Raw genomic sequence first — 1,153,433 nt, forward strand, 5'->3', positions numbered from 1 at the left:
TGGCTCATTTGTAGCACTTTTGCCTATAAATCAGAAGATTGTGCGTTCAAGACTCTTTCTTTTGGGCCTCCTTATCTCGAGAGACAATGGATACGCGCCTGGAGGTGGTCAGTGGTTTGTGAAGCAGCGCCTGGAGTGGCTATAAAGGCCAATTCTGGAGTGACAGGCTCTTCCACAGGTGCTGCAGAGAAATTTGTTTGTTGGGGCTGTTGCACAGTTGGCTCTCCCCTTGCGCCTCTGTCTTTTTTCCTGCCAACTACTAAGTCTCTTCGACTCGCCACAATTAAGCCCTGTCTTTATGGCTGCCCGCCAGCTCTGGCGAATGCTGGCAACTGACTCCCACGACTTGTGATCAATGTCACACGATTTCATGTCGCGTTTGCAGACGTCTTTATAACGGAGACATGGACGGCCGGTGGGTCTGATACCAGTGGCGAGCTCGCTGTACAATGTGTCTTTGGGGATCCTGCCATCTTCCATGCGGCTCACATGGCCAAGCCATCTCAAGCGCCGCTGACTCAGTAGTGTGTATAAGCTGGGGATGTTGGCCGCTTCAAGGACTTCTGTGTTGGAGATATAGTCCTGCCACCTGATGCCAAGTATTCTCCGAAGGCAGCGAAGATGGAATGAATTGAGACGTCGCTCTTGGCTGGCATACGTTGTCCAGGCCTCGCTGCCGTAGAGCAAGGTACTGAGGACACAGGCCTGATACACTCGGACTTTTGTGTTCCGTGTCAGTGCGCCATTTTCCCACACTCTCTTGGCCAGTCTGAACATAGCAGTGGAAGCCTTACCCATGCGCTTGTTGATTTCTGCATCTAGAGACAGGTTACTGGTGATAGTTGAGCCTAGGTAGGTGAACTCTTGAACCACTTCCAGAGCGTGGTCGCCAATATTGATGGATGGAGCATTTCTGACATCCTGCCCCATGATGTTCGTTTTCTTGAGGCTGATGGTTAGGCCAAATTCATTGCAGGCAGACGCAAACCTGTCGATGAGACTCTGCAGGCATTCTTCAGTGTGAGATGTTAAAGCAGCATCGTCAGCAAAGAGGAGTTCTCTGATGAGGACTTTCCGTACTTTGGACTTCGCTCTTAGACGGGCAAGGTTGAACAACCTGCCCCCTGATCTTGTGTGGAGGAAAATTCCTTCTTCAGAGGATTTGAACGCATGTGAAAGCAGCAGGGAGAAGAAAATCCCAAAAAGTGTGGGTGCGAGAACACAGCCCTGTTTCACACCACTCAGGATAGGAAAGGGCTCTGATGAGGAGCCACCATGTTGAATTGTGCCTTTCATATTGTCATGGAATGAGGTGATGATACTTAGTAGCTTTGGTGGACATCCGATCTTTTCTAGTAGTCTGAAGAGACCACGTCTGCTGACGAGGTCAAAGGCTTTGGTGAGATCAATGAAAGCAATGTAGAGGGGCATCTGTTGTTCACGGCATTTCTCCTGTATCTGACGAAGGGAGAACAGCATGTCAATAGTCGATCTCTCTGCACGAAAGCCACACTGTGCCTCAGGGTAGACGCGCTCGGCCAGCTTCTGGAGCCTGTTCAGAGCGACTCGAGCAAAGACTTTCCCCACTATGCTGAGCAGGGAGATTCCACGGTAGTTGTTGCAGTCACCGCGGTCACCTTTGTTTTTATAGAGGGTGATGATGTTGGCATCGCGCATGTCCTGGGGTACTGCTCCCTCGTCCCAGCACAGGCATAGCAGTTCATGTAGTGCTGAGAGTATAGCAGGCTTGGCACTCTTGATTATTTCAGGGGTAATGCTGTCCTTCCCAGGGGCTTTTCCGCTGGCTAGGGAATCAATGGCATCACTGAGTTCCGATTTGGTTGGCTGTATGTCCAGCTCATCCATGACTGGTAGAGGCTGGGCTGCATTGAGGGCAGTCTCAGTGACAGCATTCTCCCTGGAGTACAGTTCTAGGTAGTGCTCAACCCAGCGGTCCATCTGTTTGCGTTGGTCAGTGATTATGTCCCCCGATTTAGATTTGAGGGGGGTGATCTTCTTGATGGTTGGCCCAAGAGCTCTCTTCATGCCATCATACATTCCTCTGATGTTTCCGGTGTCTGAGGCCAGCTGAATATGACTGCATAGGTGTTGCCAGTAGTCGTTTGCGCAACGCCTAGCTGTTCTTTGTGCAGTACTTCTGGCTGCTTTAAGTGCTGCGGATGTTAAATCGCTGGGGGCTTTCTTGTAGTTCAAAAGTGCAATGCGCTTAGCGGCTATGACAGGTTCCAGCTCTTCATTATGAGATTGAAACCAGTCTGCATTTCTCTTCGCACTTTTGCCGTAGGTGGTCAAAGCTAACTCATAGATGGCGTCTCTGATGTGGGCCCACTTGGTCTCAGCATCCCCTGTGGGAGTGTTTTGAAGGGCTGTTACAAGTGAATTTAGAAATTTTTGTAACAGCTGTGGGTGAGAAGTTTTGTTTGTGTTGATGCGCGGGTGGCCCTTCTGCTTGGAATGATGCAACTTCAAGACTCACTCCAGGACTTAAATACTAAAATTTTGGCCTACACTCCAGTGCAGTACTGAGGGAATGTTACACTGTTAGGAGTGTTGTTCTTTGGATGAGACATTAAACCAAGGCCCCACCTGCTCTCTCAGATGTGTGTAGAAGATCCTGTGGCACTATTTCAAAGACGAGCAGGGAAGTTATTCCTGATGTCCTGGCCAATATTTATCCTTCAATCCACAACACAGAAACAGATTGGCTGTTCAGTATCACATTTCTGAGTGTGGGAGCTTGCTGTGCACAAACTGGCTGCCATGTTTCCTACATACAACAGTGACAACACTTCAAGAGTACGTCATTGGTTGTAAAGCGCTTTGGAACGTTGTGAAAGGCACTATATAAATGCACATCTTTTTTTTATTTCCAGTTGTACTGGACCAGAGAATAATTTAACATTCTTCAAATATAGTATACTTAACAAAGAGCTTGTTTTATTTTTGCATAAAGCAAACAGATCAGTGGCTCTCTGTAAGTAGTCTGATTGATATCCTTGTTAAATCTTACATATTGAATTAACTTTGGAATTCTTCTATACAGTACTCATGCTGCCTCCTAATTTGTAATTTTACACAGAGTGAACTTCTGATTTGTGTCCTGCTCCATTAAAAAGCGTGGGATTTATCTGTATTACCACCACACTCTTCCCTAAGGGTATCTCAGCTGTGTTTGCTGTTGTTGGCAGTGAGTCTGTTGTTTTTATTCTTCAATGCATTTTACTCTTTACTGTGATATCAAAACCCTAGAGAGTTAAGAGCATCTTTGCCCAGCTGATTATATTTTATGCCTGTATATTTTTATCCTCCTTCCAACTTTTTACTCTGTACTTCAAAGTTCTCTGGTTCTGCCATTTGTTTAGACAAAAGCAGTGCTATATAGAATATCGCACTAATTCACAAAGACAAATAATCTCAATTGCTAGTAAATATGAGGAGGAGGATTTTAACTCCCCCAAAACAGGTGGGCTTGGCAGATAAAGGGAGGCGAGGCCAACTGTGTGGAAGTGGTAAGTGCCTTTCCAGCACTGCTTGTGGGCCAGAAGGAGCAGAACTGTTTCCTCCCAGCCCCCAAGCTAACCTGTTTCCTTTCCCACATTGGACACCCCACCCTCCTCGAGATCACCGACACTCCCCAGAATTGCCAACCTTTCCTCATGTTACCGAGTCCCCCCATGATCACCAATCTCCTGATCTCCCATCTCTGCCCCGATCTGTCTCTGACTTCCTGTGATCACCACTCCCCTGACCCTAAAAGCCCCAGGATAAACAGCCACTCCTCCCCCCCTCACGATCTCTACCACTGTAGCAGGATATGCACCTGCAGCTTGGTTGCAGCCTCTTCTGCCATGTTCCCCGCTCAACAGGGGGCCAAGCCTGTGGGGGAGATAGCCTAAAGATTAAAGCAAACCTTTCAAGAGTGAAATTAAGAAACACTTCTACATGCAAAGGGTGGTAGAGGTTTGGAACTCTCTTCCACAAACAGCAGTTAATGCTAGATCAAGTATTAACTTAAAATCTGATATTTTTGCTAACCAAAGATATTAGGGGATATGTAGCAAAGACGGGCTTATGGGGTAAAGTCACAGAACAGCCATGATCTCATTGAATGGCAGAATAGGCTCACGGGGTTAAATGGCCTCCTCCTGTTCCTACGTTGCCATATCAGGCTGGCTTCCGAGCAAGAATCCTGCTGAAAAAATATCATGGTTTCCTAAGCAGAACTGCCCCGTTTGCTTGGAAATCCTGCCCCAGTAAAGACTGAGGCCAAGGTCACAGCACAAACTAACAATTCCACTTAGAGAGGCAGAAAGATCGGTTGGGGTGAAAGATGCAAAAATGCAAACTTCATCCTTTGAGGTTGAATTTATGACATAATGCTGGGCAGATTAGAGAGAGCTTTACATGATAGAATCATCGAATGCTTACAGCACAGAAGGAGGCCATTCAGCCTGTCATGTCCGTGCTGTCTCTTTGCAAGAGCAACTCAGCTAGTCTCACTCCCCCTGCCTTTTCCCCATAGCCCTGAAAATGTTTTCTCTTCAGATAATTGTCCAATTCTCTTTTGCAAGCCAGAATTGAATCTACCTCCATTAAACTCTCAGACAGAGCATTACAGATCCTTAACACTAGCTGTGTAAAAAAAAGTTTTTCTTCCTGTCGCCGTTTCTGCTTTCGCCAGTGAATTTAAATCGGTGTCCTGTGGTTCTCGATCCTTCTGCCAATGAGAACAGTTTCTCCCTAACAACTCTGTCCAGTCCCCTCATGATTTTGAACACTCCTATGAAATCTCCCCTCAATCTTCCCTAAGGAAACAACCCCAGCTTCTCCAATCTATCCACGTAACTGAAGTCCCTCATCCCCGAAGCAGTTTCTGCAACGTCTGTAATGCCTTCAGATCCTTCCTAAAGTGTAACACCCAGAATTGGACATAATACTCTGAACCAGTGATTTATAAAGGTTCACCATAACATCCTTGCTTTTGTACTCTATGCCCCTCTTTATAAAGCCCAGAATTCCCTGTGCTTTATTAACCCCTTTCTCAACCTGTGCTCCACCTTCAATGATTTGTGCACATAGACCCCCAGGTCCCTCTGCTCCTGCACCCCCTTTAAAATTGTACCCTTTATTTTATATTGCCTCTCCTCCTTCTTCCTACTAAAATGTATCACTTCACACTTCTCTGCATTAAATTTCATCTGCCCTGTGTCTGTTCATTCCACCAGCCTGTCTATCAAGTTTTGTGTCATTCACAAATTTTGAAATCGTGCTTGCACACCCACGTCTAGGTCATTAATATAGATCAAGAAATGCAGTGGTCCTAATACCGACCCCTGGAGAACCCCACTAGATACCTTCCTGCAGTCCAAAAAAACAACCGTTCTCCAGTACTCTTTGAGCCTATGGCGGGACTTCCGGCATCATGCCAAAATGGCAGGGGAATCCCACCTCGGCCAGCTGAAGCCTCTGTCCCTGGCGGCAGGAAGAGGCCCTTAACTGGCTGTTAATAGGCCACTTAAATGCCTCAATTTGCCTCTGGGCACAAAGGCCGTTGTCAGCCTAACCCGCCCCTGACAAAATTGCATTGACAGGGAGGTGACAGCCTCCCATCACAATACTATGGGCCCCCCTGCCTTCAAACCCATCTCAGGGGGGCCCATAAAATTCAGCCCTTCGTTTCTGTCCATGCTGCCAATGTCCCTTTTATTCCATGGGCTTCAACTTTGCTGACAAGCCTGTTATGTGGCCCTTTATCAAACCCATTTGGAAGTCCTGGTACACTACATCAACCGCATTATCCTCATCAACACTTTGTTACTTCAGAGCAAAACTCAATCAAATTAGTGAAACATGATTTGCCCTTAACAATTCTGTGCTGGCTTTTCTTAATTAATCCACATTTGTCCAAGCGACTGTTAGTTTTGTTCCAGATTAAAAGCTTTCCCACCACGAAGGATAAATTGACTGGTTTGTAGTTGCTGTGCTTGTCCTTACACCTTTTTTGAACAAGGGTGTAACATTTGCAATTCTCCAGTCCTCTGTCATCACCCCTGTATCTAAGAAGGATTGGAAGATTATGGCCAGTGCCTGCACAATTTCCATCCTTACTTCTCTCAATATCCTCGGATGCATCTCATCTGGTCCTGGTGACTTATCAACTTTAAATACAGCAAGCCTATCTAACACCTCCTCTTTATCAACTTTTAGCCCATTCAGTATCTCAACTACCTCCTCTTCCACTGTGACTTGGGCAGCATCTTCTTCCTTGGTAAAGACAGATGCAAAGTACCTCAGCCATGTCCTCTGCTCCCATGTGCAAATCCCCTTTTAGATCCCTAAGCAGCCCTCCCCCCCTTTAACTTCACTTTTACTATTTATATGAAAATTTAAATATGCCATTTTACCAGTGGCAGGGCAGGTGGCAAATGGTTTGCCCACCCCAGGCCAATTGAGGCGCTTAAGTGGCCAATTAATTGCTCCTGATCAGGCACCTTCTGCCCCAAAGAGGGCTCCTGAGCAGTAGAAGCTGCCCCCACAGGAGCACCTCCCCTGACCCTATCGATCAATTCCCCCCCCTCCCCCGCCTTGCTGGGGCCCAGCCAATTGACAGCGGTGAGGCCCGAAACCCCACTTAGCTTTCTCGCGACCGGCGTCCCTCTTGCTTCTGGTGGCACTGCTGGGACTACAGAGCTGCAGGCCTGCTGTTTGTCCAGCAGCTCTAGGAGGCAAGAATTCCTGCCTCAGGAGGGCGGAAGTCCCGCCCGAGGCCAAGTAAGGGCATGGGCCACATAAAACCGCAGCGTGGTTTCCAGACCCAACAGAGGTGGGTTCACCTCTGACTTTTAAGCCGGTGGGCGGGGTCTCTGCCACGACTTGAAATACCGGCCACTGAGTCACTATATTCCAGCACACCGTCTACAGGCACAGATGCATTCACTATGGTGGGCTTTGTTGCACATGTAGAACGGGTAGCACAGTTGGTGAGTACTGCACTTGAGCACAGGAGGAGGTAACGGAGGCAGTGAGAGGTGCAGCTATTTCCTCTCGGGGGGATTAAGGTGAGGCCCAGCGATGCTTGGCTCTATTCGGATCACGAGCCTCGGGTGCCTTTAGCAAAGCAGCAAATCCTTCAGCAGCTGTGTCAAATGTGTGAACATGTGTCGGAGTTTCCAGAGGCAGTGCAGTCCCATGTGCAAATGATAGAGAGGTCCATCTATGCCATGAGTGGCTCCATATCTCTGGCATGTGAACGCACGGTGTCCTCCATTGAGAAACATGGAGCATAGCATCGAGTGGATGCAGGGTGTGCATAGCATTGCCTCAACCATGTGGTCTATGGAGCGTTGAGTGGGTGAGATGGGCCAGTCATGTATCTCACCATTGCCAAGAGGTGACACAATGCAAGCAACCACGGGAGGCATGTGTGGCCTGAAAAGGCAGAGGAAGGGCAGGCTGAAGGCAAAGGGGGCTCCCCTCAAGGCGTTGACTACCTTCGTGTGTGGCTGCATCAAGCTGTGTGTAGACCTCCAGTATACAAACTCCAAGTGTCACTACGTGCTGAGGTTCTATCTGTCCCTGGTGTTGCGAAGGATGGGCCTGGTCACATTGCCGTGGAACGCTCCATCCAGTTGGACTGTGCCGTACCACCTATCCTTCGTGGAGCAGTTTCTGTGGAAAAACACCTTTGACCACCGATCCATCAGGCAGTGGTCTGCACAGAATGTCCTCAAGGCCCTACGGGAAAAGGAGACAGTGGATTATGTCGGATGGTTCCCCGAGCAGACCACCAAAGTCATTTGGCGGAATGCCTCATCACCAGAACTTTCAAACAAGCACCAAGATGTAGCTTGGCTGGTGGTGAGACAAGCCCTCCCCGTCAGATCCTTCCTGCACGCCCGAAGTCTCACCCCCTCCGCACAATGCCCTCGAGGTGGCTGTGGTGGGGAAGAGACAGTTGCCCACCTCCTTCTGGAATGTGTCTTTGCAAAGCAGGTCTGGAAAGAGATGCAGTGGTTTTTGTCGAGGTTCATCCCAAGCAGCTCTGTAACGCAGGAGTCTGAGCTCTATAGGCTGTTCCCAGGGACGCACACTGAGATAAACATCAACTGCTGCTAGAGTACTATCAATTTGATGAAAGATGTCCTTTGGTTTGCACGAAACTTGCTGGTCTTCCAGCGCAAAGAGTTGTCCACGACCAAATGTTGCAGACTGGCACATTCCAAGGTCCAGGACTACGTGCTGAGGAACGCAGTGAAACTTGGGGCAGCCGCAGCAAAGGCTCAATGGGGAAAGACCACTGTGTAAGGTCCCCCCACCAAGCTGAACTGAGGGGCTGGATCCATGGAAAACCTCTCAAACTGTATCCGCAAAATATTTGTTTGCTGTAAAATGTATATGGCATGAAAAATGAAATGGAAGGGGTGTGAGGCAACTCACTCCTGTGTTGAAGTAAACTGACCTCCTTTGCACTGTTTGTAATTTTTGACTTGCTGCTGTTTAGAACTGTTTTGTCATGTACTTTTTTTACAGATTTTTATGAATAAAGTATATTTTGGAAATAAAAAAATGGCGTTTCAATAGCTGAAGGCAGATCCGCGGCCTCATTGACACCAATGCTGCATGCTGGTCTGATGACTGAGGCGGCCCCTGTACAGATACAAGTGGCCCCCAATATGCCAGGCTCCAGTAGGCCTCAGGGCCTGACGACACAGGCCTTGACCATGTAAAGCAAGAAAAGCGCAGGGGGAACACTGTGTATAAGTGACTGTAAGCGAGTGTTTAAATGCATGGACTGCTAACTGGGGTTTCACTGGATGATATTTTATTAACTGCAGAAGCCTTTAGTGTTTAGGAGAGTTAAAGGTCTTGACATTCAATGTATAATGACTTGTTTTTATTTTTATGCAACAGTTGACAGTGACCAGATATGGAATCAAGTAGATGGATGGTCTGTAAAAGTGAGCACCTCCTGAGCAGCTGTGTTGACAGAAGGCCTTGGCATATAGTGCTAATGGGCACAGAGAGCTGCTAAGAGCGTCTTATGAAAGGTCAGCAAGGCCGCCTCTTGGAGGGAACTTCTTGGTTCAGTAGCCCCTGGCACTTGTCCTCATGTGAAGCATCTGCTGATGACAGAGTCGCGAATCTCCCTGCCACACATGTCACTGTCCTGAGAGCTGGGCCCCGCAGCGCCATCTTCATCGGCTGAAACCTGTTGAGGTGCCTCCTCCTCCTCTCCTGAGGGTGCCACTCGCTCAGTGTTTTCCTCTGGCTCCAGCACTACTCCACTCTGGAGTGCCAGGTTGTGCAATGTGCAGCAGATGACAATGATGCAGGATACCCTTGAGGGTGTGCACTGCAGGGCACCACAGATCTATGCTTCAGAAGGCCAATGGCCTACTCATTGATGGCCCTTGTAGTCATATGGCAGCGGTTGTATGTGTCCTCTGCCTGTGTGTTGGGATTACTTGAAGGGGTCAGAGCCATGACTTCAGTGGATACCCCTTGTCCCCCAGTATCCAGTCACAAAGGTGCTCAGGTGGCCTGAAGAGCTGAGGCAATTGAGACTGTCTAAGGATGTAGGAGTCGTGGCAGCTCCCCTGAAACCTTGTGCACACCTGCATGGTCAGCTTCAGGTGGTCTCAGACAGCTTGAGCATTGAGGGAGTGGAACCCTTAGCTGTTCACCGAGGTGCCTGGCTGCTCTGAGGGAGCCATGACACCCACATGAATACAGTCAATGACCCTCTGCATGTGGGGAAATCCAGCCATGACCCTGAAGCCGACTGCCCTCTCGCCCTGACCGGTCTGATCAGTTGTAAACTTGATATACTGGACAGCCCGATGGTACATGGCATCCGTGACCTCCTTTATGCAGCGATGGGCCACTGACTGAGAGATGCCACATAGATCTCCAGATGATCCCTGGAATGAGCCACAGGTGAAAAAGTTGAGTGCCAACATCATCTTTAGCGCTACAGATAGTGGGTGTCCGACACTTCCCATTGACATCAGCTCTTGCTCCAGCAAAGCAAACAGTTCCGCCACCACCTCCCTGAAGAGACGCAGTCTTTGTAGACATTGGTGCTCAGACATCTTGATGAAGCTGATCCTTTGAGCTGGGTGGCGCCTTTGGCGACCATGAGGTTGCCCTCTTGCCCCCATGTGCATTCCTTGTCCACATACAATGGCTTCCTCAACCCATTGGAGCTCCCAAGCTGCTGCCTAGCTGCTCTATCTGGCACTCACAATCCAATGTTGTCCCCATTTCTTTAAAGATTTGAGAATTAAAGGATTGGATTTTCTGCCTGCGTGCCAGTTCCCTGGCTCCATCCCACCTCCGGGCCATTTTTGCAGAGGTGGGATTGGGACCAGCAGGGCTTACCCGCATGTGCCGGGTAACTGATTAGACTTGTTAAGGGCCTAATTAAGTCCAATAAAGGAGGCCAACTGGAATTTTATGGTCAGCCTTCAGTTTCCCGCACCAACAGGGGCCAGTTTAGGCACCTGGAGGCGGGCACCAGCAGCAGGCCGGTGGGCCAGCTCTCCAGGAAGGCCTAGAGGCCCTCCCTGCCTGCTTGGGATCCCTCTCTCCTCCACAGTGGCAGCCTGACTGCTGAATCTCTTTTTTAATTGAAGATTTTAAAAAGTTGGAGAGAAGGCGCCTCCTTGTTGAGCTGCTGCTCCTCTCAAGCTGGAAGTCTTTGGCTCTCCAGCTTCGAAAGCCCACCCATCGCCCTCGATTGGACGAGAAGACCCGTCGCCATGCCATTTAAGGGGAATGAATGTTTCCCCTCCCCGGGGATGGGTTCGGTACCTGGAAACAGTCCTGACTTCTGCTTCCCATCCCTGGAGTGAAAATCTTGCCCAAAGACACCACCTATTGACTGAGAATTCCTAGTTTATATGGAGACCATTAGCACATGACCTATGACCAGGTTTATGGGAGGAAACAGATGCATCGGCCAGGTTGGCGTCACTTCTATCAGATCTGTAGAAGGGCTCTTCCTCCCCATTTTTTCCTTCAATGTAGTGGTGCAGACATGGGTGCAAATGTGACATTTGATGGGTAAAACTGGCAATAGCATCTGTCATACAGTTTGAGAATGTCTTTGGTCAGACAGCATAAAAATACTTTGCATCAACGCCTTGCCTCATGAAATAACTAGATGCAGGCTCACCCTCATAATTCACTGCATGTCAAGTTCATGATCTTAGTCATACTGCCAAGGACAGGCTTGGGGTCAAGGCTTCCCAATAGGAGGGGAAAATCAACCAGAGGTGTAATTTATTCTGGCTGTTCCTGTGTAACTGCTCGAAAGCTGGCGCGAGCAATGATAGAGACTGGAAAATGGCACATAGTGTGGGAGCATTTAATGAGGGAAGAGAAGAAATAAAATGGCATCTGCTGTTTGGAACGTGTTATTTCTACATTCTGTGCTGTGTACGTCTGCACACAGAGTACAATAAAATTGCGGTACGGTCACATTACAACAGGATGTGCTTGTCAACCAAATGCTCTTTTTCTCAGCAACACATCATTATCCAACCACTGCTTCCTTTGAAAATCTTTGTAAACAAACAGAACTGAGTGGTATTATTTTAATAGATTTTTTTTTTAATTGAAAGGATTGAGAGATGTGTGATCTGCTGGACGGGTAGGCAAGAAAGGAAGGCGTTTTGAAACCCACGGCGACTAAAATCGTGACATATTGAACTGTGTGATACTTCATCAGTCACTGGCAAGATAATGTGCAGCTCATTAACGGTTCATGCAAGCTATTGGCACGGCTACGCAGTGTTAATTCATTAAATCATTTTGTTTTTTTAAGTTCTCTGAAGCATTTATTTATTTATCAGATGTGGATAACATTTATTTGTGATTAAAATTATGATATGAAATATGTGATCATGTATAGATTTGATGGAATCACTGTTTTGAGCTGGGATTTTTTTTTGCACGTGTTTTACTTTGCATTGGTCAGGGGTACACGTTTGTGCCCTTCATATTTTCCACGTGCATGTCATGCTGTAACTTGTATCGGGGATGAAGAGTTTCAGTCATCTGGAGAAACTAGAGAAGTTGGAATTGTTCTCCTTAGAGCAGAGAGGGTTAAGGAAAGTTTTTCGCGGAGGTGTTCAAAATTCTGAGGGGTTTTGATCGAGTAAATAGGGAGAAACTGTTTCCACTGGCAGTAACCAAAGGACACAGGCTTAAAATAATTTCCAAAAACGGCAGAAGGTTGATGAGGAGAAATAGTTTTGTTTTGGTCTGGAATTCACAGCCTGACAGGGTGGTGGAAGAAAATTCAGTAGTAACTTTCAAAACGGAATTGAATCTCTACTTAAAAGGAAAGATTTGCAGGGCTCAGGGGAAAGAGCAGGGGAGTGGGACTAATTGCTCGCTCTTTCAGGGAGCCAGCATGGGACGATGGGCCAAATGGCCTCCTTCCGTGCTATGTGGTTTTATGATAGGCTTGTATGTCTCCCAGTCTTGCAGGATTTCACCCTGATGGGGGTGACGGGGGTCCTGACGATGGGCAAGAATGCCAAGGGGAGGGGTGGGGTCCTTGTCTCGGCCCTGTTTTGGACAACTGGCCAAATTTCACGGTGGTAAGCATCGGGGTCCCTGTCCCTTTAAGGTCAGGGATCCCACCCCCAAGAGCTGCTGGCCAATCACAGGGCTGGCAGCTCTGCAGTACCCGGAAGCGCCACCGGGAGCCACTGCTGGACTAAAGGAGGCCCAGGAACAGCGCTGGAGCCCTGGACCCCAGATAAGTGGAGCGGGCTCACCAGGTCCAGTACGGCAGGGCAGTGGGGAGGAGGTAATTGTTTGCGGAGAAGTGCCCATTGCTGCTAGGGTGCCCTCCGTGGGCTACAGGTTGCCCATGGAGGAGGGGTTCCCCCTCAGCCCACAGGGAGGCCATATAATTTTACTCGGCGACCACTCCATGTGGCGCAAGGTTCCCCCACCACCAGCCCCCCCCCCACACCCCCGCCACTGGTAAATTGGCCACTTAAAGGCCTCCCAACAAAATCGAAAGGCATCGGGAAGGCGACTGGCACTCCACCCCCTGCCTTCCCTTGCTATTTTAGAGCTCCGTCCACCTCCCAGTCTGCCTCCCAAGAGCTGAGAAAATTCAGCCCAGGTAACTGATGACATGCACAGCCGCTTACACTGAGATTTATGTACCGCTATTTAATGTTTAGCAAAGGAGGCATGCTTTTCTTGATTTCAAAAGTGCAGCGTATGCAACATTGTTACATTAAGCAGATGGCTGTGTATAAATTATTGAGGTGTGTGTGGTCCCTAGGCTCTGCGACTATTTGTATGTGCGTTTGCAGAAATACATCTTAAAACTATACCAGCTCACAAAATAATCTAGGTAAGTACATGACCAAGAAAGGAATGGGAGGATATGCAGACAGGGATTAGATGAAGCAGGATGGGAGGAGGCTTGTGTGGAGCATAAACACCAGCATTGATCAGTTGGGCCGAATGGCCTATTTTGATGCTGTAAATTCTATGTAATTCTATCTAATTGAGGAATAACTGTTATTGAAATTTATCCATTAGTTCAATACAGACTGAATAGTTTATTTACTGATAATCCATTGTCCCTTCATAATACCTGTTAAATAACATCAAATAATAGCAGGTTCTACATCAATTACTAGCTTGATTACCCGACACATGTCCCTTGACAGACGTGTAAATGCAGACAGACATTATTTAAACTGTTATATATATATAAGTAGCTGGCAGGGAGATGAAGGTCGTAATTCAATCTCAGGCACCTAGTATTCTTCATTAAACAATCTTCACTATCAATATTCATAATGGTATCAGAACAGCTCAATTGAATTACAGCCCTGTTGTTCACTGTCAGTCAGCCATTATCCTATATAAAGCTAATGGCTAGACTAGGTCTATAGAATCAGTCACAAAAAGGTATACGTTTCATATTAGTGCTTTGGAGGTATACCCACAGGAAGACCTGTTGTAAATAAATGTGGGTGTTGTGCAGTAATGATAAGGTATCAGCCCAGTTGTGTTATGTTATTCACACTAACCATGATATTGAGGATCTGCGAGTAGACATACACATAGTATTGTATTCAGTCTAAGTTGAAATCCACTCAATCAATTCAATTCGGATTGTTTATGAAAACGATTTTGCACTAAAATGAGGGTTTGGGAGCATTTAACATCCTGCAATTATAAACAGCCAAAGTCCCAAACAAATCCATGAACCTATTCAGCATAACTTCAAAGGAAATAGCATTTTCCCTGTGACATCCACAAATGTCTCCCACAAAGACACCCCAGTTGTTGATGAAACCCCGAATGACCAGGGCAAATGGTGCATCATTGGAGCTGAGGCTTCCAGAAGGAAGCCCACCCTTCCTCGCAAGCGGCCTAGATTTACCAGCCACATTCCGTTTTCAAATAGTTGCTGCCTTACTTGTAGATTACAAAGTTTCACTCTATGCAGTACATAAATATCACGTATGGTCCATTACATAAAGAAAATCTACAGACTTACCCCCAATATAAGGAATACTAAGAGTTATCTCTACACGATATGCTATTTTAATACCTGGATGTTCATGTTCCCTCTGCTCGCGCGTCTGAAACGGTTTCCAGGGCAGTGGAATGGAACATATTGGCCAGTTGTTGAAGGTCATCTGCCAACGTGCTTGAAGAAATACTGGCCTGACTCCAGCTATGTAGCAAGCGACTGTCTACAATATACGCCTGTTGCTACAATTCCCAGAGTGTTTTTATGATTGACAGAAAGAGTGGCCGTTCACAGATCATACCAGGACTTGCAGCTTGCAAGTTCTCCTTCTGTTTCCATGTGTAGAAAAAAACACTGTTTATTGAGCATTGAAAATAATTACAATAAGAATTTTTCCCCCATAAAACATGGTAAACACAAACTCAACCTTTTTTGACAGTAAAACTATTTTAATTTACTATGTTCAAGGGTTTGTTTATTTGGAAAACACATTACATGTGATAAATGAAACTTTTTATTTGAAATCTGGCATTGTTTAATCTCTATATCTATAAATATTCTAAATGATTAAACCAGCTGCATGCTTTTATTTGTCTTAATCTCAGAACCCAAAATAGCAAAGAAATTATACAATGAAAGCTCTGTATTTAAATATGTTTAGTTAACCAGAATCCTTTAACAATAAATCCCATTGCAAGGATTTTGGTAAAGGAGGAAGGATGTGAATTAATTTCAATTTGAATTATGTTTTATATGCGCTTTGGCCCTCTCTATAAAGATCTACATCTTTAATAGATATACTGTAAATGTGAAGAGATGCTCCTCCATTTTATATACAGAGATTTATTTATTGAATAGTCATAAATGATGTTTCTATTACAGTGCTATCCAATAAATAATTTAAATGCAAAGATCTTAGATAAAGGTTTATGGGGTAATTACAGTTTGGTAGATGCTGGCCAGGTATTGCTACAAAGATGATTCTGCTCTACCACTGGAAGCCCAGTGGAAGGGCCATTTACAGTGAAGATATGACAGCAGAGTGAGAGCAGTTCCAAGGAAATTCCTGGCCATTGGACTTCACCGCTCTTTCTGTGACCAAACTAGTTTTAAATAATGTGGTAAATGTTATTTTCTTTTTGTCACATAAGATCAAAAGAACTTTCACTGTTTCGTAGAGGTATTTGTTTTCATATTCATTCTCAAGATGTTGGCATTGCTAGCAAGGCCAGCATTCATTGCCCATCCCTAGTTGCCCTTGAGAAGGTGGTGATGAGCCAGCACCTTGAACCGCTGACATTCATATGGTGAAGGTGCATCCACAGTGCTGTTAGGTGAGGAGTTCCATGATTTTAACCCATCAACGATGAAGGAATGGTGATATATTTCCAAGTCAGGATGGTGTGCGACTTGGAGGGGAACCTGGAGATGATGTCGTTCCCATGCACCATGTTTCCCTTGTTCTTCTAGGTGGTGGTGGTTGTGGGTTTGAGAAGTGCTCACCAAATTGCCTTGGTAAGTCGCTGCAGTGAATCCTGTTGATATGACACACATGGGGCTGCATTTTGTGCTGGAGGTGGGACACCCTGCCTCTGCCTTTTCATGTGCCCCCCCCCCCCCCCAAGCGATCCTCTGGTCTATTAAAATCAAAGTTTCAGGAGCCGGGATCCCCATCCCTTTAAAGACAGGGATCCCGCCTCCAAGAGCTGCTGGCCAATCAGAGGGCCGGCAGGTACTGCAGAAGCCTCGGACCCATGCCCAGCGCTGAAACCCCGTAACAGAGGTAGGTGAGGGTGGGTGGGGGTTGCTTGTACAGTCCAGGGAGAAGGGGGTCCTGGGAGGTAAAGTTGTTCCTGGTGGGGGTCCTCCATTGACCACAAATTGCCCACAAAGGAGAGACCACCCCCAAGCCTGCAGAGAGGGAACCTCATGATGCAAAGTGTCCTCCCCACGTGGCAGAATTCCCACCCAGCAATGCCACCCTCCCACCCCACCCCCACCGCTGGTAAGATCCCTGCGGCGTTGGGAAAGGATCTTAGCTGGTTGTAAATTGGTCACTTAAGGGCCTCAATTGGCCTGTGGGCGGGAAGGCTGTCATCAGCCTATCCTGCCTCCAGGAAGATTGCCTGGCGACAGGGGGGCGACGGGACCTCGGCAACCACCCCCCAACCCCCGCCAGCCGTCATGATACTCCGTGCCCCCACCAACCTGCCTCCGACCCCGCCTCAGGGAGCTACACAAAATCCTAGCCTGTCTTCATGCTGCGCCAATGGTAGAAGGAATAGATGTTTAAGCTGGTGGTTGAGTGCAGGTCAAGTGGACTGCTTTGTTCTGGATGATGTCGAGCTTCTTAAATGTTTTTGCAGTTGCTCCTATCCGGGCAAGTGGAGAACATGGTTCAAGCAGATTGCAGAAAGCATGATGTTGAGATACCCCATACGGCATTATTACTTGTCACAAAGATAGTGACACTCATTGATTTTCATCACAGGTTTCAAGTACAACGTACGAACATACGAATTAGGAACAGGAGTAGGACACTCGACCCCTCGAGCCTGCCCCGCCATTCAATTAGTTCCCGGCTGAACTGATTACTCCACATTTCCACCTACCCCCGATAACCTTTCACCCTCTTGCTTATCAAGAATCTATCTACCTCTGCCTTAAAAATATTCAAAGACTCTGCTTCCACTACCTTTTGAGGAAGAGAATTCCAAAGACTCACAACCCTCAGAGAGAAAAAATTTCTCCTCATCTCTGTCTTAAATGGGTGACCCCTTATTTTTAAACAGTGACCCCTAGTTTGAAATTCTCCCACAAGGGGAAACATCCTTTCCACATCCACCCTGTCAAGACTCCTCAGGATCTTATATGTTTCAATCAAGTCACATCTCACTCTTCTAAATTCCAGTGGATACAAGCCTAGCCTGTCCAATCTTTCCTCATAAGACAGCCGACCCGTTCCAGGTATTAGTCTAGCAAACCTGCTCTGTACTGCCTCCAACGCATTTACATCCTTCCTTAAATAAGGAGACCAGAACTGTACACAGTACTCCAGATGTGGTCTCACCAATGCCCTGTATAACAGAAGCATAATTCCCCTACTTTTGTATTCAATTCTCCTCGCGATAAACGATAACATTCTATTAGCTTTCCTAATTACTTGCTGTACCTGCATACTAACCTTTTGCGATTCATGCACTAGGACACCCAGAACCCTCTGCATCTCAGAGCTCCGCAATCTCTCACCATTGAGATAATATGCTTCTTTTTTATTCTTCCTGCCAAAGTGGCCAATTTCACACTTTCCTACATTATACTCCATTTGCCAGGTCTTTGTCCACTCACTTAACCTATCTATGTCCCTTTGTAGCCTCCTTATGTCCTCTTCACAACTTACTTTCCTACCTATCTTTGTATTATCAGCAAATTTAGCAACCTTCCCTTCGGTCCCTTCATCTAAGTCATTTATATAAATTGTAAAACGTTGAAGTCCCAGCACAGGTCCCTGTGGCACACCACTCGTTACATCTTGCCAAACAGAAAATGACCCATTTATACCTACTTTCTGTTTCCTGTTAGCTAACCAATCTTTCATCCATGCCAATATGTTACCCCCTACACCATGAGCTTTTATTTTCTGCAATAACCTTTGATGTGGCACTTTATCAAATGCCTTCTGAAAATCTAAGTACAATACATCTACTGGTTCCCCTTTATCCACAGCACATGTAACTCCCTCAAAGAACTCCAATAAATTGGTTAAACATAATTTCCCTTTCACAAAACCATGTTGACTCTGCCTGATTCACTTGAATTTTTCTAAATGCCCTGCTATAACATCTTTAATAATAGCTTCTAACATTGTCCCTGAGACAGGTGTTAAGACAACTGGCCTGTAGTTTCCTGCTTTCTGTCTCCCTCCCTTTTTGAATAAAGGGGTTACATTTGCTATTTTCCAATTTAAAGGAACCTTCACCGAATCTAGGGAATTTTGGAAAATTTAAACTAACGCATCAACTATCTCACTAGACACTTCTTTTAACATTTTAGGATGAAATCCACCAGGACCCGGGGACTTGTCAGCCCACAGCTCCAACAATTTGTTCAGTGCCACTTCCCTGGTGATTGTAATTTTCTTCAGTTCCTCCCTCCCTTCCATTTCCTGATTTACAGCTAATTCTGGGATGTTACTTGTATCTTCAATAGTGAAGACCGATGCAAAATATCTGTTCAATTCATCTGCCATCTCCTTATTATCCATTATTAATTTCTCAGACTCACTTTTTATAGGACCAACGCGCACTTTGTTAACTCTTTTCTTTTTAAGTATCTATAGAAACTCTTACTATCTGTCTTTATATTTCTAGCTAGCTTTCTCTCGTACTCTAATTTTACCATGCAACATAATATAAATACTGCAGCACTTAATAAGAGGTTTTAAATTTCATTTGTACTATAAACTGTAAGATGTTGCATGCCCTCATATTTTTACAACACTGTATAAAAATAGAATGTTCTTCTCCGATAACAGTCTAAGAATTCAGGCGTGCCAAATCTTCTCTCTCCCACGTATTGCTTACCTTTACCAATTCACAAACTCCCTCTTGGCTTTAAAACCTGACATCTGATTAATGGTGAATCAGGATTTCTAATATGCCCCGTGCACACCAGTCTGAGCGATTCTGATTGTGGTAGATGCAATCCATTTGAAATATTGGAAAGGTGGAAAGAAAACATGAAGCCTCTTTATTGCATTGTTGACTTGAATGGCGATGTCTTCAAGCACATTAGACACAAATGAGAAACGTATCTATAACAATCCATAGAGATATCCATATCTATTAGTAAAAACATATGTTAGCACATGTTTCATGTCTATCATGTCACAATTTCTGGTTTGGCGGCATTTTTTTTTTGAAGAAATCACAACTATCAGGGCTGAGGAAAATCTACTATTTCTGCAACGCCAGGACTTCTGAGTTCCTTTGTTTTTCCAAATGATTTGGAAACAAGCTAAAGAATCAATTTGAAAAATTTTTTCAGATAAATTTGATGATTAAACTATTAAAACATTGTCTAGTATCTCATGAGCTGCTTAATTTTACTTCAGAGAGACAGCCTCACTCCAAGACAGCCAGATAGAGATGAGCATACTTGGTTTCCTTCATTTACACTTGGAATTGATTATTTCTAGAAAACCACAGAATCATACAGCACAGAAGGAGTCCATTCAGTCCATTGTGCCTGTGCTGGCTCTTTGAAACAGCGATCCAATTAGTCCCGCTTCTCTGCTCATTCCCTCTTCCTTTCAGTGGAAAAGTATTTTGTCTGATTTTAACATGTTCGCCTGAGGTCTTCTTCCTGCTGGGATTCCCTGGTGAGCTGGAGACTCCACGCCCAGCCAGTTCTGTCCTTATATGGTAAAATGCTTCTGGTTAAATTTTTGAGTCTTTTCAGCTCTTCATACACTAGATATTTAAGCTTCTGCAGTTAAACTACCCAGATAAGTGAATTTTAACAGTGTACATCTTTGAAAGTCTCTTCACCGGCCCTGATTTCCAAGCAAGTTTAGATGGTGTGCTCAGGATAATGACAAGGAAATTGCTTAGCTTCAGGATCTACTCCATGATTCCATTGGATTTTCCTGATGTCTTTGAGAAGTCGAATGTGACAAAATCCACATCCTGTTTTGTACTTTAACTTGCACATGTATTTATTGACAGTAGATGAACAAGCAAATAAATAACAATTATATATATATATATAGAAAGAGAGAGAGATTGAGAATCTTACAGTAAACAATAACTTCTCAAAACAAGAAAGATAAATGGTTTCCGTTTTCCATACCAAACTATATACCCTATATTTTTTTCTAAATTTACACAGTGATTCTAGCCAACTAAGGAAGTTAACTGGCCTAAAAACAAGAAATGCTGGAACCACTCAGCAGGTCTGGCAGCATCTGTGGAAAGAGAAGCAGAGTTAACGTTTCGGGTCAGTGACCCCTCTTCGGTCACTGACCCGAAACGTTAACTCTGCTTCTCTTTCCACAGATGCTGCCAGACCTGCTGAGTGGTTCCAGCATTTCTTGTTTTTATCTCAGATTTCCAGCATCCGCAGTATTTTGCTTTTCAGTTAACTGGCCTGACATACACACTGTGAAAATTCCAGACCCACTAACTGAGTACTGAATCGGCCATGCTGACAAATACTGGCCAAACAGTTACTAAGGTCAAGTGGTGCAGTGATCAATTTTCCAGGGTTAGGATTGAAGCACACAAGAGAATGCTACACTGATGTAGCCTGTTCCACATTCAATGCAGGAGGCTGATTAATATTTCGTTCACCCACCATCCTTCATTGGGCCAAGTTTAACCCAGTTTTCACAATCAAGGTGTTTTCAGCTGTCCCAATAGTGCCCACTCCCGACAAATCATGGAAGGAGATTCCTTTTGTTCGTTACTTTTAACCTGATAATAATGTGAATTTCTGGTACAATGTTTGAGAAGTGAAATTGCCAAGTTGACAAAGATAGAGAAATAGAACAGATCTGGAATTGAGTTGCTGGGAGGGTTTCAGAATCAATTTTACTAAAAGTGGAACTGTTGAATTTTAATGCCGTTGATGATGCAAGAACAAAGAACAAAGAACAGTACAGCACAGGAACAGGCCATTCGGCCCTCCAAGCCTGCGCCGATCTTGATGCCTGCCTAAATTAAAACCTTCTGCACTTCCGGGGACCGTATCCCTCTATTCCCATCCTATTCATGTATTTGTCAAGATGCCTCTTAAACGTCTCTATGGTACCTGCTTCCACTACCTCCCCCGGCAACAAGTTCCAGGCACTCACCACCCTCTGTGTAAAGAACTTGCCTCGCACATCCCCTCTAAACTTTGCCCCTCTCACCTTAAACCTATGTCCCCTAGTAACTGACTCTTCCACCCTGGGAGAAAGCTTCTGACTATCCACTCTGTCCATGCCACTTATAACTTTGTAAACCTCTATCATGTCGCCCCTCCACCTCCGTCGTTCCAGTGCATTAATGCATTAAAGAGATTGTGTGCCATTATGTATGCTGTTCTATTATCAGACACGTGAAGAATAGATCCCTAAAATATGAAATGAAGTTTTATTGACTTGGAGTTCCCCAAAGGCCTCTCCTTGGCCACCTCCCATTTCTCATCTACATGCTGCCCCTTTGCAACATCATCCAAAAACACAATGCCAGGTTCCATGTATATGCTGATGACTCCCAGCTCTACCTCATCACCGCCATATACCAGAATGGTTCCATTGGATGAAGGAATTTACCAGAATGGTTCCAGCTATGGAGGATTTTAGTTACAAGGTTAGGTTGGAAAAGCTGGGTTTGTTCTCCTTAGAACAAAGGAGATTGAGAGGAGATTTAATAGAAGTGTACAAGATTAGGCAGGGAAAAACTGTTCCCATTAACAAATAGTACAAGGACTAGGGGACACAGATTGAAAGTTTTGGGCAAATGATGCAGGGGGAATATGAGGAAGCACTTTTTTTACGCAGCAGGTGGTAATGACCTGGAACTCGCTGCCCACAAGGGTGGTGGAAGCGGAGACGATCAATGACATCAAGACGAAGTTGGATGACCACCTGAGAGAAATAGACTTGCAGGGCTATGGGGTTCAAGCTGGGGTGTGGGACTGATTTTATAGCTCAGTGGAGAGCCGGCATGGACTCGATGGGGTGAATAGCCTCCTTCAGTGCCATAAATGACTCTTTGACCACCTCTTTTGACCCACTGAATTAGTTGGGAATAAAAATGAGGAGAGATATGAAATGGGCCGCCCACTCGCTACAACCCGTGTTATAATACCTCCCAAAATCAAGATCGATCACAGTGTGTGAAACTTGACAAGCATGTGTAGTGGTGATCGGGAGCAGTGGGATTAGATCACGAGGATGCACCCGAGTGCAGAAAGCAGTGGAGACCAGCAACTGGCAGTGAATAGCGAGCGTGTAAAGAAATGAAGAAAGAAAATAAGCAAATTGACACGTAAACTTCCTTCAACTTTCTGCCCCAGCATTGCTGTAACTTGCCCAGTAACTTACCCTGTTTAAGCACCGACAAGCAGTTTCCGTTGCATTTCCAGCAAAGTTATGGCTGCAGTGGCAGAAAGACCAAGAAAATTCAGGGTAAAGGCCTGCTACCCGACCCAAACCAGATGGGACCCAACAGCATGTGTCGGGCTCGGGTCAGGTCGGGTCGCTCTTCTGGGTCTGGCTTTCGGGCTCAGGCCGGGTCCGGGTCAGTCACACAAATTAAGTATTGCATTTTGCTCTGCTGGTAAATGTTAAAAGTTGAAAATCCTACCTGAGCTGGGAGTCCGGGATGTCAAGGAGGGAAACTCTGCATCTGTGCAGTGAGCGAGTGAGTGTCTATGACGTCATCACGCTCATGCTGCAGCTTCCTGCAAATTCGGAGTCGCATTTTAGGTGAAGGGAACATTCCGGTGATCGGATCGGGCTCAGGGCGGGTCGGTCGCGGGAAAAAATGGAGGGACTCGGGTCAGCTCGGGCTCGGGTCCGACGTGGTTCTGTCGGGCTCGGGTCGGATTTTTTTTTCCCTGACCTGAGCTGGCCTTTAATTCAGGGTCAACAGTGTAAGTGAAAGAGGGAGGAAAATACTGAGAGGTTAAGGTAGGAATGAATAGAGTGCTCAAAAAGTTATGAAAGGATTTGAGATGGGAAATATGAAAGATTATTTCTGCTGATTGGTGTATTGGTAACTAAGGGTATAAATAGGATTATTACTTGAAAGATAAAGAGAAGGTTTGAAGGAATTTGATCATGGCAAAAGTTTATTGTTGTCAGCAGAAGCAGCAATCGAAATTGGATCAATCACAATTTTTAAGAGGGAGTTAGACATATGACGGTCACAGATATTAAAGAGTTTGTGGGGAAAGAGCGAGGAAATGGGTTTGCATAGATAGTGCCAGTGATTCATCTAGCACTAGTTCGATGAACCAAATGGAGTCCTTCTATATTGACATTTCTATGATTCTTTATACAAGGCAAAATGCTGTCAGCCCTTCAGATAATGTTTATGAATGGGGAATTTATTTAGCAAACGATGCAATTGTACAATGCAAGCACCTCGCGTTCTTCAAGCTGCATGGGAACGCACTGCCCTACGTGAAGGGTTTCAGTGGGTGGTGATGAATCAGGTTGTAAGACTGAAGATAGAACAATCACAATTAAAACTGAAATTCCAAACTGGAAACAGAACATTGCATGTGTCATGTAACATAATGATACTGAACGAAACACAGGAATACAAGAACACAAGAAATAGGAGCAGAAGTAGACCATCTGGCCCATCGAGCCTGCTCCGCCATTCAATACGATCATGGCTGATCTTGGGCTTCAATTCCACTTTCCTGCCTTCTCCCCATATCCCTTGATTCCCTGCGAGACCAAAACTTGATCTATCCCAGCCTTAAATGTATTCAATGATGGAGCATCCACAACCCTCTGGGGTAGAGAATTCCAAAGATTCACAACCCTTTCAGTGAAGTAATTTCTCCTCATCTCAGTCCTGAATGATTGGCCCCTTATCCTGAGACTGTGTCCCCACGTTTTAGATTCCCTGACCAGTGGGAACAATCTCTCAGCTTCTACCCTATCAAGCCCTTTCAGAATCTTGTATGTCTCAATTAGATTTGCCTCTCATTCTTCTAAACTCCAGAGAATATTGGCCCAGAACGATACAGAGCACTCCGCCACCTCATCAGGACATATTTCTATTTTCTCTTTTTGTATCCCATTTTGTGTCTATTGCTTCCCCTCTACAAAGTATCTATCCCCACCCCCTCCAAAAAAAAGGACATGCGCCATTTATTGGTTTAGAAGTCAGCAAGCAGGGATGAAGCCAGTGGTGGATGGTCCAGCCAATCACTTTGAGGTTAGCTCCATTTCACTGTCAGGAACTGCTGTCACATGTCTTTGGTCTCCAGGTTCAGCCAACACGTCTCTGCGATTCCTGGCTTGACCTTCTAGCAACGTATGTCGGCATTCCTCCGGTTTCCAGCCCTTTCTTGACACATGGCCCAAATCTTTCATTTAACTCCTCCCAGTCACTTAAACCTAGCTTCACTATTGTAAGCAAGCAGCAAGTCCCAGACTACTGCCATTTGTCTTTTGTAAGCAGTCACTAGCAATGCTTGAGGTAGTCCTGGTCTGACTCACTTTCTCTCTCTCAGGAAGCACTTCACCTCTACTCAATGTCCATCCTGAAGTAGCCAAATGAGACCACAGACTAAACTTATGGAAAATTGCGCCTGGATTTTATGACATTGGAAATAGTAACTGTTACATATTGTTATATTAGTTGTAAACAGCTAGAGCTAATTAGCTGGGAACTAATTATAATTTGTAAGTGTGTTCCGGGGGCCACATTCACTGCTGCACGGCAATCATGTGTAATACTACACCGGTCTAGGGAGTCCTTATCAAGCAGCATGGAGAGCTGTATTTTTAAACCTGAAGTGTGATTATTTCTAACTTATGGGAACCAAAAAACATAACAGTAATGATAGAAAATGGAGGAAAACCTAGCGGTGAGGCTTACAAAGGCAAGATTCTCCCCTTGCCCCCTTCTCCCTGCCTCGACTGAGACAGTTGCCACCTGTCCCTCCTCCACCCAACACATGTAACTGGAGGCAGGGAAGGTCGTCACAGTAACTTGCCAGATTTCCCTTGCTTACTGTTGATGTCCCTGCCAACCCCTGCAGGGACTGCCTGGAGCAGAGTGGCAGTAGTCCTTGGGGTAGCGACCGTAAATCTCTAAGTAGAGTAGAGGGAGAACCTCTTCCTTCATACAGGATTTAGACCTCCAACTACTAATCGAGGCCTCTTCTTGGCCATCTCACCGCCAATGAGCGACAGAAAAACACAGTCCTCAAGGACAAACTATAAACAAACCTACTCTTGCATTTTTGAATATAAATTGATCTGGTTTCTTCTTTAGCCACTAGATGTCACCCTAGATGCATTAAGGAATAACAATATTAACCACATTGTGTTACTTCCAGTATTTGCTCGTTTGTGACTGATTGTCAGGCACAACATGTAAAAGAACTAAAAAAAAGCAGAAACACTAAATGTTCATATAAAAGTATAAACATCAACTAGAATGTTGTAATTTGACACAGCTAACGTACTAGGAGTCCCAGTGAGTGGGCTTGAGAATTTCAAATTTGCATTTAATTCCTTTTTCAAATTAAGTACCTAACAGGGAAAAGTAACACGTTGTATTTGTTTTTAATTATATTTATGCCATTTGTGGAAATTGTGCTGTCAGACTGTGGCTCGTGTAGACCTCATTAGTTAACATTGACGAAGGATGAGCTTATATGCTCAGGAAAAGCCAGTCCCCTGTCGGGACATAATGCTGGAATACACAGGATATATTTTCACCAGGACTGCGGATGTTGTCAAGCGAGAGTAATAACAGGTCTAGTTTGTAAATCCATGTTTGTCTTTACTGAGCACCATCTATTCGATATGGCTTCTCCTACCTCCAGGTATCCTTAAGGTGTTGAAATGTTTTTTATTCATTCATGGGATGTGGGCGACGCTGGCCAGGCCAGCATTTATTGCCCATCCCTAAATGCCTTGAGAAGGTGGTGGTGGCAACCTTCTTGAACAGCTGCAGTCCATGTGGTGTAGGTACACCCACAGTGCTGTTAGGGAGAGAGTTCTACGATTTTGACCCAGCGAAGAAGACGGAACAGCAATATAGTTCCAAGTCAGGATGGTGTGTGACTTGATGGGGAACTTGTAGGTGGTGGTGTTCCCATGTGCCAGCTACTCTTGTTCTTCTAGGTAGTAGAGGTCATGGATTTGGAAGGTGCTGTTGAAGAAACCTTGGCAAGTTGCTGCAGTACATTGTCTAGATTGGACACACTGCAGCCACAATATGTCGGTGGTAGAGGGAATGAATGAAGGCTTCTTGCTCCGGTCTGGGTCATTCTTTCCCAGGGCCTCATTATTGTGTAAAAGCTGACCTTTCTCAATTCTCTGTCCTTCCCCGCAAAGTACAGGTGGTTAAAACTCCAGCTTCATGGCTTCTCTGCTGGCTGTTTGCTAAAGAAATCCGAAAGTAATTCCATCACCTTGTTTACTCTCTAGGTGGAACACAAAACCTCCTCACTTGGATGGTGCCTTGCAATTCACGTTGGTGTTTCTTTCTTTAACACAAACATACCAACCACATGAGGAGGATTGGTAATTAAAATAAGTGGGTCCTTCATTTGAAGATATGAAACTACGTACAACAATAACTGGGAGGTTCACGAACATGTCTGGTCGCTCTGACTGCCCCTAACCTCTGCTTGATGATTACATGAGTATATGCATTGTATCCTGTCTGGTGATAGACATTAGTTTTAGCCATGCCCCTTAAAGGTATATCACAACAATTCACTGGGAGCTTTCATGGCCATTTTCTTCGGACTGCATCTTAAATGAACAGTTATCTGCATAACCTGCACTTCTGCCATTTCAAGTTAGGCTTCCAGCCTGTCCTTCAGCTTATGTTTTTATCATCATAGATTGACATTCACCGCAATGCAAACTGGCATAACTCAGGTATTAACATGTTATAACATGTGGAGTGACACCAGTTGAAAGAAAAGCCACATAACCCCTCTATGACAATATTGTGTTTTTAACGATTAAGGGTGTAACGTCATGACAGGGTCATTAGTCCTTGTAAATATGGTCTCCTTCCTTCACTTTTTCTCAGTTGTTTCTGATCTGTACATTTTAAACTATTCCCCTACTCTTTAAAGACTTTTTTCACCTTTTTCTATAAAATATTTTACAGATTTATTTACATTGTGACAGCCTGTGTTTATAAATTATAAATTGTCGCTTTGGTGCTAGAAGATTGTTTCTTAATATTTCTTGAAATGCGTATTTGATTTATAAATATTTAATTGTTTGTGAATTTGGAGACACTAATCTCTCAATTGATTACCAAATATACACAGGTCATTAGTTGAATACCTTTCCCAGGCAAATACCAAACATCTTTACCCTATTTTACAAATTTTACTACTTACTACTCTCTACTAGTGAATTTTCAGTTTTGGACATGATTTTGCTTTTTGGGAGCAGGTGGAATGGGAAAGGAAATTCGAGGAAGATGAGAACATAAGGACAGGAGGAGACCATTCAGCTGCTCGAGCCTGTTCCGCCACACAATGAGATCATGGCTAATCTGTCATCTAATTCCGTATAGCTGCCTTTGCCTCCCTATCCCTTCATATCTTTGTCTGACAAAAATCTATCAATCTCAGTTTTAAAATTTACAATTGATTTCGCAGCAATTTCAGTTTGCGGAGGGAGTTCCAAACTTGGCGTGAAAAAGTGTTTCTGAGTTTCACTCCTGAAAGATCTGGCTCTAATTTTTAGACTATTTCCTTAGTCCTAGACTTCCTAGCTAGCAGAAATAGTTTCTCTCTATCTCCTCTATCCGTTTCCCTTAATATCGTGAAAATTTTGATCAAATCACCCCTTAACCTTCTAAATTCCAGGGAACACAACTGTAGTTTTTATAATCTCTCCTCGTAGTCTAACCCTTGGAGCCCAGTTATCATTCTAATAAATCTACGTTGCACTCTCTCCAAGGACAATATATCTTCCTTAAGGTGTGGTGCCCATTTCCATTATAAACACTCAGAGTCTACAATCTTAGTCCTGAGATTGTGGCACCTCATTTCAGCCTAAGCACAACCTGCTGTCTAGTTCACCAGGTCTCAAGGCATGAGTGGGACTCAAACATGGTTTAAAAAGACAACCTGTCTTAAAAGGACGACTTTAAACAAGGGGATAAGAGTACATAATTGACAGGCCTCAAGTGAGACCATGGATTAGAAAAATTAGTTTTTGTCCATTAGGTTTGCACCTTAAATACAAGGTAATGTAATTTTCTATTAACTTCTTTAAAAAGGAACAGACTACCCGAAGGGGGGATGACTTGTATTAAAATTGTAAATGAAAGTATAAAGAACCTATTTATGATTTTGCTACAAAAGGCAAAACAGAAGAAGCGTACCACACTGCCTGCAGCCATAAATGAGCTTGATGCTTAGAAAGACAAGCATAGACATCAAATACAGCATTGTGCACGATTGTTCAAGTGCTGTTAAGGCAATGTCATTCATGAATACAATCAGTTCGGGGTGAATGATGCAGATTGTAATGTTCGGTTAACCTCAGATTTTACTCAATTACCTTCAGGTTCCAGGAGAAATTGTAGAGTTCTTTTTCATTCCCGGAATCTTAGCATCGCTGGCAAGGCCAGCATTTATTGCCCATCCATAGCTGTCCTTGAGAAAGTGATGGTCAATAACAGAGGGAAGGCAAGCTGCGACTGCTGGTGAATGGGGAATTGGAGTTGCGTTTACTGGTATCTCAGCCAGTTGAATTGTTCATGGACAGGCCGGCCATAGAGGGGCTGTCTCGGTTGCCTCCTCCCTTTCTCTCCCTCTCCTCCTCCACCTGCTCCTTCTCCTGTTCCTCAGCTGCCTGTCATAAGGCTGGTGACAAGGAATGTGCCTTCATGATGGTAGGATGCAATAGAACACCGTCAATCTTGGCACCAGCTCTGATGAGTGCTTCAGAGCTCCTCCAGAGCTGTCCAGGCAGCTGAAGCGTTGTTTCTGCACACCAATTGTCTGCTCTATCACATTTTGTGCCCATTCATGAGTACGCGCGATACATAGCCAGCAATGATCTGATCGGAGTGGCCATTATTCAGCAATATAGCTTTGATGCGCCCTATTTCAGCGTCAAGCCTGCACGGCAAGAAACTGGCTCGGGCCCAATTTATGAGATTACTGATAAGGCCAATGTTATAGCATGTGGAGCTGTAGGAATCCCAACACTTATATTGACCGGTGAAGGTAGGCTTGCGCATGCTCCCGAATGGGCCTAAGACCACCACTTTCGAACCTGAAGAGTGCCCAACCTACCTCAAATTACCCTGGAAGGGTAAGGTATCTCAGAAATTTGAGCAACAGGTGAAGGTAGCCATTTCATGCTGTTACTATGCAGAAGCAACACGAGTGGTATTTTCCACTAACAGGATGCTACCGTCAAGCCAAAAACATGTTCTGCCTATCATACAAAAGAGTAATGTGGAATATGAATTTCAGCACCGGTGTGATGCCAGGTAGGTAAGCCATATGACCCAATGACTGGCGAATCGTATCAAACAGCACATCCCTTCAGCTGTTCGCAATAGGCAGAGTAATGACCGTACTCAACTAGTCCGTGCTTGCAAAACTCAGAACAACTTCTCCTTCAACTCCACTCACCTCCTTCAAGTAAAAGGTGTTGCTGTCAGTACCCGCATGGGTCCTTGTTATGCCTTGTCAGCAGGTCTGGCAGCATCTGTGAAAAGAGAAGCAGAGTTAACGTTTCGGGTCAGTGACCCGAAACGTTAACTCTGCTTCTCTTTTCACAGATGCTGCCAGACCTGCTGAGTGGTTCCAGCATTTCTTGTTTTTATTTCAGATTTCCAGCATCCGCAGTATTTTGCTTTTATCCTAGTTATGCCTGTCTTTTTGTGGGATATGTCAAACATTCCTTGTTCCAGTCCTACTCAGGCCCCCTCCCCCAACTCTTTTTCCGGTACATTGATGCCCATATTGGTGCCATTTCCTGCTCCTGCCCCGAACTGGAAAACTTTATCAACTTTGCTTCTACTTTCCACCCTACTCTCACCTTTACATGGTCCATCTCCGACCACTGTGCCGGGGGCGGCACAGTGGCGCAGTGGTTAGCACTGCAGCCTCACAGCTCCAGGGACCCGTGTTCGATTCTGGGTACTGCCTGTGCGGAATTTGCAAGTTCTCCCTGTGTCTGCGTGGGTTTCCTCCGGGTGCTCCGGTTTCCTCCCACATGCCAAAGACTTGCAGGTTGATAGGTTAATTGGCCATTATAAATTGCCCCTCGTATAGGTAGGTGGTAAAGAAATATATAGGGACAGGTGGGGATGTGATAGGAATACGGGATTAGTGTAGGATTGGTATAAATGGGTTGTTGATGGTCGGCACAGACTCGATGGGCCGAAGGGCCTGTTTCAGTGCTGTATCTCTAAACCTAAACCTAAACTTCCCTCCCCTTCCTCGACTTCTCTGTCTCCATCTCTGGGGATAGGCTGTCTACTAATATTCATTATAAGCCCCCCGAGTCCTGCAACTACCTCGACTACACTTCTTCACACCCTGCCTCCTATAATGACTCCATTCTATTCTCCCAGTTTTTCCATCTCTGACACATCTGCTCTGATGATGCTACCTTCCATGACAGCACTTCTGATATGTCTTCCTTTTCTTCAATCAAGAATTACCCCCACTGTGGTTGACAGGGCCCTCAAAGATGTCCGGCCCATTTCCCGCACCTCTGCCATCACCCCTTCCCCTCCCTCCCAGAACCGCGACAGGGTACCCCTTGTCCTCATTTTCCAGCCCACCAGCTTCCACATCCAAAGAATCATCCTCTGCCATTTCTGCCACCTCCATGTGATACCACTACCAAACGCATCTTCCCCTCCCTTCCCCTGTCAGCATTCCGAAGGGATCGTTCCCTCCGCGACACCTTGGTCCACTCCTCCATTACCCCCACCACCTCATCCCCTTCCCACAGCACCTTCCCATGCAATTGCAGGAGGTGTAATACCTGCCCATTTACCTCCTCTCCTCACTATCTAAGGCCCCAAACACTCCTTTCAGGTGAAGCAGTGATTTACTCTTATTTCTTTCAATGCAGTATACTGTATTCGCTGCTCATAATATGGTCTCCTCTACATTGGTGAGACCAAACAGAGACTGGGTGACCACTTTGCAGAACACCTCCGCTTCATCTGAAAGCATGATCCTGAGCTTCCAGTTGCTTGCCATTTCAACACCCCCCCCTGCTCTCATACTCACATCTCTGTCCTGGGATTGCTGCAGTGTTCCAACGAACATCAACGCAAGCTCAAGGAACAGCATCTCATTTACCGATTAGGCACACTACAGCCTGTCGGACTGAACATTGAGTTCAATAATTTCAGAGCATGACGGGCCCCCCTTTTTATTTTTATTTTTAGTTATTTTTTCTTTTTTCTTTATTATGCGTTTGTTTTATTTTAGTTTGTTTCTACTGTGCTTACCCACTGTTTTTTTCATGTTTGTGCTTGGGGCCAGGCTGCTCAATTTTCTTTCCATTAACACCCTCTCTGTGCTAATGCTTTGTCTTTCAGCACACCATTAACATACCGTTTGCCTTTGCTGCATTAATTTCTGGTCAGTTATTCTCTGTGACCTTATCCTATCAACACCTTCTCTCATGTCATCTCTTGCCTCACCCCCACTTTACTTGCTTAAAACCTTTTACATTTCTAATATCTACCACAGATGCTGCCAGACCTGCTGAGTATTTACAGCATTTCTTGTTTGTGTTACATAATGTCTAACTTAGATGTGATTCCACGATTGGACAGCACCTGCTGAACAATCTCGAGTGTGCTAAGAATTACACTAACAACCAATTTAAGATTATCAGTCAGGCTCGCAATGTGGCTCACCTAAGCTTGCGAGAAGCTACATATATTCATATACAGGGACCTGTCCTCTGCAGGCCAAAGGAACATGCCCAGACTTTGCACCTTTTTTGAAGTAAACAAAAGCATGAGGGACAATAATTCCCTGGTGCATTCTCCATGGCAACACGTCAAACAATCAGGTTGACTTGCCAACCAATCAGCATCCTTTTCTCATGCAGTATAAACTGTTGCTCCCTTTGAAAATAGGCATTCTTGCATCTGTCCTGATTTTTTCAATACTCAAATTCTGTGCTACCAAACAACTATTTAAAATTAATGCAATTAGGGTCAATTCTTATCATTTAAAAAGCAACCAGAGTTACAAGCAACACCAGTTTCATCATTCACCTGTAAAAGCATCAAAAGAATATAAGAGAAACTTTCTCTCTTCTCTTCTTTCTCTTCTCTCTCTCTCTTTGGCCTCCTTGTCTCGGGAGACAATGGGTAAGCGCCTGGAGGTGGTCAGTGGTTTGTGGAGCAGCGCCTGGAGTGGCTATAAAGGCCAATATTAGAGTGACAGACTCTTCCACAGGTGCTGCAATAGAAATTGGTTGTCGGGGCTGTTACACAGTTGGCTCTCCCCTTGCGCTTCTGTCTTTTTTTCCTGCCAACCGCTAAGTCTCTTCAACTTGCCACACTTTAGCCCCGCCTTTAAACTCGATATGAGTGAAATGTAGATGTTCAGGCACAGCAGGAAAGAAGCTAATTATTCGGGTCTTTTAATTGCAATTTTCTGTGAGTTTTTTAAACAATTTATCCTCATGGAAACCCTGCTATGTTATTTTCTGTTTCTTTGAATGGATTTTTATGGCGTAGGTAAAAAAACACATTAAAAATGTAAAAGCTTTCCATATAACAGGTTCTTAAATGTATTGTGCCTGCCATGCATGAATCATGGTGCAATAAGTTGAAGCTTAAATTTTCATACTTAAAGAGATATATGATGTGAGTCCTGCATGTTCCTGGGGCCCCCAAAATAGTTTGGGTTGATTTGCTTCCGTTTTAAGTTTGGGAATATTCTGATGAGATTGGGAGGATAGTCGAGCCTAACTTGACGTCGGCAAAATGAGCGTGACATTGGGCACATATTTGGCTCCAACTTCTGAGTTTTGTCCAAGGAGGAAACTCCAAACCATAATTTAGAAATCACAGGACATCATAATGTGCTGAAGATTCTGACACTCAGGAGTTATCTTGTCTTGTTGCTTTATAGCATACAGGCTGCATCCTAGTTGAAAGCAACTTCTGTTTAAAAGGTCAAATATTTACACTTGGCACCAGTTTTAAACTATTTGCCAAGTTTAAAGATGCAACATTTCCCAAACTGCAAAAGCTTTTTAATTTGGTGCAGTAACGTAATGTAGAAATAAATCAAATGTATCCTTTAAGTAAATCAGGATCCATACCAACTCTTCTAGTTTTTTTTTAAAACTTTAGCTTTAAGAAAGGTTTTACATTTAAAATGGTGGAAATCATCTGAGAGAAAGGAGGAATATTTCTTATTGTTAATTTAAAAACATTTGGAAAATCTGAATGCAGTAGTTGAAGCACTCCCTTGAAATACAATGCACCATCAGATAGTGCTTAAAATGTATTTTCCCATTACGGCTTTCTTCCCCTCATCTCTTAAAGGACACTGTCTGATGCTGGAAGATAGATTCTTAGCTTAGTTTCAGCATTAATAATTTGGAAAAGGAAATATGATCGCTTTTCGCAACACCTTCCCCTTCTGACCTTGCAAGGTTCATTTCATTTTATAGGAAGGGGGCATTTTGTTTTGTTGAAAAGTGAAGGCAGAAATATAGTGCAGCACTAAAACCAGACAGAAATTCACTGCAGACTACGCAGCCTCATCCGACACCTGCAATCGCTAGTGCTCTTACCATGACGATCGTACTTTCTAATTGAACAGCCTCCACTAGCCAGATGTTGTCTAAAACCAAACAGCTGCAGCAGTCTTTTACTTGCTGCACAGAAAACACAGACCTAGTGCTTGGTTGAATGTGTGCATGGTTTTGAAAATTAATTCTTGGGATATGGGTGTCGCTGGCAAGGCCAGCATTTATTGCCTATCCCCAAATCCCCTTGAGAAGGTGATGATGGGCAGTCTTCTTGAACTGCTGCAGTCTGTGAAGGTGCTCCTACCCCGATGTTAAGTAGGGAGTTTCAGGATTTTGACCCAGCAACGATGAAGGAATGACAGTATGTGGCCAAGACTTGGAGGGAATTAGGAGGTGATGGTGTTCTCTTGGGTCTCCTATTCTTATCCTTCTAGGTGGTTGAGGTCACAGGTTTGGTAGGTGCTGTCAAAGGGAAAACCTCCTAAACTGTCTGTACAACAGAGCATTTGTTACAAGCAAATGCTCTTACTTTTTTTTTTAGAGATACAGCACTAAAACAGGCCCTTTGGCCCACCGAGTCTGTGCCGACCATTAACCACCCATTTATACTTCTTTCTTTTCTTTTGGGCCTCCTTATCTCGAGAGACAATGGATACGCGCCTGGAGGTGGTCAGTGGTTTGTGAAGCAGCGCCTGGAGTGGCTATAAAGGCCAATTCTGGAGTGACAGGCTCTTCCACAGGTGCTGCAGAGAAATTTGTTTGTTGGGGCTGTTGCACAGTTGGCTCTCCCCTTGCGCCTCTGTCTTTTTTCCTGCCAACTACTAAGTCTCTTCGACTCGCCACAATTTAGCCCTGTCTTTATGGCTGCCCGCCAGCTCTGGCGAATGCTGGCAACTGACTCCCACGACTTGTGATCAATGTCACACGATTTCATGTCGCGTTTGCAGACGTCTTTATAACGGAGACATGGACGGCCGGTGGGTCTGATACCAGTGGCGAGCTCGCTGTACAATGTGTCTTTGGGGATCCTGCCACCCATTTATACTAATCCTACACTAATCCCATGTTCCTACCACATCCTCACCTGTCCCTATATTCCCCTACCACCTACCTATACTAGTGGCAATTTATAATGGCCAATTCACCTATCAAACTGCAAGTCTTTTGGCTGCGGGAGGAAACCGGAGCACCCGGAGGAAACCCACGCAGACACAGGGAGAAGTTGCAAACTCCACACAGGCAGTACCCAGAATTGAACCCGGGTCGCTGGAGCTGTGAGGCTGCGGTGCTAACCACTGCGCCACTGTGCCGCCCCTTACACACACTTACACACACTTAATAGATTAATAGCTGCAATTTGCACATCTGTTTGATCTGATACACTACAATATTGAGCTGACACCTCAAAATGATCTTTCATCTTTCAGTCATTGGTTATATGAGCTACTGTATCCTATAGCACTCCATGTAACCTGCTCTTGTAAGTTTTAGTTATGTTTTATTCATATAAGACAATATTCCCAGGCAACAAAAAAAAACTGTGACTGCTGCCACACCTATCCCATTAACAGAAATATTGGGCAGACTTTTATTTCACTGACAGGGGTCTTGGTGATGGGACAGAAGGTGGAGCGACCCTGTGTCAGCCCTCAATTGGACCCCTGGCCAAATTCAATGGAGAGCAGGTCATTAACTGCCTGCTGTCTGGGATGCTGTCCCCTTTAAGGGACAAGATCCTGCCCCAAGAGCTGCTGGCCAATCAGAGGGCTGGCAGCTCAGCCAACAGGAGATTTGACCACTGCTGGTTACTGCAGGAGACCCAGAGCAACAAAGATGTAGGAGGCCCGGGGACCAACTTAAGTGGGGCCAGTGTTGCCAGGGCCAATTAGGCAGGCCCCGGTGAGTGGTTGGGGTGTGGTTGGTGAGGGCAGGGTGTCTGGCCACAGGCACGGCCATCACCTCCAGTGGGGGCCCTCCATGGGCCATGGATTGCCCCCCGATGAGGGACGCCCCCCCCCTCCCCCAAGCCCACTAGGAGGCCACCAGGTCTTACCTGGTGGTGTCTCCATATGGCAGTGGGCCCCTCCAGCATTGGCTAAATACCAGTGGAGGTGGTTTAGTTGGCCTACCACTTTAGTGGCTTATTTGGCCTCCCAGCGGACTTCCCGTCCGCCACGGTGACCGCCGTGGACAAAGTGGCTTGGGGGTCAGGCCAATATTGGGCATGCCGCCCACACCACACCACATTTTGTCTGCCCCCTACACCTCCCAGCCCATCGCCAAGGTTGATAAAATCCTGCCCATTATATATATATAATCTAATGATTAGAGGAAGGGTGCAATGATGAAGGTTACTAAACTGTAGTAAAAGAACAGTTGATTTGTTTTGCTAATCGTCTTTTAAGAACACAGTTCTCTCTCTCCACTAAAGAATGATAATTCTGTTTAATATATTCAAAGATAATTTCAAAATAATAATATGATCATTTGTTTCATGAATGAGAAGCCTTTCTCAAAGGGAGGGGGAAATCACAGTGCAGTGGACAGCACAGTAGTGCAGTGGTTAGCACTGCAGCCTCACAGCTCCAGCAACCCGGGTTCAGTTCTGGGTACTGCCTGTGCAGAGTTTGCAAGTTCTTCCTGTGATTGCGTGGGTTTCTGCCGGGTGCTCCAGTTTCCTCCCACAGCCAAAGGCCATTGTAAATTGCCCCTAGTGTAGGTAAGAGAATGGTGGGGATTTGGTAGGGCATATGGGGTTAATGTAGGATTAGTGTAAATGGGTGGTTGTTGGTTAGCACAGACTCAGTGGGCCAAAGGGCCTGTTTCAGTGCTGTATCTCCAAAGTAAATGAATATCATCCCAGGGCAAACACACAGATCTTGTATTTTTCCCACTCAAGCTGTCATTCCCCCCCACCACCCCCCCACCCCAGTGGCCCCACTGCTCCCAACTTGTAATACCAACATCGTCTGCTCTTTTCAAAATCTTTTGATCAGGTAAAGAATGACTGTCTTGGTTTAAATCAGCTAGCATCCATTCCAATGTCTGGTTATTTTAGTGTCCCTAGCACCAATACCTGAAGTAGGAGAGACATTTCTTTAGCATTGCAATTGTCTAAATTCAGCAGAACTGGTCTGGAATTGGGGGAATAAAGTGTATAAAACATCTGGTAACTCTATGTAAAACTGTACAGCCTCAGGCACATCAATGGAAAACCCATACTGTATTTTTAATGCAGTTCTGCAGTGTTAAATTCAGCAGCTGTCTTAAGGAAGGCAAACACGGCTGATGTGTAGCAGACTGCGGTACTTCTCTATAAATGGTATTAATTTATTGGCAGTATTTACTTCGCTATGGTTTCCTCTTCTACCTCCATGCTTTACACTATGTTAAATATATTTCCCTTTCTGACTCTACGTTATTATGACGTGAGAGAGGTAATGTGTTCTCTTTAGCAGGTTTCAGCTAAACTGTTACCATAGTGACAGACTGTGCATAGCATTATCTTAACAAGAAATAAAATATACCTTATCCATAGTGCTGCTATATGCACCTTGCCACATACTTAAGAAAATGTTGCTCCTCGGGCTGCAGTGCACACACATGAGGGGAAAAGGATTCTCTGTTCTTGGTGAGTTTTTTCCAGTATAAAGGCAGCCCTCTAAATCACCAAAATGGCACCTCAGTGGATCTTGAAGGGTGCTAAATGATTCCTGAACCATTTGAAGCAACACTTCCAAAAATGTTGGTTGGTTTTGTTTGCACTTTGACCAATAACTTGCACTTATACAGTGCCTTTAACTTAGAACAAATACCCGAGGGAATTCCACAGAAGCATAATCAGTTACTGATTGAGGGAAAAATGTTGGCCAAGATGCCAGTTCTTCAAATAGTGCCACTGTCAACATCGTCACCACTTTGCATCCATCCAAAGAGGACCTCGGTTTAACTTCTTTTTGGAAAGATGACACCTCTAGTTTAGTTACAGGTTTGAATGTACGATATTATAATCCAGAAAGCTAAAGAGTCAAACTAACCATGAAAACATGGCGTTAAAAGCCTGCGCAGATTGCTTTCTTTAAAATCCGATATTCTGACCAGATGTCATTCTGCTGTCTCCTGTGAATCAGTGGACAGAAGACATCAGCCTGCAAACAGTTACAACATCAATTGATCTTTAAAAAGTGAGTCTCATTAAGGAAGAGCAATAGCTCATCAGTGTCAGGGTGTCTTAGAAACACTTCTTTGCCCCACTTTGACGTTGGTTCCACTTTGCTCACCAACTTGCATTTATACTGAGACTTTAATTTAGAGCAGACGTCCCAAGGAAGTTCAGAGAAGCATAGTCAGAAGTTTAATAAAAAGGAATTGAGGAACACATGAGGAAATATTGCTCTGGCCTGAGCAGGATTAAGTATTCTTCTCCGGTTTCTGGAGAATTCCCAAAGAGCTTTCTTTTTTACATCTTCTTTCCACCTGTTATGTAGTCTCTTTGCAAGATTCCCTTCACAGCAATTAGAATGCAGCAGCAACGCGACACCTCCAGGAAGCAACAGAAAATAATATACCCTCATCAAAGATCCAGAACGTTTTTATATTCTGAATTAATTTTAGATACACAGACATTCATCAATGCAACAGTTCTCCACAACCCATATAAACATAACGCATCCATAATGTGTCTTTACATCACAACTATTCCTAAGCTTGGTTGGAAGCACTCTCGCCTCTGATTCAGAAGATTCAGAGTCATGAAGCACAAAATTTCAGCTGATGCTCCTAGCGCAGTATTGAGGGAGTGCTGCACTGTTGAATGACATTTCCCGTTTGCCTTCTCAGGTGGATGTAAAAGAGTGCATGACACTATTTCAAAGGAGATCTGGGGAGCTCTCTCTGGTGCCCTGCCCAATATTTATTCCTCAACCAACATCACTTAAAAAACTGCCCATTATTACATAGCTTAATGTTGGATCTTACTGTACACAAATCGACTGCCATGATTCCTACATTACAACAGTTGATTAGATTCTAAATTTCTTGAAAAATCCCCTCAAATCAAATCACCATCAACTTCTCTTTAATAATAGGAAAAATGTTGGAAAACACTCAGCAGGTTGGAAAGCATTTGTGGAGAGATAAACAAAGTTAAGGTTTCAGGTCAATGATGTTCCATTACCTTCCCTTTACCATTTACCAGCAATCTGTCACTTCCAAATGAGCCCGGGGCAGAAGGGTGGATAATTGCCAAGAGTCATCCACTTTTACTAAGGAAGGAAATGCAGCTGATGAATTAATGTATATCCATCAGTAATATTCTGCAAATTGCCTGAACGTATCGTTTATCACCCAATGCTTGTTTTCGGTGGACAACCATCTTGTCAACTAACATCAGTTTGGCATATGTTCCTTTTCATTAACCCAAGCAATTGTTACTGAATTTCTTGGATATGTATTTCTTGGATATGTATTTTAAACTCTACACAAAGCCTTTGACCTAATCCAAGACGGATCAGTTGAAGTGTGTTTGTTTGTATGTGACTGCATTGAGCACATTGGGTGGTATACTTCTCCACTTGAATGCATGAAGAAATACTGTTGGATGTTTAATTAATGGTGTCATGCATCCTATGTGTTCTGCAATGGAAAAGTAAATATTTTCCTCTTTTCATTTTTTACCTCGTTGATTACCTGATTTCAGCCAGCTCAGCTGAGGAGCTGGTGTTGAGAGCAGAAATGAGCCTTCATCAGATGAATGGAGGGATATCATAGAATCGTAAAAGGTTTAAGGCACAGAAAGAGGCCACTTGGCCCATCGTTTCCGTGCCAACTGAAAAACGATCCACCTATTCTAATCCCACCTTCCAGCATTTGGTCCATAGCCCTGCAGATTACGGCACTTGAGCTCCAGACGCCTTTTGAATGAGTTGAGGGTTTCTGCCTCAACTACCCTTTCAGGCAGTGAGTTCCAGACCCCCACCACCCTCTGAGTGAAAAAGTTTTTCCTCATCTCCCCTCTAATTTTTCTACTAATCACTTTAAATCTATGCCCACTAGTCACTGACCTCTCTGCTAAGGTGAATAGACCCTTCACCTCCACTCTATCCAGGCCCCTCAACATTTTGTACATTTCAATCAGATCTCCCCTCAGCCTTCTTTGTTCCAAGAAGAACAACCCCAGCCTATCCAATCTTTCCTCAAAGCTGCATTTTTCCAGTCCTGGCATCATCCTCGTAAATCTCCTCTGTACCCTCTCTAGTGCAATTACATCATTTCTGTAATGAGGTGACCAGAACTGCACACAGTACTCAAGTTGTGGTCTAACCAATAAGTTATACAGTTCCAGCATAATCTTCCTGCTCTTATATTCAATACCTGGCTAATAAAGGAAAGATTCCATATGCCTTCTTAGCCACCTTATCGACCTGTCCTGCTACCTTCAGGGATCTATGGACATTCATTCCAAGGTCCCTCACTTCCTTGACACTTCTCAGTATTTTCCCATTTATCGTGAATTCCTTTGCCTTGCTTGACCTCCATAAATGAATCACCTCACACTTCTCCAGGTTGAATTTCATTTGCCACTTTTCTGCCCATCTGACCAGACCATCAATATCTTCCTGCAGCCTACAGCTATCCTCCTCGCTATCTACCACACAGCCAATCTTCGTGTCGTCTGCAAACTTCTTGATCATGCCCCCTACATTTATGACCAAATCATTAATATATACCACAAAAAGCAGGGGACCCAGCACTGAGCCCTGTGGAACGCTACTGGAAACAGCCCTCCAGTTGCTAAAATACCCACCAGCAATTACCCTTTGTTTCCTGCCACTGAGCCAATTTTGAATCCACCTTGTGCATTTCCCTGGATCCCACGGGATTTTATTTTTTTAACTAGTCTGTCATGTGAGACCTTATCAAAAGCCTTGCTAAAATCCATGTAGACCACATCAACTGCGCTACCCTCATCTATCCTCCTTGTTACTTCTTCAAAAAATTTGATCAAGTTGGTCAAATCAAGATCTTCCCTTAACAAATCCATGCTGACTATCCCTGATTAATCCTATCTGTTCCCCTTAATATCTTGAAAACAGTTCCAACAAGTCCAATGAAAACTCTACGTAGACGAAGCTGTGCTGTTCTTAGTACCTCAGTTTGGATGACACAAAACTGGGTGGGAGGGTGAGTTGTGAGGAGGATGCAGAGAAGCTTCAGGGTGAATTGGCAAGTTGAGTGAGTGGGCTAATGCATGGCAGATGCAGTATAATGTGGATAAATGTGAAATTATCCACTTTGGTAGCAAAAACAGGAAGGCAGATTATTATCCTCTCGCTATAAACTGAGAGAGGGGAATACGCAACGAGACCTGGGTGTTCTCGTACACCAGTCGCTGAAGGTAAGCATGCAGGTCCAACAGGCGGTAAAAAAGGCAAATGGTATGTTGGACTTCATAGTGAAAGGATTTGAATACAGGAGCAGGGATGTCTTGCTCCAATTATACAGGGCCTTGGTGAAGCCACATCTGTAATATTGTGTGCAGTTTTGGTCTCCTTATCTGAGGAAGGATGTTCTTGCTATAGAGGGAGTGCAGCAAAGGTTTACCAGATTGATTCCTGGGATGGCGGGACTGATGTATGAGGAGAGATTGAGTTGGTTCGGATTATATTGGCGGGAGTTCAGAAGAGTGAGGGGGGATCTCATAGAAACCTATAAAATTCTAACAGGACTTGACAGGGTAGATGCAGGAAGGATGTTTCCGATGGTGGGGGAGTCCAGAACCAGATGTCATAGTCTAAGGATATGGGGTAAACCTTTCAGGACTGAGATGAGGAGAAATTTCTTCACCCAGAGAGTGGTGAACCTGTGGAATTCGCTACCACAGAAAGCAGTTGAGGCCAAAACATTGTATGTTTTCAAGAAAGAGTTATATATAGCTCTTGGGTCTAAAGGGATCAAAGGGTCTGGGGCGAAAGCGGGAACAGGTTACTGAGTTGGATGATCAGCCATGATCATAATGAATGGCAGAGCAGGCTCGTAGGGCCGAATGGCCTACTCCTGCTCCTATTTTCTATGTTTCTATGGATGCAGTGTCTTCAGTCATCTTTGAAGAACTATGGCACTTCAGTATCAGAACCCCTCCCCACTGACACGCCATCAGAATGCAGTCATGGCTTAACTTAATTTGCAAAAGTAAACTTAACCTCAGAGGAATTAAATGATAAGGTGTAAACTGGAAAAATCAACTGAGACAAATTTTCACAAACATCAATTATATGCTGTTCATTGAAATAATATGGATCGCTGCGCAAAACTGATTCATCACAGGGAAAAGTTCATGGAGTGATAGAAGCCCTAATAGAAGGGGATTATTTGAATGTTTTTTTTCTCTTTTCTATAGATTTTATTTTTCTTTTCTTTGTAATTTATTTTCTTTTCCAAGTCGTGAACATGAAGATCACTTAATTAGGTTGGTACTGCAGTATTGTAGTGAAGAGGTGCTGCCCTTCAAATGAAACATTAAAGCAAGGGCCCATCTCCCTGTCCCTGTGGGTTAGGTAATGTAATAATGGCATAATTGGAAGAAGAGCAGGGAGGTTTCCCAGTGTCCTGACCGATGTTGCACCTGCCAAAGAACAGATCAATTGTGTTTTTGATTTGATTGCTCTCTGTAGAGTCTTGCTGTGTTTAAAAAAATGGCTTGTTGTATTCGTGTTCATAACAACAGTCATTCCACTTCAAGAGTAGCTAATTCCCTGCAAAGAACTCTGAGACCTCTCTGAGCGATGTACTCATATTGTACAATGCTTTAAAGTTTTCCTTTGATCTATTTTCATGTACTGAATGGATGAATCTTCTCTGTTGGGTTGGTGGGAATTCACTGCATTCAGCCTTCTGTAATCACTAGGGAACATGGATGTATTGCATTCCGCTGCATAGCCTGGGAAAATGGCCAAATTGTAGGCTACCAGAGATGATTTATTCTTCATCATTCTCTTTGTCTCTCTTTTCTTCTCCTTTCCCCAACATTTCAGCTTGAATGACATCATTGCATTTGAGATCCTGGGACGACAATTTATTAAATAATATTTCAATTTGATTTGTAACACTTTTAGTTTGTGTAACAGCTGAATATTTGAACGCAGCCCACAGTCTACATGGCCATTGTAGATGTAAAATAGAATACCTTTGTCCTGTCATTCCTCATTTCTATGTGGGGCAGGATCTGATGTGTTTACAAAATTATTAATTTTTCTGATCAGTTCAGCAAGTGACCTTTGAAGGCCAGCATGTTACTAGCTGGATACCTTTGGCATAGCTTGGGATTAGCGCTCTCAATGTTAATGTTATTTATGTTCATGATTAAGAGGCCTTCTTTGACAAGATGCTGAGATGAGAAAAATAAATAAAAAAATCCGGCTATAATTATATTTGTTGTAAGGTAGTTGTTATCTTCTTCTTTGGGCCTCCTTATCTCGAGAGACAATGGATACGTGCCTGGAGGTGGTCAGTGGTTTGTGAAGCAGCGCCTGGAGTGGCTATAAAGGCCAATTCTAGAGTGACAGGCTCTTCCACAGGTGCTGCAGAGAAATTTGTTTGTCGGGGCTGTTGCACAGTTGGCTCTCCCCTTCCTGCCAACTACTAAGTCTCTTCGACTCGCCACATTTTAGCCCCGTCTTTATGGCTGCCCGCCAGCTCTGGCGAACGCTGGCAACTGACTCCCACGACTTGTGATCAATGTCACAGGATTTCATGTCGCGTTTGCAGACGTCTTTATAGCGGAGACATGGACGGCCGGTGGGTCTGATACCAGTGGCGAGCTCGCTGTACAATGTGTCTTTGGGGATCCTGCCATCTTCCATGCGGCTCACATGGCCAAGCCATCTCAAGCGCCGCTGACTCAGTAGTGTGTACAAGCTGGGGATGTTGGCCGCCTCGAGGACTTCTGTGTTGGAGATACGGTCCTGCCACCTGATGCCAAGTATTCTCTAAGTGTTATCTAACCCCCCAAGAAACTATCATGTATACTGTTTATGCTTTAGCAGAGTTGTAAGGATACAGAAGGGTTTTATATCAAGTGGTTGCTATTTCGAGGTCTAACATTATCTGAATTGACTTAAGTGGCAACAAAACCACAGCATAAAGCAAAGGAAATGCTTGTTTTTATATTTTAAGAAATCACATAGCATCTTTCTTTCAGATGAGACTTTAAACCAAGGTCCAGTCTGCCCTCTCAGGTGGACATAAAAGATCCTACAGCACTATTTGTTGATGAGCAGGGGAGTTATCCCTGGCGTCCTGGCCAATATTTACCCCTCAACCAACATCACTAAAAATAAAACTATCTGGTCATTATCACATTGGTGATTGTGGGAGTTTCCACCACTGGGGATAGATGGGCACAAATCATTGAAAAAGCCAGGATGGGTTGAGAAAGTGGTTAAAAAGTATATGGGATCCTGGGCTTTATAAATAGAGCCATAGAGTACAAAAGTAAGGATATTATGATGAACCTTTATAAAACACTGGTTTGGCTTCAACTGGAGTATTGGGCTGAATTTTATCAGCCCTTTGGGGATGGGATGGGAAGCAGGAAAGCTGGCGAAATGCGCAGGAAGGCGCGGGTAGAATGTCCGACATCTTCCCACCACCATGCCATTTTGTCAGCAGCGGGAAAGCCTGCCTGCCTGGATACCAATTGAACCACTTAAATGGTCAATTAAAGGCCTCTTCCTGCCTCCGTTAGCATTTTACCAGCAGCTGGGTGTCCTGCCGCCGCGTGGGGAGACCGCCAGCTCAACCCTGGGCTCCGGGGTGGGGGTGGGGCCTCCTTTTTTCTGCGCTCTTTTGTCCATGGAGGGGCCTGCAGGCAGCAATGGCCTTCCCCATGGCAACTCTACAGTCTGCCCTCAGTGACCCAACCACCACCCTCTCTAGGGCCTGCCTGAGTGGCCCCAGCACCCCCAGAGGCCACTTACCTGACTTTAAGAGCGCACAACCACTGATGTGCCCACATCCTCCAGGTGAATCTGCAACAGAGGCCAATGCTGCTGCTGGCAAAATGCAGTCCCAGGTCCTGCAGTCACTGCTTTCGATCCCGATGACAGGACCTCTGCCACCTCCATTACGTCCAGCCCCCTGTGCCCAATTCTGGGCACCACACTTTGGGAAGGATGTGAAGGCTGTAGAGAGGATGCAGAAAAGATTTGCGAAAATGGTTCCAGGGATGAGGGACTTCAGTTATGCGGATAGACTGGAGAAACTGGGGTTGTTCTCCTTAGAGAAGAGAAAGTTGAGAGGAGATTTGATAGAGGTGTTCAAAATCACGAGGGGTCTGGACAGAGTAGATAGAGAGAAACTGTTCACATTGGTGGAAGGGTCGAGAACCAGAGGACACTGATCTAAGATGAATGGCAAAAGAACAAGGAACCAATGAGGAAAAGCTTTTTTTACTGAGCGAGTAGTTAGGATCTGGAATGCACTGCCTGAGAGTGTGGTGGCAGCAGATTCAATCGTGGTTTTCAAAAGGGAATTGGATAAGCACCTGAAGAAGAAAAAAATTGCAGGGCTATGGGGAAAGGGTGGGGGAGTGGAAGTAGCTAAGTTGCTCTTGCAGAGAACAGGCATGGACATGATAGGCCAAATGGCCTCATTCTGTGCTGTAGCCATTCTACAATTCTAAATTGGCTGCTGTGTTTCCTACATTACAACAGTGACTACACTTCAAAAGCACTTTGTCAGCTGTGAAATGCCTTGGGGAAGCCTGAGGTTGTGAAATGCTATAAAAAAGTTCTTTCTTTCCTTTTCTTCAGAGCATCTTAACACACCATTGAAAAGCCTCAAAACTCTATATATAGCGAATTGCTTTTGGAGCAACACAGTGAACTCTTAATGCCAAGTCATTTAATTTACATTATTCAATAATTCAATTTTTAATCACTAGATTCCCACTTGGCTGTGTTATTCCAACTACTTAATTCAAATTATTGAAAATTCAATTTTTTTAGTGCCAAAAAAATGCCTTTGAATTATCAGGAGTAGACTGTTTAAGGAATTGTTGCAGTCTTTCTGTGCCAGCGACACCTTGCAAGCAGCAATGATACGGGAAGCTAATTTTCTGGTGATACTGGTTGAGGGAGAAACATTAGTCACAACACCAGTCCTTCAAGTAGGACCCTTCACAGCCAGCTGAACAACACCTCAGGAAGGATGACACCTCAAACAATGGACAATCAGCCTAGTTTAGTCCCAGGCTTGAACCCACAATATTCTAATCTACAACCGAGCCAAACTAACCATGAGAACATGGCAATAGAAGCCTGTGCCGATCTATTTGATTAAACATAGAAACATAGAAAATAGGAACAGGAGTAGGCCAATCGACCTTTTGGGTTTGCTCCGCCATTCAAAAAAGATCATGGCTGATCATCTAATTCAGTACCCTGTTCCTGCTTTCTCCCCATATCCCTTGATCCCTTTGGCATTAAAATTTGATATTCTGGCCAGTTGTCATGCTCCTGTGGTTCAGTAGACACAAGCTTGCAAACAGTGACACCATCAATTGAACTTTAACAAAATGAATCTCATTAGGAAGAACAAAAGCTCATCAACATTGGGGTGTATTAGACACACATTATTGTCCTACTTTTTAACCTTAGTGGAGTCACTGAAGGACCTTGTCTGTGGTCAACGTTCTCACATGGCTATACTCATTCACAAACCTTGATCACTGCGCAAACTTGCAAACAATGATAGACAGAAAAGGCCCCCAGGTCTTAGGGGAGGTGGTGGCATAGTGGTCATGTCACTGGGCTTATAATCCACCAGCCCCAGCCAATAATTGTGGAGGCATGAGTTCAAGTCCCCTCACAGCTGCTGGTGGGATTTTAGTTGAAATAATTAATTCTTTTGGGCCTCCTTATCTCGAGAGACAATGGATACGCGCCTGGAGGTGGTCAGTGGAGTGACCTCTCCATGGCGCATGCCTGGGCAAATTTATGGAGGTTGAGAGTTGCCCAGTCGTCAAAACCCCCCTCTCGGCCTTTCTGGTGGGGTCCAAAGGAGTGCAGGACACGACGTTTGGCACCAGTATGGCTGCAGGAACTGCCGGAAACATGCCAAAGGTGACACATGACCGCCTACGGGGTTCCGCTCCGGATTTTCTGTTAGGGTTTACTCCCTTAGCCTTGGTCTCTCCCGAGACGCCCACAAGGCAGTGGGGTTGTTGGGGCCCCTACACAGGTGTAGGATGGTGCCGGTGGGAGGAGGGGATGCAAGGGGGAGGGGTAGAGGGAGGGGGTGGGGGGGGGTGCAGGGGAAGGGGGTGCGGGGTGAAGATGGTGCGAGGGGGGGGCGGGCAGGGACGGGGTTGTGAGGGGGTGAGCTGAGAGGGTGGAGCAGGGAAGGGGACGGGGGTGGGGGGGGGGGTAAAGGGGGGGGGGAAGGGGGGTGGAATCTGGTGCAGGTAATAAGCCATTTCCTCAGTGTCCACCATCGACGTCCGGAAAGCTCATCCACGTCCTTCGGGAGGTGAAGCATCATTTGGCAGACTTAGAGGTGATTACATTTGCTAAGGGTTTTTTTTTTTGCAGTGGTTTAAATAAAGGCATGCAGCATTGCCGACAGTGCGCTGCAGATGCTCTCCGAGCCATCTCCCGCGGGCGCTTTGAAGTTGCGGCCGGGGGGGCCGTTCGTGGATGTTTTGGGTGTTCGGGGCACCTTTTCCCAGGACTTCTCTCGGGTCCCGCAGCTCCTTCTTCACCTCAATGGACTTACCGCATGCCGTGGCTGCAGACACTCTGGACTGTGAAGACAGCAGGATCCCATTGATGAGTTAGGATTTGCCTATCCTTGCATGCAAAGTCTTATTTGGTGGAGTGAGTAAAAAAGTTCAATACGACTTCGCAACAGTGGTAAGAGCAACTAAGCAAAGCGTTGTGGAGCACTGAGAATGCGTTGAGACATTCCAGGTGCCAACGTCATCCACCGCATCCAGAATTAACTCCAGCCATCTCAACTTTGTCTTGCCACTGGGTTCAGATGTGCCTGGATGAGAGAGTGAGATTGATGCAGTGCAACACCTTCTCACTGTAATCTATTTCATGTGCAAGTCATGAAATCACGACCACCACCACCCCCCATTGAGGGACAAAGAGCTCCTAAGGTTCCATCAAAATAGCAATGGTCACATCTGCTCACATGACAAACATGTATTTAAGCATGCATTTTTTTTAAAGCACTGATGGATAAGTTTGTTTACTGTAAGATTGCATTTGAACAGTTAAAAATGAAATTGAGTTAAATGCGTTTACAATGGGTTGATCCTAGAATAAATGATGTCTCACTATTAAACCCTGCTTTCTAAAGCTAATCAGAATCACTACGAAGACCGAAGATGATTGCCATCTTTAACAGGACAGAAACAAAGCTGAATTTAAAAACTCCATATTTAAAATTATATATATATATGTCCATAAATAAACATACATAAATTAAAATGAGATTTAAAATAAAAAGCCCAAGAGAACAGGTTAATCTATATTATTAAAAATTGTATACATCAATGCACTTCTGTCATGATTTTTGGTCACTCTTATGTCAACATTGTAACTGCCTATATAAACATTTAGAATGGATATTCAGTATGAAACAATTGCCTACGTAGACGCATGCTCTGACCCTATGGAGCTTGTTTCTGAAAACTGCCCGAACTCTTTCACCATTCTATGGACAATTTACTCATCAAATAAAGATCGAACACGTATTTTTGAATCGAATACAGAAATGTGAGGAACATTTCAACCTTTTCAACACAAGCATCCTGCTGCAAAAAGGTCAACAGTTGTAATGGTTGTCAATCTTCTGGAAGTATTGGAAACATTGTAACTAGGAGAGTGGGGCATATAGTTTTCAGAGAGCAGGCTGCTGAATCAGTAATGGCGGCATGAGCATGTGCTTCCAAAGGACCAATAGAAAAATGGATCATGTGGTTCCCACAAGACTAGATTACCAGAAGCCAACATTGCTTCAAAACTCAATGGGATAACCTTCTAAATTTATCTGGGCCACAATCTGGAAGAATGGATCGGCTGCCCTTTATAGAACCCACCCGATTTTCATTCCTTAAAATCGGGATGACAACTGGGCTGGTTCTATAACAGATGGATGATCTGCTCCACTCTGCTAGATTAGTGCCCAGGTGTTGAAACCAAAAATCTACCTCCCTGATTCAGAAAAAGCTCAAGATCACTAAAGTTTATGCTTCCTACAACTAACTGTCAAAAGGCTTAAGACAAGATAAGGTACACTATTACACTGCTGAAAAACACATTAAATAGATATTGAGGACTGCCATCTCAATGTGGAACATAACCTCCATATAAACAATCAGTCTGCACAGAAAATAGTTAGTTCCCAAAGCACTTGTTCAACAAAACAAAAACGACAAAACTTCAGCATGAGTCACGTGATAGGAATCACTCAATTTATTGTTTGTAAGTCATCAGTCCCCAGCATGTGCTCTCTGTGTGTAGAATCATAGAAATGGAATCACAGCAAGTTTATGGCACAGGAAGAGGCCACTTGACCCATCATGTCTGCGCCTGCCAAAAAGAGCCACCAGTCTAATCCCACCTTCCAGCATTTGGTCCGTAGCCTTGCAGGTTATGGCACTTCAGGTGCACATCCAGGCACCTTTTAAATGAGATGAGGCTTTCTACCTCTACCATTCTATCAGGCAGTGAGTTCCAAGCCCCCACCACCCCTGGGTGAAAAATATTTCCTCATCTCCCATCAAATCCTTCTACCAATCACTTTTAATCTTTGCCCCCTAGTCATTTACCCCTCTGCTAAGGTAAATAGGCCCTTCCCATCCACTCAATCCAGGGCCTCACAATTTTGTACATTACAATCAAATCTCCCCTCAGCCTCCTCTGTTCCAAGGAGAACAACCCCAACCTATCCAATCTTTCCTGAGCTGCAATATTCCAGTCCTGGTGACATCCTCATAAATCTCCTTCTACCCTCTCTAATGCAATTACATCCTTTCTGTAATGAGGTGATCAGAACGGCACACAGTACTCAAGTTGCGGCCTAACTAATGTTTTCATACTCTTCTATTCTCTGCCTCGGCTAATAAAGGAAAGTAAAGGATTCCATATGCCTTCTTAACCACCTTGTCAATCTGTCCAGCTCCCTTCAGGAATCTGTGCACATACACTACAAGGTCCCTCGCTTCCTCTACACCTCTCAATATCCTCCAATTTATTGTGTATTCTTTTGCCTTGTTTGACCTCCCCAAATGCATCACCTCACACGTCTCTGGGTTAAACTCTATTTGCCACTTTTCTGCCCACTTGACCAATTCATTGATATCTTCCTGCAGTATATCGCTATCCTCCTCACTATCAACCACGCAGACAATTGTTGTGTCGTCTACAAACTTCTTGATCAGTCCCGCTACATTTACGTCCTAATTGTTAATGTATACCACAAAAAGCAAGGGACCAAGTACTGAGCCCTACGGAATCCCACTGGAAACCGCCTTCCAGTCGCGAAAACACCTATCAACAATTACCCTTTGTTTCCTGCCACTGAGCCAATTTTGTATCCAGCTGGCTACATTCCCCTGGATCCCATGTGGGACCTTGTTAAAAGTCTTGCGAAAGTCCATGTAGACCACATCAACTGCATTACCCTCATCAATCCGCCTTGTTACTGCCTCAAAAAATTCAATCAAGCTAGTCAGACATGACCTTCCTTAAAAATCCCTGCTGACTATCCTTGATTAATCTGTGCCTAAGTGACAGTTTATCCTGTCTCTCAGAATTGATTCTCATAATTTGTCTACTACCGAGGTTAGACTGACTGGCCTGTAATTATTCAGTCTATTCCTCACTCCCTTTTTCAACAAAAGTACAATGTTAGCAGACCTCCAATCCTCCAACACCACACCTATATCCAGTGAGGATTGGAAAATGGTCAGCTCTTTCACTATTTCCTTCCTGGCTTCTTTTAACAGCCTGGGGTACATTTCATCTGGCCCTGCTGATTTATCCACTTTCAAGGATGCTAATCCCCTTAATACCTCCTCTCTCCCTTTGGTTTATCACATCCAATATTTCACACTTCTCCTCCTTAACTACAATGTCTGTATCGACCCCCCTCTTGTGTGAAGACAGAAGTAAAGTATTCATTAAGAACCACACCCACATTTTCCACTTTCCCACATACGTTATCTTTTTGGTCCTTTATGGCCCCTACTTTCCTTAGTTATCCTCTTACTCTTAATGTATTGATAAAACATCTTTGGGTTCTCCTTGACTTTACTTACCAATATTCTTTCATGCCCTCTTTTCGCTTTCCTAATTTCCTTCTTGATTTCACTCCTCCACTTTCTATACTTTTCTCGGCTTTCTGTAATATTGCATTCTCAGTGTCTGACATAAGCTTTCCTTTTCTGCCTCATCATACCCTGTAAGCTTCTGGACATACAGGGGGCTCTAGATTTGGCTGTCCCACCCTTTTTCTTTGTGGGAACATGTTTATTCTGAACCCCCTGAAACTCCCGTTTGAATGTCTCCCACTGCTCTGACCTTAAAGTTGCAGTTTGCTAAATCACTTCTCAACTTAGCAAAATTGGCCTTACCCCAATTTAGAACTTTAACTCCGACTCTATCTCTGTCCTTTTCCATAATTATGTTAAAACTAACTGAAATATGATCACTATCATCAAAATGCTCTCCTACTGTTACACCCTTCACTTGCCCAGCTTCATTACTGAAAATGAAGTCCAGAACGTGCCCTCTCTTGTTGGACTTGCTACATACTGGCCAAAAAAAGTTCTCCTGAATGCACCTTAAGAATTCTGTTCCCTCAAATCCTTTCACACTAAAACTGTCCCAGTTAATATTGGGTTAGTTAAAATCCCTTATTACTGCCCTATTGCTTTTGTATTCCTCAGATTTGCCTACATATTTGCTCTTTGATCTCCCTCTGACTGTTCGGGGCATCTATGGCACACTCCCAGTAATGTGACTGCCCCTTATTTGATCCCAAGTTCAATCCATATGGCCTTAATATGCATTAAGTAGACAAAAAGATTATACAGCATTCAAGTACAACAAAAATTGTTAGAATAGGCAAAATTCAAGCCTAGATCAGCTTTAAAATGCCAATCACAGATTAATCACATATTATAGTAAATATTCCACTGCAAATGTAGTAGCGAGCAGTCTATATCCTTACAGTAGAACACTTCTGGTCACCCATGGATGTTCTGAATGAAATTCTACACAATCTTCCATAGGTTTTATTTCCTTACCAGAATATATCTCCAAAAAAAAAAAATTGTATTTGCCACAGGTGTAACAAGCAATAAAGATTAATGGATTAGTCATCACTTCAGTTTTTATTATGCATCATCCGACTCTGTATTCAAGAAACCCCTATCGTGGTTCGCACTGAAGCCTTAGAGAAAGAAGTGGGGTGCAATTTATAAATGAAACATTTGACAGGACCAAGAAAAATCCATGAAACTCAATACATGTGCATTTAAATTAAACAGGAATTAATTTGTTTCCTATTGTAAAAGCAAAGCTACAGAGAAAAAAATACTGCCACTTAATTAAAAACAAACTTTCTGGTCTGTATAGCTTACTAACATGTCAGTACTGCCTTTAACACTAGGTTACTGGGGTATGGGGATCTTTGATTATGATCATGAACAATTTATAGCCTGACGTTCTGGTTGTTGTCTATGCTCACTGGTCTAGCAATGATTAATTCAAACAAAAAGCCTCAAGACCTCATTTCTGGTGTGTACTAGTTAATCATTTCCAGGATAGTTTTTTTTTACAAATACCTTGAACTATGCAGAAGCGGGCATCAGCCAGGGTTCTCTTCTGCTACATAATGTGCATGGGTAGAGATTAGTGAGAACAATACTGGGCTCAGCTGCAATGATATCACACTCAAATGTCTACACTCACACATTTAGTATTGCTACGCAAGCAGGATACAAGAGAACCACATCGAGAGAACCATACTCCAGACACAGTTAATGGTTTCTGGAGAGGAACGGAGATAAGTATATTTTTAAAAATTGATCCTCTATGGGGATAAACAATTCTATAATATAAATTATTATGATGTGCAACTGGTAAAGAGCTTTGCAAATGTAGTCAGATTTAAGAAAAGCCCCTCACCATGAACAGTTGCTTAGAAATATAATTACTCCTAAACATGGAGCAGTTATTCAAATCCGCAAATTATACAATCCACCATCTCGTTTGTTTAAATGGTTGCCCCCAAGAATAGGTCCTTTTGCTGAGGACTTAAGGACTGCAAAAACATATTACAAAAAGTCTGCATTATGCATTCCCGTTCGCAGTAAGATGTCTACAGCACATATTCAAGATTAAAAGTTAAACAGATGCCAGAGCGTGAGGTTCGAGAGGGCTAACCATTTGATTGTACCACAGTAGCCTTTTTCGCCAACGTGATCAGAACAGTATTCATTTAATTAGACGCACCAGGTTAAAAAATACATTGACCAAAACCACCGTTGCTACTTCTGGGGAGCTGATTGTACATTGATGTCATAACAGCACAGGAGGCGGCAATTCGGTCCATCGAGTCCATGCCAGCTCTCTAAAACAATCCAGTTAGTCCCATTTCCCCATTCTATCCCTGTAACCCTGCATGTTTATTTCCCTTAAGTGTCTATTCAATTTCCTTTTAAAATCATTAATCATCTCGGTTTACACCACCCTTGTAGGCAGCAAGTTCAAGGTCATTACCACTCAGTGTTAAAAAAAAGTCTTTCCTCACATACCTGCTTGCCCAAACCTTAATTCTGTCTCTTCTAGTCCTTGTACCATTAGTTAATGAGAATAGCTTTTCTTTGTCTACCTTATCTAAACCTGTCAGACTCTTGTACACTTCTATCAAATCCCCCCTCAATCTCCTTTACTCCAAGGAGAACCATCCTAACTTCTCCATCCTAACCTTGTAGCTAAATTCCCTAATCTCAGAACCATTCTGGTAAACCTTGTAGCCAAATTCCCTAATCCTGGAACCATTCTGGTAAATCTCCTCTGCACCCTCTCAAGGAGCCTCACATCATTGCTAAATCATGACGAGAACTCGACACAATACTCTAGTTGTGGCCTACCCGGTGCTTTCAAAAAGTTCAACATAACTTCCTTGCTTTTGTACTCAATACCTCTATTAATGGAGCCCATGATCCCATATGCATTGCTAACTATTCTCTCAATATGTCACCACACCTTCAAAAGATCTGTGCAGATGAACCTCCAGGTCCCCCTATCCCTGCAGACGCTACAGAACTGTACCATTACGTCTAAAAATCAGTGTATTAACTTTTAAAATGCTGTGGGCCTCATGAAGTATTCGCGCGTTGAGAGTTGATTCCATATGCCTGAAAATACAAGTGTAAAATTTAAAAATGCAATTAATTTGGAATTAGCCCAAACTCACACTAGTTCCTTATTTTGCGTTTGAGGTAGCGAACCCTCGGGAGTGGCATCAGTTGGCCGACCGCAAATTTCAGCACATACACAGGGCCTCTCAGATGCACAACGTGTCGCTGCTACTGGCACTGCAAAATCTCGCCCAGAGTTAATGTTTCAGGTCGATGACCTTTCACCAGTTCAGATGAAAGGTCATTGACATGAAACATGAACTCGGTTTCTCTCTCTATGGATGCCGCCAGACCTGGTGAGTATTTCCAACATTTTCTCTCAGATCAGATTTCCAGCATTCACAGTATTTTGCTTTTGCACCAATGCCTTGAATGCTGCCACGACTGAGAACACCCAACTGAGCACAGTTCAGGAAGCAAAACAGGTCCTTTCTGGTCTGTGCAGCTCAGTGATAAACTTGCTGCATCAACCTAAGGCATATAACCTAAGGACTCTGGCCCAGATTTTGCATCAGCAGCAAAGCAAGGGTGCTTGCCGCTGGTCTTGAAAAAGCCTTACACAGAGATCTAGCATCTCTTTTGCAAAAACTTCACCTCTCTCGATATGAAAGTATTTGCAGCATTCTTTAATAGGGATTCCCTATTATGCCCATGCAGTCAATCACATTAAAAGTATTTCCACAGCCAGTGGTAATCAATTCACTTTTTAAAATCTTTTACAGATAGCAAAATAAAGATTGGGACATAAACATGGGTAGAAGCTGAAATATCTTGAACAAACTTGAAAATTATTTAAAAATCTAGTTTTTAAAAAATCTAGTAATTGATCATAATTGAGACATTTAACCAAGTTCCACAAATATAAAATTGTTTAAGGGCCAGATGGTCGTTTATCTACAGTTATTACTCCGATCACTGTTAAAAACCGGTTACAACTCACTGAACAAGGCTTAACTTTTTATGGTGTTTCTAACAGCAATGACAGTGGAAAAGGGAGAGTTCTCGCCTGATAAACTGATTTTGCAGACTGACTTTCCCGGTTCAGGGTCTGGGGTTGAGTCCACAGCGCAGACTGTGACAGCAGTGACAGACCACAACTTCAGGGCTTTTATGTTAACCTGCACTTGCGTTAAATCATGAATTTGCGGTCAGACTCAAGAAGGTACAGAGAGATTCACAGATGTTGAAGGTTCACCGCCAAAAACCCTGCAAATTCCAGGGCAATAAATGAGGTATTATCAGGACCAGAGAACAGGTGATCTGACATACTGGTCATGACTGGTGAACAAAAAGGTCAAGATTAGTGAGTTGTAAGGAATGTGAGCTATTAATGGGCTAGCAAAAGGTGTGTTGAACTTCTTTAAGGTTGACTTGGGACTGCAAAGATTTAAGTATTTAAGTACATATTGAAATAATTAATACATTCAGTTAATTAATAGAAATCTGGAATTAAAAGCTCGTCTCAGTAATAGTGCTGTGAAACTCTCATTGATTGTCATAAAAACCCATCTGGTTCATAGATGTTCTTTCGTGAAGGAAATCTGCCATCCTTATCTGGTCTGCCCTCATGTGACTCCAGACTCACCGCAATGTGGTTGACTCTTAACTGCCCTCTGAAATGGCCTAGCAAGCCACTCATTTCAAGGGCAATTAGGGCGGGGAACAAATGCTGGCTTTGCCAGTGACACCTACGTTCCATAAAAGAAAATTCAGTCTGTCCCACACAATTGTGATACCTAGTGCATCACGATATATATGTTCCCATCCCACTCAGGAACCATGTGATCGCCTGGAAGAGCCAAAAAAAATGGATAAAAACCCAAGTCGATTTGGATTTTAAAAATCCAGGAAATTCTTTGGAGCAGCCCCACCCCAATGGAAATTGGAATTAATCCAGGAGATCACTCGAGGCCTGATACTTTTATGCTTCTTCTTTTTCCACCACAGAAAGAAATAGGTTCTGCTCTCACTTACAGTATTCTTTCATCTAATTAGCATTTGATTGCTGCTATTGTGAATTATTCCCGTCAATGCTCTCAGTTGAAAGTAAAAGCTGTGAATTTCTTAAGGGGATCATCAAACCTCTTGCCATCAATTGAAAAAAACCAGAGCTGGTAAATCTCATTAGTAAACACTGATCATAGTTCTCCAGATTTAGTAACCACTCTTTAGTAAGTACTATTTTAAAACTCTCACACAGTTGGCTTTCACTCAGCATGACCCCCAATTGCTCCCCACCTGCCTGCAGCTCCTGTACTCTCCTGGGAACGACAAAAAATTGTTTTTAAGAAACGCTTTAATTCAAGGGGAAAAAAATTATGGAAAATTCCTCTTCTGCCACCACCCACTCCCCCCATCCACCCACAAAAGGGCAATCAAACAAGTGACATCATAACATCGCCTGACTCCTTCCCTGCCTCAGCTCACCTCCTGCTGAAACCCTCATCCTAAAGGCCTGCTCGGGTATGCATTTGAAACCCGACCCGAGCCCGACAGAACCACATCCAACCCGAACCTGACCTGGCCCAAGTCCTTTGATTTTTTTCCCACACCCGACCCAACCCAGCCTGACCCGACTACCGGAATGAAGTTGATTATATCTACCCGGGATGGAATCACTCACTGCAGACTAGTGCGGAGTCTAGATGCACATTTCCCGCCTTGACGTCCTGGCTGTTCAAATTTTGAAGCTTTTCCCTCCCTGACCAAAAGACAGCACAGTGTCTGATCCGGCCCGACCCGACCTGCGCCCAAATGCTAGACCCAGAAGAGAGACCAGACCCGACCCGAACCCGACACATGTTGTTGGGTCTGGTCGGGTTCGGGTCGGGTAGCCAGGCTGTACCTCATTGATGCCTTTGTTACCTCTAGATTTGACTATTCCAATGCATTCCTGGTTGCCTCCCATTTTCTGTAAACTTGAGGTCATCCAAAATTCTGCTGCCCATGCCCTAACTCATACTTTAATCCCATTCACCCATCACCCCTGTGCTCGCTGACCTACATTAGCTTCAGGTTAAGCAAAGCCTTGATTTTAAAATTCTCATCATTGTTTTCATGGCCTCACCTCTTCCTACCTCTGTAATCTTCTCCAGCCCCACAACACTTTGAGATAACTGCATTCCTCTAATTCTGACCCCTTGAGCATCCCCGACTTTAATCACTTCACTGGTGGCTGTGCCTTCAGCTGCCAAGGCAACACACTCTGAAATTCCTTCCCTAAACCTCTCCACCTCTCTAGCTCTCTTTCCTCCTTTATAACACCGGGAATGAGTGGGTTGCAGCCAGGGCAAGGGATAAGGGTAGTGCAGTTGCCAGCTCACTGAAGGGCAAGGTGACACATAAGTTCTTTATAGAGGATTCAGATGAGGACTTCGATGGGGCAGCAGATGGAAGAAGGCTCAGTGAAATGAGTGTATTGGCAAGGCAGAAAACCTATGGTTAATGTCAACGAGCATGGAGGAGTCCGGCACCAACTTGGCACAGGGCTTTGCACAGAACTTGGAGCCCAACTTCTCCAGTGTGGAAGTATTGGCCAACTCCACGGGAACACTTGCGGACCCAGCCGGGATATGGTGTCCGATTGTCAATGTCTCAGCTTTCATTGCAGCACAAGCAGAAGCCACCCAACGTCTGGGTGCTGCAGAGGGAGCTCAGACTGAAGTCATGCAAGCTCAGCTTGCTGTATCGTAGTTGTGGATACCGATGTTCAAAGGGGCTTCCAGGGTGTCACAGCCGACCAGCAATATGTCCTCCGACAGACTGCTAGGATTGCTGAGGCAGGAGGTGTGGTAGTGGCTCCGTGAAGCATGAATCTGCTCTCCTCTCTCATGACGACAGCATTTGTCCTCCTACCACTGCCACTCCGGCAGTCCCCTTGCTGCCTGTCAGCTAGCCAGCCGAGATGCTGCAGTCCAAAACCCAGCTGCTTGGGATGATCCTGCAAAGCCATCAGCATTCTCCCCCACTACAAGCCAGCAGTCTTCCATCAGCCATGCAGTAGCAACTGGAGCAGCACAGTGAACCAGCACTAGGCCAGGCAAAGGCACCTGTAAGTCAGGCACTAAGGGAATACACAAGGGTGATTAATTGACATTTGCATGCAATATGGCATAAATTTGCTTTACAAATTTTGTTTGGAATGTTTATTTTGTGTTGGCTTTTATTTTTGCTTTGTGGCCAAGTGGGCACTGTGATAGTCAGTGACAGAGGGAAAGTAAGGTTTGGGACTTTTGGTGAATGGGGATTTGGGGTTGCATTTACTGGTATCACAGTTGGATGAGCCGATCATGCACAGCCCAGCCAGAAAGGGGTTGAGTTGGTTGCCTCCTCCCTTCTTCCACCTCCTCCTCCTCTTCCTCAACTGATTGCCATATAGCTGGTGGCAAAGGCTGTGCCCCCATGATAGCGAGGTTGTGCAGCCTGTAGCAGACCACCACGAATCTTCATACCTGCTCTGCTGAGTATTGCAGGGCTCCTCCAGGAAGCTAAGTGTTGTTTAATCACCCCAATGGTCTACTCTGCCACATTTCTTGTGGCAGCGTGGCTTTTGTTATATGCATGTTGCCCATCTGTGCATGGGTTACAGACCGGAGTCATGAACCATATCATCAAATGATAGCCCTTGTTGCCAAGTAAGCCACTCTTTGGTTTGTTGTTGTGGCTCAAACACAGATGCACAGCAGACTGCCGCAGAATCTTCGCAAAACTATGTGCTCGCTGTGCCTGCTTCTCTTTGGCATGGAGAAATGAAATGTATTCAACTTTCATGGAATACACAGCCTCAGTGAGCTCCCTTATGAAATGGTGGACAGCAAACTGGGAGATGTTGCAGATATCTACTGCTGCAGCCTGGAAGGCAGCAGGTGCATAAAAATTCATCACCACGATCACCTTCACTGGCAATGCTGTCCTTGCCCTGCTCTGATGTTGCAGTTGTGGTGGCAGATTTCATTGGGGACATCCTTACTGAAGCAGAGATGTCTCACACACTGTTCCTGGCTGAGGTTCAGGTAGGAGAATTGCTCTCTGAACACTCTGGAGGAATATGGCCTCCTGCTTAGAACCCTTCTCCCCCTCTTCCTCCTCCTCCCTCTTCCAGCAGCTTATCCAGCTCTGTGTCACCTCTGCTCATTCACCCAGTCATGCTGTATTCCAGGGGGAATACCTAATACTGCAGCCATGTTTGGGAGCAACTGGTTTGTGTGGAATCCTTGAAGTCAGGAGAAAGTATTTCAGCCACACCACTCCCTGTAGACTTCAGCAACTTTAAACAACCCTGGAAACCACCTAACACTTCTATAATCACAGCAAGAGTTAGTGGAAATCCATCAGCAACTAAACTGCAAGTGGTTGATGGTCCCTTCAAATAACTTTGGTTGGGGTTAGGGGCATCTTTCCAGCTGCTGAACGTGTGTTCAGCTGTGTGAGATTAAGAGAGGATGTTAGCTGGAGTCTTGAGGTCAAAAATGGCACCGCTAGAGTCTATTCAGTGTTACACACTGACTGGCGTCATGACCTGCCTACTCTGCATACTTGCTCTCAGCACCCATGCTAACGCCCAGATCAAAATACCATCCATCAGAAGTGTCGCGTGCATCTTGGACACCATTTTGGATCCAAAATGTCACAATTAGCACCGAAAATATGGGCACTACACAGCCGGATTTTGCAGCTGTTGAATCTTGAGATTCAGTCTCCTAATGTTAAGTTGGCAATTTCATTGATGTTACATGTGTTTGATTCAGGAATGGATTACTTAACTACACATGTAATGAGGTACAGACAACACGCTTTGAGTCTATCAGTCACTCCCAGAAAAAAACATTCCATGTTAATTGCCATTCTGGTCGCATTGCAAGTACAAATCCCAATGACCCAAAGTCACTGGACATCATTAGCATTGCTTCCAGGTTAAAAATAACCCTTGGAAAAGAAGACACTGCATTTCAGACAGGTGTGGAGTTAACTTCAAAATAACCAGCTTGATCCCAGACCACAGATGTGATGTACAATTATGGATTGGCCAATGCTTGATTCGGCCAGAAGCTGTCGAGACCACTCAATAACTGGCGAAAAAAAAAGTCAAGCCATGTGTGTTAAATGAAATTGAGATGTAATCGTGTGTTCAGTATAACTGAAGAGGCGGAATGAATTGGGAGCGGGCTGTGGTGGCGGGAGGGTTGATTGATGGAGTCAAGTTTGCTTCTTGTCCACAATTATCAAACCTCCAGAGACGCCTGACTCGTGTTATTTTCAACGTAACTTGCGCCCGGCGCAAGTTCCCAGCGCAAAATGTGACTTTGCTTTCTGGTCCAGTAAGTTCCTCCCTGAATGATAAGCAGTGCCATTGAAATATAGCGCCAGGTACCAACACTGCCTCATCTTATAATGCTTATCCCATTTGGGATCCTTTCCAACTTAATTTAACCCTTATAAACAGCATCAGCATTCTGACCAATTACCGCAAGTTGTTGTATTAAAATGTTGCAATGATCCTATCCGAATTTACATTTTCACCTGTTTAATTCTTGTCTATGGACCAAAATTAATACAATATATCATTTGATATAAATATTGCAATGAGCTGGAGAATTGGGGAAATAGTGGAAAATAAAACAATTTCATACTTTTAACAATGATGACGAACCATGGACTTTTAAAGGGGGTTCCTCTCTCTCTCTCTCTCGCAGGTTTCCTTTAAGAGCGCTTCCAGAAATAAACATGCCTTGTCCCAGGCTCTGTCCTATTTTGTATGAGAGGGATGTGATGGTTTGGATCATGTACAGTCGCCCTCCACCATGCGGCAGAGTGAGAGCACTGGCAGCTCTGGCTGAGAGAGTGAGGCAGCGGCTGCAAAAAAGCGATGGGGCTGGAGACAGACTAAAAGCAAGAATCATGTTTACCTAGTGCTGTCAGGCTCCCCCTGGAAGAGAGAAAGGAGGCTGTGTTGTCTTTATTTTTTGGGGGGTGGGGGGTGGTGGGGGGGGGTGGGGGGGTGGGTGGGGGTTTGGTTTGTTAAACAAGAGGCGAGGTGTTTTTTCTTTGGTGCTATGTCATTGACCCATCGGGTGCAGCTTCTCCTCCCGTGGTTCTGCCTCGCACTGCCGTGCAGAATATCTCCCTCTGTCTCTCTTCACCTCGCAAACCGTAGGATGCATCGGATATAAACATACACACAGCACACAAGCCATGGGGAAAGATCAGGAATTACTGCAAGCTGTCAAAACCGAAGATGTACCTGCAGTGCAGAAGCTCTTGCAGAGGCCGAAGCAAGGCAAAGCGAGTGAGTAACATTTAAATCGATCAGTTGGTTTAAATAGTAAATATATATATATATGTGTGTGTGTGTGTGTGTTAAATGTTCTGTTGCTGGTGACTATGAGGGGGAGGGAGTGTTGTCTCTTGCTCACTGTGGGTTCCCCTGCCTACAGATGCTGTTACCGGCTCCTGATGTGGAGCAATCGGTGATAATGTAACATTTATCTCGATACTGGCTTCTCTCTACATCACTCAGTTTCACAATACAATCCGATGCTTTCTGTTATTCTCCCATTCCCCCCTCCCCTTCCGTACGTAGTAAGCAGCAGCTGTAATAGCGCATGTTGGACCCTGCAGTTGCTCTGGCCAACACTAGGATATGTATGTAACTCCCATCACACGCGTTTGAACGCCTTACTGTAAATTCTCAATGGGGGGGCAGAGAGTGCAGATGGATTGTGGCGGAAGCTCAGCTGAGATGCAACCGTGAAATTGAGCCATTTGGAAAGGGGAGGGGGTAAACTGTGCGTTATTCTGCTACAGTAAGAACTGGTTGTCGAGAGAATCAAAGTCAGTGACCAAAATGTCTCGTTTTCCAATCGAAGGGGTTGGGGGGGGGGGGGGGGTGGTGGGGGGAAGGGAGAAATGTTAGAGGGGAAATAGGTCACACCCTCACTCTCCAGTAGCCGGCTGGATCATCTGGAGATAACGGCTATTGACCTGGTTGTACAGCTTGTAGCTGCTGTGTTGAAATGGGAGGCTGGAGACTTGGGGGAATTGAATATGACAAGAGAACTTACTCCACACCCGAGCACTGTGTCTGACAGCTGAATCAACCCCGTTAGCCTGTTCACTCACTGTTACAGGTGCCTGATACTCGCTAGCTAGTGTGCCCCAAATGGTCGTGGCTATTGCTATTTTAGATTTAACCCTTGATTGATGGGCTGACAAGTGAACGTTGATTACAAAGCAATGGATGCTGCAGATCTGGTAATTAAAAGCATCTTGGCTGGGAGACACTGTAAATGATAGATTACAATTCTAAAATTACCCAGGATTAAAAGAGGAAGAGGTTGTCCTGCAAATTCTGTTAGGTAGTAATAACAGGAATTTCAGAAGGGTTGTCTGGGATGAAGGAATGATGTCTCTCCCATTCTACCCTAGTTGCAAGTCCAGATGAAAGTGCACACCCCCCCCCCCCCACCCCAAGCAAGGCACAGTGGGGATTACTTAAGCATTTAAGTATTACTTAACTGTGAACTTGAGAGGTGTGTGGTAATGTGTGGGGGAATCTTGTTCAGCTTTGCATCCTCCTGAAGCTTCACTTGGTCCATCTTTTCTCCATGTTGCGTAGAATAATGATTCGAAGATTATATAGAAGGCCGAGAGCATATCAAGAGAGTGTGTAGGAGTGTTTTGATATTAATTTAGTTTCATGTGAATAAAGCATATTCTAATTAAGAATGATGGAATCAATTAGAAGCATAATTTGCCGGAATGAGATGCTATCAAAGTGTAGAAATGTGCTGCTCTGCTCTCCATTTATAAAGACCTGCTGCAATCATCTTCTAGAAGAATCCAATTGTTGGATGCATGGGAAGCCTTTCAAGAGAGGACAACATGTCCCTTTGATAAGGCCCTTTAAAAAAAAAGTTAATCACTGATTTATCATTTTACAGGAAGTTCACACACAGTACTTTAATTTAATATTTTCTGGTGTATTCTCTGAACCCTTTCGATGTTGCGGTCCTCTGTGAATTAATTCTCCCTTTGGCCACTGTGTGACCCCTGTCAGACACAGGTTGTCAAGGTGGGACCTGAGGGGATCCCGGGGTTTCCCACAGTTGCCAGATTTCTATCTGTCAGCTTGCTGTATTAGTTGACGGAATAGAACACTCTATTGCTGTATACTAATAATAATGATTTCTGCAATGATGGTTCCGCTCTCTTTGAGATAGCTGACGAAACCCTCCGAGAGCTCTGTGCTGCATAATTTCTGGCCTCTTGCATAGCCACAATTTTAATCACTCCACAATTGGTGGCTGTGTCTTCAGCTGTCTTGGCTCTAACCTCTGGAATTCCTTCCCTAAACCTTTCTGCCTCTCTATCCCTCTCTCCTCCTTTAAGATGCTCCTTAAAACCTACCTCTTAGGTGCTAATATCTCCTTACGTGGCTCAGTGTCAAATTTGGTTTGATAATCCCTCCTGTGAAACGCCTTGGGACATTTTACTATGTTCAAGCTGCACGTCGTTGTTGCTAGGTCAATGGATCCCAGCAATTTGCAGGGTTACAATTGAATAGTACTGCTTTAGGCTGCATTTGCCTGCTGCTCTGTTGCTTGCTGTTCCCTTATAGTAACTCAGGTAAGGCAGCATGACTAGACAAGTGAGACTAGAAGATGTGAGTTCAAGTTCCACTGTGGTAGATGAAGCATTTAGTTTAAAAAATGTGGAAATTAAAAGCTGGTACCAGCAAAAGTGACTCTGGAGCTGGTGGGTTGATGTAAAAATCCAACTGGTTCAGTTTTAAGGAAGGAAACCTGCAGCCCTTACCCACCCTGGCCTCCATTATATGTGACTCCATTCCTACACCAACGTGGTTGACTTTTAATTGCCCTATGAAGTGGTGTAGCAAGCAATTGCGTGGTAGAAAAACCTTTGGGGCAACTAAGGATGGGCGATAAATTGATGGCTTTGCCTGCGCCATTCACATCCTGAGAACTTTGTAAAATTAGGTTGGGAGCTCTGTGGGGTGTGTGCAATTCTATGGGAGCACAAACACTGGCTAAGTCTGACCCTCTTCCCATGATTATATAAGCTACTGATTGGTTGCTTGGCTGAGAGGGTGGCCATGCAGCCACAAACATGAAGCAGCATTTCCAGGAAAGAAGGGGAGAAAATATTTAGAACAGCGAGGGCTGGGCCCTACATAAATTATCATAAAGGCTTGAGCTTAACAGTTGAAACCAAAGTTAAAAATAGTTACGGTTTTGCTGGAAGAGTCTTAGGTCTTTAATGCTAATAACCAGGGGGCATAGACTAAAAGTAATTGGTAGAAGGAATGGAAGGGAAGTTGAAAATTGTTTTTCACCCAGAGGACGGTGAGGGTCTGGAAGGCTAGTAGAGGCAGAACCCCTCAATGCATTTAAAAATTACTTGGATATGCACTTGAAGTTCTGCAATCTACAGAGCCAAGGAACAGGAGCTGGAAAGCAGGAGTCGGCAGGACAGCTTCCTTTTGGCTGGCACAGACATGATGGACCGAATGGCCTCCTTCCGTGACTGAAATTTCTATGATTCTGTGATGCTACCAAACCATGTCAAAGTATGATAGAGCGCCACTGTATTCCACTATCATCTTACTATCATTTATATGCGTAGATAAACAATTTTCTTTGCAACTTGGTATGATGAATTAAAATCATCTGGCTTTTTTTTTTCTCCAAATGACAAAATATAAAATGCAAACTGCAGCCCCCACATTTTCTCCTGTGATACGGCAATCATTTACACATTAAAAGTCACAGTTTATTTTAACTGTAATGATCTTTGGATGTCTGCCACATTTTAGCACTTTGGGGTTGCTGTGGTGATTCTTATGTTCTTATTCAGTGCCTTTCAATACAAGATACAGAAAAATTTCCCAGGAATACGAGAGAACCAAGGGACTAGTGATAACGAGGAACTGAAAGAAATTAGTATTGGTGTAAAAGTAGTACTGGAGAAATAAATGGGACGGAAAGTTGGTGAATCCCCTGGACCTGAAGATCTACATCCCAGAGTGTTGAAAGAGGTGGCGGTAGAGTTAGTGGATGCGTTGGTGGCCATCTTCCAAAATTCTATAGATTCTGGAACGGTTCCTGCAGATTGGAAGGTAGCAAATGTAACCCCACTATTTTAAAAAAGGAAGGAGAGAAAACAGGAACGACAGACCTGTTAGCGTGACATCAGTAGTAGGGAAAATGGAATATAATGTGGAAAAATGTGAAGTTATCCACTTTGGTAGGAAAAACAGAAATGTAGAGTATTGCTTAAATGGTGAGAGATTGGGAAGTGCTGACGTCCAAAGGGATTTGGGTGTCCTTGTTCATAAGTCACTGAAAGCTAACATAATGGTGCAGCAAACAATTAGGAAGGCAAATGGTATGTTGGCCTATATTGCAAGAGAATTTGAGTACAGGAATAAAAAAGTCTTGCTGCAGTTGTATAGAGCCTTGGTGAGACCACACCTGGAGTACTGTATACAGTTCTGGTCTCCGTAACTAAGGAAGGATATACTTACCATGGAGGGAGTGCAACGAAGGTTCACCAGACTGACCCCTGGGATGGTGGGATTGTCCTATGAGGAGAGATTGAGGAGACTGGGCCTATATTCTCTAGAGTTTAGAAGAATGAGAGATGATCTCATTGAAGCATACAAAATTCTTACAGGCTCGACAGGCTAGATGCAGAAAACATGTTGCCCCTAGCTGGGGGTCTAGAACCAAGGGACAGAATGAGAGGTAGGCCATTTAGGAATGAGATGAGGAGGAATTTCTTCACTCAGAGGGTGGTGAATCTTTGGAATCCTCTACCCCAGAGAGCTGTGGAGGCTCAGTCATTGATAATGTTCAAGACAAAAATCAATAGATTTCTAGATATTAAAGATATCAATGGATATGGAGATGGTGCAGGAAAATGGCGTTGATGTAGAAGATTAGCCATGGTCTAGCTGAATGGCAGAGCAGGCTTGAGGGGCAAAATAGCCTCCCTTTGTTCCTATTTCCCATGTTCCTATGATCTTCAACACTCTGCACACTGGAATTACTGGGAGATTACAATATAGAAACAGTGATTCATTCCAACTCATTTGCTCCACCATTGGCAGCTGTGCCTTCAGCCATCTAGCTGCTAAGCTCTGGTATTCTCTCTTTGCATCCTAGGGCCTTAAAAGAAGTGGCTGCAGAGATACTAGATGCATTGCTTGTGATCTTCCAAAATACCCTTGATTCTGGAAAGGTTCCAATGGATTGGAAAATTGCAAATGTAACAACTCCATTCAAAAAAGGAGGGAGACAGAAAGTAGGAAACTATAGGCCAGTTAGCCTAACATCTGTCATAGGGAAAATGCTAGAGTCCATTATTAACAAGGTAATAGCAGGACATTTAGAAAATTACAGTGCAATCAGGCAGAACCAACATGGTTTTGTGAAGGGGAAATCGTGCTTGACTAATTTATTAGAGTTCTTTGAGGAAGTAACAAGCAAAGTGGATAAAGGGGAACCTGTAGATGTGGTATTCTTGGATTTCCAAAAGCCATTCAATAAGGTGCCACGTCAAAGGTTACTACAAAATAAGAGCTCATGGTGTAGAGGATAACGTATTAGCATGGATAGAGGATTGGTTAGCTAACAGGAGGCAGAGAGTAGGGATAAATTGGTTATTTTCAGGTTGGCAAGTCGTTACTTGTGGAGTGCCATAGGGATCAGTGCTGGTGCCTCAACTATTTACAATCTATATCAATGACTTGGATGAAGGGACTGAATGTATGGTAGCTAAATTTGCTGATGACACAAAGCTAGGTAGGAAAGTAAGATGTAAAAAGAACATAAAGAGTCTACAAAGGGATTTAGATAGATTGAGATGAGTGGGCAAAAATTTGGCAGATGGAGTATAATGTGGGAAAATGTGAACTTGTCCGCTTTGGCAGGAAGAATAGGAAAGCAGTATATTATTTGAATGGAGAGAGACTGCAGAACTCTACAGTATAAAGGCCCTCCAAGCCTGCGCCGATCTTGATGCCTGCCTAAACTAAAACCTTCTGCACTTCTGGGGACCGTATCCCTCTATTCCCATCCTATTCATGTATTTGTCAAGATGCCTCTTAAACGTCATTATCGTACCTGATTCCACCATCTCCCCTGGCAGCAAGTTCCAGGCACTGACCACCCTCTGTGTAAAGAACTTGCCTCGCACATCCCCTCTAAACTTTGCCCCTCTCACCTTAAACCTATGTCCCCTAGTAACTGACTCTTCCACCCTGGGAGAAAGCTTCTGACTATCTACTCTGTCCATGCCGCTTATAACTTTGTAAACCTCTATCGTGTCGCCCCTCCACCTCCGTCGTTCCAGTGAAAACAATCCGAGTTTATCCAACCTCTCCTCATAGCTAATGCCCTCCAAACCAGGCAACATCCTGGTAAACCTCTTCTGTACCCTCTCCAAAGCCTCCACGTCCTTCTGGTAGTGTGGCGACCAGAATTGCACGCAATATTCTAAGTGTGGCCTAACTAAAGTTCTGTACAGCTGCAGCATGACTTGCCAATTTTTATACTCTATGCCCCGACCGATGAAGGCAAGCATGCCGTATGCCTTCTTGACTACCTTATCCACCTGCGTTGCCACTTTCAGTGACCTGTGGACCTGTACGCCCAGATCTCTCTGCCTGTCAATACTCCTAAGGGTTCTGCCATTTACTGTATACTTCCCACCTGCATTAGATCTTCCAAAGTGCATTACCTCACATTTATCCGGTTTAAACTCCATCTGCCATTTCTCCACCCAAGTCTCCAACCGATCTATATCCTGCTGTATCCTCTGACAATCCTCATCACTATCCGCAACTCCACCAACCTTTGTGTCGTCTGCAAACTTACGAATCAGACCAGCTACATTTTCCTCCAAATCATTTATATATACTACAAACAGCAAAGGTCCCAGCACTGATCCCTGCGGAACACCACTAGTCACATCCCTCCATTCAGAAAAGCACCCTTCCACTGCTACCCTCTGTCTTCAATGACACAGCCAGTGCTGTATCCATCTTGCCAGCTCACCTCTGATCCCGTGTGACTTCACCTTTTGTACCAGTCTGCCATGAGAGATTCATAAAAAGTTAGTATGCAGGTAGAGCAAGTGATTAGGAAGGCAAATGGAATGTTGGCATTTGTTACAAGGGGAATTGAGTATAAAAGTAGGGATGTGTTGCTCCAGCTGTACAGGGCATTGGTAAGACCACATCTGGAGTACTGGGCACAGTTTTATCTCCTTATTTAAGAAAGGATATAATTGCATTAGAAACAGTTCAGAGAAGGTTCTCTTGACTGATTCCTGGGATGAAGGGAATATCTTATGAGGAAAGGTTGGACAGGTTGGGCCTATACCCATTGGAGTTTAGGAGAATGAGAGATAATTTTATTGAAACATATAAGCTTTTGAGGGGGCTTGACAGGATGGATGCTGAAAGGATGTTTCCCCTTGTGGGAGAGTCTAGAACTAGGGGACACAGTTTAAAAATTAGGGATCTCCCATTTAAGACTGAGATGAGGAGAACTTTTTTCTCTGAGGGTCGTTAGTCTGTGGAATTCTCTTCCCCAGAGAACAGTGGAGGCTGGGTCATTGAATATATTCAAGGCTGAGCTAGACAGATTTTTGATCGAGGAAGGAGTCAAGGGTCATGGGGGTAGAGACGGGAAAGTGGAGTTGAGGCCACAATCAGATCAACCATGATCTTGTCGAATGGCAGAGCAGGCTCGAGGGGCTGAATGGCCTACTTCTGCTCCTAATTCTTGTGTTCTTGTGTGTTCTCCTTCCACCTCTCTGTCTCTCTGTCTCTTTTTAAGACTCTCAAAACATACCTTCTTGAACAAACCTTTGGTCACCTGTCCTTCTTACATATTGCCTAACACGGCCCATATTCTACCTGATATTACTCGTGTGAACTGCTCTGGGACATTTTACTACGTTAAAGGTGCTATATAGATGCAAGTTGTTCTTGGTGTATGTAATAGCATGGATGTAAACAGTGGACTGGCTTTGCAGAGGTTTGGGTCTTCCTTTCAAGTGTTAATGTAGAATGTGCATGTAGAAAAACTCTTCCAGATGTTGGTTAATTACGTGAAATATCAGTCTGTTAAAAACCTACCACTTCCCCCTCCTAATATCTACTTTTTAGCTTGGTGTCAATTCTTGTCTCATTTCATTCTTGTGAAGTGCCTTGAAATGCTTTCCTACATTTAAGGCAATAAATAAATGCAAGTTGTTCATCTCCGCACTCCACTGCAGTTGTGCAACATTTTTAGCCTTTGCATGGACATGAGTCTTAATCCCATGTGCTCACCCTGTTCCTATGATCCCTTTATTCACCCTTTCGTTGACCACCGACCTAACATGTTCTTAAATATTGACCTGTCTCCTTTCGGCTTGTGCATTTCACAGCCTTTTAACTCTTGTTGTAAAAAAGCTGCAGTCGGAAGCAAGGGCTTGTGATGTCTCAGTTATATCATCATAGGAGTTATTGAATAGTCAATAAAGAAAAGAAAGAAGAACTTGTTTTAAATACATTGTTTGGTCATTATCACATGCTGTTTTTGAGAACTTGCTGTGTATAAATTAGCTGCTTCGTTTTCTGGTCATTATCACGTTACTGTTTGTGGGAGCTTGCTGTGCACAAATTGCCTGCCGCGTTTCCTACATTACAACAGCGACTACACTTCCAAAGTACTTAATTGGCTGTAAAATGCTTTGGGATGTCCTGAGGTCATGAAAGGCGCTATATAAATGTTATAAAGGTAAGTCTTTCTTTCTTGATATTGTGCCTTTCACAACCTCTGATAAATTGTAGCGCTTCCTCTTACTAAACTAGGAGAGGGGAAAAGGGCTGAAAATCTTTTATAAAATTCTCTGGAACTGCAAGAGAGACATCCCCAGATTTGGGGAATAAAAGATTAAAAGATCACCTGCATTGTTTTTTTATTGGTGCTTTAGAATCTTCTGTACTATGGTGAGGAAAAAAGATGTATTCATGTTGAGAAAATGAATGCTGGCCCGAAAGGAATTCGTTGCTTTGTATGGTGTCTTATTGATTTTTCATACCTATAGTACATTGCTGCATTTATCATAAAACTACGAGTAACTTCAGGGAAGCAGAATAGCAGTACATCTTGGGAAGTACATACAGATTTTTTTTAAACAGGGCTATCAAACCAATGAAATGGAATATTACAGCATTGTAGAATAAATTGGAAAGCAATGGGACAGCCTGGCTGCTTGTTGAGGCATTTAGTCCTTGGATAGATCGTTTTGTGCCTTGGCACCTATTTTCTCTTCAGGCTGGTTAACATCATAGAATCTTACAACACAGAAGGAGGCCATTCAGCCCATTGTGCCTATGCTGGCCTGTTGAAAGAGCTTTCCAATCAGTCCAATGTCCCACTCTTTCCCCATAGCCCTGTAAATTTTTCCCATTTTAACCTACCTCTCTCCTCCCTGTCCCAGAACATCCTGCTTCCTAAGTGTTGCTCATGTTGCGCTATAAATACTATTGGGAAAGTGGTTGACTCGTTCTGCATTCCTTTTTTTTATTTATTCATTCATGAAATATGGGCGTCGCTGGAAAGGCCCAGCATTTATTGCTTATGAGAATGTGGTGGTGAGCGGCCCTCTTGAACTGCTTCAGTCCGTGTGGTGAAGGTATTCCCACAGTGCTGTTAGTAAGGAAGTTCCAGGATTTTCACCCAGTGATAATGAAGGAACAATGGTATATTTCCACATCAAGATGGTGTGTGGCTTGGAGGAGAACTTGCAGGTGATGGTGTTCCCATGCACCTGCTGCTCTCATCCTTCTGGGTGGTCAGGGTCATGGGTTTGGGAGGTGCTGTTGATGAAGCCTTGACGAGTTGCTGCAGTGCATCTTGTAGTTGATGGGAGAAGCATCCATGGGGAAGCGTCCATCTGCCTCCTCCCTTGAGATTCAGTGTTCTGAATGTAGGGTGCACCAGTCATGAACCTAAATGCAAGTATTCTGTGGTGCAGCCTGTTTATACACTGGCGATCAATATAACCAGTTATGGTGAAGAAAATTGTATTTGCAATTCACAGCGCAAAGTTGCATGACAGCCATGGTTGTTACTATGTGCAGTATTGGCCCAGTGGGTAGCACGCTCACCTTTCAGTCAGACGGTTGTGGGTTCAAGCCCCACTCCAGCGACATGCACATATAATCAATGCTAATACTCCTGTACAGTGCTGAGTGAATGCTGCACTGTCTGAGGTGGTATCTTTCAAATAACTGAGGCCCAGAAGGGGCAAAATAAAGTACTACATTCATGGTAAAAGTGCTTTGGGATGTTATGAAAGGTGCTGTATAAATGCAAGCTGTTCCTTGTTTTCTTTTAGAAGGGCAGGTACACTTGTATTTTCTCAACATAAGCTCATTCTTGCTGTGTCATTTGAAGCTAATATTCACAGGCTTTCAAAATTTACAGTCCATTACTGAAATGCTTGATACAGCTATAGTACACTATATGTTTGGTTGACAACATATTGATCATCTTTTAGAAAACACGCCAAGACAAATTATATTTCCTTAGGACACCCCAGTCGCTCCCAGGATATTGGACATAGTATAATTTCCTTTAGAAAATATGATCAGATTTCAAACATATTTAATAACTAAACACCAGGCCTCGCCTCGCAAAGTGTATGATAATATAAGTGACATGCTTTTTTTTTTAATAATGTGGGGTACATCAAGCAATTAAGTGTAATTTAGGTGAATGGATTCAGTTTTGAACAGTCTGATCCTATTAACTAGAATGCAGGGTTGTTCATTGTGTTTGGAGCAGAGATTGGAGGGAGGAGAAAGCTGTGATTATTTTATCAGAGTTTATTATTGTTTCAAGTTAGCTGGAGTTTATCAAACCGGAATATTGTTCAATATGTCAATGTGCTTATTTGTCTGCTGCTGAAACAATGCCTGAAATTGTACCGAGCACCATGATAAAATAAATGAATTACCACTCAGTTTCCACCACGCTCCCTCCCAATCCCTATAGTTAACATGGGTCGTAGTTCAGTGAAGCTTTTAAAGAAAAAAGTCCTTTATTGCATTGAACCGTCAGACTAACATCATATCAGTTTGTATCATTGAGTGACATGCTTTATTGGTGTTTTAAGAGTGAATGATCCTTCCTGACAGAAACAAGAGACTCCCGCCCACTGATGCTTCATGACTGACTATAGCCAATTGCTTGTGAGTGAATTTGAATGACTGTCACAGTCAATAGCAGGGCTGCAGGATGTTTTATAAATGCAGTAATTGTATTTCATAACCATACTGAGACGTTTGTACTCAGGCACATGACCAACCTTCTTCCCCAACTTCTCCTCTTCTGCTGAAAACACTGACATTTGCTGGGGCTATGGATCATCATGAAGCAATCACCACCAAACGACAGAGAACTAATAACATTTCAGAGCCAAGTTCACCCAACTTCGTGCGGTGCTGAGAATTCTGTCTTGCATAATTTTAAAAAAATTATATGATCGGAAACATGAAGTTGTTGAAACATAAGTCTTTTGAAATTAAACTACAGACGCGCTAAAAATGGGGCAATGCTGTTGAGGCAAAGTATGAATAATATATTTTCCAGGAGCAAAGCAGAGTCTTCACACCGAAATACTAATATTAAAGTCACAGTATTTGAATATAGTGGAGCACACACCAGACCAGCTAACAGTGCAGGGCTCATTCATCAATAGTACATATTATAAACCTTTAATTTGAGAAAGAATAATGGACAGCTAGCTTTTGATTCTCCAGCTGGGCACCCACTGTTCATAAGTGTGACATTAGACCATGAATTAGAATTAGAATTAGAATTAGAACATTACAGTGCAGTACAGGCCCTTCGGCCCTCGATGTTGCGCTGACCTGTGAAACCATCTGACCTACACTATTCCATTTTCATCCATATGTCTATCCAATGACCACTTAAATGCCCTTAAAGTTGGCGAGTCTACTACTGCTGCAGGCAGGGCGTTCCACGCCCCTACTACTGTCTGAGTAAAGAAACTACCTCTGACATCTGTCCTATATCTATCACCCCTCAACTTAAAGCTATGTCCCCTCGTGTTTGCCATCACCATCCGAGGAAAAAGACTCTCACTATCCACCCTATCTAACCCTCTGATTATCCTATATGTCTCTATTAAGTCACCTCTCCTCCTCCTTCTCTCCAACGAAAACAACCTCAAGTCCCTCAGCCTTTCCTCGTAAGACCTTCCCTCCATACCAGGCAACATCCTAGTAAATCTCCTCTGCACCCTTTCCGTAGCTTCCACATCCTTCCTATAATGGGGTGACCAGAACTGCACACAATACTCCAGGTGCGGTCTCACCAGAGTTTTGTACAGCTGCAGCATGACCTCGTGGCTCCAAAACTCGATCCCCCTACTAATAAAAGCTAACACACCATATGCCTTCTTAACAGCCCTATTAACCTGGGTAGCAACTTTCAGGGATTTATGCACCTGGACACCAAGATCTCTCTGTTCATCTACACTACCAAGAATCTTCCCATTGGCCCAGTACTCTGCATTCCTGTTACTCCTTCCAAAGTGAGTTCCGTGAGTTGGCTATTTGACTGTGGGGGCACCACAGGGCAGCGAATACTGACCATATATATGCCCTTCCAAAAAAGGATATGAATTAGGAACAGGGGTAGGGGGAAAACTCTGTTTTCCATCCCTCCCTTTAACCTAGCCTGCTGAGGTTAATAGTAATGTCTCGACCACCACTAAGATCAGATAATCTGACGCAGACCAAGACTGAAATGTGGTCCTTGTTGGTCCGTGTGACTCAGTGCCACACCAGACAGTTCTTGTACTAACTGAGCCATTGGATGATATGAATCAAAGGATGGCACATGGGAGCTGTTGTGATTTCAATTTAAAAAAAGCTGTCAATAGGCAGTTCAGCATCTCAATTGACGTTTTATCTGCAAAGTCTCTTCAAAGGTTAGGAGGCACAGTAAGATGTGTGGTTGGGAGGAGGATGTTACAAAGAGACAGAGACAGACTGTGTGGGCCAAACTATGGCAGATGGAGTTCAATGTGAGGAAGTGTGAGGCCATCCACTTATCTCCTTAATAGTGAGAGGCTGGGAGCTGTGAAGGAACGTAGGAACTGGGGTTTCCATGTTAACAGATCACTACGAGCTAGTGCACAGTACTAAAAGGTTAATTTGAATGTTGGCCTTTATCTCAAGGGTATTGGAATTTATAAGTGAGGAAGCGATAAACCTTGGTCAGACCACATTTATGTTCAGTTTTGGGCATCGCACCTCAGGAAAGATATATTGGCCTTGGAGAGGGTACAAGCAGATTGACCAGGATGATAGCAGGGCTTAAAGGGTTAAATTATGAGGACAGGTTGCTTAAATGTGGCTTGTCCCTTTAGTTTAGAAGGTTGAGGAGTGATTTAAACAAAGTATTTAAAACAATCAATCAATTAAGTAGGATAGATACAGAGAAATTATTTCCTCCGGTGGGAGAATCCAAAACAAAGGGGAATAATCTTAAAATGAGAGCTGGGTCATTTAAGAGTGAAACCAGGAAGCACTTTTTCACATGGAAGGGAGTCGAAATCTGGAATTCTCTCCCAAAAGGCTGTGGATCAATTTAAATTTTCAAGTCTATGATAGTTTTTTTTTGTTAGATAAGGGTATCAAGGGATATAGAGCAAAGATGGGTAAATAGAGTTGAGCTACAGATCAGCCATAATCTACTTGAATGGCGGAGCAGTCTCGAGGGGTTGCATGGCCGACTCCTGTTTGGATGTTGCTATAAATATTATTTGGGAAGAGTTTATGGCAGGTTCACTTCATGTGGAAGCTTCTAGATGAAAACGACATGGTTTAACCTCTTCAAACCTAGAAAGACAAAACGTTAAAGTAAAAGAATGCAAGCCGATAAACCGAGTGTGTGCTCAGGCTCTGATACAATGATAGCTTCAATTAGCAACATCAGTACAGTATAATCTCACTGGAACGGGTAATGGAAAATTGACTGACTACTTTGGCCTTTTATAGTGTTGGTCAACAAAACTTTGATTCACATTGCCAAGTGCTTTTGTTTCTGATTTACGCTAAACCAAAGAACATCTGCAGCTGCAAATATTTGCAAATAAATCATGGGTGAGGAAAGAAAAAACTGACTCTATACGCAACTTAAATGCAGGAGTCCCATTTATAATGCCTCAAATTACATGAAGAATGAAGTATTTGTTTTGCTCAAATGAAAGGCTTATAAAATGCACTAAACAATATTTGTACGCTGTGCTGCTTATTGGTCCAACGTGTGCTAAACTGCATTCAAATAATGTAGACCTTAATCTTTATCTTGACCAGCTCATATGAAGAGATAATACTGTGGTGTCCATTAGTATTTCAGTGTGAGAACTCTGCTCCTGGAAAATATATTATTCAAATATTGTCTCAGAGTATTGCCACATTTTTTCCGTGGCTGTAGGTTAATTTCAAAGACTATGTTTTGACGACTTAATGTGATGCTTCGCATCATATTAACTTTTCATAAATTATGCAGGGAAGAATTCTTAGTGTAGCACTAAATTGGGCCAACCTGGCTTTTGGATGTTATTTCCTCTCCCTTTGATTGCTTTCTAATTTTGATGGAGTTTCTCTGTGCTCTGTGTCTGTTTCATATGGACTTCAGGTCCCAAATGCCTCAAATATTGTATTTTATTAATAGGGATAGTACAATCAGACAGTTGTTTAGGGTGAAATTTATTTGAATTGAAGGGATTACTCATGGATAATGATTAATTACTGTTCCCCCCTCGTTTGTATTGAGTGTTGGGTTCAATCTCTTTGTTACTATGTATCGGTTTTAATTCTCCTACTACTTTAGTCTCCACTCATTTAAATTCTGTTGGATCATGATCATCAGTTGGGAAAGTCAGGTTGGGAAGCAAACTGCTTCCACATATGTGCGGGTGCGTCTGTATCATAGGAACATGAGGTGGCCATTCAGCCCCTCGAGCCTGTTCCACCTTTCACCTAGATCATGGATGAACCGTATCTTAATCCTATTTAGCAGCCTTGATTCCGTAACCCTTAAGACCTTTGCACAACAAATATCAATCAAACTCTCAGTTTTGAAATTTTCAATTGACACCCAGCCTGAAATCCTTTTTGGGTGAGAGAGTTCCAGATTTCCACTTCTCTTTGTGTAAAGAAGTGATTCCTGACATCACCCTGAATGACCTCGCTCTAATTTTGAGCTTCTGCCACCTTGTTCTGAACTCTCCGACCAGAAACAATAATAGGAACATAGGAAGAGGAATGGACCATTTACACTCTCGAGCCTGTTTTCCCATTCAATGAGATCATGGCTGATCTGCGACCTAACTCCAATATCCGCTATTGCCCCTTAGCCTTTGACATCGTTGGTAAGCAAAAATTGAGCAATCTCAGTTTTAAAATTAACGATTGATCCAGTATCAATTGCCATTTGTGGAAGAGAGTTTCAAACTTCTGCCACCCTTTGTGTGTAGAGTTGTTTCCTAATTTCACTCCTGAAAGGTCTGGCTCTAACTTTTAGACTATGCCACCTAGTCCTAGACTCCCTAACCAGCGAAAATAATTTCTATCTAATTAAAATATCTGTTCCCCTTAATATCTTGAAACCTTTGATTAAATCACCCCTTAACCTTCTCAATTCCAGGGAACCCTAGTTTGTGAAATCTCTCCTCATAATTTAGCCCTTGAAGTCCAGGTATCATTCTGGTAAATCTACGCTGCGCTCCCTCCAAGGCCAATATATTCTTCCTAAGGTGTGGTGCCCAGAACTGCTCACAGATTCCAGGTGTAGTCTAATCAGGGCTTTGTACAGCTGTTGCATGACTTCTACCCCCTTGTATTCTAGTCCTCTGAATATAAAGGCCAGCGTTCCATTAGCCTGTTTGATTATTTTCCCTCTCTTTCTCCCCCTGTCACTTCCTTTAATCATCTTACACTCTAGGCAGCAATGGGAGATCTGTTACCTATTATCTGGTGCCAGATTTCGCCCCCGGGAAAATATTTTGCCTTAAGTTGGTGCCCTCCTCAACTGGGTAGCAAATACTTGAAGCTCACCCAGGTAAAGAGTGTGTCCACCATTGCGTGGCTCTGTCAATGGGAATCAGTTGCCTCCAGTGTTGAAATTAAGATTCAATGTGCATTCTCTCACTCACACGCAATACAGTGGAATTCCTTAGCTCCTTCAGTCTTCCTTTTCTTCTTACAAGCTTTGAAAACCCAAGTTTGCTGTCAGATTCCCACTGCTCAAGTTATCTCTTCTTTTCTTATCAACATTGGCTGTATCCTGCACTACAGGCCCAGCCTTTCCATTAGGGTTCTTGTTGAAAATACAGCAAGTTGATTTTTGTACTGGGCCCATGTGAACCTGTAAATCACAGATTGAGGTACTGAACAAACAGCAATGCCTCATATTTAAAATTCTCATCCCTACGTTCAAATCCCTCCATGGCCTCAATGCTCCCTATGTCTGTAACCTCCTCTAGCCCTAATACTTTCCACGATCTCTGCATTCCTCCAATTCTGGCCTCTTCTGCATTCCTAATTTCCTCTGTTCACACAATTGGTGGCAGTGTCTTCAGCTGTCTAGGCCCTAAGCATTGGAATTCCCTCCCTCAACCCCTCCACCTCCTCTACCTCTCTCTCCTCACTTAAGTTGGTCACCTATCCTAATATCCGCTTAATGCAGCTTAGTGTTGAAATTTGTCTGATAATGCTGCTGTGAAGCACCTTGGGATGTTTTAGTATGTCAAAGGTGCTATAGAAATACAAATTGTTCTTGTGTGTGGCATGGTTTATGTAGAGCATGGACTGGCTTTGTAGAGGCTTTGGTCTCCCTTTCAAATATTAAGATAGAATGCACATATAGAAAAACTCTTCCAGATGTTGGAACCACTGCATTAATTATATAGAACACCAGTATGAGAAGGAGTGACGGATTTTGATCAGGTTAGCATTCTAAGAGCTGGACAGCATATGCCCAGTGCACTGCAGTGTGTATGATCCCATAACCCTCTCACACATTCAATTGGTTGTGCGTTATTTTGGGTGGTTGACCTAATAGCTTAATGACTTCATTATTCATTTAATTAGTGTGTCAAGGTGCCTTTTGACATTCAGAACCAATCTCTTTCTTGACTTTTTTTCTTGGCTTTACCCTTGCACAGGTGAAAAAGCCAAAATATAGAATAGAAAAGAAAGAAATTTCTTGTGTTTATATAGTGTCTTTCGAACTCAGAGCGTCTCAAAGCACTTGGCAGCCTAAGAGGAGCTTTTGATTTGTAGTCACTGCTTTAATGTAGGAAACATGGCAGCCAGTCTGTGCACAGCAAGCTCCCACAAACAGTAATGTGAATGACAAGGTAATCTGTTTTTTTTGGGGTGTTAGTGAAGGGATAAATATTGGCCAGGACACCGGGAAGAACTCCTCTTCTCCTCATCAAAATAGTAGCCACAGAATCTTTTATGTCCACCTGAGAGAGCAGGAGGCGCCTCGGTTTAATGTGTCATCCGAAAGACTGCACCTCCAAATGCAGCACTCCCTCAGTACTGCACTGGAGTGTCAGCCTAGATTTTGTGTTCATGTCTGAAGAGTGGGCATATGTTCAGATGCTCAGGAGTACATTTATCAGGTGGATTGATGTTAATGCGATTTGCCTGCTACAGGGGCAGTAGAGCTGTTGCAGGATCTATGCATCAAGACAAACTGTGGATTGCCTCTGGGTTTTCACCTCTGAATTATTATAATTCTCCCTATTCCTCCAGAGTCCCCAGTAGGACTCGATTTGCTCTTCCAGCACTTTGGAGTAATTCAATAAGGGTTATGTATCTTTGTTGTAGAGCTAAACACATTAAAAAGGGGCTGGTGGCAGCTTTTGAAGGTTAAGGTGACAAAATTTCCACCTCCCATCCTGCCCAAAATAACTGGCGCAGTCAATGTCTTGGAAGTGCCACCTTTGTAATTAACTTCAATGGTAATGTCGAATGGTCAGTGGCATTTGCCCGATATGGTGGGGGTGGGGGTGGGGGGCGGGGGCGGGGGCATGCATGGTCAGTGAATGTGGTGGGGACTGAATCAGGATAGATTAAGAACTGCATTACAGTTGCAGTATTGGGTTACTGCCACTAGTTGTCATCAGTGAGCAACAGGAAATAGACACATTCCAATATCCTTAACAGATCCCATCGCCTTAGAGAAAAAGACTTGCATAGATCTCAGATGGCTTTCAAAGCATTGCATGCATTGAATTACCTCACAATATAATGGCTCTATCATGCTGAGCATGACCTCAGTACCTTGCTCTATGGCAGCGAGGCCTGGACAACGTATGTCAGCCAAGAGCGACGTCTCAATTCATTCCATCTTCGCTGCCTCCGGAGAATACTTGGCATCAGGTGGCAGGACCATATCTCCAACGCAGAAGTCCTCGTGGTGGCCAACATCCCCAGCTTATACACACTACTGAGTCAACGGCGCTTGAGATGGCTTGGCCATGTGAGCCGCATGGAAGATGGCAGGATCCCCAAAGACACATTGTACACCAGCCATCCATGTCTCCGCTTTAAAGACGTCTGCAAACGCGACATGAAGTCCTGTGACATTGATCACAAGTCGTGGGAGTCAGTTGCCAGCGTTCGCCAGAGCTGGCGGGCAGCCATAAAGGCGGGGCTAAAGTGTGGCGAGTTGTAGAGACTTAGCAGTTGGCAGGAAAAAAGTCAAAAGCGCAAGGGGAGAGCCAACTGTGTAACAGCCCAGACAAACACATTTTTCTGCAGCACCTGTGGAAGAGCCTGGCACTCTAGAATTGGCCTTTATAGCCACTCCAGGCGCAACTCCACACACCACTAACCACCTCCAGGTGCTTACCCATTGTCTCTCGAGATCAGGAGGCCAAAGAAGAAGATCATGCTGAGCAAAGAGGTGTCAAGTTCACGTCCCTGGCCAGCACCTTCCAGGCGCTTACCCATTGTCTCTCAAGACAAGGAGGCCAAAGAAGAAAAAGAAATAAGAAAATAATGTGTAGGCAAAGCTGACAGCTGCTGGTGCACAGTAAGATCCCACAAACTTGCAATGAGTTGATTGAACAGCTCCACAGAATTTTACAGCACAGAAACAGGCCATTCAGCCCAACTGGTCTATGCCGGTGCTTGAGTTGATTTATTTTGGTGGGGGGGGTGGAGTTTGTGGTTGGGCGTGGGATGCTGGTTGAAGAAGGACTGTGAAACAGAACATTAAATAAATGGGAAAAGATGAATTATCAATCCGTATAAAATAAAACTTTCACTTCTCAGCTTGGGTAAAATATGATTTATCTCATTGTTCTCTGAGCTCCTGAGACCTGAGTTAATCCAGTCCAGACCAATGGGCTAAAGTGTTCTCTTGCTGATCATTGTAAAGTCGCTGAAATTAAATGAATTCCACGTTGTGGGATGATTTTCTATGTGAAAGGCACTATATAATTTACTTGTTGTTACAAGCAAGCAGTTACAACCCAGTTCCTTGTGGGTGTTTGCTGCTGCATTAAGCTGCAATAATTTGGCATTAATTGGCACTACATTGGCAATCTTTGAATCCCCAAAGCGATGGTTAATATGATATATAATGGGATACATTTCAGTATGGGACTAGTACTCTACTAACAACCTATATTTTACCTGACCTGGGAGTACTTGATGCTGATACAAGATGCAAGAGCTTGAAAATTTTACCTTTTTCAGCATTGACATCCCTCACCCTTATAAAAACAGCAATTTCTGGGGAATTTAGAAAGATACACGGGCAGTTTGAAGTTCCCCTCTTAGGACTCACGTTCTTGTCTAATATTCGTACAGAGTTGCTAATTATTTTAAGTATATTTTTTAGAAATCTCCTGCTTCCTGCTTGCAGAAAGCGTGGATCTTTTTAGAGGGGGACTTCTGCCCTGGACCTGTTGCCTGGCAACAACCTCATTGGCGATGCCATCAGATCAACCACTAACTTGATTTTTGTTGGGATTTCACTTTAAATAAAAACAGAATTGTATTTTTAAACAAAAGTGTTGCAAAGATATATGCTGCACCTTCTGCGGGGTTTTGAGTGATATTTTCAGACAGAGCTACTCCAGGAACTAAAATTGCCCAGATGATTCCGTCTGCTCATATTATGGTACTGTCCCTTTAAAATATAATTCTACCCCATCCTTTATTACATCCCATTGTTTCTGTATTTTTTGTGAAGTCTTTTTGTCATTCTTTCTCTCTGACACTTGGCCAGAGAAGAACTCTGGACAGCTAATCGGCTTTTTAAGTTACTGCTAAGAATGGACAGTTCCGTGATTGGTGCCAGTAAATCTAATTACAAAATGAAGCTTTACATTTAATGAAATATGAAGTGCGCAGCTCTCCTTCCTCCCCAACCCCCACTACCACCCTCATTTCCCCCACCTCCTCCAAACTCTGTTCTGTTCTTTTGCCTTGTACATGTCAAGAATAATTATAGTTTTGTGGATGAGGGAGGACAGACTTGGAAAGAAATACAACATTAAATATACCCTGATCTTGGATGCTGATGTTTTTCATCGAGGCTCACTGATGACCTTAAATAGATGTACAAGTGTACGCTGCTCTCCTACCACCTCAATAATGCTTTTCAAGTGCTGCAGAGCTGCCTTTTTGTAATAATGGGGATAATTTTAACAGCCAGGTTTGACTGATGGTCTGCAAACAAATTCTTGCACTTGAAAGGACATCATCTGATGGAAATTAAATGTTTTGCAATGGTGCTCGTAATGCATTAATAGCACATTAAAGACTTTGTGGAATACTGGAGTCTAACAATGCTTTTGAATAATGGCTCGACCTTCACTGCACTGCTAAAATCACAGCCGCTAAAGAACCTCATAAAATGGCCACCTCTCTGAGTGATTGCCTTCCCCTCGTCCAGAATACAAACAGGAGAAGGCCATTCGACGTCGAGCCTGTTTCACCAATCAATTCGGTTATGGCTGACGGGTATCTTAACTCCATTCACCTACCTTGTTACCATAATACTTAATACCCTTGCCTAACAAAACTCTTATCAATCGCAGTTTTGAAATTTTCAACCGAGCCCCAGCTTTTTGAGGGAGAGAGTTCCAGATTTCCACTACTCTTTGTCTGAAGTGGTGCTCCCTGAATAGCCTAGCTAATTTTAAGGTTATATCCCCTTATTCTGGACTCCGCCACCCAGAAAAAATAGTTTCTCCCCTATCTACTCTATCAAATCCTTTAATCATCTTAAGCAGATCAATTAGTTCACCCCTTAATCTATTATACTCAAGGGAACACAAACCTGATATATGCAACCTGTCCTCATAATTTAACCCTTTTAGCCCCAGCATCATTCTGCGGACAGAAAGGTTCCTGTTCATTACAAATGGCTGAGGATGGAGTCATAGAGTCATTTGCAGCACAGAAGGAGGCCATTCGGCCCATCGAGCCCATGCCAGCTCTCTGTAGAGCAATCCAATCAGTTCCACCCACTTGATAATCCAGAAATTTTAAGCAAGGCTATGAGAAAAATGTTTATTTATGTTTGGGAAGTGTCTACTGAATTTTCTAAATAAAACTATCAAATATTCGATCTATTATTGAGGTAGAAATTGAATATCCAGATCCAAAAAAAGCATCACAATAGGGGTGTCTCACTGTACAGTGCCTGTATGGGCTGGATTAATGTTTAAATGTACAGGATACATTGCCTGACTCCTGTATAGAATTACGTTAAATTTACAGCACAGAAATAGACCATTCAGCCCAATTGATCTGTGCTGATGTTTATGCTCCACATGAGCTTCCTCCCACCTTACCTCATCTAACCCTATCAGCACATTCTTCTATTCCTTTTTCCTTCATGTACTTGTCCAGCTTCCTCTCAAATGCATCAATGCTATTCATCATGTGATAGCACGTTCCATATTTTAGCCATTCTCTGGGTAAAGTAGTTTCTTCTGAATTCCTGGCTGGATTTATTAGTGACTATCCTAAGAACATAAGAAATAGGAGCAGGATTAGGCCATTCGGCCCCTCGAGCCTGCTCTTCAATTTAATAAGATCATGGCTGATCTGATTGTGGCCTTAACTCCACTTTCCTGCCTGTTGTCCATAACCCTTGACTCGCTTGTCAATCAAAAATCTGTCTAACTCAGCCTTGAATATATTCAATGACCCAACCTCCACTGCTCTCTGGGGAAGAGAATTCCAGAGAGTACCAGCCCTCTGAGAGAAGAAATTCATCTCCGTCTTAAAAGAGAAACCCCTTATTTTGAAATTATGTCCCCTAGTTCTAGATTCCCCCATGAGGGGAAACATTCTCTCAGTGTCTACCCTGTCAAGCCCCCTCTGAATCTTATACCTTTCAATAAGATCACCTCACATTCTTCGAAACTCCAATGAGTAAAGGCCCAACCTGCTCAACCTTTTCCTATAAGATAACCCTTTCATCCCAGGAATCAGTCGCGTGAACCTTCTCTGATCTGCTTTTAATGAAATGATATCCTTTCTTGCAACAAATGCTAACATTCCAGTTGCCTTCCTAATTACTTGCTGGACCTACATGCTGACTTTTTGTGATTCATGTACAAGGACACCCAGATCCCTCTGTACCGTAGCATTCTGCATCCTCTCTCCATGTAAGTAATAATCTGCTTTTCTAATCTTCCTGCCAAAGTGGGCAACCTCACATTTTCCCACATTATACTCATCTGCCAAATTTTTGCCCGCTCACTTAACCTATCCATATCTCTCTGCAGACACCTTGTGTCCTCCGCACAACTTGCTTTCCTACCTATCTTTTTATCATCTGCAAATATGGCTACAATACACCTGGTCCCTTCATCCAAGTCATTAAAATAGATTGTGAATAGTTGAGGGCCCAGCACTGATCCCTTTGGTACCCCACTAGGTGCAACTTGCCAACCTGAAACTGCCTGAAAATATTTTATGTTTGTTGACTGCGAGATTTATTTTCTTTAAAATAGCGTTGCCACTCAGGGTCCAGAGCTCTAGTTCTTTTTATGCATTCTCGGGATGTCGCTCCAAGGCAATTCCTGACCATTGGTTGTATGGGATTAGTCCTGCTCTGTAACCAGAATAGTTTTGAGTATGATTGCCGGTTTCCAGGATTTCTCTGGAATTCCAAAGGAATTGAAGACTATTCTCCTGGACACTGTTGCGAACAACCTGGTGGAAGAATTGTAAGGGCATTGAAAATAAGCTTTAAAAAATGTTTTCTTTGAACACTTTGAATTATACAGGGCTGTTGAAAGTGGGAGGTCACGTGATGAAACCTCCAGGAATATGTTCAACCTGAGTCTGCAAAATTAGAGTAATGTGTTAAATTTGATTTTTTTGTCCTGTTAAGTTTTCTTTTTTAATATTCATTCACAGGAATTCGGTGGCAAAGCCAGCATTTATTCGCCATCCCTAGTTGCCCTTGAGAAGATGGTGGTGAGCATCTTCTTGAACCGTGCAGTGAGGGTGCTCCCGCAATGCTGTGAGGTGGGGCGATTGACCTACACCTTTGGGAAATGTGCAGTTATGCTACGGGTTGTACAGGTAGAGGTCTGAAACTAGTGTGTACTCACTGACATGAGGTCCATCAAGCCCAGGACCCTCTGTGTTAACTTCATCGTATTCCAGGACAAGGAGGGTGTAATCTGGAAATTCGAGCTGGGCTGTTCCGGAATCACTTTGTCACAAAAAAGTTGGTGAAAAATCTGGAATTCTCCCCCAATAACCTGTTGAGGCTGGGAATCAGTTGAACATTTCATAACTGAGATTGGTAAGCAGGGGTATTAAGGGTTACAGAACCAAGGTGAGTAGATGGAGTTAAGCTCCATCTAATCCAGCTGAATGGTGGAAGATTTCCAAGGGGCTGAATGGTCACATCCTGTTCCTATTACCTGGCCAGGTGAAACAGAGCACACACAACTCTGCCCGCTTGTGTTCAAATGGCCTCCATTCTCATTTAAAAAGATGAAAACTGAACCATAAAAAAACTGGCATTGTATTTCCCACAAAAGCAAAAATATCAGATTGCAATTCTAAATGCCAACACTCCCTTACTGTTTGGGTACAATTATTCTTTCTCCTCACTGTCGAACATTGTTTGCAAGTTCTGTGTTTTTTAATGTTCTGTGTATCTACTCATTCTTCAATTAAATGAAAATAGTTTCGCCAGGTAAGGCACTAGTTTTTTATATTCGTTCTTGGGATGTGAATGTCACAGGCTAGGTCAGCATTTATCACCCATCCCTAGCTGCCCTTGAGAAGGTGATGGTGAGCTGCCTTCTTGAACCGTTGCAGCCTTTGAGGTGTAGGTACATTCACAGTGCTGTTAGGAAGGGAGTTCCAGGATTTTGACCCAGTGACAGTGAAGGAACGGCGATATAGTTCTAAGTCAGTGACTTGGAGGGGAACTTGCAGATGGTGGTGTTCCCATGCATCTGCTGCCCTTGTCCTTGTAGATGGTAGAGGTTGTGGGTTTGGAAGGTGCTATTAAAGGAGCCTTGGCAAGTTGATGCAGTGCATCTTGTAGCTGGTAAACACTGTTGCCACCGTGTGCCAGTGGTGGAGGGAGTAAATGTTGAAGTTGGTGGATGAGGTGCCGATTGTCCTGGATGATGTTGAGCTTCTTGAGTGTTGTTGGAGCTTCACTCTCGAGGCAAGTGGAGAGTATTCCATCACAGTCCTGACTTGTGCCTTGTAGATGGTGGACAGGCTTTGGGGAATCAGGAGGTGAGTTACTCGCCGCAGAATTCCCAGCCTCTGACCTGCTCTTGTAGCTACAGTATTTATATGACTGGTCCAGTTAAGTCTCTGGCCTATGGTAAAACTCAGGATGTTGGTGGTGGGGGATTCAGTGATGGTAATGCCGTTGAAGGTCAAAGGGAGGTGGTTAGATTCTCTTTTGTTGGAGGTGATCATTGCCTGTCACTTCTGTGGCGCAAATGTTACTTGCCACTTATCAGCCCAAGCCTGGTTATTGTCCATGTCTTGCTGCTTCTGGACACGGGCTTCTTCAGTATCTGAGGCGTCGCGAATGGTGCTGAACATTGTGCAATCATCAGCGAACATCCCCACTTCTGACCTTATGATTGAAGGAAGGTCATTGATGAAACAGCTGAAGATGGTTGGGCCTAGGACACTACCCTGAGAAACTCCTGCAGTGATGTCCTGGAGCTGAGATGATTGACTTCCAACAACCACAACCATCTTCCTTTGTGCTAGGTTTGTCTCCAACCAGTTTTCTCCTGATTCCCATTGACTCCAGTTTTGCTAGGGCTCCTTGATGCCATAATCTGTCAAATGCTGCCTTGATGTCAAGAGCAGTCACTCTCACCTCACCTCTGGAATTCAGCTCTGTTCGAGCAGGTGTCGGCAATGTGTCCGTACACGGATACCAGTGTCCGTGGTAAAAATTTTGGGTTCCATGACTGGTAATTTCAGGGATGAGAAATTTCCCATTGACGTCTTCTTCAAGACAGAGAGGGAGACGCAGAGAGGGAGAGGGTAGAGAGAGAGACAGGGAGAGTGAGAGGAAGACAGAGAGACAGAGGAAGAGAGAGAAGAGAGAGAGAGGGGAGAGAGAGAGAAACAGAGCGAGCAGGATAGAGAGACAGAGGGGGAGAGAGGGGGCAGAGAGAGGGGGAGAGAGAGAGACAGGGAGAGAGAGAGGAAGACAGACAGAGGGAGAGAGAGAGGAGAGAGAGAGGGGAGAGAGAGAGAGAGAGAGAGAGAGCGACCAGCATAGAGAGACAGAGGGGGAGAGAGGGGGTGGAGAGTGGGGGAGAGAGAGAGACAGGGAGAGACAGAGAGGAAGACAGAGAGGCAGAGGGAGAGAGAGAGGAGAGAGAGAGAGAGAGAGAGAGCGACCAGCATAGAGAGACAGAGGGGGAGAGAGGGGGCAGAGAGAGGGGGAGAGAGAGAGACAGGGAGAGAGCGAGGAAGACAGACAGAGGGAGAGAGAGAGGAGAGAGAGAGGGGAGAGAGAGAGAGGGAAACAGAGCGAGCAGGACAGAGAGACAGAGGGGGAGAGTGGGAGAGAGAGACAAGGGAGAGAGAGGGGAGAGGGGGGGAGAGAGAGAGCGGGAGAGGGGAGAGAAAGAGAGAGACCCGACCCGGACTTGACACATGTCGTCGGGTCTAGTCGGGTTCGGGCAGGTAGCACGCTAGGTGCAACAGCAGAGGGACCTGGGCATATATATGTGCGTAAGTCGTTAAAGGTGGCAGGACAGGTTGAGGGAGCAGTTAATAAAGCATACAATATCCTGAGCTTTATTAATAAGGGCATAGAGTACAAGAGCAAGGACGTTATGTTGAACTTGTATAAGACACTAGTTCAGCCTCAGCTGGAGTATTGCATCCAATTCTGGGCGCCGCACTTGAGGAAAAACGTGAGGGCATTGGAGAGAGTACAGAAAAGATTCACAAGAATGGTTCCAGGGATGAGTAATTTCAGTTATGAAGATAGATTGGAGAAGTTAGGACTGTTTTCCTTGGAGAAGAGAAGGCTGAGAGGTGATTTGACAGAGGTATTCAAAATCATGAGGGGTCTGGACAGAGTAGATAGAGAGAAACTGTTCCCACTCGTGAAATGATTGAGAATGAGAGGGCACAGATTTAAAGTATTTGGTAAGAAAACCAAAAGTGACACGAGGAAAAACTTTTTCACGCAGCGAGTGTTTAAGGTCTGGAATGCTCTGCCTGAGAACGTGGTGGAGGCAGGTTCAATTGAAGCACTCAAAAGGGAATTAGACAGTTATATGAAAAAGGAGGAGGCAGGGGAGAGAGAGGGAGTGGGAGAGAGAGCGTGAGGCGAGAGAGAGAGGGGAGAGAGAGGGGGAGAGAGAGATGGGGAGAGAGAGAGGGGGAGAGGGATGGACAGAGAGAGAGGGGAAAGAGAAAGAGGGAGAGAGAGGGTAGAGAGAGAGGAGAGAGAGAGTGGGGGATAGAGAGAGAGAAGGAGAGAGAAAGATTGGGGAGAGAGGGGCAGAGAGAGAGAGGGGGGAGAGAGGAGAGAGAGAGAAGAGAGAGAGAGAGGGGAGGAGAGAGGGGAGGAGAGAGAGTGGGGGATAGAGAGAGAGAAGGAGAGAGAAAGATTGGGGAGAGAGGGGCAGAGAGAGAGAGGGGGGAGAGAGGAGAGAGAGAGAAGGGAGAGAGAGGGGAGGAGAGAGGGGAGGAGAGAGAGATTGGGAAGAGAGAGAGAGGGGCAGAGTGCGAGGGGAGGAGAGAGGGGAAGATGGATGGACACAGAGGGAGGAGGGGGGGAGAGAGGGGAGAGAGATGGACACAGAAAGGGAATAGCGATTGACACAGAGAGGGAGAGAGAGAGCGAGAGGGGAGAGAAAGAGATCAAGATCACTCCTGACAGATGGACATCTATCCAAATTCGCCGCATCGCTACATCAAGTGTGTGGCAGACATTGACTACTTGTGCAACCAAAATCAATGCCAGGTACTCACTAAATAGGGAGAAATGTGTTTTAAATTGGACTGTGTTTTGATGGCATTAGATTGGCTACACACTTTATATACAAATTAATTGCCCACATGTCTGTGGCTGAGTCAATAATTTTGTCAATGTCTGTGGTGCAACAGGCCTATCCCTGGTCTGGAGCTAAGTGGCTCTAGTGGAACCCAAACTGAGCATCAGTGAGCAGGTTATTGCTGTTTAAATGGCACTTGATAGCACTGTCGACGACACCTTCCATCACCTTGCTGCTGACTGAGAGTAGACTGATGGGGCGGTAATTGGCCGAGTTGGATTTGTCCTGCTTTTTGTGGATAGGACATAGCTGGGCAATTTTTCACATTGCCAGGTAGATGCCAGTGTTGTAGCTGTACTGGAACAGTTCACCCCAAGTCCCATAAAGCACCACATATAGCTTCAGATGCGACCTATTTTTCAATTAGCTATTGTTTCGAGTCTTTCCCACTGTTCCAGTCTGTCAGAAGTCTAATGACCTTGATAGCATTTTATTCATGAAAGCTGCTGCTGTTTCTAAGACACAAGGAGCCTAAAGGTTTACTGTGACTTCAATAGACCTGGCAACAGCAACACAGTAATGTAACATGCTGACTATCAGTTGCCACTCTTCTACTGACAATGCAAATGTTTTTTTATTTTGCATTGTAATTAGTTCTATTGACTGCAATGTCTTTTCCCAGCTGGCTGAATGGGTAGGTGAAGATGCCTGCCCTTGGAGTTCTGGATGGATGTCAGACTGATAAATATTCTGACCTCTCTTTTTGAGATTTTTTTTATAACTTTCTTAACCTTTTTTCTATTTTGTTCAATCATCATCAAACTTTCTGCTTAGCAGTCAAAGTCTTTTTTGTGACTGTGCTGATTATTGATAAGTTGATAAAATGAAAGCTTTTTGGGACAGAAGATAATGCAGCAATGTGGCTGCATCTTCACTCAGGGCCAGTCTATGGAAGACCATCTATAGAACAGCTTTCTAACACCAATAGTAGAACTAGCAAGAACCAGCAGACCCTGCTCAGACCAGGTTCGCCTGTCATCTACACCAAAAACTTGCATTTATGTCGCGCCTTTACTGGAGTTAAAACGTCCCAAGGAGCCTCACAGGAGCGTAATCAGACTAAAATTGCCACTGAGTCAAGAAGGAAACGCGAGGACAGGGAACCAAATGCTTGGTCAAAGAGGTGGGGTTTAGGCAGCATCTTAAAGGAGGAGAGAGAGAGGTGGAGAGGTTTGGGGAAGGGATTTGAGAACTCAGAGCCTTGACGGCTGAAGGCACAGCTGCCAATGGGCAAAGGAAGTGAGGGCTGCGCAAGAGGCCTGAGTTGAGGGAGCTCAAAGGTCCTGGAGGGCTGTAGGACTGGAGGAGGTTACAGAGATGGGGACATTATCACTGACCAAATGCAACTTTGCTGAATGCCATTCCCCTCTCAAGGAAAATCTGGCTGATGTGCTTTTCCTACCGACCTAAAACCATCAATTGACAGCAAAGTTTTTTTTTAACCTTAGCTGCTCTTGTATAATAGCTGCTGATTACTGATACATACTCACATATCAGAGTGAGGCTAGATAACATTCTGGGTGATCTCAGGCAGTGTTTTAAGGCTAAGTCTTCCTCACTGATATTTCAATTCTTGTTTCGATCTCAGTTTTCTGGCTTGTATCTGAAGCTGGTTTTCCTCTCCTCCATTCCATTGCTTCTTAGTTTTAGAGATACAGCACTGAAACAGGCCCTTCGGCCCACCGAGTCTGTGCCGACCATCAACCACCCATTTTATACTAATCCTGCACTAATCCCATATTCCTACCACATCCCCACCTGTCCCTATATTTCCCCTACCACCTACCTATACTAGGGGCAATTTATAATGGCCAATTTTCCTATCAACCTGCAAGTCTTTGGCATGTGGGAGGAAACCGGAGCACCCGGAGGAAACCCACGCAGACACAGGGAGAACTTGCAAACTCCACACAGGCAGTACCCAGAATTGAACCTGGGTCGCTGGAGCTGTGAGGCTGCGGTGCTAACCACTGCGCCACTGTGCCGCCCACTGTGCCGTCAGTGCAGCTCAAGAACCCATCCCATTTCCCTTGGCATGCATTGCCAGATGCTCTGGTCTATTATTTTCCACAAGTTACTCCCTGACAAATGGACTCTGCTGTTCACGTGCAACAGCAGATGGAACTGTTTTTGAAAGCTTTGTTTCAGGTGAGGGAAGGTTAGGGGAGAGGAAAATGAATTGGTGTGAATCCAACTCTTGCATCGTCTCCGAGCCCATGTTTCACCTCTGAAGCACAGGATGCAATCTGAAGCTCCTCAGATCTGCACATATTCTGATCATACAGAACCAATTTTGACTACAGAAAACAGTTTTGTTTACTTCCAAATGTTTCTAAGCTATTCTGTGGTTGAGGGTTGTGACATTAGTAGTAAACAAAATATCTGTATTGGAAAGTATTGGGTTTCCACCTCAACCTAGCCTCTCACAATTGCTGTTTGAGTTACAGCGAGCCTCCTGCATTGACATCTTAAATACAGAGGAAGGCACAGATCCAGAAACATTGTCTTAATACAGCTTTCATCAAATGAAGTTTAGAACAGTATTTTTACCTTCTCTTCTCTTATCTATCTATATTACAGTGCAATTTCATTTCTAGTGTTTGTACTGTAAAAATAGATTTGTATTCATACTTTGACAATTTAATTTTCCATTATCACTTAATGAATGTACGTCAGGGCTCCTGAAAGCATACAATCACACGATTGCTTTTATTATTTTGGCCAATGTAAGGAGTCAGATATTGTGCTTAAATTCTCATCTCCCTTTTATTGTAATTCTATTGTATATTGTAAGTAGTTGTCTTTGGTCTCCACCAGTGTTCTCTAGCCAGTGACTCCATCCCTCTACCTGGCAACCGTCACAGGCCCAACTAGATTGTTTGCAACCTTGGTGTCATATTTGACCCCGAGATGAGCTTCCAACCGAATATCTGCGCCATCACTAAGTCTACCTCTGTAACATTGCCCGACTTCACCCCTGCCTCAGCTCATCTACTGCTGAAACCCTCACTCATGCCATTGTTACCTCTGCACTTAACCATTCCTACGCACGAAATTGGTTCTGTACCATCAGAATAGCACATTGCTGACTGGCCTCCCACATTCTACCCTCCATACACTAGAGGTCGTCAAAAACTCTTCTCTTAAATGCCCTCCTCACCAACCTCCAATGTTCCCACACTTGTTACAAAAGGTCACACACACTCCTCATCGAATACTTGCCCAGCTCCAGTTGTCCCTGTCCTCCAGCAAATTGACTTCAATGTCCTCATTCTCATTCCAAATCCCTTTGAGATCTTGCCTGCACCCCCACATTCCTGTGACTGGAATACAGCTTGCTTCTTGGCCCATTTGCTCTACCATATGAAGATATTCTTTCATTTTCCACGTCCTTTTTTCCTCTTGTCTTGCTATTTCTCTCTATGCCTTCCAAATTTTCCTAAAAACCTATCTCTTTCATACCTTCAGTGTTCCTGTCAGTTCCTTTACATCCTCCTCATTTTCCCCTTGTAAACCTCTCCAAGGCATTCTTTCACATGAGGAATGCTACATCAGTAAATGAATAAATCAATCTGCTCCACATTGGAGAGACCAAACACAGAGTGGGTGATCGCATTGCAGAACATCTCCTTTCAGTCCACAAGGTGACCCCAAGCTTCCAGTCCCGTCATTTTAATTCTCCACCCCACTCACGCGCTGACCTCTCTGTCCTCAGCCTCCTACAGTGTTCCAATGAAGCTCAACGTAATCTCAAGGAACACCAGCTCATCTTTTGATAAGGCGCTCTATAGTCTTCCGTACTCCACATTGAGTTCAACAGTTTCAGATCACAACCCTTTATTTTGGATGGTTGTTGTTGATGATGATTCTGCTTTTTTCATTCACACCTCCTCGAGATCCATCTTTTGATTCTTTTCTTGTTCCATTACCATATCTTTTTGTCTTGCACCATCATCCCTTTTGTCATTTAATCTCTCCTGCCTTCCCTTTTTAATCTTCCCCCCTCCCTCCCCTTTCCATGCCTCTGTACTTGCTTAAAACCTGTTACATCTCTAACTTTTTCCAGTTCTGATGAAAGGTCACAAGGTTAACTCTGTTTTTCTCTCCACAGATGCTGCCAGACCTGCTGAGTATTTCCAGTATTTTCTGTTTTTATTTCAGATTTCCAGCAATTGTAGTGTTTTACTCCTACATAAGATTTTGTTTTTTTGTCCATGATGGGTCTTTGTGCCCAGAATTTACAAACTACAGTCTGCTCACGAATGTATTCATATGTTTAAAAACTCACCGTTTTATGTAATGACTCCTGCATCAAATTCCCAGTATTAATTCATTCACAAATAGCATGCACTACTTCAGAACAAAAAAAAATGGTTTTACTCCATTCAGTCAGGTTGTGTTAATACTGGTTGGGGGCGTGGAGACAGGAGACTGGATTCTGAAACACATCTGAAATCAATTTCTCATAATAATGCTTTCTTGTTATTATTTTAATCACCATGTATCCAGCGACCTCATTCAGAAAACTATTTTTGAGTTCTTGGTTCTACAATATGGCTTGATCACTGTTGATAAGAATGTGTGTCCAAATTACCCAGGAAATATTTACTACAAGTCTTTCACAGTTTGGATATGATGGTAGTCCAAAAACAGCCTCATTAATGAAAGGTTGCCATAATTTTGTAGGCATTTTGCGGTCAGAACATTTTCACATAAAGGGTGGTAGAAATAGAGTGATACAGCACTGAAACAGGCCCTTCAGCCCACCGAGTCTGTGTTCACCATCAACCACCCATTTATACTAATCCTACATTAATCCCATGTCCCCTACCACATCCCCACCTTCCCTCAATTTTCCTACCACCTACCTACACTAGGGGCAATTTACAATGGCCTATTTATCTATCATCCTGTAAGTCTTTGGCTGTGGGAGGAAACCAGAGCACCTGGTGGAAACCCACACAGTCACAGGGAGAACTTGCAAACTCTGCACAGGCAGTACTCAGAACCAAACCCAGGCTACTGGAGCTGTAAGGCTGCAGTGCTAACCACTGTGCCACTGTGCCGCCCATCTGGAACTCTCTCCCCCATAAGGCTGTGGATGCTGGGAGACAATGGGCTGGATTTTCCCACAGGCTTCAGGACCTCAATGTCGAAACTAAATCGGGGTCCCCAGTCTGCAATTGTCGCAGCATGCCCAATACTGCAATCATCCCAGAGGTGACCTCCTAATTGGCTGCCTCCATGTTCGTGGGCGGGCTCCTGCTGCTGCAGGCCCAATCAGAGCACCAGCAGCTCTGGAGCCTCGGCAGCCCCATGGGGAGAGGAGGGCACTGCTGAGGCAGGTCAGGGACTGCGAGGGTACCTCAACATGGAGGCACCCTTTGGAGCAGTGGATCTAAATCAAAGATTATAAGAGCCTAAGCTGTTAGGCCCCTCGGAGCAGAGGGGAATATCCTCTCGGGAGTTCATTTGGGCCGCGGATGTGGCCTTTCGTGCCCACTGCCCATCAATGGGGCATGGAGCCTCTGGTTCCGATGGCCCCACAGCCTGCCACAGTGAGCTGGCTCCATTGAGATTGTGGTCTCCATGTGTGGCAGGACGGTCACTCCTCTGGTGGCAAAATGTCAGTGAGTCCACAAAATCAGCCCTAATTGGGGCTTTAACAATGATAATTGGCTGCCCGCTTCCATGGAGCGGGCAGCCAATCCTCATCCCAGCCCGTCCCTGGGAAAGTTCCTCAGTGGCGGGAATGCACGGGGGAGACTTCCTGACACAGCTCTCCACTATTTTCCCGGTCCCCTTGCCTCCAAACCTCTATCCACAGGGCCAGGAAAATCCAGCTGAATTGAAGCTTTCAGGACTAAGATCCATAGACTTTTGTCAGTTCAGGCTAACAAGGAATATGGAGCAAAGCCGGGAAGATCGGGCTGAGGTATTGGGTCCAGTTCTGGGGGTCAGCACACTTTAGGAAGGATGCGATGGTACTTGAGAGGGTGCAGAGGAAATTTACCAGAATAGTTCCAGGGATGAGGGAATTTAGTTACAAGGTTAGGTTGGAAAGGCTGGGATCATTCTCCCTGGAGCAAAGGGGATTGAGGGGAGATTTGATAGAGGTGTACAAAATTATGACATGTTTAGATAAGGTAGACGAGGTAGAACTGTTCCCATTAGCTGATGGCACAAGGATTAGGAGACACAAATTTAAGGTTTTGGGCAAGAGATGCAGGGGAGAATGTGAGGAAGAACTTTCAGAGAACGGTAATGAACTGGAACTCACTGTCCACGAGGATGGTGGAAGCAGGGACGATGAATGATTTTGAAAGGAAATTGGATGGGCACTTGAGGGAAGTAAACTTGCAGGGCTACGGGGATAGAGCGGGGAATGGGACTGACTGACTGGATTGCTCTAGGGAGAGCCGGCATAGACTCGATGGACCGAATAGCCTCTTTCTGTGCCGTAAGTGCCTCTGTGACTCTATGTACAGAATAGACATGATCGAACAGACCTAAGGGGTTGAATGGCCTTTTTCTGTTCCTGTGTTCACCGTTGCCCCTGAATCAACGATGGGCCACAAGAATCGAGTTTAAGGTTCAGGTTCATTTACTATGAAGGTTCATTGTAAAATTGTAAGTGTTTTTGGTAGAGTTGGGGGTAACTTTGCTCAGAGATTGGCTGCTTGGCACCTTCAAAAATACCACTGGGTTTGCTATTCCTTCCACCTCTCTGTCCTCCTTAAAATCCACCTCCTTGACAAAGCTTTTGGTCAACGATCCTCATAGCACCTTCTTTGGTTCGGTGTTCATTTTTTTTTGCCTTATTAAGTCTCTGTGAAGCACCTTGGAACATTTCTCCATGTTAGAGAGGCTACAGAATCGTAAGTTGTAGCTGTAGCAAATGGTAGGAAGTGGAGATGGGATTCTGCAGTTTTGAGCTCACAGAATAGATTGAGATACAGTTGGAAATGGTGCCATGAGTCTTAATGTTAAATTAAATGTACTTCTTCCCCTTATTACTATTCGAAGTGAAAACATTTCTTCTAGCCTCTGTCCAATCACTTCCAGGCATTCCTTAAATCGACAATCCTGAGGACGTGGAGTGAAAAGCAGAAAAGCCGTTTGTAGATAAAAGGTAATCAGACTTCATTTCCAATATTAGTCTGATTCAATCTGAAGAGACTGCTGGCTGTAAAACATAGAGCCAGAATCAAATTGCTAAAAGTTGTCATTTCCGTGTAGAAGAGAATACAGATTCACAAAGTAGAAAATTTATAGAAGTACTTCACCTCAGTAAAGTACTGTTGACTATTCAATGGTACAGTATGTTATCTCAGTAAGGGCCTACTGTCTGCTACATGATTTGATGTACACAAGCATTTTTGCTGCCTGCATAATCTTGCCTTCTCCCAATGATATCAATTTACGTAGGAACATTTGGAACAGGAGGAGGCCATTCAGCCCCTTGAGCCTGCTGCACCATTCAATTAGGTCATGGCTGATCTGTATCTCAATTTCGTTTATGCACCTTTGGTCCATATCGACCGAACTCAGTCTTGAAAGCTCTTGATTATCCTTTTTTGGGGATGTGGGAGTGGGAGGGGGGGTGGGTGGGGCGTAGGTGGTGTGGTGTTGGGTGGCGAGTTCCAGATTTCTACTACCCTTTGTGTGTAAAAGAGTGATTCCTGATTTCACTCCGGATTAAAATTGTGAGGCAGTTTCCCCCTGTTTTCAACTCAGCCCTTTCATTTTCCCTTGGATAACAGAGAAGTAAGGATCCATTGCAAAAGATTGACAGTGGAAAGCTAAAGCAAACCCCCAACTCACCTACCTGCCGGAATTACTGCGCAGTGTCATGCTATTGTAGGAAGCTATTGGAGGTAATGCTTGCCTCCAAGTCTGACCTCCATGTCCTACATTGGAGAACGCAGCAACTGAGAGTCAGTCGAGTAGCTCCAATTAGCATGTTAGACTAGAGTTCAAATCCTGCACTGGTAAACATATCCTTTGGAGGAATGACTACTTTCCTTTGCTCTCTGATGCTGTGAGGCATCACACAATTACCTGTTCTGATAATGCTACTTCACTGTTACCTGAGTTGAGTTCTTTCCACATTTGAGCTAAGGGAGAAAATACGAAATAAAAACAGAAAGTGCTGGAAATACTCAGCACGTCTGGCAGCATCTGTGCTTCTCTCACCTGCTGAGCATTTCCAGTACTTGCTGTTTTTATTTCAGATTTCCAGCATCCGCAGTATTTTCCTTTCATTTTAGTGAGAAAATACGATCAATTTTTGTGGCTTTCTTTAGATTCCCTCAGGTAAGAGATTACTGTTTCTTAGCTACGATGGTTTCTGGATGCAGCCTGGTGTGACTGAACCAACCGAATTTACATTAGCTCACATTTCTGGATTTGTATTCACTCTTTGTCAACTGGAGCATATTCTAATCAGTGTATAACAGCTTCAATTAACAAGGAACATCCCAGCTTAAAGCGACAACAGTAGTAAATAAGAATACACACAGTTTACACAGAAAAAAATTGATGCAGTGAAGGAAACCAATCCCCAAAACACCAGTAACAAAATCCCATGAATAAAATCAGGCTTTAATTTATTCCAGCACCACTATCTAATGACACTGAAAATGTTTCTTTCTAACATTTGCTGGTTATTGATATCAAATTTAGGTGTACAGAAATGTAACAAGCTACATTATCATCCATTATTACTCGTTTCATCCAAAAGAAATTCCTCTATCAGTTTTTTCCCCTTCTTTCCCAAAAGTACAGATTCACATGGGATTACAGGTTCACGTGGGGGGTACAGATTCATTTGGGGGTGGTACAGGCTCACATGTGGGTATGGGTTCACACAGTAGGGTACAGGTTCACACAGGGGTCAGGCTCACATGGGGCGGGTACAGGTAACATGACGGGATATTGAAACAGCTCTTATCAAACTCACAAATGACATCCTATGTGACTGTGACAAAGGTAAATCTTCCTCCGTTGTCCTTCTCAACCTATCTGCATCCTCCTCCAAAACCTCTCTACTGTCGTCCAGCTGAGCGCTGGACTGCTCTCACCTGGTTCCGAGCTTATCTATCTAATCGTAGGCAGAGAATCACTTGCAATTCTCTTCCTGCTCCCGCACCGTTACCTCTGGTGTCCTCCAAGGATCTATCCTCGGCCCCTTCCTATTCCTCATCTATATGCTGCCCCTTGGCAACAACATCTGAAAGCACAGCATTAGTTTTCACATGCAGGCTGATAACACACAGCTCTACCTCACCATCACCTCCCTCGACTCCTCCACTGTTGATAAATTATCCGACATCCAGCACTGGCTGAGCAGATATTTCCTCCAATTAATTCTTGGGAAGACTGAAGCCATTGTTTTTGGTCCCCGCTCCAAACTCCGTTCCCCAGCTGCTGACTCCATCTCTCTCCCTGGCAACTGTCTTGAGATTAAACCAGTCTGTTCACAATCTTGGTGTCACATTTGACCCTGAGATGAGCTTCCAACCTCATATTGGCAACACCATCACGAAGACCGTCTAGTTCCACCCCCGTAACATCACCCGACTTTGCACCTGTCTCAGCTCATCTGCTGCTGAAACCCTCATTCATGCCCTCATTACCTCTAGACTTGACTTTTCCAATGCAATCCTGGCTTATTTCCCACATTCTACTCTTTGTAAACTTGAAGTCATCCAAATTTCTGCTGCTCATGTCTTACCTGCACCCAAGTCCCGTTCCGAAGAAGGGTCACTGACCCGAAACGTTAACTCTGCTTCTCTTTCCACAGATGCTGCCAGACCTGCTGAGTGGTTCCAGCATTTCTTGTTTTTATCCCGTTCCCCTATCACCCCTCTACTCGCTGACCTACACTGATTACGCAACATCTTGATTTTAAAATCCTCAAACAAAAACAAGAAATGCTGGATTCACTCAGCAGGTCTGGCAGCATCTGTGGAAAGAGAAGCAGAGTTAACGTTTCGGGTCAGTGACCCTTCTTCGGAATTCTCATCCTTGTTTTCATATCCCTCCATGGCCTTGCCTCTCCCCATCTCTGTAATCTCCTCCAGCTCTACAACTGGCTAAAAAAGGGCGGTGCAGTGGTTAGCACCACAGCCTCACAAGCTCCAGTGACCCGGGTTCGGTTCTAGGTACTGCTCTGTGCGGAGTTTGCAAGCTCTCCCTGTGACTGTGTGGGTTTCCGCCGGGTGCTCTGGTTTCCTCCCACAGCCAAAGACTTGCAGGTTGATAGGTAAATTGGCCATTATAAATTGCCCCTTGTGTATGTGGGTGGTAGGAAAATAGTGGGGATGTGGTAGGGAATATGGGATTAATGTAGGATTAGTATAAATGGGTGGTTGTTGGTCAGCACAGACTCAGTGGGCCGAAGGGCCTGTTTCAGTGCTGTATCACTCTATGACTCTAACCCTCTGTGATATCTGCACTCCTCTAAATCTGGCCTCTTGTGTATCCCTGGTTTTAATTGCTCCACCATTGGTGGCCACACCTGCAGCTGCCTAGGCCCCAAACTCTGGAATACCCTCCCGACACTTCTCTGCCTCTCCACCTCGCTTTCCTCCTTAAGGACACTCTTAAAACCTACCTATTTCATCAAGCTTTTGGTCATCTGACCTAATATCTCCTTTTGTGGCTCGGTGTCATACTTAGTTTTATAATGCTGCTGTGAAGTGCTTGGGACGTTTTATTACGTTAAAGGCACTATATAAATATAAGTTGTTGCTGTGGTAGTATAATTTCACACAGGTATGGATTCACGTAACAATGTAGATTCACACAGGGGTTCAGATCTAGAGATGCCAGTAGCCTTTTCACTCAGGGATGTCTGTCTCTGTGTGTGAGCCTAGAGAGTGTCAGCTGAGCTATTTAAACTCTCAGGTGGGGGGCATTACAATGGATTGCAATCCTACCCTTATCTAATGTTCATACATGTGTTTTGGATAAAAATTGGGAGCAGGAACCTTAATTATTTTTCTCTTGCCTACCTACAATTTCAGTGACATTGAGAGCAATTGTACAATTCTTTCTGCTACTCTGGTGCAGATCAGTTAAGTCGGGACATGCCGCAGAACAAATCTTTGGACCTTACTGTTCAATTTTGCTCAGGACCACACAAGGCAGTGACTGATCACAATTCTAAAAAAAGAAGCAATAATTCTGTGTCTTTGCTAAACATTCGTGTCAGTTATACTCTGGGAGGGATTAGGGTCTTTAAAATGAAACTTATTTCACTCTAGTCAGCATGTCCCCTCCCCCACCCTGCTGGTGAACTTTTTAGCTTGTTGTCCTGACGTGTATTTTTCTGCTTGGCAAGGTGATTATTGACCTCTATCAGGACTGTTTCTGAGTTGGAGGGGGGCAGTAAGATCTGCTGTGATTGGCACTACCATTCTCCCTGTGCAAGACACCTGCTTTATATCATCCTGGCAGCACATCTGAGATTGGGATCTTGCTATGTGGCAATCACATGCAGCCTACGTCCTACTGTTGATGCTACACTCCAGCACAGCTCCATCATTCCTCCGTTAGGTATTGCTACTCTTACAGTCTCATTTAACGAGGTCGCCTTCTCAAAAAAAATTGATTTCTATAGGCACTCCCTGTTTTAGTTGACAGCGGTTAAGGCTCGTTAGAGTCATGTTTCTTCAACGCTAGCAACACCGACATGATGATACGTCCTAGGTGAAATTGAAGAATTTGGTAATGAGGTTCACATTTCTAAATAATTTCAGCAAATGGATTTTCCGCTTAACTTCAATGGCTCCGATAGTGCTTGTTCTCAATGAAGAACATCTGCCTTCTGCATTTGAATAGAATAAGGAGAATCCCAAATCTCCACCTCTTTATTGATAACATTGACTTTCGGTGTTTCATGTTTACTAGGACCAAGCAGCCCTTTCCTCCAAGATGACTTTGAAATGATTTCCCTCTGGTCTGCACTCACCATGAGATATTGCCTCTCCCTCATGTAACTGCCTTAAGTGGCTTAATAACCCAGATGAGATATTTTGTGCTGTACATCCTGAAGCACGCAATGGAATTTCAAAAGTCCCCCTTGAAACAATATCCATGACATGCTGCTGCTCTTAACAAAGAGCTTTATTTGTGCATGGATTTTACTCCATTCATTTTTCAGGCACTGAGCTCTCAAAAGGTGCAATCTGTTTTACAGTGTGTGTTGTCCAGTACCTTGTACTCTTATCCAATCGCTCCACCCATCATTGATCCATACTCAGATAATAGATGTCTTCTAATGTGTTAATCGTCTGCAGTGGATAGTCAGAGACTAAGAAGGACCTTTTTTTTCAAGCCTGGAAAATTTACACTGCTCTGTAACCGATGAGGGATGCATCTAATTCTGATCCTAAAATACAGGATTGGTCCTAATTCCTATATGCCTGGAGGAGTTTGGTACACACGTTTGGTTTACTATAAGAACTGTTTGTCACTAATGGTTGGGATTGTACTGTCTCCATTACTAAAACACAGCTGCATTGCAGCAGCCAAAGTGTTCAAATATTTGTCTGAACAACCTGTTCAATTCAATAAGGCTGAGAGGAAGGGAATGTTCCAACTAACCTTGGTAGCTTGTATGATTATTATTTCATAGTGAACTTAAACTCTATGAAATAATATTTGCTTTTACAAATCTAGTTGAAGACTTGGTAGGTCTAATTTTGGACGAAACTATTTAAAAACAAATACATCTTTTTGTCAACTCAGCACCACTACAGGTATAGTGTTGTTTCAGTATTGCCTCGCTCAGTAACTTCTACTAAGTGAATGTGCCCCTTTGATTTTAGTTTTTGTTACCATGCAATTCCTTCCTTTTAAACACTTCCATCTCCCTCTCTCCTTTTGTAAAACTGTCCTTGAAATCTAGCTCTTTGACCAAGCTTTTGGTTACCCTTCCTAACATCTCCATCTTTGGCTCAGAGGCCATTTTTGTCCCGTTACACCTCTGGACAGGGCTTGGGGTGTTTTCCTATGTTAAAGCCACCATATCATTACAAGTTACTGAAGCTATGCCCTGTGTACTGTATCCCATAGCATGCCTTCAATTACAAGAATCTATGGATAAGGTTATTTAAAAGTAGGTGAGTAAAGAATTTAAGAAGAGAGCAGCAGGGACATCAACAAGGATCAACAGCAGATACAAGGTTCAGGACCAAGTTAAATTGTTGGCATAGAGAGGTAGCAACATGATTAACTCCACTTTTTTTTTGGTTGCGACAAATCACTTGGTCAAGTTGTTAATTAATCTCTAGCACTTTCAGTACACTAATTTGATCAGGGCACCATAAACCTATGGTTGGATAGGAGATTTTCATAAGGGTTTTTTTGAGGGGGAGATTTAAACACATGTCTCCTGATCACAAGCCCAGGCCTCTGGATTGTTAAACCCTTTGTTTAATATATTGATATTTCTTTCTTTCAGTAAGTGGTGGAAAGGCTGCACTGTGTGACCTCAGTCAAAGTCTTTCCAACAACCACTGAATTCCGAATCTTTGCTTAGAGACCAATGAGTAAATTATTTTGTGGATTTTATTTTTACTCTTTAAAGTGTTAGCTAGGATACTGGGTGAATACAAATATCCTGAAGTCCTTATCAAAACTCCTTGGGATACACGATTTAGTTGTCCTCCCATTCTTCCATCATCTATCTATGCAAGGTGTAGAAAGAGCTTTCATCTATTACATTTCTAGCACATAAAGTAAGAAATTGCGGTCACTAAGTTCTTGAAAATATGAAGACCTCATACACAAGGCTTCTGTTTCCTCTGTTTTTTTTAAATTAATTCACAGGATGTGGGCATTGCTGGGTACACCAGCGTTTATTGCCCATCCTGAATTGCCCTTGAGAAGGTGGTGGTGAGCTGCCTTCTTGAATTCAACTGAAAGGCTGGTTAGGGCATTTAAGAGTCAACCAAATTGCTGTGGGTCTGGAACCACAAGTAGGTTAGACCAGGTGAGGACAGCAGATTACCTTCCCTAAAGGACACTAGTGAACCAGATGGGTTTTTAAGGCAATCCAGTGCTTTTATGGTCACTATTAGCGATACTAGCTTTTTATTGCACATTTAATTGAATTTTAATTCCCCAGCTGCTATGGTGGGATTTAAACACATGTCTCCTGACCACAAGCCCAGGCCTCTGGATTGTTAGTCCAGTAACAGTTCACTATGCTTTCATCTCTCTCCCCACAGTGCCCTCTCGATCTCTCTCCTCCTGGATTCCTCGTATTCTCTCACTCTGCCCTTGCATTTTCTGGCTGTCGTTGGAACAAAGTGGCAGAAGCACTTGAAACAATTGGAAAGTGGGAGATTGAGAACAGTGCATGACTGCGCAGGCCAGGCAGAGAGAGAAGCCATGAGAAAACCAAAGAATGAAAGAAGAGCAGGAGCTAGAGAAAGAGGAAACAAGCAGAAGAGAGAGAGCGAGAGATGGAGAGGAAGCAAGTGGAGCTGGGGAGCTGAGAAAGAGAAGGAAGAGCCAGATGAGGGTGTCAAAGAGAAGATAAAATAGTGTTCTAATGGGTCTGAGCAGGAAGTCAAACCTGTTGCTATTTGAAGGAAGTGCTGTTGCGATTTGAATACTTTGTTTTGGCTAGAAAGCAGTGGGGTCGTCTTATACATGGGTTATCCTTTATAGGTGAGTATATGTGGTATGTCAAGAAGCATAGGCTCTATTCCTGTGATACAGCGAAAATAGCAGGGATGACTGAAGATAGAATAGAGAAGGTGGAAGATTAAATGCTAAAATAAATCGACTGCCAGCTGAGATAATTTTCTCTAGTTTTTTTTTTGTAGAAGAACACTAATGTGACTAAAATTCGTACAACTTTACATCAGACAGTTTCTGAAGTTAAATGGGCCAGTCTGGCGAATGTCCACCTCTGTCTGTATCTGTCTGGGTGATTCAATCATCCCTCCTTGTTTTTTGGAGGGAGGAGTAAAGGGCCTTGTAGAGTTCTTGGCAAATGAATCCAGTACACTGTGACTGGCTGCTTTGATCAGTTTGGTGATTCCTTGACTGTCAATGCCCAGCTTTCTCTAGTTAAATGTATTATTACATTCTAACCCATCAGTTAATTTTTTGAAAACTAACCTGGCCGTAAAGCTCCATTGCATCACTTCCTATGGTGGTCCGGAAGTGTTTTAACGACCATTTCATAGAATGAATGGAAGCACAGCTGCTAGCTCTTCAGTTAGAGCTGTGTGATCTACTCTTTTTTTTTTAAACAAAAAAGAAACAGAAGGAAAACACAAAGGGAGCAAGATGAATATTGCCATTTCGTTCTGCAAATGTAATACATGGAATTTGCAGAATTGGGGAGCTCAATATTCAGGGATGTCCTAAAACATTGTGCTTTATGGGGAAACACATCATTCAACTGAAGCACTTCACTTCAAGCAGCTTCCAGTCTTCCATGTTCTGAGATCTACTGAATTATAGTTAAAGCAGGAACCCTAGGAGCAAAGGGTTTAGTTAGTGTAGTGAAAATAAATTTATAGCCCTGCTGTTTGTGGACCTATGTCCTTTAAAAGTGGCAGTAACCCAGCTCTAAAATGGCTTCCGAGCACTGTGTTGAGAACTGAAATGCTACTTGGAGTGGATTTGTCTGTGTTATAACCATAGAAACCATAGAAAAGTAACAGTACAGAAACAGGCCATTCAGCCCATCGTGTCTGTGCCAGCTGAAAAAAACTAGCCGCCCAATCTAATCCGACCTTCCAGTACCTGGTGCGTAGCCTCGTAGGTTGCAGCACCTCAGGTGCATGTCCTGGTACCTTTTAAATGAGTTGAGGGTTTTGCCTCCACCACTGATCCGGGCAGTAAATTCCAGACACCCACAACCCTCAGGGTGAAAAAGTTTTCCCTCATGTCCCCTACCAATCACCTTAAATCTGTGCCCCTGGTAATTGACTTTTCCGCTAGGGGAAACAGGTCCTTCCTGTCTACTCTAGCTAGGCCCCTCAAAACTTTGTACGCCTCAATTAAGTCACCCCTCAGCCTCCTCTGTTCGAAGGAAAACAACCCTAGCCAATCCAATCTTTCCTCATAGCTGCAACTTTCAAGCCCTGGCAACATTCTTTTAAATCTCCTCTGTACTCTCTCCAGAGCAATTATGTCCTTCCTGTAATGTGGTGACCAGAACTGTATGCAATACTCCAGGTGTGGCCTAACCAGAGTTTGAGACAATTCCAGCATTACATCACTGCTTTTGTATTCTTTACCTTGGTCAATAAAGGAAAGCATTCCATATGCCTTCTTCACCACTCTATCTATCTGTCCTGCCACCTTCAGGGACCTGTGGACATGCACTCCAAGGTCTCTCACTTCCTCTACCCCTCTCAATGTCCTCCCATTTATTGTATATTCCCTTGCTTTATTTGCCCTCCCCAAATGCATTACCTCACACTTCTCTGGATTGAATTCCATTTGCCACTTTTCCGCCCACTCAACCAAACCATTGATATAATCTTGGAGTCTACAGCTATCCTGTTCGCTATCAACTACGTGGCCAATTTTTGTGTCATCAGCAAATTTCCCAATCATGCCTCCAACACCTACGTCCTTCCTTTCCTTTTTTGGCCTCTTTGTCTCGAGAGACAATGGGGAAGCGCATAGAGGTGGTCAGTGCTTTGTGGAGCAGCGCCTGGAGTGGCTATAAAGGCCAATTCTAGAGTGACAGACTCTTCCACAGGTGCTGCAGGTCAAGTTGGTTGCCAGGGCTGTTACACAGTTGGCTCTCTCTTTACACTTCTGTCTCTTTTCCTGCCAACTGCTGAGTCTCTTTGACTTGCCTCTCCTCAGCCCCGCCTTTATAGCTGTCCGCCAGCTCTGGTGATCGCTGGCAACTGGCTCCCATGACTTGTGGTCAATGCCTCAGGACTTCATGTCGCATTTGCAAACGTCTTTAAAGACATTTAAGTCCAAATCATTAATATATACCACAAACATCAAGGGACCCAACAATGAGCCCTGTGGAATGCCACTGGAAACTGCTTTTCATTTGCAAAAATATCCGTTGACCATTACCATTTGTTTCCTGTCACTGAGCCAATTTTGGATCCAACTCGTCACATTCCCCTGTATCCCATGGGCTTTTAGTTTTCTGACCAGTCTACCATGCAGGACCTTGTCAAATGCCTTACTAAAATCCATGTAGACAACATCCACTGCACTACCCTCATCAATCCTCCTTGTCATTTCCTCAAAAAATTCAATCAAGTTAATAAAGTTAGAAAAAGGAAGCATTCGTAAGGGCTGGAAGGCGAGGAACAGACGAATCCCTTGAGGAATATAAAGACAGTAGAAAGGAACTTAAGCAAAGAGTCAGGAGGGCTAAAAGGGGTAATGAAAAGTCATTGGCAAACAGGATTAAGGATAATCCCAAGGCTTTTTATACATATATAAAGAGCAAAAGGGTAACGAGGGGAAGGGTTGGCCCGCTCAAAGACAGAGAAGGGAATCTATGTGTGGAGCCAGAGGAAATGGGCGAGGTACTAAATGAGTACTTTGCACCAGTATTCACCAAGGAGAAGGACTTGGTGGATGATGAGCCTAGGGAAGGGAGTGTAGATAGTCTCAGTCATCTCATTATCAAAAAGGAGGTGTTGGGTGTCTTGCAAATTAAGGTAGATAAGTCCCCAGGGCCTGATGGGATCTACCCCAGAATACTAAGGGAGGCAAGGGAAGAAATTGCTGGGGCCTGGACAGAAATCTTTGCATCCTCATTGGCTATAGGTGAGGTCCCAGAGGACTGGAGAATAGCCAATGTTGTTCCTTTGTTTAAGAAGGGTAGCAAGGATAATCCAGGAAATTATAGGCCGGTGAGCCTTACATCAGTGGTGGGGAAATTATTCGAACAGATTATTCGGGACAGGATTTACTCCCATTTGGAAACAAACAAACTTATTAGCGAGAGGCAGCATGGTTTTGTGAAGGGGAGGTCGTGTCTCACTAATTTGATTGAGTTTTTGGAGGAAGTGACAAAGATGATTGATGAAGGAAGGGCAGTGGATGTTATCTATATGGACTTCAGTAAAGCCTTTGACAAGGGTCCTCATGGCCGACTGGTACAAAAGGTGAAGTCACACGGGTTCAGAGGTGAGCTGGCAAGATGGATACAGAACTGGCTCTGTCATAGAAGACAGAGGGTAGCAGTGGAAGGGTGCTTTTCTGAATGGAGGGATGTGACTAGTGGTGTTCCGCAGGGATCAGTGCTGGGACCTTTGCTCTTTGTAGTATATATAAATGATTTGGAGGAAAATGTAGCTGGTCTGATTAGTAAGTTTGTGGATGACACAAAGGTTGGTGGATTTGCGGATAGTGATGAGGATTGTCAGAGGATACAGCAGGATATAGATTGGTTGGAGACTTGGGCGGAGAAATGGCAGATGGAGTTTAATCCGGACAAATGTGAGGTAATGCATTTTGGAAGGTCTAATGCAGGTGGGAAGTATACTGAAAATGGCAGAACAATTCGGAGTATTGACAGGCAGAGAGATCTGGGCGTACAGGTCCACAGGTCACTGAAAGTGGCAACGCAGGTGGATAAGGTAGTCAAGAAGGCATACGGCATGCTTGCCTTCATCGGTCAGGGCATAGAGTATAAAAATTGGCAAGTCATGCTGCAGTTGTACAGAACTTTAGTTAGGCCACACTTAGAATATTACGTACAATTCTGGTCGCCACAATACCAGAAGGACGTGGAGGCTTTGGAGAGGGTACAGAAGAGGTTTACCAGGATGTTGCCTGGTGTGGAGGGCATTAGCTATGAGGAGAGGTTGGATAAACTCGGATTGTTTTCACTGGAACGACGGAGGTGGAGGGGTGACATGATAGAGGTTTACAAAGTTATGAGTGGCATGGACAGAGTGGATAGTCAGAAGCTTTTTCTAGGGGACATAGGTTTAAGGTGCGAGGGGCAAAGTTTAGAGGGGATGTGTGAGGCAAGTTCTTTACACAGAGGTGGTCAGTGCCTGGAACTTGCTGCCGGGGGAGGTGGTGGAAGCAGGTGCGATAATGACGTTTAAGAGGCATCTTGACAAATACATGAATAGGATGAGAATAGAGGGATACGGTCCCCGGAAGTGCAGAAGGTTTTAGTTTAGGCAGGCATCAAGATCGGCGCAGGCTTGGAGGGCCGAATGGCCTGTTCCTGTGCTGTACTGTTCTTTGTTCTTTGCTCTTTGTTAAGACACGACCTTCCCTTAACAAATGCATGCTGACTATCCCTGATTAATCTGTGCCTTTCTAAGTGACAGTTTATCCTTTCTCTCAGAATTGATTCTAATAATTTGCCCATCACCGAGTTCATACTGACCGGCCTATAATTATTTGGCCTATCTCTCACACCTTTTTAGACAATGGTATAACATTCACAGACCTCCAGTCCTCTGGTACCTCGCCTGTATCTAGTGAGGATTTGAAAATGATCTTCAGAGCATCCACTATTTCCTCCCTTGTTTCCTTTAACAGCCTGGGATACAATCCATCCGGCCTTGGTGATATATCCACCTTCAAGGATATCAGACCCTCTAGTACTTCCTCTCTCATTATGCTTATTGTATCTAATATTCACACTCCCCTTTTACTGCAATGTCTGTATCGTCCCTCTCCTTTGTGATGACAGAGACAAAGTACTCAATAAGAACCCAAACATCTTCTGCAATCACCATAACTTACCTTGTACATCTCTGATAAGCCCTACCCATTCCTTAGTTATCCGCTTGCTCTTAATGTACTGATTTGGGTTTTCCTTGATTTTACTGGCCAATATTATTTCATGTCCTCTCTTTGCTTTCCTAATTTCCTTTTTTACTTCACCCCTGCACTTTCTATACTCCTCTAGGTTTTCTAAAGTATTAAGTTTTTTGTGACTGTCATAACTTTTCTTTTTCTGCTTTATCTGACCCTGTATGCTTCTAGATAACCAGGGGCTCTAGATTTAGCTCTACCACCCTTCTTCTTTGTGAGGACCTGTCTACACTGTGCCAGTAGTATCTCGCTTTTGAATGCCTCTCACTGGTTTGCCACTGATTTTCCTTCAAGTAGCTGTATCTAGTCCACTTTCACCAGATCACCTCTCAACTTCATTAAGATTTTCCTTCCCCCAATTTAGAACTCTTACTCAAACAAAAACAAGAAATGCTGGATTCACTCAGCAGGTCTGGCAGCATCTGTGGAAAGAGAAGCAGAATTAACGTTTCGGGTCAATGACCCTTCTTCGGAACTCTTACTCCTCTTCTGACTTTGTCCTTTCCCACAATATTGCTAAATCTAACTGTATTATGGTCACTATTTCCAAAATGGCCACCCACTACTAATTCATCCACTTGCCCGGCTTCATTACCTAAGACTAAATCTAGAATTGCGCTCCCTCTCATTGGGCTTGTTACATGCTGGCTAAAAAAGTTCTGTTGAGCTGGATTTTACCAGCCCCCCGATGTCGGAGGTCGTTGTGGGGGGGCCTGGGAGAGGCTCACCAGGCGCTTCAATGCCGGGAAGGCCCAGCCCCATATTGCCGGCAGTGGCGAGGCCTCGTGGCTGCCACCCCCGCTCCCAGCAGCAGCATCGCAATTTGAATATGTTAATGTGTTTAAACTAATGAATTAAATACTTACCCGCTCCCGCCATCAGTCCCGGTTCCCTATTAGTGGCGGCAGCCAGCACTCCTGCGTCTTCGGATCTCTGTTCCGATATCTGAGGCGGACCACTGGTTGGGTGGGGGAGCAGGTGAGTTTTCAGGGTTGGGGAGGGGAGCGGGGTTAAATGTTTTTGATTGGCCTAGGGGAGATGGAACGCCCGCCCCCTCCACATCATCGGGGGTGGGGGGGGGGGGTTGGTGATCCGCCCTGGCCATGTAAATGAGCCGCCGCATTTAATATCTATGGAGTAAAGCCTGTGCGTGTGGGCCGCCATCTTCGAAGCTCGCCGCCGAGAATGCAGTTCAAGAATTTTGTGCCCTCTGTGTCCTTCACACTGTTTGTATCCCAGTTGAAATTAGGATAGTTGAAATCCCCAACTATTATTGCCCTTTTGTTTTTGCACTCAGAAATTTGCCTACATATGTGTTCTTCTATCTCCCGCTCACTATTTGGGGGTCTATAGTACACTCCTAGTACTGTGGCTGCCCCTTTTTTATTTATGAGCTTAACCCATATGGCCTCATTTTGTGATTCATTTAGCATATCATCCCTCCTCACAGCTGTAATTGATTCTTTAACCAATAATGCTACACTCCCTCCTTTTTTATTCCTCTCTCTATCCTGTCTGAAAACTCTATATCCAGGGATGTTGAGCTGCCGTTTTTGCCCCTCTTTTAGCCAGGTTTCCATTAAGGTAATGATATCATGCTGCCGTGTGTCTAACTGTGCCCTCAGATCATTGGCTTTATTTGCTATACTTCTTGCATTTAGATAAATACCTTTTAACACTGCCAAATTCCTGTGCCGTACACTTTTTAGCCTTTGCTTCTTCTGTTTTCCAGAGTCACTCGCTAATTTTCTGCCTCCCATTCCCTGCTCTGAATTTGTTCGATCTGAAATTGCCCTCAGGTTCCCATCCCCTGCCAATCTAGTTTAAACCATTCCCAACAGCACTAGCAGGCCTTCCTTAAATAAGTATAAATGTAAGAAATATTTGATCAATTATCAGTCAAGTTAAAGGCTATTTCTGATGGGGAATCTGTTTTTTAAATGCTAATTCAGTGGTCAGTGCCTTATATAGGAATGTTGCTTCAAACTGAGAGTCTATTCTGGTGTCTATGAAATAACTGTGTAAATGCATATTTATTTGTTCTCAAGCTTTCTGAGGGGAAAAAAGCCATTACAAAGTGTATTTTAGGATTGTTGGTATTCTCATGGGACTTGACACTATTGCTGATTTGATGTTCGACGTAATCAGGCGTCAAGTTTCATGATCTTCAAAGAAGTTGTTTGGATTTCAGTTGGTAAAATATCTTTCTATTGCAGGGATTGCCTAGTGCTCTTTGGTTTCTATCCATTGTATCATTACTGACGGAAATGGATGGAGCTCTGTTATATATAGGCATCATCTGAGACTATTTCTTTCCAAGAACTTTCCAAAATAGTTTGTACGCAACTGAAAACTTTAATATTATTATATACTTTAGTATTATTATATACAGTATACGACTAATTCTGTTGTACACTTCCTGCCTATATTTTTGCTTTTTTTAAATTTGTGAATAAATCCAGGATGGGATTTAACCTGTACAAGGAGGTCTAATTGTGTGATATTTTCGGTCATCGTAATTGATAGAAGATATATTTGGCATCTTCCATATTCTCCAGTTATCGGGGTTAATTGCTAAATGTTAGCTATGCTAGCTCAGTATGACCGAGAATAAAGGAAGCTAGTTTCAGGTCACAATAGACATGTCAGATTACAGAAATGATTTTTGAGCTGCACATTTAAGAAAAGGTATTGGAGCAGGTCCAAACCCTGCACAATTACTTACTTTGCGAGGTAGTTTGTCTCATAAGTACTTCCTGGACTTCATTGTAGAATTATTGGAATGGTTAATTCCCCTAAAACCTCCAGCCACTGAAACTGCTCCAAACTACTCCAGTGGAAATTCTTGAAATTCTTGGAGAAAGAAGGAGTAAATGAGAAAGGTGCATTGACGTCTAATTTAAGAACAGTTTGACAGGCCTGTGTGGTAAACAGTGGATCATTTTGCTCAGCTAAATCGCTGCAATTGTGCTATGGGTTTCGGCGGCCTTGGCACCAGAATTTCTTGAAGTTTGCAGCCAAACTACAGACTTGGCCATAGGGACATATTGGGCAGGATTTTGCCTTTTGAGTCGGGGCCCTGACATTGGGGTCAAGTGGGGGTCACAGTACCACACTGGCAGTGATTTTCCACAAATTAGTCAATTAGTGACCAGAGGGCGGGTTTGCCCTCCAATTAAGGACGACAGGTGGGTGCTCGAAGTTGGAGGGCCAATAGGAGGTCTTCCAGCTTGGAAGAAGCAGCACGCTTGTCTTTTCAGGTGAGAGAGAGAGGATGCCTCAAGATGGAAGCCAAGCAGGCGGGGGAGGGCCTCAAAGGCAGCTGGCCTACTCCCTGACGTCTTGGAGGGCCGGGAGGCTGTCTGGAAAATTTCCAGTCGGCCTCAGACAAGGTGCCTTAATAGGTCTTTAATGACCTTTAATTGACTACCTGCCACTTGTGGGCGGATAGCCCTGCCACACCCCCTCCATCCTGCCTCTGGGAACATGGCTCGGGGTGGGATGTTGCTGGCAACCTGGCACGCCAGCTGGTTGCATGAATTTCCGCACCCGCCCGCCTCTGTGCTTGCCCACCTCGCCCAATTGGGAATAAAAATTTAGCCCATTGTTTTTTTTCCTAACAGCAGCAAGAATGGGAGACCGAGGAAAATGAGATGCAGAGGTCTTCTACAAAGTCCTTCTGAGAGCAGGATGTCTAACATTCAGATGCAACCAGGAGAGTAACCTGGGAGAGATGGGTGTATACTGCCACTGCTGAAGGACAGATATATGTAATATATTGGCAGCCTTTAATAGTTGATAGGTGAATGCAGTGTCTTATCTGTCCTTACTTGTTATCAGGCAATGGTAAAATGTGTGTAATTTGCAACTACACACTTGGTCAGTAAACTGCTAAAGAGTCATAGAGTCAATTATGGTGCAGAAGGAGGCAGTCACCCCATTGAGTACATACCAGCTCTCCTTGGAGCGATCCAGTCAGTCTCACTTACCCGCTCGATCCCCATAGCAAGTCTATTTCCTTCGTGTGACCATGCAACTTCCTCTTGAAGTCATTGATTGTCTCTGCTTCCACCACCCTGTGGGCAGCGAGTTCCAAGTCATTACCATCCACTGCATAAAAATGTTCTGCCTCATATTTCCCCTGCATCTCTTGTCCAAAACTTGCAATCTGTAGCCCCTAGTCCTTGTACCATCAGTTATTGAGAACAGTTTTATCTTGTCTGACTTATCTAAGCCTGCCATGATCTTGTAAACTTCTATTAAATTTCCCCTCAATCTCCTTTCTTCTAAGAGAACAAACCCAGCTTTTCCAACCTAACCTTGTAACTAAAATCCCCCATCCCTGGAACCATTCTGGTAAATCTCCTCTGTACCTTCTCAAGGACCCTCACATCCTTCCTGAAGTGTGGTGACCAGAAGTGGACACAATGCTCTAGTTGGGGCCCAACCAGAGCTTATATATATTTATACAGAGGATTGTCTGTCTGTTATAGAGCCCACCCAGTTTTCATTTCCATTGATCTGCTATGTCAGTGTACACCCCGGTTGATGAAGGTCAGAATGAACTTCAATGTGTCCTCATGGCCGAGACTTCTGTGATGAAAAGAATTCTACCCTAAGTCCAAAAGATTGTTGGGGTTGTTCAGTGGTAGCCTGGGCACTTTGCAGCAGACTGCCATCACACTGTGCCCTGTGCAAAACTGAAGTGGTGTGAATTATACTGCACCTGGTACTTAGCCTCTACTTCATGGCATCCAGGAGTCACATCAGGACCTGACTCTTGCTTTACTTTGCCAATCTTGCATCAAGACAAAGCTTTACTAAAACATAAAAGTGGCAGTGAAACAAACTGGACGGTTTTTACGTCCCACTTAATGAAGAAGCAGTGAAAATTACAAACAAAATCAAAACTCCTGAAACCGTATTGATTTTCAAGAGATTGGTTGAGCACCCTTGAAGTGAAATGAGCAAAAGATGACTATCCATACATCAGGGAGCCAGATGCTTGATTGATTGGATGGTTATAGATGAGAGAGGCTTAATTATTTGGAGTCAGGGGAATAGATGAATTATTGTTTGAAGAGGAATAATGAGGACCTTTAAATTGTGACAAAATGCCCATTATTAGTATGAAATATAAGTACGTAATCATCAGCAAAACTGTTAGGATTAGCAGGTTCCATATTTTGGTCCTGTTTTCTCCTCTTACCTTTCCTCTCCTGAAGGCAGCAACAGGCTGGAGTACATCGGCACAGGATCCTTGACCCAATTATTATTACGCATGTAGCCTAAACAGTGAGTGTTTCAGGCCAGTTGGTTGTGGAGTGCATTATCGCCAAGTCATGCCCTCATCTGATATGCGCACTCACTTCATTTCCTGCAGCGCCCACTGGATTGTGACCAAGAGTAGAATTCGCTGCCATTTTCCCCTCTTTTTATATCAGCGATGCCAACAGGTGCCTCCCCACCTGACCTGAATGTCATTGGTGAACTCCACTCAAGCTTGGACCTATTGTTCTTGATACAGTACCTCACCACATGATTTGCTTTCCCACTGAGGCATGAGGGGATCTTTGATTGGATCTCTAACGAAGTAAATATGCAAATATTATTTTCTACTCAAATATAATCATATAATCATTATAATCATATAACAAGGTATTGGAATATGGAAAGCAATGGTGTAAGTGGATGTTGAAGCCAACTAATTTGTCACATTTGAGAATGAATTAGATAAATGTATTAAAGGAATCTCGGGAAATGTCAGAGGATCGATGAGAATGGATAGTTCCAGCAAGTAAGCTCGCACAGGCTCAGTGAGCCAAAAAGTGATCTCCTATGTTGCAATTTCTAAATACAATGACTGGTTGTTTTGTAGGAGTATCATGTGTTGAGAAAGCAGTAGTTGGATTTTTGCATAGAGAGAAAGTCCTTGCATTTATGTTCAGGATGTCCCAATGTGCTTCACATGCAATGAATTACTTTCGAAGTGTAGTCACTGCTTTAATATAGGAAACACAGCAGCCAATTTATGCACAGCAAGTTCCCACAAACAGCAATGCGATAATGGCCAGATAATCTGTTTTACAGTGATGTTGATTAAGGGCTATAGATTGGCCAGGACCCCTTCTTTGCAAAATAATACTGTGATTTTGTTTTTACGTACACCTGAAAAGGCTCTGGTTTAACGACGCAACTAATGTTGCAAAAGGAGTACAAATTACTCTTTGCATTTGCCTTTAGCCCCGGTTAATTGAGTCCTTGATACTGAAATGCCAATACATTATTTTCTGTATGCAATGGATGACATCACCTTTGCAGTATGTATTGCACAAAAGGGGCCAGTTCTTCAAAGCCTTGCTTTGAATCTGGTCTTTCAAAAAAAAAATGAATGCAGAATGGGCAGGTTTACAGGGGGCAATTTTAACATAATCTGTCCATTGTGAAACTGGTAGGACTGGATGCAACACTGGTTGAAGTCAATGACGAGTGATATTTGGTGGGATATAAAACTGGCATTCTACCTGATCGCGTGAGTTTCCTGCTCGGGAAGTTAGGTTAAAATGGCAGTCATTTTGTTGAGAGGTAGATGCAGTTTTATATCAGAGCTACAAGGGTGGGTAGGTTGGACTGAGTGATCAGGTGGAGTGCTGAGTGGAAATTTAAACAAAATGTTAAGAAATTGCCTTTTAGACACTGGACTGGCTACTGAACTTTACAACTGCAGCAAACCCAGGGTAACTGATACCAACATTCCTCACTTCCATCCCATCTGCTACTACCATAGACCCCGCCTTATGGTGAATTACAGTCCACGAGCAGCATTGCAAATCCGCCCAGTGATGAGGCTGAATGTTCTTACTCTCTAAGAATCCCAAGTTTTTTGAAAACTGGGCCCGGCCTTTCCTTTCAGTACGGCTCGGGTTGCCAACTCTGGTTGAACATATTCCTGGAGGATTTGTCACATGGTCTCTGGCCTCTAACCGCCTCACCTGGTCCATCAGCCTCCCCCGCATCCCCTCACCCCAACCAAGTCCAATATTTCTATAAACAATGAACAAAAGTGCTGAAAGAAAATGAAAAATAAACGCACGCACTTCTTTTTAATGATCCCTCCTCCCGCCACCTATGACTTTTCTCCCATGTTGTGTCCGGAAGATTAATATTTTAATTCCTGGAGACGCCAGGACAATCCTTGAGGTTTAGCGACCCTAAGTAAGGCTTCTTACTGTTTCTGAAGCAAGTGAGCATTGTTCTATTTGTCTGTAATCCACCTTGAGAAGCCATCGTCATAAAAATAACATACTACTGACTGTTAACAGGGCAATTTCTTTGAAGCATCACAGATGAAAGATTTATTGCAGATAGTGAGCTTAAACCCACACGGGACTCCCTTGTTAGATGCTGCAGCTGCTCACAGGATGACCTGACTCTGAGAGGCAGAAATAGAGATTGTTACAGTAATATACTTTTAATAAATGATTGTGTATCAGCTTACACAGAAAAGCAATATTACTGTTCATCATTGATGGAGGCAGGGATGTTAACAGCACGTGTCCCAGAGTTTAGTCAGATGATGTTTCAATTTTTTCTAACTGTCACAGCGATCCAATTTAGTTGAAGGGCTCACATTTGGGAAAGAGGTTTGGCAGGTCAAGGTTAAAACCTGTCTTGCTTACTGAGAGGGAGATATGGCGTAGACATACGGCAGAGTAGACAGTCATTTAACCATTGTTACATGCTTGTCTTACAATAATAACATTGTTACATGCTTGCTTTACAATTAGAAGCTTCCTAATTAATTGCCACACATTCAAACAAGGAAAGCAAAATGACAAGTGTGTCAGAAGACGAGACAGAACAACGTAGAGCAGGAGTACTTACTCAAACAAAAAGTGCGACTAAATATGCCTCTGATTTTTCTCTGTGGATTTGCTGACTAGAATGTTGCGGAGATGGTCTCCATGAGAATTGCTGTGCAGTATATACAAGACATTGAATACTCCCATCCATCACTTTTTTTTGAACAAGACTGCATTTACGTGGTGTTTCATCGTGCGTCTCAAACTGCTTCGCATGCAAGAATTGCTGTTAAAGAGCAGTGACTTGTGTATCAGAACGTGACAGACACTTTAGACAGAGCAAGATCCCATGGACAACAGCAAGAGGAATGACTGGCTAATCGTTTGGGCGGAAATGACAGGAGACTTCACTTCTCTTCTGTGAGCAATGCCACAGGATCTTTAACTTACACACAAATGGGCAGATGGGCCTCGATTTAACTTTTTCATTCAAAGGACAGCATGTCTGACCATGCAGCACTCCTTTCACACTGCACTGGGTTACATGCTAAAGAACGCTTGAACACACAGCCTTCAGAATCTTTGGTGGAGCAGGCTTGAGGGGTTGAATGGCCTACACCTGCTCCTATGTAGATTTTAAAGTGAGAGCGTTACCAATTGAATTAAGTTCATCCATTAGCTTGAAAAATGAAAGTTTTATTTCTGTGATCCATTATGCCCCAGTTTAACACCTGCCATTGTATCGGTCCCTTTGCTCGTGCCTCGTAACTTCTTGAGTTCCTCTTTTTGGATTGTGCTGACAACACACTGGTGGATGGCCTGATTTCAATGTTAATTATCGAATAGTGATGGTTATTAGTCATACTGACAGCAATGGCACATGACAATGTCATCTCCTATCATGTGGTGAATTCTATGTACCACAACTGGGAGAGGTTCAAAAATAAGGGAAACCCGAAGATTATTCAGCACACTGTCCAAGAGTCGTAATGACTTGGGGGACATGGTGCAGGCAAATGCAGTGAGTCCATTACTTGAGAAAACATCCATGTTCAAACTCTTCCATACCTCTGTAACCTCCTCTAACTTCAGGGAATTCTATGTTTCTCCAACTCTGGCCTCTTCTGCTTCCCCCAATTCCTTTGGCCCACCATTGGCAGCCGTGCCTTCAACCATCTAAGCCCTAAGCTCTGGAATTTCCTCCTGAAACTGTTCCTCCTTTAAGTGGCTCCTTAAAATCTACCTCACTAAGTTTTGGTCACCTGACTTAATATCTCCTTTTGCTCGGTGTCAAATTCTGTCTGATAATCACTCCTGGGAAGTGCCTCAGGACCTTATCTACCTTAAAGCTGCTGTAGAAATGCAAGTTGTTGCTAAAATAATGAAGCTTCTAGGAGATATGTAAATAAGCGGAACAAAACTATGGAAAAGCGCATTTGGAAAAAGTTTCATACAGGGATCTTTCCTCCTATTTCCTCCTGAAATAAGCCTTCACTCCTACACCAATTTTAGAGTTTGGGAAGATACATCAGGGTGGAAGATTTCTTTGGTTCAATGGCTGTACTAAAATCCTAAACCTGTTTGTTACTTTCAAATTGACATTTTTGCGACAAAAGACAAATCAAGGCGATCTTCCTCCTGTGACAGACCATAATATAATTCAGATGTGGTTTATGCTGCAGCTACTAGTTTGAGACTAGAAGCTGCTTAGGGTGCCATTTAGCTGGCAGGCCAGAGTTATACTGCCAGCTCCACCAAGGGAAAAGAAAGCTTTCCCCATGCCCCTGTTGTTGGAAATAGTTTTTCGGGGGAGGCTGAGGTCCTGTCATCGGGGCCGAAAGTAAGAATCGACCCCGCTCCGCCCAGGGCCCTGAGACAACATTTTGCCAGAAGTAGCCAATTAACAGGCCCCTGCCAGGGCTGCTGTCCAATTGAGGACGATGGTCAGTCCCCAGAGTTGTCAGCCCAATCAGAGGGCTGGCAGCTCAACAGCCTCGGGTGTGCCACCGCTAGTGGTGACCACTGCTGAGGCTGCAGCTTGAGGATGAGGGTGTCTCAATGCCTAAGTGCCCTCGAAGAGTGATGTGTTTGTTTGGGGCTAGGCTGGCAGGCATCGGTGATGGAGAGGGTGGAGGGTGTGTGGGGTGGGGGGGGGGCGGGCGGTGTTGGGGGAATGGTGCGCCAGCATTGAGTTAGGCATGGGGGTGGCTATTGCCACAGGGGTGACCCTCTGTGTGGCATGGAGCACTCATCAGGGAGTGCCCTCCCCACCAGAAGCCAGCTTGTAGGCCACCAGGGTTTACCTGCCGGTCTCCCCACGTGGTGGCAGGCCCGCCCAACATGGGTAAAATGCGCATGGGGATAGGAAGTGGCCCTTTATTGGGCTCTTAAGTGGCTCAACAGGCTGCCTGGTGGGCAGCTGACCCACTGACGTGCCCACCGCTGACAATACGCCATGGCAGTGGGAAGACATCAGTTTCCCCTGCCAACGTCTTCCGCTGCCATATTGCCAGCCCTCCCATCTCTGACCCTGTCTCCAAAGAGCTGGCAGAATTCAGTCCAATGATCCTACTATCACAGTTGCCTCTTTGCTAACATTAAAATTGATTTTCCAGTTGCAGTTGCAATACGTTCCTAGGCAAGCTCACTGGGCTTCATCAGGACTTCTTAAAGTTTCATTTCTACGTAGTTGCAAAGCCACGATTGCCTGAGGCTCCTCCTTGTAGTCACTTGGCCTGATTTGATTCTGTGTTGGTGCGGTGGGGCTGACACTACACAGATCACATTGATGTGAAACGGCAACTGCTTCCTATCAACAGAAAAATGGTGCCGATCTATTAGAGTCCAGTCTGTTACATTAGTAACTCAAGCTGAGTTAACCTGTGTAAACACACACACACCATCCAACAAAAACATTTGACATTTTTCCAAACTCTAAACATTCTCTGATATTCACTGACTCTCTGGCCCAGGATAAACAGACCACCATCCTGTTTGCAAAGGCCCATGTTAGTGGTATTATTTGCTTTGATTTCTGCCCTGCAGACTAGTGCTTTACTGCAGGGGATGATGGGACCTCCTGAAATTATTAGCACGTATCCAGGGATCTCAAGGTAAAATAGTGTTACATTGTGGACAGTCCTTGCGTATCTAGCAACAAAAATAACGTGCTGGTAAATGAACTGATACAGAGATTTCACCATCTCTGAGACCACCCCCTCCTTCGGACCCCTCACAGGCCCTCAGGCTTCCAGTTGATAAGGCTGGGCCTTATAGTGTGCCAGGAAACGGGATACTGATTCTACAGCAATTTCATTTTTCTTTATGGCACGGGAGCGGACAGCAACAATAAAAATCAATAACTTGACATTTACGTGGTGCCTCGAACGTAGAAAAATGTCCCAAGGTGTTTCACAGATGTATAAAGCAAAACAAAGAAATGGATGCTGAGTCAAAGAAGGAGATATTAGGAGGGATGACTTAAAGCATGGTCAAAGATGTGGTTCTTCAGGGTCTTAAAGAGAGGTGGAAGGATTTATAGAGGTGGCTAAAGGCGCAACCACCCGTGGTGGGGTGAAGTGAAGGGGGGATACGCAAGAGGTTGGAGGCAAAGCAATGGAGAGTTCAGTGGGGGTGCTAGCATTGGAGGAGGGGCGAGGCTATGAAGCAATTTAAACACAAGGATGACTGTTTTCAATTTGAGGTGTTGGGGGACAGGGAGCCAAAATGGGCCAGTGCAGTCAAGGATAATGGGTAAGTGGGACTTGGTGGGGGATTGTTGCTGGTGGGATCAATCTTTACTAACCACCATTCGAGTTGATGTAAATTTCAATGTCAGCACAAGTTTTGAGCCTTTGCCCAGCTCTTTTATTTTAGTTGTGAATGTTCTAAAATGCTGTGTAAAATATTTATCCTAAGTTGTAAATAAACCAACCTACACTCTGTTTCTCCTCTCTGTGTTCCCGGCACTTGTCAAAGTGCCTCCTGTTCTAACTCATTATTTCCTGTGAAATGAAGCTTGTGGGATTCCTTTACACTCGCTCATCCTTTCCTTCCTCCTAACATTGACCAAACTTCAATATACATAGTGGCACCAGCTAAATACAGTTTCTTCATCTGCTGCAAGCTTCTCTCTTTTCCTTTGAATCTTAGCGTTGTCTTACAGGACAAGCCTTGGCCCTTTAGTAGCATTTGTGGGTGAATAACACATTGTACTGAACCCGTGCTCATCCATTGTGGGCAACAAGAAAATTCAATGAATAAAATTACACTGGATTGGGAAGAAAATCCCTCTGTTCATTTCACACTTCTTGCTGATAACAGCAGTGCTAGAAATGTCTATGGCTTATTTATAACCAGTGCCTTTATTTTTCATGCATATAATTTGACGTACTGTCAATATTTTTTGGGCGTGATACTTAAGAGAGAACAGGATCTTTTGCTGAGATTGTTTTAAATTCAATTTGAGGGTCATTTTTAAATCAACGGCTGAACTCATAACATAGCTGTAGGTGTTAGCTTTGGTTCAGTGGGTAGCAGTCTTGCTCCTACGTCAGGACTTAAGCACAAAATCCAGTATAGTACTAAGGGAGGAGCATCATTTGGGTGCGAACTAAACTGAGGCCCAGTCTGACTTTCCAGTGGGCACAGAAGATCCCATGGCTCTGTCTCTAAGAAGAACAGGGGAGTTCTCCACAGTCTCCAGGCCAATATTTATCCCACTAGTAACATCCCTAAAAAACAGATTACCTGGTTGTTATCTCATTGCTGTTTGTGGGAGCTTGCTGTGTGCAAATTGGTTGCTGTGTTTTTGGCTTTAACATTACAACAGTGACTGCACTTCAAAAATGGCTGTAAACGCTTTACAGCATCTTGAGCTTATGAAAAGTTGTTATATACAAGTCTTTCTTTCTAATGACCAGAATGTGCCTCAACTTTCTGCAAATTCTGTCCTTCACTTCTGATAACCAGTCCCTTATATTAAACCCTGATAACCATTGCTCCTTAAATATTGCCACCAACATGTGCTAACCTCCTGCCTCATCCCCTGCCCCCACCCACCATTAAAGAACTATTTAGCTGAGATGTGATGCAATTAATTTGATTGGCATGACTGTTTCAATTATTGATTGCCTCATCAATGAAATGTTTGAACACAAGGAGCATAATTAGGTTTTAACAATGCAACCGAGATATATTTTGAACGTTTACAACTCTTGGACATTTATAGAGCTCATTACTTACCAAAATGAAGCATTTTTATTTTCTCGTTGGGTTACTCACACCAAGGATTCCCTTTTGAAAAGAAATTGTGCCTCAGGTGCCCGAGCGGCCTGGGTCAGTTGCTGGTGATTGCTTCCGTCTGAAGGTGCCTGAAATGGTCCTTGGTCAATAAATTCTTCAGCTACTGTTTGCAGTAATGAACCTCCAACAACAAAAGAATTAAATAATGTTGCAGCCACTCGTCTATCAGCTGAGTTGGTAACCCCTTTTGAGAGCTCCTCTAATGTAACATCAAGCCAAATACCAGGCTTCAAACCTTGCCCCAGTCACTTGCTCAACCTATGACATTTCTGAGGAGTTGAGGAAGCGGACACCAGAGATGTGATTAATACAGTGCAGCTTTGGCATGTGGAAGTGTTCAGAATCTCAGCTTTGATGTTTAATAGTCTGAATTTATTGATATCTTTGATGTTTAATAAAAGAGAGTATTTTTTTTTTGTAACCATCTGCAAAACCTGACGTAGAAAAGTGATTCCAGCCAAATCCCAGTGAGCACTTGTAGGAATTTACAGTGAACCTGTAGCATAGAAATTGAGTTTCTGTGTTGCAACCCTTGTTGATAGTGACTGAGAACCTATAAAGTATTCCAAGACTTAGAGTCACGATGTATATGAGAAAATATATGGTATAATGGCATCGTGTTATCAGATTGCATTACAATAGGCTGTTAGTTTCATATTTGGAAAATTGATCAACTTGTGATAATTTGGCAGTTTACTGGTGTTATTATTAGAAGCAAATTGATATTCCAGCTTCATTTTATTTACTTAAAGCGTGTTAAAGTCCATCATAATCTTACCTGCACATGACAAAAAGACACACATGTGCTAATGTTCTGTCTTCCTGTTTAAACACTATTTGAAAAAAATCATGATGGTGTCACTTTAATGGATGGAATAATTGGACAAAAGCTAAGTGAAGAATATCTTAGATTTGCCTGGAGTAGCTATGTTGTCTTTGCCTTAAAGCCACTGCCTAACAAATAATGTTAATATATTCCTGCTTTAACTCACCGACAAAAGGGAGTCCCTGAGAGAAGTAACAGTCCACATGTGATGCTGGCAATACATTGTCGTGTTTGGATGCGTAACAGAAGTAGTAAAACTGCTATTTCACTTTGACAAGATGCATCCAAATCTTATTGGGCAACATTGCCTGGAATGTTTCGATAAAGTATTTATGTGGATTGTTCAATGAATGATTTACATGGATTCTTTACACAATAAGATGAATAATTTTCTTTTTTTTAAGGATATTTAATAGCCGCAAAGTAGTGGACTGCAAAGTCTCTTGGTTCACTTACACTGATGAAATGGAAGTACGTGCTCCTTCGGTGCAAGTGAAATGATTCATTTACAGCTTTGTGAAGGACTCTGATAGTTAGCTATCCCGTAAAATAAACACAATGGGCCAGATCATGCCAGCAGAATAATGGGGAGTTTAATGGCACTCACCGTTATTTGTGTGCTCGTCCAGAAGTTGTAGCGATCAAGGGTTACACTGGGCGAGATTTTAACTCACTCAAAATCCATTCGCTTACGGAGTTATAATTGGGCCCACACTGTGCGTTTCGAATCATCACAAATTACTGGACGATTTGCACTGCTCTTCCATTAGCCTCACAAAAACCTCATCTCGTCATCCACCTCCTCATGAGTTTCAGGAAATTGTTGCAGTTGTGCATTAATTGCCAAGTAAACCCGCTGCAGAACGTTAGAGCTGGTATGTAATGATGTAAGGACCCATCTAATGACAGGATTTATGTTCCTGCAATGTCACGCAATTTCTCCAGCCCACATAAGGAACATTTGAAGGTGTGGAGTCTCATTCCTGCAGCTAGTAAATTGTTTTCAGAGATTTTTAAAATTTTAAATGTTCTTCTTTTTGTTACTTTTCCCTTCTGTCCCCCTTTTTCTCTTCCTCTTAATCTGTTCCTTCTTTCCCTCTCTTTATTTCTCTTTCTGTAACTGATTCGACTCTAATTCACTCTATTTCCTTCTCCATCATTCCTCTGTTTCTTTCTCAATCTGTAAATCTCACTGGTTAAGGAGATAGACTGTTGGTCCCTTTGTTCACCAAGATCCCAGATGCTCCATTATCAGCTTGCACATCATGTAACTTGCAGTGCAAAAATTTTTTGAGCTGAAAAGTGAGGTAGTAAATCTCACTAAGGGGCAGCAAAATCTGGGCCTATGTTTTACAGCAAATATCCTGCAGTGTTTCCAAGGGAATAATTCAATCAATGAGATTAGGCTGACAGCTTTATATAACGCGTGATGTCCTTCCATGGAACATGACATGTTTGAACCCTGTGGTTGTGATGTGAATTGTCTCTGTTTGATCTGCTGTGTGAAACACCCCATTTCAATTGGCAGTAGGTTTGTTGCTCATCTCAACAGAGCAGCTTAACTGTGTCAGCTGTGGCTTAGTTGGTAGCACTGTTTTCTCTGTGTTTGAAGTTTGTGGGTTCAAGTCCCATTCTGGGACTTGAGCTCATAAATCAAGACTGCCACTCTAGTGCTGTACTGAGGCAGTGCTGCACCTTGGAGGTGTTGCCTTTTGGATGAGAGACGTTAAACCGAGGCCCTGTCTGCCTTCTCAGGTGGCTGTAAAAGATCCCATAGCACCATTTTGAAGAAAAAGCAAGAGAGTTCTCTCCGGTGTCTTGGCCAATATTTATCCCTCAATGGACATAACAAAAATCGATTATTTGTCATTACATCATTGCTGTTTGTGGGAGCTTGCAACCGTGACTACACTTCAAAAGTACTTTATTGGCTGTAAAGCGCTTTGAGACGTCAGTGGTTGTGAAAGGTGCTATATCAATGCAAGTTCTTTCTTTCTTTTCCTAGATTGCCCAGGATTCACTTCTGTATTATGCTAAGTATGTGACAGATTGTCCATAAATTAGGGTACCTTTAATCAAGGAATACACTTAGATTGAAACCATGCAAATGTATAATGTGTATTCTTTTGAGGTGGGGGTGGGGGGCAGGGATGGAAATCGACCATTGTATTTACAATGCTAGGAGAGTTTAGGAAAGCTCAGTTTTATAACACTTCTACCAGCTAGAGATGGAGACAGTTAGTGACTAATGAGGTGTTAAACTGATCTGTTGAGATGAACAATAAGCAGACTACCGATGGCGATGGGGCATATTAATCAGCTCCTTAAGTATGTGTTGTGTATAAGGAATAGCAAGCTGTAAGTTTAGATAACCCTCCGTCAGTATGTTTGCAAGTAATGGGGAGAGGAATTCTCCTAACATGGAGATTAATGGATCCCAGGGAATGACCACATCACACCCATGGTGTTCAAACATGTTCTAAACCATGGCGGTGAACCCTGAGCAGATTGGAACTGCCTGAATCTTTGATTAAATTACTGCGTGGAAATCAGAGTTGGAGACTAAGCCTCTTTTCCGATCAGTTTTTTTTCCTTCCCTTCCTTGTTGTTCAAGTTTTTTTTTAATTTTTGAAATCATGAATGGTTTTGATAGAAGGGTCAATAACCAGAGGATACAGATTTAAGATAATTAAAGACAGAAAGTGCTGGAAATACTCAGCAGGTCTGGCAGCATCTGTGGAGAGAGAAACAAAGTTAACGTTTCAGGTCTGTGACAGCACTTTCTGCTTTTATTTCAGATTTTCAACATCTGCAGTACTTTACTTTTATTTCAGATTTAAAGTATTGGCAAAAGAACCAGAGGGGCGATGAGGAGATTTTTTTTTTTAATGCAGCTAGTGCTTATGATCTGGAACACACTGTCTGATGGTGAGGGAAGCAGATTCAGTAGGGACATTCAAAAGTGAATTGGATAAATACTTGAAGGAGAAAAATTTGCAGGGATATGGAGAAAGGGCAGAGAAGTGGGACTAATTAGATAGCTCTTTCAAAGAGCTGTCACAGGCACGATGGGCTGAATGGCCTCCTTTTGCGCTGTATCACTTTATGATTCTTGTAAATACTTACAGCAGTTCTCTTGCAGAGATGTGTACAACAAGACATCTCTTAGCATGTCCTCAGTACAGAATAAAGTCTGGCCGAATAACATATAGGACAATTAATATTACATCAGTGTGTAATGATCGTAAAGAAATGAAATGGAATTCCTTTTACAGCTGAGAGAAGAACACCATATGCACACTAATGATATTATAGACTCACTCTACACCTCCCTAATTTATAGTTCATTTACATTGCAGAGTTCCCCAATAAAATAACAGTGGCCACACATGAAAAGCAATTCATTGACCGCGAAGTCCCTTGGACAACCTGAGGCCATGAGAGGAGCTTTACAAGTTTGTTCTTTCTTAATCAAGCCTTCAGTGCTGCCCTCCCCCATTGAAGAAAAAAACTACTTATGGACATATTTTACTAATCCTGCTCCTGGCTAGTATTCATTTCGAGGATGTTGGGATGATGAGCAACTTCAAGATAAAGGCCAAAGCTGTAGTCGCTGGAGCAGAGAAGACTAAGGGAGGTTTATTTGATGTGTTGAAAATGCTGAAAGACTTTAAGACCTTAAGTCATAAAACATATCCGATGAAAGCTCATTTACCTGTTTCTCTCTCCATAGATGCTGTGTGAGCTGCTGAGTATGAGCACCATATTCTGTTTCTCTATTCTATAAGTAGTGAAAGACGATAAGCCTAGATGGTAAGCTGATGTATTTAATCAGCAGATGCAACAATGCTCTTCACATATCGAGTAATGGATTAGGACTGTGGGGTTCAGAAAATCTTATAAGTCATGGAGGTGCATTGGTTATAACTGGGCTAACATTCAGGATTAATACTGAAAGCATTAAAGGGAGGTCAAAGTAACTTCTCCCACACTTAACAGTTATTAGGCGATGGATTATCACAAGTGACTACTGAAAGTGAATTGATTTGAGAGAGAATTAGGTGAACATTTAATGAAAAAAATATAAAAGGGGAAAAAGGCAGGAAAATTGGACCTGATTAGAGAGGTTTGTCAGATAGACCACAGCTGGAGCATTGTGTACAGTTCTGGTTTTTGCATTACAAGAAGGATGTCATCGCACTAGAGGGTAGAGAGGAGATTTAAGAGAATATTTCCAGGAATTGACAAATTTAACTATGTGGAAAGGATGGATAGGATGTTTTCTTTGGAACAGAGAGGGCTGAGGGGAGATTTAATTGAGATGTATAAAATTATCAGGGGTCTAGATAGAGTGGATAGGAAGGACCTGTTTCTTTTTGCAGAGAGGTCAATAACCAGGAATCATAGAGTTAAAGGAATTGGTAGAAGGATTAGAGGGGAGTTGAGGTGAATTCTTTTCACCCAGAGGGTGGTGGGGATCTGGAACCTACTCCCTGAATTGATGTTAGAGGCAGAAATCCTCATCGTATTAAAAAAATACTTGGATATGCACTTGAAGTGCCGTAACCTACAGGGCTACAGACCAAGAACTGGAAAGTGGAATTAGATGGGATAGCTCCTTTTCCATCAGTACAAACATGATGGGCTGAATAGCCTCCTTCTGTGCTGTAAACTTTTCTATGTTTCTATGTTAGTAGTAGCACACTATCAGGCCTGTGTCCTCAGTACCTTGCTCTACGGCAGCGAGGCCTGGACAACGTATGCCAGCCAAGAGCGACGTCTCAATTCATTCCATCTTCGCTGCCTTCGGAGAATACTTGGCATCAGGTGGCAGGACTATATCTCCAACACAGAAGTCCTTGAAGCGGCCAACATCCCCAGCTTATACACACTACTGAGTCAGCGGCGCTTGAGATGGCTTGGCCATGTGAGCCGCATGGAAGATGGCAGGATCCCCAAAGACACATTGTACAGCGAGCTCGCCACTGGTATCAGACCCACCGGCCGTCCATGTCTCCGTTATAAAGACGTCTGCAAACGCGACATGAAATCGTGTGACATTGATCACAAGTCGTGGGAGTCAGTTGCCAGCATTCGCCAGAGCTGGCGGGCAGCCATAAAGACAGGGCTAAATTGTGGCGAGTCGAAGAGACTTAGTAGTTGGCAGGAAAAAAGACAGAGGCGGAAGGGGAGAGCCAACTGTGCAACAGCCCCAACAAACAAATTTCTCTGCAGCACCTGTGGAAGAGCCTGTCACTCCAGAATTGGCCTTTATAGCCACTCCAGGCGCTGCTTCACAAACCACTGACCACCTCCAGGCGCGTATTCATTGTCTCTCGAGATAAGGAGGCCCAAAAGGAGTAGCACACTCAAAATGAGTTTAATGACCTCCATTTATAATTCTATAAAAGACACAGTCGAAATGAATCTTCATGCTGTGAGTAGTACAATGGTACATAAAGGAGTTGTTATGAATTACTTGTCATTCCCTGTCATCAGACCCCATTATAACCTGAGTGTTGTAGTGTAAAACATGTCACAACTTGGCAGTTGTAATGTTAATAGTTAGTGTTGGTAATGGAAGGTATTGTCTCCAGTGAAATCCAACAGGAGAGCAGTGAAAGGGTAAATAAAGATACTCTTTTTTTTCCCTCAATCTATACAATGCTTGTGACTGCATACTGGTTGGCTCTCTGTTTTGGTCAGTAACGTAAATTCCTTCATCTTCCTCCTCCTAGGGTTACCAACCCTCCAGGATTGCCCTGGCGTCTCCAGCAATGAATCTCCAAGACACTGTCTCACTTTTAAGTTATAAAAATGTTGGAGATAGGAACAAGTGCTGTTTGACTGGGAGAGGCAATTACAGGTGGGAAGTCATGTGATGGAAACCTCCAGGAATGCATCTAAGTAGAGTTGGCAACCTTAGCTTCCTCACAGTCGTGGCTTACCGACATCATCCAAACTCCTCAGGTCTGTTAAAATTGACCATAGTTATAGGGAAAAAGCAAAGTCCTGCGGATGCTGGTGATCTGCAATAAAAACAGAACGTGCTGGAAATGCTCAGCTGGTCAGGCAGCACCTACAGAGAGAGAAACAGAGTTAATGTTTTAGGGCAAAGACCTTTCATCAGCCCTCTGCAACATGTAGTAAAATTAAACTCAATATAATTGTTGTTCAAAACATATGCTGTGATATCACTTCAATTCAAAGTGTGTTGTTAAATTAAGGCAGTCTGCTGACTACCCTAACATCTGGTACCATCAATAAAAGAAGTAAGGAAAATTGAATAAATTCACCTTTAACATGAAACAATGGGCTGGATTTTAAGAGCCCACCGCCACTCTCAAAAAATGGCAGCCTGTTCCCGGGGGCTGCACGCCAAAGAGCCGCCGCAATCTCCCGCACTGCGGCTCATTTAAATAGCTGGGGCGGCCCGCTCCCCCCGCCAATCACGTGGAAGGGGCGGGTTGTCCATCACCAGCAATGGCGTCAGCTGCCAGTGCGCAGGCCCTGGTGCCATTTTCAAAGGACGGCCAATCCTGCCGGCATATTTAAATTTTTAAAGAAGGAACCCCCCATAAATTAAATAAATAAATTTTAACGCCCTTTCCCAACATCCCCCCAATAACAATTACAGTAACTATTTGCTCTTTCCCCCCAAAACACTCACCTTTTACATCTGACCTTCACCCTCCCACAAACTGCACAAATCGTTTAAAGTTCCAACCCTTTCCACCATCCCCTACACCCACTACGTTTATTTGACCCCAGCACCCACCCCCGCACTGAAAATCTTACTTCCTCCCGGCTCCCTACCAGTGTGGCACCGCGTTTCCCCAGACGAGGATTTGAAGGCGCAGGAGTGCTGTGCCGAAGAACGCAGTGGGCTCTCAAGATCGCAGGTAAGTCTATTTAAATGTATTCATTTTATTGATTCGAATATTTTAATTCAGGTCCCGTTACCACTGAGCCTCGCCGCCACTGGGAGGATAGGGCAGGGCCCTTCCGGTGTCAACATCCGTGGCGTGCCTCATCCGGAGCCATCTTCAGGCCCTCCCCCCGCCACAGAACCCGATGCCTGGGGGTGAACAAAATTCAGCCCAATGTTTCAACTCTTCACCAGCTCTCCACCCACATCCTGCTACCCCCTCCTAACCCTACTTCCTAAACCTCCTGCAGCCCTACAACCCTTTAATATCTCTGCATTCTTCCAATTCTGGCCTCTTGTTGCATCCCCAATACCCTACCGCTTTGATCAAGCTTTTGGTCACCTGTTCTACTATCTCCTTATGCAACTTGGTGTCAAATTCTATTTGATTATCATTCCCTTGAAGCACCTTGGGATGTTTTACTGCATGAAAGTGCTGCACAAATCCAAGTTATCATTGGTGTCATCAATTCTGTGTCTCACTACTAACCATGGTCAGTGATTCCCTACGTCTTGCCTTCCAGACCCAATCTCAATGAAGCATATTGTCCATTGTCTGTGTGACACAGGCCACAGCCAATCCTCTATGTAAGTCACTCTTGGCCCTGATCATCTCTGTGTGAAAACACACTCCCACCCATCACCATTAATTCTCTGAGTATAGATTTTAATTCTCTTGTAGAACACACTCCCAGCCAGCATTGTCAGCACTCCATGCCTTCATGGAGCCATCTGTTACATGACTTTTTTTGAACATGGATGAATTTTATTTGATAAATGCACAATACAGGCATAAAAATTGATCGATAATGAGTAGGGTTTATAAGATTGAAACAACTTGTTCATTTGTTAAGCTTGTTTTTCATTTATCAGTACTGCTATGGTCCTTTAAGTCGACCTCCCTCTCAACACTTCCGCAAAAGGCTCAATAGACTAAATTTGGTAATTAGGCCTTTTTTTGCAACCAATTGTAAACATTCTTGTTGCGATTTGACTGGACTTGCAAAGAGAAATTATAGATTAAATAACACAATGAGATTTCCCTCCCTTTTATTCTGGTAAAACCTTTCAATGAGTTGTCCTTTTGATGGCCCCAATCTTTGTGGAATAGGATGACTCATCCACCCTGGTTAATGAGCCTCTGTCTATAAAGCCAGCACGATGATACTTTATTTTTTATTCCCTGGATATGGGCGTCACTGGCATTTTATTGCCCATCCATAGTTGCCCCGTGAAAGTGGTAGTAGACCTATCTCTTGAAGCACTGGTACTGATTTCATAGAAGCAAGTGGCTTGCTAGACCACTTCAGTTAAAAGCCAACCACACTGGTGTGTGTCTGGAGTCACATATAGGCCAGAACTGGTCAGGACGTTGGGTTTCTACAACAATCCGACAGCTTCATGGTCACTGAAGCATAGCTCAAGATACATGCAAGTACTCCAAATACAGCTTGGGGGTCATTTGCAGCCTGTATCACCAGGAACTTTGGGTTCCCAACTCTGATTGGACGTATTTTAAAGTACCTACAGGAAGTGGATGCCACTGGCAAGGGCAGCATTTAGTGCCCATCCCGAATTGCCCTTGAGAAGGTGGTGGTCAGTCCCCTCTTGACAACAGAATGGCTTGTTAGGCTATCTCAGAGGACAGATTTGAGTCAACCACATTGCTGTGGGTCTGGAGTCACATGTGGGCCAGACCAGGCAAGGATGGCAGATAAAAACAGAAAGTGCTGGAAATACTCAGCAGGTCTGGCAGCATCTGTGGAGAGAGGAACAGAGTTAACGTTTCAGGTCAGTGACCTTTCATCAGATCTCGATCAGAATGGCAGATTTCCTTCCCTAAAGGACATCAGTGAACCAGAAGGGTTTTTTATGACAATCCAGTAATTTTATGGTCACTATTACCGATACTAGATTTTAATTCCAGATTTATTTAATTAACTGAACTTACATTAGAGGCCTGCTATCCGATCCGAACCCGACGGGACCCGACGACGTGTGTCGGTTTCGGGTCGGGTCGGGTCGGGCCCATCTTCAGGGTCCAGCTTTCGGGCTCGGGTCGGGTCGGGCCGGGTCCAGGTCGAGTCAGGTCGGGTCGGGCTGGACACACACATGGTAAATGCTCACCAGTAAGTATTGAAATTAAAAAACTTACCTGAGCTGGGAATCCGGGACGAAATTGAGTCTGCTCAGTGAGCGAGAGTGATGTCACACGTCATCACACATGCACTTGAGCTTCGTGGACCTTCCCAGTCGGAAGGTAAGTAAAGGGATGGTTGGGTTGGGCTTGGGTCAGGTCGACTCGGGCCGGGCTCGGGTAGGCTCGGGCTCAGGTCTGCTGTGGTTCAGTCGGATTCTTTTTTCCCGCCCTGAGCAGGCCTCTAACTTACGTTCCCCAGCTGCCATGGTGGGATTGGAAGCCAATCCTCAGGCCAGTAGTCCAGGCCTCTGGATTACTAGTCCAGCAACATAACTACCATGCCACACTTCCCCTGTATTCCAGGAGGTTTCATCACATGATCTCTCTTGTTATGATCAGGAATGCAGTACCTGGTGGCAGAACCAGATACAATAATTACCTTAAAAAGGAATTGGAACATATTCTTGTAAAGGACACATTTTCAGGGCCATGAGGAAAGAGGAAGGATAAAAAAGTTATGCACTAAGAAGGGAGCGTTTAACCAGTTTCAGACAGCAGATGACATGGAACCATTTAATATGTCCTATAGTTCCTTTGTTTTCCAGGCCTCCTTCTGACAAATGCCTAGAGTGCCATGATTGAAATCAGGGGCTTTAATTGGGAATCAGGATGCAGAGCCATATCACATTCCCTCCCTGTGCCACACATTTGAAAATATTAGCAAGTAACCCTACCATCTGTGAATTATTGTGTTGTCAATCTGGCCTTAGTATCACAAGACTGCAGTAATATTCTGAAATTTGCACTGTAGTTATTCACCAGCTCTTTAAGTTCCTCAGTCATAGCCAGTTGTATCATAACTGTTAAGGGAATTTTGAGAGTTTTGTTGCTATTCATTATCCCTGATCAAAGCATCAGAAATACAGGAGGGAATTGCTGCATTAGGATTACAAAATGAACAAACCGCTTCCAGATACAGTTCCGGTCCAAAATGACCCTTATTAATCACTAGAATGAGAAGTGAATAATTGTAAGGACAAAATAATTGCAAATGCTTTACAGAATTTCTTTGAAAGTTTCTCCCAAAATGCCCTGTTATTAATAATACTCCGAGTCTCTTCTCACAAGTTTTGAATTATGTTTTGTGAAGCAGGCAGGGAGTGATGAGATAACGCCCCCTTGTAATATTTTTGAAGAGTAGCTTATTAAATTCTTCAAAAGCACAATTGTACCTAGATGGCATTGTGATAAAGTCAGAAGTGTTTTCCCTCTGCCTTATTCTGGAGGTTGGTGTGGTCAGTACCTCAGCTGTTAAACAATGTGCTGAAAAAACACAGGACAGCCTTAGCAACTCAAATCAACTCAAAATTTAACCATACGTGCCTACAAATTTTCTACCAATAGAGCTCATTCTGATTGAGTTTTCAAAATCATACAGCACCGAAGGAGGCCATTCGGTCCATCATGCAAGTGCCATCTCTTTGAAAGAGCTATCCAATTAGTCCCAAACCCTTGCTCTTTCCCCACAGCCCTGCAAATATTTCCTTTCCAAGTATTTAACCAATTCCCTTTTAAAAGTTATCAATGAATCTGCTTCCATCGCCTTTTCAGGCAGCACATTCCAGATCATAATAACTTGCTGTGTAAAGAAAGCCTTCAAAAATACCAAATAAAATAAAATACTGAGTTTAGTGAGTTAAATTAATCACTTCCACATCAATACCACAAGTTACAGGAAGGATCAGCATGGAGAATAGCATGGCTCTCCTAGACTAATTTCGATCACCTAAGAGGGTCAGAGAGGAATGTTCAAGATTTTTTTCCCCAAATTAGCCTGGGGATTTTTAATCCGTCTTTTTTCGTCTCACCTTGGAGATTACATGGTTTTGAGTGAGGTGGGAGGCATCACAATTGTGTAGGACTGGCTGGATGGATTGTTCGGATGTTCATATGGTTAGCCTCTCTACTTTCTCGGGGATGTGTCTGCTCTTCATCCCTGCAGCAAAGGGCCTAATGCGAGCTGCTCTTCAACAGTTAAAAAGGGTCCCCTATAACGCTGCTGTCTGTAAATTTTGTGACCGGAACTGTGGTTGGCCCTGTGATGTTATTCTCCTGTTTTTCATCGAGCAGTGGGCCCCACGTGATTTTGCTGTGTTGCTCCTCAAGGCTGGGGTAATGAGCCCTGTCGGACATTGCTATCCTTTCCCTTTTATGATGAGAGGAATGGTCCCTATGTGGCATTATTCCATTCTCCATGGACGGAACAGTGGGCCCTCTATAGCTGTAGCTCACTGATAAGTGGCCATATTTTTCTCAGAGTAAAAGAGTGAATTGTGCGACTCCAACATCACAACAGATCATTCTGTTTTGTTTGCAATGACATCAAAATTTGTATGTGCCTCAAACAACTCTTGGCAGCCATGTTACATACTGCTCAGTGAATAACCGCGCAATCTACAGCTGAACAAAGCCTTATAACGGGCATCTATCAATTACATAATGCTGCTGTGAGTCAGAAGGCTGTGGGTTCAAATCCCACTCCAGAAACTTGGGCATAAAATCTAGGCTGACACTCCAGTGCAAGACGGAGGCAATATTGCACTTTCAGAAGTGCCGTCTTTTGGATGAAATGTTAAACCAAGGCCCCATCTGCTGTCTTGGTCAGATGTAAAAGATCCCATGGCACTATTTGAAGAAGAGTCGGTATGCTGGCCAGTATTTATCCCTCAACCAATATCACTAAAATAAGATGATCGTTATCACATTGCTGTTTGTGGGAGCTTGCTGTGCACAAATTGGCTGCCATGTTTCCTACATTACAACAGTGACTATACCTCAAAAGTACCTCATTGGCTGTAAAGCACTTTGGGAGGTCCTGAGGTTGTGAAAGGTGCTATATAAATGCAAGTCATTCTTTGTTTGTAATTCTTCATTGATTACATCACTGATTCTTATACTGCACGCCTACGAATCATGTGATTTCACCACTGGTGTACTGCAGTCTAATGACCCACTTCTAGTCATAGGTGTCCAATCTGTGGAAACCGTGCAGCTATTGTAATAAGATCCTACCCCTGCTGGCAAATCATCCACTCTATACAGAGAACAGCCCCTTCAATGATCAAGTAAAATCTACTATCATGTTTCTGGTAGAGGGACGAGATCACCCTCACCTTCACTGATAAGTGATGATCATCTGGGCATACAATTACTTACTTAAAATAATAACGGATATTGATAAGGTTCTTTGTAATGAACCAGGACAAAAAACTAGACACCTATTTGTTGAACACTGTAGACTGCTATGTGGAGGGAACTAGACTACTTATTTTGGTTCAGGGTCAGAGGCAGATCAATCTTGTCTGAGTTTAATATTTTTGTTGGAACAGTTGCATGTGTTAAAGTACAGTTATTTGAAGGTTTGCATGAATTGAATGGCTGCTAATTTGTGGTCACTTAGCTAAAATTACTACGGGCAGTAAATCATGGGACCATGGGAACAGGAAAAGGCCATTCAGCCCCTCACGGCTACTCCACTTAACGTGCTTAAATATGCTTTAAAATTTTAAAATTTGGGATTTAAAAATTCTCATCCTTGTTTTCAAATCGCTCCACGGTCTCGCCCCTCCCTATCCCTGTAATCTCCTTCAGCCCCACAACCCTCCAAGATATCTACGCTCAACCAAATCTGCCCTCATGAGCATCCCTGATTTTAATTGCACTACCATTGGTAGCCGTACCTTCAGCTGCCTGGGCCCTAAGCTTTGGACTTCCCTCCCTTAGATGGCTCAGTGTCTAATTTTGCTTTATGACGCTCCTGTCAAGTACCTTGGGACATTTTATTACATTAAAGGTGCTATATAAATATATGTTGCTCATATTGTTTTTCTCACTTATTAAATGCTTGTTGAACAACACTTAATAAGGAACATGCAGATTTACACAGAACTCACTTCAATAATGGCTCCCATTCCTCCATTTGTAGCTGTCAATAAAGTACCAGCAGCAGCTTAATGGATAAAGAAGAATCTTTTGTTGAAATTTGCAGCCTGGCTGTAGCATCAGGTGAAACACTGCTGCCATTTTTGGGAGAAAGAGGAGTAGAAATATCAGGAGACTACGGCTCTTGAGGTTTGAGATCATAGGAGTTTCAAGATTTTCTACCTTCTGGTGCAGACATTGCTTAACAGCCAGTAGGTAAAGACCAATACCTTTTGGGCAATGATTAAATACTTCAGTGTCCATCACGAGATCCAGCTGTAGAAAGTAAAACAACAATTTGCATTAATATAGATACTTTGATGTGGTAAAACATCTCAGAGCGCTTTCACGGGGGGCATTTCAGACAAAATATTGGTACAGATGACCAAAATGCTTAGCTAAAGAAATAATTTTTAAAGAGCGACTTATAGGAGCAGAGAGAGGCAGAGAAGTTTAATGAGGGAATTCCAGTGCATAGGGCCGAGGCAGCTGAAGGAACGGCCACCAAAGGTGGAGCGATTAAAATCGGGGATGTTCAAGATGCCAGAATTGGAGGAATGCAGAAATCCCAGGGGGTTTAGGGCTGGAGGAGATCACAGAAATAGCAAGAATGAGGCCATGGAGGGATTAGAACACAAGGGTGAGAATTTAAAATTAAGGTGTTGTCGGATCAGGAGCCAATGTTGGTCAGCGAACATAAAGGTGATGGGTGAATGGGGCTTGGTGTGATTTAGGATACAGGTTAGAGTGTTGAACGAGCTTAAACTTATGGAGAATGCAACTACTGTAACCATCCAGAGGGGTGTCCCTGAATATAACGGTAAAAAATTATCTGCTTTTATTCGGCAAACGTCATCTGAAATGTTTGTATTAAAAAATGGTCATTCAACTTACACTTTCCATTCATTTCCCACCCCATTCTGCAGCAGCATCTTTAATATATGTTGGACCGTTGTCATACAGGCATTTAGATGAAACTAAAAAAAGTTTCTTTTTGACCTTAATTAAAATTGTTTTATTTCACTTTTTTTTTATGCTGATCACAAATGTTTTATTTTGTTAGCACCCGTTAACTGGTTATCTCCTTTGAAAACTCCCTGACACTCTGAAAAAAGCAGTCTGTAATATAGTGCTGTCATTTCTATAGATGTATATGATAGTACATCCCCCTCCGTAGAGAGTAAAGAGGTAGATATTTCCAGTTGGTTAATAGAGTCCTGGTGCTGAGTTATTGGCAATGATTCAGTCAGTGGCTCTTCATTGAGATGTCCTTAATGACATCATGATGAACCGCAAGAGAAGAAACACAAGGTTTAGGAATGTCAGGAGAACTCTGATTGAATTACTGCCTGTAACCCACAGCCTCTTACTGGTTGTTCTTTACACGCTATGGGGGGAATTTATGCTCTCCCCCGTCGTGGGTTTGGAGGCAGGGAGAGCATATAAATTGGGTGGGATGATGGCGTGGGGGGTTGGGGGGACCCCGCCACCTTCCCGCCTCCACCGTAATTAAGTCCAGGGCACACTAGGCCTGTGAACAGCCTACCTGCCCTGCTGCCAATTAACTGAGGCCCTTAACTGGGCATTAATTGGCAGTTAAGGGCCTCATCCCACTGCCGCCGCCATTAGCCAAGTGGCAGGTGGCCCTGTTGCTGCACGGGAAGCACGGCAGCAAAGCCCGTGTGGGCCACTTGCCGGCTCTGGAAGTGGAGTGGGGTGGGTCCCTCAATAAAAGGTACTTAGTGCCTGAATGAGGGAGTCAGCATTGGGAAGAGGGGGCCCGCTGAGAGCTACCCCCATGCCCGGGCTAACAAACCCCGTACGCTCCCGTCCCCCATGACCCTCACCCTGCGAGACCCCTCCCTCCGATATACCTATGGCCTGAGTCCAGTGCTGCTCCTAGGCCTCGGGTGAGTGCTTCACCGGCAGCAGCCACCACCTCGAGGGTGGCGCGCTGCTCAGTTAAAGAGCTGCCAGCCTCTGATTGGCCGGCATATCACAGAGGGCAGGACTTCTGCCATTGAGGTCCTTGATCCCATGGAAGGCCTGCTGCTGTCCAGTTAAGTGCCTAATTGGCATTTGATTTGATGGGCCTCCCACAGACGCAGGGTTCTCGCCGTCACTTTTGCCGGACATGGAGACCGCCATCGCCCGGATAAAATCCCAGCCAATATTTACATAGACTTACATAGAATCAACAGGACAGAAACAGGCCATTCAGCCCAACAGGTCTCAAGTCTATGCCACTGTTTATGCTTCACACAAGCCTCCTCCCACTGTTTACTTCATCCCACCCTAACGACATATTGAATATGATGTGTTATGTGGGGAAGTGATGTTCCTTTTAAATTTTTTTTGTGCACAGCCAGTTTTTTCAATGCGTGGTACCTTTAAATTTTTTTTGTGCAGCTGAGCATGGGCGGTGTTTAACACGGTACCTTCAGGCTCCTGTGTGGCTGTGCACAAACACAACTTAGTGGAAATATTGCTGGGGGATAAATAACCTTAAATGAAATATACAGACCATTATATTTGAATTTAGAATTCATTGTAGAAGCGGGTACAGAGAATTGTGTAAAGGTGCAACACATTATAGGGTTGAATCTTATACGCCCACCACCGATTTCGGCAGCAGGCGAAAAAGTGGCAGCCCGCCAGTGAGCCGCCGCGCTTCCAAGCGCAGCGGCTCATTTAAATAGTCGGGGCTGGGCCGCCCTCGATCATGTGGAGGGGGCGGGCTCTCTGTCCCCGGTAATGGCATCAGCTGCCTGTGTGCCATTTATAAAGGGCCGTTAGCCTTACCAGCATATTTAAATATTTAAAGAAACATGAAATCAAAATAAATAAATACATCTCCTTTCCCCTCTCCCACCCCCAATAGCAATTAAATTAATTATTTTCCCTTCCCCCCCCCGCAAAACACTTACCTTTACCATCTGACCCCCCCCCAATCCCCCACCCCCCACCCGGCACTGAGAAACGTATCTCCTCCCCCTCCCCATCAATGCTGTGTCTCGTTTCCCTGGACAGGGATCCGAAGGTGTGGGAGTGTCGGCTGTCGGGGTGAAGACCTCAGCGGGAAATCAAGATTAATGGTAAGTATATGCAAATCTATTAATTTCCTTTATTTGCAGTTAGTGATTGTGCTCCTGTCACCAAGTGGCGGGTGGGGGAGGGGCTGCCATGATGCCCTGTCGCCACCGGGAGGATCGACCGGGCCCTGCTGGCTTTGAGGTCTGTGGCGGGCCTCATCCGGGCCATCTTCAGGCCCCTCCCACCACGGGTCCCAACGTCGAGGGCTCCTTAAAATCCAGACCTTTATGGGGGAATAGAGGACATTATGTGAGACAAGCACATAATACAGCACATAATATAGTGGTGGATTATGGGGAATACAGATATTAAAAGTGAGTGCATAATTGCAGTGTTTATTTTAATTTCTTTTTTAAAATATTTTTTTTCCACTTTATATTTATTTTTTATTTAGAGATGCAGCACTGAAACAGGCCCTTCGGCCCACCGTGTCTGTGCCGACCAACAACCACCCATTTATACTAACCCTACAGTAATCCCATATTCCCTATCACCTCCCTACACTAGGGGCAATTTACAACGGCCAATTTACCTATCACCTGCAAGTCTTTTGGATGTGGGAGGAAACCGGAGCACCCGGCGAAAACCCACGCAGACACAGGGAGAAGTTGCAAACTCCGCACAGGCAGTACCCAGAATCGAACCCGAGTCGCTGGAGCTGTGAGGCTGCGGTGCTCACCACTGTGCCGCCCATTGGTTGGACATTGGTTGACTAATACTGTGGGTCAGTCTGTCCCTGGCAACCGATTTGTCAGGAAATAAATTATACACTATATTTATACCCAGCTGTGAAACCTTTTTGCCTGCAAGTGTTTGCATGGGTTAATCAAACTACAATGTGAAATGTGTGGACGAGTAAAGCCATCCAACCATCAGTTCAGACCTGAGTGTGCACTATACTAGGTTGAGAAGTACATCTGACAACTTTGGCGGTTCACACTCACCGACTGCGGTTAAACTTTGATATTAAAGTTAAATTCCAAAGTTTATAAAAAGTGGCTGTAATGGCAGGGAACCAGTTTTACTGGTGACGGACCATTTGTGCTGTCAACCTTTTAACATTAAAAATTCTGTCAGCATTCAGAAGCAGGTGAGAGATGGTGAATCTCTTGAAGTAACATGTGCAGGGCTCTGCTTTCCCCTTGATTCAATAGCAGTCTAGGGTTGATAGTATAACTGTCAGTTCACGCCGCTGTTAAGTATTTGTACCATGTCAACGGATGAATTCTGGAATTCGAAAAGCTGTTGAGGCTGGGAGTCAGTTGAAAATGTCAAAACTGAGATTGACAGATTTTTGTTTTGGCAAGGTTTTTCAGAGTTCCATAACCAAGACGGATAGATGGAGTTAAAATACAGATCAGCCAGGATCTAAATGAATGGCAGAACAGGCTCAAAGGGCTGAATGGACTCCTCCTGGTCCTATGAAGCAATAAAGTCCCATTTAAAGGTTATATCTGTTTTAAAAATGTCAAATGTCTTATATAATTACAAGTAACTCAGTATCAGAGTCCCTTTTATAATGTGGCTTTGCTTTTATATGGTTCACAATTGTATTGGGAGTACATATTAAACTTACATGAACGTTGGTTAGACCACACTTGGAGTACTGTAGAGTTCTGGTCTCCATCTTACAAAGAGGATGTAGAGGCACTGGAGAAGATGCAAAAAAAGATTTACTAAGAGGATTCCAGAACAGAGAGATTGTCCTTAAAGATTGAACAGGCTAGGACTCTTTTAGTGTCAGCCATGACTCAATGGGTATCACTTTCATCTCTCAGTTAAGAGATTGTGGGTTCAGGTTCCTCTCCAGGGCTCCACCACAACAACATAAATGCTGACACTCCAGTATAGTACTGAAGGAGTGCTACACTGTCTTTTGGTTGAGTTGTTTAAACTAGGGACTTGTCTACCCTCTCAGGTAGATATAAATGATCCCATGGCAGTATCTTGAAGAAGAGCAGTGGTGCTCTCCCTGGTGTCCTGGCCAGTTTTTATCCCTCAAGCAACATCACAAAAACAGATTGTCGAGTTATTATCATCTTGCTGTTTGTGGGAGCTTGCAGTGCACAAACTGGCTGCTGCATTTCCTACATCACAACAGTGACCACACATCAAAAGTTCTTCATTGACTGTAAAGCACTTTGAAACATTGTGTGGTTGTGAAAGGTGCTATATAAATGAAACTCTTTATTTTCTTTCCTGTAGAAAAGAGAAGGCTCAGAGGTGACCTGATAGAGTTCTTTAAAATAATGAAGCTGTTCAATAGGGTAGACTTGGAGAAAATTGCAATTTGTAGGGATTCAAAAACTAGGGGCCATAAATATAAAATATATAGCACCAATAAATCCAGTAGGGAATGCAGGAGAAACTCCTTTCCCCAGAGAGTAGAATGTGGACTGCGCTGTCATGCAGAATAGTTGAGGCGAATAGCATAGATCCATTTAAGGGAAGCTAGATAAGCATAAAAGAGAGATAGGAATATAAGATTATTTTGATGGGGTTAAACGAAGAGGGGTGGGAGGAAGCTCGTGTGAAGCATAACTGCCAACATAGACCAGTTGGGCCAAATGGCCTGTTTCTGTGTTGTAGTCTCGATGTGCCTTGTTCTTAATGATGCATTTCAAGCTGTATTATTAAAGTACTAAAGATGGATATTGTTCAGTGATCTCAGACTGTTTCTGCTTTTATTTATCCCTCAACCAACATCATTAAAACCGATTATCTGGTGATTATCACATTGTTCTCTGTGAGTCCTTGCTGTGTGTAAATTGGCTGCTGCGTTTCTTACATTACCACAGTGACTACACATCAAAAATACTTCATTGGCTGTGGAGCATTTTGGGATGTCCTAAGGTCATGAAAGGCGCTATAAAAATCCAAATTATTTCTTTCACATATAAAGGAGTATAATTTAACAAACAATTGTGTGGGGTATGGAGATTGGGGTGGGGGTGATGAGGGTTTGGGGGGAGATCAGGGAGGTTGGGGGGGGGGGTGCGTTGCGAGAGGCCAGTGTTAGCTTGTTGGGCCTGGAGGAAACATACCTGTTCCTCTTGACCCACAAGCAGTGCTATAAAAGCAATTACCTGATGAATCCAGGCCTTCTTGTCTCCTTTTACCTGCCTGATTTCCTGAGACCAGGGAAACACAGCTGCCAGCAGTTAAAATAGAAACCTTGCTAAAATGTATGTACGTAACCTTCTTAAAAGGTTTCAATGATTGGCCTATGTCCTGAGAGCTGATTAGTCGCCCATCTCAGTTAAAACCAGAAGTGGGCAGGTTCAAGGTGTGTTGGGGTCATGTTTGAATCTTTTAGCATTTTTACCTCCTACCTGACTCAAACCCAGACGATTTTTAGGGATCAAAATTATCCCCAAGGTGTTTTCATCATTTTCTTTGCACACTTTTGTATATTAATTCTAAAACATTGGAGATGGTAAATAATTGCTGTTTGACAGGGTGGGATTGTTGGAGGTGGAAGGCCATCTCCAGGAAAATCCCCAACCAGAATTGGCAACCCAAAGTGTGGCACAAGATGCCGAATGAGGCAATTGGGAAAGTGCCTGAAATTTGCCCAGGATTGGTTGCTGGGAGCCTTGGGAAATTGTGCTGGGATGTCAGTGTTTACCTGTGAACAAAAGGTCTCTGAAAGCTGTGCTGTAAAATTCTTCATGGGGGAATAATTGCTACAGACGAAGGGGATGAGTAATATATTCCAAACGAAAGCTCAGAAGGTGTCACTCTAGAGTAAAATTCCCGAAGGGAGGAGGAGGGACAATCCCTCTGCAGCTCCAAAGTTGATGTGTTGCTCCTTGCTGATTGAAAGCATTTTAAATATGAAGGATTAGAAATTTGTTGATTGGTATACACGGAATTCAATAATATACAATAAAATATAAATTAAAAAGACATTTATAAATTTTAGGTGCTTATCAAGGGACCTAGTGTCAGTATCAAGTATGCAGGTTGCAGATAGCAAGAGTTAAATACAAGATAATATAACTCTTGTACTGAGCCAAAGCCCAGCCTGAGAAGGAGAACCCCCTTACACCAGGAGCTTAACATTTTCCTTTCTCCACATTATTGACATTGACATACCTTTAGTCAGATCACCACATTTCATGTTGTCTTGAAGACTGCTCTGTCTGGGAAGCTATTTCTCAATCCCTTTCCTTTTGGATTCAAAATGTTCAGAGTTTAAGCTGAATGTTGAACCAGAAAAGACCATTCACCCTATCAAGCCTTTTATCTCCGCAGACCTTTTTCATATTTGTTCATGGGATGTGAGCATCGCTGGCAAGACCAACATTTATTGCCCATTCCTAATTGCCTTTGAGAAGGTGGCGGTGAGCCATTTTCTTGAACCGTTGCAGTCCGGATGGTGTAGGTATACCCACAGTGCTATTAGTTAGGGTAAATACCATTTACCCCATTTAGTTATTTTACCTTTGAGGGAAGTGGCAGACCACATCCAGGATGATAAACCTCTGGAAGCTTTCTTCTAGATTTCACAAGAGAACCTAGTATAACTCTCGGATATTAATCTAACTTTACAATATCCAGTATTCAACCTAGGCCAGTTGGCAACCTGTAACAGCATATTCTGGACAATATTCAAGAATCTGCATTTATGCGATACCCTTCAATCCTGTTCTTAAGGAGATATTTCTTAATTAAAAAAATAAAATTAATGAATTTAGCATTGAGCAGAGAGACTTCATTGGCTTATTACCAGAAATACAAGGACAATGCTCTTTGCTACTGTGCCAGCCAGTTTTAATTTACATTTTTAACTATAATCAACATTGTCAATCTGTGCAGCCAAGATTTAATTTGACCTGGGTATTATTGAAAAATCTCTTGGTGAATAATAAAGAAGTATTATTGGTGCTGAACAGCATTGTATGAAAGTGAGAATGGATCTGGAATGTTGAGGTAAGAATGTTGGAGGCACTTGAGCAGTGATGCTACAGGTGGACTTCAGTACATTACTGAGGGAGTGCTGCGCTGTTGGAGGTACTGTCTTTTGGGTGAGGCATTAAACAGAGGCTCCATCAGTTCTCTCAGGTGGACATAAAATATCCCATGGCACTATTGAAAGAAATGCAGGGAATTTTCCCCTGGCGTCCAAGCCAATATTTATCCCTCAACCAACATTCATTGAAAAAAGATTACCTGGTCATTATCACACTGCTGTTTATGGAATCTTGCTGTGCACAAATTAGCCGCTGTGGGATTTTTTTGTGTCCCTGTGAGAGGACAGACGCACTTTAACATCTCATCTGAAAGATGGCATCGCTGACAGTACTGCATGGGAGTAATAGCTGTATCTCCTCTCCACAAATTGCTTTCTTGTTATGATGGTGATTGATCCCAGATGGATCAATAGGCTTACTTTTTTAGGCTTAGTGACTTGAATCTGCTGGATTACAACACCAAAACACCTGTGTTTCTGCTACCCTCTATCAATCTCATCTTCAGACTTCATAATGTTAGTTTTGTCAGCTCAAGACTGCAGTAAGGGCACACTGATATGAGAAGTGAGTGATTGATCACTGACTGGATATGTCAAGCTATTTTAATAAATCATTTGCATTTAAAACTCAGGGTGAACATAGGAACAGGTAGAGGCCATTTGGCCCCTCAAGTCTGTTCCCCCATTTAATTAGATCATGAGTGATCTGCACCTTCACTCCATCAACCCACCTTGGGTCCAACAAAAAATCTGTCAGAGTCTGGTTTGAAATATTCAACTGAGCCCCAGCCTCAACTGCTTTTTGGGAGAGTTCCAGATTTCTACTACCCTTTGTGTGAAGACGTGCTTCCTGACATCATCCTTGAACAGTCTAGCTCTAATTTTAAGGTTATGCCCCGTTGATCCGGACTCCCCCTCACCAGAAGAAACTGTTTCTCTCTATCTACCCTAGCAAATCCTTTCGAGGTTGTCATGTTAGGCCCCCACCTGCCAAACATTAATTTTGTCATGAACATTGATTTTAAACTGTTACTGGAGTGAAGAAAGGACTTGTTAAACAGATCAGCCATGGCTGGAAAAAACATTTGCATATTTACAGACGGTGATTGGAAGGACAAAGGACCATCCCCTGATAAATTCAACACACAATGGACCTTGATCACCAGATATTGTGTGTACGAGGAGCATTCCAGAGACTGCTAAGGTGATACAATCCAAGACATGGTCAGACCAGTTAGTCACAGGACTAACCTGCTTGGCAACCTGGGATTTTCTGAATTGTACAAACAGTTTGAACTCAGAGTGTCTGTTTGCTCCTGGACTGAGAAGATCTCTCTTGTCTGCTCCCATCTCTTTCTCACAAGCCTCTGAATCCACTGAAGCCACATGAACCCCAAAAGAGAAACGTCTCCTACAGTGAACAAGGTTTAAGAAGAATACTGGGCCCGAAAAGCAAGATCTACCTACAATCAAGGACTCTACAGTGAGCTTGACGAACCGCAACAAAAACTCTTCAGATATTGCCTCAAGCTTTTCCATTTTATTTTTCTTCTGCTCTTTTCTGTCTCTATTCGCATGTGTATATCGCATATGCATGCTAGCATGGGGGGGACGTCGTGTATCCATAGGCGTTAACCGAATTAGAGTTTAAGTTTAATAAATTTCAACTTTTCTTCTTTAAATATAAGAAAGCCTGTTTGTGCTGGTTTCTTTGCCTTATAATTGGAAAGCGGTGAACAAGGATTCACTAAGGGGGAGCTAAAAACACAGTGTGTTTAAAATTAAACCCTGTTATGGTAAGACCAAGTGAAGGCTGAGAGGGACCCCATAGACACCTTTCTCACCTGGTCGTAACAAGGGGGTTTAGAGAAAACAAAATAGACGGTAGTAAGTAGACTTGCCATTTACATTTAGCTCCTTTCCACTCAAGGTGCTACCCAATGACTGTTCATCTGCCTTGTCAGCTGACGTGGTTCCAGCCATCATGGATTTTGTGTTGCAAATAGCAGTCGAAACATTACTGTGTGGGCCAACTAAGGGAGGCCTGCCCTTGGACAGTAGCAGATCGCTTTGCTAGGAGAACTTACTCCTCCATTTCAGCGTGCCAAGGCTAAGCTGCTTTCAAACAAACAACTTCTAATTTTTCTCCAGCAAGGGAGGTCCAGCCTTCAAAAGAGAAATACACCCTGGCACCACGTTGTGATGTAAATGTTAATTAAAGCCAAACTCTTCCTGTGTATTTGAAACTAAACGCAAACACTAGTCGCACAGTGTTAATGTTTGTCCCCATTGCAGTCACAGTTACTTGTTTGCAAACACTTCGACGTGGGTGGTTTGACAAGGGATTTGTGATGGTTGCATTTCAGACAGATAAATTAAGGCCATCGCCCTTGTACGTGTGGTAACCTTGTGACCCTTTCAGCTTTTAATATCCAAACATGGTCTTGATCAGGTAACACCTTCAAGAATATGTTTCTGCAACAGGAAAGCACAGATCACAGCCCACTTGGCATGATCCTCTCTAGCAGTCATTGTCTCTGATTTTTTTTTTAAATGTATTGTTTTGATTTAGCAACACTGCTCAGAAGCTTTGTAAAAATGTCATAACTCCTGCTCAGTATCTTGCACTCCGAACACCTCTTTGCGTAGCCTTCCTTCACATCTGACTAATGTTCTTTTTAAAAATATCTTTCTCTGGATGTGGGCATTGCTGGCAAAGCATTTATTGCTCATCCCTAGGTGACCTTGAGAAGGTGGTGGTGAGCCATCTTCTTGAACTGCTGCAGTCTGTGTGGGGAAGGTACTCCCACGGTGCTGTTAGGACCATATGAACTTGCCTTCATCTGCATTGCATATCATGGATTGTAACTATCAGATCTTAGAAAGGCATTTCCTATCTGTCTGTGGAGAGAAGACCGTATGCTCAATTACTCTAATGGTATGCAGTGAAATAGATAGAAATTGAGAATTGGAGGGAAAGTACATAGATAAATTATGGACACCTTGTTGCAGATAAATTCAATAAAGCAAAAAAAAACTTGTATTTCTATAGCACCTTTCACGACCTCAAGACTTCTCAAAGCACTTTACAAACATTTAAGGACTTTCTGAAGTGCAGTCACTGTTGTAATGTAGGAAACGTGGCAGCCGATCAATGTGTGCACAGCAAGCTCCCACAAATAGCAATGTGATAATGACCAGATAACCAGTTTTTAGTTATTTTCACTGAGGGATAAACCTTGGCCAGGACACTGGGGGTAACTCTCCTGCTCTTCTTCATCATAATGCCATGGGATCTTTTACGTCCACCTGAGAGGGCAGACGGGGCTTTGGTTTAATGACTCATCTGATAGATGGCACCTTCAACAGTGCAGCACTCCCTCAGTACTGCACTGGGAGTGTCAGCCTATGTTATCTGCCCGAAATTTAGAAACTCCCTGGTTGGACTTTTCAGGCTCTGCTGAGTTTGTTGATCCCGAGCGGCGCTGCAGTTGCAATCAGGTGCACTGGGCTACGGAGGGGGAAAGACCCACCTCGCAGGTCCCCTACACTTGACTTGCTTTCCAATGAGTCCTGCTGGGAAGTACCTGAGTGTGGCGTCAAGTCTGGATAGAGCCGAGCCTGGCTGTGATAGAATTTGACATTGAGCGACAGAAGGAGATATTAGGATCAGTCTCGGTCAAAGGGGTAGGTTTTAAGGAGCGTCTTGGAGAGAGAGGTAGAGAGGTGGAGAGGTTTAATGAGGGAATTCCAGGAATTAGGGCTCAGGTAGCTGAAAGCACGGCTTCTAATGGTGGAGCGATTAAAATAGAGGATGTGCAGGAGGCCAGGATTGAAGGAGTCTTGGAGGGCTGTGGGGCTGGAGGAGGTTTCAGACATGGGGAGACTACTCCAAAAAACAGTCTGTGGCTTCAGGGGAGAAAATTAGGGTGACATATTACTGTGATTGTACGTGATGACGTCACTACATATGCTGTATTGTAGTATTTTTCCCCTACAAGTTGTTATATTAACTGACATGATTATAAAAAGCAACTGCATTGAAGCTGAAAGATCTTTTTCTTTTAAAACACAAGTCAACATTTTATTCTCCTGACAGACTTCACAATATCCCAAATGAATTCTGTGGTTATGGTGGAAAATCCACTACTAACACACTTGGGACCAAAATAGATTTGGTTTAGACTCCCCCAACCCTGCCCCTCCCCCACCCTGCCCCGCTTTCCCTCCCCCGCTCTCCCAATGGCTCAGCTGGTTAAGTGAGTGGAGGAACTATACCGATCGTGGAAGGTCCCACGTTTGATTCCCACTGCACTCAGTTAACTGATCTCAGCCCTCCTGAATCAGGCAACAACAACAACAACAACTTGTATTTACATAGCCACTGTTAATGTGCTAAAAACTCCTCAAGGTGCCTCAACAGAAGCAGTAAAAAACAAAATTAGACACTGAACAACGTAAGACAATATTCGGGCAGATGGGCAAAAGCTTGGTCAAAGAAGTAGATTTTAAGGAGCATCTTAAAGGAGAGAGAGGTGGAGAGGTGGAGAGGTTTAGGGAGGGAATTCCAGAGCTTAGGGTTTTGGCACTAAAGGCACAGACGCCAATGGTGGAGCGATTAAAATTGGGGATGCTCAAGAGGCCAGAATTAGGGATGGGAGGAGACTTGTGTGGAGCATAAACACCAGCATGGAGCTATTGGGCCGAATGGCCTGTCTCTGTATAAGATATGTAAGATTAAACTACTTTGTAGGTGTCAGTTATGGCTCAATGGGTAGCACTGTCATCTCTGAGTCAGAACGTTGTGGGTTTAATTCCCACTCCAGAGACTTGAGCACAAAAATCTAGGCTGACACTCCAGTACTGAGGGAGTGCTGCACTGTCAGAGGTTCTGTCTTTCAAATGAGATGTTAAACTGAGGCCCTGCCTCTCTGTAAGGTGGACGTAAAAGATCCCATGGCACTATTTCAAAGAAGAGCAGGGGAGTTCTCCTTGGTGTCCCGGCCAACATCACAAAAACAGACTATCTGGTCATTATCATATTGCTGTTGGGGTGAGTACAATGTGCACAAACTGGCTGCTACATTACAAAGGTGATTACACTTCAAAAACACTTCATTGTCTGCAAAGACCTTCGGCACATCCTGACCTTGTGAAAGGTGCTATATAAATGCAAGTCTTTCTTTAAGTTCTGTTCTATTTTAACTGTCCATCAAGTTTGTTGAATGGCAAGAAGATGTTGAAAACCGATTCAAAGTCGTGAAACTGTAAGGTGGAGAATGTGACAGAATGGAAACATAACTGATTAGCTTTCTAATGCTGCCGATTTGCAGTTTACAAGGAGACACAAAGCAAGATTTTTTTTTCCACATATGCATAACGTTTCAACTTGATCAGATCTGAGCAAGCTGCCAGATCTCTTGTCCTAAATAAAATCGCTGTGGCATGAAGGGTTTGCACTTATGTAGGCCAATAGATGCTAAGTCAGCAGAGGGTTAGCACAGAGCTATCAACACTGCATTAATGCGAAGAGTGGCGTTTATGATCAGCAACAGTGGCACCCATTATAAACCCACTTAAACATAAAGAGCTGAGTTCATATTTTTGAGCGGTGTAAATCCAAATGGGTCTCGAGTTCAAGTCACAACTCATAAAGCATCATTCTTAATTCTAATGTGTTGGATCGGTTGATGATTTTAATCCTTGGTATCTGGACCAGACTGTTTAGCAGCAAAGCTTGTTATGACAGCAATTTAGTCAATTAAAGCTAAATTAATGCAAAACTGTTTATGCATTCTGAATTGATGTTTAAAATCATTAATGGATTAGAGAGGAACTGTACTCACCAGAGCACACTCTGAACTTCTAATAATAACTGAAAACATTCATTGTGCAGAGAGACATGCCGAATATGACTGGCAGGTAGAGTATATATTAAAAGCTTTATGGTTGAGGAATGTCCTTCGCTTCACCTCCTGGTATATTTTAGACATGGCTGGCAGAACTTTCCATGGTCTCACACCACTGGGATGGCCTTGAACATAACAAGTGGCTTAATGGAAAATCGTGGTTTCCTTGACTGTATTTCCTCTCCATGGATGGAAAATGGTGAGCGAGATGTCTGTGATTTTCCAATGCTTTCTGGAAACTTAGTGAACTGGCAATAGGAAAAAACCATGAAAGCTTTCAGATTGTAGCAACCACCCAACTGGCTCACTGAAGTCCTTCAGGGAAGGTGCAACTCCAATTCCCATCTGATTTTCTCCATACATACCAACAATCCCACACAATGTGGTTGAGATAGGAACAGGAATAGGCCATTCAGCCTTCCCAGACTTACTCTAACTCTTAATTTGCCTGAAGTGGCCGAGCGAGCCACTCCGTGAAGGGCAACTAGAGGTGGGCAATAAATCTGGGCCCAACCATCATCACCTAAATCCCACAAACAAATAATGAAAGATAAACGAAAGGCCCTGTACAAATCTATCATGTCTGCACAGCAGTGAGGTATAAGACGCAGGAAATCCAATGTCAATTGTTCCTTTTAACGAACGTCACTTCCATAACTTCAGCATTCAGATTTACTGTAGCACTTGCCTCAGTGTTCAAATTTAATTCAGAAATTCAGTGCATTTCTCACTGAACCATCTTCTCACAGCATTTTCTCAGCCTGTGGAACTCTCTGTTTAACAGGGTCCCAGTTGTTGGTTGTCCCGAATACACAGGAACTTGAATGCAGTGTTCGCCAAATCTATGACTATGTGGAAATCCAGTGATGTCTCAGGATGATTTCTTCAAGGTGCTCTTAGAAGTCAATTAGGTCAAATTGATGAGACATCTGACCTTGAAGGTCATGGGTTCAAGTCCCACTCCAGGGGAAATCTGCAGTGCAGTACTGATGGAGTGCTGCACTGCCTGAGGTACCATCTTTTGGATGAGACATTAAACCCTCTCAGATGGATGCAAAAGACCCCATGGCCCTATTTCGTAGAGGAGCAGGGGCAATCTTCCCGGTGCTCGGGCCAATATTTATCCCTCAACAAACATCACTTTAAAAAAACCCAGATTATCTGTCTTTGTCACATTGTCTTGTGGGGCTTTTCTGTGTGCAAATTGTCTGCTGGGTTTCCTATATTATAACAGAGGCTACACCACAAAAAGAACAGTACTTCATTGGCTGCGAACCACTGTAGGACATCCTGAGGTTATGAAAGGTGCCGTTTAAATGCAGGTTTTTGCTACAGTTGTCTCAGCTGTGTCCTTATGTCATATACAGAAATAAGATCAGTGGGTGTTCAGTAAGAGAACCTCCTTCCTCTGTGACAATCAAGTGTAAATTGGCTGTTACCACATTCACTCATATTTTTACCTGCTGGGCATTCAGCTTGATAGATCTTGTTGGTGGAGGGGGGGTGGTGGAAGTCTGAAAGGTTGAATATAAAAGGCACAGTAAAGCAAATTATTTCAGACTTCAAGCAGTCTTGGATTTCCTTTCATCTGCAAAAGACTAAAATTCCCTTTTTGGTCTGGCTATATTCCAAAACTCTTTAAAATGTAATTTCCAATTCACTTCATCCAACTTGATGTTTTCCACACTGCCTTGTTCTTAATTAAATTCCCCACTCAATGTCTCAAAGTAACATATTATAAGAGCCAGCAGGTGACCATCTCCAACATCCATGCCCTTGTAAAACTTATCTAGATTGCTGGAAATTTGCCCTCTGCTCTCTCCTGACTGTTGGAATGGGCTGCAGTAGATACATGCGTGTTTGTATCAGTCATAGACTGGAAGGTTGAGATCACGGCCATAAAATAATCTCCGGGAAATGGATATGCGCAGGTTTGGAGCTGAAGCTGACTGTTTGTGAATTCAAACTGCAGTGGATTTTTTTTCCCGCAAGTTGTGGGAATACATGCTAGGATCAAGGATGTCTCAGAGTGGTTACTGGACATTCTGAAGGAGGAGGAAACTACGAAGGTATGAGGCATGAGTTGTCTATGATGGATTGGGAAATGTTACTTAAAGGGATGACGGTGGAAAGGCAATGGCAAACATTCAAAGAGTGCCTGGATGAACTGCAACAATTGTTTATTCCTGCCTGGCACAAAAGTAAAACGGGAAAGGTAGCCAAACCATGGCTTACAAGGGAAATTAGAGATAGCATTAGATTCAAGGAAGAGGCATATAAATTCGCCAGAAAAAACAACAGACCTGAGGATTGGGAGTAGTTTAGAATTCAGCAAAGGAGGACCAAGGGATTGATTAAGAAGGGGAAAATAGAGTACAAGAGCAAGCTTGCGGGGAGCATAAAAACTATAGGTATGCAAAGAGAAAAAGATTAGTGAAGACAAATGTAGGTCCCTTACAGTCAGAAACAGGGGAATTTATTATGGGGAACAAAGAACTGAATGACCAACTAAATGCATACTTTGGTTCTGCCTTCACAAAGGAGGACACAAATATTAGACCAGAAATGTTGGGGAACACAGGGTTTAGTGAGAGAGAGGAACTGAAGGAAATCAGTATTAGTAGAGAAATGGTGTTGGGGAAATTGATGGGATTGAAGGCCGATAAATCCCCAGGGCCTGATGGTATGCATCCCAGAGTACTTAAGGGAGAGGCCCTAGAAATAGTGGATGCATTGGTGGTCATCTTCCAAGATTCTATAGGCTCTGGAACAGTTCCTACAGATTGGAGGGTAGCTAATGTAACCCCACTATTTAAAAAGGGAGGTAGAGAGAAAGCAGGAAATTAAAGACCAGTCAGCCTGACGTCGGTAGTGGGGAAAATTCTAGAGTCCATTATCAAAGATTTTATAGCAGAGCACTTGGAGAACAGTGGTAGAATCAGACAGAGTCAACATGGATTTACAAAAGGGAAATCATGCTTGACAAATCTACTAGAATTCTTCGAGGATGTAACTAGTAGAGTTGATGAGGGGGAGCCAGTGGATGTGGTTTATTTGGACTTTCAGAAGGCTTTCGACAAAGTCCCACATAAGAGATTAGCGTGAAAAATTAAAGTGCATGGGATTGGTGGTAGTGTATTGCGATGGATAGAAAATTGGTTGGCAGACAGGAAACAAAGAGTAGGGATAAATGGGTCTTTTTCTAAATAGCAGGCAGTGACTAGTGGGATACTGCCGGGATCGGTGCTAGGACCCCAGCTATTCACAATATATATTAATGATTTAGATGAGGGAACTAAATGTAATATCTCCAAATTTGCAGATGACACAAAACTGGGTGGGAGGGTGAGTTGTGAGGAGGATGCAGAGAGGCTTCAGGGTGATTTGAACAAGTTGAGTGAGTGGGCTAATGCATGGCAGATGCAGTATAATGTGGATAAATGTGAGGTTATCCACTTTGGTAGCAAAAACAGGAAGGCAGATTATTATCTGAATGGCTATAAACTGAGAGAGGGAAATATGCAGCGAGACCTGCGTGTTCTCGTACACCAGTCGCTGAAGGTAAGCATGCAGGTCCAACAGGCGGTAAAAAAGGCAAGTGGTATGTTGGCCTTCAGAGCGAGAGGATTCGAGTACAGGAGCAGGGATGTCTTGCTGCAATTATACAGGGCCTTGGTGAGGCCACACCTGGAATATTGTGTGCAGTTTTGTTCTCCTTATCTGAGGAAGGATGTTCTTGCTATAGAGGGAGTGCAGCGAAGGTTTACTAGACTGATTCCTGGGATGGCAGGACTGACATATGAGGAGAGATTGAGTCAGTTAGGATTATGTTCGCTGCAGTTCAGAAGAGTGAGGGTGGATCTCATAGAAACCTATAAAATTCTAACAGGACTTGACACGGTAGATGCAGGAAGGATGTTCCCGATGGTGGGGGAGTCCAGAACCAGGGGTCATAGTCGAAGGACTAAGATGAGGAAAAATTTCTTCACCCAGAGAGTGGTGAGCCTGTGGAATTCACTACCACAGAAAGCAGTTGAGGCCAAAACATTGCATGTTTTCAAGAAGGAGTTAAATATAGCTCTTGGGTTTAAAGGGATCAAAGGATATGAGGCGAAAGGTTACTGAGTTGGATGATCAGCCATGATCATAATGAATGGCGGAGCAGGCTCAAAGTGCCGAATGGCCGACTGCTGCTCCAACTTTCTATGTTTCTATATTTCTATAAATTGGTTTCGGGCAGTACCAAATGGGGCTATGGTAGCATAGTGATTATGTTACTAGATTAGTAATCCAGGGGTATGGAAGAAAGTGGTGATGTTACTGGGCTGGTAACCCAGAGGCCTGGACTAATGATCCAGGAGATGTGAGTTCAAATACCACCATGGCAGCTGGAGAATTTAAATTCAGTCATGAAATAAATCTGGAATAACACACTAGTCTCAGTAATGGTGACCGTGAAAGTACTGGATTGTTGTAAAAACTCATCTGGTTCTTTCATGGAACTTTAGGGAAGTAAATCTGCTGTTCTTACACAGTCTGGCCTATGTGTGATTCCAGATCCACAGCAACGTGGCTGACTCTTTATTTCCTCTGAAATGGCCGAGCGCGCCACTCAGTTCCATCAAAAACACTAATAATAAAAACCAGATGTGCCACCCGTATTGACCTAGGTATTGAATTCAAACACAATAAAGGCACACCCAATACAGTCAATTCTGCAAAGTCCTCCTCACTAACATCTGAGGACTTGTGCCAAAATTGGGAGAGCTGTTCATTGACTAGTCAAGCAAAAGCCTGACATCATCATACTCACTGAATTATACCTTACAGCCAATGTCCTGGACTCATCCATTGCTATAGCTGGGTATGTCCTGTTCCACTGGCAGGACAGTAGTGTCATGTAATGCAGTGGTGATGGCACCTTTAAGAAATGGTACCTTTAAGAGATCAGGCCACTGATGCAACTGATGACATCATCAGGCATATATAAGGAGGAGACACCATTTTGAGAGACTTACTCAGCACATGGCTTTACTGCGAATCGACACACACCAGCAGAGGGAAAAGACCTGTACCTGAAATTATGCAATGTAGATAAGTAAGACAATAAAGTGTTTGTGTTGAATCCAAATGTAAATCCTGCAGTTATCTTTAATGAACTCTTAAGAACATAGCAGGACACTACAAATACAACCAGAGGTGGCAGGACACTGGTGTAAATTCGGGAGGCCGCAGCCCACGAGTCCTCAACATTGATTTCCGACCCCATGATGTCTCATGGCATCAGGTCAAACATGGGCAAGGAAAACCTCCTGCTGATTACACCCATTGCCCTCCCTCAGCTGATGAATCAGTGCTCCTCTACCCTGAACATCACTTGGAAGAAGCACTGGGGTTAGGAAGGGCACAGACCATACTGCAGGTGGGGCACTTCAATCTCCATCAGTAGCACCACTACTCACCGAGCTGGCCTAGTCCTGAAAGACTTATCTGCCAACCTGGTAGCGAGAGGGAGAAACCTACTTGTCCTTGTCACAGAATCACAGAATTGTTAGAGTGCAGAAGGAGGCCATTCAGCCTATCGTGTCTGCACTGGCTCTACGAAAGAGTTCCCTCAGTTCCATTCCCCTGCCTTCTCCCCATAATCCTGCACATGCTTCCTTTTCATATAACTGTCTAATTCCCTTTTGAATGCTACAGTTGAACCTGCTTCCACCACGTTTTCAAGTAGCACATTCCTTAACCACTCGCTGTGTGAAAAAGTTTTTTGTCATGTTGCTTTTGCTTCTATTACCAAATACTTTAAATCTGTGCCCTCTCGTTCTCGATTCTTTCATGAGTGGGAACAGCTTTTCTCTATCTACTCTGTCCAGACCCCTCACCAATCTACCTGGCGCAGATACATCTGCCCATGATGGTATTGGTAGGAGTGACCACTGCACAGTCCTTGTGGAGACGAAGTCCCGTCTTCATCGTGTTGTGTACCTCTACCGATGTGCTATTGGGAGAGATTCAGAACAAATCCAGCAGCTCACAACTGGGCACCCATGACACACTGTGGGCCATGAGCAGCAGCAGAATTGTATTCAACCACAATCTGTAACCTCATGGCCCAGCCTATCCCTTATTCTACGATTACCATCAAGCTAGGGGACCATCCCCAGTTCAGTTCCACAACCATGGGAGCTTGTTGTGCACAAATTGTCTGCCGCGTTTCCCACATTATGACAGTGACTGCGTTTCAAAGGTATTTAATTGGCTATAAAGCACTTAAGGACATCTTGAGGTTGGGAAAGGTGCTATATAAATGCAAGTCTTTTTTTTCTGTACTCTGTTGTTAAAATGAGAAACAAGTGCAGTTGTTGCCTGTGATCTTACACATGCAAAGCAACCATAATGTGACTGATGAGGTGAGCTCTGGGTGTAATGGATCGAAAAAGCAATTGAGTTAAATTTGATTCAGCAAACCTTCCACCTTAATGTGTCACAAATAAAGCCGATTTCAATTTATTTTTTTGCATGTGTTGTCAGTTTTTCTTTTCTCAAAAGGACTGGTTGTGTTGAAAGCAGCATTATTGATTTCAGTTAAAAAAAAAAGTTACATGAAATGCAGCTTTAAACTGCTCACTGACAGAATGACAGAACATTCCAGAGCACTCCGAGCAGCTAAATGAAACTGAAAAGCAGATTCATGTTCAATGGGCAAACTGCAGGCAGGCTCTCAGAGGGAAACATCTATCCTGAGGAAAGAAAGAAGACTGCAAGATGGTATTGAGAGATTTTATTCCAAACTACATGTATAAAAGCAGCTACTTCACTGAGTGGACTCTGCAGAGGCAGGAGCATTGCTTTCATTAAGTCTCCATCTCCCGCAACATCAGCCAGGGCTCACGTCAGCACTCTATTTGATGTGTACCAGCCAGTGCACTGTGTTATAAAGCTGACATATTCCAGTCTAAGCTTTGACAGGCATGGGAATAAAAATAGTCACTGATTTTACAATATTCTTTTTGATGCCTTTTTATATGCTGAGGATGTGGGCATCATTGGCAAGGCCAGCATTTATTGTCCATCCCCAACTACCCTTGAGAAGGTGGCAGTGAGCCATCTTCTTGAACAGCTGCAGTCCATGTGAAGTACATAGATCCACTGCGCTAATGGGGAGTGGGGGGGTGGGGGTCCAGGATTTTGACCCAGCGACAGTGAAGGAATGGTGATATAGTTGCAATGAGTTAGGATCCTGGGAACAAATCTTCCCTCTAGCAGTAAAGGAATTTTAAAATTACGACTAAGCTGATTGGAAAGCACATCAGAAGAGTAAAAAACTTCTTCATATAAAGGTGTGCGGACATGTAAAACACTGCCTAGAAATATAGGACCCTGCCCTACAGTCCAAAGGAGGTATTTCCTTGAAACCTAAAGCATTTCCCTATTCCAGGCAATCAATGACTTCCTGCCTTTGGTAAACCAATATGAGAATTCAATTGTGATTTTTTTTTTGTTTATGGGATGTGAGCATCACTGGCAAGGCCAGCATATATTGCCCATCCCTAATTGCCCTTGAGAAGGTGGTGGTGAGCTGCCTTCTTGAACCGCTGCAGGCGATGTGGGTTAGGTACACCCACAGTGCTGTTAGGAAGAGAGTTCCAGGATTTTGGCCCAGTGACATTGAAGGAACGGCGATATAGTCCCAAGTCAGGATGGTGTGTGGCTTGGAGGGGAACTTGCAGGTGGTGGTGTTCCCTTGCATCTGCTGTCCTTGTCCTTCTAGGTGCTCTTCTTTCTTCTTCTTCTTTGGCCTCCTTGTCTCGAGAGACAATGGGAAAGCGCCTAGAGATGGTCAGTGGTTTGTGGAGCAGTGCCTGGAGTGGCTATAAAGGCCAATTCTAGAGTGACAAACTCTTCCACAGGCACTGCAGATAAAATTGGTTGTCGAAGCTGTTACATAGTTGGCTCTCTCCTTGCACTTCTGTCTTTTTTCCTGCCAACTGCTAAGTCTCTTCAACTCGCCATGCTTTAGCCCCGCCTTTATGGCTGTCTGCCAGCTCTGGCGATCACTGGCAACTGACTCCCACGACTTATGGTCAATGTCACAGTCACTTGAATCCAAAAATCAGAATCGTTTACAGACGTCTTTAAAGTGGAGACATGGACGGCTGGTGGGTCTGATACCAGTGACGAGCTCGCTGTACAATGCATCCTTGGGGATCCTGCCATCTTCCATGCAGCTCACATGGCCAAGCCATCTTAAGCGCCACTGGCTCAGTAGGGTGTATATGCTGGGGATGTTGGCCGCCTCAAGGACTTCTGCGTTGGAGATACGGTCCTGCCACCTGATGCCAAGGATTCTCTGGAGGCAGCGAAGATGGAATGAGTTGAGACGTCACTCTTGGCTGACATACGTTGTCCAGTTCTAGGTGCTAAGACCGCGGGTTTGGAAGGTGCTGTCAAAGGAGGCTTGGCGAATTGCTGCAGTACATCCCGTGCTGCCACTGGGTGTCGGTGGTGGAGGGAGTGAATATTTAAGGTGGTGGATCAAGCAGGCAGGTTCATTCTGGATGCTGTGGAGCTTCTTAATGTTGTGGAGCTGCACTCATCCAGACAAGTATGAATGGCCTGCTCCAGTTTTTATGATTCTGAGTTTTGGATTCAAGTAACTGTTTTATATTTACTTTGTTCCAGAAGAATTAAAGCTGTCATGACACAAAGCCTCAAATTGATGTGTTGACGCACCCCCGCCCTATAATTATTTTAAGTATCTGTGCACATGTTTTTGAAATAAACACTACACTACAAAGAAATGGCTTGGAATAGATCAGGCGTTTTCTTTGCATAAAGTAAGGAAGTCGGTGGTAAGCCACATGTCTGCCGATTGACCTTAGCAGATCCTTGAGGGTTGTGGATCAGTCTGTGCAGCCAATAAGACTGAACAGTGCACTATTCTGTTCAGGCAGGAAAAGAAGCACTGACATTCTGATTTCTCCATGGGCCAGACAAGTCTTATTGCTGCAGTACATCATTTGCCTGCAGCTATCCTGTGTGCATTTGTAGGGGTCATTTGTTTTCTGCCTTTGATGTCTCTGGTAATAACTGCCCTGCTTGTTTTTATTTGCCAGTTGTCTGCCATTCTCTCTCCCCCACACGCACACACACGCTCTCCTACTCTCTCCTCCCCTCTCTGTTTCCCCTCTCTCCCCTTCTCTCTTCCCTCTCTTTCCCCTTTTCTCTGTTTTCTCCTGTCATTCTCTTTCCTTTTTCTACCCTCACTCTCTCCTTGCTTGCTTTTTCTTTCCTCCTGTCTTTCCCCCTTGCTTTCCCCACTCTCCTTCATTTTTTCCCCCTTGCTGTTTCCTCCTCTCTCTTTCTCTCTTTTCCCCACACTCTTTCCTTTCCCTCCATCTCACTTTCCATCTTTGAGCCTTCACTATTCCTCGACATTCCTGTTCTTTTGCCATCATCCCTATTAGATAAGCCTACAACTTCCCTCTGTGCCTCTCGTGGCACCCTCCGACAAGCTCATTGAGACACTTGATGCTGGCTCATTATAAGCAGCAACCCCCAATTGCCCCATCCCACTCTCTCATCGACCTTGCCCCTCAGTGCATCTGCTGGGGCTAAACTTGCCAATCTTCTTCCTGTCCAACTCACCTCTCCCGCTGCTAACCCAGTGGATCAGCTCTCACCACCCCTCTACACACCTCCCTCCAGAATGTCCGTTCAGTTGTGAACAAGGCCCTTGCCATCCATGAACTTATTGTGGATGATTGCATCGACACCATGACTTTAGTGGAAACCTGGCCGAGCGGTGATGACACCTTGCCCCTTCATGAAGTTCCCCCGCCTGGTTACATCTTCCATCAATTTCCCCATTGTGGTGGCAGTGTGGTGCTTATCACAAAATCACACCTTGGCCTCACCCCCTACTCCTCTGGCTCTTTCTCCTCCTTTGAGAATCTCACCTTGTTCCACCCCTCTCACCTCTCACTGACAATGATTTTTCTCTATCTCTCACCCAAGTACGATAAAAATTTTATCACCGAGATATTTTCACTGCTTTCCTTGCTCAGCCTCTGCACCAACTTCTCATCCTCAGTGATTTCAATCTCCATCTCAGTTCATCATGTTGTCTCTTCTCTGTGTTCACTACCCTCTTACCCTCCATAAATCTCTCCCTCCATGTAAACTCCCCAACCCATATTCATGGCCAACCCCTCGACCTTGCCATCTCACATGGTCTTGCTAGTCCCATTGTATCAATTACAGATAAGGCCATTTCCGATCACTTCCTTGTATCACTCTCCACACACATCCCCCTTCCACTTTCCAACCCTAACTCCTTCTGTATCCGTCCCTGGAAAAATCTATTCCCTAATTCACTTACAACTACACTTTCAAAATCCCAACTGTCTAGCCTTTGGCCCTCCGTTCACCACAACATTTCGGCAGCTATTGATTTGCTCAACCACACCCTCACTTCCACCTTTGATGCCCTCGTCCCCAATAAAAAGATCAGTCTTTCTCACCCCACTTGTCTCTCTGGTACAGTCCTCATCTCCACTCCCTTAAGTCCAAGGGACTCAGACTTGAAAGGATATGGGGGAAACTGGTTTAGCCATCCATCACCAGATCTGGCTGGACCAGTTAGAACACTATTGGGTCCTGCAGTCTTCTACTAAAACTGTTCACTATTCCAGGATCATCCTGGAATGCAAAGACAACCCTCAGCTTCTTTTCTCTACTGCAAGCCATGTTCTTAAACTCCTCTCTCCTGTCCTCTCCACTCTCACCTCCAACAATAAGTGCAAGGAACTCATGGACTTCTTTGTCACTAAGATCGAGACCATCCGATCAGCTGCCTCTGCTGTGTCCCTCCTGTCCACTAGCCCCCGAGGCCAAATTTCCTATCGTGCTCCCCCCTGCCCTTGCCCTGAACTTGCATCTTTCTCTAGTTCCTCTCCTATCTCCCCTCATACCCTCCCTGAGCTCATCTTCTCAGTGAGACCCACCTCCTGTTTCCTCGACCTTATTCCCACTAAACTTCACCCAGCTTCCTCTCCTGCTCCCCATATTAGCCGATATTGTTAATAGTTCTCACTCTCCGGGTGTTGTTCCTCTCTCCTTTAAATCTGCCGTCATCACCCTTCTCCTCAAAAAAAACAACCCTTGACTCCACTCCTTTGCAAACTACCGTTCCATCTCCAACCTTCCTTTCCTCTCCAAAGTCCCTGAACATGTTGTCACCTCCCAAATCTGTTCCCATCTTCCCTGGAACTCCATGTTTGAATTCCTCCAATCAGGTTTCTGCCCCCTGCCACAGTACGGAAATGGCTCTTATCAAAGTCACAAATAACATCCTATGTGACTGTGACAAAGGTAAACTTTCCCTCCTCATCCTTCTAAACTTGTCTGCAGCTTTTGACACAGTTGACCACATCATCCACCTCCAACTCCTCTCCACGGTCGTCCAGCTGGGTGGGACTGCTTTTACCTGGTTCCATTCTTATCTATCTAATTATAGCCAGAGATCAATTCCTGCTCTTCTCTTCCTGCTCTTGCACCGTTACCTCTGGTGTCCCCCAAAGATCTATCCTCGGCTCCTCCTATTTCTTGTCTACATTCTGCTCCTCAGCGGCATCATCGGAAAGCATAGTGTTAGTTTTCACACTCAGCTCTACCTCACCACCACCTCTCTCAACTCCTCCACTCTTGCTGAATTATCAGACTGCTTATCTAGCATCCAGTGCTGGATTAGCAGAAATTTCCTCCAATTAAATATTGGGAAGATTGAAGCCTTTGTTTTCGGTCCCCACTCCAAACTCCATTCCCTAGATACCAGCTCCATCCCTCTCCCTGGCAACAGTCTGAGATTAAACCAGTCTGTTCACAACCTTGGTGTCACATTTGACCCAGAGATGAGCTTCCGGCCTCATATTCGCACCTTCATTAAGACTGCCAATTTTTACCTTTTTAAAAAATTCATTCATGGGATGTGGGCGTCGCTGGCTCGGCCGGCATTTTTTACCCATCCCTAATTGCCCTCGAGAAGATGGAGGTGAGCCTCCGTCACATTACCCGAATTTTCCCCTGTCTCAGCTCATCTGCTGCTGAAACCCTCAACCACTCCCTCGTCACCTCTAGACTTGACTATTCCAATGGACTCCTGGCTGGTCTCCCACATTCTATTCTCCGTGAACCTGAGGTCAACCAAAACTCCCCTGCCCATGTCTAAACTCGCACTAAGTCCCGTTCACCTATCACCCTTGTGCTCACTGTCCTACATTGGCTCCCAGTCAAGCAATGTCTTGATTTTAAAATTCTCATCCTTGTTTTCAAATCCTTCCATGATCTCGCACCTCCCTATCTCTGTAACCTCTTCCAGCCCCACAACCCTTCAAGATATCTGTGCTGCTCTAATTCTGGCCTCTGGGGCATCCCTGATTTTAATCGCTCCACCATTAGTGGCTGTGCCTTCAGTTGCCTAGGCCCCCAAGCTCTGGAATATGTTATTGGCCTAGTAATCTTGAGATCTGCACTAATAATTCTCAGAATGTGAGCTCAAATCCTACCAGGGCTGTTTGAGAATATAAAAGAAAATGCCTATGTCAGTAAATGTGACTGCGAAACTATTGGATTGTGTTAAACGCCCCGCAGGTTGTTCTTGAACAATGAATCCTGCTGTCCTTACCCAGTTTGGTGTTGACGTTTTCCCAGTTTGACACCTACCAAGCCATACAGTTGGCCTACTATACCACCCCCTTCCTAGGAGCATCTAGGGATGGGCAATGAATACCTACATTATATAAACAATTAAAAGGATATGTTATACAAAAATACAGTTTATTGCCAGGTGTCCTTAATTCAGAGGAGATGGTGGCATAGTGGTAATGCCACTGAACTAGTAATTCAGAGGCCCAAGCTAATGCCCGGAGGATATGGGTTCAAATCCCACCGTGGCAGCTGGTGGAATTTAAGTTCAATGAATTAATAAATTCAATTCATAAAAAAAATTCTGGAATTGAAAGCTCGTCTCAGTAATGGTGCCACAAAACTATCATCGATTGTCATAAAAACCCAGCTGGTTCACTAATGTGCTTTAGGGAAGGAAATCTGCCGTCCTTACCTGGTCTGGCCTTCACGCGACGCCAGGTCCACAGCAATGTGATTGACTCTTGACTGCCCCTCTGAAATGGCAAAGCAAGACACTCAGTTGTCAAGGGCAATTAGGAATGGGCAGTAAATGCTGGCCTTGCCAGTGACGCCCACATCCCATGAAAGAATAAAAAATAATTATCTGTAACAAGGGACAACTGAACGAACATTCCCGATTGTAGGGCAGTTTAGTCTGCAGCACTAGAATGTGTGTATTTTAAATGGTCAGGGCTGTTCGCACAGAAAGCTATCAGGCCATGGGCTACACCCAAGGGAAAAGTGACCTTCGGTTGCACAATACACCCGTACACTGTGGCTGACTCACACAGCATGAAAATAGTTAATTTTTTATTTTGGAAGTCTGTGTGTCATTAGTGCAGAAGAATTTTAACCTTGTGTGCAGAAAGTGTTGAGTTACACGCTTGTCTGCCTAATGAATTACCAGCGGAGAATAATGCAATCCTTGTGTGTTCTTACGAACCACTCGGTTATACTTAAATTCCAATTTTCATCTCCTTCCATAAATGGTTTTCATTAATTATGGACTAGAAGTCTTGAATGTGGCAGCATATTAAAAATTTAATTAAAATTGATGAGCAGCTTCAACCCAGTTCTTTTCAGAGTGAATTATATCCCCCCCCCCAACCCCACCCCCTCACACTCACCCCACTCCCCTCCCTTGGATTTCTGTCACGTGTTCAACTATTGCTTCAAGTCTGGTGCTACTGTCAGTTCTTTTTTTTGTTATGTTTTTGAGAGCTGATGATTACATGTGGCAGATCTGCAAGAGGCCCTACGCTTTCATCTGATGCTGCACAGGCTGTACTTTGGAATGTTTTTACTGGACCAAAGGATACTGTTCCCTACCAACTACCTTTCCCCCCCATCCCAGTCCTCACATCCCCATCAAGTGCCCGATGATTGTTAACCTCCCACTGGGTTGCTGTCATGCCTGATTGACTGCATTTTCTTGTCATGAAATACATATCAAGCTTTCCTACCCTCTGGCTGACTGTTTTGATGGCTGGGATTGCTTCCTATGGGACTATCGCCTTGAACTGATTACGTTTCAGTGCAAACGATTTTGGAGATGAATGTGAATTGTAAATCTGCGCAAGGGTTAGAGTTCAAGTTGGAACTTTACAGGCAGGTTCCATCATCTCTCAGAGTTAGAGGGCTCTTGTAATGAGAAGCTTTTTATGTCGTCTGATGCAACATAAATGAGATGCATGGAGTTCAGTTGATTGAAGATCTCAAGCAGGTTTATTAAACAGCTAACTTATTATATACAGCACAGAGCTTACTATTTACAGGACCTGCCTCTTGGTGTCACAGTTATAGAGTGAGACTGGCATGTAGTCACATGACTGCATCCTGGTACTCAGCTCATTAGCATACTAAGATCTTAAAGTGACATCACTCTTAAAGGCGATCACACAACATCCTCCTTCTTTCCAAAGATAAAATCTTGTGTGCTATAAGTAGGAACATATAAAATTAGATAACATCAAAATTATTTACATTAGAGATTGTGACGTTTACAGATATAAAGGCTCAAAAGTCTATATATTGTTTCGGTGGTTTGACAACTCTTGCTCGGGGAGTTTGCGTCTCATCTGTTGCTGTTCTTTCTGAAGTTTCTCCCTCTCTGTATTCAGTTTCTGTTGCTCTGCCTTCAGCATGCTAACATACTCTGTTGCTTTTCTCAAGATGACCACCTTTGGGGCCTTGTCATTCTTTGAAAGTTCTGGCACCTCATCTTGAAGAGCCAATAGACAATGCTTCAACTCATTCCTCCTCTGCCTCTTCAGGACATTACATGTCCTTTACCTCTCCTCATCCTCCGTGTTTGAAGGCCTGGGGCTCAAGGTCGAGGACTTGTTGGGGGAAGAGTACTTGGTCTCATGGAGATACCTGTCTGTTCTGGCTCGTTGTGATGCTGGTGGTTCTCCAGAGAGCAGAAGTAAAGGCGCAGCATAGCTGTGCTGTTGCTGGGTTTCCAGACTGCACCGTTTGATGCTGGTCAGAGTCTGCGAGCAGGTTCCAGTTCTTGGAGATTTCCCCTTGGCAATGCTCTCGTGGATAATTATGATGTTGAGATCCTTACACACTGGTAGTCCTGCCACTGCTGGTCCGTTCGTGTCTACTAGGTAGAATGTTTGTGGTTTCCAAGCTGACTTGCCGTATCTGCATCGCATTGTTAATGTGCCACTGCATGGGATGGGAAACCCATTATAAGCAGATAGTTTGGCAGCTGTCGGTTGTATCATAGATTTCCAATGACTCCGATACACATCTTTGAGGATTCGGACTGGTAGGATATTTGCACTAGTGCCTTTGTCAATATTGACCTTGAGTGCATGTTTGCCAGCTTTCTTTAGGCACATGATGTTAATAGTGGTGAAAGCTTCCAATTGTTTGACTCCATCAACGTGGTGTGTCAGGTTCACGATGTGTGATGCCTGTTCGTCTTCTGGCTGCAGATTACTTCTCTCTGGGTCTTGTCGTGGGTCTGTTTCGCTGTGGATTTCATGTATCAGCTTGCGTTTATACCAGTCTCTGGCGCTTTCCTTGCTGCTGTTGCCCTGTCGTCTGTTTGCCTGCGTCCCGCTGTGACTTCTAGCTGCGTTTTTGGAGCCAGCATTCCTGCATAGGCCGGCCCAGTATCCTTTTACACTGCACGCCTTGTATAGGCCTGCAGGGCAATTTCATCGTGAGTGGAACAGATCGCACTTACCCCACAGCTTGCTTGCTCTTTTCGACCTGGTTTATGGTGCCAAGACTGGGGCTGCATCTAGTGCTTGCAGGTGCTGTTGTCCAGCTACAATGGCTTTGTACATCCTGCCATCTTTCAGCAGTGCATTAATGCTGTGACCTTTCTTTATCCCCAAGAGGTCTTTCTGAAACGCTTCATTGGGTGTTGATACAATCACCAGCTCCATATTTCGGTCTGACAGCTCAGCTTCTGAGAAATTGCATTCGTTGCCCTTACTACGTCATCTACTGATGAACTGGCCTATTGATTCCCATGGCTGTCGCGGGTAGGACATCAAGTGCAGGCGGTGAATTCGAAAATTCATTCTCAATCAGAGCTGATCTTCCAGCACTTTCCATATTTTTGTGTGGTCTTTTTGATTCTCTTCAGATATGCCTGAGGTATTGATTCTGTGTAATCCGTCATTTCCAATTGCTATCATTATTTTTACAGTTGCTCTCCTGGTTCTGTAATTACTTGGTCTGTGAAACTTAACTGCATTCTGTGTTTGAACAATTGGAACTCAGGTAGGGTATCAATGGACTTCCAGCTCATGCTGGGAAGTTTGGTATCTTCCTGCTGTTCTTTTGCTTAAAACTTGCTTTAAGAACTTGCGTTATGACTCTGAATTGTTTCCTCTTTAAGAAAAACTGTCTGTTCACTAGATGAGCTACTTTGATTGACAGAAGCAAGTGTTTAGCAGTGCTTTTCTGTTTATCTAGCTTCCAACCTCTACTTTGACAGCTATGCAATAGGCATTTCAAGTGCTCTTTTTAAGAGTTTGCTTATGCAGCCATTCGAGAGGCAATTCTTCACCCTTGAGTGTTTTTATGTTTTTAAAAACTCAAACTGAGTGAATGAAAATTCTTCAGCATTCAGGTGATTTAATGGGTTTCTTTTTATAGCTTTAGCTGTGAACTGCGTGAGTGGAAAGTCCCTGTGCTTTTTGCTGTCAGGTGCCTCCTGTAATGGCGCAGACCTGATCAGCGTGGGGGAGCCTTTGAAAACAATCCATCAGCCTGAGATAGGGATTGGGTTTCCCTAATTTTTCTTTTACCAAGCCTTTAAAAAAAATCAACTTTGCAAGCACCTCAAAGCTTTCTTTAAAACTGGGGTTCCTGTACTGATAGCACACTGACTCACTCACTCACAGTGATTGATTTGCAGCCTGTCGTTCAGCTCTGTCTTCTACAGATGTGGGAGTTTTTTTTCTACTTTACACTGTTTGGGCCAGTGTTTCCTTTATCTTTCTCTCTTTTAGCCATAGGTAGTATTTAAAGCTGTTTCCCTGGGGTTTTCAATCTTAGATTCTGTCTTATCACCACAGCTGTCACCATGTAATGAGAAGCTTTTTATATTTTCTGATACAACATAAAATGAGATGCATGGAGTTCAGTTGAATGAAGATCTCAAACAGGTTTATTAACAGCTAACAAGTATATACAGTGCAGAGCTAATTAGTTACAGAAGCTGCCTCTTGGTGTTACAGTATCAGAGTGAGACTGGTGTGTAGTCACATGACTGCATCCTGGTACTCAGCTCATTAGCATACTAAGATCTTAAAGGGGCATCGCTTTTAAAGGCAATCACACAACAGCTCTTATTCTTACAAAGGAGATTCTTCCCTCCACCCACCCCAGCCCCCAATTTTCTTCCTATTTATTGTTCTCTGTTGTCTGACTTTTATTGGGGTTGCAGTGGCAGTCCTCCATCTCATTTCAGTGAGCCTGGAGAGTGAGTGTTGATGCCTTATTCACCCAGCAACAAAGCCAATGTGAAAGGATCAGTGGGTAGCACTCTTGCTTCTGAGTCAGAAGGTCATGGGTTCAAATCCCACTCCTGAGACTTGAGCATAAGTTCCAGGCTGATGCTCCAGTGCTGTAGTGTCAGAGGTGCCGTCCTTTAGAGGAGACCTTAAACTGATGCCCCACTTGCCCTCACTGGTGGACAGAAAAGGTCCCATGGCACAATTTTGAAGTAAGGGAAAGGAAGTCCTGGCCAATATTTCTATCCCTCACTAAAAACAGATTATCTGATCATTTTCACATTGCTGTTTAGAGGGAGCTTGCTATGTTCAAATTGGCTGTTGTGTTCCCTACATTACAACAGTGGCTACACTTCACTGGTTGCAAAGCAGTTTGGAAGTCCTGAGGTGCCGAAAGGTGCTATGCAAGTTCTTTTTACCAGTAAATACAAATGAATCCTCCTTTGTAACCGTGAGGATAGATGAGACAATCGAGTAGAACAATCCTCCCTCACACCTTAGGTTGCTGTGGTTCCTTGTAGGATGTTTACAAGGCACCAGTTGGTCACTGACCTTCTCTATAAATGCAGTAGTGAAAACACAAAGGAAGGAAAACAGCACTGACATGAGGGATACATGTATTATTGGTTAGAATGTGTGGAACTCGCTACCACAGGGAGTTGAGATGAATAGCATTCAAGGAGAAGCTAGATAAGCACATGAGGGAGAAAGAAATAGAAAGATATGTGAATGGGGTGAGATGAAGAGAGGTGCGAGGAGGCTCGTGTGGAGCAGAAACAACAGCATAGACCAGTTGGGCTGAATGGCCTGTTCATGTGCTCTAAATTCAATGTAAGATCCTCTACTTCATTTGAATATTGGCAGGTTTTCAGTTGTTTGTTTAGGGATCTTCAGTGTTGAGTGGACAACTGGACTAATTAAAATGACAATTATGCCATAACGGGATTGTGATAAAAAACTGGAGTCAATCACAAATGGAAGGGGCCAGAGGTGGGGTTGGGTGGGGGTGAGGGTGGGGGGTGCGGTGCGGAGGGGGTGCTCTAAATAAATAGCACAGTAAGTACTCTCCTGCTGGGTCAGTTGCTATGTCCAATATGCCATCGAGACCAGCTTGGTTAGCATTGGAGTTGAGTCCAGGGAGCAAAATTACTTGTGGCATATCATAGCTGAGTTGATCTTATTATCTCCTTACAGCCACACACTAGTACAATCGGGACACAGGGTAACAATGAGCAACATGAAGTCTCACTGATTTTTTTTCCTTCTCCTCTCATGGGGTTGCCAACTCGAATTGGACGCATTCCTGGAGATTTCATTGCATGATTTCCTGGCTCCAAATACCTCGCCCAGTCAAACAATGCTTATTTCCCATTTTAATATTTCCACAAGTAACAAAGGCATTCAAAGAAAATGAAAAAAAAAATTCATTAATGCCGCTATTCTGGATTTCTCGCAGCAGTGTCCAGGAAATGGATCTTTTAATCCTGGAGCCTCCAGGACAACTCTGGAGGAGTTGGCAACCCTACCCTTCCCCATCTGCACGCCCACCAACCTGCCCCTGTCTCTATCAAAGGGGCACTGAGGCCAATTGTAACACCCCCTAATGGGACAGAGGAACAGGAGAAGGCTATTCAGCCCCTCTAGTTTGTTCTGCCATTCTGCTAGATCATGGTAGATCTGTACCTCAACTCCATTTTTCCGCAGTACCGCTACCCTGACTGAGGTCAGCTAATTGAACACAGACTGGGGGAATTAAACCTGAGATGGTCCTGATTTGTAAAAACTCACAATGGCTGAATTTTCGGCACAGAGGCGGGAAACAGGAGCTGGGTTTGTTTTCGGATCAGAAACCCATCTTCAGTGGGAAACTGATTAAAGATAAGATTGTTACAGGGGGTGAGCCCTTAATTAATATGGAGACTGATTCCCTGTCCAATTAGAGCCAATGGGGGCAGAAACGGAGGTGGGTCAGATGAAGCATGAGACTGATTTAGACTCCCGAAGGTAGCCATCAATGGGGCTGCTGGTTGTCCTAAAGGAGAAATCTGCTGATTGTGCCAAAGCCTTCCACAACAACAGCGGGGAAGCGAGATGTCACAGGAGAGATGGAGGCTGGACAACCAGGGCAGGGCTGCCCCCTTCCTTCATCGATGTTATCTGGATCTAATGTGGGAGGCCATGAGGGAGAGGAGGGAGGTTCTCTTCCCAGATTTGGCAGGAGGAGGTCAACGTGTTGTGCAGGGCACTGAGTGGCTCACTGGGATGTGTTCTTTCTGTCTGTTTACTGCTTTCCTCTATTTACATTGTATATATGATGACACATTAACCCACACATCTGGGATTCCTTTTATTGCTGCTGTGATAGGAAAAGTGGTATGAGATGGTGAAAGAGATAACGAGATCGCAGATATGCTTCCTTCATTGGCGGTAAGAGTTAGATGTTCCAGGATGCATCTTCCATGCATGTGTTAGCACAGGTATCTCAGACTCCCTTCTATGCCGTACCCCTCAGTCTGGGTCAGAGGGCTTCGGTTGAAATATGCCTGGATCAGGAGATCCCTGACATTCATAGGCATCTTCAGGAGCCCTTCATGTCCCAAGCCATGCCCGGCCACCTCATTGTGCAGCTGGGACATCTCTGTTCAGCATCATCTCCCTCCAACTCCACTTCCCCCCTCCTCTCTCATCTCCTGCTCCTGTTCTTTACCAGATGAGCTGTCTCCTTCCAGGCCTCACTGTCCTCCAGGTCCACCTCTCTGGAGGTCCATCTTATGGAAAACACAACAGACACAACAAGAAACTCGACCCCACCCAGGACAAAGCAGCCCACTTGATTGGCAGCCCATCCACCACCTTCAACATTCACTCCCTCTACCACCACCGATCCACAGTGGCAGCAGTGTGTACCATTTAATACCCCCCCCACCACCCACTCCCCACACCACATTCTCAAGAGCAATTAAGGATGGTCAATAAATGCTGGCCTAGCCAGTGATGCCCACATCCAAAGAATGAATTAAAAAAAACAAAAAAAAAACACAATGACCAAGACCCTGGCAGAAGGGTATTGAAGGGTGCCACCTGACTGGCCTAGGCACCGGGAATGCATCTTCAGAAGCCCAGTGGCCTGCTCAATGCTTGTCCCACTGAGCAGGTGGCATTGGTTGTATCACCTCTGTGTCTCTGTCTAGGGCTGTGGAGGGGTCAGTAGCCATTTCTTCCAGGGATATCCCTTGTCCCCTTGGATCCATCCATGCAATTTGGTAGATGGAGTGAAGATCTGAGGCAGCCTACACTGGCGGAGGATGAAGGAGTCACAGCAACTGCCAGGAAAGCACACATGGTGGGAGCTCTTGTTGTGGTCACTGACCAGTTGAACGTAGGTGGGGTGGAAGCCCATCCTGTTGATGGATCACACTGGCCAGTCACTCAGTGCCTTGATGGTCACATGGATGCAATCTGCACGCCCTGCACCTGGGGGAAATCTAGAGATGGTGGCGAAGCCTACTGCCCTCTTTCCTTATGAGGAAGCATCTATTGTGAACTGAATGTACTGTCCAGCTCTGGCAAAGAGGGCATTAGTGACCAGCAAGATGGAGTGGTGTGCAGTCATGTTTGAGATGCCACCAAGGTCAGTAGCTGATACTTGGAACGAGCCAGAAGTGAAGAAGTTCAAGGCCACAGTAACTTTGACGGTTTCAGGGCATGGCGACTAGTGCTGCAAGGTACGAGGTCTTCGGTGACGAGGGCACAGATGTCTATGACCATCTTCCTGGAGAGTTGCAGTCCCCTGCGGCACTGGTTCTCAGTTATCTCGAAGTAGCTCTGTCTTCGGCGGTAGATCCTGTGTTGAAGGTATGACCTCTTATTGCCTTCCTGCCCCGCTTTCCTCTCCCGTGCCCTCCCAATGCCTGCGGTTCAGCCCTTCCTGCGGATTGTGTTGTCCCTCATTGTCATTGGGCGCAAAACTGACAGTGGTGCCTCCATTGCCAGCTGCAGCCTTCCTTTTGGACAGGTGGCCACACTATTGTGATTGGCAGCCTTGCCCCTTCTGTCCCCCATGATGCCGGGGGTGTGGGGTGATGACCCCATTTAATGCCCGAGCACTGAGTGCCCACTGTCCTGCACAGTGCCAAAGGCACCTCTTTTGTAAATGCCGATTCCCTCTTTGCATCGCTGACCCTCTTATGGGGGCTGGTATGATGCCCTGGAGCAACCATGACTGTCTCTCCACTCTGCATCCGCTTACCATCAGCTGGTCTGCATCAGACACCTCCTGAAACCCATGCGCCTTGTTCAAATTTCCACCCTCCCCCTCCTACAAGCCGCCTCAATGGGGAGGTGAGTGGTATCACTGCCCTGACCTCACCTCCCCTGTGCAGATGAACATCGCTGGCTCCCAGAATGGTGTCCTGAAACTGACACGCTGGCCGGTGCCAGCATTTTCGAGCCACCCCCCCACCCACCACCACCCCACCCCCCCCACCCACCCAACCCTGCCTCCGTTCCCGAACTCGGTGGGGGCCTGAAAATTCAGCCTTCTGTGTCAGCAGAAAAACTAGCCGTCAAAATGTTAGTCGCTGCTCAGAATTACATAAACATGCCCAGGAAAATGAATGCTGACCTCTAGCTTACATTTCTACTCCCACAGGGAGAGCAGGGCCCAGGTGACGTTATATGAGGTCTGTAACTGAGAAGGGAGAAGATCAGCTTTCTCAAAGCCATAATTTCAGTGCTTTCCTGCCGTGTTCCAAAGCCCACCAACTGCCAGTCATTCCGATTGACAAATCCTCCTGTTTGGTTGAAAAACATGGCCCTCTTTTCATATGTGTCACTAAATGTTAAACGCAGCTCTGCAATACTTCAATTAGTTTTTGCAATCCACGTCATTCTTTGAAAATCGTAAATGGTCAGCATCCTTCCATCTACAAAAGATGATGGACACGCAGCAAACAATCCATTTAGCTGGGGTGTCTTCTCTTGGTGCAGCTGATGGCTGTGAAGGCCAATCCTTGAGAGGCCGATTCTGCCACAAGTGCCACACGTGAAGTTGCCAAGTGACGCTGTGAATTGTTGTTTTTGACGTTGGTACCTGTTGCCAGTCTGCTGTAACCACTGGTCATGGTGGTAGTGCACACCAGTCCACAGGATGTGTCGCCATTTCCCTCTTTCACCAGCTAGTGATTCCCAGGTGCAATAGTCAACATTTAGGACCTTCATGTCACGCTTGCAAGCATCCTTGAAGTGGAGTTTTGGACACCCCACTGGTCATCTAGCCCCAGCTACCTCACTATACAAAAGGTCCTTGGATTTGCAACCGTCTTCCATCCTGCGGACGTGTCCCATCCACCAAAGCCGCCTCTGTTGGATTAGCGCCAACACACTTGGGAACTCACCTTTGAGAGGACTGTCACATTTGTGATTTTGTCCTGCCAGGATATATTCATAATGCACCGCAGACAGCCATACAGCAAGGTGCTGAGAACACCGGCCTTATAAACCAACAGCTTGGTCCTAAGGGTCAGCTTGGTGTTATTCCATATGCGTTTCACAAGTCGGTGAAAGGTGGTAGCTGCTTTCCTTATGTGTGTATCGAGCTCTGCATCAAGGGACAGATTGCATTTTTTAAATTTGGTAATGCTGATGACTCGGCTTTGAAACATTCCACATTCTGGTGGTTTCCTGTATCAATCCCTGTAACTGTGCCCTTCACATTCAACCCACAAAACATGCGCACACACACCAACACACACATACAGATGCGCACACACACACACACATGCACACACACATGTACATGCGCATACACACACATGCACACGCGCACATGCGCACACGCACACACAAAAAACACATCCAAAATTTCTCATCTATCCCTGCACCTTCTGAACTTTTGACTGTCACTTGAGGGACTCGGAGAGGAATTTTCTGCAGCGTTCTTCCCCTTTTTTTATTCGTTCAGGGATGTGGGCGTCACTGGCCAGGCCAGCCTTTATTGCCCATCCTTAATTGCCCTTGAGAAGGTGGTGGTGAGCTGCCTTCTTGAACCACCGCAATCCATGTGGCATAGGTACACCCACAGTGCTGTTAGGAAGGGAGTTCTAGGTTTTTGACCCAGTAACAGTGAAGGAACAGTGATATAGTTCCAAGTCAGGATGGTGTGTGGCTTGGAGGGGAACTTGCAGATGGTGATGTTCCCATGCATCTGCTGCCCTTGTCCTTCTAGGTGGTAGAGGTCACGGGTTTGGAAGGTGCTGTTGAGGGAGTCTTAGTGGGTTGCTGCACAGTGCGTCTTGTAGATGGTACACACTGCTGCCACTGTGCGTCGGTGGTGAAGGGAGTGAATATTGAAGATGGTAGATGGGCTGCCAATCAAGCGAGTTGCTTTGTCTTGGATAGTGTCGAGCTTCTCGAGTGTTGTTGCAGCTGCACCCATCCAGGCAAGTGGAGAGTATTCCATCACACTCCTGACTTGTGCTTTTTAGATGGTGGACAGGCACTGGGGAGACCGGAGGTGAGTTACTTGCTGCAGAATTCCCAGCCTCTGATCTTTGACCATGTTCTTTTTGTCCAGGAGATTATATGGCGACAAGGAGGTAGGAAGTGTATAATTATCTCCTGACATCATGAGTTTAGGATACGCTTAATGGATCAGCTATCTTTTCCTGCCCGACATTTGCATTTGCAAGCTTGTGTCATAGATTTGTGTGATTTGGGGTGTGGGGGGGGAGGTGAAGAGAAGAAAGATGGTAGGTGACATTTTGTAGGATGGATTCAAAATGTTAAAGGAGCTGGTTGAGTGGGGTATAGGTTAGCAGACTACCCTTAACTCTTTGGGACCTGGGTTCAAATCCATCTCTGATCAGTGGGGTGTTATGTCTGTGTGTGATATGTACGTCATGTGCACTTTGTTAATGGAGAACTAGATAGCCCCTGATGGGCGTAAGTACATTATAGCAATTACACTTCTTATGTATACTTTGTTATTCATTGACAGGATGTTCTAGAGGGACTGGAAATGAAAGCATTTAGATTAAAGCCTGCCTTGGGTATAAAATTAAAACCTGACCCAGGCCTGAGTCCTTTAAATTTTTTTAAATGCCCAACCCGACCCGAAAATAATAAATATATCAATGAAACAGAAAAAAATCATAGATTAAAACAAAAACAATACAAAACAAAACAGTACAGTCCAGCCTGAACCAACCTGAGCCCAAATGCTGGACGCAGAATACAGAACCGACCCAACTTGACTCGGACCCGGGTCGGGTTTTAATTTTATATCCGAGCCAGGCTTCAATTCTGTGTTGCAGTGCTGGTCCCAGCAGAACGGTAAAGAGTGACTTGCATTTATCCAGTGCCATTCATGACTTCGGGACATCCCAAAGCATTTCAAAGCCAGTGTAGTCATTGTTGTAATGTAGGAACCACAGCAGGTAATTTGTGCACAGCAAGCTCCCACAAACAACAATGAGATAACGATCAGATAATATGCTCTTGTGATATTGGATGAGGGATAAATATTGGCCAGAACTTCCATCTTCTCCAAATAGTGCCATGGAATCTTTTATATCCAGGGCCTGAGGACAGTCAGGGACTCTGCCTATCATCTTCTCCATAAAACAGCACCTCTGACAGTGCAGCACTCCCTCAGTACTGCACTAGTGTATCAGTCATCAGACTCAGAGGCAGGAGTGCTACCCACTGCGCCACAGCTGACAGCACAGCCTCCTGTTTTACTGCATTTTCGACGCTCAGCCATCAAGGCAGGGGCTTCGCAGTGGTTCACAAGGCACAAAAAACACTTAGATCTCTGTCGTCACCAAAACGGATAGGTTTGGTAGTTTGTATCTGTAGCTGCAGCCAACAGCAAGAGAATAATGTGCTGCCAAACTCTGCTGTATGTATCCTAACTGGCACCAAGTCCTATTCAATCAACACCCCTGTGCTCAATCAACTAACCTGTATTGGCTCCCTGTCCAGCAACACCTCAGATTCCTCTATGGCCTCGCCCTGCACTACCTCTAACCTTCTCCAGCCCTATAAACCTCTGAAATCTCTGTGTTCCTCCAGTCCTGGTCTCTTGTGCATCCCTGATTTTCATTACTCCACCAATGGTAGCCATGTCCTTAGTTGCCTAGACCTTAAACTCTGGAATTCCCTCCCTAAATCTCCCTGTCTCTCTCTCTCTCTCTCCCCTCCTTTAAATGCTCCTTCAAACTTATCTCTTTGGCCAAGCTTTTGATCACCTCTGCTCATATCACTTTATATGACTCAAGTGTCAAAGTTTGGCTGATTAGACTCCTGTGAATCACCTTGGGATGTTATACTACATTGAAGGCATTTTTAAACACAAGTTGTTGTTATTGCTGACAGCTGCAAGTGGTTGTAACACACCAGAACCTTACAGCAACCACGGCAGATGCACAATGTCTGAAAACTGCATCGGAATCTAAAAGAGCTCCTCGCGCATTATTGCAAATTTGCAGCTGAAATGAAGTGAAGTGCTAATCACTCTAGATGTTGTGTAAACAAGGCACATTCCACCACAACTTCCTCCTTTATTTTTGTTCTTTCTGTTTGTACCTGTGTGCAGCGTGGCACCATATCAAACTTTTACTTAAAATTATCTGCAGCATTTACATATCGGGATGATGTCACGGGGACGGGCATCGTTGGCGAGGCCAGCATTCTTTGGAACCACTGCTGTCCCGTGTGGTGAAAGTGCTCATACAATACTGTTTGTGGAAATTTCCAGGATTGTAAACCAGTGACAATGAAGGAATGGCAGTGTATGTGGAAGGTCACACACCAGTCCACCGGTCTATAGAGAACCCTGTACAGAATCGGTCTGCTCAAAACACTGAGCAACTCAGTCAGCATCTCTGGAGACAACAGACGAGTTAAAGCTTCAAGTATAGGCCCTAACCTTTGAAGAGTTACCGCTGTTACAATGTAGGAAACATGGTAGCCAATTTGTGCACAGCTAGATCCCACAAACAGCAATGAGATAATGACCACATAATCTCCTTTAGTTTTGAGTGTTGTTGATTGACAGTTAGGTATTGGCCATGACACCAGCCAGAACTCCCCTGCTGTTCTTCAAAATAGTGCCACGGGATCTTTTAGATCCACCTGAGACAGCCTTGGTTTAGCTGAGAGATAGCAGGGCCGCCAGTGCAGCACTCCCACAGTACTGTACTGGGAGTATTGGGGCTTGCTGGGGCTTGACCAATGACCTATTATTTCAGAGGGTAGCAGCCACTGAGCCACAGGCAGCAGCTCACCTTGCTGAGCCCATCAACCAGATCTCAGTGCTCCACACACACTGTGGGGGTGGGGGGGAACATTATAACATTTTGGCCTATTGGGGCAGGGGAGGGGCCTGGTAGTGCGTGGAAAACCCGAAAGTCGGGGTTTTAACTCCACAGCATGCATGTGACAGCACTGACAGGTTCCCTGCCTGAAAGTCAGTGGGGAACACTGGAGCTGCAGGACAAGGTTGGTCTGAATCTCGACCCCCAAAGAATGGGAGGTGGGGGGGGGCGCTTCTGATGCCGGGGTGGGGAGGGGTACAGATCCCCTCAGGGAGATTGGAGGCCTTGTTGGAAGGAGGATGGAGTGCAATCAGAGGGTCAGGGAGGGTGGAGGGTGTGATGCCTGATAAGGGAGGATTGGTGAAGCAGACCCCTGGATCCAGCTGGTAAGCGGAAAGACAGTTGCCTTCTGGATACCCCAATCCTCGCCTTCCATAAGCTGCCAGGTTAAATTGGAAACGGTGGATAAGTTTGAGGCATGCAGTCTCATTTTAATATTTAAATTGCCAATCCGTCTCCTGGGAGCGGATTGGTCGCCCACCCTCTGTCCCATCTCCGTTAAAACTGGAAGTCGGCGAATCAAGATCAGTCTCGTGATTCCGATTTTTAACACTTTAACTTCCCACCAGACTCAAACTCCTTCCGTTTTTGGGGATTAAAACTGCCCCCTCACTATTGCATTTGATCTGCTATTGCTCTGCACTGAGAGACAGCTGTGTAGTCTGGACGTATGATCAGTGTTCTGAAAGGTAGATCAATTCAGTACGCTTCAGATTGCATTTCAGAACAAATAGTGATTAAATTCAGGGATGCTCAAGAGGCCGGAATTAGAGGAGCACAGATATCTCAGAGGGTTGTGGGGCTGCAGGAGATTACAGAGATAGGGAGGGGCGAGGCCATGGAGGGATTTGAAAACAAGGATGAGAATTTTAAAATCGAGGCATTGCTTAACCAGGTGCCAATGCAGGTTAGAGAGCACAGGGGAGATAGCTGAATGGGACTTAGTGTGAGTGAGGACACGAGCAGCAGAGTTTTGGATGACCTCAAGTTTACGCAGGATAGAATGTGGGAAGCCGACCAGGAGTGCATTACAATTGTCAAGTCTAGAGGTAAAAAAAGGGTACGGATGAGGGTTTCAGCAGCAGATGAGCTTAGGCAGGGGTAGAATCGGGCAATGTTAAGGAGGTGGATATAGATGGTCTTAGTGATGGCGCAGCTATGTGGTTGGAAGCGCATCTTGGGTCAAATATGGCCCCAAGGTTGCAAGCAGTCTGGTTCAACATCGAGCAGTTGCTAGGGAGATGGGTGCAGTTTGTGGCTAGGGAACGGAGTTTGTGGTGAAGACAATGATTTCACTCTTCCCAATTAACACTCAAGAAGCAGAACACCATCCAGGACAAAGAAACCCACTTGCTTTGCACGCCATCCACCACCTTCAACATACACTCCCTCCACCACTGCTGCACAGTGACAGCAGTGCGCACCATCTAGATGATGCACCGCAGCAACTCACCAAGGCTCCTTTGACAGCACCTTCCAAACCTGTGACCTCTGCCATCTGGAAGGACAAGGGCAGAAGATGCATGGGAATACCACCACCTGCAGGTTCCTCTCCAGATCACACACCATCCTGACTTGGAAACATCTCACCGTTCATTCATTGTCGCTAGGTCAAAATCCTGGAACTACCTCCCTAACAGCACTGTGGGTGTACCTACACCAGATGGACCTCAGCGGTTGAAGAAGGCGGCTCAACAAGGGCAATTAGGGATGGGCAACAAATTCTGGCTTTGCCAGCGATGCCCACATCCCAAGAACGAATAAGAAAAAAGTTCAAGAGTGTACTTCACTACAACTGATAATAAGGAATTTCTGTTTTTGGACAGCTTACCTGGGAATCTCCCTCTTTTTTGCGGGGGTATGGTGTTAAATGACTTTACTACAACTTATGTATAAAACCAATGCTTCTATTCCCAATAATGAGCCAACTCAAAACAATACCAGTCCAACTGAATGTCAAATAAATTGGTAAGTAGCAGAATATTACAACTGATGAATTCAACATAGTGAACTGCAGGGTTACCATTTTCAATTTGCAAACCATCCTTAAAGATAATCAGGTGTGGAGTAATACCATCTTCAAAAAAGGTTTTGCAATTCAACTGTGCCCTTAAGGTTTATACTCTTTAAATTTGAGAGATTAATGGGTTAGAACGTTATTTCCTGAATGGATGTTAATGTTCCTCTCTCCGCCACCTCCCCACCCCAGCTATGTCATGCTTCCCATTCCCTCATCCAAAGATAGCAAGATAACACACATTCTGCGTCCCACTTCCACTGAGAGACATATTAGTTGGAAAACATTTGGAGGTTTGAAGCTTTGGATCTGCCTCATTGCCTTTTGACAGGAAAAGGAGAGTGGAAAATGTATACGAGAAACATGCAGAGTATTAGACATAGAGAAAGAGAGAAAGAAGGCATACAGAGAGAGAGAGAGAGAGAGAGAGAATCACATACAGAGAGAAGGACAAAGTGATCAAAAGCCATACAGAGAGATTATGAGACATAGGAAATAAGACGCGGAGATATTTACACAGAGAAAGAGAGAAAGATAAATGGAAATTACCGAATGAGAGAAAAAGTGGAGAGACATTAATGTAGTTGTTGGCCATGAGCAACATCACAGGGAGTTCAGCTAGTAACCTTTATAATTAAAATCACCTCATCATAAAACACAGAAGTGGAAAAAGAATCTCAGTGTTAAAAATGAGATTTGTGGTGTAGAGTTTATGTTTATTCAGTAGAGTAACTCTATCTGTCCTCACTGTGTTACAAACAATATTGTTTTAATATACACAAGACAGAAGCTGAAATTTGATGCAGGTTAAGTGTTTTGTCGAATGGATAGAACCTTGTAGCAAACAACAAAAGGGATTTTCCAGTGTGTTGAATTCTAATTGTTATCACAGTGACAGTCTGACTATTAAGTTTTATTAGAGTGGGAATCAGAATGGCATACTGGTGCAGTAGGGCTGTTCACCTAGCTGGGCTTGAGGTATGTTGCCAAGGTGACAGAGGTGCAGCCGGCACTGAATGAAGCAGCGTGGTTTACTTCACAGTATTTCACACTGTCTCTAATTCTGAAGCGGAGAAACATGCCTTTCCCTGAACAAAAATACATAAAATCCTCATCCTTGATTTAAAATCCCTCCATGGCCTTGCCCCCGCCCTTTCTCTGTAACCTCCTCCAGCCCTACTGGATTGCTGAGCTCCTCCAACTCTGGCCTCTTGAGCATCCCTGTTTTCCATCACTCCACCATTGGTGGCTGTGCCTTCAGTTGCCTGGGCCCCAAGCTCTGGAATTCCCTCCCCAAACTTCTCTGCCTTTAAATCACACATAAAAACCTACCTCTTTAACTAAGCATTAACTAACCTGTCCTAAAATCTCCTTGGCTCAGCATCAAGGTTTGACTGATTATGCTCCTGTGAAGCACCTTGGGGTGTTTTCCGACATTAAAGGCGCTATATAAATGCAAGCCGCTGTTGTTGGCATATGTCAAAATAAATAGGTCTCTGTGCACATTTTGAGTTGACTGAAAGGCTCAACATTGTGGTGGTGTTATGAACAAAGAAAACCAAAAATCAGATGTGGAAACTGGTATTGCAGCAGATGTGAGGAGAATGGCCACAAAACGATTATCAATCATCTCACACTTTCCACTCCCAGGGACATTGCTCGTAACCTCTGAAAAAGGGCAACCCTTCCAGTTGTGAAGGGTCACTGACCTGAAATGTTAACTCTGCTTCTCTCATCACAGTGGTTCAGTGGTTAGCACCGCAGTCTCGCAGCTCCAGCGATATGGGTTTGGTTCTGGGTACTGCCTAAGCAGAGTTTGCAAGTTCTCCCTGTGACCGCATGGATTTCTTCCGGGTCCTCTGGTTTCCTCCCACAGCCAAAGACTTGCAGGTTGATAGGTAAATTGGCCATTGTAAATTGCCCCTAGTGTAGGGATGTGGTAGGGAATATGGGATTAATGTAGGATTAGTATAAATGGGTGGTTGTTGGTCAGCACACACTCAGTGCCCCAAAGGGCCTGTTTCAGTGCTGTATCTCTCTATGCTGCCAGACCTGCTGAATATTTCCAGCATTTCTTGATTTTATAACCCTTCCAGTTGTTTGTGTGCAATATGATCAAAAGGTCTGAAAGTCTTGCTGGGACGTTCGAGTGGTTTGCGTTTGTCTAGCACCGGATACTAAATCCATCGCCTCTGATCCGGATGAGCCTACTGTAACAATTTGTAGCCCTAGCTCAGGGCATTAGTGTATTAATACACTTCTCCAACACAGCTGCGCTTATCCTCCATAAAACATGGGACTCTGTTAAAAGTGGGATGTAGGGAGTTGGGTAGTAACCCTGTGGTTTCCAAGAGGACATATGCTTGGACCGTTCGCCCTGGAGATACAGCTAAATACATAGCAGATGATATTGGGTTGACAGATGAATCTGACCCTGAGTGAAGTGCAACAGTGTCTGTTGCGCTCTGGTGGAATCTAGTCATCCATCTTCTTTATTGAGCCGTGGTCCATTGTGGGCTCATCCTAAACCAGGTGAAACGGTGACTTCAATGGCAAGTGTATGGAAAACTGCCATTAATTATACATTAGATCCTGGAACAGTGAACCAGTGTTGCAAACATACAAACAATGATGGATAGGAAAAGAGTCTTCATTCTGCCCAGCCTGTCCCACGCAACTTTTGATGCCATGTGAATTAACCCTTTTTGGTTGTTTTGCGAGGGGAGGAGGGAAAGAATCTTATACTGTTTTTCACCACTAAGTCTAAAGATAAAGGATTCATTGGCCTTGTCTCTGCCCAATCTTACAGTGTACACTTATCACTGACCCTTCTTGCTGTTCATTGATTTTATGTGGCTCTTGTTTCTGTGCCAAGGGATTTATTGATAGGTGTTTCTATTCAAGCTGCAAGGAATCTCTGCAGCACCATGATCCTCCAATCACAATCTTCAATTAATCAATACTTCGTGTACATTCATTTTTGTTTCCACAAGGACACTTAAGCTGAGGTGTAAGATGGGACAGGAGTATCGCTTACAGTCATTAAAACAGCATAAACCCATTGGAATCTTGAGACCTCAACATCAAGAAAGAACATGCATTTAGAACCATAGAACCATAGAAAAATTACAGCACAGAAGGAGGCCATTGTGTCCATGGTGGCCGAAAAAACCAGCCACCCAATCTAATACCACCTTCCAGCACCTGGTCTATAGCCTTGCCAGTTACAGCACTTCAGGTGCATGTCCAGGTACCTTTTAAAAGAATTGAGGGTTTCTGCCTCCACCACCATTCCTAGCAGTGAATTCCAGATACCCACTACCCTCTGGGTGAAAAAGATTTTCCTCATGTCCCCTCTAATCCTTCTACCAATCACCTTAAATCTGTGCCCCCAGTAACTGACCTCTCTGTTACTTTCCTGTCTACTCTGTCTAGACCCCTCATAATTTTGTACACCTCAATTAAATCACCCTTCAGCCTCCTCTGTTCAGGGAAAACAACCCGAGCCGATCCAACCTTTCCTCATAGCTGCAACTTTCAAGCCCTGGCAACATCCTTGTAAATCTTCTCTGTATTCTCTCCAGAGCAATTATGTCCTTCCTGTAATGTGGTGACCAGAACTGTACGCAATACTCCAGATGTGGCCTAACCAGTGTTTTAGACAGTTCCAGCATTACATCCCTGCTTTTGAATGTTATACCTCGGCCAATTTCTATAGCACCTTTCATGACCTCAGGACATCCAAAAGCGCTTTACAGACAATGAAGTACTTTTGAAGTGTAGTCACTGTTGTAATGTCAAAAACATGGCAGTCAGGTGCAGTGGCCCATCTACCAAGAAAAGACATTTTAATCAGAAATAATACTCGGCTTTAGAGTGTTGGGACACTGCGATACAATGTTATACTACTTCCATCCCTCCAACATCACCTGCCTCAGCCCATCTGCTGCTGAAACCCTCATCTTTGTCTTTGTCACCTCCAGATTTGACCATTCTTCCATCCTTCACACTCTGCAATCTGCAGCTCATCCACAACTCTGCTGCCCGTATCCTATCCTACACCTGGTCTCTTTCACCCAGCACTCCTGAGGCTTACCTGCTCCCCCCCTCCCCACCAGTGTTCTGCCTCAGTTCCCCGGATGGGGATCCAAAGGCGCAGGAGTGCTGGCCACCGGTAACCAATATCGCTCCAGGAGTGTGAAGGTAATTTATTTGTTTGTTTAATTTAATTTACATATTTAAATTGGGCTCCTGTCACTGAGCAGCAGGGGGTGCAGCCACGAGGCCTCGCCGCCGCCGGCAATATCGGGCCGGGCCCTCCCGGTGCTGAGGCCCATCGCGTGCCTCTGCCGGAGGCATTTCCTGGCCCCGACCCCGCCATGACCCCCGACGTTGGGGGGGTCTGTAAAATTCACCCCCCTGTCTTTTCTGACTTACTTTGGTTCCCAGTTTCCCAATTTAAAATTCCCATCCCTGTGTTTAAATCCTTTAATGGCCTCGCCCCTCCCTATCTCCCTTTCCTCTTCCAACCCTACAACCCTCTCACAACTCTCCATTCTTCTGATTCTGGCCTCTGGTGCATCCCCTTCACTTTAGCCCCACCATTGCAGTCGTGCCTTTAGTCACCTGGGCCTCAAGCTCTGAAATCCCCTCCCTAAATCCCTCTGCTTATCCATCTTCCCTCTCCTCTTTTCAAGGCCCTCCTTTTTTGACCAAGTTTTTAGGCACCCCTCCTAATAATTGATTTGGCATCCATTTTTCTCCGACTACACCCCGGTGAAGTTTTCTTGTTTAAACTGCACGTTATAATATAAAACATAGGCCTTGAAATGGATAAAGCCTGGGAGAGTCAATTCTTTTGCAGATATATCCTGGAATCTGTCTCTAGCAGCCTTTAAATTGATCTGTTCAATGCCAATGCAAATATATCCAATCCGCTGCCAACAGAAAATGGGAGTTCTGCAATATTATTCAATATTTATTAAAAGGCAAATTTGAACTTCACAGGACATCGCTGCAGTTACTGGCAAATAAATCATGATGCCCTTAAGCTTTCTTTTCATCATTTAGTATTTCTGCCTCCAACACTTTGAGATACCTTAGAGGCTTTGAAGCACTTCTTATTCATTTGTTAGTTAGAATCCAGTATCAGTTGATTATTGAATGAGATGTTCTGAAACGCAGGCTAAATGACTGAGTGCAACAAGAGCAAGCTACAGTCTGCTCGAGGTCGCAAAAAATGACATCTCAATTAATTTTTTCTTTGAATAGCATGTCCAATTTAACATTTAGACTGGCAGTAGTTCTTATATACATATATATATATGACCCTGTCGACTTGACCATTTTGATATGAAATCATAATTTTAATGAATTATGTGTCGTTGAATGATAATTCATCATGCTGTAATAAATCAAACACAACATCAAAATGAAGGTCTTGAACTACACTTGATACACAAATGGACCAAAGTACTCTCATCCTCAAGATAAAGGCTGTCGAGCACCAGGATTTCATGAGGTTCAGGTGCAGTGAAGGCATTTGTGTTTATTTCCATTTTAAAAGAAATCCAATTGCCTTTTAAGACAAGCCAGGGTGACAAAGGCCTGTAAAGCTGCTTGAAGCTCATCCGTCCCGTACATGAACTCAACCAATCATGAGAAGTGATTGCATTTTGAATGATAGGCACTATTTTTGGCTCCATTACATTCCACGATGGATGATTCCCAAACATCCTTCAGTAAAGACGCCTTGTTTTCCTTGGTATCTGTTTGAATTGTAATTATTGCCGATTCGCCTTTGAGGCCCTTGGTGACACTTTTCTCTGGAAAGAGATTGAAATATAGTTACAAACCTGCCCTTGATAACCAGAGATTGGTAGAGAAGAGAGAGAAAGTAATTGGTTTCTGCAGAGGATAGCGGAATTCTAGAAATCTCTCCCCACGCAAAAGGCTGGGTCAAATTAATTTTTTCAAAACTGATGCTGATATTTATTTGTCAGATAAGGGTATCAAAAGATATGGAATAAAGGCGGGTAGATGGAGTTGAGGTACAGATCAGCCAGGATATGAGTGATTGGTGGAGCAGACTCAAGAGACTGAACAGTCTTCTCCCCTTCCTATGGTTCTATGTGTGCCAGAAAGAAAACTATAGAAAAATATATGCATTCAAATAATTTTGCAACATTAGTCTTTGAGCTACATCAACCATAAGAATGTAGGAAGAGGAGGAGGCCATTCAGCCCCTTTCAGTCTGTTCCACCAGTCAATGAGATCATCGCTGATCTGTAGCCTAATTCTATCCACCTACCTTGGCCCCATAGCCTTAATACACTTGGATAGCAAAAATCTAGCAATCTCAGATTTAAAATTAATAATTGAGCTAGCATCTAGCAAGACAGTTTTCAAGGTGTGATTATGACTAAGGTGGGGAGCTAGAGCAAAAATCATTGTCGATCATTTATAATCTATTTGTCAGCTGCAGCTCAGCTGGTAGTGCTATGGGTTCTACTTTTGAAGGTTGCAGGTTCAAGTCCTGCTTGAAAGACATGGCTACAAAGTCCAGGCTGACACTCCAAAGCAGTACTAAGGGAATGCTGCACTGTCAAAGGTGCTGTCTTTCAAGTGAGATGTCAAACTGCTCGATGAGATCCCATGGTGCTGTTTTGAAGAGCAGAAGTTATCCTTGGCCAACATTTATCACTCAATCAACTTCACTGAAAATAAACAGATTATTTGGGTAGGCGGTGGCGTAGTGGTATTATCACTGGACTAGTAACCCAGAGACCCAGGGTATTCCTCTGGGGACATGGGTTCGAATCCCACCACAGCAGAAGGTGGAATTTGAACTTAATAAAAATCTGGAATTAAAACTAGTCTAATGATGGCCATGAAACCATTGTCGATTGTTGTAAAAACCCATCTGGTTCACTAATGTCCTTTAGGGAAGGAAATCTGCTGTCCCTTACCTGGTCTGGCCTACATGTGACTCCAGACCCACAGCAATGTGGTTGGCTCTTAAATGCCCTCTGAAATGGCCTGGCAAGCCACTCAGTTGTAACTAACCGCTACAAAGTCTATAAAAAGGAATGAAACCGGACGGACCACCCGGCATCAACCTAGGCACCGGAAACGACAACAGCAAACCCAGCCCTGTCGACCCTGCAAAGTCCTCCTTACTAACATCTGGGGGCTTGTGCCAAAGTTGGGAGAGCTGTCCCACAGACTAGTCAAGCACAGCCTGACATAGCCGTACTCCCGGAATCATACCTAATAGACAATGTCCCAGACACTGCCATCACCATCCCCGGGTACGTCCTGTCCCACCGGCAGGACAGACCCAGCAGAGGTGGTGGCACAGTGGTATACAGTAGGGAGGGAGTTGCCCTGGGAGTCCTCAACATCGACTCTGGACCCCATGAAGTCTCATGGCATCAGGTCAAATATGGGCAAGGTAACCTCCTACTGATTACCACCTACCGCCCTCCCTCAGCTGATGAATCAGTACTCCTCCATGTTGAACAGCACTTGGAGGAAGCACTGAGGGTGGCAAGGGCACAAAATGTACTCTGGGTGGGGGACTTCAATGTCCATCACCATGAGTGGCTCGGTAGCATCACTACTGACCGAGCTGGCCGAGTCCTAAAGGACATAGCTGCTAGACTGGGTCTACGACAGGTAGTGGGGGATCCAACACGAGGGAACAACATACTCGACTTCGTCCTCACCAATCTGCCTGCCGCAGATGCATCTGTCAATGACAGTAATGGTAGGAGTGACCACCGCACAGTCCTTGTGGAGACGAAGTCCCGCCTTCACATTGAGGATACCATCCATCGTGTTGTGTGGCACTATCACCGTGCTGAATGGGATAGATTTCGAACAGATCTAACAATGCAAAACTGGGCATCCATGAGGCGCTGTGGGCCATCAGCAGCAGCAGAATTGTACTCAACCACAATCTGTAACCTCATGGCCCGGCATATCCCCCACTCTACCATGACCATCAAGCCAGGAGACCAACCCTGGTTCAATGAAGAGTGCAGGAGGGCATGCCAGGAGCAGTACCAGGCATGCCTCAAAATGAGGTGTCAACCCGGTGAAGCTACAACCCAGGACTACTTGCATGCCAAACTGCGTAAGCAGCATGCGATAGACAGAGCTAAGCGATCCCATAACCAACGGATCAGATCTAAGCTCTGCAGTCCTGCCACATCCAGCCGTGAATGGTGGTGGACAATTAAACAACTAACTGGAGGAGGTGGCTCCACAAATATCCCCATCCGCAATGATGGGGGAGCCCAGCACATCAGTGCGAAAGATAAGGCTGAAGCATTTGCAACAATCTTCAGCCAGAAGTGCCGAGTTGATGATCCATCTTGGCCTCCTCCTGAAGTCCCCAGCATCACAGATGCCAAACTTCAGCCAATTCGATTCACTCCACGTGATATCAAGAAACGACTGAAGGCACTGGATACTGCAAAAGCTATGGGGCCTGACAACATTCCGGCAATAGTACTGAAGACCTGTGCTCCAGAACTTGCCGCACCCCTAGCCAAGCTGTTCCAGTACAGCTACAACACTGGCATCTACCCTGCAATGTGGAAAATTGCCCAGGTATGTCCTGTACACAAAAAGCAGGACAAATCCAACCCGGCCAATTACCGCCCCATCAGCCTACTCTCAATCATCAGTAAAGTGATGGAAGGTGTCATCAACAGTGCCATCAAGTGGCACTTGCTTAGCAATAACCTGCTCTGTGATGCTCAGTTTGGGTTCCGCCAGGGCCACTCAGCTCCTGACCTCATTACAGCCTTGGTTCAAACATGGACAAAAGAGCTGAACTCAAGAGGTGAGGTGAGAGTGACTGCCCTTGACATCAAGGCAGCATTTGACCGAGTATGGCATCAAGGAGCTCTAGCAAAACTGAGGTCAATGGGAATCAGGGTGAAAACCCTCCGCTGGCTTGAGTCATACCTAACGCAAAGGAAGATGGTTGTTGTTGTTGGAGGTCAATCATCTGAGCTCCAGGACATCACTGCAGGAGTACCTCAGGGTAGTGTCCTAGGCCCAACCATCTTCAGCAGCTTCATCAATGACCTTCCTTCAATCATAAGGTCAGAAGTCGGGATGTTCGCTGATGATTGTACAATGTTCAGCACCATTCGCGACTCCTCAGGTACTGAAGCAGTCCGTGTAGAGATGCAGCAAGACCTGGACAATATCCAGGCTTGGGTTGATAAATGGCAAGTAACATTCGTGCCACACAAGTGCCAGGCAATGACCATCTCCAACAAGAGAGAATCTAACCATCTCCCCTTGACATTCAACGGCATTACCATCGCTGAATCCCCCACTATGAACATCTTAGGGGCTACCATTGATCGAAAACTGAACTGGAGTAGCCATATAAATACCATGGGTACAAGAACAGGTCAGAGGCTAGGAATCCTGAGGCGAGTAACACACCTCCTGACTCCGCAAAGCCTGTCCACAATCTACAAGGCACAAGTCAGGAGTGTGATGGAATACTCTCCACTTGCCTGAATGGGTGCAGCTCCATCAACACTCAAGAAGCTCGACACCATCCAGGACAAAGCAGCCCGCTTGATTGGCACCCCATCGACAAACATTCACTCCCTCCACCACCGACGCACAGTGGCAGTAGTGTGTACCATCTACAAGATGCACTGCAGCAATGCACCAAGACAGCACCTTCCAAACCCGTGACCTCTACCAACTAGAAGGTCAAGGGCAGAAATGCATGGGAACACCACCACCTGCAAGTTCCCCTCCAAGTCACACACCATCCTGACTTGGAACTATATCGCCGTTCCTTCACTGTCGCTGGATCAAATTCCTGGAACTCCCTTCCTAACAGCACTGTGGGTGTACCTACCCCACATGGACTGCAGCGGTTCAAGAAGGCAGCTCACCACCACCTTCTCAAGGGCAATTAGGGATGGGCAATAAATGCTGGCCTGGCCAGCGACGCCCACATCCCGTGAAAGAATTTTAAAAAAATCTAGTCGTTATCACATTGCTGTTTATGGGATCTTGCTGTGTGTTTCCTACATTACAAGAGCGACTACAGTTCAGAAGTAACTCATTTACTGTGAAGATCTTTGGGATGTTCTGAGGTTGTGAACGGCTCTATATAAATGCATGTCTTTCTTTTCTTTATTGCTCGTCGGTACTGTGTGCAGGGATGTGGTATAAATCACACAGTGCTTGCTTGTTCTGAGCTGTCTTACAGTTCAGGGCCATTTTAATAAGAATGCTACAGAACTCCATTGTGTTCTATATTTGAGACTCCCATTGTTCTATATTACACATTGTTACAATATGGCTATCCTTCAGCTAATTAACTACCAGCCTGACACTGGAATTGGAAATTATCACGTGAAATGTGTTTTCTTTTTAAGCAAAGCCCTTCTCTGCCTGCGTTATTGGTTGAGTGCCAGACTTTAGGCTTGGGATCCCTTGATTGATGCTCAGCACTGGCCTGCTCCCCCACTTTGAGAAGGGAAAGCAAAGGAAGTGACACGTAAACTGTTCTTCCTTCTTGATAAACATGGTGGGTGGGAGGTTATCGGGGGTAGGTGGAAATGTGGAGTAATCAGTTCAGCCATGAACTTATTGAATGGCAGAGCAGGCTCAAAGGGCTGAGTGGCCGACTCCTGCTCCTAACTCGTACGTTCGTATGTTATAGAGTCATAGAGTCGTACAGCATAGAAAGAGGCCCTTCGGCCCACCGCGTTCATGCCGACCATAATGCCTATCTATACTAATCCCACCTGCCTGCATTAATTCCATATCCCTCTATGTCTTGCTTCTTCAAGTACCTGTCCAGATGCCTCTTAAATGTCGCTACTGTTCCTGCCTCCACCACCTCCTCAGGCAGCTCATTCCAGATACCCACTATTCTTTGTGTGAAAAATTTACCCCTTTGATCCCCTTTAAACCTCCTCCCTCTCACCTTAAATCTATGCCCTCGAGTTTTAGTCACCCCTACCATGGGAAACAGACTCTGGCTATCTACCCTATCTATGCCTCTCATAATTTTATATACCTCTATCATGTCCCCTCTCAGCCTCCTTTGCTCCAGGGAAAACAGACCCAGCCTATCTAATCTCTCTTTATAACTCAAGCCCTCCAAACCAGGCAACATCCTTGTGAATCTTTTCTGCACCCTCTCTAGCTTAATCACATCTTTCCTGTAGTGCGGCGACCAGAACGGCACAAAGTACTCCAAATGCGGTCTAACCAACGTTATGTATAATGATGACTATGACATCCCAACTCTTGTACTCAATGCCTCGGCCGATGAAGGCAAGCATTCAATACGCCTTCTTCACCACCCTGTCTACCTGTGTTGCCACTTTCAGGGAACTATGTACTTGCACCCCAAGGTCTCTCTGCTCAAGAACACTCCCCAGGGCCCTGCCATTCACTGTGTATGTCCTGCCCTGGTTTAACTTCCCAAAATGCATCACTTCGCACTTGTCTGCATTAAATTCCATTTGCCAATCCCTTGCCCACTTTCCCAGTTTATCTATATCCTGTTGTAACCTCAGACAACCTTCTTCACTGTCCACTAAACCACCAATGTTGGTGTCATCTGCAAACTTACTAATCATGCCCCCTACATTCACATCCAAGTCATTAATATATATGACAAACAACAGAGGGCCCAGCACCAATCCCTGCAGCACACCACTGGTCACCGGCCTCCAATCTGAAAAACAACCCTCCACTACCACCCTCTGCGTCCTATCACCAAGCCAATTTTAAGAACAAAAGAACAGTACAGCACAGGAACAGGCCATTCAGCCCTCCAAGCCTGCGCCGATTTTGATGCCTGTCTAAACTGAAACCTTCTGCACTTCCGGGGTCCGTATCCCTCTATTCCCATCCTATTCATGTGTTTGTCAAGATGCCTCTTAAACGTCGCTATCGTACCTGCTTCCACCATCTCCCCTGGCAGCAAGTTCCAGGCAGTCACCACCCTCTGTGTAAAGAACTTGCCTCGCACATCCCCTCTAAACTTTGCCCCTCGCATCTTAAACCTATGTGCCCTAGTAACTGACTCTTCCACCCTGGGAAAAAGCTTCTGACTATCCACTCTGTCCATGCCACTCATAACTTTGTAAACCTCTATCATGTCGCCCCTCCACCTCCGTCGTTCCAGTGAAAACAATCCAAGTTTATCCAACCTCTTCTCATAGCTAATGCCCTCCAGACTAGGCAACATCCTGGTAAATCTCTTCTGTACCCTCTCCAAAGCCTCCACGTCCTTCTGGTAGTGTGGCGACCAGAATTGCACGCAGTATTTCAAGTGTGGCCTAACTAAGGTTCTGTACAGCTGCAGCATAACTTGCCATTTTTATACTCTATGCCCCGACCAATGAAGGCAAGCATGCCGTATGCCTTCTTGACTACCTTATCCACCTGCGTTGCCACTTTCAGTGACCTGTGGACCTGTACGCCCAGATCTCTCTGCCTGTCAATACTCCTAAGGGTTCTGCCATTTACTGTATACTTCCCACCTGTATTAGACCTTCCAAAATGCATTACCTCACATTTGTCCAGATTAAACTCTATCTGCCATTTCTCTGCCCAAGTCTCCAACCGATCTATATCCTGCTGTATCCTCTGACAATCCTCATCACTATCCGCAACTCCACCAACCTTTTTGTCGTCCGCAAACTTACTAATCAGACCAGCTACATTTCCCTCCAAATCATTTATATATACTACAAAGAGTAAAGGTCCCAGCACTGATCCCTGTGGAACACCACTAGTCACATCCCTCCATTCAGAAAAGCACCCTTCCACTGATACCCTCTGTCTTCTATGACCGAGCCAGTTCTGTATCCATCTTGCCAGCTCACCTCTGATCCCGTATGACTTCACTTTTTGTACCAGTCTGCCATGAGGGACCTTGTCAAAGGCTTTACTGAAGTCCATGTAGACAACATCCACTGCCCATCCTTCATCAATCATCTTCGTCATTTCCTCAAAAAACTCGATCAAGTTTGTGAGACATGACCTCCCCCTCACAAAACCATGCTGCCTCGCCAATAAGTTCATTTGTTTCCAAATGGGAGTAAATCCTGTCCCGAAGAATCCTCTCCAATAATTTCCCTATCACTCACGTAAGGCTCACCGGCCTATAATTTCCTGAATCATCCTTGCTACCCTTCTTAAACAAAGGAACAACGTTGGCTATTCTCCAGTTCTCTGGGACCTCACCTGTAGCCAATGAGGATACAAAGATTTCTGTCAAGGCCCCACCAATTTCCTCCCTTGCTTCCCTCAGTATTCTGGGGTAGATCCCATCAGGCCCAAGAAGCCCAACACCTCCTTTTTGATAACGACATGACCCAGACTATCTACACTCCCTTCCCTAGACTCATCATCCACCAAGTCCTTCTCTTTGGTGAATACTGATGCAAAGTACACATTTAGTACCTCGCCCATTTCCTCTGGCTCCACGCATAGATTCCCTCCTCTGTCCTTGAGTGGGCCAACCCTTTCCCTGGTTACCCTCTTGCTCTTTATATATGTATAAAAAGCCTTGGGATTCTCCTTAATCCTGTTTGCTAATGACTTTTCATGACCCCTTTTAGCCCTCCTGACTCCTTGCTTTAGTTCCTTCCTACTTTCTCTATCTTCCTCAAGGGCTTCATCTGTTCCCAGTCTTCTCGCCCTTACGAATGCTTCCTTTTTCTTTTTGACAATGTTTACACTATCCCTCATTATCCAAGGTTCCTGAAACTTGCCAAACTTATCCTTCTTCCTCACAGGAACATGCCGATCCTGGATTCTAATCAACTGACGTTTGAAGGACTCCCACATGTCAGATGTTGATTTACCCTCAAACAGCCGCCCCCAATCTAAATTTTTCAGTTCCTGCCTAATATTGTTATAATTAGCCTTTCCCCAATTTAGCACGTTCACCCGAGGACTACTCTTGTCCTTATCCACAAGTACCTTAAAACTTACAGAATTACGGTCACTGTTCCCGAAATGCTCCTCTACTGAGACTTCGACCACCTGGCTGGGCTCATTCCCCAATACCAGGTCCAGTACGGCCCCTTCCCTAGTTGGACTATCGACATTTTGTATCCAATTGGCTAGCTCACCCTGGATCCCATTTGTTCGAACCTTCTGGACCAGCCTACCATGCGGGACCTTGTCAAAGGCCTTGCTAAAGTCCATGTAGACAACGTCCATCGCCCTGCCCTCATCAATCCTCTTGGTCACCTCCTCAAAAAACCCAATCAAATTCTTGAGGCATGATTTCCCATGCACAAAGCCATGCTGACTATCCCTAATCAGACCTTGCCGTTCCAAATGCATATAAATCCTGTCTCTCCGAATCCCTTCCAATAACTTTCCCACCACTGATGTAAGGCTCACCGGCCTGTAGTTCCCTGGCTTATCCCTGCTGCCCTTCTTAAATAAAGGCACAACATTAGCTACCCTCCAGTCTTCCGGTACCTCACCCATGGCTAACGATGATACAAAAATCTCTGCCAGGGCCCCAGCAATCTCCTCCCTTGCTTCCCATAGCATCCTAGGATACATCTGGTCAGGTCCCGGGGATTTATCCACCTTAATGTACTTCAAAACCTCCAACACCTCCTCCTTTGTAGTGTTGATATGCTCCAGGATATCGCTGTTCCCTCCCTTGAACTTACTGGCTTCCATGACCTTCACCACGGTAAATACAGACGAGAAGTATTCATTTAATACCTCACCCATTTCCCGTGGCTGCACACATAGATTACCACACTGATCCTTAAGGGGACCTACTCTCTCCCTAGCTACCCTTTTACTCTTAATATACTTATAGAATCTTTTAGGATTTTCCTTTATCTTATCTGCCAGGGAAATCTCATGGCCCCTTTTCACCCTCCTAATTTCCTTCTTAAGTGTAGTCCTACATCCCCTGTACTCCTCGAGGGAATCGCTTGATCCCAGCTGCCTATACCTGACTCCTTCTTTGTCCTGACCAGACCTTCAATATCCCTCGTCAACCAAGGTTTCCTAAACTTGCCAGCCTTGCCCTTCCATCTAACAGGAACACGCTGGCCCTGAACTCTTCCTATCTCACTTTTAAAAGTCTCCCACTTGCCAGACGTCCCTTTGCCTGTAAACAGCCTCTCCCATTCAACTTTTGAGAGTTCCTGTCTGATGCCATCGAAATTAGCCTTCCTCCAATTTAGGACTCCAACTTGAGGACCAGTCCTATCCTTTTCCATAACTATCTTGAAGTTAATAGAGTTATGGTCACTGGTCCCAACCACCTGCCCAGCCTCATTTCCTAACAGGAGGTCGAGTGTAGCCCCTTCTCTAGTAGGGCCATCCACATACTGCTTCAGTAAACTATCCTGGACACACTTAACAAATTCTTCCCCATCTGATCCCTTAGCACTAAGGCAGTCCCAGTCAATAATAGGGAAGTTAATATCACCTACTATTACAACCCTATAATTCTTACACCTATCTGTGATTTCCCTACATATATGCTCCTCCAATTCCCTCTGACTATTGGGGGGCCTATAATATAATCCCATCAAAGTGATCACCCCTTTCTTATTTCTAAGTTCAACCCATATGGCCTCGCTGCACATTCCCCCCGGGATATCCTCTCTAAGTACTACCGTGATGTCCTCCCTAATCATTAGTGCAACTCCCCCTCCTCTCTTACCTCCACCTCTGTCACGCTGGAAGCATCGGTACATTGAGCTGCCAGTCCTGCCCATCCCTCAACCACATTCCCATAATAGCTACAATATCACAATCCCATGTACCGATCCATGCTCTGAGTTCATCTGCCTTACCTGTAAGGCTTCTTGCATTAAAGTAAGTGCAGTTTAGCCTACCAGACCTTCCACGCTCCCTGTCCTGCCCCTGCCTGGCCTGCCTACTGGACTTGCTTGCTTTAACATCTACATTTGCCTCAACTATCTCATCGGAGAGACTACTACTTTGGGTCCCACTCCCCTGCAAGACTAGTTTAAACCCTCTCGAGTAGTCCTAGCAAACCTCCCTGCAAGGATATTGGTCCCCTTCCAGTTCAGATGTAACCCGGACCTCTTGTATAGTTCACCTCTGCACCAGAAGAGATCCCAATGTTCCAAGTAGCTGAAGCCCTCCCGCCTACACCAACTGTTCAGCCACGCATTCATTTGCCTTATCCTCCTATCCCTGCCCTCACTAGCACGTGGCACAGGGAGTAATCCTGAGATTACAACCCTAGCGGTCCTGTTTTTTAACCTTCTGCCTAACTGCCTATATTTACTTTGCAGGACCTCATCTCTCTTCCTGCCTATGTCATTCGTACCAATATGGACCACAACCTCTGGCTGCTCACCCTCCCCTTTCAGAATGTCCTGCAGCTGCTCTGAGACATCCTTGACCCGAGCACCAAGGAGGCAACATACCATCCTGAAGTCTCGTTTGTGGCCACAGAAATGCCTATCTGTGCCCCTTACGATAGAATCCCCTATCACTATAGCTGTTCCACCCCTTTTCCTCCCCTGCTGTGCAGCAGAGCCCCCCGTGGTGCCACAAACTTGGCTGTTGCTGCTTTCCCCTGGGAGGTCATTCCCCCAACAGTAGGGGGATGGCCACAGGGGACTTCTTCAATACCTGCCTGCGCCTACTACTCCATCTGGTGGCCACCCATCCCTTTTCTGCCTTTGCAGCCATTACCTGCGGTGTGAACACCTCACTAAACGTGCTATCCATGACGTCCTCAGCATCAGTTCTATACATAATCTAATTTGATGCTTCCAGTGTAGTACTGAGGGAGCGTTGCACTGTCGGAGGTGCCGTCTTTCAAACAAAATGCTAAACCAGCGCTCTGCCTGCAATCTCGGGTGGACATAAAGGAATCCACAGCGCTTTTAGTAAAAGAGCAGGGGAGTTTCTCCCCGGTGTCCTGGCTGACATTTATCCCTCAACCAATGCCTAAAACAGATGACTGGTTATGTATTTCATTGCTGCTTCTGAGAGCTTGCTGTGCACTAATTGACTGCCATGTTTCCAATGTTATGACTTCAAAAAATACTTTCTTGGCTTTGGAATGCCTTGAGGTTATGAAAGGTGCAATATAAATGCGAGTCTTTCAAAAAGAATTATTATTACTGGCAATGATGGAAGTATTTTTGAGTATTTTGACTTTTAACAGCCTGGCACTGAACTGAACTATAAGGGAATAGTTGGACCTCGATGAAAGTTTCAGCCATTTGGTATTTGCTACACCCATGCCCCTCATGACGTGCAGCACAGCATTGTGCATCTTTTCCTCAGCTGTCTTGCTCAGACTGTGAGGGAATTTCCACCGCTAATTTAACTGAATAATACAACATTGGATATGATAAACCATCTGGAACAAGCTGAAAGGGAGAAACTGAAAACTAAGCAGATATTGTATGATCCGGGCCAGGGCCAAAAGAAAATTAGCAGGAAGGCACATACCTCAGTTGCTAAAGATATTACTGTAAATATTATCTGTGGAGTGTCAGGCAGGAAATAGGAAAGGAAACTGCAGCTCGCATCATACAGTGAATTTTAAAGAAAATTGGGAAATCAAAGCGAAGGACCATAGTGCTGGCAGCATCAAGATTGATAGTAGTGTAAGAGATTAATTGGTTCTTGGATCAAAACAGTGTCATAAATTGGTACCAGAAACAGACTTAGTTATAGAATAGAACCATGGAATGATACAGCACAAAGGAAAGCCATTCATACCATCATGTCTGTGTGAATTTCTTTGAAAGAGCTGTTTGATTAGTCCCACATGCCCTGTCCTTTCCTCACAGCCCTGCAAATGTTTCCTTTTCAAGTATTTATCCAACTCCCTTTTGAAAGTTATGATTGACTCTGCTTCCACATCCCTTTCAGGCAGTGCATTCCAGATCATAAAATTCCAGATCGTAAAAAAAATTCTCCTCTTCTCTCCCTAGTGCTTTTGTCGATTACCTTAAATTTGTGCCCTCTGGTTTGAAGTTTCTGGCAAGCAAAATTTAAAAGTTGCAAATATATAGCACCCTTGAAATTGACCATTTGGCCCTGAGTAATTACCTTCCACTACCAGGCCTCTGAGACTGTGGTGCACCTGAACAAAGTGTGGACCAATGACTAAAGAGGAAAAACTTGTATTTATATATTGCCGTGCACAATCTCGGCACGTCCAATTAGTTAATTAACATAGCCAATTAATTATTTTTAAAGTCTAGTCACTGTTGTAATGTAGGAAACATGGCAGCCAATTTGTGCACAGCAAGATCCCATGAACAACAATGTGATAATGACCAGATAGTTTGCTTTATGATATTGATTGAGCGATAAGTATTGGCCTGGACACCAGTGTCTAGACTTCAAATTTACTTCATTGGCTGCAGAGCACTTTGAGTTGTCCTGAGGTTGTGAAAGGCATTATATAAGGTCAAAGCCTTTCTTTTACATAAAATATGATTATATACGTAAGCGGCTTGGGATATTTTACTACGTTAAAGGCGCTATATAAATGCAAGATGTTGCTACTCAATACAATGCTCAGTACAAAAAGAGCAACATCTTTTTGTCTTTCCTTTGTATGGTACATAGCGTGATTGAGGTAATGGGAGAAGAGAATTATAACTACTGGTAGATTTGTGTATTTGCTTTAATTATTCTGATGGAATGGCTGTTACCCAGTGTGTTTTGCGATGATAGCATCTGGTGGTCTGCTCGTTTAAAAGCTCGGCTTGTACTTAATATCTTAAAGGAGAATTTGTGGCATTGAACTATTGAATATTTAATTTCATCTATCAAATGTTAACAATTAGTCACAGGGATGTATCTGTTTCCAAAGCACTCTCTGGTTTTATTAAGGAAGATAATAACTTGAGGAGTATCCTGTGCTTGGGATTGGGCCAGTGAATTACAGATGTTTGGTTTAATTCAATCATTGTTTGCACTGGATTATTGCTGGAGCGTATCCAACTGCTCATTTTAATAATCTAATTTGGTGGAGTTGGTTATTCTGCTATTGTGTCAGCGCACTGGCGGGAGGTGAAATCAGGCCTACAATCCTTGGTCAGGAAGGCTCCCATCACAACCAAACCATGAAGAGGAGGCATTGAGGGAGGAGCAGTACTCATCTGAGAGTGAAAATAAGAGGCCAAGTTAATCTTTCACACTGCTGGCACCTGGTTGCAGCAGGTAGAGGTCTGAGAACAATGTTACTTGCACATATTCTCCTGTACAATTTAATTTTTGCCATGTGCTTGCATCTTAAGAAGAGAATAAATTATTTAAATTGGGGAGGGGGGATGGATAATCAAATTGTTAATCAATCATTGCCTCATTATCAATATTTCTGTCAAATTTGAAAATTGCAGTAAAATTAATAAATCCAGCACAGAGATTCAATTAAACTGAACATCTGTAATTCATTGACCTAGTTCCAAGCACAGTCCCAACACAGTATAAACAGGATACAGCTTAAGTTATTACCTTCCTTAATAAAGATGTGCCAGAGTGTTCTACAGCCAGTGAAGTGTAGTCAGAGTTGTAACATAGGAAATTTGGAAGTCAATTTGAGCACAACAAGCTCCCACAAACAGCAATGTAATCATGACCAGATAATCTATTTTAGTGATGTTCGATGAGGGATATATATTGACCAGGGCACCAGGGAGAACTCCCCTGTTGTTCTGCTAAATATGGGATCTTTTACATCGACCTGAGAGGGTTTTAACGACTCATCCAAAAGACAGCACATCTGGCAGTATAGCATTCCCTCAGTGCTGCACTGGAGTGTCAGCCTAGATTTTGTACTGAACTCTGAAGGCAGGGACTTGAACCCACAACCTTCTAACTCAATAAGCAAGAATACTACCCACTGAGACAATAAATGCAGACGTTGGCTGGCATGTCCTTGTAGTAGTTCATGTACTATAATCTTAGATTTCCTGTTGAACCCTCCCCAATATTAAGTCATATAAATGGACATGCCACGGTCTTTGGAAAGAACTCTGAAGCTTTCTCATGGGCAGGGACATAAGATGAAGGTCTTGTCCCTCTATCGGAAACTCTTGTGTTCAGGCGTCAAAAAACCTCGCATAGATTCAGGAATGGACTACAGACCTGAACATATGATCTCCAGTGCTGTCTGAAATGAATACGGTATTCATTGATAATCAGTTCTGTAGATTAGGCAGAGTAGGTGGGGGCTTATGAAACATTTTCGTGACAATGGCATGTGCTCAACTGAAGTGCAAAACTGCCTCCTCTCTTCCAAAGAAAATAACGTTAGCCTATCCAATCTATTCTCATGGCTAAAATTCTCCCATTCCTGGCAAAATCCTCAAAACTCTTCTCTGTACACTCTCCAGTGCAATGACATCCTTCCTGTAATGTGGTGACCAGAACTGTACGCAGTACTCTAGGTGTGGCCTCTCTAGTGTTTTATACAGTTATAGCATAACCTCTCTGCTCTTATAGTCTTTGCTTTGGCTATTAAAATAAAGTATCTATATGTCTTCTTAACCACCTTATCGACCTGCCCTGCTACCTTCAGGGATCGGTGGACATTCACTCCAAGGTACCTCTGTTCCTTTACAGTTCTCAGTGTTCTATCATTTATTGTGTATTCCCTTGCCTTGTTTGCCATCCCCAAATGCATTACCTCACACTTCTCTGGATTGAATTCCATTTGCCACTTTTCTGCCCACCTGACCAGTCCATTGATATCTTCTGGCAGTCTACAGCTTTTTTTCCTCACTATTAGCGACCCGGCCAATTTTTATATAATCTGCAAACTTCTTAATCATGCCCTTTCATTTAAGTCTGCATCATTGATGTATACCATAAAAAGCAAGGGACCTAGTACTGAGCCCTGCAGAGCCCCACTAGAAACAGCCTTCCAGTCACAACAGCACCCGTAGCTGATTACCCTTTGCTACCTGCCTCTTTGCCAATTTTGGATCCAACTTGCTACTTTCCCTTGGATCCCATGAGCTTTTACTTTTCTGACCAGTCTGCCATGTGGGACCTTATCAAAAGCCTTGCTAAAATCCATGTACACCATATCAAATGCACTACTCTCATTGAACCTCCTTGTTACCTCCTCAAAAAATGGAATTAAGTTAGTCAAACACAAATAAAACTAGAAAAGGCTGGAAATACTCAGCAGGTTTGGCAGCATTTGTGGAGAGAGAAACAGAGTTAATGTTTCAGGTCAATGACCTTCAAGAAAAGTCACCGATCTGAAACATTAAATGAATTTGGCATATCCAAACTGACTGTGCTTGATTACACATAAGGAGTTATTGGGACAGATGATCAAAGGGATGGTCAAAGGCGTAGGTTTTAAGAAGCAGCTAAAAGGAGGAGAGGGAGGCAAAGAGATTTAGGGAGGGAATATAGAGCTTAGGGCCTAGGCAGCTGAAGGTCATGCTGTCAATCATGGAATGATAAAAATTGGGGATATGCAACAGGGCATAATTAGAAGAATGCAGAGAACTTGGAGGGTTAGAGGGCTAGAGGGGGTTACAGAGATAGGGAGGGTATAGGATTAAAGACAAAGGGGATTATGCTGTAAGGTAAAAGGAAGTGGTAATGGAACAAGTAAAGGAATCAAAGATGTGCCCAGAGGAGATGTAAATGGTTACAGCAGAACCATTGCCAGCATCTTTCCAGTTTAGCTGAGTACAATTTGTTGCTGTGTTTCCTGTGCAGATTCAGCCGCAAGGAATAGTCTTGGACCACATTACTGGTCCAATGGATCCGGTTATAGCATCCACTGACAAACATCAGCCAAGAGTGTTTCTCAGTGAACCGGCTGTGAAGCTCTCACAGGAACACCACATACGATTAGCGTTACTGCTGTGCAATGCATGCTGAATGTTTAATGGGTATTTTAGTCTGTTGAATCAATGGATATATCATGGACTTGAACTCTCCTAATCTAATACGTTGGGGAAAGGACTCAAGTTTTGTACATTTGTGAATCCTCACACCTCATAATTTCATTGCTGGAGCTTCAGTCTTGAGTCGGGAAAGAAGAATGTTCCATAAATATAAATGTAAGATAGCTACTAATAAATCCAGTAGGGAATTCAGGAGAAACTTCTATACCCAGAGAGTGGTTAGAATGTGGAACTCACTACCACAAGGAGTGGTTGAGGCAAATAGCATAGAAGCATATAAGAGGAAGCTAGAGAAGCACACCAGGGAGAAAGGAATAGAAGGTTATGCTCTTCGGGTTAGATGAAGAAGGGTGGGAGGAGGCTTGTGTGGAGCACAGACCAGATGGACTGAATGGCCTGTTTCTGTGCTTTACATTCCATGTAATAAATACTGACTTTAGAAGTTGATGGGGTCTTGCATGTATTTATGGTGCTCTGCTTCTTTTGTGACAAGTTACAACAGCTGAACCAACTTAAACCTTCAAGGAATGAGGTAGATAATGGTTTTGTCACACCGTACTGCTGACCACCAACCGTGGGCTCATCAGAGATAAAACCCAGTGGACAAGTTTGAGCAGTAGCAGCACATTTAAAGAGATTGCATTCCCATTTCCTGCTCAATGTCACACATTGGTGGCACATCAGCATGTTTACCTGGCTCTGGACTTGCCAGGAAGTTCAAAATCTCTAGGAATCTCAAAATCATTGGGAGCAACAACATCCTCAGATGTTGAACAACTCCACCCAGAAAACATATCCTAATTGGTGGAGTGCCTTTGTAGGTAGAGTTGAATCAATAATTGCTTTATATTAGTCCTTCATGGTGGGAAATGAAAAGTGTTTATCACTCCAAATGTATATTATGAAGTATTGGTTTGCTCATGCCGCTTACAAATTATTATTCCATTGGCTTGAAAGCTGAATATTTCAGCTATTGTACTTTGCTTTGTTTTAACCATTACTCTAGTTAAACCACGTGTTTCTGTTTAAAGTGTCTGCAGTGATATATAATCAATGTTATTTTACATTGTTTATAGGGATTTTACATGCTCCCTTATATGTTCAGTTTCTCCCTGCTAAATGTGATCATTGTTTGCATGGGGAAGCACAATGATGAATTGTATGGACTCATTCAGAAGCTAAACTTAACCAAAAGTGTTAACAAATAGTGGGTGAAATTCCTCTTGTTGATAATTTTACTGAAAAAGTAATGGTAAGGACAAACAGGATTTGCTTTGAATCACTTGATATTGTCATGAAAGTGTTTTTTTTCTCCGTTTAAAAACTAAGGGGGGGTCTGTGTGCTTTTAAGACAGAAAGAAGTTTTAATATTCTCTGGGAACAGTGTGTGTGAGCTACAAGCCTGTTCCTATGCAACAGCAAGAGAGATGCGGTCACATGCCATATTGTATCAGTTTGACTGTGTGCAAAGACTGGCTAGAACCAGTTTGATCTGGCAGACCAGTGAAGCGTACTCTCCTTGAAGGGAGGAAGGATTCGTCTCTCTCAGCAGAAAATCTACATTGGCCTACATGCTGTGTTTTACCTAAAGAGGAAAAGACCCCTGGAAAGGAATCTTTGCATTATTGGAGGCAGCAAATTCCTTTTTACTTCCAGTCTCTAAGAAGTCCCTGCCTCAGGTTTGACATTCTGTTGTCTTTTGTGTTTCTGGGAGTTCTGGAAACTCAGTAAAGTTTCTACTGTTGAAACTGCTAATTCAAAATCCAAATAGACCTGTTGCTATACTCCTTGTTGAAAGATCTCTGTGACACCTGCTATAGCTGAAGTGCTGTGAATGCCTATCCATTACAGACTGTTCATCAACTTGCCTGGAGACTTCAAGTGACATCTGACTATTCGACTCTGGGACACCTCACTGATCCGGGAAAGTACAACCCAGCTCTAACTTAAAACATCATTTTAAAAACCAGCTAACTGTTGGTTTTTGAATGTATGTGTGTGTGCATGAGCGTTAGGAGGAATAAGAAGTTATAATGTCTTTTCAGACATAGGTTTATCTCAATATTGTTTAAGATTTAGTTTGTTAACAAATAGTTAATTTGTTGTTGTTTACAGATACTTGGTTTGGTGCGTTTTATTCTGGGGGTTAATAAAGTATTTAATTTGGCTAATTTCTGGTAGGTGGGAAACTTTAATAATATTCTGTGACCTGTGGAGCAATGGGACTGAATTGACTCCTGCCTCAGTCGTAACAATATTTTCACTGAAGTTATTGACACAAGGAACTCTCCTGCCTCCTCCCTCTACGTTGGGACAGATAGAAATCTGTCTAGTTATTTTATGGAAACTGGAAAAAAAAGAGTTCCTTACCTGGGACATCTTCCATTTTGTGTGTGCAGCTTCATTCATCCCTACACTACAACAGTGACTACACTTCAAAAAAGTACTGCATTGGCTGTAAAGCACTTTGGGACATCCTGAGGTTGCGAAAAGCGCTATATAAATGCACTTTCTTTTATTAATGGCCAAAATGGAGACATGAGTGTTGACAGGATGTGTAAATGAGAGTGTGAACAGTGCAACCCAAAGTTTCAGTTGTAGCATGGTCACAGATTGATCCTACTTAGATGCTTAACACCCTGTCACAACAAGCAGTTCATGCTGTGCTAATTATTCAGAGAGTAGCTAGATAAGAATCTGGTTGGGAATGGTTAATGACCAGTTCATGCTAAAAAAAAAGGGCAATTGCTGGTTGCATGGGGAAGACAATGTCAATCAAAGATTCCAGGGAACCCAATAATTCCTTGTGCACCTGGGAGGGGGAAATGTTGGGCGGGCTGATCACACAGTCCTGACAGAGCTGTGCCGGAAGTATCTCTCTTCAGAGGCTCGTTGAAATTAGCTGTCTTTGAACCATATGATGAGGTTAGCTCATTTAGATATTGTTAGTATACAACAACAACTTGCATTCATACAGCGCCTTTAACATAGTAAAACATCCCAAAGTGCTTCACAGGAACATTATCAAACAAAATTTGACACCGAGCCAGATAAGGAGTTATTAGGGCAGGTGACCAAAAGATTGGTCAATGAAGTACATTTAAGGTGTGCCTTAAAGGAGGGGGGAGTGGTAAAGAGGCAGAGAGGTTTAGGGAGGGAATTCCAGAGCTAAGGGTTTAGGCAGCTGAGGGCAGAGCCACCAGTGGTGGAGTGATTAAAATTGGGAATGCTCAAGAGGCCGGAATTGGAGGAGTGCAGAGATCTCAGAGAGTTGCAAGACTGGCGGAAGTTACAGGGATAGGTGGTGGTGGGGGGGATAGGGGTGGGCCGGTGTGGCCAAGGGAGGGATTTGAACATAATGATGAGAATTCTAAATTCATGACATTGCTGGACCAGGTGTCAATGTAAGACTTGACATATCTGTAATTCCTGAAACAGTTCGATAATTCCTATGGTGTAAAGGCACCATGTCTTGTTTCTATCGCAGATGGAATGGTTTCATGGTAACTGCTTTCATATGATTTAATTGTGAATCAGCTGTTTTGTTTACTTTTCTCCAGTTTATTATGTAATATTTATTTACCATCCCCTTCTCCACACTTCCCCTCCACCCGTTTTTACTCATTCAAAACCTACTCACTTGCACAGAGTTGAAAACAGGTCCATTGGCTTCCTTGTTGGAAGTACAATCACACTTGCTGATATCTCAGCGCAGTGCCATTATTTATTCAACCATTGATGATATCTGCAATCAGCCTGGGGTCTAGACTTTGCAGATATGCTTGCACCAGGGGTTTCTGGAGAATGAGCTAGTGCAAGAATCCTAGCAGTAGTGAGACTTTTTTTAAAAATTCATTCACAGGCATGAGCATCACTGGTAAGGCCAGTATTTATTGCCCATTGCCCTTGCAGTGGTGGGCTGTCTCAATGTCTTACAGCACAGCACAGTTAAGAGTCAACCGCATTCTTCCAGGTCTGGAGGCACATATAGGCCAGACTGAGTAAGGTCGGCAGATTTCCTTCCCTAAAGGGCATTAGTGAACCAGATGGGGTTTTATAACAATTTAGCAGCTTCCTAGTCCCCATTACTGATCGTAGCTTTTTTATTCCATATTTATTTAATTAAACTTCATTTGTTAATTGCCATTGTGGGATTCGAACTCATGTTGTCAGATCAATGGCCCAGACCTCTGGATCACTAGTCCAGTAACATAACCACAATGCTACTGTCTACATATACTACCAAGCTAGGATCAATCAACTCAGATGACCAAAAAATCAAAATGGTTTAGGTGCTCTTCGGAAGTTCAGTGAGCATGTTTTGGTTGCCAAACGGATATGTTTAAAAACCACAGCCATTTGTTTTTCATTCATTCTATGGGTTTATTTTTACTTGGTTGTGGGATGTGGGCATCACTGGCTAGGCTGGCATTTATTGCCCATCCCTAATTGCCCTTGAACTGAGCAGCTTTCTCGGCCATTTCAGAGGGCATTTAACAGTCAATCACATTGCTGTGGGTCTGGAGTCACGTGGAGGCCAGGCCAGGTAAGGACAGCAGATTTCCTTCCCTAAAGGACATTAATGAACCAGATGGGTTTTTACAACAATCGACAGTGGTTTTATAGTCATCATTAGAATAGCGTTTAATTCCAGATTCAAATTTCATCATCTGCCAAGGTAGGATTTGAACCCATGTCCTCAGAGTATTAGCCTCAGCCTCTGGATTACTCATCCAGTGATATTACCACTATGCCACCTCCTCCCCCGTTTGGGGCATCAATAGCAAGGCCAGTGTTTATTGCCCATCTCCAGATGCCCCTTGAGAAGGTGGTGGTGAGTCTTCTTGAACCAGTGTAGTCTACGTGATGGAGGTGGTCCCACGGTGCTGCTCAGTTGGGAGCTCCAGGAATGTGACCCAGTGATGACGAAGGAATGACCGCTATTTGCCCAAGTCAGGATGTTGTGTGACTTGGAAGAGAGCTGAGGAGGTGATGGTGTTCCCACGCAGTGCGGCCCTTTGTCCCACTAGGTGGCGGACGTCCTGGATTTGGGAGGAGCTGCCAAAGAAGTCTCGGCGAGTTACTGGAGTCTATCCTGTGGATAGTTCACACTGCAGCCACTGTGTGCCAGTGGTGGAGGGAGTGAATGTTTAAGGTGGTGGATGGGGTGCTAATTAAGCAGACTACTTTAGTCTGGATGGCCAAGTGTAATTTCATGTACTGCTGAGCACATCATGTGTAAATCAGAGTAGTACACTTTGTCAATTGTCTTGTGAGACAAGTTTACAATGACAGCAGTGGCCTATTAAAATGATTTTACTGCCTAAAACTGCCCACTGTGTCATCAAATATTGTTCAGATGTTGCACTTTACCTTTGTTTGGTTTATGATTACAGAGATTGTAGCTTAGCTGCAATGATGTAGTATTTTGTACTCAATTTAATTCCACTTCATCATTGGTTGTCATTTCCTTTTGCTTGCCTCAGGTGTCATTAGCATATTGTTACCAAAAGCAAATGTAAGCAGATATCTTGACCTTGACTCCAGTCATCAATTAATTGTAGCATTTTACAGACCCAAAAGTTCAATTATTGGCTGTATATCAAACAATTTCCATAATCCCGAGACATCAATCAACAGCTTGTGTCTATGATATTTAGAATTGTAAAATAAGTCCCATCTTCTGCAGAATGAAATGTCCAAATCCTTTGTACATAACTATATGGTTCTCCAATTGATGATGTATCATTTCTGTTTTAAAGGCATTTTTCTGATTGCTTTATGGACTGGACATACAACTTGTGAGTCAGCCAGATATAAGGATCACAGCCTGATTCTAAACTTCCCAAGTCCATTATGGTCTCTGGGAGGTTTGCGAAAAGCAGCAGACCACTAACAGATTTCTTTAATGTTTTAAGTTGTATTAGTTTACAGAATTTTAGAATCGCACAACACAGAAGGAGGCCATGCAGCCTAACAAGTGGCGGCTCTTTCAAAAAGTAATCCAGTTTGTCCCATTCCCTGTTCTTTCCCCATGTCCTTGCAATCTTTTTTCCTTCAAATATTTATCCAATTCCATTTTGAAGGTTACTGTTGAATCTGTTTCCACCACCCGATCAGGCAGTGCATTCCAAATCCCAACTACTCCATGTGTAAAAACGTTTTTCCTCCTGTCGCCTCTGGTTCTTCTGCTAATCATGCTGAATCTCGGTCCTCTGATCCTTCAGCCATTTGAAGCAGTTTCCCTTTATTTACTCTATCCTAACCCTTCATGACTTTTAAACACTTGTATAAATCTCCTCTTAGCCTTCTTGTTGGAGAGCAATCCCAGCTTCTTTTTGGATGAGATGTTAAAACAACAGCCCATCTGCCCACTCAGGTGGATGTAAAAGAGCCTATGGCACTATTTTGAAGAAAAGCAGAAGAGTTATCCCTGGTGTCCTGTTAAATATTTATCTCTCATCAACATCGCTAAAACAGATTGTCTGGACATTATCACATTGATGTTTGTGGGAGCTTGCTGTGCAAAAATTGGCTGCTATATTTTCTACATTACAACAGCGACTACACTTCAGAAAACACTTGCTTGGCTGTAAAATGCCTTGAGAAATCCTGAGGTCGTGAAAGGCATGACAGATATGAAAGCCTTTTAAGTCTGTCTATCCATGTAACTGTAATCCTGCATCCCTGGAACCATTCCATGTAAATCTCTTCTGTACCCTTTCCAATACCTTTACATGCTTCCTAAAGTGTGGTGCCCCAAAGTGATTTATATAGGTTCAACATAATTTCCCAGCTTTTCTACTCTATGCCTCTGTTACGCCGGTGTTTTTTGTTGAATGATGATTTTCTTTGGTTCACTGACTGGAGATTGAGATTTGTATTTTTTTGGAAGAAATTTAAAAAGACATTTTTAAAAAGGGATAATTGCTGGTAGTTTAAGATGATCACATAGTCTGCTACACTGTAACCTACACTGCAAAGGACTGTGTGGAGGGAGATGAAATGGCTGCATTTCCCAGCAAGAACCCAGGAAGTTTAAAGGAACTGTTTGTTCTTTTCTTTATCAGCAAGCAGAGAAATACTGCTAAGTGCTATGTTTTGAATCAATGAATGACTCTCAAGTGACAAGCCCCTCCCCATCTGTGGTTTTAAGCTGGTGTTTTGCTCTGCAGCAGAGAGAGAAGCAACTGGACTCTGACATGAGCAGATCCTAAGTGGGGGGTCCCTCTCTCTCTCTCCATTCCAGCTTGAAAGCTTTCAAATCCTGCTTGTTGTCTGACCACCTTTGCATACTCCGGCTGCAATGAGAAACCCCATTGAAGGAAATCATTCGCATCGCTAACTCAAAGAAACCTACCGAATCAGTCAGCTAAAATAAAAGCAAAATACTGCAGATGCTGGAAATCTGAAATAAAAACAGAAAGTGCTGGAAATACTCAGCAGGTCAGGCAGCATCTGTGGAGAGAGAAGCAGAGTTAACGTTTCAGGTCTGTGACCTTTCATCAGAACTTATATATTCCTTTGAATGGCCTGAAACGTTAACTCTGCTTCTCTCTCCACAGATACTGCCTGACCTGCTGGGTATTTCCAACACTTTCTGTTTTTATTTGAATCAGTCATCTATCTCTTCAAATTAAGAGCCTTAGGACCACTGAATTCGGCTCGAAGCCAGCCAAATCACCAAACTTCACAGACTGTATAAGTTCTTATTTTTATGGACTCTAACTCAACCAATCTACCTTTCCCCACTCTGTAACCTATTTGTGTGTGTATAAACCTCTAATGTGTGAGAGTGAGTGAAAGTTGACTTATTGTTTGTTAGTTCGGTTCAGGTACAATAGAGTTAACATTTTTCTTCATTAACTCAAGAAAACCTGTCCATTGGTTCTTGTTATGATAATAGCAAGTAAATAATCAAAAACCTACTGAATTGGCCAGTACATCCACTTAAGAAAGAATTAAACCTGTTGTGATCAAACAAGGAGAGGGACAGTGACGCAGTGATTAGCACCGCAGCCTCACAGCTCCAGTGACCCGGGTTCAATTCTGGGTACTGCCTGTGTGGAGTTTGCAAGTTCTCCCTCTGTCTGCGTGGGTTTTCGCTGGGTGCTCCGGTTTCCTCCCACAGCCAAAAGACTTGCAGGTTGATAGGTAAATTGGCTATTATAAATTGTCCCTAGTATAGTTAGGTAGTAGGGGAATATAGGGACAGGTGGGAATGTGGTAGAAATATGGGATTAGTGTAGGGTTAGTACAGGTGGGTGGTTGATGGTTGGCACAGACTTGGTGGGCCAATGGGCCTGTTTCGGTGCTGTATCAATAAATAAATTAAATAAAAGAGGGAAGCCCTTCGACCCCCTCCTCTTGACCGTAACACCTCTATTTATAAAGGCCAGGATCCTGTATGCTTTAATAACTGCTCTTTTAACCTGCCCTTCTCCCTTCAAAGATTTGTGTAAAAGCACTCTCAGGTCTCAGAGCTAACAGGCTGAATTTTTCCAAGGAGCTGGAAGTCGAGCTGCTGGGACCGGAAGTGGAGGCTGACCCTGCTCCGGCAGCATTTTGCCGGCAGTGGTCAACTACCAGGCCACTGCCGGGGCCACCGTCCAATTGAGGAAGGCGGTCTGCCCCCAAGAGCTGCCGGCCCAATCACAGGGCTGGCAGCTCCACAGCCTCAGCAGCGTCACTGCTAGTGGTGCCCAGTGCTAAGTCAGCATTACCAGAGAGAGGGTGCCTCAATGCCGAGACGCTTTCGAAGACATGTAAGTTTTTTTGGGGAAGCCAGGCAGGCAGGGGTATTGTTATGGCTGCGGTGTCTTGGGTATGGGGGCAGCCATTGCTGCTGGGGGACCCCTCCATGGGCCATGGAGCACCGTTAAGGAGAACTTCCCCCCACCCCCTAACCCCGGGAACCTGCCCGGAGGATGCTGGGGTTTTCCTGGTAGTCTCCCCATGTGACAGTGGGCCCTCCCAAAAGTGGGAAGTGGCCATTAATTGGACCATTAAGTAGCGCAATTGGCCGCCTGGTGGACAGCTGAGCCTCTAAGGTTCCCACCACTGGCAATATGCCTTGACGGTGGGAAGATGTCGGGCTCCCCTCACGTCAGCCCACCCGTCTCTCAGCCCATCTCCAATCTGCCGGGAAAACTCAGCCCAACATTTCAGGTTGATGACCTTTCATCCAAACCGATGCTATACCAGGTCATCGGCTCATCAAGTCATCGACCTGAAACATTAACTCTGCTTCTCTCTCCACAGATGCTGTCAGACCTGCTGAGTATTTCCAGCACATTCCGTTTTTATTTCAGATTTCCAGCATCTGCAGTATTTTGCTTTTGCACTGTAGGTCTCTCTGCTTTTGCGCTGCCTTTAAAATGGTACCATTTAACTTGTCCTGTCTCTCCCCAATCGTCCTACTGAATTGTATCACCTCAAATTTTCCTGCATTGAATTAGTTACACAATGAACTTGGGTTTTTGAGCATAAGGGACAGGTTGGGGGAAAATGTGAAATGGATTAATTTTCAAGAGTGGGCTTGGATATCCATGGTAATATTACATAATAATCCATCAGTCCTAATAAGCGATAAACAAAAAAGTGTGGGAAAGAGTCAATAAATCCTTAGAAAATGATTCAGAAGTAAGGAGACCATCATTCTAGATGCAGGAACTACATGATGGACAGCGATTCTGAGACACCTTTCTTGTGATAATGGCTTGTGCATGATGGAATTGCAGGCAGGTCTTGAGTAATTTAGCAGTGCAGGCTTCATTGTGTACCACTGCCATGACACTGCTTTTCCACTAAGCAAAGGAATTCCAAAGATTGAAGTTAGTTGTTCAAGAAATCTGCTCAAATGTGCTTGTAATCTTGCACTGTAAAAATATCTGCTGTTATTTCTCTACACCAGTGGTAGAAGGCATGATTTCCTTGTACTCTGGTTTTGGATTGTATGAATATAGTTTTCTCACCATGCTGTTTGTATCTCCTGTTGCCTTTGGATTCACAGCCAAAATTGTTGTCTCGTAATAATGAACATGGAAACAGCCAAGAAGTGTTTTCTCCCCCATGCAGTTAACTGAAGGATTGGTCAAGTTGAGAGCTCAAGTTGAGTCACCTCACTCCATTGTCACCTTACTAAATGTTTATGCCCAAAGTTGGCTGCAGTTATCACCAGTAGGCTTTTTTGTTTTGAAATCTCTGATTCTGGTTTCCTTTTTTTTAATGTTTTCTTGATTCTGAAGTACATGACTTTTACTAACACACACAGACTTATGCAGAACTTAACAGCACAAAAAACAGGCCATTCAGCCCAACAGATCCATGCCCATGTTTACACTCCACAAGAGCCTGCACCTTCCCCACATCATCTCACTCCATCACCATGTTCTTCTATTCCTTTTTCCCTCATGTGCTAATTTAGCTTCCCCTTAAATGCATTTATGTTATTGATCTCAACCACTTCATTTGGTAACGAGTTCCACATTCTAACCACTCTCTGGATAAGCAAGTGTCTCCAATCAGTCCTGACAATTTAACCTCTGTGGTGGGAAAGTTTTTAGAATCAATAATCTGGGACAAAATTAACAGTCATTTGGACAAATGTGGATTAATTAAGGAAAGCCAAAACAGATTAGTTAAATTACACTTACTTGATTGAGTTTCTCAATGGAGTAACAGAGAGGGTTGATTGATAAACTGCCACATAACTAGCTTGTCAGCAAAGTTGAAGCTCATGGAGTAAAAGGGACAGTGGCAGCATGGATCTGAAGTTGCTGAGTGACAGGAAATAGAATAGTGGTGAATGGTTGATTTTTGGATTAGACGAAGGTTTATGGTGGGGCTCCCCAGAGACTGGTAGTAGGACTTTTAAAAATTTTTATTCATTCAGGGATGTGGGCATCGCTGGCCAGGCCAGCATTTATTGCCCATCCCTAATTTCCCTTGAGAAGGTGGTGAGCTGCCTTCTTGAACCGCTGCAATCCATTTGGGGTAGGTATACCCACAGTGCTGTTAGGAAGGGAGTTCCAGGATTTTGACCCAGCGACAGTGAAGGAACAGCGATATAGTTCCAAGTCAGGATGGTGTGTGACTTGGAGGGGAACTTGCAGGTGGTGGTGTTCCCATGCATTTCTGCCCTTGACCTTCTAGTCGGTAGAGGTCGCGGGTTTGGAAGGTGCTGTCTTGGTGCATTGCTGCAGTGCATCTTGTAGATGGTACACACTGCTGCCACTGTGCGTCAGTGGTGGAGGGAGTGAATGTTTGTAGATGAGGTGCCAATCAAGCGGGCTGCTTTGTCCTGGATGGTGTCGAGCTTCTTGAGTGTTGTTGGAGCTGCACCCATCCAGGCAAGTGGAGAGTATTCCATCACACTCCTGACTTGTGCCTTGTAGATGGTGGACAGGCTTTGGGGAGTCAGGAGGTGAGTTACTTGCCGCAGGATTCCTAGCCTCTGACCTGCTCTTGTAGCCACGGTATTTATATGGTTACTCCAGTTCAGTTTCTGGTCAATGGTTGCCCCTAGGATGTTGATAGTGGGGGATTCAGCGATGGTAATGCCGTTGAATGTCAAGGGGAGATGGTTAGGTTCTCTCTTGTTGGAGATGGTCATTGCCTGGCACTTGTGTGGCGCGAATGTTACTTGCCACTTATCAGCCCAAACCTGGATATTGTCCAGGTCTTGTTGCATTTCTCCACGGACTGCTTCAGTATCTAAGGAGTCACAAATGGTGCTGAACATTGTGCAATCATCAGCGAACATCCCCCTTATGATTGAAGGTAGGTCATTGATGAAGCAGCTGAAGATGGTTGGGCCGAGGACACTACCCTGAGGAACTCCTGCAGTGATGTCCTGGAGCTCAGATGATTGACCTCCAACAACCACAACCATCTTCCTTTGTGCTAGGTATGACTCCAGCCAGCGGAGGGTTTTCCCCCTGATTCCCATTGACCTCAGTTTTGCTAGGGCTCCTTGATGACTTACTCAGTCAAATGCTGTCTTGATGTCAAGGGCAGTCACTCTCACCTCACCTATATAGTGACTATATCAATGACCTAGACTTGGGTGTGCAGGGCACAATTACAAAAGTTACAGATGACACAAAACTTGGAAGCATTGTGAACTGTGAGGAGAATAGTGATAGACTTCAAGAGGACATAGACAGGTTGGTCAGACATGTGGCAGATTAAATTTAATGCAGAGAAGTGTGAAGTGATTTTGTTGGAAGAACATGGAAAGGCAATATAAAATAAAGGATACAATTCTAAAATGGAATACAGGAGCAGAGAGACATGCAGGTATATGTGCACAAATTGTTGAAGGTGACAGGACAGATTGAGAAAGTGGGTCATAAGGTTCCTAGGCTTTATAAACAAGAGCAAGGAAGTTATGGTGAACCTTTATAAAACACTGGTTCAGCCTCGACTGGAGTATTGTGTCCAATTCTGGGCATCACGCTTTTGGAAGGATGTGAAGACATTGGAGAGGGTGCAGTAAAGATTTATGAGAATGGTCCTGTGGATGAGAGACTTCAGTTAAGAGGATAGATTGGCAAATCTGGGGTTATTCTATTTAGAGAAGAGAAGGTTGAGAGGAGATTTGATAGAAGTGTTCAAAATCATGAGGGGTCTGGACAGAGTAGATAGAGAGAAACTGTTCCCATGGGCAGAAGAATTGAAAACCAGAATTTAAGGTGATATGCAAAAGAACCAGAGGTGACATGAGGAAAAACCTTTTTATGCAGCAAGTGTTTAGGATCTGGAATGCACTGCCTGAGAGTGCGGTGGAGGCAGATTCAATCATCCCTTTTCAAAAGGGAATTGGATAATTATCTGAAGGGGAAAAAATTTGCAGGGGTACAAGGGAAAGGCAGGGGAGTGGAAGTGGGACTGGGTGAGTAGCTGTTAAGAGAGCCAACATAGACATGATGGACCAAATGGCCTCTTTCTGTGCTGTAATCATTCTATGATTCTATTCTATTATTCTATTAGATTTGTTGGTGACTATTCTATATTGTGGCCTCTCATTTTGGTCTTCCCCCCACAAGTGGGAACATCTTCTCTACATTTACCCTATCAAACCCCTTCATGATTTTAAATTCCTGCATCAGCCCACCCCCTCAGAGGAAAGAAAACACTGCCCTGATCAGGCTGCCTGTTAGCTGTATCCTCCTAGTTCTGATACCGTCTTTGAAAATCTGATTTGCACCTTATCCAGTGCTTTTTTTTATGCTTTCTGCAATATGGAGACCAGAAGAGTAGACAATACCTGGTCTGCATTTTCCAGTGCCAGCTGGCTGTTGTTTCATAACTTGGTGGCCAATAGCAGAAAATGGGCAGGAATTCCATGCTGCTGGAATTTTGACGACATCAACCCTAATGTAGGGGGTGGAATAAGGACCAGTCACGGTGGAAGTGCTCATTTCAAACAGATGGGTGATTAATTTAGGTATTATTTTGGGGGCACATCAATCCAACATGCAGGACTAAGTTTGCTGGGCTATGGGAAGAGAACAGGAACTAACTGGATAGCTCTTTCAAAGAGCTGGCACAATGGGCCAAATGGCCTGCTTCTGTGCTCTAAGATTCTATGATGAATCTTGAAATGGGTGTCCAGGATTGTTAAGCAGTGGTAAATGTGCTGGGGCTCTTGGAAAAGGCATAGTAACATCAAGGTAATAATAATTGAGGACATTGGTAGGGTGTTGAACGAATACTTCACATCTGTCTTCACCCAAGAGAAAGAGGATGTAGATATGGAACTTAGAGAGAGAGACTGTGAGGTTCTTGAGCAAATTGTTATAGGGAGTGACAAGGTATTGGAGGTTTTGGAAGGCTTAAAAGTGGACAAATCTCCAGGTCCGGACGATTTGTGTCCCAGGATGCTGTGGGAGGCGAGGGTGGAGATTGCAGGGGCTCTGACCCTAATTTTTAATTCCTCTCTGGCCACGGGGGAGGTGCCAGAGGACTGGAGAACAGCTAATGTGGTCCCAGTATTTCAGAAAGGTTGCAGAGATAAGCCAGGGAACTACAGACCAGTGAGTCTCACATCAGTGGTAGGGAAACTATTGGAGAAAATTCTGAAGGAGAGAATCTATCACCACTTGGAGAGGCAAAATTTGATTAGGAATAGTCAGCATGGCTTTGTCAGAGGGAGGTCATACCTAACAAATTTGATTGAATTTTATGAGCATGTGACCCGGTGTGTAGATGAGGGTAGTGCAGTTGATGTAGTTTACATGGATTTCAGCAAAGCCTTTGACAAGGTCCCACATGGGAGACTTATCAAGAAAGCAAATGCACATGGGATACATGGTAACTTGATAAGGTGGATTCAAAATTGGCTTAGCTGTAGGAGACAGAGAGTGATAACAGGTGGCTGTTTTAGTGACTGGAAGCCAGTGTCCAGTGGTGTACCACAGGGATCTGTGCTGGGTCCCCTATTGTTTGTCATTTATATAAACGACATAGATGACTATGTGGGGGGTAGGATCAGTAAGTTCGTGGATGACATAAAGATTGGCCGAGTGGTTAACAGTGAGGTGGAGTGTCTTAGGTTACAGGAAGATATAGACGGGATGGTCAAATGGGCAGAAAAGTGGCAGATGGAATTTAACACTGAAAAGTGTGAGGTGATACACTTTGGAAGGAGTAATGTGACACGGAAGTATTCAATGAATGGCCTGACACTGGGCAGTTCCAAGGAACAAAGGGACCTTGGCGTGTTTGTCCATAGATCTCTGAAGGCAGAATGGCAGGTTAATAGGATGATGAAAAAGGCATATGGGACGCTTGCCCTTATCAATAGAGGCATAGATTACAAAAGCAGGGAGGTCATGTTGGAGTTGTACAGAACTTTGGTAAGGCCACAGCTGGAGTGCTGTGTGCAATTCTGGTCGCCACATTATAGGAAGGATGTGATTGCATTGGAGGGGGTGCAGAGGCGATTCACCAGGATGTTGCCTGGGATGGAACATTTAAGCTATGAAGAGAGGTTGGATAGGCTTGGGTTGTTTTCACTGGAGCAGAGAAGACTGAGGGGTGACCTGATCGAGGTGTACAAGATTATGAGGGGCATGGACAGGGTGGATAGGGAGCAACTGTTCCCCTTAGCTGAAGGGTCAGTTATGAGGGGTCACAAGTTTAAGGTGAGGGGCGGGAGGTTTAAGGGGGATTTGAGGAAGAATTTTTTTACCCAGAGGGTGGTGACGGTCTGGAATGCCCTGCCTGGGAGGGTGGTAGAGGCAGGTTGCCTCACATCCTTTAAAAAGTACCTGGATGAGCACTTGGCACGTCATAACATTCAAGGCTATGGGCCAAGTGCTGGCAAATGGGACTAGGTAGACAGGTCAGGCGTTTTAATGCATTGGTGCAGACTCGATGGGCCGAAGGGCCTCTTCTGCACTGTATTATTCTGTGATTCTGAATTTCCTCGTGTTTACAAGGTTGAGGGGTGTTTAAAATGAGAAAGAGATTCAATAGGGTCGATACCAAGAAACTATTTCCTCAGGTGGGGTAATCCAGAGCAAGGAGCATCGTCTTTAAGATTAGAGCTAGGTCATTTAAGAGTGAAATCAGGAAGCAGTAGTAGAAATCAGGAAAACCCTTCTCAAAAAAGTTTGTGAATTCTGGGTCAATAGAAAGTTTCATTATTGAGATTGCTAGATTTTTGTTGGGTAAGGGTATCAAGAGATTGGGAGCAAAAGCGGGTATATGGAGTCAAGGTACAATTCAGCCATGATTTAATTGAATGATAGAACAAGCTCAAGGGGCAGAATGGCAAACTCCTGTTCCTGTGTTGAGTGCATGTAGAGAATTCTTATGCTCAAGGAAAGCTGTGACAGATGACCTGATGGCACCATAATGGTATGTCAGTGTCTAACTAACTACCCTTGGATGCTTCATTACAATCATCCCAGTCGCAGTATGTTACACTTTTAGCAGCACTGCATGTAGGAATCTCTGCCAGGGTAATTGTCTAGTGTATCCTGAGTGCCCTAACCCTCCAAGATGCCACCAGCCATATCTGTAGGCCCTGGCATATCTACTTGGCAATGGCAATGAAGGACTGTCTTTGCAGGGTCAGTTCAGCAGAGAGCATGGCGCAGAGCCATGCCATCTGTTGCAAGGGCACCAACAACTACCATGAAGCTTAGAGCTGGTACATCATACAACAATAGCAGTTAGTTGTGGCCTGAAAGTTGGTTCTACCTCTGAACACACATGCTGTGGTGTGCAGAGAAAAAGAAAGACTTGCATTTCTACAGCCCCTTTCACAACCTCAGGACATCCCAAAGCACTTTACAGCCAATGAAGTACTTTGGAAGTGTAGTCGCTGTTGTAATGTAGGAAGCGGGGCAGTCAATTTGTGCACAGCAAGATCCTGCAAACAACAATGTGATAATGACCAGATAATCTGCCTTTAGTGATGTTGGTTGATTGATAAATGTTGGCCAGAACACTGGGAGAACCCCCCCCCCCTCCCCTGCTCTTCTTCAAATAGGGGCATGGGATTTTTTTGTGCCCACCAGATAGGGCAGACAGTGTCTCGGTTTAATATCTCATCCAAAAGACTTCCAGCAGTGCAGCACAGGGCGTGTCGGCCTGGAATACATGTTCAAGTCTCGGGGACTTGAACCTACAATCCTCCTGACTCAGAGATGATGGTGAGTTACACTGCTCACTAGTCCACTCATAAGGAACAGATAGTATATTCTGTCCTTTCTAGGAGGGCTCTAACCCACACTTGTCATTTATCTAATGACCAACGAGTGATTCGTGCCTTGGCAATGGTGGGGGTGCAAGGGAGACAATACGTTTGAGGAACTGAGGTGACTCCAAGATGACAAGAGAAGTTCAGAACCAAGTCATCTCTGGCAGATTCAGTAACTCAGCACCTCAACCAGGCTGGTTGCAGTGCTCCAGGCCATGGTTGACCAGCTATCAAGTTCACTAATGGAACCTGGGGAGATAAACCTGTCACTAAGAACAGGAATTCTTCCGACTCAGCTCCAGATTGATAAGCAAAGTCTTCCCTTTCACAACCTCAGGGCCACTCAAAGTGCTTTACAATCAATGAAGTACTTTTAAAGTATTGGCACTGTTGTAATTCAGGAAGCCCAGCACCCAATTTGTGCAGAGCAAGCTCCCACAAATAGCAATGTGGTAATGACCAGATTATCTGTTTCTGTGATGTTGATTGAGGAATAAATATTAGCCAGGACACCAGGGATAATTCCCCTGCTCTTCTTCAAAATAGTGCCATGGGATCTTTTACATCCACCTAAGAGGGCATGCAGAGTTATTGCAGCTGAAAGACAGCACCTCTGACAGTGTAGCACTCTCACAGTACTGTCACTGGAGCATTATACTAGATTGTGTTTGGAGTGGGACTTGAACTTACAACTTTTTGCCTTTTGAAGCAAGAGTGCTACCATCTGTACTGTGGCCTTGCAGCCCAATACCACATGAGGTGTCCCTAACTATATGAACAACAGGGAGCTTGACAGTCCTCTTTGATGGCAACCTGTGCAGTTGTAGCTTGTTCAAATCCAACAGTACCCCTCCATGTGTAGGTTTCTCAGAAGCTTGATTCTGAAATGTCCATGAGTTTCCCACATTTATCACATACCTGACTGAGTAAAAATTGCCTGCATTGGACTCTATGAAAGATATGGGTTGTTCACCCCATTGGTCTGGGAAACTTTAGTTGGCTCTCTCCTTCACCCACCTAGTTCCCTTGTTTCATTGGTACATAGCCCATGTAATTATTCAAGAACGGATCCTTAATTAATGTATCCCTTCAATTGCAACGTTTACTTGCCCTCATCTGAACTGAGGCTCTTTATTATGTTCTTCTGCTTGCCTTTCACTTAAGTTATTGCCTTGCTTTGTACCTGGGGACGTCCATCCACACACTCTTGGTGAGGATACGAGAGTAATCTGTCTGATTGATGACCCTTCTCTTGCCCCTCGTCTCCAACAGCTCTTTCATCACATTCCTTGTTGCCTTCCTTTATTTTATTAGACTGCTGTGATGATTTCCTTCTTGTCTTCTGTAACAAAAGTTGGGTATTTTGTCCACGATTTGCATTCTCTCATTTGTATTGCATTTCTTGTCATAGAAATTGGGGCGTGGAATTCCATCAGTGAATTGCACCACTTTTAAGACAATTGAAAATGAGTTGATGGTCTGGAGAGGTACTTGCACCTTAATTACCTGGGCAATTCATTGTTTATTTCCATTGGAGTGATGATTGTTATAAAACAGGTGCAAAAAGAGCACTAATCTGCTAGGGTGTATGCAAGTTAAGGTGCAGCTTGACTGGATGTCTCTTCATGTGGCCTTGCTCTTCTTTGCATCTTCACTGTAGTGAAACTCATTGCAGTGTTTCCTATTCTAACTCAGTATTTTGTATAAAACCTCCCTTCCTCAGTCTGCCCGCCCTCTTTTAATCTATTGGCTTTCAAAACCAAAGCTTAGAGTCAACTAGTATCAATGGCCTTGAAATTCCAGGGCCCAGACAAGGCAAAAGTTTTTTTTTATTTCCAAAATATACTTTATTCATAAAAATCTGTAAAAATTACATTGCCAAACAGTTTCCAAACAGCACCAAAAAATACAAACATTGCAAGGGAGATCAGTTTCCTTCAATACTGTCATGAGTTTCTTCCCAACCCTTCTGTTTCACAATTGTCATGTCAATTACAGTTTTACATTTACAGCAATTGAGAATATTAACGATACAGTTCGAGGGGTTTCCCATTGATCCAGCCCCTCAGTCCAGCTTGGTGGGGGAACCTTACACTGTGGTCTTTCCCCATTGAGCCTTTGCTGCGGCTGCCCCAAGCTTTAGTGCGTCCCTCAGCACGTAGTCCTGGACCTTGGAATGTGCCAGTCTGCAACATTCGGTGGTGGACAACTCTTTGCGCTGGAAGACCAGCAAGTTTCGGGCAGACCAAAGGGCGTCTTTCACCGAATTGATAGTCCTCCAGCAGCAGTTGATGTTTGTCTCGGTGTGCGTCCCTGGGAACAGCCCGTAGAGCACAGACTCCTGTGTTACAGAGCTGCTTGGGATGAACCTTGACAAAAACCACTGCATCTCTTTCCACACCTGCTTTGCAAAGGCACATTCCAGGAGAGATTGTGTGAATGTCCATTCAGTGCTTTTGTCTTATTCTATTGAGAGCTCAAACTGTCAGACCCACCTTTACAAAGACTATAAGTTATAATTGTCCCTTTTCCAGCAGTACAACACTTAGTACATAATGCAAATATGGACAACTTACCTAGCTAGATTTTGCAAGTAACTCGTGAAGTATAAATTCAACCTTTCGGAAACTTGGAGAGCATGACTATTTTGGGTAACATCTTGATTAATTATGCTAATTAGACACTATTAACAGTTGTAAATTATGTAAATAGACTCCTACTCGAACTCTGTATTAATTCCAAAATCAAAAAAATGAACAGTGTAGGTAATATTGCCACTGACCTAAATTAAGGAATTGTGCTGTATTGTAATAAAACATGGTATCAACCCTGAATAAATTTTAGCTGATTAAATTAAATGTAATTTACATTTCATGCTGCCAGCTAGGAGCAATCGTGTTTAAAGGGATTATACTGTTAAAAAAAAACTCCCCACGCTTACTGACACTCAGAGCCCATTGTCAGTGTCATAACAAGCATGTGGTTGAACAATTTGAAAGGTCTGCTCAAAACTACAGCTTAGAAGTGGTTCCAAAACATTCTACGAAAGTTGCAAAGAATCCCATGTTGGATGCAGCTGTGAAGATGTGGTTAAAGTGTTAGTCATGGCTCAGAGGATAGCAATCTGGCCTCTGGGTCAGAGACTCATGGGTTCAGGACCCACTCCAGAGACTTGAGCACAAAATCAAGGCTGACGCTCCAGCTTGGTACTGAGGAAGTACTGCACTGCAGGAGGTTCTGTCTTTCAGATGCGATGTTGAACCAAGGCCCTCTCTGCCTTCTCAATTTGACATTAAAAAAAACCCCATGGCATTATTTCAAAATGAAGGGCAAAGAGCCTGATTTCCCACCTCAGGGCTAATGTGGGCCCTTTATATTCTGGGAGAAGGGGTCAAGGCTATGGGAGTTTAAGGGCTTTCTCAGGAATTCTACCTCATACTGTCTATAGTCCTCAACATTATTCAATACATTTGGTGGGATTCCTGTTGAGGGCCTTGAGACTCCAAACCTTGACTAAGGAAAGGATCGATTACCTTGCTTCCTTCATAGATTCAAGTTGGGACTTCTGGTATGTGCTCAGATTATGGATTCATACTGATAAATCAGTGCCTCATAGTTCCTGTAATGATTGCTTCAATGGGAGCAGATGGGATGAAGAGGAATTTCTGCTGGGCCTCTTCTCCACTGTTGGTGCAGCATGACACGGGCCATAGCACAGCAGAGCAGCCTGACGTTGAGGGCAGTTAGCCCAGGCCAATCAAACAACACCAGCTCTGCAATTTATTTCTTAGTTGCTGGAAATTCTGTATGAACTTTTGGAATCTTTTGGCAAGGGTTGTCCTTATCACTGTCAGCCTATTGATTGCTATGTCCCACATCAGTACGCCCAGATCAGATAGTATCTGCTGCTTGTAATACATGCACATCAACCCAATCTGTGCCCTTCATGGTCCGGTCCTAAGCTTCATGCCATTCAGTACCATCAGTAAATGTTCAATAATATCAAGCACTTTAATCTTCTCCTGTGGATGGAATTGGGAATTGCTCAATTTTTTGACATATATCTATTAACAGATCTATTCAAGTGTGGCTGTAAGTGCAGACAGTATAGGGACACTTAGATTACAGCAGTGTTCCCATAAAACAATGTCAAACGTGTCTTAAGTTATTGTCATCAGGTCTGGCAGCATCTGTGTAGAGAGAAACAGAGTTAACATTTCAGGTCTGTGACCTTTCATCAGAACTGGCAAAAGTTAGAAATGTAACAGTCGTTGAGCAAGTGAAAGGGGGTGATGGCGGGGAAGAACAAAAAGGGAAGGAGTGTGATAGGACGGAGGGGGGAGAGATTAAATGACTGAGATATCATGGAACAGAATACAAATGGAGTGCTAAATAGTTGCAGGAAAAGACAAAGCATGATTCCAGAGAGAATGGATTCATCCTTTCACTTGCACAAAGACTGTTACATTTCTAACTTTTGCCAGTTCTGATGAAAGGTCACAGACTTGAAATGTTAACTCTGTTTCTCTCTGCACGGATGCTGTCAGACCTGCTGAGTATTTCCAGCACTTGCTGCTCTCATTTCAAAGTTCCAGCATCTGCAGTATTTTGCTCTTATCTTAAGTTACTGTGTTTGTCAAGGGTTTAAGAGAGGAATATGGCATAAACACTGTGTTGATGTGGGTGTTCATAGACTTCCAAAGAGCATTTGATAAAGTGCCACACAACAGACTTGTGAGCAAAGTTATAGCTCATGGAATAAAAGGGACAGTAGCAACATGGATTTGAAATTAGCTGAGTGACAGGAAACAGAGTAGTGGTTAATGGATGTTTTTTGGACTGGAGGAATGTTTATAGTGGAGTTCCCCAGGGATCAGTGTTCGGACCCTTGCTTTTCCTGATGTGTATTAATGGCCTAGACCTTGGTGTACAGGGCACAATTTCAAAATTTGCAGATGATACAAAACTTGGAAACATTGTGAACTGTGAGGAGGAGAGTGTAGAACTTCAAAAGGACATAGACAGTCTGGTGGAATGGGTGGACAAAATGAAATTTAATGCAGAGAGGTGTGAAGTGATTCATTTTGGCAGGAAGAAAGTAGAGAGACAATATAAAATATTCTAAATGGGGTGCAGGAGCAGAGGGAGCTGGGTGTATATGTACATAAATCATTGAAGGTGGCAGGACAAGTTGAGAGCACAGTTAATCGAGCATTCAGTATCCTAGGCTTTATTAATAGGGACATAGAGTACTAAAGCAAGAAAGATATGTTAAACTTGAATACAACACTTGTTTGGCCTCAACAGGAGTAGTGTGTCCAGTTCTGGGTGTCACACTTTAGGAAAGATATGAAGGCATTAGAGAGAGTGCAGGAAAGGTTCACTAGAATGGTTCCAGGGATGAGGAACTTCAGTGACATGGATAGATTGGAGAAGTTGGGACTGTTTTCTTTGAAGAAGAGAAGGCTGAGAGGAGATTAGATAGAGGTGTTTAAAATTATGAAGGGTCTGGGCAGGGTAGTTAGATAAAAGCTGTTCTCATTGGTGGAGAGATCGAGAACGAAAGGGTACAGATTTAAGGAAATTGGCAAAAGAAGCAAAAGCGACATGAGAAAAACTTCTTCACGCAGTGAGTGGTTAGGATCTGGAATGCGCTGCTTGAAAGTGTGGTGGAGGCAGATTCAATCGAGGCATTCAAGAGGGAATTGGATTGTTATCTGAAAAGGAAGAATGTGCAAGGCTATGGGGAGAATGATGGGAAGTGGCAGTAGGTAAACTGTTCCTACTGAGAGCTGGCACAGACACGATGGGCCGACAGGCCTCCTTCTGTGCTGTGATTCTGTGATGAGTATGTTATTTTTCGCTTACATGTCATACTCAAATCCAGTGACACATATCCACAAACTAACATTCTTCTCATGGGGTTTTATTTGTTTTGCTTCAATGTATTGCTGTAGTGACATTCTGCAGTTTTTAATGGGTTTGAGTCTTAGTGCATGATGCTGCTTCTGGTGAATTGTGCTGATTAAAATGGAGAGAGATGTAGAACAGGCTGCTGAATTGCCAACACGCGTTTTACACTGTAGTGCAAAGGCAAGCTCTCCCTGGGGCTGTTTGATTCAGCACAAGACTATGTTAGATCGGTGCTGTGAGAGATGTGATAATTACTCGCAGGTCGATAGAGGGTACACTTGGTCCGATGCCTGTGGTAGCCAATTGAAACCCAACTGCATAGATGATCTGGTCGTTTATCTTATCACTGCTTGTGGGAGTTTGTTGTGTGCAAATTGGTTGCTGCGTTTCCTACATAACAACAGTGACTACACTTCAAAAATTACTTCATTAGCTGTAATTGTGCTTTGGAACATCCAGAGGTCATGAAAAGCTCCAACAAGAAAGAGTTTAAGCACCTCCCCTTGGCATTCAATGGGATTACCAGTGCTGAATCCCTCCATCAACATGCTGGCAGTCATCATTGACTAGAAACTTAACTGGAGTAGTTACATAAATACTGCGGCTATGAGTAGGTGAGAGGTATTTTGCAGCAAGTAACTCACCTCCTGACTCGCCCAAATCTTTCCACCATCTACAAGGCACAAGTCAGGAGTGTAATGGAATACTCTCCACTTGCCTAGATGTGTGCAGTTTTAACAACACTCAAGAAGCTCAACACCATCCAGGACAAAGCAGCCTGCTTGATTGGCACCCCATCCAGCATTTAACATTCACTCCCTCCACCACTGGCACACAGTGGCAGCAGTGTGTACCATCTACAAAATGTACTCTAGCAACTTGTCAAGGCTCCTTTAACATCACCTCGCAAACCCGTGACCTCTTTCACCTAGAATTGCAGGCGCATGGGAACACCACCACCCGCAGGTTCCCCTCCAAGTCACACACCATCCTGACTTGGAACTATATCGCCGTTCCTTCACTGTCACGGGGTCAAAATCTGGAACTCCCTCCCGAGCAGCACTGTGAGTGTACCTACACCACATGGACTGCAGTGGTTCAAGAAGGCAGTTCACCACCACCTTCTCAAGGGTAATTAGGGATGGACAATAAAAGCTGGCCTTGCCAGCAATGCCCACATCGCATGAATGAAAAAAAATATATAAATATAAATATACTTAAACACTGGCATGGACCAGTTGGACAGAATGGCCTGTTTCTGTGCTGTATACCCGGTCTATGTATGTAAATGTAAGTCTTTTTTAATTTATATTTCTGATATCTGTAGTCATTAAATACCTTTGAATCTCTCAGCTATAGACATCCATTTACAAAGTCATGGTTCTTTGAAGCTTATCATTTTTGACAATATAAAACAATCTAATTTAATTTTCCAATTAAAAATTTTAATTGAACTCTTCCTCAAAAATCCATCTTTGTTAGCAAGCCCTTGTGGTCAAATATTGGGTAGGCACTCAAAACTTGATATCTAATTAAATGCAATGTTCTGTAGCTTAAGATAATGTGCATATGAAATTTGTCATTACTATTAGTTTGAGGATCTACTACTTTCCTTCTATCATTTTTGATCCACTTTATATACAGGTCATTCCATAACTAGAGTAGGCCAGGCAAACATAGGTATGCTAATAATAACTCAGAGTTTGAAGTAAGGCATATGGAAACGGCAGTACTTATCACACTATGGCCCGATTTAAAATGTTGAGCTTATTAGTACAAAGAATTAGTATTTTATATCTCATGGTGCTTAAGTGCAGAATAGTTAAGGAATTAAGCAATTTAACTTCAAAAGCATGTTTTTGTTGACTGTAACAAACAGCTATTTTGTCAAGTGTACAACTAAAGATGTCTTGAGGGGCCTTCACCTGTTATTTAGTGACATTTGGGCCTAGGGTTTTGAATTGCAAAACTGTCCATTTCTAGGCAATTTCTCATAAGAGAAAATGATAACTGTGAGCGCTCCTTGAAGCACTGGTACTCGATGTTCTATTGGCCAGGGTGCAAAGAGACACAATTAAGTCCTGGAAGCGGCATGTAATTGTTGTATTAAGGCCTAACTCAGAGGTGACAGTGCTACCAACTGAACCACAGCTTTGAAGAACTGGCAGTTGAGTCAAAAGCTATTTAAGAGGCTTTGAAATTCCACATAAAGCTGAAAGTAACTGTGCCCTCCCTTTCCCTGCCTTTACCAAGCCTCAGCTCAGCAGCTTCCCTCTCACCTCTTCATCTCCCACAGCCTTTTTTGTGGTCTTACCATGAGCAGCAATGCCTCCTTCCTTCTGTACGTCCACAATGTTTGAGATGGTTAATTCCTTTCCAGTTGTATCCCTTTCGACAACAACAATAACTTGCAATTATATAGCACCTTTAATGTAGCAAAATGTCCCAAGGTGCTTTACAAGAGCGATTATCAAATAAAATTTGACACCAAGTCACCTAAGGAAATACAAGGCCAGGTGATCAAAAGTCACTGACTCCATTCCTCTCCCTGGCTACTGTCTGAGGCTGAACCAGACTGTTCACAACCTATTTGACCCACAGCTGAGCTTCTGACCCCATATTCTCTGAATCATCAAGACCGCCTACTTCCACCTCTGTAACAATGCCTGTCTTTGCCACTACCTCAGCTCATCTGATGCTGAAATGCTCACTTATGCGCTTATTACCTCTAGACTTGACTATTCCAATGCTCCCCTGGCTGATTTCCCACTTCTCACCCTCTGTAAACATGAGTTCATCCAAAGCTCTAACGCCCATATCTGAGCTCACACTACACCCTGTTCATGCAGGTTACATGCAAGGACAGATCACAATGATGAAGGAACCAGAGTGTCAACTGCAGTCGTTTACACCCAGGTGCCTTCCTCCATCTCATGATGATAATGCTTTGCAGATGCAGACTTCCTTTAAGTATTGCTCCTTCAAGAACAACACAACCCTCTTACATCAGGCAGTGGGATTTTACCCAGAAGTATGGAATTAATAAGGGTTAGTATTGTTTCCAATAGTTTCTTGTGAATGGTGCAGTTTTTCTGAGATTTAAAGAGGTGAGTCATTCCTCTATCATTCTTACAGGATGTGGAGTTGCCTTACATAACCTGGGCTCCAAGGCTCGGTTGCAAGGGGTTTAGGAAGTACATAGAGAGATACAGCACCGAAACAGGCCCTTCAGCCCAACGAGTCCGTGCTGACCAGCAACCGCCCATTTATACTAATTCTACATTAATCCCATTTTTCCTCACATCCCCACCTTCCCTTAATTCTCCTACCACCTACCTACACTAGGGGCAATTTTTACAATGGCCAATTTACCTATCAGCCCGCAAGTCTTTGGCATTTGGGAGGAAACCAGAGCACTCGGAGGAAACCCACGCAGTCACAGGGAGAACTTGCAAACTCTGCACAGGCAGTACCCAGAACCAACCCCGGGTCACTGGAGCTGTGAGGCTGTGGTGCTCACCACTGCACCGCCCATGTGTCTCATGTGTCTCCAGGGCGATGTGTTGGACATCTGTGACCTCGGGAATTCTTGCAGCCATTACTCTTATCAGTCGCATGTGTCACTGTCAGCTGACACTTGGTGTTTATGTTTTGTGTGCTGCATTCCACTCTTAAAAGTAAACTATTTTTGAGCTGTGTCGTCTGTTTTTTTTAGACCAATGTTAGCACAAGCAATGCAGTTTCCTGAAAAAAATTATTAAGTCTTACTGACTCCTCGGAGAAAAGAGCGTTGAAAACCATCTTATGTTGAGTTGCTGATCTAGTTTGTAATCCCAGACATTACACAAAGTTAATACCATCTATTATATGCCATTAAAACATATATCCTACAGCAAGACAAATGACTAGGGCAATTGGAAATCATTTAAGAAAGCACTAAACCATTTGCATGAAACTATATCATGTCCCTTGATTTATTTATTTTAAAATTAAAAGTTAATATGAGCATCAGTTGACAGGAGATGAATTGCAGATCCAATACTCATGAATCCAGAATGAAAACCTGTTCCCATTGAGAAAATTGGCATGCCATTCAGAATGGGCACATAGATGGGTAATGTTGGGTTAGGCTACTAAAAATGAGATTAAGACAGACGGGGAGGGAAGTCCCTCCCTTTGCCAACTTGAGTATAGAAGGTTAACCTGAATATAAAGCCGGAGAGACTACTTTATATTCACATCGGCTTTTACACTGAAATTAGGAATCATGTGACCCTTATTAAAATAGAGAGACCATTACTCTGCATCTACATTACACCTGGCATTACTTGATTTTCTTCTTGTTTAATAAATGGTACGATGATCCATTCTGCAGCCTTTAGTATGAAGGCATAAATTAAAAGTTGTAAAAGTGCAATTGGTGGGAAATGGATAGTCATTTTGTTAAATATTATGAATTTCTCTTCTCTCCTATAATTGATGATTCATACTGGGCTATGGGTCCAATGGCACCATCCATATTCTGATGTTTTACCCTTGTAACCATTCTTTATGTGTGAGACGAGGTGGTGAGTGTCACTAGGCCATTTGATGAAGAGGGCATCATAGTTGAACCCAATGATATTCTTACTCAACATTCACCACACAAGGGGTTGGATTTTATGCTCTTCCCCGTGTCGAGTTTGGGAGCAGGGAGAGCATTTATTCAGCGGGATAGTGGCAGGTGGGGACTGCGCCACCTTCCCGCCTCCAGCCTGATTAGGTCCATGGCAGGAAGGCCCGTGGATGTCCTTCCCATCCCGCCATCGATTGTGGTGCTTATAGGGCAATTAATAACCAATCAAGGCCTCTTCCTGCTGCCGCTAGTATTAACCCAGTGGAGTGGGGGGGGGGGGCGGACCTGTTACCACATGGGGAGCATGACATGCAAACCTGTGCAGGTGGCTTGCATACTCCTTGGGTGGGGGAGTGGGGGGGGGGTGGGGGTCCCTTGTTCAAAGGCACAGCACCTGTTGAGGGACCCGGCATTGGGAAGTGGGGGGGGGCCTGCTGAGAGCCAGTTTCCTGCCCTTGCTGCAGACCACCCCCTACACACCCCCCCGCTGTGATCCCCTTCCAGCGAAACCCCTCCCGCTATCACTCACCTGTGGCCTGGGTCCAATGGCAACCTGAGCCTCGGGTGGGTGTCTTTCTCACAGCAGCCACTGCATCCCAAGTGGCACTGCTGAGCAAAAGGGCTACTAGCCTCTGATTGGCCAGCAGCTCTCGGCAGGAAGGTCTTCCACCCCGAGGTCCTGATCCCCTTAAAGGGTGACCTCTCAACTGCCTGATTGGCATGTAATTCTGGCAGGCCTTCCCAGAGGAGGCTGCGCGGGCCTCTCACCGGCTCTCCAGCTGGCAGCCATGATCCCCCATTGCCTCCATAAAATTCCCCCCATGCACTTTCCAACAGGGGTCACTAGGCTAGTTTTCTGCACCCAGTCTAGTGACTGGGATTAATCATTGCTTGCCTACTGTTATCCAGATGAGATGAGCTGACTCAGAAGAAATGAGGGAATTGAAGCTGGGTAGCTTGTGCATTTGCCAGTGAGCCCCAAAATACAGTGCTGTGGATTGGAAGGATATGGGGGTCCCATGCCTGCATTCAGCCACATTATGAGCTCTTGATCTTTGCCTGTCACACTATGGGAAGTCATCAAGCAGGGGCCAAGAGCTTCCTTTCTGGAGGAAATCAGAAGGAGAGACACTCTGGATTGGTTATGTGTGAGGGCAGTGAGATAATTATAACTTACCTTTGTGGTGGCAGTCTCCAGCTGTTCCTTTAAGGCTGCCAAGAGTACTGACCGCACCACGGCAGCTTGGACCTCAGATGCCAGAGCTATTGCTAATTTGGAGGTGGCGCACTTCCAGTGCGAAATGAGCACATGCACATCGCCTGCCATATTGTCAAACAGGCATGGCACAATTCCATTTCTAGGCCAATGGCCCTGAGATTCTTTGAAGGTTCTAATGGGGTCTCCTGCCAGACATGGAAGGGAAGCGGCATCATTGGTCATTTTCTATTGTTTTCCTGATGGATTCAGCCAACCTCCAGTCAGAGTTAGAGCTTAAGACTGGGAGCATCCCTCGGAGTCTCAGGGCCAATGTCAACTAGGGTTCCTCCATGTTTTAGCTCATCACTGCTGTTCCTGAAGCTGTTTTTATTTGAGGTGCGATGGTGCGTGCTCTCCAGATTTCAATTCTTCATCAAACCTATCACGACAATTGGAAGCGATACATCAGCCAGAAATCTGGACCATTCTATGTAAGGGAAGAGTTATCCAGTTACATTACAGCTGAGAGAAACAGCAACTAAGTCATCAATTAATCGCACAAGATCTCAGTTCAACTGTACCCTCCGCTGCCAGAACCTCCGAAGACGTTTCATAAATCACCCTGACAGTGGATAATAGTATTCATTAAATATGACATTCCCTATATGACCAGCTCGGCACAAAGCACAGTCAGTGAGAAATGCTTTATTGTAGAAGACCCAGGATGCCAAATGAACCTACAGTGCATTATGCTCAAAGTGATTTGACTCACGAAATTCAGCTTCAAACTTCACTCCCCTCACTTTTTTAACTCCTGATGATAAACTCATCTCTGTGTACTTGATCAGGCTTTTTTAACTGTGGGGGCATCACAGTCTGGATCGATCCTGTTCTAACCCAATGTCCCCATGTCTCTTCACAACACCCCACCGCCCCCACCCCTTTTAGCCCAAGCGTACTGAGGATCATTGCAAACACCATTACTACTGCCTTAGTTACAACTAATGGGGAGGTGGTGGCATAGTGGTAATGTTACTGGACTAGGCCTAGGTTAATGCTCCGGGGGCATGGGTTCAAATCCTACCACAGCAGATGGTGAAATTTGAATTCAATTAAAACCTATCTGGTTCTGTAACTCCAAATCCACAGCAATGTAGTTGACTCTTAAATGCCCTCTAAAATGGCCGAGCAAGCCACTCAGTTGTATCAAACCATTGCAAAGCAAAAGGAATGAAATGCGATGGACCACCTGCCATCAATCTAGGCACTGGAGACAACAGCAAACCCAGCCCTGTCAACCCTGCAAAGTCCTCCTGTCTGACATCTGGGGATCTGTGCCAAAATTGGGAGAGTTGTCCCACAGACTAGTCAAGCAACAGCCTGACATAGTCATACTCAGGAAATCATACCTTGCAGATAATGTCCCACACACCACCATCACCATCCCTGGGTATGTCCTGTCACATCAGCTGGACAGACCCAGAGATGGCGGCACAGTGGCATACAGGTAGGAAGGGAGTTGCCTTGGGAGTCCTCAACAGTGCCTCTGGACCCCATGAAGTCTCATGGCATCAGCCCAAACATGCACAAGGAAACCTCCTGCTGATTACCACCTACTGACCCCCTCAGCTGATGAATCAGTGCTTCTCCGTGTTGAACACCAATTGGACGAAGTACTGAGGTAGCAAGGGCACAGAGTGTACTTTGGGTGGGGGACTTCAATGTCCATCACCAAGTGTGGCTCAGTAGCACCACTACTGGCCGAGTCCTAAAGAACATAGCCGCTAGACTGGTCTGCAGCAGGTGGTAAGGGAACCAACAAGAGGGAAAAACCTACTTGACCTCATTCTCACCAATCTACCAATCGCAGATGCATCTGTCCATGACAGTATTGGTAAGAGTGATGAAGTCTCGTCTTCACATTGAAGAAACTCGTTGTGTGTGGCACTACCACCAAACTAAATAGGATAGATTTCAAACAGATCTAGCAACTCAAAAGTGGGCATCCATGAGGCACTGTGGGCCATCAGCAGCAGCAGAATAGTACTCAACCACAATCTGTAACCTCATGGCCCGGCATATCCTCCACTTTACCATTACCAGCAAGCCGGGGAACCAACCCTGGTTCAATGAAGAGTGCAGGAGAGCATGCCAGGAGCAGCACCAGGCATACCTCAAAATGAGGTGTCAGCCTGGTGAAGCTACAACACAGGACTACTTGCATGTCAAACAGCAGGAGCAGCATGCGATAGACAGGGATACGTGATTCCACAACAAACGGATCAGATCTAAGTTCTGCCACATCCAGTCATGAATGGAAGTGGACAATTAAACAACTAACAGGAGGAAGAGGCTCCACAAATATCCCCATCCTCAACAGTGGGGGACCCAGCACATCAGTGCAAAAGGCAAGGCTGAAGCATTTACATCCATCTTCAGCCAGAAGTGCTGAATGGATGATCCATCTCGGCCTCCTCCTGAGCATCACAGATACCAGTCTTCATCCAATCCAATTCACTGCACGTGATATCAAGAAATGACTGAAGGCGCTGGATACTGCAAAGGCTATGGGCCCTGATAACATTTCGGCAATAATACTGAAGATTTGTGCTCCAGAGTGAGCCGTGCTCCTAGCCAAGCTCATCCAGTACAGCTACAACACTGGCATCTGCCTGGCAAGATGGAAATTTGCCCAAGTATGTCCTGTACACAAAAAGGACAAATCCAACCTGGCCTATTTGCTCAGCAATAACCTGCTCAGTGACACTCAGCTCTTGACCTCATTACATCCTTGGTCAAAATATGGACAAAAGAGCTGAACTCCGAAGGTGAGGTGAGAGTGAGTACCTTTGACATAAAGACAGAATTTGACCGAGTATGGCATCAAGGACCCCAAACAAAAAGTCAATGGGAATCAGGGGGAAAACTCTTCGCTGGTTGGAGTCATACCTAGCACAAAGGAAGATGGCTGTGATTGTTGGAGGTCAAACATCTCAGTCCCAGGACATCACTGCAGGTGTACCTCAGGGTAGTGTCCTAGGCCCAACCATCTTCAGCTGCTTCATCAAAGACCTTCCCTCCATCATAAAGTCAGAAGTGGAGATATTCGCTGATGATTGCACAATGTTCAGTACCATTCACGACTTCTCAGATACTGAAGCAATCTGTGTTCATATGCAGCAAGACCTGGACAACATCCAAATTGGGCTGATAAGTGGCATTTGTGCCACACAAGTACCAGGCAATGACCATGTTAAACAAGAGAGAATCCAACCATCTCCCCTTGACGTTCAGTGGCATTACCAAGGCAGAATCTCCCACTATCAATATCCTGGGTGTTACCATTGACCAGAAACTGTACTGGAGCAGCCACATAACTACTGTGGCTACAAGAGCAGGTCAGAGACTGGGTCTTGCGGCAAGTAACTCACGTCCTGACTCCCCAAAGCCTGTCCACCATCTACAAGGCACTAGTCAGTGATGGAATATTCTCCACTTGCCTGGATGAGTGCAGCTCCAACAATACTCAAGAAGCTTGACACCATCCAGGACAAAGCAGCCCACTTGATTGTCACCCCATCCACCACCTTCAATATTCACTACCTTCACCACCGACGCACAGTTGCAGCAGTGTGTACCCTCCACAAGATGCACTGCAGCAACTCACCAAGGCTCCTTCGAGAGCACCTTCCAAACCCGAAACCTCTACCACCTAGAAGGGCAAGGGTAGCAGATGCATGGGAAGACCACCACCTGCAAGTTCCCTTCCAAGCCACATCCTGACTTGGAACAATATCACCGTTCCTTCACTGTTGCTGGGTCAAAATGCTGGAACTCAATTCCTAACAACACTGTTGGTGTACCCACACCCCAAGGACTGCAGCGGTTCAAGAAGGCAGCTCACCACCACCTTCTCAAGGGCAATTAGGGATGGGCAATAAATGCTGGCCTGGCCAACATTGCCCACATCCCATGAATGAATTTTTAAAAAACTTAGCACAGATCAGTGACCAGATCTGGGATCAGCCTGGGCTGCATGACAGAAGTCCACACTTTCCGAACAGCTGGTGTTTCATTCTCAAGGTTTGTGACATTACCTTCAGTCAATGCTGTTAAAGAGTGTTGCAGAACAGAGGCTAAGCATTACCTCAGAGGAAGGGAGAGAAGAGCAGAGGTGGAGTGTCCATGGACCATTCTGCAACTCATTACAGTACGTCCGAAAATGATACCTTCACTGGCATGAAAAAAGTCACACATTTACTTTTTGTTCAAGGAATGATACATGGTACAGAGTAACGTATGGGGCACAGTGAGAACAAGAGAGTAAAACCCATCTGGAGAGCTCGGAGGCTTAGAGGGGTGAGTGCTTTGCCTAATACAGAACTGAACCATCCAAATTGGAAAGGGTTTGTTACATTTAACAAAGTGACTATTGACATCACTGTGTTAGCCAGTGCGTTGATGGCAGAGCAGGACTTACAGCAAACACTCTATTTTATGGCAAACAAAGTCTATTTAAAGAGTCTCTACAAACTACAGTAAACAGAACTCATGACAGAAACTACAGCAAAGTCTCCCGATAAAAGCAAGATTAATTCTCCAGCAAAATGCAGTGAGTGGAGGATATTTACATTGTACAAATGCAGCGTGTAAAATCAATCCAGTCACTTACAGCAGTGTGGTCTCCAGGTATGATTGACGGGGCAATTAGGAATATGAGAACAGGTGAAGGCCATTTAGCTTTTCAGGTCAATGACCTTTTGACAGAACTTCTGAAGAAAGCTCATCAACCTGAAACATTAACTCTGTTTCTCTCTCCACAGATGTTGCCAGACCTTCTGAGCATTTCCAGTATTTTCTTTTTTTTGTTTCTGATTTCCAACGCCTGCATTTTTTTTAGTAGGCCATTTAGCCCCTTAACCTTGTTCTGCCATTCAATGAGATCACAGCTGATCTGTATCCTAATTCCATATCCAAATCCCTTCATACCTTTTAATAACAAAAATCACCCAATCATCTCCATTCTGACTAGGACTAGTAGTGTCACAGTATGCAGGCTACATTTTATTACATTGCAGATATCGGTGGGTATCTGTACCAAATGGCAAATCCGTTCACGATTATATGAGGAATACCAGCAGATCTGCACAAATATTTTTACAATACTCCTGCAAAGTGCGATCAAAGCAAACCTCAAAGCAGCTAACCACCATCTTCTCATGGCCAAATTTGGGATGGGCAATAAATTCTGGCCTTACCAGCAATGCCCACATCCCATGAATGAGTAACAAAAAATTAAGAAATCCTTTGCTAAGTATTTGGATTTTACAAGACTGTTCACAGTACAATACTAGGGACAGAATTTTACTAGCCCCTGGGTAACAGGAATTGAGGCTGGTGGGGTGCTGGAAAAAGCCTGGGAGCCGCGTCAGAACAGTTCCCCAACGCAGTCCCGCTGCCGGGGAGGTTTCCCACCAGCAGGAGCGGCCGAATGGATGCAGGCAGCCTATTTGAACGAGCAATGGCCCAATTATGGATGATTCTTCTGGTGTGTTGGCATTTTGCCAGTGGAGGAGTAGTCCCGACCCCACCCCCCGCCACCAGCCGTATGGAAGCGGTCTCCCAGTGGCTTCCTGAGGGCTCCATGGTGCGGGGCAGGGGTGGGTGCCGCCAACAGCAGACCTATCCCCACGGCTTCAATCCTGCCGCTGGAGGGGTTCCCCTCCATTTTCCGGGACCTGCTTGCTTGGCCCATATAAAGATTTATTTAATGCTCATCCTTCCGAGGGCGCTCTTGAGTTCTTCTTGCTGTCTCAGCAGCAGCCATTTCTCCCATTGCGCTGCCCAGGCTCCAGAGCTGCTGGTCCTCTGATTGGGCTGGCAGTGTGGAAGACCTGCCCACCATTCTTAACTGATCATCTCCCTCACCTGCTGGCTCTTAATTCCCTCCTCCTGGCAATATCGCAGGGAACATCCCATCTGCCACCTGAGTGTGCCAACCACCCACGAATCTCATCCAATGTGTTCATTGTTTGTATATTTAGTTAACCCTGACTGTGATGTGTGGTATGTGTAGTGCACTGGGGAGGAAGCAAGTGACTTGGATCTATTATTCCAAAAGCTCTCCACTTCTTGAGTTTTCCTGTCCTCATGACTAGGTCTGTTGTTGACTGATTGATAGAGATTGATCGCTGTGATTAGTCAATAGCGCAATTATCACAAATCTTAGATACTCCAAAGCAGTACTGAGGGAGTACTACGCTGTCAGAGGTGCCGTCTTTTGCATGAAGCATTAAACTGAGGCCTTTTCTGCCTTCTCAGGTGGATGTAATTATTCCCATAACACAATTATACAGGGGTGAACTCCCTGGTAGCCTGTCCAATATTCATTCCTCAATCAATATCACTAAATAAACAGATGATCTAGTCATTATTGCTGTTTATGGGAACTTGCCGTGTGCAAATTGATTGCCATATTTCCTATATTATAACAGTGACTTCATTTCAAAAGTGCTTCTTTGGCAGTAAAGCAGTTTGGAACATCCTGTGGTCATGAAAGGCACTATATAAATGTAAGTCTTTCTTTTTTATCATTGTATCAGGCAATAACCAGGATGGTAGAAAGCAAACTAGATGGATCTTTGTCTTTTGTTAGTATTACAAGAGTTTTGTTTTTAAGTATTGCAGAAAATAGAGACATGTTGTCAAAACTATTCAACTTGCACTCATCAGGCCAATCCACAAGAATACCAATGTAAGAGAAACAACAACTTTATACTGTATGAGAAGAGAGTGCTGATTGGTTGGCAAGTGAACAGAGTCAAGCTACTTGGTTTAAATATCAAACAAAGCTTGGCAGTTAACTGCCAGTCATCATAAACTGGTGCATTCTCCGTGGCAATGCCTCTACCAATCAGAGTTCACTTGCCAAACAACTCATCAGGGAAATGACGGGTCAAGATTTATGATTGTCATGTGACGTGATGGTTGACCTTCAGTTTCACTTTTGGATTGTGAAAAGACCAGTGCGTTGGACAAGGAGCAGCCATTTGAAATCTGGCTGTGACCTGCCTGGAGACCAGAGAAAAGACCTCTCTCTGTGAAGGAAACCTGTATCTCTTGAAAAGAAATCCTGCGTTTGAAAGGGGGCAGATTTCTATTGTCTTCTGTCTTTTACGAATTCCTGCACCCAGTGGGGTTACTGTTGCCTCCTGTGTTTTGGGAAACCCTGGAACCTGCAGAAAGCTTCTACTGTTGTGTTGTTGCTGTGAGTCCTGAACAAACTGGTTGCTGCACCCCTGCTGAAAGGCCTGTGTGATGCCTGCTGCAGATAAATTGCCTTGAATGCTTACCCATCACAAACTGTTCATCGACCTCACCTGGAGAGACTTCGAGTGGCATCTGACTATTCTCCTCTGGGACACCTCACCGTACCGAAAACATCCTACCAGAACGTGATACACTCAATCGTTTTATTTTTTCCTTTTTATTCCTAAAATATAGCTGTAAATCAAAACATCCTTTTTCCCGAGTTAACCAGTTTTTCTGAATGTATGTGTGCTTGCATGAGGGCTAGGAAGAATAAGGAGTTTTTAAAAATGTTCTCACATATAGATTTATCTCATTATTGTTTAAGAATTGTTTAAGACTTATTATTTCTTTTCTAATAAATAGTTAATGTTGTTTAAAGAAACCTGGTTTGGTGTGCTGGGGGACAAAGAGTGTCTAATTTGGCTATTCTTTGGCAGGTGGAAAACTTTCTTGATATGCTATGACCTGTGGAGTAGTGGGACAGAATTAACAGTGTATTACTCCCGCCTTGGTCGTAACATTAGCCAGAAATTGCTGTGTTCCTGGTGTGCTTCATTCATACCAAACACACTAACAAGCATGACAATCAGTTACCTGATACACATGATGAACATGGTATCAAGGAACCCATTGGAAATGAAATTGCCCTCACAATGCACAATGCTTACAACACAAATTGCATGAGTCCCATGTAGTGCTCTATTGCAAATAGGGTGCCTGTACGTTAGTTTAAGCATTGTAGTGTTGCAACTGAATGTCTTTGTACAAACTGCTCTTTTACGCTTTCATCTATCGGCCATAATAAAAGTATATAAAATGTTCTTCCCAGCTACTCTCTCCATTCTTTTTGTAAGTAATTAACACTGCATCAAAATCTGCTTCACACCACTATTCCCCCAGCTTCAACCCACCCGAGAGATCTTCAAATCAAGAGGCCCAGGAATTGCTCTGTTATAATCCAGTAGACCCAGGAGTTTGGTACAATAAAATTGTGGCACCTTTACAAATGGATTGAATTCATAAGAACATTTCCTGCATTAGCCTTGACGTCTAACCAAACTGGGTGAGCAGGATAAGTCCAAACAAAAAAAATGACACAGCAGTTTTGTTTTCCATCTTCCATCCTTCCTGCAGTTTGAACAATTGGATCGAAATTATACAGTTGATAATGCTTCGGCTGGGAGGTTAAAGATCAATTGATTCTGTGTCCTTCACAATAGAGAACAGAAAGCAGCTCCTTCTGTTGACTGAAGGATGCCCTGCGTGGGTATAGCAAAAGGGGAAGTAAATGGCAAATAACGATGCATGAAATGAGACTCCAGCAGATGAAACTATCACTTGTGAGCAGGCTAGAATAGAATTTGGGAGGGCAATCATTACAGAATGACCTTCTCAGTGTGAAACGACCTGGAGACTGACTGACAGAAACCTATGGGACAAAGCATATTCTCCGGGTATTAAGCTTCAGAAACGACAAGAGACTCAGGCAGGCTTGCTCAAGTAGCAAATCCTGAATTTCCAACCAGACAAACCCCTTAAAGAGAGTAGGGGTAATTTTGACTTTGGGCAACAGGGCAAAGCAGATGATAGTGAGTTGGCAGCCCATTTGGCAGCTCTATCCAATTTTATTTCCATTGGCTTCATTGTGTTGGAAGTTGCAATTGGGCATAAATACCACCCAGTGCAACTGAAGACCAAGACTGGCAGTTCCTGCTCATGGCAGAATTACCATTAAATGGAATATTGCCACATTGAGCTAATGCAGATGGACTCTATGGTGTACCTGACTTGTGAATGCTTGATTAGGACACTTAATGTCAAATTTTTAGAAAAATTTAATATTTCAATTTCTTCCTGAAAATGTACATTTGATCCACAAACTGAAATAACGGTGCTTGAAGTAAACATTGCATGAAGTTTATGAGCTTGTGGAAACAGAACAGGTCAGAGGCAGGGTATTCTGCCCCGAATAACTCATTTCCTGATTCACAATACCCTTTCACCACTTACAAGGTGCAGGCCAGGAGTGTGATTGAATACTCTCCACTTGCCTGAATGGGTGCAGCTCCAACAACTCAATACCATCCAGGACAAAGCAGCCCACTTGATTGGTGCCCTCCTTAAACATTCACTCCCTCCACCACTGGCGTGACATGCACCATCTCGAAGATGCACTGCAGCAATTCACCCAAGGCTTCTTTGACAGGACCTCCCAAACCCGCAGCCTCGACCACCCAGAAGGACAAGGGCAACAGGTGCATGGGAACACCACCACCTCCAAGTTCCCCTCCAAGTCACACACCATTCTGACTTAGAAATATATTGCTATTCATTCATCATTGCTGGGTCAAAATGCTGGAATTCCCTCCCTAACATCATTGTGGGAGCACCTTCATCATGCGAACTGCAACTGTTCAAGAAGGTGGCTCACCACCACCTTCCCAAGTGCAGCTAGGGATGGGTAATAAATGCTGCTCTTGCCCACAATGCCGAATGAATGAAAAGTAAAGGAACATTGCTTGATTCACATGTAGTTTTCACAGAACTACTGGGAGCATGGTTCAGCAACAAAATGGCAAAAGGCCTCAGTTGAAACAGCTGCCTTTTCGGTTGAATTCTACAAGTGTAGGCCAAGATCACATATTCTATACATCAAAACATGAAAATTGGATTCTTGTCACTGCAGAGTGTGATATTAATATGACATTTAATTGTTTTAATAAATTTTTCAGCTGATTAGAATGGAAGTTCAATTTATAAATGGGAGAAGTGCATTTAAACAATGTGTATAAATTCATGTCCACCTACCTCGATATGAGACACTGCAACACCAGCACAGGACTGATAAGCAATGGCAACTCATTCTTTCAAATCAATTGTTACCACATCACAAAATGCTAGAGCGAAGAGACACTAACTAAAATTACCCCCAGAAAGTAGACCCTGTGCGACCAGGGACCGGAATAGTTTAAAGCTCCCAGTATGGCAATTATTCCCTAAAGTTGTGGAAAAAGTGTCATTTCTTTTCCTCTTAAGACTGACAGAAGTTGCTTATTCTGACCATCTGTCCTTCTGATTCAGACCTAAAAGGAGACATTTTTGCATAATAGACAGTTGACAAAAGGTATAAATCTCAGCCCTTCAGGCTTAGAGAGCTACGAATGAAGTACAAAAAGGAGGATAGGCTGTTAATAGTGACATATCAAGGCACTGTCATCAGCCCGAGGAGTTATTTTTTATTGGAGGGGAATCTGGATCTGGCAGAATAGGCTCGGCACCTGTTTAAACACTGAGCTGTTTGCTTTGTGTGGAAATTTGCATCTGTAGGAAAACAGGAGCTGGAGGAGGCCATTCAACCCCTCGAGTCTGTTCCACTATTCAGTTAGATCGTGGATGATCTTTGGCTTAACTCTATCTACCTGCCTTGGCTTACAACCCTTAACACCCTTGTCTATCAAAAATCCTTCAATCGCAGTTTTAATCATTTCAGTTCATCCTCAGCCTCAACAGATTTTTGGGGAAGAGCGTTTGCATATATCCACTTCCTTTTGTGTGAAGACGTGCTTCCTGACATCATCCCTGAAAGGCCTAGCTCTAATTTTACAGTTATTCTCCCTTGTTCTGGGCTCCCCCCGCTTCCCCCCACCAAAGTTAATAGTTTCTCTTCATCTACCCTGTCAAATCCTTTAATCATTTTAAACATTTCAATTAGATCACCCCTTAACCTTCCGTACTCAAGGGAATACAAGCCTAGTCTATGCAACTTGTCCTCACAATTAAACTCTATCATTCTGGTGAGTCTGTGCTGCACCCCCTCCAAGGCCAATACATCCTGACTGAGGTTCCTGATGCCCAGAACTGAATGCTTTATATAACTGTAACCCATAACATAAAAATATTCCAGAAAAACAACAGAATGGCACCCATGCCAAAAGGTTGTTGAATGTAAATCACAAATATCTATTGTTATTTAATTCCTAAACAAAGAATTGTCAGGTGAGACTCCTTCTCGAAACAAACAGTGAATCCTTGTTTCTTACTTACTGCTAAATTTGCACAATGGAGTTACTGAGCTAAATGATCCTACATTGGCAGCGATCGACACAAATAAATACCTTGGCACAGTTTCTCAGCGGACATTAAAGTTACATCCTGCCAAGCTAAGAACAGATTGGCAAACTCCACGGTCCTCAATTAGCCTTCTGTCTGGTCGGCCTCCTGTCAATACAACTTCACCACCCCCCCCCCACTCTCACCCTCAATGAGAGATTCAGGGGAATTGTGCAGTTCGTTTCTCCATTGGTACTGTTGTTATAGAGATCGGCTGAAGTATTGCTAACATTCAGAACGACAGCACTCATCTTTTCCAAATTGAGTTACATTATTTGAAGCGTTTCAATTTGTTGATTTTTTTTTTTTCCTTCTTCTTGGCATAGTGAGGAAATGAGGCTGCTGTGTTGGTCAGATAACTGAGGCCCCACAATCAGTTGCTGCAATAGTTAAGCGGACACTTGAAGATAGTAAATCAATGAAGTCATTAAGGAATGCTGAGAGCCAATTGGGGATCTAAGAAAAGGTCCCTTAAGAGACCTGTGTCATAATCAATATCATTTGCCAACCCATTACTGACTTAAACACAGCTTTTAATGAGAAAGCATCGATCAGACAACTTTTCAGAAAGGGATTTGAGACAATTTGCAGAGAGTTTAAAGCGCTTTGTCACGTGGTAGTGGAAAATAGTTTCACACTCCTGTTAATTAGCATCAAGATATCAAGGTCTTTGGCTTGGAGAGGTAATCGTTCATTAAGACAGTTGTCCAGCTGTACAGGATTTCACACTTGCTGTTGCTGATTTATTTATTATTGCTCTGGTCATGGCAGACCTGCACAAGAGCCCTAATAAAAGCCTAGACTGGTAATAAAAACTGACGATGCTTGACTGCATCGACTTCCTTGTTCAACCATTTTGCTGCAGTACCGTCATTGCAGCAATTTAGCAGAAGCAGCGTTATACATTTACACTGTCAAAAATCCCCTGATAGCATTGGGGAACGTCAAACCAACTATGGAAAGATGGATCGGGTGGCATACATATAAACCATGCAGTTAGCATTGATCAGCTCACGATGTGTTCACCACTGCAAGAGGGACACACGCCGCTCAATTATGTCTACAGTATTCACAAGCTATTCCCCTTTCATGTGCACGAGATAAAGCTTATCAGGAAGAGATTACTCAGTGCATAGGTACACGCTGATCCTGAACTGTGAACTTTAAGAAAACACTGGAAACTCTCAGGTCAGGCAGAATCAGTGCAAAGAAGTGAAAAATCAACATTAAAAAAAAATTGCATTTAATTTTTTAATTCTCACCCTTTTTTCAAACCCCTCCATGGCCTCGCCCTTCCCTATCTCTGTAATCCCTCTTCCAGCCTCCAAACACTTGTTCAATTCTGACATCTTGTGCCTCCCCAATTTTCATTCCTTTACCATTGGTGCCTGTGCCTTCAGCTGTCTGGCCCTAAAGCACTGGAATTCCCTCCCTAAGTGTCTTCGCCTCTGAATCCCTCTCACCTCCTTTAAGGCAATTCTTAAGACCCACCTCTTTGGCCAATCTTTTTGGCATCTGCCCCAAATTACTCCTTATGTGGCTCGGTGTCAAATTCTGTTTGATAATCGCTGCCGTGAAGCGCCTTTGGACATTTTATTACATTAAAGGCACTCTATAAATACAAGTTGTTGTTGTTAGATTAGATTAGAGATACAGCACTGAAACAGGCCCTTCGGCCCACCGAGTCTGTGCCGAACATCAACCACCCATTTATACTAATCCTACACTAATCCCATATTCCTACCAAACATCCCCACCAGTCCCTATATTTCTACCACCTACCTATACTAGTGACAATTTATAATGGCCAATTTACCTACCAACCTGCAAGTCTTTGGCATGTGGGAGGAAACCGGAGCACCCGGAGAAAACCCACGCAGACACAGGAAGAACTTGCAAACTCCACACAGGCAGTACCCAGAATCGAACCCGGGTCGCTGGAGCTGTGAGGCTGCAGTGCTAACCACTGCGCCACTACCCTGTTGTCTGAGATAAGGAGAAATTTCTTCATTCAAAGAGTTGTGAATCTTTGGAATTCTTTACCCCAGAGGGCTGCGGCTGCTAGGTCATTGAGTACATTCAAGACTGAGATTGATAGATTTCTGGACACTAAGGGAGGGAATCAAGGAATAGGGGATAGGGCAGGAAAGTGGAGTTGTAGAAGATCAGCCATGATCTTATTTGCTGTAATATCACTTTAACAGTATAAGTATGCCAGACAGAATCACAGGAAGTGATGTCATTCAACATGCGATCTGTTAAATTGGAGTTGTGTAAGACAGCGAGTCGGATGTGTATGATGGAGCTCTCTTGTAAATGTATTACTCTACAATAAAGAACCCACAGTTTTATAAACATTTTCAGATAGTTTGTTGCATTATTCAGTAAGGTGCCAACTCCAACTAACTGATCACATGTTGAATGACATCACTTCCTGTGATGTTGTGTGGCGCACTCACACTATTAAATTGACGTCACAAGATTATTGAATGGCGGAGCAGGCTTGAGGGATCGGATGACCTACTCCTGCTTCTATTTCTTCTGTTTTTATGAACTGGACTTCACAGACCAGAAATCAACTGATCTCAGCAGGCATGAAAATAGAGGTTAGAGCACTATGAGTGGCCTCAATGCCCCTGAGCTAAAAAAAGTGGTATTATTAGACAGCAATCCCACACCTCAGAGCCATCCAGCGACCCTTGCTGGTAGGTGAACATGGGTAGACATTAGGCAGCAGCTGGATTGGGCTCATCGGCGAGGTTTCCCAGACTAAGCAACCCACCAAAATCCAAGACTCACTCAGGAAGAATGACCGATTTAGCAATCAACTCTCGTGAAACGATACCTGTGCATCAGTCAGTTCCTTCAGAAGTGTGCGTAGAAAACTAAGCCAAAGTGAGCACCCCTGCTGACAGCAATTATTTCAATGCCATCTTTTCTCACAGCTCTGAGTAAAGTTAATATGTGAAACTGCATCAGCTAATCAATAGACTGAATAGGTAATACATTGAAAGAAATGAAGTGTTATGACGAGGTGACTTTTGAACCCTTGTGGTGAAGGTGCTATTATATACCACAATAAAGCACATTTTCACTGCTGATAAAAGCCCAGTGATGATTAATGCTGTACTACCACTGCCACACTCAAATGATAGCATAGCCAATTATATTAAAATCATAATTCCACAGTCTTCGTTAAAGTTTGTCTGTCAATTGATCAGTTCCAAGCAAGTTGAATAGAATTAATGTTTAACCCAGAACCATGCAATGGATTGCCAATAAAAGAAAGGTCACCATCAGTATTTAGGGTAGGGTTAAGGAATTCAAGGGAGTAAATCAGGAACACATAGTGATGATACTGTAGGTTAACTATGGAAGAATTGCCAGTCCTAGCCATTACACAACCTCTGAATTAATCAATATCTGAACTGAGGTGTTGCCACAAACAATAAGCAGACATTTCCGATTGCCGTAATCTGATGGTACATCCACGAATGTGCATCGGCCAGCCTTTGCCACAGGAGCTACAATATTCATCTAGATGTACCATTGGCTGAACCCTATTTTATCATATTTACTCTATCTATCCAAAGTGGTGTTAGCTGTGGCTCAGTGGATAGCACTCTTGTTTCTTAGTTAGAGGGTTGTAGGTTCAACTCTACTCTGGGGCATGAGTGCAAAAGAACAAAGAACAGTACAGCAAAGGAACAGGCTATTCGGCCCTCCAAGCCTGCGCCGATTTTGATGCCTGTCTAAACTAAAACCTTCTGCACTTCCGGGGATCGTATCCCTCTATTCCCATCCTATTCTTGTATTTGTCAAGATGCCTCTGAAACGTCGCTATCGTACCTGCTTCCACCACCTCCCCCGGCAGCAAGTTCCAGGCACTCACCACCCTCTATGTAAAGAACTTGCCTCGCACATCCCCTCTAAACTTTGCCCCTCTCACCTTAAACCTAGGTCCCCTAGTAACTGACTCTTCCACCCTGGGAAAAAGCTTCTGACTATCCACTCTGTCCATGCCGCTCATAACTTTGTAAACCTCTATCATGTCGCCCCTCCACCTCCGTCGTTCCAGTGAAAACAATCCAAGTTTATCCAACCTCTCCTCATAGCTAATGCCCTCCAGACCAGGCAACATCCTGGTAAACCTCTTATGTACCCTTTCCAAAGCCTCCACGTCCTTCTGGTAGTGTGGCGACCAGAATTGCATACAATATTCTAAGTGTGGCCTAACTAAGGTTCTGTACAGCTGCAGCATGACTTGCCAATTTTTATACTCTATGCCCCGACTGATGAAGGCAAGCATGCTGTATGCCTTCTTGACTACCTTATCCACCTGCGTTGCCACTTTCAGTGATCTGTGGACCTGTACGCCCAGATCTCTCTGCCTGTCAATACTCCTAAGGGTTCAGCCATTTACTGTATACTTCCCACCTGCATTAGACCTTCCAAAATGCATTACCTCACATTTGTCCGGATTAAACTCCATCTGCCATTTCTCCGCCCAAGTCTCCAACCAATCTATATCCTGCTGTATCCTCTGACAAGCCTCATCGCAATCCGCAAATCCACCAACCTTTGTGTCGTCCGCAAACTTACTAATAAGACCAGCCACATTTTCCTCCAAATTATTTATATATACTACAAAGAGCAAAGGTCCCAGCACTGATCCCTGTGGAACACCACTAGTCACATCCCTCCATTCAGAAAAGCAGCCTTCCATTGCTACCCTCTGTCTTCTATGACTGAACCAGTTCTGTATCCATCTTGCCAGCTCACCTCTAATCCTGTGTGACTTCACCTTTTGTACCAGTCTGCCATGAGGGACCTTGTCAAAGGCTTTACTGAAGTCCATATAGATAACATCCACTGCCCTTCCTTCATCAATCATCTTTGTCACTTCCTCAAAAAACTCAATCAAATTAGTGAGACACGACCTCCCCTTCACAAAACCATGCTGCCTCTCGCTAATAAATTCGTTTGTTTCCAAATGGGAGTAAATCCTGTCCCGAAGAATCCTCTCCAATAATTTCCCTACCACTGATGTAAGGCTCACCGGCCTATAATTTCCTGGATTATCCTTGCTACCCTTCTTAAACAAAGGAACAACATTAGCTATTCTCCAGTCCTCTGGGACCTCACCTGTAGCCAATGAGGATGTAAAGATTTCTATCAAGGCCCCAGCAATTTCTTCCCTTGCCTCCCTTATTATTCTGGGGTAGATCCCATCAGGCCCTGGGGACTTATCTACTTTAATGCTTTGCAAGACACCCAACACCTCCTCATTTTTGATAATGAGATGACTGAGACTATCTACACTCCCTTCCCTAGGCTCATCATCCACCAAGTCCTTCTCTTTGGTGAATACTGATGCAAAGTACTCATTTAGTACCTCGCCCATTTCCTCTGGCTCCACGCATAGATTCCCTTCTCCGTCCTTGAGTGGGCCAACCCTTTCCCTAGTTACCCTCTTGCTCTTTATATACGTATAAAAAGCCTTGGGATTATCCTTAATCCTGTTTGCCAATGACTTTTCATGACCCCTTTTAGCCCTCCTGACTCCTTGCTTAAGTTCCTTCCTACTGTCTTTATATTCCTCAAGGGATTCGTCTGTTCCTAGCCTTCCAGCCCTTACGAATGCTTCCTTTTTCTTTTTGACGAGGCTCACAATATCCCGCGTTATCCAAGGTGCTAGAAACTTGCCAAACTTATCCTTCTTCCTCACAGGAACATGCCGATCCTGGATTCTATTCAACTGACATTTGAAAGACTCCCACATGTCAGATGTTGATTTACCCTCAAACAGCCGCCCCCAATCTAAATTTTTCAGTTCCTGCCTAATATTGTTATAATTAGCCTTCCCCCAATTTAGCACCTTCACCCGAGGACTACTCTTATCCTTATCCACAAGTACCTTAAAACTTATGGAATTATGGTCGCTGTTCCCGAAAAGTTCCCCTACTGAAACTTCGACCACCTGGCCGGGCTCATTCCCCAATACCAGGTCCAGTATTGCCCCATCCCTAGTTGGACTATCTACATATTGTTTCAAGAAGCCCTCCTGGATGCTCCTTACAAATTCTGCCCCATCCAAGCCCCTAGCACTAAGTGAGTCCCAGTCAATATAGGGGAAGTTAAAATCACCCACCACTACAACCCTGTTACCTTTACATCTTTCCAAAATCTGTCTACATATCTGCTCCTCTACCTCCCGCTGGCTGTTGGGAGGCCTGTAGAAAACCCCCAACATCGTGACTGCACCCTTCCTATTCCTGAGCTCCACCCATATTGCCTCACTGCACAACCCCTCCGAGGTGTCCTCCCGCAGTACAGCTGTGATATTCTCCTTAACAAGTAATACAACTCCCCCACTCCTTTTACATCCCCCTCTATCCTGCCTGAAGCTTCTAAATCCTGGAACATTTAGCTGCCAATCCTGTCCTTCCCTCAACCAAGTCTCTGTAATAGCAACAACATGATAGTTCCAAGTACTAATCCAAGCTCTATGTTCATCTGCCTTACCTGTTATACTTCTCGCATTGAAGCAAATGCACTTTAGACCACCAGTCCTGCTGTGCTCCGCAACATCTCCCTGCCTGCTCTTCCTCTTAGTCTTACTGGCCTTATTTACGAGTTCCCTCTCATTTATTTCACTTGCTGTCGTACTGCTCTGGTTCTCACCCCCCTGCCACACTAGTTTAAACCCTCCTGAGTGACGCTAGCAAACCTCGCAGCCAGGATATTTGTGCCCCTCCAGTTTAGATGCAACCCATCCTTCTTGTACAGGTCCCATCTGTCCCTGAAGAGATCCCAATGGTCCAGATATCTGAAACCCTCCCTTCTACAGCAGCTGTTCAGCCACGTGTTTAGCTGCACTATCTTCCTATTTCTAGCCTCACTGGCACGTGGCACGGGGAGTAATCCCAAGATTACAACCCTGGAGGTCCTGTCTTTTAACTTTCTACCTAACTCCCTAAACTCCCCCTGCAGGACCTCGTCACTCTTCCTACCTATGTCGTTGGTACCGATGTGTACCACAACCTCTGGCTGGTCACCCTCCCCCTTCAGAATGCCCCCTGTCCGTTCAGAGACATCCTTGACCCTGGCACCAGGGAGGCAACATGGAGTCTCTTTCACGTCCACAGAAGCGCCGATCTGTGCCCCTGACTATAGAGTCCCCTATAACTATTGCTCTTCTGTGCTTTGTCCCTCCCTGCTGAACAACAGTGCCAGCCATGGTGCCACTGCTCTGGCTGCTGCTGTTTTCCCCTGATAGGCCATCCCCACCAACAGTATCCAAAATGGTATGCTTGTTAGAGAGGGGGATAGCCACAGGGGATTCCTGTACTGACTGCCTGCCCCTTCTAGCAGTCACCCATCTATCTGCCTGCACCTTGGGTGTAACCACGTCTCTAAAACTCCTGTCTATGACACTTTCTGCCACCTGCATGCTCCTAAGTGCATCCAGTTGCCGCTCCAACCGATCCATGCGGTCTGTGAGGAGCTGCAGCTGGGTACATTTCCTGCAGATGTAGTCGTCCGGAACGCTGGAAGCGTCATGGACCTCCCACATCTCACAAGTGAAGCACTTTACCCCTCCAAAAGTCTCAGCTGATACTCTAGTGTAGTACTGAGGGTGCACTGCACTGTCAGAACTGCTGCCTCTCAGATAAGATGTTGAACCAAGGCATTATTTGCCTTCTCAGATGGATGTAAAAGATCCCACAGCAATATTTGAAACAGAGCAGCAGAGTTCTGCCCAGTTTTTACCCCTCAATTAGCATTAAAGCATCTGGGGATCTCACTGTGTGCAGATTGACTGTTCTATTTTCTAAAATATATCATTGATTGCCTACACTTCAAAAAGTGCTTTGGGATGTCCTGAGGTTGTGAAGGGCGCTATGTAAAGGCAAGTCTATTTTTCATAGAGGCCACAGCTTTGAGTCTACCTACAGCCTGTCCCCGATGGAGGAGGAAGGCCCAAATAGGCCAGTGATGTGCAGTCACATTGCAGCTTGTATCTTGTCTGCAGTCAGAACAAAATATTAGACATAATAGCCAGCATCACAGGTGGTGAACATTTGAACTTGCTGTTGTTGCTTTGCTGTCATAAAGGACTTCCTCACAATGAGATGGTGCCTGCCTCTGATGGTGTTTCACGACACAGCCTCCAGAAGTAGCATTGAGCCTATTCACAAGTTGGAATAAAACATCACAATCGGCAGCTTCATAAGTCGCCTGCTTTCCAATTCGAAAGGCATTGAATTAACACCATTTGAGAACAGACCATTGTGCTGCAGACGGAGCAGCAATATTACACGGGGAAGTGTTGGCTGTGGGCTGCAGCCTCAGAGCTGCTCTAAGCATGAAGACTAACCATAAATCTCCCCAGTCATTCTCCACGTACAATACAGTGACACAACTGGGCTGCAATTCAACCTGATCAAAATCAGAGCACATTCGGCACATTATTTCTTTGTTGTAACATTCCATCTGGATCAAAAGCATGTGATTTGTTATTAAAAGGAACCAGGATGATTTCCCTCGCATCACTGCAGCATTATCTACTTCCAGCAAGTCTTCTTCTTCTTTGGCCTCCTTGTCTTGAGAGACAATGGGTAAGCGCCTGGAGGTGGTCAGTGGTTTGTGCAGCAGCGCCTGGAGTGGCTATAAAGGCCAATTCTAGAGTGACAGACTCTTCCACAGGAGCTGCAGATAAAATTGGTTGTTGGGGCTGTTACACAGTTGGCTCTCTCCTTGCACTTCTGTCTTTTTTCCTGCCAACAGCTAAGTCTCTTCGACTCGCCACACTTTAGCCCTGTCTTTATGTCTGTCTGCCAGCTCTGGCGTTCACTGGCAACTGGCTCCCACGACTTGTGATCAATGTCACAGGACTTCATGTCGTGTTTGCAGACGTCTTTAAAGCGGAGACATGGACAGCCGGTGGGTCTGATACCAGTGACGAGCTCGCTGTACAATCTTCCATGCGGCTCACATGGCCAAGCCATCTCAAGCGCCGCTGGCTCAGTAGGGTGTATAAGCTGGGGATGTTGGCCGCCACGAGGACTTCTGTGTTGGAGATACGGTCCTGCCACCTGATGCCAAGGATTCTCCGGAGGCAGCGAAGATGGAATGAATTGAGACGTCGCTCTTGGCTGACATACGTTGTCCAGGCCTCGCTGCCGTAGAGCAAGGTACTGAGGGCTTCCAGCAAGTAGTTTGGGCAATAAGACATAGTAATCAAACCCATCATTAAATCATATAAAACCAGTGAAATATTTCGTACTTGTTTTACCGCGTTTAAGCTACAGCATTTGGACAATTCTGGAAAATGTAAATGGGAATTGGACTGCTGGTTTTTCCAGCTGGGAGGGGGCGGTTACATATTTGCTGAGCACCTTCCTGTAATAGAGATCAAGAGGTCATGTTTTGGGAATCCCAGGAACAACCCAACATTCCGACATGTAAACTGAAAATGCTGGAAACACTCATTAGGTTTGGCCGCATCCGTGGAGCGAGAAGCAGGAGTAACATTTCAGGTCTGTGACTATTTATCAGAACTGGAAACTGTTCGTGATGTAATGGGTTTTCAGCAAGTAGGGAAATAAAAGCAAAATACTGCCGATGCTGGAAATCTGAAATAAAAACAAAGTGCTGGAAATACTCAGCAGGTCAGGCAGCATCTGTGTGCTTCTCTGTCCACAGATGCTGCCAGACCTGCTGAGTATTTCCAGAGGCAGGGAAAGGTGGGAGGGGAGGAAAGAACAACAGGGAAGGTCTGTGATAGGGTGGAATGCAGGAGTGATAAAATGACAAAGGGAATGATGGTGCAAGGCAAAAGAAGATGTAAGTGGCAACAGTAGAATCATTCCTGGCAAATGCTGTTGGATAATATAGGAGCAGTGGTTATAATCTGAAATTGGCTGCTACATTCTTACACCGTGTCATACAGTCTGTCAATGCACTAATGTTTTCTGGCCCCAAAAGTGCCATTGAACCAATTTGTTCGTCAGTTTTCGCATCATTGATGAGCGACAGCATTAACTATATTTAGCACTGTTTTTGGGAATACGTATTCCACATTTGGGAAGATAACAACATCAGAAGGGGCCACAAATTATTTGATCATGACTACACCATTTGCTATCATGGATAGAGTTTCCGCCATTGGTTTCTGTGTTTGGCAACAGATGAGCAAAAGTTTTGCCGAACTGTTAATTTTGCATGAACATGGTGTCCACTGGAACTTGCTATCAGCATTAGCTCAGTGGGTAGCACTTCTCTCTGAGTCAGAAAGGTATAAATTCAAGTCCTACTCCAGAGGCATAAATGCAAAATCTATGCTAGCACCTCCTATTGCAGCACTGAGGGTGTGCTACACTGCCAGAGATGCTGTCTTTTGGGTGAGATGTTAAACCAAGGGCCTGTCTGCCAGCTCAGATGGAAGTGGCACTTTTTTTTAAAGAAAAGCAGGGAATTCTCCCCAGTGTCCTGGCTAATATTTATCCCTCAGCCAATATAAGTAAAGCAGATGATCTGTTAAATATTACATCGCTGTTTGAGGGAACTTGCTGTGCACAATTTGGCTGCTGCATTTTCTACCTTACATCAGTGACTACACTTAGCTGTAAAGCATTGCTCAACGTCCTGAGGTCGTGGAAGGTGTTATATAAATGTAAGTTCTTCCTTTTCGTTTCTTGCATCTCCTCAAACAGTGCTGAGGCATCAAAGAGAATAAATACTGGAACCATTAATTTCCATTTATTATTGTGTCTGTCTAAATCATCAAGAACTAGGGTGCTTACATCGTAATTGATCCATCATCAGAATTGTGTTAGGATCTTGAAAATACCAAATCGTACAAATGTTCTTTTGCAGTAATTAGGATCTGGTCATAGTAGAGCTTTCTGCCTATCGCATTGAAACGTGGAAGTCTGTGCGTAGAGTTGTAATTAGTATAATCAACACCCCCCCCCCCTCCCTTTGAAGTATTGGGATTGCTTTGCAGGTTACACAATGTCGAGATGTAAGAGTACCTGCTGCAGCTCTTCCCTTCTTCTAGACTGGGAGTCTCGAACCAACGGACACAATTTCAAAATAAGGGGGAAGCCACTTAGGACAGAGATGAGGAAAAATTTGTTTACTCAGAGGGTTGTGGATCTTTGGAATTCTCTACCCCAGAGGACTGTGGAAGTTCAGTCATTCAGTATGTTTAAAGCAGAGATTGACAGATTTCTAAATACCAATGACATAAGGGGATGTGAGCATAGTGTGGGAAAAAGGCATTGAAGTGGATGATCAGCCATGATCGTATTGAATGGTGGGGCAGGCTCAATGGGCTGAATGGCCTACTCTGTTCCTATATTCCCCTGTGCCACCGTGTGTAGTGGTTTAGTTTGCCAAAATGGAGACATGGCCTGAGCGTTGGGACTCTTGCAGCCTGTGACAAGTGCCCTAACAACTGGGTTCGGTTTACTTCCTTTAAAGTTACAACAACATCCAGAATTCTTGGTTGGCAAGATAGAAATTCCTGTTCCCATAGTACTTCATAGAAAATGAGTACACCTGGGTTGTTGCAATGACTTTGCTCTGGGAGCCAGGAAAAGCACATTGAACAATCATTATATGATAATTGGTTAACCATTAACATTTTGCAGAAACTTTGTTGCATTGTGTTGTTTCTCATCCTTGTTTTCAAATATTTCCAAGATCTCTCCGCTCCCTATCTCTGTAATGTCCTCCAGTCCTACAACCCACCAAGATCTCTGCGCTCCTCCAGTTCTGGCCTCTTGCATGTCCTTGATTTTCATCACTCCACCATTGGCAGCTATGCATTCAGTTGCCTAGACTCTAAGTCTTACAGTCCAGAAAGTCAGTTGGTGAAGGATAAAACTGGAGCCAATCTTTACACACTTTCAGAAGCATTTATTTACACAGTTACAGATTACAAACAAGCACCCCCTAACCCCACAACCACAATTTAAGTCAGTGTCTATTTATAGGGGCACAAGTGAATCCCCAGTTGATGCCCACCACCTGACTATAATTAAAAGCAATTAATATACAATTGACACTAAGCTCTGGAATTGTCTCCTTAAACCTCTCTGCCTCGCTTCTTCTCTCTTCTTTTCTAAGATGCTCCTTCAAACCTACCCCTTTGACCAAGCTGTCACCTGTTCTAATATCTTCTAATGTGACTCAGTGTCATATTTTGTTGGGTAACATTTCTTTGAGACATCTTGGGACTTTTGACTATGTTGAAGGCGCTATATAAATGCAAGTTCGTGTTTTTGCTCTTGACAAATATATTTGGGACCTCGTAAAGTTAACAATAAAGCAAATGTATTTTATATATAAATGAATATTCTTTTGAAGCAGTTGCAGAGCCTTTGAAAATGACAGTGGAAGGACAGAGAGATACAGCTGAGCAATGCAGAAAGTGCAATCTGAAACAGCACCGCGTGCTTGTCATAAATCTCCGAGACCAGATTGTATCCAGCCCCTAGGACTCTTAATAGCTTTTAACCAAACTCTGCTGCCATTGTATGCGTAATATTTTTATTATTCGTGTATCTTGCTCGTGTATATAACTCCGGTGAATGTTTTTATGATGATACTTGCTAAGCTGTATTGAAAGTGTTGAACAATTTAGTTATTAAAAGTTTTGCAGTGAGCACTTTATGCATTTATGAAAAGAAGCTCGGCAAAGGAGTTACAAATCCTTGTGATAATGAAACACTTTGATGTTTTGGATACCTAATCTATCCCATGGGCTGGAGTGTACTATTGCTAAAGATCAGTTCTGCTTCATACTTTAATTATTTAAGTTTTATCGTTTAAGCATAACATAATTATTTAAATAAAGTAATGTGTATTTCAGGCCCACGAGATGAGGGCCTTATCCCAAACTCCCCGAGTTCGTTGTGCCATTAACTTAATAACACCTATTTTAATGAAGATGGTAACACATTCGCTGTCAGCGTCTCTGGGTTCCAGCGATAAGAGATAACGGCGGGTAAATTGGAACGAGAGAATTTTCCCAGTTAAAGATCTCAATAGGGAGATGTCATTTCCCTGTATGTGATGTTCCATTACATCTAACACAATGAGAACTGAGGGTGGAAGAGAATCGCAGAGGCATTGAAAATGGATCAATTGGGAGGGTAGGTAGCAGCAGCAGTGCGATATACAAAAAACTCTGCAAGTGTACATTTTTGTGCTCATCGATGTGAGAAATGTCAGTACTGGGAATCGAAACTTTGCATTTTAGTTGTCTACTTTCAACATCAAGGATTTCCCTGGTTAAGTATGGCATGGATAGGTGCAGAGTAATGGTCCCTCTACTCTGTCCTAATCACAGAGCAACCTCTATGAGATTTTTTGTTAAATTTATGACGTCAGCAATCCTGTGGCATCTCTGTGTTTGGCAATTTTCGGCAGTTTGGTGCCCAAGCCCACTGCAACCGAGATTGAAACTCACTTTAACTTAGGTCCCATATAGCCAGCAAACCAAAGAACATTTCATCCCATCAGCCTGGTTTAGATTTGAATCCAGGACCTGAAGCTGAATGGCTAATGTCTACATGCTGCGTCAGTTCTTTGAAAGGCTTTCACTGTAATGCACATCAAATGTTATCAGCTGAAAGACTGAAACATAACAAATAATTTTGGTACCCAGGAAGATCAATGAGGCAACGATCCAGACAATTGTAAAGAAGGGTTTCCTGTTCGTTATCCTGAGAATGTTACCAATATTTATCTAGACGTCAGGTCCAAGGACAATATTCTTGAGGCCATAAGGAACTGGGACCTCATCTGCAGGAGCAATCTAAAATACAATAGCCGAAGCATCTGGGATAAAGAAGGGTCCATTTGGCATTATGAAAACACTAGTATTTCCATCAGTATTTCTCTGACAAAAATGGAGACGAGGTTATGGGCAATATAAATATCTCCACCAAGGAGAAAATGATGAGTATGTTCTGCCAAGTGGAGATAGTTATAATGCCAATACTGGCCATGACACATCCTATTTGTAACACTGGTGGCATCAGGTATCTAACCGAAATGGAATCAATTAAACTAAGTGTTTGTGTGTTCAAGAAGATCAGTCATAGCTGCTTCGTCATATTACTGTATCATAAGACTGGACAGCGACGTAAATTGGATTTTTCTTATCATTGGCCCGAGGCACACGGATGTGGTACAGTGGTCCTGACTGTGGAATTAAGAGGTTTGAATGTAAGTTTAGTCATTCTGTCTTGCATTTCCAGGCCAAGCCGTGTGAAGTTGATAGGTGCCGAGTGGAGGCTCAGTGTTCCCAGTGGTGGGAGAAGCGGTGAGAAAACCAGAGGAAGAATCACACAGAGATGATAACTAGTGTTTCTTGGCAGTTCGTTATGGCTGGTGAGGGATGGGCTCGTATAGAACAGTGTTTTGAGGGTCAATGAGCTGCCAGCGCTCAACAAATAGGAGTGCACAGGGCACATGTAGATTAGGTAAAACAAGAGAGAAAGGACTTGCATTTAAGTAATGCCTTTCACAAGTTCAGGATGCCCCACTGAAGTACTTTTAAAAGTGTAGTCACTGTTGTAATGTAGGTAATGCAGCAGCCAATTTACACACAAAGCCCCACAAACATCAAAGAGATAATCTGTTTAGTTTAGTTTAGTTTAGTTTAGAGATACAGCACTGAAACAGTTTCTTTCCTTAGGTTGGTTGAGGGGTAAATATTAGCCAGGACATGAGGAGAACTCACTTGCTCTCCATCAAATAATGCCGTGGAGATCTTTTACATCCACTGTTACAATCCAGATAGTCAGGCTGTGAAGGATAGAACTAGAGCGCAGTATTAAGACATTTATAAGTTTTTATTTACAGAGACACATGACAAACATGCACCTCCAAACCCAACAACCAGTTTCAGTTTGTTCCTATTTAAAGGAGCACAAGTGAATCTCCAGGTAATTCCTACCATACAATTGAAGACCCAATTGATATAACTAACATCCACCTAACAGGGCAGATGAGGCCTCGATTTATCATCTTGTCTGAAATACGGCACCTCTGACAGTGTAACACTCCCTCAATACCACACTGGCGTGCCTGGATTGTGTCCAGGACGAGGATGCATCCACAACCTTCTGACTCTGAGGCATCAAGAGAACTTAACAAATTGATCTGAAACATCACTGCAGGAGTTCCTCAGGGTAGTGTCCTGGGCCCAACTAGCTTTAGCTGCTTCATCAATGACCTTCTTTCAATCATAAGATCAGAAGTGGGGATGTTTGCTGATGATTGCACAATGTTCAGCACCATATGCAACACCTCAGATACTGAAGTAGTCCGTGGAGAAATGCAGCAAGACCTGAACAATATCCAGGCTTGGGCTGATAAGTGGCAAGTAACATTCGCGCCACACAAGTGCCAGGCAATGACCATCTCCAACAAGAGAGAATCTAACCATCTCCCTTTGATGTTCAATGGCATTACCATCGCTGAATGCCCCACTATCAACATCCTAGGGGCTACCATTGACCAGAAACTGAACTAGAGTAGCCATATAAACACTGTGGCTACAAGAGCAGGTCAGAGGCTAGGAATCCTGCGGCGAGTAACTCACCTCCTGGCTCCCCAAAGCCTGTCCACCATCTACAAGGCACAAGTCAGGCGTGTGATGGAATACTCTCCACTTGCCTGGATGGGTGCAGCTCCAACAACACTCAAGAAGCTCAACACCATCCAGGACAAAGCAGCCCACTTGATTGGCACCCCATCCACAAGCATTCTGGGCTCTAGTTCTATACTTCACCGCCTCCCTTCACCACCTACGCACAGTGGCAGCAGTGTGTACCATCTACAAGATGCACTGCAGCAACGCACCAAGGCTCCTTGGACAGCACCTTCCAAACCCGCGACTTCCACCAACTAGAAGGACAAGGGCAGCAAATGCATGGGAACACCACCACCTGCAAGTTCCCCTCCAAGTCACACATCATCCTGACTTGGAACTATATCGCCGTTCCTTCACAATCGCTGGGCCAAAATCCCGGAATTCCCTTCCTGATAGCACTGCGGGTGTACCTACCTCACATGGACTGCAACGGTTCAAGAAGGCAGCTCACCACCACCTTCCCAAGGGCAATTAGAGATGGGCAATAAATGCTGGCCTGGCCAGCGATGCCCACATCCCATGAATGAATGAAAAAAACTTCACAGAGACATTCAACTGTTCTGGAATAAGCATCTTACAATAGTTTCAGAAATAGATTGAGCAATTAGATTGGAACCTGACTATAATGATGAATCTGCATTTGGACTAATTGTTGTAAAAGATGTGTTTCCGATGTAATAATGAAAGTATTAGCAGTCATTTATAATATAGAAAAGTAGAAAGGTAGTATCTTTAGAACGCCATCCATGTATAGTTGAATTTATTGGTTGAAAATGCATTCTAAATATATAATTTGTTGGTCAGAACTCATGGTTTTGGCTTCCTCAGTTTCAATAAGGCTGAGTTTTATTCAATTTCAGCTGGTTTTAGAATTGAGTTCTCCCCTCTCCAAGGCATTCGAAAACAAGTGGCAAATAAACCTGAATTTTTTTCATGGTTTTGTGGCAGAACATTTGTGATTTTTGTAAAACAAGAGTTAATTTATTGGGTTTGCAAGAAAAACCATCTTATTCGGTGTTATTGGGGTAGTTTAATATCGCTGGCAGTTGTGTTCTGAGTGCAACTCTGCCAGAAATGAAAGATGAATTCTCAGTGAGGCTGTTTTGCTGGAATTTTTCTGGGATATGAGGTGTAATGAGCTAGTCGTGCTTTGAATCCAGAAACATGCTGCTAGCAAGGACTCAACCAGAGATATGGGTTTGATATGTTTAAAAGGTCAGGTGTACTTACATGCAGAAAGATCTATCAGAAATGCACCAAACATCTTCCTTTAGGGAAAAAATGTTGTATGCTTTCAAAGATGTTAACTGCTTGTGGGTTTTATGTATTTTAACCCAAAGTATACTTGACGTTTGGAAGAAGTCTTTTAAGAAGAGACCTATTGAAGGAACTTCCATTGCTGTTAGTCAGAATATATTTAAATAACTTTGTTTTAAAATAGATACTCACGTGCGCACACACACACATTATGCTGGAATGAATGAGCTAGTTGTTTTGATTGTGCAGTGCTGTCATGTTTATACAGAGTTGCATAATCAGAGATTTGTGCCCTCAAGGCTAAATTACTCCCCTGCTTACACTGGAAGTTTTTGGCAGGTTTCCCACACAAATTGGACTTTGTTCTTTCACTTGTCCTGCGTTGGTGAGCGTGAACACATATGCAGCACAATAGTTTATTTACAAGTCAGTGGCCAAAAATTGGATTGCAGTCAAATTAAGGTTACCTACTTTGTTTGACATATTCCTGGAGGTGTCATCACATGACCTCCTGCCTCCAACCACCTCGCTCCCCCACTCCTGCCATTGCCCATCCTCAAAGCACACCGCCTTCCCACACCAATCAGAAGGTGAACTGACTCTTCATTGTCCATTTGGATGACTCTTGACTGTCAGTCAAGCAGTCTTTACTTTCCCCCAATCCAATATTTTTACAACAAGTAATCAAAAGTTTTCAAAGAAAATTTAAATAACCACATAGTTGTTTTCATGCCCCAATGATTTTTTTCCAGGTTGCTGGTAGCAATGTTGTGGAGATTAACCTTTAATGCCTGGAGGCTTCAGGGCAAGTCAAACTAAGTCAAACATTAGGGGCTGAAATTTATACTTCAATCGCCAAAATCAGTGGCAAACGGAAACAATGGATGCCCGCCTGCGCGGGCTGCACGTCACGATAATTAGCGCGGCAGCTCATTTAAATAGCCGGGCGGACCGCCCCCACTGATGACATGGAGAGGGCAGGCTGCCCGTCCCCGGCAATGGCGTCGGCTGCCCGTGTGCAGGCAATTTAAATATTTAAAGCAACAGGTAATAAAAAAATGTAAATACATTTAATTTGCCCCTTTTCCAACCCTCCCCCCCACATAACGATAGAATTAATTAATTAATTAACCTGCTCTCCCCCCACCAAAACACTTACATTTTCCAACTGACCATCCCCCCCCACCCCCCAAAGTGCATAAACTTTACACTATAATCCTTCCCACCATCCCCTGCACCAATAATATGACTTTGACCCCGTTCCTCCCTCCACAATGTCAGGGGGTTTGTAAAATTCAGCCCGAGGTTGCTAAAAACATTGAGTCTATTCCAGCCTTTGACCAGCAGGATGTGAGGATGCAAAGACCTAGTATATCCTCAGTGATACCACCTTGAGATCCATCAACACAAGCTATCAATATAAATTATGTTACCATACATGCCTTATAAACCAATCCACTTTATTCCCACATTGAAATGGTCAATCGTCCCCTCAGATCCTCCAACAGAACAGGGCAGTCATAGAGAAGAGATGCTCAAGCAACTGGTCGTAGACCTCAACTAATGTTGATGTGCAATTGGTCACATATTTCCTTTCTTTGGCAGCGACAGTGAAGGAACGGCGATATAGTTGCAAGTCAGGATAGTGTGTAACTTGGAGGGGTGGTGTTCTCATGTATCTACTGCCCTTATACTTCTGGGTGGTAGAGTTCGCAGGTTTAGAAAGTGCTGTCAAAGGAGTCTTGGCATGGAATGAATGCAGCTTGGAGTATCTGCTGATTTTTAGTCTGTCCCTGTAGGGAACTACCAAGCCAATGCCTCCCTCCGCCTACTCCCATGAGTTGCCTGAGATTGAGATATCACTATGTGACGAATTGCAAACAGGAACCAGCATGCTAGCAATCTTTGGCATTATAAATTAGTACATTGTGTCAACTTAGCCCAACATTTCTTTGATCCAGACACAGAGATCCAGAGATGCAACCATGACTCATTCACATTACTTGCACAGAATCCCTGACATTCCTGATGGATAGAAAATCCTGATTCCATCTTAAACCGCCCCTTCTCCCAAGTCCCATTGCTTGATTTTTCAATATTTCATTGGCTTTAAAGAGCTTTGGAATGTCCTGAGGTCATAAAAGGCAAGTTCTTGCTTTCAAATTTCAGTGCATAAAATACTTTAAATCTTCAACCAAATGAAACTTCACTGGACTTTACAGGACTGATTACATGTGTGTAAATATTCTTGTTAATGTTTTGTCTTATTAAATTGAGGTATGACAGAATCACAAATTATTTTGTCACCTCCTCAGGTAGCTTTTGAGTTGGCTCGATTCCTGGGAGAATTGTCCACAACCTTCCCTGAAAAATCTTTTACCTTTTTTTTTTATTCATGCTTGACATGTGCATGTACCTGGCAAGCCCAGCGTTTATTGCCCGTCTCTAGTTTCCCTTGAGAAAGTAGTGGTGAGTTACCTTCTTGAACCTCTGCAGTCCAAGTGATGAAGATACTCCCATGGTGCTGTTAGGCAGGGAGTTCCAGGATTTTGACCCAGTGATGATGAAGGGTGATATAGTTCCACGTCAGAATGGTGTGTGACTTGGTGGTGAGCCGCCTTCTTGAACTGCTGCAGTCTGTGTGGCGAAGGTACTCCCGCAGCGCATGCCCACGTCAGCTTTGGAAACTATCTGCGCAATAACAGGCTCCATCTACAATGACGTAAGGCTTGTACAATGTGTTCTGTGCATTTGCACTGAGGTATAAGGTAAATAATCAACAGTGGAAAACAATCAGCCATGCAACAATGTCAAAACCTTTGCATGATTTTCCTTTTCTTTCCCACATAGTTGGTGTCAATTCCAAATAGTTCTACTATCTGCTTTGAATTGAATTTTCCTGTCAGATAAATTGGCATCGACACTAGAAGATAAAACTATCTTTTATCCTTCAACATGAATCATAGAACAATACAAGTGTATGGTACAGAAAACGTCCCTTTGGCCTGTCACATCTGCACCAGCTGTTTGCTCGAGCAATCTAAAACTAATCCCATTGTCCTGCTCTCTCTGCATAACCCTGTATGTTTCTCTGCTGTAAGCATTTGTCTATTCTTCCCTTAAGTGATGCAGTGGTCTCTGCCTCAACTAGTCCCTGTGGTCAAGCATTCCATGCTCCAATGACTGGCTGCTTGAAGACATTTCTCTTGATGTCTGTCTTAATGGAAGCTCTTTGCTCCAAGTCAGGTGATGTTTGAAGAAAGGGAAGTTGTATTCTTGGGTTTTCAGACAGACTGTACATTGAGGTTACCATCTCTTGCAACTGGATAGGAACAGAGCAAGGGATGGGACCATGACGAGAGAACTGATGTTTGCTTAAGGAATGTTGAAAATTACATAGAATTAACAGTACATGAACAGTCCATTTATGCACCACGCGAGCCTTCTCGTTTTCTACTTCATTGAACTCTATCATCATATCCTTCTATTCCTTTCTCACTTCTACACTTATCTAGCTTCCCATAAATGCATCTTTCACCCTAATTTACCTCAAATACACCTTGTGGTACCGAGTTCTACATTCTAACCACTCTCTGGATAAGGGAGTTTCTCCTGAATTCCCTATTCGATTTATTAGTGACCAGCTTGCATTTAATGACCTCTAGTTTTGGACTGCCCCACATGTGGAAACATCTTCTCTAAGTCTACCCTGTTGATCCAGTTCATAATTTAAAGATCTCTATTCGGTCACCTCGAAAATAGTTAAGAATTACTTCCTCTGCATCATAATGGAAGTAAGGGGGAAGAATGGACTTGGTTTTAAAAAGTCACTTTATAAATTTCCAGACACCTCACTGATAAAAGTGATTGTTCGGTTCCAGCTAACCGGATGGTAACCCTGCATATAGCTGCGGACATGACCAGGGACAGTGTTCTGTTCGCAGTTGCAGGTATTCTGTTGGCTGGACTGCCAGGTGTTTCTTCTTTTAATAAATTAAGGAGGCCAGATGTGGCAGACATGGCAGTGATACCATTCCGCACCAATTGTGTTGGCAGGTGCGCCTCTATGTCCAGTCATCATCAGTGAAGTGTACTGCTGTTTTACACCATAATGAGATTTTTGTGAGCCCTTCGTGGAGGAGAGTGGGAATAGGCCTGGGGCTCTATCACTTGAATGTTATTGCTTTCCTAGGACTGCACAGGGTTAGCGATAACTTGGAAAAGCCCACAGTCAGCTATAAGGGTGGTGAATGCTCTCTAGCACACAGCTACATGATTTAAGTTATTGCCTCCCAAGTCCACGGTTACTGTGCTGCCCGCTTTTCTCTGCAGCTGAAAATAAATTAGTGCCAGCAACTAAACCTTGTGGTGGGGGGAGGGGGGACTGCTCCGATGCCATCAGCTATTTATTAAAGCTGCTTCTGCAGTGCGTACCAGCTCCACATCAAGGCCTTGCCTCCCAAAGGAGAATAACAGGTACGATGTAGTACAGGAGACAAAATAGATACAGCACAGGCAAACATAGTGTAGTATCTGACACTTCATCCTAGTTAACCCAACGCTGCTATCATCGTGTAATATTGGCTCATCTTTGTTTAAAATTTGTGAGACTAGGCCTGAGAGCACATCAACAGGGATTAGATTGCATCGCACTACATGAAGGAATGGTTTGTTGTTCCTGTAGCGACATACAGATTAGTTCTAATGCTGCCTCTGGTGACTCATTCATTTATTAGTTTTATTAAACACTCCTGCCTCAGGTTCTCATCTCTTGGTTGGCTAAGGTTACTTACCTGCCATGTAAACTGCTTACAGTCGAGAGGATTATAAGACTTTGTTCAATTTACATGTGATAGATGAATTGTAATGATTCTTGTGTGTAGATGTCATTTTCATTCCTAAAGTAAAAACTAAATCTGCCCAGAAATAGATGATAGCCTCCTCTCCAACCTGCAATGGGTCAGATCTAGAAGATTCTGTTGTTAAGTCAACCCCTCACAATGGAGTGCAAAAAAAAAACCATATTGATTTGTTTAATTAATAGGTTGAAAACATAACCCAAATCTTTGTCAGGTTTCTGTCCTCAAAAATTCCTTGGGGTTTTTAATTTGAGGCAAGTAATACTTACCTCAAATAATAAGACTGGAAATGTTTATGATAGACAACAAGGTTGGCCATTGCTGGAAGAGGTTTATTTACACACCTGATACCCACCCACCTTCCAAGGGATGCAGATTGCTGACAGAATTTTATTGGTTGAATGTGAAACTAAGTTTTATTGAAACAATTATGTGCTTAGTTACTGTTGTAAAATAGCCTTTAAGAGTGATGTCCCTTTAAGATCTGAGTATGCTAATGAGTTAAGAACCAGGATGCAGTCATGTGACTCAGAGCCAGAGTCACGCTGCAACTGTAACACCCAGAGTAAGGTTCTGTAAATAGTTAGCTCTGTACTGTACATAATAAACCTGTTTGAGATCTTCAATCAACTGGGCTCCATGCGTCTTATTTATGTTACATCAGACAATATAAAAGAACTCATTACAGTTACTTTCTGAGAGGCGCAGATCCCAGATTACCTTGTAATAAAAATTTTTAATTCAGTTAATTCAGTCACTGTAATGATTCTGTCAATGATTCTGATCATTCATTTTATTATGTGGCATAACCTTACCATTTATACATATATATAATATATACATTCTAGAAAATTCTACAATATAGTTTCTGGAATTAGAAAATCTGTTCCTAATTTTATTTATATATGGATACAATTTATTATATGGCATAACATTGCCAATAGGAACATAGGGCTGAATTTTATTAGCCACCGCGTAGCAGCGCACTGTGAAGTGCCGCCACATAGCCCCCGCGATAATATGCGCGGGGGCTAATTTAAATAGAGGGGGCGGGGTGGCCACCCATGATGACATAGAGGGGGTGGCCACCGGGTCCCCTGCAACAGCGTCCGGCGCCACCACGCAGACATGGCGCCATTTTTAAAGGGCTTCAAGCCCTTAGAAGTAACTTTAATTTTTAAAGGTACTGTATTAATTTATTTTTTATTAACAAATAATAATGATATGGAGGGCCTTCCCCAACCACCTCCCCCCCCCCACCCGCCCCCACAAATGGTCTTTTTATTGTCCGATATTACCAAAACTTGCCTTTTTCCCTACACAAACTTTACCCCCAACCTTTTAACTTTTGCCCTTCAACCCCTTCCCACCATCCCCACATCCAATCAAAATTGTTTTCCCCGCTCACCCACCCCTCCCTCCCCACCAGGCTCTCGCCCCAGAACTCCGTCCACCTGCCGCCAGCAGGTAAGTGAATTTACATATAATTTAGGCTCATTTGAATATGTAGATGAAGGCCCCACCGCCAAGTGGCGAGGGGTCCGCACCGAGGTTCCCCTGCTGCCGGTAGTATACGGCGGGGCCTACTCGACGTCGGGGGTTGATGCGGGCCTCTCCCCGCAAAATTTTACGGGCCCCCCCGGCCGTGACCCATGGCATCGAGGGGCTGGTAAAATTCAGCCCATAGTGATATGAAAACAGGCATAACCCATTCAGCCCTTCAAACCTTTTTTGTCATTCAATTAGATCATGGCTAATCTGTATGTTAATTCCATGCACCCTCTTTGGTTCTGTAACCTTTAATATCCTCACCTTACAAAAGTCTGTCCATATCAGTTTTGGAATTTTCAATTGACTACTGTTATTGCTTTTTATATTATTATATATGGGGTATGGAATATGTATTTTAATTCATTCATAGGATATGGACATCACTAGCACTTATTGTCCAATTCTATTTGCTCTGGAGAAGGTGGTGGTGAGCTGCATTCTTTTACACAACTCGCTAGGCTATTTCAGAGGGGAGTTAAGAGTCAATCACATTGCTGTGGATCTGGTTTCACATGTAGGCCAGACCAGGTAAGGATGGCAGATTTCCTTCCCTAAGAGACAATAACGAATCAGATAAGTTTTTATGACAATCTGCTAGTTTTATGATCACCATCACTGCTGCTAGCTTTATATTCCAGATTTTATTTAATTAATTGAATATAAATTCTCCACTGCTGGGATGGGATTTGAACTCGTGTCTCTAGAGCATTAGCTCAAGTCTTTGGATTACTGGTCCAGTAACATAACCACTATAATACTGTTATTTTATGAGCAGATTGAATATATACTAGAATATTCTCAAATATGTTTTCTAGAATTCGAGAATCTGCCTCTAATTCTATCTATCTATAGTATATTTAATGATTTTGAATATTTAATATTCTGCACTAGAAGACACTCAGGATAGTGATTTCTATAAGCCAATAGATCTTCAACTGTACACAGTCACCAATATTTCTATAGCACCATGTGTACAAGACTGGTTGTTATTGTGGCCAGTTTTCTAATTCAGTACGTTGGCAACTGAAAGCATTATGATTTTTTCCTGAGCACTAATTGTGAAGAGCTAAGCATGGAAGGATTACACTCCTCTACTGATTTAAGGATTTAAGCCATTGAAATGTTCACCATGGTTCCTTAGCCTACAAAGCTATTACAGAAGGAAGCTGGGCCTTGTTTAACTGTTCCTTGACTGTCCACCTTTCATTCAGGTTTCGAGCAGGTTGGAGATTATGGGACTCAACAAGCTTAACACTGCCACTTCAACTCTTGGGCCTTTAGAATCCAGGCTAGACAGAGGGGGGCAAAAGGTCTCTTATCTTTGCAAGTTTTAATGGAACTGAAGTTTGGTTGGAAAGTGTCAACCTACTTTCTAGTGGATGAAGATTCACAACACAAAACTGACCACAATTCAACAGAAATTGATGCTGAATTAGCTGTCCCTGCCTGAAGTGGGATAATGAACCCTCACACGGGTGTGCTGATAAAATTAAACTGAAGCAAAAACTGACTAGCTTTGGTTGGTGAGTTGGCAACCAGACGGCATAGATTTAAGGTCACCAGGAGAATTGAAGTGAGTGATTGGGAGAGGGTTGATCAGACATGTGAATTCCCTACTAGAAACAGTGGTGAAAGCATAGTCCATAACAGTGTTTGAAAGGGAAGAGAATACTTTTAAAAGAAAAAGAATTGAATGGGGATGGAAAATAGAACTCTCTTTCAGAGAGACAACATGAAGCTAAAATGAAAGCAAAATACTGCAGATGCTGGAAATCTGAAATAAAAACAAGAAATGCTGGAAATACTCAGCAGGTCTGACAGCATCTGTGGAGAGAGAAGCAGAGTTAACGTTTCAGGTCATTCTGATGAATGTCAAATGTTATAACTCTCAAGACAGATTCAGTAGGCTGTGATTCTTTTTCGTGGAAAAGAGGAGGCTGAGAGTGACCTGATAAAGGTCTTGAGGATTATGAAAGGGTTTGATATGGAAAACAGAAAGAAGATGTTTCCACCTGTAGGAGAGACCAAAACTAGGGGCCATAAATATAAAATAGCCACCTGCAAATGCAGTAGCAAACTCAGGAGAAAGTTCTTTACCCAGAGAATGGTTAGAATGAAGAACTTGTTACCACATGGAGTAGTTGGGTGAGTTGGGGCAAAGAATGCATTTGTGAGGAAACTAGATAAGCACATGAGGGAGAAAGGCATCGAAGGATATCTCGATGGCATGAGATTAAGTAGGGTATGAGGAGGTTCATGTGGAGCATAAACACTGGCATGCAAAATGGCCTGTTCCTGTGACTATATTCTCTGTAATTCTATATAAGATGCAGAGGAACTATTTCACCTGTTGGGTGGATCAGAAAAAGATGGTGTAATCTTAAAATTAGAGCTAGGCCAATTAGGAATGATCTTGGGAAGCACTTTTTCACACAAAGGAATCTGCAACACACTCCCCAAAAGGCTGTGGATGCTGGGTCAATTGAAATTTTTAAGACTGAGATAGTCATTTTGTTGGGTAAGGATATCAAGAGATATGGAACAATAGAGGTGGGGTACAGATCAGCCATGAGCTACTTGAATGACTCCCGTCCATAAAGTTCACTAAAAAGAGCTAAAATGCATGAAGTATTGGTAGTTTCACACAACTGTGCGTTAGATAAATGAGATGACATTGCTTTTTTTTGATATGTATGGTGCTTCTAGTGAGGTAGCGAGACTGCTTTGAATAACAATGTGTTGAACAACCTTTAACCATAATCTCATCATTTTTATTGAGGTAACCATGGCAACTGTCGGGGTTGAATTTGGCCAACAGGAGTTGGAGAAGCCAGTTATTCCCTTATCCTCAGAGGTGAACATATTGCTGCAGCATAAACACATGCTCCATTCAAAGCTGAGATGTAATAATTACATTACTGCTTGTCAGTCAACCTTGTGAAATGAATGTCATGGAAGCAGGCGATTCTGGGAAAGAAAGCCAACTGTCCTGGGCTTTACTCCTGTTCCAAATCTTGTCATTAGGCAAGCCATAACCTTTCTATCTTGCTCCTGCTAATTTGACTGGCAAGAGGCAACGAGAGATTTATTGTGATGCTTAAGACTTTTGCGATGAATATGAACATGTTGGTAAGGAAAGAGCAGTGACTGTCTATCTGAAACCAAATATATTTAGGAGGACTGTGTTGGCGATGTGGGGATATTTCTGTTGATCCTATGTTGTAGCCAGATAGCCTGGTATTGAGCGAACTGGAAAACTGCCAGTGCGCTGAAGGATTCATAGTTTAATCTGAATTTATCCTTACCTGCTATGGCACAGAAACAGCAGATTCTTTTTGTACATTGGGGCTGCTGCAATGAAAGTGGTGTAGTTTCCTCCTGGAAAGTGATTATGTCTGGTGAGGGTGTAATAGAATGGATTTGGTGCTGGTGCTTGCTGATAGGAGTAGCACTAACAGAATGGCAGGGATACTAATACTACCTGATAGATAGGTGATTCATTTTGGGGTGTGGCCCTTTGCCAAAGCCATTTTTTTCTTTTTCTAATTTAGTGGAGATGTTAGTTAGAACATCTGTGCTCCACCGAGTGTTCACTACAACGTGGAGCACTTCATCGGGTGAGGATCATGGACTTCGACCTGTTCCATGCTGGTAGCCAACCTACTGTCTCAAACAAAACCACGATGAGGAGAAGCAGGCAGGAGAGTTGAACCTGTACAGCCAGGGAAACGCCAGGAGGCATGGGTAGATGCCACGGCAGGACACGTTGGGATTTGATATGGCTGCGCAACTCATGAACAATTTATTTGGAGCCAGGTTCCTCTGCTTGTCCAGCTACGAAAGCCCAGTCTTCCCAGGCAAGCTGGCCCGTTCAGCCTGCCAACCAGGGGAAGCCAGTAAGAGCTCTCATGGATGTCAACGGCCATCTGGTGGGAATTCCTGACTAATTCATGCACAAATATTTCCTTTGTCAGAGTCTGTTTGGTTAATGGGTCAAGTGGTTGAGCATTTGGCTCCAGGAAGAGCATGAGTCGTCAGCTTCAATAAATCACGGTCGGTGAGAATCGTGACAATCCTAATGCATCAAGAAACAGTACAGGGGCCTGTCTTGCAGTCTATTCCCCACAATAACCTAACTTGACAGTTAGATTCGGAGGTAGGTTCAGAGTATCTGAAGGATGGCAAATATCCATTTAATGACTATTGTCAATCAGAAGTGTGCACCTATTTTCAGAAGGAAGCCTCTCATTTTTTTTTTAACTTGTCTTCTTTTTGATTTTAAGCCATAGGCACTGCCCACAATCACCTCTCATCACTGTTTTCTGCTGTCAGTATTTAATGCCAGACACTGGATCATGGGCTGCAGCATGGCAGAACAGGGTAGGATAAAGTTTCAGTCAGGGGAAAAAGCATCTTTGCCAACCTGGGTATAAAATATAAGATGGGGTGCGGTGTGGGGTGTGCGGTGTGGGGGTTTGGGGGTGCGGTGTGGGGGGTGGGGGTTGCGATGTGGGGGGTGGGGGTTGCCATGTGGTCGCTTTCTACAAGGTAAATGAAGGGCATTAAAAATAATTAAGCAAAACCAGTCAGCTTCTCAAATGCTCTTCATGGGTATTTGCAGACTATTAGTTGTGGGGAGTCCTAAACTAAGGGCCATAAAAATAAGATAAATCCAAGAAAGAATTCAGGAGAAACATCTTTAACCAGAGAGTGGTGAGAATATGGAACTCACTACCACAGGGAGCAGTTGAGGCAAATAACATGGATGCATTTAAGGAGAAGCTAAATAAACACTTGAGGAAGAAAGGAACAGAAGGACGTATGGAAGGTCATCGACATGAAATGTTAACTCTGCTTCTCTGTCCAGAGATGCTGCCGGACCTGCTGAGTATCTCCAGCATTTTCTGCTTTTATTTCTGACTTCCAGCAGCTGTAGTATTTTGTTTTTGTAGAGGCTGTGTTGACAGAGTTAGATGAAGTAGGGGTGATAGGTGATGTGGAGCATAAACATGAGCATAGACCAGACCTGAATGTCCTGTTTCAGTGCTGTAAATTCTATGTAATTCTATGATGTGCAATGTGTGGCTAGGGGCACATTCAAATATAATGGCTTCCATGCTTAAATAGACTGCCTGCGTTTCATTCTCTGAATCCCATGGTAAGAAGTACGACAAGTTTAACCTCATCACACTCCAGTAAGAGTCAACACTTTGAAGAGGAGAGGGGCGGAGGAAGGGGCCTAAAAAACAACCAACGGAACAGAAATTTTCTTTCAATCCAAAGGGGCAGTGAGAGTTTTTTTTACGATCTGGAATACACTGCCTGAAAAGCTGGTGGAAGCAGAGTCAGTAGTAATTTTCAAAAGTAAACTTGATGAATACTTTAAAAGAAAAAATTTGCAATGGTTTGGGAAAAAGACCTGGAAAATGGAATTAACTGATGAGCTCTTTCAAAGAGCTGGCACAGGCTAAGCAGGGTCACAAAACTCTGTGCTTTTTCCATTTTCCCAAATTGGAAAATATTTTCTCTATAAAACACAGCAATCCCTGGAGATTGGGAAATACTGAAGATACGCTGTATGTTATTGGGAGTGTCAGCTGTGGCTCAGTGGATAGCATAACCAAGGCTTTGTCTACCCTTTCGGGTGTACGTCAAAGATTACATGCCACTATTTCAAAGAAGATCGGGGCGTTCCCCCTGGTGTCCTGGCCAATATTTATCCCTCAACCAACATCACTAAAACAAATTATCGGGTTATTATCTCATTGCTGCTTGTGGGATCTTGCTGCGTGCAAACTGGCTGCTGTGCTTCCTACATTACAACAGTGACTACACTTCAAAAAGTATTTCATTGGCTGTAAAGTGCCTGGGACGCCCTGAGGTCATGAAAAGTGCTATACAAATAGAATAAAAAGATGACGTGAAATAAAACCAAAAAAGTGCTGGAGATATTCAGCAGGTCCGGCAGCATTTGTGGAGAGAGAAGCAAAGTTAACGTTTCAGGGCAGTGACCCTTCATCAGAACTGGCAAAGGCTAGAAATGTAATAGGTTTTAAGCAAATAAAGTGGGGTTGGGGCAAAAGAGAACAAATGGGAAGGTTTTGATAGGACAGAGGGTCACCGAGAATAACTGACAAGGAGGTCATGGGGCAAAGACAAAGGGTGTAGTGAAATACAAAGCGTTAGTGCAGAGGGGCTGTTAAATGATAGAACCATGTCCGGCCCATTTCCCACACCTCTGCTCTCACCCCTTCCAGAACCGTGACAGGGTTCCCTTGTCCTCGCTTTCCACCCACCAGCTTCCACATCCAAAGGATCATCTTCCGTCATTTCCACCATGTCCAGTGTGATGCCACTACCAAATGCATCCTCCCCTCCCCTCCCCTGTCAGTATTCCAAAGGGATCGTTCCCTCCACGACACCCTGGTCCACTCCTCCATTATCCCCGACACCTTGTCCCCTTCCCAAGGCACCTTCCCTTGCAATCGTAGGAGGTGTAATACCTGCCCTTTTACCTCCTCTCTCCTCACTATCCAAGGCCCCAAACACTACTTTCAGGTGAAGCAGCGATTTACTTGTACTTCGCTGCTCACAATGTGGTCTCCTCTACATTGGGGAGACCAAACGCAGATTGGGTGACCGATTTGCGGAATACCTCTGCTCAGTCCAATTAGGCATGCTACAGCCTGCCGGACTGAACATTGAGTTCAATAATTTCAGAACATGACTGCCCCCTTTTTTTAAATTTTACTTTGTATCTTTTGTTTGTATTTCATTTTATTTTAGTTTGTTTCATCATTACAATTTTGTTTACGTGTGTGCCTGCCCACTGTTTTTTTTTCAATTTTTTTTCACGCTTTTGCTTGTTCTGTTATTTAATACCCTCTCTGCACTAATGCTTTGTATTTCACCACACTATTAACACACTCTTTGCCTTTTCCCCATGACCTCTTTGTCAGTTATTCTCTGTGACCCTCTGTCCTATCAACATTTGTTGACATCCTAAGAACATTTGTTCTCTTTTGCCCCACCCCCACTTTATTTGCTTAAAACCTATTACGTTTCTAACCTTTGCCAGTTCTGACGAAAGATCACTGACTTGAAACGTTAACTTTGCTTCTCTCACCACAGATGCTGCCAGACCTGCGAGTATTTCCAGCACTTTTTTGGTTTTATTTCAGATTTCCAGCATCTACAGTATTTTGCTTTTACGAGAAGATGACATGGCTGTTTTCATGGACCAGTTTCAATACAGCTACCGTTTGAGACCTATTCTTCCATACCGCCCACCCTTCCCCACCTAATAATAACTGACAAACCTGACCTAGTTGGCCATGCAACACATCTGCTTTGTACCTAACTCAAAAATGACAAGGTGCTAAGAAAATTCATTTAACATTATAACAACAGTTGTCCACCCACCCTCAGACAGATCCATGCTGAAGAGATGAATACATAAAACTCTAAGCTTCACAATTGGAATGACTCTTGATATGGTAATCCCGAACTGTCATTGAAAGGTGAATAGATGATATTGTTGCAGGGTTGGACTTGAATAAGTGCAGACTGCAAAGGCAACACTATCTCAACAAGGCAATGCTCGTTATCCAAACAAAGTTTTCGTTAGTGTGCACGAAGCAGACTGCCCTGTTAAATACCATGTTAATTAGTCATCTTAGCATCCTGTCTTAGGTACACTGGGTTTACAAATATTCAGATATTCTGTGACATGCTCCAGTTTTCAAAAGAACATCCTCCCCACAAAATCCTATTAAAAATACCCTTTCCATGTTTCCTTGACTTGAATCTTAAATGCCAGTAGTTCAAGTTGTCATGATGGTTGTGACTTTTGATCTGTTTTCAGTCAATTTGCCTCAAACAAAATCTCCTTGATATGAATTCCCAGTTGGTCCAATATTCTGACACAAAAAAAACTCCAGTGCAAAGGTCTGATCATCAAGCAAACAATCATACCAATTGGTTGTTATATTAATATGCTCCTTTCACTTCACGTTTAGTCTCAGTTGCTACCAAGTTTGTCCAATTTACAGGCATCAGTGTTACTGAAATTGAATATAAGAACAGGACTAGTTGGCTAATGTGCATTAGTCACTGCTCTGTCCTCCTTACATCGTTACCTAACTTACTGACTAGTTTTTAGTCATTATCATTCTGTCTCACATGCCAAATGTCTTGGAGCATCACCTAGTTACATGATGTCCAGATGCCTGGCTGTCTCATTAATTCTACATCTTCCAGACGTCCTGTACATCTCTTACACTGGCCTTTATTCTTCATGATATTCTGTGAAGTCTGTGAGGAACAGCTTCAGTGAATGTGTGAGCAATAACAAGGAACAGATGAGGTTAAATGTGTGAATACTAATTACGGGTACTCTATGTAAATGTGCTTCCTCATGAAGCGGCTCCAGCTAGGTAGGAATCTCCATTTTGTGGGAACTACATAGAATTGCATAGAAACAGACCATTGGCCCAATCTGTGGTATATATGCTCCACATGAGCATTCTCCCATCTCTTTTTATCTAACCCTGTCAGCACGTCTTTCTATTCCTTACTCCCTTATGTATTCATCTATTCCCCTTAAATGCACTGATTTTATTCACCTCAACGATTCCATATGGCACTACGTTCCACAATCTAACCACTCTCTGCGTAAAGAAGTTTCTTCTCAATTCCCTAATGGATTTATTGATTATTGATTTATTGACCGTATTGGCTATTTGATGACATATCACATTGGTTTTTAAATTGAGGAATAATTCAGCCTGTGCTATCATAAAATTGGAAGGAAAATGCGAATAGTACTGGAGAATCTATGCTGTAAGTATAAATTTAGAAGTAATAATTTAGAAATTGTGATCTGCCTGATAGTGCAAGAAATGAAATGATGCACTTGGCACTAGGAGATTACTTGCTCTGTGATGTCTCCAAGTATTACAAATCTGAGAGTTGGACTGTGCTTTACAGCAATAATCAAATCATAAATTAAAATCTGTCATGATCCAGAGACTACTGTAGCAGGAGGCTCAAAACTAAATTAGTCACGTACCATTTCTCATTGATTTTGCAACTGAATCAGTTAAGCATTAATAAACAATTGTAAATCCAGGGAGGCTATATTGACTGTTCGGACCTATGCAGTGTTGCTTCAAGTTGTCATTATTTGCAGTAGGTTTTTAATTTGATTGCAAGGTCCATGTTGTTTGCAGAAGATGCTGGAACTACTCAGCAGGACTAGTAGCATCTGTGGAGAGAGAAACAGAGGCCGAAATTTTTCATTGGGCAAAAGGGTCCCATCCTCCGGCTGAAAAGTCTGTGGCGATCCCACCTCTGCCGGGCCTAGGGAGCTGGACCGGATTTAACGATCCCCAGGCCCTTATTTGGTCCTTGGTGGGATTTTCACCTCATCGAGGCAGGAAGTCCAGCCTAATGGAGCTGCCAGCCAATCAGCAGGCCAGCAGTGCCACTGGGAGTGAGGACTGCACCCAGCCATCCAAAGGAAATGAAGGACAGCCCTGAAAAAAAAGTAAGATTTTAGGGCCTTGCCAGGGACAATCAATTGGGCCCCAACAAGGCAAGGAGGGTCAGTTGAGAGGGTGGGGTGAGTGTTGTGCGGTTGGGGCAGTTCGGGGCTTCGGGGGTGGCCCTCCATGGGCCACAGGATGCCCGATCAGGAGAGCCCCTCCCAGCCCACAAGAAGGCCACTTAGTTCATCAGACAGGCTTTTTGAGGTCTTAGCTGCCCGCCAGCCAAGGGTAAGATACCCGTGGCAGCAGGCGGAGGCCCTTAAGTGCCACTTAATTGGCCACTTAAGGGCCTTGAGTGGCCTGGGGTGGGCAGGCCGTTTCTCACCGCCGCCACCCCGTGTAAATTTGCAATGGGGGAGGGAGGGGATCAGGAAGCATCCCTCTCCCCACCAACCTCTCACTCCATGTTACGCTCCCCTCACCCCATCCCTGCCACCAACCTGCTCGTTTGGGGGGGGAGAGGGGGTGTTAAAATCCGGCCAGAGTTAACGTTTCAGGTTGATGCGGCCTTTCATCAGAGTTCCACACTCATACCACCATTTGTGTGAAAATGTGTTTCCTAACTTCTTTCCTTAATGGAATCTCACTGATTTTGAGGTTATGTCCCTTGGTCCTGGACTCCCACAACAGCCGAAAAGGTTTCTCTTTATCCTATCAATTCCTTTCAAAATCCTAAGATCTTCAACCAAATCACTCCTTAATCTTCCATATTCCAGAGAGTAAAGCCTAGTTTATGTACTCTCATAATCTAACCCCTGGAACCCTAGTAACATTCTGGTGAATCTGCACTGCAGTCCTTCCAAGGCGAATATATCTTTTCTAAAGTGCAGTGGTCAGAACTGTACAGAATTCTCCAGACGTGGTCTAACCAGATCTTTGGTTATACCTTAATAGCAGTCAGCTATTAAGGACTGCAGTGGTTTAAGAACGCAGCTCACCACCACCTTCTCAAGGGCAATTAGGGATGGGCAACAATTGCTGGCCTGACCAGCGACGCCCACCTCCCACGAACGAATAAAAATATCACGTACTTTTGAAGTGTAGTCACTGTTGTAATGTAGGAGATGCAGCAGTCAATTTGCACACAGTAAGCTCCCACAAACACCAATGTGATAATGAGCAGATCATCTGCTTTATTAATGTTGGTTGAGGGATAAATATTGGCCAGGACACTGGGGAGAACTCCCCAGCTCTTCTTCAAAATAGTGGCATGGGAGGGGTAGAGGGAAAGAGAAAATGTGGCTTGTACCAGTTCACTGCTCCCTTTATAAACTAACATGTCAATAGTAACGAGTAATTGGACAAAATACATTGCACTTGTGATGATGGCAATACTGTAAAGGTGACTAAATTAACTGTCATTGTTTGCGACGCCCAAGTCTGTCAGAATAGTCTTTTGTCTCATGTCATACTGTTAGGAAATGAGCAGCAGCAGCTGCTTCCTCACTGAGCTGAACAAAACCAAAGGCTGTTCATTTCCCGATTGGATTTGGTGAGGCACTGAGCATGTTTCTGCTGTATAATGAGATTTTTCTAGCCTTTTATTTTGCCTGCGAATCACTGGAAGGTTTGTGTAACACTCTCCGTCCTCAGCAGCGATATCAAAGTGTCAGGATTCTCATTTTGCAAACCCCCTGAGACATTTGGAAATGACAGTTGTTACTATCTGTTATTACTTGCTGGCAAAATAAACTCCTCAAGGATTTGGGAAGCAGGTATCAGTATTCTGTTTAGTCAGGATTACTTATACTCTGCTGATACATGAGGAACACTTTATCAATGAAAGTTGCTTTCTTTGATTAACCCCGGATTTCACTTTCTGCAATTCTTAAAGCTTTAAAGAAAGAACTTACATTTATATAACGTCTTTCACAACTTCAGGACATCTCAAAGTGCTTTACAGCAAATGAAGTACTCTTGAAGTGTAGGCACTGTTGCAATGCAGGAATCACCTGCCCCTGAGCCAGAAGGACAAAAAGTCTCACTCTAGAGAATTGAGCACGTAATCTCGGCTGACACTCCCAGTGCAGTACTGAAGGAGTGCTGCACTGTCAGAAGTGCTATCTTTTGGATGAGACATCAATCCAAGGACCCAGTTTCAAAAAAGATTCCATGGCACTATTTTGAAGAGCAGGGGAGTTCTCCCCGGTGTCCTGACCAATATTTATCCAACAACATATGATCTGCTCATTATCACATTGCTGTTTGTGGGAGCTTGCTGTGCACAAATTGGCTGCCACATTTCCTACATGACAACAGTGACTACACTTCAAAAGTACTTAATATTTTTTATTCTTTCGTGGGATGTGGGCATTGCTGGCTAGGCCAGCATTTATTACCAATCCCTAATTGCCTTTGGGAAGGTGATGGTGAGATACCTTCTTGAACCGCTGCACCCTTGGGGTGTAGGTACACCAACAGTGCTGTTAGGGAGGGAGTTCCAGGATTTTGGCCCAGTGACAGTGAAGGGACAGCGATATAGTTCCAAGTCAGGATGGTCTGTGGCTTGGAGGGGAACTTGCAGGTGGTGGTGTTACCATGCGTCTGCTGCTCTTGTCCTTCTAGATGGTAGGAGTCGTGGGTTTCGAAGGTGCTGTCGAAGGAGTCTTGGTAAGTTGCTGCAGTGCATCTTGTAGATGGTACACACTGCTGCCACTGTGCACCAGTGGTGGAGGGAGTGAATGTTTGTAGATGGGGTGCCAATCAAGCGGGCTGCTTTGTCCTGAATGGTGTCGAGCTTCTTGAGTATTGTTGGAGCTGCACCCATCCAGGCAAGTGGAGAGTATTCCATCACAGTCCTGACTTGTGCCTTTTCGATGGTGGACAGGCATTGGGGAGTCAGAAGGTGAGTTACTCGTTGCAGAATTCCCAGCCTCTGACCTGCTCTTGTAGCCACTGCATTAATGTGGCTTGTCCAGTTCAGTTTCTAGTCATTGGTAACCCCCAAGGTATTGATAGTGGGGGATTCAGCAATTGTAATGCCATTGAACATCAAGGGGAGATGGTTGGATTGTCTCTTGTTTGAGATGTTCATTGCCTGGAACTTGTGTTACGCAAGTCTTACTTGCCCCTTACCAGCCCGAATCTGGATGTTGTTCAGGTTTTGCTGCATCTGGACATGGACTGTTTCAGTATCAGAGGTGTTGCAAATGGTGAACGTTGTGCAATCATCAGCGAACATCCCCATTTCTGACCTTATGACGGAGGGAAGGTCATTGATGAAACAGCTGAAGATGGTTGGGCCTAGAACACTACCCTGAGGAACTGCTGCAGTGATGTCCTCGGATTAAGCTGATGATTGACCTCCAACAACCACAGCCATCTTCCTTTGCGCTAGGTATGACTCCAACCAGCGGAGAGTTTTCCTCCCGATTCCCATTGACTCCAGTTTTGCTAGGGCTCCTTGATGCCATACTTGGTCAAATGCTACCTTGATATCAAGGGCAGTCACTCTCACCTGACCTCTGGAGTTTAGCTCTTTGGTCCACATTTGGACCAAGGCTGTAATGAGGTCAGGAGCTGAATGGCCCTGGCGGAACCCAAACTGAGCATCAGTGAGCAGGTTATTGCTGAGCAAGTGCCGCTTGATAGCAATGTCGATGACCCCTTCCATCATTTTGCTGATGATCGAGCGTAGACTGATGGGGCGGTAATTGGCTGGGTTGTCCTGCTTTTTGTGCACAGGACATACCTGGGCAATTTTCCACATTGCTGGGTAGATGCTAGTGTTGTAGCTGTACTGGAACAGCTTGGCCAGGGGCACGGCTAGTTCTGAAGCACAAGTCTTCACTACTATTGCCGGTATGTTGTCCGGGCCCATAGCCTTTGCAGTATCCAGTGCCTTCAGCTGTTTCTTGATATCATGTGGAGTGAATAGGATTGGCTGAAGACTAGCATCTGTGATGCTGGGGATCTCAGGAGAAGGCTGAGATGGATCATCAACTTGGCACTTCTGGCTGAAGATGGATACAAATGCTTCACCTTGTCTTTTGCATTGTTGTGCTGGGCTCCCCCATCGTTGAGGATGGGATATTTGTGGAGCCACCTCCTCCTGTTAGTTGTTTAATTGCCCACCACCATTCACGTCCGGATGTGACAGGACTGCAGAGCTTAGATCTGATCTATTGGTTGTGGGATCGCTTAGCCCTGTCTATCGCATGCTGCTTCCACAGTTTGCCATGCAAGTAGTCCTGTGTTGTAGCTTCACCAAGCTGACACTTCATTTTTAAGTATGCCAGGTGCTGCTCCTGGCATGCCCTCCTTCAGTCTTCATTGAACCAGGGTTGGTCCTCCGGCTTAATGGTAATGGTAGACTGGGGGATATGCTGGGTCATGAGGTTACAGATTGCGGTTGAATACAATACACAGCACCTCACGGATGCCCAGTTTTGAGTTGCTGGATCTGTTTGAAATCTATCCCATTTAGCACAGTGGTAGTACCACACAACACAATGGTAGGTATCCTCAATGTTAAGACAGGACTTCGTCTCCAAAGGACTGTGTGGTGGTCACTCCTACCAATACTGTCATGGACAGATGCATCTGCGACAGGTAGATTGAGGAGGATGAAGTCAAGTAGGTTTTTCCCTCATGTTGGTTCCCTCACCACCTGCCGCAGAGCCAGTCATGCAGCTATATCCCTTAGGACTCAGCCAATGGTGGTGCTACCGAGCCACTATTGGTGATGGACATTAAAGTCCCCCACCCAGAATGAATTCTGTGCCTTTGCTACCCTCTCTGCTTCTTCCAATTGGTGTTCAGCCGAAGGGGGGGTGGTAGATGGTAATCAGCAGGAGGTTTCCTTGCCCATATTTGACCTGATGCCCTACGACTTCATGGAGTCTGGAGTCAATCTTGAGGACACCCCAGGGTAACTCCCTCCTACCTGCTTACCACTGCGCCACCACCTGTGGGATGGTGATGGTGGTGTTTGGAAGATGTCCTGTAAGGTGTGATTCCATGAGTACGACCATGTCAGGCTGTTGCTTGAGTAGTCTTTGGGACAGCTCTCCCAACTTTGGCACAAGCACCCAGACATTAGTAAGGAGGACTGCAGGGTCGACAGGGCTGGGTTTTCTATTGTTGTTTCCAGTGCCTCGGTCGATGCCAGGTGGTCTGTCCGGTTTCATCTCCTGTCTTAGGCTCCTGTCTTAGGCGGTTTGATACAACTGAGTGGTTTGCTAGGCCATTTCAGAGTCAACCACATTGCTGTGGATCTGGAGTCACATGTAGGCCAGACCAGGTAAGGACAGCAGATTTCCTTCCCTAAAGGACACTAGGAAATTCCAACAATCAACAATGATTTCATGGTCATCATCAGACTGGATTTAATTCCAGATTTATTAATTGAATTCAAATTTCACCATCTGGTGGGATTCAAACCCATGTCCCCAGAGTATTAGCCTGGGCCTCTAGGTTACTAGTCCAGTGACATTACCACTGCGCCACCACCTCCCTCATTGGCTGTAAAGGGCTTTGGGATGTACTGAGGTTGTGAAAGGTGCTATATAATTGCAAGTCTTTCTTTCTATAGCACAACTGTAGAACCTTTTGTCAAATGATACACATTACAACAGCAATTTGCATTTATGAAGCAATTTTAACAAGAGCATAATCAGAACAAAATTGCCAGCGAGCCAAAGTAGGAGATATTAGGAGGGGTGACTAAAATCTTGCTCAAAGAGTTAGGTTTTAAAGAGGATCTTAAAGAAGGTGGGAGACGTGGAAAGGTTTAGGAAGGGAATTCCAGAGCTTTGCTCTTAGATTGGGTGGCACAGTGGCTAGCACCGCAGCCTCACAGCTCCAGCGACCCAGGTTCAATTCTGGGTACTGCCTGTGCGGAGTTTGCAAGTCCTCCCTGTGACCATGTGGGTTTCTGCCGGGTGCTCCAGTTTCCTCCCACAGCCAAAGGCTTGCAGGTTGATAGGTAAATTGGCCATTGTAAATTGCCCTTAGTGTAGGTAGGTGGTAGGGGAATTGTGGGGATGTGATATGGGATTAATGTAGGATTAGTATAAAATGGGTGGTTGATGGTTGGCACAGACTCAGTGGGCCGAAGGGCCTGTTTCGGTGCTGTATCTCTAAATAAATAAATAAATTGCTAAAGGCATGGCTGCCAATGGAGGGGCGAAGGGAGTGGAGGATGAGTAAGAGGCAAGAGATGGAGGAACACAGAGTTCTCAGCAGTAATGAGAGAGAAACTCTCTCCAGTATTGTGGGCTGCATACCAGCATAGCTGCCAGAAGGGAAAGGAACAATATTGCAGCCTTGGGTGGCACCTGTGCCTTCAGTTCGAGCACTTTTCATTCTGATCCCATATATGGTACTGAACATGTAATGAAAGAATTTTTCTTTTAACTGCAGTAATACATCAAGAACATTGTGACCAAGCCTGTTTAATAGATATGTGGTGCGTGCCCAGGTACATTGATAAGAAGTGTCGGGGGCAGTGCATGCATTAGAAATGCAGGCAAGGCTGTAGCATTGAAAAGGCAAGCCGATCTCTTATGCTCTGCAAAGGAAGGATTGGCTAAAAAAGGAAAACTGGCTGGCCCACGGGCCTCCTCCCGGTGTGATGTGGAGCCTGGCTGGATTGGGTGCACTCACTCACTTTCCAGCTCTGATTTTCGAAGATTTCATCACGTGACTTCCAGCCATCAACCACCCTGCTATTAGTCAGCTGACATGTCCATCCGCCCGGCGCCCCACACCAATTGGACAGTGAGCAGCCTCTTCAGCCCCGTTATTGACAGGGGTGGGCTTTGTAAATGTTGCGGGGGGTGGGGGTGGGGGCGGTGTGTGGGGGTGGGGGGGGGAAGAGTTTGTTCGGAAGTCCTGGTTTCCCCCTATGCTGTTGAGGTTTTAGCTCCACATCGCGTGTCTTTTCTTCCGACAGGATCATTGATTGATCCTGATTGAGACGCTTGGCTCCCGGGGGACTCCAGAGGAGACTGCAGGAGCAGGTAAGGAACCTGCTGTTGTGTTTGGAGGGGTGGGGTCCAATCTCTGACCCCGGCGGTTCCAATCCTCCACCCCGGGGAGGGTCCGATCCCATGTGAAGGGCGTCTGATCCCTGACCCTGGGTAGGAAAGAAGATAAGCTCAGGGTGCTGGGAGCAAGCACTCATCTTTTCCCCAAAGTTGTCTACACCTCCCTTGAGCTGCTGGGTTTCCCAAGGCTCAGGAAACACAGCCGGTCAAGGTTAAACCTGGATGACAGTTTGACTGTGATGCTCCCAGCCTCATTATAATATTTGGATGACCAGCCTGTCTCATGGGAGTGGTTTGGCTGCTTACTCCTACTTCTAGTTAAGCCGGAAGTGGGCGAGTTGGAGGCAGGGGAGAGTCGGGTTTGAGATTTTTAAAAAATGTTTACATCTCACCTGATCCCAGTCCAGCCATTTTTGGGGGGTAAAATTATGCCCTTTGTTGCCAATTGGATGGTTCCTGTCAGTCAAGCAGCCTATTTTGTCCCAGTTTCCAATCTTCTTTAAATCAACACAATTGTTAATCAACAGAGTTTTTTTTTTAATGCCCTTATAATATTTCTCCTGGGAGTTGCTCTGAACACTGTCTGGGCCATTAATCTTTAGTTCCTGGAGACTGCAGGACAATGCTGGAGCATACTTTTCTTTATTAGACGGGGAACAGAATATAAGAGCAGGGAGGTTATGATGGAGCTGTATAAAATGCTAGTTAGGCCACAGCTGGAGTACTGTATACAGTTCTGGGCACCACACTACAGGAACAATGTGATTGCACTGGAGAGGGTGCAGAGGAGATTCAGCAGGATGTTGCCTGGGCTGGAGCATTTCAGCTATGAAGAGAGACTGGATAGACTGGGGTTGTTTTCCTTAGAGCCGAGAAGGCTGAGGGGGCAACTGATTGAGGTATACAAAATTATGAGGGGCATTGATAGGTTAGATAGGAAGAGACTTTTCCCTTAGCAGAGGGGTCAATATCCAGGGGGCATAGATTTAAGGTAAGTGGCAGGAGGTTTAGCAGGGATTTGAGGAAAATTTATTTCACCCTGAGGGTGGTTGGAATCTGGAACACACTGCCTGAAGGGGTGGTAGAGGCAGGAACCCTCACAATATGTAAGTAGCATTTAGATGAGCACTTGAAACTAAAGGGCTGCTCAGGTCGGGAAAAAGAACCCGACCCAAACCACAGCGGACCTGAGCCCGACCAGAGTCCCTCCAATTTTGCCCCTAGCCCGACCCGACCCGAGCCCGGCCCCGACCCGACCCGAGCCCGGCCCCGACTCGACCCAAGCCCAACCCAACCATCCCTTTACTTACCTTCCTGAAACCGAACCTGCAGGAAGCTGCAGCACATGCGTGATGACGTCACCGTGACGTCACTCGCTCACTGCGCAGACTCAGTTTCGTCCCGGACCCCCAGCTCAGGTAAGTTTTTTAATTTCAACACTTACCAGCAGAGCACTTAACATGTGTGTGTCCAGCCCAATCCGACCCAACCCGGACTCGGCCCGACCCGACCCAAGCCCGAAAGCCGGACCCACCCGAACCCGACACATGTCGTCGGATCCTGTCGGGTTCGGGTTGGGTAGCAGGCCTTTACTTGAAATGCCATTGCATACAAGACTACGGACCAAGTGCTGGAAAATGGGATAGAATAGATAGGTGCTTGATTGTCGGCATGGACACGATGGGCCGAAGGGCCTGTTTCTGTGATGTATAACTTTTTGACTTTTTTGGCAGCATCTACTCACTGACCTGAGGTTATGGGCCTCAAAGATTTGAAAAGTTAACACTTCAGCCCAGAGTCTGGAAATCTTCATGTTAACTCTGGGACCAGAAAGTACTTGGATTGTACAACCTTTCTAGTGAGAAACTGACTACAGTGGTGCGATTTTTTCACAGCTGCAGGATCAGACGCAGGCTCTGCCAGATGTCACAGTGGTTAGGCTGATGTGTTTTTGTACCCGATTGGCATTTCCTGCTCAATAGGTTCAACACTGTTGCGCTTTTTCTTTTGGAGTAGTACCCTCATGAAGGGTGTTGATAGAGTAAATAAGGAGAAATTATTTCTTGTGGCAGGAGGGTCAGTAACTAGAGGACACAGATTTAAGGTAATAATGTTTATGCAGCAAGTTGTTATGATCTGGAATGCACTGTCTGAAAGGGTGGTGGAAGCAAATTCAATAGTGACTTTCAAAAAGGAATTAGGAACAGGAGTAAGCTATTCAGCCCCGTGAACCTGTTCTTCCATTCTCTGAGACCATGGCTGATCTGTGACCTAACTCCATTTACCCACCTTTGCCCCATATCCCTTAATACCTTTGGTTAAATAAATAAATAAAAATCTAATAATCTCAGTTTCAAATTTAACAATTGATCGAGCATCAGGTGCCATTCATGTGTAAAATTGTTTTCTAATTCCACTCCTGAAGCACCTGGCTGCAATTTTTAGACTATGTCCCTGGTCCTAGACTCCCCAACCAGCAGAAATAGTTTCTCTCTATCTATACTATCTGTTCCCCTTATCATCTTGAAAACAACAATCAAATCACCCCTTAACCTTCCAAATTCCAGAGAATACAAACCTAGTTTATGTAATCTCTCCTCATATTTTAACCCTTGGAATCCATATATCATTTTGGGAAATCTATGCTGTACACCCTCCAAGACGGATATATCCTTCCTCAGGTGTGGTGCCAGACTGCTCACAGTACTCCAGATGTGGTTTAACCAGGGCTTTGTATAATTGTAGCATGACTCCTACCCCCTGTACTCTAGTCCTCTGGATATAAAGGCCAGCATTCCACTCGCCTTTTTGATTATTTTCTGTACCTGTTCATGACATTTTAATGATCTGTGTACCTAGATCCCCAAGACTCTTTGGACCTCCACTGTTTATAGCTTTTCATTATTTAGAAAGTACTCTTCTATCTTTTTAGGTCCAAATTGAATGGCCTCACATTTGCCTACATGGAAATCCATTTGCCACAGTGTTGCCCACTTTATCTATCAATTTTTCTTTCTAATTTTATGTTTCCATCTGCACTGCTTACAATACCGCTCTTCTTTGTGTCATCGACAAACTTGGATAAGTGGCTTTCTATCCCATCATCTAAATTGTTAATAAACAGAGTGAATGGTTGAGGCCCTAACACAGATCCTGTGGGACATCACTAGTCACATCCTGTCAATTTGAATATCTGCCCATTATCCCTACTCTCGGTCTCCTGCCACTCAGCCAATTTCCTAACCAGGTCAATAATTTGCCTTCAATTCTATGAGCTTCAACTTCAGTTAACAGTCTCTTATGAGGGTCTTTATCAAATGCTTTCTGAGAGCTTTGATGGTCAGTCATGAAGTTTGAGACAAAATTTGACACCAGGCCACATTAAGAAGATGTTAGAATAGGTGACCAAAAGATTAGTCAAAGTCGTCGATTTTATGTAGCATCTGAATAGAGGAAAGAGAGAGGTAGAGAGGTGGGGGATTAGGAACAGAATTTCAGAGCTTAGAGCCTAGGCAACTGAAAGCATGGTCGCCAATAATGAAAATCAGGTATGTGCAAGAGACCAGAATTGGAAGAGTCATAGAGAGATACAGCACTGAAACAGGCCCTTTGGCCCATTGAGTCTGTGCTGACTAACAACCACCCATTTATACTAATCCTACATTAATCCCATATTCCCTACCACATCCCCACCATTGTCCTACCACCTACCTACACTAGGGGCAATTTACAATGGTCAATTTACCTATTAACCTGCAAGTCTTTGGCTGTGGGAGGAAACCGGAGCACCTGGTGGAAACCCATGCAGTCACAGGGAGAACTTGCAAACTCTGCACAGGCAGTACCCAGAACTGAATCTGGGTTGCTGGAGCTGTGAGGCTGCAGTGCTACCCACTGCGCCACTGTGCTGCCCCTACCACCCCCCCCCCCCCCCCCCACCCCCACCTCCCCCATGCTGCACTGTGCCACACAGAAATCTCGGATGGTTGTAGGGCTGGAGGCCGTTACAGAGATAGGGAGAGGGCAAAGCCAATGGAGGGATTTGTAAACCAGGATGAGAATTTTAAATTTGAGTTATTGGTGGACTGGGAGCCAATGTAGGTCAGTGAGTACAGGGGCATTGGGAAAAAGACTTGGTGTGAGTTAGAACATGGACAGCAGGGTTTTGAAATTTTCTATTCTAATATTAAATCATAATAATATTAATGTAGGTGTCTATTAGACACACTATTCCCTGCAGTACCTTTCGGTCATGCAAGATCTTGAGCATTCCGGTGGACATTGTATGCTCCATCATGACCTGGGCACGGACAAGATGGCAGAAAAGAGAGACAGGTGGTCAATGCGATTCCCCCCAACAGCAACACTCATCCTGCACCTGGGATAGCCAAAGGCCCAGGAGCAGGCATCTGCTGTCTTACAAAAAAAATGTAATTTGGAAATATATTAATAGAAATAAAACAGTAATGTGAGGAGCAGATTGTGAATGTCACTGCTGCTGCACATTTACCATCTGCTGCTTAGCAAGCTGTAAGTTGCAGCCACCACCATAGCCCAGTTTGAGGACATCATCAGGAAGCAAAATCTTCCTGAACACTCCCCAGTGAGATGGACTGACTTGAAGCTGGCCAGCCCTGCCCATGTGCTTACTGATGCCACTGCAATTAACTGGTGAAATGAGTTGGATTTAAAGGTGTTGTGCTTTTTGTGCCTGCTACTCACACTCCAGACTTCCTAGGCACTGTCCATAGGGATTGGACCCATCTCCATGAATACTTTTTAAACACGACTCAGCCACACACACGTTCTATTTGTGGGTGTGTTAGCTGAATGACACACTGTCTGCTGCATTTATTTCATTTGAGTGGCATCCTCCTGTCCCAGGTTAGTCTGCCACATGCACAATCCTATGCCAATGTTGCCAGTCATATCCTGTTGCCAGAGTGACTGGCATTACTCATTTGACATGAATGATGCCCACATTCCACCCACCTCATCTATGCCAGTCTGATGATGTGCATGGGGTAGCTCCTCGTTTTGTTTTGCTCTGTGGGTCAGTGGGTAGCACTCTTGCCTCTGGGTCAGAAAGGTCCCGGACCTGAGCACCAAACTCAAGGCTGAAACTCCAGTGCAGTACTGAGGGAGTACTGCACTGTCAGAGATGCCCGTCTTTTGGATGAGATGTTAAACCAAGGCTCCATCTGCCTGCTTGGGTGGATGTAAAAGATCCCATAACACTATTATGAAGAAGAGCAGAGGAGATTTTCCCAGTGTCTTGGCCATATTTATCCCTCAATCAACATCACTAAAACAGATTATCTGGTCATTATCACATTGCGGTTTGTGGGATTTTGCTGTGTGCAAATTGGCTGCCATGACTCCCTTCATTACAACAGCTGATACACTTCGAAAAGTACTTCATAGGATGTTGCGAAACATTTTACAGCCAAAGGGTGTGAAAGGCATCATATAAATGCTAGTCCTTTCCCTCTCTTTGGAATGTTGTCCTTTTGTTCCAGCATCCTACTTTGACGGTATTCCTAAAATTTAGATTCTAGCTGGCAATCTCCCTGGTTAATTTCACTAGGTCAGCATGAAGTGCCCCCTGAGGAGGGTCTCCAAACACCCTCAATTCACTTGTCTACACACAGTCTGAGGTCCTTCCCACACCAGGGGGGTGGGGGGGGGTGGAAATCCTGATTGCATGCTGACTGTCTGTTACTTGCCCCCTCAGGTTTGATATTACAGCTCATTGTAGAGCAGAGGTGGGTTTCTTTCACCTTCTGCCCTTGGTGGATGTCGCTGAGCACACTTGGCAGTGGCACTGTGACAGTAATAGTACAAGGTGAACTGAAGGACTGCTTTTGGTTAGCAACACTTAATAATCCCATTTAACTAGAGGAACTGACCTGAAGTAAGTGCTGGGTCTAATCAACTCTGACTGTGGATCAGTGGAACATCCAGTGAATGCACAGGAAGCCCCACTTCCCAGTGCACGTTGTCCTAATATATGTTTCAACTGGTTCAGTCTGTCTGCTGCCTGTCAATGCTATCACTGCTTTGAGTAACAGCAGTGTGCAGTATTCAGGAGCAATGTTGACCCCATATACAGGTTCACTTTGGGGGATCTACATTTTACTAGACAATGATGCTAGGTACTGCTGTCTGAACATGGTGTCTGGTGTCCGGTCCTGATGAGCTGAGTTTGCAATATAAAATAGATTGATTTAATGCAAGAAAAGATAGACTTGCATTTATATAACGCCTTACACCATCTCAGGACGTCCCAAAGGGTTTTAAAGCCAATGAAGTAATTTATTGAACTGTAGTCACTGTTGTAATGTAAGAAGCGTGGCAGCCAATTTAGGCACAGAAAGCTCCCGCAAACTGTAATGCGATAATGTCCAGTTCATCAGTTTTAGTAATGTTGGCTAATGGTGAATATTGGTTAGGACATCGTGGAAAACTCCCCTGCTCTTCTTCAAAATAGTACCATGGGATTTTTGATTTTTTTTTAAACACTCATTCTTGGGATGTGAGCGTCACTGACAAGGCCAGCATTTATTACCCCCCCCCCCCCCCCCCCCCGACAGTCCAGTACAACTGAGTGGTTTGCTAGGCCATTTCAGCAGGCAATCAAGACTCAACCACACAGCTGCAGAAGACCATGAGTGAAACAGATGGGTTCTTCTTTTAAAAGCAACAATATGGTAGCTTCATGATTATCATTATTTAGATTTAGATTTTAGATTTAGATATACAGCACTGAAACAGGCCCTTCAGCCCACCGAGTCCGTGCCGACCATTAACCACCCATTTATACTAATCCTACATTAATCCCATATTCCTACCACATCCTCACCTGTCCCTATATTCCCCTACCACCTACCTATACTAGGGGCAATTTATAATGGCCAATTTACCTATCAACCTGCAAGTCTTTTTGGCATGTGGGAGGAAACCGGAGCACCCGGAGGAAACCCACGCAGACACAGGGAGAACTTGCAAACCCCACACAGGCATTACCCAGAATTGAACCCGGGTCACTGGAGCTGAGAGGCTGCGGTGCTAACCACTGCGCCACTGTGCCACTAGCTTTTTAATTTCAGATGTATTAATTGAATTTAAATTTCCGCAGTTGCCATAGTGGGATATGAACTCATATCTTCGGCACATTAGTCCAGGCCCATGGATTACTAGCCCAGTAACATTTCAACTATACCCTGAGAGAGCAGAGGGAGGCTCAGTTTAACATCTCACCCAATGCACAGTACCTCCGACAGTGCAGCATTCCCTTAGCACTGCAGTGGAAGTGTCACCCTGGATTTTGTGCTCCAGTCTCATGGAGAGAGACTTGATCCCACAACCTTCTCATCGAGAGTCAAGTTGTGCTACCAACTGAGCCACAGCTAACATCATAACCTTGTCACTCGATCCACTCCGGGCCCATACATTTGCATGGGTTGCACATGCCTAATGCTGTCCCCTGTTCATGTCCAGCGTCCTCAGTTGAGTTTCTTACCCTTCAGTTAGACTTTGTTTCCATTGTCAGAATCCTTTCTGGGTTCAATTCTGGCTGCTTTAAGGAGATGGATGAGATAGCTTGTGTGCTGCAAACAAGATTAACTAATATTGAGTTTGTGCCACAAAATAAAAAGCCCCGCCTCCCCGTTGTGAAAAACAAATTGACTGCTCCAAGTAGCCTTGCAGCAACCACCAGTTATATTTGGACTGACTTCGCAAGTTCCGGCCCAGCTGCATCCTGACTCTTTTTTTCCAAGGAATCCCTGTGACGAACAAGGGACTTTAGTCACACTACTAACAACAAGAACATAACTGTGTAAACTTATCTATTTTCATGATATAGTATCCTCAAAAGACCCTCAGTGATACTTCTGAATTATCACTAAACCTTGACTCTCCAGATAACTCATTTGCTTAGTGCACTTTTTGATCAACATGAAACTATGTACAATTTTGGTGTCCTTACCTAAGGAAGTATATACTTGTCTTCGAGAGAGTACAATGAAGAAAAACAGAAAGTGCTAGAAATACGCAGCAGGTCTGGCGGCATCTAGGGAGAGAGAAAAACAGAGTTGACATTTCGAGTCAGATGTGACTCTTTAGAATGCACTAGATTGATTCCTGGGATGAGAGGATGGTCCTATGTGAAGAGATTGAGTAAAATACTCACTAGAGTTTAGAAGAATGTGAGGTGATCTCATTGAAATGTATAAAATTCTTAGAGGGCCTGACAGGGTAGACAGTGAGAGGTTGTTTCCCCTGGCTGGAGAGTCTAGAATGAGAGGGTATAGTCTCAGGATAAGGGATCGATCATTTAAGACTGAGATGAGGAGAAATTTCTTCACTCAGAGGTTTGTGAATCTTTGCGATTCTCTAAGAGAGCTGTGGCTGCTCAGCCAATGAGTTTATTCAAGACAGAGGTCGATAGATTTTGGGGCACTGAGGGAATCAAGGGATAGGGGAATAGTGCGGGAAGGTGGAGTTGAGATAAAGGATCAGCCATGATCTTATCAAATGGCAGAGCAGGCTCGAGAGGTCGTATGACCTACAGCTGCTCCTATTTCTTATGTTCAAGCTGCTAAAGGCTCTGAGGAAGATCCATCTGCCCCATTAAAGTCCTGCCACTAACGGAGGAAGTGTGGTTCAGGGTAGGGGTGCGGGGGGGGGAACGATGTCACCTGTTGGATTTCCCTCCCCCTCAGTTACCGGTGAATTGGATGACAGCACGGTGGTATTCTCGATCAGGGTCATAGTCATTACCTGCCTTTGGTCTCACCTCAGTCTGTGTGTTGCTGAAACCCCCCGCCATGCCTTAGCACCTCGAAAACCCACTTTCTCCAATGTTCTTCTGCTCAGCTTCCAATCCTTCATAAACCTCGGCAGATCCAAAACCCCGCTGCCCGTGTCCCATCCCACACTGACTTTTGTACATCTATCACACCTGAGCTCATCTCCATTGGCTCCCGGCCTCAAATTTATCATTCCATCCTTGTGTTTAAATGGCGCCATATCCTCACTCCTCTTTATCTCTGTAACCTCCTCCAGCCCACGGCTCTCTGCAAACGCTTCATTCCTCTGACTCAGGCCTGTTGTGCATTCTGCTCTCCCTTTGCCCTACTATTGAACATCATACCTTACACTGCCTAGGCCCCGTGCTCTGGAATTCCCTCCTTAAAACTCTCCCCTTCTCTCTTCCCCTTTAAGACCCTCGTTAACACCCACCCCAGTGACCAAGCTTTTGGTCACCCCTGCTAATCTTTCTTTCTTCAGCTCAGGGTCCATTTTACCTTTTGTTTCGGTGAAGCACCTTGTTGCATTTTTTTACGTTAAAGGCAACATATAAATGCAAGTTGTAGTTCTTGCAAGTTTACGGTCTTTTAAATAGATTGAAACAGCTGGTTTGATTTGTGATACTTGAGATATATTTAACATGGCTCTCAGTGGCTGTTCTAACTCCCCGTTGTTAAACAAATGAATCATATTAGCAAGTAAGTCTTTCAGCTAAGCCACTGTTGCTCTTTTTGATGTGTCCTGATTATATTTTAATGGAGAAGTGTTATTACATTATAGTCTCAGCCTCTTCGTGTTCGTCAACACCTGCACAAGAATGGCTCAATTGCAATTTACGTCATGAATGTTTAAATGTCAGCCATAGCTCAATGAGGAGCACTCTTGTTCACTCTAGAGACTTGAGTGTGTAATATACTAGGCTGGCAGTACTGAGGGAGTGCTACAGTGTCTGAGGTGCTGTCTTCCAGGTGAGGCGAGAAACCGAGGCCCCGTCTGCCCTCTCATGTGGATGTAAAAGATCCCTTTCCATGATTGGAGGAAGAGCAGGGGAGTTCTCCTCGGTATCCTGGCCAACCTTTGTCCCTCAAGAGTAGGCTAGTAGACAAGATAAGCCAGGCAGTAACGATTTAAGTGTGACAGAACTTGGGTTTCAAAAGTCTGACCAGTGTAGGAGAAGAAGGAGAGTGTTAACCGTTCTATAATTGAGAGTCCTGGGAAAGAATGAGGTTGTGTAAAAGACAAGATTAAGAATGTTGACGTCGACACTTTGAGGCTGTAGGAAGAGGAAGAACAGATAGGACAACGTATTAAATCACTGATTGAAATGGAGTTCCCAAACACAGTTGAGAGCAACAACATCCAGCAGCTTGGTAATATTACTTTGCATTTGAGTAAATTGGTTAAGTAAATGGAACTGCCATGATTTAATAACATATCAAACTCCAGTCACTACTATCAATCAAACTGAAAGTTCAATAGTATTACAGCATGTGATCCTAAATGAGCTGCCATTACTTTGATAGAAACCATTCTTTTGTGAACAAACGAGGTTCCTGAATGAATGTCACCAGTGTAATATTTCTGAAAACTTTGTAATTCCTTAGCAATAAAACGTTGAAACAAATAAGAGTACGGCATAAAGAATGAGGTCAATCAGATGCTTGATCTCAGCTGATGCTGACAGCTTTGGGCAGTCGGAAATTAATGGGCCACTTCGAGTAGGGGAATCAGAAGCATTTGTCTTTCTGTAGCCCTGCACACTTAACAAGACTGATCCCTTCTTGTAGGCTGTGAGGCAAGTTTCATAATACACCGAGCCTTAAATGGGCACATTTTGATTCAACAAAGACGCCCTGTTGCTTTAAACCTGGGTGCTCTGTCCCAGTGTTCCACAGTTGATGCATACTTTGGGTATGAGCAGAGTTTAAATTTTGATTCATATGTTAAAACAGGCTGCATCCATTTTCTGTAAATCTTTAAATATCAAACTTTCAGATTGACATGGGCAATATTTTCTCACCAAGGGGATGCAATTGCTTCTTTTCTGTGCAGTGAATTTTGGGAAGTGCAATCAGAGAAGGCCACGATCTGTAACTATGTTATCAAATGTGCTCCAGAATTTCACTAAATCAGTCAGCAGTGGACTGTCAGAAGGGACATCTTTTGATAAAAGCTTAAATCGAGGCCCTGTCTGCCTGCTCGTAAAAAATCCCATGATGCAATTTAAAGATCGGGCAATTATCCCCTGACGTCCAACCAAACTCTATCCCGTCAGTGAACAGAACCAACAAGGTAATAACTGGATATTCATCTAATTGCTGAGGTGCACAAATTGTCCGCTGTGTTGACCTACAAAAGTAATGGTGCCTACACTTCAAAAGGAATTCGGTGCTTGCAAAGCACTTTCGAGCATTTTTAGCTGTTATATAAATGCAAGTTCTTTCAATAAAGTGCGTCAATTCTATTTGAGATGTGGTGTAGCACACCTACAGAGCACAGCAGTGTTGCCTGCTCCACAGTGAGTTCACTCACAATGGTAGGCAGTTACATACTACATTTTTTTCACAACAGCAGGCATGAGAATTTTGCATGAAAGGATTTACTATTTCTCTTACAACAATGCTTTGCTTAAATGGACAATATCGGAATGAGAAGATTAAAAAGCTAACAAGCACATCAAACCTTTCATATTTGAATCCACAAAGTGACTACAATTTCCTAATTACAATGGGGCCTGGTGAATCAACCGTGAAATGGCATTAAGTGAATTACACAAAAGAATCATTTATTCAGGTTAATTTCGTTATACTGATGCCCGAATGATCAATTACTGATCGTGTTTTATAGCATCTTGTCATCCAGCATGCCTTAATGGAATATACCTACTCTAGGTTTGTTTGTATATTATAGAATTGGAAAGGAAGAAAACAAGAAAGAGCCTGCATTTATATAGTGCCTTTCATAATCTCAGGATGTCCCAAAGCGTTTTACAACCAATGAAGTACTTTTGAGGTGTGGTCACTTATTTTTTTTAGAACATTACAGCGCAGTACAGGCCCTTCGGCCCTCGATGTTGCGCCGATCATCTGACCTACACTATTCCATTTTCATCCATATGTCTATCCAATGACCACTTAAATGCCCTTAAAGTTGGCGAGTCTACTACTGTTGCAGGCAGGGCGTTCCACGCCCCTACTACTCTCTGCGTAAAGAAACTACCTCTGACATCTGTCCTATATCTTTCACCCCTCAACTTAAAGCTATGTCCCCTCGTGTTTGCCATCATCATCCGAGGAAAAAGACTCTCCCTATCCACCCTATCTAACCCTCTGATTATCTTGTATGTCTCTATTAAGTCACCTCTCCTCCTTCTCTCTAACGAAAACAACCCCAAGTCCCTCAGCCTTTCCTCGTAAGACCTTCCTTCCATACCAGGCAACATCCTAGTAAATCTCCTCTGCACCCTTTCCAAAGCTTCCACATCCTTCCTATAATGCGGTGACCAGAACTGCACGCAATACTCAAGGTGCGGCCTCACCAGAGTTTTGTACAGCTGCATCATGACCTCGTGGCTCCGAAACTCGATCCCCCTTATAATTTAGGAAACACAGCAGCCAATTTGCACACAGCAAGCTCTCACAAAAAGCAACATGATAATGACCAGATCATTTGTTTTATTTTAATGATGTTGGATGAGGGATAAATATTGGGCAGGAGACTGGGTCTTGGTTTAACACTTCATCTGAATGATAACACCCCCTCTGCACTGAAGTGTCAGCTTAGATTATATACTCAAGTCTCTGGAGGGAGGAATTGAACCCATGACCTTTGACTCAGAGGTGAAAGAGTGCTACCGATTGAGCCATGGCTGCTAAATCCTAAGAAATCCCAGGAGAAATTTTTGACTGAACTGGTGAGCTTTTCCAATTCCCACTAACTACACTGGCACATTTAGATACAGTTAACATTGTTTTTCTAATCATGTCCAAGGGATCTATTTGTTATCTCATTAATAGCAAACAGTGCACATCCCTAACACTCACTGGTCAATATGTGTGTGCAGAATGGGATACACCTACAAGTAGAATAGTGTTGCTCTGTACCATTGACATGAATACCTGCTGGTTTGAAGCATTCTATTACTCTACCAAATAGGCACAGTACAAGGATCTGGAAGCCTTTCTCACGAGCCATTGAATCATTGTGATTTTTGAGTGCCCAGTATTGACTGCTCGTGCAAGAGCTTCTGCTAGGAACCAGGTTCTGAAGGAGGTGTGCAGGTAGCTACTTATTTAGCAGCAGCTCTCTGCTCTATTTAGATTTGCACCTGTGATTCTCATTGGTCTCACCTCCTCACCTGACTTTTATTAAGTGCTGTTGCCTCGCAAGATTTGTGGCAGTGCTTTGGAAAACCCCAATTGCTCTGAAAGCAGTTTTGTCTTTCCCTCATTTTGTGTGAACTTTAAAATTGAACCGTCTTTGAGAAATGTCCCTTCTTTTCCGAATGAGCTAATGGAACAATCAGCCAGACTGCCCACTTCTGAGCCCTATTAACGGATCGCTGTAATGGAATTGAGGTACAGATCAGCAGTGATCTAACTGGATGGTGGAACAGGCTCGAGAAGGGCTGAATGGCCTCCTCCTGTTCTGATGCCTGTCAAGGTCAAAAGACTGGCATCCAACACCCTCTCGCCAATTGTCCAAAGTAAAATGAAAAGGCCATGCATTTATATAGCGCCTTTCACGACCTCAGGATGTCCCAAAGTGCTTTACAGCCAATGAAGTGCATTTGAAGTGTTGTCACTCTAGGAAATGCAGCTGCCAATCTGCACACAGCAAGCTCCCACAAACAGCAATGTGATAATGACCAGATCTTCATTTTGTGGTATTGGTTGAGGGATAAATATTAGGCAGCTCACAGTATGACTGTCCCCGTTTTTCGTCAGAATAGTGCGGTGGGACCTTTTACATCCAGCTAAGAAGGCACATGGGTCTTAACAGCTCACCTGCAAGACAGCATCTCTGACAGTGCAGCACTCCCTCAGTCCTGCATTGGGAGCATCAGCCTCGATTTTGCGCTCAAGTCTATGGAGAAGGACTCTGGTCCACAACCATTGGACTCCGAGGTGATCATAGTCCTATCTGAGCCATGGATGCTACCTATCTGTATGGCTGTTATGCTGAGGTAACAAAGAGCCTAAGGAACTCACACTAACAAGATACAGTCCCTTGAGGAGAGAGGAGAAAAAAAATTGGGAGGGAAAATAAATTGCCCTCCTCTTTCATTACTTTAATTCATGTAAAAATATACAAAATAGTTCACATTTCTCCAATTCAACCCATCAGCCCCCTGTGCAGATTAATTCTTACACATGGACAGTTTGTGAAGACTTTTCCTGATTCGGTTAGAGGGCTGATGTGCATTTTCAATTATCATATTTCAATCCATTTAATCATTAGCTCTGCAGCAACATCTAAATAAAAAAAATGACACAAATCATCGAGATAATGAGAAAATCTAGAAGCTCTCAGCGGCCAATGTGTTTATGGTTAATGAAATGTGGCAAGGGAGTGTTTGGGGAATGTGGATGCTGTGTCTGAATGTTGGACTTTGTACAGAGGACTAAATGAGAAGTGATGGGAATTCTGTGCTTGGCATGGATTTGCTTTTCGGATCAGGTGGGTGTTGAACTGGAATTAACCACATTGACAAAATAACATTAGGAGGAGAACAGATGAAGGGGAAGACAAAATAAATGTTAGTCAGAAGCCTATCCCCATCAATGGGACTGAATAAGTCAATGGTTGATTAAACTGTCACTCAGCTCTGGCCTATAACCTCTAGTGTCCAATCTCCAGTATATGCCTGGAAATTTATTATTTTAACGTCTGGAAACTTCTTTAATAGCAAGTTATACATCAATTTATTCCCTATTAAAGGAATAAGATGGATAAAAATCAATTATATTAAGTCTACCTTCAAAGCTGCATTAGCCCCTCCCCTCGGCCTTCCTCAGGCTTTTACCACTTCAAGATTGCAATTTGAGTTTAGCCTTTTCCAGAGCATTTTCCTTTTTATTGTTGACTGGATTTGACTGCAATGCTGTAACTACCTACACTCTTGCTTGTTGATCACTTCAAAGTAATGCTTAACTATGCATGTAATGTCAGCGTGATGGATTTTTCTTTATCAAAAGAAACGTACCGCCTCATTATTTGCCCCTCACTTTTCTCATCGTCTCTTCTGAAGACACCGATGCTTGTTGAATGAGATGGGTAAAGCTGCCAATTTCAGTGCCCGTAGTGACAGGGCAAGTAGGGTTTCCAACTCTCCAGGATTGCCCAGGAGGCACCAAGAATTCAAGAATAATCTCCAGACCACTGCTTTAAGCAACTCCGGGAGAAAAATCTTAGAGGGCATTAAAAATTGAGAATTTTTTTTTTTAATCTTTGCACACTTTTGTTTATTTGTTATTGAAAATATTAGACATGGGTAAAAAAGGTTGTTTGACTGACAGCCCAGAATCATCCAATCGGTTATAATCTGTTCGTTTTCCGATTGGTTGAGGGAAGGCAGGGCGTTGTGAGGATGGATATGTCAGACGACCAATAGCTGGAGTGTGGGGGTGGGGCAGTTGAAGGCAGGAGGTCATGCGTTGACACCTCCAGGAAAATGCCCAATTAAGAGTTGTCACCCCTAGGCAGCAGAGCAACTCAGGAGATTGTGCATGTGCTGCCATCAGTGGATGCAAGATGATGTGTCCTTCAAAAGGGTCACACTCCATGCCAGGAATGTACAATTGGGGAAAAGTTTCCAGGAGCCCTTCACTGTTTTGCCAGTACTTCATGTGTTAACTTCAACGTTCTTGGGCTGCCTGATCGTAACCATTATTAGGCTGTATAATTATAGAATCACAGAATGGTTACAGGACATTTGGCCCGTCAAGTCCATGCTGGCACTCTGTAAAAGCAATCCTGCTAGTCCCACTCCCCCACCCTTTCCCGTAGTCCTGTGATTTTTTTTTCTCCTTTCAGGTTCTTATCCAATTTCCTTTTGAAAGCCATGATTGAATCTCCCTCCACTGCTCTCTCAGGCAGTACATTCCAGATCTTAAACACTGTAAAAAAGCTTTTCCTCATGCCATCTTTGGTTCTTTTGCCATTCCACTTTAAATCAGTGTCCTCTGGTTCTCCACCCTTCTGCCAAAGAGAACAGTTTGTCTCCATCCAATCTGTCTAGACCCCTCATGGTTTTGAGCATGTCTAATAAATTTTTCAACGTTTTCTTCTGTAAAACTGAATAACCCCAGCTTGTCCAATCTATCCAGACAAGTGAAGTTCCTCATCTCTGGAACCCTTCTTGTAAATCTACCACAATATTCATAAATGCACTGTAGTAGAGGTGATGAGATCAAGAGTGGAAACCATGGAGGATTGTTCCAATTTCCATCCCAGAGACACTGAGGCCAATTTCAGTGACCTCTTAATACTTCCCACCCCCACTTACTGAGATCAAGGAATTCAACACAAAGCAAGAATCAAATCCAGGACCTTCTGAGTTAAGCATTTTTCAAAACCTTTAATGAGATTGCTGTCATTTGAATTAAAATTTGATAAAACAGTGACCCCTAGTTCTAGATTCTCCCACAAAAGGAAACATCCTTTCCACATCCACCCTGTCAAGACCCCTCAGAATCTTATGTTTCGGTCAAGTTGCCTCTTACTCTTCTGAACTCCAGCAGATGCAAGCCTAGCATGTCCAATCTTTCCTCATTAGACAATCTGCCAATTCCAGGTATTAGTTTAGTAAACCTTCTCTGAACTGCTTCTAATGCATTTACATCCTTCCTTAAATAAAGGAGACCAGTACTGTACACAGTACTCCAGATGTGGTCTCACCAATGCCCTGTATAGCTGAAGCATAACTTCCCTACTTTTGTATTCAATTCCCCTCACAATAAATGATAACATTCTATGAGCTTTCCTAATTACTTTCTGTTGTACCTGCATACTAATCTTTTGCGATTCATACACGAGGACACCCAGATCCCTCTGCATCGCAAAGCTCTGCAATCTCTCACCATTTAGATAATATGCTTCTTTCCTACATTAAAGCAGTGTTTATGCTTCAAAAGCACTTTATTGGCTATGGGCCTGCGGTCATGATTGCGAAAGTTCCCTTTCATTCTTTCTTTCTGTCTATCTGTCTGTCCTTCTGGAAAAATTACTAGAAAAAAAATCAAGATCAAGGCAGATAGAGGAGAAATATCCAGGTCATTGTGTGTGACACCCAAAAGCAGTCTTGCAGAAGTTGTTCCGCAATTAAATACAATATAGATTCCAAATCATCGCAAGACGTGTTTTGAAAAAAATGTGAAATACATTTGTCTCCTAAGCTCAGAGCAATTACCAAGGAAGCGTGAGGTGGAGTGCAATGTGTGCAAAAGGCAATGACCCATTAGCGATTGTTTACAGGCCTTTTCCCCCTCTAAATTAATTTGGAAATACGTTTCAGTTTGCATACAATGTATTAACATATGATGTTTGTGCAGTTAGATGCCAGTGGAGAAAGCAAGCCTGAACACATTAGAATCCATTTGACTGTAATAATGGGGACACTTGTAACATGCCACTCTCCTGCGCTTAAGAAGATTTTGCATCATAAATGCCAGCTGATAAATCCTATAAGTTTATGGAAATGAGGTATTAATGCAGGCTATATTACAGAAATATGGGATGTTCAAAATATCTCAAGTAACTGGATACTTCATCATGGAAGAAGGCCTGAGTGGATAATGGTTCCTTCATGAGTGGAACGATATACCACCGCTGGCAACAGTATGATTTTACTCACCGTGCCTTTGTGATCAACTTAAAAATGTATTTTTGTTAAAATCATATAAATATATACAAGTCAAACTAAATTGTACGATACACATTGTAATGCAAAAGCAAACTGTTGGAAATCTGAAATAAAAACAGAAAATGCTGGAAATACTCAGCAGGTCAGGCAGACCATTAAAGTTAGTTCTCTTAACTTATTCCAGTTCTGAAGAAAGGTCATTGACCTGAAACGTTAACTTTGTTTCTCTCTCCACAGATGCTGCCAGACATGCTGACTATTACTAGCATTTTCTGCTTTTATTACACATTACAGTGCATTTGGTTACTCAAGCAGTTTGCACCAATGTTATTTATTTAGCAGTAACATATCATCCAGGTCCATCAATCTAAATGGCTTGTATCTGGATACCTGTGATAGCTTGGATGTCAGTCAATGAGGTTGCAGAGGCCCAATGGAAGTGAGTGGCCTGACTATGAGAATGAATTTCAGGTGCCATCACCATTTCCACTTCCTATGGCTAGAATCTACCAGGTGCAAACAATTGTCAGGGACATACTTGATAAACTTGATCTTCTACATTCAAATGCCACCCATTCATGCAGGGGAGATTTTAACCTTAAATATCTGATGGACTGGGAATCATCAGCAGTCCAACGTACAGACCTGGGCCTACAGAAGCTGGGAATTAGATTTATCAACATCAAGAGATATAGGAATTGCTAGATGAAAGACGATTAAAATCCACCTAGTTAGCCTTCTGCCAGACTGGTAGTCATGTGCTACAACAATAATGGAGTTGTTGACTAATTATAGCAATTGTCTCTATCAATTAGTCTGCACACACTTGAGGAAAGCCCAGAGGTGGAGAGCTTTGGGAACCTTAGGTCCAAAGTCACCTGTTGCTCCCAAGCGTATTACACTCACCATATATCATGTCTCAAATTACTCATTCGTATCCCAAAATGTTATTTTCTGAAATAAATCAATCTAATTTGCATCTGAATAACTCAATACTATTTCCACAATCTCCCTAGGGAGCCTGTTCCATAGATTGACCATTCATTCACTGCAGTATTATTTCTATAGATTGGTTCTGAATTTACTCCTTTTCGAGCACAGGCCATGCGCTGGAGTAGCTTAGGGTGAGAGATTTATGTGGTTAATTAGATCTTTTTTAACTCATACCTCACCCTCATCCAACTAAGCCACGCAGACAGCTCAGCCTGTACCCATGCCAGGGGCAATACCAGGGAGATAGGCTAGCACTGGGCAATTACACAGTGCCTGAATACTGACAATGAAAACCTGCCTCTTACCTGAGCTTCAACAATGTACTAAAATGTCACCGCAACCTCTCAAACGCACAACAGCACGAGAAAGTTAGAATATATAATGTAGACACTGCTAGGTGCCTCCAAATCAGCTCCCATACTGGTTCACTTCACCAGCTCCAATTTAAACCAATGGAGTCACTGAGATGCACATGGGATGCTCCATAAAATGCACTAGGGGAGCTAAGGAGCCGTTTTCCATGCAGCTGGTGACTACTCCAATAGGTAATGTACCCCCTCCCCCATGCAGATATTTCCTACCTACCCATGGTGGCTGCTGTATGGGGCTAGTTGAAAAATCTAGCATTCAAAAAAAAAATGGGAAAACTAGTATAAGCGTGCAGCCATTCTTTGACCCGGACTTCAATCTGGATACACTTCAAAGTCTAAGACCAGGTATTCAGCTGTGGTTCAGTTGGTAGCACTCTTGCCTTCTGAATTGGAAGGCTGTGGATAAAGTCCCATTCCTGAGACCGGAGCAGAGTACTGAGGGGGGTGTTGCACTGTTGGAGGTGCTGTCTTTTGAATAAGACTTTAAACTGAGGCTCTCTGCCCTTTCACGTGGATGTCAAGTCCAAGCTAATATTTAAAGATGTTCTAGTCAATATTTATCACTCAACTAAAATAAATTATCTCGTTGTTTATTTTATTGCTGTTTGTGGGAGCTTCTTGTACACAAATTGACAGCCACGATTCCTACATTGGGCCAAGTGGCCTCTTTCTGTGCCGTAAACTTTCCGTGATTCTATGATTACAACTTCACTTCAAAAGTCATTCATTGGCAGGAAAGTGCTTTTTGGGACACCCTGAGGTCATGAAAAACACGAAGATTGGATGTTACTTGGAAGAGCAGAGTTCAAAATGGATATTGGAATTGACGATTTAGCACAGAAATCCAGAATCAGTTCACCATACTGAAAAGGTGGGCAGGACTGGCTGGGACCCAGCTAATGACTTCAGTTTTTAGATGAAATTCAATAATGCTTTAGATATGAGGGGTGGAGGAGGCCTCACCTGATGGTTCTCATTCACTGTCAGCAAAGAGCAGCCAAACCAAACAAGGAACCTGTCATGTGTTTGTGGAACAATTTCTTTCCACATGCATCACACTGAAAGATAGAGCAATCTTTGACTCATGACAGATTCATATTTATGCCAAAAATATGAAATATTTTTTTTTTATTTAGAGATACAGCACTGAAACAGGCCCTTTGGCCCACTGAGTCTGTGCCGCCCAACAACCACCCATTTATACTAACCCTACAGTAATCTCATATTCCCTACCATCTACCTACACTAGGGGCAATTTACAATGACCAATTTACCTATCACCTGCAAGTCTTTGGCTGTGGGAGGAAACCAGAGCACCCGGCGAAAACCCACACAGACACAGGGAGAACTTGCAAACTCCGCACAGGCAGTACCCAGAATTGAACCCGGGTCCCTGGAGCTGTGAGGCTGCAGTGCTAACCACTGCACCACTGTGCCGCCCTCAATATCTTTCAGCAAATAGTTTAAAAGAGTGGTAAATCCAGTTTAGTCTAATTTACCAGAGTAATTTTAGCACCCTAAGAAAACCAAAAGAGAAAAAGACTTGCATTTATACAGCACTTTTCAGAATTTCAAGCCATCCCAAAGCATATTACAACCAACAAAGTACTTTTGAAGTGTAGTCACTGTTGTAATGTAGGCAAGGAGGCAGCCAATTTGCACATAGCAAAGGTCCCACAAACAGCAATGTGTTAATGACCAGAAAATCTGTTTTTGTGATGTTGATTGAGGGATAAATATTGGCTAAGACACCTGGGAGAACTCCCCTGCTCTTCTTCAAATAGTGCCATCTGACATTTTGCGTCCACCTAGGAGGGCAGACGCAGCCTCAGTTTAACATCTCATCCAAAGGACGGCACCTCTGATAGTGCAGCACTCCCTCAGTACTGCACTGGGAGCATCAGCCTAGGTTGTGTGCTCAAGTCTCTGGAGTGAGCTGAACCCACAGCTTTCCCACTCCATCATGCTACTGTAAACACAAGAAAAAGCATGAAATTCCAGCCCAGTGACTCTTTATTCCACTGGCACAAAACATGAAGTCACACTATGAAGAAAAAAACTTAAAAGAAACAAACTCATTACAGAGGACGACCATTGCTCATCACCCCAAACAGGAGAACCATTGAGAGTTTAACCCTTTGTTTCAAATCAGCAGTGTTGCAGACTTGTTTGTTAAACAATGGGACACAGGAATGCCTCACTTCAGCATGAGTGCAGGTTTGTGATCCTGAACCTTTCCCTCTCGACCACTTATCCCCATTCTTCACAAGAGGGTTTTTGACTTAAATACTGTACTTGAAGCACCGCAAGAACAAAGTTGAGAACAGGCATGCTCGAGTCCCTCCTGTTGCTAGTTCCACCTAAACCCATTATCCACAGATTACCCTGATATCCAGATCACCAGAGGCCTCTTCAGCATCTCTGGGGCTTCTGTGCTTCCTAGCTAGTCCTCCATGGCCCTTGATAGCTGGATGCACACCCCAATTCCCCCTTGCTGGCACCGTTACCCAATCACCAACCTTGGGCTGCTCCCTCCAACTCTTTCTTCTCCTACCTGCTGGCCATTGCTCTCTGGCTCTGCCCAAGACACTGCTCCAGTCCCCAAAGGGACCTCTGGGTGCTGAAAACTGCCCAACCCAGCAGTCTCCATTGCCATCGCCGCCTACAGGCCTGGAGGTGCACACCCTGAGGAAAATATCCGATGAAGCAGAAGCTGCTCCGAACTCCAAGGAAATGCTTTCTCATTGGTTCACAGCAGCTGACACGGAGGCAGCGCAACCCTCCCTCTACACTAAAGGCCTGCAACCCGACCCAAACCTGACGGGACCCGACAACATGTGTCAGGTTCGGGTCGGGTCATACTGTATGTGTGTAGACTAGAGTCCTGACAGTGATTATTTTATATTTTTATATAAATACTGTATATTTTATAATAATTAATCACTTAGGACCTTCCTGGTCTCTGCATCTCAGCTGCTCACTGGATAAACTTGCAGCAAGTATTTCAAGCTGTAAAGCAGGAGTCTAGGTAATGTATAATGATTTTTTCTGAGCCTTCGGGCAATTGCTGTGTTTATTTTAAGCAATACAGATACTGGTACAGTGTGGCACAACCTGTCTGGGCACAACTCCATGGGTTTCTGTTTAACTCATGGCCAAAGAATCACTGACTTTGTGGCTCCAATCTTCATATTTTTAAACAACCTTTCAAGTCCAATTACAATTTTTGTTGCTTATCTGCACAAACTGAAAAAGTGAAAAACAGATTTGGAATCAGAAGGTAGGTAAAGTGAACATTCCGGCGTTCAAGTCGGACTCGGGTTGGGTCGGGCGTGGGAAAAAACGGAAGGACTCGGGCCAGGTCAGGCTTGGGTCCGATTTGGTTCTGTTGGGTTGGGTTCGGGTTTTTTTTCCAGACCCGAGCAGGCCTTTACTCTACACTACCCGTTAAACTACAGTTGACTATTGTGGTCATTAGTTTAGTTTAGTTTAGAGATACAGCACTGAAACAGGCCCTTTGGCCCACCGAATCTGTGCCGACCATCAACCACCCATTTATACTAATCCTACACTAATCCCATATTCCTACCACATCCCCACCTGTCCCTATATTTCCCTACCACCTACCTATACTAGGGGCAATTTATAATGACCAATTTACCTACCAACCTGCAAGTCTTTCGGCTTGTGGGAGGAAACCGGAGCACCCGGAAGCAACCCACGCAGACACAGGGAGAACTTGCAAACTCCACACAGGCAGTGCCCAGAATTGAACCCGGGTCGCTGGAGCTGTGAGGCGACGGTGCTAACCACTGCGCCACTGTGCCGCATTGTTCAAACCAGATCCACTCACTATTGATGCTTTCATTAATGCTCCCGATTCCAGTGGAGCTATGCTCAATATTTTAAGTACATGCGCGCTGGATTATGTGAAACAAAAGCAACAATGGAAACAAAAGGAACCTGAAGAAAAAGCGATAAAACACAGGGAAGGCAAAGGGCAAAAAATAAAGTATAATATAAAACTAAGACAGGAACTATCATTGAGAGATTTGTTATAATCAATTACTGTTATATGGAGAGTCCTACTTCACTAACAAACCACTTTGAAGTGTCAATTTGTAAGTGATGAGCTGCAATATGTATTAGATTGCAAACTGTAGCCATTTGTAATTTGAGCTGCAGCCAAATGGGCACTGAAACCATTCGAATGATTTGAAGCGGAAATATTAAACATACATATTAAATATATATGAGGTCCCTAAAACTGAGATTCTGCAAGTTCTGAATGCTGAATATTATTACTTAGAACTAGGAAAATATACAGAGCCAAAGGGAAAACCTCCCCCCTCACACAGTGCTAAGTTGATTAAACATGGTATTTAACTGAGGTGAAAATAAAATTCCAACTATTCTCTGTTCCCTTACCTCAGCCTCAAATGATCTCCACATCTATTCTGAAGGTTCTATCTCTTCTCTTCTGTGCCCAGTGGAACACAAAGCAAGCTGTCTCTTCCACTGTTTTATAGCCAGTCTTTCGCTCTCTGGGTTGTTTCGATAAGGAAAATAGGAATTGATGAACAAAGTAAGACTGTGGTCCATCTAAATTGCCATCTACCATTCTAGTAGTTGCAGGTTACAATGGTAATGGAGTGGTTGACTAACCACAGCGATCAATTTCATCAGGTGAGAGAAACCCCAATGGCGGAGAGATTTGGGCACCATGGGGGAAATTGGATGGGTGGGGGATCCAGAGTGGGAGGAAGGAGGAGGGGCTTTAAATTCTTAAAAATGGGAAAACCGATCCCAACCTTCACAAACGTGCCTACCTCCGGTTTAGGTGGAGCCATTTTGGGGTCTGATGAACATCGTGCTCTTGAGAGGCGAGCCGTTAGTTTTAATATTTAAATAAAGCTATGTGCCTCAGGTTTTATCATCAATTTGGTTTTAACGCCTGTGAGATGGCTTCGCGGGGCTTGGGGAAGCCAACAGTGAAGGGGAAATGGGAATTCCCGGCTGCTATGCTCATTCCCCCACGCAATCACCCTCCCTCCCTCGATAGCTCTTCCCCCGCAATATCTCTCCCCACGATTTCTCTTCACCCTACAATCTTCCTCCCCCTGCAATCTCTCTCCCTCCCGTAATCTCTCTTCCCCGAGATCTCTATCCCTATGGTGTCTCTCCCCGTGATTTCTCTACCCCTTGTGATCCCTCTCCCCATGATCTCGCCCTCCTGTGATCTCTTCTCCCCACAATCGCTCTCCTCCTGTGATTCCTGTTCTCCTGATCTCTTCCCCTCCCCGTGAAATCTGAGTCCATCCTGCACTGACCCTCCCCCCACCCCCACCCGTCAATCCACTCAATTCTGCCGAGTGGTGCAGGCATTCCCGCCTGGCAATCTGCCTTCACTCTGACTCCCAGCTCCTGACCAGGAGAACTGGCTAGATATAGCGGGAGATCAGCATGCACATCCATCAAACCGCATATCCCACTCAATGTTAACCCAGTGCTCAAAGCATGAAAGAAAGACGCACTAGATACAGCATCTTTCACAACCTCAGGACATTCCAAAGTACTTTACAGCTAATGAAGTACTTTTGAAGCATAGTCATGTTGCAATATGGGAAATGTGGCAGCCACTTTGTGTACAGCAAGATCCCACAAACAGCAATGTGATAATGACCAGATCAACTTGTTAGAGATGTTGGTCGAGGGATAAATATTAGCCAGACCTTCCCGTCTTTGAAATATTGCTGTGGGGTCTTTCACATCCACCTGAGAGGGCAGACGAAGCCTCAGCTTAACACCTCATTGTAAAGATGGTAGCTCAAACAGTGCAACATTTTTTCAAGATCAGAACTCTAGTCTCTGTTCTCTGGGACAGGATGTACTGTTTCTTACTGGAATACAATTCCACTGCCGCTGTTAATGCTCCTGTACATTGCCCAGCATTGCCGAGTCGAAGAGACTTAGTAGTTGGCAGGAAAAAAGACAGAGGCGCAAGGGGAGAGCCAACTGTGCAACAGCCCCGACAAACAAATTTCTCTGCAGCACCTGTGGAAGAGTCTGTCACTCTAGAATTGGCCTTTATAGCCACTCCAGGCGCTGCTTCACAAACCACTGACCACCTCCAGGCGCATATCCATTGTCTCTCGAGATAAGGAGGCCCAAAAGAAGAAAGAAAAGAAAGAACATTGCCCAGTATTTAATTAGTGAACTGAGAATATCAAACAGATATGACTTTCTAAATACCTTCCAGGGATACTGGCAAGGGAACACATCAGAAGGAAGTTGCTTAGTTTTGCTTATTCTTTATTATTATTAATTAGTTTTTTTTTATTCTTTCATGGGATGTAGGCATTGCTGGCAGCCCAGCATTTGTTGCCCTTCCCTCATTGAACTGAGTGGCTTGTTAGGCCATTTCAGAGGGCAGTTAAGAGTCAACCACATTGCTGTGGATCTGGAGTCACATATATGCCAGACCAGGTAAGGATGGCAGATTTCCTTCCCTGAAGGACATTAGTGAACCAGGTGGGTTTTTATGACAACTGATGATAGTTTCATGGCACCATTACTGATTATTGATTAATTGAATTTAAATTCCACCAGCTGCCATGGTGGGATTTGAACCCATGACCTCAGGGTATTAACCTGGGCTTCTAGATTACCGGGCTAGTGACATTACCACTATGCCACCATCTCCCCCAAACAACTGATGGAAAAACTGACACATCTTTGCCAACCTTCCTGAGGCCCTGATGCTTACGTGTTTAAAACCTTTGTCATTGAATGCCTGGTTAGAGCTATGCCAGCCTGAGCAGACAAAAGAATGGAGGAGCCTGGCAGGTTTAACCGTGTACATAGAAGATTATAGTTATTAGTTATAGCAGTGCTTTCTTACATAAGGAGAAGCTTTTTCTGAGTGTCATCTGTGGCTCAGTTGGCAGCACCTTACCTCTAAGGCAAAAGGTTGTGGATTTAAGTCCATACTGCAGGACATGAGCTAAGAATCAAGGCTAGCACTCCAGTGCACTACTGAGGGAGTACTGCACAGTTGGAGGTGCTGACTTTTGGCTGAGATATTAAACCAAGGCTCCCTCTGCCTTCTCAGGTGCATGTAAAAGATCCCATGACACGGTTTTGAAGGAAAACAGGGGAGTTAACCCCGGTGTTCTGACCAATATTTATCCCTCAATCAACATCACAAAACCAGATTTTCTGGTTGTTTGTGAGAGCTTGCTGTGTGCAAATTGGCTACTGTGTTCTGTACATTCCAAAAGTATTTAATTAGATGTAAAATGCTTTGAAACATCCTGTGGCCATCAAAGATGCTATATAAATATAAGTCTTTTCAATTTTTATTTTTAATCATAAATTTGTAGGGCATTTAAAAAATGAAGTAATACATTTTTCCTGTTATGTAACCTTATACATAATTGGCAGTGAAACTTTTTGAAGAGATTTTAGAGCGATTTAGATTCTGCTTGGCAAGAAATGAGGGTTTGTTTTCCACTAGGACAAATTTATTGGCTTTACTGTAATTTCTAATATCTGAATATTTATTTTTAGGGCTGAGGGCAGGGGTATTTGAGGCTTCCACAGGGTTAATTGTGTTGACAATTTACTGGATGAGCCAAGGATAACTTTCATCCCTCACACCTTAATGACAAGGGAATAAGAGGCTGCGATTGTTGGTGGTGTGTGTGGTATGTGTTATAACAATTCCAGCAGACTTCCAGTCTCCAGTTATGTGCCAGCTCTCTGCTTTTGCAGTGTAGTATTACAGACAGTAATAGCCTCCCATGGAACAGAAGAAACACACTCTTTCAGTTTGCAAATCCACTATAACTCCATTACTGAGGCACAAAGCCTATTGGCTTAGCTTGTGGGACTCACAGCAGCTCTTAGCAACACTATTTTTAACCAGAGTTTTATTAAATTTGCTCTTTAAAGCATATTAATGAGAGCAGGAAGCAAGGGGCTAATAGACTGCTGTTTCCATGCTAAAAATATACTAGTTACTAAAGTGGAAACGGGTAAGTGCCTTGTTTGCAAAGGCTACAGTCACTAAATTAAATTGTCAGTGTTGCCAACTCTCCAGGATTGCCCTGGAGCCTCCAGGAATTAAAGACTCAGATTAAACTGTTGCAAGCAGCGCCCAAGAGAAAAATCATAGGGGCATTAAAAAATTGTGCTTTAAACATGTTTTTCTTTCAACACGTTAGTCTATTAGTTATACAAATGTCAGAAATAGGGAAAAACGGTATCAAAAACAGAAAATGCTGGAAATACTCAGCAGTTCAGGCAGCATCTGTGGAGCGAAAAACGGAGTTAACGTTTCAGATTGATGACCTTTCATCAGAACTGGGAAAAGTTGGAGATGTAATAGGTTTTCAGCAAGTGAAAAGGGGGAGGGGAGAAGAAGATCAAAAGGGAAGGTCTGTGATTGGGCGGAGGGCAGGAGAGACTAAATGACCAACGTTTTCATGATACAAAGCCAAGTAAAGAAACAAAACCTGTGTCCGGATGGGTGTAAGTGATAGCAACCATCCAAACACAAAGTAAAGGGATTAAGAAAGGAACAAGGGGTGGTGGAAAAAACAAACCAGCGAAAGAAAAACACCAAAGAAAAAAATGGGGACAGAGGTTATGATCTAAAATTATTGAACTCAATGTTGAGTCCAGAAGGCTGTAAAGTGCCCAGTCGAAAGATGAGGTGCTGTTCCTTGAGCTTGCGTTGAGCTTCATTGGGACACTGTAGCAGGCCGAGGACAGAAAGGTCAGGGTGGGAGCAAGGTGGAGAATTAAAATGACAAGCGACAGGAAGCTTGGGGTCATGCTTGCGGACTGAACTGAGGTGTTCCGCAAAGCAGTCACCTGGTCTGCGTTTATTCTCCCCAGTGTAGAGGAGACCACATTGTGAGCAGCGAATGCAGTATACTAAATTAAAAGTACAAATAAATCGTTGTTTCACTTGGAAGGGCCCTGGGCAGTGAGAAGGGAGGAGGTAAAAGGGCAGGCGTTGCATCTCCTGCGCTTACGTGGAAAGGTGCTGTAGGAAAGGGGGGAGAGGTTAGGGGTGACTGAGGACTGGACCAGGGTGTCGCGGAGGAAACAGTCCCTTCGGAATGCTGAAAGGCGAGGGGAGGGGAAGATGTGTTTGGTGGTGGCATCACACTGGAGGTGGCGGAAAGTTTTGTTTCAGATTTCCAGTATTTTGCTTTTTTGGGAAAAAAGGTATGCTTGACTTCCAGTCAAGAATCATGCAATCATTTTCCAATTGTTTGTGGGAAGGCAGGGCACCGAGACTATCGACATGTTGGGTGACCGATGACAGGAGTGTTGGGGTGGGGCAGTTGGAGGTGAGAGGTCATGTGGTGACACCTCCAGGCCAATATCCAACCAGAGTTGGCAACTCTATCTAGGAGTGAAAAGTGTTGTAAAGGTTGCAGCATAGATATACAGAAGGGATGCAGTTTGTTATTGAGCTGTTGGAACTGGTGCACTTAGGTGGGTGGTGTATCTATTTAGGGCAAAAAATAATAATAGGTATTTGTGATTGAGTCATAGAGCATGGAGGCTGGAACAAATGCTTGCTGTGCATTAGGTGTGCAGAGGACAGTAATTAAGCCTTCACCTCTGCAGTGGTTAGAGCTTGCAATAACAGCAAAGAGAGGCCAGCTTGGGCTGCCACTAAGAGCATTGTGTTACCTGGGAGCAACAACTCAAAGGTAGACCTGGATAAAGACAGACAATTATCCATGAACGATATCTACATTTAGAAATACATCAAGTGGCATTGCTGGGGTTTTCAGTCTGTTTACTAGTCAAAACTTTCAAAAAGGGAATTGGATATATATTTGAAAGGGAAACATTTGCAGGGCTATGAGGAAAGAGCAGGGGAATGGGGTTCATCAGATAGCTCTTTCAAAGAGCCAGCACAGGCAAGATGGGCCAAATGGCCTCCTTCTCATAGTCATAGAGCGATACAGCACTGAAACAGGCCCTTCGGCCTACCGAGTCTGTGCCGACCAACAACCACCCACTTATACTAATCCTACATTAATCCCATATTCCCTACCACCACTAGGGGCAATTTACAATGGCCAATTTACCTATCAACCTGCAAGTCTTTAGCTGTGGGAGGAAACCAGAGCACCCAGTGGAAACCCACTTGCAAACTCCACGCAGGCAGTACCCAGAACTGAACCCGCATCACTGGAGCTGTGAGGCTGTGGTGCTAACCACTGCACCACTGTGCTGCCCTGTGCTGTGAGATTCAATAAGTAGGAGGAGGTTTGTGTTGAATACAAGCACTCGTATAGACCAGTTTGGCCAAATGCCCTCCGCTGTGCTGTGATTTGCCTGTTTCCATACATCATTCCACCACCTCCCCACTGTTCTTCTCTCCTGAAGGCATTGACACTTTGCTATGGTACGGTTCCAAGGAATTGACTAACATTCACTACCTCACCATTACTCACAGGTGAACTTTGACCATTAGTGGAGATAAGGGAAATTTTATTTATGCAGCGAGTTGTTATAATGGATTTTTAAAAATATATTCTTACATGTGATGTGGGCATCACTGGCAAGAACAGCATTTGTTACCCATCTTTATTTGCTCTTGACAACGGAGTGGCTTGCTAGGTCATTTCGGAGGGCAGTTAAGAGTCAACCACATTGCTGTGGGTCTGGAGTCACATGTAGGCCAGACCAGGTAGGAACAGTAGATTTCCTTCCCTAAAGAACATTGACGAACCACATGGGTTTTTTATGACAATCAATGATAGCTTCATGGTTACCAGTACTAAGACTAGCTTTAAATCCAAATTCTTATTAATTAATTGCATTTAAATTCCAGGAGTCCAGATTTAAACCCATGTCCCCAGGACGTAAACCTGGGCTTCTGGATTACTAGTCCAGTGACATTACCACTGCGCCACAGTCTCTCCATGTGCTGCCTGGAAGCAGATTCAATAGTAACTTTTAAAAAAGAATTTGGTAAATTCTTGAAAAGGAATAGTTTGTAGGGCTATGGGGAAAGAGCAGGGATTTTGGATAATTGGACAGTTCTTTCAAAGAGGTGGCACAGGCATAAAAATGGGCTTAATGGCTCCTACTGTGTTGTATGACTCTGGTTAAACTTGTAATGTCTTATTTCATCTGCAATATTAGGTTTACTGGTGAGATTCTTTGATGCGTAGTATCTGTCTCGATATCGCCAAAACATTCACAGTATGTTGTAGGAAGGGTCAGACAGAACCTGCTCTGTACAAGATCATAATCAGTTCTATAATGATCATTGTAGGCGATATTTCATTCAGTCCTGCCCTCATTAGTTATTAGCACAGCATTAAAATCACTGCTTTATCCTCTTTTTTTTTAAAGATTAGAGTTTAAAAAAGCGAACAGATATTTCGTTCAGTGTCTGCTGCCCATCTTCTATCATTGCATTGCCTCTCCCTGTAAAGTCATGAGCTTAGATATTAATCCTTTTGAGACCTAGAGTGAGACTGAATAAAATGAAAGCAATATACCATATATATCTTCTTTTTTAGTTTGCTTCTAGACTATTGTAGATGTTCAAATTATCTCTCTCTTTCTGCAGAACAGAGAAGTCTGAGGGCTTCAAAATTATGACAGAGCTTGATAGGGTAGATAGAGAGTAGACGTTGACACTTGTGGAGGAGTCTAAAACTAGGGGTCATAAATATAAGACAGTCACTAATAAATCCATAGGGAATTCAGGAGAAACTTCTTTACCCAGAGAGTGGGTAGATTGCAGAACTCGCTACCACGAGGAGTGGTTGAGGTGAATAGCATAAATGCATTTAAGGGGAAGCTAGATAAACACATGGCGGAGAAAGGAATAGAAGGATATATTAATAAGTGGGAGGAGGCTCGTGTGGAGCATAAATACTGGCACCAACCAGTTGGACTGAATGGCCTGTTTCTGGGCTGTAAATTCTATGTAGTTCTATGTAACACCTCTAATTGGACTTCATTTTTGTAGATGCTACAGTGGAGAAGATTGCTATGTATTTGGAAAGCCAAGGGCTCATTCAGTACTCAGGGATGATCCTCAGCTACAAAGGCAAGAAAAACCACACAAAGGCCACTTGGGAGAATACTATGTAAATACTGTACTGCATTATTCTCTAACTGACAAGTTTCTGTAGCGGTTGAATTAATCTTAGGATCTTGAAATTGTACTTCAAGTGCAGATGACAGAGGACAATTCAAATTGCATGGAGTACATATAAGCTGAATAGTCTTGACGACACGAAAGGGTCACTGTCACATAATAATAAAACTTTGTTTGCTTTGTCCCTCCTGACTGAAGAATCGAGGAGTGTTTTACATGTATAGCACCTTCAATATAGGGCAGGAGTCCACTGAACCATAAGTAGAGATCAGCTAGTGAACACAGGCAGAAGGAAATATTAAGTTACAAGGCCAGTCAAAATTCTGCAAGAGATCATTATTATATTTCCATCATGGTGTTCTGAAATTGCTTTATGTCAATTTCCATAGCATTGGAATTGGCAAGCCACTTCACACAATGAAACCACAATGGAACGAGACGTAACAATTTCTGGACATGGAACAGAAATAAAACACTCTATTAGAGGAATAAATAAAACATAGAGTTAAGGTGTATCAGCCAGCAAGGTGAATGATACTGGACATGTGGTGGTTTGTTGTGGATCATCTTATGCACAGATGTGTAAGCGCCTTAAGATGTTTTACTATGTTAAAGGCGCTATATAAATGCAAGTTGTTTAGTGGTGTAGCAAAACTTGTAGCAAATTGATGTTGGAACAAGTTTGTGAAAAATCTGCTCAGGTGATTGGAAATTGACATCTGATCTATTCTATTACATCAAGCAGAAGATAAGGCAAGATGTCTTGTGTTTTTGGCAGCAAGGTACTTCTCAGGAATGTTGGGATTGCCAGAAGGAAAAGGCCAAGATCCATCTAGTTCGCCTGATATTCTGGTAGTCACATTGCACCATGATAATGGAGTTGTTGATCAAGCATCACAATCAATCTCGAACTATTAGTCTATAACAGACCCAGACCTGAGGTGAGGAAAAGCCCAGTGGTGGAGAACTTTCGCAACCAAGGTTCAAGGCCACCTGTTCCTCCCAAACATGTTACATTTACCACATGTTAAATTTGAAATTACACATACACTGCAAAATACAATCTTACAATATACATTTACAACTTGCTCACTGTTAAGTAAGGGATGCACTGTATATGATTTCTAAAATGTAAATTTTCAGATAACTGTTATGTTCTGATTGCTCTAACCTTGAAATTGATAACCTGATGAACCAATCAGGAGTAATGCTTTGCTCATTAATAACTGTAGAAGTAAAAGACTTGTTTTACTTGTTTGCCAAGCAGGCCAATGGGCTTAAAGGTGTAAAAAGATAATTTAATTAAAGTGCCGATCAACTTAAATATGCACATGAATGTGCATTTGTTGCCATTGAGTATCAAGTCTACGAGGAAAGTACCTGTTGTCCAAATTTCTTTACGTACCATTGGATTGATACTGAGAGGCTGTTCTCTCATTGCACATTTTCACCAGTTCAGCTTGTAGACATGACTCGATAAGTGTTTTAGTCCCATCTCTGACCTGTCTCTGACCCGTGCTCGCTCTTAGGGAGGTTCCGTTGCTGGAACTGGAGCTTGTATTATCGGCCCCAGTAATTTATTTTCGCCCAAGTCAAAGCAATGGAAGAGAAGGCAAACGAAAAGGCTCCATGATGTCTGAGTGGACTTGCAGGTGGTTTCAATGGAGTTACAGTTCAGTTAGAGAGTGATTTTATTGAGGTTTTTTTTAGAATTATAGGGAAGAGAGGAAGTTTTTTTTGCTGGTGGGGTAAGTCTAGGACATGGTGACATAACTTTAAAATTAGAGCCAGCTCATTCAGGAGAAAAATTAGGAAACACTCCTTCACACAAAGGGTGGTAGAAGTGTGGAATTCTCTGCTGCAAAAGGCAGTAGATACCAGTTCATCTGAGATTGATAGATTTCTGCTGGCAAAGGGCCTTAAGGGATTTGGAGCCAAGGTGGGTAACTGGAGTTAAGATACAGATCTGCCATGATCTCATTGAACGGCGGAACAGCCTCAAGGGCTGAATAGCCTATTTCTTGTCCCTATGTTGCTATGTTCCCAACAGGAGATTAAAATGCCAAAATATTATTTCGTCGAAGTGCAGGAGATCAATATGAATTTGGAAATAAAATTTGCATTTTTTGAAGAAGTTCATATTGCAAATAATCAGCAGTACCTTATTAATTTACAATTACACAAAATAATAGAGTGCAGCTTATTAGCATGGTTTTCAGCATCTTTTAACTGGGTCACTTCAAGCTCCACCTGATTCTGGTCCATAGTGCAAACGTGGAAACAGATAGAGAACTGAAATTACAGAAAAATCAACAGCACTGTTTTATTCATTCTTATGATGTCGGGGTCACTGCCAAGGTTGGCATTTATTGCCCAATCCTAGTTGCCTTGAGAAGGTGGTGGGCCACCTTCTTGAATAAGCTGTTGGATACTATTAGGTCACATAATTGGTGTGGGGCTGGAGTCACATATAGGCTAGAGCAGGCAGCTTTCCTTCTTTAAAAGACATTAGTGAACAAGTTGGATTTTTACAACAATCTGATAACTTTCTGCAGCATAATGTGAGAAAAATATGAAATCATCCATTTTGGCAGGAATACCTTGGGGTATTTTAATACATCAAATGTGCCATATAAATACAAGTTGTGAAGATAGAGTGATCTATCTGGGCGGCACAGTGGCGCAGTGGTTAGCACTGCAGTCTCACAGCTCCAGGGACCCGGGTTCGATTCTGGGTACTGCCTGTGTGGAGTTTGCAAGTTCTCCCTGTGTCTGCGTGGGTTTCCTCCGGGTGCTCCGGTTTCCTCCCACAAGTCAAAAGACTTGCAGGTTGGTAGGTAAATTGACCATTATAAATTGTCACTAGTATAGGTAGGTGGTAGGGAAATATAGGGACAGGTGGGGATGTTTGGTAGGAATATGGGATTAGTGTAGGATTAGTATAAATGGGTGGTTGATGGTCGGCACAGACCCGGTGGGCCGAAGGGCCTGTTTCAGTGCTGTATCTCTAATCTAAATGGTGAGAGATTGCAGAGCTTTGAGATGCAGATGGATCTGGGTGTCCTAGTACATGAATCGCAATATGTTAGTATGCAGGTACAGCAAGTAATTAGGAAAGCTAATAAAATGTTATAATTTATTATGAGGAGAATTGAATACAAAAGTAGAGAGGTTATGCTACAGAGATACAGGGCATTGGTGAGACCACATCTAGGGTACTGTGTACAGGTTTGGTCTCCTTATTTTAAGGAAGGATGTAAATGCATTGGAAGCAGTTCAGAGAAGGTTTACTAGACTAATACCTGGAATGGGTGGGTTGTCTTATGAGGAAAGATTGGACAGGCTAGGCTTGTAGCCACTGGAGTTTAGAAGAGTAAGAGGCGACTTGATTGAAACATATAAGATCCTGAGGAGTCTTGACAGGATGAATGTAGAAAGGATGTTTTCCCTTGTGGGAGAATCTAGAACGAGGGGTCACTGTTTAAAAATAAGGGGTTGCCCATTTAAGACAGAGATGAGGAGAAATTTTTTCTCTCAGAGGGTTCTGAGTCTTTGGAACTCTTTTCCTCAAAAGGTGGTGGGAGCAGAGTCTTTGAATATTTTTAAGGCAGAGGTAGATAGATTTTTCATAAGTAAGGGGGTGAAAGGGTATTGGGGGTAGGCAGGAATGTGGAGTTGAGGTTACAATCAAATCAGCCATGATCATGTTGAATGGCAGAGCAAGCTCGAGGGACCGAGTGGCGTACTCCTGCTCCTAATTCATATGTTCGTATGTTTCTGGTCACTTTTACTGATACCAGTAACCCTAACAACTTAAACTTTCAAACTGCTATGCTGGGAGTTGACCTTGCAGTAATTGTCTGGCCTCTGGTCCAATAACATAACTGTTTTGCTAGCAGACCCACTAGTATCTACACTGTTCCAAAGGTAGACCAGGATACACTAGAAGAGAGAAGTTCTTTCCCACTAGACAGGAAATCCTATTATTACCTGCCCATTTACCTCCTCTCTCCTCACTATCCCAGGCCCCAAACACTCCTTTCAGGTGAAGCAATGATTTACTTGTACTTCTTTCAATGTAGTATACTGTATTTGCTGCTCACAATGTGGTATCCTCTACATTGGGGAGACCAAGCACAGACTGGGTGACCACTTTGCGGAACATCTCCGCTCAGTCCGCAAGCAGGACCCTGAGCTTCCGGTTGCTTGCCATTTCAACACTCCCCCCTGCTCTCATGCTCACATCTCTGTCCTGGGATTGCTGCAGTGTTCCAGTGAACATCAACGCAAGCTCGAGGAACAGCATCTCATCTACCGATTAGGCACACTACAGCCTGCCGGACTGAACGTTGAGTTCAATAATTTCAGAGCATGACAGCCACCCATTTTACTTTCATTTTTAGTTATTTTTTCTTTTTTACATTTTTTACAATCTTTTTTTTTGCATTTATTTCATTTCATCTTAGTTTGTTCAGTTTGCTTAACCACTGCTTTTTTTCATGTTTGCACTTGCTGCTGTTCAATATTCAGTGTATTTACACCTATCTGTACTAATGCTTTGTCTTTCAACACACCATTAACATATTGTTTGCCTTTGCTCCATGACCTTTTGGTCAGCTATGTGGCCCTGTCCAATCTACGCCTTCTCCTTTGTTATCTCTTGCCCCACCCCCACCTCACTTGCTTATAACCTGTGACATTTCTAATATTTGTCAGTTCCGAAGAAGGGTCACTGACCTGTAACGTTAACTCTGCTTCTCTTTCCACAGATGCTGCCAGACCTGCTGAGTGGTTCCAGCATTTCTTGTTTTTATTTCAGATTTCCAGAATCCGCAGTATTTTGCTTTTAAATCCTATTATTAAATATTTTTACTATTCAATTAGAGATGGGACAAATAGGAGTTTCTTGCTTTTTCAAATACTTCAGATGAAACACCTCCCTAGAGCCTATCAGAATTGTGACTGCAATGACAAGCCATTTGACCAAATGTCTATTGACATATTGTCTATTGAGGCGGGCAGGTCTTATGGCATGACTTACGGAAAATGGTCTCTTTCACAGCAAACAAAGCAAACAAAGTCTATTTACAGAACCTATTTAAAAAGAGTCTGTATGCATGGCAACTGCAGCAAAGTCTCCTGATAAAAGCAGGATTATTTCTCCAGCAAAGTGCAGTGAGTGGAGGATAGTTAATTAACACAAATTACATGCATATAATCAATCACAGTCACTTACAACAGTGCGGCCCCAGGCAGGATTGATAGGGGATTTGCCGAATCATCTCCAGTCTGGCCAGGAATACCAGTGCCACTGTTTGCAGCCCTCCTTTGTTTGGTAAAGCACTCTGAAGTATTTGAAAAAGCAAGAAACTCCTGTTTGCACCATCTCTAAATGAATAGTAAAAGTATTTAATGATAGGATTTCCTGTCTGGTGGGAAAGAACTTCTCTCTTCTAGTGTATCCATGTCTGCCTTTGGAACAGTGTAGATACTAGTGGGTCTGCTAGCAAAACAGTTATATTACTGGACCAGAGGCCAGGACTAGTAATCTAGGCAATTACTGCAAGGTCAGCTCCCAGCCTAGCAGTTTGAAAGTTTAAGTTGTTAGGTTTACTGGTATCAGTAAAAGTGACCAGAAACATACGAATTAGGAGCAGGAGTAGGCCACTCGGCCCCTTGAGCTTGCTCTGCCATTCAACAAGATCATGGCTGATCTGATTGTAACCTGAACTCCCGATAAGCAATCTGGCAATCTGGCATACATTTGCATTTCAAGTTGGGCATGTGATAAAATTGCTGGGCTAGATGATCGTCCAATCCTTCATGGAGTTACAAACATCTCTAGGCCACTTCAATTGTTGTCTTTCATCCCTGGTAAAACAAAGGGCCGGATTTTATTCTGGTGATGGGGGATCTAGGTGTTGGACCAGAAGGCGGAGGGAGAACCCACCTCGGCTCTCCGTCAGACCCCCAAAGCCATTTGATGGCGGGCAGGCAATCAACTGCCTGCCGTTGGAGACACCGTCCCTTTAAGGGATGAGCTCCTGCCTCCAGAGCTGCCGGCCAATTGGAAGGCCAGCAGCTCTGAAGTACTGGCAATGCCACCTGCGGTGACCCTGGGAGAGCTAAATAGGATTGGGGTCGCTGGAGCTGTTGGGGGCAATTTGTGAGGGTGGGTTGGGTTGGGTTTGGTTGGGGGGGGATCTTCCCGGGGGTGGGGGGGGGGGGGTGGTATCGAACACTGCTGGCGGGGGAGGGCCTCCAGGGGCCCTGGATTGCCCCAAAAGGAGGGATTCCCCCCACACTCGAGCCTGCTAGGAGGCCACCAGGTTTTAACCAGCGCTGTCTCCCTGTAACAGGGAGCCCTCCACCTGCTACAAAATTGAGCCTCTTTAAGGGCCCGGGCAATTTCGGGAATGGCGGCCCCTGCCGTTTTGTTTGCCCCCCCCCCCCCCCCCACCCACTGCTGCCTCCGCACCTGCCTCTAAGGACAGCACAAAATCCTGCCCCAAGTTCAGGTCAATGATCTTTCATCAGAACAGGAAGAAGTTAGAAATTTAACGGTTTATAAGCAGATACAGAGCCAGTGGGAGAAAGGGGCAGGAGGGATTGTGAAAAGATATGAATGAAGTTCACCTTCATTGCTATCTTATTATCCTGAGATCTTTGAGGAAGGTATGATGGAGATCTACTTCCATCACTGGAAGGTCTTGAAATTTCTGAGGCCTTTTTAAAAAAAATAAATCAGTGAAACTGGAATAGATTAGTATAGGACAGGAAGAGAGAGGAAACTACAATTCTGAAGGATGCAAATACCTCCAGTTCTTCACCTCAATGACCATTCATCATGTGTAAGCTTCCAATTCTGGCCACTCAAGCATGCCCGATTTTAATTGCTCTCTCACCAGAGGCTGTGCCTTCAGCCGCCTGGGCCCTAAGCTCTGGAATTCCCTCCCTAAACCACTCCGCCTCTCTACCTCTCTCTCCTCACTTAAGATGCTTCTTAAAACGTAATTCTTTGACCAAGTTACCTGTCCTAATATCTCCCTATGTGGCTCGGTGTCAGATTTTGCTTGATAATTTTCCTGTGAAGTGCCTTGGGACATTTTACAACATTTACAGATGCTATATATAAATGCAAGTTGTTGTTGGTGACAGCAGGTTGCCTGGCTTCTCATTCTTGGGGGGGCATCAGAGCTTCATTTGATGTCCACACTCACTCCACTGGCAGTGGCCTGCCTGACATCAGTTCTTTTTCTTTGGGCCTCCTTATCTCGAGAGACAATGGATACGCGCCTGGAGGTGGTCAGTGGTTTGTGAAGCAGCGCCTGGAGTGGCTATAAAGGCCAATTCTGGAGTGACAGGCTCTTCCACAGGTGCTGCAGAGAAATTTGTTTGTTGGGGCTGTTGCACAGTTGGCTCTCCCCTTGCGCCTCTGTCTTTTTTCCTGCCAACTACTAAGTCTCTTCGACTCGCCACAATTTAGCCCTGTCTTTATGGCTGCCCGCCAGCTCTGGCGAATGCTGGCAACTGACTCCCACGACTTGTGATCAATGTCACACGATTTCATGTCGCGTTTGCAGACGTCTTTATAACGGAGACATGGACGGCCGGTGGGTCTGATACCAGTGGCGAGCTCGCTGTACAATGTGTCTTTGGGGATCCTGCCATCTTCCATGCGGCTCACATGGCCAAGCCATCTCAAGCGCCGCTGACTCAGTAGTGTGTATAAGCTGGGGGTGTTGGCCGCTTCAAGGACTTCTGTGTTGGAGATATAGTCCTGCCACCTGATGCCAAGTATTCTCCGAAGGCAGCGAAGATGGAATGAATTGAGACGTCGCTCTTGGCTGGCATACATTGTCCAGGCCTCGCTGCCGTAGAGCAAGGTACTGAGGACACAGGCCTGATACACTCGGACTTTTGTGTTCCGTGTCAGTGCGCCATTTTCCCACACTCTCTTGGCCAGTCTGGACATAGCAGTGGAAGCCTTACCCATGCGCTTGTTGATTTCTGCATCTAGAGACAGGTTACTGGTGATAGTTGAGCCTAGGTAGGTGAACTCTTGAACCACTTCCAGAGCGTGGTCGCCAATATTGATGGATGGAGCATTTCTGACATCCTGCCCCATGATGTTCGTTTTCTTGAGGCTGATGGTTAGGCCAAATTCATTGCAGGCAGACGCAAACCTGTCGATGAGACTCTGCAGGCATTCTTCAGTGTGAGATGTTAAAGCAGCATCGTCAGCAAAGAGGAGTTCTCTGATGAGGACTTTCCGTACTTTGGACTTCGCTCTTAGACGGGCAAGGTTGAACAACCTGCCCCCTGATCTTGTGTGGAGGAAAATTCCTTCTTCAGAGGATTTGAACGCATGTGAAAGCAGCAGGGAGAAGAAAATCCCAAAAAGTGTGGGTGCGAGAACACAGCCCTGTTTCACACCACTCAGGATAGGAAAGGGCTCTGATGAGGAGCCACCATGTTGAATTGTGCCTTTCATATTGTCATGGAATGAGGTGATGATACTTAGTAGCTTTGGTGGACATCCGATCTTTTCTAGTAGTCTGAAGAGACCACGTCTGCTGACGAGGTCAAAGGCTTTGGTGAGATCAATGAAAGCAATGTAGAGGGGCATCTGTTGTTCACGGCATTTCTCCTGTATCTGACGAAGGGAGAACAGCATGTCAATAGTCGATCTCTCTGCACGAAAGCCACACTGTGCCTCAGGGTAGACGCGCTCGGCCAGCTTCTGGAGCCTGTTCAGAGCGACTCGAGCAAAGACTTTCCCCACTATGCTGAGCAGGGAGATTCCACGGTAGTTGTTGCAGTCACCGCGGTCACCTTTGTTTTTATAGAGGGTGATGATGTTGGCATCGCGCATGTCCTGGGGTACTGCTCCCTCGTCCCAGCACAGGCATAGCAGTTGAGTTGAGCCATTGAGGTGAAGAAGGAGCTGCGGGACCCGAGAGAAGTCCTGTGAAAAGGTGCCCCGAACACCCAAAACATCCACGAACGGCCCCGCCGGCCGCAACTTCAAAGCGCCCGCGGGAGATGGCTCGGAGAGCATCTGCAGCGCACTGTCGGCAATGCTGCATGCCTTTATTTAAACCACTGCAAAAAAAAAAAAAACCCTTAGCAAATGTAATCACCTCTAAGTCTGCCAAATGATGCTTCACCTCCCGAAGGACGTGGATGAGCTTTCCGGACGTCGATGGTGGGCACTGAGGAAATGGCTTATTACCTGCACCAGATTCCACCCCCCCTCCCCCCCCCTTTACCCCCCTTCCACCCCCCCCCACCCCCGTCCCCTTCCCTGCTCCACCCTCTCAGCTCACCCCCTCACAACCCCGTCCCAGCCCGCCCCCCCTCGCACCATCTTCACCCCGCACCCCCTTCCCCTGCACCCCCCCCCACCCCCTCCCTCTACCCCTCCCCCTTGCATCCCCTCCTCCCACCGGCATCATCCTACACCTGTGTAGGGGCCCCAACAACCCCACTGCCTTGTGGGCGTCTCGGGAGAGACCAAGGCTAAGGGAGTAAACCCTAACAGAAAATCCGGAGCGGAACCCCGTAGGCGGTCATGTGTCACCTTTGGCATGTTTCCGGCAGTTCCTGCAGCCATACTGGTGCCAAACGTCGTGTCCTGCACTCCTTTGGACCCCACCAGAAAGGCCGAGAGGGGGGTTTTGACGACTGGGCAACTCTCAACCCCCATAAATTTGCCCAGGCATGCGCCATGGAGAGGTCACTCCATAGTTGCCTCACAGCGACTAAAACAACACGGAAGGCAGCAGTTACGGGTTATAAGTCCAGATAAATTGGCGTAGAAACTGGGCGCCACGGGTTGCCTTTGTCGGTGGGAGAGGTCATTGCACCTCACTGGACAGCTACCGCCCGCCTCAAACCGGGCAGCCCCCGGTCAATAAGGTTCTGTCCCGCCACAGTCTGCCTGCTTCAATGGGTGCTTGGAGCTCAGGGTCATTGCCCGAAAGGTGGACTGATACACCGCTGACATCAGTACATCAGTTATAAGACAAGCGATTAAACTTGGGACCTTTTCAGTCTGCTTGGTTCAGCTACTCAGTGGCATTAGTACGGGCTGAGCCAGTCTGGGTGGGGATATCTTTTTCCTTCAAGAGTACAACTGCAAATTTGCACAGGGTTTATGCCTTTTTTCTATTCCTCCTTCACTTCTTTGATTAAAGCAGTGGATTTTTTTTCTTAATTCGTTCTTGGGATGTGGGCGTCACTGGCTAGGCCAGCATTTATTGCCCATCCCTAATTGCCCTTGAGAAGGTGATGGTGAGCTGCCTTCTTGAACCGCTGCAGTCCATGTGAGGTAGGTACACCCACAGTGCTGTTAGGAAGGGAGTTCCAGGATTTTGACCCAGCGACAGTGAAGGAACGGCCATATAGTTCCAAGTCAGGATGGTGTGTGGCTTGGAAGGGAACTTGCAGGTGGATTTGTGATCTTAAGAACGTTTGTGTATATGTAGGTAGATATGCCCAAGTGTCCTGTCCATTTTTGAGAGAAGGTTAATATTAATTGAAGAAATATTGGAATAGGCCATTCAGCCCATCAAGCCATTCTATTATATCATGGCTCATCAGTACCTCAATTCTATTTTCCCACCTGTAATCCATATCTCTTGATACCATTGGAGAATTCTATCAATCTCACTCTTGAAAATATCTTTCCTGAGGTTTGGTGTGCAAAACTGAACGCACTACTCCAGATGGGGTCCGGCCAAGGCTTAGTACGACTGAAGCATCACCTCATCACTTTTGAGTTGCTGTCCCCGTGAGATAAAGGCTGCCATTCCATTAGCCTTTTGGAATGCCGTGGAAAATTAATAGCAGCTGAGTTCCTGTAGAAATAAATAGGATCAATGATTTTTCTTCCCCCACCTCCATGTCAAATTACTGCTGGGAACTGAGCGAGCTACAAATGGAAGATGGGGAGGGGGCAGAGGAGGTGTGGGGGGGTGGCGGGTGGTGGTGGGGAAGGATGAGGATCTATTGGCAGCAAGTAAAAGGCATTGTCATATTCATAAAGCGGAGGGTGAGGACTCTTCAAGTAGGGGTTTCCTCTCAGCTGAGAGCAATTAGATCTTATGCTCCCCATCATTTTACATCCTGAGTGTATCATGTGGAACACTAACAAATCAGTTTACAACACATACTACACCACGCTGCCATGGTAATTGAATTTATTATAGGGAATCAGATTGCAGCATAACTACAGCAAGGTTAGTATTATCAAGGCTTCTGTATCTAATTTAGCATTATGAGGAGAGCAGATTCTGTGTGTATTTCAGTGCAGCTGCTTCATGCATACTCCGTCCTTCCCACGTTAGGAAGCGGTGCTCGTTTAACTTCTAAGACATTTTACGCTACAATCCTCCACAGGATATTAGCTGTATGGCTGTTTTATCCTAAGATGTTCTTTGAGTACACCCTTACTACCTCATAATTGTATTTTCTGGTTCAGATCAATTCTAGCATTCAAATATTTCAAGTAGAGATGTAGGGTGACACGGTGAAGATTTCACATCACATTCTTCTAATGTAGGAAACACAGCAGCCAATTTGTACACAGCAAGATCCCACAAACAGCAATGCTATAATGACCTGCTTTAGTGATAAAAACCTAAGGACATATGAATTAAGAGCCGGAGTAGACCATTTGACCCCTCGAGCCTGCTCTGCCATTCATATATAATGTGGCTGAGGAATAAATATTGGCCAGTACACCACGGAGAACTCCCCTGCTGTGGGATCTTTTACATCCCCTCAGAGGGCAGATGGTTTAACAACTCATCCAAGTGACAGCACCTCCAACTGTGCAGCACTCCCTCTAAACTGTAGTCGAGTGTCAGCCTAGTTTTTGTGTGCAGGTCTCTGGAATGGGGCTTGATCCTGCAACTTGCCTCAGAAGCGAGAGTGCCACCCACTGAGCCATGGTGGGCAAATTGATTGATAAACTCTGATATGAAAATATTGACGCACCAAGGCTCCTTCGACAGCACCTTCCAAGCCCGCGACCTCTACCACCTAGAAGGACAAGGGCAGCAGATGCATGGGAACACCACCACCTACAAGTTCCGCTCCAAGCCACACACCATCCAGATTTGGAACTATATCACTGTTCCTTCACTATCACAGGATCAAGATCCTGGAACTCCCTTCCTAACAGCACTGTTGATGTACCTACACCCCAAGGACTGCAGTGGTTCAAGAAGGCAGCTCACCACCACCTTCTCAAGGGCAATTAGGGGTGGGCAATAAATGCTGGCCTAGCCAGTGACGCCCACATCCCATGAACAAATAAAAAAAAGTGCCTACTGTTAGCTCTATGGCACTGACTGCCCCAGAACTGGCATGATGGAGCCTCTATGAGCCACATGGAGTGTGTTTGAATGTTGGAGAAAATTGGACTTTTTGAAAAGGTCTAGACTGTTTGATCAAATCATGACAAAACTGCAAAAATTTGGTTTTCCCTTTGTTGAGTAGTATTAAATAGTCATGTGTAATTATGCAGAAAAGGGGTTAGTCCCCAGACTAATTAAAATATAGCACATTCATCCTCTTAGAAGTTCACTACTTCACTGATACTTTACAGATTTGGCAATATTAATCAATATTCTGTTTGCATTGTTGAGTGCTGCTGCTTCATGATGGGTCAGGGTCAGGGTTGAGTCCCATAAAAGCTAGACTCCATCCAGGACAAAGCATTCTGCTTGATTGGCGCCTATTAAGGATGTGATTGCACTGGAGAGGGTGCAGAGGAGATTCACCAGGATGTTGCCTGGGCTGGAGCATTTCAGCTATGAAGAGAGACTGGATAGGCTAGGGTTGTTTTCCTTAGAGCAGAGAAGGCTGAGGGAGGACCTGATTGAGGTATACAAAATTATGAGGGGCATAGACAGGGTAGATAGGAAGAAACTTTTTCCCTTAGCGGAGGTGTCAATAACCAGGGGGCATAGATTTAAGGTAAGGGGCAGGAGGTTTAGAGAGGATTTGAGGAAAAATCTTTTCACCCAGAGGGTGGTTGGAATCTGGAACACACTGCCGAAGGGGTGGTAGAGGCAGGAACCCTCACAACATTTAAGAAGTATCTAGATGAGCACTTGAAACGCCATAGCATACAAGGCTATGGGCCAAGTGCAGGAAAATGGGATTAGAATAAATAGGTGGTCGATGGCTGGCACGGACACGATGGGCCAAAGGGCCTGTTTCTGTGCTGTATAACTCGATGACTCTATGACCTTAAACATTCACTCCCTCCACCACTGGCGCACAGTGGCAGCAATGTGTACCATCTACAAGATGCACTACACCCTTTCACCAGGGCGCCTTCGACAGCACCTTCCAAACCTGCGACCTCTACCACCTAGAAGAACAAAGGCATCAGACACCTGCAAGTTTCCCTGCAAGTCACACACTATCCTGACTGGGAAATATATGGCTGTACCTTCATTATTGCTGGAACTCCCTCCCTCCCTCCCTAACAGTATTGTGGGAGCACCTTCATCACACAGACCGCAGTGGTTGAAGAAGGTGGCTCACCATCAGCCTCTCGAGGGCAACTAGGGATGGGCAATAAATGCTGGCCTAGCCAGCAAAGCCCACATCCCATGAATGAATAATTAAAAAAGCACAACTGCACATCTGTAGCTGTTCTAAAGCTGATTCTTGTAAAACAAAAGTATTGTGGCCAATTAATTGTGGTGTAGTCAAACTTGTAATATTTGCAGGAATGTGTGGGCTTGCATCCAGAGCAGGAACTGATAGCTTGACTTTCAAAAAGGTTCTTAACCAGGAGCTCTATTAGGAGAGCAGCCACAGCTAACAGATACCGTGTGCATAATTTACATATTCATAATCAGCTCTTTCCAGGAACATTAATTATTTATAGGCACATCATAATTACATAACAATAGTTCCTTTACTCTCCTGTTGAATTGTATTATACCTTGAGCTGTTTCTGCAATATTGCTGCGAATTTAATTGTAGGACTGTCACATGACCTACTCCTGGAGAAACACAGCAGAGAATCTTCTGTAAACCTTCTGGAACATTAAGCCCTGACAGTTTCTCGGGTTAAGTAACTGCCTTGTCAGTTGAGGCAGTGATGGGCCTTGTCAACTGAGCAGTGTTATGTAAAGAAGATTGTTTCTAACCTATAAGAAAGTTGTTTCCAATACATAGAGGACAATTGTTACAAGCTCTTAGTAACCTCAACAGACTGTATATGTGCCGAACCCTGCACCTCCAATTGTTTTACTTTGCTTGGACTAATAGCTACCAATTTTTCCTTATCTCCACCATTGGCAGTCGTGTTTTCAGCAGACTAGACTAGAATTCCCTTCCCAAATTTCTTTGCCTTTCCCCCTCTCCCTCCTCTTTTAAGAATGTGCCTAAAACCTGCCTCTTTGACCAAACATTTGGACACTTGAACGAATGTCTCCTTCTATGGCTCGGTGTCAAATTTTGTCTGTTTACACTCCTGTGAAGTACCTCAGGGCATTTTACAATATTAAAGGCACCATATAAATGCAAGTTGTTAATGTTGTTGTTGTTAATGTCACAAAGATTGTGATCCAGTCCTCATAAATAACAGAAATCTTGGAAATGGTCGTGTGCTGTCAGCTCAATGATCACTGGTGTAACGAAGATACATTTGAGGCAACATTTTCCCTGCAGTTTCTCTGCAGACATAACTCTTATTCCAGCAAAGGAATCTCTAGCTGATGGCTAACAGTCATAAGCTTTCTGCTGGCGTAAGGTTGTTGTAAAGAATTGCTTATGCTACCCTTCAGTTCCTCGGTCCCTCACCAGGAATACAATTGATCTTCAGGGGAGCAGGGCATCCATCTCTGTCTCAGCATGGCATTTAGCAATATGACAGAATACTGACAGCCGTGCAGCTCTGGACCTTAAGAGACGGTTACATATGCCAAGACATTGTCAGACACAGTGGGCTAGCCTTAGAAATATTAATGAAGTTGCGTCTATTTAAAATGCATTGCTTCTCGAATCAATCAGGAAAAAGAGTCAGCGGAGAATAATAATCCTTTGCGGCTCTCTTGGATTTAACTGTTAGGGGAAGAAGAGTGACAAGACATTGTGCAATTATTCTGCAATTTGCCAAGTCTGATACCAGAACTAACTGTGCCAAACTCCAAGGCCCGTCTTGCAGTAGATTTACTCGCATATCTACGCATCAACTTTAGAAGCGATCCAGGCCTTGACTTCAGCCAAGCTACAGCAGTGCACGCAGCTGGTTTCTCTTCCAGCTTGAACTAGAATTTTCTAGGCACCAAGAGGAGTGACAATATTTAAAGGAACAATGCTTCTTAATTCTTGTTGTACAACATTAAATATTAATATCTTGAAGGGCTATAATCCTGTTAGTATTTTCTATATGAACAATTATGTGCATACTTATTTATGATTATTCCAGCAAAAGGTCCTCATTCTTGCACTCAATTGATGCTTAATTTGGAGAAAGTAACCCTGACAATCGCCACAGGATGTTAAAACTGACAGCCAGGCAATGAGGGATAGGACACTGGAGTCTATTTTTATACACTTAGAAGCTTTTATTTAAAGAGACATGCATTGCATATCGTGCACCTCCAACAAACAACCACAGTTTCAGTCTGCTCCTATATATATGGGCTCAGGTGAATCCCCAATTAATGCTCACCACCTGAATGCAATTAACCCCCAATTGGTATACAATTAACCTGCACCCTTGGACTAGAGAGAAGAGTTTGGGGGCCTATTTCCTATTAATCACCTACCTGAATCTTCCCAGACATTCCTGTACACCCAGGTAAGAACAGTTCACCACCAACACATTAAATTTTGAGGATCCCTTTTTATCGGACCAAAAAGGAGTTATTGCCAGTCAGCAAGATGACAGACCCTGAACCAGTGCACTTTGAGCCAAGTTCAGGTGCTCCTGATCACAAGAGATATGGGGAGAAAGCGGGAACAGGGTACTGAATTAGATGATCAGCCATGATCTTTGTTGAATGGCGGAACGGGCCCGAAGGGCTGAATGGCCTACTCCTGTTCCTATTTTTCTATGTTTTTCTAAGTTACTATGAGTCAAGGACCTGACATCTAGCAGTTGGGTCCTGGTACCTACGATCAGGAACAATTCAGATTACAAGGACAAAGTCATACTCTGGATCTGGTATATTCACCCCGCTTAATGTCTTAAATTTTAAAGCACATCGGTAATGCATTGGGCAATAATCAGAATCACATAAACGTCTCTGAAACAAGATTGAGTACACAATCTACAAGTCATTCTGTTGTAACAGTCCTGGCTTCATTTGTTCTGGATGTCCAGTTCAGGAAGGTTTTGACATTTGTGGCTGAGTTTAATGTGGGTCTACAGTCCCAATGTACAATCATATGTCCTTATGGCCCTTTTTAGCCATGTTCTGAATAGAATGCAGAGCAGACATCTTCAGACATTAGGGACAATATGCAAGGGAGTGCAGGACCAAAAACCCATTGTTGGCTCCTGACATAAAGTTTAAAGGAAGCCAGCATAATAAATCTATTTTAATCCTGCAGCAATAAAGGGTCTGTGAATACTCCAGCAACATTGAAGTCTGGCCTGGCTGGGTCACTGGTAATCATGTGTTCAGCCACCAGGGAGCCAGCCAGCAGCTTGGATTTCCAGCTGTTTATTTTGTTTCCTCTTAAAGTCATTTCTCTCCATGTGCCAGGTTACTGCCTCTCTTTATCCTTGGGTCATCCTGTGTCATGCACCATTCTCCAAACAAACACAGTAATTCAGCCCCTCAAACTAGCCCTGCCGCTCAGGCAAGCAGCCTGATTCAAATCCTGACCCAACATTTTCCTATCACCAGCTAACTTGTCACTGGCCTGGGTTGGCCTGTCCCTCCATACTTCTCTCTGCATTGCCAGTAAGGAAACACTTCCTCCTGAAAATGTCAGCTCCTATTGTGCAGTGGAATGTACTATATGGTGGAACAACACAACAATTGGTGCACAAGTCAGTTGATTGCTTTTTCGTAAAAGAAAAGTAACTTTGCCAAGTTTTTGTTACATGTATTGTCTACAGTGATGAGGAATGTCAAACATGGAGACTGATATGGATTGCACTCGAGGGCCAGCCTGATGGGAGCAAGCAGCAATTACCTTCTGTGGTTGCCTGTTGTACCGAAAGTTGTATCAAGAGGGAATGACTCCGATACATACTGGGAGGGAGTGAGGAAGTACAGTCGTGGGGGTGACCCAGAAATTCTGAGGACACAGAAGCCCTGCCAAATTTAATGGCTAGATCACATTATTGTGTTTTTATTCAATTTGCTGGGAAATTAATCCTAGGTTAAAGAGGCCTTGAAGGCTTATCCCTAATCCCACACAAAACCATTTGGGAAAAGAGGTCAGTGGCTCACGATTGCTTTTTCAGTCACATAGATTGAATCTGTTTCAGGCTCGCTGACACAGTGAAATGATGAGTGTGTCATGGGAAAGCAAATATGAAAGGAAAGACTTGCATATATCACGTTGCTCAGAGATCTGTCAAACCATTTCACCTAAAGTGAGTTACAATCTCTCCCTCCCTTTCTCCTTCTCCCTCTCCCTCCCTTTCTTTCTGTCCCTTCCTTTCTAAGCCTCTCTCCCTTTCTCTCTCCTTCCTACTCTCACTTTCTCTGCCTTTTCTGTCTCATTCTCTCTCTCTCTCTCTTTCCCTCGCATCATTCACTCATGCCAAGGCTGTTACTAGTCACTTCATCATATGGCACCATCTACAACTCGACAGCAGAGAGAGATGTCCCAAGTTACCAGGAATGCAAGATTAATCTCCTGGTCACTGCAGCAAGCAAATCGTGTGAAAAATCACAGGGGTACTAAAGAAACATTATAATTTATTAGTTACATAAATATTGGTGATAGGGCCAAAGGGCTGATTGGCTGGGTTGGGCAGTTGGAAGGTCATATGATGAAACCTCCAGGACTACATCCAACCAGAGTTGGCAGCTCTCCCCAGGAGTGTTGTGGTCAGCTCCTGAGATCAGTTAATTCAGCAGAGATCAGGGTTTGAACCCAGGGTTTATCTGCTCCGTTTGACTGGTTCATCTGCATCTCCGGCAGGAAGCTGGGAAGGCCTTTGTAAACTTTATAAAGATAGAGTACAGCATGATTTACAGGTTGGCTGCAGTTTTGCCATTTTACATGCCTGTGTGGATTGATGTGTGGAAAATGTAACAACGGGCAAACAAAATGAAACCATCTGAGAGTCAGGAAGCTGGTCTCTGAAAGACCCATTTGCGTCTGATTGGATTCAGATTTTTTTTGCCGTCCTTTCTTTTACTGCAGTCTTAGCCTGCAGCAGTAATGTGCTGATTCCTTATGCATCTCAGTCTGTTGATCACCAATATAATTAGAAAAGAATCAATTATTCATCTGAAACAATGACTAATTACTCTAGAATATTGTAGCTATGAAGCATAAATGTCTTGGTTAAAGGCCAAGATACTTCTCAGTCATAGTGTGTCCTCAGCCTGTTAATCCACATGAGCTGGGGGTGGGGAAAGTGTTTAAAGAGGCACTACCTTTTTGGAAATTTGATAGTTGAGCCATTTTACATTGGAAACCCATCATTCAGTCACTTCCATGTGGTATAAGGCTCCCTATTCAACCTTGTCACCCCAAAAGGAAGATTTGGCGGATACTTTTTTTTGATGATGACAATTACTCTTTGACAATAAACTCCAATACAGGCCATATCATCATCAGCCAGAAGGAACCAGGACAGCAATCTAGTGGGGGGGTGGGGGGCGGTGTTCGTTATTATCGTTTGTCGTAAGATGACCCCCAAGTTTGAGCTGATATCGTAATTGAGAACGGACATTATTTTGAGAAAACACAATTAATAATTGGACAAACATATGTGTGATCTTCACATTGATAAAGCTCACATTTTAGATTAATATCTTCATCTAATTCTTATCATTATCGTTGCTTATCCATCTTTCAGTGTCAGTCGAATATGTGATAAATAAATAGTCCAGAAAACTCTCAGTGGAGAATTAAACAATGACCATTTTTGGGTGTTTCTTCAGTCACTTGACTGCTGCCCTCTGGAATTTTTTCTTGAAATCTCTTTACGTTACCATCTGAAGGAAAAACCTTTCCCTTTGTGGCTCAGGTCTTTCTTACAGCTTATGTAGAATTCACAGCATAGAAACAGGCCATTCAGCCCAACTGGTCTATGTTGGTGCTTATGTTGCACATGCACCTCCAATCCTACCTCATCTCACCCTATCTGCATATCCTTCTATTCCTTTCTCCCTCGTGTACTTAACTAACTTTCCCTTAAATGTATCCATGCTATTCACCTCAAATACTCCCTGTGTAGTGAATAGCACATTTCAACAACTTGTTGGGTTAATATGTTTCGCCTGAATTCCTTATTGGATTTATTAGTGACTATCTTACATTTGCGGCCCCTAGTTTCAGACTCCCCACAAGTGGAAACATTGACATCTTATACCCTTTGAAAAATTTCAGGGGTCAGGACCATTTCCAGGTCCTGGCCCCGGTCGTGTCAGAGATGTGCCCTGTGGCTCGATCTTAAGGGAGGTGGCATTTGCCATCCAATAAAGGATGGCAGTCGTGTTCCCGAGGTGTGGGGCCCAATCACAGGGTCCAAAGCAATGGATTGCCTAACCCTAACCCTAACCCCAGCGGGATAGGTGGGCGCTGCTGATGCAGGTAGGGGAGTGCAAGGGCACCTCAAAATGAAAGCGCTCTCTGAACAGTTCAGCAAGGTTAAAAATAAAGAATGGCCATAGCTGTCAGGCCATCATTGTGGCGGGTGAGTCTCTCTACTGGACTGCTTGTGGCTATGGCTGTGGCCCACATCCCCGTGACTGTGAAATTGGGGGAGTCATAGGAGACATGATGGCCCCTTAGCCTGCCGCTGGGAGGCTGCCTCCAGGCGTCTGCCAAGCTTCAGCCTCAGCGGGCGGTGCCCGTCTGATGTCGTGAAGATCCCAGCAACTTAAGTGGGCATTTAATTTTCATAATTGGCTACCCGCACTGTCAGGTGTATAGCCAGTGCTGGTTTGACACTGCCTCTGACAAGAATGCTCAGAGAAGGGAACGCATTGTGGAAGCAACATGACGAGTTACTTTCTCATTAAAATAAAAGAAAAATATTGCTGTTGCTGGAAATCTGAAATAAAAACAGAAAGTGCTGGAAATAGTCAGCACCTGTAGGGAGAGAAGCAGAATTAATGTTTCAGCGAGACCTTTCATCAGAACTGGCAAAGGTTAGAAATGTAATAGGTTTTAAGCAAGTAAAGCTGGGGTGGGGGGGAAGGGAACAAAAGGGAAGGTGTGTGATACTTTCTCATTTTGCTCCGGGTCCCACCTCCAGATCTGTCTCTGCAGGCCTGGGAAGATTCTGCTAAGTCTACCTATCAAACCCCCTCGTTATCTTAAAGACCTCTATTTTAATCAATCAAGCGAAATCACACATATTATAATATACTCTAATTGGCCAATGAAGTCTGAACAGTCTTATTTTAGTTATGAAAGATTTGTTGTAAAATTCTTATACAAAGCCTCTATATTTTGTTCTAATGATGCAGCAGTTCACAATATCATGCAGCACAGTGTTAGATAGTGTTGACAAGATGACACCGAGGACCAATTTAATATGCACCCACAGTGCTGAGAATGTTCTTATCGTAGGCAATGCTTCTTAATTTGTGTTTCCCTTGTGGGACATGTGGTATCAGTGCAGACACTGGAATAATTATTTTGCATCTCTCATCACAGGCAGATGCAAAAGATGGCACTGCTGGCGCGACAAAGTGGCTGGGAACTTGGTTCAGTAAATAAAAGGGGGTAGGGTTGCTGATGCCCATGGCAAAAAAACCAGAGGAGCAATGAGAATTTTTTGATTCAGCAAGTCATTATGATCTGGAACACACTGCATGAAAGGGTGGTGGAAGAAGATTCAGTCATGACTTTGAAAAGGGAATTGGATAAATACTTCAAAATTGGAAATGTTGCTGGGCTGTGGAGAAAGAGCAGGGGAGAAGAACTAATTGGGTAGCTCTTTTGAAGAGCTACCAGAGGCACGATGGACCAAATGGCCTTCTTCTGTGTCTTAACTTGCTAATGCTTGTAGAACTAAGCCACAGAGACCAATAAAGTTAATTCTCCAATCAACATTGAGTTTGCTAATCCCATGAGTTGGCACTACAATTAGCCTCAGTGTCTTTGAGGTAAAAAAGAAAAGGAATTGCCCAACTTTGTCATAGAATCATGGGATGGTTGCAGCACAGCAAGAGGCCATTCAGCCTGTCATGTCGTGCTGGCTCTCTGCAAGAGCAACTCAGCTAGTCACACTCTCCTGCCCTTTTCCCATAACCCTGCAAAATTTTCTCTTCAGCTAATGATTCCAGTTCTCTTTCGAAGGCCTCAATGGAATCTTCCTCCACCACACACTCAGGCAGTGCATTTCAGATCCCAACCACTCGCTGCGTAAAAAAGTTTTTCCCCGTGTCGCCATTGGTTCTTTTGCCATTGACCTTAAATCAGTGTCCTCTGGTTCTCAACTCTTCCTCCAATATTTGTATCAAGCATGATGCCTTCTTGTTCAAAGAGTCTGGTGATATTTGCTGTCTAGACTCAGAGGGCTGCAGATGTCTAAGGAACCCCAACAACTGTTGGTCAGGAGAGGAGGGAAGCCGTAGGAAGTAAAACACACCCATAAATATGTGGTCATTTATCTTTTTTGCAAATTTTGTACAACTGCCTTTTGCTTCGCGATACCCCTGCAGCGTTGGAAAAGGAGGACTCTTGAGTTCTCCAGGCCAGGAGTCAATTTTTGAAATTCTTCGTGTTGCCCTAGCAATGGTTCGGAGTTCAATAATAACAAAATTCCCAACATTGTGCAACAGTCTGCTGTCACATTTTTGTGCTCAGGCAGGAGTGACATTCCTGCTTCCATGAAGGATTGGCAACTCTTCTGTCAAATGAGCAACCTGCTGACAGAATTGGCTACTCAGAAATAGTACATTTCAAAACTGGACCTTTCTGTTAGCTATGGCTCAGTCAATAGCACTCTTACCTTAAACTTAAAAGGCTTTGGGTTCAACTCCCACTCCAGGACTTCAGCACACAAATCAGGGCAGATTCACCAGTGCCATACTGAGGGAGTGCTGCACTGTTGGAGATACCATCTTATGGATGAGACATTAAACCAAGGTCCCATCTGCCTGCTTGCGTGGATGTAAAAGATCCCACGGCACTATTTCGAAGACGAGCAGGAGAGTTATCCCTGGTGTCCTGACCAATATTTATCCCTCAATCAACATCACAAATAGAGATTGTCTGCTCATTATCTCATTGCTGTTTGTGGGAGCTTGCTTTTGTGAAAATTGGCTGCTGCGTTTCCAACATGCAACAGTGGCTATACATCAAAAGAGCGTCATTGGCTGTAAAGCACTTTGAGACGTCTGGTGGTCATGAAAGGTGCTATATAAATGCAAGTCTTTCTTTCTTTCTGTGATTTAATTCACCAGGAGCTTCGTTCCAGAACAAATAGAGGAATATCACTCTTAATCAGTTGACCTGGGCAGAAATCCACTTTGGTAGCAAAAACAGGAAGGCAGATTATTATCTGAATGGCTATAAGCTGAGAGAGGGGGATATGCAACGAGACCTGGGTGTTCTCGTTCACCAGTCGCTGAAGATAAGCATGCAGGTCCAACAGGCAGTAAAAAAGACAAATGGTATGTTGGCCTTCAGAGCGAGAGGATTCAAGTACAGGAGCAGGGATGTCTTGCTGCAATTATACAGGGCCTTGGTGAGGCCACACCTGGAATATTGTGTGCAGTTTTGATCTCTTTATCTGAGGAAGGATGATCTTGCTATAGAGGGAGTGCAGCGAAGGTTTACCAGACTGATTCCTGGGATGGCGGGACTGACGTATGAGGAGCGATTGAGCGGATTATATTCGCTGAAGTTCAGAAGAGGGGGGATCTCATAGAAACCTATAAAATTCTAACAGGACTTGACAGGGTAGATGCAGGAAGGATGTTCCCGATGGTAGGGGAGTCCAGAGCAAGGGGTCATAGTCTAAGGATATGGGGTAAACCATTCAGGACTGAGATGAGGAGAAATTTCTTCACCCGGAGAGTGGTGAACCTGTGGAATTCGCTACCACAGAAAGCAGTTGAGGTCAAAACATTGTATGTTTTCAAGAAGGAGTTAGATATAGCTCTTGGGTTTAAAGGGATCAAAGGATATGGGGTGAAAGTGGGAACAGGTTACTGAGTTGGATGATCAGCCATGATCATAATGAATGGCAGAGCAGGCTCGAAGGGCCGAATGGCCTACTCCTGCTCCTATTTTCTGTGTTTCTATGTTTCTATGTAAAATCAAAAGATATTAAATGCTGGGCTCTTAATTCTGTTATAATTCTACTGCATGACTGCACAGTAATTCTATTGTACCCATCTGTGAATGATAGGAACATAGGAGCAGGAGTAGGCCATTCAGCCTGTTGAGCCTGTTCCGCCATTCAATTAGATCATGGCTGAAAGAACCATAGAACCATAGAAAAGTTGCAGCACAGAAAGAGACCATTCAACCCAACTTGTCTGTGCTGGCTGAAAAAATCAGCTGCCCAATCTAATCCTACGTTCCAGCACCTGGACCATAGCCTTGCAGGTTGCAGCACTTCAGGTGCAGGTCCAGGTACCTTTTAAATGAGTTTAGGGTTTCTGCCTCCACCACAAATTCGGGCGGTGAATTCCAGACACCACCACCCTCTGGGTGAAAATGTTTTTCCTCATGTCCCCTCTAATCCTGCTACCAATCACCTTAAATCTGTGCCCCCTGGTAATTGACCTCTCTGCTAGGGGAACCTGTCTACTCTATCTAGGTTCCTCATACTTTTGCACACCTCAACCTCCTCTGTTCTAAGAAGAATAACCCTAGCCGATCCAATCTTTCCTCATCCCTGCAATTTTTAAGCCCTGGAACCATTTTTCTAAATCTTCTCTGTACTCTCTCCAGAGCAATTATGTCCTTCCTGTACTGTGGTGACCAGAACTGTACGCAATAATCCAGCTGTGGCCTAACTAGCATTTTATACAGTTCCACCATTACATCCCTGTTTTTGTATTCTATACCTCAGCCAATAAAGGAAAGCACTCCATATGCCTTCTTCACCACTTTATCTACCTGTCCTGCCATCTTCAGGGACCTGTGGGCATGCACTTCAAGGACTCTCATTTCCTCTACCCCTCTCAATATCCTCCCGTTTATTGTGTATTCCCCTGCTTTGTTTGCCCTCCCCAAATGCATTACCTCACACCTCCGTATTGAATTCCATTTGCCACTTTTCCGCCCACTCAACCAAACCATTGATATCATTCTGGAGGCTACAGCTATCCTCTTCACTATCAACTACAAGGCCAATTTTTGTGTCATCTGCAAATTTCCCAATCATGCCTCCCACATTTAAGTCCAAATTATTAATATATACCACAAACAGCAAGGAACCCAACAATGAGCCCTGTGGAATGCCACTGGAAACCGCTTTCCATTCGCACAAACATCTGTCGACTACTACCCTTTGTTTCCTCTCACTGAGCCAATTTTAGATCCAACCTGCCACATTCCCCTGTATCCCATGGGCTTTCATTTTACTGACCTGTCTGCCATGTGGGACCTTGTCAAATGCCTTACTAAAATCCATGTAGACAACATCCATTGCACTACCCTCATCAATCCTCCTTGTTACTTCCTCAAAAAATTCAATTAAGTTAGTAAGACATGACCTTCCCTTAACAAATCCATGCTGACTATCCCTGATTAATCTGTGCCTTTCTAAGTGACAGTTTATCCTATCTCCTAGAATTGATTCTAATAATTAACTCACCACCGAGGTCAGACTGACCGGCCTATAATACAATCCATCTGGCCCTGTTGGTTTATCCACTTTCAAGGATGTCAAACCCTCTAGTATTTCCTCTCTCATTATGCTTATCTTATCCAATATTTCACACTCCTCTTTAATTACAATGTCTGCATCAACCCTCTCCTTTGTGAAGACAGAGACAAAAAACTCATTAAGAACCCTGCCTTTTCTGCATCCACGCATAAGTTACTTTGTATATCTCTGATAGGCCCTACCCTTTCCTTAGTTATCCTCTTGCTCTTAATGTACTGATAAAACATCTTTGGGTTTTCCTTGATTTTACCTGCCAATATTTTTTCATGTCCTCTCTTTGCTTTTCTAATTTCTGTTTTTACTTCACCCCTGCACTTTCTATACTTCTGTAGCCTTTCTAAAATATTAATTTTTTTGTGACTGTCATAAGCTTTCTTTTTCTGCTTTATCTTACCCTGGATGCTTCTAGATAACCAGGGGGCTCTAGATTTGGCTGTACCACCCTTTATCTTTGTGGGGATATGCCTACACTGTGCCTGTAGAATCTCGCTTTTGAATGCCTCCCACTGGTTTGCCACTGATTTTCCTTCAAGTAGCTGTACCCAGTCCACTTTTGCCAGATCACCTCTCAGCTTCGTAAAATTTGTCTTCCCCCAATTTAGAACTTTTACTCCTGTTCTATCTTTGTCCGTTTCCATAATAATACTAAATCTAACTGTATTATGGTCACCCACTGCTACTTCATCCACTTGCCGAGTTTCATTACTGAAGACTAAATCTAGAATTGTGCCCCCTCTCATTGGGCTTGTTACATGCTGGCTTAAAAAGTTCTCTTGAATGCAGTTCAAGAATTTTGTGCCCTCTGCCCTTCACACTGTTTCTATCCCAATTGATATTCGGGTAGTTGAAATCCACAACAATTATTGCTATTGTTTTTGCACTCAGAGATTTGCCTACATATTTGTTCTTCTATCTCCCTCGCTATTTGGGGGTCTTTGGTACACTCCTCGCAGTGTGGCTGCCCCTTTCATTTATTTCTGAGCTCAACCCATATGGCCTAATTTGATGATTCATTCAGCATATCATCCCTCCTCACAGCTTTTTTGATTCTTTAACCAATAATGCTGCACCCATGATCGTATTGAATGGCAGCGCGGACTCAATGGTCTATATGGTCTACTTCTGCTCCTATTTCTTGTGTTCTTGTGACCCCCTCTCTGTCCTACCTGTAATCTCTATATCCAGACTGATCATCTACCTCAACATCACTTTCCCTACATAAATTATGTAGCACCTTTTTTCCAATGGCTAGCTATTTATGGCTTATTCTGTAATATCGTTATGGGGCAAGGTGAAGAGATAGGCCCCAAGAGCTATCTCAGGCTATGCATGGCTTGAACCCAGGCTGATTGGTGTTACTCTGCACCACACTCGAGCCAGCTCGTCAATTGGGCTAACGGGCTTCTCAAAACTAGCTATCTTTAAGGAATGCAGCAATATTTACAGAAGGTGCGCTGATATTTGTTTCAGAGATTACTTTTCTACCACCAGGTGAGACTTGAACCCATAGTGACAGTGGTGCAATGCATGTGCTTATAATGCTGTGCCTCATGTGTCTATTCCATGATACGTACACATTGAAAAAATCTGCAAGTGGAGAAAGAATGCATTTGCATTTATTTAGTGCCTTTCACAGCCTCAGGATGTCACTTTACAGCCAATTAAGTATTTTTTCGAAGTTCAGTTGTAGAATTGTGGTGGCCAATTTGCGCACAGCAAGCTCCCACAAACAGTGGTAATGCCACGCAATCCCTTTTTAGTCATGTTGCTTGAGTGATCATTATTGGCCAGGACACTGGGGAGGTGATGTCACAATTGAGTGTGGGAGGGGAGATGGGAGTTTCTCCACCAATTGGCTATGAGAGATTGGCCTTTGCCCATGTGTCAAGGCTGCAGGGTTCAATTTCAGGACTCACCAGAGCCACTATTCATTATTGCCTTAATAGAGCCACGACATGATGTGGTTTCAGGTTAAACCCCACATGTATTTGTGAGTCAACTAAGCAGATGCTTTGATGCACACGAGAAGGTTGCGAGTTCAAGTGGTGCTCCGGGGATTTGAGCACATATTCTAGGCTGACATTCCCATTGCAGTAATGAGGGAATGCTGCACTGCCTGAGGTGATGTCTTTTGGATGAGACGTTGAGCTGAGGCTCCGTATGCCCTCTCAGATGGACATAAAAGATCGCATGGCACTGTTTTGGAGAAGAGCAGAGGAGTTATCCCCAGTGTCCTGACAAATATTTATCCCACAATCAACATCACAAAAACAGATTATCTGGTCATTGCTGTTTGTGGGAGCATGGTGCGTGCAAATTGGCTCCCACATTTCCTACATTACAACAGTGACAAACTTCAAAAGTACTTCATTGGCTGTAAAGCGCTTTGAGACATCCTGAGGTCATGAAAGATACATACACACATAAGAACTAGGAACAGCAGTAGGCTATTCGGCCCCTCGAGCTTGCTCTGCCATTGTATAAGATCATGGCTGATCTGTTTGTGGACTCAACTCCACTTTCCTGCCTACCCCTGCTACCCTTTGACTCCCTTATTTGTCAAGAATCTGTCTACCTCTGCCTTGAAAACATTCAATGACTCTGCCTCCACAGACTTATGACCCTCTCAGAGAAAGAATTTCTCCTCATCTCTGTCTTAAATGTATAAAATTAAATTAAATGTAGAAAAGAAAGTCTTCCTTCTCTTATCATAATAAATAACAGCCCTATTTTCCATTTTAGCGATGGCCTCTAAGAAGTATACAATGCAAGTAAAGTAAGTTAAAGGTCAGCAATTTTATATATAATTTAGATGTTTAGTTACCAGTACATGCAGGATGGTAGTAGCAATAGTCAGTAATAATTAGAGGGCTTCTTTCTTATTCTTATGGGATGTGAGCATCGTTGGCAAGGCCAGCATTTGGTGTCCATCCCGAATTGCCCTAGAGAAGGTGGTGGTGAGCTGCCTTCTTGAATCAGTGCAGTTCATCTGGTGTAGGTATTCCCACAGTGCTGTTAGGAAGGCTTGACAGGGTAAATGCTGTCAGGCTGCTTCCCCTGGCTGAAGAGTTTAGAACACAGGGTCTGGGCTGTATTTTGTGGAGGAGACGGGGTTCTCGGCCCTGGGCCATTAATAGGCCACTTATGCGCCTCAATTGGCCTCTGGGCAGGAAGACCATCGCTGGTCTGTCCCATCCTCGCAAAAATTGGGGCTGTATGGTCTACTTCACTTCTGCTCCTATTTCTTATTTTCTTATGTTTATTTGCAATTTTTGAGTGGAATCATTTCCAGACCATATTTAGCTTTATTACTATTTATTTTATTGGGATTATAGTATGTTGTATAAAAATGATAGATAGATAGATAGATAGATAGATAGATAGATAGATAAATAGATAGATAGATAGATAGTGCTTGCAATCTAATATCAATATTCAAATGAGACCCTTAAATGATTTATCACATCCATGTGCTTTATTGTGTCATCTGGACACTTGGTGTAACTGATAGCTTTATTATTCAGTCCCAAACATTGATAATTCTGTAAAATGAACAGTAGGCAATGAAATATTGCACAAATATTGTTTGCTTCATGCCGAGATAAACATTTATTTGAGCACCGTGTCTTGTTTTACTGTTGCCTTCAGATATCAAATGATGTTTTGGTTTTCTTTCCTGGTGCACAAGACTTCTTGCTGTTGTACATCCATTTAAGTTCATGTTGACCGAACGATCTTGTCAGCCCTAACGATACTTCTGAGAACCAAAGGCTGTTTATGAATGCACAAGGGCTGTTGATCAATATGGACAGGTTCCATGCAATGCATTTCCTTGACCTTTCAGCAATATGCAAAGGCGTTCATTGATTTGCATGGGGACCTCTGAGGACTGCTCTGAAATGGTCAGTAAAGCAATCAGGAAGACTAAAGATGTCGAAAAGCTTTCAAGAGCACATGTCAAAGCTGTGGTGAGCTGTGAGGAATTTGTACTTGCTGTAGTGCCAGTCTAATCTCTTACAGATGCCTTTTTTTTATACATTCATGGGATGTGGGCATTGCTGGCTAGGCTAGCCTTTATTGGCCATCCTTAATTGCCCTTGAACTGTGTGACTTGCTAGGCCATTTAAGAGTCAACCACATTGCTGTGGGTCTGGAGTCACATGTAGGCCAGACCCGGTAAGGATGGCAGATTTCCTTCCCTAAAAGGCGTTAGTGAACCAGATGGGTTTTTACAACAATTGACAATGGTTTCATGGTCACCGTGAGACTAGCTTTCAATTCCAGATTTTTATTAATTGAATTCAGATCTCATTATCTGCCATTGTGGGATTTGAACCCATGCCCCCAGAGCTTTAGTCTGGGCTTTCTGGATTATTTAATCCAGTGTCATTACCACAACACCTTCACCTCCCCAGAGTCAATGTGCATTTAGAGCTTGGTACAGTCATTGGAATGGTAGCAATGAATACAATGCAGCAATGATAGGGGGTATCCATACACTAGCATTCGTGTAAAGCTGCCATAAGTTTGATGCCAACACTAAACCCGTGTACTGTATATCAGCTGCCAAAGCCCAAACTGACTGCAAGATGAAACAGTGAGAGTCCTACACTCCGCGCTTAATTGGACCCTGACACCAAATTAGGACTGCATTGACATCACAGCTGCAGTATTGATTCATACCAACCCTACAGTCACTGGGTTGAGTTCTTCTGATCTGCCATTGTAATTTCAGCAAAAGATGGCCGGCAACCCTAGAGAACCATGTTTAATAGTTATTCCTCCTTTTCTGGCCTTATGTGCATCTTGATTTTCATTGCTGCCTAGGCCCCAAAGTTCTGGAATTCCACCGCTAAACCCTTTCACCTCTCTATCTCTCTCTCCTCCTTTAAGCCACTCCTTAAAACCTTCCTCTTTGACTAAGCTTTTGTTCACTTGCCCTAATATCTTCTTATAGGTTTACTGTCCAATTTTGTTTGATAATCAGTCCTGTGAAGCACCTTGGGATGTTTTACTGCATTAAAGGTGCTATATGAATGTAAGTTGCTACTGTTGTTGTTAATGGAAGTTACAGTTGGAGATCAGAAAAGTTCCCTCTTGCAAACCAGAAATTCCTATATACAAAAGATGGTGACTCAGATGTAATTTTGCTCATTGTGATTTTCACAATGTGATATTTGGCAAAAGAACCAGACGAGATGAGGAGAAATTCCTTTGTGCAGCAGGTTGTTATGATCTGGATTTCACTATCTGAAAGGGTGGTGGAAGCAGATTCAAGAGTAATTTGAAAAGGCAATGAATATGTAGTTGAAAGGGTAAAATTTTCAGAGCTATGGGGAAAGAGCATGGGGAGTGCATCGAATCAGGCAAGCACAGGCACGATGGGCTGAATGGCCTCCTCCTGAGCTGTATGATTCTATTGATGAGCAATTCTTCATTAAAGGGTTTGTCTGTGTTCTGCAATACCACTGTCAGTGATAAATGTTCAGCTGATGCTTCCGGAAAATCGAGCAACATGTAAAGTCAAGGAAAGGCTATGGTTGACTAAAAAGAGTCAGTGAATGCCAATTGGACTCAGATGGAGCTGCATCCTAACCTCCCACTGTTCTATAGCTGGGCTGCTGCGGAGACTGGAAACTGAGACTCCTCAATGGTAAATGAAAATACATTGAAACTGGAGAAGAAAGAACAAAGCTATAAGAATGAATTTTTATTTGTTATTTTTATAGTACCTTTCACAACCTCAGGAGATCCCAAATTACAGCCAATGAAGTACTTTTGATCTGCAATCACTGTTGCAATGTAAGAAATGTGGCACAGCAAGCTCCCAAAAACAGCAATGTTATGTTGGCCAGATAATCTGTTTCTAGGTGTTGGTGAAAGATAAATATTGGCCCGGACTCTGAGGAGAACTCCCCTGCTGTTCTACAAAATAGTACCATGGGATCTTTTACGTCCACCTGAGAGTGCAGACGGGGCCTCGGTTTAACTTCTCATCAAAAAATGGCACCTCCGACAAAGCAGCACTCCCTCAGTACTACACTGGGACTGTCAGCCTAGATTTTATGTTCAAGTCTTTGGAGTGGGACTTGAATGCACAACCATCTGACTTAGACTGAGAGTGCCTCCCACTGAGTCCCTGTTAAAACCTTATGCATATTCTAATGGCTGTGCTCATGATGGCTGTGAACATTTCAGCTGTCACCTGCACCTTATGTTTAGTGTCCTTGAGCAGCAAGGACCCAATGCCAAAGCCACATCTTTGGGCTAATGATTATTTAATGACGAGTAAGTGCAGTTTCCTTGGTTGTCTGATTTTCATCATCTGAGCTGCAGTGTGTGGGGATGGTATGTAGAGGGGGAATCACATTACTGCAATAATATCATCTCTACACTATAAAAATAGAGATGTGTCAGCATTTCAGGGTCTCTTTGTAACATTTCCATTACCTACAAAGGAAGCGGCAGAGACTGCAGCTGTCCACAGACAACAGCAACAAGAAAAATAGCTGCTCTGTGCACAGTGGCCTTGAAATGTCGATGCTATGTGTAGCACACAAAGTTAGGACAGCGCTGTGCCACCTTATTGATTGTTGCTCGGGTCTGCACCAATCTGGTGACTCTGAGCTTCTTACTGTCTAACCTCCAGTCCACTGGTAATCTGATGAACGTACTGAAAGATTCAGTAGCCTTGCAGTCGGCCGATTGACCCTGGGGGGAAATGCAATCTTATCAAAGTAAAGAGCATCACGGAGTTAAGAGCTGCACTGATCTGCTCCGAGCTGATCCCAATTACTTTCTCTCTATAGGCTGGATGATCCTATCAGTGAATGTTGTGTGTGTGCATTTTTTTCCCCCTCTCCCCAGCAATAAACAAGTTGAGGCCAGCTCCACGACCTTGCTGATGGCTTCGGGATGCAAGCTGCATTAAACCAAGTACCCATCAGCCCGCTGAGGTGGGTGTTAAAGATCCCATGGCACCATCTGAAGAAGAGCAGTTGTGCTGGTTTCCTGGCCAATATTTATCCCTCAGCCAGCCTGGTTAGAATATCAGATTATCTGACCATGCATTCTATTGCTGTTTGTGTGATCTGTCTGTGCACAAATTGCCTGCCAGGTTTCCTACATTACAACTGTGACTCCTCTTCAGAAAGTGCTTCATCGGTTTTGAAGTGCTTGGACACATCCTGAGGTCACGAAACATGCTGCATAAATGCAAATCTTTTGTCTCTGTTTTCTTCATTTTATTTATTCATTCATGGGATGTGGACGTCGGTGGCTAGGCCACCGTTATTTGCCCATCCCTAATTGCCCTTGAGAAGGTGGTGGTGAGCTGCCTTCTTGAACCGTTTCAGTCCATGTGAGGTAGGTACACCTACAGTGCTGTTAGGAAGGGAGTTTCAGGATTTTGACCCAGCGACAGTGAAGGAACGGCGATATAGTTCCAAGTCAGGATGGTGTGTGACTTGGAGGGGAACTTGCAGGTGGTGGTGTTCCCATACATTTGCTGCCCTTGTCCTTCTAGTTGGTAGAGGTCGAGGGTTTGGAAGGTGCTGTCTAAGGAACCTTGGTAAGTTGCTGCAGTGCATCTTGTAGATGGTACACACTGCTGCCACTGTGCGTCGGTGGTGGAGGGAGTGAACATCTGTGGATGGGGTGCCAATCAAGCGGGCTGCTTTGTCCTGGATGGTGTCGAGTTTCTTGAGTGTTGTTGGAGCTGCACCCATCCAGGCAAGTGGAGAGTGTTCCATCACACTCCCGACTTGTGCCTTGTAGATGGTGGACAGGCTTTGGGGAGTCAGGAGATGAGTTACTCACCGCAGGATTCCTAGCCTCTGACCTGCTCTTGTAGCCACGGTATTTATATGGCTACTCCAGTTCAGTTTTTGGTCAATAGTAGCCCCTAGGCTGTTGATAGTGGGGGATTATGCCAAGGGGAGATGGTTAGATTCTCTCTTGTTGGAAATGGTCATTGCCTGGCACTTGTGTGGTGCGAATGTTACCTGCCACGTATCAGCCCAAGCCTGGATATTGTCCAGGTCTTGCTGCATTTCTACACAGACTGCTTCAGTATCTGAGGAGTCGCGAATGGTGCTGAACATTGTGTAATCATCAGCGAACATCCCCTTTTCTGACCTAATGATTGAAGAAAGGTCATTGGTGAATGAAGCAGCTGAAGATGCTTGGGCCTAGGACACTACCCTGAGGAACTCCTGCAGTGATGTCCTGGAGCTCAGAAGAGTGACCTCCAACAACCACAACCATCTTCCTTTGTGATAGGTATGACTCCAACCAGCGGAGAGTTTTCCCCCTGATTCCCATTGACTTCAGTTTTGCTAGGGCTCCTTGATGCTATACTCGGTCAAATGCTGCCTTAATGTCAAGTGCAGTCACTCTCATCTCACCTCTTGAGTTCAGCTCTTTTGTCCATGTTCATAATCCGGTCTAGCAGTTAATAGGACACAGGGAAGCCAATTTTTTGTGGGATTATTTTCCAGCTGTGCCTCAGCTGAGGCATGCCCATTGACCTAAGATATCTGTCCATATTACATCTGTTATGGCTAGGTGAGGAGGGGGTCTCAGGCTCCCCTTTCACCCCTCTCTGCTTTGGCCACAACAGGATGTATCCTTTTTTTAACACAGTGGTTGAACTTACCACCTCAGTGAGCACTTGCTCCTGTTCCTCTAATGTAATTGCAAATGAACCAATCAGACAGGTTTTCTTGAGTTTAAACAAGAAGGATGTAAGTTTATTGCTCTTAACACTCTAACCTGGTTATAATTACTGAAAATGCGCTACACATTCACGTACACATTCACGTGAGAGTCACACATACACACACAAATAGATTACAGAGGGAAACCAGATTTGGAAATTGGATTAAAGTTCAGAATAAATGAAATTTAAATACAGTATCTTAGTCCCAAAGTCCTCAGTTGAAATTGTATTCCTGAAGTCCTTGCTGAGCCACGTGCAAGGTGGTGGGCTTGCCTTTCTCAGGGCTCCTGAAGGCAGAAGAGAGATTTGAATCTTGTCCCCTGATTGCTGGCTGTGGTGGTCTGTAGGCTTGAGGGGCTTTCCCAGTTGCAGCCAGGTCTTCTGTTGATCTTTTTTGGGGAGCGAGAGAGAGAGAGAGAGAGACCTGCTTCGTTGATGGCTTTTCAGTTACTCCTCTCTGCTTTCTGTGTGACAAATCTTACAGTCTCTCCAGAGTTGCACAAGTAGTCACATGACATTATCAAGCCCCTTTGTTGTTTAAATGAGATTTCTGGAATCTTCTCTGGGATTCAAGGTGCTACACCTCAAGCTGTCCAGTCACACTTGGAGAGGGGGTTGGCTCTTTCACAGTCAATGGGTGTAGATGGCCCTGATGATCGTACTGATAAGAGCATTCCAAGTAATTTAATCACCATTGTTCTGGCTAGGTTGAATCAGACTTGTCATCTCCTGTCTGATCCTTTGGTGTTTCAAATGTAAATTGCAGTGGCCATCTTGGCTGCCAGTTTACTTTTTAAAATGTTACTTGTAAGACTTTTCCATTAAAAGTCTAATGTAAGGTTCCAACCGATGAAATTAATATTTCCCCTTTGGCATATAGGATTTTCATGACACATCTCCTGTGGAACCTCTTAAGAATACTGTATTTGAATAATGCTTATTCCCTTGTCTAATCTCAGCGATGCTGTAAATATTTCATATCTAACCCATGTTGAATATAAATGCTTAACACGTACTATATGCACAGCACGCCATGAACTTTAGAGATAAGCAAATTAGTTCAGAACTGGCACATTTCTTCAAAGGAGAGCAGTGGATGTTAGATCTTTTATTTTTGATTCTTGCTCATTTTACTTCTCCGAGGTGGCACTGTGTTGGCAGGTTAAACACGAGCATGCTGATTTCTTATTTGTCTAGTTTCACTTCTATCCAAAAATTAGCACATAATGTTATTTGTGCAAAGGTGTAATCCATTTACTAACAGTAAGGATGAGACATCGGGAACACTTAAATAACTTGTCTGGCCATGTCTTCAAAAATTCTGTTTGATTGCATTACTGCTTTAATTTATTCTTAGTTAGAATTTTTGCTTTTTCTATTGAGGCATTTTATTTTTAGCTAAATCCCTTCCATTTTTCTCTTATAATTTTCACCCCCAATTTTCCTCATCTGCCGGGCCTGTCACCTTGCAGCCATGATCGGCTGATTGGTGATTGGTAAAAGAGCCAAAGGTGAGAGGAGGAAAAGCTTTTTCACTCAGTGAGTGATTAGGATCTGGAATGCACTGCCTGAGAGTGTGGTGGAGGCAGGTTCAGTGAGTGTTTAGGATCTGCAATGCACTGCCTGAAAGTGTGCTGGAAGCAGGTTCAGTGAGTGTTTAGGATCTGGAATGCACTGTCTGAGCGTGTGGTGGAGGCAGGTTCAGTGAGTGTTTAGGATCTGGAATGCACTGTCTGAGCGTGTGGTGGAGGCAGGTTCAGTGAGTGTTTAGGATCTGGAATGCACTGTCTGAGAGTGTGGTGGAGGCAGGTTCAGTGAGTGTTTAGGATCTGGAATGCACTGTCTGAGAGTGTGGTGGAGGCAGGTTCAGTGTGTGTTTAGGATCTGGAATGCACTGTCTGAGAGTGTGGTGGAGGCAGGTTCAGTGAGTGTTTAGGATCTGGAATGCACTGCCTGAGAGTGTGGTGGAGGCAGGTTCAGTGAGTGTCTAGGATCTGGAATGCACTGTCTGAGAGTGTGATGGAGGCAGGTTCAGTGAGTGTTTAGGATCTGGAATGCACTGTCTGAGCGTGTGGTGGAGGCAGGTTCAGTGAGTGTTTAGGATCTGGAATGCACTGTCTGAGCGTGTGGTGGAGGCAGGTTCAGTGAGTGTTTAGGATCTGGAATGCACTGTCTGAGAGTGTGGTGGAGGCAGGTTCAGTGAGTGTTTAGGATCTGGAATGCACTGTCTGAGAGTGTGGTGGAGGCAGGTTCAGTGTGTGTTTAGGATCTGGAATGCACTGTCTGAGAGTGTGGTGGAGGCAGGTTCAGTGAGTGTTTAGGATCTGGAATGCACTGCCTGAGAGTGTGGTGGAGGCAGGTTCAGTGAGTGTCTAGGATCTGGAATGCACTGTCTGAGAGTGTGATGGAGGCAGGTTCAGTGAGTGTTTAGGATCTGGAATGCACTGTCTGAGAGTGTGGTGGAGGCAGGTTCAGTGAGTGTTTAGGATCTGGAATGCACTGTCTGAGAGTGTGGTGGAGGCAGGTTCAGTGAGTGTTTAGGATCTGGAATGCACTGTCTGAGAGTGTGGTGGAGGCAGGTTCAGTGAGTGTTTAGGATCTGGAATGCACTGCCTGAGAGTGTTTTGGAGGCAGGTTCAGCAAGTGATTAGGATCTGGAATGCACTGCCTGAGAGTGTGGTGGAGGCAGATTCAACAGTGGCTTTCAAAAGGGAATTGGATAAGCATCTGAAGTGGATAAAACTGTAGGGTTACAGGGAAAGGGTGAGGGAGTGGGACTAACTGAATTGCTCTTGCAGAGAGCTGGCAATGCAGTCAATGGGCCTAATGGCCTCCTTCTGTGCTGTAACCATTCTATGTTTCTATGAGGATGGACACACAGTCTGCTCCTTGTCTCCCGCTAATGCCACATGAAGCCAACTGATAGAAGGCACCAAGTACCAACCATGCCCCCTCCACCTACTTTTCCTCTACTCTACCCTGCATACATATTATATGCATATATTGCATAGTATTTACAGCACAGAAACAGACCATTTGGTCCAATGGGTTTATGCCAGTGTTTATTTTCCACATAAGCCTTCTCCCACCCTTCTTCATTTAACCCCATCAACCTATCCTTCTAATCCTTTCTCCCTCATATGTTTATCTAGCTTCCCCTTAACTGCATTTATGCTAGTCACCTCATCTACTCCTGGTGAGAGCAAGACCCAATCAGTGCCAACCAGCAGTTTTTGAACGCATGGGCTGAATTTTTCCAGCTCATTGGGGTCGGGCTGGGAGGTGGAAGGGCTGGCAATATGGCGAGGGGAGGAGTCAAGAGGGGAGGCCGATGTCTTCCCACCTCCATGGCATATTGCCAGCGGTGGGGGGCTCGGCGGCTCGGCCGCCAACTGGGCAGCCAAAATCAGCTGCTTAAGTGGCTAATTACTGGCCACATCCTGCCCTCGCGAGCACCCGCGTCAGAAGGGCCTGCCACCACGTGGGGAGACTGCCAGCGGATTCCTGGTAGGGGGCCTTATTTCTGGGCACTCCATGGCCAATCGAGGGGGCCCCCAGCGGGAGTGGTACCACCATAGCACTGAAACCCAACACCCTCACCACCCCTCCCCCCACCAATCACCGGGGCCTGCCTTTCTGGCCCCAGCCTCCCCAAAAAAACTTAGTGTCTTTTCAATCCTGCAGCAGCAACCTCAGCACTGACCACTACTAGTGGTGGTGCTGCTGAGGCTGCTGAGCTGCCAGTTCTCTGATTGGGCCAGTAGCTCTGGGGGGTAGGCCGCTGTCCTCAATTGAACAGTAGCCCAGCCACAGCCTGTTAATTGGCCGCTGCCAGCAAAATGCCGCCGCAGGCTCCCGCCGCCCGCCATAGCAGGGTCACCTTCCACTTTTGGCCCCAGCAGCAGGACTTCAATGTCCCCTGTAAAATCCAACCTCATGTTTCAGCTTGTTAGGGTTTCGTAAGAAACCTCTGCTTTCATCAATGGGATTGGATGTTGTCAATCTGAAATAATTAAGTCAGTTGGAATTCACAGCTGGAGTCTGCCAAAGCCAATCAAGTCAGTCAGATGGTGAACTAAAGGCTGATGGAACCGCTTTTACCTCCAGCTGTTGGTTGCACATATTTGAGGGCAGAAGAGTTTTAAGCTGAGCTGATGGTTTCTGGGAACTGGAGTTACAGGTGTTTCTATTTAGTGTTTGCTTCCAAAGCACATGTAAATAACAAATAAACTGCTAAATTGCACCTTTTAAAAACAATAAATTTCCTCAAGGGCTTAGTTGTTGTCTTAATTGAACAAAACTTTCTTCAAAGCTAGTTGCAGGGAAGGTCTTTTTGAGATAAGGGAGTTGCGATTCATCTTGAGCAAGGCATCTCAGGCAGATGTTAAAGATCTCTCATCCCTATACAAAGAAAAGCAGGGGAATTCTCCCTGGTGTCCTGCACCATGTTTAGAATTATAGAAAGTTTTTAGCACCAGAAGGAGGCTCAACAACATCTAAGACAGATGATCTGGCAATTTATTTAATTGCTGTCTGTGGGATCTTGCTGTGCACACATTGGCTGCTGCATTTCCTACATTACAACACTTCAAAATTCCTTAACTGGCTGCAAAGAGCTCTGGGGCATTCCGAAGGTGCTATATAGAAGCAAGTCCATTTTTCTTTTAAGCTATGACACCTCATTAAATCATAGCAGCAGCCCTTTACTTGCTCCTTCTGCTGCTGAAATGCTCCTGCTTAAAAGTTCATCGATTTTGCATTTCTCAAGCACAGTGTGTACATTTTGGCTGCAATAGTCCAGATGGCAAATTGGTGGTTGTGTGGGGTTAAGGATCACAATGTTTAATGATCACATGTCTTATTGTGAAAATTTAAACTGCTTACTCTCCAGCTGTCAGTGTACAGGATCATCAATGACACTATTAAAAAAAATGACATTTCTGTGTAGATTATAAGACGAGATGCAGTAAGCACTACACACAACTGTGCAAACAGGAATTACTCTAATAGGAGTGGAGTGTACAGCGGAGAGGTCATGTCCCATGGGTTTGACATTGCTTCCAACCAGCATTCCGGACGTGTAACTCTTCAAAATAGTTCATATTTGGTGTTTGCTAATACTGTCTGTTACATGAAGTTGAATTTCTGTATTTCCATTTGTAGATTTGTTGTTAAATGAATACTAGTCTTTTCATTTCCCATGTAAATAAAGGAGGCATTTCAGGAATCTTATGTGATTTGTGAAATGAAAGGGCTGCTGATACATTATTAAAGGAGATTCTGCCTGATGTGTATTTATCAAGTTCGATAAATAGATTGCAATTGTGATGTCTTTGCAAAAAAGAAGTAATTTCTGACTAATTTGTTTGACAGAGTATTTCAAAGTGTTTTAAGTGTTGGAATCTACTAATAGTTTTCCCAAAGACACAATTAATAGGTTGAACAGCCTATTCAGAGGTGAGATCTGTTAGTCGGACGCATTGGATCTAAGTCTCGTGCAGTATTCACTACAGCCAAGAGGTCAAGATATGGTTAAGTGCTGTTTCCCCCGGCTGGGGAATCTGGAACTAGGGCTCATTGACTTTGGAGAAGGGATCGGCCATTTAGTATTGAGTTGAGGTGAAATTCCTTCTTGGAGAGGGTTGTGAATCTTTGGAATTCTCTATCCTAGGAGCGCTGTGGATGCTCAGTCATTGAGTATATTTATTAAGACAAAGATCAATAGAATTTGGGACATGAGGGGAATCAAGGGATATGGAGATAGGACAGGAAACGTAGTTGAGGCAGAAGATCAGCCATCTCCTTATTGAGGGTAGAGCAGTCTCAAAGGTCCGTATGGCCTACTCCTGCTCCTATTTCTTATGTTCTTATGTCAAAAGAGACAAGCCAAGTATGGCTGTATGGTAATGAAAATTAAAGTGGGTGGAGGGGAAAGGAAACCAAGATTTTAACAGCTTCTAGAATAGCCACGAGCAACAACTGAGTGTGAGATACAATTTCAAATTCAGTCTCCATTTTACTTTGGGTTTGAACCTCAATCTTCTACCTTTTCCCCATCAAAAGAATGCTCCTCCCTTTCTTTCTGTGTGTTCATCTCTCTCTCTCTGTCATTGTGTATGAATTGTTGTAGTTCTCTCTGTGTCATTGTCACTGATTTTTTTTTAGCTATTGTCAGCCACTTGTTCCATTGCTAGTTTTCAGACATGTGCAACTTTATAACAAGTAGGTTTCCTGCTGGTAACTTGAGATGCTACCACGTACAAAGCAAAGAATGTATTTGGTTGAAGTCCTCTTGCTTGGCTGTCTGTGGAGTGGAAGATGCTGAAACAAGATTAATGATAAACTGTTATCTAATGCTATCCTGGCATGCCATGTGGGCTGACTGCTTACTATCGGAACTTGAAGATCATGGCCATTTTATGTTACCGAACCTGTAACTTGCTGTGAAATCCAGCTGATTTATGTCGTAGCACCAGTTGTTTGAAAGTGGCCATTGTGACTGCCATTTCTGGTCCTACAGGCAAAAAATGCTTTGCCATTCTGTATGTGTGGGTTGAGCAAGCAAGAATAACACTTCTGTTTGTGCACAAATTGGCTGCCACGTTTCCAACATTACAACAGTGATTGCATTTCAAAAAGAACAGCATTGGCTGTAAAGTGCTTTGTGACATCCTAAGGTTGTGAAAAGCCCTGTATAAATGCAGGCTCTTTCTTTCTGTGTGGAATGTGAAGCCATCCAGCATATTATTGAAAGCAGTCAGCTCTCATTTTACATACATAGCTAAATTCCTTATGGTCCCTGACCTCCCTTCTTGCTCCTTCGTTCCAATGAATGAATGAAGTATGGAATTTTAAAGATGGGATTGTACAATGTGCGATTCCGCAGGCCAGCATCCAAGCCACAGGACTGGTTCATCGCTGATCAACATGGGAGATGGAGAGGTGTGCTGTCACTAATTACAGTAATAAGATGCAGCTCACTTGTACCTAAATGCTATCATTGCACCGGCAATGTGCTGCTAATTAAACCCTCAGTTAATTGAGTCATCAGTTAAACCAAAATCAGATTATACATTTTAGGTAAATAAAGAGAGAGTACGTCAAGTCTCCGCTCAGCGTGAGTCTGCCGTGCAAAATGGTGGACAGAATCCGGCACGGAGTTTCAACTTGACAGTTTCACACAGTGAATTCATCAAGATAGCTCTCATGGACAATGGAATAGTCACTGGACTAGCAGGAAATATCAGTCGGCAGGTTTTCTGGCTTTTTGTGTCGGCTGGGTGACATGTAGTTGGTCGTTATTTCAATATTTGTTGACATTCGTCAGCACTTTTATTGACTGCGAACAAATCACCAGAATAATGAATTTTCCCCCTCATTTGTCAAGTAGATTCAACAAGGAAACTGACATTATTGACCATGTAAATGGGATCAGAAAACAGCACAATGCAGGCTGTCTTTGTAGTATGTTAAACCGAGATCATGCCTGAACCGGCATATCTGAATACAAAGTCTGCCCTCACTCGGTAAAGATCACTTGGCAGTATTTTGAAGAACAGGGGAGATCTCCCCCATCGCCAGGCCAACTTTTATTCCTCAAATAACACCCACCTAAACAGATTATCTGGTCATTGTCATCTTTCTGTCTATGGGAGCTTGCTGTGTGCAAATTGGCTGCTATGTTTCCTACGTTACAATAGTAACTCTACTTCTAAAGCATATCATTGACTGTAATGTGCTTTGAGACATCCTGAAGTTGTCACTGAAGTGGTAGCCGAGATAATTTGTGCCAGTCTCAGGAATTAACCTATGACCCACTGACCTAGAGGCAAGGAGCTACCTACTGAGCCACAGCTGGTACCTTGGGGTATATTAGAACTTAGAAACATAGAAAAATAGGAGCAGGAGTAGGCCATTCCGCCATTCAAGTGTGCTCCGCCATTCAATATGATCATGGCTGATCATCCAAACTCAGTAACCTGTTCCCGCTTTCTGCTCGTATCCCTTGATCCCATTAGCCCTAAGAACTATATCCAACTCTTTCTTGAATATATTTAATGATTTGGCCTCAACTGCTTTCCATGGTAGAGAATTCCACAGGTTCACCACTCTCTGGGTGAAGAAATCTCTCCTCATCTCAGTCCTAAATGGCTTACCCCTTATCCTTAGATTGTGACCCCTGGTCCTGGACTCCCCCGCCATTGGGAACATCTTTCCTGCATCTAGTCTGTCCAATCCTGTTAGAATTTTGTAGGTGTCTATGAGATCCCCTCTCATTCTTCTAAATTCTAGCGAATACAAGCCTAATCGACCCAATCTCTCTTCATAAGTCAGTCCTGCCATCCCAGGAATCAGTCTGGTGAATCTTCGCTGCACTCCCTCCATAGCAACATGGAATGACAAGTGCGCTAATATAATTTGTAAGGGATTATTTTACATGTCTGAGCTACTGGTGGAAGCCTCGCCTACTACTAGTGCGTATTTGAAGTCTTGACATGCATCAAATCATTGGAAAACCAGGGTTAGTGGTGGGCATGGGAATCACCGTTAGGTGATGCTCTCTACCAACTGTGCAGACTGCTAAAATTGTCTCCAGCTTCCAATAGTCTGGTCGACTATATCCACAGGTCATTGGAAAGTGATTACTTCAATGTTTGCAACCTGTTGGAGACTTTGAGCATCACTGACTCCAAGTGAAGTTGACATCATGCCATTTCCAGAAGAGCATCTTTAAAACCCATAGAACATATGCCCCTAAAAGGACCTGAATACAATGTTAGAAAATTGTTCTATTTATTTAAAGACATTTTAAGAAACATACTTGCTGTAGTGCAATGTAGATTTAAAGGTGCTCAGGCAAAATACACCAGTAAATTTGAGTGCAAGCAATGGGCAGTAATGTGCATCCTTGCAATTAGGCAATAACATATGAGCATACGAATTAGGAGCAGGAGTAGGCCACTCGGCCCTTCAAGCATGCTCTGCCATTCAATAAGTTCATGGCTGAACTGATCGCTCCACATTTCCACCTACCCCCGAAAACCATCAACCTCCTTTTTTATCAAGAATCTATCTACCTCTTCCATAAAAATATTCAAAGACTCACTTCCACTGCCTTTTGAGGAAGAGAATTCCAAAGACTCACCACCCTCTCAGAGAAAAAATTTCTCCTCATCTCTGTCTTAAATGGGCGACCCCTTATTTTTAAACAGTGACCCCTAGTTCTAGATTCTCCCACATTGGGAAACATCCTTTCCACATCCACCCTGTCAAGACCCCTCAGGATCTTATATGTTTCAATCGAGTCGCCTCTTACTCTTCTAAATTCCAGCGGATACAAGCCAAGCCTGTCCAATCTTTCCTCGTAAGACAGCCCGCCCATTCCAAGTATTAGTCTAGCAAACATTCTCTGTACTGCCTCCAACGCATTTGCATCATTTCTTAAATAAGGAGACCAGTACTGTACACAGTACTCCAGATGTGGTCTCACCACTGCCCTGTATTGCTGAAGCATAACCTCCCTACTTTTGTATTCAATTCCCCTCACAATAAACAATAACATTCTATTAGCTTTCTTAATTACGTGCTGTACCTGCATAATAACCTTTTGCGATTCATGCACTAGGACACCCAAATCCTTCTGTATCTCAGGGCTCTGCAATCTCTCGCCATTTAGATAATATGCTTCTTTTTTATTCTCCCTGCCAAAGTGGACAATTTCACACTTTCCTACATTATACCCCATTTGCCAGGTCTTTGTCCACTCACTTAACCTTTCTATATCCCATTGTAGCCTCCTGATGTCCTCTTCACAAGTTACTTTCCTACCTATCTTTGTGTCATCAGCAAATTTAGCGACCATACCTTTGGTCCCTTCATCTAAGTCATTTATATAAATTGTAAAAAGTTGAGGCCCCAGCTCTGATCCCTGTGGCACACCACTCGTTATATCTTGCCAACCAGAGATGGACCCATTTATGCCTACTTTCTATTTCCTGTTAGCTAACCAACCTTCTATCCATGCCAATATTTTACCCCTACACCATGAGCTTTTATTTTCTGCAATAACCTTTGATGTGGCGCCTTATCAAATGCCTTCTGGAAATCAAGTACAATACATCCACTTTATCCACAGCACATGTAACTCCCTCAAAAAACTCCGATAAATTGGTTAAACATGATTTCCCTTTCACAAAACTATGGTAACTCTGTCTGATTAGCTTGAATTTTTCTAATTGCTCTGCTATAATATATTTAATAATAGCTTCTGACATTTTCCCTAAGGCAGATGTTAAGCTAACTGGTCTGTAGTTTCCTGCTTTCTATCTCCCTCCCTTTTTGAATAAAGGAGTTGCAGTCGCTATTTTCCAATCTAACGGAACCTTCCCCGAATCTAGGGAATTTTTTATAGAGAGAGAAAGAGAGAGAGAGAGAGAGATACAGCACTGAAACAGGCCCTTCGGCCCACCGAGTCTGTGCTGACCAACAACCACCCATTTATACTAATCCTATATTTATCCCATATTCCCTACCACATCCCCACCATTCTCCTACCACCTACCTACACTAGGGGCAATTTACAATGGCCAATTTACCTATCAACCTGCAAGTCTTTGGCTGTGGGAGGAAACCGGAGCACCCGGCGGAAACCCACGCGGTCACAGGAAGAACTTGGAAAATTAAAACTAACGCATCAACTATCTCACTAGCCACTTTTTTTAACACCCTAACACAATAAGGAGAGAGAAAAGAAAGATAAAATCTTTTCTGAGCTGTGAAAATTATTGGTCAAACAGCTTTACTTAAACTCCAAATTTTAAGCAGCATTCAGTTCCCACTTCCCCTCAAATACGTCATGAGATCAGCATTATGCTCTTGGCAACTGCGGGTGAAACCTCAACAACTGGGGTTTCAGCCCGAACGAACCAGATCTTTGTGCAGTATAACTCCAGTCTCCCAGAATTTGGGTGTAACCGAGCTTCAAGATAGCAGATGGAGTAAAAGCTTATCTCTATAGTTGCATCAAACTCTGTCCAAACTCAAGGACGTGTGGTCATGGTTGAGAACACCCTTAACGTAAACACTTTCATTATTAAATTTGCAAAGGACATTCAAGTAAATTGGTTTCCCGGTGGAGAGCAATGAAATTGGTTACACACATACCTATATGGCAAGTGGAAGGCCCTTGTGTATCCATATCAAATGGACGACAGAGTGGTCATATTAGTAGTCTAGCACTGGTGTGAAGCAGCTGAGGCTTTACACTGGCACTAAACTTGTGGAGTGTATCGAAGGTTCTTCAAATCCCAAAATTCTTGGAATCTCACTCCACTCTGCTGTGATGTGCGTTAAGGCCTGCAACTGGATTCAGGATGCATTTGCACAGTAACTGCCTGGCAATGCTGGGGGAAGCCACTTTGCTTTGATTGTGAATACATGCTTAGGAAGCATAAATGCCGAGATAAAACCATTTTTGGAAGGCACGACTGGAAACTGAATCCAATGCTTAAGATATCGTAAATTTGTGGCATACAAACTGGATGGGGAACAGATGGAAAATGATGTGGTGTCCAGGACAAGCAATGAGGTATTACCTTGGCTTTGTGCCTGAGAAAGTGTCTTTCAAAAGATTGTCAGACACAGCTTGAAGAATCTTTTGTTGAAGCAAGTTTGTAATGAAAGAGCAATTTGTATATCCAATAAAGTGGAATTATGAAACATTAAAGTTCCTGTAGACACTGTGACTGCACAGTGTGAACACAGAGGTTGTGCTCTGTAGTAAAAGGCACAGAGTTGCCGTCTTCTGCTTTAATTAGCTCCAGAACATCTGTTGTAGAGTTGAACACAATTATTCTTTTCAGCCTAGCCCTTAATAAATAGATCTGTCCATGATCCTTACAGCCATGGTCAGGTTGAGTTAGCTGCTGTCGCCTGAGACTATTCTACAACTGGGTCTCAGCGATTTTGCATGAGGGAGGGTTCTGATGTTTCACTATCTAGTTCTGCTCCCCTGTTCTGGAACTCCTTCCCTAAACCTCTCCGCCTTTTGACCTCACTGTCTCTCCTCCTTTAAGCCACTTCTTAACACTTACCTCTTGGACCAAGATTTTGGTCACCTATCCTAACATCTCTTTTTGTGGCTCAGTGTCAACTTCTGTCTGATAATTGCTCCTGCAAAGTGCCTTGAGGTGATTTTACTATGTTAAAGGCGCTGTATAAATGCAAGTTGTTGTTGGACGTGACAGCGTGTGGCTATCGGGCGAAGGCAGGGTTGGGCTTGGTTAGAATGTCTCTGTGGTCAAATCTCCTGCTGACATGCACCATTTAGGCTTGTAAATGAATAATGGTCCTTTGGCAAAGTGTCTGATAGTCTGTGGAACCATATTCAACAATGAGTCAAAACCAGCAGGAGAGGAGAAGGGGAGGAGAGAGATTTGGTGGAATTTAAAAGAGACAGAAACAAAAGCATTTCTGAAATTTCCATTAGGCCATTAATCAATAGGGCCCTGGATGCCAACAGACCAGTCCATTATTTAAAAAAAATAATTAATGTAACAGGTTTGAATAGTTGGAATCAGAAACCGTCCAATGTGATCCAGACTCCATTTCTCATTGAGATAGGCTGATGCTAGGGTTCACCAACTCTGATTGAACATATTCCTGGAGGTGTCAACACGTGACCTCTGACCTCCAACTGCCCCGCCCTCACACTCTCACCATTGGTCACCTGACATACCAATCCTTGCAATACCCCACCTTCCCACGGCCAATTGGAAAGCAAAGAGGCTCTTCATTACCCAATTGGATGATTCCTGACAGTCAGTCAAAACAGCCTTTCATTTCCTGTCTCCAATATTTTTATAACCAATATATAAAACCGGAACTATGCAAAGAAAACTCACCATTTTTTTCATGGCTCTATGATGTTTCTCCCAGATTGCCTGCCATAGTGCCTTGGAGATTAATCTTTAGTTCCTGGAAATGCCAGGGCAATCCCGTAGTGTTGGCAACACTATCCATTGGGGCCAACAAGTAACTCAACTTAAACAAAACAGAAGATTAAACGTGAAACTTTGCTCGGGACTAAGGGTAATACCAGAAGAATTTGCAGAAGCTGCCTTCAAGTGAAGTCACTGGTCTGATGCGGTTATAATAGCTGCCGAATGACTGACACTTTTTCCATCAAAGTATGTTTTGTGCAGGGCAGTCAGCGTGAGTCCGATATTGACATGGGCATTAGAGGGATAAAAACAGCATTCTCCCCCTCACTGATTCTCTGATCAAATCCATTAGTCCAGTAGAGTTTGCAGAGCACTCGAGAGGGTTATGTATGGACTATGAATTTCATTTGCAGTTGAACATCTTCAACAGTGTAATGCCTGATACTGAAAGGCATCCTTTTTGGGGAGAACAGGAGTCATTTAAGATGAAGCAGAAGGGAACTAGCCTCTTGCATGAATCTCCTAAAAGACTAGACTGTTTTCATTTATTTACTAAGCTCTGAGTTTGTGCAGCAAGTTTTGAGTTGCATTAAGGAGCTGAAACTCAGGCCACATAATATCAGCTTTACTCAAAGGTCCGGAAAGTGCATCTCACTGAAACCTTTGTAAATTTACTTGACATTGGGACTCTGACACTCGCGGCTCGAGCGTAAGCTCCGAGGAGGCCCATGATGAAATTGGTTGTGAAAGAGCTTGGGGTATGTGGTCACATGCTTTATCATAGCTTTACTCCGGAGGTTTACTCGCTCATTTCCTATTTTTTTAAAGCTTCAATGTAGAAACGTTATAAAGCAAAATTAAACACCGAGCCACATAAGGTGATATTCGGGTAGACAGCCAAAGGTTTAGTCAATGAGGTGGTTTTAGAGAGCCTCTTAAAGGAAGAAAGAGAGGTAGAGAGATGAAGAGGCGTAGGAGGGGAATTCCAGAGATCAGGACCCAGGCAACTGAAGGCACAGCCGTCAACACTGGTGATATGTTTGTACGGTACAGTCTGATATCTATAGATGATATACTTGTATCTGCACTAGTCTACAACGTGGAAATTACACTGTGCGCTAATATGTCATGATATTAAACAGCGTTAACCCACATATTATAAACCGGTGCACATCTCAGTTAAAACAGTAGCTTCTGATATGACCATGTTAAATGTATTGTGCAGAGGATGATGCTGTGCTTGTATTTCCTCTGACTGCAGTAATTACAATGACAGTCGTCTAAGTGATGTGTATATCTGCCCAATTATGGTGAAGGGAATCTCAATAAGCCATGTGTATCTTTGTAACTGTAGTTGCCATGCAAACTCTCTTTCTGGGCGATGTTTTCATTTCCTGTAACTATAATGGTTTTACAGATAGCTGTTTCTACAATTGATATGTATATATATTTCCCATAATTGTAATAGCTGTACTGATCATTGTCTCTCCAAGTGATGTGCGTATAACTCCTTTAAGTGCAGTAGAATAGAGACAGGAGTCTGAGTAATATGTATCTCTGACAGCCATAGTTGTTAAAGTGACAACAGTCCTGTTACGACCAGGTGAGAAGGGGTCTAGGGTTTCCTCTCAGCCTTTGCCTGGTTTAACCGTAACAGGGTTTAATTTTTTCAAAAACACGATGTTTTTAGCTCTTCCTTAGTGAATCCTTGTTCACCGCTTTCCAATTGTAAGGCAAAGAAATCAATTCAAACAGGTTTTCATAGATTTTAAACAAGAAAGGTAGAAGTTTATTCATCTTGAACTCTAATCCGGTTACCGACTACGAATATGCGACGTGACCACACTAGCATGCATACGCGATAAACACACACGCAGATAGACAGAAAAGTAGAAAAGAATAAAGAGAAAACTTTGAGGCAATAGATGGGTTTCTATTTTACTGTCCTTTGAGTTCGCTGTGAAGTGTCTAGTTGCCGGTCTGACTTGCAATTCGTTGGGGCCAAGTGCACACTTCGACTTGTTTCAAGGTTGGAATCTTTTCTCTCTTGAGGTTTACGTGTCTTCCATGGGTCCAGTGGCTTGGGAGAAAGTGAGAGAGAGATAAGAGTTTCCCTTGTTCCAGGTTCCAGTTCAAACTCCTTCTGCCTTTCTCTCTGTGGCACAATTCAAATAAACCCCAGGTTGCCCAGCAGGTTAGTCATGTGACTAGCTGGTTTGACCACTTCTGTTTGTGGATTCTGCCATTTTAACAGTCATCCTGGAATGTGAGCTCCCTCACCTTCAATGTCTGGTGATCAAAGTCCATTTTGGATTAAGTGGACCAGGGAATAGTCCTTTGTCTCTCCAAGCACTATCTGTTAGTATGCAAATGTTTTTCCAGCCAAGTGTCTGGTGATTTTTTTAACGTCCTTTCTTCACTCCAGCAACAGTTTAAAATCAATGTTCATATGACAAAATTAATGTGCCTCATTCTTGGCAGGTGGGGTGTCTTCATGACAGTCCCTATGAATGATGTGTGTGACTCCTGTCACTAAAGTGTTTATACAAACAGCCGCTTTGTAAGAGATGTGTTTCCATGTCCTGTAAATGTAGTTTTACATTTGTAGACTCTAGCACTCATTGCTAGCCCTCTACACATCCTAATGTTGAGGCATCATATTCCTTGAGTGCAAATTACCATTATATTAAACAGAAATGGGGTAATTTAGTCACATTTCTGATGCATGTTGTCATGAAGACCAAACTTGCCATAAATGAGGCATATTAATTTAGTCATATGAAACATTCATTTTAAACTGTTGCTGGACTGGAGAAATGAATTGTTTAAAGAATTCAGCAGTGGCTGGAAAAATTTGCATTCTAAGATACAATTGCCTAGGAAAAGATAATGGAACTGCTCCCTGATCCAATTAACCCAAATGGATTTTGATGACCAGACATTGAAGGTGGAACAAGCCAGCATACCATTCCCCACCACCACCTCCCCCCCCCCCACCACCACACCCCCTGCCCACCCCCACCCCCACCCCCACTGCGGATGTCTGCTAAGATGAAAGGAATCCACAAAAACGCAGGAAAGTTTGTTAAAAAACAACTAGTCACATGACTAATCTGCCCAGGGTTGTTGAATTGTGCTCACAGGCCAGTTTGAAGACAGAGACTGCTTTGAAGACAAAAGAGAAGAAAGGTCTTTCTCCCTGGCTCTCTCTCTCTCTCTCTCTTTCTCTCACAAATTTCCAAATCCACTGAAGTCACTTAAATCTCAAGAGAAAAGACTCCTACACTGAAACAAGTTTGAAAGCGTGCACTGGGCCCCAACAAAACGGCAAGATTTAACTGCAATCAAAGACTCTACATCGACCTCAAAGGACAGTAAATGAGCCCCAGCTATTGCTTCAAACTTTTCCCCTTTATTCTTTCTACTTTTCTGTCTCTATTTACGTGTGCGTTTATCGCATATGCATGCTAGTGTGGTCGCATCGTGTATTTTTAGGAGTTTTAACCGAATTTGAGTTTTAATGCTAATAAACTTACACCTTTCTTGTTTAAATCTAAGAAAACCTGTCTGGTTGGTTTCTTTGCTTTACAACTGGAGAGCAGTGAACAAGGATTCACTGAGGGGGAGCTAAAATAACGATGTTTTAAAAATTAAACCCGGTTACGGCCAAACCAGGCAAAGGCTGAGAGGGAACCCCGAGACCCCTTTCTCACCTGGTTGTAACTATGTACAAATTGGAGCTGCAGAACCTCAACTTTTGCAGATCAATGAGTGATCTTTTGCTATTAGCTGAAGAAATGGCTTTAAAATTATTTTTGACTAAAAAAAGAAAGATTTGCATTTATATAGTGCCTTTCACGACCTCAAGACAGCCAATGAAATACTTCTTGAAGTGTAGTGCACAGCAAGCTCCCTCAAACAGCAGTCAAACAAATAGTCAGGGCATTGTTTTTTTTAAAACGTTGATTCAGGGATAAATGTTCGCCAGGACTCTGGGGAGAACTCCCCTGCTCTTCTATAAATAGTGCTGTGGGATCTATTATGGCATCTGAAAGGTGGCACCTCTGACAGTGCAGCACTTCCTCAGTATTGCACTAGGTGTGTCAGCCTAGATTTTGTGCTCAAGTCTCTGGATTGAGACTCTCCCATAGCACTATGTGAAGAAGAACAGGGAGGGTGACTCAGCCAATATTGATCCCTCAACCATCAGCACCAAAAACAAACTCATTCACTTCATATTTTGTTTGTGGGGCCTTGCTGTGTACAGATTGGCTGTCACGTTTCCCACAAATTATCAAGAACTACACTTCACAAGTAATTCATTGACTGTGATGTGCTTTGGGATGTCATGAAAATGTGAAAATTGAGAAATAAATGGACATCCTTTTATCAAATCTCACAATCTTCCACCTTTTCTCTCTTTTCCATGTTCTCAAAATTTGTGCAAATTTTCAACAAACCATGTAGTAAACAATGAGGAGGATAGTAACAGACTTCAGGAGGGCATAAACAGACTGGTAAGTTAGGCAGACATGTGGCAGATGAAATTTAATGCAGAGAAGTGTGAAGTGTGGCAAGGGAGGAGGGGTAACCTTGATAATAAATGATGACATAAGGGCATTAGTGAGGAAGGATCTGGCCTCAGAAGATCATGAAGTAGAATCAGTATGGGTGGACATTAGCAATAGCAAGAATTAGAAAACACTGCTAGGAGTAGTTTACAGGCCCCCGAACAGTAGTTATACCATTGGACAGAGCAGTAAACAAGAAATTATTTGAGCTTGTAACAAAGGCAATGTAATAATCGTGGTGGACTTTAATCTTAATATAGACTGGGACAATGAAATTGGCAAGTGGTCCAGAAGATGAGATTGTGAAATGTTTTCATGACAGTTTCTTGGAGCAATACATTGTGGAATGGACTAGGTATAAAGCTATCTAGTATTGTGTAATAAAGCAGGGTTAATTAGTAATTAGTAGAAGATCCACTGGGAAATAGTGATCATAATACCATTGATTTCCATGTTAAGTTTGAAAGTGACAATCTCCAATCACAAACAAGAATCTTAAACTTAAACAAAACCAATTACATAGGTATGAGGAGAGAACTGGCTAAAGTAAATTGGGTAAATAGACTAAAAGGTGTGGCGGTAAATGAACAATGGGAAATCTTTAAAGAAACAATTCAAGACATTCAACAAAAATACATTCCATTGAAAAACAAAAACTCAGCAAGAAAGACCCATCCATGGCTTACTCAGGAAGATAATTATAGTATTCGATTAAAAGAAGAGGCTTACAATGTTGCAAAAAAGAGTAGCAAGTCTGAGGATTGGGAGTGTTTTAGAAACCAGCAAAGGGCCACCAAAAGGTTAATAAAAAAGGAAAAAATAGAATGAGAGTAAACTAGCCAGTATTATAAAAACAGACCGCAAGAGCTTTTATAGATATATAAAAAGGAAGAGAGTAGCTAAAGTAAATGTTGCTCCCCTAGATACAAAGACAGGAGAAATTATCATGGGGAATGAGGAAATGGCTGAGGCATTGAACAAATATTTTATGCCCGTCTTCACAGTAGAAGACACAAGTTCCACACCAGAAATAGATGGTAACTTTGGGGCTAAGAAGAGTGAGGAAAGTAAGGAAATTAGTATTAGCAGTGAATATGTATTGGAGAAACTTAAGGGACCAAAATATGACAAATCCCCAGGACCTGATGGCCTACACCCTAGGGTTCTAAAAGAGATAGCTGCAGAGATAGTGGATTCAGGAATGGTCCCATCAGATTGGAAGTTGGCAAATGTTACACCGCTTTTCAAGAAACTACAGGCCAGTTAGCCTAACATCAGTCATTGGGAAAATGCTGGAATTTATTATTAAGGAAGTCTTAACAATGCACTTAGAAACGCTTAGGATGATTAGAACAAATCAACATGGTTTTACTAAAGGGAAATCCTGTTTGACAAATGTATTAGAGTTTTTTGAGGATGTAACTAGTAGGGTAGATAAAGAAGAACTAGTAGATGTATACCTGGATTTCCAAAATGCATTCGATAAGGTGCCACACAAAAGGTTAATAGGCAAGAAAAGGGCTCATGGAGTTGGGGGGTAATATATTAGCATGGATAGAGGATTAGTTTAGTTTTAGTTTCGAGATACAGCACTGAAACAGGCCCTTCGGCCCACCGAGTCTGTGCCAACCATCAACCACCCATTTATACTAATCCTACACTAATCCCATATTCCTACCACATCCCCACCTGTCCCTATATTTCCCTACCACCTACCTATACTAGGGGCAATTTATAATGGCCAATTTACCTACCAACCTGCAAGTCTTTTGGCTTGTGGGAGGAAACCGGAGCACCCGGAGGAAACCCACGCAGACACAGGGAGAACTTGCAAACTCCACACAGGCAGTACCCAGAATTGAACCCAGGTCGCTGGAGCGGTGCTAACCACTGCACCACTGTGATTAGTTAACAGACAGGAAGCAATGGGTAGGCATAAATAGGGAATTTCCAAGTTGGCGGGCAGTGAATAGTGGAGTGCCACAAGGATCAGTGCTGGGGTCTCAGCTATTTGCAATCTATATTAATGACAAATGAAGAGACAGAGAGTAATGTGTCTAAGTTTGCTGATGATACAAAGGCAGGTGGAAAGGTAAGCTGCAGGGAGAACACAGAGAGGCTGCTAAGAGATATAGACAGGTTAAGTGAGTGGGTAATGAGAGATGGAGTATAATGTAGGGAAGTGTGAAGTTATTCATGTTTGTTGTAAGAGTAGAAAAGCAGAATATTATTTAAAAGATGTGAAACTTGTAAGGGTTGATGTTCAAAGAGACTTGGTTGTGCTTATACAAGGAATGCAGATAGTTAGCATGCAGGTACAGCAAGCAATTCGGAAGGTAAATGGCATGTTGGCCTGCATTGCAAGGGGATTGGAGTACAGGAATGAAGAAGTCTTGTTACAATTATACAAGATTTTGGCGAGACCACGTCTGGAGTACTGTGTGCAGTTTGGTCTTCATATTTAAGGAAGAATATACTTGCGTTGGAGGCAGTACAGTGAAGGTTCAGTAAATTTGTCTCTGGGATGAGGGGATAGTCCTATGATGAGAGACTGAGTAGATTGGGTCTATACTGTCTGGAGTTTAGAAGAGTGAATGGGCTTGAAGGGTAGTCACAGAGATTGTTTCTGCTGGTCAGGGAATCTAAAACACAGGGGCACAGTCTCAGGATAAGGGGACAATCATTTAGGACTGAGGTGAGGAAAACTTACTTCACTCAAAGGGTTGTGAATCTTGAATATATTTAAGGTTGGAATCAACAGATTTTTGGTCTCTCAAGGAATCAAGGGGTATGGTGAGTGGGCAGGAAAGTGGAATTGAAGCCCAAGATCAGCCATGATCGCATTGAATGGTAGAGCAGGCTCGATGAGCCATATGGTCTACTCCTGCTGCTATTCCTTGTGTTATAGGCAAGAAAAGGACTCATGGAGTTGGGGGGTAATATATTAGCTTGGATAGAGAATTAGTTAACAGACAGGAAGCAATGGGTGGGTATAAATAGGGAATTTCCAAGTTGGCAGGCAGTGAATAGTGGAGTACCACAAGGATCAGTGCTGGGGCCTCAGCTATTTGCAATCTATATTAATGACAAATGAAGAGACAGAGAGTAATGTGTCTAAGTTTGCTGATGATACACAGGCAGGCGGCACAGTGGCGCAGTGGTTAGCACCACAGCCTCACAGCTCCAGCGACCCGGGTTCGATTCTGGGTACTGCCTGTGCGGAGTTTACAAGTTCTCCTTGTGACCGTGTGGGTTTTCGCCGGGTGCTCCGGTTTCCTCCCACTGCCAAAGACTTGCAGGTTGATAGATAAATTGGCCATTGTAAATTGCCCCTAGTGGTGGTAGGGGAATATAGGGGATGTGGTAGGAATATGGGATTCGTGCAGGATTCGTATAAATGGGTGGTTGATGGTTGGCACAGACTCGGTGGGCCGAAGGGCCTGTTTCAGTGCTGTATCTCTAAATAAATAAATAGAGTCGTAGAGCCACTTATGGCACGGAAAGAGGCCATGCGGTCCATCAAGTCTATGCTGGCTTTCTGCGGAGTAATCCAGTCATTCCCACGTCCCTGCTCGATCCCTGTACCCCTGCAAGTCTATTTCCCTCAAGTGACCATCGAACTTCCTCTTGGAGTTATTGATTATCTCCTGTTCTTGTGATTCATTTTGGTCGGAAGCATTAGGAAAGGCAATATAAACTAAATGATATAATTTTAAAGGGGATGCAAGAACAGAGAGACCTGGGGTTGTATGTTTGTGAAGGTGCAGGACTAGTTGGGAAGACTGAAAAAAGTAATAGAGGAATAGAGTACAAAAGCAAGGAAGCTATGCTAAACATTTATAAAATACTGGTTAGGCCTCAGCTGGAGTATTGTTGGGCACCACACTTTAGGAAGAACATCAAAACCTTGGAGAGGGTACAGGAAATATTTACTAGAATGGTACCAGGGATGAGGGACTGCAGTTATGTGGAGAGACTGGAGAAGCTCGGTTTGTTCTCCTTAGAGCAGCAAAGGTTAAGAGGAGGTTCGATAGAGATGTTTAAAATCATAAATGGTTTTGAGAGAGTATATAAGGAGAAACTGTTTTCAGTGGCAGAATGGTCAGCAAGCAGTGGACACAGATTTTAGGTGAATGGCAAAGAAACTGGAGGGGACATGAGGAAACATGTTTTTACTCAGCGAGATTCTATGATCTGGAATGCGCTGCCTGAAAGGGCGGTGGAAGCAGATTCAATAGTAACTTTCAAAAGAGAATTGGATAAATACTTGAAGGGAAAACATTTGGAGGTCAATGGGGAAAGAGAAAGGGAGTGAAATTAGATAGCTCTACCAAAAATGGTCTGCTTATGTGCGGTGCCATTCTGTGATTTTGTGGAGGAGAAATCTTCAAAACTTCACTCCGATAATGAAAATCAATTGAAAAGGCAGAAGGCAATCTGAGTTAATGGCAAAAGCAAAATACTGCAGATGCTGGAAATCTGAGATAAAAACAGAAACTGTGTGAGGTACTCAGCAGGTCAGGCAGCAGCATTTATTTATTTTATTATTTATTTAGAGATACAGCACTGAAACAGGCCCTTCGGCCCACCGAGTCTGTGCTGACCATTAACCACCCATTTTATACTAATCCTACATTAATCCCATATTCCCTACCACATCCCCACAATTCTCCTACCACCTACCTACACTAAGGGCAATTTACAATGGCCAATTTACCTATCAACCTGCAAGTCTTTGGCTGTGGGAGGAAACCGGAGCACCCGGCGGAAACCCACGTGATCACAGCAAGAACTTACAAACTCCGCACAGGTAGTACCCAGAATCGAACCCGGGTCGCTGGAGCTGTGAGGCTGCGGTGCTAAACACTGCGCCACTGTGGAAAGAGAAACAGAGTTACCATCAACCTGAAATATTCACTCTGTTTCTCTCTCCACAAATGTTGCTGCCTGACCTGCTTAGCATTTCCAGCAATTTTCTGTTTTTATTTCTGAGTTGATGGCAGTGGATTTGTAATGAATAATATAAACCGTGCAGGGGAATGTGTGCAATTTAACCAGAGCTGAGTCATCCATTAGGAGCAGCGCTCAGTTCACTCTGAGACCTGGAGAACGCAGTGAGGAAGCTTCATGTTAATGTTAGTATCACAGGTCTATTGCCTCTGCACACATGTCTCAGCTCAGTCACACAGTAATTGTTTTTGAAATAAATCCAATTGTCCTGCATATGATACAATAATTAAAGTTTGATATTGTCTTACTTAGTTAGTGCTGGTTAGGAATTTAACTGTGTTGATTGATTATTTAATGTTTGCTTCAAGCTGCAGCTTCTTCCTATTCAGAACGTAAATGTTTTCACTCTGTTGGCTTCCTCATTGATATTAAAAAATTAGGTCAGCTACCTTGATGGCTCAGTGGGTAAATGTATACTCCTGCGTGGTACTGAGGACAATAATGTAACTCGGTGTGAAATTTTGTTTGATGACGCTCCTGTGAATTGCTATGGGATAGTTTACTGTGTTCAAGGCACTATATGAATGCAAGCTGTTGTTGCTGTAAATATGTGCTATTCTATGCAATGTTATGCTGTTCACCTCAACTACTGCATGTGGTAGCAAGTTCTAACCACAGCAGTATATGGGACCTACTTCCTTCTGTAAGTGGCAGGCAACTAACTATATTGTGCAGTGAATAAACTTCGACGCAAACTGACCTGTTTCTGTGCTGCCCTTTCTATGGAACTTGATGCCCCCATATGGGCAGGTGTTCGGAAGTGATATTCAAATGATGGAAACACATCATGCTGTGCATTCCTTGTTATTTGTGGCATACAAGAGCAGGTTGCCAGGGACAACTGTTCATTCCAGGGTCTGGCATTGCGATTGGTAATGGAGGAGGAGAGGGGCAGAATTTCAAATGTAAAGAGTGGAAATACTGTGCAATTGATCGAAGCACTAAGGGTGCAAATTTTAAACATTTATTTGATACTTTTTCAGTGCTGCAGCAGAAACCCAGATGGATGGGCCTCCAAGGTCTGCTGTTCCCAATCTCCAACTAACCACTTCAGGCAGCCTGCATGGCTGAGCCCAGGGAGCCACCAACTTAATGTAAAATTGACCCTGAAGCCAGAAAATGGTAACTTCCAAAAGAAAATTAAAGATATATAATTTGGAAAGGAAAAATGTGTTCCATAGAAATGGCAGCACAGAAACAGGCCAGTTCACAATGAAGTTTATTCACTGCCAGGAGTGGGACAGGGACAAGCACAATGGGCCGAATGGCCCCCTTCTGTGCAGTAAGATCCTATGAAAACTCTTTGGGATGGGGCACCTCTTACTGTCAGCCGAGAGGCGACTGATGGAGCGCCAATTCTGCCATTGGGCACCAAATGACTGCTGGGCCCAAGGGTGAATAGCACTCTCATGAAAGCGAATAAAATGGAAGGGAGTGAAGGGGTGAAGGTGACAGTATGAATGCCACACTTATCTTCCTATCAGCAATATGAATGAGTACAGCAGGGAGAACATAGGAACTGGAGTAGGCCATCCAGCCCCTCCAGCTTACTCGACCATTCAATTAAATCATAGGTGAATTTTTAAAATTCATTTATGGGATGTGGGCATCGCTGGCTAGGACAGCATCTTTGCCTTAGCTCCTTAGTTCCATAACCCTTAATACCCCTGCTTAACTAAAATCTATCAATCCCACTTTTGACATTTTCAATTGACCCCCAGCCTCAACAGCTTTTTGGGGGAGAGAGTTCCAGATTTCCACTACCCTCCTTGCGAAGATGTGTTTCCGAACATCATCCCTGAATGGGCCGGCTCTAATTTTAAGGTTATGGCCCATTGTTCTGGACTCCCCCCACCAGTGGACATTGTTTCTCTCTATCTCTCCTATCAACACCTCTGATCATCTTAAATACCAGCATGGACGTAATGGGCCAAATGGTGACCTTCTGTGCTGTTCAGAGTCTATAACCTCAATTAGACAACTCCTTGATCTTCTGTACATCATTCTGGTGAATCTGCGCTGCACTGCTTCACAATTAAACTGTAACGCCTGGTATAAGACACTAAGTTAGTTGCTTTGAAACTGTTCTGATGACCCCTGTTCAATCTCTTCCATTGTAATACTTACAATCTTCAGAGGGATGTAAATAATTACAGGTTTGACCAAAAAAAAATCCAACGAGATGAAATCCTGTGACATTTACCCCAGAGGCTATCAACAGTGACCTCCAGGTTATTAATTCTAACATCGGAATTCACATTATCAAACCCTCACGGGCAGCTTTCCACAGATGACATTCTGGTGATGAAGGTTAATTCTGCAGTATGGTCTTTGCCAATTAATTGTGCTTGGGGTGTAGTAGCATAGTGATTATGTTGCTGGACTAGTAATCCAGAGGTCATGACTAATGATCTGGAGATACAAGTTCAAATCCCATCTTGCAACTGAGCAATTTAAATTCAATGAATTAAATAAACCTGGAATAAAAAGCTAGTATTAGTAATTAATAACACTAGTAATTAGTAAAGGTGACCATGAAACTACCATTTAAAAAATAACATCTGGTTCACTGATGTCCTCTAGGAAAGGAAAACTGCTGTCCTTACCTGGTCTGGCCTATATGTGACTCCAGACCCACAGCAATGTGGTTGACTCTTAACTGCTCTCTGAAATAGCCTAGCAAGCCTTTCAGTTGTATAAAAGAAGGTGATTCACCTCCAGCTTCTTGAGGACAATTAGGGATGGGCAATAAATGTTGGTCTTGCCAACAATGCCCATATCTCTTTTTTTATATTCTTTCATGAGATGGGAGGAGAGGGGGGGTGGTCAGTGGCAAGACCAGCGTTGTTGCCCATCCCCAAACGCCCTTGATAACTGAGTGGCTTGCTAGGCCATTTCAGAGGGCAGTTAAGAGTCAACCACATTGCTGTGGGTCTGGAGTCACATGCAAGCCAGACCAGGTAAGGACAGCAGATTTCCTTCCCTAAAGGACATTAGTGAACTAGATGGGTTTCTACAACAACCGATAATAGTTTCGTGGCACCATTACGGAGACTAGCTTTCAATTCCGTGTTTTTAAATTAATTGACTTTATTAATTGATTGAATTTAAATTCCACCATCTGCCCATAGTGGGATCATACTCCCAAGGTATTAGCATGGGCCTCTGGATTACTAGTCCAGTGACCTGACCACTATGTCACCATCCCCCCCTATAGTAAGCAAATAAAAACAAAATCAGGAGTATTTTCTGTGAATAGGTGGGTTATATGATAATGACATTTTCATTGGAAATGCATTAGTCTGCTGTTCCAACATTGGAATATTTTGCTTTCACTCTTACTTCATAAAGGGAACACCAAACAGCACCAAGACAGAGGACATCTTTGCATATAATTTCTGTCTATTGCTTCGTCTCCTGATGAAATGGATTGCTGTTGGATTGATAGAAAGAGACTTCTGAAGCTTAATTAGCAGCAGAATCATATTTGCAGCAATACTCACCTCACTTGAACAACAGGTTTTAATTTCTTTCTTGTAATATTTCTTGGGTGTTATTCAGTTACAGGAGCTACAAGTTTCCACTACCTCGATTTACTGTTTAAACTGCGATGAATCTGTATTGTCAGTGGCGCAATTTCCATTTTCGGGGCTGGCATGCTGATGGATGTCGATCCAGTTGTGCTACACTTGTTGGGTTGCCAATGCTCCAGGATTGTCCAGGAGTCTCCAGGAATTAAAGACTGACTTCCAGGAGACTGCTGCCAGCAAAAACCCGGAAGAGAAATTATAGGGGCATGAAAATGGTGTTTTAAAAAAAACGTTCTTAGAACACTTTGATTCAATACGTTTTGAAAAAATACCAGACATGGGGAAACAAAGGATGTTTGACTTGCAAGTTTTACCTTCATCTGAGAGGGGGGCTTAGTTTAACTTTTCATTCAATAGACAGCACCTCTGACAGTGCAGCAGTCCCTCAGTATTGCCCTGGGAGTGTCAGCCGAGGTAATGTGCTCAAGTCTCTGGAGTTGACTTGAACCCACAACCTCTTGCCTCAGAGGTGCTGCCACCTGAGCCATAGTGGCAGGTTGCTGCCATTGCAGTTCTTGACCAGGCATTGGGAAATGACATACCAGAAATCCAATGGAAACTGACTATCTGATTTTACTTTCCCTACCCTATCTGCAGGGATATCTGACGTCTGCAAGTTCCCATTCAGCACATCTGAAATCAGGAACAATGAGGAGGTGCTGGAGGATTGAACAATGTAATGCCTTCCTTTACCATTCTGTACAATGCTCCACATTGATTTCCGCACAGAGGTTGAGAGTAAATATACGACCTTGATAAAATGGAAGTAGCTGTCAGTCCACCTTAAGATGAGGCACTACATGGTTTTATCACTTTGCCTGTCTAGAAAAAACACTGAATGTTCCAACTCCACTGTGACCACTACAGACAAAGACTACCTGCAATTCTTCACAAAAGCAGGGAGCAGCAAGTACTGCGCTTGTCCTGCAGAAAACCAAAATGATTTTTCATCCAAATGATTGTCCCTATTTTACACTTAAAAGAGCTTCAAGAGCAAGGCTGCCCACAGCCTGTCAGAAGCAATTTCCATAAGGAAATCAGTAGCTGTATCAAGGCCGCAGGGTTTTGGAGGATCCTGGGAAAATCCTGATGATAAAATTTTCACTGAGCAGAACTCTGCAGTGGAAAACGTGACCTAACTTGAACCCTATTAGCAGACGCACCAGACTCATACGCGACATTGCTGTGGTGGGCTTAACACGGCAGAGATAATTGGCAAACGTGCAATAATGTCCCACGTTTTTTGCCAATTTTTTTTCAAGTGGTCATTTCACTTATTCACAGTTCCTGTCAGGAGAACAAAAGGAATATTCGCTTCATGCTGAGGGAAATTTTGATTTTTGTTGCCATGGTGATGGTTTGGTGATGGTGTGATTTTTTTTTTCTCAGCTTATATTGGCCGCCTGTTGTTAATAGTAGAGTGAAAGCAGTTTTGGAGCAAAAACTACACAAAGGCTCCTCGGATATCAAGGGAGATAACTGTGCGCATAGTTCCTTAATGTTTGGCCTTTGACCTTCACCACCCCCCCCCCCCCCCCCCGCACCCCCCCACCCCCGTCTCCCGTCTCCGCTGTCAGGCCTGTTGGTTTCAGGGCAGGAGTGATGGGCTGCTCTATAGGGTTGCCAACCGTCCAGGATTCCCCTGGAGTCTCCATGAATTAAAGATTAATCTCCAGGATACTGCTGTGAGGAACCCTTGGGAGGAAAAAACATTGGGGCATTAAAAAAAAAGTTGTGGTTTATTTTTAATTTTCTTTGAATACTTTTGTCACAGAACCCAAACGAACTGAGGTAATAACTGGCAGTGAAATGTAGACCAGCTTTATTTACCATTTGTAAAACAGCACAAGATCTGTACTGTTTCTGTATTTATTGTGGGCTGAATTTTGTTTTTGACAGTAATTATAGAGTCATTGGCCTGAATTTTATGTTCCCGTCGCCGTAAAATATGGCGGCCCGCACATGCGGGTTTTACTCCATGGATCCGCCATGATATTGAACACAGCACATGGCCGGGGCACCCCGCTCCCCCCTCCCCCGCACTGATATACTTACATCCTCCCCCTCCCCTCCAGTATTCCGCCTTACAACACTGGTCGTACAACTGATGGCACAGGAGTGGGACAGCCAGCATGACCAGGTAATTAATTCATTCCTTAATTTACATTATTTAACATATTTAAATGGCAGTCCCATCGCCGAGTGGCGGGGGAGCCGCCATGCGGCCTCACTGCCTCTGGCAATATGGGGCTGGGCCTTCCTGGCATTGAGGCCCGTGGCAGGCCTCTCCTGGAGGCATTTTCCTGACCCACCCACCACACCCCCCCCCCACCCCCCACCCCGTCATGACCCCCATCGGGGAGTTGGTAAAATTCAGCCCCTAAAGTCATCGAATCATTATGGCACAGAAGGAGGCCATTCAGCCCATTGACTCCATGATGGCTCCAGTCCCCGGCTCTATCCCCATAGTCCTGCAAGTTTGTTTCCCTCAATGTCCAATTTCCTTCCGAAATCATTCATCGTCTCTGCTTCCACCATCCTCATAGGCAGCGAGTTCCAGGTCATTACCACTGGCTGTTTAAAAATGTTCGTTCTCTACCCCCCGCTGCATCTCTTGACCAAAACCTTAAATCTATGCCCTTGTGCCATAAGCTAATGGGAACAGCTTTTCTTTGTCTACCTTATCTTATCTTTGGCCTCCTTGTCTCGAGAGACAATGGGTAAGCGCCTGCAGGTGGTCAGTGGTTTGTGAAGCAGCACCTGGAGTGGCTATAAAGCCCAATTCTAGAGTGACAGACTCTTCCACAGGTGCTGCAGATAAAATTGGTTGTCGGGGCTGTTACACAGTTGGCTCTCCCCTTGCGCTTCTGTCTTTTTTCCTGCCAACAGCTAAGTCTCTTCAACTCGCCACGCTTTAGCCCCGCCTTTATGGCTGTCCGCCAGCTCTGGCGATCACTGGCAACTGACTCCCACAACTTGTGATCAATGCCACAGGACTTCATGTCATGTTTGCAGACGTCTTTAAAGCGGAGACAAGGATGGCCGGTGGGTCTGATACCAGTGACGAGCTCGCTGTACAATGTGTCCTTGGGGATCCTGCCATCTTCCATGCGGCTTACATGGCCAAGCCATCTCAGGCGCCGCTGGCTTAGTAAGGTGTATATGCTGGGGATGTTGGCAGCCTCGAGGACTTCTGTGTTGGAGATACGGTCCTGCCACCTGATGCCAAGGATTCTCCAGAGGCAGCGAAGATGGAATGAATTGAGACGTCACTCTTGGCTGACGTACGTTGTCCAGGCCTCGCTGCTGTAGAGCAAGGTACTGAGGACACAGGCTTGATACACTTGGACTTTTGTGTTCTGTGTCAGTGCGCCATTTTCCCACACTCTCTTGGCCAGTCTGGACATAGCAGAGAAAGCCTTTCCCATGCGCTTGTTGAATTCTGCATCGAGAGACAGGTTACTGGTGATAGTTGAGCCTAGGTAGGTGAACTCTTGAACCACTTTCAGAGCATGGTCACCGATATTTATGGATGGGGCATTTCTGATGTCCTGTCCCATGATGTTCGTTTTCGTGAGGCTGATGGTTAGGCCAAATTCATTGCAGGCAGCCGAAATCCTGTCGATGAGTCTCTGCAGACACTCTTCAGTGTGAGATGTTAATGTAGCATTGTCAGCAAAGAGGAGTTCCCTGATGAGGACTTTATGTACTTTGGTCTTCGCTTTTAGACGGGCAAGGTTGAACAACCTGCCACCTGATCTTGTGTGGAGGAAAGTTCCTTCTTCTGAAGACTTGAACGCATGTGAGAGCAGCAGGGAGAAGAAGATCCCAAACAGTGTAGGTGCGAGAACACAGCCCTGTTTCACGCCACTCAGGATTGGAAAGGGGTCTGCTGAGGCGCCGCTATGCTGAATTGTGCCTTTCATATTGTCATGGAATGAGGTGATGATACTTAGTAGCTCTGGTGGGCATCCAATCTTTTCTAGTAGTCTGAAGAGACCACGTCTGCTGACGAGGTCAAAGGCTGTGGTGAGATCAATGAAAGCAATGTAGAGGGGCATCTGTTGTTCACGGCATTTCTCCTGTAGCTGGCGAAGGGAGAACAGCATGTCAATGGTGGATCTCTCTGCTCGAAAGCCACACTGTGCCTCAGGGTAGACACGCTCAGCCAGCTTCTGGAGCCTGTTTAACGCGACTTGAGCGAAGACTTTTCCCACTATGCTGAGCAGGGAGATTCCACGGTAGTTGTTGCAGTCACCGCGGTCACCCTTGTTCTTATAGAGGGTGATGATATTGGCATCGCGCATGTCCTGTGGTACTGCTCCCTCGTCCCAGCACAGGCAAAGTAGATCGTACAGTACTGAAAGTATAGCAGGCTTGGCACTCTTGATTATTTCAGGTGTAATGCCGTCCTTCCCAGGGGCTTTTCCGCTGGTTAGAGAATCAATGGCATCACTGAGTTCCGATTTTGTTGGCTGTACGTCCAGCTCATCCATGACTGGTAGAGGCTGGGCTGCATTGAGGGCGGTATCAGTGACAACATTCTCCCTGGAGTACAGTTCTAGGTAGTGTTTCACCCAGCGGTCCATTTGCTTGCATTGGTCAGTGATTGTGTCCCTTGATTTAGATTTGAGGAGGGCAATCTTCTTGATGGTTGGCCCAAAAGCTCTCTTAATGACATCATACATTCCTCTGATATTTCCGGTGTCAGAGGCCAGCTGAATATAACTGCATAGGTGTTGCCAGTAGTCATTTGCGCAGCGCCTGGCTGTTCTTTGTGTAGAGCTTCCGGCTGCTTTAAGTGCTACGGATGTTAACTCGCTGGGGCTTTCTTGTAGTTCAGCAGTGCAATGCGCTTAGCGGCTATGACAGGTTCCAGCTCTTCAAAGTGAGATTGAAACCAGTCTGCATTCCGCTTCACACGCTTGCCTTAGGTGGTCATTGCTGAGTCATAGATGGCGTCTCTGTGGGCCCACTTGGTCTCTGCATCCCCTGTGGGAGTGTTTTGAAGGGCTTTTTCAAGTGAATTTAGAAACTTACGTAACAGCTGTGGATAAGAAATTCTGCTAGTGTTGATGCGCGGGTGGCCCTTCTGCTTGGGGTGATGCAGCTTCTTTGGTTTGAGGCTAACCTTACTGCATACCAGGGAGTGGTCGGTGTCGCAGTCCGCACTGTGAAAGCTGCGTGTGATTTGAACGCTGTTTAAGGCGGCTCGCCTTGTGATGATGAGGTCCAGCTGGTGCCAATGACGTGATCTTGGGTGCCTCCAAGAAACCTGGTGACAGGGTTTAGTGTGAAAGAATGAGTTGGTGATGCAGAGGTTATGATAGTTACACAACTCAAGCAGTCTCTGTCCATTCTCATTCATCCTTCCAATGCCATAGCGCCCAAGGCAGGAAGGCCATGAGTCATGGTCGGCCCCAACCCTGGCACTGAAGTCCCCCAGCAGGAACAGGTGTTCGGTTTTGGGGTTGCTACTAACTCCATAATATCATTAGTAGCATCTACCTTATCTAAAGCTGTCATAATCTTATACACCTTGGGAAACACTAAATGAGAATCAGTTGAACACAACAATTTGATGAAAGATTAATCAGGGCCCGAATCAGGGTTGCCAACTCCTGGTTGGACATATTCCTGGAGGTGTCATCACAAGACCGCCTACCTCCAACATGCCTCGCAATTTTTCCCCATCATTCATTTTTGGAACTGGGAAGCAAGAGTTTACAAATAAAATGAAGAAAACAGACATTTTTAAGGCCCCTATGATTTTATTCTCCCATGTGTTGCTCACTTCAATGTCCCAGAGACTAATCTTTGATCCCTTGAGACCCCAGGACAATCCTGGATTGTTGGCAACCTCAGCCTGAATAGAAACCCTGCCACAAAGAAAGATGAGTTGTCTAAATGTATAATCAAACTCCAGCTGTGAATTACAACTCTGAGATAATGTATAATTTGCTTGATATTTTTATGGTTCCATTATCTTCAGGCTTACTGCTTGGTTTGAGCGATGTTAGATAACTTGTATTCCTTGGGTTTGACAGTGATATGTCAGCCAATAATCCAAGTGTTGTCTCCCCTCAGGATTACAGAAATTACAGCCTTAGGGAACATGTTCTTGTCACAAGAAAATGGGTTCAATTGGAAGCAGAGTGAAAAAATATCACCGCCTCTTCAGCCTGATCTGCTTTACAACCATGGCACTCAACTGCATTCCCGATTTTAATTGCTACATCATTGGCAAGCCATGCCTTCAGCTGCCTAGGCAGCTTAGGAAATAAGGTCTAGAATTTCCTCCCTAAACCTCTCCGCCTCTCTAACTGTCTTTCCTCATTTAACAGGCTCCTTAAAAGCTACCTCTTTGACCAAGCTTTTGGTCACTTGACCGAATATCTCCTTAAGTGGCGAAAGTTTGTTTTATATCACTCCCGTGGAGTGCCCTGGGACATTTTACTGTGCAAAAGGCATTGTATATCATTGCTGATGGAGTATTTTTACCCGCTTGCCACATTGGAACGTGAGGAGGACATTCAGTCCCTCCAGCCTTGTCTGCTAATCAGTTCGATCATGGCCGATCTGTATATTAACTCCATTCACCCACCTTGGTTCCATAATCTTTAATACCCTTCACAAACATCTATCAAACAGCTTTTGGGGAAGAGCTTTCCAGATTTCCACCAGCCTTTCTGTGAAGAAGTGCTTCCTGACATCACTCCTGAATGGTCTGGCTCTAATTTTAAGGTTGTTCCCTCCATTTGCAGCTTGACAAGTTTGGAGGCAGCATCTATATCAGTGACACTAACTATTCATCCAGGACCATAATTCCAACCAATGATCTTGCTTGAATGCTAAGGCCAGGGAAGCTGCAACACACTGCATCATGGAATGATGGGAAAGAAAGATGAATAAAAGAGTTGCAAGAATATAGAACCTTTCATGACTTCAGGACGTCCCAAAGTGCTTTAAAATCAATGCTGTATTTCTGAAGTGTGGTCACGGTTGTTTTGCAACCAATTTGTGCAAAGTTAGATTCCATAAGCAGCAATGAGAAAAATGACCAGTTCATTGTTTTTGGTGGCAGTGGTTGAGGAATGAATGTCACTGAACACAGGGAGAATTCAGCCGCTCTTCTTCAAAATTGTGCCATGGGATCTTTTACAACCACCTGAGAGGGAAGACGGAGCTTTGGTTCAACATCTCATGACACAAAACTAGGTGGGAATGTGTGTTGTGAGGAAGATGAAAAGAGGCTTCAAGGGGAGTTGGACAGACTTAGTGAGTGGTTAAGAACATGGCAGATGGAATATAATGTGGAAAAATGTCAGGTTAGCCACTTTGGTAAGAGGAATAGATGTGCAGAGTATTTCTTAAATGGTAAGAGATTAGTAAGTGTAGATGTACAACGGGACCTGGGTGTGTAAGTCACTGAAAGCTGACACATAGGTGCAGCAAGCAATTGGTATGTTAGCCTTTATCGCAAGAGGATTTGAGTACAGGAGTAGTGAAGTCTTGCTTCAATTGTATAGAACCTTGGTTAGACACACTTGGAGTATTGGTGCAGTTTTGGTCTCCTTACCTTAGGAAGGATATTATTGTCATAGAGGGAGTGCAACAAAGGTTCGCTAGACTGGTTCCCGGGATGGCGGGGCTGTCCTATGAAGAGAGATTGGGGAAACTGGGCCTGTATTCTCTAGAGTTTCGAAGAATGAGAGGTGATCTCATTGAAACCTACAAAATACATAAAGGGATAGACAGGGGTAGATGCAGCTAAGATGTTTCCTCTGGTTTGGCAGTCTAGAACCAGGGGACACAATTTCAAAATAAGGGGGAAGACAGGACAGAGTTGAGGAGAAGTTTCTTTACTCAGAGGGTTGTGAATCTTTGGAATTCTCTACCCAAAAGGGCTGTGGAAGCTCAGTCATTGAGTATGTTTAAAGCAGAGATTGACAGATTTCTAAATACAAATGATATAAGGGGATATGACAATAGTGTGGGAAAAAGGCATTGAAGTGGATGATCAGCCATGATCATATTGAATGGTGGGGCAGGCTCAATGGGCTGAATGGCCTACTCCTGCTCCTATGTTCCTATCTCATCCAAAAGACAGCACCTTCGACAGTGCAGTACTCCCTCGGTACTGCATTGAGGTATCAGCTTTGATTACGTGCTCAAGTCTCTGGATTGGGGTATGAACTCACAACCTTGTGATATAAGTGCTGCCATAGCTCAGTTGATAACACTCTCATCTCTCAGTTAGCATGTTGTGGATTCAAGTCCGAAAGCACAACAATCTAAACTGGCAGTCCAGTGCAGTACTAAGGGAGTGCTGCACTGTCGAAGGTGCTGTCTTGCCCATTGAGCCTGCCCCACCATTCTGCACTGTCAGAGATGCTGTCTTTTAGGTGATTCGTTAAAGTGAGGCCCTCTTAGGTAGACACAAAAACAGCAGGGGAGTAATTCCTGGTGTCCTTTATTCAAAAAGGGAGGGAGACAGAAAGCAGGAAAGTACAAGCTTAACATCTGTCTTAGGGAAAATGTTAAAAGCTATTATTAAAGATTTTATAGCAGGGCATTTAAAAAAATTCAAGGTAATCAGACAGAGTCAACATGGCTTTGTGAAAGGGAAATCATGTTTAACCAATTTATTGGAGTTCTTTGAGGGAGTAGATAAAAGCAGTATACAATAAATAGAAATACCATTGACGTATTTTGAATACAACAACCGTCGGAAACATACGGCTGATTTATACATCGGGTGTGACAGTGTTTTGAGTAAAGCAGCAACTTTATAATCGTGTGTTTTCCCACAACGTTCAATGTTAATGCATCTGCTCAATGGAGCTTGAAGAGCATGGTCCATGTGTCAGTATGTAACTGACACCGAAAGACAGAAAGGCTTGCATTTATATAGCGTCTTTCACAACCTCCAGAGGTCCCCAAGCGCTTTACAGGCAATGAAGTGCTTTTTGAAGTGTCATGACTGTTGTAATGTAGGAAATGCGATCAGGACATCCCAAAGCGCTTCATGGGTGATAGTGGGCACGTGATGCCCCAAATGCCATCCCTCTTCTGGTCCGAGGCTAGACAGTGAATGTCAGCAGACTATTTGACTGCGTGGTGCATCACGCTGAGCCCAATCCACCTGCACTACGTAGTAGGGGTGCTTAGTCCTATTATAATGCCTCTAACATTTGACCTGGATATGATTGTTTAACTCGAACAATATGGTTTTGTTCCATACTGGGCCGTGCTTTGATCAACTGAACCATCAGGGGAGCCAGACAGTGCCTGTTTAACAGCTTCCATTTTTAATGTTCTGGCGCAGACCGCTCACACAGTTACCCAGCATAGAGAGCGGACTGATTAAAGAGTCACTTGAGTCACTTCATTAATTCGACATGTGCCGGAATTTATTGAGGACAACAGGACATGTGCCAGTTTGTGCATCATTGCGGTGTTGCCTCAAGGAATGGCTGAGCCTCTCGTCTCTCCTCTTCCTTAAGTATCTCATGATAGGATCACTGACAATTGCTGCGAAATTCATCAGGTCAAGACAGGACACGCAGTTTTTGCAGCAACGTGTGAGCAGGAGCACAGTAAATGTTTAGTTTGTTGCTGCCTGACGCAGGACATCTGAGACCATATAGCTCGGGAAGAAAGGAAAAGAAAACTACTGCTTTTCAACAGTAGGCTGAATGCCTGTGCTTGACAGGGGTACCTCACCTCCCCACACAATGGTTCTTAGCCCCGCTATCTCTGCACTTGTCCAGTTCATTCGGACTGCGCCTTGACGCTCACTCATGGTGTGCTCTCCTCCTTTGAAAAGGCTGGAGGCAAATTGCACCACCTCACCTCTGACCAAGCTGAAGCCCCGTGAGCGAGGGAATGATTAACGGCTTTCAACGCCACCCCCACCCCACCGGAATTTTCAGTCCCGCTATCTCAGTCCTTTCAGCGGGGTGACTTGGAAAATAAAACTGGCCAGGCTGAAATGGAAGAATTTAAGATGTTTGCAGTCTGGGCTGTGGTTTGAAAGTCTGGAGGAAGGGCAGTGTTCTGTCAGGGATTCCTCGCAGAGGCTCATTGCTCGGCTATGGGTAACATCGCTTCCTGTGGATCAGTAGGTTCGTGTCTCGTTACTTTTCCTCGCACTGCTAGGTATGTGCTGCACACAGCATCCCCCTGCACTGAAACCAGAATCATTTTGGCAGTGTGTGTATGCTCTCCCTAAACCTCCCCACCTCTTTACATCTCTCTCTTCTAAGACGCTCCTTAAAACCTACCTCTTTGACCAAGCTTTTGGTCACCTGTCCTGATATCTCGTTTTGTGTCTCGGTGTCAAATTTTGTTTGATAATCGCTCCTGCGAAGTGCCTTGGGATGTTTTACTACAATAAAGTTGCTATATAGATGCAAGCTGTTGGTGTTGTTGTTGTAAGGACAGTTGACCCAATATATACAGGAGACCATGGCGCTAGTTTACCAAGAAATGTTCTGTTTGTATCTGAACTAATCCCCGCTTTGAGCGAACGGCAATGGGTCACAGACATTTGCTGCTTAAACATTGATGTCGGCATTGGATCTCGCTGCTCCTGTTGTTTTTCAGTGTCGCATCAATTATCCTTTTTATTTCATAATGTGGGAATGATTCTGCTTTCTCCATCTCGAATTCTGTTTCTTTGTATTCTTGCCGTTATTCCTGTGGTGAATCCTTCTTAAGAGCTCTCTTCTCTGTGATGTTCTCGTTTTGATGATCAGGGATTACTTGCTGTACCGTGCAGTTTATTGGGGTCAGAGCTAATATACAGCATGAGCTAATGTAGAGAATTAGCTAATATTGAGAGTTGAGGAACAGACAGAAAGATTTGGTCCACGGGCAATGGCCAATTAATGGCAGCCTTGCCAGCGACATGCAGCTCCCGAGAATTTTTTTTAAAAAGGTACTAAGAATGGTATCGAGTTTTATTGAACAACACACAAAAAAATGGAAGTTCCAATATTATTTGCAACTTACTTGATGGGGAGGATTTTTAGCCCCCAATGTGGGCGGGCACGGAGGCGCTGGTTCCATTCTGCCCCAGGCCATTTTCCCAGAGGCAGGATGGGGGTAGGGGTGGCAGTGCTACCCACCCACAAGCGGTGAGTAGCCGATTCAAGTAGTTAATGGCCTAATAAGGCCTAATTTTGGAGGCCGACTGGAATTTTCCCGTTACAGGCCCTTCCCGCCTGGCTGGCTTCAGCTGCATGCTGCCCTATGGAGGGAAATTCCATCCCTCCCTTTCCAGCTCCCACACACCCAAACACCACACACACAATGGTGGCCAGGCTGCTGAGGTCGTTTTTAAATTTTGGATTTAAGAAATTTGGAGAGAGGGCCCCTCTGTCATGGGGTGCCCTCTCCCTCGCTTACCTTGAGAGGCATCCTGCCGCTGCTTCCAAGCTGGAGGGCCCGCCCTCTGGCCACTAATTGGCCAGTTTTGGGAAAATCACAGAATGGTGACTGTTTCCCATCCAAAGGGTTGGATTTTACAGCCCCCCCCCCCGCCCCCCCACGATGTCGGGGGTCGTGGCGGGGGAGGGTCGGAAAATGCCTCCGGCAGAGGCCCACCACAGGCCTCGACGCCGGGAAGGCCTGGACCGTTTTTTGCCAGCAGCGGTGAGGCCTCGTGGCGGACGGGAGCCAAATCTAAAAATGCAAAAAAAATTTAAATGCCTGCATTAGTGACGGTCACGCTCCCACCGTCTGCCCTGGAGCGATATTGGTGCCGGTGGCCGGCACTCCTGCGCCTTTGGGTCTCTGGAGATCTGATACTGGGCACTGACGGGGATGGGCAAGCAGGTAAGTAATTCAGTGCAGGAAGTGGGGAGCAGTGTCAAACTAATATGATTGGTGGAGGGAATGGTGGTCAGTGTTAAAGATAAAAGTTTGTGAGCTTTGGCGGGGGAGGAGGGGGGCGGCGCAGGGAGGTCAGGTATACAAGGTAAGAATTTTGTGGGGAAGAGGGCAAGGAATGAACTGTCTGGTTATTGGGGAGGTGGGAGAGGGGCTGGAAGCATTTATTTAATTATTGAAATTGAATTTAAAATGCCTATATCTTTAAATATTTGAATGAAATGGAAGGGCTTGAAGCCCTTAAAAAATGGTGTTGGCGCCTATGCAGTGGTGCCAGCTGCTGTTGCCGGGGATGGACCGCTCACCACCACCCCCCCCCCTCCTTCACATCATCCGTTTAAATGGCCCCAGCCATATAAATGAGCCACCGCATTTCATATTGCAGTGGCTCCGCAACGAGCAGTGCGCATGGGCAGACCGCTATAGTTTGGCGGCGGACATGTAAAATTCAGCCCAGTACTGTCTTCTAACCCCCATTTTGAGCCTGATGGCAGGGTCCTGATGCCTATGGGGAAACCCTGCCTGATGCAACAAAGCGTCAACCTGAAGCGATCAAAAACTGCCTAGCGCCTTATTCATCCTCTGCCAACAATGATATTTAGTCAGGTTTTCATTGTGAAACATCTAACCACTGCCCTAATTTGGGACAACTTATTGTTGCTGATTTACAAAGCACCAGGTGACAATGACACGATGTGTTGAAGTGCATTCCTGCACCTTTTCCACCCAACGTTGGTGCAGTACAATGAGCTGAGACTCCACCTCCGCCTGAAACTAAAAACATTTACCGGTAAAATACGGGGCCCCTTCAATAATTTGAGGGAAATTGTGCTGGGGACAACCTGACTATTGTACATATCCCAATACATAATATTCTCATCAGCTTCACTTCTTATTGATCTCAGGATTTATAATTGTGTCTGACTGAAATGAGGTGCTTAAGAAAGTCAGACAGACAGACTAGGGGGAAGTAACGATGAATGAGGCTCACTTGGAGTCTCAAAATCATTAACAAAGATGCATTATACATCTGTGGCTGGGCAAGGGGTGCATTGGGGGGGCGGGGGGTAGCGTTGGGGGCTGCCACGGTGCAGAGTGACTAGAGGTCACATATAAGACCAGTACACACATGGTGTAAGAAGGGAGTAAGCCCTTCTAGGCTGACCCACCCAGAGCAGTACTGAGGCCCCGTCTCCCCTCTCAGGTGGACGTAGAAGATCCCATGGTATTATTTTGAAGAAGAGCAGGGGAGTTCTCCCCAGTGTCCTGCTCAATATTTATCCCTCAATCAACATCACTAAAACAAATGATCTGGCCATTTAACTCATTGCTGTTTGTGGCATCTTGCTGTGCTGAAATTGGCTGCTGCGTCTCCTAAATGACAAGAGTGACTACACTTCTAAAAGCACTTCCTGAGCCGAAGAGCACTTTGGGAGATCCTGAGGTTGTGCAAGGCAGTATATAAAAGCAAATCTTTCTTTCTTTCTTCATATTGCAAAGAGGGCTAATTTTCCTTATTGAGTTCTCACATTACGATATATAAATTGAGTGTGTAAATCAACCCTTTGCTCAGATATTGTTAGAATTCTGATAGCTATTTTGATGGGAGTGTTCCAGTGAATTGGCCCCATTCTTTTTTTTTTCCATCCCTTGTACATTATCTTTTTGCATTGACATCTGGCAATAGAGAACCTAAAACAATAATGAACTCAAAAGACATATAAGGAAGTCGTGATGTCATCCTGCAGTGAATAAACTAGACTTTACTCACATCTGGAGTGCTGAGCATGGTATAATGAGAAAAACTGGGCTCATTAAAACAAAGCACTGGTCCAACAAACAAATGACACGGAGTTTCTCCAGCAAGGAGCATGGCCCAGTCTAATGCACCAATTGTAGTCTTCACCCTATATAATACAAGTGAGCAAATAGCACAGATATAATATAATGTATAGCTCTGCAGCGTTCCACCTTGTGATCGGATACCAGCAGCTCCACCATAACTTCAAAGCATCTGTTCTGTGAGGAGACAGATAAGGAGTGAGAGAAGAAGAGATCAGTGAGGGGAAAGAGCCAGAAATAAAACGTGGGTTGAAATGCAGTTATACCCAATTGCTTCTCAATCAAAATCCACGAGTGCAAGAGATCGCATACTTCCAAGATAGTGCTTCTCATTCTTTGCAAGAAACCATTCATGCCTAAATAGATATTCTCTCCAATTAACAGACCTTGTGAAGGTCTCTGAAGAACCTTTAGAAGCTGCGTTATTTTGGTAAAAGAGGAAACCGAATCAATTAAGTGTTCTGTGCCCACTTGTGTGTGAACCAGTGCAAGGTGGGAGCTGGGGACAAGGTCACTATCGCCATGGGGTGAGCAGTACTTCACAGTGCAAACTGCTGCCCCACACTACTGTCCTCACAACAGCAATGGCCTACCATTGGAGGGCAAACAGTACAATTTGTATGTACCTTTAGCCACAAAGGTTGTTGCTGGAAGAGGAATGCTGCCATATTAGACTTGTTCTTAGAGAGAGAAAGAAAGAACAACAACACCTTTCACAACCTCAGAACGTCCCAGAGTGTTTCACAGCCAGTTAAGTACTTTTGAAGTGTGGGACAGGATTTTGAGTTTTGGGTTGGGACCCCGACATTGGGGTCAAATGGCATTCGCAACCCTTCACAGTGTGGGAAACTGTCACCAAGCAATGAATTAACAATTAATGGCCAGATGGTGGGATCACTGTCCAATTAAGGATGGCAGGTGGGTTCTCGAAGCTGGAGGACCAATAGGAGGCCCTCTGGCTCAGAAGGAGCTGCAGCATGCAGTTCAGGTAAGTGACAGAGAGGGCACCTCCATCTTGAGAGTTGGAAACGGGTTTGGGTCAGGAAGCAGATTTTTCTGAGTTTAACCCTCCCACTCGACACAAATCCGCCCATATTTTCCAGTTAAAATTGCCTCCCCCCCTCTCCCCCACCCCATGAATGTGCTACAAGAGGTTTGGAATTCAGCTTTGGCTAGGGTGCAAAGCAGACAGTAATGAATCAATCAACCATTAGACACTTATCCATCCACTCCCCGAAAGGAAAAATCAGACAGCTGGATAACAAGGCAACTGATTCATCATCGCCTACTTTTGCAAAAGTTGAATTTCAACCCCCAAGAGCTTTTTTGCATTCATTTGTGGGATGTGGGTGTCACTGGCTAGGCCAGCATTTATTGCCCATCCCTAATTGCTCTTGAACTGAGTGGCTTGCTAAGCTATTTCAAAGTGAACTGCATTGCTGTGGGTCTGGAGTCACGTGTAGTCCAGACAAGGACAGCAGATTTCCTTCTCTAAAGGACATTAGTGAACCAGGTGGGTATTTACAACAATCAACAATGGCTTCATAATCACCATTAAACTAGCTTTAAAATCCAGATTTATTAAAAACTTCAAATTTTGCCATCTGCTGTGGTGGCATTTGAACCCATATCCCCAGAACATTAGGAATTACTAATCCAGTAACATTCCCACTATACCACCACCTCCCCAACCTACTGGGTGTCCCAATTTACCAAAGTCACCATGACAAAATCGGTCTTCAGTATTGGACTTTGGTCTTCTTCAGGGTTGAGCATTCTTCAGAGATCTTCCAGCCATTTTCTTCCCATCCGTCTATGCTCCAATTTACAAACTTCACGACTCGATTGAAGCACTGTGTGTTAGTTGTACATTTTAGACGCCTATTACAGACGGTTAACAGGTGATTAAGCATCATTATTGGTGATTTGTTTTTCTGATTGGTTGCTCAGTTGGCCCAAGAATGCACAATGACTGTGATCATGTGTGCGCACCAAATTAAAAGATAAAAATTAACCCTCATTTAATATACCATTAAGTTCAATCTCCTGGTGCCAACTAGTGCTAAATTAGGGGCACTTAGGGTTGCCAACCTCCACGATCGTACCGGTGTCTTCAGAAAACATCTGGACATTACTGCAAGTGACCCAGGAGGAAAAGGTGTCACCGTGGTGATTTTAAAAAACATGCTATTTTTCATTTAATCTTGCTTATTAGCGATAAAAGTAGTGAAGATGGTCATTTGACAGGGCGGAGGGGTTGGAGTTGAGAGGTCAGGTGACAAAACCTCTTGGAATACGTTGAACCAAAGTTAGCAACCGGAATCTAATTTGGGTTGAGATGTGATGAGCTATAAATGCTAGCCTTGCCAGCGATGCCCATATCGCAGGAACACTTAAAAAAATACACACACTCATTTCACAGAAAATCATTAGAAATAGCACACAACAGAAGTTTCCATTCTATTCGTTCAGGATGAATTTGAACTTGGGTCCCAGAATTACAAATCTAACCCACCACAACAGTCAGTCTCTACTTCATTGTATACTTGTGACTTCGATGTTTCTAGCTTTGCAATGAATCATCCAATCCAGGCAGTTCCACGTTGGAAAATTGGGGTGGAAAGTGAATTTAAAGGCACTTCTCAAAGGTATGTGTATCAGAAAAAGGTACTTACAAAATCTCAAACCGATGAGAAGGGAAATAAAAAAAACTGATGGAATGGGTCAGATTTGAGGGAAAACAAATGCTTTCTCTCTCATTTAAATTATTGTCCTTGTTTCCAAATCCCTAAATAGCTTCATGCCACCCCATCACTGTAACCTCTGAGATCTCTGTGCTCATCTAATTCTGGCCTCTTACACATCCCCGATTTTAATCGCTCCACCATTGATGGCCATGCTTTCAACTGTATAGGCTCTAAACTCTGGAATTTCCTCCCTAAACCTCTCCGCTTCTCTACCTCACTCTCCTCCTTTTAAGATGCTCCTTAAAACCTACCTTTTTGACCAAGCTTTTGGGCATCTGTCCTCATATCTGCTTAGTTGGCTCACTGTCAAATTTTCCCATGAAGCTCCTTGGGTTGTTTTGCAACATTAAAGGTGCTATTTAGATACAAGTTGTTGTTGTTACTACAGAACTGGTAGAGAGACACAATAAGAAGCGCATTTGATGCAAGGTAAGAAACAAGGCAGTGACCCCCACCCAGTTTGAGCACATTGAATAACAAATAATCAAAGGGGCTGCAGTTATTAATGGTTCAGAGAAAATGATTGCGGTACCTTCCAATCTCTTGACACCACTGGGAGCATCTACGGAAACAACAGGAACTTTTCACATTTTTAATCAATTTCCGAGCAAGGCAAATTAATTATTGGTTTACGCTCCCTCATGGAGCTAATAAATTGCGGAAGAATCAATAGTTGAGGTTAGTGGTGGCTGTTCTCTGCAGACTGACATTATTGAAGTTTGCCCCTTAGGGCACTTCAGTTTCTGCTACTTCAGCCCTGCTGAGAGCTTACTCCCCTCTGGCCCAACAACACCCCCACCTCCCCCGCACCCCCCCTCCCCCCCACCTCCCCCCATCTTGTTTACATGCTTCTGTGTTCCAGTAACTGCAAGGCCACCTGACGACTGAATAATGGGAAGGACAGGCTCCATGTGAACTGTAATGAGGGCAATGCAAGACCGTGTCATTCTAATCTCTTGCTCTGGCAGCTCCAATATGGATGGGAGCAATATCCTCTGACCCTAGTTGCTGCACGGTTACATCTGGCCAGATCTAGGGCATTGGAAACAGCTGCAGAGCTTACTAACGTGCTAACCTCTCCGCCTCTCTCTACCTCTCTCTCTCCTCCTTTAAGATGCTCCTTAAAACCTACCTCTTGGACCAAATTTTGGGTCACATGCCCTAATATTGCCCTACGTGGCTTGGTGTTAAACTTTTTTTCAACACAATCGGTAAGAGACTGGGGGTGCTTTACTAGTTGAATTGTGGTCAGTTCAATATATCTTTACTGCTCCTCTTCAGTCAGTGTTAGTGTTAGTGCCCCAGTGTTGGTTTGCCTTTCCCTTGCTTAGTTTGTTTCTTCTCCTGCCTCTTGCTCACAAAGGCAGTGACTGGTGCAGAGATACAGTTCTGCAAGCATCAGCTCAATGGGCCATTATTCATAAGTGAGCTTGGCAGCCAGGTTAATCCTCCAGGGGGTCCATCACAGCCACTCAGTGTCACCGGTCGTGCCATTACCCAACACCGAGGCACACGAACATCCAGAAGATGGTGATTAGGAGTAGGGAATCCTGGCTAATTTCCCTTCCATAGCTTGGCTTTGCCAAGGCTAATTCTAGCACCCTTCCCCCATCCTCCTCACTCATTGTTGTAGCTCCACCTGACCGAGCACAGACCAACTCTGGAATTGAGAATCTTCCTGGCCTGGTCTATTGCTTACCTAGGGGGCAAATGGATCAATGTTTTCAAATATTTACCTTATACCATTTACCCCACAATTCTCCCTAACCCATCAATGCTGCACGGGCACCTTGAGTGAAAGGCAGTTTGTAATTATGCCCCTGCCATCACCACCCTTAAAACAGTAATTTGTGTAATTGGCCATCATTCAGTGGGTAGTCCGCTTGCCTATGAGGCGCAAGGTTGTGAGTTCAAAGCCCACTGGAAAGACTTGAGCACAAAATCTGGGCTGATGCTCCCAGTGCTGCACAGAGACAGTGCTGCTCTGTCAAAGGTGCCATCCAATGGATGCGATGTTAAACCAAAGCCCTGTCTGACCTCGAACATGGATGTAAAAGATCCCATGACACTATCTTGAAGATCAACGGAGTTCTTCCTGTGTACTGGCTAATATTTATCACTCAACCAACATCACTAAACACGGATGATCTGGTCATTATTACATTGCTGTTTGTGGGAGCTTGCTGTGTGTAAATTGGCTGCTGCATTTCCTACATTACAATAGTACATTGAAGTGACTACACTTCAAAAGTGACTGGCTATAAAGTGCTTTGAGTTATCATGTGATATAAAAGGTGCCATAGAAATGCAAATCTTTCTTTTGTTTAATTTCTTTGATTGATTCTCTCCCTTGTTTCCCTTTCTTCCTGTGTTTTTCTCTCTCTCAACACACCCCTTGACAAACTGGCTGAGATTTGAACCCCCAAGAGATTTAAGCGATGATATGCATTAATCAGAACCCAAGTGTTCCATGGTTTAACTCAAAGAGACGCTGCAGTTACACACCACACTCCATTATGGCATTTCATTTCACACTCTTTGAGAGCAAACCTAAAAATATAAGTGAACGAGGATACTATTTTTATAATCTATTCACAAAAAGAAAAATCTTTTGCCAAATGTGCTCTTGCGTTCTGAAGGATTCCACTACTTTTTTTTTATCATTTGGGAAGTTGACATTGTTTCTCCATTGTGCAAAAACATTCTTGGAATGATGACAAATTATTGCCAGCTTACACTGCGTGAACTCTCCACAGATTTGTAGCTTATAAAAAAAAGTAACTAGATTTTCTTCTCCCCACCCCTTCACCCTGTAAGCTAAAATTCTCTGAAAATTTACAGCTTAATGACAGAATGCACACCCATGATATTGGCATAATACTCCCATAAGGCTTTGCTTGAGGGAGACAGAACAGTATTCCCCAGGAATGCAATTCCCCTAATCATACAAAAAGAAAATTCCACTCTTGCACATTGCATTTAATGCTCAGAAAGTTGGCATTCAGAGAACTCGGTTGATGATGCGAATGGTGAATAAATTATTTACATCAAAAAAGAAAATAAAAATAGGGAGAGTAGTGATCCATCTATTATGAGGAAAGATTGGAGAGATTCAGTCTGGAAAGTAGATGCCTGGGAGATGATCCGACAGAGATAAACAAGATAGGGGAATGGAAAAGGTAAATCTGCAATAATTTACTTTACTCAGAATTTACAGTGCAGAAACAGCCCATTTGGCCCAACTGGTCTATGCCAATATTATGCTCCACGTAAACCATCTGCCATCCCTCTTCATCTCACCCAATCAGCATATCCTTCTATTCCTTTCTCCATCATCTGCCTATCTAGCTTCCCTTTAAATGTATCTTTTTTTTTAGAACATTACAGCGCAGTGCAGGCCCTTCGGCCCTCGATGTTGTGCCGACCTGTGAAACCATCTGACCTACACTATTCCATTTTCATCCATATGTCTATCCAATGACCACTTAAATGCCCTTAAAGTTGGCGAGTCTACTACTGTTGCAGGCAGGGCGGTCCACGCCCCTACTACTCTCTGAGTAAAGAAACTACCTCTGACATCTGTCCTATATCTATCACCCCTCAACTTAAAGCTATGTCCCCTCGTGTTTGCCATCACCATCCGAGGAAAAAGACTCTCACTATCCACCCTATCTAACCCTCTGATTATCTTATATGTCTCTATTAAGTCACCTCTCCTCCTCCTTCTCTCCAACGAAAACAACCTCAAGTCCCTCAGCCTTTCCTCGTAAGACCTTCCCTCCATACCAGGCAACATCCTAGTAAATCTCCTCTGCACCCTTTCCATAGCTTCCACATCCTTCCTATAATGCGGTGACCAGAACTGCACGCAATACTCCAGGTGCGGTCTCACCAGAGTTTTGTACAGCTGCAGCATGACCTCGTGGCTCCAAAACTCGATCCCTCTACTAATAAAAGCTAACACACCATATGCCTTCTTAACAGCCCTATTAACCTGGGTAGCAACCTTCAGGGATTTATGCACCTGGACACCAAGATCTCTCTGTTCATCTACACTACCAAGAATCTTCCCATTAGCCCAGTACTCTGCATTCCTGTTACTCCTTCCAAAGTGAATCACCTCGCACTTTTCCGCATTAAACTCCATTTGCCATCTCTCAGCCCAGCTCTGCAGCCTATCTATGTCCCTCTGAACCCTACAACATCCTTCGGCACTATCCACAACTCCACTGACCTTAGTGTCATCCGCAAATTTACTAACCCACCCTTCTACACCCTCTTCCAGGTCATTTATAAAAATGACAAACAGCAGTGGCCCCAAAACAGATCCTTGCGGTACACCACTAGTAACTAAACTCCAGGATGAACATTTGCCATTAACCACCACCCTCTGTCTTCTTTCAGCTAGCCAATTTCTGATCCAAAGCTCTAAATCACCTTCAACCCCATACTTCCGTATTTTCTGCAATAGCCTACCATGGGGAACCTTATCAAACGCCTTACTGAAATCCATATACACCACATCCACTGCTTTACCCTCATCCACCTGTTTGGTCACCTTCTTGAAAAACTCAATAAGGTTTGTGAGGCATGACCTACCCGTCACAAAACCGTGCTGACTATCGATAATGAACTTATTCTTTTCAAGATCTACACTATTCGCCTCAACTACTCCATGTGGTAGCAAGCTTCATATTCCAATCACTCTCTGGAGTTTCTTCTAAATTCCCTATTGGATTTATTAGTGACTATCATATATTTATGGCCGTTAGTTTTGGTCCCCCCACAATCGGAACCATCTTTTCTACATCTACCTATCAAACCCTTTCATAATTTTAAAGACCTTTAGTAGGTCACCCCTCAGCCTTATGTTTTCTAGAGCAAAGAGCCCCAACCTCGGGGGTAGATGGGAGTGTGGAATTCAAGACAGAAACAGATCAGCCATGATCTTATTGAATGGCGGAGCAGGCTCGATGGGCTGAATGGCCTACTTCTGCTCCTAATTCATATGGTAACCTTAGCCTTTCCTAATAAGTATAACCTCTCAATTCTGGTATCATTCTTGTAAATCATTTTTTCACCTTCCCCAGTGCCTTTACATACTTCTTATGATATGGAAACCGGAAATATGCACAGTACTCCAAGCATAGTAATAGTTAAAAAATACTTCAAATTAAATAGTGAGAATAGGACGTGGGTGGGTGCTCAGATTCAAGCTAGTAAAAGGCAAGCTTAAGACGGATGTTAGAAAATTCTTCTTCACATGAAAAGTCGTCAATGTGTGGAATGGAAGTCTCTGTAGAGTACGTGAGGTGACAACATTGGATTCGTATAAGAAACAGTTGGATGTCAAAATGCTGGGAGTGTAAGATCTCTCAGGATGGATGAATTAAAATAGGCTGAATGACCTTCCACATCCAGAACTAGCTTGTGATCTTGTAAAAGATCAAGAGTTCAAAAGTAATGGTGTAGCTTTGAAATAAAACAGAAACAAGTCTACAATAACAGGTCGAAGATCCACACACATTAGAGACTGGTGCAAGAACATGGTTCATAGGGCTGAATGTATTTGTTTAGGATGTGAGATTAAGTTAATTGATGAGTAAATGAATCCAGTTAGTGCTAGTGATTGTATTATTTAATTACAATTATCTGTGCTTGAAGTAATTGAACTAGTTATTGAACCAATTATTTTCAACATGGCCACACTGTTAAGCACGATCACATATACAGAATGCAGTGTAAGCAAATCAAATTTACATTGGCTGGGAGCTGTTAATTCTACCTTCTCGTCACGGGGTCTGACACACCCCCAGAGTCCCAGAGTCCGTTTTGTGTCGGCGAAGGCATCATGCCTGCTTGCTGTGCTCACCTCCTCCGTGTTTTCATTGAGCCTGGTGGCAACCAGTTACAATCAACTCTTGATCGCATCCAAAGCTTTTCAAGCATACAACTATTATAGTGTAAAACTCTGCTTACATCAATCATTTTTGATCCTTGGTTGGCAGCTATTGCAATTAAAAAAATAAAAAGCTCAGTGAAACTTGGAAGAATATAGGAAAAAGTAGAACAAGACAAGATTATTAGGCCCATTCGGCCTGCAGTTCCTATACAATCTGCCCAGACAATTTACTGTCTGGGCCTACATCTCCACAATTCAGAAATGGCTTGTTGCTGTCCAAAAATAGTAACAACAACTTGCACCATTAACATAGTAAAACGTCCTCAGGCACTTCACAGGAGAAATTAATAAATATTAAATTTGACGCCGAGCTACCTAAGGAGATATTAGGACGTGTGACCACAAAACTTGGTCAAAACGCTAGGGTTTAAGAAGCATCTTAAAGAAGGAGAGAGGCGGAGTGGTTTAAGGGGATAATTGCAGAGCTTAGGGCCAAGACGACTGAAGGCATACCTGCCAATGGCGGAGTGACGGAAATCACAGATGCTCAAAAGGCCAGAATTGGAGGAGCACAGAGATCTCGTGGGACTGTAGGGTTGGAGGAGGTTACAAAGATCGGGAGGAGCAAGGCCATGGAGGGATTTGAAAAAAAAGGATGAAAATGTTAAAATCAATACATTGTCAGACCAGGAGCCAATGTGCATCAATGATAATAGCAGCCTTCCTAAGCAGTGCAGGAACCATTATGTTCTGTATGGTTGAAAGCTCTAAATTTTTAATCATGTCTGTCTTTATCTCCCCTTATAACCTTCATTCTGCAAGTAGTCATAAGTAGCCTTATCTAACTAATGCCTAAGTGAAAAGCTGACGTTTTACTGTGGTCCTAGGGTACCCTGTCATGCATCACTGAAGGTCATATATAATATGTTGATATCAAGGACTCTATAAAAATTGAAGAATAGCCATTTTAAACACCTTGCTAAAGCAGGACTCACTGTCCCATCTGGAAAGCTGTACCATGTCTTAGAAATTTTAATGAAGAATGTGAAATGCTGCACACATGTCCAAGGACCATGTTGGAGCTCTTAGGGATTGGATAATTGCATTTAGAAGAAGCTGTTAAAGAAATGTCTCGCTTATATTGACTGAGTAAACGTGAATGGAAAACATTCTGCTGTCGTGATAATATACAGTCTTTGAAATGACTCCCCGATGACTGAGTAGATGTCTGGAGTGCCCGAGGTAGATCTCCTGTTTGATCCCAGGTGTATTAACTGATCTCAGCTAGGCTAGAGGTTTTGTTTTCTATTTAATCTCAGCAGAGAGTCACCTGTAGGCCAGAACAGGTACAGACACCAGCTTTTCTTTGCTCCCCTGAAGCAGTAAAGTTCAGATGACAATTCAGCAGCTTTTTTTGTTGATTTGGTCAATATATTGGAAGTTAATTTGTTACGTTGCCATGGTGGGATTTGTTTTCATGAGCTCTGGGTTGCTAGTCCTTTACAACAACCAGTAGGTTAATGTGCTCTCATGGAGTCAATGTATAAAATGCTACCATGCATTTCCAACCATCCACTATCCCATGCAGTCTGCAGTATTGGATGTTTCCATATCAAACTTTCCACGGACTAGTGGATAGTTGGAGATTAATTGCATCATTCTGAGATTGGCTTTGGCCCTACACTTATTGATGATTCATCCTCTGATCTTTCTTTGTTTTTCATTTTCTTTATGGTGCTCTTTTGTGACAATGCAAGTGGGAACAGTAAATAATGGGCACTGGAACATCTCTAAAATAAAAGCAAAATACTACAGATGCTGGAAATTTGAAATAAAAACGGAAAATGCAGGTCTGGCAGTATCTGTGGAGAGAGAAGCAAAGTTAACGTTTCAGGTCTGTGACCTTTCATCAGGTCTGAGTTTGATGTTAGTACCCAGTGTTGAAAGGATAAACTGCTTGCTTTTCCTTTCAAGATATGTGCTTCGTGACACAGTAGTGCTAGTGTTGCCAACTGCGCATATTTCTTGAGATTTCATCACATCACATGACCTCCCACCTCTAACCACTCTGCACCATTGGTCTCATCCTCCAGGCGGGCCAATTGGAATCTGAACCGAGTCTTTGCTACCCATTTGCATTAGTGAAATAACCTTTCCTTCACCATCTCTGATAACTTTATAACTAATAAATGAAAGTGTTCAAAGAAAATGAAAAGAACACAAATTTATTTATTGCTCTTCTAATACTTCTCCCTAGGTTGCTCACAACAGTGTCCTGGAGATTCATGTGTAATTCCTGGGGACTCCAGAGCAATCCTTGGAAGGTTGGCAACCCTCGGTGGGATTGGGGATTATAAAAACACCATTGAGCATTCAAATTATAGCACTTGGACATTAGCACAAATGCATCTATTTATTTCCTGCCATATTACAGTGCCAAAGTGTACCAGGATTATGGTGAAAATAATATAGTTGAAATACTAAGGTCTGATAAATGCAAATTTACAGATTTTTGCTTCGGAATGCAGAGGGATTCAGCATTCTATTTTTTCTCTGAGGTATTTGTAATCTCTTTAGATACTGTAATCCATAGATGTTAGATTCAATGGCCATTTATTATTGCTCTCAGAGGCTGCAGGAAATGCCAGTCTAGAACTGTGGTTCTTAAATTGTTTCATCCACAGACCACTGAGGTGGGCAAAAAGAGCCCGTGGACCAACTACCCCATCCACTTTCACTTAGCACCACATAAAAACTCGTCAGAACTAATGGGAAGAATGGCCCGACCATTGTATATGCTTATGGAAACTATAATTTTGCTGCTTTTTCCCTACTAAATGTAATAAATTTATGTGACTGTTTTTATTAAATATCAAAAGTAAATTATTAATTCATGCCAGAAAGAAAAGTACAGACATTTTCATATTATTAACATTAATTCTACAAGAGAACACATTTATTTGAAACATTCTAATACGTTATAAAGTCATCACAATAATCTTCTTCTGGGAAACTAATACTTCTCTTACATCTATACTAATCAGACAAAATCAACAGTAACATAAATCTTGCTTAAAAAACTGCATTGTTGTTTCTTGCTCTTATGACGATTCGTGCCGTGCAAGCTGGAGCCAGTTTGTTGTGTGACGTCACACGAGTGGTCAGGATGGGGGGTTGCGGGCTCTTCTCTCGTATGGCCTCGGCCATGGTGTTGCATGTAGGGGAGAGAATGGGGAATATGCACGCCGCCAATTCGCAGTCCATTAATTTCCTTCAGGAGCTTGTTAAGGGGACGGGGCGTTCGGGAAAGTCATTTTTAAATCAGGTTTCGGCGATCCCGACTACTCTGGTTCATGTTAGTGCACAGCTGTCGGTGTCACTACAGGGCAAAAGCAAGTTTGCGTCCATGTGTGGTGAGATTAAATTTGAGGGGCCAACTAGCGCAGGGTCGAGAGCTGTCCACTTGGCGTCCACGGCCACATCCCACTGTCTTTATCGTCCTGGGCCTTTCATGAGCTGCCTGTTCTTCTCAGCAAGGCAGCGGCAGCCCCAACATGGCCGCTGCCCCCCTTTGCCACTGGTGCCAGGCAGGCAGCTCCTGCCTCCTGGAGGCACTTGGCGCTTCTAATTGGGCGCTGAGCTTGCCTCCTGTCCAATTAAGACATTAGCATTCAAAGATCGCCTCGCGAGAGCGACACAGCTGACGTGCTGGGTTGCGACCCGGAATTCATCCGGGTGTTGTGTTCCCGACTCCACTTTGAAAATCTGGCCCTGCTGGTCTAGAAGCAGTGAGGCCCTATGGAATGATTTGAGATGCTGCTCTTCCTGTTTTCTGTCATTAGAGGGCGTTTCAGTAGCTTACTACTGGCCTCTAGTGGCAGGAATTAGTGTTGTACCATTCTAAAACACAAAATGGACAACACCTGAGCAGTTGAAATCTCAACCAATGTGCTGTCCATCCTCCCACATCAATATAAATTTTAAATAAATGGAAACAAGTCCTGCCTTTGTAGGTCTACAGTCTGCATTATGGCAACAGAGGCGTTGAATTAGATTCTCAAGATGAATGCATACTAACTTGATAGTCACCATGCTTACCAATTGACCAAACCAACATACAATGTAAGCTCAGCATTTATACTTAATCAAGCTTTGTGTCTGCATGGCTGCAGTTTCAGGTATGTGCAGATCTTTGTAGTGCCCTCAGGCCCAACAACTATCTCTTCCATGTCATCCTGCTCTTGACTAGATTCTGATGGCGGTTCCTTCTCTACAGTACACAGTGGAGTTATTCCTGGACTTCCACTTTTCCCTTCTCCATTGAGCTTCCATTTTGATGCTTGCTGCGGTTTGTTATTTATTCGCTCTTGGAATGTGGGCATCGCTGGCAAGGACAGCTTTCATTGTCCATCCTTAATTGCCCTTAAGAAGGAGGTGATGCGCCTTCTTCTTGAACCGCTCGGTGAAGATGCTTCCACCATGCTGTCAGATAGGGTGCTCCAGGATCTTGACCCGACGACTATGAAGGAACAGGCAATATATTTCCAAGTCGGGATTGGGTGTGACTTTGTGGGGAACTTGGATGTGGTAGAATTCCAATACACCCACTGCCCTTGTCCTTCTAGGTGGTGCAGGATTTGGGAGTTGCTGCCAAAGAGCAAGGTATTCTGGAGTCCTCCATTCAGAAGATAACTGAAAAACGTTCATATATGTCTACCCACCAAACTGACAAAAACTAGTAGCTTAAATAAAAAGCTGATACCATCTCACAAAACGTTGATAACACACAAAATGGCTCTGAATTCACAGTTAAGCAAGTTATAATATAGAAAATGGAGTGAGACTCAGGCTTGTAACTTGACTGTGCATGTACCTATTGTTCCTTCTCTCTAAGCACATGAAAGCCTGAAAGGAGATATAAGTGCTGAAAGCACAAGATTTAATTTCATGGAGATCTGAGAGCACATCCCTCAGGTATTTAGATTTTTGAAATTTTATTTGGTGCATTATCCAAGATTTTGGAATCCACAGTGAAAAGAGGAATTGTGCTTTTTTGCTGCATATTTTTGAAAACTTCTCTCCATTTGCCATTTTAGGAATGATTTATTGGCCTTATATTTTGAAACTTCATTTTCCCAGTTGCAGCAGATAATTTATTTCTGGGAGAAATATATAGTTTTGAAATTTGGCTTAATAGCCCACCTTGCTGACCTCTGACCCATTCAGAGCTGTAGGCAAAAGAATCAGAAATCCAAAAGTCCTCCCAAGTTTTACCCTCCCACTCCTGCTCCCCCTGGTGGCAGCATTCTACCGAGGGTCTGTGGGAGGGTGCTCCTTTGCTTCACATTAACATTAATATACTTTAAAATTGATCTTTAATCTTAAGAAAAAAATGATAACAGAACTTTCATGACTTCAGGGCATCTCAAAGCGCTTTACAGCTATTTAACTACTTTTGAAGTGTAGTCACTGTTGTATTGTAGGAAACACAGCAGCCAATTTGCACACAGCAAGCTCCCACAAACAACAATGTGATAAATGATCAGATAATCTATTTTAGTGATGTTGTTGAGGGATAAAGTATTGGCCAGGACACTGGGGAGAACTGTCTGCTCTCCTACGAACAGTGTAATCGTTTACACCTACCAGAGAGGTCAGACAGGGCCTCAGTTTAATGTCACATCTGAAAGATGGCACCTCTGATGCTGCAGCACTTCTTCAGTATTGCACTGGAGTAGTCGGCATCCGTCCATCTAGGAGAGCGATGGACTGCGCCCAGGGTCTATGTGATTTTTGAGTTGACCATCGTCTGTTGTGGCTGTACAGGCTGATTCGTGAGTGGCAATCCCTTCCGCAGCCGGCACTGATGAATAGCGTTGGCCTGAGGTTTCCTTCCACTGGACTCTTCTTGCTGCCATCTGGTCATTTCTTTGTCCTCTGCTTTTTCCACGTCTTTCATAACAGCCAGTCCCAGGAACTCCGATCACAAGCAAGGATTTCCCATTAAAGGCCTGCTATGCGACCCAAACCCGACTGGACCTGACGACATGTGGCGGGTTCGGGTCGGGTCGGGCCCCTCTACCGGGTCCGGCTTTTGGGCTCGGGTCGGGTTGGGCTGGACACACAAGGTAAGTGCTCTGCTGGTAAGTATTAAAAATAAAAAACTTACCTGAGCTGGAAGTCTGGGACGAAACTGAGTCTGCGCAGTGAGTGAGTGACATCACTATGACGTCATCACGCATGTGCTGCAGCTTTGTGGAGCTTCCCAGTCAGAAGGTAAGTAAAGGGATGGTCGGGTTGGGCTCGCGTCGGGTCGAGTAGGGTCGAGCTCAAGTCGGGTCGGGATCGGGGCGAAATTGGAGGGACGCGGGCCGGGTCGGGCTCAGGTCGGGTTCTTTTTCCTGACCGAAGCAGGCCTTTACTTCCCATGCTTTGATTCTGATCCCGGTCAGCTTGCGGTCTCGCTTGCAGACATCCTTGTATCGCAGATGTGGGTGCCCTGTTAGTCTTGTGCCAATAGCAAGCTCGCCATAGAGCATGTCACCCAATCAGCACACATGACCCAGATAACGGAGTTGCTGCTGACTCAAGGGGGAAAACATGCTGGGGATCCCGGCACGCTGGTGTACTTCCGTATTCGGCACTCTTGTCCTGTCAGGAGATGCCGATATCTGTCTGAGGCAGCGGAAGTTGAAGCTGTTCAGCCACTCTTCTTGGCTTGTATAAGTTGTCCATGCTTCACTGCTATAAAGGAGGGTGCTGAGAACATGAGCCTGGGTAGGAGCGAAGCTTTGTCTTTTCAGTTAGTTTGGTGTTGGTCCACACTCGTCTGGGTATCAGCCCAAATTTTGTGTTCCAATCTCTGGAATGAAGTGGGAGTGGAATGGTGGCAATAAACATAACAGCTCATAAACTGGCAAGTAAAATCAAGCAAAAGCTAAAGATTTTTTATAAACAGACAAAGAGCATATGGATAACTGAAGAAAGAGCAATGTCTATTAGGGACCATAAGAGTAACCTGTATGTGAAGGCGGAGGATGTGGGTATGGTTCTTAATGAAGACTTTGCATCTGTTTTCACAAACGAGAGGGATTTTACAGATATTGCAATCAGGGAGGAAGAGTGTGAAATATTAGATGAAATTGACACAGTGAGAGGGGACGTATTAAGAGGTTTAACATCTTTGAAAGTGGATAAATCCCCAGGCCCAGATGAAATGCATCCTAGGCTGTTAAGGGAAAAAAGAGAAGAAATAGTGCAGGCTCTGACCATCATTTTCCAATCTTCTCTGGCTACGGGTGTGGTGCTAGAGGACTGGAGGACAGCTAACATTGCACCCTTGTTTAAAAAGGGAGAAATTGATAAACTGAGTAATTACAGGGCAGTCAGCCTAACCTCAGTGGTAGGAATATTATTGAGAAAAATTCTGACGTACAAGATAAATCTTTATTTAGAAAGACAAGGATTAATCGAAGATAGTCAACACCAAGATGTTAAGTGAAGGCTCTGTTTGACTAATATGATTTAATTTTTTGAGGCGGTAACAAGGAGGGTCAGTGAGGGTTCTGCATTTGATGTAGTCTGTTGGATTTTAGCAAGGCGTTTGATAAGATCCCACACGGCAGAATGGTCATGAAAGTAAAAGCCCATGGGATCCAAGGCAAAATGGCAAGTTGGAGCCAAAATTGGCTCAGAGGCAGGAAGCAAAGGGTAACGGTCGATGGGTTTTTTTGTGACTGGAAGACTGTTTCCAGTGGGGTTCCGCAGGGCTCCGTACTAGATCCCTTGCTGTTTGTGTTTTAGATCAATGATTTGAACTTGAATGTTGGGAATATGATTAAGAAATTTGCAGATGATACAAAAATTAGCCATTTGATTGATAATGAAGAAGAAAGCTGGAGACTGCAGGAAGATATCAATGGTCTGGTCAGGCGGGCAGAACAGTGGCAAATGGAGATCAATCCAGAGAAGTGTGAGGTAATGCATTTGGGGAAGGCTAACAAGGCACGGGAATACACAATAAATGGTAGGATACTGAGAAGTGTAGAGGAACAGAGGGACCATGGAGTGCATGTCCACAGATCCCTGAAGGTGGCTGGACAGGTAGATATGGTGGTCAAAAAGGTAAATGGGAAACTTGTCTTTATTAGCCAAGGCATAGAATACAAGAGCTGGGAGTTTATGGTGAAACTGTATAAAATATTGGTTAAGCCACAGCTGGAGTACTGCGTGCCGTTCTGGTCACTGCACTATAAGAAAGATGCGATTGCACTGGAGAGGGTACAGAGGAGGTTTACGAGGATGATGCCTCGACTGGAGAATTTTAATTATGAGGAAAGATTGGACAGGCTACGGTTGTTTTGTTTGGAACAGAGGAGGCCGAGCGGAGACCTAATTGAAGTGTGAAAAATTATGAGGGGTCTATATCAAGTGGATAGGAAGGTCCTATTCCCCTTGGTTGAGGGGTCCATAACCAGGGAGCATGGATTTAGGGTAGGAGGTTTAGAGGGGATTCCAGGGGACGTCTTTTCACTCAAATGGGTGGTGGGGGTCTGGAAATCATTGGGTAGGTAGGGTGGGTAGAGGTAGAAACCCTCGTAACATTTAAAAAATTCTTGGATATGCACTTGAAGTGCCGTAACCTACAAGGCTACAGACAAGAGCTGGGAAGTGGGATTAGACTGGATGGCTCCGTGTCAGCTGGCACAGACATAATGGGCCGAATGGCCTCCTTCCTGCTGTAAATTTCTATAATTTGTATGATCTGATTTACAGTTTATGAGGTGCACAGCAATAAAGCATTTTGTTTATCATTCTTTTTATTACTCAGTTTGGTTTACACAAGTGCAATAGAATTCTCTGGTGCAGATGTATTGTCGACGTTGAATTTCTATGTAGGATCCTTGTTGGACAATTAATTGACATTAATTCTTCTTAAATTAACCCCTTTTCGGTTTGGACTTCCTGCCCTTGTAAACTGCAAGATGCAGCTCCACTCTGAGCTGTGGGCTCCCCAGCTCTTTATAAGCTGCATTTCTAATTTACATTTTTATTGATAACCCATTTGGTTTTACTGACAGCAAATAAATATAAAGACTGCAATAAAAGCATCGCACGGCAGTTTTAAATTGAAAGCTAGCTGTTTGTTTGGTACCTTACCTTGGCCAGGAAGATTTATCTAGGTGCTTCCTCCTCATGTTTTTGTGTCCCGTCCCTGACCAATAAGGGGGAAAAGGTCTGCAAGCAGCCTAATGCCAGGTGTCCACCAAGACCACAGCTAACTGTTTGCAAGGGTTGAGCAAGAGTAGTTAAGGTATCAAGGGTAGCACTATCAGTGTTTGTGGTGGCAGTAGGGATGGAGGTTGTGATGGTGGCAGCAGTCATGATAAAAGTAGTGATGATGGCACCAGTGATGGTTGCCATAGTAACAACAATGATGAAAGTGAGGCAAGTGTCAGCTGAGGCTCAGTGGGTAGCACTGTTACCTCTAAGGTAGAAGGTTAGGCTTCAAGTCCCAACCTTGTCTTGAGTACAAAAATCAAGGCTGACACTCCAGTGCAGTACTGAGGGAATGCTGCACTGTTGGAAGTGCGATCTTTCAGGTGAGACCTTGAACTGAGGCCCTGTCTTCCCCCTCAGGTAGATGTCAAAGATGGCTTGGCATTATTTCAAAGAAGAGTAGGGGAGTTCTCCCTTGTGTCTTGACCAATATTTATCCCTCAATCAACATCAGAAAGCCAGATTACCTAGTCATTATCACATTTCTGTTTGTGGGAGCTTGCTGTGTGTAAATTGGTTGGCGTGTTTCCTACAACAGTGACTACACTTCAAAAGTATTTCATTGGTTAGAAAGCACTTTGGAACATCCTGTGGGTGTGAATGCGCTATATAAGTTTTAGTGGAGCATTCCCTCTCCCATTTACCTTCCATCCCTCTCAGACTTAAATTAAGGGGAATGAAGAACTATGTGTATGAGCAGCACAGCTCCTTGGTGCAGTAATTCATGGCAGATCCTTATGTGCCAGTATGCACAATTGAAAATGGTGATTTCCTTGTCCAGATGTCACAATATTTGGTTTTTGCACTAGGTATTCTGTCAGCTTTGGCATCACTGGTCACTCCCATAAGTCGGCCTTGTATATATTATGATCCAGAGTTCCAAGCTAATTAATTTCCTGACTCACTATGCCAATTCACTGACTGATTTCAGTGTCTCAGAGAAAGAGTTTGTTGACCTCCCCATTAAAAAGAAAGGCTTGCATTTATATAGCACCTTTCACGACCTCAGGCCATTCCAAGTACATTACAGTCAATTAAGTACTTTTGAAGTGTAGTCACTGTTGTAATGCAGGAAATGCGGCAGTCAATTTGTGCATGGCAAGGTGCCACAAACAGCAATGTGATAATGATCCAGATTTTTTTTTTTAATGATGTTGATTGAGGGATAAATATTGACCAGGACACTGGGGAGAGCTCCCCTGCAAAATTGTGAGAGAGCGGATGGGACCTTGGTTTAATGTCTCATCTGAAAGATGGTGCCTCCCTCCAACAGTGCAGCACTCTCTCAGTACTGCGTTCAAGTGTCAGCTGAAACATTTGCACTCAAGTCTCTGGAGTGGGCCTTTAACCCACAACCTTTTGACTTAGCGACGGGTGCCACCAAATGGGCCACAGCTGGTTCTCACTTGGCAGGTGAGGCAGGGTGTGGGGGAGTGGGGGGGGGGGGGGGGCAAGGTATTAAATGGCCTGTTTCGCTGCCAATCACCAAGGGGTCCTAATTGGACCTTCGCTTTGAACTGTGGGGAAATCACTTCATTGCTCAGTTATGCCAGAATAGCTCAGTGGCAGACATCATGAGATCATCTCCATGAAATGTAACTTGCAATTCCTATATTCTAAATATGCCCCTCCCCCATGTCATAGATCTAAGTGGTTATTACAATTGATGTAAATGAGGAATAAATTTGCTCTAAATGTCTTGACGGGATGAGTGATTAAGGACATAGCTTGTTTTTTCAGCGGCATTTTCAATCCTGTCAGTGATAAATCATTGGAGAAGTCTTCTTTAGTCTGCTCTTGTTAACTGTGCTGAATAGGTCTAGGTTCCCTGTTAACTGCTTGCTGAGGGCTCCTTTTGTATCTCTCAAAGGATCTTGTACAAGAAGTTTGTGAACTTGCTTTTAGTGGAGGGAAGGAAGGCAAACTCTCCGAATTCAGTATGGAACCAGTTGCTTAGAATTATCCAGAGCTGCTAATGCCACTGACAAATCACAAAAATATCTGCAGTGTCTAGCACTTAAAGGCAGGCTTAATTTTAAGATTTAGAGCTGGATGGGGAAAGAAATAGGCCTTTGCTGAGTTTTCACAGGCAGGCCCGAAGGCAGATTTGCGAAAAATGACCAACCGCTTTTAGCATCATTTTTCAGCCTCAGCTGTCTATAGTCGACTGTAGTTTGTTTTTATTTTGAGGCCTGCAAAGCAAAGATATGAATCATTGCATGGCATTAATGTTGAGGAACCGTCAGCAGCTTGTCAGTAGAACAAGATAGCAACATTCATATCGTGGATTTAGATTTATGTGCTGGCATGATACAATCTCTTGTGCCATCTGCTGGGGCAGTAGCCTTCTTTGGGGCAACGTTTAAAAGAAAAGGAAGCCATGAATCGCCTTAACATCAGTAGAAGAAGCTGATACAGAACATGCTGCTATTGCAAGGGAATCAGTAGTTTTAATACATTCACTTTGCAGATGACTTTTGTTTTGGTAAGCTGACTGAAACACTATTCCTGATCTGGCGATAAGTGGATGCAGGCTACTAATTCTAGAAAGAGGAAAATAATTTTTCTTGGTCAGCAATGGGCAGGAAATTTCCGAGGCCTGGAGGAGCCGGTTGGAGCCACACAAATTTTTGGGAAAGGGCGCTCGCTTTCCCATGACACTCGCTATCCGCTGATGTCCACGGAGAAGTAAATCACGAGCAATACATCCCTGATTGTTCAACCAGCTGGCTGTTACTGGAGATCAAAGGGACGTCAGAAAGTTCCGCCCTTAGTGCTCCTTTTACCTGTGTTCCTGATAGCTTGACCAGAGGTTTTGTTGGACCAATCCTTGAGTGAGACACTTTCTCATCAGCCAAAGCCACAACAATTTCTTTATGTTGCTGTATTTTTGTCCAATGTGTAAAGCTGCACAATACTGCTTGTTGCGGTGCACTAGTGTTCAACCACCTGCCCTTTACTACAAGACCAACATTTGGGGGTCTTGTATGGCTAATTGTCATTATCTAACTGGTTACCCTGCCTATTATTGTGGAGAATGGGGGTTTCACTGTTATCTCAGTAAAGAGATTCTGAGTTTGGTCTGGAGAGTAACAATTCGCATTTATATAGTGCCTTTATCATAGCAGAAATGTCCCAAACACTTCTCAGAAGTGTTATCAGACAGAAATTTGATAACAAGCCTAAAAAGGAGATATTAAGATAGGTGGCCAAAAGTTTGACCAAAGAAGTAGGTTTTAAGAAGTTGCTTGAAGGAGGAGAGAGAGAGACGGAGAGGTATACAGAGGGAATTCCAGAGGTCAGGGCCTAGATGGCTGAAGACACGGCCGCCAATGGTGGAGTGACTGAAGTAGGGGATGCGGAAAAAATGCAGTGTTCTCGGAGGGCTGTGGGGCTGGATGGGAATCACAGAGAAAGAAAGAGAAGGGAAAAATGACTCATTTATACAGTGCCTTTCATGACTTCAGAACGTCCCAAAGCCTTTTACAACTAGTGAAGTACTTTTGAAGTGTAATCATTGTTATAACGCAGGAAACATGGTAGCCAATTTGCACACAGCCATCTCCCACAAACAGCAATATCATGTTTTTAAGTGGAGGTTATTAAACAGAAATATTTGGCCCGAACCTCTGCAAGAGCAAGTCATTTTAATCACATTTATTTACCCTATTACTGTATACCTCCAACACTCCCAATTCGCCTTCACCCACCTATCTAATGTAATCCTGAATGTTGACATACATAGTCTCTGCCTCAACCATTTACCCTAGAAGCAAACCCCACATCCTCACAACTCTCTGTGCGAAGAAGCCCTCCATTCTAATTATCTTCCATTTCAGCTTGCATCTGTGCCGCTCTCTTCCTGGACCCCTGATCTACTGGAAAAAGTCTGCTTCGATCTACCTTAGTAAAGCTTACACACTTTACTGGTTGAGAGAGATGGTAGGGGGCGGGGGGAGGGTGGTGGTGGAATTGCAGACTTTTTGCAGGTTACAGCTGAAATGTCATCCCCTGTCCTTTTGTGTTGAATTCAATAAAGCTTGCGGAGTCTGTGCATGCAGCCAGAGCCCTGAAATGGCTAAAATAAGCAGCTGCGTTAGCAGTAGATGCTCATTCTGCAGCTCGCCGGGTGATCTGTTTATTTAGAGTCATTGTGAGGAAGTGACCAAGAATAAGGGATATATAATAACATATTTGTCCATAGGTGCAAGTGTTCATCATGTGAAAGATAGCGTAGCGTTATCACATTATCAGAGAAAATAAATTGCTTGTTGCAATAAATTAATTCACACAATTAGGAGTTAGGAGACTGAACATTATTGAGTGTCACTTAGAGGAACAAAAGTAGCTCAAAACTCGCAGAATGCTGCAGGTCAGGCAGCATCTGTGAAGAGAGGAAGGGAGTGCTAACATTTCAGGTCGATGACCTCCTGTCAGAACCCTTCACTGACCTGAAAAGTTAAACCTCCCTTCCTCGTTCTGTAGAGGCCGCCAAGAGTTTCCAGCATTTTTGTTATGTTTTTATTTCAGATTTCCAGCTCTTCCTGGCCACTGTCTGAGGCTGAACAGGAATTGTTTGCAACTTATATGATCCTGAGCTGAGCCTCCGAAGCCCAAAAGAACGGGGAGGAGTCAGACTAATTGGAGTCCTCTTTCAAAGAGCCGCACAGACACGATGGGCTGAATGGCCTCTGGCCTTGCTATAACACTCAGTTCCTCACCCGTACTTCCCTATGCAATGAATTCCCAACTTCATCCGAACCCTCAAGGGGAGCAGCATTGAAGTGAGGGCTGGCTGTTTCCCACAGGGAATAACCTTGGCACCAAGAAACCAGTTAGGAACAACGCGGGAGCAGGCCAGAGAAATGATGTGGGGGAGGGGGCGTGAAAGAGGTGAGAAAATGAAATATTAAAATGATAGAATCTTACAGTGCAGAAGGAGGCCATTCAGCCCATTCTGCCCGTGCAGGCTCTTTAAAGGAGCAGTCATGCTTCATCCCGCAGCCTTCCATTTTTGAGTTGTAACGCTGTAACTGCCTCATCGTCAAGTATCTGTCCAACTCCCTTTCAAAATTATTTATGGAATCAGCTTCCGCTATCTTTTCAGGTCGATCGTTCCAGATCCTGACAACTCTCTGAGTGGAAAGAAAATTCTCATCTCTCCTCTGGAAAATATGCCAATGATTTTAAAATCTATGGCCTCTGATTATTGACTGACTGGCCAGTGGGATGCAATGAAGAGAAGCAGAACACACTGCTGCTGTCGTAACATTCCCTGAAAAAATGCTCCCCCTCTCAGTCCCTCTCGACCTAATGCTGAGATGCTTTCTGACCAATTAAATCCTGTCGAACGGTCCTTTCTTCATGAGGGCAGACAGCTGTCTCCACTGCCGGGGTGCCAAGCTCCCCTTTGGGGTAATTTCAAACATGACGACAACTGTGTGCAAATTACTTCTGCAGCTGTTTGCAGCCGTCGGTTACTGGTTTTGTGGATGGGGTGGTGGGTAGGGGAGGGCTGGTGGGTAGGGGGGGGGGTGGTGGTTAGGGGGGGGTGGTGGTGGTGGTGGCGTGGACGGACAGGGGCAGGTATTGGGGGGAAGGGGAGAGCCACAGGAGGTAAATGAGCAGCTGGAAAAACCTGACCTGCAAGGCAGGTTCCATCACAAAATCAGGGAATGCTGGAAACCTGCAGCACGTCCATCAGCACCGGAAAGAGGAATGGTGGGCGTAACCTTCTGTATCCATTGCAACAATGGCTCCATGTTCATTGCAAAGTGAAAACCCTGCTGTTGATTGCTTGCACTGTTTGGTGCCTCAGTTATAAAGCAAAAGAAGAAAAACACCTTTCACAACCTCAGGTCCCACAGACAGCGATGTGATATGATGAGGTAAATAAGATAGGGTAGACGTACAAAAGATGTTTCCACTTATGGAGGAATCCAAAACCAGGGACTATAAATGTAAGAGATTCACAAATAAATCCAATGGGGGAATTCAGGATGATCTTCTTGACTCGGAGAGGGTTTAGAATGTGGAACTCACTACCGCATGGAGTAGTTGAGGTAAATATTCTTGGTGCGTTTGAGGGGAAGCTAAATAAGCACATGAGGGAAATGGACTGGAGTCATATACAGCACAGAAGGAGGCCATTCAGCCCATCAAGCCTATGCCAGCTCTCTACGGAGATATTTAGTAAGTCCCACCACTCCCCAGCAGAAGCACATGCTGATGGGGTGAGATGAAGTAAGGTGGGAGGAGGCTAATGTGGAACATAAACAACAGCAGAGACCAGTAGGGATGAAGAAAATAGAGTACAGAGTCTTGTTTCTCCCTGTTTCTGTAACTCCTCCAGCCTACAATCCTCCAAGATATCTGCAATCCTCTAATCCTGGCCTCTTGTGCAACCCCCATTTCCTTTGCTCCACCATTGGCAGCCATGCCTTCAGCTGTCTGGGCCCGAAGCTCTGGAATTTCCTCCCTAAACCTCTCCACCTCTATCTCTTCCTTAAAACCTACCTCTGTGACCAAGCTTTTGTTCATCTGCCCTAATATCTCCCTATGTGGTTATTTTTGTCAGTTAACAATTCTGTGAAGTGCCTTGGGACTTTCACTACATTAAAGGTGCTTTATAAATGCAAGTTGTTGTTGAGGAGGCATCGTGTGGAGCAGAAACACTGGAATAGACTGGGTTGGACCAAAAGGCCTGTTTCTGTACTATAAGTTCTTTGTAATGTGAAGAAAGTAGTTGCATTTATATTTGCAACTGATAAGAATAGGTACGTTTAATCATGACAGGAAAATGTCATAAAAATGAATTTTACAGCAAAATGGTACAGGAGGTAAGCGTTAATTGGCAGGAAATGCTTCGACACACAAAATATTTCATTTGAATCATCCCCTTGAGATGCTTACAAGAAGGACAGGGACATTATTCTTTGTAAAATAGAATGTAGGTATTGTCCCTTAAAGGTAGACGGTGGGATTTCTGAAATGATAACGAGGTCAGTTGCAGTTCAGACTGCAGATCAGAACCTAGGCTTTGTGTAATTGACAGGTCAATAAGGAGGTTGGGGCTTGTTGTGGAACTGGTACTTTCTGGAGAGGGGGAGCTGAAGCATGGGGCATTTTACGATCAGAAAAGGGTCAAGTGTAAGAGGTAGAAAGTGCCTAATTGTAAGAATTGTTTGAAAAGGGTGAACAGTTACACCTAGATAACATCACATGGCATTGCAATAGTATTACAAAAGCCTGAAACTAGAGTATTCCTGTCCTTATGAAGCACCATATCCTCTTAATTACTGTAAGAGATTGCTGTAAGTGATTTGCTTTTAATATGTTGAATGTCCTCATTTATAGGACTTACAATATATTAAAAGCAAATCTCATACAACATTGCCTGTGGTAATACAGAGGATGTGGTGTTTTATAGGACAGGAATACAATACCCTGGAAAGCCACAATACGTTATTCTTCTGCTAAGGTATAGTTGTCTTTAAGGCTGTGAAGGCTGTTAAGTAAACACTGAGTGAGTGTATTTAGAAGACAGGTAAGAAACTGCAGACATTCTGGCCCCAGATTTTATGGTCCACAACAGATCCTTTGTTTCTTCATACAAATTTGTTTAAGTGAGACAGAAATTTGAGTGTGATACTTGAGGTTTGAGGGACTGACAATGTGAGCTAGGTGTGCCTCTTTTAAATGATATCAATAGATATTTGTGTCTAGATTATCTATCCAGAAGAACAAACTTCCCTTTTATTTGTGCTATATAGAGATATGAAAGCATCTGTGTGCGTGTCACTTGTGACATTATTCTGGCCTAGTTTTACCCTCTAGCTGCTCCAGTTAATGCTTGAGCTCTACCAGAGCATTGACTTCCCTATTGTTCAAGAATCCATCTGTCTCAGCCTTGAATATATTCAAAGACTGAGTTTCCACATCTCTCGGGGGGCAGAAAAGTCCAAAGACTCACGACCCTCTGAAAGAAGAAATTCCTCCTTGAAATTCCTCCTGGCATGAGCACCAGGCCACTTTTTCTTGCCAGCTGCTTGATATGATAATATCATGAGTCGCACAGTTTGGGAGCAGGATTGGAGCGCAGCATAAGCTCCGGCTTTTGTGTGCCCTGAACCGTAATCCCTGTGGTGCGATAACTCTGCTGTGCATTGGTGCTGTGAAAGGGCCGTGTTTTTGTTTTATTATTCATTCATGGGATGTGGGCGATGCTGGCCAGGCCAGCATTTATTGCCCATCCCTAATTGTCCTTGAGAAGGTGGTGGTGAGCTGCCTTCTTGAACCGCTGCAGTCCATGTGGGGTAGGTACGCCCACAGTGCTGTTAGGAAGGGAGTTCCAGGATTTTGACCCAGCGACAGTGAAGGAACGGTGATATAGTTCCAAGTCAGGATGATGTGTGGCTTGGAGGGGAACTTGCAGATGGTGGTGTTCCCATGTATTTGCTGCTCTTGTCCTTCCAGTTGGTAGAGGTCGTGGGTTTGGAAGGTGCTGTCTAAGGAGCCTTGGTGCATTGCTGCAGTGCATCTTGTAGATGGTACACACTGCTGCCACTGTGCGTCGGTGGTGGAGGGAGTGAATGTTTGTAGATGGGGTGCCAATCAAGCGGGCTTCTTTGTCCTGGATGGTGTCGAGCTTCTTGAGTGTTGTTGGAGCTGCACCCATCCAGGCAAGTGGAGAGTATTCGATCACACTCCTGACTTGTGCCTTGTAGATTGTGGACAGGCTTTGGGGAGTCAGGAGGTGAGTTACTCGCCTCAGGATTCCTAGCCTCTGACCTGCTCTTGTAGCCACGGTATTTATATGGCTACTCCAGTTCAGTTTTCGGTCAATGGTCGCCCCTAGGATGTTGATAGTGGGGGTTTCAGCGATGGTAATGCCGTTGAATGTCAAGGGGAGATGGTTAGATTCTGTCTTGTTGGAGATGGTCAGTACCTGGCACTTGTGTGGTGCGAACGTTACTTGCCACTTATCAGTCCAAGACTGGATATTGTCCAGGTCTTGCTGCATTTCTACACAGACTGCTTCAGTATCTGAGGAGTCGCGAATGGTGCTGAACATTGTGCAATCATCAGCGAACATCCCGACTTCTGACCTTATGATTCAAGGAAGGTCATTGATGAAGCAGCTGAAGATGGTTGGGCCTAGGACACTACCCTGAGGTACTCCTGCAGCAATGTCCTGGAGCTCAGATGATTGACCTCCAACAACCAGCTTCCTTTGCGCTAGATATGACTCAAGCCAGCGGAGGGTTTTCCCCCTGATTCCCATTGAACTCAGTTTTGTTAGGGCTCCTTGATGCCAGACTCGGTCAAATGCTGCCTTGATGTCAAGGGCAGTCACTCTCACCTCACCTCTTGAGTTCAGCTCTTTTGTCCATGTTTGAACCAAGGCTGTAATGAGGTCAGGAGCTGAGTGGCCCTGGCGGAACCCAAACTGAGCATCACTGAGCAGGTTGTTACTAAGCAAGTGCCACTTGATGGCACTGTTGATGACACCTTCCATCACTTTACTGATGATTGAGAGTAGACTGATGGGGTGGTAATTGGCCGGGTTGGATTTGTCCTGCTTTTTATGTACAGGACATACCTGGGCAATTTTCCACATTGCAAGGTAGATGCCAGTGTTGTAGCTATACTGGAATAGCTTGGCTAGGGGCGCAGCAAGTTCTGGAGCACAGGTCTTCAGTACTATTGCCGGAATGTTGTCAGTCCCCATAGCTTTTGCAGTATCCAGTGCCTTCAGTCGTTTCTTGATATCACGTGGAGTGAATCGAATTGGCTGAAGTTTGGCATCTGTGATGCTGGGGACTTCAGGAGGAGGCCGAGATGAATCATCAACTCGGCACTTCTGGCTGAAAATTGTTGCAAATGCTTCAGCCTTATCTTTCACGCTGATGTGCTGGGCTCCCCCATCATTGAGGATGGGGATATTTGTGGAGCCACCTCCTCCAGTTAGTTGTTTAATTGTCCACCACCATTCACGGCTGGATGTGGCAGGACTGCAGAGCTTAGATCTGATCCGTTGGTTATGGGATCGCTTAGCTCTGTCTATCGCATGCTGCTTACGCAGTTTGGCATGCAAGTAGTCCTGGGTTGTAGCTTCACCAGGTTGACACCTCATTTTGAGGTATGCCTGGTGCTGCTCTTGGCATGCCCTCCTGCACTCTTCATTGAACCAGGGTTAGTCTGCTGGCTTGATGGTAATGGTAGAGTGGGGGATATGCTGGGCCATGAGGTTACAGATTGTGGTTGAGTACAATTCTGCTGCTGCTGATGGCCCACAGCACCTCATGGATGCCCAGTTTTGCATTGCTAGATCCGTTCAAAATCTATCCCATTCAGCACGGTGATAGTGCCACACAACACGATGGATGGTATCCTCAATGTGAAGGCGGGATTTCGTCTCCACAAGGACTGTGCAGTGGTCACTCCTACCAATACTGTCATGGACAGATGCATCTGCGGCAGGCAGATTGGTGAGGACGAGGTCGGGTATGTTGTTCCCCCGTGTTGGTTCCCCCACCACCTGCCGCATACCCAGTCTAGCAGCTATGTCCTTTAGGACTCGGCCAGCTCGGTCAGTAGTAGTGCTACCGAGCCACTCATGGTGATGGACATTGAAGTCCCCCACCCAGAGTACATTTTGTGCCCTTGCCACCCTCAGTGCTTCCTCCAAGTGCTGCTCAACATGGAGGAGTACTGAGTCATCAGCTGAGGGAGGGCGGTAGGTGGTAATCAGTAGGAGGTTACCTTGCCCATATTTGACCTGATGCCATGAGACTTCATGAGGTCCGGCGTCGATGTTGAGGACTCCCAGGGCAACTCCCTCCCTACCGTATACCACTGTGCCACCACCTCTGGTGGGTCTGTCCTGCCGGTGGGACAGGACGTACCCAGGGATGGTGATTGCAGTGTCTGGGACATTGTCTCTAAGGTATGATTCCATGAGTATGACTATGTCAGGCTGTTGCTTGACTAGTCTGTGGAACAGCTCTCCCAACTTTGGCACAAGCCCCCAGATGTTAGTAAGGAGGACTTTGCAGGGTCGACAGGGCTGGGTTTGCCGTAGTTGTTTCCGGTGCTTAGGTCGATGCCGGGTGGTCCGTCCGGTTTCATTCCTTTTTATAGACTTTGTAGCGGTTAGTTACAACTGAGTGGCTTGCTGGGCCATTTCAGAGGGCATGTAAGAGTTAACCACATTGCTGTGGGTCTGGAGTCACATGTAGGCCAGACCAGGTAAGGACAGCAGATTTCCTTCCCTAAAGGACATTAGTGAACCAAATGGGTTTTTACAACAATCGACAATGGTTTCATGGCCATCATTAGACCAGTTTTAATTCCGGATTTTTTATTAAGTTCAAATTCCACCTTCTGCTGTGGTGGGATTCGAACCCATGTCCCCAGAGGAATACCCTGGGTCTCTGGGTTACTAGACCAGTGATAATACCACTACGCCACCGCCACTATATCACTCCACGTGATATCAAGAAACGACTGAAGGCACTGGATACTGCAAAAGCTATGGGGCCTGAAAACATTCCGGCAATAGTACTGAAGACCTTTGCTCCAGAACCTGCCGCGCCCCTAGCCAAGCTGTTCCAGTAAAGCTACAACACTGGCATCTACCCTGCAATGTGGAAAATTGCCCAGGTATGTCCTGTACACAAAAAGCAGGACAAATCCAACCCGGCCAACTACCACCCCATTAGCCTACTCTCAATCATCAGTAAAGTGATGGAAGGTGTCATCAACAGTGCCATCAAGCGGCACTTGCTTAGCAACAACCTGCTCAGTGATGCTCAGTTTGGGTTCCGCCAGGGCCACTCAGCTCCTGACCTCATTACAGCCTTGGTTCAAACATGGACAAAAGAGCTGAACTCAAGAGGTGAGGTGAGACCTGTCTGGCTCTGGAATTTGAAGTTATCCATTTGGTTCTGGCATCTCATCTCTCTTACCTCTGGGCAAACCATGAAGGATGTACAATGCAACTGATCATTCCTCTGCCAATGGAAGTTGTAAGTAAGGAAAACTCCTGGAGAGAATTCAGCATGGTGCAGAGTAAACCTGGAGCAGATTAACTGTGTTTGCAAATCAAATGCTTGTCGCACAGCATGTCTCATTGACACTTGAAGAATGGAACTATAAAAATTCTGGCCTGCTGATCAAGGGCCTTGCAAGCCTGTTAGTCGCTGGAGTCAAATCATTGCAAGACTAATCCTTTCCCTGTACTGAGGTTCTGAATAAAACAGACCACTTAAAGACTTGTCCAACAGCAGGATTAGAAACGTGATCAAGTCTAAGTTCACATTTGAGTTTCTAAGTGTTGGTTTTTGTTCAGTGGGTAGCACTCTCACGTGTGAGTCAAAAGGTCATGGGTCAAGTTGCGCTCCAGAGACTTGATCACCTCATCTGGGCTGGAACTCCAGTACCAGTACTGAGGGAGTGCTGCATTGGTGGAGCTGCCATCTTTCAGATGACATGCTAAACTTTCTGCCCTCTCAAGCAGATGTAAAAGGTCTGAAGATGAGCAGGAAAGTTCTCTCTGGTGATTGAGCTAACATGGATCCCTCAATCAACATCTAAAACAGGTTATCCTGGTCATTATCACATTGCTGTCTGTGGGAGCTTGCTGTGCGCAAATTAGCTGCCACATTTTCTACATCACAACATTAATTACACTTCAAAAGTACTTTGTTGGCAGTAAATTACTTTGGGACAGTCTGAGACCATGCTATATAGTTGCTATATCAATGCAAGTTCTTTCATTCATTACCACAGCACGCAGGAGACCAGAACCATACTGGCAAGCATCACCTCCAAGTCAAATTCGCACCATATGATTTTTTTACATCCAACTGAGGGAGTAGTTAAGGCCTCAGGTTTAAACATTTATGACAGAAATCACACCTGCCAGATGGAAACATATTAATTTCATCGTATGAAATACAGCTTTAGAACTTCTTTTACTGAACACTACAAATGACTTTTTTTTAATAAAAGCAGAACTGAACAGCTCAAAAAAATGGTCGCACATTTGCATTCTGAGTAGACAAGGGCTGGCTGAGAAACAGAAGGAAATTACCCAGTCTAGCTGGAACAATAGGGGTGCTCCCTAATTCAATTAGCAAGATTGGTCTTGGCAATAGTGGTGATCAACACCTTTGACTTTGAAAGAGCCAAACCCCACCTACTGAGTATGTCTGAGGGAAACTAAAGTTCAGAGACTCCTCTAGAAGTTGCTATTTCAAACAAAGAGATTGTCACATAACATACCTGCTGGTATAACACTGAGGTTTTTGAATTGTGCTTCAGAGAAAGAAAGGAGATTGTAATTTTGAACTCCACGAGGAACAAATCTCTCTCTATCTCTCTCTCCAGCAAAATCCCAGGGAAACTATGGTAGCAGCTTCCACGCCTCAAGACAACAGACATTTACAGGTGACCATTAAAAAGACAGACAAAACCTCTCTTCAGCTTTCTGGTACTAGAGAAGCAAGCCTGAAATTGTACACGTGGCCCCAGCGAGGACTCCAAGACTTTAACTTCAATTAAGGATATTACATTAAGGACATTAAGGACAGCATTTGTATTGCATTTATTACTAACTCTGATTTAACTTCCCAACTCTTTCTTCCCTTCTGTATCTATTTGTGTGTGTGCCTCTCGTATGCATGTGAGCATGGATTCGTTGCATATTTTAGTAATTTTAACCAGTTTAGAGAGATAAGGTTAATAGACTTACATCTTTCTTGTTTAAAGCCAAGAAAATCTGTCTGATTGGTTCATTTGTAATTGTAATTAGAGTGCAATGAGCAAGGGCTCACTGAGCTGGTAAGCTAAAATCACTGTGTTTAAAAAGAGAAACCATGTTATGGCCAAACTAGAGAAGGGGCAAGAGGGGAGACTGAGACCCCTTCCTCAGCTGGTCGTAACACATTTATCTGAAAGACACCACTCCAACCGTGCAGCGATATGTCCGAGCTGGCACTGGCAGTCAGCCTAGATTACATGCTCAAGACTCAGAAGTGGGACTTGAACCTTTTGATTCAGAGGTGAGAGCAATACCCACTGAGCCATGGCTAACACAACTGCTAGAATGCGGATTGTTGCTGGAACTGAAGGTCAGCTGCATTGTACATCCTTCATGCACTATTTAATATGCAATGAGATAGATTCCCAGTGAACTAGGACATACCCACCTGTTATGTAACAACAAATCAGCACCAACACCAGCAGGGCTGAGTAACAGCAGTGCTACAGAGGTGATCACAACCAGTGGCGTGATTTAAAAGGTTTCGATGTGCTAAACCCATAATAATAAATGACTGTAAGCGGAAGCGTGGTTGGTCTTTGATGGTTAGAACATCGACATTGATATTAAGCCGTTCACAGACACAGAAAGTGTTTGTCAAACTCCCTTTCCTTTGGACATGCCAGTAGAGTGGCTGATTGGAGCTAATATGAGTTTCCATTCTATTTTGGATTCATTGGCCTAGTTTATCAGACCGTCTACTGACAGACATGGCCTTTGAGATTGTCACCCAGTGCTAAGTACTACACCAGAGAAAGACAGAACTTGCATTTCTAAAACACCTTTCATAACCGCAGGATTCCCTAAAGCACTTTACAGCTAATGAAGCACTTTTTGAAGTGTAGTCCCTGTTGTAATACAGGAAACACAGCAGCCAATTTGCACATAGCAAGCTCCCACAAACTGCAATGTGATAATGACTAGGTCAGGTGTTTTAGTGATGATGGCTGGGGGATCAATATTGGCCAGAACATTGCTCCTCTTTGAAATAGTGCCCCATTGTTGCTTTTCTGCAGCCAAGGTTTGTCTGAAAACATAACAATAATTGAAACAAATATTCAGTGGTGCACAGGAAAACCGAAAATGTCTTGCATTTCACTGCCTCCTTTTTGCCCCTTCCCTTTCCTCCAGTGTTTACCCCTCACTGCCCTTCCCCCTCATTGCTACACACCTCCTGTTCTCTAAAGGAAGAAAAAAGAAAGACTTGCATTTATCTAGCACCGGTCACAACTTCAGGACAGCCCAAAGCACTTGAACAGCCAAGGAAATACTTTTGAAGTGTAGTCACTGCTATAGGGAAACTGGGCAGCCAATTTGCACATGGCAAGCTCCGACAAACAGGGTAGACGGGCCCTCGGTTTAACATCTTATTCGAAAGACAGCACCCCTGGCAAGAAACAAGCAGTTGAAACTCTCCCCCCAAATCACTCAGTTCCCTCTGTGCTGATTGAAGACTGAGGCATCAGGAATGTCAGAAGCTAAAATTGGAAAGCGATTGGTGGGGTAGGGGAGAAAATTGCCCTGGGTCCTGTATTACTCGCAACTTCCCGGCTTCGATTGCCGTTATTAAACAGCGAAGCTCTTGCCTATCCAGACCAGGCTCCCCCTTCCCCCTCCCACCCAGCATCCATTGTATTGTCATAGTTACTCCTTTAAAGATTGTAGACCTGTAAGTTTGGATGTCTTTTGTACTGTATGCTAATAGGGACAGTATGATTGAAGACCAGGGGTTTTTAGTGCACACTGGAGGCCGTGCTTACAGCTCCAAAATAAATATTTAACAATATTGCCAGAAAATTGCAGGCAATATATCTTGTGCCTTTCTTCACTGCTCCATATGTGTACATCCACTCTGTTCCTGTCACTAATCCAAGGTCCCTGGAGGATGGAACCTCATATGATAGTTTTATCTCATTACTCCCTGATGTCACCCCACTGTTGCTTTTCTGCATCCAAGGTTTTTCTGAAAGTATAACAATAATTAAAACAAATATTCAACGTTGCGTAGGAAAACCGAAAATGTCTCGCATTTCACTTCCTCCTTTTTGCCCCTTCCTTTTCCTCCAGTGTTTACCCCTCGCTGTCCTTCCCCCGCATTGCTACACACCTCCTGTTCTCTAAAGGAAGAAAAAAGAAATGAAAGACTTGCATTTATATAGCACCGGTCACAACCTCAGGACAGCCCAATGCACTTGAACAGCCAAGGAAGTACTTTTGAAGTGTAGTCACTGCTGTAGGGAAAGTAGGCAGCCAATTTGCACATAGCAAGCTCCCAAAAACAGCAATATGATGATGGCTAGATAGTTTGCTTTTTTGTGATGTTGGCTGAGGGATAAATATTGGCCAGGACACCAGGGAGAACTGCCCTGCTATTCTTCAAAGTGGCATCACAGGATCTGTTACATCCGCCCGAGAGGGAAAACTCTAGTGTAATATCCGAAAGACGACACCTCCAACAGTGCAGTGCTCCCGAATTGGGAACGTCAGCCGAGATGTTGTGCTCCAGTCCCTGGAGGGGCTCTTGAACTCACGACTTTCATTCTTAGCAAGAGCAGGGTAGAAAAACCTGCTTAAAAAGGTTTTAGTTAAACACAACTATGACTCTTTCCTGGTAGCTTTTAACAAGTGTGCTGCTATTATGGTTCCTCGGTCACTGTTGCAAATCAAGATATGTGCCACCATTGGTGTGGAATTATGGATCAGAAACTGGACTGAAATGATGGCATTCGAGTTGTTGTACATAGTTTTAAGATGTTCTTTGCACTTTTTAATGTGCACAGGGTAGTTTGAGTTTTTTAATCACCATTCTCACTGATAGACGTGTACAACAATGCGCTAACAATGTAGCAACCTGTGTTGGTGTTACTGCTGCTTCCTTTGTTACCCTGCATTGCTGATATTACATAGAGTCAAGTGCAGGGATGTCTGCATGAGTTGCCTCCCACTCTGATTCTCCCTCCCCCGGCGAAGAGACATACAGCCTCCGTCCAATGCATGAGAAGGGCTCTGGGACCTGGTGACCCACTAGCAAACACAAGATCTACTCCTTGTAGGTTCAGTGCTGCCAGCACATGCTGCCTGAGATGCCGTTTTGCTGGAGGAGATGGGGCTCCTCCTGCTGTGTAGGAACCACAGTCACACCTTCACGCCAACTTACCTGCTTTTGCCCTGGCAACGCTGGAGAGCGCCACACTGCTGGCGAATTCTAGCAAGAGCTCAACACTCTGGTTTTTCAATTATGATCCCTTCCCTCCCCTCCCGGTTGCCAAAGGAATTAGGCCATTTGGCAGGATGAAAGCTTGCAACTCAGCCCATGCAAAAGCTTTACTGCGCAGAGGTGAGTCACTGCCCAGATTGACATGGGGCGGCATGGCAGATGGCTTCAAATGGGCAATGTCAGGTACAGGTTGTAGCTACTGCCAGGGGCAGTGATTAAAGTCCAGATCCTTCCTTTCTGGGCCACACTCACAAGCCACCAAGAAAACAAACTGATTTGGCATGATTCTTGCAGTTTCAGTTCAATATTTTATCTTTTAACCACCCTATTTGCTTCCTGCCTTGTGCTAAATAACAGTCTCCCCTTCCCACAGGTTACAAAATAACTCATTCCTCTGAATAGAACAGAGCTGTTCTCTTTTATGATGAGATTTTTGATCAGCCCCATGTTCAGCATCCTGGTCACACCTCAATGTTAGAATTCTCATCCTTGTTTCCAAATCCCTCCAAAAGCCTCACCCCTCCCCATCCCTGTTCGCTCCTCCAGCCCTCCAGCCCTCCAAGATCTCAATTCCTCCAATTCTGGCCTCTTGCATACCCCCAAAGTTTAATCACTCCACCATTGACAGCAATGACTTTAGTTGCCTGGACTCTAAGCTCTGAATTTCCTCCCTAAACCTCTCTCCTCTCTACCCCTCTCTCCTTCTTTAAGATGCTCTTTTTAAAAATTCTTTCACAGGATGTGTGTGTTGCTGGCAAGGCCAGCATTTCTTCCCATCACTAACTCCTTAAATAAAAACAAGAAATGCTGGAACCACTCAGCAGGTCTGGCAGCATCTGTGGAAAGAGAAGCAGAGTTAACGTTTCGGGTCAGTGACCCTTCTTCGGAACTGACCCGAAACGTTAATTCTGCTTCTCTTTCCACAGATGCTGCCAGACCTGCTGAGTGGTTCCAGCATTTCTTGTTTTTATTTCAGATTTCCAGCATCCGCAGTATTTTGCTTTTACTAACTCCTTAAAACCTACCTCTTTGACCAAGCTTTCAGTTACCTGTCCCAATATCTTTTTATGTAGCTTGGTGTAAAATTTTGTTTGTTAACCCTCCTGTGAGGCGCCTAGGGACATTTTACGATGTTAAAGGCGCTATATAAATTCAAGTCACTGTTGTTTGTTGATCAGATCCTGTGTTTTATTTCTCATCTATCTACTTGTTATTTTATCTACTTGCCTTTCATTGGGTGTCTCCTTGTCTTACCAACTCCAGCTGTGACTGAGGCAGATAGCTAACACTTCCCCCTGCTCTCAGGCCCACATTTCGGTCTTTGGCCTGCTCCAGTGTTCCAGCGGACATCAACACAACTCGAGGAGGAGCACCTGATCTTTCGATTGGGCACTCTACAACCTTGCGGATTCAAACTTGAGTTCAACAATTTAAGAGCATGACTGGCCTTTTTTAAAAATATTTTTCTAAGTTTTTAAAAAATTTTTTAACCATGTGCCTGTTTTTTCATTTGGACAGAGCCGCTCATTATTCTGCCATTAACACTCTCTCTGGACTAATGCTTTTGTCTTTCACCACAAGCATTAACACTGTCTTTGCTTTTGTCCCATGACAGCTTTGTTATTTAATCTCTCCTGCCCTCTGCCCTATCACAGACCTTCCCTTTTGGTCCCTTCCCCACCAAACCACTGCCCCCTTCCCCCACTTCACTTGCTTAAAATCTAATTCTTTTCTAACCTTTGCCAATTCTGAGGGAAGGTCACAGACCAGAAACATTAACTCTGCTTCTCTCTCCACAGATGCTGCCTGACCTGCTGAGTATTTCCAGCACTTTCTGTTTTTATTTCAGATTTCCAGCATCTGCAATATTGTTTTTATTTCAGCCAAGTGTTAGTAGTTGAGTAGCCAAGCTGTAGTGCAATAAATCATTTTTCTGTGTATGCTGGAGGAGTGTTGAGGGGCAAGTTTTGCAGAAGATCAAAGCATTTAAAATTTAGCACCTACGACAGTCCAGACAGTCCCTCAGCACCAACTGCTAGTGTGTTGTCACCTTGGACTGTTCATCAGTTGTGGAACTTGCTGGACTGGTTAAAGAAAATAGCATTGGCTTCTGAAGGAACTCCAGTGAAGCAAGGACCAGGTGTTGGTTCCTTCTTTCAGTGTGAAATATGTTTGCTTTTTCACACCATCACCATTTAAAAAAAAATTATTAATTCACAAGAAGTGGGCATCATTGTCAAATCAGCATTTGTTGCCCATTCCTAATAGCCCTTGAGAAAGTGGCAATGACAACTAAGTGGCTTGCTAGGCCATTTCAGAGGGCAGTTAAGAGTCAACCACATTGCTGTGGGTTTGGACTCACATGTAGGCCAGACCAGGTAAGGATGGCAGATTTCCTTCCCTAAAGCACATTAGTGAACCAGTTGAGTTTTTTTTCTGATAATCTGGTAGTTTCATGGTCACCATTCCTGATACTAATGTTTTATTCCAGATTTATTTAATTCACTGAATTTTATCTCCCCAACTGCTGTGGTGCGAATTGTACTCACATCTCCAGGTTATTAATACAGGCCTCTGGATTACTACAAAAGCAAAATACCGCGGATGCTAGAAATCTGAGATAAAAACTGAAAATGCCGGAAATGCTCAGCAGGTCTGGCAGCAGCTGTGGAGCAAGAAACAGAGTTAACGTTAACTCTGCAGTTACTGAAGAAGGCTCATGTGGGGGTGGGGTTGCTGGTGGCTTTGGTGTGTAAGTAACTTGCACAGCACACTTTACACAGACCACTGCGTCCTGCATACAGCTGAGGGACATAAGAAATAGGAGCAGGAGTAGGCCATACGACCCCTTAAGCCTGCTCCACTATTCAATATGATTAGGCTGATCCTCAGCCTCAACTCCATTTTCTCTCCCGCTCCCATTCCCGTGATTCCCTGAGAGATCAAAAATCTGTCTATCCCGGGCTTGAATGTACTCAACAATGGAACATTCACAACCCTCTGAGGTAGAGAATTTCAAAGATTCACAAGCCTTTGAGTGAGGAAATTTCTCCTCATCTCAGTCCTAAATGTTTGACCCCTTATCCTGAGACTGTGCCCCCGTGTTCTAGATTCCCCAGTCAGGGGAAACAACCTCTCAGTGTCAACCCTGTCAAGCCTCTTCACAAATAAAGCCAATCATAGAATTCATCCTGCCTGAGAATTAAGGTGAAATCACCTCTTTTTCACCATTCTTGAACTGCCAGGCTCAGCAATCCACCAAGCATTGCCATCAACGATTATAGGAGTCATTGACCTGTGCAGTTCCATGGATGAGAGTCAAATGAATAATTTTGTTCTGTATCGTTCTGAGATACAAAAACAATTACAGTGATCCATTCAGCAAAAGTATCCTTCAAATTATACATCGCCTCTTCTCAGGAAAAACATGAATGGGGCAGAACGAATTGAAATGGGTCTCTCCTGACTTTTATTCTAGAAAATATGGTAACACTTTCAATTAATAAAAAAGGACGTGTTAAGCTGTGCTAAAGCAAATGCCTATTTTTAAGAGGCATCTCATGATGTTAGTGGTATTCGGAATGGCTTCAACTGTACTGAAGCTTTCAAATATTTCATTACCAAAGGATTTCATCAAAACCCAGAACACACTCAGTGGCTCTGCAACACTGATGAGTTCACTAACAGTATGAATCAATATGCTTCAGGAACCCTGAGAATTGGCTATAAATATGTCTGGGACTTTTTGAAATGTTTCTTTACAAAAGAGATTTAGATGTCAGAGTGTGTTTTAAGTCAGTGAGGTAGTACTCTCACCTCTGAGTCAGAAGGGTATAGGTTCAAATCCCACTCTAGACTTTAACACAAAATCTAGGCTGACACTCCAGTGCAGTGCTGCACTGTCAGAGGTCTCAACTTTCAGATGAGATGTTAAACTGAGGCCCTGCCTGCCTTGCAGGTGGCTGTAAGATAATTTGATTGTGTTTTTGAAATAGAACAGGGCTGGTGTCCTGGCCAACATTTATCCCTCAACCAAAAACAGTATAATAAAAGCAAAATACTGCAGATGCTGGAAATCTGAAATAAAAACAAGAAGTGCTGGAAATACTCAACAGGTCTGACAGCATCTGTGGAGAGAGAAGCAGAGTTAGTGTTGCAGGTCAGTGACCCTTCACATGTTCTGATGAAAGGTCACAGACCTGAAATGTTAACTCTGCTTCTCTCTCCACAGAGGCTGCCAGACCTGCTGAGTATTTCCAGCATTTCATGTTTTTATTAATGCAAAACAGTGTGACCTAGTCATTTATTTCATTGCTGTTGTGGGAGCTGGGCAAATGGGCTGCCACATTTCTTACATTACTACAATGACTGCACTTCAAATCTACTTCATGGATTGCAAATCTTTTTACGACCTCCTGAAGTCATGAAAGGCCCTATGTGAATGTCATTTCTTTCTTTGTAGATGGAAAAGTCATGTGTGAAGCATTTGATCAATGCAAAGTTAGTTAAACCTTGGGAGAAAACAGTTGGGTTTGGCTAACATACACAAATTCAGTCCTCATTGGGACAGACATATCTTGCTGCATTGTGTATTAATGACACCATGAGCAAGTGACAGGGTTTAGTACATTGTGCTCTCATCTCTGAGACATGCGCAAAGCCAGCCCAGACCGACACCATGGACATTGCATCTTTATGCTGGCTGTACAGACCCATTGCAAAATATATTTGGGACAGTCTGGATCTAGTTTTGAGTAGATGTGGAACCACAACAAAATCCAGTACATGTTGGTGCTAAATTGATCTTCTCACTCGGAATGGAACTCTTGAACAGCTAGCGTCCCAAGTGGAAATGGAAAACCACAACTGAGTAGTCTTCTGAAAGCACACTGCTCGCAGAGAGCAAAAGGTGCTTTTCTCTGCCTCTATCTCCGTTGATCTTCGGGTACAATAAGAGGACAAGTGTGTCATTTCCCAGCATTGCTTTCCTTCACCTTCATGAGCAGAAAGGTTTCGTAAAAGTACTATGAATACTATTAAAAAAATTAGAAACAGATGCTCCGGTCGGATGAGTTTAATGTAATTCCTCTGTTTAAGCACCGATGGATGGCACTGGCCATGTCTGGAATCATTACCATCCCCTAAGATGTTCAAAATAATTGTGTTTGATATTGAGCAGATGTTCTTTGGCAAATGCTTGTTTGGATAAGATTTAATAAAAGACTTCTAATAGGAGGTGGCCAAGTGCCTCAAGCTACTGACTCAAAAGGTTGCCTTTTTAAAGAGTGCATCATTAGGGTTGGCTGTCATTCCAAGCCCCATTCCTCACCTCTAAGCAATTAAAGGTGCACTGCAAAGCAAACTTCTCAAGGGAAGGTAGGAAACTTTTTTCATCTTCCCTGATATGTTTCTCCCATGGGCCTAATGTGGAGCAACATTGATAATCATTGTGGAATACAACAGAACACACTATAGTAAGAGGACTTGAAGATCTTTTGCATATTACCAACTTAGTTGAGGTTTATGTTTTGGAAAAGGGGAGCCTTTTTTTTGTTATTCCTTCTTGGGATGTGGGTGTCGCTGGTAAGACCAGTATTAATTGCCCATCTGTAATTTCCCTTGAGAAGGTGGTGGTGAGCTGCCTTCTTGAACCACTGCAGTCCATGTGATGTAGGTACACCCACAGTGCTGTTTGGAAGGGAGTTCCAGAGTTTTGACCCAGTGATAGCGAAAGAATAGTGATATAGTTCCAAGTCAGGATGGTGTCTTGGAAGGGAATTTGCAGGTGGTGGTGTTCCCATGCGTCTGCTATCCTTGTCTTTCTAGGTGGTAGAGGTCGCATGCTTGGAAGGTGTTGTCAAAGAAGCCTTGGTGAGTTGCCACAATGCATGTTGTACATGATACACACTGCAGCCACTGTGTGCCAATAGTGGAGAGAGAGAATGCTTAAGGTAGTGGATGGTGTGCCAATCAAGCATCCGCTTTGTCCTGAATGGTGTCGAGCTTCCCGAGTGTTGTTGGAGCTGCACTCATCCAAGTGGAGAGTATTCCATGACACTCTTTGTGCCTTGTAGATGGTGGAAAAGCTATGGGGTGTCAGGAGGTGAGTTACTCGTCACAGAATTCCCAGTCTCTGACCTGCTCTTTATATGGCTGTATTTATATGGCTGCTCCCATTCAGTTTCTGGTCAATGGTAACCCCCAAGATGTTGATGGTTGGGGATTCAGCAATGGTAATGCCGTTGAATGTCAAGAGGGGAGATGGTTAGATTCTCTCCTGTTAGAGATAGTCATTGCCTGGTACTTGTGTCGCAAATGTTACTTGCCACTCATCAGCCCAAGCCTGAATTTTGCCCAGCTCTTATTGCAAGCGGGCACAGACTGCTTCATTCTCTGATCGTGTTTAGGGGCTCCAGCATGGTTGTTATGATGCAGTGGGACATGGTTTGACCCCGATGCAGTGAGCTTCTAATTTCAGCCACACCAGTGGGGGAAGCACTGAGCTTGGTCCAGGCAGGAAATGTTGATGTGGGCCACTCCTGCACACTTCATAGCAGCTTAAGCAGGGGCCTGAAGCAAGCCCCCCACTGACTTGTCTGTGGGGCAATGATATACAGTATTTCGGAGACATACAACTGCAAAGAGAAAGCCAGTTCAAAACAGGGATGAAAAGCAAAGGAAAATGGAGTTTGCTAGGATCCCTGAAGCTGATTATACCAACAAGCATAAAAGAGCATTAAAGTGCTTGAACATGCTTCTTCATATATCATTTAAATAATTCCTATTGCGCATCTAATTGGCTGTTAAGTGTTTCTATAAATGAATTCTGATTGCAGTGTTAATAAATTAAAACAGAACATGCTGATAATTAAATTGCACTCAGTCACTTGGTGGCCTCTTCTTCGAAAATACTTTAGTCATGGTCTCCACATGTTGCATTTTGTTAAATTTCCTCTACCTCTCCAAAAAAAGATAAAGAGCCTTTCTGGCACTAAAGGTTAGTGATCTAATTATCATAATGTCAAATACAACCAATTACACTTCAAAGTCTCACACTCCTACTAGTGAGAGAGTTGAGTGAAGACTTTCTGACAGTTGCTGTACAGCTTCTTACATCTTATTGCTTCGCTAAAAGAATTGACCCCGTACCATGGTAATTATTTACAAAACCATTCTGTATGTTGCCAGGAGCAGTCATTGTTTCCCCATCCGTCAAGAATGGAACAAATATCAGAAGTGCAGCGATGAGGAACTTCAGTTATGTGGAAAGACGGGGAGAAACTGGGGTTGTTCTCCTTAGAGCAGAGAAGCGTAAGAGGAGATTTGATAAATATATTCGAAATCCTGAATGGTTTTGATACAGTAAAAGAGAAACTGTTTCCAGTGGCAGAAGGGTCAGTAACCAGAGGACACAGATTTAAGGTGATTGGCAAAAAGAACCAGAGGCGACATGAGAAAGATTTTTTTTTACACAGCAAGCGATGCCTGAAAGAGTGGTGGAAGCAGATTCAATAGCAATTCTCAAAAGAGAATTAGATACATACTTGAAGGAAAAAAAACAAGGCGATGGGGCAAGAGCGGGGGAGTGGGATTAATTGAATGGCTCTTTCAAAGAGCTGGCACAGGTACGATAGGCTGAACAGCCTCCTGTGCTGTATCATTCTAATTTAATTTACTCTCAGCACATTGCTTGTGCTTTTCTTCAAACAGACTGACAGGAACACACAGATTTTCGCTGTGTGCTGTCTTGGAGTTTGGACAAATTTTAACTGACATGCAATTGAGCGGCATAAAATGGAGTTTGCATCGAGGGGAAGAAAATTCCACCAAGTCCGTCCCATATGAACATGGTGCAAATTGTGAACACTGTTTCCCCATCCCCACCCACCCCTGCTCAACCACCCAACCCCTGGAACCAACCAACACAAGATCTCCCATAAGAGCTAAGAGAAAAAGAGAAGAAACCATAGCTTTCTAGGATTAAAAAACTCTGGAAAATTCCTATCCGTAAACCCCTTACACCCCACCAGCAAAAGTGATCAAAAGAGTAAAATTGGCCAGGAGTGAACAAGAAGTTGAGTATGCTGATACTGTCATAGATGATGTGCCATTATAGTATCTTATATAGCCTGCTACAAGCTGTTTGCACCCTTGATGTCATATTTGACCACGAGATCAGCTACCGACCACATATCTATGCCATCACCAAGACCACTTATTTCCACCTCTGTAATATAGCCTGATTCTGCCATTGCCTCAGCACATCGGCTGCTGAAATCGTCATCCGTGCTTTTGTTAACCTGTATACTTGACTATTCCAGTACATCCTGGCTGGTCTCCCACATTCTACCCTCGGTACACTTAAGGTCATCCAAAGCTCTGCTGCCTGTGTCCTTACTCGCACCAAGTCCTGTTTACCAATCATCCCTGTGCTCACTGACCTACATTGGCTCCCAGTCAAGCAACACCTCAATTTTAAAATTCCCATCCTTGTTTTCAAATCCCTCCATGGGCTCAGCCCTCCCTATCTCTGTAATCTCCTCCAGCCCCACAACCCACCGAGATATCTATGCTCATCTAATTCTGGCCTCTTGAGCATCTTCAATTTTAATCACTCCCCCATTGCTGGCCGTGCCTTCTAAAAACTATGGAATTCCCTCCCTAAACCTCTCCGCCTCTGTACCTCTCTTTCTTCCTTTAAAACACTCCCTAAAACCTACCTGTTTAACCAACCTTTGGCCATCTGCCCGAATTGTGTCTTATGTGGTTTGGTACCAAATTTTACTTTATATCGCTCCTGTGAAGCACATTAGGACATTTTATTATGTTAATGGTGCTATATAAATACAAGTTGTTATGTTAAAAAAAAAATTGTTTAAGTGCACTTTTATACCAGAGTGCATTTAAATTTGTAGCAATAGCCACTTGACCATGACTTGAGCTATTGGTGCTGACAGCTCTCTGATGATTTCTTTGTATCATTGCAACAAACATGATTTTCTGATTCAGAAAGCTGAATATATTGAAGTAGAACTACAGAGATGTAAGGAACTCAAATACAAGCAAAGTGATGAATTGTCTTTGCTTCAGGTGCACACACATAACAGTCAATTCCGTTTAACACACTAGTCTAACCAAGAGAAAAGGGACTTGTGTTTATAAAGCCATAATCTCAGGAAGTCACAAAGCACCTCACAGCCAATGAATTCTTTTGAGGTGTAACCACTGTTTTTTGTGTAACGAGCATAGCAGCCAATTTCTGCACAGCAAAATCCCACACAGAAAATGAAGTAAATGATCCATTTAATCAGTACTGGTGATGTTAGCTCAGGAATAAATGTTGAACAAGGGAATTGTATATACATTTAAAAGGGAAAATTTGTAGGGCTGCAGGGAAAGAGCAAAGTGGGCTGTGACTATTTAGTTTTCTCTTTCAGACAACCAACACAGGCATGATGCATTAACTCTATGGTTCTATGAAGACACTGGAAATACTCCCCTGCCCTTCTTTGAATAGATTTTTTATGTCCCTCTATATGGTTTGAACTGCAATACACTAAATCCTTTTTGCTTACGAAACAGAATTGCTGAATTAAGGTTATCAAACATTATTTATCTGAGCAGCAATGTCTCCTGGTGTAGCCCCTGTTTTAATGCTTGGTAAACTCAATTAAATCAACCCAGTCGCACATTTTTCCTGGAGACAGCAACTCAAGACTTAATACTTCACTTTTTTTTTTAAATGTCTTTATGAAGTGCCTTTTTTTTCCTGTTGGTTTTCTTCAGATTGAATTGCTGAATGAATAACAACATGCACTGCAGCAATAAAGATTTGCAAATTGGTTATTGGCAGCAAGGTTGCCAAAATGAAATTTGTGCAAATCCTCATCCAAACACAATTCCGATTAGAGTGTAGTATTTCCTGTCAGACCTGCTTATCAACATTTCGCCGTGTGCAGTTACTTTTCATTGGGCCTGAATCAAAATTTTAGCTTTTGGAGCCCATTTCTCACTCAGCAAAGATAGTCATTCTTGGGGATTCAGTCTCCTTCATTTACATTGCTGTTCTCTTATTTTTATTTTGTGCTCTCTCTCAATCATATCTAATTGAAACATATAAAATTCTTAAAGGGCTTGACAAGGTAGATGTTGAGAATTTTTTCCCCCTGGCTGGGGAGTCCAGAACACAGGGATCACAGTCTGAGAATAAGGGGTCAGACATTTAGAGCTGAGATGAGGAGAAATTTCTTCACTCAAAGGGTTGTGAATCTTTTGAATTCTCTACCCCAAAGAGTTGTGGATGCTCAGTCGCTGAGTATATTCAAGACAGAGGTTGATAGATTTTTGGGTACTAATGGAAGTAGGGATATGGGGATAGTGTGGGAAGATGGAATTGAGGTAGAAGATCAGCCATGATCTTGTTGAATGGTAGAGCGGGCTCTCAGGGCCAAATGGCCTTTTCCAGTTTCTATTTCTTATGTTCTTATGTTTTTTTAAAATTTAATAGCATTGTTCAAAATGAGGGGTTTTCACAGAGTAGATAAGGAGAAACTGTTTCCACCAGCAGGAGGATCGATAACCAGAGGACACATATTTAAGGTATATAATATATTTTTAAGGTATATAATATAGATTCACAACCCTAATATGACACATATTTCAGGTAATTGGCAAAGGAACCAGAAGGGAGAAGAGGAATTTTTTTTCATGCAGCGAGTTGTTGTGATCTGGAACACACTGCCTGAGGGCAGTGGAAGCAGATTCAATAGTAACTTTCAGGAGGGAATTGGATAAATACTTGAGAAGAAAAACTATGCAGGTTATTGGGAATGAAGAGGGGAGTGGAACTAATGGATAACTCTTTCAAAGAGTCAGCACAGGCACAATGGTCTGAATGGCCTCCTTCTGTGCTGTATGATTTGATATGTTGCTTATTATTCCATGGCTGAATGGTTGGGAAATCTACTCGCTGAAAGGCCTCTGTTATCATTCTTCACATTCTTCTCCAGCCTTAAACCCTGAGGTTATGAGTTCCCACCCCACACCAGGACTTGCGGCTGACAATTCAGTGTAGTCCAGGGACAATGCTGCATTGTTGGAGGTACTTTCCTTTGCAGGAGACATTAAACTTAGGCCTTATCTGACTGTTCCTGTGTTCAGGTGGACCTTAAAAATACCCTGGTGCAATTTGAAGAAAGGCATGGAGCAAGAGAGAAAGATTGCAGTACTGGGAAAGAGGAGCATTTATCATATATCTGACTGCCTTCATTTTATCAACAAATCGAATTTACATCCCTTGCCAAAGGCCTTATTGCTTCCTTTCTTTTGGAAGAGACAAGAAAACAAAGCCCTGTTCGCACTCTCAAGTGGGCATAAAAGATGGCGCTAATTTGAAGAAGAGCCGGGGAGTTCTCCCCAGTGTCCTGGCCAACATTTATTCCTCAACCATCACCCGAAACAAAGGATCTGGTCATTATCACATTCTTGTGTGCAACCTTGGGCTGGGTTTTGTTCCCTCCCTATGTCAGGTTCCGCGGTGGAGGGAGACAGAGAATCGGAGCGGCAGCAGCCCGCCACGGAACCTGACGCCAGGGTTGCTGGTCCTGATCTTCCTGGTGGCAGGGAAGCTCCTTGGTGGCCCCACCGCCGCTTTGTGATGGGAGCCGAGTTTGCATATGTAAATTAAAATGTAATTCCCGATCTTCAACGTGACGTGCGGCACTCACGGGCCTTCACTTTCACGTCCGGGGAAAGCTGGCGCCACCAAGGTGGGGAGGGGGTCAACTCTGCATCATGTAGTGTATGGGGTAGAAGGGGTCAACTCTGCACTATGTAGTGTAAGGGGGAGAAGGGGTCAACTCTGCACTATGTAATGTATGTGGGGGAAGGGGTCAACTCTGCATTATGTAGTGTAAGGGGTAGAAGGGGTCAACTCTGCACTATGTAGTGTAAGGGGGAGAAGGGGTCAACTCTGCATCATGTAGTGTAAGGGGGAGAAGGGGGTCAACTCTGCATTATGTAGTGTAAGGGGGAGAAGGGGTCAACTCTGCATCATGTAGTGTAAGGGGGAGAAGGGGTCAATTCTGCACTATGTAGTGTAAGGGGGAGAAAGGGTCAACTCTGCATCATGTAGTGTAAGGGGGAGAAGGGGTCAACTCTGCATTATGTAGTGTAAGGGGTAGAAGGGGTCAACTCTGCACTATGTAGTGTAAGGGGGAGAAGGGGTCAACTCTGCATCATGTAGTGTAAGGGGTAGAAGGGGTCAACTCTGCACTATGTAGTGTAAGGGGGAGAAGGGGTCAACTCTGCATCATGTAGTGTATGGGGTAGAAGGGGTCAACTCTGCACTATGTAGTGTAAGGGGGAGAAGGGGTCAACTCTGCATTATGTACTGTATGGGGTAGAAGGGGTCAACTCTGCACTATGTAGTGTAAGGGGGAGAAGGGGTCAACTCTGCATCATGTAGTGTAAGGGGGAGAAGGGGTCAACTCTGCATTATGTAGTGTAAGGGGTAGAAGGGGTCAACTCTGCACTATGTCGTGTAAAAGGTAGAAGGGGTCAACTCTGCACTATGTAGTGTAAGGGGGAGAAAGGGTCAACTCTGCATCATGTAGTGTAATGGGGAGAAGGGGTCAACTCTGCATCATGTAGTGTATGGGGTAGAAGGGGTCAACTCTGCACTATGTAGTGTAAGGGGGAGAAGGGGTCAATTCTGCACTATGTAGTGTAAGGGGGAGAAAGGGTCAACTCTGCATCATGTAGTGTATGGGGTAGAAGGGGTCAACTCTGCACTATGTAGTGTAAGGGGGAGAAGGGGTCAACTCTGCACTATGTAATGCATGTGGGGGAAGGGGTCAACTCTGCATTATGTAGTGTAAGGGGGAGAAGGGGTCAACTCTGCATCATGTAGTGTAAGGGGTAGAAGGGGTCAACTCTGCACTATGTAGTGTAAGGGGGAGAAGGGGTCAACTCTGCATCATGTAGTGTATGGGGTAGAAGGGGTCAACTCTGCACTATGTAGTGTAAGGGGGAGAAGGGGTCAACTCTGCATTATGTACTGTATGGGGTAGAAGGGGTCAACTCTGCACTATGTAGTGTAAGGGGGAGAAGGGGTCAATTCTGCACTATGTAGTGTAAGGGGGAGAAAGGGTCAACTCTGCATCATGTAGTGTAAGGGGGAGAAGGGGTCAACTCTGCATTATGTAGTGTAAGGGGTAGAAGGGGTCAACTCTGCACTATGTAGTGTAAGGGGGAGAAGGGGTCAACTCTGCATCATGTAGTGTAAGGGGTAGAAGGGGTCAACTCTGCACTATGTAGTGTAAGGGGGAGAAGGGGTCAACTCTGCATCATGTAGTGTATGGGGTAGAAGGGGTCAACTCTGCACTATGTAGTGTAAGGGGGAGAAGGGGTCAACTCTGCATTATGTACTGTATGGGGTAGAAGGGGTCAACTCTGCACTATGTAGTGTAAGGGGGCGAAGGGGTCAACTCTGCATCATGTAGTGTAAGGGGGAGAAGGGGTCAACTCTGCATTATGTAGTGTAAGGGGTAGAAGGGGTCAACTCTGCACTATGTCGTGTAAGGGGTAGAAGGGGTCAACTCTGCACTATGTAGTGTAAGGGGGAGAAAGGGTCAACTCTGCATCATGTAGTGTAAGGGGGAGAAGGGGTCAACTCTGCATCATGTAGTGTATGGGGTAGAAGGGGTCAACTCTGCACTATGTAGTGTAAGGGGGAGAAGGGGTCAATTCTGCACTATGTAGTGTAAGGGGGAGAAAGGGTCAACTCTGCATCATGTAGTGTAAGGGGGAGAAGGGGTCAACTCTGCATCATGTAGTGTATGGGGTAGAAGGGGTCAACTCTGCACTATGTAGTGTAAGGGGGAGAAGGGGTCAACTCTGCACTATGTAATGTATGTGGGGGAAGGGGTCAACTCTGCATTATGTAGTGTAAGGGGGAGAAGGGGTCAACTCTGCATCATGTAGTGTAAGGGGTAGAAGGGGTCAACTCTGCACTATGTAGTGTAAGGGGGAGAAGGGGTCAACTCTGCATCATGTAGTGTATGGGGTAGAAGGGGTCAACTCTGCACTATGTAGTGTAAGGGGGAGAAGGGGTCAACTCTGCATTATGTACTGTATGGGGTAGAAGGGGTCAACTCTGCACTATGTAGTGTAAGGGGGAGAAGGGGTCAACTCTGCATCATGTAGTGTAAGGGGGAGAAGGGGTCAACTCTGCATTATGTAGTGTAAGGGGTAGAAGGGGTCAACTCTGCACTATGTCGTGTAAGGGGTAGAAGGGGTCAACTCTGCACTATGTAATGTAAGGGGGAGAAAGGGTCAACTCTGCATCATGTAGTGTATGGGGTAGAAGGGGTCAACTCTGCACTATGTCGTGTATGGGGGAGAAGGGGTCAACTCTGCATTATGTAATGTATGTGGGGGAAGGGGTCAACTCTGCCTTATGTAGTGTATGGGGTAGAAGGGGTCAACTGTCTGTTATGTTGTGCTGTTTGCAGGGCGGGCGGTCTTTTAAAAATGGTGCCAGCACCTGTTCCTTTATCAGGTGATGCCTTGAATGGTGTCGCCGAGGCCGCCCCCACCACATGATTGGGTGGGTAGGGAGGGTGTGTGGTCGCCGTGTATATACTAAGTAGCCATCGGATGCAAGATTGCAGTGGTGGGAGAACAAGATCCAGCCCCTTGTTTGCAAATTGGCATTTCCTACTTTACAATACTTCATTGGCTGTAAAGCGCTTTCGGATGTCCTGACGCGTGAAAGGTGCAATAGGAATGCAAGTTCTTTCTTTCCGTTGATGTTTTTCAGCTGGCGTCCATGGTTCCTAACCTCACCGTTAGATTTGTCAGGACCATGTCATTCAATTGGGCCTGTCGAAAAGGCACGCCCATAGCACATGGTATCTTGATTGCTCTGGAACATCCTGAGGCAATTTTATCTCAGCTTGCAACTCATAAAAAAATTCCACTATTAGAGGTACTAAATGCAGCTTTATTAAATAGAAGCAGAATTGCTATCTTCCTGCCCTTCAAACAGCTGCTGGTTTTGGCCTTTTGCCAAAGCTGTCTCTTAACTTCAGTGAGTTCTGCTTTCCATCTCTCCTCCATCCAATAGCAGAGCTGCCAGCTCTCTGGGGGAGGTGGCAAATATCATCAGCATACTGAGTATATATTAAATGAGAGTAAATATTAGTCCCTTATTTTGCTGCACTGCGGGTTGCATTAACGATGCTCAGTGTGGTTTCTGTAGAGGCAAGATTTATTGTAAATTGTGCCCAAATTAGAAGTAAATAATCAAGAAAGAACTTGCATTTATATAGTGCCTTTCACAAGCTCAGGATGTCCCAAGTGCTTCACAGCCGATGAAGTACCACGTGTTTTGAATCGTAGTCTCTGTTGTAATGTAGGTATTGCAACAACCAACTGTGCACAGCAAGCTCCCACAAACAGCAAATGATCATTTTTGTAACACAGTTGAAATTCAGAGAGCACTTTATTAACGTTATTAGGAAGTGGTGTGCCCGCCCACTCACCTGTAACAAGAAGAAAATCATCGCTGATGAAGCTGAGCCCTGCCCATTCTTATAAGGATAGATAAGCAGAACTGTCTCTCGGCAGCAGAATGCAATTTGCAGTCCGGCCATTCACAATCTGTTGGTGTACCATAACTGCAGTCTGAACGGAACAGAAGCCTCAGAATCACCAGTTGAGCAGTCCACACTCAGTTTTTACATGTCAACAGCTGAAGCCTTAAGCCGCAGATTTGGAACCTTGTTATACCAGGGATTTATCAAAGCCAGTCCGATCAATAGAGTGAGTGATACAGAAGAAATTGTTCTGGGCAGAAGTTCAAATGGTTTCTGACATTTTCTTTTAAATTATTCATTCTCGGGATGTGGGCATCACGGGCAAGGCCAGCATTTATTGACCATCCCTAGTTGTCCTCGAGAAAGTAGTGGTGAGCCACCTTCTTGATCCATTGGTAGTAGTTTTGATACAACTTTGTGTTTTACTAGTCTGCTTCAGAAAGCAATTAAGAGTCAACCACATTGGTGTTGGACTGGAGTCAAATGTAGGCCAGATCAGATAACGATGGCAGGTTTCATTCTGTGAAGTGAACCCGTTGAGTTTTTACAACAATCCCACAGCTTCATGGCCACTTTTACTTTACCAGATTTCACAAAAAAACTAAATTCATATTCTCAACTGCCACAGTGGGATTTGAACTCACATTCTCTGGATTATTATAGCAGAACTTAAAGGTTTATAGTAGCACCTTCGACTAGGTGCTGGATAATGTTCTGTCATGTTTAATAGATGCCAGGTAATTCATTTGGAAAGGAGGGCAGAGTTCTCATTGCTTTTACTGGAATGTGACTGGTGCACTGAGCAGTAGGTATACAAACTATTGCTGTTTCTGGGAGAGAAAATCCAGAGCGACATCAGTCATGATAACACATGATAATGTGTGCAAGCAGTTGTTATAGTGCTTTGCAAACTATTCCAATGCTCCCCTGTCTGGCCTCTCACTCTCCATAAACTCGAGCTCATTCAAAACACGGCTGTCCAGTATTCTAACTCGCACCGAGCTCCGTTTATCCATCGCCCCTGTGCTCGCTGACCAACATTGGCTTCCCGTCCGGAAGCACCTCAATTTTTAAATTCTCAAACTTGTTTACGAAGCCCTCCATGGCCTCGTTCCCTCCCTACCTCTGTAACCTCCTCCAGCCCTGCAACTCTCCAACATCTCTGCGCTCCTCCAATTCTGGCCTCCTGCACACTCCCAATTTCCTTTCTCCAACATTGGCGGCCCTGCATTCAGCTGTCTAGGCCCTATGCTCTGGAATTCCTTTCCTAAACCTCTCTGCCTGTCTTTCCTCCTTTAAGATGCTCTTCAAAACCTTCCTCTTTGACCAAGCTTTTGATCGTCTATAGACCTTATCTCCATATGTGACTCAGTGTCAAAGGTTGTTTGATAATTGCTCCTGCAAAGCACCTTAGGATGTTTTACTATGTTAAAGGCGCCATATAAATGCAAGTTATTGTTGTGGAATGATGTTCTTGCATTGCTTATTGATCAACAGAGGGCAAAAGATTTCCTGATAATTTACAAGGGCACCCCCTCTAAGTGTTAATCTCTTCAATTATAAATTGGCAAAAACATATGCCTCTCTTTATTCAGGTCATATATCTTGCGATTGATTTAATAGAGGCACAGATCAACAGAAAGGAATGGAGCTCAAAGAAAGCCACCTGTATAATGTGATTAGGTTGAGACCATCTGCCCCTGTTTAATGTTCCAATTGCTTTGAAGTTTAAAACTGACCCTATTCTTTGAATTTTCACTGACAAACTTGTTAATCCTGTTCCCTCGAGGTCACCAGTGCCCAGGTACAAATTTCCTCAACTGGCTCCCTCTTTAAAGAGAACGGTCCTTTCTGACTCACTGTGCTCTTAGCACTTTTTGCTGCAGCAGAACAGTATCTGAACAGACTGCAACCTCAGAACATCTCCAGTATTGTTTAGCTATCAACACCTGCAAACATTCATGGCAGACCCAATGCACCTACATTTACACACACACACAATCACATTTCAGCAAATTCAGGCCGAGACATCTAGTGCAGTATTAAAGAAGAGCTGAACTGTTGGAGGTGTCATCTTTCCGATGAGACATTAAACTAAAGCCTCCTTCTGCCCTCTCAGATGGACATAAAGGATCCCACAGCCACTACTTCAAAGAAGAAGAGGGGGAATTCTCCTTGGTGTCCTGGTCAGCATTAACCCCTCAACCAACACCACAAAAAGCAGACTATATGCTCATTAATCTCCTTGTTGTTTGCAACTAATGAAGTATTTTTGATGTGTAGTCACTGTTATAATTCACTTGCAAGGCTTAAAATTTAAGAGTGTTTTTACAAATATACATAAGAACATACGAATTAGGAGCAGGAGTAGGCCGCTCGGCCCCTCAAGCCTGTTCTGCCATTCAATGAGATCATGGCTGATCTGATTGTAACCTCAACTCCACATTCCCACCTGCCCTCAATACCCTTTCACCCCCTTGCTTATCAAGAATCTATCTACCTTTGCCTTAAAAATATTCAAAGGCTCTGCTTCCACTGCCATTTGAGGAAGAGAGTTCCAAAGACTCATGACTTTCTGAGAGAATAAAATTCTCCTCATCTCTGCCTTAACTGGGTGACCCCTTATTTTTAAACAGCGACCCCTAGTTCTAGATTCTCCCACAAGAGGAAACATCCTTTCCACATCCACCCTGTCAAGACCCTCAGAATCTTATCTGTTTCAATCAAGTCACCTTTTACTCTTGTAAACTCCAGCGGATACAAACCTAGCCGGTCCAACCTTTCCTCATAAGACAACTCACCCATTCCAGGTATCAGTCTAGTAAACCTTCTCTGAACTGCTTTCAATGCATTTACATCCTTCCTTAAATAAGGAGACCAATGCTGTACGTAGTACTCCAGATGTGGTCTCACCAATGCTCTGTGTAACCTACCTACCTTTGTATTCAATTCCCCTTGCCAGTTGGGTTCACTAAGTTTCTTTGAAAAGGAAGCCCTGGAATTGTATGCTGCGGCCCTTTAAATTGCTGCAGCTGCACCATAAAATAAAGCATTAGTGTGCATGTGCCCTTGCAGACTTTCCCTTTCCCTTACAGATTTCTGTAAGTTCCACATTTAAATCTGAATGGCTGTGCACATAAAGCCGTTGGACATTCCCCTCCATCCTTGCAAACTATAGCCCCATCTCCAACCTTCCTTGCCTCTTAAAAGTCCTTCCTCTTTGACCCAGATTTTGATTGCATCCCTTATCTCCATATCGCAGTGTCAAATTTTGTTTGATAATCACCCCTGAAAAGTACCTTAGTATGTTTTACTATGCTAAAGGCACTATATAAATGCAAGTTATTATTATTGTCAAATGATGTTCTTGAATCAGCATGTCATCGCCCCCCAAATCCGTGCCCACCTTTCCCAGAACTATATATTTGAATCCCTCCAATCAGGTCTGTGTCCCTGCCACGGTACCAGAACAGCTCTTATCAAATTCATAAATGACGTCCTATGTGACTGTGACAAAGGTAAACCTATCCTGTTCATCCTCCTTGACCTGCCTGTTGCCTTTGACACAGTTGACCATAACAACCTCCTCCAATGCCTCTCTGCTGTCATCCTGTGGTGTGGTACTGCACGCGCCTGCTTCCATTCTTATCTAATCGTAGCCGGAGAATCACCTGCAATAGCTTCTCTTCCCATTCTTGCACTGTTACCTCTGGTGTTGCCGAAGGATCTATCCTTGGCCCCCTCCTGTATCTCATCTCCAGGCTGCCCCTCAGCGACATCATTCAAAAACACCATGTCAGTTTTCACATGTATGCTGATGACACTCAGCTCGACCTCACCATCACTTCTCTCGACTCCTTTACTGCTGCTAAATTATCAGACTACTTGCCTGACATCCAGTACTGGATAGCAGAAATTTCCTCCAATTGAATTTAAGGAAGACTGAAGCCATTGTCTTCGGTCCTCGCTCCAGGTGCTATTCTCTAGCTATTGACTCTCACTCTCCCTGGCAACAGTCTGAGGCTGAACCAGACTGTTCACATCCTTCCTATCATATTTTACTCTGGGAACAGCTTCCAACCACATATCCACGTCATCACAAACCACCTATTTCCACCACAGTAACATCACCTAACTCTGCCTCTGTCTCAGTTCATCTGCTGTTGAAACCCTCATTCATGCCTTCATTACCTCTAGACTTGAGCATTGCAACGCTTTCCTGACTGGCCTCCCACATTCTATCCTTCGTAAACTTGAAGTCATCCAAAACTCTGCTTTCTGTGTCCTAACTTGCACCAAGTCCTCTTCACCCACCATCCCTGTGCTCGCTGACCAACAATGGCTTCTGGTCAAGCAATGCCTCCATTTTAAAATTCTCATCCTTGTTTTCAAATCCCTCCATAGCTTTGCCCCTCCGTATCTCTGTAATCTCCTCCAGCCTCACAACTCTCCGAGATATCTGCACTCCTCTTTTTCTGGCCTCTCGAGCATCCCTTGCTCCACCATGCCTTCAGCTGCTTCGTCCCGAAGCTCTGCAATTCCCTACTTCTCTTGGATCCTCTAAGACGCTCGTTAAAACCTACCTCTTTGACCAAGCTTTGGGTTAGCTTCCCTACTATCTCCATATGTAGCTTGGTGTTGAATTTTGGTTTATAACGCTCCTGTAAGGTACCTTGGGATGCTCTATTACATGAAAGGTGCAATATAAGTACAAGTTATTTTTGGCAGACTTGAGGGCTGAATTAAAGCTTGGCTACCCAACCTGAACCCGATCATACCCGATTACATGTGTCGGGTTCAGGTCAGGTTGGGTGTATATTCAGTGTCCAGCATTCGGGCTTGGGTCTCATTGGGTTCGGGTTGGCTGTGGTCGGGTCGGGCCCTGGTCGGGTTTTAATTTTATACCCGAGCAGGATTTAGGCTGAATTTTATCAACCGTCTAGGGATGGGCAAGGAGTTGAGGGAGGGGTGGGGGGGGGGGCCGCCATAAAATAGCAAGGGAAGACGGGAGCCTCTTCCCGCTGCTACTGCCTGAAAGGGTGGAGAAAGCAAGTTTAATCATAACTTTCAAAAAGCAACTTTCAAAAAGGCCCCATCTGCTCTCTCAGCTAGATTGTTGTAAAAACTCAACAGGTTCACTTTAAGGAATGAATTCTGCCGTCGTTATCTGATCTAGCCTACATGTGACTCCAGTCCAACACCAATGTGGTTGATCCTTAATTGCTTTCTGAAGCAGGCTAGTAAGACACAAAGTTGTCTCAAAACTAATATCAGTGTATCAAGAAGGTGGCTCACCATTACTTTCTCAAGGACAACGAGGGATGGTCAATAAATGCTGGCCTAGCCCGTGATGCCCACATCCCGAGAATGAATAATTTAAAAGAAAATGTCAGAAACCGTTTGAACTTCTGCCCAGAACAATTTCTTCTGTATCACTCACTCTATTGATTGGACTGCTTTGATAAATCCCTGGTATAACAAGGTTCCAAATCTGCAGCTTAAGGCTTCATGTAAAAACTGAATGCGGGCACTCTTTTGCAGAGAAGGGCAGTTATCCCCAATGTCCTGGCCAATATTTATCCCTCAATCAACATCCCAAAAACAGATTTTCTGGCCATTATCGCATTGTTGTTTGTGGGGTCTTGCTGTGCATTTCCTACATCACAACAGCGACTACGCTTCGATAGTATGTCATCGACTGTAAAGCACTATGGAACATCCTGAGGTCATGAAAGGTGCTATAGAAATGCAAGTCTTTCTCTTTTTCTTGGTATGTACTTGAAAAGAGAAGAAATTGCAGGGTGATAAGGAAAGAGTAGGGTAATGGAACTAATTAGATAGCTCTTTCAAAGGGCCGGCACAGGTACGTTGGGCCTAATGGCATCCTGCTGTGCTGGATGGTTCTTATGATGGTTCTGTGTTTGCTCACTTCCAATTTTTCTGTTGTCTTACATTTACAGAGCTGCTAGGATCTGCCAAGAGAGTGAATGTGAACTTTCAAGACCTGGATGGGTAAGTGGATCCATTAGAAAGCATTTCGAAACACTTCAGTCACAAGGCACTGCCATGAATATAATTCTACTTTGTAGCTCAGCCCAGAACTCGTCACAGAACAATTTAGGACAGAGGAATTAGATTTATAGTGTGGTTTTGAAAAGTGAATGTCATATTTAATCTGACACTCAGCATTTTCAACACTACACTGCAGAAACAAGATTATGTCCTGAATTTGTTTCCACAGCATAACATTCACAGGCATATACATAACATCTGTGCATTATTCTGAATGCTAGAAGATTTGCCACAACGATGTATCTGCTTTCCTTTTTTACTGAATAAATAGAACAATGTTGCCTAGTTTAAGGAGTGCTGCAAATTACTTGGTCATGTGAAATAATGGGCTGAACTTTACACCACCCCAAAGAGCGAGATGGTGGCGGGAGGAGTGGGGTATGGCCTAAAATGGAGCAGGGGGGGGGCTCCGGGAGCCCTTCCCAATGTGCTCCCGCCTCCGCTGCCACTTTACGCAGGGCGGCGGTGGCAACATACGACCCGCCCGCCCCAGGCCAATCAAGGCCCTTAAGTGGTCACTTAAATGAGCGTCCTAGACCCAAGAGAAGCCGCCTGACATAAGCAGGCAGCTCTTGAACGAACTGGGAGGGGGGCCTCATGATCGGGCACCCTGTGCCCGACGGAGGGCCGCCCTCGCAACCCCAACCACCCCCAACACACAACATGCACCCCCCACCCCCAACATGCACCCCCCACCCCCATCCCCCTCCCAACCCACCACCCTTGCCTCGCCGGGACCCGACCAATTACCCCCGGCGAGGCAACCAAAACTTACCTGTCTTCCAGGCTACCCGGCATCTTTACGTCTAGCTGGGCTGCAGTCTCGGCAGTGGCCACTGCTCCCAGTGGCGCTGCTGGGTGTAGGAGCTGCCGGCGCGCTGATTGGCCGTCAGCTCCATTAGGCGGGACTTCCTACCTCAAGTAGGTGGAAATCCCACCTCAGAACAATTGAAGCCCAGAGACGCTCAAAATACGGGTCTGATCCCCAGGTGAGGCGGAAGCGGGTTTGCCATCGACATTTCAGTCGGTGGCCGGCTCCCGTCCGCCAAGGGCGGCACAGTGGCGCAGTGGTTAGCACTGCAGCCTCACAGCTCCAGGGACCCGGGTTCGATTCCGGGTACTGCCTGTGTGGAGTTTGCAAGTTCTCCCTGGGTCTGCGTGGGTTTTCTCCGGGTGCTCTGGTTTCCTCCCACAAGCCAAAAGACTTGCAGGTTGATAGGTAAATTGGCCATTATAAATTGTCACTAGTATAGGTAGGTGGTAGGGAAATATAGGGACAGGTGGTGATGTTTGGTAGGAATATGGAATTAGTGTAGGATTAGTATAAATGGGTGGTTGATGTTCGGCACAGACTCGGTGGGCCGAAGGGCCTGTTTCAGTGCTGTATCTCCAATCTAAAAATATGGTTAAATCCCAGCCAATATTACGTTTAGTGCTTTAGAACTTTTACCTTTCATATACTGTTTTTGTACGGGACATTGTAGGGCGAGGTAATGTAATGAGAACCGGTTGCTCACAAATTTGTGGAACGCAACCTTTAGGCGTCCTGGAGAGCAGCCTGGAACAGATGTTAAGCTCCTTGTGAATGTTAATTCGTGGCCTAACACCTTTTGAATGAGCCCTGTGTAATATTTGTTACCTGTCCCATTCAGGATTCTTCAATGGCCCCAGTGGCCGCCAACTATAGGTAAGGAAGAGGCGTGCCCCTCACCCTCAACTCCACAGCAATCACAATCGCCCTTCCTCCAATCCCACACCCGATTGCATCTCCCCCCCCACTCCCCTCCCCCACAACACCTTCCCCACTTCCCTCCTGAAGCTATCCCAAGGGCTGCTGCTGGTGAGGCCCAAGATGCTATTTTCTCCTGGGGCAAGCTGCCCATAGAGGCTCAACTGGAGCCCTGAGCTCAGTCCAAATTTGCAGATGAAGCCTGAGGACCAATTTCTGGTGCTCCTTGGGCCTGTTGCTTTCGGGGCCCCAGATGAAAGTCTAGCCTTTGGTGGCATGAAATTTTGATGTTAGTGCATAGGTGAAGCTGGGATTATGGGATGCCTTAGGCAAGCAGGGTAAGACATCGATTAATGTGGCTTGTAGCTTTTCTTGATTTATGGGCCTGAAATAGAGTGTTGTCTCTTTGACCTTCCTTTCAATGGTTTAATAGAAAGGGAGGTCAATGATTCAGTGGAGATCATGGGCGGAATCTTCCCAGCCTCAGGGATGCGGCTTTGGAGGGAATCGGCAACCCACTCCACGGAGGTGGGCAGTCAATTAGGCCAATTAAGGTCCCACTTAGGGGCTGCTTTCTGAGCCCACCAGCATCTTCCCGGCGTCAGGCTGGCTCCCCACTGAGATTAGAGCCTGGCAGCTACTTGGAGGAGGCCTCCCAGCGGAAAGCCAGGGGATCTTCGGGGCCTCTTCTCAAAGACACAGTGAAGGAGGTGCAAGGTTGAAAAGGCCACAGCCACAATCAGTCCTGTGGAAGGGTTTCCCCTCCACATTGACAGCCCTAACAGCTGTGGGCTTTCTTCATTTTTAAATCCTCTGCGGTCATCAGAAAGCACCTCGCGCTTCCCTTTCTGCCTTAGCAGTGCCACCTCTCCCGGTGAGGCTGCCAGCCATCCAGTGCTGTGGCCCCTCTAATTGTGCCTCCCGCATCGCTGTTCCGCCCACTGTCCTTATCTGGACAGTGAACACGGAGGCGGCTGTTAATTGGCCAGCTCCTGTAAGAGCGTGCTGGGGGTGGGGGGAGTGGGGTGTGGACTTCAGACACCAGTGGGGTCAGGATGCGGAAATGGTCCTGACATCGGGTTTCCCGATGCCCGCAGGAAAATTCAGCCCCAAGTTCCATATGAGAGGGCAATCGACTTCCTATCTCATTTACAAAGGGCAATTGAGATTACATCTTATGGCAAGGTCAAAGGACCCCACCTCTGACAGAGGGACAATAACGGTCAGATTCCATAACAAAAAGGGCAGTGCGGATTCCGTCTCAGGATAGAAGTCAATCGAGCTCCAATCAAGGCCGACTGTACATAGATGAGGGAATGGATCTAAACTCTAGTGGACTGAGTGTGTGACCTGTTGAAGGTCCACAGATAAGAGAACAGTGCAGCATTTATGAATATATTGCAATCATACCTCATTAAAGCAAATTAGGAGTGATTTTAACTCTGCCCGGCCTGGGCAGTTAAAGTTACTCATGGGAATTACATGCCAAGATCCCGCTGTCTTCCTGCGACCTTGATCTTAACCTGTTCTTGTGAGCAGGTGAGAGGGATCGATGCCAGGGTCCTTCTTTAAATATGCAGATCGTGTTCCTATGATGCTCTCGAGGCCATTTAAAGGGGATAAAAATCAGCCAACCCATTTTGGGAGGAAAAAGAAACAAGTAGTGGGACTGCACACTCAATGAAAAGATGCTTACGGTGCGTGGGTGAGCCCAGATATTTGGTGGTTATAACATACGACTTCCGAAACTGGAAACACAGGAAGAAAAATCGGTTAAAACAAACCCAAATTACCAGCCATCTGGTGAAAACCCGAGTATACCCGTTGCTACAAAACCATCAATTAAATCAGTTACTGATAATGCTAGTTAAATAGCTGCTTCTCAGGGAAGTTCATCTTGGCAAGGCTACATTGCTTCAGCTGCTGTCAACCATTACAGAATGGCAGTGATGAATGAATCTGCTGCCAGGCTTCCTACCAGCTGTAATGTTGAGCACATGTTCTTTGTGTGTGACAGAAATACAATACTGCCTGACACAAAAGGCAAAACGTACCTCCCCGAATCGAAGTAGCATCTAACGTCATTCGTTTGAAGTGAGTTATGTTACTTGGTGTTTCATGCTTATTGCCCTGTTAATATACTGCTGCACAATATCATAATTTAGGAAGCATGAATATTTTAATCGTAATGGAATGATTCTGTCACATTGATCTCAGTGAACAGGCAAAGTTCAATGTGCCTTCATTAGCCTGTTCACTTGGCCTTAAATAAATATTACCAGGCAACAGCCACTGGGCCTTTCGCTTGCGTCTCCATGGAAACACAGGTGTCTGCTTGCTATTATTATCTAAAATAAATTGTGCCCATTAGTTCTCACAAAAAGTCCTATGCAGTTATAAAAGAAGACAATACCTTTGCAGTTAAAATGCTTCCAGTTATGTATTTACATTTAAATTTTCTATTTGACGTCAAGATGTCCCACCATGTGCCTGCATGTAGCAAAGGTATAATTTTAATGGGTGTGTTGTATTAGAATAGATGATTGCCCCTCGGTGAGCTACTCTCGCAGTCAGTAATGACTCCAGTGCCTGGAGGAATAATGTCAGTGTTGTTTTCAGTGATGTTGGTTTGGGCTGTTTCATTACCATGCCTGCATTGTTGAAAAAGAAGAAACCTGTGTTTACATCGCACCTTTTATGACCCCAGGATGTCCCAAAGGGCTTCACAATCAATGAAGTACTTTTGAAGTGTCATCACTGTTGTAACGTAGCAAATGCAGCAGCCAATCCTACGTTACAACAGTAACACTTCAAAAGTATTTCAATAGCTGTAAAGCACTTTGAGATGTCCTGTGGTCATGAAAGGCGCTATATAAATGCAAGTCTCTTGCACACTGCAAGCTCCCCCAAACAGCAATGACACAAGTCTTCCTTGAATAGTGCCATGGGATCTCTTACGTTCACCTGAGAGGGCAGACGGGGCCTTGGTTTAGCATTCCAAAGACAGCATCTCCAACACTGCAGCACCCCCTCAGTACTTGCATTCATTTAATGCCTCCAACAAGCAGGCCAAGGCGCCTACTCAGATAATAATGGACACCAAGCTAAAGAAGGAGATATTGGGAGGAGCGACTTGCTGGGCACAGATGCATCAGTCTAGAGTTTTGTGCTCAGGCCTCTGGAGTGGGACTTGAGCCCACAATCTTCTGACTCAGAGGTCAGAGTGCTACCCACTGAGTCACAGTGGCATGATTGGGTTGTCTGATGGTGCAATTTCTGAAGTAGTTGGTGCTCTCTGTAAAATATTACGGTTTGGGCCTCAAGCTTGCCTGGGCTGATGTTTGGATCTCTGATGGGTTGCTGAGCTCTCTGGTGGGCTGCTGACATTTTGTAATGATTGATTTGCCATTAACTCCTGGACAAATTTCAATTTACCACACGCTGGAGAGCTGTAAAAATATTTGGAAGAGTGAACGGTCAGCAGTAATTAATAGGTGTGTAAACAGTCATAGACTCCTTTGGGGCCAATAGCACCTCTTGTATTTACTGCTCCAGAATTTCATCTTGTGCCCTACTCCATCTGTCATTCACCTTCCTTGTGTATGTTATGCACAGGGAGCAATATTACCTTGCTGATAAAATTTAAAAATTCTCATCCTCGTGTTCAACACTCTCCATGGTTTCGCTACCCTCCAGCCGTACAAGCCTCCGAGATCCCTGTACTCCTCCGATTCTGGCCTCACTGGGGGCACCAAGGCGAAGATCTCGTGCTCCTCCTGACCCACAAGTGTTGCTATAAACGCATTTAGCTTCTCCCCTTCACTGTCCTCACCTCCCTCGCGCTGTCAGATGTCCTAAGGCCTAGGATTCCTCTGGTCAGTGTTAAACCTGTAAGGCAAGTTAAATGTGAGGCTTCCAGCCTCATTATAATATTCAGATAGCCAACCTGCCAGCTGAAAGCTGCCCACCCCACTCTCCTTGCCTTCATTAAACCCGGCGTGGGCCGATTGAAGCTGGGTTCGGGTCAGGTTTGAGATTTTTTTAATTTTTAGTTTCGCCTGACCCCAACCCACTGGTTTTTGGACGTTAAAATTCCCTCCACCATATTAGATATACACACTAAAATGTGGAATTGGAATATCTCTCAGGGTTCAAATGTAATAAATAAACTGTTTATGGCATCACCCATTTATTATCTGTTATCACTCACACCCAACCCTTCTTGATTTAATTTTCAGAAAGGGGATGAGGTCTGATGCACTTCCTACCTTAACCCTATGTGGTTGCTGGGCCCTCGTACCCTGACCTACGGACAACATTAGTAGCGAGGGAAGCTCTTCCTGTTGCTGGGGAGAGTTTGGTCATTAATAAATGCAAGAGGGAATTCAAGAGAAACCTCTTTACCCAGAGAGTGGTGAGAATGAGGAACTCGCTACCCCATGGAGTAGTTGAGATAACGTAGATGCATTTTAGGGGAAGCTAGATGAACATATGAGAGAGAAAGGAATAGAAGGATATGCTGATGGGGTGAGATGAAGAGGGTTGGGAGGAGGCTCGTGTGTAGCATAAACACCAGCATGGCAATGTTGAGCCGAATGTTTCTGTGCTGTAAATATGGGTCACGATGGGATTAAACTCCTGTGCCACAGGCTGCTCCCACACCAGCACCTGCCAGTTAAACTGATCTCTAGTTCATTCCAGCATCAAGCAAGTGATTGAGGTCATGTTTGCCAGAGGAAGCAGCTTTATCTCTTTCCCAGGGGAAAGGAGATATCCATTGAAGATTGCAAAGAACCTTGATTAGAGTCCAGGGCATTCCCAAGAGTTGGTGCTCTTCATGATCATCCCAAAGGCTGCATAAACAGGAAGGGTCTTGAAGGTGTTTTCCAAGTACAGGAGAGTCATCCTGTGTAACTTCCTTGCTCTATAATGTTGTAACAGTATTAATATTGTAAATAAAAGCAAAATACTGCGGATGCTGGAAATCTGAAACAAAAACAAGAAATGCCGGATTCACTCAGCAGGTCTGGCAGCATCTGTGGAAAGAGAAGCAGAGTTAACGTTTCGGGTCAGTGACCCTTCTTCGGAACTGACAAATATTAGAAAAGTCACAGATTATAAACAAGTGAGGTGGGGGTTGGGCAAGAGATAACAAAGGAGAAGGTGCAGATTGGACCAGGCCACATAGCTGACCAAAAGGTCACGGAGCAAAGGCAAACAATATGTTAATGGTGTGTTGAAAGACAAATTAGTACAGATTAGGTGTGAATATACTGAATATTGAACATCAGCAAGTGCAAACCTGAAGATTGAAACCTGTTAATATTGTAAATGTTTGGGGTAGAGTCATAGAAGTAGAGTCATAGAGTTATACAGCACAGAAACAGGCCCTTCGGCCCATCGTGTCCACGCCAGCCATCAAGCACCTATCTATTTTAATCCCATTTTCCAGCACTTGACCCGTAGCCTTGTATGTTATGGCATTTCAAGTGTTCATCTAAATACTTCTTAAATGTTGTGAGGGTTCCTGCTTCTACCACCTCTTCAGGCAGTGTGTTCCAGATTCCAACCACCTTTTGGGTGAAAAAAATTTTCCTCAAATCTCTGCTAAACCTCCTGCCCCGTACCTTAAATTTATGCCCCCTGGTTATTGACACTTCCACTAAGAGAAAAAGTTTCTTCCTATCTACCCTATCTATGCCCCTCATAATTTTGCATACCTCAATCAGGTCTCCCCTCAGCCTTCTCTGCTCTAAGGAAAACAACCCTAGCCTATCCAGTCTCTCTTCATAGCTGAAATGCTCCAGCCCAGGCAACATCCTGGTGAATCTCCTCTGCACCCTCTCCTGTGCAATCACATCCACATGTGGCAGTAGTCCCACCAACTGATGTTCCCAGCAAGGAGTGATGTTTCTCGCAGGCAGTACTGCTACATTTTTGGGTCTTTACTCCTCTTACTCCAGATGAATTTGTCTGTCACATTTTAGATCACTCACATGGGTGAGTGCCAACCTTTCTGTCCATATCTTTGCAATTGTTAATCCAAGTCTTGAGATATTAGTAGGATTTCAGCAATATGTGTAGATGTGGTGGTGTAGTGGTATTGTCACTGTAATAGAACCCAAAGACCCAGAGTATTGCTCGGGGAAAGTGGGTTTGAATCCCACCATGACAGAGCTAAACAATTTCATAACCAACGGATCAGATCTAAGCTCTGCACTTCTGCCACATCCAGTTGGGAATGGTGGTGGACAATTAAACAACTAACTGGAGGAGGTGGCTCCACAATATCCCCATCCTCAATGATGAGGGAGCCCAGCACTTCAGTGCGAAAGATAAGGCTGAAGCAGTTGCAACAATCTTCAGCCAGAAGTACCAAATTGATGATCCATCTCGGCCTCCTCCTGAAGTTTTAGTGTTTTAGTTTTAGTTTTAGAGATACTGCACTGAAACAGGCCCTTCAGCCCACCGAGTCTGTGCCGACCATCAACTACCCATTTATACTAATCCTACACTAATTCCATATTCCTACCACATCCCCACCTGTCCCTATATTTCCCTACCACCTACCTATACTAGGGGCAATTGCTAATGGCCAATTTACCTATCAACCTGCAAGTCTTTGGCATGTGGGAGGAAACCGGAGCACCCGGAGAAAACCCACGCAGACACAGGGAGAACTTGCAAACTCCACACAGGCAGTACCCAGAATTGAACCCGGGTCACTGGAGCTGTGAGGCTGCGGTGCTAACCACTGCACCACTGTGCCGCAGTTCCCAGCATCATCAGTCTTCAGGCTATTCAATTCTCTCCGCGTGATATCAAGATAGATACTGATAGATAGGCACTAGATACTGCAAAGGCTATGGGCCCTGACAACATTCTGGCATTAGTACTGAAGACCTGTGCTCCAGAACTTGCCGCAACCCTAGCCAAGCTGTTCCAGTACAGTGACAACACTGGCATCTACCCGGCAATGTGTAAAATTGCCCAGGTATGTCCTGTACACAAAAAGCAGGACAAGTCCAACCCTGTCAATTACCACCCCATCAGTCTACTCTCAATCATCAGTAAAGTGATGGAAGGTGTCATCGACAGTGCTATCAAGCGGCACTTGCTTAGCAATAACCTGCTCAGTGACGCTCAATTTGGGTTCTGTCAGGGCCACTCAGCTCCAGAGCTCATTACAGCCTCGGTTCAAACATGGACAAAAGAGCTGAACTCAAGAGGTGAGGTGAAAGTGACTTCCCTTGACATCAAGGCAGCATTTGACCGAATATGGCACCAAGGAGCCCGAGCAAAACTGGAGTCAATGGGAATTGGGGGAAAACTCTCCGCTGGTTAGAGCCATACCTAGCACAAAGGAAGATGATTGTAGTTGTTGGAGGTCAATCATCTCAGCTCCAGCACATCACTGCAGGAGTTCCTCAGGGTAGTCTCCTAGGCCCAACCATCTTCAGCTGCTTCATCAATGACCTTCCTTCAATCATAAGGTCAGAAGTGGGGATGTGCGCTGATGATTGCACAATGTTCTGCACCATTCGCGACTCATCGGATACGGAAGCAGTCCATGTAGAAATGCAGCAAGACCTGGACAATATCCAGGCTTGGGCTGATAAGTGGCAAGTAGCATTCACGCCACACAAGTGCCAGGCAATGACCATATCCAACAAACGAGAATCTAACCATCTCCCCTTGACATTCAATGGCATTATGATTGCTGAATCCCCCACTATCCTAGGGGTTACCATTGACCAAACACTGAACTGGAGTAGCCATATATAAATACCATGGCTACAACAGCAGGTCAGAGGCTAGGACTCCAATGGCGATTAACTCACCTCCTGACTTCCCAAAGCCTGCCCACCATCTACAAAGCACAAGTCAGGAGTGTGATGGAATACTCTCCACTTGCCTGGATGGGTGCAGCTCCAACAACACTCAAGAAGCTCGACACCATCCAGGACAAAGCAACCCGTTTGATTGGCACACCATCCACAACTTTCATCATTCACTCCTTACACCACCAACGTGCAGTGGAAGCAGTGTGTTCCATCTACAAGATGCACTGCAGCAAATCACCAAGGCTCCTTTGACAGCACCTTCCAAACCCGTGACCTCTTCCACCTAGGAGGACAAGGGCAGCAAATGCATGGGAACACCACTATCTGCAAGTTCCCCTCCAAGCCACACACCATCCTGACTTGGAACTATATCACCGTTCCTTCATTGTCGCTAGGTCAAAATCCTAGAACTCCCTTCCTAACAGCACTGAGGATGTCCCTCAGCGACATGGACTGCAGTGGTTCAAGAAGGCAGCTCACCACCACCTTCTCAAGGACAATTAGAGATGGGCAATAAATGCTGGCTTAGCCAGAGATGCCCACTTCCCAGGAATGAATAAAAAGAAATACGTCAGGCTAATGAACAGCAAAATCTGTCTTGTAATTATTTTTAAACTACTGGAGTCTATCCTGTGCTGCCTCTCTCCAATCCCCAATGGCATTCAAGCATCATATCCGACTCCTTTTAAAATTGTAAATATTGTTATAGCCTAGTGGATGAGGGCATGGCTGGTTTCCACTGTTCACCTTCCAACTGACCACAGACAGTGGGCTGGATTTTACATGCCCCCCCGACGTTGGGTTCCGTGGCGGGTGGGCTGGGGGCAGAAAATGCCTCCGGGAGAGAGGCGCCATGTACCCCGCGCCGGGAGGGCCGGGCCCCATAGTACCAGCAGCGGCGAGGCCTCGTGGCAGCCCCCGCCCCCTGCCGCTTGGTGACGGGTCACCCATTTACATATTTAAATAAATTGAAGTGAATGCATTAATCATACTTACGTTCCCACCTTCTGTCCCGTTACAATCTGCCTGCCGCTGGTCGACACTCCAGTACCTTCCCATCCCGGTCGGGAAACGAGGCGGAACACTTGTGGGGAGTGGGGTGGAGGTAAGTTTCTGAGTGCGGGAGGTGGGGAACATCATTGGTGTAGGGGATGGTGGGAAGGGTTTTAGGTTAAAGTTTCTGCACTGTGGGGAGTTGGGGAAGGTCAGATGGACAAGGTAAGTGTTTTGGGGGGGGAAAAGCCAAATAATCAATTTAATTATTATTGCGGGTAGGAGAGGGGCAAAATAAATGTATTTAATTTTTTTTTAATTCACTTTAGCTTTAAATATTTAAATTTAACAGTAGGGCTGGAAGCCCTTTAAAAAGGGTGTCAGCACCTGTGCACTCTCCACGTCATCGGAGGGGGAGGTGGCCCGCCCCCGCTATTTAAATGAGCTGCCGTGCTTAGGATCGTGGCGGCTCCACAATTGTTTGTTGCGGCGGAGCAATTGTAAAATTCAGCCCAGTGTTTTTGTATTTCTCGTGTTTCAGTCCCTGTGTTTTGTTTGCCAAATAAACAGACAATGACAGGTTTCCTCGCAGGTTTAAAACAGAAGATTAAATATTTATTGAACAATCTATATCATCCAAAATGTTCACAACACCACCCACGCATGCATTCACTCTCACAGGTGCACACAAGAGAAGATAGATAGCAGGGAAAGGGTAAGAGCTGTTAAGAGCTCAAGTTGTAAAAGTCTGTTGTTTCAGGAAAAACCTGTGGGATCCTTTCGGAAGGTGAGTTTTAAGGTCGCAGGCCTGTTTGCTTGTTGTCTTGTATTTGCTGGGTTGCTGAAGACGTTTGGCGGCTCACTTCAGTTTGAAGATGATGCTGATTTCTTAGTTCAGTTTTCACTGGCATAGGAGTTGTTTCAAAGGCACTTTCTTTTCTCTGCTGCAGTTGGCTTTCAATTTGCCTCAGCAGGGTTCAAATGTTAGCTGGAACTGGTCTCTCTCTCTCTCTCAGTCTTGTGTTGGAATTCAAGGTGGCTTTTGATTTTGATTGTGGTTGGAGAGACCAAACTGATGTTGTTGACTGATATTCTGAACTGGAAAGATCCTCTTTGTTCTTCAAAATGATTACCTTGAAAGGTAAACTCAGTGAGTGATAGTTATTCTCATGTGACTTTAGGTTTCAGTTCCTGATGGGCTGTACAATAGCTTTTGATGGCCCCATTTTGATAAGATGGGTGCTGTTCACACTCTATTGTGGTAAGGGCAGCTAGAGATGCAGGGCTGGATTTCAAGAGCCTGTTGCCCATCTCGGCGGCGAACTCAAAAAATAGGGATGGGCCACATGCCAAAGAGCCGCTACAATCTTAAGCGCGGTGGCTTATTAAATAGACGGGGGGGGGGGGGGGGTGGGTGCCCGCCCCCCCATATCTCATGGAGGCGGCGGGCTGTCTATTTCCAGCAATGGCATCAGCTGCCCATGTGCAGGTGCTGGCACCATTTCTAATGGGCAGTCAGCCCTGCCACCCAATTTAAATTTTTAAAGTCCTACCCCCCAAAATTAAATAAATTTCTAATGTCCCTTTCCCACTCCCCAATAACAATTACAATAATTATTTGCCCTTCCCCCCTCCAAAACACTTAACTTTTACATCTGACCTTCACCCCTCCCCCCAATAAACTGCACAAAGTTTAAAGTTCAACCCTTGCCACCATCCCCTACACCCATTACGTGTATTTGACCCCGTTTCCCGCCCCCCCCACCCCACCGCACTGATAAACCTGCCTCCTCCCCCTCCCCACCAGTGTGGCGCTGCGGACGGGGATCTGAAGGCGCAGGAGTGCCGGCCGCCGTGCCGAAGATTGTGGCGGGTTCTCAAGATTGCAGGTAAGTCTATTTAAATTTAATAATTTTATTGATTTAAATTGTGGTCCCATTGCCCAGTGGCGGGTTGCGGCTGCCTGGAGGATCAGGCCGGGCCCTCCCAACAACGCGGTCCATGACAGGCCACATCCAGAGTCATCTTCAGGCCTCCCCCGCCATGGAACCCGATGCCTGGGGGAGACCAAAATCCAGCCCGTAGAGTCTGGGACTGCCTTTATTTTAGCTTGTTTTGTGTGTAGCTCACATCCATGTGTGACAAGCTGCCTCATTTCCATGCAGTCGGGGTTAATTGGTTTTAGGTCTAGTCGACATGGATGTTTATTTGAGTGCAGTAATGTGTATAGGTCTTGTGACTTGTCCCCCATTTTGTTGACAGCAAGTGCACTCGTCTTTTAAAATTGCTCTAATTTTTATAACTGTTCAGTTTGTTTCTGTATTTTTATCGCTGAACTGCTCGTGAGCTGACAATATATAGAAAATTTGTTAAACTGTGAGCAAGCAAACAGTGACACCATACAGCAACGTATTTAGAGTAGAAAATCTAATATCTAGTTTTTTTATTGCTAAATTTTACATGTGTAGTCCTTCTCTTCCTCATAAAGAGGTCTTGCTGCAATCGCATAGAGCCTTGGTGAGACCGCACCTGGAGTATTGTGTACAGTTTTGGTCTCCTTATCTCAGGACGGATATACTTGCCATCGAGGGAGTGCAACGGAGGTTCACCAGACTAATCCCTGGAATGGTGGGATTGTTTTATGAGGAGAGATTGAGGAAATTGGGCCTGTATTCTCTAGAGTTTTGAAGAATGAGAGGTGATCTCATGGAAACTTACAAAATTCTGACAGGAAGTGACAGGGTGGATGTAGATAGGATGTTTCCCCGGGCTGGTGAGTCTTGAACCAGGGGACATGTTCTCAGAATAAGGGCCATTTAAGACTGAGATGAGAAGGAATTTCTTCACTCAGAAGGTGGTGAATCTTTGGAATTCTCTACCTGAAAGGCCTGTGGACGCTCAATCGTGGAACATGCTCAAAACAGAAATCGATAGATATCTGGATACTAATGACATCAAAGGATATGGGGATAGAGCAGGGAAGTGGCATTGAGGTAGACAATAAGCCATGATCTAATTGAATGGCGGAGCAGGCTCAACTGGTTGAATGGCCTACTCCTGTTCCTATGTTCCCTTCATTTCTGGCAATGGGAGCTGGGTCTATCATGTGAAGATTCCAACCCCTCTTCTGCTAACCTGGCTTAATAAACAGATTGAGCTGCTGGTGTGATTTTTCACTGGTTGCCAAGGTTTGCAAGGGTTTTTTTGACACTGTGATTCAAAAATAATTAACTGTCATACATTTTACTGAATACATCTGTCATGCAGGCCCCCACTGGCCAAGAATGAGGCACATTAATTTCGCCATATGGACATTAAATTTCAAATTGTTGCTGGGAAGAAGAGAAGGCCTGTTACAAGGGGTTGCCAGGCCCCTGGCTGGAAAGACATTTTTGCATATTAACAGACAGTGTTTGTAGACAAACGACCATTCCCTGACCCACACAATGCACAAAGCCAGAAGTGGTTATACCTGTCGGTCATGTGAGTACCCTGCTGGCCAACTTGGGGAGACTGAGTTTGAATTGGCAGAAAGCTTTTGCTCCTAGATTGAAAAGACCTCCTCTCCTGTCTGCTCCCATCTCTTTCTCACGGAACTCCAAAAACCGACTGAAGACTCATGAACCCCAAGAGAGAAAAGTCTCCTACAGTGAAGAAGGTTTAAAAAGAATACTGGGCCCCAATGAAAAGTAAGATCTACCAACAAAAGGATTCTACAGAGTTCGAAGAACCGTAACAACAACTCTTCAGATATTGCCTCAAACCTTTCCATTTTAATTTTTCTTCTGCTCTTTTCTGTCTCTACTTGCATGTGTGTATTGCATATGCATGCTAGCATGGGCGCGTCGTGTATCCGTAGGCTTCAACCGAATTAGAGTTTAAGTTTGTTTAATAAAATTTCACCTTTCTTCTTTAAACCTAAGAAAGCCTGTTTGTGCTTGTTTCTTTGCCTTATAATTGGAAAGTGGTGAACAAGGATTCATAGAAACATAGAAAAAAATAGGAGCAGGAGTAGGCCGTTTGGCCCTTCGAGCCTGCTCCACCATTCAATACAATCATGGCTGATCATCCAAACTCAGTAACCTGTTCCCGCTTTCTCCCCATATCCCTTGATCCCATTAGCCCTAAGAACTATACCTAACTCTTTCTTGACTATATTTAATGATTTAGCCTCAACTGTTTTCTGTGGTAGAGAATTCCACAGGTTCACCACTCTCTGGGTGAAGAAATCTCTGCTCATCTCAGTCCTAAATGACTTACCCCTTATCCTTAGACTGTGACCCCTGGTCCTGGACTCCCCCGCCATTGGGAACATCTTTCCTGCATCTAGTCTGTCCAGTCCCGTTAGAATTTTGTAAGTTTCTATCAGATCCCCTCTCATTCTTCTAAACTCTAGCGAATACAAGCCTAATTGACTCAATCTCTCTTCAAAAGTCTGTCCTGCCATCCCAGGAATCGGTCTGGTGAACCTTTGCTGCACTCCCTCCATAGCAAGAACATCCTTCCTCATATAAGGAGACCAAAACTGCACATAATGCTCCAGATGTGGTCTCACCAAGGCCTTGTATAATTGCAGCAAGACATCCTTGCTCCTGTACTCGAATCCTCTTGCTATGAAGGCCAACATACCATTTGCCTTCTTAACTGCCTGCTGCACCTGCATTCTTACTTTCAGCGACTGGTGCACAAGGACACCCAGGTCTCGCTGCACCTCCCCCTTTCCCAATCTATCGCCGTTCAGATAATAATCTGCCTTTCTGTTTTTGCCATCAAAGTGGATAACCTCACATTTATCCACATTATACTGCATCTGCCATGTATTTTCCCACTCACTCAACCTGTCCAAATCACACTGGAGCTTCTCTGCATCCTCCTCACAGCTCCCACTCCCACTCAGCTTTGTGTCATCTGCAAACTTGGATATATTACATTTAATGCCCTCATCTATATCATTAATATATATTGTGAATAGCTGGGGTCCTAGCACTGATCCCTGCGGTACCCCACTAGTCACTGCCTGCCACTCGGAAAAAGACCCATTTATTCCTACTCTTTGTTTCCTGTCTGCCAACCAGTTCTCTATCCATGTCAGTACCTTACCCCCAATTCCATGTGCTTTAATTTTGCATTCTAATCTCATATGTGGGGCTTTATTAAAAGCCTTCTGAAAGTCCAAATACACCGCATCCACTGTTTCTCCCTTATCTATTCTATTCTATCCTCAAAAAATTCCAGTAGATTTTTCAAGCATGATTTCCCTTTCATAAATTCATGTTGATTTTGTCCGATCCTGTCATTGTTTTCCAAATGCTCTGCTATTACATCTTTTATAATGGACTCTAGCATTTTCCCTACTACTGATGTCAGGCTAACCAGTCCATAATTCCCTGTTTTCTCTCTTCCTCCTTTTTTAAATAGTGAGGTTACATTAGCTCCCCTCCAATCCGTTGGAACTGTTCCAGAGTCTATAGAATTTTGAAAAATGACCAGCAGTGCATCTACTATTTCTAGGGCCACTTCCTTAAGTACTCTGGGATGTAGATTATCAGCCCCTGGGGATTTATCGGCCTTCAATCCCATGAATTTCCCTAACACCATTTCCCTACTAATACTGATTTCATACAGTTCCTCCTTCTCACTAGACCCTATGTTCCCCAACATTTCTGGGAGGTAATTTGTGTCCTCCTTTGTGAAGACAGAACCAAAGTATGTATTCACCAAGGAGGAGCTAAAAACACAGTGTGTTTAAAAATAAAACCCTGTTACAATAAGGCTGAAAGGGAACCCTAGTCCTCTTTCTCACCTGGTCGTAACACATCGTATAGTCTGTACATGTTCACGAGGAGTTTGATTTCCTCCCCTCAACCTTTACAGATCGAGGACCAGTTTGAACTGACCACATAATTAACGCATCAAATTCAGCTGGGTCAAGGTTTATTTGGTTTCATTGCAGCTGGCCTTAAGGGCAATTAGGGATGGGCAATAAATGCTGGCCTTGCCAGCGACACTCACAGTCTAAGAATGAATGAAAAAAAATTGTGTCTCAGTTGGTAGCTCTCTCCCCTCTGAGTTAGAAGGTTGTGGGTTCAAGTGCCCCTCCAGAGACTTCAGCTCAAAATCCAGGCTGACATTTTCAGTCTGCACTTTCAGATGGACACAAAAGATCCCACATAGCACTATTTCAATGAAGAGCAGGGAGTTTTCCCAGGTGCTCTGGCCAATATTTATCCCTCATACAACATCACAGAACAGATGACCTTGTGATTAATGACATTTGTGAGTACTTGCTGTGCGTAAATTGACTGCCGTGTTTCCTACATTATGACAGTAACTGTACTTTAAAAGCATTTCATTAGCTTTAAAGTGCTTTGTGATGGCCTGCAGTCATGAAAGGGGCTGTATAAATATAATTCTTCCTTTTCGTGACTGGACTTAAAGGGACAGCCGCAAAGCCAAACCCAGAGAAACAAGAGTACCAGGGCCAAAGCTGTTTGGTCTTTCTGATAGGCTTTTGCCCTAACTGCGATTGGCGGGGGTGAGGAGGTGGGGGGAGGTTGCGGGGGATGGTGGAAGGGCCTGAATATGCCGGGGTGACCTTTGTAAGGAGCAAAACCTGCCTTACCTTCAGCTGTCATGGCAGAGTGACGGAGAGTAAAGATGACAGCCAAAGACAGACAGAGAGTTGGGACAAATTCTTTCACGATGATCAGTTCTGTTTTGGACAGATGTCAGTGGAAAAGTAGATCAGGCAAGGTTTAAAACAGACTGCGATTCACTTTATCACCTTATATGCACCAATGCCCATGATAAATTTCACCTTCCCCAGATCTGATCTTTAGTCCTATATAAGTTTCCAATAGGTACTTAAATGAACATTCAGATTTACAACAGTAGATCAGCGGGGACCTTGAGAAACAGCAGCATTAAATGAATTGTTCGCAAATTAAGCACATACAAACTCCAGATCTGTTCAAATTGTCACAGGAAACTATAACCTTTGCTAAGACCAATAAGGCGCGATTCATGAGGAAGCTGAGATCATTAAATGTGCCCAGGAACAGGGCCAGATGGTAAAAATGACTGAGGAAGTTGCTGAAACTCTGGTTAACATTTTCAAGAGATCTGTTTGTACAAGAGCTGTCTAAGGACTGGCAATAGCAAACTTAATCCTAATAAATAATCGCTTGGTAGTACAGAACTTGAGTATTGCTGAAAAAAGAGACATGCTGTCGAAGCTTTTTGTCTTGCACCAGGGAACTATTGTCCCCCACACTTTGGTTTAATTCAAAAAAGGTGCAATGGCTGGACATGTTTATTTTGCCTGCAGAGGACAGGTTCCTGCATATGAATATATGTAGCTACTAGCAAGCGTAGATGAGCCACATTGTGAGCCCAACTCATAATCTTAAATTAGTTGTTAGTGTAATTCTTAAAAAACTCAGGATTGTTCAGTAAGTACTGTCCAATCATGGTATCACATTTAATGTTAAACATTGTGTTCTGAGTTTTGCAAGTATGGTCTGGTTGAGTACGGTCAGTCGTCTGCCTATTGTGAACAGCTGAAGGGACATGCTGTTTGATACGATTCGCCAGTCATTGGGACGTATGGCCTGCGTACTTGGTATTCCACCAGCACTGGAATTCATATACCACATTACTCATTTGTGTGGTAGGCAGAACGTCTTTTTGGCTTGGTGCCAGCATCCTGTTAGTGGAAAATACCACTCGTGTTGCTCGTGCATAGTAGCAGTGTGATCAGCAAACTTCACCTGTTGCTCAAATTTTTGAGTTACCTTACCCTTTCAGGGTAATTTGAGATAGACTGGGCACTTTTCAGGTCCAAAAGTGGCAGCCTTAGGCCTATTCGTAAATATGTGCAACACACAACAAGGAATGATCTGTTCAAGGTAACCTTTATCCCGCAGTATTATATCAAACAGCACGCCTTTTTGGAATTAAAAAAAAGCATGGGGGAACAATAGTTCCCTGGTGCATTCTCCCTGGCAACACCTCAACCAATCAGAGTCAGCATGCCAACCAATCAGCATGCTTTTCTCATGCAGTATAAGTTGTTGCTTGCATCTGTCCTGATGAGTGCAAGACGAAAAGCTTTGACAGCACATCTTTGTTTTCAGCAATACTTAATCCTGATATTTTAAGAAGAAGTGGGACCTGAATTGGTGAATTAAAAATATAGCACCAAAAGGCAGGGAAATCATCTGCAGTATTTTATGGGATGCTGTCAATTGATATCTAAAGACTCCAGAGTCCATAAGGGACAATCAGCATGGTTTTAGAACCAATAATCTATACCTCGCAATTCTATTCAAACTATTTATAGAAATATACAGCACAGAATAAAGCCATTCAGCTTATCCTGCCAGTGCTGGTTCTTTGACAGAGATATCCAGTTAACTCCACTCTCACTGCTCTTTCCCCATAGCCGTGCAAAGGTTTCCATTTCAAGCACATGTTCGGTCTTGATCTCATTCAAATAGTTTGGGGAACAAAGGGGTTCTGCTCACTCGTGGCCCTGTAGGTTGGGGTTTTGATCCTTGCCTATGACTGGGTTCCTGTGTTGGTCTGCTGTCTCTCCTAGGAGATGACTAAGCTAGTGGAACGGGGCTGTCCAGTCATTTACTTGGCTTTTTAGAAGGCACCTGATGGAATTGTCCATCACCTTTGCCCATCACCTAGAAAGTTCTGAGATAATCCATGATTTCTGATACAGATTTGGGGCATGGTAGTTCCACTGATATATTCCACTGGAACTCTGCTCTTGAACTCTTTGATGAATAATCTCTGAGAACCTTGGACATCTTCCAAGCCTCAAAGAGAGTCCAACACCATTCAGTTTTGTGTAGTTCATCATCATGTAGTCACTCCCCAAAACGTTGTACATGGTTATCTTGCTTCCTCTCAAATCATGGCTGTTTATTTCCCTCTGCCTAATGGACATGTTGCAGAATCCATGTTAATTAATCTATTGGAAATATTGATCTGTGAGCTAGGTAGCTTTTTGTGGTCCGTGCCTCTTCATGTTCTTATGTTTTATGAGCAAAACAAAAGGACAATGCAATAGACTGCAACAATTTGTGTTTATATAGCATAGTAAAATGTCCCAAGGCACTCACAGGAGTGTTATCAGTCAAAATTTAACAGAGCCACTTGAGGAGATAGTAGGACTGGTGACCAAAAGTTTGGCCAAAGATGTAGGTTTTGAGGAGAATCTTAAAGGAGGAGAGAGAGGTAGAGAGACAGAGAGGTTTAGGGAATTCCAGAACTTAGTGCCTAGATGGCTGAAGGCACAGCTGCCAATAGTGGGCAAAGGAAGTGGGGATGAACATAAGAACATAAAAAATAGGAGCAGGAGTAGGCCATTCGGCCCCTCAAGCTTGCCCTGCCATTCAATAAGATCATGGCTGATCTGCCCCAGACCTCAACTCCACTTTCGTGCCAGCTCCTCATAGCCCTCAACTCCCCGATATTTCAAAAATCTATCTACCTCCTCTTTCAATACTTTCCGTGATCTAGCCTCCACAACTCTCTGGGGTAGAGAATTCCAGACATCCACTACCCTCTGAGAGAAGAAATTCCTTCGCATCTCAGTTTTAAATGAGTGTCCCCTTATTCTGTAACTATGTCCCCTAGTTCAAGATTCCCCACAATTGGAAACATCTTTTCAACATCTACCCTGTCAAGCCCCCTCAGAATCTTGTACATTTCAATAAGATCACCCCTCATTCTTCTAAACTCTAATGAATAAAGGCCTAACCTGTTTAGCCGTTCTTGATAAGTCAACCCATTCATCCCAGGAATCAGCCCAGTGAATCTCTTTTGAACTGCCTCCAATGCCAGTATATCCTTTCTTAAATACGGGACCAAAACTGTACGCAGTACTCCAGGTGCGGCCTCACCAACACCCTGTACAGTTGTAACAAGACTTCCCTATTTTTAAACTCCAACCCCCTAGCAATAAAGGCCAAAATTCTATTTGCCTTCTTAATTACTTACTGCACCTGCACGCTAACTCTTTGTGTTTCATGCACAAGAACACCCAGATTCCTCTGTGCTGCACTTTTTTGGAGTCTCTCTCCATTTATATAATAGTCTGTCTTTTGATTCTTCCTACCAAAGTGCTTGACCTGACACTTTCCTACATTAAACTCCATCTGCCAAGTTTTTGCCCACTCACTCAACCTATCGATATCCCCTTGTATATTCCTTATGTCCTCATCACAACATGCCCTCCCATCTATTTTTGCATCGTCAGAGACCAGAGACAAGAGACCAGAGTTGGAAGAGCACAGAGATCGCAGAGGATTGTCGGGCTGGAGGAGGTTACATAAATAGTGAGGTCACAAAGATGTGAAATTTAAAATTGGCTGCCGGTCCACCAATGGCTCAATGTAGATCAGCGAGCACAGCAGCGATGGGTGAGCGGGACATGAACTAAATCATTGTCCTTTCAATTCTGATACAGATACTTGGTTTGAATCCACATCAGACAAAGAGTGTTCTTCTGTCAGATAGGTATAAAGCTCCCATATGAAATTAGTTTGATCACTTTTAGCCCATTCTCCCAGCACAAAACTGCCCATTGGTCTGTTAAGATCCAAACATCTCATTATGATGAACTACAACAAGAGAAGTTCAAACATCAAAGTGGTACAGAGTAGACAGTCTTACTGTGCCTCTAACCCAGTATATGTTTACCTTGGAAGTTTATCCCAAAGTGTCTTTGAAAGAGCTGGAACAAGCACAATGGGCAGAATGGCCTTCTGTGCTGTATCATGCTTTGATTCTATGAGGACCTAGGAGAACAAATACACAATTTCTTGAATGTGCAAGTGCGAGTAGATAAAACTATAAAAAATAACCAATAATATTTTGGGATTTATTAATAGGGATGCAGAGTATAAGATTAGATATGTCCTTAATTCCTAACACGACAATCCTTCCATTTACTAACCAAATAAAAATTCTGTTCAGTTTCTTTCCTTTGATACATACTGCTCATCACCATGAACAAGATATCATCCAGCTACGACACATATAAACATCGAAAATTTATGGCCACAGAAGGAGGCCATTTGGTCCATCATGTCTGTGGCATTTGATGAAGAGTTAACCACCCTAATCCCATTCCAGCTCTCGGTCCGTAGTCCTGTAGGTTACAGCACTTGAAATGCAGATCCAATTTTCTTTTCTAATTCGTTGAGAGTTTCTGCCTCTATCATCCTTTCAGGCAGTGAGTTCTAGACCCTCACCACCCTCTGGGTGAAAAAAAAAAATCTCTCCTCAGCTCCCCTCTAATCCTTCTGCCAATTACGTTAAATCTACACCCCCATGATTATTGACCCCTCTGCTAATGGAAATATCCACTCTATCCAGGCCAATCATGATTTTGTATATCTCAATTAAATGTCCCTTCAACCGCCTCTGTTCCAAAGAAAACAACCAAAGTCTATCCAATTTTTCCTCATGGCTAAAATTCTCCACTCCTGGCAACAGCCTCGCAAATAGGGATGGCGAGGGTTAATCCCACGAGTTTCCCGATGACAGGAGTTTCACTGGCATTTGCATGAGTTACAGATTCCCAATCCAAGATTTTGCTCATGGTCCTCATTTGTGGAACAGAGCACATACTCAAAGTTCCTTAAATGCACTTAACACATTTCACTTGTTTTTCCATGTTAATTCTATTGCAATAAGTATTTTAGTAAACTAATGTAAATATAATCAGAATGGGAAAGTAACAAATATCTGAAATGCTAGGTTCTTCAGTAAGACTTTAAAGGCATTTAAAATGAACGGGTACAAAGCTAACAGAGTAATTCTGGATAATTGGGGAATAATCGCATGTTGATTTATGACATTTATGACCTAATTCTTTTGCATTTCAAAGGAATTAGCTAGAAGATTAGTTCATTTGAACACTGGATCTGTCAACCTTTGCTGGTAGTGGCTCAAATTGTAATGTCGATTAGGAGAATCAATAAAAATGTGTTTAAAAATGAAAGCTTGAACAATTGGCAAATATTGCAGCATTATAAGATGTACTGTAGAAAAGAACACGGAGGGTCGTGTCATTGACAGAGAGACCTCCTGCTGCATAATAGCACTGATCTGAAACGCAGGCGCAGCACTGGATCTCCTTCCCACTTGGCAGAATGGGATCAGCTGCCTTACTGTCATCTTAACAAGTGAGGAGGGACCTAGTGCTTGCTGACAATTCGCCCAGCAGCTAACTGGAAACCTCCTTCGTACTGGGGAGGAGACAAAGCATTTTACAGCAGTTTGCTGATTAGTGTCAGCCTGGTCTCTGACTTGCTTCCCCCTTCTGTAAATCTCTCCTTCATTCTATCTGCACTGTTAGAACCATACAACTCAGAAGGAGGCCATTTGGCCCAACGTGCCTGTGCTGGCTCTTTGAAAGAGCTATCCAATTAGTCCCATTCCTTGTGCTCTTTCCCCATAGCCCCGCAAATATTTCCTTTTCAAGTATTTATCCAATTGTCTTTTGAATGTCGCTATTGAATCTGCTTGCACCGCCCTTTCAGGCAGCACATTCCAGATCACAACAGCTTAGTGTGTAAAAGAAATTCTCCTCGTCTCCCTAAAATCTTAAGTCTGTGTTCTCTGGTTACCGACCCTTCTGCCAATGACAACAGTTCCTTTGTATTTAATCGATCAAAACCCTTCACAATTTTGGACACCTCTGTTAAATCATAAGGGCTGATTTTAACTTTCAGCTGGGAGATAAAACTGAGCTAGCGAATTGGACTCCCATTGCACACCCTGCCTACCTTCACTTGAGATTGATATAAATTATTCCTGCTGGTATAAATAGTCTAGTGGTAAAACATTAATATAGACACAAGTCAACCAGCTAAGTGTAAGTGATTTTAGTAGCAATCTTGCTTCAAATGTGCCATACCTGTTTAGGCAACAGTAGAATGATGCAGTGTCCTGTGCCCATGCTGTGATTAGATCTGAGGGATTGTTAATGTTTGTATACACTTGTTTCGCATCTGCCTCTTTCTCTGGAGGAATCTTGAGCCACGTCAGCTCAGCTGCTGGTATCAAGGGCTCTCGACATACAAAACAACAGCCATCTATGTATCAAACCTATAAAACAATACTACCCAGTCCTCAGTGATCCCCAGGGGCTCTCCCTGCAGTTGACGTACAAGGAGAATGATTATTATGGGCTGTTTCATTCTGACCTTGAGCTGGAAACCGTCCTCGCTGCTAGCTGTCAGTTATCAGCATCACTAAAATCCAGACAAGGTAAAGTATTTGCACACTTTGGGCTGGATCTTGTTCTCCCCCAGGCGTTGGGTTCCATGGTGGGGGTGGAGGTGGGGGGGGAGCCTGAAGATGGCTCCTGATGAGGCCTACCACAGACCTCGATGCCGGGAGGGCCCGGCCCGATTCTCCTGGTGGCAAAGAGGCTCCGTGGCGGCTCGTCCCTGGGCGATGGGACCTCAATTAAAATATTCAAGTCAATAAAATGAAGACATTTAAATAGACTTACCCGTGATCTAGAGGGCCCACCGCGATCTTCGGCACAGCACTCCCACGCCTTCAAATCCCCATCCAGGGAAACACAGTGCCATGCTGGTGGGGAGGGGGGAGGAGGAGGTAAGATTTTCAGTGCGGTGGGGGAGGGGGGACAGGGTCAACTATACGTAATGGGTGTAGGGGATGGTGGGAAGTGTTGAACTTTAAACTTTGTGCAGTTTGGGGGGGGGGAAGGTCAAATGTAAAAGATTAAGTGTTTTGGGGGGAAAGAGCAAATAGTTACTGTAATTGTTATTGGGGGATGGGAACGGGGCGTTATAAATTTAGTTATTTAATTGTGGGGTGTCACTTCTTTAAAAATTTAAATGTGCCGGCAGTGCTGGCTGTTCTTTAAAAATGGCGCCAGCGCCTGCGCACAGGCAGCTGACGCCATGGCCGGCGACGGACTACCCGCGCTCTCCACGTAATTGAGGAGGGCGGGCCGCCCCGGCTATTTAAATGAGCCGCCGCGCGGGAGATTGCAGCGGCTCTTCGGCGTGCGGCCCACATGGGCAGGCTGCCATTTATTGAGCTTGCTGCCGGGCTCTTAATATTCAGCCCTTTGTCTGCAGTGCAAAAATGAAAAAGAATGAACTAGCACTTATATTGTGCCTTTTCCAAAGCACTTTACAGCCAATTAAGTACTTTTGAAGTCGAGTTACTGTTGCAGTGTAGGAAATGTGGCAGCCAAATGTGTGCACAGCAAGATCCCACAACAAACCGTGAGATAAATGAGCAGTTAACCTCTTAATCGGTTAATTCATTAAATGGGGTTGGCTGAGCCATAGAGTTATACAGCACAGAAACAGGCCCTTCGGCCCATCGTGTCTGTGCTGGCCATCAAGCACCTACCTTTTCTAATCCCACTTTCAAGCACTTGGCCCGTAGCCTTGTATGCTATGGCATTTCAAGTGCACATCTAAATACCTCTTAAATGTTGTGAGGGTTCCTGCCTCTACCACCTCTTCAGGCAGTGCTTTCCAGATTCCAACCACCCTTTGGGTGAAAAATGTTTTCCTCAAATCCCTCCTGCCTTAAATCTATGCCCCCTGGTTATTTATTTATTTTATTTTGAGATACAGCAATGAAACAGGCCCTTCGGCCCACCGGGTCTGTGCCGACCAACAACCACCCATTTATACTAACCCTACAGTAATCCCATATTCCCTATCACCTCTCTACACTAGGAGCAATTTACAACGGCCAATTGACCTATCACCTGCAAGTCTTTGGATGTGGGAGGAAACCGGAGCACCCGGCGAAAACCCACGCAGACACAAGGAGAACTTGCAAACTCCGCACAGGCAGTACCCAGAATCGGACCCGGGTCCCTGGAGCTATGAGGCTGCGGTGCTAACCATTGCGCCACTGTGCCGCCCATTGATCCCGCTGCTAAAGGAAAAAGTTTCTTCCTATCTATCCTATCAATGCCCCTCATAATTTTTTATACCTCAATCAGGTCCACCCTCAGCCTTCTCTGCTGTAAGGAAAACAACTCTAGCCTATCCAGTCTCTCTTCATAGCTGAAATGCTCCAGTCCAGGCAACATCCTGGTGAATCCCCTCTGCATCCTCTCCAGTGCAATCACATCCTTCCTATAGTGTGGTGACCAGAACTGTACACAGTACTCCAGCTGTGGCCTAACTAGCATTTTATACAGCTCCATCATAACCTCCCTGCTCTTATATTCTGTGCCTCGGCTAATAAAGGCAAGTATCCCGTATGCCTTCCTAACCACCTTATCTACCTGTGCTGCTGCTTTCAGTGATCTATGGACAAGTACACCAAGCTCCCTCTGACCCTCTGTACTCCCTAGGGTCCTACCATCCATTGTATATTCCCTTGCCTTGTTAGTCCTCCCAAAATGCATCACCTCACACTTCTCAGGATTAAATTCCATTTGCCACTGCTCCGCCCATCTTACCAGCCCATCTATATCATCCTGTAATCTAAGGCATTCCTCCTCACTATTTACGACACTACCAATTTTCGTGTCATCTACGAACTTACTGATCATAGCTCCTATATTCAGGTCTAAATCATTAATGTACACTGCAAACAGTAAGGGTCACAGCACCGATCCCTGCGGTACACCACTGGTACAGGCGTCCACTCGCAAATACAACCCTCGACCATCACCCTCTGCTTCCTTCCACTAAGCCAATTTCGGATCCAATTTGCCAAATTGCCCTGGATCGCATGGGCTCTTACCTTCTTAACCAATCTCCGATGTGGGACCTTATCAAAAGCCTTACTGAAGTCCATGTAGACTACATCAACTGCCTTACCCTCATCTACATAACTAGTCACCTGCTTGAAAAATTCTATCAAGTTTGTTAGACATGATCTCCCCCGACAAAGCCATGCTGACTATCCCTGATTAATCTCTGCCTCTCCAAGTGGAGATTAATCTTGTCCCTCATAAGTTTTTCCAATAGTTTCCCTACCACTGACATTAGACTCACTGGCCTGTAATTACCTGGTTTTTCCCTGCTACCCTTCTTGAATAATAGTACAACATTCGCTGTCCTCCAGTCCTCTGGTACCTCTCCTGTGGCCAGAGAGTATTTGAAATTTTGTGTCAGAGCCCCTGCTATCTCCTTCCTTGCCTCATATAACAGCCTGGGATACGTCTCATCTAGGCCTGGGGATTTATCCACTTTTAAGCCCGCTAAAACGGCTAATACTTCCTCCCTTTCAATGCTGGTATATCACAATCCCCCTCCCTGATCTCTACATCTACATCATCCTTCTCCATAGTGAACACAGAAGAAAAGTAATAATTTAAAATGTCAACTATGTCGTCCGGCTCCACACACAGACTGTCACTCTGGTCCCTAATGGGCCCTACTCTTTCCTTGGTTATCCTCTTGCCCTTAATATACTTATAAAACGCCTTGGGATTTTCTTTTATCTTGCCCACCAGTGTTTTTTCATGTTCCCTCTTCGCCCTCCTAATTACTTTTTTAAGTATTCCCCTACACTTTCTATACTCCTCTAGGGCTTCCGCTGTTTTCAGCGCTTTGAATCTGCCATAAGCCTCCTTTTTTTTCCTTATCCAATCCTCTATATCCCCTGACATCCAGGGTTCCCTGGATTTGTTGGTCCTACCCTTCACCTTTACGGGAACATGCTGGCCCTGAACTCTCACTATTTTCTTTTTGAATGACTCCCACTGGTCAAGATGTAGACTTTCCGACAAGTAGCTGCTCCCAGTCCATTTTGGCCAGATCCTGTTTTATCATATTGAAATCTGCCTTCCCCCAATTCAGTACGTTTTATTCCGGTCCCTCTTTGTCCTTTTCCATAACTACCTTAAATCTTATGGTCACTATCCCCGAAATGCTCCCCCACTGAGACTTCTACCACTTGTCAGGCTTCATTCACCAGGATTAGGTCCAGTACCGCCCCTTCTCGTGGGACTTTCTACGTGCTGGCTCAAAAAGCTCTCCTGTATACACTTTAAGAATTCCGTCCCTTTTAAGCCTTTTGCACTAAGACTATCCCAGTTGATATTGGGGAAGTTGAAATCCCCTACTATTATTACCCTATTCTTTTTATACCTCTCTGAGATCTGCTCCTCTATCTTTCCCTGACAGTTTGAAGGCCTGTAGTACACTCCCAGCCAAGTAATTGTCCTATTTTTGTTTTTAAGTTCTACCCATATGGCCTCATTTGAGGAACCTTCTAAGATATCATCCCTTCTGACTGCAGTAATTGACTCCTTGATCCACAGTGCAATGCCGCCTCCTCTTTTACACCCTCCCCTGTCACGCTTGAAGATTCTATACCCTGGAATATTGAGCTACCAGTCCTGCCCTTCCCTCAACCATGTCTTTGTGATAGCAATAATATCATATTCCCATGCACTAATCAGCACCCTCAATTCATCTGCCTGACTAGTAAGACTCCTTGCGTTAAAATAGATGCAATCCAGCCTTGCATTATTCATTTGTGTCTTAACAGGTCTACATTTGCTCTGCCTTCCAGACTGACTTAGTTTCTCTTCTATATTTGACTGTGCATCACCTTCTACTGTACCTCCAATCTGTATCCCATCCCCCTGCCAAATTAGTTAAACCCCCCCCCCACCTCCAAAGAGCACTAGCAAACCTCCCAGCAAGGATGTTGGTCTCGTTCTGGTTCAGGTGCAGCCCATCCAACTTGTACAGGTACCACCTTCGCCAGAAACAGACCCAGTGATCCAGGAAACTAAAGCCCTCCCTCCTGCACCATCTCTTCAGCCACGCATTGATCTGCTCTATCCTCCTATTTCTTTACTCACTAGCATGTAGCACCAGGAGTAATCCAGAGATTACAACCTTTGAGGTCCTGCTTTTTAATCTGCTATCTAACTCCCTGAATTCTTGTTGCAGGACTTCATCCCTTTTTCTACCTATGTTGTTGGTACCAATGTGTACCACGACCTCTGACTGTTCACCCTCCCCTTTCAGAATGTCCTGCAGCCGCTCCATGACATCCTTGACCCTAGCACCAGGGAGGCAACATACCATGCTGGAGTCATATTCGCAACCACAGAAATGCCTGTCCGTTCCCCTTACGATTGAATCCCCTATCACTATAGCCCTGCCACTTTTCTTCCTCCCCTCCTGTGCAGCAGAGCCACTCATCGTGCCATGAACTTGGCTCTTGCTGCTTTCCCCTGAGCCATCTCCCCCAACAATATGCAAAGTGGTATATCTGTTTGAGAGGGGGATGGCCACAGGGGACTCCTGCACTACCTGCCTTCCTCTACTCTGCCTGGTGGTCACACATTCCTTTCCTGCCTTTGCAGTATTTGCCTGTGGTGTGACCACCTCGCTAAATATGCTATCCACGACGATCTCAGCTCCGTAATGCGGGTAGCCAGTAAGTGTAGATGGATACACTTCCTGCATACATGGTCGTCAGGGACACTGGAAGCATAGGAGGAGCATATCACAGGTCTGAGCTCTCCTGCCATGACTACCTTTTGATTACTTATTTACTTATTTAAAAAATACTAATTACACTAGGGGCCTTGTTCTACTCCAAACACTACCCACTACAATCTAACATCCTTAATAAATTACACTAATTTAAAAAAAAAACACATTTTAGTAGTACTGACCTTATATGGTGGGTTTTGAGGTTTTTTTTAAAAAAAGAACTTTACCCTTATTTTTTAAGCTATTTACAGGCACTAGCAGCTGTCACTCACCAACCAATCACCTTGCAGCCTTCCTGTGATGTCACTGTTGACTATTTTTTTCTTTTTTTCAAAACTCTGGTGCGCCTGGACTGCTCTCCCAGAAGGTAAGTGTCGAGGCCACGATCCTCAGGCTCTATTTATCAGTTCCTCTTTCGGCGTTCCCCCCTCAGGTCCACTCCTTTCCGCTCCGCTGCCAGAAGGAATTAATGTTGTTTAGGACATTGGGGAAAACTCCCCTACTCTTCTTTGAATAATACATTGAGATCATTTACATCCATCCGGAAAGGGCAGACGGGATCTTATTTTAAGGACTCATTCAAAAGACAGAGTCTCACAGTGCAGCACTCCATCAGTACTAAACTGGAGTTCCAGCCTAGATTTCATGCACAAGTCTCTGGTGTGGGATTGAACCCACGATCTTCCAATGCAAATGTTGAGAAATGCACCAAAAACGTGCTAAATGACCCCTGTTGTTACCCTGGAAGTAAATCTGATAACTTCCATTCTCTGATGGTTTCAGATGAGAACAGGTTCCTACCAGCCATGCATCAAGGAAAGAGGTACTGGGTGCCATAATGGATTACATTTTTGTCCTTCCTTCTCTGGGACCTTTTTTTATTCATTCAGCGTATGTGGGAGTTGCTGGCAAGGCCAGCATTTATTGCCCATCCATAATTTCACTTGAGAAGGTGGTGGTGAGCCGCCTTTTTCAACTGCTGTAGCCCATGTGGTGTAGGTAAACCACAGTTCTGTTCGGGAGGGAATTCCAGGATTTTGACCCAGCGCCAGCGAAGGAACGGAGATATAGTTCCAAGTCAGGATGGTGTTGGACGTGGAGGGGAACTTGCAGGTGATGGGGTTGCCTTGAGTCTGCTGCCTTTGACCTTCTAAGTGGTAGAAGTGGCAGGTTTGAAAGGTGCTGTCAAAGGACTCCTGGAGAGTTGCTGCAGTGCATCTTGTAGATAGTACACACTGAAACCACGGTGAGCCAGTGGTGGAGACAGTGAGTGTTTAAGGCTGTGGATGGGGTATCGATCAAGTGAGTTGCTTTGTCCTGGATGGTGTTGAACTTATTGAGTGTTGTTTGAGCTGCACTCGTCCAGGCAAGTGGAGAATATTCCATCACACTCCTTACTTGTGCCTTGTAGGTGAAGGACAGGGTTTGGGGAGTCAGGAAGTGAGTTACTCGCCGCAGAATTCCCAGCCTCTGAACTGCCCTTGTAGTCACAGAATTTTATGGCTGGTTGAGTTAAATTTCTGATAACTCCCATAATGTTGATGGTAGGGGATTCAGCAATAGTAATGCTGTTGAATGTCAAAGGGAGATGGTTAGATTCTCTTTTGTTGGAGATGGTCATTGCCTGGCACTTGTGTGGCACGAATGTTACCTGGATTAAATCCAAGCAGCTGGGTGTTACGAATTCCAATTGGAATTACAGGTGTCCATATGATCACAGTATCTAGTCTCCCAGCAATGCCTGAACAAGCTCACTAAGGGAGCACAATTCTTTTTAAGTAGTGGTCATTTGAAGGAAAGAGACTTGCAGGGCTACAGGGATCGAGTGGGGGAGTCGGACTGACTGAATAGCTCCGTGGACAGCCAGTATGGACTTGATGGGCCAAATGGCCTCCTTCTGTCCCATATATGACTCTATTTAAGAAAATCATGGTCTCGAGAATTCCTCATTTGAAAGCTAAACATCTCTACGATGTCATTGGCAGGTCGTTAACTTGAAAGAAAATCCTTATTAAAGGAGGATTCATGGCCCCAAAGAAGTTTAAGAATCATGAATCATTGCTTGTGAAAGCACTTCTGAAGTGTTTTGGTTATCTGAAGTACAGTCCGGCTTTACCATATTGCTGGAACTGCCCATCTCATATCTGCTTGAGAATGCAATAAACCTCTTGGAGAAACATTTAAGATTAAGTGTAGATTTTATTTTACAGCCAGCCAAAGTGCATAAGTAAGTGAGACAAGGAGTGAAAGAGTTTCTTATCAAGCACTTAACCTGTAACTGGAACTTTTAAACATACTGATAAAGGGGCACTAATGGAAGATCTGCCCAAGTAAATGAGTTAGTATCTGAAGCAGATGTATGCACTGTTTATGTATCATGCCTTGTACCAGCCACTAGAACTTAAGATTAACAGCTGTTCCATTTATCTCTTACTTGGGTCTTGGTGTGTTGTGAATTTATTTAGTGAGCAAGTCACGAAAATATGGCCTAACTTGACATAACAAAAAATAGATAATGCTAGGAAAGCCGAGCAACAACTTCCATTTCTTTGTAAGAACATAAGAAATAGGAGCTGGAGTAGGCCATTTGGTCTGTCGAGCCTGCTCCGCCATTCAATACGATCATGGCTGATCTTCTACCTCAACACCACCTTCCCACACTAATCCCATATCCCTTAATTCCCTTAGCATCCAAAAATCTATCGACCTCTGTCTTGAATATACTCAATGACTGAGCATCTACATCCCTCTGGGGCAGAGAATTGCAAAGGTTCAAAAGTATTTGAGTGAAGACATTTTTCCTCATCTAATTCCTAAATGGCCGACCACTTATTCTGAGACTGTGGCCTCTGAGTTCTAGATTCCCCAGCCAGGGGAAATATCCCTCCAAGCATCAACCCCATCAAATCCCTTAAGATTTGTTTATATCTCAATTAAAGCGTTCTCATTCTTCTAAACTCTAGGGAATATAGACCTAGTCTACGCAATTTCTCTTCACAGAACAATCCCCTCATTCTAGGAATCAGTCTAATGAACCTTCATTGCACTCCCTCTAAGACAAGTAGGTCAGGAGACCAAAGCTGTACACAGTACTCCATGTATGGTCTCACCAAAGCCCTTATAATTGCCATCAGACTTCTTCACTTTTATACTCCAATCCCTTTGTAATAAAGGCTAACATACCATTTGCTTTCCTAATTGTTTGCTGTACCTGCATGATAACTTTCTGTAATTCGTGTACAAGGACACTGAGGTTCCCCTGAATACCAACATTTCCCAGTCTCTCGCCAATTCAAAAATATTCTACTTTTCTGTTTTTCCTACCAAAGTGGATAACTTCAAACTTCTCCACATTATATTCCAAGTGTCCTTAATGCAATACAAAGTTCCAAAGGGCTTCGCACAGGCAAGAGCTGGACATTGAGCAATTTTAGGAGACAGGTGTTGGGAGATGACCAAAAATGATCAAAGAGGTCGGTGTTGAGGAGATTTTTGAAAGAGCGGTACCAAGGTAGGAAGAATGGGAGACACATAAATTATTCAATTTCTGAACTTTACTGTCATGATGCTGGAGTTTGATTCAGAATACATTGCCCAATCCAAACTTTGAAGCCTGACCCCATTAAGAATATAGAGTCATAGAATGGTTATAGCACAGAAGGAGGCCATTTAGCCCATCATGCAAAAGCAACTCAGCTAGTCCCACTCCCCTACCTTTTCCCCATAACCCTGCAACATTTTTCTCTTCAGATAATTATCCAATTCCCTTTTGAAAGCCATGATTGAATCTGCCTCCACCGCACTCTCAAGCAGTGCATTCCAGATCCTAACCACTTGCTGCATAAAAAAGTTTTTCCTCATGTCACCTCTGGTTCTTTTGCCAATCACTTTAAATCGGTGCCCTCTGGTTCTCGACCTTCCTGCCAATGAGAACAGTCCAGACCCCTCAAGATTTTGAACACTCTATCAAATCTATTCTTAACCTTCTCTTTAAGGAGAACATACCCAGCTTCTCTAATCTATCCACGTAACTGAAGTCTCTCAACCCTAGAACCATTCTTGTAAATCTCTCCTGCACCTTCTCCAATACCCTCATATCCTTCCTAAATTGTGATGCCCAGAATTGGACTCAGTACTCCAGTTGAGGCCAAACCAGTGTTTTACAAAGGTTCACCATAACTTCCTTGCTTTTGTACTCTATTTGTAAAGCCAGCATTCCGTATGCCTTATTAAGCACTTTCTCAACCAGTCCTGCCACCTTCAACAATTTGTGCACACATATCCACAGGTCTCTCTTTTCCTGCAGTCCCTTTAGGATTGTATCCTTTATGATATAAAGTATCACTTCACACTCCTCTGCATTAAATTTCACCTGCTACGTGTCCGCCCATTCCACCAGCCTGTCTATGTCCTCTTGACATTTATCGCTATTCTTCTCACAGTTAGAACGTAAGAGCATAAGAACCAGGAGCAGGAGTAAACCATACGAACCCTCAAGCCTGCTCCACCATTCAATATGATCATGGCTGATCTTCTACCTCAGGCCCACTTTCCCCCCTGTTCCCCATATCCATTGATTCCCTGAGAGACCAAAAATCTATATATCTCAGCCTTGAATTTACTCAACAATGAAGCATCTGCTCTCTGGAGTGGAGAATTTGAAAGATTCACAACCATCTTAGTGAAGACATTTCTCCTCATCTCAGTCCGGTATGATCGACCCCTTATCCTGAGACTGTTCCATGTCCTGTACGCACAGTGAAGCAGTGCTGATTGTGAGATTGTTAACAGTCTAATGTCCATAGATCATTTTCTGCTGCTGAAGGCATTGCTGAGAAATAGGTTCAGTGTGAATTACCTGAAAAAAGTACTCTTTGAAATTGGACTTTCAGATCCGTCTCCTCTGTGTCTGTAAGTGAGTCTAGACCTGAGGGCAAGTACGCTTTTAACTTTTATTATTGCTGCCATGCCTTCATCTATTAAAACTGGGCTCCTGCTGAATAAGGCATCTGTTGTGTAATGTAACAGTCAGTCACTACAACCAGGAAAGCTGGGTGTAATTAGGAATGTTCGTATCTGGAAAAGGAAAATGGCTTCATTTGACTTCAGTTTAAAATAGTCCTTTCCCTAATTTTTTTTCATCGAAATTAAAGACGCTTGCATTGGGTCAGAGTGCTGAATAAAAAGAAAATTTACAATCTGCTTCTAATGCTTCATGACAATCAGGGACAAGTAGCAGAACTATTTACTCCTGTGATACCATTATCAGTCCTAAAATCAGTTCACTGAATTGACATAGGCAGGAATGTAGCCAAACCTGCAATGTTGCAGAGATCAGTATTTATTGCCAGACCACGTTGGAGGGCAGTTGGGGGTTAATCATGTTGGTGTGGGACTGGAGTCACATAGGCCAGGTGAAGACGGCAGATTTCCTTGCCGAAAGGAAATTAGTGAAACAGTTTTGTTTTTACGGCAATCCAATTAATTTATGGTGACTTTTAGCTGATAGCAGGGGCTGAATTTTATGCAGCCAGCGGGGGTCCTGACCTTGAGCCAGAAAGATGAGGGGAACCCTGCCTCCGCCATTTTGAGGACCCCTGGATGCATTTTTTTGGCGCTCAAGCAGTTAACTGCCTGGCGCCAGAGTCGACAGGGATCCTGCCTCCAAGAGCGACCAGCCAATCAGCAGGCTGGCAGCTCAGCAGTGCCAGCAGCGCCACTGGGAGCGGTGGCCACTGCTGGAACTTCAGTAGGCCTTGGACCAGGAGCAGCGCTGGAACTCCAGAGTGCAATTAAGTGGGATGGGCTAGCCGAGGCCACTCGGGCAGGCCCTGGCAAGGGGGATGGTGGGGGGGACGGGTGTTATTGGCACTGGGACAGCCTTTGCCACTGGGGACCCTCTGTGAGCCATAGATTGCTCAGGCAGCCCACATGGAGGCCACTTGCTGTTACTGGGCAGCCTCCCCATGTGGAGGGTCTCAAGCCCCGACTAAAGTGAATGGCATCGGGAAGGCAACGGGCACTCCCACCCCCGCCTTCCTTTGCAATTTTACGGGCTCCCACTCCCCTCTGCTACCCATCCCTAGAATGCTGATAAAATTTAGCCCCAGCATTTTATTTCCAGATTTTTAAAACTGAATTCAATCCCTCAAACTGCCATCGAGGGATTTAAACTTAGACTCTCTTTTATGCTCATTCCAGCCATTTTTAAAATAGCCATTGTGATGAGTGGAACTTCCACCGCGGCCATTGCTGAGGCCGGAGGTTGGAGAATGGTTCCCACAGCCTCTGTGAGTGGCACACACATTTTGAATTGATGCTTCATACTAATCTCTCCTTGTCATACAGCCCAAGCCATGATGGTTGAGTCTTGCTCCATTGGCCTTTGACATATTTTTCTTCTTTGGCCTCCTTGTCTCGAGAGACAATGGGTAAGTGCCTGGAGGTGTTCAGTGGTTTGTGAAGCAGTGCCTGGAGTGGCTATAAAGGCCAATTCTAGAGTGACAGACTCTTCCACAGGCGCTGCAGATAAAATTGGTTGTCGGGGCTGTTACACAGTTGGCTCTTGCCTTGCACTTCTGTCTTTTATCCTGCCAACTGCTAAGTCTCTTCGACTCGCCACATTTTAGCCCCGCCTTTATGGCTGCCCGCCAGCTCTGGCGATCGCTGGCAACTGACTCCCACGGCTTTTGATCAATGTCACAGGACTTCATGTCGCGTTTGCAAACGTCTTTAAAGCGGAGACATGGACGGCCGGTGGGTCTGATACCAGTCACGAGCTCGCTGTACAATGTGTCCTTGGGGATCCTGCCATCTTCCGTGCTGCTCACATGACCAAGCCATCTCAAGCGCCGCTGGCTCAGTAGGGTGTATATGCTGGGGATGTTGGCCGCCTCGAGGACTTCTGTGTTGGAGATACGGTCCTGCCACCTGATGCCAAGGATTCTCCAGAGGCAGCGAAGATGGAATGAATTGAGACGTCACTCTTGGCTGACATACGTTGTCCAGGCCTCGCTGCCATAGAGCAAGGAACTGAGGACAAAGGCTTGATACACTCGGACTTTTGTGTTCCTTGTCAGTGCGCCATTTTTCCACACTCTCCTAGCCAGTCTGGGCATAGCAGTGGAAGCCTTTCCCGTGCACTTGTTGATTTCTGCATCGAGAGACAGGTTACTGGTGATAGTTGAGCCTAGGTAGGTGAACTCTTGAACCACTTCCAGAGTGTGGTTGCCGATATTGATGGATGGAGCATTTCTGACATCCTGTCCCATGATGTTCATTTTCTTGAGGCTGATGGTTAGGCCAAATTCGTTGCAGGCAACCGCAAACGTGTTGATGAGTCTCTGCAGACAATCTTCAGTGTGAGATGTTAATGCAGCATCGTCAGCAAAGAGGAGTTCCCTGATGAGGACTTTCCGTACTTTGGACTTCGATCTTAGACGGGCAAGGTTGAACAACCTGCCACCTGATCTTGTGTGGAGGAAAATTCCTTCTTCTGAAGACTTGAACGCATGTGAGAGCAGCAGGGAGAAAAAGATCCCAAACAGTGTAGGTGCGAGAACACAGCCCTGTTTCACGCCACTCAGGATAGGAAAGGGGTCTGATGAGGCACCACTATGCTGAATTGTGCCTTTCATATTGCGACTTATTATAAGCATAAAGCTAAAGCAGAGTTATGACACCAGTTGTAACCTTCAATGGCCTTAACAACAACTTGCACTGAAATAACACCTTTAATCTAGTAAAAAATCTCCCTAGTTGCATCACAGGAGCTTTATCACACAAAATTTGACATCAAGCCACGTAAGGCGATATTAGAACTGGAGACCAGTAACTCTCTCAAAGAAGTAGATTTGAAGGAGCGTATTAAAGGTGGAGAGAGAGGCAGACGGGTTTAAAGAGGGAATTCCAGAGCTTAGGGCTAGGCAGCTAAAGGCATGGCTGCCAAAAGTGGAGCGATGAAAATTGGGAATGCTCAAGCGGCAGAATTAGAGGATTCTAAGTTCAGTTGGTTAAATCAACTGGGCTTGGCCTGTCTTCAGATTTCTATTATTTCTAGCAGCATGATCCATTTGAACGGCGGAATAGGTTTGAGGAGCTGAATGGCCTACTCCTGCTCCTATGTTCACGTTGCTAGATGTCACGTAGCATTGATCACATGTTTGCAAGGGATGAGTGCACTGGGATGTAGGAACCTCGGAGGCAGGTGCACCTGAAGTGAAAAAATTTGAAAGACCATAGAACCATAGAAAATTTAGGGCACAGAAAGAGGTAATTCAGCCAATCGTGTCTGCACGGCTGAAAAAACTAGCCGCCCAATCTAATCCCACCTTCCAGCACCTGGTCCATAGCCTTGCAGGTTACAGCACTTCAGGTGCAGGTCCAGGTACTTTTTTAAATGAGTTGAAGGTTTCTGCCTCCACCACCAATCCAGGCAGTGAATTCCAGATACCCACCATTTTCCTCATGTCCCCTCTAATCCTTCTACCAATCACCCAAATCTGTGCCCCCTGGTAATTGACTTCTCCGTTAAGGGAAACAGGTCCTTCCTGTCTACTCTATCTGGGCCCCTCATAATTTTATACACCTCAATTAAGTCACCCATCAGCCACCTCTGTTCTAAGGAAAACAGCCCTAGCCTTTCTAATCGTTTCTCATAGCTGCAATTTTCAAGCCCTGGCAACATTCTTGTAAATCTCCTCTTTACTCTCTCCAGATCAATTATGTCCTTCCTGTAATGTGATGACCAGAACTGTACGCAATACTCCAGCTGTGGCCTAACCATCATTTTATGCAGTTCCAGCATTACATCCCTGCTTTTGTATTCTGTACCTCAGCCAATAAAGGAAAGCATTCCATATGCCTTCTTCACCACTTTATCTACCTGTCCTGCCACCTTCAGGGACCTGTGGACATGATCTCTCACTTCCTCTACCCCTCTCAATATCCTCCCGTTTATTGTGTATTCCCTTGCTTTCTTTGCCCTCCCCAGATGCATTACGTCACACTTCTCTGGATTGAATTCCATTTGCCACTTATCCACCCACTCAACCAAACACCATTGATATCATTCTGGAGTCTACAGCCATCGTCATCACTATCAACCGCACAGCCAATTTTTGTGTCATCTGCAAATTTCCCAATCATGCCTCCCACATTTAAGTCCAGATCATTAATATATACCACAAACAGCAAGGGACCCAACACTGAACCCTGTGGAATGCCACTGGAAACCGCTTTCCAGTCACAAAAACATCTGTCGACCATTACCCTTTGTTTCCTGTTTCTGAGCCACTTTTGGATTCAACTCACCACATTCCATTGTATCCCATGAGCTTTTACTTTTCTGACCAGTCTGCCATGTGGGACCTTGTCAAATGCCTTACTAAAATCCATGTAGACCACATCCATTGCACTACCCTCATCAATCCTCCTAGTTACTTCCTCAAAAAATTAAATTAAATTAGTAAGACACGACCTTCCTTTAACAAATCCATGCTGACTATCCCTGATTAATCTGTGCCTTTCTAAGTGACAGTTTATCCTTTCTCTCAGAATTGATTCTAATAATTTGCCCACCACCGAGGTAAGACTGACCAGCCTCTAATTATTTGGCTTATCCCTCGCACCCTTTTTAAACAAAGGTACAATGTTCACAGACCTCCAATCGTCTGGTACCTCGCCTGTATCTAATGAGGATTTGAAGATGATCCTCAGAGGATCCGTTATTTCCTCCCTGGCTTCCTTTAACAGCCTGGCATACAATCCATCTGGCCCTGGTGACTTATCCACTTTCAAGGATGTCAAACCCTCTAGTACTTCCTCTCTCATTATGCTAATCATATCTAATATTTCACACTCCTTCTCTTTAACTATCATGTCTGCATCATCCTTAACCTTTGTGAAGACAGAGACAAAGCACTCATTAAGAACCCTGCCCACATTTTCAGCATCCACGCATAAGTTACCTTGTATATCTCTGATAGACCCTATCCCTTTCTTAGTTATCTTCCTGCTCTTAATGTACTGATGAAACATCTTTGGGTTTTCCCTGATTTTACCTGCCAAAACTTTTTCATGTCCTCTCTTTGCTGTCCTAATTTCATTTTTTACTTCACCCCGCACTTTCTATACTCCTCGAGGCTTCTAAAGTATTACATTTTTTGTGACTGTCATAAGCTTTCTTTTTCTGCTTTATCTTACCCTGTAAGCTTCTAGATAACCAGGGGGCTCTAGATTTGGCAATACCCCCCTTTTTCTTTGTGGGGATATGCCTACACTGTGCCTGTAGAATCTCGCTTTTGAATGCCTCCCACTGGTTTGCCACTGATTTTCCTGCAAGTAGCTGTATCCAGTCCACTTTCGCCAGATCACCTCTCAGCTTCGTAAAATTTGTCTTCCCCCAATTTAGAACTTTTACTCCTGTTCTATCTTTGTCCTTTTCCATAATATGCTAACCCTAACCGTATTATGGTCACCCACTGCTACTTCATCCACTTGCCCAGCTTCATTACTGAAGACTAAATCTAGAATTGCGCCCCCTCTCAGTGGGCTTGTTACGTGCTGGCTAAAAAAGTTCTCTTGAATGCAGTTCAAGAATTTTGTGCCCTCTGTGCCCTTCACACTGCTTGCATCCTGGTTGATACTAGGATAGTTGAAATCCCCAACTATTATTACCCTATAGTTGTCGCACTCAGAACTTTTCCTACATATGTGTTCTTCTATCTTGCTCTCACTATTTGGTGGTCTATAGTACACTCCTAGTAGTGTGGCTGCCCCTTTTTTATTTCTGAGCTGCACCCGTATGGCCTCATTCGATGATTGATTTAGCATATCATCCCTCCTCACAGCTGTAATTGATTCTTTAACCAATAATGCTAGACCCCCTCCTTTTTTATCCCCCTCTCTATCCCGCCTGAAAACTCCATATCCAGGGATGATGAGCTGCCATTTTTGCCCCTCTTTAAGCCAGGTTTCCATTATAGCAATGATATCATGCTGCCATGTGTCTAACTGTGCCCTCAGCTCATCGGCTTTATTTGCTATACTCCTTGCATTTAAATAAATACCTTTTAACACTGCCAAATTCCTGTGCTGCACACTTTTTAACCTTTGCTTCTTCTGTCTTCCAGAGTCACTCGCTAATTTTCTGCCTCCCGTTCCCTGCTCTGAATTTGTCCAACCTGAAACTACCCTCAGGTTCCCATCTCCCTGCCAATCTAATTTAAACCATCCCCAACAGCACTAGCAAACCTTCCTGCAAGGATATTCATCCCAGTTCTGTTCAGATGTAGACCTTCCGGCTTGTACAGGTCCCACCTTCCCCAGAACCGGTCCCAATGCCCCAGAAATCTGAAGCCCTCCCTCCTGCACCATCTCTCCAACCAAAGATGTCTGTAAAGTGATCTGCCCAAAGACACTAAAGCAAATGCTCCAGATTGGTAACTGGAAAATAAATAAATATCGCAGCTGGATAAATAAGTCTGTTTATATGAATAATAGTTTGCAAATTTTCAGCAGATGCATTTATTCCTGAATTGTGTTTATACATTGATCAGGATTGAGATATCCAAGTTGGGCCTGGGAATCAAATATCATTCCATCCATCAGTATCTAGTATTTTCTGTTCAGTTACTGCATGCTCAGAGGCAGAGTAAATCTTCTATTCCTGTTTAAAGAAATGGAGCCCACCTTAGGGAAGGTAGATAACCCTGGAGCAGGTAGTTCATCTAAGGAAAGGTAGTATATCTTCGGGATGGAACAGGCTTGAGGGGCCACCTAACCTTTTCCCATTCTACGCGGTTTTAAAAAAAAACTTAGAGCTGGACTTTACGCGGGGTGGACGGGAGCTGGCCACCAACGTAAAAGTCGGTGGAGAACCCACTTCCACCCAGCCCAGGGATCTGTCCAGCATTTTACAGGTCCCCGGGCTTTTATTGGTCCGAGGCAGGACTTCCTCCCACTTGAGGGAGGACGTCCCGCCTCATTGAGCTGCCGACCAATCATTGGGCCGGCAGCTCTTAGTCCCAGCAGCGCCACTGGGAATGGTGATCACTGCTGGGACGCTAGCCCAGCCGATGATGTGGAGCCAGGACTGCAGGAAAGTTTGGTTTGCCTCGCCGGGGAAATCGGTCGCGCCCCAGCGAGGCAAGGGTGGTCATGTGGGGGGAAGGGGGGGTGCGTCCTGGGTCCTGGGGGTGATTGAGGAAGCGGGGGCGGCCCTCAATCGGGCACCCAAGTTTCGCTGGGCGGCCTTTCACATCTCCAGGATGCCCGCTTGCCATGGGTAAAATCCCCATGGAGGCGGACGAAGGCCCAATACTCATATACTCAGTTGTTAATGCACAAAACACTACATAGAATTGCTATATTTTGTTCATATGCACCAGTACCTGGGAAAATCTAATCTAATTTTTTTTGTAAGTTGCATGTTTTTGTTTGAATTGATTTTACGATGGTAGAATTAAAGTGCAGTGTGGCATGAAACCTTCAAGTGGATTATTTTTAATCCGGAGAAATTCTTATCCAGGCCTAATATTTCTCCGCTGGCTAGCTGTGTAGTTTCACAGGATTCAGAATTATCTGGATTGCATTTACAGTATGCAGATTCCACCAGATTTCTGCCCAGTTATTTTCCCAGAGATCTCCTGTGGCACTCCAGGATTTGAAGATTAATCTCCTGGAATCTATTGTAAGTAAAAACCAGGAGGAAAGTCATAGGGGCATTAAAAAGTAATGTCTTTTTCAGGTTCATTTAATATTTTATTACTTACAGAACTATCGGAAATGGGCAAAAAGCCTGTTTGACTTGATGAGGCAGTTGGAGGCAGGAGGCTATGTGATGAAACCTTCAGGAATATGTTCAACCCTGGCACTTGATGAGGTGCTGGTTCTGATTTTATCACATATCGATCCACAATTGACAAGCTGCTCATTGTACAAGGAAGGTTAATGATTCGTTTTAAACCAAATGAATTATTCAGATGCTTTTGATGAAAATCTGTAGAAATGGAGCAAGGCAGCTGTATCCAGCAATAGGCCAGCCAGATTTGTAAACAGCTCCTCATAGACACCTAAACCAAAATGTGAACAGAGGAAAGTGTAAGAAAGAGTAAGTCAGTTCAAATGAACATTCTAACAATCATAGAGGTGGAATTAGCTGGTGAGGGAGTAGATTAGCTATGGTTTGAGTAGTTATGGGTGATCTGATTGTTCTTCTCACTTGAGTCCTTTTTTTATTTGTTCATGGGATGTGAGCATCGCTGGCCAGGCCAGCATTTATTGCTCAGCCCTAATTGCCCTTGAGAAGATGGTGGTGAGCCACCTTCTTGAACCATTACATTCCATGTGGTGTAGGTACGCCCATAGTTCTGTTAGAGAGGGAGTTCCAGGATTTTGACCCAGCGACATTGAAGGAATGGCGATATAGTTGCAAGTCAGGATGGTGTGGGGCTTGGAGGGGGACTTGCAGGTGGTGGTGTTCCTATGCGTCTGCTGCCCTTGTCCTTCTAGGTGGTAGAGGTTGTAGGTTTGGAAGGTGCTGTCTAAGGAGCCTTGGCGACTTGCTGCAGCGCGTCTTGTATATGGCACACACTGCTGCCTCTGTGCGCCGGTGATGGAGGGAGTGAATTTTAACGTGGTAGATGGGGTACTGATCAAGTGGGCTGCTTTGTCCTGGATGGTGTCAAGCTTCTTGAGTGTTGTTGGAGCTGCACTCATCCAGGCAAGTGGAGAGTATTCCATCACACTCCTGACTTGTGCCTTGCAGATGGTGGACAGGCTTTGAGGAGTCAGGAGGTGAGTTACTCGCCACAGAATTCCCAGCCTCTGACCTGTTCTGTAGCCACAGTATTTATATGGCTAGTCCAGTTCAGTTTCTGGTCAATGGTAACCCCCAGGATGTTGATGGTGGGGGTTTCAGTGATGGTAATGCTGTTGAACATCAAAGGGAGATGGTTAGATTCTCTCTTGTGGAGATGGTCATTGCCTAGCACTTGTGTGGCACAAATTTTACTTACCACTTATCAGCCCAAGCCTGGATGTTGTCCTGGTCTTGCTGTATGCAAGCATGGACTGCTTCAGTATCTGAGGAGTTGCTAATGGTACTGACAACTGCAATCATCAGCAAACATCCCCACTTCTGACCTTTCGATGGAGGGAAGGTCATTAATGAAGCAACTGAAGATGTTGGGCCTAGGACACTACCCTGAGGAACTCCTACAGTGATGTCCTGGGCTGAGATGATTGGCCTCCAACAACCACAACCCTCTTCCTTTGTGCTCGGTATGACTCCAACCAGGGGAGAGTTTTCCCCCTGATTCCCATTGACTTCAATTTTGCTAGGGCTCCTTGAAGCCTCACTTGGTGCCTTGATGTCAAGGGCAGTCATTTTCACCTCACTATTTGAATTCAGCTCTTTTGTCCATGTTTGGACCAAGGTTATAATGAGGTCTGGAGCTGAGTGGCCCTGGCGGAAGCCAAACTGAGCATCGGTGAGCAGTTTATTGTTGTGTAAGTGCCACTTGATAGCATTGTCAATGACGCTTTTCATAACTTTGCCAATAATGGAGAGTAGACTGATGGGGCAGTAATTGGTTGGATTGGGTTTGTCCTGCTTTTTTTGGACAGGACATACCTGGGCAATTTCCCACATTTCTTGATATCACACAGAGTGAATTGAATTGGCTAAAGACTGGCATCTGTGAAGATCGGTTAATTGTGGGATCGCTTTTCTCTATCGCATGATGCTTCTGCTGTTTAGCATGCATGTAGTCCTGTGTTGTAGCTTCCCCAGGGTTGGCAGGAGGTTTCCTTGTCCATGTTTGACCTGATGCCTTGAGTCTTCATGGGGTCCAGAGTCAACATTGAGGACTCCCAGGGTAACTCCCTCCCTCCCGTATACCACTGTACCGCCACCTCTGGTGGGTCTGTCCTACCGGTGGAACAGGACATATCCAGGGATGGTGATGGACGAGTCCGGGGCATTAGCTGTAAGATATGATTTGGTGAGTATGACTATGTCAGGCTGTTGTTTGACTAGTCTGTGGGATAGCTTTCCCAAATTTTGCTCAGATGTTAGTGAGGGGGACTTTGCAGGGTCGACTGGTTAGGGTATGTCTTTTCCATTACTGGTGACTAGGTCAATGCTGAGTGATTGTTCGATTTTATTCTTTAAAGACTTTTCTGTAATGGTTTGATACAACTGGCCATTTCAGAGGGCAATTAAAAGTCAACCATATTGTTGTGAATCTGGAGTTACACGTAGGCCAGACCAGGTAAGGACGGCAGATTTCCTTCCCTAAAAGTCATTAATGAATGAAATGGGTTTTTACAACAATCTGATAGTTTCATGGCCATCATTACTGAGACTAGCTTTGCATTATAGATTTATTACAACAATGTTACCATTCCCTTTAATATTGATCCTAATGCTGATTGATTGTGTTATGAGAGTTTACACATCGACATTATATTTTGTTACATCAAGACAAGTTTAACAGAATTAACTACTATATATATATTTAAGTGAGGGAAGAGGCAATGCAGAGGGAGAAGACAGAGAGAGTACAGAGAGAGGAGAGAGGAGGGAGAAAGAGAGGGAAGACAGGAAAAAGAGAGCAGGAGAAGACAGAGGGAAGCAGAAGAAAGTGAGAGCGAAGACAGGGAAAAGAGAGTGAGAGAAAGGAGAGAGAAAGAAAATGTTTTTGTATTTCTACACTACAGCTGCACAGAATTGGGGGAAGTGTGGAGAGGGGAATGTGTGTGACATTAATCATCAAGAACTACCCAGTATGAGGAAAGCTGACAACTACTGGACCGTTTCTCTTCAGATTTATCTCCTGGAATCCAATCGCCAAGTGACATACCTAATTAAAAAATATTGTTTATTTCTTCTGCGAGAGACTGCTGGCAGGACCATATCCTTCACGAAAGCATTGCGTATCAGTCCACAGCCAAGGAATTGATCTATCCATTCTGCTGGAGCTGGAACATCAGGCACCGGTCTTCCTAAAGCTAGTCAGTCGCACATATTGCCGTGGGAGTGAGGGCTTACAGGCAACAGTATATCCATTTTCACTCATCGACCTGGAAGTTGATGGTGGGAGCTGTTACAGATCAAAATACTGTCACTCTGAGCACCTTATAATTCTCCGTCTAGCTTCTCTAATTTGATTTCTCTTGCTGTGTTCTGTTAATTTCCCTGTGATTTTTCTGAACTACTGCAATGATTCGATCAGGCAGTTCATTAAAAGCACATGTTAGCTGTGGTTTTATGCTTCCACTACTGAAAATTGTTTTGTATTGTATGCTATGATCACAGTTGTGCCAGTCAGTGAAGATGCACATTGGGTAGGTCCTCGTAGTTTAACATGTAGATGTTAAGTTTTTGCAGCCTGAACAAGGCCATTCTTAAGAATCTTTACTGTTGTATTGGACTCTAGACCTTGGCAGGAGGAAATGAATGGCGTGGAAATATCACACCAATACGCTCATTTACATTTAACTGCCAAATTCCCCGGTAATTGAAGAAGCTTATGAATATGACCTAAAAGTGACAATGACAAGATGGAAAAGAGCCAAGCTAAGGAAGGGAATAAGGAATAGATACTTCAGAATCTTGAGAGCAAAGTCAAACCTGTGGAGGACTACATTAGTCAAGGTATCCATAGTGTCACAGGTGCCATGGCAACCTGGTCAAACACTGACGGGGGGAGGGGTGGGGTCAGTGTACAGGAATATGACTTGCTGTGTATAAACAGGCAGGATAAACTGGGATAAAAGAGTGGTGGCTGCATTTATGAAGAAGGCTGTGATAAATGGTATCGGTGTGGATTAACTGGAAGTATTGTGAGTGACTCATGTTTCTGGCTCCGATACTCGAGTACAACATGACCCAAATTGACTAAGAATACTGCACACAAAGTGATGGGATACTGGATTTGTTACTCTGCAATATCGAGATAAGGAGGCCCAAAAGAAAGAAGAAAGAATAACCATGGGAAAGTAGAGGAGGTTATAGTCTGAAGACGCCACAGAACAATATGGTTGTGTTTAAAGTCACATTTACAATAATACAGAGAATGACAGAAAGAACTTGCATTTATATAGCACCTTTTCTGGCCTTAGGATGTCCCAAAGCCTTTTACAGCCAATGAAGGATTTTTGAAGTGCAGTCACTGTTGTATTGTAGGAAACGCAGCAGCCAATTTGCACACAGCAAACTCCTACAAACAATAATGTGATAACAACCAGATAATCTGTTTCTTTGGTAATGATTTAAGATGCTTATTCAAAGAACTTGTCAGCTAGCTAAACAGGAAACGTCCAGAGAGACTGAGTTCAGTGGAAGTGGAGAGAGATGTATAACGGCCGGCTGAAACAACATCACCCTTTTTAGATTCTCGCCCAAAGTCAAAACTACCCACAGATGGAATGTTTTCACTAAGAAAAGTAGGATGATTGATCATCTTATTGAAATATCCAACAGTGTAGATAAATTAAGCCATTAAATATGATTGGATCAGGTGGCAGGTTGTTCAACCTTGCCCGTCTAAGAGAGAAGACCAAAGTACAGAAAGTCCTCATCAGGGAACTTCTCTTTGCTGACGATGCTGCATTAACATCTCACACAGAAGCGCGTCTGCAGAATCTCATTGATAGGTTTGCGGCTGCCTGCACCGAATTTGGCCTAACCATCAGTCTCAAGAAAATGAACATCATGGGACAGGACGTCAGAAATGCTCCATCCATCAATATCGGCGACCACGCTCTGGAAGTGGTTCAAGAGTTCACCGACCTAGGCTCAACTATCACCAGTAACCTGTCTCTCGATACAGAAATCAACAAGCGCATGGGAAAGGCTTCCACTGCTATGTCCAGACTGGCCAAGAGAGTGTGGGAAAATGGCGCACTGACACGGAACACAAAAGTCCGCGTGTATCAAGCCTGTATCCTCAGTACCTTGCTCTATGGCAGCAAGGCCTGGACAACATATGTCAGCCAAGAGCGACGTCTCAATTCATTCCATCTTCGCTGCCTACGGAGAATCCTTGGCATCAGGTGGCAGGACCGTATCTCCAACACAGAAGTCCTCGAGGAGGCCAACATCCCCAGTTTATACACCCTACTGAGCCAGCGGCGCTTGAGATGGCTTGGCCATGTGAGCCGCATGGAAGATGGCAGGATTCGCAAGGACACATTGTACAGCGAGCTCGTCACTGGTATCAGACCCACCGGCCATCCATGTCTCCACTTTAAAGACGTCTGCAAACGCGACATGAAGTCCTGTGATATTGATCACAAGTCGTAGGAGTCAGTTGCCAGCGATCGCCAGAGCTGGTGGGGCAGCCATAAAGGCGGGGCTAAAGTGTGGCGAGTCGAAGAGACTTAGCAGTTGGCAGGAAAAAAGACAGAAGCGCAAGGAGAGAGCCAACTGCGAAACAGCCCCGACAACCAATTTTATCTGCAGCGCCTGTGGAAGAGTCTGTCACTCTAGAATTGGCCTTTATAGCCACTCCAGGCGCTGCTCCACAAACCACTGACCACTTGTCTGCCAAGACAAGGAGGCCAAAGAAGAAGAAGAAATATGATTGACATTAACTCTACAGCAAGGAGGCATAAACTGAACCTTAGAGGAGGGAAATGAACAGATTATTTTGATTTAACTATTGTACCCAGAGATGATAAATATATGGAATTGGAAGGCAGCAGAGGATTGGCAAATTCAAGAGGGAAATGCACAGGGAATGCTTTTTCATAATTAAAGGAACTTTACAATTTTTAAGGCCTATGCTCCACCTAACCCAAGAGTGTTTGGTAATGATGCAAGGGGTAACCAACTCTGAAAGCTGAAAAGATATGGAATACTTTCCTTCAACCACAAGTTTGATTGAAACAAGAACAGTAATCAGTCAGGAATCCACAACTCAAAACAGTCTCACCCCCTTAACTATTAACCCCTATGTGTTGAGAAGTGCTGTAACCAATTAGAATTTGTGGGCTGAGAGATGTGCTTGGAGGGAATTGTATCATCTCTTATTCAAATTCAAATTAAAATAGTCTTAAAATTAGAGCTAGGCTGTTCAGGTGTGATGTCAGGAAGCAATACATCATTGCAAAGGGTAGTGAAAATCTCCCGTTGACAATCAATGGCATTACCACCACTGAATCCCCTACTATCAACATCCTGGGGGCTTACCATTGACCAGAAACTGAACTGGACCAGCCACATAAATACTGTGGCTACAAGAGCAGGTCAGAGGCTAGGAATTCTTGGTGAGTAACCCACTCCTGACTGCTCAAAGCCTGTCCAACATCTCCAAGGTATAAGTCGGTAGTGTGATGGAATACTATCCATTTGCCAGGATCAGTGCAGCTCCAACAACACTCAGGAAGCTCAATACTATCCAGGACAAAGCAGCCAGCTTGACTGGCACCCCATCCACCACCTTCAACATTCACTCTCTCAGAGTGGCAGCAGATGCACTGCAGCAACTCTTCACGCCTCCTTCGACACCACCTTCCAAACCCGCAACCTCTTCCACCTGGAAGGACAAGGGCAGCAGATGCATGGGAATATCACTACCTGCAAGTTCCCCTCCAAGCCACACACCATTCTGACTTGGAACTATATCGCCTTTCCTTCACTGTCGCTGGATCAAAATCCTGGAAGTCCCTTTCTAATAGCACTGTGGGTGTATCTACATCAGATCGACTGCAGTGGTTCAAGAAGGCAGCTCACTACCACTTTCTTAAGGGCAATTCGGGATGGGCAACAAATGCTGACCTTGCCAGCGATGCCCACATCCCATGAATAAAAAAAACTGGAACTCTGTCCCCCCACACAGCTGTTGAGACTCGACGTCAATTGAAAATTTCAAAACTGAGATTAATTGATTGTTGTTAGACAAGGGTATTAAGGGTAATGGAAGCATGGCGAGTAGAGGGAGTTCAGATGTAGATCAACCATGGTCTGAATGGCTGAACAGGCTCAAGGGTCTGAATGGCCTCCTCCTGTTCCTATGTTCCTATAAATACAATGGACTGAGAGTTGCTCCTTCCCATTAAATTCAATGGGCCAGGAGGTACAGGTGGAGATGTGTTAGATCCCATTGAACTATGGGCTGAGCAGCGCCCTATCCTATTAAATCCAACAAAAATGGAGGTGCTCTGTTTTGGTGCTGACTGCCATTATGTTCTATGGGCACAGGCAATGTGGCTGGAGAGAGACTCTGTGTTCCACTAAATTCTTGGCAGAGAGGTGTGGTGTGCCGTTGAAATCACCGGTCCTCCTTCCCGTATCGTTCTCTGGTGCGGAGAGCTGCACTCTTTGTTGGAGTGCTGCTCCCTGTTGATTTTTTTTTAAATCGTCCCTCATTTCAGTTGTGTAAACAGCTGTCTCAGACGATGGTCATGAAAGGATAGCTGTCTGGTCTCCATAGACTTTTACCACCTGCAGCATTTTCTCAACACCAGACTCCCTTTGAACAGCACAGACCAATGCAAGAAACCCATTAAACTCTCAGGTGGACAGTTGCGAAAAAAAAAAACACCAGTCCGAGAAAGTTCCAGAATGTCCTTCCCTCATTTCCAGATGCCCAGCCTCTCTGGGAGCATGTCTTAGGCTGCACTTACACTGCTGCTGTAGAGTCAAGATGCCAATACTATGAATAGGGTTGCCAATTCTGGTTGGACATATTTCTGGAGGTTTCATCGCAAGATGTCTCACCTCCAGCCCAGTTAAACAGCCTTTTCCCCTATCTGCAAAATTTTAAGCCTAACAAATGAAAGTATTCAAAGAAAATTAAATAAACACATCCATTTATTAATGGCTCTGTGATTTTTCTTCCCCTAAATTGCTCACGGAAGTGTCCAGGGCATCAGTCTTCAATTCCTGGACACTCCAGGAGTGTTATAAATCTGAATCAATTCTGAGAATTATGAGGTGAAAACAGAGTGTCTTGGGAACACTCAGCAAGTCAGGCAGAATTTGTGAGGAGAGAAACAATGTTAACTAGAGGCCATGAAAATAAAATAGTCACTAATAAATCCAATAGGGAATTCAGGAGAAATGTCTTTACCCAGAGAATAGTTAGAATGTCAAACTCACTACCACAGGGAGCAGTTGAAGGGAATAGTATAGATGCATTTAAGGGGAAGCTAGATAAACACATGAGGGAGAGAGAAATAGAAGGTTGATAGAGTTAGAATTATCTTGAGAAACAAAAACCATTTCATAAAGACCGAATAGAGGTCTTTAAAATCATGAAGGGGTTTGATAGGGTAGGCGTAGAGAAGATTTTCCACTTGTTGTGGAGTCCAAAACTAGAGGGCATAAGTGTAAGATAGTCACTAATAAATCCAATAATGAATTCAGGAGGAACTTATTTACCCAGAGGGAGGTGAGAATGTGGAAGTTACTACGACAGGGAGCACTTGAGGTAAATAATATAAATGCATTTAAGGGGAAGCTAGATAAACACATGAGGGAAAAAGTGAATAAAAGGAATTGCTGTAATAAAAACAAGAAAGTGCTGGAAATACTCAGCAGGTCAGGCAGCGTCTGTGGAGAGAGAAACAGAGTTAACGTTTCAGATCAGTGACCTTTCATCAAAACTGGCAAAGGTTAGAAATGTAATAGGTTTTAAGCAAATAAATCAGGGGTGGGGCAAGAGATAACAAAAGTGAAAGTGTTGATAGGACAGGGTCACAGAGAATAACTGACAAGAAGGTCATGGAGCAAAGGCAATTAATGGTGTGATGTTAATGCTGTGATGAAAGACAAAGTGTTAGTGCAGAGAGGGTGTTAATGGACAGAAAAATGAACAGCTCTAGCCCAAAGGCGGCACAGTGGCACAGTGGTTAGCACCGCAGCCTCACAGCTCCAGCGACCCGGGTTCAATTCTGGGTACTGCCTGTGCGGAGTTTGCAAGTTCTCCCTGTGTCTGTGTGGGTTTCCTCCGGGTGCTCCGGTTTCCTCCCACAGCCAAAAGACTTGCAGGTTGATAGGTAAATTGGCCATTATAAATTGCCCCTAGTATAGGTAGGTGGTAGGGGAATATAGGGACAGGTGAGGAATTGGTAGGAATGTAGGATTAGTGTAGGATTAGTATAAATGGGTGGTTAATGGTCGGCACAGACTCGGTGGACCGAAGGGCCTGTTTCAGTGCTGTATCTCTAAATCTAAATCAAAGCACAAACATGAAAAAAAAAACTGTGGGCAAGTGCATGGTAAAAAAAAGAAACAAAAGAAAACAGAAAAAATAACTGAAAATAAAAAGGGGGGCCCATCATGCTCCGAAATTATTTATTTAGAGATACAGCACTGAAACAGGCCCTTTGGCCCACCGAGTCTGTGCCAACCAACAATCACCCATTTATACTAACCCTACAGTAATCCCATATTCACTACCACCTACCTACACTAGGGGCGATTTACAATGGCCAATTTACCTATTGCCTGCAAGTCTTTGGTTGTGGGAGGAAACCAGAGCACCCGGCGAAAACCCACGCGGTCACAGGAAGAACTTGCAAACTCCGCACAGGCTGTACCCAGAATTGAACCTGGGTCCCTGGAGCTGTGAGGCTGTGGTACTAACCACTGCGCCACTGTGCCGCCCCGAACTCAGTGTTCAGTCCAGCAAGCTGTAGCATGCCTAATCAGTAAATGAGATGCTGTTCATCGAGCTTGCGTTAATGTTCACTGGAACACCAGGACAGATATGTGGGCATGAGAGCAGGGGTGTGTGTTGAAATGGCAAGCAACTGGAAGCTCGGGGTCATGCTTTCAGACTGAGCGGAAGTGTTCTGCAAAGCAGACACCCAATCTGCGTTTGGTCTCCCTAATGTAGAGGAGACCACATTGTGAGCAGCGAATACAGTCCACTAAATTGAAAGAAGTACAAGTAAGAAGGAATTGCTGGTTGAGATAGATGAAGAGGGATGGGAGGAGGCTGATGTGGAACATAAGCACTGACATGGACAGTTGAGACAAGTGGTTTGTTTCTGTGCTGTAGACTCAATGTAAGATTTCAGGTCGATGACCTTTCATCAGAAGAGTATTAAAGCACACAGAATTATGTGGCCTTTCCCTCCCATTAACTGTAATAGGCTGTTGGTGCCTTGGAATTGGGTACCAGGAGTTGTCCTCGTAACCAGCAATACTCGAGGAGAGCTTGGGAATGACACTAAAGGAATATACTAACATTGATAGCCTCCATATCAAAATTAGCTGATGCAGGGAGCAAAATACAATTAAATTCCCTCCTTCCACCAAAATAAACATAGAATGGAAACTAACTTTAAGAACCTGACTATACAGCTGACCTAACCATGAGCTCACTGACTTTCCTATTTGATATGTGCATGGGAGGAGCATCAAGAGGAAGGGGCTACTCAAGACAACATGCATTTTAGCATCGGACCTCATTAACATAGCTCCTTCTTCACAACGAGGCTGACATCACAGGAACGACTTCACTCTCTGTGGCAGTTTCTTTATTCAATCGTTTTCGGATATGTGCATCGTTGGCATGGCCAGCATTTATTGCCCAACCCTAGTTGCCCTGGATGCAGCAGAATGGCTCATTAGAGCACTTCAGATGGTAGTCAAGAGTCAACCCATGTTGGTGTGGGACTGGAGTCACATATAGGCCCAAACCAAATAAGGACAGGAGGTTTGCTTCTCTAAAGGAGGACAAAGGATAGGCAGTTCCAATGTAACCAAATCTGCATTACATTAATGTTTTAGCTGCTGATTTCTGTCGCCTGACTGAAAAATGTGCAGGTATCTAAGAAACTCAGACGTTGACGAATTCCCTGCTACTTCTAAAGATGTTTATCTTCAGGCTATTTGTGTAGCTTGAAAGCACTTTTATCAATCAGTGAACATAATACAGAAAAAATGGGCAAGAGCAAAGCTGCTATATTGCAACTCTGTCTAAATTGACTTTTTTGCTTGATCAATACCGCAATGTTTTATTAATCGTGTTGTCCCCTTTCCTCCAGTGATTCCCCTGCTGCAGGCAAACATTGAATTTTAAAACATCAGCTTCAAATGTTCATCAAATAATCTGCAAATACGCTCCTTGGAGCACTAAAACTCTTTGCAGAATATTTAGTTTGACAGCTTCAAGAACGAAAAGACCTTTCTGAATATTGCGAGTAAAAACAAATTGTTATAGTCTTAGCTTTAGGTACCAAAGTGATTTTTCAGTTCCTTCATTTATGTGTTTTATTCAGGTTGTTCAGGGGTGATGTCGGGAAGCACTTCTTCCCACAAAGGGTGGTGGAAATCTGGAACTCTCTCCCCAGAAAAACTGTTGAGGCTGGGGGGCAATTGAAAATTTCAGAACTGAGATTGATAGTTTTTTTGTTAGGCAAGGGCATTATGGGTTATTGAACCGAGGCGACTAGATGAAGTGAAGATATAAATCAGCCATGATCTAATTGAATGGTTGAATAGGCTTGAGGAGCCTGAATAGCCTAGTCCTGTTCCTATGTTCCTATTGGTTTAAACCTATATGTCCTGAGTGTCTGTTGTTCTTAAATGGTTAAATGGATAAACTCAGCAGATTCAAAATGTTTCTTATTAGTTTTGACATGTCTGCAGGTAAAGTTCAAATCTTAAGGGGTAGAAACTTATCTACGCTCAGTTTTAGATGCTGATGTGGTTGCAGTACACAAGGAAAAAAGGATTTGTGAAGTGACGTGAGCCTTCTCAGCCTTTACTGTGACACAGATTAAACATACTCCTCTGACAAAATAACTAGAACAGCAATTCATTTTTTCATCTCCAATGCAGTTTTAAAAAAATATATATTTATATCCAAAAGAATTTTTAATGAATGTTTTTGAAATGCCAAATTAATTAATACCCATCTTCATTATGAAGGTTATTTGAAGATTCCAGTATTCTGTATTCATAATTAGATGTCTGTTGTTACGATTAGGTCAACAATGTGTCTAGGGGTCGCTTGCTGTCTTCACCTGGTCTTATTGTAACAGGGCTTAATTTTAAATGCACTGTGTTTTGAGCTCTCCCTTTGTGAATCCTTGATCACAACTTTCCAATTATAAGGCAAATAAATGAGCACAAACAGGCTTTCTTTGGTTTAAAGCAGAAAGATGAAATTTACTAAACCTTAAACTTAACTCAAATACGGTTCACGCCTACAGATATACGACACACTCACGCTAGCATGCACACACGATTTAAACATGCAAAATACGGACAGAAAAGAGCAGAAGAAAAGATAAGTAGAACAGTTTGAGGCAATATCTAGCTACTGTTTCTCGAGCTCGCTGTAGTCCTTGATTGAAGTTATATTCTAGTGTTTCATTGGGGCCCAGTAATCTTTTTAAAACTTTGTTCACATGGCAAACCTTTCTCTCTTTGAGTTTCACATATCTTCAATGGTTTCAGTTCCTTGAGAGATGAGCAGGCAGACAGGCATGTGATATTCTTGCTTCAGTTCCAGGAGCACATGGCATTCTGCTCTCAAATTCCCTTTGTTGGGAGTTCAAATTTTTAAAAAACTCCCAAGTTGCCCAGCAGGCTAGTCATGTGACTAGCTCCCTATATGGAACAATCTCTTCAAAAGCCTTTGTGGGAAGTGCAAATTCTCTGCAACAGCCATAGTCTTGTGACTAAAACTGGTCTGACCATTTCTGTGTATTGGGAAGCAAATGCTGGGGCCCCCATTGTTTCAACATTGTCTGGTATTATGCACATATACTTCCACTCAGTTTCTGTTCATGTGGCGAAATAATGTGTGCCTCAGTCTTGGCAGATGGGGGTTTGCCTGATACTGCTGTACTGAAAATGCCATAATATGCTACTGATTGCAAGATAGAAAAGCCTTATAACTAGGGTTGCCAACTGTGGTTGGGTGTATTTCTGAAGGCTTCAACACATGACCTCCCCCACACTCCTGCCATTGGTCCATCCTCCAGGTGTATTTCCTTCCCACAGCCAATTGGAAAAGGATCAATCTCTTTGTTACCCAATTGGATTAATCGTGACTGTTTTTGAAACAGCTGTTGCCCCCCGACTCCAATATTTTTATAACCAGTAATCAAAAGTGTTCAAAATTTTTTTTTGAAAAAACACAATTTTATTCAATGCTGCTCTGATTTTTCTCCTGGGTTGCTCGCAGCAGTGTCCTGGATATTAATCTTCAATTCCTAGAGACTCTAGGATAATTTCAGAGGGTTGACAACCCCTATATATAACAGAGATAGCAAACCAAAGCGGGACTGAGAAGGTAAGTGAAAGAGTTTTGATGGAGTCTTCCAACTCGATATGTAGGGCTGGGGCCTTCCAGCTGCTGAAGTCCCTCAGGATTGTAACTGGGTTAAGTTTCCTCCCCAGTTATCTGATACTAGGCTCTGCTGGAATATGGGCCTGTGCTGGGGGGGAGACAGGAAATGTAAGCAAACTTGGATCTGGGCAGGTGCTGTACACTTTTGTTGGGCTGTAACTGCCCAGTACTATGGTGGAAGAGGGGAATGCAGGAAACTCAGGCCCTCAAAGTCTAACCTCAGGTTGTTAAAATCTGTCTAAGTTTTAAGTCTACTGGCACAGCACTCCCTCCTGGCAAATGATGCACTATTCACAGCTCAAGGGGTGTTCCTCCTACACTTGGTCACTGCCAAACCCAGACCTGTAAACGCAGTGTAAGTGCCATATAAAACAGTTCTGAAATACAATCTAATAATGCAAATTATCTACACTATTGAAAGCTGCATCTTGATTATATTAGGGGCTTAGGCAAACTGTTAATGCAGTGCGTAACATGTCTTTCGGTAATCGGACAATTACAGCCAGTTTGCATTAGCAGCTAAATTAGACAAGAAGGAATTGGCCAATATTAGAGACATCCATTGCTGGTTTCTGATATATTCCAGCTGATTTAAAGTTCAGGGTAGTGATTCACTAGGATCCCAAAACTGTGGAATGGAAGTCCTCACTGGATCTGAGAGCAGTTCTGAAATCAATGGTTATCCCAGAATAGCTGGCTTTAGCTGGTATGTCAGCTGTGGCTTGGTAAGTAGCACTCTCATCTCTAAGTTAGAAGGCTGTGGGTTCAAGACTCACTCCAGAACGTGAATGCAAAATTTAGGCTGGCCCTCCAGCACTGAGGGAGTTCTGCACTCTTGGTGGTACTGTTTTCCAGCTGAGAAGCTAAACCAAGGCCCATTTGCCTTGTTAGTTGGACATTAAGGGTCCCATGCTCTTTTTTGAAGAAGTGTAGGGGGGTTATCCCTGGTGTCTGACCCAATATTTATCTCAACATCATGAAAGCAGATTATCTGGTTATTATCACATTGCTGTTTGTGGGAGCTTGCCCAATGCAAATTGGCTGCTGCGTTTCCTACATTAAAACAGTGATTACACTTCTATATAGTTCATTGGCTGTAAAGCACTTTGGGATGTCCTGAGGTTGTGAAAGGAGCTATATAAATGTAAGTCATTCTTTTTTTTAACTAGTACAGAGCCAAAAACCACTAAAGCTTTCAGTTTGTGTAGTGTAGTTCTCCTTTGGAGCACACAGAGTTCCAAGAGATTGGAAGTGCTATATTTGCAAAAAGCTCACCCGCAAGTTGATCGAGAGAACCTTCGCTGATTTTACTGGGTTAATAATCACCGTGTACTTCCACCAAAGGTTGAATCTCTGTGGAATGCATAAGGATGTATCAGCCCTGACCACATCAGCCACGGCCTGGTTTCCTGATTGTTACAACATACACTAAGCCCAGTCCATTGACTTTGAAGGGAACGTAACTGAAATTCAACACTACTGTCTGTATCATATGTTACAAGAATTTGGTTTTTGTATTAAAAACTTAGGATTCTGTGTGTTTTAAAAAACTGAAGAAGATTTCAGTGGACATTGAGACACCGGAACTTTACAGATGCTTTGAAAGGAAGTTCAACAGGAGCTGAATTTGTAAAAAAGGACAGGAATACAGGTAATTTCAAGGAAACCAGTAAGGGGTTTGACCTCAGAGCTACTCTTTGAGTGACAAGAGAGAGAAGTTTCAGTTTTGAACTTTAAAAAGCCAGTGAGTTTGGACAAAAAGCAGGCATTCTGAAATTTGATTCTGATCTGCCTGGAGATCAGAAAAAGACCCCAAAAAAGTGTTAATTCTCTGTAAAGAATCCCTGCATCAAGAGTGGTACTGTTGCCTCCTGCATTTTTAAGAAACCCTGAATGCTTGCAGAAATCTTGTCTCTTTAAAAATGACTTTTGATCAAATGTGTAACAGGAAACTGATGCCTGTTGCTACACCCCTGATGGAAGATCTATGTGAAGCCTGCTGCAGTTGAATTTCCTTGAGCACCTACCCATCACAGACTGTTCATCGACCTCGCCTGGAAAGACTTCAAGTGGCATCCAACTATTTGATTTTGGGACACCTCGCTAACAAAAGATCTTCCTTCCAGATCATGACAAAGTTATTTTATTATTCCTTGCATTCCTATGAAACAGCTGTAAACCTTTTTTTTTGGATGTATGTGTGGTGCACGATGGCTAGGGAGAATGAGGAGCTTTAATATCTCAATTCATATATCGAGTTACTTCATCATTGGTTAAGACTTGGTTTTATAATAAATAGTTAATTTTGTTGTTGATTAAAGAAACCGGGTTGGTGTGCTTTATTCTGGAGACAAATAGAACATCTAATTGGCTGTTTTTGGTAAGTTGGAAAATTTTATTGATATGCTGTGACCCGTGGAGAAGTGGGACTGAATTAACAGTGTACTCCTCCTGCCTCAGTTGTAACACATACCAAAGAGTACAGTTTGGTGTTTGGCAAGCAACCCAATCTGAAGTCAATCAATGTCTGGCTCTTGGCCAGCTCAACCTGCCAGGTTTACCAAAGCTCGGTATTTTGGGCTGATATTCCACTTAGCACTTAGTTATCTTGACTGGCAAGTTTTCTGACTTAGAAATTCAAATTTAATTCCTTCAGTTGAATGGTTCAAATTCTAATTAGCAAATAGTAGATTTGCAACTGCGAACAGTGAATGAAATATTCATCCCTTGAGAGAAAACAAACCTGGTATCGATCATTTGATTAACCTATGCAGGAGCCAGTCAGTTTATTCGCATATTTTATTCATGTATTGACCTGCCTTTTTAAGTGAAATCCATATGTATATAAATCTGTTCAAGAAAATTTTGTGTATGCCAGTAAAACAGTTTGCATTTCGTTATATGCAAAGCTGCATTGTATCGGCTCACTGGATGGAGATTGTACATCACACTGTAATTTGCACCACCTGACATTTGGATGGTCTGATAACAAAATGTCTGTCAGGGAATGTCAGAAGATGGTCCTCAGACAATCATGGATTCTCTGGATTGGCCTTTTTTATGGAATGTGGATGTCACCGGTTAGATCAGCAATCATTGCCCATCCCTAATTGCCCTTACCATTGGTGGCCATGCCTCTAGATGCCAAGACCCCAAGCTCTGGAATTCCCTCTCTAAACCACTCCACCTCTCTACCCCACTTTCTTCCTTTAAGCCACTCCTTAAAACCTACCTCTTTGACCAAGCTTTTGGCCATCTGCCCTATTATCACCTCATGAGGCATGGTGTCTAAATTTGGCCCATTTTAAAGTCCTAAAGAAGGAGTTAGACTAGAACGTGGTGCGATGAGTCTCAATTTGAATGCAGTACAGCTGCAGAGAGGATAAAGAATGTGCAGGATGGTGTGTTTAGACGTTTAAAAGAGAGAAGTTCAGAGATAAAATGGCCACAGTATTTTTGGCGCCTGCCTAAACTTGATGCAATTTAATTAGGAAGCAACTGTGAGGTCCCACAGCTTCAGAATAAAATAACAAGCCATCTTTAATGCATAACTGGAGCAAACCTCCCAAATTCTGGTCCCAGTGAGTGGGTAGCATGTGGAACTCACTGCCACATGGAGTAGTTGAGATGAATAGCATAGATGCATTTAAAGGGAAACTAGATACGTACATGAGGGAGGAAGGAATAGAGGTTATGCTGATGGGGTGAGATGTAGTAGGACAGGAGGAGGCTCCTTTGGAGCATAAAAATGGCACACGCCAATTGGGCCAAATGGCGTCTTTCTGTGCTGTACATTCTATGTAATTTACACATACCTCTCCATAACTGCTGGGACAGGGAATGGAGTTGGGAAAGTTACACACAATGGCAAAGGGTGACATTGTCCTGGCCCCCTGCCATTTTGTCTGGGGCAGGGAAGCGAAGGGGCCTGCAGCCACGTGGAGGCACCAGCAAGTGAGACCTGGTAACCTCCTAGTGGGCTCAAGGGGGTCCCTCCACTGGGGCAATCCGTTGCCCCCAGAGTGCACCCCCCACAACTGTGATGACTGCCCCCATGGCAAGACTCCCCCCGACCCCGTTGCCGGGGCCTGCCTGATAGGCCCCAGCGACCCTAATCTCACTTACTTGTGTTCTGGGATCTCCAACATCTTCGGCATTGCAGGCCTCCTGCAATACCAGCAGTGGCCACTGCTCCCGATGGTACTGCCAGTACTGCAGAGCTGCTGGCCCTCCAATTGGCCAGCAGCTCTGGAGGCAGGAGCTCATCCTTAAAGGGACGATGGGCAGATAATTGGCTGCCAGCCATTAAATTGGACCAGCTGTCCAACAGAGGGATCTCCCCATGCCTTCCAGCACACTGCCAGGACCCCCGTTGCCAGGATAAAATCCTGGTTCTGATTTCAGAGAAGGTTGAGCTAAATAGAAGAGTACACAAGATCTCATTATGGCTGTTAAATTGGGCTTTGAAAGTTCCATTAAGAAATAATGCAAGTGCTAATTTAAGAGACACTATCTAACAAATTATTCATGATTTAAAGTTGTCACTGGGTTTATTCAACCCATCAATTCCAATACATAATAGAAAAAAAATCATACTTAAAAGCCAGTCCACTTCACTGTGTGTCAGTGTGCTTCTAGTGCAATGTGCTTAATTCATCACCTTTGCGTTGCTTTTCCAATTACTTTGCCCAAGTGTTATGTAGATCAAATATAGGCATTCAAAATGAGGAAAGGTTTTGATGAAATGAACTGGAAAAGCTATTTCTCTCGTCAGTGAGTCAGTAACTAGAGGGGATAAATTTGAGATTGTCACCAAAAGAACAAAACAAAAGATAGGAGATTTTTCTTTGCACAGAATAGAATCATAGAGTCATACAGCACAAAATTTGGCCATTCAGCCCATCGTGCCTGTGTCAGCCCCACTCCCCTGCTTTTTCTCCATAGCCCTGCAAATTTTTCCTTTTTAGATACACATCCAATTCTTTTTTGAAAGTTACTACTGAATCTCCTTCTACCATCCTTTTGGGTGGCATATTCCAAATCATACTCGCTGCATAAATAAATTTCTCCTCATTTCCCTCTGGATTTTATGCCAATTATCTTAAATCTGCCTCCTCTGGTAACATATTCTCCAGCCAATGGAAACAATTTCTCCCTATCTTCTCGAACAAAATCTCTCCCATTGCTAGTCATGGGAATCCCTGACCAGAAATAGTGGTGGAAGCAAAATCCATAATTATTTGAAATGGATAAATACTGGAAAATACATTGTTTCAATGGTTTGGGGAAAAGGCAGAGGAATTGGGTTAAGAGGCTCATTCTTTCAGAGAGCTGGCAGAGGCATGATGGGCTGAATGGCTTCCTTCTGTGCTGTAAAATTCCACAATACTGTAAAGTACTTTCTGCAGACACAATCCAAGTTTGAAAGGACAAAATCTGTTGCGTTACTGGGCATTTTCATCAGTTGACATGATCATCTATCCATCTATATCTATCATGTATCAAAAATCTTACATCTCCCTGCACTTCCATTATAAAATCCTATGTCCCCATTTATGATGGAATGTGCTTATGTAAATATGTCACGCTGTAATTACCTCCTCCTGCCTGAACTGTAGCCCAACACCTTTTGCGTTTCCCAACTCCTCAGTCTGTACTGCAGGGAAACTCCTGTGCTCCAAACAAGCACAGTGGTTAGCACTGCAGCCTCACAGATCTACTAACCCTGGTTCAGTTCTGGGTACTGTCTGTGCAGAATTTGCAAGTTCTCCCTGTGATCATGTGGGTTTCTGCCAGGTGCTCAGGTTTCCTCCCACAGCCAAAGACTTGCAGGTTGATAGGTAAATTGGCCATTGTAAATTGCCCCTAGTGTAGGTAGGGAATATGGGATTAATATAAATGGGTGGTTGTTGGTTGGCACAGACTGGGTGGGCTGAAGGGCCTGTTTCAATAAATACTTTGCTTCTCAAATTTTCCTAAGTTTTGCAATTGAACTGTAAATAATATTAAGATAAAGTACTATATTAAATTAAGGACAGAGCGTATGGCATTAAAGTGGAGATTGAGTTAAATCTGCTTCACCTGAAGACCACACTTAATCTTCACTCCATATGAGTAATGCAACAGGGCCCCTGATTTAAGAGAATAGCGGTGTGCAGCACTGGTAATGAATCACATTTTTGTTGTTAGCTCCTTACTGCCTATTTCTGAGGCAATGAAATCTTATCTCGGGTACTTGGCACGGTTGCCATTGAAAATTCATTCAAAATCTGGCTTTCAATTCACTTCAAAGAAGGAAATCTAAGCCAATATTTCTTGGACTATCCACAAGGCCTACACTTCAAACCCGAAACGATGGTTTCTTTTCAAACAACGTCATTTTAAAATCGGGTTCCAGAATAGGCCAAAAACACATTTAAGAAGGTTGGTTAACAGCTGGTGGGGGGGGGGGGGGGGGGGGGGGTTGGTGGGATGGGGGAAATGGTTATAGATCTTTTATGTTATTCTTGAAACTATTTGTGAACATCATTATTGCATGTGATCCGATCCAAGTCAACCAGCTGTCAATAGTCAATTCATTTCACTCGGACAGAATCTATTTCCATCCCAGCTTCTTCCAGCTTTACATCAATCTGTCCTTCTTCACATTTGACACTACATTATTCCCATTAAATTTAAGGAGAGGACAGACAAATCCCAATGTTAATAACAACAAACAACATCCACTTGTATTTATATAGAACCTTTAACATAATAAAATATCCCAAGGTGCTTCACAGACGCCTAATTAAGCAAAGTATGACACCAAACCACATAAGGAGATATTAGGGAAGATGACCAAAAGCTTGGTCAAAGTGGTAGGTTTTAAGGAGTATCTTCAAGGAAGAGAGAGAGGTAGAAAGGCAGAGAGGTGTAGGAAGGAAATTCCTGGGTTTGGGGCTCAGGAAGCTGAAGGCACGACTGCCAAAACCCAGTGTTAATGAAGGAAAGAACAGACAATACCCAGTGTTAATGGGGAACTAGATGAGGTTTAATATTAATGCAAATGAGTACAGATGATGCTTGATGTGAATGAAAAGGGAGAATTTACAGCACTGCTTAATAATTTGACCCTTTCTCAATTTATGAATTGACTTAAAAAGACGCAGACTATACACAATCTGTCATTTCTAAATCTAAACAGAAATGACTGCCTGACCTCCTGACCTCACCTGTTCTCGCCTCTTCACCCTCCTCGCTTTGTGCTGGTTTAGCCTCTCCTATAAAGGAGTTTGTCGTACCCAATTGCACGTTCTGGTGATGAGTTGTTAGCTGAAAAATAAACCTATTATTCGCTTTCAGATGCTGACTGACCTGCAGTTGGCACATGCTTTGTTTCCATTTCTAAATCCCAGCTTCTCTGAGGCTACATCTGTTCCAGTACCCGGTTCCAGTTCACGCTCTCTGGTACAGATTTGTGATGCCTCATAGTTCTATGCGTAGTTCTATGCATCTTTACTTAGGAAAAATAGACAAGCAAATTGGAGTCGAACAAGGAAATACTTAGATTAAGTCTAGTTTACCTGAACACCTCCTTCATGCCCAGTTTGTCATTGTGCATCACAGAAACACTTTTCGATCAAAGAATCTATTTCTGAAACTCATTTATATTGTGCTGTTAACACCCAACAGCGTGCAAAGTCAAACAATTTCTAAGCTTTGATCTTGTGTGTCTCCTCAGGGGAGGAAGGAAAGTAACAAAAGAGAATTGAAGAAGCTTACATGGTTCATATTTGTGTGACAGCAGTTGTCTTTCTCTAAGTCTTCCTTTCTTTTCCCTTGAGAGAATGTACAAAGTTTGGCAAGTGCTCATCTGTACTTTCCTCCAAAGTGGTTCATGTACATCTTCAGTGAAAAGGTTTCAGTCTTCCAATCCAAGACATTCTATATTTGATGTATTCACAGTTTCCCAAATGTCCCACACTTTGAAAGAGTGCATTGAGCCGCATCACTTAATGAGAATTTTTTGTTTCTTTGGCTGTTTTCTGTGAGCAACACCTTACATTTGCACAGACAGCCCTAAGCAACTTGGTCTAGGCAATCTTCGATCCACAGATAGCAGATAAGCAATGAGCCAATGGGAGGAAAGATCTTGTAACAGTCTCTATTATGAGGGACAAAGTATTTGACAAACTAATGGGACTAAAGGCAGACAAGTCACCAGGACCTAATTGCCTACATCCAAGGGTTTTAAAGGAAGTGGCTGCAGAGATAGTGGAGACATTGGTCAAAATATTCCAGAACTCACTGGATTCCAGGAGGGTCCCAGTGGATTAGGAAACCGCTAATGTGATGCCCCTGTTCAAGAAGGGAGGGAGACAAAAAGCAGGAAACTATAGGCCAGTCAGCCTAACATCGGTCGTTGGGAAAATGCTAGAGTCCATTATCAAGGAAGAAATAGCAGGACATTTAGAAAAGCTTAATGCAATCAAACAGAGTCAACATGGTTTTGTGAAAGGGAAATCATGTTTGACAAATTTGCTAGAGCTCTTTGAGGATATAACAAGCAGAGTTGATAAAGGGGGAACCAGTAGATGTAGTGTATTTAGATTTCCATAAGGCATTCGATAAGGTGCCACATAAAAGATTATTGCACAAGATAGGAGCTCACGGTATTGGGGGTAATGTATTAGCATGGATTGAAGATTGCTTAACTCACACAAGACAGAGAGTCGGGATTAATGGGTCTTTTTCAGTTTGGAAAGATGTAACTAGTGGAGTGCCACAAGGATCAATCCTAGGGCCTCAATTATTTACTATCTATATTAATGACTTGGAGGAGGGGGCAGAGTGTAATATATTCAGATTTGCTGACAATACAAAAATAGGTGGGAGGGCATGTTGTGATGAGGATATAAGGAATCCACAAGGGGATATAGGTAGGTTGAGTGAGTGGGCAAAAACTTGACAGATGGAGTTTAATGTAGGAAAGTGTGAGGTCATGCACTTTGGTAGGAAGAATCAAAAGGCAGACTATTATTTAAATGGAGAGAGACTCCAAAAAAGTGCAGCACAGAGGGATCTGGGTGTTCTTGTGCATGAAACACAAAAAGTTAGCATGCAGGTGCTGCAAGTAATTAAGAAAGCAAATGAAACTTTGGCCTTTATTGCTAGGGGGTTGGAGTTTAAAAATAGGGAAGTCTTGTTACAGCTGTAGAGGGTGTTGGTGAGGCCGCATCTGGAGTACTGTGTACAGTTTTGGTCCCCATATTTAAGAAAGGATATACGGGCATTGGAGGCAGTTCAAAAGAGATTCACTAGGCTGATTCCTGAGGTGAAGGGGTTGACTTATCAAGAATGGCTAAACAGGTTAGGCCTTTATTCATTAGAGTTTAGAAGAATGAAGGGTGATCTTATTGAAACAGACAAGATTCTGAGGGGACTTGACAGGGTAGATGTTGAGAAAATGTTTCCACTAGTGGGGGAATCTCGAACTAGGGGATATAGTTACAGGATAAGGGGACACTCATTTAAAACTGAGATGCGAAGGAATTTCTTCTCTCAGAGTGTAGGGCATGTCTGAAATTCTCCACCCCAGAGAGTTGTGGAGGTTAGATCACTGAACGGAGGTAGATAGATTTTTGAAATATTTGGGAGTTGAGGGCTATGGGGAGCTGGCACGAAAGAGGAGTTAAGGTCTGGGGCAGATCAGCCATGATTTTATTGAATGGTGGGGCAAGCTTGAGTGGCTGAATGGCCTACTCCTGCTCCTATTTCTTATGTTCTTATGTTCTTCAAAGGCTAGCAGTACAGAGTTGAGTTGAGCAGGCTGGTCGCATTTTCCGTCTCGTTCTGACAACAGACCAGGGCATAAAACTCAGAGGAGAAAAGGAATATTTACTACTATAAAGCAGAGCTGGTAATGCATAATGAGACAGGATTAATTAATGATCTCATAGCAAAGGATCCTCTAGGGAAGAGTGATCATAACATGATAGAATTTCATATACAGTTTGAGGGTCAGAAGCTTGGATATGAAACTAGTGTCGTAAAGGTAAAGGCAATTACAAAGCTTTGAAGACACAGTTGGCTAAAGTGGACTGGGAAACTAGATTAAAAGGTAAGACAGTAGATAAGCAGTGACAGGCATTTAAGAAAATATTTCATAATTTTCTACAAAGATATAGTTAATTGAGAAAGACTGTATGAGAAGGATGAACCATCCGTGGCTAACTAAGGAAGTTAAGGATGATATCAAATTGAAAGAAAAGACATACAATCTTGTGAAGATTAGTGGTAGGCCAGAAGATTGGGAAAATTTTAGAAACTAGCAAACGATGACTAAAAAAAGGAAGAAAATAGATTGAGGGTAAACCAGCAAGAAATATAAAAACAGACAGTAAGAGCTTCAACAAGTATATAAAAAGGAAGAGACTAGCTAGAGTAAACTGTGGAATTAATAATGGGGAACAAGAAAAGTTCAGAGATATTGAACAAATATTCTGTATCTGTCTTCATGGTAGATGACACTAAAAACATCCCAATAATAGTAGAAAACCATGCAGCAAAAGGAACTAAAAACAATCATTATCACTAGTAAAAAAGTACTAGGCAAACGTATGGGACTAAAGGCTGACAAGTCCCCTGGGCCTGATGGCCTGCATCCTAGGGTCTTAAAAGAAATAGCTGCAGAGATAGTAGATGCATTGGTTGTAATCTTCCAAATTTCCCTAGATTCTGGAAAGGTCCTGGTGGATTGGAAAACTGCAAATGTAATGCCTTTATTCAAGAAAGGAGGGAGACAGAAAGCAGGAAACTATAGGCCTTTATCAGGGAGAAGTTTTAATTTTTTCCAATGAAATCAATGACAGAAAAATTGATGTTAGAACTTCGAAATATGGTAATATTTTGGGGATTCTTCAGCTGGCACTGTAGAATACCCTGTGGTGCAGTTTTACGTAGACTTATAGAAGACTTTTGATAAGGTTCCACATGAAAACCTTCTTTAAAATGAAAGTCAAATCTATGGGAATCTGTGTATGGCAAAGGATTGTCAAATTGTGGCTCATGAGTCAGATGTCTCTCCTAAGAGCCCAGATATCTCAGTCTTCAATGCAGTTATAATTCTTATTTACTCATGTTTGGTATTCTACAGGGTTTCAATATCACTAAGCACTCCTGTGAGTGAACCTCACACCCTCTACGATCTGGTGTGTGCCTTTGCTGAGTATCTAGGTAAATTGTAGTGAGACTCAGGGAGTGAAACAGAGAAGACTTCCCACTGTACTCCAGCTTGTTGGGATGTACCATACACCACTATGTCTTCGATGGCACTTTAAATAAGCACTCTTTCAGAAAGAGATTCAGGCTATAAAACAAGCGGATAGGTTACTTACGAATATACAACCATACTAACATACGCATTAGGAGCAGAAGTAGGCCATTCAGCCCCTCGAGCCTGCTCCACCATACAATAAGATCATGGCTGATCTGTTTGTGTTTCGAATTCCACAGTTCCATCTACCCCCGATAACCTTTGATTCCCTTGCCTAACAGGAATCTATCTACCTCCGCCTTAAAAATATTCAATGATCCCGCCTCCACCATCTTCTGAGGCAGAGAGTTCCAAAGTCGCACAACCCTCTGAGAGAAAAAAATTCTCCTCATCTCTGTCCTAAGAGGGTGACCCCTAATTTTAAAACAGTGCCCCTGGTTCTGGACTCACCCACAATAAGAAACATCCTCTCCACATACACCCTGTCAAGACCATTCAGGATCTTATAAACTTCAAGCAAGTCTCCCCTCACTCTTCTAAAGTCCAGTGAAAACAAGCCCAGTCTGACCAACCTTTCCTTCACTTCATGTGGAGCGGGCAAATGAAAAATATTTAGCACAGTTTTTACACTGATTTACAAACTTTGCCCTCCTGCATGCTATCCATAGCAAAACATAGCTGGCTTGTGAAAATAATGGATGATAAATTTTCATACTGACAATGGAAACAGTATTGCACATTGGTTTAAAAAATGTGCATCGTTAGTGCAAAACGAATGGAACAGAATTAGCAGAGGGAGGTTCAGAAGGAGCCTGGGAGAAATAGTGGGCTCATCACTGTCAGTGTCTAGACAATGTGGCGAGGTAATTTAGAAGGTAATAAGTTGTTGGGATATTTATAGCCAGACCAAGTCTATTAAGGTTATTCTGGGGCTGTGTAATCCACAGACGAGACCACTGTCAAGCTTTGTGTACGGTCCTGCCCAATACACTACAAAAAGGAATGTGTAAACGCATAATGATTCCAAGGTTGAGAGGAAGGAACTATAAAGGAAGGTTAAAAGAGACCGGTTTCTGCAACTTATATACTAGATGGTTAAAGAAGGGCCTCACTGAATTATATTAAATGACTAGGATAAGGTGAATCTTGACTATTACTTTAAAATAAAACAGGCCAGCGGGACCGCAGATTATAAATATGAGCTAGTGGAAAATAAATTTAGATCAGGTAGCAGAAGGAAGTTCTTCATGCAAAGACTGATAAATGACAGATTGCCAGGCATTCATAACACAGAGCTAGATGCTAGGCTGGGTGAGCTAGAATATGAGAGTGACAGCTTTGACTGGGTAAAAGAGCTTTTTCTCATCATTGACCATTTTTATGTGTTTTGGTTCAGATCAGTCAATCAATGCACAAAAAGAAAGACTTGCATTTACATAGTGCCTTTCACACACTCAAGATGTCCCAAAATGTTTTGCAGCCCATGAAATCACTGCAGGAAATAGCCAATTTGCATACAGCAAGGTCCCGCAGTAACAACCTGTTTTATGAGTAAATGTTGGCCAGAACACCAGGGAAAATTCCCTCTGCTTTCCTTTAGAATCATGTCATGGGATCTTTAGTTGAATCTTGAATAGAGAGGGCAGATAGGGCCTTGTTTGACATCTTATCTGAGAGACAGCACCTCCAGCATTCCCTCAGTATTGCACTGGCATGCCAGCCTAGATTTTGCTCAAGTCTCTGGCATGGAACTTGATCTCACAACCTTCCTGACTCAGAAGGTAAGAGTGCTACCCCCTGAGCCACAGCTAAGGAACTTGTAACACTACAGAATTTCAACCCTACGTGGCAGCAGCTGACCTGCCCATGGGGATCAGTCAAGCATGGTCTCATCCTCGCTCAGCATTCACACACACTCATTTTCCAGCGGGAGTCCATAAACAGCAATCAGCTGTAGGAATCCTGGCTAGTTTGTATTCTTTTTCAAATTCTGAAGACAATTGCAATGTCCATCACTTCCCAGGCTTTAACCCTAGAGTCTTCCTAGCCTCTACAGAACAGCACCAGGCTGCAGGGTTGCTAACCCTCCAGGATTGCCCTGGAGTCTCCAGGAATTGAAGACAAGTCCCTAGGACACTGCTTGGAGCGACCCCGGAGGGAACATCATAGGGACATTACAAAAACTGTTTCAATAAATTTTCTTTGAGCAGTTTTGTTTACTAGTTACACAAATATTGGACACCGGGAAAAGACTGACAGTCAAGAATCATGGTTTTTTTGAAGAGCATGTGATGGGCACCGTGAAGGGCCAAGAGTATGGTATCTGGTGAGGTTGGGTTTTAAATCATCTTTACTGATTTCCCTTCCCACTTAAATGTTATCCTTATGCATGACTTGTGGAAAATTGCTGCTGCTTTCAGAAGCCAACCATCTGTCTCTGCCCATGTCATTAAATGTTGACTCTTGTCCCTTTTGCCCATTTCAGTTCCAAAAGGGTGGAAAAAAAAGTAGGTACTGAGGACTCGGTCATGAAGAATGCGGGAAGGTGGTGCGCCGCGAAGATTGACATTTCAGGTGACCAATAGTGGGGCAGATGGAGGCAGGAGGCAGTGTGATGACACCTCCAACCAGAATTGACAACCCAACCGGACTGCCCATTGCCTGTAGACAACAAAGAACCAGCCTGCAGAATCTCTTGTAGAATTTCTACACCCTTTATCGACTCCACATCTTTATTTTGTGTGAAATATAACACAACAACTATAACAACTTGCATTTCTATTCAGATTTTAAAGTAGTAAAATGTCCCAAGGCACTTCACGGGAGTGTTATCAAACAAAGTTTGATGCCAAGCCATTGAAGGGAGACATTATGACATGCAGCCAAAAGCTTGATTAAATAGGTAGGTTTTAAGGAGCATCTTAAAGGAGGAGAGAGAGGCGGAGAAGTTGCGGGAGGTAATTCCAGAGCTTGTGGTCAAGGTAACTGGAGTCGTGGCTACTAATGGTGGAGCAATTAAAATCAGGGATGCACAGGAGGCCAGATGTGGAGGAGTACCGAGATTCCAGAGGGTTGTAGGGCTGGAGATTACAGAGCTAGGGAGTAGCGAGACCATGGAGAGATAGAAAAAAAGATGTAACAAAAAGGGTGAGAGTTTTAAAATGGAGATGCTGCCAGACTGGAAACTGAAATAGGTCAGTGAGCACAGGGGAGGGGAGCCAGCGATGGGTGATTGGGACTTGCTGTATATTAACATTTGACCCTGAAGTGAAATTTAAAATATTTGTTACCTGTATCCTTATGTTATTTTATGGGTCATTGTAATTGAACATCAAATAGTGAAAAAATAGTTTTATTTGGGTTTAGATCAAATTTACATTTGTATTAGCATTCAGCAGCTCACTGTCACTGTACAAACTCCCTCTTGCAGACTAACTGTCTGATCTAGCTTGAATCTAACCAGTTGCTATATCAATGCATGCTTACTGATATTACGGGATATTGACGAAGCTCATGTCTGTAAACTGATAGTATTTTCCATTTCCAAAATTTGTTTAAACCAATTACAGATCTACACCTGTACATTTAAAAGACAAGAATAATACCAAGCAATACCACTTTAAGAATTTTGTCTTAACTTCTGACGAATTATTTAAAATCCATTAAGAGTTTTGGTACCTATGAGCTGAAAAGCTGTAAAATGTGCTAGATGCAATCCTTATAGTACGAGAATCCAGCAGGAAAAAGTTGCTATAGCAACCATTTTGCTAAGGTGATACCGTCTATTGACTATCCTGTGTGACTGTTTGGCTAGTTTGCTAAAAACAATGCACTGTAACCAGGGAACGCCACACTTCACCAGAATCATCCTGCATTGGTGGAATCCCATTGGTGCAGGGAGGGCACCACAGGCTGCACATACGTAGCATACATGCTCCCCATCAGGAACCAGCTCTGTTTTGCTAAAGGAAGAGCTTCCATGTGCTCAGTCTTCAACCTGTTTGTGACCACGGGCAGCAACTGGTGCAGATCCATCCCAGTTTCCTGGCAGTAGTTATGGTGCTTTCGTACTGCTATACAAGAGAGAATCTAAGAGAGCAGGTCAGAGGCTAGGAATCCTGAGGCAAGTAACTCACCTCCTGACTCCCCAAAGCCTCTCCACCATCTACAAGGCACAAGTCAGGAGTGTAATGGAATACTCTCCATTTGCCTGGATGGGTGCAGCTCCAACAACACTCAAGAAGCTCGACACCATCCAGGACAAAGCAGCCCGCTTGATTGGCACACCATCTACAAACATTCACTCCCTCCACCACCGACGCACAGTGGTAGCAGTGTGTACCATCTACAAGATGCACTGCAGCAACGCACCAAGGCTCCTTAGACAGCACCTCCCAAACCCGCAACCTCTACCAACTAGAAGGACAAGGGCAGCAAATACATGGGAACACCACCACCTGCAAGTTCCCGTCCAAGTCATACACCATCCTGACTTGGAACTATATTGCCGTTCCTTCACTGTCGCTGGGTCAAAATCCTGAAACTCCCTTCCTAACAGCACTGTGGGTATACCTACCCCAAATGGACTGCAGCGGTTCAAGAAGGCAGCTCACCACCACCTTCTCAAGGGCAATTAGGGATGGGCAATAAATGCTGGCCTGGCCAATGACACCTACATCCCATGAATGAATAAAAAACAGGTCCTCTTTATTCTACCCTTCTGGAGCCGAAATGGGAAAAAAGAACACGAGTCAACATTTAATGACATGGGTAAGCAGAGATAGATGGTTGGCTTCTGAAATCAGCATCAATTTGCCACACGTCATGCATAAGGATAGCATTTAAGTGGGAAGGGAAATAAGTAAAGATGATTTAAAACCCTGCCTCACCAGATGTCTTGCTCCTGACGACTCCACACTGCCCATCACACGCTCCTCAAAGTGGAGGACAGCACATTGTTGAATCATGGCCCTACTCCAGTGGCAGTCATTTTCCTCCTGCCTCTGAGATGGTCTTCCCGACAGGGGTAGGGAACACTTTGGATGCAGGGGGGTGGAATCTGTCAACAATACTTAATTTAGATGGGCTCCAGGAAATTGGCCAGGGTCAGGAGTGCAGCAATGGGTCATGTCAACTATCTACCAGGAATCTAACAGCATAGAAAGTTCTGGTCAACATTGCTTTGACGCAGAATGTATGAATATTTATTAAAACTGGAACCATGTTTTATTTATGCAATGTATGTGAATCAAATAATGAATAAATGATTTGTCAGTGCATGTTTTTTCATTACATACACATGTCAGGGTTATTATTGAGTGGGCAAAGCTCCCAAACTCTCTGTGCCTTTCACGACTTCAGGACATCCCAAAGCATTTCACTGCCAATGACTGTTCTAATGTAGGAAACAGCTTGAATCCTGGTTTGAGAGATGTGCATCCTCAATTCAGATAAATACCAAAAGTGGTGGAAAGGAGCAGCAGATTGATCATCAAAGATAAATGAATATTTTAGCAGTGACCCTTCACCAGACACCAAGATATTAATATTTCTTGATCTGTTTTAATGACCCTTTGCATCTTTTTCCTTTTACCTCTCACCTCAAAGTATAATTAACCTGAGCAAGTGCAGTCGAAACAGAGTGATTCTCAATTGGCTGGTGTCGCACATTACCGAACATCAGAAATTCGGGAAGTCCCATTTCGTAAGAGGAATTAAAGTCACCACTCGTGGCTTTGGAATGGGAGAAGGCCATTCAGCCTCTCACGAGCCTGTTTGCCATTCAATGAGATCATGGTTGATCTGTATCTTACGCCCTTGGTTCCATAACACTGATTCCCCTTGCCTAACAAAAATCTATCAATCTCAGTTTTGAAATTCCCTATTAATCCACAGCCTCAACGACTTGTTGGGGGAGAGAGTTCCAGATTTCCACTACCCTTTGTGTGAAGAAGTGCTTCCTAACATCACTCCCGAATGGCCTGGCTCTAATTTTAAGGTAATGCTCCCTTGTACTGGACTCCCTCCACAAGAGGAAATAAATTCTCTCTATCTACCCTGTCAGCTCACCACCACCTTCTCAAGGGAAATTAGGGAAGGGCAATAAATGCTGGCCTAGTAAGTGACGCCCACATCCCAGGAACAAATAAAAAATAATCAAATCTTTTAATCTTCTATACTCAAGGAAATACAAGCCTTGTCTGATTGTAAAATGCTTTAGCTGGGATAGGATGAAATGCTAAGGTTTGAGCTGGAATTAAAATGTGTGTTTTTACCTTGTGGTTAAAATAACACAACCATTGCTGCCGTCTCTGCACTGCACTGATGTCGGAATTAGCATTTTGAAAACCTGTCAAGCACAATGAGTTGTTCTAGCTGTTTATATGATGAAACGACATCAGACCAGCAAAGTCCATCAAGTGCTCTTAGTTGCCTATCTATAATGTGTGTGTCCGAGCTTCTCATGGTCAACACTTGAGGACAGCCAGTCATTGCTAACAATACTTGTTAGGATGCAAGGCTTGCTGTACAAGGCAGCACATTGAAGATCAAAAAAAAAACATTGGCATCGAGTACACGGGTAAATACCCACCTGTTGCTGAATTGGCTTTGTAGCAGTAGGTTTCAAGATCAGACCTGCCGTTTAATATATATCCCATCTTCAAAGACCCTGTTGTCAGCCATCATATCCCAGCATTTTCAATCTGGGCATGCTCTGTGGAGCCTATCTGTTAGCCACAATAGAATTCTATAATAGATACACTAAAACAGTCTGGGACCTTTAATTTGTCCCTGCTGAGATTCATTGTAAAACTAAAAGTGTTGGATTAAGTACATGATTCCTGGGTTCTGTATCGAAGCCTTTCAACACCAGATGTACCTAAAGTAGAAGATCTAATTGTGAAACCCATCATCATGAGATGCCGACAGGTTTTTACATTTCAGTAAGTGCCCTTTCACCAATGTTCCCTGTTAATCTGTGCTTATGCCCAACTGTGCCAAATTGCTAGTGTTGGAAACTAAAAGTAGCTCGTTTAGACTTCTAAAGAGTTGATTGGGAGATGTTGATGATGATAATGATGTAGTTGCTTGTTTCAGCTCCTCTCCCCCATAGTTAGCATAGCGGGAACTATGATTTCACTGATAAGGATACCCAGTGCTTGCTGCTGTTAGTAATGCTTGTTGGAAAATGCCTAAAGCCAAGGGAAGAGCGCCAAGACATGAAATTCAGTATTCATTATGGGCTGACAGCTTTTAGAGCAGATTACCTGTAGGCCAAATGAAAGTTTCCTCCCCCTCCTCTCCAGAAGGTGCTGGTTCATGCTGGGGTATGATTCCACGGGCACTAATCATGCTCTGTCACCATGACCATTCTTCACGTATGGCCCAAGACAGTGTGTGTTGACAGGGTATCTGGCTGCAGTGGCCCATAACAATTGAGACCCTGAAAACTACACTGGTGCGTTCTCCAGCAAGGGTTCAGAAATAGGCTGCTGCTAGCTGATTTTCCTGCCTTCGAGCCCACAGTTCTCACTCCAGCTAAGAGGGGTGGTTAACTCACAATGGGTGGCGGGGGGCAGTGGTGTGGGGGTACAGGTGGGGAATGAAAGCAACCGAGATCTTTCAGTCTGTGTGTCTCAGTTAGATGTCCTCTAAACCAACTAAGGCACCAGGAGAGCCAAGAAATGTTAAATGCTATTTTGTTCTATGCAAAGTGTTACTGCAATTAGCTTCGCAGTGCTCTGGTAAATTTGACCTCTTTGTGGGGCTAACATCTTCCTCATTCTTTACTTCTGCAGATTTTCCGCTCTGCACCATGCTGCCCTCAATGGGAACACCGAGCTCATCTCTCTGTTGATTGAAGCCCAGGCCACAGTGGATATCAAGGACAACAAAGGTGATGCATAAGACTTTAATTCTATAGCTTCAACCTTCTCCCTAGGCAGACTCCAGTGTAGCTGCTGAATTCTCAGCCCAATAACAAAGAGCTCTGTGTACTGAGCACACTTTGCTTAGAATCACAGCGATACCTTGCGGCGATTGTTTCACTGCACTGCTTAAGTGCCTCGCACACAATGTTTACTCTGTACAAATGAAGTGATTCTGCGTAAGGCACAAGTAATTTAATGTAGTTTTCTGTCACTATAGTGTTCCTTGCTTTTATATTTTGAAAAATGCACTCTTCTGCACTCACTCTTCAATGGTGAGTCAGGCCGAAAGTCAGCGACAAATGATTATTGTTAATGTGTTTAGAACTGATTTGTGCATTGATGGTTTGAATTCCAACTTTCAACTAGTCTCTGAATGGCACAGCCAGCTACGGTGTTGGCTTTAACTACAGTACTTTATGTCAGTCCTAGGAAGGAAAGTGAAGGTGTTCTACAGGGATGAGGGAGCTCGCTCCTGAACTAATGGAGCCAATGAGTACTTACCAGGGCCTACTAGCACCATTGAGCTAAATGATATCTAACCCAAATTGTGCCTCCTAATCTGTGTTAAAGGTGCTTTCATGAGAATATCTTGGGGTTAGTTCTGATTTGGGGCATTAGTGTTAAGTGGGCGAGAGCAGATCATTTGACAAAATCAGTACTATGTTGGGTCTCAATATCTGATTGAACATTGTTCACAAAGACAGATGGGGCAACAGTCGATCAGTGACATAATGGTTATAAGTTAAAATGGGGACAGTGTTACCAAAGTAAGATATTCTACCATAGAGAAGGATGTGATGACACAGCCAGTAAGGTGTTATGGCCATTAGTCTCCCACAACAAGTGTATTATTTTTATCTTAGCTCTAATTAAACCAAGACTTAAAAAAAAAATGAAAATGACATTTGCTAAGTATCGGAGCAGTCTGTTCCAGTGCCTGACTCTGCTGATCTGATGCTCCATTATAACCTACCTTTCTTCAGTGAAGTAATAGGGTTCTGCAGTGTAATATGCCCCATATTCTATAAAAAAAACAATGGCTGAATTTTACCAGCCCTCTGGAGACAGGCTGGGAGGTGAAAGGCCTTGTAAAATGGCAGCGGAAAGCGTAGGGAGGGAGTCCGACTTCTTTCCTCTGTGATGGGATATTACCAGCAGGTGATCAATTAAGTGGCCTGTTATTGGTTACTTCCTGCCCCCACTGGCATTTTATCGGCATCGGTAAGGGGCCGCCAGCGGGTAGGGAGATCACCAGGTAAACGCTGGCAGCCGCCCAGTGGCTTTCCGGGGGGACCCCCCTCTATAGCTGCTCTATGGCCCACGGAGGAGCCCCCAGCGACAATGGCCATCGCCATGGCTGCGCACCACCGCTGGAAGGTGCACCCCCTCCCTGATCGCCGGGACCTGCTAGCATGGTAAATTTAAAAACTAACCTTGCGTTCAAGGGCACTTCCATGCTGAGGCGCCCTCTGCTTCCTCAAGCCTCAGTCGTGGACACCTCTATCTGTGGCGCTGTCGAGACTGCAGAGCTGCAGGCCCTCTCATTGGGGTGGGAGGTGGGCTGCCATCCTCAATTGGACAGCAGTCCCAGCAGTGGCCCCTTAATTGGCTGCCGCCGGTAAAATGTCACCAAGGGTCCGGCCACCCATCCACACGACGTTGGGTCCCGCTTTCGGTCCTGGCAGCGGTGCTATTACATTGTGATAAAGTTCCTGCCAATGAGTAACCTTCTCTCAAGAAAATAGAACTTGCATTTATATAGCACCTTTCACAAACTCAGGATATCCCAAAATGCTTTTCATCTTTTGAAGTGCAGTCACTATGGTAATATAGGAAGTGTGGCAGCCAATTTTCGCACAGCAAGATCCCACATGCAGCAATAAGATAAATAACGAGACAATCTGTTTAATGATGTTGGTTGAGGGATAAATATTGGGCAAACACATGGGAGAACTTGTCTGTTCTTCTTTGAGAGGGCAGGAGGGGCCTTGGTTTAACGGCTCACCTGAAAGGTGGCACCTCTGACAATGCAGCACTCCGAAGTACAGCACTGGGTGTATTGGCTTAGATTATGTGCTCAAGTCTCTGGAATTGGGCTTGAATACACAGGTGCACAAGTGCGCAGCTGCCTGGAAAGTACCGAGCAGGCCTTGTTCCGAGACAAATACTACGAATAGCAGTGGCCACGCAAAAAACGTTAAAGGGACCAGGCACTGAAAAAACTGCCACATACAGCAACTAAATTTTAAAGGGAACATTGCCCACAAGCTGCTGACTCAGAGGTGAAAGTACGACCCACTGAACCACAGCTGACTCTTAGCAAGAGTTCAGTTGTGATGGAAATGAAAAAGTAGCTTGAATAACTTAGTGTAAAAGTATTACTTGAATGGATTCATGCACTGTTTTGCAGTGCTGGAGACCTAAAATGTATGTAACCTCCACCTGGCAGTTGAAGTGTCACCCACCACACATAAATCTTCATCCAATTTGCAGATTTCCACAAAGTTGCTTGAAGATACAGTGAGGTTCATTGCATATTCCGAGGGGGAAATTAATCACTAGTTCAAAAATGTCACCGTAAATTTTTCATTTTGCTGCGTAAAAATGCTGAGGTATAACAGCATTATAACAACAGGTATAACAGTAGGGCGGCACAGTGGCGCAGTGGTTAGCACCGTAGCCTCACAGCTCCAGGGACCCGGGTTCGATTCCGGGTACTGCCTGTGTGGAGTTTGCAAGTTCTCCCTGTGTCTGCGTGGGTTTTCTCCGGGTGCTCCGGTTTCCTCCTACAAGCCAAAAGACTTGCAGGTTGATAGGTAAATTGGCCATTATAAATTGTCACTAGTATAGGTAGGTGGTAGGGAAATATAGGGACAGGTGGGGATGTTTGGTAGGAATATGGGATTAGTATAAATGGGTGGTTGATGTTCGGCACAGACTCGGTGGGCCGAAGGGCCTGTTTCAGTGCTGTATCTCTAATCAAAAAGCATCTTTTTTAAATCTCTGAACTTAGATTTGACTATTTGTAATTTTGGATTCCACGCTATTCACCTTTCAGAATTTTATTTCCATTCTACATCTCGAGAAGGATAATCATTCTGTGCTGCAGCATGACTTAATTAATATGTTTTATAGTAATCTGACAGGAAAGTGTCCATTTTTTCACCCAGGGATTTACTTGCTATTGGGAGAAGTGAAGAGCATCCTTTGGGCACAATGCAGCTTAACCAAGTTAGACTTTATGGTATTTAAGACTCAATTGAAGTCAACAAGGAATAGAATTTATCATTCATGGTCTAATTCTTACGGGACTCTTTGTCAGCTATGGTATATGAAAAATGATTAACTTGTGCAGCGCCGGAAAAAAATCACTAATGTGTCCCTTGAGGTGAGGTGTCCGTTGTAATCATGTTTGTTTTTTCTCCTCCCCACCAATTGGCTGTAGCAATGAGACCGTTGCACTACGCTGCATGGCAAGGGAAGGCTGAGCCAATGAAAATGCTCCTGAAGGCGGGATCGAGTCTCAACTCTCAATCAGACGAAGGTCAAATCCCACTGCATCTCGCCGCACAGCACGGACATTATGAAGTGGTGAGGAGTGAATTTTTCCATCTTAACGAGATTTTTGTTCCTCTGTGGCCTGAGATGGGAGAAAGGGTGATCAAATAATGCTTGCACTAAACTGATTTAACAGACAGCTAAAGCTCTGCCCCTAGAAAGGGACAAGCCACAGGCATAACCGTAATTTGTGTATATACATCTGTATCTTCATAGGTTTACAACTACCACTTTTATGCCATCAAGTTGTTCTAAGTGTAGGACCAAAGCTACCAATCCACCGGGTAAAGTGATAAATTATCCCCCGTTGCCCCCTAACTAAAACTAATAGGTGAAAGAACCAGTAGAGAGAAGAGGAGAATTTTTTTACACAGCAAGTTGTTATGATCTGGAATGTGCTGCCTGAAAGGGTGGTGGAAGCAGATTCAATAGTAACTTTCAAAAGGGAATTGAGTTTATAACATGAAAAGGAAAAATTTACAGGGCTATGGGAGGAGGGGGACCAATTGGAAGCTCTTTCAAAGAGCTGGTACAGGCACAATGGGCCAAATAGCCTCCTTCTGTCTGTATCAATCTACAATTGCAATTTAATTCACTCTTAGCACATTGGTTGCACTTTGTAGAAGGGTTGTTAAGCGCTAGAATGCATTACCTGAACCAGTATCAGGTTCACCTCAGGCTTACACGTTCAGGTGTAGCGATCATTCCTGGAACTCCTAAGCCGGGATGTTTCATTCCCATATTTGGTCCCAGTACCCCTTCTGCATCATTATTTCTTTCACGATTGCATCTCAGCCATGTTAGTGATTGGGGGTGAAGGTCACTGCCTGTTCTCTTAGCTTCGACTTGCAAAGTGGTGGTGAGCACACAGCCCTGGAGGCTTGCGGCCTGCTTTATGATTGGACTTTTGTTTAGGATATGCCCTGCTGAAAAATCAGTGCTGTGGACTTGTAGCCATCTGATCAATGAACAGCCTCGTGAATAACCCAGCAGTGTGGTGGTAAAAGTGGTCGTCTGTGTTCCTCAACTGTAGCTACATGAAGTATCCTTTCAACAATGACATCCAAAGAGAAAGGAGAACCTTTGATAGTAAATGGGAACTGATTTAACTTCTTGAAATCTCAGTATGTCCAACTTGGTCTCATTTGCCAAGAGTTATTGCTTTACCAAGAGACTGAAGCACAGAGTGGAGATGATGATCCACATCACAAAGGTCCTGTCAAACAGGAAGGAAAAGCCAGGAAGGCCAAACAGAAAAACAAACGAAGAACCTTTGCTTCCAGTTCAATGTTTTTTTTAATTTCAAAATATCATGAAATGTCAATGATTTAGCTGTGGTTGCTTGTGAAGTGATGACAAACCACTGAAGTGGTTCACCCAAGGTACATATGTCTGAACTAACAAGACCAACAGCCTCTTCCTTTCTTCTTTGCCTTCAGACATTTCTGACTCTGTGCAATGGACAATGTTTATTCATTTATGCAGATTCTATAGTAATTAAGGAACTGCTTGAAGTATGAATGAATGAATATATCACTTTCACAGGTGGAGTCATCTTTGACCAGAGTTTAACATATACCTGATAATCTGGCACCATTGGTAAACCAGAAACCTTTATCGTTGACCTTACAGGCTGCTTAAAGGGCCTGAATGTCAAGATATGTGGCTGTAAGTAAGCAGAACCGAGCTGCTGGTTCTGTACAAGCCTTTGAGCTGAAGTTTCATTTCTGGGAATAGTCGCACTGTGATCTCGGGAACCTCAAAATCCTGCAGTGAGTTCTGAGCACAGCTACTGCTTGATGACAATAAATTCTGGGCAAAGCTGGGAAGATCTCGAAGGGAAGAATTCCGTTGTCACCTTCCTGAGTTCTATGCCAATTGTGAAATATTTGTTCCTCTAGTTGGCATGGATGTGAGTAATGGCCCCTGGGAATGTCCAGACGGAGCAGATTGAATTGCAAGAGCAGAGGCTGGAGGGGCTGCAGTTCATTCTGTTCATCCAGAGCTCTTATCCTGTGTTACTGCATTTCTGTCCTTGTTTGACTTAACCTACTTGTACTTCACTTCTTTGTGAAAGTGAAGGATATAGAAGCACTGGGGCAGGTGCAAAAAAGATTTACAAGGATGATACAAGAATTGAGAGGGCACAATTTTTAGGATAGACTGAATAGGTTGGGGACTCTTTCCTCGTGGAAAGAAAAAAAACTGGGTTATCTAATAGAAGTCTTTAAAATTATGAAGGGGATTGATAGACTAGTTATAGATATTTCCACTTGTGAGGCCATAGATATAAGGCAGTCACTAATAAATCCAATAAGGAGAAGCTTGTTTATGAGAGTGTTTAGAATGTGGAACGCTACCACATAGAGCAGTTGAGGTAATTGATTTGCCTTTAAGAGGAAGCTAGAAAAATACATAAGGGAGAAAGGAATAGAAGGATATGTTGATAAGGTGAGATGAAGTAAATTGAGTGGGAAGAGGCTTGTGTGGAGCATAAACGCTGGCATAGACCAGATGGGCCAAATGGCCTGTTTCTGTGTTGTAAATTCTATGTAATTCTAAATAATAATTCCAACGTACCTGACTATCACCTTAACTCCGTCACAAAAATCACTTGCTGATATTAATTGATCGGTACCAGCAAAGGGAATTCAAGTGTATGTTTCTGCTGAAAACATATTTATGAAATATTAAAGCTCCACTCTCTACTATTGGGCAGCAAGCCACTTTGACGAATAGTGAGTTTCATTTACATTTCAGCCGGATCCTGGTCCCTCAGATATTCCGACCCAGTCAATGCCAACTTTCTATCCAAAATACATTTGACATCCTTAGTCCTACTGCAGTGCTGCCCATGTTTTGTATGTTACAACAATTTAATATACTTGGCTGCGACTTAAATAACATGCTATTCACTACACTTCCTATGTACTGTGACCAAAAATGAAAGCATGGGATGTTAGGGGAGACAGTGGTGTCGTGGTAATAAAAACAAGAAATGCTGGAACCACTCAGCAGGTCTGGCAGCATCTGTGGAAAGAGAAGCAGAGTTAACGTTTCGGATCAGTGACCCGTCATCGGAGTTCCGAAGAAGGGTCACTGACCCAAAACGTTAACTCTGCTTCTCTTTCCACAGATGCTGCCAGACCTGCTGAGTGGTTTCAGCATTTCTTGTTTTTATTTCAGATTTCCAGCATCTGCAGTATTTTGCTTTTATATTAGTGTAGTGGTAATGTCACTGGATTAGTAATCCAGCAGTCTAGGCTACTTCCCTAGAGGCATGGGTTCAAAATCTATCATGGCAGCTACAGTTTTTAATTAATTAATTAATTAAAAATCTGCGATTGAAAGCTAGTCTCAGTAATAGTGCAATGAAGCTGTCATTGATTGTCATAAAAACCCATCTAGTTCACTAATGTCATTGAGGAACTCTCCTGTCCTTACCTGGTCTGGCCTACATATGTCTCCAGATCCACATCTGGTTGGCTCTTAACTACCCTCTGAAATGGTCTACCAAGCCATTCAGTTGGCAAGAGCAATTAGGGATGGGAAACAAATACTGGCCTTGCTGGCAATACCCACATCCCACAAAAAGCAATTTTGTACTTTCTAACTTCTATCCTGTTGTCCTATCCTCCCTTGTGAAATTGCTTCTATGAAGCCCTCCACTACTTCACCAAAGTGGTATTCTTAGTACTTGGCAATGGGTTTTGTCAGAACTGTTGTCCATATTGCAGCTATACTTGACCCTGTCCTCACTCAACATCCACACAAGCTTTCACATTCATTCCATCGGGCCTCAGTGACTAAGAGGCAGACTGATGTTTCCCTCCTCAGCTCAGATGCAAAGTCGATTGGATCATGTCTACCACTGCCCAGATGAGGTCAGCTAACTTTGCACAGGCTGGGGATTGAAACAAGGTGTTTCTTCCATTCTATAGATAAATACTATACCGGGCAACACTAACGGTGAAGCACCTTCAACTTTGTAAAACAATCTAAGGTGCTTCACCGCAGCAAAATCAGACAAATATTGACACCACGTCAAAGAAGGAGGCATTCGGATAGGTTGGTCAGAGAGGTAGGTTTTAAGCAGTGACTTAAAGGATAAGAGAAAGGTGGTGAGGTGAGGAGGCTAGGGGAGGGAATTCCTGAGCTAGGGCCTAGAGGGTTGAAGGTATCACCACCAATGGTGGGACAAAGAAGTAGGGGATGCACAAGAGGCCTGAGTTGGAGGAATGCAGAGTTCTGAAAGGCAGTTGGGCTGGAGGAAGTTACAGAGCTAGGGAGTACATTTACCCATTAAGCCAAGCACTCATAACATAGAACATAGAACAATACAGCACAGTACAGGTCCTTCAGCCCACGATGTTGTGCCGAACCTTTAACCTACTCTAAGATCAAACTAACTACCTACCCTTCATTCTACTATCATCCATGTACCTATCCAAGAGTCGCTTAAATGCCCCTAATGTATCTGCTTCTACTACCACCGCTGGCAGTGCATTCCACGCACCCACCACTCTCTGTGTAAAGAACCTACCTCTGACATCTCCCTGAAACCTTCCTCCAATCACCTTAAAATTATGCCCCCTGGTGATAGCCCTTTCCACCCTGGGAAAAAGTCTCTGACTATCCACTCTATCTATGCCTCTCATCATCTTGTACCCCTCTATCAAGTCACCTCTCATCCTTCTTCGCTCCAATGAGAAAAGCCCTAGCTCCCTCAATCTTTCTTCGTAGGACATGCCCTCCAGTCCAGGCAGCATCCTGGTAAATCTCCTCTGCGCCCTCTCTAAAGCTTCCATATCCTTCCTATAATAAGGCGACCAGAACTGAACACAATATTCCAAGTGTGGTCTAACAGGGCTTTATAGAGCTGCAGCATAACCTCGCGGCTCTTAAACTCAATCCCCCTGTTAATGAAAGCCAACACCCCATACGCCTTCTTAACAACCCTATCATCTTGGGTGGCAACTTTGAGCGATCTATGGACATGGATCCCAAGATCCCTCTGTTCCTCCACACGACCAAGAATCCTGTCTTTAAGCCTGTATTCCGCATTCAAATTCGACCTTCCAAAATGAATCACTTCACACTTTTCCAGGTTGAACTCCATCTGCCACTTCTCAGCCCAGCTCTGCATCCTGCCAATGTCCCGTTGCAACCTACAACAGCCTTCCACACTATCCACAACTCCAGCAACCTTCGTGTCATCGGCAAACTTGCTAACCCAGCCTTCCACTTCCTCATCCAAGTCATTTATAAAAATCACAAAGAGCAGAGGTCCCAGAACAGATCCTTGTGGAACACCACTGGTCACCGAGCTCCATGCTGAATACTTTCCATCTACTACCACCCTCTGACTTCTATGGGCCAGCCAATTTTGTATCCAGACAGCCAACTTTCCCTGAATCCCATGCCTCCTATTTTCTGAATGAGCCTACCATGGGGAACCTTATCAAATGCCTTGCTAAAATCCATATACACCACATCCACTGCTCTTCCTTCATCAATGTGTTTTGTCACATCTTCAAAGAATTCAATAAGGCTTGTGAGGCACAACCTGCCCCTTACAAAGCCATGCTGACTGTCTCTAATCAAACCATGCTTTTCCAAATAATCATATATCCTGTCTCTCAGAATCCTCTCCAATAATTTGCCCACTACCAACGTAAGACTGACTGGTCTATAATTCCCAGGGTTATCTCTATTCCCTTTCTTGAACAAGGGAACAACATTTGCCACCCTCCAATCATCCGGTACTACTCCAGTGGACAGTGAAGACACAAAGATCATCGCCAAAGGCGCGGCAATCTCTTCCCTCGCTTCCCGTAATATCCTTGGGTATATCCCGTCTGGCCCCGGGGACTTATCTGTCCTCATATCATTCAAAATTTCCAGCACATCCTCCCTCTTAACCTCAACCTGTTAGAGCATATCAGCCTGTTCCACGCTGTCCTCACAAATGACCAGGTCCCTCTCACTAGTGAATACTGAAGCAAAGTATTCATTTAGGACCTCCCCTACCTCCTCCGACTCCAGGCACAAGTTCCCTCCACTATCCCTGATCGGCCCTACCCTCACTCTGGCCATCCTCTTGTTCCTCACATAAGTGTAGAACGCCTTGGGATTTTCCTTCATCCTACCCGCCAAGACTTTTTCATGTCCCCTTCTAGCTCTCCTAAGTCCATTCTTCAGTTCCTTCCTGGCTACCTTGCAACCCTCTAGAGCCCTGGCTGATCCTTGCTTCCTCAACCTTAAGTAAGCTTCCTTCTTCCTCTTGACTAGCTGTTCCACATCTCTTGCCATCCAAGGTTCCTTTACCCTACCATCCCTTCCCTGCCTCATCGGGACAAACCTATCCAGCAGTCGCAGCAAGTGCTCCCTAAACAACCTCCACATTTCTGTCGTGCATTTCCCTGACAACATCTGTTCCCAATTTATGCTCCCCAGTTCCTGCCTAATAGCATTGTAATTCCCCCTCCCTTATGACTATCTCATTTATTGTTCCTTACAGCAACTGTACAGTACTTGATACAAACCCAGACAAACTTTTTTATTCTTTCACAGGATGTGGGCATGGCTGGCTAAGCCAGCATTTATTGCCCATCCCTAATTGCCCTTGAGAAGGTGGTGGTGAGCTGTCTTCTTGAACCACTGTAGCCCATGTAGGGTAGGTACACCCACAGTGCTGTAAGGAAGGGAGTTCCAGGATTTTGACCCAGCGACAGTGAAGGAACAGCGATATAGTTCCAAGACAGGATGGTGTGTGCATTGGAGGGGAACTTGCAGGAGGTGGTAAACAGTATATTTTATTAAGATGTTAAACTGGCTACAGGTTCAAAGCAGTAATAGACTCTGTACATTCTGACAATGTTTTGCAAGAGGAGTTTTTATTTTTATGTGTTGAGGAGATGTGGGCATCACTGGCAAGGCCAGCATTTATTGCCTATCCCTAATTGCCCTTCAGAAGGCAAATTTGCAGTGCCATTGAACACTTGGTGAGTTATTGGCTGACACTCAGAGGGTTGTGAATCTTTGGAATTCTCTACCCCAGAAGGTTATTGATGCTCCATTGTTGAATATATTTGAGGCTGAGATAGACAGATTTTTGGTCTGTCAGGGAATCAAGGGATATGGGAAGCAGGCAGGAAAGTGGAGTTGAAACAGGAGATCAGCCATGATCATATTGAATGGCAGAGCAGGTTCAAGGGGCTGTAAGGTCCAGTCCTTCTCCTGTCCCTGATGCTCTTACACCTTAGGGTGAATTTCCGTGGGGGTTCTTGGCCAGAACTTTACTGAAGAAGCATGGGAACCTCAGAAATGTCGCACAGACGACACATATGGCATCTTTCTGGGTTTCTGCTGGACTTATGAATAAAGAGTGGGAGAACCCTGGTAAACCTTGGGGCGGCACAGTGGCGCAGCGGTTAGCACCGCAGCCTCACAGCTCCAGCGACCCGGGTTCAATTCTGGGTACTGCCTGTGTGGAGTTTGCAGGTTCTCTATGTGTCTGCGTGGGTTTCCTCCGGGTGCTCCGGTTTCCTCCCACTTGCCAAAGACTTGCAGGTTGATAGGTAAATTGGCCATTATAAATTGCCCCTCGTATAGGTAGGTGGTAGGGATAGGAGGGGATGTGGTAGGAATATGGGATTAGTGTAGGATTAGTATAAATGGGTAGTTGATGGTCGGCACAGACTCGGTGGGCCGAAGGGACTGTTTCAGTGCTGTATCTCTAAAAAAAAAAGCAATTCCTCTATGCCATTCTCAGCCCCTTACTATCCTAGTTCTGTTGACTCTGAACATTGTGGCTTTTAGTTTGTGAGCACAATGGGGGTCATTTAGACTTTGGGTGGCAGTATAAAATGAGTGCGATTGATTCATCCGCCCATTTGACAATATCACCCAAATTCAAGATTAGCCCTAATTACTTTTATTCTTCACAATGATTTACCCTTTTGGAATTTTAAAATGGCATAGACTCTTCCAGCCTCCCTCCAATTCAAATGTTTTCTGAATAAACTGAAGTGTTCTGCGTTCTTAGTGCTTTGGTGCTGGAATGTTGTTGCAGGATTAGAGTGGAATTTAGGTTCCTAATAAATTCCCTTCACTGTACGTTTGGGCCCGCAGAGCTCCTTGCTGCACTGATCCTCCAGCATGTTGTTACTTCAGAAATCCCTCCACCGTATAATCTTCTTTTCAGCACATGGATCTTCCTGAACAGCTCAATAATTACTATGGGGATTGCTCTGATTTAATAGATACAGGGACATAGGAACAGGAATAGGCCATTCAGCCCCTTGAGCCTGTTTTGCCATTCAATTAGATCATCGTTGATTTGAATCCTAATTCCATTTTCCTGCCTTGGTTCTACATCCTTGCTGCCCAAAAATACATCAATCTCAAAGGTTTTGAAATTTTCAATTGAACACCAGCCTCAAAAGCTTTTCGGGGAGAGAGAGTTCAAGATTTTCACATCTTTTTGTGTGAAGAAGTGCTTCCTGACATTAGGTTATGACCCCTTGTCATAGGACTCACCTACCAGAGGAAATAGTTTCTGTCTACTGACCCTATCAGCTCCTTTAATCATCTTAAACCCCTCAATTAGTTCAGCCCATAATCTGTGGTACTCAAGAGAGTACAGACCCAGGGCTGAATTTTCAGATCCTGCTGGGAGTGGGAATTGAGGTGGGCGAGGGATGAAAATACCTGCGTTGGCTGGCATGCAGTTTCTTGACACTGTTTCCAGCACCGGCGAGTTTTACCAGGGTGGGGGGAGGGCGGTCCTGAGATCCCACTCAATCCATTGAGCACGGCAAGTAAAGTTGTTAAAGAGATCATTGAGAGCTCATTGAGTGGCATGTTCTGATTTCAATGGGGTGTACAGGCTGCACGCTGAGTCTGGGCCAGGCCAGGTGCATGGAGGCGCATACATGGTGGGGAGCCTGTCATGGCCAGCCCAGAGAATTAGGTGGGCCCCATGCAAGGGTGAATGGTATAGTGGGGGACTCAGCCATTGACACACAGGTGCCATCAGTCAGTACAGTTTGCAGGGAGAGTGGTCAGTAAGCTCTCGGGCATTGGAGGGGCTTGTCATCCTGCTGGCATCACGGGATCATAAGAGGAGGAGGCAAGGCTGCCAAACACAATTGGGGGGCACCTCAGCACAAGGAAGGCAGCAACTGGCAATGGGGGCATGACTCTAAGATTTTGGGTCGGGACGATGAGGAGCAGCATCATCTGCAGGAAGGGTAGAGCCCTGGGCATCAAGAGGGCAGAGGAGAGGAACAAGAGGCAGGACGGACAAGGAGCCTATACTCTCAGCATGGATCTACCACCAAAGGTGGAGCTACTTTGAGATGATCGAGAACCAGTGCCACAGCATCACAGAGATCTGTGTCCTCACCACCAAAGACCTCGCACCTCGCAGCACTGCTCGACATGCCCGGCAGCAGCTGTCAAAGTCACTGTGGCCTTGAACTTCTTCACTTCTGGCTCCTTCCAAGGATCAGCTGTGGTTTCTGGTGGCATCTCGCAGGTCACTGAAGCCCTATTTGCGAGAGTTGGACAGTACATGCAATTCAAAAAGAAACGCAAAATACTCCACAGATGCTGCCAGACCTGCTGAGTATTTCCAGCACTTTCTGTTTGCGATTAATACCACTCCCTTTGCCTTTTATTCCATGACATCTTTGTCTTTTAATCTCTCCTGCCCTTCGCCCTATCACAGACCTTCCCTTTTGTTCTTCTTCCCTCCTCCCCCTTTCACTATCTCAAAACCTATTACATTTCTAATCTTTGCCAGTTCTGATGAAAGGTCATTGACCTGAAACGTTAACTCTGTTTCTCTCTCCACAGATGCTGTCAGCTCTGCTGAGCATTTCCAGCTTTTTTGTTTTTATTTCAGAGCTTCCTGCATGTGTGCGTTCACTTTCCTGGCAGATGCCATGACTCCTTCATCCTCCAGCAGTCCAGGCTGCTGCAGCTCTTCATTCTACATCCCAAACTCCGTGGGTGGATTTTGGGAGACAAGGGCTATCCCTTGATGAGATGGCTGCTTACCCCTCTACAAGAGCTCCAGACAGAGGCACAGAGGCAATACAACCAAGGCCCTCTGCTCACTCGGACACCCATTGAGCAGGTTTCTGAAGATGCGGTTCCCGTGCCTGGAACGGTTAGGTGATGCCCTGCAATACACCCCTGAAAGGGTCTCGCGCATTGTGGTGGTCTACTGCGCACTTCATAACATGGCCTTCCACAGAGGTGTGGACCTTGAAGAGAGTGAAGCGCTGGATGGACACAGCTCATTGGAGGAAGAGGAGGAGGAGAACGTGAAAGAGGAGGAAAAAGAGGAGGAGGCGGAAGATGCAGAGCACAGAGGTGCCCTGGCTTCACAGGGAGGTGACTGGGGCCAGGGCTGGGTTGGAGGTTCTCGTTAGGATGCCATCAATGTTAGGGATCATCTGATTCAGACTTGTTTTAGCTGAGCCTCTCTGACCCAGCAGGCATGACATGGTCTGGAACTCACTTTGAGCTGCCTGTGAGAACATCACCATTGAAGATGCAGCCTGGAACAGCTGAACTATGACTGCCAATGAAGGATGCGCATTTACCCAGAGGTTTCACTGTATCCATTTACAGACCTTTGCTCCCTTTCACCATTTCATCCCTATTCTCCTGCACAACCATTAATAAAACAAGGCTCACACATCTAGTATCATGAGTCAATATTTACATGGTGCTCCAAAAGACGAAAAGTGCATATTCACAAGTGAAAGAGACCTAGTGACCCTTTCAATGCTCTGCCCAATGCAGTAGCCTCCAATCTCAGCCACTTCTGTGCGGTTACCCCTTGTGCCATCGGAGGCGGTGGAGGCTGCCTGCTCACTTTTCTCTGTTTACGGCTGAGATGCATGTGGCAGTCATCCTTGGCGTGCAGTTGCCAGGGGGGTCACCTCAAAAGGCTGCTGCATCACTGCTATTGCAGGGGCAACCTTCATTGGGCCCTGCTGCACAGATGCTCCCTCAGTCAGAGGGGCCAAGGGGGCTGATGATGATGACAGAGCCCCATGAGGGGTGGCACCCTCATCCTCCTTGGTGACTGCCTCAGCCCTTGGTTGGTGCTCCGGATGACTGGAGGGGAGCACCAGCTGGGGCACAACTGGCATTCCCTCCAAACATCCCTGTGCCGTTACCGCCACTGACCAGTCAAGGCTAAATAATGTGGAATGCATCCTGTAAGAGTCAGTGCACTGTTCCTGCATTCACTCCAAGTGCTGCCGCATGGCGCTCCATGAAATTGGCCACTCTCTCAATGGAAGAGCTCATGCGCTCAAAGCCCTGAGCCATTGTGACTTCTCCATTCTCTGCTCACACTGCCTCAGGAATCTCTGACATGTGAGAGCACATCTGTTGCCGCTGGTCTAGGTAGAGCCTCTGTCCCTCCTCCGAGGGGGGACTGCCCACAGCTGCCTCTGGCATCTCCTCCTGCACACTCATGCTGGATTTGGTTTTTCCATACCATTCACGAACTTGTATACATCTCTATTACCTCTCAAATGCCTAATTCCAGGGTGAATGTAAGATAGTTGACATTTCACCATCAAGCACTGACTATTTCCAGCAAATTACAGTGTCCTTGTCCTCTTGACGCACTAGCTGAACAGCACAGTAAGTTTTTTGTTTGGAAACAAGTTGAGCTTCTCGCCACAAGACCCAGACACTTGCAGATAACAGATTAGGAACAACAGGATACTTTCAGGGACAAGGTCAAGAGTATGACTCAACCCAGTATGTGGCATATAAGTATCGGGCTAGCAGTCAAGTTTTTTTTTAACTGCTCTTGGGATGTCCAGATCTCCCAACTTAACACTGGAAGTCTGCGTTTGAGCAACTCACGATCCAGGGTAGCCAGGTTGTATATGTTATTATACTAATACTGTTACTGGTACCTTTAATAAAATGACTAGTTAGTTAAAGTTAACTTCAATAAACTTAACTTGAACTTAACCTTGGTGTCCTTACTGTTTTTTGCACAGTAGTCACTAGCTTATAGTGAAAGACTCAAGTCTCTCCAGTCTTTCCTGATATCTTAGACCCATAACACCTGAGATCAGCCTTGAGACCTTGTGTAACGAAGAAATTTCAGCAGAATTGTAAATTCATATTGATTGACCTTTTTAACAGTTATCTACAGCTAAAACCTACAGCACAGTAGTCGATGTGTTAAATGCACTTTATATACTCCTGACTAGAAATGATATAAAAGCTGTAATATGTTTTTGTAACTGTAGATGTGCTGGCTGGTTCACTGTGTCTCTCTTGATTTTTAAATTCATTAATCTCAGTTCTGCTGATATTGCATGGTACAAATTGTATGAACTTCATAAGTTACCAATCATCCACAGTATTCAAAGTCAATGAAAAAGGTGTATTTATTTATTTTGCTGTATTGCTTTTCCTTTACCTTGCTCACTTTCTCCCTTTCTCGTCTGAAGGTATCACCATCTTGCTTGCTTATGTTACACAGACACCTTCCAGTATTACGTCCAATTATGGTCATTATTTTGGAATTTTAACTTTGACCGCCATCAGTCTACTTAACTGTTGAGGCTCTTGCAGCTGAGTTCAATTCCATTCTCAATGACATCCACAAGCGTATTAGCCACCCTAATTCAAGGTTCTGAGGCCGATTGTAGCACCCAAGTGCTACCTGTCAGAGTTCGGCTAACTCAGCAAAGATTGGGGATTATTCCTGATCTATATGCCTCACCTAATCACTGGTCAAAGTCACTAAATCAACATTAGAGCCTATTGTATTGGTAATCAACATTCTAATGGTTATATTAAGAATTGATTTGGGTCTTACTATATTCTAATAACTATATAATGTCTGGCAAGCTCATTATTTGGCTTGTGTGATCTGGGTCTGAATGCTCCAAAGATCTATCACTGTTGCAGACCCTCCTGTTTCTTCCTCGAAGATTGATTTCACAAACTGTTCACAGTTGAAAAGATTGAGGGTGAGTTTCTTCAGCCCTTCTCCCTCTCCCTCACCAAAACTTCAACTGAAGTCCCACTATGCCCTATTTATGCGGGTAATCTGGGTTTCCACCAAAATTACAGTAGCGAAGCAGGAGAAGATCCAAGGAAATGAGAAAGTACCAGGCTAAATCCCATGTCTTTTCTTCTCTTGTGTTAGTCCGAGATGCTTTTGCAGCATCAGTCAAATCCGTGTATAGTGGACATTGCTGGAAAGACACCCTTGGACCTGGCCTGTGAATTTGGCAGAGTTGGGGTAAGTTCAGGACACTAAGTTGGTAATTATCGCTATGATGGGATATAATTAGTTATTGCACTCCAGGAAGAGTTTCCTGTGGTATTAAGAGTTTCAGTTAAATCTGAATATGTACATGTCAGAATGCTGTTTGTTTTAAGTTCTACTCTGCCTGCCTCTGAGAAATTGCGTCTTCTGCTGTTCCTGGGATGGAGAGATGTCAAGGTGGTGAAGGAAGAGTTCACTGTTTTCTCCTCCTCATCCAAAGTTCTCAGAGTTGTTTCTAATTTGGTGATTTAGAATTCCCACATGTTTTATTCCAACCCTGCTCACAAAGTCCTTTGAAAATACTGTATTTAAGAAAATTCACAATTTTGTCCAATCGCTGTAAGAAATGCAACTCATTTTCAGATTATGTTGACTTTTTATATCACTCAAACCCTCGTTTTTTGTGATTCAAACCAGATTTCAGATGCCTGTGTTGATACAGTCACATAGTTTCGGTAACATCTAACACCTGTGACTATCCTGTCTCTGAGCTGTGTAAGCTGTCAGCCTGCAAACAGGCTCGGCACTCGGTTACAAAAGGTGATGACACCAGTGATATGCTCAGAAATTGTACCGTCGGGTTCCAGACTAGCCAGCAATTCATTGCTTTCCTGAGGAAATCCACAGGAAATGTCTAGAGACCGGCGATTCTTAGCTTCATCGATAAGCTTATTTATTAATACAGTAAAGTAACAGTTATGAAATAGCTCCATCTGCACAGTAAGCCTTGTTACCATGACAATTGCAAAACAGCATTCCTGGCTTGCAGTCTAAGACACATGTTGAAATGTTAGGAGATCAGCCCGAGGGATGATCCTTACCTTAGACAATTCTCATTTTCTCATTCTCCAATTTTAATGGCTCCACCATTGACCTCCATGCCTTTAGCTGTCAAGGCCTAAGCTCTGGAATTCCCTCCCCAAACCTCTCTGCCTCTCTACCTCCCTCTCCTCCTTTGAGACTCTCCTTTAAAACCTACCTCTGTGATCAAGCTTTTGGTTGCCTCTCCTAACCTAATGCCTTCTTAGGTGGCTCCATGATAAATTTTGTTTGATACTGCTCCTGTGAAGCACCTAGGGATGTTTTATTACATTAAAGAATGATATAAATACAAGTTGTCGTTTTGCTCTTGTTCGAAAAGTTAGTTCTTTCAATTTTGATGCTAATTGGATAGCTTGGGTATTCCATTCAGGTGGTGCAGTTACTCCTTAGCAGTAACATGTGTGCTGCCCTGTTGGAAGCAAAGCCTGGGGACATCACTGATCCCAATGGTACCAGCCCTCTACACCTGGCTGCCAAGAATGGACATATCGACATTATAAGGTAAGCCCCTTGCACCTTGTTTCCTATTTTATTTTTCTAAAACATTTTTGAAGTGCTTTCAACAATCGATAGCTGATGTCTTTGTGTCTACCATGATTGTTGTGGCTGTGAAATTGTCACTGGAAAACCAGACAGTAAAAATCAAAAATGAAGATAAATGGATGAGTAGTTGTTGATGTGAAGGTGATGTACTCAAGAGTCTGTTGTGATATTACTCAAACAGCTTGTTATCTTGTGCGATCTATATTTTACTTCGACTTTTCTTGTTACTGACAATCTCCGTGTATCTGCAGAAGGTGATACAGAAATGGCTGTGTGTCTTGATCAGTGACCAGTGGATGTGTGCAAAGATTATCATCTTGTCCCTTGCTCTTTGCACTTTCAATAAGCAAACTGGAGGAAGTTACTTCCAGCAGTAGCATCAAACTTGCTGCTGACACCAAAATTGTGGTCAGCTGCTCGGTACAGACAATATTAGAAGGATTGAAGTAGATCTGAACAATTTTCTTGGAAGGTGGTGGGAAGAGAGGAAAGTAATGGTGAATGGATTTTAATGCAGATGATTGGGCAATGTGTAGTGGGACAGGAATCCTGTAATGTGTGTAATTGTTATGATCAGGTGCGAAAGGTGTCAAGGGGTCTGTGACTATCTTCGCCTGGTCTTATTGTAACAGGATTTAATTTTTTAAACACACTGTGTTTTGAGCTCCCCCTTTGTGAATCCTTGTTCACAGCTTTCCAATTATAAGACAAAGAAACCAATTCACACAGTTTTTCTGAGGTTTAAAGAAGAAAGATTAAATTTTATGAAAACTTAAACTTAAACTCTAATACGGTTAATGCACACAAATATATGATGCGCCCATGCTAGCATGCACACGTGATACACACATGCAAATAGGGACAGAAAAGAGGAGAGGAAAATATAGTAGAGAGGGGATTGAGGCAATATCAGAAGAATTTCTTGTTTACTGTGCTTCAAGCTCACTTGATTGTAGGTAGTCTTGCTGTTCCTCAGGGCCCAGTGTTCTTCTTATACCTTGTTCACTTAGGAGACTTTTCTCTCTTTGAGGTTCATGTGTTTTCACAAGATTCAGTTCCGTGGGAAAGAGATGAAGGCAGGCAGGGCTGGAGAGGAGGTTCTGTTCCAACTGGGAGCACACGGCTTTCTGATCTCAAGCACTGTTTTCTCCAATTTAAAACTTTCAGTTCACAACTCTGCAACAGCCATGTCTAGTCATGTGACTAAAACTGGTCTGACCACTTCTTCTGTGTATTGGGGAAGCAATGACTGGGTCCCCATTGTTCCAACACAGTCTGTTACTATGCAAATGTCTTTCCAGTCAGGGGCTTGCAAATTTAAGTTTTAATGTTCATGTTACAAAATAATGTGTGCCTCAGTCTTGGCAGGTGGGGGGGTTTGCCTGACAGTAATTAATGGGCTGGTATACTTTGAAGTGGGAAAAGGATAGTAAGTTGGGAAAGCGTATCCATCATTCCATGAAGGACATTATGAGGTGATTGAATCGAAGTTTACAAGTTATTAAGGGGAACAGATAGAGAGAAACTATTTCCGCTGGTCGGGGAGTCTAGGACTAAGGGGCATATTCTAAAGATTAGACCTCTCAGGAACAAAATTAGGAAACAATTCTTCGTGCAAAGGGTGGCAGAGGTTTGGAACTTTCTTCCACAATCGGAAATTAATACTGGATCAATTGCTAATTTTAAATTTGAGATTGATAGATTTTTGTTAGCCAAAGGTATTAAAGGATAAAAGGTAAAGGCAGGTATGTGGAGTTAGGATATGGGGTAAAGGCGAGTATATGGAGTTAGGTCACAGAGCAGACATGATCTCATTACATGGCAGAACAGACGCGAGGGGCTAAATGGCCAACTCCTGTTTCTGTGTTCCTATATAAGTATCTAATCAGTGTGAGCCTATTATTATGAAGAATAATTATGCTCTGAGATACATTTCAAAGGCAATTAATTATAAGTTGAAGCAAGTTATTTTTACTTTGGCTAACCCATTAATTGGGGCATATTTTACAAAGAATTACATAGGATTTGCAGCACAGAAACAGGCCATTTGGTCCAACTGGTCCGCATGAGCTTCCTCCCACTCTACTTTATTTCAGCCTATCAGCATAATCTTCTATTTCTTTCTCCCTCATGTGCTTATCCAGCTTCCCCTTAAATGCATCTGTGCTATTCCTCTCAACTGCTCCCTGTGGTACAATGCATATAACTTCGGGTACATTACATTCGAAAGCACAGTGATGCACTAGGGAGAGATTAGAGAATAATAATAAGGGTGATGGCAAGGCTTAATATACTTAAGTAAAGAGTTGCTCACTGAATAGATTTCTTTCATTGAGGGTAAATTGAGAGGAAATATGATTTAGATCTTTAAAATACTTTAAAATACTGAATGGCTGGGATAAGGAGTCAGGAGTGTGATGGAATACTCTCCACTTGCCTGGATGGGTGCAGCTCCAACAACACTCAAGAAGCTCGACACCATCCAGGACAAAGCAGCCCGCTTGATTGGCACCCCATCTACAAACATTCATTCTCTCCACCACCGACGCACAGTGGCAGCAGTGTGTACCATCTACAAGATGCACTGCAGCAATGCACCAAGGCTCCTTGGACAGCACCTTCCAAACCCGCGACCTCTACCACCTAGAAGGACAAGGGCAGCAAATGCATGGGAACACCACCACCTGCAAGTTCCCCTCCAAGTCACACACCATCCTGACTTGGAACTATATCGCCGTTCCTTCACTGTCGCTGGGTCAAAATCCTGGAACTCCCTTCCTAACAGCACTGTGGGTATACCTACCCCAAATGGACTGCAGCGGTTCAAGAAGGCAGCTCACCACCACCTTCTTAAGGGCAATTAGGGATGGGCAATAAATGCTGGCCTGGCCAGTGTCGCCCACATCCGATGAATGAATAAAAAAAAAATCACCAATGTTAGTGGGTTATTTAATTGTGATGGCAGAACCAGGGGAACATGAGTATAAAATTAGCAAGACTAGAGTTAACATTTCCTTTGTCTTATACTGGCATTTCAAGGGTTAATATATTGATCCAGAACTTTGTGCACAATGGTAGATTGTTTCTAACCCATTTATGTTTGAGAAGAGTAACCTGAAAATACAAAAATGTGGAATTGTTTGCCTTATGTTAATTAGAATTCAGTTGGTTGTTGTTCAAGTGATTGTATGAGGCTCATTTAATTCCAAAATCAGACTGGTTAACTGATGTAACTTTCTACTGATTGCATCTGCACAAATTATAGAGGTTTCTTGCAGATTGAATGAGCAGTTTATTGATTTAAGAATTTCCAAAACCTCCATCGCGTCACCCGACTTCACCCCGCCTCACCAATCTGCTGCTGAAACTCTCCTCCATGCCTTTGTTACCTATAGACTTGACGTTCTCCTGGCTGGCCCCCCATCTTCAACTCTCCAGAAACTTCAGCTCATCCAAAACTCTTCTGCCTATGTCCTAACACACACTAAATCCCATTCACCCATCACCCCTGTGCTCGCTTGCCTACATTGGCTCCTGGTCCAGCAATTTTAAAATTCTCAATTTTAAAATTCTCATCCTTGTTTTCAAATTTCTCCAAGGTCTCGTCCCTCCCTATCACTGTAACCTCCCCCAGCTCTACAACCCTCTTAGATTTCTGCACTCCTCCAATTCTGGCCTCTTGCACATTCCTGATTTTAGTCACTCCACCATTACAGCTGTACCTAAGCTCTGGAATTCTCTCTCTAAATGTCCCCACCTCTCTACCTTTATTTCCTCCTTTAAGATGTTCCTTAAACTGACCTTTTGGCCAAGCTTTTGATCACCTCTTTTAATATCTCCTTACATGGCTCGGTGTCAAATTTTGTTTAACACCCCTGTGAAGTGCTTTGGGGTGTTTTGCTACATTTAATGTGCTATATAAATTCAACTTGTTGTTTTCTGAGAAGTTGTGAACATCATGGGGCAGGATGTCAGAAATGCTCCATCCATCAATATTGGCGACCACGCTCTGGAAGTGGTTCAAGAGTTCACCTACCTAGGCTCAACTATCACCAGTAACCTGTCTCTAGATGCAGAAATCAACAAGCGCATGGGTAAAGCTTCCACTGCTATGTCCAGACTGGCCAAGAGAGTGTGGGAAAATGGCGCACTGACACGGAACACAAAAGTCCGAGTGTATCAGACCTGTGTCCTCAGTACCTTGCTCTACGGCAGCGAGGCCTGGACAACGTATGCCAGCCAAGAGCGACGTCTCAATTCATTCCATCTTCGCTGCCTTCGGAGAATACTTGGCATCAGGTGGCAGGACTATATCTCCAACACAGAAGTCCTTGAAGCGGCCAACACCCCCAGCTTATACACACTACTGAGTCAGCGGCGCTTGAGATGGCTTGGCCATGTGAGCCGCATGGAAGATGGCAGGATCCCCAAAGACACATTGTACAGCGAGCTCGCCACTGGTATCAGACCCACCGGCCGTCCATGTCTCCGTTATAAAGACGTCTGCAAACGCGACATGAAATCGTGTGACATTGATCACAAGTCGTGGGAGTCAGTTGCCAGCATTCGCCAGAGCTGGCGGGCAGCCATAAAGACAGGGCTAAATTGTGGCGAGTCGAAGAGACCTAGTAGTTGGCAGGAAAAAAGACAGAGGCGCAAGGGGAGAGCCAACTGTGCAACAGCCCCAACAAACAAATTTCTCTGCAGCACCTGTGGAAGAGCCTGTCACTCCAGAATTGGCCTTTATAGCCACTCCAGGCGCTGCTTCACAAACCACTGACCACCTCCAGGCGCGTATCCATTGTCTCTCGAGATAAGGAGGCCCAAAAGAATGTGCTATATAAATTCAACTTGTTGTTTTCTGAGAAGTTGTGCATTGAACAAAAACTAGCAGGCACAAATGGAGTTTTCTACTGACTAGATCATGGGAATCCAGTTGAGCTTCACTTGCATGTTTATATACACAAATTCTTTTTATTCGTTCAGGGGATGTGGGCATCACTGGCGATGCCAGCATTTAATACCCATCCCTAATTGCCCTTGAGAAGGTAGTGGTGAGCTGCCTTCTTGAACTGCTGCAGTCCTTGGGGTGTAGGTACACCCACAGTGCTGTAAGAAAGGGAGTTCCAGGATTTTGACCCAGTGACAGTGAAGGAACTGCGACATAGTTCCAAGTCAGGATGATCTGTGGCTTGGAAGGAAACTTGTAGGTTGAGGTGTTCCCTTGCATCTGCTGCCCTTGTCCTTCCGTGTGGAAGAGGTCACTGGTTTGGAAGGTGCTGTTGAAGGAGTCTTGGTGAGTTGCTGCAGTGCATCTTGTATTTAGTACACACTGCTGCCACTATGCGTCGGTTGATTGTTTGATGTTGTATTACTTGTCTGGAAACCTGCCTGCAAAATAATTCAGTGTCGATAAACATTACTCTGCTGACTGTTTTTTTAGCAGACACAAGACTACATTTTAATAACCTGTTACAATTTGCATCACACCAATGCAAAAAGTGATGTTAGGGAACAAAACTACTGAATTTGCTTTGCCAGCAATTAGGATTTTGTTTTGCAAAACCTAACAGACTGTTTTATTGCTTCTGAACTGCTTTTTATGAAGGGTAGTTAATCTATTAAGGTTTGCCCATTGTATTTATTTAATATTTACTCCATATTTTCCCAAATGATTTGTGATTTATATCTTTATTTAAATAAAAACATCAGTGGTTGAATGTGTGCTCAGTCTATAATACATCCATTTGAATTGGTTATGATAGACCACATTTAATGCAGAAATTATATTGCTATAAATAAGAGTAAATGGGTCATGTAGACCAAATTCACCAAGAGGGCAAGGATTGGAAAGTTCGGGCTATAGCAGTTTGGATCTTCCTCCAACTGATGCTTCTGTCTTTTAATGTCCCACAATAGACATATAGTCTCGTTAAATTTGTCCTTTTTATAAAACGTTTCACTTCTGGCAGTGGTGGAGATAAATCTGCTATGAGGTTATTATGAAATAAAATAGTTCTATAAAAATCCAAAATTGGAACAGCATTAAATGTTTCAAACAAAAACAAAGTTCAGCAACATACTTGATCTAAAGGGAAACTGGCTCTGATCAGGATCACTCTACCTGTTTTTTTTTTAGTTTTAGTTTTGGAGATGCAGCACTGAAACAGGCCCTTCAGCCCACCGAGTTTGTGCCGACCATCAACCACCCATTTATACTAATCCTACACTAATTCCATATTCCTACCACATCCCCACCTGTCCCTATATTTCCCTACCACCCAGCTACACTAGGGGCAATTGCTGATGGCCAATTTACCTATCAACCTGCAAGTCTTTGGCATGTGGGAGGAAACCGGAGCACCCGGAGGAAACCCACGCAGACACAGGGAGAACTTGCAAACTCCACACAGGCAGTACCCAGAATTGAACCCGGGTCACTGGAGCTGTGGTGCTAACCACTGCGCCACTGTGCTACCTGTATCTAGTACCGACAGGTCTGAGTGTGTAGGGATAGGGGGAAATGAGATAAGACTGTACAATTAGGCCCTTGAAAGGACCAGTAGCAAGCAAGTGGACATTGTTAGGTGTTTGTCCTCACTCAACATTTGCACTCTCGTCGTTGAGTCATAGTGTTGGGGGTTCATACCCCACTCCAGAGACTTAAGTGCATAATAAAGGCTGGCACTTTGATGCAGAACTGAGGGAGTGCTGTGCTATTAGAGGTGTTGTCTATTATGGGAGAAATCAAACCAAGGTTCTGTGTGTCTTCTCAAGTGGGTGTGAAACATCACATGGCAGTATTTCAAAGCTTAAGACCTGGACAGCTGAAGGCCCGGCTGCCCACAGTGGGGTGAAGGAAGTGAGAGATGCAGAGTTGAAGGAGTACAGAATGCAGTTGTTTTCCCTAGTTCCATTTCTAATAACCACAGGCTAAGATTGTTGCTTCTTGGAGCTTTGCCAAATTAAACGGGAAGCGAGATACATGTTTCCTTCCCTAAAGCTCCCTGCCTCTCTCTCCCTGTTAAGATATTCCTTCAAACCTACCACTTAGCCCAAGCTTTTACATGCCAGTCCTAATATCTCCTTTGGCTTGGTATCAATTTTTGTCTGAGTCCGTTCCTGGCAGCACTTTGGGACATTTTACTACGTTAAAAGCCGATGATAATTGCAAGTTCATATTGTTGTTGTTGTGTGGGATTTGAGAGTTTCACATTGATTTTTTTTAATATTGAATACTGACATGGAGTGAGATGTGATTTGGCATTGAGCCAACTTATAATGTTGTTTTTCAAATGGATGAGCAACTGGGTTTTTGATTAAGCCAGGATTTGGCATGGTAGCCTCAGCAGAGTAAAGATTGACTCCTACCAAAGCCCAAATAACTAAACTGTTTGCTGATCCCAGCAAAAAATCAGCCGTAGATCTTAGAAAAATCCCAATATGCACAAACTTGCAAAAGTTTACAATTCACCCAATGTAAGAAAACAAAACCTGCATTTCTATAGCACCTTTCCGACCTCAGGATGTCCCAAAGTGCTTTATAGCCAATGAAGTACTTTTTTGAAAATGTAGCCACAATGAAATGTAGGAAACACATTAGCCAATTTGCACATAACGGGGCTGGATTTTGTGTAGGAGAGGGCGCTCTCGGCACCAGGCCGAAAAGACGGGGAGGAGCCCCGCCTCTGCATTTTCACGGCCCCCCGGAGCGATTGTCCAGTGTTTTTCAATTAAAGATTCACGAGCCGGGATCCCCGTCCCTTTAAAGAGGGGGATTCCACCTCCATGAGCTGCCAGCCAATCAGAGGGCTGGCAGCTCAGCAGTATCGGTAGCACCACCAGGACCGGTGGCCACTGCTGGTACTGCAGAGGCCTCGGCCCCAGGCCCAGCACAAGTACCCTGGACAAGTGATAGGTGAGGCGGGGACACTGGGGCCAGTCTGGTCGGGTAAAGCTGTTCCCGGTGGGGGGCCTCCATGGGCCACAAATTGCGCATGGAGGTGGGTGCCCACCACCTCCCCCCCCTCCCCCCACAAACCCACAGGGAGGGCGTCTTGTGTTGCAAGGCATCCTCCCCGCACGTCGGAGGCAATCCCCACCATTAAGATCCTAAATTGGCCATTAATAGGCCACTTAATGGCCTCAATTGGCCTCTAGGTGGGAAGTAGAGGCCCGAATCCGATGGGACCCGACGACATGTGTCGGGTTCGAGTCAGGTCGGGCCCCTCTTCAGGGTTCTGCTTTCAGGCTCGGGTCAGGTCGGGCTGAGTCCAGGTCGAGTCGGGTCGGGTCGGGTCGGGCCAGACACACACGGTAAGTGCTCTGCCTGTAAGTATTGAAATTAAAAAACTTACCTGAGCTGGGAATCCGGGACAAAACGGAGTCTGCACAGTGAGCGAGTGACGTCACTATGACGTCATTGCGCGTGCGCTGCAGCATCGTGGAGCTTCCCAGTCGGAAGGTAAGTGGAGGGATGGTCGGGTCAGGCTCGGGGCACAATCGGAGGGACTCAGGCCGGGTCAGGCTCGGGTCCGCTGTGGATCAGTCGGGTTCGGGTCGGGTTCTTTTTTCCCGACCTGAGCAGGCCTCTAGCGGGAAGGCCATCGTCAGCGTATCCCTGCCCCAGGAAGGTCGCTGGGCAACGGGCCCTCTGCCCTGCTGTGCCTCCCGCACTCCTTCCCTGTCTTGGGGGCCCATAAAATCCCAGCCAACAAGGTCCCACAAACAGTAATATAATAATGGCCAGATAATTTGTCGGTTATTGTTCAGGGGATAAATGTTAGACAGGACAGCAGAGAGAGCACTGCTGTTAATCTTCAAAGGGTTATCAAGTGCTATGAGATCTTCTACATCCACTTTAGCATTTCCATCAGTGCAGCACTCCCCAGCTAACTTTTATACTCACATCTCTGAAGTAGGAATTGATCTCACAACCTTTTGACTTAGAGGCAAGAAAGCTACCAACTGAGCCACAGCTGGCAGCAGCACAGAGCCCTACTAATGGTGTTTTTTTGCTGTCTTGTAGTCAGTCCTGACTGGCATGTAACCCCCTCCAAACTCTGAGAAGCAACAGCTGTTGCAAGCCCTCCTTTTTGTTGCTCCCTCGATGGGATCGCTGTCACGGTTCTCTGCCATTTATTATCCAGATGTTGTCAAGCAGCCTCTAATCACCAAATCCCATTGCTGTTTCCTTTTGTCCTCGAGTCAAAAGCAAATTGATTTTTTAATAAAGGACGTCACACTTGTACGGCTGAATGGTGTAATAGTGTTGCTTCTGCTGGTTGAGTGTGTCAGGCTGACGAGTGACGACACTGTCATACAGTTCCATCCATGACCTGCTTCAATATTGACAGGGCTATCGAACTCTGCATCATGGGTGACTGTAGCCTTGCCGACATTGCTCAAATACATGGCCGGAATCTTGCATGCACTTTGCATTTTGATGTTACAATTTGCTGCCATAAATTTTTTTTTAAAGAAACTTTTTACTGAGACTCTGCCTCCTGATTTCAGCATAACAAAATACTTGGCTCTGGTACAGTTTGGAGTAAGCTGGAGGGTAGCATTAACTGGAAAAATAAATCCTCATGAGAAGAAAAATGATGTGATTTAGAGTGATCCAAGATACTTTTTGAGTTCAGTGATAATTAAGTAGGGACAAATAAAAGGCTGGAGACTAGGGGGTTTGGGGGGGGTGGGGGGCCTTGAGGTGAAACAATCAGCAAAACGTGTCAGGAAATAGGAAAGTGCTCGTGACAACTGCCAGGAAGGATTCAGCTGCATGATGCTTTGCAGATCACATGCAGTAAAAGACCAGGACTCAAATTGCTCTCTTGGAAATGACAGTGAACATGGTTGTGGCTTTCCCCCAGGTCCTAGCTCCCTACATGTACAAGTCTGTCCTGCTCTGGCACAGTAACATATTCAGCTGAAAGTTATATATTTGGATATCATAACGAACATAATGTAAAAGAAAGAATATGGTGACCGTCAGTCACCATAAACTGGCGCATTCGCCATGGCAACACCTCTACCAATCAGAGTCCACTTGCCAACCAATCACCACTCTTTTCGGATATAGTATAAATTTGTTGCTTTCCCTTACATTGGTATTCTTGTGATTTGTCCTGATGAATGCAAGAAGAATAGCTTTGACAAAATGTCTCTGTTTTCAGCAATATTCAAGAATTTGCAATTATATCAGACCTTCAGGACCTCAGGACATCCCAAAGTGCTTTACAGCCACTGAAGTACTTCTGAAGTGTAGTCACTTCTGCCATATAGGAAATGAGGCAGCCAATCTGCACACAGCAAGCTCTCACAAACTGCAGTATGATAATGACTGGATAATCAGTTTTAGTGATGATGGTTGAGGGATAAACATTGGTCAGGACACTGGGGAGAACTCGCCTCCTCTTCCTCTAAGTAGTACCATGGGATCTTTTACACCCACTTGAGAGGGCAGATTTTTAAAACTGTTCTGTATGCAAATTGGCTCTCGTATAACATGGGGCCCAAGATGACTTATTCTGAACAGTTTATGAGCCAATCTGTTCCTTTGTAGCCTGATGTAGAGTTTTGCCATAAATCATGGGCATTGTGCTCAGTGGAAGCTAATTTAGTTCAAAAAATAATCACTTATCTTTGGTCACATCATTAGAATTTTGGAGATCCTTAGGATAATTAGGAGAGGACAGCTACAATATATTTTTTTACCAGACTCCCTGCTCCTCCCAGGACAAGTATGGAGATAAATGCAATGGTGAGTCCATTATATTTGGCCCTGTGCATGTATTGCTGTGGAAACAATAGTTAAATAGCAGGGGATAGGAGGAGAATGTGCAGACACAGCTCCCAGTGTTGGAGAGGATCCAAGCTGATAAGTTCATAGGATAGGAAAGTACTAGTCATCCCTTTGTTTTAATGAGTATTTTAAAAATAAATGTATAATATTGTATCTACTTTCTCATTGTTGATGCTCAGTTGGACAATTTCAGTGAGTGAGATCATTCTTTTCTAAAACAGCTCTTAGAGTTCCCTTCAATTATGCATATGGCAAAATATTTGTTCTTTTTTAATATCTTTCAGCAGTTTAGATGTAGAGATTGGATTTTAAATTGTCTCTTTATTCTATTCTAAGTTTTAATTACCTTACTGCATCACACTTACAGATTTTACATGCCATACAAAATTGCAAACCCTGTCTCCCTGGGTCACAGGTATGCGACCTGAAATTTAACTCAATATATTAAAGTGTATGTCAACATGTCACAATTGAATCAACCCGCAGGTCAACTTTTTATAATGGGAGAACAGTGGGGGTAATTTTCACCTTCAATGCTTGAGCTTTAATCCCTCACCCATTATAGAACCTACACAATTTTCATTTCCATTAAAATTTCGCCTGTGTTTTGTTGATGCTTAGAAAATGTAAGAATTGTAATCACCAGCATATGTGAGAGGTGTGGAAGACACAAAGAGAGATGTGGATATATAAGAGAAAGAGGCAGTCAGAGTGAGAGCAAGATGCTGAACAATTACAAACACCAAATTTAATGTTCACTGAGATCACTTCAAAAGTTAAAAGCTCGTGCTACTAGTTCTGGGACGTTCCTTCTCCCAGTGTTATCAGATCCCTTCTTCCCCCTACCGTCCCCACCCCACCCCCCAGCCCCAACAAGGGCCAAGGTACATCCCCCAGCGCCAGCAAAGCCTAGAACCATCCCAATTGCTTCAAAAAAGTGGAACAACTTTGAGTACTGTGTAACTTCGATTGTCACTCCAACACTGGTACATAATTACAACTGGTACATCTTGCATACCTTTTAGTGTATTCCCAGACCTGCAGCGGATAAATACATGAGTGAAGAAATAAGACCACTACTTGCAGCTTTCACTGAGTCATAGAGACAGTCACCGAATTCAATCCACAAAGCACTGGCAAAAGTTGCAAAATTCCATTTAATAAAAAGGAAATCTACCTTATTCAGTCTGCTAACCTCTGGTTACAAGGCCCTGTTATAAAACAACATATCCTTTGACTTACTACTGAGTCATAGAGTCATTCTTCTTTTAAATGAATTTCTCTGGACAATATTCAGTGACATCATTGGTGGCATCATTCATCTCGTGTGATGTCATTGTGTGGTATCAACTTTTTCACCAGCCACCATGCTGTGCAGGTTGGCTTAGAACTTGGCTTTTCCATGACTGGGATACCATTGACCAGAAACTGAACTGGAACAGCCACATAAATACTGTGGCTACAAGAGCAGGTCAGAGGCTAGGAATTCTGTAGCGAGTAACTCACCTCCTGTCTCCCCAGTGCCTGTCCAACATCTACAAGGCACAAGTCAGGAGTGTGATGGAATACTCTCCACTTCCTGAGGTGGTGCAGCTCCAACAACATTCGAGAAGCTTGACACCATCAAGGACAAAGCAGCCCACTTGATTGGCATCCCATCCACCACATTCAACATTCACTCCCTTCACCACCAACGCACAGTGACAGCAGTGTGTACCTTGTACAATATGCACTGCAGCAACTCACAAAGGCTCCTTTGACAGCACCTTCCAAACCCACAACCTCTACCACCTAGAAGAACAAGGGCAGCAGATACATGGGAACACCACCACCTGCAAGTTCCCCTCCAAGTCACGCACCATCCTGACTTGGAACTATAATCGCCGTTCCTTCACTGTCGCTGGGTCAAAATCCTGGAGCTCCCTTCCTAACAGCACTGTGGGTGTACCTATCTCACATGGACTGCAGCGGTTCAAGAAGGCAGCTCACCACCACCTCCTCAAGGGCAATTAGGGATGGGCAATAAATGCTGGCCTGGCCCACATCTCATGAACGAATAAATAAAAAAAAAACTACAAAATGATTGCCAGGTGTGGCTGACAGCATTTATATCTGTTTGCATCTGGCACTGTGCCTCCATCATCACCAGGGAGAATCACCTGTCAGGAAAGGTCTCCATATCACTGACAGCTTTATTTATACTGCATTTCTGTCACTGGAATTGGATTGTCTCCAGTGGAGGCATTGTAAGATAACTGTGGAAAAGTAGGCACAAAGCGCACAATTTGTCAGTTATTTTTAACATCTCTCGATGAGATGGCTTTGAGAGTATAATTTGCAACTTTGGCAGAATGTTAAGGGGCAGAACAGCAGCTGTGAATCTTAAGCACGTTCACTCTAACTTCAAAAAACTCCAACCATAGCAACTCTTCTCAGATTATTGGTGAAGTTTGAGCAGAGTTGGAGCAACAGAAAATACTCTTGAGATGAAGTAGCAAGATCCTCTCAAGGTCAAGTTTCCACTTGCAATGTAGAACACACTTAGATGTCAGTTCTAAAGTGGAAATGTCCTCACCTCTGTTTTCTTTAAAGCCCTTTTTACATTACCTACAAGTGGCAGTGCGGCATACATTTCTCAACACGACACCTCCCTGTGCAGGGTCATAGTTTAAATTTTTCCCATCTTAAAACTCTCATTCTTGTCTTCAAACCCTATCTCTGTAATCTCCTCCAGCCCTACAACCCTCCGAGATATCTGCGCTCCTCTAATCCTGACCTCCTGTGCATCATTGATTTTCTTCATTCCACCATTTGCGGTCATACCTTCAGCTGCCTGGGCCCTAAGCTCTGGAATTACCTTTCTAAACCTCTCTGCCACTCTCTGTCCTTCTTTAAGACTCTCCTTAATACCTACCTCTTTGAGCAAGCTTTTGATCACCTGTCCTGATATCTCCTTATGTGGTTCGGAGTCAAATTTTGTTTTATTATTCCTTCTGCCAAGTGCCTTGAGATGTTTTTCCTACGTTAAAAGTGCTATATAAATGCAAATTGTTGTTGTTATTGCACATGAATATTGAGTGAGTCACCAGTCCACTAGGTTTATGGCTAAAATTGAGAAAGTGACCTTATCACTAATACCATTTGTAAATAAACAACTGCGCAGTGGCCTCTGTAATGGATGGGAATGACAATGTTCTACATCAGGAGAAAAAGCAGGGCGGTTTCACCTTGTGCTTAATATAAATCATTCAGGGAATGCAACTCAATCAAAGCCACAACCGAAAATAAGGGCACTCTCCCAGAATAAGGAACAAAGGGGTTTGGGAGTAAACATCAAGATGATTTCAAGTGCTACTTAAAGAGATACTCACCATTTCATGTTCACTTGCTACTGAAGCTGCGAAGAGGACCTCTTGGAACACTTTGTTAAAACTTCACCAACACTTGGGCAACATTTATTCCAGAAATCCTCTGAGGATTTCACCTAAAAAGAGTTAGTGCTGTGTTACTCCACCTTATTGGACACCTTATTGGAGTTACCAGGAGAAAGGGAATGCTTGGTCATGGGCATCTTGCTGGGGGGGGGGTCCCTTAGTCTGTTTGAAAATGGGGGGAGGATATGAAGCCAGGCAGAATGGCATGATAGCACGGGCTGCTGTAGGAGAGAGGGACAGGAGGGCGAGGTGACTCCTTCCCTTCCTGCGCTTAGAAGACATCCCTCTTTCTCTGGACCTTCTCCATCAGGACCTCCAGTGCTGCATCCGGGAACCTGTGCACCCTCTCCCTCGGACCCTGAGCATCCCTGAATCGTGTTGCTGTGTGCCAGCCAGAACACTCCACACCTTCAGTGGAAGTAGTTGCGAGGGCCCACATATAGTGTTCCACGAAAAATACGCCTAATCAGCAGTTGAGTGCAAAACCTGTAGGTGTTTGCTTTAGCACCTGCAGGCAATTAGGACTGAAATTGTGTGCTAAATCCGGACTTTCAAACAGGCGGGTCTTATCAGCATTATGTTTTAGTTAAAATAACCCCTTTTAAACCAAATATAAGGAAAAGGCCGAGCCTTAGTTATCCAAAATGTGCTGTCGATCAGGGGTTCTCAATCAGGGGTGGGGGGGAGGGTGGGTAGATGGTCTCCAGGGGCCCACCAAAAAAAAAAATACAGGAATGTGGAGAAGAAAATTCAACTTGCTCCCGTAAATTAACTGCGTACTATTTGGAGGAAATACTTACGTTTGTCTGAGTGAGTTTGCCTACTCAAATAGAGTCGCTGCGTCCTGAAGGTAATTCACTCTGTGAAGCGTTTTGAAACGTCTAGACTGCATGAAAATGCATGCGTTTAGTGCCACTAAAGACATTTATGTCCAATACGAGTTCAACCAGATGGAGGCAATCACACAGCCAATCCGCTGAGGCGGAGGGAGGTGAAGGTACCAGCTATGAGGGCGTCAATCAGCTGACATGGTTTCCTCGAGCTGCCTCCCCCTTGTGGTGACACGGAACATTACTGTGGTGTTCGCATTTACGCGATTGAAGATATTTTTTTAAAATGTGCTTTAATTGGGAAGGAAGCCATATGATGATGGGTTTGAATGTTGCTGTGAGAAGTGAGAATTGTTGCTCAGCATAAAAGTAATAATAAATTTATATATTTAATTGTATAACTAACTTTTATACAGAAAACTACTTATGTATTGGGGAGTCCTCGGGACTTTTATAACACAGAAGGGTGGGTGGTGCTCAGAAGCAGAAAGGTTGAGATTCGCTCCGGTCGATGCTCCTTTAGCTTTCAAACAATGGCCTTGAATTGAATACTGGAGGTCTTTTATTCATAATGACTGGAAGAATAGCGAAATACATGCAACTATCAGACTGCAAAAATGTATGAATTCAGAATTCCTGCCTGTCTGTTGCCCTTAGAGCATGGGAACTATTGACAAACTGCTCAACTAAAATGGCTACTGTCAGAATTCTTCACCTTCTGCTGCACAAGAGCAGCATTATCCCACTATATAGATTTTGTCCACTAACACAGAAACGTATTGTACCTTCATTAAACAGACGCTTGCATACAATTAATGCTACAGCAGAATACAAGGGGATGTTTCCACAGCAACCAGCTATAGTATTCTGGATAATGTCCAATTAACATGGTCTATTTTTAGGACTAGGAATGATGCTAATTAAAATTTGACCATTATCTTTTAGTAGAATTCTAGTTATTGATTGCATCAAGGTTGATGAATTGACAATGGTAGCTGCATGCTACATGTAGAAAGAACATGCATTTTCAACAATCTTCACATCCTCAGGGCGTTCCAAAGCACATTACAGCCATTGAAATACTTTTAAAGTAGTCACTTAGTAGTACAGAACGTGAGTACTGCTGAAAAAAAGAGACATGCCGTTGAAGCTTTTCATCTGGCACTCATCAGGACAAACGCAAGAATGCCAACTTTCAAAGGGAGCAGCAATTTATACTGAATGAGAAAAGGGTACCTGATTGGTTAGCAAGTCGGCTCTGATTGATTGCATGGAGAATGCACCAGGGAACTATTGTCCCCCACGCTTTTGTTTAATTCAAAAAAAGGCACAACACCTGGATATGTTCCTGTTGCCTGCAGAGGACGGGTCCCTACGTATGAATATATGTAGCTTCTAGCAAACATAAGTGAACCACATTGCAAGGCTAACTGATGATCCTAAATTGGTTGTTAGCATAATTCTTAGCACACTCCTTTTCCAGCAATACTTTTAAAGTACAGTCACCATTGTAATGTAGGAAAGGCAGTAGTCAATTTGCGCACAGCAAGCTCCCACAAACAGCAATGAGATAACTGACTAGATAATAATGTTGGTTGAGGAATAAATATTGGCCAGGACACTTCCCTTTCTCCGAGTATTGCCATGGAATTTTTTTACATCCACCTGAGAGGGTAGATGGGGCTTCAGTTTAACGTCCCAGCTGAAAGACGACACTGAGTACTGCACCAGGAGTGTCAGCCTAGATTATTTCCTCAACTTAGAGGTGAGAGTGCCAACCCTGAGCTAAGGCTGACAGCAAGGTGAGCAGTTGATTTGACACAGTACGCTGAACACATACATAGCCAGACTTAACTGATAACAACAGATTTCCACATTTAACAAATATAGCAAGAGTACCACAGTTGGCCAAAACAAGTTCCAGATGTAGGGAAAATATGAGGTTCTGAGTGGATCTGAGTATTAACAAGTCATTTGCAGTAATAAATCATTTGTTCTACATGTCGGTGATCACTACATGATTTTACATTGTGCTTAAAATATCTGTGGGAGGGTACACTGAAAATCAATGTTCTGATAAATATTGAGTTTGTATCACCCCCTAGAGACTGCTGTTCAAAACTGTAACTTGAAATAACAGATACAGATCTGTGGCAGTGTAAAATAATCAGTGCAGACTCCAAACTGAAGGAATAGCAAAAATATCATTCAGAAATTCCAGTATACCATTTCTATGGGAAAAATCAACAACTTGCATTTCTGTAGCTCAATCAGTGTAGTAAAATATCTCGAGGTGCTTCACAGGAGTATTTTCAGACAGAAACTGGACACCAAGCCCAAATAAGGACACATTGGGACAGATGACCAAACACGTGGCCAGAGCTTAGGGCCTAGAAAACTGAGGACAGGGCTGCCAATGGTGGAGTGAAGGAAGTGGGGGGGGGGGGGGGAGGGGGATTGCACAAGAGACTAGAACTGGAGGGGTGCAGAGATCCTAGAGGGTTGTAGGGCTGGAGGAGGTGACAGAGATAGGGGGTGCAAGGCCATGGAGGAATTTCGACACAGGGATTAGAATACAAGTTTCCACTCAACAACTATAGGCGTCTATATCTAGAAATATCCAAAATTTAATTTCCCCCCCCCCCCCCCTCCCCACCTCCCTTACAGTAAATGACTTCAAAGCACAAATTTTCAAACTCGGATCTTCGATTAAAAGAGTCTTCGGAAAGGTGTCAATCTTTAAAAGGGCCCTCTGAGTCTCTCTGTATTTGGCAGGAGCCCCTGGAATGTGACAAAATTTACCAGGATATCTCGAGAGTTTGTGAATATTTGCCTGGAGTGTCCAGGAATATGCCTAATATTTGATACTTTATAAAGTTACCAAGTATCACAAAGTATTTGAGCCTTATCCCACCCCTCTTCATTTCACCCTATCAACAGAGCCTTCTATTGCTTTATCCTTCATGTGTTTGTCTAGCTTCCCCGTAAATTCATCTATGCTATTTGCCTCAACTGTTCCCTGTGGTAGCGAGTTCCACATTCTAACCATTCTCTGGGTAAAGAAATGTCTTTCAAACCTAACCTGCTCCTGTAAACAGATTGAGCACTTTGTTCTGTACTTTGATACAAACAGAACCAACAGAGGAACAAGCTGGTGCCATGAGACTGCTGCTGGACCCTTCATATGGGTCTGGGAGATCACAGCACTGCCGATCGGCAAGGTCATGGCCACTTTCCAGTATGTGAGTGCTCAGTACATGGTGTTTCTAAACCTATTAAGTGAGACATAAATTGTTGCAGTGGGTGGAGGAATCCTATCATTCGAAGAAGCATGGGAAGACTTGTTTGTAATTTTTTTCTTTATTCGTTCGCCGACTAGCCAGCATTTATTGCCCCTCCCTAGTTACCCTTAAAAAGACGATGGTGGGCCTTCTCTTGAACCACTGCAGTGCGCTTTGTTTGTGGCGTTTTGATGCAATTGAGTGGCTTGCGAGGTCACTTCAGAGAGCAGTTAAGAGTCAGTCATGATGGTGTGGGACTGGAGCACATATAGGCCAGACTGGGTAAGGACAATAGGTTTCGTTGATGGGATTTAACAGCACTATGGTTACTATTATTGACGCCAGTTTTTTGAAACTGAATTCAAATTCTCAAACTGTTGTAGTGGGATTTGAACTCACATTCTCCAAATTACTAGCTCAGTAACATAACCACTGTTATGTTTTCCTCACCAACGATATACTCTACGCCAGTGAATTCCCCCATACCTCACCCACAGGGCACCTAGTTCTGTGTGGTGTATGAGAACATATGTCAGAGTTACATGCATGAGCTCATATCCACACACCTTGCACAAACATATCCCTCACTCACACCTCACTCTCACTGAGGTTTAACAGGTGGTGTACTGACTAGTTTAGTTTAGAGATACAGCACTGAAACAGGCCCTTCGGCCCACCGAGTCTGTGCCGACCATCAACCACCCATTTATACTAATCCTACACTAATCCCATATTCCTACCACATCCCCACCTGTCCCTATATTCCCCTACCACCTACCTATACTAGGGGCAATTTATAATGGCCAATTAACCTATCAACCTGTAAGTCTTTGGCATGTGGGAGGAAACCGGAGCACCCGGAGGAAACCCACGCAGACACAGGGAGAACTTGCAAACGCCACACAGGCAGTACCCAGAATTGAACCCGGGTCGCTGGAGCTGTGAGGCTGCGGTGCTAACCACTGCGCCACTGTGCCACCCTACTAGTCTTTCTGAAATTGGCCAAGTGCATTGGTGTGATTGAAAAGTGCATTCAGAAACAACTTTAAAACAACACTCTTTCTTTTGGATACAGTTTGATGTAACTTTCACTTTAAAACTTGCAGCTAAAATAAATATTCTGATATAGAACTGAAATAGATCAACCTTTAAGTGAAGCATACTCTGAGTGGAAGAAATATTGACCGAGTAATTCAAAAATGATTGTGTCTATATTGGCTCTGATTCCACCAGTGCTACCTGCTTAATATCTCCTCTTGGTACGATGCCAATGTTCCTGTTTTGTGCTTTGCTGTACTATTGCGAATGGAAGATAAGAAATGTATTAATCTGATGAAAGAAAGTGTAATATTGAAAGTATTGAAAGAGAGGGCGGCACAGTGGCGCAGTGGTTAGCACCGCAGCCTCACAGCTCCAGGGACCCGGGTTAGATTCCGGGTACTGCCTGTGTGGAGTTTGCAAGTTCTCCCTGTGTCTGCGTGGGTTTTCTCCGGGTGCTCCGGTTTCCTCCCACAAGCCAAAAGACTTGCAGGTTGATAGGTAAATTGGCCATTATAAATTGTCACTAGTATAGGTAGGTGGTAGGGGAATATAGGGACAGGTGGGGATGTTTGGTAGGAATATGGGATTAGTGTAGGATTAGTATAAATGGGTGGTTGATGTTCGGCGCGGACTCGGTGGGCCGAAGGGCCTGTTTCAGTGCTGTATCTCTAATCTAATCTATTATACTGCAGCACTGTCACAGTGCAGAGGGCAGGTTATAGGAGCACAGCCAACGTCTGGCCCCTCATTTTTTTTACACTTTTCTTAAATCTTTTGATTTTCACATGTTGGCAGAATGACTTCGAGTGGAAGTGTTTCTGCAAATGACTTCACCCTGTTACATTGGATTCAACATCAACAATGGGCTGGGTTTTCAATCGGGGGTCGGGAACTGGAGATGGGGGGCTAGTTCCAGTTCCCCACCCCGCACCCTGTGTGCATTAGGCTGATTTTCAAATCTTCAGCCAATTAAAGGCCAGAGAGTGGACTCACCATCCAATCAAGGATGGTGAATGGGCTTTCGGCGCAGGAGAGCCAATGGGAAGCCCTCTAGCCCAGGTGCGATCTGCCAATCTGAAGATGGATACTGCGAGAGACAAGTGAAGGTAAGTTTATTTTTATGTTTTAAAAAGCCACAGCTGCCTGGCCATGATCCTGAAGGGGCAACCCCACCCGCAGCTGTGGCCCATCGGCCGTGATGAGTCTGGGTGTGGCCCCTCACATGACCTGGATGTGGTCCATGTCAGTGTGGACTGCCGATTGGAAATTCCAGTTTCTGCAGGAATGGGGCCTCAGGAGGCCCCTTAATTAACAATAATTGGCCTCAATTGGCTGCCAGGAGCTTCTAGCTGGCTGGGGATCGGGATTATGGGGGCGAACTTGCACGGAGGCCGGAGGCACCAAATTGCGCTCTTGCCCACCCCTGATCTGGACTCCGAGCTGTTTTAGAAATCCAGCCCAACCACTTGCCTTTGTATAGCACTGTTAATGTAATAAAATATTCCAAGGTGCTTCACAGGGGCATTATAAAACAAAATATGACACCGAGCTACATAAGGATATTTGGTCAGGTGACCAAAAGCTTGGTCAAAGAGGTGGGGTTTAAGGAGTGTCTTAAAGGAGGGAAGAGAGGTAGAGAGGCGGAGAGGTGTAGGGAGGAAATTCCAGAGCTTAGAGACTCAGCAGCTGAAGGCACAACCACCAGTGGTGGAGCGATTAAAATCAGGGATGCTCAAGAGGCCAGAATTAGACAAGTGCAAATATCTCGGAGGGTTGTGGGTCTGGAAGAGATTACAGAGATAGGGAGGGATGAGGCCATGGAGGGATTTGAAAACAAGGATGAGAATTTTTAAATCGAGTTATTACATAACCGAAAACCAGTGTAGGCACAGGAGTGATGAGTCAACGGGACTTGGTGTGAGTTAGGACAAGGGCAGCAGAGATTTGGGCGCCATCAAGTTTACGGAGGGTAGAACATGGAATGCCAGCTAGGTGTGCATTAGAATAGTCAAATCTAGAGCTAACCAAAGCATGGATGAGCGTTTCAGCAGTAGATGAACTGAGGCAGGGGCAGAGTTGGGCAATGTTATGACGTTGGAAATAGGCAATCTTAGTAATGTTCGAAACTCAGCTCGGTCAAATATGACACCAAGGTTGCGAGCAGTCCAGTTCAGCCTCAGACTGTTGCCAGGGAGAGGGATAGAGTCGGCGGCGAGGGAATGGAGTTAGTGGCAGGGACCGAGGACTATGGCTTTGATCTTTCCAATATTTAATTGTAGGTAATTTCTGCTCATCCAGTACTAGATGCCAGACAGCATTTAGAGACAGTGGAGGGGTCAAGACAGGTCATGATGAGTTAAAGCAGGGTGTTGTCAACAGACACATAAAAACTAACTTTGTGCTGTCTAATGATGTCACCGAGGGGCAGCGTGCAGATGAGAAATAGGAGGGGCCAAGAATAGATCCTTGGGGGACAGAGGTAACAGTGCGGGAGCAGAAAGAGGAGCCATTGCAAGTGATTCTCTGGCTATGATTAGACAAATAAGAATGGTGAGAGCAGTCCCGCCCGCCTTTGTCACTGTCACATAGGATATCATTTATGACTTTGATAAGAGCCGTTTTGGTACTGTGGCAGTGAGCAGCCCCTCACCAGTATTACAGTGGGGTAGAAATTAACCAGGAACACATTATGTAGACTGGTTGCTGGCTCCCTCTGTCACATTACAATGATGAAAGGATGTTTCATTTCCTCCCAATGTAAGATTGTAAATGGAGCACAGAGTAATCACATCTTTAGTAGAATGATAAAAGAAATGCTTCTTTCACCGGTGAAATATGGTAACTTTTCAGATGTTATACAAAGTGCCTGAAATTCAGCAGCAACTTCATAACCGAGCCTGAAGCCACTATCCTGTAAGACTTCAGCACAGAATTGCTGCAATGGATTTCCAATAAATGTCTCACACTGGGAAAAATGATGATAGGATGTCAGATGCTTATTACCACAGGTACATCAGCTGAGTTCTGTAGTTCAGCCTTTTCGGTGGTAATGTTGGCCCGGATTTTGCCGTCAGCGGCAAAGTGACTGTGCTCGCCACTGACCTGGAATAAATCTGCACACAAAGATCTAGCGAGCTCAGGGGCTTGGATTTCCCCTTTCCCAATGTTAATTTCATTCTGATGTTATCTATAGCATCCAGCAATCACACTGAAGAATTTTACAGAAACCAAGTAAGGACTGGGACTTGCATATGGTATTAAGTTACAAGCTGAAAGATCATAAACTTATAAATAACATTTATTATTTAAAAAAATCTATGGAAATTTTATCAGGGAATGTAGAAATTTTAAATTCCACAAATGTAAATTTCGTTTTTCAGGGACAAAGAGCTTGTTCAGCAGTAATTATGACCTAGTGTGCTGTTAAAAACCCAGTTACACCTCATTCAACAAGGCATAACATTTCAAGGGATCTTACAGTGAGACTACCAGCATAAAAAGTTTAACTTCACGTCAATTCAGTGATTTCCAATTGATTTCCACCTGCGAGGTCTTCAACATTGGAGAAGCGGGAAATCACTGACAGCAACTTCTGGATTTCCGCATTTAACTGATCATGTCTGGATGCCAGAAGTTGCTGTCAGTTTCGCAGAGTAATGACAGCGAACACTGTCAGTTTCGCCATCATGAAAACCGCAAATTCTGAGCCATTGACTCTCATGATGTTATTGTGTTAGGGACTGGGTGCTTGCAAACAATGGGTGGAATTTAATGGACCCCCGGGAAACGGGGGACCATAGAATAGTGATGGAAGGTGGGGTTTGGAGTGCCCATCGCCTTATCGTCACCCTGCAATTAAGTTGGGGCAGGAAAGGCAGAAGACAGCCTTCCCGCCCAGAGGCCATTTGATGCCCTTAAGTGGCCAATTAATAGCCACTTAAGGGCCTCTTCCTGCTGCCACTGGCATTACACCAGCTACAGGGGTGTCCTCTACCATGTGGGGAGATCACCCAGTAAAACAAGGCAGCCTCCCTGCGGGGTTTGTGGGGAGGCCTCCTCCGTGGGCAACCTGTGGCCCACGGAGGGCGCCCGGTGGAAAAGGCAATCCCTCTGCTAACCCTCCTCGCCTTGCCATGGCCTACCGTACAGGCCCCAGCGACCCCGTCACTCTTAACTGCGGTCTGGGTCTCCAGCGATGAGCTTGGACCCAGGCCTCTTATAGTACCGGCAGAGGCCAACGCTCCCAGTGGGTCTGCCAATACTACTGAGCACTTGGAGATGGGATACCCGTCCTGAAAGGTACCCTGGCACTGAGTGCCTGAGTACCGTTGAATTGCTCCGGGGAGGGGCTCCGAGGGGCCTAGGTGGGGTTCCCCACGCCTGTTTGACCGGACAGCGGGAGCCCCGTCAGCTCCACGAAATTCATCTCAACTGGTGTGGCAGCTGTAGCTAATACACTCACCACAAGGTGGCAGCAGGTTGTGTTTCAAGATGAATCTTCTGGTGTTTTTTGGAATCTGTTGGAACACCAGAAGCTTTCAATACTTAGAATATTTGAATAGTTAAGAATTGCTTCACCCATTGAGAGATTGTTAAAGGAATTTAACGAGCTGTAGCTCAACTTTAACTCTTTGTAGGAAGAGGAAAGTTCATTTTGGTTTTGAATTGTAGTTTGTCAGGTTACAATCCTACCTCCCATTTTGTAAATATTTAACTGTTGAGTTGAAGAAAGACATGGTCGCCCTTTTATCGGAAGGATGTTAGAGTCATGTAGGGTAGATCTCGACTTTGAAGTCTATGTTATCACACAAAATGTTAAGATGTCATTAGAATGATACCAGCAATTAGAGGTGAGATATATGAAGATTTGGGGAGGAGCTTTCTAAAGTTGAGGGGGTGAGGGAATCTAAAAAAAAAACAGTCTTTAAGATAATAAAGGCCAATGGAAGCATAAACAATGGTTTCCACTGGTTGGCAAATCAGTAACAAAGGGAAATTAAAAGAATCTTTATTTCACAAAATTATTGACCGCATTTGATGATTAGACCATGTCATCTAAGTAATTGGATCTGTATTTGAAAATTAAATCTATATTAGTGTTTAGCAAAGGTATTGTTATTGAACAGATGGTTGTTAAGATCTGGAACGCACTATCTGAAAGGGTGCAGAAATCGAATTCCTTAGGAAGCATTGAAAGGTAATTGGGCATGTACTTGAAGAGAAGGGCGGCACAGTGGCGCAGTGATTAGCACTGCAGCCTCACAGCTCCAGGGACCCGGGTTCGATTCTGGGTACTGCCTGTGTGGAGTTTGCAAGTTCTCCCTGTGCCTGCGTGGGTTTTCTCCGGGCGCTCCGGTTTCCTCCCACAAGCCAAAAGACTTGCAGGTTGGTAGGTAAATTGGCCATTATAAATTGTCACTAGTATAGGTAGGTGGTAGGGAAATATAGGGACAGGTGGGGATGTTTGGTAGGAATATGGGATTAGTGTAGGATTAGTATAAAATGGGTGGTTGATGGTCGGCACAGACTCGGTGGGCCGAAGGGCCTGTTTCAGTGCTGTATCTCTAATATAATCTAATCTAAACTGATTTGTGGGGTCATGGCGAGAAAGGTGGGGTGTAGCATTAAACTGGACAGCTCTATCAAAGGGCTGGCACAGATATAATGGGCTGAAAGACCTCTTTCTGTGATGTAAGAGTCTATGATTCTAACCTTTACACATAGGGCAAAGTATAGTTTGAAATTCTGTGCGGTCTGAAGCTGAGGGTCTGTACTCACAAGGCAGTCACATGAGGCTGCACATATCTACCCTTCACTGGAAAATTCAGACTATGTGCCGACATTGCTGATGCTCGGGTTGTGCAGCTCATAACATGGATAGGCTGAATTCCCCAATGTGTGCAAGTTGCGTTGTGCCGATTTAAAGTTGACGCCAGGCTGCATGAATTGGAGCATGGGAGCGAAGTGCTTCGATGGGCTGAATGGTTTTATTTTCCACATTCTAGACATAAATGCAGAAGTTTAAAAGATATCAGAATACCGTCACTTTGCTCAATTGTCTTTGGGATGCAAGAGAGTTTTAAAAACTGAACTTTCCTGCAGGGCATAACATGGGTTACGTACAGTCTTCTGATTGATAGTCTGTAGAAGGAACAAGCAAGGTGGGCTAAATAGCCTTTTCCATGTTCTGCGCTTTTATATATTAAGTATACTGTCAGCCGATGTCAATCATTCCTTCCCCCCCAGCAGTTAGCAGCTTGGCCTGAACATGTTTTAGTGATTTAATTTACTCTCAAATCATTTCTAAGGGAGGCAGTGCCAGCAAAGTGCTTACAGTACATGAAGTGCAAGTGGATGTGATTTCCTTTCAGTTCGTTACAGCAATGATAATCTTCCCTTTCCTTGTGAAATCATTGAGAAAATCTTTACAGCCTTCGACTGTAATGCAATTTTCTTTTTAAAATGCTGTACAAAATTTTCCTTGTTTTATATATTATATATATCAGGAGGTGAAATTTAAATGCATGCTTGTTCTGTAAACTTTCTCTTAGCATTTTTAAATGTATTTTTCCAGACTTCTGCTACAGGCCGGAATAGATATCAATCGACAGACAAAGGCTGGAACAGCTCTACACGAAGCCGCACTGTGTGGGAAGACTGAAGTGGTCCGATTGCTACTGGAAGTAAGGGTCCTTGGGAGAGAAAAACTTTGGACCCAGAATTAACTGGATTGGAACATCTCACAACGAGCCCAGTTAGATTGACTTGTTCGTGCACATGTCGGGCTTCCCAATTTTTGCCCACTAATATTTGTGATGTCTCAAATAGTTAAATAGAACAGCAACACGTCTTGTTTAAAGGCAAGGGCAATTGGGCATCTGGGACCTTGGTGAGCAATGGGACAAACAGGGTATCTCCTTAACCAATTGAGCTTTAAACAGAAGAAGAACTGAGAAGGAGGGCAAATTACAGTTTGTGAATTCAGTGTCAAATCAGGTGGAGAGAGAAATAAAGAGAGGGGGGAAAAGATTGGAATGAGAGAGAGAAAGAGACAGAGGAAAAGTAAGGAAAAAAAGGTCAAGTGTAAAATTTGACATTTTTAAAAAATCTCCAACAACAATTCACAACGCAAAGGAATGAAATGTCACACTTCACAGATGCTGGTGGAGCTGCTGTCTATTTCCATGGCAAAATAATTACTGGTTGTTCAATTATACTATTAAAACAATACATCAGTGCCCCACTGAAATGTGGATCATTTCTAGGCATGGAAAAACTAGCGCCAACATTGCAAGCCACACGGTATTTTGATGAGAATGTGTTACATTTTACAGTATACTTATACACAAGAACAGTTCCATAATATTGTCAAACAATGGAGCTTAAATGATGTTCTTAGCAAACTATGTGCAAGAATTTCCCCATCTGAGTGAGTGCCTGGTGACCAAGGATCAATCATTAGCAGCTGGGGCTCAATGGTGGAGGGGGGTCTATAACTGGCCTCATCATCTTTGGGGTGGGCGGGTGAAATCCAATAGGCCTCCTACTACTTGAAAGATTGAGCTCAGTTGTGATGCAACTGTAGTTAAATAGCTTCAGCAAAACATCTTGGTTAAAGGTTTGAATTAACACAACTTCCCCAAAACGGGTGAAATGCTGCATTCAAATCCTTTCTCAGACCATCCCTTTAACTTGTTTTGGAAGAACTTACGCAGGTGATAAAAGGCTTTATTTGTCATTTACATTTTTAAGAAATGTTGAATTGGCATTGGATGATATTAGTAACCAACAGACTAACTTCTCTGTATGAAATGCCTCTCTTTGCTATTTAACATTGGTATTAACGCACATACATTAACCAGGCTAATCCCTTCATTAAAAAGCAGACTGAGGACTTTGGTACAAATACCTTGCGAATATTGCACAGCACAACCCAAAGCCATAACCTGGGGTAGATCCTGACTCCAATAGAAATAGAAACGAGGAGAGATGTAAAAATGAGCTGCCAACTTGCTCACACCTGTATTATGTTGTTGCCCAAAGTGTCAACATCTACTCTGACAATTTTACAACCATAGCGAGTTGAAGTCAAAATGGAGCTGCCTTCGAAATGCTCTTTTTCTCTTTCAAACAGAGGTGCTGGTCAGTATTTATCTATGTCAATCGTGAAATGATCCCAATTCCGAACTTAAGTGAATCTGTAGCTTTTAATCACTTGACTCATTCGACCTCCTGATTCATCAGCAATCTTGAGCATTATCATTTGTAGACAAAAGGGCTTTAGCAGTAATTATACATTTTATGCTCTTAAAGTTGGTTGATTTAATTGTGTTTCAGAGTGGGATTAATGCACACATCAGGAACACATACAATCAGACGGCCCTGGATATTGTTCATCAATTCACAGCAACACAAGCAAGCAAAGAGATCAAGCAAATGCTCAGAGGTAGGTTTGAAATCATAAAGGTGTTTCAGATTTCCCCATGATCGACTATGTACCCTACAATAAAGAAAAAAAAGCTCGCATTTATATAGCGACTTTCACGATCCCAGGGCCCAATGCACTTCATAGACAACAAAGCAATTTGGAAGTGTTGTAATATGGGAAACATGGCAGATAATTTGCACACAGCAAGATCCCACAAACAGCAATGTAATAAACTGTTCTTGTGATGTTGATTGAGGAATAAATATTGGCCAGGACACGAGGGATAACTCCCCTACTGTTCTTCAAAATACAGCTGTGGGATCTTTTGTTTTTTTTTATTCATTCAGAGGATGTGGGCATCACTGGCTAGGCCAGCATTTATTGTCTATCCCGAATTGCCCTTGAGAAGGTGGTGGTGAGCTGCCTTCTTGAACCGCTGCAGCCCTTGGGGCATAGGTACCCCAACAGTGCAGTTAGGCAGGGAGTTCCAGGATTTTGATCCAGTGACAGTGAAGGAATGGCGATATAGTTCCAAGTCAGGATGGTGTGTGGCTTGAAGGGGAACTTGCAGGTGGTGGTGTTCCCATGCATCTGCTACCCTTGTCCTTCTAGGTGGTAGAGGTCGCAGGTTTGGATGGGGCTGACGAAGGAGCCTTGGTGAGTTACATCTTGTAGATGGTACACACTGCTGCCACTGTGCGTCCGTGGTGAAGGGTAGTGAATGTTGAAGGTGGTGGATGGGGTATCAGTCAAGCAGGCTGCTTTGTCCTGGATGGTGTCGAGCTTCTTGAGTGTTGTTGGAGTTATGTTTTAGTGTCCACTTGAGAGGGCAGATGGGGTCTCCAAAAGACGCACCTCAGACAGACCGGCAGTCCCTCAGTACTGCACTGAAGTGGCAGCTTACTGTTTTGTTGAATGAATCAAGGTTCTGTTCTCTGTCTGATTGATTATTAACAACCAGAAGAAATAATATATATTTCAGTAGCACCTTTCACAACCTCAGGACCTTTGAAAGCTCTTTACAGCCAATGATGTACTTTTGAAGTAGTTACTGTTGTAATATAGAAATTATGATAGTCAATTTGCTCACAGCAAGGTTCCATAAATATAGTTAATGACCAACTAGATAATCTGTTTCAATGATGTTGATTGAGGGATAAATGTTAGCCGGGACACTGAGGAGATCTCCCCTGCTCTACTTCGAAATAGTACCATGGGATCTTTTACGTCTACCTGACAGGGCAGACAGGGACCCCTTATAACATGTCATCCAAAAGACGGCACCTCAGACAATGCAGCACTCCCTCAACCGATATTGCGTGCTCAAAGTCAAATGCCCCACCCCTGTACTCCCCTCATTGGTTGCTCAACATGTTAGTTTCAAGGTGCCCTGCCTTCCTACACCAATTGGAAAATGAACCAACTCTTCATTATCCAATTGGATGATTCTCAATGGCAGTCAAACAGCCCTTTCCCAATGCCAATATTTTTTCAGATAATAATCTAAAATGTTCTTTCCTGCTACACTCCAGCAAGGTGCCTGACAACCCAGCACAACACCTTAAACAGTCCCCAGACACCATCCCTACAGATAATGGTTCCTTTTCCTCCTTTTTTCAGATGCCTCAGCTGCCCTGCAGGTCAGGGCTGTAAAGGACTACTGTAACAATTATGACCTGACCAGCCTTAATGTGAAAATGGGAGATGTTATTACAGTAAGTGTGACATTTTTATCAACTTCCATATCCCATGATTTCGTTAGACCCTATTTCTGATTAACATATTTGAACTTGCGTATCAGATTGACCCAGAAAAATGAATAATGCATTAAAGATCTCCAAATTTTTAAACAGTATGGCTATTCAATAAACAATATTGATTATTGTGATATTATGGAATGCAACTTCCTACAAACTTTTTTTACATTGACAAAATAAAGAGGTGTTCATGCATTCACTGGTCGTCTTTTAAAAAAGATGCTGATCACCTTTTACAATGGTGGAGTTGTGCTTATTGCAACATACCATTACTTTAGCCTATAACAATACATGGAAAGCCTTTTGTTGATATGGCCAATGTATTTTAGCAAATTTCCCTGAACAGGATAGTCAGTCCCTCTCTTGCCCTTAGCCTTCAACTTCTCTTTCTCTCTTTCTCCTCACCTTACTTGCCTCTCCCTATTTTACTGATACTGTAGACGCTCTGTGCTTTCCTCTCTTGTTCTGTCATTGTCCTATGCACTTTTTCCCATTTCCTCCATATCCAAGGTGTTGAAATCAAAGCTCATCACACAAACACCATTAATTCCCAGGAGCTCCAAACCATGGCATCCCTCAGTTCCCTCATTCCTTCCTCCTCTCTGGCATTGCTTTAAAATGACTTCCTGATTAAGATGGACTTTATCATTGGCAGTGCCCCTCACAATGGCCCTTTACCCTTCAGCTGGCCTTCCCAATGAACATACAGACTGGGCCATGAAATGGTTGGAGTAGAAAGAAGGACCTGAATGGCACGTTTATATCGTGGAGCCATTTCCCCACCCCAGAACGCACTCAGGCAGCTGGTGCTCTGTGTTCCCCTACGTCCCATTGTGGAGCAGAAATCAAAATACAGGGTCAATTATGCAGCTAATCGCACCAAGCTTCTGGTCGGGACCTTCCCTGATGTTAGGAAAGAGACCATGCAATGTGAAAGGCCTCATCAATGGTCTGTACAGGTGGACTAACACTTTGTTTCCCTCCCTTTGGAAACCCAGCCTATTTTCAGAGGGGTTTGATAATGTCTAGCAGAACTTTGGAGCCCTATACAAACATACAAAATTACAGGACAGGACAAAGACCAGATGGTCCATCAAGCCTGCCCCACACCTCATGACGTCAGGAACCTCGTGACTAGACATCACCTTACCTCCCCCCTCTCCCCAGCCATGATATATCCCCTGGAACAGGCAATAAACCAGAGAAGAACTCCAGGGAAAATAAGGGAAAATAATACTCTGTAAAATTTGTCTCTCACCACCTCTTGATCACATGTCCAGGAGATCATTTGGACCAATTGTTACCTACGAAGACACTTGCCTTCTATATGATGTGATCTCTGTCCCTGTCAAGAACAAGTCCTGCTCCCTCTTGAGCGTAATGTAGGGAGTCAGTACCTACCAAACCAGCTGGCAACGTATTCCAGAGGCAGAGCGACCGTGGCATTATGGGTTAATGTTTGAGCGGAGACAAGATACTTCCTGATAGGAATGAAGGGAAACTCTGAGGTGCTCTCCTCCACTTACTTACTTATGGCTAGTGATAGAACAACACGGGTAAGGATTTGGAAACAGGTCATCACCATGTGTGGAGATGCTGAGTGACACAGGGAGACAAAAGGGGGAGTGAAGAGAGTAAACATCTCAACAATCAACCTAACGCGTGCTTCCACAGTGAAGAACATCATTGCTGACAGGACAGTTTGTTATTGAGAAACTTTGAAGGGGATTAAGTTCTAATTTGCAGATACGCTAATGTTTAGTTTGCTAATGATGCCTGAAGTAATTAAAAGGAGGCCCTTTTCCGTCAGTCCCCAGCAATACAGCAGGAATACAGCAGATGGTGCTGCACACACAGCCATCACGATTAACAATATTGTCGAGGTATTAACCACTTCCCAATCGATTGGACTCAGCAACTACACCAAGTAGGAGAACAGGTATCCTTCACAAGGATCGGCAGATAGTGTTTTGCTAACAGTTGTTCTGATATCATTAGGAATTCACAAAGACACGGATAAATTAATTAGATTACCCGATTTTAACTCCCAGTATTATTTTTCCTTATTAACCCCAGATTTTCTCTCCGCTTTTTTTTTGCCTCTTCCAGGGGATTACATGGCTGGGAGAAGGGGGAGGTAAAGAAATGTCTAGTCACGAGGCTCCAGCCATCATGATGTATGAGGCAGGCTTGAGAGACGAGCTGACCTTGTCCCCTGGGTAATTTTATATGTTTATATGGGGCTCCAAGTTGCCACCGGCCTGGCAGAAAGCAGGTGGGGGTGGTTAAAATAACCCTCTCTCTTCTCACTGCCTTCTAGCTGTATACTGATCTGAACCTGCACTTTCAAACTCAATGTTTTTAGATTTATCTCATCTTCTCTCGTTCTTCTATTTTCTCACATTGGATGTTTCGCCTTGGCTTTAGCGTAGTCTTCATTTATTACCTTCAACTCTTTCCAAAACCTAATCTTGTGATGTTCAGGACAACACAGAGAACAGACCTTCCTGAAGGACAGAGCGACACATTCAACAGAGAGAGCAGCACAATTTCAGAGAGTAAATAGTAAGGATGTAGCTTTACCTGCCTTAATGGTTCCTGTGGGCCTCTCAGATTTACAGGCTGCACGTCCTGGACTGAGAAAAGGCCTCAGGCCCATTATTTATTTGGCACACTCTTACAGGGACATCACTCTCAAAGGCAATCGTACAACAGATTATTCTGTCAAACACAGCCCGATGGCATTCACTAAAGGGAATAAAAGTCATCAAAATTTCTTCCAAAGATGTTTAAATTTGTATTTTCTTTGATTTCCCTGAATCAGGTTCTAGAGCAACATCCTGATGGAAGGTGGAAAGGCTGTATCCATGACAACAGAACTGGCAATGACAGAGTGGGTTACTTCCCATCATCTATTGCAGAGGTGGTTAACAACAGATCAGGTAAAACCCAATTGTGCCTCTTCATCTTTGCCTTAGGAAGGCTGATTAAATGCGCTTCAAGATGCAAAGCAAAAATGTACCAAGACATGGAGTGTTTTTTAATTATCTGTTTTTGATACTGATTTCTGTTGGTACCTGTTAAAGATGACAGAACCTGGTGCATATTAATATTCATTAGTCACGGCCAAAATGAGGAATGAAGCACCGATCGTAATACCTCTAAATGTATGATTTGGTAGCTATCTCATTGAGAAAATAGAAAACGTTTTTTTTCTTACTGTTTTTAGATTAAATTTTTAAGCATTTTTAAACCTAGCCATTTTTAAAAATCTGCTAGGTTAACTAAACTGTGTTTGAAAATACAAAATCCGCAGTAGGTTCATAAAATACCTGGTTTTGCAAATGTAAATTCACATAGTGGGAAATAGCTGTTGAATAATCAGCATATACTGGTTGTTTACTTTTCATGTCAGTTCAAGGCAGGTCAGAGTGTCTGTGTAGATAGTGATCGAGGTCAGAGTGTCTGTGTAAATAGTGATCGAGGTCGGAGTGTCTGTGTAAATAGTGATCGAGGTCAGAGTGTCTGTGCGAATACTGATTGAGGTCGAAGTGTCTGTGTAAACAGTGATTGACGTCAGAGTGTCTGTATGAATAGTGATTGAGGTCAGAGTGCCTGTGTAAATAGTGATCGATATCGGAGTGTCTGTGCAAATAGTGATTGAGGTCAGAGTGTCTGTGTAATAGTGATTGAGGTCAGAGTGTCTGTAAATAGTCATAGTGATCGGAGTGTCTGTATAAATAGTGATCGATGTCGGAGTGTCAGTGTGAATAGTGATCGATGTCAGAGGGTCTGTGCGAATACTGATTGAGGTCGAAGTGTCTGTGTAAATAGTGATCGATGTCAGAGTGTTTGTGTAAATAGTGATTCTGGTCGGAGGGTCTTTGTGCATAGTGATTGAGGTCAGAGTGTCTTTGTGCATAGTGATTGAGGACGGAGTGTCTGTGTAATTGTGGTTGTGGTTGGCATGTCTGTGTAAATAGTGATCGATGTCAGAGAGTCAGTGTAAATAGTGATCGAGGTCGGAGTGTCTGTGTAAATAGTGATTGAGGTCAGAGTGACTGTGTAAATAGTGATTGAGATTGATGTGTCTGTGTAAATAGTGATTGAGGTCGGAGTGTCTGTGTGAATGTTGATTGTGATCAGAGTGTCTGTTTAAATAGTGATTGTGGTCAGAGTGTCTGTGTGAATACTGCTTAAGGTCGGAGTATCACTGTAAATAGTGATTGAGGTCGGAGTGTCTGTGTGAATGTTGATTGTGATCAGAGTGTCTTTGTAAATAGTGATCAACATCAGTGTCCATGTAAACAGTGATCATGGTCAGAGTGTCTGTGTAAACAGTGAATGTGATCGGAGGGTCCGTGTAAACAGTGATCATGGACGGAGTGTCGATGTAAATAGTGATTGAGATTGATGTGTCTCTGTAAATATTGACGGAGGTCGGAGTGTCTGTGTGAATGTTGATTGTGATCGGAGTGTCTGTAAATAGTGATTGAGGTCAGAGTCTCTGTGTAAACAGTGATTCTGATAGGAGGCTCCGTGTAAACAGTGATTATGGACGGAGTGTCTGTGTAAATAGTGATTGAGGTCAGAGTGACTGTGTAAATAGTGATTGAGATTGATGTGTCTCTGTAAATAGTGATGTAGGTCGGAGTGTCTGTGTGAATGTTGATTGTAATCGGAGTGTCTGTAAATAGTGATTGACGTCAGAGTGTCTATGTAAATAGTCTTTGAGGTAAGAGTGTCTGTGTAAATGTTGATAGTGATCGGGGTGTCTGCGTAAATAGTGATTGATGTCTGAGTGTCTGTGTGAATAGTGATTGAGGTTGGAGTGTCGGTGTAAATAATGATCGTAGTCGGAGTGTCTGTGTAAATAGTGATTGAGGTTGGAGTGTCTGTGTAAATAATGATTGAGGTTAGAGTGTCTTTGTGATTAGTGATTGAGGTCGGAGTGTCTGTGCAAATAGTGATTCTGATCGTAGTGTCTCTGTAAATAGTGATTAAGGTCAGAGTGTCTGTGTGAATAGTGATTGAGGTCGTACTGTCTGTGTAAACAGTGATCATGATCAGAGTGTCTGTGTAAATAGTGATTGAGGTCGGAATGTCTGTGTTTATAGTGATTGTAATTGGAGTGTCTGTTCAAACAGTGATTGTAGTCATAGTGTCTGTGTAAATAGTGATTGAGGTCGCAGTGCCTGTGTAAAAGGTGATTGAGGTCGGAGTGTCTATGTAAATAGTGATCGACGTCAGAGTGTCTGTGTAAATATTGATTGAGGTCGGAATGTCTGTGTAAATAGTGACTATAGTTGGAGTGTCTGTTCAAACAGTGATTGTAGTCGGAGTGTCTGTGTAAATACTGATTGAGGTCGTAGTGTCTGTGTAAATAGTGATTGAGGTTGGAGTGTCCGTGTAAACAGTGATCATGGTCGTAGTGTCTGTGTAAATAGTGATTGAGGTTGGAGTGTCCGTGCAAACAGTGATCATGGTCGGAGTGTCTGTGTAAATAGTGATTGAGGTCGGAGTGTCTGTGTAAATAGTGATTGAGGTCAGAGTGTCTGTGTGAATAGTGATTGAGATTGATGTTTCTGTGTGACTACTGCTTATGGTCGGTGTATCTGTGTACATAGTGATTGAGGTCGGAGTGCCTGTGTGAATAATGATTAAGGTCGGACTGTCTATGTAAATAGTGATTGAGGTCAGAGTGTCTGGGTGAATAGTGATTGAGGTCGGAGTATCTGTGTAAATATTGATTGAGGTCGGAATGTCTGTGTAAATAGTAGATGTAATTGGAGTGTCTGTTCAAACAGTGATTGTAGTCGGAGTGTCTGTGTAAATACTGATTGAGGTCGTAGTGTCTGTGCAAATAGTGATTGAGGTCGGAGTGTCTGTGTAAACAGTGATTTTGATCGGAGGGTCCGTGTGAACAGTGATCATGGTCGGAGTGTCTGAGTAAATAGTGATTGAGGACGGAGTGTCTGTGTAAATAGTGACTGTAATCAGAGTGTCTGTGGAAATAGTGACTCTGATCGGAGAGTCAGTGTAAATAGTGATCGATGTCAGAGTGTCTGTGTAAATAGTGACTGAGTTCAGAGTGACTGTGTAAATAGTGATTAATGTGGGTGTGTCTATGTAAATAGTAATCGAGGTCGCAGTGTCTGTGTAAATAGTGATTGAGGTCAGAGTGTCTGTGTAGATAGTGACTGTAGTCAAAGTGTTTGTGGAAATAGTGATTGAGGTTGGAGTGCCTTTGTGATTAGTGATTCTGATCGGCGTGTCGGTGTAAATAGTGATCGATGTCGGAGTGTCTGTGTAAATAGTGATTGAGGTCGGTGTGTCTGTGGAAATAGTGATTGAGGTTGGAGTGTCTTTGTGATTAGTGATTCTGATCGGCGTGTCGGTGTAAATAGTGATCGATGTCGGAGTGTCTATGTAAATAGTGATTGAGGTCGGAGTGTCTGTGTAAATAGTGATTCTGATCGTAGTGTCTCTGTAAATAGTGATTGTGGTCAGAGTGTCTGGGTAACTGCTGCTTAAGGTCAGAGTGTCAATGTAAATAGTGATTGAGGTCGGAGTGTCTGTGTAAATAGTGATTCTGATCGGAATGTCTGTGTAAATAGTGATTGTAATTGGAGTGTCTGTTCAAACAGTGATTGTCGTCGTAGTGTCTGTGAAAATAGCGATTGAGGTCGGAGTGTCTGTGTAAATAGTGATTGAGGTCGGAGTGTCCGTGTAAACAGTGATCATGGTCGGAGTGTCTGTGTAAATAGTGATTGTTATCGGAGTGTCTTTGTGATTACCGATTGAGGTCGGATTGTAGGTGTAAATAGTGATTCTGATCGGAGAGTCAGTGTTAATAGTGATTGAGGTCGGAATGTCTGTGTGAATAGTGATTGAGGTTGGAGTGTCGGTGTAAATAGTGATTCTGATCAGAGTGTCAGTGTAGATAGTGATTGAGATCGGTGTGTCTGTGTAAATAGTGATTGAGGTCAGAGTGTCTTTGTAAGTAGTGATTGTGGTCAGAGTGTCTTTGTGAATAGTGATTGACGTCAGAGTGTCTGTGTGAATAGTGATTGAGGTCGGAATATCTGTGTAAATATCGATTGACGTCAGAGTGTCTGTGTAAATAATGATCGTAGTCGGAGTGTCAGTGTAAATAGTGATTGAGGTCGGAGTGTCTGTGTAAATAGTGATTGAGGTTGGAGTGTCTGTGTAAATAGTGATTGTTATCGGAGTGTCTTTGTGATTACCAATTGAGGTCGGATTGCAGGTGTAAATAGTGATTCTGATCGGAGAGTCAGTGTTAATAGTGATTGAGGTCGGAATGTCTGTGTGAATAGTGATTGAGGTTGGAGTGTCGGTGTAAATAGTGATTCTGATCAGAGTGTCAGTGTAGATAGTGATTGAGATCGGTGTGTCTGTGTAAATAGTGATTGAGGTCAGAGTGTCTTTGTAAGTAGTGATTGTGGTCAGAGTGTCTTTGTGAATAGTGATTGACGTCAGAGTGTCTGTGTGAATAGTGATTGAGGTCGGAGTGTCTCTGTAAATAGTGATTGTAATTGAATTGTTTAAACAGTGATTGAGGTCGCAGTGTCTGTGCAAACAGTAATTGAGGTCGGAGTGTCTGTGTAAATAGTGATCATGATCAGAGTGTCTGTGTAAGTAGTGATTGTGATGGGAGTGTCAGTTTAAATAGTGTTTGAGCCAGAGTGTCTGTGTGAATAGTGATTGAGGTCGGAATATCCGTGTAAATAGTGCTTGAGGTCGGAATGTCTGTATAAATAGTGATTGAGGTCAGAGTGTCTGTGTGAATAGTGATTGAGATCGGAGTGTCTGTGTAAATAATGATTGAGATCGGAGTGTTTGTGTAAATGGTGATTCTGGTCGGAGGTTCTTTGTGAAAAGTGATTGAGGATGGAGTGTACTGTGTAATTATGATTGTGATTGGCATGTCTGTGTAAATAGTGATCGATGTCAGAGTGTCTGTGTAAATAGTGATCGATGTCGGAGTGTCTGTACGAATACTGATTGAGGTCAGAGTGTCAGTGTAAATACTAATCATGGTTGGAGTGTCTCTATGTAAACAGTAATCGTAATCGGAGTGTCTGTGTAAATATTGATCATTGACGGAGTGTCAGCGTAAATACTGACTGTGGTCAGGGTCTGTGTAAATAGTGATTCTAGTCATAGTGTCTGTGTAAGTAGTGATTAAGCCAGAGTGTCAGTGTGAATAGTGATTGAGGTTGGAGTGTCTGTGTGAATAGTGATTGAGGTCGGAATATCCGTGTAAATAGTGATTGAGGTCAGAGTGTCTGTGTAAATAGTGATTGGGGTTGGAGTGTCTGTGTAAATAATGATCGTGGTCGAAATGTCTGTGGAAACAGTGATTGAGGTCAGAGTGTCTGTCTGAATAGTGATTGAGCTCGGTGTATCTGTGTAAATAGTGATTGTAGTCGGTGTGTCTGTGTAAATAATGATTACGTTCAGAGTGTCTGTGTAAATAATGATCAAGGTCAGAGTGTCTGGGCAAGCAGTGATTGTGCTCAGGGTGTCTGTAAATAGTGATTGAGGTTGGAGTGTCTGTGTAAATAGTGATCGTGATCGGTGTATCTGTGTAAATAATGGTGTAGTCGGAGTGTCTGTGCAGATAGTGATTGAGGTTGGAGTGTCTGTGTAAATAGTGATTCTGATCGGCATGTCAGTGTAAATAGTGATCGAGGTCGGAATGCCTCTGTAATTGGTGATTGTAATTGGAGTGTCTGTTCAAACAGTTATTGTAGTCATAGTGTCTGTGTAAATAGTGATTGAGGTCGGAGTGTCTGTGTAAATAGTGACTGTCGTCGGAGTGTCTGTGTAAATAGTGATTGTAATCGGAGTGTCTTTGTGATTAGTGATTGAGGTCGGATTGTATGTGTAAATAGTGATTCTGATCGGAGTGTCAGCTTAAATAGTGATCGAGGTCGGACTGTGTATGTAAACAGTGCTTGTGATCGGAGTGTCCGTGTAAACAGTGATGATGGTTGGAGTGGCTGTGTATAGAGTGATTGAGGTCGTAGTGTCTGTGTAAATGGCGACTGTAGTCGGAGTGTCTGTGGAAATAGTAATTGAGGTCAGAGCGTCTGTGTAAACAGTGATTGTCATCGGAGTGTCTTTGTGATTAGTGATTGAGGTCGGATTGTAGGTGTAAATAGTGATTCTTATCGGAGAGTCAGTGTAAATAGTGATCGAGGTCGGAGTGTCTGTGTAAATAGTGATTGAGATTGATGTGTCTTTGTAAATAGTGATCAACATCAGTGTCCATGTAAACAGTGATCATGGTCGGAGTGTCTGTGTAAACAGTGAATGTGATCGGAGGGTCCGTGTAAACAGTGATCATGGACGGAGTGTCGATGTAAATAGTGATTGAGATTGATGTGTCTCTGTAAATATTGACGGAGGTCGGAGTGTCTGTGTGAATGTTTGTTTGTGATCGGAGTGTCTGTAAATAGTGATTGAGGTCAGAGTCTCTGTGTAAACAGTGATTCTGATAGGAGGGTCCATGTAAACAGTGATTATGGACGGAGTGTCTGTGTAAATAGTGATTGAGGTCAGAGTGACTGTGTAAATAGTGATTGAGATTGATGTGTCTCTGTAAATAGTGATGTAGGTCGGAGTGTCTGTGTGAATGTTGATTGTAATCGGAGTGTCTGTAAATAGTGATTGACGTCAGAGTGTCTATGTAAATTGTGTTTGAGGTAAGAGTGTCTGTGTAAATGTTGATAGTGATCGGGGTGTCTGCGTAAATAGTGATTGATGTCTGAGTGTCTGTGTGAATAGTGATTGAGGTTGGAGTGTCGGTGTAAATAATGATCGTAGTCGGAGTGTCTGTGTAAATAGTGATTGAGGTTGGAGTGTCTGTGTAAATAATGATTGAGGTTAGAGTGTCTTTGTGATTAGTGATTGAGGTCGGAGTGTCTGTGCAAATAGTGATTCTGATCGTAGTGTCTCTGTAAATAGTGATTAAGGTCAGAGTGTCTGTGTGAATAGTGATTGAGGTCGTACTGTCTGTGTAAACAGTGATCATGATCAGAGTGTCTGTGTAAATAGTGATTGAGGTCGGAATGTCTGTGTTTATAGTGATTGTAATTGGAGTGTCTGTTCAAACAGTGATTGTAGTCATAGTGTCTGTGTAAATAGTGATTGAGGTCGCAGTGCCTGTGTAAAAGGTGATTGAGGTCGGAGTGTCTATGTAAATAGTGATCGACGTCAGAGTGTCTGTGTAAATATTGATTGAGGTCGGAATGTCTGTGTAAATAGTGACTATAGTTGGAGTGTCTGTTCAAACAGTGATTGTAGTCGGAGTGTCTGTGTAAATACTGATTGAGGTCGTAGTGTCTGTGTAAATAGTGATTGAGGTTGGAGTGTCCGTGTAAACAGTGATCATGGTCGTAGTGTCTGTGTAAATAGTGATTGAGGTTGGAGTGTCCGTGCAAACAGTGATCATGGTCGGAGTGTCTGTGTAAATAGTGATTGAGGTCGGAGTGTCTGTGTAAATAGTGATTGAGGTCAGAGTGTCTGTGTGAATAGTGATTGAGATTGATGTTTCTGTGTGACTACTGCTTATGGTCGGAGTATCTGTGTACATAGTGATTGAGGTCGGAGTGCCTGTGTGAATAATGATTAAGGTCGGACTGTCTATGTAAATAGTGATTGAGGTCAGAGTGTCTGTGTGAATAGTGATTGAGGTCGGAGTATCTGTGTAAATATTGATTGAGATCGGAATGTCTGTGTAAATAGTAGATGTAATTGGAGTGTCTGTTCAAACAGTGATTGTAGTCGGAGTGTCTGTGTAAATACTGATTGAGGTCGTAGTGTCTGTGCAAATAGTGATTGAGGTCGGAGTGTCTGTGTAAACAGTGATTTTGATCGGAGGGTCCGTGTGAACAGTGATCATGGTCGGAGTGTCTGAGTAAATAGTGATTGAGGACGGAGTGTCTGTGTAAATAGTGACTGTAATCAGAGTGTCTGTGGAAATAGTGACTCTGATCGGAGAGTCAGTGTAAATAGTGATCGATGTCAGAGTGTCTGTGTAAATAGTGACTGAGTTCAGAGTGACTGTGTAAATAGTGATTAATGTGGGTGTGTCTATGTAAATAGTAATCGAGGTCGCAGTGTCTGTGTAAATAGTGATTGAGGTCAGAGTGTCTGTAGATAGTGACTGTAGTCAAAGTGTTTGTGGAAATAGTGATTGAGGTTGGAGTGCCTTTGTGATTAGTGATTCTGATCGGCGTGTCGGTGTAAATAGTGATCGATGTCGGAGTGTCTGTGTAAATAGTGATTGAGGTCGGTGTGTCTGTGGAAATAGTGATTGAGGTTGGAGTGTCTTTGTGATTAGTGATTCTGATCGGCGTGTCGGTGTAAATAGTGATCGATGTCGGAGTGTCTATGTAAATAGTGATTGAGGTCGGAGTGTCTGTGTAAATAGTGATTCTGATCGTAGTGTCTCTGTAAATAGTGATTGTGGTCAGAGTGTCTGGGTAACTGCTGCTTAAGGTCAGAGTGTCAATGTAAATAGTGATTGAGGTCGGAGTGTCTGTGTAAATAGTGATTCTGATCGGAATGTCTGTGTAAATAGTGATTGTAATTGGAGTGTCTGTTCAAACAGTGATTGTCGTCGTAGTGTCTGTGAAAATAGCGATTGAGGTCGGAGTGTCTGTGTAAATAGTGATTGAGGTCGGAGTGTCCGTGTAAACAGTGATCATGGTCGGAGTGTCTGTGTAAATAGTGATTGTTATCGGAGTGTCTTTGTGATTACCGATTGAGGTCGGATTGTAGGTGTAAATAGTGATTCTGATCGGAGAGTCAGTGTTAATAGTGATTGAGGTCGGAATGTCTGTGTGAATAGTGATTGAGGTTGGAGTGTCGGTGTAAATAGTGATTCTGATCAGAGTGTCAGTGTAGATAGTGATTGAGATCGGTGTGTCTGTGTAAATAGTGATTGAGGTCAGAGTGTCTTTGTAAGTAGTGATTGTGGTCAGAGTGTCTTTGTGAATAGTGATTGACGTCAGAGTGTCTGTGTGAATAGTGATTGAGGTCGGAATATCTGTGTAAATATCGATTGACGTCAGAGTGTCTGTGTAAATAATGATCGTAGTCGGAGTGTCAGTGTAAATAGTGATTGAGGTCGGAGTGTCTGTGTAAATAGTGATTGAGGTTGGAGTGTCTGTGTAAATAGTGATTGTTATCGGAGTGTCTTTGTGATTACCAATTGAGGTCGGATTGCAGGTGTAAATAGTGATTCTGATCGGAGAGTCAGTGTTAATAGTGATTTAGGTCGGAATGTCTGTGTGAATAGTGATTGAGGTTGGAGTGTCGGTGTAAATAGTGATTCTGATCAGAGTGTCAGTGTAGATAGTGATTGAGATCGGTGTGTCTGTGTAAATAGTGATTGAGGTCAGAGTGTCTTTGTAAGTAGTGATTGTGGTCAGAGTGTCTTTGTGAATAGTGATTGACGTCAGAGTGTCTGTGTGAATAGTGATTGAGGTCGGAGTGTCTCTGTAAATAGTGATTGTAATTGAATTGTTTAAACAGTGATTGAGGTCGCAGTGTCTGTGCAAACAGTAATTGAGGTCGGAGTGTCTGTGTAAATGGTGATTGAGGTTGGAGTGTCTTTGTGATTAGTGATTGAGGTCAGAGTGTCTGTGGAAATAATGATTGAGGTTGGAGTGTCAGTGTAAATAGTGACTGAGGTCAGAGTGACTGTGTAAATAGCGATTGAGATCAGTGTGTCTGTGTAAAGAGTGATTGAGGTTGGAGTGTCTGTGTAAATAGTGATCAAGGTTCGAGTGTCTGTGTAAATAATGAATGTGATCGGAGTGTCTTTGTTAATAGTGATTGAGGTCGGAATGTCTGTGTGAATAGTGATTAAGGTCAGAGTGTCTGTGTAAATCGTGATTGAGGTCGGAATGGCAATGTAAATTGTGATTGAGGTCAGAGTGTCTGTTCAAACAGTGATTGTAGTTGTAGTGTCTGTGTAAACAGTGAACGTGATCGGAGTAGCTGTGTAAGTAGTGATCATGGTCGGAGTGTCTGTGTAAATAGTGGTTGAGGTTGAAGTGTGTGTGTAAATAGTGATTGTGGTCTGAGTGTCTGTGTAGATAGTTACTGTAGTCGGAGTGTCTGTGGAAATAGTGATTGAGGTCGAAGTGTGTGTGTAAATAGTGATTGTGGTCTGAGTGTCTGTGTAGATAGTTACTGTAGTCGGAATGTCTGTGGAAATAGTGATTGAGGTTGGAGTGTCTTTGTGAATAGTGACTGTCGTTGGTGTGTCTGTGGAAATAGTGATTGAGGTCAGAGTGTCTGTGTGAATAGTGATTGTAGTCGTAGTGTCTGTGTAAATAGTGATTGAGGTCAGAGTGTCTGTGTGAATAGTGATTGTAGTCGGTGTGTCTGTGTAAATAGTGATTCTGATCAGAGTGTCAGTGTAGATTGTGGTTGAGATCTGTGTGTCTGTGTAAATAGTGATTGAGGTCAGAGTGACTGTGTAAATAGTGTTAGAGATCGGTGTGTCTCTGTAAAGAATGATTGAGGTCGTAGTGTCTGTGTAAATAGTGATCGAGGTTGGAGTGTCTGTGTAAATAGTGATTGTGGTCAGAGTGTCTGTGTGGATAGTGACTGTAGTCGAGGTGTCTGTGGAAATAGTGATGGAGGTTGGAGTGTCTTTGTGATTAATGATTGAGGTCGGAGTGTATGTGTAAATAGTGATTGAGGTTGGAGTGTCTGTGTAAATAGTAATTGTGATCGGAGAGTCAGTGTAATTATTGATCGAGGTCGGAGTGACTTTGTAAATAGTGATTGAGATTGATATGTCTGTGTAAATAGTGATTGAGGTTGGAGTGTCTGCGGAAATAGTGATTCAGATTGGAGTGTCTGTGGAAATAGTGATTGAGGTCGGAGTGTCTGTGTAAATAGTGATTGAGGTTGGAGTGTCTGTGTAAATAGTGATTGTTATCGGAGTGTCTTTGTGATTACCGATTGAGGTCTGATTGTAGGTGTAAATAGTGATTCTGATCGGAGAGTCAGTGTTAATAGTGATTGAGGTCGGAATGTCTGTGTGAATAGTGATTGAGGTTGGAGTGTCAGTGTAAATAGTGATTCTGATCAGAGTGTCAGTGTAGATAGTGATTGAGATCGGTGTGTCTGTGTAAATAGTGATTGAGATCGGAGTGTCTGTGTAAATAGTGATTGAGGTTGGAGTGTCTGTGTAAATAGTGATTGTTATCGGAGTGTCTTTGTGATTACTGATTGAGGTCGGATTGTAGGTGTAAATAGTGATTCTGATCGGAGAGTCAGTGTTAATAGTGATTGAGGTCGGAATGTCTGTGTGAATAGTGATTAAGGTCAGAGTGTCTGTGTAAATAGTGATTGAGGTCGGAATGGCAATGTTAATTGTGATTGAGGTCAGAGTGTCTGTTCAAACAGTGATTGTAGTTGTAGTGTCTGTGTAAACAGTGAACGTGATCGGAGTAGCTGTGTAAGTAGTGATCATGGTCGGAGTGTCTGTGGAAATAGTGGTTGAGGTCGAAGTGTGTGTGTAAATAGTGATTGTGGTCTGAGTGTCTGTGTAGATAGTTACTGTAGTCGGAGTGTCTGTGGAAATAGTGATTGAGGTTGGAGTGTCTTTGTGAATAGTGACTGTAGTTGGTGTGTCTGTGGAAATAGTGATTGAGGTCAGAGTGTCTGTGTGAATAGTGATTGTAGTCGTCGTGTCTGTGTAAATAGTTACTGTAGTCGGAGTGTCTGTGGAAATAGTGATTGAGGTCGGAGTGTCTGTGTAAATAGTGATTGAGGTCGGAGTGTCTGTGTAAATAGTGATTGAGGTTGGAGTGTCTGTGTAAATAGTGATTGTTATCGGAGTGTCTTTGTGATTACCGATTGAGGTCGGATTGTAGGTGTAAATAGTGATTCTGATCGGAGAGTCAGTGTTAATCGTGATTGAGGTCGGAATGTCTGTGTGAATAGTGATTGAGGTTGGAGTGTCGGTGTAAATAGTGATTCTGATCAGAGTGTCAGTGTAGATAGTGATTGAGATCGGTGTGTCTGTGTAAATAGTGATTGAGGTCAGAGTGTCTTTGTAAGTAGTGATTGTGGTCAGAGTGTCTTTGTGAATAGTGATTGACGTCAGAGTGTCTGTGTGAATAGTGATTGAGGTCGGAGTATCTGTGTAAATAACGATTGACGTAAGAGTGTCTGTGTAAATAATGGTCGTAGTCGGAGTGTCAGTGTAAATAGTGATTGAGGGCGGGATGTCTCTGTAAATAGTGATTGTAATTGAATTGTTTAAACAGTGATTGAGGTCGCAGTGTCTGTGCAAACAGTAATTGAGGTCGGAGTGTCTGTGTAAATGGTGTTTGAGGTTGGAGTGTCTTTGTGATTAGTGATTGAGGTCGGAGTGTCTGTGGAAATAATGATTGAGGTTGGAGTGTCAGTGTAAATAGTGACTGAGGTCAGAGTGACTGTGTAAATAGCGATTGAGATCAGTGTGTCTGTGTAAAGAGTGATCGAGGTTCGAGTGTCTGTGTGAATAATGAATGTGATCGGAGTGTCTTTGTTATTAGTGATTGAGGTCGGAGTGTATGTGTAAATTGTGATTCTGATTGAAGTGTCTGTGTAAATAGTGATCGAGGATGCTGAGTCTGTGTAAATAGTGATTGAGGTCGGAGTGTCTGTGTAAATAGTGATTGAGGTTGGAGTGTCTGTGTAAATAGTGATTGTTATCGGAGTGTCTTTGTGATTACTGATTGAGGTCGGATTGTAGGTGTAAATAGTGATTCTGATCAGAGAGTCAGTGTTAATAGTGATTGAGGTTGGAATGTCTGTGTGAATAGTGATTAAGGTCAGAGTGTCTGTGTAAATAGTGATTGAGGTTGGAATGGCAATGTAAATTGTGATTGAGGTCAGAGTGTCTGTTCAAACAGTGATTGTAGTTGTAGTGTCTGTGTAAACAGTGAACGTGATCGGAGTAGCTGTGTAAGTAGTGATCATGGTCGGAGTGTCTGTGTAAATAGTGGTTGAAGTCGAAGTGCGTGTGTAAATAGTGATTAAGGTCAGAGTGTCTGTGTAAATAGTGATTGAGGTCGGAATGGCAATGTAAATTGTGATTGAGGTCAGAGTGTCTGTTCAAACAGTGATTGTAGTTGTAGTGTCTGTGTAAACAGTGAACGTGATCGGAGTAGCTCTGTAAGTAGTGATCATGGTCGGAGTGTCTGTGCAAATAGTGGTTGAGGTCGAAGTGTGTGTGTAAATAGTGATTGTGGTCTGAGTGTCTGTGTAGGTAGTTACTGCAGTCAGAGTGTCTGTGGAAATAGTGATTGAGGTCGGAGAGTGTGTGTAAATAGTGATTGTGGTCTGAGTGTCTGTGTAGATAGTTACTGTAGTCGGAGTGTCTGTGGAAATAGTGATTGAGGTTGGAGTGTCTTTGTGAATAGTGACTGTAGTTGGTGTGTCTGTGGAAATAGTGATTGAGGTCAGAGTGTCTGTGTGAATAGTGATTGTAGTCGTAGTGTCTGTGTAAATAGTGATTGAGGTCGGCGTGTCTGTGTAAATATTGATTGAGGTCGGAATGTCTGTGTAAATATTGATTGAGGTCGGAATGTCTGTGTAAATAGTGACTGTAATTGGAGTATCTCTTCAAACAGTGATTGTAGTCGGAGTGTCTGTGTAAATACTGATTGAGGACGTAGTGTCTGTGTAAATAGTGATTGAGGTCGGAGTGTCTGTGTAAATAGTGATTGAGGTCGGAGTGTCTGAGTAAATAGTGATTGAGGTTGGAGTGTCCGTGTAAACAGTGATCATGGTCGGAGTGCCTGTGTAAATCGTGACTGTAGTCAGAGTGTCTGTGGAAATAGTGATTCTGATCGGAGAGTCAGTGTAAATAGTGATTGAGGTCAGAGTTACTGTGTAAATAGTGATTGAGATTGATGTGTCTCTGTGGTCGGAGTGTCTGTGTGAATGTTGATAGTGATCGGAGTGTCTGTAAATAGTGATTGACGTCAGAGTGTCTGTGTGAAAAGTGATTAAGGTCAGAGTGTCTCTGTGAAAAGTGATTAAGGTGGGAGTGTCAATGTAAATTGTGATTGAGGTAAGAGTGTCTGTGTGAATGTTGATAGTGATCGGGGTGTCTGTGTAAATACTGATTGATGTCAGAGTGTCTGTGTGAATAGTGATTGAGGTTGGAGTGTCTGTGTAAATAATGATCGTAGTCGGAGTTTCTGTGTAAATAGTAATTGAGGTTGGAGTGTCTGTGTGACTAGTGATTGAGGTCGGAGTGTCTGTGGAAATAGTAATTGAGGTTGGTGTGTCTCTGTAAATGGTGATTGTAATTGGAGTGTCGGTTTAAACAGTGATTGTGTTCGTAGTGTATGTGTAAATAGTGATTGAGGTCAGAGTGTCTGTGTAAACAGTGATCGTGATCGGAGTATCTGTGTAAGTAGTGAACATGGTCGGAGTGTCTGTGTAAATAATGATTGAGGCTGGAGTGTCTTTGTGATTAGTGATCGTGCTCGGAGTGTCTGTGTAAACAGTGAACGTGATCGGAGTATCTGTGTAAGTAGTGATCATGGTGGGATGTCTGTGTAAATAGTGGTTGAGGTCGAAGTGTGTGTGTAAATAGTCATTGTGGTCAGAGTGTCTGTGTAGATAGTGACTGTAGTCGAGGTGTCTGTGGAAATAGTGATGGAGGTTGGAGTGTCTTTGTGATTAATGATTGAGGTCGGAGTGTATGTGTAAATAGTGATTGAGGTTGGAGTGTCTGTGTAAATAGTAATTGTGATCGGAGAGTCAGTGTAATTATTGATCGAGGTCGGAGTGACTTTGTAAATAGTGATTGAGATTGATATGTCTGTGTAAATAGTGATTGAGGTTGGAGTGTCTGCGGAAATAGTGATTCAGATTGGAGTGTCTGTGGAAATAGTGATTGAGGTCGGAGTGTCTGTGTAAATAGTGATTGAGGTTGGAGTGTCTGTGTAAATAGTGATTGTTATCGGAGTGTCTTTGTGATTACCGATTGAGGTCTGATTGTAGGTGTAAATAGTGATTCTGATCGGAGAGTCAGTGTTAATAGTGATTGAGGTCGGAATGTCTGTGTGAATAGTGATTGAGGTTGGAGTGTCAGTGTAAATAGTGATTCTGATCAGAGTGTCAGTGTAGATAGTGATTGAGATCGGTGTGTCTGTGTAAATAGTGATTGAGATCGGAGTGTCTGTGTAAATAGTGATTGAGGTTGGAGTGTCTGTGTAAATAGTGATTGTTATCGGAGTGTCTTTGTGATTACTGATTGAGGTCGGATTGTAGGTGTAAATAGTGATTCTGATCGGAGAGTCAGTGTTAATAGTGATTGAGGTCGGAATGTCTGTGTGAATAGTGATTAAGGTCAGAGTGTCTGTGTAAATAGTGATTGAGGTCGGAATGGCAATGTTAATTGTGATTGAGGTCAGAGTGTCTGTTCAAACAGTGATTGTAGTTGTAGTGTCTGTGTAAACAGTGAACGTGATCGGAGTAGCTGTGTAAGTAGTGATCATGGTCGGAGTGTCTGTGGAAATAGTGGTTGAGGTCGAAGTGTGTGTGTAAATAGTGATTGTGGTCTGAGTGTCTGTGTAGATAGTTACTGTAGTCGGAGTGTCTGTGGAAATAGTGATTGAGGTTGGAGTGTCTTTGTGAATAGTGACTGTAGTTGGTGTGTCTGTGGAAATAGTGATTGAGGTCAGAGTGTCTGTGTGAATAGTGATTGTAGTCGTCGTGTCTGTGTAAATAGTTACTGTAGTCGGAGTGTCTGTGGAAATAGTGATTGAGGTCGGAGTGTCTGTGTAAATAGTGATTGAGGTCGGAGTGTCTGTGTAAATAGTGATTGAGGTTGGAGTGTCTGTGTAAATAGTGATTGTTATCGGAGTGTCTTTGTGATTACCGATTGAGGTCGGATTGTAGGTGTAAATAGTGATTCTGATCGGAGAGTCAGTGTTAATCGTGATTGAGGTCGGAATGTCTGTGTGAATAGTGATTGAGGTTGGAGTGTCGGTGTAAATAGTGATTCTGATCAGAGTGTCAGTGTAGATAGTGATTGAGATCGGTGTGTCTGTGTAAATAGTGATTGAGGTCAGAGTGTCTTTGTAAGTAGTGATTGTGGTCAGAGTGTCTTTGTGAATAGTGATTGACGTCAGAGTGTCTGTGTGAATAGTGATTGAGGTCGGAGTATCTGTGTAAATAACGATTGACGTAAGAGTGTCTGTGTAAATAATGGTCGTAGTCGGAGTGTCAGTGTAAATAGTGATTGAGGGCGGGATGTCTCTGTAAATAGTGATTGTAATTGAATTGTTTAAACAGTGATTGAGGTCGCAGTGTCTGTGCAAACAGTAATTGAGGTCGGAGTGTCTGTGTAAATGGTGTTTGAGGTTGGAGTGTCTTTGTGATTAGTGATTGAGGTCGGAGTGTCTGTGGAAATAATGATTGAGGTTGGAGTGTCAGTGTAAATAGTGACTGAGGTCAGAGTGACTGTGTAAATAGCGATTGAGATCAGTGTGTCTGTGTAAAGAGTGATCGAGGTTCGAGTGTCTGTGTGAATAATGAATGTGATCGGAGTGTCTTTGTTATTAGTGATTGAGGTCGGAGTGTATGTGTAAATTGTGATTCTGATTGAAGTGTCTGTGTAAATAGTGATCGAGGATGGTGAGTCTGTGTAAATAGTGATTGAGGTCGGAGTGTCTGTGTAAATAGTGATTGAGGTTGGAGTGTCTGTGTAAATAGTGATTGTTATCGGAGTGTCTTTGTGATTACTGATTGAGGTCGGATTGTAGGTGTAAATAGTGATTCTGATCAGAGAGTCAGTGTTAATAGTGATTGAGGTTGGAATGTCTGTGTGAATAGTGATTAAGGTCAGAGTGTCTGTGTAAACAGTGATTGAGGTTGGAATGGCAATGTAAATTGTGATTGAGGTCAGAGTGTCTGTTCAAACAGTGATTGTAGTTGTAGTGTCTGTGTAAACAGTGAACGTGATCGGAGTAGCTGTGTAAGTAGTGATCATGGTCGGAGTGTCTGTGTAAATAGTGGTTGAAGTCGAAGTGCGTGTGTAAATAGTGATTAAGGTCAGAGTGTCTGTGTAAATAGTGATTGAGGTCGGAATGGCAATGTAAATTGTGATTGAGGTCAGAGTGTCTGTTCAAACAGTGATTGTAGTTGTAGTGTCTGTGTAAACAGTGAACGTGATCGGAGTAGCTCTGTAAGTAGTGATCATGGTCGGAGTGTCTGTGCAAATAGTGGTTGAGGTCGAAGTGTGTGTGTAAATAGTGATTGTGGTCTGAGTGTCTGTGTAGGTAGTTACTGCAGTCAGAGTGTCTGTGGAAATAGTGATTGAGGTCGGAGAGTGTGTGTAAATAGTGATTGTGGTCTGAGTGTCTGTGTAGATAGTTACTGTAGTCGGAGTGTCTGTGGAAATAGTGATTGAGGTTGGAGTGTCTTTGTGAATAGTGACTGTAGTTGGTGTGTCTGTGGAAATAGTGATTGAGGTCAGAGTGTCTGTGTGAATAGTGATTGTAGTCGTAGTGTCTGTGTAAATAGTGATTGAGGTCGGCGTGTCTGTGTAAATATTGATTGAGGTCGGAATGTCTGTGTAAATATTGATTGAGGTCGGAATGTCTGTGTAAATAGTGACTGTAATTGGAGTATCTCTTCAAACAGTGATTGTAGTCGGAGTGTCTGTGTAAATACTGATTGAGGACGTAGTGTCTGTGTAAATAGTGATTGAGGTCGGAGTGTCTGTGCAAATAGTGATTGAGGTCGGAGTGTCTGAGTAAATAGTGATTGAGGTTGGAGTGTCCGTGTAAACAGTGATCATGGTCGGAGTGCCTGTGTAAATCGTGACTGTAGTCAGAGTGTCTGTGGAAATAGTGATTCTGATCGGAGAGTCAGTGTAAATAGTGATTGAGGTCAGAGTTACTGTGTAAATAGTGATTGAGATTGATGTGTCTCTGTGGTCGGAGTGTCTGTGTGAATGTTGATAGTGATCGGAGTGTCTGTAAATAGTGATTGACGTCAGAGTGTCTGTGTGAAAAGTGATTAAGGTCAGAGTGTCTCTGTGAAAAGTGATTAAGGTGGGAGTGTCAATGTAAATTGTGATTGAGGTAAGAGTGTCTGTGTGAATGTTGATAGTGATCGGGGTGTCTGTGTAAATACTGATTGATGTCAGAGTGTCTGTGTGAATAGTGATTGAGGTTGGAGTGTCTGTGTAAATAATGATCGTAGTCGGAGTTTCTGTGTAAATAGTAATTGAGGTTGGAGTGTCTGTGTGACTAGTGATTGAGGTCGGAGTGTCTGTGGAAATAGTAATTGAGGTTGGTGTGTCTCTGTAAATGGTGATTGTAATTGGAGTGTCGGTTTAAACAGTGATTGTGTTCGTAGTGTATGTGTAAATAGTGATTGAGGTCAGAGTGTCTGTGTAAACAGTGATCGTGATCGGAGTATCTGTGTAAGTAGTGAACATGGTCGGAGTGTCTGTGTAAATAATGATTGAGGCTGGAGTGTCTTTGTGATTAGTGATCGTGCTCGGAGTGTCTGTGTAAACAGTGAACGTGATCGGAGTATCTGTGTAAGTAGTGATCATGGTGGGATGTCTGTGTAAATAGTGGTTGAGGTCGAAGTGTGTGTGTAAATAGTCATTGTGGTCAGAGTGTCTGTGTAGATAGTGACTGTAGTCGAGGTGTCTGTGGAAATAGTGATGGAGGTTGGAGTGTCTTTGTGATTAATGATTGAGGTCGGAGTGTATGTGTAAATAGTGATTGAGGTTGGAGTGTCTGTGTAAATAGTAATTGTGATCGGAGAGTCAGTGTAATTATTGATCGAGGTCGGAGTGACTTTGTAAATAGTGATTGAGATTGATATGTCTGTGTAAATAGTGATTGAGGTTGGAGTGTCTGCGGAAATAGTGATTCAGATTGGAGTGTCTGTGGAAATAGTGATTGAGATCGGAGTGTCTGTGTAAATAGTGATTGAGGTTGGAGTGTCTGTGTAAATAGTGATTGTTATCGGAGTGTCTTTGTGATTACTGATTGAGGTCGGATTGTAGGTGTAAATAGTGATTCTGATCGGAGAGTCAGTGTTAATAGTGATTGAGGTCGGAATGTCTGTGTGAATAGTGATTAAGGTCAGAGTGTCTGTGTAAATAGTGATTGAGGTCGGAATGGCAATGTTAATTGTGATTGAGGTCAGAGTGTCTGTTCAAACAGTGATTGTAGTTGTAGTGTCTGTGTAAACAGTGAACGTGATCGGAGTAGCTGTGTAAGTAGTGATCATGGTCGGAGTGTCTGTGGAAATAGTGGTTGAGGTCGAAGTGTGTGTGTAAATAGTGATTGTGGTCTGAGTGTCTGTGTAGATAGTTACTGTAGTCGGAGTGTCTGTGGAAATAGTGATTGAGGTTGGAGTGTCTTTGTGAATAGTGACTGTAGTTGGTGTGTCTGTGGAAATAGTGATTGAGGTCAGAGTGTCTGTGTGAATAGTGATTGTAGTCGTCGTGTCTGTGTAAATAGTTACTGTAGTCGGAGTGTCTGTGGAAATAGTGATTGAGGTCGGAGTGTCTGTGTAAATAGTGATTGAGGTCGGAGTGTCTGTGTAAATAGTGATTGAGGTTGGAGTGTCTGTGTAAATAGTGATTGTTATCGGAGTGTCTTTGTGATTACCGATTGAGGTCGGATTGTAGGTGTAAATAGTGATTCTGATCGGAGAGTCAGTGTTAATCGTGATTGAGGTCGGAATGTCTGTGTGAATAGTGATTGAGGTTGGAGTGTCGGTGTAAATAGTGATTCTGATCAGAGTGTCAGTGTAGATAGTGATTGAGATCGGTGTGTCTGTGTAAATAGTGATTGAGGTCAGAGTGTCTTTGTAAGTAGTGATTGTGGTCAGAGTGTCTTTGTGAATAGTGATTGACGTCAGAGTGTCTGTGTGAATAGTGATTGAGGTCGGAGTATCTGTGTAAATAACGATTGACGTAAGAGTGTCTGTGTAAATAATGGTCGTAGTCGGAGTGTCAGTGTAAATAGTGATTGAGGGCGGGATGTCTCTGTAAATAGTGATTGTAATTGAATTGTTTAAACAGTGATTGAGGTCGCAGTGTCTGTGCAAACAGTAATTGAGGTCGGAGTGTCTGTGTAAATGGTGTTTGAGGTTGGAGTGTCTTTGTGATTAGTGATTGAGGTCGGAGTGTCTGTGGAAATAATGATTGAGGTTGGAGTGTCAGTGTAAATAGTGACTGAGGTCAGAGTGACTGTGTAAATAGCGATTGAGATCAGTGTGTCTGTGTAAAGAGTGATCGAGGTTCGAGTGTCTGTGTGAATAATGAATGTGATCGGAGTGTCTTTGTTATTAGTGATTGAGGTCGGAGTGTATGTGTAAATTGTGATTCTGATTGAAGTGTCTGTGTAAATAGTGATCGAGGATGGTGAGTCTGTGTAAATAGTGATTGAGGTCGGAGTGTCTGTGTAAATAGTGATTGAGGTTGGAGTGTCTGTGTAAATAGTGATTGTTATCGGAGTGTCTTTGTGATTACTGATTGAGGTCGGATTGTAGGTGTAAATAGTGATTCTGATCAGAGAGTCAGTGTTAATAGTGATTGAGGTTGGAATGTCTGTGTGAATAGTGATTAAGGTCAGAGTGTCTGTGTAAATAGTGATTGAGGTTGGAATGGCAATGTAAATTGTGATTGAGGTCAGAGTGTCTGTTCAAACAGTGAGTGTAGTTGTAGTGTCTGTGTAAACAGTGAACGTGATCGGAGTAGCTGTGTAAGTAGTGATCATGGTCGGAGTGTCTGTGTAAATAGTGGTTGAAGTCGAAGTGCGTGTGTAAATAGTGATTAAGGTCAGAGTGTCTGTGTAAATAGTGATTGAGGTCGGAATGGCAATGTAAATTGTGATTGAGGTCAGAGTGTCTGTTCAAACAGTGATTGTAGTTGAAGTGTCTGTGTAAACAGTGAACGTGATCGGAGTAGCTCTGTAAGTAGTGATCATGGTCGGAGTGTCTGTGCAAATAGTGGTTGAGGTCGAAGTGTGTGTGTAAATAGTGATTGTGGTCTGAGTGTCTGTGTAGGTAGTTACTGCAGTCAGAGTGTCTGTGGAAATAGTGATTGAGGTCGAAGAGTGTGTGTAAATAGTGATTGTGGTCTGAGTGTCTGTGTAGATAGTTACTGTAGTCGGAGTGTCTGTGGAAATAGTGATTGAGGTTGGAGTGTCTTTGTGAATAGTGACTGTAGTTGGTGTGTCTGTGGAAATAGTGATTGAGGTCAGAGTGTCTGTGTGAATAGTGATTGTAGTCGTAGTGTCTGTGTAAATAGTGATTGAGGTCGGCGTGTCTGTGTAAATATTGATTGAGGTCGGAATGTCTGTGTAAATATTGATTGAGGTCGGAATGTCTGTGTAAATAGTGACTGTAATTGGAGTATCTCTTCAAACAGTGATTGTAGTCGGAGTGTCTGTGTAAATACTGATTGAGGACGTAGTGTCTGTGTAAATAGTGATTGAGGTCGGAGTGTCTGTGTAAATAGTGATTGAGGTCGGAGTGTCTGAGTAAATAGTGATTGAGGTTGGAGTGTCCGTGTAAACAGTGATCATGGTCGGAGTGCCTGTGTAAATCGTGACTGTAGTCAGAGTGTCTGTGGAAATAGTGATTCTGATCGGAGAGTCAGTGTAAATAGTGATTGAGGTCAGAGTTACTGTGTAAATAGTGATTGAGATTGATGTGTCTCTGTGGTCGGAGTGTCTGTGTGAATGTTGATAGTGATCGGAGTGTCTGTAAATAGTGATTGACGTCAGAGTGTCTCTGTGAAAAGTGATTAAGGTCAGAGTGTCTCTGTGAAAAGTGATTAAGGTGGGAGTGTCAATGTAAATTGTGATTGAGGTAAGAGTGTCTGTGTGAATGTTGATAGTGATCGGGGTGTCTGTGTAAATACTGATTGATGTCAGAGTGTCTGTGTGAATAGTGATTGAGGTTGGAGTGTCTGTGTAAATAATGATCGTAGTCGGAGTTTCTGTGTAAATAGTAATTGAGGTTGGAGTGTCTGTGTGACTAGTGATTGAGGTCGGAGTGTCTGTGGAAATAGTAATTGAGGTTGGTGTGTCTCTGTAAATGGTGATTGTAATTGGAGTGTCGGTTTAAACAGTGATTGTGTTCGTAGTGTATGTGTAAATAGTGATTGAGGTCAGAGTGTCTGTGTAAACAGTGATCGTGATCGGAGTATCTGTGTAAGTAGTGAACATGGTCGGAGTGTCTGTGTAAATAATGATTGAGGCTGGAGTGTCTTTGTGATTAGTGATCGTGCTCGGAGTGTCTGTGTAAACAGTGAACGTGATCGGAGTATCTGTGTAAGTAGTGATCATGGTGGGATGTCTGTGTAAATAGTGGTTGAGGTCGAAGTGTGTGTGTAAATAGTCATTGTGGTCAGAGTGTCTGTGTAGATAGTGACTGTAGTCGGAGTGTCTGTGGAAATAGTGAATGTGTTTGGAGTGTCTTTGTGATTAGTGATTGAGGTCGGAGTGTCTGTGGAAATAGTGATTGAGGTTGGAGTGTCTGTGTAAATAGTGATTCTGATCAGAGTGTCAGTGTGAATAGTGATTGAGATCAGTGTGTCTGTGTAAATAGTGATTGAGGTCAGAGTGTCTTTGTAAGTAGTGATTGTGGTCAGAGTGTCTTTGTGAATAGTGATTGACGTCAGAGTGTCTGTGTGAATAGTGATTGAGGTCGGAGTATCTGTGTAAATAGCGATTGACGTCAGAGTGTCTGTGTAAATAATGATCGTAGTCGGAGTGTCAGTGTAAATAGTGATTGTAATTGAATTGTTTAAACAGTGATTGAGGTCGCAGTGTCTGTGCAAACAGTAATTGAGGTCGGGGTGTCTGTGTAAATGGTGATTGAGGTTGGAGTGTCTTTGTGATTAGTGATTGAGGTCGGAGTGTCTGTGGAAATAATGATTGAGGTTGGAGTGTCAGTGTAAATAGTGACTGAGGTCAGAGTGACTGTGTAAATAGCGATTGAGATCAGTGTGTCTGTGTAAAGAGTGATTGAGGTTGGAGTGTCTGTGTAAATAGTGATCGAGGTTCGAGTGTCTGTGTGAATAATGAATGTGATCGGAGTGTCTTTGTTATTAGTGATTGAGGTCGGAGTGTATGTGTAAATAGTGATTCTGATTGAAGTGTCTGTGTAAATAGTGATCGAGGACGGTGAGTCTGTGCAAATACTGATCATGGTCGGAGTGTCTGTGTAAATAGTGATTGAGGTCGGAGTCTCTGTGTAAATAGTGATTGAGGTTGGAGTGTCTGTGTAAATAGTGATTGTTATCGGAGTGTCTTTGTGATTACTGATTGAGGTCGGATTGTAGGTGTAAATAGTGATTCTGATCGGAGAGTCAGTGTTAATAGTGATTGAGGTCGGAATGTCTGTGTGAATAGTGATTAAGGTCAGAGTGTCTGTGTAAATAGTGATTGAGGTCGGAATGGCAATGTAAATTGTGATTGAGGTCAGAGTGTCTGTTCAAACAGTGATTGTAGTTGTAGTGTCTGTGTAAACAGTGAACGTGATCGGAGTAGCTGTGTAAGTAGTGATCATGGTCGGAGTGTCTGTGTAAATAGTGGTTGGGGTCGAAGTGTGTGTGTAAATAGTGATTGTGGTCTGAGTGTCTGTGTAGATAGTTACTGTAGTCGGAGTGTCTGTCGAAATAGTGATTGAGGTCGAAGTGTGTGTGTAAATAGTGATTGTGGTCTGAGTGTCTGTGTAGATAGTTACTGTAGTCGGAGTGTCTGTGGAAATAGTGATTGAGGTTGGAGTGTCTTTGTGAATAGTGACTGTCGTTGGTGTGTCTGTGGAAATAGTGATTGAGGTCAGAGTGTCTGTGTGAATAGTGATTGTAGTCGTAGTGTCTGTGTAAATAGTGATTGAGGTCAGAGTGTCTGTGTGAATAGTGATTGTAGTCGGTGTGTCTGTGTAAATAGTGATTCTGATCAGAGTGTCAGTGTAGATAGTGGTTGAGATCTGTGTGTCTGTGTAAATAGTGATTGAGGTCAGAGTGACTGTGTAAATAGTGTTAGAGATCGGTGTGTCTCTGGAAAGAGTGATTGAGGTCGTAGTGTCTGTGTAAATAGTGATCGAGGTTGGAGTGTCTGTGTAAATAGTGATTGTGGTCAGAGTGTCTGTGTGGATAGTGACTGTAGTCGAGGTGTCTGTGGAAATAGTGATGGAGGTTGGAGAGGCTTTGTGATTAATGATTGAGGTCGGAGTGTATGTGTAAATAGTGATTGTAGTTGGTGTGTCTGTGTAAATAATGATTGAGTTCAAAGTGTCTGTGTAAATAGTGATCAAGTTCGGAGTGTCTGTGTAAATAGTGATTGTGGTCAGAGTGTCTGTGTAGATAGTGACTGTAGACGGAGTGTCTGTGGAAATAGTGATTGAGGTTGGAGTGTCTGTGTAAATAGTGATTGTGGTCAGAGTGTCTGTGTAGATAGTGACTGTAGACGGAGTGTCTGTGGAAATAGTGATTGTGATCGGAGTGTCTTTGTGATTAGTGATTGAGGTCGGATTGTATGTGTAAATAGTGATTCTGATCGGAGAGTCAGTGTAATTATTGATCGAGGTCGGAGTGACTTTGTAAATAGTGATTGAGATTGATATGTCTGTGTAAATAGCGATTGACGTCAGAGTGTCTGTGTAAATAATGATCGTAGTCGGAGTGTCAGTGTAAATAGTGATTGTAATTGAATTGTTTAAACAGTGATTGAGGTCGCAGTGTCTGTGCAAACAGTAATTGAGGTCGGGGTGTCTGTGTAAATGGTGATTGAGGTTGGAGTGTCTTTGTGATTAGTGATTGAGGTCGGAGTGTCTGTGGAAATAATGATTGAGGTTGGAGTGTCAGTGTAAATAGTGACTGAGGTCAGAGTGACTGTGTAAATAGCGATTGAGATCAGTGTGTCTGTGTAAAGAGTGATTGAGGTTGGAGTGTCTGTGTAAATAGTGATCGAGGTTCGAGTGTCTGTGTGAATAATGAATGTGATCGGAGTGTCTTTGTTATTAGTGATTGAGGTCGGAGTGTATGTGTAAATAGTGATTCTGATTGAAGTGTCTGTGTAAATAGTGATCGAGGACGGTGAGTCTGTGCAAATACTGATCATGGTCGGAGTGTCTGTGTAAATAGTGATTGAGGTCGGAGTCTCTGTGTAAATAGTGATTGAGGTTGGAGTGTCTGTGTAAATAGTGATTGTTATCGGAGTGTCTTTGTGATTACCGATTGAGGTCGGATTGTAGGTGTAAATAGTGATTCTGATCGGAGAGTCAGTGTTAATAGTGATTGAGGTCGGAATTTCTGTGTGAATAGTGATTAAGGTCAGAGTGTCTGTGTAAATAGTGATTGAGGTCGGAATGGCAATGTAAATTGTGATTGAGGTCAGAGTGTCTGTTCAAACAGTGATTGTAGTTGTAGTGTCTGTGTAAACAGTGAACGTGATCGGAGTAGCTGTGTAAGTAGTGATCATGGTCGGAGTGTCTGTGTAAATAGTGGTTGAGGTCGAAGTGTGTGTGTAAATAGTGATTGTGGTCTGAGTGTCTGTGTAGATAGTTACTGTAGTCGGAGTGTCTGTGGAAATAGTGATTGACGTCGAAGAGTGTGTGTAAATAGTGATTGTGGTCTGAGTGTCTGTGTAGATAGTTACTGTAGTCGGAGTGTCTGTGGAAATAGTGATTGAGGTTGGAGTGTCTTTGTGAATAGTGACTGTAGTTGGTGTGTCTGTGGAAATAGTGATTGAGGTCAGAGTCTCTGTGTGAATAGTGATTGTAGTCGTAGTGTCTGTGTAAATAGTGATTGAGGTCAGAGTGTCTGTGTGAATAGTGATTGTAGTCGGTGTGTCTGTGTAAATAGTGATATTGATCAGAGTGTCAGTGTAGATAGTGGTTGAGATCTGTGTGTCTGTGTAAATAGTGATTGAGGTCAGAGTGACTGTGTAAATAGTGTTAGAGATCGGTGTGTCTCTGTAAAGAGTGATTGAGGTCGTAGTGTCTGTGTAAATAGTGATCGAGGTTTGAGTGTCTGTGTGAATAATGAAAGTGATTGGAGTGTCTTTGTTATTCGTGATTGAGGTCGGAGTGTATGTGTAAATAGTGATTCTGATTGAAGTGTCTGTGTAAATAGTGATCGAGGACGGTGAGTCTGTGCAAATACTGATCATGGTCGGAGTGTCTGTGTAAATAGTGATTGAGGTCGGAGTGTCTGTGTAAATAGTGATTGAGGTTGGAGTGTCTGTGTAAATAGTTACTGTAGTCGGAGTGTCTGTGGAAATAGTGATTGAGGTTGGAGTGTCTGTGTAAATAGTGATTGAGGTCATAGTGTCTGTGTAAATAGTTACTGGAGTCGGAGTATCTGTGGAAATAGTGATTGAGGTTGGAGTGTCTGTGTAAATAGTGAATGTGATCGGAGTGTCTTTGTGATTAGTGATTGAGGTCGGATTTTAGGTGTAAATAGTGATTAAGGGCGGAGTGTCTGTAAATAATGATTGAGGTCAGAATGTCTGTGTAATTAGTGATTGTGCTCGGAGTGTCTGTGTAAACAGTGAATGTGATCGGTGTATCTGTGTAAGTAGTGATCATGGTCGGAGAGTCTGTGTAAATAGTGGTTGCGGTCGAAGTGTGTGTGTAAATAGTCAATGTGGTCAGAGTGTCTGTGTAGATAGTGACTGTATCGAAGTGTCTGTGGAAATAGTGAATGAGGTTGGAGTGTCTTTGTGATTCGTGATTGAGGTCGGAGTGTCTGTGTAAATAGTGATTCCAATCAGAGTGTCAGTGTAGATAGTGATTGAGATCAGTGTGTCTGTGTAAATAGTGATTGACGTCAGAGTGTCTGTGTGAATAGTGATTGAGGTCGGAGTATCTGTGTAAATAGTGATTGAGGTCGGACTGTCTGTGTGAATGTTGATTGTAATCGGAGTATCTGCATAAAGAGTGATCAAGATCGGAGTGTCTGTGTGAATAGTGATTGAGGTTGGAGTGTCTGTGTAAATAATGAGCGTAGTCGGAGTGTCAGTGTAACTAGTGATTGAGGTCGGAATGTCTCTGTAAATGGTGATTGTAATTGGAGTGTCTGTTTAAACAGTGATTGAGGTCGTAGTGTCTGTGTAAATAGTAATTGAGGTCGTAGTGTCTGTGTAACTAGTGATTGAAGTCAGTGTGTCTGTGTAAACAGTGATCGTGATCGGACTATCTGTGTAAGTAGTGATTGAGGTCGGAGTGTCTGTGTAAATAGTGATTGAGGTTTGAGTGTCTTTGTGATTAGTGATTGAGATCGGTGTGTCTCTGTAAAGAGTGATTGAGGTCGTAGTGTCTGTGTAAATAGTGATCGAGGTTGGAGTGTCTGTGTAAATAGTGATTGTGGTCAGAGTGTCTGTGTAGATAGTGACTGTAGTCGAGGTGTCTGTGGAAATAGTGATGGAGGTTGGAGTGTCTTTGTGATTAATGATTGAGGTCGGAGTGTATGTGTAAATAGTGATTGTAGTTGGTGTGTCTGTGTAAATAATGATTGAGTTCAAAGTGTCTGTGTAAATAGTGATCAAGTTCGGAGTGTCTGTGTAAATAGTGATTGTGGTCAGTGTCTGTGTAGATAGTGACTGTAGACGGAGTGTCTGTGGAAATAGTGATTGAGGTTGGAGTGTCTGTGTAAATAGTGATTGTGATCGGAGTGTCTTTGTGATTAGTGATTGAGGTCGGATTGTATGTGTAAATAGTGATTCTGATCGGAGAGTCAGTGTAATTATTGATCGAGGTCGGAGTGACTTTGTAAATAGTGATTGAGATTGATATGTCTGTGCAAATAGTGATTGAGGTTGGAGTGTCTGCGGAAATAGTGATTCAGATTGGAGTGTCTGTGGAAATAGTGATTCAGATTGGAGTGTCTGTGGAAATAGTGATTGAGGTTGGAGTGTCTGTGGAAATAGTGATTGTGGTTGGAGTGTCTGTGTAAATAGTGACTGTAGTCGGAGTGTCTGTGTACCCAGTGATTGCGCTCAGGGTGTCTGTAAATAGTGATTGAGGTCGGAGTGTCTGTAAATAGTGTTTGAGATCGGTGTGTCTGTGTAAAGAGTGATTGAGATCATAGTGTCTGTGTAAACAGTGATCGTGGTTGGAGTGTCTGTGTGAATAAGGAAAGTGATCGGTGCGTCTTTGTGATTCGTGATTAAGGTCTGAGTGTCTGTGTTAAAAGTGATTCTGATCGGAGTGTCAGCATAAATAGTGATCAAGATCGCAATGTGTGTGTAAACAGTGATCATGGTTCAAGTGTCTGTGTAAATAGTGATTGAGGTCATAGTGTCTGTGTAAATAGTTACTGTAGTCGGAGTGTCTGTGGAAATAGTGATTGAGGTTGGAGTGTCTGTGTAAATAGTGATTGAGGTCATAGTGTCTGTGTAAATAGTTACTGTAGTCGGAGTGTCTGTGGAAATAGTGATTGAGGTTGGAGTGTCTGTGTAAATAGTGAACGTGATCGGAGTGTCTTTGTGATTAGTGATTGAGGTCGGATTTTAGGTGTAAATAGTGATTAAGGGCGGAGTGTCTGTGTAAATAATGATTGAGGTCAAAATGTCTGTGTAATTAGTGATTGTGCTCGGAGTGTCTGTGTAAACAGTGAATGTGATCGGTGTATCTGTGTAAGTAGTGATCATGGTCGGAGAGTCTGTGTAAATAGTGGTTGCGGTCGAAGTGTGTGTGTAAATAGTCAATGTGGTCAGAGTGTCTGTGTAGATAGTGACTGTATCGAAGTGTCTGTGGAAATAGTGAATGAGGTTGGAGTGTCTTTGTGATTCGTGATTGAGGTCGGAGTGTCTGTGGAAATAGTGATTGAGGTTGGAGTGTCTGTGTAAATAGTGATTCCAATCAGAGTGTCAGTGTAGATAGTGATTGAGATCAGTGTGTCTGTGTAAATAGTGATTGAGGTCAGAGTGTCTGTGTAAGCAGTGATTGTGGTCAGAGTGTCTGTGTAGATAGTGACTGTAGACGGAGTGTCTGTGGAAATAGTGATTGTGATCGGAGTGTCTTTGTGATTAGTGATTGAGGTCGGATTGTATGTGTAAATAGTGATTCTGATCGGAGAGTCAGTGTAATTATTGATCGAGGTCGGAGTGACTTTGTAAATAGTGATTGAGATTGATATGTCTGTGCAAATAGTGATTGAGGTTGGAGTGTCTGCGGAAATAGTGATTCAGATTGGAGTGTCTGTGGAAATAGTGATTGAGGTTGGAGTGTCTGTGGAAATAGTGACTGTAGTCGGAGTGTCTGTGTACGCAGTGATTGCGCTCAGGGTGTCTGTAAATAGTGATTGAGGTTGGAGTGTCTGCGGAAATAGTGATTCAGATTGGAGTGTCTGTGGAAATAGTGATTGAGATTGGAGTGTCTGTGTAAATAGTGACTGTAGTCGGAGTGTCTGTGTACGCAGTGATTGCGCTCAGGGTGTCTGTAAATAGTGATTGAGGTCGGAGTGTCTGTAAATAGTGATTGAGATCGGTGTGTCTGTGTAAAGAGTGATTGAGATCGTAGTGTCTGTGTAAACAGTGAGCGTGTTTGGAGTGTCTGTGTGAATAAGGAATTTGATCGGAGTGTCTTTGTGATTCGTGATTAAGGTCTGAGCGTCTGTGTTAAAAGTGATTCTGATCGGAGTGTCAGCATAAATAGTGATCAAGATCGCAGTGTGTGTGTAAACAGTGATCATGGTTGAAGTGTCTGTGTAAATAGTGATTGAGGTCATAGTGTCTGTGTAAATAGTTACTGTAGTCGGAGTGTCTGTGGAAATAGTGATTGAGTTTGGAGTGTCTGTGTAAATAGTGATTCAGGTCATAGTGTCTGTGTAAATAGTTACTGTAGTCGGAGTGTCTGTGGAAATAGTGATTGAGGTTGGAGTGTCTGTGTAAATCGTGATTGTGATCGGAGTGTCTTTGTGATTAGTGATTGAGGTCGGATTTTAGGTGTAAATAGTGATTAAGGGCGGAGTGTCTGTGTAAATAATGATTGAGGTCAGAATGTCTGTGTAATTAGTGATTGTGCTCGGAGTGTCTGTGTAAACAGTGAATGTGATCGGTGTATCTGTGTAAGTAGTGATCATGGTCGGAGAGTCTGTGTAAATAGTGGTGGCGATCGAAGTGTGTGCATAAATAGTCAATGTGGTCAGAGTGTCTGTGTAGATAGTGACTGTATCGAAGTGTCTGTGGACATAGTGAATGAGGTCGGAGTGTCTGTGGAAATAGTGATTGAGGTTGGAGTGTCTGTGTAAATAGTGATTGTGGTCAGAGTGTCTGTGTAAGCAGTGATTGTGGTCAGAGTGTCTGTGTGAATAGTGATTGACGTCAGAGTGTCTGTGTAAGCAATGATTGTGGTCAGAGTGTCTGTGTGAATAGTGATTGACGTCAGAGTGTCTGTGTGAATAGTGATTGAGGTCGGAGTATCTGTGTAAATAGCGATTGAGGTCGAACTGTCTGTGTGAATGTTGATTGTAATCGGAGTATCTGCATAAATAGTGATCAAGATCGGAGTGTCTGTGTGAATAGTGATTGAGGTTGGAGTGTCTATGTAAATAATGATCGTAGTCGGAATGTCTGTGTAAATGGTGATTGAGATCAGAATGTCTCTGTAAAGAGTGATTGCAATTGGAGTGTCTGTTTAAATAGTGATTGAGGTTGTAGTGTCGGTGTAAATAGTGATTGAGGTCGTAGTGTCTGTGTAAACAGTGATTGTGATAGGAGGGTCCGTGTAAACAGTGATCATGGACGGAGTGTCTGTGTAAATAGTGATTGAGATCGGAATGTCTCTGTAAGGAGTGATTGTAATTGGAGTGTCTGTTTAAAAAGTGATTGAGGTCGTAGTGTCGGTGTAAATAGTGATTGAGGTCGTAGTGTCTGTGTAAATAGTGATTGAGGTCAGAGTGTCTGTGTAAACAGTGATCGTGATCGCATTATCTGTGTAAGTAGTGACCATGGTCGGAGTGTATGTGTAAATAGTAATTGTGGTCAGAGTGTCTGTGTAGAAGTGATTGAGATCGTTGTGTCTGTGTAAAGAGTGATTGAGGTCGTAGTGTTGTGTAAATAGTGATTGAGGTTGGAGTGTCTTTATGATTAGTGATTCTGATCGGCGTGTCAGTGTAAATAGTGATCGATGTCGGAGTGTCTGTGTAAATAGTGATTGAGGTCAGAGTGACTGTGTAAATAGTGATTGAGATCGGTGTGTCTGTGTAAAGAGTGATTGAGGTCGTAGTGTTGTGTAAATAGTGATTGAGATCGGAGTGTATGTGTAAATAGTGATTAAGATCGGAGTGTCAGTGTAAATAGTGATCGACGTCGGAGTGTCTGTGTAAATAGTGATTGAGGTTGGAGTGTCCGTGTAAATAGTGATTGAGATTGATGTGTCTGTGTGAATGTTGATTGTGATCAGAGTTTCTGTGTAAATAGTGATTAAGGTCGCAGTGCCTATGTAAATAGTGATTGAGGTCAGAGTGTCTGTGTAAATAGTGATTGAGATTGATGTTTCTGTGTGAATACTGCTTATGGTCGGAGTATCTGTGTACATAGTGATCGAGGTCGGAGTGCCTGTGTGAATAGTGATTAAGGTCGGACTGTCTATGTAAATAGTGATTGAGGTCAGAGTGTCTGTGTGAATAGTGATTGAGGTCGGCGTGTCTGTGTAAATATTGATTGAGGTCGGAATGTCTGTGTAAATATTGATTGAGGTCGCAATGTCTGTGTAAATAGTGATTGTAATTGGAGTATCTCTTCAAACAGTGATTGTAGTCGGAGTGTCTGTGTAAATACTGATTGAGGTCGTAGTGTCTGTGCAAATAGTGATTGAGGTCGGAGTGTCTGTGTAAACAGTGATTTTGATCGGAGGGTCCGTGTGAACAGTGATCATGGTCGGAGTGTCTGAGTAAATAGTGATTGAGGACGGAGTGTCTGTGTAAATAGTGACTGTAATCAGAGTGTCTGTGGAAATAGTGACTCTGATCGGAGAGTCAGTGTAAATAGTGATCGATGTCAGAGTGTCTGTGTAAATAGTGACTGAGTTCAGAGTGACTGTGTAAATAGTGATTAATGTGGGTGTGTCTATGTAAATAGTAATCGAGGTCGCAGTGTCTGTGTAAATAGTGATTGAGGTCAGAGTGTCTGTGTAGATAGTGACTGTAGTCAAAGTGTTTGTGGAAATAGTGATTGAGGTTGGAGTGCCTTTGTGATTAGTGATTCTGATCGGCGTGTCGGTGTAAATAGTGATCGATGTCGGAGTGTCTGTGTAAATAGTGATTGAGGTCGGTGTGTCTGTGGAAATAGTGATTGAGGTTGGAGTGTCTTTGTGATTAGTGATTCTGATCGGCGTGTCGGTGTAAATAGTGATCGATGTCGGAGTGTCTATGTAAATAGTGATTGAGGTCGGAGTGTCTGTGTAAATAGTGATTCTGATCGTAGTGTCTCTGTAAATAGTGATTGTGGTCAGAGTGTCTGGGTAACTGCTGCTTAAGGTCAGAGTGTCAATGTAAATAGTGATTGAGGTCGGAGTGTCTGTGTAAATAGTGATTCTGATCGGAATGTCTGTGTAAATAGTGATTGTAATTGGAGTGTCTGTTCAAACAGTGATTGTCGTCGTAGTGTCTGTGAAAATAGCGATTGAGGTCGGAGTGTCTGTGTAAATAGTGATTGAGGTCGGAGTGTCCGTGTAAACAGTGATCATGGTCGGAGTGTCTGTGTAAATAGTGATTGTTATCGGAGTGTCTTTGTGATTACCGATTGAGGTCGGATTGTAGGTGTAAATAGTGATTCTGATCGGAGAGTCAGTGTTAATAGTGATTGAGGTCGGAGTGTCTGAGTAAATAGTGATTGAGGTCGGAGTGTCCGTGTAAACAGTGATCATGGTCGGAGTGCCTGTGTAAATCGTGACTGTAGTCAGAGTGTCTGTGGAATTAGTGATTCTGATCGGAGAGTCAGTGTAAATAGTGATCGAGGTCAGAGTGTATGTGTAAATAGTGATTGAGGTCAGAGTGTCTCAGTGAAAAGTGATTAAGGTGGGAGTGTCGATGCAAATTGTGATTGAGGTAAGCGTGTCTGTGTGAATAGTGATTAAGGTCAGAGTGTCTCTGTGAAAAGTGATTAAGGTGGGAGTGTCGATGTAAATTGTGATTGAGGTAAGAGTGTCTGTGTGAATGTTGATAGTGATCGGGGTGTCTGTGTAAATACTGATTGATGTCAGAGTGTCTGTGTGAATAGTGATTGAGGTTGGAGTGTCTGTGTAAATAATGATCGTAGTTGGAGTGTCTGTGTAAATAGTAATTGAGGTTGGAGTGTCTGTGTGACTAGTGATTGAATCGGAGTGTCTGTGGAAATAGTGATTGAGGTTGGTGTGTCTCTGTAAATGGTGATTGTAATTGGAGTGTCGGTTTAAACAGTGATTGTAGTCGTAGTGTCTGTGTAAATAGTGATCGTGATCGGAGTATCTGTGTAAGTAGTGAACATGGTCGGAGTGTCTGTGTAAATAATGATTGAGGCTGGAGTGTCTTTGTGATTAGTGATCGTGCTCGGAGTGTCTGTGTAAACAGTGAACGTGATCGGAGTATCTGTGTAAGTAGTGATCATGGTGGGATGTCTGTGTAAATAGTGGTTGAGGTCGAAGTGTGTGTGTAAATAGTCATTGTGGTCAGAGTGTCTGTGTAGATAGTGACTTTAGTTGGAGTGTCTGTGGAAATAGTGAATGTGTTTGGAGTGTCTTTGTGATTAGTGATTGAGGTCGGAGTGTCTGTGTAAATAGTGATTGAGGTTGGAGTGTCTGTGTAAATAGTGATTCTGATCAGAGTGTCAGTGTAGATAGTGATTGAGATCAGTGTGTCTGTGTAAATAGTGATTGAGGTCAGAGTGTCTTTGTAAGTAGTGATTGTGGTCAGAGTGTCTTTGTGAATAGTGATTGACGTCAGAGTGTCTGTGTGAATAGTGATTGAGGTCGGAGTATCTGTGTAAATAGCGATTGACGTCAGAGTGTCTGTGTAAATAATGATCGTAGTCGGAGTGTCAGTGTAAATAGTGATTGAGGGCGGGATGTCTCTGTAAATAGTGATTGTAATTGAATTGTTTAAACAGTGATTGAGGTCGCAGTGTCTGTGCAAACAGTAATTGAGGTCGGAGTGTCTGTGTAAATGGTGATTGAGGTTGGAGTGTCTTTGTGATTAGTGATTGAGGTCGGAGTGTCTGTGGAAATAATGATTGAGGTTGGAGTGTCAGTGTAAATAGTGACTGAGGTCAGAGTGACTGTGTAAATAGCGATTGAGATCAGTGTGTCTGTGTAAAGAGTGATTGAGGTTGGAGTGTCTGTGTAAATAGTGATCGAGGTTCGAGTGTCTGTGTGAATAATGAATGTGATCGGAGTGTCTTTGTTTTTCGTGATTGGGGTCGGAGTGTATGTGTAAATAGTGATTCTGATTGAAGTGTCTGTGTAAATAGTGATCGAGGACGGTGAGTCTGTGCAAATACTGATCATGGTCGGAGTGTCTGTGTAAATAGTGATTGAGGTCGGAGTGTCTGTGTAAATAGTGATTGTTATCGGAGTGTCTTTGTGATTACTGATTGAGGTCGGATTGTAGGTGTAAATAGTGATTCTGATCGGAGAGTCAGTGTTAATAGTGATTGAGGTCGGAATGTCTGTGTGAATAGTGATTAAGGTCAGAGTGTCTGTGTAAATAGTGATTGAGGTCGGAATGGCAATGTAAATTGTGATTGAGGTCAGAGTGTCTGTTCAAACAGTGATTGTAGTTGTAGTGTCTGTGTAAACAGTGAACGTGATCGGAGTAGCTGTGTAAGTAGTGATCATGGTCGGAGTGTCTGTGTAAATAGTGGTTGGGGTCGAAGTGTGTGTGTAAATAGTGATTGTGGTCTGAGTGTCTGTGTAGATAGTTACTGTAGTCGGAGTGTCTGTCGAAATAGTGATTGAGGTCGAAGTGTGTGTGTAAATAGTGATTGTGGTCTGAGTGTCTGTGTAGATAGTTACTGTAGTCGGAGTGTCTGTGGAAATAGTGATTGAGGTTGGAGTGTCTTTGTGAATAGTGACTGTCGTTGGTGTGTCTGTGGAAATAGTGATTGAGGTCAGAGTGTCTGTGTGAATAGTGATTGTAGTCGTAGTGTCTGTGTAAATAGTGATTGAGGTCAGAGTGTCTGTGTGAATAGTGATTGTAGTCGGTGTGTCTGTGTAAATAGTGATTCTGATCAGAGTGTCAGTGTAGATAGTGGTTGAGATCTGTGTGTCTGTGTAAATAGTGATTGAGGTCAGAGTGACTGTGTAAATAGTGTTAGAGATCGGTGTGTCTCTGGAAAGAGTGATTGAGGTCGTAGTGTCTGTGTAAATAGTGATCGAGGTTGGAGTGTCTGTGTAAATAGTGATTGTGGTCAGAGTGTCTGTGTGGATAGTGACTGTAGTCGAGGTGTCTGTGGAAATAGTGATGGAGGTTGGAGAGGCTTTGTGATTAATGATTGAGGTCGGAGTGTATGTGTAAATAGTGATTGTAGTTGGTGTGTCTGTGTAAATAATGATTGAGTTCAAAGTGTCTGTGTAAATAGTGATCAAGTTCGGAGTGTCTGTGTAAATAGTGATTGTGGTCAGAGTGTCTGTGTAGATAGTGACTGTAGACGGAGTGTCTGTGGAAATAGTGATTGAGGTTGGAGTGTCTGTGTAAATAGTGATTGTGGTCAGAGTGTCTGTGTAGATAGTGACTGTAGACGGAGTGTCTGTGGAAATAGTGATTGTGATCGGAGTGTCTTTGTGATTAGTGATTGAGGTCGGATTGTATGTGTAAATAGTGATTCTGATCGGAGAGTCAGTGTAATTATTGATCGAGGTCGGAGTGACTTTGTAAATAGTGATTGAGATTGATATGTCTGTGTAAATAGCGATTGACGTCAGAGTGTCTGTGTAAATAATGATCGTAGTCGGAGTGTCAGTGTAAATAGTGATTGTAATTGAATTGTTTAAACAGTGATTGAGGTCGCAGTGTCTGTGCAAACAGTAATTGAGGTCGGGGTGTCTGTGTAAATGGTGATTGAGGTTGGAGTGTCTTTGTGATTAGTGATTGAGGTCGGAGTGTCTGTGGAAATAATGATTGAGGTTGGAGTGTCAGTGTAAATAGTGACTGAGGTCAGAGTGACTGTGTAAATAGCGATTGAGATCAGTGTGTCTGTGTAAAGAGTGATTGAGGTTGGAGTGTCTGTGTAAATAGTGATCGAGGTTCGAGTGTCTGTGTGAATAATGAATGTGATCGGAGTGTCTTTGTTATTAGTGATTGAGGTCGGAGTGTATGTGTAAATAGTGATTCTGATTGAAGTGTCTGTGTAAATAGTGATCGAGGACGGTGAGTCTGTGCAAATACTGATCATGGTCGGAGTGTCTGTGTAAATAGTGATTGAGGTCGGAGTCTCTGTGTAAATAGTGATTGAGGTTGGAGTGTCTGTGTAAATAGTGATTGTTATCGGAGTGTCTTTGTGATTACTGATTGAGGTCGGATTGTAGGTGTAAATAGTGATTCTGATCGGAGAGTCAGTGTTAATAGTGATTGAGGTTAGAATGTCTGTGTGAATAGTGATTGATGTTGGAGTGTCGGTGTAAATAGTGATTCTGATCAGAGTGTCAGTGTAGATAGTGATTGAGATCGGTGTGTCTGTGTAAATAGTGATTGAGGTCAGAGTGTCTTTGTAAGTAGTGATTGTGGTCAGAGTGTCTTTGTGAATAGTGATTGACGTCAGAGTGTCTGTGTGAATAGTGATTGAGGTCGGAGTATCTGTGTAAATAACGATTGACGTCAGAGTGTCTGTGTAAATAATGATCGTAGTCGGAGTGTCTTTGTGAATAGTGATTGACGTCAGAGTGTCTGTGTGAATAGTGATTGAGGTCGGAGTATCTGTGTAAATAGCGATTGACGTCAGAGTGTCTGTGTAAATAATGATCGTAGTCGGAGTGTCAGTGTAAATAGTGATTGAGGTCGGAGTGTCTCTGTAAATAGTGATTGTAATTGAATTGTTTAAACAGTGATTGAGGTCGCAGTGTCTGTGCAAACAGTAATTGAGGTCGGAGTGTCTGTGTAAATGGTGATTGAGGTTGGAGTGTCTTTGTGATTAGTGATTGAGGTCGGAGTGTCTGTGGAAATAATGATTGAGGTTGGAGTGTCAGTGTAAATAGTGACTGAGGTCAGAGTGACTGTGTAAATAGCGATTGAGATCAGTGTGTCTGTGTAAAGAGTGATTGAGGTTGGAGTGTCTGTGTAAATAGTGATCGAGGTTCGAGTGTCTGTGTGAATAATGAATGTGATCGGAGTGTCTTTGTTTTTCGTGATTGGGGTCGGAGTGTATGTGTAAATAGTGATTCTGATTGAAGTGTCTGTGTAAATAGTGATCGAGGACGGTGAGTCTGTGCAAATACTGATCATGGTCGGAGTGTCTGTGTAAATAGTGATTGAGGTCTGAGTGTCGGTGTAAATAGTGATTCTGATCAGAGTGTCAGTGTAGATAGTGATTGAGATCGGTGTGTCTGTGTGAATAGTGATTGAGGTCAGAGTGTCTTTGTAAGTAGTGATTGTGGTCAGAGTGTCTGTGTGAATAGTGATTGAGGTCGGAGTATCTGTGTAAATAACGATTGACGTCAGAGTGTCTGTGTAAATAATGATCGTAGTCGGAGTGTCTTTGTGAATAGTGATTGACGTCAGAGTGTCTGTGTGAATAGTGATTGAGGTCGGAGTATCTGTGTAAATAGCGATTGACGTCAGAATGTCTGTGTAAATAATGATCGTAGTCGGAGTGTCAGTCTAAATAGTGATTGAGGTCGGAGTGTCTCTGTAAATAGTGATTGTAATTGAATTGTTTAAACAGTGATTGAGGTCGCAGTGTCTGTGCAAACAGTAATTGAGGTCGGAGTGTCTGTGTAAATGGTGATTGAGGTTGGAGTGTCTTTGTGATTAGTGATTGAGGTCGGAGTGTCTGTGGAAATAATGATTGAGGTTGGAGTGTCAGTGTAAATAGTGACTGAGGTCAGAGTGACTGTGTAAATAGCGATTGAGATCAGTGTGTCTGTGTAAAGAGTGATTGAGGTTGGAGTGTCTGTGTAAATAGTGATCGAGGTTCGAGTGTCTGTGTGAATAATGAATGTGCTCGGAGTGTCTTTGTTATTAGTGATTGAGGTCGGAGTGTATGTGTAAATAGTGATTCTGATTGAAGTGTCTGTGTAAATAGTGATCGAGGACGGTGAGTCTGTGCAAATACTGATCATGGTCGGAGTGTCTGTGTAAATAGTGATTGAGGTCGGAGTGTCTGTGTAAATAGTGATTGAGGTTGGAGTGTCTGTGTAAATAGTGATTGTTATCGGAGTGTCTTTGTGATTACTGATTGAGGTCGGATTGTAGGTGTAAATAGTGATTCTGATCGGAGAGTCAGTGTTAATAGTGATTGAGGTTGGAATGTCTGTGTGAATAGTGATTAAGGTCAGAGTGTCTGTGTAAATAGTGATTGAGGTCAGAATGGCAATGTAAATTGTGATTGAGGTCAGAGTGTCTGTTCAAACAGTGATTGTAGTTGTAGTGTCTGTGTAAACAGTGAACGTGATCGGAGTAGCTGTGTAAGTAGTGATCATGGTCGGAGTGTCTGTGTAAATAGTGGTTGAGGTCGAAGTGTGTGTGTAAATAGTGATTGTGGTCTGAGTGTCTGTGTAGATAGTTACTGTAGTTGGTGTGTCTGTGGAAATAGTGATTGAGGTCAGAGTGTCTGTGTGAAGAGTGATTGTAGTCGTAGTGTCTGTGTAAACAGTGATCGTGGTTGGAGTGTCTGTGTGAATAAGGAATGTGATCGGAGCGTCTTTGTGATTCGTGATTAAGGTCTGAGTGTCTGTGTTAAAAGTGATTCTGATCGGAGTGTCAGCATAAATAGTGGTCAAGATCGCAGTGTGTGTGTAAACAGTGATCATGGTTGAAGTGTCTGTGTAAATAGTGATTGAGGTCATAGTGTCTGTGCAAATAGTTACTGTAGTCGGAGTGTCTGTGGAAATAGTGATTGAGGTTGGAGTGTCTGTGTAAATAGTGATTGAGGTCATAGTGTCTGTGTAAATAGTTACTGTAGTCGGAGTGTCTGTGGAAATAGTGATTGAGGTTGGAGTGTCTTTGTGAATAGTGACTGTAGTTGGTGTGTCTGTGGAAATAGTGATTGAGGTCAGAGTGTCTGTGTGAATAGTGATTGTAGTCGTAGTGTCTGTGTAAATAGTGATTGAGGTCAGAGTGACTGTGTAAATAGTGTTAGAGATCGGTGTGTCTCTGTAAAGAGTGATTGAGGTCGTAGTGTCTGTGTTAGTAGTGATCGAGGTTGGAGTGTCTGTTTAAATAGTGATTGTGGTCAGAGTGTCTGTGTAGATAGTGACTGTAGTCGAGGTGTCTGTGGAAATAGTGATGGAGGTTGGAGTGTCTTTGTGATTAATGATTGAGGTCAGTGTATGTGTAAATAGTGATTGTAGTTGGTGTGTCTGTGTAAACAATGATTGAGTTCAAAGTGTCTGTGTAAATAGTGATCAAGTTCGGAGTGTCTGTGTCAATAGTGATTGTGGTCAGAGTGTCTGTGTAGATAGTGACTGTAGACAGAGTGTCTGTGGAAATAGTGATTGAGGTTGGAGTGTCTGTGGAAATAGTGATTGAGGTTGGAGTGTCTGTGTAAATAGTGATTGTGATTGGAGTGTCTTTGTGATTAGTGATTGAGGTCGGATTGTATGTGTAAATAGTGATTCTGATCGGAGAGTCAGTGTAATTATTGAGCGAGGTCGGAGTGACTTTTTAAATAGTGATTGAGATTGATATGTCTGTGTAAATAGTGACTGAGGTCAGAGTGACTGTGTAAATAGTGATTGAGATCAGTGTGTCTGTGTAAAGAGTGATTGAGGTTGGAGTGTCTGTGTAAATAGTGATCGAGGTTCGAGTGTCTGTGTGAATAATGAATGTGATCGGAGTGTCTTTGTTATTCGTGATTGTGGTCGGAGTGTATGTGTAAATAGTGATTCTGATTGAAGTGTCTGTGTAAATAGTGATCGAGGATGGTGAGTCTGTGCAAATACTGATCATGGTCGGAGTGTCTGTGTAAATAGTGATTGAGGTCGGAGTGTCTGTGTAAATAGTGATTGAGGTTGGAGTGTCTGTGTAAATAGTGATTGTTATCGGAGTGTCTTTGTGATTACTGATTGAGGTCGGATTGTAGGTGTAAATAGTGATTCTGATCGGAGAGTCAGTGTTAATAGTGATTGAGGTTGGAATGTCTGTGTGAATAGTGATTGATGTTGGAGTGTCGGTGTAAATAGTGATTCTGATCAGAGTGTCAGTGTAGATAGTGATTGAGATCGGTGTGTCTGTGTAAATAGTGATTGAGGTCAGAGTGTCTTTGTAAGTAGTGATTGTGGTCAGAGTGTCTTTGTGAATAGTGATTGACGTCAGAGTGTCTGTGTGAATAGTGATTGAGGTCGGAGTATCTGTGTAAATAACGATTGACGTCAGAGTGTCTGTGTAAATAATGATCGTAGTCGGAGTGTCTTTGTGAATAGTGATTGACGTCAGAGTGTCTGTGTGAATAGTGATTGAGGTCGGAGTATCTGTGTAAATAGCGATTGACGTCAGAGTGTCTGTGTAAATAATGATCGTAGTCGGAGTGTCAGTGTAAATAGTGATTGAGGTCGGAGTGTCTCTGTAAATAGTGATTGTAATTGAATTGTTTAAACAGTGATTGAGGTCGCAGTGTCTGTGCAAACAGCAATTGAGGTCGGAGTGTCTGTGTAAATGGTGATTGAGGTTGGAGTGTCTTTGTGATTAGTGATTGAGGTCGGAGTGTCTGTGGAAATAATGATTGAGGTTGGAGTGTCAGTGTAAATAGTGACTGAGGTCAGAGTGACTCTGTAAATAGCGATTGAGATCAGTGTGTCTGTGTAAAGAGTGATTGAGGTTGGAGTGTCTGTGTAAATAGTGATCGAGGTTCGAGTGTCTGTGTGAATAATGAATGTGATCGGAGTGTCTTTGTTATTAGTGATTGGGGTCGGAGTGTATGTGTAAATAGTGATTCTGATTGAAGTGTCTGTGTAAATAGTGATCGAGGACGGTGAGTCTGTGCAAATACTGATCATGGTCGGAGTGTCTGTGTAAATAGTGATTGAGGTCGGAGTGTCTGTGTAAATAGTGATTGAGGTTGGAGTGTCTGTGTAAATAGTGATTGTTATCGGAGTGTCTTTGTGATTACTGATTGAGGTCGGATTGTAGGTGTAAATAGTGATTCTGATCGGAGAGTCAGTGTTAATAGTGATTGAGGTTGGAATGTCTGTGTGAATAGTGATTGAGGTCAGAGTGTCTGTGTAAATAGTGATTGTTATCGGAGTGTCTGTGTAAACAGTGAATGTGATCGGTGTATCTGTGTAAGTAGTGATCATGGTCGGAGAGTCTGTGTAAATAGTGGTTGAGGTCAAAGTGTGTGTGTAAATAATGATTCTGATCAGAGTGTCAGTGTTGATAGTGATTGAGATCGGTGTGTCTGTGTAAATAGTGGTTGAGGTTGAAGTGTCTGTGTAAATAGTGATTGTGGTCAGAGTGTCTGTGTAGATAGTGACTGTAGTCGGAGTGTCTGTGGAAATAGTGATGGAGGTTGGAGTGTCTTTGTGATTAGTGATTGAGGTCGGAGTGTATATGTAAATAGTGATCAAGTACGGAGTGTCTGTGTAAATAGTGATTGAGTTTAGAGTGTCTGTGTACATAGTGATCGTAGTCGGAGTGTCTGTGTAAATAGTGATTGAGGTCGGAGCGTCTGCATAAATAATGATGGTAGTCAGAGTGTCTGTGTAAATAGTGATTTAGGTCGGAGTGACTGTTTGAATTAGTGACTGTAGTCGGAGTGTCTGTGGAAATAGTGATTGTAGTCGATGTATCTGTATAAATAAAGATTCTGTTCAGAGTGTCTGTGTCAATAGTGATTGAGGTCAGAGTGTCTGTGTGACTAGTGATTGAGGTCGGAGTGTCTGTGTAGATAAAAATTGAGTTCAGAGTGTTTGTGTAAATCGTGATCAAGGTCAGAGTGACTGTGTAAAGCGTGATTGTAATCGATGTGTCTGTGTAAATTGTGATTGAGGTCAGAGTGACTGTGTAAATAGTGATTGAGATCGGTGTGTCTGTGTAAATTGTGATTGTAATTGGAGTGGCTGTGTAAATAGTGACTGTAGTCAGAGTGTCTGTGGAAATAGTGATTGAGGTTGGAGTGTCTGTGTAAATAGTGACTGTAGTCGGAGTGTCTGTGGAAATAGTGATTGAGGTCGAGGTGTATGTGTAAATAGTGATTGAGTTTGAGTGTCTGTGTAAATAGTGATCGTAGTCGGAGTGTCTGTGTAAATAGTGATTTAGGTCGGAGTGTCTGTTTGAATTCGTGACTGTAGTCGGAGTGTCTGTGGAAATAGTGATTGTAGTCGATGTATCTGTATAAATAAAGATTCTGTTCAGAGTGTCTGTGTAAATAGTGATTGAGGTCGAGGTGTATGTGTAAATAGTGATTGAGTTTGAGTGTCTGTGTAAATAATGATGGTAGTCAGAGTGTCTGTGTAAATAGTGATTTAGGTCGGAGTGTCTGTTTGAATTCGTGACTGTAGTCGGAGTGTCTGTGGAAATAGTGATTGTAGTCGATGTATCTGTATAAATAAAGATTCTGTTCAGAGTGTCTGTGTAAATAGTGATTGAGGTCGGAGTGTCTGTGTGACTAGTGATTGAGGTCGGAGTGTCTGTGTAGATAAAAATTGAGTTCAGAGTGTTTGTGTAAATCGTGATCAAGGTCAGAGTGTCTGTGTAAAGCGTGATTGTAATCGATGTGTCTGTGTAAATTGTGATTGAGGTCAGAGTGACTGTATAAATAGTGATTGTAATTGGAGTGGCTGTGTAAATCGTGATTGTGATCGGAGGGTCCGTGTAAACAGTGATCATGGTCAGAGAGTCTGTGCAAAGAGTGATTGAGCTCGTAGTGTCTGTCTAAATAGTGATCATGGTTGGAATGTGTGTAAATAGTGATTTTGATCAGAGTGTCTGTGTAAATAGTGAATGAGGTCGGAGTTTCTGTGTAAATAGTGATTATGATTGGAATGTCTGTGGAAATAGTGATTGTTATCGGAGTGTCTGTGTAAGTAGTGATTGGGGTTGGAGTGTCTGTCTAAATAGTGATAATGGTCGGAGTGTCTGTGTAAGTAGTGATCAAGGGCGGAGTGTCTGTTGTTACAACCAACCACTCCTGTCCAAGCCCCCAATCAAAATATTCGATTCTGATTGTGGTGGGACCAATGCACTGTTAATTCAATCCCATAGTTCCACAGGTCGGCTAACATATCATTTAAAACTTTCCAAATTGAAGAAAGACCCAGCCATATTGTACCATCTATTACCCCCCGAATGAGGCTAACCAAACCAGGTGTCTTTAAATCAATAAATTACCTCTTTAATTAGAAGAACTAAATTCTTAAGCACTATGAAGTTATAAACAACAATTAAAATTGAAAAATTAGAGTCCCTGCAAATTAACTGTCCAATGTTGCTCGATGTCCTCACAGGATGTTGCTCGAAGTCCTCACAGCATGTTGTTTGAAGTCCTCACGGGATGTTGCTTTCCTTCTCCAGCGAATTTCAACAAATAACGACTTGCACATACTTTCAATAGAATCAATCTGAGTTTAGAGTTTTTGAGGGATAAAAGATTGTCACAGTCTAACTTCCCTTTCTTCAATTTAAATTACCAGAGATCTCTGTTTTGGTTTGATGTTTTAGAATTTTGAGAGATAATAATTAAACAAACTAAATTCCTATTCCTTCAGTTTAAATGGCTGAGAGTTCTTTCTCCAAGTGCTGACACCACAGCTGTCTCTGTGTCTGTGTGTTCTGTTGGGACAAACTGTCTTCAACTCATAAGCCAGTTCAAAACTGAATTGTAACAAATGTATTGCAACAGGCCCCCTCCCAGTGGCTGTATCTATGGAAACGAGAATGCACCCTTTGAATCACACTCTCCAAATGGCTGTTTCTAAGGCAACAAAAATGCACCTTCCTGTAACTCCTAGGGCTTGCCAGCTCTTAAAGCAATACTGATCCTCTTCAAACCTTAAAGGCAAACCACATATTCCGAAAAAAACTACAGGACCATGACTCTTCCGCCCCTAGCGGAATGAAATGCCATTCCTGAAATGCGTTTCATTACAATGGGTAAAAAAAAATACAAACTGAAAAAAGGCTAACTTTTTTTTCTACGCATTTACGGATGTACACATTTCTAAGAGAAAATGTTTAGACTGCAGCAACAAGTTCCATCAGAACATTTCAGCTTTAAATTTTCAAAAGGTTGTTCCAATTAACCCATTTTAAATTTCCAAGCATACTCTTCCAATTGTTTCATGTTTTCCTTCCAGGTGTCCCTATTGTCCATCACCTCAGCCAGGTGAGCTGCACAGCTAAGAGCACTGACCTCTACTGGATTCACTATTCTCTGTGAAGTTTCTCGAGTACCCCTTAACCAATGTGGCATCACTTGACACTGGCAACCCCTGTCCGGTGTAACAGAAGCTGATTTTTTCTTACCCTGGGGTGTCAAAGGAATTTGACAGTATCCTTCCAACACATCTATCTCTTTAAGACACATTGTGATGCCCACTCTGTCCTTACAGTCCTTTAAATGAGAATTTGGATTGGAGTCTGCATTCTTTACCACAGTGACTTTTCTAGAGTCTATGCAAGTTTGAGCCGTCCCATCAGGTTTAGACATCAAGACCATCTGTGAATTCCAGCTGTCCTGACTGGGTTCATCCAAGCTGCCCTTCATCATGCATTGTACCTCTGCTTCCACTTGGGCCTGTCTGTCTGGACCTAAGCAACAAGGATGTTGTTTTAAAGGAATGGCTTCCCCCTATACCCACATCATCCGTGGCTAAGGTTGTACATCCTGGCTTATCCCTACAAACTATTTGAAACATTGTGAAAACCCTGGTTAGGACTTCATGCTTTTTTGCCTCTAAGTGTAAAAGCCTATTGTTTAATTTTCCTAGCTATTCGACATTCCCTGATTGGATAGTTGGAGGTTCAATCTGAGAATTTCCTAGGCCTGCTTCTGCCTCATCCTCACTATCCTTTTCCTTCTCCACAGTCCCGATTACCTGACATACCTGCACTGGCTTATCCTCCTCCCTGCAGTAATATGGTTTGAGCATAATAATGTGACACAACCGGCTCTTCTTCTGCTGATCAGGAGTGTCAATCAAGTAATCTACCTTACCCAATCTTTTGATCACTTTATATGGGCCATTGAACCGGGCTTTCACTGGTTCTCCCTGTGATGGTAACAACACTAATACCTCATGCCCTGGTTTTATGGTAGGTTGTGGTTTTCCCACCGTTTGACAGGTGTGGCATGCCCTACAAAATTGTCCCACATCCTTTGTAGGACCTAGCCAGTAATAATGTTTGCTTATGTGTGATTTGGTCTTCCGAATTCCCCTATGTCCTGAAAAGGGAATGTCGTGTGCTAACCTTAATAATCCTTGGCGATATTTAGGTGGTACCACTAACTGTTCAACAACTGTCCAGTCTTTGTCGGCAGGCCTATTTCCTCCTCAAAACCCCGTCTACCATATAATAGCCTTCCGGAACTCCTTTCACCTCAGCTTCTGACAGAGCCGTCTGTGCTATTTGGTAGATCTCTGGATCCACCTGCTGTGTTGCAAAGATAGACGATCTGTTAAACATCTCATTTGGATTAGCTAAATCCCAAATAAGGTTTCAGATGCCTGATTATCTATTTGTGGTGCCGCTTTTACCTCCGACAATGGATCCTGTTTAGCCATTGCTCGGGTAACTACGCACGCAGGAAATATTCCCGGAACTTGTTCCTGTAATTGTTCAGTTTCCTTAATTTCATGTGGTTCCTCTGTAATCATAGGAGAAACTGATACTTTTGATCCTGCCAAATCATTTCCTAGGACTAGATCAATTCCCTTTACTGGTAAACTGGACAACACCTACAGTTACTATCCCAGATATTAAGTCACTCTCTAGGTGTACTTTATACAAAGGTATGGGTATACACACCCCGCCAATTCCATTAACTAAAACTTTAGCATTCAAGGCGCTCTCTGATGGAAACCTCATATCTTTCCCCAGCAAGAGTGTTTGGGTTGCTCCTGTATCCCTGAGTATAATGATAGGTTTTCCTGCCTCACTTACAAGATATGGAGTTACTCTCCCCTTTGACAAAAAATCATTATAACTCTCAGGTATTTTATTCTTAACCTCTTCACTCCTTTTAGTTTTAGTATCTGATTTCACATTCCCAGCTGTCGTTAAAGCTATAGCCTGGTCTGCTATACTCTCAGTCGGGGTCTTTTCCTCTGCACTAACTTTGCATACCCCAACAAGTCTCATGGCTTTACCTCACAATTTCCAGCACTCTGAACGAAGATGACCCATTTTGTTGCAATGATAACACTTTGACTTGCGAACCTCACTTCTACCCTCAGCACCTTCCTTTCTGACCTGAGAAGGTGATCCTGGGGCATTTCCAGCTGTTCCTTCTTGTCCCCGGCTACTTGCCTTCCTTTCACTCTCCCACTTTCCATCCTTCTCGGGTTTATGGGGGTGACGGACAAAATAGGTTAGCTTATTCACAAGCTCAAAATCATCAGCAATCTCTGCTGCTTGCCTAGCTTTCAAAACTTTCAGGTTATTTATATGAGTTCTCACTTCTGAAAGAATGGAGTTCTTAAACTCTTCTAAGAGAATCAGTTCTCGAAGGTTCTCATACATGGTTTCTATCTTTAATATCCGTATCCAATGGTCAAAATTCATTTGCTTCACCCTCTCAAATTCTAAATATGTCTGCCAGTCAATCTCCGTAAGTTCCTAAACTTCTGACGGTAAGCTTCAGGGACTAGCTCACATGCAGAGAGAATGGCTTTTTTACCATCTCATAATCTGCAGTAGCCTCGTCAGAAAGCATGGCATAAGCTTCGTGAGCTCAGCCTACCAGTTTGCCCTGCATGAGCAATGTCCAGCTTTCTTTCGGCCATTTCATCTGTTTGGCTGTTTTTTCAAAAGATGTGAAAAATGCTTCTATGTCCCTTTCCTCGAACTTAGGAAGAGCCTGTATAAATTCAAATAACTTCTCGTTGGGTCCTGATCTAAATTCAGATTCTTCCTGACCCGAATTTTCCCTGGATTTAAGACTACCCCTTTATCTTAGTTCCTTCTCTTTTAATTTAAATTCCCTCTCTTCTCTTTCACTGGCTGTCTGAAGTTCAAGTTTTCTTATTCCTTTTTCCTGCTGAAGCTCCAGTTTTTTCATTTCTACTGAATCCATTGCATCACTCTCGGGCCTACTACCCTCCTGTCTTTCGTATCCGCTTTCTTGTTCCTCGTATTGCCCTTCATCTGTATTACCATCATCATCATCTTCTACCAATTCCAGATGTTCGGTTATTATTTCACTTATCTCTGCTTTTTTGCCACCTGATTTCAATTCCAACCCCAATTTCGCTGACAATTCTTTTAATTTGTGCTTAGTTAAAATTGTCAAATCACTCAGGAAAATATTCTGCTGTCCCAAAAACTCTGCTACAACCACTAATGCCATAACAATGGTATAGACTGTACCTTATTAGACAAGAGACCTGGTTCTTTTAATTTCTTTGTAATTGGTGTCAGATTTAGATCTCAACAATCAAGTTTCCAATTGATAAGTTCCCAGACTCGAGAGCAATCTGATCTGATGTCAAACGCAAGACCCCAATTTAAATAAGTTATCCCAGAGACGAGTAATTACTATAATTCCAAATGCAAGCCCTCCAAATTTGTCTGATTCTGATCCCAGATGCGAGCCATTGAATTAAATATGATTCAATTGCGAGCGAGCCCCCAATTAAGATATGATTCAAATCCCGAGAAACCCAATTAATATGTGATTCAAATGTTGAGTGAGCCCCCCAATTAATATGTTATTCAAATCCCGGGACGAGCCCCAATAAATATGTTATGACCGACCGCTCCTGTCAAAGCCCCCAATCAAAATATACAATTCTGATTGTGGTGGGACCAACGCACTGTTAATTCAATCCCGTCGTCCACAGATTGGCTAATATATCATTTAAAACTTTCCAAATTAAAGAAAGACCCAGCCAAATTGTACCATCTATTAACCCCCGAATGAGGCTAACCAAACCAGGTGCCTTTAAATCAATAAATTAACTCTTCAATTAGAAGAACTTAATTCTTAAACCAATTGGGCGGCACAGTGGCGCAGTGGTTAGCACCACAGCCTCACAGCTCCAGCGACCTGGGTTCAGTTCTGGGTACTGCCTGTGCGGAGTTTGCAAGTTCTCCCTGTGTCTGCGTGGGTTTCCGCCGGGTGCTCCGGTTTCCTCCCACCTCCAAAAGACTTGCAGGTTGATAGGTAAATTGGCCATTGTAAATTGCCCGTAGTGTAGGTAAGTGGTAGGAGAATGGTGGGGATGTGGTAGAGAATATGGGATTAATGTAGGAGTAGTATAAATGGGTGGTTGTTGATCGGCACGGACTCCATGGGCCGAAGGGCCTGTTTCAGTGCTGTATATGTAAAAAAAAACTATGAAGATATAAACAACAATTAAAATTGAAAAGTTAGAGTCCTTCCAAATATACTGTCCAATGTTGCTCGATGTCCTCACAGGATGTTGCTCGAAGTCCTCACAGGATGTTGCTTTCCTTCTCCAGCGAATTTCAACAATTAATGACTTGCAAACACTTCCAACAGAGTCAATCTGACTTTAGAGTTTTTGAGGGATAAAAGATTGTCACAGTCTATTTTCCCTTTCTTCAATTTAAATTACCAGAGATCTCTGTTTTGGCTTGATGTTTTAGAATTTTGAGAGATAATGATTAAACAGACTAAATTCCTATTCCTTCAGTTTAAATGGCTGAGAGCTCTTTCTCCAAGTGCTGACACCACAGCTGTTTTTGTGTCTATGTGTTCTGTTAGGACAAACTGTCTTCAACTCATAAGCCAGTTCAAAACTGAATTGTAACAAATGTATTGCATCAGGCTCACTCCCAGTGGCTGTATCTATGGTAACGGGAATGCATCCTTTGAATCATACTCTCCAAATGGCTGTTTCTAAGGCAACAAAAATGCATCTTCCTATATCTCCTAGGGCTTGCCGGCTCTTAAAGCAATACTGATCCTCTGCAAACCTTAAAGGCAAACCGCATATTCCAAAAAAAAACTACAGGACCATGACACTGTGTAAATATTGATTGAAGTCGGAGTGTCTGTGTAAATAGTGAATGTGATCGGAGTTTGTGTGTGAATGTTATGAGCAGTAGTGTGAGATTGGTTGTCAGTTGTATTTCTTCAGTCTTCTCTCTACAGTGACTGATTTTGAGTTGAATGAAACCGGTAATTTAAGTGTGGACATTAAGGCTGTGTCTGCCATTGTAAATATTAAATTGTAAAAGCACCGATAAAAATTAAAAGTAGCTGCCTTGTATATATTGCCTGAATTGCAGAACACCTGTGTGAAATCGCAGACCTGCTGCCTTAGTACAGTGAGTCAAACTGGATGACCAGCCATCAGCAGTTGCCCTGGAGTGCTACAGACCTTCCTGATTACTAGATAAACACATGAGTGAGAGACGAATAGAGGGTTATGCTGATAGGGCTAGATGAAGAAGGGTGGCCGAAGGCTCGTGTGGAGCATAAGTACTGGCTAATTGGGCCGAATGGCCAGTTTCTGTGCTGTACATTCTATGTAGGGGGAAATTTACTGCAGGTTCCCCTTTACCAAGAACATCAGCGAGATTGACTCAGTTCCAATTTTCTATCACTATGCAACTCAGGCTAAGCTCTTGTCACATGAGAACATAAGAAATAGGAGCAGGAGTGGACCATATGGCCCATTGAGCCTGCTCCACCATTTAATACGATCATGGCTAATCTTCAGCCTCAACTCCACTTTCCAGCCTGCTCCCCATATCCGTTGATTCCCCGAGAGACCAAAAATCTGTCTATCTCAGCCTTGAATATGTTAGGAAGACAGCAGGTATTGGAAATAACCTGCCAAATAGCAGCAGTGTAACTCTCAGTTCTTACTAAAGATAGAATTAGGGGATGATGTCCCTCATTATGCTGTGTGGCTATCTGTGAATATGCAGCGGGTACCTCAGCAAGCATCAACAAGAGAGAGGCAGTAGCAGCATTAACAAAGGTAGCGCAGTCGGGAGAAGTTTGCCCTGTGCCCAAGACAGTAACTGTGTTTGTAAGGAACAGGCTTACAGGAGATCTTTACATCGAGAGACAGAATCGAGGTCATGCTGCAGTTTATCAGATCATAATCTTCAAGGTTTTGGAAAAGATAAAGATCAAGTCTTATAAAAGCAAAATACAGCGGATGCTGGAAATCTGAAATAAAAACAAGAAATGCTGGAACCACTCAGCAGGTCTGGCAGCATCTGTGGAAAGAGAAACAGAGTTAACGTTTCGGGTCAGTGACCCTTCTTCGGATCAAGTCTTAGTCCAGAAGCTGGGATTGACAATTCTAGTATCAAAAAAGCAGAAACAAACCAAAGAAAGGTGACTCCCATTGGCTGATGTTGCAAGGATTAAGGGACATAGATTTTAAGGTTTTGGGTAAGAGATGCAGGGGGAATTTGAGGAAGAGTTTTTTACACAGCGATTGGTAATGACCTGGAACTCGCTGCCCATGAGGGCGGTGGAAGTGGTGATGGTGAATGATTTCAAAAGCAAATTGGATGAGTACATGAGGGAGATAAACTTTCAGGGCGACATGGATAGAGCAGGGGAATGGGACTGATTGGATTGCATGGACTGGATGGGCCGAATGACCTCCTTCTGTGCTGTTATGACTCTAAATATCCGGGAGCGGCAAAGTGTCTCTGAAATGTAGGCTGACGATCTCCCTGCATCATTCCTGCCATTTCTCGCTGAGGGTGGCCTTGCTCCTGAATAAAACCTATCCATTAATGTGCAGGCAGGCTCTGCCGCTAATGTACAGACTCAACACTAATGTGACTTCCTGATCCCGTTAAGCCTCTGGAAGTGATCGCTGTGATGGTGGAAGCATGGTGCGCCTGCCATGGACAAAGTGATATCACAAACAATAGCCTCCATATCCCATCATCACAGACTCCTGACCCCATTACCCAACCACACAGGCCATTAAAAGCAGCAGAAGTATAGATATCCAACTTACCCCACGCAGCCTTGAGCAGAGTTCCAGGTATTTAACATTTTAAACATTATTTCAATTTAATTAAAAACTGCCTACCTATTAGAGCATGACTCTAGTGACAGATCTCCACTCACAGCTGTCATGAAAGGACACTCCTGTGATGGAATTTAGAATTACCTGGAGGAGGACACATAGCCTTTTGTGCACACAGATCAATATTTTCTTTTTCTACTCAGGCAGTAATCTTCGACTGATTTGAAGTATTGGTGACTAAAATCAATCTGATCAGGTCAGGATAATTCAGGGTTGGAATATGGCTCATCGCTCATCCCTAATGGTGGCTATCCTTTCAGAGTTGGTTCTGTCTGAACTCTGTCCTATTGATGGATACTTTAATGGGTTCCTAACCAAGGCTTGCTCATTAGATATAAGCCAATTATGCCAAAGAGGTTGGTCAGGTTCCTACAGGGCGTGGAGCTCAGTAAAGCAACCAACCTTCGCACTGCCACAGACTGCTCGGGTTTATTTAACAGCCTTATGTCCCCAAATCTTTGGGGTGCAAAGTGACCATTTGATGTGGTTATTTGTTTCGTGATCAAATATATTTTCATTAATTCATTTTCGGGATGTGGGCGTTGCTGGCAAGACCAGCATCTATTGCCCATCCCTAATTGCCCTCGAGTAGCTGGTGGTGAGCTGCCTTCTTGAATACAACTGAGTGACTTGCTCGGCATTTTCAGAGGGTGGTTAAGAGTCAACCATGTCAGCGTGGAACTGGAGTCACATATAGACTAGATCAGGTACAGATGGTAGATGTCCTTCTCTCAAGGACATCAGTAAAGCAGTTGGGTTTTTCGAATAATCTGACAGCTTTTTATTTCCAGATTTTTTAAACTGAATTCTCAGACGGCCCTGGTGGAATTTTAAGTCATATTCTCTGGATTATTAATCTCGGCTTCTGGGCTATAGCCCAGTAATAACCACAACACTACCATACCCCTATTACACTTCATAACTGTAATATGCATGTTTAAATATCTGTGAATTAACACAGTATAGGCTGTGACGTTCGTAGTCATACCAGTTTAGACTTAGATATGCCCAGTGGGTTCATTGGTAAAGGCAGCATGTAATATGTAACAAAGCTCTATATAAACCAGGAGATGGCAGGGTTGATTCATCACCTGGGCTACTGATCTCAACCAACATGGCAGTAGGAATACTGCAATCAGGTCGACCCAATAGAGTGGGGGGAAATTAGCCAATAACCACTGCTACATTGTGCAGGTGGGGAGACACAGGCTGGGGACAAGATCTGTCTTGGCTGTGATGCCCCTTACAGCCAAATAGCTTGCTTGTGCACAGTTGAAACATGGTCTCTGCAGAGTCACATAGAAGCCAGATTTCTTCCTCAAAAGCATATTAGTGAAGCAGAGGGTTTTTTTTTAACAACAATTCAGTAGTAGTAGTCTCGTGGTCACCATTACGGATACTAGCTTTTTAATTCCAGATTTATTTAATTCATTGAATTTAAATCCCCCAGCTCCTAGGATGGGATTTGAACACATGTCTCCATATTAATAATCTAGGTCTCTGGGTTACTAGCCCAGTAACATAATCACTATGCTACAGTTCCTCATGTTGCTATAAGGGCTGCTTCCTTCATTTTTCCTGCTCAAATCCCATGGTTTGGTGGACTAGCCTGTTTCACAGACCACTGGATATTTTGTGATAAGCCAAGATATTGGACAATATCATTGAGCTGTATATAGATTACAGTACCACATTGCCTTCATGAACGAGTGCCAGTACTAAATGTTATCCTGGAAGATGAGGGGGCAAACATTTGCTATAAACCTCAAAGTTGCTAATAATAAACATTAGAAAATTTTTGAAAAGCATAGAATATTTTAACAATTGGAATATCTTCCGAATGTTACAATGACCAATGGCTTAAAATTGGTCAATACCTTTAATTTTCTTAGTCAAGCAAATAATGTTGCTCACTCACCCATTCTAAATGGATTGTTTCAATGCCTATGTCATGATTTAAATCCAATTCATGCTCTCCTTGTATTATATTTTCAACTCATGACTTCATCTAGTCGAAGCTCATCTGAGGAAGGGGAAAACATGGCTTAAATAACAAAATTTATCTCAGTAAGTTGGAATGCACTGTCGGAAAGGGTGTTGGAAGCAGATTCAATAGTAACTTTCAAAAGGGAATTAAATATATACCTGAAAAGGAAAATATTCTAGTGCCATGGGAAAAATCAGGGTAGTGAGACTAATTGGATAGCTCTACCAAAGAGCCAGCACAGGCACGATGGGCTGAATGGCCTCCTTCTGTGCTGTTAGATTCTATGACGTGTCAATTAACTGTCCAAACTTAAGAAGAACTCTGTGTAGTTGGGATTCACCTCAGAAAGAAAGCTTAGCAACATCGCCTCCTTCTGCACAGTAACAATTCTGTGATTCAGTAAAAGCAAAAACACTTTGAAATAAAATATCGGTTAATCATTCTGTAGAAACCTAGAAATTGGAATACAAGATAAGAAGGCTCATGTCACCTGTGTCACAAGTAATGATAATGATAGGGTCGATGGTGAGAAACTATTTCCTCCATTGGGGCAGTCCAGAATCAGGGGGCATTACCTGAAAATTAAAGCCAGACTGTTCAGGGGTGATGTCAGGAAGCACGTCTTCGCACAAAAGGGAGTGGAAATCTGGAACTCACTCCCCTCAAAGAGCTGTTGAGGCTGGGGCCTCACATGAACATTTCAAAACTGAGATTGATAGATTTTTGTTAGTTAAGGATATTAAGGGCTATGGAACCAAGGCGGGCCAATGGAGTTAAGATGCAGATCGGCCGTGCTCTAATTGAATGGTGGAAGAGGCCTGAGGAGGGCTGAATGGCCTACTCTTGTTCCTTTGTTCCCACGTAATGTACGGGAGAAAGTTGGGGTCATAAATGGAACAGTAACCTCTTCTCTTCTGATAGCCACTTCTGGCACTAAGCAGGGTCAAGGATGAATGTTATTTTGTGAATATGTTCAGATACTTAATGTATACCGATGCCTGCCTAAAGGAAACAAGACGTGAAGACAGGAATGTACAAAATGGTGCAGCCTTTGAAAATATCATTATGCACTAATCAGCACATTTGTTGTCCTAACACAGTATGGTGTTACGGAGCATGGTAACAGTTAAAAGGCGTCATTATTATTTGCTAACAGCATTTAAGTTTGGGGCTTTTTTTTGTTGTTACTTTCTACATTTTGCTTTTCTTTTTCTTTTCTTTGTTTCAACATTTTAGGTTCTTGGGACGCAGTTATTTATGCCCACAGTTCTCAGCAATATCACAAGATACAGCTCACGGCCTATGGCACAGCAATAGTCAATGGTGACTCCTCTCATCACTTCAGTTCCCTGCCACCACCCCCTCCACCTCCACCTTTCCATCATCAGCCACTTTTCAGTTCCTTTGGTTATGACAGAGCCAATAGCTGTATAGAAGAATTACCCCATGGACAAGGTAGTCTATCAAATGCTTCTTTCTTTTATTTTTGCCCAGGGTTTTCCAAAAGGTAATCTCAATAAGGTTCCTCCCAGTTTCTTTTGGGAACCAATAAATCACCAAATTGCTAAATACTAAAATCAGATGTGTGTTGCTTTTCCCCCCACCTCCAACTTTATTGGTTACTTCTGGGAAACCCTGTGCCATTTGTATGAGAAATATGCCTTAATTTTCATGTGTTTAATTTTTAATTTTCCTTGTTTTGTTGAAGGACGGCTCATGTTTAAAATAGTAATAATTGTCTATAGGTAGCATCTTATCACAGCAATAAGCTAAAGAACCAGAGGCGAGAAGAGGAAATCTTTTTTTTTTACACAGCGAGTTATTATGACCTGGAACGTGCTGCTTAAAAGGGTGGTGGAAGCAGATTCAATAGTAACTTTCAAAAGAGGTTTGGATATATACTTCAGAGGGAAAAGAATTGCAGGGTTGTGGTGAAAGAGCAGGGGAATGGGACTAATTGGAAAACACTACCAAAGAGCCAGCACAGGCACAATGGGTCCAATGGCCTCCTTCTGTGCTATAAGATTCTATGGTTCTATGAAAACGTGTCAAAGGACTTCACATAGTGGGAGTGATTTTCACTTTGTGGAATAACGCAAAATGGGTGATAGTGATTGGTCAGCCCATTTTACATCTGTCATAACTTTTATTTCCATTAAAGTCAACTGGAATAACGATCAGGAGAGATATAAAACAGACTGCAATTTGGTATCATTCATTTCACATCTTCGCCAGACTCAAACTCTACCTCAATAAGTTACATTTTGAGGTCAAATGAATTGTTATGCAGGGAACAAGTCTGGTAGCTGGGGCTTTGAGAATGCCAGTGAATTTTTTTTTTGTATTCTTTCATGGGATGTGGGCGTCACTGGCAAGGCCAGCATTTGTTGCCCATCCCTATATTGCCCTTAACAACTGAGTAGCTTGCTAGACCATTTCAGAGTCAACTACATTACTGTGGGTCTGGAGTCACATATAGGCCATCAGATGTCCTTCCCTAAAGGACATTAGTGAACCAGATGAGTTTTTAATGACAATTGATGATAGTCTCAGTAATAGCACCATACACCCATTTTAATTCCAGATTTTTATTAATTAATTGGCTTTAAATTCCACCAGCAGCCATAGTGGGATTTGCATCCATGTCCCCAGGGAATTAGTCTAGCCCTGTGGATCATTAGCCCAGTGATGTTACCACTATGCCACCATCTGCCCTTGATCTCATTTATTGTCACTGGATACCAAATTTTGTCTGTAACATTCACAGCCCCTTTGGACAAACTCTTCTTACGATAAGGGGTCTATAATACTCCCTTTGAAACAAATAAGGTAATGTACAAAGCTCACACAGTATAGCATTGAAGGAGACATAGATCCACGTTTTTAAAAATTATAATGAAAACTGAAATGAATTAAGGCAAATGAATATAGAGAAGTTCTTTCTGCAGAAGCTTTAGAAGTAAATTATGGGATTTGAATGGAAGCTAATGAAGTCTATTGAGCTAAATACAGCTAATGATATAAATATTTCAAACTTAACAGTTGCAAACTTATGGGGTAGACTGCCTTCTAACAGGGAATGTGGACTCTGCATTAACATTTTGAATGGCATACTTTTCAGAAACAAATTAATTCAGCAGCAAGCAGAAAGGAGGAACAGCCACCTGCCTTGACTAGCAGTATAGTGTGGTTGCTTTGCACCTGTCCAAGCAACAAAATGGATGTCAGTTCTGACTGCACACACTATCCTGGCGAGTGAGGCAGGGCTTGAGTCTGTTGGAATCACGGAATGTTGGAACATGGCCGCTTGGCCCTGATCTCCAACATATTGCTTTTCTCCTAGTGTCCAAATATGAAGTGGATTTAACAAAGGGAGTACCTGATTACCTGATTGCCCTCTCTTGGAATGGCTCATGTGACAAGCCAACTTGTGAATGGTAAAGGGGGTGAAGTTGATTGAGACGAATGTCCTTCCTTTGATGGCGAGCAAGTATCTGAGTTTCTTTTGCTATTCGTTCATGGGTTGTGGGTGCGCTGACAAGGCCAGCATTTGCTGCCCATCCCTAATTGCCCTTGAGAAGATGGTGGCGAGCTGCCTTCTTGAACCGCTGCAGTCCATCCTTTTCAACTTTAGTAAAGCAGTTTTGTGTGAGGCTTGCTAGGCCATTTCAGAGGGCAGTTAAGAGTCAACTGATTGCTGTGGGCCTGGAGTTACATGTAGACCAGACAAGGGGGTAAGGACAACAGATATCCTTCCCTAAAGGGCAGTGGTGAACCAGATGGGTTTTTAAAACAGTTAGTGGTGGTTTCATGGTCACCAATGGTGAGACCAGCTCTCAGTTCCAGGTTTTTATTAAGTAATTGACTTTAAATTCCGCCAGCTGCCGTGGTGGGATTTGAACCTGTCTCCCTAGAGTATTAGCCTGGGTCTCTGGCTTAGTAGTCCAGTGACATTACCACTACGCCACCGTATGCCCCATATTTTTTCTGAGGATGTAGGTGTCGCTGGCAAGTCCAGCATTTTTGGCCATCCCTAATTGCTCTTGAGAAGGTGAAGGAATGGTGATATATTTCCAAGTCAGGATGGTGTGTGACTTGGTGGAGAACCTGGAGATGGTGGTGTTCCCATGTGCCGGCTGCCCTTGTCCTTCCATGTGGTTGAGGTCGCAGTTTTAGAAGGTGCTGTTGAAGAGGCCTTGGCAAGTTGCTGTAATGCATCTTGTAGATGGTACAATTATTGTACTATGGATAGTTATTTTATTTCATTTGGCTAGCAGTAGGGGAGGAGGCTGCAATTTGCCTCAACATTACCGGGTAAGGAAAGGGAATTCAGCCATGGTTTTTGCTGTTGATCCCTGCCAATAAATGGACCCCAGATGCAGGCAGAAAGGGGTTTCTTGAGTGATGCCCACCTGCAGCTCAATACCGCCTTATGTCAAAACTCATATATAGATAATGGCCACTTGAGCAAGGTACCAGAGGCAACGAAAAGCCCATAGAAACTGTAACCCAGTAAGGAGTCCACAACTTCAGGAGAGGTGGAGGGAAGAAAGACTGGGAGAAAAGAATGAGGAATGTAACGCTCAACAAGGAAGGTATGTCTAAATCTACTTCACTCATTTATGCATTATATTTAAGCACAGTGGAAAGTATCCATGAGATCTACTGTATATTTCAAATGTACATTTTTCAGCTGCTATGTCAAGGCAACCAACAGCAAGGCTGGAATTGTTGGGTCTGTTGCTTTAGATTTTCTCAACTTAGCTTAGAGCTGGGCCCTTTAGGAGTGAAAGCACATTTTCACACAAAGGTTTGTGGAAATCTAGAACTCTCTCCTTCCAAAAGGCCAAGGATGCTGGCAATCAATTGAAATTTTCAAGACTGAGATCTGTAGATTTCTGTTGGGTAAGGGTGTCAAGGGATATGGAGCACGATGGAGTTGAGATGGATTGACCATGATCTGATTGAATAGGCCTATGCCTCATCCTATGTTCTGAAAGTTACAAGCACTACCATCTTGAAGACCTTTAAAATCAGTCAACCACCACTTCCAAATAAAGGAAGATTAAACGTGCCTGAAGGCACAAATTTTGTTGTTGAAATCAATGCTCCCGTGCAATCCTTTTGTAATGAAATCTCATTTGCTGCGTTAGAATGTCACTATTGAGAGACGTATTGAAGTGTAGGACAGATGGTAATTTACTGGGAGACAGACGAAACAGACTTAAATCAATATTTCCGGAGCATGGAAACCTGCTACTGAGCACAGATGGAGAAGAATGGGGAATTAGAGAGTGAGGTGGGTGATTGAAGACTGTCATTATATTGCCAGTTATCTCAGCAGGCAGTGTTATTCATTGCAGGTTGGTTAATAAGTGTTAGCATAACACAGAACATAGGAAGCATAGAAGCAGGAGGAGGCCATTCAACCCCTCAAACCTGTTCTGCCATCATTCACTGAGATCATGGCTGATCTGCACCCTAACACCATATACCTGCCTTTGCCCCATAACACTTAATGCAGTGAAGTCAGGCCCCAACTAAACTACAAAACACACTGGTGTGTGACCCACTGCCCACAACCCTCTGCCAATGGACGCAGTCCCACATCACTTGGGTTTGACACAGTATGAACCATAACTCCAGCTCAATGTATGGTAATGCTTAAAAAGTTCCTACGAAGTTTATAAACTTAGTAGAGAGGCTTGTTTTAATACTTTGAGAAAATGGGCACTCCTGTCATGCTTTAAGATCGATTGCCCGGGAGTGCACGCACGTATTGCACAGAGCTGCCTGCTATGCATCAACAGTGTGATTGGCAGCCTGGCATTATAACAGGAACCTTTGCAAAATACCCCACCCACGCTACAGCCTAAGATCCAGTACCAGTAAAAGTATCTGTGCTGGTCAGCTCCATGTACTTTCTCCTTCTCTGCTCCCCTTCCCCTTGCTCATATTCAACGAATCACATTATATTTCCAACTCATTAAATCATGGAAGAAGCAGATGAATTTTAAAGCCCTATGGCACATCAAGAAATACTTTTTTTATATATATATAAGCTACATGCTAGAACACTTTCCCATTGCCTTGAGTGAATCATAGAATGATATAGTTCAGCCCATCATGCCTGTGCTGGCTCTTTGAAATTCATCTCACTCCCCCTGCTCTTTCCCCATAGCCCTGCAAAATTTTCCCCTACAATTATTTATCCAATTGCCCTTTGGAAAGTTACTATTGAATCTGCTTCCATCACCCTTTCAGGCAGCAGATTCCATATCACAATAACTCGCTGAGGAAATGTGTTTTTCCTCATGTTGCCTGTGGTTCTTAAATCTGTGGCCTCTGGTTACCCACCCTCCTGCCAGTGGAAACAGTTTCTCCCTATTTACTCTGCCAAAACCCTTCATCATTTTGAACACCTCTATTAAATCTCCTCTTAACCCTTTGTGCTCTAAGCAGAGCAATCCCAGCATCTCTAGCCTCTCCACTTTATTAATCCAATAAAAAACAGTTGCATTTTCCACTGTTGCCATGACAATATGCAGCAGCAGGGAATGAATCAAAGACGGGCAGCACTTTTGTTTATTGAAACTGACAAAAGTGATCACAGCTTCATCACGCATCGGCAAATATTACACAGTGTAATTAACAGTAGGCAAGGCTCCCAGCCATAATGTGTGGAGCCCCGCCACCCACCCCCCCCCCCACCCCGTAGCTGACCTATAGTAGAAAGCAATACATACAGCATTTCAATTAGATGTAAAACAAACCTTCCCTGATACATGAATTTGGAGTGAATAAACTATGCTTCAATGATCCTCAATATAACTGGTTTTCCTCAACAGATGTTAAATTATAGTCACGCTGTCCAGATACGCAACCCCACTTGAAAGAGTGATATCCTGCAAATTCTGAGCTGCTTATGTTAGGAGTAATGTAGTTCATTAATTCCCTGAACATCTTTTTAAATTTTCAATATTCCATCTCAAAAGCTGCAATTGTAAATACTAAACCAGGATCATGCATTTCTCTGTGATCTTTGACCTCTCAGTACGTGAATACAGGTCTGCAACTTTAGAATGAACACTCCTTTATCTTTGGCTGACTGCTTCTATTGGCTTGTAATGTGCTTCTTTGGTTTAACGTTGTCTTTTGGATGCCGCTAATGGCTCAGTTGGTACATGTACTTTATGCTGTGGTGTTGAGCCATGGGTCATGATGGTTAGAATTGACTACAATGGTCACCTGAAGCTCAGCCCCTGTGGCAGTGTAAGTTATGTGGCTTCTTCCCTCCGAATCATCCCTGGCATGCATGCGGCCACCTCAGGAGTAGGCTTATGCAAGGGCCAATTCAGAGGCAGTGCTGTGTACACAATGTGCTTGCTAGTAAAAGAAGTGCTTCCAAGTCAGCATGCATCCGACAACAACAGATGTAATTTTTTGATGCCAGTCTGTACACAGAGTTAACTGTAGCTTACACAGACAAAGTACAAAGACGTGTCTCTCCATCAAGTGAAGTGGGTAGAGAGAACAGTGCAAAACCAACTTAAGTTCCTCTGTTCTGTTAATTCTTTGATCTTTAGGTTTAGCGTTAACATTATCCCTCGGTGTTTTTCGACAGCGTTCAACGACCCCTAAAGTTCAAGGGTTCAGACTAGAAAGTATCAGCTATAGCTTAGTGGGTAGCACTCTTCCCTCTGCATTAAAAAGTCAAGCATTCAAGTTCCACTCCAGCGAGTTAAGCACAAAATGTAGGCTGACGCTGCACTGCCAGTGCTGTGGCAGTGCTGTGCTGTCAGAGGTGCCATCTTTTGGATGACACATTGAACCTCATGAGGGCCTCATCTGCCCTCTCAGGTGTACATAAAAGATCCCATGACGCTGTTTGAAATAGAGCAGGGGAGTTCTCCCCGTGTGCTGGCCATTATTTATCTCTCAGTCTACAGCAAAAAACAGATTATCTGGTTATTATCACATTGCTGATTGTGGGAGCTTGCTGTGCACAAATTGGCTACTACATTTCCTACATTAAAATGGTGACTACACTTCAAAGGTACTTCATTGCCTGTCAAGCACTTTGGGATGTCCTGAGCTCCGTGAAAGGAGCTATATAAATGCAAGTCTTTATTTACTTTTATTTATTAAATAATTGATGTTACATGAGCTTATCAAATGTAGCTATTCCCTCCAGCTTTAGGACAGTTATTTGGATGGTACTACAACAATAGCTGTGCAATGCGCTTTGACCCAGTTTCAGGAAGGTGTTTATTTGTATAAGGAGTTTGGATGACATAATGGACAGAATTTTACATTGGGTAGGAGGCACCGCCCACTGGCCGAAAAATCGGTGGCGAGCCCGCATTCACTGGGCCTAGGGAGCCAAGCCAGGATTTTTGGCTCCCGGGGCCCCTAATTGGTCTTGGGCGGGACTTTCATCTCCTTGAGGAAGGACGTCCCGCCTAATGGAGCTGCTGACCAATCAGCGGGCCAGCAGCTCAGTCCCAGTAGCGCCACTGGGAGCGATGGCCACTGCTGGGACTGCACCCAGCAAGAGGGATGATAGCCCCAGAACCAAGGTACGTTTTTGGGGCCTCGCCGGGGGCAATCAGAGTGGGTGGGGTGGGGGGGGGGGAGTGTTGTCCAGTGGGAGCGGTTGGGCTGTACGGGGAGCCCTCTGTGGGGCACAGGGTGCCTGATCATGAGGGAGCCCCCCCCCCCCCATTCCCGCCCACAGGCCTGCAAGAAGGCCGCCAGATTTTACCTGGCAGTGTTCTGGTGGCCTTTGCCACCGGGCTGCCACTGGTAAAATACCAGTGGCGGCTTGAGGAGGCCCTTAAGTGGTGGTTAATTGGCCACTTCAGGGCCTTGATTGGCCTGGGGTGGGCAACCCATTTCTCACCACCGCCGCCTCACGTAAAATTGCAGCGGGGCTGAAAGACGTCAGGAACGGCACCCCCTGCCTCCCACTCAATTTTACGGCCCCCTCCCCCCCACCAATCACAAGCCCGCTCGTTTGGGGGGCTTTAAAATTCTGGCCAATGGTTCATATGGCAGAAGACTTTGTCTACTACCTTTTGCTGATATTAGTGTGGGTGGGGATTAATGGATCAATGCAATGCAGACTCAGTTGGAACTAGTCATTGGATTCCATGTGCTATGAAACTAGAGCTGCGAAGCAATCCTCTAAATGTTGATGTTCAGAGAGACTTGGGTACACTCTTACAAGGGAACACAGAAAGTTAGCATGCAGGTACAAAAGCAATTAGGAAGGCAAATGGCATTGTGCAAGGTGACTGGAGTAAAAGCATAAGGAAGTCTTGCTACAATTGTACAGGGCTTTAGTGAGTCCACACCTGGAGTATTGTGTGCAGTTTTGGTCTCCATATTTATGGAAGGATAAGCTTGCATTGGAGGCAGTACAGCGAAGGTTCACTAACCTGGTTCCTGGGATGGGAGGGTTGCCCTATGATGGGAAGCTGTGAAAACTGGGATTATATTCTCTGGAATTTAGAAGAATGAGAGATGATCTCATTGAAACATACAAGATTCTGAAGGGGCTTGACAGGGTAGACACTGAGAGACTGTTTCCCCTGGCTGGGGAATCTAGAACATGGGGGCAGAGTCTCAGGATAAGGGGTCGATCATTTAGGACTGAGGTGAGGAGAAACTTCTTCACTCAAAGGGTTGTGAATCTTTGGAATTCTCTACCCCAGAGGGTTGTGGATGCTTCATTGTTGAATACATTTAAAGCTGGGATAGACAGATGTTTGGTCTGTCAGGGAATCAAGGGATATGGGGAGTGGGCGGGAAAGTGCAGTTGAAGCCCAAGATCAGCCCATGATCAGATTGAGTGGTGGAGCAGGCTCAAGGGGCCATATGGTCTAACTCCTGCTCCTAGTTCTTACGTTCTTATATATTCCTGACCTACTTCTGAAGTTGTCAGAAATGAACCTGTTAAAGTGCTGCAGTATGCAATTGCAAATCAAAAAGAAGCAGAAATACATGGGGGTTTTTTTTTGATTCAGACAAAAGACCCAGCTGATCGAGCAGCTTTTAGTCCATTTTCCCAGGTAATCAGGATCGAATTGTATGAAATATTGTGTACAGTATATGTGTGACGTATTTCTCCTCATCACCTATAATTTGTCTGCTGTTTGCCTCTCTGTGTATTTTGAGGGATGTTTGCTTGAAGCAAACCTTTTTTCCAGGACTGTGGTCGCCTACAGCCCTGGGCTCAACCCTGTTCCAATTGTAGTAGATAGGTTACTGTGCCATGCCTGCTTATGACTCCAGTGTACCTTCACCGTAGAGAGAGAGAGAGGGGGAATGGCTCACTCCTAGCCCAGGCCACAAGTGGAAGTAACTCGTTGTGGTTGGATGTGGAGGGCAGAGGAAAGTGAAGGCCCACCAGCATCAAAACAGGTCACATCTTTAAACCAAAAGCTCCTAAAGAAAGGAACTTGACAAACATAAAGACAAGATAGAAATAAACTGATGAGGATATTCATTCACTAGGCCTCACTTGTAACTTCTCAACTATAGTGTGGGGAAATGGCATCGATCATTAATGATCAAGATTATAGGAAATTTTAACCTGCTGAATTAGTTTTCTTTGCTGATTTCTTTTTGCTGAACTTTACAACACAAAATTAGACAAGGTGAACTTGCTGGGTTTGATGTCAAATCAATCCCTTTCGACTCTGTGCCACAGAGATTGAGAAGGAAAATGCATGAGCCTGTCTTATTGCTGTTATAGCAACAAAGTTTGATCGGGAATGTAAAAAGGGATGGAGGAGGGAAAAACAAAAAAGCACATTGAAAATGTGATTGACATTCTTGCAGGTTCCCGAGGTTCTGAATCAAGTCCTTCCCATCTGTCTCCAGTGCAACCAATCACGACCACACCTGAGGAGATTTGGGTGCTACGGAAACCGTTTGCAGGTAGATTCGGTGAAAATGTCTCCAACTGCATTTTATTTCAGCTTCAGCAATGAATTCTGACAGCCTTGCTATAACTTCTATTGTGCCCCAGCGCAAGGCACAGCGTTATTGTCCCTGGGAGTTATTCCCAGTGTCCTTACCTATATTTATCCCTCACTCAACACCTAAAAAAAAAGTTATCTGGCCATTGTCACATTGTTGTTTGTGGGAGCTTGCTGTGTGCAAATGGCTGCTGCGTTTCCTAAATTACAGTGGTGATTCCACTGCAACGGAGGAACTTAATTGGCTGTAAAGTGCTTTAGGACATCGTGAGGTTACTAAAGGCGATATATAAATGCAAGTCTTTCTTTTATTGGTTTGGCACCAATTGACCATTTTCCTGCTGGTTATCTAATTCTCTGGTAACCAGGTGTGGCCTTGTTTCTCCAGGCAACTAGTTTGCCGAAATCTTCTGAGAGAATAGCACAGGTTGCATTATTGCCTTATTATGTCCCAGAACATTTTAGCCTGTCAGCAGGAAAATCACACCCATGCCATACTGTCCTACAAGGGTCAGATGAAGTCCATATCTGGCCTGGAATCTGCAAAGGGAAGCCTGGAGCTGGCATGGACTAGTTTAGTTCAAATTGGTGCCAAGCTAGTTAACAAGTGGCTTATCTGTCAAATCAACCCAATCAACTAGGCCACACATAAATAACTCATTGAACAAAAAGCCCGAAGCTCATGTGTTCTTCGGCAGATGTGCCTAGGAACCGAAATCGATCTCCTCCGGTTTGTCTCTTAGATTAGAGATACAGCACTGAAACAGGCCCTTCGGCCCACCGAGTCTGTGCCGAACATCAACCACCCATTTATACTAATCCTACGCTAATCCCATATTCCTACCAAACATCCCCACCTGTCCCTATATTTCCCTACCACCTACCTACACTAGTGACAATTTATAATGGCCAATTTACCTATCAACCTGCAAGTCTTTTGGCTTGTGGGAGGAAACCGGAGCACCCGGAGAAAACCCACGCAGACACAGGGAGAACTTGCAAACTCCACACAGGCAGTACCTGGAATCGAACCCGGGTCCCTGGAGCTGTGAGGCTGCGGTGCTAACCACTGCGCCACTGTGCCGCCCTCAATATATTGATGTCAGATTAAACCTTGCATACATAGTAATATCTAATGTAATGTGCCTTACTGTGATCAGTACGGAATTTTAGAACTGCAGCAAAAGCCCGTCTGGATTTTGGATTCCATCCAGGGGAGTCAGACTAATTGGATAGCTCTTTCAGTGCTGACACAGACAGGATGGGCTGAATGGTCTCGTTCTGTGCTGTATCATTTCATGAGATATTTGACCAAGTGTTCGTCACTTCTTCACAAAACCGTTGCCATGTCAAGTTGCTGCAAGTTATTGGTGTGAAAAACTGAAAAGCTTTCAACATGAATTGAATTTAATTAAGACATAGTACCAAACATATGTGAACTGTATGATTTTATTAAAACTGGATTAACAGCTCCATGAAAATACCAGAGAGGAAAAAAAAATCACGTTAAGCAATTGTATGAAAACATTATGAGCAATCATTTCTCCTCCCAGGCTTTTGCATAGCGTTGTCTCCTGTCCTCTTGTCACCTACTTAAGGGTCAAATTGGCCAGCAAACTCTGTGGATGAATGTATTTTCCCAATTTCCAAAGTTAAACTATAGTTTAGTGAAGTTACATGACCTCAGTTTCGGCAAAAAACAAACCGCCTCATTTAACGGACCCATCTGTGCATGAACAGGATGGAACAAAATGATTTCAACATGAGAAGGGCCAAGTTTCATTGCCTTGCTAGCTGCAGACAGGGGTGGTAGTGTGACAGCTCTTACTGCCTATTTTTGCCTACATTTTATTTATTTATTTAGAGATACAGCACTGAAACAGGCCCACCAAGTCTGGGCCAACCATTTATACTAATCCTACATTAATCTCATTACCCTCTCACATCCCCACCTATACTAGGGGCAATTTATAATGGCCAATTTACCTATCAACCTGCAAGTCTTTGGCTGTAGGAGGAAACCAGAGCACCCGGCGAAAACCCACACGGTCACAGGGAGAACTTGCAAACTCCGCACAGGCAGTACCCAGAATCGAACCTGGGTCACTGGAGCTGTGAGGCTGCGGTACTAACCACTGCGCCACTGAGCCATTTTTGTGGGAGGGGGTTTGATAGGAGCAGTCAAGGGATCACTGGAAAGCGAGTTTGGGGAATGGGGATAGTCTACTCATTGGCCCATTATAAAACAGGGTGCTGTGATGTCAATGGGACCCTGAGGCACAGCCCTTACTACCCATTTCCACCAATGTCTGCACTCCCCCTCATTTCGGTGGGGGTCTTGATATGGGCAGCCCAAAGACCACTGGAAACCTTGGGGGCATCTCTTCATTAGCTCATTCCAATTCAGAAGTCCTAGGAGGTCAATGGGACCCTGATGCAATATTAAGGTTCAATGGGTAGAATGGACACTGTGCACACTCCAACACTTGGCGATTGGCGGCAGCTTCACCGGTGGTGCGTAGAGTGACCCACCGCAGGCTGCTCCCAAAGTAAAAGGCTTTTAAACGAAAATCAACCACCCTGCTGCTTGACCCTCCCCCCCCCCCCCCCCCCCCACCACCCAGGTATCACAAAGTCCCTCCCCACAAAACTCAGCTTCATTCCATGGTAGTACCCCCATATTTCCTTCATGCCCCCGCCGATCAGTGAGCTGACACAATGCTAATGAAGTTCAGCCACAAAACGGCAAGAACAAGTTTTATGTTTAACCGACACCTGGCCTGAAAATACTTGGCTCACAGATTGGGAACAGTACTAATCATTGACACAAGAACAAAATGCCACAGGGTCTGAAACCAAACGGTGTGGTTTTAGTCACGATGTGTTTCCAGATCGATATGAAATCCCTTTGTTATCTGATCATTGATATTACCCCAGCTGTCTTCAATTCCTCTTAACTGGGATTTCAAACCAAGCAGATTCATCCAGCTCCAAATAATGACTCTTATCAACACCCCATAAATTAGCCTGTGCCTCAAGCTCTGGTGTGTGTGAAAATAAAATGCTTAGAAATGCACTGCAAAGGTCGTTATTCAGGCAAGATATAGCCCCAATAATCACAAATAATGTATTTCCAAATTCATCAAAGCTAATGCACAGAGGAAAATATCAGTGTTAGACAGGATTGAGATTTAGTAGGTTTAAATTTAATATAATGAAACTAAGCACCACACAGAGCTGTAAATTCTATAATTGGCCCTGGTACCCTGGATTTACTTGCAGATCTCCAATTTCACAGAATTACAGTATTGTTACACTGCAGGAGGAGGCCATTCAGCCCATTGTGTCCGCACTGGCTCTCCGAAAGAGCAGTTCCCTCAGTCCCATTCCCTTGCCTTCTCCCCATAAACCTGCACATTTTTCCTTTTCATATAACTGTCTAATTCCCTTTTGAATTTATTAGAATCAACAACAACAACAACTTGCATTAATATAGCAGCTTTAACATAATAAAACTTTCCAAGGCGTTTCACAGGAGTATTATAAAACAAAATATGACACCGAGCCACATAAGCTAATATTAGGGCAGATGGTCAAAAGCTTGGTCAGAGATAGGTTTCAAGGAGCGTCTTAAAGGAGGAGAGAGAGGTAGAGAGTCGGAGAGGTGTAGGGAGGGAATTCCAGAGCTTAGGGCCCAGGCAGCTGAAGGCACGGCCAGCAATGGTGAAGCAATTAAAATCAGGGATGCTCAAGAGGCCCGAATTAGAGGAGCGCAGATATCTCGGAGGGTTGTGGGGTTGGAGGAGGTTACAGAGATAGGGAGGGGCGAGGCCATGGAGGGATTTGAAAACAAGGATGAGAATTTTAAAAGTGAGGCATTGCCAGACTGGGAAGCAATATAGATCAGCGAGCACAGAGATGGTGGGTGAATGGTGTGTCGTTAGGACATGGACAGCAGAGTTTTGGATGACCTCGGAGCAGGAGTGGAGGGGGTTGGGGTGACGAAGCTAGAGCCAGGATTGGGCCACTACAGTTGTGATATTGTTTCAGTATTCCACCGTTTTCTGAAAAATCTGGTCTGTTCAAATATATAGATGTGTAAAAAGATTAATTCAACTCGTTTTGAGGTGAGCTGTTAAACACAATCCACTAAACGTATATAAAATGTACTGAGTAGATTTTAATTTTTACATAACACTGGCACTCAGTGGATTTGAGACGAGTCTATTACTTACACACAAAAGACTTGTCAAAACCATCTGATAAAAAGGGATGTATGTGCAAAAGATGTTGAATTGGTTCAGCATCTTAATTGTACTGACAATGTGTGAATGTAACAACTCCAGTCAGAGCGTGTTTGCCCGGCTTATTAATTCTTTACAGAGAGCCGTCCCATTTTAATTATCGACGTGACGTCTGGCAAGATGATCGTTTCTGATTTCATTCTGTTGGGGGGACTTGGAAGCAATTTCACACTGCAGCAGATGTGCCAGTCACTATCCAGCTGTCAAGTTACACAGCAAACACAGGCCCTGGCTCTAGGAATGCAGGACAGTGTAGGCCCAAGCTTGTGTCTTCAGGACAAGATGGGGAGCTGGTTCTCTATGTAAGCTCTCTGCGGTTCTCCATTATGGTTGCCAGCTCTGTTAGATGTATTCCTGGGGGTCTCATCACATGGCCCTATTGCTTCCAACCATCCCTCCTCCACCCTCCCACCCTGATAAGTCCATCCATGTGTCACTCCACCTTTGCACTCCAATTGGAGCATGATCAGACTCTTCATTACCGAATTGGATGGTTCTTGACAGTCAGTCAGTTTTTTTTCCATATGTCCAATATTTTTATAACTAATAAACAAAAGTGTTCGAGGAAAAAAAAAATTTTTTTTAACGCTTCTGTCATTTTTCTCCCAGAGTATCCTGGGGATTAATGTTTAATTCCTGGTGACTCTAGGAACAATCCTGGAGGGTTAATAATCCTGGTCTCTATGTCAAAGCTGGGCTGAACACACCTACTGAGGCCAACTGGCTCTCCATCCAAAATCTAAAAGCACTAAAGGCCACTTTCAAAACAGAGTTTAGTGTTAAGTGCCGGCATAAAAACATGGTGCGATTTGTAAAAAATTCATTCTTGACATCTGGACATTGCTGGCAAGGCCGACCTGTATTGCCCATCCCTAATTTCAAAACTACTTCAGAGGGCTGGTAGGGGTCAATCATATTAGTGTGGGACTGGAGTCACCGAGAGGTCAGATCATGTAAGGACCGCAGATTTCTTTCCCTCAAGGACATTCATGAACTGGTTTTTATAACAATCCAACAGCTTCACGGTCACTTTTACTGGTACAAGCTTTTTATTTAGAGATTGTTGTTTAAAAATTATATTCAAATTCTCAAAATGGCGGGGGTGGGGGGTGGGGTGGGAGGGGTGGATTTAAACTCGTGCTGATTGGATTAGTAAACCAGGTCTCTGGGTGTCTGCATCTGGGATTTCAGTTATGTGCAAAGACTAGAGATGCTGGGAACATTCCCCTTAGAGCAGAGAAGGTTAAGGGGAAATTTAATCGAGGTGTTCAAAATTATGAGGGGCTTTGATAGGAGTGAATAAGGAGAAACTCTTTCCTCTGGAAGGAGGGTTGGTAACCAGAGCACACAGATTTAAGATAATCAGCAAAATGATCAGGGGGGAGATGCGAAGCGTTTTATTTACACAGTAAGTTGTTATGATCTGGAATGCACTGCCTGAAAGGGCGGTGGAAGCGGATTCAATAGTAACTTTCAAAAGGGAATTGGATAAATACTTGAAAGGGAAACATTTGAAGGGATATGGGGAAAGGGCAGGAGAGTGGGACAAGTTGGATAGCTCTTTCAGAGTCGGTACAGGCACAATGGGCTGATTGGCCTCCTGCTGTGCGGTATGGTTGTATGTCCCAGTGAAACATAGTATAATACTGAATCTAGGAGAGTCTGTACATCAACACACTGATGAAACATTTGGAAACTAACAAAAGAACTCAAATAGATATTCTTGGAACAGTTGTTTTGTTTCAATAACAAGATTTGCAAGTAGCTTTAAGAGCCTCAGAGATCTCAAGAGGCTCTCAATATTTTGGGCTAATGTCGAAATAATGTCAGGAACTCACCAGGCATGATACATCTCACATAGAAATGTCTGTTTATTTTTTGAGGAGTGAACCTGAAGTGACAAATAGGTGATAATGTCTCAGATTTTAATCACTGCACTTCAGTTGCCTGGGCCCTAAACTCTGAAATTCCCTCCCTAAGTCTCTCCACCTCTCTCTTCCTTTAAGATGCTCCTTAAAACTACTTCTTTGACCAAACAGTGCAAGAACAGTCCATGAGCAAAGTCACTGTTCACTGCTTCAGAGCAGCACATATTGACAGCCGAGGGATCAGGGTCAGCCTGCTCCTGACGAGAGATGCCAGGCAAGTGGTAGTGGGTGAACCCATTAGCTTTGGCACTCTTGCTACTTCCTGCCTTGGCACCCAGTGAAACGAGGGTGTCACCCCTTCCCACAGCACCAAGCACCAAGCCATTTAACCTGCAGGTTTGCCTCTGGTTAACAGGCAATTTTTGTAGCTTCCAGTCATTCCCTTGCACTCTGCGTCTGATCACTGGCACATTCCATGGAACAGTGCCCGAGTGCAATGTCAACACCACAACTCGGCTTTGTTTCAACCTTTCCTATCCTTTCTACTATCAGTATAGTAGATATCCAACATGGAGTCATAGAGATTAAAAGATCTAGGACTGTTCCATGAATTGGATTGCAGAGAGATGATTGACAGGCCAGAGAGTAGTGATTGCTGGTCTAGGGGTGGGGGGGAAGGGGCTGGGAGTGGGGTGGAAACATTTACAACACCAACAACGCACTGAACGTTTTCTTCCAATAAGTATGTTTCTGGCACTCACTGCTGTCAATCAGCATTGATCCTGGCTCTGATCCTTTTTGCAGGTGGTGACCGGAGCAGTGCAGGAAGTACTGGAAGCGTGGCCAGCGCTCGGAGCTCTGGGAGCGGCCAGAGTGTAGGAGGCACCGCTGCAGCCTCGGGTCCGGAGGGGAGTAAGGTACTGCTCAAATCCCACCAACAGTCTTGCTATCTCGGGTAAACTGCCTGCTGTATGGAGTACCAGAGGCACTGAGGCTATGCAGAGGGATAGTTAAAGTTGTGGAGTGAGGGCTTTGATGCGAATGTGTTCAGCACTCATATTGTACTATCCCATGGTGCGTAATTTCAGAGCTGGCATTAACTCCTTACAGTGTTTCTCAATCACTGAATGCCATTGAGAGGGTCTGTACTGTTGGACCACACGACATGAGGAGTCATTCATTTATCCAGAACTGTGAGTCACAAAAGCACTGCGGATGGTAAATGCATGGCCCAAATACAGATCAGTGAAGTCCCAAGTTTGATCCCTGTTCTGTGCTGAGTTAGCCACTCTCAGCTGGGCTGGTTACTACAACTGATCCTGACGTCCCTGCCTGGGTATCTGTTCCTGATCAGGATGGTGTGTGTGTGTGTGTGTGTGTGTGTGTGTGTGTGTGTGTGTGTGTGTGTGTGTGTGTGTGTGTGTGTGTGTGTGTGTGTGTGTGTGTGTGTGTGTGTGTGTGTGTGTGTCAGGATGGTGTGTGTGTGTGTGTGACCACGAGGGGGCAGCATTGCGAGCGGCTATGATGGCCTGCATGGTCCAATAGCCTGCTAGTTGGGTCATACATCAGATGGCTACTGGGGCCTGTGGAATGGTACTGAAGTGCCTGCAGGGATGAGGAAGGCAGAAACCCTCTAAAAAAAAATATGCATGTGAAGGTGAACTACTTCCTTTCTCACTCATTTTCTCTCTCCTGGCTCCTGTACTGCCATGCCACCTGCTAGTGATATTGTCGATGGGCAGCTTTCTGCAGGGCCTAGTAATGCCAGCCTGAGCTGACTACGTCATATGGGGGGGCTGGGGGCACCCAGTATTTAGTTGGCACTTCTCTATAAACAGCGTGACCGTAATAAAGAACTCGGTAGCACAGGAGAATGGGAGCTCAAGAGCATGGAAGCTGGGAACAAAGTAATGGGAGTTGGGAACTCAGCAACATCAGGATGGAAACAGATTGTGAGAACTATATCCCCACATTCTCGCTCAAAGCACCAATTCCTATAATTCAACGGATAATTTTCCTTTGACAAACGAGTTGATGTGCTGCTATCTGTACAAGATTGCTTCGTACTCTGAAGCTTCACAACATCAATTGCAGCTTCATTATCCAATAGACAGGGAGTCTATGCTTGCCACAGGCAACCAATAGAAACTGAGTCATGACGCATCAGTATCCTGCCTGCAGTACACAGTAAGAATATGTCATAAATTGAAGGTGCCTTCATTCCATGTTTAAGTGATCCGAACACTAATACCAATAAGATTACCAATACAGCCATCTGACTTAAAATGCCTGGGATTTTCATACAACAACAACTTATATTTATATAGTGCCTTTAATTTAATGAAATGTCCCAAGGAACATTATAAAACAAAGTATAACACCGAGCCACAAAAGGAAATATTAGGTCAGATGACCAAAAGCTTGGTCAAAGAGGTAGGTTTTAAGGAGTGTCTTCAAGGAAGAAAGCGAGGTCGAGAGGCAGAGAGGCATAGGGAGGGTATTCCAGAGCTTGGGGTCTAGGCAACTGAAACCACAGCCACTAATGGTGGAGCGATTAAAATCAAGGATGCACAAGAGGCCAGAATTAGAGTTGCACAGATATCTTGAAGGGTTGTGGGGCTGGAGGAGGTTTCAGAGATAGGGAGGTGCGAGGCCATGGAGGGGTTTGAAAACGAGAATGAGAATTTTAAAATCAAGACATTGCTTGACCGGGGGCTAATGTAGGTCAGCGAGCACAGGGGTGATAGGTGAACGGGACTTGGTGCGAGTTAAGACCATGGGCGGCGGAGTTTTGGCTGACCTCAAGTTTACAGAGAGTTGAATGTGGGAGATCAGCCAGGAGTGTATTGGAATAGTCAAGTCAAGAGGTAATGAAGGCATGAATGAGGGTTTCAGCAGCAGATGAGCTGAGACAGGGGTGAAGTTGGGAAATAGGCTGTGTTAGCAATGGCATGACCATGAGGTCAGAATCTCATCACAGGGTCAAATATGACACAAAGGTTGCGAACAGACTGGCTTAATCTCAGACTGTTGCCAGGGAGAGGGATGGAGCCGATAGCTAGGGAATGGAGTTTGGAGTGGGGACCGAAAACAATGGCTTCAATCTTCCCAATATTTAAATCCAGGATTTAGAAGCTTCAGGCGGGATAGAGGGGGATGTAAAAGGGGTGGGGGAGTTGCATTACTTGTTAAGGAGAATATCACAGCTGTACTGCGGGAGGACATCTCGGAGGGGTCATGCAGCGAGGCAATATGGATGGAGCTCAGGAAGAGGAAGGGTGCAGTCACGGTGTTGGAGATTTTCCACAGGTCTCCCAACAGCCAGCGGGAGGTAGAGGAGCAGGTATGTAGACAGATTTTGGAAAGATGTAAAGGTAACAGGGTTGTAGTGGTGGGTGATTTTAACTTCCCCTATATTGACTGGGACTCACTTAGTGCTCAAGGCTTGGATGGGACAGAATTTGTAAGGAGCATCCAGGAGGACTTCTTGAAACAATATGTAGATAGTCCAACTAGGGATGGGGCCATACTGGACCTGGTATTGGGGAATGAGCCCGGCCAGGTGGTCGAAGTTGCAGTAGGGGAGCATTTCGGGAACAGTGACCATAATTCCATAAGTTTTAAGATACTTGTGGATAAGGATAAAAGTAGTCCTTGGGTGAAGGTGCTAAATTGGGGGAAGGCTAATTATAACATTATTAGGCAGGAACTGAAGAATTTAGATTAGGGGCGGCTGTTTGAGGGTAAATCAACATCTGACATGTGGGAGTCTTTCAAACGTCAGTTGATTAGAATCCAGGACCGGCATGTTCCTGTGAGGAAGAAAGACAAGTTTGGCAAGTTTCGGGAACCTTGGATAACGCGGGATATTGTGAGCCTAGTCAAAAAGAAAAAGGAAGCATTCGTAAGGGCTGGAAGGCTAGGAACAGACAAATCCCTTGAGGAATATAAAGACAGTAGGAAGGAACTCAAGCAAGGAGTCAGGAGGGCTAAAAGGGGTCATGAAAAGTCATTGGCAAACAGGATTAAGGAAAATCTCAAGGCTTTTTATATGTATATAAAGAGCAAGAGGGTAACTAGGGAAAGGGTAGGCCCACTCAAGGACAGAGAAGGGAATCTATGTGTGGAGCCAGAGGAAATGGGCGAGGTACTAAATGAGTACTTTGCATCAGTATTCACCAAAGAGAAGGACTTGGTGGATGATGAGCCTAGGGAAGGGAGTGTAGATAGTCTCAGTCATCTCATTATCAAAAAGGAGGTGTTGGGTGTCTTGCAAAGCATTAAGGTAGATAAGTCCCCAGGGCCTGATGGGATCTACCCCAGAATACTGAGGGAGGCAAGGGAAGAAATTGCTGGGGCCTTGACAGAAACCTTTGCATCCTCATTGGCTGCAGGTGAGGTCCCAGAGGACTGGAGAATAGCCAATGTTGTTCCTTTGTTTAAGAAGGGTAGCAAGGATAATCCAGGAAATTATGGGCCGGTGAGCCTTATGTCAGTGGTAGGGAAATTATTAGAGAGGATTCTTCGGGACAGGATTTACTCCCATTTGGAAACAAACTAACTTATTAGCGAGAGGCAGCATGGTTTTGTGAAGGGAGGTCGTGTCTCACTAATTTGATTGAGTTTTTTGAGGAAGTGATGAAGATGATTGATGAAGGAAGGGCAGTGGATGTTATCTATATGGACTTCAGTAAAGCCTTTGACAAGGTCCCTCATGGCAGACTGGTACAAAAGGTGAAGTCACACAGGATCAGAGGTGAGCTGGCAAGATGGATACAGAACTGGCTCTGTCATAGAAGACAGAGGGTAGCAGTGGAAGGGTGCTTTTCTGAATGGAGGGATGTGACTAGTGGTGTTCCGCAGGGATCAGTGCTGGGACCTTTGCTCTTTGTAATATATATAAATGATTTGGAGGAAAATGTAGCTGGTCTGATTAGTAAGTTTGCGGACGACACAAAGGTTGGAGGAGTTGCGGATAGTGATGAGGATTGTCAGAGGATACAGCAGGATATAGATCGGTTGGAGACGGGCGGAGAAATGGCAGATGGAGTTTAATCCGGACAAATGTGAGGTAATGCATTTTGGAAGGTCTAATGCAGGTGGGAAGTATACAGTAAATGGCAGAACCCTTAGGAGTATTGACAGGCAGAAAGATCTGGGCATACAGGTCCACAGGTCACTGAAAGTGGCAATGCAGGTGGATAAGGTAGTCAAGAAGGCATACGGCATGCTTGCCTTCATCGGTCGGGGCATAGAGTATAAAAATTGGCAAGTCATGCTGCAGCTGGACAGAAATTTAGTTAGGCCACACTCAGAATATTGCGTGCAATTCTGGTCGCCACACTACCAGAAGGACGTGGAGGCTTTGGAGAGGGTACAGAAGAGGTTTACCAGGATGTTGCCTGGTCTGGAGGGCATTAGCGATGAGGAGAGGTTGGATAAACTCGGATTGTTTTCACTGGAACCTGGAACGACGGAGGTGGAGGGGCGACATGATAGAGGTTTACAAAGTTATGAGCGGCATGGACAGAGTGGATAGTCAGAAGCTTTTTCCCAGGGTGGAAGAGTTAGTTACTAGGGGACATAGGTTTAAGGTGAGAGGGGCAAAGTTTAGAGGGGATGTGCAAGGCAAGTTCTTTACACAGAGGGTGGTGAGTGCCTGGAACTTGTTGCCGGGGAAGGTGGTGGAAGCAGGTACGATAGCGACGTTTAAGAGGCATCTTGACAAATACATGAATAGGATGGGAATAGAGGGATACGGTCCCCGGAAGTGCAGAAGGTTTTAGTTTAGGCAGGCATCAAGATTGGCGCAGGCTTGGAGGGCCGAATGGCCTGTTCCTGTGCTGTACTGTTCTTTGTTCTTTGTTCTCAATTGGAGGAAATTTCTGCTAATCCAGCACTGGATGTTAGATAAGCAGTCTGATAATTCAGCAAGAGTGGAGGAGTTGAGGGAGGTGGTGGTGAGGTAGAGCTGAGTGTCGTCAGCATACATGTGAAAACTAATGCTGTGTTTTCCGATGATGTCGCCGAGGGGCAGCATCTAGTCGAGAAATAGGAGGAGCTGAGGATTGATCCTTTGGGGGACACCAGAGGTAATGGTGCAGGAGCAGGAAGAGAAGCCACTGGAAGTGATCTCTGGCTACAATTAGATAGATAAGAATGGAACCAGGTGAGAGCAGACCCACCAATGAAGATGACAGTGGAGAGGGGTTGGAGGAGGACGGTGTGGTCAATCATGTCAAAGGCTGCAGACTGGTCAAGAAGGATGAGGAGGTAAAGTTTACCTTTGTCACAGTCACATAGGATGTCATTTGTGACTTTGATAAGAGCCATTTCCGTACTGTGGCAGGGGGCAGAAACCTGATTGGAGGGATTCCAACATGGAGTTCCAGAAAAGATAGGAACGGATCTGGGAAGCGACAACATATTCAAGGACTTGGAGAGGAAAGGGAGGTTGGAGATGGGATGGTATTTTGCAAGGGTGGTAAGAACAAGGGTTAATTTTTTGAGGCGTGGGGTGATGACAGCAGATTTAAAGGAGAGAGAACCGTTAACAATATCGACTAATAGCAGCAGGAGGGGAAGTTGGGTAATGAGCAGTTTAGTGGGAATAGGATCAAGGGAGCAGGAAGTGGATCTCATGGACAAGATAGGCTCAGAGAGGGCATGAGGTGAGATAGGAGAGAAACTCAAGAAAGATGCGAGTTCAGGGCTAGGGCAGGTGGGAGGATTAGAGGAAGTTTGGCCCAGGGGATGAGTGGAAACGAGGGATGCAGCAGAGGCAGCTGAACAGATGGTCTCAATCTATGAGCTCCTTGCACTTCTTGTTGGAGGTGAGGGTAGAGGAGAGTGGGGTATAAGTAGATAGTTTGCAGTAGAGAAAAGAAGCTGCAGGTTATCTTTGCATTTGAGAATCATCCTGGAATAGTGAGCAGCTTTAGCAGACGAGAACAGGACCCGATAGTGTTGTAAGCGGTCCTACCAGATCTGGCAGTGAATGACTAAACCAATTTTCCCCCATATCCTTTCAAGTCTGCATCCCTTGGACTTAATGGAGTGGAGATGAGAGCTGTACCAGAGGGAACGATCAGGGTGAGAGAGACTGATCTTTTTATTGGGGACGAGGGCATCAAAGGTGGAGGTGAGGGTACGGTTCAGCAAATCTGTAGCTGCAGAAATGTTGTGGTGAACGGAGGGCCAAAGGCTGGACAGGTGGGATTTTGAAAGTGCAGTTGTAAGTGAATTGGGGGATAGTTTTTTCCAGGGACGGATACAGAATGAGGTAGTGTTGGGATGCGGAAGAGGGATGTGTATGGAGAGTGATACAAGAAAGTGATCAGAAATGGCCTTATCTGTAATTGATACAATGAGACTAGCAAGACTATGTGAGATGGCAAGGTCAAGGCGTGGCCCTGAATATGGGTTGGGGAGTTTACATGGAGGGAGAGATATTTCATCTTTAAAAATGAAAGATACCACTTTCCCCAGGTGAGTGCATTTTTAAACTAATCAGACAAGTTGCAATATTTTCTGATGAATGTCATTGAATCATCAAACTATATGCATCATCAAAGTCAATTATATTCAAGTGTGATTGCCTGTGTTTCTTTGTAAAATGGACAATTCATCAGCAACTTGGACCTTTATAGATCCTTAATATAATAAAACCCCTTCAAAATGCTTAAACTTAGTGAAAGTAAGGACGATTTGCCAGGTTTTAGTAAGTAATGTTTCAATCACCAACTACAGATAATATAATAGTAACTGTGGATAATGACAAGACATTAAAGAAAATTAATATACGTTAAGAAATCAAAGGCTTAAAATGAACTGATTCCTTATAAAAACAGCATCCCTGCTTCAGTACCTCAGCATGTAGGAGTCAAAATGTGCAGAATAATCAGTCGGAGAGTAAAATCCACATAGACTGGGGCAAAAATTGGATTAGGATGTGTGATTACCCCACCTCTGCTGCATTGAGGGAGGTAGCACACAAATTTTGTGCTGCCTGCTCTTCTAAATGATTGCATTGTGCACCTCAGTGCAAAATGTGCTGCTGACTGGCTGCACACTCAATAGGAGGAATAATTGCATGCATCTATCACAGCTAGCCTGGACCTCTTAAAGGCAGCCTGTCCTTCTTAGAGGGGAATATAAAAACATAAGAAATAGGAGCAGGAGTAGACCATACTCCCCATTGAGCCTGCTCTGCCATTCAATATGATCAGACCAATCCTCAGCCTCAACTCCACTTGCCCGCCTGCTCCCCATATCCCTTGATTCCCTGAGAGACCAAAAATCTGTCCATGGTCATTAAAGTACTTCCATTTTTAATATTTTTTGAGGACTCGTTTAAAAATTGAGGAAATGGTTTCATTTGAAAGACTGTAGAGATTTCATAGACTTCGGTTTTTTTAAAAGAATACTGGAAGGACTTGAGATTTTGTTTAAAAACAAACCCTTACTGGATGTCATATGTCTTAAGCTAAGTAAACAGCAATAGCCTTGGTGACTAGGGGAGTTGTTTACCGAGAAGTGGCATGTCAAGATTTATGGTGGTCAAGAGTTGGTTTCGTTTGGATATTGTTTTGAGTCAGTTGGGGGTCAGCCTGCTAAGAGAGAATCCACCAGCTCATCCTTTTCCACCCCTTTGAGAATCCAGTGTGTGGACTGGAGTAATTGATGCCGCATTTCTCCTGAAAAGCCTGCCTGAATAATCCTCAACATCGCCTGAAGAGAATGCTCCAAAAAGATCCCAGTGACAGCCGTCTACGAGTATCCGGATGCCAGACTAAAAGGGCTAGTGGAGAACATCATGTATCTTATTCTTTATTCCTTAAAGAATTAAAAAATATTTGGCCAAAGTTTTTTTTGTCTTTTTGTAAAGAGATCTCTGCAGAGAAAACGTCTTTATTTTTTCTTTAACCGGTGTGAGTGTGTGCGCACTTGTGTGTTGGGTTAATTTAGAAGGGAATTTTCATATTTCAACCCGTGTGTTAATGCTTTGCATCTCTACTGAATAAGCCTTGTTTTATAATAAATTAAAAATTTTGTTGTTTATTAAAGAAAACTGGTTGGTGGATTTTACTCTGAAATAAAAATAGAGTATATAATTGGCCAATCGGTAACAGGATAAAACATTTAAATATATGTTGTGACCCGTGAAGAAGTAGAACCAGAGAGCGACAGTGCACTCCTCCAGTCTCGGTCGTAACACTATCTCAATCTTAAATATATTCAACAATGGAGCATCCACAACCCTCTGGAGTAGAGAATTCCAAAGATTCACAACCCTTTGAGTGAAGGAATTTCTCCTCATCTCAGTCCTAAATGATCGGCTCCTTATCCTGAGACTGTCTCTCCGTGTTCTAGATTCCCCAGCCAGGGGAAACAGTCTCTCAGTGTCTACCCTGTCAAGCCCCTTCAGAATCATGCATGTTTCAATGAGATCACCTCTCATTCTTCTTCTAGAAAACTCCAGAGAGTATAGGCCCAATTTACTCAGCCGCTCATCATAGAACCCTCTCATCCAAAGAACTAATCTAGTGAACGTTTGCTGTACTGTCTCCAATGCGGGTATATCCTTAAATATGGAGACCAAAACTGTGCACTGTATTCTAGGTGTGGTCTCACCAAAGTCCTGTACAATTGTAGCATGACCTCTTTATTCTTGTACTCCAATCCCCTTGCAATAAAGGCCAACATGCCATTTGACTTCCTAAGTGCTTTTGTACCTGTATGCTAACTTTCTCTACTCCTTGTATGAGTACACCCAAGTCTCTCTGAAAATCAACATTTATAAGTTTCACGCCTTTTTAAAAATATTCTGCCTTTCTATTTTTACGACTAAAGTGAATAACCTCACACTTCCCCACATTATACTCCATTTGCCACCTTGTAGCCCACTCACTTAACCTGTCTATATCTCTGTGCAGTCTCCCTGTGTCCTCTTCATAGCTTACATTCCCACCTAGCTTTGTATCATCAGCAAACTTGGATACATTTCTCTCAGTCTCTTCATTTAAGTCATTAAAATAGATTGTAAATAGCTGAGGCTCCAGCACTGATCCTTGTGGCAGTTCACTATTCACTGCCTGCCAACTTGAAAATGCCCCGTTTATCCCTTTTCTCCGCTTCCTGTCTGTTAACCAATCCTCTATCCATGCTAATATAGTACCCCCAGCTCCATGAGCCCTTATCTTGTGTATTGATCTTTTGTATGGCACCTTATCGAATGCCTTTTGGAAATCCAGGTATACTATATCTACTGGTTCCCCTTTATCTACCCTACTAGTTACATCCTCAAAAAACTCTGATTAATTTGTCAAACACGATTTCCTTTGCGTAAAACCATGTTGACTTTCTCTGATCATACTATGATTTTCTCAGTGCATTGTTAAGACTTCCTTAATAATAGGTTCCAGCATGTTCCCAATGACTGATGTCAGGCCAACTGCCCTGTAGTTCCTTGTATTCTCTCTCCCTCCTTTCTTGAATAGCAGTGTTGCATTTGCTAACTTCCAATCCCCTGGGAATGTTCTACAATTTAGGGGATTTTGGAAAATCATAACCAGCACATCCACTATCTCTGCAGCTACCTCTTTTAGAAACTTAGTATGTAGGGGAGTTACACTCAATGTATAAAAACTGCTACAACCGTCTCAGGATGAAGTGGCTCAGGAAGAAGATACAGGAAAGCAAATGGAGCTCTGCGGCTGCAGTTCAGGTTTAGGAGGTGGCACAGTTCAGTCACCATCTCTTTAGTGAAATGCAGGCACCTCATGCACTGCTCCTGGCTGAGGCGGAAGTCGGAGAGATGTTACCTAAAGACCCTATAGCTCTAGTTGGTGGAGCAGTGGGTCCCTCGTGCAGCTGGGAGTGATTAAGAGAGGGCGTTAATGGGACCAGCATGATCCAATTGGCAGGTTGTGCACCAAATCAGCATTAGAGGCTGCTTGACATCACAATCCACGCACTCTTCATGCTTCTGGTGCCCGCAGTGTATACCCACGCTAGCACCCTTACAGCCAGGGCACCCTGCCCCAGAAGTGGCCTGAAGCATTCCAGTCGACATTTTTTGAGTTTTGGGCTTCTGCAGCGGCAGCGGTGTTCTGGAGCCAAATTCCGTGGCCACTGTCTCAACATTATCAGCCAGATCTCGTGTGTCACCTCACAGCGGGTTGCTGAGGCAAAGTAAATACTCAAGATACAGGAAGATTGGGCCTGGGGTCAAGATTATATTACTGCATTAGTAATCTAGCAGATGTGAGTGCCAATCCCACCAGGGCAGTTTGAAAATTCTGAATTGAGATTACAAAATCGAAAAATAAAAAGCTGGTATCACTGAAGAGGACCATTGTCGTAAAAATCTAATTGTTCCTTCGGGAAGGAAAGCTTCCATCCGTACCCAGTTTGCTCTATGTGACTCCAGCCCCACACCAACGTGGTTGACTCTGAAGCGGCCGAGCAAATTGTATGGAAGTGCAAGCAGCGATTCAGGAAGGTGGCACACCACCACCGTCTCAGGGCAATTAGAGACAGGCAATAAATGCCAGCCTTGTCAGCGGCACCTACATTGCAAGAATACATTTTTTAGAAAAGAAGTTGGAGGGGGAGATAAGCACCAGGGAATGGGTTCTATATTATAATGGCAAAGAGGCAACAGAGAAGCACTGTAAAACAGTAATTAACAAGTTAACAGGAATTTCATGTAAATATATTAGTTCTTGGGACATAGCCAAAACTAGTAATGTAGCATTTATTGCCCAGTCCAGATAGCATTTATTGCTCATCCTGGGTACATAAGTACATAAGAAATAGGAGCAGGAGGAGGCCATTTGGCCCTTCAATCCTGCTCCGCCATTCAATCAGGTCCTGGCTGATTTTCGACTACAACGCTACTTTGCCACCTAATCCTCATATCCCTTCATTCCCTGAGAGTCCAAAAGTCTGTCGATCTCAGCCTTGAATATACTCAACAACTAAGCATCCACAGCCTCTGGGGTAGAGAATTGCGAAAATTCACAACCCTCCGAGTGTAGAAACTTTTCCTCGTCTCAGAGCTAAATGGCCATCCCCTTATCCTGAGACTATGCCCCCCTGGTTCTGGAATCTGCAGCTAGGGGACATACAAACATACGAACATACGAATTAGGAGCAGAAGTAGGCCATTCAGCCCCTTGAGCCTGCTCCGCCATTCAATAAGATCATGGCTGATCTGATTGTGTCTCAAATTCCACACTCCCGTCTACCCCCGATCACCTTGCCTAACAAGAATCTATCTACCTCTGCCTTAAAAATATTCAATGATCCCGCCTCCACCACCCTCTGAGGCAGAGAGTTCCAAAGTCGCACAACCCTCTGAGAGAAAATATTTCTCCTCAGTTCTGTCCTAAAAGGGCGACTCCTAATTTTAAAACAGTGCCCCCTAGTTCTGGACTCATCCAGTTCTCAGCATCCACGCTGTCAAGCCCTCTCAGAATCTTATATGTTTCCATGACATCACCTTTCAATCTTATAAACTCCAGAGAGTACAGGCCCATTCTACTCAATCAGACAACCCTGTCATCCCAAGAATCAATTTAGTGAACCTTCAGTGCACCCCCTCTAAGGAAAGTATATTCTTCCTTAGGTACAGAGACCAATACTGTACATAGTACCCCAGATGTGGTCTCACCAAAGCCCTGTACAACTGGAGCATTTATTGCCCTGCCTTAGGTATCCTATGGGCATTAAGTGTCAAATTCATAGCATGAAACTGGAGTCACATGGATGCCAGACCAGGTAAGGACAGCAAGTTCCCTTCACTGAAGTGCACGAGTGAACTAGTTGACGTTTTGCTCCAATTTGATAGCATGATCATGTTTGGGCGTTTGCCTACAAATGATTGAAGATCACAGCTTGCCATGTTGAGATTACAATGCCCAGTCTCTGGGATGCTTATCCAGGACTATAACTGTTGGGCAACTTTACCAACACCCTACAAGTGGCACTCGGTGGAACGTCATCTCGATTCTCTTTAACATTTGCATTTCCCCAGTCCAAGATAAAAAAGTAATCCAGAGTGTGATGACAATTTTGTAAGCGGTGACTTTCCATTTTCCTGTACACGCTTTGCAATGGTGATGACTAAGCATTCATCACCTGAGAGAATGTCAGCACCTGTGGCTTTAAAGAAAACAGGATTCACAGACAGATCAGCACAAATCAGTCGTGAGGAGCTGGCTGTATCGAGTCTCTGGTTTCTGTTTGTGCCGTACAACCTGCAGCTATCCCTTAAATAGTAACCAATCTATTGAAGAAAAGCTGTTTTAGCACATATTGTGACAGAACGAGAACACTCTCTAGTGCCCTGAGCTGTGATAACCGCAGCTGTTTCTAAGGGAAAACTGCTCTCCCTGTTCCATCTATCCACCATGCCTCTTTAACCTGTAAAGGTTTTTTTGTTAAGATGCCAGCGATTATTTTTTGATACAGTCGGGGTCTCCAGAAACAAGCCTGTAACCATTCTCCCCTTTTTTTAAACACTACAGTTACTGCAAACAGTTCTAACCCAGAAGGGATCTGCTCCAGAGACAGCAGGAGGTGAAGGAGTTGCCAAATCAGAGCAGCCTGCAGGTAGGCCTTGAATGTTGAGCTTGGGCTTTTTCATTAAAGTGCAAGAGAAACTGCCAGCTGGTCATTTAAAAGTGTCTTTGGCGGGTCACAAAGGGGAAATGAATGAAAGGCTTCAAACTGCATAGTGTTCTCTGGGTCCTCCATTCTCCTTGTTAAAGTAGGTTGGCACAATAATGAGCGCACACCGCAGGTCTCGGCTAAGAAGTAGATTCAAGGACAAATGTAAATCTGTCAGTATTTACAATAAAGGCTGATGCTGTAATGCAGTATTAGTAAGCAATTGCTCATAACATGACACTGTATTGATGACATTTGTTATGTATTACTGGGAGATGTAATTTGTCACATATATAATTTATTTTAATCATTTTTAAAGATGAAATTTTTTAATTCATGCCAGGGTAAACTCCATGCCAGTCACTTCTTGGTACCACATGGCCATTCCTTCTGTGTGCCATTTAACCATGTATTCTGCTGTGAGAATCATGCAGCACATAAAGAAGGCCATTCGCCCCTTCATGCCTGTGCTGGCTCTTTGAAAGAGCTATCCAATTGGCCCCAGTCCCCTCTGCTCTTTTCCTGTGGTCCTACAATAATTTTCCTTTTCAAGTGTTCGTCCAAATCTCTTTTGAAAGTTACTGTAGAATTTGCTGCAGTGTATTCCAGATCTTAACAACTCGCTGCATAAAACTCACTCCTCATCTCTCCCTTCAGGATAAGGATAATTTCCTCAGCCACCTGATATGTGATTTGATATGATGCAATATATAGATTAACGTTGGAAAGATAAACTAAAACATCATTGCACTACAATTATTAAGATTAATAAGTTACATTTGTTTTTCTACCCACGTCTCTACTAAAAATAAGAGACATTTTCACAGGCAACATACATGGCCTGACAGCGTTCTTCATGTGGGAGCCAGGATGGTGTCGGCAAGTTATTCGACCTTGAGAGACATCACGATGATCTCTATCCTGCCCGCACCCACCATGTACATAAGTGTTCTTTACTGTGCAGTCACTGGATGGCAGATTTTTACCCCCTCCTCTGCAACCTGGGGTGCTGAGGCCAATTGTAGTACATCCAGTGCTGACACAACTCGTTCCACAGCCTTGGTCGAGAGAGTTGGGTGGGTGCTGGTGGGGTGGGGAGGGGTGCTGTCCTGGTGGGGAGGGAAAGTCAGCTGAGGTTGTGCTCCTGATGCTAATCCAGTCACTCCTGCTGGATAGTGCATGTTGTGAGTGGAGATGAGATGAGGACAGGAGTGATGCCCCTCATGGTCGAATAAACTGCTGATCACGCGAGGAGATGGTTGAATCCAGCCACGGGAGGGATCCTCTTCAGTGACTCCTCTCACTAGAAACCCCTGTATGGATTTTTCACCATCAACTTGTATAGAACCTTGCACTGGAGCACACTTGGAGCACTCTGTACAATTCCAGTCTCTGTGTTGTAAAAATGATATAGAGGCACTGGTGGCAGTGCAAAAAAAGATTCGCAAGAGTGATACCAGAACTGAGACGTTATATCTATCAGGAACAATTGAACAGGCTGGGGCTCTTTCCTCCAGAGAGGTGATCTGATAGAGGTTTTTAAAATTATGAAAGGGTTTGATAGAGTAGATGTAGAGAAGATATTTTCACTTGTAGAGGAGACCTGAACTATGGGCCATAAATATAAGATAGTCACTGATAAATCCAATAGGGAATTCAGGAAAAACTTCTTTGAGAATGTGGAACTCGTTACCACAGGGAATAGTTGAGATGAATAATATAAATGTATTTAAGGGGAAGCTAGATAAGCACATGAGTGGGAAAGGAATAGAAAGATATGCTGATAGGGTGATATGAAGCAGGGCGGGAGGAGGCTCATGTGGAGCATAAACACCAGCATGTACGAGATGGGCAGAATGGCCTGTTTCTATGCTGTAAATTCTATGTAATTCTAGATCTGTCGTTTGCACAAGGCTGAAGTGCGAAGACAGCCCATTTGATGTTTTCTATCTGTTCCACTTTGTCACAGGAGCTGCCCGGCACCAGAGTGGGTCAAGTTGCCCATTGGCAGAGCAATCATATGGTGAGCAGCAGCTGAAAAAGGCTGAGGCACAGTCGGAAGCGAAGGTAAGTGAGCCCGGGAGCACCGCGACACTCGTGGTAAAGACTCGCTAGATAAAGCTGCAAGGTTTCAAAGCTGTCAGGTTTTTTTCTCTCCCCACCTCCCCTCTCTCTTTCTCTCTCTCTTTCGTTCTGCACAGTTAAGTCTCTGGTGAGAGCGGAGCTGGAAGGCGGTGAGTAATCATTTATTCTAGTAAAAGATTTGGATCTGTTGAAATTCCTTTTAACAAGCTGACAAACATGACCAATCCAATTTACATTGCATTTCACTTCATTGTGAGACTGATGTTTAGGTTTTTTTTAGTAACTGCCGTCTTTGAGAATATGCTTTTAACCCTTCCCTTGTCGAATTTTTTGCACTGTACCTTGAATAAGAATGCATCCAGTTTCCAGTGGTGTCAACTGCTCAATGGAATTACACGGACCAAAGGAGGCCAATCGGCCCATCGTGCCTGTGCTGGCTCCTTGAAAGAGCTATCCAGCTGTGATGTAAATGAGAGATAATAAACACACCAAAGTTGCTTCTCGGTCCCCCGACTGACCCATTCTCGGTTGTGGTATTCCTTTCTTTACCTACCAGTGTCTTATATTCCTGTCTGCAATGTACGTGTGCTGCTACAGAGAGATGCCATAAAGTGACAGATTGCCTTAGACATGATGCCCAAAGACATGCCAAGGGAACCCACAGTTCATATGGTGCTCAAGGGCTATATTATACAAACCTTGATATTTACTGCTCAGCTCTGAAGGCAGAAAGATCTTTGTGGCTTTTGAAGCCCACACATGTTTTCCTGTAGTCGGAGTCAGCTTTCAGTTTCCCCGCTGGGATTTTATTTAAATAATGTGCTTATTAATATTATTTAAGCCAGGGTGCAAAATGAACGAGTTTCCACTCAGTCTCAGACTGATCAAGACCTGCTTCTTGTGTATTTCCGAGTCATTTGGCTCTATTTGATAGTTTGGCTGCAGCTACTACCTCTAGTCCATTTTATATCGGTGTGTTAGCTTAATGCATATGGTGCTTGACTAGTAGATCAGCAGTCGTGAGTTCAAATTCAACTGGCTTGTTGTGAAATTGAGTTCAATAAATCTGATAGTGGAAAATTGACTGTGGAATCAGCTGGATTTTTTGTAAACATCCAACTGGTTCACTAGTGTCCTTGAGAGAAGGGGATCTGTCACCTCCTCACTGGCTCTGGTTCCCATGTTACATGGTTAATTGTTAATGCCCTCAGGGTAGCTTGAGAAAGGAAATAAATTTTGAGTGAGGTAGGCCCTCAGACGTGCGTTACATTACAAAGGCTCAGTCACTTTCTGGCCTGTGGAAAAGCTTCTGTAACATGTTGTGGTTGAAACAAGGTGGCACCAGAGCAGGGGAAGAGCTCAGTGGGTTCTTTCCTGGATTATTCAGTCAATAGTGCTAGTGGCAGTGAGCAGCAGGGCTCGGCATTCCTTCAACACTACAGGAATGGCAATGACTTGGACCAAAAACACAAAAGGTCAAAATGCTCAATGGATCAGTCAGCATCTGTGAAGAGAAAGGACAGGTTAACGTCTCGGGAATGGACCTTTCATCAGAAACGGAAGAAAGTACAAGCAAACAGCAATTAACAAGGAACAGGAAAACGACAGTGAGGGAAGAATCAAGCACAAACGCACATACCTGCATGCACGCCTACACATACACACACACCTATACCTGCACATATACCTACACACACGCCTACACATACACACACACCTATACCTGCACATATACCTACACACATACCTACACACACACACACACCTACACACACACACCTCCACACATTCACACACACACCTACACCTACACACACACACCCTACACACACACCTATACCCCTGCACACACCTACACACACACACACACCCCTACACACACACACCTACACACACACACCTCCACATACACACCTCCACACACACACCTCCACATACACACCTCCACACACACCTACACACACACACACAGACACACCTACACCTGCACACCCACACACACACACCCATACCCCTGCACACACACACACACACACACACCTACCCACACCTGCATACACACACACACCTGCACACAAACCTACACATACCTGCACGTACACCTACACACACACACACATTGTACACACACACCTGCACACACCTACACTCCTGCATACCTGCTCACACACATGCTTAACCATGCATGCACAATACATGCAAACCTGCACACAATTTCACACATACATAAAAATAAAAGCAAAATACTGCGGATGCTGGAAATCTGAAACAAAAACAAGAAATGCTGGAATCACTCAGCAGGTCTGGCAGCATCTGTGGAAAGAGAAGCAGAGTTAACGTTTCGGGTCAGTGACCCTTCTTCGGAACTGACAAATATTAGAAAAGTCACAGATTATAAGCAAGTGAGGTGGGGGTGGGGCAAGAGATAACAAAGGAGAATGTGCAGATTGGACCAGGCCACATAGCTGACCAAAAGGTCACGGAGCAAAGGCAAACAATATGTTAATGGTGTGTTGAAAGACAAAGCATTAGTACAGATTAGGTGTGAATACACTGAATATTGAACAGCAGCAAGTGCAAACCTGAAAAAAAACCTGAAAAAAACAGTGGGTAAGCAAACTGAACAAACTAAGATGAAATGAAATAAATGCAAAAAAAGATAGTAAAAAATGTAAAAAAGAATGTAAAAAAAAGGAAGAAAAAATAACTAAAAATGAAAGTAAAATGGGGGGCTGTCATGCTCTGAAATTATTGAACTCAATGTTCAGTCCGGCAGGCTGTAGTGTGCCTAATCGGTAGATGAGATGCTGTTCCTCGAGCTTGCGTTGATGTTCACTGGAACACTGCAGCAATCCCAGGACAGAGATGTGAGCATGAGAGCAGGGGGAGTGTTGCCATTTCAGGTTTGCACTTGCTGCTGTTCAATATTCAGTGTATTCACACCTAATCTGTACTAATGCTTTGTCTTTCAACACACCATTAACATATTGTTTGCCTTTGCTCCGTGACCTTTTGGTCAGCTATGTGGCCTGGTCCAATCTGAACCTTCTCCTTTGTTATCTCTTGCCCCACCCCCACCTCACTTGCTTATTATAATCTGTGACTTTTCTAATATTTGTCAGTTCCGAAGAAGGGTCACTGACCCGAAATGTTAACTCTGCTTCTCTTTCCACAGATGCTGCCAGACCTGCTGAGTGATTCCAGCATTTCTTGTTTTTGTTTCACACATATATATGTGTCTGCACATGCACACACCTGCATACACACACACACCTGAAGAAGCATAATGATCTGCAAAGTACTTAGGTGTAAAAGAGGTGACAGTTAAACAGCAGATGTGGTATTCACATGAGACAATAGGATGTGCAGTGAGAGACAGTAACAACATCTATGAGACACAGATGAAGAGCTGATTCCCTGATGAGGGTTGGGAGGGATTGAGGTAGAAATGGTAGCAGGAAACACTGACAAAGCAGAGCAGCCTCCCATAGCCCAGGAGCCTTGGAAAAGATGAAGAAAAACAGGTCGACCCTAACCTACCAGCAGGGGATCCGATGAAGCGATCGCTCAAGGGCCTGACACCTGGCATCACATTGGCAATTGGGAAGCGCCTGTACACTTACAGTTTGGGTCTCAGTTGGATGCAGCAGTTTTAAATTCCACTGCTTCGTGTAAACTGCGGGTGCTTGAAACTTGAAATGAAAATGGAACGTGCTGGGAAACACTCAGCAGAGAGAAACAGAGTTAACGTTTCAGGTCTGTGACCTGTCATCACATTCAGAAGAGCCACGGCCAATATTCCTGGCAGGACCACTCTGAGTAGATCTGCAGTATACACAGACCATTAGACAGTAAAGGAGACAATCAGAGCCAGGTCAAGATGAATGCGAATGGTCATTTTGATCGGTGTGGTGAAATGTAAAGTTTGTGCAATTGCATTTGTGCCTTATCCACCTTCTAATTCCACAATGCCTCATTAATAGCTGCTTATTAAACTGTTGACATCTCACTTCTCGGTGGTTGCAGGTGAAGTTGATGAGTAGCCCTTACATTGCCATCAAATGTCTTCCAGCATGATGCTGTAAATATATCCAGAGTATGATATTTATAAAGCCATTAGACATATGCAGTAGCAGAACATGAGGCTTGATTATTGCTTAGTTTGTAATCACCATTAGAATTGACATCTTGAGTGAAGTTTTGACATTTTGACATTGAATTGTAAAACACTGGTCTGTTTTTGGCTTGCGGTTTGTGTCAAAATGAAATCCAAACTTGGGGATGCATGTGTTGCTATGGGAACCACCAGAATCTTGTTTCTATTCCTGCCCTCCGTTGCTGCTCATAGCCACACTATTGTTTTAGAAAAATAATTTATTTTACGATTTCTTCTGTAAATGAGCTTGAGTTAACCTGTGCTGCAAATAACAGCGCAAAGGGACAGAGTGAAATATCAACTTATATCGAACTGAACAGACTTTTGTAAAACAAAAATCCTTATGAGAGTGAAGAGTAACATATATGAGAATTAATTGCAGTAGCCTGGCAATGGGTTAATTAAAGATTAGGGATATCTAGGAGTGAGTTACAGGAATTAATCAATTGGTTAGTTTGTGATACACGGACATGTGGAAGTGAGTGAGACGCAGTATTCAGTCGTGGGGTCGGTTAGGCATTCACAGATAATTGGGAGCAAGTTACTGGCAGTAATTAATCAACGGATTAATTAGTGATTCACAGATATCTGGGAGTAAGGGACAAGTAGTAATCCATTAATGAGTTAATTAAAGATTAGCAGATATGTGGGATTGAGTGACAAGTGGTATCCAATCAGTGGGTTAATTAATGATGAAATATCATATAGCAAGTAGCAGGCAGTAATCCATTGATCGGTTAATGAGAAAGAAAAAAACTTACATTTGTATTGTATCTTTCACGACCTCAGGATGTCACAAAGCTCTTTACAGCCAATTGAGTACTTTTTTGAAGTGTAGTCCCTGTAGTAGTGTAGGAAACACAGCAGCTAATTTTTGCACAGCAAGCTCCCACAAACATCCCAAGAAACAAATAGACGGACAATCTGTTTTTATCAGTGTCGATTGTATAACAAGAATAGAGTGATTATTATGTTTATCAACTTCCAAAAAAACAGTTGAGAAGTTGCCACTTTATAGGCCTGTTGATAAAATGAACACAGACAATATTAAAGGGTATGTGGCAGCATGGACAGGATGTTGTGGCTAATGGACATTTTTTGGACTGGAAGGTTGTGGAGGGAGGTATTTCCCTGGCGTCAATTTCAACTGGAAGGACATGGACAGTGGTATTATAGAGGATACAAGTATCATCCCAGAAATAGCTGTAAATCATGAAAATTACAATCACCAGGGAAGTGGTACTGAGAAAATTGTTGGAGCTGTGGGTTGACAAGTCCATGGGTCCTGATGGACTTCATCCTAGGGTCCTAAGAGAAGTGGCTAGTGTGATAGTTGATGCATTGGCTTTAACTTTCCAAAGTTCCCTAGAGTCAGGGAAGGTTCCATTGGATTGGAAAATAGCCAATGTAACTCCTTTATTCAAAAAGGGAGGGAGACAGAAAGGAGGAAACTACACATCAGTCTTATAGAAAATGTTAGAAGCTATTATTAAAGACGTTATAGCAGAGCACTTGGAAAGATTGAAGGTGATCAGGCAGAGTCAATATGGTTTTGCGAAAGGGAAATCATGTTTAACCAATTTATTGGAGTTCTTTGAAGAAGTAACATGTGCTGTGGCTAAAGGGGAACTGGTGGATGTACTGTACTTAAATTTCCAGAAGGCATTTGATAAGATGTTGCATCAAAGGTTACTGTGGAAAATAAAAGCTCATGGTGTAAGAGGTAACATATTGGCATGGATAGAAGGTGGGACTAGCTAACAGGGAACACAGTAAGGCATTAATGGATCATTTTCTGGTTGGCAAGGTGTATTGAATGGTGTGCCACAGGGATTAGAGCTGTGGCCTCAACTTTTTACAATTTATATAAATGACTTGGATAAAGGGACCGAACCATAAAACCATAGAAAAATTACAGCACAGAAGGAGGCCATTCAGCCCATCGTGTCTGTGCCGGCTGAAAAAACTAGCCGCCCAATCTAATCCCACCTTCCAGCACCTGATCCAAAGCTTTGCAGGTTACAGCATTTCAGGTGCATGTCCAGGTACCTTTTAAATGAATTGAGGGTTTCTGCCTCGACCACCGTTCCTGACAGTGAATTCCAAACACCCACCACCCTCTAGGTGAAAAAGGTTTTCCTCATGTCCTCTCTAACCCTTCTACCAATCACCTTGAACCTTCTCCCCGCTGGTAATTGACCTCTCCACTAGGGGAAGCATGTCCTTCCTGTCTACTCTATCTAGGCCTCTCATAATTTTGTACACCTCAATTAAGTCACCACTCAGCCTCCTCTGTTCTAAGGAAAACAACCCTGGCCAATTCAATCTTTCCTCATAGCTGCAGCTTTCAAGCCCGGGCAACATTCTTGTAAATCTCTTCTTTACTCTCTCCAGAGCAATTATGTCCTTCCCGTAATGTGGTGACCAGAACTGTATGCAATACTCCAGCTGTGGCCTCAAAAGTGTTTTATACAGTTCTAGCATTGCATCCCTGGCTTTTGTATTCTATACCTCAGCCAGTAAAGGAAAGAATTCCATATGCCTTCTTCACCACTCTATTTACCTGTCCTGCCACCGTCAGGGACCTGTGGACATGCACTCCTAGGTCTCTCACTTCTTCTACCCCTCTCAATATCCTCCCATTTATTGTGTATTCCCTTGCTTTATTTGCCCTCCCCAAATATATTACCTCACACTTCTCTGGATTGAATTCCATTTGCCACTTTTCCGCCCACTCAACCAAACCTTTGATATCATTCTAGAGTCTCCAGCTATCCTCTTCACTATCAACTACACAGCCGATATTTGCGTCATCAGCAAATTTCGCAATCACGCCTCCCACATTTAAGTCCAAATCATTAATATATACCACAAACAGCAAGGGACCCAACACTGAGCCCTGTGGAACGCCACTGGAAACCGCGTTCCATTCGCAAAAACATCCGTTGATTACTACCCATTGTTTCCTCTCACTGAACCAATTCTGGATCCAACCTGCCCCATTCCCCTGTATCCCATAGGCTTTCATTTTACTGACCAGTCTGCCACGAGGGACCTTGTCAAATGCCTTACTAAAATCCATGTAGACCGCATCTACTGCACTACTCTCATCAATCCTCCTTGTTAGTTCCTCAAAAAACTCAATCATGTTAGTAAGACATGACCTTCCCTTAACAAATCCATGCTAATTATCCCTGATTAATCCGTGCCTTTCTAACTGACAGTTTATCCTGTCCCTCAGAATTGATTCTATTAATTTACTCACCACCCAGGTCAGACTGACTGGCCTATAATTACTTGGCCTGTCCCTCGCACCCTTTTTTAAGGTATGGTTGCTAAATTTGCTGATGAAACAAAGATAGTTAAGAAAATAGGTTGTGAAGAGGACATAAGGAGGCTACAAAGGGATATAGATAGGGTAAGTGAGTGGGCAAAGATCTGGCAAATGGAGTTTAATGTGGAAAAATGTAAAATTGTCCATTTTGGCAGGAAGAATAAAAACGAAGCATATTATCTAAATGGTGAGAGATTGCAAAGCTCTGAGATGCAAAGGGATTTGGGTGTCCTCGTGCATGAATCGCAAAAGGTTCAGCAAGTCATTAGGAAAGCGAATAGAATGTTATCGTTTATTACGGGGGGAATTGAATACAAAAGTAGGGAGGTAATGCTTCAGTTATACAGGGCATTGGTGAGACCACATCTGGAGTACTGTGTACAGTATTGGTCTCCTTATTTAAGAAGGGATGTAAATGCATTGGAAGCAGTTCAGAGAAGGTTTACTAGACTAATACCTGGAATGGGCAGGTTATCTTATGAGGAAAGGTTGGACAGGCTAGGCTTACATTGGCTGGAGTTTAGAAGAGTAAGATGCGATTTGATTGAAACATATAAGATCCTGAGGAGTCTTGACAGGGTGGATGTGGAAAGGATGTTTCCCCTTACTTAAAAATAAGCGATCGCCCATTTAAGACAGAGATAGGAGAAATGTTTTCTCTCAGAGGGACATGAGTCTTTGGAATTCTCTTCCTCAAAAGGCAGTGGAAGCAGAGTCTTTGAATATTTTTACGGCAGAGGTAGATAGATTCTTGATAAACAAGGGCGTGAAAGGCTATTGGGGGTAGGCGGGAATATGGAGTTGAGGTTACAATCAGATCAGCCATGATCTTATTGAATGACAGAGCAGGCTTGAGTGGCTCCTAATTCATATGTTTGTATGTTTGTATTTCCACCAAGGGACTCAGTGGACTGGGAGGTCATGTGCAATGTTATTTTCTAGTGGGGTGGGGGTGGTGACAGAGAGGGCAAATCAGCACTTGTACCCCGCCCCCCCCCCAATGGGATGTATTTGGAAGAGTTCCTGAGCTACCCCAGTAATTCCACCTCCCCTACACCCTTTAAAGGCCTTAGCGGAACGTTTGCCAACTGCGAGAGTGTGCCCATCGCAATAACACCCGAAGACGCAGGCAAAATAATCGATCCATGAGGGAATCGACTAACTTGGACTGAAAGAGACCTGATAAGCAAAACAACAAGCTCTTCGGCAGACATTAACCAGATTCGTTGCTACCCTAGCACCGCGGTAATATTTGCTGACTGTGGGTCAGAACGGTACCCACTACTGGAACTTTGCAGCCAAAGTGCCTCCACACCCGGGCGTGCAGCTTAACCCTGTCCCCATAATTCTACATAGGATCTGGGGGTTCATGTCCCTAGAAGATTGACCAGTATCCCTTTGTATTTCCAGACCTCATGAACAGCAAGCAGACTTGCATTTATACAATGCCTTTCACAACGTCCGGATGCCCCAATGTGCTTCACAGCCAATAAAGTTCTTTTTGAAGCATAGTTTTTTTTTTCCAAAATATACTTTACTCATAAAAATCTGTAAAAATTACATTGCCAAACAGTTTCCAAACAGCACCAAAAAATACAAACATTGCAAGGGAGATCAGTTTCCTTCAATACTGTCATGAGTTTCTTCCCAACCCTTCCGTTTCACAATTGTCATGTCAATTACAGTTTTACATTTACAGCAATTGAGAATATTAACGATACAGTTCGAGGGGTTTCCCATGGATCCAGCCCCTCAGTCCAGCTTGGTGGGGGAACCTTACACTGTGGTCTTTCCCCATTGAGCCTTTGCTGCGGCTGCCCCAAGCTTTAGTGCGTCCCTCAGCACGTAGTCCTGGACCTTGGAATGTGCCAGTCTGCAACATTCGGTGGTGGACAACTCTTTGCGCTGGAAGACCAGCAAGTTTCGGGCAGACCAAAGGGCTTTCACCGAATTGATAGTCCTCCAGCAGCAGTTGATGTTTGTCTCGGTGTGCGTCCCTGGGAACAGCCCGTAGAGCACAGACTCCTGTGTTACAGAGCTGTTTGGGATGAACCTTGACAAAAACCACTGCATCTCTTTCCACACCTGCTTTGCAAAGGCACATTCCAGGAGGAGGTGGGCGACCGTCTCTTCCCCACCACAGCCAACGCGGGGGCACTGTGCGGAGGGGGCGAGACTTCGGGTGTGCATGAAGGATCTGACGGGGAGGGCCCTTCTCACCACCAGCCAAGCTACGTCTTGGTGTTTGTTTGAAAGTTCTGGTGATGAGGCATTCCGCCAAATGACTTTGACGGTCTGCTCGGGGAACCATCCGACAGGATCCACCGTTTCCTTTTCCCGTAGGGCCTTGAGGACATTCCGTGCAGACCACTGCCTGATGGACCGGTGGTCAAAGGTGTTTTTCCGCAGAAACTGCTCCACGAAGGATAGGTGGTACGGCGCCGCCCAACTGCATGGTGCGTTCCGCGGCAATGTGACCAGGCCCATCCTTCGCAACACCGGGGACAGATAGAACCTCAGCACGTAGTGACACTTGGAGTTTGCGTACTGGGGATCTACACATAGCTTGATGCAGCCGCACACGAAGGTGGTCATCAGGATGAGGGCCACGTTGGGTACATTTTTCCCGCCCATGTCCAGAGATTTGAACATCGTGTCCCTCCGGACCCGGTCCATTTTAGATCCCCAGACGAAGTGGAAAATGGCTCGGGTGACTGCCACGGCGCAGGAGTGGGGTATGGGCCAGACCTGCGCCACGTAGAGCAACAACGTGAGCGCCTCGCACCTGATGACCAGGTTCTTACCCACAATGGAGAGAGATCGCTGCCCCCACATGCCCAACTTTTGTCGTACCTTGGCTACTCGCTCCTCCCATGTTTTGGTGCACGCCCCGGCCCTTCCGAACCATATCCCCAGCACCTTCAGGTAATCTGACCTGACGGTGAAGGGGACAAAGGATCGGTCAGCCCAGTTCCCAAAGAACATGGCCTCGCTCTTGCCGTGGTTAACTTTGGCTCCCGAGGCCAGTTCGAACTGGTCGCAGATGCTCATCAGTCTGCTCACGGACAGCGGATCCGAGCAGAAGACGGCGACGTCATCCATGTACAGGGAGGTTTTGACCTGAGTGCCTCCGCTGCCTGGGATTGTCACCCCTCTTTTTGAAGCATAGTTGCTGCTGAAATGTAGGAAATATGGGAGGAAATTTGTGCGCACAAGGCCCTACAAATAGCAATGTGCTAATGATCAATCTACTTTTTAGTAATGGTGGCTAAGACATAAATATTGGGCAGGACCCTGCTCTTCTTCAAAACAGTGCCATGGGATCATCTAAGTCCACCTGAGAGGGCAGACAGGGACTCAGTTTAATGTCTCAGCCGATAGTGCAGCACTCCCTCAGTACTGCACTGAGAGTCTAAGCCTAGATTAGGTTCTTAAGTTCCTGGAATGGGACTTGAACCCATGATCTAGGGCGACACTTAAACAAAAGGTGTGTGGAGGTCAATGATTTTTTTAAAACATATTTTCATTGAATTCCATTTATTAAAAAAAAACTAGCATCTGAATTTTAAACCCACGCCACATTTAACATTTACTTTGATAGCTTTAACTGTAGCAGCTAACCTGTGTATGGGACAAATATGATGATGTTCTCTTGCGGAGTCAGTCCATCTCTGTCAATAAATGACAGCAGCGCTAAAATAAGATTGCGCACATCTGCATACCCTTATTCTTTGTTGATATTGTACCTGACAATCAGTTTGTCAGATTGGCAAGTCCAAACTGTACATTTTCATGAATTGCTTCAGAAAGATTTTTTTTAATCATGCTGATACTTTTAATACAGACACATATATATCATCCAGTTGCCAAGTGTATAGGTTTTTTTTTTTGTTTTTCTGCAATGGGTTTGACTGTGTGATGTCAGATGGTGCATGTTGCGCAACCCTACCCATATAGAATTATTAAGTGCTAGTTGATCTCTTGCATTGGCTGACATCAAGACCAGCTATATTCTTAAGGAGAAATGGAGTGAGGGGAAGGGCGGTATAATTGGGTAGTTGTTCAGACCCCATTTTAGAGTCATACATTCTGTCATAACTTTTATATTTCTGTTGTAAATTCCGCTGTGCACATTTAGAATGAAAACTGTCTCTGACATAGTGTAATTACAGCCTCCTGCCATCGGTGGCATTGTAGCTTCTAATTCAGGAGTGACACGTTTAAATTAATAGTTCCCATTATAAATGTGGACACAGGAACTTATTGCTGTTGAAGCTAGGGTCAGCTAATTCAGCACAGAAAGGAGACTTCCTGCTCTGTGTGACTCACTTCCAGTTGCCAGACCTTTTGCTTACTGAGCCACAGGAGAGCTTGTAAGGCACAGTGGCGCAGTGGTTAGCACCGCAGCCTCACAGCTCCAGGGACCCGGGTTCGATTCTGGGTACTGCCTGTGCGGAGTTTGCAAGTTCTCCCTGTGTCTGCGTGGGTTTCCTCCGGGTGCTCCAGTTTCCTCCCACATGCCAAAGACTTGCAGGTTGATAGGTAAATTGGCCATTATAAATTGCCCCTAGTATAGGTAGGTGGTAGGGAAATATATAGGGACAGGTGGGGATGTGGTAGGAATATGGGATTAGTATAAATGGGTGGTTGATGGTCGGCACAGACTCGGTGGGCCGAAGGGCCTGTTTCAGTGCTGTATCTCTAAACTAAACTAAACACCAGTATTTCTGCTATCGCTACTCAAAGTCCACACATACATACTACCATCAAGACTTGTATCATAACCAGAAGCCATCCTCTCTGGTCTTCCTCTCCCCAACCTAGGGACATTGAAGCCTTTCGTAGCATCTATACCAGCTTCCTAGCTATGATCAGACGAGACCAGGGATTGAACCTGGGATTTTGCTGATCATTATGACTAGGTTCCACATTCCCAGTGCCTTTACCAGTTCAACTATCTGAATTGTGATAGGTGTGAATCTAAATTATGAACAAATCCACCTAGAAATTATGCCAGCATCTCCTAAACCCCTTTCCCCTGTATGTCCTTCTCACCTCAACAACAGGTGTGAGGACCTCATAGATTTCTTCAATGCCAAGACGGAGACCCATTCATTACCTGCCTTTGTTGTTTCCTCTTCCACTGCCTCCTAAGCCATATCCAGCCACCAGTCCCCTTCCCACTATAGCCCTGCTCTCTCATTTTCCTCCCGTCTCCTTTTCTTCTCCAAGTTCCACTAATTCATGAGAGCCTTGATCCGTCAACCCCATCTCCATTAATCTCCTTCCTGTGGAACCACAGTAGTTTTATAAAGTATCTAAGTGGCTTCATCATTTCCATGCCTCATATTTACTTGAGATGGCAAAATGCAGGTGAAAAAATTGAAGGTTCAGTAGCCCGTGGAAATGGTCCAATCATGATCTGAGAGCGTCATTTTGCTTGGCGGGGCAGGTTGTGAAACAATTAACAGGTTCACTGAATCTCCAATTGCTCTAGTTTACTGAGCAGAGATGGGTACGGTCTCTAAAGCTGTACAATATTGCCAGCTTTATATTTGTTGCCATGAGAACTTGGTTATTTTTGGTCCCAAAGCATCAACAGTCGCACTCCCTTCAGCCTATTGCACTCAAACAATGTGGCCTTGCATAGTCATAGCGACCAGAGTTAGTTAAAGAAGACTTGAAAGATTTGTGTCACCTTGCAGAAAAAAACTTATCCTTGACAGAAACTCCACAGGTTTGAGACAAGGGGCTAGCAAGAAGGAATGGAATCCTTACTAATTGTTTTAATTATGTCTTGAGCAGTTTCAAAGATGTAATGGATGGTCACGATTGAAAAGTATGGCTGCCATCATGTCAAACCATTCCTCCATCCGGTTGGCTCTGTATGACATAATCCCTTTAAAATGATTCAACATTATTATAATGGGCTTATCTACCTCCAGTGTAAACAGATTTCAGGAGGAAGCGATGTCTTAAGGTTAGATTTTTATCACTGAATTCTAACCTGCTTTTCACGTTCCATTTTTTTTTTTGTTATCCTTTATCCAGAGCCCAGAGACAGTTTTTAACTGGCTCAGTGAATTCCAACTCCAGCAGTATGCTGCTAACTTTATCAATGCTGGCTATGACATTCCAACCATCAGCCGCATGACCCCTGAGGTAAGTCTACAAACGACAGGAGGAGATAGCGGTAAAAGAGGCACTGGGAGCAAAGTCGCTCTGTGCGCTGTTGGCCTCCGAATGCAACATGTGTTCAGCGAAATTGCTTTGTCCGCTAACTTAGCAATGGCAAATTGATTAAAACGACAGACCAAACAATTTCATGCAAACTCATTAATAGTTCATATGCTAATACTGCACGCCAAGGTTTGTGCATTAAACCCTAATGGAAACAAAGTACTAGGCTTTGCATTCATATTCCATTGCACATCATTTGAACACTGAAACTGCACAGGTTGAAAATTGTTCTCGATTATTCACTCATAACAGTTTTAAGGGAAACTGTGGGCTGTTACAGTGTCTACTGAATATGCTGTAAACAAGATCTGGCTCCCAGCATTAATTCATTTATCTAAATCCATTTACAGGTTTTCTCTTATTGCTAGGACTGGCATTGATTATTAGAAAGGTTGTTAGCAGGTTTTTGTCATGAAGACTGACTCACTGCTATATAAACCTCCACTTTTACCTCCAATTGTCTCCCTTTCAGCCCCCTTTCCTGAAACAGTGACTCATACTGTTCGACAGCCATCTGTCTCCCTCTGCCACTCATCAAGGTAGCAACTCTCTGCATGTATATCTCATTGTCACCAACGTTGAATTCTTCCAATTCTTTTATTTAATCAAAGAAGCAAATCCGGTGTTTGCTGGTCCTGCAAATCAAAAATAAATCATTGACATGCTTGAATGTCCTTTTTTATAAAAGTGATGCCTTTTGTCCATTTTAAAATTCTCATCATTTTTAAGTAGCAATTATGCATATATCGATATTTATATATTTAAGCAAAGACATAAACAAAACTTCAAAGGGTAAAAGCAGAAGACTGAAAGAGTCTTGAACTTTTGAAAGCTGTGTGTTGAGCTGGAGAATGTCTACTGACAGAGTGGAGAAGAGCGTGAGGAGACTGCTGTTAAATTGCCTGATTAAGAACTCTAGCTTTCTTGAATTAGATCACAGCTGATACTCTTTCTTTACAAAACTCTATCTCAGTTTTGCAAACTTCAATAGTCCCAGCATCCACAGTCTTTTGGGAGAGAGCGTTCCAGATTTCTGCTACTCTTTGTGTGGAAAAAATGCTTCCTGTTTTCGCTTCTGAATGGCTTGGCATTGCTTTTAAGATTATGTCCTTTCATTCTTGATCTCCCCACCAGACAAAATAATTTCTCCGTATCTACCGATGGTGTTGTGGCATCAGATTAGGATGAGTTCGGTAAATAGATCACTATAAGCATACCCTTTTGGTCAGGTAAACTCTGCAAGGACAGATTTCTGGAAAGGTGCAGCTTTTGGTTCAAAGAGGAGGAGGCCTGCTTACAGGAGTGGATGTTGAATCCATTAAAAGAGTAAACAGTTATATAAACCAAGAAATGGTTTTTAACAGGTGATGCCAGATTGAGGAGCAGCACAACTAAGTTTGATCCTGGCCTAATGCCCACATGCAGGGTCTATCCCATAGCAATAAGGAGCAGGTACCCTAGCTGTTGTCCTTTGTTAGGATGCAGGCTTGGTGACTTATTCTGGTGCCTGGATTGTTATGCTGGCTGAGATCAGTTAACCCAGCAGTGATAGGAATCAAATGTGGGACCTTCCTGGTCCATATGCCATTGGTGTTAGGCAAATGCTTCAGTTTTCAATGCTTTTTTTAAATAATAAATTGCAAAATAATCACTAACACAAAGAAAATGAGCAATTGTTCATTACAGCCTATCCTTACGAATTGGAAAAAAGCCTTCTCCTACTAGCAGCGATAGTCTCCCTATGTATTTTAACCAGGCAGCAGGGAGCAGAATAATTCCACCCAGATATACCATGTACTGTCAGAAAATGACTGCTCTGTGAGTGCCGAAAGCCTTCACGGTTCTTGTGCCGAGGAAATGTTGAAATGAATTAGTGTTGGGACTTACACTGCATATTGAGTGGAAAGTGTCTGAGCCTGGAGTTTCCCTGAAAGGACATGTTAACAGTTTCATAATCATGTCATACAGATTGAGCCGCAGCAGTGCAGGGGAGGCTCAGGATATCTGGTCGAAGAAGTCAAACACTTAAAGATAAGTTGAATATAGGAAATGAAATTGGAAAGTCAATAAATGCTGTAATTGAATGACATTGGACTTTGTGTGTACAGTCGTATGAAATCGAGGTTATCCCAGCAGTATGATAGTAGCACCCTTCAGTCCTGGAGACTAAACTTGTTTTGGCAATGACCCTACATACAATTGTCTACTCTTACTTCCTTCCTTCACATTTTACCCCTGATCTTTCCCCATTTTTCCCTCTCAAAGGCTCCTGTCTCCATTCAGCCTCCTTCAGCTAAGAGGGAGGGTGAGTGCCGAGCAAGCGATGGACGTCTCCACAACTTTGGCACCAGCTCAGTCAACAGGAGGCATGCTGTCTTAGGGGCGAGACGTTCTAAACCAGATTTGCCTCCCCCGAAGGTGAGACATTCTAACAATGTGAGGCATTCAGTTTAACCAGCCAGCCACAAAGTGGCACAACTCACTCAAAGACTGACCCAAGACTCCAATCTAAAGAGCAGAGAGTTAGATGGTCCTAAATCTCTGATCCATGGAATTATAGTATCACACAAGTCTAAGATTCACCCTATCACCCCAGCCCTAAGCCACTAATTTGAGTGTTATACAGCCCTGAGGCCACATATTCAAGTATTAGATAACCCTGAGCTTTCCATCCTACTTATTTGAGATTATGGGGGAGCTTTTAACTTAACCTGCCCATTGGGAAACTGTGAGATCAGGTGGAATGTGGGTTTTACAGTCAGAGGAGAGCAATGTTGGGCGGGGTTTAAAACTGGCATACCACCTGATCCCATGGGTTCCAACACTCCACCAACCTGACGCATTATGTTAAAATGACCCCCCCCCCCAGGACACTGTGGCCTTGCAGTGCTTATCTTAATCACTGCAGACCAATGCCCAATTTCAGAGATTCAAAGAGACTCAGTGACGCCACCAAGCTCAGTTTAGAATGAATCCAGACGTAACCTGGTGATTCCAGTGTTGTTTCATGATATTTAGATATGAATCTCAATGGAGAATGCCAGCAGGTTCTATAGATTCGGGGTCAGCACAGCTGACCCCATTGCTGACCTCTTCTAATGCCCATGCACACAATCATTTCTGGGAGAGATTATGGGATAACGATTAGAAGTTGGGAATTTGAGGTGATGTTTTTCTCCTCCCTAGCCACAGGAAAGTGCGGGCAGTCATGACGAACCCACTGGTTAACAAACTCAACACAGAGCAGCGACTAAGCCTGAGAACCTGTATGATTCTGACACTACAGGAGACTTTCATTCACTGAGCCATTCTGAGAAACTATGAGGGCAATTTTGGCCTAACCCATCCAGTCAGGAAACTGAAGTAAATGGAGAATAACATTGTGTCAGATGTAAAACTGACATACCATCCAATCCCGTGGGTTTCCTGCCCAGCGAGTAAGGTTAAAATTGCACCCTCTTATTGAGTGGAACACATCCAACGTTTTACAAATCACAGCAGGCAAATGAAATTTTCAATTTGCAGATAAGTTGATCTAAAACTCATTGGTGCCTCGCCTTGAGGTGGTAGGTTCTCTGTTTAATAAGCGTTAATTATTTGAAATTTTTTTTTGACAGGACTGCGCTGTCATTGCATTGTTGTGTTAAAACATGTGCAACCTAACTATTTAGCAAGTCACTGTTGGCACTGGAAGGGTGTCATTTTTGGCCAGGTTTTGGAGACCCACTGAAGTCAATTTAGTAATTGTAAGCTGTGGCCTAGCACTGCTTCCATTGTGAATTTCAGGTTCACCAATGGCATGATCAATTGTAACAAACTCTGTGTTCTAGGATCTAACAGCAATTGGAGTAACAAAACCTGGACATAGGAAAAAGATTGCCATTGAAATAAATCGGCTGAATCTCTCAGAGTGGTTGCCGAACTACCAACCAGTAAGTCTTATCACATGCTTCAGTATCAAAAGGCTTTTCATTGACAATCAGTGGACAGCATGTCCACGACCCTTCCTCCCACCCTGCTCCAGTACCCATCCATGGCATCTCGTTGTCCTAAATCCCAATCCTAACCCAAAGCGAAATCATTTTTCACATCTCAGCCACCATCCCATCCATTCCAAAATGTTTGAATCTAATTTGCGTTGTAAATCTCTGGAAAACGAGATTGATTCCTGAACGCAAGTATGTGCTGTAATAAGCAAAGGTAGAATGTCCTGTAAAAACACAGGAAACGCACAAATCAATCAGAATCTGAAAGAGAAAGCTGGGATAACAATTCACTGGGGAGTCTTGCTCCAAATGCTGTGATGGAATGAACTGCCTAATCATTCACATCACAGCTAACAATCCTGTGAGATTTAACACAGATCCAAAAACCCCATTTGAGCAGAGTATTAAAGTGGAGGGAAATTTGAAAAAAGGAACACCTACCATAGACTTCAATGGGAGTGGAGATCAGGAGAGATGTATAGCAGGTTCCTGAATTGATTATACCCGCTTAGTGCTATCACATAGGAATTGGCAGGCGAACAAAGACCACTTTCTACCATCCTGGTAGTTGTTCGATATAAATATAATGGAGCTGTTGACTGATCACACCAATCAATCCATATCTATTAGTCTACAACATCTCAGACACAAGGAAAGGGAAAAACCACAGTGGTGGGGAGCTTTGGGAACAATACATCCAAAGTCACCTGTTCCTCCCAAGCCTGCTACACTCACAACACGTCACATCTCAAATTACTCATAATCTGTATCCCAAAATGTTATTTTCTGATTTGCATTTGAATGACTCAACATTAACTGCTCCCACTATCTCCCTCGGGAGCCTGTTCCAAAGACTGGCCGTTCACTCACTGAAACCCAGTCAAAATTACCCTCACTGTAGGGTATGAATGATATTCCTTGGTTTATTGTTTTAACAGAGTTTTAATCCATTTAGTTTAAAATAGCAGGGGGATTAATACCATGTGACATCTTTAATCCATATAATACAAGTATTGCACAGCACAATTTGAGTCAGGTCATTTTTTTCAATCTCAAATAATTGCGTATTTTCTTTCATACAATATTGTCAAATATAACAGCTCATGAAAGAATTTTATGAAGAGGGAATGGAGAAAACCAAAAAAACTTCTTGATTTTATTCGTTTCGGAAAAAGAAAGTCTGAAAGTTATTGTTTTGGTGTTGGCTTCGTACCACGGGATCTGATAAAGATGCTCAGTATTGTAACTGGAGTATATGGTCACAGATCAGCCATGACCTCATTGAATGGTGGAACAGGCTTGAGGGGCTAAATGGCCTCCTCCTGTTCCTATGTTTCTATAACTAGAAAAGGTTGAGCTGAAATATATTGTAATAAACCTTCAAGGACTAACTGCATCGAGCCTTCCGTTGGAATAAGACAGCACCAAACAGTCTTTATGCATTTATTTCTTTTCACATCAAAATTCTGCACTGATGAACAACCTTTGCCAGCCAGTCTCATTGCTTGAATTTTTCTTTGCAATTTTTAACATGGTGTTTTTGTGAAGGTGATGGTTGTCTGGCTGGGTGGAGTGGAATGACCTAGTGCACAAAACATCAACATCAAAATCAAGGATGTCAGGGCAAAAGAAACCCAAAGTGATGGATCCAGTTTTCAAGGGGTGTTGTAGATACAGGAGAAATCTCCATCTATGCTGAGAAGAGCTCCACCAGTTTTGGATCATTTGTGTTATTCCCAGGTTGTGGCGAACTGTGGGCAGTTGCCTCAACCCATTTCACTTGGGCGCCATCAGATTCAAGAGGTTAAAGGGCAGTGTTGTAATCTTATACCCAGTGGCCATCTGTAATTAGGGAAGCTGTAATTAGGAAAGCTAATAGAATGTTATTGTTATTGTTTATTGCAAGGGGAATTGAAGACAAAAGTAGGGAGGTTATGCTTCAGTTATACAGGGCATTGGTGAGACCACATCTGGAGTACTGTGTACAGTATTGGTTTCCTTATTTAAGGAAGGATGTAAATGTGTTGGAAGCAGTTCAGAGAAGGTTTACTAGACTAATAACTGGAATGGGCGGGTTGACTTATGAGGAAAGATTGGACAGGCTAGGCTTATATCCGCTGGAGTTTAGAAGAGTAAGAGGCGACTTGATTGAAACATATAAGATCCTGAGGGGTCTTGACAGGGTGAATGTGGAAAGGATGTTTCCCTTTGTGGGAGAATCTAGAACTAGGGACAATGTTTAAAAATAAGGGGTCTCCCATTTAAGACCGAGATGAGGAGAAATTTTTTCTCTCAGAGGGTTGTGAGTCTTCGGAATTCTCTTCCTCAAAAGGCGGTGGAAGCAGAGTCGGTGAATATTTTTAAGGCAGAGGTAGATAGATTCTTGATAAGCAAGGGGGTGAAAGGTTATCGGGGGTAGGCAGGAATGTGGAGTTGAAGTTACAATCAGATCAGCCATGATCTTGTTGAATGGCGGAGCAGGCTCGAGGGGCCGAGTTGCCTACTCCTGCTCCTAATTCGTACGTTTGTATGTAACTGATGCTGATTGCTATCCTTTATACTCTTAAAAACATTCTTTCTGTGTCAGACTTTCCGTGCAGGCGTTTGAATGTAGATTGCAGTATGAGCTCTGAGGAGAGCAGGTACTCGATTTCGCACCTTAAGATGGCACCAGAACCCAGGAGCTTCCTGGCCCCTTTGAGGATATATTGTGTTTGTTTCCGGGTCACGCACAGTGATGCCATGAATACAACAACAATTTGCATTGGCGAAGCTCCTTTAACATAGAAAAATGTCCCAAGGCACTTCACCAATAAAAATGGATGTCGAGCAAAGAAGGATCTATTAGAAGGATCTCGACTGAAAACTTGATCAAAGAGGTGGACTTTATGGAGTGTTTTAAAGAAACAGAGAGCAAAGTGGAGAGGCGGAGAGGTTTAGGGAGGGAATTTCAGAGCATAGGATCTCGAGGGCAGCTGGCACATATATATCGCAAACAACCTGAGTATTATTGGAATATAAATTATAGGCTAAATTATATGCTTAAAGCACAATTTTCATTTACATTATTTCCTCTCAGGAGTCTCCCACTGTTTCTTTTGGAGATAGTATCATCTTTTGGAAAACTTTATTTTCACCAGCTAGAAACCAGCTTTAAGGACCAATTTTTCCCTTTCCGCCAAAAACCCTGATTTACATATTTGAACAGCCTGCCACCTGTTTTTGGGCGGGGGTTCCCGGGTGTCTATTTAAAGACCTGCTTGACAATTGCATCGAATGGGCCTTGGGTTGTCACAGGATTGGCGAGGTTCCCCTCCGATTCTCCTCGGCCAGTCATCTGTTTCTTTCAGGCAATAAACGGGGAGCTGGCGATGGAAATGTGCCCTCCTATTCATATACATCGCAAGCATTACTGCCAGTCTGAGGCTAATGCAGGCGTGGGTTTTTTGCACTGCTTCCTCCTGATGTTTGCTCCTGTTTAAAAACAAAACTCCAGTGTGACTGCAAAATAAAGTTGTGTGCGCAGAGGGAAGTAGCTGCCCCAATATGAGCTCCCACAGCTGGCTAATCATATCCCATGTGTTAAGAGCTAAGTGCAGTGAGTTCAGATGAGCCAAGTTGAACTCATTACATTCATTTCTAATACTGTATCAGATTTGCATACAGGAAAGGGTGCTGCCACTCAGCACACAGATGTGTCTTCCCTCATTGTTTCACCAGACGTAACATGCTGTGTGTTTCAATGACGAGGGTCGCTGGCAGTAAAGCTGCTGGGTTATCTGACTTCAGATGGAATATCAACACTGGCTCAAATTGGAGTCAGAGGTGAAGAAAGATGTGCGTTTTTAACCTCGCCTGATGAAATCTGAGATACTGTGTGCACCTGTAATGTGCTGATGAGGCATGTTGGGTAGATTCACTTTAGTAGACTGTGAGGTTTGAATGAAAATGATTGCCAATTCTCAAAATAACATTATAAACAGGAGAACATTGAGCCACATGAGATGATATGAGGACAGGTGATCAAAAAGCTTGGTCAAAGAGATATGTTTTTAAGGACGGTCTTAAAAAAAGAGAGGGAGAAAGAGAGAAGCTGGAGAGGTTTTGCTAGGGAATTCAAGAGCTTAGAGCCTAGACGTCTGAAAGCAAACTGCGATGGAACAGAATTAAGGTGGATTCACTCTGCCAGTTTACAGCCCAGTCAGTAAAGTTGAAAATCACACACATGGGGCTGGATTTTGTTCCCAGCCCAACGTCGGGTTCCATGGTTGGGGGAGGGCAGAGAATTGGAGCGGCAGTGGCCGCCACGGAACCCGACGCCAGGATTGCCAGGCCCGAACTTCCCAGTGGCGGGGAAGCTCTGTGGCGGCCCCTTCAGCACTCTGCGATGGGAGCCTGGTTTAAATATTTAAATTAAATATTTGAGTCACTTAAAATGCAAACCGCAGTGATCTTACCTTCAGTTTCCGATCCTTAGCACGATGTGCAGCACTCAACCGCTTTCACTTTCCCGTCCCGGGAAGCTGGCGCCACCGAGGTGGGTAAGGGGTGAATGCTGCACTCTGATGGGTCTGAGGGGTGGGTGTGGAGAGGGGTGAACTCTGCACTCTGATGGGTCTTGGGGGGTGGGTGGAGAGGGGTGAACGCTGCATTCTGATGGGTCTGAGGGGTGGGTGTGGAGAGGGGTGAACTCTGCACTCTGATGGGTCTTGGGGGGTGGGTGGAGAGGGGTGAACGCTGCATTCTGATGGGTCTGAGGGGTGGATGTGGAGAGGGGTGAACTCTGCACTCTGATGGGTCTGGAGGGGGTGGTGGGTGGAGAGGGGTGAACTCTGCACTCTGATGGGTCGGGGGGGGGTGGTGGGTGGAGAGGGGTGAACTCTGCACTCTGATGGGTCTGGGGGGGTGGTGGGTGGAGAGGGGTGAACTCTGCACTCTGATGGATCTGTGGGGGGTGGTGGGTGGAGAGGGGTGAACTCTGCACTCTGATGGGTCTGAGGGGGGTGGGTGGAGAGGGGTGAACTCTGCACTCTGATGGGTCTGAGGGGTGGGGGGTGCGGAGAGGGGTGAACACTGCACCCTGATGGGTCTGGAGAGTTGCGGGGAGGGGCGATCTCTGCATTCTGATGGGGTGAAGGGGTGAACTCTGTGTTATGGTGTACTGTGTGCAGGTCTGGCAGCCTTTTAAAAATGGCTGTAGCATCTGCTCCTTCAGGTGATACCGTGAACGATGTCGCCAAGGCTGCCCCCGCCGCATGTTTTGTGGGGGGGGGTTGTGGTGGGGGCGGCTGCTGTGGATATGTAAAAGGCCGCCCGCTGCATAATCACAGCGGCGCGGGTCCCATGGGGGACTGCCGTCATGTTCCGCGCCCGTCACCGCTCCCGGCAGCAGGAATACAAAATCCAGTCTGTGGAGTCTTCAGCAGAATAATTGAGCAGAGTTTCAGATAAGCCTGTTGAGCATAAATGTGAATGAAACCCACAGTTCAAGGCCCTTCTAATGTATTTCTGTAGTGAGATATAAGGTTACACACTGTTTTCTGCCATATTGTGTGGAATGATAGGACTGATCAGGTAGTCCAAGCAAGAGACATGAGTTTCCAGTAGGGTTACCAACCCTCCAGGATTACTCTGGAGTCTCCAGGATTTGAAGATAAACAATCTCGGAGAACTCTGGAGAAAAATCATAAGGGGCATTAAAAATGTTTTTTTTTAATTTTCTTTGACTATTTTCATTTATTAATGATAAAAATATTGGAGATGGAAGAAAGGTGTCTCTAACAGGTTTTACTGACGGTCAAAGTTAATCCAATCCGGTACCAAAGAGTCTGTCCCCTGCCAAATTGGCCGTGGGAAGGCAGTGCAGCTGGAGGATGGACCAATGGCGGAGGTGTAGGGGCGGGGCAGTTTGAGGAGAGAGGTCATGTGATGAAACTTCCAGGAATACACCCAACCAGAATTAGTAACCTTACCTTCAGGGTGCACTGGAGACTCGCATGCCCCTATATCCGTCTATTTACATGAATGGATGGAAAACCAGGAACTGCAGGGAACAACTCCCCAAGATGCACCAGCTGTGAATACTATTCCACACCCAGGTTGGCCAATCTGAGAATTGTTGCTAATACTGCCCAAACCCAATGAAACCTTTACCTTTCTGAATGGCAAGGAGCTATTCATTAGCCTGGATTGATGGTATCCAAAGCTAGAATTTAAAGTACATTGTCCATTAAGCTAAGCCAGGGAGGATCGAGATACATGAGTTACACAAAGAGGGCCCTCAATCTTTATGTCATTAGATGTTAAGCAGTTCCTTCCATAAAAGACGATACTACGGTGTGTTCCCTTTTACAATCCTACAGCTAGGTCTGTACCTCTCAACATAGTCCATGCTTGATGGGTTTTGCAGCCTTTGCTGGGTTTTGATTCATTCCTCATATCTGAACAAGTGATCAATCTATAAATGTGAAAAAGCATTGGATTAAACCAAGGTTGTTCATCCCATTAAGTCTCCATTTCCACAGACCATGCATAATCTGCTCTCTCATGAACTCTTCCCCTCCTACCCATTGAACCACCCGCAGAAAGATTCTTCAAACTCTCCCCAACATGGAATGTAAATCAAGCAAATCCCCAGAATGCCTACCTTATCTTTGCACCCAACATCGCACGTGCTTGACTGGTTGCCTTCCCTGACGATTAAAAAAAGTTCTTGGGGATAAGAATCCAAAGGTAGACTTTCTAAGAATTATTCACAGTAGTCCTCATATCATTTAAGCTCTTTAAAGACTTGTAAAACAACACTTATCAACTAGGATTTTATTCATTTGCATTTAAAATATTTTAGTCATATTTGTTAGTGGGAATCAATGCTTGAAACTCAACAAGTGCTAAAAATCAAGTACTATATCAAATACAAATGGATCAGACTCAGAAACTAAAAATTGTAGAAACAGACCAAATTCAGACAATTATGCATTGTACAAGTAGATCAAATTCAGACATATGGCCCAGAATTTACTGGAGTGGGGCATCTCATAGTATGTCAAGTTAGTTAGATATGTTACTGCACTCTTCAGTTCAAACATTTTTACCCACCTAGTTCCTGGAAGTGAGACCTGATAACGCTGCTGCAAGGACAATGGGGCATCTGGGGTCCTGATGAATGCTGGGCCCAACAGTCTGGTGTCTTAACCAAAGTTTGAGGATTGAGAAATAAATTGAGAAGCAGGGTGAGTTAGAGTGGTGACTTCAATGTCAAATCAGATACAGGAAGAGAAATAGAGGGAAAAAAAGATTGTATTAAGAGAGGGCAAAAAAAAAGGAAAAGAGAAAAAAATAAGTTTTAAATTTGACATTTTTTAAAAAGGCAGAAAGGAAAAGAGAAATTTTTTTTTTTTAAATTCAACATTTTTCAAATCTCCAAAAACAATTTACCACTTGAATGAATGAGATGCCACATTTTTAATTGTTCAGTCTCTGGGCCAGAGAGGTTGATTGGATGTCATTAACACGTCATAAAAAGATACTTACACTATTAATTACTAGAGTTAACTTTCTGGGCCAGTTTATTGGATAATTAATATACAAATGCAGCAACTTCATGAAATTCACAGGGAGATTAAGGACAAAAAACTGTTTTCATGAAGTTAGGACAGAGCGGTGCAAATTGTCCAGCACCTTCTGGTGATTCACAATTCACGAGGTATTTCTTCCTCGTTACAAGTTGTTGGACCATTTGTACATTAATATCGGCGTGTGCCATTCACACACTTATTATTCAGCAACTGCTGGGCCGATTCATTGTACGAGTAGGGCAGACTTGGATTCTGTGCAAAATACAACAGGAGATAACTAGATTAATTGAAAATGAATCTGTACAAAAGCTGCAGTGCCGGATTCATTTTGGAAATGGAGGAAACAACACTGAAGATTTCTTTGTCAGGTTATAATGTTGTTTAAATGGTAGAATGTAGACTTGCTGCTGGAATGTCACTTTACCTGCCAAACAAGTTTGCATACTAACACTCAATCCACGCTCTCGTTTCAGCTTAAGATGCACATAACTTCATGTGAATAACACAATTTAGCATTTGGAGTTGCTGGTGAGATCATCACTCGATCCCCAATTTTGCAATTGCTACTTAGTCTCCTAGTGGTACAATATTCTCCCCGTTTCTAGCCCCAGTTTCACTCTATCTCCTCTTTCTCATCCTCTTCTAGCCCAAGTGGCACCCCTTTGGAGGAGAGGACAGAGGACAACACAACTGATCTTCCAACAATCCTTCAAGTCTATGGCCAAATTCTCTCTAGTCATTCTGTTGCTGCCAGGATTACCCAGTTAGAGAGGCAACAGGGTTCCAGAGGCTGATTAATTAGTTGTACCCAAATGTGAACATTTTACTTTTTACTTTTGATTATTTGAAGGATGGTAGTATCTCACGAAAACAGTCTCTAATACAGCATGGCCTCTGATATAAACTGCATTGTTTATCAACCCTTTGTTAATAGAAAATGCATCTTAAGATGTATCTATTTATAACACACTGTACATTTTTCTTTTGTGTGGCTCTTTAAGGTAACATAATGGAGAAAACTTGCCATACCTATAAATTTGTGAAAAATAAAGTACTTTAGTAAATAAAATTGCCCTGTGCCACTGGCACTTGGACTAACTTTATCCAACTCTGTTCTACGTCACCTTCCAGCCCTTGGCCTCTGGAAGTTTTGGGAACAGCACTGCTCAATGTTGGTCATTCAGAGACTACCATTTTCCTTTTCCTTTCTAGTTGGATGAATTAATCATCTGTTACGGTCAAGTGAGGAGGGATCAAAGAGCTTCCCTCTTTGTGGTCTCCTTGTTTGACCACAACAGGTTTAATTCTTTCTTAAAGTGGATGTACTGGCCAATTCAGTAGGTGTTTGATTGCTTACTTTCTATGATCATAACAAGAACCAATTGGACAGATTTTTTTGAGTTAACAAAGCAAGAGGTTAATTTTATTGTACCTTAAGCCGAACCAATGAAAATAATAAACTATGCACCAACTTTCACTCACACACACAGTAGAGGTTTACACACACACAAATAGGTTACCGAGTGGGGAAAGGTAGATTGGTTGAGTTAGAGGCCATAAAAAAGATATACAGTCTGTGGAGTTTGGTGATTTGGCTGGCTTCTAACTGAATTCAGTGATCTTGAGACTTTTAGTTTGAAGAGGTAGATGACTGGTTTGGTGAGTCTCTTGGAGATAGCGATATAGGTGATTTCCTCCAACGGGGTTTCTGATTGTAACCAGAGTATACAAAGGTGATCAGTCAACAAGCAGGATTTGAAAGCTTTCAAGCTGGAATAGAGAGAGAGAGGGACCCCCACTTAGGATCCGCTCATATCAGAGTCCAGTTGCTTCTCCTCTGCTGCAGAGAAAATACCAGCTTAAAACCACAGATGGGGAGGGGCTTGTCACATGACAGTTACTCAGTGATTCAAAACATTGCAGTTAGCAGTATTTCTCTCTTGCAAGAAAGAACAAGCAGTTCCTTTAAACTTCCTGGGTCTTGGTTCTTGTTGGGGAATTTGTCTCCCTCCTCACAAGCATTGCAGTGTAGGATACAATGTTGCAAATTAGGTAGCCAACTTAAGCTGCCAGCAAAATCATCCTTTTTGCTGGTCTTTAAAAAAATATATAAATTCAGATCTCCAGTCAGTAGGTTAAAGAAAATGATCATTCAACAAAGCACATTGGCGTAACACATCCAAAAAAAAAGTTGATTGTCTGAATGACCAACACCCTCAATTATGTTAAGAAACCTATGGTGATCATGATCTTATGCACTGTAGCTAAATTTCGTGTTGCACGTTGACTGTGAAGGTGAAAAATCAGTGGCCTAAATCATCATCTTTGTCCACACATTCTATAGCTGGTAAAAACATAAAGGGTCAAAAGGCATATTAAATCTAGGTGGAATTCCATTGTTTTCCTGGTGGAGTACCTTACTGAGCAGAAATTGAGGACCTGAATGCCAAGGAAATGGATGAAAGATCCATACTTCCAATGGGCTGTTGTCACAGTCAGCAATATTTTGTGGTTTTGGGTCATGGGTGTGGTTTAATGGGCATGGGCCATTTGTTTTATAAGTTACTGCCAAACCAAGCTAGTTCATTCATTCCCGAAATGACTTCTGCCCAAAGCGACATCAGGGGGTTATGATCTAGAGTTTAAGGCTGCAGTGTACTTTTGCTGAAGATCTATTGGGCAGTTTTAAATCAATTCGATATACTAATCACCCAGTGAGTGGGAGAGAAAAGTCATACAGTGCACAACAGGAATATAACATATATATACAAACAATTGGTGTTTAAGGAATCACAGTTTAAATAAGGGTGGAGGTGGGAGGGGAGGGTAGTTTCAATTATTTCCAACTTTCCAGAAAAAAGGGGCTAAAGTTTGGAATGCAATTTGGAAAAAAAATCTAATTCATTGAAATTTTCCTGCATGTTTGACTGAGAGATATCTGCATATTGTGGCTTGTGTGTTTAATGTGCTTTCTTGTATTTGTGAAGATTGTAAATCGTGTTTCTTTCGCTTAGCATGAAAAGCATTAATATATCATCTCAAGGAAATAAAAATGTATAAATGGATATTTTTGTGTAACTTGCACGACGGTATTTTGCCTACATCACCAACCCTGGACTTGTTTTAAAGTTTAATGACTAACGCATTCTTAATACCAGTACTGCTAGAGGAAGGGAACTACATTATTACACCATGCATATTGTAAATAATAATGTAAGATTGCTAACCAATGATTAATATGCAAACTACAATCTATGCAGTCACCCTGAAGTAGTTTGCAAAGCTTTGATTGTCTGACTGGATCTGTAGCTCTCTGTATCCAGCCTTATCATCTGAATCACTGTTGTTGGGTTCAGTTTTCAATGGTTACATGATGGTGTCTGTTATTTATTGGACTGCATTTTCATTCAGATGTTACTTTAAACTCCCATATTCCCAGCATCTGCAGAAATGTTGACACTGTTACTATAAATAAATCATGTACATGTGGAAAGGAGTGTTAATGTTTACAGTGCATGTTTCTGTGCCATATTTACTGTGAGTCCAGCTTTTGTTCCTAATTCAGTGGTTAGTTGGCTTGCAAACACAAAATAAACCTAGTGGCAATTTATTTTTCTTTTAAAGCTGCATGACTCCATCACTGTGCTCACTTTGTTCTTACAGTACAGTAGCTTGAATTCCTAAGATGTAACCATTTCACATTAGATGTATGTGTTTGCAATTGAAGCAATCATCAGCAACTTGCATTTATATAGCACCTTTAATGTTGTAGAACATGCCCTGGTGCCTCAAAGGAGCATTATCAAACAAAATTTGACACTGTGCCCCATAAGGTGATATTAGGAGAGGTGACCAAAAGCTTGGTCAAAGAGGTAGGTGTTAAGGAGGATCTTAAAGGAGAAGAGAGGTAGAAAGGTTTAGGAGGGAATTTCGGAGCTTAGGGTCCAGGCAGCTGAAGGCACGGCCGCCAATGGTGGAGCGATTAAAATTGGGAATGCGCAAGAGATTAAGTTGGAGGAACTCTGAGATCTTGGAGGGTTGCAGGGCTGCTGGAGATTACAGAGATGGGGAGGGGCAAAGCCTGGTGGGATGTGAAAACATAGATGAGAATTTTAAAATTGGGGCATTGCTGGGCTGGAACCAATGTAGGTCAAAAATACAAGGACGATGGGTGAATGGCGTAAGTTAGGACATGAGCAGCAGAGTTTTGCGTGAGCTCAATCAGAATGTGAACTCAAATTATTTATTAACAGAAAACTAAAAGGAAAAGTTGTTTCTTTTCTCTTACATGAAAGAACTAATTGCACATTTTCTACAACAGGCTGAGACCTGCTTTGTTAGGTATCACAGTTGGAAGACAGGCATTCTGTCAATGATAAAGAAAGACTTTCATTTATATAGGCACCTTTTGCAACCTCTGGACTTCCTAGAGGGCTTCACAAGCAATAAAGTACTGTGAAGTGTAGTCACTGTTGAAATACAGGAAACACGACAGCCGACCTGCGCACAGCAAGCTCCCGCAAACAGCAATGTTAGAAAGATTAGATCATTTTTTTTAATGGTATTTGTTGAGGGATCACTATAGCCCAGGATAACTCCCCTGTTCTTCTTCGAAGTAGTGCCATATGATCTTTTATGTTCACCTGAGAGGACATACAACGTCTCAGGTTAAAGTCCCTCCAGAAGAAAGTGGGCTGAATTTTATTAGGTTCAAAAAGTGCGCGGCATATGCACAAGGCAGGTGCCACAAAGCCACTGCGATATTTCGCGTGGCAGCTCATTAACATGGATGGGGCAGACCACACCCCCCCCCCCACCCCACCGATGACGTAGAGAGGGCGGGCGCTTCATCCCCGGCAACGGCCTCCAGCACCACCGTGCTGGCGCCAGTTTTAAAGGGCTTCAAGCCCTGATAGGTAATTTAAATTTTCAAAGAGTACTGCACGTTGAATTTAAATTTTAACAGTCAATCAAAGATCGAAGCCCCTCTTGCACCCCCCACCATGACCAACTGAGATATTTATTTCCCTCTCCCCACTCCCCCCATAAAACTTTTTGCCAGTCCAGACCTTTCACCCCCAAACTTTATCATCTTTGCCCTTCAACCCCTTCCCACCATCCCCTCAGCCAATCGTAACAGTTTTCCCTGCTCCCCCACTGCCCGCCCTGAAAACCTCACTCCTCCCCCCTCCCCAACAGTGTTCTGCCGTGGATCTCTGAACGGAGATCCGAAGGCGCGGGACTTCCAGCAACCGGCCAGAATATCAGCGTGGGACAGCCGTCGCTACAAAGTAAGTCATTATTCATTCATTTAAAGTTAATCAAAATATTTAAATAAAGTCTCCATCGCCGTGCGGCGGGGAGGCCACCACAAGGCCTCGGCGCCGCTGGTACAGTGGCGGCACAGTGGCGCAGTGGTTAGCACCGCAGCCTCACAGCTCCAGCGACCCGGGTTCAATTCTGGGTACTGCCTGTGTGGAGTTTGCAAGTTCTCCCTGTGTCTGCGTGGGTTTTCTCCGGGTGCTCCGGTTTCCTCCCACATGCCAAAAGACTTGTAGGTTGATAGGTAAATTGGCCATTAGCAATTGCCCCTAGTATAGGTAGGTGGTAGGGAAATATAGGGACAGGTGGGGATGTGGTAGGAATATGGAATTAGTGTAGGATTAGTATAAATGGGTGGTTGATGGTCAGCACAGACTCGGTGGGCCAAAGGGCCTGTTTCAGTGCTGTATCTCTAAACTAAACTAAACTAAAATGCAGCGGGGCCTTCACGGAGGGAGGCCTGTGGCGGGACATTCAGGCCCCCCCCCACCCCTGCCATGATCCCCGACGTCGGGGAGCTTATAAAATTCAGCCCAGTGCCCCTGAGAGTGCAGCACTCCCTCAGTACTGCATTGAGAGTGTTAGCATGGATTTTGTGCTCAATTCCCTGGAGTGAGATTTGGATCCACGACCTTCTGACTGAGAGGAGAGTGCCACCATCTGAGTCACAGCTGTTACCTTCTGTTCTGTTGATTCATGCAGCAGATACTGAACTGGAGTTTTCAATGTACTATCCATCACTGGCATGGATTGCAGGCCTCCATATACAAGGACCATTCATTGATAGACATTTGAGTTGTGTCAGACTGTGAGACTTCACATGTCAGTTCTATTGCAGACCCCTCCAGTGGCTGCAGGGTCAATATTCCCTTTCCTTTCACAGGTAGGGTTTACCTGGCCATGCTCACACTCCTCCAACTTGGTTGTGACACAAGTCTCAATTGTTCTTTGAAGGCAAGGGTCTTTGATGGGCAAAAATAAAATGCACCTCAGTGAATAAAGAAATTTTAGATTTGTGAAAACATGCTGCGAGAATCCACGAACTGGTTCCAGTTTTCCTCACAGCATATTTAGTGCTGTAGGTTCTTACATGAATGCCTGTCAAAATTACACAACGGTTTGGGAATGAGGGAATCAATAGATCCTTTGTCCGTTTATTATGAAGACTTGCCTATCACAATTTCCTCACTGCTTTCCTGGCCAAAATAGCAGGAAAGAAAGGCTCTTCTATTATCTTGCCTCAGTTATGCTCTGTGTGTCTTTTGATTTTTCAATTCGATCTCCTTTGACTGAAAGATGATTTCTAAAGAACAGATCCCACTCCACCCTCCCTTTTATGCATATCTGTGGTTAATGTACTTCTTTGAAAGAAAAAGACCTGGCTATGAGCTCCGACAGAATTGCTACTGATAATAATCCTGTAAAAGCTCCAGAGCACCATGGAGTTTTGAAAGGAGTGTCGAAATCTGTCAACTTCTATTTCCAAAATTACACTTCGCAGTCAATTCCACCGTTCTTCCAGCATCCAATCTCCAGCTAACCTGATGATGGTTTTGCTAATAACATCAAGTTCTAAATCAGTGAACTTTGACAGAGTTTTATGGAAGTATCGTGCATTTCCATGGTGAGTGATTAAAAGATCTAAGGGGAGGTGGTGGGGGTTGCGGGGGAGGCGGTGGGGGGAGGGGTGCGACACCCATATTTGTGTTGGGAATTGGTGCTTCTTTCTCTCTCCGGATGGGTCTACAGCCTCATCCATGCTGAACTGACCTCGCATGCCACAATTTGCCAGACACTCGTCAGAATGATATGCTTGGCAGGATCAGGTATAAATTACGTTGCAGTTCAAAAATTAATTTATTTAGAAGCAACCTTTGACATGTATTTACAACTGTGAAGTGGTTTGACTGCTGAAACTCTGTTCAAACGTAGTTGTGAGAAACTGTCACACTTTAACTAAAGAAAAAATTCACAGTCACGTAATTGAGATTTTAATGCTTTCCCCAGTTCTTTTGATGGTTGTAACAAGAGATCATTTGCAGCAAAGTTTCGAACAAGGAGGCATTGCGCTGGTTCATGCAGATTTTATCATTTGTGATTAGAGTGATGAATGCAAGCGGCAACTTGGACTGTAATCTAACCAGTGCAATTTCGACCGCATTTTGGACGCAATTTCCCAATTACACCCAAAGCGAAATTCTACCCCATCATATTTAAAGGTGACTTCAAATAAGAATGCAACATTTGTGAAGTAGTCACATTACCTAGAAGGTCCATCAGGTGAGATGCAAATCCTCTCTTGTCATTTTCAAAAAGACTGTTTGCAATTACATTTTGAGCCTAAAGTTTAACCTGTCAATTGGTCCCTTGAACCATGAGAAGAATTAGTTTTTACTTTGAAGTCTTCTTATTTTAACGCAAAGATGCTCTCAACACCTTTCTGTTTCCTTTTTCAAGAATGATCTGATGGAATGGCTCTCAATCATTGGTCTCGCTCAATATTACAAGACGCTTGTGGAGAATGGTTATGAAAACATTGAGTTCATCACCGACATCACCTGGGAGGACCTCCAGGAAATTGGCATCACTAAGTTAGGTGAGTTTTCATGCCAGTCCTTTTTGGGTTGTTTGAGGCACTGCGTGTTTCTGACCCGTGTGTGGGCAGAAAGGGTTTATAAAATCATAGAATCATACCGTACAGAAGGAGGTGATTCGGCCCATCGTGCCTGTGCTGTCATTCAATGAGATTATGGCTGCTCTGTATCTTAATTCTATGCACCCACCTTGATATCGTAACCCTTAATACCCTTGCCTAACAAAAACCTACCAATCTCAGTTTTGACTTTTTCTATTGACCCCTAGCCTTAACAGCTTTTGGGAGAGAGTGTTCCAGGTTTCCAATACCCTTTGTGTGCTTCCTGACAACACCCCTGAAGAGCCCAGCTCTATGGCCCCCTAATAGGAAGGAAACTCACAAGCAATGGGACTGTAGCAGAGGACAGGAAAGGAAATTTTGACAAGAGAAATGTTGTCAGACCATAGCTAGAAAATATATATTATTGAAATATATCAGTATAAGCAGTCAAAAGGTCAAACCTTTCTATCAACAGATTTAGATATAAAATTCCATTTTTTTTTGTATGGATACTTTTTCCACAACTCAATTCCTTTATAAATTGGATAAACATTGATCCTGGTTGCATAAACAATTCCTCTTCACTTGTGTATAAATCTTGGATTGGCATGAGATTCATCAGCAAAGGTAAATTGATGCAATTTAAGAATTATCATTCACAAGGCTGCTTCTGCTGGAGTTTGAAGAGCAAAAATAATGTTGCCTACAGTTGGGCACGACTGGGCGTGAGGCTTTGTTTCATATTTAGAAAGGAAGTCTTGCTTTGATATAGCACCATTCATGATCTAAGGACACCCAAAAGCACTTTACAGCCAATGAAGTACTTTTGATGTGTAGTCAGTGCCGTAATATAGGAAACGCAGCAGCCAATTTGTGCACAGTAAGCTCCCACAAACAGTAATGGGATAATGACCAGATATTCTGTTTTAGTCACATGGGTTGAGGGATAAATATTGGCCAGGGCACTGAGGATAACTCCCCTGCTCTTCTTAGAAATAGTGCTGCGGGATCTTTTACATCCACCTGACAGGGCAGATGGGGCCCCGGTTTAACATGTGATCGGAAAGACAGCACCTCTGACAGTGCAGCACTGCCTCAGAATGTCAGCCTAGGTTTTTGTCCTTAAGTCTCTGGATGGAACCTTGACCTCACAACCTTTTGAATCAAGAGGCGAGAGTGGTCCCCACTATACACTCAAAGGTGCACTGGCATGACAAATGTAGGGACTGCTTTTTAACACTGAGGTCTCTGAAGCCCAAAAGTTGATGAATCTGAATGGAGATGCATCACTTGTCAGTATGTCTTGGCATGTGTTGGGCATGATGGAGAAGCTTTTGATTTGAAAGGTCAATGGAATAAGAAGCACTTTGAAGTGTATTATTGGCACTGGACGAGTGCTTACTCACAAAGAAATAAAAGGACCTTCGTATTGAAAAAGCAAGGGAATCGGTGGAGTTCGGCACTGCCCCTTTACTGATTACCACGACTAAAATCCTTTCAGTGTTTATTTCCAGCATGTTTTTGTCCTGCTCTACACAGCTCATAGACTCTTAGAAACCACAGCACAGAAGGCAGCCTTTTATTGCCCCTTTACCAGGGCAAGCTCTTCAACCAGAGCTGTCGGGAGAATGAACTTGAATTTAATTAATGATTTTCACTTTCTCAGGACGTCCCAAAGCATTTCACAGAGCCAACGAATGACATTTGTGGTGTAATCACTGTTGTTTTAAAGGCAAACGTGGCAGTCAGCGTGTCCCTCAATCACTAATGAGAGGAAAGATCATTTGATTTGGTTTTCGTGGTGTTGGTTGAGGGCTAAATAAAAAGATAAAGGAAGAAATTGCATTTATATAGAGTCTTTCACAACTGCACAACCTTACAGTGACTTCTGAAGTGTCGTCGCTGTTGTAATGCAGGTAATTTAAATAATGACTAGAACATCAGGAGGGGAAAAGAAAAAAAAGACGTGCATTTATATAGCATCTTTCATGACCACCAGACATCCCAAAGTGCTTTACAGCCAATGAAATACTGTTGAATTGTAGTCACTATTGTAATTTAGGAGTTGTGGCTGTCAATTTGCACACAGCAAGAACCCACAGAAAGCAATGTGATGATGACCAGATAATCTGCTTTTTGTGATGTTGACTGAGGGATAAATATTGGCCAGGACACCAAAGATACTCCTGCACTTTGTCAACATAGCACCATGGGATCATTTCCGTCCACTGGAGAGGTCAAACAGGCCGTTGGCTTAATGTCTTATTTGAAAGACAGCACATCAAACATCTCGTTTTTCATCTCTCACAATTTAGATTTCCATTGATGTAGAAGGAGCTGCTGACTCACTATCACCTGATTTACACGAACACACAATATCAAATTAACCCCACTGTGACAGCATCTTCTTGTTTTATTTTCAAACCTGCACCTGCAGGCTTTCGATGTGTTTTCACATCCCCAAATCTCTTGCTTCTTTCCTTAGGTGACCCTCTCACCATCTCAGTCATTGGCATCTTTTGCTTACAGTTCCTCAATGCTTTTCTCTGTTACTGCATCATCCATCAATCTCCTGCCTTTCTTTTCAATAGCCAGTAGGTTATTCACCGCTCTTCCTTTCACTGCTACTCCCCGCTCCCTTTGTATCTCGTCATATTAAAATGCTAAAGCGTGTTTCAGAATTTAGTTTGGAATCAGAGACAGCTATAACTGCAGCCTGTCCTGCCTGTAACTGCAGCCTAGCCTGCCTCTTCTCCTCATTGATAAGGATCTGAGCTGCTGTATATTCCCCACATTTTCTGTTTCCTTGTCACTCCTGTTTTCACTGCTACTGCCTCAATCCATGCAGCACATCAAATTTGGGGTGAACCTGCCTGGACTGGGCCATCTCGCAGCAATTCCTGTCAGTCATGCTTTTTCCACACAATCACAGAATTGTTACAGTGCAGAAGGAGACCATTCTGCCCATCGTGTCCGTACTGGCTCTCCAAATGAGCAATTCACCCAGTGCCACTCCCCCGCCTTCTCCCTGGAACCCTGTACATTCTTCCTTTTCAGATAATCCACTTCCCTCTTGAGTGGCTCGATTGAACCTGCCTCCACCACACTCTCAGGTAGCGCATTCCAGACTTTAATCGCACGCTGCGTGAAAAAATTTTTCCTCATATCACTTTTGCTTTCCTTGCCAATTTACTTTAAAACTCTGCCCTCTCCTTCTCGATCCTTTCACGAGTGGGAACAGTTTCTCCCTATCTACTCTGTCCAGACCCCTCATGATTTTGAATACCTCGATCAAATCTCCTTCAGCTCAGATTTTTTTTCGGAGTTGTAACCTGCTGGAAGTACAAGCTGATAATGGTGTGGCGAGGGCACTGGAACATCTCAGTGAACGATGGGACCAACAGTCTATCTTCTTAACCAGTGAGAGTTAAGAATTGGCAAAAGAAGCAAAAGCGTCATGAGGAAAATCTTTTTCACACCGCGACTGGTCAGGATCTGTAATGCACTATTGAGAGTGTGGTGGAGGTAGATTCAATTGAGGCGTTCAAAAGGGAATTAGACTGTTTTTTGAAAATAAAAAATGTGCAGGGTTACAGGGAGAAGGCGGAGGAATGGCATTAGGTGAATTGCTCATTCGGAGAGCTGGTGCAGACACGATGGGCTGAATGGCCTCCTTCTACGCTGTAACAGTTCTGTGAATCTGTGAGAAAGAAACAGAGGGACAACTGAGAAAGAGGGTGAATTAGAGTCAATTCTTGCAGCACAATGACTTTTAAAAACTTTGCCTAAGACACGTACACAGGTGTGTGCCAGTCCCAATACTATAAAGAATCATGACCCATACAGATAGGTTACAGGGAAAGGTAGGTTGCATTTACAGATGGGTTGAAGTTACATTGTGAAACTCTATGAAGAGGAATTGGCTGAACACCTGAAAGTAGCTCTACAGCAACTTAGATCACATTCAACTGTTCTATTTAATCCAGGGCTGGGTCACAATCAGCTTGAATTCAGGCCCTCTGAGTATTAGTGTTCAAATACTCAAGTATTGTGTGAAATTCCTTTGTCTGCTCTTTTTACCAAGCACCAACCCATTTATTATCAACCAGTCAGACCCTCTGTTGAAACAAAAGTTTCAGGTACCACCTTTATCATATTCAAAGAGCCTTATTTCAAAGCAGAAAATGGTCAAAGTGCAATCAAAAGACTCAAATTGCAAGATTTGAAACAATATAGAAAACTAAGAATTTTTGACCTGCCTAATAATCTTTAGAACTAACAGCAAAATCAAAACTTTACCTTTATTTGGTGATGTTTTTGTGAAATGTGTGACTTTGAAAAAGTGCATCACTCCAGAGATTAGCCTGCTGACAGCTTCATCGAAAAATGTTGCAAAAGAGTAGAGAGAGCAGTACTTCATAGCGTTTAATGGCGGCATTCAACAATCATTATACCCTGCAGTCTCTGCACTGTGCTGAGTTAGTGTTTGTGGTTGGGGGTTTTTGTTTTCGTGTCGAGTTAACTGGAAGTTAATTTTTTTTTTTCATTCCGTTAGGTCATCAAAAGAAATTTATGCTCGCTGTGAAGAAGCTGGCTGAAATCCAGCGAGCTGCTAGGTATGACTCTAGCACTCTGAAGAAGAAAGCCCCAGAGTCATTAGAGCTTGTGGCTATTGAGTCTCCTCAAGGTGAAAATGCCGAATGCCAGTCTCCCAAGATGTCCACTTTCCAAGACAGTGAGTTGAGCAATGAGCTACAAGCTGCCATGACCAGTGCCAGTGATGCAAAGGACGGCCTTGAGCCGAGGCAAGCCAACCACGCCATGCCTGCACCAGAAGGCACAGCAAACCAACAGCAAGGGGCCATCAAGGAAAGTGAGAACAGCAGCACTGGCAAGGCAAAGCCAAATGGCACTGCTCAAGAAATGTTGGGAGGAGGGAGCCAGCTGCAAAGAGCAGCTCTCTCTAAAAGCCAGGAAAACCTTGAGGGTCCAGGCCACCGACCGATCGCTGTAGAGCAAGTCGGCCCCACAAGGCGGGGTCACCGGAAAGGCATTCAAAGAGCTAGTGTACCTCCAGCACCTGGGAAGCCAAGAGAGTCCTTCTCTCATGCTCATCAAACGCTGGTCTCAATGTCAACATTTACCCCACCACAGACGCCCACAAAGCCTAGGCCTTCCTCTCCACAGACCCTTAATGTTCCCCAGGCGACAGCCAAAGTGAAGCCCATCCCACAGCTTCTGCAGACAGACCGGCCGATGTCCCCGAGGTCACTCCCACAGTCCCCCACGCACCGAGGCTTTGCTTACGTGGTACCACAGCCTGTGGAAGGTGAAGGGGTGTCAGGGCCTGGCCATACATCTAGTCCGCTAGCCCAGGCTGTCCCTGTTTTTCCTGTCTCCGTTCCGGTGCTCTGCCTTCCTCCGCATGGAGATGATTCCGAGGAAGACCCAACGAGGCCAAAGAAACGGGCGCACAGCTTAAGTCGCTATGCCATGTCTGACAGCGAGCAAGAGAAAGATGAGCTTGCCCTGCCTGATGCTGGTCCATACGCCACGATCCAGAGGCACGTGGCGAGGAGTCACTCAGTGAGAGGCCAGTCGCCAGCCGACAAAAACGTTAACCGCAGCCAATCGTTTGCCCTCAGACCAAAGAAGAAAGGACCGCCCCCACCGCCTCCAAAGCGGTCCAGCTCTGCCATATCTAGCACCAACCTTGCTGATGACTTGGCAAAGGAAAAGGAAATGGGGAACATCAAGGACTTTGACGCCAAAGCAAGGTTTAAAGAGCAGCGGCGAGCCAGTGACTTTGGAGGGACCGTGGAGACGGGAAGTGTTGGAAGTGTGAAGAGCATTGCAGCCATGCTGGAGATGTCATCTATCGGTGGCGGTGCCAGGGCTCTAACTCTGCATCGATCGTTTAAGGCAGAGAGAGGTCTCGGAGGGTCCTATGGCCAAATGATACAACCAACCAGTTCAGAACATTCCAGAGTGGCCACAGTGTTGGCCACAGTGAAGCGCGGGCCTCTCGACAGGTCTCGGGATGCAATCGGATTAGATGGTGAGATTATTAACAGGAGGCGAACGATTAGCGGTCCCGTCACGGGCCTGATCGCAGCTGCAAAAAAAGAGAGGCCTGAAAGTGTCAAACGGGTGGCCGAAACGGAGTTGCCCATGGATAGGCTTCAAGTAGATCAGACTGGATCATCCAGGAACAGCTCCTCCGAGAACTTACCGTTCGCTGGAGAGGGTAACCTAACAATAAGGCAAAGGCCTCGCCAGCCTTTGAAACCTGACACCATGGAATTCTCACCCCATCTTCAGGCTAACTCTGACGTCATGAAGCAGCAGTATTCTAGCTTCACCGCGTTTGAACTCACTAGCACACTGAAAAGAAGAGGGAAGCCAAGACCAACCCAGCAGCAGGAGGTCGTGGCATTTCACTTAACCGAGTCAAACACCGTGAAGCGGCGGCCAAAAGCCAGGGAGAAAGAACAGTTGGACTCTCCTCAAGAGGCCCAGCACCTTGCAATGCTTCAGAATGGCACAGTGACCATTAAAAGAAGACCCGTGTCAGATATGACTGGAGGTGAAACATATCCGAGCTTCTTGACTGTAGGAGACATCCCCAGAAGAAACAGCGGAGAACATACCTCACACCTTTCAGATGGGGAGATGAAAAGACCTGTTAAACCCCCAGTGTCTCCAAAACCTTCCCTTACTCAGCCAACAGGTATAAAAAGACATGGACCGCCACCAGCCAGTGCCAAGAAGTCTCCATTGCCTGGTCCTGGGAGTCCAGGTACATTTTCCAATTTTTATTTAATTTACTTGCGCTAACGTCCTCTATCCCATTTATCTCCTACATTCACTCCTACAGTGAAGAGTGAACTGGAAGGCGTCACATTCATCTCAGCACCATTTATAAACATAAGGGGACACCCACCGTGAGGCAGGATTGAAGAGGTCACACTATCTGTTTCTTGTTCCCTCACCCTCTCAGCCCCCATGAAGCGTTGTGTCACCTCCAAGAGGCTCCTCACCGTGATAGGACTAAAATATGTTAAAGCAGTGAGTGGTTGGTAGCATCTGTGGAGAGAGTTTACATTTCAGGTGGCGTTCTGATGAAAGGTCACCGACCTGAAACATTAACTCTGTTTCTCTCTCCACAGATGCTGCCAGACCTGCTGAGTATTTCCAGCATCTTCTGTTCTTATTGCTTGGATATATATTTCTGCATCAAATTACGACACTTTCAGGTTTTTAAAGATGAGAATATAAATGTCTCCTTTTATCTGCTGTTAAAAGAAAAAAAGAAAGATTTGCATTTATTTGTGCCTTTCACAACCACCAGATGTCTCAAAGCATGTGTTATGACCAGGTGAGAAAGGTGTCTAGGGGTCTCTTTCAGCCTTCACCTGGTCTTGCTGTGACAGGGTTTAATTTTAAACACACTGTGTTTTAGCTCCCCCTTGGTGAATCCTGGTTCACCGCTTTCCAATTATAAGCCAAAGAAATGAGCACAAACAGGCTTTCTTAGGCTTAAAGAAGAAAAGTGAAATTTTATTAAAACATAACCTCTAATTCGGTTAACACCTACGGATACACGCCAGCATGCATACGCGATATGCACATTCAAATAGAAGAAAAATAGTGGAGAGGTTTGAGGCAATCTCTGAAGAGGGGTTTTTGTTACTGTGCTTCAAGCACCCTGTAGTCCTTGCTTGTAGGTAGATCTTGCTTTACATTGGGGCCCAGTAGTCTTCTTAAACCTTGTTCATTGTAGGAAAATGTTCTCTCTCGGGGTTCGTATGTCTTCAATGGTTTCCGAAGCTGGTGAGAACGAGATGAGAGCAGACAGGAGAGAGGTGTTCTCAGTCCAGGAGCGAAGAGTTTTCTGTCTTCAAATTCTCTGTGACAAGTTCAAATTCAAAAATCGGCAACAGCCAGTTAGTCATGTGACTAAACTGGTCTGACCACATCTGTTTGTGTATTCAGCCATCTTAGCAGTTAACCTGGAATGTTAGCTTCTCCACCTTCAATATCTGGTAATCAAAAGTCCATTGTGTATTAAATTGGAGCAGGGAGTGGCCCCTTTGTCCTTTCCAAGCACTGTCTGTTACTATGCAAATGTCTTTCCAATCAAAGGTCTGGTGTTTCTTTTAAAAGCAAGTTCTTTCTTTACTCTAGTAACAGTTTAAAACTCAATGTTTATGTGGCGAGATATGTGTGCCTCATTCTTGGCAGGTGGTGGCCTGCATGACACATGTTACAGCCAATGAAGTACTTTTGAAGTGTAGTCCTGTTATAATGTAGGAAACATGGCAGTCAATTTACCCACAGCGAGCTCCCACAAACAGCAATGTGACAATGACCAGATCATCTGTTTTTGTGATGTTGATTAAAGGATAAATATTGGCCAGGACACCAGGGAGAACTCTCCTGCTCTTCTTTGAAATAGTGGCCATGGGATGTTTTACATCCACCTGAGAGAACAACTGGGCCTAGGTTTAACGTCTCATCGAAAAGCCAGCACCTCCGGCAGTACAGCACCCCCTCAGTACTGCACTGGAGTTCATATAAATAACACCATGCTGTTATTTTCCAAAGGATTACATTTACAAAGGAGGCCATTCAGCCCCTCGAGCCCACTCTGCATTCAATTAGATCGTAGCTGATCTGTACCTCAACTCCATTTACCCACCTTTGCTCCATATCCCTTGATATCTACCTCACAAAAATCTATCCATCTCAGTCTTAAAAGCTCCAATTGCCCCAGCATCCACAGCCTTTTAGGGGAACCAGCTCCAGATTACAACGACCCTTTGTGTGTGCAATATGCTTCCTGATTCCCCCCTAAAATGGTATCTCTAATTTTAAGATTATGTCCCCTCGTTTTTGATTGCCTCATCAGAGGAAATAGTTTCAGTTAGATATAGTTATTCCATGTACTTTAAGATGCCAGTAATCAGGTTAAGGTTTTTGCTTCTGTTTGTTCCCCTCCCCATGCTCCAACAAAATACAGTTTTATAAAAAGTGATCCTTTTTTTTTGTGAAAATGTCCATATACAGACTGGTGCCTATCTTCCACCAACTAGCTCAATTGGTGGGTCTTAGGTTGGAGATTGTGGTAATGTTTTAAATGTTCCTGTGAATTCAACTTCTCCTTCATGTGATTGAGTTATTTTTCGCTCACACATCAGAACAGTTGAATCGATACAATTCTCTAAAGTGACCATCAACGCCTATTAATGTCACATCATTAATGTTTCCATTCATCAATCAATTTTCATTTCTCAAACCACAAGATTGTTAGTCATTAAGAATAGATATTTTGGTGAGTTTTTCAAATGCAAGGCATGAGGGCAACTTCAGCTACAAGAAGCATGTTGGGAAGTGCCCGCTACTTGGGAACACAGAGCAGCAACAACAGCAACAACTTGTATTTATATAGCGCCTTTAATGTAATAAAATGCCCCAAGGCGCTTTACAGGAGCATGATAAAACAAAATATGAAACCGAGCCACAAAGGAGACATTAGATCAGATGACCAAAAGCTTGGTCAAAGAGGTAGGTTTTAAAGAGTGTCTTCAAGAAGGAAATTGAGGTGGAGAGGCAGAGAGGTTTAGGGAGGGTATTCCAGAGCTTAGGGCCTAGGCAACTGAACGTCCACCAATGGTAGAGCGATTAAAATTGGGGATGGTGAAGAGGACAGATTTAGAGGAGGGCAGATATCTCGGAGGGTTGTGGGGCTGGAGGAGGTTACAGAGATAGGGAGGGGAGAGGCCTTGGAGGGATTTGAAAACAGGCATGAGAATTTAATTAAAATTAGTACTTAGGTGCCTGTTGTCCTTTAACATGTTTGAAATGGTAGAAGGGGTGGAGCTTTCCCCTTGTATTAGTTTTCAACAACAACTTGCCTTTATTTGGTGCCTTTGACGAAGCAAAACACCCAAGGTGCTTCACGGGAGTGTTATCAGAAAAATGTGACCCCAATCCTCATAAGAAGATATTAGGACAGGTGACCAAAAACTGGGCCAAAGAGGAAGGTTTTAAGGAGCATCTTAAAGGAGGAAATAGAAGCAAAATAGATCACTGTTCGGATATAAAACTACAGATCATACTTTCAACACATAAGGGTAAAAATTTGAATTGTCAAACTTCATGGAGTAATGCTTTGCACACTCATTCTAAATTCTTGTGTGCTGTTTCACTCAGGTGTTGTTTTTAGCAGCAATGTAATTTTGAACATGTGTAAAGTTCAGTCCTTAGCATTTTTACTTTAGAGTTATGTTTTGACCGAGGCAGGAGGAGTGCAGTGTTTATTCTAGTCCCACTTCTCTACAGGTCACAATATATATTTAAATTTTCCCACTTACTGATATGGTCAATCATATGTTCTATTTTTCCCAGAATGAAACACACCAACCAGGTTTGTTTAATAAACAATAACATTATCAGTTTATTATAAAAAAATGTCTTAACCAGTAATGAAGCAAAGCATAAACACACAGATTGAAGTATAACAGTTCCCTTTTTACCTTGGCCACACACACACACACACACACATCAGTTAACCAGAAAAATAAAAGGGATTTTGGTCTAGAGCTCTGTTACCAAAAAAAAGACAAAAAACCACTTAGGCTGAATACTTGCTCATACCTGAAGAAAAAAGAGAAGATATGGAAAGATGACCTTTGTTTTGTTTTGGCATCGCAATTGCATATAGACGGCTGTCACTGGAATCTTCCTAAAGCTGTTCTTTGCAGGCAATGTTGAAGATCAGTTTGGGTAGGCTTTCCAAGAAATGCAGCTAAAGAGGCTTCAGATAGGCCTTACAGCAGAAATGCAGCAACAGGGGTTTCAGTACCCACACATTCGATACGCAGGGTTTCTTCAAATACAGGAGGGAAAAGGACACACTGGACACACAGGTTTCTTTCCAAGAGAGAGAAAGAGATGAGCTGGATTTCCTTGGCAGACAAAAAAATTACTGTCTTCCAAGCAGTTTACACTCCAACTGTCTATTTGAAATCATTTTCCATACACCAACTCACAGTCCAAAGCGAAACCATAAACAATGTCACATGAGACAAGCCTCCTCACCTGTATAAATCTTGACCTGTCACTTCTCTGCAAACATCTTTCCCCAAGTCAAAAATAACCCCTGATGGGTGATTATCTGCAGACAGGTGCCTGCCAGTAATTGTTTGTTTTCAAGCTCAGTCCAAAAACCTTCTGGTGACCTCCCTTAAAAAAACACAAAGTTCAGCATATCTTCTAGCTTCCAGATGAATCAATATCCATAATTCAACTTTAAGTCCTTAAAAACAAATTTTATAAAAAATAGAAACAGTCTTGTAACAGTTAATAGTATTGTATTTATTTAGATACCTATAGACACCGTAACATTAACAAATTAAACTTCATAAGTTAACTCGAACAATATTCCTATCTAGGAGAGTTCAGTATTTTGGTTGTGAGACAGATTTATTTTTCCCTGTAGTAATTACTGTTTCATCTCCTGTTTTTCACTTGCTTTTTTCAGTTCTAACAATCCATGGCAGCACTCAAAAGGCATACAGTAATTATAGATTTCCCCTGTAAATCAGTGATGCAATTCTGAAAAGTAATATTCTTTTAATTGCAACATAAATAAAGCACAATAAAACAACTATTATTTGTAAAGGGCTAGTTTCCAGTTGTGTAGAATTTGCAGTTTTCGTGCTGATTGTGTCACTGTTGTACAGCAGTACTGCAGTATAATGGTTATGTTACTGGACTAATAATCCAGAGAGTCAGTGGTCAAATCCCACCAGGGCATTTTGAGAATTTGAATTCAGTTTAAAAATCTGGAAATAAAAAGCTGGTTTCATTAAACGTGACCATGAAGCTACTGGATTGTCATTAAAAACCCAACTGGTTCATAAATGTCCTTTAGGAAAGGAACCTGTTGCTCTTACCCTGTCTGTGACACTAGTCCCACATCAATGTGGTTGACTGTTAACTGCTCTCTGAAGTGGCCTAGCAAATCATTCAGGTCTGTCAAGCTGCTACTGGTTCAAGAAGAAGGTCCACTACGACCTTCAAAGGGCAAATAGAGGTTGGTCAGCATCCTTCCATCTACGAAAGATGATGGACACGCAGCAGACAATCCATCTAAATGGGGTGTCTTCTCTTGGTGCCGCTGATGGCTGTGAAGGCCAATCCTTGAGGGGCAGGTTCTGCCATAATTGCCGCACGTGAAGCTGCCAAATAACGCTGTGAGCTGTTGTTTTTGGCACTGATGCCTGCTGCCAAGCTGCTGTAGCCACTGTTCATCGTGGTAGTGCACACCAGTCCACAAGATGTGTCACCATTTCCTCTTTCACCAGCTAGTGACTCCCAATTGCGATAGTCGACATTTGGGGCCTTCATGTCAGGCTTGCAAGCATCCTTGAAGTGGAGCTTTGGACACCCCACTGGTCATCTGTCCCCGGTTACCTCACCATACAGAAGGTCCTTGGATTTGAGACCATCTTCCATCCTGTGGACGTGTCCAATCCAGCGAAGCCGCCTCTGTTGGATTAGTGCCAATGCACTTGGAAACTCTGCCTTTGAGAGGACTGCCACATTTGTAATTTTGTCCTGCCAGGATATACCCATAATGCACCGCAGACAGCGAAGATGGAAATTATTGAGCTTCTTTTCCTGGTAGCTGCAAGTCGTTCATGTTTCACAGCCATACAGCAAGGTGCTGAGAACACAGACCTTATAAACCAACAGCTTGTTCCTAAGGGTCAGCTTGGTGTTATACATACACGTTTTGTGAGTCGGCCAAAGGTGGTAGCTGCTTTCCCTATGTGTGTAGCGAGTTCTGCATCAAGGGACAGATTGTCTGTCACTGTGAACCTAAGGTAGCAGAATTTGTTAACCACTTCCAGTGGGGTGTTATTTAGTGTGATCGGGGCAGAGATGCATGACCATGCTTTTCTTGATGCTTATAGTCAAGGACAACAAGTTAGAGGCATGGGAGAGAGGTGAGGCAATAAATATCAACCTTGCTGAGAGTGAATAAAAAAATCGGGTATATTTCTCTGCTTGAAGATGTGCATTTAGCCTCCTGCCCATTTAATTGCCTCAATGCATGTACTAGTGGTGCAGTCTACCTTCAGGAAGTAAATGGTGTGACAGACTAATTTATCTTTGTAGATTTAAAAGGAGAGCACATTATGTTATGTTAATCTTAGGCAAACATGGCTCGCATGTAAAAGGCAATATGATACTTTTATTAATGTAGGGCTCTCACAAATTAATTGCAAAGAATAAGCAGTATACTTGCTAATTTTAGGTGTTTTTTTTTTTGTTGGAGCTTACATATGACCATAGACCATTTATATCCATCTAAGGTGTTGGACTGTGAGACACAATGGTGAGTATCTTGCCAAGGAAACAAAGCCAAGCTGTGAAGACAGAGTACACAGATGCTGAGAGGCCTTGTGAAGAAACAGAAATAAGAACTTGCATTGAGATAGCACCTTGCACAACCTCAGGATGTCCCAAAGCACTTTGTGGCCAATTAAGTACTTTTGACATGTAGTCACTGTTGTAATGTGATAAGGACCAGCTTTTTTTTAACATGATATTTCTGTCCATCTTTGTTTCAGAAGTAAAACGTGCCCCACCCCCTGTGTCCCCTAAACCAGTCCTACCTCCCCCTCTGACTCCACCCAAACTCATCAAACCCCAGAGTATTCTTCAGTCTCTCAGTGCAGGCCCAACTCCTGTTCCATCTCCTGCCAAGCAACCAACTATCAAAGCAGCAAGCACACCAGCATCCCTGTGTTCGAGCCCAGCTAAGCCGATTGCTGGAGGCCAGCCACAACAGGTCCCGGTCAAGCCGCCAAGGTCCTCGATAGCTGGGCCTTCCACAGAGATGGCCACGACAGAAGTAGCACAATTGAAGCTCGAGGAAACCAGTGCCTCTTTGGCAGCAGCTTTACAGGCTGTGGAAGAGAAGATTAAGCACGACGAGGGCCAGGAAGCAGAGTAAGTTTGTTGGTTTTGTTCTACCATATGTTGGTGAAAAACTGAGGTCAACAGAGTTTAAGTCTAGCTCCATGGATGAGACAGACATACCCTCTCTCCACCTTTGTAAGGGTCCTATGTGGAAGGACTCTGGGCAGGATCAATGTTTAGCAGCTACAGCACCAGACTGCACATTATGTACGAAATCAACGCTCTCACTCAGCGAGGTTACAAGTATGGTTGGAGTAAATGGAGAGACGCAAAATAAGATACACTTCTGCAGTCTTCTGAGACTGGGGTTAGGACACGTTGTTGAAGAGTAGAGAGAGATTTACTTGGTATCCTGTCTGTACCATTCACGATCTGGATGTGCTTGGCATTGACATTGAGTTCAAAAAGTGAAAGAGTGTTCCGTCCCGCACCACTGATAAGAGGATCAGTGAATGGTACAACACAGAAGGAGGCCATTCAGTCCATCAAGTCTGTGCCAGCCATTTCCCTCAGAAAAAGTCCCTGCTTTCACATAATTTTGGGTATAATTATTGGAAATATTAAAGTAGACATAAGGAACAACTGCAGTACAAAAACTAGTTCAAAATGGCGAAATGCTGCTTTGTATCTTAAATAGGATTACGTAGGATATATAGCACAGTTATAGGCCATTCAGCCCAACCAGTCCAAGCCATCATTTATGTTCCACTCAAGCCTCCACCTGCCTTTCCTCATCTAACTCTATCAGTATAAGCCTCTCTTCCCTACTCCCTCATGTATTTATCTAGCTTCCCCTTAAATGCATCTATGCTATTCACTTCAACTACTCCATGTGGTCGCTAGTTCCACATTCTCACCACTCTTTGGGTAAAGACCTTTCTTCTGAATTCCCCATTGGATTTCTTGGTGATTATCTTATATTAATAGCCTCTAGTTATGCTCTTTCCCACAAGTGGAAACATTCTCTCAGTATCCACTCTATCAAAACTTCGATTCGGTCACCCCTCAATCTTTTCCTTTCAAGAGAAAAGAGACACAGCCTGCAAAAACAGATCTTTCTCAAACTGACTGCTGGAAAACTGGTGGAGGAAGGCACTTTGAAAATGGGGAGAGGGAAGGATTCCATTGAATCCTTGCCCCAAATAACTGGCTGGACAACCTTCCTGCTCCCCCCTAATGGGAATTCCACTTTCAATATACAGTGAAGGTGCACTGGGGAAAACTCGATTGGTTCTTGATGGTATAACACCAATGGCTGGAAGAGAAGTTCTGGAGCATTTCCAATGGAAAATGTAGCCCAGAGTTGTTTAGGACAATGTGTAGGGATAAGACTTATACTGGCATGCTCTATTACAACAACTTGCATTGATATTGTATCTTTAATATAGTAAAACGTCTTAAGGTGCTTCACAGAAGTGTTAACAAACAAAGGTAGACACCGAGCCACAAAAGAAGAGATTAGGGCAGTTGACCAAAAGCTTGGTAAAATTAATAAGTTATAAGGAGTGTCTTAAAGGAGGTGAGAGAGAGGCGGAGAAGTTTAGGGAGGGAATTCCACAGCTGCCAATGATGGGGCGATGAAAATTGGGCATGTGCAAGAAGTTAGAATTCGACTATGATAGAGAGATCTTTGTGGTTCAATGAACTATCTAATACTTCACAAAGCAACATAAGCCAGGAAAGGCCCAGGTATGATGCCCGGTTCTATATTGAGTTCTCTGGTGCTATGGCCTCTATAATTGGCCTCAACACGGTTGGGGTGGTGAGCGGGTGAAAGTAAGTGTTCACAATGGCCTATTCAGTGACTCGAATGGAACTAAAAAATGGCTTGACCCCTATTGTAGTGACCCCCACAGTTGAGTAGCATGCTGTGAAGGCTCAGACATGAATGAACAAGGTATTGGACTGCAGTCAATGCCATGTAGCCATGCTCCAGCAAGGAATCAGAAGATGGAAACCAGTGAAGACAGACCTACTCCTGTTCCAAAAGTTGGTGAGGAAAGCATTTGTTAAACAAGAAAAGAGTAAGGATTACCTTGTGTCCCTAGAAATGCATGTTCACTTTTTGAAAGACTCTAAAGTGGGGTAAATGTATACATATTAAATAGATCTGTCTGGTAGAGTCTATCTCCAGGATTCGGATGTCTAGGTAAGTAGGCTTTCCATTTTGCAGTTGCTCATGCAGATGAAGTGTAATGGCTTTTCTTTCCACAGGGCTGCTTCTGAAGTGAAGAGCACAGGCAGCATTCTAGATGATATTGGCAGTATGTTTGATGACTTGGCTGACCAACTGGATGCCATGTTGGAATGAAGGATAAATAGGAAACAGCAAGAAAACCTCAGGACTCAATGTGGGCACAGTGATCTTTAAAATTCTATCCAGACCAGTCTCGGACACAATTTCCCTCCATGAACTCATTTGTTTTTTGGTTTGCACAATTGAAGGAAAAACAAACAAACAAACAAAAAAACAATTAGCTTACCTCAGGATCTCGTGGCACGAAGATCTGCCGGATTGAATTTACCAATGTCATCTTTCAACCAAAACAAAAATAGTCTAAAGGTTTGAGATCTGAAGTAGACAGAGATGATTTAAGGCAGAATTGTTTTAACATAGATCCGAGATCTTGCAAACGTAAAGATGTTTAAACTCTTAGAGTAAATAAAAACAGGTGTTAATGTGAGATGTGTATGTACACTGTAAGCATGAGAAATGATAGGTTTGTAAACATTCATCACAGATGATGGAGATTGTGCACAAGGACATGGTTGATTTGTGACACTAAATTTCAAACTTTTTTTTCCCACTGGTTGCAATGCTGGTGACAGAGGCTAATGGAATTTGGGCCAGGCTGCTTTTTATTACTTTCTATTTCAAAGTATTGGTAGTTTTGTCAGTCAGAGGTGATACAGAGAAAGAGAAAAGTGCTGGAAATACTCAGCAGGTCTGGCAGCATCTGTGGAGAGAGAAACAGAGTTAACGTTTCAGGTCAGTGACCTTTCATCAGAACTGGCACAGGTGTTACAGAGATACTTGAGGGGTTAGCGGAGGAACGATGCTTATATAAAGACGCTCGATTGGTTAAGGAGGAATGAGCAGCTGACAGTTTAATGGAGGGAGTGAGCTACTGTATGATTTAGTGGATAAATGCTACATGCAGCTGGCTCAGGATGAAGGGCATGGGAAGGGAACTATTCAGTCAGGTTTCCTGCCTCTGATCACTATCCGGGAGCTGCTGTTGGAAAGGGACCATGTAGCACCTTTGAGGGCAGAATTACGGGTTAACTGTCATGCCTGCCATAGTGGAATAGCCTGCCACCATTCACCATCCAGGTTCTCAATTGGAGAATGGCCAGATGGGCTGGTGCCAGAGGACATTTGAACAGTGACCAGCGAGTCAGCACAGAAAATCACATGATTTTGCCATGTTTTGAGTGTAAAAATGAATAATTCTGAATTTCTTCCTCTTGAATACTTTGTAACATATCTAAAATATTCTTATAAGGGGCCAGGTTGGAAGGGAGCAGTTTTAATTCCAAGTGATTTTATTGCTGTGGATTTTGTTCAGTGAGCAGCATAACTTTAAGAAATATAGAGCTTGCATTTACATAGCGCCTTTTACAAGCACGGAGATCATAAAGCGCTTTACAGCCAATTAAGTACATTTGAAATGTAATCACTAGTGTAATGTAGGAAATGCAGCAGCCATATTTGCATAGAGCAAGCTCCCACAAACAACAATGAAATAAATGACCAGATCGTCTGTTTCTAGTGATTGGATGAGGAATAAATATTGGCCAGGACACCAGGGAGGACTCTCCTACTCTTCTTCAAAATAGGACCAAGGGATCTTTTGCATCCACTTGACATGGCATATGGCAGCTTGGTTTAACATCTCATCAGAAAGACAGCAGCTCAGACAGTGCAGCGCTCCCTCAGTGCTGCACTGCAGTGTCAGCCTAGCTTATATCCTCAAGTCTCTGGAGTGGATATAAACCCACAATTGTCTGAGTCAGAGGCAAGGAGCTGCACCCACTGAGCCAAGGATGATGCATTATGATAAACGACCAGTTAATCTGGTTAGGTGATGGTGGTTAAAAGATAAATATTGTCTGGAACATTGAGGTAACTCCCCCGTTCTTCATTGAATAATGCATGGGATCTTTACATCCACCCAGGAGGGCAAATGGGGCCTCGCTTTAATGTCTCATCTGGAAGACAGCACTTTCAACAGTACAGCACTCCCTCAGTACTGCAATGGGAGTGTCAGCCTGGAGTACTCCAGATGAACAAGGTTCAGCACCAGAAGTATGCGTTGGGAAAACTTCATAGACAGCTATGGAATGGGTGGGCATTGATTCTGTGCCCTAAATACTGCAAACCAGTTCATTCAACCCTCCTGCTATTGGTCTCAAATGTTGCTGCCTCCTTTACAATTGACTGAGGTTCAAGGGGCTCATCTAGTCAGGCAGATCCTCCTTAAATGTTGTTAACAGGAGAGGATTGCAAGCTCTGTCACAGCTAGTAAAGCTGAATTGCCAATAGACGGTTTTAGATTGCCAAGGTAGAAGGTCAAGTGTCACCCATCATCCCTCACCAGGGTAAAAAAGCAATATATAAAAAAGCTTAATTGTTCTGTTGTTTTTTGCTGAATTCAAATCCTGTGCTGAATGCACATTCTGATTTTGAAGTTGTTAGTTAATGCTTCTAATGATTCACCAGGTCATCTCAATATGTTGACGTAGATTGGGTCAGTCCATGAAAAGTGCTTTTGTTGCCCATTTTTACCAAGAGCCCCTTGTTTGCACAAATTCAAAGATTTCAATGTTTTAAAGACCTGGAGAGCATCATGCATTTTATACACTAACATAATGTCCTCTTGTCTCAAGTCAGGCCAACTCTGTATTCATTCCTGGAGGCTTTTCCAGTGAAATGTCTTTAGTAGGAATCACTTATTTCCAAAAGCACAGGAACAAAACATGCTGATTTGCAAGAAAGTAAAATGAAACCCAAAACAGATGCCTATCAGTCTCCATCTTCCCCCTTGTTCTGATTTCACTCCTGTGCTTTCTGGTGTCTGCTCACTTGTCCTCGCCTGCAATATAGCGAAAAATGGAGATGCACGAGGCTTGTCGTATATTCGTTGTCTTCTCTCTTATGGCTAATGTTGATGTAGAGCAGCAACAATAATTTTACATTCAGGTGGTTAAGCCAGATAATTGCGTCAGGGGTAGCGGAGTGTATCACTGTGATGTGTTGAGTTGTTATATGTTCCACGGTTTGTTCTGGGTGACCACAGTCGCACACTGGAGAAATTTTAATTTTCCATTTGTGCATCAAGTATCCGCATTTGCCATGGTTTGTGCGGATGTGTCGGGGTGTTGCAACTGGATGTACCCTTAGATTTAAATCGGTCTTCATCTTATTAGTTGAGGTGGTCAAATTAATCCTGGACCTTTGCCGCTGTACTGAACTGCTCCCCTAAGTATGTTGCCCGGTCTGTTTTTACAGTGAGAGGGTCAAGGTTCAGACTATGAAAGATGCAAATTGCATGGAGAGCAATATGTTATTGCCATTCTCCACTTTTCGTAGGGTTAAAAACAAACGGAACATTTTATGCACACACACTTAAATTCTCTGGTTTGGTTGTAAGCTCACAGATCCCCAAGGGCTTTTGCACACATTTTAATTACACCAGCCTTACTGGTTAGGGTATGTTGGAAGCTCTAAAGCAGTTCAGCCAGATAAGCAATTCCAGATGTGCATCTTCTGCCTCCCTGTGGCAGGGTTAAGTCATTGCAGAAATAGAAATTCATTACCTTGAAGACAAACAAGTGAAAACATGCATGATGGTATCAGTGAAACGTTGGAATTTCCCAAAATGGAAATCAAATCCATATCATCATCCTTTTAGAAAGAAACAGAAAATGTTTAAAATATTTGCAAATGATCCTGTTCACAGATGACCCAAAATTCTATATTAAATTATATATTAAGATGATTTACTCGAGCACAAGCTGAAAAGACTCCTGTAAAATTTAACTTTATTTTGAAGCCATTTTTAAATAAGATATATATAAATGATGTTTTCCTTTGATATTTTCAATGTTAAAGCAAAAGCATTGTATGCATTTTTTTTTAAACTGAACAATGACGTGCCTTGTTTAAGTTAAAGATTTCTTTTGCGATTGCTTTACGACATTGAGTTTAATTTTGAATTCACTTGTATGTGTGTTGGGGAGGAACACGCCTGTTGTAATAACAATTGTACAAACCGTGTATAAAGTCTGGTTTAACGCCTGAATTACAATGAGTGCATCTATCTGCCTGTGGTTTAAAAAAAAAAGTGTCAATTGTAATTCTCGGATTTGAGCTATTAATTGTCTTATATCGTGTCCAATGACCCAGTGTGTTTGTCACAGTTTTGAAATTTCTTCAAAGCCTGAAAAATAACCGATGTAAATTGTAAAAAAACAAAAAATTTAGAAAGCCCATAAAAAAATTGTATGACTGTTATATTTTTATTAAGTTATGAAACTGTATCGTATTTTCATTATGTAAAGCTATGCATCTTGACGCTTCATGCTATTCTGTGCTCTTTTGAAAGTGATTAATGTTGTTAGGTGTGTTGTGGTGTTTGGAGAGGATTCCATTTCTTGTCAGTTTTGCCTGCAAGAAACAACTTTGATCTGACGGAGAGTTAAAAGGAGAGAAATTTGTCCATTTAATGTATTCTGGGAAGCTGGTTTATTTTTATCTTTTAAAAAAAAAGGGACTATGTTTTCAGTGGAATTCCTCCAGCGTCAGGCCGCAAAATGTGTATGTCCTGTTGAACTCTGCCAATGACTGTATCGTAACCAATATGACAGGCATGTGGCAGTGTTGTGCTTGACTGATTGCATTTACTGCCATTGGCTCTAAATAAATGTTTAAAAAAAAGGTTATTTTTGTCTAATTTGCTTTTTATTTTAAGGCTGCATTTGCTGACAACACTACCACTAGGTGGCACTGCAGTGGCACATGCTGCGACTTCAGGCAGCTGCCAGGACCAAAGATGGCGCTGCTCAAATAATCACATGAAGGCAACCTAACCTAAACAGATGGCAGCACACAACGGCGGGAGGGAGAGAGCGAGCGATCAGGCCGGGGACGGGGGGGGGGGGGGGGGGGGCAGAGGTGAGCAGGCCAGGGGGGAGCGGAGCGGACGAAAGAGCAGAGCAGCTGGAGAGAGCAGCGAGGGGGGCAGCGGAGCAGCCGAAAGAGCAGAGAGGCAGGAGCGGAGCTTGACGCATGTGTGAATTTCCGTTGGCGTTGCATTGCTGTACGCGTAAAGCCCGTGCGCAGTGGCCGACCAGACGTGTTGCCCAAAGATGCACACGTCACGCGATGACGTCATTGGCGCATGCGCTAACCAGTCCTGGCAAGTCGGAACACAGCGCACGCGCAGAGAGCAGGAGCCCGTCTGCACATGTGCGCACCTTGGCGCAGCCTGATGACATCAGTGGCCAGCTGCGTTGTCAGGAATCACTTTGTTATTTTAATCTTTAACAACTTTTAAAGAAAGGCTTCCATTTATATAGTGCCTTTCACAAACACAGGGCTTCGTCACTGTTGTAATGTAGGAAATGCAGCAGCCAATTTGCACACAGCAAGCTCCCACAAACAGCAATGTGATAATGACCAGATAATCTGTTTTTGTGATTTCGATTGAAGAATCAGTGTTGGCCAGGACACCAGGAAGAACTTCCCAGCTGTTTTTCAAAGTAGTGTCATGGGACCTTTTACATCCACCTGAGAGGGCAGACAGGGCCTCTCATCCAAAAGGTGGCACCTCTGACAGTGCAGCACTCCCTCAGAACTACTCTGGTGCGTCAGCTAGATTTTTGTGTTCAAACCATGGAATGGGACATGAATCCACAACCTTCTGACTCAGAGGTGAGAGTGCTACCCACTGAGCCATGGCTGGCAATAAAGAAAAACTCTTTCTGCTGGCAGGAGGGTTGATAACCAGAGGACACAGACTGAACGTCACTGGCAAAAGAGCCAGAGATGAGCCGAGGAGAATTCTTTTGCACAGCGAGTTGTCATGATCTGGAATGCGCTGCCTGAAAGGGTGGTGGATGCAGATTCAATAATAACTTTCAAAAAGGAATTGGATAAATACTTGAAGGAGAGAAAATTGCAAGGCTATGGGGAATGAGCATGGTACTGGGATTAATTTGATAGCTCTTTCATAGCGCTGGCACAGGCACAATGGAGCTAATTGCCTCCATCTTTACTGCAAGCATCTCTAGTAATTGGAACAAACACAGAGTAGTGCTGTGTATTGCACTCATTATATAGCCCAAGTACAACTTTCAACCCAACAAGGAGCAAACTTAGGGATTATCTGCTCAGCATTAAGCTAGGCAACAGCTGTCAGCCTGACGGCAGAAGGGGAAGATCCTTCCTGGGCCAGCCTGCTTGACTTCATTTGCGAAAGTGTCATTCCAAACAGACTCTGTGTAGACTTGTGGCATGACATCAGACATTTGACAAAGTTCCACATGAAAGGCTTTTTATTAAACTCAAATTTGTAGAAGATTCAGAGTCAATCCCTGCATTGGATAAGCAATTGACTGAAGAATTACAACGATGAGTGCTTATTGAAGGTGTCAAGTTGAGGCAGGAGGAAGTATTGAGCTGCGTGCCCCAGGGCTTGACTGTTTCTAATTTACATCAATGACCTGGATTCAGAAACTCAATGCAAATTGCAGATAGTATCAATGGCAGCTCAGAAATTGTAGAATAAGCTTGACACAATACATACCTGGGCAGAACAATGGTGGATGAAGTCTAATGCAGGCAAGTGGAAAATTGGAGGGAAAATGGATGAATGATACTGAAATAGTTAAGAATGAAGTTGAGAATCTTAGTCGACTTGATGCTCAAAGTGTCTGCCTAATGCAAAGCAGCTATCAACAAAGACAACAGGAGCAAAAATGTTAGAATACCATTCAGAGGAAGTTGTGGTCAAACTGTACAGAGTACTGGTCAGATTACTAAAGATTAGCTAAAAAGTGGCGAGTCGAAGAAACTTAGCAGTTGGCAGAAAAAAAAGACAGAAGTGCAAGGAGTGAGCCAACTGTGTAACAGCCCCGACAACCAATTTTATCTGCAGCGCCTTTATAGCCACTCCAGGCGCTGCTCCACAAACCACTGACCACCTCGAGGCATTTACCTATTGTCTCTTGAGACTAGGAAGCCAAAGAAGAAGAAGAAGAAGAAGAAAGACACCCTAAGTACCGTGTCCATTATGGTCGCCAAGAAACAATGCAGGCATTCAAGCACTTGAGGCAATGCAGAGAAGAGCCACAAGCCTCTCCCCAGTGTCAAGTGTTATGAGGAAGAACTAATTTCACCTAGAAAGGAGACATCTGAGAGCTGATCATCCTGAGGCATGGAAGATCGATAAGGACACGGAAAAGTTAAATCCAGAATATTTAAATGCGATCTGGGAATCAGACAGGAAGGCACAGATTCAGAGAAGTAAAAGATAAATTTAGAGCTTGCATCGACAACAGCAAACCTGCATTTATATAGCAACTTTAGTATAGTAAAATGTCCCAAGGTGCTTCACTGGAAAATTATCAAACAAAATTTTACACTGATCAAGCCACCTAAGGAGATATTAGGATGGGCTGACCAAAAGCTTGGTCAAAGTGGTGGGTTTTAAGAAGCATCCTAAAGGAGGAGAAGGACGTGGAAAGATAGAGAGGTTTAGGGAGGGAATTCCAGAGCTTTGGGCTCAGGCAGCTGAAGGCAGGGCCATCAAAGAGAACAAAGAACAAAGAAAATTACAGCACAGGAACAGGCCCTTCGGCCCTCCAAGCCTATACCGATCCAAATCCTCTATCGAAACCTGTCGCCTATTTTCTAAGGGTCTGTATCTCTTTATTTCCTGCCCATTCATGTATCTGTCTAGATACATCTTAAAAGACGCTATCGTGCCCGTGTCTACCACCTCCGCTGGCAATGCGTTCCATGCACCCACCACCCTCTGCGTAAAGAACTTTCCACGCATATCCCCCCTAAACTTTTCCCCTTTCACTTTGAACTCGTGTCCCCTTGTAATTGAATCAATGCCCTGGAATCAATGGTGGAGCGATTAAAAATCAGGCATGAGCAAGAGGCCAGATATGATGGAGCTCATGGGAGTTGTAGGGCTGGAGAAGGTTACAGAGGTAGGGAGGGCCGAGGACATGGAGGGATTTGAAATCAAGTACGAGAAGATCAGGAAGTTCTTCTTCACACAGAGAGATCAAAATATGGAATGGATTTCCAGATAAAGTAGTGGAGGCAAAAACCCTGGAATCATTTAAGCAAAGATTAAGGTGCAGCACTTAGGGGAAAGCGTAAGATTTTTCTTGCATAAATTAATAAATTTATCTTGTGAACTCCAGCTTGCCCGAGGCATTTGGCACACCTGTTGTTCAATGCACATTCACACCATTGCTTTCCTACACTATTGAAGACTGTCCCACAGCACTGGTCCCTGAAGATTGCTGTCAATTCCATGCTATTGTCCTACAGTTTGTTGTCCTATTGATGCCATGGTGCTCCTGGAGTATTGTTGTCAGCTCCATGCTATGGTGTTCCACCACTGTTGCCACCTGTCTCACACATGGTGGGGTTGAGGGCAGAATGTGAAAGGTATTGATGGTGAATCTGCAGCCCGTTTGACAGTTTAACATATTCTTTTCCGTTGACTTCAATGGCAGAGAGAAGTATGCATGTCATAGTTTCCAACTCTGGCTGGACATATTCCTGGAGGTGTCATAACATGTCCTTCTGTCTCCAATCACCTCACCCCCACACTTCTGCTATTGTTTACCCAACATGCCCATCCTCTGGATGCCCCGCCTTCCCGCACCAATGAAAAAGCGAACAAACTCTTTGTTACTCAATTGGATGTTTCTTGACGGTCAGTCAAATTGCAATTTTTTTATCCTCTGTCCAATGTTTTTGTAACTAAGAAGCAAAAGTGTTCAAAGAAATGTTCTTTTAAAATCACAATTTTTTAAATGCTCCTATAATTTATTTCCCGAGTTGTAGTATCCAGGAGATTAATTCCTGGAGACTCCAGGGCATTCCTGAAGGACTGGCAACCTTAGGTGTAATGTAGGCTACTGCTTTGCTGTCAAGCTTATTTCACCTACTGGTGTAAACCAAATTCACCCCATTCACCCCAGAGACTTGAACACAAAAAACTAAGCTGTCATTCCAGGGCAGTATTGAGGGAATGCTGCCCTGTGGGAGGTGCCGTCTTTTGGAGGAGACATTAAACAGTGGCCCTGTCTACTCTATCAGGTAGGCGTAAAAGATTTCATGGCACTATTTCAAATAAGAGATGGGGAGATCTCCACAGTGCCCTGGTCAATATTTATCCTTCAACCAACATCATGAAAACAGATCAAGTCATTGTCACAATACTGTTTGTGAGAGCTTGCTGTACACAAATTGGCTGCAGTTTCCTACATTACAACAGTGACTAGCCTTCAAAAGTAATTCATTAGCTGTAAAGCAGTTTGAGACATCCTGAGGTCATGAAAGGCACTTATATAAATGCAAGTCTTTCTTTCATGGTGCTCTGCAGTGAGCTGTTTGCTTTCCACAATAGAAAGTCGAGAAGCACATGTGCATTTCATGGTCTGACGCTCCACAGGATACGCATTCAGGACGAGATGCTACCATTTTGAATTCAGTGTCCCCTGCCCAAGATTTTTGCCGACATCACAAACAATTTTGCAGGTTAGTCTATCAAATACAAGTAAAAACGATGGGTTTAAAAATTTCATTTTGGATCATTATTGGCGTTGAGCGCCTCATAAAATAAATACTGCCAGTCCTATCATGAAGTATAGTAAGCATACCTGTATGAAACAAATTAACCTGGGGTATTACCATGCTAACAGTCTTATTATTGCTGCCATCTGGTGGGTACTGCTTGTACTAACATTATAACAGCATCAAGGTAAGTGTATTGCTTTTCTAATTTAATAAGGTTGAACTCAGGCTGCAGGCCCAAATCAGTCTGTAACCATAAGGGTTGCAATGCCTCACCTTACAATGTTCCACATTAACAAAGATATTCTGCTCGATTCATTTGGCTGCACGCTCAGCCCTAAACTGGAGGGACAAGGTTCAAGCCTCCTTTAGGCTTTTAGTCTCTAATCAAATTCTATATTAGAATGCAACACTGAGGGAATGCTGTATTGTTGGATCCTGTCCTTATGATGGAATGTTGAATCCTGGTCCCACTTCATAATTTAGCTGTACATTAAATAGAGTGTTGGATCTTTAAAGACAGAGGAGGCCTCTTAATATTCTGGCCAACATTCTTCTCAATCAAAAATAAACCCCAGATTAACTGATCAGTTACCTCACTGCTGCTTGTGAGATCATAGTGCATGCAATTATTGTCCTAGGTTCCTTCTTAACAAGTACACTTGGATTTATATAGCACCTTGGGACATTCAAACGTGCTTTAGATGCAATTAAATATTTTTGAAGTGAGGTCACTGTTGTAATGACTCCAAGTCACACACTATCTGGATTTGTAATTATGATTGCTGTTCCTTCATTGTCACTGGGTCAAAATCCTGAAACTCCTTGCCAAAGAGCATTGTGGGAGCCACCTCCACCACTTTCTTAAGGGCAACTAAGGATGGGTAATAAATGCCAATTATTTCAGTGAAGCCCACACTTTCTCAACCACGAGTTTCAGTACCACACTGGACAGCACCATGCTATTTTTAATATACAATGATTCCTTAACTCAGCTGTTCATTCCAACCTGGAGTTGTATCAGAAAGAAACACGTTATAAGCATGAAATACAAAAAGAGATTGAGATGAAACAAGAGCAAAGGCCTGTAGCTCACAGCCCAAGCTTACCATTATTAGCTACATGATATGCAACTTGTTTTGCGCATGAAAATTGAAATAGTGGCTTACTGTGTACTGAGCTCATCCAGTACATTAGAACCCAGAATACAGGAGGCAGCCAAAAAGCATGTTGTAATGAGGGTGCATATTATAATCAAGTTTACTTGACACCCAAGGTCACAGCTGTGTAACCTTAATCTTTGTTGCTGTAGCAAAGAGGAAACACAGATGTTCAGAAGAATTGGCTGGAAAGAGTGTACAAGAGAACAAAACACAGAAGAATTAAACAGCATCAGGGGAACAAAAATACAGACTTGAAGAAAAAAAAAACTAGACAGAGGAGTGCATGCATAAAATAGCAATAAGACTGTGAATGGGAATACCCAAAACGTACTTTAGAGAGATGGAGGGTACAACTGGAAGCAAGGTGTGTGCTGGGGGGTGGGCGGGGATGAAGAGAGAGAGAAATGTTTTGGGAAGACTGCTTTTAATCTGAGTTTGTAAACTAATAAAAAAAATGTTGTTTGATGGATAATTTAGGCAGTCTCTTTTACTTTTTATTGACCTCTGTTTCATAAAGTATCAGGTTTGCTTTGAAAGAAAGACTTGTATTCGTAAAAGTGCCCTCAGGACGTCTCAAAGCGCTTTACAGGCAATAAAGTATTTTTGAAGTATGGTCACTGTTGTAATGTAGGAAACATGGCAGCCAATTAATGCACGGCAAGCTCCCACAAACAGCAATGTGATAATGACCAGATAATCTGATCTACTGATGTTGGGATAAATAATGGCTTTGCTCTGTATGTTCCATACAGCTGGGTCAGTCTGTTCTATGTTTGTTTTTCATATTGCGCCTGTCTCTCTCACACAGCAATAAAAGTCTTTTTTGCAGGCCAGGTCCAAATTTGGAAACCCACCCTTGGCATCCTACCCATTCTTTATTCTTTTCAAATGAGACACTAAACCGCGGCCCCATTTACCCTCTTATGTGGATAGAAAAGACCCCCATGGTGATGTTCCAAGAAAATAAGGGGAGCTCTCCCCAGTGTCCTGGCTAATATTTGATCCTTAACCCAACATTACTAAAGCAGATTGTCTGGCCATTTATACAATTGCTGTGCTCAAATTAGCTGCCCAGTTTCCCTACGTCAGCACTGTGACTACACAGCAAGAGTTGTGGCTGCGAATCACTTTGGGACTTTTGAGGTTGTGAAAGCTGCTATAGAAATTCAAGTCCTTTCATTACATGTGAACAATAGACAACGACAGAAGGCAACAGCTGAACACAATTCCGATTTCATTGACATCACTATCCAGTCAATCCTGCAGGAAAGTGCATCAGGAGTGGGAATATTTTCACCCTCTTAAATACAGGAGCAGAGACCAATCATAACACTGCCTACTGCTATCCCAGCTCAAATGAGTTAACACAGCACAGGCCAGGGATCAAATCTGGGGCTTTCTTTACAATTAATATTGTGGCTGCCTCATTCTGACTTCAGTTTAATCCAGGGTAGGGCTGTCAGACAAAGCTAAATAACTGAACGTTAGCTATGGATGATGGGCCTCTAAGATGGAGCAAAAGTTTAGGGGGTAAGTCAATTTTTTTTTACAAAGCACATTGTAGATCAGTAAGACTGGACTATTATGTAGATCTCTGTTATCAAGGCAGGAGCTGGGGCAATTTCAATGGGGGATTCAGAGGGCAAGAAGCAGAACAAAGCAAAAATGTACAAGTTCATGTGGTCTGTGAGCAATGCTGTTTGTTTGAAAAACAAAGATTCTACAAGGTCGCTGACAGTACTACTTACCTCTGTTCTATGGAAACCCTCATTGCCAATTACTAATGATGACTAGGAGATCCAGGAGTAGAGGGAGAAGGAATAGAAGATTCACAGACAACTTATATTTATATAGTACCTTTAACATAATAAAACAACCCAAGGCACTTCACAGGAGCATTATAAAACAAAATATATGACACCAAGCCACGTAAGGAGAGATTAAGAAGAGTTAGGTTTTAAGAAGTGTCTTAAAGGAGACAAGCAAGGTAGGGAGGTGTAGGGAGGGTATTCCAGAACTTAGGGTCAAAGCAATTGAAGACACAGACACAAATGAAGGAGCGATTAAAAATCAGGGATGCTCAAGAAGACAAAATTAGAGGAGTGCAGATATCTGAGGGTTGTGGGACTGCGGGAGATTACAGTGATAGTGAGAGACGAGGCCATGAAGGGATTTGAAAACAAGGCTAAGAATTTTAAAATCGAGGCATTGTTTGACCAGGAGCCAGTGTAGGTCAGCGAGCACAGGGATGATGGGGAATGGGATTGGTGTGAGTTAAGACACAGGCAGCAGAGTTTTGGATGACCTCAAGTTTACAGAGGGAATGTGGGATACCAGCCAGGAGTGCATTGGAATAGTCAAGTCTAGAGGTAACAAAGGCATGAATGAGGGTTTCAGTAGCAGATGAGCAGAGACAGGAGCGAAATCAGGTGATTTACAGATGTGAAAATACGCAGTCTTCGTGATGGCGCAAATATGAGGTCAAAAGCTCATCAAAGGGTCAAAAATGACACCAAGGTTGTGAACAGACTGGCTTAATCTCACACTGTTGCTAGGGAATGGAGTTTGGACCGGGGACCGAAAATAATATCTTCAGTCTTTCCAACATATAATTGGAGGAAATATCTGTTCATCCAGTAAGGATGTCGGATAAGCAGTCTGATAATTTAGCAACAGTGGAGTCGTCAAGAGAGATGGTGATGAGGTAGAGCTGGGTGTCATCAGTGTATTTGTGAAAACCATGTTGTGCTTTCAGATAATGTTGTCAAGGGGCAGCATGTAGATGAGAAATTGGAGGGGACCAAGATAAGATCCTACTTATATAAATACACTCGCCAGTACAGAAAAGTGTGATATTATAACCAAGCTTACATATTTCAGAACACTTCCCTACCCCACCACTTCAGATATCTTACAAGGAACTACTGTATAGAGCAACCCAGATGTAAGCTATTAAGAGTTGGAAGACACAAAAATTAGGTGGGATGATTTATTGTTGTAAATCTTTTAACAAAATGATAAAAAATCTACAGTCATGTGATACATCAGTTCCATTAGTGAAGTTTCATAATCTTTTCAATACAATACAGGTGCAAAATAACTGAAGGGAGCTTTGGTTACTTCTTTAGGTTAGTGGGTACCAGATGCTTAAAGCAGCTGCTAAATGGATGATCATACTTTATCCAATTGCAGAGGTTCACAGTAGCTATGCTATACTTCATAGTTACAATGCCTCCAACTTGGGCCTTGCCAGTTAAAATGTAATCTTGATAAATGCATTACTGATCAGCCACAATGTTCCGTTTAGACCAGGTTATGCTATGATAAGAATGTCTATATAAATGAGTGAATTGGGGGTGGCAAGTCGTAATCTATATCTCGATCAGGTATGCAATCAGCAAGACTGCAACAAGTTACTTTAACTACCAATTGTATCCCTCAGTGATATCCCGAACCAACAGATCAAATAATTTTCTAACATATGATGGCCTGGCTTTCAATTACTGAACTCCTGAACAAAACAAATAAGGCATTTCTGGACAGTTCTTCTACAAAACACGAGACAACACAAGGCATGCAAAATGTAGCGTCCTCTTCCTCTTCTGTTTTATTTCCAATTGTTCATTCTTCAAGACATTTATCATTTAAAAATTAGGCATTTAAAACAAGACATTCTCTATTTCAATACAAAATATATCCATGCTAAGCACGTGTGTATGTGTGCATGCAATGCAGAACTTCCCATTGATAAGTCACATCAAATCAATCTTCTTCCTCAACAGGAAGGTGATCAGCTGAGTAATTGAAGAAGTTTATGGCCCTTTGGTCATATGAGTTGCTTGATTGTGGCTGTTCAGTTACCTCTTGCTTTCAACACTGAAAACTGGATACTATTTTTATTCCCTCCACCTAGGACGCATTTTGGAAATGTGTCGATACATTAACCCCTTTATGCTCCGCTGGGTCAAAAGACCTGGAACTCCCTACTGAACAGCACTGTCAGAACACCTTCACCACATGGACTGCAGTGGTTCAAGAAGGCATCTCACCACCATCTTCAAGGAAAATTAGGGATGGGTAATAAATGCTGGCCTCAGTGATGTCCTCACCGACGAATGAATGAAGAAAAAAAACTGAACAGGTACACAATAGTCAGCACAACCAATGCCGTGACTGGTATTTTAAGGGCTAAATGCAGGTACAGCTGGACTCTAAAAATTAGGCACTTGTTACATTAGTAAAAACAATTCTTTTTTAAAACAGGCTAATTTTCAACCAAATGTTCTCACTATAGATATGATCCTGCACTGTGTTGAAATATATGCTTGTATTGTAAACTACAAATGTATACCTGTAATTCTCATATACACAGTTAACACAGTCACACGTCATTATTGAATATTGATTTTCATTCACAATCTCAAAGCACATGATATCTATACTTTTATAAGTAATTCTTATTGAAATACTTGATCTATTCAAATATATACTACCTTCTTAGCTGATGGGATCTTTACTCAGGCAAATCTATATGCATCAACCTTATTCTAATTGAAGTCTAGCTTGCCAGAGGCCAACTGATTAGACTTGCACTATGCTATAGAGTAGCTAAACAAGTAGAATTGTTTAATAATTTCCAGGACTGGTTCTGATTAATAGTTTTTAAAATCATTAGTCACATAACTGAAACCATTTATGAGAGATGAAGATTTATATGGATGCTGCTTTGCTGCACGAGGAAATGCAGTTTTATGGTTTTATGATACAGTTATTAATGGTGCATTCACGTGCACTCAAATGGGAAAACGAAAAGTTTTCTAGTGTCGGGTAAGCGACAAAGCTTTGTACACAAATACATAATTCACACTGAACATAATTTCCAGGGTTCTCCCTAGTGGAAGGAAACTGCTACCTTAAGGGCAGTGCATAATATACCCTCACCCAATCCTGCTAACTTCTGTAGCATGCATGTGACTTGGGGAAAAATGGTGCCCCTCTTCCACAATTAACTCTTCTCCTTATCCTTCTCAAGTTGGCGATTTAGACCAAGTACCAGAGTGCCTTGTGAGTCTAAGCTGGCTACTTGACCCGAAATCCATATGATGCACACTTTCAATAAAGACCATTGGACAGCAATCAGGAGTGGGAACCCTGGATGATTTCCATCTCTCCTAGCTGAGAAATGCAGAGGCAAAGTGTAGCACTCTCACTGTTACTTTGGCTGACCAGCCCAGAGACTGAACCAGAGACTTTCCCGTATAATGCAACTCAGTATCGCACCACGAAGTCCATTTTCTCTGAGTCTTCAAGGAAGCCATGGGAGGGAGGGCAGTGGGAAGACCTTGTAGATTTGCAATTTTGAAAACGACATAATGGGAGCATAATTTTCTTCAGAAGATCCTGTACTTCTATCCACATGTCTATTTAATCATCCTATTAAAATTCATATACTGCATGACCAAGATCAATAATTGTACAACACTGATTGCAGTAAGCTTGTTCTCAAACAGTCAGCCTGATTTTAAAGCCTTGTGAATTCATTATTAAAGCAATTATGCAGCGAGGCTTCATAAATTGCTATAAAACAGAAATCAAAATGTAGCAGCAGTAGATATTACTTTCAATGTGAAATTGTTATGCCTCAGCCACCATACATTGGCAAAAATAGAACTTTGGAAACAGAATTTGCCTCTGTGAGGAAGTAGTGTTGGAGAAATCGTACCTCATTACTGTCATTTCACTACAATTCTTTAAGAAGGCATCCAGAAGGTAAAAGGATCACAGCTTCAATGATCTACCTACCTTGCTATATTACAAATTGTTCTTGTAAAAGCAAATACAGATCAAATTAAGGTTAGCTAACACATGAGTTGAAGCCCAGGAAATGGCTCTTCTGGGGGTGTGTGGCTAAATCAGCATAAAAATAACATGTAGAGACTGCCAGATTAATGGAAGATACAGTCACCTACAATGTTGCAGTGTACAATTACTGTCACTGAAGACTCTCAGTGGACTACAGAACATTTTCTAGCAATTTTTACTTGCATTATTGAACGGTCCTGCTCGAGCGTGCGTGCACACACACCCACAAAACTCAACCCTGTATTGCTTTTCAAAACCATTCCACAGTGTGCGTATTTCAGTCTTGTGCTTTAAGCCATTTCCAATCAATTCCTTAAGAACACCATTAATTCTATGGAGCTGACAATGTTGGAGTGTCATTTCCCCATTGTAAATCTAGAGCTGTAGCTTCCACCGCTGTACAAAGCACACCATGCTGGTCAGTCTCAAAACCGGACAGCAATCTTAGAACAGATTGCATTGTGGCAGCCAAGTTGCAGTTTCATCACTTACATTCCAAAAAAAAATCCACAAGATACAAAGGCAACCCACAGAGAATGTTCCAGTCATTTAATAAAATCTCGTGTCCTAACAGGTCCAGACCTGGAGGGAAGAAAACAATGAAAGTGTTAGTAGGCCTCTAGCTCCCTTAACTAAATTCTTTGCATTTGTTTTAAAATGCACAAGTATTCAACAACAAAACAAGCACCCAGCTCTTGATAATATTTAGGTTTTAAATTATGCCCTAGACACTGACTTACAGATCAAACTTTATGCAACATATATGTCCTACAATAGACTTTGTGTACTGGCAACTCCAGTACAATGGATCAGATGTGGTCAGGAGAAGTTCTCAACCTGAGCCTTATATTCCTGATCTCAGCCTTGCCTTTGTGAAGAAGCATAAAGACAAAGGCGAGGAGTTTCTCTACAGGAAACTGAACTGGGCCTTGCACCACCCTAACGCTACAATCCCCTCCTTTCCTGTATCCCCAGTTTCAGGACGTAGCTTTCTGGCTTGTCCATCGTGCATTATCCCTCTCCTCTCCAACATCCACTGCACAGCCTTGAGCCCTCATATCCCTGCACTCTGGAATTCTCTTAAGCCTCCCTGAATCGCTACATTTCTCTCACCTTCAAAAAAAAACATTCTAGTCAAGCATTTTCTTTGGCTCCTCTAACTTCAGTTGAGATAATATTTCCTCTCCCCTCCCCAATAAGATAAACCTTGGTGAGTTACTGCTGCAAATGAAAAAGGAAATAGAATACAGCCCTAATATTACGCATCACTTAACCGCAACTAAGGTTAGCCATTTTGAAATAAATTAGTGAGCAAGTCCAAAAGGGAATAAAAGTAGAAAATACACATTGGGTTAGTCATTATACTTAAAAAGAGAAAAGACAGGATAAGATGTTTTGGGTGTATATATCTGAAATATCATACCGTGTCTTTTCTCTTTACGGATGCTGATTGACTTGCTGCATATTTCTGGCATTTTCTTTTTATTTAATATTTACAGCATTTGCAATTTGCTAACTTATTTTGTAAAATAAACTGGAGTTGCTTACTTTAACTGTACTGTCCACTGCACCCGAGAAAAGCCGTCCTCTGGACACAGCAAGGGCAGTAACACTGCCTTGGTGACGGAGCAATGTCTGTGTACAGATCATGTTATCCATACTCCAAACCTAGACCAAATTATAATTATGGACATGAGGACTGGAAACAGTGCTACATTTTAAAGAACCTAGAACATTATACATATCCAAATAATTTATCAGCTGGCACTTTGAACACATAGCAATGAGTGAAAAAGTTAAACTGTTCTATTCCAAATACCGTGCGTATATCTTACATTTGGTAACAGAATTATTGACATACATTAAAACTATTTACAATCTAGATTAAAGACTTGGATGAAGGGACTGAGTGTATTGTAGCCAAATTTGCTGACGCGACAAAGTGAGGATGTTGGCCGCCTCGAGGACCGTCTCTCCAACGCAGAAGTCCTCGAGGCAGCCAACATCCCCAGCATATACACCCCACTGAGCCAGTGGCACTTGAGATGGCTTGGCCACGTGAGCCGCATGGAAGATGGCAAGATCCCCAAGGACGCATTGTACAGCGAGCTCACCACCAGCCGTCCATGTCTCCGCTTTAAAGACGTCTGCAAACGCAACATGTGATCAATGTCACAGGATTTCAAGTCGTGGGAGTCAGTTGCCAGCGTTCGCCAGAGCTGGCGGGCAGCCATAAAGGCAGGGCTAAAGCATGGCGAATCGAAGAGACTTAGCAGTTGGCAGGAAGAAAGATAGAAGTGCAAGGAGAGAACCAACTGTGTAACAGCCCCGCCAACCAATTTTATCTGCAGTGCCTGTGGAAGAGTCTGTCACTCTAGAATTGGCCTTTATAGCCACTCCAGGCGCTGCTCCACAAACCACTGACCACCTCTAGGCGCTTACCCATTGTCTCTCGAGACAAGGAGGCCAAAGAAGACAAAGTGAAGTGAGAAAGCAAGTTGTGAGGAATACACAGTCTGCAAAGAGATATAGATAGGTTAAGTGAGTGGGCAAATATTTGGCAGATAGAGTATAACATGGGAAAATGTGAGATTATCCACTTTGATAGGAAGAATAAGAAAGCAGAATATTATTCAAATGGAGAGAGACTACAGAATGCTACGGTACAGAGGGATCTGGATGTCCATGTAAATGATACATAAAAAGTTAGCGTGCAAGTAATTAGGAAGGCAAACAGAATGTTGGCCTTTACTGCAGAAGAGTTGGTGCATAAAAGTAGGGAAGTCTCACTACAGCTGTACAAGGCATTGGTGAGACCACACTTACAGCAGTGTGCACAGTTTTGGTCTCTCTATTTAAGCAGGGATATACTTGCATTGGAAGCAGTTCAGAGAAAGTTCACTAGGTTGATTCCTGGGATGAAGGGGTTGTCTTATGAGGAAAGATTGAGCAGGTTGGGCCTATACTCATTGGAGTTTAGAAGAATGAGAGGTGATCTTACTGAAACACAAGATTCTGAGGGGACTTGACAGGGTAGATCCTGAGAGGATGCTTCCCATTGTGAAGGAATTTAGAACTAGGGGACATAATTTCAGAATAAGGGGTCACCCATTTAAGACTGAGATGAGGTGGAATTTCCTCTCTGAGAATATCATGAATCTTTGGAATTCTCTAGCCCAGAGAGCTGTGGAGGCTGAGTCGTTGAATATATTCAAGGCTTAAACTGACAGATTCTTGAACTCTAATAGGGGAAATCAAGGGTTATGGGTAGTGCACTACCAAATTCAGTCATGAACAATGTGTCACAGGCCATGAAATCGACCATTTTGCAAACTTTGCACATTTTACTGATTGACACCAGGCTCCTGTGCAGTTTTAAGAGTAGCAGACAATAATGGCAGAATGAGCAAATCAAAAACAGCCACAACCATTATTGCAGCATATCAAGTGAAAGAATTTGGAAGCCAAATTCTGCATGCCAATGGTGGTATACTGTTTTGTACAAGCAGAAACCCCCACCTTGCATGGCACTGTCTGACAATTCCAACAAACTCTGTGGACACAGAGAGAGATGTATCTAAACATAGACAGATGTTCACAGTGCGGAAACAGGGAATGAAGAAGGAGACAGTTGCAAGATGCTCCATGCTCACATTCAACCACTGACCTCCGTGAGTAAAGAATGCGACCTGTTTATAGTTAGCTTTTTAAGTATACAATAAATGCTATTTGAAACCAGAAATCTCCTTTGCCTTTTTGTTGTTTTAAATAGATCATTCTCATGGCTTGTTGCAACGCTGTGAAATTTGGCTGTGAATTCGGTAGGGTCCTAGTTATGAGGAACAGGCAGGAAATTGGAGTTGAAGTCAAGATCTGATCAGCCATGCTCTTAAGGAATGGCAGAGCAGGCTCGAGGGGCCATACAACCTACTCCTGCTCCTATTTCTTATGTTCTTTTTTCTATTGAGTCAACGCTTTCGCGGAATGTCAGGTTTTATTAAAATAGCCAATTAATTTAAAGTGTAATTTAACAGTAATGGTGAGCTACTTTCTTGAACCGCTGCAGTCCTTGGGGCGTAGGTACACCAACATTGCTTTAAGGAGCGAGTTCCAGGATTTTGACCCAGCGACAGTGAAGGAACGGTGATATCGTTCCAAGTCAGGATGGTGTGTGGCTTGGAGGGGAACTTGAAGGTGGTGGTGTTCCCATGCATCTGCTCCCCTTGTCCTTCTAGATGGTAGAGGTTGAGGGTTTGGAAGTTGCTGTTGAAGGAACACTTGGTGAGTTGTTGCAGTGCATCTTGTAGATGGTACACACTGCTGTCACTGTGCATTAGTGGTGAAGAGAGTGAATGGTAAAGGTGGTGGCTGGGGTGCCAATCAAGCGGACTGCTTTGTCCTGGATGGTGTAGAGTTTCTTGAGCGTTGTTGGTAAAAGGCTATTTACTATGGATATAGTGCAGTTGTATTTAGGATTATTACAATTGAGAAGGGAACTGTTACTAAAGCCCTCAATTTTCTATGGAACCATGTGAAGGGCTGCTTCAGTCTGCAGCTGACTATAAATCTCTGTAAAGTAAAGCCCTGATTAGCACTTCCCTTTGTGTGATTACAACCATAAACAACAACTGAGAGGGCGTTTGGAAGCTGTTGCATAATTAAAGGTTTCAGGGGATATCAAACCTCAGAAGTGAAGCACTGGAGCCTAGAAGCTCTGTGGACTTGCTCTGACAGACTACAGTTGCTACCCAAACCAAGCACTCAGCACTGGGGGAATATAACATGAGGGATTCTGTAGAGCTTGTCACAGGGAAATAAGTCCTGCTGCAGTTAGCACCTGAAACAGAGGATTACAAACGTTCTCCCACATCAATATGCAGCCATTCTGTTAGTGTTATTTTCTGTGTGCTTTAGTTGCTGTAAGTGGTGTAAATACTACATGCAAATACATTGTTCAACTACATGATGGTCCTAGGAGGAAGAATGTTGACAGTGAAATCTCAGAAAATGGATCAACTTGTCCACATTATTTACAGTTTCACATGACACTATAACTTACCCTAAGTGATCGGTCATAAGATGCACTGAAGACTTTGGTCTGATCTGGCGTTGAAATCACAGCTAGTGCATATACTGTGCCGACATGGCCAGTCAGTGTTCGAACCTGTTCTTTAGATTCTATATCCCATACCTATGAAAAGAGTATTTGTAGCATTCGGTCAGCCAAAACTTCTGCAGTATGCAATAATAAAGTTACTCTTTATGGAAGGGTAATACTTACATGGATGAGATTTTCATAGGTTCCACACACAATGTGGTGATTAGTAACTGCAATGGAATACACACTACCACCAGAGGTCTGCAGTACATGCACACACTCTAGAGTTCTTATGTCCCAAATCTGCAAATGAAATTCAGATGTATATTATAGTTAAGAATAAAAAGTAGCTGTTGATATTTTTAAAAAGTAAACCTTCATTAAGCAATGTTTATTTGATTAGATGTCCTTATGGTTTTAAGTAAATAACTCAAGTTTTCATTGAGAGAATAATGTAAATTATTTCAGGGAAAAAACACAAGGAACCTACAGGATTCATTTCAGCAACTGATTAAACCTTTGCAGTATTCTAATTAATGACAAATTAGGTTGAATTTTACATTCCCGCTGCCAGGAAAAGAATGGCGAACTGCCTGTGCGGACTGTACGTCGTGGAGCCGCTGCAATCCTAAGCGCGGTGGCTCATTTAAATAGCTGGGGTGGGCGGCCCCCCCCACCCCACCTGATGACGTGGAGGGGGCGGACTGTCCGTCCCTGGCAGTGGCGTCAGCTGCCTATGCGCGGGCACCAACGCCATTTTTAAAGGGCTATGAGCCCTTCCGTTAAATTTAAAGATACAGTTAATTAAAAAATTAAATACATTAATTTTACCCAACTCCCAGCCCCAATAACCATAAAATTAATTACTTACCCTCTCCCCCACCAAAACACTTACCTTGTCCACCTGACCTTCCCCTTCACTCCCACCAAAGTGCATAAACTTTAACCTAAAACCCTTCCCACCATCCCCTGCACCAATGATGCTACTTTGACCCGGTTCTCCACCCCTGCACTGAGAAACTTACCTCCTCCCCCCTTCCCACCAACGTGGCGCCTCGTTTCCCTGGACGGGGATCCGAAGGCACAGGAGTGCCGGCCAGCAGCAGGAAGATCACATCGGGACGGAAGGTGGGAACGTAAGTATATGTAAATAGAGATCCCATCGCCAAGTGGCGGGGGGTCCGTCACGAGGCCTCTGCGCCGCCGGCAATATCAGGCTGGGCCCTCCCACCGTCAGGGTGTGTGGCGGCCCTCTCCCGGAGGCATTTTCCAACGCCCACCCACCCCGCTACCACAAACCCTGATGGTGGGGGGGGGGGGGGGGGGGGTCTTCAAAAGAATTAAATATCTGATCTACTTTGACCATTACTTCATGTAACGAAGCACTCATAGCAAGCTTGGAACTCAACTCTTCTTACAATTTCAAAATGCTCAAAGATGAAATATGCTATAGAACACACAATGCATATTCCACTTAGGGCTAACCTTTTGAACACTAGGTGGTTTTTCGAGCTTACCAAATAAGCTCTTTTTAGGCATCATCTGTGAGTAAAGGAATTTCTATAGCTATGTAGTACAATTATAAAAGATACAAAAAAATTCAGTAAAGTAAAAATTATAAAGATCTATATATGTTAGATATTGGGCTCAAGTTTTAAGGACTTGTATCTAATTTTGATCAAGACAACGCCTTTTAAATAGAAATTTCCATGAAGTGCCCCACCACAGACCTCATCATGAATCATACCAGTGGAAAAACTGAACAGTGCTGCATCTGTTAAGAGTTATACAATTGTTTCCATAGATACAGGGGCCGTATTTGGGCTCGTTAGTATGACATACAGCACTGGCAATTTACAAAAGACTGCTGCTAGAGGAGGACTTGCAACAGGATTACTCGTGCAGATAATTCACAAAGTAATTTATAAATGAGGAATAATTTATCATCTTATAGAAAGATTACAGCTGTAGATTATATATCTCAAATTTAATAAGCTTGTAGGCGCCAATGTTAATTACTGACCTATAAAGGTAAAATGTAAAAATTGATACAAAGCCCACAGACATTGCACAATTTCAACATTGCCCAGCCAAAACATCTGAAAAAATCCAAGCACTTTGGTTCTAATGTACATATTGAAGTACAATAAATAATTACACATCAGACTCTCTAAATCAAAAATTGGATCTTCTACCACTATGAAACTTTGAGGCTTTTGGAACACAACATGGAAGAATTAATATGTTCCATTAATTAGCCCTTGTATAGATTAAGTTAATTAACACAGCATTTTCAAGGAATTTAGATGCCTGTTATCTAGTCAAGTACCCGTGTGGAGAAAAGCTACATATCAGATTGGCAGCTGCCATACTAATGAAACTCACCCGTTATTTAAAAAACATTATTGATAATTCTATTCACACAACTTGTACAGAGCAGCTGTTACATATTTACTGGTGCAGTAAATTGGCTTATTTTAGAAACTATTAGAATGCACCTTACAAACAGAATGTATCAAAACGTGAAAAATTTACTACGTACAAAAATGAAGGGACTAGAAAGCTAACCTTGATTGTCTGGTAGGATCCACTGTAAAGGTGGTTTTGAGAGGCCACCAGCGCACGCACCCAGTGATTCAAACCAGTGAGCTCTTTCTTCAGATTTAGATCTGTACCCACAATGTCCCAAACCTTAGGAAAGAAATCAGATTAAAACAAGTTGATAAAAATGGAAAACTGCCAACATAATTAACATAGTATACTTTCGCAGTGTCCATTACAGTATTGATATGGATCATTTATAGGAAACCATCTAGTCTTTAATAAAAAAGAGGATTTAAACAAATTATCAAAAGGTAACTGGTTATGCTGTACAAAGGCAAATAATAATGGCACATACCCAATATTAATAACATACAAGAGTTGAGGTCGCTACTTGCAACCTTTCAATAGATTAACTACCTTAATAGCTTTGAGTGAGCCACTGAAGAGCATGTTGTGTGACGATACCAAAGTGCAAACTGGATTGTCGTGCGCTCTAATGGTGTTGACTTTTTGCAAAGCTGGAATATCCCAAACCTGGAGAGGAAATGATTCAAAAGGAAAAACAGATCAACTCTCAGTGTCTGAGTACAGAGCTAATCACGGTGAGGGGGAAAGATGGATAGCACAGGAGGAAGACACATACATACATACATACAAACAAAACTTTTTTTAAAACACAGTATCTTTCCAAAATGTATATTTTGTAAAGTAATATAGTTGCATTTGGAATTACATTTTTACAAATTCAGATGTGCAATTATAGATTTTTTACAGTAGTTTCTATAAGGCCATTAGTAGACTTACAATTATTGTGCAATCTGCAGAGCCACTGTACAACTTGTTCCTGTAAATAAAAATTAAAAGGAAACTTGAGTGTACATTTTAATTAAGATTTAAAGTGTCACATCCATGAGAAAACTAAGGCCAACAAGAACTTGCATTTATATAGTGCCTTCAACATAGTATAACATCCCAAGGTGCTTCATAGGAGCGTTATTAAACAAAATTTGACACCGAACCAACTTAAGTCAGTGAGCACAGAGGTGATTAGTGAACAGGATTTGGTGCGAGTTAGGATATGGGGAGCAGCGTTTTGGATGAACTCAAGTTTAGGGAGGGTGAAAGGTGGGAGGCCAGCCAGGAGAGCACTGGAATAGTCGAGTCTAAAGCCAACAAAAGCTTGGAAGAGTGCTTCAGCAGTTGACGAGCTGAGGCAGGGAGTAAACTGCTTTGGTCTTCCCAAAATTTAACTGAAAAAAATTTCTGCTCATCAAATACTGGATGTTGGACAAGCAGCATGTCAAATCAGAAGCAATGGGGTGGTCAAGAGAGGTGGTGGTAAGATAGTGCTGCGCATTACAGCATACAATGAGGAGCCTGATATGTTTTCAGATGATGTTGTTGAGAATAGGAGGTGGCCAAGGATAGACCCTTGCAGGTGTCCTGAGGCAATGGTGCAAGAAAGGGAAGAGAGGCCATTGTAGGCGATTCTCTGGCTACAACTGGATAGACAAGAATAGATCGCAGCGAGGAGAATTTTATTCTTCAAACTAATTTGTGAAAACTTCTTTACACAGCTACATACCCCTGAATGCACAGAGCCAAGACTATACCATCGTGTCCTTCCAGAGTCTTCTGGCACTTGTATGTAGTACAGGTATCCCATACCTAAAACAGGTGTCAGAGATCAGCTCTTAGCTTTTAATACTGATAAGGAAAGTTGATTTTATCAATATAAATTACAGATTAATTCTTATAGCTCAACAACCATTAACCACCTTCCACTCAACAAATGCGATGAACACTTATATGAACTTTTTGTCTGCTATTTTAACGAAACTGCTAACCTGTTTATTATAAACACATTAAAATATCTGTTAAAATAGCCAACAAAGTAATTTCATAAGTCATTTCAATGGTTGCTCAACATCCTTTTCTCTTCTGTGAGATAGTTGGGACATTTTCTACATTAAAGGAACTGTCTTACAGCATAATTTTATCTCATTATTGAATAATTTAATACAAAGTCTATATGGTTAAGAAAGATTTGATATTTTTATGAAAATTATTACAATATCAAACTGTAAATGCACTGAAGCACAGTTTTTGGTGCACTTTTCCAGAAATTTGATGTTAGAAGTACATTAGTAGGTACACCTCAAGGAAATCTTTCAAAGCTACAGAAGTTGCAATTGCCCATACAGCCTGGAGAACTCACAAAGCCGAACACTAAGACGTAACCCAATAATTCACCTTTGTTAAAATTTAAAACTGTTCATTAAATTGTATCATGTTGACAGATAACCAGCATTCGTACAACACTTTTAATGTGGAAAAATGCCCTGAGTTGCTTCACAGATGTTGAGCAATAATTGAAATGACAAAGCGTGGTTGAAATAAAAAGATTTTGAGGCAGCTTTTAAACTGGGGAAGTAAGTAGCAAGGCAGCGAGGTTTAAAAGGTTGAATAGGGATGAGACTGCTAAATATACCAGAACAGGATACGCACGTGGCTGGATTTTGAAAGTTCGCCGCCGATGTAGGCTGAGAGAATAAAAAAAGTGCGGCGCACGCGCGACTTGTGCACTGCTGAAGCGCCACAATATTTCGCAGGGTAGTTCATTTAAATGGAGGGGGCGGAACGACCGCCCCTGAAGACGTACAGGGGGTGGCCGCTCCGTCACCAGCAATGGCATCCAGCACCACCGCGCAGGCGCTGACGCCACTTTTAAAGAGCTGCAAGCCCTTCATTGACGTTTAGATTTTTAAACGTCCCAGTCTCCGGGAAATAAAAATAAAATTTCAATACATCTTTGAAACCTGTCTCCCCCCCCACCCCCCAGTAAGTGATTTATATATAAATTGCCCTCTTCCCCCCACCGAACAAACTTTTATTCATTTCCCGAACTTCCACCCACCCCCCCCGAACTTTATTCCCTTTGACCCTCAAACTCTTCCCACCATCCCGCAACCAATCGCGTTCGTTTTTACCACTCCCCACCCACACCCGTCCTGAAAAATTCACTCCTTTCCCCTTCCACACCAGTGTCACGCTTCAGATCTCCGAATGCACAGGAATTCCGGCCACCAGCCTGAATATCGGCGTGGGACGGCCATCAGGACAAGGTAAGTGCTTTTACATGTATTTAAATGAAGGCTCCGTCACCGAGCGGCAGGGGGAAAACTCTGAGGCATCGCCACCGCCGGTAAAATGCGGTGGGGTCTTCCCAGCATCGAGGCCCATAGCGGGCCTCACCCAGAAGTATTTTCGGGGTTCCCTTGCCACAACTCGCAACGTCAGGGTGCTTATAAAATTCAGCCCACAGACTTCTTAAGCAGCTTTTCAAAAAGTACCCAGAGTTTGAGGACAGGATATCCAACAGCATGGTGAAAAATTAGATACATTTTTATTTTATTGCGTTGCTTTGTGGAAAGACAATGCAGTCTAAAGTTCCCAGTTTCTAACATAGATTCAAAAACACACCTTGATAGTTTTATCTGAAGAGCCACTGAAGAGTAGGTCACCAGTAGAGTGGACACATAAACACCAAACTGGACCCTGGTGTCCCACAAAGGTACCCTTGCACTTAAATATCTGCTGAGGGTCATAGGCTGAAAACAGAATAAAACATGATCAGCATCTGGGCTACAAGAGTAATGGGGGCTTATAGCTGTATTATTTATTAAAAACAACCGTTATTGCAATACTCAGGTAATTATCAGACTTCCTCTGTAGATCTGCATTACGTTACTCAGCATTTGCCAAGTGCACAGAAATTATTTTGCAATTGTCAGCACTTTGAAGGAAGGCAAGGATTGAATTGTATAAAAAAAATACTTACAGCCCAGGATGCCCATATTTAACCTGGCATTGATGTGTGAAAGTTCATCCTATAATAAAATGAAATTCACATTACTATTAAGTTACACAATAGCATATTACAATAACGTTCTGATGCAAAGAGTGGTTTGGACATTTAAAAAATCATTTATGTGGGTCTAAAGAATTTTGAGTCATATTTTTGTATGTCTCCAAACTATACTGAAGTCCACTCTAGTATTTGAAATCTATTTTTAAAAACAAATCTTAGTGCCAGCTTGAACTGCCACTGCAAAATACCCACAAGATTTAGAGCTTTTCTTTTTGATTATAGTCAATTATCCAAGCACTGGCCAGAAGGCAAAACAACATTGTGAATGGGCACATTATAACTAAGGCTTATTGCCCATCACTGGTATTTACAATATCTGCATTCTGCCTTGAAATACAAATGCTGGAAATGAATCAATGTCAAATGCTTTCAAAGACAAATCAGATGGTTCAATTTTATTACACTGTATGACAGTATTCACAAGTATAGTTGAGGCAAATCTGCAGTGATTTCCACACTGCTTTTACATTTCACCGTGGTTTTGAAGCTTTCTTCTAAGCAGCAAAATGTGGATCGTGCAAGCTTTCTCCACTTCTAGAGCCCAAATTGAAGCCAGATCAAAACCGGGCTATGGAGTATGCGATAGATTGGCCTTATTAATCAACAGCACTGAGGTCTGCCTTGAGGATTTGATAATCCACCTATTAGTTATTATTGAAAATCCCAATGCTTTGCTTTTAATTTACAGAATTTGTATATGAAACATAGCCTATTCTCAGTTAAATAAATGCTAACTGTCTGTCTTCAAGGATGCAATTTTTCATTTGAGTTCTTCAACTACAATAATTTTCTCAAGTGTTGTCCTTGAATACAATTTAAGTTACAGAAATATCTTACAGAAACTACCATTATAAACTGAAAAGTCAATATATTACAGGGGTAGAAGAAGCCTACATGCTTAAAGGGGAGTCCTGCGCACAACTACTTGATGAAAATTCAGACAATAGATTTAGTTCAGGGAAAGTGATGAAACTACATTTAATTGCTGTGTCCAAGAAATAGAAATATGGTCAAATACATTAAATCACAAAATACCTAATTCTCAAGAACAAACCTGTGTGGCCATAGCTTTGTGTAACGTGTAGACTGTTAAGACAATTTTAGGAAATAGGAACTAAACATATACTGTCCTGTTTTACATCTTTCCGTGTTTTGCAATGATACTCTAAATGTGTTTTTGAACTCCATTGCTGTGTACTACTGCCAGCAATCTTAGGAGTTTCAGGATGTGCCATCTGCAGTATGTGCAGAAAACAAACATCCTTGTTTCCCAGAAGTATGGATTGTCTGACAAAGACAAATAAACTCAAAAGCTGCAGCCACATTAAAGAGAAGCAGCATTTTAAGTCTGGGTCATGAAGTATTATTTGGAATCCCAGCTACAGCTGGACACCAAGAAACAAACTTCACAGATCTTACACTTAGCATTGAGGCATCCCTGCGGAACTCCATTAGGTCTTCACTGAGTTTACTTTGGTTCTCATCCAGAACATCTGAAACAATAGAATACCATCAGTTTCAATTCCCAGTTCACAATAATTAATACATTCAACAGTCTATTATAAACAGTTACAAATCTCATGTAACTAGCTCACTGCAAAAGCGCTAATCTAAGGAAACAGTTAACCCTTGCAGTACTGAATGTGGCTTGCAACTTTCAAACGACATTCTTGTTTTAAAGACTATGGGCTGCAATTTATGGTCCCGCTGCCGAAATCACTGGTGGGCAAAAACAATGGCAGCCCAAGAGCGGGCTGCACATCGCGGAGCTGCCGTGATATTAAGCGCAGTGGCTCATTTAAATAGCCGGGGGGACCTGCCCACCCCCCCCCCAAAGATGTGGAGGGGGCATGCTGTCTGTCCCCGGCAATGGCATCAGCTGCCGAAGCGCTGGCGCTGATGCCATTTTTAAAGGGTTTTGAGCCCTTTAAATATTTAAAGGAATAGATAATTTTAAAAAATTAAATCCATTTAAACTGCCCCTCTCCCACCCCCCCCAATAGCCATAAAATTAATTACTTCCCCCTCCCTTCTGCACTGAGAAACTTATCTGCTCCCCCCTCCCCACCAGTGTTATGCCTCAATTCCCCGGACGCGGATCCGAAGGCACAGGATGAATATCGGACCGGGACAGGAGGCAGGAACGTAAAGGTAATCAATTCATTAATTTACATTTATTTCAATATGTTAATGGCGGCGCTGTTGCCGAGCAGCGGGGGGCCGTCATGAGGCCTCACTGCCGCCGGCAATATCGGGGTGCGTGGCGGCCCTCTCCTGGAGGCATTTTCTGGCCCCCCCCCCCCCCAACCCTGCCGCCTCCTTGACGTCGGGGGTGGGGGGGCTTCTGTAAAATTCTGCCTCACAAATTTGATTGAATTGGCTTCATTACAAAAAGATAGCAAAGATAGATTATTTTCTAAAAAGTACAAAATACCAATAACTTTGTAAAGATCCTGGACTGAATAAAGAGGCTACTTGATATTAGCTGTGCACAAATCACGAGCTGTAGTTTGTGACTCATCTTGAGGACTTGCCTCCAATTTTATCCTTCTCAAGGCCATGCCCCACTTATGGCCAAGAAGTAGTCTGTTCTCAGGCCATCCTGTATAAGCAATAGCGACATACTTTCCCCTTAACATTGTCACCAATGCAGGGAACTCAGCAAAACATCTCATGCTCGTGATCTAACGCATTGTGCCATGTCAAAGATTAACGATTTCAATACTTAGTTGGCTTTTTTGCTTTTTCTCTTGTTGACAGTTAAGACTTTGAGCTAGGTTTTAAACTATCTTCATTGGCCTTTATCCCCCGTTGGAAGACGGGAAAATGTCACTTATTTCGATCTGTTCTATATTGTGCAAAAATTGAAAATCTGTTCTGAAATGTAAGCTTCTATTAGGAACCAGGAGCACCTGACCAAGCAATCAGAATTAGACTTGACATATTGATTAATGCTAGCATTTAAAAAATAAAATAGAATGATTGAATATTTATAACATTTATAACTCTGAATCATTGGTGCATTATTTTGGTACTGAAACATTACTGCATGTCATAGGGTTAAACATCTAGGCTGATGCTCAGAATCCTTATGACTCATTACCTTAAGGTCATTCTCTGAAAACTGAGATAGATGCAAAGAGTTTCAATGTTTTGCTTTATTAAAAAATCCTGATAGTTTTGCATACCAAACTTTAGCTCCAGAGACTTCTCCAGCTGGTCAAGTTTCTCAGACAGCTTCCCAAGCATTGATCTGAGGAAGGCGATCTCCTGGTCTTTTTGAGCCAGACCTACTTGCATCTCATGAAAGCGATCATCAGTCTGCTGCAGGAACTCCTTCAGACCCTCAAACTTGCACACCTCTAGGTGGGCTTCATAGGTGTCCTGATTTCCAACAAATGTACATCTGATTCAGGAGGGATGGGGGCAGAAAGGCAGGGGGAAAAAATAACAGGCAAATTAGTTATAAATCAACATTTTGTTAGCTTCTATTTAGTGCGTTTACAGAATATGACAGTTATTTTACTAGTATTTATCTAATTAAGAAAATTTGTTACGGTTGCATAAAGGAAGAGAATGTTCCTGCGTAAGTCACAATTTAATAGTAATAAACTGCATTGTGATTCATACTTCTAATGTAATGTTCAGCTCCTGAATGGTCCAAATAATAATCTGCATAATAACGAGACTTGGATTGAAAGCTCAAGTAAATGTATGTCAGTTATTTGGTGATATGAAACATAATTTATGTTTGATAGAACAAATTAACATTGATAAACGGAATTACGGCAGGACAGAAATGCTGATCAAAGGATTTTAACATTGACAAATGAAAACAGGTGTTCTGCTCTCATTTTTTTCTATAACTGTACTTTGCAATATTCTATAAAAAAAAGCCAGAGTGTGAGTGAAAGAGAGAGAAAAATGCGAGACAGCAAGAGAAGGAAGCCGTAATTATCAAGGCACATTGCCACATCTCAGAAATACCTTAAAGCAATGAATAACTTTGAAGTCTAGTTGCAGTGGTTATACAGGTGAAAATTGGTAAGTTTTTGTGCAAAGTGAGCACGCACAAACAGCAATGAGACAAAAGACTAGTTAATCTACTTTTGGTAGCGCTAGTTAAGGGAATAACGCTGACCCGAGGACTAAGAGAACTCCCTTCTCTTGCCTGGTGCCACAAGTTTGCTAATGTCCCTGGAACATTGACTGGGTAGAGCACTGGGTTGTGCAATATCTGGTATGGCAGTGTTTAGTGCTGATGCTGGCTGACAAAAGTGGTAAAAAAAAAAATCTATTTCTCACCACTGATATTGCTCACCTCCAATATATAATTACTAACTTCTCTTGTGTATATAAAAAATAGACTATTTAAAAATGAAAATTCCAAAACTGTCTGTAAAAAGACAGAATTAGAGGCTATAAAACAATTTCAGTGAGAAATAAATGACAGTGGCCAACCCCCACAAAACCAAAAGAGGTTTTGTAGCCTAGATGGAGGCCATTCAGAGCAGTGTGTCTGTCACTCTTTACAAGAGCAAAACGAATCTTACTGCGCTGCAGCTTTGTGCTGTTTGATGAATTTTTTAATCATTTAATTTCCTAGAACTAAATCAAGCAATGCTAATTCCATTGTTGGACATAGAACAAAAATATCTAGGATGCAGTCATGGATGCATGTGAGGAAGTAAGTCCCACTTTGACCACATGCATTACCTTTAATGCAGTCCAACTTGGGCTAGTCACTCAATATTACTACCCTGTTATTATTGCATATCTCTGCACGATCAGCAGATCTTCCCCTCTATTCAATCCTCACTTCAAAAACAAGCTTGAGTTCACAGAACAAGTGATTGCTTGGTGATTGGCTGGAGGGATGTAGTATGGAGGAAATGTTCACAGAAAACAACAAAATCAAACAATAAAAATGGCTTTGTCTACAACTTGAACACCTGTATATTATCAATTAAATTAGATTACATGTAATTTACTGCATTCACTTTACAATTTAGTTCTTGTAGTAGTTAGTGGAATAAAATAAACAAGTTTCAGATAAATGAAATTCCATATTAGGTGGTTTAAAGAAAAGCAAGTGAAGAGGTGATTTTCCTCAAAATCATTAATACTCACCCATATTTGGAGTGAGGACATTTGATGTGTTCACATTGTTTAAGATGAGCATCAAGATTCATTTTTAACAGTGGAGGACAGTTTGGGTTGTTAGGACAACGAACTGGCCGGTAAGCACAGCTGCCCTCATGGTCTCTGCAGACAGACAATTCATTCTGATAAGATTATTTGATTCATACTTTTATGTTTGGGGGGAAATCACTTTTCATTAGCAGTCAGTTTATGATTTTGCTACAAATAGCTTACTGAGAAAATGTTCACCCATTTTTGTATCATTACTGAGCAATATGATCTGGATTCTAAATCTAAACATAATCTCATCACCCAGAAACCAATTCATTGCACTTTACCCATATAAGGGGCTGCATTTTATGACTGCGCCGCACTTTGCGGTGGCACACTCCAAGAACAGCATGCATCCCGTGCGGATGCGCCGTCCGAGCCCCCACGATATTACGCGCGGGGGCTCATTTAAATAGAGGGGGCAGAGCGGCCGTCCTGATGACATAGAGGGGGCAGCCTCTGCATCCCCGGCAAAGGCGTCTGGCGCCATTTTTAAAGGGCTTTAAACCCGCACAAATAAGTTTAATTTTTAAAGGGTATAAAACCAAGCTGGACTGAGGGTCTGGATCAATGGGAAACCCCTCGAACTGTATCGTTAATATTCTCAATTGCTGTAAATGTAAAACTGTAATTGACATGACAATTGTGTAACGGAAGGGTTGGGAAGAAACTCATGATAGTCTTGAAAGAAACTGATCTCCCTTGCAATGTTTGTATTTTTTGGTGCTGTTTGGAAACTGTTTGGCAATGTAATTTTTACAGATTTTTATGAATAAAGTATATTTTGGAAATAAAAAAAAAAGGGTATAAAATAAAAGATTTTGAATACATTGAAAGATAAGTGATGAAGGCCCTTCCCCAAACCCCCACAATGGTCAATCCAGGCAATTAAATGACCATCAGTTGATTGTTCACATACACGAACATCCACCCCCCCCCCCCAAACTTCAATATTTTGCCCTTCAACCCCTTCCCACCATCCCCACATGCAATCAAGATTGCTTTCCCTGCTCCTCCACCCTGATAATTTTATTACTCCCCCTCCCACCAGGTTCTCACTCGGAACTCCGTTTGGAGTTGCGAAGGCACGCAGAGCACAAACAGCAGTCGTAATATCGGTGTGAGACAGCCGCCTGCAGGTAAGTTGATTTAAATATTTTACATGTTCATTTACGTATGCTAATGAAGGGCCCGCCGCCGGGGGATGCCGCACAGAGGTCCCGCCACCGCCGGTAATATACGACGGGCCCTTTTCAACGTCGCAGGTCGAGGCGGGCCTCTCCCTGCAGCATTTCACCGGCCCCCGCACCGCAACTTGCAGCATCGAGCAGCCGGTAAAATTCAGCCCAAGGTCTTCAGTTACAATGTCTTACAAATTAGTTATTTCATGCACTGTACTTCACTTAAAGCGGTTTACAAAAAGACAAAGGCTCAATTTAATGATTTTACAAAACATTATGAATTTTCACGTGTTCAGATAAGAGAAAAAATGCAAGAGAATTAGACAGTAGAAATCTTATGAAATCACAACATAAAAATCCTTTTCTATCTCTCCATACACACACACTTAGGGATGAATTCTCGAAGCTTGCCACTGAAATCGGCGGTGAGTGGAAGAAATGGCGGCCCAACAGTGTAAGCCGCTTGCCAAAGAGCCGCCGCAATTCCAAGCACCTGGGCTCATTTAAATAGCCTGGGTGGGCCGCCCCTCCGATCACGTTGAGTGGGTGGGCTGTCCTTCCCCGGCAATGGCAACAGCTGCCTGTGTGCAGGGGCTGATGCCATTTTTAAAGGACTGTCAGTCCTACCAGGAAATTTAAATATTTAAAGATAGATTAAATGGGGAAAAAAAATCTGTTTCGCCCATCACCCACCAATAACAATTAAATTAATTATTTGCCCTTTCCCTCCCAAAACACTTACCTTTACTATCTGGCTTCACCACCCCCCAACTGCAAAACTTTAAATCCCCCTCCCCACCTCCTGCACTAAGAAATTTACCTCTCCCCCCTCCCCATCAGCGTCGTGCCTCGTTTCCCCAGACGGGGATCCGAAGATGTGGCGGTGTCGGCCGCCAGGGTGAAGATTGCAGGGGCACATGAGGTGGTGATGGGAGAGTCATTAATTCAGGTATTGTAATTTATTTTAATATTTAAATTGCAGTACTGTCGCCGAGTAGCGGGGGGCCTCCATGAGGCATCGCCACTGCTGGCAATATTGGGCCGGGCCCTGCCGCATCGACGTCGGTGGCGGGCTTCATCCGGGGCCATCTTCAGGCCCTCACCACCACCCCCCCCCCCCCCACCACCCTGACCCCGCCGTGGATCCCGACGTCGAGGGCTCTATGGAATCCAGCCCTAGTGTCAAACAGATAATTAAAAGCACATGATACAAGTAGTTGAAATAACTTTGAAGTGTCCTTCCCAAGATTATTAAATTTAATAATCTCCAATTTAATTTAAGTGACTTCTTTGATACACAATAACAGTGTTTAGCAACGATCAATTTACCAGCACTATGCTGGGAATGGAAAGATAGACGACCCAATTTCGAACACTCGGCCTCAAGTGCAGGAATCTGACATTTCCTGGAGGGAAGAGTCTACTATCCAAGACTCAATCAGTTTTACTACCAGCTGAGACACAACTTTGGTTTTTTTTGGTGTGGGGGGGGTGGGGGGGGGTTGCGGGTTTGGTTCCCCAAAAATATTGCCTGTATTCAAACGGTAGAGAAGAAATGTGATTTGCTGGAGAGAGAAAGAAAGGAAGGAAGGAAGGGAGAAAGAGGAAACTTGCATTTATATAGTGCCTTTCCTGTCTTCAAGACCTCTCAAAACATTTCATAAGGAGAATGACTTTTGAAGCACAGTCACAGTTGTGACATGCAAACACAACAGCCAGTTTGCACAAAATACAATCCCGGAAACAGCAACAAGACGACCAGTTCATTTGTTTTAGTGGGAGATGTCCCTGCTTCTCCTTGAAAATGTGGCATGGAATTATTTATTTTCACCAGAACAGGCAGATGGAACTTTGGGTTTCATTTGAAGGACAGCTACTTGACAATACAGCCCACCCTCAGTAGGGCACTGAACTGCTAGCCTAGATTATCTGCTGAAGCTCAGCAGTGAGGCTTGAACCCACAACCTTCTGATGCATGAGACGTGACTGAGTCAGGCAGATACTTGGAGAGCATAACTGACAACCTGTCACACGGGATCATTCTGGGAAGATATTCTCAAATCAGGGTTAATATAACCTGCATTGTTAGAAATCAAAAGCAGTACTGTGAAAGTTTATTCTAAGAATGCATCTTACATCAATGAAGATCTATTTACACCTGCAATAAATGTTCCAACTGGTTTGGTAGGAGTTTAGAGATACAGCACTGAAACAGGCCCTTCGACCCACCGAGTCTGTGCTGACCATCAACCACCCATTTATACTAATCCTACACTAATTTCATATTCCTACCACATCCCCACCTGTCCCTATATTTTTCCCTACCACCTACCTATACTAGGGGCAATTTCTAATGGCCAATTTACCTATCAACCTGCAAGTCTTTGGCATGTGGGAGGAAACCGGAGCACCCGGAGGAAACCCACGCAGACACAGGGAGAACTTGCAAACTCCACACAGGCAGTACCCGGAATTGAACCTGGGTCCCTGGAGCTGTGAGGCTGCAGTGCTAACCACTGCGCCATTGTGCCGCCCTTGAGCTAATTAAAGTTTTCATGCTCTGATTCCTAATCCAAACTGTTAAGTAAAAAAGACATGGGAACAGTTGTAGCTGGATAAGAATTACAGCTTTTTTTTTTGCACAGTTGAGTTCCTACTCTCAAAGAACATGTGGTACCATTTTAAAGTTTAATCAACTTTGAAGTCAATTTTTAATGTGGATTAATGTCCACTGAGCAGCCAATTGATGCACATAATTACTTTCTGTCTACTAATACTCAATATCTATTAACAGACTGATTCTTTTTGCTAGCTCTTATGGATGGTTTTTAGATTAAATACAATGTTCTTTACGCGTCAGGGTCAGCTTATCTAAAGAACCCAGATGGTGGCCGACAAGAGATGTGAACAGTACCGAGGGACAGTCACAGTAAGACATGAAGCCAGTGAATAGCAAGCTTTTCAACTAAGGTACGAGCTTGCATGCAGCCCAAAGAGATATTGCCTCCCTAGGAAGATGACTTCAAGCACTTTCTTGTAAATGGTTAGGATAAGTAAAGACGGTATATGTTCCAGATCAAGTGTTTTCAGTTCTGGGGGGGATCTTGCCCAGTTAAAAAAAACTACAATCACATTAATCAGCTGCAAATTGTAGAACCTTGCTTAAAAGCAATGTGTTAAACGCAGTTGAGTCAATTTACGCACTCATTTAAGATGAAGTACAACTTACTTTCTACCACTCAATTTAACAGTGAATGGACATCCTCGTGGGTCAACCTCGAAGGCCCCTGGTTTTCCATTTGAAGCTGGCCTGCAGCCATATTTACAGTGAACAAACAACTCACCAATCTGCTCAGCTACAGCTATGTTATTAACTACAACTGTCAGCTTTGCATTGTCAACAGGGCACTTTTCTGGGAATACAAAAAAAAATTAATTAAAACCAGGCAGCAATATTCAGGACAGTGCTGCAGTGTATTTTCATTTACATTCTGCATAACAAAAATTTTAACATGACTTCTAAACAATAAACTGTGACATTTGTTAAATATTTATACTAATTTTGAAGTGGTTTACGCATGTCTACAAGGCTTGGAACAATTTATATTATATGTCTTCACTGAACTATCTTATGAGGAATACGTAATATTGCATTGATCACAGAACAATCCTTGTAAAAGGTGCATGATTACACCGTGAAAAGTTTCATGAGGTTCAATACTTTGGTATGAAAAAATGGAGCTTACCAGATGTTAAGGCGCACCTTCTACAAAATGTGTGCTATTTTTAAAAAAGAAACACTAGTGTTACCATGTGCCATTTTAATCACTGCAAGAAAGATACACAAGAATTAGAAGGGGTGGATTAAACTGGTTCAGACTAGAAGCATGTTTCGTGTACTAAAGTTGATATACTGCAAGGGTTTCCTTCCTGTCCTGGTCAAAAACAAACAATAAATGCCAACTCCATGTAAACAGGGTGACCTCCCCAGACCAAACAACCATGATTCACGCATATTACCGTAAAAGCTACGAACAATTCTGAAAGTCAATAAAACATGGGACTTATTACCCAGCACTGGCTATTGGCATGGTAACTACAAGCTTCATTTTTATGACAGCATGTAATTGCCTCATCTTCCTAACTCAGGCAGCTGCACAGTACACTGAAAACATTCGCCAAACTTGGACATTAAGTCCAGCATGCCTACTTCCTGCTTGAAGGGATTTTCCACGCTGACAAGCAAAATTCACAGCTTCCTGAGTGAGAGCTTTAACTGCACAGCAAACAGGAGACCATTTTGCAAATGATATTTCAAGATAAACTAGAGGACTGGGAATAAACTCATGTTGCATTCAGAAGCTGAACTCATGTGATTACTGCTAAATGTATAACATACCTAAAAAAATAATTATTTTGTAGAAAATTATCTTTTGTTGTGAAGGAAGTTTATTAGTTTATGAACACAAGCAAAAACCAACACTGAATTCCTCCTTCTGTAATCCTCCATTCCACCCCACACAAAAAGTAAATTAAAAAAAAAGCTGGGTCCCATTGAGCAGTACAAATTATATGCCAAGAATAATATGTAAATCCAGATATATTGTTATAAAGGGAAAAAAACGCAGTGAAAACTAAAAGTGCACTATTTAAACACCCTGGTCATTTACTGAGTTCCCACGCTCAGTGAGGAAGCTCCCCTGCAAAAAGTGCGTTATCAGAAATTCTGACAGTTGTTTGATATAAACCTTCACTGTTGAGGATGCCCACTGGGAGTATTAAGTTGGAAAGCTGTTCCTGCTGTGCTGTCCCTTTTTCATCATTAACATTAGGAGAGCAACTCAAAATATGGCCATTAAAATATTTCAGTGCTTCTATTGGACTACAACAGCTGTGGACTTTTCCCATTTCTTCACTAGCAATTTTTAAAATTCACTGTCTTGATATTTTACTACAAAAGTGCTTCTATTTTGCTTGGGATTATTAATGTGATGTGAATCCAAACTTTAAGGGTGTTAACCACACGAACAAGTCATTAACATGCTCCAAAACTTTAAAAGAACTATGTAATAAAAATCAGAATTGTAATGCTTACTCCACATGTTGTGATGACAGGATCCTTGAACACACTGCAACAAAGTTGGCAACATAATTTCACTGAAGGCTGTTCAGCAAAAACCAAAGGTTCCTAGAATAAACAGAGTGGATCTTAAAATACAGTAGATGCACAAAATATGGGCACCAAATACCAAACCAGAGTAACATGCTGGCAATTTATTAACCATAGTTTGCTTCATAGCAGTTGCAAATTAGCTTAATTTTCATTTAAACTAGCCATTCATTTCTTTTGACTCTGCTATCTTCTTTAAATGGATTTGATATAAATTTCTAAATAAAACCTTACAAATAAATAGGTAAGATAAATAACATGAAGACTGCTTTTGGAGAGATTAGAAAAGGCAATCTGCTAATCATGTTAGTTGAGCACCAGAGTAAACTGCTTGTTATGCATCTAGTCCTAGAAGAAAGCCTGCAGTATTTTTGTATCCCTGCACTGGATTTTGGAACTTATTTATTTTATTTTGATCATAAAGTACAGTAACAAGACTGCACGAAAGAACATGCTCTACACAGAGATATCTATTTAGGCTCATGCCCATTTTACGCAGAACTGACTTTCATTTTATCTTCTCTTCCTCCTCGTTAGCAATTTCCAAGAATAATAATTCACACACCTGCTCATCTTCCTCTTCGTGTAAAGAGAACGTAGATCGCAGAGACATACTTGATTCAGAATGCAGAGACCGTACAGATATTGCAGAGTCTGACCGACGTGGAGTACTGATTGGAGGCTGCAAAAATACATCACAATCATTTGCAATGCTCATACCATACACACAGAGGATTTAATTTCCACTGGTGTAACACTGATCAATAGAACGTACACCATTTTAACACAGTTGTTTATTTTAAGTGCAAGTTCAATAAAGAAATGGTCAACATTCAACTGAACATTTTCTTTATAATTGACTAATATCCAATTTAAATGATGCAGTTTATATTAAATATTACATATTGAACGATTCTAATGAACTCAGTCCAAAGTTCTATTCCCACCTTCATGCAAAAGCTAAAACATTCAGTGAGTAACAATATACAACACTCCACAGTTCCAAAGAGAGTGAAAACTACAAATTATTTCACTGTTCCACGTATATAACCATTTAAAAATATAGCCATACAGATGACTATTGCAAGGATTCATATGCCGGGAAAAGCACATCAAAGCCCAGCCGACTGTAATGGTTTGAAAGCAGTCAGCCCTGAAAGATAACTCGCAAGTGCATCAAAATAAAACCCAGTATCTTACATTCTTTACTAGAAAAGACAGGAACAATTTACCTTGTGAGTTCAGTTAAACTTGCTGTGTCTCCTTATTCTTAAAAGTTAGTGAAGACATTTGCTGAACTAACTACGACGATATAAGCATTGTGCTGCAGCACTTGTCCTAATCACTGCAACCCTTTTGCCAAGTTCTCCATTCCATCAAATCTGGTGATTTCCTGCTATTCAATTAACATGAGTCGCACTTTGCTGTTTCCTGTACTGGGGGCCTAACCAAGGGCAATAAAATATGCCATCAACAGACTTTACAGACTTAAAATTTGCATTTTGTTTTCAGAACAGTTAAATGGGAGGATGGTACTTAGAACAAGTGAGGCAAGTCCCAGAGAAACAACTTTTTAAACTTTCAAATTTAAACTAACTCATCCTACAACAAGCTATCATACCTATCTGATCCAAGACTGAGTGAGAAACTGCAGGTGGAGAGAAAAATACAGAAGGTTCTTTTTTTTTTACAAAAAGAATGAGTTGTAGGGTCCATTCTAATGCACCTATATTGCTCTTACTACAGGTCAATTAAACTGGCAAGGTCAGAATAACTCATTTTTGTGATTTAAAGGTGATACCTTAAAACAACATTGTAAAGGGCTCAGAAATAGACTGTCATTCAACGTTAAAAAAAAAAGAAAATAGAGTCTTATTAACAGCCCATATAACAACTTTGGATCTAGGACCATGAATGTGCAATAAATGTGCTGTCAGTATAGAGATGGAGAAACTAATACTTGGCTTATTACACCAATACTAGTGGATGGCAGACTTCAAAAGTAGGACTAAACCAAGGAAATCAAATGCTTGAGATGAGAGAACCCATTCTACTGCTTTTTAAAGAAAGTAAGAGTCGCATGAAAAACACTGAACGTAGCATTTCTACAACGACATTACATAATTTAAGAGCCTCTCAAAGTGTAAATAATTCCAACAACGGCATTGAGAGGCAATAGCTCAACACTGCACAAATTTTCTCCATTTCACTGAAAATATTTAGATGAGGAGCAACCATTTCCTAAGGTGAAAAAAGTGGAAGTTTGGCAAAGTTCTCTGTCCCACTGAACACTTCCTTTAGCAGTACCCTCGTGAGCCTCAAAGCAATTGCTCCACTGTACTTAAAGGGCAAGCAGTCAAGTCCTATTCTGTAAATCTGCAACACGATTTTAATCTGTAAATCTGCAACACGATTTTAATCTGTAAATCTGCAACACAATTTTAAATTCAAAGCCACTGTCCATTTAAAGGTGAAATTGGATGATTCCCAATGTTTCAGATATTTTTAATATAGTAATCAAAGTTCATACCACAATGGCTTAGGAAACAGTAAGCATAACCCTTTAAATAAAAATGTAGGGAGGAATAAGCCTTCAAATTAGAGACTTGTGAACTTCCCTTGATTGTGGGGAGTGTGTTGGAAGACTTTGAGAAAAGATTAAAGGGATCATGTGGGAGAATACACTTTGATTAAAGAAATAAATCATGGGTTCAGAAGGAGCAGGTTATTGCTGGCTAATTCTGGATATCTTGGGAGGAGGTTACAGATCTAGTGGATAAGGGTGATGCAGCAGATATTATCTACCTGCATGGAGGAATGCATTTGATACTTTCCCACATAACAGACTGATCTACAAAGTACATGCCCATGGGACAGAAGGCAAAATATTAAGCTGGACTGATACGTGGCTAAATATTGGACAATTGAGGTGCTGAGGTCGCGGTGGAGGGTGTTGTGGGCAAGAAGCGTCAGAGTGGAAGCTGGTTAACAGTAGGGTCCCACAGGATTGGCACTGGGGCCATCATTGATTAAAATGTTTTATCAATTACTTACAAGATGGAATGTCAGTCAAGGTGTCTGCATTTGAAGATGATACTAAACTGGGTGTAGTGCAACAGGATTCAAATGATTAAGGCTACCCAAAGGGCATGCGCAGTAAATGGGCAGAGGGGCAGTGTGGTGGCAGATAGAGTTCAACGTGGGCAAGTGTAAAGTCATGAGATTAAGTGGAAGAAGTGAGAATGTGGATTACATATTAAATGGGAATGTGCCTGACGTAACAGTAGGAAAGACACCTGGGGAGATTTTGGTGGCTAGGTCATTAAAACTGTCCGTTGAGCATATGCAGTGAAGAATGTAAATAAAATATTGGCCTGTACAGCCAAGGGTGCAACTTTGAAGTCGAAGGTAGAGTTTTTTTAAATTATTTTTGGGGATGTGGGTGTTGCCCATCCCTAACTCCCCTTGAACTGAGTGGCTTGCTAGGCCATTTCAGAGGGCAGTTAAGAGTCAACTACATTGCTGTGGGCCTGGAGTCACATGTAGACTCGACCAGGTAAGGACGGTAGATTTCCTTCCCTAAAAGGTCATTAGTGAACCCGATGGGTTTTTACAACAATTAATGATAGTTTTCATAGCACCATTACTGAGACTAGCTTTCAATTCCAGATGTTTTATTCATTAAATTTATTAATTAAATTCTACCAGCTGCCATGGTGGGATTTGAACCCACGTCCCCAGGGCATTAGCCTAGGCCTCTAGATTACCCACTAAGTCACCGTCCCCCCTGAAGTAGAATCTGGAAATGAGGCAGCATCTCGAGTATTGTATTCATGTTTACCTGCATTACAGGAAGGAAGTAGAAATATTAGAGGGAGTCCTAAGCGATACAAGGCTGATTCCCGAACACAGAGGACTGAGTTATCAGGAAAACTTGCATGCTCTGGGATTTTACTCTCTGGAGAAGAGGGGGATCTTCAGAAGAGATCTTGAAGATTTTCAAGAGGGTGGAGAACTTGGATCCAGTAAAGTTTTTCTATCAAGCAGAGGATTTGAGGACAAGGTGATACAGTTTAATACTAAAGGATGTCAGAAGAAACTAGGAGCCATACAATACGTACCATTGCATCATCCTCATCCCTCGGTGAATAGGTCAGTGTGCTGGAGGAAGACGGGGTCCTCCGATGCTGCTTGAAGGTATTTGTCCCATCAGCTGCATACCAACAGAACAAAATGAGCCCTCCTTCATTTTAAAATTGTCTAAAGCCAGCTCTTCAATATTCTATACAAATCAAATGTTATTTATTGTCTTTTCTCACAGAAGAAAATAAATAATTTAAATTTTGTGTTTGTCCAAGCCTTTTACTATTAATTATTTATTGGTTATAAATCAACCAATTAGCCAGCCACAGAGAAATCTAGCATTTCAGCTACTTGTAGCTGAATGATTAATATCTACTAGGTGCAGCAAGTACAGTCCAACAACCGCTGGCCATCAGTTGCCAGAGTCCTGACCAAAACCCAGCATAAGCCAGCTTGTTAATATTTATTTCAGCAACTAATCTCCTGGCCACTTTCAAAGCCCCACTCACCAGGGTGAGAGACCTATTCAAGCCCCTCATCTTTAAGCTGCTACCCACACTTTACCCATATGGCATTTCCAATACTGCACGAAGTAGAGACAAAGCAGAATTGTTATAGCAACAAAATGAAGAATTAGGGAAGAAAAGGAAGTTAGTGAAGGAGAGAGAGAATAAAGGTGAGAACAGAGACAAAAGGGAGATATATAAGTAACAGAAATGGAGGAAGGCCTAGAGAGAAGAACACACACTAGCTGAGGTGGGGAGCTACAGGAGTGGAGGGGAGAAAGAAAGGTGGAGAGAAATGTGGAAGGAGGGAAAGAGAAAAGGAACCAGGTGAAGAAAAATATGAAGAAACAAAAGTGGAAGAGTGAGAAATGCAAACAGAAGTGGAGGGGGTGAGTGACATTTTAGACACTTAGTTAAAGGAGTGTGGAGACGGCTGACATGACTTATACTTTGGTCTTTCCCTCACTCTCCTCACAGCCCAGAAAAGTTTGAGTCCAAGAGCCAGATTGTTTTGTTGAAAAAAAAAACTAGGAAATCTCCAGTGTACCTACTATTATTTTGTTGGTGCTTTTGTTTATGACTATGGTATAAGTGTAACACATTTCATATATATGGACTGAAGGCACCAGAAATTTAGTGGATGAAAAAGTTGCACTATTAATAATGGGTCAATCACAACAAAATTTGTATCTCTCCTTTCCCATGTGTGAGGTGCAGCTGGCTAGGGACTCCTCAATTTTCCTTCTCCCTCAAAAATATCACTGGGTGGGGTGGGGGTGGGGGGGGGGAGCACTGTCATGATGATAAAATCATTTACTGTCAGTCCTTCATCAAACCAACTCTACACCAATCAAAATTGTATATTGTGTGATCAGTAACAAAACACAGCAACTATTATAACAAGTGGGATAAATATTTCATTATTTTTACAAAATGATATATGCCATCAGTTGATGGCATCCAGTGTGATTTGACAGGTTGAGTGAGTGGGCAAATACATGGCAGATGCAGTATAATGTGGATAAATGTGAGGTTATCCACTTTGGTGGCAAAAACAGAAAGGCAGATTATTGTCTGAATGGCGATAGATTGGGAAAGGGGAGGTGCAGCGAGACCTGGGTGTCCTTGTGCACCAGTCGCTGAAAGTAAACATGCAGGTACAGCAGGCAGTTAAGAAGGCAAATGGTATGTTGGCCTTCATAGCGAGAGGATTCGAGTACAGCAGCGAGAAGGTCTTGGTGCAATTATACAAGGCCTTGGTGAGACCACATCTGGAGTATTGTGTGCAGTTTTGGTCTCCTTATCTGAGGAAGGATATTCTTGCTATGGAGGGAGTGCAGCGAAGGATCACCAGACTGATTCCTGCGATGGCAGGACTGAAGTATGAAGAAAGATTAAGTCGATTAGGCTTGTATTCGCTAGAGTTTAAAAGAATGAGAGGGGATCTCATAGAAACCTACAAAATTCTAACAGGACTGGACAGACTAGATGCAGGAAGGATGTTCCCGATGGCGGGGGAGTCCAGGAGCAGGGATCACAATCTAAGGACAAGGGGTAAGCCATTTAGGACTGAGATGAGGAGGGATTTCTTCACCCAGAGAATGGTGAACCTGTGGAATTCTCTACCACAGAAAGCAGTTGAGGTCAAATCATTAAATATATTCAAGAAAGAAGTTAGATATAGTTCTTAGGGCTAAAGGAATCAAGGGATATGGGGAGAAAGCGGGAACAGGGTACTGAGTTTGGACAATCAGCCATAATGGTATTGAATGGCGGTGCAGGCTCGAAGGGCCAAATGGCCTACTCCTGCTCCTATTTTCTATGTTTCTATATTTCGATCAGCAAATCATGCTACTTGGGTGGCTTACATTGGTGCCAAGACTAACTCTGGCCATACAGTGTAATCATGTCATAAGTTGAAATAGGAAACAATGAATAAATCATAAGCTGACAGCTGAATATTTAGACCAGTTATGCTGCACATTAGTCTATTTGGCATCACACCAATCTGATGTGCACCCATAACATTTAGTATCAGTAGTGAATGCATCTGAAAAAGTGCTATGAAGTCACAGAGTTCACTCTTTAAAGCTTTAAGCATTAAAAAAAATCTGATGATAGTCAGCTCTACTCTAACACAAGAGCCAAATTCAACAGAGAACCAGGTCCTTCATAGGTACTATGAATGCATGGCCTATATTTTGACATTTAGTGTTCTATTGTATATGACTACCAGGAATTGGTTGGTCCTCTCAAACTAATCAGATGGCTAAGTTTTCACTACACATGCACACAAACCTGCTCGGTATTCAATAACAGTCATGCTTACCTTTAGTGATGGTAGTAACAGTGGAATATGCTGGACCAAAAGTGGTTTCCATTCTTGTCTGTTTTTGAAGGAAAACAAAGAAAGCTTAAACTCCTGGTCTGGGGAATGGGATACAGTGGTAGTGCAATCAGGATGGGTACTAGGCCAGAATTTCGAGTTGGCCTGTATTTTTTGGTTCATATGCAGTTCTATCAGAATTCAAGGCCAGTCTCCCACCAACCCCTCCACCACCAGCATGGACATTAGCAGAAGAGACAAGATTGCAGGATGATGTAATCCATTAAACATCCTGCCAGTGCCGCCTCAGTTGCTCCCCCAACATTAAGTATGGTTACTGAGTGAAGCGAGAGAGGAAATAGCTGGGGCCTTAACAGATATCTTTGCAGCATCCTTAAACACGGGTGAGGTCCCGGAGGACTGGAGAATTGCTAATGTTGTCCCCTTGTTTAAGAAGGGTAGCAGGGATAACCCAGGTAATTATAGACCAGTGAGCCTGACGTCAGTGGTAGGGAAGCTGCTGGAGAAGATACTGAGGGATAGGATCTATTCCCATTTGGAAGAAAATGGGCTTATCAGTGATAGGCAACATGGTTTTGTGCAGGGAAGGTCATGTCTTACCAACTTAATAGAATTCTTTGAGGAAGTGACAAAATTGATTGATGAGGGAAGGGCTGTCGATGTCATATACATGGACTTCAGTAAGGCGTTTGATAAGGTTCCCCATGGCAGGCTGATGGAGAAAGTGAAGGCGCATGGGGTCCAAGGTGTACTAGCTAGATGGATAAAGAACTGGCTGGGCAACAGGAGACAGAGAGTAGCAGTAGAAGGGAGTTTCTCAAAATGGAGACGTGTGACCAGTGGTGTTCCACAGGGATCCGTGCTGGGACCACTGTTGTTTGTGATATACATTAATGATTTGGAGGAAAGTATAGGTGGACTGATTAGCAAGTTTGCAGACGACACTAAGATTGGTGGAGTAGCAGATAGTGAAGGGGACTGTCAGAGAATACAGCAGAATATAGATAGATTGGAGAGTTGGGCAGAGAAATGGCAGATGGAGTTCAATCAGGGCAAATGCGAGGTGATGCATTTTGGAAGATCCAATTCAAGAGTGAACTATACAGTAAATGGAAAAGTCCTGGGGAAAATTGATGTCCAGAGAGATTTGGGTGTTCAGGTCCACTGTTCCCTGAAGGTGGCAACGCAAGTAAATAGAGTGGTCAAGAAGGCATACGGCATGCTTTCCTTCATCGGACGGGGTATTGAGTACAAGAGTTGGCAGGTCATGTTACAGTTGTATAGGACTTTGGTTCGGCCACATTTGGAATACTGCGTGCAGTTCTGGTCGCCACATTACCAAAAGGATGTGGATGCTTTGGAGAGGGTGCAGAGGAGGTTCACCAGGATGTTGCCTGGTATGGAGGGCGCTAGCTATGAAGAGAGGTTGAGTAGATTAGGATTATTTTCATTAGAAAGACGGAGGTTGAGGGGGGACCTGATTGAGGTGTACAAAATCATGAGAGGTATAGACAGGGTGGATAGCAAGAGGCTTTTTCCCAGAGTGGGGGATTCAATTACTAGAGGACACGAGTTCAAAGTGAAAGGGGAAAAGTTTAGGGGGGATATGCGTGGAAAGTTCTTTACGCAGAGGGTGGTGGGTGCCTGGAACGCGTTGCCAGCGGAGGTGGTAGATGCGGGCACGATAGCGTCTTTTAAGATGTATCTAGACAGATACATGAATGGGCAGGAAGAAAAGAGATACAGGCCCTTAGAAAATAGGCGACATGTTTAGATAGAGGATCTGGATCGGCGCAGGCTTGGAGGGCCGAGGGGCCTGTTCCTGTGCTGTAATTTTCTTTGTTCTTTGTTCTATGCCTGTATGATGCAGATAAATTTTTATTCCTCAGGGCTAGACCAGATCCTAGTGGGCATGGGGCCCAAGTATCCCAATGGCAATTGATCACGTAGCGAATTAATAATTTAAAAAATTTCAGGCACCTTTAATGTTGCGGTAAGGTGCTGCTCGGATGTTTCTGTCTACCCATTAGAGCACACAGATCAGTAATACCCAAGCACCTAACCTCCTCTTCTCCCTGTCCCACATGAATGATCCTGCTGCACTGGTATTAGGAATGGAGTCAGAGACATAACAGACTGGCAGGGCAGCCACCCGGCCTGCAGCCCATCCCCCGCCCCCTCCAGACAGGATTGATTCTTCACTGGGGTGAATTTCCATGTATGAACCAAGTGGCCATTATCCATATGCATGTCTTGGTCTTGACTGGACTCTTTTAGGGAGGGTGAAGACATTTGTTGTCAACTCTCATCTTTTTCCCATCCAATGTCCGTACACTTTCAGCAGGAGTGGGAATTGGAGCCAGAAATGCTGATGGCAACTGCAGCACCCCTTCTGCCTTCCTGGCTGACGCTCAGCTTAATTCATTGGATCACTGAGACCTCACAGGCCCTCTTTTAAGTTACATTTCCCCCGTTTTTCCACATGATATCCCCACGTAAGATTTTCCCTGGTCTCATGCCTCTGGTAATGCCATGCAAACTGTTAACTGAGAAGACATGGCAGCAGCCAAAAGAGGATCCACCCTCCAATTCTCCATTCTTCCTGCATAGCATCTGGTCTCCATGTGATATCTCCCCACAGTTAGATGACTTAAATTACAAATTCATCACTGTTAAGGGAATGCAGACTTAAAGCCATGTCCCAGCATACTGTGGCACATTCACTTCTCATTACAAACTTTCAGTTGCACATGTTGTACTACTCAATTCACTCCGCTTTCAAACAATTTCAGTAAACACCCATAAAAAAATTATGGCTCCAAAACAGAAATGTTTGGAGTTCTAAATTCTTGGGATTACCACCCAAACAGAACAATTCTATCAATTTTATATTAGAGCTCATACATGATACTTACAATGCTTGTATTGTCTATAGCAGGTATGTTTGTTGCACCTCCAGAGAAACAGTTGTAGCGATTGCTCTTGCTTGAGGTCATAATCTAGAACAGCCAGTCTTCTAATTTAAGTCCATTCCCTATTATTGGAAAACAGAAATTGATGAACATATGAACACTAGTGTCTAAGTTACAAACCTGGATAGTGATAAATTCTTTCAAGACGTAGGAACGACCTGACATTTCCAGTTCAAGTACAATACTCAGGAAAAAAACGTGAGCCAGAAATCACTGAAAAATAACAATGTCCTGACATTGTTTTCAATCTATATATAATTTACTGAAAATTATTCTGGAAGAATTCTACATTTTGATCTATTCTTACAATGGGGTAATTTGTTTGCTATGTGCCAAATTATAAAGGACTGAAAATGGATAGCAAATGAGAAGAACTCTGAACAGTCTTCCCCATCATGGAACAGTCCTCCACACTACATCAAATTCTAAAATGTTTACAGTTCTCAATCAACAATGAAACCATATAATAGTACCCCATCGATTAACTCCTCAGCAAACTAACTCATTGCAGTTTTTTGACACTTCCTGTCTAATCCAATTCCCTCAAAATACCATTTGCCATATTTTAGCTACCAGCAAGAGTGGACAAATGCAGCCCTTCGATTGTTTTGCTTTCTATGGTAGCCTAGCATCCCAGAGGTTGCCAGTTAAAATCCTATAATAATAAATTGTGAAACCGAATGCAATCTGGCCATTTGTGGGCTAGCATCAGAAAAAGCTGCGAGATTGACATCAGATCCCACCTGATTCATTAATGTCCTTCAGTGAAGGGAATTTGTTATACATGACATTATGTGGTTGACCTTAATGCCCTGGGGGCAACTAAGGATGCACAATAAATATTGCTTTGCCAGTGCTGCTCACATTCAAAGAAAAAATAAAAAAGGGAGAGGTTTCAATTTCTGGTTTAGGATGGGAAGGGCAACCAAAAGAATAGCTCATTTGTGTGCACATGGCGCAAAAGAACACGAATAGTACTATGAAACACAATAAACATAGGAATTAAAAGTAATTTGCATCAGAATCCTTGCCAGTTCACAGCAAAATTTTAAGCACTGACCCAAACTACCACGTTTCAGAAAATAATTTGCATTGTTTGTGCTTCAATAGTTTTTGAATCATTTATTTGCTAAGCTTTTTTTTGATACTGCGGCTCTTTGAATATTTACTAATCTTGTCAACTTGGGTGTTCAAAGCAGAAAATACATGCGTTCAAAAAGATTTACGTGCCAGAATTGACTACTGGAAACGTAAATACCTTAATTTGTAGATTAAGGTAGTACGTGAATCTACATTTGTTACTCCTGGAAGATTTACAAATAGTAGTTTTAAATCATCACTTAAACATGCCACCTTTTCTCATCCCATCTCATGTGATTTGTATTAGCTCAATTCCATTCATTAAGGTGGGCTGGCTGCAGTTGATACATCAAGTAATTAATAGTATTAACCAGTTACAAAGTCTAGATGACAGTCAGTTATCATTTAAAACTAAAATTACACTTTTGCAAAAGTAGCAAATGCAAGGAATCAATTCAGGATTAGCATGAAGCACAAACTCTACAGCCACCTGGACTAAAAAGTTAGATAAACCCAAGAATATGCTCATTAAGATAATTATGTTAATTAACATATGACTAAATATACTCTGGTTCTAAAGTCACTTTTGCATTAGGTAAGTACAGTTAACAGCACATGCCAAATATAAAAAGGAGAACAGCTCAGGACTTCTGATAGCTATGGAGGCCCACATTTTTGCGTGTTTCATGATCGGCTATTGGATTGGGAACCTCCCTCTGGGGCAGATGTGCAGTTAGTTCCTCGCGTCTTTCAAGATGTGAAATATCACCATGGCACACAAAGCAATTTTTGCAGCCATTCTAGGTCTGCCTGCCTGCCTTGCATCATGATGTGCTGTCAGCTCTGCATCAACAGATCTACAGGCACAAAGAACAGAGCTACATGCAGAAATGCAGACCTACCTTCAATCATAAAGGTCAGAAGTGGGGATGTTCGCTGATGATTGCACAATGTTCAGCACCATTCGCGACTCCTCAGATACTGAAGCAGTCCGTGTAGAAATGCAGCAAGACCTGGACAATATCCAGGCTTGGGCTGATAAGTGGCAAGTAACATTCGCGCCACACAAGTGCCAGGCAATGACCATCCCCAACAAGAGAGAATCTAACCATCTCCCCTTGGCATTCGACGGCATTACCATCGCTGAATCCCCCACTATCAACATCTTAGGGACTACAATTGACCAGAAACTGAACTAGAGTAGCCATATAAATACTGTGGCTACAAGAGCAGGTCAGAGGCTAGGAATCCTGAGGCGGGTAACTCACCTCCTGACTCCCCAAAGCCCGTCCACCATCTACAAGGCACAAGTCAGGAGTGTGATGGAATACTCTCCACTTGCCTGGATGGGTGCAGCTCCAACAACGCTCAAGAAGCTCAACGCCATCCAGGACAAAGCAGCTCGCTTGATTGGCACTCCTTCTACAAACATTCACTCCCTCCACCACCGACGCACAGTGGCAGCAGTGTGTACCATCTACAAGGTGCACTGCAGTAATGCACCAAAACTCCTTAGACAGCACCTTCCAACCCTGCGACCTCTACCAACTAGAAGGACAAGGGCAGCAAATGCATGGGAACACCACCATCTGCAAGTTCCCCTCCAAGTCACACACCATCCTGACTTGGAACTATATCACTGTTCCTTCACTGTTGCCGGGTCAAAATCCTGGAACTCCCTTCCTAACAGCACTGTGGGTATACCTACCCAAATGGACTGCAGCGGTTCAAGAAGGCAGCTCACTACCAACTTCTCAAGGGCAATAGGGATGGGCAATAAATGTTGGCCTGGCCAGCGACGCCCACATCCCTGAATGAATAAAAAAAAAAATCTCAATGTAAATCAGAGGAAGTACGGAAAAGGTCACTTGTGTCACTCCCCAGCAACATGATGGGCTGGATTTTAAGAGTCCACTGTTGCTCTCGGTGGCAGGTTCAAAAAATAGCAGCCCGCCAAAGAGCCACCGTGATTTCCTGCACGATGGCTCAGTTAAATGCCGGCAATGGCATCAGCTGAAAATCTTTACTCCATCCCACCCCACTCCCCAACAGTGTCACGCCTGCTTTTCCCAGATGGGGAACTGAAGGCGCGAGTGCCGGCCGCCACAGACCGGAAGATTGCCAGTAAGTCAAATGAATTTGTTTTATTAATTTAAATATGGAAATTGAGGTCCTGTCGCCCAGCGGTCAAGGCGGGGAAAGGGGGGCCGCCACGGAGCCTCGCCACCACCATGAGGATCAGACCAGGCCCTCTCGGCATCAGCCTCCGTCAGAACCATTTTCCGCTCTCCCATCCCACCCCGACATGGAGCCCAACGTCGGTGGGCTCAGTAAAATCAAGCCCGATGGATCAGGTGAAAAAGCCTTTACACATACACAGGTGGTCCTGAAGGTTACAGACCTTGTAATTAAAATGCAAAATGCAAATGTTGTGAAGCATACAACAATAATCCAACTGAGTTTAGCTTTATTCAATATGGAACTTTCAATTTTGGCAGGTGCAAAGAAGATCGAGCGGGGTGTATAACAGGCTGCCGATCAGCTATTAAGCATGTGCCAGGGCTGAAAGTACTGCTCACTATGTGAAACATTAAACATATATTTTATTTGCAATCTGACCTTAGTAAAGATCATAAACTTCCATTGCTCCCTTGTGACTAATCAGAGTCTGTGCTATTGCAGAGAGCTGTTTGAGAGTGTGTGCAAGGGAGGATTTTGTTTAAAGGTTAGACATCAGTAGAAACAAGGAAACTGAAAATTTACAGCACAGAAGGAGGCCATTTGGCCCATCACATCTGTACCAGCCAAGAAAGAGCTATTTAGCCTAACCCCATTTTCCAGCTTTTGGTCTGTAGCCCTCTAGGTTATGGCACTTAATGTGTATATCACAGTAGTTTTTAAATGCAATGAGAGTTTCTGCCTCTCCCACCCTTTCGGGCAGTGAATCAAGACCTCCTCCATCACCTGCTGAGTGAAAATAATTGATATTTTACAATGTGCACAAATCTCATTCAAACTTTTTTTGGGAAGGGCACATTTGATACAAAGTCACCCAGGAAACTATTCCATTTTAATTATGTAATACCATCAAATGCTTGAGGGATTACAACCAAACAGCTAAATAATATCTTGCTACAAGGACTTAGAGCTGAGAATTAAATCCAACAGATTTCTCTTTGCAATTAATACTTATGAAACCAAAAAATAAGCTCCCAACTATATTTTTTGAGGGGACAAAAGCACCAAGTTCATAATTGGTTTTCATCTGTTCCAGCAATATTTGCCAGAGAATGTCTGGTATGTTGCTCGTCTAAATTAAACACTGAACTCATCCAAAATAGCCACACACTCCTCAAATAAAAACAAGAAATGCTGGAAATACTCAGCAGGTCTGGCAGCATCTGTGGAGAGAGAAGCAGAGTTAACGTTTCAGGTCAGTGACCCTTCATCAGAACTGGACACAGATACACTCCTCAACCTTTGCATTCCTTCGAAGAAATAATCCAATCCAGTTCTCTCACTCACATGCTTCAATAGATGTTATGATGTATTAAAAAAAAAGGATCATTAAAAGATGTCTTTTAATTTAGGGGCATTTTTCAGTCTCCAACTTCATGAAAACTATTAGCATAATTGAACCCTTTTCTAAAGCTAAAGATGACTGAAGTATCTTTAAAACATTTTGTAAACCACATTCAATCTCAGAGCATCTTGAGTAAAACATTTTTTTAATGTGGTCAGGATCCGTGATTTAAAGATTCCACGTTTGGGAAACAGCTATGGATGCTACTGGACCATCATCAAGAAGCAAATGTGCAGGGGTCTGCCGATATCACTTAATCAGCTAAGCTAAGCTAAGAGGCTGAACTATACAAATCCTGAAGGAAACAAGTGCGATATCCAGTCTGCATTAACAAGCTTACCTGTACCAGCCATATTAACACCATGGTTAAAAAAGAGCTGAGTCAAAGTGACTGACCCCCTGATCCTTCAAAGCATCTCCACCTTCTACCAGACTCAAGTTAGGACTGTGAGGCAATATGCACCACTAGTCTGGATGGACGCAGCCACAATACTCAAGAACGGCAAGTGAATGGTTAGGAGTTGGATGAGTAAGGATCCCCAGAGTGCAGGCAATAGGTTTCATGGAATATGAGCTTAGCGACGACTGGCAGGGAGGTAGAAGAAAAAAAATGGGAGAAAGCTAGAGTAGCAGACAATCAGGTGAGGATAAATGAGGACTCGAGGGAGCAAGGAATTAGAGGAAAAGATGGTGGTGGGCAGAGGCAAGTATTAGAGTGGTCTTAATCTTAGAGACAAGGAAATCCACGATCTCTTCACATTTGGTGTAGAAGGGAAGGTTGGAGCAGGCAGTGGACGAGGTAATTTAAATATGGTGAAAAAGTGTCACAGATTGCACAGGATAACCATGTAAAAATAGGAGGATTTTGCTGAAGAGCATGGGACATGGTAATGGTTAATGTTGTTGGTTCATCTGGTTCACTAATGTCCTTTAAGGAAGGAAATCTGCTGACCTTACCCGCTCTGGCCTACATGTAACTCCACACTCTCAACAATGTGGTCGACCCTTAACTGCCCTCTGAAATGGCCTAGCAAGCCACTAAGTTGTCAAAGGCAACAAATGCTGGCTATGCCAGCGACAGCACATCCCATGAAAGAAGAATTTTAAAAAATCAATCTGGCCAATAGTTAGGCCAGCCTTGCACCAGGTGCTCTCAAGTTTGTGGCCCTTGGCCCCAAGGAAAGAAAGACAGGAAATGTACTAAGGAAACAGCAAAAATGGGAGATCTTGAGCGAATCAGTGAGGACATAGGCATCAATAACAGAGGTGAGAGAGCAGTTGAGAAAGCCAACTGTGGTAGAGTGATGAGTGGAGCTGGAGGAGAGGAAAATTATATATAGGTATATGGGAAGCAAGCAGGAAATTTAAAAAATCAGTACAAACTAGATGGGCCCAAGGCCCTGTAATATTCTGTAATGCAAGTAAAAGATTGAAACTCCTTGATTTTATTTTAAAATTTATTAATGAATACAAGAAATAAACTCAGTACAAATTACTTTCTGCAAAAACTACCTGTAATCACTGAGCAGGCTTTACTCCAAATTAATCTGAACAGAACCCTTTAAATAGCTCTTCTAAAGACACATCGTGCACAATGATTTTCAACTTGGTGCCTTTGTTATAATGGGAAGGAATTAAAATTATGAATATACATAGCATTCAGAATATTCAATGTTGGCAGTCCTCATCTAGCTCAGCTTCATTCATTTGAGAGTCTAGGCAGTGAGACTCAGCTGGTTATAAAATCGCCAGGCTATCTTAAGGTTGGTCTCCACAACTGCAACTGACCTGTTCACAACCTATGTACACTAGCCAGTGGGGGTCACTAGATGGCAATCAAGCACAGGTTATCCTAAAAAACACTTATTTAACAAAAATCCAACTGATCAGATTTACTGTTTTACTGTTATAGAAAACATACAGGTCTCCTTTGAGAATTGGAAGTCATCTTGTGCTGGCAAAGTCTTATAGTCTATTTATATTGCTAATGTACCAAAGACAGCCCTGCTAAAAATCAGCACTTTGTGCTTTTATTGGGAGTTGCAGACAGAAACATCACCGAAGTTGGTAGCTGTCAGCTTTCCTCCAAGAGCAGCAACACCACTACTAGCAGTATAAACCCTTGCAATCCTAAAACCAAGGCAGAGGGGTCAAATGAACACAGCTGTTACAAGACAGGAGGAATTTAACTACTATACTTCCCCACCACTACTGACATTACTGGAGCAAAAGAAGATACCAGCTTTGAAAAGGTTTTTTTAAACTGTGACCGCAGATTACATATTTACTGTTGTTTCCACAAAACTATTTGGCAGAGCGGCAAAATAAATGGGCTGACAGGGAAAGTGAACCTTAATGTCAGGTGCAGTCCTTTCCTTCCATTATCCTGCAGCAGACTCCACAAAATAAATGAGCTATTAGTTTCACTTTGAAGATTACGCAGTACTGTGTAAATCAACGCGAGTGTGAAGCTGCAAGTAAACAGACACATTCTTGTGCACAAAGGCTGCAATATAGGCAGTAAACTGTTTAAACCATGTGTGCTTACTAAGTATGCTTTTAAATGTCATCCTGATTTTTGCAGAAGAGTTTTGTTTCTTTGGCTGGGAGAGGGGAAAAGAGAGGAGCACCATGGAACAGAGACAGAAACAGCTGGGATGTTCTTCTCTAAGCTACCTTTGAACCCAGAGAGACCAGTGAATAAAAAGAAAGGAACTGGGGGCAGAATTTAAAAATTCGCATCTGGTGTGCAACCATCATGCAATATCTTTATGGCACTGCACACATCAGGTTGCCACATCTGTAAGTTAAACAAATTTATGACTGATAATTTAACAAATAAGTGCTCATTTCAGCTAAATGTCCATTGATTAAATGTGAACAAAGTAACTTGATTCAATTGGTAACTGTCAAAGAAGGATCAGTCATCACGACAAAAGTGAGCAATCAAGTGGGTCATTCCCCACCCCCGCAGTAACAATCACTACGCAGCAAAAAAGTCTCTCAAATCAGTTCCTCAGTCTGTCATTGTTGTCAGCCATTTCTCTTCATTCAAGTGAGCACTTTCAGGTACAAATAACGTAACAAATAACAAGTACGGATTAAAGGGGAATAAACTTTTATCCATGAAACTGCTTAACGTTAGAAACATCTCCATGAAGTTAACCTGCCCTCCCAGTAAGTCTACCCTTCTGTCCAGAGCTCGAGATGAAAGTTCCATCTGAGCCTTGTTGGGGATGGGAGGGTGCTGGAATTCCCTGCTGCTGCTGATAGAAGTGTGTATGAGAACTGCATCATGCAAATTTCACCCTGTTCCTGTATGACTACAATATCCACAGTGTACCGAGCTAACTTGGGTCACATGACTTTACAGGTAGAGAAGAGTGACGCGTTCTAAAGTTGTGTAGCAGGTTCTTTTTACTAAATAACTCGCTTGATGGCAGTGTTCACTTTGGATTATTCAGTTTTGTTTTGTACAGAAAGAGAAATATTGGAGCTATCAAGAAAAAAGTGCAAAACATTTGTAAAAGCAACAAGAGTAAACAGTAAACATGACATGACACAGCACAACTTCTTTTTTGAAGTGCAAACTAAAAGGGAAGTTACTGCGACACCCCTCTAGCACGACAAGATATCAACTCCCGAAAATTACCAATACTTAAATATACAGAAGTATCACATGCTTAAAATGATTAATAAGGTCCTTACAGAAAACAATTTTGTTCCAAACCACAAGTAGTTTGACAGTAACAATATAATGCAAAAAGTGCTCCCTCACCAGAGGCACTTCAATAGGCAAACATACCTGACAGAGTTTGCCTTTAGCACTGCTCCCTATTCATGACAGCATGGTTAAAATCAGTAACTCGCCCTGTGGTAGATCCTTTTACCACCCAATGGTGCAGCATGCTAGGGATGAATACTTGGATCATCCTGTCTGCCCATCGTCAAATGCTTTTTATTCACACTGAATTTTCATATGACTTTCCTTTATTATCCTAAAGGAGAGATATATTCAGTACTCTTTTTTTTTTAAAAAAGGACTTTGTGAAAGGTCATCCCTGAACGACCTTCCCTAAACTTTGAGGTCTGTTCAGCACCTTGCTGGCAGTCTGACTCAGATCAGAAATACATCTTTGACAAAAATCACAATATACCAACTTGCCGTGCTGCTGCTAATTCCACAGACTTAATAAAAGTTTATGTATGTTTCCTTCATGACTAGTTCACAATTGGCATGGTTTCCAAAATAAGAGATGAGGAAACCAACAAAACTCGGCCCCTCGAGCCTGCTCTGCCATTCAATAAGCTCATGGCTGAACTGATTACTCCACATTCCCGTCTATTCCCGATAACCTTTCACTCCCTTGTTTATCAAGAATCTATCTACCTCTGCCTTAAAAATATTCAGACTCTGCTTCCACTGCCTTTTGAGGCAGAGAATTCTAAGTACTGTGTGTAATCAAAAATGAAACAAAGGCTTTGTATCTTTTGAAAGAATAACAAAGTAACTTATTAAGAAAGTAACACATGTTCAAAAAGAATTCTGATCACCATGCAACAATGTCGACTAATATATATTAATGGCACCATTCCTCCTCCAACCTCAAATTTATTGGGCCAAATTTTGCAATCAATAGCAAAGGAACAGCACTTACTGTTCAATACGCTTGCAGCTGCCCACAGACTTTGAGGGTTTTTGAGCGGTAACTTGCTGTCATCGGGCATCAAATCCAGTGCAGCATTCTCTGTAGGGGATTTGGGACCTGCGTGAGCAGGACAAGCACAGCGCGGCTCTTTAACCAGATTAAAGAGTCTATACTGAAACACTCAATTAAAAGCAAAATACTACGGATGCTGGAAATCTGAAATAAAAACAAGAAATGCTGGAAACACTCAGCAGGTCTGGCAGCATCTGTGGAGAGAGAAGCAGAGTTAACGTTTCAGGTCAGTGACCCTTCTTCAGAACTGGCAAATATTAGAAATGTAAATGGTCAATAGCAAGTAAAGTGGGGGTAGTGCAAGAGATAACAAAGGAGAAGGTGTAGATAGGACAAGGTCACAGAATAGCTGACCATTCTAAACCAGGAAGCACAAATCAGAATATGGAATTCAATGTAAAATCATATACAGAAAACAAAATAAAGAGGGAAAGAAAGATGTGATTGAGAGATTAAAGAAACAAAAGAAAAAGTAAAACATTTAAAGTATTTATAAAATCTCCAACAATAATTAAATTATCAAAGAATGAGACTTTGCACTTATAAAATTAAATTTCCAGTGCCAGAGAGGTTGTTTGGTATAATTAAGATTTGCAACTCTGTTAAACATTCACTTACATCTGGATGCACCAGTCCTAACTATAGTAACCTCATGCCCTTACATGGAGTTCAATGCCTTGGTATACTGCAGCATGTGGAAGGGAAGAGCAAATCAGACAGCAACTTCTGCAATTCGACTTTTAACTGCACGTGAGGACTTTGGAAGTTGCTATCCGATTTACTCCATAATGGCAAGCGCTGATAGCCTCACTTTTACTACCGCAAAATCCATGCCAGTATAGCTTTAAAAAGAGTAGATTGATGCTGGTTACAGTATGCAACTTCACAGTATAAGAAGTAAAGTCACATAGTGTTGACTTGCTTAAAGGCCACAAAAGTCATTTGATCTCTGCCATGATCAAAAAGTCAATGTTTAAAACATCTCAGCAAGATAAAATGCTCCAATGTCAACAAAAACCATACAAAAAGATTCCAAACATGGTTCCATGGCCATCAGGTTGAGTAAAGACAATAAACTATTTTGTCCATTTGCTTTCCAACTTATTTTGCTGCCTAGCTTTCAATTAAAACTTGCTGTCAGTCTCTTGGGCACCAGGTTTCCCCGTCCCCGCCCCTGCACCATGTGCAAGCTGCATGAATTTCACGCACATGGATAGAGTCACCTGCACACTCATTAGATGAGTAATTGACTTGTAAAGAAAATCCCTAGTCTGATTTTAGCTTACTTCTGTATGCTACGCTTCTTAATCAATAAGACCCTTACTCAATTTCATTTTAAAATACAGAACTTAGCATTCAGTTCAAAGTAGAGCTCCTGCAAAATGCAAGACGGTATTCTGCCCTTTAAGCAACAGTGTGCATCATTTTGAGTCATGCATAAAAGTGGATCAATTATGGCTTACCTATTCAATGCAATAAAATGGCAGAGTCTGAAAAGTCGAATTCTTGGATATGAAACAGGTAACGTAAGGCAATACCAGCAAATGAACAGCTGTTGTGACCAAGGCGGGAGGAATGCACTGTTTATTCCAGTTCCAATTCTCCACAGGCCACAACATACATTTAGCGTTGCCCACGTACCAATACAGTCCATCAAACTTTACCCAGACTAACGCACGCACACGCGTGCACACACACGTTAACTGAAAAATAAAGGCCACCTAAGCTGAATACTTGCTCACTCCTGGAAAAAAAAGAGCAAAAAAGGAAAGATGTCCATTGTTTTGGTTTGGCGTTCCAAATGCATATAGATGGCTGTCAGTGGCATCTTCCTAAAGCAGTTCTTTCCAGGCGATGTTGAAGATCAGTTTGGGTAGGCTTTCCAAGAAATGCAGCTACAGAGACTTCAGACAGGCCTTACAGCAGAAATGTGACAACAGGGATTTCAGTTCCCACACATTCAATACACAGGGTTTCTTCAAATACAGGAGGAAAAGACTGACACACTGGATACGCAGTGTTTCTTTCCAAGAGAGAGAAAGAGATGAGCTTGGTTTCCTTGGCAGGCAAAAAACTACTGTCTTCCAAGCAGTTTTCACTCCAACTGTCTTTTTAAAACCATTCCATATACCAACTCACTGTCCAAAGTGAAACCATGAACAATGCCACAAGAGACAAGCCTCGTGACCTCTATAAATCTGGACTTGTCACTTCTCTGCAAACATCTATCCCAAAGTCAAAAACAATCCCTACTGGATAATTGTTCGTAGACAGGTGCCTTCCTGTAACTGTTTCGTTTTCAAAGCCAGACCTCTCAGTGACCCTGGTAAAAACCCATCCATGGAGTTTTTTCAGTTTTCCCAAAATAAACCAATGTCCAGCTCTAAAATACATGAGTCCTCAAAAAGAAACTTACAAATATAGAAGCACTCTTAGCACAGCCATCAGTATCACTCTGGAAAAAGAACCCCTTGGGCCTTTGTAAACAAAAAAGGTGCCACTCACTGATCAGTCATCATATTTGAGCTATTTAGCTACTCTCCTAGAATCATAAATGATTACAGCGTTGAAGGAGGCCATTCAGCCTGTCGTGTCTGTGCTGGCTCTCCGCAAGAGCCATTCACCTAGTCCCACTTCCCTGCTTTTTTCCCCAGCCCTATAAATTTTCTTTTCACATAACTGTCCAATTCTCTTTTGAAGACCTTGATTGAATCTGTCTACACCCCCCTCTCAGGCAGTGCATTCCAGATCCTAACCACTCACTGCAAAAAAAGATTTTTCCTCATGTCAGCATTGCTTCTTTTGCCAATCACCTTAAATCGGCATCCTCTGGTTCTCAACCCTTCCACAAACAGAAACATTTTCTCCCTATCTACTCTGTTCAGACCCCTCATGATTTTGAATACCTCTATCAAATCTCCTCTCAACCTCTTCTTTTCTAAGAACAGCACAGCTTCTCTAATCTATCCACATGACTGAAATCCCTCATTCCTAGAACCATTCTCATGAATCTTTTCTGCGCCCTCTTTCATATTTTCACATCCTTCCTAAAGTACAATGCTCAGAATTGGACACAATACTCCAGTTGAGGCCAAACCAGTGTTTTATACAGGCTCATTATAACTTCCTTGCTTTTGCACTCTATGCCCTTATTTATAAGCCCAGAATCCCGTATGCTTTATTAACCGCTTTCTCAATCTGCTCTGCCACCTTCAATGAATTATGCACATATAGCTCCAGGTCCCTCTGCCTCTCCACCCCCTTTAAAATTGTATCCTTCATTTTATATTGCACCTCCTCACTCTTCCTACTAACATGAATCACTTCACACTTCTCTGCATGAATTTCATCTGCCATTTGTCTGCCCATTCTACCAGCCTGTCTATGTCCTCTTGATGTTTGTCACTATCCTCCTCAGTTCCCAATACTTCTAAGTTTGGTGTCACCTGCAAATTTTGAAATTGTGCCCTGTACACCCAAGTCTAGGTCATTAATATATAATCAAGAAAAGCAGTGGTCCTAACACAGACCCCTGGGGAACCCCACTGTAGACCTTCCTCCACACTCTGTTTCCTGTCACTCAGCCAACTTCCTATCCATGCCTCTACTGTGCCTTTGATTTCATGAGCTCTAACTTTGCTGACAAGCCTGTTATGTGGCACTTTATCAAATTCCTTTTGGAAGTCCATGCATCAACTGCATTATCCTCATCAACCTTCTCTGTAATCTCATTAAAACTGAAGCAAGCTAGTTAAACCCAATTTGTCCTTAACAAATCTGTACTGACTTCCCTCAATTAATCCACATTTGTCCAAGTGACATAAATTTTTCCCGAATTATCGTTTCTAAAAGCTTCCCCACCACTGAGGTTAAACTGACAGGCCTGTAGCTTCTGGGCTTATCCTTATTCCCTTTTTTGAACAAGGGTGTAACATTTGCAATTCTTCAGTACTCTGACACCAATCCTGTATCCAAGGAGGATAGGAAGATTATGGCCAGTGCCTCTGTAATTTCCATCTTTACTTTCCTCAGTATCCTTGGATGCATCTCATCGAGTCCTGGTGACTTATCAGCTTTAGATACAGCCAGCCTATCCAATACCTCCTCTTTTGCAATTCTCTAGCCCATCCAGTGCCTTAACTACCTCCTCTTTCACTATGACTATGGGAAGCATCTTCTTCCTTTGTAAAGTCAGATGCAAAGTACACATTTAGTACTCAGCCATGCTCTCTGCCTCCATGCGTAAATCCCCGTTTTGGTCCCCAATCGGCCCACTCCTTTTTCCACCCTTTTACTATTTATATGCCAATCGAAGACTTTTGGATTTCCTTTTATGTTAGCTGCTAGTCTCTTCTTACACCCTTTTTTTGCTTCTCATTTGTTTTTCCACTTCCCCTCTGAACTTTCTATATTCAGCCTGGTTCTCAATTGTACCTTCCACCTGACATCTGTCTTATGCAATCTTTTTCTGCTTCATCTTACTCGCTCTCTCTTTTGTCATCCAGGGAGCTCTGGATTTGTTGGTTCTACATTTCGCCCTACTGGGAATGTAGCTTGACTGCAGCCAAACAAGCTCCTCTTTAAAAGCAGCCCGTTATTCCGTTACAGTTTTGCCTGCCAATTTTTGACTCTAATGGTGGCACATGGATCAGGTGGGAAAGCGGATAAAGCCAGATGGAGGCAGGATTCACCCCACTTCCTCGTTTTGTAAACACTGGAATCCCCTAATGTAAGGATATTTTGAACTTATGTTTTTGTCTTTTCCAGGGGGGAGGAAGTTGAAAATGTAACTAACTGAAAGATGGGAAGAGGAAGCACATGGTTAACAAGACCATTTTGTTCCCCATTTCCCACTCCAGGCAACCTTTCAGCATGATTGAATCAGCCAATTTTAAAGACAATTCTCAGCAGTTTCTTGTGTGTATTCTAGCCTATTCTAGATGAAGAGTTCGACAAACTCATTTCACTAAAAATCCTAACATTTGGAGAAGAAATTCTTTCATTCCTTCAATCTTGGCTGGATTCAAACCCAGAGGTGAATGACTTATAAACCATTGCACCACCTAGTAAGATAAATTAAATATTTTCGAACTAACAAAAGCAAGTTAGCACAGGTAAAGAGAAACAATTACATATTGCACATGTAACAGCTCATACCTTTGAGAATCCTCCCTCTGCTATAAGGGCACTTATTCAATTCTGGTTGTATAGAGAGAGTCATTTACAGCACAGAAGGAGGACATTCAGCCCAGTGAGTCCATGCCAGCTCTTCCCGGAGCTATGCTGTCAGTCCCACTCCCTGGCTCTATCCCCATAACCCTGCAAGTCTATTTCTCTCACATGGTCATCCAACGTCCTCTTGAAGTCAGTGATTGTCTCCGCTTCCACCACCCTTATAGAGTCATAGAGTTATACAGCATAGAAACAGGCCCTTTGGCCTGTGATAGTGCCGGCCATCAAGCACCTATCTATTCTAATCCCATTTTCCAGCACTTGGCCCATAACCTTGTATGCTATGACGTTTCAAGTGCTTATCTAAATACTTCTTAAATGTTGTGAGGGTTCCTACCTCTACCACCCCTTCGGGCAGTGCGTTTCAGATTCCAACCACCCTCTGGGTGAAAACATTTTTCCTCAAATCCCCTCTAAACCTCCTTCCCCTTACCTTAAATCTATGCCCCCTGGTTATTGATCCCTCCGCTAAGGAAAAAGTCTCTTCCTATCTAACCTATCAATGCCCCTCATAATTTTGTATACCTCAATCATGTCCTCCCTCAGCCTTCTCTGCTCTAAGGAAAACAACCCTAGCTTTTTCAGTCTCTCTTCATAGCTGAAATGCTCCAGCCCAGGCAACTTCCTGTTGAATCTCCTCTGCACCATCTCTAGTGCAATCACATCCTTCCTAAAGTGTGATGCCCAGAACTGTACACAGTACTCCAACTGTGGCCTAACTAACGTTTTATACAGCTCCATCATAACTCCCATGCTCTAATATGCTATGCCTCGGCTAAAAAAGGCTAGTATCCCATATGCCTTCCTAACCACCTTATCTACCTGTGCTGCTGCCTTCAGTGATCTATGGACAAGTACACCAAAGTCCCTCTGACCTTCTGTACTTGCTAGGGTTCTACCATCCATTACATATTCCCTTACCTTGTTAGTCCTCCCAAAATGCATCGCCCCACACTTCTCAGGATTAAATTCCATTTGCCACTGCTCCGCCCATCTTACCAGCCCATCTATATTGTCCTGTAATCTAAGGCTTTCCTGCTCACTATTTACAACACCACCAATTTTCGTGTCATCTGCGAACTTACTGATCATACCTCCTATATTCACATCTTGTGGGCAGAGAGTTCCAGATCATTACCACCAGTTGCGTAAAAAATGCTTCCTCATATTTTTCTTGCATCTTTTGGCCAAAACCTTCAATCTGTGTCCCTTACTCCTTGTACCATTTGTTAATGTGAACAGCTTTTCCTTGTTGGAGAGCAGTCCTTTTGTGCTGGCTCCCTGTGTTTATATTGATAAAATCACCTCAATTATTGTGGCAACAGAAATCTAGACCCACATATTTACTAGGTCTGTAACTCTAGGAGCAGGATAAGGCAGGCAGACAGAGAGAGAAAGGAAAACAAGGGAAGCAGATATATGGTTGCATTCTCCCACAATCTGAATTTAACAAGCGTCAATGTAAAAGTGCCATATTTGAACTTGCAGATCTACAATAACATGTAATCCAGTCGCTCGTACATTATATGTCACTAGCACAAAAACATCTATATTAAAAATGCAAACATATGCATTATACACACTCAGAAATGAAACAGCAGAAATGCAGTCTTAAAAAGATCACAACTACTCTAGATCACTTTCTGCATACACGAAGCAATGATGGTTTGCGATAAAAGGCATAACTTTCCTTTCAAGTGGTAGAAAACACTATTTATCTTGTACTTTGAAAAAAAAACTTCTTAGAACATAAAACAACTGAATAAAGGAGGGTACAAACTGGAACTTTTACCCTTGTCCTTCCACAGGCCAAGTAAAATCCACTCCTCACTGATCCGTTTGCAAAAGCACTAAAAGGTTTCTCCCTTGCTCCCAAAGATAATCCAGCAAAGCAGTGCTTTTAAAACTTTTCCATTTGGAGGATCTGCTGCAAGGACTGACACACACTGGCTGACCCCCATGTTCTAACTTCTGAAATACACTGGCAGCACTGTATAAACTTTAATACAATAGAGAAACCGAAATAATGCAGTACTAAGTTGACAGATACAGAAAAACAGAAACCTGAGGGCCTTAAGGACATTGTACCTCAGGAACACCAATCTATAATTGTTCAAATGTGCTCATTTGATACACAAATCTCCCTGGTCTCAGCACTGGAACTTTTTTTGTCGTACAATATCAGTTTTCTATTCTAACCCTCAATTTCTTAGAATTCCAAGATTCTGGCTAAAATCAAAAATGGAAGCTTTTTTCAATAGCAGCAATTAAATGGATCAAGTATGCTCCAAAGTGATACAAAATTGAATTAAGCTAAAAGATACAATGCAAATCAGTTCTCATATCTACAGTGTGGGAAAATTACCTCTTCTGATTTTTAACTAACTGCTCAGATTGAATTGCAAGCATAAGGTTCATGTCGATGGGGGTCATGGAATATGCAGATTCAAAAGCATTTGAAATAATTTCCACACATTTCAGATCCAGCAATAACACTCAATTTTACCCTAAACTATAAAACCTGATTTCTGAAGAACGTTAGACCGGAAAACAGCAAGCATGTTTTTAGGCTAATCAGACTGGATTTAGAAAAGAAAATGGCTAAGAAGCTTGCCAGGTCATTTCCCTTTGGATATTGCAGTCTGATGCAACATTGCAAAAAGAGGCAGAAGAGCAGTTCAGAGAAAAGCTGTAAAACGGGTCAACTCACTGGAGAACAGAACTGATCTGAAAACATTTTTTTAAAAATAAGATGCACTACAGGAGGTTTCAGCTCCGATTTCCCTGAGCAAAAGCCTGTCTTGTTCTAGAGTTCCTAAATCAATACTTAGATTCTCTTGTTTTGCTCTTTTGCAACACAAGCCAGCACATGATCAAAACCACATTACCTGCAGCACAGAAATCCACATCACCACACAAAGTATGTAACATGAAACCAATGCAATGTTAAACAAATGGAGTTTTAAAAAAAAACAAAGCTTTAACTGCAAAGTAATGTCTTCTTCTAGTCTTCAGCTGGTTTCAGAGGCAGTCAGCTTGCTAATGAAGTACACAGAAAGGCATGTGGTTGACAGAATGATATGCAAATAAACAGGGAAAAACCCAGACCCAAGCCAATTGCGTTGTTTGGCCAACCCAAAAGGTTACGCCACTGTAGCCTTGATGTCATAGGATCACAGAAACTCCAGAGGGCTAAACATACAGTGCCAATGACTAACATAAGGTTGTCCAACCTACACAGAAACACTAATACAAAAGCAAAATACTGCAGATGCTGGAAATTTGAAACAAGCACAAGAAATTCTGGAAATACTCAGCAGGCCTGGCAGCATCTGTGAAGAGAGAAAAAGAATTAACATTTCAGGTTGATGACCTTTCATCAGAACTGGAGAAAGTTAGAAATGTAATAGGTTTTAAGCAAGTGAAGGGGGAGCAGGGTGGAAAATCAAAAGGGAAGGTCTGTGATGGGGTGGAAGACAGGGGAAAGAAGGACAGATTAAATGACAAAAGAGTTGGGGATGCAAGGCTAAAGATAATGCGAAAAGTAAAGAAACAAAAGATGTGTCTAGAGGAGGTGTGAATGGTAGAATGAAGAACAGCTGTCATCTGAAAGCAAGGTGCTGGTCCTTGAGCTTACATTGAACTTCATTCGAACACTGCAGGAGGCAGAGGAGAGCAAGGTGAGCACAAGAGCAAGGAGGAGAATTAAAATGAGGCAACCGGGAGCTCGGGGTCATGCTTGCACACTGAACAGGGATGTTCCGCAAAGCAGTCACCCAATCTGCATTTGGTCCCCAATGTAGCATAGACCCCACTGTGAGCAGCAAATACAGTATACGAAATTGAAAGAAGAATTGGGGAGACCAACACAGACTGCATGGTCATTTTACGGAATAGCTCCGTTCGGTCCACAAGCGTGACACCAAACTTCCAGTCGCCTATCATTTTAGTTCTCCATCTTACTCTTATGCTGACCTCTTTATCCTCTGCCTCCTGCAGTGTTTCAATGAAGCTCAATCTAAGTGCGAAGAACAGCACCTCATCTTTTGTTTAGGCACTTTACAGCCTTCCAGACTCAACACTGAGTTCAACAATTTCAGATTGTAATCTGTGACTCATTGTTTCCTTTCTCGTTGCAGGTTTCAGTTTACTCTCATTTTTCTCTTGTTTTTGCTTTTGGACAGCAGCTGTTCATCATTCTACCGTTCACACCTCCTCTAGACACATCTTTTGGTTTCTTCACTTTTCCCATCACCACTCCCTTTGGCCTTGCACCAGCAACTCTTTGTCATTTAATCTCTCCTGTCTTCCACCCTATCACAGACATTCCTTTTTGTTCTTTTACCACATTCCCCCCCCCCCCCCCGCTTTTTCTTGCTTAAAACATATTACATTTCTCATTTCTCCCAGTTCCGTGAAAGGTCAGACCTGAAAAGTTAACACTGCTTCTCGACTTGGCAATCTCTCTGAGAAATCACAAGGATAGTTAGTTAGTTTGGGAAATGAAGAAATTCTCACTTAGCAGTAGGTGGTGATTTTCTGGGTTAGTCTTGAGGTATATTTTTAGGCAAAATAAATGAAAATTTGAGACATTTTTATATTTTTGCCTAGGCTCCAGGGAGCAGATCTGAAATGGCTGCACATGAAAGCCGAATATCAGCTTGCTGCCAGCAATTTTTTGCCTTGTTGGAAGGCCTATGGGAGAAAGATGCTTTTCTAAGTCACTCGCCTACATTCTCAAAAGTTGGCTTTCTGTTGCTGACAATATGCAAAGTTCACTTTCTTTATATGATAGCAAACCATCAGCAGTAGTACCTGCTGCCCTACACCATAGAAATGTATGGTGCCCTTACTTTGCAACATGCAATGCTGCACACCATCTTGATACTAACTCTGGATAACAACCCAGAGAAATAAACATAGTTTCCTACCAGACATATTAGATAAGAGACATATATGTAATTACACCAACCAGCATTGGCTCTGCAGTGCACCATCTTGGAGAAGAGATGTGACTACAGTGTGACAGGTTTATATAGTCAGTTTCTATTATAAATGTGCACACATTTATTTTGCCTAAAAATATACCTCAAGACTAACCCAGAAAATCACCACCTACTGCTAAGTGAGAATTTCTTCATTTCCCAAACTAACTAACTATCCTTGTGATTTTTTTATTTAGAGATACAGCACTGAAACAGGCCCTTCGGCCCACCGAGTCTGTGCCGACCAACAACCACCCATTTATACTAACCCTACAGTAATCCCATATCCCCTACCACCTACCTACACTAGGGGCAATTTACAATGGCCAATTTACCTATCACCTGCAAGTCTTTGGCTGTGGGAGGAAACCGGAGCACCCGACGACAACCCACGCGGTCACAGGGAGAACTTGCAAACTCCACACAGGCAGTACCCAGAATCGAACCCGGGTCCCTGGAGCTGTGAGGCTGCGGTGCTAACCACTGCGCCACTGTGCCGCCCAGAGAGATTGCCAGGTTGTGGCTTTGTCACGTGGATGACACGTTGGATTGAGACTATCCGAATTATCTTCACTTGAGACATTTACTGTCCTCAGAGGCTAGATCTTTGTCTGCATTTGAAGCCCAGTATGAGAAATGTGCACACAGGAATTTGTACGGGTAAAAAAATGGCAGGAAGTGCACACAGACAAGAGTTTAATGTGTTCGGATAGAGAAATGTAGATTTTGATACATTACTAGTTGATCTCCCGTGACATTGCACACCGGGAGTTAAAACCAAGTCCAATAAAGTCAAGCAAAGTTAAAGATTGGGAAAATAATTGCACAAAAAAGTGAGGTAGGGAGTGGGGGGGGGGGCGAAGGAGGAATAAAGGAGACAGACGAAATGTGGGGAAAAGAATGTCAGGGTGAGGTGGTACATTCAAAATAACTCCAGCATCTGAATAAAAATGATTGGTACAGCAGTGTGTTTTCTTTTTAAAAAGGAGTATTTTCACTTTTTTCTTTACAAAGTAAACTTTTATGTTGCATGTGAAACAGCTGACATTTTCACAATTATAATGCTTTTAAGGTTCTAAGATTTGGAAATCGGCTTGCGCTGTTAACTATTAATTCCTGGTCATGGGAATTAGGAGTATCATATATTGCACACATTTGTCACTTTTCTTCATCAAAGAACATTGTTGTTGGATCAAGACACATTTTTCCAAGTTATCAGCAACTGTTCTCTTTGTCTCTCCCCCATGTCTTCAAACAGGCACTTCAAAGTTGCTTTCACAGAAGTGTAAAAATACTGTTTTGGCTGAGTTAGTTAACTCAAACTATGACCAAGATTAAATTTCAATGTTTTTGTTTGGCAGGCCAACGGTACACAATACATTTTAATTAATTTGTTATATAAATGTAAACTCCTGTACATACCTTGCATTCACTGGAAAAATTGGGTAACTGTCACAAAATATAGGATTATGTTGTATCAAACTGCAGCATTCTTTGTAAATCTAAAATTGACTCAATTTATTGAGCATAATTTTGCTAAATTTGAGATTTTGAGAGTGCAGAGATTGATATTCGAAGTAAGAAAACAATGACATATTTCAGTTTGAGTAACATGGCTACAGCACGACATGGAATAGAAAAACAATTTATTTTAAATAAATCTCCATCTTTCGTTTCCTGCAGAATATTACTTATTTTTATGGGATTTCTATCTGGTGACTGTAATACTTTTTTTTTTACATGAAATGTGATATACAAATAGCATATTCTTTTCACTTTCATTAATTGGTAATATTCCACAAGGTCTACTAAATGAAGTTAAAAATCATGAATTAATGTCTTTCAATAAGTAAAATTAACTTTATAAAAATCATCTAGCGGACCATGGGTAATCATGGGTTACATCAATAAAGGAATGGAACCATCATAAGGCTTTTTGCAGACATCCCCACACAGAGTCTATATGATCACAATCAAGTGCATAGAATCACTACACTCCATTTAGTTAAAATCAAAACCAAAATATGTGCTTTCAAATTCAGTGTACTTAAAAGCACTTATATAATTCAGACTACACAAAGGTGGAGGTGAACAAGGGCAATTTTCATCATCTCCTTGTTCCTTTTATGTGAATGAAATCTAAACATCATTTCATGTCAAAAGCAGAGAATTTGATGTTTGTCAGTAAAATATTGCACCCTTGGGAATTTATACCATGTGATGAGATTTGTATCACAAGATAAACCTAATAGCACTTTATTGCAAGGAGTTACTCTATGTGTAACCCAACAGACATCATTTGTTGTCCTTCTGTATTTTGTAGCAGGACCCCCATTATTTAGCAGTGCTCTCTGGGTAGTGGGTGATCTATAACTGACAAAGCCAATGATCTTTAGGTCTGATCATATGCTAAGGGCACAAGGACATAATAACATTTGGTATTTTAGAAGTGTCTTTTATTGTGAGAAAAATGGGGAAGGGTTAAATAATAAAATAGACTGTTCTCAAAGATAAATGGGAAGAGGTAAATTGCATATACCTTCAAGAAGTAGGACAGAGTTTAAGAAGACAGCTTTTGCACACAGAATCTCGTAATAGGAAAATACATTAGCCATATGTTTTCCAGTTTCTTCATTGTATTAATGAAATGTTTCCCTGAGAAAAATCAAGAAAATGCCATTTGTATTGAATCCCGATCTGCTCCTGATCTCTAGTTCAGCCCAGGACAAAAACTAGTGACTGATTTCAGTGAGGAATCACAATGTGGAGAAACCAAGAACTATAACATACTGCATCAACAAATAACTAGGATTGGTCACTACAACAATTTGATACCGTATCACTCAATGACAACAATCTGACATGGCACCAATGGAATGGCAACTACTGAACAAGCTTCAAAAGGAGTTCTCTGCTGAACCAAAGTAACATATCAAAATAACATGGGGTGGCACAGTGGTTAGCACCGCAGCCTCACAGCTCCAGGGACCCGGGTTCGATTCTGGGTACTGCCTGTGTGGAGTTTGCAAATTCTCCCTGTGACCGCGTGGGTTTTCACTGGGTGCTCAGGTTTCCTCCCACAGCCAAAGACTTGCAGGTGATAGGTTGCCAGGAGTGTAGGTAGGTGGTAGGAGAATGGTGGGGATGTGGTAGGAATATGGGATTACTGTAAAGTTAGTATAAATGGGTGGTTGTTGGTCGGCACAGACTTGGTGGGCCGAAGGGCCTGTTTCAGTGCTGTATCTCTAAATAAAAATAAAATAAAATAAAATCACATAAAAACAAAATAGAACTTCAAACAGTAAAGAAACAAAGTGAAAATCAAAGTTATAGAAAGAAACTGAAGTCTAAACATGTAAAGACAAGAAATAATTTGTCAATAATAGTTATCAAGATGACTACAGCTTTATAGCATCTCCATGGACTGGTGCCTGAATTCAAAACTAAAATATATTACAGCAGAAGCCTGGGTTGGATAATATAATCTCATTTATAGTCACAAGGTGTCATTGCCATGATAGCACAAGCTTATACCCAAACTAGATAACAACAAGCTGGTTTATAAGAATAGGAAGATATTAAAAATCCTAGAAATTGAAGGTCTGTTTTCAAGAAGTCATCAACATTTCTGCATGCTACAAGTATCTTTGGCAATTTTTAAACTTTAAAATGCTGTTTTGCTAATGTCAGAATATATTTAAAAGAAAACTGTAGTTTTGGAACAGACAATTCTGTGAGGAAGATGCAGAAAATTTACTGACTTTTACAAGCATTAGTGCAATTGATAAAGCATCAAACTACAGTAAAATGCTTCACATAATAAGGAAAGGGACCCTCTGGCAAAAATCTGAATCTCATGTAATACTTTGGAGATCAGATTAACTTGGAAATAGCAAAGAGAAAGATTCTTCCAACCTTCAGGCAGGGATAAATGTCTTGGGAAGGCCAAGTTAGCTGATCAATAAAGGATAAAATGAAAAATAGTTAATTAAATGAGACAAGGCCAGATAATTTATCAATACAAAAGTAATTTTAAAAAATGCAAATGTCACTTTAAAAATAACTCATTACATGGACAATCCAAGCAAAAAAACAAAATGCCAATTTCTCCAGTTTTTAATTTGGTGCTCTCTTCCCAAGACCAAGTCCATTGCATATGATGCTTAGCATTAAATGGTACGCTACTTTCCTCAGCCACAGAGTAGAACTGACAAGAACAACTTCTTGCTGGACCTTCTATTTCAGGCCTTTAGTTTGAAGTTACAGTTTAAAGTGCAGTAGAGCAAAGAGTTGAAATATCTTTGAAATAAAATTCCACAGATTCCAATGCACTCCAAAACAAGTTCTACAACTGCAGAGTACAAATCAGCAAAATACTTTAAAACAAAACAACTAATGGTGCAATTGAAATCAGATGGGATAGATGGATTGCGGCTATACATGGGTAATTAGATGGTACTGTTCAAGCTATAAAGTTTGATCTGGAAAGACCAACAGCAGAATGTGGTTTGCAAAAGGTAATTTATTACCTGACTGCTCATCTGGATTTTTAAAACAGTAAGTTCAACTATATGCTGTACTAGAGCTAGCAGAATACTTGTGCATCTCAGTTGGTAGCCTCTGGTTATCAGTTGAAAAAATAAACTTCAATCACTGTGCTGCACAAATTCATTTAAAACGTTTTGGAAACCACAGCAGAATTTGTAGATGAAAGAAATCTAGTGCAAATTGCAGATCTAAACTTTTGTAAAGCATTTGACCAAGAATTTATAAAGGAATTAGTAAAGTTACAAGAATGAAAAGGGTAAGCTGTAAAATGGATAAAGACATGGCTATAAATGGTAATTAATTACGCTAGCTATTGCAATGTCGTAGTTAGGAGGTCCCTCTTATTCACATCATGTATCATCTTGACAGGGAGATAGTAAGGAATGATAGAAAGGGTAGATGTACAGGGGTGAACAACCAAATGATGGATCAGAAGAAAGCAAATGGTATTTAATAAATTGCAGATAATTGGTACAATAAAAATAGGTCCTAAAGATAATCACTGTCATTCCACAATGAGGATTATAACATTGTAGAACAGAGAGTAAGAGAAACCCCTAGTTGCAATAGTTGAGCAGTCACTAAAAAGGTTATTTTCTATTATGCTCAAGGTGAACACAATGTCAGGATGCTTAACCAGAAGCACAGAATTTAAAGTACTTACAGACAAATTACTTCTGAATAAGACCACACATAAAATTTGAAATCTCTAGCACTAGTCATTCTAGTCTCAAAAGAACTGAAACATTGAAAACAAGATAATGCTGATCTAAGTCTTAACGGTTGTTAGGAGAAACTCACAACTCAATAGTTTCACTGGAAGTTTTGTGAAAAAAAATGAACCTCATTGGAAAAATACTTGTCCCATAAAACTCATTCATTGATTCAAGATTAAGCTAGATGATGTTCTGATCAAGAAATAGTATTCGATCTAACTGTTCCTTTTAAATGTTTCAGCAAAACATTGTTAAAAATTGGGGAAATCCTACCCAGTAGCTATTTTATAAAGTTGACCTATTTTAAGTGTATTTCTCCCTATGGATTTGTACACAGTATATGCCACCTAAATTAACTTTCAATTATTCAGGTCCTTATATTATAAATTAATATGTTCTCAATGATTATACTTCATGTCTCTGTATGCAGTAATTTTAAGGACAGCTTTACTGTGCAAGTGCTGACAGAGGTCTCAGCATTTTCCCTACTGTGTTCCTCTCTTGTAACATGATATATACAAAATCCTGATTTATTTGCATATTACACATGCAAACAGGCTTCCTTTTATGTTTCTGCAAACAAATTTAAAACTCTTACTTAATACACACATTGCATTCTACTTCCTAAACACACATTGCACCTTCCCTAAAAACAGTCATATTCACATAGTTACAGCGCAGAAGCAGGCCATTCAGCCCATTGTGTCTACACTAGCTCTCCGAATGAGCATTTCACATAGTGCCACTCCCCCGACTTCTCCCCGTAACCCTGCACATTCTTCCTTTCCATATAACTGTCTAATTCCCTTTTGAATGCTTCAATTGAACCTGCTTCCACCACACACTCAGGCAGCGCATTCTAGACCTTAACCAAACACTGCATGAAAAAGTTTTTTCCTCATGTTGCTTTTGCTTCTCTTACCAAATACTTTAAATCTGTGCCCTCTCGTTCTTGATCCTTGCACGAGTGGGAACAGTTTCTCTCTATCTACTCTGCCTAGACCCCTCATGATTTTGAATACCTCTATCAAATCACCTCTCAGCCTTCTCTTCTCCAATCTATCTTCATAACTGAAGTTCCTGAGCCCTGGGATCATTCTCATGAATCTTTACTGCACCCTCTCTAATGTCTTCACATCCTTCCTAACGTGCGGCGCCCAGAACTGGACGCAATACTCCAGCTGACACCGAACTAATGTCTTATAAAAGTTCAACATAACCTCCTTGTTCCTGTACTCTATGCCCCCATTAATAAAACCTGGGATACTGTATGCTTTATTAACTGCTCTCTCAACCTGTCCTGCCAGCTTCAATGACATACACATATGCACCCAGGTCCCTCTGTTCCTGCACCTTGTAGGCTGTAGATCCTACAACTTTATAGAAGGCCTTTAACACAGTAAAATCGTGCCAAAAGGCTTCACAGGCTACATAAGGAGACATTAGGACAGGTGGTCAAAGGGGTAGGCTTTAAAGGAGCGTCTTAGACGGCAGGATGTACAGAGGCTTGGGGATGGGAATTCGAGAACTCAAATGACGATGTGAAAACGCAGCTGGATTACAAAGACCCCGTTCTGATGGAAGGTCATTGACCTGAAACGTTAAAACTCTGTTTCTCTCTCCATAGCTGCTGCCAGACCCACTGAGGATTTCCAGTACTTTCTGTTCTGATTACAAAGACCCCTTACAAGGAGAGGGGGCGGGGGAGAAATGCATTCGCATTATTGCAAATGCCAGACCAGCAAGAGACCAAGCTTTGGGAGAGCGGGGGCTTGGTCAGGCTTTTTTACTTGAATGCAAGTGGAAGGGTAGGTTTGTGTCTCTCACACATGCAGCGGGGTTGGTGCGGTGCCAGTACCTGCTGTTGGGCAAAGGTCGGATTGTGGATTGAGGCGGGCGGTAGGACCCGGGGGGGGGGGGGGGGATTTTGGGGGTTAAGGGGCAATGGCCGGGATTTCGCCCCTTGGGAAGGAGAAACAGACAGCGGCGAACAGGACCCGTCCGTCAGGACTCCTGCAAGTGTAGACCGAGTTGTCAAAATGTCTTTTCCCCCTCGGTTCGGTGACTGGAAGCCACTTCTTGGACGGATCGTGTTGACAGATCAGCCTCCAAGTCTGGGTCCATTTTCCAGACGTGCAACCGGCCTCCAGTCACTGCATTTAACTCAGCAACGTGCAAAGTATTCGTATGTACACGCACAAAAAAAAACTCCTTTCACCGAACTAAGTTCTTACCCGCAGACCGTTACACTTGACATTTTCAAACCTCATCGTCCACCAACTGCCTGAAATTACAAGGAACTAACGAACGACAAGCGCGCTGCGCACGCGCCGGCGTCGCGTTGCAACCTGGGAATTGTGGTTTTCCACCTCTGCTCCAGACCGCAGCGAATGGCTGCGAGGACTACATTACCCAGCAGGCGGCGCGACAACACGACCACCGTCGCCAGCGACCGAGCTCCACCCCTCGCCGGTGTTGATTGGATAGAATCCAGTCGGACTATTTCAGAGGTACGAATGCTATTGGTTGAGCGGAACGTCAATTAAAACCCCGTCCAATAGGCAGGCAGGGCAGACGATGATTGACAGGCGGGTATAGCGCATTCCCGAACATACGAGAAGGTAGGTTCTTTTGGCGAGAGACTCGGAGGAGGTAGGTTGATAGTAGGTGCCGCTGCGATTGTGGAGTTATCCGGTAGCGCGTGGAAAGTCAAATCAACGGAAGCTTCTATAGTGAGGGGGAAAATTAGTCAAGATATGTTTATAAATCCTTGTTTTTGCAATGAAGTGGCACGGGCACGTGGTGGGGCCTGGGGAGAGGGGGGAAGGGAACAGGACACGGTCCCGGTCCATAGAGAAATACAGCACTGAAACAGGCCCTTCGGCCCACCGGGTCTGTGCCGACCAACAACCACACATTTATACTAATACTACGTTAATCCCATATTACCTACCACGTCTCCACCTTCCCTCAATTCTCCTACCACCTACCTACACTAGGGGCAATTTCCAATGGCCAATTTACCTATCAACCGAGAGGCGGGATGGGAGAGAACAAGGGAAGGTCTCTGGGATCTTATTTGGGGAGGGAGGGGGTTGGTTACAGGGTCTTGGGCCTTGTTGGAGGTTTTGGGGGGGGGGGGGGTGGGGTGGTGGTGCAGGGACTAGGTTCCTGTTGGTTGAGAGAGGGGGGGGGCAGGGACTAGGTTCCTGTTGGTTGAGAGAGGGGGGGTGCAGGGACTAGGTTCCTGTTGGTTGAGAGGGGGGGGGCAGGGACTAGGTTCCTGTTGGTTGAGAGGGGGGGGGGCAGGGACTAGGTTCCTGTTGGTTGAGAGGGGGGGGGGGCAGGGACTAGGTTTCTGTTGGTTGAGAGGGGGGGGGGCAGGGACTAGGTTTCTGTTGGTTGAGAGGGGGGGGGGCAGGGACTAGGTTCCTGTTGGTTGAGAGGGGGGGGGGCAGGGACTAGGTTCCTGTTGGTTGAGAGGGGGGGGGGCAGGGACTAGGTTCCTGTTGGTTGAGAGGGGGGGGGGCAGGGACTAGGTTCCTGTTGGTTGAGAGGGGGGGGGGCAGGGACTAGGTTCCTGTTGGTTGAGAAGGGGGGGGCAGGGACTAGGTTCCTGTTGGTTGAGAAGGGGGGGGGGGGCAGGGACTAGGTTCCTGTTGGTTGAGAAGGGGGGGGGGGTGGCAGGGACTAGGTTCCTGTTGGTTGAGAAGTGGGGAGGCTGCAGGGACTAGGTTCCTGTTGGTTGGGGGGGGAGGGGGGGTTGCAGGGACTAGGTTCCTGTTAGTGGGGGGGAGTGTGCAGGGGCTAGGTTCCTGTTGGTTGAGAGAGGGGGGTGGGCAGGTACTAGGTTCCTGTTGGTTGAGGAGGAGGGAGGGGGAGGCAGGGACTAGGTTCCTGTTGGTTGAGAGAGGGGGGGGCAGGGACTAGGTTCCTGTTGGTTGAGGAGGAGGGGGGGGGGCAGGGACTAGGTTCCTGTTGGTTGAGAGAGGGGGGGGGGGCAGGGACTAGGTTCCTGTTGGTTGAGAGAGAGGGGGGGGGCAGGGACTAGGCTCCTGTTGGTTGAGAGAGGGGAGGGGGGAGGGGGGGGGGCAGGGACTAGGTTCCTGTTGGTTGAGAGAGGGGAGGGGGGGGGCAGGGACTAGGTTCCTGTTGGTTGAGAGAGAGAGGGGGGGGGGACAGGGAGTAGGTTCCTGTTGGTTGAGAGAGAGAGGGGGGGGGACAGGGACTAGGTTCCTGTTGGTTGAGAGAGGGGGGGGGGGGAGACAGGGTCTAGGTTCCTGTTGGTTGAGAGAGGGGGGGGTGGGACAGGGACTAGGTTCCTGTTGGTTGAGAGAGGGGGGGGCAGGGACTAGGTTCCTGTTGGTTGAGAGAGGGGGGGGGGCAGGGACTAGGTTCCTGTTGGTAGGGAGGGAGGGGGGGGCAGGGACTAGGTTCCTGTTGGTTGAGAGAGGGGGGGGGAGACAGGGACTAGGTTCCTGTTGGTTGAGAGAGGTGGGGGGAACAGGGACTAGGTTCCTGTTGGTTGAGAGAGGGGGGGGGGCAGGGACTAGGTTCCTGTTGGTTGAGAGAGGGGGGTGGGCAGGGACTAGGTTCCTGTTGGTTGAGAGGGGGGGGGCAGGGACTAGGTTCCTGTTGGTTGAGAAGGGGGGGGGCAGGGACTAGGTTCCTGTTGGTTGAGAAGGGGGGGGGCAGGGACTAGGTTCCTGTTGGTTGAGAAGGGGGGGGGCAGGGACTAGGTTCCTGTTGGTTGAGAAGGGGGGGGGCAGGGACTAGGTTCCTGTTGGTTGAGAAGGGGGGGGGTGGCAGGGACTAGGTTCCTGTTGGTTGAGAAGGGGGGGGGCTGCAGGGACTAGGTTCCTGTTGGTTGGGGGGGGAGGGGGGTTTGCAGGGACTAGGTTCCTGTTAGTGGGGGGGAGTGTGCAGGGGCTAGGTTCCTGTTGGTTGGGGGGTGGTTGCAGCGACTAGGTTCCTGTTGGTTGCGGGGGTGGTGGTTGCAGCGACTAGGTTCCTGTTGGTTGCGGGGGTGGTGGTTGCAGCGACTAGGTTCCTGTTGGTTGCTGGGGGGGGTTGCAGCGACTAGGTTCCTGTTGGTTTGGGGGGGGGGGAGGAGTGTGCAGGGACTAGGTTCCTGTTGGTTGGGGGGGTGGGGGAAGGAGTGTACAGGGACTAGGTTCCTGTTGGTTGGGGGGGTGGGGAAGGAGTGTACAGGGACTAGGTTCCTGTTGGTTGGGGGGGGGGAGGAGTGTGCAGGGACTAGGTTCCTGTTGGTTGGGGGGGGGGGGGGGGAAGTGTGCAGGGACTAGGTTCCTGTTGGTTGGGGGGGGGGGGGGTGGGGGAAGGAGTGTGCAGGGACTAGGTTCCTGTTTGGGGGGGGGGGGGAAGTGTGCAGGGACTAGGTTCCTGTTGGGTGGGGGGGGGGGTGGAGAGAGTGTGCAGGGACTAGGTTCCTGTTGGGTGGGGGGAGTGTGCAGGGACTAGGTTCCTGTTGGTTGGGGGGGGGGGGGGGGAGTGTGCAGGGTCCAGGTTCCTGTTGGTTGGGGGGGGGGCAGGGTCCTGGTTCCTGTTGGTTGGGGGGGGGGGGGGGGGAAGTGTGCAGGGTCCAGGTTCCTGTTGGTTGTGGGGGGGGGGGGGGGGGCAGGGTCCACGTTCCTGTTGGTTGAGGGGGGGCAGGGTCTAGGTTCCTGGCGGGCGGTGGCAGGGTCTAGGTTCCTGTTGGCTGAGGGGGGGCAGGGTCCAGGTTCCTATGGTGGGGGGGGGGGGGGGGGGGGGTGGCAGGTTCCTGTTGGTTGGGGGGGTGGCAGGGTCTTGGTTCCTGTTGGTTGCGGGGGTGGTGGTTGCAGCGACTAGGTTCCTGTTGGTTGCTGGGGGGGGTTGCAGCGACTAGGTTCCTGTTGGTTTTGGGGGGGGGGAGGAGTGTGCAGGGACTAGGTTCCTGTTGGTTGGGGGGGTGGGGGAAGGAGTGTACAGGGACTAGGTTCCTGTTGGTTGGGGGGGTGGGGAAGGAGTGTACAGGGACTAGGTTCCTGTTGGTTGGGGGGGGGAGGAGTGTGCAGGGACTAGGTTCCTGTTGGTTGGGGGGGGGGTGGGGGAGTGTGCAGGGTCCTGGTTCCTGTTGGTTGGGGGCGGGGCAGGGTCCTGGTTCCTGTTGGTTGGGGGGGGGGCAGGGTCCACGTTCCTGTTGGTTGTGGGGGGGGGGGCAGGGTCCACGTTCCTGTTGGTTGAGGGGGGGCAGGGTCTAGGTTCCTGGGGGGGGGGTGGCGGGGCAGGGTCTCGGTTCCTGTTACAGGGGGTTGGGAAGGCCAGGCTCTCGGGTGTTGGGGGGCCTGGTTCCTGGGAGGGTGGGTGGATTCAGGAACATGAAATCCCAGTGTTTTGCTGCTGCATTTTTGCTTTTGCTTGCAAAAATGCACCCATTTATTTAGGGTCCGTGGCCCAAGATGTGGGTGTTTCGGGTGCATCGCTGGCCATGGGATGCTGCATTTTTTAGTCAGCCATGTTTCAGTACAATGAGTTGTCACTAGCAGGTGTCTGACGACAACACCACGATAGCTGTGCAGCTGCCAGTTTGAACGGAGCGCTAATATTCCCATGTCCCGTTTGTTCGTCCTAACAGGTCGTCATACAGATCTGATACCTGTGTGCGCTTTGAACTATTTTCCATTATTGCTTCCTATAAGATCTAGACTTTCAAACAGTGCTGTAATTACCCTCTTGCCAGAGGAGGCAACACTTGTGTATGAGGGAGTAGAAGGAAATAGAGCGTATATAGACATCCCAGAACACTTAACAGCAAATTAAATGCTTTGGTAGTGTGGTCACTATTGCAAGCAAGAAAATAAACTAAATGCAATATGTTCTATTTCTATTTTAATAACTTTGAGATTTGAAATCAGTGATCTATACACGAGTGTCATACATTTATTAATTATTACTATTTTAATTGTAACTTGAAGTACCTGTTGTCTTAATGCCTGAATTTAATGAATTACTAATGTATTTAAAAATCCAAATAGTGAACACATTTTACAATAGTTTCTCAATGCAGTTGATATAATTTTGACATCAGATCTCTTAAAACTACTTATTTCGTGGCCAATGATGCTGGAGACCAACTAGTGCTGGATGGAACTTGCCTTCTACTTTGAGTCAACAAATTTCACGCTTGTGGGATGGTTAAATTTTTGATTCTGGGTTGGTCTCAATTAATGTAATCATGTAGTCTTGGTCAATATTGGAAATTACTGAACCATTTTTGCAGTGGGTGGAAATGACTCTTGTAATGGTGATTCATTTGTGCCAGATATGACTTGCATTTATACAGTAACTGATTTCTTGACTTGTGGCTATGTATTGTGGGGTTCAGGAAGTCTAATATGGTTAGCAAGCTGAATATGTGGCTGTGCAGGGAGTTAACTTTGAGAAGGGAGAAAAAGCATTGGAAGGAAAAACTACAAATACAGCTTACAAATTTGGGAATTTTATCTTAATGTGGAACTCTATTACATGGTGCGGTTCAGGCAGATAGGGTAGATTTCTTTTAAAGGGAATCTAGGTAAGTACATGAGTGAAGGATAAAATTTGCAGGGCTACAGGGAAAAGGAATGGGGAGTGGGACTAGTTAAATTGCTCTTGCAGAGAGCTAGTATAGACTCGATGGGCTGTAATCATTCTGCAATTCTATGATAGGGTTAGCTGAAGTAAGGTGTAAGGCTTGTGCAGAGCATAAACTAGTTGGCCCTAATGTGCTGTGAATTCTATGTAACAATTCAGAACAAATATCCCCGCCAATATTAGTAGTGCAAGTATTTCACTCATTAAACTACTGCAAGTGGTGGTCTCGACAATTAATGTTGGAGGATGTTTGTACTTTGTGTTGATGGGGTGCGCTGCCATCTGGTGGTCAAATCATTTATCTTGATGGTAGTTAATAGTTGTGTAGATGCAGTGCGAAAAACATGTTACGTAAAAGTGCTGGAAACATTTATGTTTATAACATGACAGACTGGTCTGACAGGAGGTTGTGCATTGAGTTTATGCTGCTTGGGGTGGGGAGGTGGAGAGACAAGGGGCCTGAAATAAGCATGCTTCATTTTTATCTGTCCCAGTAGATCAGAGTGAAAAGCTGAGTTGAGAAACCTTTGCAAAACTTGTTTAGTGCAGTTTGTCAGATCAGGTGTGCTATTTCATTAATTTGTTTCCTGTTTCCAGGTGTCCTTATGGCAGAACTGTTAATTCTAAACCTCTTGGGGATGGACTGGAAAGTGTACGTTACATGCCTGCAAATTGGCACAAATACTGTAAGTCTGGAGAGGATATTTAACAAAAGAAACTTGAGAGGGGTGGGGGCACTTTCAGATGTTACCCTATTATAGGTAGTTCTGTGCATCCTGTAACAGTTATTGGAACCTACTGTTCCCAATTAATTAGTTTTCACGTTTGTCCATACACCAGTTGTGGGCAATGTCCATATTGTGTCCCTGAATTAAGTAAGTTGAAGCACTGGCCAAGGTTCCATTTTGGTTTGTGTAGACTTGTTCAAATGTTGATTGCTGAGCCTGTGATGAGCCTTTTTTTTACTTCTGACATCTCCAATGAAAGTGTTGCATTAAGCAATGCTTGATTACATTTTTGTGGCTGAGGCTTAATTTGAAAAAGCAGTGTAAATTAATAATTGCTCTACTTCAGCTCACATTTTGTGTATAATTTCAGGCTAGGAGTGATAGCTGCTGATGAAACACTGGCAATAACATCTCGGATGATATTTCAGCAGTAGCAGTCTGCCAACAGTGTCAACAGGTAAATATTAATAGGACAGTTTTAGAACTTCATAAATGCTGAGCCTGTGATGAGCCTTTCTTTATTTCTGACATCTCCAATGAAAGTGTTGCATTAAGCAATGCTTGATTACATTTTTGTGGCTGAGGCTTAATTTGAAAAAGCAGTGTAAATTAATAATTGCTCTACTTCAGCTCACATTTTATTGTGTAATTTCAGGCTCATTGGTACTGACCAGCGACACCCACATCCCATGAATGAATTAAAAAATAATGCTGATGAAACACTGATAGCATCTAGAATGATATTTCAGCAGGAGCAGTCTGCCGACAGTGTAAACAGGTACATATTAATTGTAATTGGACAGTTTCGGAATCTGATTTATAATTGATATAATCTTGATTGTAATTGCCCACTTAATGGGCCTTTCTGCCAGAAGTGGCATCTTGTATATTACACAGGTGTTTTTGGGGTGCCAGTGTTGTGTTAAGTGCCATGAGTTGAAAGGAATGCTTTTTTTTTAGAACTTCACAAATGCTGAGCCTGTGATGAGCCTTTCTTTATTTCTGACATCTCCAATGAAAGTGTTGCATTAAGCAATGCTTGATTACATTTTTGTGGCTGAGGCTTAATTTTAAAAAGCAGTGTAAATTAATAATTGCTCTACTTCAGCTCACATTTTATTGCGTGTAATTTCAGGCTCATTGGTAATTGCTGATGAAACACTGATAACAGCATCTCAGATGATGTTTCAGCAGGAGCAGTCTGCCAGCAGTTAATGGTGAGAACTGTGGTAAGTGTTAACTTTTGAAGTAGATGAATTATAGTTGTGGCTGCTAATGCATTGACTACTGGATAATCTTGGTGTCAGAAGTGCCGTCTTATACATTACATATGCTGTTTAAATAGCAAAACCTTCTAGCTGGACTACTGGTGACCTTTGATTTGGTGAGCAGAAGTAAAATGTCATGTGAAGGGGCAAGATTCCTCAGAGGAGCTAACTAATGTAGAACACCACTGCTCACCTTGCCCATTTTATTGTATGATCAATAAATAAGATTTGAACTGGATTTCTCGACAGTGGGAAAATATTTTCTGTTGTCCTTTGAAATAGTACATGGCAGGGAGTTTGTGATGTCAGGAGCTGATCTTGCCTGATACAGGCTCTAAGCTCTTAGTAGACAGTGGACTCCCAAGCTATTGGAAACACAGATTAACTTTTTTTTCCTGATATCTATGAAAGTGTTTTGTCAATGCTTGATTACATTGTGGCTTGAGGTGTAATCAGCATAACTTGGAATGTGTGTAATGTCCGTTACTGTCACTGGCAATATACTGTTTATAACATGACTTTTGTTGCTAGGCATGAAATAATGGTTTCAGACATCAAATTTCTTAATCAATCTACTGACACCAGCAGGCGAGAGAGCTATGGTAAGTGAGTCACTTGTAGTTGCGCTTTGGCCTGATTGTATCAAAACTGCTGTTTGTCCCCCATTACCTGGGTGCTCAACTGGAAGTTACATTAATTCGGGAAATAATTCCACAAGAAAAATTATTCACTAATCATAACCATTTTGAAGTTGGTTGTAATATTGTACACTCTAGTTGCAACTACTATAAGTTAAAGAAATACACTTTTTTAGTTTTCTTATTTTTAGAGATACAGCACTGAAACAGGCCCTTTGGCCCACCGAGTCTGTGCCGACCATCAACCACCCATTTATACTAATCCTACATTAATCCCATATTCCTACCACATCCCCACCTTCCCTCAATTCCCCTACCACCTGCCGATACTAGGGGCAATTTACAATGGCCAATTTACTTATCAACCTGCAAGTCTTTGGCTGTGGGAGGAAACCGGAGCACCCGGCGAAAACCCACGCAGTCACAGGGAGAACTTGCAAACTCCACACAGGCAGTACCCAGAATTGAACCCGGGTCGCTGGAGCTGTGAGGTTGCGGTGCTAACCACTGTGCCACCACTTCTTTAAAAAGTGTCTGGTTTGGAACTTTGCGAATGCTGAGCCTGTGATGAGCTTTTCTTTTTTTTCTGACATCTCCAATGAAAGTGTTGCATTAAGCAATGCTTGATTAACGGTTTTTGTGGCTGAGGCTCACTTGCACTTCATTGCCGAAGAATTAGAAGCACTTTATATTACTGACCAAATACTTTAATTGTTACAGGTTATGGATTTGACTGGGTGACTTCGGAAAATCGTGCATAGCATAGCAAATTAGGCTGGTAATCGCAACGCAACAAACAGCTATTGGGAATGTGTTCATCAAGATGCACATTTTTACTTTGTATTTTGTGTTAATAAAGAAATAATTTGCTGTCATTAAACAAGGTGTTCACTTTTTAATCATGCTTGCATTAGCTTCCACTCTGGTACTGTTGGGGGTATTAACACTTGGGACAGCCAAGTTTTGGGAGAGCTAGAGAGGTATTAAGTGGCCAGACTGAAAAGTTCAGTTGATCATTGCTTCCAGTGGGAAATGCCTGAAGGTTCAAATTGGGCATCCAGTAGAGCAGGTCCTAAAAACTTTCTGGGCCCACTATGCTCCAAGGTTACACTGCCTGCCTAACAAGAGGTTGACGTGTGATTAGCTCCTCATAGCTAGCTTAAGTCAGACCTCAGAGAAAGATAGTCAATGTGGAGAGTATCCTATGCCAACACATGTCTTAATATAGATGACCTGATCTGTTTGTGGTCTTGGTTACAGGATAAAGGATATTAGAATGCCCCTGCCTTCTCTTTCGATAAGGCCATGAAATCTTTTACGCCCTCTAAAAGAGGCTTTTGTTGAATGTCTCATCTGAAAGATGGAAATCATGACCTGTCTCGGGTGAGAATGCTACTGCTGACCTAGCCGTCATTCCATTTTGTAACTGATGGCTCTTGCTGAATTGAGGTGAAAATGTGACCAGTTTCTGAATGCTCGATACTTAAATCTATGGCAGTGGTAACATTTTGATGCCTCCATTCAAGTCCTTCAGATATCTGGATTGAGCAGTTGCTGACCAGTAAACCAGTATGTCACTGGGCATAGGCACTTGATCACTGCTTTGTCTGTCGAATGGGTCAAAGGGATTTGCTTGTGCGGCTGGGTTGTACTATGCTTGAGAGTTCAAACCTGTCTCTTTAATGGTCAGCATCCAACTAATGACGGGGAGAGAATTGTGGTCTCATGAGGTTGTCAGCTGAGAGTTTAGTTTTCAAATGGGCTCGGTTCATCCTGTAGCTCTTGGAGCAGCAAAAATAGGCAACAATTATTTGCATATGTTTACATCAAAGTGACATGCTCTGGCATCCAGCTAATTGCAGGAAGATTGAAATAGTGTCCAATTGAATCAAGGAAAGGGCTCTAAGGAAATATAACTAGAAAGCTTGTTGATGTAAATCAGTTATTTGATGAAAAGTTGGAAATGTACCCAAGAATGGGCAAACAAGTGGTAAATGCAGTTTAATGTTGATAAATGAGGTTATGTTTTGAGAAAACAAAGGAATTGGGAGTATACAGCCAATAGATATAGATGAACAGACACAATTCCCTGAAAGTCCCCAAGTGCAAGTTAATAAAACCATAAAGGATTTTTAGTTTTATAAAGCATATAATAAATTTGTAATTAAATAGCACTTTTAATGTAATAAAATGTCCCAAGGTGCTTCAGTGGTATTCTAAAACAAAATATGACTGAGCAAAATTAGATACTAGGGCAGAAGCTTGGTCAAAGAGGTAGGTTTTAAGGAGCATCATAAAGGACGAAAGCCAGGTAGAGCAGGAGAGATTTAGGGAGGAAGTTGAAGAGCTTGGCAGTCACTGGTGGAGTGATTAAAGTCAGGGATGCTCAAGTGTCCAGAATTAGAGGAGCAAAGATATCTTGGAGAGTTGTATGGCTAGAGGAATTTGTAGAGATAAGGAGGGCACAAGGCCATGGAGAGATTTGTAAATAACGATGAGAATTTTAAAATTGAGGCATTGTTGGTCAGTGAGCACAGATGGGTGATTAGGACTTGGTGCGAATAAGTACACAGCAGAGTTTTGGATGATGTCAAGTTCACGGAGAGTAGAATGTGGGAGGCCAGCCAGGAGTGTTAGAATAGTCAAGTCTGGAGATAACCAGCATGGGTAAGGGTTTCAGCAGCCGATGAGTTGAGACCGTGGCAGAGCTGGGCCATGTTACGAAGGTGGAAATAGGTGGTGGTAATGGCAGTGGTTGAAAACTCATCTTGGTCAAATATAATGCCAAGGTAATAAACTGACAGCCTCACAATTGCCAGGGATAGGGTTGGTAGCAGGGACCAAAAACATTAGCTTCAGTTTTCCCAATATTTAATTGGAGGGAATTTCTGTTCATCTAGTACTGGATGTTAGTCAAGCAGTCTGACAATTTAGAGATAGTGGAGGGGTCAAGAGAGGTGGTGACATAACAGTATAGTGTCATTTACAGCATAGGAGGCCATTTGGCCCATCAAGTCCACACTGGCTCTCCAATGAGGTATTCAGTCAGTCCCACTCCCCCGTTTGATCCCTGTAGCCCTGCAAGTCCATTTCCTTCAAGTGGCTATCCAATTTCCTTTTGAAGTCATTGGTTGTCTCGACTTTCACCACCCTTGAGGGCAGTGAGGTTTAGGTCATTACCACCTGCTGTTCATCCTCATATTTCCCCTGCTTTACTAACTACTTTCTCAGTATGTCCTGCCACCTTCAAAGATTCATGCACGTGCACCCCCAGGTCCCTCTGTTCCTGCACACCCTTTAGAACTGCCATTTAGTATATAGTGCTTTTCACTATTCCTTCTGCCAAAATGCACCAGTTCATGCTTGTCAATATTAATTTCAATCTGCTGCCTTTTGCCCATTCTGCTAGGCTATGTCCTGTTGCAGGTGGTTCATATCATTCTCACTGTTTGCCTCACCTCCAAATTTGGTATCAGCAAATTTTGAGATTCTACTCTATTCCAAGATTCGTCATTTATATATAGCAAGAAAAGCAGTGGGCCCAGCACTGACATTTGGGGAACACCACTGTCTACCGTTATCCAGTCTGAGAAACAACAATTTACTACGATTCACTGTGTTCTGTCCTTAAGCTAATCTTTTATCCAATTAGACACTGACCCTCCTACTCCATGAGCCTCAATTTTGTTAACCAGCCTTTTATGTGGTACTTTATAAAATGCTTAATTAAAATCTGGATAAACAATGTCCACTACCTTCCCTTCAACAACCTTCCCTGCTACTTCAAAAAATGCAATTAGTCAAGCCTGCCTTTTACAAATCCATGCTGGCTATCCTTAATTAACTGGAACTTCTCCAAATTTGTGTTTTTTCCCCCTGATTGTTTCTAAAACCCTCCCACCACTGATATCAAACTAACTGGCTTGTAGTTCATAGGACTGTCCTTATACTCTTTCTTGATTAAGGGTGTCACATTTGCCACCCTCCAATTTTCTGGCATCTCTCCTGTATCTGGGGAATATTAGAAGATGCTGGCAAGCCCTTCCACTATCTCCATCCCCACTTTCTTTAGCAACCTGGGATGCAAACCATCCAGACCAAGTGACTTAGTATCCTAAGCATAGCCAGCCTTTCCAGTACCACCTCACACTCAATTTTTACCCTGTCCATTCCTTCTACTCTCCACTTCTACTGATATTTTGTCATATTCCATTGCCTTGGTGAACAGTGATACAAAGTACTCATTAAGTATATTACCCTCTGTCCCTAATAGGCCCCACTCCACCTATTACTACCCACTTACTATTTATATGCCGAAAGTAAATCTTTGTGTTCCCTTTTATGTTGACTGCCATTTTATTCTCATTCTCTCTCTCTGTCAGTGCAATTTATTGCATAATGGCCTGGTTCTCACTTGAAGAATTCACCTGACATGCATCATGTACCTTTCCTTTTGTTCCATAGCAATAATGAAGTTGTAAAAGTATTTTAACAGCAAAGTCTGAAACGTTAACTCTGTTTCTCTCTCCACAGGTGCTGCCCGACCTGTTGAGTATTCCAGCATTTTCTGTTTTTAATTCAGAGTTTCACCATCTGTAGTATTTTGCTTTTGTAAAAGTATTGATTGGGCCACAGACTATTGTATACAATTTTGTGTGCCATTATTTTAGAAAAGACAAACCGTGTAGAATCATCTAGATCATACCAGTGATGATAAACTGACCCCAAAGTCTTTTCTTCACATCCACTAATGAAATAAATTAGTAGCAGACAATAGCCCCAGCTGTTTGTGCCCTTAGAACAATAACATGCCTCGAAACAGACGTCACCAGCTGGTTGATTACATTGTATTATGCTCTCAGGATAGACTTCTAGAAGTGGTGGAAAGGGGGAAGATGGTATTGTCTGTACAGGAGCCATTTTCTTTGTTCACCTCTGATGCATGACACACTTGCAGGGTCATCTAAGACACAGCAAGTTACCTATAGCTTATGAACACTCTTGCCATGAAAAAGAGTGAGAAAACTACAGCTCATAATTGCAAATTTAACTGGGGTCACCAATGGACAATGACTCCAGCTGGCTCTTCCATCTCCCCCTCCCCCTGCATTTGCCCATGATGACAGGGAAAGTCTGCCAATGGTGCTCCCAGAAGGTGTGCGGAGAGGAAAATTAAGGTCAGGCAGCAGTAGGTCTCGCCACCCAATTATGTCCCTCTCCACTATCCTTCCTCCTCTGCAATTTCAGTTGCAATTACAAGCTGTATGGTTTTCTCACTCATGGCAGGAGCGCTTATAAGCAATATATAGTTAACTTCAGTCGAGTGAAATCCAGCCCATATTATTTGAAAGGAACTGAAGCTGGCTGGAATGTGGTACTTGCTGCCATATGGAGTGGTTGAAGTGAGCAGCATTGATGCATTTAAGGGAAAGCTAGAAGGTTATTCTGCTGAGGTGGGATGAAGTAGATAGAAAGGAGGTTTGTGCCAAGCATAGAAACGTACATTGACCAGTAGGTCTGAATGGTCTGTTGTGTTGTAAATTCTGTGTCTATAACACAGCAAGGGGTTGGTGTTAAGATTTAAAATGAGGACAGTGTTGCGGGCATGTCTCTGATGTTCTTGGTTTGATCGCTTGCTATACATGATAATCAAGATAATCACCATGTAAATGTACAAAATCTAAAAGCACTGAATTTTTTTTACACGTATATAAAATCTACAGCAGAGGGCACTCTAACTCCATATTACAATAAACTGTAGTGAATTGGATGGTTGAAATTAACTTGGAACATCTTGTAATTTAAACTTTGCAAATAAAGAGCCCATTTTAGTGAATTAGATGGGTTGTCATAGAGGCAAATGAGGTGAAACAGTCACAGAAAAGGTAAATCATCGGCACTATGCAACTATGATTTTTTTTTGAAAAAGGCAAATAGGGGTCCAGCTCAAAGGCTACAGCACAAGTCCCACAAAGTGATAGGTAACTTGCACAATGCCTTGACCATTGCATACAGTTCTGGGCATCACATCACAAGGGATATCCTTGCCTGATACAATAAAGAATTTGATACATGTCATTGTCCACTGAAGCTATGAGGAGGAACTAAGGATAATAAGGATATTTACAATGGAGAAAAGGTGGTTTGTTGAGGTAATTTAAGATGTCTAAGGGAATAGATACATTATCCTGGAACAATATTTAATATTAACACTTGAGCATTGCTGAAATTAGAGACATTTTGTTGAAGCTTTTCATCTTGCACTCATAAGGACAATCCGCAAGAATACCAATGTAAGGGAGAACAACAACTTAACACTGTATGAGAAGGGAGTGATGATTGGTTGGCAAGAGAACTCCGGTGGAGGCATTGCCATGGAGAATGCACCTGTTTATGGTGACTGACAGTTAACTGCCAAGCTTTGTTTGAAATTTAAACCGGGCAGCTTGACTCTGGTCAAGGCAACAGGACATTCCTGTCTGAGTAACTGCGACTTGTAACGCTGGAGAGTGAATGCTGGCAGGCTATCTGACCACTGGGGCATCACAACCCTGTACGCGCTTGGTATCCAAGCAGATGCTCTTCTAGGTGGGAATTGCTGGATGCTGATCCAGACTAACATTTCTCACTGGCCTGCACGTGACTTTTTTAATTTCAAGTGAACCAAAATCACAATATGGATTGCCTTCCAGTTGAACAGCAGTACAACAAGGAGATGCCAAGCGTGTCAGTAATTTCACTTAGGTTGCAGGAATATTAGTGCAGGTGGTCCAGATCTAACCCAGTGTTGAGCTTCAAAATCCCAACCTACATCTTGCTTGGCAACCACACTCTTGAATACTGCACCCTGGAGTGAATGAACATAGAACACAGTCGGCAATTCTCTAGATACTGAGCTCCTGATTTCAACTGTTATGCTGCAGGAAATTGACAGCTGAAGCTCAGATACTTTCCACAGGACCAGTACAGCGTTATGAGCATTTTTCAAATGTACAGAAGCTAAGCTGTACTATACTTGAGTTTTTGATGCTGCAGCCACTTAATGAACAAAGAAAAATATTTTTAAAAATTAACCGCTTGGTGATGAGTATAAAAGAGACTAGAATGAGAGTAGTTTTCAAGTTTTTACTTTCTGCAAAAGCATACGCTGCACAATAATTAACAACGGGCCCATCGATCATTTTCACCATCACTTTTTTCACTCACGAGTGTGGTTTCTTGGAAAACATTTTATTTTACAGATGTTGCAACTATTCATTAAAATTCTAATATCAAGTCTGACAATTATGCATTAAAGTATTTGTTTTAAAAAACAGTTTACAGTATTTCAGCAAGATGCATAAAAGGGGGTTAAATTGCATTTGCCTGCAACCAGCATGGTGATTTATTTTCACAGGTGTGGATTCGCCTCTGTTACCCAGAAGAAATTAAAATTGGCTTTGTAAAGGGTTAAAAAATATACACAGCATACATTCAGTACAATCACGGACATCAATGTACATTCATTTAATGTCCTACAGAACGCATTTGTTTCTCTATTGATACAAACTGTTAGTCAGCAAAAGCAGATTTGAATTATGTAAACAATCAAGTATAGTCATTTCCATCCTGATTTAACACCATTTATATCCCACCCACCTCCCCGAATGAACTCAAAGGTCTTCTCGGCTGATAAACACTTGTCAATGTACAGACAACAAGTACAGACATGCAAGAACTTCACACAAAAGATGGCAGTACCACGAGACGAACTGTCCTGGCTGTTTAACACCAATCAGTCTTGTACAAATATGTCGGCAGAAAGAATACGGAAGTTACGACCTGCAGCAACCCGTGCCTTTCATTTCCGAATTCACATAGTCGTGGAGCTTGAACTTGGGGTCGTTTGGCGATTTCATCGACCTGTGTTTCAGTTCTCTGTAATAAACAGGGCAGTAACAGTAATGCTTCTGCTGACTGTAAAGCTGTATTAGTTTATGCTGATCCTGCATCAAGGGCTGGGACAGCTTGGTAAAGTGAGCACACATTGATCTTAGACATCAGCAATCTAGATTCAGGTCCAATCTGGAAATACTCAGCAGGTCAGGTAGCATATGTGGAGAAACAGAGTTGACATTTCAGATTGATCGCCTTTCTTCATAACTGGAAAAAGTTAGAGACGTTGTAGTTAGTTCTCTAACTTTTTCCATTTCCGACAAACGGTCATTGACCTGAAACGTCAACTCTGTTTCTCTCTCCATAGATGCTGCCAGACCTGCTGAGTATTTCCAGCATTTTCTGTTTTTATTTCAGGATTCTAGCATCCCCAGTTGATCCAATCTAGTGGTTTCTTGCACATGAACAGGGCAACTTAGAGAGGTGTAGGTTGTTCACCTTATCCCATTAATATTGGTTCATGTCAACTGTGTAACAGTGTTATACTTATCAATGCACGCAGCAACGACAAAGTAAATTCCCACTTTCAGTCAGAGGAACATAGCAGTAGGCCATTCAGCCCATTGAGCCTGCTCCACCACTCAATACGATCATAGCTGAACATCCACTTCAATGCCTTTATCTCAAACTATCCCCATATGTCATCGGTATTTAGAAATCTGTCAATTTCTGCTTTTAACATACTCAATGACGGAGCTTCCAGAGCCCTCTGGGGTAGAGAGTTCCAACGTTTCACAACCCTCTGAGTAAAGAAGCTTCTCCTCATCTCTGTCCTAAGTGGCTTCCCCCTCATTTCGAAAGGCTGCGTTGGCTGATAATGTATCCACTAGGTGACGCAGTACTAGCACAAGCACAAATGCAGCCTCATCCACTGCAACACCACTGTCGGCGACCTCTCAGGCAGCTGCCAGTAATAAAGGTGGCACTGCTCAATTTATCACAAAACAAATTAAACCCAAGTCCCCTCAATGGGCACCATCGCAGCCTCCATCCCACCCCCAACAGGACCCCACTCCCTCCTGCCATCATGCTTCTCTTCACTGCTCCCGTCTTCTCACCACACACTGCTCGCCTTGCTGCTGCCTTCCCTCAGCCACTCCCAGTCTTGCTGCTTCACCATCAACCCCCCACCCTGGCCGCTCTCGCCGCTCCACCCCCAACTCCCTCACCCACCCCCCACACTGCGCTTTGGTGGCTCGTTCCCCGCCGCTTCTTCAGGTGACGCAGTGGTGAACTATTGGCCAAGTGGCAGGGGGAAGCTGCCAGGCTGGGAGCAAACAGCTGAGGGGGGGAAAGCAACGAATGAAGGGGGAAGCGTCCAGGGGAGGGGAGCGGCGAGGGGCTGAGGGGAGAAGGGGCCGGGAGTTGGGGAGGGTGGTGGCGAAGCAAGTGGCTGAGGGAGGGCAGCGGCGAGGCAGGGAGCGAGCAGCCGAGGGGGGGAGCAGCGATTGAAGCAGGGATGGTGGGACGGAGCGGGGTATTGTTAGGGGAAATGGAGGCAGCTATTGAGGGGTGAGTACATCATTGCGTGACGACCTCATGTGTGCATATGCGCACATTCATACCGGTAAGCTTGCAAATGTTCACACGCATTGATGATGACCGCAATCGCTCTGCGCATGCTCTGCATTGTCAGGAGTAATTGTGTTTGAAATTGTGTCCCCTGGTCCTAGACTCCCCAACCAGGGGAAACAGCTTCCCTCCATCTACCCTGTCTATCCCTTTAAATATTTTGTAGGTTTCAATTAGATCATATCTCATTCTTCGAAACTCGAGAGAATACAGGCGCAGTTTCCCCAATCTCTCTTCATAGGACAGTCCTGCCATCCCAGGAACACATCTGGTGAACCTTCATTGCACTCCCTCTATGGCAATAATTTCCTTCCTAAGGTAAGGGGACTAAAACTGCACACAGAACTCCAGGTGCTATCTAAACAAGGTTCTATACAATTAAAGCAAGACTTCACTACTCTTGTACTCAAATCCTCTTGTGATAAAGGCCAACATACCATTCTTAATCCTTCCGAATTACTTGCTGCACCTGCATGTTAGCTTTCAGTGATTTATTGATGAGGACACCCAGGTCCCTTTGTACATCCACACTTCCTAATCTCTCACCATTTAAGAAATACTCTGCACATCTATTCCTCCTACCAAAGTGGATAACCTCACATTTTTCCACATTGTACTCCATCTGCCATGTTCTTGCCCACTCACTAAGTCTGTCCAAAGTCCCTTGAAGCCGCTTTGCATCTTCCTCACAACACACATTCCCACCTAGTTTCATGTCATCTGCGAACTTGGAAATATTACATTTGGTCCCCACAACCAAATCATTGAGAAATATTATGAACAGCTAGGGCCCAAGGACTGATCCCCACTTGTCACAGCTTGCCAACGCGAGAATGATCCGTTTATTCCTACTCTCTATTTTCTGCCTGTTAACTAATCCTTAATCCATTACCTCCTATCCCATGTGCTTTAATTTTGCTAACCAACCTCCTGTGGTGGGCTTCATCAAAAGCCTTCTGAAAATCCAAGTATACTACGTCCACCGACTCCCCTCTATCAATTCTGATAAAAATTCTAACAGGTTCGTCAAACATGATTTCCCATTCATAAATCCATGTTGACTATGCCCAATCAGATCATTATTATCCAAGTGTCCATTTATCACATCTTTTAGAATAGGTTCTAACATTTTCCCTACTACTGATATAAGGCTAACAGATCTGTAGTTCCCTGTTTCCTCTCTCCCTCCCTTCTTAAATAGTGGAGTGACATTTGCGACCTTCCAATCTGCAGGAACTGTTCCAGAATCTATAGAATTTTGGAAGATGATCACCATTGCATCCATTATCTCCATAGCTACCTCTTTCAACACTCTGGGATGTAGAATATCAGGTCCCGGGGACATATCAACCTTCAGCCCCATTAATTTCTCCAATACAACATTCTTACTAATACTAATTTCCTTCAATTCCTCATTCTCCCTAATCACTTGGATCTCTAATTCTGGGAGATTTCTTGTATCGTCCTCAGTGAAGACAGACACAAAATAATCATTTAGCTTCTCTGCCATTTCTCTACTCCCCATTATAAATTCTCCTGACTGCCTGTAATGGACCCACATTTGTCTTAGCCAAACGTTTCCTTTTTACATACCTATAGTAGCTCTTACGGTCCGTTTTTATGTTTTTTGCTAATTTACATTCATGTTCTATTCTCTCTGTCTTTATCAATTTCTTGGTCCTCTGCTGTATTTTGAAATTCTCCCAATTGTCAGGTTTACGACTACTTCTGGCAACTTTATAGGCCTTTTCTTTTCATCTTAAACAATCCTTAACTTTGTTAGCCACGATTGACTGTCTTTACTTTTAGGCTTTTTGCACCCTGAAGGAATGTATAGTTGCTGTAAACTATGTAATAATTCTTTAAAGACTATCCATTGCCTATGTACTGTCATATCTTTTAATGTAGTTTCCCAATCCACCTCAGCCAATTTGCCTCAAGCTTGATTCCCGTGATGCCTGTAGCACTGTATTATTCTGTTCTCAGAGTCATTAGACACATGGACCAGAGTTTCAAATGCAGGAGGGGTCAGGACCGGGTGTGGATGCAACTTAAAAATAGTGGTCCCAATCTGTTTCCCAATGCCTCTGGGAGAGACTCCAATTTTTAAAGTGAGGGCAGGGAAGGAACGGGGAACCCACTCACCTCCAATTAATGGCCCATTAAGCTCCTACAGGAGCTTGTGAAGGGGCCGGGGAGGTTGGGATTGCCATTATCAAATAGGATTTTGGTGACATTAGTACATTAGCACGCAGCTGTCAGGTTCACAGTGAGACTTTTTTTTGAGCTTGAAAATTATGGAGCCACCCACCACCCCCCCCAACCCCCCGTGATCTTGCACCGAATCATGTACATGACCTCAGTTTTGGATGTCTGAGCACCATCTTATTCTTTTATGCTGCCGTCCCTCTAAGGAGCTGCCTGCTCTCTTCGGCAAGGCTGCAGCGGGCCCCATCATGGCGGTCGTTTGCCTTTGCGGCTCACACTCTGCCGGCAGCTCCTACCTCCTGGAAACGCTCGGCACCACTAATTGGCTGCCAAGCTTACCTTCTGTCCATTAGGGCATTTACATTTCAAATTAGCGTCACGTGAGTGACGCAGTTGAGACGTGGGGTCGGGTCCCAGAAATTATCTGGCCATTGGGTTCCCGACCACATTTTGAAAATCCAGCCTTTTCTGGGACTTGGAAACTTGCCTTTTCAAATCACAGGTTAATTTTTGTCATATTGATAAATCTTCTTGCATTTATTAATTTTGCCAATGGAATGATAAGATCGGGAGAAACTTTGATAAACATTGTTTGTTACAATAATCTTCACTGACGTTTGCCAATGCAGGTAAAATTTAAGATCGCCCCTGCATAACTTACTTTGCAATAGCCATAAATGCCAGCTCAACATTTAGGCCTGTTTTGGCACTTGTTTCCATAAAGGGCACTCCGTATTCCTAGAACAAGATAAATGTCAGTCAGCGATATAGGCATATACATATAAAACCCATCAAGCCAGGAGTTTCCAACCTCACTGACAGCGCAGTAATTTGGCAGACTGAATCATTTTCCAGTTTTAGAACCCACCCAAGTTTCATTCCATTCTCATCAACCAGCAACAAATCCACTCTACCCAATCAGCACCCAGTCATCAAAGTTAAAATCACTCACATTTTTACTTATGTTTTGTTCTATAAATGTAAAATAATAGTACTGAAATCAAATGATTAAAGCCATGGTCTTACAATAAATTATGCTTTCAGTCACACCCCTTAATAAAACAAAAACTGGCATAATAAAATCTATTTAGGGAAAGAGTAAGTCTGCTATTAAATCACCTGAATTGCATTACACTTTACACATTGTCATTTATGATCTAGCATGGTGACTAAGTTTCCAGAGAATAATCTGCACCACAAAAGCAGCTAAAATAACAACGGAAAATTCCTGGAAGAGCAGATCGGTATCTTGCTCTGCATCCCTTCATCTCAGATTCACACTGACTGTTGATTCTAGTTCCCATCTAATGTCACATTATCAGAGCTGCCAGCTTATGCCTAAATTGTGGTACATGCTGAATCTCTTATCCTAACCGCCCGTCTTGCTGGGATTAAGTTCAATCTGAAACTAGCAAACAGTGCAAAAGACGGCAAGGGGAAGCAACCAATATTTGTGGGTTAGCATAATGGCCTTTCACCTCTGAGTCCTGGGTTCAAACCCGTGCTCCTTTGCTGGGATCGAGGTCTCTTGCTCCATTTTTTCACAATTGGCAGTACTCGTTTCAGAGTATTTCATTCGCACAATCTTATACAAACTGCACGATTTAAAGGCAACATAAAGTTCCCCAAAGCAAGAGTGGCTTAGAAAGTGACATACCTTGGCTAATTTTTCTCCTGCCTCTTTCTTTACAGCCCTCTCTTGAGTTGCATCAGCCTTTAAAAGACAGGAATGACAATGAATAAACTCTACAGTGACAGCTTCATGTGAGAGTCTGGATTCCTCCTGGTCAGTGTGGCTTAGTTCTGTACTGAGTGGTGCAGTTCCCAATTGCTAAAGTATAAACTTTGGCTTGCTGAAAGGTTGAGGATTTCCGTGAACACGATTCCAATGCTTTATTCCTTCGACAGAGTAGAAAAAGTGCCTTGCCTTTGCTTGGTGCTTCTCCTAAAGGGCCGAGTGGCATCAGGAATTTTGCCTGGGTCTGTGTTGCAATTCATCATTATTCAAATGGGTGGCAGCACCTAGTTACACTGCAATAATGTTAGGCCTAGAAATTATAGTGTGCGGTGCCTGCATTTCAAGTGATAAATAGGCACTGAAGAAGTCCAATGCATGTGCTCATTCTGCACCAGGTACGTGCATATGCTGCATTGGTTAGCGTGCCTGACTGGAACAGGATTAGGTCCATTGTGAAGCTATTTCAGGCCTTTCACCCATATTGGATAGAGACTGAATGCTGTGGTCACTTGTCTCAGGCAGACAGCAGCCAAACTGGCAGTGTTTAAAGGGACTGCTGGAGGCTGCCACCATAAAGTAAAAGCAAAAGCACTCCTCCTGCTGCTGCTGGCCATTTCATCCCAATGTTCCTGATTGCCACTGGGCCTGCAGTCAGAGTTGGGCACGAACCAAATCCCAAGCCTTAGATTCTGATATAAGTGGTGCTTTCAGAGAACGAGATGTGCAGTGTTGAGATACACTCACCTTGTTACCCAATAACATGATTACCACATCTTGCGTTGCATATTCATGAATCTCTGTCAGCCAGGCCTGAAAGGAACAAGGAAGGTTTATGTTATAAGCTTTTAAAGTGATAAACCACAGAAAGCAAAGATTGTACAAAGTAGATGTGAGCAACATAATTCAGTTCGACCTCAAATGACAACCATCAAGATCCAAAACCCAAACTGCTGAAGGAAATGCTTCAGTGGTTCCAGGGGATAACAAATAAAGATACGGGAATGGTAACAAGGAAAGCTTGTAGTATAAATTAGCGGTCAGTAAAATGGGAAAGATTGTGAGAAGTCAAAATCAATCAATCACTGGATTCGTCCCATTGCCTGGATTCTATCTATTGGGCACTGCGACCCAAACGTAGCCAATTCCTAGTTTGGATTCTGCACCACTGTTCAGCTTAATGTCTTCAGCAAGTGACTAGCTTTAAGATCAAGGTTATTACTATATTTCTTGTTTGACCCTCATCCTGCAGTTGTGTTCTTCTGTATAAGTTTTGTAAAAGTTTTATATGGAAGTGAAAAAGATTAGCTTGAAAACCATTCTGCCTTTACAAGACACATTAGCTGATCCACAACTACAGTCATCAATCATTTTTACTGGCCTGCTAGTTAACTTCTATCTGGCAGATGATGGAATAAAACATCACCGTGAATCTCCTATTAAATAGTAATGTAATACTCAATACATTTTTGGCTGATCGTGTTGTGCTCAACAGTGAAACTGAGACATGTTGACTATTGCATTGATTAGATAACACATTGGTTCCATTATTCTGAAGTGTGGAACTCATTTCAAGTCTCAAAAGACCACTTAATTTCGAACAGGACTCAAGAATGTATTGCATATCTACACCTAAAACGTCAGTTTGGCGTGTCACTTATACTGAGATTGTGCTTTATTGTGTGCACCAGTTGCTTTGTACACCATACCAAATGAGGAGAGTGGAGGAGATGGTGAATGTAATAAACCACTGGACTGATAACTGATTATGTTGGTAGTCTTCTATGCGCAACTTTTCTCTTTCCTGTAATATTTTCTAGTCGAGTCCTGCTCAGTCCTGTGAAGAGTGCAATCAACCCAGCTTTTCTCTCTTAACTCAGCGTAGTGAATAGTTCCAGACGGCTGGGATTTATATAACTGACACTCAGATTCAAAAATAATTGGCTGTCTTTCATGTAACTGAATCATTTAATCACATAGAATTATATAATATTTACAGCACAGAAAAAGGCCATTTGGCCCAACTGGTGTTTTTTTCTCTACCCGAGCCTCCTCCCACCCTTTCTCATCTAACCTTATGAATATATTCTATTCCTTTCTCCTTCATGTGTTTCCACTTAAATGCATCTCTAACTTTCCCTTCAAGTATGCATACATCTTTTGAAATTTGAGCCTTGGTACCTCTCTCAAGCCTGTAACCTTGGAAACAAACTAACAAACCTTACGTAACAATCATATAGATGAGGCCTTGTGCCCCGTTAGGTGGGCACTATTTGAAGAAGAGCATGGGGGTTCTTCCCGGTATCCTGGCCAATATTTATACCTCAACCAGCATCACAAAAACAGATTATCTGATCATTATCGCATTGTTGTTTGTGGGAGCTTGCTGTGTGTAAATCTCCTGCCATGTTTTCTACATTACAACAGTGACGACACTTCAAAAAAGTATCTTGTTGGCCGTAAAGCACTTTGGTCATCCTGAAGCTCTGAAAGGAATGCAAGTTCCTTCTTTAGTACTGGGTTAGTACTGCATTCTGTGCTACATGATTTTACTCATTCAGAACTGGCTTACATTCCTTCCATCAGTCTGGATTGAATTTGAAACAGGTCCCAGAGGCGACTGCGTTTGCTGACAATGCAACCACTACGTGACAGGCACATGCGCAAATGCAGCCTGTGCCACTAAAACATCACAGTCGATGACGTTCAGGCAACTGCCAGGACTAAAGATGGCGCTGCTCAAATAATCACAAAGGCAAAGTAAACACATGGCAGTACGCAACGCTGGAGTGAGTGAGCGGGCGGTGCGGCGAGCAAGCGGGCGGGGCGGGGGGGGGGAAGCGAGTGGGTGGGGGAGGCGAGCAAGCGGGCTGGGGGGGGGAGCGAATGGGTGGGGGGAGAGTGAGAAGGTGGTGGGGGAGAGCGAGTGAGCGGGGGGGGGGGTGGGGGGAGAGAGAGAGCAGGTGGGGGGAGGGTGGTGAGAGTGAGAGAGCGGGCGGGGGAGAGCGAGCAGGCAGCCGGGGGGGGGTGGGGGAGGGGGAGGAGGAGAGGGCACCCGCACCAGCTGTCACCAAGGTCTTCGGCCCCTCTCCCCCCACGCTCTCCCCGCGGAATGCAATGACATCATCTGCGCATGCGCAAACCAGCCCTGGCAATCCAGAACGCAGCGCATGTGCAGAGAGCAGGAGCCCGTTTACGCATGCGCGCAGCTTGGCGCAGTCTGATCACGTCAGCAGCCGGCTGCATTGTCGAGAATCACTTTGATATTTATACCACCCTTTCTCACAAATAATTCCGAATTGAATCTGTACAGGGAGACCAGGTGAAGTCAACTGAGCTGTGGATTGTTACAGGCGAGTCCATCACGAGCCACATGAAAATAAATTACAAGTTAAATTAACATGATTTCCAAAGGCTATAAAATGATCAGTCACCGAACAGAAGATCAATTATAAATGATGAACTTTCAAATGAGCACATTACAAATATCCATAATGAAGCAGTTAGGCATATATTAAAATGATTATTATACCAGGAACATAATCAATTATTTCTGAGGTTGGTGATAATGAACGTCTACACATTCTTAATGGCCCTTTTCTTATGATTTTCCATGCATGGGTGTCCTCATAGATAGTTATATTTCTAATGAACAATTGCTAAAGTTAACTTTGGATTTGCATTGGCATCAAGTGAATGTAAAGTACTAGAGAAGATCATTCAGGACAGACTCTGCTAATGCTATTACTCTTTCTCACTTGATTCAAAAGGCTCATCTCTGTCAGGAATACAGCACCTTATTTACCATTCTCAGAGTCCACCTCCTTTCTCATTACCTCTCTCAGTTAGGTTTGTCCCTCCCAGAAACCTGAGTTGAAATATCCTGGGGGTAGAAATTGATGCGCATTTCACCCTTTCTTTCCGATGGAAGATGGGCACCAATATCTGGGCGCGAGGTCCTCACTGTTTTTAGGCATCCCTGGCAACCACTTGACAACATTGATGGGTCATATTAAATATGCATGCTTCAGCCTTTCTGTGTTATTTCCCGTGGGGTATGTGTGCATATCAGAGATTGTTGATATCACAGGCCATACCCTAAATAATATTAACGTCGTAAATTTAGCATTTTACATTCATACTAAGTCTTTTAACAATGCATACAGCATGGAGTAAGGATTAGGGGTGTGATGGAATGCTCTCGATTTTCCTGGCTGGATGCAGTTCCAACAATGCCCAAGAAGCTCGACCCCATCTAGGATAAAGCATGCACTTGCTCATCCACTAGTCTAAACACCCACTCGCTCCTCCATCAGTGCACCGTGGCTGCAGTGTGTACCATCTACGATATGCACTGCAGCAAGCTGCCAAGGCTTCTTCGGCAGCACCTTCCAAATGTGTGATCTTCACCACTTAGAAGGACACGTGCAGCACATGCATGGGAACACCATTACCTCCAAGTCACACACCATCCCAATTTGGGCATGCATCGCCAGTTCCTTCATTATCACTGGATCTAAATCGTGGAACTCCCTACCTAACAGCATTATAGGAATACCTTCACCAGAACAGTCCGCAGTGGTTCAAAAAGGCAGCTCAACACCACCATCTCAAGAGCGACTAGGGATGGCCAATAAATGTCCGCCTTGGCAGTGGTGCCCACATCCCAATAAATTTTAGAAAAGGAATGTGCTGAGTTTCCTGTTAAGTTTAAGAACTGTACCCAGCATGAGCTAGCACCTACTATAGATAAGAGGCAAGCCCTCATCCTCAAAAGAAACCTTTATTGATAGTTTCTTTGTGAAACCCAACATCTCAACCAGAGGTTAGGCTTTGACTCCACAGTTCTCTTTTTAACATCCAATCATACTCTGTGCATTTTCAAATAAGGTGACCTCTCCCTGACTGTGGCAGAGTAAGTGCTGGAGGTCACAGCAAATGCATCCTAGGACTATGGGCCCATGGATTTTTGGCCTCCATAAACTAGAAGGATTGGTTAGTGTAAACTATGAAATATTGAGCAGACTGAGCTGCATAGTGAATGGGCAACTGCGTAGAAGAAGCTCCAAATGTCATGAGGAACAATATTCTCACTAATGTATAACAATATTCCTCATGAGTTGGGTAAGTAGATGCTAATTGCAGCCTCGATTACCTCAATCCTGCCCATAAGGTAGGCAGGGCAATCTGCTCCCTGTGTTTGCCAATGATGCTCAGTAACTATCTGTTGGGAATCGTATCAAAAACATTCGAGATAACTTATTCTTCAATTTCTACTCCCTCCTGTGGAGAAGCAGCTGGTTTCCATTCTGTGACCTCTCTCAAAGTGAGAATTCACCCTCATGGGAACTATGAGCAGATGCCGATTTCCAACCATTTAGTGACTCCTCTTTTTTCTATTTTGATCTTTAATGCAACATGAGAATGAGCAAAGACTATTCTTCGCACTAAAGCTACTGCTTTGCATGCACTGCATCGAGCTTGCATTGCCATGGCCTCTCCCTGACTTACTTAAATTCCTGTTGGAGGGAAATATTCATGGATAAGCCTTCCAAAAGAGAACAAAAACTGAAATTTCACTTTCAGCCAAAAGACGACCTACTTAAAAAGTAGATAGTCACATATCCACTCCATCACCAAGACCACACCCCTGTAACAGCCGACTCAGCCTCTGCGTCCACTCATTTGTTGCTGAAACCCTCATCCATGCCTTTGTTACCTCTAGACTTAACTGTTGCAATGCTCTCCTGGGCAGTCTCCCATCTTCCACATTCCATAAACTTGAGCTCATCCAAAACTCTAGTGCCCATATTCTAACTCACACCAAATTCCCTTCGCCGATCACCGCTATGCTTGCCAACCGACACTGGCTCCCAGTCTGGCAATGCATTGATGTAGGAATTCTCATCCATGGCCTCGCCCCTCCCTATCTGTGTAACCTCCTCCAGCTCCACAACCTTCCCGAGATCTCTGCGCTCCTCCAATTCTGGCCTCATGCACCTCAATTTTAATCACGCCATTGTTGATGATTGTGCCTTCAGCTGCACAGACCCTAAACTCTGGAATTCCTTCCCTAAACCTTTCTACCTCTTTTTCCTTTAAGAAGCTCCTTAAAACCTACCTCTTTGACCAAGCTTATGATCACCTGTCTTAATATCTCCTTCGGTGGCTCAGTGTCAAATCTCATTTGATTATACTCCCTATGAACTGCCTTGGGACATTTTAATACACTAAAGGCATTATATAAATGCAAGTTTTTGTTATTGTGTCTGACCAATAGCATTTCCCTGTTCAGGACGGGAGCTTGGGCATGATACTCAATAGAGTCATTTTTTTTCCAATTTTCTCCTCCCTTTTCTAGATGGTGATTTCTGCTGAGGTGCAATTTTACATCAGACACCAGCACTCAAGTGATTATTTGCTATTTGTGAGGCTGTAGAGTGAATATTGAAAAGCTATTTAAGCCTGATGCTATCCTCACCTGACACTCACACAAGTGCACTATCTAGCAAGAGTCCCTAGATGCAATCAGGAGGAGGAATCCAGGCTGATTGCGTCCATTTCGCAGCCCCCAATACACTGAAACTAATTATAGCAGACCTACAATCTTCTAAGCCAGCACAGACTAAGGAATGAGCGTGGGTCCTTTCTAATTTCAATGATTCAACTCCCCACCAGGCTTTACATTTACCCACTGACACATTGGACAGCTCTTCTATAAAAAATGTGTTCATTTATTCCTCCGCTTCTCCTGATAACCTTCAATCACTTCCTTAACACTGAGTAAGTCATCAAAGCATTAGCTAACTTTAATAAATGTCATTCATCATGGATCTATCATTCAGTGGTGTAAAACTACTTTCAAAACTGCATAATTTATATCACCAATGCCTTTCAGCCTTTAAAAGAATCCTAGACAATTTCCTGTCTCAATTGTCTTTTTTCCCACAAAAACAAGTAATTTGTCAGTGTAATCTCTCCCTAGTTACATTACAGCAGCAACTACAAAATGTACTTTATTGGCTGTAAAGCACTTTGGGACGTCATGTGGTCAAGAAAGGCACCACATAAATGCAAGTCTTCCTTTCTTTTTAAAGTTTTTAGAATTAGGCTGGCTGCTCTTTTCAGGAGCCTCCCCAATGAATCAACGTCCTTTAGAAGATGACGCACCCAGAACTGTGGACAGCACCTGAATGTGCTCTCAGTAAAACAGTGCAGTGTGATTAATAACCTGCATCAACTTGTAATAAATGCCCTTGAGATTCATTCCATGCATTGATTTGTTTTGTGAACAACAGTCTCATGTTGACTAATAGTTGTTAGTGAATAACCAGTAACAACATCCAAGTCTTCTTTTCCCTTTTCCTCCTTCCTTGTCATTGAATGGCTACTTGTTGCATCTTCCTAGTGGCCTTTTTCCAACACTTGATGCAACTTGCCATCCACAAGTACAGGATACATAGGAACATAAGAAATAGGGGCTGGAGGAGGCCTATTGGCCCCTATTAGTGATGGGTTCACTAAATCCCTTGTGTGACTGGTGACGTCAGACTTCCGATTTTAAGTGCCCGCAACTGGCAGAAAGAAGGTGGGGAGCGGGTGGGCGTTTAAAATAATGGGATTCACTTATCCTCCACTGATCTGGCTCCTTTCCTCCATGTCACCATATTAACTTGCCCTTTTGACACTCGCAGGAAGGAAGCAGGTTCCTGTTATAAATATGTCGATTGGGTCTGATGATGTTAAGATCGACAGAGCCTCCACATCCCCAGCCTTGCCAGGTCTCCCCAGTGCTCCCCCATACCTTCCCTCCTCATTAACATCGGGGCCCACAAGATTTGTTCGATTGGTTTTTCGTGGTTTAAATTTTGTTTTATTAATATCCATTTGGGAGGGCCAACACTCCCCTACATTCTTAATGGTTCTTCCTCATATTAGGGAACATTTGAAGACTGAAATTATTAGTTTGATACAGCTACTGAGTGTGCACTTGGCACTGTGTCCCAGGAGAATCTTCTCTTTTCACCATCATCACGTACTTATCCAGTTTGCTGCTTTGCCGCAAATTCCCAAAGCTTTTATATTCTCTTCAAAACCCTTACACATATACGAAACCCAATGGACAGTCCCCATCAACTAAATGATCTAGTTGCTAAATGAATTCCAATAGGTTCTTCTAAAATCATGCTGGCAATTCTTATAGCTTCACCTCATGAACATTGCTCAAGCCCATAAAGCTCTTGGAAACATTTCCCAGCTGCTGTTGCTAAACTAACTGATCTTTGGTGAGTTCACTTTCATGCAATTCATTGCTTCTTTCAAACATCAGCCAATTGTCAGTCTTCATGTATTTCTGAGCTTCTTGGAAAATGTTAGCCAACAGCTGGCCTAATTTGTTCTTCATTTTCATAAGGACTCTAGCAAGAGTTGCCAACTCTTCAGTCTCCAAGAATTGAAGATTAATCTCCAGAGCACAGCTACCAGCAACATCCAGGAGATTTGACAACAAATAACTTGTTAATGTGTAATGTCTTAAATGTTCCAAGATCTCCATGGTAATGGCATTGCAGCCCATGAATGGTTCAGTGTGAAAGGGCCCACTCTTGTTGGTGCTTTTCCCCTGATTATTCTTTGAAAGCTCTTTCCAACTATTGTAAAGAAGGTTCTGGTGTCTTCCTTCACGAACGGGCACACCCACCTGCTCTTTCAATGCCTCTGCTTAATGGTGGCACCATTGTTTCCATTTTGCATTCTGCCGAGAACTGGATCTGAGCTGGAGTGAGTGTGAGCTTTCCCTTCATTGTGATTGAGAAGACCAGAAGTCGGTCCTGACCACTGAGAGACAAAGTCTGCTGCCAGGCACTGAATAGCATTTCAGTGATTCGAAACCAGGTTACTCAAGGGTGAAGGACTGGACACTCTTATTAAAAAATTTTTTTTTTGCTTGTAACTCTTAAATACATCAGGAAATATTTTTTAATGGAATGAGGGAAAATAGATGAAACAATTTAGGTTCTACTGCAATGCCCAATAGTGATTATGCAAATAAATTTTAGTGGAAGCCTGAACTGTAACCTAAGCAACGCAATTTCAAGTGCATTTTGGGTGAGATTTTCCAAGTGCGTCCAAAGCAAAAACCCTACATCATTCACTGCTGCACTTTGATGATAAAACTATTAGCTGTTAATTTAAAAGACTTGAAAATAAAGACTCGCATTTTTGCAGCCCCCTTCATGACCTCAGGACATCCCAAAGTGTTTTACAGCCAATTAAGTACTTTTGAAATGTAGTCATTGTTGTAAACAAGAGCAAGCTCCCACAAACAGCAATGAGATAAATGATCAGATAATCTGCTTTAGTGATGTTGGTTGAGGGATAAGAGGGATAAATATTGTCCAGTACACTGGGGTGAACTTTGTTGCTCTTTTTCAAAATAGTGCCATGGGATCTTTGCTGTCCCCCTGAGAGGAAAGACTGTGCCTCAATTTGACATCTCATCTGAAAGACAACACCTCCGACAGAGCTGCAGTCCCTCAGTACTGCGCTGGAAGTGTCAGCCTGGATTATGCACTAAATCTCTGGAATGAGATTTCAACCCACAATGTAATGACTCATAGTTGAGAGTGCTACCCACTGGTGATGAATGTTAATCTGCTGCAATTAATTTAAATTCCTGTCATTTGTTTAACCCCATAACACTTTACCACTGACAAACTCACATAGCAACATCATTGTCATTCCTCACAGCCCAAGTAACAAAAACGCAGGGAAAACGTCCTTGTAAACATTTACCCATCAGTCAGGCAGAAAAATATAATTTGAATAAATACATATTAGAGTACATTTATGACTAGTTCTGCAACCTCAATATATTGAGTACTTTGGCCTCTGAGTCAAAAAGTTGAAGGTTCAAGTTCCACTCCAGAAACTTGAACACATCAACTAGGCTGACACTCCAGTGCAGTACTGAAGGAGTGCTGTACTGTCAGAGTGCCGTCTTTCGGACAAGACGTTAAACCGAGGCCCCGTCTACCCCCTCAGATGGACATAAAAGGTCACGTGCCATTGTTTCAGAGAAGAGCAGGGGAGTTACACCAGTGTCCTGGCCAATATTTAACCCTCAATCAACACCCAAAAACAGATTATCTGGCCATTATCATATTGCTGATTGTGGGAGCTTGCTGTGCGCAAATTGCTGCGTTTCTGACACTGCAACAGTGACCACACTTCAAAGGTTCTTCACTGTCTGTAAAACATCCTGAGGTCATGAAAGGCGCTATATAAATGCAAGTCTTTCTTTTATTGCAACTTAAAAGATCAGAGTTTGTTTAGTATTAGAACTTCTGAATATAACGAAAAAGGATGAAGAGAGACAAATGGACCTTGTACCTTTCCCAAAAGCATAAAAAGCCTTTGCACTTCGGTAAAACTGGCTACAGAGTCTTGCAACAATGGCTGAGTTTACAACAAAAGCTGCTGTCACATCCAGAAAACACCACTCAGTAGGAGTAATGTTCTTTGAATTTGCTGAATGAAGTAGTAACATCCAGTAGCAGAAAGTTGAGGCTTCAGTGTAATAATTGTGTGATAACCTCTAGGCGCTTACCCATTGTCTCTCGAGACAAGGAGGCCAAAGAAAGAAAGAAAGAAAGATATGTGTACTGATGAAGCTGACTGATCAGCAAGTGAAAGCTATGCCTAACAAGAGGCTTGTGTCTGATGTGCATATAAAAAAAAAACAAGGTTAAACTAATCCATAAGAATAAAGAAGCAAAAAGGAGCCAACCCATCATGATATTACACAAACCACCTTTTCTACTCCTTGCATAAATGTCTGAGGGGATCCTTGAAGATTGCATGCTGCCTTATATTAAGTCAGTCTTTTGTCAAAAAAAAAACATACCGAGGTCTCGCCACTGAACCATCCTATCACCTGGCACAAAAATAGTGGATTGAACAAAATGATTCCTTGACAACATTGACCAAGGCAGCTGTTTGCACATCTCTTTTAACTGAGTGTGATAAACGACTTTGTAGATTCGTGTAGTATTCCGCCAGCAACAAAGCAAAAATATTTACAAGATTTTTTTTAACTGGCTCAGTTTGCAAGTTAATTTTCCCCTACTTCCCTTAGGCCAGCTACATATCGATGCTGTTGATTGACCATCCCTGGTATTTACATTCCTCCAGGAAAGTGTCCTGCTAGATAAGATCCAGCTGTGACTGGGAATTTTGTGAGTTACATTGGAGAGTGTACAACGTAGCCATTCTGCGATGATCAACACACTAGTGCACCACGCCTTTCTGACCGATACAAATTCTAAACTATATCCTTAAACGTCATTATTAGCCTCAGAATAACCTAAAGCAAAATAACCACAAAACATTACCAGAAGGAGTAAAAAAAACAGATTTTAAACTACTGGGTCACATTAAGAACACGGAAATCTTCAGCTGGGACTCGGTTGCTAGCACTTTCACCCCTGAGTAGTTTCAAGACCCACTCCAGGACTTGAGCAGAAAAAAAAAGGCTAATACTCCAGTGCAGTACTGAGGGAGTGCTGCACTGCTAGAGGTGTTGTCTTTTAGATAAGACATTAAAAACTGAAGTCCCGTCTGCCCTCTCAGGTGGATGTAAATGACCTCATGAAACTATTTCAAAAAAGAGCATGGGCGTTACTCCCAGTGTCCTGGCCAGGAGGTGTTTGAAGAATTGGACAGGCGAGTTACTTGGAGGGCTGTGCGCTCCTTCCGCTGCCTGGACTTGGCTTCCACGTGCTCCCGTCAAAATCTTGCGAGGTACCTTCTCGAATGCACCTTCTCTACTTTGAGTGGTCAAGGGACAGGGACTCCCATGAGTTGCTGGGTATGTTGGATTTCTTCAGGGATGATTTGAGAACATCTCTGCTTGTTCCAGGTCACGTTTACCGGGTGGTGACACCCCTCCACCGCATTTGTTCGGCGGAGAGTTTCATCTGTTGACTTTTTTTTATTAAAATAAAACCACCCAGTTTGTATAATTTGGCTGCGGCGAAGCTCAGAGTACAGCAGTTGCTTCGGAAGCCAGCGGCATGCAAGTGACATGGCCTGCCCAGCGAAGTTGGCTTTGAGTGAGTAGTACCTTGATGCTGGGAATATTGACCTGGGAGAGGATTCTGCCAACGAATGGGAAGGATTTTGCAGAGACAGCATCGGTGGCATTTCCCCAGTGCCTTGAGGTGCCTGCTGTAGATTGTCCAAGTCTCTGAAGTATATAGGAGCACAGGGATCACTGTTACCCAGTACACTAGGTTTGAGGGACTGTCTCTGCAAACTTAAGCAACTAGTAAAACTGCACGGGAGGTTCCTCCTGTTTCACATCAACAAATAAAAGTAGCTTTATAAAAACCTTTACTCAGAATTAACACACGAGAGTCATGAATCTAACTTTAATCATAGATAGAATCCATATTCCATATATTCCCAGTTCTGATGAAGGGTCACTGACCTGAAATGTTTACTCTGGCAGTTCTGATAAAAGGTCACTGACCTGAAACATTAACTCTGCTTCTCTCTCCACAGATGCTGCCAGACCTGCTGAGTATTTCCAGCGTTTCTTGTTTTTATTTCAGATTTCCAGCATCTGCAGTAGTTTGCTTTTATTCCACATATTACCCTTGGGCATCTTCTTATGCACTTCTACTCAAGCCACGACCGATGTTACAGATGTATAAGGGTCAGTGTTAATCATGCAGGGATGAATTATCTGTTCAGGTGATCGAATAGCAATTGGCAAAGAGGTATTGCTGCAGGTGGTACACAGCATGCCAAAAGACACCAGTGGAGGGCATGGCAGAGCAACAGATAGAGATGATTGGATGAGATGTGTACAATTGCTGTGTCCCATTACAGGATAAGGGCAGAGTAATGGACAAGAATGGAGAGGCTTTGAAAACCCTCACACAGGACTCTCACCAACTCTATATGGCACTGAAGGAGGCCATTTGTCCCATCGAATCCATGCCTGCTCTCTGTAGAGCAATCCAGCCAGTCCCATTCCCTGACTCTATCCCTGTAGCCTTGCAAGTTTATTTCTTTCAAGTGCCCATCCTTTTGAAATCATTGATTGTCTCTACTTCCATCATCCTCATAGGCAGTGAGTTCCAGGGTCATTATCACTCACTGTGTGAAAAAGTTCTTCCTCACATCCCCCTAAATCTCTTGCCCAAAACTTTAAATATGTGTCCCCTAGTCCTTGTACCATGAGCTAATCCGAACAGCTTTTCTTTGTCTACCTTATCTAAACCTGTAATAATCTTGTACACCGCTATCACATCTCCCCTCAATCCCCTTTGCTCTAAGGAAAGCAACACCAACTTCTCCAACCTAACCTTGAAGCTAAAATCCCTCATCCCTGCAACTATTCTGGTAAATCTCCTCTGCACGCACACAAGCACTCTCACATCCTTCCTAAAATGTGTGTGATCAGAACTGGACACAATACTTTAGTTGTGGCCTAACCAGAGCTTTATGAAAGTTCAGCATGACTTCCCTACTTTTGCACTCAATACCTCTATTTATGAAGCCTCCTTTCTATCTCCTGTATCTTACAATTCATAAGCACCCAGATTCAGTTATCTCTTCACTGTGAAAGTCCATATCCCTCAATAGAAAGAAAGAAGGAAGACTTGCATTTTAATAGCGCCTTTCATTACTTTAGGACGTCCCCAAGCACTTTACAGCCAATGAAATACTTCTAAAGTGTAGTGACTGTTGCAGGAAAAGCAGCAATATCAGCCAATTTGCCCAAAGCTATAAGTTAAATAACCAGATAATCTGCTTTATTGATGTTGCTTGATGTTTGGTATCGTGACTCCTTAGCTCCATTTTCCTGGATAAACCTTACCGAACAAAAAAACTATCAAACTCTGTCATGAAAGCTCTAAATGTCCCAACATTCCCAGCCTTTGGTACCTCAACCAATGCCAGCAAGAACAGATTAACTGTTCATTGCTATTAGGGTGATCTTGCTGTGTGCAAATTGGCTGCTACACTTGCCTACAAACTGACAGTGGCTGCTTTTCTTTCTCTAATTGAGAGATCAGGCACTTGATTGCAGGCACAGGGAGATGAGCACTGCCATAGAGAGTCCTCACAGACCCAATACACAACATATTTCGGCACTGGCCTTTCTAATTCTTCATGCAGGGTTTGACTGGTTTAGTGTGCTTTGCTGGATTTTAACATTATCTTCTATTATCCATATTAAGACTCATCCCCTTGGAGACATCATAATTGAGGATTTCAGGCACAGGAGACAGTAAAACAGAAGTGTTTGAATTAAGGCCATAATTACACAAGAAAAAGACAAACAGTTCCCTTGCTCCTAGCTGGCTCAGTTAATTAGTCTTTTGCTAAGCAATTTATTGCGTGGAATACATTATTTTTTAAATCTCCTTTTTGATGTGCTTTAGACACTCAATACAGGCTACGACCTTGCAAGGAAGAAACGCAATCATGCAAGAACTGATTGATAAATAATAATAAGGTGCGTTTTTGCTCAGGTTTAAATACTGACATTACTACAACAACTTGCATTGATATGACACCTTTAGCACAGAAACTTGTTTTAAAAGTACAATATATCAACTGACTCTCTTTTCCAACCTCTCTCACTCTTTCTTAAAAAGACCCAACTAGGGTCAGCCTCTTCTCTTTTCCTCTCTTGTTCTTGTTACGTTGTAAATACTCTTATGTCCATACTCAATGTGCTGACATTCATACCAAGAATCTCCTTGGAGCTCCTTCCCGCTCCACCGGTGTAACTATGGTGGAGGTTTGGCAAGAACTCTGTTTACAGGCGCAAGTTACAGTGGTGAACTAGGAGAAACCCTGAGGAAAAAAATTCAGGTGCAAGACTCAGCATAATGTCTCCAACTGTAACTCGTTCCTTTCCAGGAGTTCGAAACCATGGATATCCTCATCTCCCTTGGCCTTTTCCTCCACCGACAATCTCAGTGGGTAGCACTCTTATCCTTGAGTCAGCAGGTTATGTGTTCAAGGCCCACTCCAGCAACTTGAGCACCAAATCTATTGTCAACACTCCCAGCGCAGTGCTGAAGGAGTGCTGCACTATCGGAGGAGCAGGATATCGGATGGGGTGTCGAAACCAAGGCCCCGTCTGCCCTCTCAGGTGAATGTAAAAGATCCCACAGCACTATTTCAAAGAAAAGCATGAGAATTCTCCCTGGTGTCCTGGCCAATACTTATCTCTCAACCAATCTCACTAAAACAGATTATCTGGTCATTATCAGGTTACTGTTTGTGGGAGCTTACTGTGCACAAATTGGTTGCTGTGTTTCCTACATTACAACAGTGAATACACATCTAAAGTACATCATTGGCTGTAAAGTGCTTTGGGATGTCCTGAGATTGTGTCAGGAGTTATAGAAATGCAGGTCTTTCTTTATGGTCATTTTGCCCCTGTGTCAAGTCACTGATTGTCTGAAATACAACAAAGGAAATCTGTGGACTGCACAAAGACCGTGATCATTAATAGTTGTTTCCAATGTTAGACAACACACTTATACTCGAACAGTCTTCCATGACCATATGCTCCAAACAAACGTCTTGCCTGAAAAAACTTTAATAACTGGTAAATCACATTGATACAATGTTCTTGACCTTTCTATACTTTTCTGAAATGCTATACTCTGAACACTGGAATCACTGTTGAAACACCTCGATCTAAAAATAATAGGGAACTAAGTTACAGCCAGAAGCTTTGCTTATTTCTCTCATCAGTTTGTCAAAGGTAGTCACAGACAATCTATGGACAAATGAGTAATGTAGAAGAAACACGGTAAGGTATAGATTCCTAAGCAGACCCGAACAATTTCATCTGACATTATTATTGCCAATTACAAATCAGGATGGATTTATAGATTCTTGCTCAAGTTACGTGGCAAAATTGCACTTAAACAGCATCCAAAGCAGGGACAATATTGACAATTAGAAGGACCTCAATATCAACTTCAATATATAGAATGTACTGCATAGAAACAGGCCATTTGGCCCAACTGGTCCATGCTGGTGTTTATGGTCCACATAAGCCTCCTCCAACCCCTCTTCATCTCACCCGATCAACATGTCCTTCTATTCCTTTCTCCCTCATGTGTTTTATCTTACTTCCCATTAAATATATCTATGCTATTTGCCTCCTGTGGTAGCAAGTTCCACATTCTAATCATTCTCTGAGTAAAGACGTTTCTCCTGAATTCACCATTGGATTTATTCGTCTTATATGGATGGCCCCTTGTTCTGGTCTCCCCACAAGTGGAAATAACCTCTTTTGAGCAGGATCACCTCAGTACAAAGGCGTCCACTGTACTTATGGAAGGCTGCGGTTTGATCTCATGGTTCTGCTGGTATTGCTTGTGATTTAATGAGGACCCTGCGGCCCACGGATCCGTTATCCTACACATGACCTCTGCTGTGGTCTCACAACTGCACTCACTGTTGTAATCAAAGATCTGTCATGAAAATAACACAATATTTACCTTTAGCTACTTTATTTCCCTCAGTAATTCACTGCTGCGTGTAAAACACAGTACCATGCTCCAATAGTCCAATCATTGTTTTCAATGGTTGGAGGCTGCATTTTAATTGTCCTCCAAATTTATGATAATTTGAAATTTTCACACAATACGCAGCACCAAGGATTGCTGCACAGTGACAAATCAATTGCAAGATATAAAATATAATAAATCATACACATAAACTTTAAAGTGCCATTGATTTCACAGTCCACCTCTGGAACTTTGCATATCAGTGATGAGTTCCACTCAATTAGTCATAGAGTTATACAGCACAGAAACAGACCTTCAGCCACCCGTGTCCATGCCAGCCATCAAACACCTATCTAATCTCATCCCATTGTCCAGCACTTGGCCCGTAGCCTTGAATGCTATGGCGTTTTAAGTGCTCATCTAAATACTTCTTAATTGTTGTGAGGGTTCCTGCCTCTACCACCCCTTCAGGTAGCGTGTTCCAGATTCCAACCACCCTCTGGGTGAAAACAGATCTCCTCAAATCCCCTCTAAACCTCCTACCCCTTACCTTAAATTTATGCCCCGTGGTTATTGACATTTACACTAAGGGAAAAAGTTTCTTCCTATCTACCCTATCTATGCCCTCATAATTTTGTATAACTCAATCAGGTTCCCCCCTCAGTCTTCTCTGCTCTAAGGAAAACAACCCTAGCCTATCCAGTCTCTCTTCATAGCTGAAATGTTCCAGCCCAGGCCAACATCCTGGTGAATCTCCTCTGCACCCTTTCCAGTGCAATCACATCCTTCCTATAGTGTGGTGCCCAGAACTGTACGCAGTACTCCAGCTGTGGCCTAACTGTTGTAATGCAAGAAAAACAGAAGCCAATTTGCACAAAGCAAGATCCCACAAACAACAATCTGATAATGACCAGATTAATTTTTTTTGTGATGTTTATTGAAGGATAAATATTGGTCAGGACACTGGTGAGACCTCCTCTGTCTGTCTTTGAAATAGTGCCAGGGAATCTTTTACATCCAACTGAGAGGCAGACAGGACCATGGTTTATCATCTCATTGGAAAGCCTCTTGCAGCGCAGCACTCCCTCAGTACTGCACTGGAATGCCGGTCTAGATTTTTGTGCTCAAATCTCTGGAATAGATTAAGAGATTAGATTAGAGATACAGCACTGAAACAGGCCCTTCGGCCCACCGAGTCTGTGCCGAACATCAACCACCCATTTATACTAATCCTACACTAATCCCATATTCCTGCCAAACATCCCCACCTGTCCCTATATTTCCCTACCACCTACCTATACTAGTGACAATTTATAATGGCCAATTTACCTATCAACCTGCAAGTCTTTTTTGGCATGTGGGAGGAAACCGGAGCACCCGGAGAAAACCCACGCAGACACAGGGAGAACTTGCAAACTCCACACAGGCAGTACCCGGAATCGAACCCGGGTCCCTGGAGCTGTGAGGCTGCAGTGCTAACCACTGCGCCACTGAATAGGGCTTGAACCCAAGGCCTTTTGGCTCAAAGGCAAGAGGGCGACCAACTGAGGCATGGCAGATACAATAATACCAGCCATAAAGGGCAACTCACAACCCCCATACATTCGCCCAGGAATGCGCCATGGAGAGGTCACTCCATAGTCGCCTCACAGCAACCGAAACAACAGGAAGGCAGCAGTTACGGGTTATAAGTCCAGCTCAATTGGCGTAGAGATTGGGCGCCACGGGTTGCCTTTGTCGGTGGGAGAGGTCACCTCACTGGACAGCTACCGCCCGCCTCAAACCGGGCTGCCCCCGGTCAATAAGGTTCTGTCCCGCCACAGTCCACCTGCTTCAATGGGTGCTTGGAGCTCAGGGTCATTGCCCGAAAAGCGGACTGCAACACGGCACCAAACAGCGCGATAAAAATAGGAAAGAAGGTACCAGCCCTTCGTTTTGCAAGCTGGAACATCAGAACTATGTGTCCTGGCCTGTCGGAAGACCTTACACAAATCAAGGATTCTCGGAAGACCGCCATCATTAACAACAAGCTCAGTAGATTCAATGTGGACATTGCAGCACTTCAGGAGACATGCCTCCCTGCGAGCAGATCTCTAAGAGAGCAAGACTACACCTCCTACTGGCAGGGTAGGGATCCTGAAGAACCAAGACAGCATGGAGTGGGCTTCGCCATCAGAAACTCTTTGCTCAGCATGATAGAGCCACCTTCAAATGGCTCAGAACGCATACTCTCCATCTGACTGCTCACCGCCTCTGGTCCAGTACACCTACTCAGCATCTATGCTCCAACACTCTGCTCCCCACACGAAGCTAAAGACCAGTTCTACAAGGAACTCCATAATATCAATAGTAGCATCCCCAATACCGAACATTTGTTCCTGCTGGGGGACTTTAATGCCAGGGTTGGGGCCGACCACTTCTCATGGCCCTCCTGCCTTGGGCGCTATGGCATTGGAAGGATGAATGAAAATGGACAGAGACTGCTTGAGTTCTGTACCTATCATAACCTCTGCATCACCAACTCGTTCTTTCACAATAAACCCTGTCACCAGGTTTCTTGGAGGCACCCAAGATCACGTCGTTGGCACCAGCTGGACTTCATCATCACAAGGCGAGCCTCTTTAAACAGCGTTCAAATCACACGCAGCTTCCACAGTGCGGACTGCGACACCGACCACTCCCTGGTGTGCAGCAAGGTTAGACTCGAACCAAAGAAGCTGGATCACTCCAAGCAGAAGGGCCACCTGTGCATCAACATGAGCAGAATTTCATCCACAGCTGTTACAAAAATTTCTAAATTCACTTGAAAAAGCCCTTCAAAACACTCCCACAGGGGATCCCTAGACCAGGTGGGCCCACATCAGAGACGCCATCTATGAGTCAGCTATGACCACCTATGGCAAACGCGTGAAGCGGAATGCAGACTGGTTTCAATCTCACTTTGAAGAGCTGGAACCTGTCTTAGCCGCTAAGCGCATTGCACTGCTGAACTACAAGAAAGCCCCCAGCGAGTTAACATCCGTAGCACTTAAAACAGCTGGAAGCGCTGCACAAAGAACAGCCAGGCGCTGCGCAAATGCTACTGACAACACCTATGCAGTTATATTCAGCTGGCCTCAGACACCGGAAACCTCAGAGGAATGTATGATGGCATTAAGAGAGCTTTTGGGCCAACCATCAAGAAGATCGCCCCCCTCAAATCTAAATCAGGGGACACAATCACTGACCAATGCAAGCAAATGGACCGCTGGGTTCAGCACTACCTAGAATTGTACTCCAGGAAGAATGTTGTCACTGAGACCGCCCTCAATGCAGCCCAGCCTCTGCCAGTCATGGATGAGCTGCACGTACAGCCAACAAAATCAGAACTCAGTAATGCCATTGATTAGCTAGCGGAAAAGCCCCTGGGAAGGACGGCATTACCCCTGAAATAATTAAGAGTGCTAAGCCTGCTATACTCTCAGCACTCTACGAACTGCTTTGCCTGTGCTGGGATGAGGGAGCAGTACCACAGGCCATGCGCGATGCCAATATCACCACCCTCTATAAAAACAAAGGTGACCACAGTGACTGCAACAACTACCGTGGAATCTCCCTGCTCAGCATAGTGGGGAAAGTCTTCGCTTGAGTCGCTTTAAACAGGCTCCAGAAGCTGGCCAAGCGTGTCTACCCTGAGGCACAGTGTGGCTTTCGAGCAGAGAGATCGACCATTGACATGCTGTTCTCCCTTCGTCAGCTACAGGAGAAATGCCGCGAACAACAGATGCCCCTCTACATTGCTTTCATTGATCTCACCTCGTCAGCAGATGTGGTTTCTTCAGACTACTACAAAAGATCGGATGTCCATCAAAGCTACTAAGTATCATCACCTCATTCCATGACAATATAAAAGGCACAATCCAGCATAGCGGTGCCTCATCAGACCCCCTTCCTATCCTGAGTGGCGTGAAACAGGGCTGTGTTTGGGATTTTCTTCTCCCTGCTGCTCTCACATGCGTTCAAGTCTTCAGAAGAAGGAATTTTCCTTCACACAAGATCAGGTGGCAGGTTGTTCAACCTTGACCGTCTAAGAGCGAAGACCAAAGTACGGAAAGTCCTCATCAGGAAACTTCTCTTTGCTGACCATGCTGCATTAACATCTCACACTGAAGAGTGTCTGCAGAATCTCATAGACAGGTTTGCGGCTGCCTGCAACTAATTTGGCCTAACCATCAGTCTCAAGAAAACGAACATCATGGGACAGGACGTCAGAAATGGTCCATCCATCAATATCGGCGACCACGCTCTGGAAGTGGTTCAAGAGTTCACCGACCTAGGCTCAACTATCACCAGTAACCTGTCTCTCGATGCAAAAATCAACAACGCATGGGAAAGGCTTCCACTGCTATGTCCAGACTGGCCAAGAGAGTGTGGGAAAATGGCGCACTGACACGGAACACAAAAGTCCACGTGTATCAAGCCTGTGTCCTTAGTACCTTGCTCTACGGCAGCAAGGCCTGGACAACGTATGTCAGCCAAGAGCGACGTCTCAATTCATTCCATCTTTGCTGCCTCCGGAGAATCCTTGGCATCAGGTGGCAGGACCGTATCTCCAACACAGAAGTCCTCAAGGCGGCCAACATCCCCAGCTTATACACACTACTGAGCCAGCAGCGCTTGAGATGGCTTGGCCATGTGAGCCGCCTGGAAGATGGCAGGATCCCCAAGGACACATTGTACAGCGAGCTCGTCACTGGTATCAGACCCACCAGCTGTCCATGTCTCCGCTTTAAAGACGTCTGCAAACGCGACATGAAGTCCTGTGACATTGATCACAAGTCGTGGGAGTCAGTTGCCAGCGATCGCCAGAGCTGGCGGGCAGCCATAAAGGCGGGGCTAAAGTGTGGCGAGTTGAAGAGACTTAGCAGTTGGCAGGAAAAAAGACAGAAGCACAAGGTGAGAGCCAACTGTGTAACAGCCCTGACAACCAATTTTATCTGCAGCACCTGTGGAGCAGTCTGTCAGTCTAGAATTGGCCTTTATAGCCACTCCAGGCGCTGTTCCACAAACTACTGACCACCTCCAGGCGCTTACCCATTGTCTCTCGAGACAAGGAGGCCAAAGAAGAAGAAAGCATCTTGCACGAGGAAGTGCATGACCCACAGGTTCCAGTTCAATGGACTCCCTGGTCAGTGACCAGAGCAAAGGCAAAATGATCTGCATGCAGAAACCGAACCGGTAAGTTTGCAAGTTGTACTAAACTAGGGTTCCAATAATGACAGAAAATACAGTTAAGGTTTTGCATAAGAACTTATGTCAGTTATGTAATTGAGCAGGCAGCTGACGTTTAATACTGACAGAAGCAAAACACTGCAAACGTAGGAAAAGACAATGCAACATAGGAATACAATGACCAGAACAGAATTGGTTAAAGGGAGGCTTTGAAAAGGATATGGGGGTGATCGTGACAAAGAAAGAAAGACTTGCATTTATGTCGCCCCTTTAATGACTTCAGGAGGTCCCATCGCACTTCATAGTCAAAGAAGTAATTTTGAAGTGTAGTGACTGCTGTAATGTAGCAACCATTTTTTGCACAGCAAGTTCCCTCAAACAGCGATGTGATTATTATCAGATAATCTGTTTTAGTGATGTTAGTTGTTCCATGATAGTAGATTCATCACTTTCAATGGTTGAGATACTATGGAGAAGGAATTTTCATCCTGGTGTTTAAATCCCACCATGGTCGCATCCCTCATTAACTTTGTAACCTCCTCAAGCCTTGGAGCCTCCTGCACCCTCCCTCTGCTCCCCCACCCCACTACCCCACCTCACCTTTCTTTGTGCCACCAAAGCCGCACACTCTGGAATTCCCTCCTTGAACCCTCCCGCCACTTCACCCCCTTGTTCTCCTCTAAATCCCTCTTTCAAATCCTCTGATGAAGCTGTTGATCACCCCTCCTAACATCTCCTACTTTGGCATGCCAGCCATTTTTCCTCAAGCCTTCGAGAAGTGGAAGGCCCCGAGCCTGGGTCTCTCTTTTATCCTCCCCTGGGTAGGTTCCACGCAGTTCCACAGCTACCACCGCCCCCCTCAACTCTCTCCAGGTAAGTGATTTAGTGGTTCTAATACTGTATACCACAAGTTACATTCAATATTATGTAAAGGCTGTGAAATCATATAAACGACATTAATAACCCACCAAGTAACCATTGTGAGTACAGTAAACACGGCATGTGCTAACGAATAAAAATTCCTGCATTAATGTTTAATTAAAAAGTGGAATCTGCTTCCCTTAATGCCCAAGTCATTAACTTTTTGGCTTGCACAATTGAAAATAAATAACAGTAAATATCACAATCTGCTGAGCTAATCACTGTTTGCTGGCATTATCCTATCAATATTCCCATGTCTCCTCACCCGCAGTGTGCTGAAAGCGTAGATATTAATATTCAGAGACCATGGCTGCTCCATGGCAAATCTTTGTGACAAAGATTGCCTATCTAGAATGATGGATAGGGTGACCGAGGACTATTAACATCAAATCACATCTAAATTACAAAGAGATTCATGGAAGCACAGGAGTGTTTTAGAAACTAAAAATTAATTATTGGGGAAACTTGAAGCTCCTGTAATTGTTATTTTACAAATTGGTGAAAAACAACAAAACATCAACCACCTGAAAAGATGATTGGTATGCATTCAGGATGCTTAAAACTATAAATGTTTAAATGGTTGTCAAAAATGGCTGTCATGAGAGCTGTGTTAGAGAAAAGTTAGCATTACCATAATATGAGGTTTATAGGTGGGTTCGATAAAATTAATTGGGATATACAGGACAGAAACAGGCCATTCAACCCAACTGATCCATGCTGGTGTTAATACTCCACACAATACTACCCACCCTACTCCATCTCACCCCATCAACAAACATATTCTTTTATGCCTTTTTCCCCACCTTGCTTATCTAGCTTCTCCTTAAATCCATCTATACAATTTGCCTCAACTATTCATACGTACATACGAGTTAGGAGTAGGAGTAGGCCACTCAGCCCCTTGAGCCTGCTCCGCCATTCAATAAGTTCATGGCTGAACTGATTACTCCACATTTCCACCTCCTCCCGATAACTCTCCAACCCCTTGCTTATCAAGAGTCTATCTACTTCTGCCTTAAAAATATTCAAAGACTCTGCTTTCACTGCCTTTTGAGGAAGAGAATTCCAAAGACTCATGACCCGGAGAGAAAAAAATTCTCCTCATCTCGGTCTTAAATGGGCGACCCCTTATTTTTAAACAGTGACCCCTAGTTCTAGATTCTCCCACAAGGGGAAACATCCTTTCCATATTCACCCTGTCAAAACTCCTCAGGATCTTATATGTTTCAATCAAGTAGCCTCTTACTCTTCTAAATTCCAGCGGATACAAGCCTAGCCTGTCCAATCTTTCCTTGTAAGATAGCCCGCCCATTCCAGGTATTAGTCTAGTAAACCTTCTCTGTACTGCCTCCAACGCATTTACATCCTTCTTTAAATGAGACCAGTAGTGTACACAGTACTCCAGATGTGGTCTCACCAATGCCCTGTATAGCTCAAGCATAACCTCCCTACTTTTGTATTCAATTCCCCTCACAATAAACGATAACATTCTATTAGCTTTCCTAATTACGTGCTGTACCTGCACACTAAGCTTTTGCGATTCATGCACTAGGACACCCAGATCCCTCTGCATCTCAGAGCTCTGCAATCTTTCACCATTTAGATAATATGCTTTTTTTTTTAAATTCTTGTTTTATTCCTTGTGGTAGTGGGTTAAATATGGAAGGAAAATGAACTGTTTTTTTTTAACTCACTCAAGTAATACCTGATAATTGGGGTGAGCATCTATCACAGGGCAACATCCCGTGAGAGGATCTGACAACTTCCACAACTTATCAAATGTAATGCCATTTGCTACCCAAGTACCATCCATTTGTCAACAAAAAACCCTGGGACAGTTTCTGAGCAAAGGTGAAACATAACCAATCACTTGTCCTACACATAATTGACAATTATGTTGGGCGGCACAGTGGCGCAGTGGTTAGCACCGCAGCCTCACAGCTCCAGCGATCCAGGTTCAATTCTGGGTACTGCCTGTGTGGAGTTTGCAAGTTCTCCCTGTGTCTGCGTGGGTTTCCTCCCGGTGCTCTGGTTTCCTCCCACATGCCAAAGACTTGCTGGTTGATAGGTTAATTGGCCATTATAAATTGCCCCTAGTATAGGTAGGTGGTAGGGAAATATAGGGACAGGTGGGGATGTGGTAGGAATATGGAATTAGTGTAGGATTAGTATAAATGGGTGGTTGATGGTCGGCACAGACTCAGTGGGCCGAAGGGCCTGTTTCAGTGCTGTATCACTCTATGACTCTACTTCTGTAATCTCCTCAAGCCCTACAATCCTCCGAGATCTCTGTACTCCTCCAATTCTGGCCTCTTCATCATCCTTGATTTTAATCACTCCACCATTGGCGGCCATGCCTTCTGCTGCTTAGTCCCTCAGCTCTGGAATTCCCTCCCTAAACCTCTCCACCTCTCTCTCCTCCTTTAAGACACTCATTAAATTCTACTTCTTTGACCAAGAGTTTAGTTGCCTGCCCTAACAGCTCCTTATTTGACTCGGTGTCAAACTTTGTTTGATAAGCCCTCCTGCAAAATACCTTATGATGTTTTACTACATTACAGGCACATAGGTTATATAAATGCAAGTTGTTGTTAAATATGATGTCCTACTGCCCAATTTAAAGAACGACTGCATTTTCCTGAGGTTTACTTTGTTTGGAATGGAAACTTCGGTGATTTATTTTCTAATTTGGTGATTGTTGAAGCAGAAAAAGAGGGAAGGAAAAATACATCGCATTCACCCTCCAGACAGAAGCCAATTTGAGCAGTGTACTGAAATCGATCGAGCCGCTGTGCTTTCCATATTAGGAATGAATAAGACATGGATAATGTGGAAGAAATTCTTCTGAGAAATCTGACAGAATGTGCAGAGTGTAACTAATTTATATTAGATGCCCAGTAGGCATTGAATCTACTGAGGATCACGCAATGGTCAACTACAGAATGAAACTTTAACTCATTTTAATGAGCTTTCCCTTCAACAATGTTGGAAGCTCTGCCAGAATCTTGCTCTTTTTATAAATGGTTTTGGAAACGGTTTTTATTTTAAGTTTGACCTTTAAAAGAATGCATGCCAATCTGTATTTTGTCCAGCTTGATCACACAGCCCTTGCAGATTGGTGGTAAGCTCTAGAATTCCCGCCTTAAACCACTCCACCTCACCAACTCTCTCTCCTCCTTTAAGTCATTCCTTTGAACCTACCTCTTTGATCAAGCTTTTGGTCACCTGTCCTAATATCTCTGTATGTGGCTCAGTGTCACAATCGTGTCTGACAAAACTATTGGAATGTTTTAGTACATTAAAGGTGCTATACAAATGCAATTTGTAGTTGGGATTGTTGGCTCCAGGTTTGGTCCTTGGCCTGTGCTCAGTTTGCTGCTATAAGCTGGGGGCGGGGATGAGTGCGGGGCTGGGGAATAGCAGTGGTACAACATTTGGCCCAGTGCCCCTGGTTATCACTAGTGACTCACTTTGGAAAGAAAGCCTTGAATGGACAGGATCAGAACTTGAATGCCCAGAAACAAAGAGCCTGCCAACACTCGGCCTTTGCTCACATGCAAAGATTGGGAACGGTAGCATTAGTGGTTATGTTACCGGACGGGTAATCCAGAGATCTGAACTAATGATCCAGAGGCATGAGTTCAAATCCCACCATGGCAGCTGGGGAATTCAGTTAATGAAATAAATCTGGAATAAAAAGCTAGTGTCGGTAGGGGTGACCATGAAACTACCAGATTGTTGTTTAGTGAACCAGATTTTTTTTAAATGTTCTTCTGGCCTATATGTGACTCCAGGGCCATGGTGCTTGACTCTTAACTGCCCTCTGAAACGTCCTTTCAAGGAACTCAGTTTAGCGCAAACAGGGACAAATGCTGGCCTTGTCAGTGATGCCCACACCCCCAGAGTGAATTTTTAAAAAAATGTCTTTTGGGATAAAGCAGTGGTTCTCAAGTTAAGGTCCATGGACCCCTGGGGGTCCACAGAGATTTTCCAGGGGGTTTGCGAAATAATGTGAAAGTGCTCACATTAGCAGGGCCAGCCTTATGGGTGGGTGACGTGGGCAACTGCCCAGGACACTGTGGTTAGGGCATCTTGCCACCACATAGTCACTCAGAACCACACGCCACTGCTTTTGGTTAAATGTCCCGTGTGGAGTGATGTAGGAAATGTTAATGGAGTCTGCAGCCTCTTGCACTGGTGCACCGTCACTCAAGGAGATGCACAAAGCTATCAGCCTAGTCTCAGACCTTCCTTCAGCTGGTCTCCCAGTGCTCGGCAGGGCCACTGCTTTACCAAACTGAGTAAATCAAATTCTGTTTTTAATTACATGGGATTTTTATAGGTGTTTTGAGGACCACATTCCACAGTTCCATCCACTTTTCCCTCAAAAACAATCAACGTTGTCCTTTATATGGAATAATTTACCAGTGTCATTGTCAAGCATCGCATCAAGGACAGACAGGCTCTGCAGTGAGAAGCAGGCACACCATCTCACTGATATCTGTAAGTAAATACCTGGTGTCCTAAAAGCATTATTAAAACACATTTTACATGTAGCATTTTCACATTATGAGTATTATATAGTGTTAAAGTTTAGATGGGGGGGGGGGTCCATGATTACTAATCCTTTTGAAAAGGGGTCCTTCAATCAAAAAAAGTTTGAGAACCGCTGGGATAAAGTACTGGAATTGCACCAGTGACAGTGAAACCATAAATTTCCATATTTCAGCTGGGGCAGTGGGAATAATCGGATAGCTCTTTCAGACAGCCGACAGAGGCACGATGGGCCAAATGGCCTCCTTCTGTGTTATATGATTCTTCGATGAGGGGAGAAAAGTTCTGAAAGCAGAGGGGAAAAAAACCCTAAGTTTCTAAAACGATTTTGAAATCTCAGGTAATCTAATGGAGAGTGTGATTGGGTAAAATAAGCTTTAGGGGAACCAATGAGTGGAGGGAAGGGGGTTGGGAAATTCATGGGGTAACAGTCCTGTTGTCGTGTTCTGACTTATGGGTTTTACTGACCAATCCTTCTGGTGAGGAATAGATTTAATGAACATGCAACTTTTCTGAGTGAAGAATCAGGTAGCACTGATCAGTGTGAATCAATCTCTGTCACCTGAGTTTTACATGGTGCAGTCTTGAATACCAGACTTGAGAGAGGTTCCTATTGTGCACAGGTTGCACAGGCTATAAATAAATGCAAGCATAAGCAGACAGTTATTAGCACTACAAAAGGTCCCTCAGCAATATTTAAACCACAGCAGACAGAAGCTTTCACCTTGTTTGAACTGTGAGCCTTTGAGAGCTCCCTTCATTCTTACTTTTGCTTTCATTTCTGGGCAATAATTAAATGTTGCACATGGATCAGACATTTTATGCCATCTTTATCAAATGTTATGGGTTTGAAAATCTTTACAATGCCACAGAGATTATTTTCAAAATTGCTGCAGATGTTCTTTTGCACTTTGGGGCAGCAGTTTTCCATTAAAACTGGCTTTGTGCAGGAGTCAGAATAAGAAAGTTAATTGGCATAGATGAGTCGTCATTAGTAGCTGTAACCATTTACACCTCCTCTATCTTTCGTTTCTTCATTTGTCCCATTACTACCTCCTTTTGTCTGCATCGTCATTATTTTATCAATTAATCGTTGCCCTCCACTCCATCACAGACCTTCCTTTTTTGCTTTCCTCCCCTTCCCCCCAGTTCCTTGCCTTTGTACTTGCTTAAAACCTGTTACATCCCTAATATTTTCCAGTTTGAATGAAAGATCATCCGCCTGAAACACTGGGCAAGATTTTAACTCACTCAGAACCCATTCCCTTACACGGAGTTAACATCGGGCCTATTGATTCTGTTTCTCTCTCTCTCTCCCCCAGATGCTTCCCAAGCTACTTAGTATTTCCAGCATTTTCTGTCTTTATTTGGGTCTTTTAACCATGCTTTATTTTTGAGCACTAAGGAAATCAAGGGATATGATGATAGGGTGGGAAAGTGGAATTGAGGTAGAAGATTATTTTGAATGGCAGATGAGGCTCGAGGGGCTGCATGGCCTACTCCTGCTCCTGTTATTGTTCTTATGTCTTCCTAAGGGTTGGAATGCCTACTGCATGCAGCTCAGATGCCCCATTTTATACAGCCAGTAAATACCACAGTGTGAATCCTTCCCTGGAGCTACATCAATGTGGTTTTGGCTGTTTGAAAATACTGCAAAGCTATTTGGTGGAGTCGTAGCCAGCCTTGTGCAGAGCTTGGTGTCAGGGTGACACGAGTGCTGGTTGAACCCATGCTTCGAGCTCCATTTCGTCATTGCAGGCGCACAACTGCACTGTCACTGTGTCCCATCAGCTGTAGCAAAGAGCTCTGTATTGAAGATGAGAATCAGAATTACCAAGAGCCCCAGTGACTGCCAGGCTCACTGCTTAAAGAAAGGCTGCTTTTATTTGGATTTCCTTTGGCAATGTGATTGTCCTCATTCCAAACCTTAATAGTACATAGGATTACATTGAATTTACAGCACAGTAGCAGACCATTCAGTCCAACTGGTCTATGCTGGTGTTTATGCTCCACACGAGTCTCCTCCCAGTATAGCAGCTCACCTTATCAGCATAACCTTCTACTCCTTTCCCCATATATGTTTATCTAGCTTCCCTTTAAATGCATCTATGCTATTTGTCTCAACTACTCCAAGTGGTAGTGAGTTCCACAGTTTAAATACTCTCTGCGTAAAGACGTTTCTCCTGAATTCTTTATTGGATTTATTAGTGACTACCCGATATTTATGATCCCTAGTTTTGGACTCCCCCACAAGTGGAAACATCTTCTCTATGTCTACCTACAGTAGCAGTTGGTTACTACAGCAAATTGGGTTCCACAATGAGGAGTAATAGTAGGGTCTCCTTTTGAAAAGGGAATTAGGATCTCCATTTTGGATTGACATATGTTAGGCCTCTGTAACCAAGGTCTCCCTGCAAGAAAACAGTAATGTAAATGGCTACCCCATTCTGAAAAACATAGCACACAATACAGACCAACAGTGAAGAACGTGTGCGAAGGACCCTGGAAATTCTGCACTCCGCTGGAAGCCTACTGGATGTTTTACACCAGCTGCACATTTATGAGATGAAAGGAAAGACGATCATTTATCTATCAAGCTTCTCAAAAAAGAGCCCTGAAGTACTTCACAGACATTGAGTCACTTTTGAGACACATTCACTGTTGCTCTGTTGGCAAATGCAGCGGCCATTTTCGTAGAAAAGAAAAGAATGGCGGATAAGACACCAGGAGGATTTCCTGCTCTTTTTCACCAGAGCAGCCCTAAATCATCTTCCTTCTCTGGGAGTTTGTTCTACGTACCCATCCATCAATGGGAAATAAAATGGTCTTTCCATTCTCTAACCTTGCCTATGATTGAGGACATGGACACCCTGTCTAGACTCCTCTGTGAACAGCAATTCAATTCGATACTTGCAGCTGCTAGACCATGGCCTATGAAGTGTTACCATGGTTACAGCCCCACATATTAAAATCAGTATCATAAAAACTAAGGATTACTCATCTCACCTACACTCCAACTTACTTGCCAAAAAAACACACTCTTAATTTAACTTTATCCCAGAAAAACTGGAGAGCAGAGTACATTGAGTTTAAGTTGCTTAATTCAATTTCTAAAAATATACTTGGTTGGTTTTTTGACATTGAGTAAGAAGATCTGACATAAGAATTTCTTGTGGGAGAAGTTCATTTTGGAGAAGATTTCGTTTTGTGCTGAATTTCTTAATTTGAAAGCAAACCAAGCCACACTACCATAAACCTTCACCTGCCAGTATGCATAAGCCTCGTTCATTGCTAGGTCTGTGCTTAAGATATGAGTTAGAAACACACAGAATCATACAGCACAGGAAGCCATTCGGCCCCTCAAGCCTGTGAAAAAAACTATCAGATTAGTCCCACTCCCCTGCTCTTTCTGCACACCCCTGTTGAGTTCTCCTATTTACGTTTGCATCCAAATTTGTTTGTAAAGTTACGATTGAATCTGCTTCCACTGCCCTTTCAGGCACTGCATTCCAGATCGTAACAACTGGCTGCATAAAATGACTTCTCCTCATCGATCACTGGTTCTTTTGTCAATTATTTTAAATCTGTGTTCTCTGGTTACTGACCCTCCTGCCAGCGGAAACAGTTTCTCCTTATTTACTATGAGGAGATTTGAATGTATCTCAGACTGATAGAATCAAAGTCTTCCCAATGTGTCTGCTTTAAGACTTCTATTATTAAAACCCCTCATAATTTGAACATAAAATGGTCATAGGATTATATGAAATAAGAGCAGGCGCAGGCCATTCAGCCCATCGAGCCTGCTCCGCTATTCAAACAGATCATGGCTGATTATCTACCTCGAGCCATTTTTCCCCACTATCCCCATATCTCTTGATGTTATTAGTATCCAGAAATCTATCGATTTCTGTCTCGAACATGCTCAACAATTGAGCTTCCACAGCCCTCTGGGGTAGACAATTCCACAGATTCACCACTCTCTGAGTAAAGAAATTCTTCCTTATCTCAGTCTTATAATAGCCTACCCCTTATTTTGAGACTCTGTCCCCTTGCTCTAGACTCACCAGCCAAAGGAAACATCCTATCCACATCTACCCTGTCACGCCCTGTAAAACTTTTGCAAGTTTAAATGAGATCATCTCTCATTCTTCGCAACTCTAAATACAGGCCCAGCTTCTGCAATCTCTCCTCATAAGACAATCCCGCCATCCCAGGGGATTAGTCTGGTGAAGCTCCGTTGCACTCCCTCTATGGCAAGTATACCCTTCATTAGATAAGGAGACCAAAACTGTACACAATACTCCAGATGCAATCCCACCAAGGCTTTATACAATTGAAGCAATACCTCTTTACTCCTGTACTCAAATCCCCTTGCAATGAAGGCCAACATACTATTTGCCTTCTTAACTGCTTGCTGCACATGCATACTAGCTTTTAGTGACTCATGAACAAGGACTCCCAGGTCTCTTTGGACACTTCCCAACCTCTCACCATTTAAGAAATACTTTGACTTCCTGTTTTTCCTACCAAATTGGATTATTTCACACGTATTCACATTATACTCCATCTGCCATGTTCTTGCCCATTCATTTAGCCTGTCCAAATCCCCTTGAAACCTCCTTGCATCCTCCTCATAACTTACATTCCCTCCTAGTTTTGTGTCATCCGCAAATTTGGAAATATTACAATTGATCCCCATATCCTAATCATTTATAACAGATTGCAAACAGCTGTGACCCAAGCACTGATACTTGTGCTACCCCACTAGTAACAGCCTGCCATCTTGAGAATGGCCCATTTATTCCTACTCTCTGCTTTCTGTCTGTTAACCAATTCCCAATCCATTGCAGTATATTACCCCCAATCCCATGTGCTCTAATTTTGTTTACTAACCTCCTGTGTGGGACCTTACCAGAAGCCTTCTGAAATACACCACATCCACTGGTTCTCTTTTATCTATGTTACAAGTAACATCCTCAAAAAACTCCAACAGGTTTATCAAACAGAGTTCCCTTTCACAAATCCATGTTGACTCTGCTCAATCATATTATTTTCCAAGTGTCCAGTTATCTCATCCATTATACTAGATTCTAACATTTTCCCTACTACGGATGCCAAACTAACAGGTCTGTAGTTCTCCATTTTCTCTCTCGCTCCCTTCTTAAATAGTGGGGTTACATTTGCTACTTTCCAGTCTACAGGAACCCTACCAGAATCTATAGAATTTTGAAAGATAACCACCAATGCATCCACTATCTCTATAGCCACCTCCTTCAATACTCTGGGATGTAGCTCATCTGGTCCGGGGATTTATCAACTTTAAATTCAATTAATTTTTCGAGTACTACCTCTTTATTGATACTAATTACTTGCAGGTCCTCATTTTTACAAGTCCCTTGGTTCCCTAGTATTTCTGGGAGATTTTCTGTGTCTTCCTCCATGAAGACAGACTCAAAGTAAGTGTTTAGTCTCTCCGCCATTTCCTCATTCTCCACCACAAACTCTCCTGTCTCCACCTGCAATGGACCCACAATCGTCCTTGCTAATCGTTTCCTTTTCACATACCTAAAGAAGCTTTTACAGTCCACCTTTATATTTCTAGCTAGGTTGCATTCATAATCTCTTTTCCCTTTCTTTATCAGTTTCTTGGTCCTCCTTTGTTGGACTCTAAATTGTTCCCAATTCTCGGGCTTACCACTTTTTCTGATGACCTTATAAACCACTTCCTTTGACCTAATGCAATCCTTAACATCTTTTGTTAGCCATGGTTGAGTCACCTTTCCTGTTGGGTTTTTGTGTCTTAGAGGAATGTATATTTGTTGTAAACCATGTAATACTTCTTTAAATACTAGCCATTGCCTGTCTGCTGTTAAATCTGTTAATGTATTTTCCCAATCCACCAGTCAACTTGCCCTTCATAGTTTCCTTTGTTCAGATTTAAGACCCTAGTTTCAGAATGAACTACACCTCTTTCAAACTTAATGCAGAATTCTATCATATTGTGGTCACCACTTCCTAATGGATCCTTTACAGCAAGGTTATTAATTGGCCCTTTCTCATTACCATATACTAAATCTAAAACACCCCAATTCCTAGTTGGTTCTTCAACATACTGCTCCAGAAACCCATCTTGTACACACTTCAGGAATTCTCCTTCACAGCATTAGTGCTAATTAGGTTTACCCAATCTATATGTAAACTGAAGTCACCCATTATTACTGTATTGCCCATGCTACATGCAGCTCTAATTTCCTGATTTATACTGTGCCCAACATTACCACTACAGTTTGGTGGCCTGTAACAACTCCTGCCAATGTTTGCCACCCCTTGCTGTTGCTTAGCTCCACCCAAACTGATTCCACTGATCCTGCTCTCATTAACCACTTTTATATCCAAACAAATTAAGGACATGTTCTGGTGGAGTTGGGGACCTGAAAACTTCAAAAAGAACAGCAGGGAATGGATTTTAAACCCATCATCCTCCATGTACTGAGATCCTTATCTCTGCTTTGGGAACTTTGATGCCATTGAGTAGCATGTGTTTGGTTTGACGTGCCAATTAAGAGTCTTCGACTTGATTTTCTGTGTCCTCAGTTGGTTTAATGTGGGCTTTATTTGGCTTGGTGCCTGGTGATTAAAATACACATCATTTAAGATTAAGAGCTATGAAGTTTGTGGGAGCTGAGCTGTAGAGTATTTAGTCATTAACTGTCGCAGAAACACTGCATAGTTCTGCTCATGCCAGTATTATGGTGTAACATTAAAAAGATAAAGCCGGGTTGTTCCACACCACATGCCGACAACGTGAAGGATGGTGTGCTGGCTGACAGCAGATAGGATCCCAGAGCTGGCTATACTCAAACTTTAAGAGTGACTTTGGAGGAATCCAACAGATTTACTAATAACAGTGTTCACACTTACCTCACGTTGGAACTCTGCTCAGGACAGTCGTTGCCAGCTCAAGGATTGAAGGATTTCTTTTCAACTCTTTTCTTTCCCCAGTGCTCCCCTAGTGTCAAGGCAGCTTTTATGAACTTTGGGGGTGAAACTGCTTTTTCAAATGGAAATTGGACAGGGTGTAAAATGGGTCATTGATTCATGATCACTTGTTTTGTTTTCCATCGCCCAAGACCAATTTCACCCCATTTATATTTAACCAGCAGTCCTGGGAGAACGACACTGGAACTGACTCCCACACCTTCCATTGATGCATTTACAGAATTTTTCAATTGCATTGCTTTTCCATTGTTCGTCAAGGTGAGGGATATCAGTACTGATGGAATCTAAAGATCACCCTTCCTTTTACACCCGGGGGTGGGGGGGGGGGGGCAGGGTCCTCCCAATCATTTTCCCTAACTTAGTTGCAAATTCTGCATAAACTGAGGAGAGCTTCCACAGAGATTCAACCCCTTAGTGTGAGTATAGAGTGCTCCCAGATCAGATAAAGCACGAGTTAAGGAAAATTAAAGTTCCTTTTATTAGCAATGCTTAATCCAATATTCAGAAGTGCACTCCCCAATGTACCAGTATAGCATCTCTATCTCGTGAATCAGTCTGCTTTCATGCCCTCTCGAGAAATCACTAACACAATTCAATTGTTGCTATAAATGGATAATTTTGCAGCTGTGACCACGAGAAGATGCATTGAGACTGCTGAACCCAGTTGAAGTTTTATAGCTGAAACTTAGAGAAGACTTTTATTAATAAAGCATTCAGTATTCTGGGCTTTATTAATAGGGGCATAGAGTACAAGAGCAAGGAAGTTATGCTGAACTTATATAAGACACTAGTTTGGCCTCAGCTGGAGTATTGCATCCAGTCCTGGGCGCAGCACTTTAGAAAACACATGAGTGCATTGGAGAGAGTACAGAAACGATTCAAGAGAATGATTCCAGGACTGAGGAACTTCAGTTATGAGGAGAGATTGGAGAAGTTAGGACTATTTTCCTTGGAGAAGGGAAGGCTGGGAGGTGATTTGATAGAGGTATTCAAAATCGTGAGGGGTCTGAACAGAGTAGATAGAGAGAAACTGTTCCCACTCATGAAAGGATCGAGAACCAGAGGGGCACAGATTTAAAGTAATGGGTAAAACAAACAAGGGCAACATGAGAAAAAAAAAATTCACGCAGCGAGTGGTTATCATCTGGAATGCAGTGCCTGAGAGTGTGGTGGAGGCAGGTTCAATTGAAGCATTCAAAAGGGAATTAGACTGTTACATGAAAAATAAGAATGTGCAGGGTTACGGACAGAAGACGGGGGAATGGCACTAGGTGAATTGCATTCCGGAGAGCCAGTGCAGACATGATGGGCCGAATGGTGTCCTTCTGCGCTGTAACAATTCTGTGATCCTGTGACTTTGATTCTATCAGGCTGGGCTAGGTTCAAACCTTCCATACAGATGAAGCGATTGAGTTTATCCTTTATCCCTGGTGATATCGGTGTTCCACATTAAATGTTCAGAATAGTCCAAGTGTTGCCCATTATTTATAAATTGAAAGATTTTCAAGACAGCCTTTAAGGAGGTAGAGACATTGCTAAACAAAGATGCGTTAATTGTTAGTTAGATATAAGAAAGAAAGTTAATTAAGTAATGTTTGAGGTGTGGTCACTGTTGTAATGTAGGAAATACAGCAGCCAATTTGCGCACAGCAAGCTCCCACACACAGCAGTCAGATAAAGACCAGATAATCTGCTTTAGCAGTGCTGGTTGAGGGATAAATATTGGCCAGGACATGGAGAGAGGTCCCCTGTTCTTCATTGAACAGCGGGGATTTTTTACATCCACCCGAGAGAGCAGAGAGGCCCTCAGTTTGATGTCTCACCTGAGAGACAGCATCTCTGACAGCGCTCCCTCAGTACTGTATTGAGGAGTCAGCCTGGATTATGGGCTTAAATTGCTGAAATAGGGACTTGAACTCAATTTCTGACTGAAAGGTAAGAGTGCTACCACTGAGTCACAGCTGGTACTTTGACTGGGTAGACATACCAACCATGAGTTACAATGAAATGGCTGTGATCTAATCAATGATCAGTTTGCAAATCTTGGCAAACCAAGGTTGATTGCTAGATTTAATTCTTGAACACAGAATTGTTTGTTCAGCTTCCTTCCAAATCATTTTCACAAACCTGTAAGTTGATTTTTTTTTATAATTTACAATGCTGAATGGTGATAGAGAGGTATCTAAAAGGTACAGAATAAGTTGAATGGATTCAGTGCATTACACAGCAGAGAAAAGGTAACTGTATCCATAAGAAATTGTGCAGAAAAATGCTACCGTAAACTTTAAAAGATGAATTAGAAATTAAAAATGGAAAGATCATTCCTGATTAATCATAAAATTTAGACTATCATCGCCAAGGGAACAGGTGTGTAGCATTTGTTAACAACCAATGAAAGACCCTTGGGATCCTATTAAAACTGTGAAACTCTTAACATTGGCACGAAATCTTACTCCTACAGATGCCTTAATGTTAAAATCATAAAGAGCAGCTGTAGAGCAGGAAAAATTTAAAATGTTAATTAACCTTGCTCCTTTTAACATTATGTATTTTTAATTATTGATTTTCAACATAAAAACACCAAACCGCTAATAAGCCTCTTGATAAAATATAGACAGAAAATGTCAGTCCCTCCTGGACTGAAACCACTATTGACCCAAAACTAATGAAGAACGCTTAATAGTGGTTAATCTATTCTGTATTCCTGTCAGTTTTTGCATTTATACTATCTACAGCAGTTATAGTTTATGATTGAGCTAGGTTTTCTGACACAAAATGGATATAGATTTTGTGCTATCCTTCTATTTTTGTAATTGGTCTGAATGCAGTTCCTGCCAATCAATCCTTATGCCTACATTTGGAATGGGAAACTCTCTATGTAAACTTATCCAGCTGTAATAACACCCTTCTCCCAAGTGGGGCAATGGGTGGATTGGCCTCCTTTTGTAAAATTCCATGCTTCCATAGTTCTAAGGGGTAACCAGGAGCTCCAAACACTGGCATTACCTCTTTTATATTGCATGTACTGCAGCAGCATTGGGGCTGCCTCTGCAACCAGCTCTGAAATAAATCCCTTTAGAAGTGAACACAATGGGGGGAATTTTATGCTCTCCCCCGTGGTGTGTTTGGAGGTGGGGAGAACAATTGAGTGGGAAGGTGGTGGGTGGGGGTCCCCACCACCTTCCCACCTCCGCCAAAATTAAGTCCGGGGCGGGAAGGCCTGTGAACGGAATTCCCGTCCCTCTGCCAATTGAGGTCCTTAAGTGGGAAATAAGGTCCAATTAAGGGCATCGCTGCAGTTAGCTGAGTGACAGGTGGGCCTGTCGCCACATGGGGAGCACGGCAAGAAAAACAATGTGGGTTGCTTGCCAGCTCCAGGCAGGGTGGGGGGAGGGGTGGGGGGAGGGGGGGGGAGTGTGGGGGTGAGGTGGTGAGGGGGTTCCTCATTAAAAGGTGAGAGCTGCCCCACCCCACGAGACTCTTCCCACCCTGACCTACCTGTGGCATGGGTGCAGCACCACTTCTGGTCCTCGGGTGGGTGCTCCATCAGCAGCAGCCACCCCCTCTGCTCAGTTAAAGAGCTGCCGGCCTTTGATTGGCCAGTAGCTCTCAGAGGGCGGGACCTCTGTTGCCAGGGTTCTTAATCCCGTGGAAGACTAGCTGCTGTCCAGTTAAGTGCATAATTGGAACTTGATTCTGTGGGCCTCCCACAGAAGGGGCAATGTGGGGTTCTTGGTGGTGCTTTTGCCGGAGGTCGAGACCCCCATCGCCTGAATAAAGTTCTGAAGAAAGGTCACAAACCTGAAACGTTAACTCTGCTTCTCTCTCCAAAGATACTGCCTGACCTGCTGAGTATTTCCAGAACTTTCTGTTTTAACTTCAGTTTAACAGCTCGTACAAAAGATAGGACCTCAGACATGGTAGAACACCCTCAGCACTGCACTGGAAGTGTCAGCCTAGATTATGTGCTCAGTCTCTACAGTGGGACATGAACCTTCTAACTCAGAGGCGAGAATGCCATCAACTGAGCCAAGGTAGACATCTTAACTGATAAACTAATCATTGACCTTGGAATAACACAAGCTGATCCTGAGGACCAAGCTGACAGTTTATAAGGCCTGCGTTCTCAGCACCTTGCTGTATGGCTGTGAAATATGGGTAACTTACAGCTACCAGGAAAAGAAGCTCAATAATTTCCATCTTCGCTGTCTGCAACGCATTATGGGTATATCGTGGCAGGACAAAATCACAAATGTGGCAGTCCTCTCAAAGGCAGAGTTCCTAAGTGTGTTGGCACTAATCAAACAGAGGCAGCTTTGGTGGATCGGACACATTCACAGGATGGAAGGACACAAGGACCTTCTGTATGATGAGGTAGCCGGGGCTAGACGACCAGTGGGGCACCCAAAGCTCCGCTTCAAGGATGCTTGCAAGCCTGATGTGAAGGTCCTAAATGTCGACTATTGCACTTGGGAGTCACTAGCTGGCGAAAGAGGGAAATGGCGACACATCCTGTGGACTGGTGTACACTACCACCATGACCAGTGGCAGCAGCAGCTTGGCAACAAGCGCCAACGTCAAACACAACAACTCGCAGCGTCACTTGGCAGCTTCACGTGCAGCACTTGTGGCAGAACCTGCCTCTCAAGGATTGGCCTTCACAGCCATCAGCAAAGGTACACCAAGAGAAGACACCCCAGCTAAATGGATTGTTTGCTGTGTGTCCATCATCTTTCATAGATGGAAGGACCTTGGAATGTTTAATTAGTGCTAGACCAATAGTTAATTTGACCATGTCGATTAATCGTAATAATGTAGCGCTGATCATTTTACAACTGCTTGTAATTAAGGCTCACAATATTATGGGAACAGATGCAATTTTTCAAGCTGTAGCTTGCTGCTGACTAGAGCCTAACATTGACAGCAGCAATAGTGCAGCTGTTTCTGCCTGACTCTTACAAGGCTAGTTTAAATAATGCATCAATCAAAACAGGCTGAAGCCCCCATCAAAATATAATGATGCTAATGTTGCAGGGTTTTATATCAATGAGACACCAACAAAATATACTGTGGTTCGCCAATTAATTTGTGCTCAAAGCTAATACCTTCTCAATATCAGTAACAGCAACATGCCATCAGGCAGATAGGAAGACTGCAAACCAGATTTATATTCATTAAAATAAAAGCCCAACCTGACTGCTTAGCATTACAACAGCTCCATCATCAGATACAACAGGCTTCATCAGAAAGCTTTCCTCTCTGATGGTAAGTCACACAAAATTTAACAGTTATGATAGGCTTAGGTTGGTGTTGCCACTCAAAGTGACAATCCAGCTTGTGCCAAGCTGGTTCCCCGTGCCAGTTGGTTGGCCTCCGTTGGAACAATTACACTGCCTCAGTACATCTTCAAGGATGCACTTAATTGAAAAGTCCAAGTTCCACACTGATTATTCCACCACTACACTGTATAGTGTTCCATTCTTTGCCATCAGAATAGTGGCAAAACCTTTACTGTTGGTAACCTGCTAACTGCCCAGTTCTCGCTAAAGTAACATAATAAATTGAAGACAACTCCTGGGAATTTTCAAGTCATAGGACATAGGATCAGGAGGAGGCCATCCCTTCCCTCAAACCTGTCCCTCTATTCAATGAGTGCATGGCCCCTATGTAACCTAACTCCTTTTATCTGCCTTGGCTCTATATCCTTCATAACCCTGGCTAGTAGAAATCTAACGACCTTACATTTAAAATTATTAACAGAAGTAGCAGCTATTGCTTCCACCCTTTGCATGAAGAAGTGTTTCCTAACTTCTGTCCTGAATGGCCTGACTCTGAGTTTAAGGTTATAATCCCTTATCCTAGACACCTTCAGCAGCAGAGGATGTTTCTCTCCAACTGCCCTCATCAATTCCTTTCAATTAATTCATTAATTAATGTCATCTTTATGAAAGAAGTAAAGAACATAGAGACATGATCCTCAAGAATACTGCTCCATGTAATTAGAATCTAGACACAAAGATTGGAACCTTGTGAAATGATACAACAACATTATCTACATTAAAAATCCTGAAATACAAGGATTGTGAAAGTGAGCAGCTTACACTGGGAATTTTTAAAATGCTCCTTTAAAGCATCACACTGGATTTCATAGTGTTTAGCTAGACTGCCATCTTGCTGAATGTGCTTCTGTCATGTAAGTTTTCTTTCCACAATTTACCATGCAACTCTTGGAGTAAGTTGTCAGCACAGTGTCCAGGTGGTGTTTGCCTATATTTTGGTCCCTGTCCTGTGTCTTGTTGGACAGACCTCTGGGGTGGGCAAGAACTAGGTACTCTCAAGAGAAGGCTGAGCTATCGCTTATCTCCAAACTTGACAAGACTTCAATGCATTGTCCTGCAGTTTAACCCACTGTTTATTGCCTCATCCCTCACTGAATTTTGCCCTAGAACACTGGGAGTTCATAAATAAATATGACTAATATCTGAAGACACTTAAAATGAATCCTACAGGAGATGGTCCAAAAATTGCTAATGGTGTGTTATGCCTTCATTTGCCGGTTTAATTTCCTAATTATTAAGCGAGTCACGGAGAAAGGAATTGCTTTTGGTGTGAAGCACCGCTCAATGAATTGATGCCGTAGGTTTTTCCTGCATATTTGCCTGACTAAATCCTACTTATTCTGGTCCATCCCTAAAGACATAACAAGAGTCCAAGCAGTAGACTGAGCCAGCTAACCAGCTGTGAATTTGTAGGCAGAGCTCGTCATGTCTTATCTGCATCTATCTAAATTTATATATTTATCGGTATCTATCTGTATCTCTTTATTTATATATCTATCTCTGTCTAGAACCATGAAATATTTACAGCACAGAAGGAGGCCATTCAGCCCATCGTCTCCACACCGGTCGAGAAAAATCAGTCGAGCCATATCCCACTTTCCAGCTCTTGGTCCGTAGTCCTCTCGGTTATGGCCCTTCGAGTGCATATCCAAGTATTATTTTAAAATGCAATCACTGTTTCTGCCTCTACCACCCTTTCAGGCAGTGAGTTCCAGACCCCCACCACCCACTGGGCAAAAATATTAAAATTAATTTTTTAAATAATAGTTATTTATATCTGTATTCACCACATTGAAAACTTGGAAACAGCATACCAAATAAATCTGTTTTCATTTGAACACTGTATTAAGAACACGTGCATTTACAAAGCACATTATCACATCATCACATCTCAAAGCATTTCACACAATTAAAGCTTTTCTTTTTGACATGAAGCTGTTATGTGGTTAAATGTGGAACTCATTTTGCACCAGGAGCAGTCTACAAAATGAATCCGTTGTTTTCAGGACAGTGCAGGAAGTCCCTGCTTTTCTCCAACCTTCAGCGTCCTTTTGAACTAATCTCACCCAAAGGACAGGACCTCCAGCGAAGCGACTTTCCTTTCATGCTGCACTGGGGGATCGACCTAACTATAAGCTCAAATCCCGATGTGGGGCATCACCCCACAAACCTTCTGCTGCAGAAGTGAGAGTGCCACCAACTGAGTGACACAAAGGTACATTATAACAGAGTCCATTAATCATCCCCATTACTTTATAAATTTAGGATTCATTTGGCATCTTTCTACACATAAAGCAACCCAGGGATGTGCTTCTCAGTGGATCTGATTAACATTAGCTTATATCAGATTTACCATCTCCAAGGCCGGAATTTTACACGGCCACTGCTGGGGCTGCAGCCAGAGAGTGGAGCAAGAGGGACGCCGGCCCTGGAAAAAAGGTAAGTTTGTGGGGCCTCACCGGGGACAATTAGCCGGGCCCTGGCAAGGCAAGGAGCCAGTTGGAGGGGGGGGGGGGGGGGGGGGGAAGTAGTTCAGTGGACGTGGTTGGGCCATGGAGGGCCCTCCATGGGGCACAGGGTGCCCGATCAGTGGGGACCCCTCAGCCTGCAAGGAGGCCACCAGGATTTACTGAGCTGATTGTAACCTCAACTCCACATTGTTGCCTACCCCCGATAACCTTTCACCCCCTTGCTTATCAAGAATCTATCTACCTCAGCCTTAAAAATATTCAAAGACTCTGCTTTCACCGTCTTTTGAGGAAGAGAATTCCAAAGACTCACGACCCTCTGAGAGAAACAATTTCTCCTCATCTCTGTCTTAAATGGGCGACCCCTTATTTTTAAACAATGACCCCTAGTTCTAGATTCTCTCACAAGAAGAAACATCTTTTACACATCCACCCTGTCAAGACCCCTCTGATATGTTTCAATCAAGTCGCCTCTTACTCTTCTATACTCCAACAGATACAAGCCTACCCTGTCCAACCTTTCCTCATAAGACAACCCACCCATTCCAGGTATTGCTTGATATCCTGATTTTGTCCCAACAGAGGAAATTTTGTTTATATGTGGTGTCACTCGGAGCTCTTGAAAAGGGGATGTCTGAAATGGGGGGGGGGGGGGGGGGGGGGTGGGGTCTGAAACGGGAAGGTGATCCTTGGTTCCCCTCTTCTGCCCCTCTCAGTTTCCACCACCTGTGGCCCAACCTTTATAGAGTAAATGCAATAGCATTTGTTGAAGTCATGTGATCAGATGTCATGTGATCAGGCATCATATGCTTGGATATCACATGATCGAACTCCGAGAATGCCAACCAGAGTTGGCAACCATATATGTAATCGGAAAGGAAAAATTTGCAGGGCTATGAGGGTGGCGTGGGGCTAACTGGATAGCAATCTCAAAGAGCTGGCAGAGGCATGATGGGCTGAATGGCCTCCTCCTGTGCTGTGTAATTCTGCATATCAAAAGTTCTTCAGCCATTCTCAAGCATAAATTACAATAAATTTGCACTGGGACAGAAAACAAGACCGGGGTTTGGCAGAAGATGAGTGAGAATATCCAACATGCCTCCTCTTGGAACATATGCTCCCTCTTGGTCAAATACTGTCCATATATCAGCAAAAGCAGACACACCTCAGCATGAGATCCAAATCCACTACCATCAGCATCCTGATTTTAATGATGCTTAGGGGACAGTTCCTGAACACGTTTATTTAATTTACTGGTGTGATACATTACAGCAATTAGGGATGGACAATAAATGCTGGCCTTACCAGTGATGCCCACATCCCATGAACGAATAACAAAAACACCAACCATCCGAGGAAAACCAGACCATTAATATATCTGTTAGCATCTGCCTGCAATCCTTGAGCTAAAAATAAGGCTCTGGACGACTCTGACATGTGACACTTGATCACAAACCCCAGCTTCAACGGCCTGTTACCAATGACTGCCTCTGGTACAACTCGAAAATAATCACATTTGTGTTTGTTTCAGTAGGCAAAGACCAGTTTTAAAGGGGGACGATACTTTTGCAGAATTACTAAGAGTGGGCCAGATGCAACAGGCAAGGCACCTCCTTAGGGCGGGTACTCTGATATTCTACCCGTAAGTACTATTCTCCTACAACGTTATACGTTGCTTAAGAGAAATCAGCAAGTTCTAACAGCACCATGAACACTTTCCAACTGTGTTGTCATGGATACAGAGTGAGAAGTAAAATTGACAGTGAGCCACACATTCAGAGACTCTATAAATTTATTCGAAAGAATCATGTCCCATTCAAGCTCATTTATAATAAAACATTTTTTGACAATCCCAATACAGTAGATTATTATTCAGAGGGCTCCCGATATAATGTAACACCGTTTAAAGTTAATTTTATTACAGATAGGATGCAGGATAAAGAGTGGGGGGGAAAGGAAACTGAGGCAGAAGTTCTGAAGTTGCTTGTAAAAATTCAAAGAAGGCTCTTGTAACCTTAGTGACAGCTATTTCCAGCTCAAAACTCATGGATGGAAATGGGATTTCTAAGCCTGGGAATTACATCGTCAAAATGATTTTACAGATAATTAGCACATTCAATAAAAAAACAATAAGCAGTTGTCAGCTGTGGCACAGTTGGTTGGACTGGCCCGAGTCACAAATTTGTACTGAGGGAATGCTGCACTGTCAGAGGTGCCATCTTTCGGATGAGACGTTAAACCGAGGCCCCATCTGCCTGCTCGGGTGGATGTAAAAGATCCCATGGCACTGTTTCGAAGAGGAGCAGGGGATCCCAAAAAGGGATGATCTGGTCATTATCTCATTGCTGTTTGTGGGAGTTTGCTGTGTGCAACTTGGCTGCCGGGTTTCCTACAGTACAACAGTGACGACACTTCAAAAGCACTTCATTGGCTGTAAAGTACTTTGAGATGTCCAGTGGTCGTGAAAAGCACTATATAAATGTAAGCCTCCTTCTCCTCCATATCCCACTCTAGAGACTTAAGCAAAAAACTAGGCTGACATCCATGCAGTACTGAGGAAGTGCTGGACTGTCGGAGGGTCAGTACTGAGGGAGTGCTGGACTGTCGGAGGGTCAGTACTGAGGAAGTGCAGCACTGTCGGAGGGTCAGTACTGAGGAAGTGCTGGACTGCTGGAGGGTCAGCACTGAGGGAGTGCAGCACTGCTGGAGGATCTGTACTGAGGGAGTGCAGCACTGCCAGAGGGTCAGTACTGAGGAAGTGCTGGACTGTCAGAGGTCAGTACTGAGGGGGTGCAGCACTGCCGGAGGTTCAGTACTGAGGAAGTGCTGGACTGTCGGAGGGTTAGTACTGAGGGAGTGCAGCACTGCTGGAGGGTCAGTACTGAGAAGTGCTGGACTGTCAGAGGTGCTGCATTTGGATGAGACATTAGCTGAGGCCCTATCTCAGGTGAAAGTGAAAGATCCTATGGCACTATTTGAAGGACAAGGGAGTTCTCCCTGATGTCTAGGTCAATAATTATACTTCAACCAATATCAGTAAATACAGAATATCTTGTAATTATCACACTGTTGTTTGTGGGAGCTTGTGTGTAAATTGGTGGCTGTGTTTCCTATAAGTATCTACACTTCAAAAGTACTTTGTTGGCTGTGAAACACCTTGGGATATTCTGAGCCATGAAAGGCGCTGTATAAATGCAAGTCCTTCTTTCTATTTTAAAGCGATTTAGTGTGTTAAAATAGAAGACCAAGGAATCTGATATAAATACCTTTAAGTATGATAATATTCCACAGCACAATTGCCAAGCTCTACTTAAAAAAAAATCAGACTTTTGGTGATTGTTTTCACTTTATAAATTTTTGGATAAACCACATGGTGCAAAATTTGACAGGTGGCCAACCGTCTCACAACATGGCCATGCAGAAAATGACAACAGGACAGATTAATTGGCAGATTCACTCCCTGACTCCACATAGCTCTCAGCCAGCAGGAAGGTTGACACTGAAGTCAATTCACAACAACAACTTACATTTATCTAGCATCTATAAAATTGTAAAACATTCCAAGGTGCTTAACAGGACCATTCCCAAACAACATTTGACACCAAGCCACATGAGGATATATGAGGGTAGGTGACCAAAAGCTTGGTCAAAGCGGTTTCAAAGAGTGTCTTAAAGGAGGAGAGACAGGTAGAGAGGTGGAGAGGTTTAAGGAGGGAATTCCAAGCTTAGGGCCCAGGCAGCTAAAGCCACAGCCAACAATGGTGAAGCAGTGAAAATTGGGAATGTGAAGGCCAAAATTGGAGGAGCACAGAAATTTCGGAGTGTTTTAAGGCTGGAGGAGGCCACAGAGATTGGGAAGGGTGAGGTCATGGAGGGATTTGAAAACAAGAATGTGAATGCTGTTACAAGAGGTTTTACTTTGGTACTAAAATCTTAGAATTCTATGTGTTTTAAAAACTGAGAAAAGGATTTTCAGTGGACTTGGACATCTGAAAATAGCTGGAATTTATAGGAAAGCAAGCAGTTTCAAGGTAGCCAGCCAGGGGGTTTGACCTCCTCAGAGCAACACATTGACTGACAGAGGAGACTCTCTGACTGGTGACGTGATCGTCTCAGGAGGGCTATTTGCTTTCAATTTGAACTTTTAAAAACCAGTGATTTGGACAAAGAACAGGCATTTAAAACTTAGACCTGACCTGCTCAGAGACTAGAGAAAAAAGACCTCTCTCTGTAAAGGAAAACTGCATCCCTTGAAAAGAAATCCTGCAATTGAAAGGTGGCAGATTCCCATTGCCTCCTGTCCCTGAAGAATTCCTGCATCCAGAGTGGTTCCTGTCACCTGCTGTGTTTTGGGAAATCCTGGAACCTGAACAAAGCTACTACTGCTGTGTTGCTGCAGTGAGTCCTGATCAGACTTATTGCAACATCCATGCTGACCCAACACCCAAGACCTATATGACGTCTGCTGTAGTCGAATTGCCTTGAATGCCTACCCATCAAAGATTGTTCATCAACCTCGCTTGGAGCGACTTCAAGTGGTATCCGACCATTCTTCTCCGGGACACGCCACCAAACTGACCATTTCCTACCAGAATGTCACAAACTGAATTATTTTTATTATTCCTTCTATTCCCAAGAAACAGCTGTAAATCAAAATCCCGGATAACCATTTTTAAAAATGTATGTGTGTGTGCATGTAGGCTAAGGAACTAAGCAGCTTTTCATATATATAGATTTATTGCATTAGCACTTAAGACTTACTATTTCTTTTCTAATAAATAGTTAATGTTGTTGTTGTTTAAAGAAACCTAGTTTGGTGTGCTTTATTCTGGCGGACAAATAGAGCGTCTAATTTTGGCTATTCTTCGGTAGATAGGGAAATTTATTGATATGCTGTGATCTGTGGAGTAGTGGGACTGAATTAACTGAACATTTCTCCCACCTTGGTCATAACAATGAGTAAATAAGACTAGTCAGAATCATTGAGAAAAGTTTGCGATTGTGAGAAATCCTGGAAAGCAAAAGCTTTTGCCGGTGCATAAACCTACAGGCGACGAGAAGCTCTTAAAATTTATTTTGTATGTATCTTGTTTCAAACGATTTCCAGAAGTCAAGGATTAGAACTCCTTTTGGTCAATAAACCACAGAGTGAAAGATTTTACAAAGGGCTCAACTCTAGAGAAAACCAATTGAAAAAAGGAACAAATCACTCAGGATGCAAGTGCGCTAAAGCAGAACAAAATCAAATGACAGTCTACTTGCCAGGGAGCCGTAGATTATAGAGAACAGCAAATCTTTAAGTGAGAGTCATGAGATGGTTCATTTCGATATCCAAGTCTCAGCCATCATTGGAGTGGAGGAAATTCAGAGATTAGATGCAATGTTGGGCTTTATTAGTTCCAGCTATGACTGAACACCACAGGATGTGAAATGTTTTGAGGTATTCACTTTAGGTTTGCCAACCCTCCAGAAATTAAAGATTAATCTTCCAGATACAGCTGCTTATTTAAGGAAGAATGTAAATGCTTTGGTGGCAGTACAGAGAAGGATTACTAGACTAATACCTGGAATGGGCGGGCTGTCTTATGAGGAAAGATTGGACAGGCTCGGCTTGTATCCGCTGGAATTTAGAAGAGTAAGAGGCGACTTGATTGAAACATATAAGATCCTGAGGGGTCTTGACAGGGTGGATGTGGAAAGGATGTTTCCCCTTGTGGGAGAATCTAGGACTAGGGGTCACTGCTTAAAAATAAGGGGTTGCCCATTTAAGACAGAGATGAGGAGAAATCTTTTCTCTCAGAGGGTCGTGAGTCTTTGGAATTCTCTTCCTCAAAAGGCAGTGGAAGCAGAGTCTTTGAATAGTTTTAAGGCTGAGGGAGATAGATTCTTAATAAACAAAGGGGTGGTAAGTTATCAGGGGTAGGTGGAAATGTTGAGTAATCAGTTCAGCCATGAACTTATTGAATGGTGGAACAGGCTCGAGGGGCCGAGTGGCCTATTCCTGCTCCTAATTCGTATGTTCGCATGCAAGCAACGAGGAAGAAATTTCATTGGGACAGTAAAAGAATGGTGTTTTCTTTTCATTTTCTTTGGATACTTCACTTTATTGATTATGAAGATATTGGAGATAGGATGAAGGTTTTGTGATTGGGGCAGGGAAGGTTGGATGAGAGAAGTTATGTAATGAAACTGCCAGCAATGGGTCTAACCAGAGTTGGCAAGTTCACTCGCCTTAAGCTACTGTTCCACGTGACAGAGTATATCACATGTGGTGGCCTCAATACAGTCAGAATCACTGCAGTCACAGCCAACTGAAGACCTAAGCACAAATTGTAAAAGAGACAGGAGTTTCCCCAACAGGTAAAGGCACAGTATGACTGAACCACAGAGATCAGAAGGTCTCACACTCGATTCCTGGTATGTGTTGAGTTCATTGAGCCAGCCAGAATGGCAGTTGTGTTACTGCAATTCGCCTCCACTCGCCTGGGCTCATATTAGCCAGGACTCCCATTCCTGGCCTCTGCTGGGAAGTGGCTATGTACAAAAGGCTCACAAGAGCATTATCAATCAAAATTTGACACCAAGCCCTGTAAAGAGACATTAGAACAGGTGGCCAATAGCATGGTCAAAGAGGTAGGTTATCAGACTATGGATGATCTCTACCTCAGCTCCATTTACCCACCTTTGTTCCATATCCTGATACCCTTACCAACAAAAATCTACCAATCGCAACCTTGGAAGTTCCAAATGACCCCCAGCATCAACAGCCTCTTGGGGGAAGTGTGTTCAAGATTTCCACTATCCTCTGCGAGAAGAAAGTCCTTCCTAATTCCATGCCTGAATGGCCCAGCTCGAATTTTAAGATTGTGTCCCTTGTTCTGGACTTCCTCCACCAGAGGTAATAGTTTCTCTGTATCCAACCTTTCAATTCTATGAAATATTTTAAACACCTTGATTCAATCATCCCTCAATGCCCTCAACTCAGCCAACAACATTCCTAGCATCCAACACTGCAGTGGCAAAAATAATGGAGAACATACAGTGTGACATATTCCAATCCTTTGCGCCTTGTTTTGATATGTCCACCCATAAGTTGGATAACTCCTGCAAGAAACAGATGAAGGGATGACAGGTGATAGGGCATCTGGTAGGTTGGCTCCCCTCGAGAATCCTTTGCCTCCACCTGCTGGATTTACACTGGGGAGTCGGTGCAACTCTTGAGGAAAGCCAAGAGCAGGATTCAGAATTCCGGGTTCAGGAACCTTGCATTGGGACCATTTCCAGGGAGGTGAGGGGGAAAGGGGAAGTCATCACAGCCTGCGATTTTGGAAGAGGCAGGCTCTAATTGGCTGGAGGACTGGTTTAGTGGCCAATTAGCAGCGGCGGGTACGGGATGGAGGTGGGACGTCTGAAGTGCGGACCCGATTTAAAGGCATCAACGGCAGCCATTTCTATGGCAGACTCTAGTGCAACAGGAGGAGAGGCAGAGGTCTAGCACCCGGGGCAGGGCTGCACCTCACAGATGTAGACCTACTCGAGGCTGACAGAGAGAGGAGGGGAGGTCCTGTTTCCAGAGGGGAATAGGACAAGGCCAGTGAGCCAAACAAAGCAAGCCTGGCTGGAGGTAGCAGAAACTGCGAGCAGCAGGAGTGTCGTGTGGAGGAACTGAGTGCAGTGCCGCAAGAGGTTTAATGACCTCCTTCGCTCTGGCAAGATGAGAGCAACATGAGACCCTGATGACAGGCCTCCAGGTATGCAATCTCCAGCAGCCACACAGCTGAGCAGCCTGAGGGCACATGGTGCTCCTTAACATGGGAGAAATGTGCTTACTGACCCCTCAGCAAGGTTCAGAGCTCTAGTGCTGTTGCAGACCTGGTAGCACTGATACTTGCAGCTTCTTATGTCAATAAGCCACTGTCATTGGTCAGAAAGGCCAACAGTACGTTATCTCTCTCTCTTTCTCTCTCCCTCTCTCTTTTGTCCTTGCAGGGGAAGATGGCACATAATTCACGGGAGAGGGCTTATACAGGAGGAGGAGTGCCCCAGCTTGCCATCGTTACTGCCATGGAGGAGACAGCAATGGAATTCGCCAGGGTGGCCCTGCAGGACCAAGTGGGGGACGGAGAAATGGGCATACCTGGTAGAGAGGGTGAAAAGATATTGAGATTTGTAGATGAAGGGGGTGCACTCCTCCCTATCTGACAGCATGCCAAAGATTCAGTTGCATTGGGAAGCCTTAGCCCTGCAGAGTCTTCTGCTGTTGCAGGCAAGTTCTCATGATCGCCTTTTTATGCCTCCCACAGGGTCAGTTGTCGAGGGCGAGCACCAAAGTAGAGTTGCATCACCAGGGGTATCTCGAGCCTTTGATACAGCAAAGTCAACACAGTCACATCATAAAAGCACACCCTCCACCAGCTCAGGTGCACTCACATCGGTGGGACGTCGGACGTGCTTAGAAAGGGTGGCACTGGGTGAAGAGCACGACACTAGTGAGCAGGAGGAAGTGAGGGAGGCAGAGGCTGTTGTTAGCAGTCCCCTTTGGATGATGGAGGACAGACACAGCCATGCTCAGCTGGGTGCAGATGCAGGGCCTCGGGAGTCAGAAAGGAGGCTGCACTTTGACCAGCAGTGAGAGATGTGTACTCACATGTCAGAGTTCTCTGAGGCAGTGCCAGGTCATGGGCTGAGAATGGAGGAGTCCATTCAGCTCATGTGTGTCACCATGGTTCAGGGCTTTGAATTCGTGAACTCCTTCATTGAGAAAGTGGCCAACCTCATGGAGAGCCATGTGGCAGCACTCAGTGAACCCAGGAGCAGCGCACTGAATACACAAAATACATGCAATGCTCTGTGGCATTGACCAGAGAGTGGCACTGATTGTGCAAAAATATATGGAGTGGATGCCAGTTGCGCCTCAGCTGGTGCTCCCCTCCAGCGATCTGGAGTGCCATCCAAAGGCTGAGACAGTCACCAAGGAGGATGAGGATGCCACCCTTCCTGGGGCACCATCATCATCATCGGCCTCCTTGGCCCCCTCTGACTGAGGGTCCATCGATTCAGCAGGACCCCGTGATGGAGGCTGCCCCTGCATTGATGCGGCTGGAGCAGCCTCTGGAGGTGCCCCCACTCACACCTCCATAACAAGGTCGACCGCCACAGGCATCTCAGCCGTGAACACACACAAGCGAGCAGGCTGGCTCCACCTCATCCGTGTCCACAAGGGGAGCAGCATGCAGAATTGGTTGCGAAGGGAGGTAGTCGATCAAACACTAAGTGGCTCACTTGTTAATGTGCACTTTTTCAACTTTTTGCTAACACTGTAAATATTGACACATGACTCCAGACATGTGAGTTTCCATTCTTTAATGGCCAAACTTGAAAAGAGGGATAAAGTGCTGAAGGGAAGCAATGGTCTTTGAAGGGAGACAGTGAGACTGCTGGACAGATGAGCATCATTCAATGCTGGTAAGAGTGGATCTATTCAAGGTTGCATCTTTAATGGAAGTGTTCTCACAGGCAGCTCAAAGTGAGTTGCAGAGCATGTAGCCCTGCTGGGTTAGAAGTGCTCAGGTGAAACTTGCCTGGATCGGGTGTTCACTGGTGTTGACGCCATCCTGATGAGACCTTCGAATCTTACTCTGGCCCCGGCCATCTCTCTGTACAGCCTGGGCGTCTCTCCACCCTGCTTCTTCCTTTCCCTCTTCCTCATCCTCCTTCCCTTCCTCCTCCTCTTCTACCTCCTGCTCCCCTTCTTCCCACGATGAACTATGTCATTCCAGGCCTTCACCTTCAAGGCTCAGTCTTCGCTGGAGGTCCTTGTTACGGAGAGCACAGTAGACCACCACAATGTGCTAGACCTTTACAGGAGCATACTGCAGGGCGCCACCCGACTGATTGAGGCACCAGCTTTTAGAATTTAGAACATTACAGCGCAGTACAGGCCCTTTGGCCCTCGATGTTGCGCCGACCTGTGAAACCATCTGACCTACACTATTCCATTTTCATCCATATGTCTATCCAATGACCACTTAAATGCCCTTAAAGTTGGCGAGTCTACTACTGTTGCAGGCAGGGCGTTCCACGCCCCTACTACTCTCTGAGTAAAGAAACTACCTCTGACATCTGTCCTATATCTATCACCCCTCAACTTAAAGCTATGTCCCCTCGTGTTTGCCATCACCATCCGAGGAAAAAGACTCTCACTATCCACCCTATCTAACCCTCTGATTATCTTATATAATTATCTTATTATCTTAGATCTGCATCTTCAGAAGCCCGATGGCTTGCTCGATGGTGGTCCTTGTGAGCAGATGACTTCGTTTGTAGCACCTCTGTGTTACTGTCTCGGGGTCACATAAAGAGGTGGGTAGCCATCTCTTCAAGGAATATCCTTTGTCCCCTAGAATCCATCTACGAAGTTTGGGTGGTGGCATGAAGAGCTGTGGCATCCTGGATGGACTGTGAGAGGATGATGGAGTTTTGGCAGCTGCCAGGATAGTGAGTGCACACATGCATAAAGCTCCTGTGCTGACAGACCAGCTGAACGTGGAGGGAGCGGAAGCCCTTCCTGTTGATGAATCTCACTGGCTACTCACTCACTCGATGCCTTGATGGTCACATAGGTGCAATTGATGCCCTGTGCCTGCAGGAATCTGATGACGGAGGTGAATCCTGCTGTCCTTTGTGCCTGTAAGGCCCCATCTGTTTGAATTGTATATATTGCCCAGCTTTCACAAACAGGGTATCAGTGACCTGTGAGATGCAATGGTGTGCTGCCGCTTGAGAGACACCACAAAGGAACCACGGTGACTTTGATGGCAACTGGCAGGGCATGGCAAACAGTGCTGCAAGATGTGAAGTTTTCCGCTAAGAGGGCACTAATCTCAGACACCATCTACCTAGATAGGCGCAGTCTCCTGCGGCACTGGTTCTCCGATATGCCCAACTAGCTTCTTCTTTGGCAGTACCCATGATGCTGCAGGTATGGCCTCCGTTGCCTTCCTGCCCCTCATTCCTCTCCTCTGCCCTCCTCGTGCCTGGGCTCTGCCTCTTTTGCTGAAGATGTTGATCCTCATCACTACTTGACCCAATCTCTGAAAACCTTAATCCCACGTCCAGCTGTTGCTTTGCTTGCTCTCAGCTTCAGTCATAATGATCTCTGCACCCCTCCCCCACCTTTTGACTCCACAATCCCTGGAGGGTGACAACACCCCCCCAACCTCCCACCCCCACTGCCTGAGCATGTACAGACCACTCACTTCACTACCTCTGCTCATCCAATGGCATCAGTGTCCCAGTGGCTGAGTGCTCCTCTCAGGCATGCTCCCCTTTATGGACCCACCTAATTTCGTGGTGCAGCCATGACTGTCCCTCCTCGGTGTTGCTGTCTCCTTGCACCTGAACTCTTCCTGACCTGTCGTGCAAACCCGTGTGCCCCACCAAAATTACAAACTGGCCCTTGACGAACTGACAACAAGCTTGTTAACAAGATCAACTGGCCACTTATCCAACTCAGGCAGGTTGCCGGGTCTCGCCTCCTCTCTGCCCAAACAAAATCACCAGCAGCAGGAGCACCAACATCAAACCGGCACACCCGCTTAAAACTCCTGCCCTACGAGTTTCTCTGCTTATTTTCCACTCTCTGTCTTCTCATTTCTGCTCCACTGGCGACAGCCATTCCTGCACTCTTTGGAACCAGCACAACACCACCAACAACTTGTATTTACATAGCACCTTTAAAACATCCCACAGCATTTCATAGGATCGCTAGCAAACAAAATTGGACACTGAGATACATAAGGAGATATTAGGGCAGGTGACCAAAAGCTTGGTTAAGAGGTAGGTTTTAAGGAGTGTCTTAAAGGAGGAAAGAGAGTTAGAGAGGCAGAGAGGTTTAGGCAGTTGAAGGCACGGCCACCAATGGTAGAGCGACTAAAATCAGGGATGCTCAAGAGGCTGGAATTAGAGAAGCACAAATACCTCTGAGGGTTGTGGAGCTGGAGGAGGTTACAGAGATATAAAGGGGCAGGCCACCGAGGGATTTGAAAACAAGGATGAGAATTTTAAAACCAAGGAGTTGCTTGACCGGGAGCCAATGTAGGTCAGTGAGTACAGGGGTGATGGATGAACAGGACTTGGTGCAGGCAAGGACACAGGCAGCAGAGTTTTGGATGACCTCAAGTTTACAGAGGGTAGAATATGGGAGACCAGCCAGGAGTGCATTGGAATAGTCAAGTCTAGAGGTAATGAAGGCATGGATGAGGGTTTCAGCAGCAGATGAGCTGAGACAGGGGTGAAGTCGGTAATAATACAGAGGTGGAAATAGGCTGCCTTTGTGATGGCATGGATATGTGGTCTGAAGCTCATCTTGGGGTCAAATGTGACACCAACAACTTGTGTTTCCAAAGTGACAACGAGTCACATAAGATGATATTAGGGCAGATGCTTGATCCAAGAGGTAGGTTTTAAGGATCATCTCAAAGGAGGAAAGAGAGGTGGAGAGGTTTAGGGATGGTATTTCAGATTCCCGCCATCTTGTCAAGCTGCCTTCAAAAGCTTCCAAAAAAAACCCTTCCCTTCAACCATACTTTTGAACCTCCTCTCACCCATCCTTATTGCCTCTCTCCCCTCTGCCCGATGACTCGTCTTTGGGCACAACCTAATAAATCAACCTGTGTGTGTAAGGAACAGCACACAAATCTTTTCTCAACCGAAAAGTGGCAAGCAGTCTGAAGGAGGAGGGAATAAATTCAGACTGAATACACTGAGAAAAATTATTCAAAGAAGAATTGTAACTGATGCTTTGGCCAGGTGCAAGGCCCAATGTCAGACCGAAGCGTTCGAACCACCTGATTACACAGAGCTCACAGCACAGGAATGAATTGTTCAATCCATTGGCATGTTGATTTTCAATTAGGCTATGCCATTGTTTGCTTAGCCTGGCTGCCACAGATCAACATGTGTTTTGATAAATCCCCGGCAGCTATACTGAGGTACAACAGACCTGTGTAGCTTGTGTGACTTCGTCCTCCGGAGCTGATCTATCATGTTTACAGGAAGCAAACACAATTTTTCTGCCAGGTTTATTTTCCGCTGGTGGTTGTGAACTGATTAGTCAAGCAGCCACCTTTATGTTTTACATCAGTGGGAGAAGTCCGTTACTAATGTTTTCAGTTCATTCTTTTTGCGAGTGAGAAGCTGCTTCTCCTGATTAATAACACAGCAACTAGATAATGGGAACTGCCTTTTAGAGATGTTCTTTTTTTAAACAGAATTTCCAAGAACATCTCAAGAACCATTTTAAGAACTATAATGAAACTGCCTAACTTAACCACTCTGTTGTTTTTCTCTTCTACTTTTTTGCACAGCATCTTCTATTACCAGTGCCTAAAGCCAGAGCATAGCTCTCGTTTTTTTTATTCATTCACGAGATGTGGGCATCACTGGTAAGACCAGCATTTATTGCCCATCTCTAAATGCCCTTGCATGAGAAGGTGGTGGTGAGCTGCCTCACTGTGCTTTTAGGAAAGGAGTTCCAGGATTTTGACCAGGCAACTATGAAGGAACAGCGATATAGTTCTAAGTCAGGATGGTGTGTGATTTGGAGGGGAACTTGCAGGTGGTGGTGTTCCCATGCATCTGCTGCCCTTGTCCTTCTAGGTGGTAGAGGTCACGGGTTTGGAAGGGGCTGTCGAAGCAGGCTTGGTGAGCTGCTGCAGTGCATCTTGTAGGTGGTATACACTGCTGCCACTGTGCGTCAGTGGTGGAGGGAGTGAATGTTTGAGATGGTGGATGGAGCAGTGATCAAGTGGGCTGCTTTGTTCTGGATGGTGTCGAGCTTCTTGAGTGTTGTTGGAGCTGCGCCCATCCAGGCAAGTGGCGAGTATTCCATCACACTCCTGACTTGTGTCTTGTAAATGGTGGACAGGCTTTGGGAGTCAAGAGATGAGTTACTCGCCACAGTCTACCTCTTGATAGTGCATCCCTGGATATATGCAGTCTCATACGTATATCTCTTCAATCTTAAATGAAAGCTTTGGATTCTGGGAGGCATTCTTGCGATCTCCTTTGCATCCAACAAAGATACCAAAGGTTTCTGATCTGTCTCGATGACAACTCTCAATCCCACAATATAACCAGAAAATTTCTCACATGCCCATATGATGGCAAGTGCTTCTTTTTCAATTCCCACATACCTGTCTCTGTGTTGGACAAAGCTCTAGATGTGTAGTGTATTGGCCTACGAGAACCATCAGGTTGCTCCTGGAAAATGTCTGCCCCTAACCCAGTTGAGGAGGCATCTGCTGCTATTGTCGTTGGTAGTGTAGGGTCATAGTGTGCCACAATACCCAGCGATATGAGCATATTTTAATCTTCTGGAATGCTTGTTCTCGGTGTGAACTCCAACACCATGCTTGCTCCTTTCTGAGGAGTCGTTTTAGTGGTTCTGTTACCTGCGCGAGATGAGGCAAAAACTTTGCTAATTGATTCACCACTCCCAGGAATCATTGGAATTGCTGAACAGAAGTAGAAGCAAGAAATTCTGTAATGGCTCGTGTCTTCTGTGGGTCTGCCATTATACCTTTATTGCTCACGATGTGTCCCAAGAAACGAATTGAAGTCTTAGAAAATTCACACTTCTCGTTCAGAGTTAGCTCTGCTTCTTGAGGTCATTGTAGAACTCCTCGAACTCTTTGGTCATGTCTCAATACTGTCCACCCATGTATCAGGATGTCGACAAATAACTCCTTTGAGCCCTGCTAAGATCTTAGACATAGATTGCTGGAAAATCTCTGCTGCCGAAGTTATTCCAAATGGCAACCGATTGAAACAAAACCTCCCGAAAGGCGTTATAAATGTGGTTAGTAATCTTGAGGTCTTGTTGAAGGGTACCTACCAAAACCCACTATTGGCACTGAGCTTGGTAAAGATGGTGCTCTGAGACAATTTCGCTAAGCTGTGTGGACATTGGGTGAATCTCGCACACTACTGCTTTGTTAAGCTGCATTAAATCCAGACAAATGTACGGAGTTCCATTTTGTTTCGGGACGGGAACCATGGCCAAACACCACTCCGTTGTCGTAACCGGAGAAATGACCCCTCATCTAGTTATCTCTTTCAACTGTTCTTGGACTTGGTTCATCAACGGGTGAGCTATCTTTCTGGGTGTGAAGATGATACTGGCCTAGCATTGTTCTTACATGTGATTCTATAATCTGTCTTGAGTTTTCCGAGACCTGCGAAAAGTTTTGGGTCGTCTGCTTGAAAGCAACTGTTTACCTGTGGCTGTTTGACTTCGTCAGTCTTTTCGATCAGATGCAGATCTAAGCTTTCTTTTCTACTTAGCAGGGAAAAGGTCTCCTTAATTTGTCTCCCTTAATATTGGAGAGTTGCTTGAAGCTTATCCTTCACTTTCAGTTGGGTCCCAACTGTGTGTCTGCCGGTTGTAGGCAATGTCTCATCAACCATGGCTCTTGGTCTGACAGAACTGTGACACTAGCACTCATGCCCAGTTTAAAATTCGTTAATGTCCATTTACGGAGATATCCGCCATCCAAAATCCTTGATTTGGGTCATTCACTTCTCCTGGAAATCTCCTGGCTCCTTTTCTTCTAGAAGTTGGTGCACTTCATTTACCGCTCTCTGTGTGAAGGTGTTCTGCTTAACAAATTTGCGTGAAGAGGTCTTGCTCTGGCACATTTTCCCATAATATCGAGTCTCTTTACAACTGAAGCACTCTGCTTTACTAGCAGGACACTGCTCCCATCTGTGGGTCTTCCTGGCTCCACAGCGCTGGCCCGGTTTCCCGGTGTCATGCACCTTCTCACCTGCAACTGTCTTCTTCTCAACAGATTGCCTCTCCGTCTTTAACTTCACGAACTGTACGGACATTGGATTCCTTCTAATCCAAGGCTGCTCTTCAGCCCGCAGAACTGCTCTGTTTCGTCTTCGTACTTCTGCTTGTCGTACAATCTGAATTGCCTTCGAGTGTAAGGTCATCTTTGGATTGCAAGAGATCTGACAGAGATTCATCAGCCATGCCGACAACTGTTTAGTCCCTTATCAGTTCCTCCTTTAATTCTGCATATACGCATCCCTCTGCCAATCTATATAGATCAAAGAAATCTTCGGATTCGCCTCTTCTCTAGACTTTCTTGTTAAATTTTGCTCTCTCCTGAATTTTATTACTGCATAGTTTAAAATATTTGTCAAAGGCTTGAAGTACATCTTCAAATTTATCAGAAGCCTCGTTTATTCCTTGCCTCACAATCACATCGTCTGCGATTGACCCCATAGAATATCAAAGGGTATTCACTTGTCCTGTTTCAGATTTGGCATGGAGTTGGGAAGCAGTCCTAAATCGTAGCAATCTTTTCCTCCATAAGGCCCAATTTTGTACCTAATTGGGTCCTTCCTGATCGTGGAAGCTTTCAGGCATTCCTAATTTTGAATCCATTCTGTTTCCTATGCTTTGTTATGTTTTGTAAGGTGTTGCCCTTTCTTTTTAAATTGTGTTTGTGCTCTTTCTGGGGTTTTCCCACAATTTCCGACCATTCCTTGCTTTCTCTCCATGGTCTAGCTGAGTAATGGCTGTCGACTCTGCCTGACTCCCGAATTGCCTTTTTGCCCGATCGACCTTTCTCCCTGCTTTTTTCAACTTAGTGCGCTGTTAGCCAAGAATGGCCCCTTTGAAGTTCTATCACCAGATCCTGGATTGTTGCCTGGCGCTGAGACTTGGAACCTGACCGCTAGATCTGGATGCTTCGTTGCAGACCACCACGCTTCTGTGGTGCAGTCTGAAAGCCTGCGCAGCTGACTCACCAACTGTCCTATTTTTTCCTAGGATATGGGTGTTGCTGGCAAGGCCAGCTTTTTTTGCCCATCTCTAATATCCTTGACAACTGAGTGGCTTGCTAGGCCATTTCAGAGGGCAGTTAAGAGTCAACCACATTGCTGTGGGTCTGGAGTCACATGTAGGCCAGACCAGGTAAGGACAGCAGATTTCCTTCCCTAAAGGACTTTAGTGAACCAGTTGGGTTTTTACAACAATCGATAGTTTTGTGGGACCATTATTGAGACTAGCTTTTAATTCTAGATTTTTATAAATTAATTGAATTTAAATTCCACCAGTTGCCGTGACAGGATTTGAACCCATGTCCCCAGAGCATTAGCTTGGGCCTGCTGGATTACTAGTCCAGTGACGTTACCACTACGTCACCATCTCCCCCTCCACGTCTTCTTCAGCTGCGGAGCAGCTCTGGAGCTCATAGCAATCCCCTGACAAGATCTGCTGTTCTCCTGGCACTACTGCATGAGTTAAGTGATCTTGAAAACTTGCTGGTCGTTTTAACCGGTGCCACCATGTTGGGTGTTGTTGTTGTTGTAGCGTACCTAGGGCATTATAGGTAAAGTCTAGGAGTCTATAGTAGGTCAGTAATAACTATTATAACTTTGACCAGCAGTCCTCTGCCCAACCAGCAGAACCATTCACCCGCCTCCAGCAATTTGCCTCATGACCGTCTGGTCAGTTATTCTCTATGAGCCTCCTTCCTATCAACACCTTCCCTTTTGTCATCTCTTGTCCCACCCCCGCTTTATTTGCTTAAAACTATTACATTTCTAACATTTGCCAGTTTTCATGAAGTGTCACTGACCTGAAACGTTAACTCTGCTTCTCTCTCCACAGATGCTGCCAGTCCTGCTGAGTATTTCCAGCATTTCTGGTTTTTATTTCAGATTGCCAGCATCTGCAGAATTTTGCTTTTATTATTATAACTATTATATATACCTATTAATCGTTTCATCTCTCCTTAAGCCTCCTTAGCTACCACACCTCGTGCTGCTACCTCTTCTTCCCCAGCCTATTACCATATGACTGTTACATCATCACCCTCACAGTAGGAGGGGTTGCTCTCACTGTTTCCAACATTAACCCTTACATGTCCTTATACTGCAGTGGACAGGCTTTGGGAGTCAGGTGATGAGTTACTCACAGCAGAATTTCCAGCCTCTGACCTGCTCTTTATATGTCCTTCATAGTCTTTATATGATTGGTCCAGTTCTGTTTCTGGTCAATGGGCGGGGCAGTTGGAGGTGGGAGGTCTTGTGGTGACCCCTCCAGGAACACGTCCGACCAGAGTTGGCAACCCTAGCTGAGGTGCACCCTGATCGCACAGCATCGAGTCTGGGCCAAATTCTACCCCTATACTCGATGAGAAATAAATGCAAGCACTTTCCATTTTCACTGAATGCAAACTGATTACAACAGCCACAAAGTTCGACCACCCTGCATTTTATGAATCATAAACACCTTTTATGCTTTAAATGACAATGATGCAACAAAGAGGTTTGACCCTTCACTGAAGATTGGCTCTGCCTTTTCAGTAGTGTGAGATACTGCATCATTCATATATGACAAGGCATTGCTCTAACAGTGATAATTATTTTTGAGGGATTTCTCTATTTTGTGGCACTTTGCGATTTCTGTGCACAAAGGTCTGACTGTGAATTGGGTTTCAGAGAAAATAATAAATGGGCCGCGGTCGAAAGTGGCTGATCCAATGCTTTCCTTGGTAGCTTTTATTGCTATAAGGTTTACCAGAATGTAGTGGTTGTCAGAGATTAAACAAGTAGTAAATCAAAGTTGCAAAACTCAGTTGCTGTTCACTGCCCCTCAAATTTCGTGGTCTGTTTCTGTTGAAACATCAAATCCCATTGTGTGTGTGGGTTATACCATCTTTTAAGTAAACAGCGTAAATTACACTGCCAAGAGACATTACTGTTTGGGAAAGAAATTGCATTGATAAAACTCCCTTGACAACCTCAAGACACCCTAAATTGCTTCATGTCCAATGGAGTACTTTTTGAAGATTATGAGGGGCATGGACAGGGTGGAGAGGGAGCAGCTGTTCCCTTTAGTTGAAGGGTCAGTTACGAGGGGTCACAAGTTTAAGGTGAGGGGCGGGAGGTTTAAGGGGGACTTGAGGAAGAACTTTTTTACCCAGAGGGTGGTGACGATCTGGAATGCCCTGCCTGGGAGGGTGGTAGAGGCGGGTTGCCTGACATCCTTTAAAAAGTACCTGGATGAGCACTTGGCATGTCATAACATTCAAGGCTATGGGCCAAGTGCTGGCAAATGGGATTAGGTAGACAGGTCAGGTGTTTTAATGCATCGGTGCAGACTCGATGGGCCGAAGGGCCTCTTCTGCACTGTATTATTCTGTGATTCTGTGATTCTGTGAAGTGTCACAATATAGAAAACACAGCAGCCAGCTGTAGTATAAGAGTCTGAAAAGGTTAATGTTTGGGACAGTGAGAGTAACACCTCCCACTGTGATGATGTCAGAGATCACATGTGATAGAGACTCAAGAAGGGGAAACAGTATCATGTCAGCAGTGAGTTAGGCCTGCTTAAGAGAAAGTGTAGCTATTTTCTGAAATGTCAGAAATGAGTTATTGTTTTTAAAAAAGGGTTGTCCAACATAAGGCTCGTGGGCCAGGATCCGGCCCGCTAAAGGTTTCCATCTGGCCCACAGATGTATTTCAGAGATGGGAAATTTCCCATTGTCTTCTTCTTTCAGACCAGCTTTTGAAAATTGCAAGTGTCAGTTTCACAGCTAACAGGTGCTGGGGGCGGGAACAACGGTTTTTGAACTTCGGACAGATTCAGGGTTTTCCGGCAGGTTCTGACCTTTTTTTTTAAAAGGCCGCTGGAATTGTGTCACTGGCCTCTGTGTAAGACAAAAATTGTAATGTGCCCCCCCAACACACAAAAAGGTTGGGCAACCCTGGTTTAAAACCTTACAAAGACTCCGTTATCTCTACAAGCTAGAGGAATCAAACCTATCTCCTATTGGCAACAATATACAACATGATGGCAACAGTGAACAACAGAAAAAATTGAAGAAAACTACTTACCTGCAAAAGTAGCACCAGAGGACTATAGAACTCATGAAGACACTGGGAAGAGCTCCAGAGCGGCTCCGTGGATGAAGGAAGGCATGGAGAGTCAGCGAGTCAGCGTACAGAGGCATTCAGGCTGCACCAAGGCGTGGTGGTCCGTGAGGGAAATTCCAGTCCAGCGATCACAGGTTTCAAGTAGGAGAACCGAGCAATGTTCGGGGATATAGTGAACAATCCATAGGAGCATAGCAGGTGATGTTATTGCTAGACAAGGCATTAATGAAACATCCGATAAATTTGATGACGTTTTAAATGCCTTCAACGAATATTTTAACTTGAGGAGCAATAAGATTTTTGAAAGGGCCAAATTCAACAGAAGAGTCCAGAAACCAGGTGACTCAGTAGATGCTTTTATTAATTATCTTTACGGGCTAGTTGAAGGATGCGAATATGGAGACCTCAAGTCAGAATTGATAAGAGATCGCATTGTAGTGGGTATTGCTGATGAATCCCTATTACATTTATTACAGGATAAGGAAGACCTCATCCTAGAAAAGTAATACACCTGGTGAGACAAGTAGAGGTCTGTAAGCAGAACAGAGCAGTCCTGAGAGGTGAAGAAAAACCTTGGGTCAGGAAACCTCCAATGACCATACTGTTCCTTAACCACAAGACTGTAAAAGAAGCACCAGAAAAGAAGGTGCAAGACACCATTAGACTCTGCCAGTGCTGTGGTGCCAAAAAGACCCACAGGCGCAAACAGTGTCCTGCAAACAAAGCAGAATGCCTTCATGGCAAGAAAGTTGGCCATTTTGGGAAGATGTGCCAAAGTAAAACCTCTATTTTGAAAAGTTCCAGAGAAAAACTCTTTATACATACAGCCATTAATGAAGTGGAACAATCTACTTCAGAAGAGTAATCAGAAGACTTACTTGGTGAGATCAATGACCCTAATCATACATTCTGGACTGCAGATATTTATGTCAATGGACATATTACCAACTTTAAACTGGACACTGGAGCAAGTGTAATTGTTTTACTAGACACCGAACCGTGGTTTCCAATGCATTGCCTACAACCAACTCAGCTCAGTTATACGGTCCAGGAGGGATTGAACTGAAAGTCAAAGCAAAGGTTCAGGCAACTCTCCAGTACAAGGGAAAGCAGATATTGGAAACACAGTATGTCTTACTGAATCAAGTATTTTCTCTTTTAAGTAGAAGAGCTTGTATAGACCTCCATCTTATCAAGAAGGTGGAAGAAATTAAATGGCAAGAATACAGGAGTGACTTACAAAAGGCTTTCTAAAATTATTTACTGGTCTAGGAAGACTTAAGACCAAATACAGCATTATATTAAAATAAGTGACAGCCATTCACTGGGTCATTCCTCAGGGCAATGCCTTGACCAATCAGAGTCAAGCTGCCCGGTTTAAATCTCAAACAAAGCTTGGCAGTTAACTGTCAGTCACCATAAACTGGTGCATTCTCCATGGCAATGCTTCTACCAATCAGAGTCCACTTGCTAACCAATCAGCACTCTCTTCTCATACAGTATAAATTTGTTGCTTCCCTTACATTGGTATTCTTGTGAATTGTCCCGATGAGTGCAAGATGAAAAGTTTCGACAAAATGTCTCTATTTTCAGCAATACTCAAGTTTGGTACTCCCAAACAACCACTTAAGATAACTCTTAAAGAAAGCTCAAGCATGGTGTTGGAATGAAAATCAGGAGCAGGCATTTCAAAAGATCAAGGAAATGCTTATTTCGCCAGATATAGTCACATTATAACCCCTCACTACTGACCACAATTGCAGCAGACGCCTCATCTACAGGGTTAGGGGCAGTCCTTTTTCAAGAACAGCCAGATGGATGTCATAGACCGATTTATTATGCGTCTCAAGCATTGTCTGAGACTGAGACGAGGTACGCCATCATAGAGAAAGAAGCTCTTGCAGTCATGTGGGCTTGCAAAAGGTTCTCAGATTATAGCATCAGCTTAAAAGTCAGCATAGAAACAGGCCACAAACCCCTAGTTTCCTGACAACCTCAGGACTTCCTAAAGTGCTTTATGTCCAATTAAATACTTTTCGAAGTGTCACAATGTAGAAAACACAGCAGCCAATTTATGCACGGAAAGATCCCTTTTATGACCAGGTGAGAAAGGTCTCTCGGGTTCCCTCTCAGCCTTACCATAACAGGGTTTAATTTTAAACACACCGTGTTTTTAGCTCCCCCTTGGTGAATCCTTGTTCACTGCTTTCCGATTATAAGGCAAAGAAACCAACACAAACAGGCTTTTTTAGGTTTAAAGAAGAAAAGTTAAAATTTATTAAATTTGAACTTAAACTCTAATTCGGTTGACGCCTATGGATACATGACATGCCCACGCTAGCATGGATATGTGATACACACTTGCAAATAAAGACAGAAAAGAGCAGAAGGAAAATAAAGTGGAAAGGTTTGAGGCAATATCTGAAGAGCATTTGTTACGGTTCTTCAAGATCACTGTAGAGTCCTTGATTGTAGGTAATTCTTGCTTTTCGTTGGGGCCCAGTATTCTTCTTAAACCTTGTTCACTGTAGGAGACTTTTCTCTCTTGGGGTTCATGTGTCTTCAGTGGATTCAGAGGCTTGTGAGAAAGAGATGGGAGCAGACAGGAGAGATCTTCTCAGTCCAGGAGCAAAAAGTCTTTTTGAGTTCAAACTCTCTATGGCCACTTCAAAAGAAAACCCTGGAACAACCAGTTAGTCATGTGACCAGCTGGTCTAACCAGTCCTGGCCCTTGTGGATTGCAACAGCCCAGCAGGCCCTGGAATGCGCTTCCTTACTTTCGATGTCTGTTGGTGCGTAAATGTTTTTTTCCAGCCACGGCTGATCTGTTTAACAAGTCATTTCCTCGCTCCAGGAACAGTTAAAAATCAATGTTCATCACAAAATTCAAGTGTCTTATTCTTGGCAGGTGGGGGCCTGCAAAACCGTCCCAACAAACAGTAATGAGATTAAGAATAAGATAATCTGTTTTCGTGACATTGGTTGAGGGATAAACATTGGTGAGGACACAATGGGGAGCTCGCCTGCTCTTCTTTGAGTGGTGCCTTGGGATCTTTTACATTAACCCAAGTAGGCAGATTAGACCTTGGTTTAATTTTTTATCCAAAGGACAGGACCTCTGTACTGGACTAGAGTGCCCGCTTTGATTTTTGTGCTTAAGTCCTGGAAAGGGAGTTGAACCCACAACCTTCAAACTCAGACACAAGAGTGCTACCCACTGAGTCACAACCACTTAACACAGGTGATTGTTGTATGCTCTATAATGCCACGACATGGTCAGGTGGTAATCAATGCTTGCATGTGTTGCTATGGTGAGGGGGCATAAAAAAAAAACATGCATTTATATGACATCATTAGTGTTGAAAAAAATGTCCTGCTCTACGTAATCAGACAAAAATGGACACTTGAGAGACAAAGAACATTAGGAAGGCTGGGTTTTAAGGGGGCCTTAAAGGAAAACAGGGCAGTGGGCAGATGGTGAGGTTTAATGACGGAATTCGAGAGAGAGGACCTCATTGCAGAATGGGACTATATTGCAACATTCCTGTGGTTTGACACCGAGTTCATGAGGAGTGAAAGGCTGTTAGCCTGTGAGAGTGCACACAAGTGGCTCAAGACCTGGGCAGTCAGTGCGATTTGATAAAACATTAGCTCAAAGTCTCTGTGTCTAGGATATGTTCTTTAATCCGTTCTGAGTTTTTTTTTTAGCAATTTCAATGAGTGTAAGTTTAATAGTAAAGGAAATGTACCAGCTGGGACATGAATGCAAATTAACTCACTTACAGCAGCAATTAAATAAAGATCCTAAAAACAAGGTATGGTGTCAGGGAAAGAAAAACAGTTGCTTTTCTGCAATAAATAGAGTCAACTGCTGTGCGTGAGGCTGTTCTAACAGCAATAAAAACAAGAAATGCTGGAACCACTCAGCAGGTCTGGCAGCATCTGTGGAAAGAGAAGCAGAGTTAATGTTTCGGGTCAGTGGCCCTTCTTCGGAACTGACAAATATTAGAAAAGTCACAGGTTATAAGCAAGTGAGGTGGGGGTGGGGCAAGAGATAACAAAGGAGAAGGTGTAGATTGGACCAGGCCACATAGCTGACCAAAAGGTCACGGAGCAAAGGCAAACAATATGTTAATGGTGTGTTGAAAGACAAAGCATTAGTACAGATTAGGTGTAAATACACTGAATATTGAACAGCAGCAAGAGCAAACCTGAAAAAAAACAGTGGGTAAGCAAACTGAACAAACTAAGATGAAATGAAATAAATGCAAAAAAAAGATTGTAAAAAATGTAAAAAAAAGAATGGAAAAAAAAAGAAGAAAAAATAACTAAAAATGAAAGTAAAATGGGGGGCTGTCATGCTCTGAAATTATTGAACTCAATGTTCAGTCCCGCAGGCTGTAGTGTGCCTAATCGGTAAATGAGATGCTGTTCGTCGAGCTTGCGTTGATGTTCGCTGGAACACTGCAGCAATCCCAGGACAGAGATGTGAGCATGAGAGCAGGCGGGAGTGTTGAAATGGCAAGCAACCGGAATCTCAGGGTCCTGCTTGCGGACTGAGCGGAGGTGTTCCGCAAAGCGGTCACCCAGTCTGCGCTTGGTCTCCCCAATGTAGAGGAGACCACACTGTGAGCAGCGAATACAGTATACTACATTGAAAGAAGTACAAGTAAATCGCTGCTTCACCTGAAAGGAGTGTTTGGGGCCTGGGATAGTGAGGAGAGAGGAGGTAAATGGGCAGGTATTACATCTCCTGCGATTGCAGGGGAAGGTGCCCTGGGACGGGGACGAGGTGGTGGGGGTAATGGAGGAGTGGACCAGGGTGTCGCAGAGGGAACGATCCCTTTGGAATGCTGACAGGGGAAGGGAGGGGAAGATGCGACTGGTAGTGGCATCACGCTGAAGGTGGCGGAAATGGCGGAGGATGATCCTTTGGATATGGAGGCTGGTGGGGTGAAAAGTGAGGACAAGGGGAACCCTGTCACGGTTCTGGGAGGGAGGGGAAGGGGTGAGGGTAGAGGTGCGGGGAATGGGTCGGACACGGTTGAGGGCCCTGTCAACCACAGTGGGGGGAAATCCTCGGTTGAGGAAAAAGGAGGTCATATCAGAAGCACCGTCATGGAAAGTAGCATCATCAGAGCAGATGCGTCGGAGACGGAGAAACTGGGAGAATGGAATGGAGTCCTTACAGGAGGTAGGGTGTGAAGAAGTGTAGTCGAGGTAGCTGTGGGAGTCGGTGGGCTTATAATGGATATTAGTAGACAACCTATCCCCAGAGATGGAGACAGAGAAGTCGAGGAAGGGAAGGGAAGTGTCTGAGATGGACCATGTAAAGGTGAGAGAAGGGTGGAAATTGGAAGCAAAGTTGATAAAGTTTTCCAGTTCGGGGCGGGAGCAGGAAACGGCACCGATACAGTCATCAATGTACCGGAAAAAGAGTTGGGGGAGGGGGCCTGAGTAGGACTGGAACAAAGAATGCTCGACATATCCCACAAAAAGACAGGCATAACTAGGACCCATGCGGGTACCCATAGCGACACCTTTTACTTGAAGGAAGTGCATGGAGTTGAAGGAGAAGTTGTTCAATGTGAGAACAAGTTCAGCCAGGTGGAGGAGGGTGGTGGTGGATGGGGACTGGTTGGGCCTCTGTTCCAGGAAGAAGCGGAGAGCCCTCAACCCATCCTGGTGGCTGTAGGCACACTACAGCCTGCGGGACTGAACATTGAGTTCAATAATTTCAGAGCATGACAGCCCCCCATTTTACTTTCATTTTTAGTTATTTTTTCTTCTTTTTTTTTCCATTTTTTCCAATCTTTTTTTGCATTTATTTCATTTCATCTTAGTTTGTTCAGTTTGCTTACCCACTGTTTTTTTTCAGGTTTGCACTTGCTGCTGTTCAGTATTCAGTGTATTTACACCTAATCTGTACTAATGCTTTGTCTTTCAACATACCATTAACATATCGTTTGCCTTTGCTCCGTGACCTTTTGGTCAGCTATGTGGCCTGGTCCAATCTAGACCTCCTTTGTTATCTCTTGCCCCACCCCCACCTCACTTGCTTATAACCTGTGACTTTTCTAATATCTGTCAGTTCCGATGAAGGGTCACTGACCCGAAACGTTAACTCTGCTTCTCTTTCCACAGATGCTGCCAGACCTGCTGAGTGGTTCCAGCATTTCTTGTTTTTATTTCAGATTTCCAGCATTATTTTGCTTTTGTTCTAACAGCAATACGGTTTTGAAGACTTTTCTGCAAGTATAATTTAAGAATATAAGAAATCAAGAATTAGGAAAAGATTAATGATTCATAGAGACAAATTTTTCCAATGATGATGGATGATATGCTCCATCATGGAGTTGATCCCACTTATTAAGGGAAGGCTTTGCAAACATTTCCTCCTGATGTCCTTACACCTCCAGGACTGAGCAATGGCATGTTGCTTTTTCTAGGTGGCTCCAATAACACAGAAACCATTATTTTCTACGGCATATTCAATCTCCTATAGACATACTTATCCCTTTATCCTTCAAACTCATTTCTGAGCGGTTCTCCATCCAGCTCTTTCCTTTCAAGTTAAGTCTGGGCACCACACTTGAGGAAGGACATGAAGATGTTGGAAAGGGTACAGACGTGATTTACTGGAATGGTTCCAGGGATGAGGTATCGTACTTAGCAGGGCAGACTGGAGAAGCGGGGGTTGTTCTCCTAAAAGCAGAGAAGGTTAAGAGGTGAAGGGTTTAGATAGAGTAATTAAAGTGAAACTGCATCCACTGGCTGAAGGGTCGATAACCAGAGGGCACAGATTTAAGGTGAATGGCACTGCCTGATTGGGTAGTGGAAAAAGATTCAAGCTTCAAAAGGGAACTAGGTAACTACTTGAAGGAAAAAAATCACAGGGACATGGGGAAAGAGCAGGGGAGTGGGTCTAACTGGATAGCTCTTTGAAAGAGCCAGTAGTGATTCATTGGGTCGAATGGCCTCCTTCTGTGTTGCACTATACTATTGTTCTATGAACACAGCATCAAGCACAATTGCTTGGAGTATATCTGTAATCTCTCCCAGCCCTGCTAACCCCCCATTCTTCTGATTTGGGCCTTTAATGCATCCTTCCTTCCCTTTGCCCCACCATTGACAGTCATGCCTTCAGTCATTTACAAAAGCTTCCATTTGTTTCTTTTGATTAAATAGCAGGGTTTTTTTTTTATTTTACGCTTTAATTCAGGTTTTTAATTAACTATGCTAGCCAGACACTACACTTGCCCCACTGGGCTTGCTTCCTGCACAACAGCAACACTGCAGAGCAACTATGCACTTATTGAAGTGCAGTGATAGTCAGTGCAATGCCAACTGGTGCTGTTTGTGCCTGCAATTCAATATAAAAACCTCACCTGAAATTCCTGTCCCATACTCTCTTGATCAACCATCCTCTCCATATAAGCAAAGAAATTGTTAAATAGAATCCGTGTGTTCAGAGGGTACACTTTTTAACGTCACCGTTTGAACGAAGAATGAAAAGAAATAGAAGAATCAATACTGGTAGAGATTGCGATTTTGCAGGCTCCTCTGATGCAAGGCAACACCTTTAGTACTTGACATTTCTCAAGCTTTGATTAATTGACATTTCATATAACATTAATGATTCAAAGACAATCTTCCATCCACATCAATGGGAGCTACAACTGGGACTGTCTCCTTAGGTCCGTATCAGTTAAATGATAAAAGGAATAACACATTTAATAGCCGCAGGGCCGTGTACTATCATTGCTACGAGCCTTCTAAACTTACTTTTGAATGAGGGCCAAGAAAATGGGTGGTGTTATCAAAATATTGGTGATCGAATTTTGGAACAAACACATTTGTTCCATTGTATTGATCATTTAAAGTAGAACTGCAAATCATTGCCCAGAGCCCTGAATTAAATCAATCTGTGCAGACACCATTACTTCAGATGGGTTTACTTACACAGGGGGATTCAAGCCAACATCTATAATTCAAACAGTACAAGGTAATGGTTGATCTTTTGTAGATTGAATCACTCTTGCATAATTCCTAATGGGCTAATTTTTCTGGTGGGATCAGCAACGGAGGTCACCAGTCACCTTATTGGCTATAGCGAGCGTGCAGAACATTTTTGTCGCTAGCAATCACTTAAAAAGCAATCTCTTCAACCGCATCATCGATCCATCCCCAAATCTTACTGGTGTCAGCTGTGGCTCAGTTAGTAGCGCTCTCACTGTATGTCTGCAAGTTGTAGATTCAAGTCCCACTTGAGGGACTTGAGTAGAAAAATCTAAGTCCATTGCAGTACTGAGAGGATACTGCATGAGTGGAAGTGCTGTCATGAGGATGAGATGTTAAACTGAGACCCTATCTGCCCTCTTATGTGGATGTAAAAGATCCCATGACACTATTTTGAAGAAGAGCAGGGGAATTCTCCCTGGTGTCCTGGCTAATATTTATCCCTCAATCAAAATCACAAAATACAGATTATCTGATCATTATCACGTTGCTGTTTGTGGGAGCTTGCTGTGCACAAATTGGTTACCACATTTTTTGCATTACAACAGTGACGGGATTTCAAAAAAGTACTTCATTGGCTGAAAAGTGCATTGGGACTTCCTGAGGTCATAAAAGGAGCTATATAAAGTCTTCCTTTTAATTTCTTACTTACTGCTTGGTACCCCATCACGCTCTTTGTGAGACGTTCTTGTACATTAGTTTGACGGGCAATTGCTATCACCTAACAAGCAGCTGTGGTTAGTAACTCCTCACCCCAAGCAGTTCTATTGTGTGAAAGCACTGCAGCTCACATACAAGAAATCCTTTTCAACTGCATGAACAGTATTGATGTTTTTGACCAGTAATAATACACGCCTGAACTGGTCTGTCATCCAACAGTAGCAGCAAACCTTGGCCGACCTTCAGAACACTTCTTGTCAGGAGTGTTATCCATGTTTGAGCACTGTGAAGGAGCTAATATCAAACTCAACAAAAATCATGACTTATCAACCCCATTTAAGAACATAAGAAATAGGAGCAGGAGTAGGCCATTCAGCCCTTCATACCCACTCCACCATTCAATGAGATCAGGGCTGATCTTCTACTTCAACAACATTTTCCTGCACTATCCCCATAGCCCTTGATGTTTTTAATGTGTAGAAATCTACTGATCTCAGTCTTGAACATATTCAATGACTGAGCCTCCACAGCCCTCTGCAGCAGAGAATTCCAAAGATTCAAAGACTCTGAAACACTTTTGTTCCATTATTCACAGGGAACCAAATTTCAATTTGGCTTCAGAGCAACTTAAGGCCAGCTGACTTAAACCTGAATGTGTAACCAGTCAGATCTCTCTTGGTTGACTGATCAAATTTAGATTTTAATGTCTCTTTGGAGACAGAAAGAGTTTTTATTGATTTGTCTAAAAGTGCGGCAGAGGGTGTCGCGACAGGCTTAGGTCATCGAAATTTCTTTTCTCAAAAGCTTGCTCAAAATCAGATGCACTGTATTAATGTGGAATGTTTACACAACAACAACTAGCATTTATATAGTGCTTTTAACATAGTGAAATGTATTATAACTGGACAAAAACATCAATACTGTTCATGCAGTTGAAAAGGATTTCTTGTAGGTGAGCTGCAGTGCTTTCACAGGAGCATTATCAAATGAAATTTGACAGCGAACCACATAAGGAGATACTAGGACAGGAAAGGGTCAGTTTTAAGGAGCATCTTAAAGGAGGAAAGATAGATAGAGAGGAGGAGAGGTTTCTGGATGGAATTCCAGAGCAGCTGAAGGCACGGCTGCCAATAGTAGAGTGATTGAAATCAGGGATACTTACCTAGCAGGGGAGAGACCATGATTAGTGGCCTTTGAACCTGTTCCAGTTAAGTTTTCAGTAAGATAGCTGCAACCAATTCTACAGCTTCAGGCCAGGGAGTGCGTAACACCATTCAGGTGGTGGTGAAGGATAATGAAGGAGTTGCACCGGTTGACCGTACCTTCTTCATTAAGAAAATCCTCATTGATTGCTGTGGATTCCAAGCTGCGGATATCTTCTGCCTGCAGGACTTCCCAAGCAGTGGATTTTTCGACGTGACGTTCAAGAATGTGGCGGGATGCATCAAGTTCCTGAAGGTGTTTAAGGAGAGGGGAAACCAGGTGCCGCTGTCCATCCTCACAGTGGAACCACTCTTCATGCTGCCATCGCAACGCGACCGGTGGTGACAATCCACCTCTACAACCCCCATGTTCCTATCATGGATATACTCACCTTCCTCGCCAGGTATGTTGAGGTAGCCAACAGCAGCACTGATGTCAAGGACCTGTTTGGGATTTGGACCAGCAAGCAGCAGGTCAAGGTGACCTTGAAGGTCGATGCCAACGGAGCCATCATCCATCCACCCTCCAGTTTCGCTAGAGGGGGAAGTCGAGGCTTCTTGGTCTATGCAGGGCAGCCCAGTGTTTGTCGTACCTGTGGCAAATCTAGTCATGTGGCAGCCAACTGCAGCACAGTTGTCCGCAAAAACTGCAAGAAGGAAGGCCATCAGACCAAGGACTGTAAACAGAGTAAGTGCTGCAACCTGTGCGGTGCGGCAGGCCACCTCTACAAAACCTGCCTCAAACGCTGCCTCAGTTATGCACAGGCGGCAAGGTCCAAGGAAAGGCCAGGAGAAGGAATGATGAACATGTCTGGTGCTGGGAAGGAGACAAGCAATCCTCCCCACAGCAAGGAAAGTCTATCTGAGAAGGAGAAGAAAGGGGAGGCAGCTGCAAACACCGACCCAACACCTACCCCGTACCCAGAAACTCCTCCTCTACAGACAGAATCAATGGAGGAGGAGGCAGCAGATGGACAAACTGGTCAGTGGCAAGTGATACAAAGGAAAACCACAAAGAAAAAACCTCCAAAAAAGGAACAGGCCACCACCCAAACCAGTGGCAAGAGGAGGCTACCATCTGTGACAAACTACAGCAGCTCCTCCTCATTGGACAAGGAAGGGCCGGAACGACGGCACCTGCAAAAGAAGCAACAGAAGTCAAAGGAGATGCAAGAGAAAGCTCCCCAGCTCTGGGGCATTGGAAGCTGTGATGGGCCCAGTGCACCCCAAACACAAAGTGCCGAACCCAGCGAGATGCCCAGCGCACCCTAGCTCCAGGAGACAGACACCAGCGAAGCATCTGGCGCACTTCAGCTCCGGGAAGCCGGGAGCAGTGATGTCTTTGAGGAGGGACAGAAGAAAAAGACATCACCAGCAGAGGACAGCCCAAGCCTTGCTGCCTACAAGCCCCCCCCCCCCGCCAATGTCACCCCGCGGAACAAAACTCCCATGAGTAACCAGGAGGGGTTTCTGAGCCCAACGAATGTGAAACAGCTTGTGTACACTATGGGTATGCAGGAACATACCCAAGGACTGGGACTAACAGGACACCTGGTGTGGTAAGCAACACCCAATTTTAAAATGAGTATGAAGATTGCTTCGATTAACGTGCGTAGCGTTAAATCCACTACGCGATGTGTTTCAACCTTGGACTACCTCGCCAAGGTCAAAGCCGACCTACTGTCTCTGCAGAAGTGTGGAATCTTGCACCTCAGCACCTACAGGCAATGTTTGTGATGGTGGTCCTGCGGGCCATCGATCTGGTCAGGAGGACATGATTCCCATTCCTCCGGCCTGGGTACTCTGCTGTGGGGAGGCAATTTCACCATCTCCAAAGTTAAGGAGGTGGTGGGCCATCGCCTCCTCGTAGCAGATGTAATGTACAACAACACCTCGCTCCAGTTGATCAATGTGTACGCCCCGGTTCAATGCAGCAAGCGGCAGACCGTCTTCCAGCAGCTCCCACTGCTGCTGGTTACGTCCAGGCCGGTCATCCTAGGCGGTGACTTCAACTGCATCATTGATGCAGCTGGATGATCTGGCAGTGGTGACAGCAAACTGAACGCTACGTCCAGATTCCTAATGGAAACAGTAAAAGATGCCAAGCTGCACGACGTCTTCAGCAAACCTGCAGACGGAGCGCAGCGTAGATACACATGTTCAAGATCGGACAGGTCTGCCCGTTCCAGGATTGACTTCCTGTTTGTGTCCCGTGCTTTCACGGTCAGATCTATCGACGTCAAGCCAGTGTTCTTCTCTGGCCACTGCCTCTTACTGGCCAAATGTCACTTACAGGATGACCAGTGGGTTGGCAGGGGGACATGGAAGCTGAATGTTACACTGCTAACTCCAGAGAACACTGAGGAACTCAAAAGGGATTACAAAGGTTGCAGAACCGTGAAACCCCTTTTTGCGTCTCCAGTGCACTGGTGGGAAGCGATCAAGGCGAACATCAAGAGGTTCTTTATCCTCAAAGGTGTTCAGAGGGCGACTGAGTGACAGAGGGAAATGTCCCGACTCCAGAAAAGAATGCAAAATCTGCTCTGGCTGGAGTCGATGGGGGTTGAGGTCAAGGAGGATCTCCAAGAGGTGAAGAGCCAGCAGGCCTCGCTCTTTGCTACGGAGGCCTCCAAGATCATCTTCCGGTCCAGAGTCAGTGCCGTTGAGCAGGATGAGACGTGCTCGCGTTTCGTCTTCCAAAAGATACACACAGAGAGAGTTCTGTGATCAGCAGCCTGAAGGAAGAGGACGGCTCAGTAACGTCATCACAGTATGACATACTAAGGATTAGCAAATCCTTTTATGCTGGGCTGTACGACATGAAGCCCACAGACAACACAGCCTCCCAGTACTTCCTGTTATCTATCACAGAGATCTTAGACGACAGCATGCGGGACAGTCTGGACAAACCGCTAACTCTAGACGAGCTGACAAAGGCTGTCAGGTCATTTGAGATGAGTAAAACCTCTGGAAGTGACGGCTTACCTGTTGAGTTGTATTTGGTTCTGTGGGACCGGATCAGCCCAGACCTACTGGAAGTATACAAGAGTATGCTTCTGGCCAGCAGCATGTCCGAATCCAAGAGGAAAGGCATCATCACCCTCCTCTACAAGTGGAAGAGGGAGAGGGCGGAAATCAGAAATTGGCGGCCCACCTCACTGCTTAATGTAGACTACAAGATTCTGTCCAAAGACATCACCAGTCAGGTCAAGCTTACTCTGGATTTGGTGATTCACCCTGACCAGACCAGTACTGTACCCGGCAGGAAGATCCCTAATAGTCTCGCGGTACTCAGGGATATGATTGCCTATGTACGGGACAGGAGGGTGGGCACCTGCCTCATTAGTTTGGACCAGGAGAAGGCTTTTGACAGGATATCGCACACGTACATGATGGACGTGCTCTCCAAAATGGGGTTTGGGGAGGGAATCTGCAATTAGATCAAACTGCTCTACACAAACATCAGTAGCGCAGTCTCAATCAATGGGTGGGAATCAGGAAGTTTCCCGATCCAATCTGGAGTCAGACATGGCTGTCCTCTCTCCCCTGTCGTGTTAGTTTGCTGTATCGAACCCTTTGCTGAATCCATTAGGAAGGATGCGGGCATTAGAGGGGTGACAATCCCAGGCAGCAGAGGTACTCAGGTTAAAGCCTCCCTGTACATGGACGACGTCGCTGTCTTCTGCTCAGATCCGCTGTGCATTCGCAGACTGATGAGCATCTGCGACCAGTTCAAACTGGCCTTGGGCGCCAAAGTAAATCACAGTAAGAGCAAGGCCATGTTCTTTGGGAACTGGGCCGACCGATCCCTTGTCCCCTTCACCATCAGGTCAGACTACCTGAAGGTGCTAAGGATATGCCCCAGAAGGGCCGGGGCATGCGCCAAAACCTGGAAGGAGCAAGTAGCCAGGGTACACCATAAACTGAGCATGTAGGAGCAACGATCGCTCTCCATTGTGGATAAGAACCTGGTCATCAGGTGTGAAACGATCACTATGTTGCTGTATGTGGTGCAAGTCTGGCCCATACCCCACTCCTGTTCCGTGGCGGTCACCCGAGCCATTTTCCGCTTTATCTGGAGATCCAAAATGGACCGGGTCTGGAGGGACACGATGTTCAAACCTCTGTATGCAGGCGGGAAAAACGTACCCAACGTCGCCCTCAACCTGATCACCTTCGTAAGCGGCTGCATCAAGCTGTGTGTACAGCCCCAGTACGCAAACACCAAGTGTCACTACGTGCTGAGGTTCTATCTGTCCCCGGTGTTGCGAAGGATGGGTCTGGTCACATTGCCGCGGAACGCTCCATCCAGTTGGACCGTGCCGTACCACCTATCCTTTGTGGAAAAGTTTGTGTAGAAAAACATCTTTGACCACCGATCCATCAGGCAGTGGTCTGCACGGAATGTCCTCAAGGCCCTACTGGAAAAGGAGATGGTGGACCCTGTCGGATGGTTCCCTGAGCAGATTGCCAAACTCATGTGGCAAAATGCCTCATCACCAGAACTTTCAAACAAGCACCAAGGCGTAGCTTGGCTGGTGGTGAGAAGCGTCCTCCCCGTCAGAACCTTCCTGCACGCCCGGAATTTCACCCGTTCCGCACGCTGCCCTCGAGGTAGCTGTGGTGGGGAAGAGATTGTTGCCCACCTCCTTCTGGAATGTGCCTTTGCAAAGCAGGTGTGGAAAGAGATGCAATGGTTTTTGTCGAGGTTCATCCCCAGCAGTTCTGTAACACAGGAGTCTGTGCTCTACGGGCTGTTCCCAGGGGCGCACACTGAGACAAACATCAACTGCTGCTGGAGGACCATCAATTCGGTGAAAGACATCCTTTGGTCTGCCCGAAACTTGCTGGTCTTCCAGCGCAAAGAGTTGTCCACGACCGTGTGTTGCAGACTGGCACATTCCAAGGTGCAGGACTACATGCTGAGGGACGCACTAAAGCTTGGGGCAGCCGCCGCAAAGACTCAAAGGAGAAAGACTACTGTGTAAGGTCCTCCCGCCATAGTGAACTGAGGGGCTGGACCCACGGGAAACCCCTCGGTCTGTACACACCAAATATAGGTTTGCTGTAAAATGTACATTGTATGCAAAATGGAATGGAAGGGTTGTGAGGCAACTCACTCCTGTATTGAAGAAAAATGGTTTCCTTTGCCCTTTCTGGAATGTCAACTTGGTGCTGTTTTGAACTGTGTTGTAATGTATTTTTTACAGATTTTTATGAATAAAGTATATTTTGGGGGGAAAAAAAATCAGCGATGCGCAAAAAGCCACATTTGCAGGAATGCAGAGATCTCGGAGGGTTGTAGGAGGTTATAGAGATAGGGAGAGGTGAGGCCATGGAGGGATTTGAAAACAAGCAGTCTTCTGACAAGCTGCCGGTTTGGTTTTTGACCTTTGCAATGAAACATGTTAAAACATTCTGACCTTAATGAGGGCTAACAAGTCCTGTTAAATTGGGCCAGCATTTCTCAACCTGAAAGCATCTTTTCTGCTCTAGGAGTCAGAATAATGTAAAAGGTCATTTCATTTTCAGTCAGTCAGACTCCAGTCTTAGTTGTCTTGTCAACAATACATTTTGGGAATTTGGACCTGATTTGAGAAATATTGATGTTGGTGTCTTTGGTCCTTTAGTATTTCGTCTACCATCAATTCTGTGTAACTGACTAACCAAAGGCCCTAATTTTCAGATACATAACTAATGCTATAAGACAATTACAAACTCACTGCTCTGACTTATTGCTGCCAGTATCAAGGAAATTGTATCAGATTGTAAATGGCTTGAAGAACATAATTTAAGCTTAAATGGCAATAAGACTGAATTATGCGGTTGTAATGCAGCATTATCCTCATGCTTTAAATGTCAGCATCAATGTATAGTTCAATTATGGGAGGGCTGCTAATATCTATGGTTCCTTTCAGTCTCCGCTTTCAGTTTTCCTTTTCTGTGATTGCGATTGAGTTATCAATTCTGTATGGGCCACACGCACTTTATACTGGACAGCTCAGATAACCCTGCCATGCCACTTCACATCCCATCTTCAAGACAGGCTTCGGTGGCTCCTTTTCTGGACATGAGCTTTGTTTTTGTGTTTACTCATAAAACCCAAGATATGCAGAGCACGTTCATGTCTACAAGCACAGAGGAGTTAATTATACCAATTGTACTTTACTGCTTGTCCAAGAGATCTGGCATTTTTCTTTCAAATAAACTACAGCTGAATATTTTCATTTGCTTAATAAGCCTTTTCACTGAGTAAAATGCTAGAATTGCATTATGAGACCTTGTCTATGTCCATCATAGAGAACCATGCCTTCAGCTGTTTAGGCACGAATCTCTGGAATTCCCTCCCGAAGCCTTTCCACTTCCCCCTCATCCTTTAAGATGCTCCTTAAAACTCATCTCCTTAACCAAGCTTTTGGTCACCTGTCCTAATACCTCGTCCTTTGGCTCGGTGTCAATTTTTGTGTGATAACGCTCCTGCAATGCACCTTGGGATGTTTTACTGCATTAAAGGTGCTATATAAATACGAGATTTTGTTGTTGTTTATTTTTCTTTCATTTCTGAAGGGCTGATGGTGGAAACAGAAATTGGAAGATTTACTGGTGTTCTGTATGGCACAGAGCACTGTACTGGCATTTAAACACTTGAGGAGCAATTGCAAATGTTTGAAAGCTATTGTATGGGGAGATATTTGAAGATTCACAGCAATGGTGAAAGACTGAAGAAGCATGTGGACAACCTCCCAAGACAGAGATGATGGGACTTTGTTGATAGCAAATCTACAGTCATGTACCGAAAATGATTCACATCTCTCTTGTAAGTTATGTCTGTCTCTTAGGTCTAAACGTGTCTGTCGGGTGAATTAGTTTCTCATGACATTGATGGAACAAAGCTAATTCCTATTTTATCCAAAAGGGTTAGTATATCAGTATAGAAGCCAAAAACTGCCACACATAAAGGGTCCATTCAGCCCTTGACGTCCATTCTGGTGCTAGTTTTATTCTACAAAATTTACGAGAATGGTTCCAGAGATGAGGGTCAGTTATTCTCTGTGACCCTCTGACCTATTGTTACAACCGACTGCTCCAATCGAAGCCCTCAATCAAAATGTACGATTCTGATTGTGGTGGGACCAACATACTGTTAATTCAATCCTGTCGCTCCATAGATCGGCTAACATATCATTTAAAACTTTCCAAATTAAAGAAAGACCCAACCAGATTGTACCATCTGTTAACCCCCGAATGAGGCTAACCAAACCAGGTGTCTTTAAATCAATAAATTAGCTCTTTAATTAGAAGAACTAAATTCTTAAACACTATGAAGATATAAACAACATTTAAAATAGAAAAAAAATTAGAGTCCTTGCAAATTTACAGTCCAATGGTGCTTGAAGTCCTCACAGGATGTTGCTTGAAGTCCTCACAGGATGTTGCTTAAAGTCCTCACAGGATGTCGCTCGAAGTCCTCACAGAATGTTGCTTTCCTTCTCCAGTAAAATTCAACAATTAACGACTTGCAAACACTTTCCACAGAATCAATCTGATTTCAGAGTTTTTGAGTGATAAAAGATTGTCACAGTCTAACTTCCCTTTCTTCCAATTCAAATTACCAGAGATCTCTGTTTTGGCTTGATGTTTTAGAATTTTGAGAGATAATAATTAAACAGCCTAAATTCCTATTCCTTCAGTTTAAATGGCTGAAAGCTCTTTTTCCAGCTGCACTGTTAGAACAAATTGTCTTCAACTAAAAGCCAGTTCAAAACTGAATTGTAACAAGTGTATTGCATCAGGCTCACTCCCAGTGGTTATATCTATGGTAACGAGAATGCACCCTTTGAATCGCAGTCTCCAAATGGCTGTTTCTAAGGCAATAAAAATGCACCTTCCTATAACTCTTGAGGCTTGCTGGTTCTTCAAGCAATACTGATCCTTTGCAAGCCTTAACAGCAAATCGCATATTCCCGGAAACAAAACTACAGGACCATGACAGTATCAACACCTTCCATTTTGTTATCTCTTGCACCACCCCCCCGCCCCCCGCTTTACTTGCGTTCAACCTTTTACATTTCTAATATCTGTTCTGATGAAGGGTCACTGATCTGAAACGTTTTCTCTGCTTCTCTCTCCATAGATGCTGCCAGACCTGCTTAGTATTTCCAGCATTTCTTGTTTTTAATTTCAGATTTCCAGCATCTGCAATTATTTGCTTTGATTCCAGAGATGAGGGACTTCAGTTACAAGGATAGACTGGAGAAGCAGGATTGTTCTCCTTAGAGAGAAGATTGAGAGGAGATTTGATAGCGGTGTCTAGACAAAATACAGAGAAACTGTTCCCATCGGCTAAAGAGTCAAAACCTAGAAGACACAGATTTAATGTGATTGGCAAAAGGAGCAATTGATGGGTGACATCAGGAAAAACATTTTTATGCAGCAAGTGGATACAATCTGGAATCACTGCCTAAGAGGGTGGCGGAGGAAGATTCAATCACAGTTTTCCAAAGGGGATTGGGTAAGCACCTGAAGGGATAAAAAGTGGCATGGCTATCAGGAAAGGGTGGGGAAATGGGACTAGCTAAATTTCTCTTGTAGACAGCCGGCGCAGGCTTGACGGGCAGAATGGCCCCTTTCTGTGCTGTAACAATTCTATGATTCTTGCGAAGGAGCAGCTCACACTAATCCCACTTCCCTGCACTTTATTTATTTATTTAGAGATCCAGCACTGAAACAGGCCCTTCGGCCCACCGAGTCTGTGCTGACCATCAACCACCCATTTTATACTAATCTTACATTAATCCCATATTCCCTACCACATCCCCACAATTCTCCTACCACCTACCTACACTAGGGGCAATTTACAATGGCCAATTTACCTATCAACCTGCAAGTCTTTGGCTGTGGGAGGAAACCAGAGCACCCGGTGGAAACCCACGCGGTCACAGGGAGAATGTGCAAACTCCACACAGGCAGGACCCAGAATCGAACCCGGGTCGCTGGAGCTGTGAGGCTGCGGTGCTAGCCACTGTGCCACTGTGCCACCCATTGGCCTTGCCCCAATTGAGAACTCTATCTCCTATTCTATCCTCGGCCTTTTCCATAATTATGTTAAAACTGACTTAATTATGACCACTACTACCAAAATACCTCCCACTACCACTCCTTCCACCTGCCCATCTTCATTTCCTAAAACTGTCTAAAATTGCACCCTCTCTTGTTGGACTTGCTACATACTGGGCAAAAAAGTTCTCAAGAATTCTGCTCCCTCAATTCCTTTCACACTAAAATTATCCCAGTTAATACTGGGGTAGTTAAAATCCCCTACTATTACTGCCCTATTGTTCATGCACTTCTCAGAGATTTACCTACATATCTGATTTTCTATCTCCCTCTGACTGTTTGGGGGGGGGTCTGTAGTACACTCCCAGCAGTGTGACTGCCCCTTTTTTGTTCCTTAGCTCAATCCATATGGCCTCATTTGATGAACCTTCCAACATATCATCCCTCCTCGCAGCTCTAATAGTTTCTTTGACCAAAATTGCCACTCCTTTTTTTTAACCCCCTCCCTATCGCATCTGAAAACCCTGTAACCAGGAATGCTGAGCTGCCATTCCTGTCCCTCCTTAAGCCATGTTTTTGTAATAGCGATGATATCATACTGCCATGTGTCCATCTGTGTCCTCAGCTCATCTGCTTTATTTGCTATACTCCTTGCATTGAAATAGATACCCTTAAGCACTGCCAAACTCTTTTTTTTTAAATTTTCCAATCTTTGTTTCCTCTGTCTTCCAGGCTCATCCATTAATTTTCTGTCTTCCATTTTCATTTCTGATTTTGTTCCAACTGAGTATACCCTCAGGTCCCCACCCCCTGCCAAACTAGTTTAAACCCTCCCCAACAGCACTCGCAAAACATCCCGCAAGGAACTCAGTCCTGGCTCTGTTCAGGTGCAACCCACCCGGCCTGTACAGGTCCAACCTCCCCCAGAGCCAGTCCCAATGTCCCAGGAATCTAAAGCCCTCCCTCCTGCACCATCTTTCTAACCACGCAACCTTCTATTTCCATGCTCACTTGCGAGTGGCACCGGAGTAATCTGGAGATAACTACTTTTGAGGTCCTGCTTGCTAATTTATTACCTAGCTCCCTAAATTCTGATTGCAGGACCACATCCCTCTTTCAACTTCTGTCGTTGGTTCTAAAGTGGACCATGACTGCTGGCTGTTCACCCTCCCCGTTCAGGATGCTCTGCAACTGCTCAGTGACATCGCTGACCCTGGCACCAGGGAGGCAACACACCATCCTGGATGCACGTCTGCGACCACAGAAATGCCTGTCTGATCCCCTGGCTATTGAATCACCCATGAACAGCCTGGTTCAACTTCAGAATAGTTGCCAGGGAGAGGGATGGCAAGGCAGCAGACTTTGTGGCGGGGTTTGAAGACAATGGCTTCAATCTTCCAAATACTTAGTTGTTGATGCAGTTTGACAATCAAGAGACAATGGAGGGGTTGAGGGAGGTGGTGATGAGGTAGAGCTGGGTATCGGCAGCGTACATGTGGAAACCGGCGTGTAGACAGATGTTGCCGCCAAGGGTCAGCACGTTGATGTGAAATGCGAGGGGCCAAGGATAGATCCTTGGGGACACTAGAGGTAATTGTGTGGGAGGAGGAAGAGAAGCTATTGCAGGCGATTCTCTGGCTATGATTAGATAGAAAAGACTGGAATTAGACAAGTGCAGTCCCACTGGCTGGACAACAGTGGAGAGGTGGAGGTGTGGTCAACCATGTCAAAGGCTGCAGACAGTCAAGAAAATACATGTAACTTAAAGATCAAGGGAGACCAACACCAGAATAAAGCTTCAATGACAGATATAGAGATATAGAAAAATATGCACAGATTAATTTGAAGAAAACCAAAGACCAGGGACAGAGCTGACATCACAGATATGTGAAAGAGGAAGACAATGACAGATAGCCAGCAATGCCCGATTGATTAGCTCAGCAGACCAGATCAAATAGCTATATTTATATCAAGACATATCCTTGGTTCAAATAAAGCGGTCCTCCATGTGCTTGTTTGGCCTTTTGAGTTGCAATATGGTCTTAACAACAATAGAGTGATCAAGAAGTGATTATCCTCCTTCAACTTTATAAACTCTCAAAATAATTTGGCTTTGAAAATTTTAATACATTTAAACAAGCCATTGAATAATCACGGGACTGTAGGAAAGTGAGGGGAAGTACCAGTCTTTTAGTTAGTGCAACACTCACCTTCAGTCTCCCCACTTGTCTTGATGTCTTTTGTACTAGACTCTGTACCTTTCAGCTTTTCTGTGTCGTCTTCCTTCTCTTCCAACCCCTTCTCCTCGTCATCCTCTTCGCCGACATTTTTATAGTTTAGCCTTTTCTGCAATTTCTGTTTTCCCCTTGTGTCGACTAATCTCAAGAGATCTCTCCAATGTTTCTACAGGTTTTGTGAAACATTGAATGCTTGTAGACATTGAATGCTTCAAACCCAGAGCTCTTCTTATAGGACTGCATGCCTGTTCTTCCAAAGCTATCAGATCACTTTGACAAGGTTTAAGAAACCGAGTGATTGAAGCACTTGAATCTGCAGTTCAAAAACACTTTTCTAAGTCTAAGTTCCTGTTACCTTCCCTGCTGAAAGCTTTTCAGATGTTTGATCTTGCCTAACAAAATGAGATATAGGTTAATTTAGTCTTTAAAGGTTGTAAGACAGCTGCAGGGATAACAGTTGGAAAAGATAATTTACTTTCAGTAATATATTCAGCTCAATATATTCAGCTGTATTAATAATTCCAATTTAAGTAATTGGAACAGTATTGCATCTAATTTGATCTGATTTGATGGACTCAATAAAAGAGCAGCAATTTGTGTCATTGATGCTTCTCAGATAAGGAAAATGAAAATATCTGAGTACATAAAAATCTACATAAAGGTAAAATGTGGCCTAATAAGACTTTAGACCATTGGACAATCACTTCATGTTTTCCCACATTAATTTTATAACTTGCAGGTTTTGCATAGTTCTATAGCAACTGGTTAAAAATGTTCTTATTGGCCCATGGGTAGGGCATATCTTTATCTTTTGTGGATTAGAATGAGCCAGATTGAAAGCAGATCGGACTACATCAGTGTAAGAAGTAGTATTATAGAATCACGGGAAATAGGTTTCTCTAAGGGAACTTCCTCACCAGTCTGTCTGAGCTGACACAGAACAATGTTCATCACGTTAGGTAAGGTTTTTCACAACAGTCCATCACATGGCCAAGGACATAACATAGAAACAGACCTTTGTGTAGGCATGGCTGGGCCTGATAAGAAGTTGGAGAAGCAGCCTCATGATCCACATATCTAAATAAACTGGGGGAAGGTAACAAGATGTCCATACAAGAGATAATCGAAGGAATGATCTCATGGGGCTGGAGTTTAGATGAAGAGGGGTCCGCCTTGGGTATCTATTCCCCTGTAATTGGACAACTGAATAGGTAAATGTAATTAAACAAATGGTTGGCATGAGATACCCACCAACCCCTAAAATAAGGTATCTGAACGGGCAGTCGAGAAGGGAAGGAAGGCAGACGGAGGAGAACTCCCTGAGGTGGATCCATGCTAGCTTTGGCTCAACACCTCAGGCAGCCCAAGGGATAACGGAAGGAGAAGAGATCAATACTGCAGGTGGAAAAGATCAACTGTTCTGCATCATCATCCGTCCGTCCGACCTGGTGCTGGTAAACCATTCTCACCTGTTACACCTCGTATGTCGACTATGTCTATTCTGATTATGTACTTTATTTGAACTGTCACTCCTCAATAAATTGTTTGTGACTGCTCGACCCTTTTGGGTAATCTGTGACCCATGATAAAATATTACATCAGACTTCTTTCTGCACCTTATTTAAGCTGATTGGTGAATTCATCTTTCTGTCAGGAAGCTACTAAACCATAGTGGCTTATCAAATTGTATTCCCATATTAGCTGATTTTACCTTCTCTTCTGTTACATATCAGAATGCACATGTCATAGATCTAAATGCTTCCGTAGGAATGAAGTTAGATTATCCAGGAAGGTCTCGCCAAGATCTGTTTGGGTTGGGGAAGAAGCTTCATAGAGATAGTGATCAAATTTAGTAAATATTTCCACCGTGTCTTCAGGACTAATTCTAACTCCCAGTGGAAAGTCAGCAACAGTGGACAGTGTTCCCACATGGGAGTCTTCACCTTGATGGAGAGCTTTTTTAAATGTTGAAGAGTTGTGACAGAACAAAAAGGGGATGACTATTTTTTCTGAATGCCACTGGTCTTCTGACTGCAAGTTTCAGGACCAAAATGGCAGCTGACCAGTGGGAGTGGGAGGAATATCAACACCAAGAGAAGATTGCTGGCAGCAAGGTGGGCCCAGGATGGAGGTGGTGGGGGTACAGGGGTGCAAAGATCTCCATATAGCACTAAGAATATTCACACAGTACAGTTTCAATGCACTGGAATCATAAGAAAGCCTTTCTTGTACATCTCTTCAATTCAATTTGGTCATAAGCTTGTTTGACCCAACTGCATAGCTTTTGTATTCCATTATTTAGTCATTCCCAGAATGACAAAAATATGGAACTCCTTACTTTCCTCAGCCTTCCTTCCCTCCTACAACAAAGAAGCTTTCATAACGCTAACTGATGTCACCCTTGACTGAACTCATCTTCTCTCCTATTCCTTTAACCTTGGTGACATCTTGCCCCATGGGCTTTGGCTCCTGCCTGAGCTTTCTCAAAATGTTTTCAGTCAAACATATTTCTTGAAGAAAGCCAACTTAATATTTCTCATCAAAGTATTTTACATTTATTTCACTACACCAGGCGACTCATCTTTTCATAAACTTGAAGTCATGGTCTTGTGAGCTGCGTGATCTGTTAATATTTAATTTGGAACTATTTTCACATTGTAATGCTTATATTTAATGTTACACAAAATTACATTGAATTTACATCCACCTGCGAGGGCAGGCAGGGCCTCGATTTGATGTCTCATCCAAACAAAAAGCACCTCCAACAGTGCAGCACTCCCTCAGTACTGCACTCAAGTGTCAACTTTGATTTTTGTACTCAAATCCTGGAGTGGGACTTGAACCCACAACCAATGGGGAAAGAACAGGGGTGTAGGGACTAATTGGATTATTCTACCAAAGAGCTGATACAGGCACAATGGACTGAAAAGCATCCTTCTGTGCTGTATGATTTTATATTCCCCTCATTTGGTTGGAACAGCAAGTTTCCCAGCCTCTACATACAAAGGACATACATAAACATCCTCAATGTGATATACTGGGATTAGTAAATAAAAAGGTGAGTTTCCAACTATGCACAAATACACTGGAAGACGATGGCTTACTGTTTGTTCCAATAAATCTAAGGATTCACATAAAGTGCACAGCACATATTCATCTCTTCCTTATTCTATATTCTGGAGATGGATTGATCTTGTCCAAACTCTGCTGGAAAAGATCTATTCAAGTTTTCCAGCTTGTCTTTAAAAAAGAGCTTAATGAAGCAACAACAAAAACAGAAATTCTATAAATACTCCATGGGACAGGCAGCAACTGAGGAGAAACCAGAAGCCAAGTTAGTTGCCCTTTCAAGTCTTAAAACCTTGGGTCTTATGATTTGAAACATCAATTGGTTGATATCTATTTCTTCACAGATATGTTTGACTTGTTCAGTACTTCCAGCATTTTTTTCTACTCCTGGACATCGAGTATCTATGGTATTTTGTTGAATTAAGTACGTGTCCTACGTCATTTTCTTTTCATGGTTGTGTTTTAATCAGAATGTGGAGAAGGCAAATAAAAAACGCAGTAAAGTCTGCACCTTCAAAGTCGCTGGCAGGCCAATGGCAAGTAAAGCATTTGTACGAGTTCCGCAGAACAGGACATTCCTCAAAAGTATACAGGATTCACAGGGTATACAAGAGATCTAACTGAGTCCAATGTCATTCACATATTATACAGAATGTGCAGCACAGAAACAGGCCATTAGATCCGACAGCTCCATGCTGGTGTTTATGCTCCACATGAGCCTCCTCTCACCCTATTTCATCTAACCCAATTAGCATAACCTTCTGTTCCTTTCCCCCTTATGTGTTCATTTAGCTTCCCCTTAAATGCATCCATGCTATTTGCCTCAACCACTCCCTGTGGTCATGAGTTGCACATTCTCACCACTCTCTGGGTAAAGAGGTTTCTCCTGAATTCCCCATTGTATTTATTAGTGACTATCTTATACTTACAGCCCCAGTTTTGCTCTCCTGCACAAGTGGAAATAACTACTCTATATCTAACCTACTGTTTCATAATCTTGAAGACCGCTATCAGGTCACCCTCCCAGTCTTCTCTTTTCTAGAGTAAAGAGCTCCAGCCTGTTCAATCTATTGACTTGGAACGAGTGATGCTGATTGCATTAGAAGCATCTCAGCTGCAATATTTCAAGAATCATAGAATGTCATCACAGATTAACTCGCCACTTCACCAATCAGTTCAGAGCCAGTGTTTTTCTGCACTTAAGACTTCTAGTCCAATCCCACTCTACTAATCTCACAACATCCATTGTAATATTTTTCTTTTCAAGCCACTATCTGTTTTTCATTCAAATCAATTTATGGGCTCAACTTCAACAAGGGGTTTGCTTATAAACAACAACCTCGAAAGTCAGTAAAAGTTGATGAAGAGCTTCAAAATAAAAGCTGACACAGCACTCAAAAACCAAAAAGCTCAGGAGCAGCCCTGATTTATAAGCCAATGGCATGTGAAAACAAAACAGTTTATACTTGTAACTAGCACGAGGCAATAGACCTTCTCTTCTTTGGAGAAAAGAAACATAGACAGATGCAAGTCTGAAAGGGGAATATACAAATTTTGAAAGCAGAAATTAATGATGCATTTCTCAAAGAATTTATGGTCATGCTTCCTGGAAACTCTAGGGTTTTTTTTACTTTAAAGGTTACAAAGAAAAAAGAAAGACACACTTATATAGAGCCTTTCATGACCTCAGGACGTCCCAAAGCGTTTTACAGCCAATGAACTACTTTTGAAGTGTAGTCACCGTTGTACTGTGAGAAATGTAGCATTATTTGTGCACAGTGAGTACTCACGAACAGCAATATGATAATAACAAGATTATTTGTTTTTTGTGATGTTGATTGAAGGTTATATTTTGGCCAGGACACCAGGAATAATTACCCTGCTCTTATAGAATCATAGAGTCGTACAGCATAGAAACAGGCCCTTCGGCCCACCGCGTCCTTGCCGACCATAATGCCTATCTATCTAATCCTACCTGCCTGCATTAATTCCATATACCTCTATGGCTTGCTCAAGTACCTGTCCAGATGCCTCTTAAATGTCGCTACTGTTCCTGCCTCCACCACCTTCTCAGGCAGCTCATTCCAGATACCCACTATTCTTTGTGTGAAAAATTTACCCCTTTGATCCCCTTTAAAGCTCCTCCCTCTCACCTTAAATCTATGCCCTCTAATTTTAGTCTCCCCTACCATGGGAAACAGACTCTGGCTATCTACCCTATCTATGCCTTTCATAATTTTATATACCTCTATCATGTCCCCTCTCAGCCTCCTTCGCTCCAGGGAAAACAGACCCAGCCTATCCAATCTCTCTTTATAACTCAAGCCCTCCAAACCAGGCAATAGCCTTGTGAATCTTTTCTGCACCCTCTCTAGCTTAATCACATCTTCCCTGTAGTGCGGTGACTAGAACTGCACACAGTACTCCAAATGCAGCCTAACCAACAGTATGTACAACTGTAACATGACGTCCCAATTCTTGTACTCAATGCCTCGGCCGATGAATGCAAGCATGCCATACGCTTTCTTCACCACCCTGTCTTCTTTGAAATAGTTTTTTTTAATTCGTTCGTGGAACGTGTGCCATTGGATCTTTTACAGCCACCTGAGTGAGCAGTCGGAGCCTTGGTTTAACATCGTATTCGAAAGATGGTGCCTCTGACAGTGCAGCATCACCCCAATACCGCACTGTACTGTCAACCTAGATTTTTGTGCTCAAACCCTGGAGTGGAACTTGAACCCAAAACCTTCTGGCTCAGAGACATTCTGTATTTTGATTAATTTCAGCTACTTTTATACTCCACATTCGATAGACAGTCAGCCTAGATTTCACACTCATGTTTCTGGAGTGGGTCTAGGACCCATACCTTTTTGACTCAGAGGCAACGGGTGCTACCTACTGAACCACGGGCAACATCTTTGCAGTCCAAACAGTGACACCCAAATGCCTAAACCTGCATTCCAGCAATAGTCTGAGTAAAAGAACATGAATCATGCAGCTAAGTTTTGTTAGAAGAATTGTCTGTGTGAAAATCTTTCAAGCTGTAAATGCAACAAGACTTCTGGTTGTTCTGAAATAACACCTCCACACTTGTACCTATGCAGTTTTAGTGTTCTTTGCTATTACCCACCTAGAATTTGTGCAGAAATGTTGAATTCAATTATATTTTTGCTGACAGCAGCATGCTTCCATTTAAATAGCTGCTGTAGCCCTTTAACTAGCTGCAGCAGAGCTCTAAATCACGTCCTCACTCTGCAAGCTCTCAGTGGTAAGGGTAGCTCATGTGAAACATGCTAATCATCCAAGTTTCAGTACAGTACAGTACGAAGTTGCAGTAGGAGTGATTATGCTGAATGTGGCTGAGCACATAGCCTACCCCATTCTGTTTCTGACAATATTATATAACATCTAATTTCTACAATTAATAGCCAATGCACAAATGCACTTTTATGCCCAGATGCTAAGTTGAAAATCTATCCATATGAGTTCAAATCCCACTTTGACAAGGGATGAAACTGAATTCAATAAAACTGGTAAATTCTGGACCCCATCAAAATAAGAAATGACCATAAAACCCGCTGAATTCTCATAAAACACAACTGGTTCACTAATGACTTCCTGGGAAGAGAGTTGCTGCCCCTACCTGGCTTGGCTTACACATGGCTCTAGTCCGCATTATCTGGACTGAGAGAGTGGTGAGAATGTAGAACTCGCTACTGCATGGGGTGGTTTTTGGAGTTTGTATTGGGCTAATTCAGTTATATTGCACATTTGAGTCCAAAACTAGGGGCCATAAATATAAGATAGTCACTACTAAGTTCAGTAAGGAATTCAGGAGAAACCTCTCTACTCAGATAGTGATTAGATTGTGGCACTCCTTACCACAAAGAGTGGTTAAGGTGATTAGCAAAGATGTATTTAAGGGGAAGACAGTTAAGTGCATGCAGGAGAAAGGAAAATAAGGATAAGTTGATAGGGTGAGATAATGTGGAACATCAACACCAGCATAGACTTGTTGGGCTAAATGGCCTGTTTCTGTGCTGTAAAACTCAATGACACTTTACATAAGCAGGAAATCCACATTCATCTCTCTTGGTTGAATGCTTTGTGCTCATCAGGGCACAGGATGTCAACTGGGGAATGGAAGATCTTCCTGCTTTTTTCTGGTACCAAATGTCAGTATGCGGCACTCAAAGGTCAGGTTCAGCACAGGTAAGATGTAGAGTAAAGTTCCTTCTACTCCATTCCAACAATATGCCTTAAACTTAATCCCAGGAGGGAGTATAATAAATTGTTCTACAGAAAAATAAATAAAACACAAAGAAACATTTAACCTGTCAACCCTGACTCCACTGCAAACTCATTTATATTCCATACAGTACATTGCATCCCAAGCAAAAACTGGCACTTTCTCCCTGCACATCCATCTTGCAATGTTTTTGTAAACTGTAGACTATGACCTCGCTGTACAGGATCAAAGAAAGGAAGCTCTAAATTTGCAATGGTCACAATTCAAGTATCCGGGAATTAAACTTTCATTATTTCCAATTTGCCTGGGTGGCTAGAAATGAAATCGCCATTATTTTTTAATATTGCAGTCCCCATTGCTTAAAGATCAGGCACTCGAGTTGCTTAAAGATCCAGGCATGATACATCAAAACAAATATGCAGGCTCTTCAACAGAACAAAGTGGATTTGTATCAGCAAAGTTTTCAGCTTTCAAAGTAGCATCTTCTCAATTATTCAAAACTGACTTCCTTTCCTTTCTGTTTTTACTTGTTTTCTCCCTTCCTCCTCTTCCTGAAGAAGCTGATTCATCCACTGCTCTTCCAAAGGCATCTTTCCCATGTCACCAAATGGCTGTTCTTCATGTGGGGTCTTGTAGTCAGTCTCGGGACGTGGGCATCGCTGGCAAGGTCAGCATTTATTACCCATCCCTAATTGCCCTTGAGAAGGTGTTGGTAAGTCACCATCTTGAATCACTGTAAGTGTAACAGTTTACTACAACCATGTGGTATGCTAGATCATTTCCAAGGGTAGTCAGGGGCCAACCACATTGTTGTGGTTGTGAAGTCACATAAATGTAACCAGACAAGGTAAGGAGAGCAGATTTCCTTCCCTAAAGGACATCAGTGACCCAAATGGGGTTTAATAACAAGACAGTAGCTTCATAGGCCAGAATGTTTCATTGGGCAGGAGACCCCATCCACTGGCCGAAATGTCGGGATCGAGCCCGCCTTCACTGGGCCTGGGGAGCCAGACTGGGATTTTCTGCTCCTGAGGCCTTTAATTGGTCTTGGGTGGAATTTCCACCTCTTTGAAGTAGGAGGTCCTGCCTAATAGACCTGCCGGCCAATTAGTGGGCTGGCAGTTCTCAGTCCCGTCAGCGTTACCGGGATCGGTGGCCACTGCTGGGACTAAACCGAGCCATCACAAGGAAGATAAAGGTTGGCCTGGAATTAAGACAATCGGTTGGGCCCCGGCGAGGCAAGGGGGTTGGTTAGGGGAGCGGAGGAGGGACTGTTGCGTATTGGGGGTGGTTGGGACTTTGGGGGCAGCCCTCCGTGGGGTACAGGGTGCCCTATAAGGAGGGCAACCCACCAGCCCGCAAGAAAGCTACCTGGTTTCACCAGGTGGGCTTTTTGAGGCCTCAGCTGCCCGCCAGCCAAGGGTAAAATAGCTGTGGTGCTGGGCAGAGGCCCTTAAGTGCCAGTTAACTGGCCACTTAAGGGCCTTGATTGGCCTGGGGCGGGTGGGCTGTTCCTCACCCCCGCCCCATGTAAAATTGCACCGGGGTAGGAAGGGATCAGGAACAGTCCCCAACTCCCACTCAATTTTATGCTGCCCCCACCTCCCCTGCCACCAGCCCGCTTGTTTGGGGGGGTGTAAAATTCTGGCCACAGTCACCATTACTGATTATTTTTTAAATTCAAGATTTATTTAATCAATTACGAACATACGAATTAGGAGCAGGAGTAGGCCACTCGGCCCTTTGAGCCAACTCCGTCATTCAATAAGTTCATGGCTGAACTAGTTACTCCACATTCCCGCCTACCCCCAATAATCATTCCCCCCCCCCGGCTTATCAAGAATCTACCTGCCCCTGCCTTAAAAATATTCAAAGACTCTGCTTCCACTGCCTTTTGAGGAAGAGAATTCCAAAGACTCACAACCCTCAGAGAGAAAAATTTTCTTTTCATCTCTGTCTTAAATGGGCGACCCCTTATTTTTAAACAGTGACCCCTAGTTCTAGATTCTCCCACAAGGGGAAACATCCTTTCCACATCCACCCTGTCAAGACTCCTCATCATCTTATATGTTTCAATCAAATCGCCTCTTACTCTTCTAAATTCCAGCGGATACAATCTTTCCTCGAAAGGCAGCCCACCCATTCCACCTATTAGTCTAGTAAACCTTCTCTGTACTGCCTCCAACGCATTTACGTCCTTCCTTAAATAAGGAGACCAATAGTGTACACAGTACTCCAGATGTGGTCTCACCAATGCCCTGTATAGCTCAAGCATAACCTCCCTACTTTTGTATTCAATTCCCCTCGTGATAAACAATAACATTCTATTCGCTTTCCTAATTAGTGCTGTACCTGCATACTAACCTTTTGCGATTCATGCACTAGGACACCCAGATCCCTCTGCATCTCAGAGCTCTGTAATTTCTCACCATTTAGATAATATGCTTCTTTTTTATTTTTCCTGCCAATTGAATTTAAATTGCCCAAATAGTATGATGGGATTCGAACTCATATCTCCAGATCATTAGTCCAGGTCTCTAGATTACTATTCCAAACCACTATGTTACCACACCCATGTCACTATGCAGTTCACTGGGCAGGAGATTTCACTGTCAAACCCCAAACATGATCTCACCTGGCCTCCATGCATGTGCTTTCCAGACTAAAAGCTTGATTGAAAAGGTCGATTTTAAGCAAGGTCTTAAAGAAGAAGAGGAGGGTGGATAGGTGGACAGGTAGAGGGGTTTTGGGAGGGAAGTCTAGACTTGGGTCAATTATAAAATTTACTCACAACCTCAGGACATCCCAAAAAGCATTGTGCAGTCACCATTGTAATGCAGGAAACACGGCATCCCATTTGCACAGCAAGCTCCCTCAAACAACAATATGATAATAACCAGATAATTCGTTTTACTAATATTGGTTGAGGGGAAAAACTTTGGAGAATCATGAAGAGCTGTCTTCCTTTTTTTGCTTTTGAACAGCAGCTATTTATGATTCTGCCATTCACATTTCCTCTTGACACTTCTTTATATGTCCCATTACCACTCTCTTTGGCCTTGCACCATCAACTATTTTGTCATTTAATCATTCCTGCCTACCAACCTATCACAGACCTTCCCTTTTTGTTCTTTTTTCCCACTCTCCCCTCTACTTGCTTAAAAATTGTTACATTTCTACCTTTTCCCAGTTCTGATGAAAGATCATTGACCTGAAACGTTAACTCTGTTTCTCTCTCCACAGATGCTGCCTGACTTGCTGAGTATTTCCAGCATCCTTCTTAAATATTATTGTGCTGTCACTGATGGCAGCTGTGCGGAATTCAAATTAAGCACAGAGGAGCCAATACCCAAAATCGGGAAGTGGTTTTCCAGGAATGCAGTGGAGGTAAACGGTGCTAGCGGTGGAGGACATACCAAGACTGCTGGCTGCCATTTTCTGGCTTTGGCTGGGACTGGTGTACTTAACTTGCTCACACAAGCCAGCAGTGCACCATTCACTTTGTTCAACTGTAGACAGCTTTCCCAGCCATTACGTTGCAATCGGCGTGAGTCTTTGGCTGAGTGGTAGCATCCCTGCCTCTGGGTGAGAAGGGACAGGACTTGGACCCCTGCTCCAGACAGTCTGGGTGACTGGAGACTTTGACTCTGAATTCTGGATTGAAATCTAGTAGGATACTCATGCTTGGTGGGTGTGGGTGGTCAATCTCACCCCTCCCATTGTAAGGGTTGTGGGAGCCCATATCACTCTCCCACTATATAGGACTAATACCCATGGCTGTTATAAAGATGGTTACAGCTATGGAAGAAGCATTCACATTCTTAATCGGTCCTTGAATCCTTCACAATATTCTCCAGGGGAAGATGTGAAAACAACAACCTCTCAAATCAAGCAGAATTGATGGCTAAAAGGGAGGCAATCCAGCTCCCTGTGCAGTTATAAGTCACGACCTTTCAAAATCTCTCAGGTGTCATCAAGACTGTGTAAACCATTGAAGAGATGCTCATCTCACACCAATGAGATATAGCAAATATATAACTGCGTCAATTTGATGTGGTACTGCACAATACCACGTTCTTCCAACATCCCCTGAATATAAAGCAGGAGAGCTGCACCATCCTGATTAGATTGGAAACCCAGCTTTTCAACGCTCTTGCGAGTTGCTGTGCTCGGATTTCTGCATCAGTCACACTGCTCTGCCTCTGATGGGCCTTGACTTGAAGGACAAGTAAGAAAGAAAGATTCATAGAGGAGAGCAGCACACAGAGTTTGTATGCCTCGGTCTAAACACCACTTCCCTAAAATCCAATTTCAGCAGAGCAGTGCCTTCAGTACATCCGTTTCTGAGAGCATCTCAGGAGAGAAGCTGTCGGGATTAATGCTGCCCCACAGAAAAGCAACCTGTCAGCCAACCGCACAATGTCATGGACTGCATCAGGCATCTGTGACCCAGGCAGTGCCATCATTGTGTCTGAAAGAGAAGGTAGAAAGAATTTGCAATTATGGAGCAGCTTTTACGATCTCAGAACACCGCAAAGCACTTTACAGTTAATGAAGTACTTTTTGAAGTATAGTCACAGCTGTAATGTAGCAGCCAATTTGTGCACAGCAAGATCCCACAAAAATCATTGTAATTATGACCAGGTAATCTGATGGAGTGATTATTGGCTGAAGGCTAAATATTGGCCAGGGCGCCAAGGAGAACCTCCTTTCCTTGGAATAGATGAGGCCATCAAATGAGACCATATGGGTTGAGCTCAGAAATAAAGAAAAGAGCAGCCACACTACTAGGGGTGTACTATAGACCCCCAAATAGTGAGAGGGAGATAGAAGAACAAATATGCAGGAAAATTTATGAAACCAAAAACAATAGGGCAAATAATAGTTGGGGATTTCAATTACCCCAATATCAACTGGGATACAAACAGTGTGAAGGGCACAGAGGGGACAAAATTCTTGAACTGCATTCAAGAGAGCTTTTTTAGCCAGCACGTAACAAGCCCACTGAGAGAGGGCGCAATTCTAGATTTAGTCTTCAGAAATGAAGCTGGGCAAGTGGATGAAGTAACAGTGGGTGACCATTTTGGAGATAGTGACTATAATACAGTTAATTTTAGCACAATCATGGAAAAGGACAAAGATAGAACAGGAGTAAAAGTTCTAAATTGGGGGTAAACAAATTTTACAAAGCTGAGAGGTGATCTGGCAATAGTGAACTGGATACAGCTACTTGAAGGAAAATCAGTGGCAAACCAGTGGAAGGTATTCAAAAGCGAGATTCTACAGGCACAGTGTAAACATGTCCCCACAATGATAAAAGGTGTTACTGCCAAATCTAGAGCCCCCTAGTTATCTAGAAGCTTACAGGGTAAGTTAGAGCAGAAAAAGAAAGCTTACGACAATCACAAAAAACTTAATACTTTAGAAAGCCTAGAGGTGTATAGAAAATTCAGGGGTGAAGTAAAAAAAGAAATTAGAAAAGCAAAGAGATGACATGAAAATTTATTGGCAGGTAAAATCAAGGAAAACCCGAAGATGTTTTATCAGTACATTAAAAGCAAGAGGATAACTAAGGAAAGGGTAGGGCCTATCAAAGATATACAAGGAAACTTATGTGTGGATGCAGAAGATGTGGACAGGGTTCTTAATGGGTTTTTTGTTTCTGTCTTCACAAAGGAGAGGGACGATGCAGACATTGTAGTTAAAGAGGAGGAGTGTGAAATATTAGATACAATAAGCATAATGAGAGAGGAAGTACTTGAGGGTCTGACATCCTTGAAAGTGGATAAATCACCAGGGCCAGATGGATTGCATCCTAGGTTGTTAAAGGAAGCCAGTGAGGAAATAGTAGATGTGCTGAGGATCATCTTCAAATCCTCACTAGCTACGGGCGAGGTACCAGACGATTGGAGGTCTATGCATGTTATACCATTGTTGAAAAAGGGTGCGAATGATAGGCCTAAAATTTTTGGTTGGTCAGTCTGACCTCGGTGGTGGGTAAATTATTAGAATCAATTCTGAGAGACAGGATAAACTGCCACTTAGAAAGGCATGGATTAATCAGGGATAGTCAGCATGGATTTGTTAAGGGAAGGTTGTGTCTTAATAACTTGATTGAGTTGTTTGAGGAAGTAACAAGGAGGATTGATGAGGGTAGTGCAGTGGATGTAGTCTACATGGATTTAGGTATGTGACAAGGTCCCACATGGCAGACGATTCAGAAAAATGAAAGCCCATGAAATACAGGGGAATGTGGCAAGTTGGATCCAAAATTGGCTCAGTGACAGGAAACAAAGGGTAGTAGTCAATGGATGTTCTCACGAATGGAAAGCGGTTTCCAGTGGCATTCCACAGGGCTCAGTGTTGGGTCCCTTGCTGTTTGTGGTATATATTAGTGATTTGGACTTAAATGTGGGATATGATTGGGAAATTTGCAGATGACACAAAAATTCGTGTAATTGATCGTGAAGAGGATAGCTGTAGACTCCAGAATAATATCAATGGTTTGGTTGAACGGGCAAAAAGTGGCAAATGAAATTCAATCCAGAGAAGTATGAAGTAATGCCTTCGTGGAGGGCAAACAAAGAAAGAGAATACACAATAAACGGGAGGATATTGAGAGGGGTAGAAGAAGTGAGAAACCTTGGAGTACATGTCCACAGGTCCCTGAAGGTGGCAGGACAGGTAGATAGAGTGGTGAAGAAGGCATATGGAATGCTTTCCTTTATTGGCTGAGGTATAGAATACAAAAGCAGGGATGTAATGCTGGAACTGTATAAAACGCTGGTTAGGCCACAGCTGGAGTATTGTGTACAGTTCTGGTCACCACATTACAGGAAGAACATAATTGCTCTGGAGAGAGTACAGAGGAGATTTACAAGAATGTTGCCAGGGCTTGAAAGTTGTAGTTATGAGGAAAGATTGGATCGGCTAGGGTTGTTTTCCTTAGAACAAAGGAGGCTGAGCGGTGACTTAATTGAGGTGTACAAAATTATGAGGGGCCTAGATAGAGTAGACAGGAAGGACCTGTTTCCCCTAGTGGAGAGGTCAATTACCAGGGGGCACCGATTTAAGGTGATTGGTAGAAGGATTAGAGGGGACATGAGGAAAAACTTTTTCACCCAGAGGGTGGTGGGGTGTCTGGAATTCACTGCCAGGAATGATGGTGGAGGCAGTAACCCTCAACTCATTTAAAAGGTACCTGGACATGCACCTGAAGTGTTGTAACCCGCAAGGCTCTGGACCAGGTGCTGGAAGGTGGGATTAGAATGGATGGCTAGTTTTTTCGGCCGGTGCTGACACGATGGACTGAATGGCTTCCTTCTGTGCCATTATTTTTCGATGGTTCTAAGTGATCTTTTACATCCACCTGACCAGGAAGACAGGGCCTTGGTTTAACATCTCATCAGAAAGACAGCGCCTGTCACAGTGAGACACTCCCTCAGTACTGCACTGGAGTGTCAGTGTAAAAACCAACATTTTGCAAATACCTCTTGTTTCTGGTCAGAACTTGTTAAACCTCAGGCAGGTTTACTTGTCTGGATTCATCAGGCAATACTAATTAGGAAGACTAATGGGTCTTTTTATCCATCAGCTACCCATCCCGTTTTGACCCATGTGCTTGAAAAACACAGCCAGATGAAGTTGTGCGAGTCCCAAAATTATAAACACATCTCCATCAACATGTGTCCTCATGATTATGTGCCAGCACAATTTTTCTGTAGGCAATCGTGCCAACATCAATGCTTCCAGGTCAGGCATAGCACAGTCAGATCAAAATTAGTTCTAATCAAATCAGTGCCTAAGCACTGTGCTCCTCCTCACCCTCAAAAGAACTTCCATTAGCGTACCAGTGTGACTCTACCTTTCCACTTCCTACACCTGCCAATCTTGAGGCATCCTGGCGTGAGGATGACATTTTGGAATTCGTTTTGGGCAGTTGCATGGTGTGAATGCACATTGGCTTGTAAGTGAGTTGGGATGAGTCAAACTCATTTGAAACTTTCAACTGGAAGGCAAATTTTATGAAATATATGCACATTTAGAGCGACAGAAAATCTAAAATTGCAAGATTTTTTTTTAAAAATTCATTCATGGGATGTGGGCGACACTGGCCAGGCCAGCATTTATTGCTCATCCCTAATTGCCCTTGAGAAGGTGGTGGTGAGCTGCCTTCTTGAACTGCTGCAGTCCATGTGGGGTAGGTACACCCACAGTGCTGTTAGGAAGGGAGTTCCAGGAATTTGACCCAGCGACAGTGAAGGAACAACGATACAGTTCCAAGTCAGGATGGTGTGTGACTTGGAGGGGAACTTGAAGGTGGTGGTGTTCCCATGTATTTGCTGCCCTTGTCCTTCTAGATGGTAGAGGTCGCGGGTTTGGAAGGTGCTGTCTGAGGAGCCTTGGTGCATTGCTGCAGTGCATCTTGTAGATGGTACACACTGCTGCCACTGTGCGTTGGTTGTGGAGGGAGTGAATGTTTGTAGATGGGGTGCCAATCAAGCAGGCTGCTTTGTCCTGGATGGTGTCGAGCTTCTTGAGTGTTGTTGGAGCTGCACCCATCCAGGCAAGTGGAGAGTATTCGATCACACTCCTGACTTGTGCCTTGTAGACGGTGGACAGGCTTTGGGGAATCAAGAGGTGAGTTACTCGCCTCAGGATTCCTAGTCTGTGACCTGCTCTTGTAGCCACGGTATTTATATGGCTACTCCAGTTCAGTTTCTGGTCAATGGTAGTTCCTAGGATGTTGATAGTGGGGGATTCAGCGATGGTAATGCTGTTGAATGTCAAGGGGAGATGGTTAGATTTTCTCTTGTTGGAGATGGTCATTGCCTGGCACTTGTGTGGTGCGAATGTTACTTGCCACTTATCAGCCCAAGCCTGGATATTGTCCAGGTCTTGCTGCATTTCTACACGGACTGCTTCAGTATCTGAGCAGTCACGGATGGTGCTGAACATTGTGCAATCATCAGCGAACATCCCCACTTCTGACCTTATGATTGAAGGAAGGTCATTGATGAAGCAGCTGAAGATGGTTGGGCCCAGGACACTACCCTGAGGAACTCCTGCAGTGATGTCCTGAAGCTCAGATGATTGACCTCCAACAACCACAACCATCTTCCTTTGCGCTAGGTATGACTCCAACCAGCGGACAGTTTTCCCCCTGATTCCCATTGACATCAGTTTTGCTCGGGCTCCTTGATGATATACTCGGTCAAATGCTGCCTTGATGTCAAGGGCAGTCACTCTCACCTTGTCGTGGCTATTCCAATTTCCGGAATATTTGAAGAAAAGTTTCTTAAGGAAGATTCAAGATCACATAAGTGATGCCCTCAAAGACACAGCTTCTCTATTTGGTTATCTAATTCTGCCATCTATAGTAATTACTGTCCTAATACTCATCCAAATTTAAAAATAAATAGATTACAAAGCTGAAGAACAGTGCTCAGCTCCGTCACACAAACTTTGTGCCTTGTCTAACAATCACACTCAGAAGAAGTCACTTAGCAGGGAATATCTTTCCATAGAACGATTAAACACATTTTTCTGTGTTACAGTAACTCCAAAGGAACTCCTGTGAAACTATGAAATTATTAATTGCCCTGCATCAGCAGCCCATCTGTTTCCAAATTATTCAAATTAATTTTCATTGAGAGGGAATAAACATTCTTGCTCAAGTTAATTGATTTAATTTTAATTTTTTTTAATCAACAAAATGATCTGCACCTTTGTTAAATATCTGCGAAGTTTACTCTGTACAAATGTACACATTTGTAAACTTTTCCTTGCATCTGAATTGTGGAATGGGTCAGCGCACAACTTAACTAAGCAAAGCTCAGACTATAGCCCCAGTTTTATCTTGGTCAACAACTCTACATTTTAAGTCAGGTTTGCAGTGTTAGGATGAAAAGATGGCATGTTTGGTGGCATGTTACGACATACAGCATTGTTTTCAATTTCCCATGACCTCCGTTGTGCACAGAAGATTGGTTGCTTCAAGCACCCCTCACGGTGGAGGTAAAGGTGGAATTATTGTACGTGATCTATTCATCTTCTCCACCATTGCTCACTAAAGCTGAGGGACACTAATGGATCACAGTTTTACAAGGATGATACCAGGGATGAGAGACCTGGTCGAGAAGCTGGACAGTTTCACTCTTGTATTCAGCAAGATGGTTGCCATGGGAGACTAAGGGCAGGATTTTAAGAGCCTGCCGCCGATCTCGGCGATGAACTCAAAAAATGGCCGCCCACCCGCCTGCCTGTGCCACACGCCGAAGAGCTGCTGCAATTTCCCACATGGCGGTTCATTTAAATAGCCGGAGCGGCCCGCCCACCCTCCCACAATCACATGGAAGGGGCTGCCCTTCCCCGGCAATGGCGTCAGTTGCCTGTGCACAGCCACTGCCGCCATTTTTAAAGGGCAGCCTGCCCTGCCAGCTCATTTAAATTTTTAAAGATTTATCTCCCCTAAAATTTATCCAGTAAATTTCTAACTCCCTTTTCCCACCCCCCAATAACAATTAAATGAATTATTTGCCCTCCCACTGCCCAAAACATTTACCTTTTAAATGTGACCTTCCCCACCCCAGACTGCACAATGTTCAGAGTTCACCCCTTCCCACCATCCCCTACACCCATTACGTTTACTTGACCCCATCTACCTCCGCCGCCACAGAAGATATAACCTCCTGACCCCTCCCCACCTGTGTCATGCCGCTGGTTAAATAGTGAAATCCAGATCCCATTGCCCAGCGGCAGGTGGGGGCCGCCACGGAGCCTCGCTGCCGCCAGGAGGATTGGGCCAGGCACTTCTGGCATCAGCCTCCGTGGCAGACAGTTGCCAGCCCCATCTTTCGGCCTCCACCACGGAGCCTGACGTTAAGGGCTCGGTAAAATCCAGCTCTAAGAGTGTGCTCCCTGCTAACTATGTATCATAATACTGTCAGAGCAATTATAGATATTCCTTTACTTCGGGGTGTGTGTGTGTGTGTGTGTGTGTGTGTGTGTGTGTGTGTGTGTGTGTGTGTGTGTGTGTGTGTGTGTGTGTGTGTGTGTGTGTGTGTGTGTGTGTGTGTGTGTGTGTGTGTGTGTGTGTGTGTGGTGTGTGTGTGGTGTGTGTGTGTGTGGGTGTGTGGTGTGGGTGTGTGGTGTGTGTGTGTGTTTACAGACAGTGCCCTCACCATCAGTATCAGATAATGTTCCAGCTAGGCTACAGGCTACATCCAGACTGAAGTCAGGCCGTCTGCTCGGAATTTGGAAGTGAGCAGGAGCTGCTGGAATACAAAAGTGTTTTAAACTTAATAAATGTTATCCTTTTTTAATTTCATATTTTAGTGAACCATAAAACAATTTATCACAAGAAAAATGCACAATGTGATATATAAAATATAGAAATATTTAATATATAATACATTGTGCACATATGCTAATTAACTCTGCCTATAATAAACATTTATAAATATTATAGGTTCCATGCAATGTTACTATGGTAATACCACTCACCTTTATCAAAAGGATTATTCATTTGCTATAATCAAATTAATTCACAACTAACAATCATTTAAAGTATTGCTGCTTGCATCCTAATTTCCTTTTCACTCATTCTCTTGTTTTGATAGAGCAGGGCTTGAAGCTCACGACTGAATCATGTCACACACGCCAGCTGGCAAAGTATAGTGTGGATGAAATGCTGAGTACCTGCTACTCTACTCAAAAAATTGGGTTCAAGTCAGGCCCCGTATATTGGCTATGAACCCATTAATGCATTCCTATAAAATTGTCCAACCCCAATCATTTAGTGAAGGTTAAATTATTTAAAATAAATGCCTTTGTTAAAATAGCAGGAAGTGGAATGTCACACAAACGCATTTCTGGATTTATTACTAACGGATCACACATCACAATTTCAACCCAAAGTGGGCGGCACAGTGTCGCAGGGTTAGCACCGCAGCCTCTCAGCTCCAGCGACCCGGGTTTGGTTCTGGGTACTGCCTGTGCGAAGTTTGCAAGTTCTCCCTGTGACCGCGTGGGTTTCCGCCAGGTGCTCTGGTTTCCTCCCACAGCCAAAGACTTGCAGGTTGATAGGTAAATTGCCCCTAGGGTAGGTAGGTGGTAGAAAAATTGAGGGAAGGTGGGGATGTGGTAGGAAATATGGGATTAATGTAGGATTAGTATAAATAGGTGGTTGATGGTTGGCAAAGACTCGGTAGGCCGAAGGGCCTGTTTCAGTGCTGTATCTCTCTTAAAAAAAAGTGCTCTCACCCAATCTCAGAAGGATAATGTGTTTGTTCATTTGTTATTGGTCATCATTCCATTCAATACAAGATTGGACCTACGCTTGCTGTAACAGCTCTGCTCTTACACCTCAACATATTGCCTCCTGTTTCTGAAAGCCAATTAGATATCAACAAACTTACTCTTTGTACTTGAAGGAAGCTCCAATTTACTCACTAAAATAAAAGTAAAATACTGCAGATGCTGGAAATCTGAAATAAAAACAGAAAGTGCTGGAAATAGTCAGCAGGTCAGGCAGCATCTGTGGAGAGAGAAGCTGAGTTAACGTTTCAGGTCTGTGACCTTTCATCAGAACCTCGGTATCTTGGCAACACACTCTCTCGAGCAGTCAAAGCAAGTGTAACCCTCGGTAGACTTCGAACATCAGTCTTGGAACAAAGAGTAAGTCTTCCTACCAAACTGGAAGCCTATAGGGCAATGGTCCTGTCCACTCTGCTCTATGTATGCAAGACTTTGACTGTGTACCAGAATCATGTCAAGAATCTCAACCACTTTGATTTGAGCTGCCTTCGGAAGCTTCTGAAGATCAGATGGTAGGACAAAATACCAGACACTGAGGTGCTCACCCGTGCTGGCATGCCAAGTATCCATACCATATTGACACATTCACAGCTGAGTTGGACTGGTCATGCAGCTAGAATGCCTGACATTCGCTTACCAAAGCAAATCTTCTATGGACAGCTTTACTCTGGGGTGCGCTCTCATGGTGGTCAAAGGAAGCAAGACAAGGCCACTCTGAATGCTTCACTTAGGAGTTTTGATGTCAACCCCGAGTCCTGGGAGAAGCTCACCTAGGATCACTGCACCTGGCTCATATCAGAGGCAGACAGCAAACGCAAGAAGAGGAAATTTCGAGCCAGCAGTGAAGTGTTTTGAGAATTGCATTGTACATATTGTTCACTTGAGGCTACCATGCACTCATGAGCCAGCAGAGGGAGCTAAAGGGAAAGTGAAAGTAAAACAGAATAAAGGCGACACCATTATGTTCAACATCATGTTGCTTCTGTCTCAGTCTTTGCCTCGTATTTCTTACTAAACTCAGCTAAACCTCACTCCAGTCCAGAGAACAGCCCAAGCAGCTCGCCCAAAACACAATCGTCTGCGATATCCTGTCCTATTTGCAGCAGAACCTTCCAGTGCAGACTAGCCTTAGCAGTCACCTACATACCCACTAGAACCCTCCCAAACACCCCAAATGATGGACATGGCAATCTTTGCCTCGAAAGACGAACAACATCTTGCAGTATGTTAGATTTCAACGGCCTTTTCCACCTTCCTAGCCCTGGCCTATCTGTTTAGACAGACCAAATGGGAGGTTGTGACTCCAGCACAGTGACTAAACTCAGCTCTTCAGCAGTTTGCCAATGACTCACTCTCAAAGGCTTAAACCCCGCTCAGCCAAAACAAAGGAACTGCTGAAGAAAAAATAAATTAGCATATAAATAACAGTAAATAAGCAGAGTTTCACTCATTAATTGAGAACTAATGCAGTGACAGCAGATGGGTAATCCTTTTGTTACATATGAGTGGTATTACCAAAATAACCACATTAACATTACATGGAATTTTGGAAATGGTCATTAATGGCAGCAAAGTCTGCACAACATTATTATTTTACTGGCTGCTGAAAGTAGAATAGTCTTCCGTTCTTGACATTTACATGTCTCATGCTGGGGTCAAAAAAGGCGCAGTCTTTCGTGTGAGAGGCCCCATCTGCCCTCTCAGCTGGATGGATGTAAAAGATCCCATGGCACTATTTCGAGGAAGTGGCAGGTGGGGGTCTCTCCAGTGTCCTGGCCAATATTTATCCCTCAATCACTAAATACAGATTTTCTGGTCATTACCACTTTGCTGTTTGTGGGCCCTTGCTGTGCGCAAATTGGCTGCTGTGTTACAACAATGACTATACGTCATTGGCTGTAAAGTGCTTTGACACCTCCTGCGGTCATGAGAAAACTGATCTCTCTTGCACTGTTTGTATTTTTGACTTGGTGCTGTTTGAAACTGTTTGGTAATGTATTTTTTTTAACAGATTTTTATGAATGAAGTATATTTTGGAAATGTAAAAAAAAAACCTCCTGAGATCATGAAAGGTGCTATAGAAATGCAAGTTATTTCTTTTCTTTCGCGCTGCTAAAATACTGCCATTGAAAACCAGAAATTGAAACCTTCTTCAAATCAAATGGTTCAAGTTAGATTTCTCACATGCTTTTGAAAATGGGCAGGTGATTATGAATATATGAACAATGAAGGACAGGAAACGACTCCCTGGTACATCCAGCCTGTCTCACACCATTGTGATGATTGTGCATCACAATATGTGCACTCTTCATCACATCCAAAAGCCATGTGACTTCCAAGTACTGCTCCTGCTTGCTTTCACATTTCCCATAATGGTTGACACATAATTTCAGCGTTAAAAAAAATCAGCAACAATGGCACTGGCTATACTGCCAATCATAACCCATTGTATATCCTCCATGAAATGTTAGCTCATGAGAATTCTTTCTTCAACCATTTAAGTGCATCAGTACCTAGACTGCTGCCACTGGCAGCTCCATTGTACTCCAACACTGGAGAACTCTTAGTTCTCCATTAAGCCCTCACTACACATAGCTCAAAGCTATTTTCAAAAACACATTCTCTGAGAGAAAATGTCATCATTATAAGTCATTATATTGCCTGAATGAATTAATGCATATAAATACAAAATTCTAACAGGACTAGACAGACTAGATGCAGGAAGGATGTTCCCGATGGCGGGGGAGTCCAGGACCAGGGGTCACAGTCTAAGGATAAGGGGTAAGCCATTTAGGACTGAGATGAGGAGGGATTTCTTCAACCAGAGTGTGGTGAACCTGTGGAATTCTCTACCACAGAAAGCAGTTGAGGCCAAATCATTAAATATATTCAAGAAAGAGTTAGATATAGTTCTTAGGGCTAATGGGATCAAGGGATACAGGGAGAAAGCGGGAACAGGTTACTGAGTTTGGACGATCAGTCATGATCATATTGAATGGCAGAGCAGGCTCGAAGGGCCAAATGGCCTACTCCTGCTCCTATTTTTCGATGTTTCTATGTTTCTAACTACATGCTGTATATTAATAGAAACTGTTCAAAGAAAGGCTCCTAACTGTTCAGCAGTGATGGCTCATGTTATTCTCTTCTTGGTCGAAGCAGTTTGATTCACTTTTAGGACTTGGTCATCTAGTCAAACTGACTAGCAGCACTGCTTATATAAAATATCATACAAATAAATCACCTGCTTCATTACAAAAGCTGATACCAATGTCACTTCTCAGGATTTGTTTTGTTGCTGTGATTTTCCACAGAAAGGATTGTAAAATGTTTTTACTTAAAGCAAAGTGTATTCACACACATTGAAAGGTGGTTAAAACAATAATGAACCAAGCTTTTATGTGGTTTCCAGAAAGACTGTAACAAATATAAGAACAGAAGAAATAGGAGCCTTACATAGGATTACAATGGATATATAGTACAGAAATAGGCCATTCGGCCCAATCAGTCCATGCCATCGTTTGTGCTCCACTCGAATCTCTTCCAGTCTTTCCTAATCTAACACTAACTCCATTCCCTTCTTCCTTATATGCTTCTCTAACTTCCCTTTAAATGCATCTGCACTATTCATTTCAACCACTCCCTGCAGTAGCAAGTTCCACATTCTCTCCACTTGCTGGGTAAAGAAGTTTCTTCTGAATTCCCCATTGGATTTCTTGTTGGCCTCTAGTTTTACTCTTCCCCGCAAGTGGAAACGTTCTCTCTTTCAAAACCTTTCCAAATTTTAAATAATTCTATTAGGTCACCACTTAGCCTTTTCTTTTCAAGAGAAGAGACCCAACCTGTTCATTCCTTCCTAATAGGTATACTCCCACATAGTAAACCCCCCCGCCTTATGGCCCTTTGAGCAATTCAATACAATCGTGACTGAACTTTGACCTCAGAAGAAGAACAAGAAAAAAGAGCAATTTGTTAGCCTGTCTCAGTAATCGGTAAACATTGCACACCCATTGTGTTGGGAAGTGTCTGGTCCCAGGCCCTTGGCCGAGATTGTTCAACAGGCCTTTCTTCCCTTCTGGCTGTGAATATAGGATGGTAAAAAGAGACAGAGACATGGTCGTTCAGTCAGGTCCAGAAAAGAAGGCAAAGTCAGTCAGATTTTTAAAACAAAAATAGCTATGAAAGCATCTTTAAAGCAGGTTCAGAATGAGAATGCAGGAGGGTATGCAAAAAGGAGAGAACGACAGATGCTGGAACTCAAGGTCAGTGAGTATCAGCGGAGAGAACAGGTAAAAAGGAACCTGACCAGTTCCTAAGAGGAGAGGACGTCTCCTGTTATGACCAGGTGACAAAGGTGCCTAGGGGTCTTTTACTGTCTTCACCTGGTCTTATTGTAAGACAGTTTAATTTTAAACACACTGTGTTTGAGCTCCCTCTCTGTGAATCCTTGTTTACAGCTTTCCAAATATAAGGCAAAGAAAGGAGCACACCAGGTTTTCTTTAGGTTTAAAGAAGAAAAGTGAAATTTATTAAACCTCAAACTTAAACTCTGATACAGTTAACGTCTACGGATACATGCCACGCCCACGCCAGCATGCACACTCTGCAGGCACATGCAAAAAGAGGCAGAAAAGAGAAGAAAAATGAAATAGAGAGGTTTGAGGCAATCTCTGATGAGAGTTTTTTTTTTACTGTGCTTCAAGTTCACTGTAGGGTCCTTGATTGTAGCTGGTCTTGTTTCTCGTTGGGGCCCAGTATTCTTCTTAAACCTTGTTCACTGTAGGAGGCTTTTCTCTCTTGGGGTTCGTATGTCTCCAATGGTTTCCGAAGCTGCTGAGAGTGAGATGAGTGTAGACAGGAGAGAGGTGTTCTCAGTCCAGGAACTAACAGCCTTCGGAGTTCAAATTCCCTGTTGGAAGCTCAAATTCAAAAAACTCCAACAGTCATGTGACCAAACTGGCCCAACCACGTCTGTTTGTGTATTCGGCCATCTTAGTAGTTGACCTGGAATACTTCAACGTCTGGTAATCATAAGTCCATTGTGGATTAAATTGGAGCAGGGAATATCTCCTTTGTCATTTGAAGTACTTGTCTGTTGATATGCTAATGTCTCTCTCCAGCCAAAATCTCCAATTGTTTTTTAAAGCAAGTTCTTTCTTCACCATCAGCAGTTTAAAATCAATGTTCATGTGGAGAAATTAATTTTCCTCATTCTTGGCAGGTGGGGGTGTTTGCCTGACACTCCATTTATACAGAGTAAACTGTCATGTTATGATTATGAAGAGTTATAGGCCATACTCTATCTTGGAGCTTAGTTGCCTTAGGGCAAAGTCGAGGGAGTTTTATTGTGAATGTAACCGGAGTGCCTGAAATGTTGGATCTAACCAGGTTATACCTGAACTGAGAGTGCTGAAATAGTTCTCCACCTTTACGAACACAAAATTCACAAAAATAGTTTATAAAAGAACCTATACTTTTCAAAGTCATTTAGGAACGTGACATAAATTGCTACTGAACATTAATTCAACCAACTGCAGCTTGCTGCCCTCATTGTCGAGACACTGCTGAAGACCTTGCTACACAATCCACTCACTAACAGATGAACCATTCCAAAGAGCCCTGCTCTCTGAGATTTCCTGACAATCCCCTGGGTGGACATAGTTACAATTTATTCTTGTTTAACAGACGGTTCATTTATTATGCAACTTCAAGGGCAATTTCTAAAGGGCATTTCCTGCCCAATGAACTATGTGCAAATGTGTGTTTGCATGAAAGCTAGAAAGAGAAAGAAAGAGAGAAAGAAAGCAAGCAAGCTTGGGTCCGTTACACCATCAGTGCAGTGGGAACCCACAAAAGTTCTTTAGGGGACACATGTTGTTTTTACCCAGTCTGGCCTATATGTGAATCCAGACCCATACCAACATGGTTTACTCTTAATTGTCTTCTAAAGTGGCCTCGCAGCCATTCAGTTGTATGAGGCCGACTAGGAATTGGCTATAAATGCCAGCTTTGGCAGTGGTGCCACGGCCTGAGAATTAATTAAAACAAAACCACCATGACTGGAATAAAATGAGCCCTTTCTCTCACAATCCAACAGAGTTCCCTCTTAAACACCTGTCAGTTCAGCAACTGAATCGTCACAAATGGTCCATTTTTGTCAGTTGCAGAATTGAGTCAAATTATGTGGTTTCAGTTGAAGGGTGTTGGTAATAGGATAGTTTATAGGCAAGTCATTACTCTTGGATTATCTAAGCAGTCTCCTATCTGGATTTCAACCGAGAAAACTATTAGCTATTAGTAGCTGATGACAGTGGGTACTGAAGAGATAAATCTAAGATGGTACTTCAAATAAAATGGGTAACAAAAGGACAAGAGAACACAGATTCAAACTGAAGAAATTTTTGAGGTAGGGACTTCTTCAGAGTGGCCAAAACATGGAGTGGACTTTAAGGTAGGATAATGATGGTGTATATCCTGGAATCACTGCCCTTGGAGAGGATGCAGGGGGAGATTTACTAGAATGGCATCAGGAATGAGGGATTTCAATTATGCGGAGAGACTAGAAAAAATGGGATTGTTCTCTTTAGAGCAGAGAAGATTAAGGGGCGATTTAATATAGGTGTTCAAAATCATGAGGAGTTTTGATAGAGTAAGAACCATAGAAAATAATGGCACAGAAGGAGGCCATTCAGCCCATCGTATCCCACCGGCTGCAAAAGCAAGCTGCCCAATCTATTCCTGCCTTCCAGCATCTGGTACAGAGCCTTGCAGGTTACAGCACTTCAGGTGCATGTCCTGGTACCTTTTTAAATGAGTTGAGAGTTTCTGCCTCCACCATCATTCCTGGCAGTGAAATCCAGGCACCCACCACCCTCTGGGTTAAAGAGTTTTTTCTCATGTCCCCTCTAATCCTTCTACCAATCACCTTAAATCTGTGCCCCCTGGTGACTGACCTCTCTGCTAAGGGAAACAGGTCCTTCCTGTCTACTCTATTTACGCCCCTCAAAATTTTGTACACCTCAATTAAGTCAACCCTCAGCCTCCTCTGTTCTAAAGAAAACAACCCTAGCTGATCCAATCTTTCCTCATAGCTGCAATTTTTCAGCCCTGGCAACATTCTTATAAATCTCCTCTGTACTCGCTCCAGAGCAATTATGGCCTTCCTGTAATGTGGTGACCAGAACTGTACGCAATACTCCAGCTGTGGCCTAACCAGCATTTTGTACAGTTCCAGCATTACATCCCTGCTTTTGTATTCTATACCTCAGCCAATAAAGGAAAGCATTCCATATGCCTTCTTCACCACTCTATCTACCTGTCCTGCCACCTTCAGGGACCTGTGGACATGCACTCCAAGGTCTCTCACTTCTTCTACCCCTCTCAATATCCTCCCATTTATTGTGTATTCCCTTGCTTTATTTGCCCTCCCCAAATTTATTACCTCACACTTCTCTGGATTGAATTCCATTTCCCATTTTTCCGCCCACTCAACCAAACCATTGATATTATTCTGGAGTCTACAGCTATCCTCTTCACTATCAACTACACGGTCAATTTATGTGTCATCTGCAAATTTCCCTATCATGCCTCCCACATTTAAGTCCAAATCATTAAGTTATACCACAAACAGCAAGGGAACCAACACTGAGCCATGTGGAATGCCACTGGAGACTGCTTTCCACTTGCAAAAATTCCGTCGACTACTGCCCTTTGTTTCCTGTCACTGAGCCAATTTTGGATCCAATCTGCCACATTCCCCTGTATCCCATGGGCTTTCAATTTTCTGACCAGTCTACCATGTGGGACCTTGTCAAATGCCTTATCAAAATCCATGTAGACCACATCCACTGCACTACCCTCATCAATCCTCCTTGTTACTTCCTCAAACAACTCAATCAAGTTAGTAAGACATGACCTTCACTTAACAAATCCATGCTGACTATCCCTGATTAATCTGTGCCTTTCTAAGTGACAGTTTATCCTGTCTCTCAGAATTGATTCTAATAATTTACCCACCACTGAGGTCAGACTGACCGGCCTAGAATTTTTTGGTCTATCCCTCACACCCTTTTTACACAATGGTACGACGTTTGTTGACATCCAATCCTCTGGCACCTCGCCCTTATCTAGTGAGGAAATGAAGATGATCCTCAGCACATCCGCTATTTCCTCCCTGGCTTCCATTTAACAACCTGGGATGTAATCAATCTGGCCCTGGCGATTTATCCACCTTCAAGGATGTCAGACCTTCTAGTACTTCCTCTCTCAGTATGCTTATCATATCTAATATTTCACACTTCTCTTTAAATACAATGTCTGCATCATCCCTCTCCTTTGTGAAGACAGAAACAAAAAACTCATTAAGAACCCCGCCCACATCTTTTGCATCCACTGTTACGACCGACCGCTCCTGTCAAAGCCCCCAATCAAAATATACGATTCTGATTGTGGTGGGACCAACGCACTGTTAATTCAATCCCGCCGTTCCACAGATCAGCTGACATATCATTTAAAACTTTCCAAATTAAAGAAAGACCCAGCCAAATTGTACCATCTATTAACCCCCGAATGAGGCTAACAAACCAGCTGTCTTTAAATCAACAGATTTACTCTTTAATTAGAAGAACTAAATTCTTAAACACTATGAACATTTAAAAATAGAAAAATTAGAGTCCTTGCAAATTTGCAGTTCAATGTTGTTCGAAGTCCTTGCAAAATGTTGTTCAAAGTCCCCCACAGAATGTTGTTCGAAATCCTCGTACAATGTTGTTCGAAGTCCCCGCAGAATGCAGTTCGAAGTCCCCCGCAGAATAAGGTTCAAAGTCCTCGCAGAATATGGTTCAAAGTCCTCGCAGAATGTGGTTCAAAGTCCTCGCAGAATGTGGTTCAAAGTCCTCGCAGAATGTGGTTCGAAGTCCCCCGCAGAATGCAGTTCGAAGTCCCCCGCAGAATAAGGTTCAAAGTCCTCGCAGAATATGGTTCAAAGTCCTCGCAGAATGTGGTTCGAAGTCCTCGCAGAATGTGGTTCGAAGTCCCCCGCAGAATGCAGTTCGAAGTCCCCCGCAGAATAAGGTTCAAAGTCCTCGCAGAAAATGGTTCAAAGTCCTCGCAGAATGTGGTTCGAAGTCCTCGCAGAATGTGGTTCTAAGTCCTCGCGGAATGTGGTTCGTAGTCCCCGCAGAATGTGATTTGAAGTCCAGCGAATTTCAACAATTAATGACTTGCAAACACTTTCAACAGAATCAATCTGACTTTAGAGTTTTTCAGGGATAAAAGATTGTCACAGTCTAACTTCCCTTTCTTCAATTTAAATTATCAGAGATCTCTGTCTTTGCTTGACTTTTTAGAATTTCGAGAGACAATAATTAAACAGACAAAAATCCTATTTCCTTCAGTTTAAATGGTTGAGAGCTCTTTTTCAGTGCTCACACCACAGCTGTCTGTGTCTTCTGTCTGTGTGTTCAAACTGTCTTACTAACTGCCAGTTCAAAACTGAATTGAAACAAATGTATCGCATCAGGCTCACTCCCAGTTGTTGTTTCCATGGTATCAAGAATGCACCCTTTGAATCGCAGTCTCCAAATGGCTGTTTGTAAGGCAATGAAAATGCACCTTCCTATAACTCCTAAGGTTTGTTGGCTCTTAAAGCAATACTGATCCCTTGCAAGCCTTAAAGGCAAACTGCATATTCCAAAAAAAAACCACAGGACCATGACACCACACATAAGTTCCCTTGTACATCTCTGATAGGCCTCACCCTTTCCTTAGTTATCCTCTTGCTCTTAATGTACTGATATAACATCTTTGGGTTTTCCTTGATTTTACCTGCCAATATTTTTTCATGTCCTCTCTTTGCTTTTCTAATTTCTTTTTTTACTTCACCCTGCACTTTCTATACTCCTCTAGGCTTTCTAAAGTATTAAGTTTTATGTGATCGTCATAAGCTTTCTTTTTCTGCTTTAACTTACCCTGTAAGCTTCTAGATAACCAGGGGGCTCTAGATTTGGCCATACCATCCTTTACCTTTGTGGGGACATGTCTACACTGTGCCTGTAGAATCTTGCTTTTGAATGCCTCCCACTGCTTTGCCACTGATTTTCTTTCAAGTAGCTGTATCCAGTTCACTTTCGCCAGATCACCTCTCAGCTTCATAAAATTTGTATTTCCCCAATTTAGAACTTTTACTCCTGTCCTTTTCCATGATTGTGCTAAAATTGACTGTATTATGGTCACTATCTCCAAAATGTTCACCCACTGTTACTTCATCCACTTGCCGAGTTTCATTACTGAAGACTAAATCTAGAATTACACCCCCTCTCATTGGGCTTGTTACCTGCTGGCTAAAAAAGTTCTCTTGATTGCAGTTCAAGAATTTTGTCCCCTCTGTGCCCTTCGCAGTGTTTGTATCCCAGTAGATATTGGGGTAGTTGAAATACCCAACTATTATTGCCCTATAGTTTTCGCACCCATAAATTTACCTACATATTTGTTTTTCTCTCTCCCTCTCACTTTTTGCAGTCTATAGTACACTCCTAGTAGTGTGGCTGCCCCTTTTTCATCCCTGAGCTGAACCCATATGGCCTCCTTTGATGATTGATTTACCATATCATTCCTCCTCACAGCTGTTATTGATTCCTTAAGCAATAATGCATAAATACCTTTTAACACTGCCAAATTCCTGTGCTGCACACTTTTTAACCTTTGCTTCTTCTGTCTTTCAGAGTCACTTGCTAATTTTCTGCCTCCCGTTACCTGGCCTGATAATGTCCAATCTGCAACTGCCCTCAGGTTCCTATCCCACTGCCAACTAGTTTAAACCATCCCCAACAGCACTAATAAACCTTCTTGCAAGGATATTTGTTCCAGTCCTGTTCAGATGCAGGCCGTCCAGCTTGTACAGGTCCCACCTTCCCCAGAACTGGTCCCAGTGCCCCAGAAATCTGAAGCCCTCCCTCCTGCACCACCTCTCCAGCCACACATTCATCTGGTATATTCTCCTATTTCTATACTCACTAGCACGTGGCCTTGGGAGTAATCCGGAGATTACTACCTTTGAAGTCCTGCTTGCTAATCTCTTTCCTAACTCCCTAACTCAGGCTGCAGGACCTCATCCCTCTTTCTTCCTATATTGTTGGTACCAATGTGGATCACGACCTCTGGCTGTGCACCCTCACCCTCCAGAATGCTCTGTAGCTGCTCAGTGATATCCATGACCCTTGCACCAGGGAGGCAACATACCATCCTGGAATCACGTCTGCGGCCACAGAAATGCTTATCTGTTCCCCTAACTATAGAATCCCCTATAATAAAAACAAGAAATGCTGGAGATACTCAGCAGGTCTGGCAGCATCTGTGGAGAGAGAAGCAGAGTTAACGTTTCAGGTCAGTGACCCTTCTTCAGAACTGCAGATACTTGCCACTCAGCTTTTTCCCCTGTATCGTGGTGGCTGAAAAGGCAGAAAAGAAAGGAAAGACTGCAAAGAGCACCTCCTTCCCCTAGTCAGTGAAATCCCTCACACACCATCTCACAGCTTCACTCTGTCCAAACAGCACTATTCTAATTAGTAATTATTAATAAATTCCACTAACTAAAACCTTAGTAGTACTAACCTTACAACTTAAATGGTAGCTATTTGAGGGTTTTTTAAAGAAAGAACTTTTTTCTCTGATTTTTTAAAAAGTTATTTACAGGCAATAACAGCTGTTACTTACCAACCAATCAGCTTACAGATTTCCCATGAGGTCACTGTTAGTTTTTTTCCCACTTTTCAACGCAGGGCGCGGGGACACAGACACAGAGACTGCTGACTGCCGCTCCAGTCCTCCAAGTAAGTGTAGGCCTGGAGCCCCGCTCTTTATTTATAGCTCCCACTCTGATCCCAGTTCCTCCTAGGTCTGCCGACTCCCACTCAGGTCTTCAGGTAAATCCTCAGGTAAATAAGGGAAATAATTTCTCTTGGTTGCTTTTCCCTTTTCTATGTTTGTGCAGTCTAATGGAGTGCTAGGTTGTCAGGGGGGTGGTCATTTCGATAGGGCATTAAACTGTCACCCCATCTTCCTGTTCAAGTAAAAATGACTTGCACTTCTATAGCCTCTTTTAAGAACATAGGAAATGGGAGCAGGAGTAGACCATCTGGCCCATCGAGCCTACTCCGCCATTTAATATGATCATGGCTGATCTTGGGCCTCAACTCCACTTTCCTGCCCGCTCCCCATATCCCTTGATTCCCTGAGAGACCAAAGATTTGTCTATCTCAACCTTAAGTATTATAACGATGGAGCATCCACAACCCTCTGGGGTAACAAATTCCAAAGATTCACAACCCTTTGAAATGAAGAAATTTCTCCTCATCTCGGTCCTAAATGATCAACCCCTTATCTTGAGACTCTGCCCCCGTGCTTTAGATTCCCCAGCCAGTGGAAACAACCTCTCAGTATCTACCTTGTTAAGCCTCTTCATAATCTTCTATGTTTCAATGAGATTACCTCTAATTTACTCAGCCTCTCATCCTGGGACATCCCTCTCATCCCAGGGACCAATCTAGTGAACCTTCGCTGTACTGACTCCAATGCAAGTATATCCTTCCTTAAATATGGAGACCAAATTTGCACTCAGTACTCCAGGTGTGGTCTCTCCAAAGCCCTGTACAATTGTAGCAAACCTCCTTATTTTTCTACTCCAGTCCCCTTGCAATAAAGGTCAACATACCACTTGCCTCCCTAATTGCTTGTTGTACCCGCATACTAAATTTTTGTGTTTCTTGTACGAGTACACCCAAATCTCTCCGACGGTCAACACTTATAAGTTTCACGCCTTTTGGAAAATATTCCGCTTTTATATTCTTTTGACCAGAGTGAATAACCTGACACCTCCCCACATTAAACTCCATCTGCTACCTTGTTGCCCACTCACTTAACCTGTCTCTTTGCATAAAATGAAAGAAAAAATACTGAAGATGCTGGAAATCTGAAATAAAAACAGAAAGTGCTGGAAATGCTCAGCAGGTCAGGCAGCATCTGTGGAGAGAGAAGCAGAGTTAACGCTTCAGGTCTGATTTAAATACCGCAGGACGGGCCGCCCCACCGCCCCCAATCACGTGGCGGGGGAAGCGTCATCCATGGCTGTGAATGGTTTCAGCTGCCTCTGCGCAGGCGCAGGCACCATTTTTAAAGGGCTGCTAGACCTGCACAGAAACTAGAGTTGAATCCCATATCCCATCCCGCCAACTACACTGCAAATTAATTTCTGACCTGTTCCCCCCCCACCATACAATAAAAATAAATGGCCACCCCGTTCCCCCCCCCACCCCATCAACCGCCCCCCCCAACATTTGACCTCTCCGCGCCCCAACAACTGCAAAAAATGCAGCGTTCACCCCGTCCCCCCAGCACACTAGAAATGCAGTGTTGACCCCGTCCCCCTACCCCACTTCACTAAAAATCCTAAGTTTCCCCCCTTCCCTACCTCATTGGCACCAGCTTTCCCTGGACGGGAAAGTGAAGGCACGTGAGTGCCACCCATCTCACAGAAGATCCCAGCCAGCTGGTAAGATTTCAGTGAATGGCATTTAAATGTATTCATTTCCTTTATTTAAATATTTAAAGTTGGGTCCCATTGCCAAGCAGCGGGTGGGCTACCACGGAGCCTTGCCGCCTCCAGGATGATCAGGCCTGGTAATCCCGATGTCGGGCTCCGTGGTGAGCCTCTGCCATTGTGATCTTCTGGCCCCCCTCGCCACAGAGTCCAATATCAGGAGATCAGCAAAATCCCAACCAAAATATCCGTTCAATGCCACTGCCATTTCTTCATCCCCCATGATAATTTCTCCTGGTTCTGCTTCTAAGGGACCGGCATTTACTTGAGCTACTCCCTTCCTTTTTATATACTTGTAAAAGCTCTTACAATGTTTTTATATTCCTGGCTAGTTTACTTTCATATTCTATTTTTCCCTTTTATCAACTTTTTAGTGGCCCTTTGCTGGTTTCTAAAACACTCCCAATCCTCAGGCTTCCTATTATTCTTTGCAACATTATAAGCCTCTTCTTTTACTCTAATACTATCTTTAACCTCCTGAGTAAGCCACATATGACTCTTTCTCGTTGAGTTTTTGATTTCAATGGAATGTATTTTTGTTGAACATTATTAGAATTAGAATTAGAATTAGAACATTACAGCGCAGTACAGGCCCTTCGGCCCTCGATGTTGCGCCGACCTGTGAAACCTATGAATTGTTTCTTTAAATATTTCCCACTGTTTATTTCCCACCACCATACCTTTTGGTCTATTTACACAATCAACCTAAGCCAGCTCTCCCCTCACACCTACGTAATTGTCTTTGTTAAAGATTCTTGTTTATGATTGGAGTATGTCATTTTCAAACTTAATGTGGAATTCAATTGTATTATGATCTCTATTTGCCAGTGGATCTTTTGCTATGATATTACTAATTAACATCACCTGGAAAGAACTGCTCTAGGAAGATCCCAATGACAGCCGTCTATATGCATTTGGGACGCCAAACCAAAACAAAGGACATCTTTTCATTTGTTTTTTCTTCAAGTATGAGTTGGATGATCAGCCACGATCATATTGAATGGTGGAGCAGGCTCGAAGGGCCAAATGGCCTACTCCTGCTCCTATTTTCTATGTTTCTAACACTGCCTCACTGCACAATACTAGATATAAAACTATTTAAAACTTTTAACTATGTCATGACATCCTAAAGCTTATCACAGCGAATTAAGTACGTTTGATGTTTCGTGACTGTTGTAAGGCATGTTACAACCAAGGCGGGAGGAGTTCACTGTTTATTCCAGTTCCACTTCTCCACAGGTCACAACATATATTTAAATTTTTTCCCACTTACGGATACAGCCAATCACGACTCTATCTTTATCCCAGAATAAAACACACCAACTAGGTTTCTTTAATAAACAACAAAATTATCAGTTTATTATAAAACAAGACTTAACCAGTAATGAAGTAAAAGATAAACACACAGATTGAAATATTAAAGGTCCTTTTTTACCTTAGCCCCTCAAACACACACACACACACTCCGGTTGACTGGGAAAAAAGGGATTTTTGTTTATAGCACTGTTACAAAGAAAACAGACAAAAAAACCACTTAGGCAGAATACTTGCTCATACTTGAAGAAAATAAAAGATATGGAAAAATGTCCTTTGTTTTGGTTTAGCGTCCCAAATGCATATAGAACGCTGTCATTGGGATCTTCCTAGAACAGTTCTTTTCAGGTGATGTTGAAGATCAGTTTGGGCAGGCTTTCCAAGAAATGCAGCTACAGAGTCTTCAGATTGGTCTTACAACAGTAAGGGTTTCAGTTTCCACATATTCGATATGCAGGGTTTCTTCAAATATGCAGGGTTTCTTCAAATAAAGGAGGAAATAGGAATCTGACACACTCTATGCACGAATTATACTTAGAGTCATAGTTACAGCACTGAAACAGGCCCTTCGGCCCACCGAGTCTGTGCCAACCATCATCCACCCATTTATACTAATCCTACATTAATCCCATATTCCCTACCACATCCCCATCTTCCCTTAATTCTCCTAGCACCTACCTACACTAGGGGCAATTCATAATGGCCAATTTACCTATCAACCTGCAAGTCTTTGGCTGCGAGAGGAAACCGGAGCACCCGGCGGAAACCCACGCGGTCACAGGGAGAACTTGCAAACTCCGCACAGGCAGTACCCAGAACCGAACCCGGGTCGCTGGAGCTGTGGTGCTAACCACTGCGCCACTGTGCCACCCATTTCTTTTCAAGAGAAATACGAGCTGGGTCTGCTTTGGAAGACAAAAACCAAATGTCTTTTGTAACAATTCAAATTGAAACTAAAAACATTTCAGAAATCAAGCTTTCTGACCTCGATAAATCTTGACCTGCCATTTCTTTGTAAACATCTCCCCAAGTAAAAAACAGCCTCTGCTGGGCAATTATCCACAGACGGGTGCCTTCCAGTAAGACTTGTTTACAAACCAAGTCCAGGAACTTTGCGGTGACTTCTTTTTTAAAAAAACACAAAGTTCAGCATCTCGCCAAAACGCCAGATGAATCAGTGTCCATAATTCAAGTGTAAGTCCTTAAAACATATTTTACACAAAAAATAGAAGTACCCTTGTTACAGGAAGCAAATGGGCAGCCAATCTGCACGCAGCAAGGACCCACAAACATCAATTAAATAATGACCAGATGTTATTTAAGGGATAAGAATAAGCCAGGATTCCATGGAGAACTCACTCGCTCTTCTTCAAAATATTGCTATGGGAAATTTTACGCCCACTTGAGCAGTCAGACAGGGCCTCGGTTTAAGGTCGCATCTGAAAGACAGCACCTCCAACCAGTGCTCCGTTCCCTCAGTACGCCAATGAAGCGTCAGCCTGGATTTTGTGCTCAAGTCTCTGGTGTGGGACTTGAACCCACAACCTGCTGACTGAGAGATAACAGTGTTACCCACTGAGCCACGGCTGAATGCAAAAGATCCCATGGCCCTATTCAAATGAGAACAGGGGAGCTTCCTAATATCTTGGCCAATGTTATTCTGGTGAATATTCATCCAATTTATTGTTTTGGGATCTTGCTATGTCATAAATGGCTGTTGCTTTTGCCTACCTAACAACAGTGCCTGCAATTCTAAATTGGTTATGAAGTACTCAGAGACATTGTGAGGATGAGATGTAGTAAATGCAAATTCTTTCTTCATCAATTACTGCTTCAAAGGCTGGGAGTGTTTCCTATTGGCTTTGAACTGCAAGTTGCAAAGATTCAAGAACAATCTCTCAGAAATACAATGGGAAAGTGTCAAAACACATCACACATCCCAAGAAAGAATAAAAAAATTCAGCTTAAAGAAAGTTTAATACAATTCCAGTTTTTTCACACTCAAGGGTGCTATAAAGCTCTATAAAGGCCTGCTCGGGTCTGCAAAAAAAAACCCGACCTGAGCCCGACAGAACCACATCTGACCCGAGCCCGACCCGAGTCCTTCCATTTTTTCCCATGCCCGACCCGACCATCAGTTAACCTACCTTCCGTTTTTCACTTCGTTGCTGATCTGCACAAGCTTAAAAATAACTGTAACAAAACCGCCTTTCTAGTCCAAAAATTAAATGAACATTGGAGCCACTTACCTGTGATAGAGCGTGTCTGACCCAACCCGAACCCGAATGCCAGACCCGGAAGTGCAACCCGACCCGATCCAGCCCGACACATTTTGTCGGGTCCCATCGGGTTCAGGTCGGGTAGCAGGCCTTTAAAGCTACGGGTTTAATTGCACCCACCTGGTGGAAGGCTGGTGCCATTTGAGCACACATTCTCTGGATTATTCGTCCAGCCTCTTAAATTACTAGCCCACTAACATAACCATGACACGAACGTACCCCACATCCCAATCGAACAGTTGTAGATAGCAGCCTACAAATTGTAGATATAAGCCTGTGAGTTGTAGATACCAGTCTATGAGTTGTAGATATCAGTCTGTGAGTTGTAGATACCAGTCTGTGAGTTGTAGATACCAGTCTGTGAATTGTAGATACCAGTCTGTGAATTGTAGATACCAGTCTGTGAGTTGTAGATACCAGTCTGTGAGTTGTAAATACCAGTCTGTGAGTTGTAGATACCAGTCTGTGAGTTGTAAATACCAGTCTATGAGTTGTAGATACCAGTCTATGAATTGTAGATATCAGTCTGTGAGTTGTAGATACCAGTCTGTGAGTTGTAGATATCAGTCTGTGAGTTGTAGATACCAGTCTGTGAGTTGTAGATACCAGTCTATGAGTTGTAGATATCAGTCTGTGAGTTGTAGATACCAGTCTGTGAGTTGTAGATACCAGTCTGTGAATTGTAGATACCAGTCTGTGAATTGTAGATACCAGTCTGTGAGTTGTAGATACCAGTCTGTGAGTTGTAAATACCAGTCTGTGAGTTGTAGATACCAGTCTGTGAGTTGTAAATACCAGTCTATGAGTTGTAGATACCAGTCTATGAATTGTAGATATCAGTCTGTGAGTTGTAGATACCAGTCTGTGAGTTGTAGATACCAGTCTATGAATTGTAAATACCAGTCTGTGAGTTGTAGATACCAGTCTGTGAGTTGTAAATACCAGTCTATGAGTTGTAGATACCAGTCTATGAATTGTAAATACCAGTCTGTGAGTTGTAGATACCAGTCTGTGAGTTGTAAATACCAGTCTATGAGTTGTAGATACCAGTCTATGAATTGTAGATATCAGTCTGTGAGTTGTAGATACCAGTCTGTGAGTTGTAGATACCAGTCTGTGAGTTGTAGATACCAGTCTGTGAATTGTAGATATCAGTCTGTGAGTTGTAGATACCAGTCTGTGAATTGTAGATACCAGTCTGTGAGTTGTAGATACCAGTCTGTGAGTTGTAAATACCAGTCTATGAGTTGTAGATACCAGTCTATGAATTGTAGATATCAGTCTGTGAGTTGTAGATATCAGTCTGTGTGTTGTAGATACCAGTCTATGAGTTGTAGATACCAGTCTATGAGTTGTAGACACTCGTCTATGAATTGTAGATATCAGTCTGTGAGTTGTAGATATCAGTCTATGAATTGTAGATACCAATCTGTGAGCTGCAGATATCAGTCTATGAATTGTAGATATCAGTCTGTGAGTTGAGATATCAGTCTATGAATTGTAGACATCAGTCTGTGAGTTGTAGACACCAGTCTGTGACTTCTAGATATCAGTCTGATGGTGGTAGACACCAGTCTGTGAGTTGTAGACACCAGTCTGTGTGTTGTAGATACCAGTCTGTGACTTGTAGATACCAGTCTATGAGTTGTAGATACCAGTCTATGAGTTGTAGATACCAATCTATGAGTTGTAGATACCAGTCTATGAGTTGTAGATACCACTCTATGAGTTGTCGACACTCGTCTATGAATTGTAGATATCAGTCTGTGAGTTGTAGATATCAGTCTATGAATTGTAGATACCAGTCTGTGAGTTGTAGATATCAGTCTATGAATTGTAGATACCAATCTGTGAGCTGTAGATATCAGTCTATGAATTGTAGATATCAGTCTGTGAGTTGAGATATCAGTCTATGAATTGTAGATACCAGTCTGTTAGTTGTAGATACCAGTCTGTGAGTTGTAAATACCAGTCCATGAGTTGTAGATACCAGTCTATGAATTGTAGATACCAGTCTGTGAATTGTAGACACCAGTCTGTGAGCTGTAGATATCAGTCTGTGAGTTGTAGATATCAGTCTGTGAGTTGTAGACATCAGTCTGTGAGTTGTAGACATCAGTCTGTGAGTTGTAGACACCAGTCTGTGAGTTGTAGACACCAGTCTATGAATTGTAGATATCAGTCTGTGACTTCTAGATATCAGTCTGATGGTGGTAGACACCAGTCTGTGAGTTGTAGACACCAGTCTGTGAGTTGTAGACACCAGTCTGTGTGTTGTAGATACCAGTCTGTGACTTGTAGATACCAGTCTGTGACCTGTAGATACCAGTCTGTGACTTGTAGATATCAGTCTGATGGTTGTAGACACCAGCCTGTGAGTTGTAGATACCAGTCTGAGTTGTAGATACCAGTCTATGAGTTGTAGATACCAGTCTATGAGTTGTAGATACCAATCTATGAGTTGCAGATATCAGTCTGTGAGTTGTAGATATCAGTCTGTGAATTGTAGATACCACTCTATGAGTTGTAGATATCAGTCTACGAGTTGTAGATATTAGTCTGTGAGTTGTAGATACCAGTCTATGAGTTGCAGATATCAGTCTATGAGTTGTAGATATCAGTCTGATGGTTGTAGATACCAGTCTATGAGTTGTAGATATCAGTCTGTGAGTTGTAGATACCAGTCTGTGAGTTGTAGATACCAGTCTCTGAGTTGTAGATACCAGTCTGTGAGTTGTAGATACCAGTCTGAGTTGTAGATACCAGTCTGAGTTGTAGATACCAGTCTATGAGTTGTAGATATCAGTCTACGAGTTGTAGATATTAGTCTGTGAGTTGTAGATACCAGTCTATGAGTTGCAGATATCAGTCTATGAGTTGTAGATATCAGTCTGTGAGTTGTAGATACCAGTCTGAGTTGTAGATACCAGTCTATGAGTTGTAGATACCAGTCTACGAGTTGTAGATATCAGTCTATGTGTTGTAGATACCAGCCTACGAGTTGTAGATATTAGTCTGTGAGCTGTAGATACCGGTCTATGAATTGTAGATATCAGTCTGTGACTTGTAGATATCAGTCTGATGGTTGTAGACACCAGTCTATGAGTTGTAGATACCAGTCTATGAGTTGTAGATACCAGTCTATGAGTTGTAGATACCAGTCTACAAGTTGTAGATATCAGTCTATGTGTTGTAGATACCAGCCTACGAGTTGTAGATATCAGTCTGTGAGTTGTAGATACCGGTCTATGAATTGTAGATATCAGTCTGTGACTTGTGGATATCAGTCTGATGGTTGTAGACACCAGTCTGTGAGTTGTAGACACCAGTCTGTGAGTTGTAGACACCAGTCTGTGAGTTGTAGATACCAGTCTATGAGTTGTAGATACCAGTCTGAGTTGTAGATACCAGTCTATGAGTTGTAGATACCAGTCTGAGTTGTAGATACCAGTCTATGAGTTGTAGATACCAGTCTGTGAATTGCAGATATCAGTCTGTGATTTGTAGATATCAGTCTACGAGTTGTAGATATTAGTCTGTGAGTTGTAGATACCAGTCATTGAGTTGCAGATATCAGTCTATGAGTTGTAGATATCAGTCTGTGAGTTGTAGATACCAGTCTATGAGTTGTAGATACCAGCCTGCGAGTTGTAGATATCAGTCTATGAGTTGTAGATATCAGTCTGTGAGTTGTAGATACCAGTCTGTGAGTTGTAGATATCAGTCTATGAGTTGTAGATACCAGTCTCTGAGTTGTAGATACCAGTCTACGAGTTGTAGATACCAGTCTATGAGTTGTAGATATCAGTCTATGAGTTGTAGATATCAGTCTATGAGTTGTAGATATCAGTCTGTGAGTTGTAGATACCAGTCTCTGAGTTGTAGATACCAGTCTACGAGTTGTAGATACCAGTCTATGAGTTGTAGATATCAGTCTATGAGTTGTAGATACCAGCCTACGAGTTGTAGACACCAGTCTGTGAGTTGTAGATATCAGTCTATGAGTTGTAGATATCAGTCTATGAGTTGTAGATACCAGTCTGTGAATTGCAGATATCAGTCTGTGAGTTGTAGATATCAGTCTATGAGTTGTAGATACCAGTCTGTGAATTGCAGATATCAGTCTGTGAGTTGTAGATACCAGTCTGTGAGTTATAGATACCAGTCTGTGAGTTGTAAATACCAGTCTGTGAGTTGTAGACATCAGTCTATGAATTGTAGATACCAGTCTGTGAGTTGTAGATACCAGTCTGTGAGTTGTAGATACCAGTCTATGAGTTGTAGATACCAGTCTGTGAGTTGTAGATATCAGTCTATGAGTCGTAGATATCAGTCTGTGAGTTGTAGACACTAGTCTGTGTGTTGTAGATACCAGTCTATGAGTTGTAGATACCAGCCTACGAGTTGTAGATATCAGTCTGTGAATTGTAGATATCAGTCTATGATTTGTAGATATCAGTCTATGAGTTGTAGATATCAGTCTATGATTTGTAGATATCAGTCTATGATTTGTAGATATCAGTCTATGAGTTGTAGATATCAGTCTGTGAATTGTAGATATCAGTCTATGATTTGTAGATATCAGTCTATGAGTTGTAGATATCAGTCTGTGAGTTGTAGATACCAGTCTATGAGTTGTAGATACCAGCCTACGAGTTGTAGATATCAGTCTGTGAGTTGTAGATATCAGTCTATGAGTTGTAGATATCAGTCTGTGAGTTGTAGATACCAGTCTGTGAGTTGTAGATATCAGTCTATGAGTCGTAGATATCAGTCTATGAGTTGTAGATATCAGTCTACGAGTTGTAGATATTAGAGTGTGAGTTGTCGATACCAGTCTATGAGTTGTAGATATTAGTCTGTGAGTTGTAGATACCAGTCTATGAGTTGTAGATATCAGTCTATGAGTTGTAGATACCAGCCTACGAGTTGTAGATATTAGTCTGTGAGTTGTCGATACCAGTCTATGAGTTGTAGATATTAGTCTGTGAGTTGTAGATACCAGTCTATGAGTTGTAGATACCAGTCTATGAGTTGTAGATATCAGTCTATGAGTTGTAGATACCAACATATGATTTCTACCTATTATAAACTGACAGCAATTATATTGCGCCAATACAATGAAAAATCTTGCAAATCCATCACTTGGGATGGATCTAGAGGTTATTCTGCCATAGTCAATATCAAGATGGCATAGAGACCCTGGGCTGCATAGCTGGTGCCAGCTAGATGAAAATATCTTGGCAGGATAACAAGAGCACTGGGTGCACTCCTTGTTTTGCTTCCCAGCTATAGATGAGTTAAAGGAAGACAACTACAAGGTGATACACACATTGGTGTTCACAATGGTTGAGTGTCATCTAACAGAAACGCTTTATCTGCTTGTCAGAATCCTGCAGCAGACTGAATTGGAGATGCCCTTGAATTGAAACCTACAGACAACAGTACTGGAGACTGAGTGTGATTGAATGTAGTATGTCATTCAGTGGCATTTGAAGGAGTGCTTCAGTTTAACCCTCTCAATCAGAACACCATGTTTCTCCATAGATGGCCTTCACACGATCGTGCATTTTTGCAAAAGCAAAGTACTGCAGATGCTGGAAATCTGAAATAAAACAGAAAATGCTGGAAATACTTAACAGGTCAGGGAGCATCTGTGGATAGAGCAACAGAGTTAAAGTTTCAAGTTGATCACCTTTTGCATTTTTGCACTTTTACATCTTCGATAAAAGTGTGTGACATCAAGTGCTGACCCAGTGCTCAGAAAGTAAGAAAAAAACTTTTATTTATATAACTCCTTTCTTTATCTCCTGATGTCCCAGGTGCTTGAAGGATAATGAAGTACTTTTGAAACGTAATCACTGTTGTTTTTGTATTTGTAGCGTTGCTAGGGCATTCTGGAGAAAGTCTTAGACTCCAGATAAAGTCAACAAACAACTCTATTATTTACATGTACTATATACACTCGCCACAAGCTTCCTCAGCTAGCATCCTCTGAGCTGCTATCTCTTCTCCTCAAGCCCATACCATGTGACTGTTACATCATCACTCTTACAGTGGGAGGGGTCGCTCTCACAGTCTTCAGTATTAACCCTTGACCTCCTTGTACTGCACATTACATGCCCAAGTTCTGGAGTGGGACCTTGAACCAACAACCTTCCGACTACCGAAGCAAGACTGCAACCACCATGCTGAACTATGCAAGCCAAAGCAGTGGAATATAACTCAGAGAAAGTTGTGAACAAACTTTGTGGAGTTCTAGCCAAATTGCACCCTGAGTATTATATCCGGTCCCGGTTGCCACAAGACATGGGGAATATTCAAGGTAGTGCGAGCCACAAATCAAATGCCTAGTGCCAGGGGTCTGACCTATGACAAAAGACTTAAGAGACATTGGAACATAAGAGCAGTAGTAGGCCATTCAGCCCATCGAGCCTGCTCCACCATTCAATACAATGATGGCCGATCATACACTTCAATGCCTTTTTCCCCACACTATCCCCACATCCCTTTATGTCATTTGTATTTATAAATCTGTCAATCTCTGCTTTAAACATACTCAATGACTGAGCTTCCACAGCCCTCTGGGGTAGAGAATTCCAAAGATTCACAACCCTCTGAGTAAATAAATTTCTCCTCATCTCTGTCCTAAGTGGCTTCCCCCTCATTTTGAAATTGTGTCTCCTGGTTCTAGACTCCCCAACCAGGGGAAACATCTTACCTGCATCTATCCTGTCTATCCTTTCAGTATTTTGTCAGCTTCAAGGCTTTTAGGCCCAGAAATGAAGTATTTCCACAGTGACCTTATAGAAGTATATGAAAGAGTTAAGGAAATGGGAAAGGTACTTCCAGAAAATCCTTCATAAAGTAGGAATGTCGCCAGTAAATTGGGACATTTGAGTGTCATAGCTAAAGAATCAAGCCAGGAAGATAACAGAATGTATTGACCAGATTCAAAGCTAAATGGATGCTCCACTATCATTATTGTCATTACTTACTGATAATTCTATCAGTCTTTTCGTCTATCTATATAAAATGCTTAAAACATTTTATTATTCATGAAAGGAATGTTGTAAGGGTTGTGTGTTCTCTTAAATTTTCTGGTAATTTTTAAAATCAAAAGGTTAGTTTTTAAAATGATTTTATTAAAAGAACACCAATACCATTTTCTCTGAGAATCCAGTCCAGTCTTTACATCAGATGGGTTTTGTTTCAGTTTTGATGTAGTTGTACAGTGTTTTTATTTTTATGGATGTGGCCAATGATGAAGCAGTCAGGTTGCAGAGGATGACTGCAGAATCAAATGTGTCATCCTGCACTTTCCAGCCATTTTTTAAGACCTTGAAGTATTTCATCAAAGGCAGAGAAGAATCGACTGTCGCACAAATTGCTAGTTACTCCGGGAAATTTGAATAAAATTAGCTCTTAGATTGCACAGAAAATGCACCAATTTTCTTCCCTCATTGTTAACCTTTGCCTGTTGCTTTTCTCAGATCTCTGGCTTGGAAGTATATGTGACATTTGTGATATTAAAGATGAGAGGAAATAGAAAAGAGACATAAACCATTGCAGCAGCCCAGCAAAGAGCAGTGAGCAGAGGTGAGGTGATGTTTAAAGACAGAAGAAAAGCAAACAGATTTGTATTTAACACCAGCAGCAATGTGCTAATGACTAGATAATCTGTTTTAGTGATGTTGGTCGAGAAATAAATGTTGGCCCAGGACACAGGGGATAACTCCCCTGCTCCTCATCAAAATCTTTGACATACACCCGAGAGAGGAGACGGGGCTCCAGTTTAACATCTCACCTGACAGCACTCCAGAATAAGCACCCTTCCTCATATCTCTGCGATCCCACCCAGCCTTCTGTCCTCCAGACAATACTTACCCCACTGATCGCCAGCATTAAAGATAGCGAACGCAGTTATAAACATTGGCTGAAACTGGTTTGCCAGCAGTAAAGATGGGTGTGGTTGTTAGAAGTGTTGGCTGAAGGGGCTATGCCGATATTAACTACTTGTGCAAACAAAATCAATGCCAGGTTTCTCACTAAATCGGGAGAAATGTATTTTAAATCAGACTGTGTTTTGATGGCATTAGGTTAGCTATACACTTTATATACAGATTAATTGCCCCCATTTCCGTGGCTGAGTCAATAATTTTGTCAAATGTCCGTGGTTGGTCCACATGTCGATGCCTATCCCTGCTTACCCCATCCTGCCCCAACAGCAAGATGCCAGAAGTGATCTCTTTAACCATGTGTTTAGTTACAAATATGGAACATCATTACCATGCTGCCTCAGCGATGATGTGTGACTTGGGTTTAATGTTTAATTAGCCTTGTAAGGCTACATCCTGCAGTGCACAGATATATTTCAGCGGTGATCATGAATTATGAGTACAAGAAGCTCGTAACTCCCACACATCACAGAAAGTCTCAAGCTACAATGATGCCGTTCCACAAGAGAGAGAAGCTCTAAAACTTGGTGATGGCAATGAATCAGTCTCCTGTTACAACCATTAAGCAGAACTACATTCAGCTGAATTTCTTGCACAGCCTAAAATGTGACAATGGGAGGCATCTGAATATTGGCTGGCGTCTCTCAAGCTCTCATGTTCCCAGATGTTATGCTTTAAAGCTGCACCATTTCTCAATCAATGATGTGAGAATTTCACTTCAGTCATGTCACGATCGAGGAATGAGATCACCGTCTCTTTACTAAATCCCTACCCTTTACTAATGACACTGAATTCATTGTCAGCCACGGATCATGATTGTACTTGGCATTTGGTCCATTAAACTGCACCTGCACGCTCCCACATCATTATAATTCCTCCTCATGCATGGCAAGTGGCCATATTAGAGTTGAAGAGTCAACATTTTACAGGCACTGCACGTTTATCTATGTTTGCACAGTAAGACCAGCAGCGCTCTTGGACTCAGGCCACAGCACGATTCTGGGACTCCATCCTCCTGTCGCTCCTCTAGTTTTACATAATACTACCCACTCTGACAGGAACTGTCGCAAGTTCAAGAGATCCTGCCCCACTGTGAATAGAAAGAGTGGGTCGGTGTGAGTGGAGGAGGGAATGTGCATAAATGGAGTGGGGGTTTGGGGATGAAAAGAGTGTCTGAACAGTCAGGGTTGGAGAGAGTCTGTCTGTGAATGGGGCACTGATGAAGAGGGCAAGAGGTCAGAGAACAACAGAGTAAGAGGAGGAAGAGAGTGTCTGTGTGAATGGGGTGGAGGAAGAACGGAGCAGGTTAAATGACTGAGGAACCTGGCCAAATTCAACCCTTGCTCTGAAACACTGCAAAGGATGATGCAAGATAAAGGAGGAGAGAGGGGTGGAGAAGCAGTCAGGGATTTTGGGAGGGAATTCCAGAGTTTAGGGCCAAGACACTTGAAGACACGGCTGTCAATGCTGGTGTGAAGGAAGGGGAAGATGGACAAGAGGTGAGATTTGGAGGAGTGTGGTGTGCTCAGAGCTTTGTAGGGCTGGAGGAGCTTTATGAAGGAGGTTACATTATGAACTTACAGCTACACTTTCACAGTATCCTATTCCTCAATGTATGGGGAAGCTGGTTATAACATCCTTTTTAAAATAGTATGAGTTTGGCATTATACAACAATGGCTTCTAATTTTTGCAGTCACAGACTGAATCACTTTAAGGTGTTAAATGCAAGGTGTCAAAGATAACTCAGCCGGGCTGCAGTGAATTCTTCCAAGTGTGAAATAGCACATCTAAAGCTGTACATTCGCACAGGGTGCACCAAGATGTAGCTTGGCTGGTGGTGAGAAGAGCCCTCCCCGTCAGATCCTTCCTGCACGCCCGAAGTCTCGCTCCCTCCACGCAATGCCCCCGCGGTGGCTGTGGTGGGGAAGAGACGGTTGCCCACCTCCTCCTGGAATGTGTCTTTGCAAAGCAGGTGTGGAAAGAGATGCAATGGTTTTTGTCGAGGTTCATCCCAAGCAGCTCTGTCACACAGGAGTCTGTGCTCTACGGGCTGTTCCCAGGGACGCACACCGAGACAAACATCAACTGCTGCTGGAGGACTATCAATTCAGTGAAAGACGCCCTTTGGTCTGCCCAAAACCTGCTGGTCTTCCAGCGCAAAGAGTTGTCCACCACCGAATGTTGCAGACTGGCACATTCCAAGGTCCAAGACTACGTGCTGAGGGACGCACTAAAGCTTGGGGCAGCCGCAGCAAAGGCTCAATGGGGAAAGACCACAGTGTAAGGTCCCCCCCACCAAGCTGAACTGAGGGGCTGGATCCATGGGAAACCCCTTGAACTGTATCAGGAAAATTTTCATTTACTGTAAAATGTAAAAATGTAATTGGCATGACAAACGTGAAATGGAAGGGTTGTGAGGCAACTCATGATTGTATTGAAGGAAACTGATCACCTTTGCACTGTTTGTATTTTTTGACTTGATGCTGTTTTAAACTGTTTGGGAATGTAATTTTACAGATTTTTATGAATAAAGTATATTTTGGAAATAAAAAAAAATAAAAAAAATTCGCACAGGGTCCACTTAAACCATGAAGCACCCTCGCTGCCCCGCCCCACCCCACCACCACTACCCCCTACTCCCGAGGAGGGGCGGGGGAACCTGCTAATGTGCAGCAAAATCTCCCCCCCCAAAAATCCAGGTACAATTCAATGCAAATTGTGTTCTCGCTTAATTCACAGGGTCTTGAGGAAAAAGTGTGCTCGTGAAAAATGTCAAGAACACCACAGGCAAAAGATAGCTCAACGGTTCCTTTTGCACAAGAGAAGCAATGTTACCTCAATGACACCACAGCAGTTTTACTACATTGCAGTGATTGTTCCACTCAATTGCTGAGCTGATTTCTGGAAGGCTGCACTGCACTCTGCTAACTATTAAAGGACCAATCACATGTATGTGCACCATCACTGCTTTTTTCCATTTGGATGACTTATCACTTCACCAAGCAGAGAAAATCTCTATCACTGACACAGGTTAACTGAGAGTGTTGAACAGGGAGCCTCAGAAATATTCAACCTTTACACTGAAACTCTGGGTGAAAGATAAATATTAACTACAAACCCTTCAGTGCACTGTTTATTGCTTCAACCGTCTTCCTCTGATTGGACAACTGATATGCAGTATCCAATGTCATTGTGCCAACACATGGCAACTGTCCAAAATTCACCACTTGTTCATATCAGTCTAAAGTCAAGCTCCTTACAAATGATGCTTTTAGCTTCATGTCTAAACAACCAAAGGATAAGAAATCTTACAAAGTCAAGTGTGGATGCAATTCCCTATAACACTCCTTTATCACAACACTGAATAAAATTAATAGTAGCAAACAAATTGTGCAACCAGCTCTCAAATCTCTCCCAATATCACACCTCCAGACAGTCAAGCATGCTTTTCATATTCATTAAATTGGGAATAACTTGTCTGATAATAGCATAACGTGTTACTTTTAAAGTTTAAAGCTAGCCTGTCTGCTATTTATCAGAGGAGTTAATCCATTTATGTTGAACAGAGTTAAGCACAGTTAAATTAGAAAACGAATTTGATACAACAGCATCAAGTGTTACACAATAATATTTCTCACCATAACTTCTAGGTTCACATTCCTCAAGGCTTAAAATACTGAGGCTGCACTTTTGATTAAACAAGCTGACCATTTATTTTGCCTTTGTTATTGCAAGAATTGTTAATTTTTTTCTCCTTCAACCAGTTGGGCATTGGTTATAGTCTGAGCAATGAACTGACCTGTACACCACAACCAGAAAATGTATTTCTTTGAAGACAATTCCTATGAAGTAGTGACATCTGCTCCAAAAGTGTCACATTTAATCAGAGTACCCCATAATATCATTCATTGGGTGCTGTCCATACCTTAATCTCATAGCCATGAGGCTACGCACCAATCTTTTTTCCTGTCACTAGATGTGCAGATCCACCTACCTGAATGTTGTCAAATGATGTTTTGTTAGTGACATCATACAGCAGCAAGAGGGCTGTGAAGAGAATGGAAATAGTTTATAAAATTAAGCTTTCACATCAGTTGTGATTTAACTTCTAAGCCATACAAAAGATGTTTTGTCAAGTTGACTTGATTACCTAAAACATGAAGCCAAGTACCGAAACTGTTGCAAGACAGAAGTATTGGCCCAGATTTTGAGGTAGTAATGATGGTGAAACTGTCGTTGGAGACACTTCCCCGGTTGCAATCAATTGGAAAATAAACTGAATTGATAAGAACTTCCACTTTTATGCTGGTAATCATGTTGTAAAAACCCTTGAAAAAGTTGCAGTTTGTTGGATGAGGTGTAACTGGGTTTTTAACAGTGTACTAATTTCATAATTACTGCTGAACAGCCTCACCGGCCCTGAAAAACTAATTTTATATTTGTGGAATTTCAAATTTCTCTACAAGGATTAAAAAAACACAACTTAAATAAAACATTTTTAAAACGTTTATCTTTATTTTAGCATCTATCTTAATCCAAACATATTAATTTATTTCACTATCTGGAATTTTAAATTAAAACTGAAGGGATTCAGTGCTTTTAACTTCCTGGTTTACTGTCTGTGAAAATACTTCAATGTGATTGGCTGCTTACCTGCTTGCTGACATAACTGCTGCTGCCACCTGGTAATCCCCTTGACTCTAGCACCAGATTTAATAAGGTCAGGAAAGCAAAATAGTACGACATGGAGATCACTAGATCTTTGTGAGCAGCTTTCTTCCAGGTCAGCAGCAAATGCTCTTACTTTTCCGCTGACCACAAAATCCAGGTCATTAAATATTGAATTAATAAACATTAACAGAAAGCTAAAGACAAAAATTCTGCCAACTAAATAGGGGTGTGGAGCTAATTGGATAGCTCTTTTAAAGAACCAGGACATGCACGATGGGCCAAATGGTCTCCTTTCGTGCTGTAAGATTCTATGATTCTAGGGCTGAATTTTATGGGCACCCTAGAGACGGCAACGGAGGCAGGGGACCCATAAAATTGCATCGGACGGCGGAGTGCCAAGTGCCCATCATCATCCTGACGCCTTACAATTTAGTCCGGGGTAGGGAAGGCTCAGGCCAATTAAATTCATTAAGTGGCCAATGAATGGCCACTTTGGGCCTCTTCCCACCTCCACCTCAATTTAATTGAAGGCAGAGGGACCCACTGCCGCAGGGAGATGCTGCCAGTGACCTCCTAGCAGGGTTAAGGGGGTCCCTCCCTTGGGTGGCAATCCAGGACCCCCCCCCCCCAGGAAGACTCCTTCCCACCCCATTGCCTGAATGGTCTCAATGACTCCAAATCCTGTCTCACCTGTCCCAGGACTGCTGGGCCTCCTACTGTACCGGCAGTGGCCACAGCTCCCAGTGACGCTGCTGGTACTGCATTGCTACCGGCCTGCCAATTAGCTGGCAGCTCTTGGAGGTGGGAGCTCGTCCTTTAAAGAGACAGTGTCCCCCGACGGCGGGCAGTGAATTGCCTGTCCGCTGTGGAATTGCAACAGGGGTCCGACAGAGGGTCGAGGCAGAGTTCGCTCCTCCCGCTCCCACCCAGCTTCTGGTCCACCATCAGGACCCCATCGTCAGAAGAAAATTCTGCCCTGTCAACTCTGAAAACTACACTGAGCAATGGTTTAAATACAAATGTTTAAAGTATTCTGCCTGCTACTTAACAGGGGTTTTTGTCATATGCTCTTTGTGTGATGTTAAGCAACACAATGAGGTACGAGGATTCCAGTGCCTTGAAGATCTTGAACAGGCTTTTTAACAGCTAAACTAGTATATCCAATACAGAGCAAACTATGTACAGAATCTTTGTCTAGGGTGCTACAGTTGCAAAGTGACCATGGCTTCCAGTCACATTTCTATGTCCTGGTACTTAGCTCATTAGCACACAGAGTTCTTAAAGGAACATTATTCTTGAAGCGATCAGACAACATCTCTTTTCTTTCCAAAGATAGGTCTCATATGCTATAAGTAACAACACATAAAATTGGATATCAAAATTAGTTCTACAGGGATAGAGCTTATAAAATTTACAGGTACGAGGATAGGGATTGTGAAATTTACAAGTGCTGAAGCTTAAGAGTCCATATATGATTTCAGTGGTTTAACAACTCTTCCGGACGTTGTTGTGGTATAACCTTCTGGGGATGTGGATTTCACCCTTGGCTACTCGAGCAGTGTCTCCTGCATCTCGGAGAATTTGCGTATGATCTGTTGCTGCTTTTTCTGAAGTTTCTCCCTCTCTGCATTCAGTTTCTGTTGCTCTGCCTTCAGCCTGCTAACATACTCTGTTGCTTTTCTCAGGATGACCACTCTTGAGGCCTCATCATTCTTGAAAAGTTCTGGCACCTCATCGTAAAGAGCCAACAGACAATGCTTCAACTCACTCCTCCTCTGCCATGGTGTGTCCTTTGCCTCTTCTCATCCTCTGCATCTGAAGTCCTAGGGCTCAAGGTTGAGGACTTGTTGGGGGAGAAGTACTTGGCCTCATGGACACATGAGGTACCTGTCCATTGTGGCTCGTTTTGGTGCTGGCGGTTCTCAAGACAGCAGAGGTGAGGGCGCGGCATTGTTGTGCTGTTGTTGGATTTCCAGACTGCACCATTTGATGCTGGCCAGAGTCTGCGAGCGGGTTCCGGTCCTTGGAGATTTCACCTTGGCAATGCTCCCCATAGCCAGCCTTTGCTTCTCAATGGTTACAAAGTCAATCTCTTCTTCTGAGTCACCGGAGCACGAAGAAACACTGCCTGTTGACAAAGAACGTTCATCATCTGTATTTGGATCTTCATTCTCTTGGTGAGGCCTCTCTGAGAAGGGGCTGATACTCTCCAAAACAAAACCACTGGGATCCTGAAAGAACTGTGACTCAATCTCAGACATCAGGGGGCGAGACACAGGGACTGCATCCTCTCAGAGGTGCAGCACGGCATCGCCTTTGAAATCTCCTATGGCGTCGAACCTGCCTGGGTGCATCTGCTGAGAGTCCTGGACTGATTCAATGCGAGTACCCTTGGTCTCTTCTGCTGTAGTGGGTATCTTGGTGATTTCGTGGATAGACACGCTGATAGTCCTGCCACTGCTGGTCCGCTCGTGTCTACGAGGTAGAATGTTTGTGGTTTTCATGCTGACTTGCCATAGCTGCTTTGCATTGTTAGTGTGCCACTGCAAGGGATGTGTGACCCATTGTATGCAGCTAGCTTTGCAGATGTCAGTTGTATCATTAATTTCCAATGACCCCGGTACATATCCTTCATGATTCGGATTGGTAGGATATTTGCAGTAGCTCCCGTGTCAATCATACAGAAAATGCTGGAAATACTCAGCAGGTCTGGCAGCAAACATTAACTCTTTTTCTCTCTCCACAGATGCTGCCAGACCTGCTGAGTATTTCCAGCATTTTCTGTTTTTATTGCACGTTTCCAGCATCTGCAGCATTATGCTCTTGTTGTAGCCTTGAATTTAAGTTCTTTAAATACTATTGTATGAACACTTGATGTATTTGTATGAAATTCTTGGTAAGTAATTTTAGCAGTGGCATTGTTGTGTTTCTTTTAAGCTCACAAAAGATTAATTGCGTTAAGAATTCATATATTAACATTCAAACAGTCCAATTACCAAGCACAAATGTGCCATTTACTGCACAGCCTTCCAACTCCACAAAGTGCCAGTGACTGCACAGTTGCAATTTTAGGCCCTTGTGACAAAATTTGAACTAACTCCAGAGGAGCGGGCTTAGATTAACTTCAGTACTTCCATTATACTACCTCCAAGCGACCGTTCAATTAATGTTTCATATGCAGCCTGTCATGCTGGCCCCTAGCTGCCAAGAATTTTGCCACATGAACATTGATTTTTAAACTGTTACTGGAGTAAAGAAAGGGCTTGTTTAAACAAAAACACCAGACCCTTGACTGGAAAGACATTTGCATAGTAATGTACAGTACTTGGAAAGGGCAAAGGGACCACTCCCTGCTCCAATTTAATCCACAATGGACTTTTGATTACCGGACATTGAAGGTGGAGAGGCCAGCATTCCAGGTTAATTGCTAAGATGGCTGAATACACAAACAGATGAGTAACTGGCTGTTGGAGTTTTTTGAATTTGAACTTGCCACAGAGTTTTAAAAACTCAGAAAGCTGTTTGCTCCTGGAATGGAAAAGACCTCTCTCTGTTCTGCTCCCATCTCTTTCTCATGGAACTGAAGACCCATGCAAGACACACGAACCCCAAGAGAGAAAAGTCTCCCACAGTGCACAAGGTTTAAGAAGAATACTGGGCCCCAACGAAAAGCAAGAATTACATTCAAGCGAGAACTACCTACAAAAGGACGACAGTGAGTTCAAAGCACAGTAACAAGAAACTCTTCTGATATTTCCTCAAACCTCGCCACTTTATTTTGCTTCTGCTCTTTTCTGTCTCTATTTGCATGTGTGTATTGCGTATGTATGCTAGGGTGGGGCACGCGTGTATCCATAGGCGTTAACCGAATTAGAATTTAAGTAAAAGTTTTAACGAATTTCACTTTTATCTTTAAACCTAAGAAGACCTGTTTGTGCTCATTTCTTTGCCTTATAATTGAAAAGTGGTGAACGAGCGGTGTGTTTAAAATTAAACCCTGTTACAGCAAGACCAGGTGAAGGCTGAAAGAGACCCCTAGACACCTTTCTCACCTGGTCGTAACAAGCCATTTAACCATTAGCGATCATATGGTGTGAACAGTCTGGAGAGCGCCCCATTTCAGCTCTCCAGCTAGGAAAAGGCAACTCTGCTGATATGGAGATGGGTACATCCTTGATTGGCCATTCCTTATCAGAACATCATGAAAATCATGAGGGGTCTTGTCAGAGTAGAGAGAGAGAGAGAATTGTCCCCACTGGTGGAAGAGTTGAGAACCAGAGGACATAGAGATGAAGAATCAAAGGTGATATGAGGATTTTTTTTTTTTTACACAGCGAGTGGTTGGGATCCGGAATGCACTGCCTGAGAGTGGTGTAGAGGCAGATTCGATAGTGGCTTTCAAAAGGGAATTGGATAAGCGCCTGAAGGGAAAACATTTGCAGGGACATGGGGAATGGGAAGGGGAGTCAGACTAGCTAAATTGCTCTTGCAGGCAGCTGACACAGACACGATGGCCCGAATGGCCTCCTCTGTAATCATTCTGTGATTCTAATGCTGATCACATGTTATCGCTGGTTCTAAATGTTAATCCCAAAACTTTGAAATATGCGAATAAAGAGAACTGCCTGGGACTAACTAACCAGGCACTGATCCACAAGCTCCTTAACGGCTTTCTCTTGAGAACACTTTGAAACGCTGCAGTTAAAACTTATAGAAACACAACTGCCGAGTATAGTGAGCATCCCGACCAGAAGATGATTCCTGCAACATGACACTTACAGTTCCAATAAGTTGTTCTGTCTTTGTTCAAGTTGAAGCTCATCACACCCGCTGTCTGTGAAAATGAGATCTGATGGGGCAGAATCTTCGCATTGTGTACACCTAATACCAAGTTTGAGCCCAGCTATTAACTATCTCCCTGATCACTGTGGCTTGGAAACAGAACCTGCAATTTATTTTTTTTTATCAATTTCCAACTCTTCTGCTCACTCAAAATGTCACACTACAGTACATTGTCAGAAACTGCTGGGTATGTCCTTGCAGCATACTGCATTGTATGTGGATGACTGCCTTGCTGACTGATCCTCTGTTATTTCAATGTAGGGCATTTTGACAGAGTTGAAACAACAGGGTTTGTACACATAAAAACAGTGCATCTGGTAATCCAGCTCTTGTGACATCAAACCCAATGACATTTCCTGTGGTACATGTGAGATTTAAACAGAAATGAAAATCTTGCATTTATATAGCGCCCTTCACGATCACCAGGTGTCTGAACTACAGCAGAGCTATAGGCCATTTAGCCTGACGTCAGTCGTCGGGGAAAATGCTGGAACCTATTGTTAAGGATGTCTTAACAATGCACTTAGAAAATCATAGTATGATCAGACAAAATCAACATGGTTTTGTAAAGGGAAATCATGTTTGACAAATTTATTAGAGTTTTTTGAGGATGTAACTAGTAGGGTAGATAAAAGGGAACCCGTAGTTGTAGTATACTTGGATTTCCAAAAGGCATTCAATAAAGTGCCACACAAAAGGTTAATATGCAAGATAAGGGCTCATGGAGTTGGGGGTAACATACTAACATGGATAGAGGATTGGTTAACAGACAGGAAGAATAGAATAAGGATAAATGGGGCATTTTCAAGTTGGCAGGCTGTAATCAGTGACGTGCCACAAAGATCAGTGCTGGGGCCTCAGCTACTTACAATCTATATTAATGACTTAGACGAAGAGACTGAGAGTAATGTATCTAAGTTTGCTGACGATACAAAGCTAGGTGGGAATGCAAGCTGTGGGGTGGACACAAAGAGGCTGCAAAGAAATATGACAGGTTAAGTGAGTGGGCAACAAGGTGGCAGAAGGAGCATAATGTGGGGAGGTGTGAGGTTGTTAAAATAAAACAGAAATTGCTGGAAATGCTCAGCAGGTCTGGCAATATCTGTGGAAAGAGAAACAGAATTAACGTTTCAGGTCGATGACCTTTCATCAGAATGGAGAAGTTCATCAACCTGAAACGTTAACTCTGTTTTGCTCTCCACAGATGCCGCCAGACCTGCTGAGTATTTCCAGAACTTTCTGTTTTCATTTTGATTTCAGACTTCCAGCATCCGCAGTACCTTGCCTTCATTTTATGTGGACATATTCACTTTGGATGTAACAACAGAAAAGCAGAATATTTTTTGAAAGGTGTGAAACTTGTAAATGTTGATGTTCAGATGGACTTTGGTGTACTCGTACAAGGAACACAGAAATTTAGCATGCAGGTACAGCAAGCAGTTAGGAAGACAAATAGCATGTTGACCTTTATTGCAAGGGGATTGGCGTACAAGAATAAGGCAGTCTTGCTACAATTGTATAGAGCTTTGGTGAGAACACATCTGGAGTACTGTGTGCAGTCTTGGTCTCCATATTTAAGGAAGGATACCTTTGCCTTGGACGGTACAGCAAAGGTTCACTAGATTGGTTCCTGGGATGAGAGGGTGACCCATGATGAGAGGCTGAGTAAATTGGGCCTGTACTCTCTGGAGTTTAGAAGAATGTGAGGTGATCTCACTGAAACATACACGATTCGAAGGGGCTTGACAGGGTAGACACAGAGAGGTTAGTTCCACTAATCTAGAATACAGGGTCACAGTTTCAGGATAAGGGGCATTTAGGACAGAGATGAGGAGAAATTTCTTCATGCAAAGGGTTGTGAATCTTTGAAATTCTCTACCCCACAGGGTTGTGGATGCTCCATTGTTGAATATATTTAAGGCTGAGATAGACAGATTATTGGGGTCTCAGGGAATCAAGGGATATGGGGACAGGGTGGGAAAGTGGAGTTGAAGCCCAAGATCAGCCATGATCGTACTGAATGGTGGAGCAGGCTTGATGGGCCATATGGTCTACTCCTGCTTTACAGCCAATGAAGTACGTACGAAGCGTAGTCACTGTTGTAATGTAGGAATACCGGCAGCCCAATGAAATGTGTGACGTTAATTGAGGGATAAATACTGGGCAAAACACCAGGGATAACTGCCCTGCTCTTCTTCAAAGTCTCAACATGGGAACCATTGACATCCATCTGTGAGGGCAGACAGTGCCTCAATTTAATGTTTCACCTGACAAGCAGCACTCCCTCTGTGCTGAACTGGGATGTCACCTCTGAATTTTACACTCAAGTCCTGGAGTGGGATTTGAACTCGCAACCTACTGACTTAGCGGCAAGAGTGCGCTGCTACAGACACATAAGGGATGGGTGGTGGAGTGGGGAGGATGTGGAGAAGAGGAAGCAAAAAATAGACTTTTCTAAGTATTTTGTCTTTTTGATAAGAGAAATTTGGGCAGAGTATAAATGGATTTCCAGAACGCTGCCTTTCCAACTATTGAGAAGCAGTATACTTTTCCATTATCTACTGGTTGCTTTCTTATTGAAAGCTACTTTATATGTTCATCTAGATACATATTGTAACTTATATGGTTTCTAAAGCGGAAATTCAATGTTTCTTGGCAATATCAAAGGCTCTGGTGCAGAAAGTGGTGTCACAGAGAGCATGTAATAGAGGGAGATAGAGAGTTACAGGAGTCTAGATATCTGTGGACAGCCTAAATGCCAGGGATGAGGAGAATATGTTTGGAAAGGGCAGGGAAGAATCAAAGGCTTGACCCTGAGGGATTGGTTGGAAATCAGAATCACAATTTGCTTCTCCAGATCAGAGCCAGAGCTGTCCTGCATTCTCTTCATCAAAATCAAAGCCTATCATACCATTTCCTGCTGTTACTCATTCTTTCCCAGGACATTCAAATTGTAGAACTCCAGCCGTTCCTTACTACCGCTCACCACAACATTCCCTGATCAAACTTATTATTGCCCAAAGCTCATACATCTTAGACTTCCCTGAATTATCTAGACACCTCACCCCACTCACCTCCCCCCACCACCCCAATATCTACCTTATCACTTTCATTCAAAGGAGGGGGGGCAATTATGACTTTGGGTGAAGACAACGCAAATTAAAATCAGGAGAGAAGCATAACAGGCAAGTAATCTGATATCACACATAGTCAAAGTTACCCCCAGTTTCTTCATCTCTATTGACTTATTTTTATTCATTCATGGGATGTGGACATCGCTGGCTATGGCAGCATTTATTTCCCATCCCTAATTGCCTTTGAGAAGATGGTGGTGAGCTGCCTTCCATGTGAGATAGGTATACCCACAGTGCTGTTAGAAAGGGAGTTCCAGGATTTTGACCCAGCGACAGTGAAGGAACGGCGATATAGTTCCAAGTAAGGATGGTGTGTGACTTGGACGGGAACTTGCAGGTGGTGGTGTTCCCATGCATCTGCTGCTCTTGTCCTTCAAGGTGGTAGAGGTCGCGGGTTTGGAAGGTGCTGTCTAAGGAGCCTTGGTGCGTTGCTGCAGTGTAGATGGTACACACTGCTGCCACTGTGCGTCAGTGGTGGAGGGAGTGAATGTTTGTGAATGGTGTGCCAATCAAGCGGGCTGCTTTGTCCTGGATGGTGTGGAGCTTCTTGAGTGTTGTTGGAGCTGCACCCATCCAGGCAAGTGTAGAGTATTCCATCACACTCCTGACTTATGCCTTGTAGATGGTGGACAGGCTTTGGGGAGCCAGGAGGTGAGTTACTCGCCTCAGGATTCCTAGCCTCTGACCTGCTGTTGTAGCCACGGTATTTATATAGCTACTCCAGTTGTTTCTGGTCAATGGTAGCCCCTAGGATGTTGATAGTGGGGGATTCAGCAATGGTAATGCCGTTGAATGTCAAGGGGAGATGGTTAGATTCTCTCTTGTTGGAGATGGTCATTGCCTGGCACTTGTGTGGTGGAAATGTTACTTGCCACTTATCAGCCCAAGCCTGGATATTGTCCAAGTCTTGCTGCATTTCTACATGGACTGCTTCAGTATTTGAGGAGTCGCGAATGGTCCTGAACATTGTGCAATCATCAGCGAACATCCCCACTTCTGACCTTATGATTGAAGGAAGGTCATTGACGAAGCAGCTGAAGATGGTTGGGCTTCGGACACTACCCTGAGGAACTCCCGCAGTGATGTCCTGGAGCTCAGATGATTGACCTCCAACAACCACAGCCACCTTCATTTGCGCTAGGTATGACTCTAATCAGCAGAGTGTTTTCCCCCTGATTCCCATTGACTCCAGTTTTGCTAGGGCTCATTGATGCCATACTTGGTCAAATGCTGCATTGATGTCAAGGGCAATCACTCTCACCTCACCTCTCGAGTTCAGCTCTTTTGTCCATGTTTGAACCAAGGCTGTAATGAGGTCAGGTGCTAAGTGGCCCTGTCGGAACCCAAACTGGGTATCACTGAGTAGGTTATTGCTAAGCAAGTGCTGCTTGATGGCACTGTTGATGACACCTTCCATCACTTTGCTGATGATTGAGGGTAGACTGATGGGGTGGTATTTGGCCGGGTTGGACTTGTCGTGTTTTTTGTGTACAGGACATACCTAGGCAATTTTCCACATTGCCGGGTAGATGCCAGTGTTGTAACTATACTGGAACAGCTTGGCGAGGGGTGTAGCAAGTTCTGGAGCACAGGTCTTCAGTATTATAGCCGGAATATTGGCAGGACCCATAGCCTTTGTAGTATCCAGTGCCTTCAGTTGTTTCTTGATATCACACGGAGTGAATCAAGTTGGCTGAAGTCTGGCATCTGTAATGTTTGGGACTTCAGGAGGGGGCCAAGATGGATCATCAACTCGGCACTTCTGGCTGAAGATTGTTGCAAATGCTTCAGCCTCATCTTTCGCACTGATGTTCTGGGCTCCCCCATCATTGAGGATAGGGATATTTGTGGAGCCACCTCCTCCAGTTAGTTGTTTAATTGTCCATCACAATTCATGGCTGGATGTGGCAGGACTGCAGAGCTTAGATCTGATCCGTTGGTTATGGGATCGCTTAGCTTTGTCTATTGCATGCTGCTTATGCAGTTTGGCATGCAAGTAGTCCTGGGTTGTAGCTTCACCAGGTTGACATCTCATTTTCAGGTATGCCTGTTGCTGCTCCTGGCATGCCCTCCTGCACTCTTCATTGAACCAGGGTTGGTCTCCTGGCTTGATGGTCATAGTAGAGTGGGGGATATGCTGGGGCATGAGGTTACACATTGTGGTTGAGTACAATTCTGCTGCTGCTGATGGCCCACAGCGCCTCATGGATGCCCAGTTTTGCATTGCTAGATCTGTTCGAAATCTATCCCATTTAGCACGATGATAGTGCCACACCACACAATGGATGGTATCCTCAATGTGAAGGCGGGACTTCGTGTCCACAACGACTGTGCGGTGGTCACTCCTACCAATACTGTCATGGACAGAAGCATCTGCGGCAGGCAGATTAGTGAGAACAAAGTCAAGTATGTTTTTCCCGCTTGTTGGTTCCCCCACCACCTGCCGCAGACCCAGTCTGGCAGCTATGTCCTTTAGGACTCGGCTAGCTCGGTCAGTAGTGGTGCAACCGAGCCACTCTTGGTGATGGACATTGAAGTCCCCCACCCAGAGTACATTTTGTGCCCTTGCCACCCTCAGTGCTTCCTCCAAGTGGTGTTCAACATGGAGGAGTACTGACTCATCAGCTGAGGGAGGGCGGTAGGTGGTAATCAGTAGGAGGTTACCTTACCCATGTTTGACCTGATGCCATGAGACTCATGGAGTCCAGAGTCAATGTTGAGGACTCCCAGGGCAACTCCCTCCCTACTGTAGACCACTGCCGCCACCTCTGCTGGGTCTGTCCTGCCGGTGGGACAGGACATACCCAGGGATAGTGATTTTAGTGTCTGGGACATTGTCTGTAAGGTATGATTCCGTGAATATGACTATGTCAGGCTGTTGCTTGACTAGTCTGTAGGAGAGCTCTCCCAACTTTGGCACAAGCCCCCAGATGTTAGTAAGGAGGACTTTGCAGGGTCAACAGGGCTGGGTTTGCCGTTGTCGTTTCCGGTGCCTAGGTCGATGCCAGGTGGTCCGTCCAGTTTCATTCCTTTTTATTGACTTCGTAGCAGTTAGATACAACTGAGTGGCTTGCTAGGCCATTTCAGAGGGCATGTAAGAGTTAACCACATTGTTGTGGGTCTGGAGTCGCATGTCGGCCAGACCAGGTAAGGACAGCAGATTTCCTTCCCTAAAGGACATTAGTGAACCAGATGGGTTTTTACAACAATCGACAATGGTTTCATGGCCATCATTAGATTTATTAATTAAATTCAAATTCCACCTGTGGTGGGATTTGAACCCATGTATCCAGATCAATACCCTGGGTCTCTGGGTTACTAGTCCAGTGATCATACCACTACGCCACTGCCTCCCCACTATCTTGGAAGCTATTTTAAGTGCCCAGCTAAATTAATATAGTAACTTATAACAATATTAAACTAGTTGTGCCTTGACCCTACACAGAGATTTTCTCAATTCAAAAGTAGTGAACAGTTTAATTCCAGGGAATGACTTTAACAGCGTGACACCAAACGTTTACTCGGACAACTCAGTCACATAAGCACTGGTAATTCTGGTTCAGACCCAGCCCAACCAGTTACATCTCAGCCTCCTTTAATCATCCTTAAAAGGAGTGCAGAAGCACAAAGATCTTGAGGATGTGAACAGGATGCTAGCCTCACTGAACTTGCCGGTTGCGAATCAACCATCTGTGCACTTCGCATGGGATTATTAACAAGGCAGAAGAAGAATAAATAACAAAATGATAGATGAAGATAATTGCTAGTGACCTCAGGCATTGTAGCCTAAAAGTCTTTGAATTCCACGAATAGCTACTAAATAATTAAGGCTGGGTCTCCACAGGAAGATTAAATTCACCCGGCAATCACTTCGATTCTCCTCAACAATCACAGAACAAAGTTAAATTAGATAGCTGAAGACCAAAATAAGGTGAAAATCTTCATGCTGTGTGGGAATTCAGTTCAAATTGTTTCTGCCCAAGATTAAAAACACATCTGACAACAATGTACTGAACCAATCTGCCTCCGTTTCACAGGGGTGGGATCCCAGTAGTGTTGTTAACTCTGATTGGATGCATTCACAGAGGCCTCATCACATGACCTCCCACTTCCATCTGCTCCACGCCCTCATTGGTCATCCTCACAGCGCCCCGCCTTCCCACACCACCTGGAGAGCAAACAGTCTTTTCATTGGTCAACTGGATGATACTCAAGGTCAGTCAAAAGACTTTTCCCACCCAATCTCCAATAGTTTGTAACTAATAAAACAAAAGTGTTCACAGAAAATGAAAAGAACACTAATTGTTTTTTAATGCCCCTCTAATTTTTCTACCAGATTGCTCTCGGCAGGAAATTAATCTTGAATTCCTGGAAACTCCAGGACAATTCTGGAGGGTTGGCAACCCTAGACCTGTGCCAGACACTCTGCCAATTGTATCAGGAAGCCTAGTTTCCCAATCCTGAGCCTCTTGTACATTGCTGTGTGCTATCAGTTTAATCTAGTCTTCAATAACATCTCCACTCACCAATTTGTGTGGAGAGATTAACATACAAGTAGAATCACCCAGCACAGCAGGAGACCATTTGGCCCATCATGCCTATGCCAGCTATCTGAAAGAGCTATCTAATTAGTCCCACTCCCCTGCTCTTTCCCCATAAGACAACTTTGCACTGTCAAAGTGCCGTCATTTGGATGAAACGTTAAACCGAGGCCCCGTCCGTCCGCTCAGGAAGGAGAATGTAAAAGATCCCCATGGCATTATTTTGAAGAAGAGCAGGGTATTATCCCCAGTGTCCCGGTTATTAATTACCCCTCAATCAACACCACTAAAGCAGATTATCTGGTCAGTATCATGCTGTTGTTTGTGCGACCTTGCTGTGTGCAAATTGTCTGCTGCATTTCCTCTGTTACAACAGTGACTACACTTCAAATGTATTTCACTGGATGTAAAGCACTTTGGGATATCATGAAAGGTGCTATAGAAATGCTAGTTCTTTCTTATATTGTTTTACTGTATTAAGAACAAAGTCCTTCATTTTTATTTATTCATTCAGGGGATGTGGGCATCACTGCCAAGGACAGCAATTTATTGCCCATCCCTAATTGCCCTTGAGAAGGTGGTTGCATGCAATAATGTTACCTTCATTTATTAGTGCATGTTTATGAACTCTGTAAATTCCAATGCAGATGCCAATGCTGTTGTTGAGTAGATTGAGTATTTAGGGACTCGGTGCTAAACCTTTACCCATCTGTGCTGGCAAAGTGCTTCCAATCTCTGTGGCTCCAAACATATTGCCTCCCAAAAGCAGTGAGTACTAAGGGAATTCAATAGAAAGGCAACAAAGTCATGATGTACAATTGCATTTGAATTGTTTTATATAATCATGTAAATGTGTCACGAATACACTTAGAAGCTTTCTGAAGAAGCGTGAAAAAAGACTCGTAGCCGCAGTCAGTTAATAAGGTGTTGAGCATCAACCAGGGATACTAATGAGGTTTTTAATTGAGTGCGACACATGCATCAGCCCTGTGATTTATCACTGCTACACTTCCAAACGCAACAAATGAACAAGGTATTTATTAATGAAACGTTTCGGGGGAATATTATTTTGAAAGAAAGATTATTTTATGTTGATCTTATTCGACAAAGTGGATTAAAAAGATGAATAATACTAATTTTATTTTGAACATGACATACACCCCATCCTGCATTTGGTGACATCCAACCCTGCAGATGTTTGCTTTAGTTGTGTACTCTAATTGACCAATTGCAGCAAATAGCCATTGGCAGACTGACAGACCTCTGGTACGTCTGGGGGGAAAAGAAGTTGCTAATGCACATTAAACACTGGCATTGCTTAACAATGATGAAAGAGTCTATCACTTGGAGCAGAATGGGCGTGACAGCCTGAACTCATCAACTGCTTTAATCTCAGCCTGTTGGTCACTGCTTCACTACAAAGTGGAAAGAGAGAGAGAGATTGCAGAGAGACACAAACATGTCATTCCTAGATCTAAATAAGCAACCACACCTACTTTCCCACCTTCTGCAGCACCACCATATGTATTAATAATAGTCTGCATACAGGGCAAAATACCTCCATTGTTCGACAGCAGCGCATCCTCTAACTCATAATGAGCAATGCCACAGGAGGCCCAATAAAAAAGGAAGATTTGCGTTTACAAAGTGCCTTTCACGTCCTCAGCACTGTAGTGGGAGTGTCAGTTCAGATTACGTGCCCAAGTCTCTGGAGTGGGTCCTGAATCCATAACCTTCTCAGGTGAGATTGCGACCCACTGAGTCACAGCTGACATTGTAGGTGAATTAAAGCCCAACCTTTCCTGATGAATAGCATGTATTTTCCATGGATTTGACGTACTTGGGGTAGAACTTTGTGTGCTCTGTGGACGTTTCTCCGGCATAAAACTGGAGGCATGCACATCAATTTAGGAGTGAGACTGCCTGTAGCTAATCTGCACAGGCATTCAGCCTACTGCTAAATTAACTGTTCCCAATTTTTAGCGTCTCAGGCGGCTGCTTAAAATGGGTGTTAGGGCCCTTGCAGCAACAATAACTTGCATTTATATAGCGCTTTTAATGCAGTAAAACATCCCAAAGCACTTTACAAGAGTGTAATCAAACATAATTTGACATTGAGCCACATAAGGAGATGATAGGGCAGATGACCAAAAGCAATTTTTTTCTTTCATGGAATGTGGGCATCACTGGCAAGGCCAGAATTTGTTACCCATCCCTGTTTGCCCTTTACAACTGAGTGGCTCGCTAGACCATTTCAGAGGGCAGTTAAGAGTCAACCACATTGCTGTGGGACTGGAGTCACATGTAGGCCAGACTAGGTAAGCATGGCAGATTTCCTTCCCTAAAGGACATTAGTGAACCAGATGGGTTTTTATGATAATCAATGATAGTTACATGGCACTGTTACTGAGTCTAGTTTTCAAATCCAGATTTTTATGAATTAATTGAATTTAAATTCCACCAGCTGCCCTGGTGGAATTTGAACCCATGTCCCCAGGGCATAAGCCGGGCCTCTGGATTACTAGCTCAGTGACATTACCATAGAACCACAGAAATGTTACGGCACAGTAAGAGGCCATTCAGCCCATCGTGTCTGTGCCAGCTGACATAACTAGCCGCCCAATCTAATCCCACCTTCCAGCACCTAGTCTGTAGCCTTCAGGTGCACGTCCAGGTACCTTTTAAATGAGTTGAGGGTTTCTGCCTCCACCATCGATCCGAGCAGTGAATTCCAGACACCCACCACCCTCTGGGTGAACACGTTTTTCCTCATGTCCCCTCTGATCCTTCTGCAAATCACCTTAATAGAATTACCACTAAACCACCGTCTCCCCAAAGAAGGTGCAAGAGATAGGTTTTAAGGAGCATTTATGAGGAGAGCAAGGTAGAGCAATGGAGAGATTTAGGGAGGGAATTTCAGAGCTTAGGGCCTGGGCAGTTGAAAGCTCAACCACCAACAGTGGGGCAGTGGAAACTGGGGATGTGCAAGAAGCAAGGATTGGAGGAATGCAGAGATCTCAGAGGGTTGTAGGGCTGGAGAAAGTCAGAGAGATAGGAGGAGTGAGGCCACGTCGAGATTTAAACACAAGGATGAGAATTTTAAATTCAAAGCATTGCTGGACTGATGTTGGAGCAAAACTGGAGCTAAAGGAGGCTCAGTTTTCCTTGCTCCAGCCACTGCGGGCCTCAGCACCCAATTTACACCACATATGTTTAGCACTGCTACACGATTAAAATTGCTTCACACTGGTGTAACGGAGTAGTGTAAATGCACCATCAGAATGCTCACTGACTGGCTCTTGAGGAACCCATTCGATGATGAGGCTACAAAAGCCAGAAAAGGAAGAGCTTGAGACAGTTGCTCAGGATTAGACACTGCACTTCATGAAAAACTTTGTCAAAGGCAGATGTAAAATGAACAGATGTCTGACAAGAAGGAATTAAAGTGTGACTGTTACTGAATCTGTTTATACCCATCCCTATCTGTGATCTCCTCCAGTCTTACAGCCCCCCAAGATCTCTGCACTCTGCTAATTTTGGCCGCTTGAGATTTCTTGGTTTTAATCATTCTACCATTGGTGTCCTTCAGCTGCCAAGGCCCTAAGCTCGGGAATTCTCTCCGTAAATCTCTCCGCCTCTCGACCTTTCTCTCCTCCTTTAAGAAGCTCCTTAAATCCCACTTGTTCAACTATGCTCCCTATCTGGCTCCGTGTCAAATTTTGCCTGACAACACTTGTGAAGCACCTTGGGACATTTTATTTCGTTAAAGGCACCATATAAATGCAAATTTGTTGCTATTGTTGAATAGATTAACATAAAAGTTAACACTAGGGACCAAAACATGAACGAGTCTGAAGAAACTCTGGATTCAATTGGAGAAGTTCATACCCTGGGAAATCTGCCTCACCAGAAGCTACTCTGAAGGCTGCACCATTGCACAATATATGGAAGATTAACATTTTAAACATTATTGCAAGGTACACCTTAAAATTAAGACCAGCTCAGTGTTTACCTGACATCATTGAAGAATGGGATTTGTGCAAGATGAATGATTGTTCTTAATTGCTTAGACCCAAGCCTGCAGAAGAAAAACTACCAGAATGCAGGACAAATAATCAATAAGATTTAAGGAATGGATTAAGCAATACCAAATTTGGAGGAACAGAACTCCATTTGTCACAAGCGTTCGAATAAAGGCAGTCAGCTGACTAAAACTGTCCCTCACAATAGAACTTTCCACCCCAGAACTAACTTTCCAGTGAAAAACCATATTTGAAAACAACGCACCTCCAATTTAAATGAGGAAGCTCTCCTTCCCAAAAATTTCCTCCTGACGCTCCAGCCTGGATTTCCCACATCCAGCTCAGCATTGTCCCGACTGCCATTGGGCAGCCACGGAGCAGGAAATCAGCGGAAGTTATAGTTCCATCGGAACTCAGCCCACTCTACTGCATGCCCCCGCGTTTCCTGGTTTCATTTTGGTCAAGAGCGGGCAAGCAGCTGCCAGTTTTTGGATGGCGCCATCGCAATAAGGCACTAAAGACATGGCAATTCCTCAGGAGTGATTAAAACCGACCTCGCCTGTTGGGAAACCCACAGGATCAGGTCCAACATGTCACCCGATTGGTCATCGAAGAGTAACACTGGGTGGGGTGTAAAGCTGGCTGGCGTTCCACCTGATCCCGTGGGTTTTCGGTCTGGCAAATTAGGCTAAACATGCCATCCGCCGCCGCTCCCCAACCTTGTGTCCCATTTGCCATTATTTTTGCCAAGTCTTGTTTTAACCTGATGAAAGATCCAGAAAAGGTGGAAATAAACTCAATCAGAATATTTGTAGAATTTGAAGGTACCTTATTTGTGAACGAATTTTGTTTTTTTTTGTGGGGGGGTGGGTGGGGGTGCTCTGCTGTTGCTACTATATTCCTAACTACCTTTGTGCCATTTGCTGTGACATTACCATTTACCCTATTTAGAATAAGAAATGTTTTTGATTCTTTTTACACATGTAAATATTTCTTTTCCATCTCCTTCGAGCCAGAAGACAAATAACATTCTGTAGTTTTATTGAGAGAAATTGGCAGTAAACTTTGTGTGCGGCGAAATTTCAAAAAGATAAAGAGAGAAACAATGAGAAACAGAATGAAAATACAAGAAAAACAGATACAGACACAACCAGGGAGAAAGAGAAGAGAGAGACAGGCAGGGAGAGAGAAACAGAAAGTGAGAATGAGAGAGAAACAATTTTGAAGACAATGGGGAGAGACAGTGAGAAAGACAGAGGCCGGAATTTTACGCCACCCCAACGAGCCGGACGGTGGCAGGAAGGTGGTGTAAAATGGAGCGGGAGGCTCCGGGCGGCCTTCCCGACCAGCTCCCGCCTCTGGCCTACTTTACGTAGGGCGGCGGTGGGGGGAGGAAAGACGGCCCGCACACCCCAGGCCAATCAAGACTCTTAAGTAGCCACTTAAGGGCCTTTGCCCGCCTCCACGCGGATTTTACGCCTGGCAAGCGGGCATCCTGGAACCAGGAAAAGCCACCCGGTAAAAGCAGGCAGCTTCTCAGCATCCCGGGGGGGGTGGGGGGGGGGCCCTGCTCATCAGACACAGGGTACCCGATGGAGGGTCGCCCCCACTTCCCCAACCACCCCCAGGATCCAACACGACCCCCTTCCCCCCAAACTACCACCCTTGCCTCGCCGGGGCCCGACCGATTACCCCCGGCGAGGCAACCAAAACTTACCTTAAATACCAGCTCCACGTCTTCCTCTGTGGTTGGCCGGGCTTCAGTCCCAGCAGTGGCCACCACTGCCGGTGGTGCTGATGGGACTAACAGCTTCCGGCCCACTGATTGGCCGACAGCTCAATGAGGCGAGAGTTCCTCCCTCAAGCAGGTGGAAGTCCTGCCTTGGAACAATTAAAGCCCGGGGACCCATGAAATACGGACGGATACCCAGGCGAGGCAGAAGCGGGTATGCCATCGACCTTTCAGTTGGTGGCCAGCTCCCGTCCGCCCAACGTAAAATCCAGCCCATATTGAGAATGGGAGATAAACAAACAGGAGAGTAGGAGAGAGCAGAGGCCGAGTCAGAGAAGAAATCTGATAGAAAAACATGAAAGAAAATGGAGAGAGGGAGAAAAAGAAATATTTTGGCAATAGTTCCTAAAACATTTCTACTTTAACGGTTCTGTGAGTCAATATAGAGAACAATAAAACCATACTTTTCGTTTATCTACTTTGAAGAATTAAACAAGTGAAAATATCTGTTGCCAATAAATATGAGACAGATAGCTTTATGAAATAAATCTTTTTTGACATTTGGCACGGAAGTTTGATGAATTTTATTGAGCTTTATTGATTTTAGTCACACTCTACTATCCTACATAAGGTTAGTCAACCTGTGCTTAATACTGGGAGGCAGTCATTGCTCCCTAAAGGACTATAACAACTAGAGCAGAGATAGTGGCCGGGATTTTATCTGGGCGATGGGTGTCTTGACCTCTGGCAAATATACAGGCGAGAACCCCGTGTCGCCCCTTCAGTGGGAGGCCCGCTGAATCAGTACCGATTAGGCACAACTGGACAACTGTGGGTCTTCCACGGGATCAAGGACCCCATTGATGGAAGTCCCACCCTCTGAGGGCTGCTGGCCTCTGACTGGCCGCTCTGATTAACTGAGCAGCGCTAATGTGGAAACTGTTGCCGGTGCAGCACCCACTCGAGGCCTAGGACCTAGGCCACAGTTAGATCAGGGCAGGAGGGGTCTCGAGGGGTGGGGGTCAGCAGCAAGAGTGGGGGAGGGGGCTGGCTTTCAGCAGGCCTCCCCCCCTCCCGATGCTGTGTCCCTTGTTCAGGCACAAGTGCCTTTTAATAAGGGACCCCCCCCCCCTACCCCCCCCTCTACCCCCCCTACCCTGGAGCCAGCCAGCAATCCACACGTTTTTTCTTGCCGTGCTCCCCATGCAGCGACAGGCGCGCCCACCGCTGGGTAATTGTGGTGGCGGCAGGATGAGGCCCTTAATTGGGCTTTAATTGCCCACATATGGGCCTCAATTGGCGGCGGGATGAGAAGGCCGTTCACAGGACTTCCCACCTCGGACATAATTTCGGTGGAGCTGGGTAGGTAGTGGGGACCATCCCACCCAATTACATGCTCTCCCTGCCTCCAAACACGACGGGAGGGAGAGCACAAAATGGCCCCACTCCAATGTCTATCGAATCACCTATGTTGTGGAAGTGTCACCTTGGCTACATAGCTGAAGCTTTCTCGAATTATAATGGTCCAGATTAGGTTTCATAACTGTAGTGTCAGCCACAGCTCAGTGGTAGCACCCTTACCACTGTGTCAGGAGGCTGTGGGTTGAAGTTCCACTCCAGCGGCTTCAGCATGTAATCTAGGCTGGTTCTCCAGGGCAGTACTGAGGAAGTGCTGCACTGTTGAAGGAACTGTCTTTTCACATGAGGCATCTGACCTCTCAGGTGGAAGTATGTGATCTCATGGCACTATTTGAAGAACTGTAGCAGAGTTCTGCCCAATGTTTATCCCTCAACAAACATGTAAAAACAAATTAACTGGTCATTCTCAGATTGCTGCTTCAAACTGGCTGCCATGTTTCCTACATTGCGCTTCAAATGTATTACATTGACTGCGAAGCACTTTGGGATGTTCTGAAGGAGAAGGACCTGTGATATATGTCCAAGTCGGGACTGTGTGTAAATTGGAGAGAGATGAATATTCAGCACCATAAGGACACAGTGCGGATTGGAGAGTGTATTGGGCACTATATTCAGAGATAAAGAGGAATGGGAATGTGTCAAGGTGGGGTGGAAAGTGAGGACAAGGGGAACCCTGTCGTGGTCCTGGGAGGGAGGGGATGGGGTGAGGGCAGAAGTGTAGGAAATGGATTGGACACAGTTGAGGGCCCTGTCAACCACAGTAGGGAGGAATCCTCAGTTGAGGAAACAGGAAGACATGTCAGAAGCGCTGTTGTGCAAGGTTGCATCATCAGAGCAGATGCGTCGGAGATGGAGAAACTGAGAGAATGGGATGGAGTCTTTACAGGAAACAGGGTGTGAGGACGTGTAGTCCAGGTAGCCATGGCAGCCAGTGGGCTTATAATGAATATTAGTAGACAGCCTATCCCCAGAGATGGAGACAGAGAAGTCGAGGAAGGGAAGTATCAGAGATAGACTATGTAAAGGTGAGAGAAGGGTGGAAATTGGAAGCAAAGTTGATGAAGTTTTCCAGTTCGGGGTGTGAGCAGGAAGCGGCACCGATACAGTCATCAATGTGCCAGAAAACAAGTTGGGGGAGGGGGCCTGAGTAGGACTGAAACAAGCAATGTTCAACATATCCCACAAAAAGACAGGCAGAACCAGGACCCTTGCAGGTACCCACAGAAACACCTTTTATTTGAAGGAAGTGAGTGGAGTTAAAGGAGAAGTTGTTCAATGCGAGAACAAGTTCAGCCAGGCGGAGAAGGGTGGTGGTGGATGGGGACTGGTTGGGCCTCTGTTCAAGGAAGAAGCTGAGAGCCCACAGACCGTCCTGGTGGGGGATGGAGGTGTAACCTCCACATCCAAAGGATCATCCTCCGCCATTTCCGCCACCTCCAGCGTGATGCCACCACTAAACACATCTTCCCTTCCCCATCCCGGTCAACATTTCAAAGGGATCGTTCCCTCTGCAACATCCCCGACACCTCGTCCCCTTCCCATGCAATTGCAGGAGGTGTAATACCTGCTCTTTTACCTCCTCTCTCCTCACTATCCAAGACCCCAAACACTCGTTCCAGGTGAAGTATCGATTTACTTGTACTTCCTTTAATTTAGTATACTGTATTCGCTGCTCACAATGTGGTTGCCTCTACATTGGGGAGGCCAAATGTAGATTTGTGACCGCTTTGTGGAACACTTCTGCTCAGTCTGAAAGCATGACCCCGAGCTTTCGATTGCTTGCCATTTCAGCACACCCCCCTGCTCTGATGCCCACATTTCAGTCCCTGGCCTGCTGCAGTGTTCCAGTTAACATCAAGGCAAGTTCGAGGAGCAGCACCTCATTTTTCGATTAGGCACTCTACAGCCTTGCAGACTCAACATTGAGTTCAACAATTTCAGAGCATGACTGTCCTTTTTTATATTTTTCTCTTTTTTTAATTGTTTTATTTTATTTTATTTTTTAACCATGTGCCTGTTTTTCATGTTGTGCTTTTGGACAGAGCTGCTCATTACTCTGCCACTAACACTCTCTCTGGACTAATGCTTTGTCTTTCACCACAAGCATTAACACTCTCTTTGCCATTGTCCCATGACAGCTTTGTTATTTAATCTCTCCTGCCCTCTGCCCTATCACACCTTCCCTTTTGTTCTGTTCCCCACCAAACCACCGCTGCACACCCCCGCACCCCCCCTCCCCACCACCTTCACTTGCTTAAAACCTAATTATTTTCTAATCTTTGCCAGTTCTGATGAAAGATCGCAAATCTTAAATGTTAACTCTGCTTCTCTCTCCACAGATGCTCCCAAACTCCTAATATGTGTCCTCGTCAGACAAACCTCTGTGTCGGGAGCACTCAATTGTAAAATTTACCACTAACTATTTTGCTACTGATGGGATAAATCTGTTCTGTTCTTTTGAGATTAAATTTAAATAATCCAATTGTGAGGAACTTCCAGAATAAAGCCAGCATCTCCTTCAGTCTGGCTGGCTTTCAGTTACTGCAAACAAAATGACGGTGGGATTGATGCTGAAATATATCGTCATCTAAAATGTTACATGTCCTGTGAGACCACAAAAGCCCTACATATTCTTCTGTCTTGACTGCACTGGAGAAATTACAAAAAGGATGATACCAAAACTGAGAAGTTATACTTAAGCATCCAGGGGCTCTTTTATCTAGAAAAGATAGGGCTGAGTTCTGACCAAATAAGAGTTCTTCAAAATTATGATGGATTTTGATAGGGTAGAGAGAGAGATGTTTACACTTGTGGGGCAGATCAAAACTAGGGGCAATAGATATAAGATACTCACTAATAAAGTTAATAGAGAATAAAGCTAATAGGGAATGGTTAGAATGTGGATCACACTATCACAAGGAGTAGCTGAAGTGAATAGCAGAGATGCATTTAACTGGAAGCTAGATAAACACATGAGGGAGAGAGGAATAGAAGGATATGTTGATAGACATTCCAATAATAGCTGTAAAACAGGAGATGGAAGGAAGAGAGGAACTTGGTGAAATTACAGTCACCAGGAAAGCGGTACTGACCAAACAGATGGAGCTGTGGACTGACAAGTCCCCGGGTCCTGATGGACTTCATCCTAGGGTGTTAATTTTTCAAAATTCGCTAGATTTTGGAAAGGTTCCATCAGACTAGAAAGTAGCAAATATAACCCCTCTATTCAAGAAGAGGGTGGGGAGGAGGCCTAAAACAGGTAACTATAGCCCAGTTAGCTTGACATCTGTCGTGGGGCATCTGTCGTGGGGAAGGTGTTAGAATCGATCATTAAGGAGGTTACAGCTGGGCACTTAGAAAAACTCAAGGTAATCGGGAATAGTCAGCATAGTTTTGTGAAAGGGAAATCATGTTTAACCAATTTATTGGAGTTCTTTGAAGGAGTAACATGCTGTGTGGAAAAACGGGAACCCGCTCACATACTGTACTTCAATTTCCAGAAGATATTTGACAATGTGCCACATAAAAGGTTATTGCGCAAAGTAAAAGCTCATGGTGTAAGGGGTAACATATTAGCATGGATAGAAGATTGGCTGGCTGGCAGAAAACAGAGAGTATACATAAATGGGTCTTTTTCTGATTGGCAGGACGCGATGAGTGGACTGTGCTGGGGCCTCAACTTTTTACAATTTATATCAATGACTTAGATGAAGGGAGCGATGACATAGTAGCAGATGACACAAAGATAGGTAGGAAAGTATGTTGTGAAGAGGACATAAGGAGGTTGCAGTCAGTTATAGATAGGTTGGGTCAGTGGGCACTAATCTGGCACATGGAGTATAATGTAGGAAAATGTGAAGTTGTTCACTTTGGCAGAGTATTACTTAAACGGAGAACGATTGCCGAATTGCGAGGCAGAGGGATCTTGGTTTTCTAGTGCATGAGTCACAAAAAGTTAGTATGCAGGTACAGTAAGTAATAAAGAAGGCTAATGAGGCTAATACAAGGCTTTGGTGAGGCCACACCTGGAATATTGTATGCAGTTTGGTCTCCTTATCTGAGGAAGGATGTTCTTGCTATAGAGGGAGTGCAGCGAAGGTTTACTAGACTGATTCCTGGGATGGTGGGACTGACACATGAGGAGAGATTGAGTCGGTTCGGATTATATTCGCTGAAGTTCAGAAGAGTGAGGGGGGACCTCATAGAAAGCTATAAAATTCTAACAGGACTTGACAGGGTAGATGCAGGAAGGATGTTCCCGATGGTGGGGGAGTTCAGAACCAGGGGTCATAGTCTAAGGATACGGGGTAAACCTTTCAGGACTGAGATGAGGAGAAATTACTGCACCCAGAGAGCGGTGAGCCTGTGGAATTCGCTACCACAGAAAGCAGTTGAGGCCAAAACATTGTATGTTTTCAAGAAGGAGTTAGATATAGCTCTTGGGGTGAAAGGGATCAAAGGATATGGGGGGAAAGCGGGAACAGGTTACTGAGTTGGATGATCAGCCATAATCATAACGAATGGTGGAGCAGGCTCGAAGGGCCAAATGGCCTACTCCTGCTCCTATTTTCTATGTTTCTATGAATGCTGTCCTTTATTACAAGAGGAATTGAAAATAAAAGGATGTTATACTTCAGTTATACAGGGCATCGATGAGACCACATTTCGAATACTGTGTGCAGTTTTGGTCTCCTTAATTAGGGAAGGATGTGAATGCGTGGAGGCGGTTCAGAGGAGGTTTACTAGATTGATACCTAGAATGAGCGGGTTGTCTTATGAGGAAAGGTTGGACAGACTGGGCTTGTTTTCACTGTAGTTTAGAAGAGTGAGGAAAGACTTGATTGAAGTATATAAGATCCTGAACAGTCTTGACAAGGTGGATGTGGAAAGGATGTTTCCTCTTGTGGGTGAATCCAGAACTAGGGGGCACTGTTTTAAAAATAGGGGTGGCCCTTTTAGGACAGAGATGAGGAGAAATGTTTTCTCTGAGGGTTGTGCAACTTTGGAACTCTCTGCCTCAGACAGTGGTGGAGGCGGGGTCATTGAATATTTTTAAGGCAAAGGTAGATAGATTCTTGTTAGGCAAGGGAATCAAGGGTTATCGGGGGTAGATGGGAGCGTGAAATTCGAGACACAAACAGATCAGCCACGATCTTATTGAATGGCAGAACAGACACAAGGGGCCGAATGGCCTACTTCTGTTCCTAATTCGTATGTTCGTAGAGGGGTTGGAGGGGGTCCGTGTGGAGCATTAACACTAGCATGGACCAGTTGGGCCAAATGGCCTGTTTCAATGCTCTAAATTCTATGTAATTCTATATAATATGTATGATGAAACACACAATGAAATATATTTGCAAGAGGCAGTTATCCCTTACCATGGGCATCTCGGTAATAGGCATGAGTCACACTGCGAAACCTCTCCTGTCCTGCAGTATCCCAGATCTGAAATCAGAAGTCAAAGCCCATGAGTTATTCCTGTTAAGTTTCCTGTCAAAAGATCAGTGCTTTCATTGAGCCTTCCATCAGTTTGATACAAATTCAATTTCCTGCACATCACCTTGTGTTATTTCTGAGAAGAACATATATGAGTGTGCAGTCATGTATGACATACACCAGTACAGCAATCACAGTCTAAGACTGCCTAGAGATGATAAACCTCTGCCGTGCTATTTGTATGAGATTTCTGTGGCATCATTTTAGTTATTCATTCACAGAATTTGGGGGTCACTGGCTGTAAATCCCTCCCCTGTGCATTCAGTAGACTAGATCTTTTTGGAACTGCTGCAGTCTTTGATGATGCTGCCTACCCAGGTTATTATCTCAGTAAGCATCCGAACAAAATAGGCAGCAGTTAGATGGTAGCTATACAATAGTGTACTGATAAAGTAGACCATCCTTAAAAACCCAAGTCTTTGACCAAGCTTTTGGTCACCTTTCTGATTATAACCTTCTTTGACTCTGTGTCTATTTTTGTTAGATTATGCATCGGTGAAGCACCTCAGGACATTTTTCAACATTAAAGTCACTATTTAAGTGCTTGTTGTTGCAGTAGCAATAAGTAATAATGGTTTGAGAACAATGCACAGTGCATGCCCAACTCTTTACAATGCACTCCTGATGGATAAAACTCCTCGCAGGTTGACATATGGCCCTTTACATAAGTATTAAGTAAATAAGAACATAAGAAAAAGGGGCAGGAGTAGGCCATTCAGCCCTTTGAGCCTGCTCCACCATTCAATAAGATGACGGCTGATCTTTTAGCTCAGCTCCACCTTCCCGCACTATCTCCATATCCCATGATTCTCTATTTTCCTTACATGTGATGCATAAGGAGATAGTTTTGCCTGTTTTTTTTGCCAACATTGCACCTTTAACATTGCCCTGACAGTGTTGTTAACATTAGTGCCTGACCAATTTTTAATAATTTGTTACAATCTTGAGTTGTCCAGCCTACGTAAGAGCGGTTTGCTGAATCTGCTGATTTATTGGCTGATCTCTATTCACCTCAGGGATAAGGATTAGAATTCTTCAGGATTAGCATTCAGAGTCGAACCATTTAAGTGTTCCAGTAGTCAAATATAAAGAGATTATCCTAATCTTATTAGCAGGCACCTTAGATAATGAGAACATGACAAATAGGGAATTTTTGTCTGTTTCGTTTGAGGTATATCTAGGGTCCAAGTACAGGACACCCACCTCACTAAGCTACAGAATGCAAGACAGTCTCTCTTTGAAGAAATGTTAGAAATGTATCTCATCCAAATAATGTGGCTGGGGTTTCTCATCACTAGTTAGTCTTACATTACGGATTTCCCTGTGATGGCTGGGGAAGGGGAACAGACTTAGAGATGATAGATAAAATTTGAAATAGAGGGCTCCATTCTCTCTGCGTACTGAGCTATTTTCTAGGGGGAACGTATGTGATATATGCTACAATTCCCAGCCATTACCATCCCACAACAAGTGCGTTAACATTTCTGTTTACTTGTTTGCAACACAAGTCCCAAGGCATAAAACTGCAGTACGAGCTGTTAGTTTCCAGCTCAAACACAAAAGCAAAAAACGTTGTAGGTGAGGTGGATCTCAATTTAAAGGCAATGCAACACTCCCTTAATACTTCATAGAGTCATAGAGTTATACAGCACAGAAACAGGCCCCTTGGCCCATCGTGTCCATGCTGGACATCAAGCATCTATCTATTCTAATCCCATTTTCCAGCACTAGGAACCAACCTTCATTGCAGAGGTGACAGTGCAACTATTGAACCATGGATGAGCTCTGTGCCATTAAAAAGTACACACAGATCTACAAACATTGCACAAAAATGTTCTTGCTAATTTGGAGAAATGCTGCTTTCTGATTTAAAAGGTCTGCAGAACAGGGTTGTCTACTGCTAATAGGAATCGGTTGCACCATAAACATTGGCCGGCAGAAGGAAACATTTTGTCCAGCATCCAGTCTGTATCAGCAGAATCCTTGGAACTCAAAAATCCCCTCATTTGAAACGCAAGAAGGAAAATTCAGCCTGCCTGTGTGCAAATCACTCAGCTTTTACTTGAGCGTTGGTTGGCAGTGTTTTTAGTTAAATTTATTTAATTTGGCTGTGCATTGATCATGTCTTGAGAATTGAGTCTATTTTAAAATCTGCTTGGAAAGTGTTGATTTATAGAGTGCTGGAAGCTAATGTACAGCATTATGTGATGTGTATGATCTGTCCATTGCAGGACCAAGTGCTTCTGTTTACTGTGCCCAGTCATCAACTGATTTATGGTTCCCGTACCTCTGCCCTCAACCCTTCCCCTCCCTCCCAGAACCGTGACAGGGTTCCCCTTGTCCTAGCTTTCCACCCCATCAGCCTCCATATCCAAAGGATCATCCTGCGCCATTTCCGCCACCTCCAGCGTGATGCCACTACCAAACGCATCTTCCCCTCCCTTCCCGTCAGCATTCCGAAGGGATCGTTCCCTCCGCGACACCCTGATCCACTCCTCCATTACCCCCACCACCTCGTCCCCATCCCATGGCACCTTCCCCTGCAATCGCAGGAGGTGTAATACCTGCCCATTTACCTCCTCTCACCTCACTATCCCAGGCCCCAAACACTCCTTTCAGGTGAAGCAGCGATTTACTTGTACTTCTTTCAATGTAGTATACTGTACTCGCTGTTCACAATGTGGTCTCCTCTACACTGGGGAGACCAAGCGCAGACTGGGTGACCGTTTTGCGGAACACCTCCGCTCGGTCCACAAGCAGGGCCCTGAGCTTCCGGTTGCTTGCCATTTCAACACTCCCCCCTGCTCTCATGCTCACATCTCTGTCCTGGGATTGCTGCAGTGTTCCAGTGAACATCAACGCAAGCTCGAGGAACAGCATCTCATCTACCAATTAGGCACACTACAGCCTGCCGGACTGAACATTGAGTTCAATAATTTCAGAGCATGACAGCCCCCCATTTTACTTTCATTTTTAGTTGCTTTTTCTTTTTTCTTTTTTACATTTTTACAACCTTTTTTTTGCATTTATTTCATTTCATCTTAGTTTGTTCAGTTTGCTTACCCACTGTTTTTTTTCATGTTTGCACTTGCTGCTGTTCAATATTCAGTCCGTTAACACCTATTCTGTACTAATGCTTTGTCTTTCAACACACCATTAACATATTGTTTGCCTTTGCTCCATGACCTTTTGGTCAGCTATGTGGCCTTGTCCTATCTACACCTTCTTCCTTTGTTATCTCTTGCCCCACCCCCACCTCACTTGCTTATAACCTGTGACATTTTTAATATTTGTCAGTTCTGAAGAAGGGTCACTGACCCGAAACGTTAACTCTGCTTCTCTTTCCACAGATGCTGCCAGACCTGCTGAGTATTTCCAGCATTTCTTGTTTTTATTTCAGATTTCCAGCATCCGCAGTATTTTGCTTTTATTTAACTGATTTATGGTACTGTGGGAGTTTATTGGTATTTGGGAATGTGGATGGATCTGTTACAATGATAGATAGAAAAGAGAAAGAAAAAAACTTGCATTTACATAGCGCCTTTCACAACCTCAGGTCATCGTAAAGTGCTTTATAACCAATGAAGTACTTTGGAAGTGTTGTCACTTCAAATGTGTGGAACGTAGGAAATGCAGCAGCCAACTTGCACACAGCAAACTCTCAAAAACAGCAATGTGATAATGACCAGATGATCTGTTTTTAGTGATGGCAATTGGCCTGGACACTGGGGAGAACCCCTCTGCATGTCATAGAGTTATACAGCACAGAAATAGGCCTTTCAGCCCATCGTGTCTGTGCCGGCCATCAAGCACCTATCTATTCTAATCCCATTTTCCAGCACTTGGCCCTTAGCCTTGTATGCTATAGCATTTCAAGTGCTCATCTAAATACTTATAAATGTTGTGAGGGTTCCTGCTTTTCCACCCCTTCAGGTAGTGTGTTGCAGATTCCAACCACCCTCTGGTGAAATTTTTTTTCCTCAAATCCCCTTAAACCTCTTGCCCCTTACCTGAAATCTATGCCCCTGGTTATTGACACCTTCACTAAGCGAAAAAGTTTCTTCCTATCTATCCTATCAATGCCCCTCATAATTTTGTATACCTCAATCAGGTCCCCCTTTAGCCTTCTCTGCTCTAAGGAAAACAACCCCAGCTTATCCAGTTTCTCTTCATAGCTGAAATGCTCCAGCCCAGGCAACATCCTGGTGAATCTCCTCTGCACCCTCTCCAGTGCAATCATATCCTTCCTATAGTGTGGCAACCAAAACTGTACACAGTACTCCAGCTGTGGCTTAACTAGCGTTTTATACAGTTCCATCATAACCTCCCTGCTCTTATGTTCTATGCCTCGGCTAATAAAGGTAAGTATCCCATATGCCTTCCTAACCACCTTATCTACCTGTGCTGCTGCGATCTATGGACAAGTACACCAAAGTCCCTCTGACCCTTTGTACTTGCTAGGGTCCTACCATCCATTGTATATTCCCTTGCCTTGTTAGTCCTCCCAAAATGCATCACCTCACACTTCTCAGGATTAAATTCCATTTGCCACTGCTCTGCCCGTCATACCCACCCATCTTTATTGTCCTGTAATCTAAGGCTTTCCTCCTCACTATTTACAACACCACCAATTTTCGTGTCATCTGCGAATTTACTAATCATACCTCCTACATTCACGTCTAAATCATTAATGTACCACTACAAACAGCAAGGGTCCCAGCACCGATCCCTGCAGTACACCACTGGCCACAGGCTTCCACTCGCAAAAACAACCCTTGACCATCACCCTCTGCCTCCTGCCACTAAGCCAATTTTGCATCCAATTTCTAAATTGCCCTGGATCCCATGGGCTCTTACTTTCTTAACCAATCCCCCATGTGGGACCTTATCAAAAGCCTTAATGAAGTCCATGTAGACTACACCAACTGCTTTACCCTCATCTACACACCTAGTCACCTCCTCGAAAAATTCAATCAAGTTTGTTAGATATGATCTCCCCCTGACAAAGCCATAGTGACTATCCTTGATTAATCCCTGCCTCGCCAAGTGGAGATTAATCCTGTCCGTCAGAATTTTTTCCAATAGTTTCCCTACCGCTGATGTTAGACTCACTGGCCTGTAATTACCTGGATTATCCCTGCTATCCTTCTTGACTAATGGTACCACATTTGCGGTCCTCCTGTCCTCTGGCACCTGTCCTGTGGCCAGAGAGGATTTGAAAATTTGTCTTCAAGTTAGCACCATGGGATATTTCACACTCATCTGAGGGGGGTAATGGGTCCTTGGTTTAACATCCCCATCCAAATAACAGCACAGTACTCTCTCAGTACTGCACGAGAGTGCTAAACCTGATTCTTGTGCTGAAGTCCTGGAGTAGAACTTGAACCCACAATCTTCTGAGTTAGCTGTACGAGTGCTACCCACTGAACTACAGCTGAGGCTAAAATCGTTGCTGGGATTTGCTGATGTTGCAGAGCTTACAAAATGGTCACAAACGCAACAGGAGCCCATCAATGTTAAGACTAACCCATTTTACAAATTGTTATTGGCAACTGTGATTAAGAAAAATAGGAACATCACCCAACTTGACTAACTTTGAACAGGATGTTAGTTTTGTTGAGCCTAATGAATGAATTAAATTGTTTTATTTAGATGGCTCCCACCAAAGTCTGTAAAGCTTCTGTTCCTTCACGATTTTGAATGCGACATTATATATTGGGTCAGATGATAGACATACCTGTAGCTTAACCTTCACATCATCCACGTTCAATACTTTATTCTGAAAGAAAGAAAAGGGGAAAGTAAATGGAATTGTATCTTGCAACCTTTTTGCATCTTAAAATCGCAACGCCATTGGCACAAGAGGTGCTAACCAACTGTTTGTCAAAAATTTTTGGTTCTTTATTTACAGATGGATGCCCGGTTAAGATTCATTCCCTCCACGGCCTCACCCCTCCCTATCTCTGTAACCTCCTACAACTCTCAGGTCTCCATGCTCCTCCAATTTTAATCCCTCTGCCATTGGCACCCTGCCTCCAGCTCCCCAGGCGCTAAGTTCTGGAATTCCCTCCCTAAACCTTTCTGCCACTCTCTCCACCTTAATGATGCTCTCTAAACCTTTGACCTTTGGTCATCTGTCCTAATATCTCTTTATGCGGCTCAGTGTCAAATTTCATTTGATAAAACTCCTATGAAGTGGATTGGGATGTTTTACTACATTAAAGGTGCTAGGTAAATACAAGTTGTTTTTTGTTTGTTGCTGGAATCTAAACTTTGCTTAAGATCAGATTTATACAAGATTAGATGAAGAAGGCCCTTCAGTCTATTCGAACTTACGCTTCCAGAATGCCAACCCTACCATTGGCCCTCTTACCATCGCAGGGGTACAGTGGTTTAGTGGTTAGGTTACTGGATTAGTAATGCAGTTGACCGGACTAATGACCTGGAGGTATGAGTTCACATGGCAGCTGGGGAATTTAAAGTCAGATAATTAAATAAAACTGGAATGAAAAGCTATTTTCGGTAATGCTGTCCATGGAACTACTGGCTTGTCATTAAAAGCCCACCTGGCTCACTAATGTCTCTTTAGTCGCTAATGTCTGGCTTCAGACCCACAGCAATGCGGCTGACCCTTAATTGGCCCCTGAAATGGCCTAGTAAGCCACTCAGTTGAATAAGAATGGGAAATAAATGCCGGCCTGAATGAATTAAATAAAAATCATGGAGCTCACTTTAACATCTCATCCACTTATTTCAAAAGTTGACAGGCATTTTGACATTGAGTCTTAAAAATCAGGCATCGAGAACATTAACCATGGCAAACAGGAACAATATGGACTGTATTATCTCATCTCGGGTCCCCCAGTAAACATTTGCCTCTTGGGTGGACTTGGGGGAAGGTCCCATCCTGTTGAGCTTGTCAATAAAGAAGGCTTCAAAAGGAGGGAGGCATGAGCATGGCTTGATTAGCAGCTCTTCTAGCCAATCACTCAACAAGGGAAGGGGGAAGAAACAAAGCCCAACTTCTGTCAGAGAGAAATCGTGGGAACAAAAAAGCCCTGCACAAAGTCAATTCAGTTTTAACTGACTTTCAAGGGCAACATTTAGCCAGGATAGAAGGGAAATGTAAAAGGGTAATTGGGAGTCACTTTATTTCAATCAAGTAAGATGAGCTATGGATGTAAGGATACACGGTGTGTTCATTATTTTTGTGTTATTACATGAAGACAAATTGAACTCTTTGTTAAGAGAGTACATTTGTGACATAAAGCACGGTAATGATTTAGATCTGATCTCATCTCACCAACTGTTTTATCTGTTCGCATTCAAAAAGATTGAAGGCACGCACTTCAGACCACAAGGACATCCTATTGTTTCATCCCTGGATTAAAGCCTGGCTACCCGACCCGAACCTGACTAGACCCGACTACCTATGTCGGGTTCGGGTCGGGTCGTGTCGAAATTCCGAGTCCAGCATTCGGGCTTGGGTCGGGTCGGGCTGGACACTGCTTCCGGGAAGTCACGGGATCAGGCTTACCCACGATTCCCCACAACTCCAGCTGCAGGAATAGCCTGCCGACGGAACAGATGAAGGAGTTTCGTATCGTGTCGGGTCGGGCGCGAAGTAAAATTAAAGGGCTCGGGGTCGGGTCGGCTGTGGTCGGGTCGTACCCGGGTCGGATTTTAATTTTATACCCAAGCCAGGCTTTACCCTGGATTACTCAATTACGTAGTTAGATATTGGGCAATGCAATCACACTACTGAACACAAGACATTCAGACCACTTTCTGAATGACCCATTGACCCTAACAGAACATCTCAGACTGACCCTAGACCTTGTAACAGTGGTGAAAAGGAAACTACAGATTCCAGGGGTCTTCCATTCGACAGACAGTGATAATTCTTCAGCATCCAGCAACAACCCAACTTTTCTTTTACAAAGTGAAACTTAAAAAAAAAATTGAATACACCAAAATATAAAAAAGAAATCAACAGAGATCAGGAAACAAAATGCAAACAAACTGCGACATTACATAATTCGTGAACAGAAGAAGCATCACATCACATATTTGCAGCATTGAAGCATCATTTTATCAGAGGCAGAAAGCAAAGAGTTTCAATGTGGCTGATTTCCACTTAGCCATCAGCTACCCGAGGGAGATCATTAGCCATGAGATCACAGTGTCATATCGTGCACTAATGGTTCAAATCATATGGCATTTTTCCCTCCTACTGTAATGTGCAAAAGCACTATTAACAGACAGAAAACAATTTAAGTCTTTACTCACCAGTAAAAAGGAGCTTCATAAAAATCTAATTGAATTGCCCTCCGTTACAAGCATTTATAGTTTCCCTGCATTCTTTATCAAGAAATAACAAGTCATTGGGAGTTTAGTGTCTTTTGGCACAGGTTTGCTAATACTGTCTGCAATAGTCAGTTTACAATAAATAGGAAACATTCAGTTTGAAGCTTGTTTCTCTCATGTGCATGAGTGTCTAGCTCTTGGAAATTCTGCATCGATCTCTAAGATATTTGTGCAGCTCCCTCTCTCTCTGGCAGATTTTTGACACATCACAAGGGTATTGTGAACATCTGATCAAGCTGTCAGTCACACACAGGTGGCATGAAGGGCCATCGACCTGGAAGGTTAACTCTCTCTCCACAGAGGCTGCTGAGTGTTTCAAAGCTCATTCTGGTTTTATTTAACTGAGGAACAGAAGTGAGTCATTCAGCCCCTCAAGTTTGTTTCGCCATTCAATCAAATTGTGGCTGATCTACATTTACCTATCTTTGCTCCATATACCTTGGTGCCTTTACCCAATAACAATCCATCCATCTCATTCTTGAAACTTTCAGCTGAACCCCAGCATCTGCAGTTTTTTAGGGGGAAGATTTCCATGGAACGTTTGCATGAAGAAGTCCTTCTTGATTTCTCTCCTGAATGGACTGTCGTTACCGTCTATTGCATTCATTAAAAATGGTGAGTGTCTTCTATTGAAGACCAGTTGTCAATTTGCAATACCTGGCAGCCTGTCAGGAAGTGGCAGCACTACAGATAGAGGTAACATTCTCCTTAGTGTCAGCCTCTTTATCCTGCAGGTTCCTGCTATCTGGAAAATGACTTCTTAAAAGAGAAATTGCACATGCACAAGGTGCAGTGCCCTCAATGGGCACAGGAACTGGCAGTTCCATGGCTTCTGAGAAACTCTGGGAGTTCAGAGACCCTATTTCTGGGCCCCAGGACCAACTAATAGCTCACAGTGACTTAGCTTTGATTTAAAATGGCTCTTATTAAAGTCACAGATGACATTCTATGTGACAAAGGTAAACTATCCCTCCTCGTCCTGTCTGCAGCCTTTGACACGGTTGACCACATCATCCTCCTCCAACGCCTCTCCACTGTTGAACTACTGGTTGGGACTGCTCTCACCTGGTTCCATTCTTATCTATCTAATCATAGCCACAGAATTACTTGCAATGGCTTCCTTCCCACCTCCTGCGCCATGACCTCTGGTGCTCCCCGCACCCCTGCCCCCAAGGATCTTCCTTGGCCCCCTCCTACTTCTCACCTACATACTGCCCCTTGGCATCATCATTCCAAAACAGAGTGTTAGTTTCCACATTTAGGCTGCTGACACACAGCTCTACCTCACCACCACTTCTCTCGACTGCTCCACTGTTGCTAAATTATCAGATTGATTGTCTCACATCCAATACTGGGAAGACAGCAGCCATTGTCATTGGTCCTTGCTATAAACTGTGGACTATTCTTTTGTTGCTTTTATTCCTCCACTGTTCATCAACAACAACGTGCATTTATATAGCACCTTTAACTTGGCAAAATGTCCCATGGTGCTTCATAGGAGCCTCATCAGATAAAATATGACACCAGACCACATAAGTAGGTCTTAGAACAGGTGACCAAAGCTTGATCAAAGAGGTAGGTTTTAATCAGCATCTTAAAAAAGGAGAGACGGCTGATTCAATGAAGGGTGCAGGAGGACATGCCAGGAGTAGCACCAGGCATACCTAAAAATGAGGTGTCAGCCTGGTGAAGCTACAACACAGGACTAATTGCCGCCAAACAGCAGAAGTAGCATGCGATAGACAGGGCTAAGCGATCCCACAACCAACAGATGAGATTTAAGCTCTGCAGTCCTGCCACATCCAGTCGGAAATGGTGGTGGACAATTAAACAACTGACAGGAGGAGGAGGAGGAAGTGGCTCCACAAATATCCCCATCCTCAAAGATGGGGGAACCCAGCACATCAGTGCGAAAGATAAGGCTGAAGTATTTGCATCCATCTTCAGCCAGAAGTGCCGAGTGGATGATCCACCTTGGCCTCCTCCTGAGGTCCCCAGCATTGCAGATGCCAAACTTCAGCCAATTCGATTCACTCCACGTGATATCAAGAAACGGCTGAAGGCACTGCATACTGCAAAGGCTATGGGCCCTGACAATATTCCGACAATAGTACTGAAGACGTGTGCTCCAGAACTTGCCGCGCCCCTAGCCAAGCTGTTCCTGTACAGCTACAACACTGGCATCTACCCAGCAATGTGGAAAATTGCCCAGGTATGTCCTGTACACAAAAAGCAGGACAAGTCCAACCCAGCCAATTCCTGCCCTATCAGTCTACTCCCAATCATCAGTAAAGTGTCGTTGACAATACTATTAAGCGGCACTTGCTCAGCAATAACCTGCTCACGGAAGCTCAGTTTGGCTTCCGCCAGGGCCACTCAGCTCCTGCCCTCATTACAGCCTTGGTCCAAACATGGATAAAAGAGCTGAACTCCAGAGGTTAGGTGAGAGTGATTGTCCTTGACATCAAGGCAGCATTTGCCCGGGTGTGGCATCAAGGAGCCCTAGCAAAACTGAAATCAATGGGAATCAGGGGGAAAATCTTTTGCTGGTTGGAGTCATACCTAGCACAAAGGAATATGGGTTGTGGTTGTTGGAGGTCAATCATCGTAGCCCCAGGACATCACTGTAGGAGTTCCTCAGGGTAATGTCCTAGGCCCAACCATCTTCAACTGCTTCATTAATGACCTTCCCTCCATCTCAAGGTCAGAGTGGCGATGTTTGCTGATGATTACACAATGTTCAGCACCATTCACAACTCCTCAGATACTGAAGTAGCCCATGTCCATATGCAGCAAGAGCTGGACAACATCCAGGCTTGAGCTAATAAGTGACAAGTAACATTCGCGTCACACAAGTGCCAGGCAATGACCATTTCACACAAGAGAGAATCTAACCATCTCCCCTTGACGTTCAATGGCATTACCATCACTGAATCCCTCACTATCAACATCCTGGGGGTCCCCATTGACCAGAAACTGAACTGGACCAGTCATATAAATGCTGTGGCTACAAGAGCAGGTCAGAGGCTGGGAATTCTGCAGCAAGTAACTTACCTCCTGGCTCCCCAATGCCTGTCCATCGTCTACAAGGCACAAGTCAGGAGTGTGATGGAATACTCTCCACTTGCCTGGATGGATGCAGCACCAACAACATTCAAGAAGCTCGACACCATCCAGGACAAAGTAGCCCGCTTGACTTGCACCCCATCCACCACCTTCATCATTCACTCCCTCCACCACCACCACACAGTGGCAGTAGTGTGAACCATCAACAAGATGCACTGCAGCTACTCACCATGGCTCCTTCGATAGCACCATCCAAACCCATGACCTCTACCACCTAGAAGGACTAGGGCATCAGATGCAAGGGAACACCATGAACTGCAAGTTCCCCTCCAAGCCACACACCATCCTGACTTGGAACTACATCGCCATTCTTTCACTGTCGCTGGGTCAAAATCCTGGAACTCCCTTCGTAACAGCACTGTCGGTGTACCTATGCCCCAAGGACTGCAGCAGTTCAAGAAGACAGCTCACCACCACCTTCTCAAGGGGAATTAGGGATGGGCAATAAATACTGGCCTAGCCAGCGACACCCACATCCCATGAAAGACTAAAAAAAGCAGAGAGGGAATTCCAGCTAGGGCCTAGATGGCTGAAGACACAGATGCCAATGGTGGTGCAAAGGAAGTGAGACAAAACAGATGAAAGCAGAGAGGAGGATGGTGTTTTCAACCATGTCAAAAGTAGCATGAAGGATTTGGAGGGAAAGTGCAGCATGCTAACATCATATCAGATGCCATTTTTCACTTTGATCATTGATGTTTCAATGCTGTGGCAGGGGTGGAAACCTGATTGGACATCCTGCTTTCTTAAGCCAAATTTTAATCAATAGAGCTTGATGAATGAAAAGTTAATTTAGACAAGTTCACCAGCTCTGCCACAGCAGTGCCCGATGCTCCATTGATCTTATGCTGTGTCCGTTGGTGGAAGAACAGCCTCCATGAACTCATGTTTTGCAAATACTTACTGCAGCGTGTGTGTAAACAGGCCATTGTACAGAGATGAATAATTTATTCTGGATAGGATTCAAAGCCGTTTCTGTGACAGATGCAGAGTAAACATTTGAAGTCAGCCATTCATCCCGTTTCGGCACGGATAAAATCCGAATAAATATTCATGTACATCCGTCTGAATGATACTTGAGGCATCAGAAATAACAGTGCATCCATTTGCAAATTAACTTTACTGAAATATAGCATTTGTACCATTTCATTGGACAGATTGATTTGCATAATTCTTTATTAACAATTTGATATAAATAGTCACTGATAAATCCAATCTGGAATTCAGGAGGAATTTCTTTGTCCAGATAGTGGTAAGAATGTGAAACTCGCTATCCAAAGGAGTGGTTGAGCTGAATAGCATGGATGCATTTAAGGGGAAGCTAGATAAACATATGAAGGAGAAAGAAATAGAAGGATATGCTGATAGGGTGAAATGAAGAGTATTGGGAGGAGACTCATATGGAGTATAAACACTGGCATGGAGCTGAATGGCCTGTTTCTGTGCTGTACATTCTATGCGACTCTATGCAACACAGAACAGCGACTGCATTCTCTTAAAGCTGAGGACAGAGACAGGACTTCCTTGTTAAAAAGTCCATCAAAAAATTATTTCCCACCTGGACTCCAACAGAAAATCATCCTTTTTGTTGCTGCACAAATGACAGGTAAACAGGTCGGTGAGACATAAAGGCAGCCTGTGGCACACCTCACTTAGCTCTGCTACAGTAATGGATCCACATATTAGAACTATTTTGCCTTCACTAAAGATTTTCCAGGTTTTTCTTAACAACAACGTGGATCTCTACAACAGCATTGACGTAGTGTCCACTGGAGTTTCAAATGAGAGGAATTTCATCCAACAAATATAACACCCCTATTTCTTCTCAATTTAGGGTACAGCCCTGAACAACCCTGGGGCCAATGTAGTTTAAAGTGTTCTTTTATGGTGTTTAATTGTAGAGGCAAAAGGTTGAATGATAGTACAATTGATGGCCTGCCTGGACTCGATGGGTCGAATGGCTTCCTTCTATGCTGTAAATTACTCTATGATTATACTCTATGAAAATGTTCTAAGATGCTTCACAGGAGCATTATCAGACAAATTTGACACTGAGCCACTTATAGAGATATTACAAAAGATGACCAAAAACTTGGTCAAAGAGCTGGGTTTTAAGGAACATCTTAAAAGAGGTACATAGGAACAAGAGTAGGGCATTCAGCCCTTTGAACCTGCTCCCCCAATCAATTAAATCTATATCTTAACTCCATCTACCCACTTTGTTAATACTTTTAATAGTCTTGCCTAGTAAAAAGCTAGCAATCTCAGTTTTCAAATTTTCAACTGATGCCCAGCCTCAACAATCTTTTGCAGGAGAGACAGAGTGGTTAAGGGAGGAAATTCCACAGCCAAGGGCCAAAATGGCTAAAGGCATGGCCACCAAAGATGGGGTGAAGGAAGTGTTGGTTGTCGGCCTGGAGGAGGTTACAGAGATAGGGAGGGGCAAGGCCACAGAGGGTTTTGAACATAAAGGGGAGAATTTTAAAATCAAACCATCGATGAACAGTGTGGCCAATGTAGATCAGCGAGCACAGGGGTACCTCCGCTGATGTGTCCCTCTCTATCACCACAGTGCTGAAGCCAATTATAAGCCCCGCCGCTACATCAGTGGAGATCGAATAAACCAACACAGTTGGAGGCTAAGCCTGAAACTGTCCCAATCTGGATGTCTCAGTTCCACACAGTGTCAGGCAATGTTCCCAATGGGTCAGCAGGGCGCTTTCAAAAAACCTGCAATGTATGCTGTTTTATTACTACTAATGCTGATTGCTTGAAATACCGACACTTCCAAGTGTCCGACTGCACTTTATGGAAAATAAATTGTTATCCACTGAAGTAAGAAATTAGCTGTCAATCCTAATTCACTCAAAAGACTTTCTTTCTAAGCATGCATAGCCCTAATCTGTACAGTCCACTAAAAGCTGACGTGCCCCTTAATATATTTTTTGCAATATAGGGCCAGACTGACAGAGTCATATTTTAGCACATATTTATTAAAAGCGCAAGGTATTGTTGGAGCTGTCCTGCAGGTCAAATGTTTGAGCACTTAACTCGCAAACTAGGTCACATCATGAGCAATGCTGTTTCTCGCTAGCTTGACAGGCTGACTGATTTGCCACAGTTGGGTGAGTTTATCAATTCTTGGCTGGCTTGTGTGTAGGTAAAACATTCGGTCTGGATAAAACGGGAGATGGAGTGTGGGGCGCGGGGGGGATGCTGGAAATGGGAAACCAAAACAGAAACTTACGGCAGGTCAGTCATCATCTGTGTGATAGTGCAAACTATGTTGTATATCCCCGAGCAGACTCTTTGGGCCCAATTTTAACTCTAAGTGAATGGACTTTGAGTGAATTAAAATCACACCTGTTTCCTCTGCCCACCTAGCTTTGCATCATTATATATATCACACTTGGTCCCTTCATCTAAATCATTAATATAGATTGTAAATAGCTGAGGCCCCAGCACTGATCTTTGTGGCACTTCACTGATTACAGCCTGCCAACTTGAAAATGCCCCGTTTATCCCTATTCTATTCTTCCTGTCCGTTAACTAATCCTCTATCCATGATTTTATATTATCCCCCAACTCCATGGGCCCTTATCTTGTGCTACCTTCGTCTCTCTTCCCTCTGCAGGATTTTATTTACTATATGCTTCAATTCCAACTGGCCTTTAGCTAGGCAGTATTATTACTTGAATGGCATTTTGAATATTAAAAAATGAGACACATTTTCTTCTCTGTTTATTAATAATAGAACAGTTTGATATTTGCAGAATAGTTTACAAAGGGCCAAGGGGGACACAGTCAGAGGAGCTTTATACAGTAAAATATCTCCATGATACTAAGCAGTATTTCCATGAAAAACCAGTATCTTTTATTGTTTTCAACACTCAGATTTTCCTGTTAACTGTTGCACAGTACCAGTGACAGACTAACATAGGCTTAAAGCTGCTTCACCTGCTTAAAACTCTATATAGTGATTACAACAGTGCCACATGCTATGTTGACATTGTTTGCTCATTAACAGATGAAGCAGTAGGGAAGCAAGTACACAACACTTGACTGTAACAGGAAGCTTGGCCAGTAGAAACCCATCCAAGACAAATTGTTGGGTGTGGGTTTTAACCAGAGTTGGAAGGCAGAGTAAGTAGTTCAAATCCACTGGATGACTTAGCTGCTGAGAAGCAGAGAAGAAATATCCGCCTTGAAAAAGTTCCTGAGCCTAAGAATAAAACATTCAGAAAGAAGCAGAGACTAAGGAATTTTAAAGTTAACCACGAGTGATTTCATGGGGGAAGTGGGGCCATTTTAACTCTCTACCCAAGCCCTGCGACTTCTAAGTTATACGGACACTTCTGGACAGGCAGCTAAGTTGGCCACCCCAAATCAACATGGTCCTCCTTTTTTAAGTATGCAGATCAGGACTCCAATGATGTCATTAGGCCACCACTGCCATTTTGACTCTGACCTGAGTAGGGAAGGTGCTGTGACATTATTGTCAGGTGAAGGCCTGTCAAAAGAGGCCATTCATGGTTTCTTTTGTGGGGCCAGGAGGAGAGTTCCTCCACACCTCCCCTTCCCCCACCCCGCTCAAGGAAATTTCCACAGGGTCACCACCCATGTCCTGCCCACCTCCTCCCCATGTCAGAGAGCCATAGAAGTACAGAAGACGGCCAATCGGCCCATGCCAGCTCTCTGCAGAGCATTCCAATCAGTCCCATTCCCCTGTTCTATCCCCATTGCCCTATGTTTATTTCCCACAAGTGCCCATCCAATTTCTTTTTGAAATCATGCATTATCTCCGCTTCCACCACGCTTAGAGGCAGTGAGTTCCAGGTTATTATCATTCACTGCATAAAACAGTTCTTCTTCACATCCCCCCTGCATCTCTTGCCCAAAACCTTAAATCATCCCCTAATCCTTGTACCATCAGCTAATGGAATAAGCTTTTCTTTGTCTACCCTATCCAAACCTGTCATAATCTTGTACACCTCTATCAAATCTCCCCTCAATCTCCTCTGCTCCAAGAACAACCCCAGCGTCTCCTACCTAACCTTGTAGCTATAATCCCTCCTGTCCTGTCCACTTCGCGCCCACTTCTGCCATCCTTCCCACTTCCTGCCCACATCCTCCCCACTTCCTGTCCACTTCCTGCTGACATCCTGCCAACTTCCTGTCCCTTTCTTGCCCACCTGCTGCCTACTTTGTCCCTACTTCTTGCTCACTTCCTGCTGAACTCCTCACCACTTCCTGCCTGTTCTGGGAGTGAAGGCGCAGCATGTTAATGAGACCTGGATAAAATTAGCAGTGCCTCATTCCGCCGTGGTTGCTCGCCAGCGCGGATTCCTGCTGAAAATTAAAATCCCTCCCATCCCTCATGAAATCGATCATGATTAACTTGAAAGTTCTTTCGTCTCTGCTTCTTTCCAAATATTTTATTATTCGGCTCAGGCCCTCTTTCAAGTCAGATTTCCTCGGTCATCCTTGGGGGGAAGAGAAACAGGAAGCAGGACGGAACGCTGACGGCACAATTTTAAGCCTGACTTGTGAGGGAGGTGAATTATGACTCTTGTTAAAATCAGAAAGGAGCTGAATACTGGCAGATGTTAAGTTAGCTGCCCCAACATTCCCTGACGGAGATATCAGCAATCACTATTTACGCAATAATATTCCAAGCAATACAAATGTGCACAAATTTTGAATGTAGAACAATAGCAGAAAAAGTCGAACGTCATAGAAACACTTGCACTCCTAATGTCACCTGGCACATTTCAAACCAGCTCCTCAGAAACACAACATGCTGATTAGGATCTGTCTAAAAACAAAAGGCAGACTTTCATTATGTTACAACACAGGCAGGAGAGATGCACTGTTAATTCAGTCCCACTACTCAGTCACAGCATATTAGTAAAGTTTCCCACCTACTGGAAATTAGCCAAATTAAACACTTTATTTATCCCCCAGAATAAAGCACACTGTACCAGATTTCTGCTATACACAACAACAAAATGAACTATTTATTAATAAACCAAGTTTTAAACGATAATAAGATAAATCTAGATGTATGAAAAGATTTTACAACTCCTTATCCTTCCTAACCCTCATGCACACACATACATTCAAAAACCAATGGTTAACCGGTTTAAAAGGTTGTTTTAAGTTGTACGCAGGGCCCTGTTCTATGTAGACAGAAAGAATATGTACAAACATTGCACCTGTTTCAGCTGAACAAAATAGGTGACAGTCATTTGCTGGTTCATTGCTCAGGGCAATGCCTTGACCAGTCAGAGTCAAGCTGCCTGGTTTAAATTTCAAACAAAGCTTGGCAGTTAACTGTCAGTCACCGTAAACTGATGCATTCTCCATGGCAACGCCTCTACCAATCAGAGTTCACTTGCCAACCAATCAGCACTCTCTTCTCATGCAGTATAAGTTGTTGGTTTCTTTTACATTGGTTATTCTTATCGATTGTCCTGATGAATGCAAGATGAAAAGCTTCAACTACATTTCTCTATTTTCAGCAATACTCAAGTTTTGTAACAGTTTCTTAGGAATAATAAAATAATTAATCGTCACAGTCTGGTAAGATATTTCTGGATTGGTGAGGTGTCCCAGAGTCGAATAGTCAGATGCCACTCTAAGTCTCTCCAGGTGAGTTAATGAACAGTCTGTGATGGATAGGCATTCAAGGCAATTCGTCTGTAGCAGGCGTCACACACTTTTCTCTCTCCAGGCAGAACACAGCCCCAACTCAAATGTAAAAAATTTTTTTTTAAATAAGAGAGTCAAGCATTCCATTCAGAGAGAGTTATTTTTCTGCTCTGCAAACCCAGGTCTCCAACAGCAACTGGGTTCTCAACCCAAAAGCAAAGCAAAAAACTTTTAACAACCTAGTCACAAGATAGTTATAAAATCTTTCTGGTTGCTTGAATACAGGTTTTACAGCCTGCAGTTCAAGCATCAGGTCTCGGCAGTCACTGTTCAAAGAAGGTCTCTTTTCTCAGGCTTAAAGGCACACAGACCTCTTAGTATTTAACAAAAAAATCTCCCGTAACAATTTATATAGCATTTTTCTCCCAAAGCACTTTATAATAAATTAAGTATTGTTTGAAGAGTGGTCACTGTTGTATAGTACGAAATGCGGCATCCAATTTGTGCACAACCAGCACTAAGCAAATCATCTATTCTTGTGATGTTGATTGAGTGATAAATATTGACCAGGACACCAGGGAGAACTCCCATGCTCTACTTCAATATTGTGTCTTGGGATCATTAACGACCACCTGAGGGGGCAGATGGGGCCTCGGTTTAATGTCTTATTCAAAAGACAGCATTTTCCGAAAGTACAACACTCCCTCAGTACTGCACTGAAGTGTCAGCCTAGAACATGGACTCTAGTCTCTGGAGTGGGATTTGAACCCATGATGAGATGAAAATGATACCACTAAGAAATGGCTGATACCTGGGGCAAGAATGTTGTTCTAGGGTCGGGATTCGGACATTTCCAGCATTTTTCTGTCTGGCCGCCTCCGGTCTCACCACAGCCATTTGAAAATCCAGCCCTGAATCTCAATCCAAGTAAGCTTCTAATCATGCACCGACTGCAAGGAGATTCTCTGTTCTCAGTTGTTTTAAGAGCTGCATGGGGTTATTTTCAGTTGCAGACTGAAAGTAATGCTGAGCATCTCACATGACGTAGGGTTGCATGAGGGTTATGACTATTAATCATTATTTTAAGCATATGGTATGAATGGAATTACAAAAATGGGAGTTGTGAAATATAGACAATACAACACAATGTAGAAAGTCAGAAGCTACAAAAGCTTGGTGTTTGTGGTATCCCAATTTTAGTCTGTTAACTATTATCCACACTTCCCTGCTGGTATTCATCAGGGTGAGGTTTAATAAGTAACCCCCTTGAAGATTATTAACAACTTCATATTGGGCTTGTGCGCTCAGTCGTGCATTAAAGTTTTATTTGGGAGCAATTGCAGATACTTAACAGACAGGCTTCCTGGCACACATCACATCGCTGCCTCGGGGAGGTAGGCGTGTGTGTAGGTGTGTGTGTAGGTGTGTGTGTAGGTGTGTGTGTGGGTGGGTGTAGGTGTAGGTGTGTGGGTGTGTGTGTGTGTGTGGGTGGGTGTAGGTGTAGGGGTGTGTGTGTGTGTGTAGGTGTGTAGAGCCAGGATCCAGCTCAGATGTGGTATCTTTCATCTTTAAATCATCTGAGGATACTCACTGTCTATGCTGATGTGAACATTGAGTGGGAGCATGCAATGGCATAAGTCAACACTGTCAGTGGAGCAAATTAAAGAGAGAGAAAACACTTCTAAATCTCACTGTAATACACTTTAAAACCCATCTCATGTCTCACTCCTCCGCTTTCATACAGTATACTCAAAAGCATGCTGTCCAGTTGTGAGTCAAGTTTGCTTCAACTTATTATTCAACTATATATGGGTTTTATATACTTTAGTTAGTTTGTCTCATTCTTCAAGCCATCAGCTGCCATGGGCCCGAAGCTTTGGAATTCCCTCACTGACCCTCTCCATCTCTCTTTCCTCCGATAAAATGCTCCTTAAAATCTACCTCTTTGACCAAGTTTTTGGTCGCCTCTGCTAATATCTCCTTACGTCTCTCAGTGTCAAATTTTATTTGATAATGCCCCTGTGAAGCGCCTTAGGATGTCTATGTTAAAGGCGCTATATAAATAAAAGCTGTTGTTATTCTATTCTCACATCTCCACGCATGTCCCCAATAGCTGCTTCAGTATTTCAGCTTTGCATAAAACATTTCAGAGGCAATAATAAATCACTCGCCCTATTAATGATCCCAACCCATTAGTCGCTTTGCTATCAAGCTTTTCAAAGTCACAAGGTGACCCACCCTGCCCCTGCCTTTTTGATACAACACTAGGTAGAAACATTTCCTCTCTATAGTCCAGAAGGATGGCCAGCCGTGGCATTAGGAAACTTTACACAGATGCATGTTCTGCATGGGCAACCTGCTGAAGCGAGCATAATTCATAATGATAAATCAGAACCTTGAGTGCTCTTGTTTTCACTGCCTGACAATTGTAAATTACATTGATTTTTATTATTAGCCAATAAACTAACTTGGTCATACAGAACAGGGGCAAAAGACACACTTGCTTAGAATCATAGAAAGTTTAAGGCACAGGAAGAGGCCCCTTGCCCATCCTATCTGTGCCGGCTGAAAAACGATCCACCTATTCTCATCCCACCTTCCAGCATTTGGTCCTTGCCTTGCAGATTACGGCTCCTGAGGTGCATATCCAGACTCTTTTTGAATGAGTTGAGGGTCTCTGTCTCAACTACCCTTTCAGACAGTGAGTTCCAGACCCCCACCACCCTCTGGGTGAAAAAGTTTTTCCTCATCTCCCCTCTAATTGAACTACCAATCATTTTAAGTCTATGCCCCCTCGTCATGGACCTCTCTGCTAAGGTGAACAGACCCTGCACCTCCACTCCATCCAGGCCCCTCAAAATTTTAGACATTTCAATCAGATCTCCCCTCAGCCTTCTCTGTTCCAAGGAGAACAATCCCAGCCTATCCAATCTTTCCTCATAACTGCATTTTTGCAGTCCTGGCAACATCCTCGCAAATCTCCTCTGTACCCTCTCTAGTGCAATTACATCTTTCCTGTAATGAGGTGACCAGAACTGCACACAGTACTCAAGTTGTGGCCTAACCAATGAGTTATACAGTTCCCGCATGACCTCCCTGCTCTTATATTCTATACCTCGGCTTATAAGGGAAAGGATTCCATATGCCTTCTGAACCACCTTATCGACCTGTCCTGCTACCTTCAGAAATCTGTGGACATTCATTCCAAGGTCCCTTACTTCCTCTACACTTCTCCGTATTTTCCCATTAATCATGTATTGCTTTGCCTTGTTTGACCTCCCCAAATTCAACACCTCACACTTCTCCCAGTTGAATTCCATTTGCCACTTTTCTGCCCATCTAACTAGACCATCAATATCTTCCTGCAGCCTACAGCTATCCTCCTCGCTATCCACCACACGGCCAATCTTTGTGTCATCTGCAAACTTCTTGATCATGCCCCCTACATTTACATCCAAATGGTTAATATATACCACAACGAAACAGGGGACCCAGTACTGAGCCCTGCGGAATGCCCTGGAAACAGCCCTCCAGTCGCTAAAATACCCGTCAACAATTACCCTTTGTTTCCTGCCACTGAGCCAATTTTGTATTCACCTTGCTGCATTTCCCTGTATCCCATGCGATTTTATTTTTTTAACCAGTCTGTCAAAAGCCTTGCTAAGATCCATGTAGACCACATTAACTGCATTACCCTCATCTATCTTCCTTGTTACTTCTTCAAAATATTCGGCCAAGTTGGTCAAACAAGATCTTCCCTTAACAAATCCATGCTGACTATCCTTGATTAACCTGTGCCTTTCTAATGATAGTTTATCTTGTCTCTCAGAATAGATTCCAATAATTTGTCCACTACTGAGGTTAGACTGACTGGCCTGTAATTATTCAGTTTATCCTTCACTCCCTATTTTAAACAGAAGTACAATGTTAGCAATTCTCCAATCCTCCGGCACCACACCTGTATCCAGTGAGGACTGGAAAATGATGGTCAGACCCTCTGCTATTTCCTCTCTTTCTTCTTTTAACAGCTAGGATACATTTCCTCTGGCCCTGATGATTTATCAAATTTCAAGGATGCTAGTCCCATTAATACTTCCTCTCTCCCTATCACATCCATTTCCTATTCACGCTAAATAGCAATTACCTGAACTGGAAAGTAGACATTATTGATTAATCATAACTTAAGTCAAGAGTTATTGTGACGGTTTCCATTCTAAATTAGTTCCACTTCGTGTAGTATAATGTGGTATACTGAACATTGGGTTGTTATTGGGTTAAATATACTAATCATGCTGTACACCTCATCACAGGAAGTGATGTAACACCACATGTGCGGAACCCTCCTGTACAGGCTTGGAAGATGTAAACCATGGTAGTAAGATCCCACTTCTTTTAAGCCATCTGACTCTTCAGATATTCTGTACTAGTTTAACAGTAAGCTGAACATTATATGGTGACAGCGGTAAACAAGAATGATAGAAAGTCCCTACCTTTACTGAAAAGCTTCGAAAAAGTTGCAGGCCTGAATCAAGCTGAGGCATGGCTGGTGTGTTATCGAAGATTTGCCAGGTATTGCACTGCATCAGGTCTAGCTATGAAACTGAGCAGTGAGCAGGTCAGTACGCTGTTGTATGCGATGGATGACTGTGTGGATGATATTCTAGTTACGCAATGTATCGAAGAGGAGCAAGCCACGTATGACAAACTGATCAAAGCACTCGATTTATATTTTAATTTGAGAAAAAATATCATCGTGGAGCATGCCAAATTTAACAAACGTACACAGCGTCAAGGGGAAAGTGCGGATGCATTTGTAAATGACTTATAGAAACTTGCAGAAGACTGTGGGTATGGCGGCTTGAAGGACAAGCTGATCAGGGATAGAGTTGTTGTAGGAGTGTTTAATGATGTCTTGTCAGACCACTTGCAAGTCAGGAGATGGTCTAAGCCTAGCAAAAGCAATCCAACTGAGCAGACAAGCGGAAGTCAGAAAACAGAATCGATCCGTGATCCGAGGTGACAGGGAGAATCCCATCGTGAGGGCAACCAATTCAGTTGAGTTTGTAAGGTATAAGAAAGGGAAAGATGGCAGCAAAAAGCAAGAGAGACGGGAGGAACCTCCAGCGGAAATCCAGACTAGCTACAGTAGGTGTGGCCGAGAGAGAGAGAGAGAGGCAGGAAAACTGTCCCGACAAAGAGGCTGAATGCTTTCCGTGTGGGAAGATGGGCCACTTCCAGGCAGTGTGCTGTAGCAAAAATCCGGCACAGGACATACAAAAAGGGAAACCTTTGAAAAGTGGGAAAATGTCTCGTATCCCAGTTGCAAGACCTGACCGAGGTGATATATCCCTTATTGAAGGAGTAGAAACCTTTGCATCGACAACAACCAGTTTACGCAGTGAGTGGTAATGACCTGGAACTTGTAGCCCATGAGGGTGGTGGAAGCGGAGACAATCAATGATTTCAAAAGGAAATTGGATCGGCTCTTGAAGGAAATAAACTTGCAGGGCTACAGGGATTGAGCAAGGGAGTGGGATTGATTGCTCTGCGGAGAGGTGGCATGGACTTGATGGGCCGAGTGGCATCCTTCTATGCCATAAATTACTCTGTGACTCTGTGACAACATAGAGACTGAATGAAATTAGGGATGCATAAAAATCTGATGAAGAAAATGCTTGAGTCAGAGAGTACTGCGTCAAAGGATGGCCAACACACTCACCACACAATCCTATTCTCAGACAGAACGATGAACAGCAAGGACATCTCAGTACGGTTGATGATTTGCTCATTTATGACGAGAGATTGGTCATTCCAAGAGTTCTGAGACTAGACATACTACAAAGATTGCACCAAGGACACACGGGCATCACAAAATGTCGAGCCAGAGCAAGAAATTCTGTTTGATGGCCAGATCTTTCAAAATCACTGAAAGAGATTATATCAAGATTTATCACTTGTGCCATTCATTGCCAGGAGACAGGAGAACCACTGATACCATCTTCCTTTCCATCAAGACCATGGCAACGTCTTGGGATGAATCTTTTTGAATGTAGAGGTAAAATGCTCTTGATTTTAGTAGATTATTACTCAAGGTGGATAGATGTCAAGCAACTGCAGGGGCAAACTTCTGAAGCAGTAATTACATCGTTGAAGGAGATATTCACAACACATGGAATCCCAGACCTTGTAATTTCAGACAATGGATCGCAGTTTGCCAATGAATACTTCAGAGTTCACAGTATCATGGATTTGTTCATACCACTAGCTCACCAAGATCCCTCAAGCCAATGGTGAAGCTGAAAGATGAGTGCGTACGGTAAAAGAATAGATGAAGAAGCTCAAATTACACTTTTGAGCTATCATCCAACCCCACTACAAAATGGGTTAGTGCCATGTGAACTCCTAATGGGAAGAAGGCTGAAAACTCAACTACCTACTCTCACTGTTACGACCGAGGCAGGAGGACAACACTGTTTTTTCTAGTTCCACTTCACCACAGGTCACAACATATATTTAAATGTTTACCCAGTTACCAATATGGTCAATTATGGACTCTATTTTTATCCCAGAACAAAATACACCAGTCAGGTTTCTTTAATAAACAACAAAATTATCAGTTTATTATAAAACAAGACTTAACAAGTAATGAAGCAAAGCAATAACACACAGATTGAAATATGAAAGTTCCTTTTTTACCTTAAACACACACACACACAAAAGATATTTTCTCTTTCAAGAATACTTTGGCCAAATACTTGCTAATTCTTGAAGAAAAAAGAGAAGATATGAAAAGATGTCAGATGTCCTTTTTTTTTTATTTGGCTCCCCAAATATGCGTAGATGGCTGTCACTGGGATCTTTCTCAGGAGCAATTCGGTCAAGCGGTGTCGAGGATTTATCCAGCAGGTTTTTCCAGCGTATCAGGAGAAATGCAACATCTGGGGTTTCAAGCAGGCCTTTAGGAGGAATGCAGCATCAATTTCTCTATTTCTTACACTCGCTTCTAAGAGCTTCTCAAAGAGATGGAAAAACTGGCAGGCTTTTCAAAGAGATGGAACAGGCTGAGCTGGGGTTTTGTCCTTCAGGTTGATTTTTAAACTCCTGTTCAAAACACTGTCCATACCCCAACTGACTGTCCAAAGCGAAACCAAAACAGTATCTCAAGAGTTAAGCCTCCTGACCCCTATAAATCTTGACCTGTCACTTCTCTGTAAACATCACCCCCATGTCAAAAAAGCCCCTTGCTGGGTATTTATCTGAAGACAGGTGACTTCTAGTACATGTTGTTTGCAAACATGACCTTGCAGTCTTTTCAATGACCCTAGTGAAAAAAACATCCATGGAATCCTTTTCAGTTTTCCCAAATAAAATACAAGTCCTCAAAATTTAACAAAAAATGGAAGTACTTTCATAACATCACGCACACACTCATGCCACAAGTAAGAGAGGATGACTAGGAAAAAGTGAGGGAGAGAGAGGATAGAGATCATTCCAATCAGTGGTGGGATTAAGACATACATCATAAAGCATGAAACCTACCAGACCTAGGAGAGCCAGTTTGGATCAGAGACCAAAATCAGTATGAAGAAGTGGTAGAGCAGACACCACATCCAAAGTCCTACATTGTTCCAACAGAACATGGTATGGTGAGACGAAGTAGACGTGCACTGGTGGCAACACAGAAGCAGCCTCCTATCCAGGGAAATCAGTTATCTAATGGACCAGAGATGCTGCATTCATCCGCCAATCCAGAAGACAACCCGAATGAGGAACCAGAGTCATCTACCAATTCCACTCATGTACAACAGGGTCACAGAGACCACTCACAGGACTCAAAACCTCAATCCCCTTCAATGGAAAAGAGGACTCTTTACAGTAGACTTGTGAAAGCGCCACAGTGATTGTCTATGTAAACAATGGAAGTCAGAGACTTTGGGGGAGATGTAGTATAATGTCGTATACTGGACATTGGGTTGTTACTAGGTTAAATATGCTGCATACCTCATCACAGGCAGTGATGTAACACCACGTGTGTGGAAGCCTTTTGTCCAGGCTTGGAAGATGTAAACAATAGCAGTAAGACATGTTTAATAAAGTTCCCATTTCTTTTAACCCATTTGACTATTCAGATGTTCTGTACTAGTTTAACAGTAAGCAGAATATTACAGTTAGGACTCAAAATTGTGGGTCTCCTCACTTCCTCCTACAATTGAAAGACTTCTACAATGCAATGTTGGTGTCACCTACTCATTGCTTCTTGTCTTACCTCAGCTTCTCTGCTATTCTTTTCAACCTTCAAGGTATCCTGTTCTTTGAGAATTGGCCCTTTGTTTTAATTTCTCATCAATAACATATCACAAAGAATAAAAAATAGCCTTGGCCCCATTATTACATAATGATCATTTAAATCAAAGTGCTAATGCATCACAGGAATAATTTATACCCTTCCTGGGACCAAAGCATTTGCTCTTACTTTACAGGCTACACAGAAGTTACCTTGTGGATGAGAGGCTGAGAAATGGTTTGGGTGCGAGTAGTCCTTACTTGTACATCGGTCAAGGACACAATTGGTTCCTCACAGTGTCTGAATTATTTGGAAACATGGGCCCTGAAGCATTGAGTATCAGGGATAGCTTTCACAGCGGCCAAGGTTTCCTCAGGTATGGTTGACTGTTTTAACCCAACCACCGTGCTCTTTATCAATAGTTGGTCAGATGTTAAGGACTAATAAAGGACTCAGACGTATTCCCATGTGTTTTCATTTCTTGATTTTACTTCATTATATTACAAGAAAATGAGACTATAAATCAGGTCCTGGCAAGCAGAGCTTTTATGTAAAAGTGGCCAAGTGTTTTTTGTGTCATCTCAGGTTGTGAAATATTCATAGTTTACTGACATACTAAAATGAAAGGGAAGAAAGAGGACCTTGCATTTATCTAGCACCTCAGATATATTAATATCTCATTCATTCCCATTTGAAAGTCACTGTAAGTCCAGCTACTAATAGGACGAACAGCAAGCCACAATATCACTTAAGAAGCATGTTAGATGCATATTGGGAAAAGATGAACTAAATATAAATGGCGTGGATTTATCTGTAAAACAAAATTGGATTATAGTCTCACTTTTGTTTAGTGCAAGGCAACAAGTTTCTATCCTTTTGAAACAAACCCACCCTTGAAAATAATTCAGACTAAGATTAGCTGCATTATCCTTGATTCAGACTGGAAGCATCTATAATTTGTTCAACAAGGACTGTCGAATATTAATTTTATTAATGGGGAGGGCGGGTGCACTAAAGCCTGGCTCGGGTGTAAAATTAAAACCCGACCTGGGCCCGACCCGACCACAGCCAACCCGAAACCGACAAGGGCCCGAGTCCTTCCATTTTTTTCATGCCCGTCCCAACCTGAAAATATCAAACATGTTATTAGTACAGAAAAAAAAAATCGCATCAAAACATAGATTAAAAAGAAAACAAATCAAAACAAAACCCAACCACAGCAAATCTGAACCCAACCCGACCCGAGCCCGAATGCTGGACACCGAATATAGTCCCGACCCGAACCCTACACATGTAGTCAGGTTTGGTCGGGTTCGGGTCGGGTAGCCAGGCTTTAGGGTGCACCCATTCTAAGGTCGACCCTGTTCTTCCTGACATCTGTGAGCATAGGTTCCAGCGGATTAGAAATCATGAGCAGAGAGTCTGGCTGACTTTCATTCCCCTAAACTAGGGCACTGAGTGGGGTTACAGTACTCCTATAGCTTCTCCAACCACCCCCCGTACCCCCGCTCTAACCCCTCTCCATCCTCGAGAACGAGCTCAGTTACATTCCCAGGATTGAACTTGGAATCTTCTTGGCTTGCATGGCTCAGTTGCTCTCTGATAGACTCGTCCCTGCAACATCAGCCGATCCATTTCAACAGGATTAACAACTTCTGTTACAACTTTCCTTTGTCTGGCCGCCACCTCACCACTCCTCGATTAATCTTAACTGCTGGCGTAGTCCTTTCAACTGTCGTCACTGGCCTCTATTTGGGCCTTGACCTTTCATCTTTGCTGACTCCCTCCTTCCCCTCTCCCCTATCCCACAGCAAACACTCGCAAAGAAAAACTCAGAATGGAGTTTGAGCGAGATGTGGCAATATCTCAAATATAGGAACATGTCTCTTACTGTACTGTACACTCAGCAAGTGCACGTTGAAAAGAAAACGAGAAACAATGACCTCACGAAGGGGGCCTGCAGGGTCAGTTTTTCAAGGCTACTGAATGACTATAATCATTGACAACACCTGCTTCAAACGCCAGTAGTAATTTCATTCATCAACTGTTGCTCACACACACTGACCCTCCAGGTGAGAGAAAGGAGGCTGGGGAACATTTCATATGCTGGCGTGATGGAGGAGCTGAGGATGAACGTTGCAGTGACATTGGAGTAATTTGCAGGCAGGCAAGACAAAGAAAGACTAAAATCAATCACTGCCAGATGCACAGCTCTTAATAATTCTACCTATGTTGTCTAGAATGGCACAGTGAAAGCAAATTCGTCCTTCTCAGGAATGTTGGTGATAAGTGGCATATATTTTAATGAAACCATTAGTCTGAAGTTTCAGAGCTTTAAGTGGTAAACAGATGAAAGAAATGTTCAGCATCATTGAGCTAAACACCCAGTGTATGCCGAGAGACTCTGATCTATCTAGTGGGCTCCCACTAGTGCCACTGCCAGTTAGCCATGCAAAGAGGAGACAATAAAAGAACTTGCACCTAGCACCTTTCACAAACTCAGGATATCCCAAAATGCTTTATTGTCAATTAAAAACTTTTGAAGCGTAGTCACTGTTGCAATACACAAAATGTGACAGCCAATTCATGCACTGGGACGTCCCACAAGGAGCAATGTGATAATGACTAGATCATCTGCTTCAGTGATGTTAGTTGAGGGATGAATATTGGCCTGGACATTGGGGATAAAGCCCTTGCATTTTCTTTATTCATTCATGGGATGTGAGCGTCACAGACAAGGCCAGCATTTGTAGCCCATCCCTAATTGAGAAGCTGCTAGTGAGCCGTCTTCTTGATCCACCGCAGTCCATCTGGAATATGCCAGGCCATGAGGTTACAGATCGTGGTTAAATACTATTCTGCTGTTGCTGATGGCCCACAGTGCCTCATGCATGCTCAGTTTTGAGCTGCTAGATCTGATCTGAATTTTTCCCAATTAACACAGTGGCAGTGCCACACAACATGATGTAGGGTGTCCTAATGTGAAGATGGGACTTTGTCTCCTCAAGGACTGTGCTACTACCAATACTGTCTTGGACAGATGCATCTGCAATAGGTAGATTGGTCAGGATGTGGTCAAGTAGACTTTTCCCCTCTTGTTGGGTTTCTCACTACCAGCCGTAGGCCCAATCTGGCAGATATGTCCCTCAGGACTCGCATCGCTCAGTCAGTAGTGGGTGCTACCAAGCCGCTCTTGTTAACGGACATTGAAATCCCCCACCAGAGAACATTTCATGCCCTTGTTACCCTCAGTGCTTCCTCCAAGAGGTGCTTCTTCATACTCGTGCCATGGAAACTTTTATGTCCACCTGAGAGGGCAGACGTGACCTCGGTTACTGTCTCATCTGAAAGATAGTGCCTCCGACAGAGCAGCACTCCCTTGGTAGCAGCACCACCAGTGAGGTGAATCTTCTCAGAGAGATGTTAAACAGGGATGGCAGTGACAGGGTTATTACAATGACCTAACTGCCCTTGGGTGAGGGGAAATTGGCAAGGATTTCACCCCCGAACCTTGAGTATATATGTAGATCTGAAAGGAGAACAGGACTGTGAGGTGCCCAGTGGTGAAAACGTCTGCCAATGCTCACTATTAGAATACACACATGAATAATTGCACTTGGGTGAGGCGCTTAAAGGCGAGTGATGCCCAGCGAGCTGTAACTCCAGCGAGGGAGTTGATGCCTTCAAGAGGTGAGAGGAGGAGATCATTACTGAGGCCTTTTGGAGTGACTGCCTCCAAATTTTCTTCGTGTTCTTTGAGATGGCGGTGCCAGCACTGACTGGTGGAATAAGAAATCAAGCATAAATATGAAGGATGTAAACATGCTGTTTCATGTAAAACGTATACAGGGTATTGATGGAACAAAGATGACAGAACACAACAAATGAGTTTACAGGGTTAGTGCTGATTACAAATAGATTTTTAGAGCTCATTATACAACAAGGAAAACGACGAGAAGAGAATTCAATTTTACTGTGTGTTTAACAAAGTGAAAATAAGTTGCTTGAATTGGTAGGAACAAGTAAAGCCTGGCTTGGGTATAAACTTAAAACCCGACCCGACCACAGCTAACCCGAACCGAGCCCTTTAATTCCTTTTCACCCTCGACCCGACGCAAATCTCTTTCATCCGTTCCGGCAGCAGGCTATCCTTGCAGCTGGAGTTGTGGGGAATCGTGGGTAAGTCTGATCCCATGACTTCCCGGAAGCAGTGTCCAGCCCGACCCGACCCGACCCGAGCCCGAATGCTGGACTTGGAATTTCGACTCGACCCGAACCCGACACATGTAGTCAGGTCTAGTCCGGTTCCGGTCGGGTAGCCAGGCTTTAGGAACAAGCATCAAGTTTTTGTTTATATTCTTGGGATGTGAACATCTCTGACATTTGTTCATTTGTTCCCAACCCCTAGTTGCCCCATAAGGGGCAATGGCGATCCGCCTTCTTGAAACAGTGCAGTCCATGTAGTGAATCCAGAGTGCTGTTAGGTGGGCAGTTTCAGGATTTTGACTCAACAACAATGAAAAGACAGTGATATATTTGCAATTCGATGGTGTGTGGTTTGCAGGTGACGGTGTTCCCATGCACCTGCTCCTCTTACCCTTCTCAATGGTGGAGGTCTCAGGTTTTGGATGAGCTGCCAAAGAAGTCTTAGCGAGTTGTTGCCACGTATCCCGTAGATTCAAATCTACAGTCGGGCGTCAGGAGAAGGCCAAGATGGATCGTCCACTCGGCACCTCTGGCTGAAGGTGGTTGAAATTGCTTCAGCCTTGTCTTTTGCACTGATGTGCTGAGGTCTTCCATCATTGAGGAGCCTCCTCCTCCTGTTTAGTTTTTTTAATTGTCCACCACCATTCACAACTGGATGTGGGCGATACTTTGTTGATTGTAAGCTCTGAATTTTCCAGAAGTCTTCAGTCTAATGAGTGTGCTGCCCGTCTTTCCTTCTCTTGCTTTTCAGATGCTGGGACCAAACTGCCCTTGACAGACAATTGGAAGACAATGTCCCTAAATCTCCAAACCAAACAATGGCTATAGGGGAATTTGAGAGATGGTTAGCTGGACAGTGTCCAAAATCTGCTCGTTGAATTGCAATGCCAAGAAAGGTGTTATTTGGCTTTGTTCTGGGACATTTTATTCTCCTGCACCAACACTGCACTGACTGCAAATAAAAATATGCCATCTCTCAGCCCTGTTTCTATAGAACAACTAAAGCTGTGAGAGTCCTGATCAAAATGTATATCCTAAAATGACATTGCCCTAGATATTAAAAATTATGGTAAATTTACAAATTACAATTTTCTTCCTCACCAAGGACATTCCTGATGAAACTGGAGCCTCAGCTTTTGTGACTCTTTTTATTTGTACCATTTTACGTACAGTGTATCTACCCATTCTAATCGGTTAATGAATTTGTAAATGTGAACATGCTGCTGTGAGTCGCACTGTTGCCTCTCAGTTAGAAGACTGTTGCCTCAGAACTCTCTGTAGGATTTGAGTGGATACTAGGCTCAAACGTCAGTATAGTACTGAGGGACAGCTGCACTGTCAGAGATGCCAAATCCACGTCCTATCTGCCTGTTCAGGTAGACATACTCGTGGCAATAATCAATGAGCAAATAGGTATCTTGGCCAACATATATTCCTCAACCTATTACCCCCAAAGCAGATTAATCGATCTATCTCATTGCCATAAGATATTAAACTCAGGCCCCGTCTGTCCTCTCAGGCAGACATAAAAGATCCCATGGCACTATTTCGAAGAAGAGCACAGGTCATTCTCCCCAGTGTCCTGCCTAATATTTAACCCTTAATCAACATCATGGAAACAGATTATCTGGTCATTATTACATTGCTGTTTATGGGAGCTTGCTGTGTGCAAATTGGCTGCTGCATTTCCTACATTACAACAGGGACTACACAAAGTATTTTATTGATTATGAAGTGCTTTGGGACATCCAGAGGTCATGAAAGGTGCTATATAAATGCATTTCATTTTTTATACAACAATGGTGTGCAGAATATCTGTACATCCAATAGGAAGACCGATTCTTTTTATTGCAAGCTACCTACTCTAAAAAGGAAAACATACAATGCAATTCATCAGCCCTGCACAGGTGTTTGTTTGCCAGAGTTCAATGGCAGGAACACAATATTGATCTTGTAGTGGTCAAAAATGGATATCTTCCCTTTCACCTAATCATGAAATATCAACATTCCCTGAGAGATGACTGGGAGTAAAGTGTTATTATAAAGTCACCTCTAAGCTCAACATCCTATTTAACTCAAGGCTTCATCTAACCTGAACCGAAGAGAAATTCTAAAACCTGTTGTGAATCCTATTAGAAAAAGATAAGTTCACGTGCCTTCAGCTCTTTAACCTCAAATATAGTAGAACCTTTTCGTCCATTTAAATCTTATAAGCTGTATGTTCACAATGTTGGCAATTCTTAAAGAATTTAGATGGTGGGTTGTGTGATGGATTAGACTTCTGCCCTTTAATCCAAGATCTTTGCTGAAATTTAAGCCCCAGTGACGGCCACAGCAAACCCATTATTCTGGCAATCTAAGTCCATTCTCTAAAAAGGATGCCCCCCAGTCAGATTTAAGTGCATACAAGGCTCAAACTTCAGTGCAGTGCTGAGGCTGTGATGCACTGTTGGGGATGTCGTCTTACAGATGAGATGTGAAATCCACGTCTCCTTTTTAAAACTCTTTCATGGGATGTAGGTGTCACTGGCAAGCCAGCATTTGTTGCCCATCCCTAACTGCCCTTGAACTGAATGGCTTGTTAGACCATTTCAGCAGGCAGTTAAGAATCAACCACTTTGCTGTGGGTCTAAAGTCACATATAGACCAGACCAGGTAAGAACAGCAGATTTCCCTCCCAAAGGACACCTGTTCAGGTGGACGCAATAGATCCACTTGACAATATTCAATGAGCACGGGATATCCTGGCCAAAATACAATCCTCAGCCAGCACTACCAAAGCAGATTGACTGTCATTATCTAATAGTTCTGAGTCCAGATCATTTGTAAACACTAGCAGTAAAACCAGTATATCTTCATTAATACAAAAGTCCCAGTGGCAGCAAACATTAAATGACACTATTAAAGAAAAAGTGCAATTTCTATCCCATACATCTTGTTAATGCTCCTAATAATGGTCTCAGTTGCACTAGTTACTGAATAGAAATGGGGGGTACATTTGTATGTTGCCACCTAATGAAAATGAAAATCACGTAGTTTCTATAATGGGGGGACAATTCCCAAGGTCAGTCTGACATCTGGACAGCAAGTTGTAAACCTGCACCATGTTCTTGTAATTGTGGCGAGAAGTTCTGTTAAATTTTGCTTTGGCCTGGCATCTATTTTTATCCGATCACACACCTGAGAAGCACCTTGGGGCGTTTTATATGTTACAGGTGCTGCGTAAACATAAGTTGTTTAAATAAGGGAGGCTGGCTGGTTCAGTGAGGTACCGGACAGTCCTTTGTACTTTTGGGATCAAGTCCAATCTAGTGCCAAAGCATTGGTGGTATATTTACATACTAAGGCCTGTGTGAATTTGCACTTCCCCAACCTTTACCTGCACAGGCCGTGAATCCTCAAAGCTGTTGAACACAAGACAGAAATCAAAGGACCACAATATGGGCTAGTGGGTGGAGTAGACCACCCTAGGCTTGCCTGAAGTGTTGGTCAAATAGTAGTTCTGCAGTCAATGTCCTATCCTGTTTTTAACACTGAACTAAAATCAACACCCAAATTGCCCCTTCTTGGTTAAATTAGTGAATGTCTGAATTTGGCCCAGCTAAGATATTTTTCAATTGTTGGCTTGTGTTGTTAAGAAAACATTGGCAGTATCTATACACAGAGATTACATGATGTATGTTTGTTAATGTCTTGCAAAGCTTACCATAAAGGTCCTCGCCATAAAGGCTGGTAGCGAGTGAACAGTTGCCATCTGCTGCTGAAGCCTGAGTAACAAAGGCTGCCGCAATTATCTTATTTCAGTGTATCAGAACAGCGCCAAGCAAATATGAAGAGATACCATTAGCCTCAGGCAGACTGTCAACACACCTAATCCCTTTAAATCATCATAATGAAGCCTTTCATCCCCTATTAACAAGATTTAATTTAATAATTCCTGCTCGCCTTCTAAAAACAATGCAACAGCTAACTCTTCAAATATTATCAGCCATTAAAAAAGGTTACTTTTCCCATTATCCATTTGAAAAGATATTGTTATCTAAGGTCGACTTTTGGTTGGTGGCTCCATTAATTAATAAATACTTCTTCAAGACATTTACATTTTTTTGTAATCATTTACAGTGTATGCATGCTCTGGAGTTTAGCGAATGATGTCAGCGAAACATATAAAATTCTGTGAGAGCTGTGAGGAGAAATTTCTTCACTCAGAGGGTTGTGAATCTATCGAATTGCTCCTAATTCATATGTTCTGATGAATTCTTTACCCCAGAGGGCTGTGGATGCTCAGTCATTGAGTATATTTACCTCCAAGTTACACACCATCCTGACTTGGAACTATATCGCCGTTCCTTCACAGTTGCTGGGTCAAAATCCTGGAACTCCCTTCCTAACAGCACTGTGGGTGTACCTACCCCACATGAACTGCAGCAGTTCAAGAAGACACCTTCTCAAGGGCAATTAGAGATGGGCAATAAATGCTGGCCTGGCCAGTGGCGCCCACATCCCATGAATGAATTAAAAAAAAATTCATGATTGAGATTGAGATTGTTGGATTTTTGGATACTGGAATCACAGAATAGTTGCAGCACAGAAGAAAGCCAATCGACTCCTAGAGGCTGTTCCAACTCTCTGCAACAGCAAATTAGATAGTCCCATTGCCGTGCCCTTTCCCCATAGCCATGCTGTAAGCGTATGGGGATACGGTGAGGGTAGGTGGAGTTGAGATCGAAGATCAGCCATGATCATATTGAATGGCTGAGCAGGCTTGATGTGCCCTGTGGCCCACTCCTGTTCCAATTAGTTGCGTTCTTATGTCCCTCAGAGCAGGTTTGGTAATGTTTGACCACTCCATTAGTGCTAAACAAGCCACTTAATCAGCCCAGAATATGCTTGCAAACTAACGGAGAATTGATTATGCACACTGTTAATCGTATGCAATTAACCCAGCAAGTCGTGGCAAGGAAAAAGTACCATGTGGATTGCGAGTCATCATGAACTGCTGGACAATTTCTGCCCCTCCATCAGTAGCCACTCGAAAACGGGAGCCTACCATCAACCTCTTCGTGAGTTTCAAGAAATTAAAGCATTTGTACTTTAATCACCAATTAAACCCGCCATAAAAAATTAGGGCATGTACTTAACAGCGTAAGGACTCCTGCAGCTACGAACTTGTCAGAAATTTTTAACATTATAACTTTTTTCATATTTTTTCCTCTCTTTTTTTCTTTCTCTTAATCAGATCTTTTCATCATTCTCTATTTCTCTTTCTGTACCTGATTTGACTCTATTTCCTTCTCTGTCGTTCCTCTGTTTCTTTCTCAATCCTTAAATCTCATTGATTGCAGAGATAGATTGTAAATCCCGTAGTTCATCAAGGTTCCAGATGCCCTGTTGCCCTTGCCACTCTGTTACCAGCTCGCACTTTGCAGCAACTTATGCTGTAAAAATTTTTCGAGCTGATGGGTGAGGGAAAAAGTACATCTAACCAGGCATGTCACAAAGATGCCGGCTCCAGCAAACTCTGGGTCATTATTTTAATAGTAACCCATTCTTGTCAAGGCAGGGAAACTATGAAACAAAAGCATTCTTTCAATATTCTTTCAGGTCCAGGAACTTTGCTGCAAAAGTCAGTAAAATAAACATTTTGTTATTGTTAATTTTATATTAAGGTCTATATCCAAAGTTGTCACCTTTTGGATTGGAGCATCCATTTTACAAGTCCTGCTTTTCAGATGCCTGAGCTCTGAATCTCAAAGTTAATGAAACAGGACTATTAATTCTCTGCAGATCGCAATATATTGTTGCATATTTGCTTCACGTACAACTCATAACTGAGGATCTCTTTTGAGGATAAGTTAGCATCACATTAATGGTGAAATACAAGTGCTTGAGGATCAGCACCTAGTGCTACACCACCATGCCTTCATGTAATCCAAGAAGTTAAGGCTTGTACTTAACAACATAAGGACTCCTACAGCTACTAATTGTTGTCAGCAATTTTTAACGTTTTAAACTTTTTCATACTTCTCCCTCTTTTCTTTCACTTAATCAGATCTTTTTATCATTCTCTATTTCTCTTTCTGTACTCTACTTGACTCTATTTCCTTCTCTGTCGTTCCTCTGTTTCTTTCTCAATCCTTCTCAATTCAGCCTGTGCTGGAAATCAGGAGAATAATGAGAATTACTGGACCTTACCGAACCTCTGATGATCCCAAAGTCATAAGACACACCACTCTAAAGCTCCATGCTGGAAGGTATCCACTCAAGGAATAATCTCCTTACTAAGATTAGAACTGAATTGCTTCCCAACCAATTTAACCACCGCTCCCATTTTCTCAGGCAGCAGGTGCTGGGAATAGTTCTGCTTTAACCATTTCCATCTCCTCTGGACCCATCTTTTGCTTCTTTACTTGTCACATTATCATCCCCTTTCATCTTGCACCATCATCCCATTTGTCATTTAATCTCTCCCACCCTCCAGACCTTTGTTCTTTCCTCCCCCCCCCCCACCACCCCATCCCACCGCATGGCCACCTCCCTTATCACTGCCTCGGCATTTTCTTACAAACTGTTAAAATCTCTTTAAATCTTTCAGCTTTGATGAAAGGGCATTGACCTGAAACACTGGGGGGAGTTTTCCTGGTCCCGTGGAGATGGGTCTGGAGGTGGGGTGGGGAGGGGGGTGCGGGGAGGGGAGAGGTGGTGGTGGCTGAGAAAGTATCAGGTAATGCTGTCAGGATGGTTCTCAGACACAGTCCCACCTCCAGGTGAGTTCCCCAGGGCTGCCACTGGAATGGGCAACCTGCTCCACGGAGGCTAATCAAGGTATTTAAGGTCTCACATCAGGGTCATTTTCGGACAGTGATGCAATTTTGCCGGCGTTGCACAGGCCCCCCGCTGTGTCAGGAGCCTGGCAACGTGATGGAGGCGGCCTCTTGGCGGGAGGTCAGATGGACATTAGAGGCTGCTGCAAATGCTGTAATCAGGGAGATGCAGAGCTCAAAGGGGTGCAAGTGCAGCCGAATACATTCTTATGGAGTGGCTCCCCTTTCACACTGAGGACCCTCACAGTTCTGGGCCTTGTTTTTTTAAAGTCACTATGGACCCTTTCATGAGCACCTCTATTTTGAGGCGCCCTCTAGGTCTCTCTCTATTTCAGCAGCACACACCTATCCCAGTGAGAATGCTGGCTGGGCATTCCTTTGGACCCTCCCGCGTCACTGGTCCACCTGTCATCCTTAATTGGACGGCGAACGTGGAGGCAGCCAATTAGGAGGTCACCCCCTCAACCCACACCGGTGGGCACTCTGCCAACAAGTGTGGGTTCGGATCCACAAATGGTCACAATGCCTGCTGTAAAATTCAGCCCGTTGACTGTGTTTCTCTCTCGACATGCACTGTCTGACCTGCTGAGTGTTTCCAACATTTTCCACTCTTATTTCAGATTTCTAGCATCCGCAATATTTTGCTTTTGATTGCATTTTAAACATATGCCATCTTGTCTCTGCTCTATATCAACAACTAAATCCTCCATGTTGTGTACACGCTGGGTGTAGCATGTGTAATCTTTTACTTTCAGTTTGATTTCCTGTGTAAATAAACATAAAATGCAACTCAATACTGTGTAGAGAGCAATTACTTGTGATTGAAATGGAAACTCCTCAAAGAGCCTTCACTTTAAGGAAGACTGAAAGGATTACTGAGGATTACGAAGTTGGCAATGATTGTTTATCTGAGTGATTGTTGACGAGAGAAGTTCAGGGTCCAGATGGTATCCCAGGTCACATCTTTGGCACAGCACCAATAAATGGAGATTTTGAGATGCACAAAATAAGGTAAAGATGGGAACATGTTCTACTTTGAGAAACTGAGGTCAAAATGTTTGATGGGGAAGATTAATCATGAAGACAACAGCTCATACTTGTACAGCACATTCAATTAGAAACTGTTCCAAGGCAATGCAGAGAGGAGAAACTGGTCTTGAATAGTTCTGGAAGAGTTAGGATAGATGACCAAAAGCATAGTCAGAAAGATGGATTTTAGATAGGCTGTTAATAGAGGGGTGATTAGTAGCGGCAAAGGGGCTTAGGCAGGAAGTTCGAGAGTGAGGGAGGAGGTGGGCAGGGAGAGACGGAAAAAGGAGAGGTCAGTGATTAGGTGGAGGACAGGAGATGATTAAATGACAGGCGATGATGTGACCATTTGCACATCCACTGTGTCTCAGACACGTCTTTTCTTTCTCTAATTTCTCTTATTGCTACCTCTCTTTTTTGACTTGCACCATCATCACTTATATTCTGATTATCTCCTATCCTCCATCTCATCACAGGCCTCTCTTTTTATCTTCCCACCCAGCCCACCTTACCCCAGACTCTCTTCCTCCTTATCAGCTTCTGTTTCTGGTGAAGCGTTGTAGATCTCAAGTGTTAACCCTAACCTTTTTCCTGTCTCCACAAAGGCTGCCTGATCTGCTGAATGTTTCCAGCCATCAGCCAGCATGCAGTGGGTGGCACTTTCACCTCTTAGTCAGTAGGTTGTGGGCTGAAGTCCCATTCCAGAAACCTGAGCACATAATCCAAGCTAACACTTTCACAGCAGTACTGAGGGAGTGCTACATTGTCAGGAGTGCCGTCTTTCTGATGAGACATTAAATTGAGGCCCTGCCTTCCCTGCCAGGGAAAAAATCCCAACCCATTATTTCTAAGAACGGTGTCCTGTATTTATTCAATATTTATCCCTCAAACAACATCACTAAAACATATTATCTGGTCATTATCACAGTGCTGTTAAGTGGGATCTTGCTGTGCTCAAACTGGCTGTCGGGTTTCCTACATTACAACAGCGACTAAACTTCAAAAGAACTTCATTGACTGTAAAGCAGTTTGGGAGGTCCGGAGGTCATGAAAGGCGCTATATAAATGCAAATTCCTTTTTTTTCTCTCCTTAAGGTTCCTTTAAGGACAATGTGTATAAATGAAGCTACCAATTTAAGCAAAGATTCTATACAGTGTGACTGGAGTTCCAGGGCATCTGTATTTTCTCCCATATCATTTTATATATAAATATACGCTAAAATTTGGAACTTACCAAAGTATGCAACTTGGTTGACCCTGGCCAGAAGCAGGATACTCAAGCGAGGTCAGGGGTCAAGGTCAATCGATCACACTTAAGCCAGAGGAGCAGGGCATGGGATACTTAACAGGATATGACTGTCTCCTAGTGCTGCCATGACAACAGCACTTTCCTACATACTGATTGTCTTTCTGTTTACATCCATATATATCGTGGTCATTTTCTTAAACTGGTTGGAGGACAACAGAAGTCTGAATTTACTGCAGCGCATACTAGCTCGAGTTGCTGTCACGGCAACTGGATATTTACCCCCTGATGAGCTGTGCTGCAGTATTTTAGGATTGTTAGTATGTCTGTTCTGTTTGTATAGTTTGTACATGATTAAAACAGTGGCAGGGAAAAGAAAAGTATGTGAATATGCAGATACAAGCTGTGGTCGTGCAAACAGATCGACGTGCTGAGTGAAGTCAACATGTCCTGTGCAAAAATGTATGTGCAATGGGGCGTCATAGTATGTGAAGGGAAAACCAAGAAAAAAAAAGCCACCTGAAGGAAATAGCATTGAGTGTTTGCTCTACTCAATGCAAGCTCTTTCTATCCTTTAAAAGGATAGAGTAGGTAGAACAAAATTGTACCCATTGGCGGAAGGGTTGAGAATCAGAGGGCAAAGATTTAAGGTGATTGTCAAGAGAACCAAAGGCTACACGAGGAATAACCTTTTTACACAGCAAGTGGTTACGACTGGAATGCAGAGGGACCTGGAGGTATATGTGCACAAATCAGTGAAGGTGGCAGGGCAGGTTGAGAAAGTGGTTAATAAAGCAAATGAGATCTTGGGCTTTATAAATAGAGGCATAGAGTTAAAAAAAAAAGGAAATTATAGTGAACCTTTACAAAACATTGGTCCGACCTCAACTGGAGGTATTGTGTCCAATTCTGGGCACCACACTTTTAGGAAGGATGTGAAGGCATTGGAGAGGGTGCAGAAAAGATTCACGAGAATGTTCCAAAGTTGAGGGACTTGAGTTACTTGGATAGATTGGAGAAGTTAGGGTTGATCTCTTTAGAGAAGAGAATGTTGAGAGGAAATTTGATAGAGGTGTTCAAAACCATGAGGGGTCTAGACAAAGTACATAAGGGGAAAACTGTTCCCATTGGCAGAAGGATCGAGAACCAAGGATGCCACTATAAGGTAATTAGCAAAAGAACCAAAGGCAACACGAGGAATACTTTTTTAATGCAGCGAATGGTGAGGACCTGGAATACACTGCCTGAGTGTGTGGTGGAGGCATTTACAGTCATGGCTTTCAAAAATGATTTGAATAAGCACCTGAAGGGAAGAAATTTGCAGGGCTACGGTGAAAGGGCAGGAGAACAGGACTAGCTAAATTGCTCTTACTGCGAGCCAGCACTGACTCGACGGGCCAAATGGCCTCCTGTGCTGAAACCATGCTATGACTCTATAATGGGTTAACCATGGCAGTAAGTAGCTGAACTACATTGATTCGATTAGAATCTATGGAGCTGTACTCTGTTGAATTCTTCTTTTTGTGATGATTTCATTATATTTAATACCTGGTCAGGTTACTTAGCAGATTTAATCTATTAAATGATTATTCATCTTTTAATAAAGGAGAAAAACAGCCTTTTGATATCACTGACAATGAAGTGCAGGGCTCACTTGGAAGTTAGCCAAGGAATGGAGAAATTCTTCACAAAACCAAACAGAAAAAAACAACAGCAACAACAATACCTTGGAATGGGCAATGACTGCAGCCATATTTGCATAAAAGATCCCTTTATGTAGTTAATTATTAATGGAAAATTTAATTACTGTACATCTGTCCCTTGGGTGCATTATTTGCAAACTACAAGCTATAAAAGGATTACTTTTGATTGCTTCTGAACTCTTAATGATTACCTCTAGTAAAGGTGCAATGTCTTTAAGGAAAAATATGTTTGGAAACCTTTTCTTATTGGAGGAAGTCAAAGAGTCACATGTCATGGTTTGCCATGTCATGACCAAACTGTGCAATGTCACATTGCCACAGAATTCATGTCAGTGTGTCATGCATTTGGCAAACACATTAAAAAACAGGTTGCCAAATTACTTTTCATGAAGAAAGTGTTCCTCAAATTATAGCTTTCTTCCTCAAACAGTTCTGGTCTGGTAACACAGGGGTCAAGTGTTGTTTCTTCAGTGCCAAGTGGCAGTGAATCCTAGAATGAAACAGCACAGAAGGAGGCCATTCGGCCCATCATGCATGTGTCAGTTCTTTGAAAGTGCTATCAAATCAAACCCATTAACCCCTGCTCTTTTCCCATTGCCCTGCATTTTCAAGTCAATACCTAGTTCCTCATTACTGCAGTTCAGTGTTAATTTAAAGTTTGTGCTCAAATCTCTGGAGCGGGACTTGAACCTGTTACCTTCTGAGGCAAGGGAGAGGGCTACTCAATAAACCACATCTAATCCAGTTGATACTGAAATATCAAGACATTGAGATTAGCTCATTAATACGATAGCCTTTAAAGGAGCTACACATTAAATCTTGAGCCAAAGCTTTTACCTGCTTGGCTCCAGGCAGTCCAATTGTTTACTGCAGTCATTGTCATTCACTGAGGCCATTAATTGAGCCCAAGCTCATTTTATAGGGTTTGACACATTATATCAACACCACAGTCAGAAACAAAGAGCTAAATCTGTTCTTCATGACAGAACCACATTCCAGTAGTTCCTCTGCAGAACCTTTAGGGATGAGTGACCATAATATGATAGAATTTTACATTATGTTTGAAAGTGAGCTAGTTCAATCTGAAGCCAGGGTGTTAAATGTGAAGAAAGGAAATTATGAAAGTATAAGGGGCAAATTGGCTGAGGTGGATTGGGAAAATACATTAAAAGGTATGACAGTACAAAGACAGCGGATAGTTTTTAAAGAAATATTACATAGTTTACAGCAACTATACATTCCTTCAAGGCACAAAAACCCCAAAAGTAATGGCAGTCAACCGTGGATAACAAAAGAAGTTAAGGATTGTATAAGATTAATAGAAAAGGCCTATAAAGTTTCCAGAAATAGTAGTAAACCTGAGGATTGGGAGGATTTTAGAATACAGCAAAGGAGGACGAAGAAACTGATAAAGAAAGGGAGAATAGAAAATGAATGCAAGCTAGCAAAAAATATAAAAACGCACCGTAAAAGCTTCTATAGGTACATAAAAAGGAAACGTTTGGCTAAGACAAATGTGGGTCCATTACAGGCAGAGTCAGGAGAATTTATAATGGGGAACAGAGAAATGGCAGAGAAGCTAAATGATTACTTTGTGTCTGTCTTCACTGAGGAAGATACAAGAAATCTCCCAGAATTAGAGATCCAAGGGATTAGGGGGAATGAGGAATTGAAGGAAATTAGTATTAGTAAGAAGGTTGCATTGGAGAAATTAATGGGGCTGAAGGTTGGTAAGTCCCCAGGACCTGATATTCTACATCCCAGAGCTTTGAAAGAGGTAGCTATGGAGATAGTGGATGCACTGGTGATCATCTTCCAAAATTCTATAGATTCTGGAGCGGTTCCGGTAGATTGGAAGGTCGCAAATGTCACCCCATTATTTAAGAAGGGAGGGAGAGAGAAAACGGGGAATTACAGACCTTTTAGCCTAACATCAGTCGTTGGGAAAATGCTAGAATCTATTCTAAAGGATGTGATAAATGGGCACGTAGTCAACATGGATTTATGAATGGGAAATCATGTTTGACGAACCTGTTGTAGTTTATTGAGGAGGTTACTAACAGAATTGATAAAGGGGAGTTGGTGGACGTGGTATACTTGGATTTTCAGAAGACTTTTGATAAAGTCCCCCACAGGAGATTGGTTAGCAAAATTAAAGCACATGGGATAGGAGGTAATACAATGGCATGGATTAAGGATTGGTTAACAGGCAGAAAGCAGAGAGTAGGAATAAACGGGTCATTCTCCCATTGGCAGGCTGTGACTAGTGGGGTACCGCAGGGATCAGTACTTGGGCCCCAGCTGTTCACAATATATATCCATGATTTGGATGTGGGGACCAAATGTACTTTTTCCAAGTTTGTGGATGACACAAAATTAGGTGGGAATGTGTGTTGTGAGGAAGATGCAAGGCAGCTTCAAGGGGATTTGGACAGACTTAGTGAGTGGGCAAGAACATGGCAGATGGAATATAATGTGGAAAAATGTGAGGTTATCCACTTTGGTAGGAGGAATAGATGTGCAGAGTATTGCATAAACGGTAAGAGATTAGAAAGTGTAGATGTACAAAGAGACCTTGTTAATAGGTCACTCAAAGCTAACATGCAGGTGCAACAAGCAATAGGAAGGCTAATGGTATGTTAGCCTTTATCGCAAGAGAATTTGAGTACATGAGTAGTGAAGTCTTGCTTCAATTGTATAGAACCTGGGTTAGACCGCACATGGAGTACTGTGTGCAGTTCTGGTCCCCTTACCTTAGGAAGGCTATTATTTCCATAGAGGGAGTGCAATGAAGGTTCACCAGACTTGTTCCCAGGATGGCAGGACTTTCCTATGAAGAGAGATTGGGGAAACTGGGCCTGTATTTTCGAGAGTTTCGAAGAACGGGAGGTGATCTCATTGAAACCTACAAAATACTTAAAAGGATAAACAGGGTAGATGCAGCTAAGATGTTTCCCCTGGTTGGGGAGTCTAGAACCAGGGTACACAATTTCAAAATAAGGGGAAAGCCACTGAGGACCGAGATGAGGAGAAATTTCTTTACTCAGAGGGTTGTGAATCTTTGGAATTCTCTACCCCAGAGGGCTGTGGAAGCTCAGTCATTGAGTATGTTCAAAGCAGAGATTGACAGATTTCTAAATACAAATGACATAAGTAGATCCGAGGACAGTGTGGGAAAAATGGTATTGAAGTGTATGATCAGCCATGATCATACTGAATGGCAGGGCAGGCTCGATGGGCTGAATGGCCACCTCCAGCTCCTAGGTTCCTATGTTCCTAGAATCCCACACAAAGAGAAGCAAGTTAGCATGAAATCTGAGAGATATATCACAAAGTTCATCCCAATGCCTCTATGCACCTCTTTTAACCAGCACTCAGGATAATGCTAGAATCTATTATTAGGGACGTGATGACAGAGCACTTGGGAAATCATATGATTGGGCTGAGTCAACATGGATTTATGAAAATGAAATCGTGTTTGACAGATCTGTCAAGAGCTTTTTGAGGTTGTTACTAGTAGAGTGGATAAGGGGGAACCAGTGGATGTCATGTATCAAGACTTTCAAAAAGAGTTCGACAAAATGCCGCAGAAGAGGTTATTACACAAAATTAGGGCTCATGGTATTGGGGGTAATATATTAGCATGGATTGAGGATTAGTTAATGGACAGAAAACAGGTAGTAGGAATAAAAGGGTCATTTTCAGGTTGGCAGGCTGTAACTAGTAGGGTACCACAAATATCAGTTCTTGGGTCTCAGCTATTTACAATCTATATTCATGACTTAGATGAAGGGACTGAATGTAATGTATTCAGTTTTGTCGACTATACAAAGTTAGGTAGAAATTAAGCTCTGAGGAGGACACAAAGAGGCTGCAAAAAGATTTACACAGATTAAGTGAATGGGCAAGAATGTGGCAGATGGAATACAATGTGGAGAAGTGTGAAGGTATCCAATTTGGTAGGGAAAATAAAAAAGTCACATTTTTTTTTAAATGGTGAGAGACTGGGAAATATTCGTAGTCAGAGGGATCTCCGAGTCCTGGTACAAGAATCACAAAAAATTAAAATGCAATTACAGCAAGCAATTAGGAAAGCAAATAGTGGGGTGAAATTTACAGACCCCCACCCCACCCAGATATCAGGGGTCATGGCGGGGGGGCCGGAAAATGCCTCCAGCAGAGGCCCACCACAGGCCTCGACACTGGGAAGGCCCGACCCGATATTGCCACCGGCAGCGAGGTCTCGTGGCATTCCCCATGCCACGCGGCGACTGGAGCCAAATTTAAATATGTAAAAATAATTTAAATACATGAATTCATTACCGTCGCGCCTCCGCCGTCCGTCCCGGAGCGATATTGGTGCCGGTGGCCAGCACTCCCACGCCTTTGGATCCCTGTCTAGGCAGAACACTGGTGGGGAGTTGTGGGGGGGTGGGGGTGGAGGTGGTGCAGGTACGTTTTTCAGTGTGACAGGGGGAGCGGGGTCAAACTCATCTGATTGGTGTCGGACATGGTGGGAAGGGTTACAGTGTACAGTTTATGAACTGTGGCGGGGAAGGTCAGGTGCGCAAGGTAAGTATTTTGTGGGGGGAGAGGACAAGGAATTAATTCTATGGTTATTATTGGGGGGGGGGGAAGGGTCAAGAAAAATTAATTTAATTTTTTAAAATCAATCCAGCTTTAAATATTTAAATTGAAAGTTAGGGCTCGAAGCCCTTTAAAAATGGTGTCAGCACCTGCGCAAAGGCAGCTGACACCATTGTCGGGGACAGACATTCCGCCCCCTCCAAGTCATCGGGGTGGATGGTCCGCTCCGGCTATTTAAATGAGCTGCCGTGCTTCGTATCGCAGCGACGTGCAACCCTGCAGGCAGACCACCATTGTTTATGTCCACCGCCGAAGTATAAATTTTGGCCCAGTATGTTAGCCTTTATTATAAAGGGATTGGAGAAAAAAAGTAAAGTCTTACTTCAATTGTATAGGGTCTTGGTGAGACCACACCAGGCATATTATGTACAGTTTTAGTCTCTTTACCTAAGGAAGGATATACTTGCCTTGGAGAGAGTGCAACAAAGGTTCACCAGACTGATACCTGGAATGAGGGCATTGGGAAATGCAGAGATTGAGTAGATTAGGCACATATTTCCTACAGTTTAAGAATAATGAAAGGTGATCTCATTGAAACATACAACATACTTGATAGGGTGGATGTGCGGGGGATATTATGTTTCTCTTGGCTGGGGAGTCTAGAACTAGGAGTCATAGTTCAGAATAAGGAATCAGTCATTTAGGATTGGCTTGAGGAGAGATTTCGTCACTCCAAAGGTTGTGGATCTTTGGAAATCTCCACCCCAGCTAGCTGTTGTTGAGTATACTCAAGACAGAAGTCCATAGATTTTTGGGTAATAAAGGTAATTAAGGGATATGGGGATAGTGTGGCAAAATAGAGATCATCCATGATCATATTGAATGGCTGGGCAGGCACGAGGGGCCAAATGGCCTTCTCCTGCTCCTTTTACTTATGCTCCTAGTCCAGCTCTTGAGATGGAGGCTGGAGGGCAAATCCAATTAACCAGTGCAAAAATACACACCCATAAGAGGCTTCAATCATTAAAGATAACTGGCAACACAAAACAAATGCAGCTAGGCAGACTACTCCCCAAATGCAGAGATCTGAGAGGGGGAGGCGGTGGCGTACTGGTATTGTCACTGGACTAGTAACCCAGAAACCCAGGTATTGCTCTGGGGACATGGGTTCGAATCCCACCACAGCAGAAGGTGGAATTTGAATTCAATTAATAAATCTGGTATTAAAAGCTAATCTAATGATGGCCATGAAACCATTGTCGATTGTTGTAAAACCCCATCTGGGTTCACTAATGTCCTTTAGGGAAGGAAATCTGCTGTCCTTACCTGGCCTACATTGACTCCAGACCCACAGCAATGTGGTTAACTCTTAACTGCCCTCTGAAATGGCCGAGCAAGCCACTCAGTTCAAGGGCAATTAGGGATGGGTAATAAATGCTGGCCTGGCCTGCGACGCCCACATCCCATGAACAAAAAAAAAAAAAAAATCTGGGCGGGTTGTGGGGCTGGAGGAGATTACAGTGTTCGGGAGAGGCGAGGCCATGAAGGGATTTGAAAACAAGGATGAGAATTCTAAATTCGAGGCATTGCTGGACCAGGAGCCAGTGTAGTTCAGCGAGCATAGGGGGAATGGGTAAACAAGACTTGGCGCGAGTTACAATAATAATTTCCCACCATTTTCCTTCCATTTCACAGTTACTGCAGCGACAGACGCTGACCTTGGAACTGGACATTGATTGAATATTTTAATAAAAGTGGTAATGTGCAGGACTGAAATGGGAAGCACTGGTCAAAAATAAATAATTGAGGGTCTCGAAATTCAATGTTCAATGTGTTGTTATCTCAAAAAATGAATTCAGACTTTGGAGGCAGGAGCTGCCCAGTACCGGCTGCTCCTGTGCCTATTACTGAAGATGAAACTTGAAAGATTTGTACTTCTGAATTTGAGAAGACTAGAATTAGAATGAAACAGTACATGTGCAACAGGGCTGTTGTTGCCTTTGCTTTTATCACATCGTAATTCACTGCAACACTCACCTCCATCCTGTGGCAGAATGTATTTACTGTGTTCACAAAATCATAAAAATCTAACCGTATCCAAGTAACCTGCAACTGTTCTCCCACAAAAGGCATTCAAGACTTCCTACTCTGTTATTAGTAATAAATAATGTCAGGGAACTGGGACAAATATGGACAAAATGTTGACAAGATGAAACTCCCGAGTGGATTACACTTCAGTGAAATAATGGTGAGAGATAAAATCCTGTCACTGAACTCATAGAAAACATAAAATTTATGGCACAGAAGGCAGCTGCCCGGTCCATCATCTCCATGCCAGCCAGAAAAGAGCTATCCAGCCTAATCCTATTTTCCAGCTCTTGGCGCATAGCCCTGTTGGTTATGGCACTTCAAGTGAATAGCCAAGTATATTTTAAATATGATGAGAGTTTCTCCCTTCACAGTGGCGCAGTGGTTAGCACCACAGCCTCACAGCTCCAGCAACCCAGGTTCAATTCTGGGTACTGCCTGTGCGGCGTTTGCAAGTTCTCTCTGTGACCGCGTGGGTTTCCGCCAGGTGCTCCGGTTTCCTCCCACAGCCAAAGACTTGCAGGTCGATAGGTAAATTGGCTATTATAAATTGCCCCTAGTGTAGGTAGGTGGTAGGAGAATGGTGGGAATGTGGTAGGGAATATGGGATTAATGTAGGATTAGTATAAAATGGGTGGTTGTTGGTCAGCACAGACTTGGTGGGCCGAAGGGCCTGTTTCAGTGCTGTATCTCCAAACTCTGAACTAAACCATCCTCTCAGGCAGCAAGTTCCAGGCCCCACCATCCACTGGGTGAAAAAAAGTCTCCTCAACTCCCCTCCAATCCATCTGCCAGTTGCTTAAATCTATGACCCCTGGTTATTGAGCTTCTCAAGAGAAGGCCTATTTTGCAAACACTCAGTTTTAAATAACCATAAAGAGCAGCGTAACAACTTGTTCGATTTCTACATCTGCTAATGACAGGGTTTTTTCCAGGACAACAGACTATGATCCATATTTCCCCAACTGACTCATTTCGAGGCTGAGAGGCTTCAGGTATTCATTCCATCATCAGCCCAATTTCAACCAGCTCAACAGTAAGAGCAGAAAAACCAGACTGAACCATTGGCCGGAATGTTATGCTCTCCTGGGAGCAGGCTGGGAAGTGGGGGGGTGGGGTCGTGGTATAAAAACGGGTGGGATGGTGAGTGTGCTGTGCCCTAAGTACCAGTTTTATCTCACCAACTGGTAGTTAGTCATTGATGAACCAGGAACTGTCGGGCACCTATGCAGAGTGCGTCCGGGAGAGTTCAAATCCCAGTTATACTGGATTATGCTGGAGTCAGGAAGTGCATTGATTTCTAAAGGATGGGACAAAACTGGAATGGGCCTCTGGTAGAAAACAGGATCCGTTTTGCAGTCATTTTAGTTTAGCAAAGGCAGGAAATTGTCATTTTCTCTGCTACGGTGGCTTTAGTAGGCACCGCCTAAAGAACACAGATTTTCTTGTAGGGTCTTGACTCGATTATTCACAGCTCTGCATCCAAGTCTTACTAGCACAGGAACTGGCCTGTTATTCTCCTGGCTTTTAACATTCTTTTGAACAAGTGCTGCTTTTTAATGTAAAAAAGAACAACTGATGATGCAACATTCACCCATGCTTGAACTCACTGGGGGATTGGAGATGTATCAGAGAAGAATAGCGTCTAGGCTCCCATTCCATTGCTGTTGCAGATATGAGGCTGCCTCAGGAGAGGTTTATAAAAATAATTCCTTTGCAAATCCCTGCATTTTGTTTCTCCTCCACATTTTCTTTTTGTTAGAAATATTTCTATTTCTTGTGAACAAAATACAAAAATCAGACGCGGAACAGAGGACCAAAGAATGCAGCAGCAGACCAAATTTCAAGAGATATCCGAGATTTTGCCAGCAGTGCTGAACTTCCAGTCTTTATACACATTAGTGACCAGTCAAGAGCTCAAATCCTTTCTAAGAGCAGAAAGAGCAGTGTGAATATATTGTCACCTGTTCTATTAATTCTGTTCTTTCAGGGCTTACACTGAACTTTGCTGCTCTTGGAGCTGGTAGGTGGTAGTTCGCACGTACATAAGACACTGATTTTATTTCACTTGTGTCCCGTGTAGTCTTCAGTTTGTGAAGATAACAGAATATAAGCACACGTTGAAAAAAAAACCTCTCGTTTTTATCAGCGCCTTTCACCACTTCAGGAAGCCCCCAAAGTGCTTTACGACCAATGAAGTGTAGTCACTGTTGTAATACAGGAAAGATGGCAGCCAATCTCTGCACAGCAAGATCCCACAAATAGCAATATGATAATGACCAGGTCAACTGTTGGTCAAGGGATAAATATTGGCCAGGACATTGGGGAGAACTCCTCTGCTCTTCAAAATAGTGCCGGGGGATCTTCAATGTCCACCTGAGAAGGCAAGTTAAACTTGGTTTAACTTTCATCCAAAATAGATGAGATGTCAACGCATTGTCAACCACACCAATTTAGCAGTAATCTGGCAGAGGGGATTGCTCACCCATTGTAGAACCCACCCCATTGATCTCAATGGGATAGAAATCAGGAAAGTTCTACCACAAATGAGCAATCCACTCTGCCACATTACTAACCAGGCGGTGAAGTTGACAATAACCCCCACTGATGACAAATAATAACTGGGTTAGAATAAATCTTTTAACAGTGTTGACTCACGTGGTAGAGAGCCATTTTTAAAAATCTGGTCATAGGTGAAATTCAACCTACTCCAGTTATAAACCAACAGTTCTAACTGGAATAAAGTAAACTTCTGTCAATAAAGTGAACTATGCGATGCAGTGACACGTGATGGCCTGGGAGCTTGGAGTAGCAACAATGCTTGACACCCAACAACCTGGCACAGCATCAGTACTTAAGGTCCAGCAAGATATGATTGCAATGCCATTGGTCAAACTTAACAGGTCTGGCCGACACGTGACTCCAGACCCACAGCAATGTGTTGACTCTTAACTGCCCACTGAAATGGGTAGTTGTCAAGGGAAATTAGAAATGGGCAACAAATGCTGGCCTTGCCAGCAGTGCCCACATCCCATGAAAGAATAAAAAAAAAAATCAGCTGGCACAGTGCAGCACCAATCCATGTCCATGGAAGCAGTTGCTCACAAAAAGAAATTAAACAAATTGGTCCAACTAGCCGAATCTGACAAACCCTTTAACACCATAAATGCAGCAGAAAGAGCTATCAGTGCCAAATAAACCCTCGGTGTAACATTTTCAGTTGTGAGTGCACATCCTCGCTTGTAGTAGTGTGGCAGCAGGATTAGCTGTGGCTTCGTGGGGAGCAGAATCACCTCCAAGTCAAAAGGTTGTGAATTCAAGTCCCATTCCAGAGACTTGAACACAAAAATCCAGCCTAACACTCCAATGCAGTGCTAAGGGAATGCAGTAAAGTAGGTATGAACGATCCCAGGGCATTATTTCAAAGAACAGCAGGATAGTTATCCTACCCAATCCTTATCCCTTCTGATGATAAGACACAGACCTGAAATGTTAATTCTGCTTCTCTCTCCACAGATAATGCCAGACCTGCTGAGTATTTCCAGAATTTTCTGTTTATGTTTCAGATTTCCAGCATTTGCAGAATTTTGCTTTTATCCCTTAATCAACATCACTACAAATCAAATTATCCGGTCATTATCGCATTGCTATTTCTGGTAGCTTGCTGCACTTCCAACAGCAGAATCATGGCATGCTTTCAGTACAGAAGGAGGCCATTTGGGCCATCAGGTCTGTACTGGCTCTCTGCAAGTGCAACTCAGATATGCCCTGTGAATGTTTTCTCTTCAGATAATTATCCAATTCTCTGAGGAACTCGATTGAATCTGCCTCCACCACACTCTCAGGCAGTGCAATCCAATCCTCACCACTCGCTGCGTAAAAATGTTTTGCCTCATGTTGTCGTTGCTTCTTTTGCCAAACACTTTAAATCGATGTCCTCTGGTTCTTGATCTTTCCGCCAACGGGAACAGTTTCTCCCTATCAACCCTGTCCAGACCCCTCATGATATTGAACACCACTATCAAATCTCCTCTTCTCTAAGGAGAACAACCCCAGCTTCTCCAATCTATCCACGCAACTGTCTGCACTCTCCCCAATACCTTCACATCCTTCCTAAAGTGTGGTGCCCAGAATTGGACACAATGGGCGTATTATAATTCCCCCTCAGGAGTTGGCTGAGAGGCAGGGGTGGCCATAGAATCAGGAGAGAAAACGGGGGAGGAGTGCCTGTCGCCTTCCCGACTCCCTCCAATTAAGTCTAGGGCGGGGAAGGCCGAGGATGGCCTTTCCGCCCTGAGGCCAATGCGACCATTAAGTGGCCAATTAATGGCCACTTAAGGGTCCCACCCCACTGCCACTGGCTTTTAACCAGTGGTGGGGTCGGGGGGGGGGCCTCAGCCATGTGGGGAGGCCACACAATGACACCAGGTGGCCTCCCTGTGGGCTGTTGTTGGGGGGGGGAAACCTTCTGCTTTTGGCAATCTGTGGCCACGGAGGACCCTCAGTGGCAAAGGCCGCCCTCGCGCCAACACCCACCCCCTCCCCACCACGCCGGTGATGGCCACCCACCCATCCCCCTCACTGGGGACCTGCCTGACTGGCCCTGGTAAGGCTGCTCCCACTTACCTCCAGTCCGAGGATCCAGTGCTGCATGTGGTCCTAGACCTACCTGCAATCCGAACAGTGGCCACCATTCCTGGTGGCATTTCTGGGACTGCTGAGGTGCCAGCCCTGATTGGCTGGCAGCTCTGGGAGGCGGTACACCTGTTCTTAAAGGAACAGGAATCCCGGAGGGGGCAGTTAACTGGCTGAGCACCTTTAAATGGAGTTGGGGGTCCCCATGCCTTCCTGGCCAGGCATCCGAACCCTCGCTGCCTGCACAAAATTCTGCCCAATACTCCAGTTGAGGCCAAACCAGTATTTTATATAGGTTTATCATAACTCCCTTGCTTTTCTAATCCATACCCTGATTTATAAAGCCCACAATGCTGTATGTTCTATTAACTGCATTCTCAACCTGCTCTGCCACCTTCAATGATTTATGTACCCACAACCCCCCAGGTCCTCTGCTCCTGCACTTCCTTTAGAATTGTACCCTTTTTTTAGATTGCCTTGCCTCGTTCTTCCTACCAAAATGAATCACCATGCTCCTCTGTGTTAAATTTCAGCTGTCACTTGTCTACCCATTCCACCAGCCTGTCTATGTCCTTTTGAAGTTTATCACTATCCTCCTCACAGTTCACAATATTTCCAAGATTTGTGTCATCACTAATTTTGAAATTGTGCACTGTGCACTCAAATCTAGGTCAGAAATATAGATCAAGAAAAGCAGGGATCCTAACACTGGCCCCTGGGGAACCCCACTATATCCCTTCCTCCAGTCTGAAAAATGACCATTCACCACTACTCTCTGTTTCCTTTCATTCAGACAATTTCATATCCATGCTGCCACTGTCCCTTTTATTCCATGGGCTCTAACTTTGCTGACAAGCTTGATTTGTGGCACTTTATCAAACACCTTTTGGCAGTCCACATGTACCACATCAACCGCATTACCCTCATTAGGGCAGCACAGTGGCGCAGTGGTTAGCACCGCAGCCTCACAGCTCCAGGGACCCGGGTTCGATTCCGGGTACTGCCTGTGTGGAGTTTGCAAGTTCTCCCTGTGTCTGCGTGGGTTTTCTCCGGGTGCTCCGGTTTCCTCCCACAAGCCAAAAGACTTGCAGGTTGATAGGTAAATTGGCCATTATAAATTGTCACTAGTATAGGTAGGTGGTAGGGAAATATAGGGACAGGTGGGGATGTTTGGTAGGAATATGGGATTAGTGTAGGATTAGTATAAATGGGTGGTTGATGTTCGGCACAGACTCGGTGGGCCGAAGGGCCTGTTTCAGTGCTGTATCTCTAATCTTAACCCTCTCTGTTACCTCATTAAAAAACTCAAGTGAGTTAAACACGATTTGCCTGTGTTGGCTTTCCTTAATTAATCCACATTTGTCCAAATAACTGTGAATATTGACCCAAATTATCATTTCTAAAAGCGTTCCTGCCACTGAGATAAAACTGACAGGCCTGTAGTTGTTGAGCTTATCCTTACACCCTTTTTGAACAAGGGTGTAACATTTGCAATTCTCCAGTCCTCTCGCACCACCCCTGTATCCAAGGAGGATTGGAAGACTATGGCCAATACCTCCGCAATTTCCTTTCTTACTTCCCTCAGTATCATCCGATACATTTTTTAAAAATGTGTTCTTGGGATGTGAGCATTGCTGGTGGCGAGCTGCCTTCTTGAACTGCTGCAGTCCATCACGTGCAGGTACACCCACAGTGCTGTTAGGAAGGGAGTTCCAGGATTTTGGCCCAGCGATAGTGAAGGAACGGCGATATCGTTCCAAGTCAGGATGGTGAGTGGCTTGGAGGAGAACTTGCAGGTGGTGGTGTTCCCATGCATCTGTTGCCCTCGTCCTTCTAGTTAGAAGAGATTGCGGGTTTGGAAGGTGCTGTCGAAGGAGCCTTGGTGAGTTGCTGCAGTGCATCTTGTAGATGGTACACACTGCTGCCACTGTGCTCTTGTGATGAAGGGAGTTGTTATGGCCAGGTGAGAAAGGGGTCTAGTGTTCCCTCTCAGCCTTCACCTTGTCTTACCATAACAGAGTTTAATTTTTTTTAAACACAACGTTTTTTTCTGGCTCCCCCTTAGTGAATCCTTGTTCACTAACTTCCAATTACAAGGCAAAAAAAACTCGCCAAACAGGTTTTCTTAGGTTTAAAGAAAAAAGGTTGAACTTTATTAAACTTAAACTCTAATCCAGTTGATGCCTACGGATACGCAATGCGCCCACACTAGCATGCATACGCAATACACACATGCAGGCAGAGGCAGAAAAGAGCAGAAGAAATAAAGTGGAAACGTTTGAGGCAATATCTGAAGATGGTTTTGGTTACTGTTCTTCAAGCTCGCTGTAAAGTCCTTGATAGTAGGTAGGTCTTGCTTTTCGTTGGGGAGACTTTTCTCTCTTGAAGTTCATGTGTTCTCAGTGGGTCCAGAGGCTTGTGAGAAAGAGATGGGAGCAGACAGGAGAGGTCTTCTCACTCCTGGAGCAAACAGTCTTTTTTAGTTCAAAAACTCTGTGGCTAGTTCAAAAAACCCTGGACCAGCCAGTTAGTCATGTGACCAGCTGGTTTAACCAGTCCTGGCTTTTGTGGATTGTATCACCTTAGCAGTCTCTGAAATTATCTTCCTTGCACCTTCAATCTCTGGTGATCAAAATCTATTGTGGGTTGAATGGGTCAGGGAATGGTCCTTTTGTCTCCACAAGCACTGTCTGTTAGTGTGCAAATGTTTTCCACTGAAGCGTCTGACAGCCCTTGAAAGAGGCCTTCTCTTCTTCCCAGCAAGTTTAAAATCAACGTTCATATGACAAAATTAATATGCCTCATTCTTGGCAGGTGGGGGCCTGCATGACAGATTGAATATTTAAGGTGGTGGATAGGGAGCCAATTAAGCCGGCTGCTTTGTCCTGGATGGTGTAAATCTTTCAGAGTGTTGTTGGAGCTGCACTCATTCAGACAAGTGGAGAGCATTCCATCACACTCCTGCCTTGTAGATGGTGGACAGGAACTGGGGAGACAGGTGGTGAGTTACTCGCCTCAGAATTCCCAGTCTCTGAACTGCTCTTGTAGCTACAGTATTTATCTGGCTGCTTCAGTTAAGTTTCTGATCAATGGTAACCCCCAAGATGTTGATGGTGGAGGTTCAGCGATGGTAATGCCATTGAATGCCAAGGGGAGATGGTTAGATTCTCTCTTGTTGGAGATAGTCATTGCCTGGCACTTATGTGGCACGAATGCTACTTGCCACTTATCAGCCCAAGCCTGGATGTTGTCCAGCTCTTGTTGCAGATGGACTGCTTTGGTATCTGAGGAGTCTCGAATGGTACCGAACATTGTACAATGGTCAGCAAACTTCCCCACTTCTGACCTTATGATGGAGGGAAGGTCAATGATGAAGCAGCTGAAGATGGTTGGGCCTGGTGACTTATCAACTTTAAGTGCAACCTTTCTAATACCTCCCCTTTACCAATTTTTAGCCCATCCAGTGTCTCAACTACCTCCTCTTTCACCATGACTTGGGCAGCATCTTTTTCATTAGTAAAGACAGATGCAAAGTACTCATTTAGTACACAGTGACTACACTTCAAATGTACCTAATTATCTGTTAAGTGTTTCAGAAAAACTTGTTACACAGGAGGCCATTCAGCCCATCATGTCTGTGCCAGCCAAAAAGACCTATCCAGTCTAATCCCACTTTCCAACTGTCGGTCCATAGGGCATCCCAATCCATTAGGGCTAAGGTTGTGAAAGGGGCTGTATAAATGCCAGGCTTTCTTTTACATCAGGGCCATGAACTTACGCCAAAAAACAGATACACAGCTATTGCAACAAGCTGCATCTGTCTCTATTTGCCTTCCATTACTGTATTCCTCTCTCTATTCACAGTCTCACCTGCTATGGGATCTCCAAGGGATTTCTCTTTTCTTCTCTCTCTGGAGGTGGACTATCCCAGCAGTGCGGCATTGCCAACCCTCTGGAATTGCCCCTGAGTCTTCATGAATTAAAGATTTTCATGAAACTGCGATGAGCAACCCAGAAGAAAAGCATCATAGGCCCTGCCATTGGTGACTGACAATGGGTAGTGAAGAGTCTGTTTGTTTTCCAATTGGCTAAGAAGGCGGGGCACTGCAAAAATAGACATGTCAGTCAACCAATGGCAAGACAGTGTTGGAAGCAGGCAGTTGTTACGTATTCGCTGGTTTGCTGGATATTTTATATATCGAATTTATCTCAGAGCAATACAGAAATGACAGTAGTGCTACGTCAACAACTACTTTATTTACAGTACTTTAAAATATCTCAGCACTTACACGATTTCAGTATAATGTCTTTCAGAATATTCTTGTATATACCAGAAGCTTCCAGCATTTAGTTTCAGTTTCATTAATTTTAGGCTTAAGCAATCAGTGGCCAAACTAATGCAATCAAACCCAGATTAATTAACCCATTCAACACTACAGAGGAATAGACTCAACCCGTGTTGGCAACCCTATAACAGTGGTGAAAACTGTCAAAACTGTGGAGCTTAAAATGTTCATAAAACTGCTGCTATGAATTCTGGGACAGCCCACCTCCATTTTGAAGGCAGGACTCTCACCTTTGGCAGGGATGAACATACTGCACGTTCAACCATAGGAGATGAAAAGACTTCCCTCTCGATCTAATGCATACTTGACCTATTCACTCCGTCCCTATTGATGGGTATGAAACAAGTTCATTGTGAAATATCCCCACTGACAAAGACTAATCTATAATTCAATGTTACATACTGTGTGACTGGCATGCGTAACTCTCAGTAATACAGAATGTTGTTACAACTCAGCCATCTAGCAATCCATGACCTTCACACAAACATTTCTGCTGACATTAAATTTATGCGTAATGGTACAAAATGCAGAAGGCATTGGAGTGCAAAAGGGACCAAAATGGCCAATAAAAAAATCTAGGAACAGTCTTCCTATGATAAGTGTAAGAAAGGAACAAGGGAGCAGATCCTAATCACAACTGATTATCCCATTAAACTCAATGAGGCACAATATATAGGCATAAGTGCTGGTTAGCACCAATCACAGATCTATATATCATATTCAAGATTCAAGTAAAACATGACCCATCCCATCATCAAGGGAATTTATTGGCAGACAACTCACATTAAAAAAAACTCTGGGGAATATGAAAAGGGGTGAAGCTCCAAAACCTCAGAATAGCCAATATTGCTGGCAGTAGTAATATCACTACTGGAAGAGGTGCAAATCAGTTCAACTCACCAGCTTTCTCCCCTAACCTCCTCTCCTGACTCCCTTTACTAGGGTGGCCAGCCTCTAGCATCTCAGCCAGACGATAATATATCCATGCGCTTCAACAGGAATGCCGGTACAATATTCAGGTGCGGGAGGGGGGGGGGGGGGGGGTGAGGATGGTGGGGCGGAGGCTTCCACAACCAATCCTGCCCCTGTCCAATGGGAATAGTCAAGGTAGCTGGGTAATGAACAAGAGTGCAAGCTGTTGTAATCTTCACAATAATTCAGTTCTTTGCGTGAAGACTGCGTTAACAGGTCACTCCTGACCTGTGAGTACCTACAGCAAGGATCAGTACTAAAAAGAGCGCATTCTGGCTAAATACTGTCAAGTCACTAGTTAGGATATTCTGGTGTAACAAACTCCTAACCCTAATAAAAACAAAAATTGCTGGCAATACTCAGCAGGTCAGGCAGCATCAGTGGAGAGAGAAACAGAGTCAATGTTTCAGGTTGGTGATCAATGTTCCCTCTAATTTTCCTTTGTTGTGCACTGCGTGATCCCTTTAAGATTGTTGCACATCCACGCACGCGTGCATTTAAAAGGGAATGTTGGTTGTGCGTGACCTGTTTCTTGCACCACATGGTATGTTCCGGATTGCGGCACATGCACAAACCCACACAGCTTAGAGGGAGCATCGTTGGTGACCTTTTCATCCATCTAGGTCATATTAGGTCATCTGACCTAACATCTCCTTTTATGGCTTGGTGTCATACTTTGTTTAATAATGCTCCTGTGAAGCATGTTTTATTACGTTAAACGTGCAATATAAATATAAGTCGTTGTTATCTGACAAAAGGTCATCAACCTGAAAGGTAATCTCTATTTCTCTCTCCACAGATGCTGAGCTTGCATGCTGAACCTTTATCAAGCTCTGGTTAGGCCACAACTAGAGTACTAGTCCAGTTCTGGTCACCACACTTTAGGAAGGATGTGAGGGTCCTTGAGAGGGTGCAGAGGAGATTTACCAGAATAGTTTCAGGGATGACGGAATTTAGTTACAAGGTATGGTTAGAGAAGCTGGGGTTGTTCTCCCTGGAGCAAAGGAGATTGAGGGGTTATTTAATAGAGGTGTACAAGATTATGTCAGGTTTAGATAAGGTAGACAAGGAAAAACTATTCCTATTCGCTGATCGTACAAGGATTTGGGCAAGAGATGTACGGAAATGTAAGGAAGAACTTTTTTTTTATGCAGCGAGTGGGAATGACCTGGAACTTGCTACCTATGAGGGTGGTGGAAGCGGAGACAATTGGTGATTGCAAAAGGAAATTGGATGGGCACTTGAGCAATACAAACTTGCAGGGCTATGGGGATAGAGTGGGGGAATGGGACTGACTGGATTGCTCTACAGAGAACAGGCATGGACTGAATGGGCCAAATGGCCTCCTTCTGTGCTGTAATGACTCTATGACTCTGATTGTTTTCAGCGTTTTCTGCCTTTATTAATCCTTTATAAGAACTCTTCTGCCAGTTTATTTCCGCATATGCAAAGGGCTACAATACTAGAAAAAAATGTTGACAACATAATGACATCAGGCACAATAAACGCAATGATCTCTCTTTTTAGTTTTCAATGCTGTCTTGGCTGATTTCTGCAAACTCAGGAGACCAGAGGAATCAAGCCTGGGATGTTAAAGGTTTGAATGGCTTAGAAACGCTCCACATTATGCCTTTCTTCAGAGCCATTTATGTGGCCACAATAATGGTTTTCACCAGGACTTAGATCACTGCGTTGTTTCCTTGTAAACAAATAAAAGGTTGGCCAAATGCATTCACTGAAAGATTCCGCCCCTTCAAGTGAAAACACTACAGCAATGAAGAACTACCTTTCATCATAGTTTCAGTGACAGTGTGGGTAATCCGGAGTCAGCTAGGTCTTACTAAAGAGATTGAAACACCAATCCAAGGCTCTGTTTTGACGAGGACATTTTCTTCATTTTCAGCCATGCTGTTGAGAGTTAAAGGATTCAGCTGGCTGTTTGTACTGACGGATCAATGCACTACATTTGTCACCTTCTAACAGATTTTAGTGCTGCTTCAGAGATCGAATTTTTAAGTTTGAGCACAATGGCGGTCTCATTACTCTCTCTCTCTCTCTCTCCCTTCCCTCCTCTTACTCTGCTTGTGGGATACAGGGATGAGATTGCAGTTAAATGTGGAAGCTGTCTACCCTGTATTGAGCCCATTTGTTCTTGTGTTCTTGACACATTCACAGCAGTTTCAGACACACTTGATCCTTTGGGTCAGGCAGTGGGACAGGTTGGTAACCATCCTTTCTGCAGGTGTACTACATCCTTCGGGTGTAACTAGCCTGTAGCTCTGTACTCTGAGACTTCTGCTTGCTTTTGGAGAAACTGGGAGCAAAGCGATATTTCTCATTTTGTTGAACTTTTCTCAAATTATATTTGTGTTGCCTCAACTATTTGTCACATGCATTTCCCTGCCCAGTTATGACAACACACACATTTCACCAGGTCATAAAAAAAAAGATAGAGACACAGGAGAGATTTACAGGAATAATACCAGGAATGTGAGATTATACCTACCAGGAGACGATGAACAAGCTGGATCTCTTTTCTGTTAAAAAGAGAAGACTGAGGCTGACCCAATAGAGGTCTTTAAAATTATGAAAGGTTTTGATAGAGTGGATAGAGAGAGAATGTTTCTTCTTGTGGGGAAAAGCATAACTAGAGGCCATCAATATAAGATAGCCACAAAGAAATCCAACAGGGAATTCAGAAGAAACTTCTTTACCCAGACGGTGGTGAGAATGTGGAACTCACTACCACATGGAGTGGTTGAAGCGAATAGCATAGAATTTCAAAGATTCACAACCCGATGAGTGAAGAAATTTCTCCTCATCTCAGTCCTTAATGATTGGCCCCTTATCCTGAGACTGTGCCCCCATGTTCTAGATTCCCCAGCCAGGGGAAACAACCTCTCAGTGTCTACCCTGTCCAGCCTCTTCAGAATCTTGTATGTATCAATGAGAGCACCTCACATTCTTCTAAACTCCGGAGAGTATAGGCCCAATTTACTCTGCCTATCATAGGACATCCCTCTCATCCCAGGAACTAATCAAGTGAACCTTCGCTGTACCACCAATGCGAATATACCCTTCCTTAAATATGGAGACCAAAACTGCACACAGTACTCCAGGTGTGGTCTCACCAAAGTCCTGTACAATTGTAGCAAGACTGCCTTATTCTTGTACTCCAATCCCCTTGCAATAAAGATCAACATGCCATTTGCCTTCCTAATTGCTTGCTGTACCTGTATGCTAACTTTCTGTGTTCTTTGTACGAATACACCCAAGTCCCTTTGAACATCAACATTTATAATAAAAACAAGAAATGCTGGAAATACTCAGCAGATCTGGCAGCACCTGTGGAGAGAGAAACAGAGTTAACGTTTCAGGTCAGTGACCCTTCATCAGAACTGTCACTGACCTGAAGCGTTAACTCTGCTTCTCTCTCCACAGATGCTGCCAGACCTGCTGAGTATTTCCAGCATTTCTTGTTATTATTTCAGATTTCCAGGATTTGCAGTATTTTGCTTTTATTTTATCAACATTTACAAGTTTCGCGCCTTTTAAAAAATATTCTGTTTTTCTGTTCTTACTATCAAAATGAATAACCTTACACTTCCCCATATTATATTCCATCTGCCACCTTGTTGCCCATTCACTTAACGTGTCTAGATCGCTTTGCAGCCCTCTTTGTGTACACCTCACAGCTTGCATCTCATCTTGCTTTGTATCATCAGCAAACTTAGATACATTACTCATGGTTTCTCCATCTAAGTCATTAATATAGATTGTAAATAGCTAAGGCTCCAGCACTGATCCTTGCAGCACTCCACTAGTTGCCGCCTGTCAACTTGAAAATGCCCCACTTATCCCTACTCTCTGTTTCCTGTCCGTTAACCCCTATCCATGCTAATATATTACCCCCAACTCCATGAGCCCTCAATTTGCTTACTACCCTTTAGTGTGGCACCTTATTGAATGCCTTCTGGAAATCCAAGTATACTACATCTACTGGTCCTCCTTTATCTATCCTACTAGTTACATTCTCAAAAAAACTCTAATAAATTTGTCTAACATGATTTCCCTTTCATACTATCATGTTGATTTTGTTTGATCACACTATGATTTTTCTAAGACTTCCTTAATAAATTCTAGCATTTTCCCAATGACTGATGTCAGGCTAACTGCCCTGTAGTTCCCTGTTTTCTATCCCCCCTCCTTTCTTGAATGACAGTGTTACATTTGCTAACTTCCAATCTGCAGGGATCATTCTAGAATCTAGGGAATTTTGGAAAATCATAACCAGTGCATCCACTATCTCTGCAGCTACCTCTTTTAGAACCTTAGGTTGTAGGCCATCAAGTCCTGGGGATTTGTTGACTTTTAGTCCCTCAAATTTCTCCAATACATTTTCTCGGCTGATATTAATTACCTTAAGTTCCTCACTTATTAGCCCCTTGGTTACCCTCTATTTCAGCTATGTAATTTCTGTCTTCTATTGTGAAGATGGCCACAAGATATTTGTTCAACATCTCTACCATTTCCTCGTTCCTTGTGATAATTTCTCCTGTCTCTGTCTCGAAGAGGCCTAGGTTTATTTTAGCTATTCTCCTTTTTATATACTTGTAAAAGCTCTTAAAATCTGTTTTAGTATTCCTGGCTAGTTTACTCTCATTCTATTATTTCCTTTTTTATCAACTTTTTGGTCACCCAAAGAATAGCAGTAAGCCTGAGGATTGGGAGTGTTTTAGATACCAGCAAAGTGTCATACCTATGTATTGGCTTTGTTTAAATTCAAAATTCTTGTTTGGGACTGGACAATGTCGTTTTCAAACTTAATATGGAATTCAATTGTATTATGATCATTTGTGCCTGTCCCAGAACTCGCTCACGCAGTCCAGAAGAAATCAATTGGCCAAATCCAAGCAAATGAGTTCGGTAATTTCTGATCTTATGTGCCCGAGTCAGAGATGAATTATTGGAAGTCCTGTGGAACATGGAAGGAGAGCGTCCTTCAATGACAGCAAAGGCATACTGTATAAGAGAGAACCTGCAAAGTCATTATTCATACAGAATAAGGAAACAACATTGGAAAAAGTAGGGAAAATAGCCAGTAGCAATTAGAAATATTTAGAAGTCAAATTGCAGGGCAGATAAACATTGTTAAACACAAGACTCTTGCTGAATTTGTACTGATAAAGTCTAATTTCTTCAAAATCCTTGTGAAATAAAATATGATTAAAGATTTGCCAGAAGAAAATATCCCACTATCACCCTAGCTGGGGAAAGCTTGCGCAGACGTTGACAGTTGTCTCATGGAGCATGAAACAAATAATAACTCCGCACTGACAAGTTTCATTGCCTGTGAGGCCCCTGTGAACATTGAGGTGAAAAAATAATTGTCTATGGTCAACCGAGAATAAATATCCCTGAACACATACAGATAGGCCTACCGAGAGAAAATTTATGGCAAAAGTCTCAATTACACATACAGATAGGCCTACCGAGAGAAAATTTATGGCAAAAGTCTCAATTCACAAGCTCAAAATGTGCTTCCAAACTAGATTGTGGAGTGATTTCAAAGTAAGAGTAACTTTGGTTCCAATCTATTTTATTTTTATTTAGAGATACAACACTGAAACAGGCCCTTCGGCCCACCGAGTCTGTGCTGACCAACAACCACCCATTTATACTAACCCTACAGTAATCCCATATTCCCTACCAACTACCTACACTAGGGGCAATTTACAATGGCCAATTTACCTATCACCTGCAAGTCTTTGGCTGTGGGAGGACCCGGCGAAAACCCACGCAGTCACAGGGAGAACTTGCAAACTCCGCACAGGCAAGAATTGAACCTGGGTCGGCAATTTACAATGGCCAATTTACCTATCACCTGCAAGTCGGAGGAAACCGGAGCACCCGGTGAAAACCCACGCAGTCACAGGGAGAACTTGCAAACTCCGCACAGGCAAGAATTGAACCTGGGTCCCTGGAGCTGTGAGGCTGCGGTGCTAACCACTGCGCCACTGTGCCGCCCCTAATCTAAAATTACTTTTCTGTAATCTTAATGAAAGAACAGTGAGCAGAGTGAATGCTGACATCGGATAACATGCGGTTATTTTGAATTCAGCACTCAATGTCAAAAAGCATGACAAGGAAAAATAGCATCGATAAAGAAATAATGTATTTTCAAAATGTTTTGTTGCTGCTATTCCTTAAACTCAGTTCCCAAGCACCCTGCTCCTCCCCAGCCCCCTCCCCCATCACTGTCATCTTTCAGCTAGAATCATTGCCCAAGCAGAATGGGCTTGTCTGCAGATTCTGTGACAACAACCGGAATTTTACCTTATTGCGGTGGCTCCGCCCACCAGCAGAAACGTCGAGGGCGAACCCGCCTCCACCGGGCCTGGAAGCCACACTGTAATTTTGCGTGGTCCAGGTTCTTAATTGACCTCGGTTAGGATTTCTGTCCCTCCGAGGCAGGAAGTCCCGTCTCCAAGAGCTGCCAGCCAATCACAGGGCAGGCTGCTCGCCAGGCCCAGCAGCGCCACTGGGAGCAGTGGCTACTGCTGGAGCTGCACCCAGTGAGAGGAGCCACGATGGACACCGATCTAAAAGAGGTAAGTGGGGGTCAGGCCTCGCTGGGGACAATCAGCTGGGCCCTGGCAAGGAGGGTGGGGGTCAGAATGTAGGACGGGGGGGTGGGGGCTAGTTTAAGGGAGCGGCCTGCTGGGGGGTGGGCCCTTCATGGGGTGCAGGCAGGGTGACTGATCAGGAGGGCCCTGCCAGCTTGCAAGGAGGCCACCAGGTATCACTGGGCAGCCTCCTCAGGTGACGGTGCCCGTCGGCCACTGGTAATATACCAGCGGCAGCAGCTGGAGACCCGTAAGTGGTAATTAATGGGCTACTTAAGGGCCTCAATTGGCCTGGGGCAGGTAGGCTATTTGCCACCTCCCCTGCTGCTGGTAAAATAGCAGCAGGGGCAGGTAGGCGATGGGAATGCCACTCTCTGCCTCCCACACGCTTTTATGACCTCCCCCCAGTGTCTCAGGCCACTCCTCGGGGGTGCATAAGATCCCAGCCAACATTCCTGAAGTCTCGAGGAGCAACTCACCCCTATACCTGGACAACCTGATTCAGGATAAGCACAGCTCACCGAATGTCCAAAAAGTGGTACAAACATTTCAAGAAGAGTTTCCCATCACGAAGTTGGTCAATCTTGCATATTTGGTTGTATATTTTATCCCCGTTTACTCCTATTACTCCCTTCTTTCACCAACCTCTGCCTAAGATCACGCAATGTTAATCCCCAACACCTCCACAATGCCAGGCAGTGCTGATTTATTATTGGTATGGATGATGCAGGGCGAGCCAGAAGTCAATATTCGTTCCTCGCTTGAACCTCCTTCATTCCCCAAAGAGGTGGCATCTCTGCATTTACTACCTCCTTTCAGCTTAAATAAGAAGTGGCAAAACTCACCAAGTGATTGAGGTGTCACAGTCTTATACATGAAACACATGAAGAAAGACTTACATTTATATAGAACCTTTCATGACCTCAGGACATCCCAAGACGCTTTACAGTCAATTAAGTATTTTTTGAAGTTTTTATTTTTTTTAATTTTAGAGATACAGCACTGAAACAGGCCCTTCGGCCCACTGAGTCTGTGCCGACCATTAACCACCCATTTATACTAATCCTACACTAATCCCATATTCCTACCACATCCTCACCTGTCCCTATATTCCCCTACCACCTACCTACACTAGGGGCAATTGCTAATGGCCAATTAACCTATCAACCTGCAAGTCTTTTGGCTGTGGGAGGAAACCTGAGCACCCGGAGGAAACCCACGCAGACACAGGGAGAACTTGCAAACTCCACACAGGCAGTACCCAGAATTGGACCCGGGTCGCTGGAGTTGTGAGGCTGCGGTGCTAACCACTGCGCCACTGTACCGCCATCACAGTGTACTCACTGTTGCAATGTAGCAGCCAATTTGTGCACAGCAAGCTCCAACAATAGCAATGTGATAGTGACCAGATAATCTGTTTTAGTGATGTTGGTTAAGGGCTAAATATTGGCCAGGACACTGGGAAGAATCTTCTTCAAAACAGTGCCATGGGATCTTTTGCATCCCGGGTAAGCACAGTAGATTTCTGCTGTGCTTACCCAGTCTGGCCTATATGTGACTCCAGACCCACAGCAATGTGTTTGACTCTTAAATGCCCTGTGAAATGGCCAAGCAGTTGTTGGACAGGCAATAAATGCTGGCCTTGCCAGCAACACAAACATCCTGTGAATGAATGAATAAAAATAAGTTCTCCTTTCAGATGAGATGTGAAACCGAGGCCCTGTATGTCCTCTCAGGAGCATGTTAAAGATCCCATGGCACCACTGAGGAACAGAAAGGGAGTTTCAACATTGCTGTTGGTGGGATCTTGCCATGTGCAAATGAGCTGTCACGTTTCCTACATTACAACCATGACTGCATTTCAAAGGAAGTACTTAATTGGCTGTAAAAAGCTTCGGGACATGCTGAGGTTGTGAATGGTGCGAAAGAAATACGCTGTCTTCCCTTTTAATCTTGAATTCAATTCTTAATGGGATATTGATTCATCCTTTTTGAAAGACTTCACCAAAATAATATTAACCGCTTTTGATGGGAGTCTATTCTCAAGGAAAAATATTTTACACTCTGGCCTTGCCTGAGGTAATGCATTGATGTCTTCTGCTTTTTGCAATCATGGTTTAGAAACCTGCTTATATCTGTGTTAATTGCACTTCTCAGCATGTTAAAGATGTGACTCCTTCCTCATGTTAATCTATTATCACCAATAAAAAAGCAATTCAGTTCACACATCCCCCCCACCTTCATAATTTATAATTGTATGTTCCAGAATCCTTCTTTCTTTAGCTCTCTTTAGAGCATCAGTAGCCTTCAGAATGTGAGGTGCCCAAAAGGGCGCACAGTGGCGCAGTGGTTAGCACCGCAGCCTCACAGCTCCAGTGACCCAGGTTCAATTCCGGGTACTGCCTGTGTGGAGTTTGTAAGTTCTCCCTGTGTCTGCACGGGTTTCCTCCGGGTGCTCCGGTTTCCTCCCACATGCCAAAGACTTGCAGGTTGATAGGTAAGTTGGCCATTAGCAATTGCCCCTAGTATAGGTAGGTGGTAGGGAAATATAGGGACAGGTGGGGATGTGGTAGGAATATGGAATTAGTGTAGGATTAGTATAAATGGGTGGTTGACGGTCGGCACAGATTCAGTGGGCCGAAGGGCCTGTTTCAGTGCTGTATCTCTAAACTAAAAAAACTAAACTAAAAAAAAAGTAAAAATGAAACTATGGAGTTGTAGAGAGTTAGTCTAAATCAACTTATACTCAAATGACCTCAAAATACATTCCAGCACATGATCAGACATTATTGAATCCTAACACGATCTTATTGATCAGCCTTTTTGAAAGAGGAACAGACGTGCTTTGGGACGGTGCCCAGGCACGTGCCTTGTATGTGCTGACTCTCAACAGGCCTTAAAGAGGGAGCTGGACCTGTTCTTAACTGGGGCAGAGATCAGATCATATAGAAGGTAAATGTCTTTATAGTTAACACATGCTGCATGTGATCTCTTAAAAAGAAAAAAAAACTTGCATGTATAAAGCACCTCTCACGACCACAGGATGTCCCAAAATGTTTTACAGCCAATAAAGTGCTTTTGAAGTGTAGTCACTCTTGTAATGTAGAAAACACAGCAGCCAATTTGCACATAGCAAGCTCCCACAAACAACAATGCGTGAACGACCAGATCATCTGTTTTTGTGGTGTTGATTGAGTGATAAATATTTGCCAGGACACCAGGGAGCACTCCCCTGCTCTTCTTCAAAATAACAGCATGGGATCTTCCACATCCACCGGACGGGACAGACAAGACCTCAGTTTAACATCTCATCACAAAAATGGCACGTCCGACAGTGCAGCACTCCCTCACTAAGACACTGGAGTATCAGCCTTGATATTTGTGTTCCAGTCTCGGAATGGGATGTGAACCCACAACCTTCTGACTCAGATAGGAGTGCAACCCACTGAGCCACAGCTGACACTTGGATTGATATCAATCGCCTGAGAGGGGAATTTAAGATTATTTTCATTTGATTTACCCTGGGTTTTTCTCGGTTTCTTTTGGCTGTGATGGGGGCACAGTGGAGAGGAAGAGAGGAAGTGTCTAGTCAGGATGTTACAGCCAACTGAGTGTGGGGCAAGCTTGATGGACTATCTAGTCTTTCCCTGCCTCTCAATTGTGTATGTTCATATGGAAATGCATCGTTTTGTTCAAAAAGGGCTCCAGTCCAGGAAACCACAAAGAAAGTTTCAGCCACAAACTTTCCCAAATGGTCAGACCACCATCCTTCGGGAAATCTGCAGCTTTGACAACGTTAGCCGTGGTGGGTAGTACTCTCATCTCTAAATCAGAGGGTTATGGGTTCATACTCCCACTCCATATATATGAGCACAAAAAGTACGCTGACGCTCTCAGTGCAGTACTGAGGGAGTGCTGCATTGTCGGAGGTGGTGTCTTCCAGATGAGAGGTTAAACAAAAGCCTCTCTGCCCTTTCAGGTAGACAATGAAGTGGGACCAAAGAGTCAACATTAATAGATTTTGCATTAGAATGTGTTTATAATCTTAGAAGAAACATTGTAGTTTTAAGGGACCCTTTGGATGATGGGATACCTGACCACTGTTCTGGGATTGTTCAACTCAGTACTTAATTGCCTTAACAGCCTGTACAAACATGCTGTCCTTGTTTCACTAAGAAAAGAAATAAGAGGAAACTTGAGGGCAGACAGACAATGTACCATAGAAATTAACAGACTCAAGGTTGGAGGCTGTGATACCAGGAAACATCTGCTGGGCCTACACAATTCAGTTACTGATCAAAGTTGTAAACTTTGTATGTGCCGGGGTAGTGTGATCAATGATTAATAACTATTATAACATATAAATGTGAGCTACAAACTCTATCATTGAGAAGGCTCTTGGGGTACTAAGATCTTCTCCCCTGCATACGCTCGGATAAAGTCCTTACTTGTTTAAATCCTATGGACTTGAGTGTGGTTAGATTTTCCCACAACAGTTTGGCGTAGTCAGCAGGATCCTCGAGGCTTGGTCGAACTTCGACATCAAAGAACGGGCGAGTACATTTATCACCCATTAGTCAGGGAGGTCGGCGTTCGGGATGGGAAGCTGGCAGGCCGAATTGAGGATCCGAGCCAAAGAACGGGTCTGCGGGTGGAGTAACTAAAGACAGCGTAGTGCTAGGATCGCGGTTCCTTGGTTTAACGAGAAGGCAATATTGCTCTCGGGTAAAGCAGGCGAATTGATGAATGGCCGTTAATTGGGAGTGAATGTTTTCCACAGAAAAAATGTGCGATAGTCAGACTATAAACATCAACCTTGGCAAATAAGGATCAGGAGTGGGGACCCGAAAGGTCACTCACTGAATTTTTGGCAGCCAAAACAGAAGGCCTTAGATAAAATGATCAAGGAAGAATGAGATCCCTCATGGACCTCATAAGCATAAAGAATAGTGGAAAGTCTGAATTAGCTAGGTTAATCCAGGAAAAGAGACAGGTTACAAGTGTTAGAAGGGCGGGAGCTGGAGTGGGGAAGTGACAGGTATCAGGCTGAGGAAAGAGGGACAACTTAAACAAGAACATTTTAGTGAAATTTAAAGCTAGTAAAAGCACGTTACTTTGTCTTTATTCGAGTCTGTATGAATGTTGGAAGCTTCCACGAATTAATGTCCTTGTCTGTGTAGCTTGTGTTCTGTAGAACTAACAGTCGTTATCTCTTTGTGATCTGGTTTTAATGTTGAAAGTATGAGTCTGTTATTTGTTCTATTCTTGCACATATATATTTCTGTGGGAACCTTGAGTCATGTTTTGGTTTTGAACTAGTTGAAACTGTGTGTGTTCCTTGGGCTTGGGACTGGGAATTTAATGCAGATTTTTGGTACTTTGAATTCATAACCTATTACAGGACTCAATATTTCTAAGTTGTTTGAAATTAAAAAGTGTGAACACGATTGTTGAGTGTGTTCATTTCAATTCAAGATTGTGCACCCAGAAATGGGGTGTATAAAAACTGAATTACATCTTAAATGACAGATACTGGTGTAATGTTTTATTCTTATTTTAAAAGTTGGTTTGCAACTGCGAAAAGGCAATGAATAATTTTGTAAGAGATAAGCTTCAGCCTTGAAGGCTTGAAGATGCCTGGCAGAAATCCAACTTGAAGTTTTAAAACACTTAGCTTTAAAATCTGCTATTGCCTTTTTGGAGTTTGAATTAAGGACATGACTTACTGTCTGTTTTTAAGAAAGAGGCATCAGGAATTGAAAACTGGTTTGAGAGAGAGAAAGGATAAATAAATTAAGAGGCTGATGTTAAGTCTTTTGTTGTAAGAATGTTAAATAACTTTTTATTTAGTTTTTTGTTTGGTTTTATTACAGCCATTTGAAAAGAAACCTGAAGAACATAACAAAATGACGTAATTTACTTTTTCCTTTAAAAAAGCACATGCTATTCTGTTGTGTGTGTAGTTCATAAGCATTGGTCTGAATTAAGTTTAAATTATTAAGGTTAACTGACCTGTTAAATTGGGAAAACTGGAATTTCATTAGTGAGCACGATGAACTTCCAAGTTATCACCTCTGGCATGAGGGAGTCTTTAATTCCGGATATAAGGCTCGCTCGTATAACATTGGCAGTTTTAAATTTTAAATGATTACTATGAATTGGACTTGAATCATCCTAGTTGTATGAAAAAAAATCTTTGGGTTAGAAAACTCTTATAAAAATGTTAAAAGTTTGGAAACAATTGGATTTTAATCTAAAATGCTGAATTCCCTCATGGAGATGTTTTGAAGTTTAAGAGGACAATCAAATTTCAGAAAAATAACAAGTGGTCTAGATGGTTTCTATGAGTATAGAGAAATAAGTCTCTTTTGGGAAGAAATCAGTGGAACATTAACAAAACCTGTCACTCCAGCAACACTGTTATTTGAATTTGGGATAATTTTGAGATGCAAAAAGTCCAGTGTACTTGAGCAAGTTACTTTTAAGAAACTAAAATGTCACCTAAGATAAAGAACAAACAAACAAACAAAGGATAAAACAGAAAAGGGATTGTAGCTCTGTGTCATGGGCACATAAGGCCAAGAAAGTGGATGTGCAGTGCACAGCAGTCATGACGAAAGATAAAGGAGCTAAGAAGGAAGTAACAAGGAGGATTTATGAGGGTAGTGCAGTGGATGTTGTCTACATGGATTTCAGTAAGGCACCTGACAAGGTCCCATATGGCAGACTGGTGAGAAAAGTGGGATACAGGGGAATGTGGAGAGTTGGATCCAAAATTGGATCAGTGAGAGGAAAAAAAGTGGCCTTCCACAGGGCTCGGTGTTGGGTTCCTTGCTGCTTGTGGTATATATTAATGATTTGGACTTAAATGCGGGAGGCATGATTGGGAAATTGGCAGATGACACAAAAATTGGCCATGTAGTTGATAGTGAAGAGGAAAGCCGTAGACTCCAGCTTGATAGCAATGGTTTGGTTGAGCGGGCGGAAAAGTGGCAAATGGAATTCAATCCGGAGAAGTGTGAGGTAATTCATTTGGGGAGGGCAAACAAAGCAAGGGAATACACCATAAATGGAAGGATATTGAGAGGGGTAGAAGACGTGAGAGTCCTTGGAGTGCATGTCCATAGGTCCCGAAAAGTGGCAGGACAAGTAGATAAAGTGGTGAAGAAGGCATATGGAATGCTTTCCTTTATAAGCTGAGGTATAAAACACAAAAGTAGAGATGTAATGTTGGAACTGTATAAAATACTGCTTAGACCACAGCTGGAGTATTGCGTACAGTTCTGGTCACCACAATACAGAAAGGACATAATTGCTCTGGCGAGAATACAGAGGAGATTTACAAGAATGTTGCCAGGGCTGGAAAATTTCAGCTATGAGGAAAGATTGGATTGGCTAGGCTTGTTTTCCTTAGAACAGAGGAGGCTGAGGGGTGACTTATTTGAGGTGTACAAAATTATGAGGGGCCTAGATAGACAGGAAGGACCTGTTTCCCCTAGCGGAAAAGTCAATTACCAGGGGGCACAGATTTAAGGTGATTGATAGAAGGAATAGAGGGGACATGAGAAAAATCGTTTTCACCCAGATGATGAGCGTCTGAAATTTGCTGCCCAGATCAGTGGTGGAGGCAGAAACCCTCAACTCATTTAAAAGGTACCTGGACCTGCACCTGAAGTGTTGTAATCTGCAAGGCTAACAGACCAAGTGCTGGAAGGTGGGATTAGAATGGGCAGCTAGTTTTGTTCAGCTGGCACAGACGTGATGGGCTGAATAGCCTCTTTCTGTGCCGTAATGTTTCTATGGTTCTATGATTCTAAGGTCGGCAGTAAATAATTTGGGATTGTTTTACCATTATAGGGAACTGTCCTGAACAGACTTAGGCAGGAGTCAGAGAAGGATTAGGAGGAATTAAGTTGGAAGCACCACAGTAAATTAAAATGCTGTTGGAAAAGATTTTTTAAAAAGGAAGAAAACTTGCATGTGCATAAGTTTCAGTTTGTGTATTGTATTAGTGTCCTGTTATTTCCTTGCCTGTCTGTGTTAGCTCTCTCTGTGTCACTGAACTAAAGGTTTATTAACCCTCAGTGGCCTGGTCCTGTATGATGTTTTAAAGTTTTGATAGCTGTATAAAATGGATGAGAAGCGGTTAAAGTTCTCACTTATTTTGGCAAGGGAAAAGAAAAAAAGATTCCTGTAAGGGGGACGATGGGTAATGACACTTGGCACTGCCAATTCGATTGTTCCTGTGGGTGGGAATTTTAATCCGGATATGAATTGATACATGCGAGAACAGGGTAATTTTTAATGTTGGATACTGCTAATTGGACCTGAAACAGTCCATACGTTTTAAGTTCAAATTGTTAAAAGGAAGAGAATTTGACAAAGGGATCTAAAAAAAAGTTTGGAATTTTGAAACATTGTCGGAGGAAAGTGTTGTGAAATACAAATTTCTCGTTAGTTTGAAAGGTACCTGTTTAGACTATTCCATAGCACGTGGTTTGTTCTGACTTCATAGGAAAAGGGGTAGTGACATCATCACAAGTCCATCTGAGAACGTTCGCCCCACCCCCTTTCAGATTAGAATAAAGTTAACCCTTTCCACTCGCAGTTTAAGCTGACCATACAACTTTCAAAATGCATCTTTATTGGACATTATAAGAACTTTTAAGTTTGTAAATTCTCAGATATGTCTGGATGCATTAACCCATGCAAGTGCAACAAGATTGCCAACAGCTTCAAGAATTTGATCAGACATCTACAATGAATTGAAGTTGATGATTTAAATTTAATTAATTTGAGTTGGTATTCCAACCTGAAATTTAAAGAGATTCCAGGAAAAACAATAAAACCGCACACACAGTTTCGATGGTTTCTGTTTGGAAACAGTAAATATTTGGGCAACAGTAAATATTGGACTAAATTGGAAAACAATATCACTGTCACCTCAGAGGTTGGTACATGTATATCCTGTACAGATAGATTGTAGAAGGAAAAATCTTAAAGTGTTGGGATTGGTACATTACTTTCCAAGAATGCCGCACGGGGGTGACGCCACTCCCAATGGTCTCAGGTCAAACTACGTGACTCACATTCTGTTTCCGCCAACAGGAGCGCCAGCAGCAGATCTCTTAATTATTTTGCTTCAGGTAAACCACTAGAGCAATGGCAGCCCAGTGGGTAGCTGTAACGGTGATCACCCTCCTGGTAACCATGGCAACATGGGAGGCATCCACTGTAAATATCCACAGAACGACTTGCCTGCATCCAGGACAACATGTGCAACTACCTAAAGGAGGGAGTACCTCGAGGGTGTCCAACACCGGAGTAAACATCACGGAAGGATGGACTATTCTGCCTCTATTTGTTTGAGAACTCAAAGGAAAGGGCCTGTGACACGTTGGCTTGGGACTTGGTAGATTACATTGCTTCAGATATTGAAGATATAAGATTTGATACAGCCTCCCGGCAAATACATCAGGCTGTGAAAAGATTAGATCTTATTAACTTATACGAAGAAAGACAGGAACTGGTAGTTACATGACCTATAACAGGGGGAGTGGAGAACACATATAAGTTCCTGATGATTGTGCTTCAAAAACATGCCAATGGAACTTACTCAAGGGGATATAAATTCATATCCCTGGGAGTGGAGAGGGACGAGTTGGTGTATCAGGTGGGATCCCAGGGGTTTATAGCTCCAGGTTTAAATGGTACCCTTTTGATGACAACATGAGAATGTCATACTGAGATGCAGCAACGCATCATCTGCTCTTGTAATACTCTGAGACCCATCAATAATGACTCTGCCATAGTGGTATCAGTCAGCCCTTTTGAAAAAGCCTTTAAGACAGTCCAAACCTCCCCTACACAGTGGTGCTTTTTGACAGACAGGACGAGCTTCTTATATGGAGGATTGGAGTGTGACAATTAACCACATCTTCTGACTCCAGGTCACTGACTCCTTTATGTGGGGGATTTCCACCTTGCAGGTAGGGCCTTCGTGGGGTATGTATTCAGCTCATGGTGGGATGGTTCATTAAACATTGACGATGTCCTGGGAAGAACAGCCCGGGAGGCGGTGCAAAGGGCCCGAGCCACCACCAGGAAGTTTATGGAGCAAAGCCGTCAAGCAATCATGAGGGACAAGGCGCAGGTGAACCTGGCCAAAGGAATGGCTAGAGTATTGGAAGACTCGGCCAGCAATACAGCCAAGATGGCAGGAATGCAGCATAATGGTGAGAAGTGCCAAGGATCGCTGGAGCTGTTGCGTCCATTGCGATCATGTTAATTAGTCTCTATATTTGTCACTACCAGAGGCTGATTGTGTCCCAAGTGGCGCAGATGGTAATGTTGGCCAATAAAGGTTACACCCTGATATCCGGCGTAGTTGAAGCACCTCTCCCAGGGAATATGAAACTCGAACATTTACGAGGATTTTGCTATCTAATGGACTGATGATTCTGGGCCCAGCCAAGCTCAATATAGAGCATGGCTACTTGATCCGAACCCGACCAGGCCTGACAACATGTGTCGGGTTTGGGTCGGGTCGGGTCGCTCTTCTGGATCCAGCATTCGGGCTCGGGTCGGGCCGGGTCGGACACAGTGACAGCCAGGACGTCAAGGCAGGAAAGACTCCGCACTAGTCTGCAGTGAGCGATTCCATCCAAGGTAGACCACAACCTCTTCAACAAAGTTAACGATATTCCGGTGGTAGGGTCGGGTCAGGTCGGGTGCAGGAAAAAGTCAAAAGGACTCAGGCCGGGTCGGATGTGGTTCTGTCAGGCTCGGGTCGGGTTTCATTTGCAGACCCACGCTGGCCTTTAGCTCAATAGGACTTCGGTGAAGCCGTAAGAGAACTGTCGACTAGGAGATTTGACGCCCACTAAACTCCAGTAGGATCCCTGGAACAATTGGTGGGTAAAGGAACTCGGGAATGCCTCGCCTGGGTCAGGTGGCGCGAATGACCAGGGGTCAAAAAGGAGGGACTGAAGTGGGACCAAAGGGTCAACATTAAGTAGATTTAGCATTAGAATACATTCATAATCTTCGAAGAAACACTGTAGTTGTGAGGGACCCTTTGGATGATGGGATACTTGACCATTATTCTGGGATTGTTTAACTCAGTATTTAATTGCCTTAACAGCCTAGGTAAACATGCTGTCCTTGCTTCACTAAAAGAGATAAGAGGAAACTGGAAGCCAGACAGACAACAATATACCATAGAAATTAACAAACTCAAGGTTAGAGGCTGAAATACCAGGAAACAGCTGCTGGGCCTACACAATTCAGTTATTGATAAAGTTGTAAACCTTGTATGTGCCGGGTGGGGGGGGGGGGGGGGCGGGGAGTGTGATCAATGATTAATGACTATTGTAACCTATAAATGTGTGATGCAAACTCTGTATCATTGAAAAGGCTTTTGGGGAACTGAGATTTTCTCCCTTGTATATGCTCAAATAAAGTCTTTACCTGCTTTAATCCTGTGGACTCGAGAGTGGTTAGATTTTCCCACAACAACATAAAAGATCCCACAGTGCTGGTATCTCTCAACCAATGCCTACAAAGTAGAACATCTGATCATTAATGTCATTGCTGTTTGTGGGAACTTGCTGTGTACAAATGTGCTACATTACAGTAATGCCTACACTTCAGAAGTAGCTAATCTTCTGTGAAGTGCTCTGGGACATCCTAAGGTCATGCAAGGTTCTATCAAATTGCAAGTTCTTTTCTCGCTTGACTCACCTCCCAGCCAGAGAGGAGTTAATGAGCATCATTTCCCATTCATGACACCATGTAAGGGACACAAAACATTCGCTACCAGCATTTATAAAGCAAGTGCACAATATTTAGCATTATGTAACAATATCCAAGTAAAAGGAACTCCGGCAGCCTCAGTAAATGTCAAACAAACTGTATCAGCAATATGTGGATTTCTGATGTGGGAAATGGATAAATCATATTGCTGCAGCAAAGGATGTAGCTCTGGGACTGAATTAAGGAGCACTGAACTCCATTCAACATATGGAATGCCTGACTTTGGGATGTTTACTATTTAGACCAAATGGAAATAAGGTAGATTTTCCCAACCTCAGCCTTGCTTGCCTTGCTTATCAGACTCACAGAAAAAGTAGTTAATTCTGGGTCAACTGATGTTTTAAATAGAAACTCAACAACGCCAGTCAAGAAAGAGTATGTTGATGGCAATATCAGCTTAGATCTGCTTGATTCACATGGGGTTAGGAAGACAGTATAGAGATGGAGTGGGAGGTTGTGAGGAGTTCTGTTACAGGTTATGGAAAAAATTGACTGATTAGTGTAATAGCCTTTTCTCATTCCAAACTTTCTTATTTTATCTATAAATGAACACAAATGTCCCCTCATGATTGAATCAGAAAATAACTGCCCAATGACTTAACTTGAGCAGGAGCTGAAGCAGTCTTGTTGTTTTTCAATCTAATTTAGCAACAAACGTAAACATCCAAAAGTGTCTGTCACCAATGAAACACTTGCCCCTCATTTTTCTGTAATCTTTACAGAATGCCACCATTGCCTAAGCTTTGATGGGGTTAAAACTTACTCACATTCAACACTGACAACAGCAATTAGCACATCTTCTGCCAACTTTTGAAATTGGCTTCACATAAAACTCATTCACTTGGAGGCACTTCTTAATGAGAAGTTACATAAGTGTGAAAACGCCTTCTTGATGCAAAGTCAATATCAGAATTAATAGTGCATTAATACAGAAAAGCTGCCCTGTGGTTTTCCAAAGCTGAAATGTGATCAAACAAAAGGAGGAAACGGTTTATTTTGTTTGCTAATGCCGTGTCAAAGCTCAATCAGGAGAAACTTGTGCGGATTCCACAGGGGAGATAACATAATTGAACAGTGAATTCCACCAGAGCTGGTGTTAATCAACTGAATCAAGCAGCTTGACACTATGCAGGACAGAGCAGTCCACTTAATCGGTACCCCAATTCACCAGCTTAAACATCCGCTGCCTTCACCATCGGCGCAGTGTCTACCAACTCACCAAGGCTTCTTGGGCAGCACCTTCCAAACCCACAATCTCCCCCTCCTAGAAAGGTTGTCCATTGCCTGTCAAGTGTCCTTCCAAATTAGACTTGGGCATACACTAGCGTACCTTCATCATTGCTGGGTCAAAATCATGATGACATAACTGTGCATAATCCTGCTCCTTTTGTTAGTGCAATCCTTGTTAACATTTTGCATTTCCTTAAGAACTACAACTTTCTTCATTTCCATATATGGCCTACTTTATAGTCATATTAGTTCCTTACCTTTGTGGTATTTTTGAAGTCTTGCAATCCCTTTCGGGACATCCCACCAGTTCTTCTGAATGGTGGACACCATATTCACATGCTTTAACTATCTATCTTCACACCTCACCAGATGTCTTTTTGGAATCACTGCCCCCACCAAAATGGCCCCAATGTTCCCCCGTTATAATCTCCACTTGGTTTAGTCTGTCAAAGAACTTTCTGACTTTGCTGCTCAGCCATTTTAAAAAAGTACAACTAGGTTTGGAAACTTGTTAAGTCGCTCGTAGGCAGCTTGACAAGTCTTCAAGGGTCTTTGGAACTGCTGTATTGTGATTGTCTGATATGAGAAAATAGACTTGCATTAAGATAGCCCTTTTCATAGTCAAGCAATGTCCCAAGGTGCCTTACAGTAAACTGAAGTACTTTTTTGACGTGTAATCACTGTTGTAACACAGCAGCCAATTTGTGCACAGCAAGCTCCCACAAACAGCAATGTGGTAATGACCAGATAATCTGTTTTGTTCGTGAGGTTGATTGAGGGATAAATATTGGCCAGGACACCCGCTCTTCTTCAAAATAGTGCTGTGGGATCTTTTATGTCCACCTGAGGGGGCAGACAGGGCCTCAGTTTAACATCCCATCTGAATGATGGCACCTCTGACAGTGCAGCACTCCCTCATCACCACACTGGAGTGTCAGCCTTGATTTTTTTTTAACACTCAAGTCCTGGATTGGGACTTGAACCCAAAATCTTCTGACAGAGGGTAAAGTGTTAGCCACTGAGCCACAGCTGTTCCCACTAATTAAATTCTGTTGCACAAAATCACGCATGTAATAAAACCTTTGTTGCAAGTCAAAAAAGTCTCATCAACTGTTAGGAAAAAAATTATACAAGAAGGAAAGGAATATATATATATATATATATATAAACAAGAAAAGCCCTCAAAGATTTTGTGGAAGTCGCATTAAATCCTAACAAAAGTGAAATATTTCAAACTGATTTTAATCCCATTCAAATATTCCAACAATAGCAAAATATTTATGGCCACAGATCACAAAGAGCAAGGTGGCTGAATGGCACAGTTAATGCTGCTCAAGGACTGAATGGATGATAAATGGGAATTTTATATCAAGTAGTTCTTAATGGCAGCTATTAAACCATTTCGCACTGAGACATCAGCGCAGGCTGTCCTCTATTCCACTTAGAGCTGTCTTGTTGCATAAAAATCTGTGCAAACTATTCTGTTTTATAGTTAATTCCAAACACTGCAATTCCATCAATTCGCACTGTTTGTGAGGTTTTTTTTGCATTTACTGCACTTGCAAACTAAATGCAACACATTAAGTTCACAATCTTTATGTTAAAACATATTATGACAAAAGAATTAATAAAACCTTGGAGCTCTAGATTGCTATATCACCATTTTTGTCAAAGAATTGAAGGGAATCAAGCACTTCAAATGTGGGCATTGATATTAATTATAGGGCAATGCGACTAATTGGACGACATTTTTAAAGAGCCAGCAGAGGCATGATGGGCCAAATGGCCTCCTCCTCTTCTGTATGATTGTAGTTTCGGCAGATCATTCATTCCTCATTTGGTCAGTGAATCACAGCAACAGTCCAATCGTGAGATACTTTCAAGTAAGCTTTATTCACCATTTAAAAAATACTGAGTTTTGTGCTCGTCAAGGGGGAAACAAGGGGACACTTTCCACGTTGTTAGTAAAAGATTCCTCTACTGTAGCCCAGCAATGTGCCCTGTCCTCAACCACACCAGTGTAACAATATTCCATTCCCCACACTACCCATTCACTACCCTTTTGAGTGAGGTTTTCAATTTAGTGCTCGATTAGGAACAGTTCCTAGGCAGTTGTCCTCTCGAAACAGAATCAGTTCTAAATTCCATACAAAGACAGCCCTTTCAAATCAGTAAAGTGCAGCAACAAGTGGAAATATTAACTATATCTACATATGGCCCAGGCTAACTGTCCAAAATGGCCTGCTCTGTCCTGTGAAAACTCTCTTTGCTGTTGCTTGTCTTTAAGACAATTCAAATGGCCTTGAATTTGACTAATGTAACTACTTGAGAAACTAAAAGTGCGTCAGTCATGGGGGCACTGAAGGAAGCTTCAAATACTCTTGATTCAGGCAAGCAGAACAAAAACCAAATAAAGCGTCTCCCATGGGAGCTGCACTTTAAATATTCATCAGCAGTCATCCTGCATGCTTATGAATAAATCTTCTGCATCAATGGATAACATAGCCACCAATAATTTACCCAGTTTGTTCATCAGTTGTAGTAATATCAATACACTTTTGGACTGTGTTATGAAGGTGCTTCCATTTTTAATAATTTTTGAGGACTCGTGTGCAAAAGACTGGAAATACCTGAGGAGATGCTGGAATTGTTTTTTTTTAAAAAAGGTCACTGGAAGGACACTTTGGACTTTTTTCAAAAACAAACGTTTGCTGGAAGTCACATGTCTTAAGCAAAGTAAACAGCAGGAGCCTTGCTGACCACCAGAGTTGTTGAGAAGAGTGACATAACTAGAGTTATGGTGGTCAGGAGTTGTGTTCCAACCGGATGAGGAAGGGGTCTCAGGCTCCCCTCTTGCCCCTTCCCTGATTTGGCTGTAACAGAGTTTATCTTTTAAAACCCAGTGAATTTTAGCTTACCACCTCAGTGAGCCCTTGCTCACTGCACTCTAATTGTAATTGCAAATGAATCTATCAGACAGGTTTTCTTGAGTTTAAACAAGTGTCATGCAGGCCCCCATTTGCCAAGAATGAGGCACATTAATTTCACCACATGGACATTAAACTTCAAATTGTTGCTGGGAATAAAAGAGGGCCTATTACAAGGAATTGCCAGGCCCCCAGCCGGAAAGACATTTTTGCATACTTGCAGACAGTGTTGGAACAAAGGAACCAGTCCCTGCTCCCAATACACAGAATGGATGTGGTCAGACCAGTTTAGTCACATGACTAACTGGCTGTTGCAGAGTTTTGAACTGAGAGTTTTAATTTGGAGAAACAGTGTGTTTGAAGACAGAAAGCTCCTGGCTCCTGGATTGAGAACATCTCTCTCCTGTCTGCTAAGATCTCTTTCTCACCAGCTTTGGAATCCACTGAAGACACATGAACCCCAAGAGAGAAAAGTCTCCTACTGTGAACAAGGTTTAAGAAGAATACTGGGCCCCAACGAAAAGCAAGAATTACCTACAAGGAAGGACTCTACAGTGAGCTTGAAGAACCGTAACAACCTCGGCAGATATTGCGTCAAACCTCTCCACTTTATCTTCTGCTCTTTTCTGTCCCTATTTGCATGTGTGTATCACGTATGCATGGGCGCCTCGTGTATCCATAGGCTTCAACCGAGTTAGAGTTTAAGTTTTAATAAATTTCACCTTTCTTCATTAAACCCAAGGAAGCTTGGTTGTGCTCATTTTGTTACCTTATAATTGGAAAGCGGTGAACAAGGATTCACCAAGGTGGAGCTCAAAACACAGTGTGTTTAAAAATAAAACCCTGTTACAGTAAGACCAGGTGAGGGCTGAAGGGGACCCGTAGACACCTTTCTCATCTGGTCATAACACAAGAAAGATGTACATTTATTAGCCTTATCACTCTAACCCAGTTAAAATTACTAAAATACACAACGCAACCAAGCTCGCATGCATACGAGACGCACACACACACAAATAGATACAGAGGGGCAGAAAGAATTGGAGGGGGGATTGAAGTAGAGTTCATAATAAATGGAATACAGATACGGTTAATAGTGACCTTGCGGTAGTGTCCTTGATTGAAGTGAAGGTCTTGGAGTTCTCGCTAGGGCCCGGTGCACAATTTCAGAGTTGCTTCTTTGATACCAGAAGGCCAAAGAGGGGCTTTTTCTGTAGTCTTGAAGGTTACGCTGCCACCTTGGGATCCCTGGGACTTTGCTGGAGAGAGAGACAGGGAGAGAGATCTTCTCCATGGTGTTCTAACTGCAGTCTGTTTCCTTTCTGAGAGGCACAATTCGAAAAGCCCCTGTCTTATCAGCAGGTAGGTCACGTGACCATCTCTTTTTGAAACAGCAAGTTCTTGGAGGGTTGCTGGATTTCAGAGTCGCCCAGACACACACGGTGGGAGGTGTAATTTTGTCTCTTACAATGTCAAAAGCTGTTGGATCTTTTGATCATCACTATTGACAAAACCTATCTCGCTAATTGAATCAGTGAGCACTCCCATTGCCTCTCTATTCAACTGTCTCTCGGCTAGTCCTGGTCCTTTCAGAATGCAAATGTGCAAGCATGTTTTCAGCTGTTCAGTTCTGTTTTTTTAAAACAAATTCTTTGCAATGTCCAGTAAAAAAGTTTCAAGTAGTGTCCCATACGACAAAATTAATATGTTTCCATTTGGCAGGTGTGATTTCCATCACAGTTGGTTTAGTTTATGAACTGTTGGAATGGGCAGTGGGGTGTAAGCCTGCTAAGAGACAGAGGCCACCAGCTCACCCTGTTCTTTCTCTTTAAAAAACCCTGAGAATCCAGTGTGAGAACAGGAGAAACTGATGCAGCATTTCTCCTGAGAAGCTTCTGCAAGTCTTTTTTTCGACATCTCCTGAACAAACTGCTTCTGAAAAGATCCCCGTGATCACTGCATGTGTCTAGTGACACTCATCTATGTGTACCTGGACGCCAGACCAAAGATCCATCTGGAACAATCCATATCTTATCCTTCTACTTCAAGAATTAACAAGTAGTTGGCTAAAGTACCTTTTTTTTGTAAAGTTGATCTCTACAGAGAAAGCTTCTTAATTTTTTTCTTTAACACGGTGTGTGTGTGTGTTGGGCTGTTTAGAAGGGGATAAATTTATACTTTCATATTTCAACCTGTGTGTTAATAACCTTTGCATCTTTATTGAATGAGTTTTGTCTTATAATAAATTAATAATTTTGTTGTTTATTAAAGAAACCTGGTTGGTGGATTTTTATTCTGAAACTAACATAGATGAAATAAATAATTGGCCATATCAGTAACTGGTAAAACATTTAAATATATGTTGTGACTCGTGGAGAAGTGGAACTAGAGAAAGACAGTGCAGTCCTCCCGCCTCAGTCGTAACAACTGATAGCAGATTAAATATTCATGAATAAAATAGAATAAACCAGTCTTTAAGTCTTGCTTTATTTCCCTTCAAAACAACCCTGAGCCCTGAGCTCTCCAACATTTATTATTGAATTTCTGATTAGTGTTTACTGCCCTGATTCCAGTTATCAATTTTTCTAGTTACCGTAAAGTTTTCTGCATTTGGATCAGGAACATCATTTTAGCTGCAATGGTTGGATTATATTTTCGTCAGTTCGGGTGGCGCCATAGCGTTTGGCTATCTGGTTTTCTGGGTAATTATACTGTAGCTAACAAGTAAGTAAGTGAATGGATTTATCATAGACAGATACAGCACTGAAACAGGCCCTTCAGCCCACCGAGTCTGTGCCGACCATCAACCATTCATTTATACTAATCCTACATTAATCCCATGTCCCCTACCACATCTCCACCTTCCCACACTAGGGGCAATTTACAATGGCCAATTTACCTATCAACCTGCAAGTCTTCGGCTGTGGGAGGAAACCAGAGCACCTGGCGGAAACCCATGCGGTCACAGGGAGAACTTGCAAACTCCACACGGGCAGTACCCAGAACTGAACCCGGGTCGCTGGAGCTGTCAGACTGCGGTGCTAACCACTGCGCCGCCCAGTAAATGAAAACACGCGACCCCGGTAGCCGCTGAAGAACTTTTTTCCAACTAATGACTTGCTCGGCAAAGACCAGGTTAAAGTTAGAAGTAAGCGGGAGCATAGTCAGCAGGATTCAAACCTGCGCAGGAAGATCCCAATGGATTTCAAGTCCATCGCCTTAACCACTCAGCCATGACTACATATCAGTTGATTCTTTCTTTGTGCAAGGGTGAGGTTGAGTGATTGTCCTCTTTTCCTTCCAGTGGCATCACCAGGATGATCCAGGATTAACTGATCCAGGATTAGTGGCTCAGTATAGTCGAGGATAAGTCGGATAGGGCCCTAAATTAAGTTATGGCCCAAGTACTTTAGACCATCCTCTTCCACATGATGCTACTTTGTTAAAGATCATGATGTTAGGTATTGTTTCTTTTAATCAGTAATTATAGGTTCATATTGGAAAAATGTCAAGCCAACACAGGAATATGTATCGCAATGATGGAGTTTTAACTTCCGCTGAAATTGCTCCTAGCCAATTATTCACTTTGAATCAATGCATCGAAGGTCATATTGATGAGCTAAGCTTTAGTAGGTACAAAAGGAATCTATTAAACATATCCAATGCAACAAAACTCCTGTAGTACACATTATCTGTGTGTTGTTCAGAATACTACGAGGCATTATATCCCACCCTCCCATCAGATTTGATTGTAGGAAAAAGGGAGCATGGACTGTACACAACTACCCCAACCCCGCAAAGAAGTTAAGTAGAACCATAGAATCATATAAGACAGGAGGAGGCAATTGAGCCCATCATCCCTGTACTGTTTTTTTGGTAGGGCTATCCAAATAGTCCCACTTCCCTGCTCTTTCCCCATAACCCTGCAAATTTTTCTCCTTCAAATATTTATCCAATTCTCTTTTGAAAATTATTATTGAATCAGCTTCCACTGACCTTTCAGGCAGCACATTCCAAATCATCACAACTTGCTGCGTAAAAACATTTCTCTTCATCTCGCCTCTGTTTCTTTTGCTAATTATTTTAAATCCATGCATTCTCTAGTAACTGACCTTCCTGCCATTGGAAACAGTTTCTCCCTATCTCCTCTATCAAAGTCCCTTATAATTTTGAACATGTCTATTAAATCTCCCTTTAACCTTCTCTGCTCTAAGGAGAACAACCCTAGCTTCTCTAGTCTCCCCACACAATTGACAGACACAATACTAACGGGGAGTCTGACAGCAGCATTATTTCATGTCATTGGCCCTCTGCTAAGCACTATGAAGAATATTAACATTTTTAGCAACTTAATTGAGGCTGTGAAACTTGTACAAAAAGAGTTTGCAATGAATTATTTTCAGACCTGTTCATTTTCAAAAGTACTGCGGTCTTTACAGAAAATTAATAAAGTCAGGGATTGCTCAGTTTTACATTTTAAGGGCAGATTCAGCATGGTACTGATCAGAAAACAATTCTCAGGGCACCTCGGGATGGACAATAAATGCCAGCCATGCCAATGATGCCATCATCCCAAAAATTAATTTAAACATGCAAGATGGCAACTGATCCACTTGACAATAATTTTTATTATTTTGCGATTATTTACAGGGCTTGGGGGAAAGAGCAGGATAATTAATTGGAAAGCTTTACCAAGGAGCCAGCACAAGCACAGTGGGATGAACGTCCTCCTTCTGTGACTCTATGCTAAGAGTGGCAGGTAACTGGTTAGAAGTACAATATTAAATGAAGTTGAGCATTGCTGAAATGTCGAAGCTTTTTGTCTTGCACTCATCAGGACAATTTGCAAGAATACCAATGTAAGGGAAAGCAAAAAATTTATACTGTACTCTTCTCATACAGTATAAAGTTGTTGCTTTCCCTTACATAGGTAATCTTGCGAATTGTCCCGATGAGTGCAAGACGGAAAGCTTTGACAAAATGTCTCTGTTTTCAGCAATACTCAAGTTCTGTACTACCAAACGACTAAATGAAGTCCTCTTTTTATTTTTAGGGAAAATAACAGAAGGCTTTAACTCCTTGTGCCTTTTTATTCCTTCCCCTCCCCAGATGCACCAACACCTGCAGCAAACCATCAAATACCATGCTTTACAAATCACGATGTTATTTCAGATTAATTGGGGTGTGAAGATGCATTCAAGCACCAAGGGAATTGTGTGGAATGTGCACTGATCTGCAGGCTTTTCCATTACCATTTAGCTCTTCATTTCAACGAAACACTTTCAGGAGAAAAGCATTTGACTATTTCTTGTACGCCATGAAACACAATACTTTCGTCTCATTTCAATTTATAAATACTGCCCCCATCCCAGAAAAATGGTGCCTGGATCGTCTACAATTTTGCTGCTTCTTGCTCATTCTACCCTCCCCAAAATTGAGGTCATCCAAAACTCTGCCGCCCATTTCCTAACTTGCACTGTCCCATTCACCCATCACCCCTGTCCTCACTGACCTACATTAGCTCCAGGTTGAGCAATGCCACAACCTTAAAATTTTCATTCTTGTTTTCAAATCCTTCTATAGCCTCGCCCCTCCCCCTCCCCACTCCCTATCTGTGTAATATCCTTCAGGCCTATAACTCTCCAAGATATCTGTGCTCATCTAATTCTGGCCTCTTGAGCGTCCTGGATTTTAATTGCTCCACCTTTGGCAGCCTTGCCTTCAGCTGCCTAGGGCCTAAGTTCTAAAATTTCATCCTAAATCTCTCCACCTCTCTTTCCTCCTTCGAGACACTCCATAAAATCTACCTCTTTGACCAAGCTTTCAGCCATCTTATGTAGCCGGGTGTCAAATTTTGCTTTATAACCCTGCCGTGAAGCACGTTAGGAGGTTTTATTACATTAAAGACACAATATAAACACAAGCTGTTGTTGCTCAGCAGAATTTCACATTCCCAAACCCATGACCTCCACCACCTAGAAGGACAAGGGGCAGCAGGTGCATGGGAACACCACCACCTCCAGGTTCCCTTCCAAGTCACACACCATCCTGACCTGGAGCATGCATCGCTGTTCCTTCATTGGCACTGGGTCAAAATCCTGGAACTCCCTGCCCGACAGCACTTTCACCACACAGACCGCAACAGTTCAAGGCGGCAGTTCACCACCACCTTCTCAAGTACAACAAGGGATAGGCAATAAATGCTGGCCTTGCCTGTGATACTTACATCCTGAGAATGAATTAAGAAAAAGAACTTTGCAATCATTGTGCCTGAAAGACCTGGCAGGAAAATGTTCTCAAACTCGAGGTACCGGGCCCATTGATTAGTGTTGCAATCTATTCTGTCCTGGTCAACTCAACTGACACTTCAATCTCCTTCTGACCATTAGCCACTCTGAATGATAACTAACATTGAAAAATAATTTGTTTCCACAACTAGCCAGTGTTGAATTGTAACATAAATCAGTGTTACCACAAGGAGAGAAAGCCAAGCTTCAAGCCCAAGTCTCTGCAATGATTACATTTGTCATTGCATTTATGACATTGTGTTTACCATTAGTAGCACAGCCTCAGAATGGTTTACCAACATGCATTACATCTGTCGACAACAATGCAAAAAATACATGACAAAGATGCAATTTGCAGCATATATTTATATTAAAAACAATATAAATGTTATAGCAATCATATTTTAATTTCTCCCACATCAGTTTTCAAGAGTATTAACTATGCAATATTTCTTCACTATTGTTTTCTACCATGACATGCCAATCTAGATATAGAGCTTAACTTGGTTAATTTGTCCGTTGCGTCCCACCTACACTATATACTTGTAATCACGGAGTGCCAGATTCGCTGTCAACAACTTTTGAGGACGCACTGACAAGTTTGAACTACTTGCAGGCACTAACATAGAGCTTTCTAAACACATTTCCTGATCTCAGCTCAAACTTTCCGTCCCATTCCTGATCAACAGGACAACATTCTATCCCAGTTGCTGACAGTAAACACTCCCGACATGGACATGATGCAACAGACCCTCAAAACTCATCAGCAAATTTTGTTTGTGGTCGAGGTCCATCAGTAATTTTTCTGGCAACCAGGAACTTGTGGACTGAGCCCACTGAGCCATTCACCGCTGGGTTTTGCCCCATCCAAATTTCCCATCAGATTGTATGCCTGCAACTTTCAAATCCCTTCATGGTCTCACCCCTCCCTATCTCTGGAGCCTCCTCCAGCCCTACAACCCTCCAGGATAGCTGCACTCCTCTAATTCTGGAATCTTGTGCATCCCCGATTTTCATTGCTCCACCACAGGTGGCCATGCCCTCAGTTGCCTAGCCCCCAAACTCTGGAAATCCCTCCCTGGGGAGTGGGACTGACTGGTTTGCTCCATGGAGAGCTGCTTTGGACTCGATGGCCGAATGGCCTCCATCTTTGCTGTAAATGACTCTCTGCCTCTCTTTCCTCCTTTAAGACATGCCTTAAAACCTATCTCCAACCAAGTTTTTGGTCATCTGTTCTAATATCTCCTTATGTAGCTCGGTGCCAAGCACCTTGAAATGTTTTACTACGTTAAAGAGGCTACATAAATACTGAGAGGCTGTTGCCCCTGGTTGGAGAGTCTAGGAGTAGTGCTCACAGTCTCAGGATATAGGGTCGGCCATTTAGGACTGAAATGGGGAGAGATTTCTTTGCTCAGAGGGTTGTGACTCTTTGGAATTCTCTAACCCGAAGCACTGCGAATGCTCAGTCATTGAGTATATTCAGAAATAAGACTGATAGATTTTTAGTCACCGAGGGAGTCAGGGGATGAAAGGATAGGACGCCAAAGTGGAATTAATGTAGACGATCAAGCATAATCTTATTGAAAAGCTGAGCAGGTTGAAGAACTGTATGGCCTACTCCCATTTCTATTTCTTATGTTCTTAAATTGGTCGGACCTGGGAGCACAGTGTTGTCTCTCCCTTTCTCTTTCCATTTCTCAACTGTTGTTCTCCAATTGTCTGAAGCATTCTTGTTGGGTTCCCTCTGTACTTCATTCACAACTATTTGCAAAAAAAGTCAATGCAATCGTTATTGTTTTAAGATTCAAATGCTTCTAACCAGAACTCCGCTAACCTATTAAAATCAACATTTCTTCACCCAGGTTTAGGGAGGGAATTTCAGGGCTCAGTGCCTGGGTAGCTGGAGGCATAGCTGACAGTGGTGGAATGATACAGAACAAGGCTTTTAATAATTTAATACAGATTGTCAAAGAAATCCTGACAAATAGCTGTTCGGTTAAGTAAGTCAGAAATTTCAGCAATATTTTACCATGTCTGCATGGAAGAACATAAAAGTTCTTGGTGAAAAAAATTGGTGGAGACAGAATCAATCATGGCTTTTAAAAGGGAACTGGATAAGCACCTGAAGGGAAAAAAAAAATTGCAGTGCAGGGGAGTGCAACTAGCTAAATTGTTCTTGTAGCGAGCAAACATAGGCTCGATGGGTCGAATGACCTCCTTCTGTGCTGTAACTATTCTAAGTGGCACATCAATTTTTTTTTTAACAACACGGCCGGAATTTTCCTAAAATAAAAAGAAAAATGCTGTGGATGCTGGAAATCTAAAATAAAAACAGAAAATACTGGAAATACTCAGCAGGTCTGGCAGCATCTGTGAAGAAAGAAGCAGAGTTAACAGAACTAGCAAAGGTTAGAGAAATAGGTTTTAAGCAAGTGAAGCAGGGGTGGGAGGAAGAGAACAAAAGGGAAGGTGTGTGACAGGGTAGAGGGCAGGGATTAATTGACAAAGATGCCATGGGACAAAGCCAAAGAGTATTCTAATGGTGTGGTGAAAAACAAAGTATTAGTCTAGAGAGAGCATCAGTGACAGAATAATAGACAGCTCTGTCCAAAAGCATACAGATGAAAAACCAAGTTTAAGGTAGGCACATGGTTAAAAAAAAAATAATTAAAAAAGCCAGTCAAACTCTGAAATTATTGAACTCAATGTTGAGTTCAGAAGGCTGTAGTGTGCCTAATCGGAAAATGAGCTCCTCGAGCTTGCGTTGATGTTCACTGGAACACTGCAGCAGACCAAGGACATAAATGTGGGTGTGAGAGCAGGGTGCTGAATTGAAATAGCAAGTAACCGGAAGCTCGGGGTCATACTTGTGGACTGAGCGGAGGAGTTCCGCAAAGCGGTCGCCCAATCTGCGTTTGGTCTCCCCATGTAGAGGAGACCACATGGTGAGCAGCGAATAGAGTATACTACATTGAAAGAAGTACAAGTAAATCGCTGCTTCACCTGAAAGGAGTGTTTGGGGCCTTGGATAGTGAGGAGAGAGGAGGTAAAAGGGCAGGTATTACACCTCCTGCGATTGCATGGGAAGGTGCCGTGGAAAGGGGAAGAGGTGTTGGGGTAATGGATGAATGGACCAGGATGTCACAGAGGGAATGATCCCTTTAGAATGCTGATAGGGGAGGGGAGGGGAAGATGCGTTTGATGGTGACATCACACTGGAGGTGGCGGAATTGGCGGAAGTTGATCCATTGAATATCGAGACTGGTGGGGTGGTAAGTGAGGACAAGGGAACCCTGTCGAGGTTCTAGGCGGAGTGGAAGGGGTGAGGGCAGAAATGGGTCGGACACAGTTGAGGGCCTCGTCAACCACAGTGGGGGGAATCCTCAGTTGAGGAAAAAGGAAGACATATCAGAAGCATTGTTGTGGAAGGTTGGATCATCAGAACAGATGGGTCAGAGATGGAGAAACTGGGAGAATGGAATGGAGTCCTTACAGGAAGCAGGATGTGAGGAAGTGTAGCCAAGGGAGTCGGTGGCCTTAAAATGAATATTAGTAGACAGCCTATCTCCAGAGATGGAGACAGAGAATCACAGAATAATACAGTGCAGAAGAGGCCCAACGGCCCATCGAGTCTGCACCGATGCATTAAAGACACCTGACCTGTCTACCTAATCCCATTTGCCAGCACTTGGCCCATAGTCTTGAATGTTATGACGTGCCAAGTGTTCATCCAGGTACTTTTTAAAGGATGTGAGGCAACCTGCCTCTACCACCCTCCCAGGCAGTGCATTCCAGACCGTCACCACCCTCCAGGTAAAAAGGTTCTTCCTCAAATCCCCCTTAAACCTCCTGCCCCTCACCTTAAACTTGTGTCCCCTCGTAACTGACCCTTCAACTAAGGGGAACAGCTGCTCCCTATCCACCCTGTCCATGCCCCTCATAATCTTGTACACCTCGATCAGGTCACCCCTCAGTCTTCTCTGCTCCAGTGAAAACAACCCAAGCCTATCCAACCTCTCTTCATAGCTTAAATATTCCATCCCAGGCAACATCCTGGTGAATCGCCTCTGCTCCCCCTCCAATGCAATCACATCCTTCCTATAATGTGGTGACCAGAATTGCACACAGTACTCCAGCTGTGGCCTTACCAAAGTTCTATACAACTCCAACATGACCTCCCTGCTTTTGTAATCTATGCCTCGATTGATAAAGGCAAGTCTCCCATATGCCTTTTTCACCACCCTATTAACCTGCCCTTCTGCCTTCAGAGATCTATGGACAAATACGCCAAGGTCCCTTTGTTCCTCGGAACTTCCCAGTGTCAGGCCATTCATTGAATACTTCCGTGTCACATTACTCCTTCCAAAGTGTATCACCTCACACTTTTCAGGGTTAAATTCCATCTGCCACTTTTCTGCCCATTTGACCATCCCGTCTATATCTTCCTGTAACCCAAGACACTCAACCTCACTGTTAACCACTCGGCCAATCTTTGTGTCATCTGCAAACTTACTGATCCTACCCCCCACATAGTCAACTATGTTGTTTATATAAATGACAAACAATAGGTGACCCAACACAGATCCCTGTGGTACGCCACTGGACACTGGCTTCCAGTCACTAAAACAGCCATCTGTCATCACTCTCTGTCTCCTACAGCTAAGCCAATTTTGAATCCACCTTATCAAGTTACCCTGTATCCCATGTGCATTTGCTTTCTTGATAACTCTCCCATGTGGGACCTTGTCAAAGGATTTGCTGAAATCCATGTAAACTACATCAACTGCACTACCCTCATCTACACACCTGGTCACATGCTTAAAAAATTCAATCAAATTTGTTAGGCATGACCTCCCTCTGATAAAGCCATGCTGACTATTCCTAATCAAACTTTGCCTCTCCAAGTGGAGATAGATTCTCTCCTTCAGAATTTTCTCCAACAGTTTCAATAGAGAAGTCGAGGAGGGGAAGGGAAGTGTCGGAGATAGACCATGTAAAGGTGAGAGAAGGGTGAAAATTGGAAGCAAAGTTGATGAAGCTTTCCAGTTCAGGGTGAGAGCAGGAAACGGCACCAATAGTCATCAAAGTGCCAGTAAAAGAGTTGGGGGGGGGCGGGGGGCCTAAGTAAGGCTGGAACAAGGAATGCTCGACATACCCCACGAAAAGACAGGTATAAATAGGGCCCATGCAGAAGGAAATGAGTGGAGTTGAAGGAGAACTTGGTCAATGCGAGAACAAGCACAGCCAAGGGTGGTGGAGGATGGGGATGGAATTTTACGTTGGGCTGGAGGCCCTGCCCACCGGCCAAAATGTCAGGGGTGAGCCCTCCTCCACCAGGCCTGGAAGCCATGCTATGATTTTACATGTCCCAGGGTCTTAATTGGTCTTGGGCGGAACATCTGCCCCTCTGAGGCAGGAAGTCCCACCTCCAAGAGCTGCTGGCCAATCAGCAGGCTGGCAGCTCTTCAGTCTCAGCAGCGCGACTGGAAGCAGCGGCCATTGCTGGGACAGCACTCAGCCAGAAGAGCAAGAGAGATGCTGGCCCTTGAATGAAGGTAAGTGTTTGGGGCCATGCCGGGCACAATCGTCTGGGTCCCGGAAAGGCAAAGGGAGGTGGGGCGGGGTGGGGAGGAGTGCGGTCGATTCGGGGCGGAGGAAATGGGAATGTAGTGCAGTGGGGGCGGCTTGAGCTGTGGGGCGGCTTTCTGTGGTGCCCAGGGTGCCTGATCAGGAGGGCACCCCTCCCCCCAACCCACAAGGAGGTCACCAGGTTTTAGAATACCAATGTAAGGGAAAACAACAACTTTATACTGTATGAGAAGAGAGTGCTGATTGGTCGGCAAGTACAGGCTATAACCAACCACCCCGTGCTTGCAAAACTCAAATCTAAGTATCCAACATTAGATGTGATTCTGCGATGGGACAACACGTTCTAAATAATCTTCAGTGTGCTAAGAATTATGCTGACAACTAATTTAAGATCGTCAGTAGGGCTCACAGTGTGGCACATTTGCGCGTACTGGAAGCTAAATATATGAATACATTGGGCCCTGATATTTGCAGACAGAAAGAACATGTACAAACATTGTGCCTGTTTCAGCTAAACAAAATAAGTGACAGCCATTCACTGGTTCATTCCTCAGGGCAATGTCTTGACTAATCAGAGTCAAGCTGCCTGGTTTAAATTTCAAACAAAGCTTGGCACTAAACTGTCGATCACCGTAAACTGCTGCATTCTCCATGGCAATGCGTCTACCAATGAGAGTTCACTTGCCAACCCAATCAGCACTCTCTTCTCATACAGTATAAAGTCATTGTTTCCCCTTACATTGGTATTCTTGCAGATTGTGCTGATGAGTGCAAGACGAAAAGCTTCGACAGCATGTCTCTATTTTCAGCAATACTCAAGTTCTGCACTACCAAACGACTAATGGTCAGTTTCTGAAGCTAGAATCATCTGAAAATTGGTTAATGTGCAATCGATTTCCTAAATGCATGACCACACATCAGAAGTACTTCATCAGCCATAAAGAACCTGGAGTCACCCTGAGGTTGTGAAAGGCGCTATTGAAATGCAAATCTTTCTTTCATTTCTGTCTTAAAGAGTGTAGAACCGAGCCACACTGACAAGGAAACCCCCTCACATTCAGTCCACCAGCCTAAGTTAGTTGATGTCAGTCAGGCCTTGGTGGTCAGGTCCCTAGAATTGAACTCAGTGACAGTTGGGCAAAGGAGAGTCTAAGTCAGCTCCAGATCATTACCGAGCGAGCTTACATGGATAGGATCAGGATGTTGACCCAAAAGTGGGAGCAGCCTGACCAATGGCAACTTGGACAAAGTGCTTGAGGCTACAGATGTCTAAGAAATGGTATCAGGAGAGCTCCGGTCCTCCAGGAGATGGAGGGGAAAGTAAACAAAGGTCGAACAGAATAACAAACAGAATATTTGGTGTCAGACTTGCTCAGTGGGTAAGACTGTCACCTCAGAATCAGAAGAAAGCGGGTTCAACGTCCACTCCAGAGACTTGAGCACAAAATTCAGGCTGACACTCCCAGCACAGTACTGAGGGAGCACTGGACTGTCAGAGGTGCCGTCTTTTGGATAGGATATTAAACCCAGGTCCAGTCTGCCCGCGTGGATGGACATAAAAGATCCTAAAGCACCATCTGAAGAAGAGGAGAGTTTACCCAGATGTCCTAGCAAATACTTATACAACACCAATAAAATGGTTTATCTGGTCATTTTCTGTTTGATTTTTGTTAACCAAAGGTATTAAGGGATATGGGGCAGAGGTGGGAATATGGAGTTAGGTCACAGATCAGCCATGATCTCATTGAATGGTGGAACAGACTGGAGGGGCAGAATGGCCTCCTTCAGTTCCTATTATTTATGTTATTTATTTAGTTTTAGTTTTTTTTAGTTTTAGAGATACAGCACTGAAACAGGCCCTTCGGCCCACCGAGTCTGTGCCGACCAACAACCACCCATTTATACTAATCCTACACTAATCCCATATTTCTACCACATCCCCACCTGTTCCTATATTTCCCTACCACCTACCTATACTAGGGACAATTTATAATGGCCAATTTACCTATCAACCCGCAAGTTTTTGGCATGTGGGAGGAAACCGGAGCACCCGGAGGAAACCCACGCAGACACAAGGAGAACTTGCAAACTCCACACAGGCAGTACCCAGAATTGAACCCGGGTCGCTGGAGCTGTGAGGCTGCAGTGCTAACCACTGCGCCACTGTGCCGTGTGTTTGTGGGATCTTGCTGCGTGCAAATTGGTTTCTGCGTTTCTTACATTGTAGCAGCAACAACACATCAAAAGTACGTCAACGGTTTTTAAAGGTTTTGAGATGTCCTCTCCTGAGGTGGTTAAAGGCACGAGACAAACACAGGTCTTACTCGCTAACTAATTGCAACAGGAAGATAATCTGCTAAACGGTTCTTTCAGTCAGCTTCGTAAAATATGAATATCTAAATATATCACATGGCGAAAGAAGGCAGAAGCTAAGCTAATTAAGAAGAATTGGTCTGGATCATTGGCACAACTTGAACCAATCTAATTAAAAACAGAATTCACATTTACCATAAAACATCAATCAGCCGCTCGACAAGTGCAGAGGCCAGACTGGGGAGTCAGTGGTCCAAACCCTGAGAGACTGCAGACTGTCAGACCTATATAAAGTGATGTGTAGACATCTAAATGCAGAAGGACATATGACAGTTATTAATGGCAATTATTCCCTTCACACCAATAATGCTGGGCACTTTGTCTCAATTTATAGAGTGAATGATCCAGTAAGTACACAAATACCATAGAAATGGAAGAGGCCAAGACAGGCCGAGGCTTTTCTCCCATGCCACAGATTGACCTGTAGATCCAGGATGGAGAGAAGTCAGATTTGTGCTCCACCACACCTCCCGCACCACAATCCCACACCACCCTTTTCTAGAGCGTGCACAACATGGAATCCCCGAGCCCAAAGATCCTGGAGTCTCCAGGAGTTAGATTAATCTCATGGTCACTGCTGCAAGCAAACCCAGGAGAAAAATCATTGGGGCATCAAAAAAAAATCAATTTCTTTGAACTCTGTTGTTTTTTGTTGTAAAAATATTGGTGATAGGAGAGGAGACTGCTTGACTGGCAGTTCGATCAGCCAATCATTGTTGGTTCACTTTCCAATTGGGGTTGGGTGTCGCTATGATTGACGTGTCGGACAACCAATGGCGTGAGGGTGAGAGATCAAGGGATGAAACCTCCAGGCATTCAGCCAACCAGAGTTGACAGCCCTGTTAGCAGTAGGGGCTTCAGAGGTTTTTTTCCAGAGAGGGGCTTGCATGACAGTTTGGAGGCAGTTGAGTGCGACTCCCCAGCAATGGTTGGGTATCCCACTTATAGCATGCAAATGACACTGGGGCCAGAAGGTTGACTGAGGTGAGGGGTTGGGGGTACTCTGTTGTGGGGGGGGGGGGGGCAGAATTCCCACCCCTCCAGAACAATGCACCAGACAGAAAGTCTGAAGGTTTTGAATCACATTCGACTATGGTTCCACTTGTGGCAATCCAATAACCCAGCTGGGCCAGCGGGTTTCTGCTTATTCATAAGCCTAGACAGCAACAAAAAATTACATTTATATAGCACCTTTACCATAGTAAAATACCCCAAGACACCTCACAGGAACGATTATCAAACAAAATTTGATGCTGAGCCACATAAGGAGATATTAGGACAGGTGGCCAAAAGCTTGGTTGAAGAGATGGGTTTTAATGAGCATCTTAAAAGAGGAGAGAGAAGTGGACAGGCAGAGAGGTTTAGGGAGGGAATTCCAGAGCTTTGGACCCAGGCAGCTGAAGACACAGTTGCCAACGGTGAAGCCATTAAAATCGGGAATGTGTAAGAGGTCAGAATTAGAGGTGCACAGCGATCATACAGGTTGCAGAGGACACAGAGATGTCACTGAATATCAGAAGATAGTCACTAATAACACAAAAAGGCAATTCAAGAGAAATTTCTTTACGCAGAACGTGGTTAGAATGTGGAACTCACTACCACAAGGAGTGGTTGAGTTGAACAGCACAGATGCTGGATAAACACGAGGGAGAAAGGAATAGATGGGTAAGCTATGTTGAGGTATGTTGAGGTGAAGAGGGATGGAATGAGGTGAAGAGGGATGGAATGAGGCTCGTGCGGAGCATAAACACCAGCACAGACCAGTTGGGCTGAATGGCCTGTTTCTGGGTTGTACATTCTATGTGATTCTATGTTTGTGCATCCAATCTTACAGCACTTAGGCTGTCACAAATGCTTAAACAAATGATAATTCTTGGTAATCAAAACACCCAATAATTACTGTAATTAACTGTGTGCTATTCACATTCTATTCACTTGCCATTAGAGGGGATAATGAAGACTCCCGCTGAATCAACAGACTCATCTCAGTTGCTCCGGGTGGGTTGATGGGAGAAGAGCCCAATCTTGGACGCACATAGACAGCCGGACATGTCTCACTGAAGACCAAATAAGGCAGACAGATAAGGGAAGATATTTTGGCAAAAATCGCTTCAGTTAATTACTTGATTGGGAGCATTCTTTGGAATGCAGTCAATGTTTCCAGTATCAACTGTGTCATGCTATGGAGTTTGCTGGGCAAAGTATTACTCCTATAATCCCATGTTTTCTTTAATTCATTCATGGGATGTGGGCATCACTGGCTATGCCAGCGTTTATTGCCAATCCCTAATTGCCCTTGAGAAGGTGGCGGTGAGCTGCCTTCTTGAACCGCTGCAGTCCATGTGGGGTAGGTACACCCACAGTGCTGTTAGGAAGGGAGTTCCAAGATTTTGACCCAGCGACAGTGAAGGAACGGCGATATAGTTCCAAGTGAGGATGGTGTGTGACTTGGAGGGGAACTTGCAGGTGGTGATGTTCCCATGCATCTACTGCTCTTTTCCTTCGAGGTGGTAGAGGTCGCAGGTTTGGAAGGTGCTGTCTAAGGAGCCTTGGTGCGTTGCTGCAGTGCATCTTGTAGATGGTACACACTGCTGCCACTGTGCGTCGGTGGTGGAGGGAGTGAATGTTTGTGGATGGTGCGCCAAACAAGCAGGCTGCTTTGTCCTGGATGGTGTCGAGCTTGTTGAGTGTTGTTGGAGCTGCACCCATCCAGGCAAGTGGGAAGTATTCCATTGCACTCCTGACTTGTGCCTTGTAGATGATGGACAGGCTTTGGGGAGTCAGGATGTGAGTTACGCGCCACAGGATTCCTAGCCTTTGACCTGCTCTTGTAGCCACGGTATTTATATGGCTACTCCAGTTCAGTTTCTGGTCAATGGTAGCCCCTAGGATGTCGATAGTGGGGGATTCAGCGATGGTAATGCCATTGAATGTCATGGGAAGATGGTTAGATTCTCTCTTGTTGGAGATGGTCATTGCCTGGCACTTGTGTGGCGCAAATGTTACTTGCAACCTATCAGCCCAAGCCTGGATATTGTCCAGGTCTTGCTGCATTTCTACATGGACTGCTTCAGTATTTGAGGAGTCGCGAATGGTGCTGAACATTGTGCAATCATCAGCGAACATCCCCACTTCTGACCATATGATTGAAGGAAGGTCATTGATGAAGCAGCTGAAGATGGTTGGGCCTAGGACACTACCCTGAGGAACTCCTGCAGTGATGTCCTGGAGCTCAGATGATTGACCTCCAACAACCACAGCCATCTTCCTTTGCACTAGGTATGACTCTAACCAGCAGAGAGTTTTCCCCCGATTCCCATTGACTCCAGTTTTGCTAGGGCTCCTTGATGCCATACTCGATCAAATGCTGCCTTGATGTCAAGGGCAGTCGGTCTCACCTCACCCCTTGAGTTCATCTCTTTTGTCCATGTTTGAACCAAGGCTGTAATGAGGTCAGGTGCTGAGTGGCCCTGGCAGAACCCAAACTGGGTATCACTGAGCAGGTTATTGCTAAGCAAGTGCTGCTTGATGGCACTGTTGATGACACCTTCCATCACTTTGCTGATGATTGAGTGTAGACTGATGGGGCGGTAATTGGCCGGGTTGGACTTGTCCTGCTTTTTGTGTACAGGTCATACCTGGGCAATTTTCCACATTGCCGGGTCGATGCCTGTGTTGTAGCTATACTGGAACAGCTTGGCTAGGGGTGCAGCAAGTTCTGGAACACAGGTCTTCAGTACTATTGCCGGAATATTGTCAGGACTCATAGCCTTTGCAGTATCTAATCTATTCAGTGCCTTCAGTCGTTTCTTGATATCACAAGGAGTGAATCGAATTGGTTGAAGTCTGGCATTTGTGATGCTGGGGACTTCAGGAGGGGGCCAAGATGGATCATCAACTCGGCACTTCTGACTGAAGATTGTTGCAAATGCATCTGCCTTATCTTTCGCACTGATGTGCTGGGATCCCCCATCATTGAGGATGGGGATATTTGTGGAGCCACCTCGTCCAGTTAGTTGTTTAATCGTCCACCACCATTCACGGCTGGATGTGGCACGACTGCAGAGCTTAGATCTGATCCATTGGTTATGGGATCGCTTAGCTCTGTCTATTGCATGCTGCTTATGCAGTTTGGCATGCACGTAGTCCTGGGTTGTAGCTTCACCAGGTTGACACCTCATTTTCAGGTATGCATGGTGCTGCTCCTGGCATGCCCTCCTGCACTCTTCAATGAACCAGGGTTGGTCTCCTGGCTTGATGGTAATGGTAAGAGTGGGGGATATGCCGGGCCATGAGGTTACAGATTGTGGTTGAGTACAATTCTGCTGCTGCTGATAGCCCACAGCGCCTCATGGATGCCCAGCTTTGCATTGCTAGATCAGTTCAAAATCTATCCCATTTAGAACAGTGATAGTGCCACACAACACAATGGACGGTATCCTCAATGTGAAGGCGGGGCTTTGTCTCCACAAGGACTGTGCGGTGGTCACTCCCACCAATACAGTCATGGACAGAAGCATCTGCGGCAGGCAGATTAGTGAGGACAAGGTCAAGTATGTTTTTCCCTCGTGTTGGTTCCCCCACCACCTGCCGCAGACCTTTAGCTATGTCCTTTAGTACTCGGCCAGCCTGGTCAGTAGTGGTGCTACCGAGCCACTCTTGGTGATGGACATTGAAGTCCCCCACCCAGAGTACATTTTGTGCCTTTGTCACCCTCAGTGGATACAGTTGGTTCAAGATTACATCATAGGGTGATCAATGTGGCCATGTGACTGAATATTGGAAAAATCTCATTGTACAGCATATAATGCTTAAACTGTTCAGCCTTTAGCACTGACTGGGGTAGAGTAGCACAGAGAGTATCTAGGGACACTAAAAATGATATTTGTGTCTGTATCTTGGGAAAAGAATGGTTTGAGGCCATGGTAACTGTGACATTGATATGACAGTTCTGGAGTATAATTCTAACAGAATAATTCTAAGGTTGCTAGGCTGGTATCTACTGTATATCCTGTTTATGATCATAACCATTATTGACCATCATCAGTACTGTGAAAAGGTCAATTGCTTAATTTGAACATGAGGTCATAAGGGTATTCGATCTTTCCCTTTAAAAAGGATTAGTTGTCGTATTAAGGAGTTTTCTGGCAGGGTTACTTCACAAAGTGACCAGGGACAACCAACTCTGAACCAGCCCCATTACCAAAGTGCAATCATTGACCATGCAAATGTCCCCTCCAATTCTGTATGCATCAACTCATATTGGGGTACCTCTACTAAGAGCCAATCATGAGTGAGCTGAGATCAGCCAACCAGCATGAAGCGTCATTCAAGCAGTGTGTTGGGGGAAATGCCGACAGTCAGATGACCTTTTATCTCCCAGTTGAGCACGGATGCCCTACCGCTATCTGGCAGTAATGACCAAACTTGCCCAAACAAGATCTGTGATACTGACTGACAGGCTGAGCCCTGAAACTTCCAACACAGAATGGTCTACTTCTAACTCAGGTATTCATCTGTTTGGGCTGCCAAACCAAATCCAACAGTTCATGAAATCACAAGGAGCAGTAAACTTGCAAAACAGAGATGACCACATTACAAGATTCAGAACACATTAACATTGAATTCTTTAAAAAGGAACATCATCTTCATAAACAAAACAAGATAGAGCTATTTTGAGAACAGGAGCTGTTAAAATTGCGAAATGAATTACTCCTAACTCACTCTATTTAATGAACCTCAGGAGAAAAATAATCAATTTAAAGTCAGGCCCAGAGGCATTCTAAACTTCATCTCGAGAAATGATTCCTGCTTTAAGCAGCCACTATTGATTTGCCCTCCAGGGTTCATGCATTGCCTTCATACTAGCTCTTTGTAGTAAACCATTGCCTATCTTTCGTGTTCAGTTGTCAGTGCTTCAGCTTCTATGATCAGCCCGGTCAAGCTCCAGCCAATTTTATATATTCAGAGTCAACATTAATAAGATTAATGGCTTGAATTCTCATCTCCCAATGGTAAAAGTGGAAAGAAAAATTCAGTTAAACAATGAATTATTCTCCGCTTTGCTCTTCAGTATCGTTAGCATGGTTCCCAATATCCTGCATTGCCCCCACCAGAATTTTTTACCTGAAAACACAGTGACTGCACATCAAAGCAATTCACTGGGTGTAACTCTGACTTTGGGGAATAATGTAACACAAGCAATATTAATATAGCTGTCCATTACTTACCTATCCTCAATTTCATTGTGATTGACTTCAGTCAGGTGAGATGTATTGCCAGCGGTTGAATTGATATCGTCCTTTTTTCACCATCAGCCAAAGTAAAGATCTGCCCCATTGTATGTTAAGTGCTTTGGGATGTCCTGAGAATATAATAAGGACTCTTCTATGTGCAAGTTCATTCTGGACAGGGGAGTTCTCCCTGACATCCTGGCCAATATTTACCCCTCTGTCAACATCACTAAAACAGATTATCTGATCATTATTGTATTGCCATTGATAGCACTTTCGCCTCTGAGTCAAAAGGTTGAGGATTCAAGTCACACTCCAGGATCTGAGCACAAAAAAAAAAGAATCAAGGCTGACATTCCAGTACAATACTGAGGAAGTACTGCACTGTCAAAGGTGCCGTCTTTCGGATGAGATGTTAAATTGATTGCAGGTGATCAAGTGGGAGTCTTTGACTAGCTTTCTTAACTTCAGTGATTTCAGTGCATATTCTAGGCTAACACTTCAGGGCAGTACTGAGGGATTGCTGCCCTGTTGGAGGTACCGTCTTTTGGATGTGATATCAAATAGAAGCCCCGTCTGCCCTCTCAAGTAGGCATAAAAGATCCCATGACACAATTCGCAGAAGCGTTCTACTGGCCAATATTGACCATTAAGTAATACCACCAAAAGCAAGTTATCTGATCACTTATCCCATTGCTGTTTGTGGGACCTTCCTTTGCACACATTTGGGATTGTGTTTTCTGATAATGCAACACCGACAGCCCTTGAAAGTACTTCATTGGCTGTAAAGTGTTCTGGGACGTCCTGAGGTTGAGAAAGGTGCTATACAACTGCAAAGTCTCTCTTTCCTGGTTTCTATTCAACAGGCAGATACATTTAACTAGATATCAAATAAAGATTACTATTTCTACATTGTGTGAAGATTTTGAGAAGGTGAACAGTGAAACATTATTGAACCAGTAATAATGGGGAAGATGAAAGGATTTTTTCACACAGACAGCTATTAAAATATGAAATGCTTTACCACAAATAACTAAAGAGGCAAAGCTGAAGCAAGACTTAAAAGGAAATTAGATAAATATTTGAAAATGAAGACTATTAAGGATTAGGACGAAAGGGCAGGGAAATGGCATTATAGCTGATGCAATACCGAGATCTGATAAAAGTGCAAGATCATTCTTTTATTTTGAACTGTTAAAATAAATGTCATTGTATTATATCTGTTACAAAATAATGTTAATAATGTTAATTATGTTAAATAGCTCCAGTTGAAAAGCTAGCACTTGCACAATGGACTGAATGGCCAGCTTCTGTGCAATAGAAAATGCCAGCTACAGTATGTAATATATACAGTATATCTGATGTAAAAAATGTTTTAAAACATTTTGTTTCAGTCTCTGCTAATCTCAGCAGATGGCAGTTAGGATGTTGTAATTACTCTTAGTGGCCCTAGGCTGGGAATAAATCAGTCAGGACTTCTGCTGAGGATTGATATCCTGTCGCTAGGGTTACCAACCCTTCAGGATTCTCCTGGAGTCTCCAGGAATTAAACATTAATGTCCTGAACATTGCTCAACGCAACTCGGGAGAAAATCCATCGGGCCATTATTAAGAAAAACATATTGCGTTTTTCTTTTAACACTTTTGTTTGCTAGTTGTAAAAATGTTGGAGACAGCGAAAGTCGGCTGTTTGACTGCAATCAAGAGTCATCCATTCGGATAACAAAGAGGGTATTCGCTATCCAATTGGCATGGGAAGGCAGGGCATCAGAATGATGGACATATCAGGTGACCAATGGTGAGAGTGTTGGGGCAGGGCAGTTGGAAGCAGGAGGTGATGTGACGAAACCTCCTGGAATACGACCCACCAGAATCAACAACCCTACCCAGTAACTATTGCTGGAATAACACAAGAACATAAGAAATAGGAGCTGGAGGAGGTCCTTCGAGCCTGTTCCACCATTCAAAAAGATCATGGCTGATCTTCTACCTCAACTCCACCTTCCTGCGCTATCCTCATATCCCTTAATTCACTCAGTACCCAAAAATCTACCAACCTCTGTCATAAATATATTCAACAACTGAGCATCCACAGCTCTCTGGGGTAGAAAATTCAAAAGATTCACAACCCTTTAAGTGAAGAAATTTCTCCTCATCTCCGTCCTAAATGGCCGACCCCTTATTCTGAGACTGCAACCCTGTGTTCTAGATTCCCCAGCCAGGGGAAACTTTTTCTTAGCATCTACCCTGTCAAGCCCCCTAAGAATTTTATACGTTTCAACTGGATCAATATGCACATGGTGGCTTCATACGATGACAGGATGGGGGGGGGGGGCAATCATGATGTCATTTCCTGTACCCTCCCCCTCCCAGGATGTAAAATCAGTGCCCAAAGAACAACGTCTTGGCTTGATTCAGTATTCAGTACTGTTAGTAGAGCAGGAAATCTAATGAAACTACATAAGTTAAATTAGTCCTGTTGCTGTGAGTAAGCGCAGGTCTATTCCACAGACCCATGATGAGTAAGCACAGATACTTAATGGTCAAAGAAAATTAAACCCAAGGCATAACAAAACAAGTTAGATTGGAATTTAAATAAGCAAATACTTCATTTATTCCTTCACTGCCACAGGGTAGACACAGTATTGTGCCTGTGTGCCATTAACTTATAAATGGGTCTGATTAACATACCATGGAAAAGTACCTGCTGCATCAGCAGGAACTCAGCAGACTAGTAATTAATTATACTCACATGCTTTTCCCACCTAATTTTTATTGCTTTTCCTATTAAAATTGTAGGCACTAGTCAACTAATAGACAATTATCCTATATTTAGATGGGGGGGCTCTCTGTTGAACTCCTGAATTTCTCTTTTCTACTTATTAATCTCCATTTAAAAGCTCTCACCCCTTTGTAGGGTTTGGAAGTAGCCTGCCTTCTCGTCCCGTTAAGCAGCAGAGTGGAGTAGAGCCTAGAGAGTGGGCTTGTTTTTTAAAAAAATAATCCTGAACTTTCATTGCTGTGTTATTGGGCTAACAGTGCAGGTTTGTGCTTGGATTCAGATTGGATCTATCCAAAGTGCTGCACCATTAGTGAGCTGGGCAAAGAAAGACCGGGAACGTCCCTCACCCCCGCCCAACTTCAATATTTTACTGTATCTGCCATCTTAAATGGAGGGGGAGGACTACGGTTCATTTTTTGGTAGTGACGGAGGGCTTCGTGCAGTCAGGCTGTCTCCTGCCTGTCTCCAACATAATTGTGCAACTGGTAAGAAGAAAGAGAGCACACTGTTTGAGCAAATGATGCAACATTTTGTATAATGGGACTGTTTTCTTAACGTCAAAAAGCAAGATTCCTGCATAAGACTGAGCAAGCCGAGTGGGATTTGGTGGGGGAGGTTGCAGAGCGAGGAGCCAGAAGTGTCTTATTTATCTGCTTCCAGAATATCTAACCATTAACTGTGCAGGTAGACAGCAGCTGGCTTGTGTGAAAAACTGGGGTCAAATGGAGTGAACTGAAATAGGGTGGGAGTAAGTTCGTGTGGAGCATAAACACCAGCATAGAACATGCAAAAGCAAAATACTGCAGATTCTGGAAATCCGAATTTTTCCAGTTCTGACAAGACCTGAAATGTTATCTCGGTTTCTCTCTCCATGGATGCTGCCAGGAATGCTGTGTGTTTCTAGCATTCTCTGTTTTTGTTATTGGCATAGGCCAGTGAGCTGGATGGCCTGTTTCTATGGTATAAATTCTATGCAAAATATATTATATAACATTAATTGTGATCAGTTTAAAGATAATAGCATTCTTATTTATCCTTTCATTTAATGCTCAAGTAAAATGACGCTCAGCTGTAGATCCTCCACAGGGTAAACAGCAGTCAGTGTCACCCTCTCATTACTAATTAATGGAACTCATCAGTACATCCCTGACATCTTTTGTCAGAAGTGAGAGTATTGACTCATGTAATAAACTGACATTCTCCACTGTCGCAATTATATAGCGTCTTTAATGTAAAATGTACCACAATGCTTCACAGGAGAACTATCAAACAAAGTTTGACACCAAACCACATTAGGAGATATTAAGACACATGACCAAAAGATCGCACAAGAACACAAGAAATAGGAGCAGAAGTAGACCATATGGCCCATCGAGCCTGCTCCGCCATTCATTGGCCATGGCTGAGCTTGGGCTTCAATTCCACTTTCCTGCCCGCTCCCCATATCCCTTGGTTCCCTGCGAGACCACAAATCAACCTATCCCAGCCTTAATTGTATTCAATTATGGAGTATCCATAACCCTCTGGGGTAGAGAAGTCCAAAGATTCACAACCCTTTGAGTGAAGTAATTTCTCCTCATCTCAGTCCTGAATGATTGGCCCCTTATCCTGAGACTGTGTCCTCACGTTCCAGATTCCCTGACCAGTGGAAACAATCTCTCAGCTTCTACCCTATCAAGCCCTTTCAGAATCTTGTATGTCTCAATTAGATCGCCTCTCATTCTTCTAAACTCCAGAGAATATAGGCCCAATTTACTCAGCCTCTGATCATAGGACAACCCCCTCATCCCAGGGACCAATTTAGTACATCTTCGCTGCACCTCCTGTGCATGTAAATACTTTCTTAAGTGTGGAGACCAAAACTACACACAGTATTCCAGGGCTTGGTCAAACAGGTTTTAAAGGAGAGTCTTAAAGGAAGAACGAGAGACAGAGAAGTGGGCAGGTTTACATAGAATATATAGCACAGAAACAGGCCATTTGGCCCAACTAGTCCATGATGGTGTTCATACTCTACTCAAGCCTCATTTTATCTATCCTTGTCTAATTCTGACAGCATAACCCTCTATTCCTTTCTCCCTCATATGCTTATACAGCTTCCCCTTAAATGCATCTTTACTAATTGCCTTAACTACTCCTTGTGGTAGTGAGTTCCACATTCTAACCAGTCTCTAGGTAACGAGGCTTCTGCTGAATTCCTCAATTGATTTCTTGTATCTTATAGTGGTGGCTTTTAGTTTTGCTCTTCTCCACAAGCCTTCTGATTATAAGAAAAAAGAGAATCAGGCTGTTCATCCTTTTCCTGATGAGGAAGAAAATTCCAAAGTTTAGGGCCCAGGCAGCTGAAGGCACGGTCACCAATGGTGGAGCGATTAAAATCGGGGATGCGCAAGAGGCCAGAATTGGAGGAGCACAGAGACGTCAGAGTTGTATGGCTGGAGGAGATTACAGAGAAGGGGAGGGGCCGAAGCCATGCAGGGAATTGAAAACAAGGATGAAAACTTTAAAAATTGAACCATGTCAGACTGGGAGCCAGAGTAAGCCGGTGAGCACAGGGGTAATGGGTGAATGGGACTTGGTGCGAGTTAGGAAACAGAGATTTGAATAAGCTCAAGTTAATGCCTCATTTTTGGGCAATAAAATCAGAGTGCGGAATGTACCGCCCACTGCCGCTGACTGGGGCCTTGAGAAGAGGCCAAAATTTCTTCCAGGAACAGGCAGAAGCCTTATTAAACAATACAAATCGGGATCCTTCAATGCCATTCGGACCCTGCTGCAATTTCCAAGTACCACTGTGTGGACTGCACCCTGCATTTACTCCACCCATGGACATAGAGCGGTCAAACCCGCCATCCTTAAAGATGCCACACAGAACAAACATACAGTATTGTGGTCATGGATCAATATTTCTCCTGTAAATGCAGTGAGAACACAAGAAAGGGAGACAGAAGGGAAATGGGAAGAATCACTTTCAACTCTTTCCATTATGTTTCTGGTTATTTTTGCGCAAGAGGAGCAGAAGAAAAGCACAAGGAGAGTCTGGTGATGATCTGGCAGCATTGCCACAGCCTCTGATATAATACTTCAGTTAAATATGCTCATTACAAACATGTTCCACCCCATATAGCACACCCCTCGCTTCCAAACATTATAGGCAGGATCAGTAGTAGCTTCACTTCACCAGCTGAGTTGGGGCTCAAGTGCACAAGGATTATAAATTGCAATGACATCCATTCATTTTAGCATTGCCAGAAACTAGGAGTGCAAGCAGATGTCAGCTCAGTCTGTAAGTATCACACACAGCACACACTTGAGGAAGCTGACTTCGCCTAGCTAACCGAAAATACTTCTTCTTTGGCACGCAAGAGTTTAACGATAAACTTTTGTAAACTACACAAATATGCAGCTTCTCAGCTTTCAAACATTGGCTAAAAGTGAATGCCAGCACAGTACCACAGCAGTCTGATTCATTCAGCACTTGTTTGTTATACCCATTTACTGTTAAGTAAGTGTGCAATGAAAGCGAACACAATCAGTGTACCGATGTGCTCGGACTGCTAATCCTATTAGTCAGCAAACTGCTCATTAACTACTCTGAAGCAGAAGCAATTTACCATTTGTTAAGTGCTCTATTTTCAGCCAAGCCCTGCCAGACAGGTCAGTTCAATTTTCTCTGTAACAGCACAAATTAATACTTTGAGAACTTCCCGACAATTTTACCCAATTTCTCTCCATGCTAATTTAGAACAACAACTTATATTTCTATAGTACTTTTAACTGGCAAAACATCTCAAGGTGCTTCACAGGAGCGTTAACAAACAAAAATTGACATTGAGCCATGTGCGATATTAGGAGAAGTGACCAAAAGCTTGGTCAAGGAGGTAGATTTTAAAGGAGTGCCTTGTAGAGGTTTATGGAGGGAATACCAGAGTTTCGGGCCTTGGCAGCTGAATGCATGGCCAGCAATGGGGGAGTGATTACATTTGGAGATGTGCAAGAGGTCAGAATTGGAGGAGTGCAGAGATCTTGGGGTGTAGTAGAGCTGAAGGAGGTTACAGAGATAGGAAGGGGCTGCAAAGACTGGTATGTTCTGAGTAATATGCAGAAAACATCCACATTTATTCAATCTGAATGCCAGATTTAGGCAGGATGAAACAAATGGTCCTGTGGTTGATGGGATGACCTGGAGGCTACCTCAGTGACGATGATTTGTTGCATCAATAGCTCTCGCCCAGTTGAGGAAATTTGTCAATGTTTTCTTTTTGTGCAGCCTAATAAATAAACCAAGCAAATCTCTAGTGGAGTAGTAGGATTTATTCTCTCTAGGCATCAACCATGGCTCCTTGAATCAGAAGGTTGTGGGTTCAAGTCCCTCAACAGCAACTTGATTAGGCTGACATTTCAGTGCAGTGCTGAAGGAATGCGGAGGTGCCGCCTTTCGATGACATGTTAAACCAAGGCCATGCCCACCCGCTCAGGCTACTATTGCTAAAAAGAGCAGAGAAGTTCTCCTCAGTGTCCTGGCCAATATTTATCTCTCAAAGAACATCACTGGAACATTTATCATTTATCACATTGCTGTTTGCAAATTGGCTGCTGTGTTTCCGACATTGTAACAGTGGCTGCACTTCAAAAGCACTTTATTGGCTGCAAAGTGCTTTGGGATGTCCAGTGGTCATGAGAGGTTCTCTACAACTGCAAGTTCTTTCTCTCTAATCTTGCAGCTCAGAGGTCAATGCTCCAAGCTGCCCGGCTGTAGCGTGACATGTAATGCTGATTCTCCAACAATCTTGTTCCCTCCCTGATGAAAGAACTGGTGGGATTCTAGCTCACAGGGTTGTGTCCCTGGATGTGTGGGTGTAAGTACACTCATCCTCCAAACAGTCCATTCTGCAAAATAGCCTCCAAGCTGGGCCACTGCCCACAAAGGATGTTGGATGTACAGTGTGCGATGGAACACATTTATTTATTGTAACTAGTCGATTCCTTTTGTGAGGAAAACCACACCCGCCAAGAATGAAGCATATTAATTTTGTTATATGGAACAGTAATTTTAAACCCTTACAGGACTGAAACCATGGCTGCACCTGCATTCTAAAATGCTTCAAACCTTTCCACTTGATACTTTCTCCTTTACTGTCTCTATCTGCGTGTGTTTAGTACGTATGCATGCTAGCGTGGTTGTGTCATGTATTTTTAGTAGTGTTAACCGAATTAGAGTTTTAAGGTTAATAAACTTAGACCTTTCTTGTTTAAATCTAAGAAAACCTGTCTGGTTGATTTCTTTGTCATTACAGTTGGAGAGCAGTGAACAAGGATTCACTGAGGGGAAACTAAAACCATGATATTTTAAAAATTAAACGCTGTTATGGCCAAACCAAGAAAAGGCTGCAAGGGAACCCCTAGACCCCTTTCTCACCTGGCCGTAACAGAAATTTGGGGGCAGTCTGGGATTCGTCCCACAGACAAATGAGATGTTGGAAGTGGGAAGTCAAATTGATCCCAATCAAAAAAAGAGAAAAGATTTCAATGCAGGTTTTCTTGCGTTTGTGTGTGCTAGAATACGAACATGTCTGTGACTGAAGCCAGTAGCTCCCCAAGCCAGAGGGAAGTAGCATGGAATGAGTTAAAAGCACCGTCTATGGAGGAGCTGAGAAATATAGCGGAGTAGTGTGGGATCACTGTCCGTGCCAAGGTTAGGAAGTCTGAACTCCTAAGACTAGCGGCCAACCATTTTTCCCTTGAATCCGAAGAAGCAGAAACAGGGTTAGAAATAGACTCTGACAGGGTATTGAAAGCAAAACTACAATTGGGACAGAGGAAACTTGAATTAGAAGACAGGGAAAAAGAGAGAGAGGAGAGAGAAAGAACCTTCCAGAAGGAACATACAGAAAGGGAACTGAGGCGACTTGAGTTAACTAGGGGGCGACAGAGTAACCCCAGTGAAAGCATGGCCAATATGGAGAACAGTAATTCAGGGCTGGGGACTGAATTGTTAAAATTTACCCAACTGAGGGCGGCACAGTGGCGCAGTGGTTAGCACCGCAGCCTCACAGCTCCAGCGACCCGGGTTCAATTCTGGGTACTGCCTGTGTGGAGTTTGCAAGTTCTCCCTGTGTCTGCATGGGTTTCCTCCGGGTGCTCCAGTTTCCTCCCACAGCCAAAAGACTTGCAGGTTGATAGGTAAATTGGCCATTATAAATTGCCCCTAGTATAGGTAGGTGGTAGGGGAATATAGGGACAGGTGAGGATGTGGTAGGAATATGGGATTAGTGTAGGATTAGTATAAATGGGTGGTTGATGGTCAGCACAGACTCGGTGGGCCGAAGGGCCTGTTTCAGTGCTGTATCTCTATCTCTCTATCTCTATCTCTGATCCCAAAATTCAATGAGGGAGACGTGGAAGCATTTTTCTTATCTTTTGAAAAACTTGCAAGGTGGTTAAAATGGCCGGCTGAGGCGTGGACTCTCCTGCTACAAAGCAAGTTAACTGGAAAAGCCCATGAGGTTTATTCCCTGCTGCCAGAAGAGAGTTCATCAAAATTATAAATTGTCAAAAAATGCTATCCTCGGGGCATATTAGCTAATACCTGAAGCCGACCGCCAGAGATTTCGAACCCTCAAGAAGCAAGCTGATCAAACTTACTTGGACTTTGAGAGAAGTAACCAGCTGGCTTTTGACCAGCAGTTGAGGACTCTTAAAAGTGCAGCCCAGCTATGAAAATCTCAGAGAGGTAATTCTGCTAGAGGAATTTAAAAACTCTCTCCCCCATTCTCCATAAAGGCACATGTAGAGGATCAGAAAGTTCATAGAGCCCGTCAAACCACAGCTCTGGCTGATGAGTTTGCTCTAATATACAAGTCGGTTTCCCAGGGAAAAACCTTTCCTAGTCACCCTCACAAATCTGAAAAGGGCAAAGGGTGGGAAGGTGACAGGAGCTCAAGCATTCCTGGGAGAGAATGAAAAGCAGGAGACACAGGAAGCCCACCTCCAGCCAAAAAGGATAGTGCTGTAAATAGGAGTGAGACCCGGAGACCTGTGTACTTCCATTGTAACAAAGCAGGTCATCCAAGAGCTGACTGCTGAAAAAAAAACAAAGAACAAAGAAAATTACAGCATAGGAACAGGCCCTTCGGCCCTCCAAGCCTACGCCGATCCAAATCCTCTATCTAAACCTGTCGCCTATTTTCTAAGGGTCTGTATCTCTTTACTTCCTGCCCATTCATGTATCTGTCTAGATACATCTTAAAAGACTATATCGTGCCCGCGTCTACCACCTCCGCTGGCAATGCGTTCCAGGCACCCACCACCCTCTGCGTAAAGAACTTTCCACGCATATCCCCCCTAAACCTTTCCCCTTTCACTTTGAACTCGTGTCCCCTTGTAATTGAATCCCCCACTCTGGGAAAAAGCTTCTTGCTATCCACCCTGTTTATACCTCTCATGATTTTGTACACCTCAATCAGGTCCCCCCTCAACCTCCGTCTTTCTAACGAAAATAATCCTAATCTACTCAACCTCTCTTCATAGCTAGCGCCCTCCATACCAGGCAACATCCTGGTGAACCTCCTCTGCACCCTCTCCAAAGCATCCACATCCTTTTGGTAATGTGGCGACCAGACTATGGGGAAAACCTCTAGGGTTAATCAGGTCACACCCGTTCAGTGCATGGGAAAGGATCCTGATGGAGAACACAGCAGAACAAGCTATGGCTTTAACCGCAGCAATAATAAAACCCAGAAAACATAATGCTGCGAGTGCAGGAAGATTTAATAGGAGTCCTGAAGGTTATCAGGATTTTGTGTCTAAAGGGAGAGTAACCACATATCCCTCGAGTGGGGCAAGCAAGCCCATAGTAATCCTCAGGGATACAGGGGCCACCAGATCCCTTTTACTGGGAAAAGGCCTGACCTTTCCCCCAGATAGTAAACACCAGAACGGTGGTGAAAAGTATTGGAGGGCAGTATACACCTGCACCTTTACACCGGATGCACTTGGAGTGCAACCTAGGTTTGGGACCGGTGACCATAGGGATTGTCCCTAGTTTGCCTGGGGACAGGATTAACCTGCTCCTAGGCAATGATCTGGCGGGGGCGAAGGTGGTCACCTCCCCAATAGTGAAAGAGAGACTGCAGGAGGTCAGAGAGTCAGAGCAGTGGCAGGCGATGGTCCTCTGCAGTTACCCTATCCTGAGTGGTGTGAAACAGGGCTGTGTTCTCGCACCCACACTTTTTGGGATTTTCTTCTCCCTGCTGCTTTCACATGCGTTCAAGTCCTCTGAAGAAGGAATTTTCCTTCACACAAGATCAGGGGGCAGGTTGTTCAACCTTGCCCGTCTAAGAGCGAAGTCCAAAGTACGGAAAGTCCTCATCAGGGAACTCCTCTTTGCTGACGATGCTGCTTTAACATCTCACACTGAAGAGTGCCTGCAGAGTCTCATCGACAGGTTTGCGGCTGCCTACAATGAATTTGGCCTAACCATCAGCCTCAAAAAAACGAACATCATGGGGCAGGACGTCAGAAATGCTCCATCCATCAATATTGGCGACCACTTTCTGGAAGTGATTCAAGAGTTCACCTACCTAGGCTCAACTATCACCAGTAACCTGTCTCTAGATGCAGAAATCAACAAGCGCATGGGTAAGGCTTCCACTGCTATGTCCAGACTGGCCAAGAGAGTGTGGGAAAATGGCGCACTGACACGGAACACAAAAGTCCGAGTGTATCAGGCCTGTGTCCTCAGTCCGAAGAAGGGTCACTGACCCGAAACGTTAACTCTGCTTCTCTTTCCACAGATGCTGCCAGACCTGCTGAGTGAATCCAGCATTTCTTGTTTTTGTTTCTGTGTCCTCAGTACCTTGCTCTATGGCAGCGAGGCCTGGACAACAAATGTCAGCCTAGAGCGACGTCTCAATTCATTCCATCTTCGCTGCCTCCGGAGAATACTTGGCATCAGGTGGCAGGACCGTATCTCCAACACAGAAGTCCTCGAGGCGGCCAACATCCCCAGCTTGTACACACTACTGAGTCAGCGGCGCTTGAGATGGCTTGGCCATGTGAGCCGCATGGAAGATGGCAGGATCCCCAAAGACACATTGTACAGCGAGCTCGCCACTGGTATCAGACCCACCGGCCGTCCATGTCTCCGCTTTAAAGACGTCTGCAAACGCGACATGAAATCCTGTGACATTGATCACAAGTCGTGGGAGTCAGTTGCCAGCGTTCGCCAGAGCTGGCGGGCAGCCATAAAGACGGGGCTAAAATGTGGCGAGTCGAAGAGACTTAGTAGTTGGCAGGAAAAAAGACAGAGGTGCAAGGGGAGAGCCAACTGTGCAACAGCCCCGACAAACAAATTTCTCTGCAGCACCTATGGAAGAGCCTGTCTCTCTAGAATTGGCCTTTATAGCCACTCCAGGCGCTGCTTCACAAACCACTGACCACCTCCAGGCGCGTATCCATTGTCTCTCGAGATAAGGAGGCCCAAAGATGTAGTGAATTGGGCCATGACCAAACCAGCTCCCCCAGAGGCGACTGAATTGGCACTGCAGGCAGATGATCATGAGGTCTGTCTGTCTGAGACTTTCTTTGGAAAGTTAGAGGACCCAGGGAATGAATTAAATGAATCTTCCCTAGCCAAGGCTCAGCGAGCCGACCCAGTATTAAGAGCTAGTGCAGGCTGCCCAGTCTGAAATTGAAGCAGAGAGAGTCCCTGATTGCTATTATTTAAAGAATGAGGTACTGATGAGGAAGTGGAGTTCTCCTCACAGACCTGAGGACAAAGAGTGAACAGTTCACCAGTTAGTGGTGCCGCAGAGGTACCGGAGAGAAATGTTAAGAAAGGCCCATGAGATTACAGTGGCTGTATTTGTCGGTATACGAAAAACCAAAGCCCGCATAAGGCAGGTAACCAAAAGCTTGGTCAAAGAAGCAGGTTCAATGAACATCTTAAAGGAGGAGATAGAAAGGCGGAGAGGTTTGGAGAGGAGACATATAATACGACAAGTTCCCAATCCTAATAATAGAAGAGCTATTCCTGTTTGTTTGAGCTAAGTGAGGAAATTTATGTCAGAAATTGTATGATGAGACCCCAAGGAGCGGAAGGAAATGCTTTCTGAAAATAATCTATCATAAACAATGAGTGACTCCAGCTTTGTGTAACTTTTATTACTCATTTATAATATCATAAATAAATGGAAACAACATTGGGAGATGTGCTTCCACATTCAGTAACGTAGATCAAAACATGTTCATGTCAAGGAAGAACATTTGGGAAGAATTCCAACTTCAGGTTCAACAGGACAAAATCCCAATTCTAGGACTGGAAAAGAACCCCTACGAGACTGGACCTGGCACATTCATCGACTTCCATCACACCACAGATTCGATATACAGCAAGACTGTCTGGGATTGGCATCCCAAGCAGTGCCCTTCCCACAAGACTAACAAGGACAGGATGCATTCCACCAGTAAAACACCAACATAAGTGAATTTTTGTCTGCTCTCCACTCCACTCTTGTGGGAAGACAAATGCATATCCACCATGTCACCTGAACAGATGCATTGCAATCTGCTTATCTGCCATCCAGTTTAGTAGGTCTCCCGCGGCACATGTAAGGTGACACCATTCATGCAGAAAGACGGGCCCTGTGGCAAAGCCCCATTGCAAAAGCTAACCTTATTTTTCTCCCCTCAAAATTTGCAAAACATACAAAACTGAATCATTAATTAGCAGCAATCTCAATTCAGACTGGGCATTTGTGTATGAATCCCAATTCACAGCAGCTTTGATTACTGGTGTAAACTCATGGCCTCTCCCTAATCCCAATGGGGTGATTTTCTCTGTTTGCTGGCTGGGCTGCAATGGTAAATGTACACTTTACACACATGCTTACAACTTTACTATAATTAGCAAGCAGTGCTGCTTTCTCCCCTTGTATCTAAAAACATAATGGGCGACAATGCGTTCTCTTTCTGACACCTGCAGCTATGCTCTCATGTTATTATGAACACCAATTAGTTCTAATAGTAACAAGCTTAAATATCATAATGGTTTGAACATCTAAATAATTAAGAAGTTTTTATTCACGTGCAATACAATATATCAGAGGACCTCATATGTTCCGTTACTCCCATCGCATTCTCATGTAAGAAAGAACTTAATTTATATATTGCCTTTCACAACCTCAGGATGTCCCAAACGGCTTTACAGACAATGAGGTACTTTTTGAACAATAGTCACTGTTGTAATGTAGAAAACATGGCAACCAATTTATGCACAGGAAACTCCCACAAACAGCAATAAAATATCAGACCAGATAATCTGTTGCAGTGACATTGGCTGAGGGGTAAATACTGGGGTGAACGCCCCTGCTCTTCTTTGAAATAGTGCCATGGGATCTTTTACAAACACCTGAGAGGACAGGCAGGACCTCAGTGTAATGGCTCATCTGAAAGACAGCACCTCCAACAGTGCAGCATTCCCTCAGCACTGCACTGGAGAGTCAGCCTGAGATCCTTTACTCAGGTCTCTAGAATGAGACTTGAACCCACGATCTCCTAACAGTAGCAGGAGTGTTACCACTGAGCTGCTGCTGATACTACAAGTTAGTTGCTATTTCAGATCAGACATCAATAATGTACCCAACGCTGCCCATTAAGGAACTGGAATAATGGCAGATTACAATCTGGAACACTGGATGGCGGGTCCACATTTGGTTCTGATTCAAGCATGGACTGTCATTTGTGTTACTGTTACACAGTAATCCTCACGCAAATGCTGTAATCTAACTTCTGTATCTGTTGCTGTATATTGCACTTTGTTGAACAGTGCAAGAGGGGTTCACCCCTCCCTTGGGTATATTTTGCTCCACAAGTTATGTTTAGTAGCACAGTAGCCTCTTATCCAAACATTTTGTGTTATGTCCCTGTTCATATAAGTGATTAAGTGGGATAGCTGATTGCATGTTAATTCCACATGTAAAACAAATTGAATTCATCACAGAAACTGATGCACAGTACGATTAAATCATTATACACAAAGGACATGATGAGCGTTGCAGTCACTTTGAAGAGCCAGACAGTTAAAACAGGCAATGTCGAGGGAGTCATTCAGTTTCCCAGTGTTCTTGCAGACATCAGACTATCCTAACCTCTGCAGAGAAATGTCCAGATGCATGTGCACGTTGGGTAAGTTGGCACTTAGTGACTCAGCAAGTCATCTAGAACAGAGAGATGTCAGACAGGTTGACGGGACAAAGCAGTCTCTGAGAAGAGGTAGTTACGTTGACAGAAGCAACTTTTCATATTAACAAAGGCATAGGCTCTGTAAAGTGTTTACAGCATGACATGAGTGACAAAGACATAATAAAAGCCGAAGGTGTTGAAGCTCATCATCACAGTACCCGTCAAGGTAACTGAAGTAAAAAGTGATATCTGCAGAACATTGAGCAAAGGGAGTAATCAAGCAAAGAGCAGCCCTTGTGATAGTTCAATTAGCATTGAACCACATAACAGAAAGAATTTTGTTATATTTTCAATATTGCAAACAGCTGGAGGTTCAATGATTTACTGAATTATCTAAACAGGCGGCCACTCAAAGTAATGTTACAGCGCACTGAAAAGTAAATTGCAGCCCAATCCACGTAGATAGTGGCCTGATATCAGCAAATTGCTGGCAATGATCTGAAACATGTGAGTTGTTATGAGTGTTATGAGTTAAGGAGGGAGAAAATAACAGTATTGAGTTGAAGACAAAACAAAATCCTAGGAATACTTGAAAATCAAGGGTAAAAAGGGAGGGAGGAACTTAAAACAATCACAATCACTCGGGAAAGGGTACTGGGCAAACTATTAGGACTAAAGGCTGACAAGTCCCCTGGACCTCATGGCTTTCATCCTAGGGCCTTAAAAGAAGTAGCTGCAGAGATAGTAGATGCATTGGTTGTAATCTTCCAAAATTCCCTAGATTCTGGAAAGGTCCCAGTGGGTTGGAAAACTGCAAACATAAATCTCTATTCAAAAAAGGAGGGAGACAGAAAGCAGGAAACTATAGGCCAGTTCACCTAACATCTGTCATCGAGAAAATGCTGGAATCCATTATTAAGGCGGTAATAGCAGGACATTTAGAAAATCATAATACAATCAGGCAGAGCCAGAATGGTTTGGTCAAGGGGAAATCGTGTTTGTCTGATTTATTAGAGTTTTTGAGGAAGTAACAAGCAAGGGGAACCTGTAGATGTGGTGTACTTGAATTTTCAAAAGGCATTCAGTAAGTTTTAGTTTTTTTCAGTTTTTAGTTTTAGAGATACAGCACTGAAACAGGCCCTTCGGCCCACCGAGTCTGTGCCGACCATCAACCACCCATTTATACTAATCCCATATTCCTACCACATCCCTACCTGTCCCTATATTTCCCTACCACCTACCTATACTAGGGACAATTTATAATGGCCAATTTACCTACCAACCTGCAAGTCTTTTGGCTGTGGGAGGAAACCGGAGCACCCGGAGGAAACCCACACTGACACAGGGAGAACTTGCAAACTCCACACAGGCAGGACCCAGAATTGAACCCGGGTCGCTGGAGCTGTGAGGCTGCGGTGCTAACCACTGCGCCGCCCAAAGGTGCCACATCAAAGGTTACTACACAAAATAAGAACTCATGGTGTGGGGGTAACATGTTAGCATAGACAGAGGATTGGTTAGCTAACAGGAAGAATAGAGTAGGGATCAATGGGGCATTTTCAGGTTGGCAAGCTGTTACTTGTGGAGTGCCACAGTGATCAGTGCTGGTGCCTCAACTATTTACAATCTATATCAATGACTTGGATGAAGGGACTGAATGTATGGTCGCTAAATTTGTTGATGGCACAAAGATAAGTTGGAAAGCAAGATGTCAAGAGGACAAAGAATCTACAAAGGAATTTAGATAGATTAAGTGAGTGGGCAAAAATTTGGCAGATGGAATATAATGTGGGAAAATGCGAACTTGTCCACTTTGGCAGGAAGAATAAAAAAGCAATATATTATTTGAATGGAGCAAGACTGCAGAACTCTATGGTACATTGGGATCCGGGTGTCCTGGTACCTGAATCACAAAAAGTTAGTATGCAGGTACAGCAAGTGATTAGGAAGGCAAATGGAATGTTGGCAGTTATTGCAAGGGGATCGAGAATATAAATAGGGAAGTGTTGCTAAAGCTGTACGGGGCCTTAGTCAGACCACATCTGGAGTACTGTGCACAGTTCTGGTCTCCTTACTTAAGGATATAACTGCATTAGAAGCAGTTCAGAGAAGGCTCACTCAACTGATTCCTGGGATGAAAGGGTTATCTTATGAGGAAAGGTTGAGCAGGTTGGGCCTATACCCATTGGAGTTTAGAAGAATGAGAGGTGATCTTATTGAAACATATAACATCCTAAGGGACATATAAGAACCTAAGGGGGCTTGACTGGGTGGACGCTGAGAGGATGTTTCCCCTTATGAGGGAGTCTAGAACTAGGGGAGACAGTTTAAAAATCAGGGAGTCTCCCATTTAAGACTGAGATGAGGAGAATTTTTTTTCACTCAAAGGGTCGTTAGTCTGTGGAATTCTCTTCCCCAGAGAGCAGTGGAGGCTGGGTCACTGAATATATTCAAGGCAGAGTTAGATAGATTTTTGATCAACAAGGGGGTCAAGGGTTATGGGGACAGACAGGAAAATGGAGTTGAGGCCACAATCAGATCAGTCATGATCTTATCGAATGGTGGAGCAGGCTCGAGGGGCCAAATGGCCTACTTCTGCTCCTAATTCTTGTGTTCCTGTGGTGTCCAGTTCAACTCAATACACAGCCTGTGATGCTATCATCATGGTTATCATGTAGAAATCTAGTTAGGTGCTCGTCTTAATGCATTTCATTTATAACATTACCATACCGTAATAAAGAAATAAATCTCATATTAAGAAGTTCAATGTTTGATTTGAGAGACTCTCTATGGTAGATACACACAAGTTCTGAAGACTGTGCTACATTCTCAGATAGTCCCTTTAATATTTGAAAGGAAATGGTTCAATGGAGGTCCAGTTGGATGAACTATTTTTGTCCCACTTCCCTCTACTATAACTATTGGTATAACAGGAGTGAGGAGTTCGACAAATTCCTTATGTTTCCAGTTAATGAGAAGCTGTGGTTAACAAGAGCAGCTGCATCTCAATAAATTTTACTGAAAGTCAAAATAAGTCATCCCATAAGGTCCCCTCTCACTCATTTCCTTTCAAGACTGAAGAATCCAAACTGATCCAGTCTTTCTTCATTCTTCAAATCTCTTGCATCAAGGATCAGGCTCATAGGGGTAAAACTGAACTCCAGTGGGGGTGGAGAGGGGCTGCCCATTATACAGAGTGTTTCTAAACTCCTTGTGCCTTTAAATTTTAACAAAAATACAGTTCAAATTTCCATGCTTCAACATCTTGTGATACATTGTTCCATCCAATTTTCCAACAGTTCACTTCTACTGACGCCATTGATAATCAGTTTCAGCATCAAAAGAGCATTAATAACATAAACAACAGTAACATTAAGAAAAAACTTAATGAATTATGTTTTCATATCCCATTTACAAATTGCTTCTACCATCTGCACATCCAAAGTTATTAAAGTTTCAAGTTGCAAAATGACTTTACAAACACCCTGTACTTTTCACCCGATTCTGCTTTCTACGGAGTTCAATGGAAAGGCAAAATCGGGCAAGGTATATAACAGGCATGATCCACTATCATCCATACTGCATCCCCATTTATGTCGAATTTTAACCCTCAGTTCCTTTCTGATCCTTTTGAATACTTCCTTGTGTACACATGAATAAAACTGGCCACAACTGTGATGCAAGTGACAACAATATACTTGTGACTGCTTTACTCGAATGGCAGAAGAGTCAGCATTATATTAAATGCTCAGATCTTAGAAGAACATTTAGCGCAACTCATTATTTTATTTTATGGAATGTGCTGTAAAGGACCACATCATAATTTGATCGATATATTTTGCTTCTTATTAATGTGGGCATAAGTTATCAACACAGAACAGAGATACCACTCAAATGCAGTCATTTTCCTGTGATGTCTACACATGTTATTTCTCACACACAATAGACTGAAGGATCTTCTCTGTAGGGATTCCTGCTCGGCAGATTCCTAAATACCCTGCCGAAACAATATTTTGTACAACAGCATTTGTTGTGTGCTTTTTTTTTAAAATTTCTTCAGTGAGATGCAGTGAGGAAGTATTTGAAGATTTTGAACAGAAACACTGACTATAGATGGAGACATCTAGTTTGGAACATGGAGCCACCAGAAGAATACATTAATATTAAATCACAGAGTAAAAATCTCTTGAGGGAAGCTGTCATATCAAACGCCCTTTACTCCTCCCTGATCCAATAGAAAATGCACTCTGCATGGTCTTTAGCTAGGATTTTTTTTTCATTCAGTTCTTTTCTATTTAAATTAGGCAAAGTGGTGAGGATGCAGATAAAAGGAGGCATTGCAACAATAACACTTCAATCTGCATGTTGCATCAGTGAGCTAAAAAGAGATGTTTCTAACGACTGATGGGGAAAAGCAAAGTCTTCTTAACACGGAGCTACAAGATCCTTTGTTGCTTTATTTTGGACAGTCAGTCAGCTGCACGTCCCTGTCAATGTGATGCTCTCTACAGCCACTCACAACGGGTTTCCTACAGTCAGAATCTGGAGACACATAGGCACCTATAGGGAGGGGATAGATCTTGACTTTGTAACAGTGTAAAATGGGCGATTGCAAGTTGGTAGCCTGTTTTCTCTCTGCCTATTTCTATTTCCATTGCCAAGCACCCTGGACATTTTATATTCAAGACACTGTATAAATGTAAGTTTGTTATTGGTGTTGTAATAAAATTGGTGAGATGTAAAAGGGCCTGCCGATTTCACTATGATCACTTTCCACGGTCACACAAAGTCAAGACCTACCCCTAGGAGTCTGGTAGGTCAGCCTCTAAAGGCAATCCTGTGAGACTCTATCAACGAGAAGTCTGGTAGCCCTTCCTTTCCCCTTGACAACGAGCACAAGATCATTTAAAACAGTCACTGTTTTAATCTAAACGAAATGTTGCACATCTGCCCTGTAACTCCCTGTCAATGCCAACGTTAAAGATTGCACACCTTGTCCCTGGAGGTAAGCCATTGAGGCCAGTTTGTGCTCTGTTAAGTGATTTCAGTTGGGGCAGAGGTTACTTTGCGACAATGGGACTCAGCAACCCTGGAGAAAAATTTGGTTCTGACTTCTATCAAGTGAGCTGTATCGGAAAGTTGAGAGTGTGTGGAGATTGATTGAGGAATGGTTAGGATACCAGAACTGAGGTTATACACATCAGGGAAGATTGAACACGCTGGGGCTCTTTTCTCTAGAAGAGAAGACCGAGGGATGACCTGATCGAGGTCTTTAAGAAAGGGTTTGATATGGTAAATGTAGAGAAGGTGTTTACACTTGCAGGAGAAATCAGAATTAGGAACCATAAATATAAGATAGTCACTGATAAATCCAAGAGTGAATTCAGGAGAAACTGCTTTACCCAGAGAGTGGTGAGAATGTGGAACTCTCTATAAACTCTAGAAACTTTGTTAAAGAATGATAATGCTGCAGCCTATCTTTACTCAGTTTCATATTTATTGTACATAGTAAACAATTACAAACACGTAGCTCCTCACACAAAAACCCTCCACCAGTCTCGGTAAGTGTCTGCTTGTGAGTGCTCAAGTAAGACTTCCACCTACATATAATCAAACAATTGATACACAATTAACAGATTAACACTCGCTACCACATGGAGTAGCATGGATGTATTTAAGGGGAAGCTAGATAAACAAATAAGGGAGCAAATAATCGAAGGATATGTTGTTGGGATTAGTTGAAGAGGGGGTTGGAGGAGGCTCATGTGGAACATAAACACTGGCATGGACATGTTGGGCCAAATGGTCTTTCTCTGTTCTGTAAATACATTGTAAGACTATGTGAGGAAAGGATCAGGTTTGGGTATGATGTTCCTTCATGGTTGGGTTGTCTATCACTACTCAATATCTCAGCCATGCATAAAGAATGGTGACTTGGACCAATTCTTTGCGGGGCCAGCCTGCTTCCCTGACCTGAGCACTCTTCTCCTCCCCCACACAACCCCCAATGTAGGGCTCACCCGCACTTCTTTAGGAGGGCAATACAGCTCGCATCATTGGGCCAACATGATTCAGCACCTTCCGGAGAGGAGGTGAGAAATCAGGAGAATTAAAATCTATTGTGCTGTCTCATTCCAATTCTACAGCTTCTACTTGATCTTATAATTTTAAACATGAAAAATACACAGAAAACTGTTGACAGGTCTACATTTGGAAAGGAGATTCTCCTCTGAAAAGACTTTCCTTTGTTACATTGTATATCGTAATTACACCAACCGTCATTCATAGATATTAGGACATTTGAAACACTCATCCACACTGTAAGTGGAACGAAAGTGCAGCAGCCAATGTAATGGGGAAAATTACATCGCTAGTCACAAAATATAATTTGTCACTTGATTGGCACTACTGGGGTTTATTCCTGAATGCATGAACAGTGAACAGTACATATTGTACAGAATTATAGACACTGCAGAAGCAGACTGTACTTGGACACATTCAGAACGAGAGTGCTTAATTTGTTGTAAAGCTTTCAGCAGATGCGATGGCTTTATTTTTCCCAACAGATTTACGGAAGGACTGTCCTAATTCCTATTCCCAGAATTCTAATGCTGAAGCAATGTCACACCATCAAGAAACAGCCAGGCAGGAAGGTATGTGACAAAGTACAAGTCATGACATGTCAACGAGACTTTGCAGATTCTTATGGTTTGAGATTTTCCTCAATATTTTTAATACATTCTCACAGCTCCAGGTCCTTTGATCGGAGACCTGCTTCCTTCATGGTGCTGTGTGTGGGTTGCCATTCCCATATCAATTAGCAACACTGCCACCTCAATGCTATTTCGTTAATGCAGATCATGTGATTTGACAAAAATGTTGAGTCCTGCCTCTTCAGAAAGGCTGAAAATGCATTGCCAGCAGTGCAATGCTTTTGGCTAAAATGCTCTGACCATATTTAATCTCAGGGTATTTAATTCACAAAAAACAAATGTACAGTTACAAGTCAGTGTATCATCATAATTCCACTCCTTCCACCATGTGGGGCCCATCTGCAACCTTATTGGATGCCGGTAACCCTCATCATTTGGGGCACAGCAGCAGCCAATCTTAGACCATGTCTAAGGTCAGGAAAGCAGAAGCCCTCAATGAAGGGAGTCTCACCCTCAGCCCCTCTGATGCCCAGGACCATGTTCAGGATGGACAGAGTCTCCAAACCCTGGGCAAGACCCACACTGCATCCCCCCACCCAAACCTTCTGGAGTTACAACAGGAATATGCGGAAAGTTCATGCCAATTTTGAGCTGGTTTTTAAAATGTATTGCTGAGAATCTGTTGGGTGGCAAGTCTTATTTGTGAAACTTTTGTCTGTTGACAGGGCCATGCAGCGTAAGGACTGCTTTTAGATTTACTTCTGCTGAGTTTTTCAACTTTATTGTTGTCCCAGCTCAATAGCTTTTACCTTCCTCGTTAAATAAATCAGTATCACTTATTTGCAGAACAAAGCACAACTATAATTAACATCTTGATCCTGGTTTAATCAGTCTACCGATATTAGAATCTTTAAAGTCTATGCTGGAGTAATGTGAGTGAATGTTAAATTGGGATTAAATTGAATAGTCCTTGCACATAAATGCTTGACATTAAGAAAGAATAATACTTCAATTTTATTCTCATTTTCTTCCATTGTTATCAATGTGTACAATTTAAAAACAGAGTAATGATTGCCAATAGATTTAATCCAAGTGCAGCCTAGAACGAAAGAACATCCATTGATAACACCATATCCCATTTTTCACAAATGTCCCAAAGGGTTTCACACACAATCAGCTATTTTGACATGCAGTTCATGTTATTATGCAGCCAAATGCAATAGTCATTTTGCAAACAGCAAAACAGAGTAATGAGATGAATAATCAGAGAATCTTTTTGAATGGTATTGGTTACAGGCTGCCAGGGACAATGCCCCTGCTCTTCATTGAATTAGTACCATGGGATCTTTTACATCCACCTGAGAGGCAGGCAGGACCTTGATTTAGCCTCTCACCCAAAAGACAGTACCTCCAACAGCGCAGCCCTCTGAGTCCTGCACTGGGAGTGTCTACATAGATCTTGTACTCGTGTATCTTTTTTTTTTAATTCATTCATGGGACGTGAGCATCATTGGCAAGGCCAGCATTTATTGCTCATTCCTAATTGCCTTGCTAGGCCAATTCAGACAGCAGTTAAGAATCAAGCACATTGCTATGGGTCTGGCATCACATGTAGTACAGACCAGGTAAGGACAGCAGATTTCCTTCCCTAAAGGACATTCGTGAATCAGATGGGTTTTTACAACAATCAAGAATGATTTCATGGTCACCATTAGACTAGCTTTTAATTCCAGATTTATTCCTTTCTTTGGCCTCCTTATCTCGAGAGACAATGGGTAAGCGCCTGGAGGTGGTCAGTGGTGTGTGGAGCAGCGCCTGGAGTGGCTATAAAGGCCATAAAGGCCAGATTTATTAATTGAATTCAGGTTTCACCATCTGCTGTGGTGGGTTCAAACCCATGTGCCCAGAGCCTGGTCTTCTGGATTACTAGTCCATTGACATCACCACCATCCCACCACTTCCCCAACTGGAATAGGACCTGAACTAACAACCTTCTAATTCAGATGTACACACTGACCCATTGAACCGTACCTCAGCAGCCTCTCAAAAGACTACAAAAGCGATGAATTGCATAGAAGTAATTGTCATTATGTAAGAAAATATGCCAGCCCTTTTCCATATAACAGAGGCCAGACCTTACAATCCAATTCTACCACATGAAACTAAAACCAGAGAGGGGGTTTCAACTATATCTTGTAGAATCATGAATGCCACATCTTATGGTTTAGTTTCACATACCTGATATAATTGTCAGGTATCGATTGTTTTAAAAACCACAATTGAATTTGGTTCAAAAATTAACATAACTAACATCAATCGAAGTATAGATGATTGAAGCCCTTGGTAACATTAGGCTCCGTGAATGTTGTTTCAGACAATTTGTTTTACAGAAAGACCAGCTGTCATTTCTGTGCAAACACAAAGGCCCTGCAGTCAGTGTGTATTAGGACTCACTCTGATCCTTGTGTACAGTGGTGCCACCATCTCTGATTAGCTGCCGCAATTGTCAACATCAGCTGGTTACAGGGACATGTCCTTGTGTAGACACAGCAAGGGAAAAAAATATAGGTTTGTTTTAATTAACTCTTTAAGGATACTTTTGACTTTGTCCGATAGTGTAAAAAGGGCAATATCTTGGGTTGCCAACGCTCCAGGATTGCCCTGGTGCCTCCAGAAATGAAAGACTAATCTCCAGGATGCTGGACACTGGAGAAAAATCAGAGGGGCTATAAAAAAAGTGTTTTATAATTTTGTTTCAATGTTTTTTGATAACTAATTATATAAATATTAGACATGGAGGAAAATAGCCATTTGACTGAGAGACAAGATCCATCCAATCAGATCATTCACTTTCTAATTGGCCATAAGAAAGCCGGGCACAATGACGCTGGGCATGTTGGGTTACCGATGGCAGGAGTGTGGGGGAACGGGTGGCTGCAGGCAGGACGTCATGTGACGATACCTCCAGGTCCAATGAAGGTTGGCAATCCTACTAATATTGGATCAGCCACCTGTCAAACATAGAATGGAACATAAGAACAGGCTATTCAGACCATTGAACTTGTGACCTGGAAGCCTGGGACAAGGGGGGAGAAAAATCACATGGTTCAAACCAACTCGATCAATCTTCAAATTTCCTTACTTGAGCATTTGCCTCCCTCACAGCAGATCCAGAAGTCTCTTCCTCTAATGACTAGAAAGAACTTGCATTTATACACCACCTTTCACTACCTTAGGACATCCCAAAGCACATTACAGCCAATGAAGTACTTATGAAGTATAGTCGGTACTGTAGGAAACTCGGCAGCTAATTTCCGCACTTCAAGCCCCCACAAACAACAATGTGATAATGACTTGTTAGTGATTTGGTTGAGGGATAAATATTTACCAGGATGTTCATCTGTTAATTGTGTGTTGATTGTTTCATTAAATGCAGGTGGAGGGTCTTACTTGACCACTTATAAGCAGACACTTACTGAGACTGGTGGAGGGTTTTGAGTGAGGAGCTACATGTTTGTAATCCTTTCACTCTGTACAATAAATGTGAAACTGAGTAAATATAGGCTCCAGCATTATCATTCCCTAACAAGCTTCCTGGAGCTTAACACAGTACACAGGGGAGAACTCCCCTGCTCTTCTTCAAAGTAGTGCCGTGGGATCTTTCTACGTCCAACCAGATTGCACTGATATGCGCATAGTTAAATAAGTGTTATAATCTTTCAATCTTCAGTGCCTATCTGCATCATCTAGGATTGGCCGTTTTCAAGACTGTACACGATGAGCCGCAAGTACTTTGAATGTACCAGAGGTTGTAGTTTGAGAACACTGCAGATATATTACAAACAGTGGCAGGAGGGTCAGTAACCAGAAGACACAGACTAAAGGTAATTGGCCCCAGAGCTGGAGGTGAGACCAAAGAGCAAAGAACAGTACAGCACAGGAACAGGCCATTCGGCCCTCCAAGCCTGCGCCGATCTTGATGCCTGCCTAAACCAAAACCTTCTGCACTTCCAGGGTCCGTATCCCTCTATTCCCATCCTATTCATGTATTTGTCAAGATGCCTCTTAAACGTATCTATGGTACCTGCTTCCACCACCTCCCCCGGCAACAGGTTCCAGGCACTCACCACCCTCTGTGTAAAGAACTTGCCTCGCACATCCCCTCTAAACTTTGCCCATCTCACCTTAAACCTATGCCCCCTAGTAATTGACTCTTCCACCCTGGGAAAAAGCTTCTGACTATTCACTCTGTCCATGCCGCTTATAACTTTGTAAACCTCTATCATGTCACCCCTCCACCTCCGTCGTTCTAGTGAAAACAATCCGAGTTTATCCAACCTCTCCTCATAGCTAATGCCCTCCAGACCAGGCAACATCCTGGTAAACCTCTTCTGTACCCTCCCCAAAGCCTCCACGTCCTTCTGGTAGTGTGGCGACCAGAGGAGAAGAATTTTTATGATCTGGAATGCACTGCCTGAATGGATGGCAGGAGCAGGTTCAATAGTAACCTTCAAAAAGGAATTAGATAAATAGTTGAAGAGGAAGAAAATTGCAGGGTGATGGGGAAAGAGTGGGACTAATTAGATAGCTCTTTCAAAGAGCCAGCACAGGCATGAAGGACCAACTGGCCTCCTTCTATGCTGTACAATTTTATGATTCCCTCAGGAAGATGTCATTTTGCAATGCACATTGAAGACTGTAAGAAGCCCAGAACAAAGTTCAACAACACATTTGTAATAACCCAATTTTATACCTGCTGCTCTAATGCAGCATTCATGAAAACAATTCCCACTTGTAATTTGAGAGGAAATACAAGTAGAATCTGTCAGATGAACATCAATCACATTATCAACATTGCTGCTAGATCACCACAGAATTAGGAGATGTTTCACCCACCAATTCAGGGATATAATTTCATCTGGGACAAGCATTCCCAGCATTTAGCAATTAATCCTTCAAACTGGATGTGGCTCATTGTCATCTTCACATGACTGGTGGGAACACTGGGATGAATGAATCCGCTGCAAAAACGATTGACGGTGTGGAACTGTTTATCACAGCAATGCACTGTTCTCCCAAACGGCCATAAGCACAGGCCTGCATCAGGAAATGATCAGCTTAGAAAGTATTGTACACAAATTCCAGGAATGAATTAAAATGCGTGACATCCCATCATATAATGATTTTTTTTTTTGGAGACGGGTTAACTTTCATTCCTATAAATGTGGCACATTGCTCAATTTGGAAATGGATTATGTGTTAACAAATGTTTCCTCCCAAGTATTGAACAGAATTGTAGTGCTTATACTTTTGAGAATCTGATCTGGGTATTAATCGTACAATTTCTTAACATTCACACATTACAGGAGTAATGTTACAAATTTGCATTCCTGACCTTTCTGGAATCTGCCACACGCTCCCTACAATTTTCCATCCATAAACGAAAAATTGTAAGGAGCCAGTGTTCAAATTCCCAAGATGTGTTCCTGGCAGATGAAATGCTGTGGCAGAAGTCAAAACTGAGTCTAGGTTTAGAACCATAGAACCATAGAAAAATTACAGCACAGAAGGAGGCCATTCAGCCCATCGTGTCCATGCCAGCCGAACAAATTGGCGGCCCAATCTAATCCCACCTGGTCCACAGCCTTGCAGGTTATAGCACTCAGGTGCAGGTCCAGGTAGCTTTTAAGAGAATTGAGGGTTTCTGCCTCCACCATCATTCCTGGCAGTGAATTCCAGACACCCACCACCCTCTGGGTGAAAAAGTTTTTCCTCATGTCCCCTCTAATCCTTCTACCAATTACCTTAAATCGGTGTCCCCTGGTAATTGACCTCTCCGCTAGGGGAAACAGGTCCTTCCTCTCTACTCTATCTAGGCCCCTCATAATTTTGTACACCTCAATTAAGTCACCCCTCAGCTTCCTCTGTTCTAGGGAAAACAACCCTAGCCGATCCAATCTTTCCTCATAGCTGCAACTTTCGAGCTATGGCAACATTCTTATAAATCTCCTCTGTACTCTCCCCAGAGCAATTTTGGGCTGAATTTCATGCCGTCCCAGCAGGTCAATTGGTGGTGTGGGGGTGGCGTAAAATTTAGCCGGAGGCTCCAGGAGGCCTATCTGCCCAGTTGCCGCCTCTGGTTGACTTTACGGCGGTTGGGCGGATTGTGGGGGGGGGGAGGAAGTGGCCCACCCGCCTGAGGCCAATCAAGGCCCTTAAGTGGCCACTTAAGGGCCCGCGCCTGCCACCATGGCAAGCGGGTGTGCTGGGGACGTGAAAGGCCACCCAAGGATAGCTGCTGGCTTTTCCATGCCCCAGGGGCGGGCCACGGCAGTCGAGCACAGGGTGCCTGATTGAGGGCCGCCCCCACCTCTCAACCCACCCCCAAGACCCAAGATGCCCCCCTCCCCCCAAACGACCACTCCAGCCTCACCAGGGAAGGACCGATCTCCCTGGTGAGGCAAGCCCGATTTACCCCATCTCTAGGCTCTATGGCGTTGGCTGGGCTGCAGTCCCAGCAGTGGCCACCGCAACCAGTGGCGCTGCTGGTACTAAGAGCTGCCAGCCCGCTGATTGGCCAGCAGCTCACTAAGGGGGGACCTTCTCCCTCAAGTGGGTGGAAGTCCCACCTTGGGACAATTAAAGCCCAGGGACCCGTAAAATGCGGGACGGATCCCCGAGCTAGGCGGAAGCAGGTTCGCCACCGACTTTTACATCGGTGGCGAATTCCTCTCCGCCTAAGGTAAAATCCAGCCCTATGTCCTTCCTTGGTCAATAAAGGAAAGCATTCCATATGCCTTCTTCACCACTCTATCTACCTGTTCTGCCACCTTCAGGGACCTGTGGATATGCACTCCAAGGTCTCTCATTTCTTCTACCCCTCTCAATATCCTCCCATTTATGGTGTATTCCCTCGCTTTATTTGCCCTTCCCAAAAGCATTACCTCACACTTCTCTGGATTGAATTCCATTTGCCACTTTTCCACCCACTCAACCAAACCATTGATATCATTCTGGAGTCTACGGCTATCCTCTTCACTATCAACTACACGACCAATTTTTGTGTCATCAGCAAATTTCCCAATCATGCCTCCCACATTTAAGTCCAAATCACAAACACAAGGGACCCAGCACTGAGCCCTATGGAACGCCACTGGAAACAGCTTTCTATTTGTAAAAACATCCGTTGATTACTACCCTTTGTTTCCTGTCACTGAGCCAATTCTGGATCCAACCTGCCACATTCCCCTGTATCCCATGGGCTTTCATTTTACTGACCAGTCTGCCATGCGGGACCTTGTCAAATACCTTACTAAAATCCATGTAGACCATATCCCTGCACTAGCCTCATCAATCCTCCTTGTTACTTCCTCAAAACACTCAATTAATTTAGTAAGGCTTGACCTTCCCTTAACAAATCCATGCTGACTATCCCCGATTAATTTGTGCCTTTCTAAGTTGCAGTTTATCCTGTCTCTCAGAATTGATTCTATTAATTTACCCACCACCGAGGTCAGACTGACCGGCCTATAAATTATTTGGCCTACCCCTCACACCCTTTTCAAACAATGGTACAATGTTCACAGACCTCCAATCCTCTGGTACCTCGCCTGTAACTAGTGAGGATTTGAAGGGGATCCTCAGCGCATCCGTTATTTCCTCACTAGCTTCCTTTAATAACCTGGGATGCAATCCATCCGGCCCTGGCGATTGATCCACTTTCAAAGATGTCAGATCCTCTAGTACTTTCTCATTATGCTTATCGCAGCTAATATGTCATGCTCCTCCTCTTTAACTACAATGTCTGCATCAACCCTCTCCTTTGCGAAGACAGAGATAAAAAACTCATTAACAACCCTGCCCACATCCTCTGCATCCACGCATAAGTTCCCTTGTACATCTCTGATAGGCCCTACCCTTTCCTTAGTTATCCTCTTGCTCTTAATATACTGATAAAACATCTTTGGGTTGTCATTGATTTTACCTGCCAATAATTTTTCATGTCCTCTCTTTGCTTTTCTAATTTCCTTTTTTACTTCACCCCTGCACTTTCTACACTCCTCTAGGCTTTCTAATGTATTAAGATTTTTGTGATCGTCATAAACTTTCTTTTTCTGCTTTAACTTACCCTGTAAGCTTCTAGATAACCAGGAGGCTCTAGATTTGGCATTACCACACTGAATCTTTGTGGGGTCATGCCTACACTGTGCCTGTAGTATCTCGCTTTTGAATGCCTCCCACTGGTTTGCCACTGATTTCCATCAAGTAGCTGTATCCAGTCCACTTTCGCCAGGTCACCTTAGTTTCGTAAAATTTGCCTTCCCCCAATTTAGAACCTTTACTCCTGTTTTGTCTTTGTCCTTTTCCATGATTGTGCTAAAACTAACTGTATTATGGTCACTATCTCCAAAATGGTCACCCACTATTACTTCATCCACTTGCCCAGCTTAATTACCGAAGACTAAATCTAGAATTGTGCCCCCTCTCGTTGGGCTTGTTACGTCCTGGCTAAAAAAGTTCTCTTGAATGCAGTTCAAGAATTTTGTCCCCTCTGTGCCCTTCGCACTGTTTGTATCCCAGTTGATATTGGGGTAATTGAAATCCCCAACTATTATTGCCCTATAGTTTTTGCACTCATAAATTTGTCTACATATTTGTTCTTCTATCTCCCCCTTACGATTTGGGGGTCTATAACTCTCCTAGTAGCGTGGCTACCCCTTTTTTATTTCTGAGCTCCACCATATGGCCTCATTTGATGATTCATTTAGCAGATCATCCCTCCTCAAAGTTGTTATTGATTCCTTAACTAATAATGCTACACCACCTCCTTTTTATCTCCCTCTCTATCCCGCATGAAAACTCTATATCCAGGGAAGTTGCGCTGCCATTCCTGCCCCTCTTTCAGCATGTTTCCATTATAGCAATGATATCGTGTTTGAAAGAAAGGGACCAAAAGCGAAGATTTGGTTTCGTTGTTCTACTTTTCATTTGAAAGGAACAGAAACATTTTACTCTTTTAAAGATGAATATTCATGTAAGCCTTATTTTCTCTAAGGTTAAACAGACCAGTGATGTTGTGGTGTTTGTGTAAAATGTCACGGTGAGCAGGAGGAGGCATTAGGAAAGGAGGGCATGGGCTTGTTCCAATGCAGTAAGAGGAGGTACATGCACCTACTATGTGCCCCTTTTCTGGGTGAAATGTTTACCAGTTAGCTATTTACAGCATGCGACAAAAAGAATAAAAGAAGGAAGGAATGACTTGCATTTCTATAGCACCTTTCACAACCTCAGGACAACCCAAAGTGCTCTACAGCCAATTCAGTGCCTTTGAAGTGCAGTGACTGTTGTAATGTAGGAAACACGGCAACTAACTTGCACACAGCAAGCTCCCACACACAGCAATCTGATAATGACCAAATAATGTGTTTTAATGAAGTTGGTTGAGGGATAAATATTGACCAGGACATGCTGAGTCACTTCTATGTCGTGCACTTTGCCATCAAAGAAGTGGAGTCCACAGCCTGAAAAAGGTTACGAACAAGTGGAATAATATGGATGAAGGGAATCTAAAGCTGCAACACCCTACAATGGTAGCTAGCGTGTAATGGGTTGACAGCAAAGCAGGGAGAATCATGTTGAGCCTTTAGTCTTGATTAGTCTCAGTAGAGCTATTAACATGGAGCTGTTGTGTCATGACTAAATCTATTCTCAGTGGGTTTGAAGGGGTATTGTATTTATGGAGGAGTTTTTGGCAGCTACATAGTAGAAGAACCTGAATAGCTTTGGGTTGTCTTCAGCACAACAATACTGAATGTGGAACTCGCTGCCACATGGAGTAGCTGAGACAAATAGCATAAATGTATTTAAGGGGAAGCTGGTTAAACACATAAGGAAGAAAAGGAACAGAAGGAGACAGAGTTAGATGAAGAGAGGTGGGAGGAGCGTCCTGTGGAACATAAAAACTGGCGTAGACCAGTTGGGCTGAATGACCTGTTTCTGTTCTGTACGTTCTATATAATTTGATGCAATATCATATGCAAGTAGCAAGATGTGAATTGCGTCATTGCATGCTATAAAAGAAGGGACTTCCATTTCTACAGAGCCTTTCATGACTTCAGGACATCCCAAAGTGCTTCAAAGTCAATAAAGTGCTTTTGACGTATAGTCATTATTGTAATGTAGGAAATGAGGCAGGAAAAAAGACAGAGGCGCAAGGGGAGAGCCAACTGTGCAACAGCCCCGACAAACAAGTTTCTCTGCAGCACCTGTGGAAGAGCCTGTCACTCTAGAATTGGCCTTTATAGCCACTCCAGGCGCTGCTTCACAAACCACTGACCACCTCCAGGCGCGTATCCATTGTCTCTCGAGATAAGGAGGCCAAAGAAGGAAATGAGGCAGTTAATTTGCACAAAGCAGAGTTCTACAAATGGCAAATGGGGCCGGAGACACCTATTCAAAAAGACCATAGTTGTTGGTTGAGGAATACAGTTGTGAATGGGCTGTTTCTTTGTTGTTCTCACTGCAAAAACCCACTGCAAATTTTGTTCAGTTTACACTATCTCTTCCACTCAGGGCCAAAATTATGTTCTCCAGTACTACATCTTCAGATGTCAAAAATTTAATTGGATAAGTCGTATTTCCAAGTTTGATATTTGGTTGGGATATTTAGAATCCTGGAGAAATACAGTGTCTTTATTTATGGGGTTCCTAAAATTAACATGGTGCCATTCCAAGGAAATTGTTTGAGAAAAAAAGCATTTTAATTTCTTTCCAAACAAAGGTTTAGGTCATCTAGAATTGCATCAAATCTACAGCACAGAAAGAGACCAAACTGGTCAAAACCAGTGTTTATATTCCACACAGGTCTCCTTGTACTCTCGTCCCACCTTCTCCCCCCCAAATCTCACATGTATGTGCAAATCCAAAAGGATACCTGCCGAATATTTTGTAATTTGACAGTTTTGAAATCACATGCTATTTTCCCAGATGGTTCAATAGGCAAATACACCACAAGACACAACGTTGAGTCAAGATCTGTGCGGAGTTAGTTGCTCTAGGCTGGGATGATGGTGGTGAGAGTGCTGGAATTCGTTTCCGTCTTCCCAGGCAAAGGATGCTGGCAAGTGCAAAGTGTGCATGTCTATGTGTGTCTGTGTCTGTATGTGTGTTTTCAGGGAAACTATGCAAACAAATTAAGAGATACTGACATATTAATAAAGGCATCAGACACAGGTCACATGGAACTCAAATATCATTTGCAATTGATTGTACTGTTGCTTGTAAGATAGGGCAGTGTATGATAGGAAATTATGCATGCTGAGCTCATTATATCTTTATCACATTTTTGTTCTGTTTTAACCTCATTACTTACTCTGTATTTGTGAGTGGTTTGTTCAGGCACTATGGATAGATCAATACTAAAATTTTATTAACTTCAACTTTGTCTCAAGTGAAAATGATCATTTGGCACATTCTTGGTACACCAAGTTGAGTGGAGAGAAACTAATGAATATCTGAGTGATTTTGATGGTTGCCTTCCTTGATGGTTCAACATGCTCAGTGGTTTTCTGTCTGACTACCTTTGTCACAGGGAAACTAAAATTCCAGTGCTGTATGAATAAGGCCTGCAAAACCACATTTAATTTTGTAATTCATTCTCAGCATGTGGGAGTTCCTGACAAGGCCAACAGTTTTTATTGACAATCCCTAGATTCCCTTGAGATGGTACGGATGAGCCTGCAGACCAAATAGCATAGATGAATGAGGGGGAAAGGAAAAGAAGGATGTGCTGATAGGGAGACATGAAGTAGGGTGGGAAGAGGTTCATGTGGAGCCGAAACACCAGCAAAGATAGGTTAAGCTGAATGGCCCATTTCTACACTGTAAATTCTACGTAACCTGAACTGGTGCTCCATTACGTACAGGCCTGTTGCTATTAACCTGCCACAAATAATGAGGCAGAGTTTCATTCAGAATTCAAAGTGGTGCAGTAGGGATAACTCTTCTGAAGTTAAGATTAGGGCATTTTGTTAGGACACAGCAGAGAGCACCTTCCTGTGCAAGTGTCCATGCTACACTGCCCTGAGAAATGCTCAATAATGACAGTGGGTGCTTGAAACGGAAAAACAATCTCCACCCCTGCCCCACCTTCCCACCAAGATCGATACCCTTCATCTTGAAAAGCTGGTAAATTGAGCCGTCCTCTCCACTGCCTTCAGAAATAAAAGCTCTACAGCAGTTTGATAGATGTTTGACAAATGGAGGGGGGAATCTGAAACAATCTTGAGCCTCACTGGCAAGTTATATGCCAGTGGCTATACCCCCTGCCTAATAAATCTAAAACTGACAACTTGTCAAGTAGTTGACAGAATCTGCCACGGAATTGCAGCTTTTATATATTATTGGGCAATGTAATAGACTGAAGCAATCCAACAGCCTGATGTCAAAGTGCAACAAGACACTATGCTGGAAGCTGCCTCTAACTCCAATTACTTCATGAAGAAATGTAAACCCTGACTTCAAACCCAGAGTTTCTAAATACAGAATTGAAAATTGGAACAGTATCTTCAGACTCAGACACTGGAAATAGGATTCTGAACCTATATTTGGCATTCCCTGACATGCTCGAGCATGGTGGTTTTTGTATTTGCAACAAAATCTTCTGCTGTCTCATAAAGGAGGAGAGAATTTGCAGCGTACTTTTTGAAATATTTTTACCCTATATCCTCTCCATCACAAAGACTGAGGAATCTAAATGCTTTTTCCCCTTCCTGAAAGAAAAAAAATACTTGCATTTATGTAGCCTCGTTCACAACCTCAGGATATCTCAAAGCGCTTTACAATGATGTACAGTCACCGTTGGAATGTGGGAAATGCAGCAGCAAGTTTGTGCACAGCAATTTAATAATGAACAGATAATGTATTTAGATGTTGGTTGAAGGATAAATATTTGCTCGGACACCAGGGACAATTCCCCTGCTCTTCTGCAAAATGGTGCCATGGGTTCTTTTATGTCTACCTGAGAGGGCAGACAGGGCCTCAGTTTAACATCTCTTTGAAAGACAGCACCTCTAACAGTGCAGCACTCCCTCAGTATTATACTGGGGGAATCAGCATCAATTTTGTAGTCAAGTCACTGGAGTGGAACTTGAATCCATGACTTTTTGACTCAAATGAGAGAGTGGTACTAACTGAACCACGGCTGGCCTGCAGCAAATGCCACCACTGCTGCCCAAGCTGAGGTCGACAAATGAGTGTTTTAGCAGGTTTGGAGTGAGCTTTAATTGGAATGCTGCATTTTGATGAAGGGTTCCACGAGACAGGGAGATATGTCCATCTTGTGGCATTTCTTGCACCTTTAATCCTGACTGAGCTGCTGGACATTTTCTGCCCTTAACCCAGGTTTTTCAGAATTTACGATTCTTTATCTCAGAATGTAAGATTGGTGGTTAATGATATTAATGAAAAAGCAAAATTGAACATGTGACAGTTCAGAGACTGTTAAAAGTTTTTTTTCCCCCAATAAGCTGTCCTATTAATTTTCTTGTATAACTGAGAGTGCAAAGTGTCTATTGCAAACCAATCAGTGCTGAGGTGATCAACCCAATGAAGAGCTGGCTCAGCTCCTCAACCCTTTGTAAATGACTCTTGCTCACTGTGTGTTCATTAACCAAACCTTCCCCCCAACAGTTCGAGGTAGCTCCACTCTTCAGACCTGACTTGGCCAAAGACTCCTGCTAAAAGCACTAACAGTGTTGTCCTTAACTCAGCCTCTGCTCCTCTGCCATCTCCTGCAGACAGTGATAATTCCACTCTCCAACCTTTGCCAATTCAGTGCTTTTGGATCAACTCCTTCAACTCTGATTCTCCTCATGTTCCTCCGTCACATTCCCTCGGGTTTTCTGGGTGCTGGCAATCCAGAGATTTGAACATCTTTACAATTAATCCAGACTTTCCATTTTCTCCTGAGAGACTGAGGGTAAGGGGGCACAAATTTGTCAAGGGAAAAGAAAATCAGGCTGCTAATTTGCTTTTGTCCAGTTTGAACAAGGAAAGACCTGCATTTATGTAGTACCCCACAATGTTGCAAATTGTAGTCACTGTTGTAATGTAGAAAACGCAGCAGCCAATTTGCACACAGCAAGCTCCCACAAACAGCAATGTGATAATGACCAGATAATCTGTTTTAGTGATGTTGATTGAGAGATAAACATTGGCCAGTACACCAGGGAGAACTCCCCCGCTCTTCTTTGCGATAGTGCCATGGGATCTTTTACATGCACCTGTGAGCAGACAGGGCCTCAGTTTAAGATCTTATCCAAGAGACAGAACCTCCAACAGTGCAGTACTTACCCAGCACTGCACTGGATTATGAGCCGAGATTTCTGCAGCCAAGACCCTGCGTGAGATTTGAACACACAACCTTCTAATTCTGAGGCAGCAGTGGTACCCAAGACATTGCACAGTTAGCCAGATTGTCTCAGCAAACTGAATCTGCTGTAAGTGGACTGCACTGTGTATACTGGAGATGATCAGAGTGATGGGGCACTTCTATTATTCTTTATAAATGTGAACAATGCTCAATGCACAACAGAAATAGTTGCAAGCACTATTGCTTGCTGCTATATTTTATTTACTGCAGAGAATTCCAAAGGTGTCCACTTATAGCCCTGGATCTGAGACTGATGTGTTTGGCTTGGGAGACTCCCAAACAAATGTTAGTGCTGCAGTGTGTGTGTTCTGTCACTAAGGTGAGCTCTATTGGTTATAAAGCTCACTCATGGCATCTAATGATTGAAATGCCAAACTTGAGCATTGCACAGGCATCATTAACAATACAAAAAAAGAGCAAAATTAAATCCTAACCCCAATCTGTTCATGGAGTCGAGATTAATTGACCTGAAGCTTAATGGAACGAATATCACTCTACCCAGAATATACACTTGCTGCTGAAAATCAGCCTGGATTCTGGGCCCTAGAAGACTGAAGAGTGTTGGCTGTGAGGTGATAGGGCACCACAAATAGAATCGGTCTTTTTATGTTTAATGTCGGTGCTAGACTAAGTGACAAAGTAGCATATGTCAAATAGCAGCATACCAAAGCTCAAGAACACACAGCAATCCATGGCTAATGGAGTTACAAAATACTGTCCCATACATAGAGCTTTTCACCTCTTTGAAGCAACACCAAGTACTTTGTATTTGTTATGTTGGGAAACACAGCAGCCATTTGGTTTCCGTCGTGGTGTTGGTCAAGCAGAGTATTGGCCAGAACAATGGAGACAGCTTCCCAATAAAATGCGTACAGAGTCACAGGATGGGAGCCACATGCGAGATCCATCTACAGAGTGGAGTTACGTCAAAAGGAAATGGGAAATGACTTTAAGAGAGGACACTAGGCCACCCGGAACACCCTGCTAGTGGATTCAGCCTCATGCAGCAGGTCTCTTTGCCAAGTCGATTTACAACCTAACTAATTTTGAAGCCAATGGAGCATAAAGTCGAATGCGGTGTAAATCAGCCATCCAACTTCAACCCTCCTGGTTCTCACCGGTGAGGAGGGGTCAGTGTTAGGTTAAAATTGGGGCTTTATCTACTGCTTGTTCCCAACCACAACTTAATCGCAGAGACTTAAGTAAGTGTCACTGTGATAACAGCCAGTTCATCTGCTTACATGACTGTAGAGGAACCCGCCCAATTTGCCCCAACCAGACATCTAATGCGCCTGAGTCTGCCGTCCCAGGAACATTTCCCCTTTGGAGTCTATGATACAGGATTATGCACTTGGAGAAAGAGTTAATCAAGCCTGCCAACTCATATTTCTAAAGGGCTCGCCATGCTTGACTAACCTTTCAGCATTCTTTGGAGAAATGACAGAGGATGGATAAAGGAAATACTGTAGTTGTGGTTTATAAAAGACTTTCAACAAGCATATGACAAGGTACAACATAAAAGGCTTAGCGAAAAAAATAATGACATAGGAAGCAAAGTGGATTATGGCCAAATGGGTGGCAGGATGATTTGAAGGCAGAAACTGTAACAATGTTGTGAATGATGTTCCACTGGGACTTTCATAGGGAACCACATTTATTGATTAACGCTCTGAAATTCTTTAGGTTTTCTCCCGATCTCCTGCCACAATTCAAGTGGAAGGCTGCAAGATCAGAATTTCAGGTCTATATGCATTCTTGATCTTGACTTCAGAAATGAAGGAGCAATGTAGAAATTTATTGACACCAAATTTGGAGATATGGAAAATTGTGGCAAGAACTGTGGAAGACTGGAGGGGGGATCCATTAATCTGTTTTGGGGGCTGAATTGGGATTAAGGTATGTCATTGGGAACAAAGGGGAATCAGTACACTGCGCCCACCCAATATTATATTTGAACTTGCAACAAGTTCCCGTCCAAGTCACACACCATCCTGACTTGGAAATATATTGCCATTCCTTCACTGTTGCTGGATCAAAATCCTGGAATTCCTTCCCTAACAGCACTGTGGGTGTACCGCACCAGATGGACTGCAATGGTTCAAGAAGGCAGCTCACTACCGCCTTCTCAAGCGCAGTTAGGGATGGGCAATGAATGCTGGCCTGGCCAGCGACGTCCACATCCCATGAAAGTATAAAGAAAGTAGCTGATGAATGTCACAAGCAAAATGAATGTTCCAATCTTAGCACTAAGTTAGCACCATTTTAGTGGCACTCAAAGGAAGTATTTAACTGGAAGAAAAATAAACCTGAAGCAGTTGTTGACCACTTTTTTAAATGTATTCTTACATGGGATATGAGCATCGCTGGCAAGGCCAGCATTTGTTGCCCATCCCTAATTACTCTCGAGAAAGTGGTGGTGAGCCACCTTCTTGAACCACTGCCGTCCATGTGCTATAGGTAGACCAACAGTGCTGTTCGGAACCAAGTTACAGGATTTTGACCCAGCGACAGTGAAGGAACGGCAAGATATTTTCAAGTCAGGATGGTGTGTGTCTTGGAGGTGATCTTGCAGGTGGTGGTCTTGCCACATGTCTGCTGTCCTTGACGTTCTAGGTGGTAGAGGTCTTTTGTTTGGAAGGTTAATTAATAAGGTTAATTTTTTGAAACAAATCTGCCCCACCAATTAGCTCACTTTTGTGACTTGCTCTACTGTGCACCATCCCCATAACGTCAACATCACTTGATGAATCTAGAAAAGAATCCAATCACAGTAGAAAACAGCAAAACATTATTTGTAACATTCCCCTGAAGAATTATTTGAAGGACAGCCTAAATAATTCTTGTGGAAATATAAAAATAGCAGAGAAAACCTTGGGGTATATTAATTCATGTCTTTTTCAATTCTCAATGGGGAGATGTTTCGATTTTCCTTCCTGGCTGTCAATCACAATGGTATTCAAGTGCAAAGGTACAGGCTATAATACTGAGCTTCATCACAAGTCGTAAGATTTTAAAGAAATCAATAAATGGGCATATAAAAAGCATCTCCGTTTCACTGAGATGCACTCAAAAAAGCTGAAATGGTTTAGTCGCAGTCGGAACCAATTTTATACATCATCCTGATTGACAATGTTTTGATGTACTCAAATATTGGGTGGGGGGGGGTGGGGGAGGGGGGAGGACGAGGATTCTGTCTAAATTTTCTTTCTTTACGTTTTGTAGAACTTTTGAATCAATTGGGTAACATGTTAATACAAATGACCGAACACTTTTGTTTTGTACATGCATCACTGTTAGGCACAATGTGGTTAGAGGAATTCGGATGCTTCTATTTTGCTCCAACTTGTCCGGTGCAAAAGGGAAATTGTTCTTTTCGATATTTCCATTTCCACACCAGCCAGCTATATGCAATTTCAAGATGAGATTACTAATTTCATGCTATCAGGAAAGGAAGAACTTGCATTTATATCGTGCCCCAAAGCGCCTCAAACCCAGAAGTATTTCTGAAATGTCATCACTGTTGTAATATAGGAAATGTAGTAGCCCATTTGCACACAGTAAGGTCTCACAAACAGCAATGTGATGATGATCGATAATCTATTTCAGTGGTGTCGGTTGAGGTATAAATATTGGCCAGTTAACCAGGCAGAACTCCTCTCCCCTTCTTCAAAATAGTGCCATGGGATCTTTTACATCCCCCTAAAAGGGGGAAACGGGACCTCGGTTTGATGACTCATCCAAAAGACGACACCTCTGACAGTGCAGCATTCCTTCAGTGCTACATCGGGAGCCACAGCCTAGATTATATGTTCAAGACCCTGGAATTAGGGTTTTAGCTGGTTAGAAATACCTTCTGACCAGCTGAAAGCCTAACCCAGATCTCACGCTGTGGGCTGGGAAGACTGCTGAAATTCAATTCATGCGGGGCCCAAACAGCTAGAAGGGACAGGGCATAGGGTGTGTGCCCACTTATCAGAGTGCAACAACAGCGTCATGACCTATTGTGCCCTCCAATTCTCTATCATCCTTTTTAGTTGGGTCTGTCTATTCTGGTGATTCAGATGGATGTACAGAACCCATGGCACTATCAAAAGTAGAATTGGGAGATCTTCTTGTATCATGACTACCAAACCCTGCCCAACCAACAGCACCAAAAGTATATTAACCAGTGCTTCATCTCAACTGCTCATCATAGGAGCTTCCTGTACATAAATTGGTTGCTCCTTTGTCAAAATAAGTAAGCGCATTTCAACAGTAAGTTATTGGCTAGGAAGCATTTTGGGATGTTTTGAAAACACGATAAGGCTCTAAATAAATACAAGCACATTTTTTTCTCCTTAAGAAAATAGATTTCAAGGAACGTAAAATCACAAGTTGATTTAACATTCTGCCGTCACTGTGCCCATATTAAATTCAGAATGAGGTTAGTAATGATGTTCTTAGAAATGCAACACCAGCCTGATTATAACAGAATCACTTTCAGTACCAGGCTGCACAAAGAAAAGCAACTTTTCAAAAGGCCAGTGCTTGCGGCTGTTTGACAACAGATTAATCTTTCTTCCCCTCCCTCTGTATTCAGCTCCTGCAATGCACATTGTGCACAGATTCATAAATTCCAGATGGTAAGAATTATGATTTTAACTCTGTGGCAATTTTCCTCTTACTGAAAAGCAGCCGTCTTTCTCTTCATTGGAAAAAATATCTTGACGAGTTGCCAAATGCTTATTATTCAGATGTTGCTGGAAGTGAGTACAGGTCATGCTCATCCATAAAAATATAGCAACTGTAATTTAAGGGTTCCAATTCATCTTAAAAGTGGCAGATTTACCAGGCACAGTAGCACAGTGGTTATGTTGTGAGACTAGTAATCCAGTAGCATGGACTATTGATCGGGAAACATGAGTTCAAACCCTGCCATGGCAGCTGGGAATTTAAATTCTGTTAATTAAATAAATCTGGAATAAAATGCTATTATCAGCAATGGTGACCATGAAACTATCAGATTATCATAAATACACACTGCTGATGTCTTTAAGGAAACTGTTTTCCTTACCTGGTCTGGCCTATATGTGACTTCAGACCCACAACAATGTGGTTGACTCTTAACTGCCCTCTGAAATGGTCTAGCAACTCACTCCATTGTACCAAACTGTAATGTTTGTAATGCTTCAAGAAGGCAGCTCACCAGCACCTTCTCAACAGAAATTAGGGATGGGCAATAAATGCTGGCATATTCAGTGACTCTGACATGCTGTGAAGATGTAAAAGGCCATTTGGCCCAACTGGACCATGTTGGTGATTAAACTCCACAAAAGCCTCCTCGCCTCCCCCCACCATCTGTTTATCTCACTCCATTAACATATCCTTCTATTCCTTTCTCCCTCATGTGTTTATCTAGCTTCCCCTTAAATGCATCGGTGCTTTCCTCTCTACTACTCCTTGTAGTAGTGAGTTCCACATTCTAACCACTCCCTGGGTAAAAATGTTTCTCCTGAATTCCCTACTGGATTTATTAGCGACTGTCTTATATTAATGGCCCCTAGTTCTGGTCTCGCCCGCAAGTGGGCTCATCTCTACGTCTATCCTATCAAATCCCTTCATGCACGTGTCGACTCCAGTTGCCGTACTGTTTCATAATGGTGACAGACGGTCTGTAGCTCACCTAAGCGGCTGGCCTTCACTTTTCAACCTAGTCTCCGAGTCAGAAAGTTGTGGGTTCACATCACACTCCAGAGACTTGAGCACAAACTCCGAGCTGGCACGCCCAGTACTGAGGGAGTGCTTCGCCCCTTGCAGTTGCCATCTTTCGGATGAGACATTAAACCAAAGACAACATTTTCCTTCTCGGGTGGACATAAAAGATCCCATGGCACTATTTTGAAGAGCAGGAGAGAGCTTGCTGGGGTTCTGGCCAATATTTATCCCTCAATCAACATATAAAACAGATGACCTGACCGTTATATTTCATTGCTGTCTGTGGAACCTTATGCCCTCAAATTGGCTGCCGCGTTTCCTACGTTACAACAGTGACTATGCTTCAAAAGCAGCTCATCGGCTGTAAAGCACTTCGGGGCACCCTGAGGTTGTGAAGGGTGCTATAAAAATGCAAATTCTTTCTAGGCAACTAATTTTAGCAGGCCGCTCAACCATCAGTGTCATCACAATCACACCTGAACCTGTCCTCAACCGACACACAGAGAAACACAATGCAGGAAGATCTATCCACTCTTCCTGACCCCGGGATAGGAGACTAATTGTAGCACTCCTTACTATTACTAACTGGACACAGACTAGCGATCGCCTTAGAAACTTCTGGTCTGTCTCTCCTGCCCATCAGGCCACTGTGAGTGACCTGGGATTATTTTTTTTTTAAAGTTCACTTTGCACCGACTTAAGTTTTTTTTCGGCCTGTAGAGCACCTAACATTACTTGCCAGAATTTAATAAGGACACCACCACTCCCAATTACACAATTTGCTTTGATGCAAGGCCAAAATTATATTTCATATTAATGCAAACAGTGTTGTGTAACTGGTCTGTTATAGGCTACTCAACTCCACCACCCCTCCACACCCCACAAACTTTATCATTTGTTACAGAGGTCAGTAATCATTACACAAAAAGCCTGACTGTGAAGTCAACTACTAAAAGCTCATATCAGTGAAAAAATACTAATCACATCAGAAGCGCAGGTTTTCTTTTAGCTGGTCAACTATTTCAACTCTGCTCTACTCAAAGAAAATGGCAAGACTGAGTATCGTCAAAACACAGTTAAACATGTTATCACAGACCAATCCTGCCTGTGTTACAGTGAAAGGAGCTTTACTTATTTTTAACTCCATTACAAAGTAAGTTTTCTTCAAGATATTCTTTTCTCCCCTCTCAAAAGTGTTTTGCATGAGGTGCCTGAAGCCTCCACCAGCTAAAGGTTGCAACAACTTGCCTGCCACATCAACCTTCTGTTCATTGCAATTTGATGGAAACGGTTGCCCAGAGATGGGAATGATGCTCGACGGTTGCCATAGAGACACATGCATCAGCAAAGCCTAAGCAGCAACAACATCCATTTCCCCAAGTGCTTCACTTGGGTCATGTGACAGATGGGATGGAAAGGCAAAAAAAAATTTCAGAGAACACTGTAAAGACCTCCTATCCTCAAGCAAAGATGTCTTTGTTGGTCTCCAGCAAGCTGAGCCAAATCCTGGTTGGGAAATGGAAGATCTCTGCCACCGAAATCCTACATACTTAGGCTCCCCTCATTACCTTGTTGATATGACACAACTATTAACCACAGCACAGTAGCAGATAGGCACCATCTTGCAACCCATGAAATGTTCTTTTTGCAAAAGCAACAATTCTCTATGGTGAATTTTCAGATTTAAAGTACTTTGCAACTCACTTCAACGAAGGACTGGCTTTGAGTCAGCCATGGTTCAATGGGTAGCACTCTCACCTCTGAGTCAGAAGGTTGCAGGTTCACAGTCCCACTCCAGAGATTTGACCATATAATCTAGGCTGACACTCCCGGTGCAGTACTCAGGGAGTGCTGCACTGTCAGAGGTGCTGTCTTTCCAATCAGACATTAAACCGAGGCCCTATCTGCCCTCTCTGGTGGATGTAAAAGATCCCATGGCACTATTCGAAGAAGAGCAGGGGAGGTCTCGTGATGTCCTAGTCAATATTTAACCCCCATCTAACATCACTTTAAAAAAATGATCTGGTCATTGTTACATTGCTGCTTGTGGGAGCTTTCTGTGCCCAAATTGACTGTTGTCTTTCCTCCACTACAACAGACTACACTCAAAAATACTTAATAGGCTGTAAAGTACATTGGTAATGAAAGGCATTATATAAATGTAACTCTTTCTTTGGGCCAGTTTTATGCAGCCTCCATTCTTTCTGATCTGAAAACTGTTCTGTACTATTAGATTACAGAATAAAAACACAATGAATCAATTAACAATGCTGCTTCCTGAAAACAAGAGTGGCTATAGATTGTGGTGTAGGTTGTACACGGTAGAATCTAATGCAAAATGATGGGACAGAGCTTCAATCTTCAGCAAGTGCCATAACACAGCTGTAAAGCCATAAGAAAGGAAATGTAAGTGGTTGTCGGAGAGTGTCGTTAAAAAGGAATAGTAATACCCTCCATTTTCCAAGCCCTCCAACAGGCAGTACCCAAATATTCCCCACCCCACTATTTACAAGGGAGTAAAGGGTTATGGGGGCCAGGCAGGAAAGTGGAGTTAAGACCACAATCAGATCAGCCATGATCTTATTGAATGGCAGAGCATGGTCGAGTGGCCAAATGGCCTCCTCCTGCTCCTATTTCTTATGATCTTAAAGTCATTTATAGACAGTCCCTTAACAACCAGTATTCGAGACAGTATCAATTAGGCAACTGGTTAGATTCTGTCTGCAGGTTGGAAGTTGTAAATTACGTAGAGCTGTTGAGCGTGAAGTGATTTAAGCCTGATTAAATATAGTTAAGATTGAGTTCTCATTTAATCTTGGATGTTAATGACCCCTAAAACATGTTGCACCAAAGGACTGCACAACAGTGACTTCATTCCAATCGATATATCAATTCGGTTCCAATCTAAAATCAAAATTTACATCTAACTTTTACTGCTTCAATGTGATAGAAACAGAATACCATACAGAATGCTGTGCAGGATTACCTGTATCTTACTTGTGATTCTGAGAACAGCCCCCCTCATAGGATATAAATGAAGTTCTACAGAACCATATCATGCATCCAATATATTCCCTATAAAGTTATTAAATGTGCCAAACAGACTAATCGCTTAGGTCATTTCGGAATGTAGGAACAGGCAGAGGCCATTCAGCCCCTCGAGCCTTTCCCATCACTCATTTAGATCATGGCTGATCTGTGCCTCAACTCCATTTCATTGAATCATAGGATAGTACAGCACAGAAGGAAACCATTCGGCCCATCAAGTCTGTGCCGGCTCCGAGCAATCCACTTAGTCCCACTCACCCGCTCTTTCCCCACATCCCTGAAACTTTTTCTCCAAGTATTTATCCAATTTCCTTTTGGAAGCTACAATTGAATCCGTTTCCATCGCCCTACCAGGCAGTGCATTCAAATCCTAACCACTCGTTGCATAACAAAGCTTCTCCTCACGTTACCTCTGGTTCTTTTGCCAAAGACATTAAGGGCTGGACTTTGTGTGGGAGGAGGGGCTCCTGGCACCAGGCCAAAAAGGCAGGGGGAACCCCGCCTCTGCATTTTCACTGCCACCCGTAGCGATCCTCTGGTGTTTTCCAATTAAAGATTCATGAGCTGGGATCCCCATCGCTTTAAAGATGGGAATCCAGCCTTCAACAGCTGCCAGCCAGAGACTGGCAGCTCAGCATTATCGGTAGTGTCACTGGGAGCAACGGCCACTGCCGGTACTGCAGAGGCCTTGGATCAAGTCCCAGCGCTAGAACCACGGACAAGACGTCGGTGAGGTGGGGTCTCCAGGGCCAGTCCAGAAGGCCCTGGGAAGTGGAGGGGTCGTCGTGAAGCCCAGAGAGCGGGGAGGGGAAGGGGGGGTAAAGGTTCCTGGCGGGTGCCAGAAATTGCTCACAGAGGTGGGGCCCCCCCACCCAAGCCTGCAGAGAGGGCGTCTTGTGTTGCAAGACATCCTCCCTGAGTGGCGGAGCACCACTCCCCCCCCCCCCCCCCACTCCACCCCACCCCCGCCACTGGTAAGGCCATTTAAGGGTTTAAGGGTCAATTGGCCTCTGGGCGGGAAGGCTGTTGTCGGCCCCCAGGATGATCGCTTGGCAACAGGGCCCTCCGCCCCATGTTGCGATACTCCGTGCCCCCCCCCCCCCCCCCCCGCCTCCATCCCCATCTCAAGGGGGCTCATAATATCCCAGCCAAAATCTCTGCCCGCTCATTGACCCTTCAGCCATTTGAAACAGTTTCTCATGTACTCTATCTAAGTGCGTCAAGATTTTAAACACTGCTACCAAATCTCCTCTTAATTTTCTCTGATCGAAGGAAATCAACACCAACTTCTCCAGTCTATCCATGTAATTGTAATCCATCATCCTTGGAACCATTCTAGTAAACCTCCTCTGTACTTTCTCCAAAGCCTTCACATCCTTCCTAGAGTGTGGTGCCCAGAACTGGACACAATACTCAAGCCAGGATCAAACAAATGTTTTATATAGATTTAGCATAACCTCCTAGCCTCTGTCTCTCTAACCCAGGATCCCTTATGCTTTATGAACTGCTCTGTTAACCAGTCCTGCCACTTTCAAAGATTTGTACACAAACACCCCCGGGTCTCTGTTATTACACCCCCTTTAAAATTGTACCATTTTATACTTATGGTTTCTCCTTACTCTTCCTACCAAGATGTATCACCTCACACTTTCCTGCATTGAGTCTTTTCTGCCATGTGTCCATCCATTCCACCAGTCTGTCCATGTCCTCTTGAAGTCTGTTACTACCTTCCTCGTTGTTTACTACACTTCCAAGTTCTGTCTCATCAGAAAAACTTTGAAAATTGTGTCATGTATCCCCAAGTCCAATGTATATTAAAAACTGCAGTGGTCCCACTACTGAACACTGGGAAACACCAATGTACACCTCCCTCCAGTCTTTAAAAAAAAAAGCCATTCACCACAACTTTCTGTTTTCTATCCCTTAGCCAATTTTGTATCCATTCTTTTATCTGAGGAGCTTAAATTATGCTAGCAAGCCTATTATGTGGTTCCTTATCAATTCTATCTTGGAAGAGGTTACACACAACATCATTACACTACCCTCATCCACCTTCTCTTTACCTCATCAAAAAATGCAATCAGGTTAGTCAAACACGATTTGGCCTTCAAAGAGCCATGCTAGCTGAAGGCAGTGGATTCAACAAAGGATATGGGCCCTGACAACATCCTGGCTGTTGTCCTAAAGACTTGTGCTCCAGAACTGGCTGCACCCCTGCTAAGCTGTTCCAGTACAGCTATAACACTGGCATCTATCAACAATGTAGAAAATTGCCCAGATATGTCTGATCCACAAAAAGCAGGACAAATCTAATCTGCCCAATTACTACCCCATCAGTTTACACTCAATCATCAGCAAAGTGATGGAAGGTGTTGTCGATAGTGCTATCAAGTAGCACTTGCTCAGCAATAAACTGCCCATCGATGCTCAGTTTGGGTTCTGCCAGGATCACTCAGTCCCTAACCTCATTACAGCCTTGATCTAAATATAGACAATAGAGCTCAACTCCAGAGGTGAGGTGAGAGTAAATGCCCTAGTCATCAAGACAGCATTTGACTGAATGTGGCATCAAGGAGCACTATCCAAACTGAAGTCTATGGGAACCAGGGGAAAAACTCTTCACTAGTTGGAGTCATACCTAGCACAAAGAAAGATGGCTGTGGTTGTTGCAGGCTATTTATCTCAGCTCCACGACATCACTGCAGGAGTTCCTCAGGATAGTGTCCTAGGCCCAACCATCTTCAGCTGCTTCATCAATAACATTTCCTCCATCAGAATGTCAGAAACGCAGATTTTCACTGATGATTGCAGTGTTCAATGCCAGGCTCACTACCACCTTCTTAAGGGCAATTAGGGATGGGCAACAAATGCTGGCCTTGCCAGTGACACTCACATCCCAGGAACAAATAAAAGAGTCTCTTTCAGTTGAGACATTAAACCGAGGCCCGTTCTGCTCTCTCAGGTGGTGTCAAAGATCACATTGCACTCTTTTGAAACAGAGCAGAGGTGTTATCCCCAGTGTCCTGGCCAATATATATCACTCCCTGGTGTCCTGGCCAATATTTATCCCCCAAGCAACATCGGAAAAACAGATAATCTGGTCATTATCACATTGCTGTTTGTGAGATCTTGCTGTGCATAAACTGTCTGCCACATTTCCTACATTACATCAGTGACTACACTTCAAAAGCACTTCATTGGCTGTAAAGCACTTTGTAACGTCCTATGCTTGTGAAAGACACTATATAAATACAAGTTTCTCTTTATTTCTCTCTGTCTAGTTGAACAGGGGCTATGGTTTGAATCCTGCTCTGCATGGCTCAGTATCACAGTGGACAATGGCTTTCACCCACTTACCCATTGGGAGGACGGTGGCGAGAAGTTAAAGGATTCCTGTTACACAAGGTCGCTGGGGCAATGAACTGCCTCTTCACACCTCTGAGGAATGAACATTTATTGATACTTAGAATTACTTTTGAATCACGTTATTAAAATCAAATGAGGTGATTTCAGGAAAAAATTGAATCTTAATGAAAGTCATTAATCTCAATGGATTTTTTTCCATGTTCTCAATGATGAGATTTCACCATATTAGGCACAAATTTAACTTTTCATCCCAACAGACAAACCCAATTCCTTCTGGCTAGTTACAGTAAATTAGAAATTGCTGACAGATTAGTTAAGATAGTATGGAGAGGACCATGAATGAAATAAGTGTCAAATGAAATCAACAGTTAAGTTCTAAGCTTTCATGTTTTTCTCTCTTGCACACTGTGATTAGAAGTCCTTCTTAACTTTAATTCGAGAAAAACTAATCTTGCTTCCAACAGAAGGCAATTTAATTTTTCTTTGGCTAAAGCTATTTTGATGGGAAGTGATAAAGCTCAGGAGCACTACCATTCACGGCAGTGCTGGAATTAGAAGTAGGCACACAATGTCATTGCAAGAAGCTGTGTCACAGAAAGGCAAGAAGAAAGTTGATTTTTTTTTAATTCATTCACGGTATGTGAGCATGATCCATCCCTAATTACCCTGGAGAAGGTGGTGGTGAGCTGCTGACTTTTTTTTTAAACTCATTCATGGGATGTGGGCATCACTGGCCAGGCCAGCATTTATTGCCAATCCCTAATTGCACTCGAGAAGGTGGTGGTGAGCTGCCTTCTTGAACCACTGCAGTCCATGTGGGGTAGGTACGCCCACTGTACTGTTAGGAAAGGAGTTCCAGGATTTTGACCCAGCGACAGTGAAGGAACACCGATACAGTTCCAAGTCAGGATGGTGTGTGACTTGGACGGGAACTTGCAGGTGGTGGTGTTCCCATGTATTTGCTGCTCTTGTCCTTCTAGTTGGTAGAGGTCGCAGGTTTGGAAGGTGCTGTCTAAGGAGCCTTGGTGCGTTGCTGCAGTGCATCTTGTAGATGGTACACACTGCTGCCACTGTGCATCGGTGGTGGAGGGAGTGAATGTTTGTAGATGGGGTGCCAATCAAGCGGCCTGCTTTGTCCTGGATGGTGTCGAGCTTCTTGAGTGTTGTTGAAGCTGCACCCATCCAGGCAAGTGGAGAGTATTCCATCACACTCCTGACTTGTGCCTTGTAGATGGTGGACAGGTTTTGGGGAGTCAGGAGGTGAGTTACTTGCCTCAGGATTCCTAGCCTCTGACCTGCTCTTGTAGCCACGGTATTTATATGGCTACTCCAGTTCAGTTTCTGGTCAATGGTAGCCCCTAGGATGTTGATAGTGGGGGATTCAGCGATGGCAATGCCGTTGAATGTCAAGGGGAGATGCTTAGATTCTCTCTTGTTGGAGATGGTCATTGCCTGGCACTTGTGTGGCGCGAATGTTACATGCCACTTATCAGCCCAAGACTGGATATTGTCCAGGTCTTGCTGCATTTCTACACGGACTGCTTCAGTATCTGAGGAGTCACGAATGGTGCTCAACATTGTGCAATCATCAACGAACATCCCCACTTCTGACCTTATGATTGAAGGAAGGTCATTGATGAAGCAGCTGAAGATGGTTGGGCCTAGGACACTACCCTGAGGAACTCCTGCAGTGATGTCCTGGAGCTCAGATGATTGACCTCCAACAACCACAACCATCTTCCTTTGCGCTAGGTATGACTCCAGCCGGCGGAGGGTTTTCTCCCTGATTCCCAATGACCTCAATTTTGCTAGGGCTCCTTGATGCCATACTCGGTCAAATGCTGCCTTGATGTCAAGGGCAGTCACTCTCGCCTCAGCTCTTGAGTTCAGCTCTTTTGTCCATGTTTGAACTAAGGCTGTAATGAGGTCAGGAGCTGAGTGGCCCTGGCAGAAACCAAACTGAGCGTCACTGAGCAGGCTATTGCTAAGCAAGTGCTGCTTGATGGCACTGTTGATGACACCTTCCATCACTTTACTGATGATTGAGAGTAGGCTGATGGGGCGGTAATTGGCCGGGTTGGACTTGTCCGGCTTTTTGTGTACAGGACATACCTGGACAATTTTCCACATTGCAGGGTAGATGCCAGTGTTGTAGCTGTACTGGAACAGCTTGGCTAGGGGCGCAGCAAGTTCTGGAGCACAGGTCTTCAGTACTATTGCCGGTATATTGTTAGGGCCCATAGCTTTTGCAGTATCCAGTGCCTTTATTCGTTTCTTGATATCACAAGGAGTGAATCGAATTGGCTGAAGTCTGGCATCTGTGATGCTGGGCACATCAGGAGGAGGCCGAGATGGATCATCAACACGGCACTTCTGGCTGAAGATTGTTGCAAATGCTTCAGCCTTATCTTTCGCACTGATGTGCTGGGCTCCCCCATCATTGAGGATGGGGATATTTGTGGAGCCACCTCCTACAGTTAGTTGTTTAATTGTCCACCACCATTCACGGCTGGATGTGGCAGGACTACACAGCTTCGATCTGATCCGTTGGTTATGGGATCGCTTAGCTCTGTCTATTGCATGCTGCTTACGCAGTTTGGCACGCAGATCGTCCTGTCTTGTAGCTTCACCAGGTTGAAACCTCATTTTGAGGTGTGCCTGGTGCTGCTCCTGGCATGCCCTCCTGCACTCTTCATTGAACCAGGGTTGGTCTCCTGGCTTGATGGTAATGGTAGAGTAGGGGATATGCCGGGCCATGAGGTTACAGATTGTGGTTGAGTACAATTCTGCTGCTGCTGATGGCCCACAGCGCCTCATGGATGCCCAGTTTTGCATTGCTAGATCTGTTCGAAATCTATCCCATTCAGCACGGTGATAGTGCCACACAACACGATGGATGGTATCCTCCATTGTGGACTTCGTGTCCACAACGACTGCGCGGTGGTCACTCCTACCAATACAGTCATGGACAGAAGCACCTGCGGCAGGCAGATTGGTGAGGACGAGGTCAAGTATGTTTTTCCCTCGTGTTGGTTCCCCCACCACCTGCCGCATACCCAGTCTAGCAGCTATGTCCTTTCGGACTCGGCCAGCTCGGTCAGTAGTGGTGCTACCGAGCCACTCTTGGTGATAGACATTGAAGTCCCCCACCCAGAGTACATTTTGTGCCCTTGCCACCCTCAGTGCTTCCTCCAAGTGCTGTTCAACATGGAGGAGTACTGACTCATCAGCTGAGGGAGGGCGGTAGGTGGTAATCAGCAGGAGGTTTCCTTGCCCAAGCTTGACCCGATGCCATGAGACTTCATGGGGTCCGGAGTCGATGTTGAAGATTTCCAGGGCAACTCCCTCCCTACTGTAGACCACTGTGCCACCACCTCTGCTGGGTCTGTCCTGCCGGTGGGATAGTGATTGCAGTGTCTGGGATATTGTCTGTAAGGTGTGATTCCGTGAGTTTGACTATGTCAGGCTGTTGCTTGACTAGTCTGTGGGACAGCTCTCCCAACTTTGGCACAAGCCCCCAGATGTTAATAAGGAGGATTTTGCAGGGTCGATAGGGCTGGGTTTGCCGTTGTCATTTCCGGTGCCTAGGTCAATGCCGTGTGGTCCGTCCGGTTTCATTCCTTTTTATTGACTTCGTAGTGGTTGGGTACAACTGAGTGGCTTGCTAGGCCATTTCAGAGGGCATGCAAGAGTTAACCACATTGCTGTGGGTCTGGAGTCACATGTAGGCCAGACCAGGTAAGGACAGCAGATTTCCTTCCATTAAGGACATTAGTGAACCAGATGGGTTTTTACAACAATCAACAATGGTTTGATGGCCATCATTAGACTAGCTTTTAATTCCAGATTTATTAATTAAATTCAAATTCCGCCTTCTGCTGTGGTGGGATTCGAACCCATAACCCCAGAGAAATACCCTGGGTCTCTGGGTTACTAGTCCAGTGATAATACCACTACGCCATCGCCTACCCATACTTGAACACAATTGAGTGGCTTGTTAGGCCATTTCACAAGGCAGTTAGAAGTCTACCACATTGCTGTGGGTCTGAAGTCAGATAAAGGCCAGACCAGGTCAAGACAGCAGATTTGCTTCCTTAAAGGGCTTTGGTGAATTGCCAGTGCCTGTCATTGGGGAATCAGAGGAGGAGGATAACAGGCTACGGGCGAGTGCTGATCCTTAGGATTACATTTTGTTTGCTGTGGCAAAGAGCATGATGGTCCGAATGGTTTCTGTGCTGTAAATCTTTTAAGGGTTGGGGCTGGCTGTGCCCACACAAATTTTCGAAAGCTCAGCACCCGGAGAAACAGAGAATTTACCCTTTACTGACTAATTTAACAGATTCTTTTCAAAAGAAACATGCACTCAATGGGTATATTTGTGATCTGTGGAATGCTGCAGGTTTGACACTGAATGCAATTATCACCTCAGCAGATGAAGACGCTAAATTGCTCAGGCAACCGTATATCTGAGCAGCTCTCTTATTATTGTGCAGTTTTCCTGCTAACGTCATTACAAAATTTCAAAAAGGACATCTGTTGCGCGCATAAAAGGAAGCTGACTAAAAATAGTGTGTGTAGAAAGAATCATTGCAGCCATCAACTTGGGGGAAGTGTCAGGAGTGAGATTAATGAGCAGAGAGCGTGAGACAGATCACCAACCCATTCGCACGTAGGGAGCTGTGGTTATGTTTAAGAGTGAGGCACCTTAAAATTGGATTCTATTTGGAATGCCAAGTGCCATTGGTTGACATGACAGAAAAAGAAAACTTGCATTTCTTTAGCTCCTTTCACTGCTTCAGGGTGTCTCAAAACACTTTACAGCCAAAAATTACTTTTGAAGTGTTGTCACTGTTGTAATGTATGAAAGGTGGCAGCCAATTTGCAGACAGCAAGCTCCCGCAAACAGTAATATGATAATGACCAGATAATCTGTTTTAGTGATGTTGATTGAGGGATAAATATTGGCCAGGATACTGGGGAGAATTCCCCTGCTCTTTCAAGAGAGTGCTGTAGGATCTTTTATTTCCATCAGTTTAACGCCTCATCCAAAGGATGGCACTTCCAACATTACAGCACTCCCACAGTACTGCACTGGGAGTGTCATAGGAACAGGAGTAGCCATTTAGCTCTTCGAGCCTGTTTCACTATTCAATGAGATCATGATGGATCTGACACCAAACTCCATATGCCATATCCGTCAATACCTTTGTTTAACAACAATCTATCAAACTCAGTTTTAAAACGAACAATTGATCTAACATCAATTGCCATTTGTGGAAGAGAGTTCTAAACTTCTACCACCCCTCGCGTGAAGAAGTTTCCTAATTTCGTTCCTGAAAGGTCTGGCTGTAATTTTTAGACGATGCACTTTAGTCCTAGACTCCCCAACAAGTGAAAATCATTTCTCTCTATCTACCTTGTCTGTTCCCCCTAATATCTTGAAAACTTTGATCAAATTACCCCTTAAACTTCTAAATTCAATCCTACTCTGTTTAATCTCTCCTCAGCGCCTAACCTTTGGGTTCATTCTAGTAAGTCTATGCTACACTCCTTCCAAGGCCAATATATCCTTCTTAAGGGTGTGGAGCTCATTGCTCACAGTATTCCAGGTGTGCTCAAACCAGGGTTCTCTAAAACTGAAGCATGGCTTCTACTCCATCAAAAGGTTTAGGTTGACTATGGAAAAGGACAAGGAGCAATCCAGAGAAAAATAATTAATTAGGGGTGTGCCAACTTCAGTGGGGTGAGAATGGATCTGGCCCAGGTAAACTGGAATCAAAGATTGGCAGGCAAAACTGTAACTGAACAATGGCCTGCCTACAAAGAGGAACTAGTTTGGGTACAGTCAAGCCCCTTGAGGGAGAAAGGGAGGGCAATCAAATCCAGAGCTCTGTGGATGATGAAAGAGATAGAGAGTAAAATGAAGCAGAAAAAGGGAGCAAATGACAGATGGCAGGTGGATAATACAACTGAGAACCAGGCTGAATATAGAAGATTCAGATGGAAGTGAAGAAACAAATAAGAGAAGCAAAGAGGGAGTATGAGAAGAGACAGGCAGCTGAAGTAAAAGGGAATCCAGAAGTCTTCTATAGGCATACAAATAACAAAAGTGTGGTAAAAGGAAGAGTGGGGTCGATTAGGGACCTAAATGGGAATTTACACATGGAGAAAGAGGGCATGACTGAGGTACTAAATGAGTACTCTGCATCTGTCTTTACCAAGGAAGAAGATGTTGTCCAAGTTATAGTGATAGAGGAGGTAGATGAGACACTGGATGGGTTAAAAATTGATAAAGAGGAGGTACTAGATAGGTTGTCTGTACTTAAAGTTGATAAGGCACCAGGACTGAATGAGATGTATCTAAGGATACTGAGAGAAGTAGTTGTGGAGGCACTGGCCATAATCTTCCAATCCTCCTTAGATACAGGGGTGGTGCCAGAGGACTGGAGAATTGTAAATGTTGCACCCTTGTTCAAAATAAAGTGTAAAGAGAAGCACAGCAATTACAGGTCAATCTGTTTAACCTCGGTGGTGGGAAAGCTTTCAGAAAAGATAATTCAGGACAACATTAACAGTCACTTGGACAAATGTGGATTAATTAAGGAAAGCCAGCACGGATTTATTAAGGGCAAATTGTGTTTAACTAGCTTGCTTGAGTTTTTTGATGAGGTAATGGAGAGGGTTGATGAGGGTCATGTGGTTCATGTGGTGTACATGGAATGGGCGGACAAGTGGCAGATGAAATTTAATGCAGAGAAGTGTGAAGTGATATATTTCGGTAGGAAGAATGAGCAGAGGCAATATAAATGAAAAAGTATAATTCTTAAAGGGGTGCAGGAGCAAAGGGACCTGGGGGTATATGTGTACAAATCATTGAAGGTAGCAGGGCAGGTTGAGAAAGTGGTTAATAAAGCATACAGGATCCTGGGCTTTATAAATAGGGGCATAGAGTACAAAAGCAAAGAAGTTACGATAAACTTGTATAAAACACTAGTTCGGCCTCAACTGGAGTATTGCGTCCAGTTCTGGGCACCACACTTTAGGAAGGATGTATCAGGCATTAGACAGGGTGCAGGAAAGGTGCACGAGAATAGTTCCAGGGATGAGGAACTTCAGTCACGCAGATAGATTGGAGAAGCTGGGGCTCTTCTTGAAAAAGAGATTAAGAAGAGATTTGATAAAGGTGTTCAAATTCATGAGGGGGCTGGACAAAGTAGATAGGGAGAAACTGTTCCATTGGTAGAAGGATCCAGAACCAGAGGACACAGATTTAAGGTGATTGGCAAAAGAAGTAATAGCCACATGAGGAAAAACATTTTTATGCAGCGAGTGGTTAGGATCTGGAATGCATTGCCTGAGAGAGGCAGATTCATTGAGGTCTTCAAAAAAAAAAAATTAGATAATTATCTGAAGAGAAATAATTTGCAGGGCTATGGGGAAAAGACAGGAAAGTTTTTTTAAATTCTTTCATGAGATGTGGGTGGCATTGGCAAGGCCAGCATTTGTTTCCCATCCCTAATTACCCATAACAACTGAGTGGCTTGCTCGGCCATTTCAGAGAAGAGCTAAGAGTCAACCACATTGCTGTGGATCTGGAGTCACGTGTTGGCCAAACCAGGTAAGGACGGCAGATTTCCTTCCCTAAAAGGACATTAGTGAACCAGATGGGTTTTACAACAATTGATGATAGTTTCCTGGCACCATTACTGGGACTAGCTTTCAATTCCAGATTTTTATTAATTAATTGAATTTAAATTCTACCAGCTGCCATGGTGGGATTTGAACCTGAGTCCCCAGGCATTAACCTAGGCCTCTGGATTACCAATCCAGTGACAGTTGCTCCTGCAGAGAGCTGGCACGGACACCATGGGCCAAATGGCCTTCTTCGATGCTGTAACCATTCTATGATTCGATGTATTCTAGTCCACTAGAAATAAAAGTCAGAATTCCATTCGCCTTTTTGATTATTTTCTGCACCTGTTTGTGGCATTTTAATGGTCTATGTATCTGGACCCCCGATTCTCTTTGGACTTTCACTGTTTCTAGTTATTCACCATTCAGAAAGTACTTTGCTCCTCGTCAGCCTACATCATGTGCTCTAGTCTCTGGAGTTGGATTTAAACGTACAACCTTCTGGCTCAGGGGCAAATATGCTACCGAGTAAGGCACAGCTGATGCCTAATGAGGACGAGCACAAATTTGAGACCCACTCCAGTCATGCCCTGATCAGAGTCAGGTTGAGTGGTGAGAGGTGGGCAGGGAAAAAGCAGAGGGAAGTTTCACGGCTGGGTACTCCCCGGGGACCTCCAGCAGCTGGCGACAATGGGTATTGGACCAGACTGGGTGGGTGCCTGGGGTCTTAGCTGCAGGAACCAGGCCAAAGTACAACAACTGAAGGTTATGTTACCCAAATAACTCAATAAATATGAAGTGAAAAAGTTATGTTTTTCAATCCAAGTGTGTGAAGTTTGACAAGTTTGTGCATCATCCCTCAATATTTTTCATTCCTGTGGAACTGGAACTGTCAGTGGAGCATCTGAGTATGTTATGAAACTTCTCAATATCTGTGCCTGACAGGTAGACTTCACATTCTGACAGGCATTTCCAAACTTATCAAGCCATAAATAAGCTCTTTTCTGGATGTTCAGGTATCGCAGCACTTGATGCTTTAATAACGAAGCTAGAACGCCCTTTAAGACAGGAAAAATGTTCTACAAATGCAACATCTTTTATAAATAGATGATTGGCTGAGAATAAGGATTAAAAGGCAGACCACTCCCACCCCTCCCTCAATGACTCAACTAGTACAGAGTCATACAACCAGGTACATCACAAGTTCAGCTCCGACATGGACATGGGGTGAATGCTGGACTAGATTCCCCTCACAGTAAAACAGGCTACTAATGCTCCCCAGTGACCAAAAGGTTAACTAGACCAACAACATGGCTTAACCAGCAGGGCAGAGGCTGGGCACTCTGCTTAAAATATGCATTCCATTCAGTTCTCTGGTTGTAGTATGTCACAACTCACCAAGTTGATGTTGATAGCATCGCCCAATCTCCTTGAGCTACACCACTAAGAGCAGCAATGTCACAAGAACACCATCACCTCCAAGTCACACAACATTTTCACTTGGGCATTAATCGCCATTCATTGCCACAGACTCAAAATACAGGAATTCCCTCCCAGTGTCACAGCGGTGGCAACATCACCATAGGAACTGCGGGACAGTCAAAAAGATGGCCTACCATCTTCTCACGGACTGTAAATCTGGTCTTGCCAGTGATACCCGCATAACAAAAGCAAATCAAAAAATGCAAGGTTTACACATGAAGCATGGGAACTTGGGCTTGGTATGAGATGGCGCTCAGCTCCCGTGGAACTGGGCCAGGATATGGGTCTACACATTCAGGAGTGAAAACAGGAAAGACAAAATCTGATTGTAACAGTTTGAAAATAATATTTCATTTAAATGAAATGGTTTAACAGCATTGCTGCCAGCCAGCTGCTGAAAGCAGTCATTCCAGCTAACTTAGGAAGGCTTGTAAACTATGTTATAATCGCTGGTATACAGTATCAGAATTCAGCAACTCGAAGACAATTACATGTACAAAAAGAAGATACCTTTTTAATCATCTTGGAACCCTCTGTACACACAGCATTTGGTGCAGAATATCAATGCCCAAACTCCCAGTGAGTTGCATGGTTTCAAATATGCACGGTACACAACGAACCTTTTCTTTTGCCAGTTCAGGTTAACGCAACCGGAAAAGCGACCAATTTGCCTGAAATGGCACTAGAATCAACATTACAACCAATTAATTGCAATATTTATGTTATAGATCTACATAAGTTTAGTTTTTAGTGGAATGCTCTGTGAACGTATGAAGTCACTGCACTGGAGGCTCAAAGTTTATTTCGGTGCCCCATCCCTGCAGGTGCAAACTCAGTGAAGCTGGACTCCATAGATGCCTGAAGCTCTCCATTAGTTCACTCAAGTGATCAGTTCTCACTTACAAGCAAAGCCATCGGGCTTTCTGAATGTGCAACACAACGCAGCCTAGTCTAATCATGTCCTGACTCAATGTATACATTGCAAACTCACTCAAAGGCGAGGAGACTTGACTGGATTGTGTCCACACCTGGCAGATCATTTATCCACTGAAGAATCAGGCTGAATTTATGGCACGCGTCAGGACCATATGCGGGTTCCAACCCCTATGGTGTCCAACGCCCACTCGCCTGCGCGATCCTCCCACAGGCGGCAATTAAGAGACCACCTCCAGGAGCTCCGTCCAATTAGGGACGGTGAATGGGCTGTACAGGTTGGAGAGCCAATCCCAGCAGATGAGGCTGTGGGTGGCCAGCAGCCCCACCAGGAGAGGTGGGCGCTGTGACGTAGGTGGGGGACCACGAGAGTGCCTCAAGATGGAGGCGCTATCTGAAGACTTTGAGAATTGTTAAAATTGCCGCCATAGCTGCCAGGCCATCACTGGAGAGGGGGAACCTCTCCACAGGATGTCCTGCGACTAGGGCTGTTACCTGCTAATCCCCCCAGCTTCAGAAAGGAGAGAATTTAAAGGAGGCATCAATAGCTCCCCCACCCCGGCCTGCTGCCGGGCGACTGCCTCCAGACAACGACCAGGCTTCAGCCTCAGCTGAGGTCCCGTCCACCATCAGGAATATCCCAACGAGGTCACCAATATCCCCCCAAATGGGCACTTTATTGGGCTTCATTAGCTACCTGCCGCTGCTGTACCAGCAGCCAGTGTCAGTCAGACCCCGCCTCCGCCAAGATCACTCTAAGGCAGAAGTGGAGTCAGGGGCCAACCCAACGCGAGATTCCCTATGTTTGCTCTCAGTCCCGTCTCCAAACTCGTCTCTGCAGGACTGGGAAAATTCACCCAATCAGGTGAGCAATTTTAGGACCATATGGATCCCTTCATCTGGTGACTTCACCTAGTACTTTACATTAATCCCAATAAAAGTTACTCAGAAACACACCTCCCCACCGGACTAATATGGCACAATCCTATTTGGTTTTGGCTTGGGAGATTTTTGGGACAGGCTCATTTCCGTCAACAGTCCACATGGAAAAGCTGCCTAGCCTGTAGCTGCAGAATAGGTTGAACTGCAATGCATATCATTTGTCGCTGTGTGAACTGTTCCTAAGTGGCATTTATACTAATAGAAGCCTAGACACAATAGTAACAATAAAAACATGAAATGCTGGAAATACTCAGCAGGTCTGGCAGCACCTGTGGAGAGAGAAACAGAGTTAACGTTTCAGGTCAGTGACCCTTCCTCAGAACTAGAAATAATAATATGTGATCTTAGTGTATGAACATTTAGCACATTTGATATGGTATTCCTCTCTTGTGTATTTAGTGGAGCAAAAAACCAATCTGTTAACTGGGGAGGCAGTGGCGCAGTGGTACTGTCACTGGCCTGGTAACTTAGAGACCCAGGGTATTACTCTGGGGACATGGGTTTGAATCCCACCACAGCAGCAAGTGGAATTTGAATTCAATTAATAAATCTGTAATTAAAAGCTAGTCTCATGATGGCCATAAAACCACTGTTGTAAAAGGCTGCGTTTGCTGACAACGCAACCACTAGGTGGCGCAGCATTAGCACATGCACAAAGGCAGCCTCATCCACTGAAACGTCACGGTCTGTGACGTCTCAGGCAGCTGCCTGTATTAAAAATGGCACTGCTCAATTTGTCGCCAAAAGCAAACGCAGCCTTAAACCCAAATCCCCACACTGGCTGCGATTGCCACCTCCGTCCCACCCCCAACAGTACCTGTGCTAGTACAGAACCAAATAATCTCATTGTAAGGCATCTTTCATAATGCTCTTTGTATGATGCTTATTATTCTAACATATTGGTTTTGGAAATAGCTTCATGGGGCTTATTCTCTTGCATAATTACAGCAGTGGAAATGGATTCTGGGCTACAATTCAGATAGAAGCCATCATGCTTTTCTTCACTGCTCCCTCCCACAACTGTCTGCTTGCCGCTTCTCCCCACCTCCGCCACTCACTCTCCGCCTTGCCACTGCCTTCCTTTAGCCACCCGCTCCCACCCTCGCCGCTTCCCCACCTCGGCCGCTCACTCCTCGCTTCCCCCTCCCAGGGCTGCTTGCCCCTGGCCTCGCCACTTCCCTCTTCTTGGCCACTGGCTCCCACGTCGTCCCGCCACCCCTCAGCCGCTCGCTCCCTGCCTTGTTGCTTTGGCGGCTCATTCTCCGCCCCCCCCCCCCCCCCCCGCCGCTGCATCGGGTGGCGCAGCGAGTGGCCGAGGGGGAGAAGGGCGAGGGAGGGAGCGAGTGGCTGAGGGAAGGTGGCGGGGTGCATGCGGTCCCATTCCAGCACGCGACGATGTTTTATAATGTATGCATGAATTAGGCCTGGCAAGCCATGTGCTGACATAGGCTGTGCATGTGCAGCGCCACACTGGCACAAAGAAACCGTTCTGCGCATGTACGCAGCTGGGAACACACTGATGACACCAGCGCGTGGCTGCGTTGTCAGGAGTCACTTTGATTTGATACACTGCAATACAAAAAGGTTCCTATTACCAATAACTCAGACTCAGTAACAACCCTTTTATTTGGCAGGTCACTTGGTAGAGACTGCGAGACATCAGTATTATGTGGCGTATTCAGTAGCTACAGTTTCCACATTGCAATTACATCAGGTCTGGGCTAGACACATTTGGCCATCCAAGAGAGACCTGACACCACTACCAACACAGTCCACGTCTGGTGTTTAACAGCCAGTCACTGGCACTGTGGTGTTGAACACAAAACTATTTTGAATTATTTAGTCGATGAATGCCCTGCATTATCGGTTACTACTTGAACAGTTAGAAGCCCACTTGAACCTTTGGTCTCCTGAAGTTTGCAATTAATATTAATGTTCCTATTATTGGATAGCTTTCTCTGGTGTCTTCTGCTACAGACAATGGTAACTAAGCAGAACTTTCAAGTCAAATCTAATTTAACTAGCAGATCTCCTGCTACATGGATGTCAAATTGTGGTTTTCAGGTAAGAGGTGGTTAGAGGCCATGAGTAATTAGATTAGACAATGAGTTCAGTTCCATTTTAAAGTCTTACATTCTCTCCTTATTTTAATATTTCCATTAGATTTCCACAGTTACAAAGGAAACTGCTGATGTAAACTTGCCACACTGTAGTTACTATCTCACCCAAGTGTTCCCCCAAGGATCCATCCTTGGCCTCCTCCTCATTCTCATCTACATGGGCAACATCATCCATAGACATGTAGACAGATGACACACAGTTACCTCTCTGTCAACCCCTTGACTATCAGTAGTCTTTGCCCCCTCCACCCCATTACAAACTCTGTACCCTTGCCACTATTCTATCATCTACTCTGAGCATTGTCTCAGGTTGAACCAGATTGTTTGAAACCTCAGTGCCTGATTCTGCTCTGAACTGACTGTCTGACTCTCATAGCCTCAACCATCCTCAATACGGGATGCCTCCGCTCATGCCCTCAATGTCCTGTTAAACGGAGTGCTGCAGGTCAGCCCTCCCTGGTGCTGCAGGGGCTTGAGATGTTCTGACCGAGGGCCTCCCCTTTTAAGTTTCTCAAGAAGTGATCCCGGGGGATATGATGTTGCACCAGGCTGTGACCCTCCCCGAGGTCGCAGGGTCAATTGCAAGGCACACCATTTGCATGGGGCAGGTGAGCCAGAGCGCCACTTCAAGCAAATCTCTGACACCCACCTACCTCACACCTTGGAAAACCCACTGTTCACCCATCCAATACTGCCCGAGCCCTCCTTGCCCCCTCCCTAGCCACACCCGGACCCTGGCATTTCTCCAATCAGTTCCCAAGCAAAGGGGGTCGATTCAGGAATTGTTTTATTTTCAATAAATACCTCTTCAGGGTGCAGACCACTAGACAAGCCTGAAGCCACTGGTAAGGTCCACTTGTGACCCTGTGGCAGCCAGTACATCTCACCTCACTGGGCATACCAGCCGTGACTACTGTACTGGGTCCCTACAGAAGCAGGAACTCTTAACAGCTTTTACATTTTTTCATGGGATGTGAGCATTTGTTGGCACGGTCAGCATTTGTTGCCCATCTGAAACGGCCCTTGATAAGGAGTCCCTCCCTTGGCCCTGCCCCTAGGCCATCATTGGCCATTCAATGTGTAGGCAGAAGCTCCGCCCTCACTGGCAGAAAGGGCGGAGACCCAACATATCTGGGTCTCGGACATTTTCCTTGGGCTCCAATAGTCTTTCATGAGTGTTACCGAGGGAACCCCGACGGAGTTCAGGAATCATAGAATTGAGAGTCAGGGCAGTGTCAGAACATCTTAGCACCAAAGCAAAACCTGTAGTCTAAATACCCTTAAAATCAACCCCAATCTCAATAAATCCCATATAAAGCGACTATCATTACAACCTCAATTGCAAGATGCAATGCATCAACTCACCAAGGCTTCTTCACAGCACCTCAAAGCCAAAATACTCAAGTGCTACATTTAATCACTTCTGCCCTCCACCCTATCACAGGCCTTTCTTTTGTCCTCCCAAGGCCCTCTATTTCCCTGGCTCTGTAGTTGCTTATAAACTGTTGCATCTTTAACTTCTCCCAGTTCTAACAAAAGGTAAACTCTGTTTCTCTCTGAACAGACGCGACCTGACCTGCTGAGTATTTCTAGTACTTTCTGTTTTTATTTCAGAGGGGCTGGACAATGAGGCAATTGAACAAGGAGCCAATTCTGACCTCTGGTTTTCAGACCTGAATGTGAAACATTTACAAGTGGCAGCTGAAAGTAGATGTAATCATAGCCATCATTAGGCACTGCTGTCTGTACAAATCTTGTAAGGATTCTTGCAAGACTGGCAGCAGTAGTGTAGCTTCTCCCTCTGGGCAATACTGGCAAACAATCCTCCCAACTGGACTCTCCTCTGGAACTTCAACCACCAGCTGCTAAGCTATCTTTGGAGCTCAGGCAAGGTAGTAACTGTTCAATCAAACCAATGTTTTGTGCTAATACATACTGTATGGGGCTAGGGCAAAGCATTTTAAAAGAAAGACTACTTGTACCTCCCTGTTGGAGGTTGCGTCTTTCAGATGGCACCTTAAACCGAGGCCCCGTCTGCCTTCTCGGGTGGGTGTAAAAGATCTCATGGCACCATTTGAAAAAGTCCAGGGGCATTTCTGTCCAATATTTAACCTTCAACCAACATCTAAAAACAGATTATCTCCTCATTTATGTCACTGCTGTGTGAGGGAGCTTGCTGTGCAGAAATTAGCTGCCATCTTTCCGACATTACAACAGTAACTACACTTCAATGGTACTTCTTTGGGTGTAAAGCATTTTGGGACGTCTTCAGGCACTACATAAATACAGATTATTTGTTCCTCAGACAACAAGCACAAAACCCTTGTTTGTATTGTAGACCTTTTGGATCGGTGCAGAGCATTGAGATATACCTGAAATATGCAGAAAGATTGAGCTTCAGCACCAGCCTTTCCTTCTACCAATATTGCAGCATATGTTGATGCTAAAATTGAACATTTAAAAGTAGGTGCGGAAATAGTCCTTGCCAGAATTGGAGCTGTTAAAGCAGATCAGGCTCCCAGTCCTGATGTGATTCACTCTAGGGGGTTTCTATATTTAGTTGATCTTTGAGGTCTGGAATTGTTCCCAGTGACAGAGGGAAGAGGCCATTCAAAAAAAAGAGAAATAAGCCAGAACCAGGAGATTGTTTTATTCATTCATGAGATGTGGGCGTAATTGGCAAAGCCAGTATTTATTGCCCATCCCAAATTGCCCTCGAGAAGGTAGTGGTGAGCCATCTTCTTAAATTGCTGCAGTGCATGTGCTGCAGGTACACCCACCGTGCTGTTAGGGAGGAGTTTCACGATTTTGACCAAATGACAAAGAACAAACAGCTAAGTCAAGGTGGCATGTAACCTGGAGGGGAACTTGCAGGTGCTGGTGTTCCCATGCATCCACTGCTCTTGTCCTTCCAGGTGTTAAGGTCACAGGTTTAGAAAGTGCTGCCAAAGAAGCCTTGGTGAGTCGCTGCAATGTGTCTTGTAGATGGTACACAATGCTGCCACTGTGTGTCAGTGGTGGAGGGAGTGAATGTTTAAGAATATGGATGGGGTGCCAATCAAGCTGGTTGCTTTGTCCTGGAGGGCATTGACCTTCTTGAGTGTAACTGGAGCTGCACCCATCCAAGCAAGTGGGGAGTACTCCATCAAACTCCTGATTTGTGCCTAGTGGGTGAACAGGCTTTCAGGAGTCAAGTAGTAAGTTACTTCCCAGCCTCTTACCTGCTTGTAGCCACAGTGGCTGGTACAGTTATGTTTCTGGTCAATGGTAATGCTCAGGATATTGATGGTGGGGGATTCAGCATTGGTAATGCCACTGAATGTCAGGAGGAGGTGGTTAGAATTTCTCTTGTTGGAGATGATCATTACCTGGCACTTGTGTGGCACGAATGTTACTTGCCGTTTATCAGCCCAAGCCTGAAAATTGTCTAGGTCTTGTTGCATGCGGCCACAGACTGCTTCAGTGTCTGAGGAGTTGTAAATGGAACTGAACACACCCATTAGTTTAACACTTAGAGGCCACAAAGTTCTTCTTTCTGCAGAATCATTGACCTGTTGATCTCTGGAACAAGTAGCTGCAGTGAACGGGTATTTACCACACTCAAGCATTCAAAAGGAAGCTGGTTGATTGTTCCAGATTATAAACGATCAGTGGATTAACAGCAATATTGGCACGTTATTGGCTACATTAAAAAGCAGCATACCTCCACCAGCTCGACAACCCTCCGAGATCTCTGCGCTCCTCCAATTCTGGCCTCTTGCACATCCCTGATTTGTATCACTCCACCACTGGTGCGCCTACAGCTGCAAAGGCCTTAAATTCTAAAATTACCTCCCTAAACTTTTCCACATCTCTATCTGTCTCCCCTCCTTTTAAAATGCTCCTTAAAACCTACCTCTTTGCCCAAAATTTTGGTCACTGGTCTCAATATCTGCTCATCAAATTTCATGGGTTAGTTCATCTTCATCAATGTCCTGCACTGTGGTCCAAGAGCAACAGATGACTTTCCTCTGTTGAAAGAGGAATACAATACTCCTTTACTAGGCCAACATCAATGCTCTTATCAGCAGTGATGTACGAGGTCAACCTCTGCTGAGAATTGCTGCTGTTCCACCAGACTTTTCAGCCACTTTCACCAGTCCTTTGCATCATGTCATTGCCTACCCAAGAAGCTGAAGGTCTGCAATTGCCCAGGTATGTCCTGTACACAAAAAGCAAGACAAGTCCAACCCAGCCAATTACCGCCCCATCAGTCAAGTGATGGAAGGTGTTGTCTACAGTGCTAATAAGCAGCACTTGCTCAGCAATAACCTGCCCAGTGACACTCAGTTTAGGTTCCACCGGGGCCACTCAGCTCCTGACCTTATTACAGCCTTGGTTCAAACATGGACAAAAGATCTGAACTCAAGAGCTGAGGCGAGAGTGAATGCCCTTGACATCAAGGCACCATTTAACAGAGTATGGCATCAAGGAGTCCTAGCAAAACTGGAGTCAATGGGAATCAGGAAGAAAACTCTCCACTGGTTGGAGTCATACCTAGCACACAGAAAGACAGTTGTGGTTGCTGGAGGTCAATCATCTCAGCTCCAAGATATCACTGCAGGAGTTCCTCAGGGTAGTGTCCTAGGCCCAACTATCTAAAGCTGTTTCATCAATGACCTTCCTTCAATCATAAGGTCAAAAGTGGAGATGTTTGCTGATGATTGCACAATGTTGAGCACCATTTGCGGCGCCTCAGATATTAAAGCAGTCCGTGTAGAAATGCAGCAAGATCTGGACAATATCCAGGCTTGGGCTGATAAGTGGCAAGTAGCATTTGTGCCACACAACTACCAGGCAATGACCATCTCCAATAAGACAGAATCTAACCATCTCCCCTTGATATTCAATGGCATTACCATCGCTGAATCCCCCACTATCAACATCCTGGGGATTACCATTGAACAGAAACTGAACTGGAGTAGCCATATAAATACCGTGGCTACAAGAGCAGGTCAGAGGTTTGGAATCCTGCGACAAGTAACTCACCTCCTGACTCCCCAAAACCTGTCCACCACCTACAAGGTACAAGTCAGGAGTGTGATGGAATACTGTCCACTTACCTGGATGGGTGCAGCTCCAACAACACTCAAGAAACTCAACACCATCCAGGACAAAGCAGCCTGCTTGATTGGCACCCCATCCACAAACATTCACTCCCTCCACCACTGACGCACAGTGGCAGCAGTGTGTACCATCTACAAGATGCACTGCAGCAACGCACCAAGGCTCCTTAGACAGCACCTTCCAAACCAGCGACCTCAACCACCTAGAACGACAAGGGCAGCAGATGCGTGGCAACACCACCACCTGCAAGTTCCCTTCCAGGCCACATACCATCCTGACTTGGAAATATATCGGTGTTCCTTCACTGTCGCTGGGTCAAAATCCTGGAACTCCCTTCCTAACAGTACTGTGGGTGTACCTACCCCACATGGACTGCAGCGGTTCAAGAAGGCAGCTCATCACCATCTTCTCAAAGGCAATTAGGGATGGTCAATAAATGCTGGCCTAGTCAGCAATGCCCACATCCCATGAACGAATAAAAAAACTTTAAGAGTAGTCACAAACCTTACCAAGTTGAGGCAAGCAGACAAAAGCACAGTCAATCCTTTTTGACGTATTTATTGACTTAGCCTTCTTAGCACCAGGTAAACTCACGCTGCAGATGTCTTTAGCACATTTTTTTTTTAAATTATAGTGCTTACTAGGTGAGATCAAAGTTCTGCACAAGCCTTCTCTGTGCGCGGAAACTTGTTCTGGAAACTACACTTCCTTGATAACTGGTAATTGCATCAATGGTCACGTTCATCATTCAATTGGCTTTGTCCTTCCCTATCTTTGTAACTTCCTCCAGCCTCACAAACTGCTCCCACCCCCCACAAACTCCTCATTCCTAGGATTCTGGCCTTTGTACATTCTTTGCGCCACAGTCAGCAACTTGCCTTCATCCACCCACGTCCCAATGTCTGATTCCCTCTATAAACCATTCCACCTCTCACCTTTTAAGACCTATCTTAATACCCAACTCTTTGACCAAGCTTTTGGTCATCCCTCCTTCTTTAACTGAGGATCTCCTTTTAAATCACAACTCTGTGAGGCACCTTGGAAAATTCTCTAAATTAAGGGTGCTATATAAATGCAAGCTGCTAATAATAATGTTGATTTTTTTGGGGGGGTGGTAGGCCGATGGGAGGCAAGTGTTTAATTCTGTTTTCTCACTACTGGGAATGAAAAACTAGCGTGCCAGAATCAAACAAATATTGTGCAAGAAGAAGGTCCCCTGATGATTAAGTTTGCATATCCAACATCAGTTCCTCTTTTTAAAAAAATATATTTTTATTTATTCATCTAGCTCCTGCACAGAGATCTGAGAAAGACTTCCATTTCTACAGTGTCTTTCACAACCTCAAGACTTTCCAAAGCACTTTACAGCAAATGAAATACTTTTTTTTTGAAGTATGGTCACTGTTGTCATGTAGGAAACATGGCCGCCAATTTGCGCACAGCAAGCTCCCATAAACAGCGATGTGATAAAGAGCAGATAACCTGTTTTATAGTTAGTTGTGGGATAAAGTATTTGCCAGGATGCCAGAATTTCCCCGCTGCTTTTCGAAATTGTGCCATGGGACCTTTTACATCCACCCGAGTGGGCAGACAGAGCCTCAGTTTAATGTCTCATCTGGGATATGGTATCTCGGACTGTACAGTGCTCCATCAGTACTGCACTAGTATGTCAGACTGGATTATGCGCACAAGTCTCTGGGAGGGGGATATGAGCCCACAACCCTCTGAGTCAGAGATGAAATTGCTACCAAGTGAGCCAGTGCTGAGGTCATCAAGCCCATTCTGCCAACACACCATTATTGTCAAACCTTCTATTGACAGGTGAGGTCATGCTCCTTCCTACTCAAAAGTAAATCAAGCAAAACTGACCTCTCTTCATTTAATAATAACGCAGGGCAGTGGTGAGGGCACATCTTGAGTACTGTGTGCAGTTTTGGTCTCATTGCCTAAGGAACGACATACTTGCCCTAGAGTGAATGCAACGGTGATTCCTAGGAGGAGAGGACTGTCCTGTGAGGACAGAGAGCAGAATAGGCTTAAATTCCCTGGAGTTTAGAAGCATGAGAGGTGATCTAATTGAAGCATATACAATTCTTAAGGGCTTGACAGGGTAAATGTTTAGAAAATGTTTCCCCTGGCTGGGGAATCTACAACACAAGGTCACAGTCTCACAATAAGGGATTGACCATTTATGACCGCGATGTGGAGAAATTTCTTCACTCTGTTGTGAATCTTTGGAATCCTTTAGCTACGCAGCTGTGGATGCTCAGTTGGTGAGTGTATTCAAGACACAGGTCGACAGACTTTTGGATACTCAGGGAATTAAGGGATATGGGAATAGTGCATGAAGGTGGAATTCAGGCAGAAGATCAGCCATGATTTTACTAAATAGCAGAGAAGGCTCAAAGGGCCAAATGACCTACTCCAGTTCCTATTTCTTAAATTCTTATGTTCTTAAATAGTGCAGTGAGTAAAGCTAAGACAACTGAAGGGCCAGTTGTTACAATGACCAGCTAAGGACCTCTCTCAATGTTAGGAGGGCAGAGAAAGACAGAATACCAGCACTTTAAAAGACATATCACAAGTGAGGGGAATAAATGACTGGGGAGATGGTGCAGTCAGGCAAACATTGATAAGTTCATTGTGGGATGTTGTGACACAACATATCATTTAAGAGGAAAGGTAAAAGGAAGTTAGTCTCATTTTCAATAACCACAATGTGCATTTATATAGCACCTTTAACATAGTAAAACATCCCAAGGCACTTCACAGGAGCGATTATCAAACAAAATTTGACACCGAGCCACATACAGGGGTATTAGGACAGGCTTGGTCAAAGAGGTAGATTGTAAAGGAGGAGAGAGAGAGAGAGGTAGAGAGGGGGAGACATTTAGGGAGAGAATTCCAGAGTTTGGTGCCTAGGTAGCTGGTGGCACATCCAGCAGTGGAGCAATGAAAAGCAGGGATGTACAAGAGGCTAGAACTGGAGGAGTGCAGAGATCTCGGAGGTTGTAGAGTAGGTGAAGTTTACAGAGATGGGAAGGGATGAGGCCACGGAGGGATTTGGAAAGTAGGATGACGATTTTTTAAAATCAAGGCCTGACCAGGAGCCAATGTAAGTCAGCGAGCACAAGCTAAAATTATCAAGCTTATGGAGAGAATTTACAAAGCAGATTAGAAAAGAGCTGAAATGCCGGGTAAAAATTGAGAAAGTAGAAAAAAGGGAAATTAGACAGGACTTTTACACCTAATAAATTTGCAGAATAGAAGTTGTCAACAAAGTCCATTGAAGCAGGTGGTATAAATGGAATCATGTGACAATTAAGTGTGTTTTGTGTCGGAGAAAAAAATTGGGGATTTGAGAAGAAAGTGGGTGGGCAGAAGTGACCCATCAAAGTGGGATGGGTTCATTTGTTCTAATGGCTTGCGACAATTTCTCAAAATGCTTATGTTTTAATTCCATTCCTAACCGGATATTCGTCTGCATTGTTTTTATCTAGTCAGGCTTTGAGGCAGCAAGCTCAGCAATTCTATAGTATATGAAGATGTCAAGAATTACACTTTCAACCAGGAGGGAATTCCCTCCTGTACAAATCATTCAGAAATCTCAGTGAATGCCAAAATAATTCATTACTGCTGCTGCCGATCTTGTGCCCTGAAGATCGCACAGTTTGACTCAAAATTTGAAAAGACGTGAAGCTATTTAGTGGAAGTGCTCCTACAGTTCACAAGCTTTAATTCCAATTACTTGTATCTGTTTCCAAAGTCTAATTTGCACAGAAAACCCAGTTAACAATTCATAAAGGCTGGCCCAGGCATTGACACAATCATATTCAAACTTGGGAGAACAAAGAACAGTACAGCACAGGAACAGGCCATTCGGCCCTCCAAGCCTGCGCCGATCTTGATGCCTGCCTAAACTAAAACCTTCTGCACTTCTGGGGTCCGTATCCCTCTACTCCCATCCTATTCATGTATTTGTCAAGATGCCTCTTAAACGTCGCTATCGTACCTGCTTCCACCACCTCCCCCGGCAGCAAGTTCCAGGCACTCACCACCCTCTGTGTAAAGAACTTGCCTCGCACATCCCCTCTAAACTTTGCCCCTCTCACCTTACCTATGTTCCCTAGTAACTGACTCTTCCACCCTGAGAAAAAGTTTCTGACTATCCACTCTGTTCATGCCACTTATAACTTTGTAAACCTCTATCATGTCGCCCCTCCACCTCCGTCTTTCCACTGAAAACAATCCGAGTTTATCCAACCTCTCCTCATAGCTAATGCCCTCCAGACAAGGCAACATCCGGGTAAACCTCTTCTGTACCCTCTCCAAAGCCTCCACGTCCTTCTGGTAGTGTGGCGACCAGAATTGCACACAATATTCTAAGTGTGGCCTAACTAAGGTTCTGTACAGCTGCAGCATGACTTGCCAATTTTTATACTCTAAGCCCCGACCGATGAAGGCAAGCATGCCGTATGCCTTCTTGACTACCAGTGGTTTCTATTTGCTTTTTAAAACTGTGGTGATGTATGTGTTGACTTGAGGGAGGAAGCTCTCCACTGCGTTAAACATTGTTGCCCATCCCATTCTCCTACACTGCCGTTCCGTGGCTTTGCACTCTCAGGATTGTACTTGTATGTGTCCTCGCGTAGTTTCTCCTCCTGTGCCTACACAGTCATTTCCAGCGTGACCCACAGCTCCATCCTTGATTCCCCCTCCTATCCACGATTTATATGTCGTCTCCTTGCCAACCTCATCTGAATGCACAGAGTCAGTTGACAAGCAACTCTACCTCTCCACCAACAGCATCAACTCCAATGCTGTTACCATTGCTTTCTGGCCTATCCCTCAACCAACATCACTAGAACGTGAAAGGCCATCGACCTGAAATGTTAACTCTGTTTCTCTTCTCACAGATGCTGCCTGAACTGCTGAATATTTGCAGCATTTTCTGTTTTTACTTCAGATTTCCTACATCCGCAGTATTTTGGTTTTTAATTAGTGTTTAATTCACTGCCACTTCTCTTCCAGGAATGCCCACCTTGAAGAAGTTCTGCTTGTCTCTCCGACAGGATTTCCATTTGTCTCTTCTTTCTTGTTCACCTTCATTGCTTTTTATTTCCCTTCTTGTGTTTGATCAGGTATTTACCAAAACTCGCTCTCTCAGCCACAGTTCTGACGAAAGGTCATCGACCTGAAACGTTAACTCTGTTTTTCTCTCTCCACAGATGCTGCCAGACCTGAGTATTTCCAGCATTTTCTGTTTTTATCATCACTAGAACATATGATCTGATCATTATCACATTGCCATTTGCTGTGTGCGATTGGCTGCCAAACCACACACAATAACATATTGCGTCCCCAAAATATCAACACACATCTGAAAATAGAGAGTGACTACAAGAATGATGTGGAGATTAAAGTCAACTTTATTGTGCACAATCCCTTCAAAGAAACATATCCTTTCTTCCTTATTTTGTCATTACATTAGTTCTAATAAAGCCCATTATGAGGTTATGTGTTCATCAGCATCGATTCAGCACACAGTTAGTTTTTATTAGCTCCTACATGCCATCATAAGGCACTATATCACTAAAGCACAGGAAGCATCTATACCTACAGGACTATTATCGTGGGCCTGAGGACATAATAGAGTGCCATCTACAACAGTCTTTGTCACAAGAACACGGCACAGTGGCGCAGTGGTTAGCACCGCAGCCTCACAGCTCCAGCGACCCGGGTTCGGTTCTGGGTACTGCCTGTGCAGAGTTTGCAAGTTCTCCCTGTGTCTGCATGGGTTTCCGCCGGGTGCTCAGGTTTCCTCCCACAGCCAAAGACTTGCAGGTTGATAGGTAAATTGGCCATTGTAAATTGCCCCTAGTGTAGGTAGGTGGTAGGAGAATGGTGGGGATGCGGTAGGGAATATGGGATTAATGTAGGATTAGTATAAATGGGTGGTTTTTGGTCGGCACAGACTCGGTGGGCCGAAGGGCCTGTTTCAGTGCTGTATATCTAAGTAAATAAATAAATGCAAGGAAGAAGAGCAGGAATAGACTGTACAGCCCATCAAGCCTGCTCTGCCATTCAGTACAATCTTGGCTGATCTTCAGATTCAACTCCAATTTCCTGCCCGCTCACCATATCCCTTCATTCCCTGAGAGACCTGTCCCAGCCGTAAATATAATCAACAATTCAGCATCCACAACCCTCTGGGGTAGAGAATTCCAAATATTCACAACCCTTTGAGTTAAGTAATTTCTCCTCATCTCAGTCTGAAATGATCGGCGCCTGTGCTCCCGTGTTTTACATTTCCCAACCAGTGGAAATAATCTCTCAGTGTTGACCCTAACCAGCCCCGTTAGAATCTTAAATGTTTTAATGAGATCACCTCTCATCCTTCTAAACTCCTGAGAATACAGGCCCCACTTACTTAGCCTCTCATCACAGGACAGCCCCCTCATCCCAGGGACCAATCTAGTGAGCCTTCACGGTACTGCCTCCAATGCAAGTATATCCTTTCTTCAATGTGGAGACCAAAACTGCACGCAGTACTCCAGACACATATCATGACTGAAGAAAAATTTTAACCTGTGTAAAACCAAGGGGAAAACGTGAAGGGGGTTTGGGTGAATCCGGAAGTACACTAGGATCAGATTTGAGGCAAGCAAGATCACACAAGGGGTGCTTAACCAATCCAACAGCTTGCTAGGAACCCAAGCCCTAGAATTCCCTTCCTAAACTTCTCTGCTTCTCTCTTCTCCTTTAAGGCTCTCCTTAAACCCTTTGACCAAGCTTTTAGACACCTGTCCTAATCTCTCCTTATGTGGCTCAATTTCAAATTTTGTTTGATAAAGCGCCTTGGGACTTTAAAAGCGCTATATAAATGCAAGTTGTAGTTGATACACAAAGACCATTGATGGATAGCATGTTCTATAGTTTACTGTTCTTGATGACAGAATAAAATGACAACTCTTTATACTTGGATTGGCTAGGCAGCCATTGGTTTAACACAGTAATGATGGACAGTCAGATAAGATCAATGTATAGATCTCACTGGTCGTAATACCAGTGTAATAACATTTTATAATAATCTGTAACAATCTTTTGTCATATCCTTCCCAGAACTCCATATCTGAACCCTCCAATCGATTTTCACCCCTGCCACAGTACCAAAACAGCTCTTGTCAAAGTCACAAAGGACATCCTATGTGACTATGACAAAGGTTAAACTTTCCCACCTTGTCCTTCTCAACCTGCCTGCAGCCATAGACATGGTTGACCACACCATCCTCCTCCAATACCTCTCCACTGTCTTCCAGCTGGGTGGGACTGCTCTTACCTCGTTCCATTCTTATCTATCTAATCATAGCCAGAGAATCACTTGCAACAGCATCTCTTTCTGCTCCCGCACTGTTACCTCTGGGCCCGCCCCCCCCCACGGATCTATCCTTGGCTCCTCCTATTTCTAGTCTACATTCTGCTCCTTGGCGACATTATCTGAAACCACACCGTTAGTTTTCACATGTATGCTGACAACACTCAGCTCTACCAGTCGCAATAGCATGACCTGACTCAAAAGAGTGAGGTAGCACTACAGTGACTTATTGTAAAGTATTAATAAGGGCTGTTCTGTGTAGTAATCAAAGGCCACATTTCACATAGCCACAGTTGACAGGCTGAGATTGGAATCAGCTCCTACAGAGATGTCAGGCATTGCAATTAGTGAGCATTACATAGGATTAATAGAGATGCCTCATTGCTGGTGTAGTGTAGCTTAGCTCTACATTTCAGACTCTGTTTTAGCTTTGTGAATTCCACCATAGTGAAGCTTCATATAATTTTTGTAATAGGGGAACCTTGGAGAATGACTAAGGTTCATAGCCCAGGACACTGCCAAAGATCAAAAGAGATAGAAAAAAGATGAGGTAAGTCAAGCAGGAACAATTAGACGGTACCGAGCTTGAGTTTTAAAAGTCTGCCTTTTGCAGGAGAAATCGAGGAGTTAATGAATGGTATAGGTTTTGCGTACTGAGAAAGCAAGGGCTGGAATAGGATATAGTGTGATGAGTCTTGATCTCAACATGAAGATGCAGGGAGGACAACCCGAGGACAGCATATGTACAACTCTGAAGCAACAAGAAAGGTTAGAGGAACATGGAGCATAGTAGTGTTGATGACATAGAAAAAAATTAGGGAAGTTGCAAAGGAGAGAGAAGTTGCGACTACAACCTTTTTCTAGTATGGGATGTGTAAGAGGGGCATTAAGTGAAAGTCCCCCATATAAAGTTAGTATTGAAGCCTTAGCTAGCAGGAAGATTAAAAACTGCTGCAAAAGGGAGAAACAGTTCGGCACAAAAGAGGAAACTTATCTTCTTGAAGCAGCTTTTAGAATTGGAGCCCACATGGACTTTCCTCTGAGATCAGAGAAGCAAGACAGGCCAAGCATGTCAATAGATGAAGGGGGATGACAGTGGAGCCATGAACGGTAACAGGTAGCAGCTCTTGGTTGAATAACAGGAGGCATGAATGGCCTAGATATATAAAAAGTTGAAAGAAACCAGGTTTTTATCTCACCAATGACGGGCGTGAAGGAGGTGACAAAGTAAGGAAATAACCATTGCGTTATGTGAGGAACAATGGTCACAATATCAATTTACATTTTTATTAAAAGTATATAATTGAGCCTCATCAGAGTCAGGCAATGTGTCCTTGCTCTATCACTTGTAATTCTTGGTTCTGATAAAGGTCAAGATTTTAAAAAAATATTCTTTCACTAGATGTGAGCATCACTGGCAAGGCCAGCATTTATTGCCCATCCCTAATTGTCCTTGAGAAGGTGGTGGTGAGCCACCTTCTTGAATCGCTGCAGCCCTTGTGGTGAGGGATTTTAAACTTTGTTCCAAATTGCCAAATTTCAAAACTTTTCAAATGTTCACCAACTATTTAATGAGCACATTGCATGAATAATAAAAACAATGCCCTTGTCATCTAAAATATTCAACAGGATTGCATAATCAGGTGGCACATCTGTTTCAGGCATGCAATGTTGCAGAATGTGAAATGCAATATTTTTGTATGTCTGATACACAGTGCACAGTAAACAGGTTTATCCACTACAGCCAATAGTGCACAGAAATTAGTGTGGAAAAAGTTACTGTCTCTGATAAAAATCAAAAGCCTGCTTAAGACACATGGAAGACAACAGCCATAGACAGTATCAAGAGCAACAACAACTTGAATTTATATAGCACCTTTAATGTAGAAAACCATTTCAAGGCGCTTCACAGGAGTGTTAACGAAGAATTTGACACCGAGCCACATAAAGAGGTGTTAGGACAGGTGACCAAAGCTTAGTCAAAGAGGTAGATTGTAAGGGGCGTCTTAACGGACGGGGGAGAGAGAGAGGTAGTGAAACGGGGAAGTTTAGGGAGGGCTTAGGCCCTTGGCAGCTGAAGGCATGACCGCCATCAGTGGAGCGATGAAAATCAGGGATGTGCGAGGCGCCAGAATTAGAGGAGTCCAGAGATCTCGGAGGGTTGCAGAGCTGCAGGGATCGGGAGGGGTGAGGCCTTGGAGGGATTTGATAAAAAAAAATTTTTTTAGATTAGAGATACAGCACTGAAACAGGCCCTTCGGCCCACTGAGTCTGTGCCGAACATCAACCACCCATTTATACTAATCCTACACTAATCCCCTATTCCTACCAAACATCCCCACCTGTCCCTATATTTCCCTACCACCTACCTATACTAGTGACAATTTATAATGGCCAATTTACCTACCAACCTGCAAGTCTTTTGGCTTGTGGGAGGAAACCGGAGCACCCGGAGAAAACCCACGCAGACACAGGGAGAACTTGCAAACTCCACACAGGCAGTACCCGGAATCGAACCCGGGTCCCTGGAGCTGTGAGGCTGCAGTGCTAACCACTGCGCCACTGTGCCGCCCTAAAAAGGATATGAATTTTAAAGTGGAGGTGTTGCCAGACCGGGAGCCAAAGTGGGTCAGCGAGACAGGGAATGATGGGTGAATGGGAAGTGGTGCAAGTTCGGATATGGGCAGCAGAGTTTTGGATGAGCTCAAGTTTACAGAGCATGCAAAAGGTACCCAAGCTCATAGCACAAGAAAAAAAATACAATGGAAAATTAGGTTTCAACTTGGTGAAATAGAGGCCAGAATTTTAAGGGGCATTTGCAACAAGGCTGGGAGGCGTGGTGGGGTGGGGTTGGGGAGCAGACAAAATGGCATGAGGTGGTTTTGGGCATCGTACCCGACATTGTCCTGCAACCGCCCCCCCCCCCCCCCCACCACCACCCCACCATGTCATGTTGTCCATGACAGGCACCATGGCGAACCAGAGGTCTGCTGTGAGGCCAATTGAGCTACTTAAATAGCCCATTAAGGGCCACTTAGGGGCCGCTTCCTGCCTCCACTGGCATTTAGCCAATGTCGGAGGGCCCCACCATGGCGTGGAGACACCACCACATTCATTGCCTGCCTGTTGTTGAATGTGAATGAGGGTTCAACAAGTGGCTGAGGCGGGGTCGCCCACAGCTTTCTGGCCCATCACCACAACCCCCGCCACCAGAATGAAATTCAGCTCAGAAGCTATTCTTAAACTGATACTTCTGAACTCACAAATTTATTCCGTTAATTCTCTGCCTTAGGTAAGGAACAAAGTATTGGGCACATTGTTAGGCTTTCAAATGAAGCAGAGATGCCTGTGAGATGAATTCAACCCTGTAGTATTGAGGCAACCTGCCAAGCCATCCAAAAATTTTGGAATGCCATCTCAACAGAAAGATCATTACTTCCCGCTGCGCCCCCACCTCTCCTGCTCCCTCTCCTCTCCCGCCACCAAACCTCATACCCTCAAGGGCTGCTTCTTTCTTCAGTCCAGCCATACCGTTCACTGTTAGGAAATGGTTCTGCCATTGGGAGATGTTCTGGATCGATTGTAAGTTGATTATAGCAGGAATGGATTCCCTAGAGCCACAGTGCTAATTAGCATCTCTGAAGCTGCTGTACCCATGGTTGGTATAAACTCTGAACGTCCAGACAAAGGGGAAATGGATGGAGGCAGAATTATTGAGGATTATTCAAAACAATTGAAGGAAGGACGTTCTATGCATTGCAATAGTCAAATGTACATTCATGCCAAACAATTCCCAATATTCACATTCCAAATACAGTCTCAGCTGTGCTTCCAAAGGGAGGTAATGAGTGGCAAAGGGTGAAATAAATAATTCAGCAAGTGAGAGTCAATACAGATCGCTCTTACTCGCTTCCTAACTAGAAAGTCACATTGTTCAAGGTCCATACTTTAGTGTCAGTTGTGGCTCATTTGGTAGCCCTCTTGCTTCTAGAGTCAGAAGGATATGGGTTCAAGTCTCCCTTAAGCACATAATCAAGGCCACTACTTCAATACATGACTGAAAAAGCCCCATCTTCCAGAAGAAATGTTAACTGAGATGGTGTCTAAGGGTGCCCTTTTGTTTTTTTAAAGGGGAGCTATCCTGGTGTGCTGGAAACCATTCACCCCTCAACAAACACCACTAAAACGGGTGAACTGGTCACTCATCTCATTACTGTTTGTGCTGTGCATGGCTCCAAAACATGTGACTACACTTTAAAACTATTCCATTAGCTGCAAATTACTTTGGGACATGTCAAGAACACAAAAGGTGATCATACATAAATGCAAGTTCTTTCTGTATGAAAATAGAAACTGGATAACATCAAGCAGACTTCAATGAGGGAGAAGGTTATTGAAAAATAACTCCCTCCCCAAGTAACCTTAAACCTTCACTGCCTTGGATTCCAGAGAGCAAGAAGGCTCAGTTAACCACAGTCGCAAGTGAGATTTCAGTTAATCCCACTAAAAGGTAATTTAGCTAAATGATACATGACTAACAGTCTTGCTTACAGCATGTACTTCCTATCCACAAACTTTACTTCCAGCTGTTGCAATTCATGGTCACACATTTTTGTCATCTTCTCCCATTGTAAATTGCTGTGTCAACATTTCCTGATCAATTTTGCTATGTCAACTGTCACATAGTAATTACAGGCTCTGGCCACAAGATGGTCCTGTGGAACAAGTTTCTGAAGTCTCTCACCTTACTCCATTACCATCTTTGGTTCAACAACCTTGGACATTATCACAGCACTTCACCACAACATATATTTCTCATGCTTAAACAGTAAGTAAATTATAGTTAGGGCAACTTGCATGAAGTCTGAAGACTACGTATGTGATGCACAGAGGATACACAAAGGAGAACCATTAATAAGGATAGCCAAATAAAAGACAGAAGGCACAGCCACAAGGAGAAAAACACAGTGCATTCCATGGTACCTTATTATAATATTTTGTTTGTGCAGGAGAAGTTGGGAAGACTTATCAATAAATAATCAATAAAAAATATATTTTGTGAGCTGTCCTGACGCTGGGTAAAGACATCACTTGGTATGATACTAATCCCTACAGAACAGGATGTCCCAGGTTTTGGCCACATTTTTGTCAAGTTAGCTGAAAACCAGTTAAAGCAGCATGCCTGGACTAGGAGGTTGGAAAATGAGTGAGAGATCCCACTCTTTCAGTGCCCTGTGTGGAAAAGTACATGAGTGTAGAGGTAGAGCATGAACAAGATTGGGCTCCACTGTACTGCACACCAGTCGATTAGCATGCGAGCACTCACTGTCTCAGCTCACGTATGAAGAATGGCAAGATACTGGAAGTTGTCTGCTGCTTTTGCACCCACACCCCAGTCAGTTCCCACAGGAGATGGGGGGGGGGGCGGGCGGTGGTGGTGGGAAGGGGGCGGCAGGGAGAAAGCTGGTAGTCAACTGTATTTCATTTCATTAGTATTTACTACAACCATAAACTTACTCTCCCCTTCCCAGGGCAGCACAGTGGCGCAATGGTTAGCACTACAGTCTCACAGCTCCAGCGACCTGGGTTCAGTTCTGGGTACTGCCTGTGCGGAGTTTGCAAGTTCTCCCTGTGTCTGTGTGGGTTTCTGCTGGGTGCTCTGGATTCCTCCCACAGCCAAAGACTTGCAGGTTGATAGGTAAATTGGCTGTTGTAAATTGCCTCTAGTGTAGGTAGGAGAATGTTGGGGATGTGGTAGAGAATATGGGGTTAATGTAGGATTAGTATAAATTGTTGGTTGACACAGACTTGGTGGGCTGAAGGGCCTGTTTCAGTGCTGTATCCCTAAATAAAAGGGTTTTGATCGGTTCTCCTTATTTACTCTATTTCCACTGGCAGGAGGGTTGATAACCACAGGAAATAGATTTAATAATAATAATAGATAATTGGCAAAAGAACCAGAGAGGAGATGAGGAGAATTTTTTTTAATGCAGGGAGTTGGTTATGATTTGGGATGCACTGCCTGAAAGGGTGGTGAGAGCAGACTCACTTGTAGCTTTCCAAAGGGAATTGGATAGATGCTTGGAAAGGAATCAATTGCAGCATTATGGGGAAAGAGCAGGGGGAGTGGGATTAATTGGATAACTCTTTCAAAGAGACGGCACAGGCACAATGGGCCGAGTGGCCTCCTTCTGTGCTGTATGATAAATTGCCAAATTACCCAGCCCCTGATATTTTTCATTGCCAAACTATGCAGCATGTGTATCACTGCTACACAGGACAGCCTCCAATTTATCACACACCACTGCACAGCAAAAGAAAGGGCCCTGATTCTTTAACTCCGCACAGTTGGGCAGCAATCATCCATCCTTGTGTTGAGTCATTTTTTTCTGCAAATCTGCAGCTGTTGAAATATACTATATTCCAGGCTCTATCACCCCAAATAGGGATCATCGAATCACCCGCTGTATAATCGTAGTGTCATCCACGCAGAGCATTATAATTCTTACATATCACATGTAAAATACATTGCATCATAATTCATTTGTATGCATTCAAGTCTCACCGAGCTGCAGTACATTTGCCAGCGCTGTTCTTACGTACTGTATGGGAATAATACTCAGTCTGAAAGAATCTCATTGGGGGCCATTGCAATAAGTTGATTTGCACACTCACTAGCCCTGCTGTTATTGTGTCTAAAAAAAAAAAAATCCTCTGAAGGTGATGAGAGCTCTGGTTCCAAGGGCAATGGGATCCCTCCAGTATCTCAGTGCAAACGGCCATGCTTTCTCGTGTGATACGATACTGAATGTTAGCAGGCTAATTGTCTCAGGAGACAGTGCAGAGGAGCCTGGGAAATTGCACATGTCCACTCCCCAGCAGGCAACCACAATGGGCTGATTTGTCCATAGACTAACCCCAACTGAGATCACAGGTGATGGCCAGGGATCGAGTGTGGGTCCTGCCTGGGCTGTGCAGCTCAGTAGGTCCGGAGCCATCAGCAGAGGCTGGCACACAGTCTCTAATGTATGTGCAAGAGTTCAGTAGCCTCCTCTTGTTTATGTAGAGTGATAAAAGTGATGTAAAGCCACACATTTATTTTTATGTGTCATTCAATGACAGGCAGTGTATATCAAAGCAGTGGGTGAAAAATAGTGCCTTTAGCCAAATGGATTCCATGTGCACTGGCACAAATTCAAGCTAATAAATAACAAGATATACTTGCCCACAATACAAATTCACTGTAAATACAAACACCTTTAGAGCTCTGTGTGTGACTAATTGGTTAGCTCTTTCAAAGAGCCAGTACAAGCAAGATGGGCTGAATAGTCTCCTTCTGTGTTATAAGATTCTATGATTCACATTATGACAATTGTCTGAACAGCATATTGAAACACATTCCAAGAACAACCAGCGAAGAAATATAAAATGTAAGAGAATCTCACCCTGAAGTCAATTCCCACTGTGGAAATAAAACTTCCCGCTAGGAAAGCTCCATCCTTAAACCGCACCAGTAAACAGGTTTTCCCCACTCCAGAGTCTCCAACTAACATTACCTAAAATAAAACAACTGGTTATTACTGAGACAAGTAAGGGCCATACATAAATCAGTGACAGTCTTTAACAAGTCGTTCAAAATTCCCACACTTTTGCAATATACCAGAAGCTGCCTCGGATGATTGCTCTAGGAATTGTCAACTTGAAATCCATTGACTAATAATGGTGCTAAACCAAACCTGATTGTTCACAATATTTTTTTTTAATTAGCTATGAGCAATGCAATGCATAAGACATGAGCAAAGTGTTCCAGCCATGTATTACTTAGAACTTACAGCACAGAAACAGGCCATTCGACACAACTGGTCTCTGCTCCACCCTATGTAATCTCACCCCAGCAGGATGATGGGAAAGTTGCAATCTCGGCCCCCAGCTTATTTTACTAGACTAATACCTGGACTGGGCGGGTTGTCTTATGAGAAAAGGTTGGACAGGCTAAGCTTGTATCGGCTGGAGTTTAGAAGAGCAAGAGGCAACTTGATTGAAACATAAGATTCTGCAGGGGTCTTGACAAGGTGGATGTACAAAGGATGTTTCCTCTTGTGGGAGAATCTAGAAGTAGGGGTCACTGTTTAAAAATAAGGGGTCGCCCACTTAAGAGATGAGGAGAAATTTTTTCTCTCAAAGGGTCGAGAGTCTTTGGAACTCTATTCCTCAAAAGGCGGTGGAGGGAGTCTTTTAATATTTTTAAGGCAGACGTAGATAGATTCTTGATGAGCAAGGGGGTGAAGGTTATTGTGGGTAGGCAGGGATGTGGAGTTGAGGTTACAATCAGATCAGCCATGATCTTATTGAATGGTGGAGCAGGCTCAAGGGGTCAAGTGGCCTACTCCTGCTCCTAATTTGTATGTTCGTTGCATTCTGATGAACTTAGCCTGGCACCCACACAGTTTTCAGTACCCTGGGTTGAGCAGTAAGCGAGATTAAAGCCTACCATCCCTGCTCACTATAGAGTGACCAAAACGCTGTGTATTAAGATAATGGGTAAGGAGATCACTGCATTCAACTGTGAGCATTTCAGTAATGAGGCCTTCAATCATCTCTCTTGTAGTACAGAGGAGGCCATTCTGCCCATCAGAAGAGGTCAGTTCTGTACTAAGGCATTCCAAAACTAAACCCACTGCTCTGCTCTCTCCCCATAGCCCTATATTTCTCTGTCAAATCCTGAACCACTGGTTAACTCCTGGAGAGTAATCCAGCACTGTGTAAACATGAGCCACTGGCTTAGGGAGGGGAAATATATGGAGTTGGGGAAGTACGGGGGAAGAAGTGAAATAATTTGGCTTACTGTGAGCATTATAGTTGGATAATCAAGAATAAAAATTTGCTTATTGACTATTACTACACTATGAGTACAAGTGTGAAGTGTAAACATCTAATTTTACACAGTGATTAAGCAGGAAAAAACAAATTTCTGTGGCATCTCAGCTGATAAAAGCACCATGTATTACTGAGAGACCAAGAGAATGTTCCATGTTTGAACACTGACTAATCTACCAGAGCTCTCACTCCTGATTACTTTTTTTAAAAATTCATTCATGGGATGTGGGCGTCGCTGGCTAGGCCAGCATTTATTGCCCATCCCTAATTGCCCTTGAGAAGGTGGTGGTGAGCTGCCTTTTTGAACCGCTGCAGTCCATTTGGAGTAGGTATACCCACAGTGCTGTTAGGAAGGGAGTTCCAGGATTTTGACCCAGCGACAGTGAAGGAACAGCGATATAGTTCCAAGTCAGGATGGTGTGTGACTTGGAGGGGAACTTGCAGGTGGTGGTGTTCCCAACATTTGCTGCCCTGTCCTTAAAGTTGGTAGAGGTCACAGGTTTGGAAGGTGCTGTCTAAGGAGCCTTGGTGCATTGCTGCAGTGCATCTTGTAGATGGTACACACTGCTGCCACTATGCGTCGGTGGTGGAGGGAGTGAATGTTTGTAGATGGGGTGCCAATCAAGCGGGCTGCTTTGTCCTGAATGGTGTCGAGCTTCTTGAGCGTTGTTGGAGCTGCACCCATCCAGGCAAGTGGAGAGTATTCCATCACACTCCTGACATGTGCCTTGTAGATGGTGGGCAGGTTTTGGGGTGTCAGGAGGTGAGTTCCTCGCCTCAGGATTCCTAGCCTCTGACCTGCTCTTGTAGCCACGGTATTTATATGGCTACTCCAGTTCAGTTTCTGGTCAATGGTAGCCCCTAGGATGTTGATAGTGGGGGATTCAGCGATGGTAATGCCGTTGAATGTCAAGGGGAGATGGTTAGATTCTCTCTTGTTGGAGATGGTCATTGCCTGGCACTTGTGTGGTGCGAATGTTACTTGCCACTTATCGGCTCAAGCCTGGATATTGTCCAGGTCTTGCTGCATCTCTACATGGACTGCTTCAGTATCTGAGGAGTCACGAATGGTGCTGAACATTGTGCAATCATCAGCGAACATCCCCACTTCTGACCTTATGATTGAAGGTAGGTCATTGATGAAGCAGCTGAAGATCGTTGGGCCTAGGACACTATCCTGAGGAACTCCTGCAGTGATGTCCTGGAGCTCAGATGATTGACCTCCAACAACCACAACCATCTTCCACAACCAACACGAGGCAGTGTTTTCTGTTGGAGACTGGTGGGTGAGGAGGAAATCAGGCTTAGATGTGGCAAACTCCTCACAGCCTTGCTGCTCCCAGACTCTATGGTCAAACAGCCTACCTAGCAGCACTGTGGGAGTGCCTTCACCACATAGATGCAGTGGTTCAAGGTGGCTCACCACCACCTTCTCAAGGGCAATAAGGGATTGGCAATAAACGCTGGCCTTGCCAGCAATGCCCACATCCCATGAATATTTCTTTTTAAAACGACAACCATGGCCTACACTCACTAACTAAGCTCAAACAGGAAAATTGACACTTGGGAAAGATCTCAGAAAGGGTGCTTGGCACTCGCAATTAAACCATTGCCTTCTCAAAGAGTAAATGGGGAGTGGGGGGGGGGGGGGCGTGGGTGGTCAGTTTTAAAGAATAGATCGCACTGAAAGAATTCAGGTGACGAGCCAGTCATATTAAACGTTTGCAAGCTTGGAAAAGAATCTAGTCTTCTGAAAATTATTGCACGGCTTGATTAACTCTACTAAACATAATCACATGAAGCAGCTTCGACTGCAGTAGATCCTCTTTTACAACCCCTTGGTCACATAGCAAGGAGAATGAGCCTACCTACACACAGGTCTCTCTACAGCTGTGATGCTTTGAAACAATCACTGAGAATCCTGGAACAATGACCCAGGGACAACTGTCCTGATGTTTCTGTTCTCTGACTGGCTTGATGTCCTGACTGATGTCTCCAAGATGTTTTATCAATACATTAAGAGTAAGAGGATAACTAAGGAGAGAGTAAGGCCCATAGAAGACCAAAAAGGTAACCTATGTGTAGGGGTGGAAGATGTTGGTATTGTTCTTAATGAATAATTAGCATCTGTATTCAAAAAAGAGGGGGACGATGCAGATATTGTAGTTAAGGAAGAGGAGTGTGAAGTATTGGATGTGATAAACATCGGGAGAGAGGAAGTAATAAAGGGATTAGCATCCTTGAAAGTTGATAAATCACCAGGGCCAGATTAAATTTACCCCAGGCTGTTAAATGAAGCAAGAGAGGAAATGGCAGAGGGTCTGACCATCATTTTCCAGTCCTCACTGGATACAGGTATGGTGCCGGAGGATTGGAGAACTGCTAACATTGTACCTCTGTTTAAAAAGGGAGCGAGGGATAGACCAAATGTTTACAGGCCAGTCAGTCTAACCTCGGCAGTGGGCAAATTATTGGAATCTATTCTGAGAGACAGGATAAACTGTCACTTAGAAAAGGCACAGAGATGAGGAGAAATTACTTCTCTCAAAGGGTCGTGAATCTGTGGAATTCACTACCCCAGAGTGCGGTGGAAGCCGGGACATTGGGTAAATTTAAAGAGGAGATAGACAAATTTATAATTAGAAATGGGTTGAAGGGTTATGGAGAACGGGCAGGAAAGTGGAGTTGAGGCCAAGATGAGATCAGCCATGATCGTATTGAATGGTAGAGCAGGCTCAAGGGGCTGAATTGCCTACTCCTGCTCCTACTTCTTATGTTCTTAATCAAGGATAGTAAGCATGGATTTGTTAAGGGAAGATCTTGTCTGACCAGCTTGATCAAAGTTTTTGAAGAAGTAACAAGGAAGATAGATAAGGGTCATGCAGTTGATGTGGTTTAAACGGATTTTAGCAAGGCTTTTGACATGGCAGACTGGTTAAACAAAATCCCATGGGATCCAGGGAAATGCAGCAAGGTGGATACAAAATTGTATCAATGGCAGGAAATAAAGGGTAATGGTTGATGGGTGTTTTAGCGACTGGAGGGCTGTGTCCAGTGGCGTTCGACAGGGCTCAGTATTGGGTCCCCTGCTTTTTGTGGTATATATTAACAATTTCGATATAAATGTAGGGAGCATGGTCAAGAAGTTTGCAGATGACACAAAGATTGGCCGTGTGTTAGATAGCGAGGAGGATAGCTGTAGGCTGCAGGAAGATATTGATGGTCTGGTCAGATGGGCAGAAAAGTGGCAAATGGAATTCAACCCAGAGAAGTGTGAGGTGATGCATTTGGGGAGGTCAAACAAGGAAAAGGAATACACGATTAATAGGAAAATACTGAGAAGTGTAAAGGAAGTGAGGGACCTTGGAGTGAATGTCCACAGATCCCTGAAGGTAGCAGGACAGGTCGATAAGGTGGTTAAGAAGGCATCTTTTCCTTTATAAGCCAGGTATTGAATACAAGAGCAGGGAGGTTATGCTGCAACTGTATAACTCATAAGTTAAGCCACAACTTGAGTACTGTGTGCAGTTCTGGTCACCCCACAGAAAGGATGTAATTGCACTAGAGAGGGTACAGAGGAGATTTACGAGAACATTGCCTGGACTGGAAAAATGCAGCTATGAGGAAAGATTGGATAGGCTGGGGTTGTTCTCCTTGGAACAGAGAAGGTTGAGGGGAGATCTGATTGAAATGTACAAAATTTTGAGTGGCCTGGATAGAGTGGAGGTGAAGGCTCTATTTACTTTAGCAGCGAGGTCAATAACTAGGAGGCATAGATTTTAAGTGACTGGTAGAAAGATTAGAGGGGAAATTAGGAAACCCTTTTCACCCAGAGGGTGGTGGAGGTCTGGAACTCACTGCCTGAAAAGGGTAGTTGAGGCAGAAACCCTCAGCTCATTCAAAAGGAGTCTAGATATGTGCCTCAAGTGCCGTAATCTGCTGAGCTACGGACCAAATGCAGGAAAGTGAGATTAGAATGGATGGATCGTTTTTGGCTAGCACAGAGACGATGGACCAAGTGACCTCTTTCTGTGCCTTAATCTTTCTTTGATTCTATGATGTCCTGATGTTCCTGCCATTGGCCCAGGGACAACTGTCCCGATGTCCTATTGGCCTGATTTCCTGATGTTCCTGTTCTCCCATTGGCCTCAGGACAACTGTCCTGATGTTTCTGTTCTCCTATTGGGAAGTGCCTTCCTTCGGTTTAGCACCTCCTCAAGCTGTGGGGACCTCCTCCAATCTGTGCCCAGTCTTAGCCACAACGCTACATGTTATTGCTTCATTGTGCTGTGCACCATGGCATCACTCTTATCAACTCATTCAAAACTTTAACAAGAGTTGTGCAAAGACGAGTTAGAAGACGTCATTTATCATCCTGAGAGTTGTCAACACAGAGGGAAGTTAAAATTGTCCCTAGCATGATGAAAAAGATCCTACACAAACACTAGTGTGGCATCCAGTGATTAAATCTGAAGCACAATATTCTTCATGTCTTTGGTGAGGTTCCCAGTGCTGCCTCTTGATTTGTTTTTGGCTTGAAGTATTTTTATTTTTACATTAAAAACAATTAAACAATACCCTTTCTCTTGGGAAGTTGGATTATTTTAAACTGAGTGCTACCAAGATTACCAGCAGTTGCAAATTCAGCTATATTACCGGTTTACCCCCAAGCCAGCTATGGTAGTATTAGTTTAACCCAATCCCATTCCACAGCTCCAAGACCAACCCCTTAGATAAGTGCTGGGACTACGATCAGATTTATACATGCAAGCTATCAGCATTTGACAATGTGTACCTTTCTAAAAAAAAAAGGGCCGAGTCTTTATTTGAACAAGCATTTGAAAAACCTGTTCTGTTTACCAAACACTGGGCACAGCTTCCGTTAAAACATACCACCCCAATGACAAACGAAAGTAATTGAGTCCCTTGTACCTGACTGTCAAGTAAAATGGGACATCTGACTTTATCTCCTCTCCACAACAGTCACATTTCCTCTTACAAGAATATTCGGTGAACACTTCAGTCGCTGCCTGGGATTAGGTGTGCTCGGTACAGCCTTGATTCAGGACATTTGAAAGGATTCAAGAATTGAATCAAGAGGAGATCGGCTGAGAGAGGCTCTCAGACAATGGGAACATTTTATTCTCCTTACTCAATGGGCTCTCCGTTTTATTTGTAATGTGCAATACTTAGCGAAACTAGCATCAAACCAGGAAACAATGAGTGGATCCCAAGGGCCCTTTAATCCATGCACACTGCACAGTTAAGTCTGGTGTCACATCCAGTAGCTATTACATAATACAGGCAGTCGATTCCTTTTAGTTACCATGAATAGGAACAAGCAACGTGCAATTTACAGCCTGGGATTCAATGCTTTAGTCAAATCCCATAACAAAAAGCATTGAAATGAAGAAGGGGGAGAAATAAGGGCACAGAGGCAACTAGATACATACTATTAAAAGGAAACATTTGCAGGGTTAAGGAGACAGAGCAGAGCAGGGGCTGTGGATCTAATTGAATAGTTCTTTCAAAGAGCCTGCACAGGGGAAATGGACCGAATGGCCTCCCGTGCTGTCTGAGTGCCCAAACAACTGGATTGTTGTGATCTTGCTTAGACTTAGCAATGACCTGAGAGAGTGTGAGGACTGACCATGCAGTCCACTCTGCGTCCAAGTGTTCCCGACGAGAAAACAAAATAAACAATTCAAGTGGAGCATAAACATTGGGGCCGAATGGCCTGTTTCTGCGCTGTGCATTTGTTAAAAAAAACAGCAACCCCTTCTTTTAAGGAAAACAAAAATGTTTCGTCCGTCTTGTAGTGCGGAGAATATCGGTTTGCCTAATTAAAATAGTCTCAGCTCCGGACAGCTTTAAATTCTGACTGATGACTTTTTACAGCAAAACAACACACTGCAAAAGGTGCAGGCAATAAAAATACCAACAGAAAGTACAAACTGGCAGATCGGCCCATTGCCCAGCATATTAAACTCAGGCGTTTTCAGAGAACCAACCTTAAAGGCTATGTCATAGAACTCGCTGCTGTTGCTCAGAGAGGGTCTGTTTGGAAGGATCACCCCGTTAACCAAAGCCTGGCCCCCGGAGTTGCTTTTCCCTGCTTTCTCCTGCTCTTGTCCTCTGCCTGCTGGTAAGGTGGTGCTGGGGGTCGTGTGACTTTTGCTCTTCAATGTCTTTTTCCTCGACATCTCGAAACAGGTCTGCAGGTTTTAAAATTGGGAGGAGTTTCTCTCTCACTCTCTGTTGTTGGTTGCAATCTTTTCCCTGTGCAATGTGAGCAGTGCAGGAAGTTTAGCTGTTTGCAGTTGTTGTTCACCTGGCTGTAGCGATCATGCCTGTTGTCAGAATTGGGACGTGCATCGCTCTCATCTCTTCAAGCCACTTTGCTCAGCATCACCATCAGCACCAGCCCGGACTCCTGCTTCCTGCACGCGTTACCTCGCTCAACAGGGATAGACACGCCCACCATGCCCTGATTGACGGGACAGCCAGCAAATGGGGGGAAGCCCCAGTCCACTCAGCACCCGCACGGCTCCGAGAGCTGGTCCAATGGGCGCAGAGAGAGGGGGCGGGACCGAGAGCAATTGACTGTAAACACCTTTGCCGTTTAACCCCTTGTGTGCCTGCCATGGTCCATCAGCTGTTGCTATTGGAGGCCCAGGTGTTCTCAAGCTGAGAATGCACACACCTTTTCACAGAGACAAAAGAATGTTTCCACATATCAAGATCCCTCTTTGAAAAGGTTGAATACACCTATGGATTAAAGTATTCCGGATATTTAGTCGGCCTAAAAGTCAGCTGCTTGCATGCTCTGCTATTCCATCTCCAGTTCCCTTTGCTCTGGATGCAAACAAGAAGAAAAAATGAATACGATAGGTGTACTGAAAAGATGCTTAGCATCACTCTCACGCTTTCCCTCTATATGGACGCAAAACAGGAAGCACAGGTCATTAAGAAAGGCTTGCATTTATCTAGCTCCTTTCACAACCTCAGACCATTCGAAAGTGCTTTACAGCCAATTAAGTACTTTGTGAAGTCTGGTCACTATTGTAAAAACACTACAGCCAATTTGCACAGAGAAAGCTTACACAGACACCAATGCGACAATCACCAGATCATCTGTTTTAGTGATGTTGGTTGAGGGATAAATATTGGCCAGGACACTGGGGAGAACTCCTCTGCTCTTGTTCAAAATACTGACATGGCATTCACCTAGAAAGGCCAGATGGGGCCTCAGTTTAACATCTCATCCAATAGACAGCATCTTTGACAGTGCAGCACTCCCTCCGTACTGCACTGGAGTGCCAGCCTGGAATATTTGCTCAGGTCTCAAGTGTGGGACTTGAACCCACATCTTTGTGACTCAGAGTTGAGAGTGCCACCCACCAAGATAAGTCTGACACCTGTTTACGTGATCAATGGTGTCTACTGAGAGACGCTGTGTGTCATTGTACCCTAGTTGAAAGAACACTGGAGGAGAAAGTCAAAAACAATCACCTTCTTATTGCTTTCTCAGTTACAACCTTTTCCACAGTTATTTTTATTTGCATAAATACCAGAGTTTCTGGTAAACATATTCCAAAGGTTTCTAGGGGTGTGTAACAGTCAGTAGCTGTTCTGGGGCACAAGAATCCAATATTTACTCCCGTCCATCTCTGAACCTTCACACACTCCAGGCAGTGACTTAAAGAACGAACTTTAATATTTGTAATAAGTAGCTTTCATTAAAACAAGGAGAATAGAGAGTGCACAAGATCAATTAAAGTTCAGATGAAAAAAATTTTTTTTGGAAGTGAACAGAAGCTGTTGTAAAATATTATCCCAGCTGAAAAATGTAGTGTCCATTGCAAATAGCTCTGTTGTAAATAATTCAGATCTTTTCATTCACACAGAATTTACAGCACAGAAATTAGCTATTCTTGACCCAACTAGTCCATGCTGGTGATTATGCTCCAGAATAGCCTCTCCCACCCCTCTTCATCTTACCCTATCAGCATACCCTATTCCTTTCTCCCTCATGTGTTTATCTAGCTTCCCCTTAAGTGCATCTTTGTTATTCACCTCAACTGTTCCCTGTGGTAGCGAGTTTCACATTCAGTCTTTGCATCATTTACAGTGGCTTGATAAGCCAAAATGATGTTTTTATTACATGAAATCTGAAGGTTTTTGACCTGATTCTGAACATTTTTAATTAAACTGTAAACTAGTGGCCTTGTTTTTTTTATAATTATCAAGAACTTTTCTATCTGATATACACTAGGTGTGTTGCTCTCCAGTATTTGGTTATCATTAAATAAAGTTTCAGTTATTGCATCACGATAGCTCATCTTTCTCCACAGTCCTACATCGATGGGGGCTTTGCTTCAAAAAGTCATTCATTGTGTGGAGCCAAGTTTAGATGTTTTGATGTGATAAGCAGCTGTATAATTGCAAGTGTTATTATCCTGCATCCACAGAACAGGATATTGCAGCAGCAGCTACAAACAGCCAGGAACCCCAGAGTGGAATAGTATAAAAGCATGATTGTGACTTGCATGTTGTAAGCTCCACACATATTCCCTGGAATAATTTCAAAGCTGCAATCACACCTCTCAATACAGCTGTTGGTTGCAAATTGCAGGTGCTTCACCCTCCCTGTTTATGATGTTTAAGTCACTTGATTAGGTTGCTGTTTTTGCAATCACTCCCAGTTGTCCATTATTACTGTATAATGGACACAAGCAATAGAGTTTCCTGGCAATCAAATGTGGATTCTTGGCAGATGTGCAGACATTGTCTCAGGATTATTAACCCATCAGCGGGTGTATCATTGCATATCAACAATCTAGGATGTACTGATAATTGGATTCACATTCACAGTCATTGCTGCTTTGGAAATGCACTGAAGAATAGGCAAGCCCAGTGTGATTTCAACAGTGTAATCTAATATTGTCTTTCACATAGCCAATATGTAGCTTAAGTTTTATGTTGGTAGTTTCTGATGCCACTTGAATTCCTCAAAGTAGCTATCAGCAATGGCTCAGAGGCAGCACTGAGTGAGCAGGTCATGGGTTTAAAATCCACTCCAGTGGCTTGAGCGCATAATCTAGGCTGGCGCTTCAGTGCAGTACTGATGGACTGCTGCACTGTCGGAGGTGCTATCTTTCAGATGAGACACTAAACCAAGACCGCATCTAACCTCTCAGGAAGGTGTCTGAGACACAACGGCACTTTTCAAAGAAGAGCAGGGCAATATTTCCCTGTGTCCTGACCAACATTTATCCCTCAACCAAGTCACTGAAGCAGATTATCTGGTCATCATCACACTGCTGTTTGTAGGACCTTGCTGCGTGCAAATTGGCTGTCATATTTCCTCCATTGTAACAGTGACTACTCTTCAAAAAGTACTTAGTTGTGTGCAAAGCGCTTTGGGATGTCCTGAGGTTGTGAAAGATGTTATATAAATGTAAGTTCTCTTCCTTTTCTTTATCTCCCATAAATAGCTACCAGTCAGTTAGTTTACAGACTGGAAGTTCACTGAGATTCAATTGGTAAATAACAACAACTTGCATTTATATATAGCAGAGCAAGTTGCTTCACAAACACATAGGCGGAGAAGTAGATGCTGAGCTAAAGAAGGAGACATTAGGAGGGGTGCCAATAATTTGGTCTAAGAGGTAGGTTTTAAGGAGGGTCTGAATGGAGGAGAGGTCGAGGAGCTTAGGAAGAAGAGCATTGGGCCGATGCAGCTGAAGACACAGCAGCCACTGGTGTGTGAAAGGGATGGGGTGTGGGTATGCACAAAAGGCAATAGTCAGAGGAAGAGATTACTGGAAGAGGGGGTGTTGTTGCACAGGAAGAGGTCATAGAGATCAAGTGGAGCAAGGCTGTGGAGGCATTGTCTGCAGTAATAATGAGCCTGAATTGATCCCTGAACACTGCTGAGTTAGCTAATCACAGCTAGACTGACTGCAGGATACTAGAACTGGCTTTAGCCGGGGTTCCTGCCTCTGATAGCTATCCAATGGCCCCTTGCCATAATGTGCCCATGTGTGGAAATGCACCATCAGCATTACCAGATGAGGAGGGGAAAAAAAGATAAATTCTATTTCACAGTATCAAAAATTGGTATCGGCCATTTCATTTCTGTGTGTTTCAGTGGTGTAGTGGCAATTTAAATAATGGCTACTTCATGTTCAACATTTATTTCCTAAGACAGAGGTGTCAGGACACTGCATTCTTTTAAACAGGTTAAAATCTCTGTTAAAATAGCAGAAAGCAGAGTCGTACAAATTTATCCACTTACACCGTCAACACGAACGTCTCGGGTTTGATCTCAAAATAATTCAGTAATTCTAATTGTAAAGTATAAAAAAAACTCATTAATAATCACAAAAGGATCTTAACAATCTTCATCAGAAGTTAGCCACTATTTTAAAATTCTCATCCTTGGTTCCACATTTCTC

At 43.6% G+C, this 1,153,433-nt stretch overlaps 3 protein-coding genes, 1 long non-coding RNA gene and 5 other non-coding genes across 19 annotated transcripts; 6 read left to right on the forward strand and 3 right to left on the reverse strand.

The window, feature by feature from the left end:
* The first annotated feature begins 61,477 nt into the window (after positions 1-61,477).
* caskin1 (CASK interacting protein 1) lies at positions 61,478-707,895 on the forward strand. Of its 7 annotated transcripts, XM_068056519.1 has the most exons (22): positions 61,478-61,741; positions 441,944-441,995; positions 516,490-516,587; positions 520,067-520,212; positions 533,384-533,479; positions 534,699-534,829; positions 560,839-560,947; positions 562,602-562,710; positions 564,313-564,407; positions 567,274-567,391; positions 622,036-622,254; positions 631,645-631,743; positions 638,761-638,873; positions 651,489-651,573; positions 653,600-653,697; positions 667,257-667,367; positions 669,711-669,863; positions 671,276-671,377; positions 686,788-686,926; positions 691,521-693,764; positions 700,609-700,990; positions 703,175-707,895. In XM_068056519.1, exons 1-22 carry the CDS (start codon positions 61,648-61,650, stop codon positions 703,269-703,271), a joined length of 4,890 nt encoding a protein of 1,629 aa, XP_067912620.1. In that variant the 5' UTR covers positions 61,478-61,647; the 3' UTR covers positions 703,272-707,895. The 7 variants fall into 7 exon arrangements, with proteins under 7 accessions (XP_067912620.1, XP_067912621.1, XP_067912622.1 ...); XM_068056520.1 differs by lacking the exon at positions 671,276-671,377; XM_068056521.1 differs by lacking the exon at positions 669,711-669,863.
* An 11,811-nt stretch (positions 707,896-719,706) lies between these two features.
* Positions 719,707-780,038, reverse strand: traf7 (TNF receptor-associated factor 7). 5 transcript variants are annotated; one of them, XM_068056529.1, is made up of 22 exons: positions 779,937-779,992; positions 755,626-755,727; positions 752,781-752,899; positions 749,848-749,905; positions 747,051-747,142; positions 743,495-743,611; positions 742,855-742,947; positions 741,506-741,539; positions 740,989-741,172; positions 736,516-736,650; positions 734,574-734,791; positions 732,805-732,878; positions 731,296-731,344; positions 730,938-731,065; positions 729,040-729,122; positions 728,259-728,298; positions 727,872-727,988; positions 727,479-727,601; positions 725,094-725,213; positions 724,872-725,003; positions 721,361-721,480; positions 719,707-720,394 (listed from the first exon to the last, which is right to left on the reverse strand). In XM_068056529.1, the coding sequence occupies exons 3-22, from the start codon at positions 752,859-752,861 to the stop codon at positions 720,380-720,382; spliced, it is 2,013 nt and encodes a 670-aa protein (XP_067912630.1). In that variant the 5' UTR covers positions 752,862-752,899; positions 755,626-755,727; positions 779,937-779,992; the 3' UTR covers positions 719,707-720,379. The 5 variants fall into 5 exon arrangements, with proteins under 5 accessions (XP_067912630.1, XP_067912628.1, XP_067912627.1 ...); XM_068056527.1 differs by lacking the exon at positions 755,626-755,727 and adding an exon at positions 776,354-776,392 and having other exon boundaries at positions 779,937-779,987; XM_068056526.1 differs by lacking the exon at positions 755,626-755,727 and having other exon boundaries at positions 779,937-780,038.
* A 268-nt stretch (positions 780,039-780,306) lies between these two features.
* LOC137383506 (uncharacterized) lies at positions 780,307-788,833 on the forward strand. The gene is made up of 7 exons (XR_010977417.1): positions 780,307-780,354; positions 785,914-786,002; positions 786,415-786,501; positions 786,700-786,822; positions 787,180-787,273; positions 787,844-787,914; positions 788,671-788,833. It is a non-coding gene; the product is annotated as an uncharacterized lncRNA (long non-coding RNA).
* LOC137383735 (small nucleolar RNA SNORD60) lies at positions 786,258-786,348 on the forward strand. Its single transcript, XR_010977448.1, has one exon. It is a non-coding gene; the product is annotated as a small nucleolar RNA SNORD60 (small nucleolar RNA).
* Positions 786,543-786,632, forward strand: LOC137383733 (small nucleolar RNA SNORD60). The gene has a single exon (XR_010977446.1). It is a non-coding gene; the product is annotated as a small nucleolar RNA SNORD60 (small nucleolar RNA).
* On the forward strand, positions 787,021-787,110 carry LOC137383734 (small nucleolar RNA SNORD60). Its single transcript, XR_010977447.1, has one exon. It is a non-coding gene; the product is annotated as a small nucleolar RNA SNORD60 (small nucleolar RNA).
* LOC137383736 (small nucleolar RNA SNORD60) lies at positions 788,510-788,602 on the forward strand. The gene has a single exon (XR_010977449.1). It is a non-coding gene; the product is annotated as a small nucleolar RNA SNORD60 (small nucleolar RNA).
* Positions 788,834-795,061: 6,228 nt separating the features above from the next.
* Positions 795,062-1,149,446, reverse strand: LOC137383507 (ras-related protein Rab-26-like). The gene is made up of 9 exons (XM_068056531.1): positions 1,148,985-1,149,446; positions 1,141,542-1,141,652; positions 964,944-964,985; positions 959,089-959,155; positions 933,344-933,396; positions 802,148-802,213; positions 801,323-801,379; positions 800,327-800,403; positions 795,062-795,867 (listed from the first exon to the last, which is right to left on the reverse strand). The coding sequence occupies exons 1-9, from the start codon at positions 1,149,174-1,149,176 to the stop codon at positions 795,765-795,767; spliced, it is 768 nt and encodes a 255-aa protein (XP_067912632.1). The 5' UTR covers positions 1,149,177-1,149,446; the 3' UTR covers positions 795,062-795,764.
* On the reverse strand, positions 1,043,027-1,043,108 carry trnas-uga (transfer RNA serine (anticodon UGA)). The gene has a single exon. It is a non-coding gene; the product is annotated as a tRNA-Ser (tRNA).
* Positions 1,149,447-1,153,433: the final 3,987 nt, after the last annotated feature.

Source organism: Heterodontus francisci, chromosome 24 (genome assembly GCF_036365525.1).
Source record: "Heterodontus francisci isolate sHetFra1 chromosome 24, sHetFra1.hap1, whole genome shotgun sequence".
Taxonomy (NCBI): domain Eukaryota; kingdom Metazoa; phylum Chordata; class Chondrichthyes; order Heterodontiformes; family Heterodontidae; genus Heterodontus; species Heterodontus francisci.

Bases quoted from the DNA above. Each gene is read 5' to 3' on its own strand.
- caskin1 (XM_068056519.1), top strand. From the start codon at position 61,648: ATGGGGAAAGATCAGGAATTACTGCAAGCTGTCAAAACCGAAGATGTA. The intron at 638,874-651,488 runs GTACTGCTCAAA...TAAACACTACAG, and splicing joins CGGGTCCGGAGGGGAGTAAG to TTACTGCAAACAGTTCTAAC. The intron at 653,698-667,256 runs GTAAGTGAGCCC...TCCTTTATCCAG, and splicing joins AGGCACAGTCGGAAGCGAAG to AGCCCAGAGACAGTTTTTAA.
- LOC137383507 (XM_068056531.1), bottom strand. From the start codon at position 1,149,176: ATGTCGAGGAAAAAGACATTGAAGAGCAAAAGTCACACGACCCCCAGC. The intron at 964,986-1,141,541 runs GTGAGATTCTCT...TCTTTCTTTCAG, and splicing joins CAGTGGGAATTGACTTCAGG to AATAAAGTATTGAACGTGGA. The intron at 959,156-964,943 runs GTATGTCTATCA...TTCTGATTTCAG, and splicing joins ATGTGAAGGTTAAGCTACAG to ATCTGGGATACTGCAGGACA.
- traf7 (XM_068056526.1), bottom strand. From the start codon at position 752,861: ATGACCTCAAGCAAGAGCAATCGCTACAACTGTTTCTCTGGAGGTGCA. The intron at 742,948-743,494 runs GTGTGTGAATTA...TGTTTATTCTAG, and splicing joins ACGAAGAGGAAGATGAGCAG to GAACCTTTGGTTTTTGCTGA. The intron at 727,989-728,258 runs GTAAGTCTACTA...TTTCCTCTCCAG, and splicing joins CTGCAGATTGCACAATAATT to GTTTGGGATATTCCAGCTTT.